The sequence below is a fragment of the Molossus molossus genome, unplaced genomic scaffold (assembly GCF_014108415.1).
Source record: "Molossus molossus isolate mMolMol1 unplaced genomic scaffold, mMolMol1.p scaffold_m16_p_17, whole genome shotgun sequence".
Taxonomy (NCBI): domain Eukaryota; kingdom Metazoa; phylum Chordata; class Mammalia; order Chiroptera; family Molossidae; genus Molossus; species Molossus molossus.
Window position 1 is genome coordinate 71,440,511 of NW_023425352.1, and position 1,137,206 is coordinate 72,577,716.

The 1,137,206-nt window shown below is 53.3% G+C and overlaps 2 protein-coding genes across 7 annotated transcripts; both read left to right on the forward strand.

Moving 5' to 3' along the window:
- Positions 1–105,802: 105,802 nt before the first annotated feature.
- WAPL (WAPL cohesin release factor) lies at positions 105,803–202,637 on the forward strand. Of its 6 annotated transcripts, none has more exons than XM_036266022.1 (19): positions 105,803–105,826; positions 109,717–110,237; positions 141,446–142,489; positions 145,175–145,293; positions 173,405–173,500; positions 174,583–174,735; positions 175,513–175,649; positions 176,345–176,456; positions 178,025–178,252; positions 181,701–181,812; positions 182,147–182,244; positions 183,458–183,534; positions 187,264–187,439; positions 187,743–187,858; positions 188,222–188,386; positions 190,708–190,909; positions 193,905–193,993; positions 201,031–201,126; positions 202,215–202,618. In XM_036266022.1, the coding sequence occupies exons 2-19, from the start codon at positions 109,739–109,741 to the stop codon at positions 202,278–202,280; spliced, it is 3,585 nt and encodes a 1,194-aa protein (XP_036121915.1). In that variant the 5' UTR covers positions 105,803–105,826; positions 109,717–109,738; the 3' UTR covers positions 202,281–202,618. The 6 variants fall into 6 exon arrangements, with proteins under 6 accessions (XP_036121915.1, XP_036121917.1, XP_036121918.1 ...); XM_036266024.1 differs by lacking the exon at positions 105,803–105,826 and adding an exon at positions 108,520–108,543; XM_036266025.1 differs by lacking the exon at positions 105,803–105,826 and adding an exon at positions 108,904–109,020 and having other exon boundaries at positions 145,193–145,293; positions 202,215–202,619.
- Positions 202,638–271,085: 68,448 nt separating this feature from the next.
- GRID1 (glutamate ionotropic receptor delta type subunit 1) lies at positions 271,086–906,111 on the forward strand. The gene is made up of 16 exons (XM_036265264.1): positions 271,086–271,164; positions 273,211–273,366; positions 443,456–443,740; positions 509,412–509,617; positions 671,111–671,164; positions 695,858–696,028; positions 707,664–707,825; positions 710,231–710,350; positions 789,168–789,269; positions 791,713–791,910; positions 793,612–793,936; positions 795,038–795,176; positions 856,886–857,081; positions 881,384–881,550; positions 894,797–895,037; positions 905,716–906,111. The coding sequence occupies exons 1-16, from the start codon at positions 271,086–271,088 to the stop codon at positions 906,109–906,111; spliced, it is 2,997 nt and encodes a 998-aa protein (XP_036121157.1).
- Positions 906,112–1,137,206: the final 231,095 nt, after the last annotated feature.

Below are 1,137,206 nucleotides of genomic sequence, written 5' to 3' on the forward strand. Positions count from 1 at the left end.
ATGCGTGTGTATGTATATGTGTGTGCACGTGTGTATGTGTGTGTACGTGTATGTGTGTGTGCACGTGTGTATGTGCGTATGTGTGTGTGTGTGAGAGAGAGAGTGTGTATTTCAGAGGACAGTGCCAGGCTCAGGCTCCTGGACAATGGGCAGAGTCTTTGTCCTCCCCCCTCACCCAGCTCTTCCTTCCTGAGCTCATCAGGGGGCCTCTGCCCCCTCCCTGAACCCCAGGGCTGTCCAGTGGGCAAGTGAACCTGTGGGGCCAGCCTCGCCCTCGGCACGGGGTGCCCCAGCTCACACCCAGCCCACGCCAGCCCCTCACATCTCACGGCCACACAGAGCCGAGACTGGGCCGAGATGAAGGAGCTCAGAGCTGAGCCAGGACATGCATGCGACCTTCCAGTCAGGGTGAGATTAAACCATGAAGCATTGCTGCTTGTTGTTTTCTTATAATAAAATTTTTAATGCAAGTACAAATGTTAAAAAATCCAACAGAAATGCAGAGTCGGTAGAGACCTGGGAGCTCCCGCTGGCCTGCAGTTCTGGCCCCGAGATAAGTGAGTGTCAGAAGAGGAGAGGGGACCCGGCAGAGGGGTGGTGCCGGAGCTGGGGACACACAGTTTCCAGGGCGTCTGCTGCTTCCGGAAACGTCCCACTTGTGAGCCGTGTCCTGAGGCCCAGAGCCGGGATTCGTGGAGCTGTGTGTGGAGAGATACACCACCTCCTATTCCGAGGTCCCCCCAGTCTTCAGTTTTCCTAGGGCCGCAGATTTGGGCTCGGGGCGGCTGCACCCACAGGGCAACTTTCGGCTCAGCTGTGCTTTCCTTGGTGTCCCAGGTCTTGAACTCACAGAGGTCCCCTTGGGTGGTCGGTGAGGCTGAGGGGCTGGCTTGGCTTTCTCTCCTTTAAGCCCACCGCGGACTTGCCAACTGCTGGCGTTCAAATGCGGGTGTCAGACTACCCATCTCAGCTGGGAGCAATTCTGCACCCACAGAAAGTCCCATTTCGCACCCTCCCCTGTTCCCACCTCGCCAGGCGAGGAGGCAGGTGGAGGAGCTAGCAGAACACGGCAGTGTTCGCGGGTGCACGCTAAGAGGGGCCACACACCGAGAGCCACAGGCCTCCGAGCAACGCCTAAGGCTCCAGGAGCCGACTCCCCCAGCCTGGGGCTTCGGGGTCCACAGCTGTCAGTGTCTTTGCTCGTGGCTGACACCATCTCCTCCTGACCCCCGGGCTCCTCACCTCTGTGCCCCACACCTGCCTGGAGCCTGCCATCTGGGCTGGCCCGGAGGGCTGGCTGTGTGGGCAGCCTCAGCCTCCAAGGACCGAGGGTTGGACTGTTGTCTAGGGGAGCCCCTGGCTTTCCTTTGCTCTCCTCAGACCGGGTGACACCTGCCCTCCAGGCACCCAGCTGTGTCCCTGCCCCCAGCCCCTCTGCTCCCCACTCTGCCGCCTGGCTGTCCCACCAACAGTCCACGAGAGGGAGCCTTTGACATGCCGCCTCCACCGCATTGTCGGTTTGGCTCAAACCCTCATACAAAAGTTTAAAACAACAAACCAAAACACCCGTCCCAGGAGTCTTGTTCCGCCCAAGAATCTCAGTGCAGGGGGCTCCGAACCCTCGTCGCCCTGTCCCCACCCACCCCACCCCCCGCAGAGGCAGGTTGGTCCCTCTACCAGCACAGCCAGGGGGCACGGGGCTCCACTCTGAGCCAGCCCCTGGCCCCTGTGCGCCCGGGCCCCTGAGCGGATCGCAGGGCTGGCTGCTGTCGGGCTCCTCGCTCTCCCTTCCTCCCCACCCTAAGCCCCTGTCACACCGCAGCCCTGACCTGCTGGGACGCACATCCCCACCCGCTTAACCCTTTACAGCCTCCACTGCTCTTCAGTCAGCAAAGCCCGAAAGTGGCGCAGTGGGTGGGGGAGCACAGCGGTGTCACTGGTGTAAGGGGTGAGACGTGGGCTTTGTGGGGGAACCGAAACAGCAGGGTCAGCAAGCAGAGGCCTGCTGCCCCCCTTGGTGTCTGTGCACGGGCCAGGCTGCCGGCACACCCGGGGACCTGCCCTGCTCCTGCCCTTTTTCATGCAAGAGCAGCCAAGCCCGGCGCCAGGCAGTCTGGGCGTGGCTGCCAGCTGAGCGCAGAGGTGTCGGTAGGCACGGCTGCCAGCACCCGCAGGCCTGGCTGGGTCCTGCCACGGGGGAGGGGAGGCCTGCTGGGGGGTCCAGTTCAGGGGCAGCCCCTCTTGCTGGGCGAGCAGGAGCCAGCTTGGTACCTGCAGGCGGAGCTCCCAGCCCAGTCACGGGGAGTCCTCGCTGCTCTGGCCAGACTGGCCTCTCGTCCAGAGAGTACACGCTGTCCCTGTCACCCAGCCCTGCTCGGGGCCTGAGTGCAAACACCACCTCTGCAAGGTGTCAGGGCAGCTGTCCTGGGATCCCGCTGCGCACAGCCTGCTGTCCATCGGAGCATGCACCAGCGGTGTCATTGACAGCGACTGTCATCCGGTTGTGTCTGTCTCCATCTCTGGGCCACAAACAGGTCTATTTGTTTGACCTCTGGGGCTCTGCATGTTGTTTCAGGGAATGACAACCTACCGGGTCCTTGCTCCCCAGGTGTGGCCACAGCAGCGCCTCTGGAGCTTGTTGGAGGAGCCGTAGAATCAGGTGACCCAGTCAGCACTCGGTGGGACAGGTGCTGGTCTAGACTCTCCGAGGCTGTAGGGACTGGTGACAGGTGTGGGAGCCAAGCTGAGGGCACCTGAGGCCACCCAGAGACTAGCAGCAGCAGGGCGCACTGCCACGCCCACGCCCACGGTGGGTGGACAGCAGTGGGGTGCTCGTTGCAGGGGTTGGGCTGCCCAGCAGGGTGCAGAGATGCTTCCTGTGAGTGGGAGCTGGAGCCTCGGTGGGGACGCGCTGCTGGCAGAGTGCCAGGCGAGCAGGACGCTGGGGGTGGGCTCCCACGCCCCTCCTCCTTGGTCTCCTGTGTCCTACTGATGCCTCCCACGGCCAAACCTACTCGGAAGCCAGAGGCAGGGGTCTTGAGAGATGTGATTCCCGGGGCAGGGAGCAGGGCAGGGTGATGGAGCCCCCACCTTATCCCTCCACCGCGCCCCCACCTGCCAGCACCCAGCGTGGGTCCCCCTCCCGGCCAGCAGGGCAGCCTTCCCGTCCACCTGGGTGCTTTCGCTCCTGGTCTCCTCACCCCACCCAGGGGCTGCTCCTGGAGGGATGGCGGAGCCCTGGGTGGGCAGCGGTGCCCGCGCTCTGACTGGCCTCCCTCTGCTCAGCCTGTCCCGGGAATCTGGGAGATCACACTGGTCCCTCCACCGCCGCACACCTGCCACGCCAGGGAGATCCGAAAGGGCGACGTGCTCCGCGTGCCAGGGCCCTTGCCCACGCGTGTGCCCACGCTCTCTGCTCCCCGCGCCTTGCTGCACGGCTGAGTGGGAGCCGCTGCCCAGCCCCCCTGGAGGGAGCGCCAGGGCGCAGGGATGCCCTGCCCCCGGGGGCGCAGAGGGCGCAGTGTGGTCAGCAGCACGTGTGAGCAGCGCAGCAGCGGGCCCTCCGCAGACAGGTAGCGCCCCCTGCAGGACTAGGATCAACCGGCCTCCCGAGCACTGTCCCGGCCCAGCGCTGACTTGACGCCCAGGCTCTCGGAGCCCCAGGATCCCTGTCCTTGGGGGAGAAGTCCTGGGAGCCCTCTTGAGAAAGCTGATGGCAAAGCCGGGCAGGGCCCTGGCCCCGACCGCCCAGGGCCCCGAGGCGGGCCCCGCCCTCCAGCCTGCCCAGCAGGGGACGCTGTAACGCCTGCCGCTCCCTTGCCGTCCTGCCTGCGGCTGGGACGGTCCCTCACCCCGGGGCTGGCAGCCGCCTGGTTACCCAGACACTCCCGGAAAACTAGGAGCTGTTGCCCAGGGACTTTTCAATGTCTCAGCCGCATCCTCCTGCAAGCACCTGACCAGGGCGTACCTGGCCCTCTCCCGGAACCTGCTCCGTTTCCCACAAGCCCTACCAGGACGGAGCTTCCCTCCCGTGCCTGAGGGCGAGGCCGCCTGCAGAAGCTCGGAGACTCCTTTCCACGTGCCCCACAGTGCATCCCTGTCCTCCGGAGCCAGCCAAGTGGCCCGTGGTCCTGTTACTGTCCCCAGAGGCATCTGAGGTCCTTTGGTCCCTGCAGCCCACCTCTCTCTCCGTGGTCTCCCATCCTTACTGCCCACTCCAAGGTCCTCCCACTGACTCCCTGCTGTGCACAGTGGGGCTGGAGGGGGACAGGATGGGGCCTGGTCTGCAGGCCCTGAGGGACTGCTCCCTAGCCCCCTAGCGCCCACACTGGGGCACGGGGACTGGGGGCCGGGACCACACACGTCAGAGCTGTCCCCTACGCGGCTCCTGCCTGGCCCGTGTGTTTCTAGGGAGGACAGCCTGGGCTCTCCAGCGTCACACCGCGGGAGGCCACGCACCCTCCCGCCACAGCTGCCTCGGGCTGTGACCGTCACAGCAGCTGCCCTGGGCGAGCTCGCTTTGCGACCTGAGGGAAAGGACAGGCCCCCAGAGTGTGGCCTCTTCCTCTGCTTAGCCGGGGCTTCTGTTGAGGGGGTGAGGGTCAGGTAACGGGCGTGGGAAAGGGTGAGGGAGCAGAGAGTCGAGGAAAACGTGATCGAGGCCAGAAGAACCAACATTTAACTTGAAAGTGGATTATACACCCTGGGGGACAGGTGGGTGCAGAAACAGCAATCAAATGGACATCCCTGTATTTCACACACCGTGGGCACACCCAGCAGCCCACCGAAAGCAAGCACTTGCTACTGGATTTAAAAAGCAAAATTCAGAATGGCCGCCATCAACAAATCATCAAACAACAAGTGTTGGCGAGGGTGTGGAGAAAAGGGGACTCTAGTGCACTGCTGGTGGGAATGCAGACTGGTGCAGCCACTATGGAAAACAGTATGGTGTTACCTCAAAAAATTAAAAATTGAACTTCCATTTGACCCAGTGATCCCACTGCTGGGAATATACCCTAAGAAGCCTGAAACACCAATCAGGAAGAATATATGTACTCCCATGTTCATAGCAGCACTATTTACAATAGCTAAGATCTGGAAACAGCCCAATTGTCCACCAGTAGACGAATGGATAAAAAAGCTGTGGTACATATACACAATGGAGTACTATGCAGCGGTAAGAAAGAAAGATCTCTTATCCTTTGAGACGACATGGAGGGACCTGGAAAGTATTATCCTAAGTGAAAGAAGCCAAGCAGAAAAAGACAAATACCACATGATCTCACTTATATATGGAATATAATGAATATAACAGTCTGAGGAATACAGTAGACCCAGACACATGGAAGTAGGGCACAGACTGACATCCCTCAGAAGAGGGGATGGGGGGTGGGGGGGTGGGAAGAGAAAAACCACAGAACTTATATGCATGTGTGCATGTCCAATGGACATGGACAACTAAGCCGGGGACAGGGTGGAGGGGGGGTGGGGTGGGGGGTGCCAATGGGGTAAAAAGGTAAAATATCTGTAACAAAAAAATAAATAAAAATTCATAAAAAAATAAATAAATAAATAAAATAATAATAAAAAGCAAAATTCAAGGTGGGCAAAATAGGTAGAAGTGCTCCGAAGGCAAGCAGCTCCCGTTATAAAGTAAGCCAGGCTGGGACAAACGGCGCGGTTGCCTTAGGTAACAGCACTGCTCTGCTTATGTGAAGCTGCTCAGAGATGAGTGTGGCAAGTTCTCATCACAAGAGGAAAGTGTGGTGACTGCGTGGTCATGGGTGCTAGCTAGACTTCTTGTGGCGATCATTTGGCAACATACAAAGACCAAATGCTTATGTTGTGCACCTGGATGAATATAATGTTGTATGTGAATTACATCTCAATTTTACTTTATTATTTTCAAAATTAATTTTAGAGAGAGAGGAAGGGAGAAAGGAACACTGATTTGTTGTTCCACTTATTTAGGCAAACTGGTTGCTTTTTAAAAATTGATTCTAGAGAAAGGAGAGAGAGAAGAAAGGAAAGAGAAACATCAATATGAGAGAGAGAAACATCGATCGGCCTCCCACACATGCCCCAACCAGGGATTGAACCCACAACCTGGGGATGTGCCCTGACCAGGAATGGAACGGGCCACCTCTTGGTGTATGGGACGGTGCTCCAAGCAACTGAGCCACACTGGCCGGGGCCACTGGTTTATTCTCGTATGTGCCCTGACTGGGGACTGAACCCACAACCTTGGGGTATGCGGACAACACTAACCAAATGCACACAATTCGTTCCTTAGACCTTTGACATGTCCCAGGTGGCGCGCAGAGAGGCCCCACCCACCCCAGGACTCACGGACTTCTTTACTTTTTGCTGGCATGAAAAAAAAATTCTTTCTCCAAATGCTCTAGTTCCTGAGCAGTTCCCTGAGCAGTGGGGCTTCTTCCGAGGGGGAAGAGAAGGGAACAGGGAGCCACTCCGAGCTGTGACCGCCCAGAGCTGCTGGGGAAGGCAGGCGGGACCGCAGGGTGGAGGACGTGCCCGTGACGCACGGAGGGGCCCTCGTGCAGGTGTCTGGTCTGCTCCCTGACACCCGCAGGCCCTCTCTATCTGAGCATTGGGGGCCCGCATGGGGGGGTGGGGGTGGGGGAGGAACATCTGGGCAGAAAGTCTGCGTTTGAATTGGCCTCGTCTCGCGATGTGACTGTGGACATGTCAGCTCTGCAGACGGAGTCCCAAAGCTGTGATGATGGTCTGTTCCCCGTGCTCGCCTAGCGGGGGGAAGGGCCTCGGCTGGCGGTCCAATGGCAGAATCTGGGAGTGACCGAAGCCCCGCCTCCGAGACTCAGTTTCCCCCTCTGGCTTCACTTGTGAGAAATGTGTAGCGTGCTCAAGGCTGCAGGGCCGAAGCAGGAGCGGGGACATCCTGCCCGCACGCTCCCCAAGGACCCTGGGGCCAGCCAGGCCGGCACCACCCTGAGAGCTGGGCACCCTGGGCAACTCCATCGCGCCGGGCCTCCCTCCTTCCCTCTGTGAGGTACAGCCAGCCAGTCTCATCGGAGGCAGCTCTGGCTTTGACAAGACACGGGAATGACGCCGCCCGGCGCTTGGAACAGCGGCTTCGGCAGCGCAGCACCAGCCTCTCCTTCGCTTGGGTGCTGAGGCCTGGGGATGGCCGGAGGGGTTCCTCCTCCCCTGGAGCCAAGGCCCTTCTCGCAGGCTCCTGGACCACCCTGGCAGAATGGGGCCCGCCCCGAGCCCCCTGAGGTGGGAGGGCAGCGGGAGTCAAGGCAGGGGCCAGGGTCACAGCCCCTTTCCCGCGAGGGGAGGGCGCTCCCTGTCCAAGGACAGCCAGCGGAGGCAGGGGGTTGGGTGTTTGGGGGGCAAAGGGTAGGGGGAAAGGGCTCGCTCTCCCCTCGGAAGGCTGGCCGACTCCAGGGACGGCTGGGACGGCTGGCGCCCTCCGAAAGGAGCACCCCGCTCGGCAGAGAAGTTCGGGAGCCCAGGCCCCTCTCGTCTGCCCTTCGCTCAGGCCCGCGAGGCCCTGGGCTGAGCTCCGCCAGCGTCCAGATGTACCTGTGAGCCCTCCGGGGCCTCTCTCCTCGTCCTGCCACCGCTCTGTCCCACTTCCGCAGCCTCCGGGGAACACTGCTCACCTGGGAGCTTAACCAGTGGTGGTGCCCAGGGCCCACCCCAGAAACTCTGGATTTCGTTGGCCTGGGGTGTGGGCAACACAAAATCACGGGCATCCAACCTGCTGTCCACACACACTCACAGGTGAGCCTCCTCTGCCCTCCCACTCGCTCTAGGCCCCTGGGCGCCAAGCTCCGTCTGCTCTGCGTGCTCCTGCCCTTGGCCCGGCCTGGGAGCGAACCCCCCCTTCTCTGACCTGCAGCAGCCCGGGGCGGGATTCCGGCCCCAGCCGGCCTTTCTGAGCCCCTGGAACGCGGGAGAGAAGATGGGGATCGGGAGTTTGGATACTTGTTGCTTATGGGCGGAGGGACCCAGGAGAGGAGCCCGGTCGCAAGGACGATTTCAAGCAGAAGCTACGAGGCGAGGGTGAGGCGGACGAGCAGGATTCTTAGCCCGGAGTCGACAGGTCACCTGTACCTCAGGTGAGAAGACATGACCCTGCTTCACACGAACCCCGGCTGACAGCGTCTCCTCTCACTGTAAGTCAGGCAAACTGCTCAGTGGTCTTCCCTGTGAATGTGCCACCAACAGAAAGCACTGCTGCTTCTGTGTGACAGACGGATGTCTTGTTCGTGATCCTCCAGTGCCGGACCTGCGGTTGGTCGGCGCCTGCCGCGCCCTGCCGGTCCCCGTCGCGGACGCAGTGGTCACTGTTCCCGGAGCGCGGCTGCACTGTGGTCTGTTCCCTGTAAGCCTCTGCGTTCCCCGTGCTGCACTGAAAAGACTCCGCGGGCTGCACCAGAGCCCGAGGGGAGCAGGGCAGGGTAGAACGTGGGGTGGAGGGCGAGGCGTGTTCAGGGCCAGGAACCTGGGCCACCTCGAGGGCTGCCATTCTGCTGGAAGTCTCCTGTCTGTGCCACGCCCGGCTGGTCAGCTTTGCCCGGCCCCAGCCAGTCTGACCAGCCCCGTCCGGCCTCGAGGCCCCGCCGTGCACCCCCAGCCCCGGAGCCCCGTGTTCAGACTTTCTCCCACGAACTGACTCCTTGCAGCCAGCAGAACTGACAATGCGGGGAGGGTGGAGCCTTCCGGAGGCCTGGGCCCCCAGAGACCTGGGATCGCAGGGGCAGCCGCCCCCTGGACCGAGCAGGCAGGTGAGCCCTGCTCCAGGAGCGGACACTGCTGCAGGCCGGGCCCGGGACGCTGCTGGGCCTCCGGGGCAGGCTGGACAGGGACCGGGAAGTGGCACCAGGTCCAGGGCTGACTGCCCGGTCCCGGGATCCCTCTTCCCTGCATTGGCCACAAAGGGAATGGAGGCCCAGGCGCGGGCCCCCCAGCACGGACCCTCCAGCCGACCTGCCCCCTGCTCTTTCCACTTTGAGGGGCTGTGGTCTCCACCAGAAGCTGTGGCCTCAGCTTCTCAGAACCCCAATTCCGAGAGCAAACACCACGGCTTCTCCCTGGGGCTGACGGCCAGGATGCCCAGAACCTCCCACCGGTGCGAGGGCAGCTGCTCCCGGCCCTGCCCACGCTGGGCTCCGGGCTGTTTGGCAGAGTGGGCAGGGACAGGGACCCGCGATGGGGGGGGGAAGGGGCTTGCCCTCGCCCCACAGATCCCTGGGGGTGGGCCCCAGCCCGGGGATCCTGGCTTCGTTCTGTAGTTTTTATTTGTGTGATCTGATTGATGTCAGCACATCCTTTAAAAATGAAATTATGCCAAAAAAGTTCATTATGAGAAATAGTGCCCTGTCCCATTCCTGCGACTCCAGTCCACTTTCTGGAATCCACAGTTGTCCACTCTTCAGCATGTTTTCTGCTAGTTATCTTCATACACAATAGTGTAAATAAAAGGCTTACACTATTGAATCTTGTTCACAAAAATGTGGAAAGAGACTTTTCCTGTCGTTGGTTAAAACCCTAAAGCGGGCCCAGCCGGTGTGGCCCAGTGGTTGAGCGTCGACCCTGCACCAAGAGGTCGCCGTTGGATTCCCGGTCAGGGCACATGCCCAGGTTGTGGGCTGATCCCCAGTGGGGGGCGTGCAGGAGGCAGCCAATCGATGTTCTCTCTCATGTTTCTCTCTCTCTCTCCCTCCCTTCCTCTCTCTGTGAAATCAATAAAAGGGAAACAAATCTTAAGTCCCAAAGCAGAGCCAAGGGGCTTACAGGGCCCAGTCTAGGAGGAGCGTCAGAGATGCTCGAGGGCCCTCAAGGCCACCTCGGAGGGGCCGGGCCAGCCCTTCAGACCTCCCCCTCCCCGCCAGTGCTTCCGGAAAGTGCGCTGTGTTTCCTCCCATGGAGGCTGGGTGGGGCCCCACCCCCTTCTTCACAGGGATGTCTGGCTATTTGTGGGGACCCCGACATCAGCTCTCCGGAGAGGGCTGAGTGGAGAAGGGGGCTGGGCAAGGGCATCAGCATCCCCTCGGCCTCTGGTTGCACATGTTCTCCTCCGCCTGCCGCCTGCAGGGAGACCCCTGATCCACCTGTCCCAGAGGGCTCGTGGTCTGCCGACGGGAGACGCTGTGCGGACGGAGCGGGGAGGCACCGAGGACTTGGCCATCCTCTCTGCCGGCCTCTCTCCGCCTCTCCACCCTCCCAAGGCCCCGGGTCTGGGCCCCTGGGCAGATCTTCCAGTGTGCCGGTGCGGTTTAGGGTCTGGCTTTCTCGGGGCTACTGAGTCCACTCACCCACCCGCTTCCAGAGTCCAGATTTTTGGGGTTCCTCCGCTGTTGTCCCCATCTTTGAGGTGTTTGCCTTTGATACCCTGGGCTGTGATGGAGTGGAGGTTTGGAGGGAGCAAGATCAGATGTGTGTGTTCACTCGGAAGTGTCGGCTGGTTTGCCCCGGGGCTGGACGGCTGGACGAGGCTGTGTGAGCACCACCCTCGCCCAGGTCCCCAACCCCAGGTCCAGCTGAAGGACACCACAGCCGTTCACAGTCCTCTCCCCACAGCCCAGCCCCGACTGGCGCTCCCTGGATTCCCGTTTCTAGTACTTGGACTTGTCACACAGAAGTGACATTTCCCCGCGAGACAGAAGCCAGGTCTGGCCTCCCTGACGACTTTGTTTCAGCCTCCTGCACAGGCTGGGGTCCAGGGGGCCTGGGTGCGAGGCCTCAGGCTCCTCATAAGTCGGGGACAGGGTGCCCTCCCGGGCCGGCACTGGCTTAGGACACAAAGACAGACGTCTGCAGGGGCCAGGACCAGGGCGGAGCTCGAAGGAGGACCTGCGTCAGGGACGACAGAGCCTCTCCCCAGAGCCAGGCCAGGCGCTCTGCAGGGGTGCGGGTGCTCACCCCTACGTGTGCCTCACTGAGGACCACAGGGCAAGACCAAGCCCCCGCGGAGACCCCCACTCCCCGCCACTCTGCCTGCCCCTCTGCTGCCCCTCTGCTGTCCTTCTGCCGCCCCTCTGCCGCCCCCGCCTGCTGGCAGCCCTCTCTCTGCCGCCCCTCTGCCTGCCCCTCTGCCGCCCCTCTGCCGCCTCTCTGTTGCCCCTCTGCCTGCCCTCTGCTGCCCCTCTGCCTGCCCCTCTGCCTGCCCCTCTGCCTGCCTCTCTGTTGCCCCTCTGCTGCCCCTCTGCCTGCCCCTCTGCCTGCCCCTCTGCTGCCCCTCTGCTGCCCCTCTGCTGCCCCTCTGCCTGCCTCTCTGTTGCCCCTCTGCCTGCCCCTCTGCCTGCCCCTCTGCCTGCCCTCTGCTGCCCTCTGGCCTGCCCCTCTTCCTGCATCTCTGCCTGCCCCTCTGCTGGCCCCTCTGCTGCCCTCTGCCTGCTCCTCTGGCTCTGCCCTCTGCCTGCCCCTCTGCCTGCCCCTCTGCCTGCCCCGCTGCCTGCCTCTCTGCCTGCCTCTCTGCCTGCCCCTCTGCCTGCCCCTCTGCTGCCCCTCTGCCTGCCCCTCTGCCTGCCTCTCTGCCTGCCCCTCTGCTGCCCCTCTGCCGCCTTCTCTGCCTGCACCCTCTGGCCGCCCACTCTGCCGCCCCTCTGCTGCCCCTCTGCCTCCCCTCTGCCGCCCCTCTGCCGCCCCTCTGCCGCCCCTCTGCACACTGCTGCGCCCTCTTGCCTGCCCCTCTGCTGCCCCTCTGCCCGCCCCTCTGCCTGCCCCCTCTGCCGCCCCTCTGCCGCCCCTCTGCTGCCCCTCTGCTTCCCCTCTGCCCGCCCCTCTGCCTGCCCCTCTGCCGCCCCTCTGCCTGCCCCTCTGCTGCCCCTCTGCCTGCCCCTCTGCTTCCCCTCTGCCTGCCCCTCTGCCTGCCCCTCTGCTGCCCCTCTGCCTGCCCCTCTGCCTGCCCCTCTGCCGCCCCTCTGCCGCCCCTCTGCCGCCCCTCTGCTGCCCCTCTGCTGCCCCTCTGCCTGCCCCTCTGCCTGCCCCTCTGCCGCCCCTCTGCCGCCCCTCTGCCTGCCCCTCTGCCTGCCCCTCTGCCTGCCCCTCTGCTGCCCCTCTGCCTGCCCCTCTGCCGCCCCTCTGCCTGCCCCTCTGCCTCCCCTCTGCCTGCCCCTCTGCCTGCCCCTCTGCTGCCCCTCTGCTGCCCCTCTGCCTGCCCCTCTGCCTGCCCCTCTGCCTGCCCCTCTGCTGCCCCTCTGCCTGCCCCTCTGCTGCCCCTCTGCTGCCCCTCTGCCTGCCCCTCTGCCTGCCCCTCTGCCGCCCCTCTGCTGCCCCTCTGCTGCCCCTCTGCTGCCCCGCACTCAGAGCTCGCACTAGGCTGTTTGGGTGGCACTGACCAGGGTGAGGCCTGACAAAGGCTCCCCTAGGATCCCTGCCTGTGCTCGGCAGCTTTGCAAGGACAGGGATGGTGGCCGGTGCTGTGTGGGCCCTCACCCCCCCGGCCACTCGGTCCTGCCTCCTTCCACCTGCACAGCGCCCCAGGCGCAGGGCACTCCCGGCCAGCTCTTGAGAGCCCACCCAGATGTGGACGGTGACATCACCTCTACTAGTAAAAAGGCTCCTTATTGTCCCTTCATACAGTTGTGAATCCCACGGTCGTTCACATTCCTCACCGCTTTGCCGTGTCTCTGGCTGTCCTGTGTCTCGTGCGAAACGTGTAGGTTCTTAGGAAGGACTTCAGGGCGTTCTAATTCGGGGTCTGCCCTGTGGCTGCCGCTGAACAGAGAGATAACAGTGGTCGAAATTACTGGAAGGATTTTGTTTTGGTTGGTCTGTTAAAATGGCACAGAGGACTGAATTCTCCCTGAGAAAATAAACATTTAAAAAAGTTCCTTCTTCCACTTGACCTTTGATAAGAGAGGTTTTGTTCTTTTGCTCCTCACTGCCCACCCTGGACCCTGCAGACAGAATGAGGTGCACATGTGCTGCGGACACCTCTCCACAGGCGAACTCTGGGCCACCATCCCAGGAAGGCAGGTTCGGGGTGCAGACAAGGTTTAGGGGAGCCAGGAACTCTGCCTGTCATCACCCAGCTTCTTCCTCCTGTCGTGCCTCCCACAAAATGGTGAGTTTTTCTTTTAATGTTCTCGGAGATCTCTGTTTTCCTTCTCGTGTCGGTTGCTCTCTGGGGCACAGGCCCTGACTACTCCGCGCTAAGAATATCAAATATTTCGGATAATTCTTCACGCCCCGGAAAGATTCGACCAGGAGCCCTTTGACTCCTTCCTCAGCGCAGTAATAAACCGCTATGTTCTTTCTCTCCTTAGCGTTTCCCCCGGGGCTTCAGATTTCACAGGAAATCGCGTTTCGTTCTTCTCCGGAACAAATTTAGGGCATCAGAGAGTCGGGGAAACGGCTTCTGTGGACTGAATGTGCTGGTTCACTTCTTACCCCACACAGACTGTGCTCTGCTTGCTGCACACAGTCGGAAAGTCACTGATGTTGGAGCCGAAGTCTGTGGTCTTAAGTCCTAGCTAAATGACCGTGTAAGTGACCTTGTAAAAGCCACTTTGAGTTTAATCAATTTATTTCCCTAAAGTAGAGGTTGGTATGAAAATTGAACAGCATAAAATATATGAAGTGCCTGACACCGGTCTAGGAAGTCGACAGCACATCTAGATCCGTTTTTCTCTTTACTTGTTCGATCATCGCTAGAAGGCCAGTTTTATTTGAAACGTTCCCGTTTTCGCAGACAAGTGTCTATGCTTAGAGACAGATGCTCAGCCAGTGCGACCTCGGGGACACCAGCCATTCCGCACCGGCTGAAGCGGACAACCTGGAGGGAAGGAGGAAATCGTAAGCTCTCTTCTAGCGAACCCCCAGGCTCTGCTATGTGCTGTCCTAAGAAGACTCACTACACACGAAGAAAAGGAAATGAGCAGCTGTCTTACTAAGAGTCTTTATCAACAGAGAATATCGACTCCCATTAGTGGAAAGAGTTATGACATTGAAATTACAGTGAATTTTTTAAAGTATATTTTAATAATACCTAGTCCCAACTCTAATACTAACTGGTCAGTTGGTCTAGTAATCTTTTATTTTGCCTAATAATGCAATTATGTCTAATTTTACTTAAGAGTGTCCCTTGCCCTGGCCGGTTTGGCTCAGCGATTAGAGCGTCAGCCTGCGGTCCAGAGAGACCCGGGTTCGGTTCCCGCTAAGGGCATGTACCTCAGTTGCAGTTTGTCCCCGGCCCTGGTTGGTCGTGCGGGTGGCAGCCACTCAATGTGTCCCTTTCGCGTCAATGTTTCTCTCTCTCTCTCTCTCTCCCTCCCTCCCACTCTATCTGAACAAAAAATGGAAAAATGTCCTCGGGTGAGGATAAAAAAAAGAAAGTGTGTCCCTTGTCGCCCAGCCAGTGTGGCTCAGTGGTTGAACATCGACCCATGCACCAAGAGGTCACCAGTTCAATTCCCAGTCAGGGCACATGCCCAGGTTGTGGGCCCATCCCCCATAGGGGGCATGCAGGAGCGGCCAATCAATGTTCTCTCTCATCGATGTTTTTCTCTCTCTCTCTTCCTCTCCCTTCCTCTCTCTCTAAAATCAATAAAGGGGAAAAAAAGAGTGTCCCATGTCATCTACCTGGAGTCATGCTGTGAAACCTTTCCTGCATGAAGTCAATAACCCACACACCACTGACGGGCCCAGGCTGCGTCCGGTGACAATTTCAGGCAGAGTCCCAGCCTCTGCTGCTGGGAACTCGGAGTGAAAATGACCGGTGGGAGTTGGTCCAGCCTCAAAGAAGGAGCTGGGCTTTCCTTCACTAGCGATGGCCAGTGGCCACAGGCTGTCCTGGAGGGACAGAAACACCACCAGATGCCAGCCCCAGAACGGGCCAGTGCAAAGAGCTGATGAATGGGTGCTACAGGACCTGGGCAGAGCACCAAAGACGCTACTGCATTTAGCAAGCACTGGGGATGGAATTCTCCAAAAGACGGGCAGTCCTCAGCGAGGCACTGAATTCCAGTGGGAAGGACGTCGACCTCTCTGGGGACAGGGAGGCTCCCCTCCCCTGCAAGGGTTAACATCCCTACGTAGTCAGCCTCTCTCTGGCCCACCAGCGTCCTGCCGGACTTGCCAGCTGACCCACAAGCTGCTGGAACAGCCTTTGGCCAGCATCTTCTCAGATGATGGGGTGACCCGGGTACTTACCTCCCAGCCCCCTGCCCTCAGTCTCTAGGAAGGATAATCACACAAAGCATTTCTAGCGAATCTACCACTGGGCCCTCTCTCCATGCTCACAGGTGTGAGGTGGCCAGCGGAGGGGCTTGGGTCACCCCAGATGAGTCTCGGCAGTGCAGAGAGCTCAAAGCCACCGAGACCCAGTGGGCTCAAGATAAATTTCTGACCCTCCCCACGGCTATCGAGAAGAATGTAAACTAAGGGTCTGGCACAGGGTACGAGTTGTCACCAGAAATGACCTGCGTGGCAGGGTGAACTCCTGAGCGTGCTCTCCCTGTGACCTTGGGAGCCCTGGAGGTGCCTTACCGTGTCCCCAGCTCAGTGCCCATACCCTCCACCTCCCTCTCTGTGTCTGACTCTCTCCTGTAGGTTGGGTTCCCATCCATCCACGGATGTAAACTAATTTAGTCATTTTCTCTCGCGGATCTGTCTCATGTCTATTTGAGTATAGACCCGCCAAGAGAACCTGGAAGGCAAGGAAACCCCCCACACACCAGCAAGGACGCGGAGTCCCGAGGCGGCTGGAACTTGCCTGTCCTGCTCTCCGTGTTGTGGGGCACTTGCCCCCAGGCCCCCTCCGTCCCGCGGGCGCTGGGCAGGGGCGCGCTGGCCGTGCGCACTCCTGGGCCCAGCTCTCTCCTCGGCCTGCGAACGGAGCCGCTAAGTGACCGCCGTGAGCAGAGCTGAGTCCCAGGGTGACTCTGTGAAACAAGGTGTGAAGAATGAGCGTTGTCCTAGTTTGGATTCCCCGGGCCATGGTCTGGGGCAAAGCTTAGCCGCTAACACTTTGGGGGGAGTCAGTCCCAGGGAAGCAGGGGTGAGGCGGCGGAGAGGGCGGGCGTGGCTGCCGGCCAGGCGTCCCACAAGCCCAGCGACTACCTGGCCCTGTACGAGGTCTCCGAGCGTCGGCATGAACCCTCCCGGCGCCAGGACGTCTGCCTTGGAGAAGGAAGGAGAGCAAGCGACCCACTGCCGCTCACTGCGGAGCCTTGCCAGGCTCTGCGCCCTGCACGACGTGTGCGTGGTACCCCGAGGCCCGGCAGGCGCGGGAAGAGCTGGATCCCAGCTCGTGGTGCGCATCTTTGACACTGGCCACGCCTGCAGTCAGCTCGCCAGTGGGGGGCCGCCAGTGGCACCCCGCCCGCCAGTGCCCACCAGCGCGCACTGCGCCCCCCAGCCCCCGCCAGCGCCCCCCAGCATGCACTGCGCCCCCCAGCGCCCCCCCAGCGTGCACTGTGCCCCCCCAGCACCTGCCAGTGCCCCCCAGCGCGCACTGCGCCCCCCCCAGCGCCCCCCAGCGCCCCCCAGTGCGCACTGCGCTCCCCAGCGCCCCCCCAGCGTGCACTGCGCCCCCCAGCGCCCCCCAGCGCCCCCCAGCGCGCACTGCGCCCCCCCAGCGTGCCCTGAGCCCCCCAGCGCCCCCCAGCGCGCACTGCGCCCCCCCCCAGCGCCCCCCAGCGCCCCCCAGTGCGCACTGCGCCGCACCGCCCAGCAGGCCAGACATGTGCTGACCACCAGCAGCTTTGCAGCGTCCGCGGCTGGGGCTCTGGGTGCCGCGGGCCTTGGGACCAGCCTTGGGACTGGCCTGGGCTCAGCAGGCTGCACTCCCGTCCCTTTCCCGGGGTGCCAGTGGGCAGGGCTGGGATCCGCGCACCCAGCGCTCAGAGATCCCATCTTGGCAGCAACAGCCCTTCCGCTGCCGGAAGCCCCGCCTTCAGGACCCGCCCGCCGGAGCACCCCCGGGGCGCTCAGTGCACAGAGTGGCGCTGGCGGGCCTGAAGCCAGCCTCAGCATCCCCGAGGGCACCCGGGTCCTGCTCTGGCCCATCCGCCTTCCTCCCTGTGTGCAGTCCAGCAGCAGCTCTGGAGCAGGCCTCAGATGCCGCGGAGGGCCCCTTAGACAGAGCCTGCACCCCTCGGACCCAGCGACCCAGGGCCTGGAGTCTGCGGCTGTAGCGACCCGGTTAGAGAGACGCTGCCTGAACCACTGCGGAAGAGGCACCTGCTACGCCCACCGCGCCTGCGGGCCTCCGCTCCTGCAGAGGGCCAGGGCCTGACTGCAACCCGGCCTGAAATCCCGCCTGCAGCAGCTGACTCTCCTCCGAGCCCTGCACTGAGTGCTGGAGAAGCTGTGCAGACAGGTTTACACCCTGAGAAACTGATGGTCACATGACATCTACAGGAAGAAACACATGCAAACACTGAGACATTTTTGAGAGAAAGAGGAAGGAGAAGGAGAAGAAGAAGAAGAGGAAGAGGAAGAGGAAGAGGAAGAGGAAGAGGAAGAAGAAGAAGAAGAAGAAGAAGACGAAGACGAAGACGAAGACGAAGAAGAAGAAGAAGAAGAAGAAGAAGAAGAAGAAGAAGAAGAAGAAGAAGAGTTCCATGTCTTGCGAAATATATAGAAAATAGCCCTGGCTGGTTTGGCTCAGTGGTTAGCATGTCGGCCTGCAGACCAGAGAGTCCTGGGTTCGGTGCCCGCTAAGGGCACGTACCTCGGCTGCAGTTTATCCCCAGCCCCAGTTGGGGTCATGTGGGTGGCAGCCAGTTGATGTGTCTCTCTCACATGGACGTTTCTCTCTCTCTCTCTTCCTCCCTCTCTCCCTCCCACTCTATCCAAAGATAAAAAAATGCAAAAAATGTCCTCAGGAACAGAAAAAACAAAGATCAGAAACAGACCCGCACCCCTGCTCATTTGTATGTGACAAGCCACACTTTTAAACTCTGGATAAAGGATAGATTATTCAATAAATGATGTTAAACATTAAATAGATGATTTTGGTCCATTTAAAAAAGAGATATCACTTTCACAGCCAAGATTTAATAGCTTTTATTTTATTTCTTTCTTTCTTTTTTTTTTATTCCTCATCCGAGGATATTTTTCCATCTATCATCAGATAGAGTGGGAGGGAGGGAGGGGGAGAGAGAGGGAAACAGAGAGCAACATCAAATAGCTTTCATTTTTTTAACACAATAGGTTTTTATTGAAGACAATATGCAATTATATTGAAAAGCACACTAATCTTAAGTGTACAAATCAAAAATCGATCTTCCCTATATTAATACACAACTCCCAGATCAAATTACAGAACATTCCAGCATCTTATGAGATTTCCTCCTGCAGTTTCCATAATAGTTTTTAGAAATTAGTCATAATACAACAGCAAAAAAAAACAAAAACAAAAAAACGATAAAAAACAAACAGAACCAACTAAACAAAAATTATAGGGCCATATTTTCATAATCTTATAGACCTTTCCCAAACATTTCAGGAAAAACAAAGGGTCATAGAAATATATCGACAAATTTGTCTGCTCAAAAATGTAAATTTTATCTATGGAAAAATGCAACAAACACAGATAAATGAAAAACCCGGAAAACGCATTGATGAATGTATAACAGACACAGTACATAAAGCAGCCCATTCACAAAAGAAATACAGCCGTGGCCAGAGTGGCTCAGTGGCCTGGGTGTTGTCCCACGCACTGAAAGGTTGCTGTTTCGATTCCTGGTCTGGGCACATGCCAGGGTTGCGGGCTCAATGTCTGGTAGTGTTTTGTTCTCACATCGATGCTTCTCTCCGATTCCTCAGCCTAGTATGTTGGCCTCTTTCTGCTTGAGGTCTATTCCATCCCCTCTCCACCTCCACCTGCTCCGCCCCAGCCCTGCCCTGCAGAGACGGCCGAGTGACTCCCGGGAGAGAAGCTGGAAAGTGGGGATCTCGCTCCATGTTCCTCCCTTCTTTCAAGGACCGTGTACCCCCTTCCGTGGCTCGCAAATGCCTTCAACCAGTGACTGCAAGTATTCTGTCCAGGATGTATAACTGTTGTCAGCAGGACAGTTCGTTTAACACGAACCATGATTACTAGAAATGAAAACTACTAGAGTTTTAAGCCTGCTTGTTGTTTTTCAATGTGCATTTCTCTGTTTGTGAATGAGGTTTAGGGCTTTTTGCATCCTTATTGGCCATTTTTATTTTTTTAATATTTTAATTGATTTTTAGAGAGAGAAGAAGGGAGAGAGAGAAACATCAATGTGAGAGAGAAACATCGATCTGTTGCCTCCCATACGCTCTGACCAGGGATCAAACCTAGAACCTAGGTATGTGCCCTGACCAGGAATTGAACCCCAAACCTTTCAGTGTATGAGACAATGCTCCCACTAACTGAGCCACAGTGGCCCTGGTTAAAATTTTTAAACTCTGTCAATCACAATATTCAGAAGGCAAAAATTCTCCAGCCGTGCTCAAAAGCAAGAGAACGTGACTCACAATAATGAGGGAAAAGGTCACTAGCAGCAGCCCAACAGATGACACAGATGTTGGAATTAGTAGCCAAGTATTTTATTTTATTTTTTTGTTAATCCTCACCCAAAGATATTTTTTCCATTGATTTTTAGATAGAGTGGAAGGGAGGGAGAGGAGAGAGAGAAAAACACTGATGTGAGAGAGACTCATTGACTGGTTGCCTCCCGCACGACTCTGACCAGGGCTGGGGATCGAACCTGCAACCCAGGTACATGCCCTTGACCAAGAATTGAACCGGAGACTCTTTGGTCCACGTGCCAATGCTCTAACCACTGGGCCAAACCAGCCAGGGCTAGCAGCCAAGTATTTAAAAATAAGTATTATAAATATGTTAAAGAATGTGCAGGAAGAATAAATATAAAAGGGGAGGAGATGGGAATTTCAGGAGAGATATAAAAATTCTAAAAAAATAAACCAAATGCAAATGCTAAAATGAAACATAAACAAGATCTGAAATTAAAAAATTCATTGAAAGAGCCTAAAAGTAAATTGGACATTGCGGAAGAAAGGATCGATGAATTTGAAGACAGTCAATAAAACTGAAGAACGGGGAAAAAATCGGGAAAAAGAGAACAGAATTTCAGGAACTTGATAAATCAAGGTTGCATATCATATGTAACTTTTAGAGAAACTGCTAAAATTAGAATGTAAAAAGCTCTGGGTAAAATACCAATAAATGAGATGAAATATAATACTTTTAAAAATGCTCAGTTGACCCAACAGAAACCATGAGAGGTGATACGAAGGATCTCCTGAGTACTTCTCTTGCATAAAGTGTCTTGTCATGTAAAGCCAACCTTGACCAACACATGCTATTAATATTCTGTTGTCTAGTCTCTTGCCTAGAGCTACAAGCTCACTGGGTATATGACCTGCCTTCTAAGTCACTACAGGTGATGGTTTTGACAAATGTACCAACGTAAATCAGTTTTCTTGCCCCATGATCCTAAGTCGGTGTCACAATGACACACCCCATCTCTCAGCATCAATTCCGATGTCAATCAAGGAATGCTAGATGATGTCAAAAGCTCAATGACATGAAATAAAGTTTACTTCTTGCTTATGCTCTATGTCTGTTGCCAGTTCCTGGGGAACCTGCACTTCACACCTTCTCGCTCTGGGATTCAGGCTGATGGCGCAGTGATGTCACACGGAAAGCACAGGGGGTTGTGGAGAGGGACCTACTGGCAATGAGATGTTCTGGCCCACAAGGGACACACATCCGCTGCTCAAAACTGATTGGCCGGAACTAGTCGTGTAGTTCCCTACCCAACCACAAGGAGGCCAGGAAAGGAGCAGGTGCCCTGCAGGTGGACAGGGGGATGTTTAGTCCAGAGGTAGGTGGCCGTGTGGCTCAGTGGTTGAGTGTCACCCACGCACCAAGAGGTTTCAGTTGGACTCCCAATCAGGGTGCAGGAGGTGGTCAGTCCATGTTCTCTCTCATTGATGTTTCTATCTCTCTCTCCCTTCCTCTCTCTCTAAAATCAATACAGAAAAAAAAAAGTTCTTAGAAGAGCATAATCCAGCGGCATATGAACTATATAATCAAATATATTCTAGGTCTGCTCTGGTGACTACAGGCCCAACTCGACTACAGCTGCTGCCCGTTGTAGGCCCATTTCCAGACTTAAGAGGCCTGTGGCCAGTTTTAACAGCACAGGCGCATGCTGTCAGCCCTCCACCTGGTCTCCCAGGAGCCTGGTGAGTTCACCAGGTGACTGCCACGTACAGAGGAAACGCCCACGTTTTCCGTTACAATTGAAGTAGATGACACGCCCTGTGAAGGAGCCATCGTCAGGGTCATTTCCCAGACTCCAGATGTGGAGGTGGAACAGGTGCCCAACGGCCATGGGAATGCCCCCTGACTTGGGGGGTGAGTCTACCATGCGAATGGCAATAGGAAAGACCCAGTAGCAGCCCCTGGAGCGCCCCCCCGCCCAAGGCAGGAAATGAAAAGGGAGCGAACTGGACTTCCAAGGCTGGAGGTTGTGGGCGTGGCGTCCGCCTGCCTCCTGCACTTGAGCAATAGCTCCCGCCTGGCCCTACCCGTGTGCACAGGTCCAGGAAGTGAGTCCGTGAGAAGCCACCGTAGATCAGACGGCAGAGCTGGGGACACCTGGGGATGGCCAGTCTCTAGGCACCAAATCCAGGGTACACAGAGCTCATTGTGTGGAGGGAGAGAGAGACCTGGTCAAGGGCAAGCAGGAGTCAAAGTAAAACCAAAGTAAAACCAAAACCTAGAAGGACAAGAGGAGTCCTCTCAGGAAGTGAGTCTGTCCTCCTGAACTAAAAAGCACTTTATGTAATCCAATGGACCTTATCAGAATATCTCGCTTTTTTTCCAACTTTTGTTCACTGTGAACATAAGACTTTTGAGACATAGAAGAAATTATGTCTGTGTTCATCTACTTTATTAATTTCGTTACTCATATTTTAAACTACCTATTTTATAAAGCAATATTTCGATCTGTAAATGTTTCTTTTTTTCCATCCCACATGTTGTGAAACCACCCCGGTGTCTTGATCACCCCCCAAGCTTCCTGTTGAGTCATCTAACAGGGTTTTTTAAAAACTCATTACTTTGAAAACAACAAAACCAAAAAGGCTTAAAAATTTCAATTCCCTGCTTACCATTAAAAAGGTCTCAAGGAAGAGAGTGTTCAGATGGTACACTTACCGTAGGTGGAAATGGGGACCCACTTGACCCCTCTGCGGAGGTGCGAGGCTGGTGTCACACAGAGGGATACGCAAAGCCCTGTAGCAAAGGGTGGGAAGAGCAAATGGCTGTACGACTGACTTGTGACATGGTCACAACAGATTAGGTTACAGACAAAGACTCTAAAAGCGCTACTTAGGTTAGAAAAAAAGATTTGATAGAATAAAAGAACTGTAAGTGTCATGCCCATAGAATGTAATGTGTGGCTCGAACCAACATTTGGAGATAGTCAAGGAGATTTGATCTTACTGAATATTACATGTTTTTAAAAAATGATTGTTTATTTTTAAAATGAGATGATGGTATGGTGTTTATGTTAAAAGAGTCCTTTTCTTATGGATGCATAGTGTTAGAATTTACTTTAAAATAATACAGCAGTGCAGGTTGGGGAGGAGACCGTATGTGCTGAAGGGACAGAATACGGCGGAGACAAGACTGGCCACAGTTACCATTGGTCAAGCTGAGTGCTGTGCACTTGGGGGATGATTATATTATTCTCTCTACTTTTAAGTATGACTTCCTCCATATTAAAAATAAAATATTTTTGGCCAGTGGCTCAGTGGTTGAGCATCAGCCATGCACCAAGAGGTTGCTAGTTTGATTCTTTCTGGTCAGGGCACATGCTCAGGTTGTGGGCTCAATCCCCAGTAGGGGGCGTGCAGGAGGCAGCTGATTGATGTTTCTCCCTCATTGATGTTTCTCTCTCTTCCTCTCCCTTCTTCTCTCTGAAATCAATAAAAGCATAGTTAAAAATAAAATACTTTCAAATGTTTGTTTTCTAAACTCAGATAATTTAGAGAATATCCTATAATATGAGATACTCTTTAAAAACTAATTGAATTTTATGGGGTGACATTAATTAATAAAAGTGATAATTTTAAGGACTGTATTATTATTATTCACTCTTCTCTGAAAGAGTCTTTGAAAACAATAACTCTCTCTCTCTCTTTTTATCCTCATCTGAGGACATTTTTCCATTTTTTGTTCAGATAGAGAGGGAGGGAGAGAGAGAGAGAAACATCAATGTGAAAGGGACACATCAAGTGGCTGCCACCCACACAACCCAACCAAGGCCAGGGACAAACTGCAACCGAGGTACACGCCCTTAGCAGGAACCAAACCCGGGTCTCTCTGGACCACAGGCCGACACTCTAACCGCTGAGCCAAACGGGCCAGGGCAAAAACAGTAACTCTCGATACTGGTTTCTGTGTTCATAGCTGAACTAAGGTCATAAACCTACTACACAGTCGAGTTGGGATTTGGTCTTTGGGAGGTCACTCCAGAGACTTCTCCCTCAATAACCATGGGACTCTGAGGGCAGCCAACACCTCAGAACCTCAAACTCGTTTATATCACAACCCTCTTGTCTGTCTGAGTTAGATCAGGACCTGTAGTTGGTCAGCTAACCAGGCAGCAGTGAGGCATGCTGGGAAGTGGCCTACCCGCCTTGAGGGTTCAGCGCCACGGGCGTTGCGAGTGTTTTAAAGAAGGGAAGGAGAACAGCGTTCATCTGCAAAGGCAGTTAAGTGGAGTGCAGTCCACAGCGCTGCTGTTATATTATTGAGGAAATCGTGTATTAGTCAACTTTTCTGTGGTAACAAACAGCCCGGAGTCTCGGTGATTGACAACAATGTACATTTCTCCTTTGCATGGCCTGTTGGTAGCTGCAAGTCTGCGGTGGCGGCTCCACTCACGGCCTCTCATTCCAGACCAGCCTGAAGGAGCAGCCCTGGCTTAGAACATGCGTTCAGAAGACCACCCTGAAGGCAAAGCTAAGCAGAGCTTTTCAGACAAGGAAAATGATTCCAGAAGGGAGACTGGAGATGCAGGAAGGAGTTAAAAGCAGTAAATGATAAATATTTGGATAATTCGAATTAAATTGACTGCGTAAGACAACAATTGCTGAACTATTATGGGGTTAAAAAATATGTAGAACTAAAATACATGACAATAATAGCACAAAAACATATGTGGGGTAGTAAATGGAGTTAAAATAGTGTGATGTCCTTGCATTCCTGGAGGGAGGGTAAAATTCCAATTAATATTAGACACTGATAAGTCAAAGATGCATACTATAATGTCTAAGATAAATACAAATATCTTAGTAAAAGAACTCAACCTAAAAGAAAGAAAGAAAAGCCCTGGCCTATTTGACTCAGCAGTTAGAGCGTTGGTCTGCGGACCAAAGAATCACAGTTTCAATTCTGGCCAAGGGCATGTGCCTTGGTTGTGGTTCATCCTCAGTCCTGGTCAGGGTTGTGCGGGAGGCAACCAATGTCTCACTCACATTGATGTTTCTCTCTCTTTCTCCCTCCCACTCTATCTGAAGATAAATGGAAAAAATATCCTTAGGTAAGAGTAAAAAAAAAAAAAAAAAAGGACAGAAAAGATAAAAAAGAAAGATCAAGAAGACAGGACAAATAGAAATCATATACTTAGATAGTAGAGTTAAACCTGAATACATTAGTAATTACATTAAATGTAAATGGCCTATATATACCAGTTAAAAGACAAAGATTTCCAGGCTGAATATAAAAACCCAAATATATCCTGTTTTTATGAGACACATCTAAAATATAAGGGAAAAAAATAAGGAAACAGAAAGTTTAAAAGAAAAAGAGTGGAAGGGAGGGAAAAAAATGGCGGCGGAGTGAATGGAGCTACACAGACCATCTCCCAGGACCAAACTGGAATTACAATGAAAATAAAGACAAATCATCAGGAAGGGGCAACCGAAACGCAGCTTGGAGGACCACATAACCAGGGACACTGACTCAATCCTGGTAGGCTTGTGAGGACACGAGAGGGGGCCGGGAGCCCATGGTCCGCAGCGGCCTGGGCTGGGACCTGCTGCAGCCCCGGCTGGGACCAGTGGCCTCGACTGGAAGCTGCGCCCTCGGCTGGGACCTACGGCCTTGGTTGGGACCAGCGGCTGCCTCAGCTAGGACCTGCAGCAGCCTCGGCTGGGTCCTGTGACCTCGGCTGGGTGCTATGCCCTCAGCTGGGAGCTGCCGCAGCCTCAGCCACCCTTAGCTGGGAGCGGCGCCCTCGAGTTAAAGTCCCAGGTGGCTCCACAGCACAGAGCCTGGACAGAGGCTAAATTGGCAGCAGCCACTCACCTTGGGCTCCGGCAGAGGGAGGGCAGACTGGACTGGAACTGTGTGGGGACACTCAAGATTTGGAGGGTGCTCAGAGCTTTTGCCGAGTGCAGCCACCAGAACTGTGGTCATCTTACTCCTTCCCAGGGCCCTGGGGAGAGGTGGCGGCCCCTCCCTCAGAAATTCAACCCCACCTGGTGGCCATCCAAATGCTAATTGAGGCCCATTAACAACCAGCATCTGCCCCACACTTGGGAAATCCTCTTACACTGAGCCCCTGAGGGAGTTTTTCATTCGACTCAGAAACCAAGGTTCTTCAGATGACCACTACTAATAGCCTCCAGGCAAAAAAGCTAGAGGCTAACTACCATTCCCTGGGCTGGCAACTCTAACCAGGAAAGTTAAGACTTGACAGTGGTGTTTAAAGTGGGTCCTCCCTGCCTCATCCAAACCCAGGAGAGGGAGCCACAAACAGCAGAACACCAACACCCACAGGGAAAATTCGGCAGGCCCCAAAGCCCACTGTGATAGCCAAAATGGTGAAAAACAGAAACAAAAGCCAAATGAAAGCACAAGAGACCTCTACTGAAGATGAGATAAATGAGGTGCAGTTAAGCAAGTTAACAGAACTAGAATTCAAAGCCATGATCTTGAGGAAGCTCAACAGCATGTGTAAGGACATGAGCACCATGAGTAAAGACATAGAAATGTTGAAAATCAACCAGGTGGAAATTAAAAACCACCAAGAAGAAATGAAGAATGACATATCAGAAATAAAGAACACATTGGAAAGTCTAAATAGCAGAGTAGAGGAAGCTGAGGACCTGATCAGTGAATTAGAAGATAGGGTAGAAAAAAATCAACCAATCAGAAAACCAAAAGGAAAAAATAATTAAAAAACAGGAAAACAGCTTAAGAGAACTGTGGGACAACTGGAAACATAATAATATTCGCATCATAGGAGTCCCCAAAGAAGAAGAAAATGAGCAAGGGTTAGAGAATATATTTGAAGAAATAGTGACAGAAAACTTCCCTAATTTGGTGAAGGAAGAAGGCATTCAAGTTCAAGAAGCACAGAGAGCCCCAAGTAAGAAGAACCCAAACAGGCCCACGCCAAGACACATAGAAATCAAAGTGCCAAAAATTCAAGACAAAGAGAGAATCCTAAAAGTAGCAAGAGATAAGCAACAGGTTACCTACAAAGGAAACCCCATAAGGCTCTCAGCTGACTTCTCAACAGAAACACTACAGGCCAGAAGGGAATGGCATGAAGTACTCAAGGTCATGAAAAAAAAAGGATCTGAATCCAAGACTACTCTACCCAGCAAGGCTATCATTCAAAATAGGTCAAATAAAGAGCTTCTCAGACAAAAAAAGGCTAAGGGAATACATTAGCACCAAACCAGCACTGCAAGAAATGTTAAAAGAACTGCTGTAATTAGCAAGAGAAATAGGAAGAAAAATATAACCACACTAAATAAAAATGGCAGTAAATAAGTACATATCAATAATTACCTTAAATGTAAATAGATTGAATGCTCCCATAAAAAGACACAGAGTAGCTGATTAGATAAGAAAGCATGACTCATCTATATGTTGTTTACAAGAGACCCACCTCACAACAAAAGAATCACATAGGTTGAAAGTGAAGGGATGGGAAAAAAATCTTCCAAGCAAACAGAAAGGAAAAAAAAGCTGGGGTAGCAATACTCATATCTGATAAAATAGATTTCAAAAAGGAGGCCATAATTAGAGACAAAGAAACCCACTACATAATAATAAAAGGATCTATCCAACAGGAAGATATAACCTTGATAAACATATATGCACCCAATATTAGGAGCACCAAAATATATTAAAAAACTTCTGGAGGACTTCAAAGGAGAAATCGATAGCAATACAATCATAGCAGGGGACTTCAACACCCCGCTGACATCACTGGATAGATCCTCTAGACAAAAAATTAGCAAGAAAACAGAGACTCTAAATGAAGCACTAGACCAAATGGATTTAATAGATATCTACAGAGAACTACACCCCAAAACTACAGAATTCACATTCTTCTCAAGTGCACATGGGACATTCTCAAAGATAGACCACATGTTAGGACACAAACTAAGTCTCTATAAGTTCAAGAAGATTGAAATCATATCAAGCATCTTCTCAGATCACAATGGCATGAAACTAGAAATCAATTGCAAGAAGAACATACAAAGACATTTGAACACATGGAAGCTAAATAGCATGTTATTAAACAATGAATGGGTCACCGAGGAGATCAAGGAAGAAATCAAGAACTTCCTGGAAACCAATGAAAATGAAGACACAACAACACAAAATCTATGGGATGCAGCAAAAGCAGTTCTGAGAGGGAAGTTCATAGCACTATAGGCCTACCTCAAAAAACAAGAAAAATCTCTAACAGACTATCTAACCTCACAACTTAAAGAACTAGAGAGCAAAACAAACAAACAAACAAACAAACCCCAGAGCAAGTAGAAGGAAGGAAATAGTAAATACAGAGCAAAAATAAATGACATAGAGTCCAAAAAAAACAATTCAAAGGATCAATGAAACAAAGAGCTGGTTTTTTGAAAAGATAAACAAGATTGATGGACCCTTAGCTAGACTTACCAAGAAACAAAGAGAGAGAACCCAAATACACAAAATCAGAAATGAAAGAGGAGAAGTAACAACTGACACCACAGAAATACAAAAGATCGTTACCAACTACTATGAACAATTATATGGCAACAAATTCGACAATCTAAGCGAAATGGAAAAATTTCTAGAAACACATAGTCTCCCAAACTGGACCAGGAAGAGATAGAAAACTTGAACAGACCAATAACAACAGAAGAAATTGAAGATGTAATCAGGACTCTCCCAGCAAACAAAAGCCCAGGCCCGGATGGCTTCACGGGGGAGTTTTACCGAACATTCAAAGGAGAACTAACACCCATTCTCCTCAAACTATTTCAAAAAATTCAAGAAGAAGGAAGACTTCCAAACTCGTTTTATGAAGCCAGCATAATTCTAATTCCAAAACCAGAAAAAGACACTACAAAGAAAGAGAACTACAGGCCAATATCCCTGATGAACATAGACGCCAAAATCCTGAACAAAATACTAGCAAATCGGATCCAGCAATACACCAAAAAAATTATCCACCATGACCAAGTGGGATTCATCCCAGGGATGCAAGGCTGGTACAATATTTGCAAATCAATAAATGTGATACACCACATAAATAAAATGAAGAATAAAAACCACATGATCATATCAATAGATGCCGAAAAAGCCTTCGACAAAATCCAGCATCCATTTCTGATAAAAACGCTCAGCAATGTGGAAATAGAGGGATCATATCTAGACATAATAAAGGCCATATATGAAAGACCTACAGCCAACATCATACTCAAAGGGCAAAAACTAAAAGCATTTCCCTTAAGAACAGGAACAAGGCAAGGATGCCCACTTTCGCCACTCTTATTTAACATAGTACTGGAAGTCTCAGCCACAGTAATTAGACATGAAGAAAAAATAAAAGGGATCCAAATTGGAAAGGAGGAAGTGAAACTGTCATTATTTGCAGATGACATGATACTATACATAGCAAACCCCAAAGACTCCATCAAAAATTTACTAGACTTAATAAATGAATTTGGAAAAGTAGCAGGATACAAAATTAATGTCAAGAAATCGATGGCATTCTTGTACACCAATGATGAACTCACAGAAAGAGAAACTAAGAAAACAATCCCATTTACCACTGCAGCAAAAAAATTAAGATACCTAGGAATAAACTTAACCAAAGAAATAAAGGACGTAGCCCTGGCCAGTTTGGTTCAGCGGTTAGAGCGTCGGCCTGCGGTCCTGAGAGACCCGGGTTTGGTTCCCGCTGGGGGCGCGTACCTCGGTTGCAGTTTGTCCCCGGCCCTGGTCGGTTGTGCGGGTGGCAGCCACTCGATGTGCTCCTTTCGCGTCGATGTTTCTCTCCCTCTCTCTGTTCCTCTCTCTCCCTTCCACTCTACCTGAACAAAAAATGGAAAAATGTCCTCGGGTGAGGATAAAAAAATAATAAGAAGAAATAAGAAATAAAGGATCTATTCGCAGAAAACTACAGGTCATTGAAAAAAGAAATAGAGGAAGATATAAAAAAGTGGAAGCACATACCCTTTTCATGGATTGGAAGAATTAACATAATTAAAATGTCCATACTACCCAAAGCAATCTATAGATTCAATGCAATCCCCATCAAAATACCAACGGCATACTTCACAGAACTAGAACAAGTACCTCAAAAGTTCATATGGGACCAAAAAAGACCTCGAATAGCCACAGCAATCTTGAAAAAGAAGAACAAAGTTGGAAGGATCACATTACCAGATTTCAGGTTATACTACAAAGCCACTGTAATCAAAACAGCCTGGTACTGGCACAAGAACAGGCCTATAGACCAGTGGAACAGAACAGAGAACCCAGAAATGAACCCAAGGCAATATGCTCAATTGATATTTGACAAAGGTGGCAAGAGCATACAGTGGAGTAAGGACAGGCTCTTTAATAAATGGTGTTGGGAAAATTGGACAGCTACATGCAGAAAAATGAAACTAGACCATCAACTTACACCCTACACAAGAATAAACTCAAAATGGATAAAAGACTTAAATGTGACTCATGAATCCATAAAAATCCTAGAAGAAACTGTAGGCAATAAAATTTCAGACATCATACGCAGCAGGATTTTCACTTATACATCACCTAAGGCAATAGAAACAAAAGAGAAAATGAACACATGGGACTACATCAAACTCAAAAGCTTCTGCACAGCGAAAGATACAATCATCAAAATGGAAAGGCTACCCACTGTATGGGAGAGCATAATTGCCAATGATGTATCAGAGAAGGGGTTAATTTCCAATATATATAGAGTGCTCATACAACTCCACAAAAGGAAGACAAAGAACCCAATTAAAAAATGGGCAGAGGAACTAAATAGACACCTCTCCAAACAGGACATACAAATGGCTAAGAGACATATGAAGAAATGCTCAACATCAGTAATCATCAGAGATATGAAAATTAAAACAACAATGAGGTATCACCTCACACCTGTCAGAATGGCCGCCATTGACAAATCATCAAACAACAAGTGTTGGCGAGGGTGTGGAGAAAAGGGGACTCTAGTACACTGCTGGTGGGAATGCGGACTGGTGCAGTCACTATGGAAAACAATATGGTGTTACCTCAGAAAATTAAAAATTGAACTGCCATTTGACCCAGTGATCCCACTTCTAGGAATATACCCTAAGAAGCCTGAAACACCACTCAGAAAGAATATATGTACCCCCATGTCTGTAGCAGCACTATTTACAATAGCTAAGATCTAGAAACAGCCCAAGTGTCCATCAGTAGACGAATGGATAAAAAAGCAGTGGTACATATACACAATGGAGTACTATGCAGCTGTAAGAAAGAAAGACCTCTTATCCTTTGAGACAACATGGAGGGACCTGGAAAGTATTATCCTAAGCAAAACAAGCCAAAGAGAGAAAGACAAGTATCATATGATCTCACTTATTTGTGGAATATAATGAACATAACAGTCTGAGGAATGGGGTAGTCCCAGAGATGTGGAAGTGGGGTACAGACTGACAATCCCCAGAAGGGGGGTGGTGGGGGAGAGATAAACCATGGAACTTATATGCATGTATGCATGAACAGTGGACATGGACAACAAAGCTGGGGACAGGGCAGGGAGGGATGGGGAGGGAGGAATCAGTGGGGGGAAAAGGAGAAACATCTGTAACAAAAATTAATTAATTAATTAATAAAAAAATAAAAAGAGAAAGAGTGGAAAAAGATATACTACACTAATATTGATCGAAAGAAAACTGATATAGCTACATGTCGGAGATCTTATTTTTCCATAAATAGCCAAAGAAATATTTCTGATCTCACATGCTCTTCCAGATTTTTTCCACTCCTTTATTAAGAATTAGAGTCTAGCCTTGGCCGGTTCATTCAGCAGTTAGAGCATGGGCCTGTGGACCATAGTGTTGCAGGTTCAATTCCAGTCAAGGACACATACCTGTATTGCAGGTTCAGTCCTGGTCAGGCTTGTAAGGGAAGCATGCAATTGATGCATCTCTCTCACATCAATGTTTCTCTCTCCCTCCCTCCCTTTCTCTCTCTCTAAAAAAAATAATAATGGAAAAATATCCTTGTGTGAAGATTAACCAAAAAAAACAAAAAAGAATTAGAGTCTATTCTCCTTGTCCTTGAACCTAGGCCTTTGTGACTGCCTTGATGGACAGGATGTACTAGAAGTAATACTGCATGACTTTGGAGGCAAGGTCGCAAAACACAATAATACAGCTACTGCTTGGTTCTCTCTCTCTTGGGATGAACATCCTTGGAACTAAGCCAGCATGGTTTGAGGAAGCCTAGGCTACAAAGAAGAACCGCATGTAGGTGTTCTGGCCAGCAGCCTCAACTAACATTCTAGCCCACAACCAGAATCAACAACCAGACAGATGAGTAAATGATCCTTCAGATGATTCCAGCCCTCAGCCTTTGAGTTACTCCAGCTGATACCAAGTGGAATAGAGATCAAGTGTCCCTACTAAATGCTGTTTTCTAAGCAAATTGAAGTTTTCTAAGCAAAATATATGTCATTGTGTTATAAGCCACTAACTTTGGGGTGATTTGTTATCTATATAACAATAGAAAACCAAAATAGAAAAGATATACTTACATGTACCTAATAAAAAGAGACTTAAAATGTATAAAGCAAAATTAAGAGAACTAAAAAAAAAATACACAAATTCACAAACTTGGTGGTAGATTTTAATACATATCTCTCTAATTGAAAGATGATCAGAAAAAATTGGTAAAGATATAGATTTGAATAACACAAATTTATAAATAAGAGATTGAACTCAACAGTTGCACAATTCTTTTCAAAGACACAAGGAACTTTTATAAAAATTGACCACATGCTAGGCCATAAAACAAGTCTTGACAGTGTACTGACCTGCTCTTATCACCTCGTCCTCATTAATAAACAAAAGGCCAACTATGAAGCTTTCAGATGCGAACTGAGGAAGTACAAGTTGGCCTCGTACTTCTCTAAATGAATTTGTTCTCTAAGGAAATTTGTTAGTTTTTAGAACTCAGATAATAGGATGAATAACAGGATAGTTGTGTGATGACCCAGTTCACCCAGTTCCCTTACACCTCAGCTCCCTCCCACCTCTGTTACCTCTCACTTATGGCTAACTGCCTCCGCTTCTATACTTGCTTGCTTGCTCTCCCCCAAGGCAAACAAGAAATGCCAGTTGCAGAAGTTTGTAACAAGCCCCCTATAAAATAAAAAAGTAGCTGAAAGTCGGGGCTGATCTCCGAGAACTCAGGATCAGTTGCCGGCCGGCTTTGCTCTCTATTTGGCTTGAATTTGGCTCTGGTGGTCTCTCGGTTCTCTCGCGCCACAACATTTGGAGGCCCCAGCGAGATTCTTCCCTTATGAGGATGCCCCAGACTGGACCACTAGACCAACTATCCAAACTGCAAGGGGGGCTGGTCTGGGGGAAGGCCTCAGAGGGACATTCCTCTACCTTGGAACTAAGCCTGCCCTCCCAGTTTCCCTAGCCTGGTCTCAAATCCTGCTCTAAATGGAATTCTGAGAGAGCATCTGGACTCATCTGAGTCATCTGGAATCTCATCTGGAGTTTTCTGTTCTGTGGGGCACCTCTCAGTGGCAAGGGGGAAGGCTGGACGCGGCATTACTTCCCCAGCCAGGTTCCTTAGTGAGACATGGCAGGGAACTTCAGTCTGTTGTCAGTTCTGTTTTTTGGTTTCAGTAACTTCGGTTTCAGTCAGTTCTGTAATGTTTTTCTGTTTGTTTACTGGCCCTCCAGATTGTCTGCAGTTGTCTGATTGCACTTCCCTTTGTTGTCATGGGCCAAAGCCAATCTGGTACAAAACTCCATTGCAATGCCTACTGGATAATTTTAAAGATTTCAAAGCTTGAGCAAAAAGCTGTAATGTCCTGGTAAGCTCTGGGACCTTAGGGACCCTATATGAACTCGAATGGCCTACCTACGGGGTTAAGTTGGCCATCCGAAGGTAATTTCAATTTGCAATTGGCTTTCATGGTCCATTAGAAAATATACAGGAGCCCTGGACACCCGGATCAAATGCCATATATTAAAAAATGTCAATGTCCAGAGGTTCCAAAGAAAGGAAAAACAGTTCTGTTAACAATGCCTCAGTCTGCCCTGAAGAACAGTAACTCCTCCCAGCCCCTGAGGAAATTCTATCCCGTCCTTCAGGACCCCCCCACCCCCCGAGGCTATACTAAAATGTTAATTAACCCGAGTTTGCCTACTTTGGGTTCTTATTACAGAAAAGCTAGAGGATAGATTTGGATCTGTTAATGACCTAGTGATTTGAAAAATGTCTATTGAAAATATGAATATAGTTGCCAGTCTGAGGAATGTTAATTACTTGTCACAAAAAAAGAAGAAAATCAACATTTCTAAGAGTTATAAATTCAGATTAAGTTAGAAAGAAATTATATGATTTTGATGAAAGAAGATATAAGATATGGAAATATATATATATTCATTGAAAAAAAATTGTTCTAAAACTGGTTATTTATGGATAGATAAAAAGGTTTATGAAAGTTAAAAGATTTGTTAAGAGAAATCTTAGAAAGAAATAATAAATAAGATTAATAATAAATTGAATAAGATAGATGAATCTAAAATAAATTAATATAGAATTTATTTGGTTCTTTTTCAGCCTGTTAAAAGGGAAAAGGTTTTTTTCCCCAATATTTGCCTGGGAAGCAAATATATATATAATTGAAATGGTTCTATATTATGTTAATCAGGTACTTGATTTCTTAAAGACCCATTTTCTTAATCATAAAAACTGAAGTTTCACTGACCTATGTTTATGTTTAACATCTGTTGTTTTGTCACTTTAAATGAATAAATAATTAAATACTGTTTCAAAATAATACTATATAATCTTTTTTTTTTTTTTTATCCTCACCCGAGGATATTTTTCCATTTTTTGTACAGATAGAGTGGGAGGGAGAGAGAGGAACAGAGAGAGAAACATCGACGTGAAAGGGACACATCGAGTGGCTGCCACCCGCACGACCAACCAGGGCCAGGGACAAACTGCAACCGAGGTACGTGCCCTCAGCGGGAACCGAACCCGGGTCTCTCCGGACCGCAGGCCGACGCTCTAACCGCTGAGCCAAACTGGCCAGGGCAATACTATATAATCTTTAGGTCAAATATATTTGACAACCTTCCCAGGATTTGAATTTTAAGAAACTTTTTCTTGACCTGGAATTAACTTTGAGTCATATTCCAATAGGACCTGGAATTCCCCAAGGATTTGTTTTCTCTCCTTATGAAAGGAAACCAAATCAGTGCGGATGGCTTAACACAATCTGTTTCCCACTGGAGTATGGATAAGGAGACAACAAATTCCAAATGCAAGAACATACACACTACTAAGAGTGATTATTTGTTCCCTTAGCAGATGCATAGATGCCTCTTATATGTGGGTCTGTGCTAATGCTGTGGGCTATTCAAACACCGTCCTCACTCTCAAGGGGCTTGTAATATAAGATATTTGGTAAAGTCATGCTTGGGGTTACTTAAAGAAAGAACATGATTAAGCCCCAGAGGCCTGAAGATCAAGCTCTTTTTGGTTTAACTGAGAAAGTTTTTACTCACATATTAAAAGGGAAAAATGGATTGGAGCCATGGTTACTATAGCATGGATAAAATGATACCTCTGATGTACCTGGGTCTCCACCTGAGAAGGGCTTTATGAGAGGAAATTATAAAAATAATGAGGATCTAAGGTTTATGAATGATAGAAGATAGGAAAATTGACATAAAAGAATTTAAAAAGATGACGATTCTTTGCCGCTTCCTCCTGCCTGGCCGGCGGGGAGGCCTCTCTCGGAGCCTGGGCTGTTGTGTCCTGTGTGCGGGAGGACCCGTGTCTGAACGGATGTGGGTGTTTTCGGGTGTACTGGCTTCTCTGCGGTGAGGGCTCGGCGCCTCTCTGCGAGGCTGATTAACATCCTCACAGGCAGGCTGTTCGACTACTGACGTGCCGGCCCCTGAATCACTCATCACTCTGTCGTCTGCCGGCCTTGTATGGTGTCTGTCCCCTTCTCCACAAAGACCTGTGTAATTGGAAACAACAAGACCCCTCTTTCTCTGACAAACCCCAAGGGTTAATCTCTCTGTTAGAAACCGGCCCACTTGGGATGATTGTCGGCAGCTTCTGCAGGTCCTTCTCACCTCTGGAGAAAGGGACAGAATCCACGGAGAAGCAGCCACGGCTGTTCCCAGGCCAGAGGAGAACCCAGCTCTGATCCCGACCGGCTCACGGGCTACCCACAGCCCCACGGTAAGCAGGTTCTCGAACAATGTCGCCTGACTCTATTACGGGGCATCTGGGGAACAACTGAAAACAACCGACCAACTTGTCTAAGGTGAGCGAAACTGTCCAGGGGTCGGGGGAATCACCTGGATCCTAGAGCGTCTGACAGAAGCTTACCGGCTGTTTACACCATATATGCAGAAGCACCTGATATAGGAGAGCTGCTAATATTGCCCTTGCTACCCGTGGGCCCCAGGCATTAGGGGGAGGTTACAGAAGTCAGAGGGTTTTGAGGGAAAGCTCAGTTATGCACCGAGGATGCCACCTGTCTGGGCTATGAGCCCAGAGGAGGAAAACGGTCCCTCTCCTCAAGCCGCACTGAGGCCCTTCTGAAAATACCCCGACCACAAACACAGAAGCAGGCCCGGGAATTTCTAGGAACAACGGGGTGCTGCCACCTCTGGATACCCCCATTTGCAGACATCGCAAAGCCCCTGTACACCAGTACAAGGGGAGAGACAGACGATTTAACTTGGACTGAAACTGAGGAAGAGGCTTTCCAAGAACTAAAAGAGACTCTCATCAGCGCCCAGGCCCTGACCCTACCGGTTATTTGTCTCCGAGAACCGGGGGACGGCTAGAGGAGTACTCTCACAGGCCCTCGGCCCCTGGAGACGTCCAGCCACCTACCTGTCTGAGAGACTAGACCCAGTAGCCTCTGGGCGGCCACATGCTTAAGAGCCAGAGCAGCTACACCCCTGCTCACTGAGGAAGCCTCTAAGCTGATCCTGAGACAAGATTTACAAATTATAGCACCCATGCTGTCGAAACCCTGCTCAGGAGTCCCCCTGAACGATGGCTGTCCCATGCCAGAATTGTCCAATATCAAGTGCTCTTGTTAGACCCCCCGAGGATTAAATTCCTAGAGACTACTGCTCCAAACCCTGCCACCTTGCGGCCTGATGATGACCCAGCAGAGCCTGTTCATAACTGCCTCGAGGTCCTGGCCTCCTTGACTAGTCTTCGGACGGACCTCAGAGACACACCCTGGCCGGACCCAGATGCTGATCTCTACACAGACGGAGCAGCTTCATGTCAAACGGCACCAGGTATGCAGGAGCTGCTGTGGACACAAGATAAGGCGCTCTGGGCACAGGCATCGGGACATGTGCACAGAGGGCTGAACTCAGCCTTAACACAAGCCCTACACTGGGGAAAGGAAAAGACTATATACATTTACACTGACAGCAGATATGCATTCGCTACTGTTCATGTACATGGGCCCTCTATCAGGAGGGGAACTCCTCACCTCAGAGGGAAAGGAAATGAAAAACAAAGCTGAAATCCTAGCCCTGTTAGAGGCCATCTGGCTGCCTCAAAGGGTTGCCATCATTCACTGTAAAGGACACCAGATAACCGATGACCCGGTGGCCCAGGGAAATGCTTTTGCAGATCGGACTGCAAGAGAGACTGACCCCAAACCAGTGGGGCCTCTCCAGATTTTACCTGTGCTACCTCCACGAAATCTCCTAAATTTCCCTCTTATACAGAAGAGGAAAAAGAACTCAGAATTAAGCTAAAAGGGAACATACACTCTTCCAGTTGGTACATACTCCCTGATTGGAGAATTCTGTTACCTGAGGCACTAAGACGAGATCTTATTTTTAAGACTCATCAGAGTACCCACGTAGGGGGGGAACTAAACTGATTGAACTTCTTCATCAAGATTAGTACATTGCAAGACTTCACCATTATGCCAAGCAAACTGCGGCTCATTGTCCTACTTGTGCTCAAATAAATACAAAAGAAGGAAATGCTCAATCAAAGATTTGACTACGTGGACAGAACCCAGAGGAACATTGGGAAATAGACTTTATTGAAATAATTCCAGGGATGTTTGGTTACAAATACCTCCTCGCTTTTATTGACACTTTTTCAGGTTGGACAGAAGACTTTCCAACTAAATCTGAAACAGCTCAGACAGTAGCTAGAAAACTAATATCAGAAATAGTCCCCTGGCCGGTTTGGCTCAGCGGTTAGAGCGTCGGCCTGCGGTCCAGAGAGATCCGGTACGGTTCCCGCTAAGGGCGCGTACCTCGGTTGCAGTTTGTTCCCAGCCCTGGTTGGTTGTGTGGGTGGCAGCCACTCGATGTGTCCCTTTCATATCAATGTTTCTCTATCTCTCTCTCTCTTCCTCTGTCTCCCTCCCACTGTACCTGAACAAAAAAAATGGAAAAATGTCCTCAGTTGAGGATAAAAAAAAAAAAGAAATAGTCCCCTGATTCGGACCCCCCTTTAGCCTTGGGGTTCGACAACGGCCCGGTGTTCCTCGCCCAGACCACACAAGCCTTAGTTATAATTTTTAAAATTACTTGGAAATTACACTGTGCAGACAGGCCTCAGAGTTCAGGACAGGAAGAAAGGATGAATCAAACACAAAAGGAGACTATTACTCAATTAAAATTAGAGACAGGCGAAGATTGGGTCAGCCTCCTTCCTTTGGCCGTATTGCGGTCCGATGTGCTCCCTGTATTAAGGGTCTCTCTCCCTGTGAAATAATGCACGGCAGACCACCACTCCTCCCCAAACTGGGAGAAGAAGCCCTAACGAACTGATTAACCGTTATCTTCTTAACTCCTTTCAGGCTCTGCAGCTCGTCCCGAGGAACCATCAGATGATAAGAGAGTCTGTCCCTGAGCCCCTCTTCCGCGTGGCTCGGCGCTCCTCGATGCTCAGCCCGGAGATTGGATCTGGACATCCAACCTGCTTCGCTGGAACCCAGATGGACTGGTCCCCTCCTGTCATCCTCACCACTCCGACGGCCCTTACGGTGACAGGTCGCCACTTTGGGATCCATCACTCCCAGGTCAAGAAGGCTCACCCGACCAGATACCAGAAAAATGGACCCTTCGATGGACAGACGACCCTTTGAAGATAAAATTACTCCGGTCCTGCTCCTGCTCCTTGGGACCTCTGCTTCTCTGACCCGGGGAAATCCCCACCAGCCGACTCAGTGTCTGTGGAGCCTCAGTCGGACCCATGATGGACACGTTATTGCCACGAACACACCTATGGAACCCCGAGCTCGCATTTTGATTCCTAGGCCAGAGGACCTCCAGGAAGACCGAGGCCCCAGGTTGCTCGTAGCCCAGAAGGGACTTGGTTCGCCTGCACTACCGGACTGACTCCCTGTATTAACTCACACGATGATGATTCTGGGCTGTGTATTCTAACTTCTGTAGTCCCACAGGTCTACTTTTACCCCGGTGAAGGTGGGCATTTTGGGATTTCAGCTGGAAGGGAAAAACGGGCAATACTCATATTAGTTCGTCTCTAAGCGAGCTTAGGAACAGCAGGCTCTGCAGCCATCGGTACGACTGCACTAGTCACGGAGACCAGGATTTTAAGGCCCTTAGTAAACAGATAGATCGAGACCTCTCAGATCTAGAAAACTCTATGGTCATAGAGTTTTCCTATGACCTATTAGAAAAGTCCCTAAATTTCTTAGCTGAAGTAACATTACAGACTAGAAGGGGACTTGATCTCCTTAATACAAGGAGGTCTGAGCATGGCTCTGGGGGGACCTGCCGTTTCTGCGCTCATCACTCCGGCATCGTACGGGACAGCCTCTCCCTGGTTAGGCGAAGACTCCAAGACAGAGGAGAACTAAGAAGATCGGGGAGCAACTGGTTCGAGGGTCTAAATAATTGGTGTCCATGGTTAACAACCCTCTTACCAGCAATAGCAGGACCTCTTCCATTGTTGCTCTTAGGGCTACTTCTTGGCCCCATAATTATTAACTGGTTGACTGAATGTATCAGAGAAAGAATCCAGACAGTTAAACGTATGGTCCTAAGCACCCATTACCAGAGAACTCAAAATTCAGACGGGGAAACAATGATTCGATTCCCCTGAAGACCAGCGGGGAGCGGACTGGCCTGCTCCTAGCACCTCGTCCTGATGAGATAAACAGAAGGCCAACTGTGAAGCTCTCAGAGGCAGACTGGGGAAGGGCCAGCCGGCCTGTACTCCTCTCAATGAATGCGTCCTCTAAGCGAATTGGTTGGTGTTTAGAACTTGGAAAATAGAATGACTAGCAGGACAGACGTGCGCTGACCCAGTCCACCCAGCTTCCTTTCGCCTCAGCCCCTCCCCCCTCCGCTCCCTCCCCGTATCTCTAACTGCCTCGCATCTGTACTTGCTTGCTCCCCCCAAGGCCAGCACGAATCGCCAGCTGCAGAAGCTTGTCACAGGCCCCCTACAAAATAAAAATCAGCTGAAAGTCGGGGCTGAGCTCCGAGAACTGGGGCTCAGTCGCCGGCCGGCTTTGCTCTCTATTTGGCTTTAATTTGGCTCTGGGGGTCTCTCGGTTCCCTTGCGCCACAACAGACAGATTTTGAAGACCTGAAATAACACAGACTATGTTCTTCCATCAGAAAACAATTGAATGCTCAATGATAAGAATACAAATAGAAAATTCACATGGGTTAGAAATTTTAAAAATACACCTCTAAATAATTAACCAACTGATGGAGTAAACCAAACAGGACGACATTCTTCTCTTTACTTTGGGCTCCTGTAAGACCAGAATCTGAGAAAGTCCTTGAGACATGATAGCAGGAAGCAGAGGAGAAGGAGGGGGGACAATAAACCCAGAAAAAGCCCGTGAGGTCGAGCTGGCGGAGCGAGCCCCCCAGAGAACCCTCCACGGGCTGTGACCTCTGATGTAGAAAAGCGGGGGGATCACAGCGTGTGAATGGGGTTCTGGCAGGAACTGCCCACCATGGTGCGCTGGAGCCGGCGGTGGTAAGGACAGCATACTGCCTGGTAGGCGTCCATGGCCTCTGTGGCCAACAGCCCAGCCTCTAGGTCCACTCCGGGGGCTAGGAAGCCGATGAACCACCACACCCGTTTTCTCTAATAGCTAGAAACAGTTTTAGGCTTTTTGGGCCTATGGTCTCCTTGGCAACTACTCGACTCTGTCACAGTGGTACCAAAGCGGTCACAGACAGCAGGTGAACAAACTAGCGTCCCAATAAAACTTTACGCACGGACACTGAGATGTAAACGTCCTGTCATTTTCCCGTGTCATAAAATGATTCTTCTATTTATTTTTTTCAACCGTTAAAAATGTCCCAACCATTCTCAGCTCACAGGTCCGTACGGAAACAGGGGCAGGATGGATCTGAACCACAGGCCATAGCTTTGTTGACCCCCGGCCTAGAGCAACATGCTCCTTTGCTTCTGGTTACAGGCACAGGCAAGCGAGCAGAGGGCCAGGGCGCCTGGGGCTGGACGCACCCCTAACTGCCTCCACATCAGGTTGCCTTGGTGACTGCATCCTCTCCTGAGGAGGCCTCTCCGCAGACTGCCCAGGCTCCACTCACCCTGTGCCCTTTCAGGCCCTCGCCGTGGCCAGCCCCAGGACACCGAACCGCCCGCGCTGGCTTACTCTAAATACCCATCTCAGAGCGACCCTCTGACTGACCCAGGCCCCCCTCCCTTCCCACCCTTCCTCCCAGGCTTCCTCATTCAGCTTCTACACGACTCCAGCAGCTCAGAAAATTCTTTTGAGCTTTCTGTGTTATATTATAAATCACAGGTTTATTTAATATGACTTTTTTTATGGTCCCCATTTCCCCCAAGATCTTGGCACCTTTCATCAGAGAGGGTTTCTTGCCCTGGCCAGTGTGGCTCAGTTGGTTGAGCATCATCCGGTGCACCTAAAGGTCACTGGTTTGATTCCTGGTCAGGACACATGCCTGGGTTTTGGGCTCAATCCCCAGTAGGGTGAGTATAGGAGGTAGCCAATGGATGTTTCTCTCTCTCTCATTGATGTTCCTCTCCCTCACCCTTCCTCTCTCTCTCAAATCAATAAAAACATATATATATAATATATTATATATATGTATATGTGTGTGTGTGTGTGTGTGTGTATGTATATATATATATATACACACACATATATATATACAGTGATACCTCGGTTCTCGAACATAATTCGTTCCAGGAGGACGGTCGAGAACCAAATTGTTCGAGAACCGAAGCAATGAAACCCAATAGGAAATAATGGAAACTGGATTAATTCGTTCCAAGCCCCAGAAAATGCCTATTTACTGGCCTAATTTGTATATAATATGTAGAAAAACATAAGTCTCAACAAGAAATAAAAGTGTACAGTATGTCTAAGGGTTAAATTCAGTGTAAAGCGTGACTCTCTCCACAAAGCGTGACTCTCTCTCTGCACTCACACTGCTGACGCAAGCAAGGCGCGCTGGGCCGAATGAACGCCATTCGGCTCAACTCGGCTCATCTCGGAAGTTCGAGTTCCAAATATTTGTTCGGATTCCGAGACAAAAGTTTCTCAAATCTCCTGGTCGAATACCGATTTGGTCGAAATTCGAGGCGTTCGAGAACCAAGGTATCACTGTATTAAGATAGAGGTGATTTCCCTTCCTGCCTGCAAAGAATTTGTTCTAGTGTCTTATCAGTTCCTAACAGTCTGGGAAGCCACACCCAGCTCAGAAGCTGAATATGTCAGGGTAGCCCCGCCCCTGCGCAGTAGGCACAGCTGTGGTAGTACCTCATTGTCCCCTCATGTGAAACCAGGTCTGAGATGTCTGTGCTCTCTCATCTAAACAAGCATAATATTGTCTTTCCAAAAATACAGAAGCTGACCCGCCCACTTTTCCCAGGTTCACCCTCTGCTTTATCAAGGTGTGGACAGGAAAAAAGAGGTTCTATGGACAGCAACCTCACAGGGTGATCTGACCATCAGCTACTAACTGGGCAGGTCATGGCGGGTAGTCCGCCCCAGGAATATAACTTTTTAGTAAAAGTCTTATCTTTGCCTTAAGTAAACCCTGTCCATTGTTTCTGTGTATCCAAGTTAACACAACTTTGAAATAAACTGTTACCACCCTCCGGAGAACATATACTCTTATTAATTATCCTGTAATCCAGCCCCCACCCTGCTTTCTCCTGCCTCCATGTAACCTTCATCAATCCTCTCCTTCATTTCAAAAGCACAAAAGCAGCTGCAAAACTGTTATTCTCAGGAGCTCTTGAGATCTGTTCGCTGGCATGTCATCAGCTTGGCTCAAATAAACTCATAAACATTCTCCACAGGTCTGGACATCTCTTACGTGGACAAAGACCAGTTCCACTCAGGACACAGCTCTGCTCACGGGAGCCTGATACAGTGCCCAAGGCTGTCCTGAGGGGCAGAAAGAAGGCAGCTACTGGAGGCGCCTGGGCAGACAGGACAGAGCAGCTGCCAGGTGTCCACGGGCTCATGGTGGGGACAGAGACCCCGATGACTCCGAACAACAAAATAACGGCTTCCATTTGTCACAGTGATTATTCACATTAAGAGAAGAAAGCGGCATTTGAGCTGAGCCCAGTGCCCAAGGTAAGGAGGGAGGGGGCAGCGCACTCTGGCGGGCAAGAGTTTGTTGGATGAATCAGAGTGCCCAGAAATTTGGAGAGGGAGCCCCAGGCCTCAAAGCAGCCGGCCTGAAGGGTCTAGTATCTGCCTGTGGCCCCCACCAAGGCCTGCCCAGAGGGAAGTAGAGGAAGGGCCCTGCCCCCCACCAAGGCCTGTCCAGGGGGGAGTAGAGGAAGGACCCTGCTCCCCACCAAGGCCTGTCCAGGGGGGAGTAGAGGAAGGACCCTGCCCCCCACCAAGGCCTGTCCAGGGGGGAGTAGAGGAAGGACCCTGCTCCCCACCAAGGCCTGTCCAGGGGGGAGTAGAGGAAGGGCCCTGCCCCCCACCAAGACCTGCCCAGGGGGGAGTAGAGGAAGGGCCCTGCCCCCCACCAAGGCCTGCCCAGGGGGGAGTAGAGGAAGGGCCCCGGGCCCGAACCCTTAGGGTCTGGCCCGCTGTGGAAGAGGTGTGGAGGGCCTGACGTGGCCTGGTATGAGGTCAGAACACAGGGAGAGAACAGGGGCCTGGCTACCGGGCAGCCGCAGACGGCGAGGCCTCCCCTCAACGCTTGGTTTGCGGTTCTCATCTGTGAAACGGGTCCTCCACCGGGGTGGCTTTCTTCAAGTCCTTTGCAAGTTTCAGCGTGGGTGGAACCCGATCCTCAAGGCCCACAAGCAAATACGATCGTTTTTCACAGTACACGTGGGAAAGCACCATAGTCAATGCACGCGGTTGTGACTCTTTAGAAGTAACATACCCCAAGTCTGTATAGGAGATTCGCCTATTCCAGCCACCTGCGTCCGCATTGGCTAACTCACTGGCCCTCGGACCCACGCCCCTCTGCGCCCCTCTGCGCCCCCTCTTGCTCGCTGGGGATCGCATCTGTTGGCTCCAGGTGGGCTTGGCCAATGGGATGAACCACAGGACAGGGATGGAAGGGGAAGGGCTTGCGGGCAGAGCATCCGGAGGCGGACTTCACGTGGGCACTCACCACGGGGCACAGGACCTCACACTTAGTGGGGGCTGCGGAGGATGTGGGGCTGCAGGGGGTGCAGGGCTGCCGGGGGGGTGCGGGGCTGCGAGGGGGTGCGGGGGTGCAGGGCTGCGGGGGTGCAGGGCTGCGAGGGGTGCGGAGGGTGCGGGGGTGCAGGGCTGCGGGGGGGTGCGGAGGGTGCGGGGCTGGGGGGGTGGGGCTGCAGGGGATGCGGGGGATGCGGAGCTTCAGGGGGCTGCGGGGGGTGCGGGGCTGCGGGGGTGCGGGGCTGCAAGGGGTTCGGGGCTGCGGGGGGTGGGGGCTGCGGGGGGTGTGGGGCTGCGGGGGGTGCGGGGCTGTGGGGGGTGCGGGGCTGCGAGGTGCGGGGCTGCAAGGGGTGCGGGGGTGCGGGGTTGCGGGGGGTGGGGGCTGCGGGGGATGTGGGGGTGCAGGGCTGCAAGGGGTGCGGGGCTGCAAGGGGTGCGGGGGGTGCGGGGCTGCGAGGGGGTGCGGGGGGTGCGGGGCTGCGGGGGTGCGGGGCTGCGGGGGGTGCTCATCCCTAGGAGAGGTGGTTCCACCTGCACCTTCGTGGCCAGGGTCGTGACAGTCCAGTGGGCCACTGGACGCCGGTGGCGGCAACCCGAGCGCTCTCCGGCTCTGGCTCTTTTCTGAAAAGTAAGATTTTCAAAGGAAGGGCGCTGATGATGAGGGTGGGGGACCAGCGTCCCCAACACAGGCCCCGAGGTCCGCAGAAGAGTAGGAGGCCAGGAAGGAAGGAGAGGCCTCTGAACCCTCTGCGGGTCCCATCTCTGATCCCAACCAAGAACTTTTCAAAGTGGTGGGAAATTGGCACCCGGCACACTGGGGGTCCCCGCTTGGTACCGACGGGACACCTGGGGGTGCCCCCCCAGCCCGAGGAGCAGAGAGTGCCCATTGCCCAGGCGAGGAGCTGAGGAGCAGAGGGCACAGGACACGCACACGGGGGCCCCGCCAGCCAGGCAGTGAGGCGGGGATCCCAGAGTTCTGCTGCCGGCAATGCTGGCCTCTTCCAGCCGCAGAGAGCCACGGGACCTCCACGGAACCCCGGGGTGTGGCCAGAGCCCCACGCTGGCCGCTGGCTGAGCGGATGTTAGCGCCTTGCGCTCTGGTGCAGCAGCTCCAGGAGATGTATGTATGTCCGTATATATATCTGTTCCCCCTGGCCTGGAAACCGAGCCTCTGCCTCCTCAGTGATCTCACACTCGGGTGGATCTCAGAGTCACCTGGGGACTTGGTAAAAATGCTACAACTGGCCGCAGCCTCCCTGATCGGCACCTGCTCCTCAGCGTCACTGCAGCACCACCGCTGAGGGCTATGACCACCTTCGTGGAGAGGCTGCACCCGAACCACAAAGCTCTGGTCACCCGCTACCCATTCCCAAAGCCACCAGTGTCAACCCGGTGAGTATGCGGACTCTCTCCAGTTCCCCCGCAGATGCTCTGCCTTCCAGCAGAAGCCCGTTTGAATGTGGGGGGACTTAAGGAATTAATTCCAAATGAGACCTAAAAAATGAATGTATAAATGATCAAGAGTAGTCACTGGGGGAACGCAAGACCAAACCGCAGTGAGATGCCACTTTACACTCATTAACATGAAAACAACAAGTGCCGGCAAAGGTGTGGGAGCATCGAACCGCACTCTGGTGGAAACACACAATGGCACGGCCGCTGCAGAAACAGCTCGGTGATTCATAAAGTTAAACGTAGGAGTATCCTATTCAGCTTTAAAAAGAAAGGGAATTCTGCCCGGCTGGTGTGGTTCAGTGGTTGAGCATCGACCCTGCACCAAGAGGTCGCTGGTTCAATTCCCGGTCAGGGCACATGCCCAGGTTGTGGGGCCGATCCCCAGTGGGGGGCATGCAGGAGGCGGCCAATGTTCTCTCTCATCCATGTTTTCATCTCTCTCTTCCTCTCTCTCTAAAATCAATAAAGAAAAAAAATTAAAAAGGGAATTCTGATACATGCTACAATATGGATAAGCCTTGAAGACATTATGCTAACTGAAATAAATCAGTCACAAAAAGACTCACACTGTCGCCCTGGCCAGTCTGGGCCAGGCTCAGCAATTAGAATGTCAGCCTCACGGACTGGGGAGTCCCGGGTTTGATTCCTCCTAAGGGCATGTACCTCAGTTGCAGTTTGTCCCCAGCCCCAGTTGGGGCTGTGTGGGTGGCAACCAATCGATGTGTCCTTCTCACATGGATGTTTCTCTCTCTCTTCCTTCCTTTCTCCCTCCCACTCTATATGAAGATAAATGCAAAAATATCCTCAGATAAGGATAAAAATATATAAATATATATATACATTAAAAAAAAGACTCATACTGTCAGATTCTACTTACATGGGATCTAGAGAAGTCAAGTTTGTAGAGATACAACGTGGAGTGGTGGTGGCCAGAGGCTGGGGGGAGGGGAAAAGAGGGAGTTATTGTTTAATGGGTATAAAGTTTTAGTTTTGCGAAAGAAAAAAATGTCTAAAGATTGATTGCACAACGTGACTATATTTAATACTGCCAGTTCAGTTAGAAATGGCCAAAGTGTTCAGTTTTATGGTATGTGATTTTTTTTTTACCACAGTTTTTAAAAATGTTTAACACAGAATTACCATATGCCGTGGCGAACTCACTTCTGGTTATGTGCCCCCAGACACTGAAAGCAGGGTTCCATACCCCCCAAAATGGAAAGCGGGGGCTCCAGAAGAGTGTCCGCATCAGTGGTTACAGCGGCACTATTCACAACCGAAAGGTGTCCAGCAACGGATGAATGGATAAACACAATGGGCTGTATAAACGTACTGCAATAGTATCCAGCCATACAAACACAGAACTTTGATATATGCTACAACTTGGTAGGCTTGAGAACATGATGCTTAGTGCAATAAGCCAAACACAGGACAAACAGTGTGTGATCCCACTTATCTGAAGGACCTGGAATATGTACATCCTTAGAGACGGGAAGCAGGACAGAGCTCATGAGGGGCTGAGGGATGAGGGGAAAGAGACGTTATTGTTTAATGGACGCAGAGTTTATTGGGGATCATGAAAAAGTTTGGGGTATAGATAATGGTGGTGGAAACACAGCACTGTGAATGAGTCAAACCACTGAACTCTAGACTTAGACATGATTAAATGATGAATGTTGCTATGTGCATCTGACTGCAATTTTTAAAAGTTAAATAAAAAATAATAAGTGGCCCTGGCTGGTTTGGTTCAGCGGTTAGAGCGTCGGCCCGCGATCCAGAGAGACCCAGGTTCGCCCGCTAAGGGCACGTACCGCGATTGCAGTTTGACCCCGGCCCTGGTTGGGGTTGTGCAGGAGGCAGCCACTCAGTGTGTCCCTTTCATGTCGACGTTTCTCTCTCTCTCTCTCTCTCTTCCTCTCTCTCCCTCCCACTCTATCTGAGCAAAAATGGAAAAATGTCCTCAGGTGAGGATTAAATAAATAAATAAATAAAGAGTGGCAACTTATTAGATCAGACCCAAAAAAGCTAAAACAATCAAAACAATGTGCCCTGGCCGGTTTGGCTCTGTGGTTAGAGCATCAGCCTGTGGTCCAGAGAGACCTGGGTTCGGTTCCTGCTAAGGGCATGTACCTCGGTTGCAGTTTGTCCCTGGCGCTGGTTGGGTCGTGCGGGTGGCAACCGCTAGATGTGTCCCTTTCACGTCGATGTTTCTCTCACTCTCTCCCTCCCACTCTATCTGAACAAAAAATGGAAAAATGTCCTCGGGTGAGGATAAAAAACAAAACAAAACAAAAAACAATGTGATGCTGGGAAACAGTATCAATGGATCAGAGCAGGTGGTGCAGAAACAGAGCCTTGTACACACATAACTTCAGGGGGCGCCCTCACAGGGAAGCCTGACTCGGACCCTTGTGCAGGGGTGTGCTGAGGGCGAGCTCTCGGACCTGCTGGGGAATGAGGACGGCGGAACAGATTGGGGGAAGAAGCCGGGTGGGCTGCGGGTTCGGGAGAAGCCCAGCCTCAGCCCGAAGTCTCGGGGCTCTGGAGGATGATGGGCATCACAGAAGTTGTTCCCAGCTTCAGGGCACCTGCGTAGCTTATCCACTGTCCTAACAATGTGGCAGCTGACTCCCCCAGAGTGAGTGGCCCCGAAGGGAAAGAGAACCCACGACGGAAGGTTTACAACCTGCTATCAGGAGTGGCATGCCATTAGTTCTGCCGTATTCTTCTCGTCACATGGTGCTAACCCTGGCATTGTGCAGGAGGGGACATTATGAGTGTGTGAATATTAGGAGCGGGAACCCAGGGGCTGTCTTGGAGGCCGACTACCACACAAAGTCCATGAAAATAGGTAGAAAAGTCTTTTCATAGTCTTGGAGGCTATACATGTCACTAAATCCAGAAGGCACAGGGACATATGGACTGTTTGTGCAGATAAAAGACAGGACCGCCCTGGCCGGTTTGGCTCAGAGGTTAGAGTGTTGGCCCACGGACCAAAGAGTCCCGGTTCGATTCCCGCTAAGGGCACATACCTCGGTTGCAGTTTGTCCCCGGTCTCGGTTGGGGTAGTGTGGGTGGCAGCCAGTCAATGTGTCTCTCGCATGTCGATGTTTTTCTCTCTCTTCCTCCCTCTCTCCCGCCTGCTCTCTCTGAAGATGAAATGCAAAAATGTCCCCGAGTGAGGATAAAAAAAGACATGGCCTTCCTGGTGTTCTGACAGTAGCGTCTCCCTCACTGCGCACAGTTTGGGTGGGTATGACAGACTGGGTGTGCTGGCCACTGTAAACACCCTCACAGGCTCAGGCTTAATTCAGAAAGGTCTCCTCCAGTTCAAACAGAAGAGGGAGGGCAGGGTCCCCTGGGAGGCCGGGACCTGGTGTGACGGACCAGCAGGGGTCAGGGCAGACCGGCTCAGAGGCGCCCAGTGACCGGCTGGCTGGCATCTGAACTGTGGAGGACACCAGCCCGGGAGCTGCCTTTCAAAGGGAATACACAGCCCGGCCGGGCGGCTCAGGGGATGGAGCATTGTCCCCTGGACTGAGAGGTCCCGGTTCGATTCCCGGTCAGGGCGTGTGCTGGGTGCTGGCCTGATCCCTGGTGGGGGGCGTGCAGGAAGTGGCCGATTGATGTTTCTCTCTCATCGATGTTTCTATATCTCCCTCCCTCTCCCTTCCTCTCTCTCTCTCAAAAAAAAATCAAGCCCAGCTGGTGTGGCTCAGTGGTTGAGCGTTGACCCTGCACCAAGAGGTCGCCGGTTCAATTCCTGGTCAGGGCACATGCCCAGGTTGTGGGCCCGAACCCCAGTGTGGGGCATACAGGAGGCGGCCAGTCGATGTTCTCTCTCATCAATGCTTCTATCTCTCTCTCCCTCTCCCTTCCTCTCTCTCTCAAATCAATAAAGAAAAATTTTTTTATCAATAAAAACATTTAAATAAAAAGATTTTTAAAAAACAAAGGGAGAGACTTCTGATCAGGATGGCGGGTAGGTAAATCAGTATCGCGTCCTCCCACAACCATATCAACGTTACAACTAAACTACAGAACAACCATCATTCAAAACTGCCTGACATCAAGCTGAATGGAAGTCCTACAACTACGGAATTAAAGCAGCAGCCACAGGGAGACTGGTAGGAGAGGCGGAGGGGACGGGCTGGTCCCACACCCACGTGTGGCGGATAAAAATCAGGAGGAAACCTCAGCTGGGAAGGTCCTCCCTGAGGACTGAGGGGTCCCCGTCCCACACCAGGTGCCCCGCTCAGGGTTCCAGTGCCAGGAAGAGAGTCCCCATAACTTCTGGCTGGAAAACCAGCGGGAACTGAGGCTCAGGGAGGCTGAGGCGGCTGGAGCCCCAGGCAGCTCCTTAAAGGGCCCGCGCACGGACTTATCGGACTCACTCCCTCTAAGCTCGGAGGGGAGGCAGCTCGAGGGGCACCAGAGACATACAGGGAAGAACTGAGCTGTTTGGCACTGGAGCGAGGGCTGGAGAGGAGGCTTTCTCCAGGACAGACGTGCTGTCAGAGGCCTTTATTCCTTTGGTGAGCCCTTCCCTGGGGCGGCAGACAGCAGCCATATCTGGGACTCCAGCAACCTGGCTCACACTGGTAACCCCGCCCTGGTGATTCCCTGAGGCCCCGCCCCTCCCAACTTTCAGGCCCACCCCAGCTGTTGCCACTTGCTTAACCATAGGATTGGCCTGTCTTGGATCCTGCTTCAGGTTTTCCTAAATTCTTTCAAACAAGTAGCATCTGGTCTCAGATAGCCCCATACCCCTCATTAAGTAATACACAGAAACAAACACAGGGAGGCAGCCAAAATGAGGAGACAAAGAAACAGGTCCCAAATGAAAGAACAGAACAAAACCCCAAGAAAAGAACTAAGCGAAATGGAGATAAGCAACCTAACAGAGGCTGAGTTCAAAATACTGCTTATAAGGATGCTCAATGAACTTAGTGAGAACCTCAGTGAACTTAGTGAGGGCCTCAAGAGCATAAAAAAGGACCAGTTAGAAATCATGGATACACAGAATTGAAGGAGGCATTAACCGAAATAAAAAATAATTTACACAGATTCAATAGTAGAGTACGTAAATTCAAGAAGCAAATCATCGATTTGGAATATAAGGAAGCAAAAAATGCCCAATCAGAACAGCAAAAAGCAAAAGAATCCAAAAAAAATGAGGATAGTGTAAGGAGCCTCCAGGACAACTTCAAGCGTGCCAACATTCGCATCTTGGGGGTACCAGAAGGAGAAGAGAGAGAACAAGAAATTGAAAACCTGCCCTGGCCAGTTTGGCTCAGCGGTTGAGCGTCGGCCTGTGGACCAGAGAGTCCCGGGTTCAGTTCCTGCTAGGGGCATGTACCACAAAAAAAAAAGAAAAAAAAAAAAAAAGAAATTGAAAACCTGTTTGAAACAATAATGGCAGAAAACTTTCCTAACTTGGTGAAGGAAACAGACATACAAGTCCAGGAAGCACAGAGAGTCCCAAACAAGATGAACCCCAAGAGGCCCACACTAAGACACATCATCATCAAAATGCAAAAGATTCAAGACAAAGAGAGAATCTTAAAAGCAGCAAGAGAAAGGCAGCTAGTTACCTACAAGGGAGTTTCCATAAGGCTGTCAGCTGATTTCTCAAAAGAAACTTTGCAGGCCAGAAGGGAGTGGCAAGAAATATTCAGAGTGATGAAAACCAAGAACCTACAACCAAGATTACTCCATCCTGCAAAACTGTCATTTAGAATCAATGGCCATAGGAAGAGTTTCCCAGACAAGAAAAAGTTAAAGGAGTTCATCACCACCAAACAGTTATTATATGAAATGATGAAGGGTCTTTTTGAAGAAAAAGATAAAATGTATGAACAAACAAAATGGCAATGAATACATATCTATCAACAGTGGAATCTACAGACAAAATGAACACGCAGAACAGAAACATTCTCATAGATACAGAGAACATTTTGTTGGTTGCCAGATGGGAGGGGGGTTGGGGGAATGGGTGGAAAAGGTGAAGGGATGAAGAAGTACAAATTGGTTGTTAGACTGACAAACCTCAAAGGGAAAGGGTTGGGGGGGGGAGAAATAAACCAAAGAACTTATATGCATAACCAGTGGACACAGACAACAGTGTGGGAAAAGGAGGGAGGGGGGCGGGAGTGGGGAGGAGGGGGTCAATGGGGGAAAATGAGGAACATCTGTAATACATTCTACATCCAACAATAAAGATTAAAAAAACAAACAAGAAAACAAAGGGAATACACCTCTATCATGCTGCAAGGCCCTTTTGCTCTCCTGAAACAGAATGATGCTCCCAAGCTCTGCTTACAAACGTCTCTGCTGCTCCGAGTTTCAGGGCAAAACGTTCAGCACCCTGTTTCACTGGAGCCTGTCACTGAGTCCTCAGCAGGAAAACGGGGACGACAGTCCCACCTCCGAGGGGTCCCGTGAGGGTGGAGGGGATGGTGGGAAGGAAGCTGGCTCAGGGTGGCCACCAGATATTTACATCTGCATCACCAATAGCACTGACGAGTTTTCAGTTCAACTTCATTAGATGCTAGGTCACTTTTTTTCCCAGAAAAATCTTTCTTGTTCCCATTTGGTCCATGGCATGGGAGAGGGCTCCAGGGTAGTTAGAAGTCTGTCCCGCGGTTGCAGGGACAGGCCCAGGCAGGAGACAGACACCGGGGGGGGGGGGGGGGGAACAGCCCTCTCAAAGGCCTCTGGGCTCCACAGGCTCCTTGTCGTGCTGGAGGGTGAGCCTTTCACAGGGACACTCGCCCGCCCCGGGCCGCCAGCCTTCCACGTGTAGTCAGATGTCGCCCATCTTCCGGGTGAGACTCACCTGCTCCTCCGGGAGGTGGCCCCCAGGAAGCCACGAAGAGGGGGCTCTGTGCGGGCAGAACCCAGGGCATGCGGATCCCAAAGGACCTGGTTCAGGCTCTCCTCGGTGACCATGGCATTTCCTGGCACCCTGAGCTCCACCCCGCCTGCCCTGGGAAGGCTCCGGCGCGCCCTGGAAGAGGGCCTGGTGGCTGCCGCCCGGCTGCGGTCTTTAAGAGACGTTGGGTGCCCTCCTGCCGCTCCCTGGGCGGCTCCCCGAAAGGGTCCCCTCCCTCCAGAGCCACATTGTCGCGCTGAAGTAGAAGCCAGAGAGAGGGAGGTCGGCGGCCTGCAGATGCGGCTCCACCAGACAGCTCCGGCCCGGGAGTGACGCTGACGGATCTGGGGTTCCTGGGGCTCGGCAGTGAGGGGCTGAGCTCGGACCCAGTGCTGCTGGCCTCGGAGGACAGGTGTGCGGGGATGGTTCTGGCTGGAGAAGAGGCTGGAGGGTGTAGGGAGCTAGAGGGGTGTCCCTGGGTCTGTTCCACCCAAACACGATTGAAGCAAGAGACAGACCTGGGGGACACCTAGGGCACTGCCATAAGCTACTTCTTCATCTTTTATTCCTCACCCGAGGATGAGGATACTTTTTATTTATCATCAGGTAGAATGGGATGGAGGGAGGGAGAGAGAGAGAGAGAGACATGATAGAGCCACATGGACTGGTTGCCTTCCGAACGACCCCGAACCCCAACCCCAACCGAGGCCCGTGCCCTTGACTGGAATCAAACCCGCGACTCATTGGTCCCAGGGCCGCCGCTCTAACTGCTGAGCCTAACCGGGCAGGGGCCATAAGTTACTTTTAATAATTATTGTCCCGCCCTGGCCGGGTGCTTAGTGGTTAGAGCATCGGCCTGAGGACCAATGAGTCGCGGGTTCAGATCCGGCCAAGGGCACGAACCTCGGCTGTGGTTTGTCCTTGGCCGGAGTTGTACGGGAGGCGACCAGTCAATGTGTCCCTCTCACATCAATGTTTCTCTCCCTCCCTCCCCCTGTCCCACACTCCCTCCCACTCTGGCCGAAGATAAATAGAAAAATATCCTCGGGTGAGGATTTAAAAAATGGTTAAAAGGGGGCCGTTGGTAACCGGGGCTAGGAGAACCCTCAGCGCAGGGGAGGAGTTTGGACCCTGACAGTCGCCCGCGGGGCACACGCAGGGCCCGCCTGCCCGCAACCACGGCAGAGTGGCCACGGCAGCCGCTGGGCCCCCGGGACCCCGGGACCCTGGCCACAGCTCCTCGCCGCAGCCGCTGGGCCCCGGGACCCCGGCCATAGCTCCTCGCCGCAGCCGCTGGGACCCCGGGACCCCGGGACCCCGGCCACAGCTCCTCGCCGCAGCCGCTGGGCCCCGGGACCCAGGCCATAGCTCCTCGCCGCAGCCGCTGGGACCCCGGGACCCCGGGACCCCGGCCACAGCTCCTCGCCGCAGCCGCTGGGGCCCCGGGACCCCGGCCACAGCTCCTCGCCACAGCCCCTGGGGCCCCAGGACCCTGGACACAGCTCCTCACCGCAGCCGCTGGGACCCCGGGACCCCGGCCACAGCTCTCCGCCACAGCCGCCTTCTCCGCACACCCCCGGGGCCTGCCAGCACGTCCTTCCCGCAGCGCCTGGGCATCTCCCGGAGCGCAGAGCGGGCTGTCCATTTGTCATTTATTGGCTTAAAGTCCTAGACGTAGTGAATATGTGTTTAACCTGTGAGGCCCTGCTCCCCCACGTCTGATATTTCGGCATTCTTCCCGGAGAGCAGGACCTGCCAGTCCCCAGGTGAGGAACCACCAGGACCCACTTTGTAGTCAGCCTGTAGCTGTGTAGCTGTGTCTCGTATTTGCTGGCTGGACACAGGACGCGAAAGCCGACACCTGATTCTGCGTTCCTGTCCCTCCCCTCCTCACTCCCTCTGGTGCACAAGGGGAGCCCCCACCACTTTGAACAGTGGTGTTCCCTTTTGCCCTCCGTCTGAACCCAGGCCAGAGGGGTCCCTGCTCCCCGGCTTCACCCTGTAAAAATCCACCCTCTCCTGGTCCCAGGGCTGCTCCTCCCTCTCTGAGGGCCGACGTCTCTCCTTATCCGGAACACAGCTCCTGTCCACTGCCCTGAGTGGGAACGCTTTATCCTATAAAACTCTTGTTGCTCCAAGGAAAAAACTTGAGGGAAGGAAAGGTTTAGGAAGGGAACACAGTATCTTCTTCTGAAATCAGGAGTCCTGGCGCCCCAGGAGGGTCAGCCTTGTAACAGGATGGCCTCCACTTACTGTGAAGAAACTGAGGCCCAGAGAGGGGCATGGCATGTCCCAGGCCACAGAGCGAGACAGGGTCACAGCCAGGACTAGGACAGGGCCTTCCCTTGCCCCCTCTGCTAAGACCCAAGCCAAAAACTGACTGTGCCCATGCATTTGGCAGGCGCGGCCGCTCTGAGTTCCTGCTACACGCCGGCTCTGTGGTTGTCCCAGCAGTGCAACTGGCTGAGGGGTAATAGTACAGACCAAACAGACGCAACACCTGCCTGCACTTTACCTGTATGGGCTCATTTGTTCCTCACAGCCTGGCCAGGCAGGTACTGTCATTATTCTCCATTGTACAGATACACAAGCGGAGGTCAGTGAAGTTAAGCAACTTGCCTGCAGTCTCACAACAGATACAGGCAACGCTGGACTGTGAATCAAAGCTGCGCACACTGGATCCCTGGGGGCGCGCTCGTGAAGGGTGCCCCAGGAAGGCAGTGTCTGAGCTGCATTTTGGAAGTTTTGATCGACTGGGCAGGGAGAAAGGTCAGCAAGACAGGGAGCAGAACCACATGCACTCCAGGTAGATGCAGCAACACAGAGCCAAGCCTCTGCGCCCCAGGATCCCGAAGGCGCTGGGCGTGGTCCTCTGCTCTTCCACCCGGATTTTGACCCCAGCTGCGGAGCGCAGGAGGCCTGAGGTCAAGTCGGTCTCCCTGGACTCCTGCAGGAAGCGGCCACCACCAGCAGGGGGAGGGCAGGACGCTCCGTGAGCATGCTCAGTACAACTATCCTGCCGCTGGGCGGCGCTGCGGCTCCTCAGGAAAGCCAGAGCGCTGAGCCCGGCAGGCCGCAGAAAGGCGTGGGCGCGCCCCGCCCTCGCAGGGCTTTGGGGTTCAAAGAGGTCTGAGAGAGAGTGGCTGCCTTCCAGGAGACCACGGTGGCTCAAGTGGACACACGGGTAACTAATTAATTGCTCCAATGATAGACATAAGTAATTGTTTCAACAGCTGGCTCCAGCCAGGGGCACAGGGAGCAGGAGGCCCTGAGCTGGATGGAAGAGCCCTGGACAGGCGTTCGCACAGCACGGCTGCGAGGCCTGGCCGCCAGGGCACTGCGCGGGCCTGGGGTGGCGAAGGGGCTGCAGCCCTGGGAGGGCAGCGGCAGGGAGCCGGAGCTGGGAGCTGGAGCTGGGAGCAGGAGCTGGGAGCTGGGAGCAGGGAGCTGGGAGCTGGAGCTGGGAGCAGGAGCTGGGAGCAGGAGCTGGGAGCTGGAGCTGGGAGCAGGAGCTGGGAGCAGGAGCTGGGAGCAGGAGCTGGGAGCTGGAGCTGGGAGCAGGAGCTGGAGCTGGGAGCTGGGAGCTGGAGCTGGGAGCAGGAGCTGGGAGCTGGAGCTGGGAGCAGGGAGCTGGAGCTGGGAGCAGGAGCTGGAGCTGGGAGCTGGGAGCTGGAGCTGGGAGCAGGGAGCTGGGAGCTGGAGCTGGGAGGCTGAGCTGGGAGCAGGAGCTGGAGCTGGAGCTGGGAGCAGGAGCTGGAGCTGGGAGCGGAGAGCAGGAGTGAGCTGGAGCTGGGAGCAGAGCTGGGAGCAGGAGCTGGGAGCTGGGGCGGGAGCAGCTGGGAGCTAGGGCTGAGCGGGAGCTGGGAGCTGGAGCAGGGAGCTGGGAGCAGGAGCTGGGAGCAGGGAGCTGGAGCTGGGAGCTGGGAGCTGGGAGCAGGAGCTGGGAGCAGGGAGCAGGGAGCTGGGAACTGGGAGCTGGGAGCAGGAGCTGGGAGCTGGAGCTGGGAGCAGGGAGCTGGGAGCAGGAGCTGGGAGCTGGGAGCAGGAGCTGGGAGCAGGAGCTGGGAGCTGGGAGCAGGGAGCTGGGAGCAGGAGCTGGGAGCAGGGAGCTGGAGCTGGGAGCAGGAGCTGGGAGCTGGGAGCAGGAGCTGGGAGCTGGGAGCAGGAGCTGGGAGCAGGAGCTGGAGCTGGGAGCTGGGAGCAGGAGCTGGAGCTGGGAGCAGGAGCTGGGAGCTGGGAGCAGGAGCTGGGAGCTGGGAGCAGGGAGCTGGGAGCAGGAGCTGGGAGCAGGGAGCAGGAGCTGGGAGCTGGGAGCAGGAGCTGGGAGCTGGGAGCAGGAGCTGGGAGCAGGGAGCTGGGAGCAGGAGCTGGGAGCTGGGAGCTGGAGCTGGGAGCAGGGAGCTGGGAGCAGGAGCTGGGAGCAGGGAGCTGGGAGCTGGAGCTAGGAGCTGGAGGCAGAAAGTGGGCCTCTGTGCATCTCGGCCTCACACGGGCTCGTCTCCACAAAGCGCTCGGCTCAGAGGCAGGGGAGAAGCCGGTGTTAAGACTGGAAGAGGCCGGAAGGCCGGGCATAGATGGAGACGGCTGGCCTCCTGCGCTGTCCTCCCTGGGGCTCAGCCCCAGTCCGGGCTCTGGTCCCACCTTGCTGCAGGCCCTGGGTCCTGATGCAGCTGCTCTTGGGGGCGCACTGACTGCATCTGTGAAAGGGGCATTTCGTGTACACGAATGTGTTGAATAAATGCACACGCATATGGAAAATAAATCCAACAGCAACAAGAACAGGTGCTGTTTCCCGCCTCCCTGGGAGCAGCCCTGGTCTTCCCAGAGGGGCGGCGGGGGAGAACCCTCCGCAGGCTCCAGGCCTGCGCAGGGCCCACGAGGAAGCCAGGGTCTTGGCCCCTGGAGAACAGTTCAGCCCCACGGCGTCTGTCAACTGTGATGTCCGAGCTCTGCAGCAGGGAATGGCTTAATAGCTGTCCGGTAGCTGCCTGTTAATTTTAAAGGCAGAACAAAGACTGTTTCCAGGTATTCTGTTCAGAAGGTAGCCCACCACGGTGTTGACACCCACGCCCTAATGGGTGACTAAAATCGGCTTCCTAAAGCAAAACACGGGGAAGAGGCTGCCGTTTGCAGGTGGCGGTCTTGGGGGCACTCACCCGTCACCTGGAGGGGCACCTGGTCTTGCCCAACCCTCCACAGGAACTGAGGGCACAGGAGGTGGGAGCTGCCAGCAGGCTGGGTGCATCATTTCAAGCAGATGTCCCAGACCTCCTCTGTCATGTGCCAGCTGGCTGGTGAGGGTGGAAAGGGCATTTGGAGGCACCCGGGTTGCCAGGGTGGGGCTCCTCCTCCCCCAGGGTCCAGCGGGAACCAGACTTGCCCACCCAAACTGGGGTGCCCAGGTCACCTTTTAGAGTTTAGAGATTGTTCCCTTCAACCCAGTGACGGCGCCAAACATGTCCCAAGGACTTTGCTCTAAGCTACATGTACAGCAGTACAACCTTTTCCTTAAATAGTGTATCACTTAAATTGCAGCTTTTCCAAATACACTTTTATTTAAACATTGCGCTACTAAGTGACAAATAATTATCTGAGAAATGATGAGGGGAGGAGAGGATGCTGAGAGGAGCTGATGGGGAACATGGGAGATAAAGCTTTTCGGGTCCTGCCCTCCCCTCTGCCTTTGCCCCTGTTTGCTCCTTAACAGTTACTTTTAAAAAGAATAGATTAAAAAAAAAAAACTTATCTTTATTATTGAAGGTACTACAGATGTTCCCCCATTGACCCCCTCCTGTCTTCCCGCACTGTTGTCTGTGTCCATTGGTTATACATATAAGCTCTTTGGTTCCCCCACCCCTTCCCTCTGAGATTGGTCAAACGACCAATTTGTACTTCTTAATTCCTTCATCTTTTTCACCCAACCCCCCAACCCCCTTCCATCTGGCAACCAACAAAAGTTCTCTGTATTATGAGTCAGTTTCTAATTTACTTATTCATTTTGTTTGTAGATTCAATTGTTGATAGATATGTGTTTATTGACATTTTATTGTTCATATTTATTTATTTATTTATTTATTTTATCCTCACCCGAGGATATTTTTCCATTTTTTGTACAGATAGAATGGGAGAGAGAGAGAGGAATGGAGAGAGAGAGAGAGAAACATCGATGTGAAGGGACACATCGAGTGGCTGCCACCCGCACGACCAACCAGGGCCGGGGACAAACTGCAACCGAGGTATGCGCCCTTAGCGGGAACCGAACCCGGGCCTCTCCGGACCGCAGGCCGACGCTCTAACCGCTGAGCCAAACTGGCCAAGGCTATTGTTCATATTTTTTATCTTCTTCTTCAAGAAGACTCTCCAAGCCAAGTCAGTGTGGCTCAGTGGTTGTGCATTGACCCATGTACCCAGAGGTCACCAATTTGACTCCCAGTCAGGGCACATGCCCAGGTGTGGGCCCAAATCCCAGTGGGGGTCGTGCAGGAGGTGGCCAGTCCATGTTCTTTCTCATCGATGTTTCCATCTCTCTCTCTCCTTTCCTCTCTCTGTAAAACTCAATAAAGAAAAAAACAAACAAAACAGAAGACCCTTCAACATTTCATATAATACGGGTTTGGTGGTGATGAATTCCTTTAGCTTTTTCTTGCTTGGGAAACACTTTATATGTCCATGGATTAAAGAGTTTTGCAGCAATAAATCAAGAAATGCACTTGCCAGGCTTTGAGGTACCACACTCTGCAGTCAGGCTGAATGTGATTTCATTCCCAAATCTATAGGGAGCTGTCAGCGCTGACCAGACCAGGTGCAGAAATGCTTCATCTTTGCACACAGAAAACTGGCCTGGGGGGGGGGGGCAACTGAGTTCCCCAAAGGCATGAAGCAACATCAATTCCCCCCAACGCACACACACACACACGCACACACACAGATTTATTATCTGCAACTGCACGTCCCAGGAGAGGCTTCCGTGGAACCTGGAAATTTCTCTACCCCTCACCTGCCCTGCAGAACACTTCTAATCTCTGTGGGCGGCCGGCACTGCGGAGGCCCCTTCGTAAATCTGCGACATGGAAACTGAAGTGAGCGATGCCGTGTCTGCCCTTGCCATCGGAATGTACTGTTGACTGTCAATATCTTGGCTGTGTATCATCTTTAATACACAAAGAGCTCAGGTAAATCAAACAAAAAATGAGTCGCCCCGTTGAAAAACTGGCAGAAGACAGCAAAGACACAATTAGAAAAAGGTTAGGAAATGCCCCGGGTTAGCGAGGAGAAACTGACCCTCACTGTCGATGACTATGCACATGGTTTTAAACAATCTTTTCCATTGGGAATAGTTTCAACATTTTGAATGTGTATACTCTTTGATCAAGCAACACCACTTCTTGAAATTTATCCCGTGAAAACATCTGCCCAACTAAGCAGAGACAGGTGTACAAGGATTTTCCTGTAGCATCATTTACTACATAGACCACCAAGAGAAGATTGATTATACTATGGAATAGCTGTACAATGGAACACCATATAGCTTGTTTTTTTTAGAGAGAGAGAGAAATAGAAACATGGATAAGAGAGAACATCGATTGGCCGCCTCCTGCATGCCCCCCACTGGGCATTGAGCCCACAGCCTGGGCATGTGCCCTGACCAGGAATCGAACTGGTGACCTCTTGGTGCATGGGTTGATGCTCAACCACTGAGCCACACTGGCCTGGCCACCATATTGCTATTTTTTTTTAAAATAAGGAAGATCCATACCTCTTAATGTATGCCAATATGTCCTCAAACAAACAAACAAACAAAACAAAACAAAACAAAAAAACCTGATTAAAAAGTAGTATGTTCTTTACGAGTTCTTCTATGTAAAGATATAAATCTATATATACATTAAAAATCTGGAAAGTTATACAGTACATTAAATTTTTACAAATGGCTAGTTTGGGGATAAATTTGAATTTTCCTATTTTCTTTTTTTTTTTTTTTAAATTTCTCACCTGAGGATATTTTTCTACTTATTATCAGATAGAGGCGGAGGGAGGGAGAGAGAGAGAGAGAGAGAAACGTCAATGTGATAGAGCCACATTGACTGGTTGCTACCCCACCAGGGCTAGGGATGAACCGCAACCAAAGTCCATACCCTTGACCGGAATCGAACCCGTAACTCTTTGGTCTGCAGGCTGATGCTCTAACCACTGAGCCAAGACAGCCAGAGCTAAATTTTTTTTTTTTTATCCTCACCCGAGGACATTTTTCCATTTTTTGTTTAGAGAGAGAGGAAGGGAGAGGGAGAGAGAGAGAAACATCGATGAGAGAGAACATCAACTGGCCGCCTCCTGCACAACCAACCAGAGCCGGGGACAAACTGCAACCGAGGTACGTGCCCCTAGCGGGAACCGAACCCAGGTCTCTCTGTACCGCAGGCCGACGCTCCAACCGCTGAGCCAAACCAGCCAGGGCAGCCAGAGCTAAATTTTCCTATTTTCTACACTTCTGAATTTTTTAAAAAATTTATATTTCTTAGCACTAAGATCAATAAAAATAAATAGTATTCCCATTTGAGGAGAAAAACATTCCAACACTTTAATCCCTATATCTTAGAATATGTATATTTAATTGATTTTTAAAGAAAGAGGAAGGGAGCCCTGGCCGGTTTGGCTCAGTGGTTGGAGCATCGGCCTGTGATACTGAGAGACCCGGGTTCGGTTCCCGCTAAGGGCACGTACTTCGGTTGCAGTTTGTCCCCGGCCCTGGTTGGTCGTGCGGGTGGCAGCCACTCGATGTGTCCCTTCACGTCGATGTTTCTCTCTCTCTCTCTTCCTCTCTCTCCCTCACGCTCTATCTGAACAAAAAATGGAAAAATGTCCTCGGGTGAGGATAAAAAAAAAAAAGAAAGAGGAAGGGAGAAGAGAGAAACATTGATTTGCGAGCTATACACCTATCTGCCTCCTGCACGCCCCCTACTGGGGATCAAGCCTGAAACCTGGGCGTGTGCCCTGACCAGGAATCGAAGGAGCGACCTTTGGGTGCGCGGACTGACACCCAGCTAACTGAGCCACCAGCCCAGGCTATCTTGGGGATTTTATGTGTCATCTGCACTTCTACAGGGCAGGAAGGAAGCTGGTCCTGTCACCTGGGTCTTACAGACAGACACCTTGACCCCCACAGTGTGGGGGCGTGGCCAAGATCTCACATCTGAGGGCACTCTCTCCGCTTCAACCGGACCTTCCACCAGCCACCAGGTCTGCTTTGTTGTGCTTCTTCCGGGAGCTGCCCCCCTGCCCTGGCGTCCTCGGGGTAACAGCCCATGGGCAGCCCGTGCTCTCCGTCCCAGGTGCTGCCGGCACCCTGCCAGTCTGCTCTGCACCATCCGGGTTCCTTGCTGGGCGGGGCCGGATGCTGGCACCGTGATAGCTGCCTGAGAGCCCTCTCTGGCTCTGGGACCCCTCTGCCCAGACCCCTCCGTGCAGCGCCCTCCCGTGTTTGGCACCGGCTTCCCTGGTGCCGAGCTGGACCTCCAGCTGCCCACGTGCAACGTGCTTGATAACACACACTCTGTATTGACTCTTTCTCGCCCTACTTCCCTGGGCCCTTACGAGTTCCCAGGGCTCCCTTCCCACATAAACCACTTTCTCCTAAATGCCTGTCTCAGAATCTGCACCTGGACGCACTCAAACAAAGACACTGTGCTTTGTCAGCAGGTAGGAAATGGGGTCAGTCATGATGGAGCAGCCACCGTCTCAGAGCAGCTCTCACCCCCACACGGCTCCTCCACGCCGGGCAGAGCTCTGGAACACCCCAGAGAGAGGGCAGTGCCAACCCCCTCCAGTGCCGGCGCCCCGGGACAGGGCTCGGCCAGCGCTCTGACCAAGGCCAGGCGGTCTCTGCTGCAACTGCCCAGCTCGGCCGTGTGGCCTCAAGGCACAGATAATACAGCCAAGAAGGAGTGTCTGTGTCCGATCAAACTTTATTTCCAAAACGGCAGCAGGCTGTAGTTCACTGACCAGAGAGGCTGGGCAACTAGTGGGCGGGCATCGTGTGCCAGGCGGGAGGTGAGGCCAGTGCCGCCGTGGACTCTGCATGGAGGCCACCGCTGTGCGGCCAGGACACACGGCTCCGCCGCTGACAGGGACGGGCCGCCGTGTTCCAGGCCCAGGCTCGACCCGCTTCCGTGTCGCCGTTCTGCTAATAGGCCACTTTTTCTAACGGAGAGGAAAAAATGAAGCCCACCAGAAGAAAACAGCAACTACATATTTAAAAAGACATATGACACGGCGAATTCCACTGATATTTCCAATACGACGAAGAATGCGAACCCTGATCACAGATAACGTGTCGAGCAGGCCACGGGGGCTCGCGGGAGAAACCGGAGGCAGGCTGTCCACAGCTGGCCGAGGAAGCCTGTTCGCCACACCGAGCGGCGCAGAACCACTCACGCAGGGGAGTGGTCCAGAAAGACGGGCGAAGCTGTTCGGGAAACAGCGGTTCTAAAGGACACACGGCTCCGGATCTGGTGAAAGGACATTCTGGAAAAGCCACAGCGTACGGTGGATCAGCCTTTCCAGTTTCCGAGCGGAACTCTCCTGCAGACCCTGGGCCGGGTTCCAGACCGGTTTTTGGAGAGGGTGGTTTTCGAATGCACCTAAGGAGACAGTGAGACTGACTTCATTTTCTTTCTCCTTGGTGCTGCTGGGCTGATGGGTCAGAAAGTGCAGAGGGTGTGGCAGCAGCATGTGTTGAATGATTAACTTCTGTGCTTTTCCCTGTTCGCTTCCTAGTACCTCCTGGCCCCGCCCAGCCCATCAGCCAGGACCTCCCCCAGTCCTGCCTGAAGTCCAGATGGGCATAGATATCAAAGACTTCTTAGAGTTTTAAAATAGGCCTTAGGAATTCATGGCAAAGACAGCACTTGGATAGGCAGGTTAGGAATTCCCAAAGCTTGCCCTTGCCTTCAAGGGCAAAAATAAACCACAAAAGAACTCAGGGCATGTAACTTATGCCATAAACAACTGTTTGGGGAAGTACAGACAAAATGCCAAATTAACGCCACTCCACGCACGTGAGATAAGAGCCCCACTGCCCTGGGGAGGGGCAGAACAAAGTCGGAAAGGCTAGAAGGGTTCGAGCCAGGCTTACGGGGACAGGACTGGCGGACAAGGTCAGACCCAGCATGAAGACACGGCCCCGGTGCTGTCCTAATTTTGCAGAGGAAAAGTCATTTCTAACTTCCAAGTTCTCCAAACTTCAGAAGTCATAAAATAAAAAGTCCAGCCCTGGCCGGCTTGGCTCAGCGGTTAGAGCGTCGGCCCGTGGACCAGAGAGCCCCAGGTTCGGTTCTGCTAAGGGCACGCACCTCGGTGGCAGTTTGTCCTCGGCCCCGGTTGAGGTCGTGTGGGTGGCAACCAGTCCATGTATCTCTCTCGCGTCGATGTTTCTCTCTCTCTCTTCCTCCCTCTCTTCCTCCTGCTCTATCTGGAGATAAATGCAAAAAAAATGTTCTCGGGTGAGGATAAAAAAATAATAAAATAAAATAAATGAAGAGCCCATCAGTTGATTATGTACTATTCAGACATTTCTGTGTGGCAAATACAGCCATGAAAAAACAAAACAAAAATTCGAGGAACAATGGCCAGAACACACGACAGACTTCCGTTTCAGGCCACCGTGGAATAAAAAGGACCAGTTGAGCATCCCACCAAAAAGCCAACCAACAAACAAAACCTGGACAGAATAGGTGGAACTGCTTTCAGACATCGACTTACAGACAACACACAAGGTGGCTTTGCAGAGAGGATGCAAAGGAGCCGAGCCCTCTGGCCGTGGCCTTCTGCCGGAAGGCATGTTGCAAGCTGGAGTTGGGGAAGGGAAGCCAGGCAGAGCCCGACCGCCTTGCTTAGGGGAAGAGCCAGAGGCTGAGCTCAGGTCCAAGGTGGCGAGAAATTGCAGGGCAGAGTTCAAAGAGCAGGGAATTATGCAGAAAAGTAATTCCAGAACTCTCCGTAGGTTTCTCCACGAATCCCTGCTGACTACTCAGGTGTGGATAAATGGGATAAAACTCCACAGATCGGGCTGAGCAGAAAGCAACCAGGAACTGTGAGCTGAAAGGCCCCAGAACTCACGAACCATGAAAACACACTGGAGTCCGACCAGCCAGAGCAGAGATCGCAGCTGATCCCTTGGGCCATTCAGCAGGAGCAGTAAATGGGCCTTCGTAAGAGGGCAAAACGAATCCCAGATACAGGTCTCTTCATATCCACTTTAACTACACTTTTTTTTTTTTTCAGGTTCTATTTATCTTTATTTTTCTTTTTAATAATTAAGTTTTGTTACAGATATTCTCCTTTTTCCCCCAGACACCCTCCTCCCTATCCCGCCCCCCACCCTACCTCCCACCAAGCATTGTTGTCCATGTCCTTTGGTTACACATACATGCATGTAAGTTCTGTGGTTTATCTCATCCCTCCTCCCTCCCAGCTCCCCCCTCTGTCAGTCTGAACCGTACTCCTTTCTGTGCCTCTGGGTCTATTTTGTTCATCAGCTTGTTTTTGTTCGTTATGTTCCACAAATAAGTGAGATCATGTGGTATTTGTCTTTCTGTGATTGGCTTATTTCACTTAGCAGCACTATTTACAATTGCTAAGATCTGGAAACAGCCCAAGTACAGTATCCATCAGTAGACGAATGGATAAAAAGCTGTGGTACATGTATACAATGGAGTACTATGCAGCTGTAAGAAAGAAAGCTCTCTTATCCTTTGAGATGACATGGAGGGACCCGGAGAGCATTATGCTAACTACACTTTTTAAAAAGCCTCAACAGGATTGAACTGAACGGCAGGTAACTTCACTGAATGTGAGAACAAAGCCCAACACCGAGCGAAGGGAGACACAAAATGTAAGCACTCAGCAATGCAACTCAGTATCCAGCCCCCATTCAAATGTACTCAACGTTGAATGAACCAGGAAATGTGACCTACAAGTAGGAGAAAAAATAGGCAATAAAGTGGAGCTTTGACTTCCTTTTAAGGCGGCCAACCATAGGAACCTACCTATGACTTGGTGGGCGCCGGAGCCCATCACTTTGCACTGTGGAGACCATAGAGGCCAGACACTCACTTTTCTAGCTCCCTTTGCAGACACGGCTGGTGTGACGAAGGCTCGGCCAGAAGGCTGTGTCCCCTCCAGAGCCTGACGCGGGGCTAGTGGGCTGAAGAACCCTTTCCAGGGCCATCAGCGGCATCAAGGGTCCCCTCCAGGTCCTGGGGAAGTGAGGGTGTCTTGGAACCAATATTAGCAGAAAATCCAGGGCTGACACAGTGATGTCACAGGTTCCATGTTGACAGATCAAATGGAAATAGTGGCCTCATTTCACATCACTAGTTTCCTTCTACAGCATAACTGTGGCTGGGACTCTGGCTGCATAGCTGTCCTCAGACCTGCCTGTTGCCCAGGCCTGGTCTCCAAGCCTCCCCATATCTAGTCTATTACATCATCTTTTTGGTGAAATATATATTCAAGTCTTTTGCCCACCTTTTTAAATTTAGTTTTTTAAATTGATTTGAGAGATAGAGAGGACAGGAGGGGAGGGAAGGAAAAAGGGAGAGAGAGCCATTGATTTGTTGCTCACTTACTTATGTGTTTAGTGGTTGATCCTTGAAGTGTGACAAAGCTCTTAACCAACTGAGCTACTCAGCCCAGGCTGCCCATTTTTATTTTTATTTTTAAATTTTTTATTTTTCTTTATTGAATTTAGAGAGAGAAGAAGTGAGAGGGAGAGAGAGAAACATTGATGAGAGAGAACATTAATCGGCCGCCTCCTGCACGCCCCCCACTGGGGATCGGGCCCACAACCTGGGCATGTGCCCTGATTGGGAATTGAACCGGTGACCTCTTGGTACAGGGTCAATGTTCAGACACTGAGCCACACCAGCCAGACCAGACTGCCCATTTTTAAATTAGATTTTTTTACTGTTAATTAATTAATTACATTTTTTTATTGGTAGAATGGAAGGGAGGGAGAGAGAGAGAAACATCGATGTGAGAGAGACACATCAACTGGTTGCCTCCCAAATGACCCCAACCAGGACCAGGGATTGAACCTGCAACCCAGGTACGTGCCCTTGACCAGGAATCAAACTCGAGACCCCTCAGTATGTAGGCCGACACTAAATGCTGAGCACACCAGCCTCCACTGTTAACTTGTAAGAGTTCTCTATATATTCTGAATATAGTCGGTTCTTTATTAGACGTATAATTTGAAATTAGCTTCCATCATTCTGTGGTGTCTTTTCACATTCCTAATGGTGTCCTTTAAATCCCCAAAGTTCTTAATTTTGATGATTTCCGATGATCTTTATTCCCCCTGTGTTTTCGGGTGTGTCTGGCATGATGCCCAGTGACGGGCGTGAAGGTTCCATTCTGCGCTTTCTCCTGAGGTTTTAGTTTTAGCTCTGGCGGTTAGGTTGGCCGTGTTGAGTTCATTTCCCCCTGTGTGAGGCGGGGAGGGGAGGTCATCTCCGCATGTGGAACTCCGTCATCCCAGCACCATTCGCTGGGTACACTGTTCCGTTCCCATTGAATTGCGTTGGCATCTTGTTGAAATCAATGGACCATACATGTAAGGATTTATTCTCGGATTCTAAACTCTACTGTCAGGGTTACGCGCAACAGAAAGCAACTCTGACAGATTTCAGAAAAAAATGGAATGTCAGGGGAAAGCCCAAAAATATGAACAAAACCCTCGCCCGGAAGATACTGAGTGGTCAGTGCCCACGGGAAAGATGATCACCCTCCGTTGCTGTCAGGGAAATGCACACTCAGCTTCAGTCAGCCACCACGACGCAGCCGCCGACCGACATTGAAAGGACTGGCACTCTTTATGATTGCAGAGCTACACCAGAACCCACATAGTTCTGGTATCAGTGTTGTTGCTAAAAAACAATTAGAAAAACAGTTTGGCAGTTTAAAAAAAAAATAATAAAATTGCCCTGGCCGGTTTGGCTCAGCGGTTAGAGCGTCGGCCCAAGGACAAGAGAGACCCCGGTTCAGTTCCCGCTAAGGGCACGTGCCTCGGTTGCAGTTTGTCCCCAGCCCCAGTTGGGGTCGTGTGGGTGGCGGTCACTCGATGTGTCCCTTTCATGTCGATGTTTCTTTCTTTCTCCCTCTCTCTCTCCCGCTCTGTCTGAAGATGGATGACAAAATAATAATCATCATAAAATAAAAATAAATAAATAAAATTAAAATAATAAAATTAAACACAGTCCTGCCATGAGACTCAGCCATTGTACTCCCAAGAGAAAGAAGATATATCTACACACAGACTCGCATGTGAATATTCATAACGGCTTTGTTTACAATAGCCCAAGTGTGAAGCGATATAAACATCCATCAACAGGCAAGTGGATGAACAGTGGGAGTGCATCCATACAGGGTGTGCACACAGAAGAAACAAACCCAGGCGCCTGGGCTGTGCCACTGGTTCTCCAGCTGGGAATCCGAGCAAACGGGACCCCCACCCGGCGGGGAGCCCCAGGCCTGCACCTCTGGTGGGTGAAAAGGGGAAGAGGGCACAGAAGTCCTATGGATCTGAAAAGAGGGCAGGAGTGGGAGGGGAGGGAGGGGGAGGGAGGGGGGAGGGGAGAGGGAGGGGGAGGGGGAGGGAGACAAGGCAGCAACGGGCATGGAATCAGACGGGAGAGCATCAGAGGCCTTCCTGCCAAGAGCCTGCTGGACCTGGGTCCGGCTCGGGCTGGTGTCCGACACTTCGTGGGAAGCCCAGACAGCGACACGCAGGGGCCGGTTCCAGCCAGTTAGCGACTGGATGTAAAACCTTGAGACTGGACTAGAACACAGAATCTGAGAGCATGAAATCTCACATACTCACAATCTGAAACGAAATGGTTTTCTTTAGTAACAACCATGAATTCATACCCTGGACTCCTTCTGAAATGTAAGAGACAGAAAACGGGGTTCGGGGTGAAGGCTGTGGAACTGCTCCTCTGTACTCGTGCAGAAGAGCTCCGCTGGACCCGATTCCTGCATTCGCTCATGATCAAACTTCCGCTGAGCAAACAAACAAGGGAGTGAAACACGTGCATCTAACCTTAATCCTCCAAAAACCCCAAAAAACTACACTAAGAGGATTTACAATTACTTTTTAAATTTGGATCTATATATTATTTATTGTTGTAAAATATATGTGAGAGCCCCGGCCAATTTGGCTCAGAGGTTAGAGCATCGGCCCACGGACCAGAGTCCCGGGTTCGGTTCCCACTAAGGGTACGTACCTTTGTTGCAGTTTGTCCCTTGGTTGGGGTCGTGTGGGTGGCAACCACTCTATGTGTCTCTTTCACATCAATGTTTCTCTCTGTCTCTTCCTCCCACTCTCCCTCCTGCTCTATCTGAAGATAAATGCAAAAGTGTCCTCGGGTGAGGATAAATGTATATATGATATAAATTTTATTATTTTAACCATCTTAAGTATGTATAGTCCAGTATCAGTAAGTACATTCATAGTGTTGTTCAACCATCACTACTATTTACTTCCAGAACCATTTCATTATCCCAAACAGAAAGTCCACACCCACTGCACAGTCACTCCACGTTCTTCCCTCCCTATGTCCCCGGCAGTCTAATCTCTTTCCTGGCTCTGTGAATTTGCCTTTTCTGTGTACCTCATAGTAGTGGAATCATGCAATACTTGTCCTTTTGTGCCTGGCTTACTTCATTTAGCACAATGTTCAAGGTTCATCTATGTTGTAGTGTGCATGAGAATCTCCTTTTTCAAGGCTGAGTAATAGTCCACTGTATAGATGTACCACATTCTGTTTATCTGTGCATGGACACTTGGGCTGTTTCCGCCTTGCGGCCGTTGTATTACTGCAGCTGTGAGCACTGGTGTACAGCTCTCTGTCCCAGCGTGTGTTCTCAGTTCTTCTGGCTGTGAGGCCAGAGGTGGGGTGGCTGGGTCGCACGGCAAGTCCACATTTAACTTCTTTGAGAATGACCACACTGATTTTCACAGAGACTGCATCTTCTTGTACTTCTACCAGGACTGTATGAGGGTCCCAAGTTCTCTACATTCTTGTCAACACTTCTTTTTCGAAATAAAATTTTCTTTAAGCAGGTTAAAAAACAACAACACTTCTTTTTCTTTTTTCTCTTTTTAATAATAGTGCAGGGGTGTGCCCTGGCTGGTGTGGCACAGTGGTTAGAGCGTCAGCCCACACTCCAAAGGGTCACGGGTTTGATTCCCAGTCAAGGCCACATGCCTGGGTTTCGAGTTCAATCCCCAGCCCCCCTGGCAGGGCATGTGCGGGAGGCAATCAATCAATGTGTCTCTCACATTGATGTTTCTCTCTCTCTCTCTCTCGCTCTCGCTCTCTCTCTTCCTCTCTTCTCTTCTTCCCCCATCCCTTCCTTCTACTCTCTTGAAAAAATCAATGGAAAAAATATCCTTGGATAAGGATTAACAATAATAATAATAATAATAATAATAATAGTGTGGGTGAGAGACAAACTTTCCTCTACCCTCAAGGTTCTTCTGGCTGGTCCAATAATCAAACACACATGAAACAGATTAGTAAGAGGAAATAACCAAATTCAATACATACATATACACAGGGACCCCACATACAAGAGAGGCTCAGAGCTAGAGGGGGATTGAGGCCCATGGACACTCTGAGCCAGGGACGAGGTCATGCACCTTGGGGGCTTCAAACGGTCATTGCAGGGTGATAAGAAGAGCAGAGGTTAAGTGAATAAAAGTTTTCCTGCCATGCAAGTGGGCTGAAGGTTATCACTGATGATCCCTACGGGCCAGGCTCCTAATTCAAGTTCTTCTAGGTAATTAAAGGGAAGGGCCGAGTTTCTCTTGAGCCAGAGCTAAAACTGCCTTTAGCTCAAATTAATCCTCATCCCACCGAGGCACATTTGGGGGTGGCTCATCCTGAACCCCCACTGTTGCTGTCCTATGAGTACGAAGTGGTACGTCACTGTGGTGTAATTCCTTTTATAATGCATAATCTCCCAAAGCAAGGGCTACACCCAAGCCTGTTTGAGCATGAGTTTCCGCTCCATATCCTGGCCCCTTGGGCGGGAAGTTTCCCAGCGTCACCGGTCTTAGCGTAGATGCGTGGTCTCTGGTGTTGACACCATGCATCTCATCTTCAGGCTTGTGTCCCAGAATCCCACCTCAGGGACTTGGGGAAAATAAGCCTGAGGCTTATTTTTATTTTTATTTTTTAATTTATTTTAAAGAGAGAGAGAGAGGAGGAGAAGGAGAGAGAGAGAGACATCAATTTGTTGTTCCACTTCTTTATGAATTCCCTGCTTATTTCTCGTATGTGCCCTGACTGGGGGTTGAACCTGCAACCTTGGCGTATGGGGACAATGCTCTAATCAACTGAGCTACCCGGCCAGGGCAAGGAAGCTTATTCATTTATTTTATTTTTTGTTCATCCTCACCCGAGGATATTTTTCCATTGATTTTTAGATAGAGTGGAAGGGAAGGGGGGTGGGGGGAGACATGAATTGGTTGCCTCCCGAATGATCCTGACTGGGACTGGGGATTGAACCTCCAACCCAAATATGCGCTTGACTGGGAATTGGACCCGCGACCCTTCAGTCCATGAGTCAGCACTCTAATCGCTGAGCTAAACTGGCCAGGCAGGAGGTTTTTTTTTAATACTTTGTTTATTGATTTGAGAGAGAGAGGAAGGGAGAGGGAGAGAGAGAGAAACATCGATGAGAGAGAACATCAACTGGCCACCTCCTGCACGCCCCCCACTGGGGATCGGGTCCACAACCTGGGCATGTGCCCTGACTGGGAATCGAACTGGAACCTCTCAGTCCATGAGACCATGTGCAATCCACTGGGCCACACTGGCTGGGCAATTCTCATTCATTCTTAAATTGAGGTATAATCGACATACAACACTGCATAAGTTTAAGGTATACAACATAGTGATCTGATACATGTACATTGCGATCTGATTGCCATTGTAGCCTTGGCTAACACCTGTTGTGTCACATAATTACCATTGCTTCTGGTGGGGGAACCAATTAATCCAGTCTCCTAGCAAGTTCAATGTTTATAATACAGTTGTCTCTAGTCACTGTACTGAGTTTAGATCCCCAGGACTTACGTATCCACTGGTTGCGGGCATGTGCTCTTAAACAACATGTCTTCGATCCCCTCTCCCCCTGCCATGGTAACCACCGCTCCACCTTCTGTTGAGGACACTAGGTTGTTTCCATAGCTCGGCTATTGTGAATAACACTGCAGTGAGCCGGGTGGAGGGGGTGGCACCGGGGACGGGGTGCAGCCATCTCTTCCACGTCAAGTTCCACGGTTGTTGAGCAGCATATCATACTGTGTTTTGAAATTTATTCTGAATCCTCTGCTGGCACCTCAGGTGAAGTCCAAGAAAGGTGTGATTAAACATGTACTGTCCCACCTGGCCGGTGTGGCTCAGTGGTTGAGCGTGGACCCTACGCCAAGAGGTTGCTGGTTTGATTCCCAGTCAGGGCACATGCCCAGGTTGTGGGCCCGATACCCAGTGGGGGGCATGCAGGAGCTGGCCAATCGATGTTCTCTCTCATCGATGTTTCTATCTCTCTGTCCCTCTCCCTTCATCTCTCTCTAAAATCAATAAAGGAAAAAAATAAATATAAAATTTAAAAAGTGGAAAAAATTATCCTTGGGTGAGGACTAACAACAGCAGCAATGTGGTGTCCAAATTTCAGGGGGCCTCGACAAATCTGTCACATTGGGATGGGAACCATCACGAAGGGTTATAGCGTGGGGGGTGAGACTAACCCAAACCTCCCATTTCCGTGGATTCAGTGACCACTAGGGGCTGCTATAAGCTGTGCTGTGCGCCCCACCCAGGCTCTGTTTGCCACTCCTTCCCACGGGAAAATGACTAACGTTCATTTTAAATGTCTTGTGTTAGGGCACGCTTGCATGCATTCTTTTTTTTTTTTATCCTCACCCGAGGACATTTTCCCCTTTTTTTGTTCAGGTAGAGTGGGAGGGAGAGAGAGGAACAGAGAGAGAGAGAGAAACATCGATGTGAAAGGAACACATCGAGTGGCTGCCACCCGCACGACCGACCAGGGCCGGGGACAAACTGCAACCGAGGTACATGCCCTTAGCGGGAACCGAACCCGGGTCTCTCAGGACCGCAGGCCGACGCTCTAACCACTGAGCCAAACCGGCCAGGGCTTGCATGCATTCTTTTATAATAATTTTTCTTTATTGAGTTTAGAAAGAGAGGAAGGGAGAGAGATAGAAATATAGATGAGAGAGAACATCATCTGGCCGCCTCCTGCGTGCCCCCCACTGGGAATCGGGCCCACAACCTGGGCATGTGCCCTGGTCAGGAATCAAAGTGGTGACCTCTTGGTGCAGGGTCGACGCTCAACCACGGAGCCACCCGGCAGGGCTGTATGGACTTTTTTATACCACGTGCAGCCCGGCGAATTGGATGCACTGCCTTTCTTACATCCTGAGCAGCAGTGGGAACTAAGGAGTCTGGATGCCTTCTCTGGGCCGGCCGTTTTCGTACATGTTTCTGTTTCATCTCCGTGCTGGGTGTCGTCTGCTTCCCGTTCCACATCTGCTCTCCACGCCTCTCCACCCACTGTGCCCCAGAGGCTGAGCGGAGATAGCATCAGCCAGCTCCCTCCTCCTTTGGCTTCCTGTTGGGTGTAGCAAGGAGGAGCACCGGGAGGAGGTGGCACCGGCGCCCCTGAGGTCTGCAGGCTCTGCTGGCTGCCTGGGGCCTGCCCCGTGGCTCCGCCCCTGCAGGGGGCCTTCACACAGCCTCTCTGTCTCCACGCTTTGTCCTTCAGGCCCAGGGGAGGTGTCCTCTGTTTTCTGCCAGGACCCTGACCGATATAATCCCTAAAGAGATAAGGAGTAACTCATCCAAATTTAAGAGTTAGTAGGTGGCATAACTGGGCTGGAAAAACCAGTCCGTCCGCTTCCTTTGCCAAGTCACACTGCACTGCCCAGGAGGGAGCCTGCTTGAGGAATGGGCAAGGTGGGCGCCCCAGAGGAGGCCCAGCACTGGGCACAGGGAATGGACTCTCCTGCGCCCGGCCCTGGCCTTCTGCAAGCCCAGGGCGGTTCACCCTGCCTTCCCAAAGCGGGTGTGCGCCCTCCGCTTCGGGGTGCCATCGTCGGCTGGCACCGCATTTGTCCAGGGAGCTGGTGCCTGCAGAGCCCAGAGCAGCTCCCTATGGCTCCTGTGAGGGTTTGGAAAACGCCCACATGTTCTCAGAGATCCATCCCGTCAGGAGTGGAGTCCAGTTCTCCTTCCCTGGAATACGGGCTGACCCTAGTAATTTGCTCCCAACAATTAGAATATGGAGGAAGTGCTGAGGCATTACTTCCAAGGTGAGGTCATAGCAGCAGATCAGCTCTGCCAGCCTCTCTCCTGGGACACGTGTTCGTGAAACGCAGCTGCCACGCTGTGAGGAGACCTGGGGACGCGTGTGTGGGCGGGAAGAGCCAGCCGAGACCCCAGCTGAGTTCTGGCTGTAAGAAGCCTTCGACTTGGACTGAACTGCATGAGATGTCCCATGGCGAACTGCCCCCCCGAACCCAGTCAACCCCGGGGACAGAGGGAGATGAGAATAATAAAACGATTGCCGTTAGATCAAGTCACGGGTTTTAGGATAACGCGTGACACAGCAAATTCATCAGCTCCCTCTGCGTACAAGCAGTGGAGCCACCGACACTGATTCTCTTTAGAGTGTCCGCTACGTTCTGGGAGGCGGCGCTGTTCTAAGTCTCTCAAAACTCCCCAAATCTCCAGTTTTAGCTCCACCGTGATCTCGACCTACCGGTTGTTGCTTCTGGATACTTTAAAAGTTGTTAACTTCAGCCCTGGCCGGTTTGGCTCAGCGGTGAGAGGGTCGGCCTGTGGTCCAGAGAGACCTGGGTTCAGTTCCCGCTAAGGGCACGTACCTTGGTTGCAGTTTGTCCCCGGCCCTGGTTGGTCGTGCGGGTGGCAGCCAGTCGATGTGTCCCTTTCACATCGATGTTTCTCTCTCTCTCTCTCCCTCCCTCCCACTCTATCTGAGCAAAGAATGGAAAAATGTCCTCGGGTAAGGATAATAAATAAATAAATAAATAAATAAAAGTTGGTAACTTCTTGAAATTAAATGTACCTGAATTCTTTTTGTTAAATGTGTTTTGTAATTGCCCAGCCAGTGTGGCTCAGTGATTGAGTGTCAACCCATGCACCAAGAGGTGGTCGGTTCGATTCCTGGTCAGGGCACATGCCCAGATATTTTATTTTTTAATCTTTATTGTTGAATGTATTACAGATGTTCCTCATTTTTCCCCCACTGACCCCCTTCTCCCCACTCCCGTCCCCCTCCTGCCTTTTCCCACACTGTTGTCCGTGTCCATTGGTTACACATATAAGTTCTTTGGTTTATTTCTTCCCACCCACCCAACCCCCCTTCCCTTTGAAGTTTGTCAGTCTAGCAACCAATTTGTACTTCTTCATCCCTTCACCTTTTTCACCCATTCCCCCAACCCCCCTCCCATCTGGCAACCAACAAAATGTTCTCTGTATCTATGAGAATGTTTCTGTTCTGCTTGTTCATTTTGTTTGTAGATTCGATTGTCGATGGAAATGTATTCATTGCCATTTTGTTTGTTCATATTTTTTATCTTTTTCTTCAAAAAGACCCTTCAACATTTCGTATAATAATGGTTTGGTGGTGATGAACTCCTTTAGCTTTTCCTTGTCTGGGAAACTCTTTCTATGGCCATCGATTCTAAATGACAACTTTGCAGGATAGAGTCATCTGGGTTGTAGGTTCTCTGAAGAAATATTCACTCTGAATATTTCTTGTCACTCCCTTCTGGCCTGCAAAGTCTCTTTTGAGAAATCAGCTGACAGTCTTATGGGAACTCCCTTGTAGGTAACTAACTGCTTTTCTCTTGCTGCTTTTAAGATTCTCTCTTTGTCTTGAACCTTTCGTATTTTGATGATGATGTGTCTTAGTGTGGGCCTCTTAGGGTTCATCTTGTTTGGGACTGTCTGTGCTTCTTGGACTTGTATGCTATTTTCTTCACCAAGTTAGGGAAGATTTCTGCCATTATTGTTTCAAATAGGTTTTTGATTTCTTATTCTCGCTCTTCTCCTTCTGGCACCCCTAAGATGCGAATGTTGGCACGTTTGAAGTTGTCCCAGAGGCTCCTTACACTATCCTCATTTTTTTGGATTCTTTTTTCTTTTTGCTGTTCTGTTGGGTGTTTTTTGCTTCCTTATATTCCAAATCGGTGGTTTGCTTCTTGGCTTTACCTACTTTGCTATTGAATCTATGTAAATTATTCTTTCAGTTAGTGCCTCCTTCATTTCTGACCATGCATCCATCATTTCTGACTGATCCTTTTTTATGCTCTTGAGGCCCTCACTAAGTTCATTGAGCATCCTTATAAGCAGTGTTTTGAACTCAGCATCTGTTAGGTTGCTTATCTCCATTTCGCTTAGTTCTTTTCCTGGTGTTTTGTTCTGTTCTTTCATTTGGGACCTGTTTCTTTGTCTCCTCATTTTGGCTGCCTCCCTGTGTTTGTTTCTATGTATTGCTTAATGAGAGGTATGGGGCTCGCTGAGACCAGATGCTGCTTGTTTGAAAGAATTTAGGAAAACTTGAAGCAGGATCCAAGACAGGCCAATCCTATGGTTAAGCAAGTGGCAACAGCTTGGGTGGGCCTGAAAGTTGGGTGGGGCGAGGCCTCAGGGAGTCACCAGGGTGGGGCAACCAGTGTGAGCAGGTTGCTGGAGTCCCAGATATGGGGGCTGTCTGCCGCCCCAGGGAAGTGCTCACCAAAGGAACAAAGGCCTCTGACAGCACGTCTGTCCTGGAGAAAGCCCCCTCTCCAGCCCTCGCTCCAGTGCCAAACAGCTCAGTTCTTCCCTGTGTGTCTCTGGCGCCCCTGGAGCTGCCTCCCCTCCAAGCTTAGAGGGAGAGAGTTCGGTAAGTCCGTGCGCGGGCCCTTTAAGGAGCTGCCTGGGGCTCCAGCCGCCTCAGCCTCCCTGAGCCTCAGTTCCCGCTGGTTTTCCAGCCAGAAGTTATGGGGACTCTCTTCCTGGCACTGGGACCCTGAGCGGGGCACCTGGTGTGGGACGGGGACCCTTCAGTCCTCAGGGAGCACCCTCCCAGCCGAGGTGTCCTCCTGATTTGTATCCGCCACACGTGGCACTGAGACTCTGCATCTCGTGGCTTCCGTGTCCTGCAGCAAGCGCCGCGCACTGAGCCGAGAAAGTGGGAGGAAGGCAAGGGCTGTGCCAACGCTTGGCTGAGAGAAGGGGCCGCGGAAACCACCGGCAGCAGGTCGCCCAGAGACATCAGCGGCCTCTCTGAGACCTTCTGCCTCCAATCCGAGTCCAGTCGGCAGCAGGAGTCTCTAAGGGTAATGAAAGGACACACACGCAAGGACACGGGCAGAAGGTCGTGGCGGCGCAGCGGCCTTTCCCTGTCCCAGGGCCAGGCTGGAGTGAAACTAACTCGGGAACACTGGCTGGGAACGCCAGCTGAAGCCCAGAGGAGAAGGAGACTCGACGAGGAAGGGCGGGAGCCAGCTGGAGATGGGCGTGGTCACAAGAGGGCTGGCCCAGCGGCCAGGGCCGTCCAGGGCCGTCCAGGGCCGTCCGGGGCCGTCCAGGGCCGCAGGCTGGCAGGAGCGAGCTGTCTCGGCTGCCGGGGGTCTTCCTGGGGACGAGGCCCAGACCCCCGGCTGGAGCACCGCAGCCAAGAACAGCGGCCCCTGTGACCTCCAGTCGTGAAAGACCGCGGACCTCCCGGCCCTGCTGGGAGACCAAACCTGTCCAAGATAAAGCCGCACATTTCTTTATTTTGTTTTTAAACTCAGACCACAGGATTTTCATTTGGAGCTACTCCTTCAAGGCCTTGGAGGAGGGTGGTGTGGACTGACGTTGCCTGAAGGGAGGCTGGGGTGGAAAGCATTGTGGGGAGCCATGGGAAAATGGTGGCCAGGGAACCTGCAATGGGTTGTACCCCCCAAACTGTAGTGGCCATTTTTCCTGAGAGGCACAGGCCCGTCCCAGCAGCCACAGCTCAGGAAAAGGCACATACCCCACCCTTAGGGGATGCAGTGCGCCCCGCCCTCAGGGAGCCCCCTTGCCACACCAAGCACCTTGACCCCTGCAGAGGAGACAGCAGCAGAGGCCGAGCCTATGAGTTTGAACAGTCTCAGGGAGCATCAGCGACTGGTTGGGAGTGGGGACATCCACCCCACTGTCCCGGGATCCTGGCTGGTGTCTCCCCGTCACGGGAGAGCTGACAGAATCTCCGGGTCCCTTGCAGATCCCACTAGACTGCACACAAGGATCTCCACCCAGCTGAGGACAGAAAAATGTTCTGAGACACTCAGAGGAGTAGCCCTAGGACAGCGGATCTCAACCTGTGGGTCACGACCCCTTTCACAGGGGTCGCCTGAGACCATCGGAAAACACATATTTCCGATGGCGATTCATAACAGTAGCGAAATTACAGTTATGAAGTAGCAACAAAATAATTTTATGTTGGGGTCACCACGACACGAGGAGCTGCATTAAAGGGTCGGCATCAGGAAGGTGGAGAACCCCTGCCCTGGGACAAGGAAGCTCCCACTATTTTCTCTGAAATCTGAGTGTCCTTCCCCCTCGTGGGCGATCCAGAGGTCTCCTATTCCTGGTTCCACCAAAAGCCCTTTCAGAAACAGCCTTTTTGGTGATTAAGACGGACAGCTGGCCAGCAGGCAAAGGCGGGCAGAGGTGGAGTCCGGGGAACCTGGGGAAGTTGGCTGACCCTCCCTGGGCCTGGTGCTGCTAACAAGCCAGCCTTAGAGTACAGCCTGGCCGCCCCCGCAGCCAAGTCCTGAGCAGACAGACACAAAGCGCCGAACAGGATGCTGAGAGCCAAACGTGGACAGCTTGACAGTGGCCGGCACCACAGAACCTGCCAGGAGGCCCGGAGACAGCAGACAGCAGCCTCAGTCCACAGAAGAGCAGACCAAACGGAGCTCTCAGCAGGCATTGACTCTGCAGAGACAGACCCCACTTCACTTTTATTTTCTTGCATTATCTTCTTTATTGCTTTGTTATTACTTTTGTCTCTCTTTTTTCTTTCACATCTGTAATTTTCCTTTCTTTTTCTTACTCTACCTTTTCTCCTTTCTCCTGCTCTTTTTTTCCTTTTCTTAATTTTTGTCTTCTCTCTTCTTTTTCCCTTTTCATAATTTTTCTTCCTCTTTTCTTGCCTACCCTTTTCCTTTCCCTGTTCTTCATTCTTCTTTCTCTCCTTCCTCCTCTTTCCTATTCCTTTTCCGTCCCCTTTTTCCCTTCTCCTATTTTTCCTTTCTTTTTCTTTATTATTCGTGCCCTCTTTTCTCTTTTGTATTCTCTTTTCTTTTGTGGTTGCTTTTGTTGTTTTTGCGGGGGTCTTCTGCTCGTTTTTGTTTGGTTTCTTGTTTGCTGTGTTGTTGTGTCACGCAGCCTGGACAACAGGTCTCACGACGAGGTCAGGAGTGAGCCTCAGGGTCAGTCAGCCTGAGAGGAGATCCCGCCACAAATGAGACAGCAACAATCGAGACCAAATGACACCAAGAGAGCCCGAATAGCCAAGACAAGGAATGTTCCTGGAGCACCCAGCCTAGGAGATCAAAGACATTGCACCACCGGGTCCCGCAGGACACTTACTACACAAGGCCACCCCACAAAGACTGGGGGGCATAGCAGTTTGATCTAATATATAGAACAAATACCAAGGGACCACATAAATGGGGAGACAGAGAAACAACTCACAAAACAAATGAAGGAAAATGAAGAGCCCTGGCCGGTTTGGCTCAGCAGTTAGAGTGTCGGCCTGCGGTACAGAGAGACCCGGGTTCGGTTCCCGCTGAGGGCGCGTGCCTCGGTTGCAGTTTGTCCCCGGTCCTGGTTGGTCGTGCAGGTGGCAGCCACTCGATGTGTCCCTTCACATCGATGTTTCTCTCTCTCTCTCTTCCTTTCTCTCCCTCCCGCTCTATCTGAACAAAAAATGGAAAAATATCCTCGGGTGAGGATTAAAAAAAAAAAAAAAAGAAAATGAGGAATCTCAAAAAAAAAAAAAAATAGATAAATGAAATGGAGACAAGCAATTTATCCGGTATAGAGTTCAAAGTAGTGGCTATAAGGATGCTCAAGCGTCGTGCACTGAGCCGAGAAAGTAGGAGGAGGGCGAGGGCTGTGCCAACGCTTGGCTGAGAGAAGGGGCCGCGGAAACCACCGGCAGCAGGTCGCCCAGAGACATCAGCGGCCTCTCTGAGACCTTCTGCCTCCAAGTCTGAGTCTCCAAGTGAGAATGACAAGGGACTTAGTGGAAATTACAACAGAAACAAGAAACACCAACCATAAACAAGAACCAGGTGGAAATGAAGAAAGACAGAGCTGGCATCAAGAACACACTGGATTTCTGGCTGGTCTAGCTCAGTGGTTAAAGTGTTGGCCCAAGGACCACAGAGTCATGGGTTCAATTTCAGTAAAGGGCACACACCTCAGTGCGGTTCAGTCCCTGGCCCTGGTTGGGGTTGTGTGGGAGACAACCAATTGATGTGTCTTTCTAACAATGAATGCATCAGAATGGTACCAGAAGGAGAAGAAGCTGAGCAAGAAGTAGAGAACCTGTTTAAAGAAATAATGACAGAAAACCTCCCTACCCTGGTGAAGGAAAAAGTCACACAAGTTCAGGAAGCACAGAGTGTTCCAATGAAGATAAACCCAAAGAAACCCACATCAAAACACATCAATTTAAAATGACAAACATTAAAGACAAAGAATTTTAAAGGTAGCAAGAGAGACAGAAAGTTGCCTTCAAGGAAGTGCCCATTTGAATGTGAGCGTATTTCTCAATAGAAACACTTCAGGCTACAAGGGATTGGCATAAAGTGTTCAAAGTAATAAAAATCAAGGACTTGAACCCAAGATTACACTATCCAGCAAGGCTACCCCTTAAATTTGAAGGTGAAATAAAGAGCTTCACTGACAAAATAAAAGCTAAAGGAGTATATTATCACCAAACCAGCATTGCAAGAAATGTAAAAGGGAGTGCTTTAAGGAGAAGAAATTGAGAGAGGAATATAGGTATAAAGAAAAAATATGGCCATAAATAAGTACCTATCAATAATAACCTTAAATGTAAATGGACTAAATGTTCCAATCAAAAAACATAGGGTAACTGAATGGATAAGATAACATGACCTATATATATGCTGTCTACAAGAGACCCATCTCAGAACAAAAGATTCACACAGACTGAAAGTGAAGGGATGGAAAAATATTTGATGCAAATGGAAATTTAAAAAATGCTGGGGCAGCAATATCCAACCTGACAAAACAGACTTCAAAACAAAGACCATAGCAAGAGATAGAGAAATACACTATATAGTACTAAAGGGATATATCCAACAAGAAAATATAACTCTTGTAAAGTTATACATATCCAACATAGGAGCATCTAATATATAGAAGAACTCTTGAAAGACTTTAAGAGAAAGAAGGCTAGCAACACAATCATAGGAGGGGACTTTAACATCCCACTGATATCACTGGATAGATCTTTCAGAAAAAAAGAAGTCAACAAGAAAACAGTGGCCTTATATGATACACTAGATCAGATGGATTTAATTGATATTTACAGAACATTTCATCCCAAAGAGGCGAAATACACATTCTTCTCAAGGACACATGAATCATTCTCAAAGACAGATCACGTGTTAGGACACAAAATAAGTCTTTTTTAAAAAACATCTTTAAAATATGTTTTCATTGATTTTTTAGAGAGGAAGGGAAAGAGAGATAGAAAATCAATGTGAGAGAAACATCGATCAGCTGCCTCCTGCATGCCTCCTGCTGGGATCCAGCCCGCAACCCAGGTATGTGCCCTGGCTGGGAATTGAATCAGGACCTCTAAGTCCATGGAATGATGCTCAATCCACTGAGCCACCCTAGCTGGGCATGAAAAAAGTCTTAACAAATTCAGGAAGATTGAAATTATTTCAAGCATCTGCTTGAATCACATGGCATGGAACTAGAAATCAAGTATAAAAAAAAAAAAACACTCAAAAACATTAAAACACATGGAGACTAAATAGCTTGTTACAAAACACTGAATGGATTACCAATGAGATCAAGGCAGAAATAAAAAACTTCCTGGAAACAAACGAAAATGCATACACAACAATCCAAAATCTATGGGACACAGTGAAAGCAGTCCTGAGAAGGAAGTGCATGGTATTACAGGCCTACCTCAAGAAACAAGAAAAAGCTCAAATAAACAGTCTAACCCTACAACTAAAAGAATTAGAAAGAGAACAACAAGAAAAACCCAGAGTAAGTAGAAGGAAGGAAATAAGATTAGAGCAGTAATAAATGACATAGAAACTAAAAATAATAATAATAATACAGAAGATCAATGAAACCAAGAGCTGGTTCTTTGAAAAGATAAACAAGATTGATGAACCTGTAGCCAGACTTATCAAGTAATAGAGAGGATGCAAATAAATAAAATCAGAAATAAAAAGGGCAAAGTAATAACATCACAGAAATACAAAGGATTGTAAGAAAATACTGTGAACAACTATATGCCAACAAACTGGCCAATATGGACAAAACTGGACAAATTTCTAGAAACATACAATCTGTCAAAACCCAATCAGGAAGAGTGAGAAAACCCGAATGGGCTGATAAAAACTAATGAAATTGAAGCAGTTATAAAACACAAAAAAACCTTCCAGCAAACAAAAGCCCTGGACAGGATGGCTTCACCAGTGAGTTTTACCAAACATTCAAAGAAGAATAATACCTATCCTCCTCAAACTGTTCCAAAGAAATTCAAGAGAAGGGAAGACTTTCAAGCTCATTTTACAAGACCAGCATTATCCTAATTCCAAAACCAGATAAAGACACTACAAAGGAAGAAAATTATAGGCAATATCCCTGATGAACATAGATGCTAAAACCCTCAACAAAATACTAGCAAAGCATATCCAGCAATACAATGAAAAGATCATACACCATGACTCAGTGGGATTTATTCTGGGGAGGCACGGATGGTTCCATATTCGCAAATCAATAAACATAATACACCACATAAACAAAATGAGGAATAAAAACCATACGATCATATCAATAGGTGAAGAAAAAGCATTCAACAAAATCCAGCACCCATTTATGATAAAAAGTCAGCAAAGTGAGAATAGAGAGATCATACCTCAACTTAATAAAAGCCATATATGACAAACCTACAGCTAACATCATACTCAATTGGTAAAACCTAAAATAAATTCCTTTAAGATCAGTAACAAGACAGGGTTGTTGCTTTCACGACTCTTATTCAACATAGCACTGAAGTCCTAGCCATAGCAATCACACAAGAAGAAATAAAAGGGGTCCAAATTAGAAAGGAAGAAGTGAAACTGTCATTATTTACTGATGACATGATATTGTACATAGAAAACCCTAAAGAGTCTATCAAAAGAACTGCTAGATTTAGTAAATATATTTGGCAAAACAGCAGGACACAAAATTAACACCTGAAAATTGATGGCATTTTTTTTTTATCCTCACCCGAGGACATTTTTTCATTTTTTGTTCAGGTAGAGTGGGAGGGAGAGAGAGGAAGAGAGAGAGAGAGAGAGAGAGAGAGAGAGAAACATCGATGTCAAAGGGACACATCAAGTGGCTGCCACCCACATGACCAACCAGGGCCGGGGACAAACTGCAACCAAGGTACATGCCCTTAGCAGAAACTGAACCCAGGTCTCTCTGGACCACAGGCCGACATTCTAACCACTGAGCCAAACCAGCCAGGGCTTGATGGCATTTTTATACATCAATAATGAACTCTCAGAAAGAAAAACTTTTAAAAATCCCATTTACCATTACAACAACAACAACAACAACAACAAATAAGGTACCAAGGAATAAATGTAACCAAGGAGGTAAAGGACCTGTACTTTGAAAACTATAAGACATTGAAAAAGGAAATAGAGAGAGATACAAACAAGCAAAAGTATATACCATGTTCATGGATTGGACGAATTAACATCATTAAAATGTCCATACTAAACCAACCGGTGTGGCTCAGTGGCTGAGTATCACCCATGCAGTAGGAGATCACCAGTTCGATTCCTGGTCAGGGCACATACCCAGGTTGCGGGCTCGATCCCTAGTAGAATGTGTATAGGAGGCAGCAGATCAATATTTCTCTCTCACCTTGATGTTTCTCTCTCCCCTTTCCCTTCCTCTCTCTCTAAAATTAATTTTTAAAAAAATTTTTAAATAAGTAAGTAAATAAATAAAATGTCCATGTTACCCAAAGCAATCTACAGATTCAACACAATCCCTGTTAAAATACTAATGGCCTGCCCTGGCCGGTTTGGCTCAGCGGTTAAAGCGTCGGCTTGCGGTCCGGAGAGACCCGGGTTCGGTTCCTGCTAAGGGCATGTACCTCGGTTGCAGTTTGTCCCCGGCCCTGGTTGGTCGTGCGGGTGACAGCCACTCGATGTGTCCCTTTCACATCGATGTTTCTCTCTCTCTCTCTCCCTCCTGCTCTATCTGAACAAAGAATGAAAAAGTGTCCTCAGGTGAGGATAAAAAAAAAAAAAAAAATACTAATGGCCTATTTTACAGATCTAGAACAAATATTCCAAAAATTTATATGGAACCAAAAAAGACCAAAAGAACAGCCACAGCAATCTTGAGAAAGAAGAACAAAGTTGGAGGAATCACAATACTGGATATCAAACTATATTACAAAGCCATTGTAATCAAAACAGCCTGGTACTGCACAAGAACAGACATGTAGACCAATGGAACAGAATAGAGAACCCAGAAATCAACCCCTGCCAATATAGTAAATTAATATTTGACAAAGGAGGTAAGAGCATACAGTGGAGTAAAGATAGTCTCCTCAATAAATGGTCTTGGGTCCGGCCCAGTGTGGCTCAACCCATGCCCCAAGAGGTTGCCAGTTCGATTCCTGGTTGGGACACATGCCCGGGTGGACCCGATCCCCAGTTGGGGGCATGCAGGAGGCAGCTGATTGATGTTCTCTCTCATTGATGTTTCTATCTCTCTCTCCCTCTCCTTTCCTCTCTGTTTAAAATCAATAAAGAAAAATAATTTTTAAAATAAATAAATCAATAAATGGTCTTGGGGAAAATTGGACAGGTACATGCAAAAAAAAAAAAAGAAACTAGACCACCAACTTACACCATGCACAAGGATAAACTCAAAATGGATAAAAGACTTAAGTAATGAAACCATAAAAATTCTGGAAGAAAACATAGGCACTAAAATCTCAAATATCTCATGTAGCAGTATTTTCACTAACACATTGCCTAGGGCAAGGGAAACAAAAGAAAAATAAACAAATGGGACTATGTCAAACTAAAAAGCTTCTGCACAGCAAAAAAAAAAAAAAAAAAAAAATTAACAAAATAAAAAGGGAACCCACTGTATGGGAGATCATATTCACCAGTGATACCTCTGATAAGGGGTTAATTTCCAAAATATACAAAGAACACATACAACTCAACACCAGAAAGACAAACAATCCAATTTAAAAATGGTCAAAGGGCCCAGCTGGTACGACTCAGTGGATTGAACAGCATCCCATGGACTGAGAGGTCCCAGTTCGATTTCTGGTCAGAGCACATGCCTGGGGTTGCAGGCTCGATTTCCAGTAGGGGACATGCAGGAAGCAGTCAATTGATGTTTCTCTTTCTCTCTCTCTCTAAAAAAATCTATAAAAATGGGTAAAGGACCTGAACAGACACTCCTCCATAGAGGACATACAGATGTCCAATAGACAGATGAAAAAAATGCTCAAAGTCACTAATCATCAGAGAGATGCAAATTAAAATGACAATGAGGTACCCTTTCACACCTGCCAGAATGACTACCATCAATAGATCAACAAACAAGTGTTGGCCAGGGTGTGGAGAAAAGGGGACTCTAGTACACTGCTGGTGGGAATGCAGACTGGTGCAGCCACTATGGAAAACAATATAGTGTTTCCTGAAAAAATTAAAAATAGAACTGCTGTTTGACCCAGCAATCTCACTTCTGGGACTATATCCTAAGAATCCCCAAACACCCATCAGAAAGAATATATGCACCCCTATGTTCATAGCAGCACCATTTACAATAATTAAGATCTGGAAACAGCCCAAGTGCCCATTAGCAGGTGAGTGGATAAAAAAGCTGTGGTGCATTTACCCAATGGAACACTGTGCGGCTGTACAAAGGAAGGAGCTGTTACCCTTTGAGACAGCATGGATGGACCTGGAGACTCTTATACTAAGTGAAATAAGCCAGTTAGAGAAAGACAAATATCACATAATCTCACTTATGTGTGAAATCTGATGAACAAAATAGGGCCAGAGGTATAGATGCACAAAACAGAATACCAGATCTCATTGTGTGGGAGGGGTTGGAGGGGCCAGGAGGAGATTAAGTAAAGAACATAGAGGCATATACGCATAACCCATGGGAAAGGCCCAGGGTGGGACGGGAGTTGGGTAGAAGCAGAGAAATAGGGAGAAAATGGGAGACACCTGTAATACTGTCAAGAATTTTTTTTTAAAAATTTCCAAGCTAAATATGCCACCAGATAACATGAACCTACTACTAGAGAATTTGCTAATCCACTTACTTATGCATTAATTTTTTTCATTTACTCATTCAAAACATCATCAAGTGTTCCCTACATGTCTGGTGGTAGTTTTTGAGAATATTAAGTACTTTTTAGAACTCTAAGCCTAATTTTATAGAGACAATTTTTTGCTTAACTTAACCCAAATTGATTTCCAATCTTGTAATGAAGAACTCTGAATAGAATGGCAGTTGATTTGAAGTGTGAGGTGTAAGCAATAGTCTAGGGGGAACGGGGAGAATCTGAGACTAGTCATCTTCCCTAGAGAGAGCTGAAGTTGATTTTGGTTGACAGTCTTTAAGATGGCTCCCAAAGGTTTCCCCTCCTGCTACTTAGGCTATTGTGTAACCCAGACCTAGTGACTTGCCTCTAACCAATAAAATATAACAGAGATGATGGTATATCACTTCCATGATCAGGTTACAAAAGGCTATGACTTCCACCTTGCTCCACTGCCTTCTATGTTTGCACACTTAATTTTTTTTAATTAAAAAAATTTTTTTATCCTCACCCGAGGACACTTTTGCATTTTTTTCCCCTCACCTGAGGACATTTTTTTCCACTTTTTGTTCAGATAGAGTGGGAGGGAGGGAGGGAGACAAACATCGATGTGAAAGGGACACATCGAGTGGCTGCCACCCACACGACCAACCAGGGCCGGGGACAAACCGCAACCGAAGTACGCACCCTTAGCGGGAACCGAACCCGGGTCTCTCTGGACCGCAGGCCGACGCTCTAACTGCTGAGCCAAACCGGCCAGGGCTATGTTTGCACACTTTAATGAAGCAAGCAGACATGTTGGAGAGGTCCAAATGACAAGGAACTGAGGGTGATTCTCTGACCAACAGCTGTTAAGGAGGTGAATCCTGTCGAGCACCACGCGAATGAGCGTGAACATGGGTCTTTCACCAGTGTCACCTTCAGATGAGACCACAGCCCTAACTGGTGCCTTGACTGCTACCCTGACATAAAGTGTGCAGATCAGCTGCACCTAGATCCCTGCCTTACAGACACTGAGATAATAAGTACGTGTTGTTTTAAGCACCTAAACTGTAGAGCAATTTGTTATGCACCAATAGATAACTAACACCGTAATTATTTAGGGATGGGAACTTTCAAGTCATGACATGTGGTGATTTAACCATTGCTTAGGGTTTCCCACAATGAAACATCCACTGAGACAAAACTCGGGGGACAAAGTGGCTGCCACCAAAACCATCATATAGGGAATGAGGAATTCAAGGACTGTGGATGATGCCATTGCTTTGAATTCTGCTGGACAATTTAAGGAAAGAGATTGATAAACATAAGATCATACCTTCTTGTTCCTCTTCTGCTTCCCTTTACTTTTACTCTTCGCTTCTCTTGTTTTCTGTTACCTTCCTGAAAAATGTTGCTCCTGAGTCATCAGGTAGGACAGAGCAAGAAAGGCATTTGTGCCTGGAGAGGAAGGAGCTATGAGGCACGGAGAGGGGTATCCGATGGAATTGGGTAAGGAAGTATCTGTGTAGGCGGGCTGTCCAGCATGCAGGGTCAGACCCCAGCTGGCTGGGGAGGGCATTCACACAGGAGGGCGGCTTTGCATGGGTCCGAGCCCAGAGGGTGAGGACAGTACACAGACGGTCACTCAGAGAGGTGTAATGACAGTTATCTCTTGCAACATAAGAAATTACCCCCAAACTTAGTAGGTTGGAGCTATAATCTTTTACTATCCCACAGTTTCTGCGGGTCAAGAAATCGGACAGGGCACAGCGGGAATGGCTTGTTCCTGTTCTGTGACATCTGGAGCCTCGGCTGACAGATTCGTTGACTGAGGGCTGAAACCATCTGAAGTGTTGGCTGAGGCTGGGGATCAGCTTCTACGGTGGCTCCCTGCATGCCTGGAAAGTCGGTGCTAACAAGTTGGCTTCTTCCATGTGGGCCTGTCCACACGTGGCCCCCTCCACAGGACTGTTGAGCATCCTCACAACGTGGCATCTGACTTCCCTGAGAGCCAGTGATCCCCGAGAGTGAGCCAGGAAGAAGCTATGCTTTGTACTACCTAGCTTAGAAAGTCAGAGGGTATCATTTTCATCATATTCTACTCATTAGAAATGAGGTGCTAAGTCCAGACCCCAGTTAAAGAGAGGGGCTCCACTTTTTGAAGGAAGGAGTACCATATAATCTGTAGACATATTTCAAACCATTACTGGAGACATGGAGGGGCAGCCTGGTGTGGGGTCTCAAAGCCCGAGCAGGGCGAAGAGGGTATACGCACCGAGTCTGGGTTGGGGGAAGCTGGCAAGAGCCTGTCAGCGCCCCAGCAGGGTGAAGAAGGCACCCACGTGGGAGACAGACGGGCGTGGCAAGTTGGAGGGGGGGAGGGGCGGTGTCGGAAGATGGTTTGCATACAGGGAATTTATCACATGAGTAAATGTATGAAGGATAATTGGGGCCAGGGTTTCCACTGTCAGAAGAACGAGTTGCCAATATGGAAAGGGAGAAAAATAACATGAACCCCATGATATAGGATTAGGAACTGGAGGCAGCAGGGAACGCATGGTTTTCAAGACAGACAGGCAGACATGTGTGTGTTTCCCATTGCCGTCTGGAGGACCTGGAAGAACAGAATCCTGATCACAGGTGCTCTGCTCCAGCTTTACCAGAGGGACCTCTTTCAGTTTCCTCCTGTGTCCCTTTGACATAACAAGCCAGGACTGTGGGTTTTCAGTGCTGCCTTACATCCTGTCACCACAAGATGCTCCAGGCTTACCGTGTACATTTTCTTGCCCCAGTCCTAGAACTTGCCATTTCTCCAAGGGGCCCTGGTTCCTTTTACACTAAACCCAAATCTTCCGGCCGGTGTGGCTCAGTGGTTGAGCATCAACCCATGCACCAAGAGGTCGCCAGTTTGATTCCTGGTCACGTCACATGCCCAGGTTGTGGGCCAAATCCCCAGTGTGGGGCATGCAGGAGGCGGCAGATCAATGTTCTCTCTCATCAATATTTCTCTCTCTCTCTCCCTCTCCCCTCTTCTCTCTCTAAAATCAATAGAGGAAAAAAATTTTTAAAATAAATAAATAACCCAAAATCTGACATCTAGGTGTAATTTTTATACCCTGCTTTAAAAATGTTTTAAAGTGACCCAAATAAAAAGAGCTGTTAGAATCCCCAGGTCAATGACCCCGACTGGCACGTGCCCGACCTCAGAATCTCCTTCCTGGCTGTCCTTTGGGAGTCACATTTTGGAGGCTTTCCTGACCATCACCTGTTTGATGGCCGGCCTTCGGGTGGGTACCAACCTGCCACTGGTGGGCACTGGCAAAACTAACAAATGATACTGTCAGTGCTCAACGAGCAGAAGGTGCAGGTGCACAGAGGAAGCAGGGAGGAGCTGAAGAAGTTTCAAGGCTTGACAGTAGCTCAGGAAGTGCTGTGGGCGAGCAGACACTATGGTCATCATCTTTCAGACCCCATGCTCTAGGTACCCTTGTCCCCTGGCTCACAGCAGTCCTACATCCTTACCTGCTGACGGTCCAACTCCACTGACTCAGGGCAGCCCACCGAATATGAGAAGAGCCCTCCACTAGGGAAGCCCCCAAATAGTTCTGCAGCCTGGATGCTCGCTCTCGGCAGAAGAATCCTGGGACATTTCTGACATCCAAAGATTCACCTGGGGATTTCTGAACCATTCTTGGTGATATCTCCTCTCGAAGCAGCATTTGGGTGATTACCTTAGAAGTGGTCATCAAAGGGGTCCTCAAGCCAGGGATACAACCTGATAAATTCTGAGAGGGAGCTGGATTAATGAGTGGGGAGGGGACAGAGAGGAGGCAAGTAAAAGCTCTGTCCCAGGAGCATGTCCGTAATTGGAGCTGAGAAAAATCTAATGAAGACAAGAGGCAGCAGGCTCCACGTCAGAAGGTTCAACCAGTGGCTGCAGGGATGCAGGTGGTCCAGGGGTCTGGACACCAGCGGTCCACAACCCTCTGTGGGTTCCTGGCTTCATGCAGGAAAGAAGGCAAATGCAAGCCAGCACAGAGTTTCAAGCAGATGACTAGATAATATAGGCATGCCATGTATACCGCTGTGCCAAAAAGCCACAGTTGACACTCCAGGTCTGTTGCCCACTAATTGATGGGGGAAGGGACTGGACAAAGGCAGGTAAGGTGCATGCCTAGTAAGGTCTGAGTGACATGGGAAGGTACTTTACCTGTCCTATCTGGGAGCGAGTCAGTGGCCAGAATAGGCACGGCCTCTGCGAGCCCACCACACCTGAATATCTAATCTCCCGAACAAAGGAAGTTCGTTGTCTTACCTTACTCTCTTGGCTCTCTCCCTTGCTGTCTGCACCGGACTTCCAGCTTGGGGACTCCCACACCCCGCGCTCCTGATGTGGCCCCCAGCTATGTGGACTCCATACAATGGACTGATGGACTAAATCTAGCCTGATGTCCCCCCAGACCCAGCTTTACCAGGGATAGGAAACTGGATGTTGGTACTATTTCTATCCCTATTGATTCCACAGCTGCATGTCTTCCAGGACCGGCTTACGGAAACTGGGACTTTACACCCCCAGAATTGTAACTCCACACCAATACAATCATTCATTCTGCAAGTCTTAGAAAATTCCTTTTCTGAAGATACTGCAGGAGACACTCCACCCCCACTAGCAAGTGGGAAATCTGGCTCACTAGTTACTCTGGTGACAGCTTGGCGAGCCAGCCAGGAGCAGTTCAGCTGGGAGACTGTACTGGTGGAGCAGGTGGAGGGCTTCCCTTCGGAGATGAAAGCTGACCAGGAGCCACCCCTGCAGACATCCCTGCTGGCGTCTGACCTGGGCAAAGGGAAGGATGAAAACCTGGCCTGGAGTCGCTGGATTCCAATGCGATAAACCCTGAACTGGGGGTTTTCTCTCTTTACCTTCCTCTCTCTCTAAAATCAATAAAGAAGCCCTGGCTGGTTTGGCTCAGTGGTTGGAGCGTCGACCTGCGGTCCTGAGAGACCCGGGTTCGGTTCCCGCTAAGGGCGCGTACCCTCGGTTGCAGTTTGTCCCCGGCCCTGGTCGGTTGTGCAGGTGGCAACCACTCGATGTGAAAGGAACACATCGATGTTTCTCTCTATCTTCCTCTCTCTCCTTCCCACTCTACCTGAAAAAAAAAAAAAAGAAAAAAAAAAGAAATAAAATCAATAAAGAAAAAAAAATTATAAAGAGGAGCTGCCTGGGATTCAAGCAGCCTCAGCCTCCCTTAGCCTCAAACCCCACTAGTGTTTACAGCCAGAAGTGGTGGGGATTCTCTTCCTGGCACTGGGTCCCTGAGCGGGGAGCCTGGTGTGGGACGGGGACCCCTCAGTCCTCAGGGTGAACCTTCACAGCCGAGGTTTCCCTCCTGACTTTTATCTGCCACACATGGGTGTGGGACCAGCCCGTTGGCCTCCACCCCTCCTACCTGTCTCAATGTGGCTACTCCTTTAATTTTGTAGTTGTAGGACGTCCATTCAACTCAGTGTCAGGTGGTTCTCGGATGGTTGTTCTGTTGTTTGGTTGCCATTTTGATGTGGTTGTGGGAGGAGGTGAGACCACGTTTATCAGCCAGAAGTCCACAGTTGTGCTTTGAATTGATGCGATTGTTGCTGCTTGTCACTAATGCTTCTTCCACAGATGTGATTAATAGAAAAGGCTTTAAATATACAGGTGCTGCCCAGACGGTGTGGCCCAGTGGGTTGAGCATCCTCACATGGACTGAGAGGTCCCAGTTCAATCCCTGTCAGAGCACATGCCTAGGTTGCAGGTTCAATCCCCAGTAGGGGCGTGCAGGAGGCAGCCGATCGATGTTGCTCTCTCACATTGATATTTCTCTCTCTCCCTTCTTCTCTCTAAACAAAGTTTAAAAAATCAATTTGAATATACAGGTCCTCAGATAAATAAAAGGTTTTTGTTACTTAATCTTGGAAACTGACCGTAAATAGAATTTAAGCCCAGGCCTGGGGCATTAAATTCCATCCAGCAAATTGGCCGCAAATGCTCATTTCTTTCAAGGGAAAGTGTCTCACTGCTACGCGAAGCCTCTCAAGAAATTGAGGCTGTTACAAAATTATGAGACAATGACAGGTGACCAGCCCAACTGTTAGGGGCAAATGAAAAGAGCCAGACATTTTCTATGACAGCCTCCAGTGAGGTCAGAGGTCATCGGAATCTTCCGGGTGGAGGTAAAGAGCCCACACCTGGACTGTTTCGGGGAGAGTCTCTCTCAGGCAGGGGAAGAGACTTCAGACTGTGGGCGAATGTCCGTTCCCCGAGTCGGCTCAAGAAGCTCGAGAGCATAGATAGGCATTGTGCCTGCCTCAATTTTTTGTTTTTTCTCCTCAAAATCAACAATACAATTTCCATTCAAGAGTGCGCACTCTGGCATAAAATTTTATTCTGGTTTTGTCTAAACTCGGAGGTGGGGAACCATTTTACTGCCAAGGGCCATTTGGATGTTTGTCACATCATTTGTGGGCCATAAGAAATTATCAACTTGCCCTGGCCGGTTTCTCAGTGGTTAGAGCGTTGGCCCACGACCCAATGAGTTGCAGGTTTGATTCCAGTCAAGGGCATGTACCTCAGCTGTGGTTCGTCCCCAGCCCTGGTCGGGTCATGTGGGAGGCAACCAGTCGATGTGGCTCTATCACATCGATGTTTCTCTCTGTCTCTCTCTCTCCCTCCCTCTCACTCTATCTGATAATAAGCAGAAAAATATCCTCAGGTGAGGAATTTTTTAAAAAATTATCAGTTTAAAAATTAGCCTGCTATATTTGGTCAGGGCTGGTTGTTCCCCACCCCTGGTCTATAGGAATTGTCTGCCTTTGTAAGGCTGGTCTTTGTTTTTTTGTTGTCGTTTTCTTTTTTTAGAGAAAGAACATTGATTGGCCACTGATCAGTTACTAAGGGGTCCTGCATGCCCCCCACTGCGGATCAGGCACACAACTTTGGCATGTGCCCTGACCGGGAACTGAACCGGCAACCTCTTGGTGTGTAATGCTGGTCTTTGTAAACCTGGTCTTCAGTATGCTTATCTAAGTCACCTATTGGAACACAGATTCTGAAAAGTAGATCTAGTCAGCCTAACATATCTAAGCCAATCTATTTAATTCAGTTCATCTGTGACTACTAAATCAATGCGTTAAAATAGATCTTAGCTGAGCTTAGCCAGTTTGATTCAATTCACCTGTGGTTTGCTAAATCAGCGAGTTTTAATGTTTGCCGATAAGAAAGCCTGTTTCTAAAAGTTATGAAAAGTGTTTGCCAATCTAGGGAATGCTAATTGCTCACTTTTAGCTTTTTCTCCCTACCTGATCCCTCCAGGATTTGGCAATTCTTTTTTTTTTTTCCTCACCCGAGGACATTTTTCCATTTTTTGTTCAGGTAGAGTGGGAGGGAGAGAGAAGAACAGAGAGAGAGAAAGAGAGAAATATCAATGTGAAAGGAACACATCGAGTGGCTGCCACCCGCACAACCGACCAGGGCCGGGGACAAACTGCAACCGAGGTACATGCCCTTAGCGGGAACCGAACCCGGGTCTCTCAGGCCCTCAGGCCGACGCTCTAACCGCTGAGCCAAACCGGCCAGGGCTGGCAATTCTTAATGAGTGAGTCATGGCAATACATTTCTTTGCATAAATCCAACAAGACCACTTCCAAACTGTGTGGTCCCCTCGACTGAGACTTTGACTGGAATGCCGTGTCTACGAGAGACATGCCTGGATTCTGGCTGCCACCAGAAGGCCTTGAGGACTTGAGACTGACTCTCAGAGCTGATCGGAGCTGATCAGAAGCCACTTGCAAAACGAAGGCTGATGCCTGGCTTGGCCACGTGGTTCATGCGCTCTTTCCACAGCTGCATGTCTTCTGTGACTGGGTTAAGGGAGCCGGGACTTTCCAGCCCGGGATTGTAATCCATGCCAGTAAAAATCATGGGAGTCTTCGAGAATTCTTTGTCTGAAGATACCACAAGAGACACCCCACTCCCACTAGCAAGTGGGAAATCTGGCCCACTAATTCCTCTGGTCACAACCGCAAACAACACTGAAGCTGGACAGCTCGGGGACCTGCTGGGGAACAAGGCCGGCGAGCTGGGCAGGACAAGGGGGAAGTGGAGGCCGGGAAGGCTCTGGCACCCAGTCCTTGCAGGCCTGGGCACATTTCAGGGCCTGGAGCTAGAGTTTAAGGAGGGTAAGTATCCTTTCCCAAAGGGCGAGACTGCTAAGGGGTCCCTGTAACTGCCAGACAACCGGGGCTTCTGGGCCCAGCCAGATAAACTCGCCTGGGATGGGCCTTAGGCTTATCAAGGTCTCCCAAGTAGCGGGGGCCCTTAACTCACTGGTGCCACCTGAAACCCTTGCGGGGTGGAGGGGTGAGGACCGCTGTAGTTGTCCTCATTTGATCAAAACGGACACCTTCCCTTTGCACAGTCCCAAGAACACCCTTGGAAGCATCTCCGTGGTTCTAGAGAAGAGCGTGCACCGGAGGGGAGCGCGGAGACCCCGGGAGACCCTGTAGGAAAACATTCGTTCTCCAGGCGAGGCCCCCACGGCCCGGGGAGCCAGGGCGCACGTAGCTCGTTACAACCAGGACTGTGACTTCGTAGAGCGCTGGCAGGGTGGCCGAGGGATTCGGGGGCAGAGGACAGGCCGCCGGCCGCAGGCTTTGCGTGTCGTGTGGATCAGCTGCATTAGGACGGAGGAAGCCACGTAGCCCTGAGCGCGGGAGGCAGGAGAGCGCAGCCGAGACCCGCGGGGACTGTGCGCCGGGAGGGGGAGCCGGGAGCGGGGAGCCCGGGAGCCCCGCGCCAGGGCTGGGCGGGCACTGCAGCCCGTGACGCGCCATTAAGCGGCCTCGGGGGACCAGAGCCTGCCCGCTGGGCGGGTTCGCGCCCACACCTACTTCCTCCGGCTGCACAGGCCGCCCCTCGATGGGACGCAGTGGGCGGGCGGCACCCAGACGCGGGGTGTCCACCTTCTCAGGAAAGGCGCAGAGCATGTTGCTAAGCGCTTTTGGACGCAAAAGCCTCAGACACGTAGGTCAAAGCCCGGGTCGGGGTGGACAGGCCAGTTTTGCAGCCGCCAGTTGGTCACCGGCAGCTCTTGAGCACCTGGCCGGCGGGAGCCCCAGGGTTCGCCTTCACTCAAGGCCAGGCGCCCACTTTCCGGCCGCCCAAGCCTTTCAGCCCGCAGCCTTGGCACGTCGATCTGCCCAGAACGTGGCTGCAAGGTCATCAGCACAACAAAGGCAGCCCCAAGTGGCGCCTTCTGTCTTGTAAATAAATGCAGGGTCCGGCCCGGGGCGAAAGAGGGGCCTTGGGCTCCCCCAGCCCGCTCCGCCCCGTCTTCCCGCCCTGGAGCGCATTCGTTTGAAATGAGTGTCATGTTTGAAGCGTCCCTGGTGGCCCCGGTCTCGCTCTCTGAAAGCTGAAGCCTCGAGGACTAGTCCGCAGACCGAACCCGCACTTGGCTGGGGGGAACCGGGTACACATTTGTTGGTCCAAAAGAGAGAGAGGCAGGTGCCACGTAGACAAACGTGGGTAAATTATTGCACAGCCCCGGCCACTCTCTTTCCAAAGACTCCTTTGTGCACCGATTTCAGGAGTTGGAGACGTTTTCCCAATCAACAGACCCTGATTTGCACCCCACCGGCTGAGCGCCCTAGCCGGCCTTTCGCGCCGCCTGGCCCAGAGGCAACCAGGTCACCGGCGAGGGCCAGTCCGGGCCGCGGGGGCGGAGCCGAGCCCAGGCCAAGCGGTACTGCTGGGCGGCACCCGGTCCGCAGCTCCACTGCGAAGTGGCCGCTGGGTAACAACAGTACCCACGAATAGCTGGGGGCGCTGACACCAAGCCAGGCACTGCTCAAACCCTGCACGTGAATTCATCCGTGGTAAGACGTTTGTTAGGGACTTGCTTCTATCTGGAAAGGATCACATCGCCTGCTCTCCAACCATTCTCATGGGGTGAGAACAGATTGGGGTGTGCGCCCTCATTGCTTATGGGGTCCCAGTTGTGCAGGGCTGACTCCCAGGGCCCCGGACTTGTGTGTGCTGGGGAGGGGCTGGCAGCCCCCCACAATTACCCAACGCCAAAGTTCTTTAACTCACTACATCCTCCAAGCCAGGCTGTCTGGTCTTCCAAAGGCTCTCTCAAGCTAGGAAAGCCCAACAGAAGAATGATCATTTTTCAACCATGGGAGCCACCGACACTCATACATAATGAAGCAAGTCACACAAAGGCCGGGATTCTTTCCCCCTCTCCCTGGAGAAGCCCCTCGGCTCAGGGATTCTTCAGAGCTGCCCAAACCACCCAAACTGTGGGCCTGGCTGGGGGCTCACTGCGAGCCCTCCTACCCACCCCAAGGCTGGAGGTGGTCACCCAGCTTATTCATAAGCGCTTCTTAGAAATCCAGTTCCTCCTTTCTCTCCTTGTGGATGCCGGCGAGGGGGGGGGGGGCGACCAGCTTACAGCAGAGGAGCCCCTCCACCCCAGTGATAGAAAATGGGTGCTGTCAGAGGACCCAATGGGCACCGGGAAGAGACCATACGTCGCCTGGTGAAGTAAGACGAGGCAGTGGCCTGGACTTGGTGAATAAGCTAGCTGTGCACACATCGGTCTGCTCCTCTACGTGGTGCGCGAAGATGCATTGTCTCCCGTGTCCGCCTGGCTCCCCACGGGCACCGGATTCCTGACTCCTCTCTCAGAGGCTTGTTTCCTTGAACACTCTGAGGTCTCCACCGGATCCTCATGTCTCCGGACGGCTCTGGCCCCCCTGCCGGAAAGGACGGCAGAAGGATGGGGTTCCTCTACCCGGCATGTTATTTAGGGCCAAGGAGAGCACATGCTTCACACCCAAACCCTTGGGAAGACTGACACCTCCTAAGTACTGGGTGATCGTGAGCAAGTCATTTATCTTTGCCCAGACTCCTTACACGTCCCATCAGTGAGGTGGTAGGACAGCACCACCGCCCTGAGAGAAGGAGGCAGGAAATCAGCACTGAACTCAGCACCTGAAGCCTGCCCACCTGGGTCACTGCTCACCTGTGTCACTGCCCCCTGTGTCACTGCTCATCTCTGTCACTGCCCACCTGGGTCACTGCTCACCTGTGTCACTGCCCCCTGTGTCACTGCTCATCTCTGTCACTGCCCACCTGTGTCACTGCTCACCTGTGTCACTGCCCTCCTGTCACTGCCCACCTGGGTCACTGTCCTCCTTGGTCACTGCCCACGTGGGTCACTGCCCACCTTGGTCACTGCCTACCTGGGTCACTGCCTTCCTTGGTCACTGCCTACCTCGGTCACTGCCCACCTGGGTCACGGCCCTCCTTGGTCACTGCCCACGTGGGTCACTGCCCTCCTCGGTCACTGCCCACGTGGGTCACTGCCCACCTTGGTCACTGCCTACCTGGGTCACTGCCTTCCTTGGTCACTGCCTACCTCGGTCACTGCCCACCTGGGTCACGGCCCTCCTTGGTCACTGCCCACGTGGGTCACTGCCCTCCTCGGTCACTGCCCACGTGGGTCACTGCCTTCCTTGGTCACTGCCTACCTCGGTCACTGCCCACCTGGGTCACAGCCCTCCTTGGTCACTGCCCACGTGGGTCACTGCCCTCCTCGGTCACTGCCCTCCTCGGTCACTGCCTACCTGGGTCACGGCCCTCCTTGGTCACTGCCCACGTGGGTCACTGCCCTCCTCGGTCACTGCCCTCCTCGGTCACTGCCCACCTGGGTCACGGCCCTCCTTGGTCACTGCCCACGTGGGTCACTGCCCTCCTCGGTCACTGCCCACGTGGGTCACTGCCCACCTGGGTCACTGCCCTCCTCGGTCACTGCCCACGTGGGTCACTGCCCACCTTGGTCACTGCCTACCTGGGTCACTGCCTTCCTTGGTCACTGCCTACCTCGGTCACTGCCCACCTGGGTCACGGCCCTCCTTGGTCACTGCCCATGTGGGTCACTGCCCACGTGGGTCACTGCCCTCCTCGGTCACTGCCCACCTGGGTCACTGCCCACGTGGGTCACTGCCCACCTGGGTCACTGCCTACCTGGGTCACTGCCCTCCTCGGTCACTGCCCACGTGGGTCACTGCCCTCCTCAGTCACTGCCCTCCTCGGTCACTGCCCACCTGGGTCACGGCCCTCCTTGGTCACTGCCCACGTGGGTCACTGCCCTCCTCGGTCACTGCCCACGTGGGTCACTGCCCACCTGGGTCACTGCCCTCCTTGGTCACTGCCCACGTGGGTCACTGCCCTCCTTGGTCACTGCCCACGTGGGTCACTGCCCTCCTCGGTCACTGCCTACCTGGGTCACTGCCTTCCTTGGTCACTGCCTACCTGGGTCACTGCCTTCCTTGGTCACTGCCTACCTCGGTCACTGCCCACCTGGGTCACTGCCCACCTGGGTCACTGCCTACCTGGGTCACTGCCTACCTGGGTCACTGCCCACGTGGGTCACTGCCCTCCTCGGTCACTGCCCTCCTCGGTCACTGCCCACCTGGGTCACTGCCCACCTGGGTCACTGCCCTCCTTGGTCACTGCCCACGTGGGTCACTGCCCTCCTTGGTCACTGCCCACGTGGGTCACTGCCCTCCTCGGTCACTGCCCACCTGGGTCACTGCCCACCTCGGTCACTGCCCACCTGGGTCACTGCCCTCCTGTGTCACTGCTCTCCTGAGGTTCCACTGTTAAAATAGAGCGAGTGAAGGTGATGTCACCAACACACTGTCATCAGCCCTGGGGGTGAAACACCTGAAACCGAATCACCCTGGCACCCTGGTTTGGGTGAGCAGCAGAGGCAGATTGACTTTCTGAGCAGGTGACAGCCCAGAGGCCTCTCTCCCATCCGGTGGGGCGGCAGGCAGCCAATACCCCCTGGCTGCTGAGCAGAGCCGGCTCCCAGCAAGGTATCCCCGTGCCCCCTGCAAGGAGGGCCGAGCAGCTCTTCGCTGACATTTAATACCTTGTTCTGGTCCGCTGCTTCCCTCTTAAGGATATTAACCCCTAGCCCGCCATGGTTATCAGAATTCTTTTCTAACATGTTCAAGACTGATATGTAAACTCATATTTTCCATCTCCCAAACCATTAGAAAGTGGCACAAAATGCCACGTGCCTGGTTTTCTGTATCTTAGTTTAGAACCTACGGCAATAAGGAAGGAAGGATGACTGGCATCCAGGAGAGTGTATGATAAGGTCCCGTGGAGACGCGTGACAAGGGGGGGAGAAGGACCATCCAGGCGAGGGGACTGCACGAGTCCAGCGACAGAGGCTTGAGACCCTTGAGTGAGGAGTCTTGCCATAGCTGGGGCGAAGTGGTGGGAACCAGGGGTGAGGTAGGGTGGCAAACAGCTGCAATGCCAACGGATATGCACTTATTTCTGGGAAGCAGTGGGGAGCCACCGACGCTTTTTAAAAGGGAGAAGTGGTTCATTAAATTTTTGTTTGGAAACACCATTCTGGTGGCTGTACAAGAGTGGATTTTTTTAAATAGACTTTTTAAAAACGGTTTTAAGTTCACGGAAAAATTGAGCATGTATAGTAAAGAGAGCTCCCAGGAGCCTCCCTCCCCACGCCCACACTTTATTATGAGTGTCTAGCATTAGTGTGGCATATCTGCGTCAATGGGTATATGGGTATATTGGGATATTGTATGGGTATATTGTTAACTCAAGTCCGTAGTTTACAGGAGGGTTTGCTCTCTGTTGTACAGTTCTTGGGGTTTTGAAAAGTATACAATATCATGAACCTGCCATCACTATATCATACAGAATCATTTCCCCAGCCCCAAATTCTCGGCACCTCTCCCACTCACGACTCCTCCTCCCTCCCCGTGAGCCCCTGGCTTGACGGCTCACTTATTTTAGTAAGTCTATTTTATATTTTCCTTCAATAAATATTTACTGAATTTCTGTATCAGTACTCTTCCATAGAAATGTAATGTAAGTCACAAATTTACTTTTTCTAGCAGCTGCATTAAAAAGGTAAAAAGAGGCCCTGGCCAGTTTGGCTCAGCGGTAGAGTGCTGGCCCGTAGACCAATGAGTCATGGGTTCGATTCTGGCAAAGGGTATGTAACTTGGTTGTGGTTCATCCCTGGCCCTGGTTGGGGTCATGCAGAAAGCAGCCAGTCGATGTGTCCCTCTTACGTCAATGTCTCTCTCTCCCTCCCTTCTACTCTATCCGAAGATAAATGGAAAAATATCCTTGGGTGAGGATAAAAAAAATCACTCAAAAAAGGTAAAAAGAAATGAAATTTTGCCCTGGCCAGTTTGGCTCAGCGGTTGGAGCGTCGGCCTGCGGTCCGGAGAGACCCGGGTTCGGTTCCCGCTAAGGGCACGTACTTCGGTTGCAGTTTGTCCCCGGCCCTGGTTGGTCGTGCGGGTGGCAGCCACTCGATGTGTTCCTTTCGCATCGATGTTTCTCTCTCTCTCTTCCTCTCTCTCCCTCCCACTCTATCTGTACAAAAAATGGAAAAATATCCTCGGGTGAGGATAAAAAATAAATAAATTAAAAAAAAAAGAAAAAGAAATGAAATTTTAATAACATATTCTACTTAATATATTTTAAATGTTTCAACATTTAATCAGTATAAAAACGGAGATACTTTATATATAGTCCTTTTTGTACTAAGCCTTGGCAATCCTACATTCTACATTCTGCATTCTGCATCCTACATTCGCAGCACATCTCGCGTTGGACTAGCCGTCTATTTCCTGGGCTCGGCGGGCACTGCGGCTGGCAACACAGTGCTGTGCTGGGGACAGAGCAGGGACCAGCACGCCACCATCTCTGCCCTCACAGCTGACAGTCCCGGGTGGGAGACAGGTAACAAAGAAGTGAAATCACTTCAGAGAGTGGCAACTGTTACTGAGAAAAGAAAGCGCCTGGATTATACAGAGGCTGGGAAGCTACTTTAGATTGCCCGGGCGGTCGGGACAGCCTTTCCGAGGCTGAAATCCAAATGGGAGGCATTAACCATCAATTATCTATTGCCACAATAACGCTGTAGAACAAACCATTTCAAAATTCAGAGGCTTAACGTAATGACTAGTTATCATCGCTTGAGCCTGTAAGTCAGCGGGCAGGTCTTTGGTCCCAGGTGAACTCACATGCGTCTGTGGGTGGCTGCAGGTCAGGTGGGTGGGGGAGCTGATCCTGGCTGGGCTTGCTCGTTCGGGGGCTCTGGCTGCCGACTGCTGTTGCATGACCTCAGCTGTTTTCCACGTGGCTCCTATCCTCCAGCAGGCTCGCTCCGGCCTGTTTTCATGGTGGAGACAGGGATCCAAGGGAGAATGTGGAAGCAGTCGAGGGTTCTCAAGGCGCAGGCCCAGAGCTGTATAACTTCTGCCACATTCTTTTGGCCAACACAAGTTATAAGGGCAGCCCAGCTTCTCGGAGGAGCTGCCCAGCTTCTCGGAGGAGCTGCCCAGTCGCACTGCAAAGATGTACATACAGGGAGGGATGGAACAGCCAGGCAATGTTTGCAGTTAATCTCCCATGTTACTTAAAAAGCTTTCAATTTCACCAGGAAGTTGTAACAATTTTATACCACTTATATAGGCCCAATGTATTACCCTCAATATATAAAAACAAAAATAGAACTACAGGGAAAAAATTGACAAGATTACTCTTTGAAAAAAAAATTTTTCTTTTATTGATTTTTAGAGAGAGAGGAAGGGAGAGGGAGAGAGAAGGAACATGGATGAGAGAGAACATCGGCTGGCCGCCTCCTGCATGCCCCCCACTGGGGATCGGGCCCACAACCTGGGCATGTGCCCTGACCAGGAACTGAACCGGTGACCTCATGGAGCATGGGTCATGCTCAACCACTGAGCAACACGGACCCAGTGACAAAATTACTCTTATAGTGGGAGGTTTTAATATACCACTTGCAATTACTAATAGGTCAAGTGCACAAAAAACATTTGTAAAGACATAGGAGAGCTGGACGCAATTTATGAGGCTATTGGTCAACAATGTGCACGGCACACTTTCTGTGAGGCACTGTTCCAGACCTGCAGGGCACGTAGCATTGAACAGAAGCCAGCAGTCCCCGTCCTCCCAGGGCTCATGCTTCAGTGGAAGGGAACCAAGAACAGCAAGCATGGCGACTACCTGGAGGAAGCAGCAGGTACGGGACACAGGGAGCACTGGGATGGCCGGCACAGAGCTGAACAAACAGCAGGGACCGGGCAGGCGCCACTGAGCAGAGCGAAGACCTGAGAGGTGAGGCCGTGAGTCAGGTGCGCATCTCCAGGACCAGTGGAGGGAAGGCAGGCACCACGGCCCTGATGGGAGCTGGTTTGGCAGGTCCGAGAGGTAGACAGGGGCAGGCTTGGCACTGTGGGAAGAGATGGGAGCAGTCAGGGGCCAGAGCATGTAGGACCTTGGAGGCCATGCTAAGGGTTTTGGATCTTCCTCTCGGTGATGGGAAACTCCAGGAAGGCTCTTGTTTGGAGGGGGAGGGGTGGAAACCCTGGGCAGAAGAGAGCTGTTGAGAGTCAGGTAGCTGGAGCTAGAGATTGCTGGGTACCGATCCTTGTCAGGCAGCTTGTCCCCAGGGAATTTCCCTAGCTTCGTCTTCCAACTACATAGACAGCCGTTTATTTCCCAAAGGACAGCACTGTCTCCAGAGAACATATTCCAATTATCCTGCAAAACAAGGTAATTGGAATTATAGTGGCATTCGTTTTCTCAATTCTCCGAATGAAAACCCATCCAAAGAAAGAACAAAAGGTGGCTCTGGAAAGCACTACCCTGTCCAGTGGGAAAACTGGTCACAATTTAGGGAGCCACAAGTTACTGCCACTATTGTTAGTTTCAAGTCACTTTCCTTCCGAGATCTAATTTTACAAGATGTAGGAAGTAAATGGGGGCATTTCTTCAACAAACATTTGTCGAGCCCCTACCATGTGCCACACACTCTTCGAGGTGCTAGTGACAGAGCAGAACACAAGACAGGCAGATTCCTGCCCTCTAGACACATATGCAAGAGAAGCAAATGTGTGATATGGTACATGAGAATGTAAATGCTCTGGAGAAAAATAAAGTAGAAATAGTGAGCATTTGGGAATGGGGATGTTATGATTTAAAACAGCCTGGTCAGGGGGAGAGTCATTGAAAAGTCACACCTGCCCAATATGGGCAGAGCAGAGCAGATTTAGGGAGAGAGCGAGCGAGAGATTAAAAAAATTTTTTTTCTTTATTGATTTGAGAGAGATAGAAACATTGATTAGAGAGAACATCGATTGGCAGCCTCCTGCATACCTCCCACTAGGGATCTGGCCCACAGCCTGGACATGTGCCCTGACCAGGAATTGAACGGGAAACCTCCTGGTGCATGGGTCAATGCTCAACCACTGAGCCACACTAGCTGGGCAAGAGGCAGAGAGATTAACATCAATGTGAGAGACACACAGATCAGATGCATGAATCGGTTGCCTCCCTCATGTGCCGTCAGGGGGCTGGGTATGTGTCCTTGAAGGGGAGTTGAACCCCATTCGAGGGCCGAGGCTCTAATCACTGAGCCACACTGGCCAGGGTGCTATGAGCATACTTCAAACTACTGCTTGTCAACCTTTAATGTGTGGGCCAGTCACCTGGGAGAGTCCTGTTAGGGTGCAGATTCTGATTCGGTGGAGTTTGGGTGGGGACAGGAATGCTGTCCTAACAAGCTCCCAGGTCAGGCCCATGCTGCTGCGGGATCGTGCTCTGAGCAACAAGAATTTAACACTACCAAGCCCATTACTCAACACTACTTACACACAAAAAGCCCTCAAAAGGGTTCCACATATTGTCCACTGACCCGGCTAAGTTCTCAGCCGCAGCCAGGCCGGGGCATAGTGACTGCGGGGCACAGTGAATTCAGGGGTGGTGGTGGTGGTGTGGGGGGTGTTCACAGCGCTCTTGTACGGGAAGATCTTGAAACTGCCTCCGCCACTTTTGGCTTTTGATCTAAGCCTTTGCCTCTGATAATTACCCCTTAATTAGCACCCACCACCATGTCATTTAAATAATTATAGTAAGGGCAGCTTGCACCTCAGGGGGCAATCTTCAAATAAACTGATAAAACAAGATCCAATGCTGGCTTTTTAAAAAGACAAAACTGACCCAAATAAGTTATGTGCCCACCAATCGCAGTGAAATACAGTGACTTGCTGTAACGTACATTCAAGTGGGCTAAGAGTTGATTTATTTCTAAGTTAAAGAAAGTCCCAATGTAGCATTTGGGAAACTGTAAATGTCAGAATATTAATTTTGCAAGCAGAGGCATGAAAGTACAACATTTCAACCACGCGAAGATCCACCTCACATTCCTCGTGGGAAGGGCTGCAGGAGCTCTGGACTGTTTTTTCTCTATTCGGAGTTTTCCGAATACATTGGAGGAGCTTGACGTCTTCCGGGTGACTTCAAAGCAAATTAATCTATTTGTGGAATAAAGGGAGGGCTTTTCACGGAAAGCAACGAGCGCTTTTCTAATTTCCCAGGTGGATCTCCATTAACCGCCCCCCAAACACGGGGCCGCCGGAGCCCCATGAATCACGCACGAGGAGGAACCCACTGAGCTCCTCTTCAGAGCGCGGTTTTCCCACTACAGCCTTGAAAAACAATCCCCCAAACTGCCTGCTTTCCTCAAAGCACGTATAGGTAATACCTTGTCACGGGGAAGAAAGAAAACCTTGAGCGGCACGAAAGGTTGCGCACGGAAAATAAAGACTTTCCCCTTTCATTCCCTCCCAGGCAGTCACGGGTTCATTTCCGTGAACTTTTCGTGATGGAAAGTTACAGACGGAGAAGTCGAGACTGGACGCCGAGCTGGGGTGCGCCCGTCCGCAGCCTCCAGTGGAAAGCGTCCCGCGGGCGTGCGCTCCTCCGCCCCGGCCGTGCCGGGGGCACGGCACGGCCTCGGCACCTGCCCTGGGTGCTGTCGTGGTCAGAACTTCAGGACGCCTTTTTAAAAAGCAAAACCAAACCACATCGCCGTTATCACACCCGGCAGGCTCGGGAGAACCCTTATCCGACACTCCCAGGGCGCAGGGCGCGCGGGGCGCACGCAGGAGAGCTGGGAGGTAAGGGAGGGCCGCGCGGGTGCAGGGGGCGCAGGGAAGCCGCGCCCTGGGGGCCCGCGGCCGGGCCCGTCCCCGCGCGGTGACCGCGCCGGGCCAGCTAGACGCGAGCTCCGCAGCGCCCGTCCCCGGGCCGCGGCCCCAGCAGGCCCGGCGCAGCTGCACACCCGCGTCCCCAGACGCCGGCGGGTCCCTGGAGGGGAAACGATTGACACAGCTGCCTGCACTGCGCCCCTGGCCCGGCCGCGCGACACGTGTGCGTCCCCGCGGGGCCGGCAGCCGGAACCGGCTCCCGAGCCGGGCGGGCCGTGCCCGCGGGAGCCGCTCTGCCCGCCGCCCGCGCCCGCGCGGGGCTCTAACCCCCGCGACCTCGCGGCCCGGGACTACAACTCCCGTCGGGCGCCGCGCGCGGGCCAATGGCGGGCACCGGAGCATGCGGGGCGCGGCGCCTGCGCGGCGGTTGAGTAAGCGGCCGCGCGATTGGCTGCGGGGTCGGCGGCCGCGCGGGGCCTGTGGGAAGCGGAGTGACGGAGCGAGCGGCTGTTGGAGGAAGGAGGTGGGGGCCGGGAGCGCAAATGGCGTTGAGATGGTTCAGGGCCCTGTTCAAACTCCAGCGCTGACCATTCCCCGGCGGAAGCGGCGGCGCGGGAGGCGGCGGCGGCCCAGCGGGGGCACGTAGCGGGCTCCGGAGCCGGCGCGGCGCAGGCCCAGGCCCGGCTGGCGGCGCCCGAGGCCCGGGGGAAGTTGCGGTGCCGCCGCTCCTCCCCCCTCCCGGTTTCCTATTTACCGCGAGCGGAGTCGCGGGTGCTGACGGCGGCGGAGCCCCGGGCCACCCTCCGCGCACCCGCGGGCCTGCCCTTCCGCGCGGGACTGCGGCGCCCGCCCGAGGGCCGTTGGGGGCGGGAGAGGCGGAGGCGGCGCGAGGCCAGAGCACCGCCAGGCGCCGAGGGTGAGTGAGGTCCGGGCGCCGCCGGGGCCGGGGCCGGGGCCGGGGCCGGGGCCGGGGCCGGGGCCGGGGCGAGCCCGAGCAGGGGCGGCTGGCTCCGCCGGGCCGGGCGGCGCGGTCTCGCCCGCCGGCCCCGGAGGAAGTTGGGCAGGCGGAGCGGGGGGCTCTCCTCTCCCGTCCGTCCCTCTCCGAGTTCTTCCCGGGCGGCGGCGGGTGCCCCCGCCCCAGGCGCGGCCGAGGGCGCCGGCTCCGGCCCCGAGCCCGCGGCCGCTGCCCCCGCCGCCCCGGCCGCCGCCGAGGCCCTGCGCCGCCCGGGGACTCGGTGGCAGAGGCTTCCGGGGCGACGGAAGCGACGTCCCTTTCCTGGGCGGTGGGGGCGGGGAGCCGAAAAGTTGCGGGAGCTCCCGGCCCGAGCGGGGCGCCTCGCCCGCCGCCCTGGCGCGCCGGCCGCCGGCAGGTGAGGCTTTCTGGGCGGTTCGCGGGGCCCTGTCCGGCTCCCGTGCCTGCAGGGCTGCCCGAAGCCCTTGGGGAGCCGAGAGACGGGGCTCGGACGGGGCAGGGGGAGGACTTTCCGTCTCCGCGCGCTTCCCCGAAAACCGGACCTGGCCTCGGCCAGGAGGGGAAAGGCCCGGCCACCGGAGACGCCGAGTTTTGAGTCCTCCTTTCCTCTGGACGTGGAAGCCGAGCAAGAGAGCTGTGCACTTGAAACATACCCCAGATACTGTGTCCGGGATGCCCGCACCCCGGTTTCTGAACGTAGGCTTCGGCTTCGGTGGTGTCATCACAAGTGACCTGCCTCGCGGCTTGGAAAAAAGGACGTGGTGGGAAGCGGCGAAGGGAGTCAGAAGTAGGGTGTGTTACATAACGAGTCCCAGGTGCACCTTCCTCAGACGCGAGGTTGTCAGCGCCGCTGAAATGTTCTCCTCCTCGAGCCTGGCGTCCCACACCCCTCAAAGTGAGAATATCCTTGACACGATGTCCTCCGTACTTCGTGTGTCTTTGTAAAAGATACATCTTTGTATCAATACTTCGGTATACCTTTGTAATTTTTTTTTTATTTTATTCCTCTCTCGAGGACATTTTTGCATTTATCTTGAGATAGAGCGGGAGGGAGAGAGGGAGGAAGAGAGAGAAACATCGATGTGAGAGAGCCACGCATTGAGTGGTTGCCACCCACTGGACCCCAACCAGGGCCAGGGACAGACGGCAGCCGAGGTACCTGCCCTTAGTGGAACCGAACTGGTCCGTGGGCCGACGCTCTAACCACTGAGCCAAACCGGCCAGGGCAAAAGACAAAATCTTTATGAAAATGGAAGCATGATCTTTCTTGCCTTTAAAATAATTAACCCCTTAATAGCAAATGTTTACCTGCGGACTTCCAACTTGCAACTGATTGTAGGACCATTGTCACAATGAGTTTCTCTGGTGTGGGCCTAAAAGAGTTCAAGTCGAGATTTTTGGTTTGGCCTTAAGTCAACATTTCTAGGTCATTACCGTGTAAGTGTATCCAAAACATTCCAGCTTTGTTGAGCTGTGTGTGTAAATGTAGGTCTGTAGATCAGGGCTTTACATTCTTCGAGAAATGAAAAGAAATCACTTTATTTTGTAATTCTTGTAGCTGCCAAATGTACTTAAGAAAGACAATAAGATTCTTTAGGGTAAATCTATAGTAGAAGGGAAAATAGATCTCCCCTAGCAGAAAGTTTTGTGATATGTTAAAAGGTTTTTAAACAAACTGTTTATGGACTCTTAATGTGTCTTAAGATAATGCAGATGTGTGTGATGACTAAATTATGATTTTGTTAAACTAGAATTGGCTTCTAACCAAACATACGAGGGGGGGGAATTCTCTACTGAATATCAGTAAAACTAAGTCTATAGTGATTAAGTTAATACAGGGAAAATATTTGAAGATATATTTAAAAAATGTAAGTCAGATATCATTCCATTTGTAAGGGTGAAGATCTTTTTTCAAGCCCCTAGGCAATTGTTCATTTTTTTCTAGTTATATTTATATATTGATATTTAAACTTTAGAAGGTCAAAGCGTAAGGAATGGATAAAAGTTGGTAGTGTTTAAAAAGCACTGCAACTTGTTTTTAAAAGTGTCTGACTCTTGATTCACTGTCCTGAAAATTTTTGTCCTAGATTTCTTATTAAAATGTAGATAGGTGAATCAATTTATTTTTTATGAAGCAAAGAAGAAAATAAAGTTGTGTTTCTGTTGCTTCGTTTAATAATCCATGGACCCTGCCCTGGCCGGTTTGGCTCAGCGGTTAGAGCGTCGGCCTGCTGTCCAGAGAGACCCGGGTTCGGTTCCCGCTAAGGGTGCGTACCTCGGTTTGTCTCCGGCCCTGGTTGGGTTGTGCAGATGGCAACCACTCGATGTGTCCCTTTCACGTCGATGTTTCTCTCTCTCTCTCTCTTCCTCTCCTTCCCTCCTGCTCTATCTGAATAGAAAATGAAAAAATGTCCTCGAGGATTAAAAAATAATAATAATAATCCATGGACCACTAACATACTGGAGTTCACCAGCTCCAGAAAATGTAACTCAGCAATGAGCATAGCCCTATAGGGACAAGAAAGAGAATAAGCATGGTTGTTTGTGCTTAGGGAGATGACCAACTAAAGAATATATAGAGTGTGTTTGTTCATACTCACCCGAGGATATTTTTCCCATTGATTTTTAGGGAGAGTGGGGCGGGAGAGGCAGAGAGAAACATTGATGCAAGAGGGAGACATCGATTGATCGCCTCCCCTCCCAAATGCGCCCCAAGTAGGGCAGAGGTTGAACCTGCAACCCAGGTATGTGCCCTTGACCAGAAATGGGACCTACGACCCTTTAGTGCATGGGCTGGCGCTCTAAACACAGCCACACTGACCAGGGCTAAAGGACATGTTTCAGGTCGTACTTTAAATTACATTAGACCAAGAATTAGAATGTAAGGTTGGGTTAAAAGCTGCATGTTTTAATATGTGAGAAAATCGCACAATTTTCCCAATTTCCTTCCTCATATTAATAAGTGTTCTGAAATTTCAAAGAACTAAATTTAGTCAGTTATTTGATATTTCTGAGATCCTGAAAAAAATATGAATATTTTGTGCTTAAGATTTTATATTAGGAACAATTACCCTTAAGATTACTTTTGTAAGGTAAAAGTGATGTTCTTAAGAATAGTAAATAGATTCATTTGAAACAAAAAGAAATGGATGTTTCACTAGAAGTTGGTTTTGTATATGCTGTATTATAAGTTGGTTAGTCTTACTTTGTAAGCAACATATGAACGTGGTTGTAAAAGAAAACCAACATACAGGAGTCTTTGAAAAATGAGCCTCTGTCTTTACACCCCCCTCCCCGTATTTATTTAGTAATTTTTGTAGATTTGTAATCTTGAATGTTGAAAAGCCACATAGGGAGACTCCTTGGGTTCTTCTTTTTATGTTCCATGTTAACACTTAAATATTTGCTGATTATATATTTTCCTTTTTTTCCCCCTGCAGAGAATATGAAACAGGTGTCAAAATGACATCCAGATTTGGGAAAACATACAGTAGGAAAGGTGGAAATGGCAGTTCAAAATTTGATGAAGTCTTTTCCAACAAACGGACCACCCTGAGCACAAAATGGGGAGAGACCACATTTATGGCTAAATTAGGGCAGAAGAGGCCCAATTTCAAACCAGATATCCAAGAAACTCCGAAGAAACCTAAAATGGAAGAAGAAAATACTGGCGATCCTTTTGGATTTGATAGCGATGAAGAATCTCTACCAGTTTTTTCAAAGAATTTAGCCCAGGGTAAGGTTTCCTCTTACTCAGAAACTGGTGAAGCTGCTCAGCTGGAAGACGTCCCTTCTGCACTCGAAACCAACAGCGAGGTCAGGCCTGCGGCGGGTGAAGGCAGCCTTGTGTCGGGGAGATGCTTACCTCTAGAGGGGGCCTTGCTGGAGAAAGGGAAGGGCACAGACCGACTCCTAGAAGACGATGTAAGCCGAAGTAGTTGTGCTAAATTAATGACTTTAGGTAAGTTTTGATTTTCTTTATCGTGAGCTAAAAGAGCCTTGTATAAGCTATTTAGCTAAAGGATTTAAATTCTAAAATATTATACTTTTGGGGTTTTCTTTCTGCATTTATGATTAATGGGGACTACAAATAATTTTGTAGAGGAGATTTAAGAATTAAAGAAACCAACTGGGGGTTGAAATTTAACTTGAACAACTTGGATAATGTTTCCAGACTATTGCTCATGTTGGAAACAGTCTTTCACAACTCCAATTCCAATAAGAAACCTCTCTTTTTGTTGTATTGGGATAACAGTACCTCATTTTTATTTACTGGGGAGGATTTGGATGGTTATTGATAATGGAAATGAGATGAGCATTTATGAGGAGGATTAGGTTAGGAGTGTCAGGCTTCCCCCAAAGCTGCTTCAGAAAGATGAAGGAAACAATGCAGACATTGAAGAACTGAGTTTGTTGTGAATTGAGATTAGTTTGCAGACTGGCGCAGGCTGCAACTTGTATTAATAGATTTTAATCCCCCAGATCAGATGTATTTTTACCGTGTTAATTTGTAAATCTGGCAGCTAGTTTTTATTCCTGAAACAATATGTTTTATTACTACTCCTGTAAAGGATTTGAGACTTATAATGACAAAAGTGCAGTTAACTAAGAGACTGAAAGCTGTCCAGCCAGAGTGGCTCAGTTGGTTGAGTGTAGTCCTGTGCACTGGTGCCCCGTTCAGTTCCTGGTCAGGTTTGATCCCCAGTCAGGGCACATATAGAAGGCAACTGATCAAAGTCTCTGTCTCTCTGCCCCCCCCTTCCCCACTCTTCCCTCCCTCCCTCACTCCCTCCCTCCCTCTAAGCATGTCCTTGGGTGAAGATTAAAAAAGAAAACAGGCTGAAGAGCTAATATTGGAGGTGGCAGGGGAGACAGCCTGTGCCTTATCAGCAGTAAGACAAGGATGGCACTGTAGTTGAAAACAAGCCTTAGTTCTTGACTTTCTGGCAAAGTTTAGTAGTATGAAAGGTTATATAGATCTCATATTGTGGAAAGATGTTAACGACAAAACTTCGTATTCAGTTCTTGAGAGGAATTTGTTCTTTTAGATGCTTTTAATATCGGGGGGCTTCAAACAGTATGATAAAAGTCTTTGCCTTGCATAGTTTTAGTAAGATGCTGACCCTTTTTTACTCTTTCCCTCACTGTTGGATGAGGATGAGCCAGCTGTTACTGTCATTCCCTTGACCCTCCCGTGTAGTTCTGATTTGGCTGTCCTTCTGCTTTGCCCACATTGTTCCTGAAGCACTGTTTATAATTTATGGTAAGGTTCACTTTTCATAAAAAAGAGCATAAAAACGGTTTCCCAGCCCTGGCCAGTTTGGCTCAGCGGTTAGAGCGTCGGCCTGCGGTCCAGAGAGACCCGGGTTTGGTTTCCGCTAAGGGCACGTACCTCGGTTGCAGTTTGTCCCCGGCCCTGGTTGGTCGTGCGGGTGGCAGCCACTCGATGTGTCCCTTTCACGTTGATGTTTCTCTCTCTCTCCTCTCTCTCTCTCTCCCTCCCACTGTCTGAACAAAAAATGGAAAAATGTCCTCGGGTGAAGATTAAAAAAAAAACAAAACGGTTTCCCAGATCAGTTCCTAAAAATGTATTATAATGGAGCCAAAATGAACTTTTAACTCAGCTCCTCTCATTTTATAGATCAGGCTCAAAGAGGTCCAGGGTCAGCTAGTGGCAGACTCGGAAGGAGATGAACTTACTGATTTCAGTGTGCTGAGCAGCTGCTGTGTGCCCTCCACTGTGCTAAGGCTCTGGGAAGGCTCTTCCACTGAGTTGTCCGTGATCTTGCTGTCCTGGCTTGCTGTCCTCTGATGGCGGATCCACAGTGGGGCAGACGGACTGGAGGAAGGAGCGAGAGGCCGGGGAGTGGTGACTGGTCCCCGAAGCAGACACAGCCTCTCCCCGTGCTGTGATGGAGAACAGGGCGACATTGCAGGCCGAGGCTGTCAAGTCCCCGATGTTTATGGAGAGCAGGGCCTTTTCTGTGCCCAGGGCCATTTGGATATCAATGACATCATTCATGGGCCATACAGAATTACCAACTTACAAATTAGCCTGCTCTATTTGGTCCAACATTTCATGAGCCTCACCCCTAAGGTGACAGCTGGAACTGCTGCTCTTCAGTGAGGGGTGTGACGTCAGCTGGCATCGATCTCTCCGCCGGACGGTCCCCACCCCCGATGTAGAGGGAGAACAGGAATTGGAAGTTGAAGAGTCAAAGGCAGCACCTGCACGTGTAGCTTTGCTGGTGTCCCATCTTCTGTATATGTCCAGACTGCCTTTGAAGTTGTTTGGTGGGAACTGGAACAGTTTTCTGTGGAAGTGAGATTAGTTTCCCAGGCTGATAAGCTAAATTGTAGCCTGGTGCTGATGCTGTGGCCTGACTGGCCATCCACACTCCATCATAAGGGTCTGCGAGGAGAAAGTGTGTACTAGAGTACAGATAAGATGAATGTTCGAGAACATCTTGTTCATCTTCTTCCCTCCTTCATGAGGCACCGAGTGGAAGGGTGTAGCACCGTGAACCTCTCTCTCTCTTTCTCCTTCGGTCTCCCAGAGCACAGCAGTCCTGGGAGGCCCATCGGATGAGAGAGGGACTTGGAGGGAGGGCTTTTTTTTTAATCCTTACCTCAGGATATTTTTCCATTTATCTTCAGATAGAGGGGGAGGGAGAGAGACAGAGACGGCTGGGGGGGGGGGGACAGAGAGACAGAGACAGAGACAGAGACATCGATTGATTGCCTCCTGCACATGTCCCCTACCAGGACCAGGGATGACCCTTCTGTCTGCAGGCAACGCTCTGACTGCTGGGCCACATCAGCCAGGGCCAAACCTACGCTTCTGATAGAAGGATCTGCAAATCTCAAGTGGTTTCTAATGTTTTTTGAATTAGAGATCCTTTTGAAAATGATCAAATTTCGGAATCCAGATAAAAGTGCTTGTATACTTACTTAGGTTTCAGGAATATCTGAAATCCTTTGCAGGTCAATGTTTAGGCGTTTTATTCAAGAACCTTTGAGAAATTTTATGATCAAGCTTATTCAGAGTGTACAGGTTAAATTCCATAGTATCCTTCCAGTAAAATGTTCCTGTTCAGGCAGACCATTTTTCACTGTGTAATTAGAGTAGCCCCCTCTTACCTGCAAGGGAAACATTCTCAGACCTATAGTGGATGCCTTAAACCATAGATAATACCGAACCCTTATACTATTTTTTTCCCTATATGTACACACCTATGGTAAAATTTGATTTATAAGTTAGTCACAGTAAGAGATTAACAATAACATAATAAAATAGAACAGTTATACTGTAATAAAAGTTGCATTAATGTAATTTTTGGGGTCATTATTTAGTAAAGTAAGGTTTACTTGAAACAAGCATTGTGATACTGTGACAGTCATCTGATAACTGAAAAGACTATTAAGTCAGTAATGGGTGGGTGGCATATACAGTGTGGATATGCTGGGCAAAGGGATGATTCATGTCCTGGCAGGTTGGAATGGGATGGCAAGAGATTTCTCATGTTACTCAGAATGGCGCATAATATAAAAATTATGAATTGTTTGTTTATGTACTTTTTCATTTAATAATTTCAAATGGAAAATGAAACTGCATATAAGGGTTGGGGGACAGTTGTACATCACATCCGTGTGCAGGGCTTATCCAAGGTTAAAATTACTATATAATTTCCTAAGTCTTAGAGTGATCTTTCTCTGTAGGGGAGTTTGTGGTTAATTTCTAGATACTATTAAAATTCTTTGTTTCAAATATTTTATATTGGATAGTAGTTTTAAAAATTGTTGTTTAGCCCTGGTCGGTTTAGCTCAGCAGTAGAGAATCAGCCCGTGAACCAATGAGTTGCGGGTTCAATTCCAGCCAAGGGCACGTACCTCAGTTGCGGTTTGTCCCCAGCCCTGGTCGGGTCGTGTGGGAGGCAGCCAGTTGATGTGTCCCTCTCACATCCGTGTTTCTCTCTCCCTCGCTCCCTCCTACTCTATCTGAAGATAAAAAGAAAAATATTCTTGGATGAGGATTTAAAAGAAAATTGTTGCGTATTTGAAGAGGAAGCTCAGAAGGAGGTCATGATAAAACATACAATGGTTGCCATTTTTCAAATAGATGCTTGACGGGTAAGGAAACAAGAGGCAAGATTACAAATGGAATTAGAACCACAAAGAATAATCGAGTTGGTAAAATGTCCTAACTCTTGATTTTAAAAAACAAAACTCAGCTGAAAACCTTTGCCAGCGTTAATGGTCCTCAGCACATGGAGAGCTTGTCTCACCCGTTTCCCTGCTGCTCTTCCCAGCTCCTTCTTTCCGCTCGGCGTGGCTTCCAAGCAGATTTAGCATTTCCTATTCATTTGTGAATACTTTAGTTGCAGTTCCTCTCAAAGCCAGTGAGTTCTCAAACAGGTCACTAAAGATGACTTGAAGATGACTGTTAGCAGGACCCGCAGGCTTGCTCTTTTAAGAGGTCTCAGAACATTCTTCACTGGAATCAGGGCTGTGTGCACTGAGGGTGAAAGAAAGCTTTGCTTCGAGGCTCCTTCCACTTTCCATCTGTGCTCTCTGCTCTAGGTTTTTAGTCTGGAGTCTAGAATAAAGTGTGCAAAGACTGACATTTCTACTTGGCACACTTTACTTGCCAGCCAGCTGGGATGCAGTCTACACATCCTGCCAAATATTGAGATAACTACTGCATAGGCTCTTAATTTGCATGACTGGTTTTGTAGCCAGTAAATTTTTTTCCATTTGCTTAAAGCTGTACTGAATATTTGTGTAAGAGGGATGTTACTGTCAGAAAGTTAAGAGCTTTGATTTGGAACTGAGGGTGCTGTTTAGGAAGGGAATTACCGTTCCGTTCCTGAAAGCCCCAAGTAGGCCAGGAACCGGTGACTGGAGATGAGATCGCCATCTGCGCATGGACAGTGAAGCTGATTGATGAGGACTGTTAAAGAATTCTGAAAGTACAGCCCAGCTGCTGTGGCTCAGTGGCTGAGCGTTGACCCCTGCACCAAGAGGTCGCTGTTTCGATTCCGGGTCAGGGTACATGCCCAAGTTGTGGGCCCGATCCCCAGTAGGGGGCACACAGGAGGCAGCCAATCGATGTTCTCTTTCATTGATGTTCTCTCTCTCTCTCTCTCTCTCTCTCTCTCTCTCTCTCTCCCTCTCTCCCTCCCTCCCTATCTCTCCCTTCCTCTCCCTCCCTCTCTTTAAAAAATCAATAAAGGAAAAAAAAGAATTTTGAAAGTATGCTATCAGCAAGTTACTTGCCCTGATTTAGATATTGAATGTATTTGTTTGTATAAAATATACTTAAGTATACCTAAAATCAGCTTGTTTTAAGAGACGTGCATAAGACTTGGCTATAAGAAAAATAAAAAAGAAATGTTATTTACCATAGCATGGATGGACCTAGAGTGTATTATGGTATGTGGAATAAGTCGGAGAAAGACAGATACGTGATTTTACTTATCTGTGGAATCTAAAGAACAAAATAAATGAACAACCAAAATTGCAACAGACTTACAGATACAGAGGACAGACTAATGGGTGTCAGAGGGGGCTGGGTTAAGGGACTGGGTGAAAGTTGAAGGGCTTAAGAAGTACAAATTGGTGGTTACAAAATAGTTACAGGGATGTAAAGTACAGCAGGGAATACGGTCTATATGGTGCCAGGAGGATATTGGAAGTTTTAGGGGTAAGCACTGTTAAGTGTATGATTGACCGCTGTGCTGTACACCTGAAGCTAATACTAAGTAATATTGAATGTAAACAGTAATAAAAGAGTTAAAAAAGAAGAGAAGTGGGTAGGATTTCTGTTACTTGTCAAGGCCCTGCTTTAGTGTTGAGCCTTTCATCAGTCACAACTGTGTAAGGCAGGCTTCACTCCCGTGTTACGGAGGGTGAAGCACAGTCCAGAGGCCAAATAACTTGAACGGCTAGATGCTAGGGCCGAGAGAGACCCAGGGGTTCTCTTCATACAGCACTGTATCTGATGTGCACAATCTTAATTTTATCATATTTAAAGCCTTATGTTTAAAATAACAGACGGTCATTATATAATCAGTTACGTAGAATGATGTCCAAACTACTTGTAATACCTAGTGAATAAAACTGATCTTATTTTTCCAGGTAACAAGTATCTTCTACTTTCCTAATTTACTGTGCTGTATACAAATGAAAATTCAACAATGTGTAAAATTTGAAGGAGGCACTGTAATTTTAATTAAATTTATTTTGTTTTAAAGTAGAACTTTAATTTCTTGTAAAAGTTTTTTTTTTTTTTTTTAAGTGAAAGGATTATTCTTAAGGCTTGAGCAATAACAAAAGTTCAGGTGACAACATATTTTTGTATAGTGCTTGATGCTTTTCAGAGCCTTTTCCATATGTCTTCCATATTAGAATTTAGAGCCAGATGATATATTGTAAATACTTCTGGATTAGCCACTGACTCTTTTTTTTTATTTTTTATCCTCATCCGAGGACATTTTTCCATTTTTTTTTTTTTATCCTCACCCGAGGACATTTTTCCATTTTTTGTTCAGATAGAGCAGGAGGGAGAGAGAGGAAGAGAGAGAGAGAGAAACATCGATGAGAAGGGACACATCGAGTGGCTGCCACCCGCACGACCAACCAGGGCCGGGGACAAACTGCAACCGAGGTACATGCCCTTAGCGGGAACCGAACCCGGGTCTCTCTGTACCACAGGCCGACGCTCTAACCGCTGAGCCAAACTGGCCAGGGCCATTTTTCCATTTTTTGTACAGACAGAGCGGGAGGGAGGAGAGAGAGGAAGAGAGAGAAAGGGAGGGAAACATCGAGTGGCCGCCACCGCACTACCAACCAGGGCCGGGGACAAACTGCAACCGAGGTACGTGCCCTTAGCGGGAACCGAACCCGGGTCTCTTGGGACCGCAGGCTCTAACCACTGAGCCAAACCGGCCAGGGCTAGCCACTGACTCTTTAGGAAGCAGTCCTCAACTTTTCCAGGACCCTGTGGTAGAGGAGCAGAGGTCTTCCTTCTAACCATTCAGCTCTTATTTTAGTGTCCTGTATATGCTGAGTGTTAGGTGTATGTTCATGAACAAGATATTGCTCACTCACATCTAGTGCGCGAGACAGATTGAGTAAAGAGTGAGTGTGCTTAAATGACAAAGCACTGCCTCGGGTGCTACGGGAGTGCAGAGTGGGCTCATTTACCTGGGCAAGGCTGGCATTTAACTTGAGACCTACTGATGCACTGAGGGGATAAACGTGTCTGAGCTTGGTGACATGGACAGTGAGAAAGGATGCATCAACAATGATTCCCGCCCTGGCCGGTTTGGCTCAGCGGTTAGAGTGTCAGCCTGCGGTCCAGAGATACCCGGGTTCAGTTCCTGCTAAGGGCACATACCTCGGTTGCAGTTTGTCCCCAGCGCTGGTTGGGTTGTGTAGGAGGCAGCTACTCTATGTGTCCCTTTCACGTCGATGTTTCTCTCTCTCTCTCTCTCCCTCCCACTTGATCTGAACAAAAAATGAAAAAATGTCCTTGGGTGAGCATTAAAAAAAAAAAAGAATGTCTCCCAAGTATCCAGTGTGAGCAGCTGAGCTCACAAGCGGATGTTGTAAGAGGCTGTTTTGAAGTTAAGTTCAACAGTTCAGTTTTAGGCACATTGGGTTTGAGTTGTTTGTGATGTGTTCAAGAGTCATAGGATCTGCTGGTGTGGAACTCACATAAGAAACCTCAGAGATGATAAATTTGAGCTTAAGCTATAAATATTACTTGAAAGTATAGGATTAGATCTAGTCATTAAGGAGAAGGCGAGAGGAAAAGTACTGAGCAGAGAAGAGAGTGCTGAGGGTGAGGAATCACAGCGCTCGATGGATGGAGAGAAGAGGAAGAAAAATGAGAAGGAAACTGAATAGGAGCAACTAGAGCACCTGAGGAAAATCAACAAGTGATTTTATTTTAATAATGTACTTTTTATTTTAAAACATTTTTTCTTTATTGATTTTAGAGAGGAAAGGAGAGAGAGAGAGAGAGAGAGTGAAACATCGATGAGAGAGAACATCGATTGGCCGCCTCCTGCATGCTCCGCACTGGGGATCAGGCCCACAACCTGGGCATGTGCCCTGACCGGGAATCGAACCGGCGACCTCTTGGTGCAGGGGTCGACACTCAACCAGTGAGCTACACCGGCCAGGCAATTTTTTTAAATTCTCACCCTGGGGCATTTTTTCCATTGATTCTTAGAGAGTGGAAGAGAAGGAGGGAGGGAGAGAGACAGAGACATTGATGTGAGAGAGACACATCGATTGGTTGCCTCTTGCACATGCCCTGACCAGGGCCAAGGATCAAACCTGCAATCCAGGTACGTGCCCTTGACAGGGAATCGAACCTGTGACCTTTTGGTCCAAGGGCTGATGTTCTAATCAATGAGCCACACTGACCAGGGCAAGCAAGTGATATTTTATAGAGGCGAGCGACGGAGGGGTGTTTCGGGAAGAGTCTGCTGGGCTGGAACGCTGCAGCAGAGTCGGCGGGTCTGCAGAGCAGGCGTTGGAGCTCCATCCTGCACTGGGGTTGTCTCTGAGTAGTGAGTGCACAGTGAGGAAATAGGGGTAACACTGGTTAAAGACGTTTGAAGGAGAGAATTGAAAGGGCAGCTAGAGATAATATGGGGTTCTGGAAGGTTTAATTGCATGAGAGGAGCCTTGAAGCACAGGTACCAAAAGCTCATGGGATGGTGGTCTTGGTAAAGGATTACTGGTTTCCTGGACGGGGGACGGGTGGGTGGAGATGGGAGCTTAGTGGGAGGGTGGAAGATACGATGGTTCATGGACAAGCATTTTTGTTCTCCCGTATGATGGCAGAAGAAGTTATCTCTGACAGGGAGGAGTAGAACAGGGGCTGCAGGGGAAAGGCAGAGTCCAGACATTGCGGAAAGTGGAAGAAGGAGCTGTCCAGAGAGAGGATTTCGGGACATGATTTAGATGAAGTTTGTCACTAAAAACTCATGCTCACTAATCTACCCATTGTATGAGTGAAGATGTCCGATTTGTCAGAAGCTGCCCCGAATACAGTCGGCCCTGGTTTATCGCAGTTAATCAGTTCCAGACGCCACCGTGATAGATGAATTTCCGTGAAGGTTCTTTATTCATGTGCAGTCGTCCTCGCCACATCCCGCTTCGACCTTCGCGGCTTCACTCTGGTTTCGCGGCGAGGACGACCGTATATAATATTGGGTAGGATCATTAGAATTACCCTGAATTGGCATTTTATCTGGCAAGAAGTGGAATAAACAGATAGGGAAGAAATGGGAGAAGGAGAATTTAAGTGATTGGAGTGATGGACCGGGTTTTTAAATGTTCAGTAACTGAGCAAGCATGGTGAATAAGAAAGGAGAGAAAGGGGTCAGTGTATTGAGAATCTTGTTAAAGTCAAGAATGGGATGTCTGGAACAGACAAGTTGGATAGTTGGTAGGTTGTGATTTAAAAGTGGGTTTTTTTATTTTAATACATAAGAAGTGAAGCCTTTAGGACACAAGTTTCTGATGAAATTGTGAGGACTGGTGGCTGAGATGAGATGTAGAAGGTTGTTGATGGGAAGTTGAAGAATTGGGCGGTTAGGAGGTTGGGATTTGGTGGGATTCGGGATGCTAGCAAAACTGGCATGGAGAGATAGATTGGAAATCTTGTGTAAGATTCTAAATAAATGAATTAGAGGTTGTTAGATGACAGGTATGTGGAAGATTAGAGGATAACTAGCTGGGTGGCACAAGCCTCAAAAGAATGGGCTTTTATTAGAGGGGGTGGCAGAGTAATAGTTTTATAAAGAGGCTTTGGAGAGCCAGCATATCAGTGACCCCAAAACCATCCGACTCGGATACTCGGGGGGTGCTGCAGGAGAAAAGAGGCGCTCTTAGTTGAGGTTTCAGCTAGGACAAGGAAGTGGGAGAGGGAATGAGCCCCACATACATGTGAGCATGCTGATCACTCAGGGCTGGGTACGCTGTACTTATGGGTGGGTGGTGCTGTGTTGTTGGGTTATGAGACTGAAGAGAAGTAGCATATACATTTTGAACATTAGAGTGCAGGAGAAGGTAGATGGCAGGGTGTGTTTACATGTGGGTCATGACCCAGAGTAACGATGAGAGGCAGTGTCCCCACTTCATACATTCCACCTTCCTCAATAAATTTTTAAAGTTTGCTTTTTGATTTATCACTCAAGGTCCCAACTGGAAACAAGTCCTGCCCCAGTTAGTCTAAAACCAGGAAGGTTTATTGAAGGGCTTATTTACAAAGATGTGGAGGAAGGTTAGGGAAGCAGAAGGACTGGTGCCCTGGCCTGGTTAGCTGCAGTGAAGCTATGATCACCCATTTGCACAGGGAGGAAGCGACCTCTTGAAGGGCGTCATAAAACACTGGAGGAGTAAAATACCAGAATCCGACTCCTTCCTTCCTTTGTCCTGTTGGGGCTCCTCATGGGTTAAACCCAGTGGAAAACCTCAGGGTAAGGAGACTTTTTTTTGTAATCCTCACTTGAGATACAGATATATGTTTTAATTGATTTTAGAGAAAGAGAAACATCCATGTGAGAGAAAGATCAATTGGTTATCCCTTGTACACTCCCCAACTGGGGATCGAACCCACCACCTAGGTATCTGCTCTTACTGGGAATTGAACCTGCAACCTTTTGTGTACAGGACGATGTTCCAACCAACTGAGCCACCCAGCCAGGGCAGAGTAAGAAAACTTTTTTTAAATGTATTTATTGCCCTGGCCGGTTTGTCTCAGTGGTTAGAGCATCGGCCTGCGGTCCGGAGAGACCCGGGTTCGGTTGCCGCTAAGGGCATGTACCTTGGTTGCAGTTTGTCCCCGGCCCTGGTTGGTGGTGCGGGTGGCAGCCACTCGATGTGTCCCTTTCACGTCGATGTTTCTCTCTCTCCCCCCCCCCCCCTCCCTCCCACTCTATCTGTGCAAAAAATGGAAAAATGTCCTCGGGTGAGGATAAAAAAAAAAATGTATTTATTTTTCTGAGAGGAAAGGAGCGGGAAAGGGGGGGAGAGAGAGGGGGCGGGAGAGAGAGAGAGAGAGAGAGAGAACCATTGACTGGTTGCCTCCCATCTTGGCTGGGTACCAAATCCACAATCTAGGCATGTGCCCTGACCAGAAATCAAACCGGTGATGTTTCTTTGCATGGGACCAGCTGAGTCACACCAGCCAGGGCATGAGAAACTTGAGGTCAGCCTCCTAGAGCTGAGATGAGGGTGAAGTGGATCTGGAAGGACAAGTGGAAGATAGCTGGTGTATTAATCTAAAATAACCTAAACACCAAACTGTATAGTTCTGTAGAAATGTTTGCAATTATGTAATCACTATCAAGAGATAGCATAATAGAATATTTTCATCACCTCCAAAGTTCCTCTGTGGGCAGTCACTTCTCTATCTCCAACCCCTGGCATCCACTGATCTGTTTTCTGTCCCTGTAGTTTTGTCTTTTCCAAAATGTCATCATATACATGGGATCATGTGTTATGTAGCTTTAACGGTTTGGCTTTTTTCCCCTTAGCATAATGCTTTGTTCTTTTTCTTTTCTTTTCTTTTTTTTTTTGTATCATCCTCACCCGAGGACATTTTTCCATTTTTTGTTCAGGTAGAGTGGGAGGGAGAGAGAGGAAGAGAGAGAGAGAGAGAAATATCGATGTGAAAGGGACACATTGAGTGGTCGCCACCCGCACAACCAACCAGGGCCGGGGACAAACTGCAACCGAGGTACGTGCCCTTAGCGGGAACCGAACCCGGGTCTCTCCGGACCACAGGCCGACGCTCTAAACGCTGAACCAAACCGGCCAGGGCTGCTTTGTTCTTTTTCAAAATTGCTGTGGCTATTCGGAGTTTTTATGGTTCCATATAAACTTTTGGAGTATTTGTTCTAGATCTGTGAATTATTGCCATGGGCAATTTAATAGGGTTTGCATTGAATCTGTAGATTGCTTTGGGTAGTATGGACATTTTCATGATATTAATTTTTCTGATTCATGAACATGGTATGTGTTTCCATTTTTTTTTTCCCCCCTATCTTCCTTTTTTTTTTTTTTTCAATGTTCTGTAGTTTTTTGAGAACAGGTCTTTTACCTACTTGGTTAACTTTATTCCTACGTATTTTATTTCTTTGTTGTTGTAATGGCAAATGGGATTTTTTTGTTTGTTTCCTTTCTGAGTGTTTATTATTGGTGTATAAGAATGCCATCGATTTCTGGATGTTAGTTTTGTATCCTGCTACTTTGCCAAATTCATTTATTAAATCTAGTAGATTTTTGATGGAATCTTTAGGGTTTTCTCTGTACAATATCATGTCTTTGGTGAATAATGACAGTTTCACTTCCTTCTTTCCAATTTGAATCCCTTTTATTTATTTTTTTTCTTTTCCAATTGCTGTGGTTAAGACTTCCAGTACATTAAATAAGAGTGGTGAAAGTGGGCATTCCTGTCTTTTTCCTGTTTTTAAGCAAAATGCTTTTAGTTCTTGCCCATTGAGTATGATATTGGCTGTAGGTTTTTCATATATGGCCTTTATTACACTGAGATAATGATCCTTCTATTTCCATTTTCCTGACTGTTTTTATCAGAACTGGTGCTGGATTTTGGCAAATGCTTTTTCAGCATCTATTGATATGATTATATGGTTTTTATCTTTCATTTTGTGTATGTAGTGTATCACATTTATTGATTTGTGAATGTTGTACTAGTCTTGTATCCCTGGAATGAATCTCACTTGGTCATGGTGAATAATTTTTTTGATGTATTGCTGGATTTGATTTGCTAATATTTTGTTAAGGATTTTGGAATCTATGTTCATTAGGGGTATTGGCCTGTAGTTTTCTTTCTTTGTAGTGTTTTTATCTGGTTTTGGAATTAGTATGCTGGCCTCATAAAAAGAGTTTAGAAGTCTTCCTTCTTGAAGTTTTTAGAATAGTTTGAGGAGAATGGGTGTTAGTTCTTTGAATGTTTGGTAAAGCTCTCCCATGAAGCCATCTGGTCCAAGGCTTTTGTTTGCTGGGAGTTTATTGATTACATCTTCAGTTTTCTTAGTTGTTATTGGTGTGTTTAAGTTTTCTGTCTCTTCCCAGTTCAGTTTTGGGAGACTGATTTTAGAAGTTTGTCCATTTTGCCTAGATTGTCCAATTTGTAGGTGTATAATTGTTCATAGTATTTTCAAACAATCCTTTGTATATCTGTGATAATCATGTGTTATTTCTCCTTTTTTGTTTCTCATTTTGTTTATTTCGGTCCTCCCTCTTTGTTTCTTGGTGAGTCTGGCTAAGGGTTTATCAGTGTTATCTATCTTTTCAAAGAACCAACTCTTTGTTTCATTGAACTTTTGAATTGTTCTTTTTAGTCTCTATGTTACTTATTTCTGCTCTGACCTTGACTATTTCTTTTCTTCTCCTTGCTCTGGGTTTTTCTTTTTGTTTACTTTCTGGTTCTTTAAGTTGTAGAGTTAGATAGTCAGAAATTTTTATTGTTTCTAGAGGTAGGCCTGTCGTACTATGAACTTCCCTCTCAGGACTGCTTTTTCTGCGTCCCATAGATTCTGTGTTGTGTGTTCATTTTCTTTGATTTCCAGGAAGTTTTAAAATTTCTTCCTGGATCTCCTTGGTAACTCATTCATTATTTAATAACATGCTATTTAGCCTCCATGTGTTTGAATGTTTTTGAGTGTTTTTATTTTAATTAATGTCTAGTTTCATGCCATTGTGACCTGAGAAGATGCTATGATTTCAGTCTTCTTGAACTTGTAGAGACTTAGTTTGTGTCCTAACATGTTGTCTATCTTTGAGAATGCCCCGTGTGCACTTGAGAAGAATGTAAATTCTGCAGTTCTGGGGTGTAATTCTCTGTAAATATCTATTAAATCCATTTGATCTAGTGAATCATTTAGAGTCTCTGTTTCCTTGTTAATTTTTTGGCTAGAGAATCTATCCAGTGATGTCAGCAGGGTGTTGAAGTCCCCTGCTATGATTGTATTGCTGTCAGTTTTTCCTTTGAAGTCCTCCAGAAGTGTTTTTTTGTTTGTTTTTTTTGTTGTTTTTTTTTTTAATCCTCACCAGAGGATATTTTTCCATTTTTTGTACAGATAGAGTGGGAGGGAGAGAGAGGAAGGGAGAGAGAGAGAGAGAAACATCGATGTGAAGAGACACATTGAGTGGCTGCTACCCGCATGACCAACCAGGGCCGGGGACAAACTGCAACCGAAGTACGTGCCCTTAGCGGGAACCGAACCCGGGTCTCTCCGACCGCAGGCCGACGCTCTAACCGCTGAGCCAAACCGGCCAGGGCCTCCAGAAGTTTTTAAGTATATTTTGGTGCTTCTATATTGGGTGCATATATGTTTACCAAGGTTATATCCTTCTGCTGGGTAGATCCTTCAGTATTATGTAGTGGTTTTCTTTGTCTCTAGTTATGACCTTCATTTTGAAGTCATTTTATGAGATATGAGTATTGCTAGCCCAGCTTTTTGCCTTTTCATTTACTTGGAAAATTTGTTTTCATTCCTTTACTTTCAATCTGTATGAGTCTTTTGTTGTGAGGTGGGACTCTTGTAAACAACATATATATCAGTCATCCTTTCTTATCTATTCAGCACTGTGTCTTTTTTTTTTTTTATCCTCACCTAAGGACATTTTTCCATTTTTGTTCAGATAGAGCTGGAGGGAGAGAGAGGAAGAGAAAGAGAGAGAGAAACATCGATGTGAAAGGGACACATCGAGTGATTACCACCCGTACAACCCAACCAGGGCCAGGGACAAACTGCAACCAAGGTACACGCCCTTAGTGGGAACCGAACCTGGGTCTCTCCGGACCGCAGGCTGACTCTCTAACTGCTGAGCCAAACTGGCCAGGGCAGCACTGTGTCTTTTGATCAGAGCATTTAATCCATTTAAATTTAAGGTCATTATCGCTGTGTATTTATTGCCATTTTTATTTATTATGGTTATGTTTCTCTCCCTATTTCTTCTGCTTATTACAGCAGTCCTTTTAACATTCTTGCAGTGCTGGTTTGGTGTTAATATATTCCCTTAGTCTTTTTTTTTTTTTTTAATAAATCTGGGAAGCTCTTTATTTCACTTTGTATTTTGAATGATAGCCTTGCTGGGTAGAGTAGAGTAATCAGCCAATAGCCTTATGGGAGCTCCTTTGTAGGTAACCTGTCTCCTTGTCTTTAATTTTTGGCATTTTAATTATTATGTGTATTGATGTGTGCCTCCTTGAGTTCTTCTTACTTGGGGTTTTCTGTGCTTCCTGAACTTGTATGCCTTTTTCCTTCCTCAACTTAGGAAAGGTTTCTGTCACATTTATTCAAATATATTCTCTAACCCTTATTTTTTTCCTGTTCTGGATGTCCTATGATGCAGGTGTTGTTACATTTCATATTGTTCCACTGTCCTTTTAAACTGTCCTTTTAAGTTTTTTATTAAAAAAATTTTTTTTTTTTATTGATTTTGGAGAGGGAGAGAGAGACAGAGAGATAGAAACATTAATGAGAGAGAACATTGATTGACCACCTCCGGCAGGCCCCCACTGTGGATCAGGCCCACAACCTGGGCTTTTGCCCTAACCAGGAATTGTACTGGCAACCTCTGGTGCATGGATCAATGCTCAACTACTGAGCTACACTAGCTAAGATGTCCTCCTGTTTTTTATTGTTTTAATTTTTTGTTCTGTGATTGGGTGATTCTTTTCTACCCTGTCTTCTAATTCACTAATTCAATCCTCGGCATCCTCCAATCTGCTGGTTATTCCTTCCAACGTGTTCTTTATTTTTGCTGTGTCATTCTTCATTTTCGCTTTGTGGTTTTTCCTTCCCAATTGGTTGGTTTTCATTGTTACTTTTTTTATTTTTTTAAATCCTCACCTGAGGATGTTGGAGAGAAACACCAATATGAGAGAGACACATTGATTGATTATCTCCTGCACAACCCCGACCAGGGCTGGGGATGAACCACAACCCAGTTACATACTCTTGACCAGAATTGAACCCATAACTGTTTGGTCCATAGGCCAGTGCTCTAACTGCTGAGTCATACCGGCTAGGATTCATTGTTTCTATATCTTTACTCATGCTGTTGAGCTTCCTCATAATCATTACTCTGAAGTCTACCTCTGATAACTGCTTAATTCTATTTCATTTATCCCTTCTGTAGAATTCTCTTGTTCTTTCATTTGGGATTTGTTTCTTTGTTTCACTGTTTTGGCTGTCTCTGAGTTTTGCAGCCTGCCAAATTTTCCCTGTGGTGGTTGTTGTTCCACTGATTATGGCTCCCTCTAATGGGTTTGGATGAGTATGGAAGGGACCACGATAAACACCAATGTCTAGTCTTACTTTCCTGAGTAGCAGGCCAAGCAGATTCAGGTATCCTAGAGCTTTTGCCTGCAGGCTATTTGTCTCAGTTACTTAATGAGCTTCAAGTTGTAGCCCTCAGTTGAATGAAAAATCCCTAAGGTGGAGAGGGTAAGAGGATTTTCCCTGGGTGGGACATTGCTTTCCCCTGGGTTGAAGTTGCTTTGATAAGAAAGTGGTTTCTGGCCCTGGCCTGTTTGGCTCAGTGGTTAGAGCGTTGGCCCACGGACCAGAGAGTCCCAGGTTCAGTTCCCGCTAAGGGCACATACCTCAGTTGCAGTTTGTCCCCAGCTCTGGTTGGAGTCGTGTGATTGGCAACCAGTCCATGTGTCTCTCTCACATCGATGTTTCTGTCTCTTCCCCCTTCTCTCCCTCCTGCTCAATCTGAAGATAAATGCAAAAATGTCATCGGGTGAGGATTAGGAAAAAGAAAGTGGTTTCTGCAGGGTGGGTTCTTGGCTCAGCACAGGTTTCCAGGCCTCTGCCTTCACAGCTCAGTCCCCAGAGCCACGAGGTGGTAAATTCCTGAGGCAGGGGAGGTTGCTTCTCATTGGGCTACTTGACAGAGGTGGCTACTGAAGCCATGGGGGAGGGGCTTCTGGGCCTTAGCCTGGACAGCTCAGTCCTCAGAGCCATGCCCCACAGCACTGAGAGCCAGGTCCCAGTCTTTCTGCTCTGGCGATTTTCTCAGCCAGTGTTACGTGGGCGCCTTTCCCTGTTCCCCGACTATGTGCCAGAGTGGAGCAAGCTTTGGGTTTTATCCCCCAACTTCTCAGAGGGAACTGCTCGTAGCTAAAACAGCCCTCTGCTGCTGCCTCTGGGCACCGGCCAGCCCTCTTGCGCTTCTGCAGCTCCTGCCAGTCTTGATTTGGGGTCCTTTTTATGTCCCTGTTTGTAAGGATTCTCTCCAGCTGCTTTTCAGTTAGTTTTTCCTGATGACTTGTCTTTCTTTTAGTTGTAATTCCAGTTTGGTCCTGAAGACAGTCTGTGTAGTTTTCATTCACTCTGCTGCCATTTTTCTCCTTTCTGTAGCTTCAGGAAGGAGAGGCCTGGTGGTGACCATACTGAATTTAGCATCGTGACTCTGAATGCTGCACATTTTAAAAGCAAATTTTTTGGAAATGTACCTCTTAATGACTTCGGTGGGGCTTATTTCAGTTCATGTGTATGTGGATGAATATCATAGCTAGAATGAGAAAAGGCTTTGGCATCAATCTATTATTTTTAGTATATGTAAATACTGAGAAACCATATTGATAAAAATAATGGACAGTTTTGTTTTAGCAGATTCTGTTTGGAAAACAGTAATTGGAAGCACCTGACATGCGTGGGCTTTGTTACCTAGGTACTAGAGTTACTCAGTTATTAAGCACAGAAGCCAATAATCTGTCACATTATTTCTCTGAGATCATGCTTCAGAGTTAGAGCAATGTACCATAGTAATATTTGGGATAGGTGAGTTTGGGGCTGTTACTCATAATGTGGGACAATGATTAATTCACAGTGGGTTGTTTTGAGGCCAGATTACATGCAAAGTTGAGAATTTAGAAGTGAATTTCCTTATGACTTAATTGTATTTGTATGTTTTGGAAGGTGTTAGTATTCCAGGGGTCTGAGGGGCCCATGTGTCTAATTTAAAGAGTTAATTGCCACGTAGGAGGGAGGCCCACTGGTTGAGGAGTTGCTTGGGCGAGTGGTGTGTTTCCTCTTCTACTGGTGGACAGAGATGGGCCACTCGAGCGGACGCCCCCCGGAGTGGGTGCTGTGGAAGCCACTAAATTAGGCTGTCGGCAGGCTGTTTGGAGGTGGGGCAAGGGGGCGAGTTAACTGGGACTGGTCTGGGTAGCAGGCCCCCTGAGTAGCACTTTTGAAGTTTTGTGTTTACTTTTTATTTTTAAAATTACATGTAAAATTCTTGTTTGATAAGTATGCTTTATAAAAATATAAAAATGTTTTAAATTACAAGTTGAAATGTTTAACATTTTTAGAAGTTCTTTTGGCCTTTTCAATCTTTGAACAAAATTGATCCACTGAGGGAGATGTGCCTCAGTTTTTCCTGTGGCTTTTTAGGTGCTTCTGCTAATTAGCTGCATATCCTATTGACAGTGAGAAAAATCAGTTCCTTTTCGCAGAAGCAAACAATTTATCAGGTAGCTTTTCATAGTCTTTAATATGCATCGTATCTTTATATCCTTAAAACTGACACTCCACACAGATGGGAGCATGATTGTGTATGTGTGTAGTATGTCTTTAAAAACACTTACAGAAAGATATCTAAGATGTGCACTTACCTATACTTTTAGATCTTTCTTGTTCTTTTTTAGCAGCTTCATGGTTTTCCGTTGACTGGATATACCTTTAAGCTCGTCTCAGGGTATTTTGGCTGCTTTTAGTCATTTCTTATTACAGATAAATGCTACGTTGATCATCTTTCCACTTACGTTTTTGAGCATCATATCTCCGTATAGGAGATGTTTCTAGAAGTGGGACTGAAAGGGCGTCATTTAAATTTTCAGTTGTTACTGCCAACGTTCCCACTACCATTGTCGCTTGTTTTTTTTGCATTGTTCTTTCAGACTGGACTTTGCCAACTGAAGGTAGAAAAATGTTTATTTTGGGAGTTTAAATTTTTTTTTTTTTTTTTTACTTTAGGATATGTACATCTTTATTTTCTTTAAATTTAAATTTTTATTTATTTACTTATTTATTTATTTATGTTAATCTTCACCCCGGGATATTTTTTCATTGATTTTTAGATACAGTGGGGATGGGGGGGCATCAATGTGAGAGAGACACATTGACACGTTGATTGGGAGCTTCCTGCACACCCTGAGCCCTGAGGGCTGGGGATTGAACCTGAGACCTTTTGGTCTGTGGGCCGATGCGCTAACCACTGAGCAAACTAGCCAGGTTACTAATTTAAAATTTTTATTTAGAAATTTCTCAGCCCTTTTCCCCTGTTAGCCCTAGATTGATACTCTATTGTTATTCATTTCAGCCTTTCCGATACATGCTGCACGCATACAAGGAGTTATGTATGTTTGTGTGTGTGTTTAAATCCACAAAATAATAAGATGCTGTTTTTTACCTTGCTCTTTCACTTAATGTATCTTGGGGATAATTCTTTATCAATACATAAAGGTTTTCTTCTAAAATACTGCCGTATGATATGTCAATTTTTATGTGTGCTGTAAATTCCGTAACTGGGTCCTGTTGATGTCACTTTTGGGTTGCTTCCAATGATTTTGTTTTATTTTTTAAGTTGCTTTATTTTTTGGACAAACACCACTTTTGACTGTCAATCAGTAACTTACCTACTGTCCCTCATCTGGAGAAGGGGTGCAGGTTCACATTTCCTTACCTGAAACCTCTGGGCCAGATTTGTCTTGGAATTTAGGGATATTTTAGAATATAGATAGTGTACATATTTTATGTTAACAATCCATCAGGGTCTCGGGTGGCACTCAAAGACAGTGTTGCTTCATAAAAAGAAAATAATATCTTGTCCTGGCCAGGTGGCTCAGTTGGTTTGAGTGTCATCCCTTACACCAAAAGGTTGTGGGTTCGATTATTGGTCAGGGCACATACCTAGGTTGTGGGTTGGGTCCCCCATTGGGGTGTGAATAGGAGGTAATCGATCGATGTTTCTCTCACATCACTGTTTTTCTCTCTCTTTTCCTTTCTCTCTAAAAGCTTAGGATAAATATCAGCCGCGCTTAGGTGAGGTCAGGGTTTGCTTCACAGTGCATTATGAGAAAACTTAGTTTTCAGAACTTTTTGGATATTGTAATTTTGGATAAAAGCTTATGAACTTGTAATAGTACATTCTTCAAATAGTTGCTACGAGATCAAATGAATTAATAGATAGTATTTAGAACAGTACTAGGCACATTCTGAGGGTTTAGTAAATATAAGTATAATTTAACTTTGTTTTTCCCCAGCTTTATTGAGATATAATCGACATAATGATGTGTACTTTGGTTTTTAATTGTAAATGAAATAAAGTGTCTTTTCATAAGTTGTTTCTATATCTTTTTCTGTTAATTATCTCTTTATGTCTCTAGCTGCTTTTTCTACTGGGATGTTGGATTTATTGATGTGTAAGAATTCTTCAGTGTTTTAAGAAAATTAGCCTCTGCATTTTCCTAATGAGTGCTTATTTGATATCAGTATAGTTTCTTTGGCGATGTCTGTTTATATTTTTTTGCTTATTTTGAATTGTGTTGTTTATTTCCTCATTGAACTTTAGAACTTCTTTATTATCTATTCTGGATACAGGTCTTTCATCAGATATATTTATTGCAGACCTTTTCTCCAAGTCTGTGGCTTCCTCTTAACTAATTTTAATCGGGTCCCATTTTGTCAAATATTTCTTTTAGACAAGGGAGTACACTCTTTCCTAGGCAACCCCTTCTTTATTCGATAGTTCTAATTGGTCTTTAATGTTCTTGCTTATCATTTCTTATAGTTTCTGTGAATTGAATGATTTATACACATTGAATAAGTCTTCCTCCCATCTCATGATAGCTACTCAGATATTTAATTTAAATCTTTATTTTATTATTTTACTTTTTTCAATCCTCACCTGAGGACATTTTCCTTTTTATCTTGAGAGAGAGACAGAGACAGAGACGGAGAGAAAGAAACATCGACGTAAGAGGGACACATTCACTTGTTGCCTTCTGTATGACCCCGACCAGGGCCGAGGATGAACCCGCAACTCATTGGTTCCGGGCTGACGCGCTAACTACTGAACCAAACCGGCCAGGGCCCAAGCTACTTTCTTATGGTTTGTACCGTTTCCTTAGCAGAAGTCAAGGGTTTTGTTTAAATTTAGTTCTCAGCACATCATGTGATACACATTTTCCCAACACTTTAGATTTTCAACTTCTCTTATTAATGTGGATTAAAAGGTCACTGTATTTAAATGTAAAAATGAAGGTCAGCAATAAATAAAGATGGGTTATGTACTTTAGTATTTTCATTTCTTGGCAGCCATCACTGTAGGTAGTGTAATATAATAGAACTCAGTATGGGTCCTTTTTACTTTTACTTTTTATTTTTTGTTAATCCCCACCTGAGAATATTTTTTACATTGATTGTTGGAGGGAGTGGAAGGGAGGGAGGGAAGAGGAGGGAGCAAGAGAGAAAGAAACATCTGTTGGTTGCCTCCCACATGCGCTGACACTCTAACCACGGAGCCATACTGGCCAGGACAGGATGGGTCTTTTCGTGAAGTCTTTGCCATTGCTTTACTTGGTGGCCTTTGCTGGTAGCCTCTCAGGGCCACGTTTTCTCATCTGTGTCCTGAGGGCTTTGGTGAGAAGTGAAAGGAAGTATCTTTACTTTCTTATAAGACGGGCGAAGGAAATACACCTGTTGTTAATGTATGCAGACCAGCATATACATTTATAAAGATGTATACATCTGTGTGAGTGTGTGTGCATCCAGCTTCAATCAATGTTAATTTGTAGCCAATCTTATTTCATTTTTATCCCCGTTTACTCTCTTTTTCACAATGGGCTATTTTGAAGCAAAATCTAACATTGTATTTTATACATATATGTAATTCTTGAACAAATGAGGACTTCAAAAAATAGAACTACAATACTAGCTTAAAGTACTTAATACATATGTACCTTTGCCAGGTTTTATGTATTAAGCTTTTGAACAGGCTAGAGACAGTGTATGATTATAGAGGTGCAGACATCTTTTTCCTCGTCCCCATCCCTAAGGGCAGCCATAACTGTACCTAATATAGACCTGCCTCATTCTTTTTCATAGCTACATAGTATTTAGATACGTGGGTCTATGGTAATTTAGTTTTTTATTGATAGGCATTTGTATTTATGAAAGCAAAAACTAGGAAACAGGACTTCAGTCAAGATGGCGGGGAGGTAAACGAGGCATTGCGTCCTCCCACAACCACATCGGAGTTACAACTAAGCTACAGAACAAGCATCATTCAGAACTGCCTGAAATCGAGCTGAATGGAAGTCCTACAACTATGGAATTGAAGAAGAAGCCGCAACGAGACTGATAGGAGGGATGGAGGTGCGACGGGCTGGCCCCAGACTCCCATGTGGCAGAAAAAAATTAGAAGGACACCTCAGCTGGGAAGGTCCTCTCTGAGGACAGAGAGGTCTCCGTCCTATACCAGGTGCCCACCTGCCAGGAAGAGAGTCCCCATAACCTCTGGCTGGAAAAACCAGCGGGAACTGAGGCTCAGGGAGGCTGAGGTGGCTGGAGCCTCAGGCAGCTCCTCTTAAAGGGCCCGCGCACGGATTTCTTCGACTCTCTCCCTCTAAGCTTGGAGGGGACACAACTCAAGGGGCGCCAGAGACATACAAGGAAGCACTGAGCTGTTTGGCACTGGAGAGGAGGCTTTCTCCTGGACAGACTGCTGTCAGAGGCCCTTGTTCCTTTGGTGAGCCCTTCCCTGGGGCTGCAGACAGAAGCCATATCTGGGACTCCAGCAACCTGGCTCACACTGGTGGCCTCACCCCACCCAACTTTCAGGCCCACCCAAGCTGTTGCCAGTTGCTTAACCATAGGATTGGCCTGTCTTGGATCCTGCAACAGGTTTTCCTAAATTCTTTCCAACAAGCAGCATCTGGTCTCAGCTAGCTCCATACCGCTCGTTAAGTAATACATAGAAACAAACACAGGGAGGCAGCCAAAATGAGGAGACAAAGAAACAGGTCCCAAATGAAAGAGCAGAACAAAACCCCAGGAAAAGAATGAAGTGAAATGGAGATAAGCAACCTAACAGAGGCTGAGTTCAAAATACTGCTTATAAGGATGCTCAGTGAACTTAGTGAGAACCTCAGTGAACTTAGTGAGGGCCTCAAGAACATAAAAAAGGACCAGTCAGAAATGAAGGATGCACAGTCAGAAATGAAGGAGGCACTAACTGAAATAAAGAATAATTTACACAGATTCAATAGTAGAGTAGGTGAAGCCAAGAAGCAAACCATCAATTTGGAGTATAAGGAAGCAAAAACCACCCAATCAGAACAGCAAAAAGAAAAAATAATCCAAAAAAATGAGGATAGTGTAAGGAGCCTCTGGGACAACTTCAAGCATGCCAACATTCACATCTTAGGGGTGCCAGAGGAGAAGAGAGAGAACAAGAAATCGAAAACCTATTTGAAACAATAATGGCAGAAAACTTCCCTAACTTGGTGAAGGAAACAGACATACAAGTCCAGGAAGCACAGAGAGTCCTAAACAAGATGAACCCCAAGAGGCCCATACCAAGACACATCATCATCAAAATGCAAAAGGTTCAAGACAAAGAGAGAATCTTAAAAGCAGCAAGAGAAAAGCAGTTTGTAACCTACAAGGGAGTTTCCATCAGACTGTCAGCTGATTTCTCAAAAGAAACTTTGCAGGCCAGAAGGGAGTGGCAAGAAATATTCGGAGTGATGAAAAGCAAGAATATACAACCAAGATGACTCCATCCTGCAAAACTGTCATTTAGAATCAATGGCCATAGAAAGAGTTTCCCAGACAAGGAAAAGTTAAAGGAGTTCATCACCACCAAACCATTATTATATGAAATGTTGAAGGGTCTTCTTGAAGAAAAAGATAAAAAATATGAACAAACAAAATGGCAATGAATACATATCTATTGACAACTGAATCTACAAACAAAATGAACAAGCAGAACAGAAACATTCTCATAGATATAGAGAACATTTTGTTGGTTGCCAGATGGGAGTGGGGTTGAGGGAATGGGTGAAAAAGGTAAAGGAATTAAGAAGTACAAATTGGCCCTGGCCGGTTTGGCTCAGCGGTTGGAGCGTCGGCTTGCGGTTCGGAGAGACCTGGGTTCGGTTCCCGCTAAGGGCACGTACCTTGGTTGCAGTTTGTCCCCGGCCCTGTAACCGAGGGGGTGGCAGCCACTCGATGTGTCCCTTCACATTGATGTTTCTCTCTCTCTCTTCCTCCCGCTCTATCTGAACAAAAAGTGGAAAAATGTTCTGGGGTGAGGATTAAAAAAAAAAAAAAAAGTAGTACAAATTGGCCCTGGTGGATTTGGCTCAGCGGTTAGAGTGTCGGCCTGCAGTCCAGAGAGACCTGGGTTTGGTTTCCGCTAAGGGGGCACCTACCTTCGTTGCAGTTTGTTCCTGGCCCTGGTTGGGCCCTGCAGGAGGCAGCCACTCAATGTGGCCCTTTCACATCAATGTTTCTCTCTCTCTCTCTCTCTCTCTCTCTCTCTCTTTCTCTCTTTCTCTCTTTCTCTCTCTCCTTCCCACTCTATCTGAACAAAAACTGGAAGAATGTTCTGTAGTGAGTATTTAAAAAAAAGGAAGTTGTTAATCCTCACCAGAGGATATTTTTCCATTGATTTTTAGAGAGAGTGGTAGGGAGGGAGGGAGAAAAAGATAGAGAGAAACATTGATGGGAGAGAGACACATTTGATTGGTTGCTTCCCATACACCCCCAGCCATGCCCTTGACCAAGAATTGAACTCTCAACCCTTCAGTCTGCTCTAATTGCTGAGCCAAAGCCAGGGCTAAGAATGGAAGTTTTATATGGTTCAGATTAATACTTCTTGTGGAGCACATATGTGCTTGTGTTTCTCTTCAGTAAGTACTTTGAAATGGAATTTCTGGGTCTTAGGACGTGTAATGTTTAGATCTTTTGGTGTTTGTGTAGTGATATCTCATTATGATTTTAATTTGCATCTTTTTAATAATGCATATAAGCACCTTTTTTAAATAAAATGTTTTTATTCATTTTTTGGAGAGAGGAAGGGAGAGAGATAGATACATCAGTGTGAGAGAGGAACATGAGTCGGCTGCCTCCTGCATGGCCCCCACTGGGGATTGAGCCCACAACCCAGGTGTGTGCCCTGACCAGGAATCGTACCAGGACCTCTCAGTCCATGGGATGACTCTCAGTGCATTGAGCCACACCACATCCGTTGGACTAAGCACCTTTTAATATATTTATATTTTATATGTTTATTGGATAACCTTTCTTATCAAGTGATTTGTCAAGTCCCGAGGTATCTTTTTACTATTGAATTGTAGGCATTCTTTTCAGAGTCTCAATACCCCCACTCTGGTTTGTCTGGTTATTCTCTTTAGTAGCGTTTTTGTTATTTTTTTCTTTAATGGACGGATTTGCTTTTGATGAAATAAATGTCTTTTCCTTTATAGTTGATGCTTTAGGTGACTTGTTTGAGAAATCCTTCCCTGCCTGAGGCCATGAGATACACTCCTGTATTTTTAAAGCTTCACCTTTTCTCCTTTCTATTCAGATCTCTAATCATCTGGATTAGCAGGAGCTCTGTTTTTTTTTCCCTCACCTGAGGACATTTTTCCATTTTTTGCTCAGATGGAATGGGAGGGAGAGAGAGAGAGAAACATTGACATGAAAGGGAAAGGGACACATCGAGTGGCTGCCACCCGCATGACCTACCAGGGCCGCAACCAAGGTACGTGCCCTTAGCGGGAACTGAACCCATGTCTCTCTGGACCGTAGGCCGATGCTCTAACCGCTGAGCCAAACCGGCCAGGGTACAGGAGCTCTTTTTACATTAAGAAATTGACCTTTTAAAAATGATATGAATTGCAATTACATTTTTCATGTTTTGTTCTTTTGACACATTTTTTGCCATGCTGAAATTTTAGACTTTATTTTCCTTTATTGATTTCAGAGAGAGAATGGAAGGGAGAGGGAGATAGGAACATCGATTAGCCACCTCCTGCTTGCCCCCCCCCCCCACTGGGGATTTGGCCCACAACCTGGGCATGTACCCTGATCAGGAATCGAACCCGCAACCTCTTGGTGCATGAGTCAACACTCAACCACTGAGCCACACCCGCCAGGCGAGAGTTTAGATTTTATATAAATTAATATGGATTATGGATTTTGTGTCTTAGAACTTCCTCATTCCAGGGTAATGAATTTTGTAAAAATTCCCTTTTATTTTATATGTATCTAGTTTCTTTTTTTTAATCCTCACCCGAGGACATTTTTTGATATTTTGCTCAAATATAGTCGGAGGGAGAGAGAGAGAGGGAAACATCAATGCGAAAGGGACACATCGAGTGGTCGCCACCCACACGACCCAGTCAGGGCCGGGGACAAACTGCAACCGAGGTACGTGCCCTTAGCGGGAACCGAACCCGGGTCTCTCCAGACCGCAGGCTGACGCTCCAACCGCTGAACCAAACCGGCCAGGGCTCTAGTTTCATTTTTTATGTTGAAGTTTTTGATTCATCTGAAATATGTTTTCGTTTTTGAGGTAGAAACCAATGGTTCCCCCCCGCATATTTCAGTACCCCCCTTTTTTATCCTCACCCCAAGATATTTTCCCATTGATTATTGTTTCAGGTAGAGTGGGACAGGAGGGGTGGAGAGAGAAACATCAGTAACAGAGACACATCAACTGGTTGTCTCCCACATGACTTTGACTGGGGCTGGGGATGAAACCCAAACCGTGGTACGGTGCCCTTGACCAGGAATCGAACCCGTGACTCTGCAGTCCACAGGCTGATGCTCCAACTGCTGAGCCAAATTGCAGGGCTTCAGTACCCTTCATTGAGTGATCCCATCTTTTTTGTAGAGATGTGAATTTGCATAGTCCACATATACTAGTTTTCTGCATGTATTTTCCTTCTTCTCTTGGCCTTTAAACCAATAAAAAATATGTATTTTAGAGGGTTTGAAAACTTGGTAAAACTATAGATATACTCTCTCCCTGAAAAATGTGTGCACAGTTTTTCAAGTTTCACAGGAATTGTAGAATGGTGAAATGCATGCATAGATCTTTGATCAAACTTTCTTTCCCACCTTTTAAGATGCTTCAGAGAATTCCCTCACCTATGGAAGGCTTAAATCATCTCACCTGTTTAATTTCCTTTATAAAACTATGTATAGCCTGGCCGGTGTGGCTCAGCAGTAGAGGGTCGTTTGCAGTTCATCCCTGGCCCTGGTCAGGGTCGTGTGGGTGGCAGCCAGTCGATGTTTTTCTCTCTCTCTCTCTCTCCCTCCCTCCCACTCTGTCTGAAGATAAATGGAAAGATATCCTCGGGTGAGAATTAAAAAAATAATAATAAAACTATGTATACACTCATATTATTGCAAGTACTGATATGTTTGCATTTTTATTTTAGGGGAATTACTTCTTTCCTTTCAAACTTAAGAGTCCTTAAGGGAATAATGGGCAGTGAATTAACCTTTTAGAGGTTGCTCACTGTTTTTTAGATTAGCGGAATGGGGCCTAGAAAAGTAATATGGCTTGTCAATTATTTATACACCTAGTTATTGGCTTAGTGTGCGGTCCAGAACTCCCAAATGCATGTAATCTTCATTGAGGTCAGTTTTCTCCTTACGTGTTACCTAACAGTCTAACTGTTGAGCGACTGTCTAGTGATGCTAAAATGTAGTGATACTGAAAGGCACCAAGTATCTGATTGCAGATGGTGCTTAGCTGAGTCTTGCACTGAACTTTCTACACATCCAGCCTTTACCCTCTAGCTTGAGAGTGTGGTTTTGGATTTCTTGCGTGAAGCTAATAGACACAGGACATAAGGGAATATTGATGAACTTATAGGTTAGATTCTACTAAAAAAAAAGTCTTATTAATAGATTATTAAAAACATACTCTGTATTATCGCAAAGTGGTAATAGCTATGATAATTTGCATTTGTGTGATGCTCTATTATGTTCCTTTATCTGTTCATCCTGCCCTTGAGACATATTTTATTAGTTCATTTTTTCAGGTAAAGAAACTGAACTTAGACCTCATTTTAGCCAGTAAATGGCAGAGCTGGCATTCATCCAGTTAACTCCTAAAATGTAATTGTAGCTAGAAGTGCATTTCTGTTTATAAACATGTAACATATAAACATATATTACATACACATATATGTTTATGTATAGTTCAGATTTTAAAGGAGGAATGTTCAACCTCTCTTTTTAGAAGTCATCTTTATTTACCTTTTTTTCTCCTTATATACTTGATGTTTTGAGATGCTAAGAGGGTGTGTCCAACAAGCTGGGCTGTTGGAGGGAGGAGCGCAGCGGAAGTAGCTGCTGTCGCATTTCCGGCGACAGAGCCTGGCCCTCTTCCGAGGGCACCGCTGTGGATGCGGGCTGGCCAAGAGGGCTGCAGCAAGCTCACTGTGCATGTTGGGGTGCTCTTGTGGGAACTTGGGCAGCTTTTCCTACGCAGAACTTTTTGTTGATTAAATTGGCTTTTATCTATGTAATGTATTCAGAAGGTTAAAATATGTAATGTGCTTTAATACTTCATCTGTACGGTTTATGCTGTATAATTGAATACATGAATAGATTATACTTACTAATATAACTTAAGTATATCTCTTTTAGATGTAACTTTTGTTTCTATAGGGCTCTTTATTATTACTCTTTGCACTTAAAACAAATTCATGAGATAAGCTGACAATACTTATATGAAAGGCAGCCTAGTTGTGAGAATAATTATTGTTAAAACATAATATGCATTCTTTCTGATTTTTAGGGGAAATGGGAGTAATAAGTAAAGCTTGGAGTAGTAATTTTTAAAAACACAGATAATAAAGTTTATTGTTCACTTAAACTTTTTGAGTCAGAAGGTGTTTATAACATAAATCAGTCAGAAGCAACCTAAATAAATTTTGTGACATTAAGACAATGGGATGCTATTTAGTTATAAATATGATGTGGTGTGATATTCAGTGATATCTCATAGACCTTTGTGTGGCTAAATACATAGCATTTCGCTAGGCATTTGTTTATACATATTCCTTCAGTAACCATGTAGAGTAGCCTGGGTCATGGCTCCCTTTCTGAACGGTGAGGAATTGAAGCCCGAGGAAACTCCCCTGGTCAGGGGTCTTGCCTGCGCTCCCAAGAACCAGTCTAACCAGGGCAGCACTAGTGTCCAGACTCAGCTGCCAGTGCTCTGTCCACTGGTTACAAAAGCAGTGGCGGTATTTCTTCAGGTTTGATTTTTAGACCAGCTTTTAATTTTTGGTTTTCAGTACTGTATGCTTAGTGATTGATACTTCTGAGATTATGAAAACTAGAGTTCCTTACCTTCAGCTGGGAAATATCTAAGAATAAAACAGATACACCTTTAAATTAGATGTCTTCTGCCCTGGCCGGTTTGGCTCAGCGGTTGGAGCGTCCGCCTGCGGTCCGGAGAGACCCGGGTTCGGTTCCCGCTAAGGGCATGTACCTCGGTTGCAGTTTGTCCCCGGCCCTGGTTGGTCATGCGGGTGGCAGCCACTCGATGTGTCCCTTTGACATCGATGTTTCCCTCTCTCTCTCTTCCTCTCTCTCCCTCCCACTTTGGAAAATGTCCTCAGGTGAGGATAAAACAAAAACAAAAAACAAACATAAATTAGATGTCTTCTAAAGGTAAGTAAGTACAAATCGTAACAAGTTAAATGAAATTTAAACCCATTGGGTAGCATTAACAAATGTAAGTGTATTTTCTTGTTTGCTTGTTTTTAATTTTACTTTTTGGCATAGATATTTGCCAGTGTTTTTCTTTTTGTTTATTGATTTTAGAGAGGGAGGAAGGGAGAGGGAGAGAGAGATAGAAACATCGATGAGAGAGAACATTGATTGGCCATCTCGTGCATGCCCCCCACTGGGGATAGGGCCCACAACCGGGGCATGTGCCCTGACCAGGAATCAAACCAGCAGCCTCTTGGTGCCGGATCAGTGCTCAACCAGTAAGCCATAGTGGCCGGACGTTGCCAGTGTTTTTCTACCAATAAGTGCTGGGAGAATTAACCATGGTAACAGTTTGAATCATATTTCCATCTCTCATTTAGAAAGTTTAACTAAAATGTCTCTAGTGGCCCTGGCCGGTTTGGCTCCACAGTAGAGTGTCGGCCCGCGGACCAATGAGTGACGGGTTCGATTCCAGTCAAGGGCACGTACCTCAGTTGTGGTTTGTCCCCGGCCCTGGTTGGGGTTGCACAGGAGGCAACCAGTCAATGTATCTTTCTCACATTGATGTTTCTCTCTCTCTTCCTCCCACTCTATCTGAACAAAAATGGAAAAATGTCCTCGCCTGAGGATTAAAAAGAAAGTCTCTGATAAACATAAAAGACAACAAAAGTGAATTCCTCAAGTACAAACTGAATAGGCAGTTTAAGATTTACTCCTGCTGATATGCATAAATGGCCACTGTAGCCACTTAAACATCAGAGCCACTGTTTAAAAAAACATTTTTTTTATTGAAGTCTTATGACTTTTAAGATTTGAAGAGAGAATGGAAAGCAGAAATAGCTAAAGAAACCTGATCCTCGGGTAGTTTGTAGACAGAGCTGGCATGCCTGGTGGGCAGTCCTGCCCCAGAGAAATACAGGTACACTGGGATGTTTCGTTTTTTGTGCTATACTGTTTTTATTCTACTGAATGCATTTTAATTTAAGCCTCTTTTATACCTCTGAGGTTTGGTTGAATCATTTGTGTGTCGTTTTGAATGAATCCAGTAGCTTAGCACTACTGAAATCTCTTGAATTTAGGATAACAATTTTAAGGGACTTGGATGCCTAGAGAGAAGTCACCAGAAGACTTGAGAGCTATATATATATATATATATATATATATATATATATATATATATTCAATGTGTAAGGAGAGATGTCAAATATGTAAACATTAATGTCACAATTTAAAATTATTGCAATCATTTCAAGATTAATTGAGCCTGTGCTATTAATTAGCCCTATATACTTGTTACTTGTTAACTTTTACTTTGATATCACTTGCTTTTAATCTTTTGATTTAATTTTTCTAGATAAAGTGGAGAATTTTAATGATGAATATGAAAATAGTCAACATATTTACAAAAATGCTGAAGACAGTACTAAGAAACCCAATGCAGATACTGTGGTGGCTTCTGGGTACAAAGGTGATGACCCCAAGGAAACAAACGACGCTGGGAACTCCCAGCTGGGGAAAGGGCCAGAGTCTCCGCCAGAAACACCTCTGATCAGAGGGTCTGTGAGAACTGGTTTGTATGAATGGGATACTGATTTCGAAGATGTCAGATCAGAAGATTGTATCTTAAATTTGGATAGTGATCCTCTTTTGGAGATGAAGGAAGAGGATTTAAAAAATCGGTTGGAAAATCTAAATGAAGCCATTGAGGAAGAAGACATCATGCAAAGCGTTCTTAGGCCAAGCAACTGTAGGACGTACTGTAGGGTCAATAAAACAAAATCCTCCCAAGGAACATCGAATTTTGATAAGCTATTAGACGGCACCAGTCAGGCCTTAGCCAAAGCAAACAGCGAGTCGAGTAAAGATGGCCTGAATCAGGCGAAGAAAGGCAGTGTGAGTTGTGGGACCAGTTTTAGAGGGACAGTTGGACGGACTAGAGATTACACTGTTTTACATCCATCCTGCTTGTCAGTCTGCAACGTTACCATACAGGATACTATGGAACGCAGCATGGACGAGTTCACTGCGTCGGCGCCTGCCGATCTGGGGGAAGCTGGCCGTCTAAGGAAAAAGGCAGACATTGCAACTTCTAAGACCACTACTAGATTTCGACCTAGTAATACTAAATCCAAAAAGGATGTTAAACTTGAATTTTTTGGCTTTGAAGATCATGATGAGACAGGAGGTGATGAAGGAGGTTCTGGGAGTTCCAATTACAAAATTAAGTATTTTGGCTTTGATGATCTCAGTGAAAGTGAAGATGATGAAGATGATGAATGTCAAGTGGAAAGAAAGACAAGCAAACAAAGAACTAAAACAGCTCCATCCCCCTCCTCGCACCCTGCTCCAGAAGGCAACGATGATTCCCAGGACAGTCAGTCTGGCGCTAATGCTGCAGGTGAGACTTAAAAATACTGTGATAGATGTTTGTCAGGCTTAAATCAGCCACTACTTAGTTTTCTCCTAGATACTCAATTTTAACTTGTTCTGTTTAATTGTAATAGAAGTACTGTTTAGAATTACAGATTAACTTGTCCACAGGTACAACATTTTAAATCTTAGTACTTACGTTCCACATTGTAAGGAGCCAGTTTGCAGATCATGGAACCTTTATTATTTTTATGTTTTTATTGATTTTTAGAGAGAGAAGAAGGGAGAGGGAGAGAGAGAGAGAGAGAAACATCTCTGAGAGCAAAACATTGAAACATCAGTCAGCTGCCTCCTGCATGCCCCCTACCAGAGATCGAGGCCGCAACCTGGGCATGTGCCTTGACTGGCAATTGAACCCACAACCTTTCAGTGCATGGGATGACGCCCAACCAGCTGATCCACACTGGCCAGGGCCATATTTGCTTTTTAATTCTACCATTAGCACTTGAGAATTTTTAAAGAGAGAGTGTGTGTATTCAGAATTAGCAAGCACCTTGATGTTTCAGTTTTGAAAATTCAAATCCAGTGGAGATGTAAGGATAGATTTTAGACATTTAAAACCACACTGAGAGTTAATAGTTGCAATGAGGGAAATATTAGAAAATTAAAATTGATAAAGAGCCTTTGCATTCGGCTCAAAACTAATCAACTAATGTTAAAATCATTCTCAAGAAATCTTAAGTTTAAAGTTAAGATTAAATCTTAATCTTAACAATTATCCTCTCAGGCCTGTCTGGTGTGGTTCAGTTGGTTGAGCATCCTCCTGTGTACAGACAGGTCTCTGGTGGGATTCCCAGTCGGGGCGTGCAGGAGGCATCCCGTGGATGTTGCCTTTCACATAGATGTTTCTCTTCCTCTCCCTTTCTCTCCCTTTGAAATCAGTAATGAAAACAATTCATTCAAAACAATTTTTAGCCCTGGCTGGTTTGGCTCAATGATTAGAACGTCAGCCTGTGGACCAGAGAGTCCCGGGTTCGATTCCTGCTAAGGGCACATACATCTGTTGCAGTTTGTCCCCGGCCCTGGTTGGGGTTGTGGGTGACAACCAGTCGATGTGTCTCTCTCATATCAATGTTTCTCTCTCTCTCTCTTCCTCCCCCCTCTTCCTCCTGCTCTATCTGAAGATAAATGCAAAAATGTCCTTGGGTGAGGATTAAAAAAAAAATTTAAAAACTATTTTTAGAGTATCCTCTTGAACTGACTTAATAAAATTGAAAAGTGATAGTTTTTATTCATTCTTAATGGTGAAACTTTGTCTCTTAAGATAGTAGGACCAGTAGACTAGAGGTCCTCAAGTGGACGACAAACAGAAGAAGTAGGTTAGCTTTGCTGTAGTGGAGTCACGACCTCACACAGGCTTTGTGACGCGGGCTGGCTGCTGAGTGTGGACGGGCGGGAAAGCCTCTGGGGAGGGGCTGCGTCTGTTTGTATCTGACCAGATCCAGCTTTTCTGTTAGACAGCGCTTTTGCCCTGCTGGTCGCAGAGGAGGAGAATGAGGATGCCAGTGGCGTTCTTCCACCTAGGGTTTCCCACAGAGCGCACGCAGGCTTGAGACCACCCGCCATTTCACTTTGCTAGGTCAGAATTCACTCTTCAAGACTAGAATTATGCAGGAGTATCCTGTAAGGAGTCACCCCTGACTCCCCCACTGCAAAAAGAATAAATAAAATAACATGTTCAGAATTATTAACGTTGTCGTGACTCTTCTGGAGAACTGCAGTTTGCAGGCACCTTGCTGGTCACCGCAGACCTCACTGGGCGACAGGCTTGCTCTCCGGGGGAGGGGCACTGAGCCCTGAGCCCTGCCCTGCTGCAGGTGCCTTCGCTCCGCTGGCCTTGTTAGCAGATGATCTTAATCTGCATTTGGAAATTTGTGGCTGAAATTTACATCTTGGGTTAATGTAATTTTTAAAAATTTAAAATGTGAAAAATGTAGGGTTCTGTCCAGAAACTTAAATTTGATACCAAATAAAAATGTTAGAGACCATTTGAGTTGGAATTTGAGTGTTCTTATAATTTATAAAATAGCAAACATTTTAAAACTTTGGCCTAGAGAATGTCTTCCTGTTTTTCTATTCTTTTTTAAGTTTGAAAATAAACATTTCCCTTTGGGCATTAATCTGATCTTTGGTTTTGTGTGAAAAGCCCCATAAATCATTGAACTACATTGTATCAGATTATTTTGTGTCTTCTGCCAAAGATAGCTATCCTTTAAAAATTTTTCTTTTATAAATGTGATCTTTGTAGATGTAAATGGGCAGCTTTGAAGGCCGACATGACTGTGTCCTTAAATTCTAGGAAAATGTTAAACATAGATACCACGTAATGTGTGTGTTTAACTAGACCATACAATGTCAGTGTTCGTAGATGTCCAGCAGTTATTTTGTAAAATAATGCATTTTACCATTTATACAAAATAAAACTGGAGCAACTAGGTTTCTGATTTTTTTCTCAGTGGGGTTGGGAGTGGGGCGAGGGGGTGAGAAGGGGAGAGTGACGCAGCATTGCTGGGAGTGTTACCAGCTGTGGGGCTTTTATTCTTCTGCTCTTTCCCCTCTTTCCCCACAGTATGCCCCTCCCACCACATGTTCGTAGGTTGTTTGGTAGATAATTTGAAATATTAAAAAGCTAGCTAGTTTTATTCCATTTCAGAAAACTTGGATTTTACAGAGGACTTGCCTGGTGTGCCTGAAAGTGTGAAGAAACCCACAAATAAACCAGGAGATAAATCGAAGGAAAACACCAGGAAGATCTTCAGTGGCCCCAAGCGAGTAAGTGTAGCATCGCCAGTGCTTACATTCTTTATTTCCATTGGGGCTCAACGCGTTAATTTTTTAATTTGAAAATTACAAACATGGCAAGTAAATTTTCTTGCAGAGAATAAATGTAAGTCATTTTTCAAAAACGTAACCATTTTTTCATAGTGTGCTAAAATATAATATTATATGGAAATATATAATTTAGTGACATTAAATATATTCACAATGCTGTGTAACCATCACAGTTATCTATACCCAAAACATTTTAATCATCTCCAACAAAAACTCTGTATCCATTAAACAGCAACTCATATGACTGCCCCTTGACTCCCTCCCAGTCCTGGTGAGCACTATTCTACTTTCTGTTCTATGAACTTGCCTACTGTAGGTACCTCATGTAAGGGGGTTATTTCACTAAGTATAATCTTGTCAAGGTCCTTCCATGTTGTAGCCTATATCAGAATTTCACTTCTTTTTATGGCTGAATAATATTCCATTGTATCCATTCATCTCTTGGTGGACACTTGGGTTGTTCTCACTTTTGGCTGTCTGAGTCCCTGCTTTACCTAGGAGTAGAATTGTGGCTCTGTCTGGTAGGTAGGTCTTTGTTAGCTGCCCAGCTGTTTTCCACCTTGGCTGTGCCGTTTTATGCTCCTTCCAGCACTGCACGCAGGTCCTACTTTCTTTACATCCTCACCAACTCATATTTTCTGAGTTTTTTTGGTAATAGCCATTCAAATGGCTGTAATATGGTATCTCATTGTGGTATGATTTGCATTTTCCTAACTAGTGATGTTGAACATCTTTTCATGTACTTATTGGCCATTTGTATATCTGTTTTGGAGAAATGTCTGTTCATGTACTTTGCTCATTTTTTAATTGAGTATTTTTGTTGTTGATTTACAGGAGTTCTTTATATATTCTTGATACTAATCCCTTATTAGCTGTATAATTTGCACATAGATTCCCCCATTCTGTGACTTGTCTCTTTACTCACTTGGCAGTGTGCTTTAGTACACACAAGCTTTAATTTCAGTGAACTCCAATTTATTTTTTCTTCTGTTACCTGTGCTTCTGGTGTCATACTGCCCTGGCTAGTGTGGCTCAGCGGTCAGAGCGTCAGCCTGCGGACCAAATTGTCACGGGTTCAGTTCTGGTCAAGGGTGCATATCTCAGCTGCAGTTCATCCCCAGCCATGGTTGGGGTTGTATGGAGGCAACCAGTCCATGTGTCTCTCTCACATCAATGTTTCTCTCTCTCCCTCTCCCCCCCTTCCTCCTACTCTATCTGAAGTTAAATGGAGAAATATCCTTAGGTGAGGATTTAAAAAAAAAAAAAAAGAAATCATTACCAAATTGAATCATGTAGCTTTTCAACCGTTTTTTTCTAAGGGTTTTATAGTTTTAAACCTTACATTTAAGTCTGATTCATTTGGAGTTAATTTTTGTATATGGTGGTAAGTTAAGGGTCCAACTTCGTTCTTAATGTATTATGTAAGTCATTCTAACATTTCAGCATAGGTATTGAGAATAATTTCCTTGACTTTACTTTTTTATTAAAATTTTCCTCACTTAAGTAGCTTAATATATTTGTACAGTGTTAATATATTTGTTATTGAAAATGAGAAGTTGTTAAACCTTTTGTCAATTGAGCCAATTTTAAACAACTGAAGAATGAGTGTATCTTTTTTATGGCTTCATTTTATTTTTCTTCTCTTACCTCTGTAAAGAGCCGATTGGGAATCTTGTCGAAGTAATTGTGCTGTATTCCTGCCCCCTCAGGTGCCGAGCCCCACGAGGTCGAAAGAGTATTTAATGCTCATTTTGGCAGAACTAACTGGCTCGGGGGCCGGGAGCCAGGGCAGTGTGCTGTCAAGATTGGAGTCATTAATGCTTCAGTGAAGTTTTTGGTTTATTGAAAATTGTGTATGACATGTATTGATTTCCAGAGCAATAGTTAAATCATTTTAACCACTTTACAGTCGTTTTCATTAAATCCTCACCCAAGGATATTTTTCCATTTTTCTTCAGAGTGTGAAGGAGGGAGAGGAAGAGGGAGAGGCAGAGAGAGAAACATCAATGTAAGAAAGACACATCAGTGTAAGAGAGACACATCAATTGGTTGCCTCTTGCATGAGCCCCAACCAGGGCTGCAACCAAGGTATGTGCCCTTGATGGAAATCAAACCCGCAACTCTTTGATCCGACGCTCTAACCGCTGAGCCAAACCGGCCAGGGCCACTTTACAATCTTAAAAAAGTTATTGAGAATCCCAAGAGCTTTTGATTATATATTATATCAATATTTATCAAATTAGAGAAATGAACCCAGCCGGTGTGGCTCAGTGGTTGAGCGTTGACCCTGCACCAAGAGGTCGCCAGTTTGATTCCTGGTCAGGACACATGCCCAGGTTGTGGACCCAGTCCCTAGTGGGGGGCATGCAGGAGGCAGCCAGTTCTATGTTCTCTCCCTCTCGCTTCTTTCTCTAAAATCAATAAAGAAGCCCTGGCCGGTTTGACTCAGCGGTTAGAGCGTCGGCCTGAGGTCCAGAGAGACCCGGGTTCGGTTCCCGCTAAGGGCACGTACCTTGGTTGTGGTTTGTCCCCGGTCCCGGTTGGTCGTGCGGGTGGCAGCCACTTGATGTGTCCCATTCACGTTGATATTTCTCTCTCTTCCTCTTTCTCCCTCCCACTCTCTCTGAACAAAAAGTGGAAAATGTCCTTGGGTGAGGATATAAAATCAATAAAGAAAATTATTTTATTAAAAAACAGAGAAGTGAAAACATTTAAAAAATACTTGTTAGTGTTTCACATTAGAATGACAGTGAGGTGCTCTGGCTGGTGCGGCTCAGCTGGTTGAGCACTATCTTGTGCTCTGAAAGGTCATAGGTTTTTGATTCCTGGTCAGGGTGTGTGTTGGTCAGGGCATATGCCCAGGTTGTGCGTTTGATCCCTGGTCGGGGTGTGTGTTGGAGGTAACCGATTGAAATTTCTTTCTCATGTCAGTGTTTCTCTTAGCCCCCCCTTCTTTCTAAAATAAAAAAAAATTAAAAGTAAATAGTTAAAAACCGATATATGTTAACATAATTTTTTTTTCATGGTTAATCTTTATGCGAGGATAATTTTCCAATGACTTTTTTTTTTAAGATAGTGTAGAAGGGAGGGGGTGGGGGAGAGAGAGAGAGAAGAGCACGCGCACAAAACATCAATGTAAGGGAGACATTGATTGGTTGCCTCCCTCATGACTGCTACCAGGGCCAGGAATCGAACCTGCAACCCAGCTACCTGCCTTTGCCTGAGAATCGAAGCCCTGACCCTTCAGTCTTTGGGCCAGTGCTCTAACCACTGAGGCTTACCAGCCAGGACATTATGAAAAAATTTTCTTAAAAATACAGTGAGTAGGCCCTGGCCGGTTTGGCTCAGCGGTTGGAGCGTTAACCTGCGGACCAGAGAGTCCTGGGTTCGGTTCCCGCTAGGGGCATGTACCAAAAAAAAAAAAAATACAGTGAGTAGAATAGCATTGTTTTACATTTTTTGCAACTTTCTTTAAAGTTTGGCTTAATAGGCCTTAGCTGGGTAGCTCAGTAGGTTAGCGCATCGTCTGGATACGTCGAGGCTTTGGGTTTTATCCCAGATCAGGGTACATACAAGAATCAACCAGTGAATGCATAAATAAGTGGAACAACAAATCAGTGTTCTCTCTCTCCCCCTCCCTCCTTCTCCCTCACCCCTTCCCCTTTCTGTCTCCCTCTCCCTTTCTTCCCTCTCTGTCCCCATTCCTTTCTCTCTCTAAAAGCAAAAAAATAAAAAAAGACAAAGAGCCCTGGCCAGTTGCTAAGTGGTTAGAGCACTGGCTCTTGGACCAAAGGGTCTTAGGTTTGATTCCCAGTCAAGGGCACATACCTGGGTTGCATGTTTGAGGCCTGGCCCTGGTCAGGGTTGTGTGGGAGGTCGATAAGGCTCTCTTACATCAGTGTTTCTCCCTCCACTCTCTCTCAAAATCAATGGAGGGTTCATGTAAATGAACTGATTTACTGATTCATGTAAATCTTTCAAATGAGCTCACAGTATCAAAAAATCTAATTAATATCACTTCTAAACTCATCAGAAAAGCCTGTAAGTATTGGAGAGCTATCAAGTTCACAGTGGTAGATAAAAGTTCTCCAGAATTTTTGTTTTTGCTTAAAAGTTGAAAGTTATTCATTGGTATAAATTACCTCAATGAAAATGTCTGACAGCAAGAGGCCCGCGCTGCCTAAGACTCAAGTCTGTGAAGCGTGGTGTGTCAGGGTCCAGTGAGGACTGGGGCCAGAGAACGAGTTGCGGGCTCAGCCCCCCACTCCGGCGGTGATGCTCTTACAGTGCAGCCACCTGCCTGGTACACAGCAGGGGTGCTCCATGCATACTTGTGTTGTCACACAGAGTATTAGTGCGTTCAAGGGTTGTGATATGATACAATTCATACTTTTTAATCCATCAAAGGCTTTTTCTAATGTGAAACTAGAGTTTTATTTTAAATGTTTTTACTGATTTTTTTTTTTTTTTTAGAAAGGGAGGAAGGGGGAGAGAGAGAAACATTGATGTGAGAGACAAACACCGATCATCTGCCTCCTGCACGCCCCCTACTGGGGATTGGGCCCACATCCTAGGCATGAGTCCCGACCGGGAAGCGAACCGGGACCTCTCAGTCCATGGGATGGCGCTCAATCCAGTGAGCCACACCAACCGAGCTGCACTTTACTCTTTAACTGAGGTGTGTGGCAGTGAAGACTGTGGCTCCTGGTGCACTTCAGAGTCCTGGCGATGCGACGCCGGCTTCAGCCACCACTGCCTTCGTGCTGTCTGTGCGGATGTCAGTCAGCACTGTGAGAAGGCAAATGACATCATTATTGTGAAAATGGTTTGGGCTTTGTGGACACCCTGAAAGTTTTGTGGATCCCTAGAAGTACTGATTTACAGCATTGTACTTTATTTTCCTCACTCTCAACCTTTTATTGTGAAAAAGTTGAAATCTATAGAAAATGTAAACGAACAACACAGTGAGTGCCCCTGTTCCTCTGCCCAGACTGGTTTCCAGCTGACATTTTGTCGTGATTGCACACACGCCCCACATATATACACACACACACACACACACACATACACGCACACACACACATATCTTTTTTTCTGTTTAATTTGGAAGTGAGTTGTGGATAATATACTTTTTTTTTTTTTTTTTTTTTAATTTTCACCTGAGGACATTTTTGCATTTATCTTCAGATAGAGCGGGAGAGAGAGAGGAGGAAGAGAGATAGAGAAACATCGATGCGAGACAGACACACCAAGTGCTTGCCACCCACATGGCCCCAACCAGGACCGGGGACAAACTGCAACCGAGATACGTGTCCTTAGCAGGAACCGAACCCAGGACTCTCTGGTCCGTGCACTGACACTCTAACCCCTGAGCCAAACCGGCCAGGGCAATATACTTTTCTTAAGAAAGAGGACAGTCTCATACCTAACTGATGATATTATTATAACACTCTTCTCATTTTAAAAAGATTTCTCATGGAAATGATTTCTTTTTAAGAGCCCAGGATATTTGACTTGTAGAATGTTTCATATTCAGCCTTTATGTGTTTATTTCCTGATGATGTTATAATAGCTTTCACAACACTATATTAATGTATGTCGTGGAATACTGAAAATTAAGTCTGATAAGTTTGATTAGGTTCAGGTTAAACATATTTTGGCAAGAATACTTCAGAGTGCTGTTGTATGCTGCTTCACATCAGAAGCTACATAATACACGGTTATTCTATTTTTTGTTGTTGTTGTGTTGTTAATCCTCACCCCAAGATATTTTTCCATTGATTTTTAGAGAGAGGAAGGGAGGGAGGGAGAAAGAGAGAGAGGAGAGAGAGAGAAACATCGATGGGAGAGAGACACATCAATTGGTTGCCTCCTGCACGAGTCCGACTGGGGCTGGGAATCAAACCTGCAACGTAGATACATGCCCATGACCAGGAATTGACCCCAAGAACCGATGCTCTAACCACTTAGCAAAACTGACCAGGGTGGTTATTCTACTTTTAATATTGCTTGACCACCTAGTGAAAGTTGTGATCACTAGCTTTCTCCAAAATAAAAGTACATTTTTTCTTTTACCATGTAATTAGTAAGGTCCCAGGTACTGATTTTGCACCATGTGAATATCCTGTTCCCCAATATTTTACCTGGTCGTGTTAGTATCCATTGTTGTTTGTTGCCTGCATCCAGTTGCAGAATGGAGTTTTCTAATCGCTGTTTCTTCCACATTGAATAACTGGAATTCCGTAAAGAGGAGTTCTCCTCCTTCCCCCTATGCCCTTGATGACTGTCCTCAATACTTCTCTCTTAGTAGATGTATTTACAATAGACTTGGCCAGTGTGAACCAGTTCAAGCTGTCTTTTGTGCATTTGTGACCTAACCCATCATCGTGGAGCACTTCCCTTGCTTCCTGCACAAAAGATCACCCACTCGTCTTGTACTTGACGTGTTTCAATCGAGGACTCATCCATTTACCCAAGGGTCCTTGCTTCTGTGTGCGTGATCAGTGCTTAGGAACAGGGTCTGCGCACTGGGGCACTCGTTGCTTCGAGGCTCTTATTGGGCAGAGCTATGAAGTGTGTTGAAAAATAAACTACTAGTTCATAATGACAGTTTGATTTCAAATTTAACATTCTAGAATTTTGTATTAAGCTTACTTTTTTTATCCTACAGCACACATTACTTTTAAAGTTGTAGTACACATATTACTATGAACAACAACTAAAGATTTCTTCCCAGTTCTTTTTGTCTTTAGATTATTTCACTAAGGATGAACTAACAGTAATGTGTTCGAAAGATACCAAATAATTTTATCTTGTGGGCTTCTAGTAATTCAATATTCATTTGAGTTAATTGGTACTTACTTATGCTCAGTTTTTAAACTTTGTTTTAAACTTAATATTGGAGTTGTTATTATTATTATATTTGCTACTAAATGGCGTAGAAGGCAGCAGTGTATGTGTGCTTGACCCAATTGTGAAGGATTCTCTCTGGCCTGAAGTAAATCAGGTCATGCAGCCTAGTAAGCAGAAGACCTGTTTACTGTTGATAGGTAATGTCAGAGGAAATAGTGCTTATTTATAAAACCAAAAGAGCCATGGGATTGAACTCTCTGTAGGATGTCGTATGGATGAAGCCCTTCCTCAAAGCAGTAGTGCTGGGCATTTTATTCCTTGAGGAGGGTTGCTTTAGTAAATGCTCTAATTTTCTTTAAAACCTCCAATTGAAATATTTTGCAAGACCCTTTTAATTTTAAGTGGAATTAGTCAGAATTTTAAAATTTAGATGGAACATTAAGCTTCAAAAACTTTGGTCCTTAGTGTTATACTTCTTTAATAAGAGTGAATAAAAATGCTTTCGATCCTGTGGAAGTGATGTATGTTTACAGAAGTGTCTAACTAGAGAATATAGAAGCCTGCTTCAGGAAGAGAGCAACAGGAAGTGACGCGTGTCAAATCTCAGTATTTGTAAGAAGTAGGTTGCCCACCTGCCTTCAAGACATTAAGACTACTTAAAAGGAAGAGAACGCCCTGGCCAGTTTGGCTCAGTGGTTGGAGCATCAGCCTGCGGTCCAGAGGGATCCAGGTTTGGTTCCCGCTGAGGGCATATACCTTGGTTGCAGTTTGTCCCCGGCCCTGGTTGGTCGTGCGGGTGGCAGCCACTCGATGTGTCCCTTTCACATCGATGTTTCTCTCTCTCTCTCTCTTCCTCTCTCTCCCTCCCACTCTCCCTGAACAAAAAAATGGAAAAAATGTCCTCGGGTGAGGATTTAAAAAAAAAAGTTTGATTGTTAATGTAAGTCATAACTACAGCTTTAGTTGTATTAAAAAGTTAAAATTGCATAAAGCTGTAGTTTTAAAGTTAAATGTAGCTTTATAGTTTATAAACTCAATTTTTTGTTCCATAAATGAGTTTATATAGATTGTCAACTTAAGAAGAGAATCTTACAGTTCAAGAGATTTTAAAGGACAAAGAGTTCACCTCTCACCCAGGAACAGATGTTCCTTCACAGGGTTCTTCTCTAGTAGTTCGAGTTCACTCTCATGAAGGATCTGATTGTCTGTCAAATTGTTTTACTTATGGTTCCCTTTATGTGTGTCTGGGGATTTACTGACCATCATCAATGGCATTGTAAGGTTCACTGTATTCTCACAGACTAGAAAGAAACCTGAGACATGGATTTGAAGTCTGAGGGGAAAAGAGACTGGCCATTGGTTTGCTGTTGAGGGACACTGGCCAACGTGTGAAAGTGAAAGCCCACGGCCCCCGTTTATAGGCCCTAATGTGGTGACCCAGAGCTGCAGAAGCTGCGCGTGTGTTGGGGTATGGAAGACCTTGACCCTGCGTATGGAAGAGGGTTCATTTCAGTTGGCTTTTCTCTGTCATTGTTTTTATTTAACATATACTACATGCTTTTCACTGTGCCAGGGCTGGGGATACAAAAAGGAGTAAAATAATTGTCTTAAAACGGCTGTCTGGTGAGGTAGAATGTTTTCCCCTATGGAAACTTTTGAGTAGTCTTAGCATTTACTCAGTGTGTTTGTTCCAAAGCAGAAGCATCCATGTTTCTTTTATATAGATAGTATTTAAATTAGCTATTGAGCCAGGTACTTAAATCATTGGCCTGTATTACATAAAGACTTAGAAAAATGTATATTATTCTTTTTATGTGGTCTAAATCTTGTGGGGTTTTATCCTATAATATTTTATTCTGGAAGGATCTTAATGAGGAATAAAAGTACTATTAATATTTTTATTTCCTTTAGTTCAAGTGCCTTTAAAGTTTGAAAGTTCAAAATATTTCACTGTAACTTATTTTCTGGAAAAGGAAGTTTGAAATATGAAAATATGGCTATACGTTAACCAAGAGCCTGATAACTTTGACATACATTTGACATTTAGCCAAAGAGTATGTTTGTAGTTGTGTGTGTATGAGAGTTTCTATAGTTTGGAATTTGTTTTTCCATTTAGTAGTATATTTTATTTATGGTTCACCAAGAGTCAAACATTCAGAAAACTCTCTCAGCTTTTATTAACTCTGATGACTTCATGCTAATAATGACCCAAATTAACATCAAATGTATAATACTTGGAGTGTTTTGAGGATGGTGACTATATTCTTTTCACTTTTGAATTCCCAGTATCTGAGATACACAATGAGTTCATAAATGTTTATTTCTGGAATTTTGGAACTATCTTCCAGCCAACACTATTATTTTATTTATTTATATATTTGAAAATTGGTAAGCCTATCCAATTTTGAAAGATTTCAGCCAGTATTCTTTAGATATTTTTTGTCTCTGTCTCCCTTTGGAAATTCCAGTTTACACTTGTCCTACCTCTCAGCCTAAAATTAACAGGCACAACCTGTAGTCTGACCAAATTAGGCTACTTATTGTAATAAAGGAACCATGGAGAATCTTACCAAAGAAAAGTTTTTGTAGGATTTGGGGAGAACTGGGGATTTTAAGTGAAATTTAAATGAAACTGTTTGAGGGGCTCAGAGCAAAGCAGTGGTGTCTGTGCAGGTCTCAGTATCAGGTCAGGGCTGCAAAGTGGGCCCAGGGGTCCTGTTGACTTGGCAATTATGATGGTAAACTGTGGAGCCCAGCCGGTGTGGCTCTGGGGTTGAGTGTCAACCCATACACCAGGAGGTCACAGGTTCAATTCCCGGTCAGGGCACATGCCCAGGTTGTGGGCCTGATCCCCAGTGTGGGGCATGCGGGAGGCAGCCAGTCAATGTTCTCTCTCATTGATGTTCCTATTTCTCTCTCCCTCTCCCTTCCTCTCTCTCAAATCAATAAAGAAAAGTATTTTAAAAAACAAATTAATTGTGGAATGTTGTGCCCAGATTCTCCGAGACAGAGAGAGAGAGAGAGAGAGAGAGAGAAAGAGATTGTTTTTAATCGTGTGGATATGATTTGAAACAGTTTCTGAAAGCTCGCGGTTTTACAAAACAGTTTCACTGTGAGTAAGCAAGCGGCAGTAGCAGTCAGAGAGTGTTTCTGTAACACTAGACAGCTGTAGCATGGCCTTGGAACAAGATCTTTTTCTGCTAGCTTGACAGTTGTTTTTTTTCTGCTTGTTATTCTAGCCTCATGAGTGGTAGAGCAGAGTTTTACAATTACAGTTAATTTTTGCCTTACCCTATGCATTTATTGGGCTGGATGAACTTGTCCCAGTGTGCATAGATATTCTTACTTTTTCAGTTTTTCCTCTAGGTTTCACTTTAGATCATTTCTGTTGCTACATTTTCAAGATGTTCTGCAGTATCTAATTGGCTGTTAATCCCAACCATTACTATTTTCATCTCTGAAAGTTTACTTTGGGCTTATTTTATAGTTTTGCTGTCTATTTAACATATTCAGTGTTATCTCTACACTCTTAAATACTTTGTGGAATATAGTTAGTTTTTTTGTTTTTTTAAATTTTCACCCAAGGACATGCTTATTGATTTTAGAGAGAGGAAGGGGTCGGGGGTAGAGAGAGAAAGAGAAACATCTATCAGTTGCCTGTTACACGTGCCCCGTCCTGGGAACAGCCTGCAACGTAGGCACATGCCTTGAATGGGAGTCGAACCCGCGACCTTTTGGTGTACGGGATGATGTTCCAACCAACTGAGCCAATTGGCCAGGGTTATAGTCAGTTATGTTTAATGTCCTTGTCTACTAATTCTATCATCTGTATAGTTTCTGGTTCTGTTTGCATGGATTGATTTTTCTCCTCATTAGAGGTAATATTTTCCTGCTTTTTTGTATACCTGATAATTTTGTATTGGGTACTAGTCATTTAGACTTTTACTCAGTACTGGATATTTTCCTATTGAGTCTTGGCGTATTCTGAGATGCATCTATGTTATGTTTGAGGATTTTAAACGTTAGGCAGGAGAGCAGCCCTTAGAGTTACCACCTCTCCTCCCAAAATATACTACCTGGTTCCCCTGAATTGCGTAATTTCCTGCTGTGGCCAGTAGGAATATGAACTTTTTTCATGCCTGGGGAAAATGATCTAGGGATTTCTTTGCTCTTTTGAGGGAAGTTCTTTTCCGTGCCTCAGCTGCTCTGTTTTCACACATTTCTCATCAGGGTTCAGCTACAGGGTTGAGCAGGGCCCTCTGTAAATCTTCGGGGCTCTGCGTGCAGCTCTCGGAGGGAGCTGTGACCCTGGACTCCAGAGACTGCTCCTGGTCGGACTGAATTCTCCTTCAGGTGACTGTGGTCTTAGGGCTTAGCTCAGTGTTGCCCTTCCCAAGGGTCACCGTCTTATCTGATGTCCAGTGTCTAAAGCATTTCATAGGCTTTGTCTGGTGTGTTAGTTTCAGGTGGAAAGGTCAGTTTGGCCTGTGTGACTCCATCTTGTCTGGAAATGGAGAGCCTAGGTTCATATGCATCAGGATAATCACTGTGTTTCATGCCTTTGTAGTCTGAACGCTGTTTTTCCTTTTCATGAGGACAGGAGAATGTAATGATTACCTACAAATTTAATAATCCATTCTTGTTTCCTTCTCATTTGTCTTTATTTCTCTTCTCGCCTTGCTTTTGACTTGATCTGAAATTTCATATTAAGTTGAAATATAATTGTATCCTTTTGTGTTTAGTTATGATTTATATGCTACCTGTATAAAAAGTATTTGAGAAAGTGTACATATATAAATTTGGTAGAACCAGGTTGAAAATAAATGAGGAAATTATATTAAGAAAAAGTAAGGAATAGAATGAGGTGAAGTTTAAATTCAGGCCTTTTTGTCTTAATAGATTGCCGAGGGACCTACCAGACATGCAACTCTGATTTTATTAAAAGCCAGAGCAGAGGTTGTCAGTGTATCTCTTTGCTTTTTAGGAAGGACCATTAAAAATAATAAACTCTTGCCTTGGCCAGTTTTGATCAGTGGTTAGAGCATCGGCCTGCGAACCAAAGGGTCTTGAGTTTGATTCCAATCAAGGGCATGTACCTGCATTGCAGGTTTGATCCCTGGCCCCTGGCGGGGTTGTGCAGGAGGCAACCAATCAGTGTGCCTCTCTCACTTCGATGTTTCTCTCTCTCCCTGCCTTTCTTCCTTCCGCTTTCTAAAAATGTTAATGGAAAAGAAGATCCTCAGGTGAGGATTAACAGCAACAACAGATAATAGTAATGATAAACTCTTGCCCTGTGCAGTGTTCTCAGCAGTTAGAGCGTTGGTCCGTGCACTGAAGGGTCGCAGGGTTGATTCTTCACTAAAGGCACGTGCCTGGGTTGTAGGTTTGAACCCTGGCCCGGTTGGGCAAGTGTGGGAGGTAACCAATTGATGTCTCTCTGTCTTCACATCAATGTTTCTCTCTTACTCTCCCTCTGTCCCCTCCTCTCTCTCTAAGAAGCAGTGGAAAAAAGATCTTCAAGTGAAGATTAAAAAAAAAAACCTCTTACTACCCTTGGGCCAAGTATGGGGTATGTTTTAATCTTTTTCTAAGCCTCAAACAAGGAAGTATTGCTATTAAACCTTGATTTGTTTTTGATGGGTTAATTAACAATATTCAATTTCAGAATATAAATGAAGGATATCTTTATTCCTTACCCCGTTAGTAAAATTGCCTGTGTAAAGGTTAAATTCATCTTTACTACTCTTTGATTTCTTACTTTTTTTTTTTACTCTTGTCTGTATTTGATTTAGTGGCTTTATGGAAATTAAAACTATATTAACTGATGGAATAATAAGTGATTTATACTCTATTTTATAAGTTATTTTCGAGAACTTAAATTTTTTAAAATATTTTTTATTTGGAAATTATTTAAAATTTAAAAATAGTTACTTTGGCCCTGACCAGTTTGGCTCAGTGGTTGGAGCTTTGGCCTGCAGACTGGAGAGTCCCGGGTTCGGGTCCGGCTAGGGGCATGTACCAAAAAACAAAAAAGTTATTTTGGACATATCAAAATTACAGAAGAATTATAAAATAAAATAATAGAAGGAACACTTCTTATCCTGATTAGTTTTCTTTTCTTTTTTAAATCCTCACCTGAGGACATTTTTCCATATTTTGTTCAGATAGAGTGGGAGGGAGGGAGGAAGGAAGGAGAGGGGGAAAGAGAGAGAGAGAAAGAAAGAGAAAGAGAAAGAAACATTGACGTGAAAGGGACACATTGAGTGGCTGCCTCTCGCACGACCTAACCAGGGCTGGGGACAAACTGCAGCCGAGGTACGTGCCCTTAGTGGGAACTGAACCTGCATCTCTCTGGACCACAGGCTGACGCTCTAACCACTGAGCAAAACTGGCCAGAGCCTTTTTTTTTTTTTTAATGAATCCTCATTTGAGGATATTTTTCTGTTGATTTTTAGATAAGTGGAAGGGAGGGAGGGAGGGAGAGAGAGAAAGAGAGAGAAACATCGATATGAGAGAGACACATTGGTTGCATCCTGCAAGACCCCTACCGGGACTGAGGATTGAACCTGCAGCCCAGGTACGTGCCCTTGACTGGGAATCAAACCCAAGACCCTTCTATCAAAAGGCTGACGCTCAATCACTGAGCCAAACTAGCCAGGGCTATTTATTTTCTTTTTAAATTTAATTTTAATTATAGTTGACATACAATATTATGTTAGTTTCAGGTGTACGACATAGTGATTCAGCATTTACGTACCTTACAAAATGATCACTGCAGTAAGTCTAGTAGGCATCTGTCACCATATATAGTTATTACATCCCTGTGCTCATTTTATAACTGGACGCTTGTTCTTGATGCCCTTGCCCTTTTCTTCCCATCCTCTCCCCTGACCACCAGTTTCTTCTCTGTGTTAGTTTGTTTGTTTGTTCATCTAGTTTGTGTTGTAGATTTCACATATACATAAAGTCATATGGTGTTTTTCTCTGTCTCACTTATTTCACTTAACATAATATTCTCTAGGTTCATCTGTGTTATCAAAAATGACAAGGTTTTTCTTATTGTTGAGTAATATTCTCTACCAGTGGACACCTAGCTTGCTTCCATATCTTGACTATTGTAAACAATACCACAATAAAAATAGGGGTGCATATATCTTTTTGAATTATAGTTTTCATTTTCTTTTGGTAAATACCCAGAAGTGGAATTTCTGGGTTGCATGGTAGTCCTCTCTCTCTTTTTTTTTTAAACAGATATTTGCCAGTGGCTTCACTATTGTGTTCTCTTTATTTTATTATTATTTAAAAATGTTTTTATTCATTTTTAGAGTGAGAAGAAGGGAGAGGGAGAAAGAGAGAAACATCCATGTGATTGGCTGCCTCCTATATGCCCCCTACCAGGGATTGAGCCTGCAACCCAGGCATGTGCCCTGACCAGGAATGAAACCGGTGACCTCTTGGTGCATAGGACAGTGCTCAAACCACTGTGCCACACCACCAAAAGCCATTAGTTCTCTTTTTAATTTTTTAGGAATCTTTATACTGTTTTCCTTAGAGGCTGTACTGGTTTATACTCCCACTAACAGTGCATGAGAGTTCCCTTTTGTCCACATTCCTGTCGGCACTTGTCAGTTGTTGTCTCTTACCCTGATTATCTTAACTTTGCTTTTTCATTTGGTATTTTTCTCTCTGTATGTATGTGTGTTGTATTTGTTTTTTCTGAACATTTACAGGTAAGTTATAAATACCAAAGCCCTTCAGCCTTAAATACACTGTATTTCCTGGTGCAATTATATGTCCCCGTCACATTAATTAACTTCAGTAAATGTAACATTGTTTCAGCCTCGTTACCTGATCTTTGTGTCAGTTCTGTCATTGGACACTGTAATGTTCTTTGTAGCACTTCTCCTCTCTGATACAGAATCCAGTTTAGGGTGAGGTGTTCCATTTAGCTCTTATATCTCTTTATTCTCCTGTTTTACATTTTTTTATCCTGACCGGAGGATATTTTTCCATTTATCTTCAGATGGAGTGTGAGGGAGGGGAGGAGGGAGAGAGGGAGAGAAACATCGATGTGAGAGGGACACACTGACTGGCTGTCTCCTGCACAACCCCAGCCAGGGCCGGGAACGAACCACAGCCGAGGTCCGTGCCCTTGACTGGGATCGAACCTGCGGCTCATTGGTCTGTGGGCCAACATTCTAACTGCTGAACCAAACCGGCCAGGGCTCTTTGTCCTCCTTTAACCTGGAATGTTTCCACAGTCTGTCTTTTATGACACGACATCCCCTTTATTTTTATTTTATTTTATTTTATTTTATTTTATTTTATTTTATTTTATTTTATTTTATTTATTTATTTATTTAATCCTCACCCGAGGACATTTTTTCATTTTTTGTTCACATAGAGTGGGAGGGAGAGAGAGGAAGAGAGAGAGAGAGAAACATCGACATGAAAGGTACACATCGAGTGGCTGCCACCCACACAACCCAACTAGGGCCGGGGACAAACTGCAACCGAGATACGTGCCCTTAGCGGGAACCGAACCCAGGTCTCTCTGGACCGCAGGCTGACGCTCTAACCGCTGAGCCAAACTGGCCAGGGCCATGACATCCCCTTTAAAAAAAAAAAACAAAACTGGCCGGTTTGGCTCAGCGGTTAAGCGTCGGCGTGCGGACCAGAGAGTCCTGGGCTCGGTTTCCGTAGGGGCACGTGCAGTATCTCTAAGAAAAAGAAAAAAGCTGCTCATTTTGGTTTGGTCTGAAGTTTCCTCATAATTGGGTTCCGTTATCTATTCTGGAGCTGGGCCCAGTGTCTGTGGTCATGCGCTTTCTCAGTGCCCCATGTCTGGGGGGCGTTGACTGGGCACCGCACAGGTGTGCTCTGCCCTTACTGTATAATTATCTTTGTCCCCTTGCAACTGGAAAGCAGTCTTTGAAGAGATGGTGTAGGACTCTTCAAATGTGCTGTTGTTCATTTGAATACACTCTTAGATTTAATATGCATTTTCTGATCTAGTGTTTACTCTACTGATTGCAAAATAGTTATTTTCCATCTCTCATATCCCCTCTGCGTTCACCAGTCCTCGCCCTACTGCAATCACGAGCCCACCCTTCACCATTTCTTTCTTTACTTTTCTTTTATTAGTGTGGACTCATGAATCCCTCTTCTATTTATTCCTTTTTTAAGGTTCATAATTCATTATTTACTTTGGAGTTAAATTTGTCTTGATTTGGCTAGTGGAGCCTCTTCAGGCTGGCTCTTTGTCCCTGTGACATGCCATCATTATATGAGCATTTCCTCACTTTCTGTGGCGTAACACAATATTGCAGGTTCATCTGGTACCTGATCTGCTCCAGCCCAGGAATCAGGCCTGTTCTCTGAGGAGTTTTCATTCCGTTTAGTGGGATATGGACCAGAGACCAAACTCTGGGCTCTGGATGTGCTCACTGCTCCTTGGCTCATTGAGCAGAGGGCCATAGGAAACATGCGTGTATATACACACACATTAACATGCATTCACTTATGCATGCAGATTCCCGCATATGTACACCTTTGTTCCGGGAATCATGCGTTCACACAATTTCTAATACTGATCCATCCCCACAGGGTTCTTTCTTTTCTTCCGTCTTAACCCTCACTCCCAGCAACATCAGCACCTTCACTCAAACCTATAATGCATTTAAAGTAGTTACAGAACTTCTTTGTCCGTTCTCCTGCAATAAATACATTTCATGTATTCAGGATTTCTTTGCAATCCTGCACATTCCGCATTTTAACCATGCTCCTGACCGAGGTTAGAAAGTCAGTATTGTGTCCACAGTGACTTAGGTTCGTCATTGTCCTGCCTCCTGGTCTGCCTTCCTGCCTTCCCTTTGGTGCGTGTATCCTCATTTGAAGTGTGGATGTGTGTGTTCTGGTTTGCTTTCAATGTTAGTTTTTTCCCCTCTTCCATTCTTAATTGATCTATTTTTTGAATATGTACAACATTAAAATGCTTCCAAAAAGTCAAAACCATACAAAAAGGTAAGTTCAGGTAAAGGTCACTTCACTGAGATATATTCCAGTTCATCATCTACCCCTGGTAGGGAATCGACTTCATTGTTTCTGCTTTATCCTTTTTGTTTCTTTGTACAAAATTTATTACAGCCCTGGCTGGTTTGGCTCAGCGGTTGGAGCGTCAGCCTGCAGTCCAGAGAGACCCGGGTTTGGTTCCCGCTAAGGGCGCGTACCTCAGTTGCAGTTTGTCCCCGGCCCTGGTTGAGTCGTGCAGGTGGCAGCCACTCGATGTGTCCCTTTCACGTTGATGTTTTTCTCTCTCTCCCTCTTCCTCTCCCTCCCTCCCACTCTTATCTGAACAAAAAATGGAAAAATGTCCTCGGGTGAAGATAAAAAAAAAAAAAATAGTACAAATTTTCTCATTTTCCCTTATGCTCTTTTGCACTATACCTTTTTTTTTTTTTTTTAAGTTACAACTCTTAGAAATTACTGTATTGAGCCCTGGCCGGTTTGGCTCAGCGGTTAGAGCATCGGCCTGCGGTCCAGAGAGACCCGGGTCCGGTTCCCGCTAAGGGCACGTACCTCGGTTGCAGTTTGTCCCCGGCCCTGGTTGGTCGTGCGGGTGGCAACCACTCGATGTGTTCCTTCACATCAATGTTTCTCTCTCTCTCTTCCTCTCTCTCCCTCCCGCTCTGTCTGAACAAAAAATGCAAAAAAAAATGTCCTCGGGTGAGGATAAAAAAAAAAAAAGAAATTACTGTATTGAAGTTTATAGAGGTCTTCCTCAGAATATGTATTTACAATTATTTAAAAATTGGCTTTAGACTATACTTTTCCCTTAATTTCTTTGTTTCTTCGTTCTCTTACATGTTGTTTATATTCTTTAAATTGTTTCTTCTTAAGGTTATGTGTATATAGGTTATGTATATATAGTAAATCTTCACTTGTTCACTTGACATCGTTGATAGGTTCTGCAGCTTAAAGTGAAACGACATATAACAGAACCACTTTTACCAGAGGTTAATTGACATAGAATTGTATTCCTATGGCATCTCATCAGTGTTACAATGAAACGGTGTATTGGAGTACCTGCTGTATACAAATTCAATGTTGGCAAAATTTTATGTATTCAGCACATCCCTATTATTTGGTCCTAATTTCATTGAGAGGTGGTTGTCTTAAGATTTGGCCCAGTTGCTGTAAAATAAACTTCAAATTAGTTTTTAAATAGCTTATTTTTGTCTGGCTCACCAGTTCTTAGGTGTTTATCTCCGGACTATTTTCAAGTTGCTGTGTTGTTGGGGACCAGCTTCCTCTGTGGTGGTGGTCTACAATTTCCAGAACATGTAAGAGTGTAGAAAGAATGAGAAGGGGAATGCACTGAACAGTACTAGAAGACGGGACCCAGAAGGGCACCCCCCTTTTGTGCATGCCATTGACTAGAACTTAGTCCTGTGCCCACACAGCAGGAGGTGTTGGAAAATCGGGACCAGCCAGTGTCTGTCCAGTTAAATATTCTTAAAGAAAAGTGACGGGGACAATGAATGTTCTTTTTTTTCATGTTGAAAGTATTACAGATGTGTCCACCACTGGATGGTGAATCTTCTTTAGCCACAGGTGCCTGAATATGTTTACAGTTTCTCTTCTCATGTTTCTCAGTATGATAACCATCTTTCCAGCACAACTGGCCTGTTACAGATTTGACGCTATTTTTAGTTGTAAAAAGCTGACACTGTTTTCAAGCTGATATTTTCATCATGGCTCATTCTGGTATCTTTTATAATTGTTGAATTAAAGGCTAAGTCGTAATTTCACGGAGTATGGAGTTTCATGTTTTGTTACCTGGATGTTAAGAGTATGTTTTACCCTGACCCACTCAAGGTCGTGTGGGAGGCAACCAGTCGATGTGCCTCTCTCCCATGGGTATTTCTCTCTCTCCCCCACTCCCTTCCACTCTGTCTAGAAGTCAGTGGAAGAATATCCTCCGGTGAGGATTAACCACAACAGAAAAGGAGTTTATGTTTATATTCTGCTGTTTCAGGTGATGTTCTGATGTGAGGACGGCTTGCCGGTATAAAACTGTCCGTACCAGTTGTATGGTGAAGCCATGCTCACAGATGCCTGAGCGGTACCATGCTTTGTTCTTCAGGCAGACAGGAGTCACAGCTTCCACATGGAAATAGCAGCTATATCGGAACTGAATCGGGCAGGAAAGGGGCTGTTCCAGCTCTGCTTCTCCTTTGACCTGCGTGTTCTCCGTGCAGTGCTCTGTGTTAACCTGTCCAGATGTCCGCTTCTCCTTTGACCTGCGTGGTCTCCGTGCAGTGCTCTGTGCTCTGTGTTAACCTGTCCAGATGTCCGCTTCTCCTTTGACCTGCGTGTTCTCCGTGCAGTGCTCTGTGCTCTGTGTTAACCTGTCCAGATGTCTGCTTCTCCTTTGACCTGCATGGTCTCCGTGCAGTGCTCTGTGCTCTGTGTTAACCTGTCCAGATGTCCGCTTCTCCTTTGACCTGCGTGTTCTCCGTGCAGTGCTCTGTGTTAACCTGTCCAGATGTCTGCTTCTCCTTTGACCTGCGTGGTCTCCGTGCAGTGCTCTGTGTTAACCTGTCCAGATGTCTGCTTCTCCTTTGACCTGCGTGTTCTCCGTGCAGTGCTCTGTGCTCTGTGTTAACCTGTCCAGATGTCCGCTTCTCCTTTGACCTGCGTGTTCTCCGTGCAGTGCTCTGTGTTAACCTGTCCAGATGTCTGCTTCTCCTTTGACCTGCGTGTTCTCCGTGCAGTGCTCTGTGCTCTGTGTTAACCTGTCCAGATGTCTGCTTCTCCTTTGACCTGCGTGTTCTCCGTGCAGTGCTCTGTGTTAACCTGTCCAGATGTCTGCTTCTCCTTTGACCTGCGTGTTCTCCGTGCAGTGCTCTGTGCTCTGTGTTAACCTGTCCAGATGTCTGCTTCTCCTTTGACCTGCGTGTTCTCCGTGCAGTGCTCTGTGCTCTGTGTTAACCTGTCCAGATGTCCGCTTCTCCTTTGACCTGCGTGTTCTCCGTGCAGTGCTCTGTGCTCTGTGTTAACCTGTCCAGATGTCTGCTTCTCCTTTGACCTGCGTGGTCTCCGTGCAGTGCTCTGTTAACCTGTCCAGATGTCTGCTTCTCCTTTGACCTGCATGGTCTCCGTGCAGTGCTCTGTGCTCTGTGTTAACCTGTCCAGATGTCTGCTTCTCCTTTGACCTGCGTGTTCTCCGTGCAGTGCTCTGTGCTCTGTGTTAACCTGTCCAGATGTCCGCTTCTCCTTTGACCTGCGTGTTCTCCGTGCAGTGCTCTGTGCTCTGTGTTAACCTGTCCAGATGTCTGCTTCTCCTTTGACCTGCGTGTTCTCCGTGCAGTGCTCTGTGCTCTGTGTTAACCTGTCCAGATGTCTGCTTCTCCTTTGACCTGCGTGGTCTCCGTGCAGTGCTCTGTGTTAACCTGTCCAGATGTCTGCTTCTCCTTTGACCTGCATGGTCTCCGTGCAGTGCTCTGTGCTCTGTGTTAACCTGTCCAGATGTCCGCTTCTCCTTTGACCTGCGTGGTCTCCGTGCAGTGCTCTGTGCTCTGTGTTAACCTGTCCAGATGTCTGCTTCTCCTTTGACCTGCGTGGTCTCCGTGCAGTGCTCTGTGCTCTGTGTTAACCTGTCCAGATGTCTGCTTCTCCTTTGACCTGCGTGTTCTCCGTGCAGTGCTCTGTGTTAACCTGTCCAGATGTCTGCTTCTCCTTTGACCTGCGTGTTCTCCGTGCAGTGCTCTGTGCTCTGTGTTAACCTGTCCAGATGTCTGCTTCTCCTTTGACCTGCGTGTTCTCCGTGCAGTGCTCTGTGCTCTGTGTTAACCTGTCCAGATGTCTGCTTCTCCTTTGACCTGCGTGGTCTCCGTGCAGTGCTCTGTGCTCTGTGTTAACCTGTCCAGATGTCTGCTTCTCCTTTGACCTGCATGGTCTCCGTGCAGTGCTCTGTGCTCTGTGTTAACCTGTCCAGATGTCCGCTTCTCCTTTGACCTGCGTGTTCTCCGTGCAGTGCTCTGTGTTAACCTGTCCAGATGTCTGCTTCTCCTTTGACCTGCGTGTTCTCCGTGCAGTGCTCTGTGTTAACCTGTCCAGATGTCTGCTTCTCCTTTGACCTGTGTGGTCTCCGTGCAGTGCTCTGTGTTAACCTGTCCAGATGTCTGCTTCTCCTTTGACCTGCGTGGTCTCCGTGCAGTGCTCTGTGCTCTGTGTTAACCTGTCCAGATGTCCGCTTCTCCTTTGACCTGTGTGGTCTCCGTGCAGTGCTCTGTGTTAACCTGTCCAGATGTCTGCTTCTCAGCAGTACCGACAGTCTTGGTTTAGAGGTATCTGCAGTTTTCCGTCAGATAATTTAATCCTCTGAGTATTTAACAAATTAGAACAATTTGAGATTATATGATTATGCTTAAAAGTTCTAAACAGCTAAAAGGTATCCTAATCTTTGTAAAACTTTCTCCCTCAAAGTTTCTTAGCTTCTAATACTCATCTTTAAAAAAAATAAATAAAAATACCTTAGCAGTGTTTTATTTTTTAACCGATTTTATTTTATTTTATTTTATTTTATTTATTTTTTATCCTCACCCGAGGACATTTTCCCATTTTTTGTACAGATAGAGCGGGAGGGAGAGAGAGGAAGAGAGAGAGAGAGAAACATCGATGTGAGGGGACACATGGAGTGGCTGCCACCCGCACGACCAACCAGGGCCGGGGACATACTGCAACCGAGGTACATGCCCTTAGCGGGAACCGAACCCGGGTCTCTCTGTACCGCAGGCCGACGCTCCAACCGCTGAGCCAAACCGGCCAGGGCTATTTTTTAACCGATTTTAGAGAGGGAAGAATGAAGAGGGAGAGAGAGAAACGTTGATGAGAGAGAACATAGATCAGCCGCCTCCTGCACGCCCCCCACTGGGGAACAGGCCCACAGCCTAGGCATGTGCCCTGACTGGGAATTGAATCAGCGATGTCTTGGTGCAGGGTCGACACTCAACCATCGACCGGGCAGCAATGTTTTTGTCTGTCTGTCTGTCTATCTATCTATTTATCTATTTTTATTCCTTACCCGAGGATATTTTTCTACTTCTTATCAGGTAGAGTGGGAGGAAGGAGGGCGGGGAGAGAGAGAGAGAAACATCAGTGTGATACAGCCACATTGACTAGTTGCTTCCCTCACAACCCAACCACTGCCGGGGTCAGACCGCAACTGAGATATCTGCCATTGACTGGACTTGAACCCCACAACCTATTGGTCCGCAGGCGGACACTTCCAAGGGCTTTTTGAAAATTTTTTTTACTGTGGTTAAAACTACAACATGAAATCTACCCTCTTAAGAAACTTAAAAAAAATTTATATGTATATATATATACACACATATATATATTTATCCTCCCTCGAGGACGTTTTTCCATATTTTGTTCAGATAGAGTGGGGGGGGGGGAGAAACATCGACGTGAAAGGGGCACGTCGAGTGGCTGCTTCTCACGCGACCCAACCAGGGCCGGGGACAAACTGCAACCGAGTTACATGCCCTTAGCGGGAACCCAACCCGGGTCTCTCTGGACCACAGGCGGATACTCTAACCACTGAGCCAAACCGGCCAGGGCTAAAAAATATTTTTTTTAATTGCTTTTTAGAGAGAAGAAGGGAGAGGGACAGAGAGAAATATATGTTAGCTGCCTCCCACACACCCGCTACCGGGAATCAGTTCACAAGCCAGACATATGCCCTGATGGGGAATCCAACCGATAACCCTGGGACAGCGCCCAACCAACTGAGCCGCACTGGCTGCAGCCCCATTTAAAAAACTTTTTTTTTTTTTTGGTTAATCCTCGCCAGAGGATATATTTTTCCATTGATTTTTAGATATAGTGTAAGGGAAGGGGGAAGGGAGAGAAAGAGAGAAATACCTATATGAGAGGGACACATCTCCTGCATGGGGGACCAGATCTACAACCCTTCAGTCCTTGGGCCAGCCGCTGAGCCAGACCGGCCAGGGCCCACTTAGGAAACTTTAACACGCAGTGCAGTAGTGTTGGCTGTGAGCACAATGCTGTGCAGCAGGTCTCTGGAACATTTTCATCTCGTGTGCCTGAAACTAGACCCATTGAACAGCAGCTCCCCATTCCCCCTCCCTCCAGTCCTTGCTCACCAGCACTCTTTCTGTTGTTAGGCGTTTGACAACTTTAGATAGTTCATATGAGTGGAATCACACAGTATTAGCCCTCTGACACTGGCTTATTTAGGACAACATCCTAAGGGTGTCAACAGATGGTAGTTGACGTCCATGACGGGAATCCCCATGTGGGGTTCGGTGAAGAAGGAAACCTTACTCGGTGCAGACAGTGATGAGCACTCCTGCGAGCAGCACGGCTGTGAGGGGCTCCTCGGCCAGCACCCGTGCCAGCACCTCTTCAGCCAGGCAGCTGCTCTGCTCTGCTCTGCTCTGCTCTGCTCTGCTCTGCTCTGCGATGGTGCCCAGGCGACCTCCTGTCTGGGGGTCTGCAGCCTTCCCGGAAAATGCTCCTGCAGCCAGAAGGGAGCTGGCTTATAGGCCAGAAGTTCTTGCCCCTGCTTCCCCATTGGGCCATCATCATGCAAATAAAGATGCTAAAACTTACAGGGATTGATCCAAAAGGCACTGTTCTGATTAGTCAGAATAGGGCCACTCTGATTGGTCCGAGCTGCACAGTCATTTTGGTTGAAATAGGATCCCAGGAATGGCAGAAAAAGTGCAGGCAGGCAGGCTCAGAGGCTTGGCTGTGAAGTGTGGTTTGCGGGAGAGGTCCTTGAGCAGAAATGGCCGCCAGGCTTCTGATGTTTTATTTGAGCCCATTTAGCCACCAGGAGCCCTTCTTAGTAGGTGGTCTCCCCCCCTTCCCCCGCCCATTCACAGGGTTCATCCATATTGTAGTATGTGATAGGATTTTCTTCTATTTCATGGTTGAATAATACTCTGGTGTGTGGATATACCTAACATTTTCTTTATCTATTCCTCTGTTGATGGCCAGTTAGGTTGTTTCCATTTCTTGGCTGTTGTGATAAAATGCTGCAGTGAACAGGGAGTGCAGATATTTCTTCGAGATCCTGATTTCAGTTATTGTACATAAAGCCCTGAAGTGAGATTGAAGGATCTTGTGGCAGTTCTATTTGTAAATTTTGGGGGACCTCCTACTGTGTTCTATAATGGCGGCACCATTTAAATCCCCTCTGACGGTGTTTAAGGAACTGGTTCCAGGTTGCGGTCTTGCCAACTCTTTTTTCTGTTCTTTTCACAGTGTGATATGATATTGTCATTCTGATTTGCATTTTTCTTAATGATTCTGAGCATCTTTTCATTTAACTTGTTGGCCCTTTGTATGTCTTATTTGGAGAAACTCAAGTTCTTTGCCCATTTCTTATTTATTTGTTTATTCATCTTGCTGTTGAATTATAGGGGTTACTTTTATAGTTGACCCTTGAACAATGTGGGAGTTAGGGGTACTGAGTGCACCCTGCTAACCCCAGTTAGAAATCCACGTATAACTTTTGACTCCAAAAAACTACAGTTAGTATTTTGCATGTGTTTTCAGCCAACTGCGTTTGAAAACAGTGTTTTGATCTGCAGATGGGAATTCGAAAAAACTGTTTCGATCCACTATAGGTTGAATCTGCTGGTAGTTGGATCTGCAGATGCAATACCTGCAGATATGAAGGGCCAACTGCATTTACTGAAAACACTGTGTGTGTGATTGAGTAGGCCTGTGCAGCTCAGAACCGTGTGGTTCAAGGATCAACCATGTTTTCTTTCTTTATTATTTTCTTACGTATGTCTTTATTGTTGAGAATATTACAGATGTCCCCCTGGGTCAACTATATTTTCAGTAGTAACCACTTATCAAATATATCATCTGCAACTATTTTCTCCTGTTCTGTAGGTTGCCTCTTCACTCTTTTCATTGTTTCCTTTGCTGTACAGAAGCCTTTTAGTTTGATGTAGTCTTACTTGTCTGTTTACTTCTGCTGCTCGTGCTTTTGGTGTCATATCCAAGAAGTCGTTGCCAGAACCAGTGTTCTGTATCTTTTCTTGCATTTTCTCTAGTTCAAAAGTTTCAGGTCTTATGTTTAAGTCTTTCATCCATTTTGAGTTGCTTGTTGTATAATGTGGTTTCCCAGCACCATTTGTCGGAGGACTGTCCTGTTGTGTAGTTTTGGCCCCCTTGGTGAATAGCATTTGACCATATAGATGTAGATTCATTTCTGGGCTCTCCACCCTGTTCTGTTGGTCTGTATATCTTTATGCTGGCATCCTGCCGGTTTGATTATTGTAACTTTGTGATATGTTTTGAAATCAGGAAGTGCAAGTCCTCCAAGTTTTTTGTTATTTCTCAAGACTTTTTGGCTATTTATGGTTGTTTGTGGTTCCATATGAGTTTTAAGTTTGTTTTTCTTATTACTATAAAAAATACCATTGATAGGAACACATTGAATCTGTAGATCACTTCAGGTAGTATGAACATTTTAACAGGGTTGTCTTTGAATCCGTGAAGACAGGATGTCTTTCCATTTATTTGTATCCTTAGTTTCTTTTCAACAGTGTTTTGTAGTTGTCAGTATACAAATCTTTGGCCTTGTTGGTTAAGTTTATACCTAAGCATTTTCTTTTTGATGCTATTGTAAATGGGATTTTTTTTCATGTTTTCTTTTAGATTGGTTTTTTTTGTTGTTGTTAGTTGTATAGAAATGCAACTGATTTTTTAAAATTTATTTTTATTGTTGAGAATATTACAGATGTCCCTCATTTTCTCCCCTCTGCCCCCCTCCATCCAGCTCCCGCCCTATCCCAGGACTACACCTCACTATGAAGCTGATACTTTGGTATCTGGCCCATGTCTGAACGAGGAGGGCGTCAGTGGAGCTCAGAACCTTGACCTGCCCTGCTCTCTTGTTATCTTTGGAGCCACAGACACTTTTTTTTTTTTTTTTATCCTCACCCGAGGATATTTTTCTAATTTTTATTTATTTTATTCTATTATTGTTATTTTATTTCTCACCCGAGGATATTCTTCCATTTATCATCAGACAGAATGGGAGGGAAGGAGAGAGAGAGACAGAAAGAGAAACATTGATGTGGTAGAGCCACACTGACTGGTTGCCTCCCGCATGACCCGATCGGGTCTGGGGACAAACTGCAACCGCGGTCCATGCCCTTGAATCAAACCTGTGACTCATTGGTCTGTGGGACGGCTCTCTAACTGCTGAGCCAAACTGGCCAGGGTACCTTTTTTTATCTTAATTATTACTGATTTTTAGAGAGAGGGGAAGGAAAAGAGAAAGAGAAACATCGATGAGAGAGTAGAACATCAGTTGGCTGCTTCCTGCACACCCCTACTGGGGATCAGGTCTGCAACCTGGGCATGTGCTCTGACCAGGAATTGAGCCAGCAACCTTTTTATGGACAGGACAATGCCCAGCCAACTGAGCCACACCAACTAAGGCAGATAACCATTTTATTATCAAAAAAATTACCTGAATTCCACGCTTTATTTTGTTTATGTATTTACTTATTTGTTTTTATTTTCACTCTCACCCAAGGGTATATTTATTGAGTTAGAGAGGGGTGAGGGAGAGGAACATCAATGTGAGAGAGAAACATTGATCTGTTGCTTCCCAAACACACCCTGATTAAGGATCAAACCTGCAACCTCCTAGGTATGTGCCCTGACCAGAAATCAAATCCACAACCATTTTGGTGCTCAGGATGGCACTCCAACCAACTGAGCCACCCAGCCAGAGTTGAGATCACTGCTTTTTAAAAAGGATGCTTGAGCTTTGGGGCGCCTATTGTTTCCCGAAGTCTTTGGGTCTTAGAGGCTACTTAAACGAGCTGTCTGCTCCATCCCTGCAGGAGGGTGCAGGAGGCAGCAGATCGATGTTTCTCTCTCTCACCCTCTCCCTTCCTCTCTCTCTAAAAAATCAATTTAAAAATCAAGTACCACATGATCTCACTTATTTGTGGAATATAATGAACAAAATAAACTGATGAACAAAATAGACCCAGAGACATAGAAAGGAACACGGTTCAGACTGACAAACCTCAGAAAGGGGGGATGGGGATGGGGAATGGGGGGGAGATAAACCACAGAACCTATCTGCATGTGTGTGTAACCAATGGCTACACACAACAGTGCTGGGGGGCGGGATGGGGAGGAGGGTGTCTAGAGGGGGAAAGGAAGAAACATCTGTAACAAAAATAATTAATTAATTTTAAATCTTACAAACAAAACCAGTCTTGTGGAGTTTACACTGTGATCTTGATGTCAAAACATGATTATTTTGAAGATAATAGTTGTATTAAAAGATAACTTTGTATGGTGCTCAATTTCAATTATGTTAGTTCACTGCAGCTAGTAAGGAAAGATAGGTAATTTTTTTATGCAAGTTTTTGGCCAATCTTGAAGTACGTTTCTCCTCGTGTACTCTCATTTTTTTGTTTGTGGTACTGAAAATATGTAGATTATTATTATCAATCTTCTTTGAAAGTAAGGATTTGTTCAGGTTTAATCCTATAGATTTGATTATACAGGCTCACGGTGCTGAGTGTTACACTGAAAGGTTTTTATGGTTCATAGTGAATTGATCGCCAGCAAACTGCCCTACCCGGAATCGGGCAATCCCCACCTAGTATGAACATGCATACACTTTGCTGCAGAAGTCATGGATGTTATTGCATAGCGCTCCTTTTGACTCCACTGTGTTTTGTAACATGTGCATATGTACCATGTTTACCTTCATAAGATTTGAAAGCTTTTGAATAATGGCCCTCATCTGGCCCTAAAAGTTTCACTTAAATGAATATGGGCCTTAAGCACTTGTTCTGAGCTGCCCGAGTCCATGGCTGGACGAATGCGTGGCAGGAATCAGTAGCACGAGGGATAAAGAACATGTTGAATTAATTACATTGATTCATACGTAGTGCAAACCTGGCAAGAGCGTGCATTTCTTCTCTTGGTTGGTAGTAGTTGTCCTCTAGAGCACTGGTTGTCGGCTGAGTGGGCACAGTGACCCCCTTGCGGGGGGCGCCAGGTGCTGTCTCCTGCTCTGCCCTGTCATGTTCATGCACTCAGATCACTCATTGGGGTTTCTGTTTTATGGAATTGGACAAACTTTCAAGGGTGAAATCTCTCGTTTGTGCAGTCTCCCACCAAAGCTGTGTATAACGCCAGGCACTGGAACCACCCAGACTCGGAAGAGCTGCCTGGGCCGCCAGCGGCGAAGCCTCAGAGTGTCCCGGTGAGTACTGTCGTCAGTGCCGCGCGTCAGCGTTGCCCTCTTGTTCAGGATTTGAATGTCTCTGACTTTCCTGTTCAACAGTTTATTTTGGACTTCCTAACTAAAATGTAATGGCTTCCTAATTAAAATTTAGTTCAGTTCATTGGAAAAGTGAGGATTGTGGACAGGGTTACAGAAATTCTGGTCCTACTAGGTTAAAAAAGCCTTAAAAAATATTTTTACTTTTTATTTCTGACCCACATTTTACGGAATTTATAGTATTTGGTTTTAAAGGGCAAATTAGTCCATATTTGAAATTTGTATTAACTATTAAGAGCTGTATTGTAAGTTACATTCTACATGGATCTTAAAGTCACTTTGAGTGGTTAATTTGCTTATTCCTGCATTCCAGTAATAACTTTTAATTCAGAACACATTTGAAAAAGATTATCAAATTATTTTCTTCAGAATTGCTGGTAGGACCGTATATATTAATACATGTAGATAATGATGACACCTTAGTCATCTGGAGCAGTGATGGAGTGTGGTTTTTATAACAACTACAGAAGTTGGGAATAAAGATCTTTCTAAAATACAATGTGTAGTTAGTTCCCTCTCTTCTTAAATTGAATATATTCAACATCTTTTATTATTTTAAAATCATCAGTGTGCCCATTAGTAATTATATGCTGTGCTCTTATTGTGCCTGTTTATTTCTGCCCCAAACGATAGGTACCTGTGCTTTAAACATTCTCTTGTCTCCTGTTGTAGTTTTTGTATTCCATCCCTAGCTTCTTACAAGTGGTATTTATTTATATATGGAATTGTGGTTCTTTATTCTTTCTAATGGTCCTAGAGACAAATAACAGATTGTGTGAAATGTAAGTTTAAGAAGGAATTACTGAGTGGTTCCTCTGTAAGTAAAACATACATTAATCTTACCTAATGGCGACTGGAATTTTAAAGTATCTCTCAGGACCTTTCAGAGGCCTCCTCCTGTCTTTTTTGGAGATGTTTATACGTGTGTGTGTGTATATGTGTGTGTGTGTGTGTGTGTGTGTGTGTGTGTGTTAGAATAACTAACTTAACACCTCTTTTAATAGGTGAGGCTATCTTCAAAGGAACCAAATCAAAAAGATGATGGAGTTTTTAAGGCTCCTGCACCACCACCCAAAGTGATCAAAACTGTGACTATACCTACTCAGCCCTACCAAGATATAGTTACTGCACTAAAATGCAGGAAAGAAGACAAAGAAGTAAGTAGCCATGTAGTTTTACTGTGCATGGATAAATTTTTGTGTGTAACATTTAGCCTTTTAATATCTTGAACACAAATACATCACACACTGATATTCACAGCTTTGAGTTACGAACTTTTCTTGTCCTATTACTACCAGTGTTTTGCACTCATCTTTTTCTCTCTTTTTAAAAAAAATATGTTTTTATTGAATTTTTTTTTAGAGAGGAAGGGAGAGATGGAAACATCAATATGAGAGAGAAGCATCGATTGGCTGCCTCCTGCACACCCCCTACTGGGGATCGAGCCAACAGTCCGGGCATATGCCCTGACCAGGAATCGAACCGGGACTTCTCGGTCCATGAGACAACACTCAATCCACTTAGCTGCACTGGCTGGGCACTACCAGTGTTCTATTTATTTATTTATTTTTATCCTCACCTGAGGACATTTTTCCATTTTTTGTTCAGATTGGGGGGGGGGGGGAGAAGATGATGTGAAAGAGACACATTGAGTGGCTGCCACCTGCACGACCCAACCAGGGCCGGGGACAAACTGCATCCGAGGTATGTGACTTTCGCGGGAACCGAACCCGGGTCTCTCTAGACCACAGGCTGACGTTCTAACCACTGAGCCAAACTGGCCAGGGCACTACCAGTGTTTTAATAACATATTTTTCAGTTGTCATGTAATAAACGATTTTATACAATTTCAAATAAAGTACAGCAAGCCTGTAGATTTAACTAAATATACTAGTTCATAGTGACATACAGGAATACTTATTTTTTCTTGGCAGTTATATACTGTTGTTCAGCACGTGAAGCACTTCAATGATGTGGTGGAATTTGGTGAAAATCAAGAGTTCACTGATGACATCGAGTATCTGTTAAGTGGCTTAAAGAGCACCCAGCCTCTGAACACGCGTTGCCTTAGGTGAGGTCTCGTGTGTGTGACGTGCGTGCTCCGCTCGCCCAGGTGCTGCCGGCGCAGGCCCACGCTGGTGGTCTCACCGCGGACGTAGCTGCAGCCAGCGTGGTGTGTTAGAATGTGATCGATCTCTTGGGAGGGACTTCATCCCACGTGGATAAAGGAAGGCTGTATGTTCGTAGTCTGGTAGTGCAGGCTGCAGTTTCCAGATTTCTGAAAGAAATGTGATGCTGAAGAAGCTTTCAGGTTCCTCTAAGCCCATTACTTTTGACATGCAAGTGATACATTTGATTCATTTAAGCATTTTTAATTTGGATAATCTTTTGCATACTATAATGGATTGAATATCTTGATTTGATTGAATTATCCAGTCAGTGAGAATACATTCAGTTTTTATAAAATTCATGTATCAGAGAGGCATTATGAAAAGTAGCTGAGAGTTTTTGCTTTTAACGGTAGTAGTAATATAAGAAATAAACCAAAGATGGTTATTTGTTATTTATATAGTTAAATATAACATACCTAGTCACACATCATACATGAGTAAATGTTTAATGATTTGGTTGCCTGTGCTTTTCACGTTGTGACCTGTGGAGGCAGTGCTTTGACACGCCGCACACTGGCTTGTTTGGTGTTGTGCAGACAAGACACTGATGCATCAGCTATTTTTAGTCTCCCTAACCTAGTCTGTTTTCTTCTAGTGTTATTAGCTTGGCTACTAAATGTGCCATGCCCAGTTTCCGAATGCACCTGAGAGCACACGGAATGGTAGCGATGGTCTTTAAAACCTTGGACGATTCCCAGCACCATCAGGTATTTTTAAGTTTCTGGGATTGAGAAGCATTATTTTAAAATTCTAGTCTTATTTGGTTATTGACAAATATCTTTATTATATATTTGCATATAAATATTTCCTAAATGTGGGTTGAGTTTTATTTGCTAAATATATAGAACTTCATGCTAGAAGTTTTTGCTTAATAAATCATTAAAGATTATTTTCTCATGGCATTTTTTCTCTTGTCAGTCTGTACTATTGAAACATTATTCAGCTATCATAGCATACTGGATATTTAATTCTATAAGCATTGATTATAGAATCAAAGTATTGGACAATCTTTTACTACTCTTTGATATCAATAACACGACAAAAAAGGTTTTGAATTTTGTCTGGATGTTGAATCAGGACAAAGCTCATTGTGAGAAAGAATTCCTCATTTTCATTTTCATTTTGTTGATGCTTTCTCTTACAAATGTATAGTAAAACTCAGGTTTAACCTTTTTCAAGTTAAAAAAAGTAATCATTACTAATTATTATCATTAGTGGTATTTTGAGATGGCTTTATTATATTGTTGTTCAGGGAAATTGTTTCAAGTGCAGAGTAGGAGACACAGTCTGAGTCTTCGGAAACTGAAGCAGTGTGCTTAGCCCTGAGCGAGGACAGCCCCGTTCCCATGCCGCGGACACAGGGCAGTGGGAGGAGGGGAGAGCCGTTTGTCTGCGCTCAGCAGTTACGAGAAGACGGGCATTAATGTGTGTGCTTTGGGCAGTGGGTCTCCCAAGGCCTGTGCTGTGTCACCTAATGTCCAAAAGCAGCTTTCTGTGGAAGCATGTGTCAGTCACTTAGCCTGAAATCTCTGCTTTGGGGGATTTAAAATTTAAATGTTTGCATATTGGATTGTTTTTATGCATTGAAATAAATGTAAGTATAGTATATCTCATGTGTTGGAATAATGCTTACCTAAACTGTATCACTCATTACCTGTAGATTTTAGTACCTATTACACGCAAAGTGTGCCAACTACCTGATTTGATTGATTTGGAGAGCACATTATTTTATTTTTAAATACTTGGTTCAACCAGATCTGATTGGTTTATTTTAAAGAAATGAATCTAAAGGTATTTATTTGGGCATTTTAGTTTTACATATAGACACAAACTCAGTTGTATTTATTTTACAGAAAAACGTAACTAAGTTTCTGAGAGGGTTTAAAACACATTATTGATTTTATTTATTGAAATTTGTTTTTTGACATTTGATTTCACTTAATCAAAAAGAATAAAAGTAAAGTGTGTCGCAAAATACGATTATATAGAAAGAGCTGGCAAGGACGTGCTCTGTGAACTCTGCGTGAGCAGGAGGGGCCAGAGGCCCGAGCCTCCGCCGCTCTGGGGGGGCTCCCTGCGGCGGGCAGAAAGCACGCCGAGAAGCCGCAGCACTTCGCTTGCTCGAGTCACGCTTCTGTGCAGTACTGTAAGGGTAGGGGTTTCAGTGAATAAAACATTTTCAAGGTTTCCACCGTATGAATAAATGTCAAAATGGTCTGATTTCCTGAAATTGCCACTAATTGATTAAATTGATTTTTTTTGGGGTCTGTTGAAGAATCTGTCCCTTTGCACAGCTGCCCTCATGTACATATTGAGTAGAGACCGTTTGAACATGGATCTTGATAGAGCTAGCCTAGATCTAATGATTCGACTTCTAGAGCTGGAGCAAGATGCTTCTTCAGCTAAACTGCTGAATGAGAAGGACATGAACAAAATCAAGGAGAAAATCCGGAGGCTCTGTGAGACCGTGCACAACAAGCACCTCGACCTGGAGAACATCACGGTGGGTGCTCTATCCATTCGATGACGTGTGCTTGGGGAAAGGCATTTCTGACGGCCGTGTGTGGCTTCGGACAGATCGCGTAACCTCGTGGTTTACAATTCGAATGACCCCAGGGTTTACTTCTGAGCACCATTCTGTTCCCTGCCTGAAATGCCCAAAATAGCCCATCTGTATTTAGTTTTTTGTTAGTAAAATTTTTATTGCATTTTGCCTACTCCTTTTCTCTTGATTTTATTTATTTATTTATTTACATTTTTTTTATCCTCACCCGAGGACATTTTTCCATTTTTTGTTCAGATAGAGTGGGAGGGAGAGAGAGGAAGAGAGAGAGAGAAACATTGACGCGAAAGGGACACATCGAGTGGTTGCCATCCGCACGACCCAACCAGGGCCGGGGACAAACTGCAACCGAGGCACATGCCCTTAGCGGGAACCGAACCCCGGTCTCTGGGCTGCAGGCCGATGCTCTAACCGCTGAGCCAAACCAGCCAGGGCGATTTTTTTTTTTTTTTAAATATAGAAACTACATTTAAGCTATTAAAAATTTGAATTCTTATTGTCTTGTGGGTTTCAGGAATGAGGATTCAGAAAGGTTGCAAGGGCCCTTTCAGTGAGCATTTACTTATTCCGGAGTATCTTGGGGTGTCTATTCAACTGCTTCAAGGGACCAGGACTCAGAAGGAAGATTCCAAGACACATGCCTGCCCCAAGCAATGTCCCTCATAATTGGGGTCATGGCCAGTAGCTACCCTTAGGCTCAACCCACCTCTCCAAGTTTCAGAGGACAGCGTTGCTTTTGGTTGATCCCAGTTCCCTGTTTATGTCTCTTTGACTTGTAGAATCAATAATAACCCCCAAGATTACTGGGCCAGTAGAAGGTAATTCGCCTTGTTTTGAAAAAAAGTATTTGTTTATATGTAGCCTGACTTTCAGGTATTTCCACCATCAAAACCATGTTTTCTGCTACTGCCTATGAGCTGCAGATGGTGGCATTGCCTCGGAAATGACAGGATGCTGCTCTGTGGTGAAGGTAGAGTAGGGACCTGGAATAAAATGCAGGTTGAGGCGGGAAGGAAGGTAACATTAAAAGGCAAGATACAAAATTGACATGTGCTACTGCATAGTACTTTCATGTAGTGAAGTTCGACCAATAGTTGTATGCTCAGATGGTGGATACACAATCCCTCTACCTCACCAAACTATTTTTATACTACTTTTTAAATGTATTCATAATTTTTATTTACTTTTAATATCTTTACAATATATACAAAATTTTAATGATATCAAAGAATACATTTGAGCCTGTAATTTGTATTTGCTGTATAATTGAATAAATGTACCTCTATGTGGGTTTTTTTGGTTTGTTTTTTGTCTCCCATACTCTTCAACATTAGGTTTTTTTCAGGTACGTGGTATTAAATAACATGATAAACTTGTTTATTGAATTTCCTACAGGGGTTGTTGAATTCATTAGGATGGTAAATGTCAGCATTAATGATTTTCTTATATTGTGTTAAACAGTTTATTCACATGATTAAAACCAGAACAGAACTACTCATTTTAGAATGTCTTTTCTCCTTCCTAACTTAATATCTGTTTTAAATCTTAAGTAGACATTGTTTGTACGTTGGCTATCCCCCTATAGAAAAGTTTTATTTTATTTTATTCTATTAATTATTTAAATAATTGCCTAATTTCTTCCTTGAGATAGATGGCTACTCCTGATGTGCCATGGAAAGATAATTTAGAATGTTAATATCATGGTGTTTGCAGATATCACTCAAATCCCAGAGCTGACAGCAGCTGAGGGTGACATTCTGGACGATTGGCCGTGCTTCCCCTCTGCGGGCCGCCGGGGTGTGGAGGAGCGTGCGCTGTGGGCTGTGCTAGGATGCTGCCTTAGAATGTCCCCACAGTAGCCTAAACACCAACATCTTCTTGTGTGCCAATAGAAACAAATGATAACCTCCCTTTTTAGCATAAAAACTTAAACGTTTTTGCTATATTAACATCAGATTACTGTCCCCTTTCTTCCTAAATAAAGAAAACTCACTAGCCTTCACATTCACTCTGACTCATGAGCCTAACATACCTGAACCAGTCTCATTAAATTACTCTTTCAGGCACTGAGAATGAGCATTGGGCAAAATGGATCTATTTTTGTAGTATTGAATTCAGTTCTGTGTCCCCTTGGACATCACCTTGTTAGACTGAAAGGTTCTAGATCCCTTCTAGGTCTGTGATACTAAGATCTGATGTTAAGGTGTTTTTTGCATTTCCAAATACCTAAGTTATGACCCTTTCCAAATAGGCCAGGGGACTGGATATGAACTTAACTCTTTCAGAGGGAGGCAGCCTTGGGAAGAGCCGATCTTCGCAGCTTTGCTAATGAAGCACTTCTGTTAGGCCGGGTCCTGCTGCACCAGGAACCAGACTGCTCTTTGTTGTGGGCTCGCGCTATGCTTTTGCAATGAAACTCAATAGAAAAAATAGTAATTAAAGACAAATAAAGAGGAAAAATCTTTAATCTGGTTGTAAATAAATATTTCTTAATATTACTGTTCTAGTGGTGGCCCTGAGTCGGTGTTTATATAGAATTTTGTCATGGTGGCCACAGGATGCTAACCCTGCAGTAGGAGGTGTAAGCCCAGTAAATCTGGAACAATGAAAGCAACAAAGTGTTTTTATTTGGAATAGACAAAGATAAACATATAACAATAAAAAGATGAGCCAACTACAGGTATATACGGAAAGAAGAATTGACAGGAAACAGTTCATTAACATGTGAAAAGATGCTGAAGTTTACTGTGATTAGAAAAATACAAACCAAAGCAATAAGATACCGTTTTTACCCTCAGGAAAAAATTAAAAGTGATAAGCTTTTGAGGATTCAGAACAACTGACACTCACACTTGCTCCTGGAGTGTTACTTGTTTAGCCTTTGTGGTAAATTAATCCAGTAAATTGACTTAGAGTTAAAGTTCAGCCATCCCATCCTTGAGCCTCTATACCCTAGAAATAGCACCAGTATCTGTTTCACTGAAGCAAGCCAATGGTTAAAATGATTTCTTCAGTTTAGACTATTCAGATAAAAATTAAAATTACTTTAGTTTTACTTATGAAAGCTCTTAACTGCATTATGAAGATGCTATGGCTCTGGCTGGTGTGGCTCAGTGATGGGCACCTTCCCGTGCACTGAAAGGTGCCCGGTTCCATTCTCAGTGAGGGCGCGTGCCTAGGCTGGGGTCTGGGTGCGTGTGGGAGGCAGCTGCTGATGCCTCTCTCTCTCTCCGCCCCTTCCTCTCTAAAATCAGTAAGAAATTAAAAATAATAATAATGCTGTGAGCTGGTAGCATGCAATGAACTTTTCTAAAGAAAACCTCTAGAAGTGTTGCCTCGGAATCGTTGCTAAGAGTGAGGATTCATTAATGGTGCTTCTGATTTTTAGACTGGGCATTTAGCTATGGAGACGTTACTGTCCCTTACTTCTAAGCGAGCAGGAGACTGGTTTAAAGAAGAACTCCGGCTTTTGGGTGGTCTGGATCATATTGTAGATAAAGGTATGATAAATATATATATAACATTTTATATATTATTTAAAAGCCTAAATATTATTTACGTATTTCAAAAATAATTGCATCAATTTGAAAAAATTTGTTCTTTTAGTAGCATCTTGCAAATCTCTAACTTTGACAGGAAATGCCATTAATGTTTTGAATTGGGAAGTGATGGAAAGAAAATAATTACAAATAAAGTCTCATAGTATAGAACTGAGAGTGAGTAGTATTCAGAGGTTCTAGCACATTCAGAGCATGTGCAGTTGGCTTTTACTGTTAGTTCAGGGGCAGGTATTGAGGTGATGAGACAGACTGATGTATGTCCTTTCTCTCCTAGTGAAAGAATGTGTAGATCATCTAAGTAGAGATGAGGATGAAGAGAAACTAGTAGCCTCGTTGTGGGGAGCAGAGAGATGTTTACGAGTTCTAGAAAGTGTAAGTATTGACAACTATTTGGAGAAAAGTATTTACTCTTTTAATTGTGACTATGTGAGAGTGCCAAATAATTTTTATGTCTCTAGAGGTTAAGTTTTAAAGAAATTCAAATTGAAATTACAATGTATTCTTTGAGCAACCACTGTCAGTGAACAAGTAAAATGAGCAGTTTAGTGTTTTAAGGATGTGCTGCTCCACACGAAACCTGTGTGTCAGGTTTGTTTATATTGCCGAATGTTACCCTTCTTGCCTTAAGGTGGGATTTTGCTTAAATGTATTAACTTGTTTGGGCGGGGGGATGATAGTTAAATGCAGTCAGGTTTTTTTGTTTTGTTTTTTACGTAATGGGGATTTTCCATAATATTTGGCGTTGAAGAACGATAACAGTTGAACTGGGTGCCATGCGTGTGTTTGTTCTTTGGCTTTTATGAATAACTTAACCCAGTTCAGTGTAGATTAGTCAAGATGCATAGATTGTGTATTGATTAGATTGGAGTAGCTAGGAACTGTTTGAAACATCTGTGGGAAAATAATCTAGTGTAATTAAAAGTTTCTGGCCCTATTCAGGTAGCTCAGTTGGTTAGAGCGTCATTCCTATAACCCAGGTTGCAGGTTTAATCTCTGGTCAGGGCCCATTCAAGAAGCAACCAATGAATGCATAAGTAAGTGGAACAACAAATTTATCTCTCTAATCAATCAATAAACAATTTTCTGGCTTAGTAGAAACTGTTCCTTCTCTCTGCTAGAGTGCTTCAGGCACACTTGGTAAACATATATACAGAGATGGGCAAAGTATTTTTACCGTGGTCTGTATGGAAATAATAATACAAGAATAAATGTTCGTATACTCACAACTGTAAACCTACTTTTGCCAACCCCTGTATGTTTTTTATTCTAAATGAAGGCACTTAAGAATTTTATTAGTTGTACATGAGTTAGATACCACTCTTCTCTGACATTCAGGGTGCTTGGTGATTCATTGGTAAAGATCACAGAATCATGAGAGCGAGCAATCGTAACAGTGATATTTTAATTTTATAATGAAGAGAGAGCTCTTCTATTTTAAATTTGGAACATGTGGGTCGTTATTCCCTTACATGACAAGGGCTGAATTTCCTCACCTTTTATGTCTTTTGGAGCACCAGTCATAGTGTGTTCCATGTGAATAAATAAAGTTTTGGATTGTACAGTTATGCCAATGTTTCCCTTTTAGGTGACAGTGCATAATCCAGAGAATCAAAGCTACTTGATAGCATATAAAGATTCACAGCTCATTGTTTCATCAGCTAAGTAAGTCTGTCTGAAATAATCACGCTTTTTATTTAAAGCATTGGATTGACCATAAAGAAAATGCTGTTGTATCATCTTCCTCCATAAAATACTTGTGTCTGTCGAATCCCGTGTCCCGGAAGCGGTGCGAGCAGCACAGGCTGGGGCGCAGGCTCGAGTCAGCGGCGGCACCTGCTTGCTCGAGGCGGTGGCGGCAGTGGAGAGAACAGTGTGCGTGTGCATGTCAGATCGTGACACTTTAAAAATGGTTATAGTAAAGAATGTATATATATACATAAAATATAGTCTTAGATTTTGAAAATGATTTTTAAATGTCTCTTGTATGTTATATATATTATAAATAATATGTATTAAAAGAGTTAATATATATGTATGAGGCCTAGAACGATACTTGTTGGCATACAGTATAAACACTGTCAGTTCTTTTTTTTTAAATCTTTATTGTTGGATGTAAAATGTATTACAGATGTTCCACATTTTTCCCCCATTGACCCCCGTCCTCCCCACTCCCGCCCCCCTCCCACCTTTTCCCACACTATTGTCTGTGTCCATTGGTTATGCATATAAGTTCTTTGGTTTATTTCTTCCCACCCCCCAACCCCTTTCCCTTTGAGGTTTGTCAGTCTAGCAACCAATTTGTACTTCTTCATCCCTTCAGCTTTTTCACCCATTCCCCCAACCCCCCTCCCATCTGGCAACCAACAAAATGTTCTCTGTATCTATGACAGTGTTTCTGTTCTACCTGTTCATTTTGTTTGTAGATTCCATTGTTGATAGATATGTATTCATTGCCATTTTGTTTGTTCATACATTTTATCTTTTTCTTCAAAAAGACCATCATTTCATATAATAACAGTTTGGTAGTGATGAACTCCTTTAACTTTTTCTTGTCTGGGAAAGTTTTTATATGTCCATCGATTCTAAATGACAGCTTTGCCGGATAGAGTAATTTTGGTTGTAGGTTCTTACTTTTCATCACTCTGAATATTTCTTGCCACTCCCTTCTGGCCTGCAAAGTTTCTTTTGAGAAATCAGCTGACAGCCTAATGGGAACTCCCTTGTAGGTAACTAGCTGCCTTTCTCTTGCTGCTTTTAAGATTCTCTCTTTGTCTTGAACTTTTTGCATTTTGATGATGATGTGTCTTGGTGTGGGCCTCTTGGGGTTCATCTTGTTTGGGACTCTCTGTGCTTCCTGGACTTGAATGTCTGTTTCCTTCACCAAGTTAGGAAAGTTTTCTGCCATTATTGTTTCAAACAGGTTTTCAATTTCCTGTTCCCTCTCTTCTCCTTCTGGCACCCCCAAGATGCGAATGTTGGCATGTTTGAAGTTGTCCCAGAGGCTCCTTACATTATCCTCATTTTTTTGGATTCTTTTTCTTTTTGCTGTTCTGTTGGGTGTTTTTTGCTTCCTTATATTCCAAGTCAATGGTTTGCTCCTCCTACCACCCTCCTACCAGTCTGGATGTGGCTGCTGCTTTAATTCCGTAGTTGTAGGACTTCTATTCAGCTTGATTTCAGGCGGTTTGGAATGATGGTTGTTCTGTAGTTTAGTTGTAACTTTGATGTGGTTGTGGGAGGACGCGATACCGCGTTTACCTACTTCCGTCTTGACCGGAAGTCCTCCTTGCTGTTTTTGCATGTATATCCAAAGTCCTTAGTATAGTATCAAAGGCCCACTCACTACCTGACTCAAGTTCATCTTTTTTTAAACCTCTTATTTGGGAGAATTTTGTACATGACCAAATAGTATAATAAACCCTGATGGTACACATCATTCAGCTTGAATAATCAAGACCAGTCTTGGTCTTGTTTCCATATGAAACTGTATCCATTCCACCTTCTATATAATCTTGAAGCAAACTACAGATTTATCATTCCTTCATAAATAGTTAAGTAAGTATATGCAAGAGGACTCTTTAAAAATATAACCACAGTACTATTTTCATAACTCTGTAAATTATTAATTGCTTAATATCATATACGCAGTCAGTATTCAGTTTCCAGTAGTCTTACATTTCTAGTAGTATCTGGTTTCTAATAGATTTTCTTAATCTGTAAATTTCTTCTCCATCTCTTTTGTCTTGATTTTGTATCCCACTTAACACCCTAAAGGCATGTGTTCTAGTTTTTTTTAACCCCGTTTTTCCTCCCTTACCAGAGAGTATTCTTGCAAGTTCAATAGATCTCTTACTTGTAAAACACCTCTTGCACGTCTCGTGACTCCTGGCAGTGAAGGTCCCAGCTCTCCTGTGTCATCAGGGGCTGTGTGTCAGGTGTCTCAGAAGTAGCAGTAGAGGTCAGAGTTGGATGTTTGCGCAAGATCACTCATCTGGCTTTTGGAATTTGAATGCAGAACTCTGGTAAATGCAGGACAGCACACTGAAAGGTGAAATAATATGCCCTCCCTTTTCCACCCACCTCTCAGTCCAAGCAGTTGGTTAACAGTAACAACACAGTAGTTGTGGCTAACATCTCCAGACATCTAAATGAGAAATTATTTTAGATTAGACATGAGAAATACCTTCCTAACCAACAGATATAGTACAGTTTTCTTTGAGGGTTTTGTGTGGTGTGTAAACATGAAAAATCAACTGACAGAGTCAACTCATATCATCTCTCATTGACTTTTTTAATGGGCTTGGTGGTGTAAGGAGAGTAGTTGGAAATACTAGACCTGCTTAAGCATTATGTGTCCTTGTTACTTGGGTGGCATCTTGAGAACCCTTGAGTGCAGCTGACACCTTGATGTCTGCTGGGAACCAGTCAGTTCACTGACCTGTCATTCGCTCCAAAGTTTATGAAGTATTTAATACCCATCTATGTGCAGGGTTATTTATTGTGCATTATTAATATAAGGAATATTCTCCACCTGCTGAGAGCATGCATTCAAAAGCATGTAAATTGGCATGCCCTCCTTCCTGGGAGCAGGCCCATGCCCTTCCCTTCCCAGGAAACTTGCAACCGGGGCAGCAGGGGGCAGCAGCAGCTTGTCCCAGGCTGACCCCTTGAACCTGTCTCCAAGGTTCCCTCTTCTCCGACTTGCCAGTGAGCTGACAGTGCCCCCTTGGCCCACTTCTGTCACCACGACTTTTATTTCTCAGTGAGCGGGAGCAGCCCCAGCTCGGCTCTCTTACTGCTGCGTCTGCCCTAACCCCCTCCTCGTTTCACCGTCCCCAGCTTTAATGAACGTGCTCTCAAAATCCCTGAACTTCCCGGCGCGATCTTTCCGGCATGAAGTCAAGAACCCACGTATTTCAGGCCAGCCTGAGGCAGATCCTCCGGGCTGGTCTCTTTAAAAAATGAATGAATGAATGAATGAATGAATGAATGAATGAATGAAATAAAATAAACATCTAAATGAAATTCAGAAGTGCCTAGTGTTAGCTCTTAAAAATTTTAGCTCGTTGGGGGAGGGGTTGTGGTCAGTTGTTGGAGAGAGAGGTAAAATGAGGGACAACTGCAGGTAAGACAGACAGAAATGTCTGTATTGCGTTTATCATTGAACTTGGCCTAGGAAAATCTAAATGATCACATTTTCCCAAAATAAATCAGATACAGCAGCTAGTGTGATACCACACTTGGTATGTGATTGAATAGTAACACAACTTTGGGAATAGAAAATAGATTAACTTGGAAGCATTTATGATGGATTTGAAACATTAAGGTCCAAGCAAGAAGTTTCTGGTGTAACCATCCTTGTGTATCTAACTGCACATCCTGTCCCCCCAGAGCTCTGCGGCACTGCGAGGAGCTGATCCAGCAGTACAACCGCGCCGACAGCAGCGTGTGTGTCCCCGACGGCCAGCCGCTGCCGCAGCAGAGCGTGGCCAGCCACGTGGGCCGCGCCGTGGAGGACTGCATGAGGGCCGTCATCGGCGTGCTGCTCAACCTGACCAACGACAATGGTGGGCGTGTGCCTGCGCTGTCACTGCGCAACCTCTGTCTGCACGTGGGCGTGGCCACGCCCCTGTCCTCTTGCCTTGCAGTGGTTGCTTTGTGTGCTGCCTTCCTGTCACTCAGATTCACTTGACTGCTTTTAGGGGTGGATATTTTTAGAGCCAGCCTGGTATGTTGGCTGGGAAATAATACAGTTAACAGTGTGTTTCAAAGAAGAAATAGCTGTGTATTTCTAACTTAATGTCCTTGATGCGTGTTAGCTGTTGGTGTCGTAAAGAAGAATCGGTAACCCTGCTGACACTGTGTTTCAGAGTGGGGGAGCACCAAGACAGGAGAGCAGGACGGCCTGATCGGCACGGCGATGAGCTGCGTGCTGCAGGTCCCCAAGTACCTACCTCAGGAGCAGAGATTTGACATCCGAGTGCTGGTGCGTTGGCGGGGTTTCAGAAATGAGGACCCGATTAACGATGAAAACATCGTCTTGGTTTTGGGATTGGAACCAATTGTTCGATGTTTGGGGGGTTTTAATAGATGACTGCAGTCCTTATGACTGTAATCTTGTACAGAAGAGAGCTGTGAAGGGCCCTGCGTACAAATAAGTGAAGGGCTGAAAGTGGTGATTTTTAGAAAGTGGTGAGATCATTTTTGGGAAGACTGTCACCTTACATACTAGTTTTAACCTCTGTAGATGGTAGGGCACTGATCAGATCTCCAGTCACCGACGAAAGCTAGGCATGTCGTGTTCAGCCGGCTCTAGTTCTCACTGCAGTGTGCGTCTCCGCTCCCGCAGGGCCTGGGGCTGCTGATAAACCTGGTCGAGTACAGCGCTCGGAACCGCCACTGCCTGGTCAGCATGGAGACGGCCTGCTCCTTCGACTCCTCCCTCTGCAGCGGGGAAGGGGACGGCAGCTGGCGGGGGGCAGGGCAGGTCCACGCCGTGCAGGCTCTGGTGCAGGTGAGCAGCAGCCTGAGCAGCGGCTTCAGCTTGTCGCCTCTGCTCAATTTCCTGACCTTTGCCCCTTCACCACCACCACCCCCCTCCACACCCCCCCCCCCTCGGCAGTGCAGTGAGAGCTGCCTCGGCAGAATGAAGGCCCCTGCCTACCTTCTGCTCTGCTGCTGTCTTCACTCTTGTGATCGCTCCGTAGGCATTAGTGAAAAGCATAAATGAGGCATATTTGTTTATAAGTCAAAAACAGTTTATTAGTAACAAATCGGGAATCAGCCTCCAGCCCCTCATCTGGTGTGAGTGAGTCCTCCAGCATGTGCTTACTGGTCTGATCTGTGCCCGGGACTGTGTGGCCTAAATATGGGGCCATGGTTTTCAAAGTGTGTATGTAGAGTGATTTCCTGGCTTGGGAATTGTAGTAGAATATGTATTTTTTAAATTGATGTCTCCAATTCAGCCCACCCCAAACACATACTCCCTCTTCCTTCTATTTATCCTCCCCCCCCAAAAAAAAAACTGTATGTGAGTTCTTGTTTTTTGGCAACAGTGGACACATTTTTGCCAGTCTCATAAATTCTTAGCTGCCTTTGTCATTTCCTTAAGTGACAGTTTGCATATATTCAGAAGTGATAATGAACCATCCTCTTCATTGTTTCTGAGGCCTTTGCTAACCTGTTAATCCTTTTGGCCTTTTTGAAACTAATTATGCTTGAACTGTGTCTTCAGAAAGTAATCCACAACAAACTTGATCTTTTCCTGAATCGTAACTAGGAGCCCATCATTCTCATCTCAAACATTTTGATCTTAAGACTTCTTTATACTCTTAAGAATGATTGGGGACTCCAAAGATCTTTTGTTTATGTGTGCTGTATCTTTCCATATTTACTCAATTAGAAATCAAAACTGAGAACACAGGCACCCGTTCCACTCGTGAGAGCAGTAGTGGAACGTGGCGTGTGCTCTGGGGAGCGACGTGCAGTCAGGAGACCTCAGTGTCATTAGGGGTGCAGCTTTGACCTCACAGACTCCCGGAAGGACCTTGGGGAATCCCCAGGGATCCTTGAACCAATTTTAAGAAATGCTGCTTTATATAAAACTTAAATTTTATCTTTTTAAGGGTGTTAGATTTTACATACCACTCTTTTGTATACAAATGAAATCTTAGTTCTACTTGGCATTTGATTTTTAGGTAGTTGTCTTTAGTAATGTGGCGTCTTCTCCAGGTCATACCAGTGTGTTAATGCCCTCTGCATGTCCAGTGTGTTAATGCCCTCTGCATGTCCAGTGCGTTAATGCCCTCTGCATGTCCAGTGCGTTAATGCCCTGTACATGTCCAGTGCGTTAATGCCCTGTACATGTCCAGTGCGTTAATGCCCTCTGCATGTCCAGTGTGTTAATGCCCTGTACATGTCCAGTGTGTTAATGCCCTGTACATGTCCAGTGTGTTAATGCCCTCTGCATGTCCAGTGTGTTAATGCCCTCTGCATGTCCAGTGTGTTAATGCCCTGTACATGTCCAGTGTGTTAATGCCCTCTGCATGTCCAGTGTGTTAATGCCCTCTGCATGTCCAGTGTGTTAATGCCCTCTGCATGTCCAGTGTGTTAATGCCCTCTGCATGTCCAGTGTGTTAATGCCCTGTACATGTCCAGTGTGTTAATGCCCTCTGCATGTCCAGTGTGTTAATGCCCTGTACATGTCCAGTGTGTTAATGCCCTCTGCATGCCCACCTCTGTGCCAGTGCAGGGGAGAGCAGTGAGGATGGGAGGAGGCCATGCCCTTGCCCCCTTGCCTCGGAGTGTCCTGCGCCCCCACTGCGGGCACACGGCGCATTCCATTTCCAGTGACACTGGGTCCCGGTACTGTGTCTTTCCCTGAGACCTTCTGCTTTTTACCTTTCACTGTTTTCTTTTAACAAAGCTATGTTGTTTTTACCTAGTGTTATGTAAATTTATTCAGTGTTCTTTTTTTCAGTTAATTCCCCCATTTTGCTTGGGTTTTTTTAAAAAATGTGTTTAATTCAAGTTTGTAGGTTGTTTGCTTGAATTTTTTGTCAGTATTATCCAAATGAAAAAGTATTGAGCCTTCATTCTTGCAACCAGAACGCCTGTGCAGTCAGGACACAGCGCTTCCCCGTCGGTGCAGCGCACTCAGCTGCTGTCACCTTCCTGGGGCGGGAGCAGGCGGCGGCTCCTCGCGCTGATCGGAACCTTCCGTCAGACAGCCTGCTTCCTAGGCTTCGTGATGTTCAACAGCAAACAGCTTCATGCTTGGCCACATACATGTTGTTGGTGACCTTTTTTATTCTCTTCAAAAATAACTTTTGTCAGCTCTTCCTTGAACGAGAGCGAGCCGCCCAGTTGGCAGAAAGTAAGACAGACGAGCTGATCAAAGACGCCCCCACCACTCAGCACGACAAGAGTGGAGAGTGGCAGGAGACGAGCGGAGAGATCCAGTGGGTGTCAGCTGAGAAGGCCGACGGTGCGGAGGAGAGGAAGGAGGAGGAGGAGGAGGGGCTTGACCTCAATAAAGGTATGTTTACTTTGGTGGTATATTCAAACTGAGAATCATGGCTTATTTTTCTCCAGAACATACTTTTAATTCATGTGTTGTCGTGATCTTTCACTTCATCTGCTGTCAGGCCTCTCTGGCTCAGTGCACACAGCTCTGGTGTCTAGTGTGCATGGGCGTTGCCTGGCACCTGGCAGCGCGGAGGGCACAGTGCAGTGTGGGGCGGGCGGCCGTCCCTCCCGCCAGCCTGCCTCACTGCAGAGCAGAGCTGGACACGGCCCTGGAGGCTGCACCGTTCTGAAGCTGAAATTATTCTGTTGGCCTCACTTTATGTACTGGATGTATGGGTATACGTCACAGTTATTGTCATGTGATGTGGTTGGTGCAGAACAGTAGGGAGCAAACTGAGGGTGATGTCTGTACTAGGCAAACATCTGCTGTTGTCAGGAACTGCGTGACACTTGATTCCTGGTAGTTCTCCAAAGTAGCCATTTGTAATTTCATGTCACTCAGGTTATGAGATGCATTGTGTTCATCTACACCCAGCTGGGAAGCAAGCACCAGTCATGTTTGATTCTGAGTCTGGTCTCTCTCTCTCGTGCCCGCTGCTCTCCAAGTCTGACGTCAATAGTGAAAACTGTTTTATTTTCTCATTTACTAAGTTTGTTTTGTTGTGGTGGTGTTTGTTAATCCTCATTTGAGGATATTTTTGCATTGATTTTTTTTTTTTTTTAGAGAGAGTGGAAGGGGGAGAGAGAGAAACTCAGTGTGAGAGACACATTGATGGGTTGCCTCCCGCAGACACCCCAGCCAGGGCCGCCAGGGCCGCCAGGGCCCAGGGCCCAACCAGCAACCTTCGGGTCTCAGGCCAGCACTCAGACCACGGAGCCACCAGCCCGGGCTCAGTCACTCAGTTTTTCTTTCCTTGGGCATGTATTTCTGATTGCTTAGCAGTCTCTGTAAGTAATGGTTTTATCTGGGATGCGCCCTAGCTGGCGAGGGCTGCCGCAGCGAAGTGCACAGGCTCGTGGCTCTCGGGCTTGCCCTGCGGTCTGGATGGAGGCCGCGAGTCCAGGCCCAGGTGTCCTGTGAAGCTTCTCTTTGTGGTCTGTAGGTGACCAGCTTCTCCCTGGGGATCTGCATGGCCTCCCCCTTCCTGCGCCTGCTTCTCATTCCCTCCGTGTGCACAGCAGTCGTGTTAGACTGGGCGCCCTGATGACCTCGTTGAGATGAGCCACCTTTTCAGTCAGTCTCCCTGTGCCTCAGTGCAGTCGTGTCCCGAGGCCAACACACAAGCTGGGAGGGAGATGTGAATCAGCTCCGTACAGTACACACTCATTCTGCTTTTGGTTGATTCTTACTGGAGACTATTTTTTTCCTTCTTTTTTTTTTTTTTTTTTTTTTCAGAATTGGTGTGTTTTTTTTGAGAGGGGGGAAGGGAGATAGAAACATCAATGTGAGAGAAACATCGATAGGCTGCCTCCTGCACGCCCCTTACTGGGGGTGGAGCCCACAACCTGGGCATGTGCTCTGACCGGGAATCGAACTTGGACCTCTCAGTCTATGGGACCACACTCAGTCCACTTAGCCACACCAGCTAGGATCCACTGATTTTTTTAGGGAGGGAGTAGGGGGGAGAGAAAAAGAAACATCAGTGTGAAAGAGACACATTGAGTGGTGCTTGCTGCATGTGCCCCAGCTGGGGCTGGGGTCGAACCTGCAGCCCAAGAACATGCTCTTGGCCGGGACTCGGGCCTGAGACCCTTCAGTTCTTGGATCGACACTAACCACTGAGTACACTAGCCAAGACGAGATGAATTTATTCTTCTAAAGTAAACAATTGAGTAGTTTTTAATATATTCACAGTGTTGTGAACTCATCATCACTGTCTTAACTTCAGAACATTTCATCACCCCATAGAAACCCTGTCCCTGCGAACAGCAGTGACCTCTCGTTCCCTCCACAGCCACCGGACACTTGAATCTTTTGTTTCTAGAGGTTCCGATTCTAGACATTGCATATAAATGGAAGCATACGATACAGCCCTCTGTGACTGCTTCTTTCACTTAGTCTGATGTTTTCAGTGTTCATCCATGTTATAGCATGTGTCGTACTTAATTCATGTTTAGAGCCAAGTAATACTTCGTTGTAGGTCTAGACATACCACATTTTGTTTAGTCATCTGTTGATGGGCGTTTGGGTTTGTGTCTACCTTTGGTTGCAATGAATAATGCTACTATAAACATTCATGTACACGTTTCTGTGTGAACATAATATTATAAATTTTCTTTAGTATGTACCTGAGTATGGAATTGCTGGAATATTTCTGAATTCTGTGTTGAACCTTTTAAGGAACTGCCAAATTATTTTCCAAAGTGGTTGTGCCATTTTAATTTCCCACCAGCAGCATGTAAGGGATCCTGTTGCTCTTTCTGGGTCCTCCAGGTGCCTCTCATGTCAGCCATCCTGGTGGGTGGAAGGTGTGTCCCTGATTTGTCTTCCCTAGTGAATGAGTGATGGTGAACCTCTTTCCGCATGCTTGGTGCTCGTTTACCTGTCTTTGGAGAAATGTCTGTTCACATGCCCATATTTTACATTGGCTTATCTTCTTGCTGTCACTTTCTTTATATGTTCTGGACACCAGGCCCTGAGCACAGGTGTATGATTTGCAGGTGTATTCTGAAGGTTTTTTCACTTTCATGATGGTGTATATGGTATCTTTTGAAACACGAAAGTTTTAAGTTTGATGAGGTCCAACTTACCTATTTTTTACTTTGCCGTTTATGGTGTTAGTGTTCTTTCTAGGACACCGTCCCCCAGCCCGGCAGCACAAACAGTCTGTTTTATGGTTTTAGTTCTATAGCCTCTCCAGTTTGAGTCGTTTTGTTGTTGTTGATTTGTGTGGATAGCCTGTTTTCCTAGTATCGTGTATCAGTGTTTTGGAGACAAGATCATTAGCAGAGTGATTGGTGTCTGGTCTCTGCCCTGACGCCTGTCGCACGCCCTGTCTCCGCAGCGCTCCAGCACGCGGGCAAGCACATGGAGGACTGCATCGTGGCCTCGTACACGGCGCTGCTGCTCGGCTGCCTCTGCCAGGAGAGCCCGGTAAGTGACGGCGGGGGGGGCCGGGGTTCTGCTGCGGGGCCTCGTGCCAGCATCTGATCAGCTTCTTCATTACTTTTCCCCTCGTGCTAAAAACTTTCAAATATTTGGTGAACTTTTTTTAATTTTATTTTTCAATCACAGTTTACATTCCGTATTAAATTGCATTGGTGCAGATGTGCAGCATAGCAGTAGACAGGCCTGCACTTGAGGGAGTGCCCAGTATTTCCAGGGCCCTGGCACCGAGCACAGTTATTGCAGTGTGATTGGCGATGTTTCTTAGGCGGTACTTCACATCCCTGTGACTATTCTGAGTCTTTGGTGAACTTTTAAAGGTACGTTCTAAAGTGAGAGTATAATGGGTTTAAGGAGGACATTATTGACCAACGGACGACAAGTCAACTCGCGTGCCTCTGGTGGACGTAACAGAGAGCGGAACATGAAGCCTGTGCTGGCTGGCTCCAGGCGGAGGCCCAGCGCCGGGAGACCGAGGACGGGCCGTTCTGGGTTTGCACCGCCCTGCCCTTTGCTGCTGCCTCTCCTTTGCCAGCTCCCTCTCGCGGCCTGGGGGCCGCAGCTGTGCCCAGCAGAAAACGGGGCCTCTTCCTCTTTCTTTTCTTTTTGTTTGTTAATCCTCACCTGAAGATATTTTTTCTATTGATTTTTTTCTTTTCTTTTTTTTTCTTTTAAGAGAGTGGAAGGGAGGGGATGGCTGGGGAGAGTGAGGAGAGAGAGAGAAACATCAGTTGCCTCTCGATGCGCCTTGAGCGGGCTAGAGATTGACCTGCAGCCCTTCTGTGTGTGGGCTGGCGCTCTGCCCACGGAGTCACAGCCAGGGCAGCACATTTCTTCTCGAGAGCAGTGCTTCTGTTACCCCAGGCCCCTTCACACCCTGCACCGAGCAGCTTCATCTTGGCCAGATGGGCTCCTGTGCTTTTGCCTGGCTACTCCCTGGCCAGGAAGATGGGCACCATGTGAGCCTTGGATGATTGGGATTCACTACGAGGAGGAGGAGCGTCCAGCTCTGTGCCGCGGGTGCGCCCAGCGGGCGGGTGGCCTTCGGGACAGCCTGCTTTCAAGTGCACGGGGAGGGTGTCGGTGTTGAGTTCTTAAGGGACCAGTAGGAAAGGCAAAGCTTTAAATGAAAGGGATGCATTTTAGGAGCCAGGGCATCCGGCAGGCAGGGAGGAGCTGAGGTCTGTTGTGTAGTGAGCAGGGCTCATTTCTGAGACTGAAAGGGTGGGACCTCAGTGACGATGTGCAGGGCTTATTAGGGGGGCATTGGTGCTGCGGTCTGTCCCCCACAGACACTGTCACTCTCCCCCCCCCCTTTTTTTTCTTTATTATTGAATGTATTACAGATGTTCCTCATTTTTCCCCCACTGACCCCCCTCCTCCCCACTCCCGCCCCCCTCCTGCTTTCCCCACACTGTTGTCTGTGTCATTGGTTACACATATAAGTTCTTTGATTTATTTCTTCCCACCCACCAACCCCCTCTCTTTGAGGTTTGTCAGTCTAGCAACCAATTTGTACTTCTTAATCCCTTCAGCTTTTTCACCCATTCCCCCAACCCTCCTCCAAAATTTTCTCTGTATCTATGAGAATGTTTCTGTTCTACCTGTTCATTTTGTTTGTAGATTCCATTGTTGATAGATATGTATTCATTGCCATTTTGTTTGTTCATACATTTTATCTTTTTCTTCAAAAAGACCCTTCATCATTTCATATAATAACGGTTTGGTGGTGATGAACTCCTTTAACTTTTTCTTGTCTGGGAAAGTTTTTATATGTCCATCGATTCTAAATGACAGCTTTGCAGGAGAGAGTAATCTTGGTTGCAGGTTCTTGCTTTTCATCACTCTGAATATTTCTTGCCACTCCCTTCTGGCCTGCAAAGTTTCTTTTCAGAAATCAGCTGACAGTCTGATGGAAACTCCCTTGTAGGTAACTAACTGCCTTTCTCTTGCTGCTTTTAAGATTCTCTCTTTGTCTTGAACCTTTTGCATTTTGATGATGATGTGTCTTGGTGTGGGCCTCTTGGGGTTCATCTTGTTTGGGACTCTCTGTGCTTCCTGGACTTGTATGTCTGTTTCCTTCACCAAGTTAGGAAAGTTTTCTGCCATTATTGTTGCAAACAGGTTTTCAATTTCTTGTTCTCGCTCTTCTCCTTCTGGTACCCCCAAGATGCGAATGTTGGCACGCTTGAAGTTGTCCCAGAGGCTCCTTACACTATCCTCATTTTGTTGGATTCTATTTTTTCTTTTTGCTGTTCTGATTGGGCATTTTTTGCTTCCTTATATTCCAAATCGATGGTTTGCTCCTTGGATTTACGTACTCTACTATTGAATCTGTGTAAATTATTCTTTATTTCAGTTAATGCCTCCTTCATTTCTGACTGTGCATCCTTCATTTCTGACTGGTCCATTTTTATGCTCTTGAGGCCCTCAGTAAGTTCACTGAGGTTCTCACTAAGTTCATTGAGCATCCTTATAAGCAGTATTTTGAACTCAGCCTCTGTTAGGTTGCTTATCTCCATTTCGCTTAGTTCTTTTCCTGGGGTTTTGTTCTGTTCTTTCATTTGGGACCTGTTTCTTTGTCTCCTCATTTTGGCTGCCTCCCTGTGTTTGTTTCTGTGTATTACTTAACAAGGGGTATGGGGCTATCTGAGACCAGATGTTGCTTGTTTGAAAGAATTTAGGAAAAACCTGAGGCAAGATCCAAGACAGGCCAATCCTGTGGTTAAGCAAGTGGCAACAGCTTGGGTGGGCCTGAAAGTTGGGTGGGGCGGGGCCTCAGGGAGTCAGCAGGGCGGGGCTACCAGTGTGAGCCAGGTTGCTGGAGTCCCAGATATGGCGTCTGTCTGCCGCCCCAGGGAAGGGCTCACCAAAGGGACAAAGGCCTCTGACAGCATGTTTGTCCCAGAGAAAGCTCCCTCTCCAGCCCTCGCTCCAGTGCCAAACAGCTCAGTTCTTCCCTGTATGTCTCTGGTGCCCCTCGAGCTGCCTCCCCTCCGAGCTTAGAGGGAGTGAGTCCGATAAGTCCGTGCGCCGGCCCTTTAAGGAGCTGCCTGGGTCTCCAGCCGCCTCAGCCTCCCTGAGCCTCAGTTCCCGCTGGTTTTTCCAGCCAGAAGTGATGGGGACTCTCTTCCCTGCACTGGGACCCTGAGTGGGGCACCTGGTGTGGGACGGGGACCCTTCAGTTCTCAGGGAGGACCTTCCCAGCCGGGAAAATGAGGTATCGTCCTGATTTTTTTTTTTTTTTTAATCCTCACCCGAGGACATTTTTTCATTTTTTGTTCAGATAGAGTGGGAGGGAAAGAGAGAGAGAGAAACATCGACGTGAAAGGGACACATCGAGTGGTTGCTACACGACCAACCAGGGCCGGGGACAAACCGCATCTGAGGTACGTGCCTTTAGCGGGGACCAAACCCGGGTCTCTCTGGACCGCAGGCCGACATTCTAACCACTCAGCCAAACTGGCCAGGGCTCGTCCTGATTTTTATCCGCCACACATGGGTGTGGGACCAGGCCGTCCCCTCTGCCCTCCTACCAGTCTCCCTGTGCGGTGGCTTTAATTCCGTAGCTGTAGGGCTTCCACTCAGCTTGGTGTCAGGCGGCTCTGCGGGATGGCGGTTCTGTAGCTTGGTTGTAACTTTGATGTGGTCGTGGGAGGACGGACACCGCGTTCACCTCCCCGCCACCCTGACCGGAAGTGGACGCTGTCACTCTTGCTTTCAGGTTTTCTGTGTCGCCTGTTCCCCGTGTCCATTTGTATTCAGTCCTGTGCACGTGTCTGCATCTCCCGTGTCCGCCACGTGTGCATTGCAGTCGCTGGTCTGCGCGCGCGCCGTGCCGCGGCTCCGGGCTCAGCCTAGCCCTTCGGCAGCGGGAGGGGCGGCAGAGGGGCTCACAGAAGCAGGGGACACCCTGTGTACATTGTAGGGTATTCTATTTTAAACACCCTAGTTTCGTCATTGTTCCTTCTTAAACAATGGTACTTGAAATTAACTCGTTTTGTTACTGCACGTGGTTTATCTTGGAACATCTTTCCTGTTGTTTTCATCTCTAAAGAGATGATCAAGTCTCTACGTTGTGGGGAATCTTGTGAATTCCTAGAGCCCAGATGTCTTTGTTGCCGTGGGGGTCATTATGAGTATCCCGAAAAAGCTCGCTGACACCACGAAGCGCGAAGGAAATTGGTTTGCCCAGTGTGTACGTGCAGGGCCTTGAACGCTGCCTGACAGCGGAGGGCCTCGTGCTCAGGGTGCCCACTGCCCACGCGCATCAGGTGCCTGCAGCGGTCAGCGCCCTGCGGTCTGTCTGCCCCTCCTGCTCTCTCACTGCAACCCTGTGAGCCTGCACGTGGGGCCCCCTGCCTCCTCAGTTCTCTCGCCACCGGTCAGGGAGTGATGACGTCACTGCCGAGACCCCACACTGAGAGCTGCTGCTGCGGATTTTCAGTGTGTAGTGCCCTTGCACACTCACTTTTTTAAAACTGTTTTCATTGATTTTTTTTAGAGAGAGAGGAAGGGAGAGAGATAGCAACATCGATGTGAGAGAGAAACATCAGTTGACTGCCTCCTGCACGCCCCCTGACCGGGAATTGAACCGGGACCTCTCAGTCCACGGGATGACGCTCAGTCCACTGAGCCATGCCAGCTAGCTGGGGACTTGCTCGCTGAGTTTCCCGGCGAGGCCACGTTCTGCACTCCACGACCGCACCCCAACGTGACCCTATGTGCCGGCTCGGTGTATTTTTTTAAATGTTATGTAAGTTCTCTTAAGTGTTTTAGCTGCAAGATTGTGCTGGGGACCTGTGTTGGCTTTCGATGGGGAGGCCCGCTAGAAGCGGCGATGATGTCACACACCTTCGCACGCAGTTGCTTAGCAACATCTTCTATTAGATCTTTTCTGAAACTATTGGTACCATTATTTTGCTTCCTTTTTAATTTTAAAAGTACCCAGGAAACATTTTAAGAAGGGAGAAGGGCGCTGCTGGCAGATCGCTAACAGTGATTGTGCTCCTCTTGCCTGCCCCGCCCACCAGTCGGCCAGAGGCCCTGCTGCCCCGCCCCCCTACTCTGGGCAGCTTGTCTGCGTGTGGCGTTTCCTTTTGTTCTTCATCAGCTTCCAGAGCATTCAAAAGACGTGCTGAAGTAGAGCCGTTTTTCCCCTCAAATAAAATGTTTTGTTGGTCACTGTTAAAAGTTCAGATTTTGAACAGGTTCTGACGGGCCGTGTCCACCAGCTCGCTCAGCTCAGCGCCTGTCGCGCCCCTAGTGTCTTTCTCAGACTGCAGCCCTCGCCGCCGGGCCGCCCGAGTCTCCGGCGCAGGGCTGCTTCGGCATCCTGGCTTCTGGAGACCTCGAGGGGCAGGCGGCAGACCGCGGGCCTCTCGTCTTCTCCACGCGTCCGAGCCCGTTCACCGACCACTTCTTCCCAGTCACTGTCCGCACTCGGGTCATGATTTCCACCATCTTTTCTGGATTTGGGTGGCTTGCTGATGCTGAGCGTCAGAGGTCTTCTCGATCTGATGGCTGCACTTTTAGTAAAACCAACACAAACCGACGAAGCAAATAACCGCCAAGAGTGACGGCACACGAGCTGGTGTGGTCTGCTGCTGTCCGAGCGGGGGCGGCTTTTCACGGTGGGAGCCGCGCAGGGAGCTCTGTGCGGCAGGGTCAGCCCTGAGCATCCTCGGTCATCAGCTTGGTTTCCAAACACAGTCTCATCTTCTGCAGGTTGGCTGGCTCCCTGCAAACACGCAGCCCTCGGGGCCCTCAGATGTGGTTTCGGTGCCTGAGGCCTCATGGGACTAGCGTTTCCCCATATTTCTTATGTCGATGTAACTGGTGCTTGTAGCTCGTTCCCATCTGCCTTAGAAAATGGATCAGACACTTCTTGGCTCCTTGCCCTTTGGAAGGCGTTTGTTCTTGCGCACCGCCCTGGTGCTGCTCAGACGGCGGAAAGGCGACACGGAGCAGCTCTTGTCTCCATAGTCCTCGCCCGGAGACGGTTTCCCATTTATCTTCTAGTCCGGTTGTCAGGGGAGGGATGTCGATACGAGAGACACATCGACTGGTTGCCTCCCTCATGACCGGACCTGGGCCGCAGACGCAACCTCAACCGAGGTACGTGCCCTTGACCGGAATTGAACCCGAGGCTCTTGGGTGTGTGGGCTGACACTCTAACCACTGAGCACACCGGCCAGGGCCACAGAACAGTTTTCCAAGCGGGTCGGATGCTCTTCTCACAGGCATTGCTGTGCGTAGGGCTCGGCTGCCCTCCGGCCCCTGCCGCCCTCTCACGCTTTGTACCGGCTCACCTTCGGGAAGCTCCGCTCATTCCTGGCCCTCTCGGTTGGTTGAATTCACCTGTGGAACATGAGGGATCTTCTTTGATCTTTTTTTTTTTATTCCCCAAGCAGCTCTGAGTACACTCTGAAGTGTGATGTTTTCAATCTGCACTCCCTCCTCCCCTGGCCCCTGGCCCCCCCAGCACACACTCTGAGTCAGCAGCAGTGTTGTTGAGGTCGGCATTTTTCTGTACAGTTTCACAGTAAATGTGCACACAGGCTCCCCGTGTGGCCTCCGCCAGTGCTGCCTTTTCCTTCCTCGCCGGGGCTGGGGTGGCAGAGAGCGGGCGCACGCGGGCAGGGCTGAGTGACCTCGGGGATCACCGGGGACGTCGCATTGCACAGCTCAGGCACCCGGCAAGCTTTGGAACGGAGCTGCGCACCAAACCATCAGCACAGGGCCCACTCGTGTGTCTGCCCCTGACCAGCACTACTTCTTCCTCTTTTTTAAAATGTTTTTATTGATTTCAAAGAGTGCGGAAGGAAGAGGGAGAGAAAACCATAAATGTAAGAGAGAAACGTCAGTTGGTTGCCTCCCGAACGCATCCTAACTGGGGATCGAACCCGCCACCTGGGCACGTGCCCCGACCAGGAATCAAGCCAGCAACCGGTGGGCGGGGGACGATGCTCAGCCACTAGGCCACCCGGCCTGGGCTGACCAGCCTGTCCTTGCTGTTTCCTCAGATCAATGTGACCACTGTGCGGGAGTATCTGCCAGAAGGGGACTTTTCGATAATGACAGAGATGCTCAAAAAGTTCCTGAGCTTTATGAATCTTACTGTAAGTAGCTCCTAGTGCAGCTTCTGTGGTTTTAGATATAGCTGATACATTGATGACAGCTGAAATGAAAATGCAATGGCCATAGTGAGGGGAAGGAAAAACGGATTTTCTCTTACTTTCTTCCTCCCTTCCCCTCCCCTCCCCTCCCCTCCCCACCCCTCCCCTCCCTCCTCACCCAAGGATATGTTTTTCATTGATTTTTAGAGAAAGGAAGGGAGAGAGAAACATCGATCAGTGAGTTACCGCTGTCCTCACCCTGACCCAGGGTAGAATCCACATCCTCTGGTGTGTGGGAGGACATGCCAGCCAGCTGAGCCACCCGGCCAGGGCCAAGGGGCCTCTCTTAATAAGTGTGCTATATTTGAGAGAGCTGGTGATTTTTATGGCCAAATACATGGATATACAGGCGTCCCCGCCACTATGCGCTTCGACTTTCACGACTTCACTCTGTCGCGGTTTTTTCAAATATATTCATTAAAAAGTGGATCGAGCCCTGGCCGGTTTGGCTCAGCGGTTGGAGCGTCGGCCTGCGGTACAGAGAGACCCGGGTTCGGTTCCCGCTAAGGGCACGTGCTTGGTTGCAGTTTGTCCCCGGCCCTGGTTGGTCGTGCGGGTGGCAGCCACTCGATGTGTCCCTTCACATCAATGTTTCTCTTCCTCTCTCTCCCTCTCTCTCCCTCCTGCTCTATCTGAACAAAAAATGGAAAAATGTCCTCGGGTGAGGATAAAAAAAAAAAAAAAAGTGGATCGAGACATTGAAAATGATACAGCGTGCACTCAGTTGTCTGAGTTAATTATACACCCTGTATCACAGTTGCAATTAAAGTTACCGTCCACATGGACTGTAGCCTGTGCATTTGAGCACCCAGAAACCCTTCAACGCCAGGTGCCACCGCTGGAGTCCGGACCGATTAACCGTGATAAGCGAGGGACGACTGTAATATCAAAGCCACAATTTAACCGCAGTGTGTTTTGGTTCATAGTGTTCAGTTTAGTAAAGCTAAAGAATGTATGCTTTGTTCTAATACGTTTTAAAATGTGTAAAATGTTAACTGGTGCCTCCTCTCTGCCGCCCCCGCCCCCGGCAGTGTGCTGTGGGAACCACGGGCCAGAAGTCCATCTCCAGGGTGATCGAGTACTTGGAGCACTGCTAGCTGCTCTGCCTTCGCTCCAGGGCTCGGCGGCGCTGGCGCAGTCTCAGACCAGGAAGTCACGAGGGGCGTCCTGGAGGAACACCGGGAGCAGCGTCGGCTCACCACGTCTGGATTGCGGAGGCCTCCCGAGTTCTCCCTCACGCGTCCTGCGTTTGCTCAGTGACAGTTACTACATCAATCTGCAACTATCAAAAATGAGGGAAGGTCCAGGCTGTTCATTCCATGCAGTATTTACACACACGTCCTTGCAGAGTGGACACTCCCCCTTGTTCTCGTGCGTCCCTCTGGGCAAGGTCAGGGGGTCGTGCTGCTGTTAGTGCAACTGCTGTGTGTGCTGAGCCACCGCCGCCGCCCAGCCCGGGGCAGGCGGCCGCTGCACGGCCCGGGGTCCGCAGGCATCCTGGGCAGCAGCTCCGTTCCTTTTTCAGGCTCATTTGCTTTTGCTTTTTTGTTGAATGATTCCAATCGTAAATAAAGCTTTTAATAATTTTGTGAAATTTTTTCTTGTTGTTCCCTGAACTACTGTCTGTATTTAAAATCAGATGGAATCCAAAGACACGAGGGAGGAAGAGCATGTTTTTATTCTGTTTGATGGGCTGGCAGGCTCTTTCCCTCCTCAGACCAGGACGTGTCCGTCGTGATCCCTGATGAGTCACGATACAGACGGAGGAGACCAGGGACAGCTGAGGGACTTGATGTGGCGATGTGCCCTGTGCAAGCTGAAGCAGGAGGACAGGCCCAGGGTCGTTCACGCGTGACGCTAAGGGAGCGCACGAAACGCTAGTTTCGAGGGAGGACTCCCTAGATGTATTTTCTGTGTTCAGTGCAGCGAGTATACGGAAGCTAAGACACCAATGTGGAACTCACGTTTCCAGATGACGTTTATATTCTTCTACAGAGTGACAGGATCAAATGCATAAACGCAAAGCCTTAAATTGCTGGTGTAGAAAAAGATCCTTTTTTTTCCCATTCAGATTCTTAGTTCATAGAGCAGTGTGTGGTTTGGAAAACAGTCATGGAACACACAAAACATTTAATTTCACAACATTGCAAATTGTTCTTGTATTACTGTTCAGGCCACTGGTTATACGTTTCTCCTTTACTTGGGCCTGAGTATAGGCTCTCCAGAGACCTATTTCATTAATGTTTTTAATACCTTTCAGGTAGTTACATCATGTTTCTTCATTGGATTTGTAAAACTTGAAGCCATAAAAATATTAGTTTGGTGTGTACTGGGGAAAATAGCTAAAAGTCTAATTTTTACTCACGTAGACTTTGTTATTTCCTTGTATAAAGCGACAAGTCGGGGCTCTTGTATCCGTGCCGGCTGCAGCGTGTGCTGCGGCGGCTGCCTTCTAATGTCTTCCTATTTTTGATAATGCAGATTGTTGGGAAACCTATTAGGAAGTAACTGGTTCCAGGCAAATGGTTTTCTTACTCCTCCTGCCGACCCCAGCCCCGCCCCCGGCCCCGCCCCTGGCCCTGCCCCCGGCCCTGCCCCCAGCGCCCGAGTGTGGCCGGCTGAGCAAACTGCGAGCTTCAGTGGGTGGAAGCTCTCCGTGCAACTGAATCAGAGATCTGGTGTTTAACTGTTTTAAAATACATTGATATTTATTAATCATTGGTTTAGGGAAAGGAACAGATTTTTGGTGAAGCTGACAATAGAACATTTGGATGAGAACAATCAGGGCCAGCTACATTTTCTGTTACACTGGTAATCGTCTGAGAACTGATTTACCTCAGTGTTTAACAGCTTTTTGTTGTGTTATTTAAATAATAGCTAATTGTCGAGCACTGATACGGATGCAGGTTTTGGTGGGGGTGGGGGGAGCCGCCTCCCCCCGCAGTGCATTTGTGTGTGGGACCCTCAGAGAACTCTGCATTCTAGGGTACTTGAGGCTGACTTACAAATTAAAGTTTTAAAGTAATCTTTTTTCAATTGTAAATATTTCTGTAAATACTACCACTTGGAAATTAGAACAGTAGAGTACTTTTCTGAATCCAATCTTATTTTTATTTTATACAGTATTTCTCAGCTGTGATCTTTGGAGCAAAAGCCAACGGCAGGAAAAAACTAGTTTGTACCAGTTTCATGAAGTATGTCTTTGGGTTTTTGTAAATAATTTTAACTCAAATAAAATTGCTACTTTCAATACACATGTTGTCTTTAACATAAATCTATTACACTGTTTCGGAAGGGGTCTCACGACCTTGATGGAGCTGACTCATGGGGAGCACGGTGTCGCTAATGGGAAACACTGTCACTCAAGTGGATTTCACATTTTCAACACAGAAATTCAACCACTTGCTGTTAAACATGATGTATGTACTCCCCCTGCCTTCAGTAATACCCACCTGCAGGCAGTGTTGGCTCTCAGTAACTCAGGCCGTTTGGTCCGGTGATCTGGTTGGAGATAGGTCCTCGGTGTGCTTATTAAGATGCTTTCGTCTTTTTGTCTCTTAATAGGACCCCAGGTTTCTTTGCTTTTCAGTCTCTCGGTTGTCAGCCTTCAAGTGTCCTGCGTTTACTGCAAGTGGATCCCTGACCTGAGAGTCCTGCCCGCCCCCTTAGGGTGCCCTGTGCAGAGCCATGTGTAAGCAGGCGACAAGGGCAGCCCCGACCCCGCACATGACATCAGTGTCCGTGCCGCTCGTTTTACTGGCTGAGCACAGTCCTGAACTGCGGTCCTGCACTCGGCTGGAACACGGGGACGCATGTCCCCTCAGGGCGTGGATGGAGGACAGTGGTGCGTGTGCGGTGTTGGCATCGACTCCCAAACTCTGACCGGACACGCGGTTTCCACGCTGCTGGGCACGTTGCTCTGAGCCCCAGAGCAGAGCGCTGGGCTGTTCGGACGCGTGGGACACGCCTGCCTCCTGCTGGGCCGGGTGTGGTGCCCTCAGCAGCAGGTCTCTGGTGGTTTCCAGAGTTCGTGGCAACACTGTGTCTGACGGGCGACGCGAAGCCGGGTGGCTCCAACACGGGGGCAGTGGCGCACCCCTCGTTCTGTTTTCTACATTAGAGGGAAACCAGAAGAGGTTTGCAGAGTTCTCCGTCATTCACGGTCTTCAGATTTAAGTTTGAAAAAATACTGTGGAGTGTTTCGGTCAGACCTGCTTCCTTAGCTCTGTGTTTGCCGTGAGGACGCGGAGACCGTGCACTGGCTTCAGCAAGACATGGAAAGCCACGTCCGCGTGCCGCCCAGGCCAGCTCCGCCCGTTTGCCGTCAGGTTGTAACAGACGGTGTGGTTGCAAGTTCATGGATCAGTGTAAAGCAGTAGTAAGTTAGTGATGTGTATTAACCCCAGAGCACCCAGTGAAAACAGTGCAAAGGGCTGTAGCCAGAGCTGCCGAAGAGCTTCGGAAGGGACGCCGAAAGTGGCTCAGGAGCCACGTGAAGGTGGGCACAGAGGAAGAATTACAAACACAGTGGGAAAAAGAGAAACGGATGTAAGTAAAAAGACAAACAGGTTTTTCTCCTGAGACAGGAACAAGCCGAGGATGTCCCCCAACCTAGCGATGACGGTCTCACCTCCCGTGACCTGACACGTTTTGTGCGGAACTGTTCGGCGGTTTCTCAAATGCACACGGAAGGGCTACCCTGGGATGGGTCAGAGGACAAGTCCCAGTGAATTTCAGGTGATTGAGTCCTTGACCACAGGAACTATATTGGAATCAATACAGTACAATAGCTAGAAAATAATATTTGAAAATAAAATCACAAGAGAAATGAGATAACACTTGAAACTAAATGACAATGAAAATCTGTGAGATTCAGCGGAAGGAGTGTGTCAAGGGACATCGGCTTGCGGTGCTCGGGAGACGGCTTCACACCAACTGAACCTCTCCTTGAAGTTAGGAAAGTCAGCAGGAAATAAGAAAACAAAAACTTGACAAAGCTAAAACTTGTTTTTCAAAAGGTTAATAACATTGCCGGACAATTAACAAGCACAGACAAGACAAAGAAATGACAAATTGCCAATGTCAGGAATGAAAGATGGAATATCTGGATTCTACGGGCCTTCGAAAGAATCATATGAACAATTTAACCAATAAGTTTAACAATCTAGGTGAAATTAAATTCCTTAAAAAACCAAACTGAGCAAGACTGAATCAAGAAATAGGCAACTTGCTCTATAAAAAGTAATTTAACTTACTGTAAATATAACTTATTATACATTTTTTCCTAGAAAGCCCTGTCCCAGGTCACTGGTGCATTACAAGACACGTAAGGCAGAATTAATACCAACTATCAATCGTAAAGATCAATTGAGAAAGCAGAGAATACTTCTCTGAGGCTGACCCACATCTTCCCAAGACAGGGCAGACATGTATGTAGATGCAAAATCTTTAACCAAATACTAGGAACGAAAACCCATTAGGGTACAAGAAGGATGATGATACAGCGCAACCAGGGGGAGTCTGAAACGAGTACAGAACTGGTTTAACATTCAGAAATGAAGATAAAGTGTCAACAATATAAGGGACTAAAATAATCATTCCTTTAGATAGAAAGTGTTTGACGAAACACAACACACGTTCATGATCTTAACCCCAAAATCGCCCCGGCTCAGTGGTCAGGGTGTCAGCCTGCGGCCCAGTGAGTCGTGTGTTTGATTCCCGTCAAGGGCACGGACTTCAGTTGCAGTTCGTCCCCTGGTCGGGGTCGAACAGAAGGCAGCCAGTCGATGTGTCCCTTTCACATGGATGTTTCTCCCTCTCTCCCTCCCTCCCTCCCTCCCTCCCACTCTATCTGAAGAAAAATGGAAAAATATCCTTAGGTGAGGATTAAAAAATAATTTTAAAAACCCCAAATCTCAGCAAACGAGAAATGGGCACGACCTTAATCAGATAAGAACATCTGTGGGCAGTGCAATCATACAACATACGTTGTATAACAATCGACTCAGCAAGAACGAGGCGGAGATGTCCAACATCGACACTTCCGCTCCTAAAGTAGAATTGACGGTGGCCTCTAATTCGCAAGGACCTAAAGGAATCAAAATAACCTCAACGAAGAACAAAGCCGGAAGGGATACACTCGGACTGCAAGTTACACTCAAAGCGACAGCAGTCAAAACTAACAGCACAAGGAGATCAGTGCCACGCAGACAGCCTGGAAATAGAGCCATCAAAGCAACGTCGTGCAGGAAGAAACGCCGTTTGCCTTCAGATGGAGCGGGAGGGGGGGGGAGAGAGAAACATCGATGTGAGGGAGACACAGCGAGTGGCTGCCACCCACACGACCCCAACCGGGCCGGGGCGGCTGCAACCGAGGAACGTGCCCTTAGCCGGAATTGAACCCACGACTCTTTGGTCCACGGGCCGACACTGTAACAGGTGAGCCAAACCGGCCAGTGCAGAAATTATTCTTAACAGTAAAATCCCTAAGAGCATTTGCTCTACAGTCGGGCAACGCAGGACGCTCCAATATTAGTACTTCAGTTATGTCAGAGGCCCTGGCACTGTGATAAAACAAGACAACTAGTTACAGACTAAAGGTTGGAAAGGAATAAGCAAAGCCCGAAACTACTGACAGATGATAATGGTCAACAAAGAAAACCCAAGTAAAAGCATAGAAAATTTGTTAGAAATAAATAGATTAACAATATGGCAGATAATAAATTCAATAAACAGCGAACAAGAGTTCCGACTAACCGTCCTCCTGAAAATAAATCAGTGGGAAAATTTTTTTAAATCTGTAAATAAAAGCATTGAAAAATAAAGTTTTGAAACCCATTGCAGCGCGCTCGGGATGAGACGTTACTCGGCCTCTCTGCGAGCAGGTGAGACGGGGAACCTACCCTCAGTCACTTGCCCTGAGGGGTTTGCTACACCAGAAAACAACAATGAAATCGTGAAGATTACACTTTCATTTCCTAGGGATAAAATGTTCAGTTCACCAGGAAGATAAAAAGAATTAAAAAATTGTTGCCCTGGCCAGTGTGGATCAGCGGTTAGGGTGTTGGCCTGCACACCAAAGGGTCTGGGGTTCGAGTCCCAGTCAAGGGCACATACCGAGGTTGTAAGTTAATCCCAGCCCTGGGCGGGGTGCGTTTGGGAGGCAACCCATGCATGTGTCTCTCTCACATCGATGCTTCTCTCTCTCCCCTTCCCTCTCGCCCTTTCACGCTCTAAAAATCAGTGGAAAAAATATCCTCGGGTGAGGAGTAACAAAAATTAAAAAATTATTTTCACCAAATCATATGACCTCAAATATATAAAGCAATAATTTCCAGAATTCTGATGATAAATGAATGGATAAGTGTGGTTTTATCAAAAGTAAGAACTTCTAGGACAAAGATGAATACACAAACCCCAGACCAGGAAGAAATACATGCAAATCTGTCCGGTGGAGCACTTGTATCCAGAATGTACAAAGAACTCTCAAAACTCAATAAGAAAACACAACTCCACAACAAATGGGCAGTAGGCGTCCACAGACACTTCACCGAAGTAAGTACAGTACACACAGTACTTACATGGGTTTGTAGGGACGGGAACCGCGGGAGGGAGGGATTAAAAAGGGTCATGAGAAAACGTGTGTGTGAAGTACACACTCATCCTCTTGTTCTTTGTTCATCCTTACTTGATATTTTTCCATTAATTTTTGGAGAGAGTGAAAGACAGGAAGGAGGGGGGATAGAGAGAGAGAGAAAAACATAGATGTGAGAGAGAATCATCAATCGGTTGCCAGGACTAAGGATCAAACCCACGACCCTTCAGTCTACAGCCTGATGCTCGAACCACTGAGCAAAACCAGCCAGGGCTACACTTACTCTCTTGATTGTGGTGATGGTTTGGTTAGTTATACCTATGTCAAAACTTATAAAATTATACACTTTAAATATATGTGGTTTATTGTATGCCAACTATGCCTCAATAAATCTGTTAAAAATAATAAGCCTTCCTATAAAGAAAAGTCTTGGCCCATTTACCATTAATGGTGACTTTCCCAACATTTAAAAAAAAAAAAAGTCTTACACAAACTCTTCATGGAGATTTAAAAAAGAAAACACTTCCTAACCAACCCATTTTATGGGCCAGCTTTTCCATCAAATCAAAACCTGACAAGGACATTACAAAAAAAATGTATAATCCAATCTTCCATGATTTAGATGTGGAATGGAGACTAAAACATTAATGGGTTGATTCTAGCAATGTGTAAAAATGTTAATACCACCCGGCCGGTGTGGCTCCGTGGTTGAGCGTCGACCCCTGCACCACGAGGTCCCCGGTTCGATTCCGGGTCAGGGCACATGCCCAGGTGGTGGGCCTGATCCCCAGTGGGGGGCGTGCAGGAGGTGGTCAATTGATGTTCTCTCTCATCGATGTTTCCATCTCTCTCTCCCTCTCCCTTCCTCTCTCTCTAAAATCAATAAAGAAGCCCTGGCCGGTTTGGCTCAGCGGTTAGAGCGTCGGCCTGCGGTACAGAGAGACCCGGGTTCGGTTCCCGCTAAGGGCATGTACCTCGGTTGCAGTTTGTCCCCGGCCCTGGTTGGTCGTGCGGGTGGCAGCCACTCGATGTGTCCCTTCACGTCGATGTTTCTCTCTCTCTCTCCCTTCCTCTCTCTCCCTCCCACTCTATCTGTACAAAAAATAGAAGAATAGCCTTGGGTGAGGATAAAAAAAAATAAAATAAAAAAATAAAATCAATAAAGACAAAAATTAAGATAAATTTAAAAAATGTTAATACCTCATCACCAAGTTGAACTTACATTAGGACCAAACCCAATGCAGGTGCATGTCCAGGGCCACCTGGGTGCCCCTGGTCTCGGTCCAAGGCCCTCTTCCCTCCCGCTGTCCGCAGTGGACTTGTCCAAACTCATGGCTTCGGATCACATCTCTGTGTCGACTCCCAATCGGATACCTTCAGTCCAGGCGCCTCTCACCGTTTGCCCTGGGTGTCTGGCAGACCTCTCCGGCGACTATGTCCACAGTGAACTCGGGGTCCCCCCACACCCGTAGGTAACCCTCAGGTTCTCACGTCTCATTTCCTTTCACTGAGCTTCTAGGCTCCGAACTTGGAGTGATTCTGACCCTCCCCACCCTCTGGACATTGACTTCATCCATCATCCTCATTGGATTGCTTCTCCCCACCTCACTGCCAGATCTTACATCTTTACCATCTGTCTGTCTGTTCTCGTCCTCCCTCCCCCGCGTGAAACTTCACGGAGGCAGACCCTCGTCTCCTCACTACTGCATTTCAGCAGGACAAGGACGTCGCCTGACAGTGAGCACCAGTCGGATTGTTCCCATTACTGACCTGCTGTCATTTCTCATACATCACGGAAGTTAAAAGATGGGTAGCGATTGTGTAAGGATGTAGGGCCAGCGGTACACTGTGGGGCGACTGGACTGTTACGGCCTGATTGGACATCACTGGGGCGGCGTCTCTGGAAATTTATTTTTTTATTTTTTTATCCTCACCCGAGGACATTTTTGCATTTATCTTTAGATAGAGCGGGAGGGCCCTGGCCGGTTTGGCTCAGCGGTTAGAGCGTCGGCCTGCGGTCCAGAGAGATCCGGGTTCGGTTCCCGCTAAGGGCATGTACCTCGGTTGCAGTTTGTCCCTGGCCCTGGTAGGGTTGTGAGGGTGGCAACCACTCGATGTGTCCCTTTCACATCGATGTTTCTCTCTCTCTTCCTGTCTCTCCCTCCCACTCTATCTGAACAAAAAATGGAAAAATGTCCTCGGGTGAAGATAAAAAAATAAAAATAAATAAGAATGTATTTATTCCTTTCATATGAAAAAAATTTAAAAGGACAGAAAGTCAAATGAGCAAACAGAAGTTGGTATTGTTGGCATTTCTACTTAGTAGCTGCCTACACAGGGTGCTACATATTGTGCTTAAATGATGGCCTGGTCCATTCAACAGGGTCCCAGAAGACCACACTTTGCTTAGTGATACGTCCTAACAGCTCTGTGACAATGGCCTTTCTGGGCACAGATTGTCACTACTGGTTAACAGTGGCCGCGGTGAACATAGTGAACATCTTACTGTAACTAAGAGCTCTTGCCCTGGCTGGGTGCCTTCCTGGTTGGAGGGTCCTCCCCAAAGGTTTCGGGGTCGATTCCCGGTGAGGACATATACTTAGGTTGTGGGTTCGATCCCTGTTGGGGCACCTGACGAAGGCGACTTTTTGATGTTTCTCACATCGGTGTCTGTGTCTCTCTCAGAATCAATAACCATATCCTCAGGCGAGGGGGAAGTTCTTGAGGGGCCAGTGGGTGTGTGCATGTCACGAAACATCGTAGGAACAGACTCATGCAAAGCCGGAAATGCTCCTTAGAACTTTTGCTGAATGTCCTCTAAAACTACCCTGGGAAGGAATGAATGCTGGTGAAAACAGACTCAATCTCCAAATAGTTTAAGGTTTTTAAAATATTGGGACAGGGTGTGACTCACAATAACTCTGAGCAAAGCTGTGATGAGGACCTGTCCACTATTTGCTGATCAACAGTCAAGACTTTGGGAGGAGCAGCAGGATCCCCACCTGCCAAAGGAGACCCCCCGACGGGGACCCCCTGACAGAGACCCTCCAGTGGGGACCCCCTGGTGGAGACCCGCAGATGGAGACTCTCTGACGGGGACCCCCAGATGGAAACCCCCTGATAGAGACACTCTGATGGAGACCCCTGATGGAAACCCCCTGATGGAGACCCCCTGATGGGGACCCCCTGATGGAGACCCCCTGATGGAGACCCCTGATGGAGACCCCCTGATGGGGACCCCCTGATGGAGACCCCCTGATGGAGACCCCTGATGGAGACCCCCTGATGGAGACCCCCTGATGGGGACCCCCTGATGGAGACCCCCTGATGGGGACCCCCTGGTGGAGACCCGCAGATGGAGACTCTCTGACGGGGACCCCCAGATGGAAACCCCCTGATAGAGACACTCTGATGGAGACCCCCGATGGAAACCCCCTGATGGAGACCCCCTGACGGGGACCCCCTGATGGAGACCCCCTGATGGGGACCCCCTGATGGAGACCCCCTGATGGAGACCCCCTGATGGAGACTCTGTGACGGGGACCCCCAGATGGAAACCCCCTGATAGAGACACTCTGATGGAGACCCCCTAATGGAGACCCCCTGATGGAGACCCCCTGATGGAGACCCCCTGATGGAGACCCCTGATGGAGACCCCCTGATGGGGACCCCCTGATGGAGACCCGCAGATGGAGACTCTCTGACGGGGACCCCCAGATGGAAACCCCCTGATAGAGACACTCTGATGGAGACCCCCTAATGGAGACCCCCTGATGGAGACCCTCTGATGGAGACAGTTTGACAGGGACCCCCTGATGAAGACCTCCTGACGGGGACCCCCTGACGGGGACCCCCTGATGAGTCCCGCGGAGGGAGGAGCCACAGAGCTCTGGAGCTTTGCAAACTGTTCCTTTGGTGACTGATGGTGACTGATGGGAAGTGTATCTTTTCTGAGACTGTGAACCATCAGAATGTTTACTGGGGGACTTTTCTCACAACCACGGCAAGGCCCTTCTGACACGTCCAACTTGATTGAGCTCTGAAGTGCTGAGACGGCCATGAACTGAATGAGCTGATCGCGCCCTCGAGCTCCTCGCTCTCCTGTTACGAAAGTGACAGTGAAACGAACAGTGTCAGGGTTGCGAGGCTGACTGCAGTGGGGAAGTCACGTGGCGCACAGCTAAGGCGTGTGACCTCTGGACTTTACCGGGAAAGGTGTCGGTGTGGCAGCGGCTGAGGGGAGGGCTGCTGGCGCTGACATGTCCCCTCTCTGATGGAAGCTCTGTGACATGGGGGGGCTGCCTTCCCGGAGACAAACCCGGGGTCCGGTGGTCCGGTCGGTTCCCTGAGGCCCCACGGGAACACCAGGCGACACCGGGCGGCCTGTCCACAGGCAGGCAGGGGTCCCGGGGCCCACGCTGCCTCTCTCATCTCTCCTGGGGGCGGGGGGCAGACTGGGACTGTTGAGAGTGGGGGCAGGGCTGCCACATGTCCGAGTACTGGGGCCTGATGGAAGCAGCTTAAAATAACTTGTTATTTTTATCTCGACCAATTTCTAAAATAAAGTCTGATCTCTCACAGCACGGGGAGACCGTTTGAAGTCCTCAGGAAGCGAGGCGTTAGAAACCTGAGGGACATCCTGAAAAATGCCGACAGGACACCTCCCCGGCGCGAATGTCTTGAGCAGCAACGTACAAGTCGCCTGCAGTTCGGGGCGGGTCAGAGAAAGGTGCTCAGCAAACTGCCCAAGAGAAGGGGAGCGGCGGCCTTGTCACTGTGGCTCCAGGGAGCAGCCGCACGGCCGCGACTTCGTCCTGGACACGGAGCATGGATCCCAGTGTGCGCGGGGAGGACCAGCGCAGGGCCGCACAGGGACGGACGTCTTCATTTCCGGGGCAGCCCGTCAATGGAAAAATCCAGAACCCGCCCTGTAAGCGTGTTGTCTGGATGGCGGGACGGCGGGAAGAGGCAGAAGTGGGGGTCTCTGGGGGCAGGACACCCTGCGCGTTCTCCCTGGAGCACTTCTGACTTGAGGTGCTCACAGCCACTCTGCCCGCACTAACATGATAAAAATAAATAATTTCCTTATTCAGAGTCGCAGCTGGGCTGGCTGCAGGCGACCACATCCTGCACTGACCTCAGACCGTGACCGCGTCCGAGGGACTGGAGCGTGACGCCCCGCATGGCCGGCCATGGGAGCCCCGGTCATGCCTGGCGACTGCACAGAAGTGATACAAAGTAAGCTTCCAGGGCTGCGGGCCATCGCTGTCCCGCCCAGCAGGGAAATCAGGGCCCCACAGACCAGATATCACGAAGTGTACCCGGCTTCAGCAGTTGCCATAGAAACGGCCCACCTGTGCTGAAGGGCCACTGGGTGTGTGCCCGGTCCCCGCGCTCTGACCGTAGGGAGCCCCCCGTCTGCCACGTCCGGCCAGAAATAGTCTCAGTGCACTAATTTTAAATGCATTTATTTTTAGGGTTTCGGAGTAAGTGACATAGCAAAATCCCAGAGCAGAGAGACCGAAACGGAGCTAAGCAAATCATGTCCGTGGGCACCTGCTCTGTTCCCAGTGCTGGCCTCACCGTGCCTCTCCGACCCAGGGTGGCATTTCGAGGGGTGTTTCGGTGTAAGACACGAATATCACAGAACACCTGGGGGAGCCCGGCACACCTTGTCTTCGAGCTGGCGTGTCAGCTCTGGGCTCTAGCGCTGTGCTCGGAGAGTTCCTAAGTGTGCGCAGGCGAACTCCTAACGAGCTCTCACCGCAGTGGACAGCGAGAAAAAGAGGTTTAGCCCGGCCGGTGTGGCTCAGTGGTGAGCGTCGACCCTGCACCAAGAGGTCCCCGGTTCGATTCCCGGTCAGGACACAAGCCCAGGTTGTGGGCTGATCCCCAGCGGGGGGCGTGCAGGAGGCGGCCAGTCGATGTTCTCTCTCATCGATGGTTCTGTCTCTGCCTCCCTCTCCCTTCCTCTCTCTCTAAAATCAATAAAGGGAAAAGATTTTTTAAAAAGAGGGTTACCTAGAGCCGTGGCCGGAAGTTAATGAGCCCACACTCGGATGAAGTCGCTTCTGCACATCCTGTTGGGACCCTGGCCTGTCAGTTAGATCTTCCACGGGGGAAAGGACCTCACAGTGATGCTCACTCTGGGCACGAGTGCTGGGTCTGCACAGCCCTGTGGTGGAAGATGGACGAGCCCTTGGCCGAGGACAGTGCTGGGTGGGGACAGCCCCCTGAGGCCGGTCCCATGACCGCTGATAAAGAGAGTGGACACGGCCACGTGTGCAGGGCTGGGCTCTTTCAGTGGTCCCAGGAGAAGCAGTTTCCACCGCCGCCTCCAGGCACTGTGCACACTGCGGGGGTATGTGTGCTGTCCCGTTCACGCCGACACTTGCAGGGACTGCGGCCTGGAGGGGCAGGGTCACCGTTACAGAGAAAGGAGCTCAGAGCTGTGAGTCACGTCTCCAAGTCTGTCCTGTGCCAGCGCCGAAGGGGTGGGGTCTCCTGTCCGAGCCCCACGGGTGTTCCTGGAACTCCGGGGCTCGGAGGCTGCTCGACGTCTTGGGTCTGCACAGCCTGTGACACCGCTTGCAGCTTCGTTCCGCCCACGCGAGCCCACGCTTTGCTTAGACAAAGCCCCGCCGAAGGAGCCGGGAGCAGCTGGGGTGGCGGGGAGCACAGACGACGGACTGAAGCGTCCCATCTGGAGTTGACCCACGACCGTTTCCTTTCCTTTCCTGAAAGAAGAAAATAGTTTCCCAGCAGCCTCGCCTCCGAGCCGAATGGCACTGTCTGTGCGCTTCCTTCAGCAGGGCCCTGCCGGAGGGGACGGGGCCACCGCAGGTCAGAGCCAGGCCAGCGGAGCCGCTACCGTGTCCGGGGCTGCGGAGCCCTTGCTGGACGGTCAGAGGTCGAGGGGGCCCAGTGAGCTGGCACATCGAGAGGGGCAGCCTGGGGAGCTGCCCGATGGCGCGTGTGGGAGACGCCTTGCCCACGGAGCTCTGCCCCGACTCCTGACCCACAGCCTCGCGAGGCACAGAAAGGCCGGTGTTTTAAGCTGAGTTTGGGGCGCTTTGTTACGCAGCCGTAGCTGACCCAGACAGGTGCTTATTGTGAAGAGCTAGGTCGAACCAAGGGAGTAAACTCAGGAGGCACAGGAGGTCCGCACAGGAAAGGGTGAGACTGGGAGAGCAAGGCAGGTGCCGTCGGGAAGGGGATCCTGATGAAGGGGCCATCAAGCCAGTTCTGCTGCAGAGGGTGGCCTGGCCCTTCAGGGAGATGTCCGCATGACGCCTGCACGTGGCAGCAGTTCAAAAGGCATTTGTTGGAGAAATAAAGCCCGGCCGGTGTGGCTCAGGGGTTGAGCATCGACCCTGCACCAAGAGGTCGCCAGTTTGATTCCCGGTCAGGGCACATGCCCTGGCTGTGGGCAGGAGGCAGCCAGTCGATGTTCTCTCTCATCGATGTTTCTGTATCTCTATCTCTCCCTTTCTCTCTCTCTGAAATCAATCAAAGAAAAAGAAAAAATTTTATAAAAAGAAAGGGAGAACGGCATCCGTGAGGCCGTCAGCCTGCCTGCTCCGCTGATCCCCATCCCATCAGCAAAACACGTTCCCAGCGGTGCAGTCGGTCTCTTGTCGATCCTGTGAGCTGTCTGCTGCTCCTGAAAACACTCAGCTCCTTGGCGGTGTCGGCTCACTGTGATTCAAGCGGCTTTCCTCGGGCAGAGGGTCAAGGGTTCCAGAATTCTTCTGTTTTGGCACGTGCCCCTAGCGGGAACTGAACCCAGGATTCTCTGGTCCACAGGCCAACGCTCCAACCGCTGAGCCAAACCAGCCAGGGCCAGAATTCTTATACAGGGTACCCCGAAAGAAGAAAACTGGTTGAAAAAGAATACTGGAAGGCTTAAAAAAAGGTATAACCTATTTATAGAAATACAACTCTTTACTGAACAATGCTATAAACATTTACACATGTATACATCATGTAACTGGCACTTCGATCAAGATCCAGCATCCCAGAAGGTTCCATCCGACACCTTCCAAGGCAAGACCTTCCCACACCAAGAGGTAGCTATGATTCTAAATTCTCTCATCCCAGATTAACTAACCTGCCCTATATATATATCACTTCATATATATATAATTCATTGCTCAACATGGTGGAGATTCAACCTTGTTGTCAGTAATTTGTTCTCTTCTAGTGGATGAATATACATACCACAATTATTTACCTTGTTGATGAACATGTAGCATTTTTCCAGTGGCTGTTGTGAATACAGCTGTCGGTTTTCTCACACACGTCTTCTGTAGACGTGCACTCGTTTCTGTTGGATAAATATCTGGGAGTTAAATTGATGAATCATAGTGGTGAGCATAAATTTAACTTTGGTCGTTGATGACAATTCCTAGGTGTTTCATATTCTTGTCAGCACTTACTATTATCTGTTTTGTATTTTAGCTGCCCTGTGGCATGTAGTGGTATCTCACTAGGGTTTGAATTTGCATTTCCTCCATGAATGATAAAGTTGAGTACTTTCTCACATGCCTTTTGGCTATTTGGATATCATCTTTATGAAATGCCTGTTCATGCCTTTTGTGTATTTTCTAACTGAGTTCTGTGTGTCCTTTTCTTATGGATGTGTGGTGCTCTTATATCAGATACATGTACCGTGAATCAGTCGTGTGCTTGCCTATTAATGATGTCTTTTGCTTAACTTAAGTACTTAATTTTAATGAACCAGGACTTACCTTTAAAAAATAGGTACTGTCAGTGTAAGCTATAAGGATAATAAAATCTTTTGAGATTTATAAAAATAGTGCCTTGCAGTGTGTTGACTTCTGAGGTTTTTCTTTCTTACTCACCGACGTTTCCTAGATTTCTCTTTATCGCTGCTGGTGGTTACAGATCATCCATTTTCGCAGCTGGATAATATCCCAGTGTGCGAACTTTTCAGTTTATTTATGCATTTAGCCCATCTATGAAAATATGTTTTGTTTTTTTCAAAGAATGCTGTTACGATCCGTCTTGCAAATGTCTCCTCAAGCACCTGTGAAGAATGTCTCCAGGATGTGTGGCCAGGAGAGGGACATCCAGCTCAGGACGCAGGCCCAGATTCCGTTGTGCAGAATACTGCCACACCGTTCTCCAAAGTGGTCGTGCCAATGTATGCTGCTCCCTGCAGTAAAGGCGACCGTCAGTCCACGTTCCTGCCAACACTTTGAACTATCGGATTTAAATTACTTTTCCAGTTCAGTGGGGATAAAAGGGCATCCCGCTATCTCCTTGACTTCCATTTCCCTAATTACTAATGAAAGCATATTTATGGACCGCCGATGTTTTGTTCATTTTTCTGTTGGGTTGTTTATCTTTCCTTATTGATTATCATTTGCTTGTTCTGAATACTGCTCCTCTGTTGGCTCTGCTGTGGATTATCTTCTCCTAGACTGTGGCTTGAGTTCTTACTCTCTTTACAGTATCTTTTAATAAACACAAATTCCTAATTTTAATGTAGTGACATTTATGAATCCTTTCTTTTATGATCAGAACTTTAAAACTATTGTTTAATAAATCCTTCTCTACCCAAGTCGATAAAGACATTCTCCCATATTAACTTTCTTGCTTTTTTCACATCTCAGTGTTTTATCTATTTAGAATTGACTTTTATATCACAAGTATGAATTTAATTTTTTCCATAGGAATAATCAGTCGTCCCAGCACCATTTCTGTCTCTTCTCAGTTGCTGTCTGTGGTGGGCTGAACAATGGCTCCCCAAAGACGTCCACGTCCTCACCCTTGGAAACCTGTGCCTCTGCTGCCTTACATGGCCAAAGGGAACCTGCAGGTACGATGATGCTAAAGGCCTTGAGAGAGGAAGAGTATCTTGGGTCATGTGGCCCGGTGTCATCAGAAGGGCCGTCATAAGAGGGAGCTGGAGTCAGAGAATGGTACGGACAGAAGCAGAGGTCAGAGGTTGGAGTGATACACCGTCAAGGAAGGAAGGGGGCGTGAGCCAAGGGACGGAGGCGGCCTCTAGAATCTGGAAAAGGCGCAGCGACCCTTTCTACCCTGTCGCCTGCAAAGGAACACGGCCGATGGGCGCTCCTGGAAGTCTGACCTCCGGAATTGCACAGTAACGTCTGTGTTGCTTTAAGCCGCTGAGTTTGTGCTAATTTGTTGCAGCAGAAATAGGAAAACGAGGAGACTTCCGGTCAGGATGGCGGGTAGGTAACCACAGTATCACGTCCTCCCACAACCACATCAAAGTTACAACTAAACTACAGAACAACCATCATTCAGAACCACCTGACACCAAGCTGGATGCAAGTCCTATGACTATGGAATTAAAGCAGCAGCCACACGAGACTGGTAGGAGGGCGCAGGGGACGGGCTGGTCCCACACCCACGTGTGGTGGATAAAAATTAGGGGGACACCTCGGCTGGGAAGGTCCTCCCTGAGGACTGAGGGGTCCCCGTCCCACACCAGGTGCCCCGCTCAGGGTTCCAGTGCCAGGAAGAGAGTCCCCATAACTTCTGGCTGGAAAACCAGCGGGAACTGAGGCTCAGGGAGGCTGAGGCGGCTGGAGCCCCAGGCAGCTCCCTAAAGGGCCTGCGCACGGACTTATCAGACTCTCTCCCTCTAAGCTCGGAGGGGAGGCAGCTCGAGGGGCGCCAGAGACATACAGGGAAGAACTGAGCTGTTTGGCACTGGAGCGAGGGCTGGAGAGGGGGCTTTCTCCTGGACAGACGTGCTGTCAGAGGCCTTTGTTCCTTTGGTGAGCCCTTCCCTGGGGCGGCAGACAGAAGCCATATCTGGGACTCCAGCAACCTGGCTCAAACTGGTAGCCCCGCCCTGGTGACTCCCTGAGGCCCCGCCCCACCCAACTTTCAGGCCCACCCAAGCTGTTGCCACTTGCTTAACCATAGGATTGGCCTGTCTTGGATCCTGCTTCAGGTTTTTCCTAAATTCTTTCTAACAAGCAGCATCTGGTGTCAGCTAGCCCCATACCTCTCATTAAGTAATACACTGAAACAAACACAGGGAGGCAGCCAAAATGAGGAGACAAAGAAACAGGTCCCAAATGAAAGAACAGAACAAAACCCCAAGAAAAGAACTAAGCGAAATGGAGATAAGCAACCTAACAGATGCTGAGTTCAAAGTACTGCTTATAAGGATGCTCAATGAACTTAGTGAGAACCTCAGTGAACTTAGTGAGGGCCTCAAGAGCATAAAAAAGGACCTGTTACAAATCATGGATACACAGTTAGAATTGAAGGAGGCATTAACTGAAATAAAGAATAATTTACACAGATTCAATAGTAGAGTACGTAAATCCAAGGAGCAAACCATCGATTTGGAATATAAGGAAGCAAAAAATCCCCAATCAGAACAGCAAAAAGAAAAAAGAATCCAACGAAATGAGGATAGTGTAAGGAGCCTCTGGGACAATTTCAAGCGTGCCAACATTCGCATCTTGGGGGTGCCAGAAGGAGAAGAGAGAGAACAAGAAATCGAAAACCTGTGTGAAACAATAATGGCAGAAAAGTTCCCTAACTTGGTGAAGGAAACAGACATACAAGTCCAGGAAGCACAGAGAGTCCCAAACAAGATGAACCCCAAGAGGCCCACACCAAGACACATCATCATCAAAATGCAAAAGGTTCAAGACAAAGAGAGAATCTTAAAAGCAGCAAGAGAAAGGCAGCTAGTTACCTACAAGGGAGTTCCCATTAGGCTGTCAGCTGATTTCTCAAAAGAAACTTTGCAGGCCAGAAGGGAGTGGCAAGAAATATTCAGAGTGATGAAAACCAAGAACCTACAACCAAAATTACTCTATCCTGCAAAGCTGTCATTTAGGATCGATGGACATATAAAAACTTTCCCAGACAAGAAAACGTTAAAGGAGTTCATCACCACCAAACCATTATTATATGAAATGATGAAGGGTCTTTTTGAAGAAAAAGATAAAATGTATGAAGAAACAAAATGGCAATGAATACATATCTATCAACAATGGAATCTACAAACAAAATGAACAGGTAGAACAGAAATATTCTCATAGATACAGAGAACATTTTGTTGGTTGCCAGTTGGGAGGGGGGTTGGGGGAATGGGTGAAAAAGGTGAAGGGATTAAGAAGCAGAAATTCATTGCTAGACTGACAAACCTCAAAGGGAAAGGGGTTGGGGGGGGGGGTAGGAAGAAATAAACCAAAGAACTAATATGCATAACCAATGGACACAGACAATAGTGTGGGAAAAGGTGGGAGGGGGGGCGGGAGTGGGGAGGAGGGGGTCAATGGGGGGAAAATGTGGAACATCTGTAATACATTTTACATCCAACAATAAAGATTTGAAAAATAAATGAATAAATAAATAAATAAATAAATAAGGATAGTGTAAGGAGCCCCTGGGACAACTTCAAGCGTGCCAACATTCGTATCTTGGGGGTGCCAGAAGGAGAAGAGAGAGAACAAGAAATCGAAAACCTGTGTGAAACAATAATGGCAGAAAACTTTCCTAACTTGGTGAAGGAAACAGACATACAAGTCCAGAAAGCACAGAGAGTCCCAAACAAGATCAACCCCAAGAGGCCCACACCAAGACACATCATCATCAAAATGCAAAAGATTGAACACAGAGAAAATCTTAAAAGCAGCAAGAGAAAAGCAATTGGGTACCTGCAAGGGAGTTCCCATAAGGCTGTCAGCTGATTTCTCAAAAGAAACTTTGGAGGCCAGAAGGGAGTGGCAAGAAATATTCAGAATGATGAAAAGCAAGAACCTACAACCAAGATTACTCTACCCTGCAAAGCTGTCATTTAGAATCGATGGCCATACACAGAGTTTCTCAGAGAAGAAAAAGTTAAAGAAGAATTTCATCACCACCAAACCATCATTATATGAAATGTTGAAGGGTCTTTTTGAAGAAAAAGATAAAATATATGAACAAGATGCAATGAATACATATCTATCGATGGAATCTACAAACAAAATGAACAGGCAGAACAGAAACATTCTCATAGATATAGAGAACATTTTGTTGGTTGCCGGATGGGAGGGGGGTTGGGGGAATGGGTGAAAAAGCTGAAGGGATTAAGAAGAACAAATTGGTTGCTAGACTGACAAACCTCAAAGAGAAGGGGGTTGGGGAGTGGGAAGAAATAAACCAAAGAACTTATATGCATAACCAATGGACACAGACAACAGTGTGGGAAAAGGCAGGAGGGGGGCGGGAGTGGGGAGGAGGGGGGTCAGTGGGGGAAAAATGAGGAACATCTGTAATACATTCAACAATAAAGATTAAAAAAAATAGGAAAAAGAAAACAGTCTTGAACATCACCTTTGCCACACATCAAGGTTTTGTATTCCTCCGAGGCTGTTTCTGGGCTCTCTATTCTGTTCCACTAGTCTATCTTCTGCCAACACTATTTTCATTCTAGCAGCTTTATAACAAATACTGATAACTGGTACGGCAGGTCCCTCTCTTCTGCCTCCCTACGTCTTGGCTACGTTTGCTTTTCCAGGTAAATTTCAGAATCTGCTTGTCACATTCTTCAAAAAGACCCTATTGGGATTTTATTTAGAATTACATTGACTCCATAAATAGTCATTTTGGGAAAAATTGACTCCTTTCATAATGAGCTTCCTTTTTCTTTTTTGATTCTAGGGAGAGAGGAAGGGAGAGAGGAAGAGAGAGATAGAAACATTGATGAGAGAACATCGATTGGCTGCCTCCTGCACGCCCCCCACTGGGGATTGGGCCCACAACCTGGGCAGGTGCCCTGACTGGGAATTGAACCAGCGACCTCTTGGTGCAGGGTCGATGCTCAACCACTGAGCCATACCAGCCGGCCTGTAATGAGTTTTCTTAAGAACATGGTATACTCCTATGTTTATTTAGATCTTTTTTTTCAATCCTCGACCAAGGATATTTTTCTATTTATCTTCAGACAGAGTGGGAGGGAGAGCGGGAACCATCGACTGGTTGCCTCCTGCACAACCCGACCAGGGCCGGGGACTGAACCACAACCAAGGTATGTGCCCTTGACCAGAATCGAACCCACAACTCACAGGTCCACAGGCTGATGCTCTACCGCTGAGCCAAATTGGCCAGGGCTATTCAGATCTCTCTCTCTCTCTCTATTTTTTTTTTTTTTATTACAATAGAGACTTTAAATTTTCTCATACTGGTATTACACATCTTTCATAAGAGTTTTCCAAAGATGTTTTGTATTTTTATGTTCCTAATGGAAATGGTATTATTTTTAAGGTCATGTTTTCTACTTGCTGTTGCTATATAAAATGTGATTTATTTTTATATGGGCTGTTATTTTATTTTTTATCATCACCCGAGGACATTTTTTCATTTTTTGTTCAGATAGAGTGAGAGGGAGAGAGAAACATCAATGTGAAAGGGATACATTGTGTGGCCGCCTCCTGCATGACCCAACCAGGGCCGGGGATGAACTGCAACCGAGGTACGTGCCCTTAGCAGGAACTGAACCCGGGTCCCTCTGGACTGCATGCTGATGCTCTAACCACTGAGCAAACCCGGCCAGGGCTATATGGGCTCTTATTAATACAATATGTCTACAGATTTGTTTGGTTTTTTAGATAATACTATTACCTGTATACTGACAATTTTGTTTCTGCCTATCCATTTTTTATATATATATATTTTTTTCTTCTTTTGCTGCAATGGCTAGTGTCACCAATATAATATTGAATAGAGGTGGTGATTATGGTCACTTTTCCTTTCTAGTTTCAGAGGAATTTTAATATTTCCCCATCGACAATAATGTCCGATGCACATTTTTAAAAGCTATGACCAGGGCCCTGGTCAGGGGTTCGGCTGGTTGGAGGATCATCCCTATACCAAAAGGTTGCAGGTTTGATCCCCAGTTGGGACACATGCGGGAGGCAACCAATCGATGTTTTTCTTTCACATCAATGTTTCTCTCTCTCTCTCTCAAAAAAATTAATTAACAAAAACAAAAAGCACACCCTTGGGTAAAGATTAAAAAAGAAAATTATGACCTGGTGTTGAACTTCATCAAATGTTTCCCTCATGTTTTCCCCTCAGTGAGATGCAGCAACATTCCCCAGTAGGAATACATTGTCCCTGCTGTTGTTTTTTATTGTTTCTCTTTGGCATCTCCACAGAGATGTCATTTAACTGCTGAGCTAATCTGCTTTGTCCAAGCTCAGGAAGCAGCAGACCTGGATTACCTCACTCAAGAGTAGATGCATGACCCAATGCACACATGGCCCAGTGCACACATGGCCCAGTGCACACATGGCCCAGTGTACACATGACCCAGTGCATGCATGGCCCAGTGCACACTTGGCCCAGTGCACAAATTACCCAGTGCACACATGGCCCAGTGCACACATGACCCAATGCACACATGGCCCAGTGCACACATGGCCCAATGCACACATGGCCCAGTGCACACATGACCCAGTGCACGCATGGCCCAGTGCACACTTGGCCCAGTGCACACATGACCCAGTGCACACATGGCCCAGTGCACACATGGCCCAGTGCTCACATGGCCCAGTACACATATGACCCAGTGTACACATAGCCCAGTGCACACGTGGCCCAGTGCACACATGACCCAGTGCACACATGGCCCAGTGCACACATGACCCAGTGCACACATGGCCCAGTGCACACATGACCCAGTATACACATAGCCCAGTGCACACGTGGCCCAGTGCACACATGACCCAGTGCACACATGGCCCAGTGCACACATGACCCAGTGCACACATAGCCCAGTACACACGTGGCCCAGTGCACACATGACCCAGTGCACACATGGCCCAGTGCACACATGACCCAGTGCACACATAGCCCAGTGCACACGTGGCCCAGTGCACACATGACCCAGTGCACACTTGGCCCAGTGCACACATGACCCAGTGCACACATGACCCAATGCACACATGACCCAGTGCACACATGGCCCAGTGCACACATGGCCCAGTGCTCACGTGGCCCAGTACACACATGACCCAGTGTACACATTGCCCAGTGCACACGTGGCCCAGTGCACACGTGGCCCAGTGCACACATGGCCCAGTGCACACATGGCCCAGTGCACACATGACCCAGTATACACATAGCCCAGTGCACACGTGGCCCAGTGCACACATGACCCAGTGCACACATGGCCCAGTGCACACATGACCCAGTGCACACATAGCCCAGTGCACACGTGGCCCAGTGCACACATGACCCAGTGCACACTTGGCCCAGTGCACACATGACCCAGTGCACACATGACCCAATGCACACATGACCCAGTGCACACATGACCCAGTCCACACATGGCCCAGTGCACACATGGCCCAGTGCACACATGGCCCAGTCCACACATGGCCCAGTGCTGGCCAAGTAGTGCAATGTCAGGACCCCAAACTGTGTTCGGAAATGTAGAGAGTGGGAACTTCCCAGTCACAGAGATTAGAGGCCTGAATTGCGGCCGTTGCAACCCTAAGTTACCGCAGGACGAAGTCACAGGGAGCAGAAACCTGGAAGCATGAAGCACAGGGTGGAGTCACGGAAAGGGAGCAACCCCACACGCATGCAAAGAGAAGCGCCCTCCAACCTTAATGATTTCCAGATCTCAGCTGTGTTGCCTGAGCCCGGCTCTGGTTCGTTTCTGCCCTTGCAGAAGACCGTCCTTGCCTCTCACGGGAGCCTCCGTGGGCCTCTCCACACGAGCAGACACACTGGACCCATGTCTCCGCCCATCAGCCCCGTCGGCGATGGGTCCGCAGCGGGCCACGCGGACCCGTGCTTTTCCACGCCGACCACCTCATGCAGGGGCTTCTCACGCGCCACCAGGCTTCCGTGTTGCTGCCGAACCAGTCTGCGATCACTCTGAGGCCAACCATGTTCCCCAGCTTCCAGACGCACTAGTCAGGCCTAGCTCTGAGACTGCCCTGTCCTACCTGACCACTGGCATGGCTGCCACCCCTTCTGGACGTCTGAACATGTCACCTTGGCATTCCAGGGTCTCAGGATGTCTTCTCAGTGCCTCTCAAACGTATCCCTCCTCTCAGCTGCGAGCGACCCGCGCTGCAGAAGAACTGCACTGGCTTCAGGCCTTGGTGTGCTCCCCTCTGGCCCCCAGGAGCCCTCCTGCTCTTCCTGCGGTCCACTGAGCCGTGCTTCTTAGGCCCCGCAGGCTCAGTTCCCGCAGGGATGGAGAAACAGGCAGGCAGGACAACCTCGCCGTGGTCACCAGCCCTCAGAAGCACCTGGCCTCGATCCCCTGCCCTGCTCCTGCTCCTCCCACAACGTTGGCCCCTCTGTCCCCTCCCCTCCTGCTGCTTGCGCTGCATCTAGGCCCCTGGTCTTCGTGTCCAGCCTCCAAGGTGCCACTGACCACGCCCCTTCCTCCGGCATGTCTGGGGGTGTGGCCGACGCCCCGTGCTCAGGCTTCCTCTCCGGGACACATGCCCATTGGGGTCGCTTTCACAAACAGTGCGTCAAGGACATTGCCTTTCCCTTCAGTAAAAATTAAAACCACAGTCCCAGTGACCTAACCTGGCTCCCCTCCTCAGAGCAACCGTTTGCGATGTCTTCGGGCCTTGAAATAAAATTTTATAAATAGGTTTTATGCCCTGGCCTGCGTGGCTCAATGGTTAGAGCATAGGCCTACGCACCAAAGGGTCGTGGGTTTGATTCCCAGTCAAGGGCACACACCTGAGTTGCAGGTTTCAATCTCCACCCCGGTTGGGGGCATGTGGAAGGCAACCTGTTGATGTGAGATTTTTTTCTCTCTCTCTCCCTCTCTCCCCCTTCCCCTGTCCCTTCCACTCTCTCTCTAAAACTCAATGGAAAAAGTATTTTCGGGGGAGGATTAAAGAAAGAAATATTGCTACTTTTCTTTTAGACATTTTGTAGCATTTATGGGTTTATCGGCATCCTTTGATTCATGTACACAAAATACCAATTAGGCACATCATCTGATCTTGATCTAGCCTTTAAGAGTTTCTTTAAAAAAAAACAAAACAAAAAAAACACTTATCTTTATTGTTGAATGTATTACAGATGTCCCACCATCTTCCTCCCATTGACTCCCCCCCTCCTCTCCCACCCCTCTCCTGCCTTCCCCACTCTCTTGTCTGTGTCCCCTGGTTATGCATATGTGCATAGAAGTTCTTTGGTTTCTCTCTTCCTGCACCCCTTTCTCTTTGAGGTTTGTCAGTCTCACCCCCAATTTGTACTTCTTAATCCCTTCACCTTCTTCACCCATCCCCTGGACTCTCCTCCCATCCGGCAACTACCAAAAGGTCTCTGTATCTATGAGTCTGTTTCTGATCTGCGTGTTAATTTTGTTTGTAGATTCAATTATTATTGATAGAGATGTATTTATTGCCATGTTATTGTTCATATTTTTGTTCTTCTTCGTCAAGAAGACCCATCAACATTTCATATAATGTTGATTTGGTGGTGATGAACTCCTTTAGCTTTTTCTTGCCTGGAAACTCTTTATATAGCCATTCTAAATGATAGCTTTGCAGGATAGAAGAATCTTGGTTGTAGGTCCTTGTTTTTCATCACTTTGAATATTTCTTGCCACTCCCTTCTGGCCTGCAAAGTTTCTTTTGAGAAATTGGCTGACAGTCTTATGGGAGCTCCTTTGTAGGTAACTAACTGTTTTTCTCTTCCTGCTTTTAAGATTCTCTCTTTGTCTTTAACTTTTGCATTTTGATGGTGATGTGTCTTGGTGTGGGCCTCTTGGGGTTCATCTTGTTTAGGACTCCGTGCTTCCTGGACTTGTATGTCTGTTTCCTTCACCAAGTTAGGAAAGTTTTCTGTCATTATTTTTCAAATAGGTTTTCAATTTCTTGTTCTCTCTCTTCTCCTTCTGGCACTCCTAAGATGTGAATGTTGACACGCTTGAAGTTGTCCCACAGGCTCCTTACACAATCCTCATTTTTATGGATTCTTTTTTTCTTTTTGCTGTTCTGATTGGGCATTTTTTGCTTCCTTAGATTCCAAATCAATGGCTTGCTTCTTGGCTCCACCTACTCTACTATTGAATCCCTGTAAATTATTCTTTATTTTAGTTAGTGTCTCTTTTATTTCTGACTAGTTCTTTTTTATGCTCTTGAGGTCCTCACTAAGTTCCTTGAAGTTCTCACGAAGTTCCTTGAAATTGTCACTAAGTTCCTTGAGCATCCTTATAACCAGTGTTTTGAACTCTGTATCTGATAGATTGCTTATCTCTGTTTTGTTTAGTTCTTTTCCTGGAGTTTTTTTCTGTTCTTTCATTTGGGACATGTTTCTTTGTCTCCTCATTTTCCTTGCTTCCCTGTGATTGTTTCTGTGTATTAGGTTGCTATGTCTCCTGGGCTTCCTAGGGTGGCCTATTGTAATAGGTGTCCTGTAGGGTCCAGTGGCCCAGCCTCCCTGATCACCCCAGTTGGGCCCTCAAGGTGCACCCCTCGTGTGGACTCTACACTCTTCTGTTGTAATTGAGTCTTGATTGCTGTTGGCACATCAATGGGAGGGAATTACTCAGGCTGATCAGCTGCAAGGACTGGCTGTGCCCACTGACCACTGGCCTCTGACCACCTTGGAGGATCAGCTGTGCAGGGCCCACCACACAGAGCAAGACTTACTTCAGCAGGGTTCTGGTACCCACTGAGTCCACTTATTGACTTTGTCACTTGTGGGGGTGGTTGGGTGGTGGTGTTTTGATGTGGTCTGAAGCTGTCCACTGGGTGTGCTGGCTCTGGGCCTCCTGGGAGGTGAAGGCCAAAGTCAGCCTCTACCTGTGTTCCCCCCAGGGCCACCAGGCGTGAGCCACAAAGTGATCTGCAGATGGTGCTTCTTGTGCTGGGCTTGGAGGTGCCCAGAAGAGGCCAGCTGTGAACTAAGGCTGGCTGCTCCTAGTGCCAGGCCTGGGGCCACTTAACAATAGGTATGGGGCTCGCTGAGACCAGACGCTGCTTGTTTGAGAGGATTTAGGAAAATCTGAAGCAGGAGCCAAGACAGGCCAATCCTATGGTAAAGCCTCTGGCAACAGCTTGGGTGGGCCTGAAGGTTTGGTGGGGCCCCAGGGAATCACCAGGGCGGGGCAACCAGTGTGAGCCAGGTTGCTGGGGTCCCAGATATGGCGACTGTCTGCTGCCCCAGGGAAGGGCTCCCCAAAGGAACAAAGGCCTCTGACAACAAGTCTGTCCGGGAGAAAGCTGCCCCTCCAGCCCTCGCCCCAAATGCCAAACAGCTCAGTTCTTCCCTGTATGTCTCTGGTGCCTTTCAAGCTGCCTCCCTCATGCTGGAGCCTGGAGGGAGTGGGTCCAAATAAGTCTGGGCGGGCCCTTTAAGAGGAGCTGCCTGGGGCTCCAGCAGCCTCAGCCTCAGTTCCCGCTGGTTTTACAGCCAGAAGTGATGGGGATTCTCTTCCTGGCACTGGAACCCTGAGCGGGGCACCTGGTGTGGGACGGGGACCCTTCCCAGCTGAGGTGTCCTCCTGATTTTTACCTGCCACACGTGGGTGTGGGACCAGCCCATCTGCCTCTGCCCTCCTACCAGTCTCCATGTGGCTCCTTCTTTAATGTCACAGTTGTAGGACTTCCATTCAGCTCGGGGTCAGGCGGCTCTGAAGGATGGCTGTGCTGGAGTTTAGTGGTAGGTTTGATGTGGTTGTGGGAGGAGGTGAGACTTTGCCCGGATATATCGGTGTTGCTACTTTTATTTTTAAATTTTTTTTATTTTTTTATCCTCACCCCGAGGACATTTTTGCATTCATCTTCAGACAGAGCGGGAGGGAGAGAGAGAGGAAGAGAGAGAGAGAAATGTGATGTCAGGACACATCGACTGGTTGACACCCACATGACCTCAACCCAGCAGACAAACTGCAACTGAAGTGCGTGCCCTTAGCGTGAACCGAACCCGGGACTCTCTGGTCCATGGGCTGAGCTCTAACCGCTGAGCAACACCGGCCAGGGCATCGGTTTTGCTACTTTTTTTAATTTTTTTTTTTTATCCTCACCCGAGGATATATTTCCATTTTTTGTACAGATAGAGTGGGAGGGAGAGAGAGGAAGGGAGAGAGAGAGAGAAACATTGACGTGAAGGGACACATCGAGTGGCTGCCACCCGCACGACCAACCAGGGCCGGGGACAAACTGCAACCGAGGTACATGCCCTTAGTGGGAACCGAACCCGGGTCTCTCCGGACCGCAGGCTGACACTCTAACTGCTGAGCCAAACTGGCCAGGGCGGTTTTGCTACTTTTTAAACATAAATTATATGTTTTATGTATTGACAGCCCCCACTGACTTACTGTGGTTTATTGAAATATTTTCTCTTCAAAATAATATTCAGAATAGAAAGAGATGTATATGGTCCCATGTCCACCAGGTAGAAACATGAGTAATAAAAAATCTGTCTACCATCACACTTCCCTCGTCACCCTTTACCCCGATTAATGTGTCCCCAAGGCACTTGTCACCAGCTGTCGCTGTAAGTAGAAGTGCAGGTCGCTGCCTCCCCAGTGACTGGGGCCGCGGGGAGCGGATCGGCCTGTCCCCGCGCCCAGCCCCCACCTGCTGCCCATTTGGAGCCCGGAGCCTGCGACACAGGCGGCCAGAGGGGTCCTGGGACCGCAGAGATGTCCTTTGAGGCAGGGCAGAGCCTTGTGGACAGAGCAGAGGGGGGAAAGGACGTGGCCTCCAGGGGTTCGTGAGGGTGAGGGGCGAGGCGGGGCAGGTGGGGCAGGCGGGGTGAGGGGCGAGGCGGGGCAGGTGGGGTGAGGGGCGAGGCGGGGCCGGCGGGGCGAGGCGGGGCCGGCGGGGCGAGGCGGGGCCGGTGGGGTGAGGGGCAAGGCGGGGCCGGTGGGGTGAGGGGCAAGGCGGGGCAGGCGGGGCAAGGTGGGGCGAGGGGCGAGGCGGGGCAGGCGGGGCAGGCGGGGCGAGGGGCGAGGCGGGGCAGGCGGGGCAAGGTGGGGTGAGGGGCGAGGCGGGGCCGGTGGGGCCGGTGGGGTGAGGGGCCAGTGGGGCCGGTGGGGCGAGGCGGGGCCGGTGGGGCCGGTGGGGCGAGGCGGGGCCGGTGGGGCCGGTGGGGTGAGGGGCGAGGCGGGGCAGGCGGGGCCGGTGGGGTGAGGGGCGAGGCGGGGCCGGTGGGGCAGGTGGGGCGAGGCGGGGCCGGTGGGGTGAGGCGGGGCCGGTGGGGTGAGGGGCGAGGCGGGGCAGGCGGGGCCGGTGGGGTGAGGCGGGGCCGGTGGGGTGAGGGGCGAGGCGGGGCAGGCGGGGCCGGTGGGGTGAGGCGGGCAGCGGGCCGGTGGGCAGGTGGGGCAGTGCGAGGGGGGCAGGGGGGGCAAGGTGGGGTGAGGGGCGAGGCCGGGCCGGTGGGGCAGGTGGGGCGAGGCGGGGCAGGTGGGGCCGGTGGGGTGAGGGGCGAGGCGGGGCTGGTGGGGCAGGTGGGGCAGGTGGGGCGAGGCGGGGCCGGTGGGGTGAGGGGCGAGGCGGGGCAAGGTGGGGCAGGTGGGGCGAGGCGGGGCAGGTGGGGCCGGTGGGGTGAGGGGCGAGGCGGGGCCGGTGGGGCAGGTGGGGCAGGTGGGGCGAGGCGGGGCCGGTGGGGTGAGGGGCGAGGCCGGGCCGGTGGGGCAGGTGGGGCGAGGCGGGGCTGGTGGGGCCGGTGGGGTGAGGGGCGAGGCGGGGCGGGGGGGGGACGGTGCTGGGGCAGGTGGGGCGAGGCGGGGCCGGTGGGGTGAGGGGCGAGGCCGGGCCGGTGGGGCAGGTGGGGCGAGGCGGGGCTGGTGGGGCCGGTGGGGTGAGGGGCGAGGCGGGGCAGGTGGGGTGAGGGGCGAGGCGGGGCAGGCGGGGCGAGGTGGGGCGAGGGGCGAGGCGGGGCAAGGTGGGGTGAGGGGCAGGCGGGGCGAGGTGGGGTGAGGGGCAGGCGGGGCGAGGGGCGAGGCGGGGCAGGCGGGGCGAGGTGGGGTGAGGGGCGAGGCGGGGCAAGGTGGGGTGAGGGGCAGGCGGGGCGAGGTGGGGTGAGGGGCAGGCGGGGCGAGGTGGGGTGAGGGGCAGGCGGGGCCGGTGGGGCCGGTGGGGCGAGGCGGGGCAGGCGGGGCCGGTGGGGTGAGGGGCGAGGCGGGGCCGGTGGGGCAGGTGGGGCGAGGCGGGGCTGGTGGGGCCGGTGGGGTGAGGGGCAGGCGGGGCAAGGTGGGGTGAGGGGCAGGCGGGGCGAGGTGGGGTGAGGGGCGAGGCGGGGCGAGGTGGGGTGAGGGGCAGGCGGGGCGAGGTGGGGTGAGGGGCAGGCGGGGCGAGGTGGGGTGAGGGGCGAGGCGGGGCAGGCGGGGCAAGGTGGGGTGAGGGGCGAGGCGGGGCCGGTGGGGCAGGCGGGGCGAGGTGGGGTGAGGGGCAGGCGGGGCGAGGTGGGGTGAGGGGCAGGCGGGGCAGGTGGGGCGAGGTGGGGTGAGGGGCAGGCGGGGCGAGGTGGGTTGAGGGGCAGGCGGGGTAGGCGGGGCGAGGTGAGGTGAGGCGGGGCAGGTGGGGCGAGGTGGGGTGAGGGGCGGGGCGAGGCGGGGCAGGTGGGGCAGGCGGGACAGCGCGGCCTGCTGGTCTTCTGGGGCCTTGGCTGCTCAGAGCCCTGGGCTGTGCCCCCTCCCTGGGCCGCGGGGCAGTCACCTATTCTGAAGCCAGGGTGGCTGCGCCTTTGCCCCCGACCAGGCAGACCTGTCGAGGAGCTGGGGCAGGGCGGAGGTTGCCCTGGTTGGGCTGAAATCTGCTCCTGGCCTTGGCTGGTCTCTACCCTGGCTGGATGCAGAGGGTACTGTGTCGCTGACCCCAGCCAGGTGCCCCTCCGCACAGCCAGGTTCCCCAGCGGTGGGGTCAGAGGCCCGCAGAGGGGTTGCTGCCCACCTGCTACCTCGGAGCATCTGGGGACGGGCGGAGGGAGGCCCTCTACTCCGCACCTGCCCCCTGTCCTTTCCTGTCCTCTCCCGGCATCTGACCAGCAGCCTGGGGGGTGGTGCAGGGCAGGATTGACAGGTGTCACCTCCTTGGGTCCGTGGGTGGGTGGAGTGACGCGGACATGCTCTCTGCTCTGAGGGTCATGGGGACAGTTTGCTCTTCGAAGGCTGTTGCCCCCAGGCGCGTCCGCCTCCGCCCCCTAACCCCAGAAGCTGGTGTCTAGAGAAGGAAGGCTGGGCGGAGCTGCCTCTCAGGCCCCTCGGGAAGCCATCAACCCGCCTGGACCTCCTCCGTCCCCAGCCACCAGCCCTGGCCTGCCTGGGGCGGCTGGGGGGACGGGGTGAGGCCTCGGGGTGGCAGGGCCCCCTGACCTGGATGCTGCAGAGCCGCTGCCCCTCCTCTGTGCCTGGAGGGTGTGGGAGCAGGCGTGGCAGCCGGGAGCCCAGAGCAGGCTGTGCCCTCCTGATCCCAGCGCGGGGTCCACAGAGGTTTCCTGGAGACTGCAAGCCGGTGCCTGCAGGGAGGTCCTCTGGGCGCCTGCCAGCCCGCCAGCCTTAGAAGTGGACAAATAAGTGAAAAGAAACCCTATTATCCTGCAAAGATAAATTAGTTTAAAAAATACCATGCTGCCCTGCTGGTGTGGCTCAGTGGTTGAGCGTTGACCCTGCACCAAGAGGTCGCAGGTTCGATTCCTGGTCAGGGCACATGCGAAGGTTGTGGGCCCGATCCCCAGTGGGGGGCGTGCAGGAGGCGGCCAGTCGATGTTCTCTCTCATCGATGTTTCCATCTCTCTCTCCCTCTCCCTTCCTCTCTCTCTAACATCAATAAAGAAAAAAAAGTACCATGATGAAATAAAGGATTTAAACATGTTTGATCGATTTCAATACATTGCAATTATTATCATTATTGATGTTCACATTGTCCCACCTTTGGCCAGTTGGAACCTCTTCAGGTTAACTCTGCAGTCCTCTTGATGTGACCCTCGCAGTCTGAATGCTTCCTTGCTGTCTGGTTCAGCAAGATGAGCTCATCTTGTATGTTTGCGACCCAAGACTAGGGTCAGCCTCATCAGTGTCCTGCATGGCCTTTCCCCATTTGTCTTGAGACTCTCACACCTCTGGGCACTGCAACTCTAATGCCCCGGGAGTGTGGTGGCCAAACCAAGCATGGTTCTCCAGTAGTCCCTCCCACATTCTGTCTATAGCCTCGGACCCCAGTGTCGCTGTTTTCAGGCACACTGTATGGTGGGACTCAGACACAACTAAGCACCCCCATGTTTTTCACTCAATCAACATATAAATAGACAAAAAAAAAAGACTAGAGTTAGCCACTTCTCTAAGAAATCTTGGTTTCTGCTAGTGATGAATAATATTGAAGACCACAGCTGGGATGTTAGAAGTCCTTCTTGCTTCTGGGTTAACCAATGTTTCAAAGTATTTCAGTGGGAAAAGCTGGAGTTCCATGTAGGATGAAGTATTTTGGGAATTTATTTATTTTATTTTTTAATTTTTTTTATCCTCACCTGAGGACATTTTTTGTTCAGATAGAGTGGGAGGGAGAGAGAGGAAGAGAGAGAGAAACATCGACGTGAAAGGGAAACATCGAGTGATTGTCTCCCGCACAACTCAACCAGGGCTGGGCCAAACTGCAACCAAGGTACGTGCCCTTAGCGGGAACCAAACCCGGGTCTCTCTGGACCGCAGGCCGACACTCTAACCGCTGAACCAAACTGGCCAGGGCTACTTTGGGAATTTATACCAATACATCCGATTCAAACTGGGAACTTGAGCTTTACAGGAAATGTTAAAGAGTCTTCTTAGAAAAACAAAGGACATAAACAAAAATAAGAAAATATGAGAAAGGGAAAAATCTCACAAGTAAAGCCAAATATTTAATAAATATAGAGAATCGGATATTTAAAAAGTTACCATGGTGGTCAAAGGAAAAAATCCAACTCACTCAGACTGCAGTAAGTAGTGAGGAGGTAACAACACAAGAAGATCTAAAATATGGCATCCAGGCTGCAGTTTGTCCCCGGCCCTGGTTGGTCGTGCGGGTGGCAGCCACTCGATGTGTCCCTTCACGTCGATGTTTCTCTCTCTCTCCCTTCCTCTCTCTCCCTCCCACTCTATCTGTACAAAAAATGGAAAAATATCCTCGGGTGAGGATAAAAAAAAATAAAAAAATAAAAAAAAAAATAAAATAAAATATGGCATCCATAACATGAAGCATGGAAGACAAAGTAAAAATGCGATCTTTATAGAATACATTCTAACTTAAATGCCTATCAGCTTAAAACAGACTGCTATAGATACAGAATAATATATATAAACCTCGTGGTAACCACAAATCAAAACCTACAAAAGATATATAAAGAATGATGAGAAAGGAACCCAAATAAAACCCTAAAGGAAAAGAACAAACCACAGGGAGGAAATCGAGAGAAGAAAGAAACACAGGAGAACTATAAAAACAACCAAAAAAGCCCGGCAGGTGTGGTTCAGTGGTTGAGTATCGACCCTGCACCAAGAGGTCACCAGTTTGATTCCCAGGCAAGGCACGTGCCCAGGTTGTGGGCCCATCCCCAGTGGGGGCAATAGGAGGCAGCAAATCGATGTTCTCTCTCATCCATGTTTCTATCTCTCTGTCTCTCTTCCTCTCCCTTCCTATCTCTCTAAAAAATCAATAAAAAACAAAAAACCAAAAAATTTTAACAAGATGGCAATAAATACACACTTATTAATAATTACTTTAAATGTAAGTGAATTAAATGCTCCAATAAAAAGACACAGGGTGGCTGAATGAATTTTAAAACATGACCCATCTACAGGCTGCTTACATGAGACTCCCTTCAAACATAAAGACAGATGCAGATGTAAGCGGAAGGATAGAAAAACACATTCTGTGAAAATAGAAATGAAAGTAAAGCTAGGGTAGCAATCAGACAAAATAGACTTTAAAACAAACAAAACATGTAGAAAAAAGACAAAGGATATTATATAATTATAAAGGATCTATCCCAGAAGAGAATATAACAATTGTAAATATCTATGTGCCCAACATAGGAGCACCTAAATATATAAAGCAATTATTAATGGACATAAAGGGAGAATTTACAGTAACACAATATTAGTAGGGGATTTTAATACCCCACTGACATCAATGGAAAAGCAGAAAATTAATAAGGAAATATGGCCTTGCCTGTCACATTAGACCTAATCAACTTAATAGACATTTATAAAACATTTCATCCGAGAGCTGCAGCCTACATATTTTTTCAAGTATTCTTGGAATATTCTCCAGGATTGATCATATATCAAACCACAAAATAAGCCTCAATAAATTGAAGAAGACTGAAAACACATCTAGCATCTTTTCCAACCACAATGGCATGAAATGAAGAAAACTGAAAAATAAAATAAAATAAATGCAACAACCAATGGAGCAAAAAGAAAATAAAAACTTCCTGAGACAAATGAAAATGAAAACACAACTTTTCAAAATTTATGGGATGCAGCCAAAGCAGTTCTAAGAGGAAAGTTCATAGGCCTACCTCAAGAAACAAGTAAAATCCCAAATAAACAATTTAACTCTATACATCAAACGGAACTAGAAAAAGAAGAAAAAACAAAACCCAACGTAATCAGGAGAAAGGAAATAGTTAAGATCAGAGTGGAAATAAATGAAAAAGACATTTTAAAAACTAGAAAAGATAAATAAAACTAAGAGCTGCTTCTTTGAAAAGATAAATAAAATTGACAAACCTTTAGCCAAATTCATCAAGAAAAAAAAAGAGAGCCTAAATAAATAAAATCATAAATGAAAGCAAAGTTACAACTGACACCACAGAAATACAAAAAATCATATGCCAACAAATTCAACAATTCAACAGTACTAGAAGCATATAACCCTCCAAGACTGAACCAGCAAAAAACCCAAAATCCAAATAGGTCGATTACTAGCAATGAAATTGTAACAGTAAAAACAAAGAAACAAAAACACACACCAAAAAAACTGCCAACAAATGGAAGTCCAGGAATGGCTACACAAGTGAGTTCTACCAGACATCCAAAAGAGAGTTAATACCTATTCTTCCTACATTTTTTTTTTTTGAAAATTAAAGTGGAAGGAATATTTCCAAACTTATTTTATGAAGCCAGAACCTGGATACTTAACCCAGACAAAGACATTATAAAAACAAACAAAAAACACAAGCCAATATCCTTGATAAATGTAGATGCAAAAATTCCCAACAAAATATGAGCAATCCAGATTCAACAATACATGAAATGGATTATGCACCAAGACCAAGTGGGAACCATCCCAGGGATGCAAGGATGGCTTAACATCCATAAATCAATCAACATGACACATCTCATGAACAAAATAAAGGATAGAAACCATATATGCTGATTTCAAAAGATGAGAAAGAACCGTTTGACCAAATTCAACATCCTTTTATGATTAAAAAAAAAGGCCCTCAAAACGTGAGTCGAGAAAGAACGTCTAACATAATGAAGGCTCTGTAGGACACGCCCGAGGCTAACACTATGCTTTCTGGTGGAAACTGAAAGCCTTTAAGATCAGGAACAAGACAAGGATGCCCATTATCACCTCTTCTATGCAACATAGTGGTAGAAGTCCCATCCCACCGCAAACAAGAAAAAGAAGTAAAAGACATCCAACTTGGAAAGGAAAAACAAACCTATCATTATTTGCAGATGACATGATACTAATATGGAAAACCCTAAGGACTCTACTAGAACAAATAAATAAGTTCAGCATAGTTGCTGGATACAGAATGAATAAATTAAACCCATTGCATTTCTGTATACCAATAATGAATGATCAGAAAGAGAAATTAAGAAAACAATTCTATTTACAATAGCATCAAAAGGCATAAAATACCTGGGAATAAATGTAACCAAGGAGGTGAAAGAACTGTAGTCTGAAAACTATGACACTGAAGAAAGAAATTAAAGAAGACACAAATAAATTGAAGCTTGCTTATGGGTTGGAAGGATTAATACTGATAAAATGCCCTTACTACCTAAAGCAACATACAAATTCAATGCAATCTCTATTAACATACCAAATGGCATTTTTCTCAGAATTAGAACTAATCCTAAAATTTATATAAAACCACAAAAGACGTCAAATGTCAAAGAAATCTTGAGAACGAACAAAGTGGAGGGTAACACACTTGCTGATATCAAACTATACTACAAAGCTGCAATAATCAAAGTAGTATGGTATTGGAATAAAAACAGACCTCTTGCCCTGGCTGGTTTGGCTCAGCGGTTAGAGCGTCGGCCTGCAGTCTAGAGAGACCCAGCCAGGTTCAGTTCCCGCTAAGGGCATGTACTTCGTTTGCCGTTTGTCCCGGGCCCTGGTTGGTCGTGCAGGTGGCAGCCACTCAACGTGTCCCTTTCACGTCGATGTTTCTCTCTCTTCCTCTCTCTCGCTCCCACTCTATCTGAACAAAAAATGGAAAAATGTCCGTGGGTGAGAATAAAAAAAAAATCTCTCTCTCACACACACACTCGTCAGTGCAATAGAATAGAGAGTCCAGAAATAAATGTGTGTATGTGGTCAATCTACAACAAAGGAGGCAAGGATATATAATGGAGTAAAGACAGTTTCTTCAATACAGTGATACCTCGGTTCTCGAACATAATTCGTTCCAGGAGGACGGTCGAGAACCAAATATGCAAAAAATGATATTGGACTACATTCTATACCATATAGAAAAATAAACTTAAAATGAATTAAAGACTTAAATATAAGACCTGCAACCATAAAAATCCTTGAAGAAAACAGGCAGTAAATGATTTGATATCACTCTTACCGATATCTTTTTGACGATGTCACCTTGGGCAAGGAAAACAAAAAAAATATAAACAGGTGAGACTACATCAAACTACAAAGTTTCCCGACAGCAAAGGAAACCATCAACACAATAAAAAGAAACTTACTGAAGGGAAGAAGAAATTTTCCAATGATACATCTGATAAGGTATTAAGCCAAAATATAGGGAATGCGTACAACTTACCTCAAATCAAATAAAAAATGAGCTGAGTACCGGATTAGACATTTCTTTTTTTAAAAATGTTATTTATTTATTTATTTATTTATTTTTTATTTATTTATTTATAGAGAGAGAAACAAGAAGGAAAAGATAGATAGAAACACCCATGGAAGAGATACATCAATTGGCTGCCACCCACATGCCCCATAATGGGGACTGAGCCGGCACCCTGGGCATGTGCCCTGACCGGGACTTGAACCAGGACCTCTCAGTCCACGGGAGGACACTTAATCCGGGGACCCCGTGCCCTGCCGTGGGGTTGAAGGTGGTGCAGCCACTGAGCTAGACACTTCTTGAAAGAGGACGTACAGGTGACAGAAATATGAAGGATGCTCAACACCACTAACCGTCACAGAGATGCCGATTACAAACACAATGAGATGTCACCTCACACCTGTCAGAATGGCTGTCATCAATACATCAGCAAGTAACAAGCCTTGGCGAGGATGAGGAGAAAAGGGGACCCCGTGCCCTGCCGTGGGGTTGAAGGTGGTGCAGCCACTAAGGAGAACAGTATGAAGATTCCTCAGGAGAATTAAACACAGAGCTGCGGGGCAAGCCGCTGGGATCACCTCTCCTCTATGTCTGTTTATAGGAAGAAAATCACCATCAAGACTGGTGCTTTGATTTGACAAAACGGCGGCGGAGTGAACGGAGCTACAGAGACCGTCTCCCAGGACCAAACTGGAATTACAACTATAACACAGACAAATCGACGGGAAGAAGCAACAGAAAAGCAGCTTGGAGGACCATACAGCGAGGGACACTGACTCCATCCCGGTAGGCTTGCGAAGGCGCGAGAGGGGCTGGGAGCCCACGGTCGGCAGCTCGGCAGCGGCCTCAGCTGGGAGCAGCGCCCTCGGGTCACACTCCCAGGTGGCTCCACAGCGCAGCCGGGACAGAGGCTGAAACAGCCACAGCCACTCACCTTGGGCTCCGGCAGAGGGAGGGCAGACTGGACTGGAACTGTGTGGGGACACTCGGGATTTGGGGGGCGCTCAGAGCTTTGGCTGAGTGCAGCCACGCAGGACAGTGGCCACATTGCTCCTTCCCAGGGCTCTGAGAGAGGCAGCAGCCCCTCCCTCGGAGATCCAACCCCACCCTGTGGGCCATTGAAGTGCTAATTGAGGCTCATTAACAACCAGCATCTGCCCCACCCTTGTGAAAGCCCCTTGTGCTGAGCACCTGAGGGAGCTTTTCAATCAACTGACAACCCAAAACTCATCAAGTAACCTAGACTGCCAGCCTCCAGGCAAAAAGCTAGAGGATAACAGTACCTTTCCTGGGCTGGCAACTTTAACCAGGAAAGTAAGACTTGTCAGTGGTGTTTAACGTGGGTCCTCCCTCGCCCATCTAAACACAGGAGAGGGAGCCACAAACAGCAGAACACCAACACCCACAGGGAAAACTTGACAGGCTCCAAAGCCACTGTGATAGCCAAAATGGTGAAACACAGAAACAGAAGCCAAATGAAAGAGCAAGACACCTCCACCGAAGATGAGATCAATGTGGAGCAATTAGGCATGTTAACAGAGCTAGAATTCAGCCCTGGCCGGTTTGGCTCAGCGGTTAGAGCGTCGGCCTCCGGTCCTGAGAGACCTGGGTTCGGTTCCCGCTAAGGGCGCGTACCTCGGTTGCAGTTTGTCCCCGGCCCTGGTCGGTTGTGCGGGTGGCAGCCACTCGATGTGTTGCTTTCACATCGATGTTTCTCTCTCTCTCTCTGTTCCTCTCTCTCCCTCCCACTCTACCTGAACAAAAAATGGAAAAATGTCCTCGGGTGAGGATAAAAAAAAAAAACAGAGCTAGAATTCAGAGCCATGATCTTGAGGAAGCTGAACAGCATGAGTAAGGACATAGAGACACTGAAAATAAGCCAATTGGAAATTAAAAACCATCAAGAAGAGAAAAAAATGACATATCAGAAATGAAAAACACATTGGAAGGTTTAAAAAGCAGAGTAGAGGAAGCTGAGGACTGGATCAGTGAATTAGAAGACAGAGTAGAAAAAATCAACCAATCAGAAAAACAAAAGGAAAAAACTATTAAAAAACAGGAAGACAGCTTAAGAGAACTGTGGGACAACTGGAAATGTAATAATATTCGCATCATAGGAGTCCCCGAAGAAGAAGAAAATGAGCAAGGGATAGAGAATATATACAAAAAAATAGTGACAGAAAACTTCCCTAATTTGGTGAAGGAAGAAGGCATTCAAGTTCAAGAAGCCCAGAGAGTCCCAAGTAAGAAGAACCCAAACAGGCTCACACCAAGACACATAGTAATTAAAATGCCACAAATTAAAGACAAAGAGAGAATCCTAAAAGCAGCAAGAGACAAGCAAGAGGTTACCTACAAAGGAAACCCCATAAGGCTCTCAGCTGACTTCTCACAAGAAACACTACAGGCCAGAAGGGAATGGCATGAAGTAATCAAAGTCATGAAAAACAAGAATCTGAATACAAGACTACTCTACCCAGCAAGGCTATCATTCAAAGTAGAAGGTCAAATAAAGAGCTTCCCAGACAGAAAAAGGCTAAGGGAATACATTAGCACCAAACCAGCACTGCAAGAAATATTAAAAGGACTGCTGTAATTAGCACTAGAAATGGGAAGAAAAATAGAACCACGCTAAACAAAAATGGCAATAAATAAGTACATATCAATAATCACCTTAAATGTAAATGGATTGAATGCTCCCATAAAAAGACACAGAGTAGCTGATTAGATAAGAAAGCATGACTCATTGATATGTTTTTTACAAGAGACCCACCTCACAACAAAAGACTCACATAGGTTGAAAGTGAAGAGATGGAAAAAAATTTTCCAAGCAAATGGAAAGCAAAAAAAAATCTGGGGTAGCAATTCTCATATCTGATAAAATAGATTTCAAAATGAAGATCATAACTAGAGACAAAGAAGGCCACTACATAATATTGAAAGGATCTATCCAACAGGAAGATATAACCTTGATAAACATATATGCACCCAATATAGGAGCACCAAAATATATTAAAAATCTTCTGGAGGACTTCCAAGGAAAAATCGACAACAATACAATCATAGCAGGGGACTTCAACACCCCGTTGACAGCACTGGATAGATCCTCTAGGCAAAAAATTAGCAAGGAAACAGAGACTCCAAATGAAGCATTAGACCAAATGGATTTAATAGATATCTACAGAGAATTACACCCCAAAACTACAGAATACACATTCTTCTCAAGTGCACATGGGACATTCTCAAAGATAGACCACATGATAGGACACAAACTAAATCTCTACAAGTTCAAGAAGACTGAAATCATATCAAGCATCTTCTCAGATCACAATGGCATGAAACTAGAAATCAATTGCAACAAGAACATGCAAAGACATTTCAACACATGGAGGCTAAATAGCATGTTATTAAACAATGAATGGGTCAGCGAGGAGATCAAGGAAGAAATTAAAAACTTCCTGGAAACCAATGAAAATGAACACACAACAACACAAAATCTATGGGATGCAGCGAAAGCAGTTCTGACAGGGAAGTTCATGGCACCGCAGGCCTACCTCAAAAAACAAGAAAAATTTCTAATTGACTGCCTAACCTCACAACTTAAAGAATTAGAAAGCAAACAAAAAGAAAACCCCAGAGCAAGTAGAAGGAAGGAAATAGTAAAGATCAGAGCAGAAATAAATGACATAGAGACCAAAAAAAAACAATTCAAAGGATCAATGAAACAAAGAGCTGGTTTTTTCGAAAAGATAAACAAGATCGATGGACCCTTAGCTAGACTCACCAAGAAACAAAGAGAGAGAACCCAAATACACAAAATCATAAATGAAAGAGGAGAAGTAACAACCAACACCACGGAAATACAAAAGATCGTTAACAACTACTATCAACAACTATATGGCAACAAATTCGACAATCTAAGCGAAATGGACAAATTTCTAGAAACACACAGTCTCCCAAAACTGGACCCAGAAGAGATAGAAAACTTGAAAAGACCAATAACAACTAAGGAAATTGAAGAGGTAATCAAGACTCTCCCAGTAAACAAAATCCCAGGCCCAGAGGGCTTCACGGGGGAGTTTTACCGAACATTCAAAAAAGAACTAACACCCATTCTCCTCAAACTATTTCAAAAAATTCAAGAAGAGGGAAGTCTTCCAAACTCATTCTATGAGGTCAGCATAATTCTAATTCCAAAACCAGAAAAAGACACTACGAAGAAAGAAAACTACAGGTCAATATCCCTGATGAACATAGACGCCAAAATCCTGAACAAAATATTAGCAAATCGGATCCAGAAATACATCAAAAAAATGATTCACCATGACCAAGTGGGATTCATTCCAGGGATGTAAGGCTGGTACAATATTCGCAAATCAATAAACGTGATACACCACATAAACAAAATGAAGAATAAAAACCACATGATCATATCAATAGATGCTGAAAAAGCATTCGACAAAATCCAGCATCCATTTCTGATAAAAACGCTCAGCAATGTGAGAATAGAGGGATCATATCTTGACATAATAAAGGCCATATATGAAAGACCTACAGCCAACATCATACTCAATGGACAGAAACTAAAAACATTTACATTAAGAACAGGAACAAGACAGGGATGTCCACTTTTGCCACTCTTAATTAACATTGTACTGGAAGTCTTAGCAACAGCAATCAGACATGAAGAAAAAATAAAAGGGATCCAAATTGGAAAGGAGGAAGTGAAACTGTCATTATTTGCATATGACATGATATTATACATAGAAAACCCTAAAGACTCCATCAAAAATCTACTAGACTTAATAAATGAATTTGGCAAAGTAGCAGGATACAAAATTAAGGTCAAGAAATCGACGGCATTCTTGTACCCCAATGATGAACTCACAGAAAGAGAAACTGAAAAAACAATCCCATTTACCATCACACCAAAAAAATTAAGATACCTAGGAATAAACTTAACCAAAGAAGTAAAGGATCTGTTTGCAGAAAACTACAGGTCATTGAAAAAAGAAATAGAGTAAGATACAAAAAAGTGGAAGCACATACCCTGTTCATGGATTGGAAGAATTAACATCATTAAAATGTCCATACTACCCAAAGAAATCTATAGATTCAATGCAATCCCCATCAAAATACCAACGACATATTTCGTAGAACTAGAACAAATACTTCAAAAGTTCATATGGAACCAAAAAAGACCCCGAATTGCCACAGCAATCTTGAAAAAGAAGAACAAAGTAGGTGGGATCACAATACCAGATATCAGGTTATACTACAAAGTGACTTTAACCAAAACAGCCTGGTACTGGCACAAGAACAGGCATATAGACCAGTGGAACAGAACTGAAAACCCAGAAATGGACCCAAGGCAATACGCTCAATTAATATTTGAAAAAGGTGGCAAGAGCATACAGTGGGGTAAAGACAGCCTCTTTAATAAATGGTGTTGGGAAAATTGGACAGGTACATGCAAAAAAAAAATGAAACTAGACCATCAACTTACACCATACACAAAAATAAACTCAAAATGGATAAAAGACTTAAATGTGATCCGTGAATCCATAAAAACTCTAGAAGAAAATGCAGGCAACAAAATTTCGGACATCATACGGAGCAGAATTTTCACTGATACATCACCTAAGGCAACAGAAACAAAGGAAAAAATGAACACATGGGACTACATAAAACTAAAAAGCTTCTGCACAGCAAAAGAAACAATCATCAAAATGGAAAGGCAACCCACTGTATGGGAGAACATCATTGCCAATGATGTATCAGATAAGGGGTTAATTTCCAGTATATATAGAGTGCTCCTACAACTCAACAAAAGGAAGACAAACAATATGATTAAAAAATGGGCAGAGGAGCTGAATAGACACCTCTCCAAACAGGACATACAAATGGCCAAGAGACACATGAAGAAGTGCTCAACATCACTAATCATCAGAGAGATGCAAATTAAAACAACAATGAAGTATCACCTCACACCTGCCAGAATGGCCACCATCAACAAATCATCAAACAACAAGTGTTGGCGAGGGTGTGGAGAAAAGGGGACTGTAGTACACTGCTGGTGGGAATGCAGACTGGTGCAGCCGCTGTGGAAAACAATATGGAGTTTCCTCAAAAAATTAAAAATTGAGCTTCCATTTGACCCAGTGATCCCACTTCTAGGAATATACCCTAAGAAGCCTGAAACACCAATCAGGAAGAATATATGTACCCCCATGTTCATAGCAGCACTATTTACAATAGCTAAGATCTGGAAACAGCCCAAGTGTCCATCAGTAGATGAATGGATAAAAAAGCAGTGGTGCATGTACACAATGGAGTACTATGCAGCGGTAAGAAAGAAAGATCTCTTATCCTTTGAGACGACACGGAGGGACCTGGAAAGTATTATCCTAAGTGAAATAAGCCAAGCAGGAAAAGACAAATACCACATGATCTCGCTTATATACGGAATATAATGAACATAACAGTCTGAGGAATACGGTAGACCCAGAAACATGGAAGTAGGGCACAGACTGACATCCCTCAGAAGAGGGGGTGAGGGGGGTGCGAAGAGAAACCACAGAACTTATATGCATGTATGCATGACCAATGGACATGGACAACTAAGCCGGGGACGGGGCGGGGGTGGGGTGGGGAGGGGGGTGCCAATTGGGTAAAAAAGGTAAAATATCTGTAACAAAAAAATAAAATAAATAAATAAATTAATTAATTAATAAATAAAACAAAACAACACACAGAGCTGCCATGCAGTCCCGCAAGTCCACTTCTGGGTATTCATCCCAAGAAAACTGAGATACTAACTAGAAGATATGTGCACCCCTATATTCATTGCAGCATCCCCAGTAGTAGCCACGATACAGAAGCAACCTATGTGTCCTTCAATAGCTGAGTGGACAGCCCTGGCCGGTTTGGCTCAGTGGTTAGAGTGTCGGCCCATGGACCAGAGAGTCCTGGGTTCGGTTCCCGCTAAGGACACGTACCTGAGTTGCAGTTTGTCCCCAGCCCCGGTTGGGGTTGTGTGGGTGGCAGCTACTCGATGTGTCTCTCTCACATCAATGTTTCTCTCTCTCTCTCTCTCCCTCTCTCCCTCCTGCTCTATCTGAGATGGATGCAAAAATGTCCTCAGGTGAGGATAAAAAAAAATAGATGAGTGGATAAAGAAGGTGCGGTACATATAAAATGAAACATTATTTAGCAATAAAAAGAATGAAATCTTGTCATTTGCTACAACAAGAACTTCAGGAGACAGAGTAGCCGATAAAACTGTAAATCCCTCGGAATTGTTTAAAGACCTGGAAGATTGTGTTAAAACCATAAGATACTATGAACACAATTAGATACTATGAAAAAATAACAGAAAAATTAGAGAAACAAACAAGAAAACCATTTCTACCACTGAACACCAGTGCCATGGAAGTCAGAACGCCTTCGGGTGGTTAGACAGCAGAACAAGGGATGTTGAAGAGAGAGCCAGTGAACCGGGATGCTGCAGACAGACAGAGGACGGAAAATAAGAAGAGGGTGACGACAACAAGAAGCATGAAGTATGGAGAGAGAGTCTAATGTACACGGGCACTTTAGGATGAGAAATGGAAGGGGGGTGAGGGGGCAATGTTTGAAGATATTTAGGATTATTGAAAAACATGGATCTCCAGATTCAGGTCTTGAGCAGGAAAGATAAAAATAAACTGAAACCTTGCCCCGCTGGTGTGGCTCAGTGGTTGAGCGTTGACCCTGCACCAAGAGGTCGGCGGTTCAATTCCTGGTCAGGGCACATGCCCAGGTTCTGGGCCTAATCCCCAGTGAGGGGCATGCAGGAGGCGGCCAATCAAAGTTCTCGCTCATCGATGTTTCTCTCTCTCTCCCCCTCTCCCTTTCTCTCTTTCTAAAATCAATAAAGGAAAAAAAATTTTTTTAAAGAAATAAACTGAAACCTTGCCATACAGTCATGAATTTGTAGAATATTAAAGACAAATGACCTTATTGCAACAGAGGAGGAAAAAACACAGAAACAGTCTGGATGTTTTTCATTCTGAACTATCAGTCAAACTCTCTCTTTATGTCCAGGAAGATTTGCCTTACATATTTTTTTTTCATTTTTTGTTCAGATAGAGTGGGAGGGAGAGAGAGGAAGAGAGAGAGAGGAACATCGATGTGAAAGGGACACATCAAGTGGTTGCCATCCACATGACCCAACCAGGGCTGGGGACAAACTGCAACCGAGGTACATGCCCTTAGCGGGAACCGAACCTGGGTCTCTTTGGATCGCAAGCCAGTGCTCTAACCACTGAACCAAACCAGCCAGGGCTGCCTTACATATTTAGATGCTCCTATGTTGGGTGCATACGTTTATAACAGTTCTATCCTCGTGTTGGATTGCTCCTTTTATCATTATGTAGTCTCCTTCTTTATCTCTTACTATAGCTTTTGCGTTAAAGTCTATTCTGTCAGCCCTGGCCGGTTTGGCTCAGTGGTTAGAGCATTGCTGGTGGACCAGAGAGATCCAGGTTTGGTACCTCGGTTGCAGTTTGTACCCGGCCCCAGTTGGGGTCCTGTGGGTGGCAACCACTCGATGTGTCTCTGTCACGTTGATGTTTTTTTCTCTCTCTTCCTCCCACTCTATCTGAAGGGAAATGCAAAAATGTCCTTGGGGGAGGATAAAAAAATAAAATGAAATGAAATAAATAAAATAAAATAAAGTTTATTCTGTCATATATAAAAATTGCTACCCCAGTTTTTTCCCCCCTTTCCATTTGCATGAAATATCTTTTTCTAACCCTTACTTTCCATCTGTGTGTGTCTTTCATTCTGAGGTGGGTCTCTTGTAGCTGCATATATATGAGTCTTGTTTTCTTACTCACTCGGCTACCCAATCTCTTTTGATCGGAGCATTTAAGCCATTTACATTTAAAGTGATTATTATTTTTTAAAATGTATCTATATTGTTGAAAGCATTACAGATGTCCCCCTATTTCCCCCACTGACCCCCTCCTCACTGCTACTCCCCCACCTTCACCATACTATTGTCTGTGTCCATTGATTATGTATATGTGCATATAAATTATTTTTGTTAATCCTTACCTGAGGATATTTTTCATTGATTATTTTTTTTTAGAGTGGAAAGGCAGGAGTGGGGGGGGGAGAGAGAGAGAGAGAGAGAGAGAGAGAGAGAGAGAGAGAAACATTGACATTAGAGACACATCGATTGGTGGCTTCCTGCACAACTTGGACCACGACTTGAGACCAAACTACAACCGAGGTATGTGCCCTTGCCAAGATTCAAACCCACGACTCTCTGGTCTGCAGGCTGACACTCCAACTGCTGAGCCAAACTGGCCAGGGCAGTACCACAGCTTTTTCATCCACTCATCTACTGATGGACACTTGGGCTGTTTCCAGATCTTAGCTATTGTAAATAGTGCTGCTATGAACATGGGGGTACATATATTCTTCCTGATTGATATTTCAGGCTTCTTAGGATACATTTCTAGCAGTGGAATCACTGGGTCAAATGGCAGTTTAATTTTTAATTTTTTGAGGAAACTTCATACTGTTTTCCATAGTGGCTGCACCAGTCTGCATTCCCAGCAGCAGTGTACTAGAGTCCCCTTTTCTCCACATCCTCGCCAGCACTTTTTGTTTGATGATGTGTTGATGGCAGCCATTCTGGCAGGTGTGAGGTGATACCTCATAGTTGTTTTAATTTGCATCTCTCTGATGATTAGTGATGTTGAGTATTTTTTCATGTCTCTTGGCCATTTGTATGTCCTCTTTGGAGAAGTATCTATTCAGAGGACTATTTGTCCTCTGCCCATTTTTTAATCATATTGTTTGTCTTCCTTTTATTGAGTTGTATGTGTACTTTATATATTTTGGAAATGAACTCCTTATCCAATGTATCTTTGGCAAATATGTTCTCCTATTCAATGGGTTCCCTTTTCATTTTGATGCTGGTTTCTTTTTCTGTGCAGAAGCTTTTTAGTTTGATGTAGTCCCATTTACTTGTTCCTTTGTTTCTCTTGCACAAGGGGGTGTATCAGTGAAAATTCTGCTGCATGAGCTGTCTGAGATTTTACTGCCTATAGTTTCTTCTAGGATTTTGATGGTTTCATGACTTACATTTAAGTCTTATCCATTTTGAGTTTATTATTGTGTATGGTATAAGTTGGTGGTCTAGTTTCTTCCTCCCTCCCTCCTTCTCTCCCTCCCTCCCTCCCTCCTTCCTTCCTTCCTTCCTTCCTTCCTTCCTTCCTTCCTTCCTTCCTTCCTTGCTTCCTCTCTCTCTCTTTCTTTCTTTCTTTCTTTCTTTTTTTCTTTCTTTCACAGCTGTCCAATTTTCCCAACACCATTTATTAAAGAGGCTGTCTTTACTCCACTGTATGCTCTTGCTTCCTTTGTCAAGCATTAAGTGCATAATGTCTTGGGTCGATTTCTGGGTTCTCTGTTCTGCTTCATTGAGCTATCGGCCTGTTCTTGTGCCAGAACCAGGCTGTTTTGATTACAGTAGTTTTGTAGTATGATCTAATATCTGGTATTGTGATTCCCTCCTACTTTGTTGTTCTTTCTCAATATTGCTGTGGCTATTCAGGGTTTTTTTTAGTTCCATATACATTTTTGGACTATTTGTTCTAGATCTGTGAAATATGTTGGTATTTTAATCTATAGATTGCTTTGGGTAGTATGGACATTTTTATGACGTTAATTCTTCCAATCCATGAACATAGTATATGTTCCCACTTGTTTTTATCTTCCTCTATTTCATTTTTTAATATCCTGTAGTTTTCTGAGAACCAGTCTTTTACATCCTTGATTAAGTTTATTCCTAGATATACTATTTTTTTGTTGCATGTTAAATGGGTTTATTTTTTATTTATTTATTTATTTTTGTTTCTCTTTCTGAGAACTCATTATTGGTGTATAAAAATGCCATTAATTTCTGTATGTTGATTTTGTATCCTGTTACTTTGCTGAATTAATTTATTAAATCTAGTAGATTTTTTGGTGGAATCTTTAGGGTTTTCTATGTACAGTATCATGTCACCAGTGAGTAATGACAGTTTTACTTCCTCCTTTCCAATTTAGATGCCTTTTATTTTTTTCTCTTGTCTGATGGCTGTGGCTACAACTTCCAGTACTGTGTTGAATAAGAGTGGCGAAAGCAGACATCCCTGTCTTGTTCCTATTCTTAAGGGAAACACTTTTAGTTTTTTCCCATTGAGTATGATGTTGGCTGTATGTTTGTCATATATGGCCTTTACTATATTTGGGTATGATCCCTCTATTCCCACTTTGCTGAGAGGTTTTATAAAAAAAAGGGTGCTGGATTTTGTTGAATACTCTTTACGCATCTATTGATATGATCATGATTTTTATCTTTCATTTTGTTTATGTGGTGTATCACATTTATTGATTTTTGAATATTGTATCAGCCTTGCATCCCTGGGATGAATCCCACTAGGTCATGGTGAACAATCTTTTTTAATTTTTATCCTTAGTTGAGGACATTTTTTCATTTTTTGTTCAGATAGAGTGGGAGGGAGAGAAAGAGAGAAACATCGACGTGAAAGGGACACATTGAGTGGATGCCACCTGCATGACCCAACCAGGGCCAGGGACAAACTGCAACCAAGGCACATGCCCTTAGTGGAAACTGAACCCAGGTCTCTCCGGGCCACAGGCCGATGCTCTAACTGCTGAGCCAAACCGGCCAGGGCTGAACAATCTTTTTAATGTATTGCTGGATCCAATTTGCTAATATTTTATTGAGGATTCTGGCAACTATGTTCATCAGGGTTATTGGCTTGTAATTTTCTTTCCTTGTAGTTTCTTTATCTGGTTTTCGAATTAGGATAATGTTGACCTCATAAAAAAAGATTGGGAGTCTTCTTTCCTCTTGAATTTTTTGGAATAGTTTGAGGAAGATAGGTGTTAGTTCTTCTTTGAATGTTTGGCAAAACTCCCCTGTGATGCTATCTAGAACAGGGCTTTTGTTTGCTGGGAGTTTGTGGGTTACTGCTTGTTACTGCTTGAATTTCATTAGTTGTTATTGGTCTGTTCAGGTTTTCTGGATCTTCTCTGTTGATTTTTGGAAGATGGCATGAGTCTAGGAATTTGTCCATTTCACCTAGGTTGTCAAATTTGTTGGCATATAGTTGTTCATAGTATTTTCTTACAATTCTTTGTATTTTTGTGGTGTCAATTGTTATTTCACCTCTTTCATTTCTGAATTTATTTATTTGGGTCCTCTCCCTTTGTTTCTTTTTTTTTTTTTTATCCTCACCCGAGGACATTTTCCCATTTTTTTGTTCAGGTAGAGTGGGAGGGAGAGAGAGGAACAGAGAGAGAGAGAGAAACATCGATGTGAAAGGAACACATCGAGTGGCTGCCACCCACACGACCGACCAGGGCCGGGGACAAACTGCAACCGAGGTACATGCCCTTAGCGGGAACTGAAGCCGGGTCTCTCTGGACCGCAGGTCGATGCTCTAACCGCTGAGCCAAACCGGCCAGGGCTCCCTTTGTTTCTTAATGAGTCTGGCTACAGGTTCATCAATCTTGTTTATTTTTTCAAACAACAAGCTCTTGGTTTCATTGATCTTTTGTATTGTTTTTTTTCCTTCATTGATTTTTAGAGAGAGAAGAGGGGAGGAGAAAGAGATAGAAACATCGATGAGAGAGAACATTGATTGGCGTCTCCTGCACGCCCCCCACTGGGAATCTGGCCCACAACCTGGACATGTGTCCTGACTACGAATTGAACCAGCACCCTCCTGGTGCAGGGTCAACGCTCAACCCCTGAGCCACACCAGCTGGGCTGTATTGCTTTTTTAAGTCTCTTCATCATTTGTTTCCATTCTGTCTTATTATTTTCTTCCTTCTATTTTGGGCTTTTCTTGTTCTTTTTCTAATACTTTAAGTTGTAGGGTTAGATAATTTATTAGACATTTTTTTTGCTCCCTGAGGTAGGCCTGTAGTGCTATGAACTTCCCTCTCAGGACTACTTTCACTGTGTCTCACAGGTTTTGGGTTGTGTGTTCATTTTCATTTGTTACCAGGAAGTTTCTGATTTCTTCCTTGATCTCACTGATAACCCATTCATTGTTTAATAACATGCTATTTAGCCTCCATGTGTTTGAAGGCTTTTGAGTGGTATTATTGTAGTTGATTTCCAGTTTCATGCCATTGTGATCTGAGAATGCTTGATATGATTTCAATCTTCTTGAACTTGTAGAGACTTAGTTTGTATCCTAACATGTAGTTTATCTTTGAGAATATCCCATGTATACTTGAAAAGAATGTATATTCTACAACTTTGGGGTGAAATGGTCTGCACGCCTCTCTTGTCTTGGGGAACAGGGGAGCCTCGGTGTTGCCCCTGTCCCGAGGTCCTCACACCCTCTTGCCCAGCACCCGCCTCCTCTCCTCACTCAGCTGAGTCCACAGGGCTTGGCTGGGTTGTCTCGTTCCTCAGGGGCTGCTCCCACTTTGTCCTGGAGACTTTCCTCAGCACCCCAACGTGCCCAGTGGGTCCCCCCCATCTACAAGATTCCTAGAGGAACTGTCCGCACATGCCCGGCTGCCCAGCCTCTCCTTTCCCCGTCGTCCTTGGTGCCTTTACTGTCCATTTCGGTCTCTGCCCGCCCAGCGTCCTGTCTGCTAAAGTCACTGGGGACCTCCCGGGGCCACGCCCAAGCCCTGCAGCCCTTGACCTCGCTGCCCGCTGCCTGCCTCTTCCCTGGCATGCTCCTTGACCTACTTGCTCCCACTTGGTGGCCGTGGCCTAGTGTCCTGGATGTCTCCTTCCCCTCAGCGGGCCTTAGGCGGCACCCCGCCCCTCTCCTCCGCTCTTGCAGACTCTCTGCCGCCCTCCCTACCAGCGGTCTCCGCCCTGCTGTGCACTAGCATCGCCTGGGAAGCTCTGTGAAATGCTGATGCCCAGGCCCACTGAACCTGAGCCCCAAGGGGAGGGGCTGGGTCACTGGTGTTTTCAAAGCTTCCAGGTGATTCTGATGCCCGTTGCCTCCCAGCCTGACCCCTCTGCTGAGCGCCAGCTGCTGGGGCGACAGCGCCCCCTGGAGGCTTCCTCAGGACATTAGGTGGGGTGGAAAGAGACCTTGCAAATTCCGTGAGTTCATTGAAGAAATCTGGCTGCAGCTTGAGCTGGTCCAAGACAGTCACTGCTCGCACAGGATCATGATCTAGTCAAGCAGAGACCTCTTTCTAATGTGCCCGGTGCTCTTTCAGGTGCTCCACCACAATCCCGTGGCATAGATACTGTCGTTCCCATCTTACAGACAAGAAAACTGAGGCACAAAGATTGCCAGGGCAGGTGGCGGAGCCAGAGCTGGGGTTAGAAACCCAGACAGTCTGGCTTGACTGTCCACACGTTAGCCACGGCGCGGGCTGCAGTGCGGCTGGCCTTCTCGGGACAGAGGCTGACAGGGCACAGCTTGGCACAGGCAGGCAGGTGGCGCTGCCATCACCAGATAACCTGCCAATCTCGCTTGCTGCCACCGCCTCTATAGTCCTGTTCTTAAATGCCTGCCCCAAGAACGAGGCTGGCCGCGACCTCCACCCAGGCCCACCTCCACGAGCAGGATTCCTTAGCCGGAGTAAAGACCCCAGCCTCCCGGAAGCCCCCTGGTGAGCAGTTTCTCCCCGTGACGTCATTAGGGAAGTGGATCAGATTGGACCTAATCTCTTAAGTGTCAAAGGCAGGGGGCGGGGACCTTTTCTCTGCCCAGGGCCATCTGGATATTTACGACATCATTCGCAGGACATACAAAATTATCCACTTAATAATTAGCCTGCTGTATTTGGTCAGACATTTAATTAACTCACCCCTAAGGTGATGGATGGCTGGAACTGCTGCTCTTTGCTGAGGTGTGTGATGTCAGCCGGTGCTGATGATGTTGCTACTGGCAACTGCCTTTCCGGGTCTGCGTCCGCCCGTCTGGAGCACAGTGGACTCTGCGGTGGTGAGTCCTGGAAAGAACTGCTCGCAGCAGCAAGCTGTTCCGAACACAGGTGCACGTTTCAGTGCCTGTCTCCTCCAAGTGGGAACTTCATCGCCGCTTATGTCTCGTTTATAGAACTCGGGCAGCGGGAGGTTGCACCTGCTCTCAGCTCCCGATCGCTTTGCAGCTGAATGATGTCGTGCTGTAGGTCACCAGGCACAGCAGCTGGTGCCACACCGAACAGTGTAGCAAAGATGTTCAATTCCATTTGTTTACTTTTCACGTCCTTGAATCTTCATCAAATGCCTCAATTAATTTCGCACGTCCACCAGCATATTCCAGTGTCTAGAAGGTTCTGTCCTTCCAGGGTGGGGAAATGCACCGCGTTATTCCTTTCGGGTTGCACTTGCTACAGCCTTCATTTAGTTTCCAGCGATTTCATGTTTGAAAGCAGGGAGCTGAGAGGCTGGTTGGGGCCCCACAGTTTGACATCCAGCTCAGAGAGGTACTTGGGGATGGCCACCATGAAGGCTAAGTCACACGGCCTCTTGCTGTCATTGAGTTCTTTGACAGGTTCCCCTTCATCTCCATGAACTGCTTGACTTCACCCCAAAGTTCGTAAAACCTCATGTGCATGTTCCCGGGACTCAGCCACCGCACTTCACAGTGATAGACTAGATCACCACACTCAGAGCCAAGATCATAATGCAACTCCTCCAGCTGGCGGCTGCTAAACCCTCTGCTTTTGACAAAATATATGCACGACGCTACTATTGACATCACGTTGTTGAACCACCATGACTGAACACAGAAACTGTCCTGGGGTATGAGGCAGTGGCATCTAATTACATCACTTCAATCAAGACTGAGATGATTCAGTTCTTTCTTGACAAATGCAATGAACCCTTTTTGCGAGCCAGCCATGGCTGGAGCTCCATCTGTAGTAAGGCCACTTAACTTTTCCAATGTTAGCTCAAGTTCTTCCATTGATAAAACAAGTCTCTCAAGCAAGGCCCCCCCCTCCTGTGGTGCCCTGCAAGGCTTCCCGTGACGGCAGTTCCTGCCGCGTGTCACACTCTGCAGTGACCCCACGAACGCGAACGGCCAGCTGGGCCGTGTTTGTAAGGTCTGCTGTCTGGTCACAAGCCAGAGAGAAAAACTGGAAATCTCCTGCAGAATCCCTTTTTAATTTTTTTTATCTTTATTGTTGGAAGTGTTACAGATGTCCCCCCATCTTCCCCCATTGACCTGCTCCTCCCCACTTTTGTGCTGAGTCAGTGATGCAGCCTGAGCCGGTTGGAGACAAGCTAACACTGAAACAATGTTACTGTCTGGGGCTGAGCCAGCAGCAGCCACGCCCACTCCACAGACTCTCCCTCTGCACGAGGCTCAGCTTCTCTGCCATTAGATCACTCACTGCACAACCCTCTGAATAACCTTGTCTCTGTCACAATGGGGCCTAGTGACAGTGGCTTGTTGTGATTCCAAACTCCACTGAAGAGCACTGATTTTATCCAGACACGCCTGGCCTCCCAATTCGTTGAGCTGAGCACGTTCTGAGCTGTAATGAGGCTCCAGATCGGCTTTCTTCACTCCTGCTGATGCATCGCCACAAACTAGGCACACAGGATTGGCTCGGCTTCAACAAAAAGTAATCATTTGTCCATTTCTCTTGGAAAGATCAGCACTCTGTATCAACTTCTTTTCTCCGTAGTCACCGTTTGTAGGATGTCACATCACTGAAATTTTAATAACTGTCCAGTGTGTGTGGTGCCAGCAACGTGATTATTTTGCTTTGATCGCTGTTCTACTCCTGCATCTTGGATTTGGGACATATCCACCGTTCGCATCATCAACACTTGAGGTCTTTTCTGTGTACTGTTATTTCCTTCATCTTCATCTGAGATTCGGATTTTGCCAGCATTGTTGATCGTGGAGGTGTGGATAAAGGTTGGACTGGAGTTATCGTCTGTGTGGACAAAGAAGTGGACAACATCATGGTCAGTCGTCGGAAGCAAGGTCATCAACGCCACAGGAATCATCTCATCGCATCTCTCTCGTTATCACTAGATCGCTGTAGTTTCCCCCAGTGTGTTAACACTGTCCCACCGTGTACACCCCCAGCCTGCCCCGCACTGACAATACAGGCAGACGGGCCAGGGCAGCCAAAGAGAGGCATCTGCGTCTGTCCCGCCAGGTACTCATACGTGTTCTCTCTATCCCGCAATGGGTGTTCCTTGCTTGTCCCTCAAAGTTTACATTATTATTATGATTCACTTAATCTACATTTATGTTGCTATGAAAAACCTCCCAGATTTCCTGAATGTTGAGTCCCTCCTGCAGCTGCCCGTCAGGTCCAGACCAAATGTTACGAGCCTTAAAGGGCCGGACATTCCCCACCCGGTCTCAGGTTTAACTGGCCCCAAGCTGCCTTCTGGAACTCTCTTTCCACCCCTCACCCCCTGATCGCTGCTCTGTCCAGCCAGCTGCTCAAAACAGACCCCAAGGGGCGTCTGCTAGGCGCCTTTCCTGCTCCCTCCACGGAGGATCAGCTCATCCCCATGGCCCCAGGACTCCAAACAAGGTGATCGCTTCCCCGCATGTCCCTCGGCTCCCGTCCAGGCCTGTCCCCGATTCAGATTCACACTCTGCTGCTCATGCGCACGCTTCCCATCGAACCCCAGTCCCGCCTCTCTGCAGACAGACAGTAAAACTATCAGGGGCGCTTTAGGGGAGAGCCCCAAACCTCAGCCAGACCTCAAGCCCCTCCTCCTCCCAGCAGCCCTCCTGGCTTTGCCCTCAGTCCAGCCACACCGGCCTGTTCCTCTACCTGTTCTTCCAGGGACGCCCTCCCCCTACCTCCCCATCCCTCCCCCCGCCCCAGCCTTCAAACGCCCCAGCTCAGATACCACTGTGCCCTTTGCCTGAATAATGAGTCACCTTCAGGTTTTCGCTCAAATACCAGAGGTCCCTCTGTCCTGGGCCAGCGGTTCCTTCGCCAAGCCTCGGCCGGGGTCCGAGCACCCTCAGTCCCTCCTGGGACCTGAGGCGACTGCAGGAGGGCGGGGGGGGGGGGACCCAGAGGGCTCTGTCGCCCCCTGGCGGAGGGAAGGACGGGCCCTGGGGGTCCTGCGATGCGAGAAGAGGCCCCGCGCTGAGCTGGTGCCAGCCTCCAGCGGGCACACTCCCGCCCTGGCCCGCAGTCCCCCTGGACTTCCCTAGAGTAAGCGGGGTCCTCCTGGCAGGGACCTGGGTGCAAACCGAGTGAGGTTCCAGGGCCGGCGCCCCTGCGTCCCAGGGAGTCAAACCCACGAGCCCCGCCCTGGCCGGTTTGGCTCAGCGGGTAGAGCCTCGGCCTGTGGTCCAGAGAGACCCGGTTCGGTTGTCGCTAGGGGCAAGTACCTCGGTTGCAGTTTGTCCCCGGCCCTGGTTTGGTCGTGAAGGTGGCAGCCACTCGATGTGTCCCTTCACGTCGATGTCTCTCTCTCTCTCTTCCTCTCTCTCCCTCCCGCTCTATCTGAACGAAAAATTGAAAAATGTCCTTGGGTGAGGATAAAAAAAAAACACACAAAAAAAACAAAAAAAACCCAGCCCCACTGCTTGGACCTGCAGTCCCGGGTGCGAGGCGGGTGTGGATGCGGTTACAGAGCACAGTGTGTTACCACAGGTCCGTGGGTGGTGTTTGGGCACCGACATGCCCTGTGCGTCTCCAGCCGGAATCCTTCCCTCCGCCCCAGGTACAGTCAGGCCCTGGTTTCACTGCTAATCTTTTAAAAACAGTTTTACTTTTTAAATGCAGTCCTAACCCATGTGGGGCTGTGTTTTAACTTCATTTGTGCTTTTAAAAAATAATTTAATTTTTATTTTTCTAGCTTTATTGAGATAAAACTGACAAATAAAATGGTAAGATATTTAAAGTGTATGCGTGATTTGAGGTACTGCATTGTGAAAGGATCCCCCAAGTTAATTGACACACCCATCTCCTCACGAAATAACCCCCTTTAAAGTTTCTACTCTCACAATAGCACTATGTACAGCTACGATGTTACACATTGGATCCTCAGATCTTACTCATCATCGAACTGTAAGCTTGTATCCTTGTACAAGCCTCTTTCTACCCCCCGCCCTAGCCCCTGGCAACCAGTTTTCCGCCTCTGTTACTATGATTTTAACATTTTTTGTTTTTAATTCCACACACAAGTGATACGGTGTGGTATCTGTCTTTGGCAGGCTCATCTGAATGGAACCTACTGCATATAGTGCTTCTTTGTGATGTTTTTGTCTTCTGTTCAATGTTATGTTTGTGAGCATCATGTCGTCTACAGTTGTAGCATGTTCATCTTCATGACTGCGTAGTATTTCACTGTAAAAGCAGATCTTCTGTCAGCTCTCTGGTCCCCTGGGGTGGAAATCTGGGTTGCTTGGCTATCCCCCAAAGTGCTGCGGTGAACGTGTTTGAGGTCATCCAGCGCGTGTGGGCGGCTTTCCGGGGGACAGGGCATTGCTGGAGAGCGCGCATGCGCATCTTCAGTCTGAATAGACATGCCAACTTGTTTCCCCGGTGGGTACGTGACTTTACACACCTACGCTCTGAGGGGTGTGTGAGGGTTTCTCTTTCCAGTTTTAATTTGCATTTCTCCCATCACTAATGGATTTTCTTTCTTTTTTATTTAATTTTTGTTATGGATGTTTCTCCTTTTTTTCCCCATTGACACCCTCCTCCCCATCCCCTCCAACCCATCCCCGGCTTTGTTGTCGGGTTCATTGGTTATGCGTACATGCATATAAGTTCTGTGGTTTATCTCTTCCCTCCCCCCACCCCCTCTTCTGAGGATTGCCAGTCTGTGCCCTACTTCCACGTCTCTGGGTCTACCCAATTCCTCAGACTGTTATGTTCATTATAGTCCACAAATAAGTGAGATCATGTGGTATTTGTCTTTTTCTGCTTGGCTTTCGCTTAGGATAATACTTTCCAGGTCCCTCCATGTTGTTTCAAAGGATACGAGATCTTGCCCTGGCCAGTTTTGCTCAGTGGTTAGAGCATTGGCCTGCGGTCCAGAGAAACCCGGGTTCGGTTACCGCTAAGGGCACGTACCTTGGTTGCAGTTTGTTCCCGACCCTAGTTGGGTTGTGTGAGTGGCAGCCACTGGATGTGTCCCTTTCACGTTGATGTTTCTCTCTCTCTCTCTCCCCCTCCTGCTCTAGCTGATCAAAAAATGGAAAAATGTCCTCGGGTGAGGATAAAAAAAAAAAGGATAAGAAATCTTTCTTTCTTACAGCTGCATAGTGTTCCATTGTGTATATGGACCACAATTTTTTATCCACTCATCTATTGATGGACACTTGGGCTGTTTCCAGATCTTAGCTATTGTAAATAGTGCTGCTGTGAACATGGGGGTACATATATTCTTTCTGATTGGTTGGATTTTCTTTTTTGAAAAGTGCCTGTTTAAATATTTTGTCCATTGTTTCTATTGGGCTGCTATTCCAATTCTTTATTGCTGCATTAAACAAACAAACAAACAAACAAACAAACAAAATTTAGTGGCTTAAAGCAGCAACACTAACTTACTTGGCTCTTCAAGCATCGATTTGGTAGTTGTTCATCTTCCCCTGTTTGCAGAGGTCTGAGTTTACCCTTATCATTGCCGTCCCACCACATCTTTACCATTTTTTCTTTTTGTTTTTCTTTATTGATTTATAGAGAGAGAGAGGAAGGGAGAGGGATAAAGATGGAAACATCGATGAGAGAGAACATCGATTGACCACCTCCTGCATGCCCCCCGCTGGGGATCGGGCCCACCACCTGGGCATGTGTCTTGACTGGAACTAAACCGGCGACCTCTTGGTGCAAGGTCGACGCTCAACACCAGCTGGGCTACTTTTATTTTTTTATTTTTTATTTTTTTATCCTCACTCGAAGACATTTTCGATATTTGTTCAGATAGAGTGGGAGGGAGAGAGAGAGAGAGAAACATCGACGTGAAAGGGACACACCGAGTGGCTGCCACCCGCACGACCCAACCAGGGCCGGGGACAAACTGCAACCGAGGTACATGCCCTTAGCGGGAACCGAACCTGGGTCTCTGTGGACCACAGGCCGACGCTCTAACCGCTGAGCCAAACCGGCCAGGGCCTTTTATTTTTAATTGTGATAAAATACACATAACATACAAGCTACTATCTTAACCATTTGTAAGTGTATAACTTAGTGGCATTAAGTACAGTCACATTGTTGTGCAACTATCCAAACCATCATCTCCAGGACGCTTTGATCTTTCCTTATTTTTTTTTTTTTTTTTTTCTTTATCCTCACCCGAGGATATTTTTCCATTTTTTGTACAGATAGAGTGGGAGGGAGAGAGAGATAGAAACATCGCGTGAAGGGACACATCGAGTGGCTGCCACCTGCACGACCAACCAGGGCCGGGGACAAACTGCAACCGAAGTACGTGCCCTTAGCGGGAACCGAACCCGGGTCTCTCCGGACCGCAGGCCGACGCTCTAACCGCTGAGCCAAACTGGCCAGGGCTGATCTTTCCTTATTGAAAGCGCACACCCATGCCCCGGCCGCTGCCCCTGCTTCCTGCCCAGCCCTGGCAGCCCACTCTGCTTCCGGCTATGCTTTGACTCCTCTAGGTGCTGGGCAGGGTGGATCAAGCGGCGTCGTCCTCTTGCGACTGGTTTATTCTCTCAGCGCAGCGTCCTCAGGGGTCAGCCGAGCGGTGGCGCGTGGTAGAATCTCCATGCTAAGGCGGAACGATATTCCATTGAAGGGACAGACCGCATCACAAAATGCTGCTTACCTGTCAGTGGACATCGGGTTACTTCCGACTTGGGACAGTTGCTAATGCTACAAAGATGGATGTGTAACCATCTCTTTGAGCTTCTGCTACCAATTCCTTGGGTATATACTCAGGGGGAATCGCTGGACCACGTGGTCATGCTATTTTCAATGTTTTGAGGAACTTCCGTACTATTTCATTAGGGGCTGCACCCTTTTACATGCCCACCACTACAGGGTTCCAGCTCTCCACGCCGACCCTTGTTAGTTTTTATTGTTTTGGTTTTTTAATCCCTGTGGGTGTGAGGTGCCATCTCATTGTGGCTTTGATGGGCATTTCCCCAGTGATCCGTGATGTTGAACATTTTCTCACGTGTGTGTGTGGGCCGTTTGCATATCTTCTTTAGAGATATGTTGATTTCAGCCCTTTGCCCGTTTAGAAATCTGTTGTTGCTGCTGCTGGGTTGTAGTGATGGGTTTTAAATGGAACGGGGTGTCGTAACTTGATGTGTGGCTTGGAGAAATCTGACCTTGAAACTCCTGCAGGAATCGTGGTGAGAGGGGCCAGGGCTGCGGCGTGGGGGGCGGAGGCACACAGAGGCCTTCAGGAAGGCCCCCTGGGCACTCTTCCCGCGTTGGCTCCTGGGTGGACTATGACAAAGGCCACACACGTCACTTCCTTGGATTCTGGGGTCTGCTTGGATCCCGGCCTTTTACAGACAGAGGGAAGGCTCAGGGAACTGCAGGGCCTGTCCTTGCTGGTGGTCCAGACAGAGGATGGTGGATGACTGGGGATCTCGGACCTGTCTGCAGTGGCCTGCCCACCGCGGTCCAGCTCTAGAAGCTGTAGAAGTGACACAGTGTTGGGACAGTACAGGCAAAGGCTCCCTCCCGCTTCTATCCCGTGGTTCAGAGGTGGGGTGGGGGTGGGGCTGCACTGTGGGACTTTCCGGGTTCAACTCCTACTCTGCCGCCTAACAGCTGCACAAGTTCCAGAGCCTCTCGTGCCTCAGTCCCCCCTCTGTTCTGTGGGAATAATGAGCAAGCCTCCTATATTGAGTTGAGTGAGGATTAAATGAGTTAAAAATGTATGTAAAGCATTGGAACGGTGCTTGGCTCTTACTAAATGTTGACTATGATTGCTCTTATTTCCATTGAAAGCAGGCCTGGTCCGGATTTCGACCGACTGTCCAGCTGTCCACAGCTGTCCCCTGCCAGGTCAAGGCAACTGTATCCTGGAGCCCAAGGCTTTCTCCGGGGCCTTGGAGGCGGCCGCAGCGGGCCTGTTCCCCGAGCAGCCAGGAGGGGGCAGCATTGCACCACGGCTGCACCACGGCTGCCCCAGGTTGGCGCGGCCGGTCCAGCCTCTCCTGCAGGGGGCTGTGTGTTCTGCGCGCTCTCTGGCCAGGCGGTGTTGGCACCGCAGCGGAAGACAGGGCTGGCTCTGCCTGGCCCCGGGGCTCCTCTGGGCCTGGGGGCCCCCCTGCTCCCCCTACCTCGGCCAGTGCACCACCTCCTGATCTGTGAAGTGGGGTGACTGGTGCCCTGCGCTTGGGCCAGCCTGGCCGGGTGAGGAGCAGGAGCTGTCAAAACAACCTCCAGCAGGGCCTTCCCCAGGGGGTGCGCTGGGGGCAGGCCTCAGGCCCGGGGAGGGTCTGGGCGTGTGTGACCCACCCGAGGGGCAGCGTGGCCGGGAGGCTGTGCACGGGGCGTCTGCCCCTGGCTGTGTGGGCCTGAAGGGGCGGGCCTGGGCCCCAGGGCACCTGTTCTTGAACCGGCTCAGTGTCTTGGCTCGTGCTGGGTCTGTTCTTGAACAGCCTCCCCTTCCATCTGGGAACTCCGCGCAGGGTCCCAGTCCTCACCTGCCGGCTAGGCTCCTGGGGCCTGGAATCACTTCCTCACCCTGGCCAGCCCCCAGCGGCGGTCCTGTTCCCACGGGGACTCCCGAGACCCCGCCGTCAGACTCTGGGCCTCACCATGACCTGAGCGACAGGGACCAGGGGAGTAGCCTGCTCCCCGCGACGGAAGGTCCCAGCTCCGAGACTGGGTCCTGGACTGACTGCAGGGTCTCGTTCTCTGCTGATGGCTCCTCTACAGTTCCTGGGGGAGCCTGAACGCCGCCAAGAGAACCCCACCGTCACCATCTGGGGTCACACCCCACCAGCACATGATGGCAGATGCAGGTCACCCCCCTCAGGAGCCCCCCACAGGGAAAGACCTGCCAAAGAGCCACAAACTGGCAAAAGAATGCCCAGTGACCACAGTGGTCAGGAAATGCCCATTAAAACAACTTGGAGGGACTTTTTGAAATAAAAAACAAAATAGAAATCGATAATGCCTAGTGTTGGTGGAGGTGCAGGGAAATAAACTCTCTCATGAATTGCTCATGAAAATGCAAATTGGCTTTAAAAATCAGCTTTTGAGAGCAAATTTGGAAATATGCATTAGGAGATTTAAATTATGCATAAATGTTCTAGGCGTTTATCCTAAGAAAATAATTGCATACGAGCTGAAAATGCCTGTATAGGTATTTTTACAGTGGCATTGTTTATAATGGTAGAAATTGGGGGGAAATCCCATAGCAAATGCCTGGTTAAATAAAGTCCTATAGATTCATGGGATAGAACTGTAATTGGCCATTAAATATAATGTTTTCAGGAAACAATTTCATGGCAGGGGGAAGTACTCACATTAAAATGTTCATTCACTCATTAATTAATTCATTGATTTCATTAACATTTATTGAACACACAGACAGGCCAGGCATGGTTCTAGGTAGGCGATACAATTATAAACAAGGTACACAGTATCCTTCTCGTGAGGTGTATCTTTTACAGGGGAAACAGACAACGAGCAAATGAAAAATACATTAATTTCAGGGAGTGATATTTTTGTCTTCTATTTAAAAATTATACCCGAGTCCAAAAAGGACAGGAAGAAGAACATCATAATGTCCAAGTGGTTATTTCTGGTTGGTGGGATCAGTGAGGACGAGTTACAACATCACAGAAAACTTGCAGACAGAAAGGGCTGAACTGTCTCCTGTGTTCAGGGCTGAGGAAGCCCACCCTGTCACCTGGTGGCTTTGCCACCCTGGGGTCGGGCTGTCCCTCCCCGGGCTTGCTCCTCCAGGTCACAGAGGCAGATTCTTCTGGCTCTCCATCCACGTTCGGGGGTGGGGGACAGGACCGGAGCAGGAGAAGAGCAAAGTCTCCCTCCTCTGGGAGTTGCCTTATTCTCCGGGAGCAGAGCACCAGCAGTCTCCTCTCTGGTGGGACAGGGCCAGGCAGCTCCTAGCTGGGGGAAGGTCAGGAAGACGACCGGGGAAGCGGTATTGCCAGGGATCGCAATTTCTTCGTGCGTTCTGGCATTTTCTAAAACAAACCAGACATTAAAACAAGCTTTTGCGTGGAGGAGACAAGGGACGCTTTCTGTTTTAAGACACAGGGTGGGTGTGGATCGCTGCAGGGGAGGCCGGAGCAGAGAGAGGCGGCTGCAGCAGGACCCAGAGGCACAGGAGGCGCCCGGCTGGCCCACTGACCCCCCAACCCCGCTGCAGCCAACGAAGGCTCACAGAGCCCTGGGGCAGGCCCAGGGGGCTCCCTGCCCCTGCCTTAGCTCTCCCGTCGCAGGTCTGCAGGACGTGTAGAGTTGCGCAGCCTGGGCTGATGCAGGGCTGGGTCCCTGGCCCTCGGGTCTTTTTCTGGAAACCAGCTTTGTTCCCACGCAGAGGCCCGGGTGGCCCATGCCAGACCCCCCTGGGCTTACCTCCTGGCTTCCTTACTGTGTTCATTTCCTGTGGCTGTTGTATCATATGACCACAAATTGGGTGCCTTAACACAACAGAGATTTACCCAGTCACCCTGGAGGCCAGAAGTCTGCCATCTGGCAGAGGCTCTAGGGGGAGGCCACCCTCGCCTCTCCTGGTGACCCAGACATTCCTCTGCCTGGGGCTGCATCGCCCAACCCCCATCCCCAGGTCCTGGTGCCTCTGTCTGCTTCTGCCTCTGGCCATAGCATTGAGGGCCCACCCCCACAATCCAGGACAGTCTCCTCATCTCTGACACATCTGCAAAGGCACTGTCCCCAAATAAGGCCGCATTTACCGGTTCCAGGGACAAGGACCTGGCTCTGCTCCTGTACATGTTTCAGTCTTCTGCGCCCATGGACTATCCAGTGACCTCACCGCTCTGAGCCTCAGGGACTCCTCCGGGAGACGGGATGAGAACCGTTCTCACAGGGTCTTGCACCAGCCATAGGAGCAGGAGGCAGCAGGCCTGGGCCTCTTGTGGTTGAACCCCACCCCCGCCGCCCTACCCCGACCTCTGAGGGCTCCTCTCATCCCCCAGGGCAGCTTCTCCCCGCCTCCCCACTTATCAGCGCTGGTCCTGACTCTGGAGACAGTTAGAGAGGGTCCAGCCCTCCTCCTGGGGGCCTCCCCTCGGAGCTTCTGCTCCCCCTACTTCCACTTGTGTCTTCCACCTCAAAACCCTGGGTCTCCCTAGTTTTCAGATAAACGTCCCAGAAGTTAAGGACCTTGCCCAAGGCTGCCCAGCCTGTTGGCGATGGGTCCAGGGCCTGTGCCATCTCCCCGCTTCTTCCGGTAGGCCCGGCTCCGAGCCGAGTGCCCGGGAGCATCAGGGGGCACACCTTCGTCCTGGGGTGCAGGTACTGGATGCATCGTGACACTCAGAGTCACTCACAGCTGCAGGTAGCTGCCGGGTCAGAGAAGAGGCGTACAGGCCAGGAGTCCTGCTCCTGGAAAGGGCGTGTCGGAGAGCAGGTGACAGATCTGTGAGGGCTGCAAACAGGAGGGCGTGGTGTGGGGAGGGGGCTTTTGCCAGATGAGCCAGGGCTCCAAGAAGATGTGGCTCCCCTTCCTCTGCTCCCCGGGAAGGGGGAGGGCTCAACCCTGAGAGGCTGCAGGCCAGGCTGGGGGAGCTGCTGGCTGTACTTGACTGAGGATGGGCAGAGGTGGGATGGGGCCTTTCACATTCATTGGACCAAGTGTCTGGGGTCCCCATTGTGCAGCCCAAGCCTGCTCTGCAGAGACCTGCCTGGCAAGGAGTGAGTCTGGCTTCAGCATCTCCCACAAGGACCATTATGGTGTTCAGGCTGACACTTGGGTACCCCATCACAGACGTGGAGCCGGCCAGAGTGAGCCCCAAGGCCCCACCTCACCTGTGGACGCCTGCAGCCTCACCCCTGCACAGGGCAGAGGGCAGAGGGCACAGGACTGGCACCGATGTCCTGTTCAGAGCCAAGGTGGTCAGTCTCCTATGAGCATCCTGGCGGCCAGGGGAACAAGGGCCCCGCCCTTCTGTCTTGACCCTCAGTTGTGTATCAGGGTCTCAGTCCAGCCTGCATGGCGTCCACTGCAGCAGGTGGCGGGGCAGGAGGAGCCTTGGGCAGCGGCGGGAGGGGCAGGGGCCTCTCTGGTGCTCCCTGTCCTGGGTCTGCAAGGTTGTGACTGTTGAGGGTGTGGGGAGCGTGACTTTATCTGGGACAGACAGACAGGATGTCGTTCCTGCCACCTGGTCCTGCCTGAGGAGCCAGGAGCTCCCGAAGGGAAGTGTTAGCTCACAGGCAGGGGAAAGAGGGAGACGCCTCCCCAGCCCTGGCAGTTTGCTCAGCGGTTAGAGCATCGGCCCGCCGACCAGTGAGTCGTGGGTTTGATTCTGGTCAAGGGCACGGGCCTCGGCTGTGGTTCCTCCCAGGCCCTGGTTGGGTCATGCGGGAGGCAGCCAGTGGATGTTTCTCTCTCCCTCTCTCTGATGATAAATAGAAAAATGTCCTCCGGTGAGAATTAAAACAAGCAAAAAAAGAAGATCAAACAAAATAAATACAAGCTGAGGAGCAGTAAAAGTGAGAAGAGAGAGTTTGACAAGAGGAGTTAGGAAACCTGTCCGATGTGGCTCAGTGGTTGAGCGTCGACCCTGCACCAAGAGGTCGCCGGTTCGATTCCTGGTCAGGGCACATGCCCAGGTTTGGGTCCGATCCCCAGTGGGGGGCATGCAGGAGGCGGCCAATCGATGTTCTCTCTCATCAGCCTTTCTACCTCTCTCTCCCTCTCCCTTCCTTTCTCTCAAAAATCGATAAAGACAAAACAGTTAAAAAACAAAGGGGGGTTAGGAAGACAAAGTGGGGGTGGGCAATTGACATGCAAGGAAGGGCAGCCCCCGAGGAAAGGGGTGAAATAAGCAATAAACAGAGTGTTCTGTTTTTTTAAAAGACAATCCTGTGGGTTAACAGGGATTTCCTGAGCTCAAGCCCAGCCGAGGGTGGGTTCCCTGGAGCCCAGAGGTCAGGCCTGATTCCTTCTTTTTTTTTTTTTAAATCCTCACCTGAGGACATTTTTCCACTTTTTGTTCAGGTAGAGTAGGAGGGGGAGAGAGGAACAGAGAGAGAGAGAAACATCCACGTGAAAGGGACACACCGAGTGGCCGCCACCCGCACGACTGACCAGAGCCGGGGACAAACTGCAACCGAGGTACATGCCCTTAGCGGGAACCGAACCCGGGTCTCTCCGGACCGCAGGCCGACGCTCTAACCGCTGAGCCAAACCAGCCAGGGCAGGCCTGATTCCTTCTAAGACGCTGACTGGCTCCTCCCTGGGCCGTTGACGCCCAGGACAGGGGTTGGCTTCCTCCTGAGTCCCAGGGAGAGCTGGTCTGTGTACCAAACCTGCAGAGAATCCTCTAGGCTGGGCCCGGGCTCTGGGCTGGCAGTGCCCTCGTGCAGAGCCTGGGGTGCACTGTCAGAAACCCTGGGGTTCTGTGCTGGGAGAGAGGGGGTAAGACAGCCTTCCAGGGTGCAGTACCGTGTCCAGTGCGGGGGCTCTCCAGGAGGACACGGCGGGGACGGGGCCCTTCTGCAGGGGCTGGGCATTGGTGGTTCCCCAGGGATTTGCCGGGGCAGGCGTCCCTGGGGGGGTCAGGACTCCAGCTGGCCCTTCGCTGGTCCGTTCCTGGTGGGGTGAGAAGGAAGGTGACGGCAGGAAGAGGCGTGCAGTTCGGAATGACAAAGCTTGAAGTTGCAGGGAGTGTGGCTTCCGAGCGGACCAGCGTGGCCTCGCTCCGCCTTGACATCGCGTCTGCAGCTTTGGCGGACCCCTGGCGTCCAGGCGTCCAGCTGAGGTCCCCGATGGGCCCAGTTTATTTTTTCGCACCCTGCTTCAGCTTCCTTGTGTGCAAAGTGGGAATCCCGTCGAACAGGGAAGCTGACGGGTGCTGAGCCCAGTGCTGCCTGGGGAAAGTGCAGTTCGAATCAGTACAACTGAAGATCTCTCTAGAGGAAGCCATCCTCTGTCTTGGCTGAACTCTGTGCGAGAGGGTTTATTGGCTTAGTTTTCATTTCTGTGAATACACCTTTGAGGAGCAAGACCAAAAGGACCGCGTCCTGGGTCTGCCTTGGGCAAGCCCCTCCTTTCTCTGAGCCTCAGTTTCCCCCTCTGTGAAATGGGTATGCCGATCTGTCTTCTCCAGCCAGGCTGTTACTCTGGGTGAATCTGTTCCCGGGGTCAAGTTGCTTCCAGGAGCTTGGCTTTGGGAAGGCATCTTTTGCAGTCTCAGAGGCTATCAGGGTTTAAGGGCCTGGGCTGCCCAGGATCGATAAGTAATTAGGGATTTGATGAGCCTGATGGAGCCCTGATAATGTCCCTGAACCCAGCAATGCCAACGTCAGGGGGCACAGAAGATTCACAGCGTCCTGCCAAGGCGGGTGTGCAGAGGGCCCGTGAACTCTGGGCCTGCTGCCCAGCTCCAGGAGTAGTGGGGCCTTGCCGGGTGCCCCTTGTTGCCAGGCGGGGGTGCCAGGGCATTCCAGTCTGGCAGAGAAAACCGGCCCAGCTTGGGGGCAGAGAAGGAAGAGCATCTGGGGACGGAAGGACCCCACCCTGTGGGAAATGGAGGGGAAGAGGGTTCCCAGGCCAGGAGGTGAGGTTGCCCCGGGCCAATAGCTCCCGAGGGGGTTCCAACCTGAGTCGTCACCCTCAGGTTCCAAACCAGAGGGACCTCATCATCCCTTTCATCGTCCAAACCAGAAAGTGATCGAAGTCTTCCCCAAACTGTGTGTGCGGCTTAATATTTGGAAGCGGGTCTGAAGCCTGCCGGCGTGGTCTCTCCACCTCGAATCATATGCACCAGGAAAAGCATCTAACGGGTTGGAAGCATCACACACCCACACTGCTGAGACACTGCAGGGGCTCAGACAAGTGAATTTGGGGGTTCCTCGATCCTATGGCTCTTGACCTCAGGGTTGAGCCCCTGACCACACCCACAATCCTTCCAAGGGGGAAATGGTCACCACAGGAACCAAATTGTTACGCAACACAACCCTTTCTTTCCCTTCTCCCTACAACCAGCCAATGGTGGAATTGTGAAGGGATGAGGATGGAGGCTTGGGGGACTGGACCGGCTGGGTGGGGCATGCTTCACGGTTCAGGGCCCCATGGCCGGTTCCTTGTGGACGTGCTTTTGAGAGGGTCAGCCTGGTAACCTAGCCTCCCACAGGCATACCCCTCCCCTCCCCTCCCCCATGGGCCTCCTCATCCTGGATTCACTGCTGCCCTGAGGTTCCTTGCTCCAGCTCAGCTTCCCCTCTGCACCAGGCTGCCCCTGGCCAGCCGAGTCGGCCCATCAGCCCCTGCAGAGACTGCCCACTGCTCTCCCAGCCGGGTGCCACCTGCACAGCTCCTCCCCCACCTTCCCATGGAAAAATCTGCCAATGTTTCCCAGCTTGGGACACACGGAGACGCGCGCGCACCGTTTTCTTCCTGTCCAGGCTGCCAATTAGCATCCAATGCCTGGAAGCCTGCCTGCCTTCCTTCTCTTGGTAACGCCCACTCAGCCTTTAGACCTGCCACCTCCTCCAGGAAGCCCTCCCTGGCTCTTCCTCCCAGGCCGTCTCAGAGCCCAGGACGCGCGTGTGCATACATGGCTCATTCAGGGCCCTTGCCACATCTTTTAATGATCTATTTCTGTGTCCACCTCTTCCTGCTGCGCGGGGAGTTCCTGGCAAGGGGTGTTGCCGAGCCTCTCAGACCCCGCTCTCCCAGCGTGTGGCTCGGGCACAGCAGGGGCCTGGGTCAGACAGACGACGGGGCCTCGGGGCGCTCCCAGGCTCCCGGGCTCGCGGGAGCGGCCCCTCGCACGAGGCTCGGCCGGGCGCGCCCAGACCGAGCTTCGGGGGAATCCGGGTCCGGGAAGGCTCAGCCGCCCTGCCGAAATCCTGGGTGTGCCACGTGGAGCCCCGTCCGCTTGGGACTTGGCGGGGTGTGAAGCTGCGCCTCCGGCTGGCCCCCTCTTCCCAGGCTCGCGCCCAGACAGCCTAGCGCTGAAAGTGGCGGGGCGGCGGGAGGCACGGCCCGGCTGGAGCCCCTTCGGCGCCGGCCCGAGGAGCCGGCTCCCCGCCCGGCCTCTCCCGGGAAGGATCCGTGCGGACTCGGAGTCTGAGAACCCGGCCGCTTGGAAGGCTCCTCACGTCCAGGCGCCGCGGTCACGGCTGCGCCGGTTTCCGGCCATGAATTGGGCTTCAGAGTCCGAGCCTCCTGCCCGACTCCGGCTGGGCGCGGGACCCGCGGGGCGGGGGATGGGCGCCCGCCAGGTCCGGCGGCCAGCGAGGGTCCGAGCCACGGCCCCGCTTTGCTTGGTGACGCTGGGCCGCGGCCGGTCCCTGACTCCCCTGGCCTCCCGGTGGCCCGCTCGGCGCCCGCCCCGCCTCTGCCCCTGCCCCTGTCCGGCTCGCGAGGGGCTCCCTGCCCCCGGCCGGGGGTGGCGGAGACGCGGCGCGGCCGAGGGGGGCGGGCGCCAGGCGCTCCGGAACCTGAGTAGTCCGGGGCCGACCCCTCTCCATCCTGCCGCCCGGCGAACGGGGGCGTGAGGCCCAGGGCCGCCCAGCTCTGCGCGCCGCAGCCCGGCTGGCCTCCCCCGCGGCGCCGGCCTCCCAGGGTCCCCCGGCTGCGAGCGCGGAGCCCCGAGCCCCCTCCGAGCCGAGCGGGCGAGCGCCGCGCGGCGAGGCTGAGGCTCCGCAGTCACGTGGTGGAGAGGAGGGCGGAGGGGCGGGAGGCGGGCAGGGAGGGGAGGGGGAGCGGAGCCGAGGGGGAGGGGGAGGGGAGGGGGCGTCCTCCGCAGTTCGCTCCTGGCCGGGGCTCAGACACACAGCGAGCCCGGAGCCGCCGCGCCGGCCCGGCCGCCGTCGCCACCGCCTCCACCGCCTCCGAAGCCGCCCGAGCCTCGGGAAACGCCGCCACCGCCGCTGCCGCGGGCCACCCCCGCCGCGCCGGCCTGGGCTCGGGCTGCCACCGCCGCCGCAGCCGCCACCGGAGCGGGAGCCCGACCGCGCTGGGCTGGGCTGGGCTGGGGGGGTGCCGGGCGCAGGGGCGGGCGCGCGGGGGAAGACGCACGGGCGGGCTCGGCTCTCCCGGGGAGCGGCCCGGGACTGCACCCGGACGGGCGCCTCCCCGCTCCGCGCTGCCCTCGGCCTCACCCCGGGCCCGGGCGGATGAGCCGCGCGCCTGGGGGACATGGAAGCGCTGACGCTGTGGCTTCTCCCCTGGATATGCCAGTGCGTGTCGGTGCGGGCCGACTCCATCATCCACATCGGTGAGAGCGCCGGGCCGCCGGGCATCAATTGGGCGGGGGCCTCGGCAGCGCAGGGGGTGCGCGGCGTCCAAACTTGGCGGTTCCCGGGGTCCGAGGGGTTCGGCCGGCGGTGCGCCACCGAAGGGCCGCGCCGCGTTCCCGCGGGCCCCTCGCCGCTCCCCGGGGCTCCGGTCCCCGCGCGGGGCCCCGCGGCCTCTGCCAACATTTAGGGCCGCGGCTGCGGGAAACCCGGTGCTGGACACGCGCCCAGACCCTCGCCCCTGGCGGAGCCGTCGGTGGGCTCTGACCAGCCCTTCGGCGCAGCTCCGAGCAGCGGGGAGCAGGGGGAGGACGCGGCCCGGGGTCTCGCCAAGTTGGCAGGGCAGAATCCAAAGAGGCCCAACCGGAACCGTGTGTTGTGGGTGGGTGGGTGGGTGTCGTCAGCGTGTGTCCCCGTGTGTGCTCCTGGCACCGCGTTGGTGTCACTGCCGGAGGACGTCGGGGTGTGTGGGGCCATCCGCGCCCGGGTTGGTGAGGGCACAGCTGCCCGTCAGCCTGTTAGAGTGGACAGTGTTTGCCTGTTTCCGTGTGTCAGTGTTTCTCTCGGTGTATATGTGGGTGTGTGTGTATCTGGCTGTTGGGAGTGCAGCCCAGTCCTGGCCAGCCCCAGAGTTTCCCGTGGTCCAAGTCTTGGGGGCCGGCGACCGTCCGGGTGGTGGGAGCTGAGCGAAGAAGAGCGTAGGCGGCCGCGGAGGTGGCGGCGGTGGGGAGTGTGCGCGCCGAGCGGGAAGAGATGGATGGAGGGAGAGAACCGGTAGAGGAGACGAGAGAGTGGGGAGGAGGAGGGGCAGACGGGGGAGTGTGTGGGAGTTGGTAGCAGCATGAGGAGAATCCCAGGAAGTTGGGCTGGGCGGGGGGCTGACAGCGGTTGATTTGGGTGAGCCCCTCTGCAGTCGCCTTTCCGGAAGTTGGGGAAGATCAGAGAGCACAGAGAAACTGGGGTTCGGAGGTGTTGGACAGGCTGGGTTGGTGGGACAGGTGGGGTGGGGCAGGGGTTTGGGGGCGGGGAGAGGCTAGGCCTGGGTTTGGTGAGCTGCATCACTCCCTTGCCCTCCCCTCCCCCGCCAGGGCCCAGGATCAAACCAGCTTCCCCTGGGGAGTGAGTGTGGGTGGGTGGGGGCTCGGGTCTCGTGGTCAGCATTGGGGCTCTGGGTGAATCGTAGAACTGGGCCTCCCTCCCCCGGCCCATCCGCCAGCTCCGGGAGCATCATTGGGTCCAGACTGGGGCCAGGGGCACCCTGGGACCTGGCGAGGGCGGGAGACCCCAGGGTTGCCAGGCTGCAGGGCCAGAGGGGGATCTGAAGCTCAGGGTGGGCCAAGGCGGTGCTAAGCGGGGAAAAGTGGCGCAGGAGGAGCTCCTGGCACTCCTGGAAGGCGGCTTCAAGATCAGATCCTTCTGCGCTTCTGGGCTCTGCTGGGTCGGAAGGCAGGGAGGGGGTCCAGGGGTCAGTCCCCTCCCCTCAACATTGAAGCACGAAGAAGTGGGGAGGGGTGGAGAGCAGAAGGCGAGCCCAGGGGCCAGGCTGGGACCGAAATGCTGGTTGTCTAGCGCCCCTGAGAAAAGAAGCCCCCTGGTGCAGTGAAGCTCCCTGGACCTGCTCGGGCAGAAGGGACTGTGGGGCAGAAGGAAGTCATCATTCCACTTTGGGATTGGGGCAGGGGACACTGCCCTGCGGGGGAACTTTCTGGCTCCTGGGGACTCATGGGCTGTGCCAGGGCATGTGTGCTGCCCGAGGCCACTCTAGCTTAGCTCAGTCACTTGTGTGGGGCATGGCTGGGTCATGAGGTGGCTGGTTGTGAGACATGTGTGTGCCCTGGGTGGCAGCATGTGCTGTGTGCCTGTGTAACTCATGCCAAATGTGTGCACGTGTGCGCGGTCTGAAGGGGGCATCCTGTGCTGGTTGACTGCTGGCAGCCAGTCCAGAACTCTCAGCACCCGACCCAGACTGGAGTGGGGGAGGGGGAGAGCTCCTCTCGGGCCTGGTCTTGACCTCTGCTCTCCTCCAGGTGCCATCTTTGAGGAGAACGCGGCCAAGGACGACAGGGTGTTCCAGCTGGCCATCTCGGACCTGAGCCTCAACGATGACATCCTGCAGAGCGAGAAGATCACCTACTCCATCAAGGTCATCGAGGCCAACAACCCGTTCCAGGCCGTGCAGGAAGGTGAGTGGCCGCGGTGCCCAGGGCTGAATGGGCCGCGGCCGGCCTGTCTGTGCCGCGAGAGCCGCGGTCCCCAAGGGCTTGGCCGCGCCGAGCCTCCCGTGCGCCTGGCTCAGCTCTGCTCTGCGCGCTGGGCGGCGGGGAGCTGGCGAGCGCGGGGCTCCTTTCCCGCCGGGTGCGCCGCGCTGGCCGCGCAGGGGTGAGCGCATCTCCGGTGTGTGGTGGGCGTGTCTGCGTCCGTGCAGCTCTCCTGACCCCCGCGGGCCGTGGCTTCCCCGCTGGCGCCCGGGCCTTCGTCGGCCCCTCTCGGGAACGCATCCCGTTCGAGCCCCGCGGCCCCCGGGCCTTGGCCCTGCGTTTCGCGGCCGTGCTCCTCCGCCGGGTTTGGAGGAGCCAGTTTCCCAGCTCCGGCGACTGTCGCCGCCTGGGCCGGAGGTGGGCGCTGTTCGACCGGGAAAGGAGTGGAGATGGGCCCGGCCTGGCTGCAGGTGGATCCTGGCCTGCCCTGCGCTGGGCCGGGCCGCCGTGGGCCACGCCTCTGCCTCGAGCGGGCGTGGGGGCGGGGCCAGTGCGCCCGGAAATAGACGGGGGGAGGGGGAGGCGTTTGCTGTTGCCTCCAGTCTAGGCGCTGGCTTCTTTCTGCCACCTGGCTCTGGGCTCTGGAACCTGGGTTCCTCTCCATGGTACCCACTTCCCGGGCTGGGCCCGAGGCTCCTTCCGCCTTGCTGCCTGCTCAGCTCGGGTCCCCTGTCCTTTCCCCGCCTCCCTTCTCGTGTCCGTGGACCAGACTCTGAGGCCCGAGTGCTGAGCGTTGAGGCTCAGCTGGGGCCCAGCGCAGTGGGTCTAAGGAGGAGGTGGGTAGGTGAGGGCAGGTTCCAGCCCCCCCCCATGCCATGGGTTATAGTTCGGCTGCTGGTTTCTGGGGTACCTGCAACGACAGGGTGGCAGTGAGGTGTGGTCTGGGTCCAGAAGGTGGGAGCTCCTGCTAGGGAGAGCTTTATGCTGGGGGGGGGGGGTTGGTCATTCTGGGGTCAGCAGCGAGGGAAAGCCCAGCTCTGGGGCCTGCAGGTCCAAGTATGTCTTCAGTGGTTATGTAAGGCCAGAGTTCTGAGTGTGTGCGGGTGAGGCTGGTGTTACTTATTATGGGAACGGCCGCGTCCAGCCTTGGCAGACGTCCACAGTCAAATGTCCACGGAGGTTGGGGAGGAGGGGGGAGAATCCCTGTCCTTGGCGTCCTGTCCCACCAGCAGTCCCTGCCCCGCAGTCCCTACTCCTGGATTTCTTTTGAGAGCCTTCATGAAAGTGGGCTCCAGCCTGGGGAGGGTGTGCTTTCTTAGGGAAGGGTGGAGATCTGGGTTGTCACAGGCTTTTCCAGTTACAGGGCAGGGTTTTCAAAGAGCCCCTGCTCCCCAGATACTGCGCACACACACCTGTCTCTGTGCACCTTCATTAGGGTTGTTTTGTGCTGGAGAGCTGAGGACAGAGAGGGAGGCACATACCCCTGCACCCCGAGCTCAGGGCCGTGAGACCCCGCCTGTGTTCCATAGCTGCGGCTTGTTTGCCATTTGGGAAAAGCACCCTGCTGTTGCAGATGTGCTGAGTTTTATAAAGAGGGGTCCCACATCTGGACTTCCATAAAGTTTGATTTTTAACTGCTGTCAACTAATCAAACACTCTACCAACATTGTATAAGCCAAACAAATACCTATGGGGCACCCCGTCTTCATCCCCTGAAGCACTTGGTCCTGTAGACACAGGGCTTCCCCCACGGACTCTCCTGATGGAGACCTTGCTGTTTTGGGCCTCAGTTTCTCAACTCGTGTAACTGGAAACACATCTCGGTCTGCAAGCGTGGCCGGCTGACGTGGTCTCCTCTGGTGGGAGAGTGCGTGTGTGTGCACGCCCAGTCTCGCAGGTGGATTCCGATGGCTGACGCTGTCCGGGGAGAGGGGGACTGGCCAGGTTTGGCGGAGCGGCGGCTGCCCAGGGCGCGTGCAGGTTGAAGCTGCCGTGTGCTTTTCAACTGAGCTGTGTGGGCAGAGATGTGCCCTGTTGTCCCTCGTGGGGCTGGACGCTGATGGGGCGGCAGGAGGGGCCGCCCCTCAGCTGGGAGTAGAGAGCAGGGCTCAGAGGCTACTTTTCCGTGGCCTGGGGCTGGGCTGGGCGACTCAGCTTGCTGGTGTCTTTCCTTCTGTGCTCTGTGGGGTGCTGTCCAGCCTGTGGCCTGGACCGACTGGATGGCCATCTTATCCCTCTTTCTTGGGCCTGGATGTTCGCTGCAGCAGGACGTGGGTGGCAGACACAGTTTGGAGGGATAGGGAAGGACTTCTCGGGGTGGTGGAGGAAGAGACCAAGGGTGAAGGGGGCAAAAAGGACTGGGGTTTAGTCTCCATCATGGGCTGAAGAAGCTCCCGGGGATCCCCTGTGGACGGGGGCTGGAGCGAACCTGCCCCTGAGACCACCACACACGGATCAGAGCTTGATTGCTGGAGCCCAAGGGACACTCTCAGGTCCTGCTGGCCTCAGTGCAGTGGGACCCCGGGGAGTGCCAGCCCTGCCCGAGCTTCTGTGGCCGCGTCTGGGGAAAGGAACAGCCCTAGTCCCCGCCTCGCGGGACCCTGTGCGGGCTGAATGAGGGAGACGTGTGTTCGTGGGCTGTGGACGTCTGTGTGGTGGACGTTCGGAGAACACCAGATCCCTCTCCGGTCCTCGATCCAGCTGTGAATTCATCTCAGCTTCTCTGGAGGCTGTTGACATTTTCAGCGGCATCATTTCTTAAGCTAGAGAATATCTTGAGGGAGGACCCTCACTGACCTCTCCATCTTCAGCTCTTTCCTTAGCTTTCCCACCTCCGATGTTGAAAAAAAAAGCATCGCTACAATGAGCGTGAATTAATTTTAAAATGCAAGAAGCAAAAGGGTAGTGCCTGTGCCGTCTGTAACGTGGGTGCACTGGAAGACGTCGGGGGGCAGTTCATATTCGGGGAGATGAGATTCCCAACCTGCGGCTCACGCAGACCTTCCTCGCCCAGGTCCTGCCCGAGTCTCCGCCGGGGGCTCTGTAAGACTCGCAGTTAAAATGATGAAAACTGTAACTTCTGAAAAATGTGTTCATTTTTTTAAAAAATAATAAAATAAAGTACTTTTACATTGAAAGAAAAAGGAGAGACAGGACAGAATCATTCTGAATTCTCCCTCTGTTACTTCTTTCTCGTTTTCCTACTCTATTTAATAGATGCTGAGTTCCCCTTCTATTCAGGTCTAGATCCTGTTTTTTTCCACTTAACGTATCATCGACTTCTTCTGAAATCACTATGAAGTATTGGGAAACATTATTTTTAGTGGCTGCATATATTTTTCAATATTCAAAACAACTTGTATTTAAAAACACAGGAATCATTTATACTGACATGCTTACGTATTACTGAAGAAAATGAGAGACTTGGTCCTTTGATTTATACCTACAGCTTCGTCAGACTGATTTTTGTATAAAGTCCTTACAAACTACCTTTGAAGATAGTTGGTCAGTCTTTTTATGTTTATGTAAAAAAAAAAAAAAATGGATCACACTTAATGAAATGTGCATTTGATAAGGATTTCAAGTTAGCAAAAAACAGAAATGGTATTTAAATCTTTAAAAGGTTACATCGTAGACTTAGTTGGCGAAGTTCACATTAACAGAGTGTGAAAACTTGTCTTCCAAGTACTAGAAGAGATGCCGATTTCTTAAATAAGAAAATCTTACATTGTTTTAAAGTGCCTGTCCAGGAAAAGGTTCTGTAAATGCATAAACGTGACAAAGAGTTGCCTGAATTCCCCGCGCCCGGTATCACCTTTTACCCTGAGTGACAGACTGGAGTATGTGTTGTGCTGCGGAGACATGTCATCAGCGGAAATAGAACAATTTAGGGAAGAGGAAGAAAGAAGGAATGTACGGGAGGCAATACCCTTTAGTTCCAATAAGCGCCAGTGTGTTTTAGGAAGACAAGGTAAAAATCACCAAAGTGTGGCTCGGTGCTCGCAGAATGAAATGAAACTCGGCGAGCTTGTGGGTGGCCATCGGATGGTCTTGGTCACTTGGTGTTGGTGGCTCCCAGGTGGTCACCCTGCCCTCTCACGCCGGGCCGCCCTGTGGACGTCGGCCAGATGCTGTCTGTCCCTGAGCTTGGATGCCTCTAGCATTTTTCTCGGCTTCCCTTCAGAGGTTCCAGTGCGCCCCGTCCTCGCAGCCCCCTGCAGACCCGCCGGGCCTGGGAGCAGCTCTGCTGGGTCCCCGGGAGGTGCAGCTAGGGCTCCCGGTGGCCGCTGGTGCCGTCCGAGATGCCTGTAGGCCCCCTGCCCTCATCCCATTCCCTCGGCTGGACTACTCTTCTCTTAATGTTGAAACAAACTTTGCCACAGCATTTTTACTTGGTTAAAAACATAAATTCGCCCTGGCCAGTGTCGCTTGATTGGAGCATTGTCCCTGGAGGGCAAGGTCGTGGGTTCGATTCCCAGTCAGGGCACACACCTAGGTCGTGGTTTCGATCCCGGGTCAGGGCATGTGCGGGAGGCAACAGGTTGATGTAGCTCTCCCATCGATGTCTCTCTCTCTTTCTCTTTCCTTTGCTCCCTCTCTAAAAAATCAATTTTAAAAAGCCCATTAATTGATTAGTTTCCAGTTCTGCAAGTCAGAAGGACATGGTCTGTCTCACTGGCCTGAAGCCAAGGTGTCAGCAGTGAGGACGCCCCCTGGAGGCTGGGGGAGGGGATCCTGCCTCTTGCCGTCCAGCTCCCAGAGGCTGCCCGCCTCCCTCAGCCCCTCACTCCCTTCCCCATCTCCCAGCCAGTGCTGCTGGGTCCTTCTCATCGCCTGTCACCGTGGGTCTAGAGACCCGCATGTCCTTCTTGCTGCCGTGGGGACCGTGGCCCCTTCCTGTGCAGAGCGGCATGTGGGGGCCACTCCCTAGGTGTGACGTGGCACGCAGAGCCCCGCCTTCTGAAGGCAGACAGGCTGTCTCCACGCCCTCGGGGACACAGGTCGGTCCCGCCTTGTCTCCCCAGCGTGATATTCCCTCTTCTCTTGGCCTCACTGTCCAGAAAAGGCCTCTCCTGAACCCTGGGGCATCCGTCCCACTCCCGGCCCAGCCGGGACCCTGCACGCGCCTCTGGCCTGGGCGGGCGGGGGGCGCCTGTCTGTCCCTGCCCGGTGGCTCCCTTTCGTGGTTCTGTGTCAGGCGGGACAGACTGAGTTATGCTGGAGGAACCAGCAGCCCCCGGATCTCAGGAGCTTTAACGGGACACAGATTCTTCTCTTGCCCGGCCGGTGTGGCTCGGTGGTTGAGCGTCGACCCTGCACCAGAGGTCACTGGTTCGATTCCCGGTCAGGACACATGCCCAGGTGGTGGGCCTGATCCCCAGTGGGGGGTGTGCAGGAGGCGCCAGTCGATGTTCTCTCTCATCGATGTTTCTATCTCTCTCCTCTCCCTTCCTCTCTCTCTAAAACTAATAAAGAGGAAAAAAAAAGTCTTCTCTTGCCTGGCCGTGTGCTCTTTCATTGTGGGCCAGCTTAGCCCTCGGCCCACCACGGTCACTCGGGAGAGCTCTGGGGGACGCAGTCTGGACCTGAGGTCACCGCAGCGCGAAGCTCGTCGGCTGGACTCGTCCTGTGTCCCCGCCAGGCACACGGACCCCAGAGCACAGTCCCACAGGTGCCTGAAAAGGAGGCGGGTGTTTGCTGACTGACGGTGCCTACTGCCCCACCCACGCACAGCAGCCCTCCTGTTTCCCGGGCGACTCCTGGAAACACCAACAGCAGAGAAACAACCCGTTGTACGCAGTCTTAGCTGGTGGAGCCTTGTGGGGTGGAACCCATGGCTCGTGTGGCTCTCCCTCTGCCCCGAAGCCGGGCCGTCTCTCGCTGGGTGGGAGGGGTGGTGGGAGGGCAGGAAGCCTGCTCTCCGCCCAGCTGGGCTCACCTGTACTGGTCCTGCCAGGCCTGTCCTCTGAAATGGGGCCCGCAGGCCCGGCTCCCAGTCGACGTGGGCTGCGTGCCCCTAAGTGATGAGGTGGAGGTTGGCATCCAGGCCTGCCCACTGCCAGGGCAGCCAGTGGGCCCCCACAGCCATCAGCCGGCTCGTGCGGCCCTGCCCTCTGTCCCCCGTCCCTCGCCCCCGTCCCTCCTCGCCCCCTCTTCCTGCACAGTAGCTCCCTCCTCCCTCACAGCGCTGGGCAGGGCAGGCTCGTTTCTCCGCCGCGGGCTCTTGGGGGTCTGGCCTCGTGGACAAGCCTGGAACCTGACACGCACTGGGTCCGTGTCCACTGTCCCATCAGCTGGGTGCTCGTGTCCTTCCCCCCAGCCGGTAAACAGCCAGTGTTCTGGCCCTTGGCCGTGGGTTGGAGAGAAAGAGACCCAGGGTTCTCCAGGCCGGAAGCCCAGGGCGGGAGCTGCCAGGGGCCGGGATGGCCCCTCCCGTGTGTTTCTGGGCCAAGCCCTGAGTGGGGCAGGCACCAGGGGTGAAGCCAGGGCTGCCCGTGGGGCCCAGGCTGTGTCTCCTCTTCCAGCCAGAGGGGTTCATGCAGGCTCCAGGGGCTGGCCCCGTCTACCCAGGGTCCTTCCCTCATCAGCCCTTCCGAAGACCCAGGCAGAAGCAGCCCAACAACAGGCTCCACCTCTGCCCCCTGGCGCCTGCCCCCTGCCGGAGCTCGGCTGCCCTCCCTCCCTCCCTCCCTCCCTCCGCACCAGGGTGGGCGTGGTGCTCAGGACTTGGGGCAGAGACAAGTGCTGCTGTCACTCACAGACTGGGATCCCTCCCGCTCTGCTCTGGACTCTGGGCAGCCACCTCGGCGTCCTCCTGGGAAGGGGGAGTGACCGCGCAGGGGCAGGTGGGGTCAGTTAAGGAAATGCACCGAGCTGAGGGCGAAGCCCAGAGTGGGGCATGGTTGTCCCATGACCAGCCTGAGGGGCCCAAAGGGCGCTTGGTCTCCTGCCCTTCCTGACCTGGGCTGGGCGGCCCCTCGGGCCCCTGCACCGCTAGGGCTGCTGGGAGTTGAGTGGAGACTCTGGAAGTGCCCTGGAAAGTGGGGAGGAGGCTGGTGATTCCCCTGGAGGCTGCCTGGTGCGTCTGCGTGGGCTGGGTCTGGGGAGCCTGCTGATGGCGCTGTGCAGAGTCGCGGTCCTGCTGTTCTGGGTGCGCAGGGGCTGAAGTGCGGGCAGCGTGGGCCAGCCCCTGGAGCCTGCCACAGGGCGAGCCCACGTGGCTGTTTGGTGGGAAGGGGTCAAGCAGGTCTGGGATCCAGTCTCAGCTGTGTGACCGATTGGCTGCGAGGTCACTCACCCTGTCCTCCAGGCCTCGGTCTCCACGCCTGCGCAGTGGGGATGGGCCTACACAGCGCTGTGTGTCCGGCAAGAGGAAGGCTGCTCGCCAGCTGCAGTCCGCTGGGCGCCCAGCAGGGGGTGTGCAGCCCCTGCGGGGATTAAGGATGTGGTGGGCCCATAATGTGCTTGGTCAGCCATTGTCCTCCCTGTGTCCTGGCCACCTTTTGTTTCATCTTCCAGGGTCCCTGCCAAGGGTACATGACACCCTTGTGCTCCCAACTCCCAGGGAAGGGCAGAGACCCCATCCCGCCCCGCCTCACCCCTAGAGGTAGCTCTTGGCTCAGCCCATCTGTGTGCTGGCCCGGGCACAGCCTGGGCCCACACTCAGCCTCCGCCTGGCCTGGCCTGGCCTGGCCGGCTGGCTCTGCGCCCCCCGTTCCCCACGCAGCTCTGTGCGAGGTGGAGCCCAGAGGCCTTGCTTTGGCTCTGCGCCCACACTGGGGCTGGGGGCTTCCTCTCTCCCTTCATCTGAGCCCCCAGAAGCAGGAGAGAGAGGGAGGCAGGAGGGGCTCCCCCGGGGGGCCTGGCTGGCTGCCTGACCGTGTCTCAGTGGTGCTCGGTAGAGGGGCTAGCGCCAGCACTGAGGTGGCCCTGCCTTGGCGTCGAGGGTCCTTGCTCCTTTGCTGTCATGGCTGCAGACATGGGCTACGGCTCCGCAGCTCTAGGTGGCTCCCAGGACTCCACGCAAATCCTGTGGGCTCCCAGTCTGGGCCTGGAGCTCTGAAGGGGAGTCTTTCCCTGTCAGGGAGCCCAGGCTGGAGCCTCAGCTTAGGGGTGGCTCAGGTCTTCTCCTGTGTACTGAGAGAGGCTTTGGGGAACGGAGGCATAACCCAGCACCGAGCCAGGGCTGCACCGGGTACCTCCAGCCAGCGTTTCTCCAGGGCTGGCAGGCAGGGTGGCCATGCCTCTGGGGGAGCATGGTGTGGTGGGCAGTGCTGAGGAGGGGGCTCTCTGGGAGGCTGGGTCAGGTCTTTAGCATTCCATGGGATCTAGGCAAAGATCTCTTGCCCTGTGTATGCATGTGCATGTGCAAATGTATGTGTATGTATGTATGTGGGTGTGTGAGCGTGCACATAGGTGCGCATACATGTGTGTGCGCATGTGAGTGTATGTGTGTGTATATGCATGTGTGTGAGTGTGCATGTATGTGTGCACTGTGCACGCATGAGTATGTGTGCATGTATGTATGTGGGCGTGTGAGTGTGCACATAGGTGTGCGTGCATGTGTGTATGTGTGTATGTGTGCATTGTGCATGCGTGTGTATGCATGTGTGTGTGAGTGCATGTAGGTGTGCATTGTGCATGCATGTGTGTGCATGTGTGCATGTGAGTGCATGCATGTATGCACGAGTGTGTGCGTGTGTGTGTGTGAGGGGGTGTGCATGTGGTGCCGATACCCATGTTGCCAAAGACCTGGTAGTGTGGCTGCTGCTCGGAGCCCCTCGGGTCCTTTCCCTCTTGGTCCTCCTGGACTCCCTTCGGGCCTCAGTTCAGATGTGCTGTCCCCAGGATGCCCCCGGGCCCGGAGGAGGCCGGCCCTGCCTGTGTTCCCATCGCCCTGCTGTTTGGGGATGCGTCCTGGAGACTGGACCGCAGGGAGGGAGGGCCTCGGTCTCTTGTGCTTGTCGTATCCTTAGCACTGAGACAGGGCAGGGCAGGGGGCACTCAGATGTCATTTCACCTCACTCCTGGGGGACATCCCTGGACCCAGATGGGGGTCCTGACTCTCATCCCCATGAAATGGTCATTGTGGTGGAGGCCACTCACCTTGGCCAAGGTCAGGAGGGGCTGTGGGCAGTGGCCTGAGCCCTTCCTCATTGTTGGCATCCCCTTTGGCACCTTGGCATTGTGTTAGTGGGGTGAGGGTGGGAGCCAGTCTGCTTGTGCACCCCAGGGAGTGGCTTTCTTGGGGTCCCAGCCATGTGGGTTAGCAGGATCACAGGGTCCTGGTGTCCAGAGCTGGCGGTGATACGGTTGGGCACCCACCCAAATTCATGTGTTGGAGCCACACCCCCACTGTGATGGTATCTGGAAGGGAAACCTTTGGTTGGTGATTCGGTGTAGATGAGGTCCTGAGGGGGGTCTTCATGGTGGGATTAGTTACAAGGAGAGACCAGAGAGCCTCTCTCTCTCCGCGTGTGAGAGGTGGTGGTCTGCAAGCCGGGAAGAGAGACCTGAGGAACCGAATCAGCCAGCCCTTGAGCTGGGATTTCCCAGCATCCAGACTGGGAAAAAGAAATGCCTGTTGTTGAAAGAACCAATCTATGGTATTTGGTTGTAGCAGCCTGAGCTAAGACGGGGGGGGGGGGGGGTTACCCCCATCCAGATGGAGTGGAGAACTGACTGAGGGGGCGGAGCCAGCCCGCGGGTCAGCAAAGGAAGAAGGTGGTGGGCTGGGCAGCCCTGGTTCTGCTGAGGTCCTGGTGAAGAAGGCCTGTTACAAAGCAGAGCATCTGGTGATTCCCGGGGTCCGGCGATACCTTGTGCCCAGGGCTGGGTGTGCAGCATGGCCGGACCACCCCGGGCGGCTGGGGGTTATGCAGGGAGCCACGCTCAGCGGGGATTGATTAGGAAGCAGAAGGGTTGGTGGCTCAGCCGGTGCTCTCCTAGTTCCTCCCTGGCCTCCTGGTATCCACGCAGCCCTCCCTTTTTCCGTGGTCTTGTTCCCGTCCTCCTACCTCCGCTGCTGTCTCCCCAGCTCCACCCTGGCCCCTGCAGTCACCCGCCTCTGTCCTCCTCTTCAGGCCACTGTCCACACAGCAGCTGGAGTGACCTGCAAAATTGATCCGAACACCTCTGTCTCCTGCTGAGACCCGAACCTTTGATTCCTAAGTGGTCCCTGCTGTGTTAGGAGTGAAACCCAGCGCTCTGGCCAGACCCTGCAGGCCCAAGCACCTCCGCAAGGGCTGACCTCGCCTGCCTCTGGGCCCCTCTGCTTCAGCCGCGTTGGCTTTCGTCCTGTTGTGCCAATAGACAAGCGTGCTGCTGCCCCAGGGCCTTTGCACATGCTGTTCCTGCTGTCTGGAAGGCGCCTAGCATGACAGCTCCTTTTCAGCCTTCAGCTGTGCCCCAGATATCACTTTCTTCGAGAGACTCCCCTTGGCTTCAAGGAGGGCCCCTCTTGTTCTCTATAAAAGCCCCATTTCCTTCTCTGCAGGCTTCCCTATCTGCAACTGTTATTCCTTTATTTCTGAGGAGCACCTGGTCCTCAGGGAATTAGCTCTTGTTTGCTGCCGAATTCCCAGAGCCATGCCCCGTGTGGGCTGGTCACGGCTGCTCAGTGGAAGTCCCTGGATGGACGACAGGGTGGACGGACACATGGAACCTCCGCACTGGAGAGTCCTGCCGGCTCACTGGGGTGCTGCCCTCATGTCCAGGACCACTCGGGCCCCTGACCTGTGGGGCCTGGAGGCTGGCTGCATTCACAGTGGCCTGTCCTGCCACCTGGAGCCCACATGGGCCGGCCCCTCCCGCCCGCCCCCGCTGCATTTGAAAGTCTTCCTGGCACTGCTGTGGGCAGTCGAAGGCTGGCCTGGAGGGGCAGCCACGTGCAGGACTTGCAGGCTCACTGGCCGGGCTCGGGCGGCCCCGGTTCAGAGGGCGTCTCTGCCTGAGCCGCTCTGTCGGGCTCAGGACCAGCAGCCTGGCCGCCCCTGGAGGCTCGAGGCGTGCCTGGGGGTGGGAGTAAGTTTTGGGGGGTGGGGGCACTCAGGGGAAGCAGAGCCTTCCCTGGGCCCAGGTGCTGGCTGTTGGAGACTGAGGGCTCTGGCTGCTCGGGTCCTGGGTGCGAGCTGTGAGCCAGGATCTGACTTCCGGCTTCGTCTGCACCTGGAGCCCCCCGTGGGCTCAGGGCCTGCTTCCCACGTGTGTAGCGGCGGGGGGGCACCTGGAGTCCCCCGTGGGCTCGGGGCCTGCCTCGCACGCGTGTAGCGGGGGCACCTGGAGTCCCCCGTGGGCTCGGGGCCTGTCTCCCACGTGTGTAGCGGGGGCGCTAGGGCCGGAGAAGGGCTCAGGGAGGAGGAGCCGCTGCAGGCCTGGAGCGGGGAGCCTGGCCACTCGGAGAGGCGGGCAGGGCGCTGCCTGGCATTCCCACCAGGGCCCCAGGGCTGCGGCGCCGCGTGCCAGGGGGTGGCTGGCACGGGCCACTGGCAGCTGAGGAAGCAGGAGCTAGAACCCCCGTGAGCAGGGGCTGCCGGGCTCTGAACCTCGTTGGTGTTAATGATCGAACCTCGTCAGGAGAAGCCCTCTGAGCAGGCTCGAGGGTCCGCCTGTGTCGGGACGGCTCCTGCCCGGAGAATGAGCCTCACTACAGGAGACACAGGTCTGACCAGCGCTGGCGAGAGCTCCGTCCTGGCCGCGCCTTAGGGCACCGCGCATCCACACACATGCCCCGTGCATGCCAGTGGGCCCACCAGCGCCTCCTGACGCCCACGTCTGGGCTCCTGGCTGCAGGATGGTCTGTGCTCAGCACTGGGGTCCTCGTGGTCTGGCCACGGCGGGCGTGCAGCTTGTCCCTGCTGTCCTCCCTATGCCAGCAGCTGGGCCTGGCCCCTCCCCCCCCGGTGCCCACCACCGGTGGCTGTGCCGCCGTCTCCCAGTCCCGTCCAGTTGGCTGTGGTCTCCAGGAGGCCTTCCCTGCCGCTTGGCGCCTCAGCTGGGCCTCGGCTCTTCTGCTGCCACTCTGTCCTGCGTGTCTCCCCCGCGTCCAGCCGGGCCTGTGCGGTCTGTGGATCCGCGCCCGTGAGCCCTGCGTCCCGGCGCTGAGGCCCACGCAGGATGAGCGCGATTAAGGGGCTGTCCGACCGCACCACGCACCGGTGAGCGCACACACGTGGGCACGCGTGCTTGTGTCCTGGTGAGCTCACAGACACACCTGCAGAGGGGCTGACACCACAGGGGCGCCAGGGTCCGTGGGGAGCCGGCCAGGCGCCTGCTGGGCCTGACCGAAGCACGGCACCCTGGGGTGTGTGTCCCCACTTTATAGGTGGCCACAAGCCCTTGGCCTCAGCGTCAGCCTCCACAAGGGGTGGGTCGTCCTTGCCCTCACACCCCCATTGTGGGCAGGGGTCTCTGCTCCGTTCTCCCAGATGGCCCACGTGTGGCCGCCCGAGAGCTCCGTCCAGGGTCCAGGGTCCAGGGGAGGGGGAGCCCTGGCTGGAGGCACAGCCCCGCCAGCCCAGGGGCCGGCCCCATCGGCGAGGGCCCCGCAGCCTCGCGGCCGTGTCTGCCCTGCTCTGAAGGGCTAATTGAACAGAAACCCCGCACACCCACCGAGGCACAGCCCTGGCCCTGCCTGATCTCGTGAAGAAGTCCCCTGACGGTCTCATTAGGCATTTGGCTGCTCGGAGAAGGTTAGCCCTGCCGGGGGTGGGGAGGCCCCCAGCTACACCCCCAAACACAGGCCCAGCAGAGGCGAGGCTGCGGTAGGTTCACCAGCTACCAGCTCTGACTTCATCGGTTACGGTTTGCTGCGCTTAATTGTTTTAAAATTATTAACTGCAGCTGGAGAGTGTTGGTGACAGGGGTCGAGGAAGACACGTGAGCCTCCTTACGGGGTGTGGGGTGCGCCGGGCTGAGAGGGTGCTTTCCAGCCCTGTCAAGACCGTTCTCTGGGGGAACCCTGGCGGGCCGTGTCCACAGGGAGGGCCCTCCTGGCTGGCCACCCTGCACGCTGTGGGGACAGAGCTCGGCGTGGCAGGGACAGACGCGGGCTGAGAATGCGCGTCACAGGAGAGTGGAGCCGGACCAGGGCGTGGGAGCACCTAGTCTGGTGGGAGCAACCAGAGGGGGCTTCCTGGAGGAGGGGACTCCTGAGCTGCATCTTTTTTTTTGTACGTGCCCTTAGCAGGAACCGAATCCGGGTCTCTCTGATCCACAGGCCAACACTCCAACCGCTGAGCCAAACCGGCCAGGGCTTTTTTTTTTTTTGAGCTGCGTCTGGATTGGGAAATGAGGGTTGGTCAGGTGAAGCAAAGGGGGAGGCTCTCCAGGTGGTGGAACAGCTTGAGCTAAGACTCCGGTGCGAGCTGGCAGAACCCATGAGCTGTCCAGGGCTGCTGGGCACAGAGGAGGGTGCTAACAGCCTGGCAAGGTCTGCGGGTCCGAGGGCTCCCTCTCTGTGGTCCTGGGGCCCGAGGCCCTAGGGTAGACCACAGAGGGGGCATCAGGGCCAGAGCCTTACACCAGGTCCAGGCTTGAAGCTGGGGAAGCCCAGGGGGCAGCCAGCTCCACCCGCGCCCTGCCCCTGAGGCCCACAGAAGGCGAGCCCGTGGGCAGGCATGGCGGAGATTTCTGTCCTCGGCTCTGCACCAGCTCCTCCTGGTCAGACTGCAATGCATACTTTGGCTGCACAAAGAGGGGCTCCTGTGTTTATGAACAGTCACTTAGTCTGTCCCCCGTCCTAGGCCCCTTGACTTTCCTTCCCCACTCCTGGGTCTGGAGTCCAGGGCAGAGGACAAGGAGGACCAGGCAGCGCTACCTCCGAGACAGGGCTTTCCAGAAAGGACCCTGTCACCTTGCCTGGCTCCGGAGCCTTGGCCACCAGATGCTCCGGACACCGAGCAGGGCTCCGAGCCGGGAGGGGTCTCGTCTTGTCAGTGACATGAAGCAGCGGAGTGGCGGTTCGTGTGTGTTTAACTCATAATTTTACAGTAATTAAAAAAACTCAAGATATTGGTTTTCTTTCCATTAGTGGGATGGTGGCAGGCAGTAAAGCTTACTGTCTTTTTATAATCAGATTTAAATTGTTTTAATTACACAGCCCATATTCTCCCAGAAACACACCATCTCTGTGAGTTAATGGGCTTTGAAATCTCTCTTTGTGGCATACACTGTAGATACGGATTTTTTTGTGTTAAATGATTTATTCTATATATGGAAATGCAGAAAATTAGCTCGGAGATAGCCTCAGATGACTGTTGGGAGGTTGTGTTGTGTTAGGAGAAGGTGAATAAATGTCTGTAGAAAACCGAGCCCCGACTCCTGGATGGGCGTCTGAGCATCTCCCCGTCTCCAGAACGAGGTTTACGGGCCCACGTGAGGCCCAGGCCGCTCTGACTGCGGTGGAGAGGACTTTCCCCTGCTGCGTGGATTTCTCTGTTGCTCTCTCAGCGAGGATATTAGAAAGAACATCGCCATTCATTCATTCATTCATTCATTCCCTGAGTACTGTGTGTTTGGCCTTGAACTTGGGGATATGCTGCAAGGAAAGCCATGATTTTTTTTTTTTTTATTAATTTATTTTTGTTATAGTTGTTTCTCCTTTTCCCCGCATTGACACCCTCTTCCCAGTCCCGCCTGCCCCCTCCCGCCCCCGTCCCCAGCATTGTTGTCTGTATCCATGGTTATACATACATGTGTATAAGTTCTTTGGTTTATCTCTTCCCATCCCCCTGCCCCCCTCTTCTGAGGTTTGTCAGCCTGAACCCTACTTCTATGTCTCTGGGTCTATTTTGTTCATCAGCTCATTTTGTTCATTATTTTCCACAAATAACTGAGATCATGTGATATTTGTCTTTCTCTGACTGGCTTAATTCGCTTTGCATAATACTCTCCAGCTCCCTCCACATCATCTCAAAGGATAAGAGATCCTTCTTTCTTACAGCTGCATAATGTTCCTTTGTGTATATGTACCACAGGTTTTTTATCCACTCATCTACTGATGGACACTTGGGCTGTTTCCAGATCTTAGCTACTGTAAATAGTGCTGCTATGAACATAGGGGTACATATATTCTTTCTGATTGGTGTTTCAGGATTCTTAGGATATATTCCTAGAAGTGGGATCACTGGGTCACATGGCAGATCAATTTTTAATTTTTTGAGGTGACACCATAGTGTTTTCCATAGTGGCTGCACCAGTCTGCATTCCCACCAGCAGTGTACTAGAGTTCCCTTTTCTCCACACCCTCGCCAACACTTGTTATTTGATGATTTGTTGATGGCGGCCATTCTGACAGGTGTGAGGTGATACCTCATTGTTGTTTTAATTTGCATCTCTCTGATGATTAGTGATGCTGAACATTTTTTCATGTCTCTTGGCCATTTGTATGTCCTGTTTGGACAGGTGTCTATTTAGATCCTTTACCCATTTTTTATTTGGGTTCTTTGTCTTCCTTTTGTTGAGTTGTATGAGCACTCTATATATTTTGGAAATTAACCCCTTATCTGATGTATCATTGACAATGATGGTCTCCCATACAGTGGGTTGCCTTTCCATTTTGATGGTTGTTTCTTTTGCTGTGCAGAAGCTTTTGAGTTTGATGTAGTTCCATGTGTTCATTTTTTTTCTTTGTTTCTGTTGCCTTTGGTGATGTATCAGTGAAAATTCTGCTACATATGATGTCTGAAATTTCATTGCCTACATTTTTTTTCTAGGATTTTTATGGATTCATGGGTCACATTTAAGTCTTTTATCCATTTTGAGTTTATTATTGTGTATGGTGTAAGTTGATGGTCTAGTTTCATTTTATTTTTGCATGTAGCTGTCCAATTTTCCCAACACCATATACTTAAGAGGCTGTCTTTACTCCACTGTATGCTCTTGCCACCTTTGTCAAATATTAATTGAGCATAATGTCTTAGGGCAATTTCTGGGTTCTCTGTTCTGTTCCATTGATTTATATGCCTGTTCTTGTGCCAGTACCAAGCTGTTTTGATTACTGTAGCTTTGTAGTATGACCTGATATCCGGTATTGTGATCCCACCTACTTTGTCCTTCTTTTTCAAGATTGCCGTGGCTATTTGGGGACGTTTTTGGTTCCATAGAAACTTCTGGAGTATGTGTTCTAGTTCTGTGAAGTATGTCATTGGTATTTTAATGGGGATTGTGTTGAAGCTATAGATTGGAAAATCATGATCTTTATCTCTGAACTGCTGTCCAGAGAAACAAACATTTATATGTCATATTTCCAAGTGAGACCTTTTCAGCAGATGGTGCTTCTGTAGATTAACTCCTGGGCAGGCACACCCGCCGCTGATGCCAACGCTGAGGAGGGTCCTGGCTGGAAAGTAGTGGGGCTCGCTGGGGCTTCCTGGAGGTGAGGTGGGCCAGGCCCAGTCTTCTGTTCTCCAGACCCACAGCCCCTCAGCCGAGCCCTCCCTGTTCTGTGCTGAGGGCCTGGCCCCATCTCAGCACCCACTTGGGTATCTGTGAGGGCCCAGCCTTGGTCAGTAGACCTCTTAAGTGGGTGGCGCTGCCCCAGGCAGGCCGTTGGAGTCGCCAGAAAAGATTCCTGGGTCCTGATGGCCATTGGCTGATGACTTGAGTGGTGTGTGTGTGTGTTGGGGGCGGGTGGGATTCAGCCTCCTTGGTTCCCTTGGCTGAGGCCTGAGGCACCGCAGGATCAGGACCTGGCTGACCGGAAGTGCTGTGTGACCTTTGTGAGTTGCAGCCTCTCTGTGCCCTTCGGTATAAGAGCAGTGTGACCCGGTCCTTCCCCAGCGCCCTCTTCTTGTCCCTGCTTCTGGAGCGCGTGGCCCTGGATTAGGAGCCCCTTCGGCTAAGGGTGCCTTACCGTGGCGTGGCCGAGGCATCTCCTGAAGGGCTCAGGACTGAGCTGCTGGGCAAGGCTGAGGCTCCGCTGCGCTCCCACCACCCTCCGGTGGGAAGGCCGAGCGACTGCTTTATAAGCTGTCCCAGCATAGAACCCCAAGCTCAGAGCCCTCTCCCCATGAGAGAACTTCCAGGATTAGTATCCTTAAATCTGGACCCCTCACTAGGCTCAGAAACCCTGGCAAAGCACCCGGGGCTCAGATCCCCAGGGCAAACTTCCAGAGTCCCCACCTCCAAATGGCCCCCCCAGTAGGCGGCACCTCAGCTCTCCAGCCTAGAGGCCTGCTTTGGAAGCTTCCGGGGCCAGAAGCTCTTAGCCACGCCCCCAGATGCCCATAGCCACGCCCCCTGCCCCCACACTCCCTTCTCCCGCTGTAGTGAGGTCAGGGGCAGGTACCCTTTGGAGTCCGCCTTTCTTGTTCCACGTTTTGTCCCCTGACGCTCATGACTGACTGGTAGTGGGGTGCTTGTTCCTGCTGTTCCCTGACTCACCCCGTGCGGGTCCTCGAGCTCCCTCTTGACCGGCTTGCTCACCTTGGCTGTGGGCTCCACTCCACCTCGTGACCCACGTCCCGGAGCCTCCTGACTGCAGGGGACAGCTCTCCCCCAAGTGCCTCCCCAGTCTCTGCTCAGAATGTCTCCACTGCCACCCTGTTCCCTGGGCCACTCCTTGGACTTCTCCGCGGGCCGCACCTCCTAGTGAGCCATCGGTCCAGATGACTGATGTTAGTTTGTCCGTTCCATCCCAGGTGGGAGCTCCAGGGGGCAGGGGCTGCTGTCTTTGGGTGCCCCAGCCCTGGCACCGTGTCTGGCACTCGGCGATGCCCTGTCTGGGCAGCTTGCAGAACGACCGAATGCTTCTGAGCCGGTCACCAGACTCTGGTGCAGGATGCTGTCCCGTGATCCCCTGAGAGTCCTCCCTCCTTCCTGAGGCCACCTCTGGTCTGCTGCCCTCCATTCTTCCTGGTTCCTCAGCGAGGTGTGACCGGCCTCATCACTGCCCATGGAGGTGCTCAGAGTGGCCATCCCCAAAGGCCGGCTGTAGGCCTCGCCCCAGAGGGAGCGCTTCCTCCCTCGTGTGCACCCTGGGCACGTTCTGCCCGCCTGGCCCAGCCTGGGTGCAGCGGGAACTACCCGCCCCTGGGGCAGCAGGTTAATGAAAACCCCCTGGAGCCAGCGCTGGCTAATTCCTGAATCTGTCCTCAAGGGCAGGCACTGTGCCCTGCGTGGGGCTCCATGGTGCCAGGGCCAAGCCTCTGCCAGACTCGTGTCTTCTTCTGTCCATACTTCTGCTTTCTCCTTCCCCCGCCTCCCCCCGCAGCTCCCCCAGGGTCTTTTCCGGAGGGCAGGATTTCGGGAAGGCTCCGGACCTCTGTTCACTTCGCAGTGTCTGGGCCAGGCCAGCCCTCCGTTGGGTGCTGGGGTGGGTGGTGGGTGGGCAGGTACCTGCTGCTCCCTATGTGACAGAGAGCGGCCTTGAGAGACTTTGGAGGCAGAGTGACCTTGAGTAACTTACTGGGGATAAACGCAGCACCTGCTACCAGGAATTAGTAGGTATGAAAGTGGAGACAGCAAGCTAGGAGGTGCTCACGGGGGGTGGCCACATTTCCATCTCCAGTGCACATCAGGGCACCTGCTGCGTGCTGAGCGCTCTGAGGAGTGCAGGGTCATTCCAGGACCTAGCTTCCACATCCCAGGGACGCCCCATGGGAGGGGAGAGGGGACGGGACAGGAGGGTACTGTGCTGGACAGAGTGGCGGCGGCAGAGGCAGGGCTGAAAGTGTACGTAGGAATAGTCCTGGGGCCAGCGGGGCCTCGAGGGTCCCTGGCAGGGAGCCCCTTTTGCTGGACTTTAAGGGTGGAGCTGAGCTTGATAGAGAAGGGCAGGTGTCTCCAGAGGGCTGACCCAGCTGTCCCCACTGTGCCGTTTACCTGACACCTCCCAGTGCAGCTGTGTGTTTGGGCCTGCTGCTCGCTGGTCTCTGTGCTGGGGACATAGCGTGAACAGAAGAGACCCCATGAGCCCGTGCCAGCATTTCTAAGACGGGGACAGCCATAGCTACTTTCCAGGGCTGGTGAGAAATGAAGTGACGGCCTGGCTCAACCTGAGTTCTACGCAACTAGTTTACAAAACGTGGGAGAAATAGACTCTGTGGCTGCGTACATGTGAGTCGGCTGGATGCTTCTCGTGGAGACACGCCCTGCACACGGGCGTATTTAAAGCTCTGAGAAGTCCTGCAGTCAAGAAGGCGGGTAACTGTTGTGACCTCAGCATTTGCAGGCTCCGTTGAACAGGAAACTTTCTTTGGCAGGGCACCTGGTGACATTCTCTGTGTAAACCCATGGCTGTTGGCGCCAGTTCGTATGTCAACAGGAACCCCCAGTTTGGGGGTGGTGAAGAGTCTTTACTGTGCCAGCAGTGACACTGAATGGCGTGCCAGCAGCCCTGCTGTCGGACAGGTCAGGAGTGCTCCAGCCCTGCCTCACAGCCACGGAACAGCTCCGGGGCTGGGGCCCTTCCCGGCTGGACAGCTCCGCCCTGCCTGGGCTCTGGCAAGACACCTTCCAGACGCTTCCGTCGTTCAGCTCAGCCAGGGAGACACCATCGTGTGTCTTCAGTGGAGAGGGAACCTGCACTCCAGGGCCTAGGGGAGCTGGCTTACAGGACAGGAGTCCCCACCCCTGGTCCCTGATTGGTCTGTCCTCATGCAAATGAGGGCTCTGGATTCTCACAGTTTGCTTGGCCCAAAAGGCACTGTTCTGATTGGTCATAATACAGCCACTCTGATTGGTCAAAGCTGCGCAGCTCTGATTGGATGGGGAAAGCCTCAATCCTATTGGTTGAAATAGGACTCTAGGAAACCTTCATCAGGCCTGGCTCAGAAGGCAGATACAATGTAGCCAGGCCGTTTGTGGGAGGAGGTCCATGTGCAGCATCGGCTGCTAGGCTCTGTTTTTAAAAACAGGAGCCCTTCTTAGTAGGTGTCTTTTCCCTCAGGACTCACATATGTAATTACTGCTTCCCCAACCCGTTTTGGAACTGCCAAGGCAGCATCTACAAATACCCCCCCCCGGGGGGGTGCACTGCCCCTGGAGGCAGCCAGTAACTGTGTCTCCCTGCCTCAGTGTCTTGAAGTAGGCCTCGGGGCAAAGCAGGCGCCGCTGCCCACGGATCAGCCTCGTGGAGCTCAGATTTTAACAGTCACAGCAACAACAAAGTGAGTTTAGTTTTAAGAAGGCGAGGAGTGATTTCCCCGGTGCTCTGCCAAAACGGGACCTCGTACTGCAGCAGGGTGTGCTGGGTGCTGGGCACAGCTCCTGGCAGGGGGACTGCTGAGCACCATCTGATAGCAGATGCCTGCGCCCGAGCTGCATTCCTGTTCTTGTTAGCGCCCCTGGCGGGCTGGGGGGTGGCAGCAGACTTCACAGGTCTGTGTTCTGGGAGAGGTGTCCCTGTAGCCACGGCAGTGGGGACGGATTGAGGTCATGGGAGGCTCTGTAGGCCTAGCCACGTCCTCAGCCTCCCAGCCATGGTGCAGGGTCAGTGAGACTCAGTTTACTTCTCTGGATCATGAGGACCATCATGCCTGGCACTGTTGTGCCTTGAAGTAGGGACTGCATCTTTCCTCTCCTCGTGTCCTTATAACCCAGAACAAGTGAAAACCAGAATGGGGTTTTGAAGGATGGATAGGAGTTTCCTATGCATACAGTGGATGAAGGGCATTCCAGGCAGTTAGCACCCCATAGGCAAAGGCTTAAAGGCCTGAAGAAAGTCTGACATGAAATGAATCATACATAATGAGGTGCAGGGAGTGTGTAAGGACTGAACACGTGACAGGAGACCCTTCCCACTGACGTTGGTAGAGGCAGCCTTGGAACCTCTTCCTGTACCAGAGCGACACCAGGAAGGGAGGGGGGCCTGATGTGCTGAGAGACAGGAGTGATCCCTGCCCCCACCCACTCCGGAGCGCTGGTGCACTGCACCCCGACAGCCAGCAGCAGTGATAAATGAGGGAGATGGAACATGTTATTTTAATTGTGTGCACTCACCAGCTAATTATAGTTTTAATTGATATGTGAGCAGGTGCTGTGTTCTTCCGAGCAGTTGAAGGTGGTGTGTTCCCTGGAAAAGGAGCCCAGGTTGTTCTGTTCATTAGATGGATGAATAGAAAGCAGATGGATGGGCTGGGAGGCTGGGTGGGGGCCAGGGGGCCGGGCGTCGAGGGGAGGGGGAAGCACCTTTTGCCTTGAGTACTGCAGGAGCTGAGGGTTGTGCCCTGAGGAAGCGGAGTGGAGGGAGGTGGGGGAGGGGCACAGGAGGAGGTGGCTGACATCCAATGCTAGAGTGGATTTGCTCGTTTTATCTCCACAAACATTTATTCAGAGCTCCCTGCGAGGCAGACCGTACCAGTGCAGGGTGTTCAGAACACCTGAGTACACTCCCTGTTCTCAGTGTGCTCCCAGTCTTCGGGGGGCGGGGGGAGATCTGTGTGGGAGTCAACAATTACAGCTCGTGGAATAAACGGGACGTTACCACAGAAGCAGCATAGACTGTGGGGAAAGCTTTGCTCTCCAGTGAAGTCAGGGAAGGCTTCCTGGAGCACACTTGAGTTGGGGTTTTGAAGTATAGTTATGAGTTGACCAGACTGTGTAAGGTTAAGGATAGGAGATGCTGGTGGGGGGTGGCCTTCTAGGCAGAGGTAGGAAGCCCTATGGAGGTGCCTGGTGGTTTGCTGGGTCACTGGTACAAGGGAAGATCTGGTGGGAGATGAGCTGGACATTTGAGCAGTGAGAAGTTCTCCCAAGGATGGAGCTGGACCCTAACCTGAAGGCAGAGAGGAGCTGGGAGGGGTCTGAAGCTGGGATGATGCGATGAGGTTTGTGTTTCTGGGGTCCTCACGGTGATGCACCAGGTGAGAAATCAAGAGGGACTTTGTGACACCCAGGCCGCCGCGTGGAGGTTGGATCCCGGATGTTGCCGTGAGGGACGGGGAGGGCCCGGTGGAGGCCGAGTCTGGGCTTGGGCCTCTAGGGGAGGCCATACATGAGATGGGAAGTGGGGGAGGAGCAGGGGAAAGGAGTGAGGTTAATCTAGATGGTGGAGTTTGGGGTACCCGTGGGACTTCCTGGGATGTCCAGGAGGAGAGGGCTCTGCTGGAGGCAGCTTTGGGGGTCACTGTTGGAAGGCAGTGCTCAGGAAGCCCCAGCGGAGATGCGTTGGGTACCTGAGAAACAACCTGCACGTTTAAAAAATTATTTTTAATCTTTACTTAATATGAGATATCGTCTCCTAACAGATTTGTAAGTGGACAGTACAGCGTTGCTAACTGGAGGCACAGTTAATGCCCCACAACAGGTCTCTGGAACTTACTTGTCTTGCTTAACGGAGACGCGATACCCCTGGAACAGAAACTCCGCGTCCCCCTCCCTCCAGCCCCTGGCAACCCGTCTGCCCGGGTTTCTGTTCGACTGTTTTGGACTCTTGATGTAAGAGGGGTTATGCAGTCTTTGTCCTTCTGTGTCTGGCTGAGTTCACTGGGCCTACTGTCCTCAAGGTCCCATGTAGTCACAGCCTGCAGGACTTCTTTCCTTTGTGAAGTCGAGTTGTAAGGACGCACCCCGTTTTCTGTGCACTCAGCCGCTGACGGGCAGCGCGGCTGCTTCCACGCCTCGGCCGTCTGAGTGCTGCTGCAGTGGACTTGGGAGCGCCGGTGCCTCCTCAAGGTCCCAGGTTCAGTCCTTCTGGGCGTATGTGCTGAAGTGGGACTGCGGGGTCCTGGGGTCGCTCTGTGAGGATCCCCCATACTCCTTCCCACAGCGGCGGCACCACTCCCACTCCTCTAACACGGTTCAAGGATCCCCTTTTCTCCGCGCCCTCACCAAGCCGCTTTCCTTTGTGACCGCCGCCCTGTGGGAGTGAAGTGAGCGCACAGTGGTTCTGATGTGCGTTTCCCTGGTGACTGATGATGTTGAGCATCTTTTATGTCTCTGCTGGCCATTTGCTTGTCTTCTTTGGCTAAAAGTCTGTTCAAGTCCTCAGCCCTTTTTTTTTTTTTAATTGATTTTAGAGAAAGAGAGAGGGAGAGGGAGAGAGAGATAGAAACAACAACGAGAGAGAACATCGACTGGCCGCCTCCTGCACGCCCCCCACTGGGGATCGGGCCCACAACCTGGGCATGTGCCCTGATCGGGAATCGAACCGGCGACCTCTTGGTGCAGGGTCAACTCTCAACCACTGACCGGATGTGAACCCATTTTTAATTGGGTTATTAGTTGTTGTTGTTGCTTTTCTATTGAGACAGGAAGGGGACCCGGCGTGGACACAGGGCTGCTCATCAGCTGGGGGAACCCCTTGGGCTTGGTGGTGAAGGGCAGCACCTCAGGGCTCCTGGGCTCCTGAAGAGGGGTCGGGCACGTGGCATTGCAGGAGACCAGGCGAGGTCCCAGCCCAGCTCCCAGCCCCTCACCAGCCCTGCTGCTTCTCGCTCACCTCGTTTCCCCTCTGGAGTGCCCCTTCCCTGTCCACGGGCTGTTCTCACCTGTCTTTCCTCTGCGTGGCCTCTGTCCCTGGGTAGGAAGGCCACCTTGATTGCAGAGGGAGGGGAGCTGTGAAGGAGCCGGTCCAGCCCTGAGGTGGGCGGGCCAGGGGCAGCCAGCTCCATGCCCCACCCTGCGACTGACTGGCTGTGTGACCTGGGGGAGGTTCTCCCTCCCTGGCTCTGGTCTTTCCAGGTCTGTGGTGAGTGGTCCGGATCCAGCATGTTCTGACATTGCAGGTGCTCTGCGGTTGCAGCCCCGCCCAGTGTAGCTGTCTGTGTCCATGGTTATGCATACATGCATATTAATTCCGTGGTGTATCTCTTCCCTCCCCCACCCCCTCCTCTGAGGTTTGTCAGTCTCTACACCACGTCCATGTCTCTGGGTCCATTCTGTTCACCAGTTTGTTTAGTTTATTATATTCCACAAATAAGTGAGATCATGTGATATTTGTCTTTCTCTGCTTGGCTTGTTTCGCTTCTCCAGGTATGTCGTCTCAAAGGATAAGAGATCTTTCTTTCTTACAGCTGCATAGTACTCCATTGTGTACATGTACCACAGCTTTTTTATCCATTCGTCCACTGGTGGGCACTCGGGCTGCTTCCAGACCAGCCTCTTTTGCACACATGTCCTCCTTACATGGCTGAGATCCTGTTGTTCACTTGGTTTGCTCTTCAACCTGAACACTCAGTTTCTTTAAAGGTCACAAGTGCACCCATTATCAAACACGTAAGACATAATGAAGAGAAATAGAAGTCCGATTTCCCTCCTCGAGGGAAAACTGACATCAGGTTGCTCGATATCCTTCCAGAACTTTCTCTGTGTGTTTGTGTTTATGTACACACAGACTGGAGTGCCGACTTCTGCTCTGTGTGTTTTAACTACGTATATAAATAATGCCGACTGTGCCTGCTCTACTGGACTTGCTGTTCTCGCTCACCCATGCGGCGAGGCAAGTCGCTGCGCTATTTCATGTAAATCCACTGCTTTGTTACTTCATTTTTTTAATCCACATCCGAGGATATTTTTTCAAATATCTTCAGGTAGAGTGAGAGGGGGAGAGAGAGAAACATCGATGTGAGAGGGACACACTGAGCGGCTGCCTCCCACATGACCCCGGGGGACCAACCACAACCGAGGTCCGTGCTCATGACCGAATCGAACCCGTGACTCTTTGTTCTGCGGGCTGACGCTCTAACCGCTGAGCCCAACCGGCCCGGGCTATCCCTGCATTTTGAACAGACTCCAGGACGTATTTCCGTCTTAGTGAATAGTCAGGCCCTCTCTGATTTCTCAGTTACAGAGCAGCTGTGATGTCCATTCCTCTCCGTGCCTCTGGCTGCGGATCCAGGCGGATTCCAGGGGGATTGCTCCGGGCGGCAGCTGCTGCCGGTCGCCGCTGGGCCGGCACGGAGACCGTCGCCTGCTCGTGTCCTTCTGCTGCCGGCCCATCCTCCACTGTCCTTTCAGCTGCATCTGCCTGATTACGCGGAGTCTTCTCATACCAGCCACATGGCCTGTGCCATTCCAGCAGATCTTAATTGTTAATAAGAATATCATCGTCGACATTGATTTATCCAAATCGTCGATTGCAAACCTAATTCACAAAGGCGCTCGGCTCTGATGGAACTCAGTGGGCTCGCGAGAGGGGTTCGGTCTGCCAGGGAAGGGCGGCGGCGCCCACGGATGTGCCTGCTGCTGTTCCCAGGTGGTCCGCTGCCCTGGGTCCGTTCTTCAAGGCGCTGCTGATGGCGGGTGAGGTCTCCGCAGGGAGCGGAGAACTGCTCTGGCTGTGATGACTAGTGTCTCATGAGGGTTACAGTGAACCTTGCATCTCTGAGCGCTGGGATTTCAGGCTGCCCTACCTCTGCGTCTGATTCGAAAGGAAAACAGTGCCCCCTTGTCTGGGTGGCTCAGTTGTTTAGAGGCGTTGTCCTGATACACCAAGGTTGTGGGCGTGATACTGGTCAGGGCACCTGCAGGGAGCAGCCAGTGAATGAATGCACCAATAAGTGGACCATGAAATACGAGAAATTGATGTCTCTTTCCTTTCCTCTCTCTCTCTCTCTTTTTTAAAAAAGCAAAAGCAAAATAAAACCAGTGCCAAACTATAACATAAGTGTATTCCTGTTCTAGGAAGGTGTTGGTTTTCTCAGGATGACTTACTTTGCAATCAGATTCTTTAGAAATTTGCCCTTGTTTGGGGGCCCCTCTCACCTGGCTGGTTGTAGGTCATCTGGCCTCTGCTTCACTCTGGCCTCCGGCCGGGCCTGCGATGGTCCCACCGTCTCGGCCACACCCCCGCCGTGGACTCCGCTGGTTCCTGCAGCCCAGCCCCCCTCGCGTGGCCAGAGGGCTCGGCGTTGCTGCTGTCCTCTCTCCTGTGTGTCCTTGTGTTTTCGTGGCCCTGGATGTTAGGTTTAGCTTCATGGTGGTTGGAACTGCCTTTTCCTGTTCCATTTCCCCCCGATTTCTCGGTGTGTCCATTTGATGGGACCAATTTTCCCTTCTGCAGCTTTCAGACGTTTGATGAAGTAAATGAATGCTCAGAAAATGAGTGGAGTTCTTATAAATAATCATTAGCGACCTGTCACCTGCTTGAGCTGTAAATGACAAGGTGTGTCTGTCGCCAGCTGCTTTGAACACCCAGGTTAATAAACAAGACCCATCGCCTTCCTGAACTGATGGTCAACATCCAGGGAGACAGCGTGTCTCCATTTATTTGGAGTCTTTTGATGCTTTTAGTGAAATGTTACATTTTTCTTCATATAGATCTTGCACATTTCTGATTAGGTTTATCCCCAGTGATTTTATAGATTTTTTTTTTTTCCCCTAGTATGAGTAAGTTTTCTTTTGGATTTAATTTTCTAATTAGGAGTGCCGGCATGTGCGGAAGCTGTTCATTTTGCATATTGATTTTATATCCGAGAGTTTTGCGGAACTCCTTTATGAGTGCTCATTGTTTATTAGTGGATTCTCTTGGGGCTTTATTGGCACACGCTCCTGTTTTCTACAGAACATACCCATTTTGATATCTTCCTTCTTTCTTTGTTTTTTTTTTGCATTTATCTTGAGATAGAGCGGGAAGGAGAGAGAAACATCGATGTGAGAGAGACACATCGAGTGGCTGCCACCCACAAGACTCCAACCGGGGCCGGGGACAAACTGCAACCGAGGTCAGTGCCCTTAGCAGGAACTGAACCTGGGTCTCTCTGGACCGCAGGCCAACGCTCTAACCGCTGAGCCAACCCGGCCAGGGTCTCTTCCTTATCTATTTCTCAGGTGTTACCCCATCATTTAAGACAGTGCTAGACACTGATGGTGGTAGACTGCTTCAGAGTCTCACAGTTAAGTATGATGCTTGCTGCCTTTTCTAGGAGATGTACTCTATCAGGGTAGGGCAGTGATCCCCTTGTTTACCAGGAGTTATGAAGCGTTTCACTAGGAGCACTCTTGGTAAACCCAGCAGGTGCCCCAATTCCAGGTCATTTCTAAATAGTCTGGAATTCCTGTTGTCATGTTCTCTTCAGGCAAGCAGTTCAAAAAAAGTCGACTAAGTTTTCTGAGTATGTGGGTGGCAGGCTGTGCCCTTCATTGTTAGTTCCTAATCTTACGGCGCTGGACTCAGTGAATGTCCAAGACATTTCCGAATAATTTCCCCGTAGGACTTGACTGAGGGTTTTGTTTTGTTTTGTTTTTTGATGTTTTGCAAGAATTTCCTCTTTTTTTTTAAATTTTATTTTTGTTACAGATGTTTCTCCTTTTTCCCACACTGATTCCCCCCCCCCCTGCCCTGTCCCCAGCTTTGTTGTCCATGTCCATTGTTCATGCACACATGCATATAAGTTCTGTGGTTTATCTCTCCACCACCACCCCCTCTTCTGGGGATTGTCAGTCTGTACCCCACTTCCACATCTCTGGGACTACCCCATTCCTCAGACTGTTATGTTCATTATATTCCACAAATAAGTGAGATCATATGATAGTTGTCTTTCTCTGTTTGGCTTGTTTCGCTTCGGATAATACTCTCCAGGTCCCTCCATGTCGTCTCAAAGCATAAGAGATCTTTCTTACAGCTGCGTAGTACTCCATTGACTGCGGGTTTCACCGCGGAGAGCTGGGTGTGCATGGGGAAGACATGCTGTCCTGCGGGCCCTGGAAGGTCAGCAGGGGGTTGCCAGCAGCCTCTGGGCCAGTACCTGGGCTTGGGTTCAGCCCGCTGGCTGCAGAAGGGTGGCAAGAGGCTGAGCTTCCGCTGCACCGGTGGGAAGGGGCACACAAGAGGGCCTACCTTACGGTGTCACGGAAACATAGCATTACCTAACCTGTGCAAACTTTATTTATTAAAAACATTTTTTTCTTTATTGATTTTAGAGAGAGAGGAAGGGGGAGGGAGAGAGAGATAGAAACATGGATGAGAGAGAACATTGATTGGCTACCTCCTGCATGCCCCCCACTGGGGATCAGGCCCATAACCTGGGCATGTGTCCTGACTGGGTATCCAACCGGCAACCGCTTGGTGCAGGGTCGATGCTCAACCACTGAGCCATATAAGCCGGGCATTTGTGCAAAATTGAAAACAGAACCTGGAATACAATTCAAGTATTTATTTATTTATTTTATCCTCACCCAAGGACATTTTTTTGTTCAGATAGAGCAGGAGGGAGAGAGAGAGACATCGACGTGAAAGGGACACATTGAGTGGCTGTCTCCCGCACGACCCAACCAGGGTCGGGGACAAACTGCAACCGAGGTACGTGCCCTTAGCGGGAACCGAACCTGGGTCTCTCTGGACTGCAGGCCAACGCTCTAACCGCTGAGCCAAACTGGCCAGGGCCAATTCAAGTATTTAATAAAATTAATATTATTATGTAAACCTATAGATGAGATAGAGAAAGCTTTCGTATTAGTACTTTTTGCCTTCTGAATCTGAAATACAAACGTGGATGTCACCTTTGTGACTGTGGCTTTTCTCATTTTTCTCCTTAATTAGTGACGGTTTTGCTTGATCTGTTTTGAAGTTGTGCTGTGAGCTCATCACATGTCACACCTGTTATGGTTTGGGGTGAGCCGTACCTGTTATCAATGTGAAATTTCCCTGTCTGTTGCTCTGAGTGCCTTCCATCTGGGATTCTTTGAGTAACAGCTTCTTTTTCTGGCTTATATTTTATTTGATATTGCTGTTCTCATCCTATTATTTTTAACCTTCCTCTGTATCTTTGTATCTTTTTATTAAAAAAAGAAAGAAAATATTGTGGTATTTCTTAGGGGAAGTTAATTCATTTACATTTAACGGGATGACTGGTAGACTTGGGTGTTTCTGTGCCATTTTGTTTTGTGTTTCTTACTTTGCCTTCTCGTACGTGCCTTTGGCGGGGTAGCCTGGGGTTTCTTTGTCCCGATGTGTGTTCCTTAAAGCAGCGTCCGCGGGGGCCCTGCTGGTGTTGGCGGGGCTGCCTGTGGGTGTGGTGCTCACCCGAGTGGTTGGGCACTTGCTTCTTGGCACTGGACACGAGCTCACGGTAGACCCTGCCCATCGCCGAGACGACCCGGACATGTCCCCTCCCCCTGCTCCCAGGGGAGAACCCTGTACTAAGGGTTGAAGTAATATATTTGTGTTTTCCAGTGATTACTTGTATTTCCAAGGCGTATTTAAGCTCACATGGGACTCTCACCACGGGGCAGGGTTTCTCGCGTCTCCCTGAGCAGAGGAAGAGTTTGATTCGCCTTGGCTGCTTTCATGCCCGAACCGCATCGCCCCCTCAGAACACCAACTAGGACTTCAGTTCCCAGTTTTTAATTATTTTTATTAATTTGTTTTGTTGTAGATGTTTCTCCTTTTCCCCCATTGACACCCTCCTCCCCATCCCCCCCTGCCGCATCCCCAGCTTTGTTGTCCATGTCCATTGTTCATGCATACATGCATGTAAGTTCTGTGGTTTATCTCTGCCCCCAACACCCCCTCTTCTGAGGTTTGTCAGTCTGTACCCCACCTCTATGTCTCTGGGTCAGTTTTGTTCATCAGTTTGTTTAGTTCATTATATTCCACAAAAAAGTGAGATCATGTGATATTTGTCATTCTCTGCTTGGCTTGTTTTGCTTAGCATAATACTCTCCAGGTCCCTCCATGTCGTCTCAAAGGGTAAGAGATCTTTCTTTGCTACAGCTGCATACTACTCCATTGTGTATATGTACCACAGCTTTTTTATCCATTCGTCTACTGATGGATGCTTGGGCTGTTTCCAGATCTTCGCTATTGTAAATAGTGCTTCTATGAACATGGGGGTACATATATTCTTTCTGATTGGTGTTTCAGGCTCCTTAGGGTGTATTCCTAGAAGTGGGATCACTGGGTCAAATGGCAGTTCAATTTTTAACTTTTTGAGGTAACACCATAGTGTTTTCCATAGTGGCTGCACCAGTCTGTATTCCCACCAGCAGTGCACTAGAGTCCCCTTGTGTTCACACCCTCGCCAACACTTGTTGTTTGATGATTTGTTGATGGTGGCCATCCAGACAGGTGTGAGGTGATACCTCGTTGTTGTTTTAATTTGCATCTCTCTGATGATTAGTGATGTTGAGCATTTTGTCGTATGTGTCTTGGCCATTTGTATGTCCTGTTTGGAGAGGTGTCTATTTAGGTCCTCTGCCCATTTTTTAATTGGGTTCTTTGTCTTCCTTTTGTTGAGTTGTATGAGTACTCTATATATTTTGGAAATTAACTTCTTATCTGATGTATCATTGACAATAATGGTCTCCCATATAGTGGGTTCCCTTTCCATTTTGATGATTGTTTCTTTTGCTGTGCAGAAGCTTTTTAGTTTGATGTAGTCCCATGTGTTCATTTTCTCCTTTGTTTCTCTTGCCTTAGGTGTCATGTCAGTGGAAATTCTGCTGTGTGTGATGTCTGAAACTTCATTGCCTACATTTTCTTCCAGAATTTTTATGGATTCACGAATTACATTTAAGTCTTTTATTCATTTTGAGTTTATTTTCGTGTATGGTGTAAGTTGATGTTCTAGTTTCATTTTTTTGCATGTAGCTGTCCAATTTTCCCAACACCATTTATTGACTCCACTGTATGCTCTTGCTGCCTTTGTCAAATATTAATTGAGCATATTGCCTTGGGTCCATTTCTGGGTTCCCTGTTCTGTTCCATTGATCTATCTGCCTGTTCTTGTGCCAGTACCAGGCTGTTTTGATTACAGTGGCTTTGTAGTATAAACTGATATCTGGTAATGTGATCTCTCCTACTTTGTTTTTTGTCCCCAAGATTGCTGTGGCTATTCGGAGTCTTTTTTGGTTCCATGTAAACTTTTGGTGTGTTTGTTCTAATTCTGTGAAGTATGTCGTTGGTATTTTGATGGGGATTGCATCGAACCTATAGATTGCTTTGGGTAGTATGGACATTTTAATGATGTTAATTCTTCCAATCCATGAACAAGGTATGTGCTTCCACTTTTTTTTATCCTCACCTGAGGACATTTTTCCATTTTTTGTTGTATAAGACACATATATTAATTTTACATATTATAATAATGAACTCACAGAAAGAGAAACTAAAAAAAAAAAAATCCCATTTGCCATCGCAGCAAAAATATTAAGATACCTAGGAATAAACTTAACCAAAGAAATTAAGGACCTATTCGCAGAAAACTACAGGTCATTGAAAAAAGAAATAGAGGAAGATGTAAAAAAGTGGAAGCATCCCTGGCTGGTTGGGCTCAGCGGTTAGAGCGTCGGCCTGCGGTCCAGAGAGACCCGGGTTCGGTTCCAGCTAAGGGCACGTACCTCGGTTGCAGTTTGTCCCCGGTCCTGGTTGGGTCGTGCGGGTGGCAGACACTCGATGTGTCTCTTTCATGTTGATGTTTCTCTCTCTCTCTCTCTCTGTTTCTCTCTATTCCTCCAACTCTATCTGAACAAAAGGTGGAAAAATGTCCTTGGGTGAGGATAAAAAAACAAAAAAGAGTGGCGAAAGTGGGCATCCCTGTCTTGTTCCTATTCTTAAGGGAAATGCTTTTAGTTTTTGCCCATTGAGTATGATGTTGGATGTAGGTCTTTCATACATGGCCTTTATTGTGTTGAGATATGACCCCTCTATTCCCAGATTGCCGAGCGTTTTTATCAGAAATGGGTGCTGGATTTTGTTGAATGCTTTTTCAGCGTCTATTGATATGATTATATGATTTTTACTTTCATTTTGTTTATGTGGTGTATCACATTTATTGATTTGCAAATATTGTACCATCCTTGCATCCCTGGGATGAATCCTACTTGGTCAAGGTGAATAATTTTTTTGATGTATTGCTGGATTCAATTTGCTACTATTTCTTGTTTCTTGAGGTAGGCCTGTAGTGTTACAAACTTCTGTCTCAGAACTGCTTTCGCTGCATCCCATAGATTTTGTGTTGTGTGTTCATTTTTATTGGTTTCCAGGAGGTTTTTAATTTCTTCCTTGATCTCATTAGTAACCCATTTATTTCTCAATAACATGCTATTTAGCCTCCAGGTGAAAGTTTTTGTGTGTGTTTATTGTAATTGAGTTGTATTTTCATACCACTGTGATCTGAGAAGATGCTTGATATGATTTCAGTCTTCTTGAATTTGTATAGACTTGCTTTGTGTCCTAACATGTGGTCTATCTTTGAGAATGACCCATGTGCACTTGAGAAGAATGCATGTTCTTTAGCTTTGGGGTGAAATGTTCTGCATATATCAATTAAGTCCAACTGATCTAGTTTGTCTTGTAAGGACTCTATGTCCTTGTTAATATTTTGTCTAGAAGATTCGTCCAGTGGTCTCAGTGGTGCATTAAAGTCACCCACTATGATCATGTTGCTATTGATCTCTCTGTTGAAGTCCTCCAGAATTTTTTAAATATATTTTGCTGATCCCATATTTGGTGTGTATATGTTTACCAGGGTTATATACTCTTTTTTTTTTTTTTTTATCCTCACCCAAGGACATTTTTCCAGTTTTTGTACAGATAGAGTGGGAGGGAGAGAGAGGAAGGGAGAGAGAGAGAGAAACAACGATGTGAAGGGACACATCGAGTGGCTGCCACCCGCACAACCAACCAGGGCCGGGGACAAACTGCAACCGAAGTACGCGCCCTTAGCGGGAACCGAACCCGGGTCTCTCCAGACTGCAGGCCGATGCTCTAACCGCTGAGCCAAACTGGCCAGGGCAATATATACTCTTGTTGGATCGATCCTTTTAATATTATATAGTGACCTTCTCTGTCTCTTATTATGGCCCTCGTTTTGAAGTCTGTCTTGTGTATATGAGCATTGCTACACCAGCTTTTTTTTTTTTGTTTTCATTTGCTTGGAAAATTTTTTTCCATCCCTTCACTTTCATCCTGTGTGAGTCTTTTGTTTTGAGGCGGGTCTCTTGGAGACAGCATATATGTATATGGGTCATGTTTTCTTTCCAATCAGCTACCCTATGTCTTTTGATTGGAGCATTTAAGCCATTTACATTTTAGATAGTTATTAGTTGACATTTTAATTTTATGCTTGTGTTACCCACCCCCCTCTGTTTCTTCTTCCAGCAGTCCCTTCAGCATTTCTTGCAGTGCTGGTTTGGTGGTGGGAAATTCCTTCAGCTTTTTTTTTTTCATCCGTAAAGTTCTTTATTTCTCCTTTAATTTTGAATGATAGCCTAGCTGGATGGAGTAGTCTTGGCTTTAGACCCTTGCCTTGCATTACTTTCTACACTTCATGCCACTTCCTTCTGGCCTGCATAGTTTCTATTGAGAAATCAGCTGACAGTCTAATGGGAGCTCCCTTGTAGGTAACTTTCTGTCTCTCTCTTGCTTCCTTTAAGATTATTTCTTTGTCTTTAATGTTTGCCATTTTTGTTATGATGTGTCTAGCTGTGGGTCTTCTGGGGTTCATCTTGCTTGGGACTCTGTTTTTCCTGGACTTGTGTGACTTTTTCCTTCACCAGTTTAGGGAAGTTTTCTGTCTTTATTTCTTCAAACAGGTTCTCTATTTCTTTCTCTGATTCTTTTCTTTCTGGTACCCCTGTTATATGAATGTTGTTATGTTTTGTATTGTCCCACAGCTCCCTTAAACTCTCCTCCTGCTTTTTAAACTTTTTTTCTATTTGCTGCTCTATTTGGGTGTATTTCTCTGCCTTGTCTTCTAAATTGCTGATTTGGTCTTCAGCTTCTAATCTACTATTGAACCCTTCTAAGGTATTTTTCATAACAGCTATGTCATTCTTTATTTCCTCTTGATTTTTATGCATAGCTTCTACCTCTTTATGCGTAGTTTCTACTTCTTTTTTTCGGCTGAAGTAGTTCCCAGTGAGCTCTTCGTAATTCTTATGAAGTTGCTTGTAGTTCTCACCAAATTGTTTGCACACTCTTAAAATCATTGCTTTGAATTCTTTATCTGACAAGTTGCTTTCCTCCATTTCTTGTAGTTTCTTTTCTAGTGATTCCTCTTTTTCTTTCCTTTGGGTGTTGTTACTTTGTCTCCCCATTTTAGCCGTCTGGTAGCTCTAGACCCGGTGAGGGATGTTTGGATGTGTAGGCAGCTCGCTGTGTATCAAATAAGGCTCCTGTGCCTCCCAGACTGTTTTGTTGCGTGTTGCCTCTTGCCTGTGGTGGATCCTGGAGGATTGACTACTGGGGCTGGTATTGGTGTGTCCTGGTAGGTGCTGCTGCTGGATCACGTGGGCCCCTCTGGAGCTGTGTTCCCAGCTGGTCGCTGGTGCCACCTATAGCTGTAGAGCTCAGGCCCTGTTGGAGCCACACTCCCTGCCCGCACCTTGGGTGGCTGGGTCACACAGGCCCCTCTTGAGCTCCAGCTCCCAGCTGGACGCATGGGCAGCTGTGTTGCGCAGGCCCTAATGGAGCCCTGGTTCCCCGCAGATCTTGTGGGCAGCTGGGCTGTACAGGCCCTGTTGGAACTCCTGCTTGCTGCTGATCCCGTGGGGAGCTGGATCGCACGGTCCCCTCTGGAGACTCAGCTCTGCACCGCTCTTGTGGGCTGCTGAGTCACACAGTCCCCTATGGAGCCCCCGGTCCCACCGCTGGTGGCTGGGGAGTGCTGCTGCCCCGTGGGGCTCAGCTCCTGTTCAGCCTTTGCTGTAGTTTTTGGGGATGGGTCTCAGCTGCTGGTCTGTTCTTCTGTTGCCTGGGGATGGATGTCTGCTCCCAGCCTCTGTTGCTGGGGGATATCTTGACTCTGATCGGGCTGCTGCTATGGGGGGTGGTGCTGGGCTCTGGGCTGTTGGCGATTTCTGCAACTGGCACCTTGGCAGCTCCACTACTGTGCACTGGTCTGTGATTACACAGAGTGTCCACTGGTCCGATGGTGCCAGGTGCGCTGGTGGGCTCAGGCTGCTGGGCCCTAGCCGCTCCCACTGCCTCCTCCCAGGGAGGACCCGGGATCTTCCAAAATGGTGGGACCTCCCCGCGGTGCAGGGAGAAGCACCCTGAAGGGCCACTTACTGTGGTAGCCGGCTGCTCCGTCCACAGCACAGGGACCTTCTGCTCCGTGGCTCTGCACTGCTCGGGGTTGGGTGTCCACCTTCTCGTCCACTCATACTCTCTACACACACTCACTCACTCTCTCACACACTCACCCTCCCTTCGGTCCTGCCCACTGCCATCTTCCTTCCCGTATTCTCAGTTCCAAGTTTTGATACTTAGAGCCAATAGATGGCTTTCACAGGGAACTTAAAATTTTCTCACTGTTCCTTTTGTTTTCTACACCTTGTTCTTGGATTCTTTTTTTTTTTTTTTTTTTTTTTTGACATCGAGGTAAATTCGCATAATAGAATTCATGATTCTAACCATTTTTATTTTTATTTATTTTCTTATTGATTTTTAGAGAGGACGAGAAAGATAGAACATCAGTGAGCGAGAACATCGATTGGCCCCTCCCGCATGCCCCCCACTGGGGATAGGCCCACAGCCTGGGCCTGGGCCCTGACCGGGAATGGAACTGGTGACCTCCTGGTGCAGGGTCGACGCTCAGCCACTGAGCCACAGCAGCTGGGCAATTCTGACCATTTTAAAGTGCACAATTCAGTGACTTCAGGTGCAGTCACAGCGTGGTACAACCATCGCCACTGTCTAATCCCATAGCATGGCCATCACCCCAGAAAGAAACTCCGCACCCGTTCACGGCCGTTCCCCGTGACGCTGGCCTGGCCTCTGGCGCCCGCTCCTCCATGGTCCGGACTGATTTTCGTGGAGCTGGAGCGCACCGTCTGGTAATTCTTTCCCAGTGGGTGATGAACTTTGTGTCCTCGTGGGTCTGAAAACGCCCGTCCTGTCCGAAAGACTGGGGCGAACTCACGGTGCAGTTTCCCTCCGCGCTGACGCTGTTCCCGCAGCAGGCGAGCTCAGTGTGACGGCTCTGTGCCGGGGCCTCGCGCAGGTGGACCGCCACTCCCGGCCACGGCTCGCGGGGCAGGTGCGCCCCACTCAGGACGGGCGGCTGGCGGAGTGCGCGTGCTCACAGCTGGGGAGCGGGGGCTGTGGGGCAGCCAGGCCGCTGGCTCTCAAGCCCACACGGTTTCTCTGACTCTGTGTCTCTGTCCAAGGCCTGTGTCTCTTTTCCTGGAAGACTTTGGCATTGTCCCTTTATCCCCTGGGCTCTTACATTTCACCATTCTGTGCCTAAATATTGTCTTTTCACGTCACCCAGTTTTACATGTGGTGGCTGCTTTCAGTCTGAGGACGTTTGTCCTTCTTGGTTTATCTGTTTGCTGGTTTCCCGTCCTCACTCGGACCTCCTTTAGATGACGGTGGAGCGTCTGTCCCCACCTCCCTTGGCTTTCACCCTTTTCTCCTCGGAGTTTCTGTGCCGCCGCCTGGGAGGACTCCTGTCCGTGTCCAGCGCAGTCGACTGTCCTTCCTTTGCTCCAGGCTGCTCTTCAGCCCCTTTGCATACAAGCCCTGCAGTCTGCGCTGCCCAGACCAGTCGCCCCTTGTGCGCCGACTTCGCCCCTCTGTCCGAGTGTCTGGTTCTGACCTGTGCTCCTCCCTCAGGTGTCATTTCCTGTGCCTCTTTCATTGCGTACATCCTCCTGAATGCAGGTGGCTGGTTCTGGGTGGTGTACTCGTCTTTGTCTCTGAAATCTCCGGTTGGCCTGTAAGCTGAGCCCGTTCCCAGCAATGGCTGGGCTGGGTACCTGGGGTGCTGTGTTGGTGGCACTAGAGTCTAATATTTGGGGTGCAGGGTTCCACTTTCCTCTCGCATTTTGGTGCCCCTTTAGGGCTGCCTGACTCCTGGGAATCAAGTTCCCTCCTCCTTGCTCCGGTGGCCGTCACTCTTGCAGGTCACTGCTTGACATTGCAGGAAGGGACACCTGGATGACTCTCCTCAGACTCACCATCAGCCACCTCGCAGGCTTCCTGTGCCCCCATTTCCTCGGCTCCCAGCTTGGATACACGGCCCGCACTGTCGCCCTCCTGGGTGCTTGGGCTGTGGTGCCCTTTCTAGTCTGAACCCATCAACCTTCGCCCTTCACGGGTCCCTGTGATGTTGCCCCATGAAGAACCCCATTGTTAACCCAGGAAAGTAAGACTTGACAGTGGTGTTTAACGTGGGTCCTCCCACGCTCAACCAAGCCCAGTAGAGGGAGCCACAGTCAGTGGAACACCAACACCCACTGGGAAAATTTGGCAGGCTCCAAAATCCACTGAGAGTCAAAATGGTGAAACAAAGAAGCAAATCCCAAATGAAAGAACAAGATAATTTGACAGAAGAAATAAATGAAATGGAATTGAGCAAGATATCGGAGGGAGAGTTCAGAGTAATAATCATGAGGAACCTCAACAGCATGAATAATGATATAGAAGCATTGAAAACCAACCAATCGGAAATGAAGGATGCCATAGCAGAAATGAAGAACCAATTGGAAGGAATCACAAGCAGATTAGAGGAAGCCGAGGACTGGATCAGTGAATTAGAAGACAGGGTAGAAAAAAAAATCACCCAATCAGAAAACCGAAAAGAAAAACAATTAAAAAACAGGAGAACAGTCTAAGAGAACTGTAATATGAAATGTAACAACATCCGCATCATAGGAGTTCCAGAAGAAGAAGAAAATGAGCAAAGGTTAGAGAATATATATGAAGAAATAGTGACAGAAAACTTCCATAGCTTGTGAAGGAAAAAGGCATACAAGAAGCACAGAGAGCCCCAAGTAAGAAGAACCCAAAGACGTCCACACCAAGACACATAATAACTAAAATGCCAAGAGTTAAAGACAAAGAGAGAATCCTAAAGGCAGCAAGAGATAAGCAACAGGTTACCTACAAAGGAACCCCCATAAGGCTCTCAGCTGACTTCTCAACACAAACACGACAGGGCCAGAAGGGAGTGGCATGAAGTAATCAAGGTCATGAAAAACAAGGATCTGAACTCAAGACTACTCTATCCAGCAAGGCTAGCATTCAAAATAGAAGGTCAAATAAAGAGCTTCCCAGATCAAAAAAGGCTAAGGGAATGTATTAGCACTGCAAGAAAATTTAAAAGGACTGCTATGATAAGCAGAAGAAATAGGAAGATAAAAATAACCATAATAAACAAAAATGACAATAAATAAATACATATCAATAATAACCTTAAATGTAAATGGATTAAAAACTCTTATCAAAAGATACAGAATAGCCCTGGCTGGTTTCGCTCAGCGGTTAGAGCGTCGGCCTGCGGTCCAGAGAGACCTGGGTTCAGTTCCCGCTAAGGGCGCGTACCTCGGTTGCAGTTTGTCCCCGGCCCTGGTTGGTCGTGCGGGTGGCAGCCACTCGATGTGTCCCTTTCACGTCGATGTTTCTCTCTCTCTTTCTCTGTTCCTCTCTCTCCCTTCCACTCTACCTGAACAAAAAATGGAAAAATGTCCTCAGGTGAGGATAAAAAAAAAAAAAAAGATACAGAATAGCTGAATGGATCAGAAAGCATGACTCATGTATATATTGTTTACAAGAGACCCAACTCATATCAAGGGACTCACATAGGTTGAAATTGAAGGGATGTTAAAAATGTTCCAAGCAAACAGAAAGGAAAAAAAAGCTGGGGTAGCAATACTCATATCTGATAAAATAGACTTCAAAATGAACGTTATAACTAGAGACAAAGAAGGCCACTATAAAATATTGAAAGGATCTATCCAACAGGAGGATATAACCTTGGTAAACACATATCCATTCAACACAGTAGCACCAAAATATATTAAAAAATCTTCTGGAGGACTTCAAAGGAGAAATCCATAGTAATACAATCATAGCAGGGGACCTCGACACCCTGCTGACATCACTGGATAGATCCTCTAGACAAAAAATTAACAAGGAAACAGAGACTCTAAATGATGCACTAGGTCAAATGGATTTAATAGATATTTACAGAAAATAACACCTCAAACTGCAGAATTCACATTCTTCTCAAGTGCACACGGGACATTCTCAAAGATAAACCACATGTTAGTACACAAACTAAGTCTCTACAAGTTCTAGAAGATTGAAATCATATCAAGCATCTTCTCAGATCACAATGGCATGAATCTAGAAATCAATTACAACAAAACACACAAAATTTAAACTCATGGAGGCTAAATAGCATGTTATTAAACTATGAACGGGTTACCAAGGAGATCAAGGAAGAAATTAAAAACTTCCTGGAAACCAATGAAAATGAACACACAACAACACAAAATCTATGGGATGCAGTGGAAGCAGTTCTGAGAGGGAAGTTCATACCACTACAGGCCTACCTCAAGAAACAAGAAAAATTTCGAATCGATTATTCAACCTCACAACTCAAAGAACTAGAAAGCAAACAAAAAGGAAAACCCAGAGCAAGTAGAAGGAAGGAAATAGTAAAGATCAGAGCAGAAATAAATAATGTAGAGACTAAAAAAACATTCAAAAGATCAATGAAGCAAAGAGCTGGTTCTTTGAAAAGATAAACAAGACTGATAGACCCTTAGCCAGACTCACCGAGAAACAAAGAGAGAGAACCCAAATACACAAAATCAGAAATGGAAGAGGAGAAGTAACAGCTAACACCACGGTAATACAAAGGATTGTTAACAAACACTATGAACATATGAACAATTATACTCCAACAATTTGGACAATCTAGGTGAAATGGACAAATTTTTAGAAATACACAATCCCCCAAAACTGGACCAGGAAGAGATAGAAAACTTGAACAGACCAATAACAACTAAGGAAATTGAAGAGTTAATCAAGACTCTCCCAACAAACAAAAGACCAGACCCGGATGGCTACAAGGGGGAGTTTTACCAAACATTCAAAGAAGAACTAATACCCATTCTCCTCTAATTATTTCAAAAAATTCAAGAAGAAGGAAGATTTCCAAATTTGTTTTATGGGGCCAGCATAAGTCTAATTCTAAAACCAGATAAAGACACTACAAAGAAAGAAAACTACAGACCAACAGCCCTGATGAACATAGATGCCAAAAATCCTTGACAAAATATTAGCAAATCGTATCCAGCAATACATCAAAAAAATTATTCACCATGACCAAGTGGGATTCATTCCAGGATAAAAGGCTGGTACAATATTTGCAAATCAATAAATGTGATATACCACATAAACAAAATGAAAGATAAAAACCATATGATCATATCAGTAGACTCTGAAAAAGCATTTGACAATATCCAGCACCCATTTCCGATAAAAACCCTCAGCAATGTGGGAATAGAGGGACCATATCTCGATATAATAAAGGCCACATATGAAAGACCTACAGCCAACATCATACTCAATGGGCAAAAACTAAAAGCATTTCCCTTAAGAACAGGAACAAGACAGGGATGCCCACTTTCGCCACTCTTATTTAATATAGTACTGGAAGTCTAAGGCACAGCAATCAGACAGGAAGGAAAAAAAAATCGGAAAGGAGGAAATGAAACTGTCATTATTCGCAAATGATATTGTACATAGAAAACCCTAAATACTCCATCAAAAATCTATTAGAGTTAATAAATAAATTTGGCAAAGTAGCAGGATACAAAATTAATATCAAGAAATCGACGGCATTCTTATACACCAATAATGAACTCACAGAAAGAGAAACTAAAAAAAAAAAATTCCATTTACCATAGCAGCAAAAAAACCTAAGATACCTAGGAATAAACTTAACCAAAGAAGTACAAGACCTGTTTTCAAAAAACGACAGGACATTGAAAGAAGATATAGAGGAAGATATAAAAAAGTAGAAGCATATTCTTGTTCATGGATTGGAAGAATTAACATAATTAAAATGCCTATATTACCCAAAGCAATCTATAGATTTAATGCAATCCCCATTAAAATGCCAATGGTGTAAATGGAACTAGACAGAATACTCCAAAAATCTATATGGAACCAATAAAGACCCCGAACAGCCACAGCAATCTTGAAAAAGAACAAAGTTGGAGGGATCACATTACCAGATTTCAGGTTATACTACAAAACCACTGTAATCAGAACAGCCTGGTACTGGCACAAGAACAGGCATATAGGTCAATGGAACAGAACAGAGAACCCAGAAATTGACACAAGACATTCTGCTTAATTAATATTTGACAAAGGAGGTAAGAGCATACAGTGGAGTAAAGACAGTCTCTCCAGAGAGAGACAATTACCACCTGATCTCACTTATTTGTTGACTATAATGAACAATACAAGCTGATGAACAAAACAGACACAGAGACATAGAAGTAGGGTTCAGACTGACAAACCTCAAAGGAGGGGAAGGGGTGAAGGGAAGAGATAAACCACAGAACCTATATGCATGCATGCGTAACCATGGACACAGACGACAATGCTGGTGTCGGGGATCCAGAGGAGGGTGTCATTGGGGGAAAAAAGAGAAACATCTGTAACAAAAATAAATTAATAAAAATTGCAGAAAACCAAAGGACCTCGTTGTTCTACTTTTCAAGAACTATTTGCCTTTCGTGATTTAAAGGGTTTGTGTTGGGCAGCAGAGGCCGAGCGTGTGCTCAAATCGCCGTTTGGCGCAGCATCTGTTTGCATTTGGGGTGCCTTGCAGCCTGGCCCAGCTGTTTGCATTTGGGGTGCCTTGCAGCCTGGCCCAGCTGTTTGCATTTGGGGTGCCTTGCAGCCTGGCCGAGCTGTTTGCATTTGGGGTGCCTTGCAGCCTGGCCCAGCTCTGCCTGTCGTGCCTGCGCCCTGTGACCGCCTCCCGGGCTGCTGGGTTCACTCAAGTGCTGTTTTCATGGCCGCTAGGTATATGTCTAGTGACGGTCCCTTAATGGACTCGGTCATTTCCCTCTTCTGCCCGACATTTTACTGTCGTAAAAAGTGCCGCAGCCAACATCTTGAGCGTAAAACTGCGTCCACCTTTGGGCAGAGTCCTAAGTGGGTAAGGGTGTGTGTTTATTGTGGTAAAATACACGTAGCACGGTGGGTCCCTGGAGCCGTTGTAAGCCTGCCCTTCAGGGGCCTTAGGGAGGTGCCCGCAGCCGGGACCGGTCACCTCCAGGCACCCAGGACTGGGGCCCAGTGAGTGACTCCCCGCCCCGCCCCACCAGGCTGCTCTGCGGGGAGGGGTTTGAGCCCTCCAGGCACCTCGTGTCGGGGCTCCGCAGTGTTTGAGCTTCTGTGGCTTCTGCGTGGTGTTTGCAAGGTTAGTCCGTGTTGTCCAAGTGGGTTTTCATTGCCCATGCGGTGCCCCTCCGTCCTGACAGTGCCCCCTCGCTGGGGGTCAGCAATGCTGTCGGGAGGTGGGCACCTTTCCCTGCTGGGCAGAGGGGCTTCTCCCGGCAGCGGGTCGTCCCAGAGCCCGAACCAGAGGACGTGGACTTTCATTCCCAACAGGGTGGCCCGGAAGTCTGTGCCCGTCACCTTGCCTGTCGCCATCGGTGCACTGAGTGTTTGGGTTCGTCCGCTCTGGGAGCAGGGGCTGGTGCAGGCCAGGGGTGCCGGGCAAGTATGTCATTGCATTCGGGTGACTTTCCTGCTGTCGCCGAGGGAGCGAGGAGCTCCTGGCGCAGCTGCTTCTCAGGGTAGTTGGCGTCAACAGAGTGCGAGGGGCGGGCAGCGCCTGGGGGGCCAGGCCCCGCATGACCCCGAAGCTTCGAAGCTTCGTCAGTGTCCGCCCCTCACCGTCCTCATCAGCAGCTGCAGACACCAAGGCGCCTGGCCTCCCAGACGCCTGCGGGAGCCGGGACCACGGCCTTCACAGATGGAGGCTCCTGGCCTGGGCACAGCCCCGTTTGCTCCTGTGACAGGTCGGGTGCTTTTCCCATGAGAGTGAGGACAGCCGCAGGTCCCGTGAGGAGGCAGAGGGAGGGGTCCCTGCACTGCCGCTCCTCGGCACCCCCCCCCCCCCGGGGCTGGCCAGGGACCCACAGCTGGGCCGCGCAGGCACCCTGGTCCCTCCTGCCCACGCAGGGCCATGTGGGGGGCGGGCCGCGGGGGGCGGTGCACAGGCAGCCTTTGCAGGGCCGGAGGAGCAAGCAGAGTCCCAGGCTGGTTCCGGGCCCTGCATCCTGGCATCACCTGGGGTCACCTACTTCGCCTCTGAGCCTGGGCCCTGCGGCTGCTGCCCCTGGCTGGGTGAGCTTGGGTAAGGTCGGTCTGTCAGTCTAGTCTCGGCTTCTATCGCGAGCACGGCTGTCGGAGTGAGGCTTGTGGCGCGGGTCACAGCATTCTGCTCGGCTCCCCGTGTCGCTGACATCTGAAGCCCGTCAGGCCGTGCTCCGGTCCCGTTGCCTCATCTCCGTGCTCTCTCCCTGCGCTCCCTCTGCTCAGCCCCGTGGCCACCTCTGGGCTCCTCCAGCACCCCGGGCACGGCCCTGCCTCAGGGCCTTCGCACTGTCTGTTCCTGCGGCCGGGAACGTCCTTTCCACGACATCCACGCGGCTCCCTCTCCTGCCGTCTCGGTGTTTGCTCCCATGTCACCTTCTCCGAAGACCTCGGATCCGACTCCCCTTCCCTGCTGGACACTGACCACCTGCAATGACCTGCTATCCACCTGCAGTGACTTGTTATCCACCTGCGGTGACCGGCCATCCACCTGCGGTGACTTGTTATCCACCTGCGGTGACCGGCCATCCGCCTGCAGTGACTTGTTATCCACCTGCGGTGACTTGTTATCCACCTGTGTTGACTGCTATCCACCTGCGGTGACTTGTTATCCACCTGCGGTGACTGTTATCCACCTGTGGTGACTTGTTATCCACCTGTGTTGACTGTTATCCACCTGTGGTGACTTGTTATCCACCTGTGTTGACTGTTATCCACCTGTGGTGACTTGTTATCCACCTGTGTTGACTGTTATCCACCTGTGGTGACTTGTTATCCACCTGCGGTGACCGGCTGTCCACCTGCAGTGACTTGCTATTCCTGTGCCTTCTGTCCCGCTGGAGGGCTCGGTGCCGTCGGTGCTCAGCTGAGTGAAGGAGAGAGTGAGTGGGAGGGTCATGTTGTCCTGCCTGCGATAGGGTCTCAGGAAGGGTGAGGTCTCCTCCCCCACACCCTCTGCCCATCCTCAGGCCCAGCCCCTGCCTCAGGCGTGTCCCAGCGGGGTGGACAGGCAGGACACTGGGCTGACTGGTCGGGCCCACTTGTCTTCCTACCTCCAGTGTGTTCCCGGGACATCAGAAGCGGGTTTTTCCAGCAGGAAGGGCAGTGATGTAGGCTTTGCCCCACCTGGAGCCTGGCTGGCCCTGCAGGTGGGGAGCAAGGGCTTGGAGGAGCTGCTGGAGCGCAGCCCTGAGATTGACTGGGGTCAGCGGGGCACTGTCCAGCCCCGGGGGAGCTTCTGCACCGTCAGGACCGTGTCCGAGCCAATGCAACATGCAGAACCGAAGCCAGGGGCCTTGGCCGATGTGGCTCCGTGGTTGGAGTGTTTGCCTGCACACCAAAGGGTTGCGGGTTTGATTCCCAATCAAGGGCACGTGCCTGGGTTGCAGGTTTGATCCCTGGCCCTGGTCGGGGTGTGTGCAGGAGACAACCGATAATGTATGTCTCACGTCGATGTCTCTCCCTCTCTGTCTCTCTCTCACCTCCTCCCTCCCTTCCACTCTCTGTAAATATCAATGAAACATGTCCTCAGGTGAGGATTGAGGACAACAAAAGGCCAGAGTGGGACCTGATTTCTGGGGTCAGCCTTGTGTCATCATCGAGAGGGATTTTGGTGGCCAGTGGGGGTTGGCTCTTAGCTCCTGTGTGTCCCTTGGACCCACAGCCCCGGCCCCTGTCTCTCACCCTGAGTGGCCATCGCTTCCCGGCTGTGCACTCGGGAGGGAAACCAGCCCTACCCTTGCCAGCCTGCAAGAGGGAGTAGACTCTGTTGAGGATAGTGCCGGGCAGTCGCTGCCGGGGAGGCCGGTCCAGCAGCGGGGTCTGGCAGGGGTCTGCCCGTGGGCCCTCGACCTGGCAGAGTGGGAAGTGGCACCCACAGCAGGGTGGAGGGTGCCCACCCTTGACACCAGCTCTGAGGTGCTGAGTCATTGTCCGTGCTGGCCGCTGGGCCCCGGCCGTTCTCCGGCCGGCAGTGCAGTGAGCTGCCCTGAGCCTCTTTCTGACTGAGCCGATGGCACACCCGGGGCCGCGTCCCTTGGCCTCCTGCTCCCTGAGTCAGCCGGGAGGGACCCCTGCCTCTGCGACCCAGCCAGAGCACCGCTGCGACCTCGGGTGCGGTGCCCGCTGCGTGCGGCCTGCCCACCTTTGCTTGCCATCCCCGCAAAGGCAGGTGGAGGACCCCAGACGGCGCCCCGGAAGACGGCAGTGGGAGGCCACTCTCAGAGCGGGTGTGACTGCGTGACCGAGAACCCTGCCAGGCTGTGTCACGGTGCCCCCCAGGGGTCCCTCCTTGGGCCGTTCGCCACACTCAGACCCACCGCCCAGGGCCGCCTCTCCCCCTGCCGTCGGTCTGGTTCAGGGGGAGGCTTGCGGGTGGACCGGCCAGCAGACGGGCCTTCGGGGGTCTGGGCACGCAGGGCGGGTCTGGGGACAGCGTGAGCTGCCAGCCGCTGTGCGGAGCCGGAGTGAGGACGTCCGAGCACAGGCAGGTGCTTGCCGGGGCTCGGCCCTGAGGCCCAAGCCAGGGCCCGGGTGGGCTGCGGGGGTGTCTGCCTCCTGCGAGGAGGTGAAGGTGGAGACTAAGGCCGTTCTGTCAGGGGCTCTAGACGGAGAGAGGAGAGTGTTCTTCAGGGAGTGGCCCACCTGTCAGAGTCACCGCGGCTGGACGCTCCCAAGCTCCCTGCCCGACAGCCCGCCTGGTCTCTCAGGGAAGGGCCTGGGCTGTGCCTGTGAGCGGGGGTCCTGGGGTGCTGGGCACACGGTGTGGGCAGCACTGGGTGTGAGCGGGCGTCCTGGGTGCTGGGCACGCGGTGTGGGCAGCACTGGGTGTGAGCGGAGGGTCCTGGGTGCTGGGCACGCGGTGTGGGCAGCACTGGGTGTGAGCGGGCGTCCTGGGGTGCTGGGCACGCGGTGTGGGCAGCACTGGGTGTGAGCGGAGGGTCCTGGGTGCTGGGCACGCGGTGTGGGCAGCACTGGGTGTGAGCGGGCGTCCTGGGGTGCTGGGCACGCGGTGTGGGCAGCACTGGGTGTGAGCGGGGGTCCTGGGGTGCTGGGCACACGGTGTGGGCAGCACTGGGTGTGAGCGGGGGTCCTGGGTGCTGGGCACATGGTGTGGGCAGCACTGGGTGTGAGCGGGGGTCCTGGGGTGCTGGGCACATGGTGTGGGCAGCACTGGGTGTGAGCGGGGGTCCTGGGGTGCTGGGCACACGGTGTGGGCAGCACTGGGTGTGAGCGGGGGTCCTGGGTGCTGGGCACACGGTGTGGGCAGCACTGGGTGTGAGCGGGGGTCCTGGGTGCTGGGCACACGGTGTGGGCAGCACTGGGTGTGAGCGGGGGTCCTGGGTGCTGGGCACACGGTGTGGGCAGCACTGGGTGTGAGCGGGGGTCCTGGGGTGCTGGAGCCTGTCTCTGTCTCAGAGGAAAGGACCCGAGACCAGGGGGGCACCGTGTCTGGAGGCCGGCAGGCTGGTTTGGGTCCCTGGGTTGGGGAGCGCGGTCCGTGAAGAGGAGCTCGGAGGGGCCGCAGGGACCGAGGCCGGTGTCGGGAGCCCAGGTTCTCTCTCTGCCAGGCCCCCAGGCCGAGCCTTCCTCAGGTTCACCTCGCAAACCTGAAAGCCTTTGGGGCGTCTGAGAGCCTCGAGTCAAGCACTGGGAAGAGCCTCTCTGGTTTCGGGGCCCAGGCTGGGCCTGCCCCGTGGGGCCCTGCAGCTCTGGGGGCCCAGAGGGCTCATTGGATCTGCCGCCAGCAGCTGGCCAGCCCGCGGGGGGAGGGGAGAGTGAGGGCGGTGACCCTGCTGGAACAGGGGTTCACGGCGTTGCCTGGGGCCGCAGGAGGACTCCGGAGAGTGAGTGCCTGAGGGTTTGGGGGTGTTGGCTGAGGAGAGGTTCCCGGTGTGGACCAGAGGCGCCAGGGTGGCAGGCCGGGCTCAGGGCCAGTGCCAGCCCCAGGAGGCGTTCTGTGGCCCTTGCTCAGTGGACAGGGGCTGGCTGGGCGGGCAGGTGGTGGGTGACGGAGGTGGGTGGAGGGCACTGGGTGGGTGAGGGATGGAATTGATGGATAGGATTCAGAAAGACGGGTGTGTGTGTGTTTGTGTGGATGGTGGATCGGATTCATGGCCGGCTGAGGGGTGGGCAGGTGGGGGGGGGCGTGTGGATGGTGGACTGATGAGGTGGGGGCGGCTGGGTGGACGGATGGAGTGTAGATGGACGGGCGGACGGTGGGAGGGAGACACGGGCAGGTGAAGATGGCTAGGTGGGGTGTGTGTGCGGGCGGGTGGAGGATGGGTGCAGAGAGTAAGGGGGAGGGATAGATGGATCCACCGGTGGGTGGGTGGGGGCTGGGAGGATGGGGGCTGGGAAGGAGGCAGATCGGGAGGGCGAGGGGGCTCAGTGGTGTGAATCCAACAGACTCAGAGGCTGGAAGGTCCTGAGAGGAGCGTCCAGGGCGGCTGCCCTCCCTGGGCCATGCTCCTGCCCCTGGCGAGTGCGGCTGTCTGGAGTCCGGGGTCCTGCTGGGATGCGGCTGTGTCTGGCCTGGGTGAGAAGGGATGGCCCGGAGGTGGCCCGGGGGACAGAGGCCGAGGGGAGAGCGTGGCCTTTGCTTCACGGACCCCACGCGGCCTGTGTACCGCTTTGCACCCACAGCCATGTTGTTCTCCGGATGGCGGGGGAGGTGCTGGCCCCACAGAGGGGGAGACGCGGCCGACGAGGGTGGGTGACCTGGGAGTGGGTGACCGGCCGAGGCCATGCTGTTTGGCGGAGGCTGGACTCTGACCCAGGGGATCGCATGGGGTCAGCTCAGCAGTAGGTCAGGGGCAGGTTAGTCCTGGGAAGGACAGATTGGGTCCTGACTGCAGCCCCCGCGGAGGGGTCCAGGCAGACTCCCTGTGGGAGGAGGTACACAGGCCTCGGTGACTCAGTGCTGGGCCCTGGTCTCCTGTCTGGGCTCCAGGCCCCTGAGGCTCCTGCACTAGGTCTTAGGGGACAGGCCTGGGCCCCAGAAGGGGAGCCCCGTACTGTCCACCGCCCGCTGGCAGGAGGGGCGGGTGCTGGCGTCCCTGTGGGAGGTGCTGGGGCGGGGCTGCTGGCACGGAGCTGCAGCGGCTGGGGGGCGGGGTCTCCCCTGTCCTGCAAGGGCTCTCCTCAGGGCTCTCTCGAGAACGTCCTTGCTGTCTCTGGCCGGGTCAGGGAGTCCTCTGATGTCTTCCCAGGCCACGCCCACTGGGCACAGCTGGCCCCACCCTGAGGGCCACCGGCAGGGCCCCAGGGCTTCAGGCTGGGGAGTCGATTCTCAGTGGTCGGGCCCCTGGAGCAGCAGCGCTAGGTCTGGGGAGGGTCCAGGGGGCCGGGCCGGAGCCCCAGGCCAGGAGCAGGCCGCCTTGTGGTTGGAGGAGGGGCGCGGAGGCTGGAGCTGAGCTGGCCGGAGGCTAAGGTGAAGCAGGAAAAACAGGAAAGTGATTTTCGCGCATCAGGCTGGCCTGGGACAGGGTGGTCAGGAAGGACCACTTCGCTTTTGGATGGTGATGGGTGCGTGGTCAGATGAGCAGAAAGCCGGTCAGCTTGAGAGGAGGGAATTAATCTGTGAGACTGCAACGGGGAAATGGTTTGCGAGAAACGGGGTTCTGCTGTGACAGCATCGGGTCAGGAGATGCAGCCCCCAGGAGGGCGATCTGCGGGCTGGGAGGCGGGCAGCGGGGTCCTGCAGCCGGGACAGCCAGCTCTCGGCCGCTCCTCAGCCCGCAGGGGCCGCTCCTGTCCTGTGTGTCTTCTGAGCTTCAGCCCAGAGCGTCCAGACCCCGCAATCGGACCGGGGCATCCTCAGTGACCAGGTAGTGGGGTCAGACCCAGGCTGCCGCCCGTCCTAGGGCATTGTAGTGTCCCAAGGCAGGTCATGCACCTCCGGAGCCCTCCCTGCCCCGGAGCCCTCGGGAAGGAGGCTCCCGGGTGGCCTCTCGGCTTCCGTACCCACTGCGATACTGGGGTAGGGCCTGAGTAGGGAGTCCCAGGGGCTTGGAGAGTCCTCCATTCATGGCTCACATTCCTGTGCTCAGCTCAGGTGCCCGAGAGGTGGGCAAGGCCACAGGGACTGGGCTGCACCTGGTGGTCGCCAGGCTCGGCAAGGGGCAGGACCTGTGTGCCTGGCACGGTGCCGGGGACGTGGGCACTGATGGGCAGTGGCCGCTGCCAGCGTAATCATTGCATTGTTAACCTCAGGGTGTTAGAGAGCCTGCCAGGCCCCTCACTGTCCACCCTCAGGCTGGTCCTCTGCCCAGGAGGCTGTCTTGCCAGGGCCCCTCCTCCGGGACCCTGGCTGGCGGCTCTGTCCCCTCTCAGCTCCTCGCTCAGCTCTGGGCCCTGGGGGAGCCGGGCCTGCTGCCCGGGTACCACAGAAAGAGCCCCTGGGCCTGGCATCCTCTGTCTCGGTGGAGCTGGGGGAGGCCCCGGGGTCCTCTGAGTGGAGCACCAGGGTGGGTGGACCATTGCTGATCTGACACTGGCACCTGCTTGCCCCCCTTCTGAGGGGTGCGCCCCGCTCACCATTCACTGCAGCCTCGGTGGGTGCTCCTCTTGGGCAGGGGCGGCCCCAGCAGTACTTGACCGTTGGCAAAGCGCTCAGTCTCCCTGGTCACCGGGTGAGAGGTGGCCCGTGGTGACTTCCGGCGAGGAGCCAGAGGGTGGGGCATCTTGCCTGATGGCAGGACTGGGGAATGATGGAGCCAGGCCCTGACGCCCCCCGCAGGGGCTGGCCGCCTCCGTGGCTCGTCGGGGCTGGCAGCCTCCGTGGCTCGTCAGGCCACAGGCTCTGCGTCCGTGGCTGCAGGAGCCCCTGGGAGGGCGGGAGAGACGCCAGTTCCCCGCTGGCTGGAGGGCCGAGCCCGCACGGGGTGACGGAGGGCGCTGCGGTCATTGGCTCCAGCAGAGAGAGGGACAGTGCGGTGGGGGCGGGGGCGGGGCAAAAAGTGTTGCCTTGGTTCACGGCAGAAAAGCGTTTCTCCAGGTTGGGGAACTTCTTCTTTCTGTTTTTATTCCTCACCCGAGGATATTTTTCTGTTTATTCTCAGACAGAGTGGGAGGGAGGGAGAGAGAGAAGCATCGACGTGAGAGGGACACATAGACTGCCTGCCTCCCGCACAACTGACCAGGCCCGGGGGTGAACTGCACCCGAGATGTGTGCCCTTGACCGGAATCGACGCTCTGACCGCTGGGCCACACCATCCAGGGCAGGACGTTCTGTTTTGGAAGTGAAATGACTCCAGTGCCGTCCGGGCTTGCCGGGGCTAAGGCACCTGGATGCATCGGGCGGTGGCTTTGCCTGGTCCTCACCCACGCTCCGGTGCCGTGGCCGAGGCGGCCTGGCCTCACAACGTGCCTGTCAGCAGAACGCCCGGCCGCGCGCCGAGCCAGCAGGCCCTCTGCACAGATCACACGCGCTGGGACACGCAGGACACTGCTCCCCACGCGGCAGGAGCCCTGGCTGGGTCACCGGGACCCTTGAAATGGTGACCAGCTAATTAAAACAGACGTGGTGCTGTCAGTGGGTGTTGGACGGAGCTCTGAACCCCAAACTCAGATTGAAGGGCTGGAGGGACAGGTAGAGCGTGTGCCTGTGCATGTGTGCATGAGTGTGCGTGTGTGCATGCATGTGCATGCACATGTGTGTATGCATGTGTGTGTATACGTGTGTATGTGCGTGTGTGTGCGCGTGCGTGTGCAGGTGAGAACCAGTGGCACCTTCAGGTCTGGATGGAGGGACGTTGTACTGCGTGGGGTCACACCCTTGCATGATATGATGGAACATATGGGAGGCAGCATGTGGGTGACACCCACCCATCATCACTGGGTCTCCCAGCTGCCCCGGGTGTTGATCTCATTCCCTTGGAAACCACGTGACACTGTGCAGAAGGAGGGTCTTTCACATCTGACCCTCTGAGTTCTCACGTGCTGGCTGTGTGCTTTCAAGGATATTTCATAACTTCTCTGAACCTCGGTTTCCCTGCTGGTAAGGAGGGCATATCTAACTGGCTCGGGAGATTGAACAAAATATCAGTACATTCTTAGCTCCTTGGCTGGCACAGAGGAGATGCTCAGAAAATGTTAGTCTGTCCCTCCTAACCCTCTTCCGCACCTTCCCCTCCCAGTCCTCCTCCTCGGTCTGGACCCACGAGGTCCTTCAGGATGGAGTGGCTCACCTTCTGTCCCCTCTGCTGTCCGGGATGGAGAGCTCGGAGCTCAGCGATAGCAGGTTGTCGTTTTGCAGACCACTTCGTGGTGTTAGCCACGGTGGCCCAGTTGTAAATTCCTCCGACCTCGGCTTTTCGGAAGCTCCGGCACAGAGTGCACCTGGAGTCTGTTCCAGGATGACAGAAGGGCAGCAGGTGTCTTTGGCTGGGTCTAGTGGCATCAACATTCTCTTCTGGAATTTTCAGCCTCTTTGCAGAAACCACAGAGCGGGCCGTGGGAAGCCTGGAGTCAGGACCTACGTTTGCCCCTCTCCCGACACTCAGACACCTGGGTCCCTGCGAAGGCTGATGAATCACACTGGATTGGAGTCTTGGAGACTCAAGCTCCCACGTTGTGGGTGGGGCAGGCACAGGCTGAGAGCCGATGCAGCCCCGTTCCTCCCCCCGCCCCCCTCTGGGCTGGGAAACACCCACTGCAGGCCCTGGCGAGAGTTTGGGGAGGAAGAGGCACCAAGTTCAAGTGTGTAAAGACTCAGGCAGCACCTTGGGGTACCGTCCGTTGGTAAGGGAATGGTAGGGGGAGATGTGGGTGCCGGGCTGTGTCTGTTCATAGCAGGGGCTCCGCTAATGGCTGGGAGTGGGGAGGAGGGTGTGCGAGCTGTCCCTGAATGTCCCTGGTCAGGGCAGTCAGCAGGAGAGTGGGACACGGTGGGGGACTGCCCTGAGCACCTGCATCTGGCTCGGGACAGCAGCTGGGTTTCAAGCTCGCAGATGGTGGAGCTGACACTGCCGGCCCCAGAGGTGGCCTCAGGCCGGCCGTCTGGGACCTGAAGGGTGGTGGAGGCTTGAGCAGACCTGTCTGTGAGCTCTGAGAGGGTGGGGGTGGGAGACAGAGTGGCGGCGACTCCGTCCTGGATGTGTGCATGTCATGGGGGTGGGGGGGGCAGGGTTGAGCTCACCTAGTGCTGGCTTCGAAGACGCACCAAGAGGACCGTCCCCCCCAGCAAGGGTGCTTTGTAGGAGCAGCAACTCCAGTGTCACCTTTGTGTGCAGATGGCACAGGGTACACTTCAGAAGGAAGGCTGTTGAAGGATATTGACCCCACTCCACTTACTGGGCTCCCTGGAGTGGCTCTTTGATGGCAGGGACCTTGATAGTCAGAGGCCATGGTGCTAGTAATTTCAGCCATCATAAGAGTCCAGGAGAAGAAATCCGTCCTCTTTGGTCCAGGGTTCCTTTGAGGTTGGGGCAGCCAAGGAGAATAGGCAGGCAGTGTGGGCTCCTCCAATTTTCTGTTTTACTGGAAACCACATGAATACAAGACGCGGAGGCAGGTGTCACGCCCAGAACTCTGTATGGTGCAGGCTCGATTGATGTATTTCTCAGGTCATCGGCCGCACCCTCATACCCCCTTTCTTTGTCCACTACTCAGCCTCACCCCCCAGAACCCCTCCGAGATAGTTCTTACAGACCAGGTATTGCTCGTCACTCTTTCTGTTAATTCTCATCTTTGATATGAGGAGGGGACCCTGTATGGGCACTGAGAGGAGCCTGCACTTTTGTGAGCTGGGCCCTTGTCTCATTGTCACGTCCGACTGTGTCCACAACCCCCGTCTGATTGTCACATCTGGCTGTGTCCACAACCCCTGCCTCATTGTCACGTCCGGCTGTGTCCACAACCCCCGTCTCATTGTCACGTCCGGCTGTGTCCACAACCCCCGCCTCATTGTCACATCCGGCTGTGTCCACAACCCCCGTCTCATTGTCACGTCCGGCTGTGTCCACAACCCCCGTCTCATTGTCACGTCCGGCTGTGTCCACAACCCCCGCCTCATTGTCACATCCGGCTGTGTCCACAACCCCCGTCTCATTGTCACGTCCGGCTGTGTCCACAACCCCCGTCTCATTGTCACGTCCGGCTGTGTCCACAACCCCCGTCTCATTGTCACGTCCGGCTGTGTCCACAACCCCCGTCTCATTGTCACGTCCGGCTGTGTCCACAACCCCCGTCTCATTGTCACGTCCGGCTGTGTCCACAACCCCCGCCTCATTGTCACATCCGGCTGTGTCCACAACCCCCGTCTCATTGTCACGTCCGGCTGTGTCCACAACCCCCGCCTCATTGTCACATCCGGCTGTGTCCACAACCCCCGTCTCATTGTCACGTCCGGCTGTGTCCACAACCCCCGTCTCATTGTCACGTCCGGCTGTGTCCACAACCCCCGCCTCATTGTCACGTCCGGCAGTGTCCACAACCCCCGTCTCATTGTCACGTCAGGCTGTGTCCACAACCCCCGCCTCATTGTCACGTCTGGCTGTGTCCACAACCCTATGGCTGTATCCACGGTCCTCGTCCGACTGACACATCCAACTGTGTCCTCGGCCCTCGTCTCACTGTCATGTCTGGCTGTATCCACGGCCCTCACCTGAGTGACACACTCGGCTGTGTCTGGGCCCTCGTCTGACTGACACGTCTGGCTGTGTTCATAATTCTGACACTTCTGACATCTCAATAAACGAGTGCTCTATAGCCCCCCTTACCTCCACTGTAACTTTACAAATCTTAGATTCTGAGACAGATTCTCTGAATCCACTAACTCACAATATCACCTTCTAACATAAAGCATAGAGAGTTTCCAAACATAAATACCCAGATAACCATGTCTTTAGAAACTCTCTGACAAATATATACCTACAGCTGAATCCAGTACATTCTCTTCTCCAATGCAGATGTCTCTTCTGATCAGTGCCACACAACAGGGAGTTTGTGACTTGTAGACAATGCAAAGTTACTCTGGTGCTGGGCATTTTGTGTTCACAGTCCACAAATACATTTGGGCATATGCTCCCCAGCTTGTCAGAATGTATAGGAGCAACAGCCTGTTTGAACCAAACATCCACAGATTCTGAAATGGCTCTGTGGCTGCCTCCAAGGGTCAGGGCCTCACCTCAACATTTGATTGGCCCTGGTTCAAGTCTGGGGGTGGAGAGGCCCATCTCATCATTCAGAGTTGGGCTCCTTTCACAGGTCCATGAACACTAAGGTTAGCTGCTTCTCTAGCAGGGTCTGACTGGAAAGTTAACTATCTGGGGAAGGGCACGTGGCAGGAGGTGAGGGCAGACTTACTACCTGAACTCTGGATGGTAAAATTTGCTTCAATTTGGCAGTCAGGTTGGGGATAAAGCATGGTGGTTCTGGTGTCAGTTGGTTGGAGTATCATCTTGTACACCAAAAGGTTGGGGGTTTGATCCCTGGTCAGGGCAACTGATTGATGTTTCTCTCTCTCTCTCTCTGCCTTTTCCTCTCTCTCTCTCAAAATGGTTTTCCTGATACACAGAAGTAGCCACATAGAGACTGGTAGGAGGGGTGGAGATGCAGACCAGGCTGGTCCCACATGTGTGGCAGATAAAAATCAGGAGGGATACCTCAGCTATGGAGGTCCCCCCTGAGGAGCCAGGGGTCCCAGCCTCACACCAGGCTCCCCAGCCCAGGGTTCCATTGCTGGGAAGAAAAGTCCCCTAACTTCTAATTGTTGGCCCATCAATGGGATTGAGGCCGAGTGAGGTCAAGGGTTGCTGGAGTTCCAGGCAGCTCCTCCTAAAGGGCCCACACATGGACGTAACTCAGCGGGACTCCCTTCTTCTGAGCTCCAGTGCTGGGCAGCAGCTGGAAAAGCACCAGGAAGATGCGGGGAGGAGCCGAACTGTCCGGCTTGGGAAGGGGGGAGGGCTTGCTCCCAGACAGGAGAGCTGGCAGAGGCCATTGTCCTTTGCTGAGCCTCCCCCTGCGGGCAGCTACCATATCTGAGTCTGTATCAGCCTGGCTCACACTCTTTGCTCTGCTCCAGTGATTCCCTGAGACCTTTCCTTACCCAAGTTTTGGGCCCACCCGAGTCGCTTCCAGTGGCTTTTCCATATAAAGGGCCTGTCTTGGTTCATGCTGAGGACTTTCCTGAATTCTCTCCCAGTTGCACAAATCTTAAACAAGCAACATCTGCCTCTGTGTACCCTGCCCCTCTGGCCAAGTAGCCCCAGGCCTAGCACCAGCGGCAGCCAGACTCCGTTTTCAGCTTGGCTTGTCTCAGGCACCTCCATGTCCAGCACGAGTAGCTGCCATTTGAAGATCGCGTTGTAGTTCGTGTTGGGTAGCCCTGGGCAGGGCATAAGTGGCAGCTGACCTTGGCCTGCACCTCCTGGGAGACCTCTAAGCCAGTGCACCCAGTGGCTATGCCAGAGCACCACCCAATCACTTCCACAAGCAACACAGTCAGGGGGTGAACTTGGTGGGCACCAGAGCCCCACTGAAGCGAGTTCTGCTCTGTGGGTTTGGCCCCTGTACAGCTGCTCCTCTGCTGTCGTTGTGGCTGGTCCTTATAGCTAATCAATCGAAGGGTCAACCCCTCCCATTGATGTGTCAACAACAATCAAGACTCAACTACAACAAAAGAGTGCACACAGCCCACATGAGGGGGATGACTGCACACCTGGAACACCCAGCTCAGGTGACTGGGGAGGTTGTACCCCTGGGCCCTATAGGACACCTGCTACATAAGACCACCCTGCTAAGACTGGGAGACATAGCAGATCTACCTAATGCATAGGAACAAGTACAGGGAAGCAGCCAAAATGAGGAGACAAAGAAACGTGTCCCAAATGAAAGAATGAGAGAAATCTCCAGAAAAAGAACTGAATGAAACAGAGGCAAACAAACTACTAGTGTTCAAAACAATAGTTATAAGGATGCCTAAGGAGCTCAGGGAGACCTAAACAGCATGAAAAAAGGATATAGGAACTATACAAAAACAGTCAGAAGTGAAGAATAGTATAACTAAGATGAATACACTAGAAGGAGTCGTCAGAATAAATGAAGCAGAGGATCAAATCAGAGATGTGGGAGACAAGACGGTAGAAAACAGCCAATCAGCAGGAAAAAAAAATAAAAAAATGAGGGTAGTTTAAGGGACTTCTGGGACAACATAAGTCTTAACAACATCTGTATAATAGGTGTACCAGAAGAAGAAGAGATAGAGCAACACATTGAGAACCTATTTGAAGAAATAATGCTGAAAACTTTTCTAACCTGGTGAAGGAAACAGACACACAAGTTCAGAAGCACAGAGAGTCCCAAATAAGGTAAATCCAAGAGGCCCACACCATGACACATTATAATTAAAATGCCAGAGGTTAAAGACAAAGAGAGAATCTTAAAAGCAGCCAGGAAAAAGCAGTTGGTTGTCTATAAAGGAGCACCCACAAGACTGTCAGCTGATTTCTCAAAAGAAACTTTGCAGGTCAGAAGGGAGTGGCAAGAAATATTTGAAGTGGTGAAGAGCAAGGACCTACAACCAAGATTCCTCCGCACAGCAAAGCTGTCATTTAGAATCGATGGACATATAAGGAGCTTCCCAGACAAGAAAAAGCTAAAGGAGATCATCACCATTAAACCAGTATTACAAGAAATGTTAAAGGGCCTTCTTGAAGAATAAGAATAAAAAGATAAAAATATGAATAATAAAATGGATATAAATAATTATCTGTCAACAGTTACTTTAAATGCAAATGGATTAAATGCTCCAATCAAACGACATAGGGTGACTGGATAGTATCAGAACAGGACCCTTACATATGCCGTCTACAACAGACTCACTTAGCTCAAGAGACACACACAGACTGAAAGTAAGGGGATGGAAAAATATGTTTTATGAAATTTGAAACAAGGAAAAAACCAAGCGGGGGTAGCAACACTTGTACGAGACAAAATAGACTTCAAAACAAAGGCTATAACAAGAGACAAAGAAGGACTCCGCAATTCCACTTCTAGGTATTTATCTGAAGAAACTCAAAACATTAATTCAAAAAGACATTCGCATTCGTATGTTCATTGCAGCAGTATTTACAATAGCCAAGATAGGGAAGTAACTCAAGTGTCCATCCGTAGATGAATGAGCAGAGAAGAACTGGTGTGTATATACAACAGAATATAACTCGGCCATAAAAAATAATGAATTCTTGCCATCTGCGGCAACATGGATGGACCTAGAGGGTGTTTTGCTGAGTGAAATAAGTCAGACAGAGAAAGACAAATGCCAGATGATTTCACTTTTATGTGGAATCTAATAAACAAACAAGCGGAACTGAAACAGACTCAGAGCCAGGGAACATTTTGAAGGTTGCCAGATGGGCGAGGAGTTGGGGGATGGGCGAAAAAGGTGGCGAAAGTAAGAAGTACAAGTTGGTGGTTACAGAATAGTCATGGGGACGTAAAGTAGAACATAGGGAATATAGTCAGTAGTATTCTAATAATTGTGCATGGTGTCAGGTGGGTACTAGATTTATCAGGGTGATAATTTTGTAACTTATATAAATGTCTAATCATTGGCTACACCTGACACTAATATATATATTGTGTCAACTGTATTTGAAGAATTGAAAAAAATGGAAAAGAATGGTGGTCTGGCCCTGGCTGGTTTTGCTCAGCGGTTAGAGCGTCGGCCCACGGACCAGAGAGACCCGGGTTCGGTTCCCACTAAGGGCATGTACCTCAGTTGCAGTTTGTCCCCGGCCCTGGTTAGGGCCATGTGGGTGGCGACCACTCGATGTGTCTCTCTCACATCAATGTTTTTCTCTCTCTCTCCCTCCTGCTCTATCTGAAGATAAATGCAAAAAAAAAAAAAAAAAAGAAAAGAAAAAGAAAAAGAATGGTGGTTCCCCTCCTTGCTCTGGTCAAAGCACACTTCCGGAGCGTGGGTCAGGACCTTGGACAGCACCATGCTCTGCCGCACTTCTCAGTTCAGCCAGCAATGGGCTCCCTGCCCTGTCGCTGGGGCTTCTGGTGGTCAGGGAACCTGGGATCTCTACGTCAGCGTGTCCTCTGGGTCTCTGTTTCAGGGAGAGCCTTGTTTTCTAGCCTGGTGAACAGACCTCCCTTCTTCCTGCCGCCCCCCCCCGCCCCCCTTCATTGCTCTGACGGTTGGCGTTTGAGAAGCAGACTCATGGCAGGGGCAGGAGGGAGAGAGGGGAGGGAATCGAGACCCCGTGTTTCTGAGCTCACGTGACCGCAGGTTCATACTCAGGAGTTTCTGGGTAGCTCTGCTTCTCTTTGGCGACTTGGAAGTCTCCTTGAAGCAGGAAAGGGGTGTCAGTGTGATTAGGTGCTATTTTAATCAGCCAGTGGAAGGGGACTGGGGAGAGTTACTCAGGCAGATGGCAGTCTCCACTGGCCTTGGCTCAAGAGAGCCCCAGACAAGCCTCCAGGGCCCACTGACACTCACAGCTCTGTGGGTGCCAGGGCCAGAGGGGGGCCAGCTGGGGCCTGGGACTGCAGCAGGAGGCGCCCCCAAGCTGGGCCACCTGGCGTAGAGGACTCTTCCTTTCAAGTTTTGGAGAAGAGTCTGGGACCCAAGTTGTTTGTGTAAAGACGTTCACAGGGTCTAGGCGGGGGGACCCCGAAGGCATCTTCTCTTCCCTGCGTGTCAGGTGGCCTGTGTTTCTTGTGGCTGGAGGACCTCCAAGAAAGGAACATCTCCAGTGTAGTCAGGGGACCCCCCAAAGGTTGGTGTGAGGAATTCAGCTGGAGTTTGAAGTCGGAAACACGCGCTTGTAAACGTGGCTGTCTGCCGTCTTGTTGCGGGGTCTTTGGAAGGAGGGCTACGGCAGACCCATGAGCCCCAGGTTCCTCATCTGTAAATGGGACAGTGTTGCCTGCTGTAGAGAACTGTTGTGAAAATAGAGACAACATATAGAAAGTGCTCGGTGGGAGTCTCACCCTCTCTTCTCAGAGGATCTACGACGTTGTGTGACCCTCCTTCTGAAGACCTTGGAGGCGCCACGCGGTCGGCCCTGGGGGAGGACCTCGCTGGAACTCCCAGTTCCCATCGCTGCTGACAGTGGATGTCGGGGCTAATGAAGACCCCCTGCCCCGTATGTCTGCTCGGGTGGCTGGCCTGAGGAGGCTCTGTGTGCACAGCAGTTATCCCAGTGACGTCACCCCCTTGCACCCCAGCACTGGGGGCTTCTGCTCTAGATGTTAGATATTCTTGCTTCTGAGGGTGGGAGGGGGGAGGGGTGGGGAGTGAGGCCTGGAACCACATGGCTGGCAAGTAACAGCCCCTTCCTTGAGGTGTCACGGGATCATAAAGACAGACCCTCCTGAGCCATGTCACCTCTAGTCCCTTTAGGAGAAAGGAGGAAAGGTCGTGGGACTCACCTCAGTGCAGACACAGACCCTGCTTCTCTGCTCGCCTCTCAGCCGCCGCGGGACAGGGTGGAGAAGGTGTCCCGGCCGGTTTCTCCAGAGAAACAGCTCCAGTAGCCATGCGTGGTTCTCCCTCTTTCCCCGTCATCCGGAGAGGGACGCGGGGAGGGAGGGGACAGAGTTTAAGGGGGTGGCTCATGGGATTGTGGGTCCTCGCAAGTCCTGGTCCGTAATCTGCAGAGCAGGCCAGCAGGGGACCTCCTTCCCTGGGGGAACCTCGTCTTTTCTGGGAAGGCCTTCACCTGATTAAAGAAGGTCCACCTACATTACACAGGATCCTCTGCCTCACTGAAAATCTACGGATTTATATGCAGTTCTCACCTAAACGAACATTTACAGCAGCTGTGGGCTAGGAGCTCACCGGGTAGCTGGCCACTGTCGCCTAGCAAATCTGACGCACGGAATTAACCATCACAGCCGGGGCGACCTGGAGGGTGCTGTGCTGAGCGGAGAAGCCAGTCGGAGAAAGGCATGTGCCACGTGGTCTCGGTTATTTGCAGGATGTTGTGAACGAAATAAGCTGTCGATCACAGCAGATCCAGAGACCTGGAGGTGGGAGCAGACCCACGAACCTCAGCGGGAAGGGGGTGGGGCTGGAAAGCGATCAGCCAAAGAACTGACATGTACACAACCAGTGGACACGGACAATAGTTTGGGGAAAGCGGAAGGGGGGTGGGGGCAGGGAGGGGGTCAATGGGGGAACGGAGGGCGCATCTGTAATACTTTCAACAATGAAGATTAAAAAAAAATAAAAAGATAGAAAATTAGAGAAAAAGAAAGAGAATTAGAAAGGGTAATGTCTAAGCAAGTAGTTCTCCTCCAAAGTTTAAAAGCCGTGAACATTACAACACTGGGGAAAAAAGCTCCGTTAACACATGTTTCAGTCTAAGAGGCCCGGAGCCGGGAGCTCCCAGCCTTGGCAGGGGAGAGTGTGGGCTTTGAGCCTGCCGCCCCGAGCCCCGACCTCCCTTCTCGTGTTCTTGGCGGTGACACGTTGCCTTGTCCTCTGGCCGCAGTGTCCTCGTCGGCACGGTGGGGAAGCAGCCAGCATCTTGCAGGAGAGCTGAAGGGCTGAGATCATGGATGTGGCAGGTGAGGCCCGGTCCCAGCTTACTCCCCATTTCCTTCCACCTTCGGGGGCCTCTGCTGCTGCCCTGCTACCTGCCAAGCCGTCTAGGCTGGGGGAGGGGACGGAGCAGGTGCCTGCTGGGTCCGTGTCCGGGGTCCAGGAGGAGGTGGCCCTCGGAGGGACCTCAGCGGCAGAGCTGTGGGCAGGGGAGGGCCAGAGTTCCCGGGGAGCGAAATGTGGCGGCTGAGGACGGGACGCGTGTGGCGTGTTGAGGCGAAGGAAGAGGTGAGGAACCCTGTCTGCCGATGTCCCCTGGTCTGAATCAGGTCCCTACTCTGCTCTCTCTTTGCCTTCGGGCATCTTGGACATGTGGCCTCGGGGTCCCCTGGGGACGATCACGTGCATCTTGAAACAGGTTATTGAGGCGGAGCGTGGAGGTGGGACAGCTGTGCAGTGAGGTGAGCTGGGGACCCCTCGACGCCTCCTCTAGCGAGGACAGAGCAGAGGGTAATGCCAGGGCCGGGGGCTCCAGCAGCCTGCCTGGCAGGAGGGGCCGAGAACATTCAACCTTGTGTCTCCCTGCGGCACCTCCAGCTGGTGCCATGTGTGAGCGTCCTGCTGGAAGGGGGCCTGAGCGGGGAGGGGGCAGGGCACCGAGAAGCAATGGCAGGATACCGAAAGGGACTGTCCGCGGGTCCGTGTGAAGCCAGCAGCCGTGAGGTCATCAGCCTGAGATAACCGGCAGAGGCGGTCACGGAGGGCGTGTTCGGCTGGGACCAGCCTGGGCGGTGACAGAGGGAGTATTCAGCCGGGACTCAGGGTGAGTCTCCCCGGCTCCCCGGAAGCCAGGTGGGCTGCTGGTGGCTGGCGACAATGGGTTGTGGTGGGAACGCTGGCCCGGCTGTGCGGGGGCAGTGTGGTCCGTATCCGGAGGGCAGCTCAGTTTCAGTGCGTTACTGTAACATGGAGCTAGTAAGGCTGCCTCTGAAGGGGGGTGCAGATGAATGAGAAGACGGCATCGCTATGGCACGCCTCGTCGGCAGCAGGTGCTCAGCCGGCGTGCTGTCCTCGGGCGTGCCTGTCCGCGCTCTGTCTACCTGCCGAGCCCAACCCCGCCGTCGAGAACCCCCGGCGTACAATAGTCTTTCTTTTTAGTTCTAATCTGTACTATACAAGTTCTTCACACACGCAGAGAAGTCGCAGAATAGCATAATAAACACCCACACACATCACCTGGCTGAACAGTTGTTAACACTTTGCCATGTATCTGCTTCATCTAGTTTTTTAAAAAAATATTTTAAAGTAAATTACAGACATCATGATATTTCATTCCTAAATACTTCAGTATATATCCCTAAAATCGGTCTGGCTGGTGTGGCCCAGTGGTTGAGCATCGACCCATACACCAAGAGGTTGCTGGTTTGATTCCCGGTCAGGGCACATGCCCAGGTGTGGGCCCATCCCCAGTGGGGGTCGTGCAGGAGGCAGCCAGTTGATGTTCCCTCTCATCAATGTTTCTCTCTCTCTCCCTCACCCTTCCTCTCTCTCTGAAATCAATAAAAAATCCATAAAATTGTAAGAACATTTTCCCGTATAGTCACAAAACCATTATCATGCAGAATAATCATACTTTTCTGTTCCAATCTAACAGTCCATATGGACATTTCCCAAGTGGCCCCCAGAGTATCCCTTCCAGCTGATTAGTTCAAGTCAGGATTCCGGGGAGGACTATGGGTTGCCATTGGTAATTTCCCGTAAGTCTCTTCTTATTTAGACTAGGGCTTGTCAGACTGCCTTGTGGGCACATGATGTATTTACCTGGGGTTCTTGCTAAAGTGCAGACTCTGCTGTGGGGGGCTGCAGAGGGGCCTGAGGTTCTGCACTTCCAGCCCACTCTTAGGGGTACTGCTGCTGGAGGTGCACGGGCCTGGGGCATCCCCCCATTTCTTCCCATGACACCGACTTGCGTGTGGCTCAGCCCTGTGGTGTTCCCTTCACCAGCTTTCTGTCGCTCCTGGAGTCGTCTGACTTGTCTTCTGCCGTCGTAGGTGAACGGGAAGTGAGGTCTGGAGGAGAGAGATCCAGCTGGGTCGCTGTGGAGGAACAGCTCGTCGGGGTGCTGTGTGCCTCCCGCTTCCTGCCAAGTGGCACAGGAGAACTTCGCCCACGGGGATTCGTGGGGGGACATCGAGGGTCCCTGTCCGCCAGGGATTGTAGCAGGTGCTGCTAGGTGGGAGCGTGTACGTTGGGGATTCGTTAGGTGGGTCAGTCTCAAATAGTGGGTAGACGTTTTCACTCTCCAGAGACACCCAGGAGTGCTTCCCAGACCCTCAGGGCTGTCAGAGCTGTCCCTGGTGCGTCCACTGTCCCCATCGCCTCTCCCGCAGGGCGAGGGCTGCTGCTCTTGGCTGCTGCTGAGTCTCCCAAGGAGACGGGTGGCCCGAGTCCCAGGAACTTGGTCAAGGCACCGCTGTCTGTTTCCAGGACCTGCCTGCAGGCGCCCTCGCTGGGCACGGTCCACACCGGATGCCGGGGTGAGGGGAGAAGCTACAGGAACAAGGCATGGAGCTGCGTCCGGTGCGGTGAGGCTGAACAGAGAACAGCCCGGGCCAGGGGCCAGGGTGGGTGGGGACGGCAGTCAGGGCCAGTCGGAGTGAGTGACTTGGGGGAGGTGTCTGCAGCCTATTTTGGGGGGAATGCAGACAGCCTCGGTGTCTCGAGGCTCCTTCAGGGACCGGTCAACCTGGGACCCCAGAAACGTCCACACTGTTGAATCAGAATAGCCGGTACCCACAGGCTGCGAACGGCTGCTGTCTGATGGTGGGAGGCCGGAAGGATGGTTGAGAGCCTGGTGGGGGGGCCTTCCCGTCGGCTGTCAGCCATGCTTGTTACCGTGGCACCGGGAGGTGGCGGTGGGTCGGGCAAGGCCAGGCGGCAAGGGGCTGGTGCCCTGGCTCTCTCCTCCCAGGCTGCCGGGGTCCTTGCCACCTCCTCCACGGCAAAGTGGGCAGCAGGTGGTGGCAGTTTACGTGTTTACGGTCCCTCTGCTGGGCGGCGGGCACCTTCGGAAATGAGCGTAAATCTGGGTGCTAGGTGCACCTGCTCCCCTCTGGAGAGCCGGCCAGGCTGGACAAGTGCACGTGTGCAGGCTCAGGGAGAGACAGCGTGCGCACTCCGAACCCTCCGCTCTGGGTGGCACTCGCCGCTGGCACGACAGGAAGGAGAGTGAATGGACGTGGGGGCTCAGTGGCTGAGACAGACGGGGCCAAGTGATCCCCAGTCTCTTTAATTTTTTTTTTTTTTACGCGCCCCTAGCGGGAACCGAACCTGGGACTCTCTGGTCCTCAGGCCGATGCTCCAGCCGCTGAGCCAAACCGGCCAGGGCTGGGTTTCTTTAATTTTTAATTTTTCTCTTTATTGATTTTAGAGAGAGGAAGGGAGAGGGAGAGAGAGAGAAACATCGATGAGAGAGAACATCGACTGGCCGCCTCCTGCACACCCCGCGCTGGGATCGGGCCCACAACCCGGGCATGCGCCCTGACCGGGGATCGAACCGGGACCTCTCAGTCCACGGATGACGCTCAGTCCACTGAGCCACACCGGCCGGGCTGTTACGGATTCTCACTGCTGGTGTGGGAAGCCAGGCCCTGGTGGGACTGACTGGCAGGGGTGCTGTGGATGAAGACACGAGCTTTCCACAAACAGACGTGTGCTCAGCCGGCTGGGCGTGCGTCCCCTTCCTGAGCTGGCCAGGGCGCCTGCACAGGGGCTGCTGGACGTCCCCCGCGGGGGCGGTGAGCACGGGGTGTGACAGCACGCACCCCGCTTGCCTCAGCAGTGCAAGCTGCCCGTCCTTTCCGGAGCCCACGGCATCTGAAGGCAGAGATGCTGTCCCCTTACTGTGCTGTCCCCTTACTGTGCTGTCCCCTTACTGTGCTGTCCCCTTACTGTGTGCCTTTCCACACGCCTCAGGGCCTGGCCCAGCGATGGAGGCCGATGTACGAAGCCGTGTCCATCCTGTACCTGGCCGGACTGCAGCCCGGGGCCTCCCGGGCGTCACCGCTGTCAGGGCGCAGACACGGGCAGCTCTGTACAGGGCGGTGTAGGTGCCCGGTGAGCCGTATGAGGGCAGCTGAGGGGCTTCTCCCCGGAGCGGGGAAGCCCGTCCTGAAAGACCGGGTGTTTTCCAGAGGTGGGAGGTGGTTCAGGCATCCCAGGAGAGGGGGGCAGGCCTGGCCAAGAACGGCCAGGGGTGCCGTGCGTCCTCAGCCCCAGCGCACTGTTTGGAACGCAGAGGTGACCGTCAGGTGAGGCTGAAGAGGTCCCTTTGTCCAGGTTTCCATGTGACACACAGCAGTGCTGTCCCACTGGGCTGGACAGGACAGAGCCAGCCCCATGGCTCTGCCTCCGTTGCTCTGTTCCCTCAGCGTCCTGTCCACAGACGTAGTTCTGATCCCAGCACAACCCCAGCTTCGGGTACAGCCTCATTTATTACACTGCAAACACTTTTCACTGTTGCTCTGAGTTTTCATAATTATTTTAGTGGCTGCATAAACTGGCCATTAAGTTGATTTTTTTTTTCCCACTTTATGTAATTTTCTTTTTTCCGTTCCAGTTTTATTGAGGCATAACGAACATATATCGTGGTATACGTTTGAGATATACTAAGTTGATGTTCTTTAATTTATTTGAACATCTTTTTTTGTTGTTGTGAAAGGTTTAGATTGTTTTCTGTTGCCAGATGTTTTCAGTCATGTAATGTCGAATACCCTGAAGTGGTCTTTTCCTGCCGATGGATTGGCTTTGCCAGGGAACGGGAGGTCACCGGGCTAATGACCACGGCGTTTTCAGGCAACTTGCAGCGGTCGCACCGGATTGTTCCCAGAAAGGAGCGTTTCTGTAGCAGCTGCGGGAGATCACGTTCGTTGTAACTCAGCAGTCAGCGTGGCATCGGCAAAGCTTTGTCTTTGTTGCTATTTTAATAGATGTGAAATGACTTCCCAGTTTGGACTATTGAAAAAAATTGTGGCTGGGAGAGAGAGACGGAAAGAGGAATCGATGTGTTGCTCACTCTCGTGCATTCGTGTCTGACGGTGGTCTGTGCCCCCACCTCGGCGTGCGGAGTGATGCTCTAACCAGCCGAGCTCGCTGCCTGGCCCGGCCTTGTCTTCCCGTTGGGTCACCAGGGAGACGGAGCCTCTCGTGCGGATGGCCGGGCAGCTCGTTCCCTGGCTGGCCCCTGGAAGCCTCTGGAACGGTTTGTGAGCATCTTTATGTTACAGAGGTACCAGCACTGCCGGGTACATTGCGGCAAGTATTTTCTCAGACCGTTTCGATTTAGCATCTTGTTACTTTTCAGCAGAGCGTTCTTACACTGTTGCACCTGTCTTTTTACTGGTACTTTCCCTTATCCGTGTGGACTTGAGAAGTTATCGTGCTCTCCAAAGAGCCCATTCTCCTTCCATTTGGCTTTTCTCTTTCATTCTGTCATCTCCAGAGTTTTCGTGGTGTGAGGTCAAGTGTGTATCTGAATGAATTACTTTCGCTGAAAACGACCTGTGATCATAGCACAATATATTCATCAAGAATTTCTTTCTAGCCCTGGCCGGTTGGGCTCAGCGGTTAGAGCGTCGGCCTGCGGTCCTGAGAGACCCGGGTTCGGTTTCCGCTAAGGGCACGTACCTCGGTTGCAGTTTGTCCCCGGCCCTGGTCGGATGTGCGGGTGGCAGCCACTCGATGTGTCCCTTTCACATCGATGTTTCTCTCTCTCTCTCTGTTCCTCTCTCTCCCTCCCACTCTACCTGAGCAAAAAATGGAAAAATGTCCTCGGGTGAGGATAAAAAAAAAAAAAAGAATTTCTTTCTAGGCCTGGCCGACGGTGCTCAGTGGTTAGAGCATCAGAGGGTCATGGTTCGGTTCCTGGTCAAGGGCACATACCTGGGCTGCAGGTTTATCCCTGGCCCCCGGGGCACGTGTGGGAGGCAAGCAATCGATGTGTCTCTCTCACATTGATGTTTTTCTCTCTTTCTCTCCCTCCTTCTCCTTTCTTACCAAAAAAAAAAATCAATGGAAAAAATATCAAGTGAGGATCAACAAAATACATTTTTTTCTACATTATTTGGTGAGGCCTATCTTGCAATACATTAAATTTTATGTACAGTAGATCCATTTATGGTTTTGAAGTTTCAGGTCCATATTTCTAGTTTTGTGCCAATTCCAAAGCACTTTAATTATTATTGCTGTATAATCCATTTTTATATCCAGTTTCTTCTCATTATTTATTTATTTTTTTTTTACAGAATTTTACTTAACATTTCCTCTGTTTACTTTCAAAATGACTTCACAATAATTTTACTTAGTTCCTTGAAGCAGTCCTTTTGCTATTTTAATTAGGGTTGAATTACATGTATAAATTAACTTTTAGGAAAATTGTCATTGTGTAATGTGGTCTTTTCATCTGGGACCAGTTATTTTCTCTGTTTATTTGCGTCATTTTTTATGACTCACGGTCAGGGGGCAGTTTTCTGTAGTGGGCCACGCCCATCCCCAGTTACTTTGTCCCTAGGTAGCCCCCTTCGCTGCCTTAGCGCGTGAGGTCTCCTTTCCACTTTACTTCATATTTACGCCCGGCTGGGATGCAAGAGCGAAATAATTTTTAAAAATTACACGTCCACCTACTGTAGAACCGAGACGGCAGTCACAGTGGCAGAATTCACCAAGGAAGCGAGGAAGTGACCCACAACCTCACCGTTGTAACGAGCAAATAGTTTCAGTTCCCCGTGGGTCTTTCTAGGACTCGTCCTCAGGTGGACGCTGTGCCGCGGTGGTGACCCATGTGGCATCCCACGGCTTTTGTCATGTGACGTCATAAGCATTTGCCTCCTCGCTGCAGAGTGTAGGCAGTGAGCTCACTTAAGGGGGAGTCGTGGGGGCTGGGTTGGTTCTCTGACGTCCGGTGAGCGGAGGGCGTCGGGGGCCAGCCGTGATGGACGGGGCTGGCATTCCCACCGGGGCGAGCCAGGGCAAGGCGATCCCAGCTTCGTGGACCTTGGCGCAGGGGTCGGAAGCCCCATCTGCACGAGGAACTGGGGAGGTGACTGTCGAATGGACTTGTGGAGACTGCCCTCTGTGTCCAGATGGACCGTCTCCTTTCCAGGTCTCAGGCTTCGGTGCCTGTTGGTACAGAGCAGGTCTCGGTGGTCTGTCTGTCTCCCTCCCTCACCCTCCCTCCCCTCCGAGGTTTATGGAGTGCCCAGCGGACGTCGATCGCTGTGGGGGGTACAGATGAGCAAGGCCCACTCAGATGTGACCTGCAGTATCACCGTGCAACCCCCTGCCCAGCCCCCAGCGCAGGCAGCGCCTCCCTTGGGCACTGGGTTCTGTCCCTGTCGCTCACTCAGGCCCTGCTCTGGCAGATGTCCCTTCTCCTTCGTCATGTTTCCGTCCTGCGACTAGGGCCCCGATTCCAAGTGGACTGTGCTCTCTCCTGCGAGAAGCCCTTGCCTGGTCCCACTCCCTCCCCTCTGCACGCGGACCCTCTCCGAAGGCTCTCCCTCCACGGCCTGACCCACTGACGTCCCCCACGAACTCTGCAGCACACCGAAGCCCCGGAATAGCTCCTCCCAGCGCCCGCAAGACTTCCATGTCGCCTGCCCCGATCCAGTCCTCAGCCCCTCCACCTGACCCGGCCCCTCCCCTGCCCACTGGGCCGGGCAGGCAGCGGGCCCCTGGCCACCAGCTCTCCTGCTGGTCCCTGTCCTCTCCCTGACCCCGCGCATTGCCGCGGCCATGCTTCTGACCGAGCACCAGGCCGTCTCCAGTGACACCCCTTCCCTGGCATCTGGGCACCGCTCATGCCTGATACCCCCACACCGACGACTTCCAAGTGCTGGGATCCAGCGGCCTCTGCCCTCAGGGCCAGGCTTGTCCACTCGGGTGGCTGACAGGCTCCTCCAACGAGCACTCCCCGTGGAGCCTGGCTTTCCGTCTGGGAGGCTCCCGCCCTCTCCGTCTGCCCACTGTCCGGGTGCTCAGGCCCAGTGCTTGGGGGCCCCCTCCGTCTCCGCTCCCCTGGTGCCTGAAGCCCGCGACCCACTCCCCCACTCCCCCACTCCCACCCCCCCTCCCACGGCTGCTGTCCTGGTCCACTCTGCCGCCCCCTCTCCCCTGCTCATCCTACTGGCCCCCCTACATCTGCTTGCACCCCTTCAGTCTGTTCACACCCGGCAGCCAGTGATGCTCGTGCGGCCGGCTCACCGCGCACGACCCTCCGATCGGAACCCCTGTGGCTGAGCGAACACTGTGACGGGGGTGCCAGCTTGGCCCCTGCCTGGTCCTCGTACTGCTTTGGCCACGTGCTGCCCGCAGTGCCCACGTGTCTCTTCCCAGAGCCCCACGAGGCTGCTCCCGCCTCCAGCAAGGTCCCCCACCAGGGCCCTCGCCTCCTCTCTGTGTCCCTCCACCTCCCGCCCTCAGCTCGGAGGGAGGCGGGCTGCAGCAGTGATCAGCTGATGTCCTCTGGGACCCACTAAGCCCTTTTCTGTGGTCTCATCCGGAGTTAAACTCCGGGATGTCGGGGATGTTCGTCCAGGGCGAACCCGCTGCGCCAGGTGCTTGGAGCGGAGTGAGTGCTGACCGCGTGGGAACCAGCGACTGGGGGGCGAGTGAAAGCTCTCCTCCTCCCCCTCCTGCCCCTCCTGCGCCTCCTGCCCCTCCTGCCCCTCCTGCGCCTCCTGCCCCTCCTGCCCCCCCTGCCCCTCCTGCACCTCCTCCCCCTCCTGCCCCTCCTGCCCCTCCTGCCCCTCCTGCCCCTCCTGCACCTCCTCCCCCTCCTGCCCCTCCTGCCCCTCCTGCACCTCCTCCCCCTCCTGCCCCTCCTGCCCCTCCTCCCCCTCCTCCCCCTCTTGCCCCCTCCTCCCCCTCCTGCCCCCCCCTCCTGACTCCTCCCTCCTGCCCCTCCTTTCTCCTGCCCCCCTTGCCCCCTCTCCCTTTCTCCCCTTCTCTGCCCCTCTCCCCCCTGCCCCCCTCCTGTCATCGCCCTCCTCCCCCTCCTGCCCCTTCCTGCCCCCCTCCTGCCCCGCCCTGCCCCCCCTGTTTTGTCCTCTCCTTCTCTCTTCCCCTGCTCCTCCTTCTCTGTTCTCCTCCTGCCCCCCCTGCCCCCCCTGCCCCTCCTCCCCCCCCTCGTCCCCTCTGCCTCCCCTCCTGCCCCCCCATGCCCCTCCCTTGCCCTCCTCCCCCTCCTGCCCCTCCTGCTCCTCCTGCCCCCCCTCGCCTCCTGCCCCTCCTCCCCTCCTGCCCTCCTTCCCTTCCTGCCCTCCTGCCCTCCCCCTCCTCCCCCTCTTGCCCCCTCCTCCCCCTCCTGCCCCTCCTGCCTGGGCTGCCAGGTGCCCCTCCTGCCCCCCCTGCCCCTCCTGCGCCTCCTGCCCCTCCTGCCCCCCCTGCCCCCCCTGCCCCTCCTCCCCCTCCTGCCCCTCCTGCCCCCCCTGCCCCCCCTGCCCCTCCTCCCCCTCCTGCCCCTCCTGCCCCCCCTGCCCCTCCTGCGCCTCCTGCCCCTCCTGCCCCCCCTGCCCCCCCTGCCCCTCCTCCCCCCCTGCCCCTCCTGCCCCTCCTGCCCCTCCTGCCCGGGCTGCCAGGTGCCCCTGCCCTGAGCTCTGCGCAGATCTGGCTACACCTGATCTCCCACCCTGGGGGCATCCTTGAGCCGGGACCACAGACAGCGCCGGCTCTGTGGAGAACAGGGGTTTGCTCTGACACCGGGTCGGGGGGTGTGTTTGAAACGTACTGTCATGTGTAGAATGTTAACAGCCACAGAGTCATGCCTGTGACGCGTAACGGCTGTTGGACAGAGCCGAGCAGTCACATCCAGTGGCTTCCCTTCTCTGCCAGCCCCAACTGCCAAGGCATCTCGGGTCCAGAAAGTTCCCCTGGGGCTGTGTGAGTGAGCTGTGGGGGGCGAAGGGGGGGCCTCGGGCAGGACATGGGGAGAGGGGAGACTGCTGCATCGGGGTGCAGCCCTGAGGGGTCAGGGACAGGGGCAGAGGGACCACATGTCTGCGGGAGAGGCCGGGGCTCTGGGAGAGCCTGGGCTTCATGGGACCTTCCCACCCCAGCCTGTGGGCAGAGCTCTGGGCTGGGCCGGTGCGGGGCCCGGGGCCCGGGGCACAGAGCACGGGGCACAGAGCACAGGGCACGGGGCACGGGGCACGGGGCAGGCTGGAGGCTGGGGTTCGTCTGCGCAGGGGCCTCTGTGGTGGGCCTCCGGGTGCCTCGGCCCCTGGTTCTCATAGAGCCTGTCTGCTTTCTCGCACTGAGCCCGTCTGTCTGCCCTCATCCACCTCTTACACACTCACACCCACCTACACACACTCACAACCACCTACACACACTCACACCTACCTACACACACTCACACCCACTTACACCCACACACCGCAAACTCACACCCACCTACACACACTCACGTCTACCTACACCCACACACAGCAAACTCACACCCACCTACACACTCACACCCCACACTCACGCCCACCTACACACACTCACACCCACCTACACACTCACACCTACCTACACACACTCACACCCACCTACACCCACACACCGCAAACTCACACCCACCTACACACACTCACAGCAATGCACTCACACCCACCTACACACACTCACGCCTACTTACACCCACACACAGCAAACTCACACCCACCTACACACTCACACCCCACACTCACGCCCACCTACACACACTCACACCCACCTACACCCACACACCACACACACACCCATACGCACATACAGGCACACACATCACACGTGTGTACTCACACTCACACCCACAGAACCACCTTGTGCCCTAAGCGCCGGAGGAGGACTGGGGAGAAGGCGCAGCCCTGGGCAAGGGGCTCCTCCAGCTCCGGCGGCAGCAGGTCTCAGTTTGCTGTGAGGCCCAGGGGTGCCCCGGCTGACCCATCCCTGCGGCCGACATCAGCCTGCCAGCAAGCCCGCAGCTCTGCCTCCCGCTCGGTGGTCTCCTGGGGCCTGCGCTGCAGGGAAATGCAGGCCCATTGTCCTTGTCACTCTGTCACTCTGGGCGTCTTGACCAGGTAGTGAGATGCAGCCTGAGCAGTGGAGGAGCCCCCGTGGCGGAGCCCGGGCCCCCGTGCTGCAGCAGGGCTGGGCCCGAGCAGAACGGGACTGGCTGGCAGTGGGCAGGCCCCTGGGTCTGTGCGGGGCTCGGCCCCCTTCCTTGGGTGGGCCTGCGGGCTCTGCTGCCGCTGGTCCTGCCAGGGAGGGAGGGGCCCCTGTGGAGGGGCTCCCCCACAGCGTGCAGTCTGTAGCCCCCTCTCTGCCCTGTGTCCAGAGGTCACAGCCCTGGGCTCCAGGTGACAATGACTGGGAGGGTCTGGGTGTGAGTCCTCCTCGTTGGGGGCCCTGGCTGGGTCACGGCCTCTAGTTTCCTCTGTCGGGCGGGCGCCACGCCCCCAGCAGGGCTGTGCTGGTCCCTGCCACCCACAGGCTGCTGGTCTGTGCCCTGCACCTGGGGCCTGGTGCCAGCGTGTGTGAACAACGCCTGCCCTGGATCTGGGGGCGCTAGATGTGGTCTCCGCTCCCACAGAACTCGCTGGGAGGGAAACGGTGGTGGTCGCGGGCGTGCTGAACAGCCGTCCCAGATGGTGGTGGCCTTGAGTTTAGGTGAAGACAAGGGGGGTGGGCGATGGGCATATCCAAAGGGCAGGGCTGTGCAGGGGCCAAGGGGCACTGGGTGGAGGACGGCAGCCCTCAGGAGCTGGGGTTTCGTTGTCTTTCAGGCACCCACTGCTGGGAAGGTTTTGTTCTCGGTGAGTGTTGGGGTCTGGGCGGGGTGTGGACATGGGGTGGGTGCTTCCCCTGGCGTCTGGAGGCATTTCTTGTCTGGCCAGTTCTCCTGCAGCGGGGAAGTGTGGTCCTCGTTCTCCTGGGGTGGGGAGGCTGCAAACAGGCTGCTAGGGGTCCTACTGCCCCGGGAGTCCTAACCCTCGCGAACCAGTGGGGGTGGGATGAGGAGACAGAAGGGCCACCCCGTGTTGGCCCTGTGCCAGCTGAGATGGACTGGGAGCAAGTGCAGGGCGCCCCTCACCCACCGGAGCGGGCGTCTTGTTCCCTGTCCCTGGGCCGAGACCCGGCGGGTACTTGAGAGGCTGCTGCAGGGTGAGCCGGTGCTGCTGGGGTTGGGGAGCCGGGAGCACGGTCCCGCCCCAGCCTGCCCCTCCCTGCTTTCCGGGGCCTCTCCAGCTCCCCTTTCTCCAGCTTCTGTTGTGCCTGTGGGCCAAGACGAGCCAGCTGGGGCACTGGAGTCTGTGAGGCCTGGGCCTGGTACCCCTGTACCCCAGTTTACATGTGGGCTGTTGACCTGGAGATTTCTGGGCTCCGCTTCCCACCGGCCCCCCCTCCCTCCTCTGGCCTCACGCGTGGCCACACTCCCGGTGGGCTCGGGACCCTGCGATGTTTGTGGCTGTCCTGGTCCCCTGAGTATTCCCAGGGACTGCGAACTGGACCATCGGGGTCTCATCGCCCCACTTGGGTGCTTTCTTCCTGGGGCTTCTCTCTGGCCTGGGCCTCGGGTGCAGTGGGGCCCCACGGCAAGTCCGCTCCCAGTGGTCTGTGAATGAAGTATGAGTGCACCCCACTCCTGCCCCTTGCCTCACCCCATGATACTCCTTCCGGTTTCCTGACCATTGCAGCCTTTTTTAAATCCTCCCGCTAGAACGGGAGGGAGAAAGAGAAACATCGATGCGAGAGAGACACATGACCCCAACCTGGGCCGAGGACAAACTGCAACCGAGGTGCGTGCCCTTAGCGGGAACTGAACCCGGGTCTCTCTGGTCCATGGCCGACGCTCCAAGCACTGAGCCAAACCGGCCAGGGCCCGTAGTCTTTTATGCTTTGTCATTGCTGTTCCCCGGAACATCTTTGAAGGGACAGCTGGCTGCCTCGTCCCCCGGGAGCACCCCGGCGCTCAGACGAGAGTGTTTGATGTCTCCTCTTCATCACATCAGACACCGAGTTCTCGGAGAAGGGCTTGTCTGTTTTCTCTGAGTCTGCTGCTTCTGGGGGCACGAGAAGCTGAGCAGAAACTCGAGTTCAACTCGTTTAAGTAAAAAGGAATTTTTTTTGAGATTTTAAGGCAGGTGGTCTGAGGACATGGCTGCCTTCAGACACAGCTGGATCTGGTGACAAAGTGTCCTCAAGCCTCCTGCTCTCTCCTGCCTGTTTCTCCCCGCTTGGCTTCGTTCTCGGAGGGAGAATGTGGAAGAGGTGACCGCCAGCCGCTCCAGGTCCTCTGCTCTCTATGCCCACAGTCCGGGGTTTCTGATCTGAACGCTCCGGCACAGGCCCTAGGGACACCGCGCGGGCCAGGCTTGTCCATCCCCGAGCCGGTCGGACACTCGGTTGGGGTCGTGCACTAGGCCAGAGGCGGCGTCTCTGTGCACGGAGACTGGGCCGGGAGGCTGGGCAGGGTGGGCCCCGCGGAGCCGGCCAAGCCGGGAACCCAGGGCGTGGGGCTGGCGTAGGGAAGGTGAAGCCCGGGCACTGGGAAGAGGGGCTGGTCTGGGTGGGCCTGGCCCGGGCAGCATCCTGGGCCGGTGGGAGCGGGGGCGGGAGGCTGAGGAAGAGCTTCATGTCGGCCTGAGCGGCGTCAAAGGGCCACAGAAGGATGAAGGGGACTGTGAGTTACAGCCGGTTCCGCCTGTTGACGTGTGTTTATCAGGGATCCCGTGTGAGTGGAGATGATTCAGGACAGGTCTCCCTCACGCAGGGGACGCTCCGGGGTCCTGCTTCTCATTGCCGGGGCTGATGTTTCTGGGTGCTGAGTTCTCTGCAGGAACTCGAGGACTGAGGGTGCTTTGGGGCTCCCGGACCGTGCCTCTCCCAGGCAGCACGGCGAGTCCACCGGTCCCTCTGTCTGCTGACCCTGAGGGACACGGACAGGTGACTGTGCCTGTCCCGCTGGGGAAGGTGGGCTCTTGGGGCCCGGTGGAGCTGAGGGACAGGCATATATTTGTGAACGTCTGGGAGGGGCAGGGTGTGCAGGGCCCGTGCCAGCTGCTGGCCGAGGAGGCAGGATGGGCGCTGGGCCCCGGGAGGCCAGCCGTCAGCGATGCCCAGGGACAGACCCTGGCAAAGTGCTCTGGCAGTCTGTGAGCTTCTACTTTGGGGCGCGGGGTGCACTGGTCGCACTGAAGTGTGAGAGAGCCTGAGGAAAAGGTGCATTTTGAGGAGGGGTCGATGCGGCCAGGAGGCCTCTCTCAGGGAGTGGTCCGGAAGGGCCCCGTGGGTGGTCCGGAAGGGCCCCGTGGTGGGCAGTGGACTTCTGCGTCCTCATAAGGCTCCGCTTCATTTCCAGTTTCTGAGTCAATCAAGATGTTTCTTGCCCGGCCGGTGTGGCTCTGTGGTTGAGCGTCGACCCTGCACCAAGAGGTCGCTGGTTCGATTCCCCGTCAGGGCACATGCCCAGGGTGTGGGCTGATCCCCAGTGGGGGGCGTGCAGGAGGCAGCTCGTCGATGTTCTCTCTCATCCATGTTTCTATCTTTCTCTCCCTCTCCCTTCCTCTCTCTCTAAAATCAACAAAGGAAAAATAATAATAATAAAAGAATTAAAAACGGTGCGTGGCTCAGGCGTGAGGCTGGTCGTATGCGGCGCCCATCTGAAGCAGAGCCTCTGAGCACGAAGACGGTGCGAGTCCGCCAAACGACGACGAGCCGTGCTGGGCGAGCCGGGACGTGTGGCCGCCTGCCAGGCAGGCTCCGGAGGGCGCGGGAGGAGGACCTGCTGTGCACACCCCGCTCCCACCCGTGCCGGGCCAAGCGTGCGCGGTCCACCCGCCTCTGTTCTGTTGCACCTGGAACAGCAGCGGCCCCTGCCTGTGACGGAGGCGGCAGTTCCTTGGGGCAGGCAGGGTGCTCTGGGCTTGCCCCTCATTGTGCCTGCCCTGGGGGTGGATTGGTGGCAGGCCAGCCCCAGCCCAGCCCCTCAGGAATGCCTGGGAGGACTTGGGGCTCTGCATGATGAGAGCTGCTCGCGTGGCACGTCCACTCCGTCTGGCCCTGCTTCCTCCCCGCTCACCCAGGCCCCTCCCCACCCGGCCTCCTGTGCCCTGGGCGTACCCCCACTTCGTGCCCTCACGGCTGGCTTGTGTCTCCTTCGGGATCTCACCTTATCATCAGGGTCCTGCTCTGTGGAGCCTTCGCTCCCCGGCAGAAGGGTCCCCTGTCCTGCTCGTCGAGCCCCCGCTACCCCACCAGGAGCCCGGGGTCCCCTCCCTCACCAAGCGGGGCCTTCCTGAGAGCGGGCAGGGTGGCCGACAGGGACCTGAGCCGGAGGGACCAGGACTGCCCGCGGGCACGTGCCCAAGGAGGTGAGGACAGGGACTTGGGAGGCCGGCGAGGACGGGCAGCTTCCCGGTGGAGTGCTCACTTCACGCTGAGGAAGGAGGGTCGCTCGAGCAAACGTGTCTGTGTCTGGGCCCCGGGCCTGGGGTCTCGTGGGTGCCCTGGCAGTGGGGGCTCAACCCCAGGGCTCGTTCTGCTGCATGCGGTCCCTGGAGCTCCCCAATCTCAGGGGCCAGTAGGCAACACTGACATGAGCAGTAGACTTGGTGACTCCGCCAGGAGACGAGGTGTTGCCGTCACCCCCACTTCCCAGTCGAGGAGCCGGCGACTGTTGGTCACCCATGGTGGTCGCATCGCGGTCGCCCGGCGGGCTCTGATTCCATCCCAGGACCTCACCTTAGGGCGGGCTGCTGAGAGGCTGCCCCCACCCGCTGAGGGGGCCTTCCCCGCCGCAGACCCCTCCCTGCTGCCCGTGGCCTCCCCGTGGCCTCCCCGTGGGAGGAGCAGCGCCCGCGGAGCCCAGTGGGAGGGAATCTTTCCCCTGATGGCAGACATGGCCGCCACCCCCTTCCCTTGAGCAGCCAGAGCTGGGGTGCAGAGGCAGCTCCCCCAGATGTCTCTCCTAGGCCCTGATGAGGCTGACCACCGTCCTTGTTTCTGCAAAACGGGGAGACTGACTGTATGTCCCCTCGTAGGGTTGTGGTGAGGACTGAGACCGACCCTGTACACCTGCATTTGTAGCTAAATACCTCTCCTTCTTCCTGTGCCTAACTGGCACCTGCATCTACTCTATGCCTGTATCTGCAGCTCTACGTAACCCGTGCGTCTGTCTCCGTTTGTACGTTACAGTGTCTGTATCGAACCTAACCCACCCCTGCACGGACGTCTGTATCTGCCTGTCCCAGAGAGGTCCCGGGCGTCCCTGTGCCTGTGTTAGCTGACTTGATTATCATTACTGAAGGCCAAATCCTGGGGTGCAGTGCTGGCTCTGAGGGCCTGGAAACATGCCCCCCTCCCCCCGCCCTCTGTCGCCTCCGGGCCCTGCCCTGCCCCCTGGCCAGGTTTCCTGACTGACTGACGCACTCTGCGGGGACCCTGGTCATGGAAACAGCGTGTTCATTAGAAGCTGCTCCCTTTGCGTCTGTGTCTGAAGTCTCCCCGGATGCGTCCTCTCTGTGGGTGGTTAAGAATGTCACATTCGGTTTCGGCGAGCTTGTCACCGCGGAGCTGCTCTCTGAGCGTCAGGGACAGGGTGATCCTGAGCACCGTCAGGATCTCCGCTGCTGGCGACCGAGGCTGAATGGGGGTTGGTGTCTGGTCACGTGTCTCGTGATGTCCACAGTGGCCTGGCTTCAGGAACACAGGGCTCCTCCGGGCTGCCGAGGCTGACGTCGCCGGTGCTGGGTGGTGTCTGCAGGACCACCCTGGACCCTCGCCCCTGTCTGGGAGGGGCAGAGGCAAAGGCCCCTGACCCCAGGAGGGTCGGCTCTTCTCGTCCTGAGCTCACCTCGGCAGAGGGACAGCGGTTGCCGTGGAGGGGGGCTGGTTTGGGAGCAGCCCAGCCTCCGTGACGCCACGGCTCTGGGGTAGGGCCCTGAGGCCCCCAGGTGGCTCGGAGCAGAGCCGGACCTGAGTGACCGCAGCTCCACTCTCCGCCCCTTTGCCGCAGCTCCTGTCCATCCCAGTGTGGCCACCTGCTTTTCCTGCAGCAACTCTGCCCCTTCTCCAGACTGGCCAGGATGCTGGCACCCAGGGCAGAGGTGGTTCGGTCCCCCCACAGGATCTGCCCCCTGTGGGAGAGGCTCGAAGGCCCCCCTGCCCTCCCCCTGCCACACTGCAGCCTGTTGGACCATGTGGGGTGTGGCCTAGGGGCCACACCTCTGCCCTGTCAGGCTGCTCCCGATGATGCCAGTGGGCTGGTGCTTGGTGGTCGTCTCCCCTCTCCCTGTCCTCTGGAAGCTGGCAGGAGAGAGCCGGCTCATCCCAGCGGCGGCGAAGGCGGGTGCTGCTCTGTGAGCGGTGCTCTGGGTCTGTGCACAGGGGAGCACCTGCCATTCCTGGGCCTGGAGACGGAGCCTGACTCCCGTGGGCTTCTGTGAAGTGGGTAGTTCGAGGCTGGCCAAGCCACTGGAGGTCTCCATCTGTAATTAAAACATGGTAGCAGGTGTGTGTGTGTGTTTGTGCATGCAAGGGCAGGTGAGTGTGCACGTGTGCATGCAAGGGCAGGTGAGTGTGGGTGTGCATGCAAGGGCAGGTGAGTGTGCGTGTGCATGCAAAGGCAGGTGAGTGTGCGTGTGCATGCAAGGGCAGGTGAGTGTGTGCATGTACATGCAAGGGCAGGTGAGTGTGCGTGTGCATGCAAGAGCAGGTGAGTGTGTGCGTGTACATGCAAGGGCAGGTGAGTGTGAGTGTGCATGCAAGGGCAGGTGAGTGTGCGTGTGCATGCAAAGGCAGGTGAGTGTGCGTGTGCATGCAAGGGCAGGTGAGTGTGCGTGTGCATGCAAGGGCAGGTGAGTGTGCGTGTGCATGCAAAGGCAGGTGAGTGTGCGTGTGCATGCAAGGGCAGGTGAGTGTGGGTGTGCATGCAAGGGCAGGTGAGTGTGCGTGTGGATGCAAAGGCAGGTGAGTGTGCGTGTGCATGCAAGGGCAGGTGAGTGTGTGCGTGTACATGCAAGGGCAGGTGAGTGTGGGTGTGCGTGTGGATGCAAGGGCAGGTGAGTGTGCGTGTGCATGCAAGGGCAGGTGAGTGTGTGCATGTACATGCAAGGGCAGGTGAGTGTGCGTGTGCATGCAAAGGCAGGTGAGTGTGCGTGTGCATGCAAGGGCAGGTGAGTGTGTGCGTGTACATGCAAGGGCAGGTGAGTGTGTGCGTGTACATGCAAGGGCAGGTGAGTGTGCGTGTGCATGCAAGGGCAGGTGAGTGTGTGCGTGTACATGCAAGGGCAGGTGAGTGTGAGTGTGCATGCAAGGGCAGGTGAGTGTGAGTGTGCGTGTGGATGCAAGGGCAGGTGAGTGTGCGTGTGGATGCAAGGGCAGGTGAGTGTGCTTGTGGATGCAAGGGCAGGTGAGTGTGCGTGTGCATGCAAGGGCAGGTGAGTGTGGGTGTGCATGCTAGGGCAGGTGAGTGTGCGTGTGCGTGTGCATGCAAAGGCAGGTGAGTGTGCGTGTGCATGCTAGGGCAGGTGAGTGTGCGTGTGCATGCAAGGGCAGGTGCGTGCACGTGTGCATGCAAGGGCAGGTGAGTGTGCGTGTGCGTGTGCATGCAAGGGCAGGTGAGTGTGCGTGTGCATGCTAGGGCAGGTGAGTGTGCATGCTAGGGCAGGTGAGTGTGCATGTGCATGCAAGGGCAGGTGCGTGCGCGTGTGCATGCAAGGGCAGGTGAGTGTGCGTGTGCGTGTGCATGCAAGGGCAGGTGAGTGTGCGTGTGCATGCTAGGGCAGGTGAGTGTGCGTGTGCATGCAAGGGCAGGTGCGTGCGCGTGTGCATGCAAGGGCAGGTGAGTGTGCGTGTGCGTGTGCATGCAAGGGCAGGTGAGTGTGCGTGTGCATGCAAGGGCAGGTGCGTGCGCGTGTGCATGCAAGGGCAGGTGAGTGTGAGAATGTGTATTGTGTAGGCGAGCTGCATGGCGCAGCTGTTCCAAGTGCTGGAGCTCAGCTCTCTTCTGGACCAGGCGGCTCTGCTAAGGTGTGCTCAGCTCTGCCAAAGCCTTCCCGCGCCAGGCAGGGGGCGCACCCTGGGTGCACCGCCACCCGTGTCAGCCGAATGGAGTGGAAGGCCTGTGCCTGGCCTGGAGCGGGTGTGACTTGTTCCATGAAGTCAGGGCATGGGGCTGGGCCAGCCCGGGGAGGGGTCTTCCTGGGGGACCTGGGACCAAAGCAGAGCCTTGGAGGGTGAGCTGGAGGCATTGGCCGGGCACATAGGAGCTGGGGGAGGGCACTCCAGGCCAAGTGGGCAGCATGGAAAGACACAGAGTTACTTGCTTTGGTGTGGAGGGTGGGGTGCTGGTGTCTTAAGGGCAGGTGGTCAGTGCGGAGTGGGGGGGTAGGGGGGAGGGGGTGGACAGGTGGACGGTAGGCAGGGCCTGACCCTGACCGTGAAGGGCCCTCTTGCCGCTGCAGCTACATGGGTGGCTGCTTAGTGGTTTTAGGCAGAAGGGTGGAATGAGACAGATTTTCAGAAGGTCCCTCTGGCTGAGGGTGGAGATGGGGTCGGTGTGTCTGTCCGGGTGAGACACAGCAGCTGATCTGGGGCCATGGCAGTGGGGGGCTCGGAGGTTTGGGAGGGGGACTCCAAGGAGGTCTCGGAGACTCCTGAGGTGAGGAGGAGAGAGGGGCCATGGTGCCTGGATTGGGATGTGTGTGGGGTACGAGATCAGCACCCACCGTACCTCCCTGGGAAGACCCTCCGTGCTCACCTGTGTCCCCGCCCCTCCTCTGGCTACTGCCTGTTTCCTGCCCCGCTGATGGGGCTCCGGAGCTTGTGGACGGGCCCTGAGGGGGCTGCGACGGCCTGGCCAGCACCTGGACCCAGGGAGGGCTGCGCTCTGAGGGCTCTCTGCCGCTGTTCTCCCGGTGAAGACAAGGCTCGGATAAAATACTAACAATAACAACAAAGAACAAACGCGGTCTCAGCTCCTGCCTGTGGTTGTCTCCACTTTACAGATGAACAGCTGAGGCTCGGGCCCCACGTCACCCAGGGAGAGGAGGGGCACCTCAGAGGCTGAGGCGGGCGCAGGAGGCTGTGCTGGGCGTGTGCTGTGTGCCGGGGTCTCTGCGGGTCCTTGGGGTCCCCTTCCCATTTCCTTCTCCAGCAGCGTGGCCAGGCGAGGACCTTCTCAAATTTCCCAGAAGCAAACCGAGACTCTGAGTGGTGGAGTCGCTTTCCGGGGTTCGCTCTGTAGGGCTGGGATGTAAACCCAGGTGACCGATGCTAGGGTCTGTCGGTGCCCGACCACTGAGCCAGCCTGCCTTCCGCAGAGGGGTGCAGGGCCTCGCCCAGGGCGGCGGGGCCTCCTCCAGCACCCGTGTGCGGGCGTGAGGCATCCTTACGGGCTCCTGTTCTCGGCCTGGCTGCCCCGGAGCAGCACCTGGGGAGCATGTAAGGGTGCTCGTGGCCGGGCCCAAGCTCTGACCACTGCAGTCCGGCTTCTGGAGGTGGGGCGTGGACACCCTGTTTACAGACACCACCTGCCGCGGATTCTGATGCCAGCGAAGGCTCAGGGCCACTGGTCCAGGCCTCGGGCGGGCAGGTGTGCGGGCGCCCAGGGTCCCGCTTCCTCCTCCTAACGGCTGAGCCTGGGCCTCCTGAGTCCGGACATTTCATGAAGAACAAAGTGACTCTTAGTTCTGCGCTCGAGTGTCTGGGTGAACTGTGGACAGGCCGGCGGGCAGGAGCGGACTGGGGGTGGGGAGGCAGGACTTTCCCTCCAGCCGCCAGCCCTGGCCGGAGGTTCTCTCTGAAGAGCTGGTGCCCCGGGCTGCACCTCAGGACCCCTAGCAGCCCCGGTGCACCCCGCTTCTTCACCGTCCCCGCGGGCCAGTGCCAGGCACCCCTTTCCCTGTCTGCTGCCTTCCTTCATCCGAGTGTTCATCTCTTCCTCCTCCCAGAAGAACCTCCCCTCCCCTCGTCCCTCTGGCAGACGGGTGGTTTCTTCTGTCTGCGCCAGGCCCTGTTACAGGTGCCTGGGGGGTTGCAGAGATGAGCCCGGGACCGGCTGTCCCTGCCCGTCAGTACAGGGACCACCAGGAAGGTGCCCAGGAGGACCTGCTCCTGGCCTTAGCCGAGGGGCCGAGTGCCCCGGGAGCTCAGAGCAGCGATGTGCTGACGGGAGAGTCCAGGCTGCCTGAGGCAGCTGCTCTGGGCTGGAGGCCTGGGATGTGGGCGAAGGAGGAGTGGTCCAGGCTGGGTGGGGGTGGGGCAAAAGGAAGAGCGGGGGAGGGGCCAGAGGAAGCGCACGGAGATTTATGCTCCGACAGGGACACCCTGGGGTGTACTGGGACAGTGAGTCAGGTTCCCGGGTGGAGGGTCAACGAGGGAAATCACCTGCGATCCACGGAGAGGCAGGTAGGGGCCAGGGTGTGGCCCGGGAAGCTCGTGCAGAGACTGGGCTGGTTTCACAGTGCGGGGACCCCATGAAAGCTTTAGTGAAGTAAATGAAGAGGAGAGCTGGAAGGTGGGGGGCTGGTCAGCCCCACCCCCACCGCACAGGTGTGCGGGGGCCAGGGGGCCTTGCTCCAGGCTTCACAGTGAGACGCCAGGATAATGATCGTAATAAATGATCGCCCACGCAATTGTTAAACATCTCATTGCAACCACAGTAAAATCTTGATATAATGGAGTGATTCAGCGGGGGGTGTCTGTTAAAGCCGGAAGTCCGTTATATGATAAAGTTTGTTAAAAAACTGACAAATTAGCCTGGACCATGTGGCTCAGTGGTTGAGCATCAACCCTGCACCAAGAGTCGCCAGTTCGATTCCCAGTCAGGGCACATGCCCAGGTTGTGGGTCCGAACCCCAGTGGGGGGACTGTAGGAGGCGGCCGGTCGATGTTCTGTCTCGTCAATGTTTCTCTCTCTCTCTAAAGGCAGTAAAGAGAAAAACAATGACACGTTAGTTAGTTTACCTGTTTTTACTTACGTAGACACATTTGTGCAGTCAGAATGCAGTATGTATGAAAAGTCTGATTTCACAGAAACGTTTTCTGTGTGCGTCACTGTAACTTTAAATTTGTGCCGCGTAGGTCCAGTGAAGGCGCACACCCACCGCCCACCCCAGTGAACACGGGCGCGCGTGGGAGCACGGGCTGCAGCACTGACCCTGCCGCGGAAGGTCCCGCCGCCCGACCGCAGGACCGGTCACCGGCTCGATGCTGTGATCACCGCTCACCACTGCTCACGAGCCGGCTCTGGGGTTTAAATACGTAGACCGCAGTTGTAGATACGCAACATTTATTTAAGTCGGTGAAATTACTACGGTGTTTTTTCCAACATATGGCCTAGTCGCTAAAATTTGTTAAAAATAACAGTGAGTTAACAACAACGACAACAAAAATAGCCTGTTAATGATAAGAAAACCTGGGGTGAAAGCACTGTGAAGTTAGCAGGTGTTAGTCTTCACACGTGACACATGGACGGGAAATGTCGTCGTTAAATACGAAGCCTGTGGAATAGAAGTCCGCAGTGGGAGGTTCCGGCAGACCATTGCTGTCCTGAGTCTCCTGGCCACTGAGGGGGCTTTGAGTTGGGCTTTGACTTTGCTCCTGGAATGGAGGACCCAGGGGTCGCGGAAGGAGCAGCAGAGAGCAGGAGGGATGGTCATGGCAGAACTTCCGTCCAACTCAGTACTTTATTTATTCTTCCAATCCTCACCCGAGGAGCTTCAGATAGAGTGGGAAGGAGGGAGAGGGAGAGAGAGAGAAACAGCAATGTGTGAGGGACACACCGACTGGTTGCCTCCTGCATGACCCCGACCAGGGCCGGGGACAAACTACAACCGAGGTCTGTGCCCTTACTGGAATCGAACCTACGACCCTTTGGTCCATGGGCTGACGCTCTAACCACTGAGCAAACCAGTTAGGGCTACTTCATGTTTTTGATGCTATAATGACTCGTATTGTATTTTTTGAAATTTTAACTTGTGCTTGCTCATTGGTCGTATATAGATATACAATGGACTTTTGTGTATTAATCTTGAAATTAGCAGCATTGCTAAACTCACTAGTTTGAGCAACATTTTGGGGGTGGCTTACCTCCTACTTTCTACATAAATGATCATGCTGTCTGTGAATAAAGACAGTTTTACTTTTCTCTAATTTGGATGAGTTTTCATTTTCTTGCCTTATTTCAAAGACTAGAACTTCCAGTGAAACCTTTAATAAAAGTGATGAAGAGTGAACATCCCTGTCTCCTGACTTGAGGGGCAAATCATTCAGTCTTTTACTAAGCATAATGCTAGATGTAGGTGTTTTGTCGATGTCTTTTATCAAGTCAAAAAGTTTCCATCCTTGTCTGGTTTTCTGAGAACGTTTATTAGGATGGCTGTCTATTGAGATATATACAGTCGGTGAAAGTAGGTTTACAGTTTGGGTATGAAAAATAATACAATTATTGATACATAATAATACAAGAATAACTTCTGTGTTTAGTGTGCTCACAACTGTACATCTATTTGCCCACCCCGGTATGTATATATCTCTTAATATGGATCAGTTTGTTAAGATAGTGATTAATATTTGGTAATTTTTAAATGTTAAATTAACCTTGAATTCTTGGGATTAAATTCTACTGAGTCATGATGAGTTATTATATTTATGTATTGATGGACTTAATTTGCTCAAGTGTTGGCTCAGTGGTTGAGCGTTGACCCTGCACCAAGAGGTTGCCAGTTCGATTCCTGGTCAGGCCACTTGCCCGGGTTGTGGGCCAAATCCCCAATATGGGGTATGCAGGAGGCAGCCAGTCGATGTTCTCTCTTATCAATGTTTCTATCTCTCTCTCCCTCTCCCTTCCTCTCTTTCTAAAATCAATAAAGACAAAAAAAATTAAAGAATAAAATCTATCTTTGTGAGGGATATTGACATAGACTTTTTTCTTTCTTTTCTCTTTTGCTGTCTTTGGGTTTGTCAGGGTAATCTGTTACCAGGGTTATTTTGTCTTAATACAAGGAGTTGGGAAGCATTCATTTCTTTACAATTTTCTAGAAGAATTTCTGTAGAATTGGTATCATTTACTTCTTAAATGTTTGATAGAACTCACCGGGGAAGCCCGGGTTTCGCTGATGCGCTCCCTCGTTGGAAGGTTTTCGACTACAAATCCCCTGTCTGTGGTAGATGTTAGGGCTGTGCAGGAAATCTATCTTTTCCTGAGTGAGCCTTCGTATTACGTGTCTCTCAAGGAACTGGTCCACTTCATCCATGTGCTGAATTTATTGTGGATGTACCACAATTTATCCGTCACCTGCTGAAGGACATCTTGGCTTTTTCCAACTTTTGGCAATTATGAATAAAGCTGCTATAAACATCCTTGTGGAGGTTTCTGTGTGGACAAGAGTTCTCAGCGCCTTTGGGTAAATGCCAGGTCGTGTGCTTGCCGGATTGCACGGTAAGAGTGTGTTTAGTTTCGTAAGAAGCTGCCGTTTGTCTCCCGTGGTGGCTGCACCATGTTGCATTCCCAGCAGCACCGGATGGGGTTCCTGTCGCTCCATATCCTTGTCAGCATTTGGGGGGGGGGTCTGTCCCAGATTCTGGGCATTCTAACAGGAATGTGATAGTATCTTGTTTTAATTTGCATTTACTGATGATGTATGATTTGGAGCATCTTGTCGTTTGCCATCTGTCTGTCTTCTTGGGTGAGGTGTCTGATAAGGTCTTTGGCCTGTTTCTTAATAGGGTTGTTTGTTTTCTTACTGTTCAGTTTTAAGAGTTTTTTGTATATTTTGGATAATAGTCTTTTATCAGATGAATCTTGTGTCTGTAGCTTGTCTTCTAATTCTCTCTCTTTTTTTATTCCTCACCTGAGGATATTTTTTTCATTTCTCATTAGATAGAGTGGGAGGGAGAGAGAGGGAGAGAGAGACAGAGAGAAACATTGATGTGATACAGCTGCATCAACTGGTTGCCTCCTGCATGACCCCAACCAGGGCCGGGGACGGACCGCAGCTGAGGTCCGTGCCCTTGACCGGAATCGAACCTGTGACTCATTGGTCTACGGGTCGATGCTCTAACCACTGAGCCAAACCAGCCAGGGCCTGTCTTGTAATTCTCTTGATATTGTCTTTTGCAGAGCAAAACATTTTAATGTTAATGACGTTTAGCTTATCAATTATTTATTTCATGGATCATGTCTTTAGTGTTACATTTAAAAAGGCAACACCATATCCGAGGTCATACAGGTTTCCTCCTGTTTTATCTTCTAGGACTTTTATAGTTCTGTGTTTTGCATTTATACCTATGGTGCATTTTTAGTTAATGTTCTTGAAACATAGAAGGTCTGTGTCTAGATTCTCTTATTCTCTCTTGCACGGGGCTGTGCAGTTGTTCCCACATCACGTGTCGAGGGGACGCCTGCCCCGCTGACCGCCTGCTGCTGCTTCGGCGGAGACAGTTGGCTGTGCGGGTGTGGGACTGTTTCTGGGCTCTGTTCTGCTCCATTGGCCTGCTTGTCTGCCCGGGGCCAATGCATTGTTGATGACTGCACTTTTATGGTAAGTCCTGAGGCTGGGTAGCATCGGTCCACCAACTTTGTTCTTTTCCTTTGATGTTGTGTTGGCTGCTCCGGGTCTTTCGCTCTCCATAAACTTTGGAATTACTTTGTTGCTATGTATAAAGTAACGTGCTGGAACTCGGCTTGGGATTGCACTGAATCTGCAGAGCAATTTGAAAAGAACTAACATTTTGACACTATTGAGTCTTCTTTCCATCCCCTGGAAGGGATAGGAACATGGATGATCTCCCTGTATGCTTAGCTCTCTTTTTAATTTATTCATTCAGGGTTTTATAGCTTTCCTCATAGAGATCTTATACATATTTTCTTAGATTTTTACCTAAGTATTTCACATTTTGGGTGCTAATGTAAATGGTACTATGTTTTTTTTTCCCTTTATTGATTTTTAGAGAGGGAGGAAGGGAGAAGGAGACAGAGATAGAAACACCGATGAGAGAGAACATCGATTGGCCGCCTCCTGCATGCCCCCCACTGGGGATCAGACCCACAACCTGGGCATGTGCCCTGACCGGGAATTGAACTAGCGACCTCTTGGTGCAGGGTCGACGCTCAACCACTGAGCCACAGTGGCCAGACTATGTTTTTAATTTCAAATTCCACTTGTTTGTTTTCAGTATATAGGACAGGAGTTGACTGTTATATATTAATCTCGTGTTCTGCCATCTTACTATAATTGTTATTAGGTCCATACTTTTATTTTTGTCAGTTTATTTTTATTTTCTAGATAGATGATTATCTTAACTGGGAACAAAGATAGTTTTATGATTGATGGTGCTGTTGAGTTAAGCTCGATCCTTATTGATTTTCTGCCTGCTGATCATTTTTGGGTGAGGGGTGTTGACGTCTCCAACTAGGACCGTGGGTTCATCTGTTTCTCTTTGCAGTTCTAGCAGGTTATGCCTCACAGAGTTTGATGCTCTGCTGTTAGGTGCGTAGCCATGAAACACTGCTGTCTTCTTGGAGAACGATCCCTTGTCATTATGTAACGCCTTCGTCCCCCCGATAATTTTCCTTCAGTTCTTGTCTGCTCCGGGATTAAGGCGGGTATATTCCTGCTCTCCTCTGATTAGTAGTAGCATGGTCTGTTTTCCTCTATTTACTTTAAATTCATGCCTCTTTATATCTAAAGTGGATTTCTTACAGTCAGTATTTCGTGGGGTCATGTATTTTGATCTACTCTGACAATCTCTCCTTTTTACAATGAAAAAACTTGAACGTTGACATTATTTCAGGTATCCCCCCTTTCCCTCCCGTTGCCCACCTCCGCCCACCCCTGCCGCCCTGTCCCTTGGCCCACACCACACTACTGTCCCTGTCGATGGGGTTTTCCGCTAACCCCTCACCTTCTCTATTCAGTCATCCCCACCCCCTCCCCGGGCCCCGGCCATCTGTCCCATGTACCCATGCTCTGCTTCCATTTTGTCCGTCAGGTTATGTCTCTTAATTCATGCGTTTAGACCACTGGCACTCCAAGTGATGATGCTGTAAGTGGATTAATAGATACCCTGTTTGTTACGGGTTTCTGTGTGTTGCCCTGGTGTTTTGTTTCTGTTTTGTCATCCGCTCTTCTGCCTTTTGTGGTTTTATTTTTATTAATCCTCACCCGAGGATATTTTTCCATGGATTTTCTAGATAGAGTGGAAGGGAGGGAGAAACATCAGTGTGAGAAAGACACACCGATTGGTTGCCTCCCACACGACCCCGACCGGGACCCGGGATCATACCTGCAACCCAGGTACATGCCCTTGACCGGGAATCGAACCCTCAACCCTTCGGTCCATAGGCCGATGCTCCAGCTGTGGAGCCACATCTGCCAGGGCCCTTTTGTGGTTTTAATTGAATACTTTATATGAGTCCATTTTCTCTCCTTTTCTGGCACATTGGTTATAATTTTTTTGCAAACTTTTTTTAGTGGTTGCTCTAGTGTTTTCAAATTACATTTACAGCTTATCTAAGTTTATTTTATATTATTTTATTTATTTATTTTTATTAATTTATTTTTGTTACAGGTGTTCTTCTTTTCCCCCCATTGATACCCTCTCCTGGTCCCCCCGCCCCCACCCTGTCCCCAGCATTGTAGTCTATGTCCATTGGTTATGCATACCTGCATATAAGTTCTGTGGCTTTTCTCTTCCCTCCCCCACCCTCTCTTCCAAGGGTTGTCAGTCTGTACCCTACTTCTGTGTCTCTGGGTCTATTTTGTTCATCAGTTTGTTTTTTTCATTATATTCCACAAATTAGTGAGATCATGTGATTTTTGTCTTTTTCTGATTGGTTTGTTTCACTTTGGGAATACTCTCCAGGTCCCTCCATGTCGCCTCAAAGGATAAGAGATCTTTCTTACTCACAGCTGCATAGTACTCCATTGTGTCTATGTACCACAGCTTTTTTTTTTAATCCTCACCTGAGGACATTTTTCCATTTTTTGTTCAGATAGAGTGGGAGGGAGAGAGAGAGAAACATCAATGTGAAAGGGACACATCGAGTGGCTTCCTCCTGCATGACCCAGCCAGGGCTGGGGACAAACTGCAACGGAGGTACAAGCCCTTAGCGGGAACCGAACCCAGGACTCTCTGGACCGCAGGCCGATGCTCTAACCACTGAGCAAAACCGGCCAGGGCTGCCACGGATTTTTTACCCACTCATCTACTGATGGACACTTGGACTGTTTCCAGATCTTAACAATTGTAAACAGTGCTGCTATGGACATAGGGGTGCATATACTCCACTTTTAAATACCATGATACCACTTGATGGATAGTGTATCTCATAGTATCAAGAATACACCCTTCCCTGCCATCCTTGTATCATCATCATCATTGCCATTTGTTTCCTGTGTGGGAGCTTATGTGAGCACGCACATGAGATGTGAAGCTTACATGACTATATTGCTGGTGTTACAATGTTGAACAAACTGTTCTCTGTTGGATAGTAACATTAAGAAAAACAAAGTTTAAGTTTTACTTTTATATTGTCATTCTTTGATACTTACCCTTACTTTATGTACATCTGAGCTTCTTATCTATATTTTCCTAGGCTACAGAATTCTAGGTTGCTTTTTCTCTCCCAACATTTTAAGATTTTAAGTATCTCATTCCACTGTCTTCCTGCTCACATGGGTTCTGTGGAGAAGTCAGATGTTATTCCTGTCTCTGTTTCTCTACAGGTGAGCCCCCCCCCCCCCCCCCAGCCTCTGGCTTCTTTCTGGATTTTCAAAATCACTCATTTTGTGTAGTTTGAAAATTTATATGCATAGCTTTAAATTTTTTTTTGGTATTTATTCTGCTTGGTGTTCTCTGAGCTTCCTGGATTTGTGGTTTGGTTTCTGATATTAATTTGGGGGAAATTCTCTGTTGTTATTGTTTCAAATATTTCTTCAGTTACATTTTTTTCTACTTTTAATACTTCTATTCAATGTATGTTATACCTTTTTGTTTTGGCTCTTCACCCAAGGACATGCTTGGGGTGGGGGGAGGGAGTGAGTGAGAGAGAAACATCAGTGTGAGAGAGAAAAATCAACTGCTTTCCATATGTGCCCTGTCAGGGGGCAAAACCCACAGCCCGGCATGTGCCCTGAGCAGGAATTGAACCGCAACCTTTTGGTGCCCAGGACGACACAACCAGCTGAGCCCCTCTGGCTGGGCTGTTCCCTTTGTGGTTGTGCCGCAGTCTTGGGATATTCTGTTCTGGCGTTTTTTCTTTTCAGCCTTTGTTCTCTTTGCTTTTCAGTTTCCTTTTTCTTTCTTTTTCTTTTTTTCTTTTTTTTTGCATTTATCTTCAGATAGAGTGGGAGGAAGAGAGAGAGAGAGAGAAACATCGATGTGAGAGAGGCACATCGAGTGGCTGCCACCCACACGACCCCAACTGGGGCTGGGGACAAACTGTAACCGAGGTTCGTGTCCATAGCGGGAACCGAACCCAGGACTCTCCGGTCCACAGGCCGACGCTCCAGCCGCTGAGCCCGACCGGCCAGGGCTGCTCTTCGGGTTTCAAGGGCACCGCTGATGCTCCCTCTTGCTCAGCCATGTCCAGTCTGCTCATGAGCCCATCAAACACACCTTTCGTTTCTGTTGCGATGCTTTTTAATTTCAAGCATTTTAGTTTGGTTCTTTCTTAGGGTTTCCACGTCTTGGTCGACACTGTCCGTCTGTTTTGCGTGCTGTTTACTTGGTTCTTCAGTGCCCTTAGCATTGTAATCAATCAAAATAGGTCTTAGTTCAGCGTCGGCTCGTGGACCGGAGAGACCCCGGTTCAGTTCCTGCTAAGGGCACGTACCTCGGTCGCGGTTTGTCCCCAGCCCCAGTTGGGGTTGTGTGGGTGGCAGCCAATCGATATGACTCTCTCACATGGATGTTTCTCTCTCTCTCTCTTCCCTCCTCTCTCCCTCCTGCTCTATCTGAAGATAAATGCAAAAATGTCCTCAGGTGAGGATTTAAAAAAAAAAGTTCTTGGTCCGACAATGGCAATATCCCTGCCATGTCTGCTTCTGATACTTGTTTTGTCTCTTCCAATTGTATTATTATTATTATTATTTTATTATTATTTTGCTTTTGTATGTCTTGTAATTTTTTCTTGATAGCGGGGCATGGTGGACCTGGCCAAAGGAAGGGTGTGAACAGGCTTTTCGTGATGGGAGGTGCGGTGTGTGGGGAGGGAGTGTTCTCTGGTCCCGTGGTGAGGACTGTGTCCCCCACACGCCCACGCCCCTAGACTGTGAGCGTCACAAGTGTTTCTCTCCCCTCCCACCGTGGCTGGGAGGGGCGGGTAGAGTGGCTGTTGGGTGTTCCTGTCACAGGTGAATTGGGCTCTGGTAAGACTGCAGCTGGGGGGGCTCTGCACCCCCCTTTCCTCTGAGGGCTTGTTCAGAGGAACAGAGGGCGCTGGTACGATTAAAATGGATCCTTTCCCCTCCCCGCACGAGAAGTGGGGGTTTTTCTCTGGTATTTACTGTGGGAACGTATTCGAGCTCCTGGAGCTAAACCTCTATTACTGGTTTGCCTAGAGTTTTTTTTCTTTTAAACAGAAATCTATAAAGGTGTTGCTACATAAGGGTTTCACTCAGAGCAGGCACAGCACATACTCAGACTTGGAGGACACCACACTACCTTCCTCTGAGTTGAGGCGGTCCAACCCCAGTGCCGTTTCTGGACGGGAGTCAAGTTCGGCTGCAGGTGTTAAAGGTCGGTCCAGTGTGAGGTCCTCCTCGTCTGCGGCCTTGGCGGCAGCAGCGCCATGCGGGCCACCTGGGGTGTCTTTGTTAAGCCCATCTGACTCCTTTCGCTGACCCTCACCTGTGTCACGTCTCCAGCGGTCTGTGCCCTAGATGGGTTCATTAACAAGTCATTTTCTGGGGACCGACTGTCACTCAGTCTGTCTGCCTTCTTCCCGAGGCCGGCTGCTCATTTCTCTGAATTCTTTGCGGTTGCCCTTTGGTGCGGCTTCCACTTGACTCCGAAGCAAACGTCACGTTCCCAGGTGACTTTGTCAGGACGGCAGGACGGACCTACTTCAGCGGCAGCGACATACGGCCGTCGTTTCCAGCGCTGTTGCTAGTACAGTCTTCATGTAAAAGGCGGGGGAGCAAGTCGAACTCCTTTTAAACAGGTCTGAGCTTCCTATTTCCCAGGCATTCATCTGTCAGTAAAATCGTCCAACGCAGTGGAGGGAACCACCTCTGTGCCCAGGTTCCCCTGTGTCTGCGAGGGTCTTCGAGTCTTCAGCCTCGTGACCTGTACCTCTGAATGTCCAACACATGTCTCATGCGGGGTCCGCTTGGTGCCGGGGCCCGCTTGGTGCTGGGGCCCACTCGGTGCCGGGGTCCGCTCAGTGCCGGGGTCCGCTCGGTGCACCTGCTCAGTGCCGGGGCCCACCCAGTGCCGGGGCCCACCCAGTGCCGGGGTCCACTCAGTGCCGGGGCCCGCTCGGTGCTGGGGTCCGCTCAGTGCCGGGGCCTGCTCGGTGCTGGGGTCCGCTCGGTGCCGGGGTCCGCTTGGTGCACCTGCTCAGTGCCGGGGCCCACCCAGTGCCGGGGCCCACCCAGTGCCGGGGTCCACTCAGTGCCGGGGCCCGCTCGGTGCTGGGGTCCGCTCAGTGCCGGGGCCCGCTCGGTGCTGGGGTCCGCTCGGTGCCGGGGCCCGCTCGGTGCTGGGGTCCGCTCAGTGCCTCAGGGTCCGCTCGGTGCACCTGCTCAGTGCCGGGGCCCACCCAGTGCCGGGGCCCGCTCGGTGTACCTGCTCAGTGCCGGGGCCGCTCAGTGCCAGGTCCCACTCGGTGCCGGGGCCCGCTTGGTGCCGGGGCCCATCCAGTGCCGGGGCCGCTCGGTGCCGGGGCCCACCCAGTGCTGGGTCCCGCTCGGTGCTGGGGTCTGCTCAGTGCCGGGCCCCTCTCTCTGAAAGTAGTTCTGGGAGAGTCTTTGTGACTGTTCCGTTTGGAGGCACAGGGACGGGCTCCTCCTCCTCATCCGTTTCAGCTCCTTCCCCATCTCTCTCGGGAGCAGCTGGCCGTGGGGAAGGAGGAAGAGTTTCATGTTCTGCAAGCCCTGACCTGGCAGGCCAGTCACGCTGTTCTGTGCTTCCAGCATCTTCTCTCACGCAGAGATCACGGCGCAGCACCGGCTTCGCGAGCGAACCTCGCTCTGGCGACACTGAAGCTGGGGCCCCGAAGAGCCTGGCGTTTTCTACCTGGAGTGTTTTTTTCCTTCTTCTTTATTGATGCAAGACAGAGAGGAAGGGAGAGGGAGAGAGAGATGGAAACATGCATGAGAGAGAACATCAACTGGCCGCCTCCTGCACGCCCCCCACTGGGGATCGGGCCACAACCTGGGCAGGTGCCCTGACCGGGAATCGAACCTCTTGGTGCAGGGTCGACGCTCAGCCGCTGAGCCACACCGGCCGGGCTGCCTAGAATTCTTAACTCTCAAAGTTGTCCACACTGAGCCTCCATCAATTTGTCGATTGTAATTCAGTTTCCCACCCACACTGGTTCCCTCAGTGGTTCTCAGTCCCTCCGGGAAGCTGTGACCCCGTGTTTGTCCGTGTCTGCAGTCTTGGGGGCGACGTGTGCCCTGTGTCCTGACCTCTCTGTGGAGGATCCAAGGAGACGTGTTGATTTTTCAGTCTGTTCAGCTCTTCACTTACCTTCCGTACAGAGTGATGACTTCCAAGCTCCTCACATGCAGAACCAGAAACTGGAAGGCTGCTCCTATTTTTAAAACAAACTCTTGAGATGGAAACACGATATAATGTTTTCTTTGTCTACTTTCATACTTTGGACATAGAGCTGCTTTTTCCTGATGGTAGCGGTTACTCCTTTTTCTCTCCTGTGACCGTGCGCAGGGAATAGCTTGCGCTTCCCTTTTATTTTCAGCCCAATTATGCTTTTGTTGTCGTGGTGGAAACAGCACCAGGGGTTAGCCCCACGGGGTCAGCCAGACCCGGGTTCCGCACCTCAGTACTTGAGCTCTGGCTGGGAAAGAATTCAGAGCCAAGACCCAAATTACACGTGAACATTTATTTGGAAAATTGCAGAGGTAGAAGAAGTAATTTGCAGAAGAAATGGGCTTAGGAAACAAGTCATAGAGGCAAAGGCAGGACCCTTGGAGCTTGGGCGTGAGGAGGGTAATGATAACATGCCTGGGGGGAGGGGGGGAGGGGAGGGGGGAGGGCCTGGGTGTGCCCTGGGAGGGGAGAGGGCTGGGAGTCCTCATCCTAAGGGTTCTCAGGGTGGAGAGTTTAGGGCAGGTCCCAGGGGAGGAGCTCAGTGGAGTATTCAGCCGCTTTCCAGGTGTGTCCTTTCAGGGTCGGGGTCTCCACTGATAGACTGGTCAGCACCAGGGCAGGGGTCATTCGTCAGTGCAGCTGGTCCTGAGGTCAGCGGTGGGATCACTGGTCTGGTTTGGCTGCTTTTCTGGGCCTGGAGCTGAAATACAACTGAGGCCCAGACGTTACCTCCAGGGAGGAACGGTCAGGGGATGGAAACCACTTGGCCAGCAAGCGATATGCTGGGAGTGAGGTCCCACCCCACAGCTGTCCGTGCTGTCCGCCTGTTGACCTTCTGTACCTGGCCCGTGTCCTTGCTCTGCTGGTGCCTGACTGCCCCCCACGTCTCTGGACCTAAAGGGAGTCCTTTGGACGCAGCGTCTGGTTGGACTGTGGTTTTCAAATCCATCCTTCCTGTTCAACGCGTGTCTATTTCACGTAATTATCGATGAAAATTGACCTTTGTTTCCTGTATGTCTAATAGCTTTCTGTCCCTGATTTCCTCTTCGACTGCCTTTTCGGTGTCTATTTAATTTTTTTTTTTTTTGTAGTAAACCACTCGATTCCCATTTCATTTCTTTCGTGTCTATTTCTTAGGTATTTTCGTTATGGTTACTGTGAGAGTTACATTTAATGGCCTGCATTTGTGGGAAGGTAGCTGGAATCGATTCTGTCTTGGCTTCTGTAGCACCCAAGGATGCTCCCGGCTACTCCGCCCCTTTTATGTTGTTCCCACAGATCACATCTGCACACATTGGTGGTCGCTTCACGTAGGCTTAGAATTTCAAAAATTCATTTGTCTTTGAAATCATGTAGGAAATAAAAAGTGGAGTTGCAAATCAAAAATGCAACAACAACGGCTTTTTGATTTGCCTGTCCTTACATTTCCTGGACATTATTCCACCGCGTGGCTCTGAGTTACTGTCCAGTGCCCTTTCCTTTCAACCTGAAGGTCTCTCTTTAGTATTTCTTACAGGAAATACCTGACAAATTCCCTCAGCTTTTGTTTATCTGGGAACGTTCTAATTTTGCTTTCATTTTTTTTATTGTGGTAATATACATAACAAAAGCACAATATTCATGTCCTCCCACAATCACATAAAGATTACAACTGAACTGCACAGCCCGTGTGGCTCAGTGGGTGAGCGTCGACCCTGCACCTAGAGGTCACCGGTTCGATTCCCGGTCAGGGCACATGCCCAGATTGTGGGCCCGGTCCCCAGTGGGGGGCGTGCAGGAGGTGACTGATCGATGTTCTCTCTCATCCATGTTTCTATCTCTCTCTCCCTCTCTCTTCCTCTCTCTCTAAAATCAATAAAGAAAAAGAGAAAACGATTAAAACTGAACTACAAAACAACCTTCATTCAGAACCACCTGAAATCTAACTGAATGGTGCTCCTATAACCAGGGAATTAAAGAAGCCACACTGACCCTGGCCAGGTAGCTCAGTTGGTAGTGTTCTCCCAGTACATCAAGGTGGCAGGTTTGATCCCTGCTTGGGGCATATTCAAGAAGCAACCAATGAATGCATAAATAAGTGGGAAAACAAATCAATCTTTCTTTCTCTCAAATGAATAAATTAAAAATAAGAAGGAAGAAGCCACATAGAGACTGGCAGGAGGGGTGGAGATGCGAACAGGCTGGCCCCTCACCCACGGGGCAGATAAACGGGGAGGGACACCTCAGCCGCAGAGGAACCCCTGGGGAGCGAGGGCCCAGCCCTACACCAGGCCTGCCAGCCCAGGGCGCTGGTGCTGGGGAGAGGAGTCCCCATAACTTCTGGCTGTAAAACCAGTGGCGATGGAGGCTGAGCGAGAGGAAGGCTGCTGGGGTCCCAGGCAGAGCCCTGTAAAGAGCCCACACACAGACTCAGTCCCTCTGAGCTCCAGCGCTGGGGTGGCAGCTGGAAAGGCACCAGGGACATCTGGGGAGGAAATGAAGTGTCCGGCATCAGGGGGGGGCTGGAGGGCATCTTGCTCCCAGACGGAAGTGCTGACAGAGGCCATGGTTCCTTTGCTGAGCCTCCCCACAGAGCCAGCAGGCGGGCACCACATCTGAGACTCCATCAACCTGGCTCACACTGTTTACCCCACCCTAGTGATTCTCTGAGACACTGCTCCACCCAGCTTCCAGGCCCAGCCAAGTTGTGTCCAGTGGCTTTTCCATACAAATGGCCTAATTTGGCTCATGCTTCAGATTTTCCTAAAATCTCTCAAACAAGTACCATCTGGTCTCAGCATGCCCTGTACCTTGTGCTAAGTGGCCCCAGATTGGGCACTAGCAGCAGCTGGCCTTGGTTCACAGCTTGGCCTCACCTGGGCACCTCTAAGCCCAGCAAAAGTTGCAGTCATCTGTAGCTCAAGCTGGGTGGCCCCAGGCAGACCACAGGCAGCATCTGACCTTGGTCTGCACCTCCTGGGAGGCCCCAGAGCCAGAGCAGCCAGTGGACAGCTTCAGACCACGTTGAAACACCACCACCCAGCCACCTCCACAAGCGACATACTCAAGGGACAGAATCAGTGGGCACCAGAGCCCTGCTGAAGTAAGTCCTGCTCTGTGGCATGGGCCCTGCACAGCTGATCCTCCATGGTGGGTGGTCACAGCCATTCTTTGCAGCTGATTAGCTTGGGGGTAAATCCCTCCCGTTGCTATGCCAACAGCAATCAACGCTCAACTGCGAGAGGAGGATGTACACAGCCCACACAGGGGGCACACTTGGAGTCTCCAGCTTGGGTGACTGGGGGAGGCTGTGCCACTGGACCCTACAGGACACTCACCACATTAGGCCTCTTTACCAAACCTGGGAAATGCAGCAGCCCTACCTGATACATAGAAACAAACACAGGGAGGCTGCCACAGTGAGGAGACAAAGGAACATGACCCCAATGAAAGGATGAAACAAAACCCCAGGAAAAGAGCTAAACAAAACGGAGACAAGCAATCTACTAGATGCAGAGTTCAAAACATTGGTGATAAGGATGCTCAATGAACTTAGTGTGAACTTCAACAGCATAAAAAAGGACCAGTTCTAAATGAAAGATAGCCCTGGCTGTTTGCTCAGTGGTTAGAGCATTGGCACGTGGACTGAAGGGTTGTGGATTTGATTCCTAGTCAAGGGCATGTCCCTGGGTTGCAGGTTCGATTCCCGGCCCTGGGAGGCAACTGATTGATGTGTCTCTCTTGCATCAGTGTTTCTCTCTCTCTTTCTCTCTCTCTCTCCCCTCCCTCCCTCTCCCTCTCCCTCTCCCTGTCCCTCTCTCTCCCTCCCTCTCTCTCTCCCTTTCTTTCTTCCTTCCTTCCACTCTATTAAAAAAAAAAATCAATGGAAAAATATCCTTAGGTGAGGATTAAAAAAATACCAAATCAGAACAGCAAAAAGAAAAAGTAATCCAAAAATATGAAAATGGTGTAAGAAGCCTCTGGGACATTTCGAGCCGACATGCACATCATCAGGATGCCGGAAGGAGAACAGAGGGAGCAAGAAATTGAAAACCTTTTTTGAAAAAATAATGACAGAAAACTTCCCCTACCTGGTGAAGGAAACAGACATATAAGTCCAGGAAGCACAGAGAGTCCCAAACAAGATGAACCCCAAGAGGCCAACGCTAAGACACATCATCATCAAAATGCAAAAGTTTAAAAACAAAGAGAGAATCTTAAAAGCAGCAAGAGAAAATCAGTTAGTCACCTACAAGCGAGCTCCCATATGAATGTCAGCTGATTTCTCAACAGAAAGTTTGCAGACCAGAAGGATTTGGCAAGAAATATTCAAAGTGATGAAAAGAAAGGACCTACAACCAAAATTACTTTACCCAGCAAAGCTATCATTTAGAATTGGAGGACAGATAACTTCTCAGACTAGAAAAAGCTAGAGTTCATCACCACCAACTCAGTATTATATGAAATGTTGAAGGGTCTTCTCCTCCTCCTCCTCCTCCTCCTCCTCCTCCTCCTCCTTCTTCGAGGAGGAGGAGGAGGAGGAGATAAAATATATAAATATTAAAATTGAATCTAAGAAACAAAATAAATGAAGAGGCAGAACAGAAACTGACTCATAGATATACGGAACAGTTTGATGGTTGCCTGATGAGAAGGAGGTTAGGGGGATGGGTGAAAAGGGTGATGGAATTAAGAAGTACAAGTTGATTGTTGCAGAATGGTCATGGGAATGTAAAGTACAGCATAGGGAATATAGTCAGTAATATTCTAATAACTGTGTATGGTGTCAGATGAGTGTGAGATATATCAGGATGAGCACTCAGTAAGTTATTTAATTTCTAATCACTGGGGTACTTGAACCCAATATAATAATGTATGTCAGTTGTATTGAAAAAAATGATTTAAAGTGAAAAAAGAAGAAATATACTTTACTAGAAAGTGATGAATTTTATTTTATTAAACTCAGTTAAAAAAAACAAAAACAAAAAACAAAAAACTAAGACAGAAGGCAGGCAGGCAGGCAGGTAGGCAGGCACATTTTTTTTTTCTGGAAAATTGGGGCAAGTTAATAGACAACTTTATTATTATTTTTAATCGTCACCAGAGGGTAGTTTTTCATTGATTTTCAGATAGAATGGGAGTGAGGGAGGGAAGGAGGGAGGGGGGGGAGAGAGAGAGAGAGAGAGAGAGTGTGAGTCAGACATTTTTGTGACAGACACATTGATTAGTTGCCTCCGGCATGACCCTTGACCAGGGCCAGGATTGAACCGCAACCGGGGGGTACGTGCCCTTGATCAGAATTGAACCCGAGACTCTTTGGTCCATGGCCGATGCTCTAACCGCTGGGTCAAACCAGCCAGGGCATAGACAAATCCTCATCCAAGGATATGCTTATTGATGTTAGAGAGAGAGGAAGGGAGAGAGAGAAGCTGGGGGGGTGGGGGGGGGAGAGAGAGAGAGAGAGAGAGAGAGAGAGAGAGAGATCACTGTGAGAGAGACACCAGCCAGGGCAATAGACAACTTTTTAAATGTAAATTTGTCTCACCTTGTAACACACTATTTTGTTGTTGTTGTAAAAATAAAAAAAGAGTATGTACCTGTAGTGAGTTGAATAGTGGTCGTCAGAAAGATATGTCCACGTCCTAATACCCAGATCCTGTGCGTGTTATCTATTTACGTTAAAGATCTTGAGATTAGATCATCCTAGATTTCCTGAGCAGACCTAAACCCAGTGTCAGATCTTACAGGAGAAGAAAGGAGAAGGCACCGATGCAGGAAGAGGAGGAGGTAAGGGGACACGAAGGCTGATTCTGAGTGTGACAGCTCTGAGGAGTGCCGTCTGGGAGCTGGAAGAGGGAGGGGAGGGGTCTCCCCTAGAGCTACCAGAGGGAGTGCAGCCCATTTGCCACCTTGAGCTCCGGCTCTGGCCTCCACAACTGTGAGAGAATAAACTTCTGTTGTTTTAAGTGACAAAAAATAAAAATAAAATGTACGTAACATAAAACTTACCATATAACCATGGGTAAATGTGCACTTCAGTGGCCTCAAATACATTCACATGGTTGTGCAATCACCACCCTCTACCTCAGAAGTTTTTTTGTTTTCCCAGACTGGAACTTTGTACTCATTATACAATAACTCCTCAAGCCCCCCCTTTCCCTGCCCCTGGAAACCACCATCCCACTTTCTGCTTCCATGAATTTAACTGCTCTGTGAGTCATACAATATCTGTCCTTTGGTTACTGGTTTGTTTCACTTAGCATATTTTCTCTTTCAAATTTTTTGAAGTAGTTTTGCTGGGTATAGAATTTCTGGTTGACAACTTCCCCCCTCCCCCCAGCACTTTATGTTATCGCCACTGCTTTTTGGCCTCCTTGATTTCTGATGAGAAATTGGCTATTAATCTTACTGGGTATTTTGGGTTGGATTTTCACATGTCTCCCCGCCCCCAATTCATATGTTAAAGTCCTAACCCACAGTATCACAGAATGTAACCTTATTTAGAAATAAGATCATGGCAGAGTGTAATTAGTTAAGATGAGATCATTAAGGGTGAGCTTTAATCCAATATGACTGGTGTCCTTATAAAAAGGAGAAATTTAGACACTGAAGTAGATACACATGGAAGGGTGACGGTGTGAGGGGACACGGGAGAAGATAGGCGTGTACAAGCCGAGAAGAGAGGCCTGAAATAGAGCGTCCCTCTTAGCGCTCAGAAGGAACCAAGCTTGCGAGGAACTCAGTTTTAGACTTCTGTCCCCCAGCACCGAGACAATAAATTTCTGTTGCTTAGGCCACCCAGTTTGGGGTACTCTGTTACAGTACCTCCAGTAAACCAGTGCCTTGGGGACCGCGTGTATAGAATTAGTTGCATATGATTAATTGCTTTTCTCTTGCTGCCTTTGAGATTCTCTCTGTGTCTTTCAACAGTTTATTTATGGTGGGTCTCTGTCTGGGTCTCTTTCAGTTTATCCTACTCAGAGTTCATTGAGCTTCTTGGAATTATAAATATTTAATAAAATGTGGGAAGTTCTTGGCCATTATTTCATCAAATATTTTCCTTCCTTCTGCTCTCTCTTCCTTCTCTTTCTGGGACCCTCATAATGAGAACGATGATGTCCCATAGATCACTGACTTAGTTAGCTGGTGCTGCCATCAGACCATCGCTAAGTGGCTAAAAAACAGGAAGTATTGTCCCTCAGTTTTGGAGGGTGGGGAGGTCTAAGATGAAATTGCCAGTGGACTTGGTTCCTTGTGAGGACGCTACCTGGCTCACGTGGTGGCGAGACAGAGAAGGCTAGTTTCCGACCTCAGGTCTTTTCTGAGCGTGCATCTTCCCCGTGGTAGTGTGGGTGCTTCTGGATATCCTAATTTCCCGAGAGTTCCCTCAGGTTTTTCTCCTGGGCCTCAGGCAGACTGTTCTTTGTCTCAGCTGCATCTTTTGCCCCGGGTGTCTCTCCGTTGTTCACTTTGTGGTGTTTCCACCAATGACTGCTGCATTTCCATGTTTTTATCTTCTTTTTTTCCTATATTTTATTTTGTATACTTTCTGTTGCCATGTCTTCAGGTTTGCGGATCTCTTTTCTGCTGTATCTACTCTGACATTAGTCTGTTCGGTCGGTATTTTATCTCATATGTTGTAGTTTTTATCTCTAGAAATCCAGTTTGCATTTTCTTTTCTACTTTTCATGTCTCTTAAGTTTTGAACATAGCACGTGATAATAATGACTGGGTTACTAACTTCGTTTGCTAATTCTAACATCTGTGCCGGTGTTGGTTTGTTTTGATCGATGGATTTTTCTTGTCATGTGGGCAGTATTTTCCTGCCTCTTTACATACCTCATGAGTTCTGATTGGATTGCAGACATCATGATGGGTATTTCTGCATTTCTAGAAATACTTTTGAGCTTTCTTCTGGGATGCAGTTAAATTACTTGGAAACAGTTTGATCCCTTTGAGACTTGCTTTTATCATTTGTTAGGATGTATGACTGTCAAATCAGGACATTTCTGTATAGTCTACCCTGTGTCTTGTGAATCATGAGTTTTTCCATTCTGGTTGGAAATAGGCACTGTTTGGGGCCCGTGGTGAATGCCAGGCACTATTCCTGGAAATATTTTGGGGTGTCTCTTTTTCTTGCCTTGGAAAAGTTTTATTCTGCTGAGTACTTAAGTGAGACCTTTTTAAAAATCCCCAAATCTCTCTCCCTGTGTATATCTCTTTCTTTTCTGGTGTCTGCTCTGTAAACTCTGGCTACCTTGATTTCCCTGGGATCTCAGCTTCAAATCCTCAAGTCAGGACTCTGCCTGTGTGTCCCCTCGGCCTCCCCTGAATCTGTGCCCCCCGGAGACTCTTAAGATAATAAACTGAGGCAACCTTACGGCTCACCTCGCTTTATTTTAGTCTCTTAGGGATAACTGTCCTTTGTCGCCTTATGTCCAGTGTCTTGAAAACAATTGTTTCATATATTCTAGTCCTTTTTTTTATTTTGTTTTCAGGAGGGAGGGTATATCTGGCCTCTGTTACTCTATCTTGATCAGAAGCAGAGTCCAAATTATTATTGTTTTTAATGGATAATTTGGGTTTACTTAATGATGGAGGGAGTGGAGAAGATGAAGACGTGCGCGGTGGTGGAGCAGAGACAATTGTTGGAATGAGGTGGGCTGGGACAGTGTAATTCTTTAATGTACTGTTGATTAATACTCTTTGCCAAGACCGTGTGTGTATTGGGTGACAAATACATAGCCCTGCCTTCAAGCAGCCCGTGACCTGAAGCGTTGGTGGAAGGTGGTAGAGCTGTTCTAATCGGGAGATACAGTTGCTGAGACAAAGGAGATGTTTTCAGACGATGAAGAACGAGATTTATTTGAAACAGTTTTCATTTAACGCAATTGTAAATGCTGTTCTAGGAAGGCCTGCAGGTCAGGACGGGTTGGTCCAGCCGTTAGGGAAGAGGATGGGACTTCTGGGAGGAGGCTTTAGGAAGGAGCTTGTGAGCCGGAGGGAGCAGACCTGAGTGCGAAGCCCTCACCTGGCCCCGGTGCCGTCCTGCCTGCGTGCGAAGCCAAGTGGACAGTGGCAGGCATCTCGTAAGGTTTTCTCGGGTGCACATGTACAGCACCCACGGGGTACCTAGTGCCTAGGAGGAGATCAGCAAACATGGTCCCTGTCTTTGCAGAATGTGTGCTTGGCTGGTGTCTTTGCGGTGTGACTCTCTGGTGGGCAGATCCTTGTGCGTCCCAGGTCCCCACCCGTGCCCCTGTTGGGCCCTCCCACACAGGAACTGCGGAGCTTTGGTTTGTGTCCTGCGTTCTGAGAGGCGCAGTTGCTGGTTCTCATAGGTCCCCCTGTTCAGTAGCACTCGCCCCTCTGTTAAGGCTTTAGTCAGACAATCTGAGTGCTTAGCGTGACAGCAGGGAGCGGGGAGATGCGCCCCATCTCCAGGCATCCTTGCCAGCCTGCCTCATTGGCAGTGGAGACGGAGGGACGGTGGAAGCACCCCTGGAGGGGGCCTGCGGGAAGGGCCGTGCCATGCAAGGAGGAAGAGAGGAAGGATGGGGGACCGGGGGAGGCAAGAGGGCGGGGACAGGAACAAGGTGTCAGTGCAAGTTAGGTTTGAGGTTCTGCAGAGGGGCCAGACGTAGGAGCTGTCAGAGTGCTCACATTTGTCCTCGTGCGCGTGTGAGGGTGGGGACATACCTGGAGCCCTGGCTGGGTGGCTTCCGTGGGCCCAGCATACCAGGAGTCGGGGCCTCTCTGTGCCCATCTGGGTAACAGGTGGCATCATTTCAGAGACAGCCTGTCGTTAGTTGGCTGGATGCTGCCTCAGCCTGCCCTTGCCAAGGCTGAGGATCAGGCTGGCTCATTCTGCACCCTGCCCCCAGGCATCCTGGAGTCAATCAAAGGGACTAACAGAAGGACTCCCCAAATGCTAGGCCCTGCTGTGAAGTGTGCACCCCCGAGACCTTAGGGAGACCCTGGGGGCGTCGGCACTGTCGCCTCTGTTTTAGGATGAGGAAGTGAGGTTCACAGAGATGAAGGGACATGTCCAAGGTCATGGATGTGTCTGAGCTTGAACTTGAACTCCGGTCTGCCTCCAAACTGCAGTCTTCTCGCCTGAGCCCGTTTCTCTTCTTGTTGAGATCGGGTCACGTGGTCACCGTGGCGCCTAGAAAGCCGGCGGGGGCTGGGGCCTGTGCTGTGGCGCCTGCAGGGCCTGGCACCGTGGGGGCCCGGGCAGGCCAGGGAGCCTCAGCTCGTCGCTCTGCCACGGCGGGCCGGCCCCTGTGGCCTGGCAACCAGCCTCCACGTCCGGAGCCGCCAGCCTGTGGCCATGGGCCTCGCCCAGGGTGCGCAGCCCCCGCCCACCAGCTCAGTGCTGGCAGGGGAGCAAGAACCAGCTCGAGCATTCTGCCCGGATGGGTACGGTCCCGCTGGCCGGGGCAGCCCACCGGCGGCCTCTCGGTGGCACCAGGCGCTGGTGACTGCGTGGATGCTGTCTGTCCCACCAGGGGCGGCGTCCAGAGCCCGTGAGGGTATCTCCTTTGGCCAGAGCTGGGGCTGCCCGGGCAGAAGGGTCCTGCTCCCTGCCCCCAGGAGCTCACAGCCTAGTGCAGGGACAGCTGTAACCCCAGAACGGGGTGTCCCCGGGGAGAGGAGCTGTGTGTCCGGGGCGAGCACAGGGCAGGTCCAGGGCCCCTGTTGCCCTCTGCCTGTGGAGAATGGCGGAGGGCAGCGTCGGGACCTTGGCGAAGAGATGAGAAGTCCCCAGCAAGGGCTCGAAAGGAAGGCTCTGCGGTGCGGGGGCAGGGTGTGCAGAGGCTTGGAGAGCAGGTTCTGGGCGAAGCCTGGGCCTGTGGGAGTTGGTGGAAACAGGAAGAGTGGGGGGCGGGGGGCTGGAGTGAGGCCTCTGCTGCCTCCCTGCTGAGCTGCAGTTGCCTAGGGTGTGGTGGGCACCGGGAAGGCTCCTGGGAACCCGGCTAGGTCCCCCCCACCTGCAGTGCCCGCCTGTCCTGGCTCGCAGTCCCCGCTGTGCACTTGGGGGCATGAATCAGCTCCTTTCTTCCAGAACAAAAGCTCCTGGGTTGCCAGGGAGATGCAGGGGCTGCCGCGGGCACTTCCCGGAGCTGCGATCTGGTGTTGGGCAGAGATGGGCACACAGCTCCAGTCCTGTCTGAGCCAGGGCGGGCTGCGTGGAGCGGCCGCGCCCACGTCACCCGAGTTGAATGGGCTCTCTGTGGGTCGGAGCTGAGCAGGCTCTGGGAAGGCTCGGTGCCCCGGGCGCTGGCCCCTCAGACTGTTGGGGTGGTACCACCCAGCTTGCAGGGTGGCAGAGAGATTTCGTGAGAGAGTCGGTGGAAAGGCCCCCTTCCGTCTGCTGTGTGCCACGCTGGGCCCGGGGCTGGCACCCGTGCGGGAGGCTGAGTCTCCGTGCTGGGGGAGAGCCTGGCGGGCACGGTCCGGGCACACGGGCATCACTGAAGGGTCGTTGCTATTGTTCCTGAGTTCAGCAGCTCTGTGGGGCTAGGGAGGAGCCCACTCTGGTGGCCCTGCTGGAAAAGGTTGCGGAGGTGGGGTCTCATGGGGAGATCCTGTGGATTGAAGCTCCATCCTGTCTGTGGGTCTCAGGGCCCACCATGGAGCCACCACAGTCCAGAGGTGCTTCCCCCCAACACTGACAGGTGGCTGGGGGTGGGGGTGCCCTGAGCCGAGCGGATACCAGTTCAGGGCCCTGGGGTGGGGAACTGGGGCAGGGGCCCTAGCTGGGAAAGGACCTGTCTCATCCGCCCCCCCGCCTTGACCTGCCACCTGTCACGCGTGGAGGAGGGAAGCCTTGGGCCACATTCAGCCACGACTGCCGGGGTGCAGAGCCTGGGCCTCAGCCATGGGGAAGTGCTGGGCTCTGTGACCAGTGTTTGGGGACCAGGTGTGGTGGTTTGGGGCTGGCAGAATTTGGGAGCGTCAGGGACACCCATGTGCATTGCCCATGATGGGATTTGGGGAGGGGGTGCTTGGTGCTGTTGTCACCGGAGTGGGGGAGATCCTCATCTCCCCCAGTTGCTAGAGGGGTGGGTTTCCTGTGATATTCCGAGGAAAGGAATTTCTGAGACCCGAACAGGAGGATGTGGTAGAAGGCTTTATTTCCGTGGACGCGAACCCCGGTTTCCAGGCGTCGCCTCCCTCAGCCCCGCCCGGGAAGACTTCGCCTTGGCTGCAGTCGGAGCCGATGTCCAGAGCTTCTGTTCCACTGAGGGCACGGTCCAGTCCAGCACCAGGCTGGCTTCGCCTGTGTTCCCAGCTGCAGTCCGTCGGTCCACTGCCTGCGGGGGCCCCAGGGCCACGTGGCTGTGGAGGAAACACGGGCGCATACAGGGGTGCAGGACAACCAGTCAGAGCAGAGAGAGAGCTCCTTGGTTTAGGGGATGACGTGTTTCTCGATTTTCTTACGCTGGCAGTGGCCACGCCCACTCTGGCCCATGATCTCTGTTCCCAGGTCTGACTGACAGGCAAGTACCTTCTGTATGTCACCACACTTCACGGGGCACGGGGCTGTCTTCCCTTTGCTGGGCCCCTTCCCCCAGTGATTTGCAGGGGGCAGGCCGGTGGTTCCCTGGGGAGTGCGTGGTTGCAGCTTCCTGGTGAAGCTGCCCGGATGACCATGCCTATAATGTTTGGCTTCCTCCTTTGCTCCTTTCTATTATTAATAAGTAGCCAATTACAGCAGTATCACTGTGTGCTGACAGTGGTGCTGAGGGTCATAGGTGTGATGGAGAATCTATGATAATGGGATATTTGGAGAGGATTGTTAATAGTGTGCTCAGGGGTGGAGACCAGTGAGGATGGGGTGGCCAGGAGGTCATCAGCACCTGTCCCCGTGGCTTTGTGCTTGGCTTTGTCTCAGCACCCAGGGGCGCAGCTTGGGCCCTGCGAGGGGTTCCAGGCCGAGGGTTGTCTGTGGGCTGGGTCTGGGGGGCCAGGGGAGGCAGGGTTCATGGAAGGGGGGGGGCTGAGCAGGGGCCTGGGAGGCTGCTGCTCAGCGACCTTGCAGATCCCCAGGTCATTACTTGCTGTTGTCACTGGAGGAAAGTTGCAAAATGAAAATTAACTGCTGGGGAAGACTGATTCGTTTGATGTCTAACCAGGAGCAGCCTTTTATTGCTGTAAAATGTTGACTTCCTCCCGCCGCCAACAACAGGTGCATCCGAGGCACTGAGGGAAGACAGCGCCCTGTTCAGAGCCGACAGCCTCCTCCGTTCATGCACCGTGGCTGCAGGAGCGACTCGGCGTCCGGTCTGATTTCGCACACGGGGCAGGAACAGCTCTGGTGGCAGAGGGACTTGGGGCTCTAATCAGACACAGCTGGGCTCAAACCCAGGCCGGGCCACTTCGAAGCTTTGTGTCCTGGGCAAGCCTCAGTGACCTCCTCTAACGCCCTCTGAGCACCCAGCACAGTGCCTGGCACAGGTTCCCTGGGGGCTGGGCTGGCTGAGCCCGTCAGAAGCTGATGTGATACAGGACATGTCACTTTCCAGGTAGCGGAGGGGGCAGGAGGGGGCAGGAGGGACAGGAGGGGGCAGGAGGGACAGGAGGGGGCAGGAGGGGGCAGGAGGGACAGGAGGGGGCAGGAGGGACAGGAGGGGCAGGAGGGGGCAGGAGGGACAGGAGGGGCAGGAGGGGGCAGGAGGGACAGGAGGGGGCAGGAGGGGTCAGGAGGGACAGGAAGGGGCAGGAGGGGGGGGGGGGAGGGGCAGGAGGGGCCGGAGGGCAGGAGGGGCCGGGGCGGCAGGAGGGGGCAAGAGGGGCAGGAGGGGGCAGGAGGGGGCAGAAGAGGAGGCTACCAGGGACAGTTCTTTAAGATGAGGCTGCCAAGCCTGAGGTGTGGGGAACTCACGCAGACTACTGGGGGCCAGGCAGGGGGCCATGCAGCCCGAGGCTCCGGGTCAGGCTGGCCTTGGGGAGGCATGAGCAGCCTGTCTGTCCCTAGGGGAGGCAGGAGCTTCTGTAATCGCTTAATTGTGGTTGGGAAGAAAAGGGCGGGGCAAGTGCCGGTCCACCTGGCTGGTCTTGACATGCAGGCTGTGTCCAGGGGACTTCCTGGGGGTGGAGGCAGTGGTGCTCCTCCGGGAGCTTCTGGTTGGCAGAGGGTGCCGCTGGCCGCAGGTTGGAGGGGCCTCTTCATCGTGGGGCTGCGGAGGAAGGGCAGTGGTGGCGCCGCGCCACCGGAGGTCCCTGTCGGGCATCTGTCTGCCCGCAGGCCTGCCTCGCCGCTGCTCTGAAGGAGGCAGGGGCTGGGCCTGCGGCTGCCTGGGCAGGGCTGCTCCTTCGTGGGACACGGCTCCTCTCTGGGGTACAGACTCCCCGCTTCTCCTCACTCACCTCCACCGTCCACGGCCATTGGGCCACCCTCTGAGCGAGAAGATGGTGGACGTCTCACTCTCCAGGTGGGTCGGCCAGCCCTCTGGGAGGCGGTCAGGGAATGGGCCTGGCTGGGGACAGCCATAGATCTGTGTGGGGAGCTCAGGCTGCATGTGACCTGCATTTAAAGGGCCCACATCCGAAGCTTTGGGCGGTGGGGACAGCAAGACCAGATTCACCCAGCCCCGGGCTGGTCTCCAGCCTGTGGGGCGAGGTGCAGACTCCAGTCCCCGGGGCAGGGATTTAGGGTGCGAAGGGGCAGACAAGCGGGCATTTGAACAAGTTTCCAGGTCAAGGAAATGCAGCAGAGACCTGGAGAATGAAAGCAAGTGACAGATGAAGGACAAATGGCCAAGGAGGTGCCAGCCTCCAGGGTGGGACATGTTGAAGTCTGACGGGTTCCATCTGCCGGTGGCTGCGGGCACCAGGCTGGGGTGGCGCTGTAGGGGCTGGGATGGAAGAGGAGGGCGCCAGCTGGTGTGACTCGTGGGCAGCCTGACCTGGCACGACCCTGGCTGATCATGAGGAGGATGGGCATCCCGTGATCTCCTGTTGCAAACACACAAGCAAACAAACAAACGTGACCTGGGCCAGGGGCCTGCATCTGCTCCCAGCTCTGTCGGCATCTTGCTGGGGGCCCTGGAGACGGTCCTCTCTGGCTTTCAATGTGCTTTTCGGTAAAATGCAAGCCCTGGAATGTGAAAAGTTCTTTCAAACGTCTTCAAGCAGTGGGATCCTTTGTTTAAGTGAAATGTTCCATCACTTTTTCTCTTAACTGAGTGAAGTGGGCGGGCCTGGCGCGGTGGGCGGAGGTGGGCGGGGCGGGCGTGGTGGGCGGGGTTGGCGGAGGTGGGCGGGGCGAGAGGGGTGGTGGAGCGGGCGGGGTTGGCGCGGTGGGCGGGGTTGGCGGAGGTGGGCGGGGTGAGAGGGGTGGAGTGGGCGGGGCGGGCGCGGTGGGCGGGGCGAGAGGGGTGGTGGAGCGGGAGGGGCGGGCGCGGTGGGCGGGGTTGGAGGAGGTGGGCGGGGCGAGAGGGGTGGAGTGGGCGGGGCGGGCGCGGTGGGCGGGGCGAGAGGGGTGGTGGAGCGGGAGGGGCGGGCGCGGTGGGCGGGGCGAGAGGGGTGGTGGAGCGGGAGGGGCGGGCGCGGTGGGCGGGGTTGGCGGAGGTGGGCGGGGCGAGAGGGGTGGTGGAGCGGGAGGGGCGGGCGCGGTGGGCTCGGAGAGCCAGCTGGTCAGTGCTCTGCTGCTTCCCCGTAGTACAGGGCACCTTTAGGACCCAGGGGCCTAGCCCATCTCCAGAGCCCTGCTTGCAAACACTTGTCCTAGATTCGAAAAGGATGTGCATTTAAACAGCCTTTACCGAGCCCTTGATATGTGCCAGGCACTGTTCTGAGCACTTCACAGCTATGCACTCACTTAATTTTCACAACACTCTTAAGCAGGAGGGGGGGACTGAGGCTCGGAGCGGTGGAGTGACATCTCAAGGTCACATAGCTTGTGAGTGGCCTAGGCAGATGCCAGCCCAGGGGGTGGGGGGCTAGCTTCAGGTTTTCCCGTTCCCCGTGCCTGTGGATGACAGCGGAAGGAGGTGGCCTGTTCTCCTGGGGGAAGGACGCCCGGCAGGTGGCTTGGGGGCCGTGGCTGCACGCTCCTGTCCCAGCCAGCCACCTCTGGTGACGCGGACCAGCCGGGAGAAACCAGCTCCTGCTCCTGGCTCCTCCCCATTTTCCTGCTGGGACCCCGAGGCCGGAGGACGGAACGGTGGAGTTGATGAAGGAGTACAGGCGCTGGTGTGTGGGGAACGAATGCGGGAGTTTGTCCGCCAGGCTCACGGCCTGACACCCAGTTTCCTCAAGCAGATAAAGTGCAGGGGTGCAACGTCAGATTAATGGAATCAGCACCGTTCTGGCTTTGGCAGGACCGCGGGGCGGCCGTGAGAAGCCTCATTATGTGCGGCTCAGCCTCGCGCAGCGACCCCAGCCCCGGGGCCGCGAACAGAGCCTTCAGTTGTTGGAAAGGGCTCCCCTTCACTCGCAGAACAAAGATGTTTTCTCCAGAATAAATGGATTCACTCTCCGCGCGCCGAGCCCGGGTTTCCCACAGATGCAGCCTCTGCTGGGGCTCAGCGCGGGGAGGGAGGACGCGCGGCCCTGGGAACGCAGCGCGGGCGCATCCTGCAGGCCCCGCACCGCCCGGCCTGGCTCCTGGGCTGTGGCCGGCCTCGGTGGCTTCGGGGAAAAGGAGCCCACTGCAGTAGTGTGGACGGTGCATTGAGAGGCAGTGTGCGTTGGTCAGGCTTTGCGTGTTGCTCACTAGCTGTGATATCTTCAGGCAAGTTCTGTAACCTCTCTGAGTTCAGGTGTTATCAGAGAACCGGGGCTGAGGGCCTCCTGGGCTGTGGGGAGGAGTAATGACAGGACCAGACAGTGAGTCAAAGACTTCGGACCCTGCCAGCCACAGCCAGCTGTTGGGGGCGGAGCCATGGGGGCAGCCCCGCCAGGACTCTGCCTCCTCTCTAAGCAGACCTGAGGCCCTAGGCGTCAGGGTGTGGGGTCCCAGGAGACTGCTGTGCCGCTGCTGACCTCCTGGCATGGACGGGGGCTGCCCTGAGGACCCAAGTTCCTTGAGGAGTCTCGGGGAACAGGGCTCCCTACAAGCTCCCTGCCTGACAGGCCCCTTGCTGGCTGGGCTCAGGGTCTCAGGGGAGACTCAGCTTTGCTCTAGGGTAAATATAAAGACAGCAGTTTTGGCTGCTGCCCTGGCTGCCCAGGTCCAGCTGCGGCAGGGCTCAGAGAGGCTGCCGGGGCAACCACTGCTTTCTGGTCCCTGTCCCCCTTATAGAGGCCTTGTGGGGCAGTGGAAGGAGCGTGGGCTCTGGGCTGCTGTCACCTCCCAGCTGTGGTACTTGGGTAGCCTGCGCCCTCTCTGAGCCTCGGGCTTGCCCCCCACAGACAGTGGAGTAGTACCCCGCTGGCTAGGTGCTGAGGGGGGGAGCTCTGGAGCAGTGCCTGGACCGACCAGGCTCTCTGGGCAGTGATGTTCTGTACACTGTGCAGTGCTGACTCCCTGCCAGGCCTTGCTGGTGCCCAGAGGTGCAGTGGTGAGCAGGGCGCCATGTGTGCCCTCGGGCTGGTGTGTATGCTAGTGGCTGCCTGGACGCATGTTCTTCCTGTGCGCTGCACCCATGCACCTGCCTGGGCCGTCAGGGTGGGGGTCTGGGTCTCTGTGTGTGGCCTGGGGATGCAGCTGGGGCAGGTTCTGGAAGCATCTGGCCTTGGGGCGGCGGGCTTGCCTCCTCCTTTGCGCCTGTCTCCTCCTTCTCTGTCCCACCAGTTTCTGGCTCATTCAGGCCAGAAGCTGGTAAAGGAACGTTCAGGAAACGGCCTGGGCTTGGGCTGGGCCATGTGAAGCCTGCTGCAGACCCCTGCTCGCTGGTGGGACTCCCCACAGGCGCCGTCGACACTCTCCAGGCACGAGGTCCCGGTGGGCAGAGATGCGGTCCCTGTCCTTAGGGGGCTTTCAGTCTTCTGAGAATGACAGTCACTGAGTCCTTTCCTAATGCCGGGCTCATGGCTAGCGCTTCCCTGCGGTCCTCCCCACAAAGTGAGAGTCTGTGGCTGGCTTTGAGCCCCCCCCCCTCCCATGTTAGGCCCTCCCTGTCTCCTGGGGTCCTGCCAGGAGAGGGCTCCGGGCTCAGACAAGGTGCGTTGGAACTTGACTATCCTGTGGTATTGCAAGTCACGTAACCTGTCTGCGTTTGTTTCATCGTCCAAACAGTTGGGATGATGCTCCTAAGGTCTCCCAGGCCTGGGGTATTGTGGGGCTTGTCCCCTGCGGCTGGGCATTCTGTTCCCTGGGAGCAGGCATGGAGGCCCCAGGCTGTGTTCGGGGGGGGGGGGCAGCAACGTCTGCAGCCCCAGCCCTGCCCCTGCCAATGTTTGGGAGGCAGCGTTCCATCTCCTGCCCACCCCGGTCTCCATTTAGCTCTGCGTGAAAACCTAAGCAGGAGACACAAAACAGCTCCTTCGCGGTGAGTGGGGCTTCGAGTCTTGTCAGCTCTGGAGTGAGCCCACAGCTAGTGACTGTGCGGTCTGGCTGTGAGGGTCTCCCCGGGATGCTTGCTTTCTGTCACTGTCCCTGCCTGTTATCGCATTCCCAAGCAGGTGCTGGGGACGTGGGGCTGACTGGTGATTTTCCCTTGTCTGGAGGGGCCGCTCCACCGCTCCTGGCCGGCGCGCGCTGGCCCAGCTCCTGCGGCCTGAGGCCCCACTGAGCCTTGTGCAGTGGCCTGGTATTGGTGTGGTTTATTTCAGTGTGTCTGTGTCCCCAGTGAGACCATGAACTTCTGGAGACCCCACTGGGGGCCAGGCTATGGGACCATTAAAAATGATCTGAGGAGAAGGGTGGAGGGCACTGGGGGAGGGCAGACCTGCATCTCCACCTAGCTGTCACTTGCTGTGTAACCTTGGAGAAGTTGCCTGACCTCTCTGAGCCTTGCTTTCCTATTTCTCAAAGGGGAGTGCTACTGGTACCCCCTAGCTGTCAGGGTTGCTATGAGGATGGTCATGAAGTGGTCCGCACAGTGTGTCGCTAGTGCCTGTCACATAGTCAGGCTTAGAAATGCTGGCCCAGAGTGGCATGGAGCCAGGTGGGCAGTGCCCGGGTTCCCCTGTTGGAGGTAGAGCAGAGAACCAGGCATAGGAATGGACGGGTGGTTATTGCTCAGGCCGCTCCTCACGGGTGTCCCATGGGTGGGGGTGGGTTCCTCAGGCTGGGAGGGGGCTGCAGACTCAGTTTCGGTTGCACACACGGCAGCATGGAGCTCACAGGGAGGAACCAGGGGCTGGGCCCTGTGACTGCTCCTCCAGGGAGGACCCCCAGGAGGGAGCCCAGTCTCAGCCAGCTTGTCTGCGAGCCAGCTGCCCAGGCCGGCTCCCCTGGAGGCACCTCCCTAGCGGGTCTGCGGAGCCTCCTGGATCACCATTTGGATCCTGCTCAGGAAAGACGTCAGGGGCGGTCTGGAACCCACCGCCTTTGCTCTCTCCATCCTTCCCCTCCCTTTGCTTCCTCTCCCTTCTCTGTCCTCACCTCGTATGTGCTCACACACACAGGCACTAGGAATGTGATCCTGGCTGTGCTCTGCTCGTGGTTGCTTTGGAAATCATTAACTTTTTTCTGATTTGAAGCTTTCAGATTTCCCCCCTCCATTGGTGGTACCCAGGTTTCCCCCTTTGAGAAATAATTTCTGTATTAATGTTTCCATAATTATATATTTATAGGATTTAATACTATTTGTAATGATTCTGAGACATTTTGCTTTCTGTACCCAAGCAGTTCCCAGATGCGTAGTCGGAAGGATGGGCACTGGGATGTCCTCCGTGAATGCGGGCAGATGCCGGGCAGAGACAGGGAGAAGAGAACACCTGTGATCTGGGAGCAGCACGTCCTCTTTTCACACGTTTGGGGCAAACGATTGAACTGACAGCTTGCAAAGGGCTGGACCTCCTGGGGCATGGGGTTGGCTCCTCAAAGGAAGCAAATCCACGTTCTTAGGGGTTCTCTGGAGGCTTTGAGGGTAAGACTGGGGAGCACATGTGGCTGACGTCTCCTTGTCACCTGGACTGCGTACCCCATGTGAGGCTTCAGGTGCACCGGCTCCTCATCACATTGTATCACTCTCTTCCTCATCACATTGTATCACTCTCTTCCTCATCACATTGTATCACCTCTTCCTCATCACATTGTATCACCTCTTCCTGATCGCATTGTATCACTCTCTTCCTCATCACATTGTATCACTCTCTTCCTCATCACATTGTATCACTCTCTTCCTCATCACATTGTATCACCTCTTCCTCATCACATTGTATCAACCTCTCCTGATCGCATTGTATACCCTCTTCCTCATCACATTGTATCACCTCTTCCTCATCGCATTGTATCACCTCTTCCTGATCGCATTGTATCACCTCTTCCTCATCGCATTGTATCACCTCTTCCTCATCGCATTGTATCACCTCTTCCTGATCGCATTGTATCACTCTCTTCCTCATCACATTGTATCACCTCTTCCTCATCACATTGTATCACTCTCTTCCTCATCACATTGTATCACTCTTTCCCTCATCACATGTATCACTCTCTTCATCATCACATTGTATCACTCTCTTCCTCATCACACTGTATCACCTCTTCCTCATCGCATTGTATCACCTCTTCCTCATCACATTGTATCACTCTCTTCCTCATCACATTGTATCACTCTCTTCCTCATCACATTGTATCACTCTCTTCCTCATCACATTGTATCACCTCTTCCTCATCACATTGTATCACCTCTTCCTCATCGCATTGTATCACCTCTTCCTCATCGCATTGTATCACCTCTTCCTCATCGCATTGTATCACTCTCTTCCTCATCGCATTGTATCACCTCTTCCTCATCGCATTGTATCACCTCTTCCTCATCACATTGTATCACCTCTTCCTGATCGCATTGCTAATCACCTCTCTCCTGCTATCAATTGCTATCACCTTTCCTCATCAATTGTATACTCTTCTGATTCGCATTGTATCACCTCTTCCTCATCACATTGTATACACTCTCTCCTCATCACTATTGTATCACCTCTTCCTCATCACATTGTATCACCTCTTCCTCATCGCATTTGTATCACTCTCTTCCTCATCGCCTTGTTATCACCTCTTCCTGATCGCACTGCTATTCACATCTTCCTCATAGCATTGTATCACCTCTTCCTGATCGCATTGTATCACTCTCTTTCCTCATCGCATTGCTATCACTCTCTTCCTCATCGCCTTGTATATCACCTCTTCCTCATCGCTATTGTATCACCTCTTCCTGAATCGCCATTGTTATCACCTCTTCCTCATCGCATTGTATCACCTCTTCCTGATCGCATTGTATCACTCTCTTCCTCATCGCATTGTATCACCTCTTCCTCATCACATTGTATCACCTCTTCCTCATCGCATTGTATCACCTCTTCCTGATCGCATTGTATCACTCTCTTCCTCATCGCATTGTATCACCTCTTCCTGATCGCATTGTATCACCTCTTCCTGATCGCATTGTATCACCTCTTCCTGATCGCATTGTATCACTCTCTTCCTCATCGCATTGTATCACTCTCTTCCTCATCGCATTGTATCACTCTCTTCCTCATCGCATTGTATCACTCTCTTCCTCATCGCATTGTATCACCTCTTCCTGATCGCATTGTATCACCTCTTCCTCATCGCATTGTATCACCTCTTCCTGATCGCATTGTATCACTCTCTTCCTCATCGCATTGTATCACCTCTTCCTGATCGCATTGTATCACCTCTTCCTCATCGCATTGTATCACCTCTTCCTCATCACATTGTATCACCTCTTCCTCATCACATTGTATCACCTCTTCCTCATCGCATTGTATCACTCTCTTCCTCATCGCATTGTATCACCGTTCTTCCTTGTCGCATTGTATCCCCTCCTTCCGTCATCGCATGTAGCACCTCTTCCTGCATCCCGCATTGTATCACTCTCTTCCTCATCGCATTGTATCACTCTCTTCCTCATCGCATTGTATCACCTCTTCCTCATCGCATTGTATCACCTCTTCCTGATCGCATTGTATCACCTCTTCCTGATCGCATTGTATCACCTCTTCCTGATCGCATTGTATCACTCTCTTCCTCATCGCATTGTATCACCTCTTCCTGATCGCATTGTATCACCTCTTCCTCATCGCATTGTATCACCTCTTCCTGATCGCATTGTATCACTCTCTTCCTCATCGCATTGTATCACTCTCTTCCTCATCGCATTGTATCACTCTCTTCCTCATCGCATTGTATCACCTCTTCCTGATCGCATTGTATCACCTCTTCCTGATCGCATTGTATCACCTCTTCCTGATCGCATTGTATCACTCTCTTCCTCATCGCATTGTATCACCTCTTCCTGATCGCATTGTATCACCTCTTCCTCATCGCATTGTATCACCTCTCTGCCTGATCCGCATTGTATCCACTCCTCTCCTCATCGCATTGTATCACTCTCTTCCTCATCGCAATTGTATCACCTCTTCCTCATCGCATTTGTATCACCTCTTCCTGATCGCATTGTATCACCTCTTCCTGATCGCATTGTATCACTCTCTTCCTCATCGCATTGTATCACTCTCTTCCTCATCGCATTGTATCACCTCTTCCTCATCGCATTGTATCACCTCTTCCTCATCACATTGTATCACCTCTTCCTGATCGCATTGTATCACCTCTTCCTCATCGCATTGTATCACCTCTTCCTGATCGCATTGTATCACCTCTTCCTCATCGCATTGTATCACTCTTCCTGACTGACCATTGTTCACTCTCTTCCTCATCGCATTGTATCACTCTCTTCCTCATCGCATTGTATCACCTCTTCCTGATCGCATTGTATCACCTCTTCCTCATCGCATTGTATCACCTCTTCCTGATCGCATTGTATCACTCTCTTCCTGATCGCATTGTATCACCTCTTCCTGATCGCATTGTATCACCTCTTCCTCATCACATTGTATCACCTCTTCCTCATCGCATTGTATCACTCTCTTCCTCATCGCATGTATCACTCTCTTCCTCATCGCATGGTATCACTATCTTCCCTCATCGCATTGTATCACCTCTTCCTCATCGCATTGTATCACCTCTTCCTGATCGCATTGTATCACCTCTTCCTGATCGCATTGTATCACCTCTTCCTGATCGCATTGTATCACCTCTTCCTGATCGCATTGTATCGCCTCTTCCTGATCGCATTGTATCACCTCTTCCTGATCGCATTGTATCACTCTCTTCCTCATCGCATTGTATCACCTCTTCCTCATCACATTGTATCACCTCTTCCTCATCGCATTGTATCACTCTCTTCCTCATCGCATTGTATCACCTCTTCCTCATCGCATTGTATCACTCTCTTCCTCATCACATTGTATCACCTCTTCCTCATCACATTGTATCACTCTCTTCCTCATCACATTGTATCACTCTCTTCCTCATCACATTGTATCACCTCTTCCTCATCACATTGTATCACTCTCTTCCTCATCACATTGTATCACCTCTTCCTGATCGCATTGTATCACCTCTTCCTCATCACATTGTATCACCTCTTCCTCATCGCATTGTATCACCTCTTCCTCATCACATTGTATCACCTCTTCCTGATCGCATTGTATCACCTCTTCCTGATCGCATTGTATCACCTCTTCCTCATCGCATTGTATCACCTCTTCCTGATCGCATTGTATCACCTCTTCCTGATCGCATTGTATCACCTCTTCCTGATCGCATTGTATCACTCTCTTCCTCATCACATTGTATCACTCTCTTCCTCATCGCATTGTATCACCTCTTCCTCATCGCATTGTATCACCTCTTCCTGATCGCATTGTATCACCTCTTCCTCATCACATTGTATCGCCTCTTCCTGATCGCATTGTATCGCCTCTTCCTGATCGCATTGTATCGCCTCTTCCTGATCGCATTGTATCACTCTCTTCCTCATCGCATTGTATCACCTCTTCCTCATCACATTGTATCACCTCTTCCTCATCGCATTGTATCACTCTCTTCCTCATCGCATTGTATCACCTCTTCCTCATCACATTGTATCACCTCTTCCTCATCACATTGTATCACTCTCTTCCTCATCACATTGTATCACTCTCTTCCTCATCACATTGTATCACCTCTTCCTCATCACATTGTATCACCTCTTCCTCATCACATTGTATCACCTCTTCCTGATCGCATTGTATCACCTCTTCCTGATCGCATTGTATCACCTCTTCCTGATCGCATTGTATCACCTCTTCCTGATCGCATTGTATCACCTCTTCCTGATCGCATTGTATCACCTCTTCCTGATCGCATTGTATCACCTCTTCCTCATCGCATTGTATCACCTCTTCCTCATCGCATTGTATCACCTCTTCCTCATCACATTGTATCACCTCTTCCTCATCACATTGTATCACTCTCTTCCTCATCACATTGTATCACTCTCTTCCTCATCACACTATATCACCTCTTCCTCATCACATTGTATCACCTCTTCCTCATCACATTGTATCACTCTCTTCCTCATCACATTGTATCACTCTCTTCCTCATCACATTGTATCACCTCTTCCTCATCACATTGTGTCACTCTCTTCCTCATCACATTGTATCACCTCTTCCTGATCGCATTGTATCACCTCTTCCTCATCGCATTGTATCACCTCTTCCTCATCGCATTGTATCACTCTCTTCCTCATCACATTGTATCACCTCTTCCTCATCACATTGTATCACTCTCTTCCTCATCACATTGTATCACCTCTTCCTCATCACATTGTATCACTCTCTTCCTCATCACATTGTATCACCTCTTCCTCATCACATTGTATCACTCTCTTCCTCATCACATTGTATCACCTCTTCCTCATCACATTGTATCACCTCTTCCTCATCACATTGTATCACCTCTTCCTCATCACATTGTATCACCTCTTCCTCATCACATTGTATCACCTCTTCCTCATCACATTGTATCACCTCTTCCTCATCACATTGTATCACTCTCTTCCTCATCCGAATTATATCACCTCTTCCTGATCGCATTGTATCACTCTCTTCCTCATCACATTGTATCACTCTCTTCCTCATCACATTGTATCACCTCTTCCTCATCACATTGTATCACCTCTTCCTCATCACATTGTATCACCTCTTCCTCATCGCATTGTATCACTCTCTTCCTCATCACATTGTATCACCTCTTCCTCATCACATTGTATCACCTCTTCCTCATCACATTGTATCACCTCTTCCTCATCACATTGTATCACTCTCTTCCTCATCACATTGTATCACCTCTTCCTGATCGCATTGTATCACTCTCTTTCTCTTTGACATGTAAATATGATTCAGTCACGAGACAGCGTTCCTTCCTCAGACAGGTCGTGTCCTTCTGACTTCTGAGCTCCTGTTCATTCAGTCCCACAAGCTCTTCTGTTGGGCTTAGGGAGCTGGTGATGATCAGTTTCTCTGTCTCGGGAAATCAGAGCCCCCGCAGTTGGGTTTTTCCTGTACTTTATACTTGTTATCTTTCCCATAAAAAAAATGCCCCCACTCATCCTGTATTCTGGGTATGTGTGGTTGAGGGTCTTATTGTTCGAAATAGCTGCTGTGCCCTGGCTGGTTTGGCTCAGTGGTTAAAGCGTCAGTCCATGAACCAATGAGTCGTGGGTTCGATTCCGGTCAAGGGCAATGGACCTCAGTTGTGGTTCATCCCCAGACCTGGTTGGGGTCATGTGGGAGGCAGCCACTCCATGCGTCCCTTTCACGTCAATGTTTCTCTCTCTCTCCCTCCCTCCCACTCTATCTGAACAAAAAATGGAAAAATGTCCTTGGGTGAGGATTAAAAAAAAACCTCAAAATACTTGCTACTGCTCTCTGGGAAGGTCTCATGCTGCTCCGATGATGTCACTTGCCACGTGACTCATTTGGGCCAAGGCCACAGTAATGACAGCCTCTCTGAACAGAGATTTGGGAGCTGTCACACAACCCTGGCACGTTGCTGTCCTCAGCCACGGAGACAGGGCTACTCCCTCAGCCTGCGTGCAGATGCCATGGGAGAACCCTGAGATGCAGGTGCCATTGATGTAAGCCGCGGATTTGGGGGCAGCTGGTTACGACAGCGTATCTTAGCTTCAACTGACTAATGCAGTACTAATACAGATGTTTCTCAGATGTGTTTTTTGTTGGACCGGTACAGTTCAGTGATTTTTACTGCTTCTGGTAGCAGTTTGATTAGAACCGGAGACGTGAACTTTGTTTTGATCTCTATTATTCAGTGGGTGTAATGTCTTTTTTTCTCTTTGAAAACAACTGGTAGCATTAAAAAAAAAAATCTTCTTATGCTTTATATGTGACTCTATTTCAGGGTTGGCTGTTCTGAAATTGTACCGCTTTTAAAAAGTAAACTATGGGGATTATATTTACTTTTTTTTTTAATCCTCACCTGAGGATGTTTTAAAATTTATATTCAGATAGAGTGAGAGAGAGAGAGAGAAACATCGATGTGAGAGAGACACATTGACTGGCTGCCTCCTGCATGACCCGGACTGGCACGGACCACAATCAAGGAACGTGCCCTTGACTGAAATCGAACCCGTGACTCTTTGGCCCTCAGGCCGACGCTCTAACTGCTGAGCCAAACCGACCAGGGTGATTATATTTATTTTACCTATTTACTCATCTTTGAACTTTCTCTGTTGACACTTTCTGTTTTGCTGAGGGATGTAGTCCTCTCGTGGAGTGAAAGCTAGGTCGGAAGGTTGGAAGGTACCCCTCCTCCCCAGGACTCTGGCTGGTGGTGAGAAGCATGTGGTTTGAAGCTGGGCACACTTTCGGCTCATCACTTTGGTCCTGCTGATGCTCTTTGTTCAGTCATTGCAGGCGGCTTTCATTGGTCCGAGGGAGGAAGTCCTTGGCATGGCTCCCCTGTTCATCTTCCTCTAGAGAATCCCTCAGGCGTCTGGAGTTGCTCTCATGTCACTCTTGTGCGTGGCTTACCTGTTCCCAGGCTTTCTCTGATGGCCTTGGCCACGTCCGTGATGAATGAGCTTTGTGTCCTGTGCACTAGGCCTGGCTACCCCCTTCCAGGCCTTCCCATTGTACTGCTGTCCCTCTTGATGTGGCCCCCAGAATGGAGCACAGCGTTCAGCGGACACCTGGCCTGTTCGGCGGGAGTCCCGTTCTGCTCATCCGGCTGTCACACGGTCAGCCGCCCAGGGCTGTCCACGTCTGTCTGGCTTCAGGTGGCTGAACCCAAGCTTGCCTCCCACGGGCTTCTCACCGAGTCTTCACTCCTTCTGGGCCTTTGGTCTTCCCGCCCGCCCGCCCGCCAAGCCTTCCTCTGCCCCTGTCGAGATCTGTTTGGCTGGACGTGGCCCGTTGTTCCAGACGGCGGGCATCCGTTCGGATCCCGAACACTGTCATTCATCGCGTTAGCTAGCTCTGCAGTGCGGTCAGTGCGGTCGTGTCCTCTGCCAAGTCAAGAAACATCGGCTGGACAGCTCTGAGGACAGAGCCCTCGGCATATCCCTAGAGACACTTGCTGTTTTTGCGAATCAGTCTTCTCTGGATCTAGTTAATCGCTTCTCCGAATCCACTTAATTGTCCTGGCACCCAGCCCGCCGGGGGGTGGGGGGGTGGGGGTGGGGGGCGCTGTGGGACGCTGTGCTGCAGTTCAGCTCGGTCCCGAAGCCCGAGGGCGCGTGTGCTCAGGTGAATTAGCGCCGGACAGCGGATTGCACAGGGTAGCTGAGCGGAGTTGAATGGAGGGGAACGGACCAGGGAACTCTCAGGGCGCCTGGTCTCAGAGCAGTACCACTCCTGGGCCTGGCGGGAGGGTGCAGCGGGCGGGGCTGCCTGCCGGGAGCTGTGCCTCAGATGGGGACGAGTCGGAGCCAGCCCAGCTCAGCCCTCCGGTCCTCACCGATGCCCAGGGGCTGAAGGCAAGTGAAGCCGGGGCCAGAGAGCCGGCCTTGCAGGGCACCCAGCGGACGGGTCAGGAGGTGCTAGAGCAATAAGCAGCCTACCAGGTCAGGCTGTGCCCACGGGCACGTCCACAGAAGGGCTGCCCAGCCCCGCGTGGCGTTGCACACAGTTACTCATTAATTTCCTAAACAATCCTGTGGATTAAATGTTCGTCTGGGGCTGATCCCCTGTGACAGGGAGAAGGCTGGTCCGTTGTCCCTTGCGGATTCTCTTGCCAACGGGGTGGATTTGTTGCCTTCCAAGGGAAGGGATGACATTGGCGTCCTTCTGCAAACTGGATTCCTGCGGGAGCCAGCTGGGTCCGTCCTTTTGGGGGGGGGGCTGCCCTGGCCAGACGTGTGACCTCAGGCCCACCAGACGGAAAGAACAGGCGAGTCCCCAGAGTGGGGGCGGGCTGGGGGTGCCCGTGGAGCAAGGCACACAGACAGATTCACACTGACGTACCTGTGAGGCTGGGGGAACGAGGTCAGCTTGGAAGGAAGAAGGGGTCGCCATGTGCATGCTTCAGGGTTCCCCCGTGGCCGCTCTGGTCAGCGGCTGTCCATGGTTCTGGGGAGGCGGCGTGGGGGCGAGGTTATGCAGGCTGTAAGGGGGTCTCTCTGGCCGTGATATCCAGGGCCTCTGCCCTGCAAGACCAAGTTGGACTCTTATGGGGACAGTGCTGAGGGTACCCCAGGACCTCTAGGGGGCAGTGCGGGACCCTTGGAGACCCAAGGTTGGCCCTGGGCAGAGAGGGGTGATGGCACCAGGAAGGAGGGGGGCCTCCCTAGCTGTGGGTGCTCAGAGCGGAGCAGGGATGCCCATGGGCTGCAGGGGAGCTCAGCCAAGACACAGAAAGGGCGGGTAGGCCAGGGAAGGCGCCCGAGGGCCGGTGTGACACTGAGCCAGCTCATGGGGTACGAGACTGTGATGAGTGATTTTAACAATCAAAGGCAATGCGATGATACGACACCCTTGTGGAGGAGGAAACACAGTACTCTTCACAGCCTGACCCAACCGGGGTTGCATTGGGGCAGTTTCTTTTCCGGCATTTCTCAAATATGTGATTCCACAGGGAGCGGAGGTCTGGAGTCGACGGAGCGGGAGGGAGGTGTGGTGGGAACATCCGGAGGGATGCGCTGCCAAGGGCAGGTCTGGCCACTGGCCACGGACTCCGGGGCCCGGCTCGGCAGGACGTGTCCACAGTGGGTTCCCTTCCAGATCCTGCCCGGGAGGCGGGTCCGTGCCTGCTCTTCTGTGTCCTGAGGCTCCCCCGTTGGTGCAGCGGGCTGTCAGGGTGGCACCCAGGCTGGCATGGCAGCGTGGGCCCCTCTCTGCAGCGCGGCTGGGCGTCCAGACAGATCTACTGCCAAATTCTGGCCCCCTGGGCACGTTGCTGGCCGAGAGGGGAGCTGTGGGCCACCAGGCAGTGATGCTGATCCCGGGCATGAGGGGGTGCTGGCAGCGCGGCAGGGGCTTGCTGGGCCCACCTGCCACTCCGGAGAAGCCACGGGGCAGAGCCTGGCTCTCGGCCCGGGAGACAAGGTGCCAGGGCCCCGGCTTCTCGGGGCCGCCGAGGCACCAGGTTGGGGAGCCCTGCGGATTCTCCGGAGGGGCACGGTGGTTCTCGCATTCCACGGTGCCAGATCACCTGGGCGCCTTCTCACGTCACAGTTTGCGGGACCTCCTGCGACGCTTCTGATTCATAAGGTTTGGGTGGACCCGGAGAATTTACACCCAGTGACTTCGAGCAGGTTCCTAGAAGAGGATGAGGCTGTTGGTCTGGGGACAACGGTTTGAGAACCACTGGCCTGGTGGGAGATGGTCGGGGGTCCTGGTGCTTCCGGGTGGCAAGGGGGTCCCAGCTCTGCCGGGTGGCGAGGGGGTCCCAGCTCTGCCGGGTGGTGGTGGGGCCCCGGCTCTGCCGGGTGGTGGTGGGGTCCCGGCTCTCTCGGGAGGAGGGGGGGTCCCAGCTCTGCCGGGTGGTGGTGGGGCCCCAGCTCTGCCGGGTGGTGGTGGGGCCCCGGCTCTGCCGGGTGGTGGTGGGGCCCCGGCTCTGCCGGGTGGTGGTGGGGTCCCGGCTCTCTCGGGAGGAGGGGGGGTCCCGGCTCTGCCGGGTGGTGGTGGGGCCCCAGCTCTGCCGGGTGGTGGTGGGGTCCCAGCTCTGCCTGGTGGTGAGGGGGTCCCAGCTCTGCCGGGTGGTGAGGGGGTCCCAGCTCTCTTGGGAGGAGGGGGGGTCCCAGCTCTGCCGGGTGGTGGTGGGGTCCCAGACCTCTCAGGAGGGGGGGTCCCGGCCCTCTAGGGAGGAGGGGGTTCCCGGCCCTCTCGGGATGGGGGGGTCCCGGCCCTCTTGGGAGGAGGGGAGGTCCCAGCCCTCTCGGGATGGGGGGGTCCCGGCCCTCTCGGGAGGAGGGGGGGTCCCGGCTCTCAGGTGGTCGGGGCGGCTTGGCTGCCACATGCGACGGTGAGAGATGCTTGTCGCTGACGGGGAGGGAGGTCTGGCTCTCACAGGTGGAGAGGAGGTGCCAGCCCTGCTGTTTGGCTGACAGGGGCATCGGTCACTGTGGTGAAAGCAGCTTCCGGCTCCCAAGTTCAAGTGCCCGCCCTCCCTCCCTTGTCCGACGCCCTCTGGGCCTGGCCGCGGTCCCTGCGCCCTGGGGCTGGGTCAGCGAAGGCCCCGGGCGCAGTTCCTTCCGGAGCTGTGTTCCCGGAGCTGTGTTTCCAGAGCCGTGTTCCTGGAGCTGTGTTCCCGGAGCTGTGTTCCCGGAGGGAGGCTGTGAGGGCAGCGGAGCAGCTTTGGGCCTGGTAGAGGTTTGCCCAGCAGCGTGCTGGTCGTGAAGAGCGTGTCTGCCCGGAAGTGGCCCGGCAGCACCACGGAGGCGTCTGCATCGCGCTTTATCATCAGCTGCCACCGGAGAGTCCCCGCAACACGTGTCCCGGGCTCCAGCCTGGCGCCTGGGCCCGCGGTCCTCCCAGGAGCCGGCCGCCCGCTGCGGGAGGGGAGCCCAGGCTCAGCGCCGGAGCAGAGGAGCTGCTCCTGGGGGGACAGAGCTGTCCGCCCGGCGGAGTCTGAGGTCCCTCGTCTCTGCAGCTCCAGCAAATGTAATTACCAGAGAGCAAACCCTCCGTGGATTTCACGGTAACCTCAGATAGCTCATGACATTGACTGGGATTCTAGCAACCCGGGACAAAATGCTCATTTTGAATCTAACACAAGCAATGCCATTTTCCATCTTAGTTAAGTACTTTGTGTCACAAAAGACTTATCTGCACAGAGCCCCTGGTCCTGTCAGTAAACATGTTACAAATATTATCTCCACTTATTTTCTGGAGGGAAGATGCGGCAAGGCCCAGAGAAGCACCCCTCCCTTGCACTGTGGCTCTGCTTGGAGACTCAGCAAATTCGGCATGAAGTCTCTGCGGAGGTCATTCAGACAGCGACCATCGCTCCCAGGCAGCCCGAGGACCCCGGAGGCGGGAATCTTATCTCAGGGACCTAAGCTGTGCAGTCGCATGCCCCCAGCACCGGCCGCGGAGGCTGGCAGCGTGTCACTGGGCGACCAGCTCAGGTGATGGAGACTGAGTGTCTTTGGCCCAGGAGAATGGGAGTCACTGGCCGCAGCTTGTTAGGAAGAAGACCTGTCTGTCTCCTCTCTGCTCCTGGAGACAGGAAGGATTTGCACAGCAAAGTGCGTTGGCACCGAACCCACATCCGTTCGCTCATCCATTTATTCATGTGCCTTGCGAATCTCATTAATAACCATCGCAGTGCAGGGGGAGGGGGTTCGGATGAGGGGTCCCCAGAGTGCTGGGTGGGGAGGAGGCACGGGGCGAGCATGTGAACTCCTGGGGTCCAGGCAGGCCCATGGGGGCCTGTTCAACCAGGATCTGAGCGGATATGATGGTGATGGAGTGGGCAGCCTGAGGCTGAGGGAAGGCGCCCCAGGTGGGCGCAAGCCCATTGCCTCTGGCTGCAGAGAAGACTGGCATTGCCCTGCCTCCCGTTGGGCCGATCACTGCTTCAGAGGTTCCTGGATGGAGGGAAGAACTCCAGTGGGTTCAGAGGTAGTGGGACTCCTTCAGATAAGGCCAAAGCTTCGTTTCCTCATGGATAACATGGGGACACTTGTACCTACCTCCTAGAGTGGCAGTACAGGTGACAGAACCATACACCCGACTGCAGGTGCTGCTCATGTCTTGCTCCAGGCACCTGAATGAGGCCAGGAGAGTACCATCAGGGTGCTCCAGAGCGTTCCAGGAGAGCCCTTAGCCCAGGTGCGCCGAGAGAAGTCTCAGCAGGTGCCCCCTGGACGGCCTCCTGGCTGCACAGGTGTGCGGGAGGTCTGTGTGCACAGGTGTGCGGGAGGTCTGTGTCTGTGCTGGTGTCCATGCTCTCGATCCTGGCTGCACAGGTGTGCAGGAGGTCTGTGTGCACAGGTGTGTGGGAGGCCTGTGTGCACAGGTGTGCCTGGGAGGTCTGTGTCTGTGCTCCTGATCCTGGATGCACAGGTGTGTGGGACGTCTGTGTGCACAGGTGTGCGGGACGTCTGTGTGCACAGGTGTGCAGGAGGTCTGTGTGCACAGGTGTGTGGGAGGTCTGTATCTGTGCTCCTGATCCTGGCTGCACAGGTGTGCAGGACGTTTGTGTGCACAGGTGTGTGGGAGGCCTGTGTGCACAGGTATGCGGGAGGTCTGTGTCTGTGCTCCTGAGCCTGGCTGCACAGGTGTGTGGGAGGTCTGTGTGCACAGGTGTGTGGGAGGTCTGTGTGCACAGGTGTGTGGGAGGTCTGTGTCTGTGCTCCTGATCTTGGCTGAACAGGTGTGTGGGAGGTCTGTGTGCACAGGTGTGTGGGAGGTCTGTGTTCGTGCTCCTGATCTTGGCTGAACAGGTGTGTGGGAGGTCTTTGTGCACAGGTGTGTGGGAAGTCTGTGTTTGTGCTCTCGATCCTGGCTGCACAGGTGTGCGGGAGGTCTGTGTGCCCAGGTGTGCGGGAAGTCTGTGTGCACAAGTGTGTGGGAAGTCTGTGTTCGTGCTCCTGATCCTGGCTGCACAGGTGTGCAGGAGGTCTGTGTGCCCAGGTGTGCGGGAAGTCTATGTGCACAAGTGTGTGGGAAGTCTGTGTTCGTGCTCCTGATCCTGGCTGCACAGGTGTGCGGGATGTCTGTGTGCACAGGTGTGTGGGAAGTCTGTGTTCGTGCTCCTGATCCTGGCTGCACAGGTGTGCAGGAGGTCTGTGTGCCCAGGTGTGCGGGAAGTCTATGTGCACAAGTGTGTGGGAAGTCTGTGTTCGTGCTCCTGATCCTGGCTGCACAGGTGTGCGGGAGGTCTGTGTGCCCAGGTGTGCGGGAAGTCTGTGTGCACAAGTGTGTGGGAAGTCTGTGTTCGTGCTCCTGATCCTGGCTGCACAGGTGTGCGGGATGTCTGTGTGCACAGGTGTGTGGGAGGTCTGTGTCCATGCTCTTTGGTCCTGGGTGACCCTGTTCAGTGACCTCAAGGCAGCTGGGTGGCTGAGGGACTGCTTACTCTGGCCTTCAGCTCATCCTGACCCTGACTCGAATCGGCAGTGATTGGCAGACAAATTCCAAAGTCGAGACCTTCGGAGGCGGTTCCCCTGTGCCGCCCTAGCAGTGGGTGGAGTGGGTTCAGGTGGCAGTGCCCGCCCCAGCTCCGATCCACAGGCTGCTCGCTCTGTGTGGGGCCTGGTATCCCGGGGCCCACGTGGAAGAGTACCCACCTGGGGTTTCCCAGAAGCTGGCGGAGGTGAGGGGCCCGTGAGCCATGGGTGTGGGCATTGCATGAGGCCCAAGGCTGTGCTTAAGTTAGGGTCACTTTGTCACAGTGCATATAAAATACTCAGTTTTTGACAAGCTTGCTGAGTGACCCCGTTGGGGAACGGACTGAGCGTCCCTCCAGCTGAATCTTCGCAGAAAGTGGGGGATCAGCTCCCCGTTGCTCCTTCTCCCCAAAGGCCTGTGCTCGGGAGGTCACCGTGGAGACGCAGGGGCTGTGCAGAGGCAGCAGGAGGGAGAGCCGAGAAGCCACCTCCTCGTCCTGCCTGGCACAGGGTGTCTGAGCCCGGGCAAGGGGCCACGCCCTGTGGTCGCGTCTGCCGGACACGCCTCTGGAAGGAATCTTGGCCGCTGGAGACTGTCCGCTCTGCTCCTGCCTGTGTGTCTTCTTTGTGTGCCCTTCTCGCTGGCCCTGTTCCGTCCATTTGTGCAACCATCCGTCCCTCCGTTCCTCCATCCCTGCTCCCATCCGTCAGACGTCGATGAGGCCCTCCCTCAGCCCCGTACCAGTACCGGGTCGGAAGGGTCCGCTGGAGGCAAGCAGGCCCATAAGCAGAGGCGGGAAAGGGGACCTGGAGGCCCAGCCAAGGGACGATCAGTGGAGGCTTCTCACGGAGGGGCTGCCTGGGCGAGTGCAGTTACAGAGGCGTTCACTCGGCAGAGCGGTGGTTGAAGGAGAGGACTTCCAGGCAGAGGGGACTGCCCGCCCGGACGGAGGACCAGAGGGGACTGCCCGCCCGGACGGGGGCTCAGAGGGCACTGCCCGCCCGGACGGGGGCTCAGAGGGCACTGCCCGCCCGGACGGGGGCTCAGAGGGGACTGCCCGCCCGGACGGGGGCTCAGAGGGCGCTGCCCGCCCGGACGGGGGCTCAGAGGGCGCTGCCCGCCCGGACGGGGGCTCAGAGGGCGCTGCCCGCCCGGACGGGGGCTCAGAGGGCGCTGCCCGCCCGGACGGAGGACCAGAGGGGGCTGCCCGCCCGGACGGAGGACCAGAGGGGGCTGCCCGCCCGGACGGGGGCTCAGAGGGGGCTGCCCGCCCGGACGGGGGCTCAGAGGCCCGGAGCAGCTCTGCACTAGTGGTGGGAGAGGGGGGACAAAATGGAGGGGAGCCAAGGTCAGCAGAGGCAGTCGAGGGAGAAGGGCTGGTGGTCGGCAGGACCCTCCAGATGGAAGAACTGTGGGCCTGCTGCTCCGAGGGCCGAGGGTGGGCGGCCTTGCACGGTTGTGCCTGTGTTCAGGCAGATGCGACAGGTGTCAGAGACTGGAGATGGGGCGGGGGGGTGCCGGTGGGGGAGGAGCTTAATTCCAGAGGAGGCCTTGAAGGGAGGACCGATGGTGACCCCGGCTGGCTCGGGGTGGCCCTGCGGGGTCCTCTCTTGCCTCCGAGTCCCAACCCAGTGCACAGGTCTGCAGTCATGGTCACCTGGGAACCCCATCTCCTGAGATTCAGACAGGGTGTGCCCTGGTCTGGGACTGTCTCCCCCTCTGATGGCATCTGAAGGGGAAGGTATTTGGGGGCAGGAGGGTTTTCTGGGGTCCTTGTGGGCAACCCGTCACCAAATACGTGCAGGGCTCAGCTGCTGCGTCTTGGCGCCTCCTGCAGAGAGGAGCAGGGATGGGGAGACCAGCCCCTTCTCCGGGAAATGGGGGTGGGTGGCTCCGTGTCCCAGCGCTCCCGCCCGTTCTGACCCTGACCCTGACCCTCTGCAGACAGGCGCTGAGGTCCAGCCAGGCGGGCGGGCTACCTGGGGTTATGTGACCAGTGCAGAAAGGAGGGGTTTCTTCCAAGTCCCCTGACTCCAAAGCTCTGGCTACTTTTTGTTGGTTCATGTAATATTGTTACTGTTTCAGCCGCCAAGGGCAGCACAGCCTCCCCGCCCCCTCTCCCCATTTGGTTGCAGAGACAACTGCAGATGGTCACTGTGTGTGCCGAGGCCTCAGCGCCCAGCCGTCAGCCTGCTGGGGTGAAGGGAGGTGCTGGAGGTGACAGAGGTGCCGGGAGGTGACGGAGGTGATGGAGGTGACGGAGGTGCTGGGAGGTGCCGGGAGGTGACGGGGGTGATGGGAGGTGACGGGGGTGATGGGAGGTGACGGGAGGTGACGGAGGTGCTGGGAGGTGCCGGAGGTGACGGAGGTGCTGGGAGGTGCCGGGAGGTGATGGGGGTGACGGAGGTGCTGGAGGTGACGGGAGGTGACGGAGGTGACGGGAGGTGACGGGAGGTGCTGGCAGGTGACGGAGGTGCTGGAGGTGACGGGAGGTGCTGGCAGGTGACGGAGGTGCTGGCAGGTGACGGAGGTGCCGGAGGTGCTGGGAGGTGGCAGGGACTGGTCACCGGCACGAGCTGCCTCGCTAGACAGCGCCTTGCATCTGGGGCCACACTGTCCACGCCGTCTCCCTGTGCCGTGGGCTTTGGGAAAGGACTTTGATAAGCAAGGACAGGAACCCTGCACACGCTGCAGGAAGTGGGAGGGTGTGGGGATGGGCAGCCCTCTCTGTTGGTGGCCTCTGAGTCCAAGGATTCATTTCTCAGGCACCCGAAATGGGGTCGCGGTTGAGGCCCAAGCTCCCTAGGCTCCCCGCTGCTCGGAGGAGTGAGCTCATTCAGACAGGCCCTCCCCGCCCTGCCAGGCCAGCGGGGCCTCGCGTGGACTGGGCAGTGCGGCTCCACTGCCCAGCCCGCAGAGGCCTCTGGGGAGATTCCTGGGCTAGCCGTCTTTCTACAGAGGTCGTGGTGACATTGGGCTGTCAGAGTGGTTGGAGCCACCCTCTGGGCTGCCTGGGGGCCTGGAGATGGAGGCACGTGGCTACTGGCTCCTGTTGGTACTCAGGAAAACCGTCTGGTTTCTCCAGACTCTGCCAGGCCCCGGGAGGGTGGAGTTCTGCCCAGCTCGTGGCTCCAGCTCGTGGCGTGGTGCTCACTCCCTAGGGTGTCCTGGGGCCCGGCCCACGCTGCTCCCACACTGCCCATCGCCCCCAGTTCCCACACTCCTGTCTCTCCTTTTCCACCTCGGACCCCAGCTCCGGCCTCTCCTACCTTGTGTCCCCCGCTTTGGAGTGGCCAGGCCTGCCGTGACCCCTTACTGGGCTCCAGGCCTCTCTGGCCAGCTTTCCGTGGAGACAAGGCCCAACCCTTCGGATTTGGGGCTGGTTGGGGGTCTCTTTGTGGTGATTTGTTTGAGTCTATCTGTCCATTTGTCTGTCCATCCATCTCTGTTCTTACGTTCTTCTACTTACCCACCCATCCGTCCACCTACCCACCCATCCATTCCCTGTCCGTCCGTCCACCTGTCATTCACTTAATGATTATTTACTGGTATCTAGAGCGCCGCGTCACAGTGCCAAGCACGAGTAGGTGGGGCCTGCCTGCGGCTGGGAGGGTGAGCCCTTTCCTCGTCTGTGCCGAGGGGCCATCAGTCGCCCTCGCAGGGTTATGGGGAGACCTTCATTAGGGACCCAAGACTGTCGTGGGCTTGGCCAGCTGCCCACAGCCTCTGAATAGGCACCAACCACATGGTTCGGGTGAAGGCCGTGTGAGGCGGGCACAGAGGGGCCGGCAGGGGCGAGGACCGGCTGTGCAGGCGGTGGCTGCAGAGGGGCACAGGGGCACCCCCGGCGGTAGGGACGGGCCTGGGGACAGGGGCAGCACCCCCGGCCGTAGGGACGGGCCTGGGGGCAGGGGCAGCACCCCCGGCGGTAGGGACGGGCCTGGGGGCAGGGGCAGCACCCCCGGCCGTAGGGACAGGCTTGGGGGCAGGGGCAGTAACCCCGGCCATAGGGACGGGCTTGGGGGCAGGGGCAGCACCCCCGGTGGTAGGGACGGGCCTGGGGGCAGGGGCAGCACCCCCGGCCGTAGGGACGGGCCTGGAGCCTGGGGCATTGAGTGGACAGTGGGTGACGGCAGCCAGCGAGGGGAGACGGTGCCCCTGGCTCCATGTGGCTGGGAGGACCCTCAGCCTTTTCCCAGGGTCCTTCTCCACCGCCCTGTGCGCTGGCCCAGGGGTGGCCAGGCCTGGCCCCTGCTGATTTCCGGTGGTGGTGGCTGGGCCCAGTCCCAGCTGACTTCTCTCAGGTCCCAGACTCACTGCTCCTGTCACCAGAGAGGCCACAGGGAGTGAGGAGTGGTGTCCAGGCCAGGCCCCCAGGGACCCAGGTGGGCCATGTGGGTTCACAGGGCTTTGCCTGAGTGGCCCCGGCCAGGGGGTGGTGGGAAGTGGCCAGTGGGGACAGGTGAGTGGAGCCCGAGAGGCCCGTGGGGTGCAGTGGCTCTGGCCAGGCCTGGCCCCCAGAGATGGTGCCTTAAGCGTGTGATGCGTGTTAGCTGTGCGTACTAGGAGCTATGACAATAGTATGCTGAGCCTTGGGGATGGGACCATCTGAGGGGTGTGGCAGGTGCTGGGACGTGAGCTCCTGGTGGGGAACATTCTGACCTCCCGAGACCCTGTCATGGGCCCCTTGCCCTGAGGGGTTTCTGCGCTAGCCCCAGGATGGGGGGCGTCTCCTCCCTCTCCCCAGGCGAAGCCAGTCCCCGAGGGCCTGGGAGAGTGGATTCCAGGTGTCAGGGGCTGGACACAGGCCTGTTGGTCTGCGAGGAGCCAGGCCAGGCTCCTGGTGCCGAAGGTGCCTGCCGTCGCCCTCGGGAAGGAACAGGAAACAAATGAAGACACGAATCAATGAGACTGGGGGCTCATGGCCCTGGGTAGCCTCCAGCCTCCACGGTGGGGCCTGGTGCTCCCTCATTTTGGGGTGTTTAAATATTTACCTGAAAGGGAGGGGACGCCTCTTGGGCATAAAGGCTGTTCTGCGTGCTGAGGAATGCTCCGAACCACAGTTAATTAGGGGATGAAAGATACAAGCATAGCTCATTAGTTCAACCCACATAATTTACATCTCGGAGGACATTCAGGACTAGCTCTGCCCAGGCTCCCAGAAACGAAGCCTTAAAACGCAGCGTCATCTGTGGCTGCCTCTCTGGGCTGTGGGTCTGGGGAGGGGCTGGCGGCTGTCCTGTGTCTGTCTGTCCAGGGGAGGGGTCGTTGCTGGGGCCTTGCTGCCCTCCGGGTGGTGGCCAGCTGGCTGGGCTCCTGCTGCGGGGGCGATGAACGCGGCTGCTCAGCCTGGTGGTGCCCTCTCTGGGCAGATCCTCAGCAGCCTGGGATCTGGTTCCTGACCCGGGACGTGACCCCCATTTCCTCTGCAGCCATCAGGAAAATCAGGTCTCGGGCATTAGATCCCCATGTCCCTTCACCGGATGCTAGTTCTGGTTCTGGTGCCAGCCTGGGCCTCTGGGCCTCGCGCCGGGTTGTGGACACCCCTCTGGCCCCCAGAAGAGCCTGCTCCTTGTCAAGACCCTTCGCCAGTGTGGGGCTGTGGCGGGATCGCTGACCTTGCCCGGGTTCCTGTGCTCACGGCCTCTGGTGTGGGCCAGGGGAAGTGGCGTCGGGGGAGGTGGGGTTGATGGGTTTGTAAACACGGCCTGTCCTGGTCCCGCCATCCAGTGCCCACCCTGACTATGCCCCCAGTTTGGAAATAGAGGAGGGGTGTGTGCGTGCACGTGTCTGTGTCGGAGGGATGGCAGCGAGGGCCGGGAGAGGCTGGATCAGACATCCTAAAGGATTGGCATCTGCCAGGGTGATGCTGGGGAATGTGAGCCAAGAGGAGGGCGTGACCGTCACGGGCTTGCCGGTGGGAATCCCACGTAGCTGATAACTGGCTGTGGCACTTCTGCTAAGTACCCTTCATCTCCGAGCCTTGGCTGCCTCATCGGCAAACGGGCAGCCGTCACCCCAGTTCTGAGGTGGGTTCTGAGAATTCGGGGTGATAAGGCAGCAGAAGTTCTTCTGGGGTCCAGCACAGAGCTGCTGCTCACCACGTTCTCCTTTCATTGTTATTCTGGTTACTGTATCTCTCAGCCTCAGGTGTCCGTCTGGGGAATGGGCGGATTCTGGTTACTGTATCTCAGCCTCAGGTTGTCGTCTGGCGGAATGGGAATGGGCGGATTCTGGTTACTGTATCTCAGCCTCAGGTGTCCGTCTGGGGAATGGGCGGATTCTGGTTACTGTATCTCTCAGCCTCAGGTGTCCGTCTGGGGAATGGGCGGATTCTGGTTACTGTATCTCAGCCTCAGGTGTCCGTCTGGGGAATGGGCGGATTCTGGTTACTGTATCTCAGCCTCAGGTGTCCGTCTGGGGAATGGGCGGATTCTGGTTACTGTATCTCAGCCTCAGGTGTCCGTCTGGGGAATGGGCGGATTCTGGTTACTGTATCTCAGCCTCAGGTGTCCGTCTGGGGAATGGGCGGATTCTTGTTACTGTATCTCAGCCTCAGGTGTCCGTCTGGGGAATGGGCGGATTCTGGTTACTGTATCTCAGCCTCAGGTGTCTGTCTGGGGAATGGGCGGATTCTGGTTACTGTCTCTCTCAGCCTCAGGTGTCCGTCTGGGGACTGGGCGGATTCTGGTTACTGTATCTCAGCCTCAGGTGTCTGTCTGGGGAATGGGCGGATTCTGGTTACTGTCTCTCTCAGCCTCAGGTGTCCGTCTGGGGAATGGGCGGATTCTGGTTACTGTATCTCAGCCTCAGGTGTCTGTCTGGGGAATGGGCGGATTCTGGTTACTGTATCTCTCAGCCTCAGGTGTCCGTCTGGGGAATGGGCGGATTCTGGTTACTGTATCTCAGCCTCAGGTGTCTGTCTGGGGAATGGGCGGATTCTGGTTACTGTATCTCAGCCTCAGGTGTCTGTCTGGGGAATGGGCGGATTCTGGTTACTGTATCTCAGCCTCAGGTGTCCGTCTGGGGAATGGGCGGATTCTGGTTACTGTATCTCTCAGCCTCAGGTTTCCGTCTGGGGAATGGGCGGATTCTGGTTACTGTATCTCTCAGCCTCAGGTTTCTGTCTGGGGAATGGGGTGAGTGTTCCCTAGCGCACAGGGTGGCGTGAGGAGAGAGCGCCTGCCAGCCAAGTGGCTTGGGGATCACACGGATGGGGACAAGTGGGCAGAGCCTTGAGTGCTCAGTCCTCAGGCCTGTGGGGGGATCTGGAGACCTGAGCCCTCAGAGCATCACCTGAGGACACCTGACCTCCACGGCAGCCTTCCTCAGCGGGGCCCTGCCCCTTGTGTGGTGGGCCATGGGGGCTGCTTACAGGACATGGGCACCTGCCACCCACTCACCAGGAGGGGTCTCTCCCAGAGCTCGCTGTCTGGACTTGAGCATCAGACTGTCCCTGTGGGTCTGTACAGACGGTGTCCACTCAGGGCCGGCGCCCAGGGGCAGTTTCTCAGGGGCTCTGCCTCTGCCTGGCAGGCAGACCTTGGTGCTGAGTGGAAGGCAGGGCAGCTCTCATGCCTGCCATGTGGTGGGATGCTGCTGCGTGCCTGCCCTCCTGCAGCTCTGCTCTGGGCTCCCTGCGTCTGGCCTGGGGTCCACCCTGAGGACAAGGGCACGCACGGGCACGGGCACCACGCATGCTGGCAGCCTTGGTGCCGTGGATGGAAAGCCGGGCGCGGTGGCTGCTGTCCCCTGTGTGCTGGCAGGTGGGGACTTCTGAGCCGGGGCTTTGGAGAGAGCACCCCCTCTGCTCTCGTCCCGTGTGCAGGCCCCTCCACGGCGCTGGGCGGCTCAGCTCTCCACCAGGGAACATCCCACGCGTGGGTGGTCCGCTGGTCTTTCCTCATCTGGAGCTAAAATGCTCTTCTCGTGGGTCGTGGCTCTGCCCCAGGGGCCCTAGAGTGGCTTCATTTGCTGGGGAGGTAGGGCCCTGGGTCCGTCTTCCCTCCAGACTCAGGGGATCTCTAAGGTCTCCCTTGCTTGGAGGCTGCTCTGCTCTGCTCATGGACCTGCTGCCTTCTCCGCTCCCACCTCTGGGTGCTCCCTGCCCCTCTAGTAGGGGCAGCGCTGGGGAGAGGGTGCCCCCATCTGTCAGAGGGTCCCTGAGCCCCTCTGTGTGCCAGGCATGGTCCCAGGCAAGGCTCTGTGTCCTCTTGAGGGTGTGTGCTGCGTCGGGTGAGGCGGGTAGGATGGTGACCACTGTCCTGAAGCCCGGCCTGGGCGTGCCCTCCCAGCCGTGGGTCTTAGGCACGGTCCCACTTTCTGAGCCTCAGTTTCCTGATCTGCAAATGGGGTGCATTCATTTTCCAGGGCTGCCGAACAAAGTGCCCCAGGCTCGGGGCTCACACAGCAGAATCCCCTGCGCACAGCCCCGGAGGCTGGAAGACGAGGTCAGGTGTTGGCAGGGCCTCTCCTGAGGTCTCTCTCCTTGGCTTATGGAGGACTGTCCTCTCCTGAGGTCTCTCTCCTTGGCTTATGGAGGACTGTCCTCTCCTGAGGTCTCTCTCCTTGGCTTATGGAGGACTGTCCTCTCCTGAGGTCTCTCTCTTTGGCTTATGGAGGAATGTCCTCTCCTGAGGTCTCTCTCCTTGGCTTATGGAGGAATGTCCTCTCCTGAGGTCTCTCTCCTTGGCTTATGGAGGACTGTCCTCTCCTGAGGTCTCTCTCCTTGGCTTATGGAGGACTGTCCTCTCCTGAGGTCTCTCTCCTTGGCTTATGGAGGACTGTCCTCTCCTGAGGTCTCTCTCTTTGGCTTATGGAGGACTGTCCTCTCCTGAGGTTTCTCTCCTTGGCTTATGGAGGACTGTCCTCTCCTGAGGTCTCTCTCCTTGGCTTATGGAGGAATGTCCTCTCCTGAGGTCTCTCTCTTTGGCTTATGGAGGAATGTCCTCTCCTGAGGTCTCTCTCCTTGGCTTATGGAGGACTGTCCTCTCCTGAGGTCTCTCTCTTTGGCTTATGGAGGACTGTCCTCTCCTGAGGTCTCTCTCTTTGGCTTATGGAGGACTGTCCTCTCCTGAGGTCTCTCTCTTTGGCTTATGGAGGAATGTCCTCTCCTGAGGTCTCTCTCCTTGGCTTATGGAGGAATGTCCTCTCCTGAGGTCTCGCTCCTTGGCTTATGGAGGAATGTCCTCTCCTGAGGTCTCGCTCCTTGGCTTATGGAGGAATGTCCTCTCCTGAGGTCTCTCTCCTTGGCTTATGGAGGACTGTCCTCTCCTGAGGTCTCGCTCCTTGGCTTATGGAGGAATGTCCTCTCCTGAGGTCTCTCTCCTTGGCTTATGGAGGAATGTCCTCTCCTGAGGTTTCTCTCCTTGGCTTATGGAGGACTGTCTTCTCCTGAGGTCTCTCTCCTTGGCTTATGGAGGAATGTCTTCTCCTGAGGTCTCGCTCCTTGGCTTATGGAGGAATGTTCCCTCTCCCTGAGTTGTTGTTCTCTCTTATTGGCTTATGGAGGAAATGTCCCTCTCCTGAGGTTCTCTCTCTTTGGCTTATGGAGGACTGTCTCCTTCTCCTGAGGTTCTCTCTCTTTGGCTTATGGAGGACTGTCATTCTCCTGAGGTACTCTCTCCTTGGCTTATGGAGGATGTTCCTCTCCTGAGTGTTCTCTCTCTTTGGCTTATGGAGGAATGTCCCTCTCCTGAGGTCTCTCTCCGTGGCTATGGAGGAATGTCCTCTCCTGATGTCTCCCTGCCTCCTTGGCTTATGGAGGAATGTTCCTCTCCTGAGGTCTCTTCTCCTGGCTATGGAGGGACTGTCCTCCTCCTGAGGTCCTCTCTCCTTGGCTTATGGAGAATGTCCCTCTCCTGATGGTCTCGCTCCTTGGCTTATGGAGGAATGTCCCTCTCTGAGGTCCTCGTCTTGGCTTATGGAGGAATGTCCTCTCCTGAGGTCTCGCTCCTTGGCTTATGGAGGAATGTCCTCTCCTGAGGTCTCGCTCCTTGGCTTATGGAGGAATGTCTTCTCCTGAGGTCTCTCTCCTTGGCTTATGGAGGAATGTCCTCTCCTGAGGTCTCGCTCCTTGGCTTATGGAGGAATGTCCTCTCCTGAGGTCTCGCTCCTTGGCTTATGGAGGAATGTCCTCTCCTGAGGTCTCGCTCCTTGGCTTATGGAGGAATGTCTTCTCCTGAGGTCTCGCTCCTTGGCTTATGGAGGAATGTCTTCTCCTGAGGTCTCGCTCCTTGGCTTATGGAGGAATGTCCTCTCCTGAGGTCTCTCTCCTTGGCTTATGGAGGAATGTCCTCTCCTGAGGTTTCTCTCCTTGGCTTATGGAGGAATGTCCTCTCCTGAGGTTTCTCTCCTTGGCTTATGAAGGAATGTCCTCTCCTGAGGTTTCTCTCCTTGGCTTATGGAGGACTGTCTTCTCCTGAGGTCTCTCTCCTTGGCTTATGGAGGACTGTCTTCTCCTGAGGTCTCTCTCCTTGGCTTATGGAGGAATGTCCTCTCCTGAGGTCTCTCTCCTTGGCTTATGGAGGAATGTCCTCTCCTGAGGTCTCGCCCCTTGGCTTATGGAGGAATGTCCTCTCCTGAGGTTTCTCTCCTTGGCTTATGGAGGGCTGGATTCTCCTTGTGTCTTTCAGCACAGTCCTCCCTCCGTTTTTTTTCGTGTCCTCATCTCCTCCCTGTGAGGACACCAGTCATGTTGGACAAGGGTCCACCCTAATGACCTGGTTTGAACTCGATTACGTCTGTGAAGGCCCCCCTCCAAGTACGGTCAGTCTGAGCTGTTGAGGGATGAGGACTGTAACGTGCGAATTTTGGGGACACAACGTATACCGTACTGCGGGGTAACGTCACTTCCTGTCACAGTTGCAGTGGGGATGGTGCAGTGTCCCCACACAGCGCCTGGGCTGAGGACTCCTTCCGGTCAAGGGGGCGGAAACCAGCAGAGACCTGGGCTGTCGGGCAGCATGCGGCGTTAAGTGTCTGTCCTGAGTGTGTCTGTCTAACCGTTCAGCAGGGGTCCCCAGGGGCTTCAGGATGGCCTGGCCCCCAAGTGTTTCCCCCGCCCTCCTGGTGACCCCCATAGCTGGGCTGGCCACGCTCTGGGTTGGGGTGCCGCTCTGCCCTGGGCTCCCACAATGTGCTGTCCCCTCTGCCAGGGCCCTGTCCCCTTTAAGACTGCTCCTCTTGGCACCCACACAGGGCGCCCCCCACCCTGCACCCTGCTTCGTAAGGCGCAGGGCTGGTGCTGCTGAGGGTGGACAGGGTCCTGAGCAGGACGGCATGGCGGGGTGCTCCTCTCGCCAGCCCCACACTGGAAGCTGCAAGTCGAGGACAAGGGCCAGACCCGGACTTCCAGGGGGCTCAGGCCTAGGACACCCCTGTGTGGCGGCCCCCAGACACCTCACACACCACCTGTTCTCGTCGCAGCGGCCAGGGGCCCGGACAACTCCGTTTTATAGATGAGGAGATGGGGAGCTTGAAGTGGTGCCCATGAGGAGGTGTTTGCACATCACGTGTCTGATAATGGAGTTGTATCTACACTACGTGAAGAACTCTTACACTTCACTAAGAAGACATGCCAGCCCTGGCCGGTTTGGCTCAGCGGTTGGAGCGTCGGCCTGCGGTCCGGAGAGACCTGGGTTCGGTTCCCGCTAAGGGCACGTACCTCGGTTGCAGTTTGTCCCCGGCCCCAGTTGGGGTCGTGTGGGTGGCAGCCACTCGATGTGTCTCTCTCACATCGACGTTTCTCTCTCTCTCTTCCTCCCTCTCTCCCTCCTGCTCTGTCTGAAGATAAATGCAAAAATGTCCTCGGGTGAGGATAAAAAAAGAAAGAAGACAAACCAGCTAATGCAACACGGGCAAAAGATCTGAATAACTACTTCACCGGAGACGACGACGCAGACCGCAGATCGGGGCAGGGAAGGGGCTCGACCGGTCAGTTGTCGGGGAAATGCAACATGACGAAGGGCCGTGACGAAGACACGCCAAGGTCGTGAAGGATGGAGCTGCTGGAGCCCCCCCACTGCTGGGGGGACAGAAAGTGGGGCAGCGGCTCGGAGGACAGTGTGACGGTGACTTAAACCGGCAAATACTTAACCACATGATTCAGCAATTCCATTCCTCGGAATTCACGTAAGAAAAGTGGAAACGTGTCTGTACAAAAACATTCGTGTACACGAATGTTCAAGAGCAGACTTCTTTCTTTTTTAATAAACATGTTTTTTATTGATTTTTTTGGAGAGAGAAGAAGGGAGAGAGAGATGGAAACATCAATGTGAGAGAGAAACATCGATCGGCCGCCTCCTGCGCACCCCTCACTAGGGACCGAGCCCACAACCTGGGCATGTGCCCTGACTTGGAATCGAACCGGGGCCTCTCAGTCGTGGGAGGACGCTCAGTCCGCGGAGCCGCACGGCTGGGCCACACTGGGAACAGCCCAGACGCCCTGAGTGGGGCGCAGATGGAGCGGCTTGGCTGTTCCGGGGACTCCTCCTCAGCAGTCACAGCTCTGAGACAGGCTGAGACTTGGTGACCCTCAGAAACTCCTTCTGCGTGAAGGCAGCCAGACGAAAGAGGCTTCAGGCTGTCCGGTTCCATTTCTGTGACGTTCCCGGGGAAGGGACAGCAGAGACAGCGGCGCCCTGGCTGCCCGGGGGGTGGCGGGAGCGGCTGCCGCTGTCGGGCTCCGGGGATCGCGCGGGTGACAAGCATTCTAACCTGGACAGTGTGAGCGCTGCACGCCTGTATACAGTTCCTAAAACAAAACAAAAAAAATGCACATTTAAAATGGGTGAATTTCATGGTTTGTACACTTCACCTAAATGAAGCTGTTTCGACAGTCCTGCTAAAGACGGGGCAGCTCTCAGACGGCCGAGGCCAACAGGATTTCCACCAGGGCTGGCCTTCGGGGAGCCCGGCCGCTGGCCCCCTGGGATGGGGACAGAGCGGTCAGCCTGCGGCGGGGCCCTGAGTGAGGTTGTAACTGCGTTTGGCAGTGGGCGGAGGACTGGGAAGCTGGGGGGTGCCTGCTGGAGCGCCCAGGTTTTGGGAAGGGGACGTGCATGTGTGTGGGTGTGAGGGTCTGGGCTCGGGGACTCGGGGAGGGAGGCTCAGCAGGCAGGTTCTCTCTGCACAGTCCGCTTGTGGGCACGTCCCTGGCGCTGGTTCTGCTCCGCCCTGGGCCTTCCTTCTAGGCGTCTGTGCTGCTATTGATTGGGCTGGTGCTTCTGCACCCCTGAGCCTCCAGGAAGGCAGCAGAGATTCCCCCAGGCCGAACGGGCTCGTTAAGGAAGCCGAGGCCCCCTGGGCCCCCAGAACCCCTGCCTGCGGTGTTTTGCTGATGGGCAGAGCAGGCAGGACCGGGCAGCAGCTCCCCCACCCCCGTCATTAGCATTCCGGAGCGCCAAGCAAGCCTGGTGTTTGCTGCCTAAATATTTATGGAATGTTGCCGGGGTCAGAGCAAACGCAGTTAAAGATTTACACCCAAACACCGGCCAGGACAGGGTTTGGGGCACGGCTTGTTTTCTCTGTGTTGCTTAGAGAAAAGGTTTTTCTTCTTTCTTCCAAAAAAAAAAACCAAAAACCCAAACTTCGCTCCTATAGATTTTTGAAGCAAAGTGCATGAAATTTTAATCTGCTGCTTTTCATCGCTTCTTCAGAAGTTGTCATTAGCTGGGAGCGGGCAGCTGGGTGCGGGGGCTCCCCTGGGTCTGGACCAGGCTGGGGATTGGGGAAAACAAGTCCCTCTGCTTGGCTTCCGGCTCCTGGCACTGCAGGGCCGCGGGGGGAGGGAGCTGTACAGTGTGGGAGCTGTGCTCTGTGTCGCAGATCAGCAGGGCATGAGTGCCAGGTTGGGGCGTCTCAAAGACCCTGACAGCCACATTCTTTGATTTATGGGACTGCTTCTGATGAGACCGTCCATTTCACACAGAGGAGGCCAAGGGAGTCTCAGGAGCGGGCAGGGAGGGAGGGTGCCCCTGGAGGTCCGAGCGAGGTTAATGAGCTGACTTGATAGTGTGGGCGAGGTTAGGAGGCCAGGTGAGCAAGCGGCACTGGGCGCTGCTCCGTCCCTGTCTCGGGGCAGCAGAGGGGACAGTGGCCAGAGCATGGGTGCAGCCACACCCACCCAGCGGGAGGCAGCAGGGCAGCACCCCCATCGCCTTCCTCGCCCCCTCTCGTGTCCTGCCTCACCCCGAGGAAGGGGGCAGGAGTCCTGCTGGGGCTGGCGGCTGGCCTTCGGGCCCCGAGGTGGTTCCGGGGGCGTCTCTGCTCAGGCTCCCTGGGAGCAGAGCGCTGTGGTCTGCGGAGGGAAGCAGGCTCGAGGAGGAGAGGAGCCACGCGAGGACGCGGTGTCAGGGAGTCTGTCCTGATGTGGGGACCCTGGGACACAGGTTGTCCCTCTGGGGGTGGGGAGGAGGGCAGCTGTGACTCACATTCGGAGCACGCGGGAGTGGGGTCCGGGCCCACTCAGGGAGGCCGCCGCACCAGGTGGCTTTGCGGGAGGGCCCACGTCCGTGACCAAGGCCTGCAGGTGCTCACACCAGCGCCCGCCGCCTCAGCAGGGACTCAGCCCGTCCAGGAGCAGCACCGAGCCCGCCGGGCGGCCAGGGCTGTCCAGCTCTCCCACACACTCCGCCGCCCTTCGGCGGGTCTCGCGTGCTGTCCTGCCACCGACACACCCCGCCGCGCGAAGGGCCAGCTGAGTCCCTCTGGTTGTCCTGAGAGGTGACTGGGAAGGGTTCTTGCCTGAAAACCCTTTCTGACGAGGGTGTTTGTCCGAGCCGGGCGTTAATAGCACACGCCGCCCGATGCTTTTGATTAGAGCAGCCAGGAAATGTGGCTGCTTCGCTTTTCACCCAGGGAGATCTCGGGGCGCAGGCTTTGGGCTGCGGGGAAGCGGCTCCGCGGGTCCCATTCAGATGCAAAGCGCTGGCCTGGCAGAGTCCATCAAAATTCCGTGGTTTCTTAAAAACGCATTGGTAGACGTCGCTTCCTGCAGAGGGCTGGGCGAAGGTGACTGGGACAGCGCAGATTGCTGATTCCGGGAAGAGGAAGGCTTCCTCCGAGCCTGCTGAGCGGCTCCTGGTCGTGGGGAAACTCAGGTGTGGGCGTTTAGCCCTAGTCTCCCCCTTGCCTCCCCTAAGCTCTCTCCCTCCTGTTCTCGCAACTGCTTCTCAGGGTTTCTGTCCTTTGGCGTCTGGCCTGGTTTGTCCTGGGGTGGACGGGGCCCGGAGCAGGGCAGGAGCTGCCTGTATGGACGTGCTTGGACCAGGGGGGTGGCCCTGGCGGCCCCGGTCAGCGCAGGAGCATGGAGCCGCGGCCCTCGCTGTCCCGGTGCAGACACCCGGACAGGCCCAGGTGCCCAGTGGCTGCCAGCTGGAGAGGGCTCAGCCAGAGAGGCCTGGGGTAACACAGAGGCCATCACGGGGCAGCTCCTGTCCGGCGAGCCCTGGAACCCGGCTGCTCCCCCAGCCGACCTCCCAGGGACCAGCCCGGCCCTGCTGTCCAGCTGCTTTTCAGATTTTCAGGCAAATGAGCCGGGACTTCAGCAAGCCAACCGATTCCATTTGAAATGTGAAATTGATTGGGTCTACTTTTTATGACACGCATGTCTCCGGCCATTTGCAAAGTGGACATCACAGGCCCCTTCGGAGCGGGCAGGCGGCATTCCCCTCGCCCTGCCTCACCCCGGGTTTCCAGGCTTGTCGGAGCCAGACTTGTGTCTAGGGACCTGGGATAGAGCCCTGGGTGGAGAGGCTGTGTCCTCAGGGAGCCTGGGATGGCCGCTTGGACCCACGCAGCACAGGTGGTGCGCACCATGCTCGTACCCATCCCTGGACGGGGCCCACCTGCCGGGACGCCTTCCTGCTGCCCCTACAGGGGAGAACAGTTGGCTTGGATATGGCCCTGCCCGGAGGGGCTCACAGATCAGAGGGGAAGGCGGTTCTGGGAATGCAGAGGAGGGACCCCAGAGAAATCAGGGAAGACTTTCTGGAGGAGGTGATAGCTGAGCAAATTGTTGACGTCTGAGTTTATAGTGGTCGGGGAGAGTTTTGCAGATGGAGGTAACAGGGCAAAAGTACAGAATCTTGAAAGGTGCGGTGGTTTAGGGAACAGTGAGATAGATGTTAGGTGGACAGGAGGACCTGTTTCCTTGCTCTGGGCTTGGTGCTGGTGGTGGCCCGCTCAGAATTGACCAGGAGTCACCGTATGAGCTGTTTGCTGCCCTTTCATTGCACATCACGTGACCAGCTGGACTCTGGGCGGGGCAAGGCTTCCTGGAGGCTGGCACAGCAAACCCTGGTTTCCTTGTCCAGATTTGGGGGTTCATTTCCTCGTCTGTGAGATGGAGATTATGCTAACACCCCACAGGTGATCGTGAGCTTCGTCGGAGACACGTGGAGAGGGGGGCGGCCTCTCTTCTGTCCTTGTCACGTGTCCCAGCCCTGGGGGTAGTGAGGTCGGCAGAGGCTCGGTGGCGGCGGGGGTGGGGTGGGGGGCGCAGGCAATGTAGGGCAAGGCCAGGTGGGGTCTGCACCCAGGTTCAGGAAGCGGGATGGGTTGGGTTGTGTTCAGGGGTGCTTCTTTCATGAAATGGGCCCCAGAAACTCAGGATGCCTGACTGTTCTTCAGTCGACAGACTGGCGGCTGCTGTGTGTGTGGGGGGCTCTGAGGGGGGCTCTCTGGGGGGATTCTGGGGGGCTCTGAGGGGGCTCTGTGGGGGACTCTGGGGGGCTCTGAGGGGGCTCTGAGGGGGATTCTGGGGGGCTCTGAGGGGGGGCTCTGAGGGGGGCTCTGAGGGGGGCTCTGTGGGGGGCTCTGAGGGGGCTCTGAGGGGGGCTCTGAGGGGGATTCTGGGGGGCTCTGAGGGGGGCTCTGAGGGGGGCTCTGAGGGGGGCTCTGAGGGGGCTCTGTGGGGGCTCTGAGGGGGCTCTGTGGGGGCTCTGTGGGGGGCTCTGAGGGGGGCTCTGTGGGGGGCTCTGAGGGGGCTCTGTGGGGGGCTCTGTGGGGCTCTGGGGGGGCTCTGGGGGGCTCTGAGGGGGGCTCTGGGGGCTCTGAGGGGGCTCTGAGGGGGGCTCTGTGGGGGGCTCTGTGGGGGTCTCTGTGGGGTCTCTGTGGGGGGCTCTGTGGGGGCTCTGAGGGGGCTGTGTGGGGGGCTCTGACGGCCAGGCAGGCGTGGCCCTAGGCTCACAGAGTGCCTTGGGGGGGGGCAGAGGAGGGTGGTGATATGGAACAGCCCAGACCAGACCAGGGCAGGTCAGGGAAGCCCCCAGAAGTGTGCCGGGGGAGGGGCTGTGGGAGGCTGCAGCGGGTGCCGGGGCCACGCTTCCGGGGGCGCCGAGAGCACTGTGCTGGGCCTCCAGGGCCTGGGGAGGGGTGGGCAGAAACTGCACTCACTCAGGGGACATGACCGACCCCCGGAGCCCACAGCAAGGAGAACCCTGGGGAGGGCCCCGACCTGGGCAGCCACAGGCCCCGTGTTGAAGGGCCGCTGTGGACACGTCTGTTCTGGGCAGCGCCGGGCAGTGACAGGCCCGCGCGGACTTAAGCCTCCAGGGCCCTGGAATGACAGGAGTCCACTCAGCCCCAGAAGTGCTGCGACCTCCAGGTCACAGCTGAAGTGACGGGGACAGCACTGGGCCGGCTCTGCTCTGAGCGCCTCACGGCTGACTCACGCCCTGTGAGCAGGGCTGGGAGGGGCCCCTTGGCTGGTGGGGACGAGGCAGAGGAGCTGCGTCGGCCCGAGGTCACGGCCCGAGGTCACGGCCCGAGGTCACGGCCCGAGGTCACACCTCACTAAGGGGCAGGCTCCGGGCCTGGCCGCCATGTCCTTCCTCTGGGCCTGACACCGTCCTTGCCCGGCGCCTGGTGGTCGGGGGTGGGGGCTCTCTCCTGCCCAGGGAGACGGGCACTGGCCATGCCACTTGGATGCACTGCTGGGGCTGACCGACTGGGGCTCCATGGGAGCCATGCAGGTTCCCTGGCGGGGAGATGGAGGGGCCAGAGAGCAGGGGCAGGGCCACCGTGGAAGGCCCCGAGGACATCACATGGAGACCCTCTCCTGAGCTCCAGTCTCTGTTCTGAGGACACAGAACCCCTCGGGACCCAGGTGGACCCTCCTCACGGGTGTGCCAGTGGCTGTCACCCTGCCCACCCTCGTCTGGGAAGCAGAGGTCTGGAGGGGGGATGCTGCTCCCCGCTCCCTCACGGTGACCAAGGCGCCACTTTTACTTCAGGTGTTGAAGAGACTCCTTATTTCAATGTGTGAAGCCCTTAAGTGCCCCACTTTAAGGCAGCAACTCGCGGAGTGACGGGCTGTGTCAGGCGAGTGTGGAAGGTGTGGCCAGGGCAGAGGGGGGCCCAGGCCTCCATTTCCTGAGGTCGGCCCAGCTCCCTGTGGGTGTGCGGTGCCCCGGGGTCTCTGTTCCGGCTGCTGCTTCTGGGAACGGACGTCCCTGTTGGACACTGGGGACTCAGCGGGGGCTGTGCTCTGGCCTTGCGGAGCAGGCCCAGCCTGGGCTCCATCTATGGGGCCAACACCCGGAAGAGCCCGGTTCCCGGCGCGGTGTCGGATGGAATGAACTGGCTGCAGGGAGGGCGTGTTGATTGAGGCTGGTTGCTGGAGGCAGCCGCTGCGGCTGTGCGGAGGGGTCTCCAGCTGTGTCAAGGAGGCTCAGTCCTTCCGAGGGCCTTTGTGTCTGGCAGCGCTGAGTAAGGGCAGGGGGCCGAGGCGGGAGCAAGGTCGGCCTTCTCCGGTTGCCTGCTTTCCCTTTCCTTCTGCCCACTCATCTGCCCACCTGCCCACCCGCCCATCCATCCATCCACTCACCTATCCAGCCGTCCACTCATTTACCCACCCACCCATCATCCGTCCATCCACCCATCCACCCATCATCCGTCCATCCACCCATCCACCCATCATCCGTCCATCCACCCATCCACCCATCATCCACCCATCCACCCATCCACCCATCGTCCATCCATCCACCCATCCATCCATCTACCCATCATCCATCCACCCATCATCCATCCATCCACCCATCCACCCATCCACCCATCATCCATCCACCCATCATGTCCATCCACCCATCATGTCCATCCTCCCATCCACCCATCATCCATCCATCCACCCATCCACCCATCATCCATCCACCCATCATCTGTCCATCCACCCATCCACCCATCATCCATCCATCCACCCATCCATCCATCTACCCATCATCCATCCACCCATCATCCATCCATCCACCCATCCACCCATCCACCCATCATCCATCCACCCATCATCCATCCATCCATCCATCATCCAGCCACCACCCCGCTGTCCTGTTGTCATCATTCATTCACCCTCTCCCTCAGGGTTCACTGTTTATCTACCACGTGCCAGACACCATGCTGGGACCCCAAGATGCTGGGACCCCAAGATGCGAGACCCTCCCGTGGCTCACAGTCTAGTGGTGGGGACTGTGCACAGGCCCCGTGGCGGAGGGGGGCACGTCACCAGCGGAGCACTGGCTTGAGAGGGGCCTGAGCTCAAGCAAGGACTTCATGGGGTGGCAGGGCTGATATGAGGGGGGCCAGCATGGCTGAGGGCTCAGAGGAGAGGAGAAGGGCTGCCGAGGCAGGGAGTCATCTGCGTGGCGCAGTGTGAGGGGTGGGCAGGTGCCGAGGACACGAGCGGAGAGCTGGACGAGGCCTATTTCACGAGGGTGCTGGGCCAGGCCTGCGAGCAGCTGGCCCCATAGGAGGGGGATCTTTGAGATCTTTGGGGGTCTTAAGCAGGGGAAGAAGTTAGAAAGATCCCGTGGGTGTGGGAAGTGCCAAGGGGCAAGCCGGAGGCAGGAGGTTGAGAGCGAAGTCCCGAGCTCTGCCCAAGAGCCCCGCTCCCTGCTTTGTGCCAGGGCCTCCTCGCTCCCCCCCGAGGCTGTGGGCCCTGCTGCTCCCCAGCTAGCTCTATGGGGTTCTCAGGGTGTCCTATGGGTCCTATTGCTGGGCTTGTGGACTCTGGGAGGTACCCAAGGCCCACCCTTCACCCCAGAGGGAGGGCCTCTTCCTGTGGATGGCCGGCTTCAGCTGCCACTGTCCTGTGACCTCTTCTTCTTGACACATCGCCCCCGCTCCCAGCTTCTCCTTCTTCTGGGATTTGTGTCTCCTCTCCAGCTTCTCCCTCCTGGGCTGGGGCCTGCTGTGCCCACACGTAGGCCCAGGGGCAGCCAGGGCCTGGAGATGCTCCAGGTGTGTGGGGCGCTGACTGTTTCTGTGGGGCACCGGCTGTTTCTGTGGGGCACCGACTGTTTCTGTGGGTCACCAACTGTTTCTGTGGGGCGCTGACTGTTTCTGTGGGGTGCTGTTTCTGTGGGGCGCTGACTGTTCTGTGGGGCACCGACTGTTTCTGTGGGGTGCTGAATGTTTCTGTGGGGTGCTGACTGTTTCTGTGGGTCATCGACTGTTTCTGTGGGACACTGACTGTTTCTGTGGGCCACCGACTGTTTCTGTGGGGCACTGACTGTTTCTCTGGGGCTCTGACTGTTTCTGTGGGGTGCCGACTGTTTCTGTGGGGCACCGACTGTTTCTGTGGGGCACCGACTGTTTCTGTGGGGCGCTGACTGTTTCTGTGGGGTGCTGACTCTTTCTGTGGGGTGCTGTTTCTCTGGGGCTCTGTTTCTCTGGGGCGCTGACTATTTCTTTGGGGTGCTGACTGTTTCTATGAGGCTCTGACTGTTTCTATGGGGCACCGACTGTTTCTGTGGGGCGCTGACTGTTTCTGTGGGGCTCTGACTGTTTCTGTGGACTGCTGACTGTTTCTGTGGGGCGCTGACTGTTTCTGTGGGGCGCCGACTGTTTCTGTGGGGCGCTGTCTGTTTCTGTGAGGCTCTGACTGTTTCTGTGGGGCGCTGACTGTTTCTGTGGGGCACTAACTGTTTCTGTGGGGCGCTGACTGTTTCTCTGAGGCTCTGACTGTTTCTGTGGGGCTCTGACTGTTTCTGTGGGGTGCTGACTGTTTCTGTGAGCTGCAGAAACAGCTCAGGGTCACTCCTGCTCCAGGCGTCTGTTCATGACGGAGGATCTGGGGGCCCTGAAGCCTGTGTTGGTAGGGAGCACAGCACCAAATCAGAGAAATGGCCAGGCCCAGGACAGTCGTTCTCTGTGCTTGTCTCCAGGTGACCTCTGGTAGCTGTTCCCTAATTAGTGCTGCCAGCTGGCTGAGCTCGGAGCTGCGCCTGATTAGGAGGCTGCAGAGAGGAGAGATCCGGCCACTTCTCTGCTCCGACTGCTCCTGTGGGCAGAGAGACGAGGCTGGGCCAGGTCTCAGGGCTTCTGCCCGGGGCAGCTCTGCTGTTGCAGGTGCCCCACGACCTGGGGAGCACTGGGGGCGGGCTCTGGGACTGGCCCTTCAGGCTCTGTGGCAAGGGCTTGCGAGTCTGAGTGCTCTCAGCCTGACCCTGGGTGATCTCACCACAGGCAAGTTCATTTGCTGAGGGCTTAGCTGCTCATTAGGGAAGTTCTCCATCAGTGGGACTAGAAGTACAACTGCCTCAGGGTGGAGCCGTCTGTGGCCTTGATTTTCTATTGAGTTTATGGGTTATATAGGTGTCAAGTGTATAATTCTACAATACATCAACTGTATGTTATATTGTGTGTTCTCTCCAAGTCAAGTCTCCTTCTGTCACCATTATCCCCCTTTACCTTCTCCTACCTGCCCCCCTACTTCCCCTCCGGCCATCATCTACTGTTGTTTGGGTCTGTGAGTTATGTTTTTTTTTTCTGCTTAATTCTTTCCCTTTTTTCACCCAACCTCCCAACCCCTTCCCCTCTGACAGCTGTCAGTTTGTTCTCGGTATTTGTGAGTCTGTTTCTATTTTATTTGTTTGTTTATTTTGTTCATTAGATTCTGGATATAAGTAAAATCATATGGTTTTTGTTTTTCTCTGATTGGCTTATTTCACTGAGCATAATACTCTCCAGGTCCATCCATGCTGTCACAAAGGGTAAGATTTTCTTCTTTTTTATGGTTGAGTAGTATTCCACTGTGTAAATGTATCATTTCTTTTTCATTGACTCATCTACTGATGGACACTTGGGTTGCTTAAAAATCTTGGCTATTATAACTGCCGCTGCAGTGAACATAGGGGTGCATATATTCTTTTGAATTAGTGTTTTGGGTTTCTTTGGCTCTATTACCAGAAGTGGAATCTCTGGGTCATAAGGCAGTTCCATTTTTAATTTTTTTGAGGTAGCTCCATACTGCTTTCTATAGTGGCTGCACCAGTCTGCATTCCCACCAACAGTGCATGAGGGTCCCCTTTCTCCACACCCTCACCAACACTTATTTGTTGATTTATTGATGATAACCATACTGACAGGTGTGAGATGATACCTCACTGTGATTTTAATTTGCTTTTCTCTGATGTTTAGTGACATTGAGCACCTTTTCATATGTCTTTTGGCCATCTGTATGTCCTCTTTGGAGAGCTGTCTGTTCAGATCCTTTGTCCATTTTTATTTATTTATTTTAATCCTCACCTGAAAACTTTTTTTTTTTTGGCACTTACCTTCAGATAGAACGGGAGGGAGAGAGGGAGGAAGAGAGAGAGAGAAACATCGACGTGAGAGAGACACATTGAGTGGTTGCCACCCATATGACCCAAACCGGGGCTGGGAACAAACTGCAACCAAGGTACGTATGTGCCTTTAGCGGGAACCGAACCTGGGAGTCTCTGGTCTGCGGGCCAATGCTCTAACCACTGAGCCAAAGTGGCTAGGGCTTTTGTCTATTTTAATTGGATTTTTGGTGTTGAGTTCTATAAGTTCTTAATGAATTTTGGATATTAATCCCTTATCACATGTATCATTGGCAAATATGTTCTCCCATTCAGTGTTTTCATTTTGTTGATGGTTTCCTTTGCTGTGTAAAAACTTTTTAGTTTGACATAGTCCCATGTGTTTATTTTTTTCTTTTGATTTGCTTGCCTGAAGCTACATGTCAGAAAAAATATTGCTATGAGAAGTGTCCAGGATTTTTCTGCCTAGGATTTTTATGGTTTTGAGTCTGACATTTAAGTCTTTATCCATTTTGAGTTTATTCTTGTGCAAGAAGGTGGTCTAGTTTTATTTATTTTTTATGTGTCTGTCCAATTTCCCAATACTATTTATTGAATAGACTATCTTTACTCCACTGTATGTCCTTACCTCATTTGTCAAATATTAATAGACCATATATGCATGGGTTTATTTCTTGGCTTTCTATTCTATTCCATTAATCTATGTGTGTGTTTTTATGCCAATACCATGCTGTTTTGATTACTGTGGCCTTATAATATAGTTTGATATCAGGTAGCATGATTCCTCCAACTTTGTTCTTCTTTCTCAAGATTGCTGTGGCTATTTGGGGTCTGTTGTGGTTCCATATACATTTTTGAAATACTTTTTCTAGTTCTGTGAAATATGCCATTGGTGTCTTGATAGGAATTGCATGGAATCTATAGATTGCTTTGGGTTGTATGGACATTTTAATGATGTGTTAATTCTTTCTATCCATGAACATAGTATATGCTTTCACTTATTTCTGTCTTCTTCAGTTTCTTTCCTTAGTGTCTTATAATATTACAAGTACAGGTCTTTTGCATTCTTGGTTAAATTTATTTCCAGGGATATTATATTTTTGATGTAATTATAAATGAGATTGTGTTCTTACTTTCCCTTTCAGATAGGTCATTATTGGTGTATAGAAATGCAACCGATTTCTGGATATTTATTTTGTATCCTGCTACTTTAGTGAATTCACTTATCAGTTCTAGTATTTTTTTGGTGGAATGTTTAGGATTCTATATACAGTATCATGTCATTTGCAAATAATGACAGTTTTACTTTTTCCATTCCAATTTGGATGCCTTTTATTTCTTCTTCTTGTCTGATTGTTGTGGCTAGGACTTCCAGGACTATGTTGAATAAGAGTGGTAAAAGTGGCCATCCCTGACTTTTCTTTTTATCCTTACATGAGGACATTTTTCTATCTTTGTTCAGATAGAGTGGAAGAGAGAGAGAGAGAGAGAGAGAGAGAGAGAGAAAGAGAAAGAAACAGAGAAACAGAAACATTGATGTGAGAGGGACACATCGACTGGTTGCCTCCCATATGACCCAACCAGGGCCGGGGATGAACAACAACTGAGGTATGTGCCCTTAACTGGAATCGAACCTGCAACCCATCAGTGTGTGGGCTGACGTTCTAACTGCTGAGCCAAACTGGCCAGGGCCAGACATTCCTGTCTTGTTCCGATCTTAAGGAAAATGCTTTTAGTTTTTGCCTGTTGAGTACGATGTTGACTGTATGTCATGTGTGGCTTTTATTATATTGAAGTATGTTTCCTCTATTCCCACTTTGTTGAGAGTTTTTATCATAAATGAATGCTGGATTTTATCAAATGCTTTTTCTGCATCTATTGATATGATCATGTGTTTTTAATCCTTCATTTTGTTTATGTGGTGTATCACGTTTATTGATTTGCAGATATTGTACCAACCTTGCATCCCCAGAATAAATCCCTCACTTGATTATGGTGTATGATATTTTTAATATATTCTGGATCTGGTTTGCTAATATTTGTTGAGGATTCTAGCATCTATGTTCATCAGAGATGTTGCCCTGTAATGTTCTTTCTTTGTAGTATCTATCTGGTTTTGGAATTAGGATAATGCTGGCCTCGTAAAGTGAGCTTGGGAGTCTTTCCTCCTCTTGAAATTTTTGGAATAGTTTCAGAAGGACAAATGTTAGTTCTTCTTGGAATGTTTGGTAAAATTCACCTATGAAGCCATCAGGCCCAGGACTTTTGGTTGATGGGAGTTTTTTATTTTTATTTTTATTACTGCTTCTGTTTTACCAGTTGTAATCTGTCTATTCAGATTTTCTTTTTCTTCCTGATTCAGTTTTGGAAGGTTGTATGTTTCTAGGGAATTATCTATTTGTCCAATTTGTTGGCATATAGTTAGTTGTTCATAATATTTTCTTTTAATTCCTTATATTTCTATGGAGTCATTTGTTACTTCTCTTTCATTTCTTTTTTATTTTTATTTTTTTCATCAATTTTTAAAATCTTTATTGTTGAATTATTAACAGATGTTCCTCATTTTTCCTCCCTTGACTCCCTCCTCCCCATCCCGCCCCTCTCCTGCCTTTTCCCACACTGTTGTCTGTGTCCATTGGTTATGCATATAAGTTCTTTGGTTTATTTATTCTCATTCCCCAACCCCCTTCCGTTTGAGGTTTGTAAGTCTAGCAACCAATTTGTACTTCTTAATATCTTCACCTTTTTTACCCATCCCCCTAAACCTCCTCCCATTTGGCAACCAACAAAATGTTCTCTGTATCTATGAGAATGTTTCTGTTCTGCCTGTACATCTTGTTTGTAGAATGGATTGTTGATAGATATGTATTCATTGCCATTTTGTTTGTTCATATATTTTATCTTTTTCTTCAAAAAGACACTTCAACATTTCATATAATAATGGTTTGGTGGTGATGAACTCCTTTAACTTTTTCTTGTCTGGGAAAGTCTTTATATGGCTATCGATTCTAAATGACAGTTTTGCAGGATAGCGTAATCTTGGTTGTAGGTTCTTGCTTTTCATCACTCTGAATATTTCTTGCCACTCCCTTCTAGCCTGCAAAGTTTCTTTTGAGAAATCACCTGACAGTCTTATGGGAACTCCCTTGTAGGTAACTAACTGCTTTTCTCTTGCTGCTTTTAAGATTCTCTCTTTGTCTTGAACCTTTTGTATTTTGATGATGATGTGTCTTGGTGTGGCCCTCTTGGGGTTCATCTTGTTTGGGACTCTCTATGCTTCTTGGACTTGTATGTCTGTTTCCTTCACCAAGTTAGGGAAGTTTTCTGCCATTACTGTTTCAAATAGATTTTCAATTTCTTGTTCTCTCTCTTCTCCTTCTGGTACCCCCAAGATGCGAATGTTGGCACACTTGAAGTTGTCCCAGAGGCTCCTTACACTAACCTCATTTTTTTGGATTCTTTTTTCTTTTTGCTGTTCTGATTGGGTGTTTTGTTTGCTTCCTTATATTCCAAATCGATGATTTGCTTCTTGGCTTTACCTACTCTGCTATTGAATCTGTGTAAATTATTCTTTATTTCAGTCAGTGCCTCCTTCATTTCTGACTGGTTCTTTTTTATGCTCTTGAGGCCCTCACTGAGTTTGCTGAGGTTCTTACTAAGTTCATTGAGCATCCTTATAAGCAGTATTTTGAATTCAGCATCTGTTAGGTTGCTTATCTCCATTTCGCTTAACTCTTTTCCTGGGGTTTTGTTGTGTTCTTTCATTTGGGACCTGTTTCTTTGTCTCCTCATTTTGGCTGCCTCCCTGTGTTTGTTTCTGTGTATTACTTAACGAGAGGTATGGGCCTAGCTGAGACCAGATGCTGCTTGTTTGAAAGAATTTAGGAAAAACCTGAAGTAGGATCCCAGACAGACCAATCCTGTGGTTAAGCAAGTGGCAACAGCTTGGGTGGGCCTGAAAGTTGGGCGGGGCGGGGCGGGGCGGGGCGGTGCCTCAGGGAGTCACCAGGGAGGGGCTACCAGTGTGAGCCAGGTTGCTGGAGTCCCAGATATGGCTTCTGTCTGCCACCCCAGGGAAGGGCTCACCAAAGGAACAAAGGCCTCTGACAGCACATTTGTCCCAGAGAAAGCCCCCTCTCCAGCCCTTGCTCCAATGCCAAACAGCTCAGTTCTTCCCTGTATGTCTCTGGCACCCCTTGAGCTGCCTTCCCTCCAAGCTTAGAGGGAGCAAGTCCAATAAATTTCTGTACAGGCCCTTTAAGAGCAGCTGCCTGGGGCTCCAGCGCCTCAGCCTCCCTGAGCCTCAGTTCCTGCTGGTTTTACAGCCAGAAGTTATGGGGACTCTCTTCCTGGCACTGGAACCCTGAGCAGGGCACCTGGTGTGGGACGGGGACCCCTCAGTCCTCAGGGAGGACCTTCCCAGCTGAGGTGTCCTCCTGATTTTTATCCGCCACACGTGGGTGTGGGACCAGCCCGTCTACCTCCACCCTCCTACCAGTCTCCATGTGGCTGCTGCTTTAATTCTGTAGTCGTAGGACTTCCATTCAGCTCAATTTCAGGCAGTTCTGAAGGGTGGTTGTTCTGTAGTTTAGTTGTAACTTTGATGTCATCTTGGGAGGATGCAACACAGCATTACCTACCCGCCATCTTGACCGGAAGTTCTCTTTCATTTCTTATTTATTTGGGTTCTCTATTTTTCTTGGTAAGTCTAGTTAAAGGCTTGTCATTTTGTTTATCTTTTCAAAGAACCAGCTCTTGGTTTCATTGGTCTTGTGTATTGTTTTTCAACTGTATTTCATTTATTTCTGCTGATTTTTATAATGTCTTTCCTTGTCCTCTTTTGTGCTTAATATCTTTTTAAGTTCATCTTGTTTGGGACTCTCTCTGTTTTCTGGACTTGTGTGTCTTTTTTCTTCACCAGGTTAGGGAATTTTTCTGTCTTTATTTCTTCAAACAGGTTCTTGATCCCTTGATCTCTCTCTCCTCTTTCTGGTACCCCTATGACACAGATGTTGTTACACTTCATGTTGTACCAAAGATTCCTTAATCTATCCTCATTAAAAAAATTTTTTTTTTCTTTTTGCTGCTCTGATTGGGTGTTTATTCTACTTTATCTTCCAAATCACTGATTTGATCTTCTGCTTCGTCCAACCTACTGTTTATTTTTTCTAGTGTATTTTTTATTTCAGATATTGCATTCTTTATTTCTGACTGGTTCTTTTTTATGGTTTCTGTGTCCTCTTTTGTGCTTACTATCTTTTTAAGTTCTTATTTATTTCATCCATTCTTCCTGTAAGTTTCTTGAGCATCCGTATAACCATTGCTTTGAATTCTATATCTGGTAAATTGCTTGCCTCTATTTCATTTAACTTTTTTCTGGAGTTTTCTCCTATTCTCTCATTTTGGGCATGTTTCATTGTCTCCCCATTGTGACTGCCTCTTTGATTTTGTTTTTGTGTAGTAAGTAAATTTGCTATGACTCCCTGTCTTGGTAGGGAGGTCTTATGTAGTATCCTTTGCAGGATCCTTTGACATAATCTCCTTGATCACCTTTGCTGGGTCCTCCCCAAATATCCCTTGTGTGGGTTATGTGGACCCTCCTATTGTAATTGAATCTTGATTGCTATTGGCTTATTTGTGCATGGGATGGACCTGCAGGCTGGTTCACTGAGAGGATCAACCTTGACCACATTTTACAAGGTGCTATGAAAGTGGTGACAACACAGAGCAAAATTTGCCTCAGTAGCATGTATTGTCTGCTAGATCTCCCTTTGGATATACTACTTGTGAAGCTAATTGGATCCTGCTCTGATGTTTTCTGACTGTGCATTTGAAGGGTCAAGCTATGCACCAAGGACAGCCTTTATCAGCACCGGGCTTGTGGGGCAGGTTACAAAAGTCTCTTGGGATCCTGAGGTCCTCCTGCACCTGTCCCTTCCTGCCGAGTGCCTGTTAGGCTCGGTCACTGACAGAGTCTTCGGTGGTATTCGAGTTGCATGCTGTAGGTTCTCAGTGAGTCACTAGGTATGGGCCAGGGTGTTCACCAGAGCTATACAGGTTCAAACTTGGTGCCACTGCTGAGTCCGAGGGTATACCAAAGTCCCAGGGTATACCATGTCCAGCTGCCACCTGCTGGGCGCCTGCACACCTTTGTGGTGGGCCGGGGTCTCAGGGAGCCATCAGGATGAGGCCAGTAGAGTGTATCCCACACAGGTGAGATTCGGCCAGGTGAAGGGAGGTCTCTGCACTGGTCATGCCAGGGAAACACTTCCCTCGTCCTACGGCCACACGGTCTAGTCTGCACTGGATTCTCCTAGACCTGGGCTGGGCAGAGCCACCAAGAGTCAAGGGAGTGGGGCCTCCAGGATCCTGGAGAGCGCAGCTGGCCGAGGTCCTGTGAGGAGGCGGCCCCAGGCAGGTTTGTGGGAATGTCAGGGGAATGACCCCTGCCCCCAAGCCACACAACTCAGTCACTGACCTCCCTGAGTCTGCCCAGACCCTGCACCCTGACCCGGGCACCTGACTCCTTAGCAGGGGGGAAACTGCAGAGGGTAGACAGGAGACCGGGGTGGGGCCGTGCAGAGAGGGACACGGCTCAGGGGGTCTGGGGTTGTCCCCTCAGCTCTCTTCCCAGAGCCAAAGCCCCCGTCTCTCCTCGCATGACTCTCGTCTGCTCTGCCCTCCCTCCACCAGAGCCCATGGTGCGGGGCTGTGGATGAGATTTTGTGCATTGGCCCTTTAAGAGGCCACCGGTGTCTCTCCCAGGTGGACAGAATTCCCACTGATTTTCACAGCCAGATGTTAAGTGGGCACCTCTTCCTGGCTCTGGTGCCCTGGGCCGGGGAGCCCAGCTTGGGGTGAGATCTGTCTGGGACCTGGGGGCAGGGCAGTCCTCTGCGTCTGTGCGCGTCCTGCAGACTTGATGTGGCTTCTTCTGTAAGTGCTCGGTTGTGAGACTCCTCCTCAGTTTGTCTTCCGTTGGCTATTCAGGTGGACTGTTCTGTAATTCAGCTCTCATTCCAGTTTGGCCCCGGGAGGAGGTAGCTGTAGCTTCCGTCTACTCCGCCCACCATCTGGATCAACACATCCACTTCTGAACTTTATAAAAGTCGCTCAAAGAAGTGTGGGGACCTCTGAGTTGTGAGGATGGTGTCTTAGCAGGTCTCTCTGCTCCCCTCCCACCACCTGGGGCCCCTTGGCTTTCTCCACCCCACTGCAGGGTCGCTGCCTTGGCGACCCAGGCAGGGTCACCAGGGTGCCGCCCTGCCCCGCCCGAGCACCAGCCCTTTCCTGCCCCCAGCCGAGCTCGGAGGAGCGCAGGCGCCCACGAGCAGCATGCAGCCTCCATCCGAATGCGAGTCTGCCCAGATGTTCTAAGTGTTTGTCCTTCCCGCCTCCAGCGGTGCTTCCCTGGGTGGTGTGTCCTTCACACGTCACCACGGGAGGCAAAGATGTGTCGCGCTGCTGGGGGCCACTGTGCTCGCTGGTGCCAGGCTGCAGAGGTGCAGGGGGATGTCGGCTCTGTGCTCATCCTGGGCCCCGGCAAGTCGCCGGGCTCCTTACTGGCCCCCGCCTGAGAGGGGGGGACATGGCACACCCCCTTTGTCCTCTCTCCTGCCCCCACACCCGGTTCTCAGCTGGAAGTCTGGAGTCACAGCTCTGAGGGCAGAATTGATGGTTTCTCTGTGACACTCGTGCTGAGCACTTCGACTTGACCCAACTCCAGTTTCCTCCCCGTCTTCAGTAAACAGTCAGGTGCCTCGGGCCCCTGACCTCCAGAAGCCTGCAGGCTGGTGGCAGAGACGGAGGGTGACCACTCAGAGTGACAGTTGCCAGGCTGTGCTGGGCTCTTGGTTATGTGAGTGGGAAGGTCTCAGCAGGCTTCCCGGAGGCGGCAGGTGTGAGCGGAGCTTTGCAGGGGAGGGGGAGGGAGAGGGGCAGGGAGCTGGGTGTTGGTGGGACAGTGGCCGGTGGTCTGGATGGCTGTGCTGAGGGACCGCAGCCTGGTGCACTAAGGATGTCAGCGGCTGTTCCCCCAGGTGTGATCGGGGCACAGTGGGGTGCTGGTGGTGATGGTGGGATGCTGCCTGGGGGTGGGGTCCTCGGGAGGATCGGGCTGCGTCTGTCCTGTTGTGTGTCTCCCCACATCCCATCGTGCCCGGCCTCCGTGTGGCTCTGTCAGAACGGAAGCAGTCGTGCAGGAGGACCAGGCAGGCCGCTGGGGCAGTGGACATGGCTGAGGCTATAGACAGGGTGGGCTGCAGCCTCCTAGTGCCCACACCCCGTGTCTCCCCTGCACACGGACTGCAGGAGCGCGGGCCGCTCCGTGAGAGGGCGGGCGGGGGGATGGGGTGCGATGCTCCTCTGCTAAGCCTGCCCAGGTAGGTGCGGGTGCCTCGGCTCAGGGCGGCAGCAGGTGCTCCTGGCACTGCTGTGGCTCAGGTGGAGGCAGGAAGTACATCTGAGCTGTGTGTGGGGAAAGTGGAGGGGTGTTGAGGGAGTGGGGGTTCTGGGGGTTCAGTAGGAGGTGGGAATGGGAGAAATAGAGCCACTTCATGGTAACATGTGGGTGAGACTAGGAATCTTCCTTTTCCCCTTTTCTCATGGACATTGAACATCAGCCTGTTGCCTTCTGGTCCTGGGTCTTCACCTGCTGTGTCCTACCGTCCCCTAGTCCCTTTGCCCATCTTCAGGGAAGGCACCGGGCCAGGAGAGGGGCTCTGCCTTCCGTGTTCAGCGCTGGGCCGGGCTGGAGCACTTCAGCCCCCGGGGCCTCCAGGCCGCGCCGGTCACCTGAGTCTCTCAGCCGGGATCCGAGGAGGGCAGATCCCAGTCCGCGCATAGTGGGCTTTCTTCTAGGGCACAGGGCGGTTGTCACGGTGCTCAGAGCCGCCCTGCCTGGGTTCGATGCACCCGCAGCCCCGAAGCAGGCCTGTGACATGGGAGCGTCCGTCCAGCAGGGGCTCGTGCAGGGCCTGCCCCCAGCTGAGCCCCGTGTGCCCCGTGCAGACCTCCTGGTCTGCGTGCACCGGCGCTGCCTGCTCTGAGGCCCCGCGCGCTGGCCGGGAGGCGCTGGCATCTGCGCCCTGTGCCGGGACTTCTGAGACGCAGGTGTGCTCCACCTGCCCTCCGCCCCCCGGTCTTGCTGTGACGGGTCCCTGAGACAGGGCCCTGCGCTTGGCGTCTCCCTGAGCGCGGACGCCCTGCGCTGCCGGCCACCCCTCCTCGTGCGCGTCCTTTAGAGGTTCTCGCCCTTCAGCAAGCAGGCTGCCAGGCTGACGGCGTGTCCACCCCTGGGCTCCGCTGGTCTGCGGCCCACGCGGCCTACACGGCGCTTCCATGGGGCCGAGCTGGGCGAGGGTCCTGCCTTTCCTTCCCGCCCGCCCCGCCTCTGGCAGCTCCTGCCCTGGCTCTCCAGGCCCCCGGGCACAGGTGCTGGCTGAGCGCTGCCGAGCTGGCCTCATGCCCCCAGGCTGGAGACACCGCTCTGGTCCTGCCCTGCCCCTTAGGCCCTTGGCCTCGGCTTGGGGTGCGCAGCTGCACCCCTGGGAAGGCCTGAGCTCTCGGCCTAACTCATGCTCACTGGCTGGGGGCGGGTCATACCTGGCGGAGACTTCACAGCTCCAGGCCTTGGCTATCACCTCAGTAGAGGCGGGTACGGAGACGCCTCCAGGCGTGTGGAGGGTGCCGGGCAATGGTGCGTGAAGGTCGCGTGTGCCGTTGGAGGACAGGGCCATGCTCGGTCCTGCTGGCTCCCAGGTCCGCCTGCCCGCGTGCCCTCCGGTCTGTGCTTCCAGCTGCCCCTGTCCCTGCCTGTCCCCCTGTCCCTGCCTGTCCCCCTGCCCTGCCTGTCCCCCTGCCCCTGCCTGTCCCCTGCCCCTGCCTGTCCCCCTGCCCCTGCCTGTCCCCCTGTCCCTGACTGTCCCCCTGCCCCTGACTGACCCCCTGCCCCTGCCTGTCCCCTGCCCCTGCCTGTCCCCCTGTCCCTGCCTGTCCCCCTGTCCCTGCCTGTCCCCCTGCCCCTGCCTGTCCCCCTGCCCCTGCCTGTCCCCTGCCCCTGCCTGTCCCCTGTCCCTGCCTGCCCCCCTGCCCTGCCTGTCCCCCTGCCCTGACTGTCCCCCTGCCCCTGACTGTCCCCTGCCCTGACTGTCCCTGCCTGTCTGTCCCTGCCCCTGCCGTCCCCCTGCCCGCTGTCCCCTGCCCCTGCCTGTCCCCCTGCCCTGCCTGTCCCCCTGTCCCTGACTGTCCCCCTGCCCTGACTGTCCCCTGTCCCTGCCTGCCCCCCTCCCTGCCTGTCCCCCTGCCCCTGCCTGTCCCCCTGCCCCTGCCTGTCCCCTGCCCCTGACTGTCCCCTGTCCCTGCCTGTCCCCCTGCCCTGCCTGTCCCCCTGCCCCTGCCTGTCCCCCTGCCCCTGCCTGTCCCCTGCCCCTGCCTGTCCCCTGCCCCTGCCTGTCCCCCTGCCCCTGCCTGTCCCCCTGCCCCTGCCTGTCCCCTGCCCCTGCCTGTCCCCCTGCCCCTGCCTGTCCCCTGCCCCTGCCTGTCCCCCTGCCCCTGCCTGTCCCTGACTGTCCCCCTGCCCCTGACTGACCCCCTGCCCCTGCCTGTCCCCTGCCCCTGCCTGTCCCCCTGGCCCTGCCTGTCCCCCTGCCCCTGCCTGTCCCCCTGTCCCTGACTGTCCCCCTGCCCCTGCCTGTCCCCCTGCCCCTGCCTGTCCCCTGCCCCTGCCTGTCCCCCTGCCCCTGCCTGTCCCCCTGCCCTGCCTGTCCCCCTGTCCCTGCCTGTCCCCCTGTCCCTGACTGTCCCCCTGCCCCTGACTGTCCCCTGTCCCTGCCTGCCCCCCTGCCCTGCCTGTCCCCCTGCCCCTGCCTGTCCCCCTGCCCCTGCCTGTCCCCCTGCCCCTGACTGTCCCCTGTCCCTGCCTGTCCCCCTGCCCTGACTGTCCCCCTTCCCCGGACTGTCCCCCTGCCCTCCGGCTCCAGGGCCTCCCAGGCAGGAGCAGGAGCAGGAGGGGTCAGCTGTGCCTCCTGCGGTGCCCTCGCTGGGCCACCTTTCCAAGGGCTCTGAGCAGACCTCACCTGCGCTCAGGGGCCCTCTAAGCCTCCGTGGCGCTCATGGGGTCCAAGCAGAGCCCCTCAGCTGAGCAGGCAGGGACTGCACAGGGACCCCGTCCTGGGTCGCACTCACCCCAGCCCGAGGGACCCACTCCAGGCTGACCCCCAACCCGAGTGCCTTGGCTCAGCCAGGCTCACTGGTTGCCCTTCTTTCTACGGCCCCTTCGGTCTGAGTTCTGCCTCAGCGTCAGCTGCTCCGTGACGTCCTTGGCACCCGGGCCGCACGGCCCTGCCTGGCGTCTTCCGTGGAGGACGGGCTGCGTCCTCGCCCAGCCCCAGCCCCTCACCGACGGCCTTTCTGGGACCTGGGCCTCATCCCCGTGCCCCGGCATGGGCCTGGAGAGCTGGGCGGTGGCTCGGGGCTGGGGGTACAGTTTGGTCCCCGGTGGGGAGGCCCTGGCTGCCAGTCCGTCTCCTCACGCTGGAAGGTGCAGATGGCAGAATCGAGCCCCGCCGATCCGGTTTCTCTACGTTCCTTTTCGGTTTGTGAGTTTTGTGGTTTTGCTTTTCGATGATCTCCAAGCACCTGCTGCTGGGAAATGTTTCCTTCCTGCAGCCGGGACCCCTCCTCGTCCCTGCGGGGCCGGGGGGCTCTGCTGTCTCCCGCCTGCTCCAGGGCACCGGGAGCTGGGCTGCACGTCCCTGGCCCGTGGGCTCCTCCGCACAGAGCTCCAGGGCCGTGTCTGCGTGCGCTCAGCTGCCCCTGGGGGCAGGGCGGCATGGCTCCGCCCCTTTTCTGTAGGGACACAGCTGGCTGGTGGCCGCCAGGTGCAGGGCCGCTGCTCCCTCTACCAGCAGCACCGTCGCTGCCGTGTGGGAGGCTGCGGTGTCCTGGTGGCTGTCGGGTGACACGTCAGGCGTCAGGGCGAACGGGAAGAGCCCCCGCGGGCTGGCAGGTGGAGTCCAGGCTGGCGCCGGCCCTACTCGCCCCTCAGGGCAGAGCTGCCCTCCCCCAGGACGTGTCCCTGGCAGAGGGTGGCCCTGGACAAGCCCAACACTGTCGGCCGGCCTTCCGCCCCGGCCGGGCTCTGGGTGTTCCCGCATCGTCGAACCTGGCGGGGCTGCATTTTCCTCGCACAGTGGACGGTCCGTTGGCCGCACTTCCTGGTTGGGTCCTCGGAGGCTGGTGCTGTGGTCCCCCCACTCTTTCTTGGTTACGTGTACAGTCGGTCACGGCATTTAGGGGTGCCAGCCCCCATGCAGTTGAAAATCCGCATACAACTTGACGCCCCAAACGTAGTGGTCCCAGGACGGGTCCCAGGACTCCTGTGGGTCCCAAACGCAGGGCTGCAAGTCGCTGTGTGAGGGGTGTCGGCCAGCGTGCACGGGCGGCCCTGCCCACCTGTGAGCACCCCGCTGCGGGCTGCAGGCGGCACAGGTGTCTGCTGGAGAAAGTCCATGGGGAGGTGGACCCAGGCCGTTCACACCTGTGTTGTTCGAGGCTCCACTGTATTTGTCGCACGTGACGGCACCGTGGTGAGACCGTCGTTGACGGGGGTGTGGGGGAGGCGGGACATGCCCGTCACCGAGGCCGCAGGGACCTGGGTCCTGGAGTCAGGGTTCAGCGGTGGCCCTCAGCCCTGGGGGGCTCCCCCTGCCCGCTGTGAGGGCGTCATGTCAGCGCTGCAGGCCTGGTGCTCACCGGTGACGGGCAGGGGACGCCCGGGGTAGGTCTGCTCATGCTCCCCGTGCCCAGGCCGTCGGTGTGTGGGTGTCCCTGTGGGGGCTCATTCCAGACAGGGACCCACAGGCTGGTGTGGTGGCCGACGGCCTCAGGTGGGCCTGGTGGGAGCAGCCATCTCAGGCCGCCCCAGCTGGGGGGGCATGAGGCTCATCTGACTTTACGTGCTGCCCCCCCCGCATCTGGTGCTAGAGAGAGAGAGGCCCGAGGGAGCCCCCGAGGGAGCCCCGTCCAGGGTGACAGGCCCCCGGACAGACTGGCGCTGCTGGCGCTGCAGCCCAGCCCAGCAGGGGACAGCAGGTGTGGCCGGTGTGTCCTGACTGCTGAGGCCTCGGGGAGGACGAGGCACTGGGTCCCGATGATGGTGGCGCAGGAGTGAATCCAGCCGGGGACGCAGGGCAGAGAGGTGAGGGGCGGGCCAGAGCGGGGCCGGAGCGGGGGTTCGGCAGGACGGGTTGTTTCCACACCGCCCGGGTACCCCGGGAGGGGCCCTGGCTGAGGGGGTGCTCCCGCTACCCTGAGTCCCTGCTGGGGGAGGGACGGGTGCCGAGGGCTTCGCAGGCAGGCTGTCCTTCCAGGACGGTGACCGGCCACGGGGCCTCAGGGCTTGGTCGGGGGGGGGGCGCGGGCCCCGGTGAGGCGACAGGAGCAGACAGACAGCGTGGCTACGCGGAGTCGGACATAGGCCCGCGCCGTGTGTGCGTGGGGAGCTGCGCGGGGGCGTGGGAGCTCCAGGGGCCCGCTTGCGCCGCTGCCTCCTCGCGTCCTCTGTGCTCTTGGGGCGCCCTTCCAGAGTGGGGGGCTCACCTCAAAACTCCCCTTCCTGCCCGGCCAGGTTGGCTCCGCGGTTAGAGCGTCTGCCCAGGACCACTGAGTCGCGGGTTCCATTCCGGTCAAGGGCGCCGACCTCTGCAGCGGTTCGTCCCCGGCTCGTGGGCGCGTGGCTCGGAGCCAGACGGCAGCAGCCGCGCAGCCCAGCTCCAGCCGCACGCACCTGGGCGCAGGCGGGGGAAGGGCCGTGAGGGACGACTGGGGTCACGGGAGGTCCCCAGGGAGTGGCCCCCAGACGTACGCGGTGAGAGTTAGCCGGACAGTGTGCGGGAGCATGGCGGGCAGAGGGGTGTGTGCCGAGACCCAGAAGGGGCAGCGCTTGGGGTGTCCGAGCCTCTGCTCGGGGCAGACTCCTGACACGCGCGCCTGTGGGGGGTTCATCCGAAGCTCGTGGACGCGGGTGGCGTTGGGGCGGGGACTGCGCAGTCGGCTGGGCGTTCTGTGGCGGCCGCTGCCCTGGATGCAGAGCGGGTGGGGGTGGGGAGCTTGGTGGTGTGGTCCAGGGGGAGGTGACGGTGGTTCAGACCCGCGTGTGGCAGCGGGGGGAGGACAGTCGACAGACCCGAGAGACACTTTGGAGCTAACACATCCGGGACTGGGTGATGGCCCCGGAGCCGAGGGTCGGGCACCAGTGGGTGGAGGGGGCACCCTTTCACTGGGGTTGGCAGACGGGCAGGGACGGTCACCCAGGAAGTCAGCGTCGATGTGCAGGTCTCCGGCAGGAGGTGGGGTGGGCTCCCGATGACGGCGGCTTCCTTTCTGTCGGTGAAGGACGCGCGAGGTCATCAGCTGGACGTGGGGAGAAGCCCAGGTGGCTGAGAACAGCCAGGAGGTGGTGGGGAGGGGGCAGGCCGGAGCGCCCCGTGGTCCCTGACACAGCCCTGAGGGTCTCCTGCCGCCAGTGGGGTGCCTGTCGGACCCTCCGAGCGCCCAGAGACTTGGGGATGTGCCTGGCCCACCAGCTGGCACGTCGGAGAGCGAGGGCGGGCTTGTCCCTAGTGACCAGGGAGCTAAGCCCAGTGAGGGCCGGGAGCCAGGGCGGGACGGGCTGGTGGGAGAACCCTTCAGCAGAGGTGCGAGCGGAGGGGAGGCCGGGGCCTCCTCAGGGCGCCTTCCAGGGTCCGAGGCCGGGGCGGCGTCAGTGCCCTGCGGGGCCCTCGGGCACTGGCCTGTGTCGGGCTCTGCCGCTCTTCCCCCCCTTAGGGTTCTGTTTACCTTTTCAACGTCTTAATAAAACATGAAAAAACATTTATGCTCTATAGATCAATAATTTACTCTGAGTTATGACAATACTAAGTTTGGTCAATTATTCATCGATGATAAAGTATTTATAAATGCTACCTTAATTTAAAGCCTGATCCATTGGAATTCAAATATTAATAGGGTGGGTGCCGACTTAGGGGAGGCGAGAGGGAGCATGGTTTATGGGGTGTCCGCAGAGGGTCAGGCTGTGGCTGCGGATGATCTGAAGTAATGAGGTGGCACCAGGAGCCCCCCTGTGGGGCAGGCGGAGGGACCGGAGTGCCCGGGGCTGGCCTGCTGGCCCCCCTCAGAGAGAGGCCATCCGTCCTGTTGGGCAGGGTTGGACCGGGGCTGCCCGGAGCCTGGCTCTCCCTTCCATGGCCCACGAGGACCAGCGGAGCCTCGACAGGCGTCTGTGGGTTGAGGGCACCTCTACTGGGCTGCTTCTACTCAGGTGGGGTGCCCTCTCTTGTGCATCTGGAAAAGCCCTGCCCTTCTGACCACCCGAAGGTGGAGGGCTGGTGGCATCTGCGGCAGGGGCCGCGTGGGCGGATCTCGCCTGTGCAGGGACCACACCTTGTCCTCGGGGGGAGCAGGCCTGGGTGCGCTGATGCCCGATGCTCCGGGGCACCTGCGGGAGGGGGGGCGGGGCACCTGCCGGAGGGGGGGCGGGGCACGTGCCGGAGGGGAGGGCGGGGCGCCTGTGGGAGGGGAGGGCGGGGCACCTGCCGGAGGGGGGGCGGGGCACGTGCTGGAGGGGAGGGCGGGGCGCCTGTGGGAGGGGAGGGCGGGGCACGTGCTGGCCCCAGAAACTGCAGCTCTCCTAACGCAAGCCTCCTAGGGGTGTCTTCTCCAGCCTTGGTCCTCGGATTTTCCCGGAGTCCCCATGGGAATGCGAAGCCTGGGCATGGTTGGCAGTGGTGCCAGAGTGACCTCAGGTCTGGGGCAGCGGTCAGCGGTCAGCGCCACACCCTCCGCGGAGGGAGGCTCAGCGTCTGCTCGTGGGCTGTGGGCTCCTCCCTGGGCAGGTGCTCCTGGGGGAGCTGCCCCGGGTGTGTCCCTGCAGGGACGGGTCGTGCAGCTCCCCGGGGCGCCCGTGCTCTGCCCTGCTGGCACCTGGCACTGCGGTGGGACCCGCGCTCTGTCTCAGGCTCTGTGCCATCTGCCCTCTGGCTGTGCATCCTGGCCATGCGGCCGGCCCTCTCTGTGTTTCTCATCGGGGGTCAGAGAGCTCACCTGGGGGAGGGTACGGAGCCCCCGTCTGTCCTGTGACCTGGCCAGTGCTATGCCGACGTGTCCGGCCCCAAAGATGTGATTGCGGGGTGTCTGGGAATGTCGTCTGGGATGCTGGCTGAGCCCGGGGGTCCTCTCGTCTGGCCTCGGCGCCCAGCTCTGAGCTGCTTCTGTCCTCCCGGTTCCCGGGACGCTCTTGAGGGGCCCTCTGGTCCTCGGCCACCACGCCGGGTGGGGGCTCGAGGCTGCTCATTCCATTCGTCCCTGCTCTCGCTTCCCCAGTGATGAGCCCTTCCTGGGGCCTTCGTCAGCCCCTCTGCCGCATTGTCACAATCAGCCATCAGCTTCATGACCGTGTGACGTGGGCGCCAGGACCGGGAGCTGCGGGAAGCTCTGGGCGGGAGGGGAGAGTGTCAGGTCGTGCGGCGGCGGCACGTCACAGGACACGCACAGGGCCCTGAGGTGCCCCGTCATCTTTGCCAGACCCAGAGAGCACCGACGCCCAGCCCCTCCCCGAGGTCCCCTGGAGCGTCCTGACGGCCGGGCTCAGGCCACCGGCCCCACGCTGGGCGCACATCTCTGCACAGCCAGGGCGTGAGTTGTGTGGTGTCCTGTCCTGTCCCGGGAATGAGCACACAGCTGTGACGACGCTAATAGCTGATTTGGCTTCGATCGATGTATTTTGATCCTGTTATTTTTATGTGAGGAGGCCCTAAATAACACTGTTCCACGGTGCCCCAATTAGCAGTTCACAGCGGATGGAAATTGACGTGCATTGGCCATTAGTGCCCCGAGAGGCTCCCAGCCCTGATGGCCGCCCCGTTCTCCGGGGCCGGGGCCCGAGGGGCCTGCGTGGAGCTGCAGGTGGCCGCGGAGGACGGGCCGCGGAGGACGGGCCGCGGAGGATCGGCCGTGGTGCCCGCCTCCGTGGGAAGGGCCGTCTGCTGCGGCGGTGAGGTCCCTCTCTGTTGTAATTACTATTTCCTGGGATCCTGGGGGTGGGGACATTGCGGGGGAAGTGGGGTGCCCCAGGACAGGGGCAGGAAACTGGCATCTGCGCGGTGCCCGGCGCAGGGTGGCACTTGTGTCCTCGTTGTCGCTGCTTTCGTGGCTCCGCTGGGCAGAGATCCCTATTCTCACTGAGTCGAAGCCAGAGCTCAGAAAGGCGAGGAGCCGGAGGCCACGTGGCTGCTGACCGGAGGAACCGCAGCCGGGACAGGAGACTCCAGAGCTGCTCTGCCCTGGGGGCCCAGGTCCTGCCGGGGCCGCGTCTCTGGCGGCAGCGGGGCCGGGGATGGGCCCCGTCAGGTGCTTGTCTGTTCTGAGCACGCTCTATGCCCGGCCCTGTGCCCACACCCGGCACCCGGCACACCGTGGTCCTCGTCTCCGCTGGTCTGAATCTTTCTCTTCTTTGAGACCCTGACGTCAGGTCCACGTGAGGTCACTTCCTCTGGGCCCCAGAGAGCTCCCTCTCCCCTTTGCACAGGCCGAACAGTGGGGTCTGGCTCCTCAGTAGATCAAAGATGGGCCCCTGGTCGTCCTGCCCTCCCCCCCCCCTTGGTGCCTGTACAGAGGTTTGCAAGTCGGAGTGTGCTGAGCTGTGCGTGAGCGGGCAGGAGGGAGGGACAGTCCTTGGGCAGAGTGGGGGGCGAGCCTGGACGGGACTCTGCAACTCGGGGCTTGGCCGCCCCAGAACCAGAGTGTTGGGTGGGGACAGGGCAGCCCTCGGAGCAGCGACGACCTGGGAGGGCGCCGGCAGGGTGGGCAGCCACAGCTGGGACCAGAGACGGCCAGAAGGAGGGCGTTTTCTCTGGTGTCCGGGCTGGGGCCCGGGCTGGAGTCCCTGGATAGCTGGTGCCCCAGTGATGAGCAGTTCACTTTGCAAGTTCACTTTCTGAGTTGTCCGTGCAACGCGTTGTCATTGAGTACGGGCGGGAGGACTCCGTCCCCTGCAGCCCTTGGCTTCTGGTGTTTTCTCCTGCGTCTGGGCAGGCTTTGCTCCGGCGTGATCCCGGTGAGCGGGCAGGTTCGCGGCCGTTGGTCCCATGGCCACCTCTCAGCGGCGTGTGTAGGGTGTACCACGTCGCGGCCGTGTGGCCTCGTGACTCCATCCCTGGGAAATGGATGCAGAGATGCCCACAGGGCACAGACGCCCGAGCACCCTGTGAATCCGCGTCTGTGAGGTACCGAGCGTCTGGCGCGGAGAAATGCTCAGGGGACAGTCCCTCTGGTGACGTGGCCACACACTGACCCACGGGGGGTCGTTTCCTTGGCTGAAGGACGATCCGCTCACGGCACGCACTTTCCACAACGCGCGGAGGAGGAACCCTGCACCCAGGCCTCTGCTGGGGCACAGCCTCGCTTGTGGCCTTGCAGGGCCCCTGGGGCCTTTCTCCTGTGTTCTCACTCGGTGTTGCGGGGACGTTGTGTCGTCCGGCTGTGTCCCGTCAGAGGAGCCCTTCTCATGGCCCACCTGGCAGTGCCCGGGGGGCGGGGCTGAGGCTGCGTCACACGTTTCGGCCCTGAAGCCAGCTCCAGTCTGGATAGGTGCCCACGGCGACGTGGCTGGACCAGGGCGTGGTCACCCAGGCCGACGGCAGTTTGCGCCGGTCCTGACCAGCTGCCGCGTGGTGACCAGGGCAGGTGTCAGGGAGGAAGGTGGGCAGAGCGGGTGTGGCCTCGCCCCCTGGAGCTTGGGGCCCAGTAGGAGAGACTGAGGAGGGGATGGTGGGGTGCAGGGGGCACCAGACAAGGGGGCCTTAGCCAGTCTGGGATGGAGCCTGAGTGAGAGGTTCGAGAGGCAGCAGAGACCACGGCGGGGGTCCGGGGCCAAACGCCGGGCGTTGGGGCGTCGTGAGCAGGCGCCGGAGCAGTGTGAGGGCTGTGACTGCCCACGGCTCAGAGCCGCCCACGGGCCTGTGCACAGGAGGGCGCTGCAGTGTCCAGCCTGGGTGCGAGGGGCCAGAACACTGGGTGGCTCCGTGACCCCCAAGGGGCACTTCGGGGAGACCCTTGCGGAGCCACCCCTGCCTGCCTCGTGCTTGGAGGCCGAGGGGTCAGCAGGGAGGACCAGGCATTGGAGTTGTCGTCCTGAGTGGGCCACAGGAGCGTCCTCGAAGGGGGAGCTGGGGCTCAATAGTGGGGGGTGGTCTTCCCTGCCTGCAGGGCCCAGCCCCACTCCCTTGCTCTGTGGGGGTGCCTCCCTGCTCTTGGGCTCCTGTTCCCAGCCTCGCCCGAGGCGTCCCAGGGACGCAGAGGGTCTCAGCCGTGTTGTCAAGTTGTTCCAGAGCTGGGTGGGCGGCCGGCTGACGTCCACAGGCAGTTTGAGCCGGGGCTGCTCCCGCCTTCCGGCCGTCACCTGGAGCGGCACCCGTAAACGCTGCGCCAGGGTGGCGGGAAATAGTTCCAGCGTTGTCCGGCGTCCGGTGTCCTTTCTGTGTCTGGTCTGATGCCCCAAAGGGGCAGGTGTGTGGCACCAAGGGCTGCCCCTCGTGGTCACGATGCCGCCGAAAGGCCAGTGCGGCACCCGGGAGGGCTGCTGGTGCCCGGGGTCGTGCCCCTCAGCGGGGACACCTTCCTTGGTGACTGTCAGGTGGCTCTTGAATGGTCTTCCGCTGCGGGAGCCACCACCTCCTCCAGGGTTCGACCCCGTGTCCTCAGGGTGTGAAGCAAGTGGGCTCGGCCAGGAGACTTCGGCTTCTGTGGCCTTTGTACTGACAGCCCGGGTTCTTGGGGAGGCGTCCCCCGACTTCCTGATGTGCCTCATTCTCTTCCGTCCCCGTCAGCGCAGTTCAGCCAACAACCAGCACCGATCGGTGTCGCAAGCAGATGTGGGCTGGACACCTTCTGCCCCTTTCTTGAGTAGCCTCGGGCAAAGCATGTGGCCTCTCCTGACCTTTGTTTCTTTAAAAAAAAAATGTTTTTTTCTTTCGCCCTGGCCGGTTCGGCTCAGCAGTTAGAGCATCAGCCCGCAGACCAGAGACACCCAGGTTTGGTTCCTGCTAAGGGCACGTACCTCGGCCGCAGTTTGTCCTGGCCCCGTTTGGTGTCGCGTGGGTGTCAACCAGTCGATGTGTCTCTCTCACATTGATGTTTCTCTCTCTCTCTTCCTCCCTCTCTCCCTCCTGCTCTATCTGAAGATAAATGCAAAAATGTCCTCGAGTGAGGATTAAAAAAAAAATAAAAAAATTGTTTTCTCTATTGATTTTAGAGAGAGAGAAAGGGAGAGGGAGAGAGAGATAGAAACATGGATGAGAGGGAACATCGACTGGCCGCCTCCTGCATGCCCCCCACTGGGGATTTGGCTCACAACCTGGGCATGTGCCCTGACCGGGAATCGAACTGGTGACCTCCTGGTGCAGGGTTGACGCTCAACCACGGAGCCCCAGTGGTTGGACTGACCTCTGTTTCTTTATCTGTTAAATGGGCACAGGGACGTCCAGTGGCAGGGTCACTGAAGGGTCAGGGAGCCCGTGCATGAGAGCCGCTGGCCTGGCCGGGGTGGGCTCTGGGTCCCTGGGGGGAGGCAGCATTTCTTGGGGCCTCGAGCTGCCGGGTGTGGGCCGTGTGGGTTGACGCCAGAGCAGTCACCCCCATGCTGACCCCTTCCCCTCTGTCTTCTCTTCCCAGCCTGCGACCTCATGACGCAGGGGATCTTGGCCCTGGTCACGTCCACGGGCTGCGCACCGGCCAACGCCCTGCAGTCGCTCACCGATGCCATGCACATCCCACACCTGTTCGTGCAGCGCAGCCCGGGGGGGTCCCCGCGCACCGCCTGCCACCTGAACCCCAGCCCCGACGGGGAGGCCTACACGCTGGCCTCCAGGCCGCCCGTGCGCCTCAACGACGTGATGCTCCGGCTGGTGACGGAGCTGCACTGGCAGAAGTTCGTCATGTTCTATGACAGCGAGTACGGTAAGTCGGGGGGCCGGTGGGCGCAGCCGGGGCGCAGGCGTGGGCGGCCGCGGGGTCTGAGCCGAGCGGGTCTCGGGTGGTCGAGCCCCACCTCGAGCCCCGTGAGGGGGGAGCTGTGGAGACAGCCCCATGGACTGGCACTGGCGTTGCCTGGCAACAGCACTTAGCATGACAGCTGAAATTCGAATCATCTTAGGTTTCCAATAAAATATTAATAACCTGCCGGCAGGGCTCTGAAGGGTGGCAGCGGAGGTGGAGGCCAGCCGCGGGGTCCTCCGGGGGCCTCTCCCCCACACTGTGCCCCTCACAGGGCGGCCGCCCCGCCTTCCCAGCGCCCTCCTCCCTCCACCCTCACCTGTGCTTAGCTCCAGGTCCCGGGCAGATGTCAGGGTTGCGCTACTGTCACCGACCAGTCCTGGTTCTAAGGTAGACGGTTCCCATGTGATGTGTTTTTTCTTTAAAAAACCTTTTCATTTTGAGGTGATTGAGATTCACATGCGGTCAGGGGGACTGGTACAGAGAGGTCCCCGCGGTCTCCGTCCGGTTCCCCAGGGCAGCGCCGTGCTCTACGGCGTCGGCAGCAGGTGGGACGTCGACGCCGTCCGCGGACCTTGTGGTGTTCTCCAGTGCACATGCCGCTGGGCGTGTGTGCATGTCTGTGCATGCGGATCCCGGTGCCGCGCACGGATCCTACAGCCACGACCCTACGCTGTGTCTGGGAAGGCAGGGAGGGCTCGTGAGGGTTTGGGGCCAGGGCGGAATGTGTGGACTCAAAGTCCTGCCCTGTCCTTTGGTGAAAGAATCCCTTTGCCAAGAATGTACTAAGAAGAGGAGCCAGCCATGGCCGGTTAGCTCAGCGGTTAGAGTATCAGCCCGTGGACCAGAGGGGCCCGGGTTCGGTTCCCGCTATGGGCACGAACCTCGGTTGCAGTTTGTCCCCAGTCCTGGTTGGGGTCGCGGGTGGAACCACTCGATGTGCCTCTCTCACGTCGATGTTTCTCCCTCTCTTCCTCCCTCCCTGTCTGAAGATAATTGCAAAAATGTCCTCGAGGGGGGATACAAAAATATAAACAAAAAGATATTTGTATTTTTTTAAAAAGAAGAAGAAGAAGAGGGGCCAGCATTTGTCTGCCTTCGCCTAACACCGTGCCGCTCGGAGACGGGCGTGCTGTCCGCGGCGCTGAGCGGATATGCTGCTTGGAGACTCCCAGGAGGCACTGGGAGAGCAGTCACTGTGCGGAAACAAAGACGCACTGGTTACGGGACAGGGCAGCCGGAGACTCCGGGCCTTGAACTGGACTCTGCCCAGGACCTGGCCTCTCTCCCCGCCCCCTGCGCCTCTGGCCCTGGAAGGAGTTGGCGACTGACCCTGTCACGGCCCCGAGGAGCCCGCAGGGCGTCTCTCAGGGAACAGCCCCCCTCCGCGCACCCTTCCTGGTGGTGACTCAGCCCTGACGTAGGTCTGCTCCGAGGCTGGGCTGTGGGTCGGTGTGGGCATGACCAAGGCTGAGGATGCTGTGGTCCACGGTCTACAGCCCTTCCCCCTTCCCACTAGCTCCTCCTGGCCCCTTTGCTCCCCTCTGCCCTGGCCTCTGGAAACTTCCGCCCTCGCTTTCCCTAAGGCTTTGAGACGGCTTTGGTGGGAACCTCAGCCCCAGGAGGTGGGGACCGGCTCTCCGGTCGCCCACCCTGTCCGGCTCCTGTAATTCTTGCAGACTGAAGGACACCTGACGCACCTGCTCAAACTCTGTGTCTTCTTCCTGTTACGCCCTGAACCCCACTCAGCTCTGGCCTCTATCGGACGTTCATAAAGCTGCAGGTGGCCAGCAGCTCTCCTTGGCGGATGGCGGTGGGTGGGGACGTGGACGCGTGTGGGGAAGAACTCAGGCTGTGTGTGAGCAGTGACAACGCAGTGCCCTGTGCGCCTCCGTGGGCCCTGTCTGCGGACGCCCTTCTGGGAGGTGGTGTCTCCCCAGCACTGCAGAGCCCCGTCAGGTGAACGTCGCTGTCCAGGGTGCTGACCCACTTGGCGTTAGGCTTCCTGGCAGCCAGAGATCTTTCTCTGGACTCTGTGCAGGCCCTCCTACCTCTGCCTGCCCTGGTCAGTGTCCCCCCGATTTGCCCACCTTGGAGGTCAAGATTTTGCCTCCAAGGTGATCTCTGTAAAACCTGAAGCACCTGACTCTCCTGCTTGTCCTGCCTATGCCCCCCTGCACGGCCGGCCTCTGAGCTGTTTCCCAACCTGCCCTGGGCGAGGTGAGCCCAGGAGGTGGAGCCCACATGCTCTCTGATGCAGCACATTCCGCCCCAAGAGTGAGGGTCTGGGTGCTCCTTCAGCATCGGCCTGTCTGAGGGCATACGCCCAAGACAAATGGGGCCTCCAGAGCTCCTCAGGGCCCCCCAACACCCCACCACTGCAGCACTAGCCGCAGAGAAGCCCAATTAAAGTCAAATCGACTGTGAAGACTGTTTTGTTCCTTCCAAAGTCAAAACGAAGTGGTTTGGGGATGTAGCAATGTTTTTGGATGCTGATCTGCAGGTCTATTACGTGTATTATTTCGCTGAAGCCATTCGATAGCACTCTGAGGTGGTTATTGCTGCATTTCGCGCGTGTCAAAGGGGTGTTCCGACTCAGCGCTGGTGCACTTAGTCGGGCACCACCCCATCCTGGGATCTGGGCCTGCTGAACCCTAGCTCCTCTCTGCTGGCCCAGCCGGGCAGCATCGATGCTAAGAAGGAAGGTGCTGGTTTGGAATGGACTTGGCATGCCCTAGGGTGGTGAGGTCAGTCACCTTAGTCACAGGTGAGGTTTCAACCCTGCTGGGCGAGGCCTGATCCTTCGTCACTGTCCCCTCAATCATGTCCTGCCTGAGGACCGGGCACTGGAGTCAGGAGTCCAGGGTGAGAGACGCACAGACGGAACTTGGCAGAGGAACGAGAGAGGAGTGTGTGTGTGTGTGTGTGTGCGCGTGTGTGTGGTCTACAGGAGCCATTTGGGAAAATTCCATCACGGATACTCATGTGTTTGTTGTGGCAGCCGCAGGGAAAATGAGAGATGCTGGCATTTGGGTGAGAAAGTCTGCAGCATTAAAGGCCACATGCTCGGAATGTGCAGAACAGAACTTTCTGACTTGCCACTTCACGTTCTGGGGTATCTGCACGCGTGTGTTGGTGGGGGCCGCCTAGGAGCCGCAGCCTCAGTTTCTCCCTCGTGAATGCATTTGGATGGGTGCTGGAGGTATCGTGGGGTTTTGGAAACCAGTGTTCACTGAGTTCCTCCGTGTGTGGTTACTTTGCGACACACTCATTTTAGGGGAAGATGCAGGAGGGTGAAGTAACTTGGCTGCAGCTGCACGGGGCTGGGTGGTGACGTCAGGACCCCAGGGCCCTGTCTTCCGAAGCATCTCCACTCCTGCCTCTGGGCCAGCCGGCCGGCCTGGCGCGGGTTGGCTGCTGCAATTCCACAGAAATCAAAGCCCAGGGTTCTGCACGAGAGGCCCTTGTCTATTGCACAAGTTTTAAAATGATTTTAAAACCTTAAAAGTTGGTCCTGGCCGGTTTGGCTCAGCGGTTAGGGCGTTGGTCTGCGGTCCAGAGAGACCCAGGTTCGGTTCCCGCTAAGGGCATGTACCTCGGTTGCAGTTTGTCCCCGGCCCTGGTTGGGTCGTGCGGGTGGCAGCCACTCGATGTGTCCCTTTCACGTCGATGTTTCTCTCTCTCTCCCTCCTGCTCTATCTGAACAAAAAATGAAAAAATGTCCTCGGGTGAGGATTAAAAAAAAACAAAAACAAAACAACAACAAAAAACTTAAAAGTTGAACATGGTTATAGCATCTGTGTTAAGCTAAAAGAATGATGATAACATAAACTTCCACAAGAGCCCATTTTACAAAGTGCAAAGAGGAGCCCTACCTGGGGGACACCCACTGTCCTGACTGTGTGCTCCCCAAGTGTATCATATAAAGAAAGACCAAAATACTCCTTTTTTAGGTTGGCCTGTTTGTGAACGTTGAATGCATGGAATACCTTGTCTGTGTGCTTCTGTGGTTGCTTTTTTCACTCATTATTAGGATTTTCAGATCCACTCATGTGATGAGGTGGGTGTCATTCAATCGTTTTGATTGCTGCAGAGTATCATGTGATTTGTTATCTGTTTTATTGCTATGGGCATTTGGGTTGCTTCCAGATATCTGCTATTACAAAGACTGTTCATAAGAACATCCTTGCGTTTGTCTTTGGTGTTCCTGTGCCTGTTCTGAGGGCCTCCCCTGAGGAGCAGAATTGCTGGACTTCGTGTCTATATACATGTTCCACTTTCTAGGCCATTCCAGGTGCTTTTCCTGCGTGTCGGCACCGCCATCTGCAGCGTGTGAGTTCTCGAAGCTCCCAGCCTCACCAACACCTGGCGGTGCTTTAATTTTAAGATTTTCATGGGCAAACGGTATATTGCTATGATTTTAACATACATTTTCCTGATAACAGATGGACTGAGCATCTCTTCATGTCTTTATGGCTATTTTAAAAAAATCCTCACCTGAGGAAATTTTCCATTTACCATCAGATACAGTGGGAGGGAGGGAGAGAGAGAAACATCGATCGGCTCCCTCCGGCACGCCCCCGCCAGGGATCTAGCCTGTCCGAGAGTTGAACCAGCGACCTTTTGGTGCTCTGGGTGATGCCCAACCAACGCAGCCACCCCGACCAGGGCTCCGGTAGCTGTCCTAACGCACGAACGCTTTTCATCGATTTGTCGTCAGATTTATCCATCTTTTCACGTTTAGCTTTTCCTGTCTTATTTGAGAAGCTCCTCCCATCCACATGTCATGGAGACATTTCCTGCTGAAACCTCAGGGTGCGCTGAGGGCGGGTGAGGGCGGGTGGGCACACTGTGCCCCGTGCGAGCTCGCCCGGCTGCTGGCCCTGCGCGGCCTGCACCCCCCAGCCCTGCTCTCTCGGGGCGTCTTCCCCTGGTGGTCGCACAGCCTGCGGCACGTCGTTAGGGGAGCTTCCCGGAGACGGTGACAGGTTCGCAGGCCAGAACGCGCGGAGGAGCTGGGCAAGCGCAGGCTCTGGGAGAGGGATGGGAGAGCACCCCGGCAAAGGGAAGGACACCTGGAAGGCTGGGGGAGGGGAGAGAAGAGGGAAGGCAGCGGCTGCATGGTGGGCAGTGGCCAGGGGTGAGGATGGAGCCGTAGGCTGGGCAGGCCTGAGGGGGCTCACGACTGGGCTCCGACCCCCCGGATACATGTGTGAGCATCCCTCGCTACCTGGGGGGTGCCCCGAGGACCTGTTCTTCGTGCCCAGACACCTGAGGCAGCAGGCCTGGAGGTCTTCGTGTCCAGAAGGCTCCATGGTTTCGCTGCCCGTGGCCCGCTCGCTGGCTCCCTGTGAAGGGAGGACACTGGGGTGTGAGCCAGGCCCGAGGCAGGGCCCGATGTCCCAGGCGACCCCAGTGACTCGGGAGACAGGTGTCGTGAGGGGGCTCCTGTCTCTCCAGTCCTCCGTCCACGCTGGGTGCTGTGCACGGGCTCTGGCTGACCACCCACACCCTCCCCACGGAGACCCTTCCAGGTGTGTTTGTGGGACCCTGTTCTGCAGCTGAAACAGGGCTCAGAGAAGTGAAGGGATTGGCTCCAGGTCGGTGGCCGGAGGGTGTGGGCGGCCAGGCCTGTTCCCAGAGCTGAGGGTCGCGCCTCTGCTCACAGTCCCGGTCCCCGTGGCCAAGCTTGGGGGCACCGCCGCCGGCGCCGGTCTCCTAACGCCAGGGTTGACGGTGGCGTCGTTGGCAGCAGCGGACACTGTCGCGTGTCCACCTTGAGCAGATCGGTGAAGGGTGTTATGTTACACACGTTTAATGGGAAACCGCGGTTCTTTTTCATTTTTAAGCCAAATATCGCAGCGGGATGTGTTGTTTCCAGGAAGAAAGCAGAGAGGTAGAAAACGCTTGGCGCACCGACTCCCCCATTTCCACTGCTGGGGGGCAGGCCCGGGGCGGGGAGGGGGGCCCCCTAACTTCGCAGCCCTGCAGTGCTCAGAGAGTGTTTCATACGGCGGCTCAGGTTTGCTTTTCTCTCTTCTGTGTGACTCCGCCACGGACCCCTGTGTCACAGGCTGAGAACGGAGCAAACAGGAAGCGGTCAGGCCACGACGGCGGGAACTGCCCGGGGCACGCACCCCGCTTGGCGGCTCCCATATGGCCCCGGAGCCGTGCGGGGCGGCTCGGGCACGGACGGCACGGGGTTCCCTTGCAGACCAGTGGCGGGATGTGGGGTTTGGACTCGATGGGCAGCCCCTCCAGACTCCCACGCCAGGCCCAGCCCGCTGCTCCTTGGAAGCTGGAGGTGGTGCCCTGCTGCCCTCCCCCGGCCAGGAAGTGCCCCTCTCTGGGGCTGCGGGGCAAGGAGGGCCCAGCTCTGGAGAAGATGCCACACCCAGGGTGGCACTGATGCACTGATACCCAAGAGGAGGGAGCGATCGGGTGGCTGGGGGAGGGGTCCTGGGGCTACTGCTGACAGCGGGGGCCCTAGGTGATGCCCACCGTGCCCATCTGGAGTCAGGGCTGTGCCCAGGACAGGCTGTGCAAAGCCGGCGAGCTGAATGATGAACAGGGAGGGGCCTGCCTGCCTGTGTGCAGAGGGCGGGGCAGGGGAGCGAGACTGCAGCCCGGGCCAGGCTGCGGCCCCAGCGAGCACCTGCAGAGCAGGGGGCCCCTTAGCATATGTCTGTGTGTCAGAGTTCGCAGCTGTGGCCTCCCCGGGCCCCCTGATTGTGCCGGCATCATTGGGGTGGGGGTCCCCTCGCCTTCCCTGACTCGGCTGCCCCCTCCCCGCCCTGGCAGAGGCTGGAGTGGGGACAGGGCAGCCACAGAAGCTGTGAGGGACCCTGGCGTGGAGGGTCGGAGGGGGGCAGGCTTAGCTGGAGGACGGGGCCCGCAGAAGAGGCCTCTGGTCCCGGGACTCCTGTGGCCGGTCCCTCGACTCCTCCTGCTTGTCTTTGTTGGGGCCCAGGGGGTTCAGCAAGGTGGCCAGGTTGGCCCACGACTGCCATGGGGACTCGCCTGGGCCTGGGCCACGCGGTTCTCGACCAGGTAGTGCGTGTGCTCGTCACAGAGCAGCCAGAGGGGGTCCGGGAGCCGAAGCTGAGGCAGGCGCTGCGCAGGGTCCGGCCCTTCATGACCAGGAGCCGGCAGCCGCGAGAGGGGGCCCCAGGCCCAGTTCTGCCCCTCGCCCCCCCCCAGGCCCGCACAGACTTCTGTGGGGGTGCACCAGGGACAGTGGGCCCTCTCCCCCCACCCCCACGCCAACCAAGCCGCAGCTCGGGTGTGGTAAGAGGCCGCCATCCCGGCACCTGGTGCTGTGAGCTGGCAGCCGGAAAAACGGGTGTGGGGGTCGCTCTGTGCCAGCCGGCGCGGCGTGTGGGAGCACGGTCACTGCGAGGGCCCCGGGCTTGGGCGGAGACACAGGGACAGGGACGGCAGGACATTGTATCTCTGCATCTTTACTCCTCTGGAGTTTTGCATTAAGTGCAAAACTAACATAGTCATAGTCCACGTCCCTCCCTCCCAGGCCTGCCACCGACTTCTCTGAGCTGTGGGGACAGGGCGGGCTGTCCGGTGGCAGAGTGAAGGGCCTGCACTTGGCGAGTGGTCTGTGTGATGATGACAGACCGCGTGTGGGAACGGGAGTGGCAGCATCACTTCCTTGCAGGGCCGGGTGTGGGCACAGGACCCGGGAGCCGCCTGGCACAAAGGTTTGGCTGTTGGAGTGTAGTGCTGAGGGGCCTGGACCAGGAGCAGTCTGCCTGGGTGGAGCCCGGCTCGGCCTCTCCCGCTGTGTGGTGTCAGGCAAGCCCCTCAGCCTCTCTGTGCGGCAGGGCAGTGTCCTCCCTGCCCGCTGTGGTCCGTCTGCGGGCTGACGAGCCGATGCACGCAGAGGGCTTTGCCAGCCGCGGCGCATGCTGGTGCTCAGCAAGACTTTGTGCTCGGGACCGTGCCCAGGGCAGCCCGTCGCTGCCCGTGCTCCAGCTGGTGCAGCTCCGTGGTGGCGTGTCTGCAGCCCGCACCACCTCTCGCTGTGTTCTCGGCCCCTGGGTCAGCTCTCTGTCCCCGCCGTCTCTGCTGGGCCACCCTCCGGGCGGGCAGCCTGCCTGTTCTCATGGCCCACAGCCTCACTGCGCGTCTTCTGCAAGCGAAACCCCTGAGAAAAGAATGATCAGGACAAACGCTGTTTTAACCAGGGCTCGGCCGACAGGGTCTGGTTCCGGCCCCTGGCGAAGCAGGCCCGGCCGCTGAACCTCGGCGTGAGCGATCTCACGAATAACTCACAGTGTATAATTACGGCATTAGTTTAAATCGAAGTAATAAATACTTTTTCCAAGAACAGATGAGTAAGTGAGTTTAATTGCTAAGAAACCTACCAAGAAATTTTTCAATAACTTCACGGGGACGAGTGTTTTGGGTTTTGTTCTCCAGTCTAATTACCAAGCGACTGTACTTCGGGGCATGTTAATTGCAGTGTTTGCTAGATTAAAGTTTATTAACTCGAATCTGAGGTTCCCTCACCCCCACCAGATCCCAGAGCTGTCTGGGGATGGAAAGTCCTGTTTGCTGCAGGCGTGGAGAAAGGACAGGAAGGTGAGGCCCCCGGTCTCCCCACACCCCATCCTGCAGCCGTGCCCGAGGGGGTTGGAGCGGCCACAGGGAGAACTTGGCCAGACCAGTGTCTCTTCTCCCCACGCCACGCTGTGCTGTCCCCTCGGAGGACACCCCTCCCGCTGACCCCGATTCCCAGGTCTCGTTGGCCCCTGCACAGAGGATGGAGCAGGTTTTGTTTTTAGAGGCCAGAATGACCGGAAAGGACACCAGAGAGACGTGGCCCCATTGGGGGACCAGTCGCCCCGATGGATCCCTCCCACCTCTCAGTGAAATGAAGTGTCACGTCCTTCTCATGGTCTCGGTGGAACTGTCTCTTGCCCTCCTTTTGGGGAGAGCTTGGCGCTGTCCTGGTGGGGTCCAGTGTGGCCGAGTGCTGTCACCCTTCCTGAGGCACACTGGGGGTGCAGTGCCGTGCCGCAGGCGCCCCGCTGCCTGTGGGGTGCAGACCGCCGCCAGGTTAGACGGCTTCGTTCTGAAGGGAGAGCACTACAGGCCTCTCGCCCTGCCCCTGGGCGCCGGCACCGGCGGGGCCCCGGGCTCTGTGCCTGCCGGGTTCTCAGGGACCCGGGCGTCAGTGTGGCCGGCAGGAGAGACAGAGCAGGACAGGGTTTGCGGCCGGCAGGGAGGAGGGCAGAGCCAGGGTTGGAGCAGAGAGCTGTGGTATCTCCTCAGCCCTGGCCAGGTGGTGCCCGCCCTCCTTGGGGGGTGGCACTGGGCAGCTAGACGCACAGGTTTCAGGGTCAGAGAGAACTGCGCTCCCCGCTGCACGCCGGCGTCCTGGGTGAGCCAGGTGCGCCCCGGGGCCGGCTTCGCTCCCCTGGTGGCACCCCGGCACCATCTTCCTCGGCTGCTGGCAGCAGTGCAGGTTCCTGTGCCTCCTGCCGGGATCTCACCCGACGCCACCCGGCTCTGAGGGAGGTGGAGGCCGGGAAGCAGTCCTGTTGACCTTGAGCGGCTCGGCCTGACAGGAGGGCCTGTGAGGGGAAGGCCAGTGGGTCCTGCTTGGGTTGTGTCCGGGCAGCGTCTCTGAACCAGCTCTGGGGTGCCCTCGCGTGGGCGTCTCGGGGGGCGGGAAGGCTCCGGGGACCCTCCAGTGCTGGACTATGAAGTGTCCGTGGGGAGCTGCAGCGGCCTCTATGCCTTGCCCCTGCCTCGCCTTCCCACCCAGCCCACTTGTCCCCCTCCGGCTCCCTGCTGCTCCGTGAGAACGCAGGTGCACCCAGGCCACAGGGCCTTTGCACTGGCCGTTGCCCTGCCTGGAACATTGTCCAGAGGGGTCTGCAGGCCGCTCCCTCTCCTTCAGGGCTTTGCGTCCATTCCACCTGCCCCAGGGGGCCTCCTCCACAGCTCTTTGAGAAGTGGAACCCTTCCCTGGCCGGTTTGCTCAGCGGTTAGAGCATCGGCCCACGGACAGAGTTGGGGTTTGATTCCAGCCAAGGGCACGTTCCTCGGTTGTGGTTTGTCCCTGGTCGGGGTCATGCTGGAGGCAGCCAGTCGATGTGTCTTTCTCACATCTATGTCTTTCTCTCTCTCCCTCTCCCGCCCACTCTATCTGAAGGTAAATGGAAAAAATATCCTTGGGTGAGGGTTAGAGAAGAGGGAACTCCTTTTGCTCTTGACACCTTCCCCTGTCCCCTGCCGTATTGTTATTCATTGAATTTTTAAAAAACTTACCTTTATTGTTGAATGTATTACAGGTGTCCCCACCTTTTTTCCCCATGGACCCCCTCCTCCCCAATCCCACCCCCCTCTGCCTTCCCCACACTGTAGTCTGTGTCCATTGGTTATGCATCTGTGCACAGAAGTTCTTTGGTTTATCTCATCCCTCCCTCCCTCCCCCCTTCCCTTTGAGGTTCCTCAGTCTAACATCCAATTTGTACTTCTTAATCCCTTCACCTTTTTCACCCATTCCCCCAATCCCCCTCCCATCTGGCAACCAACAAAAAGGTCTCTGTATCTATGAGTCTATTTCTGTTCTTGTTCATTTTGTTTGTAGATTCAGTTGTTGATAGATATGTATTCATTACCATTTTCTTGTTCATATTTTTGTTCTTCTCCTTCAAGAAGACACTTCAACATTTCATATGACACTGGTTTGGTGGTGATAAACTCTTTTAGGTTTTTCTTGTCTGGGAAACTTGATATGTCCATCAATTCTAAACGACAGCTTTGCAGGACAGAGTAGTCTTGGTTGTAGGTTCTTGCTTCTCATCACCTTGAATATCTTTTGCCACTCCTTTCTGGTCTGCACAGTTTTATTATTATTTTTTTAAATCCTTACCTGAGGACATTTTTCCATTTTTTGTTCAGATAGAGTGGGAAGGAGAGAGAGGAAGAGAGAGAGAGAGAGAAACATCGATGTGAAAGGGACACATCGAGTGGCTGCCACCCGCACGACCCAACCAGGGCCGGGGACAAACTGCAACCGAGATACGTGCCCCCAGCGGGAACCGAACCTGGGTCTCTCTGGACCGCAGGCCGATGCTCTAACCACTGAACCAAACCGGCCAGGGCTTGTCTGCACAGTTTCTTTTGAGAAATCGGCTGACAGTCTTATGGGAGCTCCTTTGTAGGTAACTAACTGCTTTTCTCTTGCTGCTTTTAAGATTCTCTATTTGTCTTGAACCTTTTGTATTTTGATGATGATGTGTCTTCGTGTGGGCCTCTTGGGGTTCATCTTGTTTGGGACTCTCTGTGCTTCCTAGACTTGTATGTCTGTTCTCTTCACCAAGTTAGGGAAGTTTTCTGTCATTATTGTTTCAAATAGGTTTTCAGTTTCTTGTTCTCTCTCTTCTCCTTCTGGCACCCCCAAGATGCGAATGTTGGCATGCTTGAAGTTGTCCCAGAGGCTCCTTACACTATCCTCATCTTTTTGGATTCTTTTTTCTTTTGCTGTTCTGATTGGGTGTCTTCTGCTTCCTTATATTCCAAATCGATGTTTTGCTTCTTGGCTTTACCTACTCTACTATTGAATCTATGTAAATTATTCTTTATTTCAGTTAGTGCCTCCTTCATTTCTGACTGGTTCTTTTTTATGTTGCTGATATTCTCACTGAGTTTCTTGAACTCCTTATAAGCAGTGTTTTGAACTCTGCATCTGTTAGATTGCTTATCTCCATTTTATTTAGTTCTTTTCCTGGAGTTTTGTTCTGTTCTTTCATTTGGGACCTGTTTCTCTGTCTTCTCATTTTGGCTGCCTCCCTGTGCTTGTTTCTATGTATTAGGTAGAGTTGCTACATCTCCTAGGTTTCCTAGGGTGGCCTATTGCAGTAGGTGTCCTGTAGGATCCAGTGGCACAGTCTCCCTGATCACCCCAGCTGGGCCCTAAATGTTCCCCCCTAGTGTGGGCTATACACCCTGCTGTTGTAATTGAGTCTTGATTGCTGTTGGCACGTCAATGGGAGGGATTTACTCAGGCTGATCAGCTGCAAGGACTGGCTGTACCCACTGACCACTGGCCTCTGACCACCTTGGAGGATCAGCTGTGCAGGACCCACCACACAGAGTAAGACTTACTTCAGCAGGGCTCTGGTACCCACTGCGTCCACTCACTGAGTGTGCCACTTGTCGAGGTGGTTGGGTGGTGCTTTGGTGTGGTCTGGAGCTGTCCACTGGGTGTGCTGGCTCTGGGGCCAGGTCAGCCACTGCCTGTGTTCTACCCGGGGCCACCAGGCGTAAGCTACGGAGTGATCTGCTGATGGTGCGTCTTGTGCTGGGCTTGGAGGTGCCCAGGCAAAGCCAAGCTGTGAACCAAGGCCGGCTGCTCCCAGTGCCAACCCTGGGGCCACTTAACGACAGTTGTGGGGCTCACTGACAGCAGATGCTGCTTGTGTGAGAGATTTTAGGAAACTCTGAAGCAGGATCCCAGACAGGCCAATCCTATGGTAAAGCCTTTGGAAACAGCTTGGGTGGGCCTGAAAGTTGGGTGGGGCAGAGCCTCAGGGAATCACCAGGGCGGGGCTACCAGTGTGAGCCAGGTTGCTGGGGCCCCAGATATGGCGAAGGTCTGCTTGCCTTGTGGGGGAAGGGCTCCCCAAAGGGACAAGGGCCTCCGCCACCACATCTGTCCAGGAGAAAACTGTCCCTCCAGCTCTCGCCCCAATGGCAAACAACTCAGTGGTACCCCGTATGTCACTGGTGCCTTTAGAACTGCTCCCCGACACTGGAGCCCAGAGGGAGCGGGTCCCAGTAAGTCCGTGCGCCGGCCCTTTAAGGAGCTGCCTGGGGCTCCAGCCGCCTCAGCCTCCCTGAGCCTCAGTTCCCGCTGGTTTTCCAGCCAGAAGTTATGGGGACTCTCTTCCTGGCACTGGGACCCTGAGCGGGGTGCCAGGTGTGGGACGGGGACCCCTCAGTCCTCAGGGAGGACCTTCCCAGCTGAGGTGTCCCCTGATTTTTATCTGCCCACGTGGGTGTGGGACCAGCCCGTCCCCCGCCCTCCTCCCAGTGTCCATGTGGCTGCTTTGATGTCGCAGTTGTAGGACTTCCGTTCAGCTGGACGCCGGGCGGTTCTGAAGGTCGGCTGTGCTATAGTTCAGTTGTCATTCTGACGAGGTTGTGGGAGGAGACGAGACCGCTGCCATCTTGACCAGAAGTCGCCTCCTTGAACGTGTTGCCATTTGTCCCCATGTTTGGCCCCCACGCAGGCGGGATGGTGTCTGTTTTGGTGACCGAGGCTGCACCCAGCTCTCGGAACAGCTCCTGAGACGCAGTAGGCGCTCGAGAGACATTAGACGCGTGAGTGAGCGAGTCTGGGCTTTGGGACGTCCCGTCGTCCATTCCTTCTTCCAGGGGGCACTTCTGTACGCGAGGTGTCTGATGACAATAGGGACAAGTGTGGCTGTGGGGTCCGCAGATATTGGGGCTCCCCCTTGGCCTCAGCAGGGTGTGGGGAGCCTGTGAGTCCGCGGCCTGCGGAGGGCGGACAGGCCCAGCCCTGGAGCAAGGTCTCCTCACAGTCTCACGGGAGAGACGAACTCAGACTACACGTCTGCGCCCTTAGCGGCCGCCAGGACTTGGGGGTGAGCCTGCTGTGGGACTCGGGTCCCCTCCGGCCTTTCCCTGACTTGTCTCGGGCACCGTGGCAGCTCCGTGTCCTCAGGCTTCTGGTCGTGGTGGTGGGAGCAGAGCAGCGCCACCTGGGGTCCTGGTGGTGGGAGTGATGGGGAAGGACGGGCTGGGGAGCGATGGGGCTCCGGGGGGCCTGCTTCCTGGGCCGCAGGACCCGGGGGACTGGCCGTGTGGCCTGGTGGAGCTGAGTGCTGGGCCCCCTGCCCGAGGCCCGGAGCCGGGACTCTCTCTGCCCGAGGTGGGCGTGTGAGTAGCCTCTGGGAGCAGGAGGGCTTTCGTGAAGCGGCGGGGGTGGGGGGGGGAGCTCCCGTCGGGGAGCCCGTGGGAGCCGTCCTGTGGGAACTGTTCGGGAGGGAGGAGCACCCGGCGGGGGGGCGCCGGACCTCCCGTCCCGTAGGGCTGGGCGGTGATGGAAGTTGCCCTGGGACGGGAGCGTGAGGCTTTGGCTGGATGTGGGGGTGCCTGAGTGGCTGATCGTCCATGTCCTTGCTGGGGTTCACCTGTTCCGATGGGGACAGCAGGCTTGTTCCCCTGTGGGAACTCCTGTCACGGGGTGCTCAGGGATGGCTCCTGGCCTCCTTGCCTGCGTCACCCGGGAAAAGGCTGGAACTGCTTGTGTGTGGTGTGGCCAGTTCCCGTTGTCAGACCCCAGTGGTGTGGGGCCGGAGAGCTGCCCACCCGTTTCCCTGGAGGCTCTGGGAATGGGAACAAGGCCACTCGGGCCGACACAGCCATTGTCCCATGGAGAGCATGTGTCCCCTCTCCAGGCCTCTGTCCAGCTCCTTCAGGTATTCACCCTCCAGGCCACTGGATGTGGGTGTGTGAGGGCTCGTCTGCGCCCCCTGCCCCCGCCCAGAGCCTTGTGTGAGCCCAGCACTCGGTCTTTGGACTTGGAGTTTAATTGTTTTGGATTGCTGGTTTGCCAGTTTGCTCATTTGCTTTTTCCCCTTTATTGATCTTAGAGAGACAGGAAGGGAGAGAGACGGAAACATCGATGAGAGAGAACATGGATTGGCCGCTTCCTGCACGCCCCCACTGGGGATCGGGCCGACACCCTGGGCGTGCGCCCTGACCGGGAATCGAACCGGCACCTCTTGGTGCACGGTCGACGCTCAACCACTGAGCCCAGCGGCCGGACAGCTTATTTATTTACTTATTTCCTGCGCACATGCAGGGAGGGTTCGCAGAGGCTTCTGATGAGGCTCAGAGAGATGGTGAGGCTGAGGACGTGGCAGCCGGACACGGAGACGGGCTGCAGCGCACCCTGGCTGGGCGGTGACAGGGGCTGTGCCTCCGCCAGGGCCTCTGGTCCCCGGGAAAGAGCGTGCAGCTCGCTCCTCCGGGCCCTCGGCTCTGGGAGGGACACAGGGCAGCCTGGGGCTGCTGCAGGCCTCACCGTGTGGCGGTTTCTCAGCCCGGAGCCACTCACTGACTGCAGGGGCCCAGCCCATCCCAGGAGTGAGGGACTCACCGTTCGGGGGAAGGCAGGGTCAGGATGGCCAACGAGCATCCCTGGAAGATGTGATGGCGTACTTGCGTCCCGCTCGGTGTCCCTGCGTCCCGCCCGGTGTCCCTGGTTCCGCTCGGTGTCCCTGGTCCCGCTCGGTGTCCCTGGTCCCGCTCCGGTGTCCCTGCGTCCCGCTCGGTGTCCCTGGCCCCGCTTTGGTGTCCCTGTGTCCCGCTTGGTGTCCTTGCGTCGTCCTTGCGTCCCACTCGGTGTCCGTTGTGGCCCTCGGAGCGAAGCCTCAGGGCTGCTGCCTTCCAGGTGCTGTGCTGACCTGCGGGGGAGCCAGGCCCGTCTGCGCCTGTGGCCCCGTCACTGCCGTAAGCCAGGGGCGAGGGCCGTGCTGGGAGGGCCCGGGCTCTGGCCGAGGTTGGGCCGCCCGGCGGAGCCCGGGAAGGTCTTCCAGGGTCCAGCTGCGTCCTGCCGGCGAGGAAGGCCGAGCAGAGGCCAGGGCAGTGGGGGAGGGAGCAGGTGCCCGGCTGCAGCTGGAGTCCGGGGTCCGGGGTCCGTGAGACGGCCCGGCTGGCGGACACGCTGCAAATGCCCGGGAGGCGGGGAGGCGGGAGGGTAGATCCTGTGCCGCTTTTTCTTGTGAGTTTTTTAAATTTATTTTTTATTGTGTAAAATATGAAATGCATATGTTCTTGTTTAAAAACTGTAAACAAGTCCGGCCGGTGTGGCTCAGTGGCTGAGCGTCGACCCTGCACCATGAGGTCACCAGTTCGATTCCCGGTCAGGGCACATGCCCAGGCTGTGGGCCCGATCCTCAGTGGGGGGCACACAGGAGGGGCCATCAATGTTCTCTCTCATCCATGTTTCTATCTCTCTCTCCCTCTCCCTTCCTCGCTCTCTCTAAAAAAATAAAAAATACAGACAACTAGACGTCTGAGGTGAACACTATAAGCACCTTTGAGGCGCCTGCCCCGCCCGTCTCTGGCCTGCCTTCCGGCACGGGGGCCTGTCCCGGCCAAGTCACCTGTCCGTGCAGACCCCTCGCCTGCGCGGTGCGTCCCGAGGGGAGGAGGACCACCCTCGTGCGGTTCTGTGGTGTCCTTTTCACTCGCCCTTTCACCCCACGCTGGACACTCGGTCCACCCTGCTCTCCTTGCCTGGGGCGCAGCGTCGCGCGGGGCGGGCGGGCGTCAGTCACCCGCCCTCTCGCTGAGGCGGTTTCCAGTTATGTTGCCGGGGTGCGCAGCGCTGTGACTCCGGGAACGGATGGCCTGTGCGAGTCTGGGTATCCCTGGGGGCGGGGCTGCCGGACAGAGGACTCACTGAGCCGCAGGGACTCTGTGGTCCTGTTAGGGAGCTGGCAGGAGGGGCCAGGCACCAGCTCAGGGTGGGAGGAGCGGGCTTGGGAGGGAACCGCCCGTTCTGGTCCCTGTTAGTCCATGGCTTGTGGGCAGAGACATTCTTGGATGTCATGTTGCCAAAAAAAGTGTGATTAGGCAGAAAGTCAGGGACAAAATCCAAAACGAGAGAAATGGAGCAGAGGTCCCCTTAGCAGCTCTCGGGAGAGGTGATGTGAGAACTGAGTCAGCTGCAGCTGGTGGGGGAGGGGATGGCCCCTGTGGAGTGACCTGCTCTGAGGGGACAACCTGTCTGGAGGCATTGAGCCAAGCTGACATGAGAGAAGGGACCCCAAGAAGAGATGATCCTGGAATCAGAACCACTCAGTGGGAGCTGGGACCTCCCGGAGGGAGCTGGTACCACCTGGAGGGAGCTGGGACCTCCCGGAGGGAGCTGGTACCACCTGGAGGGAGCTGGGACCTCCCGGAGGGAGCTGGGACCATCTGTAGGGAGCTGGGACCTCCCGGAGGGAGCTGGGAATCTCTTGAGGGAGCTGGGACCACCCAGACGCAGCTGGGACCTCCGGAGGAAGGGAGCTGGGACCACCCAGAGGGAGCTGGGACCACCCAGAGGCAGCTGGGACCTCCCAGAGGGACTCCCTAAGGGAGCTCGGAGCTGGGAGGAGGCACTGAGCCAATGCTCACTGTGTGAAATGGGTCAGATGTAACAAACAGACCAGAGACCTGGAGGTGCACACAAACGCGCGCACACACCCCCCACACCCCCTCAGATGCCTGTGGTAACTGCAGGCAGAGCACAGAGTCCTGTAGTTTGCAGCCAACAGTGACCAAGAATGGTCAGTGAAGTTGCCTCCTCCTAAGTCCGCACGGTTTCAGTGGAGGACCTAGGGCAGCTCCAGGTGAGTCCTCCGAGGAGTCCGGCCGTTCGGGAGGGAGGTCAGAGTGAATGGGGCACTCGTGACTGCAGGAGGGGGATGGTGTGCCGGGGTGCCTTGGCACCTGTGCAGAGGGACTGGGGGAGGCGAATTCCTCCCCCAAGGGGTCCTCTTGGCCCTCCTTGCCTCGGGGACTCCATGTCACAAACCAGGCCATGGACGAGGCACCGCCGGCCTCTCCGACACTGCAGAGGGCACCGGCACCGGCACTGGCACCGGCACCGGCACCGGCACTGGCACCGGCACCGGCACAGTGAGATTTCCTGGCCCCCACACCTGCTGCGCGCGGGGCAGTGAGGGAGGAGACTCGCGTGGAGCCTGCACCCACAGGCCAGCCAGGGCCGCTGGGCCCCTTTCCAAGGCCGTGCTCAGAGACAGCTCTCCGGTGGATGGACAGTTCTGGGGAGCATGTAACATGGAAATCAGCAAGTCCTGTGCCGCAGGGGTTTCTGTGCTGGAATCGGCACCGCGCCCTTGTCCCGCTCTCTGAGTGTGCATCCTCTGCCTGGGGGTGGGGCAAGGTGGTGACAGAGGCTAGTTCGTGTAGAAGGCAGGGGGTGGCACGGGGCTGAGTCCTAGAAAGGCTTCCTGTGGCACCCACACTGGACCCTGGAGGGCGGGGAGACTTAGGGGCGGAGACGGGGGTGCTCCTGGAGGGGACCCGCTCGAGTGTAGAGAAAAACCAAGGCTCTGAGATGGGCAGTCATGGGAAGTCACGTCAGGTGAGTTTGCAGACATGAAGGGCGTGGAATGCCAGGTTAGAGGGCCGTGGTCGTCAGCAGCACGTTGGCTTCTGTCTGCAGACATTTTTGGTGGTCGTAGCAGGACTGGGGAGGATGCTAGTGGCCTGTGGCGGGCAGAGGCCCGGGACCTGCTAAACACCCCGTGCCCACCTCCGGGACAGCCCCATGCATGGCAGCGGTGTGCACAGCAGGAAGTGCTGCTGTCGGAGCTAGCGCAGGCCCGTGCGCAGGTGTGAGGTGGGGTTTAGGTCCGTGTGTGCAGTGACTTAGAGGCGCGTGTGCACACGTGTGACAAGGGTTGGGAGCAGACTGGCCAGGGCGGTGGAAGGGGAGGGGGCAGCACATGCTCCCTGACGGTCCCACAGCCCGGACAGGTGGAGATGCAGGGTCCCAAAGAGCAGAGCAGGGGAGAGTGAGAGGCAAGTGGCAAGTCCGTGTTCGGTCGCAGGTTCCGGGGTGACAGAATGCTGCAGAAATGACCTCTGCACCCACTTTCTTTTCAGAGGAGGGGAGTGGGGTCCCAAAAAGTGGTAGTGGGTGCATGTTGAGCCTGGGACAGCAGGACGTTAGGGGAAAGTGTCTTTGGACAGTGGAAAATGCGCGTTTCAGAAATAAGGCCGCCTGCTGGCACCCTGGGCAAGCGTCGGAGCCCTGGGCCTGGCCGACTGTGGCTTGGCCCGTGGCCTCCGTGCCCGGACACCTGTGCTTCGTGCTGGGATCTCAGAGGGACGATTTCAACTTCTGCCTGCTGCTTCCATAGCTGGGCCACTCTGACCCTCAGTTTTCTTACCTGTCGCGTGGAAATGCACTAGTATCTGTACCCTAGCGTTGTTAGAATATTAAATGAGATCGTTGGTGTGCCAGGCAGGGGTAGCAATGAGTGGGGTGTTGTGATTATTCGTTTTTTAACACAGAAGGTCGGCGGTGATGGGTGGGAACGGTGGGTGGAGTGGCCGCCTTCCCACAGCTCCAGAGCGGCCCTGGGTCTGGCTCCACCGTCTGAGGCCCAAAGGTGTGGGGCGGGGCCCCGGGGTCATCAGCTGCAGGCTCGCCCCTCATCCCGAGCACAAAGCCAAGGGCTGCCAGGGACTCCGAAAAGGAAACAAATCGTAATGAGAATATTATTTTCTGATTGCAAAATCGGGAACAACACTGACGTATCCAAAGTAAAAATCAAGCTTCTCCTTTGCACACCCTCCCATCGCACTCAGTTCCCTTGGGTCTTCAAGGCTACCGCCACTATTTTCTTTTGGGGTCCCCAGCGGGACAGCCACGGTGTTGGGGGAGGGCTGTTCATGTCCACTCCTCCGTTTACGTTGTCATTTTCACTTCGAGTGCATAGGTGTTGTTCTTCTGGATCTGTGAGGGCTCACGGAGTGGATGCATGAAGGTGGGCGTGGGCTTCTCCTCAATTTAATTTCCCACCAAGCTGCTGTAGGGAAATGAACCAACCACGGCCAGTTCCAGGTGTAAATCAGCTCTAGGCCTGGCTCAGCTTGGGCGGGTGTGATGCCTTTGCACTATAAATACCTCCCCCAGAACTGGGACAGCCCCAAGGGTGGCCCCAGTGCCGGGAGCATCACCTGTTCCGCCCGGGGTGCCCCAGCCCTCTGGCTGCTCTGAGGACTCACATGTCCTGGCCTAGTTCAGTGCTGGGCCGTTGGATAGATTTGTTGCTTCTCACACAACACTGGCAGAAGCGTCTAAGTAGCAGCAGTGGATGGTGGTTTAGCACTCAGCCTCTGGGGCATACTATCTGAGTTCAAATCCCCCTCCACCTTTCTTGCAAATGTGAACTTGGGTAAGGCACTCAATCTGTGCTCTCTCTGATTACCCATAGGTTTCTACAATGTAGCGTTCTAGTGAGGGTTTGAAGAACTGGTACTCAGCACCTGGCACACGCAAAGTGCTTATCAGGCATTTCGTATTTGCCAGTGATACAATCGAGGCTCAGGGAGGTTAAGTAACTTGTCAGAGGCCACAGATCCAGCAAGTGGCAGAGCAGGTATGTCTGATCCCAAAGACCATACTTTTCCTATGACAACCATGTGGGTCTGTGTCCTTTGAGGATTTGTTAATTGAATGGTCAGATGCTCAGGTGCAAGTTAAAAGGACCTGGGGAAGCCTTGTCTTGATTATTTCCTGGGGTGTCCACCAAGACCATGTGTCCACCAAGACCAGGGATGACATAGAAACACTGGATCTGGGTTTCTGGTTTTTGTAGCTTGGGCCTCCATAGCAAACCCTGTGATGGTGGGAACTTGTTATCCACCCCGCCATTCTGTTGACATTGTGTCTGAAAGTGCTGACTCTGACTACAGTGTGGCTGGTAGATACACAGCACGTGTGTATAAGGATCCTAGGAGCCAAATTCAGAAGATACAGACTCCAACATTTGTTCATCCCAATTCTGGGAGATTTGCTGACCTTCAGCCTTAGAACCCGGATGGTGTAGAACCAGGATGATGAAGACCAGGATGGCAAACACTGGACCATCACTTGACCAGTTTCGAGATCCTTATTGGAGTGGACTGTACTGGCCTGAATGTAGAGAACTTTTCCACCCCCTGCCCTCTGTCTGCATTGAGTTGTGAAGATGAGCTTTGTGACAAGAGTCCCTAGCGCCTCAGGTAACCGGCACTTGAATAAACCTCTTTCCTTTTCACCAGCCTCTGTCTCATGAGTTTGGTTTTTGTGGTGGCAGCAGAACTTGGGTTCCAGTTACAACCCAGGGGAGCTGGGGATTCTGCTTAGGTCTTTGTTTTTGCACCTGTTTGCTTCTTTGTAAATGAAAAGATTAGACCTGCTGGACTTTGTGGCTGCATCAATTTTTATGTCTTGTGACTGTGGGGTACTTACATGCCCTTCCGTGTCACACAAAGAGGTCTTGGGGTGGCTGCTTATCATATGAAGAGAAGAAGCACGTCACAAGCAATTACTGTGTGTGAGCACTGGGCTTGGCATTTTAAATTTGACCTCATTGAATTGTCCTAACAGCCTAGAAAGGTAGGTATTTTTGGTTCCTTTTTCCAGATAGGAAAACTGAGGCCAAATTATTTGATTAGTCTAAGGTCATGTAGCCAGAAAGTTATAAAAACGGATGGCTATGTGACTTCAGATGCCACGGCCTCTCTTAGAAAGGCCGATGGGTCTCAAATCAATCCCCTCAGTTTCCACTCAAGAAACTAGAAATAGAAGAGCAAATGAAATCCAAAACAAGTCGGAGAAAATAAATAATACAGGTAAGGGTGGAAAACAAAGAAATGGGGAAGAGAAAAACAACAGAGAAAAGACACAAAACCAAAAGCTGGCTCTTTGTGAAGATAAAATGGATAAATCTCGAGAGGGACTGATAGGTAGGAGGGAGGGAGGGAGGGAGACAGGGCGGGGGAGGGGACGAACACAAGCTGCCACCAGGGATGAGAGGCGTCACATCGCCGCAGATCCTGTGGACACGGGAAGAAGAGAAGAGAATTCTGGACGAACTCGGTGCCGACGCAATTGACAAGGATGCGAGATGGACAGATTCCTTGCCAGACATGAACGACGGAGGCACGTCTGCGAACGGGACGCGTCCTGGACGTACTGAAGGCATTGAATTTGTGGTTAAAAAACGCCGGGGCCGGAAACTCTAGACCGAGAGGGCTTCACTTCTCAATTTGGCCGCATATTTCGGGAAGAAATAGGATCAACGTTACACAGGCTCGTCCAGGAAATTGAAGAGAAGGGAGTACCTCCCAACTCACTCTGAGACCAGCATCATCCTGATAGTAAAACTGACAAAAATGTTACAAGAAAAGGAACCCAATATCCTTTATAAACACAGACATAAAAAACCTCAATAAAGTATTAACGGCTATTAAAGGTGCTTCGTTAGGACCAAGTGGGGCTTAGCCCAGGGACATAATTCACCATGACTGTGGATTTAAAAAGCAAAACCATGGGATTATGGTGCCGAAAAAAGCATTTGACGGAATTCAACATTCAATTGTGTTACAACTCTCCGCAAACTAGGGATGCAGAGGAGTCTTTTCGCACTTTAAAGGGCATTTATGAACAGCCTACAAGGAACATCACACTTGATGGTGAAAGACTGCGTTCCCTGGGAGCAGAAATGAGGCAGGGCCGCCCACTGTCACCCTCTGTGTGCAGCCTCGCACCTGAGCGTTAGCTACTGCATGTAGGCAAGGAGAAGAAATAAAAGCCATCTCAATTGAAAAGAAAACACTGCACTTTTTATTTACTGATGACATGATCACCTATGTGCAAAATTCAATAGAATCTAGAAAAAAAGATACTACAGTATGAAACTAACACGCTCATTTAGCAACGTTGTAGCATAAAAAGTCAATATAAAAATCCATGGTATCGCCCTGGCCAGTTTGGGTCAGCGGTTAGAGCATTGGCCTGCGGACCAGAGAGTCCCGAGTTCGGTTCCCACTAAGGTCATGTGCCTCAGTTGCGGTTTGTCCCCGGCCTGGTGGAGGTCGTGTGGGTGGCAACCAGTCAATGTGTCTCTCTCACATCGATGTTTTTCTTTCTCTCTTCCTCCCTCTCTCCCTCCAGCTCTGTCTGAAGATAAATGCAAAAATGTCCTTGGGTGAGGGTAAAAACATATTTATTGTATCTATGTGATTGTATCTATGTGATATAATGGTGATGGATAATTAAAATCAAAATAACATTATTTGCAATAATATAAAAATGTGAAATACTTAGGGCTCAATCTGACAAAAATCAACAAGGTCTGCACACAGAAAACTGTGAAATGCTACAAGAGATTAAAGATCTGAATAAATGGAGAACTATATGGTGTTCATGGACTGCAAAACTCTTTACTATTAAAATACTAGTTTTCAAATTAATCTATAGATTCAATGCACTTTCAACAATGATCTCAGCATACTTTTTGAGAAGGGGTAGAAATTTACACGCTGATTTAAACATTCATATGGAAATGAAAAGTACCTAGAATAGCCAAAACAATTTTGGAAAGGACGAATAAACTCAGAGGACAACTACGTGACTTCCAAACATTAAAAAGCTGCAATTATCAAGGCTGTGTTTTCGGTATCCGCACAGACAAATAGACCACTGCAGCAGAACAGAGGATCCAAAATAGACCCCATATGTATGGATGATTGATTTTCAACAGTGGTGCAAAGGCTGGTGAAAGAGTGGTCTTTTCAACCAATGTGCGGGGCCAAGTATATATGTGGTAAGAAATAAACATCAACCCATGACTTGCACTATATATATATATATATATATATACACACACACACACACACACATATATACACATACATACATATATACACACACACACAAACAAGTAAAAGATGGATCGTAGACTTATGAAAAACCTACAACAATAAAACTATGAGAAAACAATGGGAACTCATTTTGGCTTTCGGTTAGGCAAAGATTTCTTAGGTACAACAGCCGTAGCACAGTCCGTTAAAGAAACAAGTTGATAAAGTGGATTTTATTAGCATTAACAGTTCTTTAAGATAAACTCTTTAAGATCTCTTTAAATTAAATCCTTTGAAAGAGACTGTGATGAGAATAAAAGGACAAGTCACAAACTGGGAGGAATTACAAATCACGTACCTGATATAGAAATCACATACAGAATATGAAGACCCTTAAAACTCAGTAACAAACAACACAATTAAAAATAGGCAAAATATCTGAATAGACCTGTCACCAAAGAAGATATATGGGTGGCAAATAGGCACCTGGAAAGATGTTTGTTCAGGCGTGATAGGGAAATGCAGATTATCACCATGATGACAAGCTTCGATATGTGTCTCAGAACAGCCGAATTAAGAGATGGACAATATCAGACATTCATAAGGGTGCAGAACAGCTGGAGTTCTTACACACTGCTGGTGGGAATGTGAAATGACAACCAATTTGGGGAACAGTTTGACAGTGTCTTTTATTTTTTTAAAATCCTTGCCCGAGGATATTTTTCCATTTATTTACAGACAGAGTGGGAGGGAAGGAGGGAGAGAGAGAGAGAGAGAAACATTAATGTGAGAGGGACACATTGACTGGCTGCCTCCTGCATGACCCGGATCAGGGCTGGGGACGAACCACACCCGAGGTACGTGCCCTTGACCAGAGTCAAACCCGCAACTCTTTGGTCCGCGGGCCGACGCTCTAACCGCTGAGCCAAACTGGCCGGGGCTTGATAGTTTCTTGAACAGTTAAACATACTACGATCTTAGCCCTTCCAATCCTACGTACTTACCCAGGAGAAATAAAAGCATATGTCCACACCCAAGATTTACACAGCAGCTTAATTCGTAATAGCCCCAAATGGAAAACAACAGAAATGTCCATCAGCATGACTGGATAAGCACACTGTGGTGCATCTATGTATATGATGGAATAACTGCTCAGCAATAAAATGGAATCAGCGATTGGTACAAGCAGCGGTGCGGGTGCATGTCAGAATTATTAGGCTGAGTGACAGAGACAGAGCCCACACTGGTCCTGCTCACGGTGCAGTCAGTGCCAGCGGCTCACGGGTGGTGCCTGGGGTGGGCGTGGGTGGAGGGGCCGTGAAGGGGCACAGGAAACGGTGGGGGTCATGAGTATGTGCCCCATTCTGATGGTGTGGTGATAGAAATATAAAAAATATATTAAATTATACCCTGTCATATTTGCAGTTTATTGCATATCAATCACACGTCAATAACGCGGTTAAACCACTTCCATTGCCTTCTCTGGACACCACACTGTCCTGCCGGACTTCCTTCAAACAGCGGCGGGTTCCTCGTGGTCTCCAAAGGGTGTCACATAAGGGAGGCGGGTTGGCTTGCTGGGATCTGTCTCGCACAGGAGAGAAAGGGTGAAACAGCCAGGATTATACAGGGCTCCCCACCCCCACACAAGGGGCGATTTCAGCTAATAGTCCTTGAAACGCACTACACAAAAGCTAAGTGAATGGAGATTTTCTACAGGCCGGCATCGCGGTTCTTAATCTCGATGTTGTTTTCCTTCCTTTACCACGGTCTGCACCGAGGTTGATTTGTCCGCTCCGGTCGCCCAGAAGCCATCAGGTGGGGGCAGATTAGCGTGTGGATCATGGAGCCACCACGGGAGAAGCTGATCGGATGTGGTCCGATAGCAGGGTCATTAGCATGCCCAAGACACCGGCTGCCGCTGGGCGGCCTTGGCCAGTCTCACTGTGGAGCGTTCTGTTCCCTTCCACAAAGACATTCATTATGGGATCAACGGCCAGCAGTGTGCGGGCCGCCCACCCCACCCCCACCCGCTGCAGCCTCATCGCTGCGGCCTGCGGGCAGAGGTCTGCTGGTTTGCTAGCCGCTCTCCAGGGCCCGTGGGCAGCTCCTCGGGGCAGGGCAGAGCCTGGAATCTGTGCCACCCTCGTGCCACCCAAGCTGCCAGGGAAGGGCCGGCACTCCGCTCGGCTCACTGTTTTCGTGTGTGTCGGGGTGGGACTAGTGCCAAGGGCTACTCTGCGGCTGCTGTCGCCGGTGGTGGGGGTGTGAGGTCCGAGGGTGCTGAGTCAGGCTCCGAAGGAGTGAATCCACCTTTCTGTGGTTTGCTCCAGGCTGGTTTGCAGAGCGCGGGGAGCGAGGCCATCGCACCGCTCAGAGCTGACGTGCACACGGCCCTTCTCTGCTCGTCCAGCAGGTCGGCCACGTGCCGGCCACGCGCCAGGCTCTGCTTCAGGTACTGGGAGCAAGGCCATCGCACCGCTCAGAGCTGACGTGCACACGGCTGTTCTCTGCTCGTCCAGCAGGTCGGCCACGTGCCGGCCACGCGCCAGGCTCTGCTCTAGGTACTGGGAGCAAGGCCATCGCACCGCTCAGAGCTGACGTGCACACGGCCGTTCTCTGCTCGTCCAGCAGGTCGGCTGCGTGCCGGCCACGCGCCAGGCTCTGCTCTAGGTACTGGGAGCAAGGCCATCACACCGCTCAGAGCTGACGTGCACACGGCCGTTCTCTGCTCGTCCAGCAGGTCGGCTGCGTGCCGGCCACGCGCCAGGCTCTGCTCTAGGTACTGGGAGCAAGGCCATCGCACCGCTCAGAGCTGACGTGCACACGGCCGTTCTCTGCTCGTCCAGCAGGTCGGCCACGTGCCGGCCACGCGCCAGGCTCTGCTTCAGGTACTGGGAGCAAGGCCATCGTGCACCGCTCAGAGCTGACGTGCACACGGCCCTTCTCTGCTCGTCCAGCAGGTCGGCCACGTGCCGGCCACGCGCCAGGCTCTGCTCCAGGTACTGGGAGCAAGGCCATCGCACCGCTCAGAGCTGACGTGCACACGGCCCTTCTCTGCTCGTCCAGCAGGTCGGCCACGTGCCGGCCACGCGCCAGGCTCTGCTCCAGGTACTGGGAGCAAGGCCATCGCACCGCTCAGAGCTGATGTGCACACGGCCCTTCTCTGCTCGTCCAGCAGGTCGGCTACGTGCCGGCCACGCGCCAGGCTCTGCTGTAGGTACTGGGAGCAAGGCCATCGCACCGCCCAGAGCTGACGTGCACACGGCCGTTCTCTGCTCGTCCAGCAGGTCGGCTACGTGCCGGCCACGCGCCAGGCTCTGCTCCAGGTACTGGGCGCTCACGGCGGACGGCGGACTCAGGTCCGGCCCTCATGGAGCTTGCTGTCAAGCACGAGACAGAACGAATGAGGGAGAAGACAGGTGCAGCACGTAGTCAGTGCTTGTCACTCCTAATGCACGGGGTACGCGTGCCTGCCTCTCCTCCCAGGTCCTTGGGTTCATAGACTCCATGAGCTCCTTGAAGTTGTATGGAAAAGTGTGTGTGTGTGAGTGTGTCTGTGTGAGTGTGTGTTTCAGTGTCTGTGAGTGTGTGTCTGTGTGTGTGTAAGAGTATATGTGTCTTTGAGTGTGTGTGTGAGTGTGTGTCTGTGATTGTGTGAGTGTATGTCTGTGTGTGTTACTGTGTGTCTGTGTGAGTGAGTGTGTGTTTGTGAGTGTGAGTGTGTGTCTGTGTGTGTTACTGTGTGAGTGTCTGTGTGAGTGAGTGTGTGTTTGTGAGTGTGAGTGTGTCTGAGTGAGTGTGTGTGAGTGTGTGTCTGTGTGAGTGTCTGTGTGAGTGTGTGTGTGAGTGAGTGTCTGAGTGAGTGTGTTTCTGTGAGTGTGTGAGTGTGTGTCTGTGTGAGTGAGTGTGTGTTTGTGAATGTGTGTTACTGTGTGAGTGTCTGTGAGTGTGTCTGTGAGTGTGTGTGTGTCTGTGTGTGTGTGTCTGAGTGAGTGTGTCTGTGTGAGTGTGTGTGTGTGTGAGTGTGTGAGTGTGTGTCTGTGTGTGATTGTGTGAGTGTGTGTCTGTGTGTGTTACTGTGTGAGTGTCTGTGTGAGTGTGTGTGTGTCTGTGTGTATGAGTGTGTGTACATGTTCTTACTCTCGTCCTCGGGAAAAGTCCGTATTCCCACCGGACGCTCACAGCGCTCAGGCTCCGGGAGCTGCAGGCCCGTGAGCTCCGCATTCCCACAGGCGCGGGTGGCCGTCCCCACTCTCCCCGGGACCCACCCTGACCCTCTGGTCCTGCTCGGAGTCCAGTCTCTCCAGAGAGGTCTGTGTCCCTTCTTCCAGCTGCGCTCGGAGCTGCTGCCATCCCCTTGGGCTCAGTGTCCGGGCCCCTGCCCAGTCCAGTCTCCCTGCAGTACTGAGAACGGGGTTTCCATTGACCATCGATGCCCAGGTCCGGGGGGGCAGTGGCAGCTGGACGAGGGACCATTCAGCTCGCCGCCCCCTGGCTGTTGCACAGCAGCCTCCCTGTAGCGGCACCGCCAATGCCATCCCCTCCCCCTCCCCGCCCCCTGGGCAGCCTGGGCTGGGACTACCACGTGCAGCGTTAGGACCTCGGTGCCCAGCTTGCTGCCAGCCTCTGGCGCACATTCCCAGGAGCTGGAGGGCAGATTCTGCAGCCGAGAGTTCACGGCCTCTTGGTGGTGGTGGTGGTGGAGATAACCCCGGTGCCCAGGGCACCAAGTCCGAGCTGTTCCGGGTGTCCAGCCTCCAAGAAGGACCCCGCCTACCTGCCCAGGTCCCCAGAGAGTCTTCAGAGCCTCCAGGTGAGTTTACCTGAGCTCACCAGGTCCCTCCCGGGGCCTCTCGGGTCTGGCCCAGGCTCCCTCGGCTTCGGCTCGGGAGGTGCAGCAGAGACCCTGTGTTTGGGTCCCAGGCTCGGGACGGTCGTGGCCTGACTCGAGGGCCTGCTTTCAGGCTCTGGCCGCTGCCTTGCTCCTGCCTGCAGCCCACGCAGAGGTGGGGCCTTCAGTGGGCGGGCCCAGCCGAAAGTGGGGGCCTTGGGAGTGAGGGGTGTGCTGGGCCTCCTCCCTCGAGGCTCCCTGGCTCCCAGGCTCTTGCTCGGCCCAGCTCGGAGCACACGGGGCGGCATCTCTGGTCCCTCAAATGGCCCCTGCTCTCGGCCGCAGAACATTTACTGAGGCCTCCCTGGTCAGGGCCCTGACTTGGGGGGTCTCTGGAAGAGAGGATCCCACTTAGGATTAGCAGGGATATTGGAGAGGGGCCATCTGCTGGGCGAGGAGTGGGTTGGGTTTGGGAAGGAAATAGCCCCTCGAAGTCAGGCCCAGGAAGGGCTGGCCATGGCTCCCGCCCGGCCGCGCGGACCAAGGGGCACTGCACTGAGTCCCTGCGTCCCCGTGGGCAGACCACGGCTCTGAGGACGGAGCCTGTTGGTCACGGGGCCGCCTGTGGGGGCCTGGTTGCTGGGGTCTGTCCTCTGTGGCAGCGGATAAAACTCCTGGGGCCCAGGAGCAGCCGATCGCCGTGGGCAGATTCTGTGGCGAGAGCGTGGCAGCCGGGGTGACCTTTCCACGAGCTCTGTGCCAGCTTGTCCCCATCAGCCGTTTGTCCCCATCAGCCGTTCACACGCCAGCCGTTTGCCTGTAGGGCCGTCGCGGCACAGCCTGTGTTCTGGGTACTTGAAGGTGTTCCCCAGCCCGCTGTCACCCCCGCCCGTGGCTAGTTGCTGGGGTCTGTCCTCTGTGGCAGCGGATAAAACTCCTGGTGCCCAGGAGCAGCCAATCGCCTGGGGTGTCCTGACGCCCGGCCTTCCCGTCCCCTGCGGTTCCGTCCGCAGTGTGGGCAGGGAGGGCAGGTGACCACGTGTGGCCTCAGCAGCCCCCCCGGCCTTTGGGACAAGGGACCTGACATCTGGCTTTTGCTGAGCTGCCCCGAGGAGAACAGGTCGCTCACCTTGTCAGGCGCGGAGCTGACTTTGCAGGTTGGGTTTTGGTCCAGGTGACCTGACTTGTGAAGGGAGCGCCCCTCCCAGCTGGGACCTCAGCCGTGGCGACCCTCAGGGCTGTGACTCGGTCTCCCCTCAGAGTCCAGGGCACGCTCGTCACCACCGTGGACGCAGGTCTCGGTCTGTCACACACACACGAGTCTGTCTGTCTCTCACACCCGTGCGCACCCTTCTGGTGGAGCCTGTGGAGAGGAGGGGTGCAGGGTCCCATGGGCGGTGGGCACGGCCCCACGGGGAGCAGGGCGTCGCGACTGGTCTAGTGACCTTCCCAGTGGAAAAGACAAGTGAGCCCCCGGAGCCACCAGCCTTTCCGTGCTCAGGTTTCCTCAGCGTTTCGGAGGCACTTGTCCTTGGAGGACGGCTGTCCTCCTCCTGATGGGCGGGGACCGTGCTGCCCCTCGCTGCGTGGGCGACAGTCGATGGCGGCGTGGTGGCAGCCCGTTCCGTGGGGCCGGGCCGCCTCGTGGACCGTGTCTGACCCCACCGTTCCCCCCGGGTGCGGTCCCTCCTGTCCGTGCTGGGGGCACACTGGCACGTGTGTGGCAGCCCTGACTCCTCAGCCCCCGATCTGAGTCTGCTTCAGCCTGCTCGTCCACCCCCATCACAGACCCTCACCGTCGCTTACCTGGGTCGGCGCCATCACAACCACCATTCTCTCCAATCCACGGCCGCCAGCGGGGCCTGGGGGACACCAATCCGATCGGGGGAGTCCCCACTGAGCACCTCCTGTGACCGTCGGCTCAGGATCCGGTTCAGGCTGTACGACCTGTAAGCCCCTCCCGGTCGGCCCCCCTTCCCTCCAATCTGCCCCCTTTGCTGTTAGTCTCCGGCAACACTGCATCCCTGGAACGGGTGGACTGCTCCCTGCCAGTGCCCCGCCTTTGCAAGCCCCAGTGCCTTTGCACACGCCGTCTCCCTGCCCGGAACGCCTTCCATTCACTCCGTACTCCGGTGACTGTGCCAGGCCTCAGAGACCCAGCTCAGAGGACGCCTCTGCTCCAGGCGGTATCGCATCCACCCTGCCCTGGGCTGCGTGTGTTCTTCCTCTTCGCTTCATGACTCCTGCTGTGCTTCGAACTCTGTGCTGTGTTGTTAATTTGTTCCCACACCTTACTGCCCTCTTACCCCTGCCCAGGCTGTGACATCTGAGGCAAGAACCATGTTTTGACCCTGGCTGGTTTGGCTCAGCAGTTAGAGCGTCGGCCTGTGGACCAGAGGGTCCCGGGTTTGGTTCCCACTAAGGGCACGTACCTCGGTTGTGGTTTGTCCCCGGCCCTGGTTGGAGTCATGTGGGTGGCAGCCCCTCGATGTGTGTCTCTCACGTCGATGTTTCTCTCTTTTCCTTCCTCTCTTCCTCCCGCTTTATCTGAAGATAAATGCAAACATATCCTCGGGTGAGGATAAAAAGAAAAAGAACCATGTCTGTCCCCCCCTGTGCCCAGCCTCTGGCCCAGGCCCGCAGGCACTGTCCTCAGGCACGCGGCGCTGTCCCCACGAGGCTCGTCCCAGCAGTGGCCTCTCGAGCACCCACCCAGTGCGGCACAGCTCTCGGCACCGAGCGGGGGGCCCCCACCTGGCCTCGCGGAGCCTCCGTTCTGGGGGGAGGATGTGGGCAACAAACAGGCAGTCATGACGTCACGTGCTGCCACCGAGAGCCAGCCAAGGAGGCTGAGAAGGGCGGTGGGCAGACCAGGGGAGAGGCAGGGAGGAGGCGGCGACGCTGGATGAGCCTGATCCAGTGGTGCTGGTGGACGAGGAGGATGAGGGCTGAGAGTGGCCGCTGGGTCACAGCAGAGAGGTCCCCAGGCCCCGACCAGAGCTGTTGGCCGCTGGGTCACAGCAGAGAGGTCCCGAGGCCCCGACCAGGGCTGTTGGCCGCCGGGTCCCAGCAGAGAGGTCCCCAGGCCCCGACCAGGGCTGTTGGCCGCCGGGTCCCAGCAGAGAGGTCCCCAGGCCCCGACCAGGGCTGTTGGCCGCCGGGTCCCAGCAGAGAGGTCCCCAGGCCCCGACCAGGGCTGTTGGCCGCCGGGTCCCAGCAGAGAGGTCCCCAGGCCCCGACCAGGGCTGTTGGCCGCCGGGTCCCAGCAGAGAGGTCCCCAGGCCCCGACCAGGGCTGTTGGCCGCCGGGTCCCAGCAGAGAGGCCGAGGCCCCGACCAGGGCTGTTGGCCGCCGGGTCACAGCAGAGAGGCCGAGGCCCCGACCAGAGCTGTTGGCCGCCGGGTCACAGCAGAGAGGCCGAGGCCCCGACCAGAGCTGTTGGCCGCTGGGTCACAGCAGAGAGGTCCCGAGGCCCCGACCAGAGCTGTTGCCGCAGGGCGGTGGGTCCAAGGCCGATGGGCATGTGCTCCGGAGTAGGTGGGAAGAGACGAGGAACCGCAGGTGTGGACAGCGTGGGCGGGCGTTTCGTTGCGCAGCAGCACGTCGTGGAGAGTGGTGGTGTCCAGGGAGGGTGTCCAATGAAGGCGGAGCTGCGGCAGCGTGTGTCCTGACAGAACGCCCTGCAGAGGGCGCCGCGTGCCGGACAAGGGGCAGCAGGTGGACAGCGTCCGGGAGGCGGAGCGTGGGGCGGGGATCGGTGCTCAGGAGCGTGTGTCGTGAGTGAGGAGCCTCGTCTGGCTTCTCCGGGCACCTCTGGCCCGCTGGCCGCCGGCAGCCCCGCGCTGGGGGTCCTGCCGGCCTGTCCTTCCCTGGTGTCGCGGTCGTGCCCGCCCGGCTGCCTGGCAGGGGCAGGGTGGGTGGAGCAGCTCGCAGAGCGGCAGCATCGTCCTGGTCGCAGGACGGTCACAGCTGACTGGTGGTGGGGGGCAGGGGCAGGCCCCTGGGTTTGCTCTAGAAGAAACGGCGTGCGTGGTGTCTGCGTGGCCGCAGTCGGGGTGGGGCTCACAGACGCCAGGCTGGTGGGGACACTAGCGAAGAGCCGTGTCCCTGATGGTGTCACCACAGCCGAGCCCGGCGCTGGGCAGCGAGCTCTGTGGGGCCAGCATGGGAGCCAGGCCAAGCAGGCCGGGGTGTAGGTCCCGCTGTGGGAAGCGGGGCAGAGTGGGGACCAGCCAGCGCTCGCCTGGCCGCGGGTCGCACATCCTGCCCCAGAGCCCCTGGGGAGGGGACCTGCAGGTGCCGCTTCTGTGTGCCAGGCTCCAGGGTTGATGGTTTCTGCTTCGCCCGTTCTTTCGGGGGCATTTCTCCCCGCTAGTGCGTCCGTCACCCAGGCAGACATCATTGTTTCCATGTTACAGGTGAGGGTGGGGGCTCAGAGGAGCTGGACGAGGTCCCTGAGGTCCCACAGGTAGCAGTGGACACCGGGCTCTGGCCACCGTGTGAAGCTCCATGTCGGGTGGGCTGAGGGCCTTGGAATCCCTAGAGGGGGTTTGGGTCCCACGGAGGGGGTGTGTGTGTGTGTGTGTGTGTGTGTTGGGGGTGTCAGGTGGCTTCAGCCAGGCAGAGGAGGGACGAGAGGCCGTCAGCCAGGAGTGGCCGAGACAAGAGGCCTGTCCTGTGTCTGCTCCTTCGGTCTCTCGGGTCCACGCTCGTGCTGGGGGGGTGAATGCGTCATGTGGGTCATGGAGACCCCAGGAGCCTCCCTGTCCTGCCCAGCTCGAAGGGCCCTCGGGGGCTCACCCCTGCTGTGAGCCACACTGAGTGTGCTGTGGCCCCCGGCAGCCCCGTCTTTGCTGCCCTCTGCTCTGAGGCTGGACGCCGGCGGGCGTTTAGGAAGCGCTCAGGGAGCACCTGCCCCGTGGAGGCGCCGGGCAGGACCCCTGCATCTGCCTGTATTTAGTCTCGGAGCATCACCACCGTACTCTGAGGGGCCACACGGAGGCTCAGGAGCCCGGGCGCCTTGGTTAAGGGCACCGTGAGGGTCGCGCTGCCGTGGGCCCAGGCCTGGAGCATTTCCAGAACCTTCCCTGCGGGAAGCCCTTGGCCCCTGTTGGGATATCCTGGGCCAACACGTCCGCGGTCACTCGCGTGTCCCTCTGTGGACGGAGTGGACACCCTCTTCTCTGGCAGGTCCGGGAGAGGGATGCCGCCTGGTCGAATGGAGGGCAGGTGCGGAAGTGCCCGTGGAGGCCGTGAGGGGGAGGCAGGAGGCAGGGAGAAGGCAGGTGAACACGCATCAAGGCCTGAGTCGGGGTGGGCCGGTGCCCTTGCCTGGAGGGGCTCCGCCTCCAGTTCCGCTGGTTGGTACGTGTGCCCACCTGTGGTCAGTGACCAGGAGACTGTGTCCCTCCATCTCCCCGAATCTATTGGTTGTTGATTTGTCCATCATTGACTTACCTCTGCATCTCCGGTGCTTGGCAGAGAAGGTCCTGAATCAGCATTTGCTAAGATGACGTCTAGCTCTGTCCCCTGTCCACCTCGCTCGTGTGCTATGTGTCTTGGTGGTGGCGTGGCCACAGCTGCTCCTGCTAACAGTTCGTTTCTACCTTGGGCTCCCTCTGCCCCCCACCCTGACACAGGGTACCTCAGACACCCTCAGCCCCCAGCTGGGAGTCTTTCAAGGGTGAGGATAGCTGAGGGGTGGCTGCTTGGGTCAGTGGAGGGGATCACTCCTTCGTGGGCACCTCGGAGTCCCCCCTCTCTCCTGGCCCCTCACAGGTGTGCGCGGATTCTGTCTCCCTCTCTGCAGTTTGCTGTGTTGACTTCACTTGTCTTCGTTCTTGCCTCCCCAGTGGGACCGACTGAGAATCTCAGAAGCAGGAAAATGAAAACCGAGCCCTGAATCTTCTCAAACTCAGGGGACACTTTCTCTGAGCTCCTCCTCCTCCTCCTCCTCCTCCTCCTCCTTCTGTTTTGATGAGGTTAGGGAAGAAGAGGGAATGTCCGTTGGGAAGTAAGAGACACACGTGGAGGGTAGTGAGGCCAACACCAGGGGACATTGTATCGGTGATATCAGTTGTATGTCTTCGCTTCGGAGGAGGTCACATCCCGGTAAACCCACCGTAAGTCGGAATGGGTTCGTGCCCCTGACCTGCGAGTGCTCTGCACCCTCTCGCATCAGCCGACGGGGCGAGCGCCCACTCAGAGCCTGTGTTACAGTGAAGGTCACGCACGTCACTTTCGCAGGTTGAAAAATCTTCAGACCATCCCAAGTCGGGGACAGCCTGTGTTCCTACCTGCCTCTGTACACACACTCACGTGCACCACGCACACACCCGTCCGTAGGTAACTGCCTGTGGTTCTCCACGGCCCCGAGGAACACCGTGAGCTGCTCGGCAGATAGGTGTGTACAGCAGGTGTGCGAGGGACTTCGTTAGGGTCCTGCTTCAGAAACACTGGAAAAGCACTGATAAGACCTTCATAAAATTCGAGTCCTGACTGGATATTGGATGTTATTAAGGGATCGCTCGCCTTTTTAGGTGCAGTCGTGGTACAATGTTTATCTGTATTAGGGTCAACAATAAACTATAAAGTAAAATAGCCAGGCCGGTGTGGCTCAGTGGTCGAGCGTCGACCCTGCACCTAGGGTCTCTGGCTCACGCCCAGGTTGTGGGCCCGACTCCCAGTGGGGGGCATGCAGGAGGCGGCCAATCTGTTCTCTCTCATCGATGTTTTCATCTCTCTCTCCCTCTCCCTTCCTCTCTCTCTAGGATCAATAAAGAAAAAAAATAAAGTAAAATAAAAAACCTTGCCTTTTAGAGATACAATGGAAATGTTGACATATGAAAGAGATGATGTTGGAGATTTCTTAGGCTAATTTCAAAGTAATTTGGGTGGGCACCTGTGATAGATACACGGGGATTCATTACACTTCTTTGAATGTTTGAAAATTTCCATAGTAAAAAGTAAAACAAAACGACATAATAGCAATGTCCTCTAGTTACGCAAGGAGTAGTGTTTGTCCTTTATTTTAGGTTCTGTGCCCTGACTTTTCTGGAGTCTCAGGTGCTGTTGCCCCTTGCAGGAGGGGGAGCAGCTGGATGAATGGATAATGAGAGCAGACATGAGTGCCGACATCAAAAAGAGACTGAGTTTCCTGGACAGGTGGCTCTCATCCCCGGGACCTCTGTAAAATGACACGCATCTCATGTCGTCACATTTATTTTTCACCAGAAAATAGTTCTTCTTCCTGGGGGTTCAGGAGGCCAGTACCTTATGGGGGCAGGTGCTCGGAGGCTGGAGCGTGGGTTCCGCAGGCGGACACCCTGCCTCTGCACAGGGGCATCTTGTGACTGAGGGTCGTGACTCCCCATCTGTGCAATGAGGATAAACAGCCACCTCCTGTCCACCCACACAGTGGAATATTACTCAGTCCTGAAAAGGAATGAAGTACTGAAACATGCTACAGGGTAGATGAGGCTTGGAAACCTTATGTTGAGAGAAGGAAGACAGTGATTCAAGACCCCATGTTGTACAGTTCCATCGATGTGAAGCGTCTGGAACAGCAGAGCCCATAGACACAGCCACGGTTGCCAGGGACTGGGGTGTGGGTCGTGGGGGGTATGGGGCACAGTTCCGTCTGTTCCGTCTGCAGTAACAAAATACCATACACTGGGGGGCTTGTAAACAGTGAGCAGTTACTCCTCACAGTTCTGGGGACTGGAAGCCGGGGCGATGGTGCCAGCAGACGCAGGGGCTGGGGACACAGACCTTCAGACCACGCTGGGGGCTGCTGGGGACAAGAGGGCCCTCTGAGAGCTGGGGGTGTCCTAAATTAGACCACTGTGCCGCCCGCACACCTCTGCATCTGTTAGAAGCCGTCGAACTGTAGCCGTGAAGGCCGAGCGGTGTGGCACGTAAACAGCAGCTCTGAGCTGTGTGGAGGGACCACCCGTCTCGGAGTTCAGTTAAGTGACGTGGAGCCCCGTGGGGGAGGCGTGTGGGCGAGGGCCTAGCCGTCTCGCAGGTTTGCGACCCTCGCCTCCGCTGGACTCGCGGGGAGGACCCCCCAGCCGTCCCGTTCCGGGACGTTCGGGGGTTCTCGCACGTTCTGAGGGCGGTGGTTTCGGTAGGGTCACCGTCTCAGGGTTGTAATGAGCACACGCGGGCCCGGTTCAATCCTTCTAGTCATCCCGAAAGTAGGTCATTTTCATTTCTCTCTGTGCTTCGAATTAACGACGTCTCTGTAAAGAAGCGTGAAGTGCTTGGACGCCCGGGCCGGTTTGGCGCAGCGGTCAGAGCGCCGGCCCGCGGCTCAGTACTCGGACCCTCCGCCCAGCGGCTTTCTCTGGGCCTGGATCTCGCTCCGCACACCGTCCTCTCGAAGACCCACGCTGTCCGTGTGGTGGGACTCAGGGTCCCGGTACAATGTCAGCCTTGGATTCTCACTTCTATTACTGGACTGAAACCTAATTAGAAGCCCTTCTAATTGATTCATCATCTCCTAATGTACCTCGTCCTTCAATAATCCCTTAATTGACTAAATTGTTGTGAGACAGACGAGACCCACAGACGTGACAAGACGGACCTCGGTGTTGGGATTTCCTGAACTTCCGAGCTCCCTGTGTGCAGGCCATGTCCCTGGGCTCCAGCAGGAGCCCCTTCCCGGCCGCTCCCTGGAGTGAGGTGGGGGAGCAGGATCCCAGGGCCCAAGCGGGGTTCCCGTGGCTGCCCCACGTGGGGTCACCCACTGCCGAGCCCTGCCTCTGGGGGAGCGGTAGACGTTCAGGGTCTCGGCGTTGTCCAGGGACCTGCTCAGCAGCAGAGACCGAGAACCACCGCCTCAGCGGCCCCTGGTGGCGAGGAGGATCCCCCTTTCCTGCGGGTTCACCCACAAAGTCTGACTCACACGCTCTGGGCCTGTGGATTTTGAGGGGTGCTGCCTCTCGTGTCCCCTCCCCCCGATGCACGCGGTCCCCAGGCCCCACCTGCTCGAGGGCTAAGTGGGTGGGGTAGGGCGGGCACTCTCCGAGACCATTAGGGTGTCGTATGGGGACTGTCTCTGTGTGCTGGGTGTGCTCACCTGCGCCTCCCCCGGGCGTGGTTGGGGCTGCCTCCAGGTGAGCACACACGAGGAGGGCAGGGCACAGGGCACAGGGCACCGGGCACAGGGCATGGGGCTGGCGCTTGACCAGACCCTCCATGTCCTGCAGGGCTAGATGCTGCCCCAGCAGGTGGGTGTGAACAGCAGGCGTGTTGGGTGCTGTTGACTCTCTTGGCACCAAAGGTGAGGTGTCCCAGCCCCTGAGGGTGCTCTAGGCCTTGGAGGCACTCCAGGGGACCCGCCCCCCAGGCAGGCCCGGCCATCTCGGTGTGATGGACAGGGAAGGGGCGGCCTGCTTCTCTGGCTTGCTGTCTCATTGGCTCCGCACACCAGCCCGGTGAGGCGTATGTCACTGTGCCCATTTCTCGGAGGTGGAAGCTGAGGCCCAGATTGGTTCAGTCCTTGTCCGAGGTCACACAGCTCAGACATGCCAGGGGACAGACCTTTCTCGGACTTGAAAGCTCGTGTCTTTTCTCTCTAGGCACCCCAGAGACCGAGGCAGGGAGTGGAGGTGCCCCTGTGTGCAGGCCGACTGTGCCCTGTGTGCCTCTTGCAGCGTCAGAACCTCTCTGGGCTGCACTCGTGCCTGTGAGGGATTTCACAGCCCTGATGCCTGTGCTTGCCTCCTCCAGGCAGCCCACTCTGACTGCTCCCTTCTGCTCTCACCGTACGAGTCAGCTCTTAAGCCTGAACGGCGTGCTCAGGAGCTGTGGGGTCCACACGGGGTCCTGTCGCTCCTTCCTTCTGTGAGACCCCACTGTGGGCCGGCTCTGCCTTCGGCCCCAGCTGGTCAGCCCTGCGTCTCCCTCCCCTGAAGTAGCTCCTGCCTCAGGTGTTCCTGGAGGCGCTCGGGCGGGTGCCTGGGCTGGAGCTGCCCAGCCAAGCCCAGTGTGTGGCCGGCCCTCTTTTGGGTCCACAAAGCAGAGCCCGAGGGACAGGCCGGGGAGGCTGACCCTACAGGAGCTGGAGGCAGAGAAGTCAGCAGAGCCCGTTGGCTCACCCGTCAAACAGGGACCGGGCTGCGGACCCTGGTGGTCTTGGTGAGGCCCGACTGGGACGGACCCGGCCCAGCACGTTGGCCAGAGTGGGCGGATGCTCTCAGGAAGCCGCCACCTGCTACCCCTGCAGCAGCCGGTCTCTCCCCACAGGACTGCGCGTCCCTTGCCTGGTTCTGGGGTCCTTAGGAAGAGGCGGGCAGCCGTGTGTGTGACCTCTGGGATCTGGTCTCTACTGTCTGGGGACATGTGTGGTTCTCTCCCGGAGGGACGAGCACGGTGTCTGGGGCTGGCTCAGCAGAGCCTTCTGGAAGAAGGTGCTGTTTCTGGGCAGGGCCTGTGTGAAGGCCACAGGCTGCCTCTGTGGCCCCTCCTCCTGACAGTCCCCAGGAAGACAGGAGCAGGAGGGTCTGGCCCGACTGTCCAGTGTCTGGACACCTTTTGGGGCTGGGCCCTTGACCTTCCTTGTTGGAAGCCCAGGTTGGCTCCCCAGCCGACCGGCACTCAGACTATCCAGTGACCTTTGGGCTTCCTGACAAGGTGGCAGCTGGGCTGTGACAGAGCCGTCCACAGGGCGGCCGCATTCTCCTTCTGTCCATCTTGGCTGGGCCTTTTCTGGGCTGTGGGGGGAGCTGCCGTTCAGCCTCTGCCCTCAGGGCCCTGGCGTCCCTGCTGCCGCCGCGGCACAGACGCCCGGGGCTCCCAGGGTCCGAGCTGGAGCTCGCGCCTTGGGGTCGGGTCCTGGCCCAGCTCAGCTGTCTGGAAGGTCGGGCGGTACCAGTGGACAGGACAGCAACCAGCCCCGCCACAACCAATGTGAAAACAGAGACTTCCCAGAGAAAACAGATATGGCCGTGGGGACCGACCGATGGAGCCGCGTCCTGTCACGCACCACCTGGTTCAGGGAAGCAAGGAGGGAGCATCTGTTCCTACACAGACGTTCAATGTCAGCCAGGCCAGCTTCTGCGGGGACCTGCAGCCGGCCCCCCCCGCTGCGGGTTCCGCTCGGACGCTTCCCAGCTGGGGGGCCGTGAGTTCGTCCCCAGCCTCGGTGGGCCCGGCTGCAGACTGGGCCATGGTGCAGGCCCTGAAGGGTTCTCACGAGGACGCCCCGGGGAAGCTGGGCCCGGGCCCAGGGGCTGGTGCTGATGACGGCACGAAAGGACCTCTGGGAAGAGAGCTCACAGCCCCGAGACTGATTCCCGGGAGAAATGCTCCTCGTCAGCTCGGGCGTCACGAGCCACCTGGAGACGCAGTGAAGGCGAGTGGCTGAGGCCTGAGAGCAGCCTCCAGGGGCGCAGAAGTATTTCTTCGTATTGGACACGTGGGGCTGCGGACCCCCGGAGGGCGGCGGATCTGTGGCTGTTGGTCCTGCCCACCTGCCCCGGGAACACACGGGGGGCCGGCTGAGAGCCCCGCCCGCCAGGCTCCGGGGTTTCCACCTGTCACTGCCCTGCTTCCGTCCCTGCTCCTGGTGCCTCTCTGTGGCTGTTGATCCCAGAGACGCTTTACCACGGCCTCCCCAGGCTGCTGGTGCGCAGAGAAGTCTGCACCCCACCTTCATACCCCGATGGGGTCCCGAGGGAGGGGCAGAGGAAGGTCAGGATCCGGTGGATCGGAGGAAGCGGCTTCTCTGGGGTCCTTTGTGCCTGTTCTCTCGTCTGCTCTAATGCTGTTCCTCCTCCTGCCCCAGAAACTCCTCTCCAAGCCTGAGCCTCAGGCCATTCTCCGGCAGCAATCCCGGACCTCCCGACCAGCACACGGGCCCCTGTGCACCGTGATGTGACGCTTAGGTTGTGCGATGGCCAGTTTAATGACACTGTATCTCCACCGTGCTGGGTGTGGGCAGCGACTGTTGTGCGACAACCAGTTTAATGACATGTTGTATCTCCACTGTGCTGAGTATGGGCAGCGACTGTTGTGCGACAACCAGTTTAATGACACGTTGTATCTCCACTGTGCTAGGTGTGGGCAGCGACTATTGTGCAACAACCAGTTTAATGACACTGTATCTCCACTGTGCTGGGTGTGGGCAGCGACTGTTGTGCGACAACCAGTTTAATGACACATTGTATCTCCACTGTGCTGGGTGTGGGCAGCGACTGTTGTGTGACAACCAGTTTAATGACACGTTGTATCTCCACCGTGCTGGGTGTGGGCAGCGACTATTGTGCAACAACCAGTTTAATGACACTGTATCTCCACTGTGCTGGGTGTGGGCAGCGACTATTGTGCAACAACCAGTTTAATGACACATTGTATCTCCACTGTGCTGGGTGTGGGCAGCGACTGTTGTGCGACAACCAGTTTAATGACACACTGTATCTCCACTGTGCTGGGTGTGGGCAGCGACTGTTGTGTGACAACCAGTTTAATGACATGTTGTATCTCCACTGTGCTGGGTGTGGGCAGCGACTGTTGTGCGACAACCAGTTTAACAACACATTGTATCTCCACCATGCTGGGTGTGGGCAGCGACTGTTGTGTGACAACCAGTTTAACGACACGTTGTATCTACACTGTGCTGGGTGTGGGCAGCGACTGTTGTGTGACAACCAGTTTAATGACACGTTGTATCTCCACTGTGCTGGGTGTGGGCAGCGACTGTTGTGTGACAACCAGTTTAATGACACGTTGTATCTCCACTGTGCTAGGTGTGGGCAGCAACTATTGTGCAACAACCAGTTTAATGACACTGTATCTCCACTGTGCTGGGTGTGGGCAGCGACTGTTGTGCGACAACCAGTTTAATGACACATTGTATCTCCACTGTGCTGGGTGTGGGCAGCGACTGTTGTGCGACAACCAGTTTAATGACACACTGTATCTCCACTGTGCTGGGTGTGGGCAGCGACTGTTGTGCGACAACCAGTTTAATGACATGTTGTATCTCCACTGTGCTGGGTGTGGGCAGCGACTGTTGTGTGACAACCAGTTTAACAACACATTGTATCTCCACCATGCTGGGTGTGGGCAGCGACTGTTGTGTGACAACCAGTTTAACGACACGTTGTATCTACACTGTGCTGGGTGTGGGCAGCGACTGTTGTGCGACAACCAGTTTAACAACACATTGTATCTCCACTGTGCTGAGTATGGGCAGCGACTGTTGTGCGACAACCAGTTTAACGACACGTTGTATCTACACTGTGCTGGGTGTGGGCAGCGACTGTTGTGCGACAACCAGTTTAACAACACGTTGTATCTCCACTGTGCTGAGTATGGGCAGCGACTGTTGTGCGACAACCAGTTTAACAACACGTTGTATCTACACTGTGCTGGGTGTGGGCAGTGACTGTTGTGCGACAACCAGTTTAATGACACTGTTTCTCCACTGTGCTGGGTGTGGGCAGCGACTGTTGTGTGACAACCAGTTTAATGACACTGTATCTCCACCGTGCTGGGTGTGGGCAGCGACTGTTGTGTGACAACCAGTTAAATGACACATTGTATCTCCACTGTGCTGGGTGTGGGCAGCGACTGTTGTGCGACAACCAGTTTAATGACACTGTATCTCCACCGTGCTGGGTGTGGGCAGCGACTGTTGTGCGACAACCAGTTTAATGACACATTGTATCTCCACCGTGCTGGGTATGGGCAGTGACTGTTGTGTGACAACCAGATTAATGACACATTGTATCTCCACCGTGCTGGGTATGGGCAGCGACTGTTGTGTGACAACCAGTTTAATGACACGTTGTATCTCCACCGTGCTGGGTATGGGCAGCGACTGTTGTGTGACAACCAGTTTAATGACACGTTGTATCTCCACCGTGCTGGGTATGGGCAGCGACTGTTGTGTGACAACCAGTTTAATGACACGTTGTATCTCCACCGTGCTGGGTATGGGCAGCGACTGTTGTGTGACAACCAGTTTAATGACACGTTGTATCTCCACTGTGCTGGGTGTGGGCAGTGACCGTCCTCTAGGCCTGGAACACAGGGGCAACTCTGTACATGTTTGCACTGAGCTTGGGGGTCCAGGGCTGGGCCTCCACACCCAGCTCCCTGTTCTGTGCTCCGAGGTGGCACTTCTGGGGTCCTGGGAACCTCGCCCGCCCCCAGTTCTGAGCCTGTCCTCCAGGTTCCTGGGCTGCTGCTCCAGGCCGCCTCCCCCAGATTTTGTCCTTTAAAATTCATTGATTTTTGTGCTGACTTTTACAGTACAAATGTCATCCTTAGATAAAGTCATTGAAGCGGGTAATCTATTCGCTGAGCTCATAACCTCTCCCCCTCTGCTTGGCCGGTGTGTCCACGAAGGCGAGACTGGGGTTTGTCTCTACAACACCCCACCTGGGCACCAGGGGCTGGGCCAGCTGGGGTGAGCAGGACGGGCGTCAGGCCGGAGACCCTCCCTGCGCCACCAGGGCCTCCTAGAGGGACGCGTGTGTGATGCACGGGGCTGGGGCTGTGCAGACAGCCGCTCACCAGCCAGGTTCTGGGCCCCTCTCCTTTCTCAGCCCTTCGTTTGGATCATCCTAAGTCCCTAGGAAGCAGATTCAATAACAAACACAGACGAGTGGCTCTCCTGGCTCGGCTGCGGCCCGGGGTGCTGGGCCGCAGCCGATGTGGCTCCCTCCTCCCCTCCCGAGGGAGTCCTGCAGGTGTGGGGGCCGGGGGACCTGCATATCATCTATCACTCGAAGCAAAGGTAGCTGGGTGCCCCCAGGAAAGAGCTGGATCACAAGCACAGAAACTTGCCAGTCTTTTGTTTTCGGGAACTCCCTTGAGGTGAGGTGTGTAGTGGCCGATTTCCCGATTTCCATGACCAGTTCTGCACATCCGGTCTTCAAAGCAGGGTTTCCTGTGCATCAGGGGGTCTTGGGGCACCTTTTCAAAAGCGTCAAGGCAGAGAGTCCTCGGCATGAGCTGTCTGGGTGCGTGCTGAGGGGCAGGGTGCTGGGTGGGCCCCCTGTACCCCGGCACATACAGGCTGGGCCCTGGGGCCGTGGAGAAGGGGGCCCCTGGGTTCTGACAAGGTGAGGATGGGTCCGGGTGGTGGGGGGAAAGGGCTTTTGCTTGGAGCTGTTTCATGGGACTGCTCCGATAACAGCAGAAAGTGGGGTGTCGCTCTGGGCCCACAGCCGCCCCTGGCGGTCTGCCTGGCAGGTGTCCCCCGTCAGGGCCCGGGACCAGCTGCAGCCCGCCCGCTGCCTCAGGGGCGCCGTCTGTGAGCCTGCCTGCCGAGCGGGTTCATGCTCTGCTGCTCCCCACCACTCACCAACGGAGCCCCGACTCCCTCGTCTGTGTACGGGTGCCCGCCGCGGGGTGGGGGTGCAGGTTAGGAAACGGGCAGTAGGGAGGCACAGGGCGCAGGCAGGTCTGACAGGTGCTGGGCTCCCGGCAGGGCCCGGGCACGGCGGCACTGCGCCCGACGGTGAGGAGCAGGGACAGAGCCTCTGCCCCAGAGGCAGACCGAGCCTGGTAGGAGACACGTGAGCCCCGGGCAGGCCTGGGCTGTGGCCAGCAGGACAGGACAGGGAGCCTGGCCCCCCAGGAAGGTCTTGGGGCCACGGGCTGTTCAGGGCCCACACCACACGTGTTTTAGGAGGGCAGCAGGCCCTCCTAGTCCCAGCGACATTGTCAGTTTATTTACCCAGGGCAGTCGGGGAGCCGGAGAGGGCAGGCCTCACCCCGATGGAGCGCAGGGGGAGTCCTGCTCCCCGCCCCACCCCTCGGGAGCTCTGGGGGTTCAGTAGGCCCTGCTGCTACCCCTGCCCCCTGCAGGGCGGCGAGAGCTTCTCCTGGGGTTATCAGCCCTCGGAGGGAGGAATGGGGGTGGCGTTTTGGATCTCAGTGGGGCAGTGCCCCCGTTTTTCCGACCTGGGTCTGTCCGGGGCAGGCTGGGGCCGCCCTGAGCAACCGGGGTGGCAGCTGGGGAGCGGCGGGCACCTACCTCTGAGCTCAGGGCTGCCCGGCCCCGCCTTCGAGACCTGCAGCAGCGGCAGGGCTGGGGGTCAGGGGACGGGTTCCCTTCCAGCCTGTGTCTTAGAGACACTGCGTTGACACATCAGCTGGAAGCCAGTGGTGAGGACCTGAGACAGGAGCTGCATCTTGGGCTGAAAGGCCCATTGGCCAACTGAGCCGGGGAGGGTCACAGGCCGAGGACCCACGCCCGGCCACACTCGTGCGCTGCTGCTGGTCCCAGGCTGCCTCGGCCGGACGGAGCCCAGGCCACGGGCCATGGAGGTAGCTGGGGGGCCCGCTCATATCTGCCGCTTTGACTCCCTGTCCAGCAGAGTTCAGCCCGTGTCCAGGCCCTGGGGAGAGGCCCCCCCCCAGGAATCAGGGCGGGACTTAAACATACTGAGCACGTGGGACAGCCGCCGCCTGCCCAGCCCTGTGCCCTGTGGACGCTGCGTCCTCACGGCCTCCTCGAAGGGACCAGGCTGGGAGCCGGCTGAGGGGCCCTCGATCGCAGGGTACAGGGACCCCAGCATCTCCTCCTGGTCTGGGAAGGGCTAGGACCGTGGCCCAGCAGGGTCAAGCGAACATGGCCTGTGGTTTTGCCCTTCTCCTGGCTCTGCTCCGGAGCAGTTCCTCCCTGTGGTGACCACACGCTCCTCCCCTTGGCCCCCCTGGCCTCACTGTTCAGGACGGGCTCATCCGGATCCGTGGCCAACAGCAGAACACCTTCGCTGGCTAACATTTCATTTGGATCAGAAGGATAATACCCTCCCACAGGCCTGGCGCCAGCCGCACCGCTGGGTACGTGTCCCCGTCCCCTGGAGCTGGCCCCGTATCAAGCAGCCACCGGGAGCTCCTGGGTGGCCGCCAGCGTCCTCCTCCTGTGAACAGAATGTGACAATTGGAAGTTTGCAGAAAGTCACCCAGCTGTGTTTCTGCCTTCCCTATCGATTTGGTTTTTGCAGGAAGAAGCGAGACGTGACTTCTGTTTGCTTGTCCTCTCGGTTTCCGGTTTCCCAGCGAGTAGAGATGTTACCAGTCCCTGCACCCCCGCCCTCTGTGACCTGGACCCTCACGACCTCCTTGACCTCCTTGACCTCCTTACGTGTGGGCCAGACCCTCCTTGGCAGGATGCCTGGCCTCTGGCCTGGGGGGCGGGTGCTCTGGCGGGAGGGGGGGGCCCAGCGCTTTGGAGTCCTGACCAAGGGGAGGAGGAGCCCCCCTGGACGGGCTCCCACAGGCGCCACAGGGGCCCTGCCTGCGGCCCGCCCAGCTGTGGGCTGTGTCCGGGCTCCAGGCGCCCTCTCAGCCCAGTGTTCTCGGGGCCCTGGGCTTGGCGCACGTCTCATGGGGACTGGAAGTGCTTGGGGGTGACCCTGTCAGCCGCGTCCCCAGTGTCTGGCGGGGCGAGAGCGACACAGCGCTGTCTGACCTGCGGCTGCCTCTCCTCGCTCAGCTCCTGAGGCCGAGCGCTTCCCCAGGCGTCTGCCTCCCGTCCAAGGCCACACCCTGCAGGGCCTCCAGAGCGCCAGCCTGCAGACGTGCTTCCAAGGTGCCAGGCAGGCTGAGGGCAGAGCCCGGCCGGGCCTCTGTTCTCCCCTCACATTCCTGGTGTCCTGCCGCCTCTGACGCCCAGGGGTCTCGGCCAGGGGCTTGGGTGGCCCGGGAGAGGGGCTTTGGCGTGGTCAGCCTGTCAGCTGCTGGTGACAGCTGAGGAGCGGAGGCCGGGGACAGAGGCACAGCCTCCCGAGAGCCCGCCGGGAGCACTGCCCAGCGAGGACCTCCACGCGTGTCGGGAGGTCAGAGGGCTTCAGCCTCCAGAGAGGGTGCTTCGGACCACAGCGCACCGGTCCTGAGACGACAGTTCTTCAGGCTCCTGTTCCCCGCATCGGCCCTGTGCCCCTGGCAGCCACCCCTCTCTGGGCCTCAGGCTCCCGCTCTCACAGGGAGGGTGCTTGTTCCGCCTGGGGCCCTGCTGAGGCAGATGGGGTGGAGCACGGTTCCTGGCACGTACCAGGCCCTCAGTGCCTGCAGATGGCTCTTCTCCCTGGAACGCCGGGGCGGCCACTGAGGAGCTGCTCTGTGCTCAGCACGTCTGGAGCAGAGCTGTGGCAGGCACTCGGGCTGGATGGTGGTGGCCACTAGGGTTGCTGGCTCCTGGCCACGTGGCCTCCAGACCCCTGTTGACCTCGTCTCCTTCCCTCTGTCCGAGGCCAGCAGGAGCACGTCCAGCTTCCTCCCTGTTGACATGGTTCCGCGAACTGTCGCCGTTGTTCCCAAAGGGTCCTTGAGAGCGGCAGCGACAAGGTTGCTGCGGGGCAGGGGCTGGAGGGAGAAGCCGAGCCGGTGGTCTGAACCGAGCTGGGAAGGCCACGCGTTTGAGCTGGAATGTGTGCTTGGAGGCGGTGTGCCGAGTGGGGCGGAAGGAAGGCACCGTGGTGGCACTTACAGGCGACATCCTCAGCCAGGACATCAGGGAGACCGGGCCCAGTGTGTACATATGGTCGTCCTGCCTTATGGAAATCAGTCAGCCTGGCCCCATCCACTAGCTCAGGAATTGATGTCATGGGAATAAGGGAGGACGTGTGTTTTGGCCTACGTGACGACGGTGATGATGGTTCTGGTGATGATGGTGGTGGTGGTGATGGAGTTTTTTTTTTTAAAGTAAAATTATCCAGCCCTGGCTGGTTTGGCTCAGCGGTTAGAGCGTCGGTCCGCAGACCAGAGAGATCCAGGTTCGGTTCCCGCTAAGGGCACGTACCTCGGTTGCAGTTTGTCCCCGGCCCTGGTTGGTCGTGTGGGTGGCAGCCACTCGATGTGTCCCTTTCACGTCGATGTTTCTCTCTTTCTCTCTCCTTTCCACTCTATCGGAACAAAAAATGGAAAAAATGTCCTCGGGTGAGGATAAAAAAAAAAATGGATAAAAGTAAAATTATCCAGGTGTAATTAATTTATTTAGCTCAAATGCATTTAGTCCATTATTATCATCTCAGCATGTAATCAAGGTAAAAAATTATGTATGAAACACTTGCCGTTCTTAGTTTCTCAGTGTCTTTAAAATCCAGTGTCTGCTTCTTTACATGTACAGCCGTTCTCAGTTGGACCAGCCAACCCGAGTGCTCACCGGCCCCATGCGGCTGTGTCCAGAGCATGGTGACCCGTCCTCTGTCCTCTCTGGCTCACAGCCTGACTGGGAGCCAGATGGCCCCCTTTGTTGCTTTGCTTTTGCCACAGAAACTCCTCCTCTGTGTCTCCAGCCTTGCCCGCTGCCCCGCCCCCTTGCCCACGGCTGTCCAAATGGTTCCCATCTTCTCACACCTCTGACTTCACCAGGTGCTCTCTGTCCGGAGCTGAGTCCTACCGGACAGAGGAATTTGGAAAGGTCAGGAGTGGGGTGGCCAGTGAGAGCCAGAGCAGGCAGTGAGTGTGTGTGTGTGTATGTGTGTGTGTGTGACATCCACTGCTTTCTTGGGGTCAGGAGGTGGGGGTGTCTGGATGGGGAATTTCCGATGACAGTCATTGTACCTGCCACTTACTGGACACCTGCACACATATACCTGCCATTGTCCACATAAATTCTCACAGCCCTGTACTGCAGATAATTCCCCTTTTATATATTATTTTTTCTTTATTGATTTTAGAGAGGGAGGAAGGGAGAGGGAGAGAGAGATGGAAACATTGATGAGAGAGAACATCGACTGGCCTCCTGCACGCCCCCACTGGGGATGGGCCCACGACCTGGGCACGTGCCCTGACCAGGAATCAAACCAGCGACCTCTTGGTGCAGGGTCGATGCTCGATCACTGAGCCACACCAGCCGGGTCCCCTTTTATTTTAATCAGCGGGTTTACTGGTAGGGTCGGGGAACTGAGCACAGACAGGCTGGCAGTTTCTCAGGCGCTGGGCGGTCACGCCCAGGGTTGTCCGGCTCCCAGGCTGTCCTTGGCCAGGGCGCTCAGGCTCAGCTCAGGCCGAGGGCTGGGAGTATTCTCTGTAGGCACCAGGGGACCTTGAGCTTTGTCAGCAGGGCTGTGTTGGGAGGACCAGTCTGGCGGAGGGAGGATCATGAGGTCACATCTTATTTATCTCTGGACAAATTGGGGGGGCCTGAGATGGTGAGGGAGACAACTCGAGGATGCTCCCTGCTTTGGGTGGGCTCCTTGGCATGACTTGCGATTTTGGTCCGGTCCATGCTGCTGCGGAACCGCATCCTTCCGGGGCGCTCAGGCAGCCTGCGCAGAGCGGGGAGTCCGCTGGGTGGCACCCTAGGGTCTGCCATGATGCGTTGGACGCCGGGGAACCCACGCTCTGTGCAGGGACCTTGCCCCGCAGGTCGCTGTCTCTGTTTCTCTTACCTCAGTCTCCCCTCCTTCAGCCCCTCCCCCCTTTCCCACCCATGCAGGGCCAGCAGGGACCAGCGCCTCCCCTGCCTCTCCTCCCAGCACCTCATCCCCTGGAGACTGTGATGTCTCGAAAGTGTCATCATGGTCTGGTCGGTGTGGCTCAGTGGTTGAGTGTTGACCCTACACCAGGAGGTCACTGGTTCGATTCCCGGTCAGGGCACGTGCCCAGGTTGTGGGCCCATCCCCAGTGGGGGGCGTGCAGGAGGCGGCCAATCGATGTTCTCTCTCATCGATGTTTCTCTCTCTCTCCCTTCCTCTCTCTCAAGTCAATAAAGGAAAAACAATTATTGAAAAAACAGAAAAGATAGTGTCATCGTGTCACTGCCCTTCCTGTGTCCCCTGGGACACTCTTCTTGACTCCTGCCGTGGTCAGTTCTGCTGCCCAGCGCTGGGCAGTCGTACCCGGCTCTTCACCAAACCCTGCTCCGGGGGCTGCTTTGGAGGCGTTCGCATGGAGCTCATAGCTGCAGTCAGCCGACCTTACACACGTGAGACCGTCCTCCGGAATCTGGGGCCATTCGGCCAGAAAACTTTCCCCGAGGAGGAGGGTTCTGTTTCAGTACTGCAGGCGTCCCCGAGGGGTCCCGCCGCAGTCTGCCCTGCGGTTCCCCCTGCCGCCGACCAGCGAGTCGCCAGATCTGGGGCCGAGCGAGCCTCTGGTCCTGTGGGAACAGCTGCTCTGTCACTGGAGGGCTGGCCTCTCTTAGTCCCCGTCCGAGAAGGCAGGGCCGGCTCTGTGGGCCCAGCCTGGATGACGTGGCCTCTGCTGAGCCAGGTGTGGGAGCCGGGGCTCCGATGGCAACCCCTACACCTGCAGGCTTGGCGCAGGGCAAGATGGTCCCCAGAACAAGGGCAGGGAGTTGTTCTGGGGGGGCTTGGCAGCCAGCCAGCCCTGCCCCCCTGCCCCTCCCCTTCCCGAAGGCGAGGCGTCCTCTGGTGCTCGGGGCACTACCGGGCGCCCTCATCTAGGTCTGAATTCTGCCACTTGACCGCCACACCCGAGTCCGCGTGCCCAGCCGTCCAGCCGGCACAGAGCGCTGCCATGTGGGCACGGCACCTGCGGCCCTGCTCCCCGCCGGTCATCCGGGCAACCGCTCGCACCGGGCACCTGCACATGTGCTTGTCTTGCTGTTCACGGCAGTGGTGACTGTTTGCGGGCTCCTTCCCAGCACCCCCCGCCGACCCCCCAGGCATTGACGCTCAGGTGGCATTACTGTGCTGCTGCCGATGAGACCGACGCCCAGGAGGGTCTGCGGTGACTCCCCGAGGGCTCCTGGCTGGGGTGCTGAGCCAGCCGTCCAGCTCCAATCCCACCGGGGCTCTCTTTTTAAAATTTTTGTATCCTCGCCTGAGGACATTTTTGCATTTGTCTTCAGATAGAGCAGGAGGGAGAGAGAAGGGAAAAGAGAGAGAGAAACATCAATGTGAAAGGGACGCATCAAGTGGCTGCCACCCACACGACCCAACCAGGGCCGGGGACAAACTGCAACCGAGGTACGTGCCCTTAGCGGGAACCGAACCCGGGTCTCTCTGGACTGCAGGCCGATGCTCTAACCTCTGAGCAAGCCCGGCCAGGGCTCAACCTGGGCTCTTCCCCGCATCCCCCCTCAGTCTCCCTGGAGCCGTCTGGTGAGGGCCTGGGCACCCAGTGGGAGGCCAGACATGAGGACTGATCTGCGGGGACGGCCAGGAGATGGGGCATGTTGTGGCGAGGACGGGCAGGGTCACAGGTCGGGGTGGACAGGGCCCTCCCAGCAGCTCAAGGAGTTGGGGGGCATTGAGAGGCAGTAGGACTGATCCCTGGGCAGAGCTGCCAGCAGAGGGAAGCTCAGGTGTGAACCCCTGAGGTGGCCAGGAGCTCAGCGCATCCGCAGAGGACAGAGCAAGGCTGCGGCTGGAGGGTGGAGGAGGGGGGCGAGGTAGGAGCTGGGGTGGAGAAGAAGTTGGGCTCTGTCATGCGGAGCCTCTTAGGTCCTGAGTGACGAGTTGGGATTAAATTTTATTTTCTTTATTGATTTTAGAGAGAGGAAGGGAGAGGGAGAGAGAGATAGAAACATCGATGAGAGAGAACATCGACCGGCTGCCTCCTGCACGCCCCCCACTGGGGATCAGGCCCACAACCTGGGCATGTGCCCTGACCGGGAATCGAACTGGCGACCTCTTGGTGCAGGGTCGACGCTCAGCCACTGAGCCCCACCGGCCGGGCGAGTCGGGGTTCCATTCCAAGCATGTAGTGAGGCCGCTGTGGGTTTGAGGCAGGGCAGAGCCCTGTGTGCTGCAGAGAGAAGCAGGGTCTGTGTCATGTGGTGGGCAGGAGGCAGGAGGCAGGAGGCAGGAGGCCAGTCCCGGGGGAGGCAGCTCTGGGAGGTGCAGGCAGCGGCAGTGGCCATGGGGCAGAGCTTGGGTTTGGAGTCCACTGTGGATCGGAGGTGGGGAGCGAGGCGAAGGGACATTTCCAGCGAGACTCGCAGGCTCTTCACCCGAGCAGCCAGACGGTGATGGTGGTGATGCTGTTCACGGGGACAGGGCCTGGGAACCGAGGCTTCTGTTGGCTGGTTTAACGTGGAAGTGGGCAGATATGTCTGGAAACCCTGCTTGGCGTCCAGGCAGTGATTCGACTCAGGGGTGGATGGCATTTGGACCATGGCTGGTTGAGATCTCTGGAGGAGAAAGGGCCTGGTTAGGACCTGGGAGAGACGGGGTGCTGAGTCCTGGCTCCCAGCACTGTGGAGTCCCCCCACCCCCGCAGCTCCGCCCCCCGAGGCTGCAGGTGTCCTGGCAATAACACTGTAACCTCAGAGCCCTCTCTTCCCGTCCTCCTGAGACCCTGTGCTGTTCCTGGCTCTGCACCCTGCCCCTGCCTCTGCCAGCCTGCGCTTGGCATTCTCTGGGTCCCGACTCCTGGCTTCCCGGAGGGCCGTGTGGTCAGAGCGCTGGCTGGACCCCGGGCCTGGGGGCCTGGCCCTCCCCATCAGCAGACCTGGTCGCCTTTGGCCGTCTTGCACATCCTCATTCCGTCGGCTTCCTCTGCTGTTCCTTCCTCCCCTGGGTGCGTTGTGCAGCGGGTCCCCAGACTCCTCGAGAGTCACACAACAGAGACCTCCAGAGTCAGGGCTCCCCTCCCTCCTGCAGGCTTCATCCCCTCCCCCACAGGGGAGCCCGAGGACAGTTACCCTGTCCTCCCTGATTCTGGGGTATCTGGTCAGAGGAGGGCCAGGGAGTGCAGGTGGGAGGGAGGGCCTCTGCCCCCTCCAACTGCCCTGGGAGCCCGCGCGACCTCCAGGCAGCTGGGTCTGTCTTCCTCCGGCACGGGGCTCGTGATGACCCGCAAACACCTCGTTGCTAACGGAGCGTCATTGCTACTCTGGAACGGGAGGACTAACTCAGGGTGCTCCCTGGGCACGCACGCACTCCCTGCTCAGCTGACCATCTCTGACCACAGTGGAGACCCCGACTCAGAACTAACCCGCATCTCCAGGTTCTCAAGCGATGTCCGTGGGAAACGGGCCGGAGAGAGTCTGTGTGGTGCTGAGCGGAGGCTGCGTGGCCGCAGCTACGGGGATGGCAGGCAGCCCCGACCCCGCCGGCTGAGCGTGGTGACGCGGGCACTGCGCCGTCGCCTGCGGCTGGGGCGTCTCAGGCCTCAGTGGGCCGCACGGTCCATGGTGCTGGGCAGAATGTGCATTTAGTTTGGAGCACTGGCTTTCCTGGAGGAAAGGGGGCTGATGATAAGGGGGCATCCGTGTGGCGGGCATGTCCCATAGAGCAGAGCGGCTGCCAGGCAGGGCTTTGTGTCCTGGCTCCAGCATTTACCTTTCTTGAGTCTCAGTTTCGCCATCTGTAAAATGGGAGGCACCACAGCACTTCCCCTTGGCATCGTTGGCATGAGCGGCTGAGGGGAGAGCCCCTGGCTGGCACTGGCTGGCACACTGCTCCTGGGGAGGCCCAGCCCCCGCGCAGGCTCGGCCTCGGTTCGGGAGGGTCCGGGACCTGGGCTTCCAGCCCTCCGCAGAGAATGGCTTTCCCTGGCGGATCACACATCCACCCATATCTTCACTGAGCGCCCCCAGCTGCCAGGCTTCGTGCTTGGAGCTCAGGGTGTGCAGCAGCGAATGACACTCAGCATCCTGGGCCTCAGGCAAGACACACATTGCTTCTGGGATGGGCCCCTCGGCTACTGAGGCCAGTCAGAGTCGGGGCCTCTGCAGGTCAGGCGTGGACCGTGGCCGTGGGCTCGGTGTTCCGTGGTGCTCGCTCTTCTGTAGATCAGGCGTGGACCGTGGCCGTGGGCTCGGTGTTCCGTGGTGCTCGCTCTTCTGCAGATCAGGCGTGGACCGTGGCCGTGGGCTCGGTGTTCCATGGTGCTCGCTCCTCTGCAGGTCAGGCGCGGACCGTGGCCGTGGGCTCGGTGTTCCGTGGTGCTCGCTCCTCTGCAGATCAGGCGTGGACCGTGGCCGTGGGCTCGGTGTTCCGTGGTGCTCGCTCCTCTGCAGATCAGGCGTGGACCGTGGCCGTGGGCTCGGTGTTCCGTGGTGCTCACTCCTCTGCAGGTCAGGCGTGGACCGTGGCCGTGGCTCGGTGTTCCGTGGTGCTCACTCTTCTGGAAGCAGTGGAGTGAGTGGAGTGGGCTCTGCCTGGACCACCTCTGTTACTTTAGTGAATGATGTGCTCGGGACTCTAGTTTTGTCACCTGTAGTCAGGAACGCTGCCGCTGCCTTGCAGGCTTGCTGTGGGGAGGACACGCACACAGACACACGGGCCAGCACACAGAAGGCACAGCTCGACTGGCCCTTTGCACCCTCCCCCTCTGCTCTCTAGCTCCGGCAGGGAGGACATCTGCCCTCGGGAGGACAGGCAGGTGTGGGTAGGCTCTGGCGGCCAGGGTCCCGTTGCCCCACTGCACTGATTGTATTAGGGTCCAGTTGTCCCCGTCCTTGAAGGCCTCGAGCAGCTCTGGCATCTCCAGAGCCTTCTGGTGGCAGGTGATGGGTGACCCCATGGGGCAGCCCTCGCTTGGGGCGGGCCTGGGCAGGGGCGGGCATGTGATGGTGGGTCAGCTCGAGGATGCATTTAGAAGGAAAGTTCACACTGTGTGTCACCCTCACCCTGAGCCTCATTTGTGTTTTGGCCCACAAGGTTGGGGCGGGTGCTCCCCAGCTGGTGATGGACGGGCAGGTGGTCCTGTCAGCTGCGGCTCCTGGCTCCTGGTTGATGTGGGTGTGGGTTTAATTTTGGGATTTATCAGGCACGTTGTGAAAGCGGGGCCACAGAGGCCCCCGGTGCTTGCTCTCCGAGTGGCCTGGCGGCCTGCACTGGGGCCTCCATCCTGCAGAGCTGCCTGCAGCCGACCTCTGCCAGGGTCTTGTTGTCAATGACCAGAATGAGGCAGTGAACTCTGCCTCCAAGGCAGCGTGCACACCTGCGGGGCATCTCCTGGCCGGTGAGGGCAGGGAGGCCCCGGTGAGGGGACAGACTGTTTCATCCACCCCTGAGCAGCCTCCCTCTCCCTGCAGGGGTGGGTGTGGTTCCTGGCTGGGCTCCTTCAAGGCAGTGCTCCTGCTGGTGAGGGTGTGTGCGCCTGTGAGTGCACGGGCGTGGGGTGCCGTGGGGGGTGTGCCCTGGGGGTGTGTGTGCACCGGTGCACACGAATATGGTGTGAATGTGTGAGCAGTGTGAGGGTGTGAGCTGGAAGGGCTTAACAGCTGGCTGTCCACGAAACGAAGGCCCCGCTTTGCAGAAGTGCTGGTTTCTGGGGTGGAAGTGCCCCGAGGTGGCTGGTTGGACGGCGCCGCGATTTTTCTGAGCACAGGCTGGGCGGGGGGCACCGTTGTGTGATGATTCAGATGCATCAGGCATGAATGGCCTCATGAGCATAGATGACGGTAAAACGAAGCGAAATAATTAGGAAGTGATGTGCTTTGGGTATTTATCAACGTTTGTAACATGATTTGTTTAACTCGAAGTGTATGTAATGTAATTTACAGTGGCTGTGTTTAATGACTGGCCCACAGATTTCCTGAGGATTTAATAATAGGCACTGATGAGGTGGGTCAAGCCAGTCCTGGAACACCACTGTGTGTCACGTGTGCGAATATGTGTGAGTGTGAGTGTGCAAATGCATGCGTGTGAGCAGGTGTGCGCATGAAGGTGTGAGTGAATGTGGGCATGGGTGTAAGTGTGAAGGTGAGTGTACCTGTGTGTGTGGGTACGTGTGCGAGTAAGTGTGCCCATGTGTGTGGGCATGTGTGTGAGAGAGTGTACCCGTGTGAGAGTGGGCACACGTGTGTGAGGGTGCCCGTGCTGGGAGGCCTGGAGTGGTCCGTCCTGCGCTCCCAGCATAGGCCTGGGGCTGAGTGGCTGTCTCCCAGTGTGAGTCCCTGCCCCCGCCCCTGTGTTTCTGTCCTCATCGTTGGTTCCGTCCACCGGCCCTGCAGAGCCTGGTGCCCGTCATCCCATCTCCTCCCCCCCCCCTTCTGCAGCCAAAGGCCCCCTCTCTGCCCCGGTCTCCTGCCTGCATTCAGGCTCCACTGGGTCCTGCCGTGGCCGTGGCCTGGCTTCTGACAGCCTCCAGCTCACATCCCCTCTTACAGAGCTGCCAAGTGGGCATTTAAAAATTAAACTTGTCTTCCACCCCAGGGTGTGTGCGCCCCGTCCTCTGGGGTCTGCCCTGCCTCAGACTCCAGCCTCGTCTGCACCGTGACCCTGGGGCCCTGCTCCCTGCTGCCCGAGAGCAACGCCGCTGGCCCGCCCCCCACTGCCCCCACTCCAGCTCCGCCTCACGCGCAGCTCGGCGTCTCCCCTGGTGCTCCTCCAGCAGAGGGCCCCTGCCCTCCTGGCCGGGCACTGCCTGCTCGCTCCTTGGGCCGCGCAGACCTGGTTCCAGGCCAGTGTTGACGCGTCTCTCTCTCCCCTCCGTGAGGTCTTCGTGGGCCCAAGCACCCTGCGCAGTGCCGTCTGGCTCTGGGAGGTGTGAGGCTCTGTGCGCGGTGCCCAGGCTCGGTCAGGCTCCTCTGCAGAGGTGGCATCTGGAGGCCCCCAAGGAGGGGCGGTGGCATCCTGGACCCTTGCCATGCTCTGCTCCTGGGTATGGCTGGCGTTGCCTTTTCAAAGGCAAGTTCCAGAGGAAACAAATTAAAGCCAAGTAAATATCAGACAGTAATTATGTAAATTTAATACATAAGTGAAAAACCATCTGTTCTGAGGTCAGCGGGGAGCTGTGGAGACAGAGGCTCCCTGTGAACAGGGCTAGTAAGGAGTGGGGGGTGGGACGTGGAGGGGCAGTGGACGTGGTTGGGTCACTGCAGAGGTGGCCGCTGTCCCAGCCCTCCCTACAGGTGCCGTGTCCAGCGTACTATTCCCCTACTGTGGTCCTACCATAGGGGGCTCCGCTCTGCCTATTTACAGGAACTGAGGCTCAGAGAGCTGAGCGTGTGCAGGCCACAGGTGGCCCCCTGGGTGAGCCATCTTCCGGTGCCAGGCCACCTGCTGTGGCCACAGGGCGCTCAGGCACAGCCTGGGGCTCCTGGCTCCTCGGTGCACCGACCCTTGTCCCTCAGTCCTTCCTGTGTCTCGGATGCTTGACCTGGAGAGGGCAGTGGGGTGGTTGTCGTGCTGGGGCCACAGGCTACCTGGTGTCCCTCATTTTGTCCTGCTGCTGTCTGGCCAGTCTCAGGAATGCCCCCATGCCATTGTCCTCAGGCCGCCCAGGCTTCATGCCCCTCATGGCCAAACCGGGCCATCCGCCGATCCCCAACATTGGCCGCCAGGTTCCAGGGGGCCTTTGACCCTGACATCTCTGTGGCCTGGAGAACTCCTCCTTCTTGTCTGCCCCCAAATGGCCAACTTGTCCTGCCGATGCCGGCTCCTTGCTGAGCTCTGAAGGCTCCCTGGAGACTCCTCTCCCTGGACTCGCCTGGGCAGACAGCCTCCCTCCCACGCAGTCCTCCGGCTCCTGGCCCTGCCGGCTCGTCTGTCTCCACGGAGCTCCTCCGTGGCCCGCAGATTCTGACCCCTCTCTCGCCTCCACCGTGGGTGTGGCCCGTGTGGGCACCAGCCTGTGCTCGGAGAAAGCCCGAGTGAGGTGTTCGTGGGCCAAGCAGTACCCTTGTCCCTGAACATGAGTGGGGTCAGCAGGGGTTGCCCCAGGTGTTCCCCGGGCAGGTCTGCAGATGTGGAACCCAGCCCCCCCTAGGCTGCTGTTCCCAGAAGTGTGGGCTCGTCCTCGGGGTAATTATGGACTTCACGCGGATGCCGCACTTCGTCCGTGAGCAGCTGTGATGGCGTGTGGCACCTTTTCGTCGCCGGACCCTGGCACCGGAGCAGTGCAGGCCCCTGAGGTCTGTGCGTGGCCTGGCGGCTCCGGACTGGGCTGGGGAGGAGGCCCTGGCACCTTGCGACGGCAGATGGATGGGGGCGCGAGCCCAGCTCAGCTCTGCGCCCGGGGCCCCCTGCAGTGGGCACAGCCACCCAGCTCCCTGCAGGCTCCCACGGCTCAGGGGCCTCGGCCTCTGCGCATGACGGGGAGCCTCCTGCCTCCTGCCTCCTGCCTCCTGCCATCTCTTCCCCGGTGTCTCTGGCTGACGGGCCCATGCTGGTGAGGAGCTCCGGCTCTGGCAGAGGCCCGGGTTTGAACCCAGTCCTGCCTTTGACTGGCTGGATGACTTTGGGCCATATATCGGGGTGTCATGGGATCGAATGAGGCAATACATGCAAAATGCTCAGCACAGTGCCCACAGAGTCCGACCTGAGCACACCAGCGCCCTCCTGACAGTTCCGCCAGCCTCCCGTGTGTGCCATCGGCTCTGCCCTGCCTCGGGGGTGGGGGCCCTTGGCGGCGGCTTTAGCCAAAGGCCGAGTCGTGGACTCCAGAGCCCTTGGAAATTCTCACACGGCTGTTTGGGGCAGACGATGGAAAATCAGTTTTCTAAATTTGCTTTGCTTTGGGATCTTACCTAAATTAGAGAGAAGTCCAGGAAAATATCCCAAGCTTTCTTTTTAAATTTTTAAAGAATTGGCTTTAGAGAGGGAAGGAGGGGAGGGAGAGAGAGAAAGGAACCTCAACGTGAGAGAGATACATTGATCAGTTGCTTCCTGCATGTTCCCTGACTGGGAATGAACCCTAAACTGGGGCATGTGCCCTGACTGGGAATCGAACCTGTGACCTTTTGGTGCACTGGACGACACTCCAACCAATTGAGCCACAGTGGCCAGGGCTGTCCCAAACCTTCTTAAAGCAGGACTGTGGTCCTACCCCTCCTGCTCTGTGGTGTTAACGGAGCGACAACCTCCCTGGCTTCGGTTTTCCCATCTGTGAAATGGGAGGGTTATTCCTTCCTCCCGGGAGAAGCAGAAAAGCAACGAGGCATCTGAGCACCCAGCAGCTCCGGGAGGGAGCTGGCTCTGGGCTGGAGACCAGCCCCCCGAGGGCAAGTCCAGCGGGGTCTCGCTCCCTGTCCCAGGAAGGTCATCCGGAGTCCGCACCCCAGAAAGACGGTACCGCCGTCGCAGGCCTTTGCAAAGCAGCTCCCGTTCCTGGAGGAAGCTTCGCCACCATCAGTACTGAAGCCCTCAGGAGGGAAGGGTGACGGACCTCAGACTGGGCTCGTGAAAGTCCTAAGACTCATCAGCACCTCACAGATTTGTTACGGAAATGATCTCACCCCGCGGACGGAGGGAACTGCGGATCCGAGGGGCCCTTTGTTGCGGCGGGAATGAGGGGCCAGCCCGCTGAGACGGCGGGAAGGAGCCCAGATCCGGAACCTCAGAGCTCGCCCAGGTCGGCCCTGCAGCCTCGCCCAATCACCGGAGCCCGGCCGAACAGAAGTCGGTGGAGAATTCCTTTATGAGCCTATTTTCCTCGTAACGAGTAACATGCAAATTTTGATAATTATGTAAATTAGTTACTTGGTGTAATTTACCTAATTCAAAGCACTTAATGCGGCGTGGTGTGTTTTTCCAGAGTGCCCGAGAAGACGTTTGCTGTAAATTGTTTTTAATCTCAATCTTGCAGTCCGATTATTTAAAGTGTTTTCCTCTCGTGTTTGTTTCTTAAATGGGAAGGAACCGAACCCGGGAGACAGGATGGGTGATGAGCAGTTGTGCCCTCGGCCGGCCGGGCTCCTGGCGGGAGCGTGGGGGTGCGCACACCTGGAGCCCACGTCCGAGGTGACGTGTGCACACCTGTGCACACCTGTGCAGTGGGACCCCAGACTCTCTCTTCCGGAACTGCTCTCGGGTTTCATGCTGGTTCCGAAACCTGCTGGAGCAAAGGCTCCGGACCCCCTGGCTCCGACGGGGCAGAAGTCTGTGCTCAGAGTGTTCTCGCCGCCGCCCCTTTCGCCGTGCAGTTCTGGAAGGTCCGTGACCACAGTGGGCGCGTCGGCCTTTGTGGTCTGCTGCTGTGTCATCTGTCGGGGTGCCGCCTCTGCCCGAGGAGCCCGCAGGACAAGGGCCTGCCGTGTGCACGTGGGACCCTTGTGGGATGTTCCCAGAGCTGAGAGAGTTGGAGGGGAGCGGACGGCCGCTGGCCATCTGTTCTGTGCGGCGCCGGCAGTGCCGTGTGCCCTTCGGAAGGGTCGCAGGCGTCCCTCAGGAGGGCGGGCTAGCTCTGCAGATGGAGCGCCAGGCTCAGGGATGCAGCCACTCAATGTCACCGGCTAGCAGGGGTATTCAGACCCAGGCCTCGTGCCGTGACCTGGGCCAGTGTCCCTCCCAGGTCGCCAAGGGAGAGGGGGGTTCCTGTTCCTCAGGTGTGGGGAGGCCAGCAGGTGGTGTGTTGCTCACCGTTCCCGGGAGGAGGGGCGCACCACACTGTAAGGACCACGCCGCACCGAGGGGCCCACACCACACCGTGGGACCACCGGGGTCGGTCAGAGGCAGAGGGACAAGGGAACTGCGGCCCACGGAGTCTTTGCTGTGGGTTCTGTAGGGAAGAACAAGTGAGGCAGGGCACACAGGATGGTTTGAATGACTTCAGTGGGCTCTGGGCGCAGGGTGTCCCAGCTTGTCCTGTAGCTGGCCCCGGGGAGACTAGAGCAGGTGGATAGGGCCCGATGTGGGCGCCGATGGAGATGGGTGGGGGGTGGGCCCCGGAGCGGGGGCTTTGCATACCAGACAGGGGCTCTGGGGAAACTGTCCACACCTAGGAACTGGCTGACCCCGACGGCCGACCCTCCACAGTGGGCACAAGCACGGGAGCTGACAATAAAGACGTGGTCAGTACAGAGGGCAGGGCTTGTGGGGGGTGGTCAGGGATGGGGTGTCCCTCTGGAGGACTCCCAGGGCCAGGTCGACCATGACTGGTGTCTGTGCAGCTGAAATGGTGACGTGAGCAGGGGGGGCCTCCCCCCAGATGAGACCCTCGGCAGGAGCACTGAGCAGCGGAAGGGAGAGGGAGAGAGATAGAAACATTGATGAGCGAGAACATCGATCGGCCGCCTCCTGCACGCCCCACTGGGGATCTGGCCCACAACCTGGGCACGTGCCCTGACTGGGAATCGAACCGACAACCTCCTGGTGCAGGGTCGACGCTCAACCCCTGAGCCACACTGGCCGGGCGGAAATGTGTTCTTTTGCTTCAGTTTTCAGAAAGAAAGTTTACGATACCCCGTGCCCATCTGACGTTTTTCAGAGAGAGTGGTAGGAAGTCACAGGCATGACCTTCGGTCCTGAGAAGCTTCTGCCCCGTTTCAGTTCCTTGCGGCGGGGCGACTCCATCTGCAGTGTGGCTGTGGGGTCGCTTCGCGCTGCAGGCTGTTCTGCTTTGGTTCGATTCTGCCGCTGCTCACGGAGCCTCGGGTGGACGGGGACAGAAGGACCAAGTTCCTGCTTCCCAGGAGCTCAGTCAGGAAACTGGGAGGTGTGTCTTGATGAAGGAGAAGTAGAAATAGGGCTCTGTAGACGCCCAGCTGGGAGCTTCCCGGGGGAGACAGTGTGTGTGTGAATGGTACTGTGTGTCTGTGTATGTACATGCAGTAGGGCGGTGTGTGCGGGGTGTGTGTGTGGGTGTGTGGGGTGTGGGGTGTGTGTGTGGGGTGTGTGTGTGTGTGTGTGGTGTGTGTGTGTGTGGGGGGGTGCCCAGGGACGAGCAGAGTTCTTGTCTGGAGGGGCGCAGGGCTCCGGGCAGAGCAGCAGGTGTGCAGACACAGGACAATAGGCACAGCCGTCCGGTCGGTCTCGCTGTACCGGGCCAGGAGGTGTGTTCTCTGCACAATAATAAAGTCTCTCCAGGGCTCTTATCTGTTTGTAATTGATGCCACTGAGGATATTAATTTCTTGGCAACTTCACACTGACCTGTGTTCCCACGGAGGGCTTTGTGGGAGGCTGTACGTGAGCGTGAGGCCGAGGAAACCCTGGGTGGCCGGCGCGAGCGGCCGTGGAGGCTGCGCAGGGCCCCTGGGAGGCCTCGTGCTGATGGAACCTGAGGGCGGCATGGAGGTGGCCTCCAGGGACACTGGAGAAGTTGAGAGCCGTGGCCAGCCCAGGGGTCTGCCAGGCTCTTCTCTGTGCCCGCTGGAGGGAGCCTGGGCACCGCTGGGGCGTCCCCCACAGTGCATGAGGGCGGGGCTGGGAAATGGGGGACGGAAGGACCACATGGTGTGGTGGCCCAGGGAGCAGAGGGCTTCCAGGGTGGTGGTCGCAGGCCGGGTGCTCGGGGGCCCACGGAAGACAGAGAGGAGGACACTGGTTGTTGACAGCCAGGAAGTGCCAGAGGGTGCCCAGGCCCAGCATCGGGGGGCTGGTCCGCGGAGGGAGCTGGGACAGCGCAGAGGAGCCAGGGCTCGGCACCTGTGTCCTCCCCTCCTGGCCAGAGGGCGCCCCCAGCTGCTGCCTCCCCAGCTCCCTCCCAGGGCAGCTCTGAGGTGCAGGCCCCTCCTCGGCTGTCAGGCCAGGTCTCCAGAGTGGCTCCTTTCCCGAACTTCTCCCAGGACTGCCCCCCCCCGCCCCCGCGGGTTCCTCCAGCCCAGCCCCCCCTGTTCCTGGAGCTCTCAGTGCAGGGAGGTGACCGGTTTAGCACACGTCTGTCGTCCAGTCAGCCACCCCCCCCCCCCGAGATGCAGGAACACCCTGGGCTCGCTCACTCCGCCCGGCCCCCAGGAGGGGGCCAGCCCCGGGGACGCTCCCGGTGGAGACTGCGGAGGCTTGAATCACCTTCCGGGCATCCCGGTCGGGGCTGGGTGTCCAGACGCCTCGGACAGGTTCCCTCGAGAGCCAAGGGCGGGCCCAGGAGGCTGAGGCCTGGGTGGGGTGTTGTCCGACTGCTGGAGGGTGGACTTGTCCGTGCTCCCCGAGGCCTCCTTTCCTGGGGAGCAGGGTGCGCTCCCGGGCCCCGAGGGTGGCCGGTGCCCTTTCCATGTTCTCTCCTCCCCTCCTGCCTCAGGAAGCCGGGCCTTTGCCTTCCCCGCCCTGAGGGAAACGGGGCTGCGCGAGGTCTCACGGGCCCCACCGTTCTTCCCCAGTGTGGGGGTCTGTCTGGGGTGCTCACCAGCAGGGGGGACTGGGCCGGCCTGCGTCTCCTTAACGAGCCCCACGCCCTCCAGCAGGCTCGCCCGGGGTGCTCTTGTGGCGGGGTCGGTGTGGGACAGAAATGTGCAAACACATATTCAAACCTCTGCCTACGCCGGTGATGACTGTCTCGTGGGACAAAGCAGGTCCCTGGCGAAACCCAGTGGCAGTTGGAGGGGTGTTCACAGGGACAGGGCCGGAGACACGGACATTCCCAGGGGCTCAAGGCAGCTGCCCTCCCACATGCAGAAACATCCTGGCACCGGGCCGGCAGCAGGAGGGCTCCTCAGCCTGGCGCAGTGACTGCGCCGGCCACTGGGCACTGCCCTCAGGACCCCATGTGCTCAGCACGTGGGATGCGGCTGGCGTGGCCGAGGGGCGGAGTGTGGTTCATGTAGTTCCAGGAACTGAAGTGTACGTCTCAGTAGCCCTGTGTGGCCAGTGCGCTGAGTGACAGCCAGTCGAGGGGACAGCAGCATGGGCATGGCGGACGCCCGGACGGGAGACGGTCTGGGCGGACGGGAGCCATTCTGGGGCGGACGGGAGCCGGTCAGGGCGGACGGGAGCTGGTCTGGGGCGGACAGGAGCGGGTCGGGGCGGACGGGAGCCGGTCTGAGTGGACGGGAGCCAGTCTGGGTGGACGGGAGCCGGTCTGGGCGGATGGGAATTGGTCTGGGTGGACGGGAGCCGGTCTGGGCGGATGGCAATTGGCCTGGGCGGATGGGAATTGGTCTGGGTGGACGGGAGCCGGTCTGGGTGGACGGGAGCCGGTCTGGGTGGACGGGAGACGGTCTGGGGTGGACGGGAGCCGGTCTGGGTGGACGGGAGCTGGCGGCTGAGGTTGAGCTGACAGTGAGCAGCTGTGGGTGGCACTGTGCTCAGGAGGGGGGCAGGGTTGACACCAGCCCTGAGTCCCTCTAGTTGGGGTGCCATCAATTTCTTTTCCTTTTTGGATACAGTGGGAAGGAGGGAGAGGGAGAGGGAGAGATACATTGATGTGTACGACTCTGACCAGAGCTGGGGATGAACTGCAATTGAGGTTCGTGCCTTGGCCGGAATTGAACCCACAGCTCATTGGTCCACGGGCCGATGCTCTAACCGCTGAGCCACACCGGCCAGGGCTGCTCCTGAGCCGTCTCTGTGTGCTGGCCCGGCCGTTCCCCTGCCGATGAGAGGCCTCGGGCTGCAGACCGGGGCAGGCTGGTGTGCCCACACGGCCTCTCTGCGATGCCAGGGCAGTGGCAGCCTTGGGCTGGGGTCATGGGCGCCGATCCTGGGACAGGGCAGCGCCCTCTGTGGGCGTCCAGCGGTCACTTTCTCACTTGGCAGTTTTGGGTGAACAGGCCCATTCCGCCACCTGGCACCTTCTTTCTGTCTGAGTCGGTGGGCAGAGCAGCACTGAGGTCCCGGGCTTTGCCAGGCAGGCAGTGTGCCCGTCTGTGCTCCCGGGGCCGGGCTGCCCATGACAAGCTGGCCGGGTCAGGGCCACACCGGGGCACGGGTGCCGCTGGCTGACTATCAGTCATGCGGTCACTGTCTCTAGCTGGGCGCCTGTGGATCAAGAGCGGTTGGCTCTGGGCCTCTGGGTGCAGGCCCCGGGGACACAGCAGGTGGTAGCTTCCAGAATGTGGTTCCTCGTAGTCCTACGAGACTGGCAGTGTGGGTGACTTTTGTCTTGTTTACAGTGGACGGGTGATGTTCCTGAGGGTTCACGGAAGGGTGTAGGTTCTTCTTCTTCTTTTATTCTTTATTGATTCTAGAGAGAGAGAAAGGAGAGGGATAGAGATAGAAACATTGATGAGAGAGAACATCAATGGGCTGCCTCCTGCACGTCTCCCACTGGGGATCAGGACCACAGCCTGGGCAGGTGCCCTGACCGGGAATCGAACCAGCGACCTCTTGGTGCAGGGTCGACGCTCAGCCACTGAGCCACACCGGCCGGGTGGATGCTAGGTTCTCAGCATGGAGCCCACGGCAGGTGCTCAGACCCTGTGGCCAGGCCTCCCCGAGGTGAGGGTTGAGGCTGACCCAACACCCCAGTTGGGACGGCTGGGCTCTGCTCTCCCCTGGCCCTGCTCCTGCTTCTCCGTGTCCCTCCTGCACGTCTGGCTGGGAGCAGACTCGCTGGGGAGCCTGTCCCCTGGGGAGACCGGCACCCCGGGGCCCCGTGCTCGGCAGTGCCCGGCACCTGTGTTGCTCTGGGCATGTGTGGAATGGGTGTGGAGGGGAACTTTGGGGGGACACTGGTCGGGGGAACTACCTGGTTGAATGAACACCGTTTACTTTGAGTTTTTTTCTTGGGCCGGCGTGGGCCTGTGGCAGCCGTGGGCCTGTGGCAGCCGTGGGCCGGTGGCAGCCATGGGCCGGTGGCAGCCGTGGGCGCCCTGCACAGCCGAGTGCAGTGGCGACCTGGGCAGGCCCAGTGTCCCCCAGAGGGGATGGCCCGGGTGCTGGCAGATCTGGGCCCGGTGGAGGGAGCTTCCCGGCTTTGGAAAGCAGCACCTGGGTTGAGACTGGGCGGGACTGACAGGGGTCCAGCAGAACCGGAGGCGTGGAGCCGGACACCCGGGGGCGTGGATGACGGACACCCGGGGGCGTGGATGACGGACACCCGGGGGCGTGGAGCCGGGCACCCGGGGGCGTGGAGCCGGATACCCGGGGGCGTGGTGACGTCAGCAGGACCGGGGCCCACGCGGGGCTCCCTGCCTCTGTCGGCTCCGTCCCTGGGCGAGTCCCACCTCGGGGGAGCCAGAGGCCTGGTGCTGCGGGGAGACCTGGGCTCTGCTTCTGGCCCCACAGAGGAAGCTTCTGCTTCCCTCTGGGCGCCTGCCCCCTCGGCGACCGTGCAGGAGCCTCTGCCCGCTGCAGGGCCCGGCTGGCACGCGGTGCTCATGCTGGACCGTCTGCTCATCCTGTTGGACTTGGGACAAGAGTCGCCCAGCTCAAAGGAGAGTGGAGGCCTGTTTCATCCAGGAAAGCCAGGTCCTGGGGACCAGACAGGGTCCCCGGCCTCAGGGCTGGGGCAGGACCGAGGCTGGGCAGCTAGTGGCCCTCGATCACCCCCGAGGGTCAAGGAGCCCCAGCTGCGGGGGGTGGAGGGCGTGGAGGCCCAGGGGCCAGGGCCGGGCTCACAGCACCTGCAGCCATGAGGGCCGAGCTGCCTGGACCTTCGCGCCCACTGGGTGCAAACCCCAGCAGAGAGGGGGCTCTTTGTGAGGATACGTTCTGGCCACAGGCCCCCTGGGATGGCAGAAGTCTTCCCCGTAGCACCGGCCACACCTGGAGCTGCGGGGTGGGGGTGCCGGGACCGAACCCAGGCTGTCCAACCTCAGTCAGTGGTCACTGGGGTGGGCCTGAGCCCTCGCGTCCGGTGGTGGCCTGTCCCGGGTGGGGAGTGTGCTTAGACCTTCCACGGCCCTGTCCGCTCAGACGCTTCTCTCCGCCTCTCTCGCTGCCCAGATATCCGTGGTCTCCAGAGCTTCCTGGACCAGGCCTCGCGGCTGGGCCTCGACGTCTCGTTGCAGAAGGTGGACAAGAACATCAGCCACGTGTTTACCAGCCTCTTCACCACGATGAAGACGGAGGAGCTGAACCGCTACCGGGACACGCTGCGCCGGGCCGTGCTGCTGCTCAGCCCGCAGGGGGCGCACTCCTTCATCAACGAGGTAGGTGGTGGGCCGGCCAGTCCGCGTGTTGTGTGGGCGCCCCGGGTGCTGGGGTCGCAGCCCCAGGCAGGACGGGGGAGAGCAGCCCAACCTGGCTCCTGACGGGCCCCCGGCAGGTGGCTCGTGGGACGCCGCTGTGCGCGTCCCTGCCAGGCGTTCTGAGCGTCTCAGGCTGGTATCTTTTTCCTTTTAATTTTCTTCTCTTTGTCGACAGTTGTAAGCCTCTAGGGGTAAAATCAGTCTCCAGCTCTCTGCAGAGGTGGCTGCCCTGCCTCGGGGGCTGTTAGCACCCGGACGGGTGCGGGTCGCACATCACAGACGCGCGTGGTGTATACGTGCTCAGCTGTTCTGCGCCGGGGCTGATCAGCGATGTTTTACAAAACACCTGTGTTTGGGGGTAGCCCTTGTCGTGAAGACGGGGCTCACATGTTTGACAAAACACATTAATTTTAGCACGGACAATGAGAAATACTCTGTGAGCTGGCGGGGGCCAGTCCTGGTGGCTGAGCGACGGCGACCGTAGTCGGGGGGCTTCCCTCCGGCGGGCTTTAGGGTGCAGGGAGCATGTGGGGGTGCGGCGTGCCTGGGATCAGGGCAGACGGGGTGCTGCGTGCTGAGCGCTCCCTGCTGTGTGTCCTCCAGCCCGACGCCTGGCTGAGCCTCTAAATGGAAGCAAAATGAAGTGAGGCAGAATTATACTAATTCCACTTTATGTGTTTTGCTTCTTCTGCTTCCCCTCTGATTAATTATTACTCGAAATGCTACCTCATGCATCAGGAGCCGGTAGGGGACCCGCCGCGGAGACGTTTCCATCTGGGACACTTAATTCGGTGTCACTGGCTGGCGGCCTCCTCTCCTCTGTGCCCCTGTCCCCCGTGTCCCTGTCCTGCGCCAGGCCTGGAAATGGGAAGGACACTCGCGCGAGGTCCATACAGTTGGGGCGAGCCCCTGCCTCCCTCCCCCTGGGCCTTCGGGAATCGGCCTCACCCTCGTGACCTGTGTCTTCCCGTCGGGGGAGGTGGAGGAGGTGCAGACACGGTAAAGCACGTGGTGTGTGGCTTCTCTAGAGGTGTCTGCTCTCCTTCCACCGTGCCCTCCGCCGAGATGGCAGCCCCTCCTCTGTCCCCAGGCCCTGCGAGGATCCAGCACGTCACCAGCATGGCCCAGAGATACAACTTAGAGAGGCTAACCGCAGACTCTAGAGGGCGCTCACATGTCCTGGCTCTGTGGCTGCAGGCTGGGGAGGCCCCGGGAGTGGCCACCTGGGCGGGAACGGTGGCTGGAGACCGTGGGAGAGACAGCACCCGGGCTTCACTCCGCTGGGTCTCTGGTCCCGGCGCCTGCCACTGGGCCTGGGGACGCCATCATTTCTGGGGTGCCCACCACAGGCACCCTCTAATCCGCCCGCTTCATAAATCAAGACTCAAAGCTGAAGAAGTTAAAGGACTCGCATCATGGGAGTCGCTACCAGGGCACTGGACAGGGTTCAAGTTCCGACCTGGCCCACTCCACCGGCCTCGCTGCATGTTGTGGGACGGCCCCCGAGAATAAAGGCACCGCAGTGACCGAGATGGTCAGAGGTGGCTCTGTGGCTTCAGGGGAAGAGGGTGGTCCCAGGGTGTGGCAGAGGTTTTTAGGGCGTTTTTGCTGAAGGAGTTTCAGTGCGTCTACCATGTGCATTTGGGCACAGAGTCTGGACTTGGGGGTGGGCGTGGCCCTGGGGTGAGCGTGGCCCTGGGGTGGGCGTGGCCCTGGGGTGGGTGTGGCCCAGTGATCTGTGCTGCTGGCCTAGTGGGTCCTCTGCTGAGATCCGGAGATGCCGCCCCAGCAGGAGAGCCTCGTTCACCACCTGAGCGCTTGCTCCCAGACTGACCCCGACCCCTTTGTATGACGAGGACAGTCAGTGGTCACGAGGACAGGCAGAGGTCACGAGGACAGGCAGAGGTCACGAGGACAGGCAGTAGTCACGAGGACAGGCAGAGGTCACGAGGACAGGCAGTGGTCACGAGGGCAGCCCACTGCCAGGACATGCCCTGAATTTATGAAACTCAAAGCGCCGCTACAGGCCGTAAACGCCTCGCCACCCGCTGCTCATGGTGACCTGGATCTGCTGTGCCCGGGTAGGCTGGCGTGGCTGGCCACCAGAAAGAGGGGTTATGTGGCCTCCCAGCTCCAGCTGCCCCGGCCCCCGGAAGCCTGGCTGACGGCAGTGAGGGAGGGAGGGAGCTTTGCTTGACCCTTTATGTTCGCTACCTGGGCGTGGTTGGGACGACTGGCACTCACACTGTCATCAGAGACAAATTCTGCGGGACACGGCTTGGCCGCCGGGGACCGGCCAGGCTGTCCATCGCTGCGTTGGGGCTGCTGCTTCTCCTTGTGTCCAGGGCACAGCCATTCACCGTGGGGCCTTGGCCAGGGGTCGTTCACCACGGTGTTCTGTGTGACCCCACTTTAAGGGGAGCTACCCTGGCTGTGGGCCACAGGTTTGGGAAGCCCAGGCTTGGTGGTGGGTGGCAGAGTGGGGGAGTGCACCCGGCTGAGGTGTGGGGCCTGCCTGGGGGTCCTGGGGGCCCCGATAATGGACCCCACGTGCAGATCCCCTCGCCTTCCGTTGCTCCATCTGGATCCACATCCCTGAGGTCTTCTCACCCGGCCCCACAACCACACAGCAGCCCAGGATCTCCCCTTGCAGAGACGGGGCTCAGGGGTCACAGCCGTCTGGTCTCCTGACCCCCCTGGGGCTGCGCTGGGGTGGGCGAGGGCACACATCCATCCACCTATTCATCCACACGTCCATCCACCTATCCATCCACGCATCCATTCATGCATCCATCTACCTATCCATCCACCTATCCATCCACCCATCCATCCACCTATCCATCCACGCATCCATTCATGTATCCATCCACGTATCCATCCACACATCCATCCACCCATCCATCCACCTATTCATCCACGCATCCATTCATGCATCCATCCACCTATCCATCCACCTATCCATCCACCCATCCATCCACCTATCCATCCACGCATCCATTCATGTATCCATCCACGTATCCATCCACACATCCATCCACCCATCCATCCACCCATCCATCCACACGTCCATCCACCTATCCATCCACGCATCCATTCATGTATCCATCCACGTATCCATCCACACATCCATCCACCCATCCATCCACCCATCCATCCACACGTCCATCCACCTATCCATCCACGCATCCATTCATGTATCCATCCACGTATCCATCCACACATCCATCCACCCATCCATCCACCCATCCATCCACATGTCCATCCACCTATCCATCCACGCATCCATTCATGTATCCATCCACGTATCCATCCACACATCCATCCACCCATCCATCCACCCATCCATCCACACGTCCATCCACGTATCCATCCACACATCCATCCATGCATCCATTCACCTATTCATCCACACGTCCATCCATCTATCCATCCACCCATCCATCCACCCATCCATCCACACGTCCGTCCACCTATCCATCCACGCATCCATTCATGTATCCATCCACGTATCCATCCACACATCCATCCGCACATCCATCCACCTATCCATCCACACGCTCATCCACCTATCCATCCACACATCCATGCACACATCCTTCCACACACCGATGCATCCACTCACACATCCACACATCCGTCCACACGTGTCCACACATTCATCCATCCACACGTGCATCTGTCCATCTGTCCATCTGTTCATCTGTTCATCCCCCAGACACCCAGTCATCCATCCATCTGGGAGGAAGTGGGAGCCTACACAGACCAGGGTGCCCACACAGCTACCAAGGACTAGCTGGGGACACAGGTTCCCCACACTGCATGGCCACAGTCCTTCTGGCCATTCCTTGCAGTGGCCTGCAATGGAGGTCATGCCCCAGGCTCTTGTCCACTGAGCCAACTCTGGGCACATGTGGGGGCACTTTGGGGAGCACATGGGAGGGTGTGTGTCTGGGGGCAAGTGCAGGGGTCACCTCCGTGGGGCTTGTGCAGTGCACGTGTTGGGGGCACATCCTGGGGGATTTAGGACTTGTCCTGGCAACTCGCATTCCCGCTCTGTGCCCCTGCCTCCCTCTTTCGTTCTGTCCTGTATTTTCTCCTCTCTCCTCCCTCCTTCTGTGTTTCACCGGAAAGAGTCCAAAGAGTCAACTGTTGTCAGTGAGAGATGCAGCAGCAGCAGGGCCTTGACCGCTGCGGTCAGACAGGTGTCCGTGGCCTCTCCCTGTGGCCAGGGGTGGACAGAGGCACGGAGGGCCATTGCCCTCGAGTGGGGCCACCTGTCACAGGCTGAGCAGAGCAGGTGTCTGTGAGGGGACAGAGGGGGGAGGGCTACTCCCAGCACATGCTCCCCAGCAAGGAGCGTGGCTGGAGGCAGTCAAACCCTTTCTAGGAGCACAGCCTGGGCGAACCCCTGGTTCTAACCACTGCTTCCCAGAATTCACTGCAGGGAGGGAGCTGGCTCCCACAATTTGAACATGAGAACTGTGCTCTCTAATACGCTTGAAGCCAAGGCAGATTAAGTAATCACAGTGTTCTGTTGTCCCACGTGGTATATGCAAATGTTTCTCCCTTTGCCACGGTGAGTCTTTAGCAGACGACTTGATCACTCAGAGCCAGGATAATTCGGTGCTATTTAAGTATCATTTACCAGAATATTTAAAATTACTAATTAATTACAGAAGATTAATTTTTAAATGTGGCCCCGCATTTGCATTTAATTATATCCTCCTGTTTATGAATTTTGAAGCCTTAGTACTTTAGCAAAAGTGCTACAAGTGTGAGAAATTCATTTTTCCCCTTAGACATCCTTAGAAAAGATCATGAGGGAGAGGTGCTCTCTAGGGTCTTTGGGGCTCAGGGATGCTCGGGGCAGACAGCATTCGGGGCCTGCTGAATCGGCCACGGGGAGCTGTTCCGCCAGGGCCTGTGTCCAAGACTCCTTGTGGCCACTGTCCCCGTCCTTCTCTGTCCCCACGCCCTCAACCTCCTGAACCCTCTGCATGCTGGGTCAGCTGCTGGGACTCTGTCCCTGGGCACCGGCCAGCTCTGGTCTTGTTGGTCTCTGTGCATCCAGCCAATAGCCCCTTCATAGCCTGGGTGCCCGCTGCCCCCTGGGCACACTGACAGCCCCCCCCAGTCCAGGCCCGCACAGCTCTGGGCGCTTCTGTGCTGACCATCTGTTGGTACCCCCGACCCCACGGAGCTAGGAGTGCATGAGGGCAGGAGCCAGGACGTGTTCATCTTCACTCATCACCTTTTCCTTTCTGTGGTTATGGCTGGCGAGCAGGTGGAATCCAGGGCGCCAACCTCTGCCCCAAGCCAACGTCCTCTAGAAGCTGGATGCCCAGTGGGCAGACTAAGCACGTTCTTAACTCATCAGCCAAGCAGGGACACTCCATCGTTCTGAAAGTACTTGATGTACGATTTTTTTCTTTATTGACTTTAGAGAGAGAGGAAGGGAGAGGGAGAGGGAGAGAGAAACATCGATGAGAGAGAACATCGACGGGCTGCCTCCTTCATGCCCCCCACTGGGCATCAGGCCCATGACCTGGGCATGTGCCCTGACCGGGAATCAAACTGGTGACCTCTTGGTGCAGGGTCGACGCTCAACCAACTGAGCCACCCGGCCAGGGCTAATGCCGCTGTTTTGATGTCTCAAAGGACCGTGCGAGCCCTCATCAAGGGGAAACGCTGAATGTTCCTGGACCTCCTGGTGTTTGTTTCAGTCGATTGGTTCAGTTTCCAGGGATGTCTCGACTCGTGCCCCCGTGCCTGCGCTCAGGGACGAGGAAGGCCTTCCCGGGCTGCCTGGGGGCCTGTGGCTCCTTCCCGGGGTCAGAGAGGACTGTGAACCGGAGGCTGGGCCTGGAGACCCGGTTTTCTTTCCTTCCTCTATGGGTCACTGCGTAGCCACCCGCGCGTCAGTGTCCCCAGCTGGGGTCTCTGCCCTGTGAGCAGGAGCCGCCTGTTTGGGGAGGAGCCGGCACGAGGAATGGATGTTTCCACAGGGAGACAGCTCGCAGCAGCCACGTGACGCGATGTCCCTTCTGCCCGTGTCCCGAAGCCGTTCAGCTGGGGGCCTCCCTGTGGTGACCAGTCAGCCCTGCGCTGCTTGAAGGGCTGGGTGGGGAGCCCGGCGGGGAAGCGGCAGAGCTGCCCCCACCAGGAAGCCAGAGCAGTCTGGGCAGAGGAGAGGCAGGTCGTCCGCACTGTACACGTTCGCCTCAGGGACGCTGACTGCCGCGCAGCCCACGTCTGTGCGCCCCCTGCAGGCCCCAGGTGGAGCCTCGGCCTGTGCCAGTGTCCAAGCGGCCACTCAGCATGGGCAAGGGGGGCCTCTGCGTCAGCCAGAGCCATGTTCAGGCCACCCCGTGGCCGGTGCCGTGTACAGGTCACCCTGTGGCTGGTGCCGTGGAACAGGCCACCCCGTGGCAGGTGCCGTGGAACAGGCCACCCCGTGGCTGGTGCCGTGGAACAGGCCACCCCACGGCCGGTGCCGTGGAACAGGCCACCCCACGGCCGGTGCCGTGGACAGGCCACCCCGCGGCCGGTGCCGTGGACAGGCCACCCCGCGGCCGGTGCCGTGGAACAGGCCACCCCGTGGCCGGTGCCGTGGAACAGGCCACCCCGTGGCCGGTGCCGTGGACAGGCCACCCCATGGCTGGTGCTGTGGAACAGGCATTTATTGTTGCTCGTGAGCCCCCTCCCCCATCGCAGACCTGAGTCGGACTTGGCTGATCTTGCCGACTTGCTTGTGCCTCTGTGGTCAGCAGGGCTGGTGGTTAGGATGGTGGTTGGCTGGCTGTAAGTCAGGAGATGGGTGACCAGGCCACGGTAGCCCACTCTCCAGAGCTCCAGGAGAGCAGATGCAGGTGCCCAGGCCCTTCGAGGGCAGGCTCAGACCCAGGGCCTCCCCACTGCTGCCCGTCTCGCGTCACAGCCCAGGCGAAGGGGCAGGGGAGGGAGACGGCTGGGAGCCTCCCCTGAGGAACCGTGAAGTCAGGGTGCAGGGGTGTGGGTGTGGGAGAAGTGGCGAGCTGGGGCTGTTATGAAGTCCGTCTGCCACCCCAGAGTGCAGATGGGCGTCCTGGGGGGAAGCAGATGCCACGGGCAGGTCTGTGGGCGACAGGACCTGTGCCTCGTTCCTCTTACTTTGTTTCAACTCTGCTCAGCGTTGGGGTGACCGTGGTGAGGAGGGGCGTGTGGAGCAGGGAGGTGGCCATCGGTCTGTGTTTACCCAGCGCCCTTATCTAGACCCACTGACTCACCTCGTCCCCCCAACAGTGCTGGGAGGCCAGGCATTCCGGGGCCCCAGGGCCTGGACGACGCAGGGGTCTGGTCCTGCTCCCTCAGATGCAGGGACAGAGCGGGGACAGAACTCAGCACCTTGCTCAGAGCCCGGTGCTCCCCACCGATGCCCTCAGCAGGAGGGAGCCGGTCCCTGTGGTCGGGCAGCCCTTTCCTCCTCGAGCGGGGCGCAGGGCAGGGCATCGGCTCTGGGGAGCGGGTGGGGGGTCGGACACCTGAGGGCGACACTCTCCACCCCGGTCCCGTGTCCACCAACACACCTGCAGAGAGCGGGGGATGGGCAGATGGCGGGACCCCTCTCTTTGGTGACTGGAGGAGCAGCTTCTGTGGGACCCTCTGGTCCCAGTAGTCTGAGGGCCTTTTCTGTGACCCTTTTGTGGTGTGGTCAGTAGGGCAGGAAAGGGCGAGTTCCGAACACCCCTGGCCCCGCTCCCTGCACCTCCTCACGGTGTGACTCTCAGCTTTGCAGGGACGGGAAGGGCAGAAGCCCCAGGTGTCCCATCTCTCTGTCCTCCCCTCACCCCGCCCGGTCCCTTCATTACAGAGGGAGTCTGAGGCTGGGACCGACGGCACCTCTTGGGGGGCAGGCAGCTCCGAGGAAGGGGAGCTGCCCTTGGAGCAAAGAGACAGATGCCGCTCACTGTGGTGCCACCCTGAGCCTGTTTACTGGGTGAGCTGGGACAAGGCCTTCCCCGCGTCCCTGAGTGGTGTTGGGCCGGGACTGGAAGCAGCTCGGCAGGGGTCAGGGTGGACGTGCCAGGCCCTCAGGAGCATGGCGGGCAGATGGTGCACATGCAGGTCGGGAGCAGCGAGGTGGGGCCGGGCCAGCTCGACGCCTCCGCCAGCCCAGGTCTGCCAGTGTCGGTCTGGAGCCCACGTCGAGTCTGCGGGAGATGGGGAGAGGGCATCCCAGTGCCCCTGGGCTGGGGTGCTGCCCGGAGCGGGGTGAGAGTGCACAGGGCACCCCAGCGGGGCTCTCGCTGGCCGGTCGGCACAGCCCAGCTGCGCTGGCTCCTCAGGGCTGCTGGTGGCCGGGCGGCGGAAGGCAGGAGCCGCCGGGGCTTCCGGTGCAGAATATTCGCCAGGAGGAAGGACTCCCTCAGGTGGCCCCGTCCCCAGACCCCGTGCACTGGGCGCTTTGGGGAGACGAGGTGGACCCTGCCTGAAGAGCTGCCAACCCCGCCAGAGAGAAAACCCAGGAAGAGCCACGAGAGGAGTCGAGTGGCCGGCGGTGAGCGCCCAGTGGGGACAGCTCCATGCCCAGCACGTGGAGCGGGCAAGGGGGCACGCAGGAGTCAGACGGGTCCGTGCAGCCCAGGCAGCCCCACGGACCAGCTGCCCCAGGATCCTCTGTGACTCGGGCCTTTGAAGGCAGCCGGAGGATTAGGTGAGAATGGCCAGAGCCACCCTGCGGACGTCCAGCCGGTGGGCACAGCGCGGGTCACCAGTCTGAATGCGTGACACCCGGGCGGGGCGTTGGAGCGGGCGCCGGCCAGCTGTGAGAACTGAGCGGGGAGCAGCTGCGGGGCCCTGGCGGGCACGTCCTCCCCTGAAGGGACTGGTCAGACCCCAGTGGGGTTCCCCCGAAGGCCGGTGTGGCCTCTGCTTCCTGGGTCTCGAGGAGCCAGAAATCGGGACTTGACTGTGAAATCTTAATTTTTGAATGTTGGCGACGAGCCGCAAAGTTGACCAGCTCTGCCCGTGGAAGGCCGATCAGGTCCAGGCAGTGTCCGCGTCTGCGGCGTGACCGGGTCTGCCTGAGGCTCTGCGCCGTGCCCGTGAGCCTGTCGCGTGTGGGAGCGGAGAGAAGTGAGCCTGGCCGCCTTCCCATCCCCCTTGCCCAGTCCGATCGCATTCGGGGCGCTGCTGCAGAGTTCCTGTGTCTCCCCAGGATCCTCCACGGCGACCCCGTTTCTGTGCCTGTGATACTCTCCTCGGCTTTGCAGGCCTGCGCCAGGCTCCTTCTTTGTATTTGCAGGCAGGTCTTGGTCTTATTATCTGCCGCTGTTCCAAGTCCATGTGAAATGCTAACTGAGCCCGTGGAGGTCACCTCTCTGGACAGAAGGTCATTGGTGTGGGCCGCGGCCAGTTCTCCAGGGCCGGCCGTCTTCTGTTCCTGGGGCTCTCGCTTTCCAGGGCCCTGCAGAGCTACTGAGGATGGCATGGGGAGCTGGGGGAGCCCCCAAAGCAGGCTGTGTGTTTGCTGGGCGAGGCCCTGTCTGAGCCCCGGACGCAGCTGGGCGGTGAGGCCGGTTCCCCCCTGCAAGTGAGAGATGGTTTAGAGAAAGGTGCAGGCGAACCCCAGGCCCTGGTGCCCGCATCCAGCCGGGCCCCCCGGGATGCTGCCGCCCTGTGACTGACTGGAGGCCGCTCTCTGGCCTGTCCAGGTCTCAGTGTGCTTGTCAGATGGTAATCTGAGCAGTTACCGCGGACCAGGCCCTGTTCTGGGCGCTGAGGACGCAGAGGGACTGAGACCGACTTCCCGAGCTGACATTCCGGTGGGGGTGAGGGGCGGACATTAACCAGGGAGATGAATAGCCCAAGTGATTCAGGCAGTGATGACCTCCATGAGCAGAAATAAAGCAAGGTAAGAAGAGAGAGCTTTGGTGGGGGTGCCATTTTATTTCATTAAGTTAGTTAATTAAATTTATTTAGGTGTTTTTTCCATTCATTTTTAGAGAGTGGAAGGGGGGTGGGGAGAGAGAGAAACATCAGTGTGAGACACAGCAGCCGGTTGCCTCCTTCATGCGCCCCGATCGGTGCTGGGGATCGAACCTGCAACCCAGGTATGTGCCCTTGACCAGGAATCGAACCTGCAGCCCTTTGGTGCATGGCTGATGCTCTAACCACTGAACACACTGGCCAGGGCTGGTTGGGGGTGGAGAGCCCAGAAGGATGTGGTGGAGCCTGTTGAGCAAGATCTGACTGCAGAGCAGTTTCAGCAGGCGAAGAGCACGTGCAAAGGCCCTGAGGTTGGAAAGGGCTCAGCACGCTGGAGGGTGAGTGAGGAGGGGGGTGTGCCTGGCACTGGGTGAGACAGGAGAAAAGCGGTGGCGGTGACTGTGGGAGGGGTCCCGGGTGGGAGACAGCAGATGGAGGTCCGTTGCGGGAGCTTGGACTTGCTTTCAGTCTAACGGGAAGTCACGGGAGGTTTGTGAGCAGGTCAGCGGCGTGATCTGGGAAGGGGCCAGGTTGGACGTGTGGCTCTGCTGCTCCTTGACTCTGTGGGAAGTAGAGTGGACGGTCTAAGGGGTGCTGATTCTCAGCTGTCGGGCTGCAGGGGGTCAGCGTGTGGAGCTGAGGAAGGTACCCTGGGGGAGCTGCTCCCTCTGTACCTCTGCTTTCAGGGCCACAGGCCCCCCCCAGGGGAGCAGCCTCATTCTGGGGTCCCCTCATGGGTTCTTGGTGTGGGAAATCAGCCCTGCTCCCTGTCTAGACCCCAGGGGCTTGAAGTATTGGGGAGGGACCTGCAGATTGGGCCTTGTGCATGGCGGGTCATTGCCTTGCCTGATTCACACCCAGCGGGTGCCTGGTGTCTCCTCCAGGGCTGGGAGTCTCTTCGAGACTTTCCTATAGAGCTGGGTCCCTTGGTGGCCCCGCCCAGGCCCACGGGGAGGACATGAGCTGCAGTGGGCTGGGCCGTGCCTGCTCCCGCCCACCTGCTGCCCCATCCCACGTCCAGGAGGGGTCGCACGTGCTCAGGCTCCTGGTGGCCCGCTGGTCGGCCCGTCAGAGCCCCAGCCAGGGCGTCACGGGAAGCCAACACAAGATGTGTGCATGGGGGGTGCTTTTCCTGTCTGCTGGAGATAACTCTGTCTGTCATTTAGTTCAGGGGCCGGTTAAAGAAAACATGGCTTTTATTTCTGTGAGGGGCAATGTCCTTTCCAGTCTGGCTAGTTTTAGCTTCTGAAAGAAGGGACATTTCATAAAGCTGGCTGGACACCCGAGCCGGAGCGGCTGAGCGGGCACTTCCAGCCCAGGGCGGTGCCTGCCGTCGTCTGGGGTCTGCGTGGGCGGAGGGGCTGCCCCAAGGCCCACAGCAAACACATCCTGCTCGTCAGTGCTCAGTGTGCAGGGAGACCTCCCTCTGTTCCATCACGGCCAGCCCGAGAGGCCTTGGCATGCGGCTCGTGGGGCCTGTCCTCGGGGGGGACAGCGGGGTAAAAGAGGAAGTGAGGGCTTGGGAGTTGCACAGCTGGTCTGTCTGACCGCGTCCCTGGTGAGACAGGGAAGCTGACTGCCCACCGCAGGGTTGTGCTGGTGTTGAATGAGACAGAGTGGGAAGTGCCTAGCGGTGCCTGGGCTGGAGCTAGCAATTAGTGAGTGACTGTGCCCTGCCCCCTCCCACCGCCCAGGGTTCCTCAGGTCCACCATCCAGAGCCAGCTGTTGTTGCCACGCCCATTGTCCAGACACCAAGCCCAGGGTACTGCAGGGTTGCATTTGGGGGGCCCAGGCTCCAGGGAAATGTTTCTAAAGCAGCTCAGAGTGAGGAGCCATGGGTGGGCTGGAGGACAGAGGAGCCAGAGCAGGCAAGTGTGCTTGGCCTTGGAGTCTGTGCCCTTGGGTTAGAATCTTAGCACTGCCCTTACATCTAGTGGCTGTGGCAGTTATAAAGGTTCTCCGGATGTTTGTATTCTTATCTCTAAGGTGGGGATGATGATGATGATGGTGATGGTGTTGGTGGTGATGATGGTGATTGTGATGGTGATGGTGGTGATGGTGATGATGGTGATGATGTTGGTGGTGATTATGGTGATTGTGTTGGTGATGGTGGTGATGGTGATGATGTTGGTGGTGATGATGGTGATTGTGATGACACCTATGGTGATGATGATGATGGTGATGGAGTTGATGATGATGATGATGGTGGTGGTGGTGGTGATGTTGGTGGTGATGATGATGGTGGTGGTGTTGGTGGTAGTGACGATGATGGTGATGATGGTGGTGGTGATGATTATGATGATGGTGTTGGTAGTGATGATGGTGATTGTGATGGTGATGGTGGTGATGGTGATGATGTTGGTGGTGATGATAATTGTGATGATATGCATGGTGGTGATGATGGTGATGGTGTTGGTGGTGATGGTGATGATGATGGTGGTGATATTGGTGGTGGTGATGATGATGATGGTGATGTGATGGTGGTAATGATGTTGGTGGTAATGATGATGGTGGTGATGGTGATGATGGTGATTGTGATGATACCCATGGTGGTGATGATGATGGTGATGGTGTTGGTGGTGATGGTGATGATGATGATGATGATGGTGATGGTGTTGGTGGTGTTGGTGGTGATGATGATGATGATGGTGGTGATGATGATGGTGGTGGTGATATTGGTGGTGGTGATAATGATGGTGATTGTGATGTGATGGTGCTGATGATGGTGGTAATGATGATGGTGGTGATGATGATGGTGGTGGTGATATTGGTGGTGGTGATAATGATGGTGATTGTGATGTGATGGTGCTGATGATGGTGGTAATGATGATGGTGGTGATGGTGATGATACCCATGGTGGTAATGATGGTGATGGTGTTGGTGGTGATGATGGTGATGATGATGGTGGTGATGATATTAGTAGTGGTGATAATGATGGTGATGGTGTTGGTGGTGATGATGGTGATTGTGATGGTGATGGTAATGATGGTGATGATGGTGGTGATGATAATTGTGATGATATGCATGGTGGTGATGATGGTGATGGTGTTGGTGGTGATGGTGATGATGATGGTGGTGATATTAGTGGTGGTGATAATGATGGTGATGGTGTTGGTGGTGATGATGGTGATGATGATGGTGGTGATATTAGTGGTGGTGATAATGATGGTGATGGTGTTGGTGGTGATGATGGTGATTGTGATGGTGGTGATATTAGTGGTGGTGATAATGATGGTGATGGTGTTGGTGGTGATGATGGTGATGATGATGGTGGTGATATTAGTGGTGGTGATAATGATGGTGATGGTGTTGGTGGTGATGATGGTGATTGTGATGGTGGTGATATTAGTGGTGGTGATAATGATGGTGATAGTGTTGGTGGTGATGATGGTGATTGTGATAATATCCATGGTGGTAATGATGGTGATGGTGTTGGTGGTGATGATGGTGATTGTGATGGTGATGGTAATGATGGTGATGATGGTGGTGATGATAATTGTGATGATATGCATGGTGGTGATGATGGTGATGGTGTTGGTGATGATGGTGATGATGATGGTGGTGATATTAGTGGTGGTGATAATGATGGTGATGGTGTTGGTGGTGATGATGGTGATTGTGATGATACCCATGGTGGTGAAGATGATGGTGGCTGTGGGGTCTGGATGAATGTTTCAGGGGCATACTGGGGACCAGACAGAGCATCCTTCTTGGTCCCACAGCAGGACCAAGGCTGTCTGGGAAGCTGAAGTCCAGTTTGACCCCTGGAAGAAGGATCCAGAGTGGTTTGTTTACTGAGGCGGCTCTGAGGCTGGGCCTTCATCCTGGTGACCTATTGCTGTGTGATAAGCCACCCCAAAACTTAGTGTTTTAAAACAAAGTCATTTTATTATCTCTCATGTTTCCTTGGGTCAGCGGGTGGTCTGGCTTTGAGTCCGTTGCACAATTCTGGTCACACAGTGGCCGGATCTGAAGAGCGAGGGCAGGACACACTGGGGTCTCTCCTGTCCACGGTCACCCTGAGTGCGCTGGTTCGAGCATCCTCCCGGCTCGGCGGCCTTGTGGGGGGAGGTCTGGTTACGTGCTGCCAGGGCTCTGGCGTGAGGGCTGCAGCTCGACCCCAGGAAGCGGGGCCCGTTTCAGAGTCTGGGCTGGATCCAGGGTGAGAGAGCTACGGTGGGCGCCATGCGGGTTTGTCTGAGCGTGGCCTGCACGGGACCGACAGGAGGCAATGTTTCTGCCACATCAGGACATGAAATCACAGTCGCCCTGAGGACGGAGCCAGAGCAGGCTTGCTGGGCGCTGGAGGAGAGGGCGTGGCTGATGGTGGAGGCCCGGGGCCGCCTCCCGAGCTGAGCGTCCCTCCCTGATGTAGCTGGGTCCCCGTGTCTGGCCGCAGCTTCCCAGGGCCCCCGTTCTCCAGTTGCTCTTACTTCTTTTTTCTTTTCCTTTTTTCATCCTCACCCGAGGCTGTGTGTAGAGAGACGAAGGGGGAGAGAGACATCCAGCGACTGCCTCCCATTCGCACCCCGACCAGGGATCAAACCCGTAACCTCGGGGTGTATGGGATGGTGCTCCAGCCAACTGAGCCACCAGCCAGGGCTCTTCTTGCACTGGAGGGAGTGGGGGTCATGAGGGAATGTGAGACCAGGGGCTTAGCAAGGGGCCGGGACAGGTCCCCTGAGAAGGTCACCTGCCTGCGGCCCTTGGCTCAGCTGGACCAGGGCTCAGCCCTACGAAGTGAGGGCCGTGTCCATCTGGGGGGGGTGCTTGGGGCCGCTGCAGCCAGGGAGGGGCACGCTGCCCCGAGGACAGAGGCAGCCGAAAGCCCAGATGTCCTCCTTGGCAGAATTTCTCCATGACAAAGGCACCTCTCACCCCAAACGCGTTTCTCAGCCCTGTCATCAGAGACAGAGAGTAGTTACATCGAGGGTGATGTTTAACATGTATGTCAAACTGGCGATACCTAGACATTAATTATCCTAGTTGCAATTAAACCTCGTAATCCGCGACATCGCCCTGTAATGAGAAGTGGTGACAGGGGGCCCTACGAGGAGAATGGGGTTCTGAAGCGTAGAACTTGTCATCTAAGACCCAAGAGCGAAAGCCCTGGACCGCCGGCTGTGCTTGTCCAGCCTGCCTGGCCCCAGGGACCTGCTCCCCATTAAAGAGACATTGGTGACGCTTGGCACTGGGACTGTGGGAGCGGCAGCCCTGTCCGTCCTCGGGAGGTGGGAGGCCATCGCCGGTGCGGGACAGAGGACAGAGTAGGGAGTGGGGCGCCCACCAGAGCCCGCACATCCGAGGGGAAGGAAGGCCGTCCTTAGGGAGCGAGGTCCTTAGGGACCCGAGTCCTGGAGGACAGGCAGGGGTCAGCCAGCGGGGAGGGCATCCGAGCTGAGGAACCAGAAATGCAGGAGCGTGGAAGGAGGCACAGGGCACTGGAGGACGTTTTTAGGGAAAAGCAGTAGATATATTAATACGGCAGCCTCAGGAGAGGCATTAACAGAAGGCCAGGAGGCAGGGCCCTGAGGGACCCGTGCCGTGCAAGGTGCTGGACTCCACCCTGAGGAGAGGGGCCCAGGAGGGACAGTGGCCTCAGGCAACAGGACAGGTCAGATGGCGGCCTGGGGCCCAGGAGGGACAGTGGCCTCAGGCAACAGGACAGGTCAGATGGCGGCCTGGGGCCCAGGAGGGACAGTGGCCTGAGGCAACAGGACAGGTCGGATGGCGGCCTGGGGCCCAGGAGGGACAGTGGCCTCAGGCAACAGGACAGGTCAGATGGCGGCCTGGGGCCCAGGAGGGACAGTGACCTCAGGCAACAGGACAGGTCGGATGGTGGTCTGGGGCCCAGGAGGGATGGTGACCTCAGGCAACAGGACAGGTCGGATGGCGGCCTGGGGCCCAGGAGGGACAGTGGCCTGAGGCAACAGGACAGGTCGGATGGTGGCCTGGGGCCCGGGGGGGAGGTGGCGTCCCTCTTTGCACAGACGTAGCCCTGAGAAAGATGGGGATGACGGGGAGGACACACTTTGCAGGACTGTTTTGGAAACATATTGTACAGAATTTAGGAGACCCCACATCTGGTAACGAAACCTTTCGCTTTAGGCGCTGTTCAGTTCACAGAAACATTGTGACAGGGCACAAGGAGTTCTCACGTGTCCGCATCCATCTTCCCACCACGCGCGTCCGGCACGCGTGTGGCACACTCGTCACGGCTAACGGACCGTTACTGGTACGTTCTCATTAACGGAAGTCCGTGCTTCATTCGGATTTCCTTCCTTTGTACCTACTGTCCCTTTTCTGCCCCAGGTCCCATCTGGGACGCCACGTCGCATTGGTCACCCTGGCTCCGTAGGCTTCTTGTGGTCCTGATGGGCCGTCGGGCTTTCCTTGCTTTGATGACCTCCACACTCTGGAGGGGTCTGGTCGGGCGGTTTGTAGATGTCTGATGCCTTTCCCATGGTTAGACGGGGGGCGGGGGTGTGGCTGTGAGGGGGAGGCACATCGAGGGTGCCTGCCATCATCCCTGTGACGGTGACCTTGACCACCATCAGGTTCTCTTCATCCCCTTCCCACACTGTCCCCTTTGGAAAGACGTCACTGTGCAGGGCACACGCAAGGAGGGGGTTACACTGCGCCCCCTTGAGGGTGGTGTCCACGTTCACCATTTGCAGTGTCTTTGGCCTGGGAGAGTCCAGTTCTCTTCACGAAGGGAAGTGAGCTGGTTGTGGCCTGTGCGGTTGACGGTGGGCGGGTTGGGAGGAAGGGCTCAGAGATTCCCTGAGAAGCGTACTTTGGGGCCCTGTGCCCTCGGGCCGAGCTCTGAGGGCCAGTCCCGTTGGTGGTGGAGGGAGGACCTGGACACAGACCGGGCCTCCCGGGCGAGCAGTTTCCTGCCGCCCCCATAGAGTGGAGAAGGCTGCTTGCTCGAACTTAATTCATTTCAAGTCAGACCTGCAGGCATTTTTGCACGTTGGCTTGTAGGTGTGCGTCAGACCTGGGCTGCTGCCCGGGGAGGGAGATGAGAGAGACGCACCCTCAGCCGAGTGCCCACCGCCGGGGTGACCCTCCTCCTCCCGTGAGCAGCCTCCAGCCCCTGACGTCTCTCTGAGCTCCCAGCCCTGCCCCTTCTGCTGCTTGGGAGGGGCATCTCCTCACCCCTGGGGCGCCCCACTCAGTGCTCCTTTGGGAAGAGTGTGCATGGTAGACTTGGGGTGTTGACGGGACCTTCTGGGGGTGGAGCTGTGGCCAGCACGCCTCCGTTTCCACATTCGGTGTCAATCCTTCCCAAACCCCCTCTTTATGCTGTTTTATTGTGTTTCTGCAAAATGCCACTTTGTAAGCGCTCACTCAATGCCGCCAAGAAGGGACAAGTGCATTGGGCTGTCTTTTCTGCTGTTTGTTCTTAAGCTGTTGGGAGGTAGGCACAGGTGTGGGCCTCCCGGGGGAACAGCCAGAGGCTGCTTGAGGCTGGAGCAGCCAGGTGGGGGCGACCCCCGTAGTGAGGGCCTTTTCCAGGGCAAGCTGGAGCTGCGCTCGGGCCCGAGCAAGTGCCTGGGTTGCGATTCTGGTTCCTCCTGTTACTCACGGCGGGACCTCGGGGAGGGTCGCACCTGACGTGTGTCTACCTGCAGGTGGTTGCCAAGATTAAGTAACTGCACACGTGCAGAGGTGCCCACTAAGCCTTCAGGGAGCGTGTGAGCTGGTACCATTTCTCTGTACCGCAGGGCGACGCTCCAATTGCTGAGCCAAACCGGCCAGGGCGCTGGTACAATTTCTGACAGAGGCAAGACAGACGTGACTGCGAGCCAAACGGCGGGTTTCGGGGTTCCCATTCACTCATCCATCTACGATAAAACATGGGCCATCACATGGATTAAGCCGAGGGACGTACATTCCGGGGATTTCCCAGCTCAGGTAGACAGCTGCTGTGTCAGGGTTGGTGGGGGCAGCAGCCCGCCGGAGAGATGGGAAAGGTTCCTTGTTTGCCTGATTCCCAGCACGTGGGCACTCTCTTGGGGGCTGGAGCTTGGCCCGGCTGTGGTCATGCCCAGTGTGGGCCACCGCCCTCCTCTCGGTCAGTCGCCGTGGGAGGGAGCTCGGGACAAGGGTGCCATTTCCTGGGTCCTTGCTGGTCCCCGAAGATGTCAGAGGATCCGCCTCGGACCCTGCAGCGATGCTTCCTGCAGTCCTCGCTCTGTCTCTGTGCCCCTTTCCCTCCCAGCCACTGTCCCCAGACCCCCGATATGCCCTTGCTTTTCTGCCTCTCTCCTTTCTGTCCTTATATTCCCCAGGAGTCTGAGGAGGTGGGAGGGCACCCTCAGTGGGCCGGGAGGGAGGACAATTCCCATGTGGCCGTGTCCTGCCCCGTGGTGACTGTCTGTCCCACGGAGCAGCTGTGCCGGGGCCAGGGGGCAGCAGCGCCCCCATCCTGCCAGCGCCCCTCCCAACAGGCCGGGGCTGCTGTGAACGGGAAACGCGGGCGGTCCGGACTCGGGCTCCACCGGGGCTTCGAGGGTGCCCTTCCTCCGAGGACAGGGCGGAGGGAAGGCAGAAAGAGTGGAGATGCTTGAAGTGAACAGGTCTGCAGTTGGAAGGGAGTTGCTCGGCCTGTTGGGGTCGAGGTGGCAGGGGCCTGGGCAGTGGCGTCCCATCAGCTCTGAGCCCAGCTCCCAGCGTCCTCGAGACCCTCTGCGGGGTGTGGACAGACGGCGTGGCCTCCCTGAACCGTGGCTTCTCGCCCGGGGAACGGAGGTCCCGGCACCCCTCATCGGGCCGTGGGGGGACGGACTGGCGTGAGCAATTGGAGTGCAGGCGGGGCGTTCCCGGACCGTCCCCGCTCCCTCCCTCCCTGCTCACCCCACGCTGGGTCCTGGGAGGACGGACTGGCGTGAGGTCAGTGCTGCCGGGCGGGCGGGTGTCCACGTCCTCGGGGGCCCCAAGGAGGGCGCCCGGCCTGGGCCCTGCTTTGTCTCATGGAGAAGGCACCTTCTGCTCCCCGTCCGCTGGACTGTGCCTCATCGGTCACATGGCCCTGCCCCGAGCCAGGCACCCCCGTCTCCGCCAGGGGTTCCGCTCGGGCTGGGCGAACAAGGGCCAGAGGAAAGCAAAGCGGTGTCGACCGTGACTTGTAGACTCGGGGACTTAGAAGGATGCTCATTTCCCCAGTGTAGGCTCAGCGGTGGTCGTGGTGGGGCTCACCCTCCCCTGAGGACACCCCCCCATGCTGCCCACATGGGAAAGCGTCTGCCTGAGGCTGTGCGACGTCTGCCTGTTGCGCCCGGGCAGCGCTCCGGGACCCATTGCGTCTGGGCAGTGCTCGGGCAGCGCTCCGGGACCCTTGCGCCCGGGCAGCGCTCCGGGACCCATTGCGTCTGGGCAGTGCTCAGGCAGCGCTCCGGGACCCTTGCGCCCGGGCAGCGCTCCGGGACCCTTGCGCCCGGGAAGCGCTCCGGGACCCTTGCGCCCGGGCAGCGCTCCGGGACCCATTGCGTCTGGGCAGTGCTCGGGCAGCGCTCCGGGACCCTTGCGCCCGGGAAGCGCTCCGGGACCGTTGCGTCTGGTCAGCGCTCCGGGACCGTTGCGCCCGGGCAGCGCTGCGGGACCCTTGCGCCCGGGCAGTGCTCCGGGACCGGGGAGCAGCTTTACCCTTTGCCCCTCGGGCCTCGGTTACCGGGAGGCGTTCACCGTGCGGTCCTCTCGGGCACCAGCCCCCCGGCTCCCCCACCGGCCTTCGCCCACTGGTGCTCAGGGAGCACTTCCCGTGGGAGACGCTCGGCAGGGCGCAAGGCGCTGCTGTGGTCTCCGCCCGAGGGACTCACAGCGCAGGTGCACGAGGAAGAGACAAGAAGCAAAGAAGCACCCGAGGGAGAAGCGTCCACCCGGCGCCCAGAGCAGGACGATGTGACGGGGGCGGCTGACGCCACTTCGGACCCTGAGGCCAGAATCTCCCATTTGTGCCCTGAGCCCTGATGGGGGAGCTGGGCGCGTGAAGGCCTTTGCTTCCGTGAGGGGGAGGGACCTCTGTCACCGCCAGGTCCCGGGGGGGAAGCGACCTGCTGGTCAGAACAGAAGGAGGCTGGGGCTGGAGCTTGGTGAGGGGGCGAGGCGGTGGGGGGACGGGGGGCCGTAAAGGAGATGGAGAGGTGGCGGCCCTGCACCTCCTGTTCTGCAGCCCGGGGAGGAGGTGGGTTGCACTGTGACTGTTGGCACAGGGCAGTGACAGGACCTGTTTCCTGCCGAGTGATCTCTGGCTCCTGGAGGGGGGGGGTGCCCATAAGGAGGCCCGGGGAGCAGCGTGTGTGAAGCCGCAGCACAGGTCACAGCAGTGGGACCCTCAGTGACTCACTCTGACCGGCACCGCGCGAATCAGAGGCCTGGTCTGTCACAAGGGGCCTCGGCATGTCGGCCCCTGAACACTTAACTCTAGGGCGCTTTCTACTAGTGTAGAATGTGTGTGTGTCTCCCCCGTCTGGGTAACCTGGAGGGCGGAGCCTGTGCACGTCCTCGGACCCAGGATCCCTGCCTGGCCCGGCGGGGGGAGCGCTCGGGGGACCTTTACTCCAGCGCCCAGCGACGCCCGCTCTCCTGCTGCATCGCTGGGTGACACCGCGGAGACTGGCCCTCATCCTCGGGGACATCACCTGTATGTCCTGGGAAAGGCTCATCCTCCTCAGCAGAGGGGCGGAGACGTGAGCAGGAGCTTGGTGGTGACGCTGGCTGCTGTGGCGTCCCTCCCCCCCCCCACCCCCGCCCGCTCAGCCTTGTCACCGCCTGTCTGTGCCTCACCTCCGCTCTCATCCTTCACGTGCTGTTTCTCGTTCGTGGAGAAGGCTCCTCTCTGTCGGTGCATTTGGGAACCTGTTTCATGGCACAGGAGGAGGGGACAGTGCAGGTTTTATCTCAGGCTAATTATGCCTCCGACACGCCGCTGCTAAATAAAACCAAGGAGACGGTAATTGGAAGTTCTTGATGTGACATTCGCAGCTTTGAGAGAAACAGATGTGCCCTTGAGGGGCTGGGAAGAGGATGCGCATCCCGGTGACAGGCGGTCAGGTTGGCTCCAGGAGGCTGTGGGTGAGAGCCGGGCCCCCTGCAGGTGTGGCCTGAGGACTCTGAGCAAGCCACCTGTCCCCCGTGGAACACTGGCCTGCGCTCCATCCTCAGCGGGGCCATGCACGACTCCGGCCGGTGTCTAAGGCACCCAGGGCAGCTCAGGTTTTGCAACGGAAAGTGACCGCCTGCAGCCGGTTCAAGCCCCAGGTTTCTGGGCAAGGACTCCAGTCTCTGACCACCCCTTTCCTCACCATCCAACAGAGCGAGCCCCCACAGGGTTCTTGGGAGAACTGGACGAGACAGTGCTGCACCACGGAAGGTCCCCCGGAAGTGTTCCGTTTTCTTTGGAGAAGGCGGTGCCTTCCCGAGGATTAAGGTGCCTGAGCGCTCCCTCACACCATCGCCCTCCTCGGATGGCCAGACGGATCGGACCAGCGCAGGTGTGGTTCCTCGGGCTGGGACGCTGTGCACACCAGCCACTTTCTTTTGCACGTGATGTCGTGGAGGACGGAGCAGTTGAGTGTGTCCTGGGCACGTCCTCTAATCTCTCCAAGTTCCCTCCTCCACTTGTCAGACGGGGTGAGAACTGCACGGTCTGATTCGTAGGACACGGATACAGGGGGAATGAGACAGGGTGTCCTTCAGGCCAGAAAGGACCCAGGGCCCCAAATGACTGCAGTGACTGGGCAAAGCCACAGCGATTCCTGATGCTCATTCTCCCTCTGCGGCCCGGGAGGAGACCCCGAGGGGCAGAGGCCGGGTGGGGCCGCCCAGGGCGTGGGGTGCTCTCGGTTCCTCAGCGCAGCCTGCTGTGGCTTCACGGTGCTGGAGTGGACTTCTCGCGCTTCGTCTTTGAGTTTGGCCACGTGGCTGGCTTTGGCCAGCGGCCAGTAGGCAGAGACGGCAGTTCTGAGCCCGGACAGAGGTGTGGATGCGTCCAACCCCCTCCTGAGTGTCCACCACCTTCACCGTCAAGAAGAGAAAAAGGTCCGGATGAGCCTCTGGTCCCAGGAAGATGAAACAGGGCCGACGAGCCACGGAGTTGCCTGCTGACCTGCAGAGGAACACCCCCGCCCGGCCACCGTGGGACACCCCCGCCCGGCCACCGTGGGACACCCCCGCCCGGCCACCGTGGGACACCCCCGCCCGGCCGCCGTGGGACACCCCCTCCCGGCCCCCGTGGGACACCCCGCCCGGCCGCCGTGGGACACCCCCTCCCGGCCGCCGTGGCGCACCCCCGCCCGGCCGCCGTGGGACACCCCCGCCCGGCCGCCGTGGGACACCCCCTCCCGGCCGCCGTGGGACACCCCCGCCCGGCCGCCGTGGGACACCCCCGCCCGGCCGCCGTGGGACACCCCCTCCCGGCCGCCGTGGGACACCCCCCTCCCGGCCGCCGTGGGACACCCCTGCCCGGCCGCCGTGGGACACCCCCGCCCGGCCGCGTGGCACACCCCTGCCCGGCCGCCGTGCAGCTGAGCGTCCCCAGCCCTGGCCCTGGGTGCTCGGCTGCACAGATCGTCTGGGCCGTCTCTCCTTCCCTTTGCACGTTGGGTTTGCCCCCTTCTCCCTTTGCTTCCACGCCCATCAGCCCTGTGCAGAGCCCTTCCTGGAGTGAAGGGAATGGTTGCTTTGACTTAGGAGGAACCACCTTGAAGCGAGATGAACAGGAAAACAAGTTCGTGCTGTGACAGACGTTCCGTCTCCAACCAGGGCCAGGGGAACGTTTCCAGGGACAGGGTCAGGAGGAAGCAGAAGCCGAGGACGGGATGGGAGTGAGCGCTTGGGTTTCTGCAGAGCCTGTTGTCCCGAGGGCCTGGGCACTCGAGGCGGGGCAGCGAGAACTCAGATAATGGCTGGAGGGAGGCAGGGGCCCCGGGAGGGAAGAGAGCTGGGCTGGGCTCCTGGAAGGGGCCAGGCGTCCCCGAAACAACCCGGGGAAACCAAGTGATCAAATGGAGCGACTGCCAGACCCCCAGGCACCGGCGGGCCCCCTGCTGAGGGGCCTCTTCCAAAGGTGATGTCAGAACGCGGGGAGTGACAGAGACCTCCCCTGCTAAACACAGGACAGAGCAGGCAAAGAATGTGGGGGATCAGAAGGGTGGAAGTCAGGCAAGGGAGATGTAAACAGCCCCGTGGAGAGAAGATGGGGTCTGGAGCAGGTGGGGGCGTGAGGGCTGGTGCTGCTCCACCCCAGAGGCTTCCTTGTTGAAGAAGCTGGGTCCTAGAATAGCGCCTGTGCATGTGTGTGCGTGCATGCATGCACATGTAAGTGTACACATGTATGTATGCACGCACACACCGTAACACACGTGTCTGTGCACACATGCATACGCACGTGCATGTGTGTGCATTGCACCATTTGTGCACATGTAACATGTATGTGCACGCTTGCACACATGTGCGCACACGGGTGTTTGCATGTGTGTATGTGTGCACCCATGTGTTTATGAATAACATGTATGCACACGTGCATGCATGTGTGTGTGTGCATGTGTATCTGTGTGTGTGTGTGTGTACTTCTCTAGTGGAAATGTCCAGAGCCAGAGCACAGGGCACTTTGGTGAGGGGAGCTCCATTCCAAGCAGTCAGTAGTAACCGTGCACACAGCTAATACTTGTTGACGCTCCCCGGGGCCAGGCACGTCCAGAGCACTTTGTGATGTGTCATTGAATGCCCTCAGTCCAGAATGGGTGTTTCTGCAAAGAGGTTAGGTGGCCTTTCCGGGGGGGGGGGGGCAGGCAGCTGGCTCAGGGCCCTTGCAGGGCTCACCGCTAACACTGCCGCGTGGACACCGCACAGTTCCAAGGGCCACCGTCCGGTTGTGGGCATTGTAGCTGCGGATAGTTATCACGATACACCGGCTGTGAGGTTTCCAGCAGAGTAACAGCTCGGGCAGGGGCAGGGTTGCAGGGCCCAGCCTACCCCTGGGTCCCCCCCAAAGCAGCAGGGGAGCAGTGGGAATGCAGGGTGCTGGACAGGATGCAGGAAGGGGAGGATCTCCGGGGGCCCTGGAAGCTCATGGAGGTGCCCCGAGTGTGGTGGGTGGACTGCCTGTAGAGGGAGAAGACATCTGCGGGCCTGTTGGCCCTGGCACAGGAGCGCCAGCGTCCAGAGCTGCCCACGCAGCCTGCTCACCCTCAGCAGCCATCACGGGAGACTGTTGGCATCCAGGCTCGGTGCTCCTGCTCTGCCGGCACTGGGAACCCCTTTTCCTGGGCCTGTCCTGCACTTCCACTTGTGTCCACTTGGGGTTCCATAGGTAGTTCTGGCGCAGTCTGCCTCAGGGGTCTGGGTCTTCTCCCCTTGGGGTTCTCCTCACCAGAAGCCTCTCTCCTAGGATTCCATCCCCATCGCAACTGTCTTCTTGCCTTGATCACTTCTTTCTTTATTCTCTTTCCCTCCGATCTCTGATCTCCAACCATCTACACCTCCACCTTCATCTTCTACCTCCTTCCCCACCACCTTCACCTCCTTCCCACCACCTCCACCTCCACCTTCACCTCCTTCCCACCACCTCCACCTCCACCTCCTTCCCACCACCTCCACCTTCACCTCCTTCCCTCCACCTCCACCTCCACCTCCTTCCCACCACCTCCACCTCCACCTCCACCTCCTTCCCTCCACCTCCACCTCCACCTCCTTCCCACCACCTCCACCTCCACCTCCTTCCCACCACCTCCACCTCCACCTCCACCTCCTTCCTCCACCTCCACCTCCACCTCCTTCCCACCACCTCCACCTTCCACCTCCTTCCCACCACCTCCACCTTCACCTCCTTCCCACCACCTCCACCTCCACCTCCTTCCCACCACCTCCACCTCCACCTCCTTCCCACCACCTCCACCTCCACCTCCTTCCCACCACCTCCACCTCCACCTCCTTCCCACCACCTCCACCTCCACCTCCTTCCACCACCTCCACCTCCACCTCCTTCCCACCACCTCCACCTTCCACCCTCTTCCCACCACCTCCACCTCCACCTCCACCTCCTTCCCACCACCTCCACCTCCACCTCCTTCCTCCACCTCCACCTCCACCTCCACCTCCACCTCCACCTCCACACTCCACCACCACCTCCACCTCCACCTCCACCTCCTTCCCACCACCTCCACCTCCACCTCCACCTCCACATCCACCTCCACCTCCACCTCCACCTCCACCTCCACCTCCACCTCCTTCCCACCACCTCCACCTCCACCTCCACCTCCACCTCCACCTCCACCTCCTTCCCACCACCTCCACCTCCACCTCCTTCCACCACCTCCACCTCCACCTCCACCTCCACCTCCACCTCCACCTCCACCTCCACCTCCACCTCCACCTCCACCTCCACCTTCACCTCCACCTCCACCTCCTTCCCACCACCTCCACCTCCACCTCCTTCCCACCACCTCCACCTCCACCTCCACCTCCACCTCCACCTCCTTCCCACCACCTCCACCTCCACCTCCTTCCCACCACCTCCACCTCCACCTCCTTCCCACCACCTCCACCTTCCACCTCCTTCCCACCACCTCCACCTCCACCTCCACCTCCACCTTCCCTCCACCTCCACCTTCCACCTCCTTCCCACCACCTCCACCTTCCACCTCCTTCCCACCACCTCCACCTCCACCTCCACCTCCTTCCCACCACCTCCACCTCCACCTCCTTCCCACCACCTCCACCTCCACCTCCTTCCTCCACCTCCACCTCCACCTCCTTCCCACCACCTCCACCTCCACCTCCTTCCCACCACCTCCACCTCCACCTCCTTCCCTCCACCTCCACCTCCACCTCCACCTCCACCTCCACCTCCTTCCTCCACCTCCACCTCCACCTCCTTCCACCACCTCCACCTCCACCTCCACCTCCTTCCTCCACCTCCACCTCCACCTCCTTCCTCCACCTCCACCTCCACCTCCTTCCCACCACCTCCACCTCCACCTCCTTCCCACCACCTCCACCTCCACCTCCTTCCCACCACCTCCACCTCCACCTCCACCTCCTTCCTCCACCTCCACCTCCACCTCCTTCCCTCCACCTCCACCTCCTTCCTCCACCTCCACCTCCACCTCCTTCCTCCACCTCCACCTCCACCTCCTTCCCACCACCTCCACCTCCACCTCCTTCCACCACCTCCACCTCCACCTCCTTCCACCTCCACCTTCACCTCCTTCCCACCACCTCCACCTCCACCTCCTTCCCACCACCACCACCTTTACCTCCTTCCACCTCCACCTTCACCTCCTTCCCACCACCTCCACCTTCCACCTCCTTCCACCACCTCCACTTCCACCACCACCTCCACCTCCACCTCCTTCCCACCACCTCCACCTCCACCTCCTTCCCACCACCTCCACCTCCACCTCCTTCCCACCACCTCCACCTTCCACCCTGTTCCCCAACTATTTCTACCTTTCACCTTTATTCTCCAACCATCTTAGTTACCAATTCCTATGACCTCATCCAGGAGCTTAGTCAGACCAATAATGGCTTCATCTCTGAGCTGTGCCATTCAAACCTTCTGTCCTGTCTCATTGGTTCCCTAGATACGCCTTTTGACCTCACTGCGACACTCCTATCCTCATCGCAACAATGAGCAGAAATCAGAGGTGAATGCCTTGGCCCCAGGAACAGAGCTTTAACTTTAACGTGTCTCCCTCTTCCCATCCCCACAGCTAAACACAGGTCATTGTTCCCATCCCCACACCTGGTGGCATGTTCTGCCTCTTTCTATCCTGGCGCCTGAAGGTAGATTCCTCCTCCCATCCCCTCCCCTGGAGGTAGATTCCTCCTCCCATCCCCTCCCCTGGAGGTAGATTCCTCCTCCCATCCCCTCCCCTGGAGGCAGGTCCCTCCTCCCATCCCCTCCCCTGGAGGTAGATTCCTCCTCCCATCCCCTCCCCTGGAGGTAGATTCCTCCTTCCATCCCCTCCTCTGGAGGTAGATTCCTCCTCCCATCCCCTCCCCTGGAGGTAGATTCCTCCTCCCATCCCCTCCCCTGGAGGTAGATTCCTCCTCCCATCCCCACACCTGAAGGCAGGTCCCTCCTCCTATCCGCTCCCCTGGAGGGAAGTCCCTGCTCTCTCTCCCACACCCAGTGCAGGCCCCTCCTCACACCCGAACCCTCCCTGCGGCGGGGAAGCCATCCTGCAGGGCCAGGAGCCTTCTGTGTCTCTCCCGCCTGGCCGGCCTCTCCACGTCCACATTCCGCTTTGCTGTGTGTCTGTCTCACACAGAGACACTCGTGACCTCGACACCGTGCGCTCTGCTCTTTGACCTAACATCCTGGCGCTCACATTCCCGTGTTGTTGCAGAGCTTTGCTAGAGATTATTCTAATGATTGCATTGAGATGAGGGCTTGATGTTCCGTAGCCTATCTAATGTTTCCTGTGTTGGACATCGAGCCATTTCGCTCAATGCGTTTTGGGTGATACTTCAGTGATAATCATCATGTCGGGTTTTATTTTTCTCCTTGGTTCTTGCTGATGGGAAACGTCCAGGATTGGGTCAGAGGTCAGCATGTGGGCTCCTTCCTGGCATCATCGTGGTCTTGACCCTCGTGCCCAGGGGTGGGCGTTGCCACCTCCTTTTACAAGTGGGAAAACCGTCCTTTCCAGAATCTTCTCAGTCTGTTTTCCTCTTCCGAGAGCTGCCCCTGCTCCTGGAACCCCTTGCACACCACCGTTCTCTGCATGTCAGCCCAGTCTCTGTGCTGGGGCAGCCTTTCCTGGGCTGGTGGGCGTGCCCAGGACTCCTGTGGGCCGTGGGGCTGTGGGCTGTGGGCCGTGGGCCTGTGGGGCTGTGGGGTTGTGGGCTGAGTGGCCATGGGCCGTGGGGCTGTGGGCTGTGTGGCCGTGGGCCGTGGGGCTGTGGGCCGTGTGGCCGTGGGCTGTGTGGCCGTGGGCCTGTGGGGCTGTGGGCTGTGTGGCCATGGGCCGTGGGGCTGTGGGCCATGGGGCTGTGGGCCGTGGGGCTGTGGGGTTGTGGGCTGTGTGGCCGTGGGCCTGTGGGGCTGTGGGCTGAGTGGCCATGGGCCGTGGGGCTGTGGGCTGTGTGGCCGTGGGCCGTGGGGCTGTGGGCTGTGTGGCCGTGGGCCTGTGGGGCTGTGGGCTGTGGGCTGTGTGGCCATGGGCCGTGGGGCTGTGGGCCGTGGGGCTGTGGGGTTGTGGGCTGTGTGGCCGTGGGGCCGTGGGCCTGTGGGGCTGTGGGCTGTGTGGCCGTGGGCCTATGGGGTTGTGGGCTGTGTGGCCGTGGGGCCGTGGGCCTGTGGGCTGTGTGGCCGTGGGCCGTGTGGCCGTGGGCCTGTGGGGCTGTGGGCCGTGGGGCTGCGGGCTGTGTGGCCGTGGGCCGTAGGGTCGTGGGGTGTGGGCCTGTGGGGCTGTGGGCTGTGGGGCTGTGGGCCATGGGGCTGTGGGTTTGTGGGCTGTGTTGTCGTGGGCCTGTGGGGCTGTGGGCTGTGTGGCCGTGGGCCGTGGGGCTGTGGGCTGTGTGGCCGTGGGTCCGTGGGCCTGTGGGGCTGTGGGCTGTGGGGCCGTGGGCCGTGGGGCTGTGGGCTGTGGGCCGTGCGGCTGTGGGCCATGGGCTGTGGGCCGTGGGGCTGTGGGCCGTGGGTAGTGTGGCCATGGGGCTGTGGGCCGTGGGCCGTGGGCTGTGGGCCGTGGGGCTGTGGGCCGTGGGGCTGTGGGCCGTGGGGCTGTGAACCGTGGGCTGTGTGGTCGTGGGGCTGTGGGCTTGGGGCCGTGTGCCGTGGGCTGTGTGGCCGTGGGGCTGTGGGCCGTGGGGCTGTGAACCGTGGGCTGTGTGGTCGTGGGGCTGTGGGCTTGGGGCCGTGTGCCGTGGGCTGTGTGGCCGTGGGGCTGTGGGCCGTGGGGCTGTCGGCCGTGGGCTGTGTGGCCATGGGGCTGTGGGCCGTGGGCTGTGTGGCCGTGGGGCTGTGGGCTTGGGGCTGTGTGCTGTGGGCCTGAGCCTGGGTGCAGGTGTGCATTGGAAACTGTTGTCCCAGGGGCCTGGGCAGAGAGCACACCGGTCCCACCAAGGAGACGTGGATGGCTCTGGGCACAGCTTGCTGAGACCTCCTGTGATGTGCGCCGTGGACTGTGCGCCGTGGACTGTGCCCTGGACTCCGAGGAGCTGGCTCTCCCTGTCTGCTTGTCGGCTGCCAGCGAGGGTGGGCCTTGGGGTCTGGGACACACAGCGTGGGAGGTGTGCCCCTGTCTGGGCCATCTCTGTAGAAGAGCCCCATACTCTTGGAGGGGACCCCAGGCCCCCCAAACAAACGAGGGTGAGCTCTGCCCCCTTAGGTTGAAGGGTCCAGGAGGGGGAGCCTGCGCTGGGCCTCCTCTGGAGGGTCTGGGCGCCCCTACACTTGCTGGGGCCTTGCCCACGGAGCCCAGCAGTCTGCCGGTCTGGGGCGGACGTGGGCCCAGGTGCGCTCGCTGCTCCTCCTGCCTGCCAGGTGCACTCACACAGGAGCACGTGGGTTCCTGGTAACCCAGCGTCGTCTCAGAGGGGAGGGGCTGAGGCTTGGGGGGAAGTAACCTGCCCCAAGGCGCACAGCTGAGGGGCAGGTTGGGATGTGACCGCGGTCCATGTGTCCCCATGCCAGCTCTTGTCAGCCCCGGTATTGACGAGCCCAAGCAAGGGCAGGGGGCTTCCACTTACCTCTGGGCAGACTGGGGTGTGTGTGTGGCCAGCATAGCCTCTGGGGGCCACCCCGAGAGAAGCGTGGCAGAGGGAACCGTCTCTTTGAGGTGAACACTGATAAATGTCTGGAGGGCGGGGTGGGCGTGTGCCCAGAATCCGCCGCTGGACGACTAATTCACTTCCCTGTGTTCAGGGCTCGGCCCAGCCGCTTGGCAATGATTCCCTGTCTCCCAGTGACATGGCTGAGCTCGGCAGGGGCAGGGCACGGGGAGGCTGTCACCTGCCACCCCTCTTCTGCTCCAGAGCGTGGATTTGTGACCAGCAGTGGAGACCCCCCCCGGTGCTATGGTGTCATTGCTCATCCAGGGGGCTCCCCCTCCATGGTGCACATTTGCCCTTGGAGCCTGGGCACAGGAGCCATAGTGATGGACTGAAGATGGGGACGAGGTGGTCTCCTCAGGTGGCAAGTTGTGGCTGCAGCTCCCCGAGAATGGTGGAGGGGCCCAGAATCCCCCACCCGGGCCCCTAGGGACTTCAGGGTCAGCTTCAGCCGCTGGCCTCAGAAGGAGCCAGGCCGCCGTGGGTGGCAGTGGCAGCCGTCTCCAGCCCTGCCTTTGCCCTCCGCGCCCCCCAGTGTGCCCAGGCCGGGGCTGATGCGGGTGGAGTGTGGCAGGGCTGCTCGTCCCTCCTGCTTGCCTTCCCCCTCACCCCAGCTCCCCTGCCCGTCCCTAGGCCCCTGTTCTTGTTCTGAACAGTCCGGAGGTCCCAGCTCCTGATCCTCGTCCCTCTTCCGTAGCTCAGGCCAAAGCCCCGGTGCTGTCTGAGAAGCTTCATCCTCTCCCGTTGTGTAATTAGTCCTCGGGTCAGTCACCTGTACCCTCAGCACCTCCGGAACCTGGTTCCTTTTCCCCTCTGCGGTGGCCACCAGCATCCTGAAGACAGCCCTGCTCCGTCGCCGGAGCGATCCTGCAAAACGTCAGCGGATCGTGTGGTTCCTCTGCTCGGAACCTTCCCTCGCTCCCCATCCCATCAGGGGAACGGCTGGACTCCCACCCTGAGCCGAGCCAGTGAACACAGTTTCTCGTCTGCACAGGACGGCTCCCATTTACACCCCTTGTCCCAGGGGAATGGTCACTTTGGGGTTGCCCTGGTTTCGTGCATGTAGCGGCTTTATTCACGAGAACCCCACGTCCTGCGGCAGGTGCGTGGATAACACCGAATGACACCGCGGAGTATTATTCAGCATCGAAAAGGAATCACCTGCTGGGTAATCCATGTGGGATGAATCTCAAAAGCACGTGTTGAGGGAAAGAAGCCAGATTCTATATACTCCATGTGTCCAATTAGTGGTGTTACACACAGGCACAGCTGTAGGGCGGACACTGATCGGTGAGGTCCAGGCCCAGGGACAGGGGCACGGACGCAAGGGCACAGGGATGGTGGTGTGTGAGGGGACTGCTCTGTGCCTTCCTTATGGTGTTGGTTGCATGACTAAGTTCATCACGCTCAAAATTGTACACTAAAAAGAATGGATTTTGCACCCTGGCTGGTTTGGCTCAGCGGTTGGAGCGCCAGCCAATGGACGGAGCAGTTGCAGGTTTGATTTCGGGCAAGGGCACGTACCTTGGTTACAGTTCATTCCCCAGCCCTGGTTGGGGTTGTACGGGAGGCGACCCATCGATGTGTCTCTCTCACATCAGTGTTTCTCTCTTTCTCTCTCGCTCCCCCCTGCCTCCCACTCTGTCTGATGATAAATGGAAAAGTATCCTTGGGTGGGGATTATTAAAAAAAAAAAAAAAAAGAATGTATTTTGCTATATGTAAATTATATTTCAACTTTAAAAGCCTGTTCTGTTTTAGATGATAAATTATGTGGTCACTCAACCTCTGAAGTGTTACTCGATCCAGCTTTAGTAAACTCTTTAAAAAATTTTTTTTTCTTTATTGATTTTAGAGAGAGAGGCAGAGAGAGGGGCGGGGATAGAAACATCGATGAGAGAACATTGACTGGCCGCCTCCTGCACGCCCCCCACTGGGGATGGGCCCACCACCTGGGTATGTGACCGGGAATCGAACCGGTGACCTCTTGGTGCAGGGTCGATGCTCAGCCACTGAGCCACACCGGCCGGGCCATTTGTCACCTCTTTGTCCTCATCTCCTGTTATGCTCCTCCTCGTCCTCTCCGCTCCGGCCACACGGGTCCCTGTGCCGCCCCTGGGGTGCCAGGGGCCCTGCTGTGCTCTCCACACTGAGGGTCCTCTCTGCCTGGCACAGATCCCCGGAGAGTCACCTAGCTCCAGGTCTGGCTTTCTTAAGGTCTATTTAAATCCTCACCTGAGAAAATGTTCCATTGGTTCTTTAGAGAGGAAGGAAGGAAGGGGGCGGGGGAGAAACATTGATCGGTTGCCTCCTGTATGCGTCCCAACCTGGGATTGAACCCACAACCTAGGCATGTGGACAGACTGGGACTCAAACCCCAACCTTTTTGGTGTATGGGATGATGCTCCAACTGAGTCACCTGGCCAGGGCTCCTTATGTCTTTACCCAGAAGTCCCTGGCGGTCACTGCTGACCACATGTCGCTGTGTGACAAGCACCCGGATTTCCCTGGCACCAGGACCTTGTGCAGCCGGCAGCCGCTGGGGCCGAGGTCGGAGGAGCAGCAGCTGCCCAAGGGACACCCGCTCTGGTCACGGCAGAGGCAGGAAGGTCGTGCCGGCACGACGTGTTTCAGTCTGTCTCTGTGACGTCTGTTGACATCCGTTGGCCACAGCAAGTGGATGTGTGCAGTGTCCACCCCGTGGGGTTGAGAGTGGCCATCTCCTCCCAGGGTGGCCGTCCCCGGCTGACCTACTGAAACGTCAGGCCCCAGCCTGCCCTTGCTGTCCGTCCTCTCTGTTTTACTGTCTTTCTGAACACCATGCCGGCATCGCTCACTGTGCACTTTCTTTATGTGTCTTGTCTGTTTACGTCTTCCTCCTGGAACGTAGGTCCCACCAGAGCGGGCCGTTTGTCTGTCTGCTCACGACTGTCTCTCCAGCTGCCGGTCGGTATGTGGCTACGTGATCGGATGGTTGTCCAGACGCTGATGTGTGGGACGCGCTCAGGGCTCAGGGCACGTCCCCCACGCAGGAAGCGGCCGTACTGGCGGGTCTCACGAGTCTGTCGCCTGAGGTTGGGAGAGGCAGGCCCCCATGATGTTCATGATGGCGAGACTGCGCCTTTGAGGCAAGAGCTGTCTGAGGTTCGGTTTCAGAGCAGAGGCACGGAGGTGCGGGCGGGCGGTCCGTTGTCCGGAGTTGTATGGGGCGCGTGTGCTCCCTCTGTGCTGTCCTCCATGCTGGTGACCAGGCTCTGGGCTCCCTGCACCAGTCACCCTAGAGTCAGGATAAGTGACCAGATCAGAGCCCAGGCCCTCGAGGGTGCAGAGGTCGGCCCCAAACACCCCTGACAGTCCCCCGGGAGCCCGTGTGCGTACGGCTGCCCTGGGAATCCTGGTGCCTGCCCTGTGCCCCCTTAAGACACTGGTGGCTTCTGTGCCCTGAGATGCCAGAGGGGCAGCTCTTTGCAGCCTGTGAAGTGGTCAGACCCTGAGCATGAGCGGCTGGGCCTCAGGGCAGAGGAGGTCACACAGGTTCAGGAAAAGTGGGGGCTCCTGTGGAGGGCAGGCACGGAGGGCAGGCTGACGGGGGGGATGTGGGAGGATGTGTGCGTCGTTCTGCTTGGTCTGACGGCCCCTCACGGGTGACATTGGGCTGGACGAGCCAGACTGCTCAGGTGTGGAGCTACAAGAAGACGGATTTGGCCTCGAGGGATGGGTGCTGCCCTGGTGGAGGGGCGGGCCTGGGTCGTGGCCGCTGACGGCCTGTGTGTGAGGGCCCGGCCGGGACTGGTGGTTAGTGCTGTGTGTGTGTCAGTTCTCAGGGAGAGAACTTTGCTGGGGAGACCTGTGAGCGCACCCCGCCTTTGCTATGCGCTGGTGGGGACTTCCTGGAAGACGATTTAGGAATGAGTACCTGGAGCCAGAAACGACGTTTATACCCACTGACTCCGTGATTTCGTTTTTAGGGGTCTCTCCTCAGAGGTTACCGAATTCCTCTCCGCAGGAAGTAGTTCGGGACAGCAGGTGCTAATCTAACGAGCCGAGGTTACGGACGGTGAAGGAGCTGGTACAGCCAAGTGACTGAGGGCCACACCTGCCCCCGTTCCGCAGACTTTGCCAGATCGCCTGAGACGGACGAGCAGACTGTGAGGGAAGGCCAGGCCACAAGGCCGTGCATCCCCTGGGCTTCCAGAGGACGTTAAACAAAGATGTCAGTGATGGTTGCGCCAGGGCGGAAGGCATGTGGGTGGCTGGAACTCATATTCAGCGGCAAACACGCACTGCCTCCATCAGAGCGGCAGTAATAACGACGCTGACGGGGCTGAGCGGAGACCTGGGTGGTGCAGGGGGACCCGCGGCCGCAACGCTGGGTCGAGAAACTGCTTGTTCCCGTAGAGTTCTCATCCAAATTCATTTTGTGGGGTGTGTGTGGAGCTGCTCGGTGCTGCTGGAAAATAACCACTCGACCGTGTTTTCTTCGTAGCTGGAATTCCCCCCACATTTAGTTTCTTATCTGTTTCTTTCTAAAGGTAATTTGAATCTTTTTGTTCTGCTTACACGCGGAAGAGACGTTATATGCGCTCAATCATGACAATCCCCATGCGGTTGGAAGGGAACAAAGCCTGTCCCCAGCCCTTTGGAGATAACTGCTCTCCCAGTGGTCGTCGGTGCCGTGGAAAGGCCCACCGGAAGGCCCAGTTTGGAGTGGGGTGAAGAAGGAGTGGGGTGAACAAGGAGTGGGGTGAAGGAGGAGTGGGGTGAAGGAGGAGGCTGTTCGCCGAGACAGCAAACTCAGTCCTGCTACTGCGGGGCCCCGAGACTGCGCTGGGCCAGGCACCTCTCCAGCAGGCCGTCTGTGGGGCACAGTCCGCAGTCTTCCATGGACAGGGGCTGGGCTCCTGAACCCCAGGGGAGCTGGCATCTCTGGACGGAACCCGGCCCCTGCTCCCTGATTGGTCCAACCTCGGGCACACGAGGACTGTGACATCTCAGTTTGATGGATCCAGAGACACTCTTCTGATTGGTCAGAGTAGAGCTGCTTCAATTGGTCTGAGATTCACAGCTCTGATTGGACGGGGGAAGCCTCCATTCTATTGGTTGAACTAGCATTCCAGGAACCTGGCTCAGCCGCGGGAACAGTGCGGACAGGGGCAGAGGCTCCTCCCTGGCTGCTCGGCTTCACCACCCCCAGTGCACACAGCACACCCCACACACACCCCACGCACCCCACACCACACCACACACACACCCAAACACACACACACCCCACACCACACACACACCCCACACACACACAGCACACCCCACACCACACAGCACACCACACACCACACCACCCAAACACCACACACACACCACACCACACACCACACACACACACACACCACACACAACACCACCCCCCCACACCACACCACACCCCCACACACCCACAACACACCCACCACCACACCACAACCCCACACCACACACACCCCCACACACCACACACACACCCACACCACACACCCACACCCCACACACCCACACCCACCCCACACCACACACCCACCCACAACACACCCCCACGACACCCCACGCACACCCCACACACACACCACACACCCCACACCACACACACCCCCCACACACCCCACGCACACCACACACACACCACACACCCCACACCACACACACCACACCCCCACACACCACACACACCCCCCACACACCCCACGCACACCCCACACACACACCACACACCCCACACCCCACACACCCCCCACACACCCCACGCACACCCCACACACACACCACACACCCACACCCCACACCACACCCCCACACACCACACACCACACACCACACCCCACACCACACCCCCACCACACACACACCCCACACCACACACACCCCCACACCACACCCCACGCACACCCCACACACAACCACACCCCCCACACACACCACACCCCCCCAAACCCCACACCACACACCCCACACACCACCACACACTCACACACCACACACCCCCGCACACCACACACACACACCACACCACCACACCACACACCACACCCCACACCACACCCCCACACCACACACAACACACCCCCACACCCACACACACACACCACACACCCCACACACCACAACACCCCACACCACACCCCCACACCAACACACACCACACCCCCCCCCACACCAACACACACACACCACACCCCCACGACCACCACACACCCCACACCCCACACCACACCCCCACACCACCACACACGCCACACCACACCACCCCACACACCACACCACACACCACACCACACACCCCACAACACACAACACACCCCCACACACCCACACACCACACACCACACCACACCCCACACACCCCACACACACACACCCCACACAACACACACCCCCCACACACCCCACACCACACACCCCACACACCACACACAACACCACACCAACCACACACACCCCCACACACACCCCACACCACACCCCCCCACCACCACACCACACACCCCACACCACCACACACCACCACCACCCCCACACACCACACACCCACACACCCACACCCACCACACCACACCACCACCACACACACCCCACACCCCACCACACCCCACACCCCCACACCCACACACAACACCCCCCACACCCCACACACCACACCACACACCACACACCACACACCACACCACCACACACACCACACACACCACACCACACAACCCACACCACAACACACCACACACCACACACCACCCCACACCACACACCCACACACACACACACACCACCACCCCACCACACCACACCCCCACACACCCACACCACACACCACACACCCACACACACACCACACCCCACACACACCACACACCCACCACACACACCACACACACCCCACACCCAACACACACCCACACCCCACACACCACACACCCCACACCACCCCCCACACCACCACACCACACACACACCACACACCCCACCAAACCCCCACACCCACACCCCACACACACCCCACCCACACCCACACACACCACCCACCACCACACCACACACCACAACAAACCACCACACCCCCACACCACCACACCACACACACCCCACACCCCACACCCCACACCACACACCCCACACACACACCCACACCACCACACACCACACACCCACACACCCACACCACACCCCCACACCACCACACCACACACACCCCACAACAAACCCCACACCACACCCCCAAACACCACCACACCACACACACACACAACACCCCACACCACACCCACACACACAGCCACACCCACACCACACACACACCCACACCACAACCCCACACACACCCCACACCCCCCCACACCCCACACCACACACACACCCCACACCCCCACACACACCACACACACACCACACCACACCCACACACACCCCCCACACACCACACCACACCACACAACACCCCACACACACCACACCCCACACCACACCCCCACAACCACACAACAACACCACACACACCACACACACACACCACCCCCCACACACACCACACACCCCACACCACACCACACAACCACACACCCCCACACACCACACACCCCCACACCCCCACACCACACACCCCCCACACACCTCCCCATACCAACACACCATCACACCCACACACACGCACCCCCACACACCACACCCCCACCACACACACACCCCACCCCCACCTCCACCCCCACCACCCCCCCACACCCCACACACCCCACACCACACACCCACCACACACCCCCCACACCACACCCCCACACCACACCACCACCACACCACACACACCCCCACCCACACCACACCCACACACACACACCCCACACCACACATCCACACACACACACCACACCCCCACACCACACCCCCCACACCCCCAACCACACACCACACCACACACACCACACCACCCACACACCACACCACTACCCTCCACCACCCACCCCCACACCACACAACCCCACCCCCCACAACCCCCCCATCACACCCACCCACACCACACCCCCCAACACCCACCCCACCCCACAAACACACCCACACCCACACACACACCCACACACCACCCCCCCCACACACCCACCAACACACCACCCCCCCCACACACACAACCCCACACCACCACACCCACACCACACACACCACCCACACCCCACACCCCACACCACACACCGCCCCCCCCAAAACCCAACACACCCACCCCCCACACAACCTCCCCACACCACACACCCCCACCACCACCACACACCCCCCACCACCACACACCCCCCACCCCACCCACACACACCACACACACCACCCACACACACACCACACACCACCAACCCCACACCACCACCCCCCACACCACATACCACACCACCCCCACACACCTCCACATACCACACCCCCCCACCACAACACACCCCACACCACCTACACACCCAACACCCCCACACCCCCCACACAACCCCCCACACCCCCCACACAACCAACACCTCCCTCCCCCACACCCACACCCCACCCCCCCACCCACCACACCCTCACACCACACCCAAACCACCCCCACCCCCAACCCCACACACACCCCCCACCACACACACACACCCCACACCCCACAACCCCCACACCCCACCACACACCCCACACCACACACACACCCCACACCACACACAACACACACACCACACACCCACACACACACACCCACACACACACCACACACACACCCCACACACCACACACACCACCCCCACCACACACACCTCCCACCCCCCACACATGCACCCACACCACACACACACCACCCCCACCACACACCACACCACACCCCCACACACCCCACACCACACACCACACAACACACCCAACCACACACCCCACCCCCACACACCCCACCCACACACCACATACACCACCCCCACCACACATACACCACACACACCACATCCCCCACACTACACACACACACCACACTACACACACACACCACACACACACCACACCCCCCCCCACACACACCACACACACCCCCACACCACCCCACACACCCCCACACATCACACACACCACACCACACACACCACCCAGACACACATTACACACACACACATACACACACCACACCTTTAAAAATAACCAGAGCACAGTTAGCCACCAGGACCCCTTCTTAGTAGGTGCTTCCCCGCCCCCTGGTTCACATCACCCTCAAGAGTTTAGTAAATATCCACCTACCTTTCCCAACATATGCAATGTCATGTGATTATACTTTATTCTTTTTTAAAAGGTTGGGCCAAAGTCTGCATATTTTGTCCCAGTTAGCAGCACGCCTTGGACGTTGTTCTGCGTCAGGTGTGTGGAAGTTGTAGGCAGGTTCCCGTCTCGCACTGTCGGCAGGAGTGCAAGTTGATAGGCGTATGTTGATGGCAGGTTAGCAATATGTGTTATAACTTTAAATTTGTGTATCTGTGGCCTCTACTGCTGAGAACGTGTCCTTCAGAAATGTGTCCACCCTGGTGTGGACTGAATGTCTGTCCCCTCCACCCAGTGACCACGCTCCTCATGGCTGCACGGCTGCAAGCAGAGGCCAGTGACCACGCTTCCGGGTCTCACATCCAGTGGAAGGAGTCAACAGCACTTTTCAAAATATGTGTTTCACAACCAGGAAGAAAGTTGCACGGCAGGAGAGGTCTCTGGCCAACCAGATTGCTAAATGTTGCTTAAACAATGTTAGTTGGTCTCGATGGTAGGACTTTGCAGTGCCTTTAGCACATGAATGAGCACTGTGGCTTGTGCAGACGGGTGTGCACAGCACAGGTTCCCAAACAAATGTGACCACTGAATCCTTTTCCCAGGGTATGCTGTAAACCTAGGGCTCCCACAGTGTGCCCTGGACAAGAGGCTTGCTTGGTTCAGCTTGGCATATGCAGGGTGTATGGCTGGTGGGAAGGCCCTCCGAGGGTGACCCCGCCTCGCAGTCATTATCCTGCCAGGGTTTTCATGAGCCAGAGCTTTGCCCTCACAGCCGGGTGATTCTGCCATCACCTACCTCTCGTGGCCTCATGACTCCCTCCTCTTAAAGCAGGGTGCTCTGATGGGCAGCAGAGGACGTAAGGGGACACCGTGGAGCAGCTCCATTGCTCCCCGGGCGCCTCAGAGAACCGGTCTTCTGGGAGGACAGTCCAGCTCCCATCTGTTCTTTCTCCCCCCTGCACCATGAGCAGTTCAGGCTCAGCCACTGGGCTGCTTGTTTCTACAGATTCGGAGGCTCATGCAGGTGACCTTCAGGGATGTTGGCAGAGAGATTCAGTGTAGCTTCATCCAGGTTCCCTCCATGGTCGCATCTTGCAGAATAGAGGACAGCGTCACAACCAGGATATTGACACTGATACAGTGGCGATGCAGACTGTTCCGTCCCCAGGAGCGTCTTCCTGTTGGCCTTTCCAGCCACACCCGCTTCCCTCCTGCCCCAGGGCCTTGACCCCTGGCAGCCACTGACCTGTTCTCCATTTCTGTTGCCATTGCAAGAATGCTCTGTAAGTGGAATTATGGGGTGGGAAGCCTATGCAACTAACTTTCTTCACTGCGCACAATTCTGTGAGGTCCTTCCAGGTTGCTGGCTGTGTCCATAGTCCTTCCTTTTGACTGCTGAGTAGTACTTCATGGTGTGGCGTGCCACAGTGTAACCAGTTCCTCATAGAGACATGTTTGTTTCCCCCCTGTTTTTGGCTGTTACAATAGTGCTGCTGTAGACATTCACGTGTAGGTTTCTGTGTGATCATGTTTCATGTCTCTGGGTAAATGCCCGGAGAGCAACGGCTGCGTCAGGCGGCAGGTAGTTACATTGTTACTTTTGAAAGAAACTTCCAGAGTGGCTGTCCCTCTGAATATTACCGCCAACAATGCACGAGTGATCTGTTTCTCCTCCCCTCACAAGCACCTGACGTGGTCCCTGATTGATGCTCTGCCACCCTACCCGGTGTTGGTGACAGGTCATCGCGTTCAGTCTGGTGTCCCCAGTGGCTACTGTGCTTGATGTCATCTGTGTGGTCTCTTCAGTGAAGTTTCTCCTCATGTCTTTGGCCTGTTTTCTCATTGAATTGTTTTTTTACTGTTGAGTGTTTCTAGTTCTTCCTAGTCTAGGCAGTAGGACTTTGGCAGATACAGTTTTTGAAAAAATATTTTCTCCAAGTTCATAGTTTGTCTTTTCCCCCCTTTGGAGTTTGAAAAATCCCTGGATGTTTTTTAGAGAGAATGTTTTCATTGTGATGAGCCTGGTTTATCAATTTTTAACTCCACGGCTCATGCCTCTGGTGTGAAGTGTAGGACTGGTTGCCTAGGTGCACGTCCTGAAGGTTCTCTCATTGTTTCCTAAGAGCTTTCTGGCTTCAAGCTTTGCACTGAAGTCTGCGATCCACTTGATGTTGCTGTTTATATGAAGTGTGAGACCTGGTTTGAGGTTATTTATATATTTACTTTTGCCTACGGCTTCCCAGAGGCTCCAGCGCCGTGTGTGAAGGGGTCTGCTTCCTCCACGGAGTGACTGCGCCTTCGCCAGGGACCCGTGTGGCACGTGTGTGCGGATCTGCCCCGGGCTCTCTGTTCTCCACTGATTCTGAAGCTACATCATGTCTTAAAACTGAGTAGACTGATTTTCTCCACTCTGATTTTTCCTTCAAAGTTGCTTTAGCTATTCTAGTTTTTTTGCCTTTCCCAATAAATTTTACATTAAATGTGTCTATATATAAAGATCTTGCTGGGATTTTGCTAGAAATCATTTAAACTTACGTATCAGTTTGGGTAGAATTGATATCTGTACTGTGTTGATTCTTCAGTCTATAAACACGAAGCATCTCTCCGTTTATTTAGATCTCCTTTAATTTCATTCATCAGTATTTTGTAGTTTTTAGCATCCAAGTCCTGTCCATGCATGTTATTTTCAGATGTATACTTAGATATTTATGTTTTGCGATAGTAAGTGGTATTGTCTTTTTAATTTTAGTGTCCATATGTTCATTGCTAGTATATAAAAATAACTGCTTTCTCTGTGTATTTCTTTTATTATGTGGGCTGGCTGAACTGACATGATTTCTAACAGTTTTCTGTAGATTCCTTGTGGTTTTCTTTGCATCACGTCATCTGCAAATAGGGCCGATTTTCTTTCTTTCCTTCCCGTGTGTGTGCCTTTTGTTTCTGGTGTTTGCTTGGTTGTACTGCGGAAGCTGTTGCTTCTGTAGCAGGAGAGTGGAGACAACCCATGTTCCTCCATTGTTCCTACCGGACACGGAGCGAACGGAGGAGGAAAGAATTCGGTCTCCTTCCCCACGACACGTGATGTCAGCAGCAGGTGTTTCGCTACATGCTCTCTGTCGAGCTGAGGAGGTCCCTCCCATCTCTTCCTTTTTCTGAGCGTTTTTATCATGGATGGATATTGGAATTTGTAAAAAGCCTCTTCTGCCCTGATGGGTAGAATGATGTGCACCTTTTTCTTTGATCCGTTCGTAGGATGGATTATTGCACTGATTGATTTTCAAATATTAAAACGTGCTTGCGTCCCGGAGTGACCCCCCTAGTCCTGTTGTGTAGCCCTTTTATATATGACCGGAGTCCACTTCCTCAGGGTTGGTCGAGGATTTATGATCTATATGCACTGATGATGATATGAGTCTAACATGTCCTCCTTTTGTGTTCTTTGTCTGGTTTGGTGTCAGGATAATAGCGGCATCATAGTGTGAAGTGGGAAGTGCTTCCTCCTCTTCTGCTTTTTGAGAGAGATTGTACAGAATTGGTGTTGTTTCATTTTTAAGCATTTCATGGAATTTGTCCGTGAATCTGGGTGTGCAGAATCCTTCTGGGGGAGTTTAAACTTATGAGTTCAGTTCTCTTCACAGTTACAGGGTTATTTAGATGGTCGGTTCCTGTCCGGTGCGCTGCGGTGGGTGCTCCTCGAGGAAGGTGTCTGCTTCATGTCCGGTGTCGAATGTAGCCGTCCGGAGTGGCTCACAGTACCCCCGTCCTCCGTGGTGTCTCCAGGTCGGCAGGGATGTCCCGTTTCAGTACCGATGCCGGCAATTGTGTCTTCTCTTCTCTTCGTTGGCCTTGCTATAGGTTTGTCAACGTTGTCGATCTTTTCAAGGAGCTGATTCTTCTTTTAGTTATCGTTTCTGCTTTCTCTGTTGGTTTTGTTTTCACTGAGTGTGACTTTTATGTTTATGATTTTCTTCCTTCCGCTTGTCTCGGGTTTGCTTTTCTTTTCTTTTTCTAGATACTTTAGGTGCGAGCTAAGCTTAATGATTTGAGATGTTTCCTGTTTCCTAAGCATGATACATGCTCCTCTCATCGCGGTTCCAGCCGCGTCCCGCAGATTTGGATACGCTGTGTTCTCATGTTCCGTTACTGACGCGTGTTTTTGGGTTTTCCTTTAGACTCTAACCCGCGAACTGCTTTGCGGTGTGTTGTTTGGTGTCCACGTGTTTAGAGGTTTTACTGTTGTTTTTCTGTGATTCATATCTAGTTTGATTCAGTTGGAGTCAGAGAATGCAGTCTGTGATATTTCAGTTCTTTTAACTTTGTTGATATTTGTTTTATGGCTCGAGACATGGTCCATCTCGGTGTATGTCCTCTGGCCACCTGGAGGACGTGTGTCTGTGAGCACACGGCGGGGTCTGTTGGTTTTCGGTCCCTGTGGGTAGTAGCATCTTCTCGCAGATTTTCTGTCTAATTGTTCTATCCGTTGCTTAGAGACGTAGGCTGACATCTCCAGCTATAATCGTGACTCGAATATTTACCCTCCAGTTCTGTCAGCTCTTCTTCGCAGGTGCAGGAGCTCTGCTGTTCGGTGCAGACACGCCAGCTGCCGTGTCCTGCTTGAGGCTCGGCCCCTCATCATTTAACGTCTCTGCCGACCACCTTCGCTCTGATGCGGTCACTCGGCTTCCCTTTGACTTGATTGTTTGCGTGACAGCTTCCCCGGCCGCCTACTAGCCTGTCACCCAGGCACAGTGTCCCCACAGCAACCACGTTTGTCACGAAGCAGTTGTGAATGTTTTTCTCTCGACTTCGCGAATCTTTCTTTTAGTGATGTATCAGACCCTTTATATTAATGTCGTTATTGATGTATTAGCGCTTAGCCTGACTTTTTATTTATTGTTTTCTGTGTCTTTGTGTCTCTGTTTCCTGCCTCCCTCCGCACAGCTTGAACATTGTTTATAATTCGATTTTGAACGCTCTATAGAGGTTTTAAAAACATTTTTTTGTCTTTATTGCTTTTAGAGAGAAAGGAAGGGGGAGGGAGAGAGAGAGAGAAACATGATGAGAGAGAACATCGATTGGCCGCTCCCTGCAGGCCCCCCACTGGGGATCCGGCCCACAACCTGGGCATGTGTCCTGACCAGGAATCGAACCTGCGACCTCTTGGTGCAGGGTCGACGCTCAACCACTGAGCCACACCGGCCGGGCTGACTTCTCTGTAGAGGTTTTCTGTGCTCTCTTTGCCTCACTTTCGAAGTGGTGCTGTGAGCGTGACTCTGCACACGTATGACATCTGGTCCTAGCCCCCAGCTGGCACTTTACCGGTCCCAGGGAAAGGCAGAAACCTACTTCCCTTTATTTTTTTACCCTTCCCGTTAATCATGTATAACTTTATCTTACGTATTTACTCTACATACATTTAAACCACACCAGACAGTGTTATAATTTTCCTTCGAGCCTCAAACATAATTTAGAAAGCGAAAGAGCAGAAGGGACTATATTGTATTTACTTATATTTTTAGTTCCTACATTCTCTCCTCTGTTGTGATGTTCCCTATGGCCTCTGTGGTTCTGATGAGAGAAGCCTACTGTTATTCAAACTGTTTTCCCCTGTAGGGTGGTGCTGTTGATCTCTTGATGTCTTAAATCCTTTTTTCTTTGTCTTTATTTTTCTTAGGCTCGACCAGGTGGTGTCTTGATTTTGGTTTTGGGGAGCTTTTCCTCTTTGGGATTCACTGAGTTTCTTAAATCTATGGATTTATCGCCACCATCAACAAGTCATCAAACAACAAGTGTTGGCGAGGGTGAGGAGAAAAGGGGACTCTAGTACACTGCTGGTGGGAATGCAGACTGGTGCAGCCACTATGGAAAACAGTATGGTGTTACCTCAAAAAATTAAAAATGGAACTTACATTTGACCCATTGATCCCACTTCTAGGAATACACCCTAAGAATCCTGAAACACCAATCAGAAAGAATATATGTACCCCCATGTGCATAGCAACACTATTTACAATAGCTAAGATCTGGAAACAGCTCAAGTGTCCATCAGTAGACGAATGGATAAAAAGCTGTGGTACATGTACACAATGGAGTACTATGCAGCTGTAAGAAAGAAAGATCTCTTATCCTTTGAGACGACATGGAGGGACCTGGAAAGTATTATCCTCAGCGAAACAAGCCAGTCAGAGAAAGACAAGTATCATACGATCTCACTTATTTGTGGAATATAATGAACAAAACAAACCGATGAACAAAATAGACCCAGAGACGTGGAAGTAGGGTACAGACTGACAAGCCTCAGAAGAGGGGTGGGGAGGGAGGGAAAAGATAAACCACAGAACTTATAGTCATGTATGCGTAACCATGGACACAGACGACAATGCTGGGGACTGGGCAGGGGATGGGGGATTGGTAGGAGGGTGTCAATGGGGGAAAAAGGAGAAACTTCTGTAACAAAAATAAATGAAAAAATAAATAGCATCTATAGATGTACATCTTTGGCCCAATTAGAGACCTTTTCAGGCATTATTTCTTCAGGTGCTCCTTAGCTCCACCCCATGCCCCCTCTCCTTCCAGCCCTCTGGTGGCAGGGATGCCCAATCTGTCTTCCCCTCGGTGGCCCTGCAGATCCTGAGACTTCACTTTGCCAGCCCGCGCTGCCTCCGCTGCTGACTGGGTGACCGGCACTGTGCTGCCTCTCGGGTCACTGTCTCCCTCCCCCTCCTTCTGCAGTTGAGAACTCCGCTGAGCCTTGTTTATTTTCATGTGTTTAGTACTGTGTTTTTCAGTTCGAAAATTTCCACTTGGTTTTTCCTTAGAGCGTCTATTTCTTTGTGAGACTGTTTTTCCTGGTTCAAGTGCATGCACAGGTGCATCGAGGCCTTTCTGTGATGACTGTCTTGCGCTCACAGGTCTTGGCCGGCTCCTCTAAGCACTGGGGTCCCCTCGGTGTTGGAGTCCGAGGCTTGTGCTTCTCATGCAGTTTGAGTTCTTCCCGGTTCCTGGTATGAATATCCCCCTCGGGTCCGGATGTTTTAGGTATTTGGTTATGAGGCTCTGGGTCTGACTTTACACCTTCTCTTGTTGCTGGTTTCCTCTGACCCCACTCTGGGGAGGGGCTGCTGTGTGAACACGACCAGGGGGGAAGTGCTGGTTCTCCTCCGGCCTTTGCTGATGCCCAGGCGGGGTCAGGATGGGGTCAGGACGGGGTCAGGACGGGGTCAGGATGGGTGTCAGGATGGGGTCAGGACAGGTGTGAGGACGGGGTCAGGACGGGTGTGAGGACAGGTGTGAGGACGGGATCAGGATGGTGTGAGGATGGGGTCAGGACAATGTCAGGACAGTGTGAGGACGGGGTCAGGACGGTGTGAGGACGGGGTCAGGACAATGTCAGGACGGTGTGAGGACGGGATCAGGACGGGGTGAGGACGGGGGCAGGACAGTCAGGACGGGGTGAGGACGGGGTCAGGACGGTGTGGAGGACGGGGTCAGGACGGTGTGAGGACGGGGTCAGGACGGTGTGAGGACGTGGTAGGACAGTTGTGAGGACGGGGGTCAGGAAGGTGGAGGATGGGATCAGGACGGTGTGAGGATGGGTCAGGACGATGTGAGGACGGGGTCAGGACGGTGTGTGAGGACGGGTCAGGACGGTGCGAGGACGGTGTGAGACTGGTCAGGAGTGTGTGAGGATGGGGTCAGGATGGTGTGAGATGGGGTCAGGACAATGTCAGGACAGTGTGAGGATGGGGTCAGGACAGTGTGAGGACGGGGTCAGGATAATGTCAGGACGGTGTGAGGACGGGATCAGGACGGTGTGAGGACGGGGTCAGGATGGTGTGAGGACGGGGTCAGGATGGTGTGAGGACGGGGTCAGGACGGTGTGAGGACGGGGTCAGGATGGTGTGAGGACGGGGTCAGGACGGTGTGAGGATGGGGTCAGGACAATGTCAGGACAGTGTGAGGACGGGGTCAGGACGGTGTGAGGACAGGGTCAGGACAATGTCAGGACGGTGTGAGGATGGGATCAGGACGGTGTGAGGATGGAGTCAGGACAATGTCAGGACGGTGTGAGGACGGGGTCAGGACAGGTGTGAGGATGGGATCAGGACGGTGTGAGGATGGGATCAGGACGATGTGAGGACGGGGTCAGGACGGTGTGAGGACGGGGTCAGGACGGTGTGAGGATGGGATCAGGACGGTGTGAGAACGGGATCAGGACGGGTGTCGGGACAGTGTCAGGACGGTGTGAGGACGGGGTCAGGACGGTGTGAGGACGGGGTCAGGACGGTGTGAGGACGGGGTCAGGACAGGTGTGAGGATGGGATCAGGACGGTGTGAGGACGGGATCAGGACGGTGTGAGGACGGGGTCAGGACGGTGTGAGGACGGGGTCAGGATGGTGTGAGGACGGGGTCAGGATGGTGTGAGGATGGGGTCAGGACAATGTCAGGACAGTGTGAGGATGGGGTCAGGACAGTGTGAGGACGGGGTCAGGACAATGTCAGGACGGTGTGAGGATGGGATCAGGACGGTGTGAGGACGGGGTCAGGATGGTGTGAGGACAGGGTCAGGATGGTGTGAGGATGGGGTCAGGACGGTGTGAGGACAGGGTCAGGATGGTGTGAGGACGGGGTCAGGATGGTGTGAGGATGGGGTCAGGACAATGTCAGGACAGTGTGAGGACGGGGTCAGGACGGTGTGAGGATGGAGTCAGGACAATGTCAGGACAGTGTGAGGACGGGATCAGGACGGGTGTTGGGACAGTGTCAGGACGGGTCTGGATGTGCTGCGGCTCAGCCCAGAGACCCCGGCTCGCTGCTCAGGCTTTGCAGGTCCCTCCCGCCTGGAAGAGGAGGGGGTGCCCGTGGCCGCTTCCCGCGTGCACCGACACCCTGAGGGCGCTGACCCCATTATCCCTGGAGAGTCCTGGTCTCCACAAGCCTCCTGGGATGCGGTGCGGGTGGGGAAAGGGAACTCGCTGGCCGGCGAGGGTGGTCTGGTGTCCCCGCCGCGCTCACTGTGACGGGCGTGTGGGGGCAGCACCCTGAGCAGCTGGTCTGTGCGCAGCTGGAGCCCGTGGTCGCTGCTCGGACGACTTCTGTCTGCGGGGCCCCTTCCCTGCACCCTGGTCTGTGCGCAGCTGGAGCCCGTGGTCGCTGCTCGGACGACTTCTGTCTGCGGGGCCGCCCCTTCCCTGCACCTGGTCTGTGCAGCTGGAGCCCGTGGTCACTGCTCGGACGACTTCTGTCTGCGGGGCCGCCTCTTCCCTGCACCCGGTCTGTGTGCAGCTGGAGCCCGTGGTCACTGCTCAGACGACTTCTGTCTGCGGGGCCGCCCCTTCCCTGCACCCTGGTCTGTGTGCAGCTGGAGCCCGTGGTCGCTGCTCGGAGGACTTCTGTCTGCGGGGCCGCCCCTTCCCTGCACCCCGGTCTGTGTGCAGCTGGAGCCCGTGGTCGCTGCTCGGACGACTTCTGTCTGTGGGGCCCCTTCCCTGCACCCTCGGCTAGAGAGAGCGGACTTGGTGCTTCTGTGCTTTCCTGCTGGTGTTTTGGGTTGTCGACTCTTTGGCTCCAAGTCTGGACCCATGAAGCAGAGAGGAGGCCCAGGGCGCAGCACCGTGCTCCTCAGGCCCCAGGCTCCCTGGCCGGCCTGGCTTCTCCCCACTCAGATTTGCCTGGTCTGTTGCCGGCACGAGGCTTGGGCGTTCGCATGGCTTCGTGGGAAGGGCAGGGACACGGTGTCTGTTGCGGTTCCCCGGAAGCAGGATGCCCTCCGCCTGCCCTCGACCAGTGAAGCCTGCGTGTCGGGGCAGCACCCCTGCGACCCCACGTTTGTGGAGGGCCGGTCCCCACGTCAGGCCCCAGACAGGGGACCTGGGTGCCAAGAATCGGCCAGTGAAGCACAGTCATTTAGTTCTGAAGGAACGGCGTGGTCTCCCTTTCTCCTTCTTATTTGCCTTTTATCTCATTGTTGTCCTTTTTCTAAATATGTTTTTTATTGATTTTTCTAGGAAGGGAGGAAGGGAGAGAGACATAGAAACATCGATCGGCTGCCTCCCGCACGCCCCCCCCGGGGACTGGCCCACAACCCGGGCATGTGCTCTGACCGGGAATCGAACCCGGACCTCCCGTCCATGGGACTTTGCTCGGTCCACTGAGCCGCGCCGGCCGGGCCCATTGTTGTCCTTTAATGAAATAATTCCTTCGCAAGTGTCTGTGGTCATTGTGAGTCACCAAAGACGTAGGCTCTTCTTCACGAAGCTGTGAGCTGTGTCACTGCACACTTCGCGTGTGGCTCTGGGGGACGTGAGAACAGCCGGAGAGAAGACACTTCATTCCTGGCGAGCAGGGCCGTGCCTTTAACGGACGCAAAGCCACAGAGGCCCTGTTGGAGGGGACAGAGGCGGCCAGCGCTGGGGCTACTGTGGTCCCTTCTGCAGCGGCTGCAGGACAAGCCCTGTGAGCAGAGGGGGGCCGGGCTGGGGCGGGCTGTCTCTGCTGGGCCCTGAGTGGGGGCCGGGGCAGCCGTCTCTGCTGGGCCCTGAGCGGGGGCCGGGGCGGCCGTCTCTGCTGGGCCCTGAGCGGGGGCCGGGGCGGCCGTCTCTGCTGGGCCCTGAGCGGGGGCCGGGCGGCCGTCTCTGCTGGGCCCTGAGCGGGGGCCGGGGCGGCCGTCTCTGCTGGGCCCTGAGCGGGGGCCGGGGCGGCCGTCTCTGCTGGGCCCTGAGTGGGGGCTGGTGGCGTCAGGCCATCCTGAGCAGACCTGAGAACTGGCTCCTGTCCGGGTGGGGAGTCAGGGGGCTGGAGGACAGGTGTGAGTGGAGAAGTAAGGCTGCGTCCTTGTGCTGCCGGGCTGGGCTCTCGTCACGGGGACACTGGGGGCCGTCTGAACAGGGAGGCAGGAGGGTGAGCCTTGAGCTCACCTGCTGTGAATGAACAGATCAGTCAGTTGCGTTTACGGGACACCTAGTAAGTGGCCAGTGAACAGAGAAAGAGCCAGTCTGGTCAGGGCTGACAGCCTGGAGGAGGGGCCGGAACCTCACACGCACACGCACACACACACACACACGCATGCGAGCACACGCACACGCACACGCACGCGTAGATTCACAGCCACAGTAGTCTCAGCAACACACCGCGTGCCTGCACCCCCAGCCGTGCACGCAGGCTCCACGCACTCAGAAGCTCACCACCTCCTCACGCAGAGGGGCGCAGGCAGGATGGGAGGTGCAGCAGGTGCTGTCAGCCACTGGCGAGACGTCGGAAGCCGTACTGGTCCCCGGCCCGTGCCCTCCGTGTGGGCACACTCCAGCTGACCCAGTCGCCGGCGTCTCTGCCTCGAGTCTCCTGAAATACACGAGAAAGCAGGAGGACTTGGAACATGGAGGCTCACACTGTACACAGCTCGAGTTTGCAGTTCAGCTGACGCTTCCTGGAGCTCAGGTGAAGGCTCCTTGGGGTGCCCTGGGCACACAGGTATGAAAGAGGGGGTCCCTCTCTTCCTGGAGCTCCCCAAGCTGCGGGTGGAGCCCTCCAGCCTAGGGGCACTGGCCTGCGCGTGCACGCACACACACACACACACACATGCAGGCTACATCCATGCACACTCATGCACACACACACGCATGTGCACACACGCAGGCTACGCTCACGCACCCCCATGCACACGCACACGGGGTTTCATTTGCTCTTACGACCCCTGTGGGCTCTGCAGGCCCCTTGGACGGACGTTGAATCCAGCCTTGTCACTGCCTAGCTGAGTGACTGGCAGTCGGTCTCGGGGGGCTCACTTTTCCATCTATAAAATGGGGACAGTAATTCCCATCTCAGCAATATCCTGGTAGATCCATTGGGACCACAGGTGCACATGTGCTTGGCAGGTGACATTCATTCGTTTAGTTATTCTACAGGTATTTTTGACTCCTGTGCGCCCAGGGCTGAATTGGGTGCTTGGAACGGCATGGAGTGGGAGGGGACAGGTAGAAGTAAGTAGGCAGGTCAGCGGAGACAGTGTGCGTGGGGTGCATGGCCGTGGAGACGATGTGAGTGGGGTGCATGGCCGTGGAGACGATGTGCGTGGGGTGCATGGCCGTGGAGACAGTGTGCGTGGGGTGGCCGTGCATGGCCGTGGAGACAGTGTGCGTGGGGTGCACGGCCGTGGAGACGATGTGAGTGGGGTGCACGGCCGTGGAGACGATGTGAGTGGGGTGCATGGCCGTGGAGACAGTGTGCGTGGGGTGCATGGCCGTGGAGACGATGTGCGTGGGGTGCATGGCCGTGGAGACGATGTGCGTGGGGTGCATGGCCGTGGAGACAGTGTGCGTGGGGTGCATGGCCGTGGAGACAGTGTGCGTGGGGTGCATGGCCGTGGAGACGATGTGAGTGGGGTGCATGGCCGTGGAGACGATGTGAGTGGGGTGCATGGCCGTGGAGACAGTGTGCGTGGGGTGCATGGCCGTGGAGACGATGTGCGTGGGGTGCATGGCCGTGGAGACGATGTGAGTGGGGTGCATGGCCGTGGAGACAGTGTGCGTGGGGTGCATGGCCGTGGAGACAGTGTGCGTGGGGTGCATGGCCGTGGAGACAGTGTGCGTGGGGTGCATGGCCGTGGAGAGGGCTGAGCTCTGCAGGGAGGTGCAGGGGTGTCTGAGGGAATGGCTGGGTGGTCGGGGCCTGTGAGCTGGGCCATTGGGATGAGCCGGGCCAGCCCCGGGGTGGGGGCAGCGCTCTTGCGGGAGGGCCAGCCAGTGCGGGGGCTGCGAGGCCCCGAGGGCCTGGAGAGTCTGAGGAGCAGAAAGAGGCCCGTGGGCTGGAGCCTGGAGAGCTGGACAGTCAGGGGGTTGATGTGAGGCCGGGGTGCAGTGCCCACCGGAGAGGGGTTCCCTGGCAGGACACGGCACAGTGCTGTGAGGTCAGGGCCCTTCTGGTCTCCCAGCCTGCGCCCGCCTGGTGCCACAGGGGGAGTGACCAGCGGGCTGGGTGCGGCTGGCCCTCTGTCCCTGCAGGCTCGGTGCACTCGAGGTGCACAGGGGCCTGGAGACTGCCGGGTGGAGTGGCGGTGTCCGGCTGCCTTCCCGCCTTCCTGGTGGCCAGGCGATGAAGGAGACGTGAGAGGCTCCCTGTGGTTCCCCGTTTGTTCAGTGGGGAGGTTCACCTCGATTGGATGTGTGTCCGAGGCTGGGCAGGGGTCACCGTCGACTCCTGGAGCGTGTCACTCTCGTGGGCTGCAGCGGATGAGGCTTGTCCTCCCTGACCTCGACCTTGGCCATTTCTCTTTTACTCTTGGTTCCAGCATTTTCTCACACTTGTCTGCTCGTCCCATCGTAGCTACTTGTCTTCTTGTCCTTGCATGTCCCACTGTCCTTCTTGCAGCGGGTGTGGCGGGCCTGAGGAGCTGGCGGAGGCAGGCAGAACCCCTGGAGCCGGGCGGAGGTGGGTGCGGCAGGGCAGGAGGCCCCGAAAGCCCAGGGGGTCAGACTGAGGACTCAAGTCCCGCTGACAGGCCAGGCCACCTCCCCGCTGTTCCTGGAAGGTGTTCCCGGAGGGTGTTCGCGACGGGTGTTCCTGGAGGGTGTCTCTGATGGGTGTTCCGGAGGGTGTCCCTGGGGGGTGTCCCTGGGGGGTGTCCCTGCTCACCCCGCTCCGATTCCCTCAGAAGCAGTGACGGTGATGGAGGCTCGTCACCATGCTTTCTGCAGAAGCGCTGTGCCCTAGATGGAGACTCCTCTTCACATTCACTTATTTGTTTTTAAAATTGGGTGCAACGTACACAACCTAAAACTTACCGTCTTAACCATTTTAAGGGCATTTTGTGCCCAGTGCACTCTGCAGCTGCCGTTGCGTCACCTCCAGCGCTCTCGTCTCGTCTTACAATGTCCCCAGGACACAGCTTGTCACCCCACCGCCTGGCTCCCGGTCGCGCTCGCTGCCCTGGGCCCCGCAGCCGGGCTCTCAGGGCGTCGTGCTCGCGTTGTGACTGTCCCCTGGTCCTCAGCGGCGCGTCCTCCAGCCCGTTTGCGCTGCAGAGTGTGCGCATGAATTTCCTCGCTGTTAAAGCTGAACGATACTGCTTTGTGCACACAGACCACATTTCGTGTACCTGCTCGTTTATTGGAGGACATGTGGGTTTTCACCTGTCCTGAGCAATGCTGCTATGGACATTTTTCTGAGACCTTTCGAATTTTAAAAATAATACCCAGCTGTGGAATTGCTGGATCATGTGATCATTTCATTTTTAAGTGTTTGAGGGACGACTGTACTGTTTTTAACAGTGACCACTCCAGTAATGTGCAGGGTTTCAGTTTATACGCGTCCTTGCAAACACGTATTTTCTGTTTTGTTTTGTTTTTTCCTTTTAAAATTAGTAGTAGCCAACCTAGAGGGTGTTGGGACGAAGGTCAGCCCTCACCTCCTCTGGGAAGCCTTCCCTGACGCTCCCAGCCTGGCCAGGCACCTGTCCCCTCTGCTCTCTGGAGCCCGGTGCTCCCCTGGGCTGTCGCTTGTCGCTCGGTCTCCCTGGCCTGTGAGCGTTCAGGGCTCGTGCCCGTTCACGCCAGGGCCTGGCCCACGGGGCGCTCGGGGCATCTCTGGGGAATGAGCACAGAACACTAGACCCAGGCTGGTCTCCGGGGCCTGATGGACGGCGCATCAGGGGGGCTTCTTGTGGGTGCTGACGGCCCTTGAAGCAGCTGGACGCTGCCCGCCGCAGGGACCCAGAGAGAACACAGCTTAGGGAACGCGAGTTTGGCCACTCGGGAGCGCGTACGCAGGTGCATAGCTGCGTGGGACGGGGAGTGTTGCTGAGTGGGGGTCGGTGCTCGGGAGGGGGTACGCAGGCGCACGGCTGCGTGGGACGGGGAGTGTTGCTGAGTGGGGTCGGTGCTCGGGAGGGGGTACGCAGGGGCGCAGCTGCGTGGGACGGGGAGTGTTGCTGAGTGGGGTCGGTGCTCGGGAGCGGGTGCGCAGGGGCGCAGCTGCGTGGGACGGAGTGTTGCTGAGTGGGGAGTGGGGGTCGGTGCTGGGGAGCGGGTGCGCAGGGGCGCAGCTGCGTGGGACGGAGTGTTGCTGAGTGGGGAGTGGGGGTCGGTGCTGGGGAGCGGGTGCGCAGGGGCGCAGCTGCGTGGGACGGGGAGTGTTGCTGAGTGGGGTCGGTGCTCGGGAGGGGGTGCGCAGGGGCGCAGCTGCGTGGGACGGAGTGTTGCTGGGTGGGGTCGGTGCTGGGGAGCGGGTGCGCAGGGGCGCAGCTCCGTGGGACGGGGAGTGTTGCTGGGCGGGGTCGGTGCTGGGGAGCGGGTGCGCAGGGGCGCAGCTCCGTGGGACGGAGAGTGTTGCTGGGCGGGGTCGTTGGCGGTGCTGGCCCAGGCGCCCGGTTCCTGAAGCCAATGGCGGCACATTTTCCAGTCTCCCTGTGACGAAGACGACATAGGTCGCCCTCTCTGAGTTGGTGGCAGCTCCTGTGTTCTCAGCGCGGCCGAGAGCGCGGACCTGAAGGCAGAAGGCCTTCTCCTGGGGTTGCAGCCCTCCTTACCCTGGGGAGCGGTGCCTGGGGAAGGACTTGACTGGCAGTACCAGTGCCTCCTGCGCATCAGCTCTGGTGGCCGCGGTGGCTCCTCTCCTGGCCTCCAACAGCACCAGGGCAGAGCGCGCGGGCCGGGGGAGCCCACGCACAGCCCCCTGCGTCCACGCTCAGGCCTGGGCCCTCAGTAGTGGTTCCGGCAGACGATGCTTTGGAAAGGCCCCTGCAGAGATCGTGCTGTTCGAGGGGAGAGGGAAATGCTGCTGTAAATCCCAAGCTCAGCTGGGGGCCGGGCCGGGTGTATGCCGTCCACTCACGTTCACCCATTTTGCTGGTCATTCTTAGACTTTCTGGGGCCCACAGGGCGTGTCCCGCTTTCTTTCGGCTGCGGTGGTAAGACAATAACGACCTGTCCCACCCTCCAGAAGCTGCCGGTCTAGATGCAGAAAGCAGACCAGCCCGCCCGTTCACAGCCGTAACGCGGGAACAGAACCCAGAACCGCGAGGAGCGCAGGGTGTGTCTGTGGACTGCACTGGGCCTGCGGAGGAGGGAACAGGCGATGTGGGCGGGCGGAGGCCAAGGAGGAGCACAGATGGGTGTGTGCAGAGGCAGAGCCCTGTGCTTGCGGACCCTGCACGGCAGGCGCGGGGAGGGGGCGTGGGGAGCCCGGAGAGCCGGGTCGGGCCTGGGGGCTCTCGGTTTCCTTGTGTGTCTTGTGAAGGCACCTGGTTGTCCTGTAGGCACCTGGGCACAGGTTGCAAAGTGGGTGAGTGACCCCCGCAGATGAGTTTCCTGTGGGGCGCTCTGCACTAGTGTTGCAGGTGGATGAAGTCTGGGGGCCGCTGGGAGGCTGTTCCCCGTGGTCCAGATGGGAGGGTGGGCATGGAGAGCATCTGAAGAAGCTTGCTGGCCGAGAACCCTACCCCGGTTAAATCCGCTCCCTCCCCACTCTGCACCTGGGCAGTCGGCTGTAGGTGGAGAGCGACCCACAGCCAGGCCGCTGGTCCCCCGGGACCTCCCTGCCCACCTCCCATAGGCTGTTCGTGCAGCCCGGGGATCCTGTGACCTCCTGCAGGCCTCCCTCACCCCCAGACGAACGTTCCTGTTCCCTCGCCTCATTTCTCCACACTTCTTCTGTACTTCTCTGTTGCTGACTTCTTTCTTTTAAAAAAATTAATAGACTTGCCCTGGCCGGTTTGGCTCAACGGTTAGAGCATCGGACTGCGGACCCGAGAGACCCCGGGAGAGACCCCGGTTCGGCTCCCTCTAAGGGCACATGCCTCGGTTGCAGTTTGTTCCCGGCCCCAGTTGGGGTCATGTGGGTGGAACCACTCAATACGTCTCTCTCACATCGATGTTTCTCTCTTTCTCTTCCTCCCTCTCTCCCTCCCGTGATATCTGAAGATAAATGCAAAAATGTCCTTCGGTGAGGATAAAAAATAAATAAATAGACTTTACTTTTTTGAGCAGTTTTAGGTTTACAGAAAAATTAAGCAGAAAGCACAGTGTTCCATATACCCCTCACTCTCCTTCCTAACTTACCCTGTTCGTGCCTTACATTAGTGGGGTTGTGTTAGTGGGTGCGTGTGTGACAGCTGGTCAACCAGCATTGCTGCGTTATCACTCACTCGGTCCATAGCTGAAACTGGGGTTCACTCCTGGTGCTGTACACCCTGCGGGCTTGGACACATGTATACTGACATGTATTAACCATAATTGTGTCTGATGGAACCTGCTGTGTCATCCGCTGAGTCATTCCTTCCTCCCTTTGCCTCTGACAGCCACTGGCCGTTTTAGTCTTGTGGTTTTGCTTTTTTCCAGGATGACATAGAGTTGAGATCCTACCTTGTGTAGCCCTCTCAGGCTGGCTTCTTTCACGTAGAATATGCATTAAAGTTCCTCCATGAGTTTCCGTGGCTGGACAGCGCACTTCTTTGTAGCACCGAGGACTGTTCCCCCGTCTGGACGTGCTCTCTCTTGGCCGGGCACGCCGTGAACTGCAGGCGCCTGCTGCTTGGAGGGAGGGGGAGCATCGCGAGGGAGCAAGTGCTCCAGCTCCCTGGATGCAGCCCAGTTTATTTGCAAAGTGGTTCCCCAGGTTGCTTGTTGTTTTAGGTCATTATTTCCCTGAGATGGCGTCTCTGCTGACCATACAGCCAAGCCCTGCCTCTCACTTTTTTCAGCGAAGAAATATCACAGGAGAAATAAGATAACAAACCCATTCATGCCTGGGCTTCTCGCCCATTATCCTCGCGGGGTGGTTTTCCTGCCCTTGGACATGCAAACCTAATCCGTACACACGTAAACAATCCAATCAGTCCAAACAGGGTGGTCTTCATGCCCATCATGCGAACCTCTGTCCACACACACACTTTGATCCTTGGCTGGCCAGGTTGCGAGAATGAACATCACGAGGTTACATTTTGTTCATCCACGAAACTCCCATCCCTACATGGGTGTACAGAGCTTATTTATCCATCATCCACGAAAGGACATCTTGGTTGCTGCCAAGTTTTGGCAACTGTGGATAAAGCTGTGATGAAGACAGTGACCTTGCTTTTAAAATCACAGCCCACTGCCACACCCACCGGCTCCCGTCATCGGTGCCCACGAGCTTTGGCCTCTGTCCTGACGCTGTGTGCGAATGCCCCAGGCCCTTCTAGAGGAAGCTGTCTCCTTGGATATGGGAATACACGTGCCATCACCTGCTCAAGGGTGGAGCCCTTGCGTCATTAACGTCTCCTTTTCAAATGGATCGTACCCTCTAGCTCTCAAAGGTGCTGTAATTCTTCCCGTCTTTGCAGAACCCCTTGTCTACCCACAGTCACCTCCAGACCTATTTCTCTGCTCCCGTTCAAGCACAAACTCTTCCGAAGAGTTACCTGTTCTAGCCATTGCTCTTCCCCTTGTCCCATTCTCTCATGGAGCCCCTCTGTGGCAGGTGCTGGTGTGACTGGCCACGCCCCTCGGCCCTCCCATGTCAGTGGCTCTGCCTGCACTGGCCTTTCTGTGCCTGGGGCTCGGGTCTGGATTCTAGAAGCTCAGAGGCATACTCACAGCAGGCTGGACGTGCCAGAGGATTAGCACACCTGGGGAGCCCTCGGCTGACGGTGGAGGGGAGCTGGCACGCAGAGACCCCGTCCCCTGTCCTCTGGTGGCACAGTCCCGAGCCTACAGCATTCCTCAGGGCTCCCTGCTAGAAGATGCCGCGGTCTCTGTGGGCGATTATTAACAACCCACTGAGGGAGGCCGTCCCTGCCCGGGGTCGCTTCCCTGCCAACTCTGTCTCCTGTGAACCTTTGCACTTGAATCCCAGACTTTGCTTCTGGGGATGCAGACTCGGACACCTTCTGATGAGGTGATGCCGATGCCTGCCAGGTGGTCACCAGTGACCTCTGTGGGCCCAGGCCCTCGTCAGTCCCGTTCCTGGACATCATGTGACTCCATCTCGGACAGTCTGGCTCTGCTGACCAGCCTCACCGGGCCGAGGGCACTGCCCCCTGGGGCTCACTCTGCTGGCTGGTCCTTGCACACGTTTGCTCGTTGCTTCTCATCTCCCGCCTCACACCCACGGCCGGGAGGTCAGCCCGGCACACAGGAAGGACCAGCATGTGCTTCAGACAGATCGGGTGTGAATCTTCTCTGGCTTCTGGGTGGAAGGGAAGGTGGACTGAGGGCCCAGGGTGTGCCCAGCCCTTTGCGCTGCCGACTCGTGTGGTCCCGACGCCCAGCCTGTGAGGAAAGGTGCAGTTGATCACTGTCTACGAGTTGGAGACAGGCGCAGACGGGTGGCATGGCTCGGCCAAGGGGTTTGAACCCGAGCTGTCCCCTCCTTCCCCTTTGCAGAGGGAGCTGCGCCCAGACAGCTGTGTGAGGGTCCCTGCCTGCTGCCTCCTGTCCTCCCATTTCCTGGTGCAACGGAGCCTTCCTCCTGCCGCCCAGCGCCCAGCGCCCAGCCTTGATGTGGCCGAGCCGTGGGCGAAGCCCCGGAGACGCACGGATCATTAAACCATCAGTAGCTCGGAACCCAGCCCTGCCTGGAGCATTCAGCCTCCGTTGGGGAGAATGAGTCTGATTCCAGAAATTCCTTTTCAGAACAGTGCTCAAAGGGAAACCAGCCCCATCCGGCCATTTGCTGGCTCAGAGCCGGGTGATTTAGCAGGGTGCTCGGGAGGTGCCTGGGACCCGCCCAGGCTGAGCCCTTGAGCTGAGCACGGGCTTCCTGGAGGTGCCACGCTGCCCCTCGCCTCTCCGACACCTGTGTGCGGCTGTGAGGGAGCACCAGGCACGGGTCCCTCTGTGCCCCATGGAGGGACTGCAGCTGCCAGCCTGCACCCACTTTCCCAGAGCTGTGGGGCCATCGCGGTGGCTCTGCCCTCGGGGGGTCTCTGCTCATGCCAGCTGAGCCCCTCCGGGGGTGGCCTGAGTCTGTAGGGCTCCAGACGCAGGGCCTGGGGGCTGGGGTGCCGAGAGAAGGGGAGCACTGTGCCAGGAGTTAGCCACCGTGCCCTGGGCACCAGGAGCCTGGCTCCGTGGCTCAGGCCTAAGGTGGGACATGCGCCCACTCGCCCAGCCCTGTGGGTGGCGCCTGAGCCCAGCCCGCTGCCCCGGGCGCAGTGAACGGGATGGCGGTGAAGGCAGAGCCATGCTCTGTGCCCTTCGCGTGTCTTGTGTCCTGTTCACAGGAAACAGGGCAGGGCTTTCGACAGCACAAAGGCTTTTGCAGAAGAAGGCGGAGCCCCTGATTTACAGGATAGAAAAGAGGGGGTGAGGGAGACAGCGGGAGGCTGGTTTGCGGAGAAGCGGCCACAGTGCAGGGAGCACCCGCCCACCAGCCGCCTGTACTGACCACCCACAAGGGGACACTTCGGATTGACGCGTCTTGCACTTCGGGGTTTGTGCAGGGAAGAAACAGCCGTGCACTTAGCAGGGAAGGAGGAGGCGCAAAGCCCAGGCCGGACAGAATCATGTCGCCCGTTACGTTCGTCCTGGGCTTTGCTCAGCGCACCCTTGGAGTTGTCCTGTCTGCGGTCCTTTGGGAAAGATAAGCTGTGGTTGCAGCCCTGGCCTGGTCTGAGCTGGACACCAGCCCATGCTTTTCCCTGGAGACGGCGCGTGTGCCCCGGGTCAGGGCTGCCGGGGGGTCCCTTCCACCCTGCGCTGGAGCCTCGGGAGGGCCGCCAGGCTGCCCTGGGCGCGGAGGGGGCTCCTGCTGCAAGCCCCTCGGACAGCCTCCGCGGACCGACGCTCTCCGAGCTTGCCTGTGGGCGGACCAAGGGACTGATGTCTTCGAGGTCCCTGCAGAGGTGTGTGGGGTCTGAAGCCGAGGTTTCTTCCCATCCAGGACGTGTCTGCCTTCCGTCTCCTGGCTCACCAGCCCCCCATCCTGACATCCACCCGTCTATCCTCAGAGGGCCCCGAGGAGCCACGTCCACAGGTGGAGGCAGCTCAGCTGTGCTCACAGCGTGGTGGGCACAGGCCCCTCTGTCCTCCCGTGACACACGGGTCACCGTGGTCACACAGTCATGTTCAGTGGAGGCTTGTGCAGATGGAGACGTGGGAAGAAGGACACGATGCCATCTGCAGGGAGCAGGAGGCTTCAGTGTGGGGAGGCAGAGCCCCAGAGCACAGTCCAGCCGGGACAGTGAGAGAGCAGCGGGGTGCTGGGGCGGAGACAGGTGCGCGGGGGGGGCAGCGGTGGAGACAGGTGCGCGGGGGACAGTGGTGCAGGGACAGCGGCAGAGACTGCGGGGGGCAGCGGCAGAGACTGCGGGGGGCAGTGGCAGAGACTGCGGGGGGCAGCGGCTGTGGTTGGAATCGCTGGATCCGGAGGCTCCCATGGAAGAGCTGGTGGTGACCCGACCAGCAGGGGCTTCGGAGATGGCGGTGAGGGGTGGAGGCTTAGCTGCAGGTGCCTTGGAGGAAGGAGGAGGGGTCCAGGAGCCGGGCATTGTGTGGGGGCGCGATCAGTTTTGGAGGAGGGATGGAGGGGGCCAGGTTGGAGGTCAGGAGAGCAGAGAGGGGTTTGGCGCGGGGTCCATGGGGTGGATGCCAATGGGACCCTCCTCCAGTGTTGGCCCCTATTCTGATGAGCCTGAGTCTGGGGGACCCATTCTGTCTTGGCCTTCAGGTCTCCCCCAGGTGTGATGATTCATTCTGTGTCAGCACGGCCAGGCATGGTGCCCAGGTGTGTGGGCAGACGCTGTTCTGAATGTGTCCATGGGGGTGTGTTTGAAGGAGGTCGACACTGAATAGTTAGGGGCACAGTTCAGCACACAGCAGGCTGGACGTCAGAGGCAGAGGGGGTGCAAGGAGCCTCCGAGGCCCACGGAGGGAGCCGAGCCAGGGCGCCCCTCCTCTGCGCCTGTCATCGGGGGGTCACGTTTCATACGCTCGTCCAACATGCGTGATGCCGCTCAGTTACTTCTCCGTTCAGTGCATCATCCCCGCTCGTCATCCACTCAGTCGTTCAGCAACCACAGTGACGTTTGGTCATTCACTCCTCCCCTCTGTCGACACGTGTCGATTCTTGTTCTGTCCTTCGTTCATCCATTTACCCGTTTCCCCCATCAAAGGCCATCGAGCGTCATCCTGCTCCGTCCTGTAGCAGGAGCTGAGGTCGGACTTGATGCTGTTTATTTATTTACTATTATTATCATATTTTTATCCTCGCCCATTTTTGCATTTACCTTCAAATAGAGCGGGAGGGAGAGAGGGAGAAGGAGAGAGAGAGAAACATCGATGTGAGAGGCACATCGAGTGGCTGCCTTCCACACGACCCCAACCGGGCCGGGGACAAACCGCAACCGAGGCACGTGCCCTTAGCGGGAACCGAACCCAGGACTGTCCGGTCCGCCGGCCGACGCCCTAACCGCTGAGCCAAACCGGCCTGGGCTGAGGTCAGATTTTAAAAACACCCATGCTGCCTTGCTCGGGGCGCCCCCAGGACTCTGGAGGTGGGGAGAGGTTTTCCTCCACTGTCTTTGACGGGTGAGGTGTCCCCACGTCTTCAACGTGGGTGGGTTTTCAGACGGAAGGAAGACAGTGGTTTGGTGACCAGTGGGTCGCAGATGTCCACGTGGTCTCTCGGCGCCCTCCCCTTGGGGGAGTGGGGATGCCCCACAGCTGGCGTGGAAAGGGCGGGGTTCGCATCCTGTCCCGGGTCCCTGGGCTGTGGAACCAGACAGACCCTGTCTGCCCAGCTGCACAGACCGCTTTGAGCAAGAGGACAGTCTGGTGCCGGTCGGCCGGGCAGGGCGCCTCCCCCACCGTCTGCGTTTGGGCCGCTCTGAGTCTTGCTCGAGGATCAGCCCGGTGAGTCTGGTACTGTTTCCTGGTGCTTGGCTCAGCCGCAGGCTGGCATTTGAAAGGGCCCCATGGTGACCCGGACTTTGCTGGAGGCCTGGGCGTGTCCTTAGGGCCCCTGGAGGGAAGGTGTCCATTTACACTTCCTCCTTCTCCAGGAGGCAAGAACACAGCATCACGAGTGACCTCTGCTCTGAGCTGCACCCTCCCGCCCCCGCGGAGCCCACCAAAGCTCTGTTGTTGGGGTCCAGTGGGGACCGAAGGCCTCCCGCGAGGAAGCTGGGGCTCCCTCCTGAGCAGCAGCCAGCCACCTCCTGGCTCGGGGGACTGTCCCCATCCTGCTCCGGTGCGTACAGGCTGTGAGCCCTGGGTTCCCGCTGCACAGAGCGGAAGGGGTCGGTCACCCCGGGACACTCGGGGAGAAGGCTGCTACGAACACGCGTGTGCGCCTGCCTGGGTGTGCACGGGGTCTGTTCTGCTGATCACTTCACTCAGAGTGTATTTCACTTACTGTCTGTCTGGGGCGGTTCGTGGACCCTCCTGAATCCCTTCACAGGCCTGGACTGTCCATCACGGATAAGTCGTCAACGGGAAACGGTCAGAGCTACTGCTGTCTGTCCAGTTCTCGTTCTCGAGACTCACGTCTGGGGGAGAAGGGACCATTCTGCGGGGCCGCTCGAGGTTTCCAGATGCTGTGCTTTGGGCCTCGGGTGGGTGGTAAGACAGTTTGGAAGACGCAGTCTCACCGGCGTGCTGTGTGGCCAGGGGTGTGCTGTGCAGCTGAGGGGTGCAGTGGGGGGCGAGCCGCAAAGAGGTCACCGTCGGTCCTCGTGAGGACGGAGGGCCGAGGCCGTGCAGAGTGTGGCCAGGCCGATGGGAAGGCGTGAACAGAACATGTCCATGGCAGGGTCTGCGGGCCGGTCGGACCGGGCGGCTGTGGTCCTGGTGAGACTCCTGCGGACTTGTGGTCGGGCCCTGCCTCTCGACCTAGCTCGGGAACGTGCTTGTGTCGTCCTGAGAGCTGTCGGCCTTGTTTCTGAGATTGCTCTATTCCAGTTTTCTTGCTGTTCCTTCTGGCTTCGCTTTTTGGTGTGTGGCTTTGGAACGGGGACCCCGCCTTTGACTTCGGCAGTGTTGGTTTTAGTGGCTCGTGCTGTTTGGAGAACTTACCTGCACTTCCCCAGACGTGCCTGTATTTTTCACTCCGTGGTGTAAACAAAAGGAGGAGAGGGAGGAGCAGCTGATGCTTCCGGGAAAGATGAGAAACACCTGTTCATGTCTGAGGACAAAAACGACTGTGGCTGAAACGTGGCCAGCATCCCGCCTGCGTGTCTCACTTCAGCCACGGGGGTGCCACGGGGGTGCCACGGGGTGCCACGGGGGTGCCACGGGGGTGCCACGGGTGGCAGAAGGCTCTCCTGGCACCTGACATTCAGTCAGTGACAAATGTCCTTTCCCATTTCATCTTGGTTTGGGCATGATGTCTGAGACTTGATCGATTTTTTCTGGAGGGAAGTTGGCTGAGGTATGGATCGTTGCCGGATGCGATCTTAAACTGGAAAAAATTAATATATAAAACTTACCTTGTTACTCCCCTGCATAAAGTCCTTCAGTTCCCTACTGCCCAGAATTATGTCCCCTTCACATAGCCCCCATGGGACCCCCAAGAGCTGCCAGTCTTTCCTTCATCCCCTCCCCTCCTCCCTGTCCCTTCCCCCTCCCCTACTTCCCCTCCTCCTTCCCCTGTCCCCTCCCCCTCTCCCGTGTCCCCTCCCCCTCCCCCATGGCCCCTCACCTCCATTCTCCGCCAGCCACACCCAGCGGCCCCGTCCTGACCCCGCTCTCCTTCCTTGGCCGTGGCCGGTCCCTCTGCCTCTCCCCCTCTTCGCCCCAGTGTCCTTCGCACCCTCAGTCATTCGAGGGCTGTCTCCCCCAGGGAGCCACCTGTCCTGTTGGCTGGGAGGGCGCCCCTCATGGCCAACTGGATGCCCTCTTTACCGGCTGCCATCTTACATGAACATTACTGCCCATTTCGGGGTGCCTTAGTCTCCCTGAGGCGACCACGAGCTCCTCAAGGGCAGGGTCCTTGCGCCCGGCTGCCTCTGCACACAGAGCCCAGCTCCCGGTCGGCGCTCAGCACTCGTCCTCGTGACCTGTAGAGAAAGATCCGTCACCGGTCAGTCAGGAGGAGGCGAGGTGTCGAATGGAATGAGGGTAAGATTAGAGCAAGAAATGTCGAGCCCGGCCGGTGTGGCCCAGCAGTTGGAGCATCAGCCTGTGGACACGTCCTTCCCTCTGAGCGTCGACCCTGCACCAGGAGGTCGCTGGTTGGATTCCCGGTCAGGGCACATGCCCAGGTTGTGGGCCCGATCCCCAGTGCGGGGCGTGCAGGAGGCGGCCAGTCGATGTTCTCTCTCATCGACGTTTCCATCTCTCTCTCCCTCTCCCTTCCTCTCTAAAATCAATAAAAAAAAAAAATTAAAAAACAAAAACGTTCACACCCGTTAACTCAGTCTGTGAAAGTAAGCCGAGGGCCCCACGCCCAGCAGTCGCCGTGAGTGTTCAGATGCCCCTGCAGTGTGCAGACGTTGCCCCCGGGCATGGAGGCCCCAGCTGCCTCCTCGGGGCTGTGGGTGGACAGGGAGAGCGTGTGGCGGCCGCCAGCCCTTCCCAAGCACATCCCTCGTTGCTGGGCCCTCTGTCAGCCCCAGAGCTCATCCCGGGACAGGGTGCTCTGACCGGCGCTTGGATTCGGCACCGCAGCGTCTGTGCAGCGGTTCTGGTCCAGATATCCGTGTGGGGGAGGGGCTCTGGGGGGGCTGGGAGCAGGAGGGGGAGTCGGAGCAAGGGCTCCGAGCCTGTGCCCAGCCTGGACTGGCGCCAGAGTTTGAAATAATCACGGTAAGTTGAGCATAAGACCTCAAGGGCTACGGTGTAAAGGATTTGGTTCTGGAAGGAGACTGTCCGGAGAGGTGGGGTTGGACACAGGGTGCGGGTCACAAGGCCCAACTCTGCCCCCATTGGGCTTCCCCCTTCAGGTGCCAAGGCTCCTGGGAGGCTGCATGACGCCCCCGGCCCGGGTCTGCTCTAAGCCTAGGACTGCTCTGGTTGGAGCCAAGAGGGGTCCAAGGTCTCCCGCTCTCCCGAGCTCCCAGGGGACGCGAGGGGGAGGAGGCGAGCACAGGGTGCTTGTGGCAAGCTGGTGGCCCTGGGCTTCCATCCCGGCCTCGCAGAGGTGCCTCCTGCCCCAGAGCTGAGGGCTGAGGACCACACCGCCTCTCTCCCCAGCCCCACTCCCCTCCGCGTGCTCCTCACCCTTGGCAGGCACCACTCAGCCCCCACGGAGACCTGAGTTTCTTCTGGGGCATCCCTGTCCCCAGGGCCGCAAGCTCCCTTCACCCCCAGCACCCCCAGGGCGTCCTGGTTTGTTTTCTGCACCAGGAAGGAGCCAGTGGTCCCTTCCCCAGACCTCAGCGGAGGCACGGAGGAGGCCCTGGGCACCGGGCCCTGAGGACGCTCCTGCCCCGCTGGCCTGTGGCTTCCGGGCCTTCCCCACCGTAGGTGGGATGGAGCCTGATCTTGCTGAAGAAGCATCTTGGCTGTCTGGGTGTCTGTCAGGGGGGGGGCGTGCTCTCAGGGGCCTGGCTGTGGTCTGGGGCCCCCACCTGGTAGTGGGGCCTGATTAGGATTCCACTCTCTTCTGGCAGCTGGCGGCAGGTGGCCGTCACCGTGTCTGAGCGGCAGGTCTGGCTGCACAGCTGGCCTGGGAGTGGAGCCCACTCCCGTCTGCAGCTCTCGTTGGGGACCCCAGTGCATGCCCCTGCTCCAGCCCTGAGCCCCTCCCGGTCCTCCACCCCCACTCGGCCACCCTGCGGCTCCCCAGCAGGTGGTCAGGTCAAGCGTCGGAGGCAAAGGGCTGCAGAGCGGACTGCAGTTTGGACAGGGGCCACCGGAGCAGGGACTTGCCGCACCTGTGGGGGGGTGGGGTCGGGTGAGCCTGTGAGAAGGGGGCTTTCCCACCCCTCACCCCGTGCTCGGGCCTGCTGCCGCCGCCGAGGTCACTGGGACAGGGAGTAACGCCCCGGGAGCAGCGCGGTTCACCTAGGCCTGCTTGCATCGCGGTCGGGCGCCGGCCTCGCAGGGGTGCTGGGGCCCTTGGGTGACACCGTCGTGCAGGTGGCCTGTCCTGAGATGGCCGTCACGGAGCATGTTCTGAAGAAGCGGGAGCGTGTGGCTGGATCACCAGGCACTGCCGGGGCCTCCTCCACCTTCGTGGGGATTCGCAGGAGCCCAGGCGCAGGGTGGCTGCAGTCTGTGGGCCGGTGAGCTGTGTCTCCGAAATGATGTAGCGGGGAGTCGGGGGGACAGTGCTTCCCCCCAGCAGTGTGCGCTCCCGGGGTGAGGGTGGTGAGGTTCCTGTTCCTCCCGAGGGTCCGCCAGCCTTCGGTCTTAGGAGTCTTTTCAGATCCGTGTCTTCTTTAAACTTACTCTGGTCTTCGGACCTCACCCGGCGCACGGTGAGCACAGGGGAGCCCCGTGGCGTCCTGCAGACAGACTCGCTGACAGGGAGTTCGCCAGGGGCGGGTCCCACCTCTGATCTTCCCCATGTCGCTCCCCCACTCTGAGCCTTGGCTTTCTCATCTGAGCACAGTGACCTTGCTCCAACCTCCCACTTTACGGAGGAGAGCGGCAGGGTGTGGTCGGCGGTGCCTTCGCAGTGTCCGGTGCCCAGAGCTGGCTCTCTGCTTCTCCCTCCCCGCTGAGGTGGGTCCCAGGGCAGAGCCTCCTGGCACAGGGAGTGTCCGGGCAGCCCTCAGGCGAGGCCTCCAGGTGTGCGGGAGGCGGACACCTTGCTGCGGCTCCTGGAGCAGGGGTCTGGGGCCCGGCTTCCGTGTCCCTCCCAGCTCAGTGGCAGCAGGCACCCCAGAGGGAGGAGCGCGCCTCCCAGGTGGTTCTGGGTGAGGTAGAGTCTGCAGCACCGCAGCTGGAGGGTCTGGGCGGGGAACCTGCAACAGTGACGGATTCCCCTGCCTGTTGGATACTTCTGACCCCGGGAGGCTGTGTATCAGCTACCGTTCCAGGAAGTTCTAGCTACATTTCCGAGTACCTGATACTTAAATGTCATCCGGGCATGAGGGATGCCTATCGATTTCCCTGGCCTCTTGGGGTGCAATGTGCTTACCTTGCTTCTCGGCACCAGCTGAGCCGCGGGGTGGGGGGGGGCATCCTGCTGGGCAGCCCCAGGCCTGGAGAGGTTTCTGCTCCCCCTGGAATCCGCTGCAGATTAGGAAGCTCCCAGCGTAATTGGCCAACCCTCCAGCGTGTGCCCGGAGCCCAGCTCGGTGCTGCTGGAACAGTGGCCTCTAATCAGCATCTGCTAAGGTTTGTTAGCACCTTATCAGCTCGGAAGACTCCGGGTTCGCTTCCTGCTCAGCGGCATCATCTCGCTCCAGGAAGTCTGGAAACATCGGGAAGCCATCCGCACGCCTCATTAGCTGTGCAGAGCCTGCCTGGTTTGCGGGCCACCAGGGGGGAGCCCATCAGCTGCAGGAGGTGTTCAAGGAGGGGGATTGGCAGGCGAGGCCTGGCCGCACATGGGAAGTCCCAGGCTCGGCCCCTGGGGTGCTGGTGCCCAGCGGCAGCCCTGCCGGGATCTGGGCTGTGGCTCGCCCCCGGAGCCCACTGCCTCCCTGCCGGCGCACCAAACTTCTCACAGGGAGGAGGTGGCCTGAGGCAGGAAGGAGGCCACAGGGGCTCCTCAGGTCAGGAAACAGGTTGGACCTCGGCTCTGCCACTTAGAAGCTGTGTGTTCCCTGTCTCCTCCTTTGGGAAATGAGGATAGCCCCCACTCTTCCAGGGGTAACAAGTGTAACCCACCCTGCACACAGCCTGTTGGAATGTCTCAGACACGTATTAGCTGCTCAGTTATGGTGACACATTTATTGGATTTTAATTCCCAGCTTGAATGTGAAGGCACGGGACATGTGGTCCCTCTGGGTGCTGTGGTCTTGGGGAGGGGGCTCTGTTCCCCCTGAACCCTGAGGTACTCTTCACTTGCCGAAACAGGAAGGCGGGTCACTGAGGCCGGGACCCTACGTGGTGGAGAGTCTGACACCCGCAGACAGTTAGGAGACAAGACCTCGGAGGAGGACGGGTCAGCGGCAGGCCTGGTTGGCCTCGGTGCCTGTGGCTGGTCACCTCCCAGCCTTGTGACCCTGGGCATGTCCACTGCAAATCCTGGGTGCTCTGGCTGGCGGGGCCTCTTCCCTCCGCCCCATAACTAGTTCCCGTCCACGTCGGACTTCGGAACAGCTCCGGACAGAAAGTGCTTTTTGGTTTTCCTAGCGGGAAGGCCTCTCCTCAGGCAGAGGGCCATCTTGACGGTGGACACGGAAGCGCTTAGGGATGTAGATAAAAGTATCAGCTGTCTATTTGTAGCCCTGGACTTACTAACTTAGTGACACATCCACACTGAAACTCACACGTTATGTAAAACGATATGCAGATATAGAAGCCGCCGCCTCCAGCCGCACTTGGGGTGTGTGCGTCCCAAGCCTCCCTGGCCGGCTGCAGCCGCTGTGCTCGGCCACTGACCTAGTTTTCCTGGGCGTCCGCTCTGTCGCCGTGTCCCTCTGAGGGCCAGCACTTGGTGGGTCTGGGGAGCCTGCTGTCACTGGAGACTCCTCGCGAGCCATCTGCCCTCATCTGCGTGACATTAGGAGCGTGGGTTCTCCGCTTGCTGTGTTTCTGGTAGATACTCCAGATTTATGATGCTGTGCACAGCGCTGCTCATACTGTTGCTTTTACAGCGATTTGTAAAAGGGTTGTTTGGGACATCATCCGGCTTGTGATTCTGGGGTCACCCTCAGGAAGAAGGATTAAATCGGGGTGAAGCATTTTTGCCTACTTTTTTAATGATTTCATCAGGCAGCCTCTGGTAAGCGGCCCAAACTGGCATTCACTGAGGTCGTTTCAGGCTAATGTCTCTTCTCCCCAAGTGGTGCTTTGTCGGTTAGAATCAAGTGAAGCAAAGAGCCGCTCTGTAACAGGGGACACTGGGTCAGGAATCGGAACATAAGTTCCTTCTCTCTTCTTTTGAAAGATGATTTCACAGAAAATTATTCTGCCCTTTTTTTTCTTTTTTTCTTTTTCCTTTATTGATGTTAGAGAGACGGAGAGGGAGAGAGAGACAGAAACATCAATGAGAGAGAACATCGACTGGATGCCTCCTGCACGCCCCCCACTGGGGATCGGGCCCACAACCTGGGCATGTGCCCTGACCGGGAATCGAACCGGCGACCTCCTTGTGCAGGGTCAACGCTTAACCCCAGAGCCACACCGGCTGAGCCTGAGTGAAAATTCTTTTAACTCTGTTCAACTCCATCCCTTCCCAGTCCCGTAGATAAAGACATTATTAATTTTGGTGTGTGTATGTTGGGGGCTGGTCTTTCTAGATTTTCATAATAAATTATAAACAGATATGAATGTAAATTCCACCTTCCCTCCCTTGTTATGCAAACGGGACATGCTGCGTCTAGCTCTCTGTCCTCCTGTTTTATTGCGGGGTAACACATCGAAGAGGTGTCTCCATACCAGTCCATAAAGGGCTTTTCAGTTCCGTTCCAGCTACACAGTATATTGTTGTATGGCTCCGCCACAGCCCGTCGAACCAGGGCCCTAAACGATAACATTTCGGTTCTGTTCACCCTTTTGCTGTGGAAATGGGGCTGCAGAGCATACTCTTGGAAGGAGGTCAGTTGGCTTTTTGCAGCCGTCAGACACAGTCTTGGAGATGGCTCTGCAGAGGGAAAGGCGTTTTGCATGGGTAATTGTGATGGATACGACACAGTTCTCTTCCAGAAGGTTGTGCCAATGCAGACTCCCACCGCCCTGCATCGGCCTGCTTGTTTGCCAATAGTTCTGTCAACAGAACATGTCACCAAACCTTTGGAACGTTGCCCGTCTGATGCAAAAAAATAGTACGAGAGTGTAGTTTTTGTCTGCTTCTCTCTTTTGGGGGAGACTGAGCGCCTACCCACATGCTCAGGAGAGACATGTACTTCGTTTTCTGGGAGTCATGAACTTTGTCTATTTCTATTGGGTTTAGGGAGTCCTTTACATGAAGGATTTTATCCTTTGATCTTTTGAATGAGCGGAAATTATTGAACGCGGTTTGTTGTTGCTTGTGTTTTTCATGAGAAAGAGTTTGATTTATGTAGTAAAATGACCGATCCTTTTTTTTATTATATTTAAATTTTTATTTTTCAGTTACAGTTTGCATTCACTATGACTTTGTATTAGTTTTAGGAGCACAGCATGGTGGTTAGACAACCGCGTACTTTACAAAGCGTTAACCCCCGTATTTTAAGCACCCACCTGGCGTCTGACAGCTTTGTAATATTATTGACTGTATTTCCTAAGCTGCACTTTACTTCCCATGACTGTCTCGTAACTACCAGTCTGTGCATCTTAACACTTTCCCCTTTTTTACCCAACCCCCCAAGCCCCTCCCACATGGCAGCCACCAGTCTGTCCTCTGCACCTGTGAGTCTGTTTGTTTTGTCTGTTCGTTTATTTATTTATTTGTATTCCATATAAATAAAATCAATAGTACTTGTCCTTCTCTGTCTGACTTGTTTCACTTAGCATAATTCCTTCTAGGTTCATCCATGCTGTTGCAAATGGTAAGATTGTATCCCTTTTTATTTCAGTAATATACAGTAATATTTCACTGCGCATACGTACCACAGCTTTTTTATCCCTGTGTTGATTGATGGGTGCTTGGGCTGTTTCCAGATCGTGGCTACTGTACAGCACATTGCAGTGACCATAGGGGTGCATAGATTCTTTCGGTGTAGTGTTTTGGGTTTCTTCGGATATAGTCTCAGAAGTGGAATTGGGGGGTCATAAGGCAGTTTTGGTTTTAGTTATTTGAGGAGCCTCCACACGGGTTTTCATTGTGGCCGTACCCATCTGCATTCCCACCAACAGTGCATGAGGGCTTCCGTTTTTCTCACATTCTTGCCAACATTTGTTTGTTGATTCACTGATGACAGCCATTCTGACAGGTGTGGGGTGATACCATTTTGTCCTTAGTTTGCATTTCTCTGCTGATTGGTGACGGTGAGCATCCTTTCATCTGTCCACTGGCCATTTGTATGTCCTCTTTGGAGAAGTGTCTCCTCAGGTCCTCTGCCGGCTTTTAATTGGGTTGTTTGAGTTTTACTGGCGTTGTGTTGTGTTGGTTCTTTATAAATTTTGGATATTAACCCCTTAATGGATTATCATTGTTGAATATGTTCTCTTATTCATAGGTTGTTTTTGGTTTTGTTTACGGTTATTTTTTTTTTACTATGCAAGAACTTTTTAGTTCGAGGTAGTCTCATTTGTTTGTTTATTTTTTGTTTCCCTTGCCTAGGATATAGATCAGAGAAAATATTACTGAAAGAAATGTCAGAGTTTTTTTTTTTTTTAATCCTCATCCGAGGACATTTTTCCATTTTTTGTACAGACAGAGTGGAAGGGAGAGAGAGGGAAACATCGATGTGAAAGGGACACATCGAGTGGCTGCCACCCGCACGACCAACCAGGGTCAGGGACAAGCTGCAACCAAGGTACATGCCCTTAGCGGGAACCGAACCCGGGTCTCTCCGGACCGCAGGCGGATGCTCTAACCACTGAGCCAAACCGGCCAGGGCAAAATGTCAGAGATTTTACTGCCTATGTTTTCTTGCCGGATTTTTTTGGTTTTGAGTCTAACATTCAAGTCTTGAATTTGTTTTGAATTTATTCTTGGATCTGGCGTAAGAAGGTGGTCTGATTTCTTTCTTTTTTGCACATGTCTGTCTAATTTTCCCAACAGCATTTATTGAATAGACTGTCTTTAGCTCATTGTATGTTTTTGCCCCCGTCAAATATTAATTGACTATAAAAGTGTGGCTTTATTTATGGGCTCTCTATTCTGTTCCATTGATCTATATGTCTACTTTTATGCTGGTACCATGCTGTTTTGATTACTATGGCCTTGTAGTACAGTTTGATATCAAGTAGCAAGATTTCCCCAACTCTGTTCTTCTTTCTCAAGATTGTTGGGGTTATTCGGGGTCTTTTGTGGTTCTAGATGAATTATTGGATTATTTGTTCTAGTTCTCTGAAAAATGCCATTGGTATTTTAATAGGAATTGCATTAAATCTATAAATTGTTTGGGTAGTATGGACATTTTAATGATGTTAACTCTTCCTATCCATCTGCATAGTATATGCTTTCATTTATTTGTGTCTTCTTTAATTTCTTTCTTCGGTGACTTATACTTTTCTGAATACTGGTCTTTTGCCTCCTCAGTGAAATTTATTCCTAGGTATTTGATTTTTTGGTGAAATTATAAATAGGATTATTTTCTTAGTTTTCCTTTCTTATCTTTCTGATAGTTCATTATTGGTGTGTAAACATGCAACCGATTCTGAATATTTATTTTGTCTCCTGCTATTTAACTGAAGTTACTTATCAGTTGGAATATTTTTCTTGTGGAATCTTTAGGGCTCTCTCTCTATAGTATCATGTCATCTGCAGACAGTGATAGTTTTACTTCTTCTTTTCCAATCTGCATGCCGTTTGTTTCTTTTTCTTGTCTCATTGCTGTGGCCAGAACTCTCCAGCACCATGTTAAATAAGAGTGGTGAAAATGGACATCCCCGTCTCGCTCCTGGTCTTAAGGAAGACACTTTTTGTTTCCCCCCCTTGACTATGATGTTGGCTGTTTGTCATATGTGACCTTTAGTATGTTGAAGTATATTCCCCCTACTGCCAGTTCGCGGAGAGTTTTTACCATAAATGGGTACTGGATTTTGTCAAATGCTTTTCCTGCATTTATTGATGTGATCATATGACTTTTATCCCTCGTTTTGTTTATGTGGTGTAGCACGTTAGTTGATTAGCAGTATCGAACCAAACTTGCATCCCAGGAATAAATCCTGCTTGATTATGATGCATAATCAATATTTTTCTTTAGTGGCTTTTGAATTCTAGTTCATAGGAAAACATACCCTACTACAAAGTTATAAAGGATTTTCTCTATTTTTTTACAAGTATATTTTTGGTTATATTTTACACATTTAAATCTAAGACCCATATAGAATTTTTCTTGGTGTGTAGTCTCAATACGATTTATTGAAAATGTTATCTCTTTCTCATTGATCTGCAGCACTGCCTTTATGAAAATCCTGTGTGTATTTGAACTTAGTCTGAGAATTTCTATTTTGTTTCATTGGTTTTCCTATGATCTTTCACATGGTTGTACCACACTGTTTTAATTATTGACTTTTTCTCACATGTATACATATATATTTTGAAAATTTTTTTCCCTTTATTGATTTTAGAGAGAGAGGAAGGAAGAGGGAGAGATAGAAACGTGGATGAGAGAGAACATCAATCGGCCGCTTCCTGCACGCCCCCCACTGGGGTTCAGGCCCACAACCTGGGCATGTGCCCTGTCTGGGAATCAAACCGGCGACCTCTTGGTGCAGGGTCAACGCTCAACCCCTGAGCCACGCTAGAATCTCTTACATACAGTTTAATGCCTGGTAAAATTAGGTCTTCCTGAATCCCCACTACCATTCTTTTAAGTTTTTTTTCCAGCTCTTCTTGTTTGTTTTTCTTTGGAACTATCAAAGAAAAATGTCTAGTGCAGAAAAATAGCCTATTGACATTTCGTTAGGATTGCTTTAAATTTATAAATTAATATAGCAAGAAGCCAAATATTGGTGATGTTGAGTTGTATGAAAAAATGGTATTTCTCTCCATGTTTTCAAAGCCTGCTTTTGCGTCCTTGGAACTTTTTGAAAGTTTTTCTTTTTCCTATAGATATGTGCGTGTCTAGCTCATTCTATTCTTAGGTGTTTTATTTTCTACCTTTGTGATTTTTCTTTCTTTCTACATGTTCTAACTAGTCATTGGGTGTACACGAGAATTACGGCCTCTCTCGGTTGGTTCTGCATCTTGCCGTGTCACTGATTTTCTCTTCCATTGCTGATAAGGCTGCCCCAGCGTTTCCTTCTTTGCTGCTCAGAGTTCGAGAGCAGGTCGGCCGTGTGGGGCGTCTACTAACTGCCCCAGCCATGAGTAAGTACAGGTGCAGAATGCACACGATGATGTAATCAAACACGACAAAAGTTTTGAGCATTATCCATCCCGTATCGAGTTTGCCAGTTGACTGGTCCTCTGCTCTCTTGTTAAAAGCTGAAGTGAATAATCAGAAGCACAGACAGTTCTAGAGGGTGTGACTGCCCACCTGTGCCCGTGCCCCGGATGTGTGCCGCCTGGGGAAGTCCCGTGGGCACCCCCGGCTGTCCGCACGCGACCCCGTCACCTTCCATGTCCTACCCGCTGCCGGCAGAGCTGGGGGAGCAGGCAGTTGGAGGCTGAGCGCGGACGCGCGCTCCCCACGCGTGTGTGTCCCTCGGGGGGTGGAGGGGCGTCTCCCTGTTGGAAACCAGCCTGGAAGGAGCCGCGTGGAATTCTGCTGACGAAGGAGAGGGCTGAGCTGCAGCAGCGTCCAGGTGTGTTTGAGAAGAGTTCCCTGGTTTTAGGGCGGGACAAGCAGGGCTGTGTGTGGGATCTGATCCCAGTGGTGGTCAACATCAGGGGTGCAGCCCTTCGCCCCGCCGGTGTCCTGGGAAATGCATGGCCTCTGGGGTCACCCTCATGCTGCTGTGGTCCCCGCTCCTCTGCAAGGGCCACATGTTCTCAACGCCAGGGAGAAGCAGCCTCGCCGTATCCAGGGACCGAGCGTGTCTGTCCTTGGGCTGTGACGCCAGGCGCTTCTGTTCTGCGGCTTCGTCCCCACCCTCAGTATGAGGTCAGGCCCTGTCCCCCAGGCCCCTGCATTCATGCAGGTGTCTTGAAGAAGGACACTGTGGCCCTGGCCAGTTTGGCTCAGCGGTTGAGCGTCGGCCTGCGGACCAGCGAGTCCCGGGTTTGGTTCCCACTAAGGGCACGTACTTCAGTTGCAGTTCATCCCTGACCCGGTTGGGGTCGTGCGGGTGGCAGCCAGTTGATGGGTCTCTCTCATGTCAATGTTTCTCGCTCTCTCTCCCTCCCTCCCTCCCGCTCTATCTGAAGATGAATGCAACAGTGTCCTCAGGTGAGGATAGAAAAAAAAAAGGACATTGTGTCCGAGTATCTGCGTTGCTAGAATGTTGGGATGAAATCGGAGGTAAATCAGTGACTGTGTGAGAGCCATCAGCCTCCCAGTGACCGATGCCAAGTCCGTGGCTCCGTGAGCGAGGCCGCGAGGTCCACCCGAGAGCTGTGCCGGGCTGGTGTCGCTCCCACACCACTGTGGTGACACCTCGCGGTCAGACAGAGGCCTCTGGATTCTCATCGCCTGGCCGGGCGGCTGCCCACACCCCGGTTCACCCCCAGCCCTGCCGCTGACTGGCGCGTGGCTTTGCACCGAGTGGGTGACTTTCCGGGTCGTCAGCGTCCCGTCTGAGCGCAGGTGGCAGCGACGCCAGGCTCAGGCAGTGACCCGACCGAGTCCACGTGTGCGAGGAGCCTGGCCCCGGGTCGCACACAGGGGCTCTGTCCCTTCGCTGTCATTTCCTACGCCGATGCGGTGAGCGGGTGAGTTACTGGTCCCATTTCACGGCGAAAGAAACGGGGGCTCGGAAAAGAGGGTGCCAGTGTGTGCCCAGGTCTGCGGGGTGCTGAGCCGTGCGCCTCCCTCGTGTGCCGCGGGGTCCCCCAGATCACTGCGGTTCCTTTCTGACACCGAGCAAGGCGTATGCAGTGCGCAGGGTCCTGAGTGAGAAGCCCACGTGGCGTTAGGCCCCTGGGCTCACAACCACAGGCTCCCCGCCGGCTCCAGATGGCATTTCTACCGCCTCCTGGCTGAGGGGGGGCAGGCCTCTGGCATCAGCCGGAAACTCTGCCCTGGACCCTGTGCCCTGGCTGCTGAGCCCCGACCGCTGGTCTGGCCCCATTCCCGCCTCCCCTGACCGCCTCCCAATCCCGGCAGTGGCTGCCTCTGCCCAGTTCTGCCTGCCGGGCACTCAGGTGACCCTTCAGAGGTCGCCGGGGTCGGTGACTCTATTTTTAAAAAGTGTGGCGCTTGCTGGATGTGCCCGTGAACCTGGGGCGAGGTCAGTGCCTCTCAGAGCCCTGACCTGGGACCCTGGGCCCTGGAGCAGCAGAACCGTTCGCCCTCTTACCAGGCGTCTGGAGTTGGCTTCCGAAGGGGAGGGAGGCCCACCCATGTGCTCCTGTGTCTGCCGGGACCACGAGCTTGGGGCTCAGGACGGGGAGAGCCGGAAGCCGCGGACGGCAGGCCACCCCTCACTGCCACGTGGGCTGTGCCCAAGAAGCCACCATGGACGTCCTCCCGCTCCACGCCGGCCGCTTTGTGGCTGTTTTACCTAATTACACACGCAATGCCCTTTCCCAGTCTCAATTAGCAGTCATTTTTCTCCCTGGGAACCACACCTGCGGTGTTTCTGCGGTGCCCAGGGGGCACTGAGGTGGCCCGGGTGAGTGAGGCCGGCAGGACCCTGCGGACACCGGCCACCTGAACATGCGCTCCGGGGTCTCTGCTGGGTCCATTAGCCCAGGGCTCCTTGGAGGACCTCTGCTTAGGCTGGGCAGGGCCGTGGGGCTCCCCCGAGGTCCTAGTTAACCGTGAGACTGTGCACGGCACCTGGGGGTGATGAGTCCCTGAACATCTCCGCTCACTGGGGCGATTGCATTGTTCCTCCGGCCGCCGCAGGTCCCGGGAAGGGCTGGCACCATTAATCACCGAATGCAGAATCAGTGGTTTCGAGTTTATGTTTTAATAATGGGCGGCTGGCGCGGGGTCACGGACTCGGGCTTGGCTCTGTCCATGCTCCAGGATCGCGTCTCCCCTCCCCCATCGGGCCCGGGCCCCTGAGGCTGTTGCTTAGAAGAGCAGGTTCCCGCTGGGGAGTGTCTTTGATGATGAATTCAGGCTGGGTGTTTGCAGTCACTGGTGGTGAGGCTTCAGGGAGCTTAACGAAGAGTAATTGGTTTTGAACATGAACAGCTAATTAGCTCCGAGGCAGTGCTCTGTGCTGATGCTCGGAGAACAGGGTCCTGAGCGGGGCTGCCGCCCTGCTCCCGCGCCCGTCCTGAGTGGGGGCTTTGCTGCGGGACAGGCAGCCCTGGGCGGGCCCCCGACCGCTCGCTGGCCCTGCAGCCTCAGCACAGGTCGACCTTCTGGGCCCCGTCTTCTACGGGACGAGGAATGAGCAGCATCTCTCGGGGAAGGAAGATGCCGAATGGTGATCACTGCTCCGGAGTTTTAGGGCTGGGATTGTCCAGAGGTGAGCAAATGGCATTTCCTTCCTCGACTGTCACTTGTCAGGATGAGGGGCCCCCTTCCTCCGGCATGGTTTGGGCAAACCACCCCAGATGGCCAAGGTGAGTGCAGGGCTTACTGATGTGTGTGACCCTTGTCAGACCAGCTCCCTGAGGAGATAAACTTTAAGAAGAGAATGAAGAGAGAAATTCTTAGCTTCCTGCCCGTGATGGGGTCACGCAGGCTGCGGCCAGAAACCCAGCCAGATGAGGTCACCTTAACCCCTGCGCAAGTCCACGGCCAGCGGAAGGCCCGGCTCACCCAGCGATAAGCACCTCTGTCCAAGGCTTTGCAGCCCGCGGGGCCCTTTCTCTGCGCCCCGTGTTCTCAGCATGTGCGGCTGTGCCCTCTGGTTCCGACAGGACCAGAGCAAGCTGGTCCACAGTGGTCACCCAGCCAGGATGGGCAGACTTCCCTGGGGACCCGCTGGGGGCCCTGGGACAGTCTCCTGGCCCAGCGCCCCTCTGCCATGTTGCCCCCTCTTCTCCTCTCTCGTCTGCTTTGCTCCTTGCCCTTCCCTCCCAGACCACCCCGGGAGCCCCCACTCCTTCCCTCCGTTAAACGGGCTGCATCCCCTCACTAGATGACTCCCCCAGCCTTACCTGTCAGGGTGAGTGTTCCCACGCCGTTAGCTGTTGACCAGCATCGGCCCCTCGTTTCCTGCCCACCCCGTCCCGCAGACCTCTGCCCCGTCCGGCTGCTGCCGCCAGGATGGCAGAGCAGCCGGTGCGAACCCAGCCCCGCCGCCGTCCGTGGGGTCTTCCGCGTGGGAAACGGAGATGACGACGGCCTGCCCCTGGGTTGTCGAGGGGTGCACGCATCGGTGCAGAGGAAGCTCCAGAGCAGCGCCCGGCACGTGAGAAGCTCTCAGTAAATGTCTGTGTGGAAATAGTTCCCCTAGACCGGGGTCCACGAGAGGGGTGTGCGGGTCTCCAGGTCCCGGCCCCTGGCAGTTGCCCGGTAACCCCCGAGGAAGGAACGTGTGGTCGGTCCCCCCGGTTCAGCCTGAGGCCAGGGCTGTCTCATGGGGCCGGGGCTCTGGGCCAGTGTGACGCCGCGTGTCCAATCGAGCTGCTGCGCGCCCAGAACGGAGGGTTCGACTCCCCGGAGTGGAGCGGTGGGCACTTCCCGCCAGGCTCCCGGAGAGCCTGGAACCCACTCACCGTGCTCCGCCCTGGGAATCCCGGGGGCTTGGGGTGACTGCAGTGGCACCTCTGTGATGCGGTGTGTGGGCCTGCCTCCCTTGAGGAAGGCGGTCTGTGGGCGTGAGGAACACCGGGGCTGTAACGCCCTCTCCGTCGGTCAGCAGTGGTTCAGGCCTTTGGGCTCGGCGTTCGGACTGGCACTGAAGTATGCCCAAGGTCAAGGCCACCCCTGGCGGGTCAGCGTGGTCCTGCTGTCGGCAGGTAGACGGACATGCGCAGAGCCAGGACGATGGCCGGGTACTGGGGCACCAGGGCAGGAAGCCTCGGGTACCGAGCCAGGGGACCGTGCTCAGGGTAAGCTTGGCTCCCCTAGCAGGTTGCTGGTCATACGGTTTGGACCCTTGCCTGGGGTGTTGCTAGCCATGCGGGTCACACCCCCTTAGAGGGGAAGGAACAAGGGGGCCGGAGAAGAGCCCTTAAGCACGAAGCCCTCGGGACAGCGAGGTTCTGACTGTGTCAGACAATCCAGGCCCGAGTGTTTCAGCTCCAGGTCCCGAGAAGCAGCGAGGCCAGGTAGCACGCCTTGGGTGACGGCAGGAGCAGCTCGCTGACTAACACCCCTTTGCCTGGGCGCAGGCCAATCGGGGAGACTGTGACCCTAAAAGGACAGCCCATGAGTGTTCTACTGAGACCTCCCCTGGGCCCTCCCCGAAAACCTCCACCCTGAAAACCCTTAAGACAGAGGGCCCATCGCCCTCTCCCTCTCAGGAGCACACCTGTGCCTTCCCTGCCCCCCTGCCCCTCGGAGCATCGCCTTTACCTTCCTCTCCCTGCCCTGGGCTCCAAGGGTCCTCCTCATGCTGTGACCTGTTTCCTCAGCCCATATATCTGCCCCCCACCTCTTCTGTCTCCGTGACTTCCTCCACACACTTCCTCTTGCAGTTTGAGTCTTGCCTCTGAATTCTTTCTTAGCCAGAGCGCAAGGACCAAGGTTGCCGGACCCAGGTCCAGTCGCTGTTGACATGCTGGTGCTGTTTTCGCCGCCGCCAACAGTTAGGCCGATGCAGGTTGTACATTTCCGCACTCTGATGACCGGGAAGGAAGGGAGAAGGTCTGAGCCTGTGCCTGCCCGGGGTTTGCAGAGTAGACACTGGACAGCTGGACGGCTGTCGATTCCCTCATTCCTTCTTCGCCCTGGTGCTGGCTGGGCGCCGGGGTAGGGGACGGAGCACGGCGCCGTTCTGGTCTGGACTGTGGCGCCCCCTCTGGAGCTGTTTGTGGATTTTGGTGAAGCAGCTGGTACTTCTTTCTCCTTTTGTCATTTTTTTAGTCGATGATCGAAAGGAGATGTGAAAGTGATGTTCCATAGTAATACATGACTTGCTTTCTTAGTAGTGCATACACGTGGAGGTGCAGCTTACTGTCTTTCAGTACTCACAGTGAAGTATTTTGTTCTTATTTTCTGCCGTCCTGCATCAGCACGGAAAGGTAGAACCCACGGGCTGAGATCACATGGTGCAACGCACCTTGTCAGTAAAGATCTAGTTACTTGAAGTTCCAGGAAGTATGCGTTTTTGTGGATTCGTGAAATTCAACGGAGGGGCGGATGCTGAGGGGACAGAGGTGGACGATGTGAGAAGACAGTGTGTGTGTCAGAGTGGGCGGGGTCCGGCAGGCGGGCTGTGCGGGAAGCTTATAGTTCTGAGGGTGCTGATTGAGTTCAGTTGAGTGAATTTGCAGAGATCCAATGGAAGCTCAGCGGGGACACAGCTGAGGTGGGTCACCTGCAGCCCCCCCCTTCCTGAGCCTCCAGCCCGTCCAGCTGGCGTGTGCGCTGGGTCTGGGGGGCTGCGGGGGGGCCTCCAGGAAGCGCTCTGGGAGGCCTGCCTTGGGCTCCCTGGATCCTCAGTGTGCGGCCCGAACCCCTGGCTGTCAGGAAGGTCTTCCTTGTGCTGATCTAATCCCGTCTTGATGGAAAAGGGGCACTTTTCTTGCTTTTGGTCGTGAGATTCCTCGTCTTCTGGGAGAGGCACAGGGACGGAGGGCTGGGGTGTGTGGAGAGGAGAGACTCTGGCAGCTGGCTGCCTCAGGTGGCCCCCCACTTGGTCCCCCAGCTGGCCCGGGGAAGCGAACCCTCGGGCCTCCCTCCCGCCCCAGGTCACCCACCCACAGCCGGCCAGGGAGCGTTCTGTACACGGCCAGCCTGTGCCCGGGGCTCACGGGTGGGCTGTGCTTCTCCCTGAGCCCCGTGGTGGTGATGCCGCTGGCAGAGGGTTGCTGTGGCGTCTGCCCCTGTGGCGAGAAGCCCCGGGGCTCAAGTTGGGCCCCAAATGCCAGCTCCCCGCCGATGTCACAGCCCCCCAGGGAACCGACCTTGCTGCCCCTCGTCCAGAAGCCCGGCCTTGGGCCTCTCAGCCTCCGCTCCCCTTCAGGGAGAGGAGGGAACGTTTTGCAGTCGGGTTTGGACGGTGCGTTGGGCGGTTTCTGTGTCTTCAGCCCCGTGTCCTGTCCCAGGAAGGGGCGGCTGGAGGGTTCCCTCTCGATGACTAAGCCGTTTAATAACACGCCTCTAATCTGTGACACGTGTTCTCTGAGCAAACCCTGGGAAGCCACCCTTCGGGGAACACGCTGCGGCACTAATTCATTTGTCAAGTCGGGGCTCATTATGAAACGCAGTGCTGCTCATTTTGATGCGCGATGCAGCCGCCTGGTTTGAACCGCCGAAGGGGCCAGGCAGTGGGGGAGGCGGGGCCAGCCTGTGGGTTCCCTGCGTCCCAGTGTGTGTCCCAGCTGACCGCCCTGCTCCCTGCAAGGCCAGACGTCCTCCTGGACTCCCCGCGCCCCCCGGGGTGCCTCCCCCAGCGAGTCTGCTGCTGGGTGCTCCCGCCTGGGCTGAGCAGTCTCGGGTCCTGCCACTGGACCCCCAGAAGGCACCTAGGCACCCGCATGCAGGAGACGGGGGTGGTACACCTGCTTGTTTGTGGTGCCAGAGGCAATAGCAGAGGAGTGGCCTGGGTTCCCAGAGTCATGTCCATCCGTCCTGCTGTGCAGAGTCCAGTCCTGCCTCCCTCAGGCCCAGAAGCGGGGTCAGTGTCCAGAGGGACTGCGCCATGTTAAAGCCTAGTCCTCTGGAGCCCACGCAGTCTGCCCAGGGCCCCCGGCGGATGCTAGACCCGCATGGCTGCTGGGAAGTACAGGGGCCGGGGGCCGGGGTGTCACTGGGGGGGGGGCAGAGAGGGAGGGAGGGAGGAACAGAGAGGGAGGGAGGGAGAGATGGCTCTCTGTTAGCTGAGGTTATATTATCTTGGGCTTGGGAAGGATCAGGAGCTTTTCAAAACAACCAATCAACTTCCCAAGCTTTCTCAGGCTTCTGATTGGTCCGCCTCCTAACAGATGTATTTCCCCATCTTCCAGGGTTGTGTCTTATCCAGTCCGATCCATCCTTTCCCCAGGCTAGACTGAGGGGCCTGGATGGCCGCCACTTGGCCCCTACTGCAGGGGCTCCCCTCCCCTTACTGTTCCGTCCTCCCCCAGTGATCTGAGGAGGGAGCACTGTGCTCCCTGGGGAGGGTGTGAAGCTGCGACCTCCTGGTGAGGCAGAGTTACGCTCCTGGTTCATTGTGCTCAGTACCGTCTGCCTCCCTTTGCTCCCTCCCTTGATGAACATCTACTACCTCACAGGGCGAACGTCACTGGGAACGTCACTGGTCTGAGCCTTCACCCTAGAGCCCCATCACCCCAGGGCCCCATTGTCCCAGAGCTCAACACCCCAGGATCCCATCACCTCAGGACCCCATCACCCCAGGACTTCATTGTCCTAGGACCCTGTCACCCCAGGGCCCCATCGTCCCAGGACCCCATCACCCCATCACCCCAGGATCTCATCATCCCAGGACCCCGGCACCCCAGGACCCCGGCACCCCTGGACCCCATCATTGTCCCAAAGCCCCGTCACCCCAGGACCCCATCACCCTAGGACCCCATGGTCCCAGGGCCCCGTCACCCCAGGGCCCTGGCAGGCTCCAGTCTGAGCTCCTGGGCACCTCCCCTGGTAGCACTTGCAAGGGTCCTGCCAACGTCACCCCCTTTGGGCCTCCCTCCCTGTGTTCAGGCTGATCACTCCCCCTTTCTTTTCCCCAAATGGATTATGGTGCATGTGGTGAGGTACCCCCAAAGCCCTGTACTTCGAGGTCACACCCGAGGTGTCTGATGACATCAGTTTTCCACCCCCGTGTTGTTATTTATATACGTGTCATATACGTGTCATCATATGTTGTATCGTAAACACATCCATCTATTCACTGGTGCTTCCTGTGTCCCTCCTGGATTCCTGCTGGTCCCCAGGGCACACCTCTGGCCGTCCCGGGCCTGGCACTGGTGGGCACTTGGGAAATAGCTGCTGGACACACCCTTTCGGGCCTGAGGTGAGAGGCAGCGGCCTCACAGACCCGCTGGGTGCTGCCAGCCCGATCCGGACCCGCCCGTGACCCGCGCCTGGGCCCGTGGGCATCGCGGCTGCTGGGCCTCACCGCACCCTCCTTCGCGCTTCCAGAGTCCAGGGGTGCTGATGAAATGACAAGGCTGGAACTCAGACCAGGCACGTGGGAACCCTCGTTTTGGCAACATGCAGTTAATCAGCCTTTGCAAGTCGGTGCCGCAGGACCTCCTTGCGACAGTAGCTCCGCGTGACTGCGGAGGGTTGGAAACCTCTGCGAACAGGAAGGACGTCCGACATCAGGGAGCTTCTCTCTCCAGAGAGACCCCGCCAGGCGGCCAGGTGGGAGCCCCCCACTGGCTGATGGGAGGCCCGGGCGGGTAGGACAGAGGAGCCCACAGGAAGGGAGCTGGGACAGGGCGGCTGGGAGAGCCTCTTACACAGGCAGCCAGTCCCGAAAGGCTTCAAGACCAATAGCCATGACCCTGAAGGCCAGGACCCAGACTCTGTGAGCCCCCTGATTCTGGGCGTGCTCCATGCACCCCTCCATTTGCCTACCTGTCTGTCCCTTCATCCACCCATCCACTCACTCACCCACCTGTCCACCCACTGTCCATCCATCCACCCGCCCGTCCACCCACCCTCCTTCACCCAGGAACAGTGTGGGGTATAACACAGATGAAGCTCATGTTTTTGGAAGCTCCCAGTCTAGTAAGGGACCAAGCTGAAAGCTGAGGGCTGCAGTGGTACCCCATGTGCTGACTGTCGGCCGTGCGGGGGGCCGTGTGGGGCCGTGCGGGGGGCTGTGCGGGAAGCGGGGGCGTGCGGGGGGTCGTGCGGAACTGTACGGGGCCGTGCGTGGGACCGTGTGGGGGTGGGGGCTGTGGGGGCTGTGGGGAGGCCCTTACCGGGACGGTTCCGGGAAGGGATGTCTGTGACCTTGACCGGAAGTGGGTTTGAGCACCGGCTCCAGGTGTGTCCCTCTCAGAGCCTTGGGCGTCCCCAGCTTTGAGGGGGACACAGGCTGGCCAGCAGGTCCTGCGAGGGTCCGCGAGGTGGCGTCTGTGAGGGCCGGGCAGAAGGCCTGCCCTCCGCAGCTGGGGTGGATGGTGTGTCCCCCCTACCTGTCCTCTCTAGGCCTCCTGTGAGGTATTTTACTTGTAAAATGCAGATACCCTTTAAAGATATTTATAAATCGCATCTTCAACACTTCTGTGTTCTTGCGCGTCCGTCCACGCTGCAATTCTCGATTCTGCATCAAAGCTCCCCCTCCCGGCGCGTCGCTTCGAGAGCCCACGTACAGGGACCTGGTTAAAGACGTCAGACGTGAACACGCATGAGGAGCATGGGCGTTCTGCGTGCTGCTCTGAAGGTCGGTGCAGGTCACTTGCCGATTTGTAATTAGCAGGTTGTCAGTTGCAGGGCGCCGTCCTCGGAAAACTTTGTTCTGATGTGTCCACGCGTAGACATGGATTCCGCATTTCTGGGGGCACCCAGGCACCTGGGAGGGTGACATCCGCCTCCGAGGGCAGGGGCTCAGTGCTTTGACACCGCAGCCAGCCTGGTGGGACCTGGGTAGTGCGGCCATGGTGATGGGTAAGCCCCGTTTCTGTCTGCAGGACCCGGAGGCCCGCTGCTCTGTGGGCACAGTGGGGAGCACGCACATTCCTGCCTCCAGCCCAGGATAGGGGGGCCGCCTCATCACCAGCAGTGCCTGCCTGCCTGGTGCTCCTTGGGGCTGACTTCTGCTGTCCCACAGGGCTCCAGCGCACCCCTGCCGGCCTGGGTGGGGCTTCTAGAAAGAAGTCTGATGCCCTGGACGGTTTGGCGCAGCGGTTGGAGCGTTGGCCTGCGGTACTTAGAGACCCGGGTTCGGTTCCCGCTAAGGGCATGTACCTCGGTTGCAGTTTGTCCCCGGTCCTGGTTGGTCGTGAGGGTGGCAGCCACTCGATGTGTCCCTTCACATCGATGTTTCTCTCTCTCTCTCTTCCTCTCTCTCCCTCCCGCTCTATCTGAACAAAAAATGGAAAAATGTCCTCGAGTGAGGATAAAAAAAAAAAAAAAAAGAAAGAAGTCTGAGTCCCTTCTCTTTCGTCTGTGCTGCGCTCCCACCCGCTCGGACGCCGCTCCCCACCCCGCCGCAGGGCAGAGGGGAAGCATCCTCCCTGCTAATGCCCCTTGTCCCCCAGCTCCCGGCGTCCCTCCAGGAGCCTGCCGAGCCGGGCGCCGTGTGCTCACGTGCTCTTAATAAATGTTCGATGATGATAATTAGGTCATGGGCAATTTGTTACCATAACATTTATTTTTCACATTTTTCTCGGAAATGGTGTCTGTCTCCCGCCCTGCCCGACGCAGGGCCGCGGTTTCCTCTCAGGCCACGTGGCCCCCCCAGGCTGTGAGCGGAGGCTTCCTGGGGGGCCACCGGGCTCACGGTGGGGTTCTGCCCTCCCCCCAGAGAGCGTGGACGTTCCGTGAGGGGACAGGACTCCGACATCTAAAGACAGTTCTCACCATGGCGAGAACATTCCAGGGCGTCTGCAGACATTCGTTCTGTAGGGGGTGGTCAGGGCCGCGGAGTGCATGGCTCCCCGAGGTCAGACAGTGTAGCAGGAATCTCAGAGACCTGTGCCTCCAGTTCCTTGGCCCAGCACCCCAATTCTGTGACCTTGCTGGGTGTATAAAATTCCATTGTCTTCCCCAAACGAAGTGGGTGGAACTGTCCCCAGACTCAGCACACGGGGTGGAGATGTCTGTCACGGGTGCAGGAACTCTGGGCTGGATGGGTCGGGCAGCGAGGAGACTCCGTTGGAGACGCGCAGGAGTCAGCCCGCGGTCACCCGGTGCCACCCAGGAAGCAATGCGTTGCGACACGGGACAGCTCGGCAGCCGAACACACGCGGGGCTGCATGCTCACTCAGCCTCTCGCTCACTGTACGGTATCAGACAAGTCCCGCTGGCTCTCTGAGCCCGAGTTTTCTCGCCCCCGTGACGGGGGATGTTAACACCTACCTCGAAGGGGGGTGGTGACGGTCCAGTCCGATGAGGAGGCAGCCCAGGGCCTGGCACCAAACCAGTGCCCACCCAGCGTTGATTCTCTTCCCTCATCTGTGCAGCCAAGGAGAAATACACGATGCTCAGAGCTATAAGTTAGGGATGAACAGCCCCTGCAATTTCTAGTATAATAATATGAGGGTGGATTTTTTAAAATTTATTTTTTAATCCTCACCCGAGGACATTTTTGCATTTATCTTTAGGTAGAGCGGGAGGGGGTGGGGAAGAGAGAAACATCGATGTGAAAGGGACACATCGAGTGGCTGCCACCTGCACGACCTCAACCAGGGCCGGGGACAAACTGCAACCGAGGTACGTGCCCTTAGCAGGAATAGAACCCGGGTCTCTGGTCTGCAGGCAGAGGCTCTAACTGCTGAGCCCATCTGGCCAGGACCCCGAGGGTGGATTTTATGTCGATGCCCTGATGAGGAAGCCAGTGCTGAGCAATCTCTCGGCGTACGGGGGTTGAGGCAAAGCCGTCGCTGCTGCTTCACCTGAGAAGTCTTGGTTTCACGGGACGTCGGGAGGAGCTTCTTCAGACCCCCCGGGAAGGACATGAGGGTCTGAGTTACTGATCACAACCCTGAAATTGAAGCAGTATCGGTCCTACCCACTGAGATGAGACGAGCATTTCGTAGCAGCCCTGTTCACCATGTCCAGAGTGGAAACAACCCATGTGTCCATCAAGTGTTGCATGGAAAATAGTAAAGGGGGCCGGTTTGGCTCAGTGGTTAGAGCGTCGGCCCGTGGACCCAAGAGTCCCGGGCTCGGTTCCCGCTAAGGGCACGTACTTTGGTTGCAGTTTGTCCCCGGCCCTGGTTGGGGTCGTGTGGGTGGCAGCCACAGGATGTGTCTCTCTCACATCGATGTTTCTCTCTCCCTCGCCCTCTCTCTCTCCCTCCCGCCCTATCTGAAGATAAATGCAAAAATATCCTCGGGTGAGGATAAAAAGAAAGAAAACGGAAGGTGCTCCATACACTGAAGAGTATTCGCCGTAAAAAGGCATAAAGTACTGTCACATGCAACACCTCGGACGGAGCTCGAAAACGTGCTCATTGAAAGAAAGCAGACACGAGAGGTGTGGTGTGATGCCGTCCACAGGAAGTGTCCAGGGCAGGGGCGTCCATGGCGACAGACAGCATGCCGTGGTCACCAGGCCTGGGGCGAGTGGGGCGGGGAAATGGGAGCGATGGCTGATGGGCTTTCCTTTTTGGGTGGTAAAAATATTTTGGACCCAGTTTGAAGTGATGGTTGCACAACATTGCAAGTGTACGAAGTGCCATTGAATTTTACATCCGGAAGAGGCTCAAACGGTGACTTTTATGCTGCATGTATTTTCGCACAGTGATGATCAGAGGAGGGGCTCGGGATTTTCTTAGGGGGCTCTCACGGCTGGCCGCCACCTGTGCGTGGAGCTGTCCCCCGCCCCGCTGCGCCTCCGTGGGTCAGACACGGGACAGGCGCTGGAGACACGTTTGCCCTTAACCTTCCCAGCAGCCCTCGAGTTTGCTTCGTAGACCAGGAGCCGAGCTGAGAGAGCATCATCCGCGTCTCCCCTCACGGAGCCCGTGTGGGCGGAGCCGCTGCCCGAGCCCAGCTGTGTCCGTCTCCACGTGGCGGCCGCACTTGCCACTGTGCAGGCTGGTCTCTTGTCAACCGTCATCGTCATTGCCATTAACTGGGCACCTTCTCTGTGCCGGGTCTGGGCTGCCCCCTAGGACCCTGTGCCCAGCCCCGTGAGTGGCCTCCGGAAGAGGTCGACTCTGATGTTTGATAAGTCAGTGACGGGTGTTTGTCCCTGAGGTTATTGGCTGCTGACTGAACGGAGGGGCACGGTTCTCTCTGACCACCACTGATGACTCGGAGTGACTTCAGCCAAGCTAGCCTGCCCCCGGCGTCTCGGACAGACACCCTCGCTCCCTGGTTCTGGGCAGCCGCAGCTCATCACGCAGCCGCAGAGCATTTCCCTGCTCAGAAACGGGCCGTTCGGCGTTGTACCTGTTAGGAATGAACAGCTCGTGGCGTGGGAACAGCACACTCCCAGTCACGGCGGAAGACGAGAGTCTTGGCCCCCGTGCAGGCGAAGCGTGAAGGCGTGGATTTCAGCGATCGCCCACTGGATACAAGCGTCCGGGACCCGCCGACGACATGCAGACACGACGACATGCAGACAGTTCAGGCCCTGGTGCACGCACCCCCCGCAGACAGTGCAAAATGCATACAAATGATGCAACAATGTTGCACATATGTTAGTTTGAGCGCATTATCATCATCATCAGAACTTGGGGCTTGGATGGGTTTGTGATGGGTGTGCTAGCAGCACATTTGGGGGGCCCTGGGGACGGCGTGCTGCAGGGGGGCTGGAGAGCAACGCGGCTGCCGCGGGCTAAGAGCAAAGGCTGGGCCCTAAGGCTCCCCCGGCTGCAGCCTGGCTGACAGGTCTCGGGCCTGGAACTCAGTTCCACAGGGGCCCCGGGGGGGATGCAGAGGCCCTGTGTCGGAGGAACTGGGTGAGGAACTGGGCTCCTCACACATGGGCCCCCTTTGCTGCCACGGTGCAGAGCGCAGATGGCAGGTTCTGCTCTGGGTTCCGATCCAGCCCCCCCCCCCCCACTGGCCGTGTGTGCGACGCTGAGGAAAACACCTCTCGAAGGGTCTGTTTCCCTGTGAAGTGAGGGGAGAATGGTCCCCTCTCAGGGTTGTGGTGGGGAGCAAATTGATGCCATTTGGAAAGAACGTGGCGCGTGTGGTGACACCCAGTGGGTGAGCCCTTGCCCGTGACTGTCATGTCAGGGATGCTACAGAGGGAGCCGGAGATGCTGGCGCAGCAGCTGGGAGCAGCGCCCCAGGGTGCCGCCGTGTCCCGTCAGGCCCGGCCCTGGCACCGCATCTGGACACCGGGGGCTGCTATAATCACTGTGTTTGAGGCCCTACTATGTCCCAGGCAAGTGCTTGGTATGCATTTTTGGTTTTTTTTTGCCTCCTGTCTCCAAATGAAGGGGTGACATCATTCCTCGTTCTGGTCCACTGTTCCAGGAACTTACAGCTGAGGGAGAGGCAGCCATACGCCCAGGTCACCGCTGCTCACGGAGAGCTGGGATCTGAGTCCAGTCCGTCGGAGCCCAGACCCTGCTCCCCGTGGCTGTCCTGTCCGTCAGTGCAGCCTGGCCCCAAACGGCCCTGCACTGGGGGTCCTCCCGGCCACATGCTGGGCGCTAAGGCCAGGGTGCTGAGTCAGCGTCCTGCACGTTGGGACTGACCTTGCGACCTCCCCAGGCTGAGTTCCGGGAAGAGTGTGGTGGAAGGACGTCGGGGCTGCAGCCAGCTGGAGAGGTGGACTCACCCTGGGGACACTTGCTGGGCGGAGCCCTGTGCCCGCTCAGCCCGGCCCCACTCGCCACGCTGAGGGTCCTCGGAGCATCTTCTCGGAGAACGCCGTGCACCACCGCGGACACTGCACGCGCCAGCAGCCAGGCGTGTGTCGGGCCAGCTGAAGCTGTGGGCGTGCTGCCCGGGGAGAAGATGGATCTCCTCTCACTTGGTGTGTGACAGATGAGAGCGACCGGGGCCCGTGCACCGTCCTCTGCTCGCAGGGATCGCTGCCCGGGGCCTGGGGCTGGCCACTCATCACCCCGCTTCTCATCGTCCCGTTGGGAGGTTGAACGGGTCGTTCCTCCCACAGGGCTGGGGGCAGGGAGGAGCCAGTGCAGAGGGAGCAGCAGAGTTGCCCCCAGGACGCCAACCAGCTCTAGCTGTTCCCATGCACCCCAGACTGACCGCTGCACCGGTCGCTCTGCTTGTGCGTGGCTTGTGGGCTGTCAGAGACGACACCCACCTTTCCCTCACCCCCTTGGAAAGGGAGGGCCCTTGACGGGAAATCTGCTCATGCGGATGCATTTGAGCCTCCTGGAGGCAGCAGCGGCCAGCCCCGGGGCAGAGGGGTGTGGAGGGTGGAAGGAGAGGGTATTAGCACGACCAGCAAGTGCTCAGTGTGGGCTGGGCGCTGTGATCATGACTCTCCTGTGGGCCCTGGCTCAGCCTCCGTGAGAGCTGTGGGCCCCGGGTGGGAGCGGACATGAGTCGTGTGCAGGGCAGATGCCCTTGAGCTCGGAGAGGGGGCAACGGATGAGACGCGGGACAGAGGTGGGGACGGGACGGGGAACAGGCAGGGACGGGACGCGGGACAGGCGGGGACGGGACGCAGGACAGGCGTGGCAGGGACGGGAAAGAGTGGAAGGGAGGGAGGGAGAGAGGCACATTGATCCGTTGCCTCCCACATGACCCCAACCGGGGCCGGGGGTCAAACCTACAACCCAGGTAGGTGCCCTTGACGGGGTGTGCGGGGCAACACCCTAACCACGGAGCCACACCGTGAATTCAGGGCCGTGAATCTACTTTTCTAAAGGTAAATGACATGAACTCTAAAATCAGATCAGCCCGGCCTGTGTGGCTCAGTGGACCCTGCACCAGGAGGTCGCTGGTTCGATTCCCGGTCAGGGCACACGCCCAGGTTGTGGGCCTGATCCCCAGTGGGGGGCCTGCAGGAGGCGGCCAGTCGATGTTCTCTCTCATCGATGTGTCTATCTCTCTCTCTCCCTTCCCCTCTCTCTAAAATCAATAAAAGGAAAAAAAAATTTTTTAAATAAATAAAAAAAAGAGCAGCATTTGGGGTACCGGAGGGGAGCCTGGGCCGTCCTGGAAGCGCCCCGGTGAGCACCCTGCCACGGGTTTGAGAGAGAGCAGACTCACATGACTCTTCTTATAATATATTGTTATACTTAGTTCTTAGCGCTGTTAATCTGCTACTGCGCCTGATTCAGGAATTAAATTCGTGACAGGTGGGTACGAATAGGACACCTGTAGTCCGTGTCGGGGTGGCATTGTCCCCAGTTCCAGGCACCTGCCGGAGGCCCTGGCACACACCCTCCGAGGATGCGCGGGGCTGCCTGTCTTCTGGATACACTGGGCTCGATAAAATGTTTATTGAAATTAATTTCTCGCCCTGGCCGGTTTGGCTCAGCGGTTAGAGCGTCGGCCTGCGGTCCGGAGAGACCCTGGTTCGGTTCCCGCTAAGGGCATGTACCTCGGTTGCAGTTTGTCCCCGGCCCTGATTGGTCGTGTGGGTGGCAGCCACTCGATGTGTCCCTTTCATGTCAATGTTTCTCTCTCTCTCTCCCTTCCTCTCTCTCCCTCCCACTCTACCTGAACAAAAAATGGAAAAATATCCTCGGGTGAGGATTAAAAAAAAAAAGAAAGAAATTAATTTCTCCTGTTTCCTTTACCTTTTTGAGATGGCTGGTGGGATGCTGGGGGGGTCTCTGTCCGAGGAGCCCACCAGGGAACACGGGCGGACGGACAGTTACACAGGGTCAGACAGACGGCTGTCGTGACGTGACCTGTGGGCGGTGATGCAGCGGCAGGTTCATCAGCGGTAATGGGGGCCACGGGACGGGGGCTGCGTGGGGGGCAGTGGTGGGGGGCGCTCTGGCATTTCCTACTCAGTTTTCCCATGAACCTACCACTGCTCTCAGAAACAGCGTTTGAAAAAAATCCAGTAGCCTCCAACTCCAAGCAGAAGAGAATGAAAACCAACCGACCACCCAACAAAAATCCGAACCAGCCGAGTCAGCCTGCCGTCGCCGTTAACTGGGCAGGACATTTGTCCAGTTAATTCCGACTAATCAGGGCGGCACCTGCAGGAAGCCATCGTCCCTGAGCGTCCTCGCGGCTCCTTCACACCGCTCCAGGCGGAGGGGCCGGGGCTGCCTGCCCGTCTGGGAGGAGTCTGTCCTGAATCTCACGGGACAGCCCGGGAGGCCCGGGACGGACGACCGCGCTGTTTCCCCACGTGTCCCCTCAGCGCGGGCCCGGGGACTGCAGGCGGAGGCCTCTCCAGCGGACTCGGCCTCGCTTTGCAGAGCCCTGGGCTGGGTGAGCACGTGCGAGAGTCAGAAGGGACAGGAACACCATGCAGAGGGCCCAGGAGGTCGAGGGGTGCTCACGTTCGAGCATCTCTGCGGGCTTATTTGCGGGGAGGCGCCGTCGTCAGCCGTGTGCTGTTCGGTTTGCACATCATACTTCAGAACCTGCTGTGCTGACGGGAAGGCCGGGAGGCTGCCGCTGTCGCCCACCCCGGGGAGCCAGGAGGATGCTGTTCCCAGGGGACCCTCCCTCCTCCCCAGGACGACTGGCTGACCTCCTGGTTCGCACGCTGGGGCCTGTGGTCCTGCCCGAGATGCTGCAGACGGAGGCCGTGGAGTTAACGAGGAAGATTCCAAAGTACTTGCTACCCTTTCTTTTTCTTTATTGATGTTAGAGAGAGAGGAAGGGGGAGGGAGAGAGAGATGGAAACATGATGAGAGAGAACATCGACCGGCCGCCTCCTGCACGCCCCCCACTGGGGATGGGCGCACAACCTGGGCATGTGCCCTGACCGGAATCGAACCAGCGACCTCCTGGTGCAGGGTCGACGCTCAGCCACCGAGCCACACGGGCCGGGCAGTGCTGTTCTTTCTCCACCTGTTACTTCCTCTGACCTACAGGCACCTCACATTCTCACAGGCTGGAAACTGAGGCCTGGTGAAGCCAAGAGACTTAACAAGGGCACTGGGCACACATCTGAGCTCAGTTTAGCCCGAGTCCCCTGGCTGTGCCCGGGCCGTGCCCAGGACCCCGGGGCCCCCAGGCCCAGCTACGTGGTGGCTGCCCCGCGCCAGGCGAGTCTGTCCACCTGTCAGTGTCCGGGAGCCGCTCTGCCAATCCCACGGGTTGGGGCAGCCAACCCAGCATCTGTGGTCCTGTGCCAGGCTCTGCCCTCGCTCCTGTGGCACTTCACAAACGTGTGCGGGTCTCCCCGGCCACGCAGAGTGGACCGCTCTTCTCTGCGGAGGAGCAGGTGTGCCCCCGCGAGGATCCGCACCTGCCAGCCCATGGGGGTGTGTGCGGAAAGCTGTGAGGGCGCCCTGAGCCGTGCCTGTTACACGTGGGCACAGATCGAGCGGCGGTAGGTGATGCGTGATGCCTGCCACGCTCTCCCGTGGCAGGTGGTTCGAGGAGAGCTCGCTGGTTTCGGGGTGGGCATGTCAGGCCTTCGGTGCGTTTGGCCTGAGTCTCCCGTCTGTCCTCACTGGGATGGTGCACAGGGCTCTGGGCTGCGGGGAGCTGGCCCGGCCCAGGGTGCTCGGCTCCGGCCCCTGACCCTCGGCAGGTCCCTCGTGCCCTGACCACAGGTGTCTTTGCCTTCTTTTGACTCCTGAAGACTGGGCTTGGAGGCAGCCCTCTCTCCGAGTCCTGATCTGCTACTGATTGGCTCCCACCTGGGGTGTGGCGTGAAGCTGTCCCCTGCTCTGTGCCCGAACGCAGGGCCGATCCAGCGGAGGGTCTGACAGGGCCTAGCGGGGTGTTTCCTATGTGTGAGCTGTTTCTCCTCACCTGGAACTGAGCGGGGGTCCACCTACTTTTCCAGGCAGGCTGGAGCGTGCAGGGTGGGGGGGTGTCACGGCCGGACAAGGGAGCATCCTGTGTCCTGAAGCCCCCAGTCCCCAGGCTGGGGCCGTGGGCAGCCCGGTGCCCAGTCCTGCAGCTTCTCAGCAAAGGGGAGTCAGTGTTGGGGGGCTGGGTCAGCGCTCACCCAGGTCCACGGTGGGCCCCTCAGCCCAGCCTCCTCTGGCCGCTTACATTCTGAGCCATTGCTGACCAGACACGTGGGGCCACATAGAGAGGCGGACGAAGGAGCCGGAGAGCTAGGCAAGGTGGGCGGCTCCTGATGCTGACCCCCGGCCAGGACGTGGTGTTCAGGTGATGGGCGGCTCCTGATGCTGACCCCCGGCCAGGACGTGGTGTTCAGGTGATGGGCGGCTCCTGATGCTGACCCCCGGCCAGGACGTGGTGTTCAGGTGATGGGCGGCTCCTGATGCTGACCCCCTGGCCAGGACGTGGTGATCAGGTGATGGGCGGCTCCTGATGCTGACCCCCTGGCCAGGACGTGGTGTTCAGGTGATGGGCGGCTCCTGATGCTGACCCCCTGGCCAGGACGTGGTGTTCAGGTGATGGGCGGCTCCTGATGCTGACCCCCTGGCCATGGTACTGTGGTGTTCAGTGATGGGGGGCTCTCCTGATGCTGACCCCCGGCCCCGGACGTGGTGTATCAGGTGTTGATGGACGGCTCCTGATGGTACTGACCCCGGGCCAGGACGTTGGTTGTTCAGGTTGACTGGACGGGCTCCTGATGCTGACCCCCGCCAGGACGTTGGTGTTCAGGTGCATGGGCCGGCTCCTGATGCTGACCCCGGCCCAGGACGTGGTGTTGTTAAGGTGATGGACGGCTCCTGATGCTGAACCCCCCGGCCAGGACGATGCGTGTTTCAGTGATGGGACTGGCTCTCTGATGCTGACACCCGGCCAGGACGTGGTGTTCAGGTGATGGACGACGGGCTCCTGATGGCTGACCCCCGGCCAGGATCGTGGTGTTCAGGTGATGGACGGGCATCCTGATGCTGACCCCCTGGCCAGGACGTGGCTGTTCAGGTGATGGATGGCTCCTGATGCTGACCCCCTGGCCAGGGCGTGGTGTTCAGGTGATGGGCGGCTCCTGATGCTGACCCCCCGGCCAGGACGTGGTGTTCAGGTGATGGGCGGCTCCTGATGCTGACCCCCGGCCAGGACGTGGTGTTCAGGTGATGGGCGGCTCCTGATGCTGACCCCCTGGCCAGGACGTGGTGTTCAGGTGATGGATGGCTCCTGATGCTGACCCCCTGGCCAGGACGTGGTGTTCAGGTGATGGGCGGCTCCTGATGCTGACCCCCGGCCAGGACGTGGTGTTCAGGTGATGGGCGGCTCCTGATGCTGACCCCCGGCCAGGACGTGGTGTTCAGGTGATGGGCGGCTCCTGATGCTGACCCCCGGCCAGGACGTGGTGTTCAGGTGATGGGCGGCTCCTGATGCTGACCCCCCGGCCAGGACGTGGTGTTCAGGTGATGGGCGGCTCCTGATGCTGACCCCCGGCCAGGACGTGGTGTTCAGGTGATGGGCGGCTCCTGATGCTGACCCCCGGCCAGGACGTGGTGATCAGGTGATGGGCGGCTCCTGATGCTGACCCCCTGGCCAGGACGTGGTGTTCAGTTGTTCCCACAGCTGTCGAGGGACCTGAGCCTCGGAGCGGTGAGTGCCGTTGACTCAGGTCTCTCCACAGCACATAGATGTTGGGGCAGAATTTGAACCCAGGGACAGCTGTCAGCAAGTCCAGTCTTTGTCTGCACCCTGTACCCCTCACGGTTAATGTGTGTGACCTCCGCCTGGGCTGTAGGCTCTGCAGGCTGACCTTGTCCCTCCCCGGAGCGCTCTGGCCCGTGCCTGCCAGTGTGAGGGGCGACGTCTCTCCGCACAGTCTGCGGTCTCTCCGCCGCGGGGTCCCGTCCATCTGCTCGCTGTTGTCAGGGGGGCAGAATCGCACACGACAGCAGAGAGTGAGTGTGGAAGCGGAAGCCAAGGCCGAGAGAGAGAGAGAGAGGGAGAGAGAGAGAAGAGGGAGAGAGAGAGAGAGAGGGAGAGAGAGGGAGAGAGAGAGAGAGAGGGACCAAGGTCTGTGGCCAAAGACTCTTCAGAACCATCCAGAAAAGAAAACAATCACCGAAGTGTGAACTGGAGGAAAGAGGGGCCTAAGCTCATTCAATCGTTTCATTTTCTCTCTTTTGCGTTTGCAGTTGCAGTCGATATTCAGTACTAGTTTTCATTAGCGCCAGGTATATAGCATGTTGGTCAGACATTTATATAACTTACGAAGTGATCCCCGGGAAGTCCGGTACCCACCTGGCACCGTGCACGGTTATCCCAGTATTATTGTCGATATTCCCCGGGTGGGAGTTCCCATCCCCGTGACTCTTCTGCAACTACTGATGTGTACTTTTAGTCCCTTCTCTTCTTTCACCCACCCAAACCCCTCCCCATCTGGTGACCGTCCAGATGTTCTCTGTAGCTAAGAGCCTGGTTCTGTTTTGTGTGTTCCTGTACATGGATCTTTAGATTGCACATAAGTGAAATAATACGGGATTTGTCTTTGTCTGGCTTATTTCACTTAGCATAATACCTTCTAGGTCCATCCATGTTGTAGCAAATGGTAAGAGGTCATCCTTTTTTATGGCTGAGTAATATTCCATCGTGTACACGCACCAGAGCTTTATCCAGTCGTCTGTTGGTGGGCACTTGGGCTGCTTCCGTAGCTTGGCTAATGTAAATAACGTTTCGGTGAACACAGGGGTGGATATATCTTTTCAAACGGTGCTTTGGATTTTTTTTGCATAAATACCCAGAAGTGGACTTGCTGGGTCCTAAGACAGTTCTGCTTTTAGTTTTTGAGGAACTTCATGCTGTGTTCCACTGTGGCTGCACCAGTCTGCATGCCCACTAACACTGCATGAGGGTCACTTTTCTCCACATCCTCACCAACACTTGTTTGTTGATTTAGTGACGATAGTCATTCTGACAGGTGTGAGGTGTGATCTCATTGTGGTTTTAATTTGCATCTCTTTGATGATGAGCATCTTTTCATCTATCTGTTAGTCATCTATATATTCTCTTTGGAGAATGTCCATTCAGGTCCTCTGCCTATATTTTTGTTTGTTTGCTAATTTGCATCCAGAGATATTTTTTTCCATTGATTTTTAGAGAGAGTAGAAGGATGGGGAGGGAGAGAGAGAAACATCAATGTGAGAAACACACATTGATTGGCTGCCTCCTGCAGGCACCTCGACCAGGGCCAGGGATCGAACCTGCAGCCCAGGTACATGACCTTGACTGGAAATTGAACCTTTGGTACATGGGCTGACACTCTAACCACTGAACCACACCAACCAGGGTCTCTGCCTATTTTTAATTGGATTTTCCTTACATGAGGATATATTTATTGACTTTCCCCTCCTTTTTTTTAGAGAGCAAGGAAGGGAGAGAGAGAAGGGAAAAAAACACTGTTGTGAGAGAGAAACATCGATTGCTTGCCTCCCGTACAGGCCCTGACCAGGATCGAACCCATAGCCTAGGTTTGTGTCCTGACCCGGAATTGAACCCATAACCTTTTGGTGTACAGGACAATGGTCCAGTCAACTAAGTCGCCCCACCAGGGTGGCTCTTTCTTTCTTTTTGGTGTTGAGATGTATGAATTCTATTTTTTTTTTAAATCTTCACCCCAAGACAATTTTCTATTTATCTTCAGATAGAGTGGGAGAGGGAGAGAGAGAAACATTGATGTGAGAGGGACACATTGATTGGTTGCCTCCCGCACGACCCTGACCAGGGCTGGAGACGAGCTGCAACCGAGGTACCGCCCTTGACTGGAATCGAACCTGCAACTCTGGTCTGCGGGCCGATGCTCTAACCGCTGAGCAACACCGGCCAGGGCGAGATGTATGAGTTCTTCATTAGTCTTGGATATTAACCCTTTAACAGGTGTATCATTGGTGAATATGTTCTCCCATTCTGAAGATTGTCTTTTTGTTTTGTTGATGGCTTTCTTTGTTGAGCAAAAACTTTTTAGTTTGATGTTATCCCATTTGTTTATTTTCTTGTTTCTCTTATCTGAGGAGACATCAGAAAAAAAATATTACTAAGAGAAATGTCAGAGTTTACCACCTATGTTTTCTTTTAGGAGTTTCATGCTTTTAGGTTTTATATTTAAGTCTTTAATCTATTTTGAGTTTATCTCTACTGTGGTGTAAGAAGGTGGTCTAGTTTCATTTTGTTTTGCACATACCTGGCCAGTTTTCCCAACGCCATTTATTGAATACAGTGTCTTTACCCCATTGTATGTTCTTGCCTCCTTTGTCAAATATTAATTGACCATAAAGGCATGGGTTTATTTCTGGATTCTGTTCTGTTCCATTGAGCTAATGTCTCTGTTTATGCCAATACCATGCTGTTTTGATTATTATGGCCTTGTAGTATAGTTTGATACCAGGTAGCATGATATCTCCAACTTTATTCTTCTTTCTCAAGATTACTGTGGCTAGTTGAGGTCTTCTGTGGTTCCATGTCAATTTTAGGATTATTTGTTCTAGTTCTGTGGAAAATGCATTCATTTGGTATCCCATGAATATTTACCAAGGACCTCTGTGCCAGGCCCTGTTCTGGGGCCCCGGGTATGAGTGTACAAGACAGGACATGTCTATGTGCTCACGTACGCACACTCTGGAGAGGAATCATAGAAATACGCCTTATTTACAACTTTTTCCTGTTGTTGGACAGGAAGAAGGCTCTGACCCCTCGGCAGGTGCCTTCCTGCCCTAAGACTCCGAAGTGGAGTCCTCTGACACCCCGGTAAGCTATGCCACTCTTTGGGGCCAGTCTGACTATTCAGCTCAGCCTCTTGTTTACTTGTAATCATTCATCTAAGAGTTTGGTCCCTGGATAACTTTCTCACCAGCCCAAGTTCCGACATCATGCTGCCTTCACTGACCGTGTGCTTACCCTTCAACGCGGTGACCTTATTCCCAGTGACTCTCAGCTCCCTGCCTGTGTAGCTGCCCCTTGTGCTTAGCAACCCCTGAAAATACTCTGCCTCCCAGCTTCTGCTTTCTGACCACATCCGTAACATCTCCTCTCCAGCCTCTGTTCCTTCGGGGCCTCATGGCAAACGGTAGAAGTCAGCTCCAGCTCCTCTAACCAGCAGAGTAATGAACTGGCAGGGTGTTGGGGGGCTCAGAGAATCAGGAGCAGTCTGGAGAATCAGGTGAAGGCAGGGGCCATCCGTCAAGAGAGCCGGACCACAGAGGGCGCTGTGGAGTCGGCAGGGGGCCCTGCTGAGCTCCGCCCGCCTCCGCTCCCGGGATATCCTCCTGAGTGTATTTTGTCACTTTCCTGAGATCGGGAGAGGGGAAAGATGACCTAGTTTCTGCGCGGCCAGGGTGTTGGGAGAGGACATGCCGAGCAGATGTAGCGCCTTTGTTAAGAGGAGTGACCATTTCTTCTACAAGGAATGGAGTCGTGGCTGGGCGCCCCCAGACTGGAAGGGAGTTTATATGCCCGGAAGCCAAGGGGACGCGGTGGCCGCTTCAGTTCACACTTCTCGGCCGCCTGGTACCCAGGTGCTTTTATGTTTCCGAACACCTGCTACGTGACTGGCTCTGTTCTGGGAGGGGCAGCGGGCAGGACCCAAGAATCCCTGTTCAACCGAGACTTCGGGGAGGTGGATGGTCGACGCAGTGGGTAGGATGTGGCATACTTTGTGGTGATCACTTTTACGGGAAAGTGCAGGAAAACGAGACATGACAAGGGTAGAGATGCCATTTCAGGTGTGATGGTGAGGGACGTCTTACCAGGACGCCGATATTGACGCAAAGGCCCAAAGGAGGAAGGAGCTGTCTGAACCCTGGCAGAGGGTATTCTGTGTGGGACGGGCAGAAGGTACCAGGACGTGACACGAGGAAGGAGCAGGGTCAGGTCTGAACACCTGCTCCTTTTAAGCCTGTGACCGTCTGGATGGAGAGGTGGCCGCTCACTGACCGCGGGTGAGCTCCTGCTACCTCAGTTCCCTGCTGGATGGCGTCCGTCTAGTTTGCCGGGCGGTCTTCAGGGTGTGCCCGCCTGTCCCTCCGTTCTCAGCGAAGGCGGCCCTGGGGCTGAGGCCCTGCAGGGGCTGGAGGAGCGGCTGTGGGGGGCCCTTCTGGCGTTTCTTTGCCCAGGACTGAGCAGATACGACCGGCTCTGCTGGCTCCCACTTGATGGGAGGGTACAGTACTCACTCCTGGGGTTCTGCCGGGGGAGTCTGGACACAGGCGGGCTGTGCTGGGAGCTCAGCCGTGCAGTGGTATGGGTGTCATTGTTGGCATCCCGTCGCTGCCAGACCTCTTGGCAAGAGTTGGAAAGATGGTCTAGTTCCTGCTTTTCTCAGCAGCCCGCTGTTGGGAGGGGCTTTGCTACTTTGTAAAATGGGAATAGCTACTTTCTAACGGGGCACAACGTTGCTTCCAAACCCCAGGGACCTCCAGAAAGGCTGTCCTTTCCCGGGCTCCCCACCGCGTCCTGACCGTCGCCACGCTGGGTCTGCATCGTGGGAGCGCGAGTCAGGCTGTTGCGGGGCCCACTCGGTGCTGCGAGTTCCGGGTACCCCGTGCGTGGATAGCAGCACAGCTGAGATGCCACTGCCTCCCCATCCGAGGGCCCCAGTGTCGTGCCCGGGCCTCTTCCTGAAGGACGTGGATGCAAGGAGCAAGGTCCCTCTGTCATTTTTACAGAGCCTGTAACTAAAGAGCTCAGAACCCCGGGACCTCGTTGGGCAGGAGCCTGTACTTGCACAGAAGTTAATATAGATGGTGTGCCTGTGTCTTACCAAGGACTCGGTACCTGTGATTTATACCCCACGTCTTACCAGCATGATGGCACCAAGCACGGGACGAGCATGCTGTCCAGTTGGCTGGGCAGACTGTCGGGTTCTTGTGGGCGGTGCGACTCGGAGCCGGAAAGCGGTCTCGCCCTCGGCAGGACGGGGAGTCTGTCACTGTGCCGACCGGGAGGAAGCTGACTGTCATGTGGTTTTCGTGTGTGGGGACACGAGAGAGCAGACTGGCAGATCGATAACTGGGTGCCGGTGCTGGGTCTGTATTGATCTGACCCATGCAGAAGCCCGATCAGGAATGGCAGCTGTAATTGCGGTGACCACTTGATTGAGTTGGTGATGACCCACGGTCACTCCATGGGACCCATTCTGTTGTGCACCTGCCGAACTAGACAGGTGCGTAGGGTTGGGGTTGGGACCCTCTGCTTTGCCTTTTTTAAATATTTAATGATCTCTGATGTCCCTGGGGGTGTCGTTGGACTTTTGTTTTCCTTCCTTTGTCGGGGAGAGAGAAACGGTTTCCACTTTGTCCTGTCTGCCTTTCTGACCCTGCGTGGGTTCCCAGGGAGTGTTAGGAAGGTCAGCACGTTGCTGAGGATGTCCCTTCCAAACACGCGGGCAGAAATGGAGAAGTGACCAGTGAGTCTGGGGTCCCTTGGACTGATAAGAGGCTGACTTGGGTCAGAACTGGATTTTCCCGTGACGCCCATTGGCCCCTCTCTGACGGACGGGCCCGGAGGTGGTCTTGGTTTTAAGGAAGTAGGATTAGCCGAGTCAGCATCCAGGGAACCTGATCCTGGTGCAGAGTGTCAGGTCCCTTTGAAAAGGCGAGAAGAATGGTCAGGAGCCTAATCGAGCTGCACGAGGGGCCAGGTGGCCGCTCTCTGCGCTCAGGGTCGAAGGGCGCAGGCCTTGGGCGTGAGTTGAGAATGGTCAGCCTTCCACAGTGGGCTCCCTAGGCCCCTGCCCGTCCCGCCTCCGCCTCAGTGACGTGAATTATGTCAGGTCTCGGCGGGGCACCTCCCTCGGGGTCAGGTCATGGCCACCAGCTCTTCCTGGAGGTGAGAACAGTCTGACTGCCCTCTGGTCCTGCCGCTCTTCCCGTCGCCGGGCTCACGGCCTTGGGGTGCGGGTGCCGCCCAGGCTCCTGCCGCCCCTGGACATCGGGGTCCGGTTTCAGCTGCAGTTGAATTCTGTGGCCGACCGAGGCTGGGGTCCAACCTGTTTCCCCAGTTGCTGGTGCCCCCCCACCTTGTGCTCTGCCTTCGGAAACCGCGTCACGTCAGAGGCTCTGCCATGTCTCCTTCCGTGAGCGTGAAGCGCCGTTGGCTTTGGGTTTCTGTCCGACAGAGGAGCAGACAGTTAGAGCCGCGCGAGCTCGGACGTTGAATCGGGAAGTTCAGTCTGATCCGAGATGGCGGTCCTCTGTCCTGGTCTGGTCCATCAGGGTCCGTCCCTGGCCCTGTCCGTGTATTCCTGGCGGGGATGAGCGAAGCCTGGACACTGCTCCTGAGTAGCCTTCCCCTCCCTGCTCAGCTTGTCATCGGGCCTCCGGGGCCGCGGGGCCGCTGCTCCGGTTCCGGGTCTAGAGACAACGAAGTGTGTGCGCGTGTGCATGTGTGTGTGCGTGTGCATGTGTGCGCACGTGTGCATGTGTGTGTGTGCATGTGCGTACGTGCACGTGTTCATGTGTGCATGCTTGTACGTGTGTGTTTGTACACGTGTGTGCATGTTTGTACGTGTGTGTGTTTGTACACATGTGTGTGCATGTTTGTACGTGTGTGCGCACGTGCGCGCTCCAGTTTGGACTGGGTTAGGCACCGTGACTTTGGAAGGGAGGGGAAGACGTTTGAGCTGGTGGGGGTGCTGAGCAGGGTTGAGGGTAGCGAGGCCTCTGAAACCCCCCACTCACACCTGTGCTTGGCATCAGCCCCTACTTGTTCCCAGTCAACGCCCCGGCTCCACCAGAAGAAACTGGGTGTGGGTGCGGTTGTGAGCGCGACTCCTGTTATATTTCAGCACCTGAAGGGCCTCACACTCAGAGCTGATTTTTTTCTCGTTTCTTTCCTTTTTGCAGCACAGTTAGACATGGCTGCTCTGACGTACTCAGTGGTCATGACCCTCTCAGGTCTTCATCCCGCTTTCTGGGAGTGGATCCGCAGAGCCCCAAAGCTTTGCCTTTAAATAATCAAGTAATCAATCAATTAATCCATCCATCTACCAACAAACATTTGTTTATTTCATTGTTGAGAGAGAGGAAGGGAGAGGGAGAGAGAGAGAGACGCATCCACTGGTGCATATTCAACCAGTGTCTGTTACAGGTGTTATTCCAGGTGTCAGGTACAGCGGAGGAAAAACCAGAACACGCAGAAAAGGCCCTGACCTCATGCACCTCTCCGTTCAGCGTGACCACGGCGAGTAACTCAGTGAGCGGTGACTTGGTCAGAGCCGAGGACTGTGGCCTCAGCTCCTCACCCTGACTCCCCACGAGTTTCCCCACTTCACCCCGAGCGGGGCCAGATGATCAGTCTGAGATGTTCCTCCTCATTTCTTATCACAGCAGACTGTTCACTTGTCCTTGCGTATTCACTGTGACCCCTCTGACCTTCATTCAGGGTGACTTTTTTCCAAAAGGCAAATTATAAAAGTCGCTTCCTAGTCCTGCTTTCTCTTACCCCAAATTCCCTTTAAGACTCGAATTGCATTTGGGTGAAGACCAGACTCTTCGATGAGGCCTTCATGGTCTGCCTGTCACTAGACTTTGCACACACTTCCTCTGCTTTATTGCTTCTGATCACACACACACACACATACATGTACAAACACGCACACACGCACACACACACACACATACATGTACAAACACACACAAACACATACATGTACAAACACACACACAAACACACACACATACATGTACAAACACACACAAACACATACATGTACAAACACGCACACACACATACATGTACAAACACACACACACAAACACATACATGTACAAACACACACACACAAACACACACACATACATGTACAAACACACACACACACATACATGTACAAACACGCACACACACACATGCCAGGTTACTCGTTCTCTTTCATAAATCAATGTAAGGTTCACTTTTAAAAAAAAAAATTTTCTTTTTCCTTTATTGATCTCACAGAGAGAAGAAGAAACAGGGAGAGAGAGAGATAAACATCGATGAGAGAGAACATCGATTGGCCACCTCCCACATGCCCCTCACTGGAATGTGCCCTGACCAGGAATCGAACCAGCGACCTTTCGGTGCAGGGTCAACGCTCAACCACTGAGCCACGCTGGCTGGACAGTAAAGTTCCCTCTCCGACCCCATTTGCCCCGCTGGCAACAAGACCTGGCCCCTCAGCACCCTCCCTCTCTGCAGCCTGTAGTTGTGTGCAGTCAAGCGTACGGTGTCATGACCCCCCGATGAGGGGTGTTCCCCTCGCTGACATGGGGGCCCCAGACAGGGGTGTCGTGTCGGCATCTGTTCCCTTGTCCTCCCAGCATGCAGCGCTGTGTCTGACCCGTAGCGGTCGTCAGGGAAAGTGACCTAATGCATCCATGACACCGCGATGGGCATTTGAATGGCTGTCGGCCTCTGACCGGACGGGGATGGCACAGGTGCTGTCGTCTGGGTCAGAGGCTCCGCAGGGCTCCAGGGGCGAGCAGGGATGGCCTCCTGGAAGAGAGTTTTATCCGAGAAGCGAACTGAGTTGGTCTCTGAAGGAGTGTTTGACAGCAGCCTGGGTCTTTTCCTTCTAGATGCTGTGCCTGGTGTCCAGACCCGGCCGAGGCCCTGGGTCTCGAACTCACTCTGAGTCAGGGGGGTGGGAAGAGGCAGCGTTTTCGTATCAGCCTTTGGAGACCTGCAAACAAGTTTTTGCAGCCGGTAACCCCCCTGCTCATTTATCTGCTCACGTTTGTGATCTAGCCTCTTGGGTTTATCTCCTTTTCGTCCGTCAGGCAGTTTGCAGAGCTCGGTGTAGGCCGGGCGAGGGGCCGTCCAGGTGCAGCGACTCCCAGGACCTGCGGAGCAGTGACCCCCAGGACCTGCGGAGCAGGACTCTGCGGGGGAGGGGCGCCGACGGCGTTGGGGAGCTGGGATGTCAACAGCTTCTCCCGTCATCCTAGCTGTGCGTCTCTTCCGGGGCAGCGAGGTCACCTCTGTGGTCAGTGCTGTTCCCTTTGTCCTAAACGCCTGATGGTCCACCTTCCCCGGCACAGCCTGGCATGGGCTGAGGCCCGTGGGTTCCAGCAGTAGCCGATCACGGGCGTTTCCTGCCCGATTCTGGAGCTCGATGCTCCTGCTGACTCCTATCAGGGCCGTGGGCTTCTCCCCGCTCCGCCCGAGCACACGCGTCACAGACACGGCGCAGCTGAGCCCCCGTCCCCTGCCGCGTGCACCCCAACTTATCCCACTCTGGGTGCTGGCGTGAAGTGTCCCTGGCGGTGGTGGTTCGAGGCGTGACAGGACGGACTTGGACGGAATTCTCCGGCAATAAACACGCGTGTCCTGTGAGGATGAGAGCAGCCGTTGGTCCGACCAGAGGAAGCCAGGCGTCCTTTCGAAGGAAGTTTCCTGCTCTCCTTCGTTTATAGTTTGGAATCCACGGTCGGATTAGTTCTGAACCCCAGTTTACGGCACCTCGTTGCTCTCACTGCGTGTAGCTGGAGCTCATTCCGTGGCGTGTTGGGTAACGTCACAGCGGTGCTGCTGTGGGTGGCGTCTCCTCTGTGTCCGCTCTCCCGTGGACGGCGCCCGGCGTGATGCCCGGTGGTCACTGCCCCGAGCGCCGCTGGGCACAAGCTTGTGTCTCCTGCGCTGTCCGGGCAGGTTTCATCGGAGTGCATCGTGGCATTGTCGGGGACCGGGCATTCAATTAGTCAAGAAAATTGCAAATTATTTTCTAAAGGGGCCGTATCGACGTATCCTCTGAGCGGCTGTCAAGGAGATGCCCTTGTCCACATTCACAGGCTCCTTGATCTGGCGACAGAATGTGGGAAACAGCATTTCATGATGGTTTCGTTTCCACGCCTGTGATCCTCGCGGAGGGGAAAGGTCACGCGGAGGGGAAAGGTCACATGGAGGGGAAAGGTCACGCGGAGGGGAAAGGTCACGCGGAGGGGAAAGGTCACGCGGAGGGGAAAGGTTGCGCGGAGGGGAAAGGTCGCGCGGAGGGGAAAGGTCGGAGGCGTCATTGCTCACAGGTGTTTCCCGTCCACGAACTGCCTGTCTCTCTCCTCTGCTCATTTTTCTATGTGAAGATCCTTTTCTTTAGATGTCATATCATTGATATGATGAATCCACTGTCCATTGTCACTGTTGTAAACATTCTGTTTTCTTTTGATAAGCAGGCGTTCTTAATTTGGATACAGTCAAATTTTATCAACCATTTATTTTTGTTGTTTTACTTAACAAATTATTTTCTATCCCTCGATCTGAAGGATAGTTGCCTACACAGAGGCGTTAAAGGTGTTCATCAACCCCAGTTCACTTTTGTGTTTGGAGAGAGTTAGGGGCTGGGATTCACTTTCGTCCGCAAATGGGCGGCCACACTCTCGGCGGCTCCTGTTGACCAGCTGTCGCCTCGTCTCAGTCCCGAGATCCGGTGAAAGGGGCCGTTCGTGACCGCGTTTCTTCTCGGTAGCCTAGTGGCCACTGTTTGTTCATGATACTTCCCCGTAAATGTTTTCAGGGTCCTTGAAAAGTCTGTTGGGGTCTTGAGTAGAATTGCATTAAATATACAGATAAATAAGGGAAGGATTCCCGTCTACATAGTGATACACATCTTCACTTATTTAAGGTTTTCACAGCTTAGACGGGACCTTGTATTCGGGTATTTCTCTCACCCGCTGCCAAGAGAGGCCTTTGTGTCTCCCTCCGCAGTCATAGTAGGAACCGCACCCCATAATCATACAGTTTCATTTCTGCATCTTGTCTCCATGCAGTGTCTGGTCAGTTAGGAGAGATGACCGGGCAGCAGTGACCTGACCCTGGGCGTCGGGGCTTGTGTGCTGCAGCCGTCACTGTGGTCCTCCTCAGGCTTCGACCGCCGACTGGCTCCTCCTCTGAGATCGGCAGGTGGTTCGAGGCCTCTAGGTGTTCGCTTTCCCTTCCCGTGATGCTGTTTCCCGGTAGTCCAGGTGTCCCGAGCTTTGCTATTGGACATTTGGCCACAGCACATCCTTCGTCACCTGCTGACTCACCAGTGGACCGATTTCCATGACTGCCCGGGACACTCCCAGCAGCACTTACCCCGGCCCTGGGCCGCCCACTGTTAAGGGACGCCCTTCTGTGGCGGGAGGGCTCTGCGCTGTGCCTTGCTCCCCCGTCCGTTTGGCCAGTACTCGTGGGTGGAGCTGGCCCCCGGGACGCACATGGACGCCCTGGGGTGCAGGGTCCAGGGAGCTCCGGTGGGGGCTGTGGGCCGAGCCGAGGTTTCTGCAGAGAAAAGCTTGTTCAGATCAGCTGTCCGAGCTTTGAACGGGACCAGCTCGGAGGATTTCTGGCGTTTACCCCGTCTGTGTTCACTGACGGGGCCACGGGAGGCCGCCGTCCTGGCCTGTGCGCTCTCTGGGGACGGGTGTGGGTCTGGACGTGCTCTGTCCCGGGGCCGCCGGAGGGGAGACCTGGGAAGTTTTCCCAGCCTCAGTTCCTCCTCGTGGGATGGGGTCAGCAGTAGGCTCTCAGAGTGTGGTGCTCTGACCACTCACGGCTCCTTGGTGGCCCTTCCTCTCCAGGGTCTAGGCCGGAGGGCACAGGAGCAGCCTGGCCAGGCCTTTTCTGTCTGTCTGCTGGCAGCTGTGTTTGGGCTGCCTCTGCAGGCCAAGCAAGGGCTGGAGGGGTGTGTACTAGGCAGGGTCTTCCAGAGAAACAGCACTGATAGGGTGTGCGTGTGTGTGTGTGCGTGCGTGCATGTGTACAGATTTATTTATTCATTTATTTATTCAAGGATTTGGCTTATACAGTTACAGAGGCTGGCAAGTCCAAAATCTGTAAGTGGGCCAGCCGCCCGATGAATGAGGAAGAGCCAGTGTTACGGATGAAATCTGAATGTCTTCTGCTGGAGAATTTCCTCTTGTCGGGGGAGGCCAGCCTTCGGTCCTCTCCAAGTCGTCGACTGATTGGACGAGGCCCACCCACCCTATGGAGGGCAGTCTGCTCTACTGAACGTCTGCGGATACGAATGTAAATCTCGTCCAGAAATGTCCTCTCAGACACGTCCGGAGTAATGGTCACGAAGGTCTTGCCCCCGTGGCCCAGCCAAGTTGGCATAAAATTAACCGTCCCAGAGGGAAGCTCATTTGTCCAGCACTGTTGCCCCTTCTTTCCCAACTAAGACGTTTGCAAATGTATGTAAACGTCGGGGAGAATTGCACCGCACCGCCGTGCCCATTCTCAGAGGCAGGGTTCCAGAGCAGGGAAGGGCACAGATCTGGGCCGGCTGGCTGGGGTTTGAGCCCTGGGTGTGTGCCTCGGGGGTGGATTTAGCCCTCTCCAGTGCGGTGGATGGGGTTCGGTGATGAGTGTACATACAGCGTAGGGTGTTGCCTCACATGGGGCCGTCTCTGTCACATCCTGGGGATGACACGCTTTTTAAATCCTCACCCAAGGATGTGTTCATGTATTTATCTATTAAGAGAGAGAGGAAGGGAGGGGGGAGAGAGAAAGAGAGAAACGTTGATGTGAGAGAGACACATGGAGTGGGTTGGGGCCGGGGACAAACTGCAACCGAGGTCCGTGCCCTTAGCGGGAACCGAACCCGGGTCTCTCCGGTCCGTGGAGCCGATGCTCTAACCGCTGAGCCAAACTGACCATCTTCTTATTTCTGCATGTTAACTACCCACCATTAACAAGACACAGCCACAGATGACAAAGTGTGGCACCATACTGTCCGTGCTGTTGTGTAACGTGGTTTGCTTTTTACTCAGCACTGTTTTGGGGATTTAACAGCTGGAAATTCTTCTCATTTGAACTGCTGATTGGACCCTTCCTACGGGCAGGCTGCCTCCCTGGGCCTGGCTGCTGGGCACCGGGGCTCCTGCCGGTTCGTGGTGACCAGCAGGGTCGAAAGCACCCACGGCCTCCCTCGCGTCCCGTGTGAGGGTCTGCAGTTGGGGTGGCGTGCGGGAGGTCCCCTGGGAATTGGCGGTGACCTCCCTGAGTTAGCTGTGCCTGACTTTTCACATCCTGGCTAACACGTGGTTGATTTCGTTAGACTTGAAAGTCTGCCCGTCAGGTGGGTTAACGGTACCTCGTTATCACACACAGTCCCAGTGTGCAGATGTTTGAATGTATTTTCAGACACTCACAGGCCGTAGAGTTTCAAAGCTTCTAGAAAGAGCCACCTCACATCCGGTTCTGCCGCCGGAGCCTCCTGCCCGTCCTGGGCGTGGTGGAGGCCGCAGAGGGGTCAGGCCCGCCCGGGGCTCCCCCTGCCCGCCGCCCTGTGTCCTGCTGGCCGCTGTGGCCACGGTGGCCTTGAGGGGCTCCCTGAGTTCTTCGGGGTCCAGGGCGGTTGGACTCCCCTGATTAGTGACGGAGGTCATGTTCCAAGTGGGGCACCAGTGACGGAGAATTAAAAGCGCTTCTTGTTTTGGAGAAGAAGCCGGTGTGGTCTTAGGACAGTGGGCCGTATCCGTGAACACCTGCCGGCTGCCTGGTGGGCTCTCTGGGCACTGATGTCCCAGGCTTGAGTCCCCCACAAACTCCCCCGCCCCGGCCACTGATGTCCCTGCTCGAGTCCCCGCTCCCCGGCGGCCTCAGGGGCCTGTCTTCAGTAGATGAAGGCTCAGGGCAGCTGCTGCCCACGGCCCCACCACCCCTGCAGCTCCGTGGCCTGGCAGCACGTGGCCTATTGCGGTGCCATGTTCCATGAATGTGCTAAGTGTCTCTGGTTGACCCGGGTTCCAGGCCAGCCTGGTTCTGGGATGCCCTGGGAGGGGTGGTAGAAGGAGGGGAAGGCGTCTTTGTTCTCCTGGGTTTGCCCCGACTTGGGACATGAATCAAACGAGTGGGAGGGCCGTCCCCTCACTCTCCAGGGACCCCACAGTGCCTCGTGCCAACCCTGAGGACACGCGTCATGGCCTGTCTCTTCTGTGTGTCCCGGCAGCAGAGTGTGCAGGGTTTGGGACAGAGAACACGCCCAGTGAATACTGGCCAAGTGACCAAATAAACAGGAGGAGGAAGACACAGTGACCCTCACCAACCATGGTTCAAATCCTCCTCTGTGTTTGTGTACCAAAAAGCAAAAATTCGCCCAGGTGTGGCTCAGTGGTTGAGCATCGACCCTGCACCAAGAGGTCTCTGGTTTGATTCCCGGTCAGGGCACATGCCCAGCTTGTGGGCCTGATCCCTAGTGGGGGCGTGCAGGAGGCGGCCAGTCGATGTTCTCTCTCTTCGATGTTTCTCTCTCTCCCTTCCTCTCTCTAAAATCAATTAAAAAGAATAAAACAAAATGAAAATTCCATGATCTTTTAATGTGTGTATAATTCAGCACAGTCACTCCCATCAAAGGAGCAGCTGAGACTGACCCTCCCTCCCGGAGCCTGGGGTGGGTGGGGGTGAGCGTTTTGTTAGTGCCCCTCCCATGCCCACTGACTACCGCGATTCTTTGGTGAAAAGGCCAGATGGTCAAGCAAGGCTCTTGCTGAGACTGAGGAGTTGAAACACAGGCGAATAGGAGTGCATAAAACCATACATTGTACATCTGTGAAGCTGGTTGAAGTCCTGAAGAGAGTCCTGGCCGGTTTGGCTCAGTGGTTAGAGCGTCAGCCTGCGGTCCAGAGAGTTCTGGGTTCGGTTCCTGCTAAGGGCGTGTACCTTGGTTGAGGTTTGTCCCCGGCCCTGGTTGGTCGTGCGGAGGCGGCCACTCGATGTGTCCCTTTCACGTTGATGTTTCTCTCTCTCTCTCTCCCCCTCCTGCTCTACCTGAACAAAAAATGGAGAAATGTCCTCAGGTGAGGATTAAAAAAAAAAAGAGAAATTCTGAAAAGAGGTGAGGTGAGGCCTGGTGGGAACAGTGGCAAGTACGCAAAACAGTTTATTCTTTTTTTTATTTTTTTTTATTTATTTTTATCCTTACCCGAGGACATTTTTTCATTCTTTTGTTCAGATGGAGTGGGAGGGAGAGAGAGGGAGAGGGAGAGGGAGAGAGAGAGAGAAACATCGATGTGAAAGGGACACATCGAGTGGCTGCCACCCGCACGACCAACCAGGGCCGGGGACAAACTGCAACCGAGGTCCGTGCCCTTAGCGGGAACCGAACCCGGGTCCCTCTGGACCGCAGGCCGACTCTCTAACCGCTGAGCCAAACTGGCCAGGGCAACAGTTTATTCTTTCATGTTACTTATTAACTCTTGTATTATTTTCCATGAGGACAACTGTAAGCCCACTTTGCCCCACCCTGTAGAAAACATACAACCTCCGGAGGCTGTTTTTTTCTGAGTGATTCAAAAGGGTGATTCGGGATAAGGGGAGCAGAGACCTGGTGCCGCCGACCTCGTCAGAGTCAGCTGCTATTAGTACATTGAACAAATTCATGTCTGGCCAGTGACGCTCAGCGTTGACCCTACACCAAGAGGTCACCGGTTCGATTCCTGGTCAGGGCACATGCCCGGGTTGTGGGCCCCGATCCCCAGTGGGGAGCATGCAGGAGGCGGCCAAATGATGTCCTCTCTCGTCGATGTTTCCATCTCTCTCTCTCAAATCAATAAAGGAAAAAAAAATTCCTGCAGGGCTATTATTTTACGTTTTGTTTCCTATTTTCTGACATCTTGATTTATGGGTTGAATTGCATCCTCGGGAAAGGTCTGTTGACATCCTAATCCCCTTACCTGTGAGTGTGGCCTTCTGTGCCCATAGAGTCCCGATCTGATCGTGACAGTGAGGTGTAGCTCGGGGTCCGGATGGCCGTGCTTGTGGGCGGAGGGAGTGTGGCAGGCGCTCGGAGAGGAGACTGTCGTGTGCTGACGCAGCGGGGAGCTGAGGGAGGCAGAGGTTGGAGTGATGAGGCCCCAGGCCCCGCAGTGCCGGGGGTGACAGGGACTCGGAGAGGCAGGAACCTGACCGCGTGATGGAGCCGCAGTCCCAGCCTTCGGTGTCCACACAGCCCGCAGCTACAGACCTTGCTGAAGCCGTGCACACTACCCGCGTGGCAGAATCACAGACACTGACGCTGAAACTCGGCCCTTGGAACAGACGCCGTCTGTGGCCAGGTCCTTAGGAACCTTCCCAGACTGTGAGCGAGTCCGGCGTGGGCTCTTCAGGGGCCGCGTCCAGGGCAGCGTGGCCGGGCCCTCGGCTCCGAGCGCCCAGTCCCCTCTGTGCCCCTTGGCTTCCACGTGTTTTTGTTTTGTTCGTAAATTTTTAACCCAAGAAGCTCTCATGCGAGGCCTTAGAGACTGATGATTGACGGATGCCACAGCGCCCCCCTCTGGTTTGTGTCATTTTGCTGTTATGACTTGTTGTTTTTGTTTATGGTTCTCTGAATCTTTTTTATTTTTTTCTTAATTTTCCTTTATTGATTTTAGAGAGAGAGGAAGGGAGAGGGAGTGAGAGACGGAAACATGGATGAGAGAGAATATCAATTGGCCGCCTCCTGCACGCCCCCCCCGGGGATCAGGCCCACACCCTGGGCATGTGTCCTGACCGGGAATGGAACCGGCGACCTCTTGGTGCAGGGTCGACGCTCAACCACTGAGCCACACCGGCCGGGCATAGTTCTCTGGCTCACAACACAGAGAGTCCTGGTGTCGCCCCTTCAGTTGGGGTGCACGACAGCCATAACAATGCTCTCCTGCTGCTCCTTTCTGGTCCCACCACACCCTCCCTTCACCTTGACTGCCTCTTCGTCATGACCGTTTTATCATTTCAAGACTGTCCCATAAGTGAAGCCAGACAGTGGTGGCCTTTCGAAACGGTCTCTTTCTCTCAGAACAATGCGTTGGAGACTCATTCATGCGCGTGTCAACAGCTCACTCGTTGTATTGCAGAGGGTGTTTATTGAATGTTCCGAGTGTGTGTGTCCGTTCCCCGCCCAAGGATCTCTGGGTTGTTGGCAGGTTTTGGTGACTATGAACAGTGCTGCTGAAATCAGTTGCGTCTCTGTTTTTGTATGTGGTTTTTTTTCCCTCTTGAGTAGACAGGGTCATGTGGTAAGTGTATGTTTAACTTTAATGAAACAACCAGACTTTTTCAGTATGACTGATTTATTTTGAATTAGCTTTTACATAACTTGTGAGGCCTAATCGAAGGGGTTCGGGTTTTTTTGTTTTGTTTTGTTTTTTGGTATGTGGATATCTAGTTATTCCTACACCATGTATTGAAGAGTATATCTTTCTCTATTGAGTTGCTTTTTCACTGTTAAAATCAATTGATCACATTTGTGTAAGTCTATTTCTGGGCTCTTTGCTCTGTTCCCCTGATCTGTTTGTCTGTCATTTCACCGATATCATGTTGTCTTGATTACTACAGCTCTAGAGTAAGTCATAAAATTGGATAAAGTGAGTCTTTCAAATTGCTTTAGCTAGCTATTCTAGTTCCTTTGCCTTCCAGTTGCCTTTCCAAATACATTTTAGAAATAACATGTCGATATTTAAAAAGTACTCCTGGGATTTTTATGAGAATTGCCTTAAATCTATCGGCCAGTCTGGGGAGAACTGCCGTCATTGCTGTGTGGAGTCTTCCAATCTGTAATCACAGTTTTTCCTTCCATTTATTTAGGTCTTTGATTTTCTGTCCTCACAAGGTATGTTAGCTTATCATTTATTTCTCTTTTTGGAGCTATTGCAAATAGTAGTGTTTTTAAAATTTTGTTTTCCAATTCTACATGGCTGGTATAAAGAAATACAGTTGATTTTTGTGTGTTGATCTTATATTCTGCAAAAACTTAATTTTTGGGTCTAGGAGTTGTTTTGTAGGGTGATTGAAGCTTTCTACATAGACAATCTTTGTAACTAGGACAAGGTCAGACTTTTTTCTTCCTTTCTATTTCATGTACTTTAATTTCTTTTTCTTGCCTTATGGCACTGGCTACAATTACTAATGAGATGGAATAAGAATGGTGAGAGTGGACATCTTTGCCTTTTCTTGACCTTAGGAAAGAGCTTTTAGTCTTTCAGTATTAAGTATAATGTTTGCCATAGTTTTTTCTTATCTTTTCTCTTTATAATGGATATACTTTAGCAATTTGAGGAAGTTTTTTTTTTTTTTTCAGTCTTAGTTTTCTGAGAATTTTTATCATGAATGCATTCTGAATTTTGTCAAATGTTTTTTATGCATCTATGGATGTAGGTTTTCTTCCTTAAACTGTTAATATAGTATATCATGTTGCCTTATTTTAAATTATTGAATTAGTCTTGTACTTCTGAGAGATCTCACATGGTATTATTAGCTTATTATTCTTTTTATATATTGCTAGATTCAGTTTTCTACTCTCCAAATTATTTTTAAGGTTTCTGTGTCTGTGTGCATGATGAATATTGATCTCTGGTTATCTCTTTTTGTACTGTCTTTGGTTTCTGTAGCAGGGTAATGCTGGCTCATAAAATGAGGGGGAGTGTACCCTTCTCTCATATTTTCTCAGTGATTTTTGTAGAATTGGTTTTATGTCTCCTTTAAGTGTTTGGTAGAAGTTTCCAGTTAGATCTTCCAGTACTTGTGGTTTATTGGAAAGCTTTTAACTGTGCATTAAGTTTACTTGGTACTTAGAGTCCTATTCAAGTTCTTGATTGCGTTTCTGGTGAATTTTTGGTCCTTGTGTTTTTCAGTGATTCGTCTGTGTCATGTAGGCCGCTGAGTCTGTGTGGGTTGTTCCTTGTCCTCCCTTATTTTCCCTCTGTTATCTGTGGGGTCTGTCGAGACTCCCCTCACGTTCCTGCACTGGTAATCTGGGTCCCCCCCCCCCCTTTCTCTTTGTTAGTCTTCTGGGAGGTTTATCCATTTCTCAAATCTTCAAAGAACTCATTTCGGTTCCATTTACCTTATCCGTGGTACCATGTTTTCAATTTGTTTGATTTCTGCTTATCTTTATTATGTCCTGCCTTCTGATCCTTCGAGTTTGGAGAGCTGTTCTTTTTGCGGTCTCTTAAAGTGGAATCTTAGATTTGTGCTTTGAGGTCTGTCTGCTTCTCTCATGTAAGTGTTTCGATGCCATGGTTGCCGTGTGAGCCCTGCCTTACCTGCACCTCACAAATGATAAAACGTCGTATTTTTAGTTTCTAATTTTCCTTTAGATATTCCCTTTGACCCATGGATTATTTATAAGTGTATTTTTGAGTCTTTGAATGTGTTTATGTTATTTTTGCCACTGAATTTTAGTGTAATCCCGCTATGATTAGAAAAGCTTTTTATGATCCAGTTAATTACAACTTGTGAAGATTTGCTTTAGGATCAGGATGTGGTCTTTCTCGGGGAGTGTTTCATATGCACTTGATCAGAACGTCTACTCTGCTGTTGTGTGACGTGTTATAAATGTCAGGAAGATTGAGTAGGCGACGGGACTGTCCAGTTTCCCTGTGTCCTGCTGGCTTCCCGTCTACGAACTCTGTTACTGGGAGAGCTGACGTGTAGTCTCTATAATTATGCATTTGTTTATTTCTTTTCATTTCCTCCAGGTTTTGTTTTGCACACTTGAATTTCTGTTTTCGATGCAGACACATTTAAGATGACTATGTTTTCGTGGGAAATTGAGCCTTTTACTACTGTGCAGTGTCCCTCTTCATCCGCTGTAATTTCCTTTGTCTGATCCTGCCGTCGCTGCTGCCGCTCATTGCTCATTGGTTTGCACGATGTGCGTTTCCACCCTTTTGTCTTTGCTTTAATTTTATTCTGTTTGAAGTTAGTTTTTTTGCAGGGAGCATATAATTAGTTTCTGGGGTTTTGTAAAAAAAAATCTTACCATCTGTCTTTTGATGGGTGCGTTTGGGGTTTTACATTTAATGCATTTGTTGAAATGTTTAGGTCTTTCATTTTCTTATTTGTTTTTTTTCCTCTTCTCTTTTTTACTCCTCTGTTTTCTCTTTCCTGCAGTCTTTTGGGTTATTTAAACATGTTTTTACTATTCCTTTTGGATTTGTTTACCACAGTTTTGACAATATTACTTTGAATTTTTTTTTTTTAATAACAGTTGCCTTGGAGATAACAATCTGCACACTTACTTTTTTACAATGTCCTGAGACTGAGTGTTTTACCACTTTAAGTGATTGTGTAAGTGTTACCACCATTTAGTTTCCTTACTCTCCCTCAGTTTATGGCTTCAGTTGTCTTACGTGTTATATCTGCACATGTAAGAAACTTCACCAGGCTATATTATGTTTTGTTCGTTTGTTTTCCTTTTAGCCATCAAGCACGTTTAAAAAAAATTTATTTTTATACTGGTTTTAAGAGAGAGGGGAAGGGAAAGGGAGAGAGATACAGAAACATCGATGAGAGAGAACATTGATTGGCTGCCTCCTGCACGCCCCCCACTGGTGATCGGGCCACAGCTGGGCATGTGCCCTGACCGGGAATGGAACTGAGACCTCTCAGTCCATGGGACGATGCTCAAGCACTGAGCCACCCTGGCTGGGCCTGAATTTTTTTGATCTATAGTTTTTTCTTTAACCAGATTTGGGATGTTTTTGGCCATTATTTCTTCAAATATTTTTTCTTTCTTCTTTCATTCTGGGACGCCAGTGTACACAAGTACCAGACCTTTTGTTTTTGTTTTCCTCTCCAGATCCTTGTGGCTCTGCTCATGTTGAAATCCTATTTCTTTCTCTGATTCTTGGTGGATTCTTTCCATCGGTGTTCTCGTGTTCACGCAGCGTGATGGTGAGTGAACTGTCACCTCCCTTCTGCTGCTGAGCTGAGAGCTACTGCATATTTGAGCCAAAATTTCTGTTTGTTTTTTCTCCATTTCTTCGACTTCTTTGTTAAGACTTAACTTTCCAATTGATTTTAAGAGTCTTTACAATTGCTTGTTAGAACATTTAAAAAACAGTTGTTTTAAAGCCTTTGCCCAGAAATCCCCACCTCTGCTATCTTGGGGTTCATGTCTGTTGATTACCTTTTCCTGTGTGTGCTGGGACTTTGCTGGTTCTTTTCATTCTGAGCATGTTTAGATTTCATCTTGGACAGTTCGAGTGTGGTGCCATGAGATTCTTGGTCTAACGTGCAGCCTGTGTCCATTGTGATTTTTGTTTTCGTGGTCAGGGGAAGGGTTACACTTTGGAGCATGTTGCTGATGGGCTCTTTCTAACGTTAGTTCAGTTTTGAAAACATACGCCGTGTTCTTCTGATCTGCCCTCTGTGTGCGCCATGACCAGGCTGGACCTCGAATGTGGTCTGTTTTTAAATTTTATGCTCATGGTGTTTTATGTATTCTGATCCTACCCATGCGGGAGGAGCTCAGGATGAGCCCAGGAATTCCAAACACCTTGACGGGGCTCTTTTCCCGAGCTGCCTGCTCTCTGACGTTCCCAGTACTTTTCTGTTTCGGGATGCTCCCCGCTGATGGTCCTCCCGCCCGATAGCTGTGACTTTGGTGACCTGTAACCGGCTTTACACTGTTGTGCCTGCACCTGCCAGGGCTACGTGGTAAGAGGACCAGAGGGTACGGCCTTGATGAACGCAAAGCTCGTTCGGTGGAACCTTAGGCTCCTGTCCCCTGTCCATATCCACCTGCTGCCGTGGGCTCTTCAGGCTCCTCCGATATCTACTCCCCACGTTCCGTCTGGGTTTTGTGGCTACATTCAGGGGGTCAGGGGGGTGTCTACTCCCCATATTCTGTCAGTTCTTTGGAACCAGACATGCTCCAAAGCTGCTGCGGAGTGTTTGTTCCCTTGCATCGTTTTTACAGGACCTCTAAGTGGGGTTCCCAAACTCTCCTCACCCCGAAGGCTGCAGACCCTCGAGCAGTGTAACCCTAGCGGGGAAGGTCCCTGGAAACCGAGACAGAACCAGCGGTCAGGTGCAGGGACCAGCTGCCCACGAGTTGGGGGTTGCTCTGCCTACCAGATGCTCTGGGGACATCTGGTCTACCCAGAACCGAGCTGGGACAGCCAGTAGATGGGACCTCAGAGAGTTGGCTCACGACATGCCATTGAGAACCCTTTTGTCCTGGGCGACGCCTCTGTGCCAAGGTGTTACATGGGGGCTTCACTTTCCTCGGGTGCAGAATGATTTTTTGTGGGTGCAAAATTCACTTCTGGAAAATTACTTTATAGCATAAGGACCTTTGAGTCTAACATGAAAATAAATGAAAAGACGATAAAATGCAAATATGTGCCTTTGAAATGTTGATAGTATGTTTGTGAAGCCAAACAGGGTCTATGAAGGTTAATTTTTTTTAACTCATCTTTATTGTTGAATGTATTACAGATGTCCCCCCTTTTCCCCATGGACCTCCTCCTCCCCACACCCACCCCCTCTGCCTTCCCCACACTATTGTCGGTGTCCATGGGTTGTGCATCTGTGCACAGAAGTTCTTTGGTTTATCTCATCCCACCCTCTCTCCCCTTCCCTTTGAGGTCCATCAGTCTACCAACAATTTGTACTTGTTAATTCTATGGAGGTTAATTTCACATGGGCCCCGGTTCCTGCTAGGTGCGGCAGGCACAGGTGTTCAGAGCTGTGAGCTTGCAGGGCCGGGCTGAGGGCACCGCCGGGCAGACGGCACCGCTCCCGCTGCCTAACAAACCTCACAGCCGGCGCTGTCTTACGGCCCCGAGAAACTGTCCACTGCCTTAGAAGAGCAGGCAGCTCTTGCTGGCCCGTTGCTCCGTTGGTTGGAGCACCGTCCCGCACGCAGAAGGCGGCGGGTTCCGTTCCCGGTCAGGGCACATTCCCAGGCGGCGGGTTCTGGGTTCCGTTCCCGGTCAGGGCACATTCCCGGGCTGTGGGTTCCGGGTTCCGTTCCCGGTCAGGGCACATTCCCAGGCGGCGGGTTCTGGGTTCCGTTCCCGGTCAGGGCACATTCCCAGGCGGCGGGTTCTGGGTTCCGTTCCCGGTCAGGGCACATTCCCAGGCTGCGGGTTCCGCTCCCGGTCAGGGCACATTCCCAGGCGGCGGGTTCCGCTCCCGGTCAGGGCACATTCCCAGGCTGCGGGTTCCGCTCCCGGTCAGGGCACATTCCCAGGCTGCGGGTTCCGCTCCCGGTCAGGGCACATTCCCAGGCGGCGGGTTCCGCTCCCGGTCAGGGCACATTCCCAGGCGGCGGGTTCCGGGTTCCGTTCCCGGTCAGGGCACATTCCCAGGCTGCGGGTTCCGTTCCCGGTCAGGGCACATTCCCGGGTGGCGGGTTCCGGGCTCCGGGTTCCGTTCCCGGTCAGGGCACATTCCCAGGCTGTGGGTTCCGTTCCCAGTCAGGGCACATTCCCAGGCGGCGGGTTCAGCCCCCAGCTGGGGTGCGTATGGGAAGCAGGCGATCAATGGGGGTTCTTGCCCATGTAAGTCTCTCTCTGCAAACCACAGGTCACTTCTCCTAGTCCTGCCTGGGCAGCTGGAGACGGGTTCCAGCCGTGGTTGCCAGACCATCAGCTGACTGTTGGGGTGACCCCAGTGTTTCATCCACTGTCACAATTGCTCAGTCATGTGCCCACCAATAAATGATGTGGGTGCCGGGCGCTGTGGCCAGGACGTACTCTATTTCTGTTCATTTATTGTCTTCCATCCTCACCTGAGGACAGTTCCGCATTTATCTTCAGGTAGAGCAGGAGGGAGAGAGGGAGGAAGAGAGAGAAACATCGATGTGAGAGAGACACATCGAGTGGTTGCCACCCACACGACCCCAACTGGGGCTGGGGACAAACCACAACCGACGTACGTGCCCTTAGCGGGAACCAAACCCAGGACTCTCTGGTCCGCGGGCTGACGCTCTAACCACTGAGCCAAACCGGCCAGGGCCAGACTCTGTTCTGTGTCCCAGGGCCTCCCAGGGTTCCGTCGGGTTGATGGTCACACAGAAGCGGCAGCAGGGCCGTGTGATCCTCGGACCTTGATTCCAGGTCCGCGACCCTGCGGAGACGGCAGTGATGCGCGGTTCCGGGCTGGATATCCGGCCACTTCGTGTGAGTCAGCTGTCCCCGGGCGCCCTGCCCTTGCTGTGCCGGCTCAGACGGGGACAGCCTCCCACTCCTCGTGGCCTGGCCGTGGACAAACCACGGCACCGTGGAGCCCAGATGGAGCGCCGGTGTTTGACCGGAGGAGCTATTTGTAGGCGTCGCTCGAACCCCTGTCTGGGTCCATTTGCTCATTTTCCTTCCCTGTTGTTTGTTATGTTCGGAAAATGGAAACAGCTTGCGGCCCTGGGCCCGGCCGTGTCTGATGAGCGGCTTCTCCACGGGGCGCTCGGCGGGGCGAGTCCACCGGGGTGAGAAGCGGTGGTGTGGCCTCCGCGGGCAGCCGCCGGGAGTCTGGGAGCCCGAGCCCTGCGGGCGGGCACCCTCCAGGAAGACGTCGTGGCCGGTGTCAGAAAGGGCCCCGGGCCAGTCTCATTCCTCGGCCACAGTGCTCTCGTCTCTAAAATGGGTCCGCAGTGTAATGGGCTTTGTAGTTGGTCAGGAGGGTCCGCGGGGACAGCCATGTCCGGGCAGTTGGCCGCCCTGGAAGGAGGGCTTAGTCGGTTTCCACGACTCGTCTCCGTCGCTGACTGGTGTGGGCCCCGGGGGACGGTCCAGTTCTCTGACCGTCTTCATCTGTGCAAAACGGGGACGGTGACAGCCTGTACCTGGGTTGCCGGTTCGATCCCCGGCCCTGGTTGGGGTCCTGCAGGAGGCAACCAGTTGACGACACATCGATGTATGTCTTTCTCTCTCTCCCTCCCTCCCTTCCACTCGGTCTGAAAATCAATGGGAAGATATCCTCAGGTGAGGATTACCAAATATATATATATATATATATATATATATATATATATATATATATATAAAAGCCCAGCCGGTGTGGCTCAGTGGCTGAGCATTGACCCTGCACCAAGAGGTTGCTGGTTAAATTCCCGGTCAGGGCACATGCCCAGGCTGTGGGCCTGATCCCCAATGGGGGGCATGCAGGAGGCGGCCAGTCGATGTTCTCTCTCATTGGTGTTTCCATCTCTTTCTCCCTCTCTCTCTAAAATCAATAAAGAAAAAATAAAATAAAATAAAATAAAATAAAATAAAATAAAATAAAATAAAATAAAATAAAATAACACGGGGACGGTGAAAGCTTCTCTGCAGACCTGTGAGGGAGTAAATGGGCCACCCCAGGAATGTGCGGGGACCCGGTTTTCCAGGGTTAATTACTTGCCTTCCCTGCCCCCTTCGTCAACGCCCACGCCCACGTGTCGGAAACACTGCTGATACGTCAAGAAGGTGACCCTTGAACAGACAAGAGCCCGAGCGTGGTGGTGTCCTGGGGTGAACACACCATGAACCGAGGATTAGACTCCAGCTTCAAAACCACCCCTCCCCGTGCACCTGTGTCCCTTCCCCCGCCCTGACACCGGCCACGGCCCTAACAGACCCCGGGACAACTTCATCACCTTCGGGTGTCCTTCACGCATTCGGCCTGCCTGAACACGGCCCCTGACACCCCACGGACTTCTCGGCACACATGTCCCCGCCCACCCCCTCTATCTGTAGGTTCAGGGACACCTGGGAGGCAGGTGACACTTTCCTGCCGGTCGGCTGAGCATTTCCTAACTGTGTGAACTGAATGACTTATGAGCCCTGAATGCAGCAGACACTGTGGGGCGTATAGCCCCACACCCCGCTTTCCCTCCACCGCGCCCCCGTGAGGTGAGCGCCGGTACTTTTCTCTTGAGCGATGAAGTCCCTTGTTCGACTTTGTCAGGATTGGTGCCAAGAGCCCGGCCTCGCTCTTTTCCCCGCGAGAACCTGGCGATGGAGCCAGGCTGGTGACGGGACTGGTGGCGTTTGCCCCTGCCTGCGGCCCGGCAGCCAGGTCAGAGAGAGCGAGCGGGGTGCTGCTGGACACGGGCCTCCTCGGGCCCTGCTGCAGGTCCTGCAGGTGGACAGGGCTGGAAGGGAGGAGCCGGCCGCCGGGTGCACAGGGAGACAGACGGCCACCCAGCCAGGCGGGGACGGGGGGCGTTCCGGGGCCTCCGCGGACGCCGGGCAGCTCGCCTGGGACCCCGGGATGGGGCTTTGTGCTGAGAACTGTGCAGAGTTGGGGACTGCTGGGGACTGAGTCACCCCGGGAGAGAGCCCCCTGCATGGACGCCTGGGCTCTGGCCCTGGGCGAGTCGTGCAGCCCCCGGTCACTGTCGTTGGGAGGGGCATCCGTGATGTCATGAGGAGCAGAGCGTGTTCGCCAGTGTCCCCCATTCAAGGTGCGTTTGTCCCCAGCGGCGTTTGCAATACCTGGAGACCATCCTGGTTGTGACGGCTGGTGGAGGGGGCCGGGCATCAGGTGGGCAGAGCCCAGCGGCTGGGCCGCGCTCTTCAGTGCAGAGAGCAGCCGGTCACCACAGCCCGTGACTCAGCCCGGACGTCCGCAGTGCTCAGGGCGGGGAACCCCGGTGCCAGTGACGGGCGTCACCCAGAGCCCCAGGGGCGCAGTCAGGATGCTGGTCCATGCTGGGCCTCGGGGACCCAGGCCGGAGGGGCTGCCCAAGGGGTGTGCACTGTCACGGAGCCTGAGGGGTCCTGTGTTTTGCTGTTGGGGGACACTGCCCTTGCCGTTTGGGGGCCCTGCTCCCACTGGAACGCAATGTGTCCAGGAGCTCTGAGGGGCTGCTTTCCAGGGACCTGGGGGTGGAGGGCTTTGCACAGGGTTTCGCCCCCCAGCTCCCAGCCCTGGACCAGCCCGTTCCCCTGCACCTGCCCGCAGCTGTGGGAGGGGGTGCACCTTCCAGGGACCCCTCGCTCCGTGGGAGGGGGCGCACCTTCCCGGGACCCCTCGCCCCGTGGGGGGGGGGGGCGCACCTTCCCGGGACCCCGCGCCCCGTGGGAGGGGGTGCACCTTCCCGGGACCCCTCGCCCCGTGGGAGGGGGCGCACCTTCCCGGGACCCCTCGCTCCGGCTTCCTTCTTGGCATAAGCAGCCTGTGCCGTGGCCCCAGGTGGCTGGGGGCAGGTGAACACCAGGCCCCCCAGGTTGGGTGAAGGAGCCCCCCCCGCTTAGGCCGGGGTGGCTGGCAAGGAAAGGGGGAGCTCTGGGGTCTCTTCCTCGTTCCACGTGGCTGGTCCCCGGTTTCTCTGAGGCCACCAGGCGGGGGGCGGGGGCAAAGGGCGTCTGTTAGGAGCCGGCGATAGTGGCTGGCCCACCCGCAGAGGGGATTCGTGTTGGGGAGAAGGCTGGGGCGGGGTGTGTGCGGGGGCCGCCCTCGTGGTCAGGGACCCGTGCTAAGGCCGCTGAGGGCCATGGAGGGGTGGCGAGGAGGCGGGTTCGGGCAGCTCCGCTGGAGTCCGGTGGCCGGGCTGTGGGGCAGGAGAGGGGCTGATGGGTGTGGCGAGGAGGTGGGGCGGGCAGGCAGGGGAGGAGCTCAGCTGGGACGTGGAGGGGGTCCAGGGCACTGGAGGGAGCAGAGCTGTGTGTCGAAGGACGGAGAGAAGGCGCCCTGTCCTGCTGACCCCAAGCCCAGGGCCCAGCGGCGTCGTGTCCACTGTCCCTGACGGACTTGGCACAGGAAGGTGGACAGACGGGGCCTCGAGGAGCAGCTGGGACCTGGAGGCTTCGTGGCGCCACCCTTGCCTGGCCACTTCCTGCTGACCGTCCACGGGGTCGTTGGGTCTGATGCCCTGAATGTGACACTCTGCCCGGGCGGGGCTGGGCCACCAGGACCTGGGTGGCCTCAGCGGCGGTCCACTCTGTTCAGGTCCCACGCCCCTCTCTGAGCCTCTGTTGTCTCTTCCGTAGTGTGGACGCTCCTCCTGTCCGTCCGTCTCACGGGGAGCTGGGGTTTCTGGGCTCCCGGGGAGTTCCGCGGTCACCCCAGAGCTGAGTGGCCTCTCCAGGGCACTGCCCTGGGCACACAGCTGGTCCCCTCCGTGAACTTGATGTGCCCGGCTCCCGCTTCCCCTCCCCCGTCCGCCTGGCTCCCCAGCGTCCTGCTTGCTCGGCTCCTGCCCGGGCCAGGCTCACTTCAGACCACCGGTGGGCACAGGAGAGGGCAGCCTGCGCCCGGCCAGGGCCAGCATCCATGCCCACCGGGCAGCCCACAGCCGAGGCCCTCGGGGAAACGCCGTGTGCGTGTCTGACGTGGGCTCAGGGAGCCACTGTGCCGGGCTGTCTGCTCCGGGGTGGTGTCCAAGGTCCCGATGGACGAGCCTTGAGACCCCCGTGTTTGCCCGTGGGTGGCCGTGGCTGAGAACCTTGTCTCCGCTGAGGGAGTCGCTGTCCCAGCCGTAATAGCTGTTACAGGGAGACGCCCTCCCCACAAGGCAGAGAGGGTGGCGGAGGGGGACATCAGGGAGCAGCCAGGTGCTGTGCCAAACAGGTGACCTGTGATCACCTCGCCCTCCTAGAGAGACCCATGTGCCCAGAGATGGGGCGCCCAGAGGCGGGCACTGTGGTTGCCAGGAGCCCGACTTGTCTCCAGTCACAAAGCCTCCCAGGGTTGGGCTCACCGGAAGCCCGCCCCCCCAGCAACGTCACCCATGTCACCCGAGCTCTCACCTGACTGACCTGGCCGCAGAGTCCTTGGGGTGGCGGCACCTTTGACCCCTGGAGACAGTTTCCCTAGAGCACCCAGACTGCCCCTCTTAACTACCCTCAGATCATTTTGTTCAAAATGCGTCCAGTGGTTTCCGTTCCTACTTAGGGGAAGACCTAAGTCTTTCTCGTCACCTGTGAGGCCCTCACGGAATGGCTGCTGCTCCCTCCGGCCGCATCCCCGACGGTCATCCCCCAAGCTCAGCGGTGCCGCCCGCGTGGACCTCAGAGCCTTTGCCCGGGCTATTCTCGCTGACAGTGTCGCCCTCCCCAGGTGGCCAGGGCGCGTGTCTGTGCCTGTGGGGACTGCTCCGCACGGCCGTGCCCGACCGCCCCTCCTCACAGAGGGCCTCGCTGTCGCTGGCCCCCGCTTCCTGCACTTGTCACGAGCTGACGCTGTACCCCGTGTTAGTGTGTCTGTCCCACCAGGCTGTGATCAAAGGGGCGGGTCTCCCTGGGCCGGTCGGCGCAGTTGGCTGGGCGTTGTCCATGCACCGAGGGGCTGCCAGTTCGATGCCAGGTCAGGGCACCTGCCTGGGTTGTGGGCTTGATCCCAGCAGGGGACGTGCAGGAGGCAGCCAGTGCTGTCTCTCTCCCTCTCCCTCCCTCTCTCAACGCAAGGAGAAGTCTTTTTCTCCAGGGGCCGTGTCTGTCCGGGCCGGCTGCCTCCGGGCCAGTGTCCGCACCTTGGTGAACAAGGACTCACGGAAAGAAAACCCGGATGGAAGGGCGGTGGGGGAGGGGAAAGGAGCGTGACAGAGAAGGAAGGGGACGGCCGTGTCTTGTTGGCAAAGCTGCCACAGGTGCCACCTGGGCAGAGGGGCGCCAGCCTGCCTCTGACGACGTCCTGTGTCCCACACTCAGCTGCTTTCTCCTCGTGCTGTCCGGGCGGGCACGGTGTTCTCCGTGGAGCGCAGAGCGTGGCCTGCTGGCCGGCGACATGGGATGACCTGCTGGAGGAGGGCGGCTTCCGCGCCGTCTGGGCCCCGTCTGGAGCCAGAGGTCTGTGCTCAGGAGTCAGCATCAGGGGACACACATGTGTGTGTGTGCACGTGCGCCGTGACCGCCGCTCCTGCTCCGTGGTCTGACGGACATTCACGGACCGAGGACAGTGGTCCAGGGCAGTGCCCGTAGGTGCACCGCTGTCCCCCTTTGCCAGCGTCGGTCACAGATGACGCACCTGCCATGTGTTGGGCGCTGTTCCAGGTGCAAGGGGCCCAGAGCGAGCTGGCAGACGGACGCTGTCATCCTGGGCGGGTGGGGGTGCTGCGGGGAGCCTGGGGGAGGCCCCGAGCTGGGATCTCACGGCGAGAGGAACTTACTTACTCCAGGTGGATGTGGTCCCAGGTGGTCGAAGCAGGAGGAGGAGGATGTTCCAGGCCCCGCACGGCCTCTCAACGCAATGAGAACAGAGTGGATTTGGCTTCTCCCCTGAGACTCCGCCTTCAGGCAGGGGCTCCCGTGACGAGATTTGTGTTCGATTGAAAAGCTCATTCCGGCTGCGTGGGCCTGGGTGGGGCTGAGGGGTGCAGACAGCAGAGACCAGCCGGGAGCAACCGGAGTTGTTTGGGCAGCACGCAGATTGGTGTAGGCCGTGGACAGACGGGGCCACTGCTGCCCGTTCTCTGCCTGACCCCCGGCCCCTCCCTCAGCAGGGGTCGAGTGTCTGTCACAGAGGACACCTGTCCGGTGCCCCCCAAGGTTGTGTGGAGGCCTAACCCAGTACCTCAGCACGTAGCCTATTTGGAAACGGTCTTTGCAGATGATCAAGGTAAGATGGGCTCATTAGGTGGGCCCGAGCCCTAGGCGACTAGCGTCCCTATAACAAGGAGACATTTGAACACAGAGACAGACACCCAGGGGGATGGCGATGTGAACACAGAGAGATGACGAGCCCAGGGAGGGGCCTGCAGCGCCTCTTCCTTCATCGCTCGCAGAAGAAACCAGCCCAGCTGCACTGACCCTGGAACCGAGACGGTTCTGACCCCTGGAACTGAGAGAGAAGAACCCATTTGGACGGCTCCGTCTGTGGGCAGCAGCTTTAGCCAAAGGATTCCTGCTGGTCTCTCCTGACGGGGGACGAGGGCCCTTCGAGCACCAGCACGCCTGGCCCGCTCTGGGAGCTGTAGGCCAGGGGTGCAGGAGCTGGACCAGGGTTGCAGGAGCTGAGCCAGGGGTGCAGGAGCTGGACCAGGGGTGCAGGAGCTGAGCCAAGGATGCAGGAGCTGAGCCAGGGGTGCAGGAGCTGGACCAGGGGTGCAGGAGCTGAGCCAGGGGTACAGGAGCTGGGCCAGGGGTGCAGGAGCTGGGCCAGGGGTGCAGGAGCTGAGCCAAGGATGCAGGAGGTGAGCCAGGGATGCAGGAGGTGAGCCAGGGGTGCAGGAACTGAGTCAGGGATGCAAAAGCTGAGCCAGGGGTGCAGGAGCTGAGCCAGGGATGCAGAAGCTGAGCCAGGGTGCAGGAGCTGAGTCAGGGGTGCAGGAGCTGGGCCACGGGTGCAGGAGCTGAGTCAGGGGTGCAGGAGCTGAGTCAGGGGTGCAGGAGCTGGGACACGGGATAAGGACTGAGCCACGGGTGTGGGAGGTGAGCCCAGCCTCCCTGGCCGTCTCTGTTACTGATACGGGGGTACTGGAAAGAAGTGGACTGTGCCGGTGGAGAATGCAGCGCTGCCTCTTGTTGGCTTTGCAAACTCTGGCAAGATGCTTACCCTCTCTGAGCCTCGATTTCTCTCCCTTGAGGAGGAAAAGCTATGGTTTCCTTGCAGGGTCACTTGCTGCAGTGAGGGAGGTGACTGAGGGACCACGACAGCGGGTGCTCTGCAGAGGGTGCCTGGTGGGGGCCAGGCTGGACTGGGGCAGCGTGCTGTCGCCCTCCTCTCTGCTGGGTCCTGTACGCCAGGGTCGCGGTGCTCCTGGCCGTCGTCCACAGTCAGTTCGTGTTCCTTGTCCCTGGAAGAGGTGGTCCACTGTGCCGTTGACAGCGTCCTGAGCTTTCAGAACGTCCTGAGCATCCGCTTCCTCCTCCCTGACAGTGTGATCCAGGAAACGGGACATTTCCCTTTGTCGCCCTCGCTGCCAGCAGGTTTGCAGTGTGTCCCCTGCCCCGGGCTCTGCTGGAGGCTGCTTTGCTTTGTGTGCGGTGATTAAGTGTGTTCCCGAGGTGAGCCTCCCGGTCCTGCTGAGAGCATGTTTGTGAGCAAATGCGTATGTTTTAGGCACAGGCTGTTCTGAGTCCCTTCGCCCGGCAGCCGTCTGGTGCTGGCTCAAACCCCAAGGATGTGACTGGGGATGTTCCTTGGATCACGGGGGGTGGGGAGTGGGCGTTGGCTGTGTGCAGATGGACCTGGTCTTTCTGCGTGGGAACCGGGCTGTGGTCTAACTCGGGGAGACAGGCGAACGCAGGGAGCTGCCTGGGCTGGGCTGGGCTCTGGTCCGCGCACTGTGCGCTGCTGAGATGCCCACAGCTGTCCTGCCCTCCAGATGTTCCTCTGTCCATGCGAACCTCGCTCAGGGGTGTTCGTGTGGTGGTGCCGTGTGTACAATTGCGCTGGAGTGCCCTTGGGGGGCTGCACCCCGGAGCCGGGCACCCCTCACGCCCTCTGGGGCTCACCCCGGCCTGTCTCCTCGCTCCTCGTGTGTGACCTGTGCGGCCCAAGCTGCCCAGCTCCTGCATTTTGACCACCGGAGGCTGCAGGACGGGAGGAGAACACTGAGCCAGTCACTTTCTTAGGCATCTTTTCCAGTCCAGTCTTAGCCATTTCGGTCCCACAGTGGAGACAGTGCCTGGCCGAGGGGCGGAGGCCAAGCCAGGGTGTCCCCCGAGCGCCTTCCAGGTGTGGGCTTCCCCAGGCTCCGTGGGCTCCCAGGGGAGCTGGCCGCATCCCGGAGGAGCCCGCTCTGGGGCCCGGCGCCTGGCACCTGCTGCGGACACACTCTCTCTGCTCCGGGGGAGCTGCGGGCGGAGCCCCGAGACTCGGGCTCTGCTCCCACTGCGCGGGCATCAGTCCCAGCGGCGGCAGACACCTGGGCCAGGTGCTGTTTCCCGGGTTCTCTGAGACCCCGCATTTCCGTTTCTGCCTGTCGCCTGGGTTTGTGCAGTCAGGCCTGAAGGCGGATGTTTGCAGAGCGAGACAGATGAGGAGGGACGGCGGGCTGCTGCTGGCCCTGGGGCCGAGGGCGGGGTCTCCTGGGTGTGAGCTGCGTCCGTGGGCCTCACCCGTGGGCGGGCCTGGCCGGCATGGGCCAGGAGGCTGGGGGGCGGCCCTTGTCCAAGGGGAGGAAGCAGAAGCCAGCCCTCCTCGTGAGCGCTGGGTGGCCGATCACACCTTCCTTCGAGGTCTGGGAGGTCTGGGACGGGCCCTGGGGAGGGACAGTTCAGGCTGCTCACACCGGTCTGGAGGCGCCCTCTGCCCTGCAAGGTGAGCGCAGACCACCTGGCGTGGCGCCCGTCCTGGGGGTCGGTGTGGGGCAGCGTGCTCGCAGAACTCGGCCTCACAGAGAGTCATTGCTTCAGGAAATGGTCACCGTTCATCTTACTTAATCTGTTCTCGCTGCAAAACAGAACGGACACGATAATCGCATCAGAGACAATAGATGCTTTTAGATTAATAGGGAAAAGGGAGAGAATAGCACAGACGTGCTCAGATTCTAAGAAAGACAGGTCACATAGCCCAGAAGCTTCCTGTCTGTGACACTCGATGGCACGGGGACCGGCTGGTGCAGGGACAGCGCAGAGGGCGGAACCCTGGGGGGCTCTGGGGGCTTCCGGGTGCTCTCATGCACAGTACACTGTTTCTGAAGGATCGATGTTGGAGGAATGACAAAGAAAAGACATATCAATACGTTGACATTTTTCATGTGGGTGAAATATATTTTACTTATTTTTTAAAATATTTTTTCTTTATTGATTTCAGAGAGAGAGGAAGGGAGAGGGAGAGAGAGATGGAAACATGGATGAGAGAGGACATCGATGGGCCGCCTCCTGCATGCCCCCCACTGGGGTCGGGCCACAACCTGGGCATGTGCCCCGAGTGGGAGTCAAACTGGTGCCCTCTTGGTGCAGGGTCGATGCTCAACCCCTGAGCCACACCGGCCGGGCGTGAAGCATATTTAAGAAGATAAATCACGGCCGTCCTTCTGTGAAGGTGGAGAGATGGCCTGCGTGGAGCCGGGCCTTGAGCACGTGCCTCCTTAGTCACCCGTCTCCTGCTCAAGAGAGCTGGGTTGAGGGAGGCGACCAGGAGACCCACGGACCTCAGGCTGGATGAAGAAAAGTCAGTCCTGGGCATTTTGGGTTCTAGTCTAGCCTACTGCAAACTGGCCACACCTCCTAGTCCACGGGGGTCAGATCCGCCTCCTCCATCTGAAATTCTAGGCGGATCCCCACGCTGACTCCAGTCATAAACTGACCCTCTACTCGGTCTAACTGAGCAGCTGATAGATCTGACCATTTCATTTCCCATGTGACAGGACTTGATGAGGACAGTGGCTGCCTTGGCCCTAAGGTGGATGAGAGAAAGCAGCAGAGTAGAAGTGAGGAAATCCTTGTGACAGGTGCCCGGGCCACCTGTGGTTTCTGAAGTCAGGAACGGAAGGCTGGGCACGCACACTTTCCTGGGCCTCGGTAAGAGGGGTTTCTAAAGGCCAAAGAAGTCTCGGTGTTTTCGTCAAAATAAGGGGAGACGGGTCTCAGGACGGGCACACAAGGGACGCCTAAGGTCGCACATCCTTACTGACTGTTTGGAAATCCTCTTCGGTAAAGGACCTGTTCAGATCTTGTGCCCACTGTACTTTTTCAATTGGGTTATTGGTCCTTTTCCTTTTGACTTTAGGAGAATTATTTAAAATATGTATAGTGAATACAAGTCGCATTTGGGCGTATGGTGAATGTCTTCTTTCATTTGTTTTTTCCCCTCTGGTATCTTTTGATGAGCAGCAGTTATTAACTTTGATGAAGTGTAACTGATCTCTATTTTAATGGTTAATGTGGTTTGTGTCCTGTGTAAGACATCTCTGCCTACCTCGGGATCATGAGGCTATCTTCCTGTATTTTATTTTAGAAACTTGACATTTAGGTCTGAAACTGTCTGGGGAAGGTCGTTCCTGGGGCATCATGGTCTCCTTTCACTTGGGTTCGTTAATTATAGTCCTAAATATTTTCTCTTTCCCTGCTGTTGTCCATGGAATGGTTCTGCTAATTCCCGTTCCGCTTGTGCACTGCTCATAGTGTGTAGAGATACAGCTGGTTTTTGTCTAGTAACATTGTATCCTGCAACCTTTTCTTCGTGGTTACCTTAGGATCAGCTGTATCCAATCCATGTCATCTGCAGAGATAGTTTTACTTCCTAAGTCTACATGGCTTTAATCTTTTCTCGCCTGGCTGTCATGATCAGTCTCTCCAGAGCAGCGCTGAGTGGAATCGGCAGGGTGGGCACCGTCCTGTGCCCACCTCAGAGGGAAAGTGCTGTCTGTGACCACTGAGCATGTGACCTGGGGTTTCCATAGTCGCCCTCGACGATCAGAAAGCCTCCTTCTATTCCTGATTTGCTGAGTGTTTTTATCATGAAAAAGCGCTGGATTTTGCAAACTCTTTTTCTGCATCTGTAGAGATCGTCATGTGGTATTTGTCCCTTATTCATTAATACGGTATATTACATTGATTGACTTTTCAGATGTGAAACAAATCTTGCTTTCCTGGAATAAATGTCACTTGACCATCATTGTAATTCTTTTTATATTTCCGAATTTGGTTTGCTACTATTTCGTAGAAATGTTCTGTGTCTATATTAATACGGGGGTATTAGTCTGTGGTTTTCTTTTGTTGTGATGTCTTTGTGTGATTTTATTGTTTTTATTTATTTTTAACTTTATTGTTGAGTGTATTATGGATGTCCACACCTTTTTCCCCCTTGACCCCCTGCTCTGCACTTCTGCCCCCCCTTCTACTTTCCCCTCACAATTGTCGGTGTCCATTGGTTATGCATATGCACACCAGTTCTTTGGTTTATCTCTTCCCGCCTCCTTCCCCCTTCCCTTTGAGGTTCATCAATCTAACAACCAGTTTGTATTTCTTAATTCTTTCATCTTTTTCACCCATCCCCCCAATCCTGCTCCCCTCTGGCAAGCAACAAGTAGTTCTCAGTATCTATGAGTTTGTTTCTGTTCTGCTTGCTCCTTTTGTTTGTAGATTCAACTGTTGATAGAAATGTATTTACTGGCATTTTATTGTTCATATTTTTGTTCTTCTCCTTCAAGAAGACCCTTCAACATTTTATATAACACTGGTTTGGTAGTAATAAACTCTTTCAGCTTTTTCTTGTCTGGGAAACTCTTGATATGTCTATCCATTCTAAATAACAGCTTTGCAGGATAGAGGACTCTTGGTTTTAGGTCATTGCTTTTCATCACCTTGAATATCTCTTGCCACTCCCTTCTGGCCTGCAAAGTTTCTTTTGAGAAATCAGCTGACAGCCTTATGGGAACTCCCTTGTAGGTAACTATCTGCTTTTCTCTTGCTGCTTTTAAGATTCTCTCTTTGTCTTGAACCTTTTGCATTTTGATGATGATGTGTCTTGGTGTGGGCCTCTTGGGGTCCATCTTGTTTGGGACTCTCTGTGCTTCCTGGACTTGTATGTCCATTTCCTTCACCAGGTTAGGAAAGTTTTCTGCCATTATTGTTTCAAACAGGTTTTCAATTTCTTGTTCTCTTTCTTCTCCTTCTGGCACTCCCAAGATGCGAATGTTGGCATGCTTGAAGTTGTCCCAGAGGCTCCTTACACTATCCTCATTTTTTGGAATTCTTTTTTTTTTTTTTTTTTTGCTGTTGTGATTGGGTGGTTTTTGCTTCCTTATATTCCAAATTGATGGTTTGCCTCTTGACTTTATGTACTCTACTATTGATTCCCTGTAAATTATTCTTTATTTCAGTTAGTGTCTCCTTCATTTCGGACTGGTCCTTTTTAATGCTCTTGAGACCCTCACTAAGTTTCTTGATGTTCTCCCTAAGTTCATTGAGCATCCTTATAACCTGTGTTTTGAACTCTGCATCTGATTGATTGCTTATCTCTATTTTGTTTAATTCTTTTTCTGGAGTTTTGTTCTATTCTTTCATATGGGACCTTTTTCTTTGTCTCCTCATTTTGGCTGCCTCCCTGTGTTTGTTTCTAGGTATTAGGTAGAGTTTCTGTGTCTCCTGGGCTTTGTATGGTGGCCTTTTGGTGTAAATATCTTGTAGGGTCCAGTGGCACAGTCTCCCTTGTAACCCAGCTGGGCCCTCGAGGTACACCCCTATTATGGACTGTACACCCTTTTGTTGTAATTGAGTCTTGATTGCTGTTGGCACATCAATGGGAAGGTTTTACTCCGACTGATCAGCTGCAAGGACTGGCTGTGCACACTGGCCTCTGACTCCCTTGGAAGATCATCTATACAGGGCCCACCACACAGAGCAAGACTTACTTCCTCAGGGCTCTGGTACCCACTGCGTCTACTCACTGAGTGTGTAACTTGTGGGGGTGGTTAGGTGGTGGTATTTTGGTGTGATCTGAAGCTGTCCACCGGGTGCGCTGGCCCTGGGACAAGGTCAGCCACTGCCTGTGTTCTACCCGGGGCCACCCGGCATAAGCTACAGAGTGATTTGCAGATGGTGCTTCTTGTGCTGGGCAAAGCCAAGCCGTGAACCAAGGCTAGCAGCTTCTAGTGCCAGGCCTGGGGCCACTTAATGAGAGGTATGGGGCTCGCTGAGACCAGATGCTGCTTGTTTGAGAGAATTTAGGAAAATCTGAAGCAGGAGCCAAGACAGGCTAATCCTATGGTAAAGCCACTGGAAACAGCTTGGGTGGGCCTGAAGTTTGGGTGGGGCCTCAGGGAATCACTGGGCTGCATGGGCTCAGGAAACAAGTTACAGAAGCAAAGGGCCCCTTTGGAGCTTAGGAAAAAGAAAGACAGAAAGAACAAGCTTGGAGGAGGGGAGAAGGGGAAGTCATATGCCCTGGGAAAGAAGGGGGTGGAGAAGGCGTGGGCACCCTCGAGAGAGAGAAAGAGTGCGCCCCGTTACAGATTTCTAATTTACCTCTGTTGAGGTCATATAACACACTTTGTGCAATTTTAACCCTTTAAATTTCACTGAGGCGTGTTTAATGGCATCGCATGTGGTCTGTCCCGGGGGAAGGGTCCGTGTGTGCCTGAGAAGAATGTGGGTTCTCCTGTTGAATGGAGTGTTCTGTGGAAGTCCGTTACGTCTGGTTGGCTTATAGTGTCGTTCATGGCTGTTTCACTGTCGACCTTCTGTCTAGTTCTTCTATCAGTTATTAAAAGTGAGGTATTGTCTCCACCTGTCATTGTTGAATGATCCATCTTTGCCTTCAGTTCTGTTAGTTTTTGATTCTTGTGTTTTGGGGGCTCTGTGGTCGGATGCCATTTATGCATATGCAGTTAGATACAATTGTTATATATTCCTGATGGATTGACCATTTCATCATTATAAAATGTCCCTCCTTGTCTCTAATAACACAATATCTTGAAATCTGTTTTGTCTAGTGTTAATCTTTTTGGGTTATTGTTCTCATGCACATACTTTACTTTCAGACGTTTGTATCTCTGAATGTAAAGTGTGTTTCTTGGAGAGCGTATCTGGTTGGATCTTTATAAAAATTCGTAAGTGCCAATCTCTGCTTTTTTACTAGAGTGTTTAATATATTTACATTTAATGTATTACCGATACAGTATAATTTGCCTCTTCCATTTGCTCTTTGCTTTTTATATGCTTTGTGTCTTTATTCTGCTATTACTCCATGACTACTGCCTCATTTTGCATTCAATAGATATTTCCTAGTGCAAACTTTTAATTCCCTCTTTATTGCTTTTATCGTATATTTTTTGTGTTTTCTTAGTGATTTCCCTGAGGATTGCAATGAACATATTAAAAGAATCTAGTGCACATTAATAGTAGCTTGACTTTAATATCGTACAAGAACTTTGCTCAATGTCGCTTTCCTTCCTCCCCTTTGTACTGTCCTTGCGGGAAAGGTTGTTCGGAGAAGCAGTGGCCAGTGCCTGGGAGGAAGGCAGGGACGGTGGGTAAGGAAAAGGAGGGTGGGAGCCAGGGAGTGGAGAGAGAATCCAGTAGTGACACCTGGAGGCCTGGGACCTCGCTGGATGTGAAGGAAGACGTCAGAAGAATTAATTTGTGTCTGGAAGATGTAACTGTTCCCATGAAGAACGCCATGAGCTACAGGTTGCAGCTGCCGGCAGGAACGTGTCCCAGAGCCCAGTGCAGCTGGAGGAGGGAGTGTAGGGGGAGCTCAGCACCCCTGAGGCCTACACGGACCCCACAGTTTATCCCCAGCGCAGCCCTCAGCCCAGTGTTTTGGAATTGCCTGCGTATGTGCCTAGCTTTCCCGGGAACCTGAGTGCCCGAGCACACGAGCCACATCTTCCTCATTTCGGGTGGGTGCCTGTCCCAGAACAGCAGCCTCCCCGCTGAGCCCGAGGGTTGGGAGGGAAAGGGAATCCCACAGGCTGGAGCTGAGCGACTCCGTCAGCCCCCGACCCCTCTCTGAGTTCAGGACCTCCCGCGCCTGGGCGGTGTCTTCAGTGTCCTGATCTCAGGTAGCGGAGAGTCCGCAGCGGTGACCCTGGGGCCCAGTGGTCAGTGTGCAGGAGTGGACGCGTCCCGGATGCGTCAGGAGCGAGGACCCTCAGCGTCTGTGTTCAGGGCGCTGGTGTGAGTTGGCCACACACGAGCTGCATGGCCGATGCCACGCTTCGCTGCTGGGGTCACTGACACGTGGACCCTTCCCCAGCTGTTTGTGGGGTCCCGGGCTGGCGTGGGGAGGGGTCCACTGAACGAGGGCTCTCACACTGGTCACCCTGTGCTAGCAGGACGTTGACCCCTCTGGGACTGGGTCCCTGCATACCGGCGGGCGGGAGGTTGTCACAGCCCTCCAGGGGGTGGGACCCTCGGGGGCGAGGGCGGTCCCCCTCCAGAGCTGCCCTCTGCCTTCCGGGCCCCGAGGGAGGCCAGGGTGCCCGCAGGCCCCCGGCTGGAAACAGCGTGAGTGCTGCCGTCTGTGTTCCCCCTCCGAGAGCCAATGCGGCTCCCGGCAGTGTGACTGCGGCGTGACTTCCGAGGGCCGAGGGCAGGGATGCCAGGCACTCAGTGCCGCTCTGCCGGCCGGGCTCCTGGGCGGAGACAGGTGGCTTCCGGTCGCCTCCGCCGGGGGAGAAGCTGGGCTGGGAGAGAGGCTGCGGGAGGCTCCTCTGCAGCAGCAGCTCCTTCCACTCGGTCCCGCCTCCAGATGCAGTGAGGAAGCGGATCTGTGGGCGCAGGGCAAGAAACGGGGTGGGTGGGGGTGAGGCGGGGGAGGGGGAGGGGGAAGGAGGGGCGAGGCAGGTGAACTGTCAGGTCCTGTGGCTGAGGCCTTGGGACACAGGCTTCCTTTGGCTCAGAGCCCCAGTGGGGGACACCCCCGTCCCAGTGGGGCCCCATTGTGCTTCGCTTAGCAGGGGGTGCTGACTGGTTCTGTTCTCAGCTGCTCAGCTGCCACACTGGCAGGTACCAGGACCCCTTGGGACAGCTCAGGAGCCTGGGGTGCGAGCGGTGGGTGGGAGCAGGCGTCATGACCATCAGCCTCACCTTCGGGGAGCAGCTCAGTGCTTCTCAAAGACGCTTCCCTATCCGCGAGCCCATTCTGCCCTCAGCAGCACCCTGAATGTGTCATCGCCACTGTTCTGTTCAGGGGGGACAACCTGACCTCAGAGGTCCTGCCACTCAGCTGCGGCCGGGACTCCTGAGATTTCAGACCCGGGCCTGGAGCCTCCCTCCCAGGACCAGATGGACACAGGGCACTGGTGTTTGCCAGCTGCGTGCAGGCAGAGACCTCCGTGAGGGGCCTCCTGCCAGCCTCCAGGGGGACAGCAAGGCTGACCCCCACTTCTCTCCCCAAGCCCCCTACGTCCGGCTCAGCGTTCTGGAAGAGACGTTTTCCCTGCCCGGCCTGTGTGGCTCAGGGGTTGAGCGTCGACCCTGCACCAAGGGGTCGCCAGTTCGATTCCTGGTCAGGACACATGCCCAGGTTGTGGGCCTGATCCCCAGTCTCTCTGGCCAAAGTCTGGGCTACATTTGTGATTTCCCGGGGCTTTCCCTCCCTGGCTGACACATGCCGGTGGACTGGGCTGCCACCCAGCGGTGCGGCTCAGTGGTGAGCGTCGACCCTGCACCAGGAGGTCGCTGGTTCGGTTCCCGGGCAGGGCACAGGCCCAGGTTGTGGGCCTGATCCCCAGTGGGGGGCGTGCAGGAGGCGGCCGATCGATATTCTCTCTCATTGATGTTTCTATTTCTCTCTTCCTCTCTCTAATATCAATAAAAAAATCAATTTTTTAATTACAAAATGAATAAATAAATAAAATGTGCGCCACTTCTCCTCAGACCCAGGGGAGTGTCCTGTGCACCTGCTGGGGCGTGGCCCTCAGGTGTGCTCACTGGCGCCTCAGGCAGACGCCCCGGAGGGTCGCAGTGTCCCCTTGCCTCTGTGTTCGTCCGCTCCCCAGTTCTGTAAGGAGAAAGGAAGCAGTTTGAATGTGCTGGTCATTACTTATGAAATTTCTCCCTGCTCTGTTAGTGAGGGATAATCTTGCTGGGCTTCCTTACCTAACAAGTATGTCTCTCTTGTCTGTTGGTCCATCCATCCATCCACCCACCCAGTGGTCCATCCGTCAGGTTGTCCCTCTGTCCACCTTTGTCTCGTATTCCTCCATCTCTGTCTGTCTGCCTCTCTGTTGCTCTCTCCCCATCTCTGTCTGTACACACACACTCACACACACACATATGCGCACGCACACCTATTGGGGAAGCTACCAGACATTTTTGTTCACTTAATTTCATTCATCCTCATAAACTCATGTAATCCATACAGCCTCTCTGTAAAGTAACTATTATCTCCAATTAAAATGAGGGCACTGCATTTTAGGAAGGTTAAATAATCTGTCCAAAGTCACAGAGTTAGTTTTTGGAGGTGCCCAGAGGGTAGGTCAGAGGGCTTGATGTAAGGACCGCTCGCCGGACCAGTGTGGCTGCACCATCTTAACAGTGAGGAGTTGGAAGCCCTGTGAATGCAAATCAACAGGAGACTGGATGGATAATTTGAGCGTTATCCATAAAATCAAATACAGTGCAGATTTGCAAAAGAATCAATTAGACCTACATGCACAGAGAGTCAAAAGATGTTCATGATCTCCTTTTTTTAAAAATAATTTTTTTCTTTATTGATATTTGAGAGAAGAATGGAGAAGGAGACAGAGATAGAAACATCGATGAGAGAGAACATCGATTGGCTGCCTCCTGCACGCCCCCCACTGGGGATCGGGCCCACAACCTGGGCATGTGCCCTGACCGGGAATCGAACCAGCGACCCCTTGGTGCAGGGTCAACGCTCAACCACTGAGCCACACTGGCTGGGCCAGGGTTATCTTATTACTAGGTTTACTACTAAAAAGGATCTTACATATCCTTGTAATTCACCCATCTTTAAAACACGTACGCATGCACACACACACACACACGTGCATGCACGCACACACACGCACATGCACGCACACACGCACTCACACATGCACAGAATAGGGAGGATGAGTAGAGCCATGAAGTCCTTTGGAGAAAAGGAAAATCGGCCCTAGAACCAGCTGATTCATCACCTCATCTCCTTCCTCTTCCTCAGGCCTTTCTCTTCTTACCCTTGACAACATCTCTTAAAAACAAATCCGCTATTTTGGACGACTTTTTGATTATGAAACACAGTATTGAGAGCTGTCAGTCCCTCTGCCCAGTTTCCCGGATGTTAGTGGTCAATCTGGTGACATCTCACCTACCACACGTGGTACACGTGTTGGGACTGAGAAACACAACCGGGCAGACTACTGTGAATTCAACCCCGACTGTACTGGAACTTCGCCAGCCTTTCTGATGTCCGTTTTCTGCGCCGGGGTCCCATCGGGCGCACCTGCATCCGGACAGCTTCCTTGCCCTGTGCCAGGCTCCTTCCCGGGGGCGTCATCTCATTCTCCAAGGGCCTCAGCCTAGCAGGGCCCTGAGGCTGCCGTCGCCCTGGGCACTGTCTCCGCCCAGCACCCGCGTCTGTCGCAGATGTTCCGGGACCTCGTTTCTTTCCCATCGAAGCTCCGGCAGCCAGGCTTCTGTCCGAGTGTCATCTCCAAGTCCCCTCTCCTCTGAAGACGCGGCGTCCGTTCCGCTGCCCGCTTGGCCGAGAAAATTCTGGGAGGCGGACTGGAGCCCGGGCGCCCCTTCTGCGCCCCTTCTGCGCCCCCTCTGCGCCCTCCTGTGAAGTCCTGTGGAAACGTCCCATCGCCGTCCATGCTCAGCTCCCCGCGGCCGCCGGCTGGACCGCGGCTCCGGGCCTCATCCGGGTCCTCTGAGCACCTGAGCCGGCCGCTGGGCGCACAAGCCGGCGAGCCTGCTGCTAACTGCTGCGCATCGCTCTGCCGTCGTATTTGATCCGAATGACTACGGTCCTAAACGGCCATCAGATCACATGCGGAGGTAAAGGAGTGTAAATCGGTGATTCGTCCCCTCCCCCACACCGGGCCACTTTCTGACCCCAGCTTGCCCAGGGACCCTGTCCCCAGCCCGAAGTGTAGCCTCCAACACCTGGTGTAGGTGCAGAGACGTAACGCACGGTGTGGAGAGTAATGCAGGTGCAGAGACGTAACGCACGCGGTGCAGAGACGTAATGCAGGTGCAGAGACGTGAGGCGCATGGGGCAGAGACGTAACACGCGCGGTGCGGAGACGTCGTAACATGCACGGTGCAGAGACGTAACATGCACGGTGCTCCAGGGTCACTGTGAGCGGGGGCGGGGTCCCGCGCGTGCCTCCCCTGGGCTTCCTGATGCCTCCGGTACTCAGAGTTGGGGTTTGGCCTCAACGCCCCTCCCCAGGCTGCTCGTGGGGGCCCAGGGCCCAGGGAGCAGGGCCAGCACCCCTGTCAGAGACCCCTGGGTCCGTCGCTCGGTCCCTTGTGTTGTCCTTTCTCATTTAGAAGGTGTCGCCTTGCAGCATAGACGGTCGTTTTCCAAATGGGTTAAGGGCCGTGGTCTCCAAAGGGGGTGGCGCCATCACCGCCTGGCCTATGAGAAGGAAATCGTAAAACTTAATTTTTTTAATCAACAAGGAAAGGATCAAGGGAGGACAAAAGAGGGGGCATCTGTAATACTTTGAACAATGAAGATAAAAGTCAGAGAGGAGCTGAGCGTTCCTAACATGTAGCACGAGTTGGCGTCGGGGCGGACGGTGAGTTGGAGTCTGTGTCCAGGGCGACACAGCCCACTGAACCCGCCACGGGGTCCCTTGGCTGATCGCTTTGATGAAGGCAAGACCTTCCCATTTTCTGCAGAACTTTGTAAGGACACGGGAGACATTTTGGGGTCTTCTGTGCTGCCTGGAGCTTTACCAGGGACCAGGGCAGTGTGCAAAGACTTGTTGAAAGTGACGTGAAGGTGTATTTTCTTTCTCCGGAAAGCAGACGGTCGCGTTTACTGACTCTTGAGAGGAGCATGTTAATCAACTGCTACCTGGCAGGTATTTCTGAAGAGTTAAACACATTTAATCTGTTCCTGCCGTGAGAGATGGTGTTTCAACAAGGCATGAGGAAGTAATTGCTTTTTGAAACAAAACCTTGCTCTCCAGAAGCATTTTTAAAATTAATGTTTTCAGACATGTCACCCATAACGAGTACTTTCTCTTTTTTAAAAAAAAATCCCTTCATCGGCAAATTAGAAAGACAAACAGGAAATAGTATTTTCTGACGGGTGACATAAAGGTCTTCCAGAGTGAAGAGTTTTAGTATACTTCGAAACTACTTAATAGAAATATGAAAATTTCAGTCCCTGAAACCCAGGAAACAAAACATTTTTAGCTCATGCATAAACATCTAGGTTGAAGAGTTTCAATGAGCTTTGAAATGGCTTCCTGAGACGTGGACTTTCTGTTTGCTCTGAAGCCTTTGTAAGAAGAACTGTTGAACTCGGGGAAGATAACGTTCTCCCTAACCCTCGACATGTCTTTGGCGGCTGACGCCTCAGAAGCAATGGCACCAAGGACGACTGCCGTCAGTGTGGACATTGAAAAGGAGAGTAACCCTCTTTTAGCTGCAATAACTTAAAATTGGTATTGACACCCGGCCGGTGTGGCTCAGTGGCTGAGCATCGACCCTGCACCAAGAGGTCGTCGGTTCCATTCCGGGTCAGGGTACATGCCCAGGTTGTGGGCCTGATCCCCAGTGCAGGGCATGCAGGAGGCGGCCAGTTGATGTTGTCTCTCATCGATGTTTCTCTCTCTCTCCCTCTCCCCTTTCACTCTCTCTGAAATCAATAAAGGTAAAAAAAAATTAAGAAAAGTTACATTGCTGTAACTAAACATTGTTTATGACTGAGAATGTTTTTAGTAATAGCAAAAAGATCTATGTAGCAAAAAGTAACCGTATAATACTGTAACATTGAAACGACCTTCTTTCCTATTTTGACTGCTTTTCAATAGTTGCACCTTGGTATATGCTTTGGAATCTGTAACGAGGTCTGTGAGGTTTCTGTTCAACACACACTGGGGCGTCCGCTGCGCAGGGTTCGCAGGCGGGTCCCGTGGTTAGATGTTTGGGCGTCGTGCTTTCGATGAGGGCTCGGAATTGGGAACACAGACACCACGAGTGTAGTCTCCCTGAGTGTAGTCTCCCGAGTGTACTCTCCCGACTGTAGTCTCCCCGACTGTAGTCTCCCAGGGTGTACTCTTCCGGGTGTACTGTCCCGAGTGTAGTCTCTCCGAATGTAGTCTCCCCGGGTGCAGTCTCCCTGGGTGTAGTCTCCCCGGGTGTACTCTTCCGGGTGTAGTCTCCCCAAGTGTACTCTCCCCAGGTGTAGTCTCCCAACTGTAGTCTCCCCGGGTGTAGTCTCCTCGAGTGTATGCTCCCCGAGTGTAGTCTCCTGGCTGTAGTCTCCCTGGGTGTAGTCTCCCCGAGTGTACTCTCCCCGGGTGTAGTCTCCCTGGGTGTAGTCTCCCTGGGTGTAGTCTCCCAACTGTAGTCTCCCTGGGTGTAGTCTCCCCGAGTGTACTCTCCCCGGGTGTAGTCTCCCCGGGTGTAGACTCCTCAGGTGTAGTCCCCCTTGCCGCCATTCCATCCATCCCTTGCCTTTATTTGTGGTACCGTTTGCTGTGTTAACAGTGATCTGGTTAGGAAGCTCTTTCTCTTTCCAAAGTGAAGTCATGCTCCTGTTTCTGGTATTGTCCCTCCTGGTCGAGCCATTGTATGCCGTCCATCTCGAGGTTTCGTCTGTGTGGCTTTCCCATCTGGCATACCTTACACATCTTGGTTTATTCCAGTGTTCTTTACTAAACTTGTATGTTAAACCGAACATCTTGTCTCCATGGAACTGAAATGCGATTCTTCTCATCGGGAATATTCCCGTACACATTTGGTGCTGGGGCTGTTTACCAACGTCCTTTGACGTGACGGTTCCACCGCTGGTGTCTATCCGGCAGCAGTGGTGGATCGAGCGGACAGGGGAGACGGACCAAAGTGCTCATCGCGGCGTCTGACAGCGCAGCGCTGGGCACTGCTCTGCTTTGGACCGTAGGACTAGATGTCAGGTGCGTCTCTCGGGTTGTGCTCCAAGGCACCGAGAGCACTGAACTCCGTGCCGACTTCTCTTTGGTGCGTAGGAACTGGCGGCACCACTACGCGCGTGGGGCCCTCAGTGGGTTACAGTGACCTGAACACAAGTTCTGCGGTACCCACCGTCGGTCTGATAACCGAGAAGGCTACCAAGCTACCAGATGACTAACACAGGCTGTGTCAGGGGTCCTGCCATCACCGAGCATGTGGTCTGACCACAGAGAGGAGAGAAGGTCCCAGGTCGCATGGCCCTGCAGAGGACTCCGAGCAGAGTGACCTCGGAGGGCCCGGGTGCTTCCGGAAAGGACGTGGTATCTCTGAGGGTCTCCAGGGTGACGAAGAGAAGTCTGGGTCACAGGTCTCCTTGGAGGGTATCAGAGGGTCAACGAGACCCTGCCCGACCTCAGCGGGGGTGCTAGCCCTCACAGAAGTCCCCTGAGCCCGGGGGCTGCAGTGTCAGCATAGACCTTTCTCTTGGTGCAGAGAGAGCCCGAGAAAGCCCCTCCCAGGGGCCGGTGGGGGCCCCCAGAGGCTTTGAGAAATGGAGGCCCCAGCGGCGGGACCAGAAGGGGCTCCTGGCTGAGAACGGGGTGCAGTGTTTGGCGTGATCGATAAGTAGATGAGGGAAACTCGGTGTCGGACTTTGTCATCTGGGTCGTTCCTGCAGGCCAGGGCTAGCCGAAAGTGTGTCTCGGTGCCAGCAGGGTCAGAGGGCACGAGAGCACCAGGCGCCCACACCTATCAGCGCCTGGGACGGAGATGCAAGTCCAGGGAGGAGAAGGGAGGGTGAGAAACCCACAGAGAAAACTCTGCTCCTTGTTTGCCCGGGCGGGGTCTCATTGCCTGCGGTGGTGTCTGACATGGGGGGAGGGGGTTGGAGATAGAATAAAACTCGGTTACCAAGAGCTAAAGCTGCCCTGTGTGTGCACCTGAGTGTGTGGCCTGCGAAACTCATGCCTTCCACATACGTGCTCGACGGGCACGGGAACACGTCCAGAGGGCTCATGACGAGCCGTTCCCAGTGGTAACAGTTTAATTTCCTGCACTGAACATGGATCACTTTTGTAATAAAAATGCAAATCTAGAAACATAATTCAAAGCGTGTCATGTTCGTTGTAGGCAATTTGGAAACTATGAAAAGTACATTTAAAAATTAAATCATCTGAATTCCCACCGTGAAAATAACTGTTGTTAATATATTTTATTTATTTTAGTTTTATATGTATATATGCATATATATGCAAAGTACATATAGTCTTTCTGCAAAATCAGAATGCTATTGGTATTTGCTATCTTCGTTTTCCTTTTAATGTTAATGAGCATTTCCCCATGCTATTAAATACTCTTTGCAATGTCCGTGCTCTGTGAGGTATAGACTGTAATCACATGTATATGGATATATACATGATTTCTATACATAGATGCGAAGAGGAAGATCAGAAAGGTTAATTAACTCTCCCAAGGACACCCGACTAGCGTAATGCACAGCTGGGATCTGCACCTGTGTCTTCCTGGGCCCTCAGACCACTCCTGCAAGGCCGGGTGAATAAATGAACACACACCACAGGTTGGTGTCGAGTGCCTGACAGTGTGGGTCCTTCACACACGAAATTCTTTTCCCAGCACCTGCCCTGCCTCAGGCAGGCGGGCCGGCGCCCCCTGCCGTTCCCACCCCGTCCCTGTGCACAGAGGTCTTGCTGCTGCTGCAGCGCCCCCCTTTGGTGCCCAGGCCCTGTCTTCCTGGTTCCCCAGGTTCTGGCTGAGCTCTTCCCCAGCCTGGCTCCGGGTCCGGTTACTGCACGGCCTGCAGAGCTTCGAGCCCAGGTCCCCAGAGAACAACAGAACCTTGCGCAGAGGACCAGGTTTATGTATTTATTTATTTTTAATCCTCGCCCGAGGATGTTTTTCCATTGATCTTCAGTCAGAGTGGGAGGGAGGGAGGGAGGGAGGGAGGGAGGGAGGGAGAGAGAGAGAGAGAGAGAGAGAGAGAGAGAGAGAGAAACATCGATGAGAGAGAGAGAGAGAGAGAGAGAGAGAGAGAGAGAGAGAGAAACATCGATGTGAGAGAGACACATCAATCAGCAGCCTCCTGCATGACCCTGACCAGGACTGAACTACAACCGAAGTACGTGCCCTGGACTGGAATCGAAATCATGACTCTCTGGTCCCCAGGCTGATGCTCCAACCACTGAGCCAGGGCCAGAGGATCCGATTTAAATGGTTCAGGCAGCCTGAGTTCTCCAGGGCCCCTTTAGACTTCAGGTGATCAAGCCCGTGAGTGACTGTGGGAGCTGTCATTGGGTTTCAGCTGGGAGAAGTCTAGGTCTATACAGTTCAGATACATCATTCTGGAGATCTCTATCTCTATCTCTATCTCTATCTCTATCTCTATCTCTATATCTGTGTCCGTGTCTATATCTGTATTTGTATCTGTATCTGTATCTATATATCTGTTTCTGTATCTGTATCTGTATCTCTATATCTATAGCTATCTCTATCTCTATCTCTACCTCTGTCTCTGTCTCTGTATCTGTATCTCTATATTTATATCTATCTCTATATCATCTATATCTATCTGTCTCTATCTCTGTCTATATCTCTATCCCTATCCCTGTCCCTGTCCCTAACCCTGTCCCTGTTCCTATCCCTATCCCTGTCCCTATCCCTGTCCCTGTCCCTGTCCCTGTCCCTAACCCTGTCCCTGTCCCTGTCCCTAACCCTATCCCTAACCCTGTCCCTGTCCCTAACCCTGTCCCTGTCCCTGTCCCTAACCCTATCCCTAACCCTGTCCCTGTCCCTAACCCTGTCCCTGTCCCTGTCCCTAACCCTGTCCCTGTCCCTGTCCCTAACCCTATCCCTAACCCTGTCCCTGTCCCTAACCCTGTCCCTAACCCTGTCCCTATCCCTATCCCTATCCCTATCTATCTAGAACTCTGAGCCCCCAGACAGCCGCAGGAGCAGACCTCCCCGGGGTCTTGTTTGAAGTCCCAGTGGGCTGTGCTGCCCACATCTGCACTCGCTCCGCCCGGCAGATGCCATCGGGCTGGGAGTTCCTGGATCCATTCACAAGGTTGCTGCCCCCAGCTTGGCCTCCTGAGAGACGCGCCCAAGCTGAGCACGGCCGGCCCTCTCTTGAAGGTCAATGAAGACATTACGGTGGGCAGATTTGAACAGATATGCTCAATTTATTGGATTAGTTTTTGTGGTTTCTCTTTTGCGAAAATTAATTTTAAAAAGGGATGACACGGAGTGCATTTCTGTGACTTGTTTGGGTTCGATATGAGAGGCTTTTTATTGCTGGCATTAGCACGTTTTAATTTTCCAAAGCTTTTCGAGTCAAGGGTTAAGTGGCTACTTTGATTGGCCAGCTGGGGGCTAAAGAGCAGGTTCCTGGCCCGTGTCCAAGCCGTTGCGGTGTGGGTGCAGGTGACCCCGCCGGGCACCGAGCTGTGGGCACCGTCTGGACTTCTGAGGACGGCTGGTCAGCGTGCCGACGCCGTCTCCGGAGGGGGAACCCGGCCTGCGCTTCTCGTGCGTCTGGGCCTCACTGTTCTCATCTGTGAAATGGGCACAGTGATGAACGGCAGGAGCCGAGCCCCATAAAACGCGAGCACGTTGCTGAGGGCACAGACTCCAGCGCTCCAATAAGAAGGCTTCTCGTCACTGTTATTGTACGGAAAGCCGGGGGTGCTGCGTGGAGGGCAAAGTCTGGGTGCCTGAGACCCAGCAGCGGATGTGGGTGTGGCTGACTGCCCCCCTCAGGATGAGGCTCCTGTGGAAACATCCGTCCAGAGAGATTCTTCCTCGATTCAGGGGGGTTTTCCCGGAGAACGGGCCCTGGGGAGCCGGTGTTCCAGCCCCACTGTGTGTGGGGGAGCTTTGGAACCATCATGGGACGGGAGGCCTCAGGCCTGCAAACAAACTCTGCAGTTGGTACGTTCGGTTCACAGGCCTGTCCCATGGAGACCACGCAGCTGACAACCTGACCCGAGGAGGCCAGGTGTTCACGGACCACGTGAGCTTGTGTGACGAACACGTGTGCAGAAGAACGTCATCGATGGCCCATCTTTCCGATATGTGGTGTCTGCTCTGTGTCCGGCGTAATACTTAACAGGATTTCCCAAGCTGGGCGCTGCTGTCACCTTGGACCAGGTGACTCTGTGGTGGGGATGCCCTGGGCGTCTGGCAGCCTGATTTCTGCCCACTGGACGCCTGTAGCATCCCCCGCTCCCCAAGTTTTGACAACCAAATGTCTCCTAACATTCCCAAATGTCTCGGGGTGGGGACAGAATTGCCCCTGGTTGAGGGCCACTGGACCAGGCAGCGGGTCACAAAAATTAGTCAGACTCAGCCTTTGAAAATCGCACAGTTCCGACGGGGTGCCCACAAGCCGCTGGCTGAACCCCGTGGCGGCAGACAGGAAGGCCAGAGGAGCGGGGTAGACCCTTCTCCGCGTGGCTTTGCCGGTGCAGACAGACCCCACGCTTCCTGATGCCCACAGGGCCGAGCACACTCCTGTGGGCCCCCAGAGCGGACGAGCCCGAGCCTCCCTAGGGGTCGACTTTCAGAGTCTGTTCTATTCGTCAGGTCGGGCGACGTCCCTTCCTGGGGCTCCAGGCCTCTCTCTCACATTCTCGCTCGTGCCCCACCTGGACCAGTGAGTCAGGGTGCGGGGCGGTGGGGGGGGGGGTCTGAGCACAGGTTTTACAGTTTCTCAGGCAAACCCCACGGACAGGGTTGAGAATCGCTGGTGCCCACCAGGAGAGGAGCTGGGTGGGGGGCTGAGGACCCCAGGCCAGAGGTGGGGCCCCTGCCCGATAATAGAACCAGCTCTCCAGGGCCGGGCGGGTTCATGTCCGCAAAGTCGGGGAACACCCCTTCAAAAAAAGCCAAAGCACTGTTTCTTTGTGTTGTTATTGTGGTCGATCCTCACCCGAGGATACTTTCCTATTGATTTTTAGACGACGTGGAGGGAGGGAGGGAAAGAGAGAGGAACATCCACATGAGAGAGACACATCGATTGGCTGCCTCTCGCGTAGCCCCGCCCAGGCTCGAGATCAAACCCACAACCCAGTACCTGCCTTGTCCAGCACGTGGACCTGCAGCCCTTCAGTCTACAGGCCGATCGTCTAACCGCCGAGCCAGGCTGGCCAGGCAAGGCCTTGTTTTAATTTATAAAACTAAACTCCGTTGATTTGCCAAACAAATGTGAATTAAAATGAACTCATTAAGCGGAGTTTAAACTCAGTGCCAGAAGAGATTTCGTTCATGTCATTTTAAAACACAGTCTTTGAAGGAAACATTTTTCAGATGAGCATCAACCTAGCTCAGTAAAAATATTGACATCAGCTCTTTCTCTCAAACTGGATTCCAGTCTTTTCTTGAACAGAGTCTATGAGCTGGTGTTCAAAAGAATCTGTTCTCTAGTCCGGCCGGTGTGGCTCAGTGGCTGAGCATCGACCCTGCACCAAGAGGTGGCGGGTTCTGTTCCCGGTCAGGGCACATGCCCAGGTTGTGGGCTTGATCCCCAGTGGGGGGCGTGCAGGAGGCGGCCAGTCAATGTTCTCTCTCATCCATGTTTCTATCTCTCTCTCCCTCTCCCTTCCTCTCTCTAAAATCAATAAAGGAAAAATAAATAAATAAAGTTACACTGTAAGAGCCGAATGACCACAGCAAAGGGATCTTTATGCCAGAAAACACAGGCCGAGAGAGCTGCTCACGTTGACCTTGGTTCTGGGCGTCCTGTGGGGAAGGGAGCAAGGGGGATCACAGAACCTTGGTCCCCTGGGAGAGAGGCTTCTAGTTGCTACTTTATTGTTTTGGCTTAGTGCTCTGGGAGACATTTATCACACGAGTCTCTAGATAAGGGACATAGAACAACATGACGGACGGTGTCTCTGCAGCTCCCCCGGCAGCGCCGATGCGGCTGACACGGCGCGTCTTGCACCAGCCCTGGCCGAGCGCCAGGAGCAGGACGAGGGGGGGGCTCCGCTTCGGTGCGAGCTTTCCCATGGGAGGCTGGGGTGACGGCCCCCGCGCTCAGAGCTCCGAGGGTTTGACCTGGCCCAAGGCAGACCTCGGAGACGGGGAGAACTACAGCGCCGTGTCTCTGTGGCTTCCTGCTGGCTAGCTCTCCGTGATGTTTAAGATGCACCTCCAGTGTTGTCTGCTCCCAGACACCTTCCCTGACTCCTCGAGGTCGAGCGAGGTGCCCTAGTATGTGCCCCCCAATGCCGGTGCGCCCCTCCACGGCGCCTCCTTACCCCGTATGTGTCTGCGCCCCAGAGGGGGAGATCCCGAAGGGGGCATGGCCTGAGCTCACACGGTGGCCGGGGACACACAGGCCTCCGTGGACGTTCAGTGGGCGCATCGGGACTTGGCGGAGTTCTCAGCGTGGGCCCGGGCAGAGTGGTTTGGCTCTGGGCTTTGGCACCAATGGTTGGGTTCAGATCGGGCCTCTGACACCGTCTGGCTCTGCTGCCCTGAACCCTGGGGCTGATCGTAGTAGCTGCCCCCCAGGTTTGTGGGGTTTGGTTCCGGGAGCATGGACACCACTGCGGGTGCAGCCGGCCGGCGGCTGCTGTCTTCGACGTCCGGCATCTGTTACGCCCGGGCCAGTGGGCAGGTGGCTGAGCTGTGGTCCGTGCTGGGCTTGGCACTCGGCCATGTCGGTCCAGGCTCCGGGCCTGCGGGGTCCGGGCTGCCTCTGTAAAGATAACTTCGTGCGCCTCTCTCCCCGCCCCTGTCCGGCCGCGCGGGTGCGTCTGTGGGAGGGCGTTGGTGACGTCCAGGTCGAAACTCGGTCCCTGAGGCTTTCCAGTCTTCTCGGAGCGGCCGCGACCCGCCTTGGTTTCCCCGCGGAGGCGGTTGGGACGTGTTCGGGGTGCTCTCCGGGCTCGGTTTCCGGGTCCTGTCTGAGCCTGGGTGGGGAAGATGACATCTCCAGCCTCGACGGCCTCCTGTCGATAGCGGGTGATGGTGCGCCTGGCAGGCTGCATGAGGGTGCAGTGAGGGCCCCCCGAGGGCTGGGCCGAGGTTGGCACACGCTCAGAGTTAGAGGCTGTTGCTCTAGAGTCTAGACTTTGTGAAACTCACTTCTCTGAGCCCATGTCTGGCCGCTTCTCCGTGAAATGAGCTCCCCTTAGAATTCCTTTTTGGGGAAATTCTGAAGGCCTCAGGGTTCCCAGGCAGCTTCATCCCGACCAAGGTCCCCAGGAACCGGTGCTCCCCAACCTGATCCTGGAATTACAGGAGCCCCCAGAGCGACCCTGGTCCACAGCCCCCCTCGGCAGAGAGGCAGCCTGGGGACATCGGCCCTGATGAGCTTCTCGCCGCCCTGTTCATGCGGAGGGCATTTCCGACTGTGCAGGACACGTGGGTGTTTATTCTCATCCTCACCTGAGGACATTTTTGCATTTATCTTCAGATAGAGTGGGAGGGGGAGAGAGAGAGAGAAACATCGATGTGAAAGGGACACATCGAGTGGCTGCCACCCACACGACCCAACCAGGGCCGGGGACAAACTGCAACTGAAGTACATGCCCTTAGCGGGAACCGAACCTGGGTCTCTCTGGTTCCCAGGCCGATGCTCTAACCGCTGAGCCAAACCGGCCAGGGCAGGACACTTAGGTATTTTACAAGAAGGGTCAGGGTCAGGGTCAGGGGAACAGTGAAATAACGTTTCATCATTTTGGGCAGGAAGTGTCCCTCTCGGCTACTTCCTGCGGCTACTTTGGGGCGTATTGTAAGCAAGTCGACTCAGTAGTTTGTCTCGTACTTGCTGTCACTTCCGAGGGGGGGTGCTCTCTGCCCTCATGGCTGGGCCTCCCCCTCCCTCCTAGGGTTTCAGGACCTGCCCTTTCCTTTATGTTTATCCAGACCCCTCCCCGCTCCAGCCCAGCCCCTCCCTGGGGCCCTCCCCACTCTCCCAGCCTGGAGGCCCCTGGGACACTCGCCCATCGCGGCTCCAGGTCCCTCCTCCCGCTGCCCCAGAGAGCCCCGTCTGACCGCCACGGCTGTGCTCGGGCTCACCCCCCACCTGCACTGATGCTGAAGCAGCCGGACCCTGCATTCTGTAGGCTCCTACGCCAGGTGTCCGGAGGGCTGGGCGGATCAAAGTGCGCCCGTGTGTTTGAACTGCCCTTTGAACAGGCAGTGATAGGTCCCCAGCCTCACGCACGTGCAGTCGAGGTGCTGTCAGCCCTGAGGGGTCGGGGGGGTCAGGGGCCCTCCCCTTCCCTTGGTGGCCCGAAGTATGTTCGCTGAAATGGGCCGGGGCTGAAGCTGCAGGGTAGGAATCTGATTTCCTCCCTCTCGGGTGATAAACAGCCCGGTCCCGAAGGTGCTGGTGGACTCGATCAAGGATTCTCTGTGAAACGGCCTGTTCCGTCGCTTGATCTTCCCCAGAACACGCCCCCGAGGCCGGCAGGGCCGCAGCTCGGCAGAGGGAGCCGCCCCCGCTCATCCCGCCGTGGGCCCCCCCCGCCGGTGGAAGGAGTTGTGTTGAACAAGTTTTGGGGTCTCGGTGCTCTGCCGCTTTCCAGGCTGTGCAGAAGAGTCGTACCCCTTCTGTGTCTGGTTTTGCCTGGCTCGCCCTTTCTTGTCAGCCTGGCCACAGGCCACGGCCACGGGCCACGCCACCCCTGCGTGCCCCCCTCCAGCGCCCTGGCATCCGTCCGTGTTCTCAGCTGCAACGACAAAACCTACCCTAGTGAGCTGGAGCCCTAAGGGAATTTGTTGACTTCTGATTGATTGGACAGTTCTGGTGGGCGCCCCGTCCATCCGTCTGCTCTGATCTAGTCTACAGCAGCAGCGCAGGCAAATGCGCCCCCCCGCAGGGCCCCGGAGGACGGGGAGGAGACAGCAGGGGACAGCTCGGGCCAGCGGGGGGGAGGAAGAGCGCCACGCTCCGCAGAGTTGGGCGCTTGGCTTCGGCGCCCATACCCGAGGAGCTGCTGGGAAGGGGGCTGGTTCTGCCTGCTCGGGCGCCTCGGCCCCGGGACCCTGGGACTGGGGTGAAGCAGGTGGCAGAGAGCACAGAGGGTGAAGCAGGTTGGCATGGTGGGCGGTGGGCCTGTTACCGCAGTGCCAGCAGCCGGAGGACACCCTTCAGGCCGGACCCTGAAGGGATCGTTCTGGACAATTGGACAACTCTGGGGAAGGACCTCGGGGGCGGGTGGTGGGGAGGAGAGAGGTGCCCACGGAGCAAGGTCGCCCAGCCCGCCGTCCACAGGGCACACCCTGCGTAGCTCCCGCCCTCACTAAGTGTGGAAGGGCCCCTGGCCCGCAGCTCGGCTGCCGGCAGCAGCATCCCGTGGACCAGAAGGTTCGGGTTCGATCCCCGGTCGCGGTCAGGGTGTGTACGCGAGGTGACAGGTCGATGTGTCTCTCTCTCTCTCCCTCTCTAAAATCAACGAAAACACGTCCTCGGGTGAGGATTAACGACAAGTGAAGAAACAGACAAGTAAACAGGAAAGGGGCTGAGAGTAATCCTGCGTTTGAGGAAACTGAGGCACAAAGGAGCCCAGGGCTAACTTCGCGGAGGGGACAGGAGAACCGTCACCCCGGCTCTGCTCATCTGCACAGAGGCTAGAAATTGCATTTGTGAGGCACGACCGGACAGCAGGAGGACGGACACTCAGCACGAAGCGACAACCGACGTCAAGAGCCATCACCGAAATGAAAACCGTCCGACCGCCACGACAGGGAGTAAAGCCGAGAAAAGTAAGACCGACAGGAACGAGGTGGGGAACGGGGGAGAAGGTTGACGACAGCGAATGGCTCGGTCTTGGGTGCTCAGTGTTCTGGCACAACTTGTAGAGAAAACAGACAAAAATGGAGAAAAGTCGAACACCAAAGAAATAAACAAAATGTCTCGGAGTCGAAGGACGTGCATCTGCAGACCCGCAGGTCCCAGCAGGCACTCGGCTCTTAGCCGAGGGAATGAACCCCCATGAGGGAGCTCACTGCCAGGCTCCGGGGCCGGGGTCGGGCGGAGGGAGGAAAAGGAGGAAACGGGGGTGCAGGGGAAATTCGAGGACAGGAATAGCAGGGGCACTTGGGTGCTGGCCAGTAGCGCCGGAGGCTGGACGGCACTGGAGAAACGCGATTTCTGTGGGAGAATCAGTCTGTGCGTCACCCTGTTCGCACGAAGTAAAATGGTCACTATGAGAGCAGAATTCAAAGAATTTCATATGTGCAGAGACTCAGACGGTTACACGCCCTGCACCTCTTCTCAGGGTGGGCTTCAGAGAAATGCAGGAAGAGTCAAAACTGATTCACGTTGACAGCGCCGGCACAGGGACTCCAAGCCCTAGAGCAGAAGGGAGTCTCCGGGCAGAACGGGAAGTCACCCTGTCCACCTGCAGACCAGGGCGACGGCCCTGAGCGGCCAGCCCGCCGCCGTGCCGGGAGCCGGCCGCGTCATGGGGCTGAGCCTTTGGACAAACACGTCGTAGATCTGGTACAAAGAAGGACAAATCAAGGCGAATCTTTTTAACACAAGGAAAGCAAAAGTTCTACGAGCAAGAAAATAGTGCAGTCATCGTCCACTAGTTGGCTTAGGAGAGCACAATATGTTCGTAATCAAGCCGACGCACGGTGTAATTATAAACGGCGATACCGGCAGGTGGGGAATACTGCGAGGGGACGGAGGGCTAGGCAGCCGTGTAAGAGACTTAGACCTCGTTACCGCATCAGAAAGATGGTTGACAGTGCTGATGCCTCAGACCGATCCATCGGGGACAGCGAAGCGACCGTACGACCCAGAAAAGGAAATAAATATCAAAGACACAGCTGGAGGGGTTCTGCTTGTCTCCAGAGGGTGAGGGCTGGGCGCCGCCGTTCTCCACGGAGGGCCTCTAATGCCGCGTGATTGTCCGCTACGGTTTAGGATAAAATCATAGGTTTGCAAATTATGGTTTATGATCGTCAGTTGTACTTTGAAATTACTCTGCGTATTCTCCCTTAAAAACAAATTGTTTCTAGTCATCACATTAGTCCTGCCAGTGTTTGATATTTAGATTAAAATAACAGCGATGTTATTTTTTCCGATTGCTGTAAGAAGTTTGAAAACAGAGTTAATAAGAAAGGAAAGGAACGTATGTAAGTGATACTGGGCAACCCCCCGAGGGGCTGGAGACCGCTGGGAGGCTGGAGGGGGACATGGTCCAGGTCACTCCCGGGCACAGTCTGGACGAGACGCACCGTTAGACTCACAGCGCTGCGCTTGTCGCCGGGGGTGACTTCAGTGAGACCTCTGGCTCGCGGGCCAGCGTCGGGCACCCCCGGTCCCGTGCTGACCCTTCCACCAGAGGGGGCGCCTCCCCCTTTTCTAGCCAAGACACAAGTGGGTGTCTCCCCCCCGTCAAGGTTTCCGACGTGGGGTGGCCAGGGTCCCACGTGGAACACGCTTTCCCTCCGTCCCCAGCCTCCGGGAACCCGCCCTCAGAGTCTTGGCTGTACCGAGACCAAGCGCCAGCCGCGTGCCCCGCGGGAGACAGCGATGCCTGGAGGCCCTGGTGGGGTAGACGGAGAGCAGGGACCAGACCCCGGTCTCGCCCTCCCCCAGCCTCCCCCTGGCTGGTCGGTGAGGGGTTGGCCGGGTGAGACTCCCCGTTCAGGAAATCCAGTGAAGAGGATGCTGTTGCCCGGAGGGAGGGAGGCGCCCCAAAGTGGTCGGAACGGACGGGCGGGCGGTGCGGTGGGCAGATGCCAACACGTGGACTTTAGGAGGGTGATGTGAAGTCTCCAGTTAGGGTTAGAAACCTCTGCATCAGTACAGGGGATAGAGGGACCGTAAGGGTGCGTGTATGCGCATTGTGTTTGCGTGTGCACGTGTGTGTTTGTACGCGTGTGTTTTAAGTTTGCATGTGTTTGTGTGTGCATGTGTGTTTGCGTGTGTGTGTGTGTGTGTGTGTGTGCGCGCGTGCGCACGTGCTTGTAACTGATCCTTTAAAAAACGACGTCCTTGCTCGGGGTGGAGAGGAGACACCTGGGTGTGTGTGCCGGGTCTGGTGGTCCGGCCGCACCAGCAGGAGCAGAGTGGTCCACACGGGAGGGTGAAGAAGGCCCTGTCCTGCCCTCCGCCCGGCTCCCAGCCTCCCAGGCTCTGTCCCACCAGGCCTGTTGACCCGGCCATTGCACTTCTCACCCTGGAGGGTGGGCCCCGGGCCTGGAGGGTGGGCCCCGGGCCTGGAGGGTGGGCCCCGGCCTGGAGGGTGGGCCCCGGGCCTGGAGGGTGGGCCCCGGGCCTGGAGGGTGGGCCCCGGGCCTGGAGGGTGGGCCCCGGCCTGGAGGGTGGGCCCCGGGCCTGGAGGGTGGGCCCCGGCCTGGAGGGTGGGCCCCGGGCCTGGAGGGTGGGCCCCCGGCCTGGAGGGTGGGCCCCGGCTCACCAGGTGCGTGTGTATCTTCTCCTTTGGCCTCAGGTAAGTCCCTGCCTTATCCCTAGGACTTCCCGTGACCTCTCCTCTCTCCTGCACCTTTAAGACTTTTTCCCCCAACGTCCTACTGCAAGGAGGTGACACCTGAACGCCCCTCCTCTCCATCCTGACCACCTGTCCCTGCCGGATCCCTCTCTCCTCCCGGCTCGCTCCGCCTGCTCTCCGGTGCCCATCAGCCTCAGCGCATTCAGGACATCCCCCCCACATCCTGCTCCCTCCACAGACTCATCACCACGTTCTGAGCCTCCGCAACTGCTCTCTGGCTGATTCCCTAGACTCAGGCTTGTGGACTCTCCTCCACGTGGCCGTCTGACCTGGGAGCACGCCCCATCTGACCACCACGCCCCCCCGCCCGCACCCCGGGCCCGAGGCCTGCCTGCCTTCACCCGCCCCGTTCTGCGGGAACTCAGTGTCTGGGAAGCGTCAGTCTTCCTTGATCAAAAAAACAGTATTCGGGGGAGATGTGTTCAGTAAACACTGGGTTTAGCCAAATTCAAAGACTTCCTGTGATAGGTTCATGTGCTTTGTGATTCTCCAAGGTGGGGATGTACATGTGGTATATCTCAGACTCATGACCACAGATGCTTTTTTTTTCTTTATTGATTTTAGAGAGGAAGGAAGGGGGAGGGAGAGAGAGAGAGAGAGAAACATCGATGAGAGAGAACATCGATGGGCTGCCTCCTGCACGCCCCCCACTGGGGATGGGCCCACACCCTGGGCATGTGCCCTCACTGGGAATTGAACGGGCGACCTCTTGGTGCAGGGTCAATGCTCAACCCCTGAGCCACACTGGCTGGGCCACACTTCCACCTTAACACGCATGGCAGGAAGAGGTCCCAAGATGTTCGTGCAACCAGACAGAACCGGACATGACAGGATGGGACGGGGACCAAGGCATTCGAGGGCCAGGCGGTGGGTGATGACTTTCTCATCATGCAGAGAGAGAGGCAACCGACCATAGAGAAACACTGATTGATAAAGATCCTAAGAACGGGCGCGGGGGCCCTTTACACAAATGATATTTTCTGGGCCGTACTTCATCCATTTTTTATAACGATAAGACATCGTCATGGTTAATTTGAACTATAATTGATTTCTGCCTTAGCTAGTGACTTTAGGACCGAATCCTTATTCACACGATGTCGCTCATCCACCGCTCCCCACCCCACCGCCCTGTGTCACCGCCAGGCTCCCACACGCTGTCTCCTTAGACCGGAAGACGCTGCTGCCCATGCCAGCGTCCCCAGTGGGGGGCCCTCTCCGGGAACGAGGGGTGCCCAGCACCTGCTCTGCTGAGCACGTCGCCATCCTGCGTGTTCTCCTGTGTGCGGAGGGTTCCGTGTGGGGCTGTCTCTCCCAGGAGGCTGGGCTCGCTTACCTAAGCATGGGGCCTGAGGCTGCCGTACCTTTAGGCCTGGCTTGGACTGAGGGGGTGGGTGCTGCTATAGTCTGCACCCCACCTGCCCGTGGATTTCCCAGCATGCCACCCGCTTCTGTGCCTTACCAGTCCACTGGTTCTCCAGTAGGAGGTCAGAGAGCTGTCTGTGCCCTTGGGCCTCCCTCTGCTGTGCTGTCTCTAGGAGTACAGAGCCCTCAGGTGCCGACGGGGCTGGGGTCCCCTTGAGCACAAAGACAGGTGCCCTTTCCCTGGGCCCTGGCGGCCAGCCTGGCACGCATCGGAACTTGCCCTGCCCCTGGGCGGCAGCCAACCCACTACGAGAGCACAGAAGCATCGAGCCCCTGCTCCGTGGAAGCCAGGGGTGCGGCTGAGACCCCCTTGTGCCTGCTCGTTTTGGGGTCCATGGGACAGACAGCAAGGCGGTTGTAGGGCGTGGTAGTGGTGAGCTGTCGTCATTGCTCTTCCGCTCGGGGTGCTGAGCCCGGACGCGCGGTGTTCACGGGTTTCTCGCCCCCACTGTTCCGTGGGTGGGCCTTTCTGGACTCGCCTCGGGGGGGCAGGCCAGTGTGATGGAGGTGGGCAGGCGGGCTGCACCCGGAGGGCCAGGCCTCTGCGTCTCCCTCCCAGAAGCTGAGTGTGGGGTGACATGGCTTTGCCTTTGGGCGTGCTCAGGGGTGGCCCCCAAGTGCGCAGGGGGTTGACCTTGGGGAGACGCCCTCTGAGAGGCTGGAAGGCGTCTGTCCTGTGGGTTCTACAGAAAACAGCGCTTCTTCCCGCGTCTCTTTACAACGAGTTTGCGTCATTTATTCCTCCTCGTTCTCCAAGACCTCAGAGCCCAGCCGTGGCCCCTCATGGTTGTTTTCGTGGGTCAGAGTCCCGAGCTGAGCGCCCCGGTTGCGTATCAGCCCGAGCCCCCCAGAGCAGGGCACTCCCTGCTTCCCGGGTCACGACCAGGGACTCCTTTCCCGACAGCTCCAGCCGGGAGCTCCGCCGACTCTTGTTTCTGGAACTGGAAGGGAGCTATTTTTCTTCTGTTCCGTGCTCTACAGAGTCAGGCTCATAAACAGAACCCGATTATCCCCAGCAGCTCTTATCAGCGAACTGAAGAATTGCTACTTTCCCCTTTATTGCCTGGAAAAGACTCCAAACGCTTCCATCTTTTAAAAACAATTTGGGTCGGCGGCAGGAGTCAGATCCCGTGCAGAGGCGGCTTGCCTGGTCCTGGTGACCCGAACGCGGGTGTTTTCCCTGAACAGCCGGGCAGTGTGGTGGTTCGCTGGGCACGCACCGTGGGTCCGGGTCTCTGGGGCGACGGCCACGGGTGGACGGCCAGTGGAGCCTCGTGTGACCCCGAGCGGCAGCCCCTCCTTCCGCGGTGCTGATGCTGTGGGTCCCAGACCAGTCTGGGCACAGGCCAGGCCTTCCCAGGCTGCGCATACACATGTGGGTACCAGCGGGGAGGGTAAGGAAACATTTCTAATCAGTTCTGGACTTGGCCCTGCTCACGTCTGAAAATCAAATGACGCTGCGGCTGCGCAGCAGAGGGTTTGAGAAAGGGCCCAGCGAGCCGCCTGCCGTCCAGAGCCGTGTCCGGCCCCTGGAGGACCGTGTCGCGGGAAGGCTCGGCCTGCTCTCGCCGCGGAGAGGGGCGTAGATGAGCTCCGAAGAGACTTGTTGTTCTGTACGTCTCAGGCCCCGAAGGGATCGGGTGGCAGCGGCCGCAGGGCCAGGGGCGGGAACACTGAGGGGTAGAGAAGCCGTCCCGGGCCTTCGGTCGGGACGCCGCGGTGTCTGTGCCAGGGAGCCCCTGGAGGCCCCCCCCGGGCCCCTGCGCAGGGGGCAGGACGGCTGGTTAAAATCCTGGTGTCCGGCAGGCGATACCACTGCCAGAGTCACTTCACTTCCGGGGTTGATCTCATTCAGCGGATCGTGCCTGAGAGCCGACTCGGCTCATCTTCCTGCTGGTATTCACGCATCTTCACAAACCGTCCGCGCCGCGCAGATTCTCGCTTTTATTACAGTGGACGCGCCTCCTGCGCGGTGCCGGGACCTGCGGCGCCCCTCCGAGGGTCCACAGTGATCCTTAATGAGTCTGCGTCCCCAGAGGCCGGTGCCGGCGCCCCTGCCCTCGCGCGAAGTGGGGAGGCCGCCCGGGAGAGCCGTCTGCCTCCGCGTCGGTAAACAGTGGGGTCGAAGGCCAGGGAGCTCTAATTAGTGACTAGAAATTGTTCAGACCCATCAGATGCTTCCTCGGTCCTGCTCTCCTTCTTCAATGGCAACATCACAGTTTTTTTTTTCCGAGATCAAAGCCAGTGTCAAAGAAAAAACATCAAGTGAAGAACACTCCATTTTCCCCAGGACAGAGGTGGAGCTAAGTTTACGACCTGCTGTGTCTTTGCAACAACATGCTATTTAGGGACAATTGCTCCCGAGCGTGGTCACCCCTCTGAAGCGTGAGGGGCGTTCAAGTCAGCCGTGGCCTTACAGCCCGCTGGTCCCGTCCTTGCAGATTGGGGGGTGTTGCACTCCCTCATCCAGGGACAGAAGTGGAGCCAAGTTCAAGACCCTCGGCTGCCTTTGCAACACGGTGCAGCTGTTTGAGACCCGACTGGAACCCTGCGGCCCAGGGGGGCTCTGCAGGGAGAGTTCCGCCGTGTTCGAGCTGGTTCTAGAGATGCGAATTGTTGACAAGCTTTGATTATCGCGGACTCCTCGATCAGGCCGAGATGAGTGGCCAGTGATGGACACGTGCGTGATCGGTGGCATTTGCCTTTGTGAATGAATCCTCGGCACGGTGGCTGGAAGGCTTCCCGCCCACTTACGATTCCTGAGGCCCACGTGGAGCCGCACACAGGACACACGAGCGGAATAAAGGTCTCGGCTTACGATGACACGTAGCTGAAGGTCGTTCATGGCTTGGGGCACCGGGCGTGACTGAAGGAGAAGACGCAGCGTTGTCCGGCCTCCGCCCAGGGCTGGCTGCGGGCCTGAGCCCAACACCGGCCTCTGGGTCTCAGCTCCCGGTCTGCGGGGTCGCGTGCTCCTGGGCCAGGCTCCTGGGTGGCGGGAGTGGTGGCGTAGGTGGCTGGCGGGGGGAGCAGAACTGTGCCGGCTTCTGGCCTGGTGTCGACAAGCGCGGGCTCCCTCCCGGCGCCTCTGGGAGGCTGGTTCTGGTGAAGGCTGAGAACGGGAGGGGCACGTGCTCCCCAGCCCCTCCGAGCTGTGTCCTCTTCGCCTCTGCTCAGGTGTCCGGACGTCAGAACTGGCCCTCGGCCATCCGTGCGCTCAGGGGCCGGTGCCGGCCCTCCCTGGTGCCGTCCAGGACAGCTGGCCCATACACACCCATCGGCGCGGCTCTGCTCTCGTCCGGCGGTGTGGGAGCCAGGAGCCGGGGCTTGGTCTGCATTTATTTTCCTGTAGAAACCATGAGCTCAGGGTCCTGGGGGCCAGGACAGGATGCAAATGCCCTCCGGCCACCAGTGTGCCTGCCGGATGGCGTGCTGGAGTCCTGTGTCACCTGAACTCGACGCTCTCGATGCCACCGGCCTCGGGAAGACGCCCGCTGAGGTTCACATAGGGTGCTGTTCACAGACAAGGGACACATGCCCTCCCCAGGCGTGGGGAGGGCAGCCCCTCTGCTTCCCTGACGTGTTCCCACGAGACGGCAGGTCTTCCTTGCAAGAGGGCGGCTCGTGGGTGGCGGGAATGTGGAGACATCCGCTCTGCCCCGCAGGTGAGGGCCCCGCGGGCTCCTGTGTCCATGCCCCTCGGGCTGCCTCACCGAAGCATGTGGGGTCCCCGTGTTCAGACGGGGCTGCGGCAGGAGTCGGCATGATCACCGGGACGTTCCCAGGCCCCAGCTCTGCCTTTAGCGTCCGTGTTTGTCACAGGAGCCCGGCTGATGGGCTCCGGAGGCTGGGCAAGGGCTTGAGGGACTCACAGCGACAACTGACCGGGGCCGCCCTGCTGCGCCCCTGCGGAGGTCACGCGGGGTCCGAGAGACTTTGCTCCTGGACTCCACGCCTCTGTGTGGAGCCTGCGCGGTCACTCGGCCTCCGCGGCTGCCGCCGAGTTATCGTGAGGGTCGTGCCACCGCCAGGGTGCCCAGCGCCCGGAGACAGCTGCGTGTAGGGAGCCGGCCCTCCCGCTGCGGGGGCCCAGCAGACCACCGGCGGCTCACACCCCGCTCCCAGCCCAGGCAGCAAGGGGCTGCTGTTTGGCGGGCTCCGCACTTCCCCTTGGGCCGATGCTGGGGTTCTGCCGTCGAACCCCACGAGCTGAGATAGGCCCAGGTGGTGCCGCCTTGAAGGGCCTCTGGACTCCCCGAGGAGACCGTGCTCACCGCACTTGCCGTGGGTGCCCACGCAGTCACCGTGCCCACCGGCTCCGTGAGGGCAGGCCCCGCTCAGACGGCGCTGCTGGCGTGCGGGGAGGAGCATGGGAGAGATTGCGCACCTCTGCCCATTCCGAGGGCCGTCCCAGTCCACCCGGCGGGAGGGGAGGGAGGGGACAGCCCTTTGCTCTCACCGGTCACCCCCTGAGCTTCCTGGCTGGACGCCTCCCCCCTCACCTCTCATGTTCTCCTGCGGCCCCGTGGCAGGTGTTTGTCTCAGGTGTTTGTCTGTCTCAGGTGCGGTGGCAGAAGCCGGTTCTGAGGCAAGGATTTGAACAGTGGTTTACTAAGAAGTGTCAGCAGGGAGGGAAGGAAGCCAGGGAGGGAGGGGTCCAGTGGACCAGTTCGGCCCGTGTGACAGAAGGTTCTGGAAACAGCTAAGCTCTCGTGCAGAGCAGGCCCCGTGGGCAACAGGGCCGCTGGGATGTGTGTGTGGCCCGCTCGGGGCGCGGTTAGGACGGTACCTTTCCAGGGCCCACGGGTGTCGAGCGGTTCGGCTGCCTGGACCGTGGCGTCTGCCTCCGGGGTGCCGCTGGGGCCCAGGGGGACTGGGCGGGCGGGGCACAGCTCTGAGCATGGCTGGCATTTCTCAGGCGGGAATTACCACCGCGAGAGGCGGAATGGCTCACTCAGGAGCACTCGGCTAAGCAATAGGCAGCCTGGGATTTGGGGAGCCTCCCCCTCCGTCGCTCCGTCGCTCCGTCTGAGAGGAAGGGGGAGCCATGGCCCTGCCTCGAGCTGGGGAGGGAAGGGGCTCAGGAGAGGGGGTTGGTGCTGGGGGGACACGCCCACGGGAGGGGGCGTCTCTGGGGGACCTGCCCCGGCTGCTTCTCTGCCCATCGCGGCTCCAGCTCGAGCTGCCCCTGGAGAAGACTGCGGCCAAGGGCTGTGCATCTCCCTGGGAGGTGGGGGGTGCAGATCAGCTGCTGCTTAATTGGTGAGGGGAAGTAGGCCAGGAAAGTTGGCCCGTTGTCCTGGGGGGTTTTCTAATCATGTCTCCCCATCGATGTTCCCCGTGTGGGGCCTGAGATCAAGTGGGGAGACTCCTGAGTGTCCGGGGCCGCCCCTGCTCTCCCGGGTGTCAGGTCTGGGTGCTGCTGCCCCTGCAGGACGTGCGGAGCACCTCCCACCTGCCCAGGTGAGCCCGCACCTGCCGATTCCTGCACGTTCTGCAGCCCTGAAAGCCGCTGTTTCCCAGAACAAACAGCCCGGCCCTGACCTCCTGGGGACCCCTCGTGCGGAGGAGACAGACAATAGGAAAGAAATGAACGGAGGGAAAGTGCTGGAAAGACGCAGAACGGAGCGCGAAGAGAGAGCATGGCGGCGGGGCTGCTGCCCGGGTGGCCGGAGCCGCTCTGGGGAGAAGGAAGCAGCTCAGGGCCTCAGCTGCAGCTCCGTCTTCCCGGGCCCCTCAGCCCGGCTGCTGTGACCCTCCTCCGATCCTGTCCTGTCGCCGGGGCCGGGGTGACCCTCCTGCCCTACGCGCCCCCGGGAAGGGGTTCGCGGGAGCCCTGCGGGAACTTGAACGTCTAGCCTTGCTTGGGGCTGGCGCAGGGGCTGGCGACCAGCTGGGAATCAGACGTCTGTGTGCAGGTGACTTGTCTGGTCGCCAGGGCGGCCCTGGGCGGCGTGTTGTGCGAGGAAAACGTTCTCCGGAACAGTGTTCGTCCAGCCCGTCCTGGCCGTTGTCCTGTGTGTGCCTCTGTTCACGGTCATCTCCTTCTCTCTGCAGGCCGTGGAGACCAACCTGGCTTCCAAGGACAGCCACTGGGTCTTTGTCAACGAGGTAAGAGCTCGGGGGCGGGCGTGGCCTTCACGGAGCCTCCTGCCCCGACCCTCCGCCGGACCTTTTCAGGTCCAGTTCTGACTCGGGGTGCTGGACTGAATTCCAGGGCTGTGCCGAGGCAGAGGTCAGAGGGTTGGAGTCGCCTGCCCAATGCTCTCCTGGAGGGGTGGGGACCAGGGAGAGAGTCTACACTCCAGTCCACAGGGAAGTCTAATGTCAAAGAGAAGTTGTATCAGGTGTTCGGCATGTGGGGTGAGGTGAGGCTGGAGAGAGTGGAGTAGGCTAGAAAATGGGGTACAGACGAGGTGGGGACAGAGGCTGCATTTCATGCAGGAGGTCGAAGGTGTGTGTGTTCTGTGTGAGTGTGTGTACATAGGAGTATGCATGTGTGTGAGCATGTACGTATGTAGGACCGTGTGGGTGCTTGTATATGCATACATGTAAGTATGTATGCTATCTGTGAGCATGTATGTAAGAGGATGCATGTGTGTGAGCATGTATGTATGTAGGACTGTGTGCACGTTGCATGCATATGCATACGTATGCATTGCGTGTGTGAGTGTACAGGTGTGTGAGTGTGTATATGTGTGCAATCCCCATGCAGCTGGGGAGGCAGTGTCATTTTGACCATTTAAAGGGGTGAGTGGGGAAGCTGCCCCTGCTTTGGCCCTGGGAGGCAGCACCCAGCATTCTCGGTGGCTGGTCAGCCCTTCACTGATCACCCCGGCCAGGCTGCGGCCGCGCCCGGGGGCGCCGGTGACCACACCCCTCGCCTTCCTGCAGCAGCCCCTCTGCTCACGGCCCTGGGGCCAGCCCGGGGCTCGCAGGCTGCCGACAGGGCAGACCGGAGAGGGGTCTCCCGGAGCCCGATTCACCCGCGGCTCCGCTGCTCCTCCGTGAACGGATCCCTTTCCAGTGACCTCCTTCTGGGAGAGGCGGTGTTCATGATGTGGGTAACGTGTCTGCGTGTCTCCCCTGAGCTCGGTGCTAATACAGCTGGCCTAGTTCGGGGTGACGTTCTCATAATTTTGCAGGTGCCCACTTTTGGTGGTTTTCCTCCACAAAGTCACATGTTACGAGCTCCCCGTCCCCTCGGGCCAGGGGAGACATGCGTGGCGACTGTCCGTCTACCCAGGTGGCTGCTGGCCGTGCTGGCCATTAGCAGAGGGACCTGGCAGCCTCCTCCGCCCCTCAGGGCCCGCGTGAGCCTCCTTGTCCTCGGGCGTGTCGGTCCTCTGGGTTTTGCCAGTCCCGACGGGGTCTTCCAAGTCCAGTGGGCCTTGTTCCAGGGGAGGCTGCGTTCCCGGTGCCCCCTCCGCACAGCCAGTGCCCGTGCCAGTCTCCAGAAGTGCTCTGATTTTACGTTTCTACCCGTTCTCTCCCCTCATGTCAACCCCCCAGCGGCCTCTGTCTGTCCCTCCTGATCCCCTCCTCAGGGGTCACTGCAGACTGGCCAGTGTGAGGCGCCCCCAGGGCATGGCGGGGGCTCAGGGTTCCCTCGCGTCACCAGGAGGAGTCGGGTCCGGGCCACAGAACGGCCTCACCCGAGGGGCCGGCTGGGCCCCGGCCCCGTCAGCAGTGCACCTGGGCAGCACCCCTAGGCTGAGTGACCATCTCCAGAAGGGGCCTCCCTCTGCTGAGCTCCCTTTCCCAGGGGGAGGCTGCTCCTCCTGAGGGGCGGGATAGCAGCTGCCATTGCTCGGTCACCCTTATGTGCCAGTGCTGTCCATCTGCCACTGTGCTTCGTCCTTACAGCGGCCTGGTGGCCGTCACCATCATGCCCGTTGTACGGATGGGAAGGCTCCGGAGGTCACCTCTTGTGTTCAAGGGCAACGGCTGTTGAGTGAGCATTCGGCATATTCTCTACGAAGACCGCCTGGCGCTGGGCCCTTCACCGAGCGGCCCCACGGCGCACACGGCCCCGGCAAGGTCCTTGAGTGGCAGCCAGGGGCCGAGTCCGTGAGGCCGGTCAGTAGGCCTCGGTGTGTGCACTGGTGGACGCCCGTGGACATTCTTGATGCCCGGAAGGGGCCCCTGTACAGCTTGCAGCCGGAGGTGCAGCCGCGCCGGTGGCTGTGGTCCGTGATGGGGGGCTCTCCGGATCGCGTGCGGATTCACCCCGAGGGGCAGCGGCATTCGGAACGGCTGTCTCCTGTGAGAGCAGGACCCCACTGGCAGCGAAGGCCCTGTTCCTTCTGTGGCAGAGGCGGGGGTAGAACACGGACGAGAAGAGGACCCGGGTGCAGGCATTCAGGGCTCCCGTCTTCAGTGGCCCCCCAGGCCCCTCCCTGTTCCCTGAGGACGCTCGTCCCTCAGAGGGGCTCAGGTCTGGGCCTCGCCCCCCGGTCTTCACCCAGCGACACCTGCAGCAGGTCCCAGCTCGCCCGGGCCTCATCCCCCAGCTCTGTCCCCCAGGCCCCTCTGCTCCTTGGGGTGGCCCCTCATGGGGGATGTGGGTACTGCTTGTGACAAGCCTGGCTTGGAGAGGGGTCCCTGGACTCAGCCAGAGGCTGGCGAGAGCCTCGCTGAGAGTGCAGGTCTCTGGGCTCCGGGGACACTGGCAAGTGGATGCGCTTTGAGGCATGAACAGTGTTCTCATTGGTGATGTCCCGTGTTACCTTGGAGGAGGGTGAGCAGATTCAAAAGGACTTGTGGGGAGCGAAATGAACCGTTAGTCAACAGGGCAGAATCCAGCTCACCTTTGAACCACAGCATCCATGCACACTGTGGATTCTCACAAAGGTGGGTAGGGGTCAGGTTGGTGTCCACGGGGCAGAGCAGGTTGCCTTGATGAGTGCGTCCCAGTCGGTCTGGAGAGTCTCAGGGTGCTGGGGCCACTCTGGTCAGAAGCTGGGTTTCACTGGACGAGCTGGGTGGTTTCTGGAACCTCGTTTCCGCTGGGTGGGCTCTGTCTCTCCACAGGGATGGGCTTCAGCAGATCCCAGGGGAGCCCGCCGCCCTCTGGCCCTTCGATTCACAGGTGGACCGGCCACAGGCGGGGTGGCCTCCCGTGAGTCTCAGCATCCAGGCAGGAGACACGCATCTCACAGTCTGCCTCTTGGGAGCTTTCTGGAGGGGATTCTTTGTGGAATATGAGTGTAGCTTCCAGCTTCTTCTTGACCAACCAGGATGCAGACTGGAGCGTTCTTCATCGTCAGCTCGCACGTTGGTCTGGTTCTTCCAAGCAGAACCGAGTTATGTGAGACGGACATGGTTTCAGATGCTTCACAAGTGGGGCAGAAGAACACGCAGCCTGTGTTTCCTCAGCGGGGGAGCTCTGCTCTGTGGCCCAATGGGCCCAGGGCAAGGCGGGTACTGAGGAGGGAGGAAGCAGAGCTGGCAAGGCTGTTGGTGCCCCTTGCTCCATGGCACCCTCTTTTCCCGCATCTGCATTATGAGTGCGTGGGGTACAAGCTCGTCCTCTGAGGCACACACGTAGCCCTTCCGACTAGACCAGACCATTGGCAGGCAGCAGAGTAGCCAGGGAGGAGGGTGGGGCCAGCACCGGCCAGGCTTCCTGTGTCAGCCTCCAGGTTGTGCTGGGGGAACGTGGGTTCTGCTCATCTGTAGGTGTTTTGTGGGGAAACAATTCTGTGCTCAAAGAGGTGGATCAGGTAAGCGGCAAGAAGCAGGTGTCCCCTGTGGCATCTCTAGCTTGTGACGGGGCCTCTCCAAGGATCAGCGCGGCGCACTGTCCACCACACAGCCGCGTCCCCAGCACACTGCTGTGCCCATTCTCTTGTCGCGAACCCCCTTCCTGCTGGACCAGGGTGCTGGCAGGTGGAGTGTCAGGGCCCCTAGGATCGGGTTCAGATTCCTTCCCGGGACACCAGAGGGTGTTCACGACGGACTTCAGGGCATCTCTGGACAGAAACCCCAGAGGTGGACGCTGAGTCCGTACCTGCATATACCATCACCCACGGCACAGTCACAGGGTGCAGGAAGATGGGGCAGGGCAGAGCTGGGTGGAGGGGGCAGTGGGGGGAAAACGGGGGGACTCGCAATAATAAAGAAGAAAGACAACTTCCGAGGAAACACGTAGTTGTATTTTCAATGTTAGGGTCCATGAGATGAATCCACTTTGTGAAAAGGTTGCTTCTGTTATAAAATCCAGGTACACGTGACATGAACACCGGCTGACGGAGCTCACTGAGCACAAGTCCACCTGTCCACGTGCTTTTGTCAGGCGAGGCTTTGCGTGTCCAGTTGACCTTGCATGTCCGGTTGATTTGCGTGTCCGGTTGACTTTGCGTGTCCGGTTGACCTTGCGTGCCTTGTGGTTTTTATCGTCCCTAAACTGCTTAAAACAACATTAACAAATTATCTTAGACACAATTGTAATAGCATTAGTTTCGTGTATTCCAGAGAAAAAAATTCTGTAAAACACAGCAAATACCTCTTCTTTTGTATTTCTTTTTTTTAATTTAATTAATTTATTGTTGTTACACATGTTTCTCCTTTTTCCCCCCATGACACCCTCCTCCCGATCCTGCCCCACCTGCAGCATTGTTGTCTGTGTCCATTGGTTATGCTTATGTGCATAAGTTCTTCGGTTTATCCCCCCAGGTTTGTCAGTCTGAACCCTACTTCTATGTCTCTGGGTCTGCTTTGCTCATCACCTGATTTTGTTCACGATGTTCCACAGATAGGTGGGATCGTGTGGTTCTTGTCTTTCTCTGATTGGCTTCTTTCGCTCAGCGTCAAGCTCCCCGGGTCCCGCACTGTGCGAATGCTGTCGGTGGTGCGTGCGTATCGTGTGACCCCGCGTCACACCTGGCGTTGAGGGGCTCCCGGTGTCGGACAGCACAGAGCACTGAGTGTGCTGCACCCCAGCGCCCTGCCCCCTGGAGTACAGAGTGACTCGAGGGGTGCTCAGTACAGAAAGGACCGCAGAGAGAGCAGCTGATTGTTTTACGTGGCCTAGAATCAGGTTGCTCGCGCCTGAGTTCGGCTCCGGGACCTGGTGCTTTGCGCCTCCTTCTGGCTGTGAGGCGGGAACGTTGGCAGCACTGGCCTTACGGGAAGTCTGTAAAAATTCATGACAACGGTGCGGTGTTGGTCAAGAAGGTGCTCAGGAATGGTGGTTATCATTTCTATCGTGCCTAGAACATAGACCATGGTATTTAGATTTTTTTTATCCTCACCTGAGGACATTTTTCCATTTTTGTTCAGATAGAGTGGGAGGGAGGGAGCGAGGAAGAGAGAGAGAGAGAGAGAGAGAGAGAGAGAGAGAGAGTGAAACATCGATGTGAAAGGGACACGTCGAGTGGCCGCCTCCTGCGGGACCCCAACCAGGGCCGGGGATGAGCCGCAACCGAGGTCTGTGCCCTTAACCAGAATCGAACCTACGCCTCATTGGTCCTCAAGCCGATGCTCTATCCGCTGAGCCAAATGAGCCAGGGCTACATTTTGTTTTAAAAAAAGGTGATACCGTTGTAACTAACTATTTAACAGAAGTTTTTTTTTTTCTTTATTGATGTTAGAGAAGGAGGAAGGAAGAGAGAGAAACATGATGAGAGAGAACACCGACTGGCCGCCTCCTGCACGCCCCCCACCGGGGATGGGCCCACAACCTGGGCCTGTGCCCTGACCGGGAATCACACCCTTTATGTTGTTTTACCTCCTTCCTCCCTGGCGGTGCCCCCTGGGCAGGTCGCGCTGCTGCCCAGAAGGTGGTTTGGGGCAGGAGCTGGGAGGGCAGCGGTGGGCCAGGCCCCGGGGCTGCGGCAGATGCGAGTCGGTGGCCCTGCTGGCCAGCTGTCTCCCTTCCTCCTCCGAACCTGTTTCCCTCTGCTCGTGGGGCTCCCGCAAGCACCTCGCAGGGAAGTCTGAAGAGGTCGGGAGCTGCCCCGGACGGCCCGGCACAGGTCTGGTTTGTAGCCGGCACCCTTGTCTCACGAACAGGCGGCGAGCGTCTCGTGGGGAGTTTGTGGCTGTCCCTCAGGGCGCCCAGGCTAGTGACAGGAGGTCCGAGCACGGCTGTGTGAGGGGTGCAGGTGACGGGGCCCTGGCTCGAGTGTCGCCTGGACGCATGGAATCACAGCCCCCCTCACCGCTGCGGGCGTGCGGGTGCCTCGCGCGCCCTTTCTCTGCCTCTTAGACTCAGGCTCTGTTAAAACTCGGCTCAAGTTGCTACTCCCCCACTTTGCAACACCTGTTGGTTTTTCCATGACCTTTCTTTCTCCCAACACCCCGGAAAGCCAGCGCTGGGACTCTTCTGTGGTCCTTCACTTTCCCTCCGTGTCCGTGTCCGTGTCCGTGTCCGTGCCAGGACCCGTAGCTCACCACACATGCACTGAACACCCGCCAGGCACAGTGGATGCGGGGGGCAGCCCGAGGGGTGCGCTTCTCACCCCCGGAGAGCCCGGAGAGGGTGGCCGAGGGCCGTGCGCCGTCACTCACCTTCCCCGGGGCCTCTCCAGACCTCTGCAGATTGTGCTCAAGGCCCAGGTCCCTGCAGACAGCAGCCTGCTGTGGAATCACACCGTCTGCGTCAGGAGGGGCCCTGGTCCCAGCATCTCTGTGCCGTCCCTCAGGGTTTGGCAGAGCAGGCGGGAAAGGGCGTGCAGACAGTCAGGGGTTTTTAAAAATAGCTCTAATGACAGCAAGTGGGGCTGAGAGCAGAAGGTGAGTGTCTCTGCCTTCCTGCGTCCCCGTCCATCGCTCTTCCCACAAATGGACTCTGATGGATTCGGGCAACTCGCTTGTGCCAGAAAGACTCCATTATCTGTGCTTCTGCCCTGTTGCTGCCCCTCCTCTGCCAGGCTGGGCAGTCATCACGCACCACACGGAGAGACGAGAAGCAAGCGCACACACGTATGCACACAGTGCATGCATACACGCGTGCAAACACATGCAAACACAGGCACACCCATGCACATGCAAACAGTACACGGACGCACCCACATGCATGCAAACAATACACACACATGCCCACACATGCATGCATACATGTGCAAACACCCGTACGCACACACACACACACACACTCCTGCTGCCTTTACACACTGCAGGGGGACGGCAGCCCCAGGGGCAGCTCCCAGAGAGGGTCCTTTCAACCTGGGTTGTGCAGATAGAGCAGGAGACAGTGGGACCATCAGAGCTTCTGGAACAGCGTCTTTAGAGACGTCCAAGGGCTCGTAGAGAGAGCGGCTCCGCTTGGTTCCCTTTTCCACAGTCTCCTACCGGAGGATGCCGTGTGCACCGGGCAGCCCGTCTCATTGCTGGTTGAATACCCCAGGATGAACTGGGCAGCTTCAGGGAGGAGGGCGAGGGAACCTTTAACTGCCAGTGATCAAAACTGGGGTGCAGTCTCGGCAGCCCTGGGGTGTGACTGGCGTCACCTTCATGCCCAGCATCCCTCCTGGCCAGGGGCAGAGAGGGGCTCCAGGTTCAACAGGAACTGCTGGAGAGCCCGCCTGAGAGGCCAGCGTGGGCAGGACAGCGTCCTCCTCCCCTCAGCGATGGGCACTGCAAGGGCGCGAGCCCCGTGCCCTGGGGGGCTCACGCTGCGGAGTGCCCGCCCTGCCAGGCCCGCTGCCACGCCCTCGGAGAGTGTTTCAGGGCACACGGATGTGCCTGTGGGGCCGAGTCCCTCCTTGTCCTCGCGGCGGCTGTGACGGTTCTGGGCTCCCCTGCGGTCCAGGTCGGACACGGCATCTCTGTGGACACTCAGGAAGCTTAGACTTCCTGGGTCTCAAGCTGGGTGTGGTGATTTTTTTTGAGAGGCCACAGGCTTGGGGCCCAGCCTCCCTAAATGGCCACCAGCCAGTCCTCTCTGGTGTCACACCCTGGGACAACAGTGGGGGGGGACCCCGCCCCTCTTCTGCTTCCCCTCTGCCCCTGTCCAGAAGCTTCTCAGCCAGTCACCTTCATCGGTTCACCCGTTTATTGAAAGCAAATATCCTGGGAGGAAGAAGAGAAAACGAGGTGCGCTCAGCTCTGGTGGGTGTCGGGGAGGGCATGGGGGTGCGAGGGGCGGGCAGCGGAGCAAACGTGCTGCGAGTCTTCCCGATTCTCTCCTAACACGAGAGCAACATGCAAATTAACGTAAAGAGCTGTCCTCTCGCACGGGCTCACCTGTGTCACTTGTTTTGCCAAATTGGGGTTTTCCAATTTGGCAAAACGTTCAGTTTGTGTTCAGCTGTTTCCAGTGAATAATACAACGTGTTCCCATGTCAGTAAGGAGTGACTGAGATCATATTTGATGGCTTTGTAATAATTTATCAATGGGAAGAGTTATCGTTATGCAAATCCTTGATTTCTGGAAAAGTAGTTCACGTAATACTATTGGGACTAATGCCGCGACCCTCTACCTAGGCCAGCTGGAGTGTCCGTGATGCCTGTTGATGGTGACCTTGGTCCCCAAGCAGGGGAGCTGTCACGGAGAGCCTGGTACCGGCTCTCCTGCGTCACCCCACGCTCGGGTCTCGTGGACATCAATGTAATACACGTTGTCCTCGGGTACCGATTTTATAGGTGAAGGAAGCTCCCTGCCTTGTTTTAATGGGTGGTCCTTTGCTTCTCGGCCAAGTCAGACACTTTGAACGTTTATTTATTCATCGTCTGTTTCTAACTTTGTGGCTAATTTGCTCATATTCTGTGAACTTAGTTCAGTCCTTTGTTATACGGCCTAATGTTTACAACAACCCCTGAGGGAGGTTGTTATTAACACCGGGGTAGAAACATCGAGGCTCGGGAAAGGTCTGTGGTCTTACTGCCGTATAAAGACACGTCGGGCCCTGGCCGGTGTGGCTCAGCGGTTGGACCGTCAGCCTGCACACCGGAGAGTCCCAGGTTCGGTTCCTGCTAGGGGCACGTACCAAAAAAAAAGACGCATTGGGACCTGAAGCTGCCTTGATCTGTGCCCAGGCCTGCGTGTCTGGTGGTCCCGCCTCTGAACGGGCCCAGCCCCGCCTCCGTGGGGGGCTCCTGCTGATTTATGTATTTCAAGGGTCAGTATTTCTGCAGGAAGCCAAGTGGGTCCTCCGATCACTATATTGCATCAGATCACTTTACACTTTTAATCAAGCCTGGTTGGGCAACCTAAGGTGACGTCACCTTTTCTATTTGCCTTAGTTAATGAACAGAACGGTCCTGGAACTTTCCCGGGACAAGGGATGGGCAGGGCCAGGGCCAGGGCAGACGGCGGAAGCTGATCTCAGGTTGAACCCAGGGGTTCCTCTTGTCCAGGGCCTGCCTCTCTCCCTGGGGGTGCTCGGTGGCTCTGAGGGAGCCCCGAGGAGACTGCGAGGAGCAGAGGCCCCTCTCAGGAGTGGACGCACAGGCTCCCTGCCCCTCACGGGCTCCTTCCTGCTAAATCTTCCCCTCGAGTGTGACTCTTCGGACTTTTGTGTCCTCCTTGGGGTGAGAATTTTTAGAGTCAAGAAGCCGATCCTCAGTCTTCCCCGTGGCCAGTCCGCTCGTGTCCCTTATGGAATCACGTATCGGGAAGCTCGGTCCTCGGGGGACAGTGCACTTCAGTAACGGTGCAGGTGACGCTGCTTCCTCCCCCCGGCGGGGTCCCAGGAAACAGCGCTGTTCTCTCGGGGTTCCAACCTCTGCGCATGGAGGCGGCCCGGGTGGGAGCAGAGCGGTCACGGGCCGAGACCCTGGCTGGGAGGTGCCCCGGCGGTGCGGGCTGAGCCTGGGAGCGGACCACTGGGGTCTGCGGGTGCCGGGTGGTCCCCGAGGGCGCGAGGAGCTCTGCCGCCCCAGGGGACCGGGCTTCTCTTCTGAGTCGGGGGGTGTGATTCGAGTTATATTTCCATGCTGATTCCTGAGCTGCGAGTAACACTGTGGGTTGGGATGGGAAAGAACAGAGCAAAGGAAGAAGGTTGGCTGTTGGGACCTTTCGTTGGCGATGGTGGTGGCTCGGAGCAGGGTGGCGCGTGCGGGGATGACGTGGGTCCCAGACCGACGGACAGAGCGGGAGGAGCAGCCCCAGGGAAGCACCCAGCGCATGTGTGAAGGGGGAAGGGACGGGTCTCTGCGTTGTGGCTTCGCGGGGGACTCTGGATGGGCCCCTGGGGGTCTGGCTGCAGTGCCCAGGGTCTAATCATTTTATAGTCTTTGAAGTACAGCCGACATGAAAAAGCTGCAAACTCTGATGAGTGTTCTAGAATTTCCCATCAGTGGCATCACGCGGTGCGTTTGCCTAATGGCTCTGAGATGCATCCATGCCGCTGTGTGTGTGGACGGCTCGCTCTTGTGTCTGCTGTGCAGTGAGGGTTGAGAGCGACTTTCGTTATATTTCTGCACGTGGATATTTAATTTTCTCAACGTGACTTGTTGAAAATTGCGTCCTGTCCCCTTTGGGTTTTCCTGCTGAGGGTCCGCCGGCCTCCGATGTGTGGATCATCCCCGACTCTTCCGTGTGGTTGACCCGTGTCTGCCTCACACCAGTCCACACGGGCGATTCCCAACCCGTCTGGAAAGCGTGGAGGAGATTCTCTTTCTCTTTTAAAAATGTGCTTTACCCCTCGAGGTCCCTCACTGTCACCGGGCTGGGGCGAGGGTGGGGCGGAGCACCAAAGGCCCCTCAGGAAGGAGGGTCCACTCACGGGGCTGGCGGGGGCGGGGGGCGGCTCCCAGCCCTGGCGCTGCCTCCGGACATGTTCTAGAATTAACTTGTCCGCTTCTAGGAGCTTAATTTCCAGTGTGTGGAATCGAGAGAGACTCTGAGGCAGAATTGAGATGTTCACCACATTGTCTGATGATTATGAACAGGGTGTCTCCTGCGTTTCTGTTCTCCTTCGTTATTTTTGGCAACGCTCTGCGTGTGCTGGCCTTGTTCATCCATTCATAGCGAAGAGTTTTCACACGGTGGTAAATGGGGTTGCTTCTCTGTTCTCAACTTGCAGTCGATTGCTGTTCGCAGCTCTGAGTGTTGACCTTGCATCCCGGTCTCGCTGAACCGACTGACTAGTTCTAGCGGCTCGCTTTTGTCGATGTCTGTGTAGACGGTCGTGCTGGCTGGGAACAGCGACAGTTATACTCTCTTTCCAGGCGGGGTCTGCCTTTTCCTTCTCCAGAGCCTCCAGGACGACCTTGAGTAGGGGTAGTAAGAATGGACACCTCTGCCTGTTTCCGAATCTCAGGGAAACTAGTCAGCTTTTCACCATTAACGATGATCTGAGATGCCGTGGAAGACGTTTTCTGTAGTTTGCGGAGGGTTCTTAACATAACGGGAAGTTGGGTATTGTCAAATGCTTTTTATGCAGCGATCGAGATCATCGCAAAACCAATTTCACAGTCTTGGATACACCCCACTCGGTCAGGACATTTTTGTTCCGTCTTGAGTTGTTGGATTTAAACGTAGCTGGAGTATTCTAGATAAAGTGTCAGGTGCTTTGAAGAAGCCCTGTATTCATGTCGACCAGGGATGTTCGTTTGTGGTTTTAAGTATCGTAAATCCTTGTCTGGTGGTGTAGTCTGGGTAGTGCTGGCCTCCTGGGCTTCGATGGGGTGGTTCCTTCCCTTCAACTTTCCGGAAGAATTTGTGTAAAATTCACACCACGTGTTTCTTGAGCAAGTGTAGAATTCACCAGTGATGCTGCCCGGGCCTCGAAAGGTCCCTGCCACGGGAGGAGTTTAAACAAGAAATCAGACATTTCAGCAGATACAGGGGTATTTAGGTGACCTTTCTCTCTCAGGTACTTTTTGTAAGGTGTGCCTTCGAAGGAAGTTGTCCATTTTATCTACGTTGCTTGTCATTGTCGTCGACTGGTGACGCATGCGCTTTGTGGTTTTCATTCTTTGAAGTGTCGTCTTGGGACTTTGGCTGCCTGGGCTCTGTGGCTGCCTCACCCTTGACTTTGTGGTTCTCGTGCAGTGACTTTTCCTCCGGCTGCCTTAAGACTTCTCCCCCTCTGATTATCTGCTTGGATGTCATAGAATTAGAAAGTGCTTGACCATTGTTTCTTCCAATATTTTTTGTGTTTCTTTTTCCTTTTCTCTTCTCCCTCCTGGACTTAAACGACAAGCATATGATTAGGTTTCTCGCGTTGGTCCTCTGCTTTCTGTTGCTCCGTTGCTATTTCAGCCTCGTTCTTCTGATTCATTTTGGAGATTTTTGTGTCCCCCACTTGAAAGTTCATTTTTCTTCTCTAATCACACATCGGCGGTCCGCTCCGTCCAGCGTACTGTTCATCTCAGACATTGCGACTTGTGTTTGTAGAAATTCAGTGTATGTCTCTGTGTCTTTCCCGGACATGTGCACACTTTCCCTTCACTTCCTGAACACAGGGCGTGTGTGCCGCCTACAGTGTCTGCTTGATGTCCTGCCGTTCCGATTCTGCGTCTGCGTTCTTCTCTGGCTCGTCGGCCGATCTCCCTCTTCCCCATCGGCTGTATTTCCCTGCGTCTTTGCACGTCTGGTATCTTTTAATTAGAAGACAGACATTGGGAATTTTACGTGGGTGGGTGCTGAGCTCTAGATTCCATTCCATTCCTCGGGTCCCCCCCCCATCGAGGGCGCCGCTGTGGTACTTCGGGGCATTTCCATTCCTCACGACTTGCTTGGAAGGTCTGTGAGGCAGGTCCAAAGGGTCTGCGGTCTGCTGCTGCCTTGTCCACCTGACCCGTCCCTGAGGATGGCTAAGCAGGGTCCTTTCAGATGATTCTCTCCGTGGACGTGTCAGCTTCCTCACACCTGTGCTCACTAACAATCAGCCACGGAAACAAAGCGGGCGTCCTGCAGATCGCCAGAGGGCGCCCCTGTGTCCGTCCGGAGCTCTGCCTCCGAGGTCTCATTCCTCGGCCCCGCCCCAGACTCTCCCTTCCACTCGCCAAGACGGCCGGCTCTGCGGGGAACGGAAGGTCTCTCGGGCTCTGTGGGGTCCCCGGCTCTGCTGGGAACGGACGGTCTCTCGGGGTTTGCGGGGTCCCCCGTCTCTGCTGGGACCGGACGGTCTCTCGTGCTCTGCGGGGTCCCCCAGCTCTGCTGGGAACGGACGGTCTCTCGGGGTTTGCGGGGTCCCCCGTCTCTGCTGGGACTGGATGGTCTCTCGGGGTTTGCGGGGTCCTCTGGCTCTGCTGGGACCGGACGGTCTCTCGTGCTCTGCGGGGTCCTCTGGCTCTGCTGGGACCGGACAGTCTCTCGTGCTCTGTGGGGTCTTCTGGCTCTGCTGGGACCGGACAGTCTCTCGTGCTCTGGGGGGTCCCCCGCCTCTGCTGGGACCGGATGGTCTCTCGTGCTCTGTGGGGTCCCCCGCCTCTGCTGGGACCGGATGGTCTCTTGTGCTCTGGGGGGTCCCCCGCCTCTGCTGGGACCGGATAGTCTCTCGTGCTCTGTGGGGTCCCCCGGCTCTTTTGGGGACCGGACGGTCTCTCGTGCTCTGCAGGGGACTGGATGATCTCTGGTGCTCTGCGGGGTCCCCTGGCTCTGGGATGGTCTCTTGTGCTCTGCGGGGTCCCCTGGCTCTTCTGGGGACCGGATGGTCTCTGGGGGTCTGCGGGGTCCCCCGGCTTTGCTGGGGACTGGATGGTCTCTGGTGCTCTGGGGGGTCCCCCGGCTCTGCTGGGGACCGGACGGTCTCTCGTGCTCTGCGGGGTCCCCTGGCTCTGCTGGGACCGGACGGTCTCTCGTGCTCTGCGGGGTCCCCCGGCTCTGCTGGGGACCGGACGGTCTCTCGGGCTCGGGCTCGCCTCCTTTGCTCGCTGTTGGGTCCCAGGGTTCAGCGCTGCCTCTGTCCGGTGTCTGAAAACAGTTGATTCGTAGGTTTGCTTTTCAGTTCTTCCCAGTGAGAGGGGCGTCCAGCTCCTATTAACTCCTTCTGTGGGCACCGACACTCCAAACTTCCGTGCTGCACCTCGAGTCTCTGCAGTTCCGTCCTTGGGACTCGCGCCTGGTTTCACACAGTCCGACCTGGTTTAGACACCGAGGCTCCGCTGTGCTAACCGCGGGGTTGGGAGCTTCAGAATGTCCCCTCCGGGGCTCGGGGCCGCGCACTTTTATTTTCAAATAATCGCTGGAAAATTTTTTGTATTACTTCAGGATTTTACACTATAAGTGCAATTAAAAAGTATAATTTTCTGTCAGCTCCTTGGGGATAAAAAGGCATGTGGTGTTAACATGGGACGTTCGGTCTCATCTTCCTAGTATTAGGGGTAGCCGTGCACAGATAAAAGCAGATTTAAATATTCTCTTGGGACCGACAAATAGGCGTTGCACAAACACAATTACAGATTTTTGCACCAGGCCGGCCAGCCCGGTTGCTGGTCTGTTTACTTTTCTTTATGAATATGTGGGGGGCGGGGGGAGCTGCAGATGGAAGCCCCCCGGCTCCTCAACGTTTAACAACCGAATACAAAGCCACAGTTCTGTGTCACAGAGATAGTTACATAGGTCAGCGTTGCAAATACTGGAGTCTTGAGGTTCAGGTTATTTGTGTATGCAATTCTGAGTCAGACGCTCTTCTTCCCTCTCGTCTGTCTGTCTGTCTGTCTGTCTCCCTTCTTCCCCGATGCGCCAGGCCGGGCCTGTGCTCAGCACCGCAGGGCAGTGGGACGTGTGCCCGAGGAGCTGGCTCTGTTCTGCCCCTGGGGCGGGTGCCGGCCAGCTCTCCTGGGCACGGCAGGGGCACTGAGAGCCGGGGTACCTCCTTCTGCTGTGCAGCACAGGACCAGGGGCTTGGAGGGCTGGGGGCGCCCCAGGCTGCGGTGGGAGGCGGGGCCGCCTGAGGCCACCTCGCTGCGGGGCGGCGGGCACCCCAACCTGGGACTCCACTCACACCGTGCCCTGAGCTGTGAGCGGGAAGACCGAGCTTGCCTTGCCCTCCAGTGGCAGGTGCGGCTCTTCCCAGCCCTTCCCTGCAGCCCTGTGGGGCCTTTCCGTCCAGGCTCAGACCCGCGGGTGTCAGGGCCGGGCTGCAGTCTCTCTGGAGTCTCTTGTCTGAAAACGCCAGTGCGCGGTCGTGACCACAGCGCCTCTCCGGAACCGATCGGACCCACCGGTGTTGTGTGTCCGCTGGGATGAAGGGAACCCCAGGGGCAGAGGGTGACGTCAGCCTGAGAAGGCAGAGCCTGCAAGGTTGGCGGAAGCAGGGAGGGGAGAAGGGGGAGGGGAGAGCGGGGGAGGGCAAAGGGGCGGAGGAAGTGAGCATGAGAGACAGGGAAGAAAACAGTCAAAGCAGTCGTGAGAACGGGGGACACAGGTGGGGCATGAGCGCACCGACTCCCAATCCTATTGCAAAACTGCGCCCAGTAAAACAGAACGCCTCGGCCTCAACAGGAGTCAGACAGACCCACGTGTACGCTGTCCGTCACGTCACAGCGGAGGACCCAGGACTGTGAAGTGGGGAAGGACAGTCCTCTTGATAAGTGGTGTTGGGGACCTTGGACAGCTCCATGCGGGAGCCTGGACCTGGACCACTATCCTACACACAAAAGTGAACTCCAAACGGCGAAAGACTTGCCTGTAAGGCTTGACACCGTAAAACTACTAGGAGGAAATACAGACAGTGAACCCCATCGGTCTCGGTGATTTTTAAAAATCTGACGTGGAAAACGACAGCAAAACCCAAACAAGTGAGACGACGTCCAAGTAAAAGTCGTTGCTCAGTGTCGAAAACCATCCGAGAAGGCAGCCTGTAGATGGGAGAAAATGTTTGCAAGTTAGTAGCTGGGAAGGGGCTAATATCCAAAGTATGAAGAACTCAGGTGACTTGACAGCAAATAAAACCCGACGGGAGAAGGGCCAGAGCATGCGAGCGGACATTCCTCCAGGGAAGACCCCCAGGTGGCCGACAGGTTCGTGAAACGTTGTTCAACATCACGGACCCTCAGGGACGTGCAGATCGAAACCACAGTAAGAGATCGCCCGTGATCCCTCGTACCCTGCTGGTGGGGATGCAAACCGGTGCAACCACTATGGAAAACAGCATGAAAGTTCCTCAGAAGATGAAAAAACAGAACCACCATCCATCCCAAGGAAAGGAAAACACCAATTTAAAAACGTGTGCTCCGTGTTCATGAAAGCATTGCTTGTAATAGCCAAGACATGGCAGCAGCCCAGGTGCCCATGTGTGGAGCCGCAGAGAGACGTGCGAGCTACGTGGATAGCGGAATATTACTCAGCCATGAAGAATGAGATACCGCCGGTCGCGAGAACCTGGGCGGAGCTCCAGGGCCTCATGCAAATGAAAGGAGACAGAGAAGGCAGCCACTCTGTGACCTCTCACATGGGGAACCTAAACCAGAATCAAGGGAACGGAGGTCACAGATACAGAGAGCAGGCTGCACTCTGCGGTTCTAAGAGCACAGAGGCGGGCGGGGTGGGGGAGGAGGGGCTGGGTAAGCGGGTGAGCTTTTTTCTTTAGTTTAAACAAATTGAGTGAAAATTAGAAACCAAAAAGAATTCCCAAGTTTGAAGAAGAAGAGAGGGCCAAGGAGGCAGGTGGGTGTCTCCTCAAGGTCCCTGCAGCTATCCGTCATCCCTAGATAACCGGCGAGCACCGGACCTTCACCGACTGTCCCCAGCAAATGTCACCCGGACACTGGGCAGCGGGGAGAAGGAAGGACAGGCAGCCTGCTGAGCAGACACCGTGTGGGTCAATGATAAAGTAAGACAATCCTACACGTTTTCAGTCAGTGGGCCACTTACTTTATGATGAGGTGGTTGAACGCCGGTGTGACATCTTGGCTGGGACCCAGCGTGTCCTTGGGGTCCTGGACATGAGCAGCAGGAAAGGTGGAACTGCACCCTGGGAGGTCGGTGTGCTCCCTTCATGGGGGAGGCGGCAGGAGCGGTGGGGGGAGGGGAGGGGCAGAGAGAGCTCGCCCCGCTAGCCCGGAGGCCATGCACGGCGTCTTCCGACGGCTGACGAGGTCGGAGAAAGTTGTCGGTTTGGAGTCGGAAGGGTACGAGAACCGCCTGCAAGGCTTTGTGCAGACGCGGCAAATCCCGCTGAATTCAAGCCGCCGAATCAAGTCAGAGCCCCGGGAAGTCCTGGTACTGCGTTCACAGGTGCCACGCACGGGAACTGGCGCCTCGTCCAGCCCCGCAGCCAGGAGGGGTGAAGCCAGGACGGACCCCCCCTCCGACTGCAGACCCTCCTCACTTCCCTTCCCTGGGAAGAGACTGTTCTCACATGTTGACAGGTGGTTACCAACTGACCGTAGCAGCCACCTGGAAGGGACCTAAATGTTGAATCCCTCTGTTACATACTTGGAACTGATATCACACTTATGTCAACTATAGTTAATAATAAATTGAAAAGAAATGTTAACATGCCTGTGAATCACCCAGAGATCTTGTCAAAAGGTAACTTTTGATTAGATAGATTTGGGTGGGGGCTGAGGGTCTCGTTTCTTTTTTTAGAGAGAGAGAGAGAGAGAAAAACATCAATGAGAGAGAAACATCGATTGGCTGCCTCCTGCACGCCCCCTACTGGGGATCGAGCCCACTACAGGGGCATGTGCCCTGACTGGGAATCGAACTGGGACCTCTCGGTCCCTGGACGATGCTCCATCCACTGAGCCCACCAGAGTCTGCTGATGCTGTTGGATCGTGGACCACACTTTTAGGAGCAGAGGGATCCCCTGGGCTACTTTCTACATCCTATGAAAAATGGGGAGACGCATGCATGCCCCCTGAGTCTTCTGGGAATGACTAATGAGACAGAGCGAGTTCCTGGTCAGGCCCACTGGGAAGGAGCCTTCCTGCTGTCATCCTTCGTCCGGGAAATGTCACCGGCATTGAGCTGCTCCCTGACACTTCCTTCATCACCCCAAGTCGGTTCTGGGGAGCCTCCGCCTGCCTGGCCTTCAGCGCCTCGGGGATCTGGACACGGCAGACACTCTAGTAGCCTGTTAACTCCCCGAGAGCAATTCTTCCATCACAGCTTCATGGAACCCTCCCCAGCCAGCCTGTCTGGGAACTTTCCTGACTGTTGTTAAATTCCGATGACGGCACCGTGGTCCGCAGGAGGGAAACCAACCTTTTCATTTCTCCAGAGTTGGAGTATGCTGGTACCGCCCAGCTGTCTGGCAGATGTGGGTCTCTCTGAGGAGTAAAGGAAATAACTCAGTGTGACTGCACGGCCCATGGAAGGTTAAAGGTCTGTGTACGTATCCACACGTGTGTCCCCGACATCAGAAGGTTCCGATGTTCTACTGCAGTCAGAGATCAGACAGGAAGGGGAAGGGAGGGAGGAAAGAGAGAGGAAGGGAGGGAGGGAAGGAAGGAAGGAAGGAAGGAAGGGAGGGAGGGAGGGAGGGAGGGAGGGAGAAAGGAAAGAGGGAGGGAGGGAGGGAAGGAAGGAAGGAAGGAAGGAAGGAAGGAAGGAAGGAAGGAAGGAAGGAAGGAGGGAGGGAAGAAAGAGGGAGGGAGGGAGGGAGGGAGGGAAGAAAGAGGGAGGGAGGGAAGAAGCCACCATGAGTGAGAGCCAGGAAGAAAGGGGGTTTAAACTGATTTGAAGGGACTTTAGCTGCTAGAATTAGCTGACAGATTATTAAATAAGTAGGCTTTAATATGAAAATGCAAATACAAACCACCATAAGGGATCCCCTCACATCTGTCAGAATGGCTACTGTCAACAAGACAAGTAATAGCCAGTGTTGGAGAGGTTTTGGAGGAAAAGAACCCCCATTCCCTGCTGCTGGGAATGTAAACCAGTACAGCCACTTGGAAAACAGTGTGGAGAGTCCTCAGAAATTAAGAAGAAAGTTATCAGATGGTCCAGCAATACTTGTTCTGAGCGTTGGCCTGTAAAACTAGGAAACTCGTATTGACAAAGCTACATGCACCCCTACATCCATTGCAGCATTACTCATGGTGGCCCAAGCGGGGAGACGACCAAAGTGTCTCCGACAGCGGACTGGATACAGAAGTGGCAAATGCACACACTTACATACTGTGGAGTACTGCTCAGCCATACAGATGTGGCACGTGCACACACTTACATACTGTGGAGTCCTGCTCAGCCATACAGATGTGGCACGTGCCACCACTTACATACTGTGGAGTCCTGCTCAGCCATAACAGATGTGGCATGTGCACACACTTACATAACCTGTGGAGTCCTGCTCAGCATACAGATGTGGCACGTGCACACACTTACATACTGTGGAGTCCTGCTCAGCCGTTCATACAGATGTGGTAACGTGCACACACTTACATACTGTGGAGTCCTGCTCAGCCATACAGATGTGGCACGTGCACACACTTACATACTGTGGAGTCCTGCTCAGCCATACAGATGTGGCACGTGCACACACTTACATACTGTGGAGTCCTGCTCAGCCATACAGATGTGGCACGTGCACACACTTACATACTGTGGAGTACTGCTCAGCCATACAGATGTGGCACGTGCACACACTTACATACTGTGGAGTCCTGCTCAGCCATACAGATGTGGCACGTGCACACACTTACATACTGTGGAGTCCTGCTCAGCCATACCATCTGTGGCACGTGCACACACTTACCTACTGTGGAGTCCCTGCTCAGGCCATACAGTATGTGGCACGTGCACACACTTACGTACTGTGGAGTCCTGCCTCAGCCATACATATGTTGGCACGTGTCACACACTTACTACTGTGGAGTCCTGCTCAGCCATACAGATGGGCACGTGCACACCACTTACATACTGTGGAGTACTGCTCAGCATACAGATGTGGCCCGTGCACACACTTACATACTGTGGAGTCCTGCTCAGCCATACAGATTGGCACGTGCACACACTTACATACTGTGGAGTCCTGCTCAGCCATACAGATGTGGCACGTGCACACACTTACATACTGTGGAGTCCCTGCTCAGCCATACAGATGTGGCCACGTGCACACACTTACATACTGTGGAGTCCTGCTCAGCCATACAGATGTGGCCACGTTGCACACGTACGTGCACCACTTACATACTGTGGAGTCCTGCTCAGCCATACAGATGTGGCATGTGCACACACTTACATACTGTGGAGTCCTGCTCAGCCATACAGATGTGGCACGTGCACACACTTACATACTGTGGAGTCCTGCTCAGCCATAAGAGTGGCACGTGCACACACTTACATACTGTGGAGTCTTGCTCAGCCATACAGATGTGGCACGTGCACACACTTACTACTGTGGGAGTCCTGCTCAGCCATACAGATGTGGCACGTGCACACACTTACATACTGTGGAGTACTGCTCGCCATACAGATGTGGCATGTGCACACACTACATACTGTGGAGTCCTGCTCAGCCATACAGATGTGGCACGTGCACACACTTACATACTGGTGGAGTCCTGCTCAGCCATACAGATGTGGCACGGCACACACTTACATACTGTGGAGTCTGCTCAGCCATCCCGGTGTAAGGTGCACGTGCACACACTTACATACTGTGGAGTTCCTTTGCTCAGCCATACAGATGTGGCAAGTGCACACACTTACATACTGTGGAGTCTGCCTCAGCCATACAGTGTGGCGGTGCACACACTTACATACTGTGGAGTCCTGCTCAGCCATACAGATGTGGCACGTGCACACACTTACATACTGTGGAGTCTGCTCAGCATACAGATGTGGCAGTGCACACACTACATACTGTGGAGTCCTGCTAGCCATACAGATGTGGCACGTGCACACACTTACATACTGTGGAGTCCTGCTCAGCCATACAGATGTGGCACGTGCACACACTTACATACTGTGGAGTCCTGCTCAGCCATACAGATGTGGCACGTGCACACACTTACATACTGTGGAGTCCTGCTCAGCCATACAGATGTGGCACGTGCACACACTTACCATACTGTGGAGTACTGCTCAGCCATACAGATGTGGCACGTGCACAACTTACATACTGTTGGAGTCCTGCTCAGCCATACAGATGTGGCACGTTGCACACCACTCTACATACTGGTGAGTCCTGCTCAGCCATACAGATGTGGCACGTGCACACACTACATACTGTTGGAGTCCTGCTCAGCCATACAGAGTGGCACGTGCAATTACCTCGTGGAGTCATGCTCAGCCATACAGATGTTGGACTCGTGCACACACTTACATTACTGTGGAGTCCTGCTCAGCCATACAGATGTGGCACGTGCACACACTTCATACTGTGGAGTCCTGCTCAGCCATTACAGATGTGGCCACGTGCCACACAATTACATTATGTGGAGTCCTGCTCAGCCATCAGATGTGGCACGTGCACACACATACTGTGGAGTCCTGCTCAGCCATACAGATGTGGGCACGTGCACACACTACATTAACTGGTGGAGTCTCCTGCCCAGCCATACAGATGTGGTACGTGCACACACTTACATACTGTGGAGTCCTGCTCAGCCATACAGATGTGGCACGTGCACACACTTACATACTGTGGAGTCCTGCCCAGCCATACAGATGTGGCACGTGCACACACTTATATACTGTGGAGTCCTGCTCAGCCATACAGATGTGGCACGTGCACACACTTACATACTGTGGAGTCCTGCTCAGCCATAAGAACGGGTGAAACCCTGCCGTTTGCCACAACGTGGATGGACCCGGAGAAGGTGATGCTACACGAAAGGAGTCAGGCGGAGGAAGCTGAGAACCGTGATTTCATGCCCATGTGGGACATGAAACTGAAACTCAGAGTCACAGACAGACGCACTGTGGCGGTTACCAAGGGAAGGGGGGCAGCACAGGGTAAACAGCCCACTGCAGGGTGACGGAAGATGCCTTGACCTTGGGTGGCGGGCACACAGTGCAAGGATACCAGATCGTGTATCATCGGCTGTACGCCGAGAACCTGTGTGATCTCATTAACCATCATCACCCTGAGCATTTCATACGTTGATAAGAGGGAAGCAGGGGGTGTATCTGCTTCCTCTCCAAGGGGTTCGGCCCGGTTAACCACGCATGCGTAATTCAGATGATGTGCTTCACGACCTCATGTGTTTTCTAGATTAAAAACAAAATTCCCTCCCCAAACCCTCTATATTCCTGTCCCAGTAAAGTGGCTTCTCTCCTGCGGCTGTTCCACAGCCCCGACTCTGCTCATTCAGACGGGCTGTCCGCACCCGCTGTCCCCGCTGCTCCGGCCTGTGGTCCGCGCTGGGCCTGGGCCCCGCTGGGCTCTGGGCCCGCGCACCTCGTGGTCCCGACGTGAGCCCGTCGAACACGCAGGTCAGGGCTTCCCACCGGGTCCGATGTGTGACCGCACTCAGCGGGGGCTGGATCGCCCTCCAGGGTGCGGCTCGTGTTCCTACTCTCCCAGACCCAGCCTGAGGTTTCACCTGAGCTGTCTTTACACTCAGGCCGGATCCCGAGGGGACAGTTCCTGCAAACGCCGCTTTCCATTCTGCCCTCGGACATCGTGTTCTTGAAGGACGGGAAGAGGCGTCACTAATTTCCAAGGTCGCCGGCTCCCGGTCTGAAAGCTGGAACGTACCGTCTGCCGGGGGGAGACTGAACAGCTGTTTTAAAACATGGTTATGTGCCCGGCCGGTGTGGCTCAGTGGCTGAGCGTCGACCCTGCACCAAGAGGTCGCCGGTTCGATTCCCGGTCAGGGCACATGCCCAGGTTGTGGACCCGATCCCCAGTGGGGGGCGTGCAGGAGGCGGCCAATCAATGTTCTCTCTCATCGATGTTTCCATCTCTCTCTCCTTCTCCCTTCCTCTCTCTCTGAAATCAATAAAGGAAAAAATTAAAAAGCAAACAAACAAAAACCCTGGTTGTACATGGTTGGTCGTGGAGATGCTGAGCCAGAGCTCTTCCGACCTGACGTTCTCCCCAGCGGAACCCTCGGTCACGTGCGTGTCCGTGGTCATGGGCCCACGCTGCCCTCACGTGTGTGTCTGTGGTCGTGGACCCGTGCTGCCCTCGCCTGCGTGTCCGTGGTCGTGGGCCGGCGCTGCCCTCATCTGCGTGTCCGTGTCCGTGGGCCCGCGCTGCCCTCACGTGCGTGGCCGTGGGCCCGCGCTGCCCTCGCCTGCGTGTCCGTGTCCGTGGGCCCGCGCTGCCCTCACGTGCGTGTCCGTGGCCGTGGGCCCGCGCTGCCCTCACCTGCGTGGCCGTGGCCGTGGGCCCGCGCTGCCCTCACTTGCGTGTCCGTGTCCGTGGCCCCGCGCTGCCCTCACGTGCGTGTCTGTGGGCCCGCGCTGCCCTCACCTGCGCGTCCGTGGCCGTGGGCCCGCGCTGCCCTCACGTGTGTGTCCGTGGCCGTGGCCCCGCGCTGCCCTCACCTGCGTGTCCGTGGCCGTGGGCCCGCGCTGCCCTCACGTGCGTGTCCGTGGCCGTGGGCCCTCACGTGCGTGTCCGTGGTCGTGGGCCCACGCTGCCCTCCCCGTGGAGCATTTTCTTGCCTCTGGGAGTTTCTCTCTGTTCAGCTGCCAGAAGTTTATAAAAATATAGACGCAGTTGTGGCTTATTTCTGCCTAAAATCTTCAAGGCCCCTCACTGTCCTCGGTGTGGCCATATTCGTGGGCTTTAGCCCCCCCTCACCGTGCCCGGCCCAGGCACGCTGTGGGCTGCCTCTGACCACCCTGCCCTTTTTTCTGCTGCCCCCGGTCCTGGACGCCTGTGGGGTTCCGCACCCCTGCTCCAGGGCACATGCAGCAGGGCGCAGACTGTTCCCCATCATCAGCAGCCCCACCCCCAACTCAGCTGGGCCCAGACCCCCCGCCTCCACGCGCATGCACTTTGCTGAACAAGCTCATCCTGCAGCTCGGCCTCCGTGCTGATTCTTCAAAGGAGCCTCGTCCCGGGAAGGGCTCCCCGGCTATTTCCGCGCTTGGGTGTGCTCGTCTTAAACGGGGCAATAACAGGGTCTGCCTCGTAGAATTCCTGGGGCTGTTGTGGGCACCAAATGTGATGATGCCCATCGAGAGCGTCCTGTGCACCCCAACATGGACGCACGATGGGCTCCTTCGTCTGTTTCCTCATCACATTGTCACATGTCTCATCCCTTGACACCTCGAGTTCTGGGGTGAACGGGGTTGGGCCTGACTCGCTCTCAGCTGCATCCCCAGTGCTCAGCACAGAGCACCCCACAGAGGGTATGCTGGGTGGGCTGTGTACTGTGAATGAATGAATGGGCATCTTCTCAAAAATTGTATGCAAATCTTTTATTATTTTAATTTTTTCTTAATTGATTTTTAGAGCGAGAGGAAGGGAGAGGGAGAGAGATAGAAACATGGATGAGAGACTGGCCGCCTCCTGCACGCCCCCCACTGGGGATCGGACCCACAACCTGGGCATGTGCCCTGCCCAGGAATCGAACCAGCAACCTCCTGGTGCAGGGTCGACGCTCAACCACTGAGCCACACTGGCTGGGCTGTATGCAAATGCTTTAAATAAACAATCTAATTACTAAGGAATCCGCAGAGATTCATTGCGTTTTGGTCCGGCACGGCAGAGGGAGACCGTTTTCCTTGCCTCGGTCAGATGGATGGCGCCCAGCAGACTCACGTCCAGAGGACGCCCGACATGACTTCTGACATCACCAGGCGCTTGACCCCTGGGGGCCCGTGCACGGGTGGCTGAGCTACACGTCCTTTTCCGGCCTCGGGGTAGATGTTGAATGGTCCCCTTGACATCTGAGGGTCAGCAAGTCCTGTTTGTAAACAAGCAGCGAACAAGCTGGTGACCTGGGTCCGGCCCTTCCACCCCTTGGCATCAGCTGTCCGGGCCCTCGGCCTCCTGGTCGGCCTTTGGCGGGAAGGGTCCTGACCGTGGTCAGCGTGGGTCTGGTTCTCTCCCCAGGAAATCAGCGACCCGGAGATTCTGGACCTGGTCCACAGCGCCCTCGGCAGGATGACCGTGGTCCGGCAGATCTTCCCAGCGGCCAAGGACAACCAGAAGTGCATGAGGAACAACCACCGAATCTCCTCCTTGCTCTGTGACCCCCAGGAGGGCTACCTCCAGATGCTGCAGGTCAGTGCCCCCGCCAGCTCCCCCGGGGCTGGCTCCCCCACGCCCGGCTGCCCACCAGCTCTAAGCCGTTCAGACTCTGTTGGAAGCAGAGCTCGGGAGCGTCTCTGAGCAGCGTCAGGGACGTGGTGGCCTCATCAGCAGACAGGTCCTGTGAACCCACTGCCGCCTCTTGTATTAAAGCTGCCCTGGCCGGTTTGGCTCACGGTTGGAGCGTCGGCCCGCGGACCAGAGAGTCCCGGGTTCGGTTCCCGCTAGGGGCACGTACCTCGGTTGCAGTTCATCCCTGGCCCGGTTGGGGTCCTGTGGGTGGCAGCCAGTTGATGTGTCCCTTTCACATCGATGTGTCTCTCTCTCTCTCTTCCCCCCTCTCTCCCTCCCACTCTATCTGAAGGTAAATGCAGAAAGGTCCTCGGGTGAGGTTAAAAAAGAAAAAAATAAATAAATAAGTAACAGTGACATGCTCAGGGAGTCAGGAGCTTCCTGTCTGTTAGGCGTCTGTGATGATTTGTTTGTGGGGGATGGGTCAGGACTGGGGAAGGAGCCCCCCCCCCCGTGGGATTCATCATTTCAAGCCTGGTTACGGTTCTTCCCTGTCGGAAGTCACAATATGAACATGTTCTTGCGACATTTCAGGGGCTGGCCCGGCTGGTGTGCTGAGCACGGAGGCTTAGGTCAGTCGGGACGGTGCTCAGCTGCCCACCTGCTCCGGCCCCTCCCGCCCCCAGCAGGTGCCGCCGGGATGGGGTGTGGAGCTGTGCTCCTGCCGAGGGCTGGTTTTCTCCTGGGCATTTGGGGGGCAGTGAAGTGTGGGGGACACTGCCATTGGCAGCCTCAACTGCTTCTCTAGTGAGCGCGTCCGGCCCGAGCAGACGCCCACTGACACCTGGTGGGAGCCAGGTGATGGGACATTCTTCCAGCTGGGTTTGTGGAAATGGCCCAGGAGTGTGTACATGCGACATGCTCGCCACTCAGCTAAAACCAGTTTCATCTGCCCGGCCGGTGTGGCTCCCTGGTGAGCGTCGACCCTGCACCGAGAGGTCACTGGTTCGGTTCCTGGTCAGGGCACACGCCCGGGTTGTGGGCCTGATTCCCAGTGGGGGGCACGCAGGAGGCGGCCAGTCGATGTTCTCTCTCATCGATGTCTCTCTCTCTCTCCCTCTCCCTTCCTCTCACTCTAAAAACAATAAAGAAAAAAATTAAAAAAAACAAAAAGAATGAATAACCTTAAATAAAATAAACCTAGTTACATCTTTTCAGCCAGCCGGGCATGAGGACGGATGTCGGGTCTCAGGACAGTGTGTTCCAGCCGAGCGCCCGTCTTCCCGGGGTGCTGGGTGGCACCTGTCAGGGATGCGTGTCCGGGGGGTCAGCAGACGCCGGCGTGGGCGGGTGCGTGTGTGGTTTGACAAAGCACTGACTCCCTCCTGCACTCTGGTATCTGGCATGGGTGGGGGCCCCCGGAACCCGTCCTCACAGAAGCTCAGCAGACTGGCTTCTAGCGGGAGTAGGTCCCACGCTCCACGGTCACCCCCGGGAGCCATCAGAATGTCTGGGTCTTCGACGATGGCGAAAGGTTTGGCCGAGACAGTGGACCAAAGGCCTCTGCAGGACCCGGGGACTCGAGAGCCCCGGCGCGTGGGCCAGGAGGAGAGGCGGGTGCTAGGGTAGGTCTTCTGTTTTGGCTCTGCTGGCCGGCTCTGCTCCCCAATGTCCTGCTTCGGAAGAAGAGACGAGGGCCAGGTCCCTATGACCCTGTGCCCTGTGGTCACCACCCTGCTCTCTGTGGGGGGCCAGCGGGGTGGGCGGTGTGGCTCAGGCAGTGTGGGCGCAGCCCGCATCCCCGCATTCCCACATCCTGCGTCCCCACCAGGGCAGGAGGAAGAGGCCCCACTGTCTGGAGCCAGACGCTGGAGGGTCCCCCAGGGTCTCGCTCATGCAGGGCTCCCCTTCCCGAGCACACGCCAGCCGCACCGTCCATCTGTCCGGCCTGGCCTGGCAGTCACACTGCTCTTCTGCTGGAGGAGCCCAGGAGGGGCTGGAGCCCAGGAGGGGCCGCTTCCCGGAGCCCAGGAGGGGCTGGAGCCCAGGAGGGGCCGCTTCCCGGAGCCCAGGAGGGGCCGCTTCCCACGGCCGCGCAGTGGGGTCGTGCTCTCTGAGGCCTGTGCTTCCTCGTTCTGCGTGCCCTGGAGGTGCCCGTGGACTCGCTGGTGCACACGGACCTCTGGACGGACAGATCTGACCTGGAGCATAGACAGAAGGGAGCTGATGAGACTGAGGAGGAATCGGGTGAGCCGGGCTACAGTGACCACCCCCAACAAGAGCAAGACACAGCTCCGAGGGGTGTGCTAGTCATCACCAAGTTTGATCAGTACAGTATCAGGCCTGGACCCTGGCCGCACCACCTCTCTGTTCCTGCTGAGACCCAGGGGCTCCATGGAGAGCAGATGAAAGACCTCATAGCAGCAGGAGGACAAGCAGGAGCAGGAGGAGCAGCAGGAGCAGCAGCAGCAGGAGTAGCAGCAGCAGCAGGAGTAGCAGGAGCAGCAGCAGCAGTGGAATGGGAGCCAGATTGCTTGGGTTCAAGTTCCAGTAACTCAAGTACTAATGAGTCATCATTATCATGTATTTGTCATTCCGTGTTTCAGGTTCTCCTTCTGTAAACTGGGGATTGGAATCGTTCTACCCCGTAGAGTCATAGTGGAAATCCCCTGAGCGAACACATAGGACGTGTTGGAATAAGTCTGAGTTATTAGCGGTGTCACAAGGTGGAGGTGGCCAGGTGTCAGCGTTTCCATGGGAAGGATGGACACGACCTCGTGTTCTGTGGGCTGTCCTGCACCCCCCTTCCTGAGCATCCCCTTCGAAGGCACCCCTGCAGGTGGCCGAGCCTTGATCATCCGTCCAGCCCCATGTCCCGGGGTCACCCCTGCCTGTCCACCTCCCTGCCGTCCAGCCCATGTCCCAGGGTCACCCCTGCCTGTCCACCTCGCTGCCGTCCAGCCCATGTCCCAGGGTCACCCCTGCCTGTCCCCTCGCTGCCGTCCAGCCCATGTCCCAGGGTCACCCCTGCCTGTCCACCTCGCTGCCGTCCAGTCCATGTCCCAGGGTCACCCCTGCCTGTCCACCTCGCTGCCACTGCTGTTAGAGTTCCTCTCTGGGAAGGGGCGGCCGCGTCTGGGACGCGCTGAGCTCCCCCCAGGCCCTGCTCCCAGCCCTTTCATGGGGGTGGAGGGGGTGGCTCTGTTAGGGATGCAGGTCTTAGCACAGTGCAGCGGTCTCTGGGAGCCTCCATGAATCCGTAGATGAAACACTATTAAAGGGTCTCCGTCACCGTGTCTGCTCCCATGTGGGGGCTGTGACAAAGGCAGCTCCCTCCCGCGTCCCAGCCGCCCCTTGGGCTCCCGGCCACCAGCGCGTCCTTCCTCCCCAGCGGTCCTGCTAGCCTCCGGCTGTGGCTTCACCGAGGGACCAACATGCTCAGAACAGCCCGCTCCAGGAAAACAGGCACGTCACGGGCGATTAGCTGGGTGTTCCCGCGCGTGTTTCCTCCACAGGCTAGTTTGGGGCTCGTCTGAGCCAGCCAGTGAGGGGAGGGATAAGCAGACACGGCGGCCGTGCTCGGAGGAGGATCAGGAGGCGCCCGCTCTCGGAGCCGCGCACCTCCCAGGCTCAGGGGAAGCAGCCGACACGCTGTCACTCCGCCACCGTTCTGTCCAAAGCGTTTCCGAGCGAGGACAGGCCAGCAGCACAAGCTGCGTTGCCTGGTGGCTATGGCGCGGGTCCTGGGGTCAGTCGTGGGCCCGATTAGCATATGAGCTGCTCCCCCGGGTTGAGAGCTCTCTCTCCTGTGCACTGAGGATCGTCCTGTGGCAGGTGGACCTTGCGTCTCCTCCGCTCCGTCTGTTGAAGCCTCTCTCCAAGGCTTTCTGTGTCCCCCCGACTCACGCATGGTCGGCCAGGGAGCAGACTCTTCTCCGGAGCTCCCCGGGCTGCCCTGGGCTTCAGTCCCCGTCGCGGGGCTGCTGCACCCGGGAGACCCCATGGAGCAGCGTGCGCCGGGGTGGGGACGCGGCCAGTGATGCACAGGTGCCTTGGGTGCAGCTGGCGGCCACTCTGGCTGCAGGTGGCCACGCACCTTTGGAACTAGAAACCCTCTGGTGAGGGCAGATGCCTCCCCCACAGCCTCCCCTTGGATAAAGCCCTGGCCGAGCTGCCGTCCCCTCTGCCTCTGCCGCCATCTGCTCCCTGCTCCGTCTGCTCCTGCTGCCCTGTCCCTGGACAGGTGGGCTGGCGGCTGTGGGGACAGGCCGGCTAGAGGACGGACTTCTCAAGCTGTGACATCTGGGCGCTAGCTTGTCCTCCCCGCTGGACCCTCTGCTGGCTGCCTGTCCGACTTCGCTGGACGACCGGAGCCTGTCTGAGGGTCTAGTGCGAGGGCGGCCCTGCCGCCTGTCTCTGGGGGCTCTCCCTGTAGGGCTGCCCGGCTCGGCCGATGACAGGAAGGGGCTCTCTAGACGCCCGGAGGGGGTGCAGCAGCCCGTGCCCCTGGGTTTCAGCGTTGGGGCGCGGCCGACGCAGCCAGCCTGCAGCTCTCTCCGGGCCTGCGTCCGTCTTCCTCGGCCTCCGAGGATGATTCTCACCCTGAAAACGCGTGTGCACAGCAGTTCCCGGGGCCCCGAGTGCAGTGGGAGGGTCCGGGCGGCCCCCCCATGTGACTTGCCTCATTGTCGGAGCATGGAGCGCCAGCCGGCTGCAAGCAGGGCCCTGGCTCCCGACCTCCCCCCGTCCGACGGGGTGGCACGCGCCAGCCGGCTGAAGTCCAGATGGGATGGCAGTGTACAGGCTCAGGGCCGCTCAGCGTGTCTCACAGGGGCTCAGTTTTCATTACTCCTGCTCTGACCCTGCCTCTGAGGACGCAGCGAGTGAACCGAGTATCTGACGGGGCTGCCTTCACCCCGACACTGACCCAGGCGTGGGATCGGTGCCTTTCCTGGTTCCCACAGGACAGCACACCCACGTCTCGGAGAGGGTGTCACGCCTGGGGGTGGGGGTCCGTGGCACCTGCACTGTGGCTGCGTGGACAGCCTTCGACGTGCTCGGTCCATCCTGCCGGCGTCCCTGTGCCCCTCTGCCTCCTCCCTCTGGGTTCTGACACCAAAGTAAATTCTCTTATTTTCCCATGAAGATCAGCTTAACCACCTTACTGGCCGCCTTTGCGTCTGCTGACACGAGGTATATTTCCAAATAAACGTGCTTACTGACGAAACGGGGGTACTGATGCCGACTCGTGAGACCAGCAAACCTGCTCCCCTGCTCCTCCGCTGGCTTGCGGTGGACGTTTGGTCCCCGGGAGGGTCCACCTGGGTTTCTCAGGAGCTGCCCGCCCGGCCGGGGCTCTTCGCCGAATTCTCCTTCTGCCTCCCAGATGAGACTCCCCTTCCCTACTTCCCTTCGGGGGGCCCGCCTCTTGCGCAGGTGATTGATGGGGCGCCCGAGCCCTAGCCAGGGTCAGACCGGCGCGGAAGTGCGCACCCCAACTCTGACGAGGCGGCCTCCGCGTGGAGCAGGTGCCGGCACCCTCCCTGGCTCGCTCCTCCGCCAGGCATCCAGGAGGCTCCCTCCTGCAGATGCCGGCGCCTCTGTTACCCTCGGCGTTCTGTGTCCTAAGAACAGGTTAAAACTAGTCGTCCGACTTCTACTAGTTCCACAAATGTCCATCAAGCCCCCGTTCTGTGCCCCTCATATGTTGGACAGTATGGAGGCCCCCGCTTGGCCTTCCTGTGTGGGCGCCTTTTATGCAACACCCCGGGGACGGAGAAGTGGCTTCCCCTCCCCTCCGGGCACGTGGCCCCAGAAGGCCCTGCTCAGGCCCAGGGGCTGGGGTCGCTGTGGCTGCTGCTGGGGTGGGAGGAGGCCAGGGACACGTGTCCAGGGGAGCGTATTTTAGGCAGGGTTGGGGACACAGTGCTCGGGGCTGAGCCACAGCCTGTAAACGTCAGACACGACCCCTGCTCGCCCTTGAACAGCTTTCGGACCAAGGCAGACGGGCACGTGGGCACGTGGCATTGGCAGATGCCAGTCCACCTTCCCAGGGGAAGGGTCACGCTCTGCGTGCAAGGTGTGCGCTGGCCCGGCGGCTGCAGACACCCCGGAGGGGCTCGGCTCATCCACGCTGAACCAGGAGAAGCCCTCGGGTCCCTGTTTCCTCTCCATTGACTTGTCCCTGCTCCTCCAGAAGTGGAAACACATGAAATTGCTCAGGTCAGTCCTTGGCACAGGCTACCGTCTGCATGTCACCGGGCGCCAGGCAGGGCTGCGCACGGAACCTCTCCAAGGCCACGGCTCACGCCGCGTTCCGTCGTCATCAGCGTGCGTCTGAGCAGATCTTGTCTTGTGCACAGTGCACAGCAGGTGAGGCAGGGGGAGCTTCGGTTCGCGGTGTCCACCGAGCCCCGCTGCGTCCGGGCTGTGCAGACCGGGCGGCCGTCGTGGCCCAGAGCTGGCCCAGGGTGTGATGGGGCCGCAACGTGTGCTCATCTTCCCAGGCCGCCAGGCTCAGGGGGACGCACAGCAGAGCCCTGCAGCCTGACGGGACGAGCAGCTTCGCATAGCTCGCCAGTGGTCAGCGGAACCAGCTGGGCTCCTTCCGGTCTGTCCCCACCTAGGGCAAGGCCGCAGGCCCTGGGAAGCCGTGGGCCCCTCTCCTGGTTCTGGCCCCTGTGCACCTCTGGCATCTCGGACCTGGCTCCAGGTCCTCTGCTCTGCATCCGGCTCCTCCCCCGCTGCACCCTCGGCCTCAGTGCTTTGGCCTCTCCTTTGCTTCTCAAGTCCGTTCTCACCTGACCTGCTGTCTTCGGCTCCTGTCGCTCTCGTGCGGCAGTGTCCCCGGCCAGAGCCCCCGGCTCCCAGTTGCTGGGGCTGAGGGTTAAATAGCGACAGTGTCTGCTCTTTGAGGGTTCTTCACGAGTGAGCGCCCCACCTGAGATGAGGGGAAGGCAAGGGCCCCTGCGGGGAAGCCACCCGCCCTGCCCTGGCCCATCGCCTCGGCTCCAGCATGGACGGTTAGCCCCTCGGTGCCAGCGGGGAGCAGTGTCCCTGCCGCGGGGAGCCTCTCTCTCTCTGGACTGCTCCTCTTGGTTCGGGGGCACGGCGTGGCCAAGCCCCGGCGCTAGTCACCCCTACCTGAGCAAAGACTTTTCCTCCCTTTGTCAGGACCGGAGGGAGCCCCAGCCAGAGGCTGCCTGTCTGCTCTCTGTTCTTGATCTTTCCCCAAAGGTCTCATCCTTGGACAACCAGACTGTGAGGTTAACACTCCTTCCATGCACCCCCATCTGTGAGCCCCGCCGGTCACCTGTGAGGACACTGAGGTTGGGGAGCGGAGGGGGAGCCACAGACCAATACAAGGTGTTGGCTTCTGTCTGAGGTGGGACGTTTGAGACAGTGCCTCACCAGAAGGGGCGGCAGTGAGTGCGGATCAACAGTCCAGTAAAGACTGAGACATCGTCTCGAGTGGGCTGTGAGCGAGAGCCACGCTCGTCTGAACGAAGGCGCTTCCCTCCCGCCACAGTTGGAGGCAGCAAATCTTGTTTTCCTACCGTCTGTTTTCTATCTTCTCTCTTTTTGTGAACCAAGATCAGTGTGTGTGTTCTTAGCAGGAGATCCATCCATTCATCCATCACCCATCATCCATCATTCATTATCCACCCATCCATCATCCATCATCTATCCATCGTCCATCCATCCATCCATCCATCATTCATTATCCATCCATCCATCATCCATTCATCATTCATCATCCATCCATCATCTATCCATCATTCATCCATCCATCATCCATCATCCATCCATTCATTCATCCAACATCCATCCATCCATCATCCATCCATCCATCATCCATCATCCATCCATTCATTCATCCATCATCCATCCATCATCCATCCATCATCCATCCATCCATCATCCATCATCCATCCATCATCCATCCATCATCCATCATCCATCCATCCATCATCTATCCATCCATCATCCATCATCCATCCATCCATTATCCATCATCTATCTCCCCAACTTCCTCTCTCCTCCCCCCACACACCCACTCACCAGACCACACACTCATCCATCTGTCTATTCATCCTTCCATCCATCAACCATGCATCTATCCATCCAACATACATTAGAGGCACCAACCATGTGTCTTGGTTGGTGCTGGGTGCTGGGTTCTAGAGATGGTGAATATATGTAGAAATATCTAGAAGAGTAAAAAAAAAATCCCCTGTACTTAAGAAGCTTACAGTTTGGTGACAATGCACTTGTGGACGGACAGTGTGTATGTGCCATGGCGGAAGGCTTGGTGATGCCGGTGGGGATGGTGCAGAGGCCTAGTCGTGCCTGGGAAGAGCATTACCCCAGCCCGTTCCCTTGGACTGAAACGTGTTCACCCTCCCCGCAGACACACGGGGAGGGGGAGGAGGGTGGGAGCTGCCTTCCCCGCAGACACACGGGGAGGGGGAGGGGAGGGTCCTGGGAACTGCCTTCCCCGAAGACACACGGGGAGGGGAGGGGAGGGGGCTGGGAGCTGCCTTGGCCTTTCTGAGTCACATCCTGTTTCCGTCTTCACATCTCCACGCAGGCCTCTCTGCACAAGTGCATGTGTTAAGGACCTGAATTCACTGCGAACTGAAGTGCTGGGGGGGAGGGGAGCTCCTCCAGGGGCTGGATGGGCCACAGCTGGGTGGTGCTTCCCTGGGAGACAGTGGGCACAGGTGTAGGCGAGAGTCAGCATGCCCCGCTGGTTGAGTAGCGTCGGCTGGGAGATCCGTGGACGAGGGGAGAAACCTTCATATCACCAAGGATTCTCAGCTCTGAGATATTTTTTCAGAAAAGAAAAAAGAACACCCAGCCAACTCTAGGTGGCTCATGTTTTCTTACAGAACACCCGTGTGGCTTTGCATTCCAGAGGGGGCAGAGGGGTCAAAACTAATTCGGCAGTAGTAGGGCTCCCGGGAGCTGGGCAGCGGGCTGAGGGGCGGATCATGGTCTGTCCTGGTGCCCTGCAGCATAGGGGGGTCCAGGTGGCTGTCCAGTGAGCACCTGTGTGCTGCAGGCCCCCAGAGGGTCCCCAGGTGCACACATGCCTGCTTCCCTGAGGGCTGAGGCCTTGTTGAAGTCCCAGGCACCCCCCTGCCACCTCTGAGACATCCCCCGTCCGTCCTCCACCGCCTCCTGACACCCCAGCGTGGAGAGGTGCCAGGGATGCCCCTCCGTGCCCATGGCTGTGCCCACTTCCAGCGAGCAGGGTGAAGCAGGCAGGAAGGGCTCTGCAGGGTGCGGGGCACAGGGCACCCCAGAGGTGGCCAGCTCTGCTCCAGGGCCTGTCTGGCTGGGCAGACGTGACGTCGCAGGTGCCTCTGGTGTCCCGCCTCAGCCCCTCGGCCCACCTCTGGCCCTTGCCTGGGGCCCTGTGTTGGGGTGCTCCGTCTGTGTGAGGATAGAAACTGCAGGCTGAGAATAAGGCCCGAGGAGTTGAGGTGCAAGGGGAGTTCTGGGGAGTGGTGGGGGCTGGAGGCAGCGGGTTCTTCTGAAGCCCAGGGGTCGCACTGCTCTCCCAGGAGCCCCCGAGGCCTCACATTCTCCCACTTGTATCTGTGACTTCGATCCCTGGCCCTTCTAGCAGGACCTGCTGCTTCGATGGGGGGGACTCGTCCCTCTGACCCACCTCGGCTGATGCTTGTTGGTGCGGCGGCCACTGGGACGGCCCCTCACCCGAGCGGGTGCTGCCTCCTTCCACCCGCTTCTTCCCGTCTTCCCTTCCGGCTCCCGACACCCCGTGGGGGGAGGGGCGGCTGAGGGGGACACCGGAGAGCACCCCTGCCCTCTCCGCGCAGGGCCCGAGCTGGCCCTGAGAGGCTGGGCTGGTGGTCGGGCTCACGGGGGTCCGGGTTCCCATCCGTGGGCAGGGGAGCGAGCCGGCGGCCTGGCCCTGCCCAGAGCCCACGGATGGCGGCTATCCTCGCGGTGACCCGAGCCCCCCTCACGGCCGCTCTCCGGAGCTCTGAGCACACCGTGTCCCCTTTGGGACCACCATGCTGTGGGCAGCTAGGCAGAGGGATGTTCTCAGCTGCCATGGTTGGCAGTCCTCAGGGCATCCCTGAGGGCACGATGCCGCCGCAGAGCGGGCTCCTGACGTCTGGGATCTCCATCAGCGTAGCTGCCGCCTGCCGCCTGCCACCGTCCGCTGTCTGCCGTCCGCCGTCCGCCCTGGGCCCAGCCAGGGCCCCAGCGGCCTTTCTCAGGCACGCGTGTGGTTTCTGGGCGTAGGCCCTCCAGGGGTGCCCCTCTCCCCAAAGTCACCCTTGTTTTCACTCCCGAGCCTGGCAGATGGGGCTCAGCATGGCCCTGTCCCCGCCCCACCCCCCATCCTATGCCCTCCCTATGCTGCCCACTGTTTCTTTCCTTTACTGATTTTAGAGAGAGAGGAAGGGAGAGGGAGAGGGAGAGAAACATGGATGAGAGAGAACATGGATTGGCCTCCTGCACGCCCTCCACTGGGGATGGGCCCACAGCCTGGGCGTGTGCCCTGACCGGGAATCAAACTGGCGACCTCTTGGTGCAGGGTCGACGCCCAACCACTGAGCCACACCAGCCGGGCCGTACACTGCCCCTTGTCGCAGACCCTCGAACTGTTCTCAGTCCTTCGTCCCAGGCGGCCAGCTGTGGCCCTCAGGCTGGGCCTCTGTCTGTGAACGAAGTTCGGCAGGTGCGCCCTCTGTCGGGGTAGCTGCGGTGGCTCCTCTGCACTGACAGCTGCAGATCCCGGCAGCTACGCTTGGTCCCTCACAGGAAGTCCCGGCCCTACCTGGACCTGCTCCATTGCACAGGGCCCACCTCCCTATAAACCCCACCTTTTATACTCCGATCCATCTAGACTGGCTTCCTGCCCACCTCGCCCTTCAGCCCTCCTTACCTGAGCAGGTGTCCCACCCCTACCCGAGCAGGTGTCCCACCCCTACCCAAGCAGGTGTCCCCCTCCTTCCTGAGCAGATGTCCCCCTCCTACCCGAGCAGATGTCTCACCCCTATCCGAGCAGGTGTCCCACCCCTACCGTGGCAGGTGTCCCACCCCTACCCGAGCGGGTGTCCCCCACCCCTACCCGAGCAGGTGTCCCACCCCTACCCGAGCGGGTGTCCCCCCCCTACCCGAGCGGGTGTCCCACCCCTACCTGAGCAGGTGTCCCACCCCTGCCTGAGCGGATGTCCCACTTCTACCTGAGCGGGTGTCCCACCCCTACCCGAGCAGGTGTCTCACCCCTACCCGAGCAGGTGTCCCACCCCTACCCGAGCAGGTGTCCCACCCCTACCCGAGCAGGTGTCCCACTCCCGGGCACAGCGCTGCGCACCAGACCCCTCCCTGCACTGACCCCTCTGCCTCTCAGGGTTGGTGTTGGGATTTCCCCACCCTGGCTCCTGGAGCGGGCAGGTCGGGGTCTGTGCGGCCCCTGCCCGGGTTTGGACTGCACACGTGGAAGCCAGAGCGCCGCTGCCAGGGGTCGGGTGCACTTGGCTGAGGGCCGGCCCCCCGCCCCCCGGGCTCCCTGCAAGTGCAGCCCTGGAAAGGCCTCGCGCCCGTGTCTCTGCAGATCTCCAACCTGTACCTGTACGACAGCGTCCTGATGCTGGCCAACGCCTTCCACCGGAAGCTGGAGGACCGGAAGTGGCACAGCATGGCCAGCCTCAACTGCGTCCGCAAGTCCACCAAGCCCTGGAACGGAGGGAGGTCCATGCTGGACACGATCAAGAAGGTGCGTGTGGGCACCCTCCCGAGCCAGGGCCCGGGACAGCCCCTCCTCACGCCCTGCTCTCAGCAGGTGGCCTGACAGAGGCCTTAGTGTGGCTGCCCGCAGGCCCCCAGAGCCCACCTTCCCGTCCCAGCCTTGGGGGGAGACTGAGCTGGGTTCTCGGCTCTCTTGTCATTACTGTCTCTGCTTCCATATGCGAGGTCGGACTTCAGAGAGGTCAGGTGACCTGCCCAAGGTCACACGTCCCCCAGCCCCCCGTCCACGGTTTCAGTCTCAGCAGCTTCAGTTCCCATGGTCACCGGTGGCTGGAAGGTATTCATGGAAAATTCCAGAAATACATAGTTCACGTTGTACATTGCACATCATTCTGAGTGCCTGCTCCTCTCATCACGCAGGCCTCGTAGTCTCACGTCATCACAAGAAGAGGGGCGCATGCCGCACAGGAGATGTTGGGGGAGCGAGACCCCGTTTGCATAGCTTCTGTTGCAGTCATTGCTGCTATTGCTGTTTTATTGTAGTTACTGGTGTTGGTCTCCTGCTGTGAGTCGTTTATAGTGAAACTTCATCGTAGCTGTGAGGATGTATAGGAAGAACACACAGCATATTAGAGCCTGGGCTCTCCATGGCTTTGGGCACCTACTGGGGGTCTTGGACCGTCTCCCCTGTGGGTAAGGGGCATTGCTCTCAGGGGGAAAACGGAAGAAACTGACTAGCTCATGTCTGCCAATGTCTGTGAGAGAGGCTGTCTCAGGGGGCAGTAGATGTGCTAGTCAGCCAAGGCCACAGCTGTGTATACGTGTGTGTGTTCCCCTGGGTGTGTGCATGGGTGTGCATGTGTGTGTTATCCTGAGTGTGTGCATGTGTGTGTACGGTTGTGTTGCCCCGGGTGTGTGCACAGGTGTGCACGTGTGTGTGTTGCCCTGGGTGTGTGATTGGGTATGCATGTGTGTGTTGTCCTGGGTCTGTACACGGGTGTGCATGGGTGTGTGTTCCCCAGGTTGTGTGCACAGGTGCGCACGTGTGTGTTGCCCTGGGTGTGTGCACGGGTATGCATGGGTGTGTGTTACCCTGGGTGTGTGCATGGGTGTGCATGTGTGTGTTGCCCTGAGTGTGTGCACGGGTGTGTGTTCCCCAGGTTGTGTTCACAGGTGCGCACATGTGTGTTGCCCTGGGTGTGTGCATGGGTGTGCACGGGTGTGTGTTGCCCTGGGTGTGTGCACGGGTGTGTTGCCCTGGTTGTGTGCACGGGTGTGTGTTCCCCAGGTTGTGTTCACAGGTGCGCACATGTGTGTTGCCCTGGGTGTGTGCACGGGCGTGCACGGGTGTGTGTTGCCCTGGGTGTGTGCACGGGTGTGCACGGGTGTGTTGCCCTGGGTGTGTGCACGGGTGTGTTCCCCAGGTTGTTTGCACGGGTGTGCATGGGTGTGTGTTGCCCTGGGTGTGTGCACGGGTGAACATGTGTGGGCTGTCTGCTCTGGCGATAGCATGCTGAGCGGGACTCCCTGTTAGAAGGCTGCATTCGAAGGGAGTTGGGTAATCCACAGAAGATCTGTTCGAGTGAATTGGCCTTTAGAGGTTTCAAAAGAGCATTTAAGGAAATCCACAGCGCTGGGAGCTCCCGTCACAGTCAGCTGTGCGTGGCTCAGCAGCCGTGAGCACATTCTGGTGTGGTTTACGTCTACCGCAGCCCAAGCCGAGCTGGGGGCCCTCTTGGGCCAGCTCAGCCTTGGGACTCGTCCAGCTCAGTCTGTGGGAGATTAGGCTGATGATTGCACTTCCCCAGGCTTGAAGAAAGCAGGGACTGACCACAGGGTAGCTCAGCCTCTGCGCCTGCTCCCACAGAGCCCGATCCACGGGGGAGGCACTGGGCATACACACCCGCCACCCTCGCCTGTGCCGGACACTGCGCTTTGTTTCTTCTTGGTCCGCGGGTCTGTGACATGGACCTGAGCACTTCTAGGCTGAGCTGGGAGATGGGACAGGACTTGCCTGAGGTGGCAGGTGGCAAAGCCAGGGCTGGAGCTGGGCGTGGCCTCCAGCGCTCACGCTCACTGCCCGGCAACTCCCACCGTGTGTCCGACGTGGCCCTTGCTGACCTTGGACTTCCCACTTGGCTCACGCTAAGATGAGCCCCTGGGGCAGCTCACCAGGGCTGAGAGCTCCAGGGGAGGGAGCGTCTGTGGCAGACAGGTCCTCTGTCCCCCTGCATCAGTGACAAGCACTGCGGGGGGCCTTCCCTGTGGCAGGGCCTGGGGAGCCCTGATGGCCTGGGACTTCCCAGCAGGCGGGCCCACTGCTTCCCCCGACCTCACTTGTTCGGGGCAGTGACCACCTCTTTCTTCCCACCTGGGAACCCCGTCCTTCCGCCCGCACCTGCCCGACCTCCCATGTCTGTCCTTCCTCTGCAGGGCCACATCACCGGCCTCACGGGGGTCATGGAGTTTCGGGAGGACAGCTCCAATCCCTACGTCCAGTTTGAGATCCTGGGCACCACCTACAGTGAGACCTTCGGCAAAGACATGCGCAAGGTAAGCCTGAGGAGGCCCCGCCCTCCCGCTGCCCCGCTGCTGCGGAGGTGCAGCCTGTGCTCGGGGGTGTCGGCAGGCCCTGGAGCCCCCCAGCTCTGTGGAGGTGCGGCCTGTGCTCGGGGGTGTCGGCCGGCCCTGGAGCCCCCAGGCTCTGTGGAGGTGCGGCCTGTGCTCGGGGGTGTCGGCGGGCCCTGGAGCCCCCCAGCTCTGCGGAGGTGCGGCCTGTGCTCGGGGTGTCCACGGGCCCTGGAGCCCCCAGGCTTTGTGGAGGTGTGGCCTGTGCTCGGGGTGTCCGCGGGCCCTGGAGCCCCCAGGCTCTGTGGAGGTGCGGCCTGTGCTCGGGGTGTCCGCGGGCCCTGGAGCCCCCAGGCTCTGTGGAGGTGCGGCCTGTGCTCGGGGTGTCCGCGGGCCCTGGAGTCCCCAGGCTTTGTGGAGGTGCGGCCTGTGCTCCGGGGGGTCGGAGGGCCCTGGAGCCCCCAGGCTCTGTGGAGGTGCGGCCTGTGCTCCGGGGTGTCTGCGGGCCCTGGAGCCCCCAGGCTTTGTGGAGGTGCGGCCTGTGCTCGGGGGTGTCGGCCGGCCCTGGAGCCCCCAGGCTCTGTGGAGGTGCGGCCTGTGCTTGGGGGTGTCAGCGGGCCCTGGAGCCCCCAGGCTCTGTGGAGGTGCGGCCTGTGCTCGGGGGTGTCGGCGGGCCCGGGAGCCCCCAGGCTCTGTGGAGGTGCGGCCTGTGCTCGGGGGTGTCGGCGGGCCCTGGAGCCCCCAAGGTCTGTGTGTGTGGCCCTGGATGCTGGTGTCTATGGGGCACCTTTCGGGCAGAAAACACCTGAGTGCCGCTAATGTGGCCTCTGATGACAGCTGGGCCTTGAGGGGCGGGGTCCTCGGCGAGGCTGGCAGGGGTGCCATGTGTTCCCCGAGTGGCTGACACCAGCCCAGCGGCAGGGACAGGTGAGCCAGAGACAGAGTGACAGCCGGAGAGCTTTCTCCAGGTCCAGGAGCGGACCAGCGAGGCGGGGGGGGGGGGTGAAGAGCAGGGGTGCTGGGCCCCCAGAGGGGTGAGGGACACCCCGACTTTATAGCTCGTGTTCGGCTCTTTGATGGGACCCCTGCCAGTGGAGGCTCAGGGTCTTCCCTTCTCTTGGGGGTTCAGGACTGAGGACTGGGCCGGACAGGGCTGGGACCCCCGTAAATCAGACGGAAGCGCTCGTGGTGCGAAGGAGCCGCAGGCTCCGTCTGGTCAGGACGGCAGAGCAGAGGCGCCGGCAGCCTCGGGCGCAGACAGAGTCTCTCGTTCTGCACACTCGGGAGGCGGGTCTCTGCCCGAGGCAGTACCAGGGCACAGGGAGCAAGGGGGCGCCTGGGCGCACGGGCTGGGGACAGTGGGGGGCAGAGAAGGGTTACGAGATGCTGGGGTGCTGCCCGGCTGCTGTGGCTCAGTGGTTGAGCGTCGACCCTGCACCACGAGGTCGCCCGTTCGATTCCCGGTCAGGGCCCAGGCCCAGGTTGTGGGCTGATCCCCAGTGGGGGGCGTGCAGGAGGCGGCCAGTCGATGTTCTGTCTCATCCATGTTTCCATCTCTCTCTCCCTCTCCCTTCCTCTCTCTCTAAAATCAATAAAGAGAGAAAATAAATACATAAAAGATGCTGGGGTGCTGAGAATCGAGGTGGGGGGTTTGCGGGCTGTGCTCCGTGAGGGCCAGGCAGGGGGACGCGCCTGTGGCGTCGTGCAGGGTGGGGGAGCCATGTGCGGACATCGGTGACCCCGTGGGAGGAGGACCGCTCCCCGGGCCCCCTGCGGTCCCGGTGTGATGGGAGGTCAGCGTCAGGGTTGGTTGTGGAAACAACAGCAGGCCCCATACCTGGCTGAGATGCCCCGTGACCCCTGGTTCAATGACGTTGGAGCCGAGGTTTGTTTCTGGCCTCACAGAGCAGCCGACGCCAGGGTGTGGCCTGTGGTCAGGGGCGTGGGGGAGGGAGACCCAGCGGGAGGCTTGGTGGAGGGTGGGGGTGGGGAAGCACTGGTCTGGCGCATTCGAAACCACGTGAGAAACCGGCTCGGCTGGACTCGCACCAGGAAAGGGGCAACCTGGACAGGGGCCCCCCCGTCCCCGCCACGGGAACGGAGGGGGCGGTGTAGCTGCCTGTCGTCCTGTCGGCCAGGGCACCTGCCCCCGTCCGCGGGGGCCCCGAGGTGACAGTCAGCCTGTCGCTGGGTCCTCTGCCGCCCACCCCTCAGCTCAGCTCTGACGCCAGGTCCCGGTCGCGGTGGGAGTATGGCAACTGGGGTCTCTGCCTCAACCTAGGCAGCTGATGGGGGCCCCGCGGCCGCTGCAGGGGTGAGGGAGCAGGAGGGGGTGTCCCCCACTTTCTTCTCAGGTGTCTGGGCCTTCTCTGTTGCCACGGCAACACTCCTCCGATCCCCGAAGCCAACGGGAGCTGGGAGCTGTCTAAGGAGCATGGGAGCAGGAAGCCTGCATGTAATGGAGTTGGAAGAGGAGCTAATTTTCAAGTGGGCTTTATTTTAAAATGTATCCTTTTGTCATTTAAAATCTGCCGTAATAACTGCAGATCCCGGTTGTCATCTGTCTGCCTGGCAGCTTCTGGCTGCCGAAGAGAAGTTGTCTGGAAAGAGGAGCAGTCACCTGGCAAACGGTTACTCAGAGGGGTGCGAGAAGGCAGGTCTGGGGGGCGTCGAGGGGACGGCAGGGACGGGCAGACCGCGCCACCCCGCGGGTCCTCTGCAGGGGCCGCGCTGGGCTGGGCTTCCCGGTGGGAGATGGGGCTGCAGGCTCGGGCTGGGAATCGGGGGGCAGCAGAGCTGAGGGCAGGGGTGCGGTCCGGGGCGCACAGAGGAGTGCAAAGGTCAGCCCATCTAAGGAGGCGGGGCCCCGAGGAGCCCCTCAGCTGCCTGGGGTCTGGCTCTGGCCAGGGCTCCCTGGAAAGATGGCAAACACCTGATATGTCTGCATATCCTGACGGCGTTTATCTGTCATCTGTCTGTACCTGCTTGTCTGTCTGGCATCTGTTGGTCGATGGATCCTCTAAATGCACATGTTAATTTAAAACCACTGCAGCAAACACTCACTCACACACACCGGCACAGAAACCCAGCTGAGTAGTTTCCTTCATATTTGAACCAAGAGTGCGCATTCAAACTGGGGAGAAAGTAATGTTTTCCCCAAGGAAACGCCCCGCAGGGAAGGCAGGGAGGCGCCCCCAGACATGGGGACCACTCAGCCCTTTTGGAGGGTGGCAGGATGGGGTGACAACCCTTCCTGGCTGCTTACGTGACCTCATGCAGAAGCGTGTTCTAGAGGGAGTGCCGGGTGGCCAATCGGGAGGCGTGTCACCCGCCTGCTGGGTGCCCCTGGGCAAAACGGGAGCCGTCTCTGCTCCACTCAGAGCCGGGCAGTGTGGGGGTCACCGCACAGCCCCCAGGGGCAGACTCTGCCATCTGCCCTGGGGTGCATGCTCGTTCCCGTGGGGGCCACACACATTGCCTGGTTCAGACAGAATCTCCAAAGGGGTTCGCAGGGACTTGTCCATGCAGATGTCCTTAGCTTACGACGCTGGGACGGATTGTCGGAGGGCCCCGTGGGGTGGGAGCAGGGACAGCTGCTGACCACGGGACAGGCGGGGGCTGAGCAGGGGCTGCGGGCTTCTACCGTGGACGAGGCGCGTCGTGGGTCTTCTCACTGTCTTGGGAGGTGTGCACCCCACTGGCCCTGCCTCCCTGACACTTTGCAGCCGTGTCCCTGCTGAGTCTTCATGTTCTCAGATGGAAGGTGAAGCTAAGAGGAACCTCCTGGTTGAACAGAGGGTCAGCGTAACGGCCCGGCTGCAGGATCGGTGGTGAGGACGCCCGAGTGCAGCCTGCCCGGCGGCTTGGGCAGGTGGAACATCCTTCCCGAGCCTCCTACCCCAGACCCTCATGGGCAGAGGCTCAGGCCGCCCCAGAACACTGCCTCCGCCTCCAAGTGGCCGGACTCAGCCCCTCGCCACGCCGGGGCCCACGCCAGACCAGAGACCACAGGAGGGCTCCTGTGCCGGGCGGTGCTCAGCCCGCTTCCATGCTGGGCCGTGTCCACTCCTTGGAGGGATGGAGGCCCCCGAGGGACCTGGAGGCCCCTCTCAGGAGACCAGTCAGGACGGCTTGGAGGTGATTGAGGGAAGGACGCGGCTCGGATGTGTCTTCTACAACATGACTGCCTGGCGTGCGGCCCCAGCTCCGGCCCCGCGGAGACGTCCTCAGGACTGACGCTGAGGTCACTGCCTTCTCGCCCTGCTGCTGCTGCTGGGAGCTCATCCCGTCTGTGCTGTAACACGGGCCCTGGTGCAGGAGATCCCGGCCACACTGCCGACGTCGCAGGCCCTTTGAAGCTGGTCCCTCGGGCGCCATCCACCTGCTCCGCCGTGCGGTGGAAGGCGGCCTGTCCCGGGCAGGAGCGGGGGCAGCGGGCGAGCCCTGCGCAGGCCGGGGGGTTGGCATTTCAGGCAGGGGCTCCCCGACCAGCACGGGCAGGACTGTTTCTGCTCCTTCGACAGAGTGGACCTGCGTTAGGGCCCAGAGACCGAGGAAATGAATCGCCGGGTGGTTTTCAGACCTTTCTCCAGTCCGGGAAAGCCGTCGCAGCCGCACATCACGGGAGCTGACATGCGCCGTGTGGCGGCAGAAGCAGACACGCCTGGTTGTAGCGGGGGTCCTGGGCTCCCCTGCCCCCACTTCTCCGTGGTTTGCTGAGCAGCCCCACCTGGGAAACGAGGCCCTGAGACCGCAAAGACCTGACATGCAGCACCAGCAAGTGTGTGGCCGGAAGGAAGCTACAGTGGGGGGTTGGGGAGCCCAGGACTCAGCATCCTTCCTGAACCCCTCACTCCCCGCAGCCCGCTGTCCCCTCCACCCTCCCTCCCCGGCTCCCCGCCAGCACCAGGGCCTCACAGTCCCTTCCCACTGGTCTGGAGCCCGTGACTCAGTTTCCCCCGTGCCCTCTGGACAGCCTCCCGTTCCGGAATCACCCAGGGAAATGGGGGGGCTGCATTCTCCTTTATCCGTTGAGACACATCTGTGTTCTCTGTCGCCTCTGATCCTTCCTAAAAGCTGGATTTGCCCGGAATCAGAGGCTCAAGTGTCATGTCCTCAGGAGGGTCTGTGGCCGCGAAGACTCAGTGATGATGGCTCAGCAGGGACCCAGCCCCCCAGGCGAGGAGGAGCTGCAGCTTACCCTTCTGGCCCAGGCTGCTGGCTGTGTTACACACTGTCCCCCCTTCCCCAGTTCAGAGGTTGGGAGGCCAGGCGGGCAAAGCACGGTCCGCAGCAGGGTCCTCTCGGTGACGAAGCAGGAGCTGCCCCAGGCACAGGTGCAGCCCCCACCTGGGCTCCAGCAGCTGGTGCCAGGAGCTGCCGGTGGACGCTGGCGGGTCTGGGGTCCCGCCTGAGACCTCGGGGTCCCTGTGAAGCTGCTGTCAGGGACTCCGACTGCGCACAGGGAGTCACAGGAGAGAAATGCGCTTCAGCCTCCTCGGGGATTAGCATTCTTGCAGCATGTGTTCCGAGAAAAATGTCACGCTTCCCAGACTCTCCTGCGGAACAGCTTTTAACAGAGCTGAGGACCCAAGCAAACGCCGCGCATCCGAGAAACGGGGGGAAAGACGCAATTAAGCACGAGGGCATTTAAATGACACAGTTTTGGAGACGGCCCCGATACGTCCTCATCCAGGGCAGACTGGGAAGTACGGAGACATGAGGAGAAGCCAGCTCTCGTTTCTGAACAAGGGATAAAGACTGTCCGCATTTCTAGTACAATTTGTTTCTTCATTTTCCCCTTCTCTATACAAGGAGGTAGACATAGTGACAGGTATATTTTTCAAATTGCTGTTTATTGTACATTTTATATCCTGCCCTTCCTACTTAGTGCAATAATGGGAGCATCTTCTCATTCCTTTTCTCTTTTGTACTGTGATTTCTAATGGGACCACGTCACTGGACTCACCAGGTACCATTGTTTATCTTCCCAGCTGATGACTGTGGGAATTTCCACCATATGACTATGGAATAGTATTGTGATGAATACCCAGAATTAGACAATTTTATTACATCTATATTTATCTCCTTGTATTTAAACATTTTTTTTTTCTTCATCGATGTTTAGAGAGAAAAGAAGGGAGAGGGAGAGAGAAAAACATCGATGAGAGAGAACATCGACTGGCCGCCTCCTGCAGGCCCCCCACTGGTTATCGGGTCCACACCCCGGGCATGTGCCATGACCGGGAATCGAACTGGTGACCTCTTGGTGCAGGGTCGACAGCCACTGAGCCACACTGGCTGGGCTGTTTCCTTGTATTTTTAAAGAAGTGAAATTGCCAAACCAAGGATAATCATTTTTAAGGCTCTTTCAAATATGTACTTGATGCATATTTTCAACTTGATTATAGAAAGATTTAATAATTTTCACAACTACCAGTAGTATATGAAAGTATCTGTTATATCCTATGCTCAAAAAAAAAATGAGTGATATATAATTAAACATTTCTGCTAATTTGGTAGCTGTATAAAAAAAATAATGTTAACTTTGCATTTCTTATGGGATTATATATTTTAAAATATCGCCATTGGTCCTTTGAATTTTCTAGTTTATAAATTATACCTCAGGTCCTTTGCTCTTTTATATCGGAATGAAATGTTTCTTGCTAGCTCATGAGACCTCTCAGAAGGGCATTAGTAGTTATTTGTGTCAAATGTTTTGTATTCATGAATTGTTTGCCTTTGAATTAAGAAAAGATTTTCACATGTAGACATTTTAAAATGTATTTCTTAGAAAGCCATTTGCAGAGTTGGTACTGCTGGTCCATACTTTCTCCAAGTGTTTTTATTTTGATTTAATTTCAGTGAAATCTGCCATCCGCGTGGGTTGGTTTGGGATAAATTGTGATGCTGTGACCCAGCTGTTACATTTTCCAGTAACTGTTCCCGTGGCCCTTTATCCAGAACCTTCCTGCCCCACTGATCTGAAGGTCACACTTTTCAAAAGCTCCACTAACCCTCACGTCTCCTCACCGATGGGTGGGAGCAGCGCGGAGGGGTCAGTGGGGGAAAGAGGGGACATCTGTAACACTCTCAACAATAAAGAGAATTTAAAAATTCTCATTCTTTTCTCTCCTCTTTTTTCTTGCAGCTTACATTTAATTCATCTTTGTACATTGTTATAATGTACCTGTCTGCAAGTAACACGTGTTCATCTAGAGTGGATTAAAGAATACGGAAATTTAATATCTCACATAAAATGTAACAGAGAGACAGATTTTTTAATCAATAAAAAATGCTTCTGTGAAGTCTAATGAAGGAATAAAGGGAGACAACACAGATATACAACAGTAGGAATGAAAAAGATATATACACACACACACACACACACACACACACACACATATTTTAACTCATGTTTTTTTTTTTTTTTATCCTCACCCGAGGACACTTTTTCATTCTTTGTTATTGTTGAATGTATTACAGATATACCCCCTTTTTTCCCCATTGACCCCCTCCTTCCCCATCCCACCCCCCTCCTGCCTTCCCCATACCATTATCTGTGTCCATAGGTTATGGAAACATGCATAGAAGTGACCCTGCCCTCACTCCCCCCTCCCTTTAAGGTTCCCCAGTCTAACAATCAATTTGTACTTCCTCATTCCTTCATCTTTTTCACCCAGCCCCCCAGCCCCCACCCATCTGGCAAGCAACCAAAAGTTCTCTGTATCTAGGAGTCTGTTTCTGTTCTGCCTGCTCCTTTTGTCTGTAGATTCAGTTGTTGATAGATATGTGTTAATTGGCATTTTATTGTTCATATTTTTGTTCTTTTTCTCCTTCAAGAAGACCCTTCAACCTTTCATGTAATACTGGTTTGGTGGTGATGAACTCCTTTAGCTTGTTTTTGTCTGGGAAACTCTAAATGGCCATTGATTCTAAATGACAGCTTTGCAGGGTAGAGTCATCTTGGTTGTAGGTCATGGCTTTTCATCACTCTGAATATCTCTTGCCACTACTTTCTGGCCTGCAAAGTTTCTTTTGAGAAATCAGCTGACAGTCTTATGGGAAGTCCTTTGTAGGTAACTAATTGCTTTTCTCTTGCTGCTTTTAAGATTCTCTGTTTGTATTTAACCTTTGGCATTTTAATGATGATGTGTCTTGGTGTGGACCTCTTTGGGTTCATCTGGTTTGGGACTCTCTGTGCTTCCTGGACTTGTATGTCTGTTTCCTTCACCAACTTAGGGATGTTTTCTGTCATTATTGTTTCAAATAGATTTTCAATTTCTTGTTCTGTCTCTTCTCCTTCTGGCACCCCTATGATGCAAATATTGGCACACTTGAAGTTGTCCCAGAGGCTCCTTACACTATCCTCATTTTATTTGGATTCTTTTTTGTGTGTGGCTGTTCTGATTGAGTGTTTTTTACTTCCTTATATTCCAAATTGATGGTTTACTTCTTGGCTTTATGTACTCTACTATTGATTCCCTGTAAATTATTCTTTATTCCAGTTAGTGCATCCTTCATTTCTGACTGGTCCTTTTTGATGTTGATGTTCTCGCTAAGTCCACTGAATGTGTCACCAAGTTCCTTGAGCAACCTTATAACCTGTGTTCTGAACTCTGCATCTGTTAGATTGCTTATCTCCATTTTGTTCAGTCCTTTTCTTGGAGTTTGGTTCTGTTCTTTCATTTGGGACATGTTTCTTTGTCTCCCCATTTGGCTGCTTTGCTGTTGTTTTTTCTACACATTAAGTAGAGTTGCTATGTCTCCTAGGCTTCCTAGGGTGGCCTCTTGTTGCAGGTGTCCTGTAGGGTCCCATGGCACAGCCTCCCTGATCACTCCAGCTGGGCCCTCAAGGTGCACCCCTAGTGTGGACTGTACACCCTTCTGGTGTAATTGAGTCTTGATTGCTGTTGGCACGTCAATGGGAGGGAATTACTCAGGCTGATCAGCTGCAAGGACTGGCTGTGCCCACTGACCTCTGACCACCTTGGACGATCAGCTGTGCAGGGCCCACCACACAGAGCAAGACTTACTTCAGCAGGGCTCTGGTACCCACTGCGTCCACTCACTGAGTGTGTCACTTGTGGAGGTGGTTGGGTGGTGCTGTTTTGATGTGGTCTGAAGCTGTCCACTGGGTGCGCTGGCTCTGGGGCAAGGTCAGCCACTGCCTGTGTTCTACCCGGGGCCACTGGCATAAGCTACAGAGTGATCTGCAGAGGGTGCTTCTTGTGCTGGGCTTGGAGGTGCCCAGCCAAAGCCAAGGCTAGCAGCTTCTAGTGCCGGGCCTGGGGCCACTTAACAAGAGGTATGGATGGGACTCTCCGAGGCCAGATGCTGCTTATTTGAGAGATTTTAGGAAAATCTGAAGCAGGATCCAAGACAGGCCTATCCTATGGTAAAGCATTTGGAAACAGCTTGGGTGGGCCCCAAAGTTGGATGGGGCGGGGCCTCAGGGAGTCATCAGGGCGGGGCCAACAGTGTGAATCATGTTGCTGGAGTCCCAGATATGGCAAAGTGTCTGCCTGCCCTGTCGGGGAAGGGCTCACCAAAGGGACAGTGGCCTCCTCCAGCACATCTGTCTGGGAGAAAGCCACCTCTCCAGCCCTTTTTCCGAGGCCAAACGGCTCAGTTCTTCCCTGTATGTCTCTGGTGCCCCTCAAGCTGCCTCCCCTCCGAGCTCAGAGGGAGCTGGTCCGAGTAATTCCCTGTGTGGGCCCTTTAAGAGGAGCTGCCTGGGGTTCCAGCTGCTTCAGCCTCCCTGAGCCTCAGTTCCCGCTGGTTTTACAGCCAGAAGTGATGGGGATTCTCTTCCTGGCACTGGAACCCTGAGCGAGGCGCCTGGTGTGGGACAGGGACCCCTCAGTCCTCAGGGAGGACCTTCCCAGCTGAGGTGTCCCCTGATTTTTATCATAGTTGTAGGACTTCCATTCAGCTTGATTTCAGGTGGTTCTGAAGGATGGTTGTGCTGTAGTTTAGCTGTAATTTTGATGTGGTTGTGGGAGGAGGCGAGACCACGGTTACCTCCCCGCCATTCTGACCAGAAGTAAAGAGGGATTTTTTTTACGTTTTTTGCTAACACTGTGGGGAGCTTAATAATGAATTCGAAAGCGCCAATGATATGCTAGATTCTGTAGATGACTCAGTACGACTCAGCAAGTGTGGAAACCAGAACAGAAAGTTTCCCAGGCATCAAGGCAGTAGCTCTAAGACCAACACCCAGCCCAGGTAATTGTACAAGTTAAATTCTGTCCAGTTTTCAAAGGCTCTGTCAACACAAGTGCAAAAGAATGAGTGAGCCCCTGTCCACGTCATGAAGGGAGTACGGGCCCAGTAGCGCCTGGCACCGTGCAGGGTCATTCCAGTGCTGAGGGCTGTATCCGCTGGGCTGCACTCACATCCCCGTGACCGCTTTGCAGCTACCAGCTGAACGTCTTAATCCCTTCGCTGTCTCCACACCCCAACACCCTCCCCTCAAGCAGCCCACAGGTTGTGGATTTTTTAAATTTACTCTGACAATTCCAGACTCCTGGTTGGCGTATTTTGTCTGTTTACATTCAAAGTACTGGTGCATTTATTTCGGCTTATGGTCATCATGTTCCTATTTGTTTTCTATTTGATCTACATGTGTCACAGGATTTTTTTCTTCTTTCTTGCCTTTTTATAAATTATTTACAAACATTTAATTTTCTCTCTCTCTTTTTTCTTTTTTCCTCACCCGAGGACATTTTTTTCCATTTTTTGCTCAGATAGAGTGGGAGGGAGAGAGAGGAACAGAGAGAGAGAGAGAAACATCGATGTGAAAGGGACACATCGAGTGGCTGCCACCCGCACGACCGACCAGGGCCAGGGACAAACTGCAACCGAGGTACATGCCCTTAGCGGGAACCGAACCCGGGTCTCTCCGGACCGCAGGCCGACGCTCCAACTGCTGAGCCAAACTGGCCAGGGCTATTTTCTCTCTTATAACTGCCGCATCCACATATATTTTAAACCCTGCAAGTTAATACTACTTGGTTTATACGGGCAACATTCTTCGTGGTCCTCACCTACACGCGTTCCCGCCTCTTCTGCTTTCTGGAGGAGACTGTACGAAGTAAGTATTACTTCTTTCTGAAATGCTGGCAGGGTTGCGTCTATGAAACCATGTGCGCCTGCAGTGTTTTCTTTTTAAGTTGTCTTAGCTACAAATTGAATATCTGTGATCGATATCTGGGATGCCCGAGTTCTCTGTTTCTTCATGAGGGGTTAGGGTCGTTCCTATCTTTCAAGGAACTGGTTGTTTTCATCTAAGTTGTACAGTTCACGAGCCTGTAATTCTTTACAGTGTTTCCTTATTATTTTAAAGTCTGTGCTGATGTCCCATTTTCATTGCAGATTTTGGGAATTTCTGTCCTTTCTTGGTCAGTCTGGCGAGAGAGAGTCTCACCGATTTCTTCAAAAGCCGGCCTCGGGTTTCATTGTTTCCTGTATTGCTTTTCTGTTTCCAAATTTGAAGACAGCTTCTCTGATCTTTATTTCTCCTTTGGTTCGTTTTATGTTTGATTTGCTCTTTTTTTCTCTAATCACTTGAGGTGGGAGTTTTGGTTACTTGCTGTCTATCTTGATTCTCTCTTTAACATAGCGTTTGATCGTGCAAAACGGGGTGCACGGCTGCGGCTGAGCTCCCGGAGCGTGGGAAGTGGGGTCCTTGTCCATCCGCTCGTTTGCATTGTGTCTGACACGGACGTTTGAATTGTGACTTTCATAGGCAGCCTGTAGTGGGGCACAGATTTTTGTCCCCTGTCAACATCAGCCATTACTTCGAAGTGTCCAGACCCGTCCTGTCTTAGGGAATTAGATAGTATGTCTGTCGTTTTGTTTTTATTATATTTGCCCCCTTTCATCTGGTGCTCCATGCCTGCCTTTTGGCCTTCTTTTGGATTATTTGAGTATTTTTAATGTTCCATTTTATTTTATGGTTTAACTTTTTACATCCCTATTTAAGAGGCTTATTTAGGATATATTGCTCTGTCTCTGTCTCTAACTATATACATCTATACTTTCATAGTTTACTTAGATTTAATATTATACTACCTTACGTAAAGTGCAGACATCTCGTAACATATAGTTTCCTATAAGTCTCCCTCTTCATCTTCAAGTTCTTTTGTGATATAGGTGTCAGATATCTCTGTGTACACGAGAAACCCTGAAACAAGATATGCTGATTTTTTTATTTCAACAGTCCTACGCATTTAAAAGACCACTGACATCGTATCCCGTGACCTTGTTAAATTCTTGTGTTGGTCGTTTTCCCCTAGATTTCTCTGGATTTGCTACATACCGCACAGAAAAATCAAGCCAGCTTCTCCCTTCACTCCTCCCTCCTTCCTCCTCTTCCTGTTTCTGTTTCTTTCTCCTTTTGCACCTGACAGTGTTGAAAAGACATGGGTGGGAGTCTGTGTCTCTGCTTTTTCGCAACCTTCAGGCGAGAGCATTCAGACTTGTACCAAGAAATACGATGTGAAACAAAGGTAGGTGGTTTTGTTGTTGTTGATCCTCACCCAAGAATATTTTTCCATCGATGTTCGGATACGGTGGAAGGGAGAAAGGGAGGATGGAGGGAGGGAGGGAGAAACATCGATGTGAGAGACACACACTAATTGGTTGTCTTCCACATGCCCTGACCGGAGCCAGCGATTAAGCCTGTAACCCAGGTTCGTGCCTTTGACTTGGAATTGAACCCTCAACCCTTTGGTCCATGGGCCAGTAGCCTATCTGCTGAGCCAAACTGACCTGGGCTGAAGGTGCTTTTCTAAAATCAATTTTTATTTTTCAATTTCTATTGACATACAATGTTATATTCGTTTCAGTTGTACATCTCAGTGAGTAGACATTGTATAACTTACTAAGTGATCATCCTGAAAAAGATCGCACACCCATCTGACACCATACATACTATTAGAACATTAACTATATTCCCTAGGCTGTACTTTACACCCCACGACTACACCGTAACTACTCATTTGTGCTTCTAAATCCCTTCACTTTTTCACCGATCCTCCCAACCCCCTCCCATCTGGCAACTGTCATCATGTTCTCTATGAGTCTGTTTCTGTTCTGCTTGCTTGTTTATTTTGATTTTTAGATTTAATTGTTGATAGATATGTATTTATTGCCCTTTTATTGTTCATATTCTGTTTTCTTTTTCTCTTCTTCTTTTTCTTAAAGAAGACCCTTTATCGTTTCTTGGAATACTGGTTTGGTGGTGATGAACTACTTTAACTTTTTCCTGTCTGGGAAAGTCTTTATATGGCCATCGATTCTAAATGACAGCTTTGCAGGATAGACTAATTTTGGTTGTAGGTCCTTGCTTTTCATCACTTTGAATATTTCTTGCCACTCCCTTCTGGCCTGCAAAGTTTCTGTTGAGAAATCAGCTGACAGTCTTATGGGAACTCCCTTGCAGGTAACTAACTGCTTTTCTCTTGCTGCTTTTAAGATTCTCTCTTTATCTTTAACCTTTTGCATTTTGATGATGATGTGTCTTGGTGTGGGCCTCTTGGGGTTCATCTTGTTTGGGACTCTGTGCTTCCTGGACTTGTGTGTCTGTTTCCTTCACCAGATAGGGAAAGTTTTTTGTCATCATTTTTTATATAGCTTTTCATTTTCTTGCTCTCTCTCTTCTCCCCCTGGATCCCGCATGATGTGAATGTTGGTACACTTGAGTTGTCCCAGAGGCTCCTTACACTGTCTTTATATTTTTGGATTATTTTTCTATGTGCGGCTCTCATTGGGTATTTTTTGATTCCTTATATTTCAAATTGCTGATTTGATTCTCAGTGTCCTCTACCCTACTGTTGACTTCCTGTAAATTATTTTTTATTTCAGTTAGTGTAGCCTTCATTTCTGACTGGTTCTTTTTTATGGTCCCTGAGTCTTTTTTTTTAAATTTTTATGCTGTTGAAGTTTTCATTTAGTTCCTTGAAGTCTAAGTTCCTTGAGCATCCTTATGACCAGTGTTCTGAACTCCGTGTCTGGTGGTTTGTTTGCTTCCATTTCATTCAGTTCTTTTCTCTGGAGATTTCTCCGGCTCTTTCATTTGCAACATGTTTCTTTGTCTCTGGATTTGGCTGCCTCTCCGTATTTGTTTCTGTGTATTAAGTAGAGCTGCTGCGTCTCCTGAACTTGGTAGGGTGGCCTGGTGTGGGGCTGGGACCTCTCACAACTCAGGGGGAACCTCCACGGCCAAGATATCCCTCCCGATTGAAAAATGACAGCTGTGGGGTAGGACCAGCCCCCGCCCCTTCCACCATCTCGGTGTGGCTTCTTCAGTGTCGTCGTTGCCGGACTGCCATTTGGCTCCGTTGCAGGGGGTCCTGAAGGACAGTGGCTCTGAAGGTCAGTTGCGTTTTGATGTGGTTGTGGAAGGATGTAGCGCTGCATCACCTACGCCCTGATCTCGACCAGAGCCCCTGAAACGAAGGTTTCGAACACGCTCTTTATCCAGTGCCTACCTTGTTGAGATTTTTAATCATAAATGAGCTTTTGGTGTAATCAGCTGCTTTTTTTCCCTGCATTTTTTGTAGCTCTTATATTAATTTGTTGTTTTACTCTGTCAATGTGGTGACTTAAATTGCTTGTTTTTTTGAGTGGTAAAACAACCTTGCACTCTGAGGATAAATCTCCTCAGGTCATGAAACTATTCTCTTTATATATTGGCACATTTAATTTGCTATTGTGAAGGATGTTGATCTATCATTTTTCTTTCCTCGAATGCCTTCAGTTTTGCAATGAGGATAACCCTGGCGGCATATGATGATTTGGGAAGTAGCCTTCTTTTGCCTGAAATTGCTATTGTTTCGTCCGCAGACGGTTGTTTGAGTAAAGCCATTAAGATTCACAGTTTTCCTTGTGGGATGTTTTCAAAGTATAAATTCAGCCCTGGCTGGTTTGACTCCACGGCTAGAGCATCAGCCTGTGGACCAAAGAGTTGTGGGTTTGATTCTGGCCAAGGGCATGTACTCAGTTGCAGTTCGTCCCCAACCTGGTTGAGGTCGTGCGGGAGGCAGCCAGTTGCTGGGTCACATCGATCTTTCTCTCTCCCTCCCTCCCACTTTATCTGAAGATAAATGCAAAAATGTCCTGGGTGAGGATAAAATAATAATAATAATAATAATAATAATAATAATGAAATAAATAAATAAATAAATACCAATTACTGAGAGAAGAGTATTGTCATTTTCTGTCATGTTTTAGATTCATGTATTTCAATATTTTTTTTTTATCAGATGTGATACACAGATTATTATGATGTCTTGGTAGAATTATTACTTTTATTAAAATAAAAATCCTGTTCTTTCCTCTGCAAGTACTTGAGCAGATATTAACGTAGCCACTGTCTCTCTGAGGCTGGCTTTGCATGCTTTTCTTTATTCTTCCCTTCACTTTTAACCTGTTTATTTAAATGTAAAGTGCATTCTTATAGAGAACATACATGGCTAAAAAAACTTCATCTGACAATCTTCTTTTATTTGTGTGTTAATTTTATTTGCATGTAGTATAATTATTTATATGGTTAGGTATAAATCTATAACTTTTCTATGTGCCTAACTTTTCTATGTGCCATGTGGATTTTTGTTTTTTTACTTTAAATCATTTTTTATTTTCAATTACAGTTGACATACAATATTATATTAGTTTCGGGTATAGATGCCAGTGATTAGACGTTGTATCTCACACCCATCTGACACCTTACACAGTTATCACACTATTACTGACTGTATTCCCTGTGCTGCCCTGTACATCCCATGACTACTCTGTAACCACTGATGTGTGCTTCTTAATCCCTTCACCTACCTCACACCCCTCCCATCTGGTAAACACCACTCTGTTCTCTGAATCTAGGAGTCAGTTTATATATATATATTTTGTTTGTTTGTTTGTTTTTGTTTTGTTTTTTGTTATCCTCACCCGAGGATATTTTTCATTTATCTTCAGATAGAGCAGGAGGGAGTGGGAGGAAGAGAGAGAGAGAAACATCGATGTGAGAGAGACACAACGACTGGCTGCCACCCACACGACCCCAACCGGGCTGGGGACAAACTGCAACTGAGGTACATGTCCTTGGCGGGAACCAAACCCGGGTCTCTCTGGACCGCAGGCTGATGTTCTAACTGCTGAGCCACACTGGCCAGGGCTATGTTTTGTTCATTCACTTATTTTGTTCTTTAGATTCCACGTGTAACTGAAATCATGCGATACTTGTCTCTCTCTGACTGACTTCTTCCACTTAGCATAATGCCCTCTAGGTCCATTCATGTTGTCACAGATTATAAGACTTCATTTCTTTTTATGGCCGATAATAGTCCATTATATGTACGTACCACATGCTCTTCATCCACTTGCGTTGCTTCTGTATCTTGGCTCTTGTTCCTTATGCTACAGGGAACGTAGGGTTCATACATGTTTTTGAATTAGTGTTTTGGATTTCTTCAGCTAAACAGCCAGAAGTGGAATTATTGGGTCATATTATAGTTCTGTTTTTTAAAACTTTTTGAGGACTCTCCACACTGTTTTCCATCGTGGGCAGCACCAATTTGCAATCCCACCAACGGTGCAGGAAGGTTCTCTCTTCTCCACATCCTTGACAGCACCTGTTCTTTGTTGGTTTATTGATGGCAGCCATTCTGACAGGTGTGAGGTGATCTCTCACTGTGGTTTAATTTGCATTTCCCTAATGAGTAGCGACATTGAATATCTTTTTATATGTCTATGGCCATTGAACGTCCTCTTTGGAGACGTGTTTATTCAGGTCCTTTGCCCATGTTTTAATTGGATTGTTTGTTTGTTTAGGTGTAGGGTTGTATGAGTTGTTTATACATTTTGGATAGTAACTCCTTGTTGGAACTACCATTGACAAATACGTTTTTCATTCAGTAGGTTGTCTTTTCATTTTGTTGATGGTTTCCCTTCCCGTGCGAAAATGTTTTAGTTGGATGTAGTTCCCTTTGTGTATTTCTTTCTTTTGTTTTCTTTGTCCAAGGAGATGTATCAGAAAAAGAATGTTATTAAGAGCAATGTCAGAGAGTTTACTGCTTGTTTTCTTCTAGGAGTTTTATGGTTTTGGATCTTACATTTAAGTCCTTAATCCATTTTGAGTTTATTTTTGCATATGGTGTAAGAAGGTAGTCAAGTTTCTTTTTTTATTTTTTCATGTACCTGTCCAGTTTTTCCAACAACATTTAGTGAATAAAGTGTGTTTACCTCATTGTATATTCTAGCCTCTTTTGTCATACATTAATTGACCATATTGGTGAGGTGTTTTTTTTTCTGGGCTTTCTATTGACTTATTTGTTTCATTGACCTATGTGTTTGTTTTTTATACTGGTATCATGCTGTTTTGATTATTGTGGCTTTATAATATAGTTTGATATCAGATAGGATAATACCTCCAATTTTATTCTTCTCTCTCAAGATTACTATAGCTATTTGGGGTCTTTTGTGGTTCAATATAAATTTTAGGATTATTTGTTCTAGTTCTGTTGAAAATGCCATATGGTATTTTGATAGGGATTGCATTGAATCTATTGATTGCTTTGAGTAGTATGGACATTTTAATGATATTAACTGTTTCTACCTATGAGCACAGTATATGTTTACATTTATTTGTATCTTTCTTTATTGCCTTACAATTTTTTGAGTATAGTCTTTTACATCCTTGGTTAAGTTTATTCCTAGGTATTTTACTTTTTTTTAATGTAATTGTAAATGGCATTGTTTTTTTTTAAAAACAATTTTTGGTGATAGTTTGTTATTGGTGATAAGAATGCAACTGAGCCCACAACCTAGGCATGTGCCCTGACCAGGAATCGAACCGGGACCTCTTAGTCCCTGGGACAATGCTCAATCCACTGAGCTACACTGGCCAGGCAGGTTCTTATTTTTAAAGTTTAAAATTTTCTTTTAAATTTAGGTCTGAGTCTGTCTGGAAGGGATTTTTTGCATAACATGAGTTGGATATAATTTCATATTTGAAAAGTTATGTTAACCATTTATCCCAGTCCATCCACTGAATAGGCCTTTTCCTAAAGATTGATACACATAGACACACACACTTCTGGATTCTCTGTTCTTCCGAGTTCCTGGGAAAATGTTGCTTTCTTGAGGAGCATTTTTTGCCTGTACTTTTCTACTAGAGAGAATTGATTGCAGTCATATCATATTATTGTCGTATGTCTTCCCCTGATCATCTGTTAGCTGTTTATTTTTTTAAGTTCTTTAGTGGCTTTTAGTAATATTTATACATTTCCCCATATGATCTTGCACATATTTTGTTAGATTTATTTGATATTGTAAATGCTGTCTTTTGAAAATATTCTTTTTTCTGAAGCTTGGAGCATACACCTACGTTTGACTGTAGATGAAATAGATTTTATAATCATTCATCTAGCTAACTCAATATCTGACAGCTAATAATTTTTTCAAGGTGATTTTTGTGTGTTCACTATGTACATAAACATGTTATCTAAAAGTAATACCTGGTTTTCTTCTTTCTATTCCTTACGTCATTTATTTCTCTTTATATATTTTCTAGAACTTCTAGGGTCATGTTGAATAAATTTGAGAATAGCGTCTTTGATCTTTTTTGTTTTAAAGTAATTGTTTTACTAGTCCCCCATTTTGGGTCATGCTTATTGAATGTGCTTGGCAGCACCTTTTCTCAGAGTGGAGGACACTTTCTGTTCTCCACGTGTCGTGCTCTCGGCTCGAGGAGATGCTGAGGCGTCTGGTGACTCGCTCTGCGGAGGGCCGGCTTGAGCTGTCCACGTCCATTTGCTAAATCCGACTTACGTGCTACTGTATCTAGTTGTTTCCGACTTTGTTTTAGATGTTTACTGTGTAGCTATTGTGCTTCTTTGTTTATGAAGGAAGTGTTCTGTAAATTCTCCTCTTGTACCAGTTTTGTTTCTTTTGGGATCGACGTTCTAGCAGATTCATAAGATGAGTGAGAGTCTGCTTCTTCTTCGTATAATTTCTGAAAGGACATAGTCTTTTTTCTTTCTTTATTTTTTAAAAATTATTTCCCCATCACCATGTATCACCCCTGTACCCCGCCCCCCTGCGGTCACCAGGCTGTCCTGTGTGCGGAGGGACATGGTCTTTATGTTTACTAGCAATTGCCTGTGAAGCTGTCAATAACTTCTCGGTGGCAAAGTTTAACTACTGCTTTAAAATTTCTTCAAAAGCTATAGGAATATTTTTATGTTTTATTTCTTAAAAATGTTTTTTCTTTATTGATTTTGGAGAGAGAGGAAGTAGGGGGAGAGAGAGACAGAAACATCAATGAGAGAGAACATGGATTGGCCGCCTCCTGCACGCCCCCCACTGGGGATGGGCCCACAACCTGGGCCTGTGCCCTGACCGGGAATCGAACCAGCGACCCTCTTGGTGCAGGGTCGACGCTCAACCACGGAGCCACACTGCCTGGGATTTATGCTTTATTTCTTCTTGAGTCATTTATATACTAGTTTCAGCAAATATATTTTCTAACTTTTAAAATTTATTAGCATAAAGGAATTCATATTTTCTAGTGTTTGATCTCTGCTATATTGGTAATTATGTGGCTTTTTCATTGATATCATTTATTTGTCCCTTTTCTCTCTCCCTCTTTTTCTTAAAAAGTTAATAATCACAAAAACTTGTCTATTTTGTTATTCTTTTTAAAAAAATTAGCTTTAGTCCTGACCAGTGTGGCTCAGTGGTGGAGGTTGAGCCATGTACCAAGAGGTCACTTGTTCGATTCCCGGTCAGGGCACATGCCCAGGTGGTGGGCCCATCCCCAGTGGGGGGCGTGCAGGAGGCAGCCAGTCGACGTTCTCTCATTGATGTTTCATTCTCCCTCTTCCTGTCCCTTCCTCTCTCTAAAGTCAATAAAGAAAAAAAAAAAAGAAAAAATTAGTTGTATCTTTGATTCTTTCTGCTGTACTGAAGCAAACAGCCCCATTTTGCAGCCGGCTTCGGGCTTGTTCCTGGCTGTGAAAACGTGTGAAGTTGCACAAGGTGTTTGTGCTCCTGCTCCTGCCTCGGTGGGGGCACTGCTTGCACCCACCTCACATGGCTGCTGCAAGTGTCACACGCATGGCACAGTGACAGAGACGTGACTCTCAGGAAAGAAGTGCTTCACTTCTGTTCTTGTCTCTATTATCTCCTTCAACATCTTGGGAATTCCTGTTACCTTCTTTCGGAATTTGTAGGTCTTGCGTCTCTTCTCATATAAGGATTGGAAACCGTGTCCTTAAATTACTATTTTGGCCACACAGTGGTTGTGTCTTCATTATTATTCGGTGCTAGGTGTTTTTGAACTACCCACTTTGAACTTTTCTGTGATCTCTGAGTTATTTAGAAGTACTTAATTTTTTTTTTATATACAGAGAGATCTTATGTTATTCTATTAACTTGTACCTTTTGGTTAAGAACACATTCAGGTGTAGTATGTAATCAGTGTTTGGCAGTGTGCCACGTGAAGAATGTATGTTTTTACACTGTCCGGCGCATAATTATAAGTTTATTAAATTGCTTTATTCATGTCTTCTATATCTTTGGTGATGATTTGGTCTGCCTGACCAATGATTGAGAAAACTGCCTAGACATCAACTACTATGGAGCTAGACTTAAGTTTCTTTAGCAATTCTATATGTTTGCATTATGCACTTTGAGGCTAATTTATTAGGTATAAGTGTGTTTAGACGTATATATATATATATATTTGTAATCTGCACCCGAGGACATTTTTGCATTTATCATCAGATAGAGTGGGAGGGGAAAAGGAAGAGAGAGAGAAACATCAATGTGAGAGAGACACATCGACTGGTTGCCACCCACACAACTCCATCTGGGGCCGGGGACAAACTGCAACCAAGGTACGTGCCCTTAGCGGGAACCGAACCCGGGTCTCTGGTCCACAGGCCGATGCTCTAACTGCTGAGCCAAACCGGCCAGGGCTAGCCGTATATTTTTTGACCAGTTAAACTCTTCATCATTCTGTAGTTGCTTTCTAACTATTCTTTTACTTTTGCCTTCATTTCTGTGTTGTCTGATATTTTTTCACTTTTATCACGGTTGCTCGACCTACCTTTTCTCGTTCGTTGATTTTAACCTCTGTGTCCTAAAGCACGATTTATAAACAACACAGGCAGATTTTACCCCAGTTGTTGCTTTTAAATTAGAGATAGTTATTCTGATCAAGACATTTGACTCTTCTATCACTTGAAGAGTTGATTTAAATGATCCGATTTTCTGGTGTTTTGCACCTTTTAGAACTATTGCTTACTTTCCCCAAATGGTAAGAATGATGCCGCCTCACACCATGAATTCCCTACCACCCACGATCTTGCTGTTTTCTAGAATTTCCATTTTGGCTTGTCCTGGGGCGACCGTCTTCTCGTGGGGGTGTCCTTAGCCTGGAAAGACACGGCCGACCGCAGCTGCTTCCCCCGCTGCGGGGCCGCCCTCTCCCACCGTGGCCTCCTGGCCTCTGAGCTGGGCCCTCGTGCCACCCGCTGGGCTCTGTGTGTGGGAGGGTCCTTCAGGACAGCACGAAGGCCATTTGCATGGATGTGAAAGCCCAGGTGTGATGCTCCTTTGTCTCAAGTGCCCGAGGCTGAGACTCCATCCTGCCCGAGGCCGGTGCTCACGACAGAGGTCCTGGTCGACCTGCTCTTCCCGGACAGCTCGGAGGTCCCTTCCTTCGGGATAGTCTTAAATGTCATGCGAGCTCGTGCGTTCCTATTTCCTATGCCACCCACGCCAAGTCTCCTCGTCCCTCGTTACCCTGTGGCTCGTGCAGCCAAGGCCGTTCCTCCCTCCTGCTCCCTCCGGGTTTTCTCCTCACGGTGCCTCAGGCCCTCACCACCCGGGCCTCTGCCCACTCGTGCTGGGCGCTCTCCCTGGCCGCCCTCTCTCCCTAAAGTCATAAAGGAAAAAACAAAACCGGTTTCATAACCAAATGTCCAAAGAACGACTTTGCGACGTGGTCCCTGCGTGCCAGCCGCTCCGTCTGTGCCCCTGTCCCTGGTACTCGGGGCCACCGCGACCCCGCGGCAAGGTGGGCACTCTGTCCACGGTCTCCCCGGTGCGGGCCCCTCAGGGCGCAGGGGCCTGGCCCGTCCCCTGTCCCCTTCCTTCCTCACCTCTTCCCGACGGGTGTGTGGACACTTTTCCCTGAGTGGATTTGGAGCGTTTTCTGAAAATACATTTCAGGGGGCAGAGCAGTGGTTCTTCTGGATGAGTGTGATGTGGGGGGACAGTGACAGCCCCAGGTGCTCAGATGTGTGTGATGTGGGGGGACAGTGACAGCCCCGGGTGCTCAGATGTGTGTGATGTGAGGGGACAGTAGCAGCTCCATGTGCTCAGATGTGTGTGATGTGGGGGGACAGTGACAGCCCGTGTGCTCAGATGTGTGTGATGTGGGGGGACATGTGCTCAGATGTGTGATGTGGGGGGACAGTGACAGCCCGTGTGCTCAGATGTGTGTGATGTGGGGGGACATGTGCTCAGATGTGTGATGTGGGGGGACAGTGGCAGCCCCGTGTACTCAGATGTCTGTGATGTGGGGGGACAGTAGCAGCTCCGTGTGCTCAGATGTGTGTGATGTGGGGGGACAGTGACAGCCCCGTGTACTCAGATGTCTGTGATGTGGGGGGACAGTGACAGCCCCGTGTACTCAGATGTCTGTGATGTGGGGGGACAGTAGCAGCTCCGTGTGCTCAGATGTGTGTGATGTGGGGGGACAGTGACAGCCCCGTGTACTCAGATGTCTGTGATGTGGGGGGACAGTGGCAGCCCCGTGTGCTCAGATACACCTTGCTGAGCCAAGCACTGCTGTGGGCTCCTGAGATGAAAGGTCCTCAAAGTGCCCTGGGAAGATGCGGATATTTGGGTGCCCAGGGGCAGGAGTTGCGGGGCACCGTCCCCATTGGCAAGGACCCTGGGCTCCGGAGCCCGCAGAGGGCGGGGTGACGCCGGAAGGTCTTCCCGAAAGGCAAGGCCGCCCCCTCCTGCTGGACCGCGCCGGTGGTCCTGACCGTATTCCTCAGCCCATCCCCACGCACCTCGAGCTCAGAGGACATACCCCGATGTCCACGCGGAGGGGACTCCAGCCTCGTCCTCCTCGTTTCTTCCTGATCTTCTCTTCTGTAAGATCCGTCTTCACACCCTTTTCAGCTGCCCGTTGGGGAGAAGGTGCCGTCTTCCATTTCCAAGTAGGGGTTTACGGAAATAGGGCAGGGGTCGCGTTTGTCCGTGCGGAGTCGCTGTCTGTCTCGGGGCAGAAGAGCCATCACTTGACATCCGCTGGCTTTAGACTCAGCGCGGGTGACCGCAAGGACAGGGAGGGCCCTGCGGCCTCAGGACACAGCAGCAGGGCCTCTGGCTGGCCGCCTGCCTGGCACAGGGCTCTGGGCGCCTCGGGGTCACCCAAGCTGTTGCCTCCGCCAGCCATTCGCACACAAACGTTTATCGTCTGGGGACTCGGGTATCGAGCGACGTCCCCTGTGGAGAATTGCTTTCCTTCACGGAGACCGTTTCATCCGCCGTTGTTGGTGTGATGTCATCGCTGCCCCTGAGGGACGTGGTTAGGAAGGCTCGCGGTGGACTTGCTGCTGAGCGTGCTGTGGACGCCGGGACGGAGCAGCCCTGTCTGCGGTGTCCTCCGATGCTGTCATCTTGTCATGATTAGGACACTGGCCGTGTTCAGTAGCCGATGACGGCTGACGGAGCTGCTGCGTGATGATTATGGAGGCTCGGAGAGGCTGGCCCAGGGCCCCGGCCGGGAGACCCCGCAGCCTGCGCCTGAATGAAAGCGATCCGTGGAACCCCTGCCTGGCCACGCGTGAACTCGGCGTTTCCCACACGTGTTCTGAGCCACAGTTCAAGGGGTTGCTTCCTGAAGGAAGGGGCAGGGGAGAGCTGAGTATGGGAAATGCTGTATGTTAAGTTTTTTTCTTTTAATTTTTTTCTTTATTGATTTTAGAGAGAGAGGAAGGGAGAGGGAGAGAGAGATAGAAACATTGATGAGAGAGAACACTGATTAACTACTTTCTGAGAGCCCCCCACTGGGGATCAGACCCACAACCTGGGCATGTGCTATGACCAGGAATTGAACTAGCGACCTCTTGGTGCAGGGTCGATGCTCAACCACTGAGCCACACCAACCAGACACTGTATGTTAAATTTGTCTTATGATGGTTCATGACACATATTCACATGTGAGAGGTTTGTGGTGAAGGAACCTGTGTAGTATCTGTCGCATCCCTTCCCACCGAAGGTCTTGCCCGTGGGTTGAAGTCCTCCAGTTCCGGACCGTGGGTTTGCCCTCCCACCATGAACCTCCCCCGCTCGGATGATGCTCCGTTTCTCATGTCCTTTTCCATGATCTGCCTGGAACTTTCCTTTACAGTAGTAGCAACAGTTACTATTCTCGGAGTGTCCAGGGCACAGGATACTTTGTGTAAAGTTAGTATCAATAAGGGTAACAAGATGCTGAGAGATGGGCCTCGGAGAGACCCCCCCCAGCAGGTGGAGTGTGCTGGACGTGGGCGGCTGGGGGTCCATCTGACCCCCTTCCCAGCCAGTCCTACTGTCTTGTATTTAATTTCTTTTCAGTTGCAGTTTACATCCAATATTATTTTGTATTAGGTTCAGGTATACGGTATAGCGGTTAGGCCATCAATTATATTCTTTACCAAATGGTCCTCACTGTTTCCAGTGCCCAGCTGCTACCGTAGTTACTGTTATTTCAATACTATTGATTATATTCCCTGTGCGGTGCTTTATACCCCCGGGACTATTTTGTAACTACCCATCTCAGTATTTTCACCCAGCCCCCCGTCAACACCACCCTTTTCTGGCTCCCATCAGTCTGGTCTCTGTATCTATGCGTCTGTTTCTGTTCTGTTCGTTTATGTTGTTCTTTTGAGTCCACGTATAAGGGAAATCATACAGCATTTGTCTTTCTCTGACTTATTTCACTTGGCACACTGCCTTGAGGTCCATCCATCTGTTTCACATGGTAAGGTTTTATTCTTTTGTTTTAGAGAGAGGAAGAGGGAGAGAGAGAAAGAAGAGACATCGATCGGATGCCTCCCGTACGTGCCCTGACTGGGGATTGAAACCACAGCCTAGGTATGTGTCCTGACTGGGAATCAAACCTGGCCTTTTTGGCGTACGGGACTATGCTCCAACTCCCTGAGCACCCAGCCAGGGCAAGATGCTGTTCTTTTTTACGGCTGCATAGTATTCCGTTGCATACACGTGCCCCATTTCTTTATCCGCTCATCCTCTGGTGGACTCTCCTGCTCCCACACTTGGCTAGTGAAATAGCGCTGTAATGCACATAGAGGTGCCTGTATTCTTTTGAATTAGAGCGTTGGGTTTCTTCAGATGTGTTCCCAGAAGTGGAATTTCTGGGCCTTAAGGCAGTTCCATTTGTAATTTTTGGAGGGACCTCCACATCGTGTAGTCCTGTCCTAGGTTTTGTGAATACATTTACGAGTAAGATACAGACGTTGTCTCCAAGGGCTTAACATCTGGAGTGTGACAAGTGAGCCGGGAGGGCCCAGCACATGATGGCAGCTGGGGCGAAGGGCCCCGTGATTAGCAGGGGACCCTAGTGATGGCTCATGATGTGAAGGCTCGGGCAAACCTGACTGAGGACAGCCCGCCTGAGCTGCCGGAGGGACAGGCCGCCCGCCGGGTGGGGGGTGAGGAGTCCCAGCAGGTGATGCAGGAGCCGTGTCTCCATAGGGCGCACTCCGGAGGTGGACACATGGGACTGCCGGCCACCGAGTCCCCGGGGAGAGGGAGCGGGAAGCGGGAGGCTGGCCCGGAGCGGCGGCCAAGGCCCACCCTGACAGACCTGTCAGAAACCGCACAGCCCGTCTGCGAGAGAGTGCGTTCCCCGTCACTGGGAGTATTCAAGCAGAGCCCCCGAGCTGTGGAGAGGGTTTCTGCGGTCAGGGGAAAGTCTTTCTGGTTTTGCATTTCTGGAATCGAGAGCCTCGTCCAGGTTCCGAGGTAGGAACCTGTGGTTCCCACAACCCTGGTCACGAACACGACAGCTGTCAGGTCACAGCACATACATGGCAGGGAGCACGCCTTCTCCTGCTACTGGAGGGCCTGCGTGTTTGGGCCCCGGCCGGGCCGTGCTGCCTCCTGCACGTGGGAAGCGTAGGGACACGTACCCCAGGCCATGCAGGTGGCGGCCCCGGGCGAGGTGCACATGCGCCGTCTGCGGGGCTCCGTCTCCACGCGTGTCCAGGGCCACAGCCGGCGTGCGGGCTGCGTGTCTGCGTGTCCCCGCAGATGCTGAGCCGGTTCCCCCGTGGCAGAGCCCGCCCACCAGGCGATCCGGGACGTTATTTTGTTTGATGACAGTCAAAAGAAAGCACCGCGCGCACAGTCCTGCAGGCTGCTGGACATCTGGACACTGGCACACCGCAGCCCACAGCTAGTGCCTGCTGGGGCAGTGGGCGGGGACGGGGTGCGGCGCCCAGAGCAGCCCCTGCCTGAACCCGCACCTTCTGCACCATTGCTCCCCACCGCTTTTCTGCGGGGCCCTGGCCGCCCAGGGCTCTGCGGGGCCCAGGAGCCTGCACGGGAGGGTTGGTCGGAGGGGAGTCGGACGGCACTGTGGCTCCCACAGAACTGTGGGTGCTCCTCTGTCTTCCCACTGTGTCAGGAGGGAGAGGCTGCCACCTCGAGGGGAAGGGGCCAGCCTCCTTCGGGAAGGCCTGGACCCGCCGGCCACTTTGCTTGGCCGGCCCTGTGAGGAGGGCAGGGGCGCGGGTCCGAGGCCTTCAGTGCCTCTCAGCTGGGATCCTGAGCTGGATTCCGCAGAAGGAACCCTGCCCCCTGCAGAGAGCAAACCAGTTCAGCAAGAAAAGGCTCTGGCATCCGGTGACTTATGACGCTGTAGAGTCAAGAGGAAAATAATTTTAAAATATTGGAAGGCACCTCGCCACGGGTGGAAATATTAATACGAAATTTATTGGAGGCCCCAAGTCCCGCGACATCATCCAGACTGAACAGTTCTGAGTCTTAGAACAGACAGTTACAGCTTGTTTCTCCCCACGCCACCCTGGGGAGCTGCGCCTGTGGGGACAGGGTGGTCCAGGGCCCCCACCTTGGGGACAGGGTGGTCCAGGGCCCCCACCTTGGGGACAGGGTGGTCCAGGGCCCTCACCTTGGGGACAGGGTGGTCCAGGGCCCCCACCTTGGGGACAGGGTGGTCCAGGGCCCCCACCTTGGGGACAGGGTGGTCCAGGGCCCCCACCTTGGGGACAGGGTGGTCCAGGGCCCCCACCTTGGGGACAGGGTGGTCCAGGACCCTCACCTTGGGGACAGGGTGGTCCAGGGCCCTCACCTTGGGGACAGGGTGGTCCAGGGCCCTCACCTTGGGGACAGGGTGGTCCAGGGCCCTCACCTTGGGGACAGGGTGGTCCAGGGTCCCCACCTTGGGGCCAGGGTGGTCCAGGGCCCCCACCTTGGGGCCAGGGTGGTCCAGGGCCCTCACCTTGGGGACAGGGTGGTCCAGGGCCCTCACCTTGGGGACAGGGTGGTCTAGGGCCCCCACCTTGGGGACAGGGTGGTCCAGGGCCCTCACCTTGGGGACAGGGTGGTCCAGGACCCCCACCTTGGGGACAGGGTGGTCCAGGGCCCTCACCTTGGGGACAGGGTGGTCCAGGGCCCTCACCTTGGGGACAGGGTGGTCCAGGGCCCTCACCTTGGGGACAGGATGGCCCAGGGCCCCCACCTTGGGGACAGGATGGCCCAGGGCCCCCATCTTGGGGACAGGGTGGCCCAGGGCCCTCACCTTGGGGACAGGATGGCCCAGGGCCCTCACCTTGGGGACAGGGTGGCCCAGGGCCCCCACCTTGGGGACAGGGTGGTCCAGGGCCCTCACCTTGGGGACAGGATGGTCCTGCGCCCCCACCTTGGGGACAGGGTGGTCCAGGGCCCTCACCTTGGGGACAGGATGGTCCTGCGCCCCCACCTTGGGGACAGGGTGGTCCAGGGCCCTCGGGAAAGGCACGCCCCGGGTTGGCCGTGCACAGGGAACCCGGCTGCGCCCCGGCCAGGACGTGTGCTTGCTCTGGGCCCCGGCTCTTCCTCGACCTTCCCCGTTGGCTGTTCATCTGCCTGTTGTCTTGTAATCTCTTCTGTGAACTGTGTCTCTTCTTAGGTTTTCCCTCTGAGAGGCCTGCTGTCTGGAGCTCCTGTGAGAATGGGGAGGGTATTCGTCTGAACTCTTCATCTTTGTATTTCTCTCCCTGAGAGATAGTCCCTGTGGTGGGTTTCACATCTTCTGTATCTGCTCTTTCTAATGTTTCTTTCTTCTCAAGCCTGCTCCCCCACACTTTGGGGGGACATTCTGTTCTATACTCATTGTTGGTTCTTTTCTGGTCGTCACCCATCTTTCAGGGGCGCTGGCTTCCTGATGAAGGAAGGGGGGATAGGAACCGGGGTTCAAGGGGTGCCTGTCGGCGACCCTCTCACCGAGTCTGCAGTTCGCTTTCTCCTGGGCATGTGTCTCTATAGTTTTCAGGGTTCAGAACCTGAAGGGCTTTTCAGAAACCTCTTGAGGTCCACATGCTCCTCAGAGAGGCTGCCCTCCGCCCTCTCCCCGCTTGTCTTGGGGCATCTCTGGGGCTCGGGGCCTGTTTTGGGGGCTGACCTGGCCTCTTCAGCAGCATTGCTCCCTTCTTCTGGGGACACCTGTGCTCCGCATGGGAGCACCTCTCTTCACTCTGGGGGGCGAAGGCCGGAGGGGAGCAGGTGGGTGGCAGTGTGGGGTGCACCCCGCCTGCGGGAGGTGTCTCCCCTGTGCTTCAGACGGCCGCCGGCTGTGGCTGTCATCAGGGAGCGCCTCCCACCAGGGGGCAGGACGGCGGCAGAGGGCTCGGTGCGCCGGGAGGAGCAGAGGCGGGTTTCGAGGGGCCGCGGGGGGAGGAGGAGGGGTGACAACTGAGACCCTGTCGTGACAGGCTGACCGAGAGCGCAGGAGGTCAGCACCACGTCCCCTCCGGGGTACCGCTCGCCAAGGGGCGCCCACCACGTGCCCTGACCAGCCGGGATGGCCGGGCCCAGAGCCCTGACGCCGTGAGTCCTGGTCCCCACCCTGCCCTGCTGCCCCCGCCACTAGCCCTCCTGGGCCAGAGCTTCCCGTGGTCGGCTCCGCCCCTGCCGGGCGGCCCGTCCTGCTCCCAGGGCCCTCACAGGTGGGGTGCTCGCCAGGGTCCCCTCTGCAGGCCGACAGGGACCCTGGGCACAGAGCCGGTCCCCTGGGGACGGTTGTCTAGTAACACACCAGTGCTCCCTAACAGCGCCACCTCTGTCACCTCCTCCGTCTGTGGTCCTGAGCTCCTGGTGTCCGCGGCCGTGGGGCTGGGTGCCAGGGAGGGGGCGGGGCAGAGACGCACCCCCGCCCATGTCAGAGTCCAGTGGCTGCCCACCCCCCCCCCGCCCAGGAGAGCTGTGGGTTCGGGAGGGCAGGGCTGCAGGGGAGCAGGGGCCCCGCCTGGCCGGGGCTCAGGAGCAGCTTCCTGACAAGGTCACAGCAAGGTGAAGGCCAAGCAGAGGGCGGCAGAGGAGCGGACAGGCAGAGGGCTCCTGTGGTGGGGGCAGGTGTGCGTGCCCAGAGCCCAGAGGCAGGGGGGTCTTCACGCCGAACCGGGGCTTTCGGGTGGGGGCCCTTCCGGGTGGGGGACAGGGCGTGTGGGGCCGGTCACGGCACCAGGAGCCTGGGAAGCCCACTCCTCACTCTTGGAGGTGGTCTTTGTCCCAAACCCCGTTTCCCATACGTTCAAGCCGAGGCCCAAGGAGAGACGTGACCACTGGCCGTCCCCCTTGACCATCGGTGCGGACAGCCCCTCCGTGGAGGCCCCGCAGCTCCGGGTGGTCTCAGCGACACGAGCTCTGTGGGGTCGGCCGCGCTCCCCAGCTGCAGTCAGAGCCCTGACGTTGGGGAGTAGGTCATAGACCGGGGGTGACCTGAAGCAGTGCGCGGGCGCCCGGGGCGACGGGGCACACTTGTCTACTCTGTGCATGTGGGGGGACCCTGCCTCGTCCCGGAAGAGGCCCAGCGGCAGCTACGGAGACACTTCACGTACAACTGGAGCTTCCGTCGGCTCTGTGTCACCTGAGCGACAAGTGGGGGGAATCGGGGCGAACAGCGTGAGGTCAGGGACCCAGCCTGACGCCGTGGGGAGATTCTGTGTAAACCGCGTGCACCCCCGGCCCGTCGCCTCCCGCTGGGTTTTCTCAGTGGCCCCCGACGTGGGCTGGAGCCCAGGCCCTGCCAGCCGGTGGGGTGGCGCCCGGGGCTCACCGGCCAGGAACTTGATCAGTTGCTGGAGGTGGGCTCCTCGGGCTCCGTGGCCGCCTCCTGGCCGCGGAGAAGGCGACGGTTCCGTCTGCCTCAGGCTGTCCCAGGGCGGAGCTCAGGCAGGCCCCCCAGGGCGGAGCCTTCCCAGGTCCTTGGGGCAGGAAGGATGAAACCCGGGCGGATGATCTCCCTTTCACCAGGGACTGAATTCCCGTGGCCGTCAACCGGCCCCTGTGCAACCCCGCAAGGTGCTGCGGAGGGACCACAGGGAGACTGCCCAGGGCTAGGACAGCTGTCCACGTAACCCGGGGGCCAGGAGCATGCCGAGAGGGGCGGGGCTCTGACAGGGGAGGGGCGGGGCTGGGGCAGGGCTGTGCGCTGCTGACCCCTTCCTGGGGAAGGAGGAGCCCTGGGCCCTGAGCCCCGAGAGCAGAGTCTCACAAAGAGCCGGGACGGGCAGAGGCCCCGTGGGAGCAGCCTTGGGTGCCCGGGATGGGCTCAGTCAGGCCTCGGCCTTCACAGTTGCCGTCTCCGCCCGGGGGCTGAGGGCCCCGCCGGGGTCCTGGCCCGGAGACTGGTCAGGTGTGAGGTGGGCTCTCGTGGGGGCCCGGCAGCTCTGTGTCAGAGGAGACCGCGTGTTCCCCGGCGGGCGGGCTCCCCTGTTGCGAAGGACGAGAGCTGGGTCAGGGGCCGCGTGCCCCAGGCCGTGGGGCTAGGACTGGAGGAGAGAAGCCAAGGGCAGGGACCGGGCTCCTCTAACAGGTGACTCACGCTCCAGGGCCAGGTGCTTCCCTCCAGAGCATCCATGGCTCTTGTTTTGTTTAAATTTTGTTTTCCTTTATTGATTTTAGAGAGAGAGGAAGGGAGAGAGAGATGGAAACATCGATGAGAGAGAACATCGACTGGCCCCTCCTGCACGCCCCCCACTGGGGATCAGGCCCACAACCTGGGCATGTGTCCTGCCCGGGAATCGAACCAGCGACCTCCAGGTGCAGGGTCAACGCCCGACCGCTGAGCCGCACCAGCCGGACAGGGCTCTTCTTTCTAACTCGCGAGCCCCTGAGGTCTTCAAGGAGAGGGGCTCCATGCTGGGTCGTTGCTTCAGTTCCCCCCTCACTGAAAACCGCTGGTCCCCAAAACAGAGGACAGGGGCCAAACTTAGCACCCTGTTTGGGACATGGAGGTGTATGACCTTGCGCCCCCCCCCCCCCCGTGAGGGCTGACCGCGGGTGTCCCGCGGCACCCACGGCCCCACCTGAGATTGGCCCTGCGTCCATGTCATCAGCTGTCGGCTTAGAGAGAGCACAGCGGTGTCGCGGGGGCGCCAGCAGAGAGGCTGCTTGGCTGGGACCTGTGCCATGGGGCAGGGTCCCAGAATTTCCTCTGAGTGGTTCTCTCCTGAGGCTCCGCGTCCCGGGAGGCTCTGAGTCAAGGCTGGAGGGATTGACAGCCTTCAGATGTGTGACGGGGGACGGGACAGGACGGGACGGCACAGGACAGGGTGGGACGCAACGGGACGGGACGGGACAGGGCGGGACGGGGCGGGACGGGGCGGGACGGGGCGGGACGGGGCGGGACGGGGCGGGACGGGGCGGGACGGGGCGGGACGGGGCGGGACGGGACGGGCCACACGTCCACCACTCTCGGCTCACGATGCACCTGCTCTTGGGGTTCTGTCCGGAAGGCAGCAGCCACCAGGAACACGTTGAGCCTAGAAACGTGACCTGCCTGGTGGCTCCTGCAGGTTCTCAGAGCAGCATGTGAGTGGACTCGGGTTTTCTTGGTGGATGGAGGGAACGGGGTAGTCGCCCAGCAGCACCGGCTGAGCTGTGCGTACAGCCCGTGTGAGGTCCATGGGGTCCCCTCTGTTGGCATAGCGACCAGGGGAGAGGAGCCCGGAGGGGCCGCGCTGGTCCCTCACCCTGATTGTCATGTCTCCGTAACCAAGGCTTTCCGGCGCTTTGGGTTTCATTCGAGTGTTATTTCCGAGTGTGTGGGCAGCGACCGGGCCGTGTGCCGCCTGCTGCCACCTCCTTGCTGGGCCCCGGCAGTGCAGTGGGCGCCTGCCCTCTGGCCGGACTCACCGACCCTGCCCTGGACCCTACCCACGAGGACACTCCCCCCACGAGGAAGGGGCACGTGAAGGAGGGAGGGCTGGCCGGCTTCTGGGCATTAACACTTTTCTTTTTCATTCATTCATCAGCTCTTAATTGGTGTCGACTGTGTCAGACGCGCTGCCAAGGGGTAATTAAAAGCTAAACGATTTCTCTTTTTATGAAGTTTTATAGCCTCCTGAGGGTGACCGATGAGTAAGCAGATACTTAGGGTGTGATAAGTATTTTGCAGAGGAATGGGGGTGCGAGCAGAGAGCGAGTCCTGGGGGGCTCAGGAGTGTGTGCTGAGATGTGGGGACCCTCCTCAGACCCGGGAAGCTGTAGCGGGGTGGCACGGGCCCCGGGTGCTGCTGTCAGCGGGACGGGGCACACCGGAGGTGGGCGGGCTTTGGCAGGAGACCACCCACTCGGGGACGGTCTGGCCTGCGAGACGGTAGAGGTCCGGGTGGCGAGGTGTCCTCGGCGGTCATACACCTGGCTCCATCCGCGGTCCAGACAGCTGGGAGGTTCTGGGTGTCACTGAGTTGGGGCCCCGGGGAGGGAACTAGGGTGGGTGGGCAGGAGAATCCATGGCATCGGCACCTGGGTATCCCCCCAGGATCCAGAAGAGCGCCCTGCTTCCGTTCCTGCGGGAGCGGTTCGTGAGAGGGAGCCAGGCCTGGACACCGGAGGCCACACTGCCGGGCCAGCCTGCAGACAGCCAGCAGCTGCCGGGCAGCCTCACTCAGGACCTTTTGTTAGTGGGTCCGAGTGAACTGCAGAGGGTGATTCAGTCGTGGGGTCTGCGGCGGCCACGGTCAGCGTCAGTCAGCCAGTCTGGGCCTCAGGCTGTCCCCACGGGTGGGGTGGCCCACAGTGCGGGGAGGGGCACCCAGGCCTTCCCCCTCCCCGGCACGGTCTGTCCTGGATGCCGTAGTCTGTGATCTCACTGCAGTGTTATGTGAATGGGAAGGGTCCCCCGTCCGGGGGGGACAGTGAATGGGAAGGGTCCCCCATCCGGGGGGGATAGTGGATGGGAAGGTTCCCCCGTCCTCCAGGGGGGACAGTGGATGGGAAGGGTCCCCCGTCCTCCAGGGGGGACAGTGGATGGGAAGGGTCCCCCGTCCTCCGGGGGGACAGTGGATGGGAAGATTCCCCCGTCCTCCAGGGGGGACAGTGGATGGGAAGGGTCCCCATCCTCCGGGGGGGGGCAGTGAATGGGAAGGGTCCCCCGTCCTCTGGGGGGGGCAGTGAATGGGAAGGGTCCCCCGTCCTCCAGGGGGGACAGTGGATGGGAAGGGTCCCCCGTCCTCCAGGGGGGACAGTGGATGGGAAGGGTCCCCCGTCCTCCAGGGGGGGACAGTGGATGGGAAGGGTCCCCACCCTCCAGGGGGGACAGTGAGGCAGAGGTCAGTCACTTGCTGGTGTGCCAGTCGTCCTTGGTAGATGCTGGGCTCCCCGTTTGGCCCACCGGCGCCGGCAGAGAGGAGTCTGTCCACAGCAGGAGGACTCGGTCCCTGACGGCGCTGGAATAGCTGGTTGGCTGGGGTGACCCCTGGGCAGGCTGGCGGAGGCCCGTTCCCTGATGGTTTATTTCTGGTTGAAAGCGTCTGCCTCCCTCTGCCCCTCCTCAGCCGCCTGGGGGGCCTGGGGGGCCTGGGGGGCTTCCAGAGCTCTCAGCAGGCTCATCTCTGCACAGGGCTCCCCAGCAGCAGGGTCCGGGGAGGGGCGAGCGTGCTCACCTCATGGCCCTCCGCTGCTGCAGTCACTGTGATCTGTGACGATAATTACAGCTCGTCTCACTGCAGTGCACTTATCCAAGTGTGGGTGGGCGCCACGGAGACCGCCAGTGGGAGGGAGCCCGGGGGGGGGCTCACAGCTGCTGCGCCTTGGCCTTTGCTGGGCCCTGCACCCCGCTGCCCCGGCGCAGAGGAGGTTGTCCTGTCAGCTCTCGCAGGGAGACTCCCGGGGGTCGCCTGGCCCAAGAGCCGCCACTGGGCACGGCGCCCGGAGGTGCCGCTGTGGTCTGGGTGCAGAGCCTCCCCTCGGGGACGGACGCGTGGCCTCTGCGCCTGCTCTCGGCTGCCTGGTGCGCCGTCTGTCACGGGGCAGGAGTCGAGCGAGCGTTTGGAGAATGACGTGCGAGTGGCCTTAGAAGAATATTGTGTCATTCGGAGCGGCCGTCGATCAAGGCACGAGTCTGGCCACGCGTCCGCGCACTCACTGCCCTGGGAAAGATGAGGACTTGGGAAACCACTTATTTTAAAAAACCGTTTTATTTTACACAACATGATATGATAGGAAAAGAGATTCTGTATGTGTGTGCGCACATGTGCACGTGTGTTGTATGTCCATGTGTGTGCCCATGTGTGTTGCATGTATTCTGTGGGCACATGTGTGTTGTGTGTCCATGTGCATGAGTGTGTGATGTGTGTCACTGTGCATGTGTATGTGTGTGTGCGTGATGTGTTGTGTGTCCATGTGTGTGTGATATGTCAGTGTGCATGTGTGTGTGTTTGCATGTGTGATTGTGTCTGTGTGCATGTGTGATGTGTCTCAGTGTGCTTGTGTGTGCATGTGCGTATGTGCGATGTGTGTTGTGTCTGATGTGTCAGTGTGCTTGTGTGTGTGTTTGTGTGTGTGCATTGTGTGATGTGTGTCCATGTGCATGTGTGTGATGTGTGTCAGTGTGCATATGTGTATTCATGTGCATTGTGTGATGTGTGTCCGTGTGCATGTGTGTGCATTGTGTGATGTGTGTCCGTGTGCATGTGTGTGCATGCATGTGCGTGTGCGTGTGTTGTGTGCCTGTGCACTTACCCGATTGCTTTGTGGCCACTTCTCCTCTCCTGCGCCAGGGGAGCTGCTCCTCCGTCCGGTCTCACCTGGATCCAGACACATTTCCCAGTTCCCCTTGGGGTTTGAGGTTGGGTGGAGGGGTCATGGGGGGAGAGGTGGGCTTTGCTGTGGAGCCCAGTGGGCTTTCTTTATCGAAAACCTGACACCAGGAAGAGAGACAAAGGAAGTCACCGTATCTGTCCTTGGAGACGGGCAGAGACAGATGACTTCACTCCAGCCCACAAGCCTCAGACTGGAGCTCCTGCCTGTGTCTACGTGGGAAATGGCTGAGTCTTCACCCACACTTTGGTGGTAACCCTAAGCCCCCTGACTCCACGCCAGGAGCGCTGGGTGTCTCAGGGAGCCTGCGTTGTCCTAACCATCCATCTCCCTCACCTCTCCGGCCTCCGTGGAAGTCATCTCGTGCGTGTTTCCCCCCTGCTGGGTCTCCCCTCGGCATTGCTCGGAGCAGTGTGTGATCACCCTTCCTTCTGTTTCCAAAGTGACCCCCCCACAGAGTTCTCGTGAAAGTCTGGGGTGTTCAGACATCAGCACGAGGCCTGCCTTACCTGAACTTTTAGCCTCCAAGACTCAAATCTTCTCCCCCTCAATGAAGTTTATTTCTCATCCATATAAAAGCCACATGAGTGTTCCAGCTGCTAGCAGTGTGTGTGTGTGCATATGTATGCACGTGTGCATGTGTGTGCACGAGTGTGCGTGCATGTGGATGCACGTGTGCGTGTGTGCATGCGTGTGTGTGTGCATGTGTGCATGTGTGTGCATGAAAGACAGGTCAGCTGCTCCTGCTCATGCTGGGTAGCCAGCTCCTTGGCCTCGGCAGGGGTCCAGTTACCTGGCCCAGCTGGTCCTGTTCCCTGTGGGCGCTTCCTGGAGCCCCGTCCTCTGCCCGTCAGCTGCCGTGGCCATGTCTGGGGTGGGCGCTGTGCACATGGGCGAGGACTGCTTTCCGTGTTCGGGGCTTGTCTGGCACGTACATGAAGAGAGGAGTGTGTGATGGCAACAGAGATGCTCTGAGAACCTTGAGCTGGGAGATTCCTGGTCAGACAGACTTTCCAGAACCCCTCCCCTGGGGAAGGGCCCTGCCCCTGCGCTGAGCTGCCGTGCCCGCGCCCCTGCCCATGACCCAGCTCTGCTCACTTCGCAGCAGACAGTGAAGGTCTGACAAGGAGGGGTCCCTCCGCCCCATGCAGGAAACTGCCCAGAAACAGAACATCGCGTGTCTCGTCCATGAAGGCCCTCGGCTCCCCGTGTGGCCAGGGGCACCCCGCGAGCTCAGTGAGCCCGTCTCCAGGTGCCTGTGCTTTCGGGCATGGCTGTGGGCCGTCCCGAGGCCGCGGCGCTCTGAGTGTTCCCGGGCACGTGACTGCGGCTCGCGCGGTGCTGGTTTCCGGGGCGAGGCAGCCCTTCCTTGCTGGGGGGAAGGAGCTCTGGGCCGGCTCTGGGCGTCGTCTGTGCTCTGCCGGGCAGTCTCGTGGCGCAGGAGGGACGGGTCCCTGTCGGGACCTGGGGCGTCTGCAGAAAGCTGTCCTCTCCACCTGGCTCCATTTCACCCCAAGTCTCAGCGGTGGCCGCTCAACGGGCAGCCCAGAAGCTCTCCGCCGTGGGTTTGCTCGGCAGTGCCAGCCAGTTCCAAGGGTGCCGTCGCCCTTTCCCTCTGGAAACCAGCCTCCAGGCCGTCCATTCAGGGGGGGTCCCGGAAGGGCAGCCGGCCTCCCCTCGCTTCTCGATATGAGAAACTACACCACAGACCGTCTGCGTGTGTGCGGCCGACCCCGTACACGCCAGCCCTCCTGTGTCCTCAGCACTGGTTCGCGCGCCTGGGACGTTGGTACCTGAGACGGGACCTGGGGAGCATCGTTGCGGAGGTGCTGTGAGCCACCTTGTTTCACAGGCTCTGGGTTCACGATCTCCCAGGAGACGGTCTTCTGAACACGGTGCCAAAAACAGTCTGATCCCAAGTGACGTGTTCTTGCTCCTCCTGGATGTGGGAAGTGGTGATGAGCAGCCTTCTCTCTCCGCGCCGCGGAGCTCATCTGTGGATGCTCGTGGGGTGCTGCCTCCAGCTGATCTCTGTTCCTGTCTATTTTCTTTGGACCCCATGGAATGTGCACTATTTCACTGGAATTCACTTTGTTAGCGGCCTCACATCCCTCCGGAAAGGTTCAGACATACACATACAGACACCGACTTGTATGTGAATCTTTTCTAGAAGGGACCCAAGGCCACTGCGACCTGTCCCCCTTGACCTCCCCGCTCCCCCGGCAGGTGCCCTGGTCTCCTTGCGGCTCCTGTTGTCTGTTAGACATGCACCCCAGGGCCTTTGCACCTGCTAGCCCCTCAGCCTGAAATGCTCTTCTCCTCAGTATTCATTTGGCTTACTTTCTCAAAATGTTTAGGTTTTTACTCAAATATCATTTTTTCAAAGATATTTTAATTGATTTTTTTAGAGAGAAAGGAAGGGAAAGAGGGAGAGAAACAGCAATATGAGAGAGATACATCGATCAGCCGCCTCCTGCATGCCCCCCACTGGGCATCGAGCCCACAACCGGGGCATGTGCCCTGACCAGAATCTACCTGGGACCTCTCAGTCCATGGGCCGACACTCAGTCCACTGAGCCACACCGGCTGGGCTCAAATATCATTTTTTCAAGGAGACGTTTTTGTCCACTTTACTTGATATTTTAATACCCAAACATTTCTCCTTGTTCTTCTCATATAATCATTTGTATTAGTCTGCTAGGGATCTCCAGAGAAATCGCAGAGGAACAAAAGACGACAGATAGATGATGGAGATGGATGGATGGATGGATGAATGGATGGATGGATAGATAGATAGATAGATAGATAGATATGGATAGAGATAGATGATATAGATAGATAGATGATAGATACATAGATAGATATAGATGATATAGATAGATAGATAGATAGATAGATAGATAGATAGATAGATAGATAGACAGATGATAGAGATAGATAGATAGATAGATAGATAGATATGGATAGAGATAGATAGATAGATAGATGATAGATATGGATATAGATAGATAGATAGATAGATAGATAGATAGATAGATAGATGATAGAGATAGATGGATGATAGATAGATAGATAGATAGATAGATAGATAGATAGATAGATAGATAAATAGATAGATAGACAGATGAGATAGATAGATAGATAGATAGATAGATAGATAGATAGATAGATATGGATAGAGATAGATAGATGATATAGATAGATAGATGATAGATAGATGATAGATAGATGATAGATTGATAGATGATAGATACATAGATAGATAGATATAGATGATAGATATAGATAGGTGATAGATAGATAGGTGATAGATAGACATAGATAGATAGATAGATAGATAGATAGATAGATAGATGATAGATTGGTAGATAGATGATAGATACATAGATAGATAGACAGATATGATAGATAGATAGATAGACAGACAGACAGACAGACAGCAGGCCAGCAAATGTGACTATAGCGGCTGACAGGTCCCGAGGTCTGCAGGCTTGGCCAAGCCGATGAAGCCCAGGGGAGCTGATGGTGGTTTCAGTCCTAAGGCAGCAGGCTCAGGACCCAGAAGAAACAATGTTTCAGTTCACACTCAGCCAGGAGAAAGTCCCTGTGTGAAGGCCGCCAGGCGGGAGAAATTCCCTCTTAGTCAGAAAGGTGAGCCCTTTGTTTTCCGAGGCCCTCAACTGATTGCACGAGGCCCACCCTCACTGGGGAGGGCAATCTGCTTTGCTCATTCAAACACCGAGAATAATCTTTGACTAAATATCTGCCCACCCTGTGGCCCCTCAGATGGACACATAACATTAACCCTCCTACTATTTGACACACTCTTTATTTTATCTTGTTTTCCTTTCTGTCTGTCTCCCTCCTGTAGACCGTAGCATAGAGGGGTGCCGTAGTTTTTGCTTGTTTGTTTATTTTTGTGCTCCTAAGGTTTAAAACAGGGCCTGGGATGCTAAACCAGCATTTGGGGAAGGAAGAAATTTTGTTTTCAAGCTGTTGCTAGATAAGAATACCGTCCATTCCAGAGATCTACAAAATGCATTGATTGTCAATAATTCAGTCATTTCCTTAGCACGATGTCATACTGTAGGTTCAGACAATTCTGCGCACGTGCGTGTGTGTGTGTGTGTGTGTGCACACCTGCGTGTCTGGGTGGGCTTCATTGTTATGTGTGATTAGTGTTAGTGATTATCATTTTGTTCTAACCGTAGTGGCTCCCAGACCTGGCTGGCTTTCCAACTTAGAACGTCATGAAATTCTTAGAAGAATGCTAATTTGGATTTATTATAATTAAACATTTAATTTATGCCTCGAGGAAGATTAATTTGAGACAAAAGACTACCACATATAGGTCAAACCGGTGCTAACCCATTGAGAATTCCCGGCCTCCTGATGAACCGGCAAGATCTGTAAGAGCCTGCCACGGCCTCGTGCGGGAGCTCATGGCTTCTGAGACCAGACAATCGGGTTCAAGTTCAGGTGCCACCAGTTACGGGCTGCGTGGAAACTAGTGTGAACCGGTAGTTTTATGCACACACACAAATCTGTTTCTTTGCTGGAAAATGGAGACAATGGCATTTACTTCTCAGGCTTACTGAATGCGGCCCTTTGGGTAAAATGCTGCCCACGAGCCTGGGCGCCCCGGAGGTGTCCATCAAGCGCAGGTTTACTCACGGGGCTGGAAGGACCGCGTAGCAGCTCTCCGGTCAGAGCCACCTGGCTGGCCAGCGTGGACTCACTGACCTGCCTGTCAGCATCATACAGCGTTTCTGCATCTCAAGTCCATGCCCACACTGGTCGGCCATCAGTACCGCTGCATCTTACCCAAGGAAAGATCCCTCCCGTGCCAGCACATTGTAGAAACAGCAGCATGTCCGGCTGGAGTGCTCAGGGGTTGAGTGTCGACCCTGCACCAAGAGGTCGCCGGCCAATCCATGTTCTCTCTCATCCATGTTTCTACCTCTCTCTCCCTCTCCCTTCCTCTCTCTCTCAAGTCAATAAAGGGAAAACAATTATTATTATTTTTTTTAAATAGCAGCATGGATGGCAGACGACAGGCGGTTTGTTTCTGGCGCCGCCCGAGTGCTTCCCTGGCGCAGCGGGAGTCCAGGGTTGCCCCGTCCGTCCGTCCGTATCTGAAGGGCAGCACTTCCCCCAGTGATGTCGTGCCTCAGAGTACAGGGGATTCGCTCCCGCTCCTCTCTGGCAGAGGAAACATCATCCTTGATTTCATATTGATTTTTTAAAAGCATGTCCAGCTTCCTTCACACCCGGTGTGAGAGCAGAGCCGGGTGCTGGCGTTCAGCCTCCGGCACCTGCGCCCCTCTGGGGGGAGCCAGGAAGAGGCCCCTGCGTCTGCTGGTCAGAGGGAGCACTCCTGGGCTCGGCGAGGTTTCCCAGCCGGGGGGGGGGGGGCATCCAGTGTCTCCTGACAGGACCTTGCCCTCTGGGGACCCTGATGGCAACAAGTCTTTGTGAAGCCCTGGGGCTTGGCGGGAGTGGGGGGGCCCGCAGCCCCTGCTCCTTCCCTTGGGTCCCTGTGATCCGGCACCACCCGAGCTGGGGGGCAGGCCGTCTGGGCCAGCGCCGGTGGGAAGCAGGTCTGGTGGGGCTGCCCGAACCCCCTGCCCTCGCCGGCACTGCTTCCCATCCCCCGCAGGCACCTCGCCGCCCCCCCTCACACCAGTGTGCAGGTCCCTGTGCGAAGGGCCGCCTGCCTGGACGTGGCATCAGCAAAGCCGCCCGCCCTCCTGCGTCCATGCCCGGTGCCCTTGCCGTCTGTCTCTGCAGTGGCTTTGCCCGGTCTGCCGTGTGAGTCCAGCTGGCGTGACCGACGTCTGGCTCGGGGCACAGGCACAGCAGCAGAACATGCCGGGAAGGGCGGCCAGGACTCTGACGGCGTGGTGACCTCGTCACGCTGGTGCTTGTGAGAGGGTGACGCCCCCAGGGCCGTCCAGCCATCCTGGTGTCCCCAGGCCGCCTTAGCGAGCCTGTCTCCTGGCTCCCGATCTCCTGCCGGCCTCTGCTTTCCCTGCAGCATCTGGGCGGGGGTGAGCCGGCCCACCGCCCAGCGCGGTGCCCACACCAGGCAGAAGCCCAGGCGCTGCCCCGGGGGCTCACTCCCCAAGGCAGGCGGTGGACTTTCTGCAGAGGGAGGCACAGGACAGGGACTGGGCCTTGTTTTCCTCTGACTGTTCCCTGAGCTCGCCCGGAGCCCCGAGCAGTGAGACAGGGCCGTCCTGGGGGCGCCCAGGGCAGGGTCCCCTTGGGAAGGGGTGCTGCTTACACCCAGGTTTCCTCCAACAGCACCTTGGTCACATGAACAGGGAGATAGACAGGTATCTCCCCCACCCCCAGTGCCCTGGCCTCACCCACACCCCCCAGTGCCCTGGCCTCACCCCCCCCCCAGTGCCCTGGCCTCACCCCCCAACCCCCAGTGCCCTGGCCTCACCCACACCCCCCAGTGCCCTGGCCTCACCCCCCCCCCAGTGCCCTGGCCTCACCCCCCACCCCCCAGTGCCCTGGCCTCACCCCCACCCCCCAGTGCCCTGGCCTCACCCACACCCCCCAGTGGCCTGGCCTCGCCCACACCCCAGTGCCCTGGCCTCACCCCACCCCCAGTGCCCTGGCCTCACCCCCCCCCCCCAGTGCCCTGGCCTCGCCCACACCCCCCAGTGCCCTGGCCTCACCCACACCCCCCAGTGCCCTGGCCTCACCCACACCCCCCAGTGCCCTGGCCTCACCCACACACCCCAGTGCCCTGGCCTCGCCCGCACCCCCCAGTGCCCTGGCCTCGCCCACACCCCCCAGTGCCCTGGCCTCACCCGCACCCCCCAGTGCCCTGGCCTCGCCCACACCCCCCAGTGCCCTGGCCTCGCCCACACACCCCAGTGCCCTGGCCTCACCCCCCCCCAGTGCCCTGGCCTCACCCACACCCCCCAGTGCCCTGGCCTCACCCACACACCCCAGTGCCCTGGCCTCGCCCACACCCCCCAGTGCCCTGGCCTCGCCCACACACCCCAGTGCCCTGGCCTCACCCCCCCCCAGTGCCCTGGCCTCACCCCCCCCCAGTGCCCTGGCCTCACCCACACCCCCCAGTGCCCTGGCCTCACCCACACACCCCAGTGCCCTGGCCTCGCCCACACACCCCAGTGCCCTGGCCTCGCCCACACACCCCAGGGCCTGGGCATCACCTGCCTTCTGTCCAGCACAGCTGAGCACCGCGGACCCTGAGCTCTGAGGACCACCTTCCCGACTTGCCCGGCACCAGAGGTTTCTTGGAAGTCGGACTTTCAGTGCCCACCCCGGGTCGGGTTGTCCTCTCTGGAGCTGCGGACCATTGGGGGGCCTCTGCAGTGACTGGAGGGGGACCGCTGGTATTCGCTGCTGTAGGAACCCTTGCTGCCTCTCCGTTGGATGACAGTCCCGGGAAGGAGAAGAGCGAGCACGTCAGTGAAAACAGTCAGAGCTCAGACATGAGTTCCTGGGCCCCGTCCACCCCCAGTGCCCAGTCCCTCCACACCTGCAGTGTGTCTGGTGGGGGTGGCGTCCGGTTACTTTCAAACTCTCGAACATTTCTGACCAGCAGAGTTGGACCCCCTGTGACAAGCAGTTGTGGGGACACGTCCCAGGCGTGAGTGGCTGTGCGGGTGGACAGCAGGTCAGGGAGGCAGAGCCCAGCGGGCAGACCTCAGGCCGGCTGGGCGCAGGGACCGCGGGCCTCTCCAGCGCCCTGGCTCCAGCGTGCTCATGGGGGTCAGAGTGACAACGGGAGAGAATGGGACTTCGCGTTGTGCCAGAGGACCGGGACGAGGTGGGTGACGCCGGCAGGGCCCCTCCCCAGGCACCGTGGGCAGCGATGAATTTTACTGGTGTCAAGGTTGCTTGATTTGACCCGGCTGATTCGCCTACCGACACCACCTCCTCCTGTAGTTAAAGGAAACAGCTGTTTCTCTGCTGGGATCTCGCCGCGGTCAGCTTTCCTCTTCCCTCTGTTCCTGAACCCGGGGTCCTGAGCAGGCCGGGCCAGGCCGAGAGGACATGGGGTCAGTGCGCGTGGAGACTTGAGGGCTGTGCCCAAACGTGGTGTTAGCTTTGTCCGTCTCCTCGTCTTCCCGGTTTGGCTCCAGTTCACAGGGCTTGGACCCGGCAGGCCGACCCCTCTGCTGTGGGAGGGCGCGGGTACCCGGATGCGCTGAGGACTGTGCACGAGGGGACCGGGCTGTGCCACCGCTTGGGAGAAGCCCTCGGGGTCGGCTTCGGGCAGCAGTCACCTCCTGCGGCTCCCCCGCAACCACCTGGCGGGTAAGGCCCAGCCCGCCCCAGCTCAGGCCGCGCTCTGCACGGGAGACCCCGCACCGCCTGGCACACGTGGGTCTCCGTCTGTCTCACAAGTGGGGGGAGGTGGGGAGCACCCGACTCACTCACCGACTCTGTGCAGCTTATGTTGTTTCCGTGGTCTGGTCCTGCCTTTCGTTGGGGAAATCATGCCCCGGATCTAGACGTCACGTATGTTCCGTGTAAGACAGGATTGCTCTGAGGGTTCAGGTCGCCTCCAAACCCGCTGAGGGCTCATTCTTGGGCCTACGCACAGAGAGCGGCTTGCCACAGTGTGTCCCCTCCCGCTGAGGGGCAGAGGCCTCCAGCATGCAGGCCCGGGGTAGTGGGGTGCGATGGTTTAGACCCCAATGTCAGATGCCGTACCGAGGTCTCCAGCCCACAGCTCTGAGCAGGCACCTTGCTGACCCTGCCGCCACCAGAAAGCGTGGTCTGCTCTTCCAGTGGGAGAGAACCTGGGCAAATACTGTTTTTAAAATTCCTTAGGAGATATCTATCTATCTATCTATCTATCTATCTATCTATCTCTATCTATATCCATTTTATTTATTTTTAATTTTTTTAAATTAATTTATTTATGTTACAGATGTTTCTCCTTCCCCCCCCGAACCCCCCCCCCCCCCCCCCCCCAGCATTGTCGTCCATGTCCATTGGTTACACACACATGCATATAAGTTCTTTGGTTTATCACTTTCCTCCCCTGGCCCCTCCGCTGAGGTTTGTCAGTCTGAACCCTATGCCTTTCTGTGTTTCTGGGTCTATTTTGTTCATTATATTCCATAAATAAGTGAGATCATGTGGTATTTGTCTTTCTCTGATTGGCTTATTATCAATGATGTTGATTCTTCTTATCCATGAACAAGGTCCACCTTTTTATATCTTCCTTTATTTCTTTTTATTTTATTTTTTTATCCTCACCCGAGGACATTTTTCAATTTTTTGTACAGATAGCGTGGGAGGGAGAGAGAGGAAGAGAGAGAGAGAAACATCAACATGAAAGGGACACATAGAGTGGCTGTCACCCGCATGACCAACCAGGGCCGGGGACAAACTGCAACTGAGGTACGTGCCCTTAGCGGGAACCGAACCCGGGTCTCTCTAGACTGCAGGCCGACGCTCTAACTGCTGAGCCAAACTGGCCAGGGCTCTTTATTTCTTTTTTTAATGCCCTGTAGTTTTCTGCAAATAGGTCCTTTACTTCTTTGGTTAAGATTATTTCTAGTTATCTTAATTTTTTTTTCCACAATGGTAAATGGGATTTTTTTTTTTAGTATCTCTTTTTGTGAGTTCATTATTGGTGTGTAAGAATGCCATCGATTTCTTGATGTTAATTTTGTATCCTGCTACTTTGCCAAATCTAGTAGATTTTTGATGGAGTCTTTAGGGTTTTCTATACAATTTCATGTAATCTGCAAATAATAACAGTTTCACTTTCTCCTTTCCAATTTGGATTTCTTTTATTTATTTTTTTCCTTCAAGTCTAATTGCTGTGGCTAAGACTTCCAGTACTATGTTAAATAAGAGTGGTGAAAGTGGGCATCCCTGTCTCGTTCCTGTTCTTAAGGCAAATGTTTGTAATTTTTGCCCACTGAGTATGATATTGGCTGTAGGTTTTTAATATATGGCCTTTATTATGTTGAGATATGATCCCTCTATTCCCATATCGCCAAGTGTTTTTATCAGAAATGGGTGCTGGATTTTGTCGAGTGCTTTTTTAGCGTCTATTGATATAATCATATGGTTTTAATATTTCATTCTGTTTTGTGGTGTATCACATTTATTGATTTGCAAATATTGTACCAGCCTTGCATCCCTGGGATGAATCCCACTTGGTCATGGTAAATAACTTTTTTTGATGTATTGCTGGATCTGATATGCTAATATTTTGTTAAGGATTTTGGCATTTATGTTTATCATGGGTATTGGCCTGTAGTTTTCTTTCTTTGTAGTGTCTTTATCTGGTTTTGGAATTAGAATTATGCTGGCCCCATTAAACAAGTTTGGAAGTCTTCCTTCTTGAATTTTTTGGAGTAGTTTGAGGGGAATGGGTGTTAGTTCTTCTTTGAATGTTCAGTAAAACTCCCCCATGAAGCCCCCCAGGCCTGGGCTTTTGTTTGCTGGGAGAGTCTTGATTACATCTTCAGTTTCCTTAGTTGTTATTGGTCTGATCAAGTTTTCTATTTCTTCCTGGTTCAGTTTTGGGAGACTATGTGTTTTTAGAAATTTGTCCATTTCACCTAGATTGTCCAGTTTGTTGGCATATAATTGTTCACAGTATTTGTTAACAATCCTTTGTATTTCTGTATTGTCAGCCGTGACTTCTGCTCTTTCATTTCTGATTTTGTTTATTTCAGTCCTCTCTCTTTGTTTCTCTGTGAGTCTAGCTAAGGGTCCATCAATCTTGTTGTTTTATCAAAGAACCAGCTCTGTTTCATTGATGTTTTGAATTGATTTTTTTTTTAGTCTCTATGTTGTTTGTTTCTGCTCTGATCTTTTATTACTTCTTTCGTCTGCTTGCTCTGGTTTTTTGTTTGTTTGTTTATTTGTTTGTTTGCTTTCTAGTTCTTTAAGTTGAGAGTTTGAATACTCCATTAGAAATTTTTCTTGTTTCTTGAGGTAGGCCTGTAATACTATGAACTTCCCTCCAAGAACTACTTTCGCTGCGTTCCATAGATTTTGTGTTGTTGTGTGTTCATTTTCATTGGTTTCTAGTAAGTTTTTAATTTCTTCCTTGATCTTCCTGGTAACCCATTCATCCTTTAATAACGTACTATTTGGCCTCCATGTGTTTAAATTTTTTTGCTGTAATTGATTTCTAGTTTCATGCCATAATGATCTGAGAAGATGCTTGATATGATTTCAGTCTTCTTGAACTTGTAGAGGCTTAGTTTGTGCCCTAACATGGTCTGTCTTTGAGATTGTTCCATGTGCATTTGAGAAGAATGTGAATTCTGCAGTTTTGGAGTATAATTCTCTGTAGATATCTATGAAATCCATTTGACCTAGTGCATTATTAAGAGTCTCTGTTTCCTTGTTAATTTTTTGTCTAGAGGATGTATCCAGTGGTGTCAACGGGGTATTGAAGTCCCCTGCTATAATTGTATTGCTGTCAATTTCACTTTTGAAGTTCTTCAGAATTTTTTTAATATATTTTGGTGCTCCTCTATTGGGTGCATATATGTTTACCAAGGTTATATCTTCCTCTTTGATAGATCCTTTCAATATTATGTAGTGGCCTTCTTTGTCTCTAGTTATGGCCTTCATTTTGAAGTCTATTTTATTGGATATGAGTATTGCTACCCCAGCTTTTTTTTGCTTTCCATTTGCTTGGAATATTTTTTTCCATCCCTTCACTTTCAACCTATGTGAGTCTTTTGTTGTGAGGTGGGTCTCTTGTAAACAACATATAGATGAGTCATCCTTTCTTATCCAGTCAGCTACTCTGTCTTTTTATCGAAGCATTCAGTCCATTCACATTTAAGGTGATTATTGATATGTACTCATTTATTGCCATTTTTGTTTATTGTGGTTCTATTTTTTTTTCCTATTTCTACTGCTAACTACAGCAGTCCTTTTAGCATGTCTTGCAGTGCTGGTTTGGTGCTAATGCATTCCCTTAGCCTTATTTTTTTATCCTCACCCAAGGATATTTTTCAATTTTTTGTTCAGATAGAGTGGGAGAGAGAGAGAGAGAGAGAGGAACATCGACGTGAAAGGGACACATCGAGTGGCTGCCACCTGCACGACCAACCAGGGCCGGGGACAATCTGCAACCGAGGTACATGCCCTTAGCGGGAACCGAACCTGCGTCTCTCTGGACTGCAGGCCGACGCTCCAACCGCTGAACCAAACCAGCCAGGGAAACCTTTTTTTTTTTTTTTTTTTTTTTGTCTGGGAAGCTCTGTATTTCACCTTCTATTTTGAATGATAGCCTTGCTGGATAGAATATCTTGGATTCAGATCCTTGTTTTTCACTATCTTAATTACTTCATGCCACTCCCTTCTGGCCTGTAGTGTTTCTGTTGAGAAGTCAGATGAGAGCCTTATGGAGATTCCTTTGTAGGTAACTTGTTGCTTATCTCTTGCTGCCCTTAGGATTCTCTCTTTGTCTTTCATTTTTTGGCACTTTAATTATTATAAGTCTTGGTGTGGGCCTCTTTGGGTTCTTCTTACTTGGGGCTCTCTGTGCTTCTTGAACTTGATGCCTTTTTTCTCCACCAAGTTAAGGAAGTTTTCTGTCACTATTTTTTTAATTGTATTCTCTAACCCTTGCTCATTTTCTTCTTCTCCTGGAACTCCTATGATGCAGATGTTGTTATGTTTCATATTGTTCCACAGTTCTCTTAGGCTGTCCTCCTGTTTTTTTTTATTGTTTAATCTTTTTGGTTCTCTGATTGGGCATATTTTTCTCTCCTGTCTTCTAATTCACTGATCCAGTCCGATCCTCAGCCTCCTCTTCTCTGCTGGTTATTCCTTCCTATGTGTTCTTTATTTCTGCCATGTCATTCTTCATTTCCAATTGGTTGGTTTTCAATGGTTCTATAACTTTACTTATGCTGTTGAGCTTCCTTGAGATTATTACTCTGAACTCTCCCTCTGATATCTTGCTCAGTTCCTTTTCATTTATTTCATCTTCTGTCAAATTTTCTTGTCCTTTTATTTGGGATTTGTTTCTTTGTTTCACCATTCTGGCTGACTCAGTGGGTTTTGGAGCCTGCCAAATTTTCCCTGTGGGTGTTGGTGTTCCGCGGGTTGTGGCTCCCTCTGCTGGGCTTGGATGAGTGTGGGGGGACCCACGTTAAACGCCCCTGTTAAGTCTTCCTTTCCTGAGTAGATTTGCAAGCCCAGGAAAGGTTCAGTTATCCTCTAGCTTTTTGCCTGGAGGCTATTAGTCTCAGCTACTTGATGAGCCTTCATCATTAGGTTATATTTTAATGTCTAAGTTATTTGATTACATAATGTATTCACAGTCTGTAAGATTTTAAGCATGAATAAAGTATGTGGTGAAAATTCTCCTCTCTCACCCTCCCATTAAAAGGGTACCTCCTGTGTATTTAATTCTTGCTTCCTGCCGCCTGGGTAGATACCTGGTGTTGTTAGCTTCTTACACATCATGCTTTAAACCATGTACGAGCAAATAAGAATGTATAGATCTTAACCCCATTTCCCTACGATCCGTTATTCTTGCCATCACTCTCCTGCTGGCTCGGATGGGACTTCTGGTTTCTGCGTTCCGGGTGCGTCTCTGCCGCGGCGTCTGTTCGCAGCCGCGGAGCTGCCTGTCCATGGGAGGGTCTGTCTCCCGGTGCCGAAGATGAGGGGCGTTGAGGCTGCTTCCACTCTCTCGCTATGGAAAACATTGTTGAATGAGTAAGGCCGGCACATGTTAATCCACAGGTGTGTGAGAGTAAGTTTAAGATAAACACCTAGAAATAGAATTGCTGGGCTAAAAGCATGTGTGTGTGATTTTCTCAAGTCTGCAGCTGCCCTGCATGGGGTCAGGTTGTTTTCTACATCCGCTGTGGTGCGTGGAGGCGTTACCCACCTGGTCGGCTGGAAATGGAAACTCGGAATAATTGAAATGTATTTGTCCGCTCTCCTGAATGAGGCTGGGTACCTTTGCAGATGTTTCAGGGACATTCCTGTCCCCAGTCCAAAGTCTGTGTGCCCAGTGTAGAATATGGGGCCCTTAGAGGTTCCTCAAATCCACCTTCAGAGAGCCCCACATTTGGGCTTACTTTCGGTCAAGGGAAGGGAGAATGGGGGGCAAGAGGTGAGGGGCGACCCCACACAGGGATCCGAGGAAGAGCATGAAACCTGAGAATCTCTCTGCCCCGTCTGTTCAGCCCTGCGGATCGGGTCTGGTCTTGAGGCTCCTGAGAATCTTTGGTAAACAGTCATTCGTTTGTACATATTCCCCAGCCCGCTGAGAGAGGTTCCTTCCGGCAAGGGGCTGTTCTTCCGGACACTCAGACCTGGAGCAGAAACCCTCGAGTGAGCTCTGGTGGGAGCCAAGAGAAACCACAGGCTGCGGTCGGACAACAAGTGTTCGCCGTGTCACGTGGTTGTGCCTTTTCTGTAGAACAATCACTGTTCACAGCCTTGTTCACGGGTGGTTGATGTGTCTCTTTCTCGTGGCTCTGTAGACGTTTTTAAGCATCGGGGAGATTAAGTTTTGTGTTGTAATCTCAACATGGCCAAAATATCTACCCAGAATATTGCCAGATTTGTTCTACTCTCCTTACTATCATTGTTAGTGTCACTGTTAAATTCTTAACCACATGGACAGTTTTTATGTAATCCAATGACTGTGCTTTTCTTTCTATGGGTTCGAGATGTTCAATAAGTTTTCCAGCCCTGGCTAGTTTGGCTCAGCAGTTGGAGCATTGTCCCACGGACCGGAGAGACCCGGGTTTGGTTCCCACTAGGGGCACGTACCTCGGTTGCAGTTTGTCCTTGGCCCCGGTTGGGTCGTGTGGGTGGCAGCCAGTCGATGTGTCTCTCTCACATCGATGTTTCTCTCTTTCTCTTCCCCCCTCTCTCCCTCCTGCTCTATCTGAAGATAAATGCAAAAATGTCCTCGGGTGAGGATAAAAAAAAATAATAATAATAAAATGAATAAATAAATAATTGTTTTATGTTTTCTTCCAGTTTGATATATTTAAGGCTTTGCTTTTTTGGGAATTCATCCCGGTGTGTCGTATGATGTCGCCCATTTGTCCCAACACCACTTACTGCATAATTTGTATTTTCTGAATAATTTGTGTTTTCTGTATCCCCTCAGAGTCTGGTTCAGGGCAGAACACTGCCCACGCTCATCCTGCCTTCATGGGTTTGAGCCCGGGGTTCCCCCGAAGGCGGCAGCTCTCTGCCCAGGGCCCTGGCGTCCGCCGTCGGTTCTGTTCGGCGTCACTGAGCCCTTCTGAACTCTGCCACCAGCATCCCGGGTCTTCGAGGCCACTTCTCTTGGCCACAGGACTCCTTTCCTACGAACAGCAGCTCGAGGCTCGCTCTGTGGGATGCGCCTTTGTGGGGGCTCCAGTCACGGCACCTGGAGCTCCTGGGTGCTTTTCTGCCCAGTGGCGCTGCCCGGACAGGGTGGGTGCTGCCCAGCAGAGGGACGGGGCAGGTGGACCGGGGCCACATGGGGAAAGGCAGAGGGAAATGTCAGCGGTGACGCAGGACATACCCGCAGCTCTCCCTCCCCTGAACCCCGCTGCACCCCTTTTCCAGCCCCCCCTCCCCCGCCGCCAACAACTTCTGCAGATGGAATGGTTCAGAGCACGCGGGAAACTCCAGCACCGTGTGAACAGCTCGGGACTTCCGTGCTGTCTGTCTGTCTGCGTTTTACAGATCGCTTATTCCCTCCTTACAAGAATGAGCGGGCTTGTTGTAGATTCATGTGCTTTTCAGTGTTTGCATTTTTGATGACTCTGATTCCATAAAGAATTTGAGGCAGCTAAAGGCACCAACTTGATTTAAAAAGCACCTGGTGGAATTAGAGTCTAGATAAGGGAGGAGAAGAAGTCAGTGTGGGCGGAGGATGTGAAGTGTAAGCTCCACGGCTTCGTACAGTTGCACACACCGGGCCCCACGTTTCCCAGCAGGCAAAGGGAAAGGGGGTGTTAGTGACGCTTAAAAAATTTTTTTTTTTCTTTATTTACTTTAGTGAGAGAGGGAGAGAGAGGGAGAGAAACATGGATGAGAGAGAACATCGATTGGCCACCTCCTGCACGTCCCCCACGGGGATCAGTCCACAACCTGGGCAGGTGCCCTGATCGGGAATCGAACCAGCGACCTCCTGGTGCAGGGTCGACGCTCCACCACTGAGCCACAGTGCCGGGCTCGAAGGCTGGCCGTTCAGGGGATCAGGGAGCCCCTTCACCTGGGCGTCCCGGCAGAAAGCGCCGGCGGGCTTGGGAGAGGTCTCCCATCTGTTCCTGAGCCCCGTCGTGGGGTGACGTACCCGATGCAGCCGTACTGACTGTTGGGGGCTCTGTGCTGCCCCGTCAGGAGCCAGCGCTTTGCAGGCTGGGGCCCAGCAGTGTGGAAGACGGGTCTCCCTGACAACGATGCTTGGCTGCTTTCGGGGGGCACCACCAGTGTTGTGGCCCCTCGACCTCCCCTGGAAACTGACCGTGTCGGAGTCCCTCGGCCTCTCTCTGGACGAGCCGGCGTCTGCAGGCAGAGAACACACGGATTTTTATGAAGAACCAACGTGGAACCATCCAGCCGTCTCCAGGGCCCTGTGATCTGCAGGATTTAGTCGTCCAGGGCAGCCTCACGGAGACGGGGGTCCCCTCACCGGCCTCCCCACGCCGAGAGGAAATGGTCCCGGAGCGTCTGAGATCAGGAGACGGCAGCTTTTGGAAATGAAAAGAGAATACGGCTCCTGTGTCAGCCGGAGAGCGTCCCTCGTCTGCAGTAAGCTGAGCTGTCAGGGCCGATGCTACAGTTAACGCTTGGTGCAGTGATGGACGTAGACAGATCCAGATCGGTCTCGATGCTCCGACTCCAGAGGATGCTGCTTAGAATCGCAGGGCCGTCCAGACCCCGCCGACGCCTTCTGCTATCCACCTGCAGCGAGGAAAGCAAACCCCTTACGAGGAGGACCCGCGTGGTGACGCCTGCAGGGGACCCTTGGCGTTTCCTTGAGCAGGTCACGGCGGGGCTACGAGATGCCCTCCGGCGTGTGGGCGCTGCTTCCTGAGACCAGCGTGAATCCTAAGGGGCGTCGTCAGTGTGTGATGGGAAATGGAGCATCGACCTCCGTGTGAGGGGCCTTCCGTGGGGAGGGGCAGACGGTGGGCGTCCGGGTGCCGCCCTCCTCACGACTTCCAGGGAGATGATCTTGTCTTCTCTTCTTCATAAGAAAGTGTGAGGCTGAGAACGGGCATGTCCCTGGGCAGGGGGCCACAGCATCCTTTCTTCCACTGAGCAGAACACAGGACGAGCAAGGCAGGGACCCGGAGGGACGGGGTTAGTTGGGGCCGTGGGTCGGGGTCACTGACGAGGGGGCCGGGACTCCATGCCCCTGCCTGTCCTCTGGGAAGTCCAGTCTCGACTCTGACGGGTGGCTGCAGAGGTCTCCGCTGGCTTCCTGCCCACCACCCCCTCTCCCGGACGGCGCGTCCTGCGGTTCTCCAGTTCCCAGACACAGCGCGAACTTCCTGGCCCCCTCGACGTCGGTGCAGATTCTGCCCCCACCTGGTGTTAGGTGGGTGCCTTTATGTCAGGATTCAGTGCTGAGGTCGCTCGGTGGCCTCGTGTTAAAGGGGTGGACCTGGCTGTCTCCTGGGGTGGTTCTGCGTAACCAGTGACGCCTGTGCGTCAGGTGGCTGGGAAGTCACCGGGTCCGCAGCCGGTGCTCCTCCTCCCACGCTCCATCCTGACCGTCCTGCATTTTCACATCGTCAGGACTGGGGGTCTCTTCCCCTCCCCCACCTTCACTGTGTCCTGGCAAAGCCTGGTCACCACTTCGCTTGGTCAGCAGGAAGGGAGCCAGCCGTCTGTCCGGGGCCCACGCGCAGGCCAGGGCTCAGCTGGCAGGGAGGAAGGGACGGAGGCAGAGTCCCCGCGTCCAGGCCGATGTGACCGGCTGCCCCAGCGCTGCCTGGACCCTCTGTGCGGACAGGGAGCTGGGCCCCGGGAGAAGGCTCATCCGGCCGGGTTTGACCAGCGCGGACCGTGACACAGGGACTGTGGTGATTACAAAGTACCTTTGAAACCTCACTGAGACCGGGAAACAGACTGTGTTCAGAAGGCTCCGAGGATTAATCTGCTCAGAACGCTGAGTGTCTGTGATCGGGGAGAAGTAATTACGCCAAATTTAATGACCACACACGTGCGTCTGGCCAGCGTCGCCCGCCTGCCCGGAGGCCCGCGGGGAGAGGTGCCCAGCACGGGCCGATGGGGGAGCGAGGCGGTAACTGGCGGCCGTGCAGATCCAACACAGCGGTGATCCTTCCGGTCGGGGCTCCTGGGGTGGGCTGGGCTGGGGGTTGGAGGAGCTGGTGGTGCTTTGGGGCGAGACAACACCCCTGAGCTGCCAGCTTCGGAGACCCTTTCTTTCTTGTGACAATTCTTTTCCTGGCACGCAGGGCACCCTCACAGGTGTGTGACGATTAAAATGTCCTCACTCATGCGCTGGGATCGCAGGCTGGGTGACGCCACATCCGCCCGGGACTTCGCGTCACAGATATAGAATCGCGGGGTAAACACGTTCCCCAAACTCTCTGGAAAAATGGTTTCCCTTGGAAATTAAAACCACTGGATGTCCGTCATTATGCAAATCGCCATCCGTGCTTCCAAGACGCACGGCGCTGAGTTTGTTTCTCCCAGACCTAGTTACGGACTGGGTGAGATAGTGCTACTTTTCTATCAGGGTGCACCTCATCTTTTACCACCAGGAGGGCAGTTTCTCTGGGTGTCAAGTGCTGTTTCCATGTAGCGATTCATCAAGGAAGGGTCAGGGAGGCGTCCAAGGGAGCTGCTTGTTCCTGAGGACCCAGAAACACAGTTGGACAGAGTGGGGGGCTGGCGGGGTGAGGCTGCCGGGCTCCCCAGGAACAGGAGATGCAGCTGCTGGACCAGCCCCGGGTGGTCCGGAGGCTGCAGGCCAAGCCGGTCTGTGGGCGCAGGAATGTCAGTGACCTGACGCTCGGTCAGGTACCAGGAAGGACAATGTCTCTGCGGAAGTCGCTGTGCATCGTGGGACGAGCTCGTGCCCGGGACCTGATCCGTGGATTTCAGTTGAGTTGGCTCCGATCACCATGGAAATAACAAATATTGGTCCAGTTTTCTGCGTCAGGCACTTTGGTGTCCAGAGGTGTAAGATGTGAACACGCGTGTTTAGCGTCCGTGTAGAGTGTTTTACACACTTTGCAAACACCAACTAACCTAGTTCCTGCAACAGTTCTAGAGACAAGTGCTATTATCATCTACATTGTTTTAATTTTTTTTCCCTTTATTGATTTTAGAGAGAGAGGAAGGGAGAGGGAGAGAGAGACAGAAACATGGATGAGAGAGAACGTTGATGGGCCGCCTCCTGCACGCCCCCCACTGGGGATCAGGCCCACGACCTGGGCATGTGTCCTGACCGGGAATCGAACCAGTGACCTCTTGGTGCAGGGTCGACGCTCAGCCCCTGAGCCACGCCGGCCGGCAGAATCGCCTGGTGGAGGCCTCTAGGTTGTGTGGCAGTTTGTTCTGGTGCAACAGAGAACCAACCCTACCCGGGTCCCGCCAGGCTTGGCATCCTGGCCCTTTTTCCCTGCCCCTCTTCCACCTGTAAGGTGGCACTGGACTGTGTTTGCAAAAGGGCGACTCAGAATCATGCCCCATCGGGACCCCCGGGGACCCTCAGAAGGAGCTGGCGAGAAGACCATAGGCCCCGGGCGCCGCCAGCCTGCTCAGCACCAGGAGGGCGCACCGTGCTGGCAGCGCTGGGCCGGCTCCAGGCGCCCCAGGGGCTTCGAGAAGACCCGTCGGGCCCTCCGACATCAGCCCGCAGCTGAAGACGCGGGACCAGAGGCGAGTCACCTGCCCAGGTCCTGCCGTGTGCCCGGGAGGTGCTGGGATGTACCCAGTGTGAGTCGCGAGCCCGACGACGTCTTTCTCTAGGACTTGCTTCTCTTTCTTCGCCCATGCGGCAGACGCAAGGACAGGGGACTCTTCCCTTTGGGGAGGGGATCTCGGGGTGCGCACCTCCCTTCCCCCCAGTCCTTTGCCACCCTCTTCCTCGGGAGCAGCGGCCTTGCTGTGGGCGTCTGTGGGGGACCCTCTTCTCTCCCCTGTCCTGTCGCCCTCCAGGGCCCGGCTCTCACTCTGGAGGCTCAGGGATTGTTCTCCCTCTGTCTCCCCACCGTGCACTCTACACCCTTCGTGTGGGTGGCCGGTGGCTTCGCTACTTTCCCTTCTGGGCCGCACGCTCCTCTGGGGGGGACCCGGGCTCCAGGCATCTCTGCGGCCTGGACCTGTCGGGTCTGGCCGGGCTGGCTCCATGGCGGCTGTCAGTCAGTCGTGCGCTGACGACCTGGCGGAAGTGACAGCCCCGGGAACCTGTGCAGGGTCCGGAAAAGGACAGCGGCGCTGGGAGGAGTCCCCCCCTGCGTTGTGGAGTAGGGCGTCGCTAGGCTGTGGGAAGTGACTGGACATCAGAGGGGATTTCACGAGACCCACGAGGCCAGGAGGGATGGAGCCAGGGGCTGGATGTGTCAGGGCCGGTCGTTTAGCTCTGGAAGCTTGAGAAGGAAACACTGCTTTGCAGTGTTCACAACACAGTTTCACGGTGTAGGTTCACGGCACAGGCTCATGGTGTAGGTTTGGTGTAGGATCGCGGTGTAGGTTTGCAGTGTAGGCTCATGGTGTAGGTTTGGTGTAGGCTCGCGGTGTAGGTTTGCGGTGTAGGCTCATGGTGTAGGTTTGCGGTGTAGGCTCGCGGTGTAGGTTTGCGGTGTAGGCTCATGGTGTAAGTTGACGGCATCAGCTCGCAGTATAGGCTCACGGTGTAGGTTTGCGGTGTAGGCTCACGGTGTAAGTTTGTGGTGTAGGCTCACGGTATAGGTTTGCGGTGTAGGCTCATGGTGTAGGTTTGCGGTGTAGGCTCATGGTGTAGGTTGACGTCATCAGCTCATGGTGTAGGCTCACAGTGTAGGTTTGTGGTGTAGGCTCATGGTGTAGGTTGACGTCATCAGCTCGTGGTATAGACTCACGGTGTAGGTTTGTGGTGTAGGCTCATGGTGTAGGTTTGCGGTGTAGACTCGCAGTGTAGGCTCATGGTGTAGGTTTGGTGTAGGATCGCGGTGTAGGTTTGCAGTGTAGGCTCATGGTGTAGGTTTGTGGTGTAGGCTCATGGTGTAGGTTTGCGGTGTAGGCTCATGGTGTAGGTTTGTGGTGTAGGCTCATGGTGTAGGTTTGCGGTGTAGGCTCATGGTGTAGGTTGACGTCATCAGCTCGTGGTGTAGACTCACGATGTAGGTTTGTGGTGTAGGCTCATGGTGTAGGTTTGGTGTAGGCTCGCGGTGTAGGTTTGCGGTGTAGGCTCATGGTGTAGGTTTGTGGTGTAGGCTCATGGTGTAGGTTTGTGGTGTAGGCTCATGGTGTAGGTTGATGTCATCAGCTCGCAGTGTAGGCTCACGGTGTAGGTTTGTGGTGTAGGCTCGCGGTGTAGGTTTGCGGTGTAGGCTCATGGTGTAGGTTGACGTCATCAGCTCGTGGTGTAGGCTCATGGTGTAGGCTCATGGTGTAGGTTTGCGGTGTAGGCTCATGGTGTAGGTTTGTGGTGTAGTCTCATGGTGTAGGTTGATGGCATCGGCTCACGGTGTAGGTTGACAGCACCAGCTCACCATGTAGGCTTGCAGTGTAGGCTGACTGCTTTAGGCGGAGGGTGCTGCGGTGATGCCCTGAGACAGGCCGCGTGGGCCAAAGCTTGAGCTGTGGCCAGGGTCGTCTTGGCGGGGTGCCTGTGCCCCTGGGACCATGGGGGGCCTGTGCAGAGTTGCCGGGAGGCCCTCTCCCACCGCCCTCCCTGTTCCTCTCGGGAGGCTGCCTGAGACGGCTCTTTATGCTGCCAGAGTCTGGTGTTATGACCCGGACACACAGCTTGGCTGCAGGCTATCAACCGCCTCTCTGGAGCCTGGACTGGCCCCTCAGCAACGGGCCCCCGTCTGTGTTCCTCCAGACCCCTGGTTCAGGCCGTCGTGCGTGGCGTGCGGCAGGCACACCCAGGCCGCTGGCACATCTGGTTCCCCTGTTCCTCTGCCCCAGGAAGGGATGTCTGTGCTTCTGCAGACGCCCGTCGGCACCAGCCTGGTCGCCTGGGCCTCGGCCCCCTCTCCGGGCGCCTGGCAGTGCCGTCCGCTCGCGGCCCCTCAACGCTCCGTAACAGGACGGCGTCCTTTCTCCAGTCTGCTGCCAATCACTGTTTTCAGAAGTATAATAACATGATTTTCTAGCAAGACAAAACGAAATAAAGGACGTCGCAAACAGAAGTTCCTCCCTCTTTCGGTGACGGTAGATCACACAGTGACGCCTCTTCTTTCCCCGCGTCTCACTGAGGACTAGAAGCCGGGAGGACGGGCGTGGCCCCTGGCACCGCAGCCCAGCCCTGCAGTGAGGGAGGCACCCGGGGAGGGTTCGGAGCCAGATGGCTGCCAGAGTGCCCAGGTTCTCTTTGATTTCAGCAAATTATGTGTTGTGGTTCAGATAAAAACAGCCTAAGAGTCACCAGTTACTAACGCCCAGATTGGAGACGATACAATGTAACAAGGCCAAGCAGCTGAGCAGAGGGGGTGGAGGAAGGGACTTTCTCCAGATCCCACCGTCTCAGCTCCACCAGCCACATCGTAAGGTAAAGACCATGACAACGCATTCTAACCTGACAGGAAGTTGGTTTAAAAACTCCAAGTTTTTAAGAGAGCTGTTTAAGAGATCAAATTCAGTCTATAACGGTTAAGTGCATACTTGGTTTTGAAGTGTCCCCTAGTAAAAATATGATCTATCCAGTCAGGCAAGACATTAGGATAATGTTCTGTATCTGTGTCTGCACTTGTAAAATACGACTTTACACGGCATGTTAGTACACGCGTGTTATTCAGAAATAAGTGGTCATACGTTGTTCGAGGTGTAACGCTCCTTTGCTGAAGGACGAGTGTGGAGGAAGTGTGGAGACAGGACTCAGGCCGCCCGCAGGGCTGGGCCAGCCTGGGAGAAGGGGTCAGACAGCTCCCAACCTTCGCCCCGTAGGCACCGGTCAGGACTGGACGTGACCCAGCGGGAGTGCGGCTCCCAGAGCGTGGACGCTGTGCGCAGGATGTGTTCCCAGCGATTCTAATCGGAAGGGCCCGGGGGCTGGGCGCGTGTGCTCGGTCCTGTGCCAACCACACGGGTCATAAAGGTGCACTCAGGGCACACTGACTCCTTTCCAGTTTGCCTCTCCCAAGTGCCTACGGGGGCTGAGAAAGGCCGCTGCGGGAAGGCCGGGTGCCTCTGCCTGGCCGGGGGCTGCGGGCAGGAGCCGGCAGACCATCGCTTTCGGCTGCGCCCCACGCGGCCACAGCCCGGCTTCTCGCGGGGAACTGCCTCCCCTCACAAAGGCCCGGCTTGCTTTCAAATTGCGGTTTATTTTTCTCTTTGGAAAAGCCAGTCAGGCTCCTTAGACAGAGTTTTCAAGTGCATCAGATTCTGTTTTATAGCAGGAAGTTTGTCCTGCGTATTCCCTGCCCTTCCCCCCGTCCCCACTGCACTCTCAGGAAACTCTCGGCTTCTCTGTTTTGGGGAGTGTTTTTGTTTGGGTGGGTTTGGGTTTTCTTCAGAGGACGTGTAGACGTGAAATCATGTGGTCTTTGTCTTTCTTGTCGTCCTGATACCCTCCAGGTCCCTCTGTGTCGTCACAAATGGCCAGATTTCATTCTTTTTTACTGTTGCATAATATTCCACTGTATCACCTATTTTTAAAAATCCACGTATCTATCAGTGGATACCGAGGTCGCTTCCATATCTTGACTATTGTAAATAATGCTACAATGAACATCGGGTCAACTAGACCTTAATAAGAACATTTTAAAAACTGTGTTGAATTCTAAAGGAAAAAAAATCCATCACTTCATTCCTTAAAGGAATCATTATTAATCTTTCTTTCTTTCTTTCTTTCTTTCTTTCTTTCTTTCTTTCTTTCTTTCTTTCTTTCTCTTTCTTTCTTTCTCTCTCTCTCTCTCTTCCTTCCTCCCTCCCTCCCTTCCTTTCTACCTATCTATGTATCTCTCTATCTATGTATCTATCTATCTATCATCTATTATCTATCTTCTTACCTATTATATACCCATACTACATAACATATGTATAGTATTAAATATATATGGTTGTTATAAGAATATGTATTTATCATTGGTCTTTTCTGTTTCTTTCTAAAAGCCATGTCATCTCGATTCCTCACTTTTACCTGCGCTGACCGCACACACCACTGAGGAGTTTGTGCTAGTTTGTTTGGAGCTGAGGTTCCTTCTACCCGGTGACAGGGCTGCGGACGGAACCAGTGGGGGCTGCGGACGCCCTGCACGGATGGCTGTTCTCAGGACGTTCTTATCTTGAATGTGACCATGTCCCCTGAGGTCCCCTTTGTCCCCTGCTAAACCCTTTCCAACGTCTTCCCCGCCCCTGCGCCCGGACACCGTTTGTCAGAGCCAACTCTGTTCACCCCAATACCTGCTGCCTTCGCCAGCCTGTGCCCGTTCACAGCACCTTTGCAAGAGGACGAGGCCGTAACCAGGGCAACCAGAAAGGCTGCTTCTGCAGTTCAGACTTAGCCAGACTCTCTGCTCTGCTCTCGGGGCCCTTCTCTGCCGTTGTAACTCCGTGAACACCCAGAATCTCCTTTGTCTCGTGTCCTTTTCCCCCAGGGCCTCCCCTCGGCCCCCTGACTCAACACATTGTCTCTGCTGACTAAGCGTTTCTTCAGCAGTTACAAAATTTCCCTCCTAATAATCCCTGCCGAACATTTAGGGTCACGATATTCTCCAATGTTATTATAATTTCTAATAATAACGTTAATGCTGCATAATATTCTATCTCATAACTATTTAACAATTCTCTGTAATTGGATATTAGAGTATCATTATTTTTTTTGTTTGTTTTTATCATTATATTCCATTTCCTGATGATCATCTTTGTGATCATCTTTTTGGTCATTAACATGTAAAATTTCTTCCCCCTGAGAATCTCTCAGGGCTGAAATGACTAGTCCAGAGGGTAGTTGTGGCCTCTCCGGGTCGATCAGTTGGCCAGAGCATCGTCCCTGAATGTCAAGGTTGCAGGTTCGATCCCAGTCAGGGAACAGACAAGGGTCAACCAATGAAGGTATAAATAAGTGGGACAACCAACAGATCTCTCTCTCTCCCTCCCTCTACCCTCTATGAAATCAGTCAATAAAAAATCAGTAAGAGAGGTGTTGTTGTTGGGCTTGGGATGTAGATTACTGAGACTTCATGGAGGGTCAGTGTGCCCCAGACTCTGACTGATCTCGTGTAACTGGGCCATCCCAGGCATATTACCTCAAACGCTGCTCTTATAAGCAAGAAATAGCACATCGCTGCAGTGTATGCTTGTTAGAGAATTGCACATTCTCTCTCATGGAAATACTCGTGGTTTTATCCATCACTCTGGCTTCCCTTCTTTGTCATTTTTACAGATATTTTATGTTGCAAGCTGTTTGTCTGTGAGGCCAGGACAGGAGCTCTGATTTTGACACAAAAGGACTTAAATGAACAAACAGAACTAACAAGCAAAATGAGGCAGACTCATCGATAGGCAGCTCTGGGGGTGCAGGGCGTTGGAGAGTGAAGGGATTGAGAACAGAATTATTGCCCTAACCTGTTTGCTCAGTGGTTAGAGCGTCGGCCCTCAGACCAAAGAGTCCTGGGTTCTGTTCTGGCCAAGGGCCCGCACCTCGGTTTCTGTTCATCCCCGGCCTGGTCAAAGTTGTGTGGGAGGCAACGAATCAGTGTGTGTCTCTCACATCGATGTTTCTCTCTCTCTCTCCCTCGCGCTCTGTCTGAAGATAAATGTAAAAATATCCTCGGGTGAGGATTAAAAAAAGGAACTCATGGACAGGAACTGCAGTGTGGTGATGTCAGGGGAGGGAAGGGTCAGGGGAAGAGAGTAAAGGGATAAATGATGATGGAAAAAAGTAAAATAAAGGAAAAATATAAAATTTTTAAAAGTATCACACCTTTCAGCCACTCGTGATGGGTAATCAGGTGCCCAAATTCTTAAGTGAAAACAGGTCAGGAGAGTCTCGTACTTCTCGGCTGAATCTTCCCTGGATTTGGGGTGAAAGCTCCATGTAGCTGCTATGAGGGTTCTGCCAGCTCCACACCCCAGTCACCCGTCTGCACGGGGACAGATGTTCCTGCTGGAATCTAGCTACAGAAATAGTCACGCTCTGCACTGTTTGTTACAATGATCGTAATAATCACCAGCTTCTGTGGAGAGCCTGCTCTGTGTGAAGCATTTTAATAAGTGCCGAGGGTACTGTTGAAAATGGGTCAAGCCTATTCTGTCCTTATGGGGCATCTATTCTAGTGAGGGGGGATAAACTAACATTTATAAAAATTTCAGCAATTGCATACAATAATTTGGATGATTTTATGGAGTCATGCAGCTGTTCAGAAACAGAAGAGGAGAACAGGGCCGAGGGGCCCTGAGGGAGGCACTCAGAGGCTTGACGCGGTTTCCCGCGGGAGCAACTGAGGGCAGATCCATGCAAAGAAGCCGACGCAGAGCACTTCTAGGGTAAAGCCTTTCTAGAGGGAAACCACGCACAGAGGCTCTAAACCAGGACTCGTTTGAGAATGTTTGAAAAACAGAAAGAAGGCCGGGGTGGCTGTTGTCGGTGGCTGGGAGGAAGTGATAGGATGTTACCAGAGAAGGGTCAGATCACGGAGAAGGGTGCAGGTCATGCGAGGAGTGTGGATTTTATTTTAATGGGGAGCTCAGGGAGCTTTTCCAATAGGGAGTGATAGGAAATACTCTGTGGTCCTGAAATGTCACTCTGCCTGCTGTGTGAAGAATGGACAGTGGTCTGGATGAGCCGGTCTGTGCTCTTAGCAGAGACTTAATTCCATCCGAGTTGATGTCCTGTTCACGCAAAGTTAGGTGCAGAAGCAGAGACCGCGGAGTCGCCCGTGACTTCACCTGCCACGTGGAAGCCATGGGCTAGCAACGAGGCCACGCACCTGCGTCCTAACAAATGGGGCGCGTGCGAAAGAGCTCTCTGGGTCAGAGCGCCTCAGAGTGTGTACACGTGGCTCTCCAGCCCTCCTGCGGTGCCGCGGGCGTCACACGTTTACAGGGGATAATTGCAGGGTCGATGTGCCTGGATCCCCGCGTCACTGCGTGGAGAAGGCACTCCCTCGAGGTGACTGCAACCGTACTAAACTGAGGCTTGGAAATCTAAGGGACACACTGCTAGTCGATGAGCAGTACCTGCCTGTAAGCACATGAGGCTGGCATGGAAATTGTAATAATCGGAATACTTAAGTAAAATGCAGTTTCAGTGATTGTAGGGTCATGGTGGCTGGGATGTGGGAGACAGCGACAGAGGTGTGCAGCTCTAGCACATACATCAGAAGCACACAGAACCAAAAGCAGGTGCTTTTACGGGGAAGGTGGAATCCAGGGCGACTTTGACATCTTTGACTTCAGCAACTCAGTGAATGATGATGCTTGTAACTGAAGTGAGTGCGAAAAGAAAAGATGCCGCGTGATGTGTGTTTAGAGAGTTTAGGGACCAAAGGTGATATCTTAGACTTTTAACTGACTTATCTGTTTGGTGTTCAGATGGAGATGTCAAGTTGAAACCTGGGCGTTGGGATGTGAAGCCCAGGCAAGAAATCTGATTTAGGGGTATACATTCGGAAGTAATGGGAACACTGGTGGATATTAAAACTCACAAGAACCTGCCGTCAATGCTCTTATATTCCCTATTTTAAAGAAGCAAGACTATGAACGGCTGGTGTGGCTCAGTGGTTGAGCATCAACCCTGCACCAAGAGGTCACTGGTTCGATTCCCGGTCAGGGCACATGCCCAGGCTGTGGGCCCAATCCCCAGTGGGGGGCTTGCAGGAGGCGGCCAATCAATGTTCTCTCTCCCTCTCCCTTCCTCTCTCTAAAGTCAATAAAGAGAAAAGAAAAAAGAAGTAAGACTGGAGACTACCAAGGGTTAAGCTGCTCGCTCAAGGTCAGAGTGATTGAGTCAAGGTTCAAATTCATGTCCGTCCAGACTCCTTCTGTAAAGATCATGATTGCTGTAGTACTATTAATACAACATCACCTTTTTGTTTCATCTTATAGCTCTCAACCCTCCTTTTGAACACATGATTTCACCAGTGGAGAAAGTATATAAAAAAATTCCTACCATCAGTTTTCAGGTGATGACCAGGACACACAGGCTATCCAAGTTAATTGACTGCCGTCGTATGATATTTTTCAGGCGAACTTCTCCTTTTTTCTTTTCCTCAATCCCTCCATCCCCCAAACCATCCCCCACCCTGACCCTGAGCTGTCTTCCTGCTCCCTGTCTATGAGTCTTTCTCTCTTTTGCTTGTTAATTCAGTTTGTTCATTGAATTCCACATATAAGTGAGCTCATGTGGTACTTGTCTGTCTCTGCCTGGCTTATTTCACTCAGTATAATGCTCTCCAGGTCCCTCCATGCTGTTGCAAAAGGTAAAAGTTTCTTCTTTTAATAGCAGAGTAGTAGTTCATTGTGTACACGTACCACAGCTTTTCCATCCACTCATCTACTGATGGACACTTGGGCTGTTTCCAGATCTTGGCTACCGTAAACAGTGCTGTTATGAACATGAGGGTACATATATCATTTCAAATTAGTGTTCCTGATTTCTTTGGATAAATTCCCAGAAGGGGAATCACTCACTGGGTTATAAGGCAGTTCTATTTTTAATTTTTTGAGGTAACTCTATACTGTTTTCCACAGTGGCTGCACCGGTCTGCATTCCCACCAGCAGTGCACTAGAGTCCCCTTTTCTCCACACCCTCACCAGCATTTATTGTTTGATGATTTGTTGATGGCGGCCATTCTGACAGGTGTGAGGTGACATCTCATAGTTGTTTTAATTTGCACCTCTCTGATGATTAGTGATGTTGAATTTCACATGTCTACTGGCCATCTGGATGTCCTTTTTGGAGAAGTGTTTATTTAGGTCTTTTGCCCAATTTAATTGGATTATTTGTTTTATAGGTGTTGAGTTTTACAAGTTCTTTATAAATTTTGGATATTAATCTCTTATCAAATGTATCATTGGCAATTATGTTCTCCTATTCAGTGGTCTGTCTTTTTATTTTGTTGATGGTTTTCTTTGCTGTGCAAAAACTCTCTTTTAATGTAGTCTTGTTTGTTTATTTTTTCTTTTGTTTCTCTTGCCTGAGGAGACATATCAGAGAAAATACTGCTAAGAGAAATGTCTGAGATAGTAATGCCTATGTTTTCTTCTGTGATTTTTATGGTTTCTAGTCTAACATTAAGTCTTTAGTCCAGTTTAAGTTTATTCTTGTGTGCTGTGTAAGAAGGTGGTCTAGTTTCATTTTTCTGCATATATCTATCCAATTTTTCCAACACCAGTTATTGAATAGATTATCTTTAGACCATTGTATGTTTTTGCCTCCTATTTCAAATATTAATTAACTATAGTGGTGTGAATTTCTTTCTTTTTTTTTTTTTTTTTAATCCTCACCCGAGGACATTTTTCCATTTTTTGTTCAGGTACAGTGGGAGGGAGAGAGAGGAACAGAGAGAGAGAGAGAAACATCGATGCGAAAGGAACACATCGAGTGGCTGCCACCCGCACGACCGACAAGGGCCGGGGACAAACTGCAACTGAGGTACACGCCCTTAGCGGGAACCGAACCCGGGTCTCTCAGGACCGCAGGCCGACGCTTTAACCGCTGAGCCAAACCGGCCAGGGCGGTGTGAATTTATTTCTGAGCCTTCTGTTCTATATGTTTGTTTTTATGCCAGTACCATGCTGTTTTGATTATGATGGCCTTGTAGTATAGTTTGATATCAGGTAGAAGATTCCTCTAATTTTGTTTTTCTTTCTCAAGATCGCTGTTGCTATTTGGGATCTTTTGTGGTTCCATACAAATTTTTGAAACATTTGTTCTAGTTCTGTGAAATAGTCCATTGGTATCTTGATAGGAATTTCATTGAATCTATAGATTGCTTTGGATACTATGGATATCTTAATGAATTATTTGTATCTATGAACACGGTGTATGCTTCCATTTATTTGTATCTTTCTCAGTTTCTTCAGTGTCCTATACATTTTTGAGTACAGGTCTTTTACACCCTTGGTTAAATTTATTCCTAGGTATTTTATTCTTTTTGAAACAGTTTTGAATGGGATTGTTTTCTTAGTTTTCCTTTCTGATAATTCATTATTGATGTATAAAAATGCAACTGATTACTGGATATTTAGTTTGTATTCTGCTCATTTACTGAATTCATTTATCAGTTCTAGTAGTTTTTGTTTTTGTTTTTGGTGGGATTTTAGAGTTTTCTTTATATAGTATCATGTCATCTGCAAATAATGACAGTTTTACTTATTTCTTTCCAATTTGGATGCCTTTTATTTCATTTTCTTGTATGATTGCTATGGCTAGTACTTCCAGTACTATGTTGAATAAGAGTGGTGCAAGTTGGCATTCTTGTCTTGTTTCTGATCTTAAGGAGAGTGCTTGTAGTTTTTGCCCATTGAGCATGATGTTGGCTGTGGGTTTGTCATATGTGGCCTTTATTACATTGATGTATGTTCTGTCTATTCCCTTTTTGCTGAGAGTTTTCATCATCAATGGGTGCTGGATTTTATCAAATGCTTTCTCTGCATCTATTGAAATGATCATGTGGTTTTATCCTTCAAATTGTTTATGTGGTGTATCACATTTATTGTTTTGTGGATGTTGTACTAACTTTGCATCCCAGGAATAAATCCATCTGATCACAGCGTATGGTCTTTTTAATGTATTGCTGGATCTGATTTGCTAATATATATATATATATATATATATATATATATATATATATATATATATATATATTTTATCCTCACCTGAAAACATTTTTTCAATTTTTTGTTCAGACAGAGTGGGGAGGGGGAGAGAGAGAGAGAGAGAGAGAGAGAGAGAGAGAGAGAGAGAGAGAGAGAGATAGAGAAACATCTACGTGAAAGGGACACATCGAGTGGTTGCCACCCACATGACCCAACCAGGGCCGGGGACAAACTGCAACCGAGGTACGTGCCCTTAGTAGGAACCGAACCCGGATCTCTCTGGACCGCAGGCCAATGCTCTAACCACTGAGCCAAACTGGCCAGGGCTGATTTGCTAATGTTTTTTGAGGATTTCAGCATTTATGTTCATGAGGAATATTGGCCTGTAATTTTCTTTTCTTTATTGTGTCTTTATCTCGTTTTGGAATTAGGATAATACTGAGAGAGAGAGAGAGAGAGAGAGAGAGAGAGAGAGAGAGAGAGAGAGAGAGATATGAGAGAGAACATCAATTGGCTGCCTCCTGTATGCTCCCCACTGGGGATCAGGCCCATAACCTGGGCATGTGTCCTGCCTGGGAATCAAACCAGCAGTCTCTAGGTGCATGGTCCACGCTCAACCACTGAGCCACACGGGCCAGACTCTTTCCTTCTCTTGAATTTTTTGGAATAGTTTGAGATGGATATGTATTAGTTCTTTGAATGTTTGGTAACATTCACTTATAATGCTATCATGTTCAGAACTTTTGTTTGTTGGGAGTTTTTTAGTTTTGTTTTTACTAATGCTTCAATTTCAGTTGTTGTAATGTGTCTATGCAGATTGTCTGATTCTTCTTAAGTTGTATGTTTCTAGGAATGTATCCACTTCTTCCAGATTGTCCAGTTTGTTGGCATATAGTTGTTTGTAATGTTTTCTTAAAATTCTTTGTATTTGTTTGGTGTCTGCTGTTACCTTTCTTCTTTCATTTATGGTTTTTCTTACTTGTGTCCTCTTTCTTGTTGAAGAAAGGTTTGTCAATCTGGTTTATCTTTTCATAGCAGCAGCTCTTGGTTGCATTCATCTTTTTATTGTTTTTTAGACTATATTTCATTTATTTCTGCTCTGATATTTATCATTTTCTTCCTTCTACTCACTCTGAACTTTGTTGTTCTTTCCTAGTTCTTGAAGTGTAAAGTATGATTGTTTATTTAAGCTTTTTCTTCTTGAGATAGGACTACAATGCTATGAATTTCCCTCTTAGGACTGCTTTCCCTATGACCTACAGGTTTGGGACTTTTGTGTTCTTAGTTTCACTCATTTCAAGGTATCTTTTGATTTCTTTCTTGATCTCATTGTTAACTCATTCATTGTTTAGTAACCCATTATTTAGCTTCTATGTGTGTGTGTTTTTCAGTTTTCTTCTTGTAGTTGATTTCAAGTTTCATAGCCTTATAACCAGAGAAGCTGCATGATATGATTGAAATCTTATAAAATTTATTGAGACTCTTTTGTGTCCTAACATGTGGTCTATCCTAGAGAATGTTCCATGTGCACTTGAAAATAGTGTATATTCTGTTGCCTTGGTGTGGAATGCTCTGAAGATATCAATTAAATCCATTTGATCTAGTGTGTCCTTTAAAGTTGTCCGGCAACTTTATTCTTGATTTGCGAGTTTTTCAACGATACCACATTACACTGCACTGTACTGCCCCTTAATCGAAAAGGACTCATGTGAACTTTTTATTCCATTTCATTCCTTTTGTTCTGTTACAAATGTTGTTCCTGAGTATTTGCTCTGAGCCCAGGGTTTCAGAGGCCAGGAAGAGGCAGATACTCTCAGCTGCCCACCGTCAGATGGCCCGTCAGATGGCCCGATGCCCCTGAGTCTTCAGGCTCTTTTCCCTGCACATCGCCTTAGCTCATCAGAGGCAGAGTCCTCTGCATGTCTCACAAAGCAGTCTACTGACAGTTTTTGTGTTTTGCTTTTACTCTTGTGGAATTAAGATGCTTTATTTGGGTTACCCTAAGACCTCAGTTACATGTGTAATCTAAAGTAGAGTTGCTGGTACTAGAAGCAAATATCATTTACCTTCTAATTGTGGACTCTGAATGGGAAAACTAGACGTGAGAACAACCGTTTTTCTCCTCCTACGTGGTCTCCATAGCCAGCCCAAGGCACCTGCTATCCCCTGTCATGTTTTCAAAACTCTTCCTCTTAGAGTCTATTTCCTGATATCACGCCTCCTGTTTATGTACTAATCGTTTTTATGGGTAGACTTTTAGCTCTGTTATTGTCCTCTTTATAATACATTTCCAGGGTGATATTAGTTGTTCGACTCTGGTGCTGAGGGGAATGAGGCTCCATTTGCTTTCTGTGCAGTTGGGGACCTCTCTGCAGTGTCGGCTACGAGGAGGGACAGGAGGGAGAAGGTACGAGGCCTGCGGGGGTTGGAGGCTGCACCAGGGTGGTGACCTCACTCCCCTAGGCTGATAAAATGTCGGGAGAAGGGAGAAGGCTGAGCTCAGGAGTGTGTGTGGGCTCTGTGCCTCATGAGCAGCCTCAGAGCCTAGATGAGATTCCATTACCATGGAAATGAACAGCCTTGGGGACATTTGTCCTCTCTCTCTTCCTCTATGAAATAAGGAAATGCTTCTGCAGGCTCTGCTCTGTGCAGAGGGAACATTTTGCAAGGAAAGCCCCGTGGTCTCGGACTCAGAAGTCTTGGGTCTGCAGCCTCCCTGAAATCTGTAGCAGCCACACAGCAAGTATCTCCACCAGCACCATCGAGGAGAATGACTCCTGTTCTGCCTAGCTCACTGGGGCTGGTGGCAATCAAACACGACACAGTGTGCACAGTGCTTCGTGGGGAGACAAGCCCACCTGCTGTGTGGGAGGCATCGCTTTGGATGCTGCGAGAATACTGAACGGAAGGGAGCAGCCCATTCCTTCAAAGTGAGCACGAGGACAAGTGTGTGGGAAACGTACTGATGCATAAAAATCTACCTCGGAATGTAGTGGCCTGAAACAGAAACCGTTGCGTTTTACAGATTCCGTAGCTCAGGACGTGGGCAGGCCTTGGCCGGGTGATGCTTTGCTGCTTGTGGCTGGTGTCACTCAGCCGCACTCGGCTTGGACATCTGGCCCCGTGGCAGGGTGATAGAAGCGTGAGCCCAAGGGGTGCGGTCTGCAGGGCACCGACCTGTGGCCTCGTCAGCGTGCTGCCTCGGGGCTGCTGGATTATCACATAGCAGTTGTCACAAGAGAGCTAAAGGGATGCAGCCTGAGAAACCGCAGAGTCGTTTTTGCCAATATGCATAGGTTCCAAGGGAAAGCCATCAACATTCAAGGGGAGGTGGAGGGGTTCGGCTGCACCTATTACTGGGGGAGGGATAGGGCCTCATTCTGGAACAGCTGAGATGGACGATGTTGTTCCTCCTCTTGGACGAGGAACGCTGTGCCTCCTCTGGGCACTGTGACCCACACCCCTTCCCAATGGAACCTTCTCCCATGCCTCCCGCTAGAACCCAGACTCTCACTCCATCACAACCCCGATCAAATCTCAGCATCCACATCAGGCCCAGTGAGAATGAGACTCTTTGGATCCAGATTCTCGGATTCGGCTCCCCCATTATAGGTCCGCAGGCCTTGGTGTAGAAACACAAGTTCTCTGACCTCCTGCACTTACCTGTAAAGGTGAAACAGTGACATGGTGACCATAGGAAACACCAGGCATGAGGCAGAGGTGGTTGCGGGTCCGTAGCAACTCTGACTCCATCTGCGCTGAAGTTATCAGCATCTTGATTACAGCCTGTTACTGCTTCCTGGGCACGATTCTCCATCTGAGCCCCCCTCTGAGCTCTTGATTCTGCCCTGTAAGTCATCCTCGCTTTTCCGTAAAAATGCGCACTGTTTACAGTGAGGCTGCGGTCTCAGCTGCTCCCTGCAATCAGAGGTTCAGGGATCTGAGATCATTCTGCCTTCTTTCTGGCCCCTGGAGTCCCAGCTGGCTGTGTTTCTGTCATGACAGTTCTCTTAAAAACTGTGAGGTTTTATTAAGGCTGCTGGTTATTCACTGCCGTGGCGGAGGCCAGCGTCTTCTCCACCCCGAGCGCCCGAGCAGGCTCCAGGAGTTTAACAGACGGGCCCGTAGCACGCGCTGCAGGCTGTAGAAAGCCGCCTTTTCTCCGAATGGTCTGCGAGACACCTGGGGTGTTCCTGAGGCCTGAAGAACAGGGTTCACAGCTGCACCGTGGCCTTCAGGGGCGCACGTTTCGGAGTCGCCTGTGCGATTCGGTCTCTGCGGCAGGAACCTCTGTTGTTTCGGACTTTTCTGCTAGAAGAGACCGGGGTGAAGAAATCGTTTGACGGTTGAATCCAACAAACCATGGCTTCTGTATATTTTCTCTACGTCTGTGAAACAGAAGTTCTCTGTCAGTCTGTCTCTGAACTCGTTATGCACCTGCGCTCATGTCTGGTCCGCAGCGAAGAGGAACCAGCTGTTTAATATTCTGCTTGACACCTTCGTTTTTGGTTTTTGTTTTTCTTATCCTCACTCGAGGACACTGTTTGCATTTTTCTTCAGATGAAGCGGGAGGGAGAGAGGGAGAAAAAGAGAGAGAGAAACATCCACATGAGAGAGACACATCGAGTGACTGCCACCTGCACAACCCAACCAGGGCCGGGGACGAACTGCAACCGAGGTCCGTGCCCTTAGTGGGAACCGAACCCGGGACTCTCGGGTCCGCAGGCCGACGCTCTAACCGCTGAGCCAAGCCGGCCAGGGCTCTGCTTGATACTTTCTTAGCAAGACCCCACCGTTTATTAAAGTAGGTTTTCTACTTTCCATATCACCGCCGGTGACAGTTGTGCTGGACTTTGTGCCATGACGTGACCAGGGCACCCTTCCTCCGTCTTCCGATGACCTTTCCTTTACACTCAGTCTGCCAAGGGGAAGGGCCGGCCCGGGCCAGAGCTTGGAGAGTCCCACAGGCTGTCACAAATGTATGCTTTTTCATCCCGGCCAGTTTTCTCAGTGGTTAGAGCGTCGGCCTGCGGTCCAGAGAGGCCCGGGTTCGGTTCCGGCTAAGGGCACGTACCTCGGTTGCAGTTTGTCCCTGGCCCTGGTTGGTCGTGCAGGCGGCAGCCACTTGATGTGTCCCTTTCACGTCGATGTTTCCCTCTCTCTCTCCCTCCCACTCTATCTGAACAAAAAATGGAAAAATGTCCTCGGGTGAGGATAAAAAAAAAAAGTATGCTTTTTCGTCTGCGTTTCACAAGAGGCCACTGAGCATCTTAAGGAGGAGCGTGAACTAAAAGGAGCTGCTGGGGGAGGAGGTGGGCGGCCGGGAGGAGGGACTGAGGGACCCCGTGTGAAGTGAGGTCCAGAGACGGAGCGAGTCGGGCTTCCCCGTGCGCAGCCCGGGACCTGGGGCGTGCAGGCCCCACCCATGGGCCTGCGGTGGGGACGAGATGCTTTGGTGCAAACCGGGCCCCAGGTGGCCGAGTCCACGACCTCGCTCTGCGTAAAAAAAGTCCGGAGGTGAAGACATAAGTGGATTTTAAGAAACGTCTTCGGAACCTTCATTTTACTCACGTTTTCTCATGACTCAGTATCTTAGGCACGTTTGCAGGGGGAACATCACGTGGGAGAGAAAATCTAGCCCGGGCACTTGCGATGGTTATAAATAAGTGGGTGCTGACCGGGGACGCCTTTCACAGAAGCTCTGTGCTCGTGTCAGTTTTTCTAGCAAAACTGTGTGGAGTAAATCAAAGTGAAGAAGAGGTAGTCCCTGCCTTAAAAGCAGTATAGAATACCAAAGAACGTATATGCGTGTACGCATCACCAGTGGACATAGACCACAGTGCTTGCGGGGCGGGGTAGGGAGGGAGTACCCCGGGGGGGGGGGAGGAGAAACCTCTGTAACAAAAATAAATTACTTAAAAGAGAGAGATATAGTATTTTTGAGAATAGATAGACAGGAATTTTAATCCTCACCCGAGGATATTTTTTCCATTTTTTTGTACAGATAGAGTGGGAGGGAGGGAGAGGAAGAGAGAGAGAGAGAAACATCGATGTGAAAGGGACACATCGAATGGCTGCCACCCGCACGACCAACCAGGGCCGGGGACAAACTGCAACCGAAGTACGTGCCCTTAGCGGGAACCGAACCCGGGTCTCTCCGGACCGCAGGCTGACGCTCTAACCGCTGAGCAAAACTGGCCAGGGCGATAGACAGGAATTTTAATATATGGGGAGAAACTTGACAGTTGTCGGGGTCCCCGCTTCAAGCTGGTGGGGGGGGGGTATTGTGAGAGGGAGACAGTCTTGTTGAAAGTCACAAGGAACGCCCGGCCAGTGTGGCTCAGTGGTGAGCGTCGACCCTGCACCAAGAGGTCGCCGGTTCGATTCCCGGTCAGGGCACATGCCCAGGTTGTGGGCCCGATCCCCAGTGGGGGGCGTGCAGGAGGCGGCCAGTCGATGTTAGTGCTTCTCTCATCGATGTTTCTCTCTCTCTCCCTCCCCCTTCCTCTCTCTAAAATCAGTAAAGAAAAAAAATTTTAATAATAAAAAAATGCTACAGGTCCTGAACGCAGAGCTGTGGTTGCCGGGGGCCGGGGATGGGGGGGGCTTTCCATGCAGAGGGAGGGGGACACTGAGGGTGAGGGAGTGGTCTCGGTGTTCAGTGTTGTGGTGATGATGCTGCGTGCGTATAAGACAGAGCTGATCAGACCCTGGATGCTCAATGCAGGTAATTTTTCTCCAGATAACTGCACATAACTAAACCGGGTTTGTTTCACACACACACACACACACACACACACACACATTGACAGTGATTCAGAAAGAGGACGAGCCATGTGCTGGAGAGGTCAGGCATGGCACGCACCTGTACCTGTCCTGTGACCAACTATGTCCCTTTGGCGAAGCTGACGACCTTCTGGGAACTGATCATCATGACACTGTGCCCGGAGTTAGTGCAACTGCGTCTCGGTGCTTGAACCAGCTCGTTACACGGGTATCGAGGGACCACGGAATTATCTGTCAATTTAGAAAAACTGAATGGATCTTATACAGGCTGAGGAAGAAGGTAAATGCAATTTTACTTTCAAATAGCTCCTCAGTGTCCGTGGGGGAAATAGTTTTCACAGCGGTGTATGCAGTGCGATCCGTCTTTCCCTAATGCTGCCTTCCCTCTGGGGGGGCGCGTGCGGGCCTCGGACGAGCGGGGTGTCCTGCGGTCTTGTCTGCCTGTCCCTGATAACCGGTGTCACGTGCTCACTGGCCTCCGCACGCCTTCTTTAGAAAAATGTCCTGTCTGTTTTTTTTAAAACTCATCTTTATTGTTGAATGTATTACAGATGTCTCCCCTTTTATCCCCATTGACCCCCTCCTCCCCAATCCTGCCTCCCTCCTGCCTTCCTCACCCTATTGTTGGTGTCCTTTGCTTATGCACATACGCACAGAAGTTCTTTGGTTTATCTCATCCCACCTCTCTCCCCCCTTCCCTTTGAGGTTCCTCAGTCTAACAGCCAATCTGTACTTCTTAATCTCTTCACCTTTTTCACCCATTCCCCCAACCCCCTCCCATCTGGCAAGCACTGTGCATCTATGAATCTGTTTCTGTTCTGCTTGCTCATTTTGTTTGTAGATTCAGTTATTGATAGATATGTATTAATTGACATTTTATTGTTCATATTTTTTATCTCCTTCAGGAAGACTCTTCAACATTTCACGTAATACTGGTTTGGTGGTGATGAACTCCTTTAGCTTGTTTTTGTCTGGGAAACTCTTGATATGTCCATCGATTCTAAGTGACAGCTTTGCAGGGTAGAGTCATCTTGGTTGTAGGTCCTTGCTTTTCATCACTCTGAATATTTCTTGCCACTCCCTTCTGGCCTGCAAAGTTTCTTTTGAGAAATCAGCTGACAGTCTTATGGGACTCCCTTGTAGGTAACTAACTGCTTTTGTCTTGCTGCTTTTAAGATTCTCTCTTTGTCTTTAACCTTTGGCATTTTGATGATGATGTGTCTTGGTGTGGGCGTCTTTGGGTTCATCTCGTTTGGAACCCTCTGTGCTACCTGGACTTGTATGTCTGTTTCCTTCACCAAGTTAGGGAAGTTTCTATCATTAATGTTTCAAATAGGTTTTCAATTTCTTGTTCTCCCTCTTCTCCTTCTGCCACCCCTATGATGCAAATGTTTGCACACTTAAAGTTGTCCCAGAGGCTCCTTACACTATCCTCCTTTTTTTCGGATTCTTTTTTCTTTTTGCTGTTCTGATGGGTGTTTTCTGCTTCCTTATATTCCAAATCGATGGTTTGCTTCTTGGCTTTACCTACTCGACTGTTGATTTCCTGTAAATTATTCTTTATTTCAGTTAGTGCATTCTTAATTTCTAACTGGCCCTTTTTTATGTTGTTGATGTTCTCACTAAGTTCCTTGAACTCCTTATAACCAGTGTTTTGAACTCTGCATCTGATTGATTGCTCATTTCCATTTTATTTAAATCTTTTCCTGGAGTTTTGTTCTGTTCTTTCATTTGGGACATGTTTCTTTTTCTCCTCATTTTGGCTGCTTCCCTGTGATTGTTTCTACGTATTAGGTAGAGTTGCTGTGTCTCCTAGGCTTCGTAGGGTGGCCTATTGTTGTACATGTCCTGTAGGGTCCAGTGGCACAGCCTCCCTGGTCACCCAGTTGGACCCTCGAGGTGCACCCCTAATGTGGACTGTACACCCTTCTGTTGTAATTGAGTCTTGATTGCTGTTGGCACATCGATGGGAGGGATTTGCTCGGGCTGATCAGCTGCAAGGACTGGCTGTGCCCACTGCCCACTGACCTCTGACCACCTTGGAGGATCAGCTGTGCAGGGCCCACCACACAGAGCAAGACTTACTTCAGCAGGGCTCTGGTACCCACTGAGTCCAGTCCTTGAGTTTGTCACTTGTGGGGGTGGTTGGGTGGTGGTGCTTTGCAGTGTTCTGAAGCTGTCCACTGGGTGTGCTGGCTCTGGGCAAGGTCAGCCACTGCCTGTGTTCTATCCAGGGCCACCAGCATAAGCTACAAGGGGATCCGCAGATGGTGCTCCTTGTGCTGGACTTGGAGGTGCCCAGGAAAAGCCCAGTTATGAACCAAGACTGGCTGCTCCTAGTGCCAGGCCTGGGATCACTTAATGAGAGGTATGGTGCTCTCTGAGACCAGATGCTGCTTGTTTGAGAGATTTTAGGAAAATCTGAAGCAGGAGCCAAGACAGGCCTATCCTATGGTAAAGCCTTTGGAAACAGCTTGGGTGGGCCTGAAATTTGGGTGGGGCAGGGCCTCAGGGAATCACCAGGGCGGGGCTACCAGTGTGAGCCAGGTTGCTGGAGTCCCAGATATGGCGGCTGTCTGCCGCCCCAGGGAAGGGCTCACCAAAGGAACAAAGGCCTCTGAGAACAAGTCTGTCTCGGAGAAAGCCCCCTCTCCAGCCCTCGCTCCAGTGCCAAACAGCTCAGTTCTTCCCTGTACGTCTCTGGCGCCCCTCGAGCTGCCTCCCCTCCAAGCTTAGAGGGAGAGAGTCTGGTAAGTCCGTGCGCGGGCCCTTTAGGGAGCTGCCTGGGGCTCCAGCCGCCTCAGCCTCCCTGAGCCTCAGTTCCCGCTGGTTTTCCAGCCAGAAGTTACGGGGATTCTCTTCCTGGCACTGGGACCCTGAGCGAGGCACCTGGTGTGGGACGGGGACCCCTCAGTCCTCAGGAAGGACCTTCCCAGCTGAGGTGTCCTCCTGATTTTTACCTGCCACACGTGGGTGTGGGACCAGCCCATCTGCCTCCGCCCTCCTACCAGTCTCCATGTGGCTCCTTCTTTAATGTCGCAGTTGTAGGACTTCCATTCAGCTCGGGGTCAGGCGGCTCTGAAGGATGGCTGTGCTGGAGTTTAGTGGTAGGTTTGATGTGGTTGTGGGAGGAGGTGAGACTGCAGTTACTTACCCATTATCTTAAAAAAATGTCTTATCTCTATTTTTAAAAATTGGGCTGTCTTTTTTTTTTTTTCTCTTTATTGATTTGAGAGAGAGAGGGAGGGAGAGGGAGGGAGAGATAGAAACATCGATGAGCGAGAACATCGACTGGCTGTCTCCTGCATGCCCCCCACTGGGGATGGGTCCACAACCTGGGCATGTGCCCTGACCGGGCATCGAACCGGCGACCTCTTGGTGCAGGGTCAACACTCAACCACTGAGCCACACCGGCCGGGCTAGATTGTCTTGTTATAATTGGGTTATAAGAGTCTTCACATATACTGAACGCAAGCCTTCTGTTGGGTACGTGTGTCTCTGTCAGGGCCCCCGACTTCTGGGTGCTCCCCCCTCCGCCTGGGGGTGGCATCATGGAAAGAGCCAATGAGTGGGCGGCTCCCTGTGTCCAGGTGCCCGGGACCCTCGCTCTCTTGCTGGTCCACACTTGGCCTTTACAGAATTTGGTAAAATCTAATTTTCTCTCCTTACCCACTCTTGTCAGGACTCCTCCTTTGTCCCGTGCTCTGGCAGAAACGAACGTTTCTTGTGTCCTGTCTGTCCTTGCGGGGGCTTCCCATAGCCTTTAGCCTAGCTGACCTTTGGTGTGTCGCAGGGAGAGAAACAGCCCCTCCTGACTTCCATGATTAAGCAGAATTAGAAGGGCCCCCTCGTGTCGCCCACGTGAGAGAACAGGGCAGCAGTGTGGGGGAGCTGGGGGTGAAGGAGGATGGATGGTGACGGACGGGGACCCGACGGGGTGGTGAACCCACAGTACAGCGCACGGACGCCGTGTTGTGGAATCGAGCACCTGAAACCCGCGTAATTTTGTTAACCAGCATCACCCCAATACATTGAATAAAAAGGAAAACTCAAGACTGTCCCTGGCACCTTGCAGTCCCTCCCTCCCCCCGTGTGCCGGTCGGTGGCCCCATGTGCCCTGGGCGTTAGATCGCAGAGACTCAGGGGAATGCGGTGGGTGTGAGAACTGTTGGGTCCTGGGGTGCACGGTGGCCCTGGGGAGGTCGCGGCTCAGTCTGAGCAGGGAGGCCTTGCTTTGCGGCCAAGGCGGACGCGGCAGGATCTGTCCTGTAGAAAATGGGAAGTCGCTGGGAAAGGCTCGATGGGCACAGTTTGTGCTGGGGTGTGTCCCTTGCCAGGCGCCCGTCGGCACTCTGGACAAGAGCGGGAGTGGGTGCTGAGGTCGATGGGGCCGGGGCTTCTGCCCCGAGCCGGCCGGTGGGCTGGGCGCAGAGCGTGGACAGGCTGGGACCGGCTTTCGTCCCAGCTGCTCTCCCAGCCTCCGTTCTCCGTGTTCATGACCAGTCCCAGTCCCAGAGGAGGGACAGGTGGCGTCTGGCTGGTCAAGGGCACACAGCGCCCACGGCAGGCACTGGTCCAAGCCAGGCCGTCACCGAGGAGACATCCCTTCGCCCGTGCCAGACAGGTCCAGCAGCAGCTGTGGGAAGTCCAGTCCCGGTGCAGGGCAGACCGCCCCGTCCCTGAAACAGGTGCACCATCCAGAGTGCCTCCACTGTGACCCTGGGAGTCACTGAGGTGGTCAAGGGGCCCGTGTAACACCGCCCAACCCGGGAGGTGCAGCTGACCACATGGTCTCACTTATCTGTGGAATATAAGGAACAAGAGAAGCTGACGACCAAAACAGACCCAGAGACACAGAAAGGATTATGGTTCAGACTGACGAACCTCAAGGGAAGGGGGTGGGGCGGGCGGGAGGAGGTAACCAAGGAGCTTACATGCGTGTGTGCATGACCACTGCACACAGACAGCCGTGTAGCGAGGGCTGGGGGGTGTCAGTGGGGAAAAAGAGGGGCATCTGTCATACTGTCTGCGATAAAGACGAGTTTAAAAACACACACAACTGAGAATCATGGATGAGACTAGGGTTCAGCATTGCCGCCCAGGCCCTCCAGGGGTGCGCGGGGGGGCACTCCCAAGAATACCTGTTTCTGTTGCTTCTGAGCCGGGTGGGGTCTCCGCAAGCGCCTGAGTGCACCTGTCAGGGACACGCCGGGCTCTCGGGTACGCCCCGCGGGCTCAGGGGGACGGCAGACCCAGGGCACAGGTTCCTGGCCCCGGTGGCACGTCAGGGAAATGCTGTGTGCCCTTCAGTAGGACGGGCGGTGAGCTCTGACCGCTGGCAGCCGGCGCCTGGGGCTCCCTGTGCCCCTGGGGCTCCGGTACCTGTCACCTGCTTTGCCGCCAAGTGTCCTTCTGCGCTGGCCGGGGTGGCCGCGGCTGGGCTCGGGCCCTCTGGCCTGGGAGCGTCAAGGGCGCACTTACGGAAAGAGGACACCCTGGGAGACACCGGGACCCGTGTCAGTGAGTGGACAGACGCCCACTCCAGGAACAAGTGTCGACCCCTTGGTTTCTCCAAGAGCGCGCAAGCCCTCGAGGTCCAGAGGGGCGCGGGGCCCGGGGCTGTCTGTCTGTCTGTCTGTCTGCCGCTGGTTCCCTGGGCTTTGTCTGGGCCTCCGGGAGGCTTGGTCAGGGTCCTGGCCACACAGCGGTGCCCAGGTGGGCACAGGCCTCACCCTGCCCTCACCCTCGCTCTGTCCTTTGCAGCTGGCGACCTGGGACTCGGAGAAGGGCCTGAACGGCAGCCTGCAGGAGCGGCCCATGGGCAGCCGCCTTCACGGACTCACGCTCAAGGTGGTGACAGTCTTGGTAGGATCACGGGCCTCGTGGGGAGGCCCTTCCTCAGGCTCTCGAGGCGCAGGCTTCTGTCTGATCTCGTGCCGGGTTTGCAGAGAGGGGTCTGCGGGGGCGGCCCGGGCTCTCATGAGGCCTTTCACCCGAGTGGTTTGGTGAACAACGAAAGAGCAGCTGGAGCTTCTGCCTCGGGGGCCTTCCCTGGGGGGCCTGGGCGGGTCCGGGGCTGGGCCGCGAGGCTGACCCTCTAGGTGACCCGCTAGGCTGACCCACTAGGCTGACCCTCTAGGTGACCCACTAGGCTGACCCGCGAGGCTGACCCTCTAGGTAACCCGCTAGGTTGACCCTCTAGGCTGACCCTCTAGGTGACCCGCTAAGTGACCCGCTAGGTGACCCGCTAGGTGACCCTCTAGGCTGACCCTCTAGGCTGACCCGCTAGGTGACCCGCTAGGCTGACCCTCTAGGCTGACCCGCTAGGCTGACCCGCTAGGTGACCCGCTAGGTGACCCGCTAGGCTGACCCTCTAGGCTGACCCGCTAGGCTGTCCCTCTAGGCTGACCCTCTAGGTGACCCGCTAAGTGACCCTCTAGGTGACCTGCTAGGTTGACCCTCTAGGCTGACCCTCTAGGTAACCCGCTAGGTTGACCCTCTAGGTTGACCCTCTAGGTGACCCTCTAGGTGACCCGCTAAGTGACCCTCTAGGCTGACCCTCTAGGCTGACCCTCTAGGTGACCCGCTAGGCTGACCCTCTAGGCTGACCCGCTAGGTGACCCGCTAGGTGACCCGCTAGGCTGACCCTCTAGGCTGACCCTCTAGGCTGACCCGCTAGGCTGACCCGCGAGGCTGACCCTCTAGGTGACCCGCTAGGCTGACCCGCGAGGCTGACCCTCTAGGTGACCCGCTAGGCTGTCCCTCTAGGCTGACCCTCTAGGTGACCCGCTAAGTGACCCTCTAGGTGACCTGCTAGGTTGACCCTCTAGGCTGACCCTCTAGGTGACCCGCTAAGTGACCCTCTAGGTGACCCGCTAGGTTGACCCTCTAGGCTGACCCTCTAGGTGACCCGCTAAGTGACCCTCTAGGTGACCCTCTAGGTGACCCGCTAGGCTGACCCGCTAGGCTGACCCACTAGGTAACCCACTAGGTTGACCAGCTAGGTGACCCGCTAGGTGACCCACTAGGCTGACCTGCTAGGTTGACCTGCAGCAGAGCTTGGAGCAGGCTCAGCTGCTCTGCCTGTTACTTTGTTTTATTTTATTTTTCTTTATTGATTTTAGAGAGAGAGGAAGGGGGAGGGAGAGAGAGAGAAACATCGATGAGAGAGAACATCGACTGGCCGCCTCCTGCACGCTCCCCACTGGGGACGGGCCCACAACCTGGGCATGTGTCCTGACCGGGAATCGAACCTGTGACCTCTTGGTGCAGGGTCGACACTCAACCCCTGAGCCACACCAGCTGGGCTCTGCCTGTTCTTGGATGTCACAGGTCCTTGACCTAGTGCTGTCCTCAGGAAGGCTTTGCCAGCAGCCAGAGGCCCCAGAAAGATGCTGGGAGGGGGACATTTTCTCAGCAGCCAACACAAAGCTCCTAATGAAGACACTGTCGCCATTTTTCTTCATGACTTTCCCCAGAATCATGGACATTTGCATCTTTCAGAGACCATAACGCATCTCCCTTCCCTTCCTTCCTCTTAACCTTTGAGCGCTGCTGGGGCCGCCTTAGCCTGACCTCCGTCCACAGGGGCGACGTGGCCCAGCTGCTGCCCTGTCCCAGCGCTGGCCCGGCTCTGCCCGCCCTGGCCAGCCGTTCGGGCGCCCGGTGTGCCCGGCTCGGAGAGGCACCGCACTCTGTTCCCTCAGGGCATTCACTCAGGGACAGTCCTGTTCCCCCCAAGGCTCAGCTTCGCAGGCGGGTGGGGGAAGACGGGTGTTTGCTGACACCCACGTGTGCCTGTGACCCTGGGCTGCAGCCGTGTCCTGTCCTCCGCCTGTGATGCGGTCGTGGCCCATTGGCCAGCACCCGTTTCCCAGCTCAGCCCGACGTGTGCCATCCTGTCCTCCCTCAGTCTCCTACCCCGGACCTTACTGCCGTGTATTCTCCTGAATGAGCAGGACCCATGCTCCTCATACGGGTCCTGAAGGATCGTGGCGGCTCCTAAGGAGAGAGTTCTGCATGTCGCACGTGAAGGGATGAGGACAAGCCGTGTTGCCTGGCCTGGGGCTCTGGGTGGAGCCTGGGGGGACGTAACTGAGGAGGGCACCCCGGGCACTGGGCCCTGGGCGTCCGAGCACACTCTGGAAATAGGCAGAGGTCGGACCCCCGGCCTCACGCGGGTAAATGCAGGCAGGCGTCTGAGCACCCTCTAGCTGCACTCTGCCCCGGAGGTGTCCCCCACGCCCGGGCAAGATGTGTCTCAGCGCACCTGGTATTTAATGAAAGACATTCCTTCTCTTGTCGCCAGGAAGAGCCTTTCGTGATGGTGGCTGAGAACATCCTCGGGCAGCCCAAGCGCTACAAAGGCTTCTCCATCGACGTCCTGGACGCCCTGGCCAAGGCGCTGGGCTTCAAGTATGAGATCTACCAGGCCCCCGACGGCAGGTACGGCCACCAGCTCCGCAACACCTCCTGGAACGGGATGATCGGGGAGCTCATCAGCAAGGTAGGCCCCAAGGCGGGCCCGTGGGGCGGGCGCCCTGTCTGCCTCTGGGGTGTCCAGATGAGGTCCACTGAGCGGCCGGAAGGTGGGACCAGCTCAGCTGACCACAGCGACCACTGCTCACGGAAGCCCTCATTCTCTCAGCATCTTTCTCCCACTGCACCCGTTTCTGTTTTCCCTGCAGCGTGTGGGTCCCTCCTGTGCACACCCCTCCTTCCTGTGGGGCCGGTGTCCTGTGCCTGCTCCATGGCACTCCCTGGGAAACCCACCCCCACATCTGGGCTGAAAGGGGAACCTCGCCCCCGGGCACGGTGCCTGCCCGTTCTGCCCTGGCCATCAGGTGTGTGTGGCATTGCTCCCTGCAGGTGGCAGGCGTCCCTGGGCTCCACACCCTGAATTAGTCGTTGCCCCTCCTGCTGCTGCAGCCCCTGAGCGAGGCTCGGGCAGCAGCCGTCACCATGTCCCATGCCGCCCCATCACGCCCCAGCTCTGGGCCGTTCCGCACCACCCGTTATGACGCTGATGTCTGACGCAGCCCCTCCACGCTGTCACCGCCGACCCGTGTTGTCTCCGCCGGGCCTGTGGGCGGCTCTGGGTCTCTGTGCTGGGCCGCCTCCCCTGCAGTGCCCGTGCTCGGCCCTCACCGCGGCGCCCGCGTTCCTGTGCCCTGCCGCCGGCTTCCGTGCGCGTCGCTGCCCCGTCTCCTGACTGCGACCTGCCGTCCTCCGTCTGCCGGGCTTTTGCTCCTAAAGCAGCTCCTTTGCTTTATAACCCACAGAGGCCGAGCCGAGGCCCATGGCTCTCATGTCCCCCAGGCTTCTGTCGTCCTAGTTTATGTTTTTATTAATTTAATGTTGTTATAGATGTTTCCCCTTTTTCCCCCATTGACACCCTCCTCCCCACCCCACCCCAGCCGGAGGAGGTGGAGGGACGAGAGATGGGTGTTCTTGGGTGTTACTGTCTGTGCATAAGATAGGCAGAGACGGCTCTGGCCGGTGTGCTCAGCGGTTAGAGCATCAGCCTGCGGACCAGAGAGACCCGGGTTCGGTTCCGCTCAGGGCACCTACCTCAGTTGCAGTTTGTCCCTGGTCCCAGTTGGGGTCATGTGAGTGGCAACCACTTGATGTGTCTCTCACATCGATGTTTCTCTCCCTCTCTCCCTCCCCCTCTATCTGAAGATAAATGCAAAAGTGTCCTCGGGTGAGGATGAAAAAAAAAAAGACAGGCAGGCACTGAGACAGCAATGCGATTCAAGGTCGTTGCGGAACCCACCATGCAGCTTCTAAAGTGTTTTGGGAAAGAAAGACACCAGTGTGAGCTCGCGGGGCTCAGAGAGGCTGGTGGGGCCTGTGGCTTTGCGTGTAGGGAGGGTGCAGCCAGGCCTGGAAGGAGACAGGGGGCGTCTTGGTGTGCGTGGCGGTGGTCAGAGGGAGCACCAGCACAAGGAAGGACACAGCTGATGTTTGTGGGGGGACAGTAAGGAAGAGATGCTTCGTTAACTCTTCTCCAGAAGCACGTCCCGGGAGTTGTTAGGTTTGGGGCGAGAAGTGTGCAAGGTAAAGGAGGTAATAACAGTCAGCTCAGTGCTGGGTTTGCCTTAAAATAGTCGAGGTCGCGGGGCGTCAGCCCCACAGCCCCGTGTGGGACTCAGAGTGGAGGGCGACCTTGCTGCGGGCGGGACCTGACGCGACCTTTGCCCCGCAGCGCGCGGACCTGGCCGTCTCGGCCATCACCATCACGCCCGAGCGGGAGAGCGTGGTGGACTTCAGCAAGCGCTACATGGACTACTCGGTGGGGATCCTGGTCAGGAAGCCCGAGGAGAAAATCAGCGTCTTCTCTCTCTTTGCTCCGTTCGACTTCGCCGTCTGGGCCTGCATCGCGGCCGCCATCCCCGTGGTTGGGGTGCTGATATTCGTGCTGAACCGGATACAGGCTGTGAGGGCTCAGACCGGGGCCCAGCCCCGGCCGTCGGCGTCTGCCACCCTGCACAGTGCTATCTGGATCGTCTACGGAGCCTTCATGCAGCAAGGTACCCGCCCGGCTCCCCGGGCTGCAAGGCCCCGGAAGCCCGGGGAATTGATCCGTTGGCGCCGTTCTCGGAAGCGTGTTGCCAAAGTCACTTTAAATGCAGTTTTATTTAATCTCCGGGTCAGGACTGATACTATGTTGCACCCGATTTCTCCATGTCACATCAAATAGAAATGAAATGAAATGATCATGAGGGACTCGATTTCCAACCCCGACTCTCCACTTTAGATGACATTGACGTGGGAGTCCGCTGGGCCCGGCCCCCCTCCCGCGTCAGAAAGACGGTCGTGCTCGTGGGCTTGCGGAACGGAGCGGGCTCCTGCTTAAATCCGAAGTTTTCGGGAGAAGCGTGACAACTGTGTTTACGGGCATTTAAGCAGGACTCCGGCCGTCCTGGACATAGTCTCCCAGCCCGGAGGGGTCTGCGTGGCGCCTGCAGGGCCGCCGGACGGTGCGGTTTCGAGCAGAAACAGCCGATGGGGCTCCTGCTGCGCTGCTGGCCGGTTGGCACGTGGCACTCGGGCATCGCCTGTCCGTGAGGTTATATAAGAACAGTCAGGGAGAAGGTTTTTCCTGCTGCCACGTAGGGACCGAGGAGAAGAAAGTGGGCCTTGGAGGCAGCTTCTGACGGAAAGTGCCCCACAATAGTTCCTGGAAGTCCCAGGGCAGAGAAACCACCTAGTACGGGCTGAATATTAAGAACAGTGACACGGTACAGCCCATCCCCGAGGTTTAAAGAGCGCTGGGGACCCTCCAGCTGGAGACAGTTCCCTGTGTGCAGAACTCCCGAGGCTGCTCCTGCGACACAGTAGGAAGGGACCAGGCAGACTCTTCTCGCTGGACTTGACCCCTGGGGTGGACAAAGACCACCTCCGTAGAAGGCCAGTCCTGGCTGTTCCGTATTTTGTGGTCCTTTAACCCTTTCCGAGATTGGCGGTCTTGGGGTTCTTTACCGGAATTGTCCTGGCCCCCCGATAAGCTGGCGTCACCCCGCTGCTCCCAGCCCGTCAGCTGTGGCTGCTCCCTATGCCCAGGGGCTCCGTGGGGGGGCGGGAGGGGAGCGGGGGCCAGCCTGCCAACCTGCTCTGCCTGCCCCCCACAGGTGGGGAGTCCTCCGTGAACTCTGTGGCCATGCGGATCGTGATGGGGAGCTGGTGGCTGTTCACCCTCATCGTGTGCTCCTCCTACACGGCCAACCTGGCTGCCTTCCTCACTGTGTCCAGGATGGACAACCCCATAAGGTAAGACGGCTCCTCCTTCCGGGGCGGGGCCGCTCCGCCCGGAGAGACGCAGACACGCCTGGGGTCCCGGCGGCCCAGAGGCAGAGACCTGCTCCCGGAACCAAGTCCGTGATGGTGCTCGCTACCGCATGACGAGCTTCCCTCCTGCCGTGTTTTATTTCACGCACAATTAAATAAATGTATAAATTCATTAAATACTATTTTTCCGAACATGTAAATGCTTCTTAGACTAATAAATCAAAACATTAAAAATTAACAAATTAAGATTTTCTCAGACATTGAAACATTGATTACAAACCCATTTAATCAGAATTTTCCAAACATTCAATTAAAAATAATGAAAACCGCACATCTAATATAGTTTTCAAAACTTCAAATACCTTAAAATTATTTTAAGGACATGCTAATTATCTCAGTGATTAGAGAACTTATTTAACTTATATTTATAGAATTATAAAAATATTGAAACCAGGGACTAGAAATGTTTCTTCATTTTATCAAGATGCTAAAGCTATGGCGTAAAAGAATGACTTGAACATGATGAAATAAACCGGAAATGCCTTTGTGAGGAGCAGATTCCCAGGTTGTCAGTTACCAGAGAACTTGGACAAGGTGAATGCATGTTGGACATGTGGTCGCTGAAGGGACCAGGGACACAGGTGTAGCCCACACCTGCGTGGGCACAGTATCTGTTTCAGTAGCACCTCGTACTTGATCCCCGATTAGAGTTTTCTCTGTTTCTGCTTGAATCTGTCTTACTCACTATCATCATTTGGATTCTTTGGGTCCACAGCATGATCAAGTGACTCATCCTGCACCAGCTTCTGTGGCTCCCAGCTGCCAATTTTAAAACAGTTGTATTGAATTTGTTGGGTTGACATTAGTTAATAAGGTTCTGTATCCCAGGTGTACAATTCTGTAATACATCATCTGTATGTGTGTTGTGTGCTCACCACCAAAAGACAAGTCTCCTCTGTCACTGTTTATCCAACTGCCTAGTTCTAAGAGTTCAGACTCCTTGAGTAGGATTCAAAGTTCAGTATGATATGACCTAGGTTTTTGCAAACTGACATTCTCCTTGAGATGATTGCAGATTCATATGTGGGTGTAGGGATGATGCAGAGAAATCTCGTAATACCCTTGAACCAGTTTTCTTCCAAGGTAACATTTTATTGACATGATTCAATTGACTGATTCTGTTTGTATGTCTCCTCTTGTACTCATTTCTATGTGCATGTGTGTGCCCGCGTGTGTGTGCTCACATTTGGTTCTGTACAATCTTGTCACGTGTAGATTTGTGTAGCCACCATCACAGTAAAGATCTAAACAGCTGTATCTCTATGAGGATACTTTGTATCATCATTTTACAGCCACGCCCTCCTTCCTGCTTCTCCAGTCCTGTTCTGAGTCCCTGGAAACTGAAATGTACTCTTCATTTCTAAGTCTGTCATGTCAAATACGCTACATAAATGAAACCATACCTTTCGGGGTGGGCTTTTTCATCGGCATTATTGTCTGTGTATAATAATAGTTGAGTGCGTTTTGCTTCTCAGTAGCGTCCGATGTACCGTTTTCTTTCATGGTTCACCCATGGAAGGACATCTGGGTTGTTGTCCATTTCCAGCAATTGTGAATAAAGCCACTGTGGACATTTGTCCTTGGGTGTGCCCAAGAGGGCAGCTGCTGGTCTGCGTGGTAATTGCGTGCTGAGTGTGATGAGAAGCCGCCTGCTTCCCGGAGTGGTTGGGTCACTTTGCTTCACCGAGCAGTTTCTGTGCGTCTCTGCCCGCACTCAGATTCGTCATTATGTTCCTTTTGCTATTCTGGTGGGCATGGAGTGATACCACGTGGTTTTAAAGGCATTTCCCTGATGACTGATGATGTTGAGCACCTTTCCAGGTGCTCCGTGCTCTCTGTTAGTCACCTTTGGTGAAGTATCTCCTTAGGCATATTGCCCGTTTTTGACTGGACGGCTTGATTATTACTGTTGAGTTTCGAAAATTCTTTATGTATTTCAAACACGAGTTCTTTGCCAGGTAGATGGTTTGCAGATATATCCCACCACTCTGTGGTTTGTCTTTCAACCCCTTAACACGGCCTTCCACAGAGAAAAGGTTTTCATTTCTTTGAGGTCCAATTTACAAATGTATTCTTTGCGGGTCCTGCTGTGGTGTCGGGCAGAACCCTTGCCTAGCCCTGGACCCTGGAGGCCAGCTCCTGTGTGAGTCCTTTTCCCTACAAGTCGAAGTTCTCCATTTCCATCTACAATGGATTTTCAGTTAATTTATGTGTAAGGTCTAGGCTGAGTTCTGTGTAATCCTTTATTTTTTCTCTGGGTCTGGCACCATTTATAAAAAAGGCTGAGCCACAGCGGCTGGACCGCCCTGCCTTTATTTAATAATTTGTTAGACGTCCGTTGAGCATGTTTGTGTGTGTCTACTTCTGAATTCTCCGTTTACTTCCATTGATCTCTGTGCCCATCCCTTTGCCCGGACCACTGTCCTAATCACTGCTGCCCAGGGTCGGCCTCGGTATCAGGCAGAGTGGCTCCTCCCTTCTTGTTCTTTGTCAGCTTGTTTTGACTGTTCTAGGGCCTGCACCTGTCCATACGCATTTCACAATAAGCTTGTCTATGTCTACAGAACACTTCCCTGTGGTTTTCATGGGAATTGCATTAATTACAGCTGGTTTAATTGCATCAAACCAATAGGTTATAATTTGATGAGACTATTCATTAGAAATGAATATTGAATTTTGTCAAATGATTTTTTGACATTGCTTGACATGATCGTGTGCTTTTTCTTCTTTAGTTTCTAAAGACACTAGATCACATTGATTGCTTTTCAAATATTGTATACCTTGAATGAATCTCACTTGGTCATGACTTAGAATTCTTTCATATAGTGTTGGATTTTGCTGATATTCTGGGTGAGGATTTTTGCATTTAAATTCGTCAGAAATATTGGTTCATATATATATATATTTATTTATTTTTTGCTGTTTTTGGTTGGTTTTGATGTGTAGGTAACACTGTACACTATTTTCCTTTCAAATCAAGAGTGAGACCTATGGTTTTATTTCTTCCTGTGTAAGATGATACTAAGATACCTTTATTTCCTTTTCTCTTTACACTTCATCATTTTTTTTTTAAAAAAAAGTTTTTATGGATTTTTTAAAAAGAGAAGAAGGGGAAAGAGAGAGAAACATTAATGTGAGAGGGAACCATGGATCGGCCGCCTCCTGCACGCCCCCTACTGGGGGTTGAGCCTGCAACCCCGGCGTGTGCCCTGACCTGGAATCGAACGGAGACCTCCCTCTGAGTCCACGGGACGACGCTCAGTCCACTGAGCCACACGGGCTGGGCCACTTAATCATTTTTTGTTGATAGATTCTAAGATCTTAGACCCAGTTTACTATGGTCCTTTCTTCTTATTTTCCAAAACCTTTTTATGGTTTCTCTAAGATCTTTATTTGGCATTTTTATTCTTCTGTTTTATCCCATCCTTATCTGTTGTCGTTGTTTGGACTGAATTCTGTCTTCTAGTGGTTTCAGTGCTTGTGGGCTGTCTCTTTATTCCATGATTTAGCCATTATTTATGTCTTTATTTTGCTGAATTTTGTTTCAGCTAGAGTAGCCCTTTGAGCAAGCGTGATTCACTTTCCGAGACGACGAATCTGAGGATGATTTTATGCTGCATGAATGAGGTTTATCTGGGTGTAATATCTCTGTGTCAGAATTTCCCCCTTAGCAGTCTGTGGGACTTGTCCCATTCCCCTTCTTGTATGGCGCTCTGCAGAGAAGCTTGGGGGTGCCCACCGCCCTCCTCATCCCTCCTCCTCACTCCTCCTCCCTCCTCCTCCATGTCTCCCTCCCCTCATTTTCCAGTTGGCTCTTGTCTCCCATCTCATCTTTCTCCTCCTCCTCCCCCTCCCCCTTCTCCCTTTGTACGATCCCTTTTCTCCTGGTGCCTTATGCTCTCCGGCCTGGCCCCCCTCCTCCACTTCTGCCCCGTTCCGTGCTTTCTTCTTTGTAGTTAACCTTAACAATATCCTTCCGTTGTAAAACACCCACCGATATTTAATAACCAACCTCCGTGCGGCTCACTGTGCTTGGGATTGCGTGATTTCTCTCCACGTGCAAAAAAGAAACTTGGACTTTGGCTCGATTTTGTCCTCTGTTACCTCTGCCTTATCTGTTCCTCTTCCCCATGTATCCTTGTCTTGTCTCTAGGAACGTGGACCTCTGGTGTGTTGGAGCTACGAGTTCTCACACCTCTGGTGCATTGTTGGATCGTTTTTAATTCGCTCTCCCTTCTCCTTTTATCCCTGGGGTTCTCGGGTATGTCTTCCACATTTCCGACTGGATTTTCTCCGGTGTCCATCTGTGTTTCAACAATGTGAATGAGCATGTGAATTCTGCTACGGTGTTCATGTCCGTCTCCTCTTCCTTCCTCCCTGTCTGTTAGCATCTTTCATTCCTCAGCCACGAGCAAGAGTCCCCGCTGTAATGCGTTGCACCTGTAGAGAAACAAATATTTAAAAATGTTACTTCATTTTCTTCGCATACATCTTTCTAACAATATGTGTTGAGTATCTTTAATGCCATGCAATATAAATATATGTGTACATTATTTTTTAATGCTGAATACTTTCTGCCTTCGTGTTGTTGATTTTGATGTTTAGTTTGCTTTTTTTTTTTTATTATTCTGGAGGCTTTTCGTGAACAGGTAGATCGGGGCTCCTCGGGTCACCCGACCACACGCCTGGCTGCAGGTAGACTCGTGCTCTCGGAACTTCGCCGTGGCTTGCACGCGTAGGTCGACGCTGCGCTCGAAACTGCCGTAACCAGCCCTGTGCCTTAGTGGAAAACGCTCCCTAATGAGTTTTCTGCTAGTGACGGAGTATCCGTTTCTAGAATTCTGGTTGATCCGGTCCTTCAACGGGAAGAAAAGCCATAGTGTAGCTCGGTTTTAACCTCCTTTCTGCGTTTCTAGTCTCTGTGTCGAGGGCAAATGCCGGTGGCCTGGGCTTCTGTGTGCCGTGTCCTGCAGAGCCCCAGGAGGCCGGGGGCTGCCATTGCTGCTGCTTTGAGCAGCTCGGTCTGTGTAGATAAGAAAGAAAACCCACGGAGACGAGGCACTTTCAGAAAGCAAATACCCCTGCCTAGTGTGGCTCAGCGGGTTGGAGCGTCGTCCCATACACTGAAGGGCCATGGGTTCGATTCCCAGTCAGGGCACATGCCTACCTAGGCTGTGGGTTCAATAGGTTTCTGGAAGGATGATTGATACATATTTGTCTTCTACCCATGTATCTTTCTTATTAATCTAATTGATCTTCAACCTATACATTTCCAAACTAATGGAAAACTATTCAATGATCATTGTAATCCCATTTATAAATACTAGTAGTTACTTTACATACACATTTATCCTTTATTTTGTTAATGGGATGCCTCTCGTTGATTTGTTTACAGATGTTAGACCATCCTGCATCTAGAATGAATCTCAGTGGGTCACGGTGTATAATCCTTTCAATGTGTTTTTGAATCTGGCTGCTAACATTGTGTTGAGAATGTTTGCATCTATGTTCATCAATGATATTGGCCTGTAATCTTCCTTTTGCTTTTTCTGTCGGGGAAACGCAAGCTTTGTGGAATGAATTTGGAATCACTTTTTCCTCTGTGATTTTTTTTTTATCCTCACCTGAGGACATTTTTTTTGCATTTATCTTCAGACAGAGCAGGAGGTGAGAGAGACACATCAACAGGCTGCCATCCACACAACCCCAACTGGGGCGGGGACAAACTGTAACCGAAGTACATGCCCTTAGCGGGAACCGAACCCAGGTCTCTCTGGTCCGCGGGCCGACGCTCTAACCGCTGAGCCAAACAGGCCAGGGCTCCTCTCTGATTTTTTCAAGGGAACTCTTTCTTGTGCCCATCCATCTCCACATTTTCAGAGGGGAAAATAAAAAAAGAAAACCTGAACTCACAGTAGTCTAACTGATCCCAAGTTACTTCTCCTTTCAATCACCTTGATGTAAAGAAATAATCATTATTCCATAAAAACATGCTGTAAACTGTTTATTGTAAGTGGTATATCAATTTGTGCAGTTTTATGAAAAACAAAGTCTAGATGACCTTGGGTTTGGTGATGGCTTCTTAGATTCAACACCGAAAGAACAATCAATGATACATTGATAATTTAGACTTCATCAACAGTAAAAAAGATTCTATGACTAAGACACTTAAGAAAATGAGAAGACAGGTCACAGACTGAGAGAAAATCTTTGCAGATGACGTACCAGGAAAAGGATTAATATCCAAAACATACAAAAAACTATTTAAATAGTAATGAAGAAAACACCCATTTTTTAAAAATGAGCAAAAGATGTGAACAGACACCTCACCAAAGAAGACATACTCATGGCAAGAAAAAAAAGCACATGAAAGATGCTCAGTGTCATATACCATCAGGGAACAGAAAAGTAAAACAGAAACAAGATACCACGACGCACCTGTTAGAACGGCCACACCGCCGACAGCGACCCCCCACCCCGCGCCGGTGAGAAGGGGAAGCTCCCGGAATCCTGTCTCCTTGCCGGTGAGGATTCAAAGTGGTGCCGTCGCTTTGGGAGCAAGTTGGACAGTTTCTTACAAAACTAAATGAGTGTGCACCAAGCGACCAGTCATGCCCCTTGGAATTTACCCAGATGCATGGAAAACGCATATGAACACAAAGACATGCACATACATCTGTATACCAGCTTTCTTGACCAAAATGTGGAGGCAGCCAAGGTGCCCTTTAGTGGGTGAATAATGACCAGTCTGTGTCCACCCAGACAGTAGAATACTGATCACTGCTAAGAAGAAAGGAACCATCCAGCCACCAAAAGACATGGAGGGACGTTACATAGTGGTAAGTGAAAGTCTTATAATAGATAAATGTGACACACACACACACACACACGCATGGTCATATATGACAGAGACATAGACGTGGGTTTTGACGAGACCTGTGCCAGTTTTAAGACCTTTGTGGGTAGAATGGGAGACAGTGTGAACTGGGCAGGGCTGGTGACCAAGCAGAACGAAGAAAGCCAGTGTAACGGTGTCTTCCCGGTCATGCTGTTAACATTGTGTCTAGATCGCCCTGGACAAACCCACAGCCTCTCTCTGCAGGCTGAACGCAAAGGCTGTTCAACGTGGACCTTTGCCAGTTTGGATGGGAGGACACTCTTTTAAATTCTGGCATGTGGATAACGACATGGAACAGACGAATAGGACCTGAAATTACCTGACACGTTTTGGGGGTCAGCATCGTCCTGAACATACTTAAAGTTAACGGCCCCGGGATGGCACTCTGCGGCTGTCCTGCCAGCTCACAGTCTCATGTGCCCACCTTCCTCCATCAAGCCATCCAACCTGTGCCCTCGGGCCTGGGAGACCCCAGGGACGGGAATGAGGAGGCCCGTGGGTCCCCGCCGTTCAGAGCGGGGCGCACAGAGCAGCGCAGCGGGCGTGCACGGGGCCCCACCTTCGCTCTCGAATCAGGCGGCATCCCCCTGGGTCTCTGAATGATGTTCATTCACGTGGAGGCTGGAGAAGCATGGTCTCTGATTAGGACAAACACCTCTAACATTTCAGTAACCTGAAGCGACGGGCTGCCTCGAACAAATGCCTTTTAACTGAGCTGCAGATCAGTTCTTCTTGCCTTCGGGGCACAGCAACTTGGAAGAGGAAGGCAGAGCCTATTACCACTATTATTACCATTACTATTATTATTTTAATCTTCACCCTGGGATATTTTCTCCATTGATTTTTAGAGGCAGTGGAAGGAAGTGGAGGGCGAGAGACAGAGAGAAACATTGATGTGAGAGAGACACATCAACCGGTTGCCTCCCGTATGCACCCCGACCGGGGCCAGGAATCAAACCTGGAACCCAGGACGTGCCCTTGACCAGAAATCGAACCTGCGACCCTCTGGTGCAGGCCGACGCTCTAACCACCAACCGCACCGGCCAGGGCAAGGCAGTGCCTGTTAATAGCAACGGAACGTGGGACTCTCCCCATGCCGTGAAGAAGGACGGGTCTAATCGGACCCGAACTCCCGACACCAGCACCGAGCTGAACACAAGTACTGGTCTACCAGCACTTTAACCAATGGTGCCCGGGGAGGAGGGGGCGGGAGAGGTGCCGGGGGAGCCGGAGCGAGGCAGCTGCTGAGGGGGGTCTCCCGGCGGCAGCAGCCGAGCACACCCAACAGCACGCCCCGAAAATCTATTGTTTGCCGGTGAAAACAGTACAGTTGTGCTTTGGAATCGCTCACCGTGAATAGCTCTTGCTGTGTTGGCTGCTGTCATGTTTCCGTCGACAGTCGGAGGGAAAGCCGTCCGAGCCCCTGACCAAGCCGTCAGGTCCGGCTTGTTTCCCGTGAGCTAAGCCAGTCGGAGCAGGACAAGTACCGTGTCGTCTCACTCATTTGTGGAACGTAATGAACGGAATTAGCTGTCGACCAAAGAGACCCGGAGACATGGGAGCAGGGACAGACCGAGCCACCTCAGAGGGGTGGGGTGGGAGAGATAAACCAGAGAACTTCTGTGCACGTATGCACCACCCATGTACGGGGCACTAGGCTGGGCGAGGCGGGGGGTCCGTGGGAAAGGGGGGCACGCCTGCCACACTCCCACAATAAAAGCCAAATGACGAAGGAAAAGTTCTCGCAGCGCACGAAATTGCCGCCGCCGAGTGTTACGAGGGACAAGCGAACAGGCCCGTGACATCGCGGTCAAAGGCTGTTTCCCCGGGAAGACAGTGCTGAACGTGTACGCACGGGATGGCCAGGTGTCATCGTCCAGGGGTGAACTCTAACAGGAGACAGTAAACTCCACAATAGTCAAAACGCTGGCCTGGTGCTCTCAGAAGCGGACACGAAGGGCCGCAGGGCGGTAGAAGGGCTGCGTGAGGCTGTCGACTGACGGCGTCACCAGCATGTCCAGGACATGACACCCACAGTGGCAGCGTCCGCCTCCTGGCCGAGTATTCTGGGGACCACCCAGGTCGGATCACTCGTGTCCTTAGAGTTGAATCTCAGCGACGTGCAGAAGGACGACATGCGGAAGAGTATGTCATCTGCTCTACGTTAAATCAGCAATCACTAGAAATCATCTAGAAAATCCCCAGTGAAATTTAAATCACATAATTCCAAACCTATGCGTTAAAGAAGAAAAAAAATCACAAAAGAAATATAAAGAATATTTCTAACTAAATTATGATGACATCACAGCATATCAAAATGTGTGGAATGCAGCGAAAATGGTGTTTAAAGGAAAGGCCAGCCCTGGCCGGTTTGGCTCAGCGGTTAGAGCATCGGCCCACAGACCAGAGAGACCCGGGTTCGGTTCCCGCTAAGGGCACGTACCTCGGTTGCAGTTTGTCCCCGGCCCAGGTTGGTCGTGTGGGTGGCGACCAGTTGATGTATCTCTCTCACATCGATGTTTCTCTCTCTCTCCCTCCCGCTCTGTCTGAAGATAAATAGAAAAAAAAATATCCTCAGGTGAGGATTAAAAAAAAAAAGATAGAAAAATAAGAGCAAAGTAAACTCAAAGTAATTTAAAAAATGGAATAGGTGTAATAACAGAAAACTAGCAACTCAAAAGTTGGTTGTTTGCTAAGTTTAATAAAGTTGACATACCATTGATTAAGTAAGACTAATTAATGAACATAAATGAAAGAAAACAGAAACAATATCAGGAGTGAAAGTGGGGATTTTACTATATCTTTTAGACATTAAAAGGATAATACAAAAGTATTATGAACAGCCCAGCTGGTGTGGCTCAGTGGTTGAGCATTGACTCTGCACCAAGAGGTCGCTGGTTTGATTCTGGGTCAGGGCACGTGCCCAGGTCGTGGGCCCGATCCCCAGTGGGGGGCATGCAGAAGGCGGCCGATGATGTTCTCTCTCATTGATGTTTCTATCTCTCTCTCCCTCTCCCTTCTTCTCTCTCTAAAATTAATAATAAAAAAAAAACATTTAGAAAAAGTTTTATAAACAAATTTAGGCCATTATATTCCATAACTTAGATGAAATGGATAGGTACAACTTATGAAATCTAATTTAGAAGGAAAAAATTGGAGTATTTATTTATTTTCTAACAACCGTGGATTTGTGGGCCTTCACCACAAAGGAAGGTCCGGGCTCAGCTGTTTTCATTGGCATGCACTGAAGTAACACTAACCACAAACTCTTTAGAAAACAGAGACTGCTTTGAAAATAATTTAATGGAATTGGTATAGCCCTGATAACGAAAGCTCAAAAATATATTACAAGAAAACAAAGTCACCGACCAATATTTCCTGTAAACTTAGATGATAAAATCCTCAACAAAATAGTAGCAGCTTGAATCTAGCAATAACCAAAAAGAACCGTACGTCGTATTCACGTGGGTTTTTAGCCCCAGAACATTAGCTCGTTTCAGTAATCGAGAACCAATCAGTGTGAGTCACCACATTAGCAACATAAAAGACAAAAATTATATCATCATTTTGATTAATGCAGAAAAGCATTTGACAAAATTCAATACCCAGTCATAATTAAAAATAAGCAAATAAAAGGAAACCTCACAACCTCATAATGGGTACAGGGAACTGACCCCTAATAATGTGCTTAATGGTGACTTCGAGACTGCTTCCCCCCAACCAGGAACTACCTGGTTCAGCAGTAACAGGCATAGACGGCGACAGCTCGAAAGAGACACACAGCCCTGCCCTGGCCGGTTTGGCTCAGTGGTTAGAGCGTCGGCCTGCGGTCCAGAGAGATTGGGGTTCGGTTCCCACTAAGGGGCACGTACCTCGGTTGCAGTTTGTCCCCGGCCCTGGTTGGGTCATGTGGGTGGCAACCACTTGATGTGTCCCTTTCACATCGATGTTTCTCTCCCTCTATTCCTCTCTCTCCTCCCACTCTATCTGGAGGAAAAAAAAAAAGAGAGAGAGAGACACACACACACAGCCCTGGCTGGTTTGGCTCTGGTTAGATCGTTGGCCCGTGGACCAATGAGTCATGGGTTCAATTCCAGCCAAAGGCACATACCCCTGGTCGGGGTCGTGTGGGAGGCAACCATTTGATGTGTCTCTCTCACATCGATGTTTCTCTCCATCTCTCCCCCGCTCTATCTGAAAATAAATAGAAATATATCCTCGGGTGAGGATTAAAAACAAAAAAAGAGAAAGAGACCCATACAGCTGTCTTTATCTCCTGATGACATGAGGATCTTTGTAGAAAACCCTAAGGATGTTGTGATGCATTTAAGTGTAATTAATACATCGTCCCAGGTTTCAGGAAACCAAGTGACTCTGCAAAAACCAATTGTTATCTTTATATACTAACAACCGACAACTGAACAAAATTAAAACTACCATTCCAATAGCATCAAAAGTATAACATTCTTAATAATACGTTTTTAAGAGGCGTATAAGAACTATACTCTCAGCGGAGAACTTGCTGGAAAATATTGCCAAGAGAAACTACAGAAGTTCTAAGTAAACGTAGAGATATCCAACATTCATGGACTGAAGTACCCCGTCTTCGCAATTGAGATAGAGATTCAAAGCAATCCTCATCAGAATCCCAGCAGACTTTTTAAAAGGGTAAACTTAACAGGATTATGCTAAAATAAATGGATATCAAATAGGGAAATTCGTTTTGAAGAAGATGAACCAAGTCGGAAGACGAGCGGTACCTGATTTCAGGACATCCGACAGGGCGGTATTGGCTCTGTCTTCTCTTATCTAATCTCCCTTCTCAACACTCTGGTGCTGCCCTGGCTTCTGTGTGCTTTTCTGTGTCCACATTTTGGGAACATCCCTGCATGTCATCTAGGCCACACGGACTCATCCTCCAAGTCCCGGCACACGGTCCCCCCCCGGCCACGGTCAACTTTCTGGATGCTCCTCAATGTAAATCACCCTTTTCTCTCTGTCTCTCTCATAGACGCCTGCACTTTTCTTTCTTAGCAACGACCACATTGTGTGGCTGTGCACTTGTATGCTTATTTTTTGCTTAATGTGCATCCATACTTCCAGATGATGAACTCCATGGATCTGGGGACCGAGCGTGTCCCCCGAGGTCTAACCAGTGCTCATCACCATGCCTGACACAGCTCAGGTACCATAGCAAACCCCATAGACTGGGTGCGTCCATGGACAGGAGCTATTTCTCAGTCCCGGAGGCTGGGAAGTCTGAGGTCTATGGGCTTGGAGATTTCACTCCTGGGGAGCACTCTTCCTGGGTGCAGCTGGCCCCCTGCTCCCTGCTGTGCCCTCACAGGGGAGGGAGAGAGGGGGCTCTGGTCTCTCTTATCTCTTCATGGGGTCGCCCCTTTTATGACCTCATCGAGACCGAATTACCTCCCGGAAGCCCCACCCCAGAAAACCATCACATGTGGGTAAGGACGTGGACATGTAAATTTTGGGGGAGACACACCCCTTAGGTCCACAGCACATAGTATATACCCAACACATCCGTTACCTGGCTGAATAAAGTGCTCAAGGGGGACTTGTTGTTTGTGATCTTTATAAAGAGAACCAGGACCTTGGGATAGGAGAATTCAAGATATCCGGGCTTAGCTCCGGGGAGGAAATAAAGGCTTTCTTGGCCTCGGATCTGAAGTTGAGTAAACACCCTTGGGCAGTGATGACTTGCTTCTTCCTGGAGGTGTGTCTGCAGTAGCTGGGGATCTCGGCGTCTCCCCTGAACTCTGAGTTGGTGCATGTGGGTGCTCAGTCCTAGGTCACGCACCATGTCCACCTCTGCACAGGAAGGAGCCAGCTTTTGCTTCCTGTGTCTCTCGGATTATTTGTTTTGCTCCTGAGGGCAGCTGTTTCGGTGGGTCTGCCTATTGATCGGCTGGGCGGCGTGAGCAGACCAGCGTGTTCTGAAGGTCAAAGTGGGGCTCTTCACATCTTTCATTGTCCTTTTTTGGTTCTTCTATTGCTGCTGTCTTCACGAGCCCTCAGTATGACATGCAATTTGCAGTCTTTGCACCACATTTGAACCACGAGATTCATGAGCTGAAAAACGCCAGGTTTTACAACGGTGACAAGTCATCCGCAGGGACGAACTAGCTGTGGACGTTGCACTGATGTGTGGGTTCATGAAGGCACAATACGGTAGCAAGAATGATACCTTCAGCAGACTGGGTTTGTAGGCGGCGGGCGTGTCCTGCAGCTCCTGCCCCACCCAGAAGGGCAGCGTCCTGTCCTGTTAGGAAAGGGACCTGGCGGGCAGGAGCCCCTTGTCCAGCAGGGCTTCGCCGGTTCCCAGTGCGGGCTGCAGGGAGACCCCCTTCCCCTGCGCCACACCCAAGGTGCCGGAGACCTCAAACTGTCCCCTCCCCCGCCTGTTCCATTCTTTCTGTAAGGGGAGTTTTTTTCTTGAACGGTTTTAGGGTTACAGGAAAATTAAGGGGAAGGTAGAGACTTCCCACAGGTCTCAGGTTCTCCCGTGATTAACGTTTTGCGCCCGTGTGGTACATTTGGTGCGTCTCCTAATGGCACAGTGGTGGTTAACAGAGGGCTGGGGTACCCAGGGCTCGCCGTTGTGCTGTGTGCGCCATCGACCTGAGAAGTGTGCCCGGCAGGCAGCGTGCACGGCCGTCTCACGGTGCCAGACCCCCGGTGCTGCACCTGCCCACCCTTCTCGCCGGCTCCGGGATCATTCCTTTAACTAAGCAGAAACTGGGGCCCTTCCGAATCCTTACCCGCTCCACCGTGCCCAGTGCTGTCCTAGCCCTGCCTCTCCGGAACGGGCGTCCTCTGTCTGCCAGTGCGGGTCCTCCCGGCCGGATTCCCGGAGGGCCTGCTGGGCGACCACGTCCTCTGCGGTGACGTTCGGCCGTCTGGACGGGTGGCCAGTGCCCCCCGCTCTGTGACCGCCTCCCGCCCAGCCCAGCTCCGCTCTTGGAAAACAGCATGGGTGTTTATGGCAAACTGGGGACTCTGTGCGGCTGTAACCATTTTAATTAGCGTGGAAGGAAAATAATTAATTGATAATGCAGGTACAGTAGCCCCGTCCCTTATTTGTGGGCGATATATTTTAAGACCCCCAGTAGATGACTAGAAAGACAGATAGTACCCAATCCTATACATAGTGGGTTTTATTTCTATACATACATAACTGTGATAAAGTTTTATTTATAAATTAGGCTCAGTAAGAGATTGACAACAATAATAATAGAAGGATGATGATCATGCCCGGCCGGTGGGGCTCAGTGGTTGAGCGTCAACCCTGCACCAAGAGGTCGCCAGTTCAATTCCTGGTCAGGCACATGCCCAGTTGTGGGCCTGATCCCCAGTGGGGGGCCTGCAGGAGGCGGCCAATCCATGTTCTCTCTCATCGATGTTTCTATCTCTCTCTCCCTCTCTAAAAATCAAGGAAGAAAAAAAAAAAAAAGTAAAATAAAATAAAATTTTAGGGGGAAAGGTCTTTAAATGATGAAATGGTGATGGTCTGACTCAGACGGTCCCAGAGAGGAGGGGACAGCAGGTGGCCACCCAGGGTCTCTACCACAGTGTCGGACAAGTGCGGGAGGCAGCCACAGGGTAATGACAGAAACGGAGGGTGTCACTTGAAAACACACCGAATAGGACCACGTTACAGAATTAGCTTCAAGGGAGGGAAAATGTGCATTTTTGGCAGAATTGATGTTTGTGCTCTAGTTTTGATTTTGAAACAGCCACCAGGAGAGAGCATGCTGCGTGTCGCTAACAGGTGGTGACATTGAGCAGAGTCCCTGCCGGAGCCTGTGCTGGCCCTGGCCGGCTCCCGTGCGGTCTGCCATGGCCACGCACGCCGGCCACGCACGCCGGCCACGGATCCACGCCTGGCCCCTCGTCTCCAGCTCCCAGGACTCAGCGGCCCAGTGCTGCGTTCTGTTCTTTGACTAGATTAAACTTCAAAAGGTCCAGCCTGGTGGTGGAACCCAGTTGTTCCTCAGTTTTAAATAAATCCATCTTTCCCTTCGTGCCTATTATTTATTTATTTATTTTTAATCCTTGCCTGAGGATATTTTTCCATTTATTTTCAGACAGAGTGGGAGGGAGGGAGAGAAACATCGATGTGAGAGCAACACATCGATCGGTTGCCTCCCGCACAACCCCGATCAGGGCCAGGACGAACCGCAACTGAGGTACATGCCCTTGACCGGAATTGAACCCTCTACTCCTTGGTCCACAGGCTGACACTCTAACTGCTGAGCCAAACTGGCCAGGGCTCCCTTGATGCCTGTTAAAATCCTGCTCCCAGATTCAATTGGGTAACTGTCCCAAGACACCCGAGATTTGCAAGGACACTGATCACAGCACTTGGAGATGGGAGCAGAGCCAGAGAGCTGGGGATGGTTAAATAACTAATGTTTTGCAAAACAGTTGAAATATTGCAGTTTTGATTTGATATGGTAGTGCATTTGATGTTCAGCCATGGCGCCGCTTATCAATGATTGATGAGAAAGGAGGTGAGTGCATACTTTGGAAGGAGAAGTGCTCTCTAGGAGGCAGTACCGGCTCCCCGGGAGCAGGTCACACGGCTGAGGCTAACGTCTTTAGATGCGTTTTTGATGGGGTTATTCGACTGGCCAAGGAGAGCAACTTGGCAGAAATAGCGTGTCTTGATTTTGGCAATACATTTAATGGTCTTCCACAGTAATCTTGTGGATAAGATGGAAAATGTGGTTTATAGTGAAATATATTTGCAATTGGTAAAACCTGTCCCAGAGGGTTCATAACATAATATCTGGTTTAATTTGACAGACGGTTGCCTAGCCGAGTGGCATGAAGTCTGATCTTGGGACCAATGTGTTCAACAATCAGCAAAGACGTTGAGATAGCAAAGGCATCTAATCAATTTCAGAGATGATGCAACATTTAAAGGACATATGATATGTTTTATGTAAAAGTTTCTATGAAAGTGCCTGATCATTAAATAATTTCTGGAAAAAATGCATGTTGACATTAAACTAAGATTTCATTTTATTCTCTTGAATAATGTTAGGAAGCCTTGCCTAAACATAAAAAAAGGATTAAGAACTATGTACCAAAAAAAAAAAAAAAAAAAAAGACAAATATAAAAGTCAAAGTACAAAAAGACAAGACTGTGTATTTCGATATATAATTATTTTATTGCGGATTTAATTCCTGGGACATTCAAGTAGCATACCTTATTAAAATCTTTTTCCTTAAGATAACTTTGGTGAGTTGTATGTGCTGATCATTTATTTTTTGAAAAATCTGAAAATTGTTTGATACAGTTTTCTGTATTTAGGCTCTTACCATCCATATAGGTCCTGATTAGTTGCAGGATGCTTTCAAAAGATGTTTCCCCTACAGAATTTAGATTATGCTTCCTTCTCTAAAGTCCTTCCTTCCTGCAGATGTGCTCTGTTTCTGGTTTCATGTGTGGAGGTGACCGGCTGGACCCAGGTTATGACCTCCAGCAGATTCCACAGGAGACGATGACCAACACTCGCTTCCTTCCTACACCTGAACCCCTGTGTCGGAGCTTGAATTCCTGTAGGATATTTCTGACAGATGATTGTTACAATGTGTACACATAGTACATGTTTCATTTCATTCGATGTCCTTTCTCTCAGTGTCCATGCTCCTATATTCCATTGTTTTATGGTGTTTGAGGATGTTCTTCTTCCATTAGAACATTCGTGATGACTTCCAAAGTTGTTTACAGGTATCTCAGTGACTCCTGTATTCCAAGGGAGGTGCTCAGCTCTCGGTTGCCGTCACCCTTTTCATACCCTTTCCTTCCATTTCTCTGCTCACTTGCTCTGGATTCAGAGGCCCCTTTGGAAATGTGTCCTTTATATATTTGGGCTGTTTTCCCCACCGTCCACGTGGATGTCATCGGAGTGCTCACAGTTTCCCCTGCAATTGATTTTTTAATTTTTAATCCCCACCCAAGGATATTTTCACATTTATCTTCAGACAGAGTGGGAGGGAGGGAGAGAGAGAGGGAGAGAAACATTGATGTGAGAGAGAGACATTGACTGGTTGACTCCTGCACGGCCTCAGCTGGGGCCGGGGACGAACTGCCACCGAGGTACGTGCCCTTGGCTGGAATCAAACCCAGGACTCTTTGGTCTGCGGGCTGACGCTCTAACCACTGAGCAACACCGGCCAGGGTCCCTGCAATTGATTTTATAAACCATCTTTGCATCTTATCCTGTTGGCCTTCTACTTTGGGCTGCTTTCTTCTTAGAATCTCTGTACCAGCCTCAGAAATGTGCATGAAGAAATGGTTATGTTAGTTGTTATTATAAAGTTGTAAGTTTTGAGCGATGGTGTGACATTTTATCCTTTGATGGTTATTTTAGTAAAATGTTGGGAGAGTAGTGTGTGCTAGACAGAAACCACTTTATTTTTATCCTTGCCAGAGAATATTTTTTCATTGATTTTTTTTTTTTAAAGATAGAATGGAAGAGAGAGAGAGAAAAACATTGATGTGAGAGAGAGACATCAATTGGTTGCCTCCTGAAGGCCCCCAACTGGGGCCATGGACTGAACCTGCACCCCAAGTACATGCCCTCAATGGGGAATCAAACCCAGGACCCTTCGAGCCATGGGCCGACACTCTAACCACTGAGCAACACTGGCCAGGGCAACAGAAACCACTTTAAACTGGAAAGTCTGGGGTGGCTGATCTGCTGACTGATAGAAAGAAGCCGAAATGACATCAACACGATGTAACGAAGGGCTGAAACCATCAGGATGGATAAACTACTCTGACAGGCAGCCTAAAGATAATCAGCCACTGGAGTACAGGAGGGAGGGGTGCCCAGTGGCCCACTTCCCGGCTCAAACGTTCACCCCGATGCTCAGCGCGCCCCCTACCGTTCCCAGTGAACTCATCCACGGGCGGCTGCAGTTACACCCCCAGTGCTGAAGACCTGGCGTCGGTGGCCCTGGGCCAGGCAGGCCCCTGAGCACTGAGCTCACTAGCTGGACCCCACCCCGTCCCCCAGCGTTATCCACGCACTCCTCCTGCTCCCCTTTCCCGCAGGAAACCACTGGGCACCCGCAGATTCGACCTGCCTCCCAGGCACCCTCGGGATGTTTCCCTTTGCTGGCGCCGGAGCAGGTGTTCACACCAAGGACGCCCTCCCCGCCTGCGGATGTGTTGACATATTTTCTTTCCTTTCATTCAGTTCTCCCAGTACCCGTTTAAAAGACACATCTGATCACGCGGTTCTCAGCTCCGCCCGCTCCCAGGGAGTGTGTGTGCATGATTCTCTGCCGGAAGGGGAGCTGGTTTAGGAATCAGGGGAGGTGGTGAGGTTACCACCGTGCCTGTCAGCCTCACCTTCCTGCCGCCCTTCTCATGCCTGATGCGTATTTACTGGGGACACAAATTCTGATGTCCCCCCCCCACTCCGCCTCCCCACGTGTGGTCAGTGTCCGTGGCTGTGCACATGGCTTGTTGGCTGATCTCCCCAGCCCCGCCCACCTCTTCCAGACCCTGATACAATCACAGGTTGCCTGTTCGTGTGTTTTCACCCTTTTTTCTTTTCTTTTTTCTTTTCTATTTTTTGTACATGCCCCCAGCGGATCCGAACCTGGGACTCTGGTCCACGGGCCGATGCTCCAACCGCTGAGCCACACTGTCAGGGCGCACCCTCTCTTCCCTCCTGGAACCTTTGCCCCCTAACCTTCCTGGAAACCTCATCGCTTTCCATCCGAGGGTCTGCGCACAGCTCCATCCTCGGGGGTCCCGTGGTCTCCCAGGCGCCGGGACAGTCCCATCTGTCTGTGCTCCCAGAACTCTTCACACACTGGCATTGACGGCCAATTCCCTCTGTTGAAAATGTGCGTTAGCCCTGGCCAGTTTGGCTCAGCGGTTAGAGCGTCAGCCTGCGGTCTGGAGAGACCCGGGTTCAGTTCCCGCTAAGGGCACGTACCTCGGTTGCAGTTTGTCCCCGGCCCTGGTTGGTCGTGCGGGTGGCAGCCACTCGATGTGTCCCTTCACGTCGATGTTTCTGTCTGTCTCTCCCTTCCTCTCTCTCCCTCCCACTCTATCTGTAAAAAAAATGGAAAAATATCCTCGGGTGAGGATAAAAAAAAAAAGAAAATGTGCGTTAATAAGTACTACATTCCCCGCGATTTTCAAGACCGTCCTTTCACCGTCTGGGGCCGGCCCCCGCCGGGGGAGCTGCCCGTCCCCAGCACATGCAGCCCCAGTTCTTCGCACGCTTTGCTGTCCGGTGCTGCTCACGGTCGTCTCCCCTTCGGTGGTTCTTTTGGAGAACACTGGATTGTTCAGAGTATTACAGATGTCCCCTTTCCCAAGTTAGTTGGTGTTCCCGTCTTTTTAAAATTTCTTATCCCAACCTGTGTGGCTCAGTGGATTGAGCGTCGTCATGGACTGAGAGGTCCGGGTTGGATTCCCGGTCAGGGCACAGGCCCAGGTTGTGGGCTCGGTCCCCAGGAGGGGGCGTGCAGGAGGCAGCGGATGGATGGTCTCTCATGGATGTTTCTATTCTCTAAAAAAAAAAAATCAATAAAATTAAAAATTTTTCTTATCATATATTGTTTCTAGCATGTTGTATTTTACTCTCATTGCTTTATGAGTCTTAAAATAATAATTGTATTAAAAATATTTATTTTTACCATAGAAATTTAAATGTAAAAAATAGTAATCATCAAAATTCCTTTCCTCCTCCCAAAAGAATAAACGTTTCTAGAGGAGAAGAATATCATTTTAGGTATCTGAATGGATATAGAAAGTTAATCTAGGAAAAAATGGGATCATACAAACCTAATTTTAGTAAAATCACTGTATTTATTTTTATTTGACTTAGAGGAAAAAATAATATAAGTAAACTAGATGGAATTTGATAGATATTTCTTCATCACAGGAATTATTACTTACTGAATTAATTATCTGTCTATGGTCATAAATCTAAAAAACCAAATAAATTCTAGTACTTTTTAAACTACCTGCTTCAGTGATTTGGTCTCTAGATGGAGGGATAGGAAATTACCATAAACAGATGTCCTCTCGTCTCCCTAAACACCCCTTCCCCCCCCTTTTTTGCTAGTTATTATATTTACATTGTAAGAAATTATGATTTGCATTTATTTTTTGTAACCACAATAACCCAGAATTGCCAAATATTAGTTCTGTAAGTAAATGAGTATTGGGCTTGTTCATTACTTGTATTTTTATCGTCATCTCATTAGTTATTTTCGTTTTTGTACAAAACGTATAAACGTGAAAAAAAAAATCCAGAAATAATGTAACAAACACTTATGCCCTACACCCACATGTAACAAATGCTACTTAATCACTTCGCTTCAAATTATGATTTTGAAATAAAATCACAGATACACAGTTGAGCCTATCCCATTTTTTGTTTTATATTCTACCCACAGGCATTTCCTGACACCAATTCAGAGTCTCAAATATACTTAGTGTTATTTTTAACATTTGATATCTATTTAAAACTATCAATATATTTAATATATTTGTATCTTTAATATATTTGGTATAATATTTTTGCTACTTTCAAATAAATTATATTGCACTGTCTGTCATCTACGAAGAGTAGAAAATCTATGTAGTGGCCTTTACAGTCAACATTTTATACATATAGGTCAAGTCCGTTTATTTAGCTACCACAGCAGGGTACAGCGTAACTCTGGCACCGTATGTATTCACCTGTCTCGCTACAGATGTTTGGACTGTTCCCAATATTTGGCCAGCGTTGCCGGTACTGTGACACGCGTTTCCAGGTGTCTTCTGAGCACATGGGTGTACTTCTGGAAATAGGAGCCTTGGACTGGAGCTGCTGCCTCACGGGTGCCGGCCCGACTGAGTTGGGTGTTGACAAGCTGCAGTCCGACGTGGTTTTGTAGATGCACGCTCTCAGGAGCTGTGTGAGAACACGCATTGCTTACCAGCACTGGGCATGCTGGGTACCTTCACGTTTCGCCTTTGAACATCCGATGGGTGGGACGTGATACTTTATGACTATATTAATGTGCAGTGTCCTAGGCGTTTTTCCTAAGTTTAATTCCACTTGGGCTGATTCTCCTGTACATTTCCTATTCACATTCTCTGCTTCTGTGCCGTCGGCTTATTTTAATTGTATCAAGCTTACGTTTATGTTACATGTGTGAAAGGATTTTATTTCCGTCTCTGGCTTATATTTTCTTTTCAGTGTCTTTTATTGTGAGCGAGATTTTAATATTCATAGAGTTGACTTTATCAATGTTTCCCTTTAGGGTTGTTACGTGTGTGTGTTATTTAAAAATATCATCCTTAACTCCAAGTGGTGTAATTTGTTTTTAAAATGGTGCCGTATTGATTTTCCAAGTACCAGTCTTTCGTCCATCTCAAACGTATTTGAATTGAACCTATATGAAGAAATAATTCTTACAGTTATTGACAAGTCCGTGCTTTGCCTTCTGATTCTTTTAAATGAACATTTTAATTTAGAACAGCTTATATTTGCAGAGAAGTTGCACATGTCATACGGAGAATTCCTGTATATCCCTCACCCAGTTTCCATTATTGCTAATATGTTCCATTAGAGTGTTCTAATGTGTCACTACTAAAATTGTCACTCTCTCACAACCCCAACCAAAGCCGGGGACGAACCACAACCAAGGTACATGCCCTTGACCAGAATCAAACCCTCGACTCTGGTCCTCAGGCCGACGCTCTGACCGCTGAGCCATACCAGTCAGGGCCTGACTTTCCTTGTTACAGCCGTCCCTCATGTATCGCGGTTAATCCGGTCCAGACTCTAGCGGTGGCACCTGGCGTTGAAGGGTTCCTGGGTGCTCGAATACATAGGATACAGTCCATACGGACAGTAATTTTAATTGTAATTGTGATACGGGGTGTATAATTGACTCAGACAAGCGAGCGCGCGTGTATCATCGTCACTGTCTCGCTCCACTGTTTAGTGAATCTATTTGAAAAAACCGCGACAGGGTGAAGCCGCGGACCTCGAAGCGCGAGGTGGCGGGGACGCCTGTGTTTTATGACGTCGGTAGTTTGGAGGAGTACTTTGTAGAATGCCTCTCAGTTGGGTTGGTCTGAATTTTTATGGGCTTGGGGGAGGAAGATCGTAGGAAGAAATGCCCTTTCAACACATCACATCAGCCTTTCGCTCGATGACATCCCTTCTGACCAGCAATGAGAGCCTCCTTACCGGGCAAAGGTCCTGTTAGCAGGCTTTCCAGCGTGAGGTCACTTCTTCTTCTTGTTATCTGTCCTTCCGGAGCAAGTCGCTCATCCGCCCGCGCTCAGGGTTCAGGGGATACGAAGTTTCCTTCCTGGGGGAGAAAGTAGCTACATAGTATCTAGAATTCTTCTCCCAGGGAGACGCATCTCCTCTCTCCCCATTGGCTTATGCACTCAGCCATTATATCAGTGTGGACTAACATTTCATGCTTCGAATTATAATCCAACACGACTGCATTTACTTCGTTACCTGCGTGAGTTCAGCCTGGGCCTCTGGGAGCTCTTTTGGGTGGATTCCTCCGTCCCTTGGTCACGACCCTTCCTATTGCTCTTTCAGTACCTCCTTGATTTCCGACACTGAAAGGTGCTACCGGACCGGCTTGTGCTCCCGGCCCAGCCCAGAGTCAGCCACTTCCCCAAGGGGTCCGGTCCCCGGTGGTTAAGTCATGAGACTGCAAGACTGGGCTGTAGGTGTGCTCGTCTCTACAGAGCATCACTGCTTCTAGACTCTTCTAGATGCTCCCAGCGGTCAGACCCAGAGGATCTCTGTCCCCTAACCGTGTAACTCGTCGTTTCTTTGTCTGCTCATCAGTGTCTCTACTGAGCTACACACGCACCCACGCTGCTGTCCCCGGCTCGAGCGCAGTGGCACGTTTATCCTGGTTTCCCCCTGGCTCGTCTGAGTTTCCTCTGCCACCGTCAGCACCCTGGGCTCAGTCCACACACAGCGACCCGATCAGACGCAGTGTCCGTGCACGAGCTCCGAATTACTGACCCACTGTTCCGTGGGAGATGGACTTGCCGGCGAGAACGGAGTCCGGGGCACAGCAGGCTGACCCTTTCGGGCCCATCACCATTCCCTGCGGTCACGTAGGGCAGCCTGCCCCTCCCCACGCCTTTCGAGGTCACGCCACGTTTGTATCGCGGTTAGATTCCTGTCGCGACGGGAACCCTGCCCCGGGCTCCCTCGGAAGCCCGGTCCCTTTAAAAAGGGAACTTGTGAGGCGTTCTAGTTCGCTTCCTGCTCCCAAGTCCTGTGGGCTCGATATGCCCGCTGGCCCAGGCCTCGCCCACTGCGCGAGCAGCCGCGTGGCCCCGAGGCGCGTCTGGGCTGTGGCTTCCCTCCCAGGGACTTCCGTCTGTCCACGCGCTGCAGTACGCTTGCAGCACCACGCTTGTCTGTCTGTGGCTCTCTGTTTTCAGAACGGCCTCTGTAGCATGACTGTTTTAAAAACATTTTTAAATAAGCTCCTTAGATTTTACAGAGGAAAAAAATCATGATATATTTGTAGACACATTTGGGGATAATTGGCCTCTTTATGACATGAATCTTTCTATTCATGAACATAGTATATCCTCCCTCCCTCCCTCCCTCCCTCCCTCCCTCCTGTCTTTTCTTCTTCTTTCTTTCATAGTGAATTTTCCCATCTGTGTACATGGCAGGCTCTGCTTATTCAAGCATTCTTTCCCTCGATTTGATTCATCTCAATAATGTTTTTGCCATAAATACACAGACACTTTTTGTTCGATTTATTATTGGGTACTTGAAATTGTCATGGTGTTTTCAATGGTATCTGTAATTTTTAACTCTATTTTAAATGCTCTTTTTTTTTTTACAAGTACATAGGAAAGTTATTTTGTATATTGATTTTAGATCGAGTTACTTTTCAGAAAAGTCTTATTAATTTTAATAAATCATAGATTCTCTTGGGATTTATATATTTAAATAAATATATTTATATTCACATAAGTCTATAAAATGCTGCATGAAGGCAGTGTTAGTGGCTGCTGTGGACTGAGTTGTATCTCCCCAAAATCCCCATGCTGAGGCCCTGACTTTCAGTAGGACTGCAGCGTCTCTCAGAGGCAGTCAATGAGGTCATAAGGCTGGGCTCTGACCTAACACAATGAGGACTGTGTCCTCACAAGGAGAGGAAGAGATCTCTGCCTCCTTCTGTCTCTGACATGTGAGACGCAGCGAGAAGGAGCGTCCACCCAGGAGAGCTCCAGGCAGAACATGACCGGCCTCGGACCTGTGAGGAAATAGATGTCCGTCGTTCAGGCCACCAGCCTCTGGTCCTTTTGAGCTGACGGACAGACGCTGGCTGAGACAGACACCTGGACATGTGCACGCAGCTCTGGAGCTGGGGACGGGCCCGGGCTGGGGGCTCTGAGGATGCTGGAGATACGGATGCTCAGGGAACTTCTGTGTGGTCTCAGATGATAACAGCAGCAGGCACTGGACACTGAGGAAGGACGCTCTCACTCGGCCGTGTTCTCGTGTTTCGTGGGAGGTGGAACGTGTGATCGGTGACATGAGACACGTAGCTGAGGGGACGTCGAAGCAGAGGGTGTGGGAGCAGCGCGGCCCCCCCTGCGTGGTTCACGTCACAGGTGAGAGGAGAGGGGAACTGGAGAGGGAATTGTTGAGGGGAAACCAGAACCTGAAGACTTGGGAAACCCTCAGCTTGTCCATATCGCAAACACTGAGAAAGCCGGTTCTGAATAGAACACCGGGGCGAGGCTCAACGACACGTCACGAAGAGCTCACGGGTGGGGCTCGTGGACTTAATCGGCGATTTCAGCGAAAGCAGGGACGGATGGAATGAAGACAGACGCACAGCTCAGAGTCTATGGACTGGCCCGTGCGGGCTGGGCGCACAGGCTTCTTCAAGGAAAGGGGTCCCCTGAAGGGTTCAGAGGTGATGGGAGCCTGGGGGCCCGGGTGTTCCGTCCCGGCTTCCAGAGGCTGGGCCCACTCGGCTCGCTGAGCTGGTACCATCCCGCCCGGTGCCGCAGGGGGAAGCCACCCTCTCCCAGAGCCTCCTGGCCCAGCCCTCACAGGGCGCTGGAGGTGCGGGTGGCCCTGCAGAGCCTCTGGGGGGTGGGGGGTGGCAACCCCAGTGCAGTCAGTATGGAACTGAAGAGGTGGCCCTTCAGCCCTCGGACGAGCGGACGTACCTTAGCGAGGTTTTGAACTTGCTTGGGACCCATTATTTCTTGTTTTTCCTTCCAGTTTCTTTCTTGAGAACGGGGTTGTCTGACCCTCTCCAGACAGATGGTGTGTGGTACTCGGGAGGGGGGTGGACACTTCCCTGTCCTCGGCCACTCGCGCCTCCCTCCGGGTCTGGGGACGGTCACCTTCCCCGTTGCCCAGTGGGGTGCTGTTTTGCTGTTTTTCTGCTTTCCTTCTGCACGTCTACGGAAGCCCCAGAACTTCCTGTACACGGAGGCGCTCGTGTGGGGAGGTGTCAGGCGGGGCAGAAGGAACGTCCGCTGGAGGGCGGGGTGTTGGAGAGGCGTGAGCCGGGTGTGAGGGCCACTGGTCCCACGCGTTCCTGCGGGGACCGAGGACCACGTCAGTGCTGATTGTGAAGAGCTTGCTTGACCAGACTGGCGAGGCGAAGGGAGGAACAAGAAACGCAGGGTGAGGGAGGATGTAGCATGTTCTTCACATCCTTGGAAACCGAGAGACGGCCGCAGCGGAGAGGCTGTGGAGCCCTGAGCCCTTTCCCGGAGAGGGACACTGGAGGGGGCTCTCCTTGTGCCCCTGGAGCAAATCTCTGAACAGGCTGGCTTGTGCTTCCTCCCAAGTGCGTCTGTCCCAGGAGCTTGGCTGCGTCCCAGACCCCAGTCCTGGGCGTCCTGGTCTCTGCAGATGCCAGGTGGGGGGGCCCGGGTCTCTGGGGAGGTGCCTGAGGTCCCCACCACCTCCGCACACCCGGATTGAAAGTCACAGTTTTTGTTCCCTTTCCAGCCAGCGAAGAAGTCTGTGTGCTCCAGGGAGGTGCAGGGATCGCAGGTGTGTGCACCCCCATGCGTGTGGGCCCGATGGTGCTCCAGCTCAGGGAGCTCGCTGGAAGTCGGCATGGCGGGAGCATCAGGCCCCCGGAATCTGCACACTGGACAGTTCAGGCTAGTTATTTACTTAGTTAGTTTGGAGAGTGTGTTGTTGACACTCATCCATGGACCACGCACCGTGACCGCCATGCACAAGGCTGGGAAAGGTCTTCAAACAGATGTTAGTGTGTCTGCTCGTTTCCGGCGCGGCCTGCGGTGGCCCCCACACCTTCCGTCTCACCGAGGAGGGAAGGGCCGTCTAGGGATGAGAGACTCGTGCTCGGTGACCTGACAGCTGGTGCAAGCTCTTCTCACACTGGCTCCTTGTCTCCTCTCCATCCTCAAGGCCTTGGGTGGGCCCTTGTCTCTGGTTCTGAGAGGGCAAGTCCTTCCTGCTGTCCTCACCGTCTGGGCGTTGGCCCTCAGCTGCTTCTCCCAGTAAAGAAAACCCCAGCCCTGGCCGGTGTGGCTCAGCGGTAGAGCGTCGGCCCGCGGACCAGTGAGTCATGGGTTTGATTCCACCAAGGGCTCGTACCTCAGTTGCGGTTCGTCCCTGGCCCTGGTCGGGTTGTGCAGGAGGCAGCCAGCTGATGTGTCCCTCTCACGTCGATGTTTCTCTCTCTCCCTTCCTCCCTCTCTCTCCTTCCCGCTTTATCTGAAGAGAAACAGAAAAATATCCTCAGGTGAGGATTAAGAGAAAAAGACTGCTCCAGGCCCCGATGAGGGCGGGAGGGCGGGGCGCACTCTGTCCCCAGGGGCCTCAGGAGGACCGGTTTCAGGTGATTGCGGGGGGCGCCCCGCGCCTGTTGAAGCTCCGCCGAGCGTCAGCGCTGTGGAAACCCGCGTCTGGCACTCAGGACGGGCGTGTGCCGCGTGCTTAGCAGAGCCGCCACGCGGAGATTGCTCTCTGACGTGGAGAACGGGGAAAGCGGACCTTCCTGCAGACGAGGCGTCAGACGCACGGCTGGAGGCGGCTGGGAGGAGGATTCTCCGCCAGGTGTCGGCGGGGCTGAGACCGGTGGGGTGGAGGCCGTGAGGGTGCGCTCGGGGCATCGGGGTGAAGGGACAACGCTGCTGGGTGCGAGCAGAGGGGGGACCCCGTGTGCTCTGGGGACGCTTCCGGCTGGAGCAAAAGGAGCAGAACTATGGAGACAGTTAGACCAGGTCTGAGCCCACAGTGCGGAAATCAGTGAATCTTGTGCAACTGAACGTTCCTGATCCAGTTTTTATTTTTTTAAGGAACAAATGAAAATACCGTCGTGCGTGTACAAGGGTTGGATACGGGGGCGGACCCCAAGGGGGCCCCAGAGGACTCGCCCAGGGCTCCCTCTCCCGGGCCTGGATCAGGTGGAGAACCGGATCCGAGGAGCCGGGAGGATAAACTCAGACCCGCCGTGGGCCAGGTGCTCCGGTGGAGGCCTCGCCTATGAGGTCGAGTGCGTCTGCCGTTACTGACGAGGTGGACAAGGATTTCAGGGCCCGGCTGTGATTGTGGTGATGCACCTGAGACGTGTTTGGGTGGATACACTGGAGCGAGAAGCCGTGGACTCCTGGGCTAGGACAGGGTGAGGTGTGCCTTTCAGGGGGTGGTGCTGGAAGACGATGGGGTGGGGGTGACCGATGCTGGTGGGACGTGGCCAGGGAAGGGGAGCTGGCAAGGGGCATTCAGCGTGGTCTTTGCGGATCTGCCTGCTGCGGTGTCCCTCAGCACACACTGCCCCCCGTGTGCCCTTCGGCGTTACGGGGAGCTCCCGCACCCCGTGGGATGGCTAGAGGAGCCGTCTCGGGCGCAGGGAGCAGGAACGAGTCAGCGGCACAGGCCACGCCCAGCCTGACGTGGTCGTATGTGCGCAGACGCTGCGGAGCCCAAGCCGCCCTCCCAGAGTGACAGGGCACCTCTGTAAAGCCAGCCACGCTGCCCCCCGCCCTCCCCAGGCCACCGTGACCGCTGCCCGCTCGGCCCTGTCACGGTACGGGCCGCCGAGGTGACGGCCGGGAGGGCGTCCCTGTCTCCGCGGACGTTCACAGGTGGATGCATTGTGTCCTGACATTAGCTGCGGACACCTTCTGCCTCTGTTTATCCCTAGAGCTCGCTGAGTTTCTCTTCAGCTGGGTGGGCGGCATTTTCGTCGGCGGTATTTCTGCCTCTTCCTCTCTGCCCCACCCCCGCAGCACATCGTGTCTACCAGACGGGGCTCCCCGGCTCCGGCTCCTGTGGTCTGCACCCCTCTCTGCCCGGAGGCCCCGCTCCCCTGCTCCTCCAGGGCTCTGCTGTTTGATCTCATCCTTACGTTTAGGCTCGTGGTCCTTGAGAGGTGGTGTTTCCTGGGTCGCTGCTGGACGTGGACACGAGTGGGCGTGCAAATGGCAGGCACAGTCCCGAGACGGCTCTGGTCCACTCTGTCGCCGGCGAGTCTGCACACCAGCACTCCAGGAGGGGCTCCCAGTGACCGTTTTCCTGAGACGGACGCGCAGCCGGACCACGCCCAGCGCCTCCTCTCGGGCCCTCTCTGGGTCTTGACCCTGTTACGACGGACGTGGGAGTCTCCAGGGAGGAGCCCCGTCTTTGGCATTGCCCACGCGTACCTCATGCACGGAGTCTCCTAAAACACACACGTCTGTCTCCTTGCAAACACGAGCAAGGCGGTTCGATAACACCAGCTCGACAGAACACATCTTCATGGCGCTTGTGAAGGAAACGCCACCTTTCTGGAACCCACGCTTCGCCCGCACCCCTCACGGCAGGCGGCCACGTCCTGGAGGTGGGGGCTGTCCTTCTGGACACGGCTCCATCTAAGGCTGGGGAGCCGGGACGCCCGCGCAGGCCGGAGGCCACGAGGTCAGACTGGAGACGCAGGAGGAAGCGGTGGGTGAGGGTGGGTCAGGGGCCGGTGGGGTGGAGATGTCCCGGACGAGCTGGGGCCTTCGGGAGCGTGAGCGGGGGCCTATGTGGTTGCGTCCGTGCTTGATTTTCCCCGGCTGACATTCACCCTGGAAACCATTTGACTCTGGTGTCCCTTGGAGCCCCCGGCCCCCACGCTGTCCTTGGGAGACAACTCAGATTTCCCAATGGCACCGCGATGGCTCAGAGATGCTGTTTCTACGGCGCCCTGCACGATGCCTGGCACACGGGGCGTTTGGACAAGAGACTTCCCCGCACTCTGCGCCTCTGCTGCCCACCTCCCACCTGGTGGACCTGGTGAAGGGCAGGGCCTGGGTTTGGATGATGCCGTGAAATAGCCGTTGGCAGTGGCCAGATGGGATAGGGCCTCGCGCTTGTCCAGGCCTGCAGGGGGCAGCCTGGGATTGGCCCTGTGCCAGCCTGTGGTGGAATCGGGGGTCTGAACTTTGGTGGTGAGGCCGACACCGGGCTCTGCCATGCCAACCCACAGTGGTGCCAGCACGTCCTCTGGGCCCCTTTCCTTCTCCATTTGGCCTCCTGAGAGCTGGACCTCGAGACCACACCCCACTGTCATCGCTGGGCTTCTGGACTCACCGCGAGAGTCACGCGTGGAGAACACGGACCAGCGTGAGTCCACGGGCCCCGTCGTGAGCGGGTGTTGCGCTGCCTTGGGGCCCGTCTCCTTCCGCGCTGGAAGTTGGACAAGGTCCACCGAGTTCTGTGGCAGCCTCAGGCCTGGGGCCAAGTCTACCGAAGAGGGGCTGAGGGTCCTGGCGTCCCGCCCAGCTGCGCGCCCTTGGGAACGGGACTGTCCTTTCTGGGCCTCGTTTTCTTGGTCTGTGAATTGAGGAAATTTTGCAAGGTTTCTAAATTCCCCTCTCACTCCAACAGTTTGTAAGTGTATCAGCAGTGCAGCTCTGAGTCTGGTCGCGCACAGTAATCCCACCGAACATCTCGGGAGTGGAGTGAGCTGGCACGCATGCTCCGGGCGTGGCGCACGGAGAAAAGCAGGCTCTGGTGTGAGGTCAAGAATAGACACAGCTTCTCCCTCCGCTGCAGAGCTCCATCAGGAGAGGACACGTCAACCCACGCAGACCCACCAGAGGTGGACACGCACACACATGTACATGCGTGCACACATACACACATGCACACGCACACTCAGACGTGTGCACATGTACACATGCGCGCACATGCACACATGCATGTACAGCCACACGCGCAAAAATGCACATGTGTGTGCATGCTCACACGTGTACGCACATGCACACATGTACACACATGCGCACAGTGTCACAGCGTCCGTGCTGCTCTGTGCACAGCCTTCCTCTGCTCCCCTCTGCTTCGGGCCGAGAAGGGCGGGGCTGGAGCTGCCCTCTCCTCTCCTGGATCCTCCCGGAGCCTCTGCGTTGGAGCAGTTCTGACGCCTGCGTCCGTGGGGCGTGGAGGTGTGTGCACCCCTGACGCCCTCACCTGGCGAAGGCACCTGGTGTCTGAGTAACGATGCTCAGAACACACAGGGGAGCGCAGGCTTTTCTGAGTGTGGGGAGCAGGAGCTGCAGGATGGGAGTGAGTCTGCCAGGCGGGCTTTCGCGGGGGGCTTGGGGAATGGTGGGAGTGGGGGTGCCCCTGTGAGAACCAGTGCAGACAGGGAGAAGGAGGCGGTGCCGTTCCTTGGAGGGAGGCACAGGGTCAGGAGCAGGGGGTCCTGAACGGCTATCGGGGCTCACGGCACTGGCGCACCCTGCAACAGGACAGCTGGACGCATCCGAGCGCCGGCTCCTTGTGGGTGATTCCCGGCTCCAGCTCTGTGCGCAGTTCTGGGGACACACCGAGGACGAGGTCAGGCCCGACGCACACTCTCACGGAGCGTAAGGCCTGCGGTGCTGCTGGGCCGCAGGCGGGGAGCCAGCCGCCGGAGCTTACGTCCCGGACCCGACCAGTGGGGCGTGACTGTGGGCGACTCGCTCAGCCTTCTGGGCCCCGGGTCCTCCTCTGTGGATGGAGATTAATAAGAGGCCTCCGCGAGAGCGTTCTGCCATCCCCGGGATGGTGCTGCACTTCCCACTCACAGCTAACCTCGTCTTTGTCTTCTTTTTAAAAATAGCAGCTGATCAGGGAGCCGGGGAGCAGGTGAGAGACATGATAGATGTGAGACGTGGTGGAAGGAGGAGAGGACAGTCCCGGCAGGAGGCTGGGGCGGGGTCCTCTCTGCTCTGCTGTCACCATGCGACTCGGCTCTCCTCCTGGTCTGCTCCTCTCTGCTTCTACTGGTCCCCGTCCCCTCCCAGCCCAGAGAGCACACACGTTCCTGCACCAGGGCGTCCGCACTGCGGAGGAGAGAGACCTGAGGGACAGCGAGGTCAGCTGGACACCTGTGGGTCCGGAGGGGACCTGAGGGACAGCGAGGTCAGCTGGACACCTGTGGGTCTGGAGGGGACCTGAGGGACAGCGAGGTCAGCTGGACACCTGTGGGTCCGGAGGGGACCTGAGGGACAGCGAGGTCAGCTGGACACCTGTGGGTCCGGAGGGGACCTGAGGGACAGCGAGGTCAGCTGGACACCTGTGGGTCCGGAGGGGACCTGAGGGACAGCGAGGTCAGCTGGACACCTGTGGGTCCGGAGGGGACCTGAGGGATAGTGAGGTCAGCTGGACACCTGTGGGTCCGGAGGGGACCTGAGGGACAGCGAGGTCAGCTGGACACACCTGTGGGTCCGGAGGGGACCTGAGGGACAGTGAGGTCGGCTGCATACCTGGGGGTCTGGAGGAAGACCTGAGGGACAGTGAGGTCGGCTGCACACCTGGGGGTCCGGAGGGAGACCTGAGGGACAGCGAGGTCGGCTGCACACCTGGGGGTCCGGAGGGAGACCTGAGGGACAGCGAGGTCGGCTGCACACCTGGGGGTCCGGAGGGAGACCTGAGGGACAGTGAGGTCGGCTGCACACCTGGGGGTCTGGAGGGGACCTGAGGGACAGCGAGATCAGCTGGACACACCTGTGGGTCCGGAGGGGACCTGAGGGACAGTGAGGTCGGCTGCATACCTGGGGGTCTGGAGGAAGACCTGAGGGACAGCGAGGTCGGCTGCACACCTGTGGGTCCGGAGGGGACCTGAGGGACAGCGAGGTCAGCTGGACACCTGTGGGTCCGGAGGGGACCTGAGGGACAGCGAGGTCAGCTGGACACCTGTGGGTCCGGAGGGGACCTGAGGGACAGCGAGGTCAGCTGGACACCTCTGGGTCCGGAGGGGACCTGAGGGACAGTGAGGTCAGCTGGACACCTGTGGGTCCGGAGGGGACCTGAGGGACAGCGAGGTCAGCTGGACACACCTGTGGGTCCGGAGGGGACCTGAGGGACAGTGAGGTCGGCTGCATACCTGGGGGTCTGGAGGAAGACCTGAGGGACAGTGAGGTCGGCTGCACACCTGTGGGTCCGGAGGGAGACCTAAGGGACAGCGAGGTCAGCTGGACACACCTGTGGGTCCGGAGGGGACCTGAGGGACAGCGAGGTCGGCTGCACACCTGGGGGTCCGGAGGGAGACCTGAGGGACAGCGAGGTCGGCTGCACACCTGGGGGTCCGGAGGGAGACCTGAGGGACAGTGAGGTCGGCTGCACACCTGGGGGTCCGGAGGGGACCTGAGGGACAGCGAGGTCAGCTGGACACACCTGTGGGTCCGGAGGGGACCTGAGGGACAGTGAGGTCGGCTGCATACCTGGGGGTCTGGAGGAAGACCTGAGGGACAGCGAGGTCGGCTGCACACCTGTGGGTCCGGAGGGGACCTGAGGGACAGCGAGGTCAGCTGGACACCTGTGGGTCCGGAGGGGACCTGAGGGACAGCGAGGTCAGCTGGACACCTGTGGGTCCGGAGGGGACCTGAGGGACAGCGAGGTCAGCTGGACACCTGTGGGTCCGGAGGGGACCTGAGGGACAGTGAGGTCAGCTGGACACCTGTGGGTCCGGAGGGGACCTGAGGGACAGCGAGGTCAGCTGGACACACCTGTGGGTCCAGAGGGGACCTGAGGGACAGTGAGGTCGGCTGCATACCTGGGGGTCTGGAGGAAGACCTGAGGGACAGTGAGGTCGGCTGCACACCTGGGGGTCCGGAGGGGACCTGAGGGACAGCGAGGTCAGCTGGACACCTGTGGGTCCGGAGGGGACCTGAGGGACAGCGAGGTCAGCTGGACACCTGTGGGTCCGGAGGGGACCTGAGGGACAGCGAGGTCAGCTGGACACCTGTGGGTCCGGAGGGGACCTGAGGGACAGCGAGGTCAGCTGGACACACCTGTGGGTCCGGAGGGGACCTGAGGGACAGTGAGGTCAGCTGGACACACCTGTGGGTCCGGAGGGGACCTGAGGGACAGTGAGGTCGGCTGCATACCTGGGGGTCTGGAGGAAGACCTGAGGGACAGCGAGGTCGGCTGCACACCTGGGGGTCCGGAGGGAGACCTGAGGGACAGCGAGGTCGGCTGCACACCTGTGGGTCCGGAGGGAGACCTGAGGGACAGTGAGGTCGGCTGCACACCTGGGGGTCCGGAGGGAGACCTGAGGGACAGTGAGGTCGGCTGCACACCTGGGGGTCTGGAGGGGACCTGAGGGACAGCGAGGTCAGCTGGACACACCTGTGGGTCCAGAGGGGACCTGAGGGACAGTGAGGTCGGCTGCATACCTGGGGGTCTGGAGGAAGACCTGAGGGACAGTGAGGTCGGCTGCACACCTGGGGGTCCGGAGGGGACCTGAGGGACAGTGAGGTCGGCTGCATACCTGGGGGTCTGGAGGAAGACCTGAGGGACAGTGAGGTCGGCTGCACACCTGGGGGTCCGGAGGGGACCTGAGGGACAGCGAGGTCGGCTGGACACCTGTGGGTCCGGAGGGGACCTGAGGGACAGCGAGGTAGCTAGACACCTGTGGGTCCGGAGGGGACCTGAGGGACAGCGAGGTCAGCTGGACACCTGTGGGTCCGGAGGGGACCTGAGGGACAGTGAGGTCAGCTGGACACCTGTGGGTCCGGAGGGGACCTGAGGGACAGCGAGGTCAGCTGGACACACCTGTGGGTCCAGAGGGGACCTGAGGGACAGTGAGGTCGGCTGCATACCTGGGGGTCTGGAGGAAGACCTGAGGGACAGTGAGGTCGGCTGCACACCTGGGGTTCCGGAGGGAGACCTGAGGGACAGCGAGGTCGGCTGCACACCTGTGGGTCCGGAGGGAGACCTGAGGGACAGTGAGGTCGGCTGCACACCTGGGGGTCCGGAGGGAGACCTGAGGGACAGTGAGGTCGGCTGCACACCTGGGGGTCTGGAGGGAGACCTGAGGGACAGTGGGGTCAGCTGTACCCCTGTGGGTCCTGAGGGAGACCTGAGGGACAGCGAGGTCGGCCGCACACCTGTGGGTCCGGAGGGAGACCTGAGGGGCAGCGAGGTCGGCTGCACACCTGGGGGTCCGGAGGGAGACCTGAGGGGCAGCGAGGTCGGCTGCACACCTGGGGGTCCGGAGGGAGACCTGAGGGGCAGCGAGGTCGGCTGCACACCTGGGGGTCCGGAGGGAGACCTGAGGGGCAGCGAGGTCGGCTGCACACCTGTGGGTCCGGAGGGAGACCTGAGGGGCAGCGAGGTCGGCTGCACACCTGGGGGTCCGGAGGGAGACCTGAGGGGCAGCGAGGTCGGCTGCACACCTGGGGGTCCGGAGGGAGACCTGAGGGGCAGCGAGGTCGGCTGCACACCTGGGGGTCCGGAGGGAGACCTGAGGGGCAGCGAGGTCGGCTGCACACCTGGGGGTCCGGAGGGAGACCTGAGGGACAGTGGGGTCGGCCGCACCCCTGTGGGTCCGGAGGGGACCTGAGGGACAGTGAGGTCGGCCGCACACCTGTGGGTCCGTGGCAGCTGGGAGAAGGGCTGACGTGAGGGGCAGGGCAGCCCCGTCCTGTCAGAGCCCCAGGTAGCTGGCGATCCCTGACCCGACATGAGGTATGTAGGGGAGGACACTTGGCTGGGCACCAGGAGTAGGGACCAGATACGTCTTAGATACTTATGTGTCCAGGTGGAGGTGCCCAACAGGTAACAACGGTCAGGAAAGTCAGGGTGAGGGGAGGTCACCCCTGTAGCATGTGTAGTCAGGGCACACAGCACAGTGGCTGTTAAGTCTCATTTTCTGACTGCAGTGAAATTGACCTAAATAAAAAAACACAAACAAGAGAGTCTCTAAAATCACCCCACCCCCCTCATGCCTTCCAGATGAACCCATTCAGTCTTGTGCGTCTCCATCCACGGTGCCGGCGCCTGTCCTCCCTGGCGAGGGGTCTCCTGTTGGGGGCAGAGTCCGTGTGGCCTGTGCCGCCGGAGGGGCAGCAGGAGGTGGGGCCTTGCAGAGGGAAGCTGGGACCCTGGGAGGGACGGCCCCCTTGGGGGACTGTCCCAGGACCAGCACCCTGGGCAGAGCCTGTGCATCCTGCCTGGCTTCCGTGCTGCTTTCTCAGACCAGTGTGGGCGCGTGGTTGCAGTTAAAGATGGTTTTGAATTCTGGCTGAATTCAAAATGCAGCTGCTCCCCGGGACATGTCAGGACACGTGTATAAAAGCGACGGTCTAGTTCTTTACCAAGGGAGGGGTAGCAGGTAGACCTCCTGGTCTAGTTTCTCTGTCTGGTTTTAGGAGGCCAGCACCAGAGACACTGTCCACCCGCCCTGGGGTGGGATGAGGCCGATGTTACCTGGCAATGCCCTCCCCTCCCGAGACAGCCCGGGGTGCATATTCATGGATTTCCACTCATCACCCCAGGAGCTCAGATTCTGCTCTCCTTGGTGTCACTTTAATTAATACACTCCTGTGTGCTGGGCGACAAAATCAGGTTGCAGGGTGGCAGGCATTTTTATCACGGAGGGACAGAAAAAGGTGTTTGTACCATTTTTTCTTCCTGAGCTCCCTTATTAATCTCTGCAATCAACACGACTTTATTTTTGGCTCCGGGAGGGGTGGAGTGGAACCGGACTGTCAAGCTCTTGAGGGCTACACCTGCACCAGGACTGGAGAGGCCTTTCCCTCTGGGTGGGACGGCGTGCCCGGCCAGACGGGCGGTGCCCACTCCGCGTCCCTGTGCCAGCTCGATGTTCCGTTCGGGGAAGCGCCTGGTGTCTGCTGGGACCACGGTGTTGTCAACACCATCTGCGGTTTGCGCTTTTATGAATGTCGTAAGAATTCGGGTCGCATGCCTTAATTACCGTGGTACCCCTTGCAGTCCTGGGCAGGAGGGGAGGAAGTGTGGGCGGAGAGCCTGCCGAGGACTTCGGAGGTGCCTGCCGACGCCCTGCGTTTCGAGCCCCAGCTCCCCGCTCCGGGCTGGTCCCTGCCCACGAGGGACGCTGGGCTCCCGTCTGTGTAGGGAGGAATGCACGGGCCTGAGAGAGGAGGCGCCCACAGAAATGTAAGGCGCCCCCAGTTCCTGAACTCAGGCAGGGAACTCACCTCCACCACAGCACGAGTAGTGATTATATAACACTGATGATGATGATGATGATGATGACATCAGTGAATGTCATTTATCAAACTGCTCCTATTTTACCGTATTCCCAGTATCCTATGTAGAGTCTGTATTTGTGTGTGCGCACACACACTGCGTCATGCAGTTGTGTGCTGCGAGTTGCCTGAGCACCGTGCAGGCATTTTATCATTAATTGTTACCAAGTTGAGCTGTTATTGCTGATGAGGAGACTGAGGAGAACCCGTCCCCGCAACTGGTGTGCAGCAGAACCGGGGTTCAGAGTAACCTTATGTGAGGCAAAACCAATGCTTTTCACTGACATGCGTCACTTAAGGGAATATCCCGGTTCAAAGTTGAAAGTCTCCAAGTTGAGGGGGGACCTATTGTTCCCCCCGAGTTTCATTTCCTTCAGAGGAAATAAAACCTTAGTTTCTAATATCGCCAAGGCTTCCTGCCCGGTGCTCATGGGCCATGGCCTCGAGCTGGGCGTGGCCTCAATCCGGGCGTGGCCTCGAACTGGGCGTGGCCTCCCTCCCCCCCCCCCCGAACAGCCAAGCTCATTCACTCAAGTGTGATGAGAAACATGAGCACCTTCCGACGTTTAAGAGATCAAATCTGAAAATGTGCACCGTGAGGTGTGAGACACGAGTCTGGTCTCAACGGAACCCCGATGCCGAGGGCGCAGCTCTCGGAGGCGGACACCCGGGGACCCCTGCTCACAGCGGTACTGGCGGCGACCACGGACGAGTCACCGGCCCTGTGCGGGGTCTGGCTGGCACTGAGCATGTGCGGGAGGAGCACTGGGCTCTGGGAAAACAGGTGGGGGGGCTCCCTGGGGAGGCCCCGCCCTTCTGGCTGCTCCCTGGGTCCCCTGAGAAGGCAGCCCCCCTCTACCCGCTGCCTTCCCACGCCCGCCCTCAGCCGCTTGGCCTCTGCGTTTTCTAGCCTGCTGGTCAGAGCCACGGAGGACAGACAGCCTCAGAAATGCCCGCAGAGAGCTGTGAGCCCCCCGACTGGAGCCCCCGGAGAAAGGTGTGGCCGCAGAGGTGCGGTTTATGCATCGTTCATCTTCCCAAACAGAGAGCAAGGCGCTGGGAACATTCATCTGCTCAGGCAGAGAAGACGCGCTGTGATCTGGGCACAGAGGCCCAGGTGGGCCTGGTCTGTGCCCGGGCTGGGAATCCCGGGGAGCAGGCGAGGTGGCCTCCGTGGGCCTCGCTGGGCGCCGGGCGAATGTAGCCTGAGGGGTGCGTTAAGGGCGAGGCTTGTCCGTGGCTGACACCGTGACTGGGAGAGACAGCGGGCACCGCATCTTGGAATAACACAGTCATTTGAGGGGTCCCATGGAACCCCCCTTTCTCTAGGAGAGGCAGGGAGCTCCCTCCTAAAACCCATCATCGACGGACGCCCTCTGCCGAAAGGCCCCCCACCCCGCGGGGGAAGGAATCGGCTTTGCTCTGGGTGTGCGGCTGGTTCTGCATCGCGTGGCATCCCATGCACCCGTGGGCACACCGTGGCGTCGCTGAGTCAAGGCAGCCCACAGGGCCACGTGGATGGCTTTGAGGACGGTGCTTCTGCCTGTCGGGGCGGTGTGGCAGGGCCTTGTGTGACTCGGGGACAGGTCCTGCCGCCGACCTTCAGGGGAGCGTGGCCCGGGCGCCGCCCTAAAGCCCGGGCGTCCGGACAAACTGGACTTCGATCGCCGGCGGCCTGTTCTGTGAGGTCCTCCCCACCGCAGCTCTGAGATCCTGTGAAATGAGACTCCCTGGTCGGAGAGAACAGTCCACGGAGCTGCTTTAGCGGAAGAGAGTCTCCAAAGGAGGATTTGCGTTCCGGCCCCTGCTGTTGAATCGTGACATGTCGCCGCGGGGAGACCACCTTGTTCGGGGGTTTGTACCGCAGATGTTTATGGTCCAGGCCGAGACGTCTGTGTGGGTCTGAGACCCGGGGGACCGCGGGTGCTGGCCATGACCCCGAAATTCTGTGCTCAGGTTGAAAGCATTCAAATTCCACAAAAACTCTGTGGTAGCTGACAAGCCGGTTCCGGACCTGTCATGAAGGCCGGCATCCTGTAACCACCGCCCGGGGCAACTGTCTCACCGATGGTCGGGTAACTGTGGAGACCATTCACGCAGTCTCTCCTTGGCCGGCACTGGCCTCGGCGCGTGGCCCGGACTGGCTCAGTCCACGACATCCCTGCGGGGCAGAGGAGGAAACGGGTGCACAGAGAGGTTGGGTAACAGCCCAAGGTCACAGAGCGAGCAAGTGGCAGAGCGATATGTACGGTTCCAGTCTGACTCCATCACAGACGTCTTGGACCCTGACCCGCCCTGCCGCCCAGTCCAGGGGTCCCTCAGAGCAGGGAGGTGCCCCGTTTCCTAGACAAGACCTGGAACCCAGCCCTGGACTCCCCGTATGGTAGCACCAAGCGGAGCTGTGTTGCTCCCTGATTTGCTCCTGCTTCTCGAGAGGTGAAAGGTCAAGGCGTAGGGCCAGGTCTCTGCAGCACCACAGATGGGCTTGGGTGCCCAGGAGGGTCTGGGGACGTCTGTGTGCATCTAGTTCTCGGGGAATTAGCTCCCCTCCCAAGGCGAGGACTGTGATACCTCCTCGCAGGGTCGTGAGGAGGACCCATAGGGAGCACGGGCTGGTTCCGTTCGGATGCCTCTGAAGGCCAGTGGCCCTTCTCTCTGTCCTCTGGGCTGCAGAAGCCATGGCGTCCTTTTGCAACAGCTTGGCTGGTCCGTCCGGTGTCCCACAGCTGGGTGTCTGCTCCCGTCAGACAGTCCACTGTGGGACACGGGCAGAGTTGTCCCGAGGGTCTCGCCCAGACCCTAGGAAGTGAATGTGATGATAATGACCTTGGGACGATGCCCAGTTCTGCCAGCATCTGACTGGGGTGATGGTGCCCGCCGGAGGAGCACAGCAGACAGGATCTGTCACCAGCCAGGGAGAGAGCCGGCGGAGACTCCTTGCGCGAGGGCTCCCGCCGAGCCACGGCTGGCACTTGTCATCGCCGGGGTGCTGGATGAGCCTCTTGTGCAAGGGGACGCAGCCGCAGCTGAATGGTCTGGCTTCTTCCTTCGGCGCGGCAGGTCTGGGGGGACTTCTCTGGCACCTCAGAGATGCAGGCCTGCAGGAGCTCTGCACAGCCGTCCCTGCCCACCTGGCTGTGGCACGCACCCGCTCCGGAACCTCACCGCTTCCTCCTCTGCAAGGTGGGGAGAAGAACATTTCCAGAGACGGAAGAAGCCAACCCTCATTCAGCACTTGACACAAAGTGAGGTCCCCGCCTCCCCCGAACCAACAAGACTCATCATTAAAAGAGAACGCCTCTCTCTTCCCGACTCCCTTCGTAAGCTGTCTGTCCGTCAGAGCCTGTCTCCTGCTGACGTGCCTCCCTGCGCACGGATGGAAACCAGCCGGCGTCTGGGGTCGTGTTGTTCAGTGACAGGCTCGTGTGCGTTTCTCCTGAGCTTCCCCACGAAGGAGGCTGGAGCCTGTCTCCTGCACTACGAGCGCTGCCGGCCAGGACCGGAAACGAGCTGGCAGGGGTGGACGTCTGCTGTGTGGACGTCTGCTGAGCCCTGACCCCGGCGCCGGCTGCTCTGGCTGGTTTTTCTGCCGCACAGATCTGTCTCCTGCGCCTTGCCGCGATTCGACCACTGGGAAACCCCGAGCTGCTCCTTTGTTTTAACGTTTGCCAGGCCCGGCTGGTGTGGCTCCGTGGCTGAGCGTCGACCCTGCACCAAGAGGTCGCTGGTTCGATTCCCGGTCAGGACACATGCCCCGGTTGTGGGCCTGATCCCCAGTGGGGGGCATGCAGGAGGCGGCTAGTCCATGTTCTCTCTCATCGATGTATCTCTCTCTCCCTCTCCCTTCCTCTCTCTCTCTAAAAATCAATAAAGAAAAAAAGAATAATAAAGTTTGCCACGACAGACAGTAGTCTGAGTGTCCCAGCCCTCCAGCCATACCCTCCGCTCTCTGTCCCCTGTTCTTCCTGCCCGGAGGCCTTCCATGCACACTCATAAATGAACACAGCCAGGCCCTGAACACATGTGCACACACATGCATGCACACACATGTGCAAGCAGACGGGTTCCTGCTGCCCCTTAGCTCTGCCTTAAAATGCAACAGCCTTCTCAGCTCCTTCACTTCCCGCGTGTGGTGTGGGCCCACCTGCTCACACGCACAGGCCCTGCCATTGTCTAGGGAACACCAGTGGTTCATTTCCTCGTCATTTCAAAAAATTTAGTTACAGTTGATGTACAATATTATATTCGTTTCAGGTGTACAGCCCTGTGATTAGACATTTACATAATTTATGAAGTGATCACCCTGGTAAATCTCATACCCATTTGACACCACATATAGTTACGAGAATCCTATTGACTGTATTCCCCATGCTGTACTTATGTGTCCATGACTGTTCCCTAATTACCAATTTGTACTTCTTAATCCCTTCACCTTTCCTCCCATCCCCCAACTCCCCTCCCATCTGGCAACCTTCAAATTGTTCTCTGCATCTATAAATCTGTTTCTGTTCTGCTTGTTCCTTTATTTTGTTTTTTTTTTTAGACTCCACATATACGTGAAATCATCTGGCATTTGTCCTTCTCTGTTTGATTTATTTCACTCAGCACAATACCCTTTAGGTCCATTCATGTTGTTGCAGATGGTGATATTTCATTCTTTTTTATGGCTGAGTCATATTCCATGGTACATATGCACCCTTCTTCCTCCATTCATCTCTTGGTGGACACTTAGGTTGTTTCCATACCTTGGCTGTTGTCAATAATTCTGCAGCCAACATATGGATGTGTATGTCTTTTTGATTTCGTGCTTTGGGTTTCTTCAGATACATACCTAGAGTTGAAATTGCTGGGTCCTTCTTTATTTCTTGTTATATAGCCTTTGTTTTGAATAGGTTTTTGTATTTTTTATTTAATTTGTTTATCCTCCCCCAAGGACATTTTTTGCATTTACTCTCAGATAGCGCAGGAGGGAGAGAGGGTGAAAAGAGAGAGAGAAACATCGATGTGAGAGAGACACATCGACTGATTGCTACTCACACGACTCCAACCAGGGCCAGGGACAAACTACAGCCGAGGTACGTGCCCTTAGCAGGAACCAATCCCGGGACTCTCTGGTCTGCAAGCTGACACTCTAACCGCTGAGCCAAACTGGCCAGGGCTTAAATAGGTTTTTATTGATTTTTTTTTAAGAGAGAGAAGAAGGGAGAGAGAGATAGAAACATCAGTGTGAGAGAGAAACACCAACTGGCTGCCTTCTGCATGCCTCCTCCTGGGGATCGAGTTTGCAACCAGGGCCTGTGCCCTGAATGGGAATTGAACCAGAACCTCTCAGTCAATAGGACGACACTCAATCCATTGAACCACACCGGCCAAGTGATAGCCTTTATCTTAAGGACTATTTTGTCTGGTATAAGTATTGCTACCCCAGCTTTTTTTGTTTGTTTGTTTCCATTTTCATGAAATAGCTTTTCCCAACTCTTTCCTTTCTGTCTGTATGTGTATTTCTCTCTGAAGTGGGTCTCTTGTAAATAGCATAGGTAAGCGTTTTGTTTTCTTATCTCTTCAGGCACTGTAGGTCTTTTGATTGGAGCAGTTAATCCATGAACATTTAAGTAATTGTTGATAGGTAATATATTTCCTGCCATTTTTGATATTTTTTGTTGTTGTTCTTCCTAAATAAGAGCCTTTAACGTTTCTTGTAATACTGATTTGGTGGTGGTGAACTCCCTTAGCTTTTACTCAGAAGCTCGTTACCTGTCCTTTGATTTTAAATGATAGCTTTGTTAGGAAGCGTAATCTTGGCTGTGGGTCCTTGCTTTTCATCACTTTGAATATTTCATGCTTTCCTGGACTGAAAAGTTTTTGTTAAGAAATCGGCTGGAAGTCTTATGGGAGCTCCCTTGTAGGTGACTAACTGTTTTTCTCTTGCTGCTTTCAAGATTCTCTTTGTCTTTAACCTTTGGCATTTTGATGATGATGTGTCTTGGTGTGGACCTCTTTGGGTTCATCTTGTTTGGGACTTTTTGTGCTTCCTGGACTTATGTGTCTGTTTCTTTCACCAAGTTAGGAAAGTTTTCTGTTGTTATTTTTTTGAATACGTTTTAAATGTATTGTTGTCTCTCTTCTTGTTTCAGCACCCCCATGATGCGAATGCAAATGTTGGCATGCTTTAAGTTGTCCCAGAGGCTCCTTACACTATCCTCATTTTTTTGGATTCTTTTTTTTTTTCTGTTCTGATTAGGTATTTTTTGCTTCCTTATCTTCCAAATCTCTGATTTGATTTTTCTACTTCATCTGCTCCACTGTCTATTCCCTGTAATTTACTCTTCATTTCAGTTATTGTATCTTTCACTTCTTACTGTTTTTTTTCTATGTTTTCTAGTTCCATTTTATGTTTTCCATTTCTTTATTGAAGTTCTCACTAAGTTTATCTACTCTTCCCCTGAGTTCATTGAGCATCCTTCTAACACCCTTCTAACCTTTGTTTTGAACTCTGCATCTGGTAGATTGCCTGTCCCTGTTTTGTTTAGTTCTTTTCGAGGAGTTTTGTTCTGTTCTTTCGTTTGCGACGTGTTTCTTTGTTTTTCATTTTGGCTGCCTCCCTGTGACCATTTCTATGTATCGGGTAGAGGTGCTATGTCTCCAGTCTTGGCCGAGTGGCCTCATGTGGCAGTGTCCTGTAGCACAGCCTACCCTTAGGCTCAGTGGCACAGCCCAGCAGACACCTGAGCTGGGTGTTCCGGTGCCCCCTGCCCCCTGGAGGCTGTGTGTTCATCCTGTGAGCCTTGCTTGCTGTTGGCACTCCTGACTGGAGCCTGTTTCCATGCCGTCATGCTTGTACACTTGTTCCGTGTACTATCCTGTAAGTCTTTTATGAATAATCCTTAGTGCTTCTTAGTTATTTATTATTTCTGCTCCCTCACGGAAAACGGTTAGACATATCCGGAAGGTTTTGCTTTCTCGATGCATCCATGGTTTGAAATGCTATCAGTGGGAGGGGTTTACCCCCAGGCAGATCTACTGGGGGGATCAACCGTGCAGGGGCCCACTCCACTGAGAAGAACTCACTTCAGCAAGGCTCAGGTCTCTGCCAAGTCCTCCCCTGAGTGTCCCTTTGGAGGTGGTCGGGTGGTGCTTCGACGCGGACTGAAGCTGTCCGCTGAGTGCGCTGGCTCTGGGGCCTCCCAGGAGGCGCAGGCCAAGGTCAGCTACTGCCTGTGTCCTGCCTGTCCCCCTCCCCCACCCCAGCACGAGCTACAAACTGATCTGCAGATGGCTCCTACTTGTGCTGGCTTGGAGGTGCCCAGAAAGGGCCAGGCTTCAAACCACGGTCAGATGCTTCTGGTGCCGGGTCCAGGGCTCCTTAGCAAGGGGTACAGGGCACAAAGAGACCAGATGCTGCTTGTTTGGGAGATTTTAGGAAAGTCTGAGTCCTGAGCCAAGACAGGCCATTTTCTGGAATGAGCACTGGAAACAACTTAGTTGGGCCTGGAAGTTGGGTGGGGTGAGGTCTCAGGGAATCAGTAGGGTGGGGAAAACAGTGTGAGCCAGGTTGATGGAGTCTCAGCTACGGTGCCGGCCTGCTGGCTCTGTGGGGAGGCTCAGCAAAGGAACAGCGGCCTCTGCCAGCATCCTGTCTGGGAGCAAGCTGCCCTCCAGCCCTCCCCTGATGCCGGACAGTCCGTCACTTTCCAGCTGCTGCCCAGGGCTGGAGCTCAGAGGGAATGAGACTCACAAGCGAGCAAGTCCATGGACGGCCCTTAAGAGGAACGCCCGGGACTCAAGCCACCTCCCTGTCACTCAGCCTCCATCCCTGCTGGTGTCTGCAGCTAGAAGTCATGGGGACTCCTCTTCCTGGCACTGGGGCCTGGGCTGGGGGCCTGGGGTACCCGCCGCTGAGATATTCCCCGATTTGTAACCTCTGCATGTGGGTGTGGGACCAGCCCGCCCGGTGTCCTTTCCCCTCTCACCCGTCTCTGTGTGGGTTATTCTTACATCCCTGGTCGCAGGACGTCCATTCGTCTGGAACTTCAGGTGGTTCTGAGTGATGGTTGCTCTGTCGTTTAGTTTTGATGTTGTTGTGGTTGTGGGAGGATATGATACCGCATCTGTCCACATGCCATGTTAACGAAGCCCCTTTCCCATCACCACGGCGCCGCTGCCCCGTGATACCACACTCAGTGTTTGTGCGTAATTGTCCCCTCGATCCGACCCTCGGGGCTTCTTAGTTCTCCCCATTTCCACGTCCTCACAGCGAACGTGGATGTTCCCCGAAGATTTCACTCTCAGGAATCTGTGGGCAGGAAGCTCTGTCACCTCCGCCTGGGCATCTCATCCCTCATCTCTCCGAGTCCATCCTTACTCCCTTTTCCTGCTACCCTTCGGTCTTCGTCCCCACCCAGCCTCTTGTCTCCGAGCTGGAGGAGAGTCGGCCCCACATTCCGGGACTCTGAGCGCGGGTCCGGCTGCGGTTTGCACGCGGACGGCGGTTTTATGTCAGTGCGCTGGGCTCGCTGTCCAGGGCCGCTGCCGACACTGCCGCCCAGGAGCGCGGGTGTCAGGATCGAGGGCCCTGCGCGGGAAGACAGCTCTTCTGTAACCTTCTCCACGTTGCTCCAGCTCCTCTGGCCGCCATTTCTTCATCTGGAAACTGGGGGACAATCTAACTCGATGGGGAAGTGTGGCCAAATGACGCGATCAGGCGCGGTATCGGCAAGGGGTCTGGGAGTGGTCCGGGGAGCTTCCTTCTAGCCTTCGAGGGACCGCCTGCGGAGGAAGCTGGCGTGATAGAGGGCTCAGCAGACGTTTGGAGACGCGGGGAAGAGGCAGGGAAGGGTGGTGCAGACCCAAGCACCCTGCTTTTGTGTTGATTTGTGGCAGCAAATATTTGTGAGTGTTGGCAGCTGGGAGCGGCCATGGTCCTGGGACGGAGGCGGTGCCGGCTGTGCATGTGGGGCTCCCGCCACGCGGGGACAGGGAGCGGGAAAAGCCTGGGGGTCAAGCCAGTAGGATTCTTTCGGCGAATGCTGACTTCCACTCGATCCACAAGGAAGCTGGGTTTGGAAGCTTCAGGACCCTGAGGAGGGAGCCTGGGGGGAAGCCAGCGGCCCCGGGCTCCAACGTGGTTGGTCCGGCCGCTCTGGCCACGGGGCTCCGTGCTCTGCCCTCTGCCTCAGGGCTGCCGCTGTCCACTCGAGCCCTCGAGCCGCCACGGTGCCTGCGCGTGGCCGACCCACCCTTGTACTTGGAGGGAGGCCGGTCAGCTCTCGATGGAGACTCCCCAGACAGTGTGCAGCCCAGATGTTGGGGAAGTGGGCAAAGGCTGGTTCGTTAATATATTCTCCACGCGTGTGACCCGTGTTTATCAGGCCGTCTGCAGTGCTCCAGGCACTCGGACAAGGAGGGGACGAAGGGCCCAGCGTGGCTGGAACTCGCCTGGCTTGGGCCCTGAAGGTACTGGGCCCCAGGAAACCGCTGTGCCCGGGCGCACCTGGAGGTTGGTCGTGCGGCAACGGGCACTGGCGGTGTCACAGTGAACCCGCCGCCCAGCCGTCTGGGGCGAGAAGGCGTCAGACAGCCAGGGACGAACTGTGTTCTCACCGTGCACTTTGGGGAAGGCGGTAGCGGTACAGGGTGGTCAGGAGGAGCCTCCACAGAAGGTGGCGTTTGATCGGAGTCTCAGGACACGGAGACAGGAGCCGGTTACAGGTGTGAGGGACGCTTGTGCCCGGCTGAGGGGAACAGTTGCAGAAACCCCCACTCAGGACGGCGGGGGGTGAATGGAGCCCCAGGGTCCAGACCGTGGGGACCTTCTCTGGGCCGTGTGAGGACTTTGGATGTTCCTCTGTGTGATTAGATGCAAGTAGAAGGTTTTGAGCCCTGAACAGTGTGGCTCAGGGGTTAGAGCGTCAGCCCGCGGACTGGAGAGTCCTGGGTTCGGTTCCTGCCAAGGGCATGTACCTCGGTTGCAGTTTGTCCCCGGCCCCGGTTGGGGTCGTGTGGGTGGCAGCCAGACCATGTGTCTCTCTCACGTCGATGCTTCTCTCTCTCTCTCCCCCTCTCTCCCTCCTGCTCTGTCTGAAGATAGATGCAAAAATGTCCTCGGGTGAGGATACAGAAGAGAAGGCTCTGAGCAGTGAGTCGACATGATCTGACGGGTCGCTCTGTCCCCTGAGCCGTCTACCATAGAGTTGGAGGTGGAGCAGGACACCATTAGGGAGGCGATTCCAATATCCAGGTGACACAGAGGGGTGCGTGGTGAAAGCGATGAGGTGATAGGTTTGGCTCCGTCTGGGTGACAGCAGACACCCCTCTACTGAGACCCTGTGAGGTCAGCGAGAAAGGGAGGTGTCGGCAGAGCCGCTAAGGTCTTGGCCACAGACTCTCAAAGAGCAGAGCAGCGCTCGCTGCAGAGGGTGAACTGGGCCAGAGGAAGGTCGAGTTCGGTGGTTTGGTGGCAGGTTTGGAGGGTTACAGTTCAAGAGCCGGGTTATGAACATGTTTGGTCTGGGGACCTACTGGCCACCGAGCAAAGGTAGTATGTGGGCAGTTGCCTGGAGATAATGGGGTCAGTCAGGGCTGGGGTAGTCCCCTGGAGTCATCAGTATACAGAATATATATATGTGTGTGTATATGTACACATGTATGTCTGTGTGTGTATGTGTATATCGATATCTATGTGTGTGTGTATGCGTGTGCATGCATGTGTGTATGCATACATGTGTATGCACGTGTGTATGTGTGTATATGTATGTGTGTATAGGTATGTATATAGATATGTATATATGTATATTTATATATGTATATAGATGTGTATATATGTGTATGCACATATGTGTATGTGCATGTATATGTGTGTATATATGTATATGTGTGCACATATGTATTATATATGTATGTATATAGATGTGTGTGTATATGTATGTGTGTATAGGTATGTATATAGATGTGTATATAGATGTGTGTATATGTGTATGCACATATGTGTGTATGTGTATGTATATGTGTGTATATATGTATATGTGTGTGCGTATATATTATATATGTATGTATATAGATGTGTGTGTATAGGTATGTATATAGATGTGTATATAGATGTGTATATATGTGTATACACATGTGTATGTATATGTGTTATCTACGTATATGTGTGTACGTATGTATTATATATGTATGTATATAGATGTGTGTGTGTAGCCAATTCAGTTGACCAGACGCGGTGACATGGTGTCACCAGAGAAGAGAAGGGGTCTCTGAACTGAGCCTGGGCACCTGGAGATTCAGGGTGGGGAGAAAAGAGCCCGAAAGCAGGCTGGTGAGGAGGCATCTGCGAGGGGGAGAACCACGGAGAGGTACCCAGAAGCCAGGTGAGGGACGGAGGACGGAGCCATCGAGTCGAAGCGAGGAGAGGGGATAGGCCTCGCATTGGGGGTCAGAAGGCAGCCGCAGCTCCGTGGCGCTGGGGACTCCGTCGAGGCAGGTTCACGGGGAGCGTGTGACGGAGGAGATGATTGACACAGGCTCCCCGGACAGACGAGAGGGCGGTGGGGAGCCTGGGACCTCCAAGGGGGCTCGTCGTGAAGACAGAAGACCCGCGTGCAAACATGCGCGGGAAGTGATCCGCAGGGAGAAGCGGTTTCGTGATGGAGGAAGCTGAGCGGGGAGGAAGCCTGGATCCGGGGGACAGAGGGAGACCCGCTCAGGAGCAGGGGGGCAGGCAGGCATCCTGTGCTTTAGAAAAGCTAGTTCTTTACAGAGCAGCAAAGGTCCTCACTGGCTGCGTCTACTCTCGGAGGGAGCAGGCAGGGGCAGTTTTCTGAGAGCCGCCTGAGAGACTGGAGGCACGAACTCAACAGAGGCGTTTAGAAGACTTCCCGGCAGCACCAGGGTCCACTTGAGGTTAATGGTCGTTATTCTAAAGTCGGACCATCATCATGCTGGTCGCCAACCCTGCCATAGCCAACTGTAAGCACAGCGTTGTGCCCGGCCGGTGCGGCTCAGTGGATGGAGCGTCTTCCCATGGACTGAGAGGTCCGGGTTCGATTCCCAGTCAGGGCACGTGCCTGGGTTGTGGGCTCGATCCTCAGTAGGGGGCATGCAGGAGGCGGCCGATCGATGTTCTCTCTCGTCAGTGTTTCTCTCTTCCTTCCTCTCTCGCTCTAAAATATCAATAAGCTATATTAAAAACAAACAAAAACACAGAGTTGTTTTAAACCAGATTGGATTCTTCCAGAAAACAGGAACTGAGCACCTGTTGTCTGCTCAGACCACCTGGGGTTGAGAGGGATCCAGAGATGGACTGGACATAGGGTCCAGCCCTGAGACAGCTCGCCGTCAGCGTGGGGAGACAGGCTTGTCGACAGCCACAAGGGGTCAACATTGAGATGGGCTGAGACGAGAACATGGAGATGGGGCCGGGGCCGGGGGTCTGGAGGACAGGGGGCTTCAGTCTTGTAAAGAAGTCAGGTGGGCCCTTAACTTTTCTTGTAATACTGCTTTGGTGAGCTCCTCTAGCATTTTTGTCCGGGAAGCTCTTTATTTCACCTTCAATTTTAAATAACTTTGCCGGACAGAGGACTCTTGGCCGTAGGTCCTCGCTTTTCATTACCGTGAATATTTCATGCCGATCCCTCTGGCCTGAAGGGTTTCTGTTGAGAAACCAGCGAACAGTCTTATGGGAGCTCCCTTGCAGGTAACCATCTCTCTCTCGCTGCTTTTAAGATGCTCTTTTTGTCTTCAACCTTTGCTGCTTTGATTACGACAGGTCTTGGTGGGCCTCTGTGGGTTCATCTTGATGGTCTCACTTGTATGTGGAATCTAATGAACACAATAAACGGATGAACAAATAGAAACAGAGGCTGGAGACAGGGGACAGACTGACAGCCCTCAGAGGGGAGGAGGTTAGGGGGCCGGATGAAAGAAGGTGAAGGGATTGACCAACAAGAAATAGATATACTAACCAAATATATACATTTGTCACATCGGCAGAGACGACAGACCGGACCGCAGTGTGGTGATAGCCAGAGGGGGAGGGGGCGGGGAGGCGGAGGTGGGCAAAGGGCACAGAGACTGTGCTCTGGGCACTGGGAACACAATGCCGTGTGCAGATGATGTTTTGAGTTGCACACTTGAACGCTGTCTGGTTTTGTGAATTTATTGTCACCCCAATCAATTCAATTAGAAAGAAAGAAAGAGAGGCAAGTACTCACATGGCAGGCAGACCCGGGCCTGAGCGACACTCGGAGGCCTGGGACCCAGGAGCCGCGTAGCTGAGCAGAGGCGGGGTGGAGGCGGAACGGGGTACAGGGAGTCTGCAGGCCGAGCGCCCTCTGCCAGTGGCCTCAGAGGTCCCCGAATTTCACTTAGGGAAGGAAGGATGTGGCCAGACAGCCTCTGCGCATGCCTGGTACCCTCCACGGTCATTCGGCCTGACGCGCGGTGCCCACAGCCCCGTCCCTCAGCACCCAGTGCCGAGCCCTGCTCACCCCCAGGGCCCAGGCTGAGTCCGGCAGAAACACACGGCGCGTGCGCCGTCCTTTGTGATGCTCGCGGGAGGCACCTGCTCTGCGCTGGCCGCCGGGAGACATGCCCAGGAGATGCAGGTGACGGGCCAGGGACACTCCGGCTGCAGGGCAGAGCAAGCCCGTGTCCTGATGGGTCCCAGCATCCGGGTTGGTCAGGCATGTCTGTCCTGCTCTGGGGACTGGGGCCCACAGCCCACAACCTGCAGGGTGGCGTTTGATGGGGGTGGGAGAGGCGACTCTCCTCTGAGCGGACCCTGGGCACACTGGGCCGAGGGCGTGGACGTGGACGAGACAGGACAGCTCAGAGCTGCGTTCCGAGGCCCTGCCCTGACCTTGTCCCGGCTGCAGGAGGACGTCGATCGTTCAGACTGCACTGTTTACAGTGAGGTGCGAATGCCCATTTGTCACTCAGTCCTGCACTGAGGGGAGGCTGCTCACCGCGGGAGAAGATGAAATGCTGCTGCTTCCACAGTGTGGAAGGGTCTGCAGGACGTCGTGTACAGGAAAGAAGTCGGCCAGGAAAAGCTAAGACTGTATGATGTCACTCACGTGTGGGACCTAAAACTGAAAGCCGGAGACACAGACAGACAGTGTGGTGGGTACCGAGGGGAGGGGGTGGGGGGGTACCAGGTAAGGGCCCACTACACGGTGGCGGAAGATGACTGGACTCTGGGTGGTGGACGCCCGAGGCAGTGTACGGATCTCCTATGGTCGTCATGTGCACTTGAAACCGATATGACCTATTACCCAATGTCACCCCATGAACTTAAGTTCAAAATGCAATTTTATAGAATTACATTTGTGTAAAGTAGAAGACTCACAGCTGTTCGATGCTCATCCCCCCGACTTTTGTCCATCTATTTATTGACATTTATTCATGGTTCCTTTCACAAGCACAGAAGTGTTCTGTGTACACATGCAGTGGGTTTTTGTTTGTTTGTTTTTGTTTTTTGGTATGTGCCCCTCGTGGGAACCGAACCCGGACTCTCTGGTCCGCAGGCCGACGTTCCAACCGCTGAGCCACACCAGCCAGGGTGAGGTTTTGTTTTTTTTTTATAGCAGTTAATTTGGGCATTTAATTTTTTTAATTTTTAGAGAGAGGGGAAGTGAGGAGGTGACAGAGATGGAAACATCGAGAGAGAGAACATCGACTGGCCGCCTCCTGCACGCCCCCCACTGGGGATGGCCCACAACCTGAGCATGTGCCCTGACCGGGAATCGAACCAGCGACCTCTTGGTGCAGGGTCGACGCTCAGCCACTGAGCCGCACCAGCCAGGCGGGCATCTTTAAATGCTAATAGTCATCAAGGAAATGGGATTCAGAGAGAAAAGAATGTGGAGGGAAGGTTGGGGGAGGGGCGAGCCCATCTCAGCTGTGGCCCGTGTGAGACTCGTGTCTGAGGAAGGTCTCTGTGGCCTCCAGTGTCCTGTGAGGATGTGTTTCCCGCCATGGGCCACACGGCTGTCACCCTAGGCATTCTTTTTTTTTAATCCTCATCCGAGGACATTTTTCCATTTTTTGTACAGACTGGGAGGGAGAGAGGGGAAGAGAGAGAGAGAGGGAAACATCGATGTGAAAGGGACACATCGAGTGGCTGCCACCCGCACGACCAACCAGGGCCGGGGACAAACTGCAACCGAGGTACGTGCCCTTAGCGGGAACCGAACCTGGGTCTCTCCGGACCGCAGGCTGATGCTCTAACCGCTGAACCAAACCGGACCCTAGGCATTCTTATACCGTGTTGACCTGACAGGGTCCCGAGCTGGGACGCTGCGCCGTGGTGACTGACGGCAGCTTTTGGGTACAAAGGAGCCACGGTGTGACGCCCAGCACCCCTTTCCCTGTGTCCTTAGAGCACCCCCTGTGCATGTGGAGGAGGTGCCCACCTTGTGGAGGAGGCCAAGCCAATAAGCACCAGCCTCAGCCGCCCACACAGTCTCTCCTCTCGTCTCCTCTTGGTCCGGCCAGGAAGATAGGAGAGAAACATGCTCTCCGTGTGCACCCAGTGGCTAACACACCGCCCGAGTCCTTCCCACAGTCCCTCTTCCATTTTGTCCATCTCCCTTCCTCTGCCTTCTTAATCTCCATCACCCTTTTCATCACTGACTAGTGACGTCAGGCCACGGGCCACATCTGACCTGAGCTCTTTCCCTCCGTCCCGAAAGCGGAACCTGGTTCTTTTTCTTTGGTACGTGCCCCTAGCGGGAACCGAACCCGGACTCTCTGGCCCACAGGCTGACGCTCCAGCCACTGAGCTAAACTGGCCGGGGCTGAACCTCGTCCTTTACTGAAAGATTTTCAAAGTATTTCAAATGAAAACAAAACACAGGAAACCAGGAAGTGCGCAACAGCTTGGTGTCTGGCTCTCATTGCCCACTTAGGTGTCGTCCATGCCTTCCCAGAACTTGTGCTGACCCCGGGATTTCATAATATTTGTGTTTTTATTGTTGCTGTTGTTCCTGTGTCTGTTTCTCTGGCCCCACCGGGTAAACTCCACAAAAGCAGAGACTCTGTGCCATGCATGCCACATCCTTCCATCTGGAACACTAGCAGGTGCTCAGGAAATATGTTTGCTGGAATGGATGGATGGATGGATGGATGATGGATGGATAGATGGATGAATAGAGGGATGGATGGATGGATGGATGGATGGATGGATGGATGGATGATGGATGGATGAATGAATTGGATAGATGGATGGATGAATAGATGGATCAATGAATGAATGGATGGATGGATGAATAGAAGAATGGATGGATGGACGGATGGATGGATGGATGGATGGATGGATCATTGAATGGATGGATGGATGAATAGAGGAATGAATGGATGGATGGATGGATGGATGAATAGATGGATCAATGAATGGGTGGATGGATGGATGGATGGATGGATGGATAATGAATGGATGGATGAATAGAGGAATGGATGGATGGATGGATGGATGGATGGATGGATCAATGAATGGATGGATGGATGGATGGATGGATGAGTGAATGAATGAATGCGTGAATACCACTGGGAAGCCTTGCAGAGTCCAAGGTTGACCTTGCTTCCTGCAGGATCTCAGCCTTCACTTAAGGCCCTGTCCATGCTGAGGAGCACGGGTCTGGGGGAGAAGAGAATGGGAAATGGGGTGGATCCCAGTGCGTAGGGTAATATCAGAAACACAAGGCACGGGGTAAGGGAGATGGCTGCATGGGTCCCTGGGTCCTGTAAGCAGGCTGTGCACATGCAGCCCGGTGTCCCCACTGATGTGTGCAGCATCCTGTGCTGCAGAGCCAGCTGTGAGACATAGAAAAGTGAGCCACTCCATGGCAGGAACGACAGAACATAGCGAAGATGAGCACCCCCCCATGCCTGTGGGGCTGCTCCACTCCTTTCTTTGCTCTTTGAGGGCGTCAGGACTGAAATGTATTGGGGCCGTGACTATGGCAACCCCACAGGTGTTTTGTATGTACTGTACATCGATTCTCTCTTGTGGCAAGTGTATTTATCTCCACTGACAATGTAAATATTTCTGCAACATGCAAAGATTATTTGTAAATTCCGTATTATTGATTTTTCTTACATTGCTAACATTTATCTCTTTGTTAATGAAAATGTATCTGGGAAATAGTTAGACTGATTTATGGAGAAATGTCTGAGGAGGGAGGGAGGGAGGGAGGGCGCTGAGCTGGATAGACTGTCCTTGGCCGCGGCTGAAGGAGACCTTGTGGGTCTCCCCAAGGTGCGTGTTTAATGGGAGGAAACCACTCTCAGAGGCAAGGTGCACTTACAAGTCCTTTTGCAACGCAGTCTCATGCACTCATAGGAGTCATCTGTGAGAGAGACCCCCAAACCAGCCATCCAGGACCCAAACCCAGTTTCAGTTGGTGTACAAGTGAGTGAAGAATATTGGCTAAAAAGTAAACTTGGAGGAGGGGCTAAGGTTCGCCCTGGGAGGATGCCAACACTAAGCGCTACTGAAAGGTGGCATACAGGATAGACAGCAGACAAGGAGTTAGCTACCAGTGCCCATGCTGGCACCTTGGCACCTAATTAGTGAATCCAGACCCAGGTGGGCAGTGGGAGGGTGCTTTTATTTATATTTTCTATTACGGTTATCCCCCTCCCCTCCCCACCCATGCAGTCACTACACTGCTGTCCATGTCCGTGAGCTCTTCTCTATTGTTTCTTCTTTCCTCAATTCCGCCACACCCCCAACAGGATCCCCCTACCAGAGCTGTCTGTCTGCTCTCTGTTTATGAGTCTGTCTCTGTTTTGCCTGGTAGTTCAGTATGTTCATTAGATACCATGTAGGAGTGAGATCATGGGGTACTTGTCTGTCTCTGCCTGGCTTATCTCACTCAGCGTAATGCGCTCCGGGTCCATCCGTGCTGTCGCAAAGGGTAAAATCTCCTTTTTTACAGCTAAGTAATATTCCATTGTGTAAATGTATCACAGCTGTTTCATCCACTCATCTACTGATGGACACACTTGGGCTGCTTCCAGATCTTGGCAATTGTAAATAGTGCTGCTATGAACATAGGGGTACATATATTCTTTTGAATTAGTATTTCAGGCTTCTTCAGATAAATTCCCAGAAGTGGAATTGCTGAGTCGTAAGGCAGTTCCATTTGTTATTTTTTGAGGTAACTCCATACTGCTCTCCACAGTGGCTGCACCGGTCTGCATTCCCACCAGCAGTGCACTAGGGTCCCCTTTTCTCACATCCTTGACAACACTTGTTTGTTGATTTATTGATGATAGCCATTGTGACAGGTATGAGGTGATATTTCATTGTGGTTTTAATGTGCATCTCTCTGATAATTAGTGATGCTGAGCATCTTTTCATATGTCTATTGGCCATCTGTATGTGCTCTTGGGGGAAGTGTCTATTCAGGTCCTTTGCCCATTTTTAAATTGGATTGTTTGTTTCTTTTGGTGTTGTTTTATAAGTTCTTTATACATTTGGATATTAACCTCTTATCAAATGTCTCATTGGTGAATATGTTCTCCCATTCAGTGGGTTGTCTTTTCATTTTGTTGATGGATCTCTTTGAGGTGCAAAAACTTTTCAGTTTGATGTAGTATGTTTGTTTGTTTATTTATTTTTGTTTCTCTTGCCTGATGAGATATATCAGATGAGAAATGTCCAAGATTTTACTTCCTATGTTTTCTTCTAGAATTTTTATAATTTTGAGTCTAACATTTAAGTCTTTAATCCATTTTGAGTTTATTCTTGTGTGTGGTGTAAGAAGTAGGTCTAGTTTAATTTTTTTTTTCTTTGCACATATCTGACCAATTTTCTCAGTGCCATTTATTGAATAGACCGTCTTTAGCACACTGTATGTTTTTGCCTCTTTTGTCAAATATTAATTGACCATAAAGACATGGGTTTATTTTGGGGCTTCGTTCTGTTCCATTGATCTATGTGTTGTTCTTATGCCAGTACCGTGATCTTTTGTTTACTATGGCCTAGTAGTAGTATAGTTTGATATCAGCTAATGTGATACCATCAACTTTGTTTTTCTTTCTCAAGATCGCTGTTGCTATTTGGGGGTCTTCTGTGGTTCCACATAAATTTTTGGAATAGTTCTGATAAATACACCACTGGTATCTTGATAGGAATTGCATTGAATCTATAGATTGCTTTGAGTACTGTAGATACTTTAATGATGTTAATTTCTCCTATCCATGAACATGGTATATGCTTCCACTTATTTGTATCTTCCTCAGTTTCTTTTTTTCAATGTCTTATAATTTTCCAAGTACAGGTCTTTTATATTCTTGGTTAAATTTATTCCCAGGTACTTGATTCTTTTTGAAGCTATTGTGAATGGGATTTTTTTTTTTAGTTTCCCTTTCTGATAGTTCATTATTGCTGTATAAAAATGCAACTGACTTCTGGATATTTATTTTGTGTCCTGCTAATTTACTGAATTAATTGATCAGTTCTAGTAGTTTTTTTGGTGGAATTTTTAGGGTTCTCTACATACAGTATCATGTCATCTGCAAATAATGATAGTTTTACTTCCTCCTTTCCAATTTGGATGTCTTTTATTTCTTCTTCTTTCTGATCGCTGTGGCTAGGACTTCCTGTACTATGTTGAATTAGATGGTGAAAGAGCACATCCATGTCTTACTCTTGATTTTAAGAGAAACACTTGTAGTTTTTGCCCATTGAGTATGATGTTGGCTGTGGGTTGGTCATATGTGGCCTTTATTACATTGAGGTATGTTCCCTTTATTTCCACTTTGCTGAGAGTTTTTATCATAAATTGGTGTTGGGTTTTATGAAATGCTTTTCCTTCATCTTCTGAAATGATCATGTGGTTTTTATCCTTCAGTGTGTTTACGTGGTGCATCATGTTCATTGTTTTGTAGATGTTGTACCAACCTTGCATCCCTGGGAGAAATCCCACTTGATCACAGTGTATGATCTTTTTAATGTGTAGCTGGATTTGATTTGCTAATATTTTTTAAGAATTTTAGCATCTATGTTCATCAGGGATATTGGCCTGTAGTTTTGTTTCTTTGTCTGGTTTTGAAATGCTGGGCTCATAAAATGAGCTTGGGAGTCCTCTCTCATCTTGAATTTTTTGGAGTAGTTTTAGAAGGATAAGTGTTAGTTTTTCTTTAAATGTTTGGTAAAATTCACCTGTGAAGCCATCTGATCCATGTGTTTGGTTTATTTGGGAGTTTTAAAAAAATTTTTATTACTGCTTCAATTTCACTAGTAGTAATCTGTCTATTTAGATGCTCTGATTCTTTCTGATTTAGTTTTGGAAGATTGTATGTTTCTAGGAATTTGTCCATTTTACCCAGGTTCCCCAATTTGTTGGCACATAGGTGTTAATAAAATCTTCTTACAATTCTTTGTATTTTTTTATGTCCATTGTTACTTCTCCTCTTTTATTTCTAATTTTAGTTATTTAGGTCCTCTCTCTCTCTCTCTCTCTTTTTCTTTTTGATGAGTTTGGTTAAAGGTTTGTCAATCTTGTTTATCTTTTCAAAGAACCAGCTGTTCGTGTCATTGGTCTTTAGTATTTTTTTTAGATTATATTTTTATTATTTCTGCTCTGATGTGTATCCTTTCCTTTTTTCTACCCACCGGGGACGATGCTTGTAAAGACATATTCCTTAGCAGCTGTCCCCAGCCAGACGCTCACTGCTTCCCAGGGGGGCCTCTGCTGGGCAGCTGCCCTTAGGTCCACGAAAACCAGGGTCCAGGTTACTGACCAGGGATGCTTGTTGCCCCATGCACGTCCTGGTTCAGACTCTCTGAGACCTTCACTTTGGACATCCTAAGGTGACTGTAGGCGGCAGATTGGGTGCTCATCGTAAATCGTTTGCTTGAACTTCGGCAACAAGATGGAGCCAAGATCCACCACTGGCATCTGACTGGGGAGACGATGGGAGAGGCGAGAGCCTGGAAGGAAGCCCCGGAAACATGGTCCTTGCCCACAGCTGCCCCCCCTGGTGCTTCAGCCCGTCAGCCCTGCACATGGCCTCTCTGCTTCAGCCGTCGGAAGGACTTGTCGATAGCCCAGCAGAATAGCTAGCAATCGTTACACACCGATCGCATGCTGGGTATGCGTCTGCGATCTGTAACCTGCACCAGTCCTGCAGAAAGGTATGCGTGAGGAAAAGTGAGCCCTCAGGCGTTAAATGGCCCCAGCAGTGGTCATGGAACTTGTGCTCGGTCAGAATCACCTCGAGGGTTGTGGGAACACAGGTTGCTGAGGGCCATGTCAATGCTTCTGATGCAGTTGACCTGAGGCGGGGCCCCTGACGTGCATTTGTTAAAAGGTTCCAGGTGGTGCGGGTGCCATGGCCTCGAAGAACACACGCTGAGAACCACTGGTGCACCCCCAACAGCTACAGGGTCCACCCCACATCGGTCTGACTCCAGACCTGTGTCGTTTATCTGCTATGAACTGTCCCACAGTGTGTCCACATGGACCATGTTATTAAATACCGGCGCCCTCCAGGCAGCCCCTGGTCCCCCTGCCGCACCCTCCCCTGGGTTCTCCCTGCAGCCATCCTCGTGACCAGCCTCATGGCTGCTCTCTAGGAAGTCTTTCTTCTGCTCAGAAGGGGCTGACAGTCTTCCTCTGTGTTTCCGGGGTCCCCCGAGGACTCCACTCTCGTCTCTGCCTTGTCGTCTGCTCATGTCTCTGCCCGTTTGCCCATCCCTCGCTGTGAACCCCCCGTTTGCCCACCTTTTGGCCCCTGCTTTATGTCCACTGAGCTACCCGGTGGATACTCTGTAACCGTGGGGAACACAGCCGGTTGGATGACTTCACCCTGTGCCTGAGGCTTATGGAAACTTCCCTTGGGGGGGAGAGGGGTGCTTTCGAGCAGTTGTTACTGAAGAGACTGAGTTAAAGGTGCTGCCCAGGCAGCTTTCTCCAGGCTGGGCATCCCTCGCCTCTGTGGGCGCGTCCTGGCCGGTGAGAACATCTGCTGTCTGTCCGTGCTGGCTTAGAGCCTGGGCGGTTGGCTGCCCTGTTCTTACTCCCCCAGCGGTGTCTCTTCCAAAACGCACTCAGACAAGAGGAATGCCCCAGGGAGAACCCGTCCCGTCCTGCAGAGAGCTTCTGTGGGTACGTTCACTCTGGAATCCGTGGAGTGCCCACTGTGTGCTGGGCACATGCGTGAGTGTGGAAGTGTCCCCTGAACGGGAGATCCCTCTACACAGACTGAAGGGGTTAGAGGGAGGGCGGCGTCCGCGGGCTGAGCCTCGGGCTGGCGGACAGACGGCGGAGGTGGTGTCTCTGGGGGGACACCGAGTGCGGACAGAAGTGGACGTGGGGCTACCTCTCTGTCATCTCGAGACGCCCCCTGGGCATGTGGGCAGGGGTGCACCGGGGGACGGAATGTCCAGAGGAAAGAGGAACCCTTCTTTCAGCCGTGGGGTAAAGCCCGATGCTGAGCTCCTTGGGAGTCCGCGTCTAATCCACGCCCGTGGAATCCGCGGGCGTTCAGAGCGGCTCGGAGTTTAGGCCCCACGGTGCCATTCGTCATGGTTTCCCGTTCATCAGCCTCGTGCTGTGTGTATGACCAGACAAAACCTTAAAACTGTGAGGAAAGGGTCCCGCTCCTCCACAGGCTCGTCCTCGGAGCTAGAGCCTTCGGGGCCTTCAAGTGAAGGCACATCTCGCTTCAACTAGGTGTAAATATGAGAGTGATTAGGACGGCTTCTTCATCGAAGTTGTCACTTGGTGTTTCCTTTCATCCGTGACGCATCGAAACGGATGCTGAGCTCGGTTCCCTGGCAAGTGGCGGCCTGGAGAACCACTGTGGAGCGTGTCCGCAGCAGAGGAAGGCTCTGGGCACATGGGCACAGCTGGCACTGAGCGAGCAGACACGGCTGGCACTGGGCACTGTGGGCACGGCTGGCACTGGGCATGTGGGCACAGCTGGCACTGGGCACTGCGGGCATGGCTGGCTCCGGGCACTGTGGGCACGGCTGGCTCTGGGCACTGTGGGTATGGCTGGCACTGGGTGCTGTGGGCATGGCTGCTGGGCTACTCCAGCTTTGCCCCCAGACCCGTAGAGCCCGCTGAAACTCACAGGCAGAATCACGGTGCAGAGTAAGTGCTGCGTGTTGGCACGGGTTTGCAGTGGGCACCATCACTCTGAGGGCTGAGTACACGCAACCTCCCATAACGTCCGCGGTAGCCTCTGCCACAGGCTCTTCTGACCTTATTTTTAAAAGATCTGGCCCAGCCGGTGTGGCTCCGTGGTTGAACATTGACCCTGCACCAAGAGGTCATCAGTTCGATTCCCAGTCAGGGCACATGCCCAGGTTGTGGGCTCATCCCCAGTGGGGGGCACACAGGAGGCGGCCAATCAACGTTCTCTCTCATTGATGTTTCTCTCTCTCTCCCTCTCACTTCTTCTCTCTCTAAAATCAATAAAGAAGGAAAAATTTTTTAAAGATCTGAACACTGGCAGAGACTGCGGCAGAGTCCAGGAACCTGCCCGGCCCTCCGTGTTGGTGATGGTGGAGCGGCAGCAGGACAGCTGCTTGACCTCACGCTGGGGTGCTGCCCTCTGCGAGGGTGAGGCCACACTGTCCCAGAAGCAGGCCAAGTGCAGACACCCCGGGCGGCGAGAGAGCCACGGCCTCCCCTGGAGGGGCAGCGGGACCTTCGGGTCTGCAGAGGCCTGTGGGTGCGGGGTGAGGTGAAGGATCCCAGGCAGAGGGCACTGTGGCCTGTCCCCCGGACACTGGCTCTGGCTCTGTGTGGAGAGCGGGCAGCCACCAGCGATGAGCCCCGGAGTGGGGGCTCGGAGGTCAGGCCGAGGAGGCTGTGTCCTTGGAACTACTGCCAGGTGAGGTGAGGGGATGACATTCTGGCTGACAAAGAGGAGACGCATTCCGAAGAGAGTAAGTGCAGTGACCGGAGTGACAGCTGGACCAGGAGCCTGGTCACCTCCGAGGTGGTGTCCGTGCAGTTCTGTGCTGCGCGTGACGTCATCTCCACGCACCCAGCAGGTGCGCTCCCCTCGGGGCAGCCGAAGACGTCGTGCCGTTGGGCCTTCCTGGGCCTTCCTGGGCCTTCCTGGCCTTTTACCCCCAGGGCTTCCCCTCTGCCCCAGCTCTCAGGCTGTTTCTGGGCCTTCCCGGGACCCCTCCTTCGCTGTGTGCCTGGCCTGTGCTACCGGCTTCGCTTCCGTGTGCCACACACCCGAGGCCCTCGGGAGGGTCTGGTTTCAGCCTCCCCATCCTTGCAATAATTAACACTGAGAAATCAAGCGCTCTCGTATGAAAACCCAGATGTAGTTCTAATGGACAGACGGATTGGGTGGGCAGAACAGCTGCAGGCAGAGTGCACGCCTCTGAATCGGCGGGATTCCTGCCCGAGCGTGTGTCGGCCCCATGCCAGCCCTCGGGCTAGAGGCCGGCGCTGTCATCAAGGCGTCGACACGCTCCCTTCCCTGTGCTGTGGGCGTTTGGGTCGAGGTGCTCAGCCGCTCGTTTGCTCTGTGATTATCTGTGTTCCTGTGGGCAGGGATCATGTCTCACTCATCTTTTTGTCCCTGCAGCTCAGCACAGGGCCTGGTTTTAGGTGGTTGGAACTTACTGAATTCATGTGCACTGAAGTCATGTACACTGAAGTCAGGTGTGCTGAATTCATGTACACTGAATTCATGTGCACTGGATTCACGTACACTGAAGTCATGTACACTGAAGTCAGGTGTGCTGATTCATGTACACTGAATTCATGTGCACTGGATTCATGTACACTGAATCATGTATGCTGAAGTCATGTACACTGAAGTCATGTGCACTGAATTCACTTACACTGAAGTCATGTGTACTGAATTCATGTGCACTGAATTTATGTGTGCTGAGGTCATGTGCGCTGAAGTCATTTACAGTGAATTCATGTACACCAAAGTCGTGCACTGAAGTCACGTGCACTGAGGTCACGTACACTGAAGTCACGTGCACTGAAGTCATGTGCACTGAAGTCATGTGCGCTGAAGTCATATACACTGAAGTCATGTGCACCAAGGACACACAGCTTTGACAGGCGGCCTTGGCAGTCACGGTCTGACCGAGTGGTTGTGCTGCTGGGTCTTGGGAGTAAGGAACTGGGTCCTGGGCCAGGATGGGCTCGGACCTCAGGAGGGCCATGCAGCTCATGCAGCGGGCAGCCTGGACTCATGGTTCATAACCCTTTTGCATTGCAGGACATTCCAGGACCTGTCCCAGCAAGTGGAGCTGTCGTACGGCACCGTCCGGGACTCGGCCGTGTACGAGTACTTCCGGGCCAAGGGCACCAACCCCCTGGAGCAGGACAGCACGTTCGCCGAGCTCTGGCGGACCATCAGCAAGAACGGCGGGGCTGACAACTGCGTGGCCAGTGCCTCAGAAGGCATCAGGAAGGTAGGCAGGCGCCGGTCGCCTGGGAGTGGGCGGCTGTGCCCGGTGCCCTGGCACAGTCCTCCCTGAGGTGGGCACCGGCCGCAGGCTGTCGGGCGTCTCTCCCAGGCATGTGCTGCCAGGTGGGGTGCACGTGTTTTCTGGGAGACACGCATTCTCGGCAATCAAAGCAGAGGGGCCGCTCGTGTGGTGCCAGATGGACCGTGTCCAGGGGCTCGGTGACAAGCAGGCAGACGAACCCTGAGACAGGGCCCTCCCTCCTCTGGCACACAGCTGGTCGCCCAGGGCCTGCCTGCCCTACACGAGAACAGTCAACAGGAGAAAAAGCAGAGAGCCAGGTCAGAGGCGGAGGGCGGGAGGGAGCGGAGGTCAGGAGGGTGGTCGGCTGGCAGGCCGTGGGTCTGTGCAGAGGGGAAGAGGGTCCTGGGGACAGTGGTAAGGGCAGAGCCCCGGAAGGAGGCTGCGTCTGGGGACACTGAGGGAGGATGTGGTGGAAGAAGCCCGAGAGAAGGCGGGTGGAGGAGTCTGCATTCCTCAGCAGTGGGTCAGAAGGTGCTCATTCATCTCAGTAACTTTCCACTGTGAGCTGAACGCATCATCATTACCCCTTTGTACAGAAGAGCGTCAGACCCGGCCGCGCTCCCGGGGAGTCTAACGCCAGGGCATTCGGGCCGAGAGGTGGCATTCGGGCCGAGAGGTGGCATTCACCTCCACGCGCGTGGAGCTCGGCGGGGAAGATGATGGCCGGGCAGGCAGGTCTCACGAGCTGGCAGTGGGCGCTTTCTCTGTGCAGTGCCCTCAGCCCAGAGGCTCCCGTCCCTGTGGTCACCGGACAACGGTGGGGAAGGCTGTGTGCCTGCATCCAGCCCTACTGCCCTCTGGGCCGACCGCTGTCCAGGGTCCTCAGCGTCTCCTCCCTCCACCGCCCACCACTCTGCGGCACCTTCCACACACGCATGTGCGTTCTCTCTCGCACGGACTCCCTCACACACTCACACACCCTCACGCACAGCCCTGTCCAGCGTCTCCTCCTTCCTCCTGCTGCAGTTCTGTCTCTGTGCACCCAGCTCACAGGTTCTCACAGCCCCGCACACCTGTGTCCACATCCCCAGTGACTCGGTGATCGGTTGGCCTTCCTGCAGAGCACAGTGGATAAGGGGACGGTCGGTAAAGTGTCAGGGCCACCAGGACCCACCCCCTGCTCTTCATGATGACAAGGGTCCTCCAAACTCTTCCGCCTCCCCCTCCCCCCCCAGGAGAGCCCACAGGGGCCCAGGGAGAGGCAGAGGCCTGGGTCCTGCTTCGGAGCAGAGGTGCGTCCGGGCTGAGTGTGGCCCCTGCTGGGGTCACTGGCTGCTGTGACCTTGCGGAGCGAGAGCTTCAAGGACGTGCGTTCTCACGCTGCGGTCGGCCCGGGGGGCCACAGACCAGCAGGGTGCCGGGTTCGAGAGCCTGACACGCATGTGAGCATCCCGCGCCGCCGCTGGCCAGCTCGGTGCCCCTCCCGTCGGGGCCAGGAGTCCAGCGCGGCCTTGCAGGGGTCTCTCCAGACGCAGAGAACATGAAATGTCCACGTCACGGCAGATTTGGAACGTTTTCGCTGAAACAAGTGACACTCTAACAAAAGCAGTGAGATGCACTCTGACTTCGCTGTCCCGTGCTCACGGGATTTATTAGAACCTCTTCTTATCGGTCCCCACACGGGCTGGTGCTCCGACCTGGGCGGCTGGTCTTCGTCCAACCCCGACAGGGAGTCTTGGTGGCTGTAGGCGACCTCGTTTGGAGGTCACGGATGCAAAGTTGATTTCAGGCTTTTCGTTGACGTGAGGCCCGGGCCCAGCGGCCCTGGGGCGTCCTTCTCGTGCCTCTGTCTCCCGTGGGGAACCACACTCCGTCCACAGAGGGAACTCACGAAGCTCCACCGCCACCGCGCTCAGAAAGCACTCGTCAGAGAAGAAAAGAGCTGCTTTCGGCTTTATTAAACGTCTGTTCATGAGAAGACACTTTAAAAAATAAGAAAGCAGGATTCGCCGCAGCAGGGGATGTTTCCAAAGCGTTTAACCGATACAGGATTCATATCACCATTAGGTGCACTTTTACCGATCAATAAGAACAGTTCACACAGTCTGATGGGGAAATGGGAAAAAGACCGGCAGAGGCAACACATATGGCCGGTCATTACGTGCAGAGATGTTGGAAATCATCAGTGATCCAGGAAACGCAAATGGAGACCGTAACGATACATCATGTCGCCGCAATTAGACGGCAGCGACGTAAGAGGTGTGCAGAGGACCGGTAGCAGGTGGTTAATTGCTGCGGGGGTGTGGGGGTGCACTCCGTACCTCCACTTCCAAAGCCGCTTCGTCATTCTTTCCCAGAGCGGGAGCTTTGCACACCCCATGACCCACCAGTCCCACTCCCGTTCACCCCCAGAATAAACTTCCACGTGATTCTCGAGACACGGCCACGGGGCTGCCAGGGGCCGAGCCTGGAGACAACCCCAGGGAGCATCGACAAGCTGCACAGTATAACCTGCAGGCATGACCGCACTAGCCTCATGGAATAGTGTGCAGGAATCTGAGCACAGCGACACCCAGTAAATGCGGTTCCATGTGTCTGCTTCTAGAAAACAACTTGCAACATAATATCCTTCCCAGTAGCGACATGTGACTCCCGGTCCCTCCCCTGAGGGAGAGCCCTGCTCAGGATGGGGGTGGCGGCGGCTGAGAGCCCAGGAGGAGAGAAGCCTGTTGGTGGGTGTACATCAGCTTCAGTGTTAGCTTTAGAGTCAAGGTGGTTTTCATTTTCTTAAATTTATATTTTCTTTATTGATTTTAGAGAGAGAGGAAGGGAGAGGGAGAGAGAGACGAAAACATCAATGAGAGAGAACATCGACTGGCCGCCCCCTGCACACCCCCCACTGGGGATGGGCCCACAACCTGGGCATGTGCCCCGACCGGGAATCGAACCCGTGACCTCTTGGTGCAGGGTCGACACTCAGCCGCTGAGCCACACCGGCCGGGCTGGAGATGGTTTCTAAGTTTTTATTTCTCATCATAATACATAAGGAATGAGGTAGACAAGATGGCCATTCCTTGGCAAAGGGACAGGCTGGAACCTAGGGTGTGATCGGTGGGAGGTGATCACTGTTCCTTCGAATGGGAACCTGCGAAAGGGACCGTGTCGTGGGTGCCCACCCCTGCGACCCGCTCCTTCCAGCCAGCGTCCACTCAGACAGGAGGGGCCGCCCTTTCTGGGCACAGCTGAAGAGAGCAGGACGGGATTTGGAAAGAGAGGGAGGTTTTATTTATTACTTATGAGCCTGCAACATTCAGGTTTTGTAATAAACCTCCCTGTACCCAGTAAATCTCAATAAATGCTGGATTGTCCCCAAGTGAGTTATCTGTTTGCTGTCTGACTGAGCAGAGACATATAAATTGGGGAGGTAGTCGGTGCCATCAATTAGCGGGTTACCCTCCATCGCGTCCGGTCTGGAAGGGACGAGGGAAAAAACTCTCAGGTCCCCTGTCTCTGGACACCCTTCTCTTAGGGAAGAGACCCCTCTGGTCCTTGGAGAGAAGGGACAGGCTGCTGCATTCCCTGCAGCGCCTGCATCGGTCAGACCGAGGGCTGGCAGACCACCATCCTGGGGCCAGGTCCAGCCCCCACCTGTCTTTGTCAATAAAGTTTTATTGGAACACAACCAAACCCATTCATTCACAGACTGCCTATGAACGTTTTCCTGCTGCCTCAGCAGACTTGAACAGGTGTGACAGAGGTCATACAGCCACCGAGCCCAAGATGTTTATGTTCTGGTCCTTCACAGGGAACGTGAGCAGGGGGGAGCCCAGGACACTGGCCCCCGGTCAGTGTCATCTAACAGCACACGGCACAGGCAGCCTGACGTCTATCTCGTGCCGTCTGGTAGCACACGGGCTCTGCTTGCAGACGGGCCCTTCTGGGCCTGTTCAGGTCCAACTCTGGTGGCCCAGACGCTGCTCCTCCCTGCGCGGACACCTGCTTCCCTCCTGGCCTGGCCTGGCCTCCCCCCAGATCGGAGCAGTCTCTGTCCACCAGATGCTGTGCCAGACCACGAGTAGACATCATTTCTTTCCTCCTGAAGAGAACTTGCTTAGGGCCATCTCCACCGTGGAGAACAGGGCCTGAGCCTCGGACCGAGTGTCGTGCTGCAGGTCATGGATGTGGGTGAGCCCGGGCACGGCCGGCGGAGCCTCGCCCACCTGCCCCTTCCCAGGGCACAGGCCCACACCTCTGCCCCGGGGAGCCCGCACCCCACGCACACGCCTTCCTGAGGCCTTCATTCCCTCCCCTCTTCGACCTCAAACAGCAAGACGGATGCCTGGCCCCCGTCTTTAGACGCCCCAGCTCCCCTTCCACGTGTCACCGCGAAGGTTATTTAAGTCTGTGATTTCCCTTCCTGATTTCCAAATATTAAACATATCAATTAGAGAACATTTGAGATGCAGGATTAAGCTGACAAGAGGTTCTGATGCATATGGTAATAAGCTTGTTACGCGACATCAGACTTGGATGTTGTTGACGAAATTTTTTTAGCTGATCAGCGCTATCAGTTAACATCAGTGTACCCCGATCTCTGGGCGGCGCCCGGCCGGCCTGGCCTGCCTGTCGAGGTGCTGAGCCTCTCTGCGAATCCGATCTAATGTTTAATAACACTGTCAAACAGGATACAGTGTGCATAGTCTAAATGTCAATCTCCACAGCTCAGGGAGCCCTTTGGATAAATAGACAGGTGGTTTCAGACCCTGAAGCTGGAGCTACTACTTTTCCGAGGGAGGTGGTTTTTGAGTCCAGCAGTCGTAACAGACGTGTTTTTCCCACTCAGTAAATATCGCTGAGGTCACGCCTTGCAAATGTGAACCCAGGAAGGGAGTGGGCCCCCACGTCTCATTCACTCCCACACGCTCGCTGCTCCGGGTCGAGGGCCGGTCCGCTGCCCGCACCCCTGCCGCGTGGCCGTCCCCATCGCTGCAGAAGGGGGTCCGGAAAGACTGGCCTTCCGCGGAGGGTCCGGACGCCGGGGCCCCGCGGAGCTGTCCACCCGGGCTCCGGGCTCCGGGTGCACTGGGAGTTCTGCGGAGCAGGGGGAGGGAGAGACTTTCGTGGGATGGCACCCTGTTGTGTTTTGGGGATGATCAGGAAGGTTTGGCCAGACTGAGGAGGGATCCTTGGTACAGGTCTGAGAATAGGGACTGAGGCCAACTGGAGAGCCCTGTGCCGTGTGGCCTGGTCTCTGGGACAGGCGCCCTGTCCTTTCTCTGCAGATGGCAGGTGACATGTGCCTCCCTCCTCCTCCCATGGGCCGCCACTCAGCTCTGTCTCTTGTGCTCTGAAGCCACTTACATGCATTTTGTAGGTTGGATTGTCTCTTGTCTTTATCCATTTGGTTACTCAGTCATTCACCTGCTCAAGAAATTCGTTCGAATAGCTTCTGCTCAGGAGTTTGGTATTGAAATTCCAATTTCTGCCCACTTCAATTTGTGGCTCTGGTCAGGGAACCCCTCCGTGAGCTCCTGGGACACCGGAGAGCCTGCCCAGGTGTGTTGTGAGCTCACCTGGGCAGAGGGCGAGTCCACTGCACGCTGCAGCCTAGGAAGGGAGACCACAAAGTGCAGAGACACACGTTGCTTAGTCGTTTTATGTGCACTCGACATACAGTGCAACACACACACACTGTTCATTTCATGGGCTTAGACCGTGGTGTCCAATGTGTGACCGCCAGCCGAAATGACTCAGGTCACTCTCTAGGTACTTCTCCCGACTCCCAGAAGCAACCACTTACACATGTCCAGGGCTGCAGGGTAAGCTGGCCTGTTCCTGTCATTCATGTAGGTGGACAACATAAAACACGCAGACTTCTGCCTAGTTTCTGTCACCCAACAACATCTCTGTGGGGCTTATCTGTGAGATGTGGGCATCAGTACTTCATCGTCGTTTTTCCTTTGGCTGGTACGCTATTCCACTGAGTGACCAAACCTCAGCTTGTGTTTACTCTCCAGTTGACATACATTGAAGTTGCCCATTGATGGCGATTATGAAGAGGACAGTGTGATCATGTTATACGTCTTCTGTAGTGATATATTTCTGTTTCTCTTGGCTACTCAGGAAAGAGGAGAATGCCTGGTCACAGGGTCGTTGTGTGTTGACCTCTGTAAGAAAATGCCTCACACCTACAATGCGGTCACTCCGGTTCAAACACCCACTGGTGACATCCTACTCATACACTTTCAGTGGCTGGGCATCCTGGCCAGCGTTCAGTGCCAGTCCCCTGGGCTAGACAGTTTGAGGATGTCTGATGTGAAGACCACCCCTGGTTTTCATGCATGTTTTTGTCTCACAGAGGTCACCCAGCACTCTTTCCTGGGGGTGCTCATCGGCCATCTGAACAGCTGCTTTCGAGAATCGGGTGCTCAGGTGCTTTGTCCGGTTCACTGGGCACTGTCTTTTCACTATTGATTTAGATGAGCTTTTAAAAACATGGCTCTAGGTCTTGGATGAAATATACGTCCTGCAAATACAATGACCAGTCTGTAATTGGCCCATTCATTTTCTTAAAGGTATCTTTGGAGGAAGAGAAAAATGTAATGTGGATAAAACTCCATCTATTAATTTCTCTTTTCCTTTTACGGTGAATGCTTTTGGTGACCTGTCTGAAAAAGGTTTGCCTACCCCAAAGTTGCAAGTTTTCTTCTAGAAGTTTTTACATGATGGGTGTGTTGCATCGAAGATCAGTTTTGTTTGTGAAATAAAGTAGTTCAGGTTCCCTTTTTCCCACACGTACATCCAATCAGCCATGAACCATTTATTAAACAGACTTACACTGACTTAACAAATAGACCAGATGCCTTGATTAAAAATCAACTGGCAGCGTATGTGCGGGTTTATTTCTGGACTCTGTGACGTCCCATTGATTTATATATCTGTTTGTTTGTTTTTTCATGCTCACCGGAGGACACTTTTCCATATTTTATTCAGATAGAGTGGGAGGGGGAGAGAGAGAGAGAGAAACAATGACATGAAAGGGACACATTGAGTGGTTGCCCCCCTCACGACCCAACCAGGGCCGGGGACAAACTGCAACCGAGGTACGTGCCCTTAGCGGGAACCGAACCCGGGTCTCTCTGGACCGCAGGCCGACGCTCTAACTGCTGAGCCAAACTGGCCAGGGCTGTATATCTGTTCTTAAGGCAAAACAAAAATGCCTTCATCACTGTAGCTTTACGATCAGTTCTTACCTATACTTCTTAAATCAGGTAGTGCCAGTCGGTCCTCCAACTTTTTTTTATTTTTTGAAAGATTTGGGAAATTTTGGATCCTCACATTTCCATTTAAATTTTAGAGGCATCTTGTCAATTTCTTGAACAAAGCTTGAGATTTTGATAGCTATTACATTAAATCTGTAGATCACTGGGGGAAATTTGATTTCTTTATAATATTGAGTCTTCTAATCCATGAACATAGTTTTTCCTTTCAGAACAACTTTGACGTTATTGATTTTATCTATTCTATCTTATTGACTTCAGCTCTTCCGTTGAATTTTTTTCTTACGTTCATTTACTTTGGTTTTAGTTTGCTCTTACCTCTTGTACTTCTTAATGTCAGAATTTTAGATCATGGATTTTATTCTTGATTTCTCCCCCAGCAGAAGCATTTGCAGCTGTGCATTTCCATCTCTGCACTGTGTTAGTTGACACCCGTGGGTGTTTCACATGTTGCGTTTTCACTATTGTTCAGCTAAAAACATAACGCGTCAGACTTCGTCACTTGTGTCGAAGTGTCCCGGTGAGTTCGGGAGGCCAGCAGATGGCTGGGGTTTGACGTGGGACAGAGAGCTGGGGTTTATCCGTGTAGGGAGGTTGAGGACAGTTTGGTCAGGCAGTCTCGCTACGTACACACCGAACCCTGGCAAACAGGAAGTGAAACACCCAGAAAAGTGTTGGAAACAGAGAGGAACAGACAGCGGCATGCTGGGGAAGCGGAACCCACTTTCCATTCCGCTGAGTGTATAGTCTCCGTGGCGGGAGCAGCGGCCTTTTCCCTGCTGCCTCTGTCGGCAGAGTGGCTTCTCGGGGTCTCAGGCTTAGTTCTTGGGGTCTCAGCCATATAATGTGCCTGAGCTTTCTTCTTCCGTGTAGGCTCTGGTCCAAGCCAACCCAAATGCACTGGGTTAAATACCCCCTAAGCTGCATCAACATTTGAAATAACAAGAGATTTTAGAGGAAATTTTAGGTTATATGTTTATAATTTAAATGCAATATATTACCATTATGAAAAGACTAGACTATTCTTAAAAAGAAGTAGAAAAGAACAAAGCAAACATGTTTTTCCCCCACCATCTAAATAAGGTACCAGGAATTCTTGTTTTTGTTTAGTCTTTTGCAAATTTTTTCAAAAATTGTATATAAATATGATGTTATAAAAATATAACTAAACCTTTATTTTTCTAACACTTGTAAAAATTTATTAAAATCATTTTAGTGGCTAATTAATATTTCATCAAAAACATGTAAAATAATTTATTTAACATTTTCTTCTCAACTGTCATTTGGGTCATTTCTAATTTTTCACAACTATAAACATTGTAATGAACATCATCATGAAAATGGATTTTCAGTTACATTTATTTCTTCAGGTCAAATTCTTAAAAGGAGAATAATTACATTTTTCTCTTCCTCCAAAGATACCTTTAAGAAAATGAATGGGCCAAAAATGACAGGATATAGTACATAGAAAATCCTAAAGAGTCCACCAAAAAACTACCATAAGTAATGAATGAATTCGACAAAGTAGCAGGATGCAAAATTAACATCCAGAAATTGACAGCATTCTTATACACCAATAATGAACACTCAGAAAGGGAAACTAATAAAAACATTCCATTTACCATTGCAATAAAAAAGTTGAGACACCTAGGAGTAAAGTTAACCAAAGAAGTAAAGGACCTATTTGCAGAAAACTACAGGACATTGAAATAATAAATAGAAGGAAGATATAAAAAAGTGGAAGCATATACCATGTTCATGGATTGGAAGAATTAATGTCAGTAAAATGTCCATACTACCCAAAGCAATCTATAGATTCAGTGTAATCCCCATTAAGATACCAATGATATACTTCACAGAACTAGAACAAATACTCCAAAAGTTCATATGGAACCAAAATAGACCCCAAATAGCCACAGCAATCCTGAAAAAGAAGAACAAAGTTGCGGAGATCACAGCACCAGATCTCAGGTGATCCTACAAAGCCACTGGAATCTTGTGGCAGCCTGGTACTGGCACAAGATCAGGCACATAGATCAGTGGAACAGAACAGAGAACCCAGAAATGGACCAAAGATATTATGTGCAATTAATATTTGACAAAGAAGGCAAAAGCATACAATGAAGTATTATGTTTCTCTTCATTTATCTCTTCAATAAATGATGTTGGGAAAATTGGATAGGTACATGCAAAATAATGAAACTAGACCACCAACTTATACCATACACAGGAATAAACTCAAAATGAATAAAAGACTCGCCCTGGCCAGTTTGGCTCAGCGGTTAGAGCGCCGGCCTGTAGTCCAAAGAGACCCGGGTTCGGTTCCCGCTAAGGGTGTGTACCTCAGTTGCAGTTTGGTCCCTCCCAGCCCTGGTTGGGTCATGCGGGTGGCAACCACTCGATGTGTCCCTTTCACATCGATGGTTCTCTCTCTCTCTCTCCCCCTCCCACTCCATCTGAGTAAAAAATTGAAAAATGTCCTCGGGTGAGGATAAAAAAAAAAAATGAATAAAAGACTTAAATGTAAGTCATGAAACCATAAAAATCCTAGAAAAAAATGTAGGTAGCCAAATCTCAGACATGACATGTAGCCGAATTTTCACCAATATATCACTTAGGCAAGAGAAAGGCAGGGAACAATAATACATGAGACTTTATCAAACTACAAGGTTTCTGCACAGCAAGAGAAACCAGCATCAAAGTGAAAAGGGAACCCACTGAATGGAGCACATATGTGCCAATGATACGTCAGATAAGGGGTTCATATCCAAAATATATAAAGTACTTATACAACTCAACCAGAGGAAGACTAACAACACAATAAAAATTGGGCAGAGGATCTGAATAGGAACTTCTCCAGAGAGAACATACAGATGACCAAGAGACATATGAAAAAATGCTCAATGTCACGAATCATCAGAGAGATGCAAATTAATATGACTATGAGGTATCACCTCACACCTGTCAGAATGGCCGCCATCAACAAATCATCAAACAACAAGTGTTGGCGAGGGTGTGGAGAAAAGGGGACTCTAGTGCACTGCTGGTGGGAATGCAGACTGGTGCAGCCACTATGGAAAACACTAGGGTGTTACCTCAAAAAGTTAAAAATTGAACTTCCATTTGACCCAGTGATCCCACTTCTAGGAATATATCCTAAGAAGCCTGAAACACCAACCAGGAAGAATATATGTACCTCTATGTTCATAGAAGCACTATTTACAATAGCTAAGATCTGGAAACAGCCCAAGTGCTCACCAGTGGATGAGTGGGTAGAAAAGCTGTGGTACATGTACACAGTGGAGTACTATGCAGCTGTGAGAAAGCAAGATCTCTTATTCTTTGAGACGACATGGAGGGACCTGGAGAGTATTATGCTAAGTGAAATAAGCCAGTCAGAGAGAGACAAGCATCGCATGATCGTACTTATATGTGGAATATAGTGAACACAATAAGCTGTTGAATAAAACAGATCCAGAGGCATGGAAGTAGGGAACAGACTGACTAACCTCAGAGGGAAGGCGTCTGGGGGGCGGGAAGAGAAACACCAAAGAACTTATATGTGTATATGCACAACCAGTGGACACAGACAACAGTGTGGTGAAGGTGGGGGGAGGTGGTGGTGGAAGTAGGGAGGAGGAGGGACAACAGTGTATCTTTCAACAATAAAGATATATCAAAGAAAAGGGTATAAACATGTAAAGTCTCAACAAAATATCACTGAGTATTGCCATAAGCTGGGCTGTGACTTTATTCTTACCTTTGGGATGGAAAAAACATACAGGCTTCAGTGGGGTTGCTTTCATCAAATCCTGTGGATTTGGTCTTTGTAAGACAATCGTTTTCAAAAATTGGTATTTTTCCTACTTTTCTCATATCCTTTATTCTGATGTTTCCTTCTTTCTCCTTATATAGACACATGTGTAATTTTGCTGTCTTTTGCTTTATTATTCTGGCGACTTGATAGCAGAAGGAATCCCTGCTTTTGCAGCTCATTTTTCCTGGGCCCATAGCAGGCATTGCCTTCAGCGATCCATGACTTTCGGTGGGTTCAGGAAATACAGTGAGGTCGTGCTTAGATATCTATATTTGATAATCAAGGTGATGCATGTACAGACCCTTCCTCCAATGTGCATCTCTACAGTGACTGACTATTTGAAGTATTGTGTCTTTTACCCATTTATTTCGTCCACTCATTGACTAGTGCTGAGCCCGGTTAGTACGTGAAAGTGTGCTTGATCCTGTCCTCCCGAAATTGAGTTCGAAATGGTAAGGCCAACGTGGAGACAGAGGCTGACCCTGGACAGTATGTTATATCAAAAATAAAAGATTTGTTTTCCTACTGTATGTGGGAGCCGTCCTTCCGTGGGGCCTGGGGTCAGTGCTTGGACAATTAGGAGATTCATTGAATCGTCAGACTGCTGTTGGAGAGGCCTGGGTGGGCCGTTGTGGTTTCTCAGACCTGTTAGCTCAGTGGTGCCTCCACGCAGCTCGTTAGGGAATCAGGAGGGTACAGTCCGAGGAGGACGAGGGACTCACTTAAAGTCAAGCTGTAGTCAGTGTGCGACCCAGGGTCTGAACTCAGTCTTTTCTGCGCCTGTGGCATCACCCAGGCACTGCGGGGCTGAAGGTGGTCCCTGCTGCCACTCGGGGTGTTCCCATCCCAGGAGGGCGGGCTGAGGGGTGCAGCAGGATGCACGAGGCGTGGGACACCCGCCCCTTCCTTCGTCAGGCTGGTTTCTGGGTCTCCCTCCAGCCTTGGCCAGAGCTTTCACTTTTCCTGAGGTCACCGGGGCCCCTCACCCTCCAGCGGGGCCTTTCGGAAAACAGGCGCCTCTGGAGCACAGCCTGACCAGAGGTGCCCCTCTGTCCCGTTCCTCCCGACACTCAAGCCTCTTTGGGGCCAGCGTGTCTCTTACCCCCGGCCCAGAGCAGAGGTAGACTCGGCGGCAAAGCACCTGGGCATCCAAAGCTTCCTGTCCTTTTAAAAATGGAACAAAATCAATGTTTGATGAACAAGAGATGAGTGTACAGAGATGCAGCCGTGGGCACCCTTCTTAGTGACCCAGTGGGATTGCTGGGCACCAGCTGCAGGGAGAGCCAGGGGTGCGGAGGGCGGGGCGGGGCTGGGAGGGCAGGGGGTGGGGCTAGGAGGGTGGGGCAGGGGCTGGAGGGCAGGGGGCGGGGCTAGGAGGGTGGGGCAGGGCCCGGAGGGCAGGGGGCGGGGCCTGGCCCTTGTCCAGGAGCAGCAGGGCCCCAGTAACCCCCTGCCTGGGCCTTTATAAAGCTTTGCTCCTTCCTTCTTTAGGACTCTGATTGGTTCTGTCTGATACAGTCCCCAGACCCAGGGACGCCCCTCCTCCCCCAGGAAACCACGTAGCTTTGGGTGGTGAGCGCTGCCAAGTACATCTCGTTATGGATTCAATTACTTTTTTTTTTTTTTTGCGATTTTTATAATTTAGTAGGGTGAGCTTTGGAATCAGACCAGTACCGGTGCCATCATAACTTGGACTGTTTCCAGACTCTTCATTAAGGGATGGGAGGGTGTCCACTCCCCTTCAATTCGATTTCATTCTTCAGATTTCCGAGGCCCAAGGTGAGCCCCCGCCTGGTCTGCTGCCCCCCGGCCCTGGCTGTGAACGGGCTGTGTCCCCCTGTCTGCTCCACCGTGACCACTGCCTTTGGGCTCTGTGACTGCAGGTTTTATATTCTTAACTGAATTGTTGGTTATTTGATTCCATTAAAATGGAGGACCGATGGCTCATGAAAATAATTTTATCAGCCATTTTCTTGGCAGTTTTTAAAGCTTATTTTTATTTACATGTTAATATAATGTTTGTCCAGGAACAGAAGGGGAGAGACAGGGACGGGAAATAACATTTATAAAAAAATTATTGTATGTGGTCATGTGCTTATGTTATCTTCACCCTTGAGGACATTTTGTGAGATTTCCTTTCCGAAAACAAGGAATGCACAGCTCAAGAAGGTTCAGTGACTCGCCCACAGATTGTCAGACTCTCCCTACCGTGCCTGTGTTTGATTATTACTGATATTCTCACCATCGTCCACTGTCCTCGACGAGAATAGGGGACCTGTGGTAGGAGCGGTGGGTGCTGCGAAGTCTCTTCAGCGTCCGACGACAGCCGTGAAGATGGGCTCTGAGCCCTGAGTGTGTGTGTGTGTGTGTGTGTGTGGGGACAGGACGGAGACGCGCTAGCGGACGGGAGAGAGGGTGAACTGGAGTCGGGAAGAGCAGAGAACACCGAGAAGCAGGCCATCCGAGACCGGACAAAGGACACAGAAACGGTGCGGGCACCCGTGAAATTCCGTGTCTGCCATCTCAGCAATCACCCGTGGAAGGGGCCTGTTCTGTACCACCCGGATCTCAGCCCCCAGCTCCTCACGGGAAGTGCTGAGGGCCGGTCACCCCTGGCTCCCGGCCGGCTGCCACTCGGGCAGGGCCCTGCTGGGGCCCCAGGGCCCGATCTTTCTGGTTCCTGGACTTGCCGAAGCTGCGTGTCCCGACCAGCAGAGCTCCGTGCTCGTCCTGAGAGCCAGGGGCCAGCTGGGGTCTTTTCGTCAGCCTGTGGCCTCTGTCGCAGCCCCTCAGAGCGCTGGGAGGTCACTGCCTGAGCGCCCACCCTCGAGTGGACATTTGGCAAAGCCACGGAGGACACTTCGCCACAGGGGGGCTACAGGATGAGACTCCAATATAAAGCCATGGGGACAGTCCCTCAACACATCCAGGGGGCACATTTAATGTTGACTGTGGCCACCTCCAGTCTTCCTGCCTCTGTCTCCTTCCGGCATTTACAATCCCGTTGCGGTGAGTTCCCAGCAGCCTCGTGGCTAAAGAAACCCCCAGAGGACCCGCTGCAGGTGGCAAAGCCACCCTGGCCGCGGCGGCGTCTCGTGGGCCTCACCCGAACATTTCTCAGGGAAGTGAAATTCTCCCGATGCTCAGTGTGGTGCGTAGGGTGTGCGGTGTGAGTCACGGGAACTGGGTTCGGTCTCCACTCACTGTGGCAGAGGTGAGGTGTTGCCGCTCCAGGACAGTTCTGCGACAGGAGCAGCGACACTGCGTCCTCGCGGAGTCGTCATAAAGCTCCCAGGTGGTGTGAGGGATTCACGCACTGCCTCAGAGGGGGCTTCAACGCGGCCTTTCTCAAAGTGCGGTCCTTGGAACAGCAGCCTCATCGGAGAACGTGTCAGAAGTGAACTTCTCGGGCCCACTTTAGACCCAATGGATGAGCAGCTGGGTGGGGGAGGGGGGGAGGGGGGGTGGGGGGGCAGGGATGGGGGAGCTGGGGGGGGAGTGGGGGAGGGGGAGCGAGCAATCTCTCCAGGTGATGCCCGCACCCTCTCGAGTCTGAGGACACGTGCTTGGACGGACGGTGCTTGTTGTCACGATTGTTGTATTAGTATTGGGTTAGTTCTGGAATCTTAGAAAGCGTCTCTTAGCCAGAAGCCAGTGATGCTGCCCGTGTAGCTCAGCCTGTGGAGGGGACCTACCCTGCCCGGCTCGCGCTCTTCAAGGCCCAGGCTTCCCAGGGTTAGCGTCCCCTCAGTTCTCCACGAATCATGTCACTTGCATTTACGCAGCACCAGCTGGATGCCAGGCGTCATGCGAAAGCGCGTGAGTGGCCTGGGGACTTCCGTCCTGCCGTGTGCGTACATGTGCCCAGGGAGCCTCCGCGTGGCCCTGCCCCTGCCTTGCTCATGGTGTGTCTGTCCACACACACGCCTGTCCTGTGTTCACGCATTCTCAGGTCGTTTTCTCCGGGGGACGACATTCTCCACTCTGCAGTCTTTACTCTTCGTAATCTGCTTTGTGTCTAGGCCAGCTCGTGTCCACTTCCCTTTAGGTCACTCTTAATACTTCCCATGGAATAGCTCAGATTAGGATGCTGTTTATCATGGTCTTCGGCTATTTAAAACCTTGACAGATCACAGAAAACCAACGCGCCGCTTTGCCCCCGAGCAGATTGTGTGGGGCCCAGCTTCGCGGAAGGAGCCACTGACTCTTCCCAGGCGGGATTTTCTTTGTCCTTTGTCCCAAACCAGCTCCTTCCCGGCGAGAGAGCAACACCTTCCTCGGAGGCAGGACGTGGTTTCCTGGACCCGCTGTTCTGTCCAGCGGCCTGAGGCCCTGAAGGGGACGCAGCGGAGGCTCCGTCGGGGCAGGCGCTGGGCCAGCAGACGTCATTAGCCAGAGCTCGGCCGGAATCAGCAGCAGGACAGGTGCACCGGCCCAGGGGACTCCGCCCGGCCTTCAGGGACTCTGCTCTCGGGCTCTGGATGTGGGGGAGCGGACGGCTGTTCGCTCTCAGGGGCGTCTGGGAAGACATTCGCGCTCTGCCAGGGCTGGTGCTGTGGTCTGGGGCCCAGTCCCCTGGAGCCTGGTTCCCTTGGAAACGGTGCTGTGTGAACTGTGGGCTGTTGTCCCGAGGTCCCCCGAGGAGGACGGAGGGAGAAGCGGCAAGTCAGTGCCCGGCAGGACGGCCAAGCGCGGCTTTTCCTCGACGTTGGTTCTCCGTAGCCTCCGTCTGCTACTCGGATGCCTTCTCTCTCCGGCTCTAACCCCAGGCCCCAGAGACAGCACTAGGCCTGCCGTCCAAGGAAGTCAGCAGACGCCACGTCCCCGGCACCGGATCTCAGCCTGCGCGCACGTCAGAGCACCCCGAGAAGGCTTTAAGGCACAGGTTGTCGGGCCACACGCCCCAAGTCCCAGTCCGTGGGTCTGGTATGGGGCCTGAGGATTTACATTCTGTGTAAGTCCTCCTGATGGGCCGGAGAAAACACTTTGATAACCACCGGTCTGTGTGATAGACTTCGAGAAGGTTCAAGCTGAAGTCCTTAAGGAGGACCTGGACGGTCGCTCATTTCTGTGAGCTGGGAGGGAGGGAGTCGGGACGGGGCCAGGACGGTGACCCAGTCCCGTGTTTCTGATTCACCAGGCTCGTGGGCAAGGACCGTTTTAAGTGTGATTTCCCCCGAGGCAACCGCATCGCAGTGCGGCCCCAACCTTGCAGCCATAAGCATGACGCCAGCGACGATTCCGGGGATTGTCTCGACCCTGAGGCCAGCGTCTGGCTGCTCCTCCAGGGCGCCCAGTCTGCCCTGGGTCTGCTGGGCGCAGGGACTGGCCGGACACGGGGTGAGGCCTGCCTGCCCGTCTCCAGACCCTCGCTCTCGCCAGCATGCCCTGCGGTGCTGTCTGTACCACGCAGGCGAAGGTTTTCAAAGGAAAGCTGAGGATTCAAAGAGAAGCCGCATTGGTGGCCCGAGAAGTCTCCCGCCAGCTCTCTCCCTCGCTCTGCTCCCAGCTGGGACAGGACAGGTCGATGAGCAGAGATCACCCTGGGGCCTCGCGCCTGACCAGGGGAGCAGTGGTCGCTGCCGCAGCCTCAGGACATCATCATCTCGGTCTCCGTGCCCAGGAACGGGCGGCCACACCGGAACCACCCCGACAAACCCGAAGGGTTGCTCACGGCCCCCCCACACACACACAGAGCACCCCGCCAGATGGCCTGTGGCTGTTATCTCGTCCTCCAGCTCGGCCGTTCTCTCTGACGTGGAGCCAGGAGCCAAACTGGCGTCGCACCCTGTGGCCACTTCAGAGGAGCAGCCGTTGGAGTAGCCCTGGGACAGTTCGGCGACCATCTGCCCTCCCCCGGTGCCAGCCCGGGCCTCTGTCTGCTCCAGGGGCTGATCCAAGGCTGGTCCAGGGTGGCAGGTTTCCTGTCGGCCTCCAGGGGAGGGCTGGGGACACCTCTGACGGTCCTGCTGACGGTCTGCCCAACGTTTGTATGTCATTTCGGACAAGTTCTTTCCACTCTTCCGAAGGACAAGGGGACATGGCTCTGTGACTCCAGCTGAAGGTCTGTTTGTCCTGAGCCTTCGTGGGTCTGTCTCCTGTGCTCTGTGCCTGCGGCCTGGGGCTGGGATGCTCCCACACCCACACCCACTCCCACGTGCACGCACGCAGCGCCGTCGCAGACTGGGCAGGTGGGGGAGTGACTGGCAGGAGGGGGGGCAGAGGTGTTTCCGGAACTGCTGGCAGGTTGCTCTGCATGGAGCAGGGAGGAGAGGAGACAGCTGTGCGCAGCCCTGGCCGTGTGCTGGGTGTGGTGGTTCATCCTCAGGGTCGTCCTCCGGGAAGCGATGCAGGGAGGAGGCTGGACCACGTCCACGACCCCAGGACAGCCGCGACCACAGGAGGGGGCTTGCTGACCCGCAGAAGACACGGGCAGCCCAGGAGAGGGACGCAAACCCACGGGAGTCCTGTAGGGGCATCACCCACAGATGACTGAGGCTTGGTTTTGATTTTTTTTCCTTTGTTGACTTTAGAGACAGAGGAAGGAGAGGGAGAGATAGAAACATGGATGAGAGAGAACATTGACTGGTCGCCTCCTGCACGCCCCCCACTGGGGATCAGGCCCACAACCTGGGCATGTGCCCTGACCGGGAATCGAACCTGTGACCTCTTGGTGCAGGGTCGACGCTCAACCACTGAGCCACACTGGCTGGACGTGGTTTTGATTTTTTGTAAACAAAAAGTGTTTTGTGTTTTTTTCCACCGATCTTCAGACAGAGAGGGAGGACGAGAGAGAGAAACATCGACGTGCGAGGGACACATCAACTTGTTGCCTCCCCCACGACCCCGACCAGAGTCAGGGAGCTAATTGCAACTGAGACACATGCCCTGGGCCGGAATCGAACCCCTGACTCCTTGGTCTGTGGGCTGATGCTCTAACGGCTGAGCCCGACCAGCCAGGGCCCCGAAAGTTCTCACTCAGTAATTGAAGAGGGTGTTACGGCGTAGATGATCCGTGTGACGGGTTCTAACCTGCACAGTGTCGTCCTGGGTGCCACTTCGTGCCATGTGGTCCCAGGCTCCGAGGCGGTCACAGATCTTGGGGAGTCAGTCCTCATCCAGGCTCTGTGACAGGTGCGCCTTTCACAGCCCCGAAACCCAGGCCCGGGGGCTAAGCGACCCGCCTGCCACACCGCCCGCAGGCCGCGGGGCTGGGCTTGGGGTTCCCCTCGGGGGCCCAGAACCCAGGCCGACTCCTGTTCCGTGAAGAGTGGTTTCCTTTAAACATCAGTGACAGTCACCTGACAGTCATCCTAACGCTGCCGCTTACCTGGGGGTCTGTCACTGAGCATCCAGATGGGTTCTGATTCTGGCTCCTTCGAACAGTGTTGCGGGAAAACCGTACCAACTCGTCTTTGGAAACCAGTGACTCCTCAGGGTGAGTCCCTGGGGAGAATTGCAACACGCGCCCCTTATAAAAGCATTTGCTGCTCCCACCAAGTTTTCACTCCAGAAATGTCAGGCCAGCCCACCCGCCTCCAGTGGGCCGCGGATTCCTCCAGAGGCCGGGGTCCAGCACAGGACAGGCAGGGCGTGCCCACAGCCGGGGCGTCACTGCAGATGGGGTGTCACTGCAGATGGGGTGTCACTGCAGATGGGGCGTCACTGCAGATGGGTTGTCACTGCAGCCAGGGTGTCACTGCACACGGGGCGTCACTGCAGATGGGGTGTCACTGGGGTGTCACTGCAGGCAGGGCACAGGCTGTGCTGCTGTTTCGTGAAGATGACCGGAGGAGCAAAGTGTGGGTGCCAGAGAGGGTCAAGCTCTGCTTGCTGGGGTGAGGGGGGGCTGAGGAGGGGCCGTGGCTGCCACTGGGGGGTGAAAGCACAGGAGGACCCCAGGCTTCCCGGAGGCCCCGGTGCCCTACGGCCCTGCCCAGGGAGGCCCAGGCCCGTCCTCCCTCCCCGTGTGCTCCAGCTGTGCCAGGGACCAGCTGTGTCTGCAAAGGCGGAGAAGGGTCGTCATTGCCAGTCCAGTGGTCATCTCCATCTGCGATCCCCAGGGGGACGGGCACTTGCCCAGCTGCCCCTGTAGGAGCCCAAGCAGGGCAGAGGGCAGGGCACAGGCTGACCTCAGGCTGACCGGGCTCTGCCCCCCATCAGGGTTCATTTGGGACAATGACTGTCTGAGCCTCAGTGACTTCATCTGTGAAACGGGACTGTGTTCCGCCCTTGGGATGTCGCCGTGGCTGGCAAGGAGGCAGGTGTCTGTGCCCCTGGTCCTGGCACCGCAGACGCCTGCCGTCCTTCTGCGCTGCCCTTCCGACTGTGTGACGTTTGCTGTGCCCGCGTTCCTGTTTGGGGGCACTGTGGTCGCTCGCCCCTCTGGAAGCAGTTGGGACGCAGGGCGACAGCCTAATGAAGTTCTTGCTTTGAAGGCCGTTCATCTCCGAAGGGCTGGGCGCCCAGCGCGTCCCGAGCCGGGCGGGGTTTGTGCTGTGATAACAGGTGTGCGATCTCGTGTGGACGACCCAGTGAGTCCCAACCACCCAGCTTTCCCCAATAATGTAGGGCGGCTGTGCTCCCCCAGATGCTGGGGGAGCCCGACACCCTCGTGGCCTCAGTCCCTGACCTTTGTGGCACCAGTGTGGGTGGACGGGGGACGGAGCTGACGTCAGCGAGGGTTCGGGTCCTGTTTGCGAAGGTTCTGGGAGACAAGCGGGGGTTGGGGGGCTGTCCACCTGCCGCTGTCCCGAACCCCGGGTGGGTGGCCAGATGCCCCTGACTCTCTCTAAGGTCAGACTGTCTCTCCTCTCTCTGAAGTCCTCCTCTCTGTTCCGTTCACGTGGGAACCGAGTGCCTCTGTTTCCTTCTTTTCCTTCCTTTCTTTTTGGTGGGGGAGGGGAGGGAAATGAAGAACTTTCTAGATGCAGGTCAGGCGTGTGAAGGAGACTTGCCCAGGTGTTGGGCAGCATCAGGGAGCCAGTGGCCTGCCAGGCTTTGTGCCCTGCAGGTGGGCACGGGCACCTCCGGGTGCCAAGGGCACAGGGGATGAGGTCAGAGTCGGCACCTGTGTGATGGTGGAGACCGTGTGACAAGGTGACGGAAGACGTTGTAATTACTTGGTCCTAAGAGTCGTCGCTGACACCGCTCAGCAGGTAGCAGCCCCGTGGGCACGTCACTGTCCCAGGGGCGCCACACAATGGTGACAGCGGACCGTCCACTACTTCCCTTCACACAGACACCAGTGTTTCTGCACAGTCTTTATGGGGCTGCATGAAACCCCATCACATCTGTGAACCATATCGATGAGATTATTTCTCTGAATTAAATATTTAAACTGTTGCCCAGCCGGGTGGCTCAGGGGTTGAGCATCGACCTGTATACCAAGAGGCTGCCGGTTCGATTCCCGGTCAGGGCACACACCCAGGCTGTGGGCTGATCCCCAGTGGGGGGCGTGCAGGAGGGGCCAGTCCATGGTCATCGATGTTTCCATCTCTTTCTCCCTCTCCAGTCCTCTCTGTCTAAGATCAATAAAGGAAATAAATATATAAATATTTAAACTGTTTTCATGCGTACTTTGTAGGCAACCTTGGATTTAAAAGAGCTGAGATGTCTGTAAGATACGTAGATGCACTTGGCTTACGTTTTCGGCTAAACTCCCAACTTGCTGGGCGAAGGACCCGGGTGGTTTTGAACACCGTGCTGTGATGCTGGTTCCTCTCCGGGAAGGGTCGCGGCCCCTTTATCAGAACCTCACTGACAGTAGATAGCATCGTTTTTTAAAGATGTGGCGGCAGCACATCACATCTCCAGGCTGTGGGGACGGACTTCCGTGACCTGCCAATGCTCTGGGCTGTAAGGGCTCCAGGGCCGCAGAGCGAGCCCCCAAGGGTGCGCTGGGCTTCTCCGCCCGCCTGGGTGTTTGGAGAGCGAGGGCGCACAGTGGGCTGGGCTGAGCCAGCCGCCCTCCCCCAGCCTCCCACCCCGCCCCAGCCACAGGCCCAGGCACGGGGCATGGACGTCAGGGACCAGAACCCAGCACGCCAGGCTCAGGTGATCTAACCCATCGAAGAGGTGAGGTGCAGTGTGGCTGTTTTTGTCTTGTGCAGAACACAGGGCCTTGTGCTCTGGGGCCTGACGAAACCTGTCGACCGCCTGTTTGGAACAGCTCACTGTCCGCCACGCGTCTCCTCAGGAAGCAGCCTGCCACGGTTCACTGCTGCGGCCCCTGGGCAGCGCGGCAGAGGGACCGGGAGACACAGGGACGAGTGGCTGGGCAGCACAGGGGGCGGCCCACTGCCCACCCCCGGCGATCGGTGCCACGTGCGAAGGGGCCCCGGCTCCTGCAGGAAGGTGTGAGGGTTCACCCTTCTATCTCTGTGAGCAGCAAGCGAACACCGTTCAGAAGAGACTCCGTCTTCCCAAGAGACGGGGGATCCCCAACAAAGGAGAAGTTCCTATAAGCAGGAAATGAAAATGCCTCAGAGTGCGGCAGTCTCGGACGGGGGTCGAGGGGTGAGGAGTGGGCGGAGGGGGTAGAAATGCCTTCCCAGTGGACGCCGGTGAGCATCAGAGGCCGAGCCCACAAAGGAGGGAGCTGGACCTCAGCAAAACGGGGGCCAATGCTGACTCAAGAAGGAGGATAAGCCTGTGACGGAGAAGACCAGGAGGGAGTCCTGGCTCCTGGGGGCAGGTGTTGGGTGTAGTTGCTGTCCCCCAGCTGTGACGGAGCTAGAGCTGTGGGTGAGCGGCACAGAGAAGGTGGATACATGGTCACCAGGGGCCGCGTGGGAAACTGGTCTCATCTATGGGGAAGGGGAGCGTCTTAGAATTTGGGGTGGGGTATGGAGCTCATTCTGCGTGGGACAAGCGGAGTCACGGCCGAGGGGGGTGTTTGGACTTAATGTTCCTGGGAATGTGGTCAGAACTAAGAAGCTGGTCTCCTGCAGGGCGAGTGGCACCCCAGGAAGATTAGGGAGACCTCCGTGAAGTCCGGAAAGTTGCACTTGGAAGGGATGGACTTGAGAAACCCAGAGAAGGTCTCGAGGCCGCATGGTCTCAGGCAGGGAGCTGAGAGAGGACCGGGACTCTTGGGGTGCTGAGGAAGGGGGGCTGGGGATGAGAGGGTCATGAGTGGAGTCCACTGGAGTTTGAGCTGACTCAGCCCCCACTCACGACATGGCCCAGCAGCCCCTCGGGGCCCCGTCCTGGCCCTGCAGGTAGGTTTGGCATCAGCCGTCTTGAAGCAGACACGGAAACATGACGGGGATTTAGTCCTGTGCGCCAGTGAGGAGGTGGGGGGTCCGGGTCGCTCAGCTGCTCAGTGACAGCTCCCGCTTCACTCTTCCCAGTGGGCTCCCGGCCGGCAGGGCTGTGCCGCTGGCCGGCGTCCAGTCCGGGTGCCGCGCAGCCCTGGCCCCAGGCCGGGTGTCGGGCTCGGTCCCCAGTGGGGGGCGTGCAGGAGGCGGCCGATTGTTGTCTCTCTCACATCGATGATCCTCTCTCTCTCTCTCTGTAAAAAATCAACAAAAGCATATTTAAAAAAAAAGAAAAGAAAGGTAGACGCGAACATAACTTCGATTTTTCAGCACAACGTGCCCTTTAGAAATCGGACAAGTACAACGTCTGCTCCTCGTGCTGAAGTACCCGCATGGGGGTGACATGTTCCAAGGTCAGACCGAAGCCAAATACCAGGTTGTAAGTCAACATCTGGCTGAGAAGCCTGGTTACTCAGCAGTTGAAAATGTATATCTTTTCCTGAGAAAACTTGTTTCTCAGCAGGAAAAATAATTCACAGACTGTCCCTTCCCACGTGGAGGGGAGAGAGGGGTACGACTTTGCAGCCCGGGGCAGAGCAGTTCCGGGCCCTCTGAAATGGGCTTGGCCGAGGAGTGAGGTGTGATGGCGTCCCCGAATTGCTCCCCGAGGTGAGGGTCAGTGGGTGGCGCAGGTGTGCGGTTTCGGGCAGCCTTGCGGGGATGGCTGGGAGCAACCATTCCGGGGGTGCCACGGTCTGCCCACAGAGCCTTCTGGGGGAAAACTTCCGATGGGAAACAGCCACGGTGGCTCACAGGCACGTTGGGTCCCCAAAGAAGTGACATCGTGCAGCTGCATGCGGGCAGCTGTGGTGCTCGGGGAAGTGTCCGGGGACAGAAAGGCTGGAGGAGGGAGGCAGGGACGCGCCTGACGGATCCACGAGGCTGTCGCTGGTCAGCCTGGCCTTCCGTGGCAGCTGCCGTTTTCTTCCTGGTGCCCAGACCCCGGGCAAAGCCAGAGCCATGGCGCCGGACAGGACTGTGTCCGCTGTGGGCGGTCGTGATGGAGGGGCTTCCCGAGCCCGCAGGCAACCTCCCGAGTAATAAACCGAATCATCTACCAGCTATTGCACTGATGTAGAAACCGACGCCGGAAACTTCATCCCGTGTGCACGCATGCATGTGTGCGTGTGCATACAGAAATGTGTGCGTGCCGGTGTGTGCACGAATGTTCGTGCACATGGGTGTATGTGTGCGTTGTGTTGTGTGGGCGGTGGAAACCCAGTCTGGCACCGCAGTGTCGGGGCCCTGTCTGGAGGGTTCTTCCCTGCAGTCACTCCATGATGGAGACACGAAGTCACAGCCACCTGGGGGCGCTGGACTGGGGCCGTGTCCCCTGCTCACTGGGAGCAGGTGTCAGTCAGGTCCTGTGTGATACATGGAGGCTGCTGAGCTCCCCTAAGTCTCTGGAGGGAAATAAAACTCAGTTCCTGGGGACAGACTTTTTGTGGTCTCAGAGGGGAGCCTGCTTCTCTGAGAAATGGACCCGTGCCCTGTGCCCCTGTGCCAGGCCAGCGCCCCAACCTGTCCCGCCATGGCCAGAGGGGGACCACGGACCAGAGGGCCGGCACTGAGGGGGCACTGAGGGGGGCTCTGAGCGGGGCCAGAGGGGGGCACTGAGGGGGGGCACTGAGGGAGGAACTGAGGGGGGCTCTGAGGGGGGCACTGAAGGGGGCCAGAGGGGCGCACTGAGGGGGGCACTGAGGGGGACAGAGGGGCGCACTGAGGGGGGCACTGAGGGGGGGCACTGAGGGGGGCTCTGAGGGCAGGGCGGGCTTGCTGTGCGGGCTGGTGTGTGGGGCACTTAGGAGGGTCCCCCCAGTCCCCCCAGTCCCGCCCTTGAGACCAGGCCTGCACCCCATCTTCCAGGCCAAGAAGGGGAACTACGCCTTCCTGTGGGACGTGGCGGTGGTGGAGTACGCGGCCCTGACGGACGACGACTGCTCCGTGACCGTTGTGAGCAACAGCGTGAGCAGCAAGGGCTACGGCATCGCGCTGCAGCACGGCAGCCCCTACCGGGACCTCTTCTCCCAGAGGTAGGTGTGCGGGCGACCCCGCGTCTGCAGGGGCGAGCCCCAGACTTGTTCCTTCGCCACCTTCTCCTCCTCCTCACCCGCTGTGCACACTGCGTGCTCCTCACCCCCCGCCCCGCCTCCCTGCTCCTGCCCCCTCCTGCCTCCCCACACTGTTGTCTGTGTCCGCTGGTCATGAATATATGTACGCAAGTTCTTTGGTTTATCTCTTCCTGCCCCTCCACCTCCCATCCCTATGAGGTTTGTCAGTCTGCACCCCACTTCCATGTCTCTGGATCTGTTTTGTTCAATGGCTTATTTGCTCATTATATTCCACAAATAAGTGAGATCATATGATATTTGTCTTTTTCTGTTTGGCTTATTTCGCTTAGCATAATATTCTCCAGGTCCCTCCATGTCGTCTCAAAGGGTAAGAGATCCTTCTTTCTTACCGCTGCGTAGTACTCCATTGTGTATATGTGCCACAGCTTTTTTATCCATTTGTCTACTGATGAACACTTGGGCTGTTTCCAGATCTTAGCTATTGTAAATAGTGCTGCTATGAACATAGGGGTACATATATTCTTTCTGATTGATGTTTCAGGCTTCTTAGGATACATTCCTAGAAGTGGGATCACTGGGTCAAATGGAAGTTCAATTTTTTGAGGTAACACCATATTGTTTTCCATAGTGTCTGCACCAGTCTGCATTCCCACCAGCAGTATACTAGAGTCCCCTTTTCTCCACACCCTCGCCAGCACTTGCTGTTTGATGATTTGTTGATGGCGGCCATTCTGACAGGTGTGAGGTGACACCTCATACTTGCTTTAATTTGCATCTCTCTGATGATTGGTGATGTTGAGCATTTTTTCACATGTCGTTTGGGCATTTGTATGTCTGTTTTGGAGAGGTGTCTATTTAGGTCCTCTGCCCATTTTTAAATTAGATTTTGTCTTCCTTTTGTTGAGTTGTATGAATACTCTCTATATTTTAAATATTATTATTGGCATCACTTCCCCCTTCCCAATTTGGATGCCTTTTATTGTTTCTTCTTGTCTGATCACTGTGGCTAAGATTTTCAGTATTATATTGAATAAAAGTGGACATCCCTGCCTTGTTCCCGTTTAGTTTTTGTGCCTTGAGTATGATGTTGGCTGTATGTTTGTCATATATGGCCTTTAATAAGTTGAGGTATGATTCTTCTATTCCCATTTTGCTGAGTGTTTTTATCAGAAATGGATGCTGGATTCTGTCAAATGTTTTTTAGTGTCTAATTATATGATCATATGATTTAATCTTTCATTTTGTTTATGGGGTGTATCACATTTATTTATTTGCAAATATTGTACCATCCTTGCATCCCTAGGATAAATCCCACTTGGTTATGGTAAATAATTTTTTTTTTGTCATATTGCTGGTACAATTTGCTAATATTTTTTGAGGATTTTGGTATCTGTGTTCATCAGGGATATTGGTCAATAATTTTCTTTCTCTGTAGTGTCTTTATTTGGTTTTGGAGTTAGGATTATGCTGACCTCATAAAAAGAGCTTGGAGGTCTTCCTTCCTCTTGAATTGTGTGGAATGGCTTGAGGAGAGTGGGTACTAATTCTTCTTAGAATGTTCAGTAAAATTCCTCTGTGAAGTGGTCTGGACCAGGGCTTTTGTTTGCTGGGAGTGTTTGTTATTACATTTTCAATGTCCTTGGTTGTTATTGGTCTGTTCAGGTTTTCTGACTCTTGATGGTTGAGACTTGGAAGATTGTATGAGTCTAGGAATTTGTCCATTTTGCCAAGGTTATCCAATTTGTTGACATATAATCATTCATAGCATTTTCTTACAATCCTTCGTATTTCTGTGATGGCATCTGTTACTTCACCTCTTTTGTTTCTGAGTTTATTAATTTGTGTCCTCTCTGGTTCTTGGTGGGTCTGGCTGAAGGTTCATCAATCTTGTTTATCTTTTCAAAGAACCAGCTGTTGGTCTCATTGATCTTTTTTATTTTTATTTATTTTTAGTCTTTATGTCATTTATTTCTGCTCTGAGCTTTATTATATCCTCCCTTTTACTTACTCTGGGTTTTTGTTGTTCTTTTTCTAATTCTCTAAGTTGTAGGGTTAGATAGGTTATTCTAATTTTTTGTTTCTTGCTCCCTGAGGTAGGCCTGTAGTGCTATGAACGCCCCTCTCAGGACTACTTTCTCTGTGTCTCATAGGTTTTGGGTGGTTGTGTGTTCATTTTCATTCGTTTCCAGGAAGTTTGATTTCTTTCTTGTCCTCATTGCTAACCCATTCATTGTTTAATAATATGTTATGTAGCTTCCATGCATTTGAATGTTTTTGAGTGTTTTTATTATACTTTATTTCTAGTTTCATGTCATTGTGATCAGAGAAGATGCTTGATATGATTTCAATCTTCTTGAACCTGTAGAGACTCAGTTTGTGTCCTAACATGTGTCTATCTTTGAGAATGTCCCATGTGCACTTGAGAAGAATATATATTCTGTAGTTTGGGGGTAAAATTCTTTGTAAATATCGATTACATCCATCTGATCTAGTGTGTTGTTTAGGGTCTCTGTATCCTTGTTGATTTTTTTTCTCTAGAAGATTAATCCAGTGATGTCAGTGGGTTATTAAAGTCCCCTACTATGTTACATTCAGTCTCTCCCTTAAAGTTCTCCAGAGGTTTTTCGCCCTGGCCGGTTTTACTCAATGGTTAGAGCGATGAGTCATGGGTTTGATTCCAGTCAAGGGCACGTACCTTGGTTACGGTTCATCCCTGGCCCTAGTTGGGGTCATGTAGGAGGCAACCACTCAGTGTGTCCCTCTCACATTGATGTTTCTCTCTCCTTCTCTCTCCCTCCCTCCCACTCTATCTGAAGATAAATAGAAAAGTATCCTCAGGTGAGGATTAAAAAAATAAAAGAAGAAAAGAGAAAGTGCTCCAGAGGTTTGTAAACATATTTTGATGCTCCTATATTGGGTGCATATATGTTTACCAGGGTTATACCCTGTTGTTGGATAGATTCTTTTAATATTATGTAGTGGCCTTTTTTGTCTCTTGTTATGGCTGTCATTTTAAAGTCTATTTTATTGGATATGAGTATTGCTACCCCAGCATTTTTTTGGTTTCCATTTGCATGGAAAAACATTTTTTTCATCTTTTCACTTTCATCTTGTGTGAGTCTGTTGTTCTGAGTGGGTCTCTTGTAGAGAGCATATATATGGGTCATGTTTTCTAATCTTTTCAACTGCCCTGTGTCTTTTTTTTTTCTTTATTGATTTCAGAGGGAGAGGAAAAGAGAGGGAGAGAGAGATGGAACCGTCAATGAGAGAGAACATTGATTGGCCACCTCCTGCATACCCCCCAATTGGGATCGGGCCACAAGCTGGCCATGTGCCCTGACTGGGAATCAAACTGGTGACCTTTTGGTGCGTGGGTTGATGCTCAACCAGTGAGCCACACTGGCCAGGCTACCCTGCGTCTTTTGATTGGAGCATTTAGTCCATTTACATTTAAGGTTATTATTGATAGGTACTTATTAATTGCCATTATGCCTGTATTTCTCTATATATATTTCTTCTTGTTATTACAGCCATCCCTTAAATATTTTTTGCATTGTTGATTTGGTGGTAATAAACTTAAATTCCTTTAGCCTTCTTTTGTCTGGGAAGCTCTTTGTTTCACCTTCTTTTTGAATGATAGCCTTGCTGGACAGAGTAGTCTAGGCTTCAGGTTCTTGTTTTTCATGACCCTGAATATTTCATGTCATTCCCTCCTGTGTTTCTGTTGAGAAATCAGCTGATAGCCTATGGGGGCTTCTTTGTAGGTAACCCGTTGCCTTTCTCTTGCTACCTTTAAAATTCTCTCTGTATCTTTAATTTTTGGCACTTTAATTATGATGTGTCTTAGTGTGGGCCTCTTTGGATTCTTCTCACTTGGGAGTCTCTGTGCTTTCTGAACTTGTGTGCCTTTTTCCTTCACCAAGTTAGGAAAATTTTCTGCCACTATTTCTTCAAGCAGGTTTTCTAATCCTTGTTCACTGTCTTCTTCTGGATGTAGATGTTGTTACATTTCATGTTGTTACATTTCATGTTGTCTTGCAGCTCTGTTAAATGTCCTCCTGTTTTTTAATTGTTATTTTCTTTTTGGTTCTCTGATTGAATGATTGTTTTCTACACTGTCTTGTAATTCGCTGATCTGATCCTTGGCTTTCTCTAATCTGCTGGTTATTTCTTCCAATGTGTTCTTTATTTCTGCTGTGTCATTCTTGTTTTGATTGGTTGATATTCATTGTTTCTATATCCTTTCTCATGCTATTGAGCATCCTTATAATCATCACTCTGAACTCTATACCTGTTAGCCTGCTTATCTCCATTTCATTTAGCCCTTCTTCTGGAGAATTTTCTTGTTCTTTCATTTGGGGCTTGCTTCTTTGTTTCACTCTTTTGGCTGTCTGTCTGGGTTTGTTTCTATGTATTAGGTAGATCTGCTATGATTCCCAGTATGGTAGGGTGATCTTTGTCATAGGTGAGCTGTGGGACCTAGTGGTGCAGGCTCCTGATCATCAGACCTGGATGCACTAATTATGTCCCTTGTGTGCTTTGTGTGGGCCCTCCTGTTGTGATGGAGTCTTGATTGCTATTGGCCCATTAATGTGTGGGCTCTACACTCTGGTGACTGAGACTAATGCTAAACCCCCAACACAGCAAGTGGCCTGCTGTGCAGCTGCTTATCATGTGAAGTGAAATTCACCTCATCAGGGTTTGGAGCCTGTTAAAATCTCCCTGTGATATCAATGATCCAGAGTTTGTGGCTCCCTCTGCTGAGGCTGGATGTGTGTGGACTAGACCAAGCTGAACACTGAGGTCCGGTTTCACTCTCCCAGGGCAGAGTCCAGTCATAGGCCAGGCAAAGACTCAAAGCACCCAGAGATCCATCTCTGCCAGCAGGCCGGTCGTTAATCTCAGTCACTCATGAGCCCCAGGTGGTAGTCCTCCGCTAGATGAAAACTCCACCCAGGGGGAGGGCTGAGAGAAATTCCAACTGCTCCCACCCAGGGCAAGGCTGCTTTGATGGGACACTCTGCCTGGGAAGGATGGCTTCTGCAGCTTGGGCAAATGACTCCGCACGGGGACCCTGGCGTCTGTCTTCCAAGCTCACTCCCCAGAGCCCCAAATCCGACTTTCCTCATGCAGCTCTAGTCCACTCAGCTCTCCCTCTGCCAGAGCCCAAGATGAGTGGTTGCAGTGGCCCTTCCGGAGTGTGTCTGTGTTCCCAGCTGTCTCTCCCCGTTGGACAGAAACCTCTGTGTTATGTGGACACCTTTCCGGGTTCCACCTGCCGCTGAAATAGCCCTTCAGAACTTCAGCTGCTGTCCGTGGGGGTCCAGCCAGTCCTCTTGCGCCTGCGCAGTTCCTACCAGACTCATGGGGGCTCCTCTTCGTGTCCTTTGTTATAAGGGTTCTCTTCGGCTGGTCTTCATTTGGTTATTCTGGCCGATTTTTCTATATTTTAGTTGTAATTCCTGTTTGGTCCTGGGAGGAGGTCAGTGAAGCTTCCATTTAATCCACCACCATTTTTCATAATAGTCAACAATTACTTCTTAAAATAAATGCAAAGTAGGAAGAGTCACTGTGGAGACTTGATAAAGAGCAGGGTCAGAGAAGCAGGCTCCACGGTCCTCTGTACGTAGACTAGGGGCAGAGGCTACCTGCTGGGGTGGAGAGAGGCCCGGCCCTCGTCATGTGCCTCTTCCCCATCCTCCCCAGATCAGCTTCCTGGAAATCATTACTAGGAAATGGTAGGTGTGTGGGGAAGTGGGCGGGAGGGCTGTGCGAATGCAGGGTGTCTAGTCTGCATTGGCCTGTACTTACTTCCCACGGATTTACTGGTTCGAGTCCGTACCTTGACCTTGATCTTCTCTGTTCCCTGAGGTGTGATGACGTTTCTAAAGGCTCTGTGGGGACACCTGGTCCGCCTCCTTGAGTAAAACAGTCTGTCATCATCCCCCCGTTTTCTGCCCAAGGAGCTCACTTTAGTCCTTGACCAGGTGACCTGGCCTTACCAGAGAGGGTGCAAGTGGGGAGCTGGGGGAGCTCAGGGCCTTTTCCCCGCAACCAGCCTGCTAGCAGGAGCTCTTGTCCGCAGGGACATCTAAACCTTAAGCCCACAACTCACACCTGTGTGTGAGGTGACATCCTGGCGGGGGCGGGGGCAGGACTACAGAGCCCAGAGGGCATCATAGGGACTGGTTGTGCCCTGGCTCACTCCGCGCCAGAGGGAAAGGCCCCCGTGGGGGACAGGTGTGGGGTGAGCCCAGCTGCCTGACTGATGAGCTCTTCCAGCCCTGAGGGTCCTCCGGGTGAGGCAGCATCATCAGTGTCCCTCAGCGCAGCATCCGAAGCTCACGGAGGAGACCGGACACCTGGGCTCACCCAGCCAGCACCGGCAGAGCTGGGAGGAGATGCGGGCCCCGAGCCCCCCAAGCTGAGCCCACGTTACTGTTGGAGCTCCGAGCGCTTCCACCTTCCCTCCCCTGCCTCCTAGATGTTGGCTGGGAGCCTCTCATCATGAGCAGCTGAGCCCTGAGAGTCCCATCTGGGGAAGGCTGACGGGGGTCCCGTGACTCATCTATTCAGAGGCTGTTTGCAGAACTGGAGAAAGGGGTAGAAGCTATTAAGTTAAATGAGGCTTTGGGTTTTCTCTAGGTTTTAATTAAGTATACATTCTGCGCCTCCCTGTGTTCCCTGGAGCAGACGAGATGGCAAGAGAGAGGAGGAGTCACGATGTATCGGTTGCTCAGATAAAGGCAAGAAGAGTGGCTTCTCTCGATGTGCGACGCACTGGTGTTCTTGAGGGTTACGCAGGCGGCTTTGTGATCCGGGAGGTCCAGGGTGTTCCACGGACCATCGGCCTGTGAGCACCCCTCTGGAGCAGGGGCAGGGAGCTTGTGGCCAAAGCAGCAGTGCCCGGTAGCTGACGTGCCCCAAGGCAGAGCTCACTGAGGCACAGGGTCCCCAGCGAGGAAGCTAAGGGTCCCTGCACTCACCCGCTCAGAGGTCTCCTGAAAGCCCCCTGAAGTAGACCCCCATGCACTGGGCGGGGAGAGCTTGGTTCTCAGCGGAACTGTTCAGCAGAGTGGGGGTCTCACAGGCGGTCAGAGGGGTATTTTCAACCCAGAGGCGGTGAAGGGGGAGAGGGTGGTTGCTCACCCACAGTAACAGCCTTGCTGATTGCAGAAGGAATTTAAGGTCCTTGGTGTGGCCCCAGAGGGCAATGGACCGGGACAGGGTGGGGTGGGGGTCCCAGAGAAGCAGGCCTGCCTGGAACAGGCTGCACGCTACCTCTCCCCTTGCTCGCGAGGCTGTTCCAAGTTTCTCCCAATGGAGACCCTGTGGCTGATCACAAACAAAACTGGCCAGTCCGGCTTCCCTGTTATTCTGGCGAGAAGTGACCTATTGCTCTTTGCTTTCACCCGAAGGCCATGTGCTCTGCCTGGAGGTGCATGTCCCCAGAGAGCTGTGCCATCTGTCTCCACATCGCAGCCCCATCTGGGCGGGAAGCATCGCCCTGCCTGGCCCGGGAGATGGTGTCTACTCGGGGGACACTCTGACCTCAGGTTGCCACTGGCTGCTGTCAGTGGCTCCTTAAGAGGCCCTGTTGCGGGGTGCATACCGAGCTGCGCGCTGTCCCCGGCTGGGGCAGGAGGACCAAGGGTGCAGGTGCAGAAAGCGGCACCACACGGCACTCACAGAACACGGGTCTCGTGTAAATGCAGGTGTCTTTCCTGGGACCACTTCTTTCCCTTCGTCCTGGGAACGGAGCCGTTCCCCTGGACCCGGCCATGCCCCGTGCTCTGGCCAAGGAAGGTCCATAGGCTTCAGCCTGTGTGTGCGGCGGGGCTGGAGAGCGTGAGCCGTGTAGGGACCGTGGCCTGCAGAGCGGGCATCAGCGAGGGCTCAGCAGCTTCATGCCCGTTTGTAGAGGGCCCATCGCCGCGGTTCTCACCTGCCCGATGCCGACCCTTTCACACAGGTCCAGCCCTAAAATTGTCCTCATTGCTACTTCATGACTGTGATTTTGCTACTGTTATGTTTTAGGCGACCCCTGTGAAAGGGTCGTCTCACCCCCAAAGGGGTGGTGACCCCCAGGTTGAGAACCGCTGATACCGCGTAGCAGAGTCCACTGCTACTGACGGAAGAGAGGCACCTGCAGTCATACCTGTCGGGGCGATAGGGAGACAGGACCGGCCACTCCGGCTCCCCCACCCGCAGCATGGATGATGGGGGGGTGCCTGCGCTCAGCCTCGTTCTGGGAGTCATTTTGTGCCTGTGACTTGTTTTATCTTTCCTCGCTTGCTTACATACTTACATTTTCTTCCTGATTTGTTTGCTTTGTAGTTTAGCCTATGTTTTCCTATAAATTGCCTTACATTCGTCCTGGAATAGTGTTGGGTGTAAAAAACACTTACGATTATAAGGAGCCGAAAGAAGACACATCAGCATAAGTGGGCGGCCCGCCCGGCGCTGCGACCCGTCAGGGCAGAGGGGGCCTGCCCGTCTCACCACCCCCCAGCCAGAGCCCCCCTCAGGGGCAGGCTGACTTCCCGGAGCCGCCTGCTGTTCTGGAAGGTTCGCGGCCTCTCGGGTCAGCTGGACTCAGCCTGAGGAGGAGCTTGGCCACTTTCCAACTGCAACTGTGGGCGGGTCATCTAGGGTCTGGGCCTCCGCCTTCAACAGTAAACCAACAGGGCAAGAAGCACTTCGAAGGTGCTGTGAGGGCGACACTGTGAACTGCTCAGCGCCCCTGCGTTCTCAGCAGAAGGCGGCCCCGTCAATGCTGGGCCGAGTGTGGCTGCCAGACCGCAGCTGTCCCTGGGGCTCTTACTGCTGACCAGGTCTCTGGCCTAGGGGATGGCATGTGCTCCCTCTTTTCCCTCCGTGACCGTAATTCTGGGAGGCAGGTGCATGTATCACGGTCTCAGACTTGCACGATGACAGAGCTGGCGTTAAGGGGAGCATGTCTGTGGCTGGGACGAAGTCAGAGTCTGGGTGGGAACCGATGTCCATCACACAGAACCGTGCAGTGAAGAGGATGCTCAGTGGTCGCCGTAGTGAGCCAGTAACCTCGGGCCCTCCCAAAGGCCCTGAGGTCCGCATCTCCAGCCCTGGGTTTCCGGAACTGCCCGGGGCCCAGCCTACTTGGGCCAGACTGCATTAATGGCTGGCTGGTGTGACCAGTGGACGCCAGCCTCCCTAACATGTCCTGAGCCCCGCGGGGTAGTGGGACACTGTGGCTGCCCCAGGAATCCTGCCATGTGCATGCCGGAGGTCTCTGGACTCAGCAGCACACTGAGCCCGACCCCACGCCAAACACACACATGTAAACCATGGGGTCATCTCAAGGACCAGGCCCCCCCACGCACGGCCACTTTCTAAGTCTCCAGTGCTGATCTGCACCCTGCACGTAATGGACACGATCTCACGGTCTCCCGATGGCCGTCTGAGTTCAGGTTTATTTTCAGCTCATGCGCGCATGCGTTTAGTGATGCCCCAGACACCCACTTGACGGCCAGGTTGTGCTGGCTGCCGTGCTTGGTTAGGGGAAAATGTGAACAGTGACGCACAGTCCCTGTCCCAAAGGATCTACTCACTTCGCGGGGATCCTGGGCTGGTTCTGCAAAGATAGGGGAGCTGAGGTTGACAGGGCACGACACTTGTCTGAGCACAGCCAGCGGAGGTCCGGTGCTCCCAAAGCCTACTTTCCACACTGAGGCAGGCTGTGCCCAGCCAGTGAGGGGCCACGCTACGCTGGGCCCATGGTGCTGACGGTAGGAAACCCACCTGGGCTGTGACCCCACCTGTCCACCAGTGACAGCCTGTGCACGGCCACTCAGCCTGTGCACGGCCGCTCAGCCTCAGCCTGTGGTCAGCTGTCCACATGCAATGCAGCTCCAGGGCGGAGACTGTTCGCCGGGGCAGCTGACAGTGGGTTTCTCTTGGCTGTGAAGCATCGCTGTGCTCACTCTGTGCACCCCAGAGGGGCCAGAGTGTTGTCAACTGAATCTATCATCACAGACTGGGCTTAGAGAGCCCCTCTAGATGGAAACACTTGAGTGAGGAGCCTGGTGCTCCCTGCTGCCACCAGCTCACTGTTCAGGCCCTGGCGACGGAGGGCGTTCACAAATACACCACAGAGGAAAACCACCACCCACCAGCTGTGTGGGGAACACAGGGCCTGGGGGTTGCCACACATGTGCACATGGGTGAAATCCAAGCTCCCGCCCCCCAACCAGAGCCCATGTTCTTGGTTCTGCCCACTTTTCTATCTTCATCTCACAACGTCCTCCTCCTCACACAGTGCCCCGCTCTTCAGTCTCACTGGCTACATTGTAGCTTCTCGGGCACAGCCCAGCTCTTCAGTCTCACCGGCTACATTGTAGGAACTGCCCAGCTCTTCAGTCTCACCAGCTACATTATAGCTTCTCAGACACAGCCCAGCTCTTCAGTCTCACCGGCTACATTGTAGCTTCTCGGGCACAGCCCAGCTCTTCAGTCTCACTGGCTACATTGTAGCTCCTCAGACACAGCCCAGCTCTTCAGTCTCACCGGCTACATTGTAGCTCCTCAGACACAGCCCAGCTCTTCAGTCTCACTGGCTATATTGTAGCTCCTCAGACACAGCCCAGCTCTTCAGTCTCACCGGCTACATTGTAGCTCCTCAGACACAGCCCAGCTCTTCAGTCTCACTGGCTACATTGTAGCTTCTCAGACACAGCCCAGCTCTTCAGTCTCACTGGCTACATTGTAGCTTCTCAGACACAGCCCAGCTCTTCAGTCTCACCGGCTACATTGTAGCTTCTCAGACACAGCCCAGCTCTTCAGTCTCACTGGCTACATTGTAGCTTCTCAGACACAGCCCAGCTCTTCAGTCTCACCGGCTACATTGTAGCTCCTCAGACACAGCCCAGCTCTTCAGTCTCACTGGCTACATTGTAGCTTCTCAGACACAGCCCAGCTCTTCAGTCTCACTGGCTACATTATAGCTTCTCAGACACAGCCCAGCTCTTCAGTCTCACTGGCTACATTATAGCTTCTCAGACACAGCCCAGCTCTTCAGTCTCACCGGCTACATTGTAGCTCCTCAGACACAGCCCAGCTCTTCAGTCTCACTGGCTACATTGTAGCTTCTCAGACACAGCCCAGCTCTTCAGTCTCACCGGCTACATTGTAGCTCCTCAGACACAGCCCAGCTCTTCAGTCTCACTGGCTACATTGTAGCTTCTCAGGCACAGCCCAGCTCTTCAGTCTCACTGGCTACATTGTAGCTTCTCGGGCACAGCCCAGCTCTTCAGTCTCACTGGCTACATTGTAGCTTCTCAGGCACAGCCCAGCTCTTCAGTCTCACTGGCTACATTGTAGCTTCTCAGACACAGCCCAGCTCTTCAGTCTCACTGGCTACATTGTAGCTCCTCAGACACAGCCCAGCTCTTCAGTCTCACCGGCTACATTGTAGCTCCTCAGACACAGCCCAGCTCTTCAGTCTCACTGGCTACATTGTAGCTTCTCAGACACAGCCCAGCTCTTCAGTCTCACTGGCTACATTATAGCTTCTCAGACACAGCCCAGCTCTTCAGTCTCACTGGCTACAGTGTAGCTTCTCTGGCACAGCCAAGCTCTTCAGTCTCACTGGCTACAGTGTAGCTTCTCTGGCACAGCCAAGCTCTTCAGTCTCACCGGCTACGTTGTAGGAACTGCCCAGTTCTTCAGTCTCACCGGCTACATTGTAGCTTCTCAGACACAGCCCCGTTTTTCAGTTTCACTGGCTACATTGTAGCTTCTCGGGCACAGCCCAGCTCTTCAGTCTCAACAGCTACATTGTAGCTTCTCAGGCACTGCCCAGCTCTTTAGTCTCACCGGCTACATTGTAGGAACTGCCCAGCTCTTCAGTCTCACTGGCTACATTGTAGGCACAGTCCCGCTCTTCAGTCTCACTGGCTACACTGTAGCTTCTCAGACATGGTGAGCATTTACTCAGACCAGGCTCTCAGACGTGGCTCTAGTCCCCAGAAGGTTCTTTTTTCTTTTCACTGACTACAGCCATAAAGGGACTTTGACAAAATAGTTCACCTCTCTGTGCCTCAATTTTGTTCTTTGTGAAAGTGGGAACATGGAAGTAACCATCGCAAAGCATTGACATGAGAATTAACACCATTTGTGAGGCACTCAAAGTACTTTTTGTAAAGATATATTTTTAACCCGGCTGGTGTGGTTCAGGAGACTCAGTGCTGTTTCACAGACTGAGAGGTCCCGGTTCACGGTTCGATTCCTGGTCAGGGCACATGCCTGGGTTGCAGGCTTGATCCTCAGTAGAGGGCATGCAGGAGGCAGCCGATTGATGTTTCTCTCTCATTTATGTTTCTCTCTCTCTCTCTCTCCCCCTCTAATTAAAACGAAATGTTTTTATTGATTTTTAGAGAGAGAGGAAGGGAGAAGGAGAGAGAGAGAAACATCCACTGGCTGCCTCCTGCATGCCCCTTACTGGGGATCAGACTTGCAACCCAGGCATGTGCCCTGACTGATGGGGAATTGAACCAACAACCTTTTGGTGCACAGGATGTTGCCCAACCCACTGAGCCACACAGCCAGGGCAGAATACTTCTTAACACGTCGGATGTGCTGGTTGGTTGGAGCTGTCTTACGAGGAATCACCCTTCAGGGCCCCACGCCCCTGTCACCTCCTGGTGTTTCTAGCATCTGCCTTCATCTCGTGTTGGTTTCAGCTTCTGCTCTGAGGGTGTCTGTGTGTGTGTGTGTGTGTGTGTGTGTGTGTCTGGACCGTCGCTCAGCCATGTTGACATCATACTTGGCACAATGAGTGAATGAATGAATGATGATTTGGCACATCCTGGTGGGAGAGACTTAGGACACAGTCATTGAGGTTTGAGAGAAATCATTTTGTTAGCGCTCACATCCTAAGTCCACGGTCTGAGTGCGTCTCACTGTTTCTGTATTTCCTGACTCCATCCTCAGAGCTGGCCCCAGGATCCCACGGGAAGGGTCCTTCTGTGCTTGGCTACTGGACTTCGTCCTTGGCAGTGGTGGGGGAGGCCTTCGAGGCTGTTGAGGAGGAGAGTGACAAACCCGAGGGGGATTTCGAAAGAGCACTCTGCTTGCAGAGGGGAGAGAGACCGGGAGGGAGACAGGGCAGGGCTGCGGAGGGTGCCGTGGTGGGCCGGACCCCGTGGCTCACGTGGATCGTGTCTTGCAGGATCCTGGAGCTGCAGGACGCCGGGGACCTGGACGTGCTGAAGCAGAAGTGGTGGCCGCACACGGGCCGCTGTGAACGCGCCACCCACGCCGGCGCCCAGGCCGACGGCAGGGCCCTCAAGCTGCACAGCTTCGCCGGAGTCTTCTGCGTCCTGGCCATCGGCCTCCTCCTGGCCTGCCTGGTGGCTGTCCTGGAGTGGTGGTGGAGCAGCAACCGGTGCCACCAGGAGACCCCCAAAGAGGTCCGTGCCAGGGTCCTGCGTCCCCTTCCGCCGCCTGGGGCTGGAGGGTCTCCTGGGCTACGTGGCGGGTGGCTTCCTTCCAGTCGGCATTTACCCGAGTCGCCTGTCTGGACACCGCAGTGTTTCGTGTTGGGGGATGGTGTCATCGTTTCATTTTCACTTTTAAGCCAGAGAACAAATGCCGAGGATGTTTTCTTGCTGGAACAAAGGGCCAAGGTACCAGCCGCAGCCACTGAGGCCCAACTCCACCTGTAGAGGGTGCAGCCCAGCAGCGCCGGAGGCCCCTCCCCCACCCCGCCCTGTGCCGGGCTGGCGGGACCCACTGCAGGGGACAGGAGACCACATTCCCGCCTGGTTCCCTCCGGGGTCTCACCAAGGGCCCGGGGCCGCTCTCCCAGCGCCCGAGGGGACCGGCCCTGCCCAGGGTTCCTTCCTCCTCTGGTCCCTCCTCATAGGACCCCACTCCGCCCACTTTCCGCCCGGCGCACCCTCCACAGGGGACCCTGCGGCTCTGTCCAGACCCGGGCTCTGGGCGCTGCCCGTCCTGGGCGTGCCAGCCTCCAGCTGATTCCACCCTTCACGCTGCCTTCTTCAGGCTCGTTTGTTAAAACATACGAAGCCTTCATTAAGGTCCCCCGGAGACGACACCCCGCCATCAGAGCCCGCACACAGGCGGCGCGGCAGGGCCCTCGGTCCCTCACAGGCGTCACTGCGGGTCACACACGCCCGGCTGCTCCCAGACGCAGCTCCACTTGCAGGTGTGGAGGCAGACAGGTGTGAATGCCAGCAAGCAGCAGTAAGTAACCGGCTCCAAACCCAAAGAGGCAGCCTGGCCGTGGCCGCCACCCCTGCCGCCGGGAGGCGCTGCCGCCCCGTGCACGGCCTGAGAGGGAGCCGGAGCCCTGGGGTGGGGGCACGGCGGAGTCTCCACCTGCTTCTCACACCTGGTCTGTGAGCACCAGTGTCAGTGGGAGCTGCCGCAGGACCAGCGAGGACCCGCCCACACTGTACCCACTCTCCGTTGCTTGTTTTTTAAACCGATGCCCATGGCCCGTTTTCTTTGTGCACATGCCCCTGGGTCGGGGAACAGGAGCGATACCCAGGCGGGCAAGCATCGCACCGTCACGGAGGTGCTGTCCTGGGACGGTGTGGGTGTCGTGGGGACCCAAGGGGCACAGACTCAGGCTCAGCCCTCCAGAAGGTTCCTGGTGAGCCGGGTTCAGGGAGAGGCTGTTCTTCCTCGGGTAGAAGTCCCTGTCTGCGTCCGTCGTGTGTCTTCACCTCCCCTAGTCGAGTGTTTAGGACTGGCTCAGCCCGGACAGCCCAGAATGAAGCGTCAGGGTGTGTGTGTGAGAGAGAGAGGGAGGGAGGGAGAGAGCCCGGGGGTACACGGAAGGCAGAGGGGAGCCGAGGAGACAGGAACACCTCCCTTCCCGCCGATGCCCAGGGTCCCAGGCACGGGAGGTGAGGAGCCAGACATGGGCCCTGCCCGCAGGTGTGGGGCCTCCTGCCCAGGCGCCGGCTGCTTCCAGACGGCGGGGGGTGGGACTGGGGGACGATGCCGCGGCGGGTTGGGGAGCAGCTGCCTTTCCTCCAGCCCCTTTGGGTGTTCCACAGCAGAAAACATTCTGTCTTTTCCCTGTTTTTATGGGTTTCTGCTCTTCAAATGACGTCACTCCCTCCTCTTCTTCCTCCTTTGATGCGTATGTAGGAGCACGAGTGCTGTTCTCAGGGGACCCCACACCCCCACAGCGGCAGGTGACCCAGAAAGGCCAGCCCGGTGCACCTGTCCTGCAGGGCGGGGCCGTCCTGAAGGGAGCAGAGTTAGTCAGTGCTGAGGGGCACCCGGCGGCCTGGGCACGGGGGGGCCATGGGGTGTGGGCACTGTGAGCGGAGCGTTCTGAGGCGCGGGGTTGTTGGAGCTGAGTGTTGAAGGGGTCGTACAGACCCTGGGGCTGGGACGAGGCTGGAAGTTGCCTGTCCGGCCGGTGGACAGCGTGGGGCTGACCAGAGCCTCAGGCCTGGTTCGAACCTTATCCCAGTGGGAGTGGGAACCAGGAACATGGCTCCAGGACAGGAGTCCAGATGCCTCTCTTTAAACCGTGCACGAGTCCCGAGGCTGCTCCATCCGGGCCTGTGTGGCGTTGCCGGTTGCGCGTGCTTTCTGCAGAGAACCCGCCCTCGGGGAGGGGCCGGCGCAGCCCCGGGGGCTTGGTGCGGGGCACTGGCCGCATCCGTCCGAGCCGAGAGCCGTCTCTGGGCGGAGTCCCGGGCATGTTTAACGGCTCGTGAGTGCAGACGCCCACTCGAGGAAGAGTCGTAAGGTGCGTTCACCCGTTAATATTCATGTGGGTCGCGCTCATATTTTCTCAGGAAGCAGGCGATTATGTCGTTACTGGCGCAGGTGAGCGGACCCCGCTCCGCACACGCGGTGAGAGCCGCTGCCAGATTTATGGGGGACGTGGAATCGTTGCTCTGAGAATAAAATATTCATGGAATGAGGATGAGAACAGCACCGCTGGGGGATGGCGTGAGGGCGGGGTGAGTCACCCTGGGCTGGAGCGGGAATCTCTGCTCCCGCTGCTGCTCCGCTGCAGACACGAGGGGCCCGTGGGCCCAGTGGTGCCAGCGGCTGCCCTGTCTGCGTGCCGCCCAGCCCTCCGGGGAAGACTCGATGCGGGGATGCTTCTCTGCCTCCTCTCCCGCTGCTTCTAACCCACCAGGAGAGTTTTCTCTCCGGCACTTTTGCGTCTTCCTTTACGCGCCTCCTGGTGCTGCCCTGGGCCTGGGATGGAAGGTTGCGGGGCCAGACGGCACCTGTCCATGGGTGTGCCTGGTGCACGGTGGCCGACGGGCTGCCCCCTCGCAGGACCTGCGGCGGGCGGGACGCATTGGAGGGACAGCCAGTCACGTGTTAGCACAGCTCCCGGGCCAGGAAAGTACGTGTCACCTTCTGGACACGCGAGTCTTCAGCGTCCGAGGGAGCCACCTGACCCCGGGAAGCGGGACTCGGAAGCGATACAGGCAGAGCTGGGTCACCCGTGAAGCACCTGCCACCGGGCCTCCCCTGGGGGTGTCCTGGAGCGGGGGTCCCGCTTGGCATTGGTCAGAGGCTTGGAGAATGAAGACTGACTGAGAATGGGACTCTGGCTCCTAGGGAGACATTTCCTCCTCCGGATCCCGTTTCTCTCTCGCGAACACGGGGTCCGGTCCGGTGACCAGTGGTTGGTGTCAGACCACTGAGCGTGAGGGGGAGGAGGGGCGTGTTTCTGAGCCCTTTGCCAGCCGTCCGGCACGCAGGCCGGAGTGCGCCACGGAGTGTGCGTCCCTGCAGCTCAGGCGTGGCTCCCTGTGACTCCTCCCGCCGTCCCCTCCGGCTCCCATCCCGCTCACCGCGAGCCTGCCTGTCCGGCCTCCTCCCGGCGGCATTCCCATCCCTCTGCCCGGCTCGGATCAGTGGGGTCTCTCCTTAAGGGATGACGGACGTGACTGAACTACTGAGCGCCTTCTCGGGGCCGGGGCCAGATGGACGCTGTCCCAGGCACTGAGCTCCTCTGGTCGCAGGAGCTCCGAGGTGTTTGTGGGACGAGGGGCCAGCCTGGGCTCCTGTGCGCGTCACCCTGCCCCGTCGGTCTCATCCTTGCAGCCAGAGCGCAGCGTCCCGTCCACCGAAGCCGGAGGGGAGGCACCCGGAGCTTCTCAGAGATACAAGCCTGGGACCGTCCCCCGGGTGCCAGGCGGTAGACCGGACAGCTGCAGTTTCTCGAGGCTCGACATGTGCGTGGACGTCCTGGCCAGGGCGCACACACCGTCCACACCAGCTTCCCCGGGGACACTGGGGACCGGCTGCCAGGTTGGGGAGCTGGGCAGGTGTGAACTGTGATCCTGACACCTCACCTGCTGCGGAGTGTGCACTGAGCCGTGTTCACCCCCAGCCTGGGTTCACCCCACATGCACCGGCTGTGGTCATCTGCTCCCTCTTCGCATTGCCCTCCCCTGCCCCCCTGCAGCTGGGCCTGCAGACCGCTCCCCTCCTCCTCCGAGAAACCGCCACTGCCCTCCGCAACCACCTCACTGACTTCGCATCCAGGTTCTCAGCTCTCCCCGCCATCCCCCCCAAGTCCCAGCCCAGCGGGGCGAGCCGGCCTTCAGAGGGACACCAGGAAGAGCACGCGGATGGTGCCTCTCCCAGCTGTTGGGCCCATCTACCCCGTGGGTGGTCCCGAGGTGCCTCCCGGAGCATCGCAGCGGGAAGGCCCCGGATACGTTGCGTCCCGGCCCGACCGCGGTAGGAGCCGCGCGGTGCCAGGCAGATTCGGTTCTACGGCTCCGCGTGTGGCTGCTGTTACACAGATGATAGTTTGCTTAATTACTGTTTTCCAATACACTGTGTTATTTCCACATTGGTGAACAGCGGCTTAATTACAGAACTGTATCTCTCTGCATGCGACGTCTGGGAGGGGCCCCGTAACCTCTGTTGGTACATCTGCCGCCGTGTTTGATGTGAGGTGAGAAACCCGGAGCTGGGGTTCAGCCAGACTGAGGGATACACACAGCCGGTAGATTCTACTCCTGCCGAGGGGCACGCGACTAGGTCGGTTACCTGCGGTCAGTTCCCGAGTCTGTCCAAGCAGCCGTTACCTCGCTGAACTCCGCGGCCTTGCCATAAGGAGGGTATAAACTGATGGCGTTTGCATAAGAAAGCTCGTTAGCCCTGGCCGGTTTGGCTCAGCGGTTAGAGCGTCCGCCTGCGGTCCGGAGAGACCCGGGTTCGGTTCCGCTAAGGGTACGTACACCTCGGTTGCAGTTTGTCCCCGGCCCTGGTTGGTCGTGCGGGTGGCAGCCACTCGATGTGTCCCTTTCACATCGATGTTTCTCTCTCTCTCTCTTCCTCTCTCTCCCTCCCACTTTGTCTGTACAAAAAATGGAAAAATGTCCTCGGATGAGGATTAAAAAAAAAAAAGAAAGCTCGTTATTTGAATTTGCGTAATAGAATAGAATGCCTCATTTTTTCCCAAAATGTAGATTATTCTGATCGCTCCTGCCTCTTTCCTGCAGCAGGTGGATTATTTCGGCCTCTTTCCTTGGCCCGGGGGCGCCGACAATGACTCAGGGTGTGCTGGTCTGTGCCCCCCGCTGATCCAAGAAGACAGGCTCCCGGAGCTGGGAAGCCAAGTGGTTTTGTCCGGCTCTCGGCACTGCGGCTCTGGCCCCGGACAGTGGCCGGAGCGGGCAGCGTAGCGGACCTGCTCGGAGACGCAGGGACAGTGCTGGGTGGCTGGTTCCACTCGCGTTCTTGTCCAGTTACACGACCGGGAGCTCCTGGCGACACCGTGTCCCTCCCGGCTGCTGTGTGTCGGAGCCCCTGCCGGGAATAGAACGTGGATGGAGTGAGGTCCCGTTGGTGCCATATGGGCTGGGACGGTGCCCCTGGAAAGTTTTCGCGAGTGGCGTGGATGCGTTCTCCTTGTCCTGACGTGGACAGGTCACAGGCTCACGCGCAGCCTCAGGTCGGGGCGGACGCCCCCCGCACAGCTGCGCCGTCCTCCTCGGAACCGCTTCGTTTGTCCTGAATCCGAGGCAGGAAAACATGCGCATCGAGGAAACTGTTTGAGCTCCAGAAGTCCCAGCGCTGGGGTAACAGTCCGCCTCCACCGCCACACTCTGGGGCGCCTTTGTTCCAGAGGCAGCTCGTTGCCCATCAGCTCCCCAGCACTGCGAGACTCCTGCCCGCCCACGGAGCCCTCCCCTCCCTGCTGAGGGCTGGGACCCCGCTGGCTCTCGTTTTCTTCAGAGGATTTTGGTGGGTGGGCCCCCCAGCGCTCCCCTGCGGCTTGGTTCCCTGCCCTGAGGTGCCAGCTCCTTCCCCTTTGCCTCCACCTCAGCTCCCTGCCTCCCTGCAGTCTTCCTGGACCCTGGACGGGGGCTCTGCTTTCTCTGTCTCTGGACCCCGAGAAGAGGGTGTGTCTCCGGACGCCCGTCCGGGCCCAGAGCCCATGTGACTGAGAAGAGGGGCCGGACCGCTCCTCAAAGCCAGAACCCAGAGAGAACGCATCTCGGGCTCACACTTGTCTCCCACGTTACTTATTTATTTAAAATCTTTTCCCTTTATTTTAGAGAGAGAAGAAGGGAGAGGGAGATAGAAACATCGATGAGACAACATTGACTGGTCCCCCACTGGGGGCCTGCACGCCCCCCACTGGGGATGGGCCCACACCCTGGGCAGGTGCCCTGACCGGGATTCGAACTGGCGACCTCCTGGTGCAGGGTCGACGCTCAGCCCCTGAGCCACGCCGGCCGGGCTTGCCTCCCACTTTAATTGATTCTGCTCTTAAACTTGACTTCTTTCCGTGTTCAGTGAGATCCTTAAAATCCCGAGAGGGAAACAGGAAGGAGGAGACAGGCAGGATGATGCAAGGAACTGGTTTCCCGCTGATGCCAGGACCACTGACTGGCCAGCAGGTGTCCGCTGTGGGAGCCGAGGCCTCTGCCGCAGGCCCGCTGCCCAGCCTCCTCCACACCTGCTGGAGGCAGAGGAGGGTGGTTACGTCCTTCAAGCCCCGCGTGTCTGAGCGCCTCCCGCTTCCCGGATCTGGGACCCGCTGGTGCCCTTCGTGTACTTTGCAGTGAGAACAGGCTGGCCAGGAGCCCCGAGGAGCCCCGAGGAGCCCCAGGGGGCTGAGAAGCAGGCCTTGTCCAGGGGCTTGGAGGCGAGAGCCGGGGTCGGCCGTGGAGCCGGGTTCGCGGAGCTGGTGCCGCTGGGATGGGGTTTCTGTCTCTGCGTCTTCGTTCAGGGTTCAGCCTCAGTGCCGTTGTCCTCACCGGTCACGGTCCTGCCCGTCGGTGACAGGTGTCAGGGCACTGGCGAGACCCCCCCGAAAGGAAGCGTGATTCCCCTGAGCAGTGACACCCGAAGGGCTGTGTGGACCCTCGGACGCGCGGGGCCAGGCAGCCGTTGGAGCACCGCTGGCACGCTCCCCTGCGCGAGGAGAACCACACGCACGCGCACGGAGGGCAGAGGTCAGCCGTGCTGAGAGGGCGTTCGGGGCGTCATGTGTTGTGCAGACGGCGGAGGGTCATGGAGAGACCGTGTCACCTTCAGCTCAGCGATGTTTGGGGTCGTCTCCGCCACTTCCCCAACATGACCTGTGATGCTCGCCCAAAGGGGATCCCGAGCGACACCCCGAGTCTCCTCCTCCCTCTGGCCCGTTGGCCTCCTTGTTCTCAGGTTTACTCCTGGCCTGGAATGAATTCTCCACTGGCTTTTTGTTTTGTTTTTTCAATGTTTTTATATTTCGAGACAGAGGAAGGGAGAGAGAGATAGAAACATCGATGTGAGAGAAACGGATCAGCTGCCTCCCGCAGGCCCCTCCCTGGGGATCGAGCCCGCGACCCGGGCAGGTGCCCCGACTGGAAGTGAACCCGGACCTCCCAGCCTTGGGACCCAGTCCACTGAGCCCCGCCGGCCGGCTCCACTGTCTTACGGGTCGGTTTGTTCTGGGAGAGGTTCTGGGGGCAGGCAGCAGGCGTGGACTGGACGCCGAGCTCCGGGTTCGTCCTGAACCCCGGGAAAGTGTGGGGAGCAGGGTCTCAGTTCCTGCCCCCCGCCCAGCTGGGAGCTGGAGTGACCGGCAGGGGCGGCCCGAGGAAGGCTGGGGCGAGTCCTCACGGGTCAGCCGTGCGCAGGCGTTCACCCCAGTCACTGGGGCCCACGCCCTGGGGACATCCTAGCCCTACGGGAACTCCCACGCCCCTGGAATGGCCCTCGGGTTGGGGTGGCTTCTCCGCTTTTTTCTTTTCAAAGCACATTAAGGACGTTCACAGCCTGTGAACGGGGTGGGCAGCGGGAGGGTTGTTCTGCTGCGTGGACGTCCGCCAAGGACACCTGTGGTGGAGGGGCCCGGCGTGGGCTCTGCCGGCAGGGAAGGTGGGCAGCGGACATCGGCGCCCGTCTGCCAGAGACAGACCGAGCTTCCAACACCTCGCTGGGGCCCCCCACCCCGGAAACCGAGGAATGGATCATGTTGTCTTTGTTTCTGGGGTTGTTGTGTGTGTGTGTGGTACGTGCCCCTAGTGGGAACCGAACCCGGGACTCTCTGGCCCGCAGGCTGACGCTCAGCCTCTGAGCACACTGGCCGGGGCTTGTCTGACGTTTATTCTGACGTCGTCACCGAAGCACTGAGCTGGTTGAGAGGAATGGCCTGTTGTTTTCCTTCTTCCTTAAGCAAGTAGACAAAACAGTGTCTTTGATGCCTTCACCCCATGGAGGGCGCAGGGCGCAGCCGGCTCCACAGCCTCACAGCCCCAGGAGTCACTGACCCTGGGGAGTCCCTTCCTTCACCATCCCCTCTCCCCACGCTCATCCCCATCCAGGAACCCCGCCTCTGCTGTGTCCCTGGGCTGTTTCTCTGGGGTGTGTCCCTGGGGGTGTGTCCCTGGGGGTGTGTCCCTGGGCTGTGTCCCTGTGGGTGTGTCCCTGGGGGTGTATCTCTGGGGTGTGTCCCTGGGGGTGTGTCCCTGGGGCTGTGTCCCTGAGGGTGTATCCCTGAGGGTGTGTCCCTGGGGGTGTATCCCTAGGGGTGTCCCTGGGGGTGTGTCTCTAGGGGTGTCCCTGGGGATGTGTCCCTGGGGGTGTGTCCCTGGGGGTGTGTCTCTGGGGGTGTGTCCCTGGGGGTGTATCTCTGGGGGTGTGTCCCTGGGGATGTATCTCTGGGGGTGTGTCCCTGGGGGTATATCTCTGGGGGTGTGTCCCTGGGGGTGTGTCTCTGGGGCTGTGTCCCTGGGCTGTGTCCCTGGGGGTGTGTCCCTGGGGGTGTGTCCCTGGGGGTGTGTCTCTGGGGGTGTGTCCCTGGGGTGTGTCTCTGGGCTGTGTCCCTAGGGGTGTCCCTGGGGGTGTATCCCTGGGGGTGTATCTCTGGGGTGTGTCCCGGGGGTGTGTCCCTGGGGGTGTGTCCCTGGGGGTGTGTCTCTGGGCTGTGTCCCTGGGGGTGTATCTCTGGGGGTGTATCCCTGGGGGTGTATCTCTGGGGGTGTGTCCCTGGGGGTGTGTCCCTGGGGGTGTGTCTCTGGGGCTGTGTCCCTGGGGGTGTGTCTCTGGGCTGTGTCCCTGTGGGTGTATCTCTGGGGGTGTGTCCCTGGGGGTGTGTCCCTGGGGGTGTATCTCTGGGGGTGTGTCTCTGGGCTGTGTCCCTGGGGGTGTGTCCCTAGGGGTGTCCTTGGGCTGTGTCCCTGGGGGTGTGTCCCTAGGGGTGTCCCTGGGGGTGTGTCCCTGGGGGTGTGTTCCTAGGGGTGTGTCCCTAGGGGTGTCCTTGGGCTGTGTCCCTGGGGGTGTGTCCCTGGGGGTGTGTCCCTAGGGGTGTCCCTGGGCTGTGTCCCTGGGGGTGTGTCCCTAGGGGTGTCCCTGGGCTGTGTCTCTGGGCTGTGTCCCTGGGCTGTGTCCCTGGGGGGGTGTCCCTGGGGTGTTGTCCCTGTGTGTGTGTCCCTGGGGTGTGTCTCTGGGCTGTGTCCCTGGGGGTGTGTCCCTGGGCTGTGTCCCTGGGCTGTGTCCCTGGGCTGTGTCTCTGGGCTGTGTCACTGGGCTGTGTCCCTGGGCTGTGTCTCTGGGCTGTGTCCTCGTGGGTGTGTCCCTGGGCTGTGTCCCTGGGGGTGTGTCCCTAGGGGTGTCCCTGGGGGTGTGTCTCTGGGCTGTGTCCCTGGGGCTGTGTCCCTGGGGGGGTGTTCCTGGGGTGTGTCCCTGTGTGTGTGTCCCTGGGGTGTGTCTCTGGGCTGTGTCCCTGGGGGTGTGTCCCTGGGCTGTGTCCCTGGGCTGTGTCCCTGGGCTGTGTCTCTGGGCTGTGTCCCCGTGGGTGTGTCCCTGGGCTGTGTCCCTGGGGGTGTGTCCCTGGGGTGTGTCCCTGGGCTGTGTCCCTGGGCTGTGTCTCTGGGCTGTGTCCCTGGGGTGTGTCCCTGGGCTGTGTCCCTGGGCTGTGTCCCTGGGCTGTGTCTCTGGGCTGTGTCCCTGAGGGTGTGTCCCTGGGCTGTGTCCCTGTGGGTGTGTCCCTGGGGGTGTGTCCCTGGGGGTGTATCTCTGGGGTGTGTCCCTGGGGCTGTGTCTCTGGGCTGTGTCCCCGTGGGTGTGTCTCTGGGGTGTGTCTCTGGGCTATGTCCCTGTGGGTGTGTCCCTGGGGCTGTGTCCCTTGGGGTGTGTCCCTGGGGGTGTGTTCCTGTGGGTGTGTCCCTGGGGGTGTGTCCCTGGGGCTGTGTCCCTTGGGGTGTGTCCCTGTGGGTGTGTCCCTGGGGCTGTGTCCCTGGGGCTATGTCCCTGTGGGTGTGTCCCTGGGGGTGTGTCCCTGAGCTGTGTCTCTGGGGTGTGTCCCTGGGGCTGTGTCTCTGGGCTGTGTCCCCGTGGGTGTGTCTCTGGGTAGCTCCTTTCCTTTCTGAGTCCAGCTCCCTTGCTGTAGGGCGGGGTACTCACACGACCCTGAGCATCACGCACTGGGGGGCTCCCTGGCACAGCGGGCTCCCGGCACCTCCCCACGGCCAGGGTATGGGCCAGGCTGCTGGCACCTTCGCCTGCTGGGCAGTGGCCTCGGCCACAGTCCGGGAGAGCCGAGGGCTGGCCGTGCAGCGGAGGGGTGGGGCCGGTGCGCCCCGCTGTCCCCGCTGCGGGTGGGCTGAGCCGCTCCTCCTCTGCCCCCAGGACAAAGAAGTGGACCTGGAGCAGGTGCACCGGCGCATGAACAGCCTCATGGACGAGGACATTGCCCACAAGCAGATCTCCCCGGCGTCCATTGAGCTGGCGGCCTTGGAGCCCACGCGGGAGTACGCCAACCCCCAGCTGTCCGTCAGCACCTTCCTGCCCGAGCAGGGCGGCCCCGGCGCCGGCCGGACTCTGTCGGCGGGGCCCAGCAGCAGCCTGCCGCTGCCGCTCAGCAGCTCGGCCACCATGCCCGCCATGCCCTGCAAGCATCGCTCGCCCAACGGGGGGCTGTTCCGCCAGAGCCCGGTGAAGACCCCCATCCCCATGTCCTTCCAGCCCGTGCCTGGGGGCGTCCTCCCGGAGGCCTTGGACACCTCCCACGGCACGTCCATCTGACCACACCGCCGCCCGCCCGCCGCCCGCCCGACCAGCAGAGCTTTTTAATACAAGGAAACAATACAAACCACCCTCTCTCTCTCTCTCTCATTTCTCTGTACATACCTGTAAATAACGACAGAATGGAGTGGGGTAAAAGTGTATTTTGAATATTCCCAATTTTCGAAGTCAGTAAAAAAAAAAAAAAAAAAAAAAAAAAAATCCCACAGAAACTGTATGAATGACTTTGTAAATTTTGTTCTATATGAATAAAAAGGCAAATTACTTGTGATCATTCTGAAGTGCCAAAGAACCCCTATTCCTGAGCCTTTCCGAAGGCAGGAGGGGTAGTCAGGTCAGGAGCCCCTTCCTGCTGGGGGGGGAGCCCCCCGCGGACCCCGATGCCGCCTCCTGCACCGTCTGCTCCCAGGGACAGAGGCCCGCTGGGCCACAGTGCCCAGCCCCCGGCCACTCTGCGTAGGGTGACCCCGTTCTGTCAGCCCGGCACTGAGGCGGCCCAGGACACGACATGGTCCCCCTGGTCACCCGCTGAGACTCGGGGCACTGTGGGCCTGAGGGAAGCACCTGTCCCGAGGTCACGGTCTCTGAGGGCCTGATGCCAACATGCTCAGCTCCTGGGCCTGTTGCTTCGTTCTCGTAATCAGAACGGACAGTAACGGAATCAGAGCGAAAGGGGGCGGCCCCATCGCGGGAGAGGGCAGGGCAGGGGGCCGGCCTGGAAAGGGCCCCAGTCCAGGGACACGCAGGGGTGTCTGTGGGCCAGGTGTGGTGGGAGGAGAGGCCAGGGAAGGGGAGCGTGTGCTCTCGGGTTTGGGACCCACGGTCCCAGGTGAGAGAGGACAGTGTGGTCACAGGTGTGAGGAGTGGAAGCTTCGTGGTCTCAGGTAACAGGACGCTGCTGGCTGGAGGGAGGGCCCAGGTGAGCAGATGAGTGCAGGTGGCCTCAGGGAGCATGAGGCCCAGTGGACCAGTGCACCCCGGGGGGAAGGAGCCTCGGCTCTCAGAAGGACCAGCATGACCGTGATGTGCAGACAAGAGACTCGTGCCCAGGGAAGTCTACTTTCATGCAGGGGTGTCTCTGGGTTTTCCCCTGCAGACCGCGGGCCAAGCTGGCCGGAACCCAGCCTGCACCGCAGCCGCGCTGTCCCGTCCTCCCGACCTCCAGAACCAGCCTGGCCCAGCCGCGCTGTCCGGTCCTGCCGACCTCCGGAACCCAGCCTGGTCCAGCCGCGCTGTCCGGTCCTCCCGACCTCCGGAACCAGCCTGGCCCAGCCGCGCTGTCCGGTCCTGCCAACCTCCGGAACCAGCCTGGCCCAGCCGTGCTGTCCGGTCCTCCTGATCTCCGGAACCAGCCTGGCCCAGCCGCGCTGTCCCGTCCTCCCGACCTCCGGAACCAGCCTGGCCCAGCCGCACTGTCCGGTCCTCCCGACCTCCAGAACCCAGCCTGGCCCAGCCGCGCTGTCTGGTCCTCCCGATCTCCAGAACCCAGCCTGGCCCAGCCGCGCTGTCCGGTCCTCCCGACCTCCAGAACCCAGCCTGGCCCAGCCGCGCTGTCCGGTCCTCCCGACCTCCAGAACCCAGCCTGGCCCAGCCGCGCTGTCTGGTCCTCCCGATCTCCAGAACCCAGCCTGGCCCAGCCGCGCTGTCCGGTCCTCCCGATCTCCAGAACCCAGCCTGGCCCAGCCGCGCTGTCCCGTCCTCCCGACCTCTGGAACCAGCCTGGCCCAGCCGCGCTGTCCGGTCCTCCCGACCTCCGGAACCAGCCTGGCCCAGCCGCGCTGTCCGGTCCTGCCGACCTCCGGAACCAGCCTGGCCCAGCCGCACTGTCCGGTCCTCCCGACCTCCGGAAGCTGTGAAGCAGCAACGCGTCTCGTAGCGGGGGCCCCGCCGGCCGAGAGCACCTCGTGTGTCTGAGCGCCCAGGCTGGCCCGGAGGTGGGGAACCGGCAGGGAAACTGCTCCTTGAGGTCGGGACAGCCTGGGCGTCGGCTCCTGCCGCTGCCGTCCTGGGACCGCGAAGCTGGACCGGAGGAGGGAGCACCAGGAGCAGGGGTCTCAGCCGCACCCCCTGGGCTCTCCTCACCAGACGAGGGCGATGCGCTCTCCGAGCCGGCCGTGACGGTGGACACAGCACGGCTGGCACCCTGGCACCGAGAGGGTGGGGTCCCCCGCAGCCTCAGGGAGAGGAGACCTGGGTCACGGAGACACCTGGGGACTGCCTGTCCCGCGCCAGCAGTTCCTCCAGAGATGTGTTTACCAGGGCGAGGCCTGGTCCGGGGCTCATTCCCTCCCCGGAGCCCCAGCACCGATGAGCCCTAAGGAACGGCTGCTCCCCAGGGCCCTGAGCGCAGCTGGGAGGGGCTGTTTGTGGTCATGCTGTTGTCTGGACGCTGAGAACGGCTGGTGTCCGCGCACCTCTGACCTTTCTCCAGCCTGATGCACAGCCAGGAGCCGGCCGGGCTCAGGGCGAGGCCCCAGCGGGCGCAGGGTGTCACCCCGAGGGCGCAGGGTGTCACCCCGAGGGAGGCTGGGCTCTGTTTTCTTCCCATGCGCACTTTGGGGCTCTGCCCTGGATGGTCAATTTTTCATATCTGTTTCTCTTTCTCTTTTTTTAAAAATCAAATTGTGGTCTAACTGCCTTATCTCACACCCACACCCGAGAGGACCAGTCTTCTGGGGAATTCCACGGGTGTTTCCTCGGGTGTCGGAGAGAAGAGAGGATGCATGTGGGGTGCGTGTGTGAGAGAGAGCGAGCGAGCGAGAGAGAGAGAGAGAGAGCGCATATCTCATGGTGTGATTTTCACTGTGTTTATTTTATTTTTAAACATTTCCTATCCTTGGCATGAGGGACAATGATTGATTTTCAAGCAAGTTCTCTAGGAAAAAAAAAAAAACATCCCAGATTTCTGTCTCAGCTCAGAATGTATCATTTCTCATGCTTTGCTCTTTGGATTTATGACTCTGTTTAGACTCTTCCATATACTTTAGGTATATTTTGTGCCTTCCGACATTGCCAATAATAATCAGCGTTTGGATTAAAGTTGTTTAATAATAAAACTCGGCTTTGCTCCCTACCCTCTTCTTCTCTGGGGTGAGAAAGGGCCTCCTGCCGGGCGCCCGCCGCGGTCAGGAGCTGGCGTCCGGCCCACGGGGGCGACTCTGCCAGGGCTGGGACTCGGCCGACCAGGGGCCATGTGAGGGGAGGCTGAGGAGCAGCTCTGACGTCCGGTTGCCCCACAGTTGCCTTGAAAACGTGGGTTCTCGGAAAGCCCCCGGGAGACCACCGGGCAGCAGAGATGTGCTCCGTGGCCGGCGGGAACGCCTTCCGAGCGTCGGCCGATTAGGTTCTTCTCAGGTCTACACCCATCAGGCCTCCGATCAGTTGCCTCCCTGTGCTCAGGCCTCGGTCTTGGGGAGCGGCTGTCCCTGGGCGGTCACAGCTGGGCCCCAGTGCTTTGTTCCCAGGGGTCCCAGTTATTCCATGACACACCTCCTTATCCCCAGCCATCTCTGCAGCCCAGATCACCGGCCTGCGCCTGGGACCCCCACGTTCCCCTGCTCCCAGCTCCCCGGTTGCACCCAGTGCCCTCGGTGGAGTCTCAGCCCTCGTGGGCGAAGCAACCTGGCTGCCAGCCTTCGGTCAGACAGGACCGACCTGGCAGTGTGGTTCCCATGACCCACATGTCAGCTTTCAGGAGGTGAGAGTAGACTGTTCAGCTTTATGCCCAGTCCCCGCGCCAACGAGGGACGTCTTCGACGTGGGGGGCGTGCTCCCAAGTCTGGGGTGCGGACACCTCAGACAGGCCCAGATGATCTGAACAGGCAGATGAACCTGCACGGACTCCCAAGGGGCTATGTTTTCTGAAGAGAAACCAGCCCTGTTGCCAAATCCCAAATCCTTCTAAAGTGTGCCAAGGTGAAACCACGGCGGACCTGACTGTCTTTTCAAGCCGTGAGTGGGGGCCGAGGGCGCGCGAGGGAACCCCGGGCTAGAGGCGCGATGCCTCGGGGCACTGGGCTCTCTGGTCCGTGGAGAGCTCGGACCTCCGTGGGACCTTACGCTTAAATCTGAGGGCTCCTTGCCCACGAGCCTCTGCCTTGGTTCTGAGGAACGTCCTTGAGAATCTCACGTTCTCTCCCAAAGATGCAGGCCCCTGGGTTAGCGTCTGCGCCTTCACAAAAGCCTCATTTTCGCTCCTGGCTTTGACAACACAACTTTGATAAAAGCTCCCAGAAAAGCGAATGGGCCTTTCCTAGCTTTGGACACAGTGAGGGGCCGTGCTTCTGTGTCCACGGTGCCCTCTGCTATCTCGGGATCATTACTTTGGTTCACGCGAGCAGGTGCTTGTAATACACGAAATTGCACTTGATTCTTACTCTCTTCGCCCTTCAGATAGGACACCCCAGAGCGGTGACAATTTCCTACGCCAATGACTTTAATTGTGTCTCGGGTCTGACCTCCCGATATGTAGAGAGGCTACTTAGGGAGGAAGGGCACCTGGTTCAGGCATAGTCACCGCCGGCAAAGGACGGAGGGCGTTGCCTGAGGTCGGGTCCTCCTTCCAGGTCCCACCGCTCACCTCTGAGCTGGGTGTTGGGTGCTGAGCCCCAGAGAGAGGCGAGGTCCCTTCCACAGGGAGAAAAATCCCTGCTGAAAATTCCCAACGGGCGACGGCCGGCACCTGGAACAGGGCTGTGTGACCAGATCTCTCAGCAGGTGTTCTTCAGGGGCAACCAGGCATCCAAGATCAGAGGAAAACAAACTATTTTCCAACACACAACATAAGAATACACACACACATGTACACGTATACGCACCTGTGCACAGACACTGGAGTCCCAGCCTGCACACTCACCGTTTCAGACTCACGTACGGTCGCAAGTGCCCAGCGATGCCCTGGAGGGATGCCCGCAGATGAAGCCCGCTGGTCAGTCTGGGAAACTGAGTCCAGGGAGGGCACGAGGCCCCCGCCCAGTGCGCAGGCAGGGGCGTGTGATCAGCCGCCACCCAGGGGCGCATCTCCTGCTACCGGGCCTTTTCCCGGCCAAGCGGCGGGGGGTGCACAGCAAACCGTCCAACAACCCTTGCTCTGAAGTCCTGACCTCCAACCAGAACCCCTGGGACATGCCGAGAAGTCTCAGGCCCCCAGTTGTCTCCGAACAAGAACACACATCATCATACCCGTCCCGGCGGCGGTTTGTTGAGCAGGTGGGGTGTGCCAGGGGCGGTACCACCAGCGCCCTCTGTTCTGAGATCGGCCCTGCAAGGTACAGGTTATTATCCGAAATGTATAGATGGGCAACTTGAGACAAAGGGCATGGTCCCCACGCCGGTGAGTGACTTCGCAGCAGGTGCCCCTGTCTGCACAGCTGGCCTGCTCTGTCCCCAGGTGCAGGGAGCAGCCCACCAGGTCCCCGGGCCTCCTGTCTGGGAGCCCGGACAGTGCGGGTGAGGCCCAGCGACGCCTGAAACGCCGGCAGCCTAGGCTGGCAGGGTCCTGACCTCGGAGTCCGGGGCCGGCCTCCCTGAAGCCTCCCTTCGCCAGGCCGGGCATCAGGGGGAGAAACAGGCCGCTCCTCTGAGTGGTCTCTTCCGACAGGCCCTCCTTCTGCAGGGGCCCACGTGTGCCCAAGGGTCCCTTCCCTGAAGTCTGCAGAGACCCCAGAGGTGCGGGCACACTCCCGACACCGTCTTCCCCGGAGTCACTGCCGGCGCGTGCATTTTTGCGGAAAAGAGCCCTCTTTTCCAACCTACAGCATTTTTTTTTTTTAATCCTCACCCGAAGACATTTTTCTATTTTTTGTTCAGATAGAGCGGGAGGGAGAGAGAGGAAGAGAGAGAGAGAGACACATCGAGTGGCTGCCACCCGCACGACCGACCAGGGCCGGGGACAAACCGCAACCGAGGTACGTGCCCTTAGCGGGAACCGAACCCGGATCTCTCTGGACCACAGGGCAACGCTCCAACCGCTGAGCCGAACCGGCCAGGGCCAACCTACAGCATTTTCAATTCTCTTCGGAAGGCTCTAAGGCGCTGGGCAGCCAGGTGAGCCCCGTCCGCGGTCCCAGGGTGGCGCTGAGGGCAGGTCGCTGCAGAACGGGGGAGGGGGATGTGGGGACACATTGCAGCTACGCCTGGGGCTTCGCCCAGCAGCAGGGAGTCCGCGGGCAGGGCGCAGGGGAGCCCACTCACGGGCATTGGCGGTGCCGCCCTAAAGCCGCTGCACCGGGAGGGGGAGGGGCCACTCGAGGCCAAGGAACCGGCACAACGGGCTGCGCCGGGCTGGAGCCCACTCCTGGCCCTGACACCTTTGATGTTGTTTGTCCCTCTGGGTCCCACTGGTCCCTTCTCATGCCGATGACAAGAGTCCCTGCCCCGCGGCCTAACGCCGCAGAAGGGACCGGGCGTCTCGTACGTGAGGGTGGGAGCTTTCCCTGTAGCATCGCATTTGTTCCCACGTCACCAGCGAGGCCTGGAGACGCGGAGGGTCCCGCTTATGCCGTGGAGAAGGGATTGGTGTCCCCTAGACCTCCAACCGGACAGGTGCTGAGTGTGGAGACAGTCAGTGAGACCCGCGTGTCCTGTGTCTGGGTTTTCCGGCTGTGTGGCCTGAGTGTGAGGCCGGCAGACGGAGTCCACAGAGCTGAGACGTCTGCCCAGGTCTCAGCTCCTCTCCGGGGACATCGAGCCTCTTGTGGACCCTGCACGGATCCCAGAGGCCAGGGCTGGTCTCACAAAGCAAGGACATGCTTGCCTTGGGCTCTGGAGGTCAGGTTCCTCTTTCTGCACGGAGGTGACGCCAAACGCAAGTCCTAGTGCCACAGAATGGGCGCCCCGGGCCAGACACCCCGGCTTAAGGTCTGGTCGGTGTCGCTGTGACTCGGAGCCTCCTTCCGCCCCCACCTGTGCAAGGGTCTGAGCCCTGAGCTGCCTGAGGGTGGATGACGACGCAGGTGTGGCACCTGTCCCCGCGGCGTCCTGCTCCTGTGGCGGAGGCTGAGCCCCTGAGCGCAGGCGGCCGTCTGGTCTCGTGTTCGTGGGTCCCTTCCGTCAGTGCGGACAGCGAGCCGAGCGCCCCGGGGCGAGGAAATCCGATGGCCCGTCCCCCAGCGCCGCTGCGTGCGGTGTCCGTCCGCGCCCTCGGGACCCGGCAGCACAGGCAGCCCTCTCTTCTGTCCCGAGACACACCCGGGGAATGATCCCGACTGCTCCCCAAAAGCCCCTGGAAAGCAGCGGCTCACCGAGAGGCCGTGGCTGTCCAATCAGGACTCGCAGGGCCGGACCCCCAGGCGTGTGTGGGATGGAACGCAGACAGGAGAACACGGGGTGGGGGCAGCGAGGGGGGCTCAGGGGTTGACAGAGGCACCGATGAGCCCAGGAACGCGGCTGGAGGGGCGAAGTTCATGGTCGCATGTGCCATGAACCTCTGTGGCTTCCTGGGGTGATGACGGCCCTTTGCTGCTGCTTCTGTTTTGTTTTTTAATCTTTATTGATTTTAGAGAGAGAGGAAGGGAGAGGGAGAGAGAGATAGAAACATCGCTGAGAGAGAACATAGACTGGCCGCCTCCTGCAGCCCCCACTGGGGATCAGGGCCACAACCTGGGCATGTGCCCTGACCGGGAATCGAACCTGCGACCTCTTGGTGCAGGGTCAACGCTCAACCACGGAGCCACACGGCCAGGCTATTTTTTAAAATTATAAAATACACTCAGCGATGCACAGATCACAAGTGTACACAGCTTGATTCATTTTTCCAAGTTGACTGCTCTGGAATAGCCATCAAGTAGAACAGAAAGGGAACATCGCCACCTTCCTAACTGACACCCCAGAACCCCAACGCTAACCACGGCTATCAGTTCTGTAACCACTGATGAATTTCAAATACCTTTGAAATACGTCTGGACAGACTCGGTCATCCTTCGCCTGGTCCAGCTCTTTGCATTCGGCATCGGCTTTGGAGGTCCCGCTGTTTCTGCGTGAAGCTCGTCTTCGTGGCCGTCGAGGGTTTAATTGTGGGAATGTCCCGATGTCGCAGGCCCGCGGCAGGCTCTGGCTTGCTCCCGTCTGCATTGTTCCGGAGCGTCCCAGGGGAGGTGTTCTGTGCCTGCTCTGGGCGGATCCATGTGTTGGGTGCTGGGGGGCTGGGTCACGGGGGCACTTTCCCCAGACGCTCCTGAAACGTGTCCAGAAATGTACCGACTAATCCGCTTCACCTGCAACATGGAGAGTTACGATGGTTCCACATCTTCACCAACTCTAGTCCTGTCAGATACTTTACTCTTTTATCCTCCCCCGAGGACACCTTTGCATTTATCTTCAGAGAGAGCAGGAGGGAGAGAGGAGGGACGAGAGAGAGAAACATCGATGTGAGAGAGACACATCGAGTGGCTGCCACCCACACGACCCCAACTGGGGCCGGGGACAAACCGCAACCAAGGCACCTGCCCTCAGCGGGAACCGAACCCGGGACTCTCTGATCCGCGGGCCGACGCTCTAACCGCTGAACCAAACCGGCCAGGGCGCTGTCAGATAGTTAAATCCGGCCAGTCTAGTTGGGAATGCAGTATTGCTAATTTTCCTGATGACTTATGACACTGAGCCTTTGGCACGGGCTTGTCCGGATGTCGGCTTCCATGGTTGCCTGCTGACGCCCTCTCTGCCGTCTGTGGAGCACAGACGCGCGTGCTTTAGACACAGGTTCAGGGACCCACTTGTCTCTCCCCCGCAATGCTCCCCCTGCCCTGTCGGTTCTCAGAGCTTCACCTAACCCCAGGGAACAGCCTCCAGTGTCCTGCTAGATACTTTGTTTCAGTTTTGCCTGAAACATTTACATTAACATCTATAATCTTCCGGAAGGCTGTGTGAGCAGGAAGTGAGTTCGAGGAAGATACCAATGCAGAGACGAGGCTGTTCGAGCACCATCCATAGACCACATGCCCACCGTGATCCCTCTGGCTTGGAATTCGTCCTCGACCCTGCGACCTTGCTGGCTGTGCTGCTGTCCACGTGTCCATTCTGCACGGATGCCACACTGTGGCCGGCACTCCGCGGTCAGTCTGAGATCAGCGACAGGACGTCCGTCCTTGGCATCCACACAGACATTTCACAGTCACCCCCCTGTTTTCCACAAATACCGTCGTGAGCTTTCGATTAAAAGTGCATTTAATACATACATAATTTTGAGGAAAATCGACCTCTTTCCATTTCATATTTTCAACTTTTCCGTGTTCTTACAAAGTGTGGGCCTCGTAAGCAGATCAAAGTTCTGTACGAGTGTGTGTGTGCCAGATGAATGTGGTCTTCTTCATCTTCAATGGAAGTAATTAGTTCACTCACATTGAATGTAATTGCTAATGTATTGAGATTACAGCTATAATAATTTCTTTTCTATGTGTACTTCTTTCAAGTTAATTACCTCCTTTTTGCCTTCTTTGTGGTTAAAATTATGCTTTGTTGCTCAATATTCTATCTGTTAGCTTCTTGGTTACACATTCTTATATGATCTAAATTCTTCTTCTTTTTTTTAATCCTCACCCGAGGGTATTTAATATCTGAGGATATTTAAATATCTTCAGATAGAATGGGAGGCAGAGAGAGAGAGAGAGAGACAGAGAGAGAGAGGGAGAGAGAAATATCAATGTGAGAGAAACACATCGACTGGCTGCCTCGTGCACGACCCCAACCAGGGCAAACTGCAACTGCGGTACGTGCCCTTGGCCAGAATCGAACCTGTGACTCTCTGGTCTGCAGGCTGATGCTCTAACTGCTGGGCCAAACCAGCCAGGGCATAATCTAAATCAGTGGTTCTCCACCTTCCTGATGCTGCAACCCTTTAATCCAGTTCCTCGTGTTGTGGTGACCTCAACCATAAAATTATTTTTGTTGCTACTGCATAACTGTAACTTTGCTACTGTTATGTCTTAGGCGACCCCTGTGAAAGGGTCATTTGACCCCCAAAGGGACCGCGACCCACAGGTTGAGAACTACATCCTTAAAGAAATTACCTGGAAGATACAAATATGTATTTTCACCAGATCCAAGGCAGGGTCGGGATCTTAGAACATGTTAAATCCATTTATTATTATTTTATTTCCTTTTATTATTTTAATTCTACATATATTTTCAGCAAGATATATCACTGTTCTATAGAGTCAGAAATCATTTGGGTTTACCAATATATTTATCTTTTCTGTGTCTCTTCATTTCTCCCTCTGTTTCTCTGTTTCTTTCTAAGATTATTTTTCTTCTGCCTCAATCACTATCTTAAGAATTTCTTTAACTGCTATTTTCCTGGTTACCAATATCACCCCCTTTTGTGGGGTAGAAATCTAGAAATATATCTTTATTTTTCCTTGCAAAGGATTAATTTCTCTGGGCACAGAATTCTAGGTCAGCATTTATTTCCCTTCGACACCTTAAACACATCCCTCCTTTGGTTACTGGGCAGTGAGCGGCTGGGACATTCCAGGACCAGAGGAATTGGGGAAACCGAGACAGGAACACTGACCAAGGCCAAGCAGTTTGGACAGCCTGCCACTGGCGTGTACATATGAGCCATCATCTTCCCCAAACCAGTGACACTTGAGAGCCAATGGTTAAGTCTCTCTAAGGAGAGACTTAAAAAAAGGAGGGCAGATGGGGGAGTAAAGGGGCGTTTTCTCAAACACTGAACAGAGAAATCAGCCATTTGGGGGAAGGGGGAAGGAAAAAAAGAAGGGGGATGTTTCATTTATTTTTTTACTCCCTAAAAGCAGAAAAGCCAGAAGTCCCAAGGCTAGGCAAGATACAATCACCAGGTGCTTCTCGTGAATTCTGGGAAGGCCACAGTGAAGTAAAAAGAGACCTTGAGCATTAATCTACATCAAGATATTCAGCAGAGGAATTTTGACACCCAGAGACTGGAGGGCGTATAACACTTCAAACACCCACCCGATCCGCTCTTCAGATTAGCTGAGAGCCCGTCTGCGCGTCACAAGCCAGGTGCATAGACTTGCTGGCCTCTTTAATCAATGTGCTTGCTCTCAGTAGACTGGCCTCATCACCACACAGTCAGCTGGAGTTTTCTTGTTTAAATCCATTTACAGGAGAGGCCATGCATCGAGGTGACGAGGGGGCTGTCCCGTAGCACCTCGCGGTGTCTGTGACTGACGCCTGTCACACTGTTTTCCGGCTTCCAGAGTGTGTGCCTAAGTCACTTCTCAGAACTGTTGTTGTTGAATTTTAAATATAATGTTTTCTGACTGCTTTTAGAATTCCTGTGTCTTTGTCTTTTTGGCAGTTTTATTATGATGTGCTAAGGGCTGGTTTGCTTTGAATTTCTCAAGCTTGTTTTGTTAGATTGTCTTGAATGTATGAGTTATTGTCACTTGTCAGTTTTGGTAAAATGTCAACCACTTTCTCTTTTCTTTTCTTTCTGTGCCTCTATGTGTATTTAAATAGTTTTTAAAGCATAACACATAGGTCCTTACGCTCTTTGCTGTATTTTATGTTACTTTTCTGTTTTAACTTTTCAGTCTAGCTATTTTTTGTTTCTTTACAGACTGATCACATCTTTCTTTGTTTTCTTTCTCCAAATTGTAGATCACTTATGGGTTTGATTTTATAATTTGTGTGTTGTTGTTTTTGTTTTGTTTTTCAGTTGGTTATGTTTTTAATTTGCTTTTCTATTCTTTAAGATATTCTTCTGCATTCCATATGTATTCATCCTTAGTATAATACCACTACTATTATTATTATTTTATCCTCACCCGAGGACATTTTTCCATTTTTTGTTCAGATAGAGTGGAAGGGAGAGAGAGGTAGAGAGAGAGAGAAACATCAACATGAAAGGGACACATCGAGTGGCTGCCACCCGCACGACCAACCAGGGCCGGGGACAAACTGCAACCGAGGTACACGCCCTTAGCGGGAACCGAACCGGGGTCTCTCCGGACCATAGTCTGACGCTCTAACCGCTGAGCCAAACCAGCCAGGGCTCTACTACTATTATTTTAATAGACTTTATGTTTATTGTACTTTTAGGTTCTTAGCAGGGTTGAGGGGAAAGTACAGAGGTCCCAGGCACCCCGGCCCCACACATGTGAACCTTTTACACTGTCAACCTCTGTTACAGTGCATCTCATCTCTGTTTTTCCTTTTTGATTCTTTTTAAAAACATCCCAACTCTCTCATCACATGGCCCATATTTTCTTGCATGTTGCCTGCTTGTCCGTCACAGCCTTAGGTCGTTGATCACAGTTGCGTTACATGCTTGGCGTGATCATTCCAACATCCCTGCCACACCCGAGTCTGTACCGATGCGCGCTCGCTCTCTTTAATCCTTATTTTTATTTATTTTGCCTTTTAACATCCTTTGGGATGTTTTTGATAAAATGTAGACATGACTCGCTCGGTAAAAGAAAGTAGTAAGCCGGCTCTTGGTGCTGTGGTGGTGAGGGGGGGGGGAGGGGAGCATTCTGCGGTCCTACGATCAGATGTGTTTGTGAGGGAGCCTGCGCCCTTGGCCTGTGGGTTTCGGGTGTTTTTACCCCCCCCCCCCCCTTAGGTTGGAGAAGCAGAAGCGATGAGCAGGATTCTGGGAGCCCCAGAGAAGCAGTTCTCACCATCAGAACCACATGACGGCCTAACCCGGACCGCTGCAGGGCTGCGGTGGCGTCTTCCCTTCTCCACGTCCGCTGGGTTCGGAGGAAGCCCCGTGGGTCAGGCTTGGTGAACAGCTTCTCTGACTTCAAGCCTTGTTAAAAGGAAACCAAACAAGCAGATGCTCTGGTATATTTCAAACGGTTGGCTTTTCTTGTTCCCTGCGTGAAGCACGAGAAGGTTTTTCTCTGCCCCTCGGGGTGAGAACCTGGCAGGACTCCCGGAGACGAATGTGATGAAGCGGTGTGGCCCCCCTCGCGCCCCGGTTCCCAGCTCTCGGCTTGTCCAGCGGAGCCTCCAGCAATTTGTCAGTTACGGTCGGTTTCTTACCGCGGTGCTGTTCCCTGGGGGTAGGATTTCCTCCCCGGTAATGTGATTCTGGCGTCGGCGGCCCGGCCTCTGCGATTTCTGTGCGGCCGTTTGCTCTGTGGCCTCCCTTCGTTGATGGCTCTAAGCGCTGATTTTTCAGTTTGTTCAGAATTTTCCTTGTTAGCAGGAGTGATAACGTCCAAGCTCCTGTACGAGACTGGAAAGCAGAAGTAGTATTATTTCCGTGTGCCTGGCAGTCTTTTGTTGAGAGGTGGGCATTGTATGTGACACACTGTGAAGGCTCAGAATGATGCTCACTTTTTGCAGAGGTGATTCACTCTGTTTTGGCGCAGACAACCAGGTGGAGGCAGGTAACCTCCCCCGATCAGCAACGGAACTGGCGGGAGCTGCCTTTCATTTCTCAGCCGTTCCGTGGGCCCTGGTCCATTCCACTCCTAGGCCGTAGGTCCCGGGGACCACAGCTGAAGCCCTGGGGTGCTTGTAGATCCCTTCCTCACGGTGTTTTCTTGTCTCTATTCTTTTATTTTTCTTTTTTCTTTTTCTTTATTGATTTTTAGAGAGAGAGGAAGGGAGAGAGATAGAAACATTGATGAGAGAGAACATCGACTGGCCGCCTCCTGCATGCCCCCCACTGGGGATCGGGCCCACAACCTGGGCTTGTGCCCTGACCGGGAATCGAACCAGGACCTCTTGGTGCAGGGTCAGCGCTCAACCCCTGAGCCACACGGGCCGGGCTTGTCTCTACTTTTTGTTTCCCCACCACACAGATACAGCCGAAGATTCCACTCACCTCTCCAGTCCCTTCCTTCCTCAGTCTCTCAGTCTATTTCCGACTTAGCTTGAACACAAACCAATGCTTCGGAAGGAAAGCTGGCACAGGAGTCGGCTCGCAGTCCACTGCGTCCTTGGCTCCTGAGGACCTGGCTGCCTCGGTCGGCCCGTCCCCGACCTCCGTCTCCCCGGTTCTGTAAGACGGGCGGGCTCCGTGAACTCGCAGTCCTCCCTTGGGTTCTGCTCGGTTTGCAGGCTGACTTCCCACCCGCGTGGACACGGCAGGGGACGTCCCGGGCCGTCTGCACGGGCTGCGGCTCCGGGCTTTCGGCCGTCCCGTCGGGTGGCCCCCGGCACTTTGGACAGATGGTCTTCTATTTGTTCGGCCTTTCTGATGGTTATCCTTGGACGTACTGCCCTGAACATGCTCGAATGGACATCCTGGGACCCCTTGCTTCGAAAAAACAGGAGTCGCCGCCAAGTGCTCACAGCCACTGAGAGCGGTAACCATGGAGACGATTCGGAACCTCCCAGCGGGCAGGTTCACCATCAGAACCACGGAGCGGCCTGGAGCCAGGGCAGCGGAAGACGTCACGCGCTCTCTCGGAAGCAGCGTCCGTCGTGTGTGTTTGGTTTAGCGGGGCAGCCCCAGCAGCGGGAAGGAGGCGGCTCCCTGAGGCAGCAGAGACAGCGCCTTGGCCACGGGTACGGAGGAGGGCCTCACCGAAGGGCCGGTCGCCCAGAGTCTCCGGAGGGTTAGACCCCTTCCAGCTCCCGAGCGCCTGTCCGGTGTGTCTTCCTTCCACTCTGTGCTCAGTCACCTCACGTCCGTCATTGAACCTGGCACGACGGGAGCAGCCGCAGCACGGGGATCGGCAGACACTGAACCATAGCTCTGAGCTGGTGGTCACAGGTGCCCCAGCACAGTCCCTCGCCGTTCAAGCCTCACAGGTCATCGGCACGGAGGGCCACTCAGTTCCAGGCCCTGTGTGGGGCGCTCGGCACACCTCGCTGTGTGACCCTCACGAGGACACCGTGGGACACAAGCACGGGGCCAGGAGATTTCGTGCCAGTTCGCATGCGTGCGGCTGTGTCTGACGCCAAATGGTGCTGCTTCACCCCTGCTGGAGACACCCCCTGAGGCAACGACAGACGGGAGAAATTCCAGATGGGGGTGCGGGCAAGTGTCCCGTCACGGGGAGCAGAGGGCAGTGTGCGGAGTCCACAGACTTGTGCTGAGACGGGTACAGGGGAGCCACGTGAAACGCAGGCAGCCCCGAGGCAGGTGTGGAGGGTCCGGTCGGCAGCACAGCCGCGCGGGGCAGCTGGGGGGCAGCCGCGAACCTGGGGCACCTCTGTGGCTGGCGGACGGGGCACTGGGCTGGGACTAGCGGTAGGAGAGGGAGCTCCCCGCGCTCACTGAGTGACTGTCAAGTCGGCCCCGGCCTCAGAGCTGTGAAGTCCTACCTGGGCTTTTCAGTCCGGTCCGGGAGCGGGATCGCGGGCCCGTGCCCTCCGGGGAGGTGGTTTGGGCCAACAGGACTATCACTCACGATACCGATCGTGTCCAGTTGCTTCGGGGTTCGAGAAGATCTCTGCAGGGTCGGGGATCGGAGACTCACCCAGGGAGAGGCCCTTGCAGAGGTCTGAACGCTGAGGGGAGAGAACCTAGAACATTCTAAGGACTGAGCAGGCCTGGCAACAAGGACAGGGCAGGATGCCGGGACCCCACTCGGAGGATTTGAAGGACTCGGCACAATGTTCAGACCAGGCCGAGCAAGGGCTGAGGGCCGTGGCTGTCCTTGAACCCAGGGCCACGACCTCTGTGTGCGTAGGTTGGGGCAGTGATGTCTTCCCTCCTTGTCATTGGAGGCATGTCAAATACGTGTCAGAGCTTAGCCAGAGTCATCTTTGTTGGATGAGTCCGGAGGTCTCAGGTGGGTAAGGAGAACCCCAGCGACTGTGTGGAGGGCAGACCGTGGAGATGCACGGATCCCAGGACGGGCTGAGAGAGGTGGTTGACATTCGTCGAACACAACAGCTCTCCAGGCACCATGGAGACGTCACGGTGTCATGAGGGTGACCTTACGTCCTGGTCTGCCCTGGACGGTCCCAGCTCATGCTGTCCCAGCAGGCTTTGTTAGAAGGACGACGTATGTGGTCACTCTAGCTGTCATGGACATGATGTCGATGGACTATCTTACGTGTCCACTTGCCCAGGGCCGTGGCAACCAGGTATCTGGTTAAACACCAGACTAGCTATCTCATGAAGGTGTGTTTTAGAAGAAATGCACATTTACTTCAATAGACTGAATACAGCAGATGACCCCTCATACTGTGAGCAGACTGCATGCAACTAGTTTCGGTCTTAAGAGAAAAAGACCGAGGCCCCGCCCGGCCGGTGTGGCTCAGTGGTTGAGCGTTGACCCTGCACCAGAGGTCGCGGGTTCAACTCCCGGTCAGGACATATAACCAGGTTGTGGGCCAAATCCCCAGTGCGGGGCATACAGGAGGCGACCAGTTGATGTTCTCTCTCATCCATGTTTTCATCTCTCATTCTAAAATCAATACAAAGAAAATAAAATTTTTAAAAAAAGGTCAAGGCCCCAAGGGAAGAGAGGATGCTGCCTCCGTTGTGTCTTCAAACTCAAACTTCCCTGAATTTCCAGCCTGCTGGTTTGTCCTGAAGATGTCAGACTTTCTTGCTCTCTCTCTCTCTCTCTCTCTCTCACACACACACATTCTGTTGCCTCTGTTTCCAGGGCGGGCCTGACTCATACAATGCACTTATGGACAAAGGACCGGGGGGCATTGTTGCAGGGGCTGTGTTTCTTCCGGGCCCAGGAATTTGAGGAGCGAGCTAATAACCAGGCAGGTGAAGGAGCAGCTGTGTGGCCGACAGCTGGTGGGCAGGGCCGGAGGAGGAAGTGTTGGGTCAACTCTAAGGGCCTAAAGCAGGTTGAGCTTCTGATAAGATGCTCCCCAGGCAATGGGGAGCCTCTAGATGTTTCTTTTTTTTTTTAATCCTCACCCGAGGACATTTTTTTATTTTCTGTTCAGATAGAGTGGAACGGAGAGAGAAGAAGAAGAAGAGAGAGAGAGGGAGAGAAAGAGAAACATCGACGTGAAAGGGACACATCAAGTGGCTGCCACCCGCATGACCAACCAGGGCCGGGGACAAACTGCAACCGAGGTACGTGCCCTTAGCGGGAATCGAACCCGGGTCACTCTGGACCGCAGGCCGGTTGCTAAGCCAAACCGGCCAGGGCTCTAGATGGTTTTAATAGGGGCAAATCGGAGTCAGTTTGCTTTTTGCTACGGCTGTCCACAGCTCAGCAAGTCAGAACACCTCTGCATCCCGGCAGCTTCAGGAGGGTGAGAAGGGCAGTGATGGATTTGAGCAACAGTGTCTTCATTTCTCGTCACACAATTACTAAAAAACATTTTTTTTTCCTTATTGATTTAGAGAAAGAGGAAGGGAGAGGGAGAGAGAGATAGAAACATTGATGAGAGAGAACATCGATTGGCCTCCTGCACGCCCCCCACTGGGGATCGGGCCCACAACCTGGGCATGTGCCCTGACCGGGAATTGAACCGGTGACTCATTGGTGCAGGGTCAACGCTGAACCACTGAGCCACACCAGCTGGACTTAAATATTTTTTTTACATATGTGTGGGTAGAAGTTTCCCCACCATCCTCCACGGACGCCATGGGTGTGGTGCCTGATTACTGTTGGGCCGTCACGACAGGCCTGACTCCCTCCCAGGCCCCTTGGGCACTACCCCACTTATTAGGGAGAATGGGGAGCTTCCTGCTGGCCTGATCCGTTAGCACCTCAGTGAGAGGAGGGGGGCTTTGGTGCAACCTGATGCAGGTAGACGTCTAGACTCCCCCCTTGGCTCTTGTTGGCTTGGCCAGAGGTGGGACCACACATTTTTTGTTTTTGTTTTCGTTGGTTACTGTGTGTAGTGTTCTGTCTTGCTGACTATCCAACTGGTTGACGTTTTTTGTTTTGCTTCAATCTGCGTGGATTCGTGTTCCCGGGCTACCTGCCCCGTCAGCTCTGTCTGTCTCACGAGACAGCGGAGGAGACCCAGGAACGAGCCATCATTTGCTCCTCCTCACCCCCAAGCCCCGCTGGCAGGACGCCTTCCTGTCACCTTTCGGAGTCTTGTTCTACTTGTTTGACATGTGTGGACCCAGACAGCGAAGACACCTGCCGAGGAGGGCTGCTGGCAAGACGGCACCTCCCGGCCATGTCTACACACAGGGCAGAAGCACACGTGGCAGAAACACGCGTGCGACAGAAGCACGCGTGTGGTGGAAGCATGTGTGGCGGAAACACGCGTGGCAGAAGCACACGCGTGGTAGAAGCACAGCTTCTCCGCAAACCACAGGTCAGGGCCCAGCCTGCACGGACCACCCGCGTCCTCCCCAACCGCCCGCTGTCTGCGCGCTGAGTAGCCTGTGTGCAGGGTTCCTGGGACCCGTTCAGCCAACAGGACGACGCTTCCCCATCCAATCAGAGTTGCCACAGCTTTATCCGCCCTCCTCCCACGGCTTCACCAACCAATCAGAGCAGCTCCAACTGTGACCAGGTAGGACACCGCCTTTGGCCCCATCAAACTGAGCGGATGTGGAGATCTCGTCCGGGGTGAGCACAGGTCTGTAAGAGCCAGTTCTCTCTGGCTCTTGGGAATGAGCTTTCTCTCTCCACTGAAGACTGAAGACTGTGTTTCCCTGGCTGAGCTGGACACCCAGGCTGTGTCCCAGGAGCAGAGGGAGCAGACCGGCGCGGCCCAGCGAGACCAGTGCGGCCCAAATGAGTCTGGCGCAGCCCAAGCGAGGCAGGTGCAGCCCAGAGGAGACCCGCGCAGAGCAGAGTTGTCCAGCCAGAGAGCACCTGGCCCAGGACGCCTCAGCCGGGCTGCTCCCACGGCTATACCACACTTGAGCTGTTTTGCACTGAATAGTTCCCTTCTTCACCACACCCCGAATCGGGGAACCCCGTTGCCTTGACTTGGCTCCAGAGACCGCGAGTTTACACATGCAGCGTCAGAATTTATCACACGTGTATATAATTAACGGAGGATAGGGACACACAGGTCTTCTCCAGCGTGCTTCTCCTCCAAGAATCCTTGCTCAGCTAATTTTATGCCATATTTCCTTTACAGGAAAAAAAATTATAAAACAAGAATCCCCTTGTTTTCCCAATTACAGACCTAGGAAACGCCCTGGTTCTGCCCCCCCAGTGACTCCCCGGTTTTTTCTTGCTGAAACAAAGAAGACTTCCCACCCAGGAACTAAGACCAGCCCCCTCGCGAACACTAGATCCCATTTACACCTGCTCCCCTTGGAGAATTAAAACATAAATTCATTATCTGTCCTTTCGCTTACAGAGAGCTTCCTCCTGTTAACTGGATTTTTCTATTAGCTGGTGCTCAACCCCGTTCCATTAAGTACAGGTCAGACCTGGGCCTCACGTGCCCGGCAGCTGTTTCTGGCTCCTCTTCTCATTGGCTTTCCCAAGGGAAGGTCCTTCCTCACCTCCCACCTCCTCCTCCACTGCCCCCCGCGGCCTTGGTTCTCACGATCCCGCCTCCAGGGAGCTGCACGCTTCCTTCTCGGACCCTTGGCAGCTTCGGCTCCGCTGGCGATGTCCCAGGCCCTGAAGTGCTCTCTGCCCTGAGCTCCCTCTCGCCACTGCCCTGCGCGCGTGCCGAGTCCGTCTCCTCTACCCTCCGGACCCTGCGGAACCTCAGGGCGTGGACGCAGGCTCTCACCTCGGGCCCCTCAGGTTTTCCTCCCCGCCCATGTCCATCGATACCACGACTGCAGTAACCAGCTACGAACAGATATTCACACGTGTGGATCTACTCTCATCTCTCCTGCAAGTTTCATACTCGGAACCCGTATTTCTTCTTGGACGGCTGGAGGTCCCTGCGAGCCACGTGCCCTGAACGAAATCGAGGTGTCCCCACAGCTCCTTAGCCCCATCGCCGCCACGGGGCGTCCTTCCCTGGTCTGGGAGCCCGCGTCTGCACCGGTGTCCGCTCGGCTCCACAACCGGAACCTGCGTCGTCGTCGGAGGGGCTGCCCTCGTCTGTCTCCTTTGTCTCCATCGGCAAGACGTCCTAACCTCCCGAATAATTCCCCACTCGTCCGCTTTCCTCTGGCGCCCGCCTCACATTCAGCCCAGAGTCAAGGGAGCCCCACGGAAGCAGGAGGAAGAGTGTGCCGTCCGTGCGTCCCACCCGTGAACGTCTGACTTCTCAAGGACGCCGGGAACCACGCCCTGGACTTGACGTCCCCGCACCCCTGGATCCGGAGCCCTGCGTCCTTGTTGGATGGGAGCCGGTCCACGGCACAGACCAGCGCCCTGTGTGCACAGTGGACCTCGGCACCTACCTACCAACACTCTCCCTTGGCAAGGACAACGGGGATGGTGAGGCTGCTCCCCGAACCTCCCACCTCCCAACCTTCCCTCCCCCCTTTCGTGCTCAGATAAACGCTCTTGATCTTCTGTCTCTCCTTCTCACTCTCTTTCTGTCTCTTACTCACATAGGTCCACTTGCTTAAAACCTCTAGCGGTCTCGATGCCCTGACCCGTCCCTCGAACAGACACAGCTCATTGATGGCGTGCACAGCTCTGCGTGGTGAGCTGCTCCGCTCCCTAATCTTCAGTCTCGTTCTGCACCATGTTCCCCAACGTTTCTGCTGGCCTTTCAGTGACAGGTTGCTTTCCTGCGTGAGTCCGCTTCCCCTCCTCCAGTAAACTCCCCCCTCGTCCTGCTCCATCATCACCGCCGGACGTACCTTGGCAGTGTGTCCTCTGTGTGACGCTTGTCTGATTATGCCCAGCCCTGCCACATGATTTTAAGGGTCACAAGGCCGGGAACGTTGTTTATTGCTGGTCCTCATCCCCATACGTGAGCCGCGCAGGTGCACGGGTCTGTGGAGAGGGCAGCTGGCAAGGCCACCTTCGCAGACAAAGGATTTCAAGTGAATATTTCAGAATACATTAGATTAAGTCAATGGGACTTGATATTCATTGCTCATATGTATGGGAATAGTTGATGTGAAAAAGTAAAATGTCATTCTTAAGTTTTGACTTTGGGCAGTTTTAGCGAAGAGAGTGTCATGAACTGAAACAGATTACAAGCCCGGCCGGTGTGGCTCAGTGGCTGAGCGTCGACCCTGCACCAAGAGGTCACAGATTCGATTCCTGGTCAGGGCACATGCCCAGGTTGTGGGCCCGATCCCCAGAGGGGGGGCATGCAGGAGGCGGCCAGTTGATGTTCTCTCTCACTGATGTTTCTATCTCCCTCCCCCTTCCTCTCTCTCAAATCAGTAAGGAAAACAAATTGAAGCAGATCACACACACACACACACACACACACTCACACGCGCCCTGTTTTCGTGGGAGGAGGTCGGTTTGCTGTGCTGACGCACACGTTTTGCAGCACAGTGCGGATCTCCACTCGTCAGCTGGGCCCAGGGCTGGTGAATCGGTTCGCAGTCATCAGCTTATGGGGGTTCGCGCAGCCTCGAATGTCGTCGTGTGCAGCGCAGGAGGGCGGATGGAGGGCGAGAAGAAAAGGGGGTCACAGATAAACCCTGAGACCAACAACGTGCCCTCTCAGCAGGCCCTGGAGGAGGGACTTTCGGGGGTGCGACAGGCGCAGGAAGCACACACTTCCGTTGTCATGAGGGGCGCATGGGGATTGGGTTCCGTCTTCCCGCCGGGGCCACGTGGCGATGGCGGGAGACTGGGCCCCGAGTGACGTGACCGAGGATACACGCAGATGCGGTGGACACTCGATGGCCCTGCATGGACGAAGCGCGGGCCTCCTCAGACCAGGGTGTGTGAAGCGCAGGTGGCGGTGACACAGACGCGGGGAGGTGAAGGGATTTCAGAGGCAGGTCGGAGGGCTTCGCGCTCCACGACCTCGGCGCTCTCAGGGACGGAGCTCCTTCATCAGCGGAGAAGCCAGGGCAGCCCCTGGGCGCTGGACACCCCGGCGGGGCTGAGTCGTCACGGGGCACAGGCCAGGGAGCTGCAGGAGCAGGACAAAGGGTCCTGAGTGACACTGAGGACTCGATGACAGCCGGCCTCGGACTTGTGTGGGATGACCCGCAGCTTCTGCCTCTCCGGGCAGCGAGGGAAGGCAGGTGGCCTGGCAGCTTCGCCCGCACCGTCAGCCTGTGCGGGAAGACGCAGGGATGGGGCGGAGGGAGCGTAACCCTGTGGCTGTGGTGACGGCCAGCAGCATCGAACTGACGGGAGGAAGCCGGGCCGGGCTGAGCCTGATGCTCTGGGAAGACAAAGCAGGGCTGCGACGCGGGGGTGCCCCACGGGGCTGGCATGGGGGTAGTTTCACCAGACAGTGAAGAGGGGCACCTTACTCAGACATTGGGATGCAAACTGGGGCCCGGCCGGTGTGGCTCAGCGGTTGAGGTCGACCCTGCACCAAGAGGTCGCCGGTTCGATTCCCGGTCAGGGCACATGCCCAGGTCGTGGGCCTGATCCCAGTGGGGGGCGTGCAGGAGGCGGCCAGTCGATGTTCCCTCTCATCCATGTTTCTGTCTCTCTCTCCCTCTCCCTTCCTCTCTTCCCCAAATCAATAAAGAAAATAAAAATTTTAAAATAAAGGTAAATTAGAGATGATTGTGAAGAGCCAGTGGTGTGAAACCAATAAAAAGGCTCAGCATGCTGTTGGGCCCGCCTGGGTGTGAATCGTGTTTCTGTTCATTAACAGGTGTGTGAACTTAGACCTCAACTGTTTAATCTTTAAAGCAGAGATAATTAGAGACCCGTTGTCAGAAGCTTGTGGTGAAAACTAAATGCGATCGTGCTGTGGGGCGCAGGGCACGGGGTGGACCGGCCTCTCCGAAGGGGCGGGGACTGTGGCTCCTACCTGCCCGGAGGTCACCGCACCCGCGGCTGCAGATGCGCGGAGGAGCGGGTTTGCGAGCGAGGCGATTTGAGACCAGGGTCCAGGAAGAGAACTCACGGCGGCTGGGTGGGTGGGTGACCACACCCTCGCTGGGTGGGGGCCACGCCAGACCCCGGAGGTGCTCCCTCGGCTGCCCTGTCCTACAACCGGCCCTGCGCTCAGGCAGCCGGGCCCCGCCGCGGGGACCCCCGTGCAAGGCGCAGCCGGGTCAGCGCCGTTTGCCTGCGGTCATTTCCTGGTGATCAGTCTGCGTTGCGCGGAGGGAGGCCCGGGTGTTCGTAATGACACCTCTGTAATGACTCGGTTTCTGCAGGGACGTTGGTTCCGAGTCTGCCCCACATGCTGCTCATGAGGAGGCAGCCAGCAGAGGCCAGTCTGCAGCGTTGCCTCCTGCTTATCTGAAGAGTCGGCTTCTCTGCACCAGCTCTGTCCAGTGCGCGAGGACTCAGGTGGGGTGGGAGCACCCCTGGGTGCTTCCCAGGAGCGCCCGTGTTCTGCGTGGGAGATGGAGAGCCCCTGGCCTCTGCGGACACCCCGCCATCAGCACCTACAGTCAGCGGGCAGTCCATCAAACGCTCAGGTCGGGGCCCCAGTGCAGGTGGACGACCAGGGGAAGACACACGGCGGTGCCCAGCCCCGGATAAGAAAGGGAGCGAGCAGTTAGGTCCCCCTGTGCCCCGGGCAGTGTTCTGCGTGTGTTACTGATAGAAGGTCGGTTACTCTCTCTTACAGCGAAGGGACTAGACTCAGGAAGTAAACGTCTGGTCTAGGGTCACACACAGTGGTGAGGCTGTGACCCAGGTGCTGCTGGATCTAAGCTCATGTGCTTCGTGGGCGGACAGAGCTTTTTCCTTTCATCTATCCTCCCCCGAGGACATTTTTGCATTTATCTTCAGAGAGAGCAGGAGGGAGAGAGGGGGATAGAGAGAGAAACGTCGATGTGAGAGGGACACATTAAGTGGATGCCACCTGCATGACCCCAGCCAGGGCCGGGGACAAACTGCAACCAAAGTGCCCTTAGCGGGAACTGAACCTGGGACCTCTGTCCACGGGCTGAGCTCTAACCGTTGAACCAAACTGGCTGAACCAAAAAAAAGTGTTTTTTTCTTTGGTGTGTATGTGTGTGTGTGTGTGTGTGTGTGTGTGTTTTAGGGATTACCCGGAAGTGTGAACAAACTATGTAACAGATGATGTATGTGTACCCTGAGAGACTGCCGGGGGGGGGACACCCAGGACCAAGGGGAGACTCTGGTGTGCACAGCAGGGTATTGGGGTCCAGAAGCCCCAGGCGTGTTGGAAGGGGGATGATGAGAGTGACCGGGGCTGACCGTTGCTGTAGGGACCTTCTGGCAACGTTTCAGGAAGATCAGAGACCCGGTCTGCCGTCCTGAATGTCACAGGAGACGGCCCCCTGCGGGAGGGACGGCCCCCTGCGGGAGGGACGGCCCCTGCGGGAGGGACGGCCCCTGCGGGAGGGACAGCCCCTGTCTCTTCGGCTTCAGCAGCCTGAAGGTAGAAGAAAGGCGACCAGGGGGACGCGGGGTGATCTTCAGACGTAGCAGAGGAGGGTTACCCAGATCCTGGCAGGAGAAGGACTTTCCTGGGGAACAGGGAGAGTCGACAGATGTCCCCTCAGAGGGAAAAGTAAATAAATAAAGCAGAAATGGCAGTTACGTCCAGGAGTGGGGACTGGGGCCACTCACCGTCCTGTTCGACGAAGACTGTCTGCGTTGTCAAAGGCCAGCTTGTGGGACACCCTCGGTCTGGAGGGAGTCAGAAGGAGTCCTCGATGCAGACTCCTTGGCCAGCTCGGGAAAGGGCGGGAGAGGTGGTCGGGTCGCTCAGCCTTGTAACTCTGATCAATGATCTCTCTCGGCCTCTGTGTCCTTGGCTGGGATGTGGAGAGAGGGCTCCTCTGCTGGGGGGCTCCCGGGAGGCCAAGGGCGTGATGAGCGTCCGAGGAAAAGGGCCAAGGAACCAGAAGCATGGAGCAGTCTGGGAGCCAGCACTAAACTGCCTCCTTAATACTCACTTGTATAGATGAGAAAAAGACGGATGGATGAGGCACGAAGTCGGTTACGCTGTCTGTTCTCCGAGTGGAAGAGGGGAGTGACATGTGAGAACCGGATATTAGGGACAAGGATTTACACAGAGCGAAAACAATTCCTTGCCTGGGGGTCCCCTTGCTGCAGGCACTGCAGGGGTCAGCAGCCTCTTGGGTCAGGACCCACTGTGGGTCCTCGGCTTCGCGCAGGACAGAATTCAAACGCAAGCCAGCAAGGAGTTGGAAGTAAGAGAGTTTATAAGTGAAGCCATGGGCCAGAGAGTGGGCTACTCCGCGGACAGAGCCGCCCCTCCCCGTGGCCCTTCTTCTTTTATTGAGTTTATTTAGTCAAAGGGGAGGGTGTTCCCTAAGAGGAAGAACAGGCAGGATTTTTCCAGGAAAGGTGTGGAGACTGCCCGGAAGAGAAGCTGGCCAGTTTGCTTCCTTCCAGGGGCTCTCTGTCCGGATCACGGTGGCTGGGGGTGTGCGGGTTGGTCGGCTAATGGATCCCAACGAGCTTATCATGAGGCTAGAGGTTCCTGCAGGGTGAAATCGGTCATCATGTCGGGTCAAGATGGTCTTCTGCCATTGCAATCCATACATCCACTGGGGTTTGGCCTTACTCTCGCTATGACAGACCCGGTCACTCTTGTAGGTTACTACTGTTACGTCACAAACGTATCTCACCTCCTACTGAGAAGGATGGCCGGGGACGATGTTGCTCTGCTTTGAAGTGTCCGAGCTACAGGGTGCCTGATAGGTCTCTAAAGAGCTGACCCTTTCAACCCGAAATTCTGTATTTTGTAAAGAAGAAAAATAATGACTCCTCTGTATTTGTGTTAAGTGGAGACTTGGTCATTCCAAGAAAATAATTCAGAGACAAAGTGGAATAGGATCCGCTGCAGTAAGCCCAAGAGTGCTTGTCAGGGATTATTTCTTCTTGGCTTGAAAGAGGATAATCGGCTCAGAAAAGAGCAGAGGCCTCTGGGTATGAAATCTGCTTTTACAGAAGCTGGTCAGCAAGCATTGACTCAGGTGGAGATATTCACACTTTACTCCACTGAAACCCAGAGGTTCACAGTCTCCACTGGGAAATTAATCGTTTCTAATGGAATTAACTTTTCCAAAACCAACTCTGTGGGACGCTCAGAGCCCTCGGGAGATGCCCTGGTCATGGCCCTTGGATCTCAGGGAAGCCCGGAGCTGCCATTCTGCTCTGATAGAGGACACCCCAGCCAGACTGGCTTTCACACAGAGCACCCCAACAGGATACATCTCCAAAGGAACACATGACCTACGCATTTTGATCTTTCAAATGATAATTTTAAAATTCTTATCATGGCCCTGGCCAATTTGGCTCAGCCGTAGAGCATCAGCTGGTGGACCAAAGAGTCACAGGTTTGATTCCAGCCAAGGGCACATAATCTTAGTTGCAGTTCGTCCCTGGCCCTGGTCAGGGTCAGGCGGGAAGCAACCAGCCGATGTGTCCCTCTCACATCAATCTTTCTCTCTCTCTCCCTCCCTCTATCTGAAGGTATTTAAAAAAATGTCCTTGGGTGAGGATTAAAAATAATAATAAATTTCTTAGTAATCACATTAAAAATAATTAAGTTTGTATCATGAACTTTTAATTTCTGCAGAGAAGGTCATTCTAAGGGGGTCAAAAGTGACAGCTAATCAACATGGAATTAGAAAACCACCAGTTCTCAACTCATGATATAAAAATTCATTCACGAAAGCATTAGTGATGGATACAAAAACCTTAGGGAAAATGGTTTTGGAGAAAATTTTATGCAGTAACATATCACTGACCCGTTCTAACCAAAAACACAGGTTTGTCTGCCCGATGCAGCCAAAGCCTAACTCGTGAGACAGGTTCTGGTGCAAAAAAACAAAGCTTTGATTCAGGTGTCTGGACCTGGGAGAATGGTGGACTCCCATCACAAAGACCATCTCGTCTTCCTGCTCGAACCCCTGGTTCTTATAGGAAAAGGGAGGAAAAGGCTATTTTTTCTTTAATCTGATTATCTTGCTCATTTTTGGCACGCTCGGCCACTGTCCATTCGTCTTTCTGGCTTTTGGTGCACTCAGTGTAAGAACCTCCCCCTGCACCATCTTGGCCAATGGGGGTGACTCCCCAATGCTCTCGACTGTCTACAGTATCAGGGTCAGTGGGGAGCAGGGTGCTTCAACCCCCACTGTCAGGGTCAGTGGGGAGCAGGGTGCTGCAGAACCCACTGTCAGGGTCAGTGGGGAGCAGGGTGCTGCAGAAGCCACTGTCAGGGTCAGTGGGGAGCAGGGTGCTGCAGAACCCACTGTCAGGGAGCCTGGAGATGCCACAGCCCTCAGCTCGCCTCCCAACGCTGGACAAATTGCTTGCACATCAGGGGGAGCCAGCTGGAGCCTGTGGGGCACCCCTGGATCCCTGTGTACCTGCGCCTTCTGCACAGCCCCCACATGGCCTGCCCCTCCAAAGTGGCCATCTGGACCAGCACTTCAACTGGCTGTCTACAGTAACAGTTCTCCCCTCCTGGACCCTTTCAGTCTTACTCGGGTAAATGGATGAAGGTCTCATCTTCTGTAGTTTCCTCCTGCGGTCAAAGGTCGTAGTCTTACCTGTCCCTGGGTCCAAAGAGTCTTGCCATCTACTGAAAGAAGAGCAGGTCAAGAATGGAGGGAAGCCTTCCCAGGAGGAGGAGGACTGCTCTTTGGACGGCGGCGTACGCGGTGTCTCGAGGGGGGCACCGCTGAACGAGCGGAGCTGGTGGACGGCGCGTGTTTCAGGAGGTGGTGGTGCAGGTGGGCTTCCCGGTGAGACCTGTTGTGCACACAAACAATCAAGTAGCCAGTGAGGGGTATGCCTCGTCGTGCAGGGCATTGTAGTGAAATCAGAAACATGGTCTCATCTTCAGGAAGGCTTCAGGTGGCACACCCAACAGCAGAATAAGTTTGCTGAGGAAGCCAATGTCTGGGAAATGCGGGCAAAGGTATTATCAGTCTAAGCATGGGCACAAAGTATAGCAACTGTCAAAAAATAATCAAATAAAAGTAACATCGTCACTTAGCTTTGGGGGGTGCTGTCCCTTTCCCAAAGAGGACTTTTATTTATTTATTCATTTATTTATTTTTTTGTTAATCCTCATCCAAGAATATTTTCCCAATTGATTATTTTCTCCAGTTTTTATTAATTTATTTTTGTTGCAGATGTTTCTCCCCTTTCCCCCTAGACACCCTCCTCCCCTTCCTCCCTCACCCCCCGAGCGTTGTTGTCTATGTCCACTGGTTATGCATATGTGCATATACGTTCTTTGTCTCATCTCATCCATCCCCTCTGCCCCCTGCTCTGAGGTTTGTCACTCTTGTACTTATTTATTGCCATTTGGGTTTTTTGTGGTTATATTGTTCTTCTTATTTCTACTAATTACAGCAGTCCTTTTAACATTTCTGGTTTGGTGCTAATATATTCCCTTAGCCTTTTTTTTTTTTTTGTCTGGGAAGCTCTTTATTTCACCTCTATTTTGAATGATAGCCTTGCTGGGTAGAGTAGTCTTGGATTCAGACCCTGGGTGTTCATGACCTTGATTATTTCATGCACCTCCCTTCTGGCCTGTAGTGTTTCTGTTGAGAAGTCAGCTGAGAGCCTAATGGGGGTTCCTTTGTAGGTAACCTGTTGCTTTTCCCTTGCTGCCTTTAGGATTCTCTCTTTGTCTTTAATTTTTGGCATTTTAATTATTATGTGTCTTGGTGTGGGCCTGCTATGATGTGAATGTTGTTACATTTCCAGTTGTCCCACAGTTCTAGTTCTCTTAAGCTGTCTTCCTATTTTTTAATGGTTTTTTTCCTTTTGGTTCTGATTGGTTGATTTTTTCTACCCTGTCTTCTAATTCACTGAACCGACCCTCGGCTTCCTCTACTCTGCTGGTTGGTTCTTCCAATGTGTTCTTTATTTCTGCTGTGTCATTCTTCATTTCCACTTGGTTGGTTTTCAATGTTTCTATGTCTTTACTCATGGTGCTGATGCCCTTACTCATGCTGTTGAGCTTCCTCCAGATCATGGCTCTGAACTCTACCTCGGATAGCTTGCTTAACTGCATTTCATTGATCTCATCTTCAGTAGAGTTCTCTTGTTCTTTCAGTTGAGATTTGTTTCTTTGTTTCACCATTTTGGCTATCTCAGTGGGTTTTGGAGCCTGCCAAATTTTCCCTGTGGGTTTGGTGTTGTGCTGTTTGTGGATCCCTCTACTGGGTTTGGATGAGTGTGGGGGGACTCACATTCAACACCACTGTAAATCCTTACTTCTCTGGGTAGATTTGCAAGCCCAGGGAAGGTTCAATTATTATCTAGCTTTTTGCCTGGAGGTTATTAGTCTCAGTTACTTGATGAGCCTTGGGTTGTAGCCCTCAGCTGAATGAAAAACTCCTTCAGGTGTTCAGGATAAGAGGATTTCCAGAGGGTGGGGCAGATGCTCCTTGTTAATGAGCCTCAATTTGCATTTCTGGCCCAGCTGGTTGGGGTTAAATCTCTGAGGGAGGGGCTGCTGCTCCCCAGAGCTCCTGGAAGGAGCAACATGACCACCATCATGTGTGGCTGCGACTCAGCAAAACCTCTGAGTGCCTCCAAATTCCAAGTGTCACCACAGAGTTCCCGTCCAGTCCACACTCCCTCTGCCAGAGCCCAAGGTGAGTGGCTGTAGCTAATTTAGTGCTCTGTCCCAGCCCTCTGTGCTGTGGAGCCGGCCTGGGATTTTAACCCCGAGAGAGCTGCTCACAGCCAAAACAGCTGACCTCTCCTGCAGATCTACCAGGCTCAATTCAGCGACTTTTTTTCTCTGTCCCTGGTTATATGGTCCTCACCAGCTGCTTTTCTGTTGCTTTTTCCTGACGATTTGTCTTTATTTTAGTTGTAATTCCAGTTTGGTCCTGGGAGATGGTCTGTGTAGCTTCCATTCACTCCACTGCCTTTTTGGAAAACTTTCTCATTGATATTTAGAGAGTGGAAGGGAAGGGGAGGGAGAGAGAGAATAGAGAAACATCAATATAAGAGAGACACATCGATTGGTTGCCTCCCATGCCTACCCCAACTGAGGCTGAGGATCTATCCTGCAACCCAACGACATGCCCTTGACTGGAAATCAAACCCATGACCCTTTTGTACATGGGTTGTCACTTTAACCACTGACCCACACCAGCCGGGGCTGAAAGAGGAGTTTTGAATCTCCTCAGGAGGGCTGGTCGACCTTCCTTTGCAGTGTCAACAGCAGCAGCACGATCTGAGTCTTCCTCAGGGGTGCCCGCTTATCCATGTGAGGGGGATCCAAGGCTTGATCCCCATGAGCTTTAGGGAAGAATGTGTTGTCGGCAGGACACCACAGGGACCGGTCCATTGCTCAGCCAACCGCTGTTTAGGACCTTGAATCTTCCAGGTCTTTAGTAAGACTTGGTCTCTGGCTGGAACAGGTGTAAGGGCTCATCAGACGGGTAGATAGACCTGCAATGAGCAAACTTGTGCTCAGTCGTTGGTGTTTTCCCTAATGTACACGTCGCTTGATTTTTCATTAATGTTATAAATCTAAAGGGCTGTCCCTATAGCAGAAACTTGAAGTTCTCCTGTAAATTGTTTCAAAAGGGCTTCATTTCAATCCAGTTCGGGACGATACCCTAATCCGGAGCAAGGCACTAGGGAGGGCCTGGCCCCGTGTCAAATGTGTTTCCTGGCCTGTTTCCGTCAGGGTCTTCTTCACTGTGTGTCATTTCTCAGTCTTCCCCGTAGACTGGGGTCTCCAAGATGCACACAGTGTCCATTGACTGCCCTGCCTGTCCTGCCTCCTGGGAGGGCTCTGAGGTGAACCACGGCCAGGTCCGTCGCCACCTGAAATGCTGTAAGAGTCCAAGCGGGGTTTATGTCTTGCAGTAGAAGTTTTGTGACCTCAGTTCTAGCAGGGTGTGCCTCTACCCATCCAGAAAAGGTGTCTACAAAAACGATAAGAATTTTAAGTTCCCGGTGGGTTTAGGCATCTGTGTGAAGTCAACTCGCCAGTTCTCAAATGGGCAGGTCCCTTTATGTCGTTCTCTCCTGTGGGGGCACGTTCTGTCTTAGGGTTGTTTTTGCCACATATCTGACAGGCGAAGGTAATCTTCTGAATGACCCTCTGTAAATGAGGGCCCTTCGGAGGTGGTCGAATGAGGTGCATTGAAGCATCCCTTCCGTAAAGGTTCCCTTCCTGCAGGTGTTTGAGGATGGGATGTACCAGCGCCCCAGGGAGGAAGAGCCAGCAGTGTCCCTCTTCCATGTGGAGTTGGGGTCAGTGTCCGAGAATCCCCGTGCAGGGCCCTCGTCTAATTCTGTGCAGTGGGGTTTACATTCTGACAAGTCCAGGTGGGGATTAAAGCCCCAAGAAGTGGTGACCGAGGTGGCTTGTCTGGCTGCTCTGTCGGCAGTGTGGTTCCCGGGTTTGTTTGGGAACCGTCCTTCTGGGTCCTGGGCAGTGCATTCCGGTGATTGGTTCAGTAGACTCACTGCCTCTAACGATGTCGGTCTCTTTGCACATTTGATGCCCTCATTCCGAGGTTAAGAGCCTCTTTTTTTCCACATGGCTTCAGGGGCATGGGCTACGCTGAAGGCATTTCAGAGTCCGTGTAGAAGCTGACATCCTTCCCCGGGATAGTCCTAAGGCCCTGGTGAGGGCTCTCAGTTCAGCCTGTTGTGCCCAGGGTCCTGCGGCAAGGGCCAGGGCGTCTATCACCTTGTGTATGGCGACCACCACGTACCCAGCTTGCCGTTGACCATTGTCCACGAAGCTGCTGTCATCGGTATATGATTCCCAGGCAGGTTCTGCCAGCAGCTGGTCCGATAGGTCTGGTCTGCTGGCATAGACTTTGTCTAAGCAATCACGTCAGAGTCTGAACGTCCCTCGGTCCAGGAGTAGGGGGACCGGGTTTACATAGTGGTGGCTTGTAAGGTGACACTGGGTTGTCTAATAACGTGGTTTGAAGTTTTCCCATACTCCCTGCCATCAGCTTGTACCCCCCCTTTCTGTTCCAAATTCAGCAAATCCCTGTAATCCCTACGAATCCGCGAAGCTGCCTCGTTCTCTGGGATTCTTATTGTAGCGATGGGTTGTTTTCAGTCAGCCATCAAGCTCCTAGTGCCTGTTGCAGTCGGAACCCCAGGTGTGCCACCTCCTGTGTGCAAAGCTGCCCTTGTGGGCGATACTTTGTATCCTCTTCCTGCCAAAGGTTCGGGCTGTGATGTGCTGAGCAAGCATCTTCGCCAGCACTGCTAGCCACCAGCAGGTGGTCTGCTCACTGCGGAATTCCTGATCTCAATTAAATATCCCTTAAATCTTTTGCTCATATTTCCACAAATATGATTGGGGAATCCTTAAATCCTTGTGGCAACACAGTCCGACAGTACTGGAGCCTGGCTTCCGTTTCTGGGTCCTGCCATTCAAAGGCAAACAGTAGTCGAGCCTGTTCGTCTATTGGGATGCAGAAAAACTCATCCTTCAAGTCCAGGACGGAAAACCACTCGCTGCCCCTGGGCACCATGGTCAACAAAGTATAAGGGTTGGGCACCACGGGATGAATGACAACGTCCTTCATGGCGTAAGGTCCTGTACAAATCGACATTCAGCCGAGAGAGGCTGTTTGACCGGCAACATGGGGGGGTGACCGGGAGACTGGCCAACTTAATCCTGGTTTTACCAATTTCTGCAACACTGGTCGGATTCCCTCTAAAGCTTCCGTTTTAAGGGGTGTTATTTCTTCTGTGGGATCTGTGCCCCTTTTAGGTTGATTTTTATGGATTGACTATTACTTGCCCCACCTGGGGTTCTGTCGGCCTGAAGGCCCCATCAGCCTTCTCACAGGTGTCAGGTGGGACAGTCGCCTCCGGATCCCCCCGGGCACGTCAGGAGCACTGGAGGGGAGCGTGTTGGGCGGGACCCCTGAGCAGAACTGCTGCTTCTCGGGGGAAAGGCTCCTGGAGCCGGCAGTGCCCAGCCTCAGCCCGGCAGTGCGAGGGCAGCCTGGCCCGTGGAGAAGCTGCGTGAGCCCGGACCCCAGGCCCGCTCGGCAGGCTGAAGGAGCTCAGGTGGTGTCCTTGCCCGGTCACCCCAGTGACCGTCACCGCAGCCGGACTGCTGTTGGTCAGTGTGGTGTGTAGCGCTGAGTGTGGGGTCTCGTCTGCGAGGAGGTCCATTGGCTTGTTCCCCACCGTCAGTTGCACCCGGGGCTCCTGTGGGGAAGGAGTAATAGGTCGGGAGGGGTCTGGGGAGCCCCGGGGCCTCCTCATTCGCCATCAGATGCATTGTTCCTTTCTAACGTTTCTCGGTAAGGGTTTCTGTCCTTTTTCCTTTTGAGTTCCAGGCGGTCCTTCCTCCAGGGGCCCCTCCTTGCGGTAGGCGCCCTGATGGGCTCCCCGTGGGTCTTTCCCTTTCCCCTGGTCCCGCCTCTCCTCCTGCTCCCGCACTGTTTCTCAGGGAATGGCGGCTGCTTGAACCCCTTGTTTCCTGCCTCTGGCAACCTTTATTTTATTTCATTTTATTTTTGATTTTTAATTACAGTTGACGTACACCATTCTATTAGTTTCGGTTGTACACCCCAGTGACCAGACGTTACATAATGTAATAAGTGATCGCCTGAATAAATCCCGCGCCCAACCAGCTCCACACGTAGTTATTAGACTATTATGGACTCTATTCCCCCTGGCTATTCTGTATCAACCACTTTGTACTTCTTAATCCCTTCACCTTATTCACCCATCCCCCCAACTCCCCTCCCATCTGGTACCAAGAAAAAGTTCTCTATATCTATAAGTCTGTCTCTGTTCTGCCTGCTCATTTTGTTTGTAGATTCAGTTGTTGATAGATATGTATTTATTGCCATTCTACTGTTCATGTTTTTGATCTTCTTCTTCAAGAAGATCCTTTAACATTTCATATAATATTGGTTCGGTAGTATTGAACTCCTTTAGCTTTTTCTTGTCTGGGAAGCTCTGTATATGTCCATTGATTCTAAATGACAGCTTTGCAGGAGAGAGTAATCTTGGTTGTAGGTCCTTGCTTTTCATCACTTTGAATATTTCTTGCCACTCCCTTCTGGCCTGCAAAGTTTCTTTTGAGAAATCAGCTGACAGTCTTATGGGAACTCCTTTGTAGGTAACTAACTGCTTTTCTCTTGCTGCTCTTAAGATTCTCTCTTTGTCTTGAACCTTTTGCATTTTGATGATGATGTGTCTTGGTGTGGGCCTCTTGGGGTTCATCTAGTTTAGGACTCTCTGTGCTTCCTGGACTTGTATGTCTGTTTCCTTCACTGAGTTAGGGAAGTTTTCTGTCATTATTTTTTTATTTAACTTTTCAATTTCTTGCTCTCTCTCTTCTCCTTCTGGCACCCCCATGCTGCGAATGTTGATATGCCTGAAGTGGTCACAGAGACTCTTTACACTATCCTCATTTTTTTATTCATTTTCTTCTTTTTCTTGTCCTGCTCGGGTGTTTTTGCTTCCTTATTTTCCAAATCAATTGTTTGATTCTTGGCTTCACCTATTCTACCATTGATTCCCTATAAATTATTCTGATCAGCCTGAGTTATGTTATTGTTGTGCCAACAGCAATCTAGACCAATTACAACAGAATAGTGTACAGTCCACACTTGGGGTGCAGCTCCAGGGCCCGGCTGGGGTGATCAGGGAGGCTCTGTCACTGGACCCTACAGGACACTTACTACACTGGGCCACTCTATTAATCCTAAAAGATGTAGCAGCTCTATGTAATACATAGAAAACAAACACAGGGAGGCTGCCAAAGTGAGGAGACAAAGAAACATGTCCCCAATGAACGAACAGAACAAAACTACAGAAAAATAATTAAACAAAATGGAGACAATACATCTACTGGATACAGAGTTCAAAATACTGGTTATAAGGATGCTCAAAGAACTCAGTGAGGACCTCAACAACATAAAAGGGAACCCGTCAGAAAGGAAGGGTGCACCAACTGAAATAAAGTGTAATTCCCCTGACAGAGCCCAACTAGGACCCGCAGGGTGGAGACTAGCCTCCCTAGACGTTACTGAAGGTGCACACTGGAAGGGCTTAAGAAAGGGCTGCGAGACAACAGAGCCTGAACATGATCCAGGCCATTCAACAGACCCAAGCGCAGGTCCTTCTGAATGTTTAGAAAGGGTCTGTCAGGCCTACGGAAAGCACACTGATGCTGACCCACAGGCACCAGAAAATGCCTGCATGGTAAACATGACTTTTATTGAGCAAAGTGTCCCAGATATCAGAAGGAAGCTCCAACGTTTACTGGGTCACTGGGAGTGAATCCCTCCCAGCTGGTGGACATCGACATTAAAGTTTACCGTAATGACTTCTGGTCAAGATGGCAGCCTCGGTAAACACGCTATCGCCTCCTCCCACAACTAAACTACAGAACAACCATCATTCAGAACCATCTGATACTGAGCCAAGTGGAAGTCCTACAACTATGTAATTAAAGAAGCAGCCACATCGAGACTAGTAGGAGGAGCAGAGACACAGAAGGACTGGTCCCACGCCCATGTGTGGCAGATAAAAAGCAGGAGACATATCTTGACTATGGAGGTCCCCCATGAAAAATGAGGGGCCCTAGTCCCACACCAGGATCTCCAGCCCAGGGTTCCAGTGCTGAGAAGAGAAGTATCCATAAGCTCTGGTTTGGAGGTGCCCAGAGGAGTCCAAGCTGTGAACCAAGGCCAGCTGCTGCTAGCGCCGGGCCTGGGACCACTTAGCAAGGGGTATGGGGCTCGCTGAGGCCAGATGCTGCTGGTTTGAGAGATTTTTAGGAAAGTCTGTAGCATAAGCCAAGACAGGCCAATCCTATGGTAAAGCCACTGGAAATAGCTTGGCTGGGCCTGAAAGTTGGGTGGAGCAGGATCTCAGGGAATCCCCAGGGTGGGGCAAACAGTGTGAGCCAAGATGATGGAGACTCAGATACGGCACCCACCTGCTGGCTCTGTGGGGGGGGCGGCTCAGCGAAGGAAGAGTGGCCTCTGCCAGCACTTCTGTCTTGGAGAAAGTTGCCCCCCATCTTTTCTCTGATGCTGGACAATTCAGTTCCTAATCGTAGGTTTCTGGTGTTTTTACGCACTTCCCCAGTGCTGGAGGAGGTGGTCTGAGCGAGTCCCTGTGTGGGCCCTTGAAGAAGAGCTCAGTCTTCTTCGGCCTCAATCCATGCTGGTTTTCCAGGCAGAAGTGATGGGGACTTCTCTTCCCCACCAAGTTTGATGCCCTTCCAGGTCTTCAAGGGGAGACCATTTCTTTATCACACAGGGGTGGTGGGCTGTTGCCGCTCTGGGCCCTGTCTCAGGGGCATCGGCAGTGGGGGTGATGGCAGGGAGATCTTCCTGCTGCTAATCCTGGGCCCCTGGGTCAGGACGTTAAAGAGATTCCTCTGCTCATGTTCCTTTTCCTCCTGTGTCTCGCTGTCGGGAGGGGATCGGAGGCCAGTCCCCTTCTCTGCGTCATTGCGGGGTTCCCTTTCTTTGCAGAATCCTTGTTACAGAAAGACATAAACACCTGGACATAAGGAACTTTGTCCTATTCCCCTGACCTTGGCAAAGCCATTCACTATATGATAGTGTAATGATTTAGGGAACCATTTAAGGGCTATTTTTTCTATAAGCTAAAGTATACATAGGCCAAGCAGTGTTACAATAGAAAACCAATTTCTTCTTAGTCATTGGCTCATAGTTGTACATGGACCAATCTCTAAAATTCAGCCCAGTAGGCTCCCTTCAGCACAAAAGTACAAATCCCACACCATAACCATAGCAGGACCCCAGGCAAAGTAGGAACATATTAATAAAACCTGGACCCATAATTCCATTAGTCCTAACGAATGCTCATAAGCAAGTCCTAGCATCACATCCCGTGCCAACTGGTTTGGCGAGTGGTCCTGACTGGACCAAAATGGCACAAAGTCCAACTGGCACATAACCCAAGTGGCAGCAATAGAGGACCCCCAATGTGCATGCTGGTTTGACTTACCCAGTCTTGGGGTTCATCTACTCCCCAGAAACCCATTTTCTGTCCCGCCAGTGTTTCTGGTGGCTAATTCTTGAGGAGCACAGGGCAGTTCCCCGAGAAGAGTTCTCAGCAGCTGCTGGGAAGTCCCCAAGTCCCATTTCCAGAGCAGGCTAGCCACAGGGAGCTGGGACCTGAGCCCAGGCCCTCCAGGACTTACTGAGGTTCACACTTTTCTAGTTGGCTTGCCCAAAACTGTAACCCAGGTTTGGCAGTCTGTACAACAAAAGCCAAACTTGTGAGACAGGTTCTGGTGCAAAAGGAAAGCTTTATTCAGGGGTCTGGACCTGGGAGAATGGTGGACTCTCATCGCAAAGACCGTCTCGTCTTCCTGCTCAGCCTCTAGTTCTTACAGGAATAGGGAGGAGAGGGCTCCCTTCGTTTTAATCCAATTATAATGTGAGCTTGTGGTGTGCTCGGGCCTTATGGATTCATTGTTTCAGCATTTGGGGTCGCAGTGTAAGCACCTCCCCCTGTGCCATCTTGGAGAATAGGGGAGACTCCCCAGAGCCCCCTGACTGTCTTCAGTATCGGGGCCAGTGGGGAAGGGTGGTTGCAGGACCTGCAATGAGGAGATGCTGTAGCCTTCAGCCACCTCTCAGCGCTGAACAGAGCACCCACACATCCAGGGGAGCTGGTGGGAGTCTGTGGGGTGCCCCTGGATCCCAGTGTGCCTGCATCCTGTGCACAGCCCCCGTGCAGCCCACCCCTCCAGAGTGGCCAGCGGGGCCCGTGTTCTGACTGTCTCCTGTAACACAGTCACTTACCAATTATAAAGGCTGTAGGTGTGTGATTCAATATATTACGCAAATGACAATAAATGTTCAAAGAACAAGGTACATGAAACTACTTTAAAAGCTTCTTACATTCATGGTAGTAATGTTGTGATTTGTAATGAAAATATATATATTTGGTTTTCATCCTCATTTTGGCACAGAACTACAAAAATGCTTGGATTTCTTATGAAAGCATAAGAGTGTCTCTTGTTATGTTAATGAGGTGACTTTTGTTAAATACTTAATTTATTAATTTTTTTTGTTACAGATGTCCCTCCTTTTTCCCCCTTTGACACCCTCCTCCCTGCTTACCCCACCCCCCCCAACCCAATCTTCACGGTACTGTTGTCTGTGTCCATTGGTTTTACGTATAAGTTCTTTGGTTTGTCTCTTCCTGCCCCCCATCCCCTTCCTCTGAGGCTTGTCGGTCTGTTCCCTACATGTCTCTGGGTCTATTCTGTTCATCAACTTATTTTGTTCATTAGATTCCACAAATAAGTGAGAACATGTGATATTTGTCTGTCTCTAACTTGCTCATTTCACTTAGCATAATACTATCCAGGTCCTTCCACATCACCTCAAAGGGTAGGGGAATCTCTCTTTCTTACAGCTGCATAGTATTCCATTGTGTAAATGTACCACAGCTTTTTTATCCACTCATCTATTGTTGGATGCTTGGGCTGTTCCCAGATCTTAGCGATTATAAGTAGTGCTGCTATGAACACAGGGGTACATATATTTTTTCTGATTGGTGTTTCAGGCTTTTAAGGATATATTCCTAGAAGTGGGATCACTGGGTCAAATGGCAGTTCCATTTTTAATTTTTTGAGGAAACACTATATTGTTTCCCATAGTGGCTGCACCAGTCTGCATTCCCACCAGCAGTGCACTAGAGTCCCCTTTTCTCCACACCCTCGCCAGCACTTGTTTGATGATTTGTTGATGGCGGCCATTCTGACAGGTGTGAGGTGATACCTCATAATCCTTTTCGCTTGCATCTCAATGAGGTGACTATGTGAATGCATCTGAGAATGGGGGTCTGTTGCCAGGAGAACCAATCATGTGATTAGAGGGTTGGACCTTTCGGTCCCACCCCTCTGACCTCCAGAGGGTGTAGAGGATGAAGGTCGAATCAACCACCCAAGGTCAATGATTTAATCATCACACCTAAGTAAGGAAGCTTCCATACAAAGGGCAGACTTCAGAGAGCGTCCGGTTGGTGGACATGTGGAGATTCTGAGAAAGGGACTCCGTCCTGGAGGGCGTGGACGTTCCTCGCCCTCCCCACAGACCTGAAGGGCGTGGACATTCCTCGTCCTCCCCACAGACCTGACCCTGTGCAGTGCTGATTTGGTGAGTGAAATGTTTCTCTGTGTTCTGTGAACCAATCTAGCATATTGATCCAACCCGTTGGAACCTCTGATCTGTAGCTGGCTGGTCAGAGCACAGGGACAACCTGGACTTGCTACCAGTGTCAGAAGACAGAGGCAGTCTGGTAGGACTTCGCCCATGTAGAACTAACCCTTAATCTTTGGGATATGTTACTATATTTGGGTAGGCAGTGTCAGAATTGCGTTGAATTATAGGGTATTGGTGTAGGGAAACCCTCATTTATGTTGGAATTAGTGTGCAGAACATTTTAATGGTAAAGCAATATCATATTAACATAAAAATTTGTTTTTATTGATTTTAGAGAGAGAGGAAGGAGAGGGAGAGAGAGATTGAAACATCTCTAAAGTCAATAAAGAAAAAAATTGTTTTAAAAAGTAAAGAATGAAATCCTCCAATTAAAAGACACAGACTATCAGAGTATGTTATTTAAAAATGACAACAGGTCTTGACTATATGCTGTTTATAAGAGATAAACTTTAAATGTACTTACATTGGTTGAGTAAAAATTGATAAAAATAATCCCATGAGACCAACAGTCCAAAGGACACTGTTGGCAATATCAATAGTAGACCAAATAGACTTCAACTTACGGAGACTTCCCAGTGAAAAAGGGAAATCTTTTATAATAACAAAAATGTCAGTTTATTAGGAAGACATAAGAATAATAAAAATGTATGCAAATAAGTTACAAAGTAAATGGATCAAAAATTAACAGAATAATGATCAGACTAGACAAATCCCCAATTGTAGTTTGTCACTTATTTCCCGGTGACTGACAGGACAGCTAAACTCAAAGGCAGTAAGGGTGTAGAAAACCTAGATGATGCTAAGAAGCTATAGCATCTTGCTAAACAAGCCCAGACTAAACACTCCTTTCAAGTATGCATAGAAGGTTCACCAACAGAGACTATAGACTGAGTGAAATTACAAGTCTCAGTGCACTGGAAAATACTGAAATCCAAAAGATAAAAAGTCTCGGGCCAAAGCAAAGTTAAATTATGAAAAATAAAACAAGCAAAAAATATTTAACAGCCATGGTTCAAAAAAGAAATGGAAAGATTAGAAATTATTTTAAAGAATCCATTTTAAAAAATGCAATGGCCATATTGGAGAAAAAAAGAAGGTGAGGAGTAACCTACTGTTTTACCTTAAAGATATAGACAAATTTAAGCAAATTGAACAAAATGCAAGTAAAAAAGAATATATTAAAGAGCAGAACCCAATAACAGAAAACAGACCAATTATACAGAAAGTAAACAAATTAAAAAATTGTGTCTTTGAAAAGAATAAATACAATATGTAATCCCCTAGCAAGATTGACTAAGACAAGAGGAAAAAAGTGATCTGTATCAGAACTGTAAAAGGGAATGTTGCTACAGATTTTATAGTTATTAAAAGGAGAATAAGAAACTATTATTAATAATTGTATGCCAATACATTTCAAAATTTAAATGGACTAGTTTCTTGAAAACACATCTTAACAAAACTGCCACAAGAGGAAGTAGAAATTCTGAATAGTTGTCTGTGCAGTAAAATAAGTCAGGTTATATTTAATTGTGATTTACATTCACTTGGAGAAAACGTAAAACCAATCTTACCAAAACCTTTTCAGAAAACAGAGTGGAACAAATTACTCCAACTTAGTTTTCAATGTCAATATGATACTGATATCAAAGTCTGACAAAATAGTTACAAAAAGAGAATTATAGACTCATAACCTCATGAATATAAATACACATCCTTAAGATAATTAATGCCAATTGAATCTGGAGTGTATGAAAATAATAATAGATCATAATGAAATAGCATTTATTCTAGGAATATTTTAAACTTAAAAATCAATGTAATTTTAGTAGATTTTTAGAACAACCATGAAAAAAATCATATGATTATCTTTATAGGAAAGCCTAAATATAAATTTTTAAAATTCAAATTTTATTCATGTTGAGAATTCTTAGAACACTAGAAAGAGAAGGATAATTTCTCAATCTGAAAAAGATTTTGTGAAAAATTATACCTAACGGTATATTGAGCATCTCAATGACAAAATAGTAAACATCACATTGAAGGCTCCAGCCTCTGCAAAGAGGAAAAAAGTGAAAAATAAACCATATACATAGTTGGTCAAATAAAGCATTAAATTTTTCTATGTTCACTTAAAACATCATTTTTACATACACAATTTTGAGAAATATGTTCTGAAAAACCCAACTTGAATAGTAAGTACATTCAGTAAGATTGCAGGACACCCCGGCAATATGCACAGCAAGCCATTCTACGTAATAGCAGCAAATAACTGGGAATATGGACTCAAGATAAAATATACTTCATTTAAAAATAGGATGGAAACGAGGTAGAAGGTGTGTAACACATAGATGAAAGAAATCAAATAAGACCGAAATAAATGGAAAGATCTATCACGCTTATGAATTAGAATGGTCCGTGTTTTATGATGTCGATGTTTTCATATTTATCTGTTGATTTAAGGCAGTTGTTGTGAACCAGTGTGCTGTAAGACTTTTTAAAACATGAACCCCTGGCTATTCAGTCAGGGCCACCCACCTCTTTTCCCTTAGACTGTCAAATTAAAAATGACAACAACCAGCACAACCATAGCCGTCTGCTGTGAGTGAATCAAAATCATACCTATTTTTTTTTTATTAGATCAGCAAAAAATATAATTTTGGATGTGCTGTAGAATTTTAGCAATTGTTTATTTGTGCCACGAGATGGAAAAGGTTGAAAATCGCTGGTTTAAGGTAATTCTAATCATCATCTCAGTTGTTTTTTTGTAGAAATTTACAAGCCAAGTCTACAACCACAACAGTCATGGAAAATAAGAACAAATTCAGAGAAATTACACTTTATGATTTTAAGACTTAATGTAAAGCCACGTTAACCAAGATTGTGATGTTGCTATAATGATAAACAAATAGATCAATGGAAAAGAATAGCTAGTCCAGAAATAGACCTATACCATTAATTTTCAGAGGTTATGTTTTAACTTATAAATTATTTTTATTGGAATATAATTGACAAAATTGTGAGAAATTTAAAGTGCACAGCATGATATTCTGATACATCGTGAAAGGATTTTTCAAGTTAATTACCACACCCATCACCTGCTGTGAAAACATTGAAGGTCAACTTTCTTAGTCAATTTCAGCTGTACAATACAATGATATCAGTCCACCACCATGCTCTACATACGCTAGATCCTCCGATCTCATTCGTTTTATAGTTTATTTACCCCAGCTCCCAGCCCCTGGAAACCACTTTTCTGCTTTCTGGTTCAGAGTTGACATCTCTTTTGATTCTGTGTAGGTGATACCATCAGTGTTGGCATTGAATCAGTTCAATAGGAAAAATAATAATTTCTAACAAACGGTTTTAGAGCAATTGGATATCCACAATAAAAGCAAATGAATACCAATTCCTACTTCATAAAACTTAATTCAGAAAGGATCAAAGATCAACATGTACCAGTTAAATAGAAAAAGCATTTAAGAGACAAGATAGGACAATATCTCTGTGACCTGGATGTAGACAAACATTTCTTAGAGAAAACACAGACAGCAAAGTCCTTAAAAGAAAACAACATGGATAAATCGCACTTCATCCAAATTCTGAAGATCAAAAGACATTCTTAATAAAACAGGCAATCCAAAAATAGGAAAAAAAAATTATATCTAAAGCACATTTAGCAGAAAAAGACTTGCATGTAAGTAAAGAGAGCTAGCAACCCAGTGAAACAAAGGTTGAACATTGAAGAGAATCGTCACAGAAATGATACCAGAATGATTAGTTGCCCTTGCAAGTCTTTCTCCCCCTCCCCACATGTACTGAAGTCCTAGCTGATAAAGAACTGAGGTCCTCAGTCCAGCAACCTGCTGGGAACGGACCTTGTCCAGACCACCATGAGTGAGCTGCAAGCACATTTGTTTCCCAGAAGCACTTGCAGATTGCAGACCCCCAACCACACCTTGACGCAGTCCAGTGAGAGACCCTAAGCCGTAGGTCCCACTAACCTGGGCCCAGATTCCTAACCCACAAGAACTGTGAGATAATAAATAATATAATGACCTTGTCAACAATCAATAGACTAAGTGGCGTTATTTCTGGAATTTCTAATCGGTTGACCTATTTATCTGTCTTCACCCCACGAACTCACTCCTATGATTTCTGAAATTTTCAAATCGGGTATTTTAATTGCTCCAGTTCTGTTATTCTTTCTCAAGGTTGTTTTAGTTATTCTAGGCCCTTTGTTTTCCACATTAATTTTAGTATAATATTACCAATTTCTAACATAAATAAATACATAAATGAATGATAAAAATCTGATGTGATTTTGATTGGGATTACGTTGAATCTAGATCATTTGCAAAGAACTGACATCTTAACCAAGATGTCTAATGCAAGAATATGATCTATCATCTATCTATCTATCTATCTATCTATCTATCTATCTATCTATCTATCTATATCTATCATCTATCTATCTATCAATTATCTATCTATCTATCTAATCTATCATCTATCTATCTATCATCTATCTATCTATCATCTATCTATCTATCTATCTATCTATCTATCTATCTATCTATCTATCTATTGTTTTTATCTATCTACCTACCATCTGTCTCTTTTTTTAGCCTCTAATTTCTTACTTTAATATTTTGTAGTATTTAATATAAAAGATTTGCATATTATTTAATTTTTTGCTGAACATGTTTATGATGTTGGTGGTATTATTATTTTATAAATGTTATTTGTCAATTATTTCTTGCTAGAATTACAATTATATTTGGTTTTTATATATTGACATTGTCGTCTGTGACTATGTTAAATTTAATTTTTACTACTAGTAATTTTTAGTGGATTCCAGTAGTGTTTTCTACATACACAATCATTATCTGAAAATAATAACAGGCAATAAATTTACCTCTTGTCCAATCTTTCCTTCCGTTTCCTCCCTCCCTGACTCCCTTCCCCTCTCTCATGTCACTCGCTTGGACTGCTGAGACTTCCTGTCCAATGTTGACGACAAATTGGGAGAACATATATTTTTGCCTTCAACCTGATCTTAATGGAAAAGCATCCAATATCTCACAATTAAGTATGGTGTTAGTTACTGTGGGGTTTTCGTTTTTTATTCTGTTCTGTAAATGTACCTTATCAAAAGGAGGGGTTTCTCTTTTGTTCTTAGTTTTCTGAGAGTTGCTGTCATGAAGAGGTAGTACATTCAATCGAGTGCTTTTCTGCATTGGCTAAGGTGATGATTTCTTCTTTTCTCCATTCTGTTAATATAGTAAATTGCATTGCTTGATTTTCAAATGTTAAAACAACCCGCACCTCTGAAACAAATTGCAGTTGATGATTTATTATCCTTTTAATCAACTGCTGGGAAAGATTTGGTAATGCTGTATTAAGTGTTTTGTGTCCATGTTCCTGAGGGATATTGATTTGTAATTTTTAAATGTCTTTGTCAGGTACTGGTATTAGTACTATGTCAGTTTCATAAAATGTGTAAGGAATTTCCCCCTTTCCCTTTTGTATTCAAAAAAGTTTGTATAGAATTTGCGTTATCTTAATGTTTCATGAATTGTTATGAAGTCATCTGGGCCTGAAAGTTTCTTTATTGAAAATTTTCTTATGAGTTCAATTTTTAAATAGATACGGGGACTCTTAGATTTCGTATTTCTGCTGTGTTAACCTCGGTAAGTTTTACTCTTCAAAGGTTTGTTCATTTAAGCTCTGTTAAATAATTTATTGTCATAAAGTCCTTCATGCTCTTCCCTTATTATCTTTTTTATGGCTCTAGACATGTTACCAGAGAGACAAGACCTCGGCTCTGGTCCTCTCGAAGGAGAGGCCTCAGTCGGGGACAGAGCGCCGCGAAGCCACAAGGACGTATCAGGACCGTGACAGGAGGAAGGCTCAGGGCAGAAGCAGCAACAGGAGCCCTGGGGGCAGCTCTGGCCCCCTGGGAAGTCAGGGGAGGGGCCTTGGAGACAGGTCAGGGGGTGAGCCCGGGACGAGCTGCCCTGGTTGCAGTCTCGGGGGTCCCTGAGAGGGAGGGGGGAAGGGAATGGCACAGGCGTGCTCCCTGGGGAGAAAGGGCGCTGGGTCCTCCATCCTGAGCGGACTGTCTCTCGCAGGTGGGAGTCTTAGGGGTCCTCTCGGGAGGGGCTCAGGAGACTGCTCACCCGCTCTCCAGTGTGCTCTCTGCGGTCCGGTCCCAGCCAGGGCGGGGGCCAGTAGTCAGTGCAGCGGGTCCAGGCAGCCAGCAGTCACCGGTGTGGTTTTGCTGCTTTTCTGGGCCTGGAGCTGAAATACAGCTGAGGCCTGATGTTATCTTTAGGGAGGAAAGGTCAGGGGTCCGAACGCAGGACCAGAGATGCTGGGGGAGGAAGGTTCCCTGGGGCAAGGTCCCTGTTTTCTGTTTGCCCCTTGCTAGGCCCCGGGCTTCCTGCCTTCTGTGCCTGCGTCGTCCTGTCCGCTCCCGCCTGTCCACCCGCCTGTCCACCCGCCTGTCCACCTGCCTGTCCACCTGCCCGTCCACCCGCCTGTCCACCTGCCCATCCACATGCCTGTCCACCGGCCTGTCCACCCGCCTGTCCACCTGCCTGTCCACCCACCTGTCCACCCGCCTGTCCACCCACCTGTCCACCTGCCTGTCCACCCGCCTGTCCCAGACCCATCACGATGTCTCCTCTTATTCCCGATACTGGCAATTTGTTTTCTCTTTTTATCTTAACGAATCTTGCTAGATTTTGACCACTTTTATTGCGATTTTTAAAGCGCTGAGCTCTTTTTGAATGTGTCACTTTCATATTTTATTGGCTATTAATATTTATTGTTTTTTTCCTTCTACTTATTTTGGGGGTCACGTTTTTCCAGCTTCTTAAGGTGAAAGTTCAAATAACTGGTGTCAGCCCTTCCTTCTTTCCTGACAAAACCATTTAAAGTCACCGAAGTCTCTCCAGACACCCCTTCTCCTGTGACCCTCTCACTGAGACATGTGGTTTTGCTCTCGCTTGTCTTGAAATACTTTCCAATTTTCCTTCTGATTCCCATCTGACTCGTGGGAGATTTAAAGTGATATTACTAGGTTGGCAAATATTTGGGGATGTTTCCGGCTATCTGAGTGTTGTTCTCGTCCAGTTTGAAGTCCCTCCAGCCAGAGAATCTATTCTGAATGGTTCTGCTCTTTTATATCGAATTTCACCACCTAGAATCATTGTCGGTCCGGGGGTTCCACATACAGGGGAAGTGCTGGGTTTCCTGTGGTTCCAGGTGAGTTGGTCCACAAACCCCACGAGCTGAAGCTGCCTGGGAGCATTTTCCAAATCTGGTCTTTGCCTGAGTGTGGCGCAGCGAGGGGAACAGACGACCCCACTGTCGTTTCTCTCGCGTGATCCTTTTCTCTCGCTCTGTCCTCGGTGGTTCGGTTACTTAGCCATCGATTTCCGTCGGTCCCCTACCTGCCCCGCTTTTGGAGGGCATCTGGTGTGGGCTCGGAGGTGGATCCGCGCCCCTCCTGGGCCCTCTCCCAGCGTCTGCCCTGCACCAGCTGTTCCCACGCTCACCCTGGGCACCCGGGGAGGGGCCGGGGCAAGGCCGGCGGGTGGGGAAGACTGTGGCTGACCCGCCCACCCACGGCCAAGGCCGTGGTAGGACCTTCCCCGACCTCCTCCTCGGTCGGTTCTCCTCTGTCGTCCCACAACATGCTCACCCTTTTCTGGAGTTTTAGTGCATTTGCCATTTCAAGTTTCCGAGACGTTTCTTAAAATGGATAATTTTGCGGCATCAGGGTCGTTTGGGTTGACAGTGTAGGACCTATGATTCCTTGCTACTTTCTAAACAGGAGCAGGAAGAGAAGGTCTCTGTTGATTTTTCATTTTAAGGTTTACTTTATAAAGTCTGGTTTGGAATATGTAAAACATTTATTTGGTTCACAACCAAATGTATATAAAAAGTGCAATGTGAGCATTTTTATTTTAATTTCTGTTTTCTCCTAAAAATAATGGGCTGTGCTTGACTTACTTTTTAAAATTTATCTTTATTGTTGAAAGTATTACAGATGCCCCCCTTTCCCCCTATGACCCCCTCCCCCCCACTCCTGCCCCCTCCTTCACTGCACTGCTGTCGGTGTCCATGGGTCATGCATATAACGTCCTTGACTCATCTGTTCCCTCTGACATTCTTCAGTCTGTTCAATGTTTCCACATCTGTGAATCTATTCTGTTCATAAGTTTATTTTATTTATTAGATTCCACATATAAGGGAGATCATGTGATACTTGTCTTTCTCTGACTGGCTTATTTTGCTTTGCACAATGCTCTCCAGGTTCCTCCATGTCGTCTCAAAGGATAAGAGATCCTTCTTTTTCACAGCTGCATAGTACTCCATTGTGTATATGTACCACTGCTTTTTTATCCATTCGTCTACTGATGGATACTTGGGCTGTTTCCAGATCTTAGCTATTGTAAATAGTGCTGCTACGAACACTATTCATATATTCTTTCTGATTGGTGTTTCAGGCTTCTTAGGGTATATTCTTAGAAGTGAGATCACTGGGTGAAATGGCAGTTCCATTTTTAATTTTTTGAGGAAACACCATATTGTTTTCCATAGTGGCTGCACCAGTCTGCATTCCCACCAGCAGTGCACCAGAGTCCCCTTTTCTCCACACCCTCACCAACACTTGTTATTTGATGATTTGTTGATGGCGGCCATTCTGACAGGTGTGAGGTGATACCTCATTGTTGTTTTAATTTGCATCTCTCTGATGATTAGTGATATTGAGCATTTCTTCATATTTCTCCTGGCCATTTGTACCTCGTTTGGAGAGGTGTCTATTTAGGTCCTTTCCCCATTTTTTTAATGGGATTGTTTGTTTACTTTTTGATAAGTTATATAGGTATTTTAAATGGTTTGGAAATTAAGTCATCCCATATATCATTGACAAGTGTTCTGTCATACAGTGGGTTCCCTTAGTGTTTTGATACTGGTTTCTTTTGCTGTGCAGAAGCTTTTTAGTTTGAAGTAATTCTATTTATTACTTTTTACCTTTGTTTCTCTTGCACTAAGTGAAGTGTCAGTAAAAATTCTGCTACGAGTGATGTCTGAGGTTCTGCTGCCTACAATTACTTCTATTTTTATTGTTTCATGACTTACATTTAATTATTTTATCCATTTTGAATTTATTCTTGTATATGGTGTAAGTTGGTGGTCTAGTTTTATATTTTCACATGTACCTGTCCAGTTCTTCCAACACTATTTATTGAAGAGACATTCTTTACTCCATTGTATGCTCTCGCCACCTTTGTCGAACAGTAATCGAGTATAATGTCTTAGGTCGAGTTCTGGATTCGCTGTTTTGTTCCATTGATCCATATGCCCATTCTTGTGCCAGTAACAGGCTGTTTTGATTACCATGGCTTTATAGTATAACCTGATATATGGTGTTGTGATCCCTCCTATTTTGTTTTTTCCCAAGATTGCTGTGGCTATTTGGGGTCTTTTGTTATTTATTTATTTTTATTTGGGGTCCTTTTTGATTCCATATAAACTTTTGGAGTATTTGTTCTAGTTCTGTGAAATATGTCATTGGTATTTTAATAGAGATTGCATTGAGTCTATAGATTATTTGGGTAGTACGGATGATGATGATTCTTCTAATCCATGAACATGGTATATGCATCACTTTGTTTGTGTGTGTGTGTGTGTGTGTGTGTGTATGTGTATATGTGTATATATATATATATATATATATATATATATATATATATATTTCAATATCCTGTAGTTTCCTGAGAATAGATCTTTTGCCTCCTTGGGTAATTTTATTCCTAGGTATCTTACTATTTTTGTTGCAGTGGTAAATGGGATTGTTTGTTTAGTTTCTTTTCCTGAGTGTTCTTTATTGGTGTATAAGAAGGCCATTGATTTCTTGATGTTAATTTTGTATCATGCTACTTTATCAAATTCATTTATTAATTCAAGTAGTTTTTTGGTGGAGTCTTTAGAGTTTTCTATGTACAATATCATGTCATCTGCGAATAACGACAGTTTTACTTCCTCCTTTCCAATTTGTAGGCCTTTTCATTTTTCTTCTTGTCTGATCATTGTGGCTAAGACTTCCAGTACTATGTTAAATAAGAGTGGCGAAAGTGGACATCCCTGTCTTGTTCTTGTTTGTAAGGGAAATATTTTTAATTTTTACCCACTAAGTATCATGTTGGCTGTAGGTTTTTCATATATGGATTTTATTGTGTTGAGATATGATCCCTCTATTCCCACTTTGCTGAGCATTTTTATCAGAAATGGGTGCTGGATTTTGTCAAATGCTTTTTCAGCATCTATTGATATGATCATATGGTTTTTATCTTTCATTTTATTTATGTGGTGTATCATGTTTATAGATTTGTGAATATTGTACCAGCCTTGCATCTCTAGGATGAATCCCACTTGGTCATGGTGAATAACATTTTAAATATATTGCTGGGTCCCATTTGCTAATATTTCGTTGAGAATTTTGGCATCTGTGTTCATCGGGGATATTGGAAAGTAATTTTCTTTCTTTGTGGTGTCCTTATCTGGTTTTCAAGTTAGGATTATGGTGGCCTCATAAAAAGAGCTTGGAAGTCTTCCTTTCTCTTCAATTTTTTGGAATAGTATGAGAAGAATGGGTGTTAGTTTTTTTTTTTGTATGTCCGGTAAAACTCCCTTGTGAATCTGTCCCAACTAAGGGTCTTGTTTGCTGGGAGTTTATTGGTTATTGCTTAAATTTCCTTAGTTGTTAATGGTCTGTTCAGGTTTTCCGACTGTTCTTGGTTGAGTTTTGGAAGATTGTGTGATTCTAGGAATTTGTCCATTTCACCTAGGTTATCCAATCTGTTGGCCTATTATTGTCCATGGTGCTTTCTTACAACCCTTTGTGTTTCTGTGGTGTCAGTTGTTACTTCCCCTCTTTTGTTTCTGAGTTTACTTGTTTGGGTCCTCTCTCTTTGTGTCTCGGTGGCTCTGGCTGAAGTTTCCTCAGTCTCATGGCTTCTGCGACATGGGTCAATGACTCAGCATTGGGCCCCTGGTGGTTTCTTCCCTTCCTCTCCCCGCACTCAGACCACAGCCCCTCCTCATGCAACTCCAGGCACTCAGCCCTTCCCTCGGCTGGGGCCTAAGTGGAGGGGGCTATACATGAAATTCGGTGCACTGGCCCTTTAAGAGCATGCCTGTGTTTGGAGCTGTTTCTCCTTGCTGGTCAGAACCTCTGGTGCTTTTCACCGCCAGGTGTTATGTGTGTACCTTTCCTGTTTTGCCTCTCTTGGGTGGGCACCCAGTTTGGGGTTCAGACCCCAGATTTCCCAGGGGGGCCTCCCACAGCTAGATGTCCCTCTGGAACTGTGGCTGTTCCCTGCGGGAGCCCAGCCAGCCCCTCGTGCCTCCACCTCTTCCCAGACTCAATGCAGGCTTCTCTCTATGTCCTTGGTGACAAGGGTTCTCTCCAGCTTGTCTTCAGTTGGTTATTCTGAGCAATTTTTCCGTGTTTTAGTTGTGACTCCAGTTTGGTCCTGGGCGAAGGTCAGTGTAGCTTCCGTTCAATCCAAGACCTTTCAGGTTCTATGTTACCTTGACTCCATTTTTTTCAGAACAGTCACGTAATGTGCAAAATCTACATGATTGAGGGTACACGTTCCTTCTTAAAAATAAGCAGCTTGCAGAGGTAGTGCTGATAGCCTGCTGCACCCCTGACCACCAAGGGTGCTGATCGATGACACCCCAGGTGCCTCTGGGCTGGAGACGTGCTCTCAGCAGCGTGGGAGAACCCCCTTCTTGAACACCTGCCCCCTCACTGTCTTCTCAACAGAGGCTTTCACAACATCCCTCTCATAGAAACTAGCATGTGATTCATATACATGCATATATCATTTATACATTTTTTACATTAAAATTACATATAATGTGAACATTTAGTATATCATAATGTTATCTCTCTCTCTTTATATGTAATAAATGGCCAAGAATAGTCAGAATTATTTGAAAAAGAGTAACGAGGAGGGGAACGTCTTTGGTAGATATCATGACTAGGTGGGTACTGTTATCAAGAAAAGGGTGAGCTTAAAACACAGAGATATCAACTCAAATAAGGGAGCAGAATGAAAACCCAGAATGAGACTCAGGCATAGTTATTTTATCACTAACAAATAACTAGTGTTTAGAACATATGTATTCATTTTACAAGCTTTTATTATCTGAATAATAAATACATAGTAGATAATACTATGAAAAATGAATACATAGTAGATAATAAAAGCCTGTAAAATGAATGTGAAATTGATATGTAACAGTTGGCGTCACAAATCAGTTGGGAAAGCAGAGACTATTCAGTAAGTGTTTTAGAGAAATAGCTTATCCATATGAGAAAACATATGGGGTCCCCTCCTCACACTATAAAAACAAATCAATTCCAGTCAATTAAATATCTCAGTGTGAAAAATGAACTCAAGAATGTTTATCAGAAAATATAACGAAATATCTTTATGAAAATGAGGAGAGAAGAATTTGTTTTTTTACATACACCAAATAAAATATAAACAGTAAAAGAAAATAGGGATGTTTAACCATTAAACATTTTTGTATCAACAGCATAAACAAACTGAAAAGATAAGCCACAGATCAGGAGAGAGATTTGTAATATGTAACTCTTACAGAGGTATATATAAAAATTACCATAAATCAAGAAGAAAACTGATGAAAATGGGAAAATAGACAAAAGATATGAACAAGCAAATTCAAAGGAGCAAATAAAAACATAAGATTTTCAACCTCAGAAGACTTTTCACTTTCATCAATCAATAAAATAGAAACCACCAACTAACAACAATCCCTAAATGTACCACTGTGGCCAGGATGTGGAGGAGCAGGTGCAGTCGTGCAGTACTGATGAGAATGCGTTGACACTACCAGTTTGGAGAAGCACGGTCATTATCTAGAGAACTGCAGACACGGATGCGCAGGGATTCCAGTTCTGTTTTCACACCATGGTGACAACGTTCGCATGGGAACGGGGACATGTATAAAAACGCTCTTGTCAGCATTATTTGTAATGTCAAAAATGTTGAAATAATCTGTCCGTCAACACGACAAGGAAAAATAAGGTAGAGTGTATTCATACATAGCTGCAGTCAAAATGGGTATACCAGATGTCCAAGTAATGACAAAACTTTTAAATCATGTTGAATCTATTGAGCTAGTTTCTAAAGGGTATATACAGTTTAATGTCTTTTTTTTTTGTAAATCTTTAAACATGTAAAATAATACTATATATGCTTTCTGCACAAATACACACAGAGTAAATGCATAAAAACATGAATAGGAAATTATCTGCAAGGTCTGACTCACTAGTCAGAGGAGAGAAAAATGTTCTCGGAAATTTACTTTGCAATTACATGGGAGGTTGAATTTTATTGGTAGTGTTTTATTTCTGAATCTGAGTGGCAGGTAAGGGATTTTTTTTGTTATGTTTTCTATACATTTGAATGCCCAAAAACGTTCCTGGTAAAAACAAAAAATGCAACGTATGTGGTTTCCTATGTATTTAAATTTGCATGCTATCTATGTAAACAAAAACATTTGCATATATGTGTGTGTATATCTATATATCTATATCTATATCTATCTTATGCACACATACACACATCTATTGCTTTGTTTTCTACTTCATACACTCAGGATTTATTTTGTTTTGATTTTAGTATTACCTGTATCGCTCTGTGTGGATCTTCAATGCTTCCGGGTGCTGCGATCCTTCCAGTATTCAGCCCTTGCATTCCACTCCTTCTTCAAGCAATGGACAGACAGATTCCTTCTGTCCTTTTACCTGTCATGTTGTAGACCTATGCAGGAGTTTTCTTTGTGTACCACAAAATGGACACATACGTGATTTCACTAGGCACCCCCCCAGGTGACTCTACACCAGCTAACTCCAAAGGACACCTCACGTCACACTCTACCAGAGTGGAGGAGGGACTCTCTTTCCCACAGTCTTCCAGTCCTTCGTCAGTTAACAAAATCAACAGCACACTCGTTGAACAGGAATCCTTCAAGGTGCTGTAGCAACATGAATTCATTTTTACTTTGTCCTGTGTGGTTTTTTTGGCGTCTGATTGAGAAAGTCCATTGCTACCTCAAGATTACAAGAACATTTTGGGCTGAGGGTTCATTGCTCTAAAGGTGGTATCAGGGAAGAACAGACCCTCAAATGCTCTTGGTCGGAGAACAGCTCCCTCCATCTAAGGCGGTGAAGCGCCTTAACCACAGGGCAGATGCAGGAGGAAAACCCTGGGGCTTGAGGGAGTTGACCGAGTGTGACTTTCTCAGCTAGAGCTCAGGCACGTGTGAGGCTGGAGACTTGGAGCAAGACCTCACTCAGCGACACTGGCTTCAGGATTTCCGTTTCTGTGCCTCAGGAGTCCCATGTGCAATCTGCAGGGATGGTCAGTAAGATCTCTCTTACACAGCCCAGGATAGAATATTTTTATACCAATGTACAACTGCCATCATTACCGAGCTGTAGGAATCAAGTTTGGTGGCCTTTTGTCACGTGCTCTAGAACAAGCCGGATTCTAGGCGCGGCCGTGTGAAACGGTTCACCCGTGCAGGTATTACTGTTGCTTAATTGCCGTATAGATACATTATCAGACCTCAGCGATTTGCCCAAGAGGAACCTGTTTCTTACCCATGTGAAGTCCAGTTGAGGGTTTCCGGTTGGGTGGCTTCCCAGGCCATCATTCAAGGACCCGAGATGCTTCTGTCCTGTGGTGCTCCCCTTGGTGAGGCTCCGGAAGGTCTCTCTGGTCACTTTCCAGACTGGAGCAGAGAACAGAGTTGACCATGGAGGGCTCTTTGGGACTCAGCCTCGAAGTGGCGACCATCACCACTGTTCACCTTCTCTCTGCGGGACGTGGTTCCATGGCCACACTAACTGAGACGGGTTGAGGAATCAGTCCAGGTGTGTGCCATGAACAGGTAACACTTCTTGGCTAACACAGAGCAGTCTCTGCCGTACCAGGAGAACGACCTTTCTGGGAGCCCTGCAGAACACAAACTCCGTTCAGTTTTAAATAGCAGCCATGGAACAGCATTAAATACATTGTTTCAAAACTAGGGAGGATCACCCATAGTCCCAGCCAGGAATAAAGTATCTGTTAGTGTTTATGCAACTTTACAGGCGGTAAACTTGGAGGGCATGCATTTGAGCGGGCCTGCCTCCCTCCCTCCCTTCCTGCCTTCCTTTCAGAGTTTCTGTTCCCTTCTTCAAACATTTCTTCTTGTCTACTGGGCTAGACACCAAGGACACCAAGATCAGTAAGACACGACGTCTTCAATTTGCCCTCAGGAAGTTCCACTAGTGGGCGAGCAGGCAAGTCACCAGCAATGACAGCACAGCGTGACGCAGACGGGGTGGAAGTCAGTGTGGAGTGTCGTGGGGCATTGATCCCAGAGAAAGAAGTCTAGAGGAGGCGCTGTCTGAACCGAGCGACGGGACAGATAGAAGCTACTGCAGTAAAAGGGGTTGAGGAGAGTCCAGGGAGTGGGCTACCATTCCTAAAGGTCTGGAGGCGTGAGCTAGAGGAGAGAGTGGGAACTACGCATAGTTCACATCGACTGGACAATAGCACGTGAGTGAGAAGTGGCGAGGCCTCAGCCCGGAGGGCTCCGATGGGGTCAACTTATGGAAGATCGTCAGCTCCATCAAGGAGATACAATTTCAGTTTAAATGTAAGAAGAACCATGTGAGATATTTAAAGCAGAGAAGTAATGTCAGAAACTTGCTTAAGAAAGATATCCTGGTTCTTGTGTAAAAAACAAAACAAAACAAAACACCAGCCCGGCAGGTGTGGCTCAGTGGTTGAGCGTTGACCCTGCACCAAGAGGTCGCCGGTTAGATTCCCGGTCAGAACACATGCCCAGGTTGTGGGCCCGATCCCCAGTGAGGGGCATGCAGGAGGCGGCCCATCGATGTTCTCTCTCATCCATGTTTCTCTCTCCCTCTCCCTTCCTCTCTCTCTAAAATCAATTTAAAATTTATTTTAAAAAATGCACAAGAGATGACCAAAGTTAAAGGCAAGAGATCAGCAAAGGAACGAGATTAATAATTCTTATGAAATATAACGATGGGTTGACTTAAGTTGTGTTTACTTTGGAGATAATGATATATTCAAGAGCTATTTAGGTGGTAGAATCGACAGGGCTTAGGAATTGATTGGACACGAGGGATCAGAGAGAGAGAGATGTGTTAGAAATGCCTTCCAGGGTTCTAGTTTAGATAATTGGGTAAACAATTAGGTTAAGATTGGACCTACTAGAGAAGAGAGGCTAATGAATTCAGATTTTCCTGTTAACTTCGTGATTAATTTTGGAAATATAAATAGAGGAGACTGGTTGGAGGTTGGTTATACATCGGATTTCAGAAGGAAGACCTACCCTGGAGTTAAGGTGTCCTGGGGGACGTGTAGGATTCAAAGAGGCAGACCAGGAACCACGTTAGAGCGTGAAGGCCAGCAGCTGGGTGAAGGGTGGAAGAATGCAACGTGACAGTGGAGATTATTCAGGAGCAAAGAAATAAAAGTGAGCACGAAGACGAGTACCAAGTCACAGAATGCAAAGGAAGAACACTTTAAGTGCTGAGAAGACATCAAGGAAAATAAAGTTGGATAAGTACCCATTAGATTTGCCATCAAACAACTCATTAGTACCCCTTTGAGCATAATTTTAAAAAATTTTCCTTTATTAATTTTTAGAAAAGAAGGGAGAGGAAGAGAGAGACAAAAACATCGATGAGAGAGAACATCCATGGGCCGTCTCCTGCACGCCCCCCACTGGGATCAGGCCCACAACCTGGGCATGTGGCCTGACCAGGAATCGAACCGGTGACTTCTTGGTGCAGGGTCGACGCTCAACCCCTGAGCCACACCGGCTCTTTGAGCATGATGTTTATGGGAAAGATTCAGATGACGTGAGCTGAGCCGGGAGCGCAAGGTGAGGGGTCAGAGGTAACAGGAACAGATGACCATCCGTAAAGCTGGGAAAGATGTGATGAAGTTTAAATGCTTTGGGGAAAATCTTTGAAAGTAATAGAACAGTAACAGAGAGAGAAACAGTCGGCAGGATGAGGTCACAGGAGCCCAGAGCAGACCTGGAGGAACAGGCGGTTCGTTGTAAGGACAGAAACGGGGACCAGAGATTCTGCACGAGGCTCCTTTGCTGGCTTCACGTGATCCTCTCTGGTAGATGTCACGTGATGCAACGCATCTGCCGCGGAGACAGCACAGTAGGGTCAGGTGTTAAGAAGATGGAGCGGCCTGGCAGGTGCGGCTCAGTGGCGGAGCATCACCCCTGCACTGAAAGGTCGCTGCTTTGCTTACCAGTCAGGGCGCGTGCCCAGGTCGCGGCTGGATCCCAGTGGGGGCGTGTGGGAGGCAGCTGACCGATGTTTCTCTCTCTCTCTCCTTCACTCCACGATGGAGAGAGGGAAACACCGCTGTAGAAGAACAGACCTTAGAAAAATGCCACAGAAATGCCGAGTAACGCTGACCACTGCACTGAAGCCGAGACGCTCCAACACCGCCGTCCCGAGGGTATGCCTTGGGGGCCCCTTCAGCAGTGCTCGGGGTCCTTTGCGTGAGGGAAGAAGAAAGACCAGTGAGTGGTCGCACATTTTCCAGGTGAGTTTCGTGAAGGGACAGAAGAGGCCGAGCGAGGGCCAACAAGGACCAGCTGGAGAGGCTGCCCCTGGAGGAGGACTCGTCCTGCAGGGCGGAGCCTTAAGGAAGGAGACTCAGGGACACTCATAACTGACTGAAGGAAGAGGAGGAATAGATGATAGTACTCTAAGGGGACATCTCACTTTATATGTCATAAGTGGTCCAGCGGCTGTAAATATATATTTGCTGATGATTGAATTTCTCTGTGAACTTCTCGTTATTGTACATCGTGGTTGCTTTTATTTTCAACGTGTTTTTATTAATGATCAACACAGTAAATGTGCGTTCTTTTATTGTGCAGGTCTATTGCCTTTTTAATTAATAGAATTTATATTTTAGAGCAGTTTTAGTTTTAAGAAAAAACTTGAGAAGAAAGCCCAGAATCCCCACTTACCAATCCTCCCCCTCATGCGCCGTACCCAACTATTGACACCTTGTATGTTGTGGCTGCTGAACCAATATTCATACGTTATTATTAACTAAATTCTGTAGTTTTCATTATGATACAGTCTTTCTGTTGAATGGTTCTAGGAGTTTTGACTAACGGGAATGTTCGTATCCACCATTGCACTACTGTGCAGAACAGCTTCACTGTACTAAAATCCCACTTCCCCTACTCGGCTCTCTGTCCCCCGCAAACATTGATGTTTTCACTGTCTCTACACTTTTACCTAATTCAGGATTTTATATAATTGGAATGCTACAGTCCATGACCTTTACAGAATACATTGTTTCATTATGCATTTACGGTTCCTCTGTGTCTCTTTGTGTCTTGAGAGCTCATTTCTTCTTAGTGTTGAATAATAGTTAATATCCAAAATATATAAAGGGGCAGAAGGAACACAGACATGGGCAGAGGACCTGAATAGACACTTTTTCCAAAGATGACATACAAATGGCCAAGAGGCATAAAAAATGCTCAACATCACTAATCATCAGAGAGATTAAAATGACTATGAGGTATCTCCTCACACCTGTCAGAATGGCCGCCATCAACAAATCATCAAACAAGTGTTGGCGAGGGTGTGGAGAAAAGGGGACTCTAGTACACTGCTGGTGGGAATGCAGACTGGTGCAGCCACTATGGAAAACACTATGGTGCTACCTCAAAAATTTAAAAATGGAACTGCCATTTGATCCATTGATCACACTTCTAGGAATATACCCTAAGAAGCCTGAAACACCAACCAGAAAGAATATATGTACCCCCATGTTCATAGCAGCACTATTTACAATAGCTAAGATCTGGAAACAGCCCAAGTGTCCATCAGTAGATGAGTGGATGAAAAACCTGTGGTACATATACACAAAGGAACATTATGCAGCTGTAAGAAAGAAAGATCTCTTATCCTTTGAGACGACATGGAGGGACCTGGAGAGTATTATCCTAAGTGAAACAAGCCAAGCAAAGAAAGACAAATATCACATGATCTCACTTATTTGCGGAATCTAATGAACAAAATAAGCTGTTGACCAAAATAGATCCAGAAACATGGAAGTAGGGAACAGTCTGATCTCAGAGGGAAGGGGGGTGGGGTGGAAGAAATAAACCAATGAACTTACATGCATGTACGCACAACCAGTGGACAGAGACACAGGGAGGGGAAGTCAGGGGCAGGGGGAGGGGCAGGGAGGAGGGTGTCGATGAAAAAAAAAGAGGGGACATCTGTAACACTTCCAACAATAAAGATACATTTAAAATAAACAAATAAATAGAAAAGAAAAAGTAGCCCGTTTTCTGGATATACCAATTTATCCATTCACCTATTGCAGGACATTTTGGTTGCTTCCACGATTTGGCCGTCAGGAAGTTCGTACGCAGGCGTCCGTGTGGACATTCATGTTCGCTGCATCTGGTGAGTATCAGGGAGAGCTGCTTCCGGTTGTGAGGCAACACTGTGTCTGTGGTGAGACGTTGCCAGCCTGTCTGTCCCCGAGGCTGGTTGCTAGACCCCTGTCACACCTGGGCTGAGCGAGAGCCCTGGCCCTCCGGGTCCTTTCCCGTCCACTGCCCCAGTGTTGTGGATGTCCACTGTTGCGGTAGGTGTGTGAGGCTTCCTGTTGTTCTGTCACTTTGCCGTTGCCTAGTGACAGACGATATGGCACCTTTTTATATTCTCTTTGCCGACTGTTTATCTCTGATGAGCTGTCTGGACCTTGGCCCATTTTAATTTTTGCTTCGTTATTTTTGAGTTCTAAGAGTTCACATATTTTGGAGACTAGGTTTTATTGGATATGTTTTTGACAACTATGTTCTCTCAGTCTGTAGTTTTTTTTCTTGATAGAGTCTTTCTTAGAGCAGTTTTTAATTTTAATGAAGTCCATTTTATTCACTTTTCTTCTGTAGATTTTGCTTTTGAATTGTATCTAAGAAAATCATTGCCAAATCCAGCCACCTAGATTTTCTGGTATCGCCTAGAAATTTTATGATTTTGCATTCACATTCAAATCTGTGATCCATTTCGAATTGATTTTTGCGAGAGGCTCAAGGTCTCTGTCTCCTGTGGCCGTCTGGCTGTCCGGCAGCCCTCGCTGAAAGGCTCATTGACCAGCTTTTACTTTTTGTCACAGTTCAATAGACTACGTTTGTGGGGGCCAATTTTTGTGCTCACTACTCTGTGCCACTGGTCGGTTTGTCATTCTGTTGTTAATACCTCACTCTCGTGATGACTGTCGTTTCTGTGCATTTTAATACATAACTGGATTTGTGTAGATTTGTGTAACCACCATCAGCAGCAGCATACAAAACAATTTCATAATTTTTTTTCTTTATTGATTTGAGAGAGAGAGGAAGGGAGAGGGAGAGAGAGATAGAAACATCGATGAGAGAGAACATCGACTGGCCGCCTCCTGCACACCCCCCACTGGGGATCGGGCCCACAACCTGGGCATGTCTCCTGACCGGGAATCAAACCAGCGACCTCTTGGTGCAGGGTCGACGCTCAACCACTGAGCCACACTGACTGGGCAACAATTTTATTATTTCAAAATAACTCTGTTATGCTCTCTCTATATTTATATTTATAGTTTCCACCCACCCATAATGTCTGACAACCACGGATCTGTTTTCCATCACAATAGTTTTGCCTTTTGGAGAATGTCCTGTGAATACAACCAGGTGATATTATCACCTCTCGAGACGACTGGCCTCTGTCACTCAGCATCATGCCTGTGAGGTTCACCCTTGTCCTTTGTGTCAATAGATGCTCCTGAGTGTGGCTGAGTGACGTTCCCAGGCATGGACGCCGCATGTCCGTCTCGTCCCTCGGTGAGGGAGGTCTGGGTGATGCACGGCGTCGGGCGATTGAGAGTCAAAGTGCTGAGGGTGTCCGTGTACAGGTCTTTAGCGTGAACATAAGTCTCCATTTCTCCAGGGTCGGTAACTGGAAGTGAGGTTCTGGGCCGCAGGGTAAGTGTATGAGTAATTCTAGCAGAAACTACCGAACACTTTTCTGTTGTTCGCATCATTGTAGATCCTACTGGCCTTGGACGTGCGGCACCCTTGGTCCCCGTCTCTGTCGGCACTTGGGACTGTCAGCAGGTTGCGCTCTGCCCGGTCAGTAGACGGCAGTTAGATCTCACCGCGATTTTAATTTGTCCTCAGTGGCTCATCTTGCGGAACATTTTCCCTGTGATAATTTCCCGTCCGTATAACTTCCCCGGCCAAGTGCCTGCCAACCTCTTTTGCCCATTAAAAAAAATTGTGTTGTTTGTTTTTCCACTGTGAGTTTTCTTTATTAGCAGGGGCAGGAGTCTTTTGTCAGGAATATGATTTATACATACATTCTCCCAATCTCTAGCTTGTCTTTCCATTCTTCTGATAGAGCACAGAGCAACATCTGTTCAATTTGATGGTCCACTTAATTAAAAACAAATGTTTCTTTTATGTCTCGGGCTTCTGGCGTTCTGTTTAAGAACGCTAATGATTTGCGCAGCCCTTGGCCATGAATATCTCCCCCTGAAATATGTATAGTCTTGCATTGTGCATTTAGATGTATGACCGATTCTAAAGAAATTTTTGTGTGAGGTATAAGATGGGTTTTCTCCTCTGTGTGTGTCCCTTGTTCTGACCGCGTTTGTTGGAAGTGACTGTTGTCTCCACCCAATTGCTTCTGTAGCTTTGGGACTCAGCAGGTGGCCCGTTTGTGTGGGTCTCTTGCTGAAGAGTCCCTTCGCCTGTGTGTTTATTCTGTCACCAGTGCCACGGGGCCTCGATGACTATAGAGGTGAAGCATCAAAATTGGACAGCATGATGACTCCAAATTTATTCTTTTTTCATCAAAAGTGTTGGAGGTATTCAAATTTTTCTACCTTTCCATATAAATTGTAGAATCGGTCTGTCCAAATCTACAATATGTTTTGCTGAAACTTTGGTCATTATTACATTCATTTGTAGATCAAGTCGGCCATAAATAATGTCTTTGCTAGACCGAAGCTTCTAACCCATGAGCGTATGTCTTAGTAGAGCTGCTATAACAAAAATAGCATAAAAACAAATTAAAAAAACAAAAAGCCCGGCTGGTGTGGCTCAGAGACTGAGCGTGAACCCTGCACCAGGAGGTCGCCAGTTCGATTCCCAGTCAGGGCACATGCCCAGGTTGTGAGCCCATCCCCAGTGGGGAGCGTGCAGGAGGCCACCAGTCGATGTTCCCTCTCATCAATGTTCCTATCTCTCTCTCCCTCTCCTTTCCTCTCTCTCTTAAATCAATAAAGAAAAAATAAAGAAAAAGCATAGATTGGATGGTTTACACAAAAATCATTTATTTTCTGCAGTTCTGGAAGCTGGGAAATCCATGCAGCTGCTGGTCATTCAGTGTCTGGTGAGAGCTGGTAGGCGGCCACCTCTCCCTGAACCCCCCCCCCCGGGCCTCTCTCAGGCTCCTCCCCAATGGGCGCTAATCCCACCCATGGGGCCTCCACCCCGTGACCTCACCCCTCACACAGGCCCCAACCTGATACCATCACACTGGGAACCAGGCTTCCCCCTCTCATCTGGGGGGGACACAAACATCCAGTCCCGAGTAGCAGGAGAGACTTCTCCATGTCCTTGTCTTTAATTCATTGGTGCTTCACAGTCTTCAGTGTGAAAATACACTTGGTTTTTTAGATGTAAACCAGACTCTTTTAGGTTTTGTTAGAGCCCTTTCGTTTTTGTTTATTTATTTAAAAACACCTTTTTTTTTAAACAGACTTTTTCCTTTATTGATTTTGGAGAGAGAGGAAGGGAGAGGGTCAGAGAGAAACATCAATGAAAGTATCTATTGGCCGCCTCCAGCACGCCCCCCACTGGGGATGGGCCCACAACCAGGGCCTGTGCCCTGACCGGGAATCGAACTGGTGACCTCTTGGTGCAGGGTCGATGCTCAGCCACCGAGCACACAGACCGGGCACTGTTTTAATTTCATTTTAATTTCCATTGTTGGCACATACTCCATTCTCATCTGCAGTTTTGTTTTCCATGGTTTCAGTTACTGTCAGTCAACCATGATCTGAAAACATCAAATGGAAAACTCCAGAAATAAAGAAAATTCGTAAGTTCTAAAGAATGTGCAGTCTGAGTGGCGTGATGAGATCTCACCTGGTTCCTTGTGCCCTCCTGCCTGTCAATCATCCCTTTGTCCGCGGTGTCCCCGCCCTGCACTTCCTGCCCCTCGTCACTGCGTGGCCGGCCGGGCTGTCCGGTACCTGCTGTGCCCCGCATGCTGTCTGCAAGCAACCCCTGTTTTCCTTAATAATGCCACATCCACAAACTTGTGTGACAGGATACGGTTGTGCATGTTCTATTTAACGAGTAGTTACTGTTGTTAATCTCTCACTGCCTGACTTACAACTTAAACTCTGTAACAGGTGTTTGCAGAGGGAAAGTCATACACAGGAGGCTCCGCTCTGTTTGCAGATTCGGGGTCCCCTGGGGAAGATCCCCAGGGGTCAGGGGGGACCACTGTACACAGACACAAAGATCGATGTTTCTGTATCGACGTGCCTCCTGCAGCTGTGCTGGACGTATTTATTGTTATTTCTAGAGGTTTTTATGTTTGTCTGCTTTTGATTCTGCACTCTCTGTCTGAGACTTTGGAGCCGCGGTTTAGGCTCCCGGAGCGATCATCGAAGGGCTTTTCCCCGACGTCTCTCAGAGTGGACGGCGGCTCTGGGTTTCGGTGAGACCTGTGCTCAGGCCGAGGGACACTGCAGGGAGACAAAGGCACACTGGCCACTGGCCACTGGCATTTGGATTCTGGTTTTCTTCCTCCCTGCACGATTTCTGCTCCCGACCCACCACAGCTCCCGCGGGTGTCAGCGTCTGCAGGGGCCGCCGTCGCAGCCGACGGAGACGCGGGGATGTGGTCACTCCACACCACCGACCTGGAGCCGCCGCCACCCAGCTTTGTAATATTTCTGCAGTTTTGTTTTGTTTTTTTAGTTTGAGCTGACTTTAGAGAAGTTGCAGAAAGAATACGGGGAGCTTTGGTGTCAGCTTCTCTGGGCAACGACTTTCCCTAGCCTGGTGCATTTTCGAAGCCAGACAATTGGCGGAGGCAGAGTGTCACCGATTGAACTAGGCTCTGGCTTGTTCTGGTTTCTGCTGCTGTTGTCCTCAGATGCCGGACTCCGCGGTCACTTCCAGGGACTCCTTCCTGCTGCCCCGGCAGGCACAGCCCCCGCCGTCACCGGCCACCACGGACTTGTCCTCCGGCGCGGCTCTTGGCCTTTCAAGGTCTCTCTGCAGGGGCCTCCCACCGGGAACCTGTCAGCTTCCCCAGGACCCAGGCTTGGACCCCACGTATGTCGTAGCTGTTAGGCCTCCTGACCTGCAGCAGTGTTCTGCTGGGACAAGAGCTGTACAACACGCCCCCCGCCCTCCGCCTCCTCTGACAAGTACAAGAGTTTTGAACTGAATTACAGCCCAGGGTGTGTATATAACTAGTCTGTGGAAAGACCGACACCCCGTCTCTGTCCATTTCCAAGCCCCACCTGCTGGCCTCTGGGAGGCGGAGTGAAAGCCCGTCTCCAGGACTAATTCATCTGAGTCATCACCTCGGGCCACAGACGCCGCCGAGGGGTCCGGGCGGCCTTCTCCCTGGCCCCAAAGTGGTCCCCTCGTGTGCGGTGAGGGGTGGGCGGGGGCAGCACGGTGAGGTGGTGAGGAAAGACATTGGAACGCACCCCCCACCCCTGCGGCTTGGCCAGCACGCGATTTCAGCCCCGGTGAACCTGTCTGTGTTCCTAGATTTACGTCTAGGCGCGGCCCACAGACTCTGTCTGCCTGTGTGTTTTGTTTGCTTTTCTGTTTGCTCCTGGCTGTTCCTTCCTCCCACACGGCTCATCACAGCAGCAGCCACACAGCCGTCATCTGGCGGGGAAGTTTATTTATTAGGAATCGGATGCCGTAAAGCTCACCGGGTGCCCGGGGTGATGCCAGCGGCTGCAGAGCTCACCCGCTGGGCGCTCACGGGGGCGCCTGGCCTGGAGGCCCGAGGCTGGGCGGGCGGTCGGGAGCACCTCGCATCCCGCTTCCATGGAAAGAAATGTTCGTGGAATATAATGGACAACACGAGAGAATAGATCCAGAGACTGTAAGTGGGGAACAGACTGACAAAGCTCAGGGAAGGGCCGGAAGGGTAATCTATGCCCCACCAACGGACGCAGGCAACCGTGTGGTGAAGGGGGGCGGAGGCGGGACTGGGAAGGGGGGTGTCACTGGGGGAAAAAGGGGGGACGTCTGTAATACTTTCAACAATAAAGACAGATTTTAAAAAATAGAGTACAAAAAGAAAGTGCATTTCTGTAGTGTCTGGCAAGGTAAGGTGCCTCTTGTAGTAAAATCCTCCAGCTGGCAGAGTGAGTCTCAAACCTAAAAAGTTGCGAACCCCGAGCAGGTCCTTCTAGCTGTGTCCCCTTCTCCAGCCTGTTTGCTTCCACCCTCCAGCTGCCGTCCCCCACCCGTCCCCCACCCACACGCAGACGCTCACCTCAGCACCCAGGGTTCCTCTCCTTCCCTCCGCCTGCGCTCTGAGCTGCTGCCGGTCAAGAACGGCGGTTTGTCCAGCGCTGGGCCCATCGGCCTCCGCTTTCGCACTCTTTCTCGCGTAGCTGCTGCAGCTCCAGACAACGGGGGGTGTGCGGAAGGTCCGGGCTGAGGGACTGAGGGGCTGCAAGGCGCTCAAGGACAGTCCCACTGGCGCCCAGAGCCTGCGCCTCGTTCCGGGAGCCGCACCGAGCCCCCGGCCCCTGGCAGCTCCCAGACCAGGAAACAGTGCCCAGAAGACGGAGGACAAGGAGAGGGAGGTTTGGCGACTTCTGGTGTTGTATTCCTCTTGTTGCTCTCCCTGGTCCTGACTCATACACTGACTCACTCACATGCACACACGGCCACATGCCCACACGCACGCACGCACACACATGCACGCATACACACATGCTTGCACACACATGCACTCACACACACACTCACATGCACACACACACATATGCACACAGACACATGAACGCACACACATGCACACACACGGACACACATGTGTATGCACGCGCGCACACGTGCACACACACACACACAGAAGCACATGCACACACACACAGAAGCACATGCACACACAGAAGCACATACGCACACAGACACACGCACACACATGCACACACACGGACACACATGTGCATGCACGCACACACGTGCACACACACACATACACACACGTGCACATACACACACAGAAGCACAGAAGCACATGCACATACACACACACACAGAAGCACATGCACACACACACAGAAGCACATACACACACATACACACACAGAAGCACATGCACACACACACACACAGAAGCACATGCACACACACACAGAAGCACATACACACACATACACACACAGAAGCACATGCACACACATACACACACAGAAGCACATGCACACACACACACAGAAGCACATGCACACACACACACAGAAGCACATACACACACATACACACACAGAAGCACATGCACACACATACACACAGAAGCACATGCACACACACGCACACTCAAATGTACCCCTTTGTGAAGCAGAGCCCGGGCTGGGGCCCCTGCACCACAGCCAAGCATCGTGCCTGGTCTCTTCTAAGCAGCCCCGTGGGAGTCTCCCCTGCCCGTGTATTTTGCTCCTTCACGAAACAGTTCAGGCCAGCTGGTGCCCACGGGCTCATCGCGAGCTCTGGCCTCGGAGGAAACGCCTTCCTCAGCACACGAGGGGCGCCGGGCGCAGAGCAGGGACGCACTGGTCCCTGAGACATGGCTGTCCCGGCTGGAGGGGTGAGCGAGCACGGGCCGCGTGCTGTCGGGACCCTCTGCGGGCTGGCTGCCCACGCGGGCCGGCCCGGCGCTGACACGGAAAACCCAGCCCCACGCGGGTCCTGCCCGCTGGGCCACCTCTCCGCGGCTCCGCGGCTGCGGGGACCAGCAAAGGCTCGGGGCGAACCCCGTTACCTCTACCTCGGTGCGATGTTTCTTTCTCAGCGTCACGGATCATAGGTTTGGGTTATTTTCGCTGCTCCCGAGGAAGACAAGACAAGGAATTCAATATAATAACACTAGTAACACGACTGAATGGGTCTGTAACAAACCGGCTTTGCCGTCTTCCTCCCACGTCCCCCTTCCTTCTCAAACAAAATGTGCAAGGCGCCAGGTCCCAGCGGGGTCCTGACGCCAAGGGCAAGGCCCCCCCCCGGCTCGCAGGCAGGTTGGAGCAGGGGGCAGGGTGGGAGGGACCCGGTCAGAGTAGCCAAGAGCACCCTTCTTGCTGTGCCCCCGTGGCCTCAGATCTGGTGGCACCAAAGGGGGGCACTTGATGGAAGGAGGAGGAGGCTGCAGCAGAGGAGGTGGTAGCCCGTTCTGATTTTTAAGATTCTTCGACCTTCACTCCGTTTTTGGTGACCTTCGTTTTTAAGCGACTTCTTTCTTCCACACAGAATAAAAGCTCACCTTGGAAACATTATTTAAAACGATCACAGGTCCCGTTTAGCAAGTTCCCACTTGGTGGCGATGCCCCCAGCAGAGTGGGGGTGTGGGTCACCCGCCCCCCTGCTGCTGAGACGGGAGACAGCTGCCAAGGTGGGAGCCCGGCGAACCACGTGGGTAGCCTCCGAGCGAAGTATGCTGATTGCTCAGCTAGTGTGCGGAGAATAGAGGGGCCGTTCTCCCACCGTACAGTCATGTTGTGTTGTCTGCTGTCTTCTTTCTAATGTGAACAGCTCCCATTTCTACCCCGACTCATTGGACCCCACTTCCGGATGGACACTGGCAACGCAAAGCCACACACGCCTGTCACAATGGCCATCCTCGAAGAATAAAGTCAAGACCAACACACACACAACAAAGACACCAAGAGGTAGCGAATGTTGGCAAAGACGGGGAAGGAAAAGCGCCTCATCCGCTGTTGGTGGGAGTGTGAGTTGGAGCAGACACTGGAAAACCCTGTGGTTCTCAGACGTTTCAAAAGAGAGTCGCCGTGCGATTCAGCGATCCCACCGCTGGGAATACCTACGACGGAGGAAGGCACATCCTGTGTCATCTCATGTGCACGTTCAATCAGAAAACAAAGGTGCAGAAAACACTCCTGGAAGAAGAGATGGTGTCTGTGATCACCTCAGGCAGGAGTGGGAGGGGATGGGAGGATTGGATAGAAGTGGTCCAAACATACAAACATCCAGTTATAAGCTAAATGAGTACGAGGGATGTACTGTATAACATGGTGACTGTAGTTAATATAGGTGTATGTATATTTGAAAGTTGTGAAAAGAGTAAACCCAAAAATTCTCATCACAAGGGAGAAAAACTTATTTTTGTATCTATAAGAGATGATGGATAGAAGCTAAACCTACTGTGGTCGTCATGTCATAATAGATGTAAATCAAAACATTACGCTATACACCTTAAACCTCGACCGGGCTGTCTCTCAATAATACTGGGAAAATATCGGCGACAGTACATCACCTTAGCTCATTTCAGATTTCAGAGTTTTAACAAGCACAGATGTTTCATTGTATTAAAAGCCTCAGGATGTGCCCTGGCCGGTTTGGCTCAGCGGTTAGAGCGTCGGCCTGCGGTCCAGAGAGACCCGGGTTCGGTTCCCGCTAAGGGCACGTACCTCGGTTGCAGTTTGTCCCCGGCCCTGGTTGGTTGTGTGGGTGGCAGCCACTCGATGTGTCCCTTTCACGTTGATGTTTCTCTCTCTTTCTCTTCCTCTCTCTCCTTCCCACTCTATCTGAACAAAAAATGGAAAAAAATGTCCTCGGGTGAGGATAAAGGAAAAAAGCCTCAGGAAGTACTGAGAATCGTTTGACCTACAAATGTGGTCGATCTCATCACACCCGTGACTGCCGAGTCTTCTGCGCACGTCCGTGCGAGGTCCTACGAGATCCGGTGAGGTCACCAGGTCACCCCTCACGCATCGCAGATCACAGTGAGGTCGGCAGGTCCCCACCTTCCTTGTAGCAGGGTAAATAGATAGTCCATCCGAAAAGAAATACTAGATTCAGACTGCAACTAACACCACAAAGAATGGACAGAATTCTGTGGTCAAAGTAATGGGCTTGGGAAGGAGTTGTTGCAGCTCTTACAGGTGATCGGGGAGGACTTCTGATGGTATTTAAGCTGAAACGTTGTTCTTGTAAAAAGCTGAGACAGTTAAAATTCAGGAATCTGGAAGGTGCAAATATTGTGATGTGAAACAGTTTCCATGTTCTAGGAAGCGTCATAAGACCCCCCGGCTAGAGAGGCTTGACCACGCCCTGGGGGCCAATGTCAAGTTCTTCACGCTACACGCTGAGGGTCGCCTCTGCATGATTTTAAGCAGTGGAAGGGCAGGATATGATTGCTATCTTTAAAATGTTTGTTTGGGCCCTGGCCGGTTTGGCTCAGCCCTTGGAGTGTTGGCCCGTGGACTAATGAGTCACGGGTTCGATTCCAGCCAAGGGCACAGACCTCGGTTGCAGTTCGTTCCTGGCCCTGGTCGGGTCATGTGGGAGGCAAGCAGTCAATGTGTCTCTATCACATCGAAGTTTCTCTCTGTCTCTTTCTCTCCCCTCCCTCCCACTCTCTCTAATGATAAATAGAAAAATATCCTCAGGTGAGAAATACAAAAATAAAAAATAAAATGTTTATTTGGTTGCTGGGTAAAATTGGGACCTCTTCTGATAAGGAATTCATATCCAGAATATATAAAGAACTCCTACAACTCAGCCACTATAAACAAACAACCTAATTAAAAAACGGGCAAAAAGGCTTGAGTAGACGGTTATCCAAAGAAGATGTACACGTGACCGACACTAGCCATACATGAAAATAGGCTCAACATTCCTAATAAGTGAGGACATGCAAATCACAACCAAAATGAGATATCACTTCACACACATTAGGGTGGTTATTATCATATCAACAGAAAATAAGTGTTGGAGAGGAAGTGGAGAAATTGGGATCGTTGTTTACTGCTAGAAGAGATATAAAATAGTATAACTAATAGAAAACAGTGTGGCTGTTACTATGAAATAAAATTAAAATAGAATTACTAGATGATCTGGCAATTCAACATCTGAGTATACATCCAAAAGATTTGCAAGAAAAAATTCAGAGAGACACGGTATATCCATCATCGCAGCAACGTTATTCAAATAGCTCAAAGACAGGGCAGTGCAAGTGTCCATTTCTGATAGATAAATAGAAGGTGGTGTTTATCTGCAAATGGAATAGTATGCAGTCTTGAAAAGGAAGGCGATTCCGACACACACTATAATGTGGATGAACCTTGGAAACATCACGCTATGTGCAATAAGGCAGTCACAGAAGACAATACTAGAGGAGTCCGCTTGCACGAGCTGCTTAGAGCGGTCAAGTCCACCGAGACATGAAGCAGGGTAGAGGCTGAAAGGGAGGAAGGCGTTCAGGGGCTAACGTTCATGAGTAAGTGGCAAATGCCAGTGTTCTGAAGATGGATAATAGTCTGGGTTGCACAATAATGTGAATCTATTTAATGCCACCAGACTGGACGCTTGCACTGGTTAAAATGGTAAGTTTTATAGATGTATATTTCACCACAATAAAAAATGGGACTTCTGCTTTGACTGGGACAGAGGGACGGGCTTCAGATTATTCCTTTTGCCCAAAACATGACACTGGACAGATATATGAGGTAATCTTTCAGCCAGAGACACTGCCCCTGGGAAGGAAGGCTAATGCATTCGGCAGCCCACGGCACGGCTCAGCTCTCCCCCAGGGTAACTGTGACGCCACCACCGTGAGCTGCAGTCCAAGAAGAAGACGGCAGGATCCCTTCAGAGAAGGCAGATGTTGGGTTTCAGGCACTTAAAGTATTGAAATGTGAGAGCAGGCACTAAGGGTGGGAAGATGAGTAGATGCTTCCTCGTGAGTCCCCATTAAGAGCGAAGGTTGTTGACGTGTAAGTTGGACGTGGAAGAGGTCGCTGCTGCAGGTGGGGAGCGAGACAGGTGCTCGAGGTCAAGCAGTGCCTGGGGCCATGGGAGCATCTAGAGAGAGACTCCAGAAAATCCTTCCAGATTGCATTCTCGGTAAGACCTATGTTAGACAGTGCTCACAAAGTCTGAAAGCAAACTCCAACAGGATTCTGAAAAGAGAAAGAGTTTGGAGGTGGAGTCTTGCCAAGCTAGAGAGCCCAGGAGAGCAGATTTGGCTTTCGACAGATCTCCCGTGCTAATAGGCAAAACAAACCTCCTCAGGGTGTGCAGCCAGGAATCAAACTCCCAACCAGAACAAAAACCAACACTCTTCAGAAGCAGATAACAGAACCCAGAGTCCATACAATTCAACATGATTATGTCCTGTGTTAAAACAAACAAACAAGCAAAGGAAAAAAAACCTGCTGAATGTGGGCAGGACTAGGAAATTTCAATGCAGCGAAGGGGGATGTCGGTGGAGACCACCACAGGATAGCTCTCGTCATGGATTTAGCAGAAAACTACCAAGACCTCAAATCAGCCACGATGAAAGTGTTCAAAGAACTACAGAAAATATGTTTGAATCGATTTTTAAAGTTATCCGAATGAGTGAAGAGATCAGGCATCTCCACAGAGAATTGGAAACCATAGAAAACAACCACATACACATTTTGGAATTGACGAAATAAAAATTCACTGAATAGTCATATTAGCGGATTGGAGATGAGGGATCAAAATGATGGAGGGTAAAAGAGAGTCAGAAACTTGACTACAGGTACAAATAAATCATCTAATCTAAAGAAGAGATAAAATAAAAATTTAAAAATTTAATAGAACCTTAAAGATATGTTGATCAATATCGTACAGTTTAATACATTTATAAATAGGATTTTCAGAAGAAGAAGAAACTAATAATAATACAAAAAAAAGACTTGAAATATAATAACTGAGAAAGTACAGTGTGATGGAAAATTGACTTATAGATACAAGACACTCAATGGACTACAAGGCGGATAAAACACGGAAAACCAATTCTACGTATATCATTGTCAAATGACAGGAACCAAACGTAAAGAAACCCTTGTAGGCACCCAGTGAAAAAAGTCTTGCTCTGTACATGGGAACAAAGGTGTGACTGACAGTTAACTTCTCACGCCGAGAGAAGGCCTGCGTACTGTAGAATGACATCCTTCACGTGGGAAAGAGTCAGAATTCTTTTTTTTCTTTATTGATTTTTAGAGAGAGAGAAAGTGGGGGGGAGAGAGAGAGAGAGAGATGAAGGGAGAGGAAGAGAAACATCGATGAGAGAGAACATCGAGCGGCTGCCTCCCACACGCCCCCCCACTGGGGATCAGACCCACATCCTGGGCATGTGTCCTGACTGGGAATCAAAACAGCGACCTCTTGGTTCATGAGTTGACGCTCAACCACTGAACCACGGCCGGGCAAGAGGAGTCAGAATGCTTTGCAAACTAAAATACATCTCTCAAACATAAACTACAGCCGAGAGAACGTGTTGCCAGCAGACTTGCAGTAGAAGATATTCTAATTCATATCCTTCAAGCCGAAAGAAAATGACCTCAGAGAAAAACTCAGACACCTAGGAAGTAAAACAAGGCACCAGAAATGGAAAATGCACAGTGAAACATACAAGACCGTGCAGGTTTTCCTTCTGATAATTCTTATACATATTAACCGGCTTCAAAATAAAAACAGTAACATCATAAGGAAGGATCTCTCGTGTATAAGGAGGCCAAAGGACAGGGGTGCTGAAGAAGGAGGTTGTGTATGTGAAATTACGCCCTTCGTTGATTCCACATGAAGGGCGATCGGTGGGAGGTGGGCCAGTGAAGTGGAAAGTTGTGGCAGCCCCAGTGGAAAGAGTCAGGTGTGAGGTGCTATAAATATTAATCTCACTAGTTATTGAAATTGGAAAACACATGCTGTTAAGTCTGGAACAACTGCTAACGAGATAGTACAAGAGGTCTCGTACGATGCTAAGACAGGACATACAAGATATTATTGTATGGTATTCGGTCAATTCTCCCTTGCACACCCCCAGGAAAGTAAAAAGGTAAGAAAAGAACAAAAGCAGAAGGCACAAATGGAAAACAAACAGCATAATTGTGGACTTCAGCCCACCACGGAAGTGGTCACATAGAACGCAGATGAACTAAGCAGGAATTAAAAGTCAGAGTTGCTCGGCCCGGCCAGTGTGGCTCAGTGGTTGAGCATCAACCCTGCACCACGAGGGCGCTGGTTTGATTCCCGGTCAGAGCGCATGCCCAGGTTGTGGGCCGATCCCCAGTGCGGGGCATGTAAAAGGTGGCCCATTGATGTTCTCTCTCATTGATGTTTCTCTCTCTCTCTCCCTCTCCCTTCTTCTCTCTCTAAACTCAATAAAGAAAAAATAAAAATAAAAGTCAGAGCTCAGACTGAAGAAGGAGGATGATCCAACCCTATACTCTTTCCAAGAGACACAAACCAATTCCAGGCTGATGTGGTCTCACCCATAATTTAATCAAACATTCGGGGAAAACTCATTCTAGTCTACACAGCTCCTACAGAGGCCAGATGGGTGCTGCCTGCCCCAGACGAATCTAGCCCTACCCTGGTTCTAAAACCAGGCATGTGCATGATTGGAAAAGAAAACTATGGACAAATAGATTTCCTCATAAACCTACATACAAAGTCCCTTCAATTGTATCTGCAGTTGGGCCTGCTTCCTCATTCTGAGTGTTCATGTATTTATCTTTTTTTTTTTTTTAACCTCACCTGAGGACACTTTTGCATCCATCTTCAGATAGAGCGGGAGGGAGGGATGGAGAGAGAGAGAGAGACATCGATGTGAGAGAGCCACATCGTCTGGTTGCCACCCACACAACCCCAACCGGGGCTGGGTTTGCACTGCAACCAAGGTACGCGCCCTTAGCAGGAACCAAACCCAGGACTCTCTGGTCCACAGGCTGATGCTTTAACTACTGAGCCAAACTGGCCAAGGCTGTAGTATTTTCTTATAATTCTTTTTATTTTTGTGGTGTCAGTTGTTACTTCTCCAGTTTTGAATCTGATTTATTTATTTGAGGCCTCTCTTTGTTTCCTCATGAGTCTGACTATAGGTTCATTAGTCTTGTTTATCTTTTCAAAGAACCAGCTCTTTGCTTCATTGATATTATTATTATTATTGTTATTATTATTATTTTATTTATTTATTTAGGTCCTCTGTCATTTATTTGTGCTCTGATCTTTATTATTTATTTTCCTCTACTTATTCTGAGTTTTTTTTTGTAATTTATTAAGTTGTAGGGTTAGATAGTTTATTAGAAAAAAAATTTTATTTCTTAGGTAGGCCTGCAATGTTAGGAACTTTTCTCTCAGGACTGTCTTTGCTGTGTCCCATAGACTTTGTGTTGTTGTGTGTTCATTTTCATTAATTTCCAGGACGTTTTTTATTTCTTTCTTGATCTCATTGGTAATTCGTTCATTGTTTGATAACATACTTTTTAGCCTCCATGTCTTTGAATGTTTTTGAATGTTTTTATTGTTATTTATTTCTAGTTTCATTCATTGTGATCTGAGAAAATGCTTGATATGATTTCAATCTTCTTGAACTTGTAAAGATTTAGTCTGCGTCATAACACGGGGTCTATCTTTGAGAATGTCTCATGTGCACTTGAGAAGAATGTAGTTTTGGGGTGAAATATTCTGTAAATATCAATTAAATCTAGTGCATCATTTATGGTCTCTGTTTCCTTGTTAATTTTTTGTCTAGAGGATCTATCCAGTGTTGTCAGTGGGATGTTGAAGTCCCCTGCTATAATTGTGTTGCTGTCTCTCTTTTAAAATGCTCCAGAAGTTTTAAAATATATTTGGTGCTCCTATATTGGGTTCAAATATGTTTACAAGGATTATATTTTCCTGTTGGATTGATTTCTTTAATATTATGTAGTGACCCCCTTTTTTTTCTTGTATGTCCTTTATTTTGAAGTCTGTTTTATCAGATATGAGTATTGCTACCCCAGCCTTTTGTTCTGTTTCCGTTTGTTTAAAACGTTTTTTTCCATCCCTTCACTCTCATCCTCTGTGAGTCTTTTGTTCTGAGGTGGGTCTCTTGTAGAACATATGTATGGATCATGCTTTCTTATCCATTCAGCTACGTTGTGTGTTTTGATTGGAGGATTTATCCATTTATATTTACAGTTTGTTATGTAATTATTTGTTGCCACTTTCATTCATTATGCCTATGTTTCTCATTCTGTATGTCTTCTCATTATTACAGCAATCCCTTTAACATTTCTTGCGATGTTGGTTTGGTTGTAATATTTATTTATTTGTTTATTTTTTGGTCTAAAAAGCTCTTTATTACACCTTTTAGTTTGAATGATAGCCATCTTGATAAAGTAGTTTGGCTTCAAATTCTTGTTTTTCATTAACTTGAATATTTCATGCCATTCCCTTCTGGCCTGTAGTATTTCTGTTGAAAAATCAGCTGGCAGCCTTATGGGAACTCCTTTGTACATAATCCATTGTTTTTCTCTTTCTGCCTTTAAGATTCTCTTGTCCTTAATTTTTGGCATTTTAATTACAATGTGACTTGGCATGGGCCTCTTTGGGTTCCTCTTGCTTGAGACTTTGTGTTTCCTGAACTTGTGTGACTTTTTCCTTGAGCAAGTTAGGGAAGTTTTCTGCCACTATTTCTTCAAGCAGGTTCTCTAAGCCTTGTTCATTTTCTTCTTCTGGTATTCCTATGATGTGGATGTGGTTTCATTTGATATTGTCCCATAGCTCCCTTAAACTGTTTTTTAATTGTATTTTCTTTTGGTGCTCTGATTGAGTGATTTTTAACTACACTGTCTTCTAATTTGCTGATCTGATCCTCCGCTTCCTCTAATCTTCTATTTATTCCTTCCACTGTATTCTTTATTTCTGCTGTCATTTTTCATTTCTGCTTGGTTGTTTTTCATTTCCAGTTGGTTGATTTTCATTGTTTCTATATTCTTTCTCATGCTGTTGAATATCTTTTAAATCATCACTCTGAACTCTACATCTAATAACTTGCTTATCTCCACTTCGTTTAGCCCTTCTTCTAGATAATTCTCATTCTTTCATTTGCAAGTTGTTTCTTTGTTTTACCCTCCTGGCTTTCAGCAGAGTTTGGAGCCTGCAAAAATCTCCCTGTGGAGATCAATGGTATTCAGTTTGTGGCTGCCTCTACTGGGTTTGGATGTGTATGGAGGACAAAGCTGAACACCACTGTCTCATCTTACTCTCTCAGGCAGAGTCACTCAAATCTCCCAGAGATCCGCCTCGGCCTGCAGGCTGACTGTTAGTCTCAGTCACTTAATGAGCCTCAGGTTGTAGTCCTCAGCTAGATGTAAACTCCACCTAGCAGGTGGGGTGAGATAATTTCCAGCACATGGGGTAACTACTTCTCCCTTGGTTAAAGCTGCTTTGATAGCAAAACTCTGCCCGAGAAAGATGGTTTCTGCAGCATGTGTTAATGACTCAGAACAGGCACTCTGGCACCTGCTTTCACAGCTTGGACCCCAGAGCCACAAACCCCAACAACTGCCAGCCATCAAAAGACTCAAAGCACTCAGAGATCTGTCTCTGCCTTCAGGCTGGCTAGTAGCCTCAGACACTTATTCTATTCTAGTCATTTTTTATGAAGTCAAGTCTATAACGAATGGCATTGCTGACCTCCCGAGAGTATCATGGAGATGAAATGAGATGACATGCACCACTGGTCAGAATGGCACTGGGCGTCCCTGCCTTGAACCTGCCTTTGTGTTAAACGCAGCAGTGATGAATGAGGTGTACTCATCAATAATAGGAACCTCTCAGGGCCCGGAGCATTGCTGACACCTCTGGTGAGCATGTAATGGGGAATGAATGTGTTATACTACTTATATTAGTCTGACTAGCCACAGAATAGAATTGAAAAGAGAATGTACCAACAAAGTAAGCTTATACATGAGTTCATACAAAGCTACCCATGTTAATCTTAGTAAATGTTAAACCCAGCTTGTTACTCTAACCTGATTTTTCTCTCAAAACTAGAGCTTGAAGGTTAAAACTTTAATTTTTTTTAGTAGTTTACAGTTCAGTAGTTTCCATTATTACGTGAACCTAAGACGCAGCCTAGCCTCAAGACCCTGGCTGATGCTAACCACCCAATCTAAGAAACAGAGCTGTCAAAAAACAAAAACAAAAAACACATGGCCAGCTCAAGAATGCTGGCCATAAAAGAACCATCTCAAGGCCTGCAGGATAATGCCTTATTCATCCTACACATGCCACATGTGATGCATATCAATAGTTTTATCCCTCCTCTTCACCCTTATAAAATTTGTTAGCTTTGGGACAAGAATACCCCATCTTCCCAGGTGGCTGGCACTTGAATACACCTCTTTTCTTCTAACGAGCACCTGTCTCACAAGTTTGGTTTTCTTTGCGGCAAGTAGCCAGGCCTGCATTCAGTTTTAAGCCAAACTCAAGTTGCTCACCTGTCGGAGTCCAAGTCTGGAAGCCGGCAAAAGCAGGCTGATATGAATGTGGTATCTGTGGGGTGTTGGGAGGCAAAGCACCTGCTTGGGGGTGGTGTCCTGAGGCAGCCCATTTATGAAACAAGGGAAATATTCTTGCACCTTGTCTTCGCACCTGAAAAAAGATGGTGTGAATCTTGTCCTGAAACTTTGCCTTCTATAAAGCTGTGCCTTAGCTGAAGAGCTCAGGGATTTTTTGCTTTCGGCAGAAATCGGGGCGTGCCTAATGCTGCGAAGTCATTTACAGAGGAATCGTTGTAAAGGGCACAGGAGCTGTGATCAATGTTTGTGTGGAAGGGAGCTTGACATACTTTCTATCCACTGTACCATTTCTGAAGACTGGGCAGTTGCTCTGGGGAGCTTTTCCTGGTTTTCAGCACTAGTGGCCTTCTCTACAACAGAGCCTCAGTGAGCAGGTGCCTGTCTGGCCCAGATGCAGCCTCCACCACAGAGCAGGTCCCAGGCCAACCACGCTTCACGGTCAAGGCTCATCAAGCGTATTTCATGCTCCTGGCTGGCCACCACTATTTAGCATTATCCTCTCTCTGCCTTTATGATCTTTCTTTTCTTCACCTCATCTACTTCACTTGCTTGGACTGGCAGCTGCATGCTCGGTGTGTAATATGGGGAAGCCAGCTGCCTTCAAAACAGTCTAGTTTGCTTTGTTTGTTTTTTCCTCCCAAGTGCTTGATTGGACATTTTCTGCGACTTGAATATCACTGGTTAGCACTCTATTAGGGCACACCTCGGGGCTACAGTTTATCTTTAAATGAAACTAACTTTGCTTAAGTTCTCTCCTTTAGACATTGCTGTTCAGAGCCTGGCCTGCAGCACCTTGTTCTTCAGCTTCTCCCCTTCCACCTCCAGCTCCCCTCACTTTTTCCAGGTGTCCTTAAGTGCCCAGATTTCAAGGGAAAGAGTCCTGTTTCTTTCTAAGGCAGACCCCTCACTGCAACACGAATCAAGCCAACTTTCCCTGGTACTGAAATTTCATGAGCCAGTAGTCGCACAGTTCACATCCTCACCCGAACTCACGACATTCTCAACTGAGTACGAAAAAGTCAAAATCCAGGCAAGTAAGGCAAGAACTAACAGAATGATTACTTTTAGATTTTAGACCTACCTGATTCCAAACTCTGTGCTTTCTCCACCCCACCGAGATGACCCCCCACTGACCACTACATGCTGTGCCCAGCCTTCTCTGTCTCACCGTGTCATGCTCATATTTTTTGGTCTGGACGATCTGTCCTGATCAGAATGTCCATCACTATTTTTGGAAGAGCTAGCTAAGCCTCCTGTCTGGGCTGAGGCACTCACTCATGTGCAGCAGTTAGCAAGCAGTGTGCTATCGCACTGACAAATTTACCGGAATTATAATCCTGTTTTGGTTTTTAACCTCAGTGCACCTCCTACTATTGAAGACTCTCCTCCTGTCTGTCCACAGCTCTGCTTCTTCCTAATCCATGCCCTCAAATTGTGCCTTTCTGGACTCTGGCCAGGGAATAGGTCTGAAAACAAATAGACGTTAGACATGCGCAGCCAATCTTTCTGTTACTCAGCATCTATTCTCCATCTTTGACTTTGTTTTACGTGCATCAGCAGCAAGTTTATGAGACAAAAGGGAAAACAAGACATTCTGTATCCACTGTACCCATCTCAAATGTAGCATTTCCAGGTGATACATCATCTTCTCTGTTATTTCTAGATGGGGCCCTGTAGAGTCTATTGACCTCTGAAATGAACCATAAATTCAAGCATCACATTGCTTCATGGTGCCGCTAAGTTAAATTATTACTTCATGGAAAATAATAAGGGAAGGGTGTTTCAAACTGTGAAAATGCTAACATGTTTGCAAATAAGTGGACATTTAGATAAAGTGGCTCTAGGTTCATTATAATCACCTGTGTTTGTGATGTCTGTGTTTGGTGTGCAAGGTAGCCAAGTGGTGTAAATCACCCCTTTGATGCTCTGAACAGTCAAGAGACTTTTATAACTAGGCTCATTTGTCTCTTCAAAACCCACGCACAGGTCTGTGGATTTTGAGTTGGCAAAACATTTATTTCAGAAAGAATGTTCAGTGTTTGGTTGGTGGCTGGTTGGAATTGCCGGCAGGAAGATGCAAGGAGAACAGAAGGGACTCAAAAGCAGCCTCAGGACATCAGCATGTCTGAGGAATAGACACGGGCAAGGACCTGAGAGTGGAGACCAGTGTAGAACAGAAAAACAGTGGCAATAACATGGCATTTTATTGATCGTACTACTCAAGGGAAAGAAAGATGGTCAGGACATCAAGGACGTGCGGGAGTCTGATGCCTAAGTACCTTCGCAACGGGAAAGACAGTGCCAGGGACTGGTGTGCAAGGAGATGGGATAGATTGCATTGGTTGAGCAATAATTATAAGATGACGATGTCTGATCTTCAAGGAAAGGTGGCGCTTCTTGCTGACATTTGCATTCCCAATAATCCCCTGTGAATAATCGGCCACAGGACGGATATTTGATGATGTCCTCATTTGCCCCCCGAGAGTCTGGATTCTCCACCCGCTAGGGAACTGCTCAACAGGCACCGTTGTGAGCTCTCCCTGTGCAGCCATTCGTCCCGGCTCTGCGGTGCTGACCTCAGCCTGCTCGCCGGCGAGGGCTTGACGCTCATTACGCCAGAGCGGCGAGAGAGGGCAAAGCAGCACACACAGGGTTTTGCTCAGACACTTTCCCAGAGTGGTGACAATTCATGCATTATAACTGCAAATGTTAGAAGAAAGGAAACACACTGCCTAACAGCTGTAGGTTTAAGAGAGGGGGTGTCAGTCATGGTCTCTCATGGGGCAAAGGCATTTTTAATTAGTTCGTTTGGAAAAATCATCAACTTGAAGACATTAATCTTCGATTTACAAATGAGGGTTAGATGCTGTACAAATTATACTTTTTCCTCTGTGATGCTGAGCGTCCGATCAGCACAACCTGCTATTCCTGCCACCATCCTCTCTCCATGCTCTGTCTTTTCTGGGTGGAGATGTTTCCTCGGCCGGTACTGGCTGCTACACAGTCGCACTATTTAATCTCTCTTCTCAGCTGCAAGTAGATTCCCCTGGGTCTTCTTCTCTACTCCCCTCCCCTATGCCTCTTAGAAGCGTGCCTTGAAATACGTAATGGGCCCAGACTAAGCATGATGTGGTTTTTCATTCATAGGAAAAGGATACGGAATACATTTCCTTTCCAATATATGCTAAGCATTTTTTTTTTTATTTAAACAAATTTTTCTCTTTATTGATTTTAGAGAGGAAGGGAGAAGGAGAGAGGATAGAAACATCGATGAGAGACAACATCAATTGGCCGCCTCCTGCATGCCCCCCACTGGAGATCGGGCCCACAACCTGGGCATGTGCCCTGACCGGGAATCGAACCAGCGACCTCTTGGTGCAGGGTCAACACTCAACCACTGAGCCATACTGGCCGGGCTATGCTAAGCATTTTCAAGTTTTATCTAATTTAATATTTTTTGTTTGTTTTTTAATACTCACCGGATACTTTTTTCCATTGATCCCTAGAGAGAGTGGAAGGGAGGGAGGAAGGGGGAGAGAAAGAGAAAGAAACATTAATGTGAGAGAGATACATTCGTTGATTGGTTACCTCCTGCAGGGCCCTGGCCGGGCAGGGATCAAATCCGAAACGGTTATGTGCCCTTGACCAGGAATCAACCCCATGACCCTTCGGCGTGTGTGTCAACACTCTGACTGCTGAGCAACCCCGGAAAGAGCTCTAATTTAATCTTTACTGCAATTCAATGGAATGTGTTTTAATATCCCATTTTAGAGGTTAAAAATTGAGCCTCAGATAAGTCACCTGCTTATAAGGAAATCTCTGTTTTAAAATAAAACCATGATTTATAATCATGTCTGTCTTACCCAGTGCACCCCGTATTTCAAATTCAACCCATTGGGTCACACAGCATCCTGTAGCGTTTGCTACGCCCTCCTCCTGAGAAGCTCTTTCGCTGTGGCTGGAGTCTTCTTTACTTCCAGCACACGCTCAGATACTACCTCCTCATGGCCCCTCTTCCGACCACTCCAAGCCACCAATACTTGCTGTCACAGTATGGCCGTTATCATGACTTGGCAGTTTATTACCAGTTTGGGGTCTTCGCCACCTGCCTTCCCCTTCTAGGATGAAAATTCTGAGAAGAGACCTCTTGTCTCCCTCAGTCATGTTCAGTCTCTCTAGTCAATCTCAATAACAATGTCTATCACACCTAGCTGCTCAATCATTTCTTGGTAAATGAATTAATAAATAGATTATGGATCAAACGAATGGCGGAATAAATAAATGACTCAAATTTCTTTCTCCCATGGATTATACATCTTTACAATTAAATTTTACATATAATATAAATTACAAATCAATAGTCCTAGAAAGGAATGAAGCATTCTTTTCAAATTGATTTGGGCTTAGCTGATTTAGAATAATATACACAGGTTCAGTAATAAAAGCCAGTAGGAAAAAAGAGTATTGGTCGGGACCAAAAAGGACCTGAATTCTACTTCTAATTTAGCAATGCATGGTTAAGTGATGCAAATGAGTAATTTTTGTGGAATCAAATTTTCCATTTCTTTTTGGCATAAATTTCAAGTTATGTGTAAATATTTGTTAACTTCAATTAGCATCCAGGGACTTGAGCACTTGGAAAGCATCCTCTAATAATAGTTATTTCTTGTGATTGCAGGATATAAAAAAGAAAATATTGATTTACATCCCTGGGAGTGTGGTATGTTCATTTTCTGTTGCTATTATAATTAATTCCCACTAACTTTGTGACTTAAAAGAGTACACATTTAATTGTCCACAATGTCTTGGGTTGATTTCTGCATTCTCTTTCTGTTCCATGAATCTGTTTGCCTATTCTTGCTCCAGTACCAAGCTGTTTTGATTACAATGGCTTTGTGGTATACCCTGATACCTGGAATTGTGATTTCCTCCAACTTTGTTGTTCCTTTTCAAGAGTGCTATGGTTATTCAAGGTCTTTTTTGGTTCCATATAAACTTATGAAATATTTGTTGCAGATCTGTGAAATATGTCATTGGTATTTGAATGGGAATTGTACTGAATCTATAGATTGCTTTGGATAGAATGTACATTTTAATATTGTTGGTTCAATTATTGTTGGTACATTTAATATTGTTGGTTCTTCCAATCCATGAACATGGTATATGCTTCCACTTTTGTACATCTTCCTCTATTTCTTTGTTTCAATGTCCTGTAGTTTTCTGAGAACAGGTCATTCCCCTCCTTGGTTGAGTTTATTCCTAGGTATCTTAATTTTTTTGTTGCAATGGTAAAAGGGATTTTTATTTTTTAGTTTCCCTTTCTGAGTGTTTATTGTTGGTGTAAAAGAACACAATCATTTAGTGTATGTTAATTTTGTATCCTTCTTTGCCGAGTTCATTTATTGAATACAATAGTTTTTGATGGAGTCTTGAGGTTTTTCTATGTACAATATCACGTCATCTGCAAATAATGACAGTTTTTCTTCCTCCCTTTTAATTTGGATGCCTTTAATTTGTTCTTCTTGTCTGATGACTGGGGCTAAGACTTCCAATTCTATGTTGAATAAAACTGAAGAAAGTAGACATCCCTGCCTTCTTCCTGTTCTTAAGGGACATGCATTCAATTTTTGCTCATTTAGTATGATGTTGGCTGTAGGTTTGTCTATATGGCCTTTATTATGTTAAGGTATGATCCTTTCATTCACACTTTGTTGAGTATTTTTATCAGAAATGGGTGCTGGATTTTGTCAAATACTTTTTTAGCATCTATTAATATAATCTTTTTTATCGTTCATTTTGTTTATGTGGGGTGTCACATTTATTGGTTAATAAATACTGTACCAGTTTGCATCCTTGGGAAAAATCCAACTTGGTTGTGGTGAACAATTTTTAAGAAATACATATTTCTGGATCCCATTTGCTAATATTTTGTTGAGGATTTGGGTGTTTATGTTCTTCAGGGATATTGGCTTGTAATTTTTTTCTTTGTAGTGTCTTTGTCTGACTTTGGAATTAGGATTATGCAGGCCTCATAAATAGAGCTTGGAAATATTCCTCTCTTTTGAGTTTTTTGGAATAGTTTGAGGAGAATAAGTGTTAGTTCTTTTGGATGTTCAGTAAAACTCCCCCATGAAGCCATCTGGGCCCAGGCTTTTGTTTGCTGGGAGTTTATTGATTACATCTTCAAGTTGCTTGGTTGTTATTGATCCATTAAAATTTTCTTACTCTTCCTGGCTGAGTTTGGAAGACTGTATTATTCTAGGAATTTGTCCATTTCACCTAGGTTGTCCAATTTGTTGGCATATAATTCTTTATAGTATTTTCTTACAACCCTCTGTATTTATGTGGTGTCAGTTCAAGAAAGGAGCAAGTACATACAATGGACTAAAGTCAGTCTCTTCATTAAATGGTGCTGGGAAAATTGGACAAGTACATGCAAAGCAATGAAACTAGCCCACCAACTTACACCATACACAAGAATAAACTCAAAATGGATAGAAGACTTAAATATATGTCATGAAACCATACAAATTCTAGAAGAGCCTGGACATTGTGGCTCAGTGGATTGAGCATCAGCTCATGGACTGAGAGGTCCTGGTTCTATTCCTAGTCAGGCACATGCCTGGGTTGCAGGCTCAGTCCCCACTAGGGGGCGTGCAAGAGGCAGCCAGTCAATGTTTCTCTTTCATATGGATGTTTCTATCTCTTTCCCTAAAAAAATCAATAAAAACATATTTTAAAATCCTAGAAGAAAATATAGGCAACACAGTCTCAGGCATCACACATCACAGAATTTTCACCAATACATCGTCGAGGGCAAGAGAAACAATCAAAAAAATTAATAAATGGGACTACATCAAACTAAAAAGCTTCTGCAGAGATAAAGAAAGCAGCATCATGGTGTAAAGGGAAGCCACTCTATGGGAGAACATATTTGCCAATGATATATCAGAGAAGGGGTTAATTTCCAATATATAGAGAGTGCTCATACAGCTCAACCAAAGGAAGACGAATAATCCAATTAAAAAATGGGCAGAGGATCTGAATAGGCACTTCTCCAAACAGGACATACGAATGGCCAAGAAATATATGAAAAAATGCTCAATGTCACTAATCATCACAGAGATGCAAATTAAAGCCAACTATGAGGTATCACCTCACACCTGCCAGAATGGCTGTCATCAACAATTCATCACACAACAAGTGTTGGCGAGGGTGTGGAGAAAAGGGGACTCTAGTACACTGCTGGTGGGAATGCAGACTGGTGCAGCCACTATGGAAAACCGCATGGAGTTTCCTCAAAAAATTAAGAATTTAACTGCCATTTGACCCAGTGATCTCACTTCTAGGAATATATCCTAAGAAGCCTGAAACACCAGTCAGAAAGAATATATGTTCATAGCAGCACTATTCACAATAGATACGATTTGGAAACAGCCCAAGTGTTTATCAGTAAATGAGTCGATAAAAAAGCTGTGGTACATGTACACAATGGAGTACTATGCAGCTGTAAGAAAGAAAGATCTCTTACCCTTTGAGATGACATGGAGGGACCAGGAGAGTATTATGCTAAGTGAAATAAGCCAGTCAGAGAAAAACAAGTATCACATGATCTCACTTATTTGTAGACTCTAATGAACACCATAAACTCAGACAAAACAGATCCAGAGATATGGGAGTAGGGAACAGACAGACTAACCTCAGAGGGAAGGGGGTGGTGGGTGGGATGAAAAATAACAAAGGTGCATATAAGCATAACCAATGGACACTGACAACAATGCAGTGAAAGCGAAGAGGGGGAGGGGGGCCAATGGAGGGAAAAAAAAAGAGGAGGTACATCATAATACCTTCAACAATAAAGATATATAAAATAACTTAGAAATAAAAGAGCTATTCTTTTATATTTCTAGAGTTCAGAATTCTTGACTGGATCATTTTTCATTCAAGGCAACATCTTCTCAGGTTGGGAAATTCGTGTGAGGACATCCTCACTCGTCTAGCATCCTGTCCACCCCAACCACACGTCCAAGTCTTTCCCATGACCTGCAAAGCTGTATGGGACCCGGCCTTCCTGGCCCCGCCTTGACTGGCACGGCTCTCCCGCTGGAGCTGGGCTGGACCACGGGGTCCTGTCTCCCCGCGGTCCTCTCTCACCCGAGAACCTGCGCGCACCCTTCTTTGTACATGGACTTCATTCTCCATCCTTCCCATCTGCCTCTTCCTCAAGGGTCTCGTTCTTGTGTCCGTCCCCATCATTGTCATTACGTGTATTTTCTATTTTTATGTCTGTCAGTCTTTCCCAGCGGAAAATAGTGTCGCAGAAGAAGGAACCGTGTTTTCTCTGCCTTCGCAACACCTCCAGGGCCTGGGCTCCTGCTCATGAACGGATCCCTGTTAAATGAATTAACTGACAAAGGGCTTGGAGGCTTTTAAATACTGTGGTACTGTATTTTAACAGTGAGGGAGATTTTATTTTTTAAAGTCTTAAACATTTTTTTTTGTTTATTGTTTTTAGAGAGAGAGGAAAGGAGAGGGAGAGAGAGATGGAAACATGGATGAGAGAGAACATAGATTGGCCGCCTCCTGCACGCCCCCCACTGGGGATGGGCCCACAACCTGGGCATGTGCCCTGACCGGGAATCGAACCAGAGACCTCTTGATGCAGGGTCAATCCTCGGCCACTGAGCCACACTGCCTAGGCAGTGAGGAAGATTTTAAAGGTCGTTAGATCAAGATAAGTTTGACATAATGTTTTTATATTTTGAGACTATTATTTTGGCTGATATGTGGAGAACAGTTCAGAGAAAAGCAATAGTGAATTGATGAGGGTCAGTCCACATGAAGAACCGATGCTCACTGGAGCTGGTTACGTAGTGGTGACGATGGAGAGAACATTGATGTCAGGGAGAAACAGGTGAAGAACAACAGGTTTCTTTTTTTTGTTTGTTTTGTTTTTGTTTTGTTTTTTCCTCACCCGAGGATATTTTTCCATTTTTTGTACAGATAGAGTGGGAGGGAGAGAGAGGAAGGGAGAGAGAGAGAGAAACATCGACGTGAAGGGACACATCGAGTGGCTGCCACCCGCACGACCAACCAGGGCCGGGGACAAACTGCAACCGAAGTACGTGCCCTTAGCAGGAACCGAACCCAGGTCTCTCTGGACCGCAGGCCGACGCTCTAACCACTGAGCCAAACTGGCCAGGGCGACAGGTTTCTTTTTTACGGAACTGACTATCCATGCTGTTCCCTGGGCGGGTTGTTTACTTGTGGGAAAAGCTGTGAGTTTCGGCTTGATGACACTGAGCCGGAGGCATCTTAGGGACGTCGAGGATGAGAAAGCAGGCAGGAGGCTGTACACGGTGGGTGAGCACCTGCTCTGCTTTGACCGTTCAGAGTACGCCAGTCGGTCCATGTCTCAATCCACATCCCTTCCTTTGCTCTCCAAACCGGTCCTTTCGGTCCACGGCGTCAGAGCGTGGTCAGAGTTAGAGCAGATGGTCACCTTCTGTATCCAGATTTATGTGGAAGACGGGAACAGATGTTGTCACTTGAGAAATCGTACAGTGGAAAAGGAACAAGGACCAAGGCTCGAAACATTCCCGTGACACCGCTGAGAATGTTGAGCCTGCAGAGGAGACGGAGAAGCTACGTTTACTTCTACAGAAGACAAGATAAAAGGCAGTGTTTCCTATGTTGCTCTGTAAAAGAAGATATCAAATACCTCCAACTTGATAATCTTGATAAGATTTAAGTTCACTTGACTGGTGTGGCTCAGGGGTTGAGCGTCGACCCTGCACCAAGAGGTCGCCGGTTCGACTCCCAGTCAGGGCACATGCCCAGGTTGTGGGCCCATCCCCAGTGGGGGGCAGGCGGGAGGCAGCTGATCGATGTTCCCTCTCATAGATGCTTCTATCTCTCTCTCCCTCTCCCTTCCTCTCTCTCTAAAATCAATAAAGAAAAAAACAAAGGGAAATAAAGATTTGAGTTCAATAAGCAATATCAACACGTTTGCTTCTAAGGCATCTATTATCTTTCTGAAAGGAACACTGTTGAGACGGCCCTACCACGGGGTTAGAAGAGGGGAATCAGATCATGGAGAGAAGCGGGGGGGGGGGGGGCCTCTGATCCGCCCCGAGCCAGGGAGGAGATCTTGTCATTCTCCTCTGTGCAGCAGTCTGCGGAGAGATGAGGGAGCTGTGCATCCCAGTCTGTAAGATTTCGACCATTTCCCAGGGTCGCGGGACGCCCACAGCGCACAGGAGTGTCCTGACCACGTGGAGCCTCTGAACCCCGGTTCCTGGGGAAACCGGTTTGCTGGGCTCTGATGCGAAGTCTCAGTTCCTGCACCCACTGCAGAGGCAGGATAGTGGGTGCTCAGAGGTGCCCAGGTACTAACCCCCAAGCCTGTGGGTCTGTTACCTTAGGCAGGAGATGGAACTCTGCATGTGACTGAGTTCATGCTCTTGAGTGAGACTCTGGGGGGCCACCGTATTCACCCGTCTTTCCAGGACAGAGGCCGGATGTCAGCGTAGAAGAGAGACTGGGAGATGGTCATCCGCTCACGGCCTTGGTGACGGAGAAGGGGCCACACGCCACGGGGAGCAAGCAGCCTCCAGACACCGCAAAAGGCAAAACAACAACAGGAAGCAGACTCCCTCTGTGACCTCCTGAGGGGCTGTAGTTTGGTTGCCTAGGTTTTAGCTTAGTAAGTTTGGGGAAAAGGGATAATTCATGAAATATTTCTAATCTGAGGATTCAAGAAACTGGAACAATGGTAGTGCTGTTTATCGAGAGGGAGAAAATCTAGAAGAAGAGTGAGTTTCGGACAGAAAATCGGAACTTCGGTTCAGATATGTGATATTCAAGACGCCCGTTGGGTCAAGGAGAGCTGTCGGATGGACAGTTGGTGGGATAAGGCCGACGTCCAAGAAGCGCCCGGGCCTGGAGGTGCGCAGTTGGAGAGGGCATTTCATAGTGCTAACAGCTGACTTATCAATCCTAATATGCTGATCCTGATAACAGATTTCAATTTATTCAAAGACTGAGAGAAGCACAAAGAGAAACAGACGAATCTCAGCAACTGCTAAAAGAAGCAGAAAACATGATCAGTAAGGATATCAAAGATTTGAACAAAATAATTAACACGTTTGACAGAATAGGCTAGATATAGAACACTGCTCACAACAAATGCAGACAAAACATTAATTTTAAGTCGACTTGGAACATTTACCAGCTCTGACTACGTACTGGATGGTAAAGGGAGTCTCATCAAATCTCAAAGGATTGGAACGTTACAGTTGGGCTCATTGACCACAATGCTATTAAACTAGGACCCAATAATAACAAGAAGATAAGTAGGAAATCCCCATATGTCTAAAAATTAAAGCGCACAGTTCTAAATGACTCCCGTGTCAAAATACATGTTAAGTGAAATTAGAAAATGTTTGAAATGAATGATACAGTTTTCTATCAAAAATGTTGGGATGTAAATAAACATAATCTTAGAGAAAAACAATCTATAACCTAAAATGTAAATGTTATAAAAGAATAAAAGCTGAAACATTTGTGAGCTAAGCAACTCTCTCAGAAAGTTAAAAGGAAAAAATACTAAAATTACAGAAAGCTTAGAGAAAGAAACCAAAAAAGTTAGAATGAAAAGTAAGGGAAATTGAAAACATGCAAGGGGGGGGGGGGGGGGATGGCAGAGGGTAAACGGAGCCAAATATATGGTGAGGGCAGGTGATTTGTCCGTGGGTGGCGGCCCCACCATGCAGTATGCAGCTCATTTATTACAGCAATGTGCACTCAATACCTAAATGCCTCTATTAACCAATGTCACCCCAATAAGTTAAAGAAAAAGAAAATAAGTAAAATTAAAAACATGCATGTCGGGGATTAAGGCCATGACAGGATTAAAGGAAAGAAGACTCCATTTTTCATTTTTAGGAAGGAAAAGACACATCAATATACCTGCGAACTACTCAAGATAGATGGTGAGAATATATAATGAGTGGCGTTACGACAATAAATTTGAAAATGTAGACTAATGAAAAAACCGAGGAAAAACACTAATGTTGATGAAAGGAGAAAAGTGGAAAAGTATTCTAAATGTTAAAGAAGGTGACTCTGGAATAAGACCTCCCGCAGATAATAGTTCATAACTAGAGGCTCTACCAACACTCAGGGAAAATTACGAGGTGAGCAAAAGCTGTCTTCCTGAGTCTTGTAACACAACAATTATTCCCCTCAGAACAGGAACATAACGATCACTATTCTATTTGTTTTATGTGTCCAGAGTAATCTTAACATCACAACCTGGCAAGTACATTATATCAATAAAAAATAGAGGATATCTCATTCCTGAAGAGAGATTCAGAGAACCTAGCACAGTTTTGTAACAAAGTCCATTATAGGTCTATATATCTGTATCTGTATCTGTATCTCTGTCTCTCTATATCTATCTATCTATCTATCTATCTATCTATCTATCTATCTATCTATCTATCTATCGCTTCATAACTATGTTGGGTTGATTTCAGGTGGCATGATTGGTTTAAACATTAGAAAATCAAATAATGTGATTTACCACATCAACAAAATTAGAAAGAAAAATTATATGATCATTTTAAAAGATGCAAAAATGTTGATAAAATTTAATATCCATTCATCTTTGATGTCTCAGCAACCTAGAAGTAGAAGGAAATTGCTTTGATCTAATCAAGGGTAAAGAATTCGGTTCCAAATATTATACATAATGCATTAGTATATTTCATAGTTATGCAAGTATACCAAAAACTAATAATCAGCTCTGATTCATGAACAATCACTTGATTTAAACAAAGGAAGAATTACAAAACAGTAGGAACATAAATATAATAAATGATCAGTGGTGTTGTGTCAACTGGATATCCGAGTGGACAGAAATTAGATTGGAGCCTTATCCAGTACCAGACACACATACATTTCAAGAGGGCTGTAAACCTCTATATAAATTTAAAGACAATTAGCTTCTCGAAGATGATGTTTAAACCTATGCTCATAGTCTTGGTATAGGAAAAGCTTTTATTTACTTATTTTTTTAGTTTTTATTTTTCTATCCTCACCCGAGGACATTTTTCCATTTCTTTTTTTTTTTTCAGATAGTGTGGGAGAGAGAGAGAGGAAGAGAGAGAGAGAAACATCGACGTGAAAGGGACACATTGAGTGGCTGCCACCCGCACGCCCAACCAGGGCCGGGGACAAACTGCAACCGAGGTACGTGCCCTTAGCGGGAACCAAACCCAGGTCTCTAGGGACCGCAGTATGATGCTCTAACCGCTGAGCCAAACTGGCCAGGGCAGGAAAAGCTTTTAAAAGTAAAACCTAAGTATCTTCAAATATAAAGGAAAATATTAAAAAATGAGACTGTATTAAATTTAGGCATTTTGTTTAACAAAAGACACTGTTAACAAAGTAAAAAAAGCACACACACAAGCTACGGAATAAAAGAAAATATCTGCAGCCCATATAACCAACAAGGCACTCATATGTAGAATGTATAACTATTCCACTAAGAAAATGTAATAGACTACCCAATAGAAAAATGGGCAAAAATCCCGAACAGACATTTTACCAAAGTGTTTGTCCAATTGGTCAATAAATATAGATTGAAAAGTGCTCAACCGTATGATGAGCAGAGAAATGTAAATTTCAATCACAAGATAAGGCAATATTCTACTCACCAGAATGGCTACAAGAAAAAGAAGGAAATTGCTAAAAATTATGGTGTCAAACCAAAGAAACTCTTATGAACTCCTAGTAGAAATGTAAGTCAGTGTACGTATTTGGAAAACATTTAGCAATATCCATTAAAGCTGAAGATGTATAAGGCCCACGATCCCCCCTTTCACATCTATCTGTGCACACAAATAAATGTGTATACGTGTGTACCGAGAGACATGTATGTGCAAGGATGTCCATAGCTGCATTGTTTATGACAGCCCCAAACTGTGAACGATTCAACTCTATCAAAACAGAATGGGTCCAGCTGGTGTGGCTCAGTGGTTGAGCATCGACCCTGCACCAAGAGGTTGCGGGTTCGATTCCTGGTCAGGGCACATGCTCAAGTTGTGGGCCAAGTCCCCAGTGGGGGGCGTGCGGGAGGTAGTCAATTGATGTTCTCTCTCATCCATGTTTCCATCTCTCTATCCCTCTCCCTTCCTTTCTCTCTAGGATCAATAAAGAAAAAAATTGAAAAACAAACAAACAAACAGAACGGATCCAAAGGCATGTTTATATCATGGAAAACTTTCACAATGAAAATGTATAAATCACAGCTTTGTGCAATAACATGGTTTATCCCACAAACATGAGGTTGATTGAAAGAAACTAGATCCAAAAGTTGCTAATAGGGATTTAAAACATAAGGTTAAGTTAATATAAATTTAAAATATCTGGCAGGGTGAACTAGAGCATTTAAGGATGGAAGTACGGTGAGAAAACTGCAGAGCAGAGTGAGAGGCGCTGAGAATCACGGGTGGTTGGGTCTGGAGGGTAGAGGGAAGGGAGAAGGCGGGGACCGGGCGCTGTCCTGTGGCGTCTGTGATGGGCAGAGATTTGCTGGTGTGCTTTTGGACAGTGTGTCAGGCAGGGCCGAGCGTGCGTTTACCGTCAGTCCACAAAACACAGCGTTTATTCTTGTATCATTATTCATCAGTTATTGCATCATCTCCATACCAATAACTATAGACATGCGTTTGCCCACCTTGTATTGTCCAATTAAAAAAAAAGTGTGCCTCTGTGTGTGTGTGTGTGTGTGCGGGAGAGAGAGAGAGAGAGAGAGAGAGAGAGAGAGAGAGAGAGAGGAGAGTTGAGAAATTGCTTGTAAAGACAACGCTATAAAGAATTTTATCTATAGGAAGAAAAGGAGAAAATGATGGCAGATGTTAAGGGACTGTGACCATCAATGCAGTTCGTTTTACATATTTATTTGTTTTTCCATCCTCACCTGAAGATATGCTTCCATTTATCCCCAGCTTGGGGGGCGGGCGGAGAGAGAGACACGGACTGACCGCCTCCCCAGACCCGACCAGGGCCGGAGACCCATCTGCATCCGACTGGAATCGGACCCATGACTGGTCCTCGGGTGACGCTGAGCCGAACCGGCCAGGGCAATGCAGGCATTTCCGAGACAGGACCATTAGGATGGGTTCCTACACTGAGGACACTTGTGCACAAGAACCAGGGACATGGTGAGGGTGAGCCCAGAGGAGATTCCCAGGCGAGGTCCTGGAAGGCGGTGAACCCCGAAGAAGGAGCCCCCCCCCCAGGCAGGGCTCGCACGTCCTGACCCCTGCGAGGGCAGAGAGGCGTGGGGTACGGGCCCAGGGCGGGACCTCAGCCCCCAGACTCACCTGCCACCGAGGAAAGCCGGTCTGGAATCTGGGGCTTCCATGCTGTCCCGGGAAAGGAGTTTCGGGGACGCACGCGGAGGACTTGAGCGCGGGAGGCAGAGGTTTGCGCGCGCCCCGAAAGGCTGCCCCCCGGGCAAGGCCCCTCCCGCCCCAGGCCCGCGCAGGACGCCTGGGCCCCCGGCAGGGTCTGGCTCCACCTCGCTGTGCGGGAGCCCCGCCTGCAGGGCAGCAGCCTGCACTGGGGCCCCAGGACCAGGGGCCAGTGGGGCTCAGAGCTGCAGCACCTCTGCACCCAGTGACCTCGGTCCCTGCGCTCACTCCGCGGGCAGGCCGCCAGGCTCCTTGCGTACCCGGCTGCCTGCGCCCCTGCTCGGCCCTCAGCCCACGGGCCTTTGGAAGCGCCCTGGTTTCCGGGGTTTGGGAAGGGGTACGTCTTCTCAGAAACCACCCAACCTCTTTCCTGGCTTTGTCCCCCTTGTCTCCTTACCCTGTCAGATCCTTCTCCAGGTCCCCAGGTGTGCCTCCTCCCCTGCGTGGTCACCAGGTAGGTTCCCCTTGCCTGTCTCAGCAGAGGGATGTCCCCCTCCCTGTCCTCCCCCCGCTGTCCCTGGGGTGACTGGAAAGCTTTTCTTTCCTGCAGGCTGTTCCCCGGAGTGTAAGTGACACTGTCATTTCCTGACCTCAGCAGGCTTAGCCTTTCCCTCCCTTGTCTACCTGGCTGCCTGTGCTAAGGGCCCGCCTCTGCAGCCCTTTCTGCCCCTGCGGGGAGGCACCTGTGCACATGACCTCTGCACACGTCCCCTGCACATGTCCTCTGCACATGACCTCTGCACACGTCCCCTGCACATGTCCTCTGCTGAATGTCCCCTGCACATGACCTCTGCACACATCCCCTGCACGTGTCCCCTGCACATGTCCTCTGCTGAATGTCCCCTGCATGTGTCCTCTGCTGAATGTCCCCTGCACGTGTCCTCTGCACATGACCTCTGCACGTGTCCTCTGCTGAATGTCCCCTGCACGTGTCCTCTGCTGAATGTCCCCTGCACATGACCTCTGCACATGTCCCCTGCACATGACCTCTGCTGAATGTCCCCTGCACATGTCCTCTGCTGATGCGGTCTCGGCCCCTCACCTGGTAAACACCTGCACAACCTGTCATCTCAGCTGGACCCCCAGGTAATCAGGAACGGACCTGGTTTTCCAGGACACGCCCTCAGGACAATGTTTCCTCACCACGTTGACTTGTGACCTCTTCACAGTCACTGAATGTGGGCTGTCCTCCCACAGGACAGCATGTGCTACGGATTCAAGGCGTATTTCTTCTTCGGACCAACGCCTGGCACAGTGCCGAGCATCATGTAGGTGCTTTTTTTTTTTTTTTAAATGCATGAATGTATGAATAAATGAAGGTCATGCGGAATATTCTTAGAAATATTATTTGAAGAAGTCAGAATGTGTTGGCATGAAATGTTATTAGCAATAATGTTTCTGCTTCACTGATCAAATTCCTAAGATATATAGCCCAATAAATCACACATTCATTGAGACAGCCTTTCATTAATAAACATGTATTTAGTCATAATGACATTATGGAAATGGTCACAGAAGCAATTAAGTGTTTGTGTAGGTAAGCCTGAAAAATAGCCCCTGGCTTTGGAGCTTAGAGTTTACATTTTAACTCCGGCTATTTTTCTTATGAATTTATTGGCAATGGGGACGTCCCCGAGATGACTTGAGCTGTTACCTCCTTATTAGTAAAATGGGGCTCCTCATCCATCCCTTCTGCTGTTTCTGGGAAGGGTGTACACAGGAACCTGTGTGGACAGTCCTGGGGTACCTGGCGTGTGCTGTGTCCCCCCTGGGTTAGTATTTAAGTGGATAAAAGAGGTGGACAGCTTGTGCCCACAGATTACGCACGTCAGTGAGGGGGTGCTGAAGGAAGGGCTTCCTCTGTGGCCCACGGGAAGGCCCTCGGCAGGTAGGGCCGCCTTGGGAGCGGAGAGCAGGCTGTGCCTTGGAGACCCCACACGTCTTCCTGCCTTGCCTGTGGGGCTCTCGCTGGGGCACTCACAGGCCAGCCACTGTGAGCCCCAGGCGGGTACAGAGTCTCACAGCAGCGCCTGGCCTCGGGCTTGCCAGTGTGCTGCCCTCCTTGATGCGTCCCAGCTTGCAGGCACTTGCTGTCAGCAGGAGTACGGAGCTGCCACATTTAGTTAACCCTACAGCCCACACACCGCCTTCCGGGGCTGGCCCAGCCGGGGTTTGAACAGCCAGGATTCTTGACCCCCACCCCCTCTTCTAACCCCTCGTGCTTAGGTGTTCCCCTACTCTCTCTCCATTCTGCACGCCCTGGAGGACCGCCTGATGGTGGCGGTGTGGTTTCGACACCAAGATGCTGTCGAATACCGAGTCTGCGTTTGGAGTCTCTGAACGTGTGAGTCAGGGGTGGCAAAATGTTTACTGCTGGGAGTATGTGAGACACGTTTATTCTTGTGCTGTTCGGTATTAATCACTGCAGTGCCCAGGCGGTGTGGCTCAGTGGTGAGCGTCGACTCTGCACCACAAGGTGCCGGTTCGGTTCCCAGTCAGGGCACACGCCCAGGTTGTGGGTCCGATCCCCAGTGGGGGGCCTGCAGGAGGCGGCTAATCAATGTTCTCGTTCACCGATGCTTCTATCTCTCTCTCCTTCTCCCTTCTTCCTCTCAAATCAATCAAGTAAAAATATTTTAAAATATTTTTTAAAAATCACTGCAGTATTTTTCATGCGAGCAACTGTCAGCCTTCTTTCGCCCACCCCGTGTATGACTGACGTGTGTTTGGGAGGCACCGGGAGCCCCTTGAACACGGGGGTTCACATTGACTCGAGCCAGAACAGGCCCCTGGCTTTCTCGCTTACGAAGGAGGGTGAGGAACGCAGGCTGGGGACCGTGCAGTGCCCTGGTCACAGCTCAGGGGGGGACGGAAGGGCCGTGGGGACCTGCCCCCAGTGTGGAGGCAGATGAAGGGCTCACTCTGAGCCAGGGGTGCCCTGGGCTGTCGTTAGGACAGAGAGAAGCCCCCTTCCGATGGACCGAGTGACCACAGGGTGATGCTAACTTCCTCGGACATTCTCCAACATATTTCATTTCAATATATTGGATCTGGGAGTCGACTGCCAATCAGGACTGCAGGCTGGCTGTCCACGGTCTGTCTCTCCTTTCCTGAGATCGGCCTTTATTCGAGGTGAAGCTTAGACAGGCCCCCCTCCCGGGAGCCAGGGATGGGTGATGATGGGCCATTGACTAAATTCGATGTTAAGCTCAAGTGCTGCTCCTGTGGATGGTTTAGCATGATCTTGTTCTCCACACACATGACGTCCAGTCGTGTTGCCTGACGCAGGACCTCAAGGAGGACGGGAGGCGAACAGTCTGTGACCTGCACCTCTGGAGCGGAGCTGTCCACTCGAACCCTCTCCCGGCCCCGCAGTTGTGAAGAGCTCACAGTTACACACGGCGTCTGCCTTGCACACCAACACGTAGGAAGCATGAAGGAGTTTCTAGGGGTTCTGGAAATTTCTTCTCTGGGCCGCAGGACAGAGTAATCCGGATGCACACCTTGTTTTTAACCGAAGAGCATAGTGGGGCCGTCATGTTATTTAGAGGCTTGTGGAGAGGAGAGAAAATGGGGGAGACACGTCGTCCTGGTGTGAGCATCCCCAGACATCAGTCCTTCTGTGAGTCTATCCCGCTCGTGTGATGACGATACATGGACATCCCTGTGACCCGTGTCGGACGACATCTCCCAACAAGCGTTAAATTGTGACATTACGAACTGAAGTTTCCTTAACATGAGAAAGATCACCCTGTTCATACTTTTCTTTGCAAAGTGGCATTGACGATATTGCTCGTCTTGAATGTTTAGGAACTGGCTGTGGCCCCCTGTGTCAGCGGGTCGAGTTCAAAACTCATCTCGACCCCTCACAGTCTACTCCCCACATGTAAAACTACTTGGTTTTGCTCTGGTCGGTTTTGCTCAGTGGTTAGAGCATCGACCCACAGACCAAAGGGCTGTGGGTTCGATTCTGGTCCAGGGCACACATGTCGGCTGTGGTTCGGTCCTCGGGCCTGATCGGGGTCGTGCAGGAGGCAGCCGGTTGATGTGTCCCTCTCACATCGATGTTTCTCTCTCTCCCGCTCTCTCCCTCACACACTATCTGAAGATGAATGAAAAGATACCCTGGGGTGAGGATTTTAAATAAATAAATAAATAAATAAATAAATAAATAAATAGAACAAAATAACTCTCTTTCCACTTCCTTTTTGTCCCTAGCATCTGAACGGGGACACTGTGTGGTGACCCCATGCCTCCTGGTAACAAGGTCATCCGCTTTTTTTTTGGTAGAAACTCATTGATAAGTTTCATTTTCTTCCATTCCTCAGAGTCCCGAGTGTTTGCTCTTATGTCTATAGCTCTTGATTGCAAACAAGATCCTAGAGGCTTTGTCCCGAGTCTTTGAGTCACACGGCTTCCTGAGCTGAGTTGTCCTGGTAGCTGGATTCGAGCAGCACCGGTCACGAGGTGACGAACCACGGTTCTCGCCGTTGCATCGAACGCAGCGCAGCGACGAAAGAAATCACTGCTCACGAGCCGTCCAGTGTCCAGAGGTGCCAGGCACTGTCCCCGGTGCTGGACACGCACATGAGAAGGCAGCGGGCGTCCTGCCTTCGAGGGCGCTCGGTTTCCGTGAGGACAGGCAGACAATGCTCAAAACTGCGATTAAACAGGTGCAGCGTCTTAAAGTGGAGTAAGTACGATGAGGAAAACATGGAGAAAAATAAGAGGCCAGAGGTGCTAGGTGGTAGTGGACTGTCACTTTATTTTTTATCCTCCCCCTAGGACATTTTGGCATTTATTTTCAGATGGAGCGGGAGGGAGAGAGAGAGAGAAACATGGATGAGAGAGAACATCGACTGGCTGCCTCCCGCATGCCCCCCACTGGGGATCAGGCCCACAACCTGGGCATGTGCCCTGACCTGGAATCGAACTGGCGACCTCTTGGTGCAGGGTCGACGCTCAACCACTGAGCCACACCAACTGGGCAGGGAAAGGCAGTTCTAATGTTATCAACTGGCGTAGCCCGAGGGCCTATGCTAAATTACCATTTTCTCTTTCATAATAAGTAATTTGTGGGGAGATACTTTGAGACCACATACATATGCTTCCCCCATTAAACATCCGGGTAAATCTGGACGCAAGGGCATCAGAGTTGCACCTCTTGTGGCCACAGGTAGAAACAAAACCAGAAGCAAAGGTGTCACCACTGGACACAGGAGAGCTGACGACGCTCACACTGTCATCAGGTGATAAACAGAGTAAATTGGTAGGATGAGCCCAACAAGAACAAACCATGGAGTACAATCAGAGGGCTATTGAGGACAAGGAAACAGTCAATGAGCGTATACTAAATACTTGTACCAGCCCAGCCAGTGTGGCTCAGCAGGTGAGCGTCAACCCTGTACCAGGAGGTCGCCGGTTCATTCCTGGTCAGGGCACATGCCCAGGTTGTGAGTCTGATCCCCAGTGGGGGGCGTGCAGGAGGTGGCGATTCAATGTTCTCTCTCATCAATGTTTCCATCTCTCTCACCTCCTCTTTCTCTAAACTCAATAAAAAATATATATTTTTAAAAAATATACAAATAAATAAATATTTGTTGTGCCTACACGGATGCTGCGTATTTTGCCATGAGATCTCAATTCACATGCTGATAATATTAGAGGTGCATAGGTTCACCTCCATTTGGCAGTTCAGGAAAATGAGACAAAATGATGGAGTGACCTGTATGCTTGTCCCATGATGTAACTTACCTGGCTACTCCCTCTAACCAGTATCCACTCTAAGACTTTGCATTGCATTTCATGGTCATGAGTCTTCATTCTACTTTATTATGAAAGAATGGGTTCCTTATTTTGATGTTTCTGAAGAGGTCAGGCATTATAGAATGCCCATCCATGTGTTTGTCTAATGTTTCTTCATAGTTATTTTTATGTTATTGTTGTTGTTTGGCAACAATAGAACAGGAATGGTATACTCTCTTCAGTATATTGAATCAATAACCACATCATTCCAGATAACCCCGGTATCAGTGATAGTAACTTTGAACACAAACAGGGTATTCACCAGATTTCTCAACCGTGAAATTACTATGTTCTCTTTCACGATGAGTAATTTGTGGGGAGATGCTTTGAGACCACATACATATGCTTTCCCCATGAAACATGAAATGACTAGTGTTAGTATCAATGAAGATTTTCTAATTGTGTAATCCCCTCTTCATTTAGCTGACATGCTCCCATAAGAAAGACTTTCTGCCCTGGCTGGTTTGGCTCAGCGGTTAGAGTGTCAGCCCACAGACCAGAGAGGCCCTGGTTTGGTTCCCCATGGGCATGAACCTCAGTTGCAGTTCGTCCCCGGCCCCGGTTGGGGTTGTGTGGGTGGCAGCCACTCGATGTGTCTCTCTCACATCGATGTTTCTCTCTCTCCCTGCCTCTCTCCCTCCTTCCCTATCTGGAGATAAGTGCAAAAATGTCCTCGGGTGAGGATAAAAAAAAAGACTTTCTGTTCTCTTGTATTTACTAATTTAATCATTTATTTACTTATATTATTTATATTAACATGAACTCATTATTTTTCACTCTTTTTTAAAACTGATTTTTAGAGATAGAAGGAGGAGGAGGAGAAGGAGGAGAAGGAGACAAGAAAGAGACGGAGAAATATCAATGTGTGAAATAAACATATTGGTTGCCTCCCATATGCCCTGACCAAGGATTGAACCCAAAACCTATGTATGTAGCCTGATTGGGAATCAAACTCACAACCTTTTGGTGTATAGTACGCTGCTCCAGCCAACTGAGCCACCGGCCAGCCTTAGGATTCTTTCTAATGCATGAAACCCATGATGTCCTTATATATTTGATGCTCAATTTGACCCATAATAGGCTAGTAGGAGCCCTTCAATGTGCCTCTTATGGCACATTAATATAGTATCCCATGGCCCAGCCAGTGTGGCTCAGTGGTTGAGCATTAACCCATGCACCATGAGGTCACCAGTTCAATTCCAGGTCAGGGCACATGCCCAGGTGGTGGGCCTGATGCCCAGTCGGGGGCGTGCAGGAGGTGGCCAATCGATGTTCTCGCTCATCAATGTTTCTATCTCTCTCTCCATCTCTCTTCCACTCTCTCTCAAATCAATAAAGAAAATGTATATACATATATAGTATCCCATGAAGAGGGTGACATTCCTATGAAAAGGGGAACATTACTAACAACCTTAAAGGAATAAAAAGAATTATAAAGGAATAATTTTTGGCAAACAAATTAGATAAACTAGGTGAAATTGAAAAATTCCTAGAAAGACACAGATTACTAAAACTGACTCAAGATAAAATAGAAAATCTGAATAGACTAATAAAAAGTAAAAAGATTGAGTCAATAATAAAAATATATATTTACCACATAGAAAAGCTCAGGACCCTATGTATTCACTGGTAAACGTTACCAGACATTTAAAGATGAATTACCACCAGTCTTACAAACTCTTCCAAAAAATAAAAGAGGATGGGAATTTTCAAACTAATTATCTGAGGGCATTATCATCTTGATAGCAAAATCAGAAAAGGTATTAAAAAAAAGTAAAGAATGATGTTTCTTACAAATACAGACATAAAAATTATCTTAAAAACACTTCTAAGCTGACTCAAGCAGCATGTGGAGAGAATTATACACCAGGACCCAGTGACATTTAACCCAGGAATGCAAGGTTGGTTCAACATATAAACATCAATGAATGCAATGCACCATGTTAATAGGACAAAGGGAAAAACACATACTCATCTCAATAGATGCAGAGAAAGCATTTGAAAAAATTTAAGACCTTTCCATCATGAAAATACATAACACACTGGGAACAGAAGGGAATTTGCTCCACATAATAAGGACACTTATGTAAGACCCATGATAAACATTATTCTTCATAGTGAAAGGCTGTCAGGAACAAGACAAGAATGTCCTGTATTCTGCTTCTGTTCATTATTGTACTAGATTTTCTAGCCAAGATAATTGGGTGAGAAATCAATTAAAAGGCATCTGTATTGGAAAGGAAGAAATGAAGCCACTTTATTTGCAGATGGCATGATTTTAAATATAGAAAACCCTAAGTAATTCACAAAATGCTTGTTAGAGCTAATACATGAGTTCAGGAAGGTTTCAGGATTTAAAATCAACATATAAAGATCATTTATATTTCCATAAAGCAAGTAATAATCTAAAAATGAAATTAATAAAAAAACCTATTTATAACAGATTAAAATGTTAAACAGTAGGTTTCAATTTAACCAAAGAGATGTAAAAATAGTACGTTGAAAACTACAGAATAATTGAACTGCTATGTGACCCAGGGATCCCACTTCTAGTAATATATCCTAAGAAGCCTGGAACACCAATCAGAAAGAATGTATGTACTCCTATGTTCATAGCAGCACTATTTACAATCACTAAGATCTGGAAACAGCCCAAGTGCCCATCAGTAGATGAGTGGATAAAAAAGCTGTGGTACATGTACACAATGGAATACTATGCGGCTGTAAGAAAAAAAATGTCTTTCTTTAATAATTTTTTTTTCTTTATTGATTTTAGAGAGAAAGAGGAAAAGAGAGGGAGAGAAAAATAGAAAGATCTATGAGAGAGAACATTACCTTAATTGATTTTAGACAGAGAGGACTGGAGAGGGAGAGAGAGATGGAAACATCGATGAGAGAGAACATCGACTGGCTGCCTCCTGCATGCCCCCCACTGGGGATCGGGCCCACAACCTGGGCATGTGTCCTGACCGGGAATCGGACTGGTGACTCTTGGTGCAGGGGTTGAAGCTCAACCACTGAGCCACACCAGCCAGGTGAAAGAGAGATCTCTTATCCTTTGAGAAGACATGGAGGAACCTGGAGAGTATTATGTTAAGCAAAATAAGCCAATCAGAGAAAGACAAATACCTCATGATCTCACTTATCTGTGGAATATAATGAACAAGATAAGCTGGAGAACAAAGTAGACCCAGAGACATAGAAAGAAGTTTGGTTCAGACTGACAAACCTCAGAGTAGGGGGATGGGAGATGGGGAGAGATTAGATAAACCAAGGAAACATGCATATATGCGTAACCAACGGATACAGACAACAATGCTAGGGGGTGGGGTGGGCAGGATCCGGAAGAGGTTGTTTAGGGGTGAAAAAGGAGAAACATCTGTAACAAAAATAAATTCATCATAATTGCAGAAATAAATTAATTAATTAATGGTGAATTGTACGGCATGTGAATTATCTCAATAAAAAATGTCCCTGTTGCCACTCTCCGGCTTTGTAGGGCAGACTAATGATCCAGATTAACTTTGTGTTTTCTGTATTTGAACCCTGGACTCAGATCGTTCTCCAAAAACTCTGTTTCCTTTTAGGTGAGATTGTATGTAGATACAAAATGTGGATTTAGGTTATGTTTATTATTACGGTTGTGTTATTACTTTTAGGTAATCTCTCTATTTATCTATCATTTTATCTACTTATCCCTTTTAATATTAAAAAAGTATGAATTTGTACTGATATCTCCAATTAAAAATCATACCTCAGTATGCTTTCTTCTTTCGTCTAGTTTCTTATTTCTAATTTGTATCCTAAAGAAGAAAAACATAAAACTCCAGTTGTCTTCAATATGTTTACTTATTTGATTAAACTAAAATAAATATTCTGGAAGCATATACTATTTAATTTTTTTTTTTTTTTTTTTTTACTTTGAGAGTGTATCATTGGGTTAATAAACTCATTTTTCTGTATTTCTGCACATATAGAATCCTACAGATTTGGGGTCGTTGGTGTTTTCATTTTCATTTGTCTGAAGATACTTTTTTCTCTTGCTTGATTTCATTGTTAACCTGATCATTGTTTAGTAACATCTTATTTAGCCTCCATGTGTTTGTCAGTTTTTCAGTATTTTTCTTGTAATTGTTTTTCAGTTTCATAACATGGTGTTGAGAAAAGATACTTGATGTGATTTCAGTCTTCTTAAATTTACTGAGACTTGTTTTGTGTCCTAACATGTGGTCTTTGCTGGAATATGTTCCATGTGCCCTTGAAAGCGACCTGCGTTCTGCTGCTTTGGGGTGAAATGCTCTGAAAATGTCAGTTAAAGCCATCTGCTTAAACATGTCATTTAAAGCTGCTGTGTCCTTGTGGCTTCTCGGTCTGGAACATCTCTTCATTGATGTCGATGGGTGTTCAAGTCCCCTATTGTAACTACTACTGTCGGTCTCTCCCTTTGTCAATTGAGATTTGCTTTATATGTTCAGGTGATCCTGTGTTGGGCATATACATGTTCACAAGGGTTTTATCCTCTTGTGGGATTTATTCTTTTGTCATTACTTAGTCTTTCATTACAGGCCTGTTTTAAGGTACACTTTGTCTGATATAACTATTGCTACCCTAGGTTTCTTTTTATTACCATTTGGGTGAAACATACTTTCCTTCCATTTACTTTCCATAGGTGTGTCTTTCCATCTGAAGTGACTGTGCTGTAGACAGCATATGTATGTGTCTGTCTTTATCCATTCTGGTACCCTATGTCTTTTGATTGAAGCATATAATTCATTTCCATTTAGAGTAATTTATATTGTCCAGCCGGTGTGGCTCAGTGGTTGAGCGTTGACCCTGCACCAAGAGGTCACCAGTTCGATTCCGGATCAGAGCACATGCCCAGGTGGTGGGCCCGATCCCCAGTGGGGGGCCTGCAGGAGGTGGTCAACTGATGTTCTCTCTCGTCGATGTTTCTCTCTCTCTCCCTCTCACTTCCTCTCTCTCTAAAATCAGTAAAAAAATTTTTTTAATTAAAATTTTTATTGATATGTAATTATTGTTATTGTATTATTTATATTTATGTATTTTTCCTTAAAGAAGTCATTCTAACATTTCTTGTACTAGACATTGGTAGTGATGAACTCCTTTATCTTCTTCTCTGAGACATTCTTGATTTCTCCTTCAGTTTTAATAACCTTACTTGGCAGAGTAGTCTTACTTGTAGATCCTTGTTTTTATCTCTTTGATTATTTCATACCACTTCCTTCTGGCCTGAAAAGTTTCTGTTGAAAAATCAGCTGACAGTCTCATGGGAGCTCCTTTGCATGTAACTAACTGTCTTTCTTTCGTTGATTATAAGATTCTCTCTTGGGCCCTGGCAAGTTTGGCTCAGCAGTTAGAGCATCGGCCCACAGGCCAGAGAGGCCCGGGTTCAGTTCCTGCTAAGGCATGTACCTCAGTTGCATTTTATCCCTGGGATGTGTCTCTCACATCGATGTTTCTCTCTCTCTCTCCCTCCCTCTCTCCCTCCTGCTCTGTCTGAAGACAAGATGCAAGATTGTCCTCAGGTTAGAATAAAAAAGAGGATTCTCTCTTTGTCTTTAGCCTTTGCCATTTTAGTTACGATGTGTTTTGGTGTGGGCCTTCTTGGGTTCATTTTGTTTGGGACTCTCTGTGCATTCTGGACTTGTGTGTGTGTGTGTGTGTGTGTGTGTGTTCGTTTTCTTCCTTTACCAGGGAGCAACATTTCCAGTCATTATTTTTTTAGATTGATTCTCAATCCATTGTTCTCTCTCTTCTCCTTTTGGTACCCCTATGATGTGAATATTGTTATACTTGATGTCGTTCCACAGGTCCCTGAAACTATCCTAATTTTTTTTTCCTTTTTGCTGCTTCAATTGGGAATTTTCTGCTACTCTGTCTTCCAAATTGTTGATTTGACCCACTGTGTCAGTTGATTTGACCCACTGTGTCATCTATTCTGCTTTTAATTTCTTCTACTGTAGCTTTGTTTCAGATATTGTATTTTTTTGCTTTCAACTGGTGCTTTCTTATGCTTTTTATGTCTTTTTTGCTTACTATTATTATTTTTTTTAATCCTCATGTGACGACATTTTTGCATTTATCTTCAGATAGAGCAGGAGGGAGAGAGAGAGAGAAACATCAGTGCAAGAGAGACACATCGACTGGCAGCCACCCACACAATCCCAACCAGGGCCAGGGACAAACTGCAACCGAGATACTCACCCTTAGCGGGAACCAAACCCAGGTCTCTCAGGTCCATGGGCCGATGCCGTAACCACTGAGCCAAACCAGCCAGGGCTGCTTATTATTATTTTTGCTTAAGTTCTCACTGAGTTCATCCATTCTTCCTCTAAGTTTTTGAGTATCCTTAAATTCATTTTGTTGCACTCTGTATCTGGTAGATTACTAGCCTCGATTTCATTTAGTTCTTTTTCTAGGATTTCTCCTGTTCTTTCATTTGGGGCATTTGTTTTGTCTCTCGCTTTTGGCTGCCTTTAGTATTTGTTTCTGTGTATTAGGTCTGCTGCGTCTCCCAGCCTTGGCGGTTGGCTCTATGTAATATGTGTCCTGGGGGACTCCGTGGTGCCGTCTGCCTGACCACCTGAGTTGTGTGCTCCAGGTGTGTCTCTTGTCTGGCTTATTGTAGCCCTCTTGTTATTGAGACTTGATTGGTTTCGGTTCATCCATGGGTAAGGGTGACCCTCAGACTGGCTGATTGTGAGGATTGACCCTGACCACAGAGTATGAACTACTCTGCAGGGGCTGACCCCACAAAGCAAATTTGCACAAAAAGATTTTGGTGCCTGCTGAGACCTCTCTTTGGGTATGCTGCTTGTGGAGCTAATTGAGTTTTTGTATGATGTGGTCTGAAGCCAGTCACCGGCTCTATTGATTCTGAGGCCTCTTGGGAGGAACTTGGCTATGTCTGTGTCAGATACTGCTTGTGATCAGTCCTGGGCTATGTGTTAGGAGCTACGAAGTGATCTACAGTTGGTAGGTGCCGGTTCTGGGCCGAGGTGAACTCGGGAGGGGCCAGGCTGCGCACAGAGGCTGGCTGCTACCAGTATTGGGCCTGGGGCAGGTCAGTGACAGGCTCAAGGCATCTGAGTACCACTTCTCCCTGTGGGAACCTGGTATACTCAACCACCGAAAGAGCCTCAGGTGGTATGTGAGTTACATGAGGCAGGTTTTCTGTGAATCACCAGGTAGGGCAATTGGTGTTCACCAGGTTAATACAAAAAAGATGGGCTGCCTCCAACTCTCAGCCAAGCTGCGTGTGTTGAGTTTAGAGACCAGCCAGTGGTGCAGACTTGGGGTCTTTTCATCTCTCTTCTGAGCACACTTCCGATCCGGGCATGCATTCCGTGACCTTGAGTGTCGTAAGCTCTTCCTCCACGCTTCCGGTAACTTACTGTGTCTCAGCTACACTCTCTGGCCCCGGGACTGCAGGGTCTTCCCACCTCTAATGTTAACTATTTTGGGCTAATCCAGCCAACACAAAATGTTTCCGTTGAGAAATCAGCTGACAGTTTCATGCAAGCTCTCTTTTGGTAACTGCCTTTCTGTTGAGGCTTATAAGATTCTTCTTCTGTTTTTGATCCTCACCTGAGGATATATTTTTTTATTTATCTTCAGATAGAGTGGGAGGGAGGGAAGGAGGAAGAGAGAGAGAGAGAAACATCAATGTGAGAGAAACACATCGATTGGTTGCCTTCTGCACGACCCCCCAACCAGGACCAGGGAAGAACTGCAACCGAGGTGCATGCCCCCGACCAGAATCGAACCTGCAGGTCTTTGGTCCTCAGGCTGATGCTCTAACTGCTGAGCCTAACTGGCCAGGGCGAGGCTTATAAGATTCTCTTTTGCCCTGGCCTGGTTGCTCAGTTGGTTGGAGCGTCGTCCCATATGCTCAACTGTTGTGGATTTGTTCCAGGTCAGGGCACCTACCTAGACTGCGGGCTTGACCCCTGGCTGGGCTGTGTATGGGAGGCAACTGATCAGTGTTTCCCTCTTACATAGATTGATATCTCTCTCTCTCTCAAATCAATAAGAAAGTATATCTTTGAGTGAGAATTTTAAAAATATATTTTCAGAAGGTTCTTTTTTGTCTTTAGCCTTTGCCATTTTAGTCATAAGATGTCTTGGCATAGGACTCTTTGGGTTCATCTTACTTGGAACTTGCTGAATTTCCTGGGCTTGTGTGTCTTTCTTTTGTCAGGTTAGAAAGTTTTCAGCTATTATTTCTTCAAGTAGGTTTTCAATTCTTTGCTCTTTTGAGTCTCCTTTTGGTACCCATATGATGTGAATGTTGGGACGCTTGATGCTATCCCAGAGGCCCTTGAAACTGTCCTCATATTTTTGGATTTTTTTTTTTCTATTCTAATTCGGTATTTTCTCCTCCCTTATCTTTCAAATTGCTAATGTGATCCTGTCCATTTAATCTGTGGTTGTTTTCTTCTGGCGTATCCTTCATCTCTGACTGGTTCTTCTTTATGTTTTCATCTCCTTTTTCATGTTTCCTGTCTCTTTGTTGATGTTCTCACTGAATTCATTGAGCATCCTTATAACCAGTGTTTTGAACTCTGCATTGTTTTGATTTTGTCCAGGCATTTTTTTTCTCCAATTTTTTTCCTTTTCTGTCATTTAGGACATGTTTCTTTGTCTCCTCATTTGGACTACCTCCCTGTGTTTGTCTCTATGTATTACATGAGCTGCTATGTCTCCCAGTTGTTGAAGTAGCTTATGTCATAAGTTTTCTGTGGGGCCCAGTGGTGCAGACACCCTGGTCACCTGAGCCTGGTGCTCCAGGTGTGTTGTTGGTGTGGGTTGTGTGTGTCCTCCTGCTTTAGTGGAGCCTTGATTGCTGTTAGCATGTCAGTGGAAGGGATTGGCCCTCAGGCTGATTGGCTCTGAGGACTAAATGTAACTTCCACAGAGGAGCTTGTGCAGGGACTGACCCCACGGAGCAGACTTTCTTCAACAGAGCCCTTGGAGTGTGTGGTTGTGGAGGTGGTTGGGTGGTCCTCTGGTGTGGTCTGAAATGGGTCACCAGGCATGTTTATTCTGAGACCTTCTGGAGGGTATCTGGTGATGCCCAGGTCAGCTGTTGACTGTGCCCTGCCAGGGACCACTTGGCATGAGTTACAAAGACACCTGCAGATGGCTGCCACTAGTGCAGGGCCTGGGCTGTTTAGCAAAATGTATGGGCACACTGAAGCCAGATGCTGCTTATTTGGGAATTTATGAGGCTTTGAGAGATTTTAGGAAAGTCTGAAGTGTGAGCCAAGACAGACTGTTTGTATAGAAAAGGCCGTGGAAGCAGCTTGGGTGGGCCTACAAGTCGGGTGGAGCAGGGTCTCAGGGAATCACCAGGGTGAGACCAACAGTGCTGGCCAGGTTGATGGAGACTCAGATACGGTGCCTGTGTGGACATGCTGGCCTGTGGGGGGGGCTCAACAAAGGGACGACGGCCTCTGCCAGCACGTCCCTCTGGGACAAGGCCCCTCCAGCTCTCACCCTGATGCAGACACTTCAGTTCCTCCCCACATGTCCCCGGTGCCTTGTGAGATGTCCATCACTGGAGCCCTGAATGAGTCTGTCAGTGAATAGATCCACGTGTGGGCACTCGAAGGGGAACACCTGGGACTCCAGAGCCTCCATCACTGGGCCACGATCTCTGCTAGTTTCCAAAGCCAGAAGTTATGGGCCCTTCTCTTCTTAGCACTGGAACTCTGGGCTGGGGGGCCTGGTGCAGAGCTGGGACCCCTGGATCATCAGGGGGGACGCCCACAATTGAGCTATCCCTCCTGACTTTTTACCACCACACAGGGGTGTGGGGCCAGCTTGCTCAGGGTCTCCGCCCCTCCTGCCAGTCTCGCTGTGGCTTCTCCTGCATGTCCTGAGTTACGGGCCTTTTATTCACTAGACTTCAGGCAGATCTAGGTGATGGCAGTTCTGCAGTTTAGCTGTGATTTCGATGTGGTTGTGGGAAGAGGTGATCACAGCACTGACCTACTCTGATCTTCGGGTGTTTAGAATCGTCCACCTTCCCTCCTGTGACTGGTTAACAGTATTGGGGAAACACGGGGGTCATCACAAGGGTGACACTGAGTCATGACTTACTATCCCCCAAACTAGAACTGACCTGAATGCTAAATGTTCACTGTGGCTTTGAACCAGGCTGTCAGCATCATCTGCTTCTTGAGGTCTTCCCGCTGGGAGCTGTGATTAGGTGGCTTCGCGGTAGGTTGAGTCTCATTGTTCAGTGAGCGTATTTTCCTCTGTGGGTGTTTCCCGCCCATGCCAGGCACCCCCTCCGAGTCCTAGTGCGTTTCCAAGGAGCTACGATGACTAGACCAGTGGTTGCAAACTTAATCCTCCTGGAAGTCTTATTAAGACACAGATGACGTGGCTTCTTCATCACAACCTTGTACCGAGTAGGTTAGACTTGGGCCCAAGAATTTGTACTTCGGCTACATTCTCTGGTTATTCTGATGCTTCTGGTCTGGGAATCCCACTGTCCAAAGGCACCTCTGATTTTCTGAGGTGCTCAGAAAGGTTTGGGAAAACAGGACCCTCAGCTGTGTTACAGGTCTGGATTCCCCAGCGACACCAGGGGCCCAGACAGGCATTTCCAGGTCCTGTGGTCAGGGGCCGGACGTGCCTCTACAGCTCAGAAGTCAGACCAGCTTCTGACTCGGCCTCGTTCAGGTGCCTCGCACAGCAGCAGGTGATTCACGACGCGAGGTACAGGGATGGGAGCTGGGTTTCTCAGAATGAGACGATTGTTATTCCCTGTGTTTGTCAGAAGCCATTGTTGTCGCTGATTGTGTGAGCAGCCTCTTAGGAGGGAGGGAAGAGTTCTCTCCCGGGGGGACCCTCCAGCTCTGATTTCTCATTGTCAGGAAGCCTGATGGGGTGAGGACGGATGGGGAGCAGTCTTGATTCAGGCCGGCCCCGCAGCTCCTGATTCCCCGTGCGCTTGGCTGGCTCCCGGGAACCGCACGCTGTCCTTGCGCAAGGTCTGGCCGCCCCGAGTCCGTCCTTCAGGGCGGCTCTGTGGAGGGACGCGATTCCGTTCACACACAGCTCTCCCCTGGGCCGGCTGGGGAGGCAGCAGTAATCTTTATACCCAACCCTGACGTTTAAAGGAATTACTGGGAATAAAAACACATCAGCACCCTTTGCAAACACCAAACCAAACCAACATAAAATGAACGGACAGAGCCCAGACCCGTTCGGGAAGGTGGATGAAGGGGGCAGCTGGGATCTCGGGAGCACGTCTAAGTACGGGGTGATTTAAACACCTTCTCTAACTGCCCCTTTAGGGGACTCCTGCAAACTAGAATCTATCATCTTACTTCTGTGGGGACGTGAACCAGGATCGGAGACGGTAATTGTTTTGCTGAAGTTTGGTGAGCGGCGGAGCGTGGCCCCGAATCCAAAGGGGCCTTGCTCCAGAGCCCAGTCTGCGGCCACGGGACCCTGCTTCACACAGTGTCAGATGCCTACGCACACTGAGCGTGTGTCTCTAATTTCCTGTAGATGATGCATTTGCCACACCCTACTCTTTGGTCCAGTGCAAATGGAATAATTCTACTGCATGACACCTCATCTTTTATTTTCTTTATTGATTTTAGCGAGAGAGGAAGGGAGAGGGAGGGACAGAAACGTCGATGAGAGAGAACGTCGACTGGCCACCCCCTGCACGCCCCCCACTGGGGATGGGCCCACATCCTGGGCATGTGCCCTGACCGGGAATCAATCTGCGACCTCTTGGTGCAGGGTCGACGCTCCGCCACGGAGCCGCACCGGCCGGACGGCAGTTCTTTCATCTGAGTCCTGACCTGCTGACGTGTGGAACAGGGATCATAAGGCCTGTTCTGCTGATTGTTCGGAGGGTGAACCGGAAACTCTGTAAAAGGCCTGGCTCAGAGAGACTCAACCGTTCCCACCTGTCTTCCTGTTTTTCTCTCATTTTCTATTTTCTTTTCTGTTTTCCCTTCCTCGTCTGCCTACCAGAAGTCCATCCATCCGGAAAACCGGAGCCCGGGCTGGGCCTTGGGCGTATGGACACGACCTCATCAGTGTCTCCTCCTGCTCCCGGAGGGAGGGTCAGGACAGTGGAACTGGCCTGGCGACCTCCTGAGCACTGGATCCAACCCCGCGGGAGTCGGAGGAGGAGGGGTAACTCCGCTCGGGGGTCAGTGAACGGGTCTCAGAGGAGGCGCCGTGTGAACTGTCTGAGAGAAGTCCGGAGGCGTCACAGCATTCCTAGCAGGGCCGAGTGGGCTCCGCAGGGTAGGAGGAAAATGTTCCTCCAATGTCCACGTACCGATCCTCAGGGCCTGTGAATGTGGCGTCTTCACGGCCAACAGGACTCTGCAGATGACGTCGAGATGGGGACCGTTCTGGGGCGTCTCGGTCGCCTGATGTCACCACAAGCACCCCGTGGCCCTGACATGCCCACCGCCGTCTGAAGGTGGAGGGGAAGGGCCGTGACTCAAGGGACGTGGGCATGTCCTGAGAACTGGGGGAGGCGAGGCGGTGGCTCTGTTTCCGAGCCTCCGGAGGGAATGTGTCCCTGCCACGCCCGGGACTTGACCCCGTAAGACTCACCGCACCCTTCGAAGCTCCAGAACGGGGCATCGCCAGTGTGTCCTGTCCTAAGCCCATCAGTGAGGAAGTTCATTGCAGCAGCCACAGGCAGCGAGCGCAGGCTGGTTCCCGGGACGGGGGCAGCGAGCGGGGCCCATGACACTCCCCACTCAGGTCCGTCAGGAAACTGCGTCTTGTGACCCAGGGACACTCACCGCCCCCCTCTGCTTTTCCCGCAGAGAAGCTCAGCACCTGGCACACGACACTTCCAAACCGCGGGTGCTGAGGTCTACACCCTCTGCAGGACCCTCCGTCGTCACCTCCCCGGTGTTCACTGTCCTTGTCGGGGAGCGGCAGCGCCGTCCCCGCATCCGAGCAGCTCTGTGGGCACCGCACACCCCTCGCTGCCAGACGGCAGGTCCCTGTCTCCCGTCTCACTCCCTTCAAAAGCTCATCTGGGTGTGAGTGCTGCTCACATCACCCCCATCCTGTCAGCCGCCAAATGGAGCGTCTTTGTGTAGATGCCCTGCAGCAAATTTGTTCTGTGACTGGGCCACACCCCTCTGCACATGACCCCGCTGTGCCCCGTGAGCGGCATACACATCTTCACAGGAGGACGGTCAATGTCCTGGCCAGGGTGGCTCAGCTGGGCGTCGTCCAGTGCAGCTGTGCTCCAAGAGGCTGTTGGTTCGACTCCGGGTCAGGGCACAGGCCTGGGCTGCGGCTCCCTCCCCAGGGGGCCATGCAGGAGGCGGTGGGTCGACGTCATGCTCTCACACTGACGTTTCTCCCTTCCTCCCTCTCTCTTTAAAAATCAACGAGCCATTCGTAAAAACCAAGAACCAAAACACACAATAGTCAAGACTTCTCCGAAGCAGGTTTGGCTCCTCCCTGTCCCCCACCCTGTGTCTGGTGCCCACGTGCTTTGGTGTCAACCTGGGCTCGGGTTCTGCAGTTGCCTCTTCCCCTCCTTCCTCTGTCCATCACCGTTTTTCCTTTTCCCTGTTTACCCTCGACTGACCTGCATCTCCCTGCCCCTCCGTGTCCTCCCGTCTGTCCTACACCGAGTGACCTCGCGAGGTTGGTGGATCAGCTCATCTCAGTTCACGCAGGACACTCCCCACTCAGACACTGCCGCCCACGTGTGACAAAGTGTCCTGGCTGTCTTCCCCCTTCCCAGCTGGCTCCAGTCGGCTTCATTTTCAATCCTCACCTGAGGATACTTTTCTATTTATCTTCAGAGAGAGGGGGAGGGAGAGGGAGAGAGAGAAACATCGATGTGAGAGGGACACGTCGACTGGTTGCCTCCCACACAGCCTCGACCAGGGCCGGGGATGCACCGCAACCGAGGTCCGTGCCCTTGACCAGAATCGCGCCCACGACTCACTGGTCTGCGGGCGATGCTCGACCGCGGAGCCAGCCCGGCCAGGGCTCTCGTCCACTCTGTGCGGATCCTGCTCCCTGTCCTGTGCATTGCGCTGTCCCCGGTGACTCCCCGACCTGGGACTGCACCTCATTCTGCCGACGTCTGCGCTCATTCCGTCCTCCCTGCTGTGCCCTCTCCCCAGTGAGGCGTCCCCCTTCCTTCCAGAGCCACAGGGGACAGTGACGTTTTCCTAAACCCTCAGGAGATGAATTCATTTCCCAATGCGGACTATGGAAGTGGATCTCCCCTTGTAACGAGAGTGAGTCATTCGGTACATTCTTGCCACACCCTGGACTTGAACGAGCGCTGGGCACACTGATGTGGTGGGTACGTTTAAGGGTGTCTCCCCACCTCTCCCTCCTTCAGATCTGGGGTTCCCTGCCTGTCTCCCAGCTCCGTTCTCCAGGGCGGTTGCAGGCTTTGGGGAATGTGCTCGGCATACTTCCCCACCCCCCCGCACCCTTCTCCACCCTGCCCCGTGTCCCCACACGGAACCGCAGGGATTCGGTGATTAGTTGCTTGGCCCATTGGCTGCGGGTGGAGGTTGTCCCAAGGGGCGCGGCCGGCATCGTCGCAAGTGCTGCGCCCACACCCAGGCTCCTCTGAGGCCCCGCCCGCCGCCCTCCTGGCCCTCGGCCGCTGAGGCTCATCCCGAGGCTGCACCCACACAGGGCACCGCTCCGTCCTCTATCGGCTCTTCCCGCACGTTTGCAAACAGCCCTGCTACCCAGCTCTCCTGAAGCCGCCCCCGGAACGCGCACCTCTTCTCTCCGGGACCACCGCAGACGGTGCGTGTCCTGCTGTCCTCGGGCTCTTGCTCTGCGCTCTCCGGACCCCCAGGCCGACGGCAGGACCCACACAGACTCCACAGGTGTTTGTGACGGGAAGGGCGTGGGAACTGCGGCCACGCACCCTCGGGTGCTGCAGAGCCCGGGTCAGGGCCGTGCCGGGCGTCGTTATGGTCGTTCTTATGAACTTCCGGGGTGACAGCCACCTAGACTCTGAGGTCCCACATATGGCGACTGCCCGGGGAGGAGCAGGAGTGCAGTTGATCAGATCCGTGCTGTTGGAACTCGCAATGCCTCCTCCGGTGCCTGGACAATGCTCCTCAGTCGCGTCACATCATCCGCGCCCGACCTCATTGCTTTCCCGTACGTGACGGGACCCCCAAGGCCGTTCTAGTTCCTTCTCGGTGTTGAAAGAGCTTGGAGACATTTGATGGGCAGTCAGCCCAGAGCCAGCGGACAGAGGAAAGGGGCAACGGAATCCAGCTCCCCCAGAAGCAGGACTCGGGGCTGCTGAGTGAGTGACACAGCGTCTCTGGGGACATGGGACTCGGCTCTTGGCTGAGACAGAGCTGTGGGGAGCAGCTCCCCGGGAGGAGACCCTGCTCAGCCCGGTGGACACAGGTGCTGGTTCCACCCCAGCTCCCTGACACCGCCCTGGTACGTAGAGAGGCGTGGTTGGGAGACACTCAGGATATGGTGCTCGGCGAGACAGAAGCATGTCTGCAGGAGCTGCTGCACTGGGGGGCCAACCGTCGGGAAAAAAGCAAAATTAAACAAGTCTGCAGGGGTGCCCCAGGGATTAGCCGTGGCATGTCTTCCGACGTGCCCTGCGGTTCTGTCTCGACGTGAGTCCCCACGTGGTTCTGAGTGTGGTCCAGGCAGCAGCAGCATCACCTGGCGGCCGGTGAGGGGCGACCTTCTCAGGCTGTGCCCGGGCCTATAAAACCAAGAGCTCTCCAGGGAGGGCCCGGCCACCTGCGTCTCACCTGCCCAGTGACTCTGAGGCTCGGTCAAGTGTGAGAACAACTGAGCTGGGACAATGGGACAATGTGTTGTCACCGTGCCTCCCGGTAGCCAGGATTTACATGCACCCTCTTCACTGCCCCTTCAGTGAACGGGTGTCAGAGTCAAGGGCGCAGAACAAAGGCACTTGGAGGCCAGATGCGGAGAGGAAAAGGCATTTGTGGTAGAATTGCCTTGAATTTTATCCAAAGGTCCGCTCTTTGATAGCTCTGGGTGGCTGAGGCATTTCTGACAGATCATAGCCCCACAGACACCTGAGCCCCACGTGTTAAGACGGGCTCCCAGTGCCAACTCACTGGCTCAGGGTCACCCGAGAGCACTAGGTCCAACCACTTTTCTGCAGCCCAGGAACTCAAGGGACGTGGTGCAACTTTGGTCTCCGGTGGCTGCTGAACAAACAGACCCAGGGAGCGTCTCCGGCAGGGCCGTCCCGGGCATGAACTGAGATGCTGGCGTCGAGAAGGAGAAGACACCCCACCAGGGCTGAGGAAACGCACATTGTACGCCGGAGACCAGGGACACATCAGCAGCTGCGTGCGTCCGGCCCGTGGGCCTCCTCTGGGGTTGCCGGTCTGCTCCCTTCAGCTGCTGTAGGACACGGGACAGACAGCTTCGATGCACAGACCGGTCCCAGCTCAGCTCTGCACCCCGAGATCCCTCGGCCTGGGTGAAGATTCTCTCATCGGGGATTTCGAACAGACGCAAAATGTTAATGGTGCCTTAGCTGCCGCTCGGCTGGATGTCAGGGCTGTTTGACGATCTTCAGCCGCTATGTGTGATATTTGGGAAGAGAATCCAGGAACAATCAAATCAGCTGTGGGCGCCCCTGACAAGTCGCCTCTCCCTCTCTGCGAGGCCCTCAGAGAAACGCGCGTGTGGAGAACAAAGCCAGGGGGGTCGGCGTGTATCCCTAACAGTTTGCCCAACCCCTGTGACCACGCAGGTCTCCCTGCACCTGGGGGCACCTTTCCCCTGGGAGGGTCGCCTGCTCTGCCGCCTCCCCGACAGCCTAAAGGAGTCTCAGAAGGTCCTTCTGCAGCTCGGGGAGCTCACGCCTGCGGGAACAGTGGAGCCAAGTCAGAGACGGGAAGCTCTGGTCCCGGGAGGCCAGTGCCGGGAACAACAGGCGAGGAATTATCACGGGGCCACGGCGAAGGTGAGAGAGACCCGGCACTTCTGCTTTCGAGACTCCTGACTGACTGAGCACAGGAAGGAATTAAGATGAGCGTCACAGAAACGAGAGATATTAACCGTCTCCTGGAAACAAATGAACATTTTAACAAAATGAAAAGTAAAATGGTGCAGCATCCCAGAGTTTTAAAAACCACGGGCTTGGCACGGACGGCGCAGGGGCTCCAGAGGGGAACGCACGTTCCAAGCTGTGGTTTGGGGGTGTCCTTCCTGCCACTGCTCAGGTTGGCCTGTGCCGGCGTGAGTGGTGGTGACTGTAATGCCCAGAGGGTGCCCTGGAGCCTCTGTGTCGCTTGAGCCATCACCTGGGTGACCTTTCTGACCATCTGACCTCGATGGGTTGGGAGCTGCTCTAACCGTGTCCGTGTCCCTCACTGCGGCGAGGCAGACGGGCGTGACAAACCACCGCGGACGGGCTCACGGACAACACAGACGTGTCTCCTCAGGGTCCCGAAGGCTGACGTCCGAGACCGCGCTGGCACTGGTGTCTTCCTCGCGTGTCCTCGTGTCTCGTGGCTGCTCCGCGTCGTCCCGCGGTTTTCTCTCCGTGTGCGTCTTTGTCGCATTTCCTTGCACGAGGACACGGGTCACATGCGTGAGACCCCCTGAACGCTCTCATTGTGACCGAATCACCTCTTCAAGCCTCCAAACTCCGTCCCAAGCTGAGACGCTGGGGTGCAGGCGGAATTTGTCAGGGACACGACCCAGCCCATACCCGCCCCACAGCGCACATCCCCTAACCCTGACCCGGCCCTTGACCACACCCACCAGCGGGCGGGGCTGTGTGATTTCCCGCCCCCGCGGGCCCAGGGGGAGGCGTGGGAGGCGGGACGAGGACTCCAGCAGAAGCCCGATGTCCTCACCACACCCCACCTGCCGAGCAGGGCTGCCTGGCTCTCTGGCGCCTGACGCCACAGGCACCCTGCCCATTGTTTTAGGCCAGATTCCGGTGCTCCTGGGCCTCTGACCTCGTCGACTGCTTTCCTGGGCGGCCTTCCGGGAGGTCTCCCGAGAGATGGGGTCGGGGGGTGGCCGTCCCTCCGGCCCTGTGCTCGGCCGTTCAGCTGCTGCAGGGGAGCTGCTGACGCCGAGGGCGGGCGCTGGGCACAGAGGCCGGGAGCAGCCCGGAGAGTGACTGCTCGTCGCTGTAAAACAGACACGACTCGGAGTGTCGGTCTCTCTGGGAGCGTGAACCTGGCTCCTCGCACAGAGCCTGTGACCAGCCCAAGGGCAGAGGCCTCCCCCGGCGGCCAGCGGTCCAGGCTGGCCGTACTGGTGCGGCCACCGCCGTGGGGGCTGGTGGGGGCGTTGGGGGGGTCTGCTGGCCCCGGCGGGGTGCTCTCGGCGCCCGGTTTCAGGGAGTCCTGCAGTGACGCGCGAGGTACGTGTCAGTTTCCCCATTTCCTGTAGGAGGAGCTGAGGGTCCGGCACGTGAAGACCTTTGCCCACGGCCCTGTGGTCAGCAGGGCAGAGATGGCTTCAGTGCAGGCGAGTCCACTCGAGCGCCACGCTGTCGCCGCGCCGCAGGGCCAGGGACAGAGCCTGAACCGAGAAAGGGCGTGAGAAGGTCAGACGCAGGAAGGGAGGAACCTCCCACCCACAGGCAGGTGAGGCCAGACGTCCTGTGCAGCCCGGCCCAGCGGAGGCCCAGGCCGTGGACGTGGGGCGGCCGTTCGGGGTCTGTCCCGGTTCCCTGGTCTGTAAACGGACTGGAATGGGAGGGACGCGCTGTCCTCTGGGAGTCCTGTGCCAACGTCTGGTCCTGTCTGGGCGCTGGTGGGCTCTGAGCACCCAACTGGGGGGAGCCCAGGCAGCTGCCCAGGCCGAGAAGAGGGCCCGTCTGTGCGGGGGACACGGATGTGGTCACACAGGTCCAAGCCCCTGCTCCGGTCGAACAGGAGGATCCGGACGATGAGGTCTGTTCATAATCAACGACCCTGGGGTCCCGCCCGCGTGGGGGTCCGACCTGGGCAGCTACGTGGGCCTTCGTCCCCTCGTCCGAATGGGGGCCTTGCCGCCCGCGGCTCATGGTTCAGGGGCTGGGACACCATGAGCAGCACTGAGCCGGGGTCTGGCCCGGAGCCGGAGTCCTTGCCCCGGACAGAGGTTTCTCCCTGAGGGGCGAGGGGCTGAGACCCTGACGGCTGTGCTTCCCGAAGCTGCCGGGCCCTGGCTGGTGCGGCTCAGCGGTCAGAGCGTCGGCCTGAGGACCAATGCGTCGCGGGCTCGATTCAGGCCGAGGGCACGGACCTCGGTGGTGGTTCATCCCGGGCCCTGGTCGGGGTCGTGCGGGAGGCAGCCAGTCGGCGTTCTGCTCTCTCTTCCTCCCTCTCTGTCTGAAGATAAATAGAAAAACATCCTCCGGTGAGGATTGAAAAATAAATAAATGAAAAATAATAAAAATAACAACGTTATCGGGGCACAGGCCCTCTTGAGACATGATGACAGTTTTGCCGTCTTGCTCAGAGCAGGGCCACGCGGGCCGAGGGACACGGCTCACACGCCCAGGAATCAGCCCTCTGGCCTCGGCCATGCGCCCAGGGGCACCTCGTCCCCGGGAAGGAGGGTGTGGAGGCCCCTCCTGTCCTCCATTGCGGCTTCCGGGAGGCCTGGGCTGCCTGTGCCCGGTCCCAGGGATCTGGGAGCCTTCCCTGGGGGGGCGCTGAAGGTGGGGGCAGCCCGCTGGCCGGTCCCCGCTGGGTTTCTGTGTTTGCCCTTGAACATGCCTGGTTGACCCCTGCCCCCAGCCCGGGGCCCTGGCCCTCGTGTCTGACCCGTGACGCCCACAGGAGCACGATCAGGGAGAACCGAGGCTCTGCCTCTGCGGACGTCCACCTGGTGCCGTCAGGTCGCTTCCCGGGCAGGGCAGGCCGCTGGCCACTCCCCCCGGCGCTCGTCCTGGCTGCGGGTGGCCCCGCTCTGCCCTCGGCTATCCTACCCGGTTACACTCGCTGTCCTCGGGCCCCTGCTCACCCCAAAGCCAAGGACGCCAACTTCCGAGGTCAACAGCCCTTCGTGGATGACCTAGCAGCAGAATGGGCCCCGTCCGTGCTTGAATGTGAGGAGGGCCCTTGGCGCCCAGCCAGCCCTGCCCTCGAAGCCTGGCAGCAGTCCCCGGGCAGCGGTGCCGCGTCTGGTGTCACCCTCTGGCTCTTCCGCCCCCTCTCCTGGCCGGAAGCTCCATTCCTGGGGGCCGTGTGCACCCTTTGTGACCCCCACGTTCTGTGTCCATGGCCAAGACTTTGGTAGTGGGCATCGTCCTCTCTCCAGTGGGCGCAGCTGCCCCTTCCCCCTCCGCTGCCCCTCCCCCAGCCCTCCCCAGCTCCTTGTCCTGTTACACTTCATCTGCAGACTCCCCACTCCCCGCGGGTCTGCCGCTTACGAGTTCACCCCTGATTCTGTGCTTTTCCTGCTGGAGGGTAAGTCCAGGGTCAGCCCTGATCGGTCTCCTGCCGGCTCTGTCCTCAGGGCAAGGAGGGAGCTCACAGAAGAGCGTCTGTGGAATCCGGTGTCCGTGGCAAATGCAGTGATCGAGGGATGTTAGACTCTCCCGTGTCCGTCGGAGAGGAGCGCTCAGAAGCCTCGCAGACTGAGGGCGAGGTGAGTTGTGCGCCTGAGACTCGTGATTGTCTGCCTTGCAGTCGCTGTGCGTCGGAGCCCCGGGTCCTGCTTCTGCTCCGTTTTCACTCAGCCTCGCGCACACGCTCGGGGTTTCCAAGTGCCGGGCGCGGCCTTCCCGCCGCCCTGTGGGACCTGATCCCCATTCGCTGGTGCCAAGCAGGCCTGAGGGCTGGCGCGGCGGCGTGGACCCGCTGGGCAGGCCTCTCCCTCCGAAATGTGGGGTACGCGAAGCCACGCACAGGGGTCCCCGAGGAGGATGGTGGTGGTGGTTCAATGTATGAGACACTCTCACTTTGATCAGAACTCTGACGAGGGCTCTACACGCGAGCACACGTGACGGTCACAGCAACTGCCTGAGGCGGGTCTGGGTACCACCCGTGTATTTCCAGACGAGGACACTGAGGCCCCAAGCAGCTAAATAACTAGGACCCGAGAGTGTCTGGAGCCCACACCTTTGACCCGGGGACAGGCGGGAGGCGGCGGCGGCGGGAGGGACCTGCCTGGCTCCGCGGGGGCTGCCGAGAGCCGGGGCGCGGGGCCTGGCGTCCGTGGGGTGCCACTCTGACCTGAGAGAAAGGGGCAGGGGGACAGGTGCGGCGGTGAAACGAAAGGACTACGCAGGGGGAGTAATGAGGAGACAAGCTGAGAGGTGAGGCACAGGGTCTGAAAATGGCTCCACAGGAGAGAGTGTGGTCACCCCACAGTAACGATGTCGCGGGTGCTGACCCTGGACCTGAGGAGCCAGGCAGGTCCGGAGACACCAGGAGACCAGGCTGAGGGGCGTAGGCTGGGAGGGGCAGGGCTGTGGGGCGGAGGGGGGCCCTGGGCGCTGGGCAGTGGCCTGGGAGCCCCGTCTCTGGGCCCTGCCGACACCAGGCTGGCTGCAGACTTCAGGGACCGTCCGACGCCTTCAAGACGGGCGGCTGGAGTCACCCCGCTGGGACATCCTTCGAAAGACGCTCAGAACAAGATGACCTTCATCTGCCTGGGCTCCCTTCCCCACACGCGTCTTTCCGTACAGTGGACCTTGCATTACTCGGCCTCCGCTGAGCCGGCAACAGCGAAGAAAACGGTTGGTGTTTGCTGTTTCTCATGCAAACTTGTGCCACCGTTTTCTAGTAAGTTCTCAGGGCCACAGGCTTCGTGAAACTGGAGACCGAAGGGACCCCGAAGCGTTTGTTCGGAGACCACTGTCCCGGGTGCCCCAGCCGGCGGCTATGACCCCATGACCCAGACATTCACCTCCTTCTCGCAAACAGGCTACAGTGTCCCCCCAAGTCTGGTTCCTCTCTCTCCCGAGTAGTTGGAGGAAAACACCTCCAGGTCCCCTTGCACTCGGTCGGGTCCAAAGGCTACTCGTGGTCAGTTAACTAGGAAGGGGAAAGTGTTCGTTCCGGACAGATTGATTTGACCTGCAGTGTTCCCCCTGGTGCCCGCGGCGGGCACCTGTTCCGCCCGGGGCCTCAGTGGCCAGGCTCCCGACACCCCGACCCCAGATCCCGCCGGACTTACAACATAAACTAATGTGAATCCTTGTTGGGTTAATGCCCCGATGCTGCAGGGATTATCATTATAATTCGGAAGCTTTTCGCTTTCACGTTCTGCCTCTGTGCCTGAGATATTCCCCTTTTTCTTTTCCGTGTGACACACAGCTGCGTTTGCCCCCGGAACCGGCCGCCAGGTCACCCCTTTGGGGGGCACTCTGATCGCCTGTGAGCCTGAGGGCGATCACATGACAGCGTGTTCCTCCAAGCACCCTCCGGACGCCGTGCGACCGCTGTGCTCGTACCTGGCCCTCGGGGGTTGTGGGCTCTCTGGGGGCGGCACCAAGCGTTGCTCTGCTCTGAGTTCGGTGCAGCAGACGCCTGGCTCTGGGGAGGCAGCCACAGAACTCGGCCGGAGCTGGGCCGGGCTGGGGATCCGGACGGTGCGCTGGCCCTGCTCCCAGGCTGCTCTCGGATTTATTCAGAGTCCTGCTCCGGGGGCTGTCCCGTCACACTCGGCCTTCATCCCGGCTCCGGGACGTGCCCCTGGATATTCACGGGAGCCCCCTGGGCATGGATCGCTCCTCTCCTTCCCCTGGTCAGCACCTCCCTTTTCCTGTCAGACTGAAGTGCCGGGCTACCTGTCGCCGGCTGGCGTCGGGAGCGCGGGGGCACTGAGCCCAGGGCGGGAGCACCGATCGGGTCCCTGATCCGTCCATGTCGCCTTGGTCAAGTCGCGGTCGCTCTGAGACTCTCTGTCCTGGACGGAGACGAAGAGCAACCTCCTTCTCAGGGCTGTCGTGGGGTTTAAACCAGACGGTCACTTTGCATTTTCTCTGACGGACTGAAACGCGTCCAAGGAAGCGAGAGCGAGGGCAGGCGACAATCTCTGGACGCCGGTCTGTGCCCCCCACCCGGGCAGCATCCTCTGTCCAGGCCTCGCCGGTGGGGGATGGGTGGGCATCTCCGCCAGGCCCCCCGTGCCCTCGGGCCCAGGGTGGGGTTCTGAGGGGCTGTGCTGGACCCCACCACTTTCCAGACCCAGGACCAAAGAGCCGCGGGTTCGATTCCGGTCAAGGGCACGGACCTCGGTTGCAGTTCAATCCCCGGCCCTGGTCGGGGTCGCACAGGAGGCGGCCAGTCGGTGTGTCCCTCTCACATCGATCTCTCTCTCTCTCTCTTCCCCTCCCACTCTATCTGAAGATAACTGGAGAAATATCCCTGGGTGAGGATTAAAAAATACATAAAATTAAAAAGGTGTAGGGGGACGGCTGAGGCCCCAAGACGTGAAGAGACTGCGGTGTGGCCTGGTGGTTGCAGCCCTGAGGTGGCTGAACGGACGCAGGGCGGCTGAGCAGACGGGAGAGGGGCTGCCTGTCTGGGGTGTCGGGGTCGGGGGTGCGGAAGGTGACCTCTGTGCTTCACAGCCACTTCAGCGAGGAAGAAAGGGGGACATTGGCGACAAGCTGCTTGTGATGTGACTGAGAAGCTCCTAATTCTCACGGTCACTGGTCAAATGTGTAGGATTTGACCTTCCTCATGCTCCTCAGCAGGACTTCTGTGCGTCTACTGCACCGTCCTTATCAAACACTCATTTATCTCCCTCGGTGTCCGCAAGTCCAGCTTCAGCATCTGCAGCCAGTCGGGTCGTGATGGACGTTGTTTAAAAATCGTGGGACAGTCCGGCCGGTGTGGCTCAGTGGCTGAGCATCAACCCTGCACCAAGAGGTCGCTGGTTCGATTTCCGATCAGGACACCTGCCCAGGTTGTGGGCCTGATCCCCAGTGGGGGGCCTGCAGGAGGCGGCCAGTCGATGTTCTCTCTCATCCATGTTTCTCTCTCTCTCTCTCCCTCTCCTTCCTCTCTGTAAAATCAATAAAGAAAAAGAACTCCATTCATTCAAAAAGTAAATAAATAAAAATCAGGAGACACCCCCGACGTGAGAAGGTGGGGATTCCTCAAAGTGCACATCCGATGCAGGGCCTGGGTCCGGGGTGGCTGTGTCGGCGCCAAAGGACACGTTGTTTCTCCGATGCCGCTGGCAGCCCCGCAAAAGCCCTTCACAGGCCTCGGTTCGTGTGAGCACTTCCCTCCCAAACCCCACCTGTCTCATCAGCGGCTGGGTCACTGACCCGCCTGCCAGCCTGTCCCTGTGGGTGGGACCCGAGTGTGTTCTGTCTTTGCGCTCAGGCCGGCCAGTGTCTGCAGGACACAGGTCTGAGAGGGACCCACGGGTCTGTCCCTTCTCGCCTGCCTGTGTCCCCTGGGACGAGAACAGGAGGCCCAGGGGGTGGGATGACCAGGGCACAGACCGGGTGGGGACCCGGGTCGCGGGCGGGAAGAGGTGTCAGCATCCGTAAGACCCTGCGGGGTGAGCGAGGGGGGCAGAGCCTCTGATCCGCCTCTCCCTGCACAGTCTGTGGGACACCCCAGGCTCAGAGCCCGCACCCCGGGAAAGCAGGCTGTGTCCCGGGTCGTTTTCTTGGGTTTGACTGAAGTTCATGGCCAGTTAGTGGCTGCGTCAACCTGCAATTAACTTCCTCACAGCTCTGGAGGCTGAAGTCCAGGCCCTGGGTGTCGGGAGGGTGGTTTCTCAGGGGGCTGTCCCCATGGTCTGTGGTCAGCTGCCTTGTCTCTGTGTCTACATATGTTCTTCCACGTCTGTGTGTCTGTCTGTGTGCTAACTTCTCCTGAGGTCGCTGGTCGTAGTGGATTAGGGCCCCCCGGTATGACCTCGTTGTAACCCGGAGGCCTCTTTAATGTGCTGTCTCCAGATTTAGTCACATTCTGAGGTCCAGGTGGGCAGGGATGGATTTGGGGGGACACCATTCAGCCATGACATCAACTCCTCTCATCTCCCACCTCAAGTAACACCATCTGTGCTCAGAAGCGTGTGTCTGTAGGATCCGAAAGGGCTACTTTTCTCCCTGATGATACTTTGTTTCCCTGGTTTTGCCACAGTTGCTCCTGAGCAGCCCTGAGCCCTGCGGCTCCGAGGACACGAGTCACACCTGTGAGGGAACAGGCTGCTCCCCGGCGTCCACATGAACGGCCTGGAGGCCACGGCCTGGGAGCTGGGCACCGGCTGCCGCAGGAGCCTGAGGCCGGGGTCTGGCCTGGCACGGCCTTGTCTCAGCCCCTCTGTCTGCGCGGTCCCTCGGGTGCGCCGTCCGCTTACCATGGCCCAGGGCGTCAGCACACGGACACTGTCCCCTCCAGCTCGATGCACACGGACACACGTGCGTGTTGGCCTGTCAATCATTCCACACGCTCGCTCGCTCGGCGCAAGGCCCCCTGGGTGCTGGGTGGGTGTGACTCGCTCGTCTGCACAGCGACCCCCGGAGACTGGTCCGCACGGTGCCCACCGCACAGCTGGAGAAACCAAGGCACGAGGGAGCGGAACACTTGCCTGGGGCGGACACCCGCCCAGCGGTGCAGCCACCCCTGGACTCGGGGGGACTAGAGCTCACGGACGCTCCACACCGCCCCGCGAGGGCTGCTCAGCACCCCCGCCCTGCACAGGGAGCGAGCGTGTCCCGTGGTTCAGACCAGGCGTCTCATCGTGACACCACATTTCTCTGCGGGGCGCCGGCTTGTGCCTGTCCCGGGGCCCGGCCTGCCGCTCTCACCGACGCCCGGAGCCAAGCACAGGTGTGTCCTCACGGCAGTGTTCCGGGGGACAGTGTCCTCATGTCCATGTTCCGGGGGACAGTGTCCTCATGCCCGCATTCCGGGGGACAGTGTCCTCACGGCTGTGTTCCGGGGGACAGTGTCCTCACGGCAGTGTTCCGGGGGACAGTGTCCTCACGGCCGTGTTCCGGGGGACAGTGTCCTCACGGCAGTGTTCCGGGGGACAGTGTCCTCATGTCCATGTTTCAGGGGACAGTGTCCTCATGCCCGCATTCCGGGGGACAGTGTCCTCACGGCTGTGTTCCGGGGGACAGTGTCTTCATGCCCGTGTTTCGGGGGACAGTGTCCTCACGCCCGTGTTTCGGGGGACAGTGTCCTTACGCCTGTGTTCCGGGGGACAGTGTCCTCACGTCCATGTTCCGGGGGACAGTGTCCTCATGCCCGCATTCCGGGGGACAGTGTCCTCACATCCGTGTTCCGGGGGACAGTGTCCTCACGGCAGTGTTCCGGGGGACAGTGTCCTCACGCCCGTGTTCCAGGGGTCAGTGTCCTCACGCCCGTGTTCCGAGGGACAGTGTCCTCACACCCATGTTCCGGGGGACAGTGTCCTCACGCCCGTGTTCCGGGGGATAGTGTCCTCATGCCCGTGTTCCAGGGGACAGTGTCCTCACGCCCGCATTCCGGGGGACAGTGTCCTCACGCCCTTGTTCCGGGGGACAGTGTCCTCATGCCCGTGTTCCGGGGGACAGTGTCCTCACGCCCTTGTTCCGGGGGACAGTGTCCTCACGCCCGTGTTCCGGGGGACAGTGTCCTCACGCCCTTGTTCCGGGGGATAGTGTCCTCATGCCCGTGTTCCAGGGGACAGTGTCCTCACGCCCGCATTCCGGGGGACAGTGTCCTGACGCCTGTGTTCTGGGGGTCAGTGTCCTCACGCCCTTGTTCCGGGGGACAGTGTCCTCACGCCCGTGTTCCGGGGGACAGTGTCCTCACGCCCGTGTTCCGGGGGACAGTGTCCTCACGCCCTTGTTCCGGGGGATAGTGTCCTCACGCCCGCATTCCGGGGGACAGTGTCCTCACGCCCTTGTTCCGGGGGACAGTGTCCTCACAGCTGTGTTCCGGGGGTCAGTGTCCTCACGCCCATGTTCCGGGGGACAGTGTCCTCACGCCCGTGTTCCGGGGGACAGTGACCTCATGGCCGTCCGGTGACACGGAACACGCACAGGCTTCGGAGCTGAGTGGTCTCACTTCGGACCCTGGCCCCTCATTTCCAGCTCCGTGGTCTCGGCCGAGTCACTGAGCTGCTCGGAGCCCCAGTCGCCTCGTCATAGACGCAGGGAGAGTGGTGACTACGCGGTCACCAGATGGCGGTGAACCGGTCACCCTGGCGCCGCTGAGCAGGACTGACTGTGCGGTGTCCCCAACCTTCTCCCCCTCGGGAGCGAGCACGCACGTCGCCTCCTGGAACCTGGGCCCCCGGAGCTTACTGTGGCCGCAGGAGGCCTTGGGCTCGTCCACTTTCCTGTCCGGCTCCTGCGGCCACCAGAACAAGCAGGAGAGGAGGCACCTGGAGGAGAGCCAGTCGGCCCCGCTGGGGTGACTCAGGCCAGCAAGCCCAGGCCCCGGCCTGACCTCAGGGGCGCGAGCAGGCCGAGCGCACAGCCGCCGTGGCCTCGGGGAAGGGGCCGGCTGTCCCTCAGGCCGCCGGGGGCTGTGCGATGCGCGTTCGCTGAGTGACGGAGCAGGAACGGACGTTGTCGGGCCGGCCTCGGGAGGGCGCTCAGCACTGCGCCCGCGTCCTGTCAGGGTGCTCCCATCCTCCCGTGTTCACTGGACGCCGCCACCCGGGCGGTGGTCCCAGCAGCACACGAGAGCGTGAACACGAGCGTCCATGGGCTCAAGCAAACCCTTTGCACCCCCTGGCGGTCCTGTGTCAGCGGCTCACGAACTGGACTCTTCTGCGAGGGTTTGATTTCAGCAAAGAGGCCGACACTCATTTTGGCAAAGAGGACACCATACAAATGATTTAAAATATTAGAGAAGCCTGGCCAGTGTGGCTCAGTGGTTGAGGGTCGACCCTGCACCAAGAGGTCGCTGGTTCGATTCCCGGTCAGGGCACATGCCCAGGTTGTGGGCCCATCCCCAGTGGGGGGCGTGCAGGAGGCGGCCAATCGATGTTCTCTCTCATTGATGTTTCCCTCTCTCTCTCTTTCTCCCTTCCTCTCTCTCTAAAAGCAATAAAAAATAAATAAAATAAAATATTAGGGAAAGAGTCCTCTTCCTCCCAACCTGGCCAGTCCAACAGGACTAGAGTCCCACAGTCATGGCCTGAGAAGGTCCTCACTGGACCTTCTGTTCCTTGGCTCTCGGGGGTACGTCTCCGAATGGCAGAGGCATAGAGGCGTACCCCAAGTCCCTCTCGACAGCTGGTGGCTTGTAACATGTACCAGGCCTGATGTGATTATTGTGCGTGTGTGTGTACGTATGAACATGTGCGTGTGTGTACGTGTGTGTGTGCGTCTCCTCATCATACTACACAGCAGGACCACGAAGAAGCATCTACGACAGGCTCTGCCTCCTCCAGCTGAAAGGTGAATGCTGCGTGGCGTCCCTGGACTCTAGCACAGTATCAACCTCGTCCCCTCGTGTCTGCTGCGGCGTTCAGTGACCCTGAAACCATGGTCTTGAGGACCCCTCCGGCTCCCTGCTCCGAAGCCCTCACAGCAGGCGTCCACTCCTCCGAGGTCCGCACGAGCCCGAGGCGGGGTCCGGTGTCGGCTCCTGCACTTCCTCCTGCGAGATCTTGCGCACGGTCTTCAGCACGGACGGACCTCAGGAAACTCCCTGCACGACACCCCGTGACCCCTGTGGGGCCCAATGAGGCCGTCAAATCCAGCACACAGGACGCCCAGAATAGCGCCTGGGCCACCATGAGCCCGACCCGAAGCCTCCCCCACTCACCCTCACACACGGGTTAGGCAGGATTCTCTTCCAACTGCAGTGTCCCAGAAACGCAGCTCGAAGAGCCTGCTCTTCCCCCGGGAGTCCTGAGCTCTGCTTCGGGGAAAGTGGAGACATTGTGCAGCCAGACACAGGGGTCAGGACGGCCGTGCCGGGGGGCGGGGTGCAGAGAGCCGCCGAGGCTGGGGACAGACGGGCCCCTGGCCCTGGGAGAAAGCCTCCTGCAGTGTGTGCGCCAGGGGAGCAGAGTCCTCCGGGGGCAATCGTGCCGGTTTATAAAGGAGCCTCATGGGTCTTTCTGAGTGCGGGTGGGGCCCGCGGGGACTGTCCCCGAGGGTCGGGGTACGTCGGGCAGCGGTAACTGTGCAGGAGCCGAATTACCGGCCGTGGGGGCCTGAGATGAGCAGGAAGGAGCGACAAGACGCGGTGGGGCGGCTGGACAGGGGGCGAGGGGACCGAGCCCAGCACTGTGGGAGCACCCGGCAGGTGGGGGGTTGAGGGAGGGGCCTTGGAGGGGCCGAGAAGGGACCAGCCGTCTGTCCGGTGGCTTTAGGGGCTGGCCGGGCAGTGCTGCCGTGTCTCCTGCGTGGACGGTGTGCCCGGGATCGGGGCCGGGCGGCTCCCAGTCGGCTCAGCCCAGGGCACGGTGAGCCAGTCAGCGGGGCGGGGAGGTGTCCAGGCTCAGGCAGAATGAGGTGCCGTCCACACAACAGCATCTCGAAAATCACACAAACCCAGGGGACGTACTCGACTTCACACACGCCAGGACATCACATTTGAACCGACTATTTCACGTCGAAGGGCAGAGAGACGCCCGCCGTTCTGGGCTCCGTGGCGCCTCCTGCGTCACCCGCGGTGACGGCAGCCACTGTGCTCTCGGAACAGAGAAATGAGGACGGCTGGCGTGGACCCCGAATTGGGGACCCCGAACTGCGCGTTGCATTTGTGGGGCCACTTCTCTTGCTTGGAGATGTTGCGACACCCTGACATCTCAGTCACCACGCCCAGGGACTAGATGAACCGGAACAGAGGGGGGCTTGGCGTGTGTCCACCCACCGCGGAAGAGAACCCTAGGAATGTTCTAGAACCCATAGCGCCTCGGAAATGGCTGTTTTTTATTTTTATTTTTTTATTTCTTTTGAGGACCATTTAAAAAACTTTTTTTTTTTTTTATTTTGAAAGAATTATACATTCACAGACAGTTGCAAAAATAGTACAGCTAGGTCTTTTTATTTTTATCCTCACCCAAGGACATTTTCGTATTTATCTTCAGATAGAGCAGGAGGGAGAAAGAGAGGAAGAGAGAGACTCACTGATGTAAGAGAGATGCATCGACTGGCTGCCACCCACACGACCCCTTGGGGTCTGGGACAAACTGCAACCGAGGCACGTGCCCTTAGCGGGAACTGCACCCGGGTCTCTCTGGTCCGCGGGCCGACGCTCTAACCACTGAGTACACCGGCCAGGGCCAGCGAGCGCTTGCGTATCCTGCCCGACTCCCTCAACCGCAGCACAATCTCACACGCAGGCGTGTCGGTGTACGTGGAGATCTGTCGCTTTTTCCTAGGACGGCCAGATTCAGCGAATAAAACGGCAGGACACTCAGTTCAGGTCGGTGGGGTTGTTTTAGCGTGAGTACGTCACATGCACTACGTTAAAGATTTTCACTTATTCAGTATTTGTTGCCTGTCCACTCTGCAGGCAGACTTGAGGAGGCGGGGCTGGCTGCTCTCGGGGTCGGGGATCTCGCCGGGAAGGAAGCAAGTCCGCGCGGGCAGGGACTGGTGTGTGCAGGGCAGTGACAGGAGCATATGACATACCCGGCAGGAGGGGTGCAGGGCAGAGGACGAGGAGCCGGCACAGGCCGGACTGGTCTGCGGTTCTCCTTCTCCTGCACATGAAGCATCAATGCTGTCTTCTTCTGCGGGCTCCCTACCTCAGCCCCAGTCATTCTGTTTAAAATGTCACCTCAAAAGGACATTCCAGTCCCACTCTCTTCCACTCGCAAACACACTTTCCACACCGGAAGGCGATGCGGCCGTCCGCGGGCCTTTTCAAACGGAGGAGCGTAGAGTTAGATGCTCACCAACAAATGCTTACGGACTTAACCAGGGTGCGGAAGAACACAAACACTGTGGTCATAGGACGTACTTAAAACGCATCTTTCCACCTTTTTAAAATTCACTTCTTTAGTTTTCAGAAGTGGGTGACATGTGTATGTATCGTGACATATTTTAAGCGTATAAGGCTACATGCCTGGGTCTGTGTTCACACGCATACGGAAATATATCAGAACTGCTGTTTTGCACCTTTTTTTTTTTTTCAATTAATAGTATATCTTGGAAAGTTTTCCTTATTAGTATCAGTAGAGGTGCTTCATTCTTTGTAACTACATAAAGTACTTTTCTTGTTATTGTTAATCCTCACCGAGGATATTTTCCTCCATCGATTTTTAGGGAGAGTGGAAGAAAGGGGGAGAAGGTGGAGGGGGGAGAGAGAGAGAGAGAGAGAGAGAGGGAGAGAGAGACATCGACTGACTGCCTCCCTCATGGGCCCTGACGGGAGCCAAGGATGGAGCCTGCAACCCAGGTATGTGACCTTGACCAGGAATTGAATCTGCAACACTTTGGTGCTCAGGTTGATGCTCTGATAGATATGCATTTATTGCCACTTTATTATTCATATTTTTTAAATATGTTTTCCTCTTCTTCTTCTTAAAGAAGACCCTTTAACATTTCATGTAATACTGGTTTGGTGGTGACACACCCTTTTCGCTTTTTCTTGCCTGGTAAGCTCTTTCTCTGACCTTCAATTCTAAATGGTAGCTTTGCTGAGTAGCGTAATCTTGGTTGTAGGACTTTGCTTTTTATTCCTTTGAATATTTCTTGCTACTTTCTTCTGGCCTGCAAAGTTTCTGTTGAGAAATCAGCTGACAGTCTTATGGGAACTCCCTTGTGAGTAACTAACTGCTTTACTCTTACTGCTTTTAAGATTCTCTCTTTGTGTTCAACCTTTGTCATTTTAATTATGTCTTGGTGTGGGTCTCTTTGGATTCATCTTGTTTGAGTCTCTCTGGGTTTCCTGGACTTGTATGTCTGTTTCCTTCACCAAGTTAGGGAAGTTTTCTATCATTATTTTTTGAAATAGGTTTTCAATTTCTTGTTCGCTCTCTTCTCCTTCTGGCACCCCCATGATGCGAATGTCTGTATGCTTGAAGTTTTCCCAGAGGCTCCTTACACTATGTTTATATTTTTGGATTCTTTTTTCTTGTTGCTGTTCTGATTGGGTGTTCTATGTTTCCTCATATTCCAAATATTTAGTTTGGTTCTTGGTGACCTTTACTGTTGATTCCCTGTGAATTAGTCTTCATTTCAGTTAGTGTATCTTTTATTTCTGACTGGTCCCTTCTTATGCTGCTGATGTTCTCACTAAGTTCCTTGAAGGTCTAAGTTCTTTGATGTTCTCACTAAGGTCCTTGAGCATCCTTATAACCATTATTCTGAATTCTGTATCTGAGAGTTTGTTGCTTCCATTTCATTTAGATCTTTTTCTGGAGAGTTCTCCTGTTCTTTCATATGTAAAATGTTTCTTTGTGTCTGCATCTTGGCTGCTTCCCTGTGTTTGTGTCCATGTACTAGGTAAGTCTGCTGTGTCTCCCAGACCTGGTAACGTGGCCTGTGTAGTAGGTTCCCACAGGGCCCGGTGCTCCACCTCCCTGGTCACCTGAGCAGGGCACTTCAGGTGCACTCTTGTGTGGACTGTGGGCACTGCCCTGTTGTAGTTGAGCCGTGACTGCAGTTGGCGTCACTGGGCGAGACTGACCTCCAGGCCAACAGGCTGTGAGGACCAGCTGCAACTACAGCTGAAGAGCTGCTGTGTAGGAGCCGACCCTGTGCAGCAGGACTTGCTTCGCTGGGGCTTTGGTGCTCACCTTGTCCGCCCTTGAATGTGTGGCTCATGGAGGTGGTAGGGTTGTAATCGGGCGTGTGCTGAAGCTGACCACGGGGTGCACATGTTATGGGCCTTCCGGGAGGTGCACAGTCAGCCACTGCCTGTGCCCTGCCTGGGGCCAGCCGGCATGAGCTATTTTATTAATTTATTGATTTTGAGAGAGAGAGAATGGTCACTTCATTGTTCCACTTGTTTATGTATTCATTGGTTGATTCTTGTATGTGCCCTGACCAGAGGTCAACGCCATGATGTTGGGGTATCAGGATGACACTCTAACCAACTGAGCTACCCGGTCAGGCCAAGGAAGGGATTTTAGAGAAATAAATGAACCAATTAGTCAGTTAGTGGAGGTCCCCAGGATCATGAGGGGAATCCCGTTGACATGCCACTGTCAAGGCCTCTCTGCACAGAGATCCCTGTCACACACATGCACACACCACACAGCGTTCATGGAGAAGGAGTGTGGTCGACGCGCGAGGAGAAGGAGTGTAGTCGACGTGCGTGGAGAAGGTGTATAGTCACTCACACTAGGTGCACCAGGTCTGCACTGTGTCCCGCTGGGGATTTAAGACGGAATCCCGATGTTGCCCTTTGATACCTGTGTGACCCTGGACAAATCTCTCTCTGAAGCTCGCTTTTTGCATAGATAAAATGAAGGTAATTACAGACTTTCATAGACGATGAGATAATAGCTGTGAAATACTTCGTGGCTGCCACATATTAGCTATGTGTAAATCTAAACTAAATATAAACTATTATTAACCTACATGTACTTAGACCCACACAGACACATTCATTCATGTGCACGCATACACACTTCTGCACACATACATCTTTGAATATACACAAACACAAACACAACCATAAATACCAATCCACATGAGGATGTTATACACATCCATGGATAGTATGAACATGCACAACCATTTACATACGTGTGTGTGTAAATATATATACATATATATTTATATAACATACACATATGTAAGGGTACATCAACTCACTCAGACACAGCAACATTACACATATAACATATTTTACATAGTGAGAATTTTATTTATCTCTAGTGCTAAGATAGGTCAATATAATTCATGGTTCTGAAAATAACTCTGATCTGCTGATCTTATTATCTCACGTATGAAAAATGACATCTGTTACTCCTTTTGGGGAAAAACACCTAAAACACCTAGATTGGCACCTGCACAATGATCTTCATTGGCCTGGTGCTGGTGGAGAAGGTCATTGCTTGCTGTCAGGTGTGGAGAAGAGACACCCCCTTCCCAGCCTGGGGAGGGGAACCACAAACACCACCCCCCCCACGAAGAGGACGTCTTTTTGGAGCACAACCAGCCGACTGTGGGACAGAGGGCGGGCTGTGCAGGAACCTCTGTGTTCAGCTCTGGGCTTGGTTACACGGGTATCTTCTTCTCTCTTCGCTCGGTGGTCCGCTCTCAGGTGCACTGCTGAGGACTGCAGGCTGCGTCCCGGAGCGGAGCTGTGTGTGCGGTGGGTGTGCAGGGTGCGAGGCACAGTCCTCTCTATTCACCTGCAGAGTCCCAGGGAAGCTCAATCCGCGTTGGTGGCCCTCACAGCCTTCAGCCCTCGGCCACGGGGCCTCTGTGGGGTGTGCACGTTTGCACAGCTCACTCTGGGGAGACACCCAAACACAGGGGCGGACCTGCAGGCAGAGGTGGCAGGAGACAGCCTTCCGGAGGGACAGCTCCGCTCCCTGCAGGGCAGCAGCCGTTCCGTCACTGGGATAGAGACGGAAGCCTTTGATCCACCGAACTGATGGCGCCGATAACTGTTCCCATTTCACAGCGGGGATCCCCGGGGATTATTTTTCCGTGTGCGCTTCGGTAGCACAGAGGGACAGACACAAGCTAAATACCCCGCCGTATTTATGAAGTGTCAAATGTGCTTTCTGGAGCAATTGCGTGAATATGGAAGCACCTGGCTGGAATTTACATCTTTGCAGCCGAGTGTTTGGGGCGCTTCTTGCCGGCCGCGTCCCTGGAGGCAGGACCACAGCTCTGGGAAAGGACCCGAGTGGGCTGGAGTCCAGCCTGAGCCCCGGCACCTGGAGGGCTTGGCCCGACTTCAGAAGTGCTGACGTCCCAGGAGTCTGCGCCGGGTCCCGGGGATGCCTACAGCAGAGGGGGACTGGGTTGAAATCAAACATCCCATGGCCGATCTTGAGAAAGGGGTGGTCCCCGCTTTTGTTATGTTTCAGTTAAATCAAGTTAATAGTCTCGGGAACATTCTCGAGTCCTCTTCGTTTTAACCAGGGACAACGTCCTATCACAGATGTGGCCGCTCCAATCTCAGAAGCGTTTCTTAGAGCCCTGGGTTGCTTTGCCACTATTTTTTTCAGGCTCCCCGAGGTTATGTCAGCAGCACCCTATCTGTCTCCCTACCTCGCGTCCATCCTTTGCTTTGCCCCCACAGGGACATTCTCTTTAGGGCGTGATAACTATGCTTTATAGACTTATCACCCTCTCTGCTCTAGGCCCTGTGCTCAGCTCCTCAGAGCCTGTCTGCTCCCTCAGCCGCCACCCACACATCTGCTCCCCCACCTCTGTGATTTGGTCCATGTTGCCCTTCTCCTCCTTCTCCACCCAGGACATTTCTACTTATCTGTTGAAGTTTTGTTCAAACATGAACGGTGCCTGATCTGAAAAATTGGGCCACCCAATACGAAACCTCCTTATTCCAGGCCCAGCTCTTAAGAGTTGCATGAGAAGCTCAGGTATTATGCAAAGGTACCAGGAGTTTGGGGCCCAGGGAAGAAAGAAGAGGGACAGTGCAAAGTGGGGTGACAAAGTGATGTGTGGAAGAGGAACAGATGACCCAGAGGGGGAGAGGACAAGGCTAGTTTGACTCGCGTTGCAATAGGTGCGTCAGGGGCCTGGAAGGGAAGGGTGGTGGAAGTGGACCTGGGGCGGAATGAGAGAATGTTGGAGAAAAGACAACCACAGTGAAGCTCATGGGCTACCTTAGAGGTGAATTGGGAGTAAAAGTTTCGTTGTGCCCGCTCAACTGTCTATTGTTATAATTTTCATGGCCATTTGAGGTCTGCCTTTGCACGTATTGGGTCGTCTGTTCAGCAATCCGTTACATGGATCTTGGCCTAGACCTGGAATTGTCACCTCTTTGGAGATAATTGTGGACTCCTCAGACTCTACCTTCTTCTGTCTGCTTCCATGGTGCTTTATCCACACCGTGAGGGCTCAGACAGGAGACAGGCAGAGAAGCTCCGCTAACCTCTGTGCTACAGGTCTGGGCGGCCGACTGCATATGTCAGAGGTTTTTTATTTCCGTTCAGCTACCACATGTCTTTTGATTGGAACATTCAATCGATTTGCACTTAAAGTCATTGTTGATAGATATGCATTTGTTGCCATTTCCTCCCTCTTAAGTACATTTCTTGTAATACTGGTTAGGTGCTAATGAACTCCTATAGCTTTTCCTGGTCTATAAAGCTCTTCATCTGTCCTTCGAGTCTAAATGTTCGTCTTCCTGAGTAGAGTAACCTTGGTTGCAGGTCTTTGCTTTCATCACTTTGAATATTTCACGGGCTGCAAAGTTTCTGTTGAGAAATTGGCTGACAGTCTTATGGGAGCTCCTTTGTAGGTAACTAACTGCTTTTCTCTTGCTGCTTTTAAGATTCTCTCTTTGTCTTGAACCTTTTCCATTTTGATGATGATGTGTCTTGATGTGGGCCTCTTGGGGTTCATCTTGTTTGGGACCCTCTGTGCTTCCCGGACTTGTATGTCTGTTTCCTTTACCAGGTTAGGGGAGTTTTTCATTGTTATTTATTCTAATATGTTTTCAATGTCTTGCTCTCTCTCTTCTCCTTCTGGCACCCCCATGAGGTAAATGTTGGTGCACTTGAAATTGTCCCAGAGGCTCCTTATGCTATTCTCATTTTTTCCCCTTTTGTTGCTGTTCTCATTGCGTGGTCTCTGCTTCCTTATCTCTCAAATTGCTGACTTTCTCTTCCACTCCATGGGCTCTGCTGCTGTTTCCCTGTAGTGTGCCCTTCCTGTCTGCTGGGTTCTTTTTAATGCTTTCTATCTTTACCTTTATGTTTCCGGTCTCTTTGTTGAAGTTCTCACTGAGCGTCCTTATAAGCAATGTTTTGAACTCTGCTTTTGGTAGATTTCTTGTCTCCGTTTTGTTTAGTTCTTTTTCTAGAGTTTTGTTCTGCTCTCTCATTTGGGACCTGTTTCTTTGTCTCCTCATTTTGGCTGCCTCCCTGTATTTTTTTCCATATTTAGGTAGAGCCGCTATGTCCCTGGTCTTGAGAGAGTGGCCTTATGTAGTAGTGTCTTATAAGGCTAAGAAGTGCAGTCTCCTTGTCAGCTGGGCTGGGTGTTCAGGTGTGGAACCCCCACCACCGCGCCAAATGGGCTGTGTACACCCTTCTGTGGTAGCTGAGCCTTGATTGCTGTCAGCGTGTCACTGAGAGGGGCCGTCTCCCAGGCTGACTGGCTGCGAGGAGTGTTCACCAGCACTGTGGGGGTCAGCTGTGCAGGGGACAAACACGCTGAGCAGGGCTTGCTTAGTGGGCTCTATGCTCACTGAGCCCATCCCTGGAGCGCATCGCTCACAGGAGTCGTATGGCGCCCCAGTGGGGTCTGGAGCTGTCCCCCAGTTGTGCTGGCTCGGGGCCTCCTGGGAGGTTCAGGCCAAGGTCAGCACTGCCTGTGCCCTGCCCAGGGCCACCTGGCACGAGCTACAAAGTGCCCTGCAGATGGCTGCTACTTGTGCTGGTCTCTGACATGCCCAGGAGAGGCCCAGCTGCGACCAAGGCTGGCTATTGCTAGTGCCAGGCCTGGGCCACTTAGCAAGAGATACCGGGCACACCCAGGCCAGATGCTGCTTGTTTGAGAGATTTTAAGGAACTTTGTAGCATGAGGAAAGACAGGCTATTTGGAGGGAAAAGCCACTAAAAATGGCTTGGGTGGCCCCACAAGTTGAGTGGGAGGGCCCTCAGGGGGTCAGCAGGGTGGAGCAAACAGTGCAGCCAGGTTGATGGAGTCTCAGGTGTGGCGCCCTCTGCTGGCTCTGTGGGGAGGCTCAGCAAAGGAACAGCGGCCTCTGCCCCCACTTCGGCTGGGAGCAAGCTGCCCTCCAGCCCTCATCCTGGTGCCTCGCAGTTCAGTTCCTCCCCACACGTCCCGGTGCCTTCCGATCTCTGTCCCAGGCTGAGCCCGAGAGAGTGAGCCTGAGGAGGTCTGCGTGCGGGCCTCAGAGGGACGCCTGGACTTGCAGCCTCCACCTCATCCAGCCGCTGTCCCCACTGGGTTCCACAGCCAGGAGTTCTGGGGCCTCTCCTCCCTGTACGGAGCCCAGGCTGCTGTCCCCCCGAAATGCCTCCCCTCCCGCCCCGTCTGCCTGCTGTCTCCCCTCTTCCCCCATCCCTGCTCCTTCCAGCCTCCCCGCCTGCCGTCCGCCTCCCGGTGCCTGAAACGCCCTCTGTCTCCGGCGGTAATTCTCTCCGGCCCGGTTCTCTGATGTCTTGTGTGTCTCCGAGCCTCCCGGTCCCTCCTCTCTCCATTTCTGTTATTGGCAGGAGGAGAATAATCTGTTTCAGTTCCGTTGACTCCAAACGAACGCTGGGCAGGGGAATTGGGGCTGGTTGGGGGGCTTCCAACCTCGGGTGCCTAAAAATACTAATTTTTATGGAAATAAATGTCATTCAGAAGACCATCTAGCCTAGTCTTTGTCCTTAAGGCCTAATCCATGATCGCATGGGCCTCGTGATGTGAGGGCCAGCTCCGCTCTCCTTGCGGGAGGTTTCATTCCAAACTGTGTATCATTAGTAGATGGTGAGTTGACACTGTTTCTGCCAAGGTGGGTGGAGACACCACTCTGACTTCCAGACGTGACCCTCTCCAGTTCTCTTTCCTGGAGCAGCGGGTGGTGGGCTACGCCTTTCTCGCTGTGAATCAGACAGTCACACACGTGAAGGCTACCGCCTGGCTCACACTGTGCATTTCAAGCCGATGGACAGACAGAGAGGAAGTCACCACCCCTGTCAGGATCCCTGCGCCGCTGCCCTGTGCCGACGTCGTGAATCCAGGTGCTTGCTCGAGGACGTGAATGGCGGGCGAGGCCACAGCGAAGCAGAGAAATGTCAGCACCAGTGGCTACGACGCACGCTGGGGCCTGTGCAGACAGGCTGGCTCCCGGGGCACACCCAGGCTGCGCACACCCCGCACCAGTGTCCTGCACAGCGAGGTTCCTGCACAAGAACAAACACATTAACGTATAAATTGATTAAAGCCGAGTCCCCTGCTACTGCCCAGCAGGGTGAGTGCTTTTAGGAAAATAACGTGGTCGCAAAGGTAGTTAAACCGTTTATGATCTTTCGTCACAAATCTTTAATCTCTGATTGAAACGATGCAATTCAAACTACGGGCTTTCTGATTGGAGTTGCGCTTCCGGGGACTGAATCTGTTCTGGAGCATCTGGGGTGAGCACCTGACCGCACAATACCTCGCAATGGCCCTTGTCCAATGTCCACTCAGATCGCCTCCGAGATCCTGCCGGAACACACAGGAGGACTGAGAAGAAGCATGAGATTCTGTGCTTTTAATTTTTCTTTTCTTTGTTGATTTCAGAGAGAGAGGAAGGGGAGGGAGAGAGACATAGAAACATTGATGGGAGAGAACATCGACTGGCCGCCTCCTGCACGCCCCCCACTGGGGATCAGGCCCACATCCTGGACATGTGCCCTGACTGGGAATCGAACCAGCGACCTCTTGGTGCAGGGTCAATGCTCAACCACTGAACCACACTGGCCGGGCCAGATTCTGTGTTTTTAATAATAAGCTCTCGGGTGATGCTGATGTGGAATCTGACGGTGCCTGGACCACACTTTGAGTGGCAAAGTCTTAGGGCCACTGTCTCTGTAGCTCTAAGCAGAAGGTGGCTGGGCAGAGGGGGTCTCTCTCCCTTCCCTGAGCTTTGTCTTGTGAGGTGTGGGAGGTTTCGGTTGCTGGAGCCACAGAGATGCTGGCCGGGACCAAGGGCACTGCTGACACCCCACAGGGCGCCGGACGGTCTTCCCGCAAGGCATCATCTGATCCCAATGCCAATCGCAGTTGCCACGTTCTAGAAATTCTGCCGCAGGAGCAATAGCACGCACCTGCAGCCTGGGTGATTCATGGGCGTCCGAGACCACTGCACTCACAACTGTAGCCTCACAGTTCTCTCCGAATCTCAGCGTTTTTGGAGAACTACCTACCAAGGGTGGACAGAGTGCCTGGACCTGCAGAAAATGCTCAATAATACTCAACATATCAATTGAAATGAGGCAAAAAAATAAATAAATAAACCCAAGAAACAGAACAATCGTCCTTGGAGACCTATAGAAAAGGACTTCTCATTATTGAGTGCTTCCCATGTGTATATAGGCACCTGTTCTGGACGCTCCAGAGATGCTGTCAGTTACACAGGCCACCTCTACAGGTCCCGTGAATCTGCAACGTTAGGTTTCTAAGAAAAAACGCTGCTCCCACCTGCACCGTTAGATGAATGTCGACAGCAGCCGTCCCTGCAAAGCACAGCGGTGGCCGACGGAGGGCGTGAGGCTGCGCCCGGACCGCCTCCGTGGGGCAGGGTTCTCTGCTCTTGCAGGCACCCGGCTTTGACTTCAGAGATGGGTGCAGCCGCCCCCGCTCCTGGGGCGGCAGAGGTTCACCTGCTTTGCTCTTGGAACAGGAGGGAAGCCCCCGCCGCAGGGGGTCCCAGCAAGGGCGGTAAGGCAGGAGGCGGCGGAGAGTGACACCTCTTTGCACTGGTACATGTGCCCCTCGGGGGACACCTGCAGCTCCCTCGTTCCCATGTGTCAGGGGCCTTTCTTCCCCGGCCACACACCCCCACACACACCCCCGTTCCCATCACTGAACAGACAAACGTAACTACAGGTAGGACCCCGCCCCGCACACACTGCCCCTTCTCTGTCTCAGCAGGTGAGTCCTCCTGCTGACTGTCTGTAAAAAGGGAAATGACCAGATGCCACAGCTGGAAGAGTCTCTGTTCTAGGGGGTCCACATGCCGTTCATCACCCCAGCAGGGGTGGCAGGAGCTGGCACCACCCAGGTGCCCAAGGAGAACGCGGAGCTTCTGCCCGGTGTGTCCGTGGGACTTCAAGCCACTTGGAGGCCTCTCTCGCCAACGTTGTCTGCGTGACGCTCAGGGGCCCCAGGTGGCCTGGTCCTGGTCCCGCGTCGGGCTGTAAAATTCCACGGAGTCTCTCTAACGGTTCCTCTCGCTGCCTGGGTGCAGACAGTGGATCGGCTCCCACGGCACAGGGTGGACGGACGGGCCGGGATCTGGGCCGACTGTGCGGGGGGCATGGACAGGCCCAGGCACAGCTGCCCTCGTGCTGCGACTTACGACGAGTGACAGGATGCTCATCGCACTGGAAAGAGAAGAGCCCGTGGGGGAGACTGGGTACCAGCCTCGGGCGTCCGGAGTCCTGTCCCCCGACAGGACACAAGGACTGCGGCCAGCAGGTGGCGGGTGGCCGCCAGGACAGCTCTCTGGAGACCCAGTGGCCTTCTGTGATGGGGCCAAGCCCCTAGGCAGCCTGGCTCTGGAATGTGTCGAATGTCCACACGGAAAGCAGGTGTTCAGCACGAACGGCGTGGCAGAGACCCCCTGAAATCTACATTCCTGGGTGTGAGCCAAGGGCCCCCCCACCCCCGGCGAGCTGGTCTTTCCAAAGGTGACGGCCGAGCCCGGGGGTTGTACCTGTTTCCGCACAGTGTCGGATGCTGTGCAGGCCCCTCTAGCTGCCCCCTGGATGGCGGCTGTCAGCGGGAGGCCGGAGCCTCGGAGGGATGGCAAGGTGCCAGGGGGTCCCCAGTCCTCTCCCAGAGGAGGGGCCTCGGTTCTCAGCCACGCTGCTGGCGCCTTGGGGAGGCAGGTGGGAGGACAGAGCGCCGTGACCCCAGGGTCACGCGTCATCCCCAAAGGCCATCTCTTCTCAAAGCCTCCTCTGTCCGTAAGGTCAGAGGCTCCACTTTCTCCTTTGGGTTTTTGTTTTTTTTTAATTAGGGTTCGGGTTCGGGTTTGAAATAGGGTACGGAATAGGGTTAGGGTACGGGTTAGGGTTAGGGTTAGGGTTCCACTTTCTCCTTTGAATGACGGACAATCAGCGTTCTATTTCTGGACGTCCCAGGAGTGTTTTGAAGGATGCCCCCCCCCCTTTAGGCTAAAGGGCATGTAGGAGTCTTCATCTTCGAAACTGGAAGGTTTTGCCTCCCCTAGAATATGTCTTGGCGCATGTTCTTGCTATTAACTCTGTCCGGCTCTGAAAACCCTTCTCGATGTCTATCTAAGATCTTTTTAGTACTTTGTTTTCAGTTCTGCAACGTGTCCTCTCTTAGATCTATAACTATTGATGGCCATTATTGGGAATATTGACCATTTGGGGGTTGAATATCCACGTTTTGTCTCATCATTCATTGCTACCCCCTCATTTATTTAGTCGGGAATTTGTTCATTCATCCAATAAACAGCCCCACACATTCATACCCACGAGAGGAACTGCTGGACACAGGAGACCGAAAACTAACCACCTGAGTCCGTCGGGATGCCTCAGACGGGCAAGAACAGATGTCACTTCTAACAGTCCTGGACGGTAACTCATCCAGGAACAAGGAACCGGTAGACCTGGTGTCCGGTGGGGTCTCACTCCCTGTTGGCAGCATCTGGTCTTCTCCTCCTGACCCGCCTGGTGGGGGCGGGGAAGCCGAGTGGTGTCTGGGCTTCTGGTTCGGACGCTGATGTCACTCGTGAGCGCTCCGCCTTCGTGACCTCCTTCCTTCCCCAACGCCCCACCTCCAAACGCCACCGCGTTCGAGTCGGTTTTCCCGCACACATCTCGGAGGGACACAAACGTTCGGTTCATGACGGCGCCTGAGGTCATTGCTGGCAGGCAGGACCCCAACCACGGCCACGTGAGCCACCCCAGAGCAGGGTGGCTTTAGGGAGGTCTGCCCCACGGGCCCGGGACACAGAGGGTGGGCGCCTCGAAGGAACGAGGGGCTGTCTGTGGACGGCTTTCCTGTTGCCCTCTTATGTCCGCACGTGGGCCTCTGCGGAGCCAGTTCCTGCTCATTCAATGTTGTTTGTTTGGTTCCCATTCTGTTCCCACGTGTGCGGGTTCGGTACTTTGTGGGATGCGCTGACCCTTCTTCCCTAGCTGTCCCGGGAGCCCCTCCCCAGCCCCTCCCCAGCCTGCCGGGTGGGTCCTGGGAGCCGTCAGGGGGAGGGGACACTTTCCTCTCCTCCTCCCACCGGTCCGGCGACGCTCTGGACCCAGAGGTGAAAGCAGATGCTTTGAGGCCTGAGTCCTTTCACTTGTCCAGTGTGACAGAAGCTCAGTACGGCCTGGGCAGCGGCCGGACAGGGGGCCTGGAAGCCGAGAGGAGCAAGCCACAGACCCTCGGTCACTGTCCGGCTGCACGGGGAGGGGGGCCCGGGCCACAGCGGGGTGAGAGGTGGGAGCTGCTGCGGACTCCAGCCAGGGTCCCCGCGCCTTTGGCCGGCCTCCTAGACCCTCGGCAGAGGCGCCGGCCAGGGGTGGGTCCTGCTCTCCATGTGGAGGGCCCTCGGAGCGACGGGGGTGGCACGGCCGAGAGGAAGATGCGACATCCCTGCGAGCCCTTCTCTCCTCTGTGATCGCTGCCGCGACCGCCGGCTGCCGAAAACCCCGAATCAGGTGGGTTCGAGTAGTCACCGTCGCCTTCTGGGGAACAGCCTCCCGGAGACGCACGCTATGCGACCGTCTCTCCAGAATTCTTCTCACCGGTTTATCTTCGAATGCAGGCAGATGAAAATTAATTTTCGTCATTAAAATAAAAACCCTCTTAATGTACTTGGAGCCACCAGAGAGGCTCTGCTCCGTCGACGAAGGAGTCCGTCTCCCTCACTGCTTCCCAGGGGTGTTCGGGGTTATGGCAAAGACCCAGGTGGACAAAGAGAGGCCTTGCTCTCTGTTGGCTACGTTCTGCCCGTGCGGTGCTGGGACCAAGTCTCTACCGGTGACGCTTCGTTTGGTCCACAAAGCAAAGTCACACATGAAATGACAGTATCCCCATCGGGCCGATGGTGAGGCTGAGACAGAGGTGGCTTCGAGATCTGTGTGTGAGCGAGGTTTCGGAGTTTCATGGTTTCTGATCTGTTCCACCTGGGAACGTAGCCCTCGCTCCCCTGCTCTCCATTTGCTTCTCCTGGTGTCGGGTAAAGGTGCTTCTTCATGGGGGCTCGATCCGTCATTTCAGGGCAGGCACCTACGGGCACTCACCCACCCGCCTCGCCCTAGCCGGAGCTCCTGCACTGACGACTCTGTCATCGTCTGGCTGGGTTTCTGAGGGACCTCCTTGTCACACCAAGTAGCCATTTATCATCAATGTCATGCTAATTGCTTATCTGCACCTGTTTCTAACGAGATCACTTTCAGATACGTCGCCAGTGCGTTGCTTTTCCTAGAAAACGTGATTTAACCAGGAAGCCCGAGCTGGTGTAGGTCACAGGCCAGACTGTGTCCCCAGGCCTGAGGGCGATTTGTCGGGGCTCATGCCTCTTGGATTAGACAGGTGTCCTGTCAATGGCTTTTATTTGGTTCACGGTTGACTGAAGAATTTTGGTCATATTAGGGAAAAAGGTTAAAAAAAAAAAGTTTGAAAAAAATAAATCCAGCCTGGTCGGTGTGGCTCAGTGGCTGAGCGTCGACCCTGCACCAAGAGGTCGCTGGTTCGATTCCCGGTCGGGACACATGCCCAGGCTGTGGGCCCATCCCCAGTGGGGGGCATGCAGGAGGCGGCCAGTCGTTGTTCTCTCTCATCGATGTTTCTGTCTCTCTCTCCCTCTCCCTTCCTCTTTCTCTAAAATCAATAAAGAAAAGAGAAGTAAGCCAAAGCAAGGCTGTAGGGGGCTTGGAGATGGTGAATATGCTTCCCTGTTGTTGGGGGCAGGCTGGGGCTCCATCGGGGGGCGCTCGGAATCCCATAGGGTGAGACCCCTTGTCTCTGTCAGAAACTGCTTCTGTCTCTGATAAAAGCAGGGCCCTGGTCTAACTGCACCCATGGTTCTGAGCTCTGTCAATCCAAGACCTTGCTCAGAGGTAGAACAAAATGGGGAAAAAAAAAAAAGACCTTGCTCAGCAGTTTGGGGAAAGGAAACAGCTTCGCTGCGGCCGACTCTGAGTGTGGCACTGGGTGGTCTTTTATCCACGCGTGTGCTCTCCCTGCCACAGCAGGTCCCAGGACAGCAGTGTCCCTCTCACACCCTCGGACCACAGAAGAGCATCAGGGACACCCCAACACCCCAACACCGAAACCATGTCTTCAGTGTGCCTGCGAATCTGTCGTCTTGTTCTCCTGGCCTCTTTCCAGCTAATGGCGTATTTACCGTGTGTCTGCCCGGCGGGTGACAAGCGAGGAGGCGGAACTGGGCGGAAGTGTCTTGCGTGGGCTGGGAACCCTCAGCAGACTTCGCAGTCATCCATCCACTTACCCAAGACTCCATCCCCGCCGCCTGCGCTCTAGATGTTACACTGTAGCATCGGCTCCTCCCGCTTCTATTCTTACTTTGTCCTGTCACAGATCTGATTAGTTCCCGCCAGCAGCTGCCTTTCAGTCTGTTGTTATCCTGACACCACCGCGGGCCCTAGATGAACACACCGGAGGCCCGATAAACCGCAATATCGCTTCCGCGCACCAGTTCCTATGACTCCTTTTTAATTAAAACCTTTTTTTTTCCTTTATTGATTTTAGAGAGAGAGGAAGGGAGAGGGAGGGAGAGATGGAAACATCGATGAGAGAGAACATCGACTGGCTGCCTCCTGCACGCCCCCCACCGGGGTCTGAGCCCACAACCTGGGCTGTGCCTGACCAGGAATCAAACCGGTGACCTCTTGGTACAGGGATCAATGCTCAATCACTGAGCCACACCGGCTGGACTCTTTTGTAACTTTTTAAAAATTCATTTTATCATTGAGAGTATGACAGATGTTCCCCCTTTCTCCCCACTTTGCCCCCCTCCACTGATCTCCCACCCCAGGTCTTCACCTGTCTATCGTCTGTGTCCCTGGGCTACGCAGATAAGTTTTGATTAATATCTTCCCGCCCTCCTTCCACCTTCCCTTGAGGTTCATCACTCTGTTCCCCGCTTCCATATGTGTGGTCCTATTTTTTCATTAATTTTGTTCATTACATTCCACAAATAAGTGAGATCATATGGTACTGTATTTCTCTTTCTCTGACTGCCTTATTTCACTTAGCATAATACTCTCCAGGTCCCTCCATGCTTTCTCAAAAGGTAAGAGTTTCTTTCTTTCCCCTTCCTTCCCCCCTCCCTCCCTCCCTCTCTCCCTTCCTTCCTTCCTTCCTTCCTTCCTTCCTTCCTCCCTCCCTCCCTCCCTCCCTCTCTCTCTCTCTTTCTTTCCTTCTTTCTTTCTTTTTTCTTCAGCTTTTTAATTTTAACTATGCAGATATACATAATGAGATTTCTAAGTAAGAAGTTGAAAAGCAAAGTATTGTGGCCCTGGCCAAGCAGCTCTCTTAGAGCATCGTCCCGATACCCCAAGGTTCTGGGATCCACCCCTGGTTAGAACACGCACAAGAATCCACTAATGAAGCATCCATAAGTGGATCAATAAAAACAACCAGTGGGTCTCACTCTCCCTTTCTCTCTTTCTCTAAAATCAATTTCAAAAAATGAAAACAAAACTAAACACTTCTCTCCACCCCTACTCTCATGTTCGACTCAAAGTGGTCAGCTTCCACACAGGATATTTACAATGTGGATCTGATAATGTAGGGCAGAGACTGGTCAAGGTGTTCATCGGGAAGAGTCGAGGGAAAGCAGGTGTCACACCTGCGCGAGGGAGTCCAAGGTGGCGGCCGACCAGGTGGAAGCTACGCTGACCTTCTCCCGGGACCAGCTGGAATTACAACTAAAACATTAAACAAAGGTCCTTCATAACCAGCTGAAGACCATCTGGAAAGAAGCCTTATAACTTAAGAATTGAAGAGAACGCCAGCCCTGGCCAGTGTGACTCAGTGGTTAGAGTGTTGACCTGTGCACTGAAGGGTCATGGGTTCGACCCTTTCTTGTCAAGGGCACTTACCTGGGCGCAAGTTTAATCCCGGGTCCTGGTCAGGGCATGTGCAAGAGGCAACCAATCGCTGTGCCTCTTTCACATTGATATGTGTGTGTGTGCCTGACTGTCTGTCTCTCTCGCCCTCCCTATTACTTTCTCCAGACAATCAATAGGAAAAATATCCTCGGGTGAGGGGAAAAAAAAAAGGCCCAATTGAGATTGGTAGGAAGAGGCACGAGAGGGCTGGCCAGGCTCCCGCAGACAGCGACAGTGATCCTGAGAAAGAAGAACAGAGTTGGAGAAATCACGCCACTTGATATCAAACTATACTACAAGGCCATAGTAATAGAAACAGCATGGTACTGGCATAAAAGCAGACATATAGATCAATGGAACAGAATCAAGAGCCCAGAAATAAATTTGTGTCTTTATAGTCAATCAATATTTGACAAAGGAAGCAAAAACATGCATTGGACCACAGGTAGTCTATTCAATAAATGGTGTTGGGAAAATTGGACAGATATGTGCAAAAAAAACAAAACCAAAACAAAACCAAAAACAAACAAACAAACAAAACAGAGAAAGAAACTAGATGATCTTCTTATACCACACACAAGAATAAACTCAGAATGCATTCAAGACTTAAATGTTAGACTCCACACCATAAAAATCCTAGAAGCAATAAAATCTCAGACGTATCTCCTAGCAATTTATTTTCTGATGCATCTCCTCGGGCAAGGAAAACAAGAAAAAATAAACAAATGGGACGGCATTAAACTAAAATGTTTTTGCTCAGCAAAGGAAATCATCAACAAAATGAAAAGATAACCCACTGAATGGGAGAACATATTCGCCATACATCTGATAAGGGGTTAAAATCCAAAATATATTAAGAACTTCTAAAACTCAACATCAAAAAAATCCAATTTTTAAAAATGTGCAAAAGACTTGAACAGGCACTTCTCCAAAGAGGACATACAGATGGCCGACAGACATGTAGAAGGATTTTATCATTGGTAATCATCCCAGAAATGCAAATTAAAACCACAATGAAATATCACCTCACTCCTGTCAGAATTTCTACTATCAATGAATCACAAACAAGTACTGGTGAGGATGTAGAGAAAAGGGAACCCTTGTGCACTGCTGGTGGGAATGCAGACTGGTGCAGCCACTGTGGAAAACAGTGTGGAGAGTCCTGAAAAAATTAAAAATATAACTGCCTTAGGACTCAGTAATTCTACTTCTAGGAATGCATCTGAAGAAACCTGAAACATTAATTTGACAGAATATATGTGCCCCTATGTTCATTGCAGCATCATAGCCAAGATTTGAAAGCAGCCCAAGTGTCCATCAGTAGACGAGTAGATAAAAAGGCTGTACCACCTTGGCACAATGGAATACTACTCTGCCATGAAAAGGAGGAACATTTTACCCTTTGCGACAGTGTTGGTGGACCTGGAGGACATCACGCTAAGTGCAATAGCCAGTCAGAGAAAGACAAGTCCTATATGATTTTACTCATATGTGGAATGTAATGAATTAACTGAATTAAAAGCAAAATAGAGGCAGACTTGTGGATAGAGAGCAGGCAGACAGCTCTGGGGTGGGGTGGGGTAGAGGGATTGTACGAGAAAGAAAGAAGAGAGCGCACGCATGGACATGGACAAGTGTGTTGATTGTGGGGTGCAGGGGGGGTGGAGGTGCAAGAGGGCACAGGGGGATGGATGGTGACGGGAAAAACAAACCCTAATGGGAGAAGTTCCACTTTACGCACCTGTGTAAAGTCGTGTGGGGCGGGGGCCCCTCTGCTGAAGGCGGCTCTCCAGCACCCACGCCCCCCCCAGAGCCACGTGCCCTCCTGAGGGGTGTGGACATCGGAAAGCGAAGAGCCCTGGCCATTGGCTTAGCGGTTACTTGCAGTGGTTCTCAACCTTCCTGATGCCGCCACCCTTCAATGCAGTTCCTCGTGTTGTGGTGACCCCCAACCATAACATTATTTTCGTTGCTACTTTATAACTATAATTTTGCTACTGTTATGAATTGCCACTGGAAGTATGTGTTTTCCAATGATCTTTGGCGACCCCTGTGAAAGGGTTGTTTGACCCCCAAAGGGGTCGCGACCCACAGGTTGAGAACCGCTGAGAGCATCAGCCCGCAGACCAGAGAGTCCCGGGTTCAGTTCCTGCTAAGGGCACATACATTGGTTGCAGTTTGCCCCTGGCCTTGGTTGGGGTTGTGTGGGTGGCAACCACTCGATGTGTCTCTCTCACATCGATGTTTCTCTCTCTCTCTTCCTCCCTCTCTCCGTCCTTCTCTGTCTAAAGATAAATGCAAAAAAATGTCCTCAGGTGAGAATTAGGTAATGAAACTCTTATGAAGCAGCTGCTGCCTTCTTTCAAGTGCAGACACACAGACCTAACTCAGACTGTTCATCTGAAGGGCATCAGGGCACACTTTTCTTTTCTTTATTGATTTTAGAGAGAGGGGGAGAGAGAGAGGGAGAAACATCGATGAGAGAGAACATCGACGGGCCACCTCCTGCACACCCCCACTGGGATCTGGCCCACACCCTGGGCATGTTCCCCAACCGGGAATCCAACCAGCGACCTCTTGGTGCAGGGTCGATGCTCAACCCCTGAGCCACACCGGCCGGGCAAGTCCTACAACCTAATCCCCAGCCCACACAACCCTCCCCCTCTCCCCCGAGTTCACTGCGATGGAGTTCCGGGGGCGGCGGGGCTCACTGCGCTGGGGGCAGGTGGCCGAGCCTGCGCACTCCAAGGGCAGGTCCGAGGGGATGCAGCAGGAGAGCATCTCCCTGCACGTCCGGGGATTCTCCCACAACAGCAGGAGCTCAGAGCCGGTTGAACTGCAGCTCAGGAGGCTCTGGGGAGGAAGGACACACCTGTTGATGAGAAGAGTGTTCAGACCTGCAGGCCTGAATGTTTGTTTTACATATAGACATATACATACATATACATACACATATATACATACATATACATATATACACATATACACAGAGAAAGCCCCTGGGGCGACGACTCCCACGCCCGCAGGGGAGACAGAACAGAAACGGCAGGTTTTCCCGAAGGTGGTGTCTCGTGCTGAGACAGCCTGTCAGGTCCCCGTGATGCCCACCTCCAGGCAGCATTTATCACCTCCCCAGGGACGGCCGTACACCTCCTGTAACGACGTCCTGACGGTGTGCCTCTTAATCACCCGCAGAATTTGCATTTAAACCGAGCTAAGCGTGCCATCCACTCTTCCTTCCGCCGCACAGCTGTTTCCATGGTAACTGGAGGGGTCTCGGTGCCTGGCGGGGCTGGAGCATCTGCCCTGCTCGCTGGTCCGCTGCCTTTGTTCTCCCAGGAAGGGGCCTGGAAGCAGCCGAGGATCCGCTGACCCCTGTCGGATTTCTCCAGAAACTGCCGTCAGCAGTGACATTTCCTCCCTGATGAGCCCTTTCCCACCGGGGTGATTGATTCCTCCCCAGAGAGTCCGTTCAGGCTGCTCCCCCGCAGCTTCGGACGAGCGAGCGGACCAGCCCTGATGGCCAGTCCCGGCTCCCGACCCACAGACCTGAGCGCAGGTCCCAGGCGCAGCCTCCTGCTCTCCCGGGCGGCACGGGGGTCCGGACTTCGAAAGGGAGCGGCAGGGCCCCACACGAGCGTCATGAAGACACCGTCCTGGGAAGTGACGGCCGCCCAGGGCCGTCCGCAGTGACGCATGGCCCGGAGACCCCCGGCCTGGCCGGCCCTGCCGCCCCGGACACGGCCGCCGCACCTCTGAGGCTGAGGGCAAGCGAACAGAACCGGTTTGTGCTGAGACTTTCTTCGACCCCTTTGAACATGAAGAATGTTTCTGAGGTCGCTTTTTCCTCCAAGATAAACGGATCGAAGTGACGAGGCGGGGGTGCGGCGTGACGGTTTCGGGTGCAGGTGAAACTGCGCGTTCCCTGCTGCTGACGGACGAGTCCCGTCCGGCTCGGGGTCCCACCCGGGCCCAGTCACTCCGCAATGTTGTGCTGAGAGTCAACGCGTTCAGTAGCTCCCCCCTGACTTCTGTTTCTCTTTCTGTCGCAATGAAGACAAAGCCAACCTAAAATATCTTGAAAAACGTAAAGGATGAGAAGTAATTTATTGGTTCATGTAGCTGAAAACACCAGTGAGGAGCCGACTTAAAACGCTGGACCCTGGGCTGGCGCAGTCGGTCGTCAGGAAGAGGCCCCCGGACCGTCCACTGTTTCCCGGGCCTTCTCCATCTGAGGGGACACGATGTCAGCCACTTCGTCCCGGAAACAACCGGAACCCCAATGGGCAGGTGTCCTTCTCAACGAACGTTTGGACTTGAATCAGATCCGGTTATACGGCCACAGGAGCCCCAGCCCTGGGGCCCAAACAGTGTGCTCTGGGCTTGGTCTGATGAGCTCTGGTGGGCAGGGCAGGAGGAGCCCACACACGACGTGGAACAGAGAAGTCAGGGAACTGTGACGGAGGCACAGCTACCCCAGGTTTGTTTCTTTACTTCACCATTGCGGACAAAAGAATTATTTCCCTTGTGCGAGTCAGGCAAACAGGGCCAAGTGTAGCAACCGTGCCACTCTGCCAAATGCCTGAGCCATCGTGTGGTTTTGGGTCCAGACCCGGTGATCGAGCACAGGGCGCAATAAAGTGAGCCATCATCTCCTTGCTGATGGAAGCTCCTGCCTTCGATTTGTGCAGAACGTAACTGGGAAAGGCAAGAAAGCAAAGCACAATCGCACGAGGAATATCGCCCATCGGTCATGGTCGGAACCTCTGTCCTTCTGATACCGAGGTCCATTTTCCTGGAACAAAGTGCTCCTTCTCGGTTTTCTCACTGTGGAGACTCGACTCAGGAAACGTGGAGGTTGGGTTCCCCGAAATATGCTACCTGTGATATTCAGAATCTCGCGTGAGGATTGGGAGGATTTCTTTAGCCGCTGTCACAGAACACAGTTTTAAGTATGTCCTGCCAATGATTGTCTTGTTTGGTGGTGACTGAATCGAGTGCTTGGGGGCTCCGTTTCTTTGAAGCTGAGAGATGGGGCGACGTCCGCGGACACCATTGGTGAGGGCAGAGCCCGGATGAGAAACTGGATCCTTTTTTTATATCAGAACCTTTCAATAGCCTCCAACCCTTCGTTTCATGACTCTTTCCTCTCGCGAAGCCCAGACCCCGGGAGGAGAAGGTGCAACCCTCCGCATCCACAGAGCAGAAATGCCCCCTGGTCCTGAGGAAAAAGCCAAGTGAAAGGGTGTGAAAGTAGAACCCCTGGGAAGGCCTGCAAACCACGTGTTACCTGAGAAACCAGGTTTGCTGCCACAGCAGGAACTCGGGGTCCCAGCAGACACCTCTGCCGGCCCTCATCCGCTTTGCTTTTCGGAAGTGTTTCTGTAATACTACGAGGAAGGGGGCCCTTAGCGTCCCCGCGTGCAAGAGGCAGCTCGCTTTCTGCCTCTGACTTGTCCACACCGTAGCGCGGCCGGTCCGAGGGTCCGATCCTGAGACAGAGATCGGTTACGTGTAGCAGCCACAAGCCCCCGAATGCCCGGCGGACAGCACGGGGACTGTGCGCTGCTGTGCACGGTCAGGAGCTGCGGTGTCTGCAGGGAAGTGAAAAGCAAGAAATACTGAAATGGAAGGTGATCTGCTTTGTACGAACACGATGCTCCTGAAATTCTAAACTCGACGTCAGTGGCAAAACCCTTCTGTCTGTAGAGGTGTCTGCTCCCAACGCCATCCCCTCCTGTCTATACACTGCGGGTCTGTCAAAGTCGGGGAGAGGCTGTGCAGAGGGAGAGGCTCCCAATGGTTAGCGTCTACGGAGGTCAGCCCCTCTCCCCCACCTGCCGGCCCCGCCCATGTGGCCCACAGGTGTTCGGGATCGAAACCTTCTGCTCTCCCTTTGGGGCGTTTCCCTCTGCCAAGCAACCCCCAGTCGGAAGGAGCTCAGCGTGGGAGCCCAGCAACCTCGGGGCCCAGACTGTACATGAGGTTCTCGCCCGGCGGCCCTGCGCAGGGAGGAAGGAAAGGGCTCGGGCCGGTGGGGCCGGGGAGAGTGGACAACAAGGAGGCGAGAGTGGCTGTGCTATCGGGGGCTGGAGCGAGGACGGAGAGAAGGTCAGAAGGTCGCTGAGTGCGTGAGCCCACCTGCTGTGCAGCTGTGGCCTCCTGCGGGGATATCTCACCTGTGACCCTCGGCCTCGCTCAGCACTCGGGCCTCCCCTTCCTCTTGACGATGCCCGATCCAGCTCAGTTTTAGAGAAGTGCTACCTGCTTAAAAAATAAAAATGGAACTGCCATTTGACCCAGTGATCCCACTTCTAGGAATATACCCTAAGAAGCCTGAAACACCAATCAGAAAGAATGTATGTGCCCCCATGTTCATAGCAGCACTATTTACAATAGCTAAGATCTGGAAACAGCCCAAGTGTCCATCAGTAGACGAATGGATAAAAACGTTGTGGTGCATATACACAATGGAGTACTATGCAGCTGTGAAAAAGAGAGATCTCTTATCCTTTGAAATGACATGGAGGGGCCTGGAGAGTATTATTCGAAGCAGAATAAGCCAGTCAGAGAAAGATAAGTATCACATGATCTCACTTATCTGTGGAACATAATGAACCAAATAAGCTGATGAACGAAACAGACCCAGAGACATAGAAAGGAGTATGGTTCAGGCTGGCAGACCTCAGAGGAGGGGATGGGGGAGGGCAGGGGAGAAGGGAAGAGATAAACCAAAGATCTTATATGCATGTAGGCGTAACCACGGGACACAGACAACAATGCTGGGGGGGGTTGTCTGGGGGGGGAAAGGAGAGACATCTGTAACAAAAATAGACTAATAAAAATTGGGGGGAAAAAACGGAAAGAGAGCGAGGGGCGAGTTGAGGGCGGCAGAGACAGCCTCACAGCCTGCTCAACCTCGTGTGCTTTCCCGGGCCCGTCTGTCCTCTGCGAAACGGCCTCAGCACCACCACCTGTGACCGTGGCCTCCCTCTGCCAGCGAGTTCTCAGGGCACCAGGACGCATCCTGAAACAGGCGCAGGTGGCGGCTGCGCCCTGAGCCCTCCTGGCAGGTCGGGAGCTGGTACCAGACCCAGAGGGGCTGGACCCACAGGCGTCTACTCTGGGGGTCTGTGAGGCTGTTGGTGGCCTCCGCCCCTCTCTCTGCCTGGAGATGTCTCCGTCCTGAGCTGTGGGGCCGTCTCTGGGGAATCTCTAATGAAACGTGCTGGTCCCTTTGATCGCCAGGCCTGTCGTCTGAAACACCAGCTGTGTCTACACATCACTTCTGTCTAAGTCTGAGAGATCGCTCGCGCTCTGTGACCGCTTGGAGCGCATTTTCTCGGCAAGGTCTGCGCGCCTCCAGCGCGTGCATGGCCGCATCTCTGCAGAGTCTGCCTGGACCCCTGGTGGGAGCGTATCTGGGAAGCGTCTGCCTAGGACTGAGGTCCCCCCTGTGGGCGTCCCCCGAGGGACAACCTCGCAGGCCGCTGTGATGCTCGCGCAGGCGTCTCCTGGACGTGCCCTTCCGTCCCCTGTGGCTGGGGCGGATTTCCTCCTGGGAACACCATCCTGTCAGGTTATCAGAGACTCCTCATCCCCTGTAGCCGGGAGACGGGCACTGCTTGGAGCTCGAGCCCTGGGGTGGACCCCGCAGGGCAGCGGGGAAACTTCAGCAAACTCCAAGGAGAAAAGCAGGGGTGATGGCCAGCGGCGGCAGCAATCGGGGTGCGCCGTCTGGGGGACGGGGAGACGGCACTGAAACTCTGTCGATCCGCGTTGCACTCACTTCGATTCGCTGGGCTGTCAGGACAGAGCCCGGAACGGCGGCTAAAGCGACAGGAATGTACTTTCCCACCGTCCGGAGGCTGGACGTCCGAGGTCGAAGAGTCAGCAGGGCTGTTTCTTCTGAGGCCGCCCCGGGCTCGTGGATGTTCTTCTGTGTCCTCACCGGGTCCTTCCTGGCGCATGACCCCGGGTCTCCTTTGTGTGCTCACACTTACTCTCCTCACACGGACACGGCAGGCGGGGTCAGGGCCGCTCTAAAGGTTCGTTCCCACTTTGCCCTTCAAAGGCCCTGTCTCCACAATGCACGGGAGGTACTGGGGTCGGGACTTATGAAAACGACTGTGAGGTGTTGCCTCGCACCTGCCAGAATGGCCGCCATCAACAAATCCTCAAACAGCAAGTGCTGGCGAGGGTGTGGAGAGAAGGGGACTCTAGACACTGCTGGTGGGAATGCAGACAGGTGCAGCCACTGTGGAGAACAATATGGTGTTACCTCAAAATATTAAAAACGGAACTGCCATTTGACCCAGTGATCCCACTTCTAGGAATATACCCTAAGAAGCCTGAAACACCAATCAGAAAGAATATATGTACCCCCATGTTCATAGCAGCACTATTTACAATGGCCAAGGTCAGTAGACGAATGGATAAAAAAGCTGTGGTACATATACACAATGGAGTACTATGCAGCTGTAAGAAAGAAAGATCTCTTATCCTTTGAGATGACATGGAGGGACCTGGAAAGTATCATCCTAAGTGAAACAAGCCAGTCAGAGAAAGACAAATACCACATGATCTCACTTATATATGGAATATAATGAACAAAAAAAGCTGATAAACAAAATAGACCCAGAGACATAGAAAGGAATATGGTTCAGACTGAAAAACCTCAAAGGAGAGGGCAGGGGGTAGCGGGAGGGGGGGGGGGAAGATAAACCAAAGAACATATATGCAAGTATGCGTAACCATGAACATAGACAACAATGCTGGGGGTGGGTGGGATGGGGAGGAGGGTGTCCTAAGGGGTGGGGGGGAGGAGAAACATCTGTAACAAAAATAAATTAATAAAAATTGAGAAAAAAGACGTCAACATATGAATCTTGAGACACAATTAACCCGCGACAATATTATTCTCATGCTTGAGCAATTTCAAACAATTTCAGTAATGACATTTTCTTCCCCCGAAAAATCGTTTTGTGATGGGAGTGGTAAGCAGTTGCTGTCGTTTTTACCGAGCTGTTTCCTTAGGCCTTGATAAATGTTATATTTAACAACGAAATTAACTTAGAGAAGCACTGCTTACTCTTCGGCCCTGGTACACAGTGTCTGGCTACAAGAGTGAGCTCGTGAAACCCCAAGATCCTTCCGAGATCCTTCCAGCTCACAGCTGCTGCAGTTGCACTGCGTGGCTCCAGCCCGGTGTTACTCCAGACTCCTGGGTTTAAGTGTTCGATTGGAAATTCAGGGTGATTTTAAACAGAACTCAAGTGACTTTGGTTGAAGTTGGTGTCTACGTCTTAAACCGGGAAGCAAGCGATGATTTTCTTATCTCCAGAAATTCATCCTTCATTGAAAGTCCACGCAAACTTTCCAGTGTCTGTAACTGATGGTCATCGTTATGGTCACGATTGCTGCTGAAACACTGTGCCCTCCAGAGGATGGGGTGTTCTAAACACGGCCGGTCCATGAGGGTCTTTAGCTCCAGGGAAGCAGCTGAGATGGACAATTCAGAGGGGACGTGAGGGGAGCCCAAGGTGGGCACAGGGTGAATGCAGGCAGGCATCAGGGTCTGGGCAGGAAACCTGGGGTTCAGTCCTCAGGTGCACCCTTCACCTGCACACACACCTGCACATGCTCACTCACGTCTCCACATGCTCATACACGCCTACACGTGCTCACACATGCTCTCACACACCTGCACATGCACACACCTGCACATGCGCACACACCTGCACATGCTCACACATACCTACACATGCTCACACATGCCTACACATGCTCATACACACCTACACATGCTCACACGTGCTCTCACACACCTGCACATGCTCTCACACACCCACACATGATCACACACCTGCACATTCTCACACACACACCTGCACATACTCACACATGCTCACACATGCTCTCACACACTGCACATGCACACACCTGCACATGCTCACACCTGCACAGGATCACACATTTGCACATGCTCACACACCTGCACATGCTCACACACCTGCACATGCTTACACACACCTACACATGCTCACACGTGCTCTCAAACACCTGCACATGCACACATATGCTCTCACACACCTGCACACACACACACCTACACATGCTCACATGCCTACACATGCTCTCACACACCTGCACATGCTCACACACATGCACATGCATGTACAGTGATGGAAGGAATCTTAGCACCAAAGCTGCAGTAGAAGTCCACCTCCCAGTGGCCAGGTGCTGGGACAGGTAGGGCTCTGCCCCGGGACCCCGTTCCCCACACACAGTCACAGCAATGATGCAGGTGATCTCATACCCTGGGAAGGTGGAGCCCAGGGACCCACTGAGATGCAGGGTTTCCTGGGTCCCAGCAAGGACCACTAGGGACTGTCAACTCCCCTCTGCTCCTGAATGTACCCCTGGCCTTCTGCAGCCCCAGCGAAGAGCCCTGCCAGGCATGGTCCGCACACAGCTGGGACAGGCCTTTGCCCTCGGGAACTCGGTGCGCCAGAGGAGTCAACCATGTAAACGGACAGTTCACTTGGTGCCAAATGTCTCTCCTCTGGCCTAGAGACAGGGGAAGGGATGAGCGGAGAATGTGCATGGTGCGTGGTTTCCGCAGAGACTCTGTCACCTCATGTGACAGTGTCCTTCCACCTTCTGGAAAGCCAGTGTTGCTGGGTGGACGTCTGGCTGGGGTCATGTCCGCGGGGTCCAGACAAGGCCCCGCCTTCGAAGAGCCAAGGTTGCCCTGGGAACGGGATGCCGTAGAGAGGGGAGCGCAGCCCCGGAGACCAGGGGCTGCCGGGCGGAGCTTCGTGCTTTGCTGGTGGCCCATTTCCGTGTGTCTGTGAGAGGGGCCAGCTGTCTCCGGGACAAAGTGACCTACTTCAGCCGGGCGCACAAAAGGGACAGGGAGGACACCAGGCAGGACGCTGCCGCGGGCTGGTTCCTGAGATGAGCCCTTAGGACGGAAGGAATTTTAATTGGGTCAAGAGCAGGCAGACATTTGCAAAGACAGAAAGAAGCATTCAAGAAGTCACGTGGTCACAGGAGGCGACCAGCAAGCCTGCAGAGACGGTCAAACATTCCTGGTGTGATTAAGGGGGTGTGGTTACCCACAGATAAAACCCACCCTGTGACGTGGGGCCACCTGGCCTCCGGGGTCCCCGGCTCCCCAAGGGGAGTCAGGCCACCAGCACAGACTCTGTGTTCCAGGTCAGTCCTCAGAGGGGGCCTCCTGCCTGCCACCTGACCGCCCGCCCGGAACTGGGGCAGGACGCCCCCTGCAGGGGCCCGGTGGTACCGCTGTCCTCTGCAACCACCGCGGCGGGGCCTCCAGCCGGTAAAATAGGTGGAATTCGGCTCAAGGCCCTATCGCCCTCTGTCCTCTGATCTTGGCTAACTTTCTGCAGTTACTGCCAGACATTTTCAAAAAGCCCAGATGAGAGAGAGGCAGGAGGGGCCAGAACCTTGCCTGGCACCGAGGGGGAGGAGGGGGGTAATTGGGCCGGGCTCTGGGTTCAGTCCCCAGCACAGTGAGATCCGTGCGTTGGCCCGACTCGAGGAAGCGCCGGGGCCTCTGCTGGAGACGGGACCCCAGGAGCCGGTGGTTCCGAGACCAGCCAGCTGCCTCCACCTGCCAAAGACCTTCACTGAAAGTGGGTGTCTTTAAAAATGGCATTTTCCTTAGTATTCAGGAAATAGATGCATCGTAAAATCTTCGGGAAAAAAGGTATGCTTCCCTCGGCAGTAAGCCAGGCTCAGGTTTGGGAGTTCATCTTTTCAGTTTCTTCACACACCCCGCCTGCCCCCAAACACACAGTCACGGCGGGGACACACACCCCGCCTGCCCCCCGAACACACAGTCACGGCGGGGACACACACCCCGCCTGCCCCCCAAACACCAGTCACGGCGGGGACACACACCCCGCCTGCCCCCCAAACACCAGTCACGGTGGGGAGACACACCCCGCCTGCCCCCCAAACACCAGTCACGGCGGGGAGACACACCCCGCCTGCCCCCCAAACACGCAGTCACGGCGGGGACACACACCCCGCCTGCCCCAAACACACAGTCACGGCGGGGACACACACCCCGCCTGCTCCCAAACACGCAGTCACGGCGGGGACACACACCCCGCCTGCCCCCAAACACGCAGTCACGGCGGGGACACACACCCCGCCTGCCCCCAAACACGCAGTCACGGCGGGGACACACACCCCGCCTGCCCCCCAAACACGCAGTCCCGGCGGGGACACACACCCCGCCTGCCCCAAACACACAGTCACGGCGGGGACACACACCCCGCCTGCTCCCAAACACGCAGTCACGGCGGGGACACACACCCCGCCTGCCCCCAAACACGCAGTCACGGCGCGGACACACATGTGCAGACAGACACGCCCCATACTTACTTTGTCCTGTTCCGCCAGGGGGAAGGGGTGACGCTGTCAGAAACCAGGTTGTTGGCAGTAACTGGCACCTCCTTCTTTAAGCGGATGTGAGGCCCTGGCGGAGGCGCCCTCCTGGGTTTGTGCCTCCGCGGTCCGCCCCCAGGCTGATCCCCTGAAGCGCAGATCAGGGGCTGTAAGGGGAGCAGAGCCGGCTGAGAGCTGGGAGCTCACCCTGAGCCTGTGGGAGGGGCGCCCGCCATGGGAAGGGGGCCCAGTGGAGGGGACAGCAGCCCCACCCCAGAGACCTCGGTGTGCGGGGCAGGAGCTCTGCGGGCAGCGTGGCCCAAGCCCGGACATCAGGGGTCAGAGACACCCCTGGAGGGGCGGCCAGACCCTTCTAGTCAGGGAGCATTTTCACGTGTATGAAGCTGAGCCCCCCCCCTCCTGATCTTTAGCGTCTGTTAGGTTGTCTGATGCACAGCTTTATATGAGCGCTCTGCTGCGCGTGGACAGCCTGGGCGCCTGTGTCTCCCTGTGGGGCTGCGCCCTGGGCTCTGCGCTGCGACTTGCTGAGGGCGCAGGCCTGTGCCCACCACGGTGCAGCTCGGGGCCCTGGGGCTGCTCAGAGGGCAGCGCTGTCTGCTGTGGGGAGGTGGCACGCGCGCGTGTGTGAGTGTGCGTGTGAATGTGTGCGTGTGTATGCATGTCAGTGTGTATGTGTGGGTGTGTGCACGCGTGAGTGCGCGCGCATGTGTATGCATGTCAGTGTGGGTGTGTGCGTGTGTGCATGCGTGTGTGTGAATGTGTGCGTGTGTATGCATGTCAGTGTGCACGTGTGAGTGTGCGTGTGAATGTGTGTGTGCATGCATGTCAGTGTGTGCGTGTGGGTGTGTGCATGCGTGAGTGTGCGTGTGAATGTGTGCGTGTGTATGCATGTCAGTGTGTGCGTGTGGGTGTGTGCATGCGTGAGTGTGCGTGTGAGTGTGTGCACGTGAGCATGTGTGTGTGCACGCGCACAGGAGAGTGACCTCCGCCACAGGAGAGAAGATGCGATTTGACTTTCCGAGGATCTAAAATGAGCCGATGCCGGGAGAATGACAGTGCTTCCCAGTCCTTCCTCTTTCCATTTCCGTCTATTTCACATTCATTCCACCCGGCCCGTCCTAAGGCTCTTTATTTGCCAAGGCAACAGGCGTTTCTGGACGGTGATTCGCCTTCCTCGCTGTCTGCCGGGTAATTGGATTATTTTCCAGGTGTTTCTCCTGGCCGCCGGTTTCAGCTGTGTTTCTCGGAGAACCTAAACTGTTATTTATTGCGTTTGGGAGCATTTCTTTGGGTTATAATCACAGAAGTGGAATTTCTGGGTCAGAGCTGTGAACAATTTTAAAGGTTTTATTACAAAGCAACAGATTTCTCCTCCTTAGAGAGACTGAACCAATTGGCTCTCCCAGAAGCAGGGTGCCACCCACCTGTCCCCAAGTCTTGCAGCATCGACTGGGGACATTTCGTCATGTACCCCTTGCTCCGAGGGCCAGGTTTGCTGGGGGCACCTGTGGCCAGTTCACACAGCCGTCGGCGCCCCCGCATCGGGCTCCAATCCCACAACCTAGAAGCCTGCTTTCTCGGAGCCTGCATTGCTGGAATATCGAAAGCCACAGAAAACAGGAAAGGCCACCAAACTGCCTAAGATCACGAAGCAGATTCACTGAGTTCCATCTCTGCTTCGGTTATCAGGACCCGGGCTCCATCTCAGCTGTTCTCGGGGCGTCGCTTCCTTCGGGGCGTCTACTCGCTGCTGAGCGCAAGCCTGCCGAAGCCACTCCAAGCTTCTGTCTGCCCAGAGCGACACCCAGCCTTGGGGTCAACCGGCATGTCTAGATGCTCTTTTGAGGGGATGTAAAAAAGTAATTTCTCGCCTGGGTGCTGTGGCTCAGTGGTTGAGCGTCGACCCTGCACCAAGAGGTCGCCGGTTCAGTTCCCGGTCAGGGCACATGCCCAGGTTGTGGGCCCGATCCCCGGGGGGGGGGGGGCATGCAGGAGGCGACCGATCGATGTTCTCGCTCATCGATGTTTCCATCTCTCTCCGTCTCTCTAAACTCAATAAAGATAAAAAAAACAAAAACAAAAAACACTTCTCTCTCCTCCTGGTTATATCCGTGTAAGTCTCCTTGAAAAGAAAGGGGTCTCTTGCTAACCTCTGAACTCATGTGTACAAACCAGCAGTAGATGTGGGTACTGTTGAGGCCCGCACCCCCCCCCCGTGCCCCATACAACCCCTCAGGGCTGACGGGGGGCCCTCCCAGTGAGGCCCTGGCCCCCGAGCAGGGTTGAGATGAGCTGTCAGGAGAGAGAACCATTAGGAACGGCAGTAGACAGGGGTAAACACACAGCCATTTGCAACAATCACCAGACCAGGCTCCTGCTCCCTCAGCCAAGCGCACAGCCTGAGGACGGTGAGTCACCAGGAGAAACAGCCTGTCAACGGAAACCAGACTGAGCAACCAAAGGCCCTGCTTGTTAGCTAGAGCCAAGCACGGTGGCCAGACTGCTTCGGGGACAAAGCAATCGTACAAGCCTGGCTATTCCTTTGTCGTTGCTGTTTCTCCTCCGGGGAGGATGTGTTCCATTGATTATTACTTTTTCTGGAGAAAGTGGAAGGGAGGGAAGGGGAGAGAGAGGAGAGAGACACGTTGATTGGTTGCCTCCCACACTTGCCCAGACTGGGCAGGGGATTGAACCTGCAACCTAGGTACGTGCTGTGGACATGGAATCGAACCCGTGACCCTTTGGTGTGCTGGCCAGCACCCTAACCACTGAGCCACACTGACCAGAGGACGTCTGGATATTCTTAATAGCTTGTCTCCTCAAGGGTGGGCTCATCTCCCCGTCTGCCCAAGGGGACAGGAAATGATGCCTGGCGGGAGGTTCCTAGGGGCCCGGAAACAGGTCTGAGATGGCCCCCGATTTAAGGGTCCCGCACACAACAATACGCTTTTGAAAAAAACAGACAGACAGACAACGGCACACCTTAAGGTTTCAGATTTGACAGCCATTCGATCTTGATCACCTGGATCAACGATCGTTTCTGGAGCACTTTTCACGTCCTCTGACCTGCCCCTCGGAGCTGGGTCTGACGGCCGTGTGGCTGCGAATCCCATTCTCCGTGGGACCTCCCACCGCCTCCTGGCTCAGCGCCCGAGCCAGGGCCTCTTCCTGCCCTGAGCCCAGCAGACTCAGCCCGGGCTTGCGCACCTGCGTGGAAGAGTCGTCTCTAAAGCACATGTCTGGGGGGCCTCTTCTCGTTCCCTTCGACGCTAGGCTCAGACCTCTGTGTCAGGGGTGTGTCCAGGCCACCCGATTTGATAATGTCCCCTGTGACCCCTGTCGTCGGTTTGCTCTTTCGCTCTTATCATGGTCTGACGTCACTGTCATTTGTCTGCTTAGTGACCGTGGCCCTGCTCCAAGGTCCGGTCTGTTAGGTTCACCGCTGTAACTCTGGCCCTGGAAGAGTAACCAGTCCGTAGTAGCTTTCTTTTTCAAAAAAAGTTGTATTGATTTTAGATGCAGAGGAAGGGAGAGGGAGAGAGAGAGAAACATTGATGAGAGAGGACATCGACTGGCCGCCTCCTGCACGCCCCCCACTGGGGATCAGCCCACAACCTGGGCATGTGCCCTGACCGGGAATCGAACTGGTGACCTCTGGGTGCAGGGTCGACGCTCAACCACTGAGCCACACCGGCCAGCACGAGCATGATTTTAAAGGAATATATATATATATATTTTTTTTTATCCTCACCCGAGGATATTTTTCCATTTTTTGTACAGATAGAGTGGGAGGGAGAGAGAGAGAGAAACATCGATGTGAAAGGGACACATCGAGTGGCTGCCACCCGCACGACCAACCAGGGCCGGGGACAAATTCCAACCGAAGTATGTGCCCTTAGTGGAAACCGAACCCGGGTCTCTCTGGACCGCAGGCCGACGCTCTAACCGCTGAGCATGACTGGCCAGGGCAGGACTACATATATTAACTCAGTCTTCACTCAGTGACCACCGGGGTGCACTTCAGTTAGCACAGGGCACCCTGTTGAAGCAGCCGTCTGTCTCCTGGAGGTACATCAGGTCAGTTAAGATAAGCACAATAACAGAGCTCAGCGACTGTCTTAGGGTAGATTAGAATATAATGTCCCTTTTCCTTTGCATTTACCATCGTGTTGACAATCAAATCCGTAGTTGCTTCATAAAAACAGGTGAGCAAATGAGCTCTAATCTTTTTAATCTACTTTGAAGTGGTTTGTGTAGTAAAGAAATTATTTGGCCTTTGGTATAAAAGCATCTAGAATAAATTGAGGCCAGTTGGGGTGAGTGTGTGTGTGTACGCACAACTGATTATGGCATGCTCTGAGCCACATCGATTTGATCTCAAATGACGGTACATAAAATGCAAGTGCTCTGAACGTACGAGAGCCGTGCTATGGAGGATTTTCGAGCACCTTTGAGTGTATTGTGTGACGGATCATTTTGATTTCTACTAGCTTTAAATAATTACTTCTTCCCTAGCAGTGACTTCTTGGAAGCATAGATCCACTGGGTCGATGTCTACGACCTCCGGTTTCGGAAATAAAGCCGCCTCATGTGTGTGTTTGCGAAGAGTGTCTACCTGGCACTCACCTGTGTGCCCAGCACCGGGCTCAGCTGGGCAGCTAGCAGGGCGGGCACAGCCGTCTGCGGCGGGGAGAGAGACGACATTGACCGGCAATCCCAAGACACAGGTGTCGGTGATGCGACATCCAGAGATGTAGGAAAGTTATGGATTCAAGAAGGACCCCATAGAGGGGACCCTGTTTCAGGGGCATCCTCAAGATGAAAACGTCTTCCTTCCCCGTGGATGAGGCATCGGCACGCAGGTGTGAAGAGGCTGGGAGGGAACCGGGCAGCCACAGACACCGTCCGCTCCGCGTGGCGGCAACTAGTCTTGGATGAAGATGGGCAGCAAGCTGGGCTTCATTCATGCATTGTTGCGAGTTTATCCTACAGAAAACTGGAGACCAATCAATCTAACGTCCACATCAGATGTGCTCTGGTCAACAGCAGACACGTGGAAGCCGCCTGCATGTGGGTGCCGAGCAGGACTAGGACGCGGCAGTGAAGACAGAGAAAGGACCCTCTGCTCTCGGAGGACGGAGCCCAGGGGCTGTGCCCTGACCGCAGGCGCTGTGGCTGTAGACTCGGCATATTCAGCAGACAGTTAAATGTGTGCACGTGATCGTAACGTTGCTGAGACCTGCACATGAAGAGTCGGAGAGAAAGAGGAACATGTCCGTGTGTTCACGGGTCCGCAACCTTTTGCTATGTCTGAACAGACAGCAGAGTTCATTAAAATGATGGTTCTTACCAAGACATTGTGAGATGAAATGTCACCTCCTCCAAGAGGGCTTCTCTGACCGTCTTAGAAAAAAAAAAAAAATCCCTATTTAGACACGTTCTATCCTGTTACTGTGTATTTTCTTAGCGCTTTTCCCCATCAGGAATTATTCGTCTATTTGTTCATTTCTGTTTTCTCCGCGTGGAATGTGAGCTGCGTGAGCAGAGAGAATTGGTCTCGTCTGCTGCTGTGTGTCCTCGAGGTGGGGGCATTGTAGGCTTGAACGCGGTTTTGTTTTGTTTTTAAAAAATTGTTACTTTGTTGACTTGAGAGAGGAAGGGAGAGAGAGAGAAACATGGATGAGAGAGAACATTGATTGGCCGCCTCCCACATGCCCCCCACCGGGGATCAGGCCCACAGCCTGGGCACGAGCCCTGACCGGGAATGACCCGGTGACCTCCTGGTGCAGGGTCGACGCTCAACCACTGAGCCACACCGACCAGGCATGGAAACAATTTTAACCGTTGCATGTAACATTCAATGTAGTGGATCAAAGTAAATGACTCAACCATGACGCTGTCACTGAGGCAGGGGGCTGCTTCCAGTCTCTCCCTGCGGACGTGGGGACACAGCTGGTGGGAATGCAGACCGGTGCAGCCACCGTGGAAAACAATATGGTGTTTCCTCAAAAAATTAAAAATGGAACTTCCATTTGACCCAATGATCCCACTTCTAGGAATATACCCCAAGAAGCCTGAAACACCAATCAGAAAGAATATATGCACCCCCATGTTCATAGCAGCACTATTTACAATAGCTAAGATCTGGAAACAGCCCAGGTGTCCATCAGTAGACAAATGGATAACAAAGCCGTGGTACATGTACATAATGGAGTACTATGCAGCTGTGAGAAAGAAAGATCTCTTATCTTTGAGACGACATGGAGGGATCTGGAGAGTATTATGCTCAGCAAAATAAGCCAGTAGGAGAAAGACAAATAGCACATGATCTCACTTATTTGTGGAATATAATGAACAAAACAACTGATGAACAAAATAGACCCAGAGACATAGAGGTAGGGTACAGACTCAGAAGGGGGGGGGGAATAAACCACAGAATTTACATGCATGTGTACATAAACACAGACATAGAAAACAAAGCTGGGGATGGGGTAGTGGGGTGGAGAGGAGAGAGTCAATGGTGGGGGGGAGAAATATCTGTAACACAAATAAATTAATAATAATAATAAAAAAGTGGAATTCCAGGCCAAAAAAAAAATAGATTGTTTCCCCAGCCGGTGTGGCTTAGTGGTTGAGCATCAACCCTGCACCAAGAGGTCACCAGGTCAATTCCCAATCAGGGCACATGCCCAGGCCGTGGGCCCGATCCCCAGTGGGGGTATGTGGGAGGCGGCCAATTGATGTTCTCTCTCATCTATGTTTCCATCTCTCTCTCCTTCTCCCTTCCCCTCTCTCAAATCAATTATATACACACACACACACACACACACACACACACACACGTGGTTTTCCAAATCGTGTACAATTTATTTAATCCTGACAAGAATGAAAAACGGTGTATGCTTCCTAACACATATTGTCATTTTTACTCCTTGACATTTTCTGTTTTTATTTTCATTGTCGCCTTCATTGTACAAGAGAAAACACTTTTCCTTCTCCTTCCCAGGACCAGGTCTTGATCGGATTTATACTTGGCCGGGTGCATACATGAATCATGTACTGTCACCTTCGTGCACGTTTCTTTGGTGGTTGGTGGAGAACTTCTTTTTCGTGTTCTTGCTTATCATGTTCACTAGCTCCGCTTCTCTTGAGAACAACCGGCTGTTTCTGCTCACTCACCTTCTTCCAAAGCCAGAGCTGGTTTCCTGCGGAGCCAGGATGACCTTGGCAAAGGTCATCTCTTTCCTCATCAGTAAACCTTGGAGAGATTGGCATTTTGATGACATAATAGACATATGAGCTAAAACTGGAAAGTAGTGGCTATTCAATAAACGACTCTTGATAATAACCTTATTTTTGCTGCTGTTATGACAAGTAACTCGATTATCCAAACGAGTATTAAAAAGCGATGACGACAGTAACTATCCTTATGGATTTTTTATGTTTATGAACACACAGTTAACCTTTTGAATGTTGATTCTTAGTACATTCCACTTATTAAAAAATTTACAATGTAACAAGGCTGTTGGTTTCTATCGAGATACATTTTATTTTGCTTTTGTTTTTTTTTATTTGACCAATTGATTTGATGTTTTGTTACAATAAAGTTCCTAATATTTAACCATTTTAGTGTTTATTTATTTATAAAATTTTATTGTTTTTTTGAATCCTCATTTGAGGTCATTTTTCGATATTTTGTTCAGATAGAGTGGGAGGGAGAGAGAGAGAAACATTGATGTGAAAGGGACACATCGAGTGGTTGCCACCCACACGACCCAACCAGGGCCGGGGACAAACTGCAACTGAGGTACGTGCCCTTAGCGGGAACCGAACCTGGGTCTCTCCGGACTGCAGGCCGATGCTCTAACTGCTGAGCCAAACTGGCCAGGGTCATTTTAGTGTTTAAAAGATGAAACTTTAGCCCTGGCCAGTTTGGCTCAGCGGTTAGAGCATCCACCTGTGGTCCAGAGAGACCCGGGTTCGGTTCCCGCTAAGGGCATGTGCCTCTGTTGCAGTTTGTCCCCGGCCCTGGTTGGTCGTGCAGGTGGCAACCACTCGATGTGTCCCTTTCACGTCGATGTTTCTCTCTCTCTCTCTCTTCCTCTCTCCCCCGCCACTCTATCTGAACAAAAAAATGGAAGGATGTCCTCAGGTGAGGATAAAACAAAAAACAAACAAACAAAAAAAACAAACAAACAAAAAGATTAAACTTTATTTGGTCATGGTGGAATTATTTTTGTGAGCCAATCACTTTTATTAAGAAATAATTGAGGGTTTCCAAATCTATGTTTATTGATCTATAGTTTCCTGTTTCTATTATCCTGGTATTTAATATATATCAGGGTTATAGTTCCCTTAGAAATCAAATCGGTTTGCTCTGTTTGTTCTGGGTTTAGATTACAGGGCGGAGATGTTCTGTTGCTGAGTGTTTGCAGGAGCTTGTTCTTATAGTCGCCGAGACCTGAGACTGCACGGGGTCGTTATTAACTGATTTATCAGCGACATGTCCTGTCCTGTACCTGTTCGGTCTTTCTGTTTCATTTTGTAATAACTTTGATGTTTTGAATCTTTAATATGCTATCGGAATTATCTGTTACATAAAAATGTAATTAACCAATGGATGCTATCTGTTGTATTTTATTATGCATTAAAGATTTCTTCTGAAATTGCTGCTCTTTCTTCCTTCTCAGTTTATTTGCAGATTTCCTCCTATTTTTAACTTATTTTGTTGGATACTTACTTTTCAAAGTACAGGATATCACCTTTGAGGTCGTTTTAAACCATTCGTAGGCTGTTTTTAGCATAGGTCTTTGGAAATGCCCAGTGCATAACATAGGTCATTATTATTTCACTGTTATCACTGTTACTGAAATTTCAACCTGCAAACTCGTCTTTTTATGCCCATTTGCTAGGAGAGATCACTCTAGGACATCTGCTTTTATAAATGTTATTTAAGCCAGTTTTATTTACTAGCAAGTCTTTGCCAAGCCATCACTAAACACCCATGATATGATTATGACTCTGATATTATTCTTACCATTTGGAGCTTGCATGGGTAAGAGAGAGATATTGGCAAAAGAGGATTTATAAAACATATTGCAGTATGAAAATAATAATCACATGGTCCCATGGAAACACAACATTGGAAGCACATATGAGAAGTACCATAAAATATTATGTAAATATTAAATATTGCTTTTGCTTTGCCTTTTTTCTAATATCATCTCTAAGACATTAACCCACATACTTGACTCTTCACCCTACCCCTCTCCGCTCCCCTCCATAGGGTATTGGTGGGATACGTCCAAACAGTAGCTCAGCTCACTCTATCATCTATCTATCATCTATCTATCTATCTATCTATCTATCTATCTATCTATCTATCTATTATCTATCTATTATCTATCTATCTATCTATCTATCTATCTATCTATCTATCTATCTATTATCTATCTATCTACCTATCATCTATCTATTATCTATCTATCTATCTATCTATCTATCTATCTATCTATCATCTATCTATCATCTATCTATCTATCTATCTATCTATCTATCTATCTATCTATCATCTATCGGTCTGTCTATCTATCATCCATCAATCTATCATCCATCTATCATCTATCTATCTATCTATCTATCTATCTATCTATCTATCATCTATCATCCATCTATCATCTATCTATCATCTATCTATCTATCTATTAATCATCTATCTATCTATCATCTATCTATCTATCATCTATCTATTTATCTCATCATTTATCTATCTAATCTGTCTGTCTATACAGCTACAGGCTCAGAAGTGGACTTTCATGCATGGACTGGAAACTAATCCAGTTTGGCCCTATGGTGCCCTCTGCTTATGGCATTACAATGTTTTCCACAGCGGATAGATAATACATGAAAAAAGTAAGTTTGGACTCTCTAAGTCACATTATTATTGGACTTTGAGGGACTTTTATGTGCTTTGAAATTTTCAAAGAAGAATATATAGAGAATTTTAATATTAACTTTATCATGAGTTCCTTTGATCTAGATCCTTCTTGAGTAAAAGTATTCCTTGCAATGGGCTTTGGGAAGACTTCCGTATTTCCATGGATGTTATTGGGTTTGGGCTCTTCCAGCATCAGAAAGGGAGCCAGAGTACGGCCACTGGGTTTATCTGCGTGTACTGGGAAATGTTAATTGCAGGATAAATCACAAGTCAGCAAAAGATGTACACAAACAAAAAATGTGCAATACAGTATGTATTGACAAAAATCGCTTTCATGAGACACATGATGTGTGTGAAGTTTTACATGATGTGTATGTATGATGTGTATAAAATAGTGGATGACCATTTGACAGTTTAGGAGAAAAATAAATGTCTCTTTTCTAGGAGACAGCACAGCAGCATGAGAGAGATACAAAATACCCGGCCGGTGTGCGCAGTGGTTGAGCGTCGACCCTGCACCAGGAGGTCGCCGGTTCGATTCCTGGTCAGGACACATGCCCAGGCTGTGGGCCTGATCCCCAGTGGGGGGCGTGCAGGAGGTGGCCAATCGATGTTCTCTCTGATCAGTGTTTCTCTCCTTCTTCCTCCCTCTCTCTCTAAAATCAATAAAGAAAAAAAGTTTTTGCCCTGGCTGGTTTGGCTCAGTGGTTGGAGCATTGGCCTGTGGACCAGAGGGTCCTGGGTTCAGTTCCCGCTAGGGGCACGTACCAAAAAATAAATAAATAAAATAAAAAATAGAAAGATATACAAAATAATGGCAAGACTGACTCTTTATTTTTAAATTGGTGAGACTTGTGATTCATGCTTACGGAAACCTAACTATATCCCCTGGGTAAAAAGGTATAACGAATTGATTCTACTTCGACTTGGGCGACACCAAAGAGTAACTCAGCGAGGACAGAGTGTCCATACCATTAAGACATGGAAACCACTAACATTGACGGGAGGTTAGCGATACCTCAAAACAGGCCACCAACCCAGGGTTTCATCATTTCCAAGATGGAATATTAGTAGATTCTGTATCATCTAGTTTCTTTAATTTTTTTTTTTAATCCTCACCCGAGGACATTTTTCCATTTTTTGTTCAGATAGAGTGTAGAGTGGGAGGGAGGGAGAGGAAGAGAGAGAGAGAGAAACATCGACGTGAAAGAGACACATCGAATGGTTGCCACCCACATGACCAACCAGGGCCGGGGACAAACTGCAACCGAGGTACGTGCCCTTAGCGGGAACCGAACCCGGGTCTCTCTGGACTGCAGGCCGACGCTCTAACCGCTGAGCCAAACTGGCCAGGGCTCTTTAATTTTTTTGAAATAATTTCAAACTTAGAGAAGAATTGCAAAGACACTTTCTGTGTTCTCCGTACACAGCTTCTCCTAATTTTATCATCTTACATAACCACGGCTCAATTGTCAAAACTACGGCATGAACGTGAGAGTCATACTAGTAACTAAAGAGTTTATTCGGATTTTCTCAATGTTTCTACTAATGTATTTTTTTAATCCTCACCTGAGGGTCTGTTTTTACTGATATTTTTAGAGAGAGAAAAGGGGAGAGAGAGAAACATTGATGTGAGAGAATTGATTGGCTGCCTCCTGTACACACCCTGACTGGGAATCAAACTTACGATCTCTTTGGGGTGTAGGACGATGCTCCAACCAACTGAGCCACCGACCAGGGCTCCACGGATGTGTTTTTAATTCTAGGATCCAGTCCCTTGTGGTATATTGCATTTCTTGTCTTGGTAAATCCTCAATTATTTCTTGTCTCAGTGATTGACACTTCTGAAATGTACTGGTCAGATAGTTCAAAAAATGCTCCATGATTTATGTCGGTGTGATGTTTTGTCATTATTAGACAGGGACCGTGCATTTTGGAGAAGAACATGTGAGAGGTGATAACCCTTGTATATTACATCATTATCAGGAGCAGGTGAGATCGATTTGACAGGTGATGCCAACCTTGACCACTTAACTCAAGCCCTTTCTGCCAGGTTTCTCTCCTGTAACATTGTACTTTTCCTCACTCTTGTTCGATGTGACTCACGAAAGCCAACCCACACCTGAGGGGTAAAGAATTAAACTTCACCACCTGGAAGATCGTGAAGAACTTGTGGACATAGGTCAAAATGACCCTAGTAGGTAATAAATATTTTAGGAGATAGTTTGAAGATATGCAAATGTCCTATCGCTACTATTTCTTCCACTAAATTCGTCACTTACTGGTGGATTTTGTTTGCGGCAATTACTATTGTAGCCCTCCAGCGGCGACTTTCCATGTCTCTTGTTCTATTTTCATTAATTTGGAATTCTTCTGTAAAGACAAGTGAGCCTTTATACCTTATTTATTTATTCTGTAAGGAGCCCAGAACCACTGTTAGAGATCAAGTTATTTAATTTCTCCCTCTTCAGAAATATATATGTATATAATTTATTAAATATATTTATTATACATGTATATAACTTATTGTATATATTGTCAAAGATGTAACAAATAAGCAATGAGTTAGTGCTGAAATGAACACATGATATTGGATTGGATTTGACTATATCATATAATGTTATATTTTAAGTGTGTGTATATATATATATATATATATATATATATACAATGAAAAACGTGGCTTTACTATCTAAATACATATTCTTTGTCCAAATTTTGTATATATGTAAAGTAGTTTCACAATGACTAACCTGTACCCTCTTGGAAACAAAGTTACCAGTTAAAATACAGTATTTATGTGCAGTTCCTTTTGTCTTTAGTTTCATGATATGTCTGGTCCAAATCACTGTTTTCCGAAGATAATTAAGCTGTACTCTTTCTTTTGAACCGTCTTTACCTTGAACTATGAGCTGAGAGACTACTGACGTCTCTAATGCTAATCATGGATTTGTCTCTCTCTCTCTCATTTCAGTTCTCCTGATTATTCTTCATGAATTTTGAAGCTCTGTTGTAAGATCATATACTTTTGGAATGAACATGTCTTCTCAAAGAATTCGTCTGTTTTATAATTCATGAATGTCCATCTCTGTCCCTGAAAATGTTCCTTCTTTTGAAGCCTACTTTCTGTGAAATTAATGCAGCGTTTCCAGCTTTCTTTTGGTTGGTTTTTGCATGATACAATTTTTCATTTTTTTACTTTTAACTTATTTATTTTAAAATTTAATGTGACATCTTGTAGATAGCTATAGTCAGGCCCTGTTTGTGTCCAATTTGACAATCTCAGACTTTTAAATGCTTTGTTTATACCATTCACTGTCAATGCGATTATAGCTAGGGTAGCATTAGTACCTACCCCCTTATTGGCTGTCTTTTCTATTTGTTCTTTTTCCTTTCTTATGACTTAGGTTGGTTAATTTGAGAATTTTATTTCCTAATTGACTTATTGTTTGTACCATTTAAAACATTTTAGAGGTGGCCCATGTGTTTATAATATACATTTTTAATTAATATGAGTCTACCTTTAAGAATTGTATACTGCTTCACATCAAGTATAAGGATTATATCTACAAGAGTTCTTCCCAGTCCCCATCCCTTGTGAGATCACTGTCGTATATTCTCCTTTAACATTTGTTATAAATATGCTACATTTATATGAAGTTTACTTTAGGATGTCCATTAATTTCTACAGCAATTAAAAATAAGTGAATAATGTGAATTTTAATTGACCACTATACATTCCATTTCCAATGATCTACATTTCTCTTTCTGTGTCTAAATTTTCAAGCAACTTCATGTTCCCTTTACCTCAAGAACTTTTGTTAATATTTATTTTGAGTAAGTCTGCTAGGAATGTATTATCTTAGGTATTGCTTGTGAGAGAATGTTTTTATTTCTTGGCTGTTATTTTTTAAATCTTTTTAGTTACTATTCAGCAAAACTGACCCTTTTTATAGTATATTTTAATGTATAGATCCACATAACCACCAACACTATAAGGAAATAGAATAGTTTAGCCTCAAAAGAGTCCCTCATCTCTTTGTGATGATTCCTTGGGTTTAGATTATGGGCTATTTCTCCAGAGGTTATTTCTCAATGTCTGATTCCTTCATAGCTTTGTATCTTCCCTTTTCTCTGTTCTCCAGAAGTAAATACATTCTCAGTCTCCTGCAGTCGCTCTTCTCCTTCTGACACCCCTATGATGTGGATAGTGTGACACTTGATGTTGTCTCAGAGATCCTTTAAACTATCTTTGTTTTTATTATTTTTTTCTTTCTGCGGCTTCAATTGGGTATTTTCTGCTACCTTGTCTTTCAAATTGTGATTTGATCTGCTGCTTCATGTAATCTGCTGTTGATTCCTTCTGGAGTATTTTTCATTTCAGATGTTGTACTTATTATCTCTTCATTTTTTTTTTTTTTTATTGATTTTAGAGACAGAAAGGGAGAGAGGAAGGGAGAGGGAGAGAGAGATAGAAACATCGATGAGAGAGAACATCGATAGGCTGCACGCCCCCCACTGGGGATCAGGCCCACAACCTGGGCATGTACCCACACCAGGAATCAAACCAGCGACCTCTTGGTGCATGAGTCAATGTTCAACCACTGAGCCACACCTGCTGGGTGTGTACTTATTATTTCTGACTGGTTCTTTTATATGTTTTTTTTTTTGTTGTTATGTGCCCCTAGCGGGAACCAGACCCGGGACTCTCTGGTCTGCAGGCTGATGCTCCCACTGCTGAGCCAAACCAGCCAGGGCTCTTTTATATAGTTTTTGTGTCCTTTTTTATGCTTACTTTTTATTTTCCCCTGAAGTTTGTACCGGGTTTATCCACTCTTCTCCTAAGTTCCTTGAGCATCCTTTTAACCATTGTTTTGACCTCTGTGTCTGGTTGATTGATTGCCTCCATTTCATCTAGTTCTTTTTCTGAAGATTTCTCCTGTTCTTTCATTTGGGGCCTGTTTCTTTGCTTTCCATTTTAGATGCTTCTCTGTGTTTGTTTCTTTGTAGTAGGTAGGCTTTCTGGGTCTCCTCATTTCGACAGAGTGACCTTGTGTAGTAGACAATGTTTGGGGCTCTGTGGCCCAGTCTTCCTGATCAGCTGTTGTGAAAGCTCTAGGTGTCTCTTGAGTGGGGTTTGCGACCCTTCCTCTGGTAGTTAGCTGAGTCTTGATTGCTGTGGGACCACCCATGGGTGGGGCTGACCTCAGGCTGGTGTACTGTGAGGATTGACCCTGACCACAGTGCTACGCATGGGCTAAGTGTGTGAAGAAAAATGTTCCCAGCAGCATCTGGTGCTTGCCAGGACCTCTCTTTGGTGGGATGCTAGCGGAGCTAGTGCCCTGATGTGGTCTGAAGCCAACCACAGGTGTGTGGGTTCTGGGGCTTCTTAGGAGGGACTTCAGTGGAGGTCAATGTCAGATGCAACCAGTCATGGACTACCTATTAGAAGCTACAGAATTACCCACAACTGGTAGCTGCTTATGCTTGTCCAGGGTGCACATGGGAGGGGCCAAGCTATGTACCCGAGTCCAGATGGCACCTGTACTGAGCCTGGGCTGTTCAAGTGAGGTCCCAACGAACCCTGAGATCCTTTCCTGCCTACTGGCCACTCAATAAGCATGGCCACTCAAAGACCCCAGGCAGTACCTGAGGTGCATAAGGCAGGTTCTCAGCGAGTCTCGGGTAGGAGTGAGCGGTGCCCACCAGGTGGGAGTGAGCGGTGCCCACCAGGTGGGAGTGAGCAGTGCCCACCAGGTGGGAGTGAGCGGTGCCCACCAGGTAGGAGTGAGCGGTGCCCACCAGGTGGGAGTGAGCGGTGCCCACCAGGTAGGAGTGAGCGGTGCCCACCAGGTGGGAGTGAGCGGTGCCCAGCAGGTGGGAGTGAGCGGTGCCCACCAGGTGGGAGTGAGCGGTGCCCAGCAGGTGGGAGTGAGCGGTGCCCAGCAGGTGGGAGTGAGCAGTGCCCACCAGGTAGGAGTGAGCGGTGCCCACCAGGTAGGAGTGAGCGGTGCCCACCAGGTGGGAGTGAGCGGTGCCCACCAGGTGGGAGTGAGCGGTGCCCACCAGGTGGGAGTGAGCGGTGCCCAGCAGGTGGGAGTGAGCGGTGCCCAGCAGGTGGGAGTGAGCGGTGCCCACCAGGTAGGAGTGAGCGGTGCCCACCTGGTGGGAGTGAGCGGTGCCCACCTGGTGGGAGTGAGCGGTGCCCACCTGGTGGGAGTGAGCGGTGCCCACCTGGTGGGAGTGAGCGGTGCCCACCAGGTGGGAGTGAGCGGTGCCCACCAGGTAGGAGTGAGCAGTGCCCACCTGGTGGGAGTGAGCGGTGCCCACCAGGTAGGAGTGAGCGGTGCCCACCAGGTAGGAGTGAGCGGTGCCCACCAGGTGGGAGTGAGCGGTGCCCACCAGGTGGGAGTGAGCGGTGCCCACCAGGTAGGAGTGAGCGGTGCCCACCTGGGTGATACTGGATTGAAACTCGGTGCCTGTGCTGGGTCTCGGGCCACTCAGCCCAAGTCTCAGGGTTCACCAAGGCCAACCGCCACCTGCTTGGGGCCTGCAAAACATTCGGGGTGAGGCAGTGTCTCGGGGATCCCTCAGGGTGGAGACAGTAGAATTCATGAGGCTGAAACAGCTGCGATTTGGCCACGTCAGGGGAGGGCTCTGCACAGCCACCGTGGTTCCTGCTGGGCTCGCAGAAGGACGTCCGTCACCTTGGCCCCTCCCTGTGTGTCCGGCTGCCTCTGCTCCTGCTGCAGTTCCTGGAGAGCTTTCTAAGAAAGACTGCGACCCGGGCCCAGCTGGGCTCTGTGAGCAGAGCCCACAGCCATTCCAGAGCCTGGCGGGCGGGGCCTCAGGGATTCGCAAGGGTGGAGCAGCGCAGCCCAGGCTAAGGCATTGGAGCAGATTGCTCCGCCCAGGAAAGGAGCACCTGTGGGCTGTGTGTGAGAAGGACTCAGCGTGGGGACATGCGTGGCTATTCCTCCAGTCCTCTCCCTGGGGACACACAACTCAAACTCCCCCTGTTGGACTCCAGTCCCCTCCAAGCCACCATCTCTCCACCAGAGCCCACTGTAGGTGCCCAGGATGAAATTCTGTGGGGGGCACGCCAAGAGTTTGCCGACGTTTCCAGCAGTTTCACTCCTCACCCGGGTGGACTGAATACCTGCTGATTTTCACAGACAGATGTTCCGTGGGCTCCTCTTCCCAGCACCGGGGCTCTGGGCTGGGGAGCTCAGTGTGGGGTTCAGACCCCTCTCTCCTCATGGGGGAACCTCTGTGGCTGAGCTATCCCCCCAGGTTTTCAACGGTCACTCATGTGTCTCTGCAGCCCCCCTTTTTAATCTCTGCTCATCCTACCCCTCTCAGTGTGGCTTCTTCTGTGAAGCCGTGCTTACAAGACTTCTCTGTTCAGCTAGTTTTCAGACGGTTACCCAGGTTGACTGGTTTATCATTTCATTGTAACTCTGATGTAGTACTGGGAGGAGGTGAGCATAACTTCCAGCCACTCCAGCATCCTGGATCTGCCCCAGATTTAAGGGTAAAAAAAAAAAAAAATTCACTTAGTAAATTATAAAAGCTGTACACTTATCAGTGTGTGCCCACACACCCCACACTCATTAATTCTTCGTTTATGTGTGTGTTTTCTACATCTTGGCAGAAAGGAAATTCAGATCCCTTCATCTGTTAGGTGTCTTGAGAAATGATCATTTCAAAGATGTAGCAGCAAAAGAGAAGCCACTTGCCGGAGCGGTGGAGACGTGTGCGGGGGGCGGGACGTTGTATTTAGTTCCTCTTCTGGGTAAACGGCTCCTTTGACAGCGCAGAAGAGGCCATTTCAAGCTGAGCCCTTGGATGGAGTCCCGGGGGGCGAAGCCGGAACAGAGTCTGCAGGAGTGTCTGCGGACAGCCTGGGAGCAGCTCAGAGCTCAGTGGAGCCCCCAGTGAAGGAGAGAACCCTCTGATCCAGGGGGGCAGGGTTTCCTGGTCACAGGTGACATTCCTTCTGCGCCGGAAAAGGCACCGCAGTAGCTGAGGAAGGTGCCCAAGGGCTGGAAACTGGAGTCCGATCGTCTCTGTGGACTGGAAACGAAACCAACGTGAGCCGTTGAGTCTGAGCAAGTCCAGTACAGCAGACAGGGGCCTGGGCAGGCTGGCTCCCATCTGCACCCAAAATCTTGAAAACCTGGACAGGGCTCTGAGCGAGGAGCTGGGTAGCCCCGAGCCGACTCTGAAGTCTTCATCTACGCTACCGAGATACCTTGTCTCACTAGAGAAAAAATAAATGAAGGAAAGCTACACATTTCAGAGACATAGGTTTTTAAATGGCTAAAGGAGCATTCTGGAACCAAAGGGCTGGGTATGATTTGGGGCAATGGGACTTTCTGGACGACTTCAGTCTAGCATCGTACTTAGCAACGCCGAGGGACGGCCGAGGCTAGGAACAGGGGCGTAGCTCAGTGTGTGGCCTGAAACCAGGGTCCTGGGGCTAAGGCCATGGACTTTGAGAAGTAGCCCCCTTTTCTTCACGGGGATGATGTGGAGGATTGTTTCATCTGAATTTTCAAGTACATCTCCAATTAGCCTGACACAGACGAAAGACCCAGAGGTCCAGGGAGCTGAGTCCGACCCATGAAGACCACTGCTCCTTGTCCTTAGGTGGAGTCTTGTGTCCGCCACTAGCCTTTGGCGATGTCTCCTTCCTTCCAGCACTTGCGAGGGGCCTCCTACCAAACCTGGATCTCAACAGGTTTCATTCTGGGGGCGCACTAAGTTGTTCAAAGTCAACCCTAGAAAATTAGATTCATCGGGAGACATGAGAACACTTTATACGTTATATACATGTCGAGTCACTATGTTGTACATGTGCAACTAATAGAATATTGTGTGTCAAATGTAACTAAAAAAAATGAAACATTGTATGAAAAAGAACACCCGCCCAGATTCTCATCTGTACTGTTTTTAAAAATTAATTAATTTTTAAAATTACAGACATCCCTCCTCTTTCTGCATTGACCCCCCTCACCCCACCCCCTTCCTTCCCCAGACTGCTGTCTGTGTCCACTGGTTGTGCACACAGGTGTGTACGCTCTGCGGTGTATCTCTTTCCGTCTCCCCTCCCCCTCCCTCTGAGGTGTGTCAGTCTGTCCTCCGTTTCCATGGCTCTGGATCTGTTTTCTACATCAGCTTATTTTGTCCATTATAGTCCACAAATAACTGAGATCATGTGACACGTGTCTTTCTTCTCTGTACTGTGTTTTTATTTTTAAAATATTTTGTTTATTGATTTTGAAAGAGAAGAAGGGAGAGAGAGAGAGAGAGAGATAGAAACATCGATGAGAGAGAACAACAACTGGCCGCCTCCTGCACGCCCCTCACTGGGGATCAGGTCCACAGCCTGGGCTTGTGTCCTGACCGGGAATCGAACTGGCGACCTCTTGGTGCAGGGTTGACGCTCAACCACTGAGCCACACTGGCCGGGCTAGACTCTGTTTTTAAATAGCTGAGTGACCTTGCACAATGCCAGTTGACTTATTCAAATATATTCTGCAAAATGGGCAACTTCTCATCATGGGACAGCCCACTGGGACCTTCAGAGGTAGCTGAGCCCCTTTTTCTATCATTAATGATCAAACTATGGAGTTCAGTACTTATCCTAAAAAGGGATGAACCATATGTTGGGGTTTAAACATAGAATGAGCCCTGGCCGGTTTGGCTCAGCGGTTAGAGCGTTGGCCTGGGAACCAGAGAGACCCGGGTGTTCTCCGACTCACTTGGCTGCGGACGTCTCGGGCAGCCGGCAGAGCCCGGGCCAGCCGAGGCAGACAGATGGTCCCTGGGCGCCCAGGTCCTGAGGCCGGGGAACCAGGACCTGCCAGGCAGCTTCTGCTTGAGAGATAAGGGTGACCTCACCCCCATCTCCTGCTCCCCCCAACTTCACAGGACTTCCTTTGCTCAGATAAGACGCTCACACAAGTGTGCTGAGGATTAATTATTTCGTGTCAGGCGAGGGTGGTGTTTCTGATGATGAAGAGTTTCATGTAACTGCTCAGTATTATTATAATTAGGGAGCCAACTAGACACACTTATCCTGCATCTACTAATTAGGCAGGGAAATCAATTAACTATCCCCATCCATGCTCATTTTGCGTGTTGGTTATTTTTGTTCTAAGGGCAAGGAGAGTCTTATCTCCTTCAGTACGTACTCTGTATGCCGTGCCCTCCATCCAACCAATTTAGATAAAACGGGGTCCACCCTGGAGAAACTTTATTTGGGGGGTGGGAGTGGGAGGAGTGATAAGACTTGTGGGAGCGAGTTATTTATAGCGAACAAGTGAATAGAAAGTCCCAGCTGCTGTGGGAGGAAGGATGTGTGTGATTTTTTCTTCTGCTGCCGTGTGATGAGCCTGAGTCGCTCCTCTCGGGGGGCGGGGGATGCTGGTCCTCGCTGAGTGGCCTGAGACAGGCCCCCGACGGACGCGCACGGACAGCCTTCTGGTCTGGCGGGCGAGTCAGGAGGGACACCTGCTGCCCGGCGGGATGTGCCGACGAGACCCTGGGTGTGCGCCAGGTGTGACGTCTGTGCCTCTCATTTCCTCTGGGTCTCAGTGTCAGGTGTCAGGGCCGCCAGCCTGGGACCCGTCCATCGCTTCCCCTGCCGGCGCCGGCACTTTGCGGGGCGTGTCCGGGCTGGAGTCCAAGCTCTGAGACCATCTCTGATGCCTTCTCATGGCTCCGCCTGGGTGGGACTGCTCCGTGCTGGGCGCTGCAGACGGGTGTGCTCCTCTGGTCATGGGACAGCATGCCTCTCTCTGTCTTTCTCCCTGTTTGTTACACACACACACGTGCACACACACATGTACGAACATGCATGCACGTACACATGCATACACAAAGACACACATGCACGCACACGCATGCACGTACACATGCACACATGTACACACAGACACACACATGTGCACACGTGCACATTCACACAGGCACACAGGTACACACACATGCGCATACACGAACAAATGCACACACAGGCACACACATGCATCCACACACGCGCACACATGCACGCACGCACAGAGGCACACATGTGGACACACGCACACACACACAGAGGCACGCACACATACATGTGCACACACCCATGCACACGTGCACAGAGGCGCACATGCACGCACATGTTCACACACATGCACACACACATGCACAGGCACACACACACACTAAGGCAAAAATGTTCACCTCCTGGGCGTTCAGGTCCAGGTCAGCCCTGACACAGAGCACAGGGCACCCCGTGGCAGGACCAGGGTGAGGGTGAGGGGTGAGGTGCGAACAACCCGAGGGCACACCCATTCTTAGGGTGACCCTCCCTCGAGGTGACCCGAAGTGAGGGCCTCCTGAAGTCCAGTGCCCTCAGCTCTCACGGGCCTCCCTGCCCTGGCTGGCTGAGGGGTCGTCCAGGTCCCACCCCTGGAAAGGGGGAATGTTACCTTGAGCTGCTCGACAGGCTTCGTAGACGGGGGCTGGTGGAAGGATCTAGAGAGGGGGGTGATTCTCCAGACATGTTTGCTCGGACCACACAGGTGGGCACATTGTCCTCACAGGAGGGGCGGGGACATTCGCAACGACGACGCGGAGCAGGGCCCGTGCCACGACGCAGCAGCGAGGGCGAGGAGGAGGAGGAGGAGGAGGAGGAGGAGAAGGAGGAGGGGGACCTCAGCCCCGCGGGCAGGCAGCCTGCAGGGAGACAGCGCAGCTGAACGCCGTCAGGGGGGCCCTGACCCCCGCTGCTCTTCCCCTCTGGGAGTCACGGGAGAGTACACGCCTGTTCGTCTAAGCCACCGGCTTTGCGGTGATGTTACGGCGGCTACGGGAAGGGATCAGAAGCCCAGCTCCTCCACCCTGGACTCCCCAAGACGACCGGGAGGATTGACGTCACACCCCAAAGCGTGGGGCGGACGGAAGGACAGAGACTCTCAGACACACAGCTACAGTCTGCCCTAGCCCTCCTCTCTGACCGGGACTCCCCAGTCTTTAGTCTGTTGTAAAGAGGGGGTCTTGTGACTCTACAGCCCGGGACTGACCCAGGGCAGGCAGCGGGACCCCGGGGTGGGGACACCGATGAGGGGACCCAGGTAAACACAACCGTGAGCCTTCTCTTCACGAAGGCAGTGAGCCAGGCATTTTAGAAAAAAATTCTTTATTGATTTTAGAGAGAGAGGAAGGAAGGGGAAGAGAGAGATAGAAACATGATGAGAGAGAACATCGATCGGCCGCCTCCCGCACGCCCCGCACTGGGGATCGGGTCCACAACCTGGGCGTGTGCCCTGACCGGGAATCGAATGGCGATGTCTTGGTGCAGGGTCGACGCTCAGCCCGTGAGCCAGACCAGCCGGGTGAGCAAAGCATTTATACACGAAGGTTCAACCCGCCAAGGCACCCAGTTCGCACAGCATGCAGAGGATGGCGGAGGTCGTTTGTTCGTGTCCTGGCCAATAACCAGCAAATCACGGACTCACGATCCCAACGTGTTCTCTCCTTCAAACCAAGAACGTAGAGCCGCCCCCGGAGCTGCAGGGCTCGGAGTTTACCATCTGCCACAGAACCAGGGGGAACACGGCCCTGGCCGCCACGTGGGGGTGGCTGTGTGCGCGCGAGCCCCTGTTAGCCCCTGGGGGTGAGCGAGAGCCCGTGGGGTGGCCCTGCCTCACCGCTGCTCCCGCGCCCGCCCCCGGCCCGAACGGACCGTGGACCCCGTCGTCCGGCTCTAGTACGGACCCTCCGCCGTTTTCCGTGATGCTCGGTCCCCTTGGGCAGAGGGAGGTGCCCGTCTGCACGACCGGGGTTTTCACCTCAAACCCTGCTTCCCAGACAGAATCCGTACCTGACGAGTTCTGCGTCTTTTCTCTTCGGCGACCGGCCCAGTGTCCAGTACGCACAGGACACTCGATAACGAGCAAACGAACGAGTGTGTGACCGTAGCAGAGCGGATGTTATCCTGGGGAGGAAATTAATGGGTGTCTCCAAACGGCAGCATCGGGGACGGGCCCGGGGACACACGCAGCCTGAGAGGACTGTGGAGGGTGAACCCCAGCCTGACCCCGGCGGTGGGGTGATGTCCCCTGGTGTCTGCATTCCACCTCAGGAGCGATGTCCCACCTCCCCGCGGAGCTGTCTGTCCTGCCGGTGCTCACCGGCCCGGACGCGTGTGCCGGGAGATCAGGCAGAGCAGAAGAGGAACATCCATTTCCTTGGGCCTGAAAATTAAAGTTTCCTGCTAAGGAAAATCAATGGTATGAATCTCCCCTTAAACTCGGGGGAGGTGCACTCATGAGGCTGAGTCGTGGCACGTGAAGGAAGCCTCGGGCGGCTGGAGGAGCCCATCCCACCAGCCCCGCGGAGGTGCCAGGAGGGGCCGCAGCCGGAACGGGGGGACAGCTGGAAGGGCTTTCTCCGTGTCCCGTCCCCTGCATTTCTCCGCTTGTCCCGGGAGGTTGTCCTAAGGGAGGTTGTCCTAAGGGTACACGGTTCAGGCGACCAATTTCTAAGGTTCTTGTCCCTTCGGCCTTGTATCTTAGCGATTACGGCTGACCCTTGGACAACACAAGTCTGAACAGGTCCATGTATACATGGATTGTTTTCCAATAAATACCTGAACTGCCCTTTTTAAAAGTATTTTTCTTTATTGATTTGAGAGAGAGAAGAAGGGAGAGGGAGAGAGAGAGAGAAACATCGATGAGAGAGAACATCGATCGGCTGCCTCCTGCACGCCCCCCACTGGGGATGGGCCCACAGCCTGGGCATGTGCCCTGACCGGGAATCGAACCGGCGACCTCTTGGTGCAGGGTCGACGCTCAGCCACTGAGCCCCACCGGCCGGGCCCCTGCACTGCTTTAGAGCCCTGGTGGGGAGTCCACAGGCGAGGGTGACTGACCACGTGTATGCACCCAGGCCGTTCTCTGAGGGGAAGTTGAGCATCTGTGGGTTTGGTACCCATGGGGGTCCTGGAACCAACAGCCCACGGACACTGAGGGACGACTTATGTTGGGGGGGGTATCGAAATTCATGCATGGATTTTTGACTGTGAGGAGCGATGGGTCCCCAAACCCTTGCATGGTTCAAGAATCAAGTGCATGTATCTCAATCCAGAAATTCCGCACTTCAAACCCCAGAAGTCTTGGAGCAGGAATCCAGGGCATAAGGACAGGTTCATGCGCAATCGCTTCCCACCTCTGGCCAGAGGAACACAAGCCCTAAAACACGTTTGGCCTCAGAGTGAGTCAGAAAAGACCCTCGGTACAGAAGCACGTGGCTTCGTGGCGACAGAAACAGGTGGAAGTCAGAGGAGGGGAGTGAGCGTGTCCACGTCAGAGTGGCCCAAGGTCAGGCCCAGCTCCGGCCCTCGCTCACCGGCAGCCAGGACACCCCTCAAACCCCTCGCCGTGGAAGTCCACTGTCCCCTCGACGAAGCAGCTCTGGCTGTCGTGTGTGAGGGGCACACGCAAGGAGCCCAGGAGCCAGAGCCGGGGAGTCCCCTTCCCCGGCGACCACTTCTCTGCCACTGCAAATCCCGCTGTGTCGCTGTCCACGGTCGATGACACGCTTGATCATCTCAACGTCACGACTCACCCTCCTTGACCCTTTCCTGGGGGCCAAATGTAACTTTCTCTGCGTTAAATGACAGGTTTGCTACCAGAACAGCGTTACGTTCCTTCCGCTGTTTCCTGCGGTGGAGCCCAGGTCTGCGCCCCGTGTTCTCTCTCTGGGTTTCAGGACCTTCGGGGCCCTGAGTCACGCCTGGCTTTACGTCTTTGTCGAGCCTTCCCTCAGGGAACGTGCCGTCCGTGTGTCTGCACGTGTGCGGGTATTCCTTTCCTCAACAAACATCCGTGGAAAAGCTCGGAAGAGCCATACAAACACCCAAACGCCCTGGGAAGAACTTTGAAGAGCGAAGGACCTGGCACGCTGGAGAGGCGGTACGCTCGGCGCTGGGCGCGGCGGTCAAGACGAGGTCCCTGCCCTCAGGCAGCTGGTGCTTCACAGAGAGGATACAGCGAAGGAGCACAGACATGTGGTACGCGGCGTGTGCAGGAGGTGTACACGTATGACGTGTATTATCATAATGTGTACACATGCGTGTACAACAGACATAACACATGTAACTATGAGGGCCATGCACTGTGGATACTGTGTTGCTAGGGAGGGTTTGAGGGCCTCACAGACTTCAGGTTATTTATTTATTTACTGTATCCTCACCCGAGGACATTTTTGCATTTATCTTCAGATAGAGCAGGAGGGGGAGAGGGGGGAAGAGAGAGAGAGAAACATCGACGTGAAAGGGACACATCGAGTGGCCGCCACCCACACGACCAACCAGGGCCGGGGACACAGTGCAACCGAGGTACGTGCCCTCAGCGGGAACCGAACCCGAGACTCCCTGGTCCGCGGGCCGACGCTCTAACCAGTGAACCAAACCGGCCAGGGCTGGACTTGAGTTTCAATCCTGGTTCATGAACTTCAGCAACTGACTTCAGCTCTCAGAACAATTCAATTTAAAAACGGGCAAAAGTCTTGAACAGACATTTCACCGGAGAACACCTGCGGAGGGTAGACGGACGTTTGAAACGACCTTCAGCATCAGTGTCGTTAGGAGACGGCGGATTCAAAGAACGAGAGCTAACACAATACCCCTGTTAGAATGGCTGGAAACAAAAGCCACCGAACACTGACAAGACCGAGGGAGAGAGAGGCTGAGGAGCAACGGAAATTCTCCCCCTGCCTGTGGGCAGGCCCCTTGGACAGCTAGGCCGGAGGACAGTTTGGTGGTTTCTTTAAAAAAGGCGAAACTGGACACACTCTTCCCGTAATAAGCAGGGTTCCTGCTCCTTGGTACCCATCCGAGGAGTGAACTTTTATATCCACTCAAAAATCTGCCCGTGCATGTTTATAAAGCGATAATCCTAATTTCCAACGCTTAGAGCAAGGTGTTCTCCGCAGGGAATGGATCAATGAGCCCCGGTCCGTCCACACGATGGGACGTTACTCAGCCCTAAACACAGCGGCCCGCTCCCCAGCTACGAAAGCGCGGACGAGCCTTAGACGCACGTGGGTAAGTGCGAGAAGCCAGTCGGAAAGGGGACCTGCTGGGGAAGGGGACCTGCTGCCTGGTTCTGGCGACACCACGTCCTGGAAGAGAGAACGCGATGAAGACGGCACAGATCAGCAGTTACACGGAGACTTTAGGACATCGAAACCCTTTGGGATGACACTACGACGGGGGGTGGATGCCACTATGTGTAGTGAAAACCCCACAGCAGATGCCACTCCTGTGTGGACCGTGGCCTCTGGGTGTGACGATGGGCCAGGGTCACTGACTGCCAGAGAGGGGCCACTGTGGGGCAGGAGGCCGAGGGGAGGGGGGAGGGGCAGGGGGCGCGGAGACTCGGGTGCCTTCCTCTCAGCGTCCCTGACAATGACGTCTGGACAAGGAATAAAGAACAGTTACTCCGTCCCCATGCTGACGGCGTAACGACAGCCGCATCTGTTTGGTGTTTACTGTGGACCAGGTCAGCGACTGCTCTCCACGTGGGGAAGGTTACATTCAAAGTGGTGAATCGCTTGATGCCAGGAGCGCGTGGTGACCGGATCGAGGGTTTAAACGCTGTTCTCAGAGCAGCCGGCCTCCAAGGGCTTCCCGGGGAGTGTGGCGCAGGACAGGGTCACCTCGGGCAGGTTCTCAGCCCCTGAAGCCAGGCCAGGTCCGGCCGCCGGACGTCTCACAAGGCGGAAACACCACCTTCCCCGGGACCGTGTGCTCAGCTGTGCACTGGCCGGGTGTTATTACTTTTATTTAATGATAGCAATAATCTCTGGTGAAGGTGTCAGGTATTATTTCATGACTTTATTCAATGATAACGATAATCTAGCCCTGGCCAGTTTGGCTCAGTGGTTAGAGCATCAGCCCGCAGACTGGAGAGTCCCGGGTTCGGTTCCAGCCAAGGGCACGTACCTCGTTGTGATTTGTCCCTGGCCCTGGTCAGGTCATGCAGGAGGCAACCAGTCTATGTTTCTCTCTCTCTCTCTCTCTCTCTCCCACTCTGCCTGAAGATAAATGTAAAAATATCCTTGGGTGAGGATTAAAAATAACGGTAATCTATGATGAGGGTGTTGCGTGTTTAAGTGATGAAAGAACGGAGCCCAGAATGTCGAGCGCCTGCCCTTGCCCACCCGAATCCCATGTTCTGTGTGTCCAGGTTGCACTTGTCCAAGGTACAGAGGAGCCGAGGCATCGTCCAAGGTCACCGGGGGGTCAGCCCCCAAATGCAAGAAGCCAAATGAGCAGGATTCTCAAGTCGCACGACATTTCCGATGCTTGAGTGCCTCGGCTGTGCTTGTTTCTGGTCCCCCTTTGCTGACGTAGGCACCCCCGGGCACCTCATGGAGCAAAGCACCCCAGTTTTCACGGGAACCCCAGACTGCGCCCTTCCTCGCTCCCTCTCCTCATCATCTGTGTCACGAATGCTCTCAAACGGAGACATTCGCTGTAACTGTTATTGGTGTAAAGATGAGCATCTCAGCAGCTCTTTCTCCTCATGGGAACCAGAGAGCGTCTCGGAAGGACCAGCACAGCAGAGAGAGGGGAACGGAAGAGGTTCCGCTTCCGAGCTATTCTCGGACAACGTTGCAAGACGTCGGCCGAGGAGGCTTTAGTCAGAGACAGCGGTCGGCGCTGCAGAGAGGAGACAGAGGATGGGGAAGGGGAAGGGGTCTGTCTGGGGCCTGATGCTCCCCAGGTCGTCTCCCGTCACCGAGGGGCAGCCTGTGACCTGTGCATGAGTCCCGCAGGCGGGAGGGGTTTCCAAGGACACCCCCAGCGTGTACACTCTGCGTCCCACCTTCCCGTGTTTACGGTACTGAGATTTCCGATACTTGCTATTTTTTTCCAATTTTTATTAATTTATTTTTGTTACAGATGTTTCTCCTCCCCCCCAGTCACCCTCCCCTGATCCCGCCCCCCAACCCCAGCATTGTTGTCTGTGTCCATTGGTTACGCCAACATGCATGTAAGTTGCTGCTTTTATAGTCAGTGCTCCTGGAATTCTGATTTTCATTTGGTGGGGTACCTCTGTTCAATACTTTTACTAACCAACGTTTCTGCTAGTTGGGATTTCTCGTTCTAGAACTCAAAATGTTTTAGTATGTTGTTGTTTTTTGTAAGATTTCTGCATCTCAGGGTAACACTTACCTTGGGGTCCTTCAAGTCGCTCGCTGAGATGTATCACCTTGGCGGGAACCTTCTCTTTCTCAGGAAACTTAGAAACGTATACAAACTAGGACACATACAAGTCTCACTAGTTAGCGTTTGGTGTTGGAAGAAGTGTCCATTGGCCAAATATCACCCCAAACGCGTCACCCACGTTCACATGTCAAAGGAAACACTCTCATTGAGTGTCCAGTCTCCTTGTCTGGCCACTGCAAGAGCCGAGGCCAAACCCCTGGACGCTAGCACCTCAGCTTCACAGTGGCACCTCCATCCGTCCCCAGGACCCCCAGGTGCATTCCCCCCGAGTCCCTTTTCAAATATGGGTCCCCGAACGTGAAGAATCTAACAATAGGGCACACGCTGAACTGCACAGCACAGTATATTGAATTTATTATTTTGTCATTTTTTAAAAAAATATTGTATTGTGCTGCCCGGCCAGAGTGGCTCAGTGGATTGAGCACCGTCCCAGGGACTGAGAGGTCCTGGTTCGATTCCCGGTCAGGGCACATGCCCAGGTTGTGGGCTCCATCCCCAGTGGGGGGCATGCAGGAGGCAGCCGATCGATGTTTCTGTCTCACATCGATGTTTCTATTTTTCTCATTTCCTCTCTTTCTAAAAAATTAATAATAAAAAAAATATTAACAGCCCTGGCCAGTTTGGCTCAGCAGTTGGAGCATCAGCCCACGGACCAGAGAGACCCAGGTTCGGTTCCTGCTAAGGGCACGTACCTTGGTTGCAGTTTGTCTTGCTTGGGTACAGACTGTCTTGCTTGGTGCGGGTGTTGTTGCTACGGGACGAGGTCTGACTCTCATGCCTGGACCTATTCCCACTTGTTCACGACACGTGAGCTCAGATTCCTCTTCGTCAGTGAGGCGGACTCATGCGTCACAACTGAAACAGGTGCCACCTGGAAGAGGGGCATCGCTGTCCCTAACAAATGTTTGTCTCCGAAGCACTGACCCTTCTGTCGGCCAGGAATGAGGCCATACGCACTGCGCAGCGTGTGGGCTGCGCGGCCGGAGGACCCCCTTCCCCTGCCCTCGCACATACAACGCCTCCGAGAAATGGACTAAGTACACGGACGTGCAGTTCACGGAAGGGAACGTTCACAAGGCTCGCAACCGTCTGAAAGCTGAGACCTACTCCCGTTGCTACCAGACTCCGCTCCGCACCGTGCGTACTGGACGCAGGACGAGAGTCGGGCCACGTGCTGAGCAGTGCAAGGGGTGGGATCGGGGTCCCCACGTACGCCTGCTGGCTGCAGAAGAAAGGACACCCCGGAGACAGAGATGGTGATTCCTACGGCGACTACACACTCACGTACCCTCTGACCAAGCAATTCGCTTCTGCCAGCGGATGCGAAATGCACAGCAGACATTTCCGACGGCCTGTGCCAGGCTTTATCGGCGGGAATAATTTAAACATTAATAGAAGTGAAACAGCCCCGGCGGCCAGTGGCCCTCGGAGGGGACATGGGTGAACCAGCTGCAGGGCTCCACAGAGGCGCAGGCGCTGTGATGACAAGTTATGAGAGATCTCTCTCTATTTGCACTGGGAGGTCTCCACACTATCCTGTGGTCTGAGAATCAAGGGAAGAAGGGGGCAGTTTGCTACCACCTGTCTAAGAAGCACGAGGGTGTCAAACGTGTAAAAGTGAGAACACTGCACCTTAGGATGAGACAGGGACCGCTAGGGGGCAGGGCTACAGACCAGACACCTTTGTGAATATTTCGGGTTTTCTCGTTTTAATTTTTTTTAATTGTTGAAAGGAGGATAGGTGTTCCCCTTTTTTACCCCATGAACACCCTCCTCCCAGCACCCATTCCCCTCCTGTTTTCCCCAAACTAATGTCTCTGCTCACTGGTTGTGCACACATGCGTGTACCCCCATGTTCATAGCAGCACTATTTACAATAGCTAAGTTCTTTGGTTTATCTTGTTCCACCCCCACTCTACCCATCCCTCTGAGGTTGGTCAGTCTGTTCCCTACTTCCATGACTCTGGGTCTACTTTGGTCAACAGATTATTTTGTTCATGATGTTCCATAAATAAGTGAGATCATATGATACTTGTCTTTCTCTGACTGGCTTATTTCACTTCGCATAATACTCCCCAGGTCCCTCCATGTCGTCTCAAAGGATAAGAGATCTTTCTTACAGCTGCATAGTTCTCCATTGTGTACATGTACCACTGCTTTTAATCCATTTGTCTACTGATGGGCACTTGGGCTGTTTCCAGATCTTAGCTATTGTAAATAGTGCTGCTATGAACATGGGGGTACATATATTCTTCCTGATTGGTGTTTCAGGTTTCTTAGGGTATATTCCTAGAAGTGGGATTACTGGGTCAAATGGCAGATCAATTTTAAATTTTTTGAGGTAACACCATACTGTTTTTCATAGTGGCTGCACCAGTCTGCATTCCCACCAGCAGTGCACTAGAGTCCCCTTTTCTCCACACCCTCGTCAACACTTGTTGTTTGATGATTTGTTGATGGCGGCCATTCTGACAGGTGTGAGGTGATACCTCATTGTTGTTTTAATTTGCATCTCTCTGATGATTAGTGATGTTGAGCATTTCTTCATATGTCTCTTGGCTGTTTGTATGTCCTGTTTGGAGAGGTGTCTATTTAGGTCCTCTGCCCAATTTTTAATTGGGTTCTTTGTCTTTTTTTTGTTGAGTTGTATGAGCACTTTATATATATTGGAAATTAACCCCTTATCTGATGTATCATTGGCAATGATGCTCTCCCATACAGTGGGTTGCCTTTCCATTTTGATGGTTGTTTCTTTTGCTGTGCAGAAGCTTTTCAGTTTGATGTAGTCCCATGTGTTCATTTTCTCCTTTGTTTCTCTTGCCTTAGGTGTTGTATCAGTGAAAATTCTGCTGCTTGTGATGTCTGAAATTTTGTTGCCTGCATTTTCTTCTAGGATTTTTATAGATTCGTGAGTCACATTTAAGTCTTTTATCCATTTTGAGTTGATTCTTGTATATGGTATAAGTTGGTGGTCTAACTTTATTTTATTTTTTTACATGTAGCTGTCCAGTTTTCCCAACACCACTTATTGAAGAGGCTGTCTTTACTCCATTGTCTGCTCTTGCCTCATTTGTCAAATATTAATTGAGCATAATGACTTGGGTCAATTTCTGGGTTCTCTATTCTGTTCCATTGATCTATCTGCCTGTTCTTGTGCCAGTACCAGGCTGTTTTGATTACAGTGGCTTTGCAGTATAACCTGATATCTGGTAATGTGATTCCTCCTACTTTGTTCTTCTTTCTCAAGATTGCTGTGGCTATTCAGGTTCTTTTTTGGTTCCATATCAACTTTTGGAGCATTTGATCTAGTTCTGCGAAATATGTTGTTGGTATTTTAATGGGGATTGCATTGAATCTATAGATTGCTTTGGGTAGTATGGACATTTTAATGATGTTGATTCTTCCAATTTATGAACAAGGTATATGCTTCCACTTTTTTATATTTTCCTCTATTTCTTTTTTCAATGTCCTATAGTTTTCTGAGACCAGGTATTTTAATTCTTTGGTTAAGTTTATTCCTAGGTATCTTAGTTTTTTTGCTGCAATGATAAATGGGATTGTTTTTTTAGTTTCTCTTTCTGTGAGTTCATCATTGGTGTATAAGAATGCCATCAATTTCTTGATGTTAATTTTGTATCGTGCTACTTTGACAAAGTCATTTATTAGCTCTAGTCGGTTTTTGATGGAGTCTTTAGGTTTTTCTATGTACAATATCATGTCACCTGCAAATAATGACAGTTTTACTTCCTCCTTTACAATTTGGATCCCTTTTATTTTCTTCTTCATGTCTAATTGTTGCGCCTAAGACTTCCAGTACTATGTTAAATAAGAGTGGTGAGAGTGGGCATCCCTGTATTGTTTCTATTCTTAAAGGAAATGCTTGTAATTTTTTCCCATTGATTATAATGTTGGCTGTAGGTTTTTCATATATGGCCTTTATTATGTTGATATATGGTCCCTCTATTCCCGCATTGTTGAGATCTTTACTCATGCTGTTGAGCTTCTTCCTAATCAGTACTCTAAACTCTACATCTGTTAACGTGCTTAACTCCATTTCATTTAGCCTCTCTTCTGTAGAATATTCTTGTTCTTTCATATGGGATTTGTTTCTTTGTTTCACCTTTAGCTGTCTCACCAGGGTGTTGAGTCTGCCACATTTTCCCTGTGAGTGTCAGTGTTCTGCTGATTGTAGACTGTAGCTCTCTCTGCTGGGTTGGGATGAGTATGGAAGGAACCACACTGAACACCAATGTCTAGTCTTACTTTCCTGGGTAGAGTCCCAGACCGAGCAAAGATTCAATTATCCCAGAGCTTTTCCCTGCAGGCTGACTATTAATCTCAGTTACTTAATGAGCCTCGGTTTGTAGCCCTCAGCTGAATAACAATTCCCACAGGTAGGCAGGGTAAGAGGCTTCCCAGCAGGTGGGGCAATTTCTTTCCCCTGGGCTACAGCTGCATTGAGCAGAAAATGGTTTCTGCAGTGTGGGTTAATTACCCAGCACGGGGCCCAGGCAGCCACCTTTTCAGCGCTGGCCCAGAGCCTCGAAACACAATGACCTATCACCATGAGCCAGGCCTAAGGGTCGATGTGCCCAGAGACTGGTCTTCACCTGCAGGCTGGCTGGTAATCTCTGGAAGCTAATGAGACTCAGGCTGCACTTCTGGCTGGACGGGCTTAAATTCCCAGCGGAGGGGCCCATTGCTTTCCCCTGGACTATGGCTGCTTTGATGGGAGTGTTCTGCCGGAGGACAACGGTTCCTGGTTCATGGGTCAACGGCTCAGGGCAGGGTCCCGGGCCCCAGCCTTCACCGCTCAGTCCCCAGAGCCATGACACCCCACACTGAGAGCCAGGCCTAAGGCTCACAGCCTTCAGAAACCCCTCTGCATACTGGCTGGCAGGTGGTCTGCCTGTCACTGGGCCACAGGTCGCCCTTCCCAGGCCGTGTGGTGCTTAGTTCCCGAGGGAGGGGACGTTTCTCCCCGGGCTGAAGCGGCTCTGATGGGAAGGGCTTCCTGAGGAAGATGACTCAGCATCTTCCTGTGGGGGGTGACTCAGCATCGAGCTGCTGGCTCCTTCCCAGCTCTCTCCCCAGAGTCTCCCCAATGCACCCCGACTCTCTCACACAGTTCTAGTCCAGTCCGCCCTCCCCTGCCGGAGCCCAGGGTGAGTGGCTGTAGCTGATGCAGTGCCCTGGCCCTTCAGGGAGGTGCTGGTGGTCTCTGCACCTCTTCCTGCCCGAGAAAACCTCTGCTCTGGCGATTTTCTCAGCCAGTGTTACGTGGGCGCCTTTCCCTGTTCCCCCACTCTGTGCGGGGGAGCTGGCTTGGGGTTTAAACCCCCGACTTCTGAGAGGGAGCTTCTCACAGCGTAGAGAGTTCTCAGCATCTGCCCGTGGGCACCGGCCAGCCTCTCGTGCCTCCGCAGCTCCGACCAGCCTCGATGTGGGGGCCTCTTCACATCCCTCGTCATAAGGGTTCTCTCCAGCTGCTCTTCAGGTGGTTTCCCAGACGACTCATCTTTCTTTATGTGTATTTCCAGTTTGCTCCTGGAGGTGGTCTATGTCGCTTCCGTTCACTCCGCCGCCCTTTGCCCTGACCTGGTGAATATTTTGTTTTATAAAATTGATGTAGAATTGGGTCCCTGAAGGCCTGGAAAGGGGTGTGGAGTAAGCAGACCTAAGTGTCTGTTTACGTGGTGGCTAATTATTGAGACGGACCGACTCGCGCTCCCCGTCGTCTGTCTGTACGACCCGGTGGAACGTGTCCTCAGGAAAACAACAGGAAAACCGCAGACTTTCTGCAGTAACGTGTTGTCAGTGACGGTGCTGTTATTTATCTGTTATCTGTTTGTTTTTGAGACTGTTGGGTATGTCTATTTAGGAATTATTGGATGAATAAGTATATAATATTTTATTTTGCTGTATTTCTTTAACTTACCTTTATTGTTGAATGTATTGCAGATATCCCCATTTTTTCCCCATTGACCCCCCCCCCATTCCCACCCTCTCCTACCTTCCCCACACTGGTGTCGGTGTCCATTGGTGGTGCATCTGTGCACAGAGGTTCTGTGGTTTACATCATCCTGCCCTCCCTCCCCCTTCCCTTTGAGGTTCATCAGTCTGACAACCAATTTACACTTCTTAATTCCTTCATCTTTTTCACCCATCCCTTCAGTCCCCACCCATCTGGCAAGCAACAAAAAGTTTTCTGTTTCTATTTGGCTTGCTCATTTTGTTTATAGATTCAACTGTTGATAGATATGTATTAATTGCCATTTCAATGTTCAGATTTTTGTTCTTCTCCTTCAAGAAGACCCTTCAATATTCTACTTCTAGCATCCTGTGATTCAGAGCACTAAGATTCGAGCTATGATTTCATAGAGACCTATCTAGATAAACAACTAGAAAGGTAGACAGACTGACAGACAGAAACACATCCAATGTGTATACCCACATTCATATGTAAATAGGTACATACATATCTGTGCACGCACGTCCCAGTCCTGTTTCCTGAACATGCCTTGAAAACATAAAGTCGTAAGCCAGTGGGAAGAATCACCCATAGCTCCCAGAGTGTAGACGGGAAATGACACTTTTCACTAGAAGGAAATACAGCTCCTTCCAGAATGACTGGTTCCAAATCTGGGGCAGGAAATGTACAAGGGGATCTAGCACAAGGTGACTTTGGAGAACCTTATTGTACCAGAAAACAGGAACTCTATCAAAGACTGGTAGGGTTGTCCGGCCGGTGTGGCTCAGTGGCTGAGCGTCGACCCTGCACCAAGAGGTTGTTGGTTCGATTCCCTGTCAGGGCACATGCCCAGGTTGTGGGCCTGATCCCCAGTGGGGGGTGTGCAGGAGGCGGCCAGTCAATGTTCTCTCTCATCGATGTTTCTATCTCTCTCTCCCTCTCCCTTCCTCTCTCTCTCAAATCGATAAAGAAAAAAACATATTAGCCCTGGCCGGTTTGGTTCAGCAGTTAGAGCGTCGGCCTGCGGTCCAGAGAGACCCGGGTTCGGTTCCCGCTAAGGGCATGCACGTTGGTTGCAGTTTGTCCCCGGCCCTGGTTGGTCGTACGGGTGGCAGCCACTCGATGTGTCCCTTTCACGTCGATGTTTCTCTCTCTCTCTTCCTCTTTCTCCCTTCCACTCTATCTTAACAAAGTGGAAAAATGTCCTCAGGTGAGGATAAAAAAAAAAAAAAAAAAAAAAAGATTAGTAGGTTACCCCTAATCAAATAGAAAGTCAACCCAAGGAAGTATTTATTGGCCAAAAGTGGTACAATTTGGGCTATCATTAACACAAATTTAAACACATCAAATATGTATAAAACTAGAAATTGCAGTACGATCCTGAAAGACAAAAACCTGAAACTTGAGAATAAAGGGGAAGTATCCGGCGTTCTGCTGTGTCTTCCCGTACTGCTAGGTCGCCGCGAAGTGGGTGAGGCAGAACTTCTCTTCTTGGACGTGTTCTCGCTAACGAATGAAGACGAAAGAAAGGAACTAGAACATCACCGTTACGCAACACCATGAACATGTGTAAACTAGTTTTCCTTCACCCAAATCAATCCTGAATCCCATCAAGCTTCCAGATTCAATTTAACAAAATTATGGAAGTCAGAACAATGTATTGAACAATGAATTAGATGTTAAACAACAGATTCTAAACAACCACCATAGGGCTGTATTCAGCAAATTCAGCTTAGAGAAATCTTTAAGAAATCATGTTTCTTCAACAAACATGTTGCAAGGTGGATAAAGAGAGATGGAAAGAAACAAAGTTTAATAGAGTCTTAAGATACAGAATAGTAAAGTGTAATGTATGGAACCTATCTGACTGTTGATTAAAAGAAAGTTAAAAATGACACTTATGACGCAATTGAAAATCTGAGCACTGCTTATTACTTTTTGACTCGTGGTGGTCGTTACTCACATGTATACATCAGTCAATACTGGTAGAACTGTATGCAAGTGAAGAGAATTTCCTATATGTAAATTTTATTATTTAAAAAATTTTTTTTCCGCTTTATTGATTTTTAGAGAGAGAGGAAGGGAGAGGAAGAGAGAGAGAGAAACATGGATGAGAGAGAACATCAATTGGCCGCCTCCTGCATGCCCCCCACTGGGGATCGAGCCCACAACCTGGGCACATGCCCTGACCGGGAATCGCACCGGCGACCTCTCGGTGCAGGGTTGACGCTCAGCCACTGAGCCACGCCGGCCGCTCCCTGTTCAGCGGGGACCACGGGTGTGTGAGGACAGCAGGGAGGACGGCCCGAGCTCCGCGCAGCAGAGCAGTGTCAGGAATGTCTTCATTCAGGCCTGAGCAGCGTAGGGGTGGAGGGAGCCTCTGTGTGGGGAGTGTCCCAGCCCCTCCTGTCACTCATGCCTGCCAAGCCCAGCAGCAAGCAGGCAGCACTGCCCTTCCCACGCGGACCCCTGTCACCCAGACACAGTGCTTTGGGGACGAGAAACGAGCCGCTGGAGTGCTCTGGCCGACAGACCGCGCTGGGCTGTGCGGTTACCCCGTCCGGGGCCGCGGGGCAGCCGGCCTCTGTTCCTTCCTCCTCGGTGCTTTGTCGTGTGGGCTTCGCGAGGCTGTGAATATCCTGCCGAGGACAATCCTCAGAGAGCGGAGTGCAGCTCTGACTCCCCCCACGAACGCCCCAGAGCGATGCACGAACGGATCGGGGAAGGAAGCCTGCAGGGCCTGCAGAAACCCCTCTTTCTCCAGTGACCCTGAAAACATTTTCTGAGGACAGGTGAGCTGGAACTGTGTGTGCGGACACTGAGAGTGAGACGGACACCCCGCCCTGCAGGAGCCTGACGCTGGGCTTTACGCAGATGGCCCGGCGCCTGGCAGGGTACCAGCCGGGTCAGTGGGCTGGGACTGGACCCCAAGCGCTGTGGCTGTCACCCGCACCAAGCAGACGCCGCTGGCCCGGGCACCTGGCAGGGTCCAGCCGGGTCAGTGGGCTGGGACTGGACCCCAAGCGCTGTGGATGGCACCCGCACCAAGCAGACGCCGCTGGCCCGGGCACAGCTCCGGAGGACTGGAAGCCGGAAATACGTAGAAGTGCGGGGTCCCCCTCCTCTAGAGGAGCCGAGGCTGGAGCCAGGTCTTGACAAAGCAGCCACCATGTCCGTGCTGACTCGGGGTACAGGCATGGACGCAGAGGCACGACATGCCCGCGGTCCACGGAGCTTGTAATTGCCGCGTGGTGTGTGGCTGGACCAGACCGTGGAGAACCAAAGGCAGACGAGACGGGGACAGCAGAGACCAGGGCATGAAGGGCAGAGTAGGGGGCATGAACTGTACCCTGTACACATTGAGGAACCGTGGAAAGTTAAGATACGTGAAAATATCCATACCTTTTAAAAATGAATTTATATATATACATTTTTTAAATTAATTAATTTTTGTTACAGATGTGTCTCCTTTTTTCCCTCTAGACACCCTCCTCCCTATTCCGCCCCCCTCCAACAAGCATGTTGTCTGTGTCCATGGTTACGCATACATGCATATAGTTCTTTGGTTTATCGAATTTCTTCCCCCGCCCCCGTCCTTTGAGGTTTGTCAGTCTGAACCATACTCCTTTCTGTGTCTCTGGGTCTATTTTATTCATCAGCTTTTTTTGTTCATTATATTCCACAAATAAGTGAGATCATATGATACTTGTCTTTCTCTGACTGGCTTATATTGCTTAGCATAATACTCTCCAGGTCCCTCCATGTCGTCTCAAAGGATAAGAGATCTTTCTTTCTCACAGCTGCATAGTACTCCATTGTGTACATGTACCACAGCTTTTTGATCCATTCGTCTACTGATGGGCACTTGGGCTGTTACCAGATCTTAGCTATTGTAAATAGTGCTGCTATGAACATGGGGGTACATATATTCTTTCTGGTTGGTGTTTCAGGCTTCTTAGGGTATATTCCTAGAAGTGGGATCACTGGGTCAAATGGCAGTTCCATTTTTAATTTTTTGAGGTAACACCATATTGTTTCCCATAGTGGCTGTACCAGTCTGCATTCCCACCAGCAGTGCACTAGAGTCCCCTTTTCTCCACACCCTCGCCAACACTTGTTGTTTGATGATTTGTTGATGGTCATTATTCCTTTTTACACTGAGGAAAATAGTGCTCAATGTCTCCTCCTGCTCCTGTAAAAACATTTTTGAGTAGATGGAGAAAATGATATCAACCCACTGGAGATCCATATAACGTATAAATGTAAATACATTTAAATGTTTAACTGTAGTCGTATATATGTGATTCTATAGTGTGTGTAGAGTAGTTTTATCCTAAACAGAAGCAGAAATAAATGAGTTTGGGACTAAAAGTTACAGCCTTCTGGAGTTCTCGATACTGTTGTTACATGTTTTAAGTGGAGCAAAATGCACGTAACATTGATGTCACCATTTTAACGCGCACAATTCAGTGGCGATTATACATTCAGGGTGTTTGGGCGGCCACGACTTCTGTCTGGCTCCGGAACATTTCATCCTCCTGGAGGGAAGCCACACCCTGGCCCCTCCCCTCCCAGCTCCTCCAGCCACCAGTCTCTCCTCCTTCATGAACTTGCCTGTTTCAGATGCTCCATATACAGAATCACACGACGTGTCACCGGCTGTGACTGGCTTCCTTCACTTACGTAATTCCCAGTTCACTCATGTTTGACACGAATCAGTGCAGCTGTCCTGTCCGTGGCTCCGAGGGATGTACGGACCACGTTGAAAGATGCCATTCGTTAGCCGATGGACAGGGGGCTGTTTCCACCCTTCGGCTACTGTTAATGGTGATGTTATGTAGATCTGCACCCAGTTCTTGTTTGAATGACTCTTTTCAATTCTGTTCATTATTATTATTATTATTGTTATTGTTATTATTATTATTATTGATTTTAGAGTGAGAGGAAGGGAGAGAGAGAGAGAGAAACATCAATGAGAGAGAACATCGACTGGCCACCTCCTGCACGCCCCCCACTGGGGATGGGCCCACAACCTGGGCATGTGCCCTGACCGGGAATCGAACTGGCGACCTCTGGGTGCAGGGTCGACGCTCAACCCCTGAGCCACACCGGCCGGGCTCCTTCTATTTTTTTGGATGTACACCTAGGTTTAGAATTATTGGATCATATGGCATCTCTATGTTTAACTGGTGGATCACCCACCTGGTTTTCAAGTAGTGACAACATTTTATACTCACGAGTCATGTACCAGGGTTCCCACTTCTTGTTTCTGCCAACGCTTATTTTTTTCCTCTTTTAGAAAACGGTAGCCATCCCCGTGGGTGTGAAAAGGTATCTCGTTAAGGTTCTAACTTACATCTCACTGCGACCGGGGATGCTGAGCGTCTTTCGTGCGCCGGCAGGTCACCTGCTCCTCTCTGGGGAGAGGTGTCCGTACACCCCCTGTCCCGGTTTCTACCCGAGTTGTTCGCTTGTGGTTCTTCAGTTGTAAGAGGTCTTCTATCTTTCATTTTCCACATAGTCTGGACCCTATGCCTTTACTAGTTACATAATTTCCAGACATTTTCTGACATTCCTTGGGCTGTCGTTTTACTTTCTCAATAATGTCTTCTGAGGAATAACAGTTATCAATGTTGATGAAGTCTAATTTCTCTACTTTTTCTTTGGTTGCCTGTGCTTTATAAAAAAAAAACAAACTTCACCCAAGCATGTGTTTTATTTATTTTAGGGAGAGAGAGAAACATTAATCGGTGCCTACGAACCCACCCTGTCCAGGCACTGAACCCACAACCTAGGCATGTGGCCTGAGTAAAATATGGACCCACAGGTATTTTGCTGGTGTTAACCCTGACTTGAGGATATTTTTTCCATTGATTTTTAGAGAGAGTGGAAGGGAGGGAGAGAGGGAGAAGAGAGAGAGAAATATTGATGTGAGAGGGACACATCGATTGGTTGCCTCCTGCCGGTACACAGACCGAGGTGGGGACTGAACCTGCAACCCAGGTGTGAGCCCTTGACTGGGAATGGAGTGTGCACCCCTCTGGTGCCGGGGCCCCCTGGGTTGGGCCCTGGGCTTATGATGTCATATACATAAAGCCACTGCCAAATTCAAGGCCAGGAGAACTTACCTATGTTTTATTCTAATATTTTTGAGTTTTTGCTCTTATATTTAAGACTTTTATACATTGAGATTAACTTTGTATATCGTGCAAGATAAGAGTCCAACTTCATTTCTATGGCCAGTGGTTATCTAGCTGCCCCAGCATAATTTGTTGAAGAACCTGTCCTTCCCTCTCTTGGATAATCTTGTCTCTCTTGTCAAAGATCAGTTGTCCACAGATACACAGGTAGATTTCCAAACTCTCAGTCTTTTCCACTTATCTGTGTCCGTCCTAATTGTAGTACGTTTTGAAACTACAAAGTGTGAACATTGCATACATTTTTGAAGGGAAGGACCTACTTTTCCACTTTGGAACAAAAACAAAACGACAGAACAAAACCACTGTGCTCTGGGGTTCTGATAGGACCGGCACCGACATTGTAGATTGCGTTGGAGACGCCTGTTGTTTCAACCACAGGATACATTCCAGCTCTCAGTTTGTACGAAGATGCGTCGCATGATTTCAGTGTCTTTAAATTCATTAAAACTCTTCTTGTGGCCTTGTATTCAGCCTATCCGGAAGCATGTTTCGTGTGCATGGAAAGCATGTATGTTACTCTATTTTGATTTAAACATTCTGCATAGGTCATGTCTTATGGATTCATGTTTGCTCATGTTTCTGACAACTGTGTTGATTTTCAGTCTACGTGTTCTATCCATTACTGAAAGCAGAGTATAGAGATAAAAAACTACCATAGTAGAACTGTCTAACTCTCTCATTAATTCTGCCGCCTTGTTTTATATATTTTGGGGTTTTGTTATTAGGGGCATATGTATTTATGGTTGTTCCATCTTCTTTTTTTTTTTATTTTTTTATCCTCACCAGAGGACATTTTTCCATCTTTTTGTACAGATAGAGTGGGAGGGAGAGAGAGGAAGAGAGAGAGAGAGAGAAACATCGACGTGAAAGGGACACATCGAGTGGCTGCCACCCGCACGACCAACCAAGGCCGGGGACAAACTGCAACCGAGGTCTGTGCCCTTAGCGGGATCTGAACCCGGGTCTCTCCGGACTGCAGGCCGACGTTCTAACCGCTGAGCCAAACTAGCCAGGGCCAAATGTCATCTTTTCCATCCTTTCACTTTTCCTAAAAAGTGTGTCTCTTGTAAAGAGCAGATGGTAAGATGATTTAAAAAAAATTCATTCTGCTCTTCTACGACGTTTAATGGGAGAGTGTAAGCTTTTTACGTATATAGTCATTACTAAGAGAGAAGGACGTAGGCTACCATTGTGGTATTTTCCCATTGCTCATGTCTTTATCACGCCTGTATTTCTCCATCACCGCCTTTCCCATGTCTTACTTATTGTTTTCTAGTATATCATTTTATTTTATTGTTTTCCCTTTATTGATTTTAGAGAGAGAGAGAGAGAGAAACATCGATGAGAGAGAACATCGATTGGCCACCTCCTGCCTGCCCTGCACTGAGGATTTGAGCCCACAACCTGGGCATGTGCCCTGACCGGTAATCGAACTGGTGACCTCTTGGTGCAGGGTTGATGCTCAACCACTGAGCCACACTGGTCGGACTACTATATCATTTTAATTTGTTTGTCTTTTTCTGAGTATTCTTTTAGTTTTATTCCCAGTGGTTACCATTAATATCTCAATGTATAACAATCGCCCTGGCCAGTTTGGCTCAGTGGTTAGAGCGTCGGCCTGCGGTCCGGAGAGACCCGGGTTCGGTTCCCGCTAAGGGCACGTACTTCGGTTGCAGTTTGTCCCAGGCCCTGGTTGGTTGTGCGGGTGGCAGCCACTCGATGTGTCCCTTTCACGTCGATGTTTCTCTCTCTCTCTCCCTTCCTGTCTCTCATCCCACTCTATCTGTACAAAAAATGGAAAAATATCCTCGGGTGAGGATAAAAAATAAATAAAAAAAATAAAAAAAATAAAAAATGTATAACAATCAAGTTTGAATGTACCCCAGCTGAGTGTCAGTAGCCATTGTTTACAGCTCCCCCTCCTCCCCTGTGTTGTTATTATTCTAACTCACTCTCTACACATCGTGGGTCCTACATGGATTAGTAATCATTTTGACTTTATCTTTGAAGTTCCTTGAACTCATTGGATATGTGCATTCATTTCTTTCATTACATTTTTAAACAATGTTTTTTCAGATTCTTTCTGTTCCTCTCTCTCCACGCCTGCTGGGGATCTCGTTAAGCACAGGGTCACATGCTTGACGTTGTCCTGCAATCTTCATACTAACTCACATTCCTCGTTCTTGTATGTGTCTGTTCCTCAGGCTGGATAAAAGACGCTGACCTACCTCTAGTTGTCTAATTCCACGTTCTTCACAATCAAATTTGATATGAACCATTTTGGTGACTTTCCAGCTCCAGAATTTCATTTACTGTCTACCCATCGGTCAGTTTGCTCTACTTAGTGAGACCTAGTCTTGTGGTTTCCTTCAGTGCTTTATCCAAGGTTTTCTGTGGTTCTTTGGCCATGTGTAATGCATTCGCTGTCTAGTAAGTCTAATTTGTTTTGTCAGAGATAGTTTGTTTCTTTCAGTATATATTTTTCCCCTGTGACTAGGACATACTTTTTGTTTCTTTGCATGGCTTACCGTTTTTGTTGAAAACCAGATTTCCCGAATATTTTTCTGTAGCAACAGTAGAAATCACCTTCTTCTGCCTCGCTGAGTTTGTGTTGCTGTTGGATGGAGTTACTGTTTGTTTGCTGGGGAGTCTTCTAAACCATTCCTCGAAAGTGGGGGTGGGGAACCTCTTCTCTGCCAAGGGCCATTTGGATATTTACAACATCGCTGGTGGGCCGTACAAAATTATCAGCTTAAAAATTAGGCTGCTCTCTGGGGTGTGGATGATGGGGTGAGGCTGCGATGTTGGCTGGTGCTGAGTTCATGGGCCCCCCAGGCCCGAGGGCTGGGGGTCCCCCCTTGCTCTGAGGGCTGGTGTCCTCTGCCACGAGTGCCCACTGGCGTCTCTGCTCAGTAGTCAAGCAGTGTTGAAAGAGTTTCCTTGAGTACCTGAAGCAAAAAACAGAAAAAGAAAACACCTTCCGGTCTTTGTAGACCTACTCTGCGCTGGGTCCGTTCTGCAGCTGAGCCGGGCCACTGACGCTGCCTTCACGTCCCGTTTGGAGCCCGAAGATCCGCCGGCGGGCAGAGCTCGAAGTCGTTTTCAGGACGTTATTGGGAATGCCTCCACCCGTGGAAACAGCTTGGCCTCCTTGGTTCTCCAGTGCTCACAGGCTGGAAAGTTCGCTTTCCCCACATGCTTTGTTTTCCACCCTCTTCTTTAACGGGACGTCCCATGTGCCTGTGCGCGTCCGGACGGTTTTCCTTTGCCCCAGGCTGCTCTGTCGGTACCTTCGCCTGCAGGTACTAGAACCTGCCTGGGAAGGCATCCAAACCCGGCCGTTCCCCGCGTCAGGCAGAACCGACCTGCGCCAGGCCAGGAGAAAGCTGTCAGACACGTTGAGTCTGAAAACACAGCACTTTGAGAATACGATTTTTACTGCTCCCCGTGGTACTTGCGACCTGCACCAGGTGCTATCCAGGTTGCGAGTTCCACGGCCTCAGACAGGCTGCAGGTCAGCCTCTTTCTGCTTCTTTAAATGTCCTCCTGGTTAGTGCATGTTTTTACTAGACTCCAGAGCTCTGCAAAAGTACATTCTGTTCATTCTGACCGTTTTTTCCAGCTTATTATATATTTAAAAAAATTTTTTTCTTTATTGATTTTAGAGAGAGAGGAAGACAGAGGGAGAGAGAGAGAGAAACATGGATGAGAGAGAACACGCTTGGCCGCCTCCTGCACGCCCCACTGGTAATCAGCCCACAACCTGGGCATGTGCCCTGACCGGGAATTGAACCGGCGACTTCTTGGTGCAGGGTCGACGCTCAGCCACTGAGCCACACCGGCCGGACTTATTATGTATATTTTTCTAGACGGAAAGAGCCTTCGAGGTCCCCCTTCCTCTGGGTTTGAGAATTCACCAGGACACTGCTCACAGCCCAGGCCGAGACCTCGTTCTCCGCAGTGTCACAGAAAAGGAGGTGGCGTGGACGGCAGGGTGAGGGGGGTGGGTTTTCGGAGCCGCCCAGAAGAAATTGCTGAGCTTCTGCCCCTTGGACTGCGTCTCCCTGTGCTGGCCTCGGCCCCCACGGCTCCGGTCGCAGGGGAAGGAGCTCACCCACGACAGACAGAGACACTGGTGTCGGCTTCCCGAGCTCGGTCCTGCGTCCTTTCCTCTCCCTCCTCGTCTCATTCAGACTCTGCCGAAATGTGACCGTGAACACTGCAGGGACCTCTGGGGGCCTGGGCCTGTGCGGGCGTTCCTCCCAGGCATCTCCGCAGTGAATGGCCTCCCACGTACCCCCGGCCCGGACAAAGCTGGGGAGCGGAGAAACGGGGACGGTGCGTGCGACCCACCTGCACACAGCCAGAGGGGCAGGCTGGGGGTTCCAGACCAAACGTTCTCTCGCCACGTGATCGAGGGAAAGGGACGCACGCTAAGAAGCAGCCACGGACTGTAAACCCATAACTACGACTTCTGTTAGCCAGGTAATTGGAGACATTTCAGCGGCATGCACTTCTCTCTTCCTCCCATAAATTCACGGAACATCTTTTAAATGTGGGCCCTTATTTCCTAAGTAAAACCAGGCAACTCTGAAACCAGATGGACACGTACAGATCAGATCAGGGTAGTGACTGTGCTTCATCAGACCTTGGGTCCCAGCGGGCACAGGAAAACCAGTCACAGCCCAGTGCGCTCCTTCCTGCGTGGAGGGGGATGAACTGTAGCGACTCAGCGTCTTGTGCCTTTAGGAAACCTCACTTGTAAATAGGAAATGGGAGAAAATAATTAACAACTGGTTCTCTTAGCAAAATTGTCCATAATATACATTTGGGAGTCGGGGCTAAAAGGCAAAAATTGTGTATTTAACCAAGATTGAGTAACGACCAGTTTACTCTGCTTCGGTCCGTGAGGAGGAAATTCGGCGAAATAGATGGAAGGACCATTGTCTGGGCGGGACTGGGGTCTCCAGCGACGAGGAACAAGTGAGGTGAGCCCTGCCGGCACCCTAGATCTCTGAGAGACTTTCCAAAGAATGAATTTTGAGCAGTGGTCTGACAGGCTTGAAGAGAGACCAGAATTCAGGAGTGCTTTCGCTACGCGGGGTCTTCTGTGGTTTCATACAACTCTGATGATTCCTTCTGGTTGTTCTATTTCTTTAAAAAACGTCATTGGGATTTTCATGGGGATTGCATTAAGTCCATATATTACTTTGGCTGAAATGATCATTTTAACTATGTCAGTTCTTCCCATCCATACACATGGGATATCTTTCCGTGTAATTGTGTTTTTCTACATTTCTTTTAATAATGCGTTGTCATTTTCAGTGTATTGGTCCTTGGCATCCTTTGTTAACTTTATTCCTAGGTCTTTTATTTTTTTGTTGCAATTTGAAAAGAAATGTTTATAATTTCTTTTTCTAAAATTGTATTGTGAGTGTATAAAAATACAGAGGATTCTCGTGCATTGGTTTTGTATCCTGCAACTTGACTGTAATTGTTTATTGTTTCTAACAGTTGTTGGTGGAGTCTTTAGGGTTTTCTATGTAGAGAATCATGTCATCTGCAAAAAGTGACACTTTGACCTTTTCATTTCCAATTCGGATGCCTTTTATTTCTTTCTCTTGCCTGATTGATCTGTCTAGGACATCCGGTACTATGTTGAGTAAGAGTGTTGAGAGTGGACATCCCTGTCTTTTTCCCGATTTCAGAGAAAAACCTTCTGTTTTGCATCATTGAGTTTGATATTAGCTGAGGGTTTGTCATATATGGATTTTATTATGTTGAAATACTTTCCTCCTACAGCCATTTTTATTGAGTGTTCTAATCATAAAAGGATGTTGTATCTTATCAAATGCTTTTTCTGCATCTATGGATAAGAGCATATGATTTTTATCCTTTCTTTTGTTAATGTGGTGTATTACATTGATCAATTTGCATATGTTGAACTACCCTTGTGCCCTAGATCTGCAAACCCTACTTGATCATGATGTATTGTTTTGAATGTATTGTTGTATTTGATATGCGAGTATTTTGTTTAATATTTTTGCATCAGCATTCATCAGAGATATTGGTCTATAGTTTTTATTATTTTTTGTATCAGGGTTTTGGTATCAGGATTATGTTGGCCTCATAAAATATGTTAGAAAGTATTGTTTCTTCTTCAGTGGTTTTAGAGAGTTTGAGAAGGACAGGTATCAAATCTTATTTAAATTCTGGTAGAATTCATTTCTGGTAGGATAATTCCTAGTGAAGCCATCTGGTCCTAGACTTTTATTTGGGGGGAGATTTTTGATGGTTGTTTCAATTTCTTCACTGTGGATCAGTCTATTTAGATTTTTCAGTTCTTCATGATTTAGTCTAAGAAGGTTATCTGTGTCTAGGAGCTGATGCATTTCTCCTAGGCTGCTGAACTTGGTGCCATGTAGTCCTGCACAGTATTCTGTCGGATCCTTTGTGTTTCCGTGACGTCTGTGGGAACTTCTCTTTAACTTCTGATTTTGTTTATTTGAGTCTTTCCTCTTTTTGTCTTAGTGAGTTTAGCCGTGGGTTTGTCAAAGTTATAAATATTTTCAAAAAATTAGCTCTTTGTGGTATTAGTTTCTCGTATCATCTTTTTGTTCTCTATTTTATTCATTTCTGCTCTAATTTGTATCGTTTCCTTTCTTCTTTTTCTGGTTAAGATGTGATGTTAGGTTGTTTACTTGAATTTCTCTTGTTCCTCGAGACAGGCCGGCAATGCCGTAGACGTCCCTCTCATTACTGCTTTTGCTGCATCCCAGAAGTTTTGACACATCATATTGTCACTCTCATTTGTCTCTATGTATCTTTTGATCTCACTTTTTTGTTGTTGTTTTGTTTTGTTTTTTTAATCCTCACCCGAGGACATTTTTCGATATTTTGTTCAGATAGAGTGAGAGGGAGAGAGAGAGAGAGAAACATCGACGTGAAAGCGACACATCGAGTGGCCGCCACCCACACGACCCAACCAGGGCCGGGAACAAACTGCAACCGAGGCAGGTGCCCTTAGCGGGAACCGAACCCGGGTCTCTCCGGACCGCAGGCCGATGCTCCAACCGCTGAGCCAAACTGGCCAGGGCTGATCTCACTTTTTATTTCTTCTTTGACGCAGTCATTTTTAGGAGTACGTTGTTTCGTCTCCACACATTTGTGGGTTTTTTTACTTGCTTTTTGCAGCTGATTTCTAGTTTCAAAGTATTACGGCCGGAGAAGGTGCTTGGTGTGATTTCAATCTGCCTAAGGGGCCGTGAGAATATTATGCTGAGCAAATCAGTAAGTAGGAAAAAGCTAAGAACCATAGATTCCGCTCATATATGAGATATAAAACTGAACTTCATGAACACAAACAACTGTGTGGTGGTGACCCGAGGGAACAGGCGTGGGAGAGGTCGTAAAGGGCGTGGGGTCAAATACACGGTGATCGGAGATGATGGTGATGGGCACACAGTGCAATACACAGACCATGTACCAGAAATGTACAGTTAAAACCTATATGATCTTATGTTTCACAGCATATTTGTATTGATTTTTAGAGAGAGAAGAAGGGAGAGGGGGAGAGAGAGGGACTTTGGTGTGAGAGTGACTATAGATCAGCTGCCTCATAGCAGGTACTGAGCCCACAACCCAGGCGTGTGGCCTGACCAGGAATCGAACCAGCAACCTTCCGGGGCACAGGGTGACGCCCATCCAATTGAGCCACACTGACCAGCGTCAACCTATATAATTTTATTGAACAATGTCACCTCAATAAATTTAATTATAAGAAAAGAACTATAGATTTGGCATGAATTTAACACAGGTTATTTTTAAAAATAGAATTTGGGGAGGAGGCTGAGAGAGCTAGAATTCACCAGGCAGAACCAGAGGGGAAGAGCCTCAGAAACAAGGCAACAGGGCCCTGGCCGGTTTGGCTCAGCGGTTAGAGCGTCGGCCTGAGGTACAGAGAGACCCAGGTTCGGTTCCCGCTAAGGGCACGTGCCTCGGTTGCGGTTCGTCCCCGGCCTTGGTTGGTCGTGCGGGTGGCAGCCACTCGATGTATCCCTTTTACGGCGATGTTTCTCTCTCTCTCTCCCTCCCACTCTATGAAAAAAAAAATGTCCTTGGGTGAGGATTGAAAAAAAAAGGCAACAAGAACTTTTATAGGTTTTCTCTTTAATCTTGTCTGTGTGTACATATACAGGATGACTCCCTGGGAAGCCAAGCAAAGAACGACCAAGGCCCTGTGAGCTGAGCCATCGTGAGAACTCACACGAGGATAAGAACCTTTCCAGTTCCCATCAGCCAGAGAGAACATAACCCAGGGGGCATCTTACTAGCATGGCTAACCCATTTATAAGCAAACCTACAAGGAAAATAATTCAACATTATTGAATAGCTTGGTAGAGGTATAATTCACACACCACATATTTCACCCATTTTCATTGTGCAGTTTGGGTGTTCATCAAAATGCTAAACATTGGCTGACCATACTCCCAACAACCCTACTCCTTTTCCCAAAGGAAAAGAAAACACAGGTCCACACAACACTTGGACAGTGTTCAGAGAACATTATTCATAAATACGTGAGAAGTGGAAACAATTCAGATGACCACTAGCCAATGAATAAACAAACTGTGCTCCATCCATGCAATACAATTGTTGGACAATGGGAAGAAATACTGACACCTGCTCCGTTACGGGTCACCCTTGGAAACACGCCAAGGGAAACACGCCAGTCATGTGAGACCACACGTTGTGAAATTATGTTTCTATCTGAAATGTCCAGAACAGGCACATGGATAAAGAGAGACATTTAGCCAGTGTCTGCGGAGGAGCAGGTGGGAATAGGAACTGACGGCCAGTTGCAAGAGTTACAAAATATTCCGAAATTAGATCGCGGTGTTGCCTGCACAATTCTATCAACACAATAAAAAGCACTGAAGTGTTCGCCCTAAATGGGTGAATTATATGTTATGTGAATTAAATCTCTATAAAACTGTTTTCTGTTTTGTTTTTTTGTTCTATGCATTTTATAGGGCATAAAAATTAGATCCAACGCTTGGTCCTTGGATGGACACGCACAAATACATGAATTATGATTAGGGAAATTTGAATATGAGATGGACACTATTGAGACAAAGTGGATCGAATATTGACATGGAAACATGAAAGGGTAGAGGTGGCTCCTCCCAAATTGTAAAATAAGCAGTAACAACAACAGAAAAAATGCAGATAAAATAATTGATACTTTTATCTAATGTTGGTTAAGTAAAAGACAAAATATATAAATTCAGTGTTTGCGTGTATGTTCCTGTTTTTCTACACATGTAGAAAGACTTGGAAAGACATGCAAGAATATACACTTCACTGTGGTAAGCTCAGGGCAGTAGGAATATATTTTTAAAAATTTTCTCTTTTGTTTTCAGTTCTTTACACTGTATTCCTTTTTATTTTACAATGTTTTGTTTTGATTGTTGCATGTGGCATGTATGTCGGATGTTTGCAAAGTGCAGAGACTGGATCGAGAAATCCCCTTGCACCCTTCCTGCTACAATGGTCAGCAACTCTGTGCTGTTTCATCTGAACCCCACCTACCGTCCCCATTGCTCTTCACATTATTCTGAAGCAAATTACAGTGTTATTTCTAATTCAAAGATGATCATCCACTTGGTACTTAATTAACCTTATATACACGTACAGAAGATGGTCTATTAGACTATGTAACAAACTGTGATTGAGAACGGAATACGAGTGAGTGGAGTGGGTGGACCTCTTATGATAAAAAATGTATATATTTATAAAGAACTTTTACAATCATTAAACATAGAAAGATGCTTTAAAAAAGGAAACACCTCTCCATAGATACTAGAGGCATATGGGTTTCCTCAAATTAGAACAGGCCCGTAAAGAGTCGTTGAAGACGCTCTGAATTAAGAATCGAGAGATAAGAGTTTTTATTCCCATTTCTGTCACGGTAGCCGTACTACTTCGGAGTCATTGCTTCTAACTGCTCGTCAAAATCAAGCAAACTGTTTACTCGTTTCAATACTATCTTTGAGCATCTACTACATGCCCTGCCTTGCCCTCATGCTGGAGATAGAAAATGAGTGTACGTCTGCATTAGTCAGACTCTTTAGGTTGTAAGTAATCATAACTTAGCTGAGCTAAACCAAAGAGAAGATTCAGTGGCTCACACAGCGACGGAGGGCGGGGCTGGACCAACCCCACATGCACCCGGATTTAGAGGTTAGTAGAACCTCACCGGGACCTGGTCTTTCTATGGCTCCCCTCAGCCCCTTACCGCAAGCTTTCCCCTGTGGTGGCTTCCCTTTCATGCAGGCTCCTCAATATAGGAGCCCGACAGCACCCCGATTTATCCTCGCTGCGTCAAGTCCACACGCTCTGGAAACGCCTTTCCTTCCCGAGGTCTAGTGTAACCCATGTCAGTAGCCCGCTGCATACGTCCAGTCAGGGTCACCAAACACGCGTCTGCACGTGAGCTTCTGTGGAAATGTTACCTTCTCTGTCTCATCTTCTAACTACCAGGTTCTGTAGGTTGGGGGTTTGGTGGATGAACAAAATGTAGCCTTGAGGGGTGCATTCTCGCAGCCAGGGATCAAAGTATGCGTGTGAATAGATAAGCTGTGTGTGATAAAGGATGGGAACACCACCCTGAGTGTAAACTGTGTGTGAATAGATCAGGTGTGTGTGATAAAGGATGGGAACACCACCCTGAGTGTAAACTGTGTGTGAATAGATAAGGTATGTGTGATAAAGGATGGGAACACCACCCTGAATGTAAACTGTGTGTGAATAGATAAGGTATGTGTGATAAAGGATGGGAACACCACCCTGAATGTAAACTGTGTGTGAATAGATAAGGTATGTGTGATAAAGGATGGGAACACCACCCTGAGTGTAAACTGTGTGTGAATAGATAAGGTATGTGTGATAAAGGATGGGAACACCACCCTGAGTGTAAACTGTGTGTGAATAGATAAGGTGTGTGTGATAAAGGATGGGAACACCACCCTGAGTGTAAACTGTGTGCGAATGGACAGGGTGTGTGTGATAAAGGATGGGAACACCACCCTGAGTGTAAACTGTGTGTGAATGGATAAGGTGTGTGCGATAAAGGATGGGAACACCACCCTGAGTGTAAACTGTGTGCGAATAGATAAGGTGTGTGTGATAAAGGATGGGAACACCACCCTGAGTGTAAACTGCGTGTGAATGGACAAGGTGTGTGCGATAAAGGATGGGAACACCACCCTGAGTGTAAACTGTGTGCGAATAGATAAGGTGTGTGTGATAAAGGATGGGAACACCACCCTGAGTGTAAACTGTGTGCGAATAGATAAGGTGTGTGTGATAAAGGATGGGAATACCACCCTGAGTGTAAACTGTGTGAATAGATAAGGTGTGTGTGATAAAGGATGGGAACACCACCCTGAGTGTAAACTGTGTGTGAATAGATAAGGTGTGTGTGATAAAGGATGGGAACACCACCCTGAGTGTAAACTGTGTGTGAATAGATAAGGTGTGTGTGATAAAGGATGGGAACACCACCCTGAGTGTAAACTGTGTGCGAATGGACAGGGTGTGTGTGATAAAGGATGGGAACACCACCCTGAGTGTAAACTGTGTGTGAATGGATAAGGTGTGTGCGATAAAGGATGGGAACACCACCCTGAGTGTAAACTGTGTGCGAATAGATCAGGTGTGTGTGATAAAGGATGGGAACACCACCCTGAGTGTAAACTGCGTGTGAATGGACAAGGTGTGTGCGATAAAGGATGGGAACACCACCCTGAGTGTAAACTGTGTGCGAATAGATAAGGTGTGTGTGATAAAGGATGGGAACACCACCCTGAGTGTAAACTGTGTGCGAATAGATAAGGTGTGTGTGATAAAGGATGGGAACACCACCCTGAGTGTAAACTGTGTGCGAATAGATAAGGTGTGTGTGATAAAGGATGGGAACACCACCCTGAGTGTAAACTGTGTGCGAATAGATAAGGTGTGTGTGATAAAGGATGGGAACACCACCCTGAGTGTAAACTGCGTGTGAATGGACAAGGTGTGTGTGATAAAGGATGGGAACACCACGCTGAGTGTAAACTGTGTGTGAATAGATAAGGTGTGTGTGATAAAGGATGGGAACACCACCCTGAGTGTAAACTGTGTGCGAATAGATCAGGTGTGTGGGATAAAGGATGGGAACACCACCCTGAGTGTAAACTGTGTGCGAATAGATAAGGTGTGTGTGATAAAGGATGGGAACACCACCCTGAGTGTAAACTGTGCGAATAGATAAGGTATGCTTGGATATGGGTTTGAAAAGACACCCTCAGAGCACCAATGGGGGATACACCCAAGCGTGAATGTATTTATTATGTATCTCCACTTCTCCACTGAAAACAGAGAGAGACAGGAAGTGTGCTAGGCTTGGCTGTAAGGTCAGCAGAGATGTGATCTCAAGGACTTATTGACCTAAAACACCATGTAACCTAGCGAACTCCTTTGCAAATAAATCAGGCTGCATCCAGAGGTCTGGAGCATTTGCTCCCTTGCGATGCTCCCGCTCGCTCCAAGCCGTGTCTGCCTGTCGTTCGTTGCATTGCAATGACCCCCGGCGGGCCGAGAGAGATGGTCAGGTTCCATTTCTTATGTTTGCTCAATAAATAGTGTGTCCCTTTGTTTTCCTTTTTATCTAAAAATATGTATTTTGTCATTTTATTTTTATCTATGATCTATTTTCTCAGGCCACAGTTTGGAAAAGATCCATGGCCCACTTACTCATGAAATATTCCGAGCCAGTTAATCATCATGGGGTGCCCCTTGCTGAACCATCGGAGACCCTGCCTGAGGTTACTTAGCAATGCAACCCACATCGCTCACACTCAGCACAGATGAGGGGGTTGTGCTTGGATTTTCACAGTTGTCATTTGAGGGGAAAAAATACACATGATTCACGTCTCTCTTTTCCAGAATTATGTGAAATTTCTCTAGTCTCCAATAGAAAGCTGCAGCCATAGTCTATTTCTCTGTTTTCTAGGGTCGATGTGAACGTCGTTGCTATTTTCTCTCTCCTGAGAGCCGATGAGGTTTTCCAGAAAGAGACAAGCTCACAAGTCAGACAGTGTGAAATGCCTCTTGTCATCTACTGGTTGGGGATTCTTGGCAAATAGTCTGGTCCTTCTGATCCTCAGTGCTCACAGCTGTTCATGGGGGTAGCTCTGCACCTACCCTGCTATGTGGTTGGGAGGATTCTGGGAAATGAGGTTTGTAAAATGCTGGCACGGTGCCTGAAGCAGAGTAGCCACTTGGTAAACACAGCTCACCTCCCCTTCTTCAGAGACACGGATGTTTTATGTTTCTTTCTCTGGGTCTCACCTGACTCTTGTACAACGCCTTATCTTTCCCACACATGCATAAATCCCTTGAGCTCGTGAATTATACTTTGTTTCCTTTAACTGCTCATGAAGCTGACACAGTGTCTGTTCATGGAGAGAGTTCCTAACAAATGTTTCATAGATGTATAACATATAGCGACTTTCATTGATACTCCTGTCCCCAAACTACAGGTAAAAATATGTTGATGATACAAGTATCTAATACTCCTAGTGAGGGTCAGACCGCATTGTAAGATTTCCATTTGTGTTCCCATTTAATGTAACTTTGTAGTCTAGGTATCGCTCCTTTCTCATTTTACAAACAAGGAATGTGAGGTTTGTGGATGCTAAAAGCTTGACGTAAATTCATTCCGCTGGCGTGTGGTGCAGTTTGTCCTTGAGCCCAGGCCTGGCCACTGGGACCCAAGTGGACAGCGCGACATCACCCCTCTTCCAGGTAGACCAGTTGCCTGCAAGCTGGCAGGAGGGCAGGACCAGCGAAGTCGACAGGAGACGTTAAGAGCCTCATACTTCAAGATGAGGTGGACATTCGCGTGGAAGTGGGGATCACCAAGGCCCTCTGAGAAACCCAGTCTGCAAGATCCCTCTCCGCCTCAGAGCCCCGTCGGCTGCGCGGGAACAGCCTCTTGTCCCGAGACCAGGCCGGGCCCGTTCCAGTCTGCTTCCTTCGTTAGGACCCCGTTTTTACGTGAAGCCCCCAGACACGGAATCTCTGTGGATGCTTTGTTTGGGGTCTCCAGGCCGTGCTCCAGGAGGACACTCCTCTCTGCCCTCCACTTACCACATGATGTCTGCGCCCCCTTCCCAGCTCCCCCCTGGCCAGGTGGACCCGTCAGACTCTAAGCTGTGGGAACGTGGTTTCCCGTCTCCCTTGAAGAGTAGCACCAGCCCTCATTCTTGAGATCTACAGTGTAACAACGTGCTTATTCCTGTCAGCTCCTTCCCACTGTTTCAAACATTTAAGCTGTCTCTTCTCTGTGTCAAGTTGGGCCCTTGTAAGCCCAGCCTGGATGCAGGAGGATAGAGTTTGTCGATGCTGCAAACTGAGAGCAGCCCTGAGTGCTGGTGGGACGTGGTAGGACTACCGGACATTTGTTCATTTGGCCTGGACACACAGGGAGGCAGGAAAAGGGCACCTGGGTCAGCCGCCAGGAAGTGGGCATGAGAGGAAACAAAGCAGGTCCCTAGGTCCAGATCGTGCGACTGGGGACTGAGGTAACAGCATCATGACTCTGGGATGCCGTGATAAGGAAACCCTGCAGATGTGCCGTTTAACACTCATGAAAACAGTTACTCTCACCCTACAGATGTCATGCCTTTTCCTCTTCCAAACGCGTCTTTGGTGGACATTCTTTTACCCTTTTAAAAATGGGGAATTTGAAATTCAAGCAGGTTAGATGGTTTCTCCAATGTCCTAGAATCAAGGCGTAGTCAAGATGTGAATGCAGACCTGTCTGGTCCAGAACTCATGCTGATATTTAGGGGACATTTAGGGGCTGCCATTCAGCGTGACCCCTGGAAATCAAGACGGTCTTCAAACCTGCTGAACTCACGGGTCAGGAGTTCACTGACAGATGACTCAGCCAGAGGTTTTGCAGGGTTATTACCCCGGTGACAGAGGCCCCATGTGGCCAGAGCTGGGACCCCCAGGAACTCACACGCATGGACTACACGGTCACTCTAATAGTCGACCTGGGGTATGTTCCACGCGGGACTTCTTGTACCTGGCTCATGGCCTCACCCCCTCATTCCCTGCTCTTTGACATTTCAATCCCCTTGCAGGATTTCTCGCGCGCGCCCCCATCCTATATCTGCAGTGATTTGAAAAAGTCCTCCCATGTCCCTAGGCGCTTGCAATTCCACGAGACATGTTCTAAAAATAAAGCGAAGCTGTTCCTAAGTGGGAGCGTTCGTGGCTCGGAGCTCAGCTCGCGGGGAGCCCCAGGCAGTGGCTGACACGCTTGCGCAGACCTGTGCCGTCTGCCTCCCGTCGGCGCTAAGCTCTGCTGCCCCCGCCCGGGAAGGTGGCAGCGGTTTGTTCCACGGTTGGGCTCAGCTCCCAGCCTCCGTTCATTTCAGATAAAATGTAGTTAGCGAGGATCGAATCCGAAAAGGCTCCCAGCGCACCCAGAGCGCCTCCCAAGTCGCCCAGCGAATGCTTTGGGGGCTGGGGGGCTGGCTGAATGGGCCTCCTGGCCAGGAGCTGAGGGAGAGCATTGTGATCACAGGAGGATGCGTTGAGAGCCGGCGTCGCCGGAAGAGGAGATGGACCACCTCGGAGGTAGTGGGTTTTCACCAGGGAGGGTGGGGCTGGAGCAACACTTAGGATTGTTGGGGAACAACTCACTCCTGAGCATCTGTCCCCCAGACAGACTACAACTTCTATGCAAGGTGCCTGAGTCGGGCTCAGTGCAGACAGGACCCTGGGAAGTAAGCGGTTCCGGTACCTGCCTCTGAAGAAAACGAACCATTAGCCGCACCCCTTCACCTCCAGGGGGCCACCCATCGTGATCTGGACCAGTACTGGAGGAGGGTGGGGGTTTCCAGTATCGGGGACCTGGGTAGTGACCGGAATCTGGGTTCGCAAGGAGCCGATGAACCAATAAAGCAAAGCAGGACACGTACCAGCATCTGAAGGTGTGGGGCCAGCTGGGCCTTCCGAGAGGGGTGCCAGGTCAGAGACCCCGCGGGGAGGCGCTGAGGGCCAGGAGGAATTGGAACTGGGGGGCCAGGATGGCTCTGTGGCCTGCCCGTGGGCACGAGGTTCCAGCCTGACACGCACAGGGAGGGGCGAGGGGCTGCCTCTTCGAGCAGGTGTGGGGGTTTGCACCTCGCCCCGTCTTCAGCTCTCAGACCGCATGGCCCGAGGGACCTGGCCAGAGCTGAGGTGACTGTTTCGTGGTGATTCTCAAAGTCCGGCTTGTGTCGGAATTACCTGGAGGACTTTTTACACCCTGATAGCCTGCCCCCCTTTCTGGTGTCTGATTCAGTGGGTCTGGATGAAGTCTGTGAATCTGCTTCTCTAACAGGTTCCCAGGATGGTGCGGGGACCACCCTTCTGAGTAGCTCTGGGCAAAAGTAACCCCAGGTCCAGGAGCACCCATAAATGTGACGTCACTGTGCTCCACTCCCTCCCCAGCAAATGCAGCACTGTCTTCATTTCCGTCCCTGGGCCAGGAGCCAGAGGGACAGTGAACGAGACAGAATCCCTGATGTCCAGTGACGACAGCCTAGGCACCTGGCTGGGCCCTGGCCCCGTGGCTTGGTTGCTTCTGCACAACGAAGGATTGCGAGTTCGATCCCCAGCACGGACATGTATGGAAGGCAGCCAACCTATCAGTGTTTCTCTCTCTCCCCCTCACTCTATCGCTAAAATCAATGGAAACATATCCTCAGGTGAGGACCAAGATTTTTTAAAAAGATACATAAATAGGCAGTTGCAAGATGGGGTGAGAGCCAAGAGAGGAGTAATTCCTGGGGACGGTGAGCGTACGAGGATGCGTGGTCTTAGGGACGCTGGAGGAAGTTCCTGGACCGCGCGACCTTTACAACGCGAAGGTGATTTTAGGTTCAGGAAACCCCGAATCAGCCCTCGGTTCTCCCCGCCTTGTAGCTGGCTGGCCTCAGGCAAGTGAGTTAAGTTCTTTAGGCCTCATATGCCTGGTCAGTCACATGGTTCTGAGTCGCTGAGCACCGTGCCCGCGGGCTTGATCCCGGCACAGCGCCTCGGAGAACAGCCGGCAGCCTGGCCCTGTCCCCGTCCCCGAGGAGCTCACACCCGGCAGGTGTCCGTGGGGTGGGACATAGGACGTGACTGTGCAGATGCAGATATAAGACGAGCTGAGACGGAGCAGGAATCGGACGACGCGGGCAGCCAGGGTGGGGGAGGGAGAGGAGGGCAGAGAGCCGGCAGGGAGGCACCGGGACGTGCCCTGTGGCCGATCTGATGGGAGGAGGCCATGTTTCCGCACAGGCTGTGGCGTGGGGTGGCTGTCTGCGTGGACATTTGAGCTGAAGACTGCGACGGTCAGCCGTCCAGAACGTGCTCCTCATCACACCCCGTCTCTTCTTGTCCTCACCACTGTTGCTGTTGCAATGACTCCCGGTGCTGGAACACCAGGCAGCCAAGGGCAGGGCACACGGGGCCGGTCCTGGGGCAGGAACACACAAGCACAGAGCATTCGGGAGTGTGTGACTGACAGCCCCTGACAGCCCAGTAACAAGGCCGCACCCTGGACGTGTCCTGGGAACCACCAGAGAAATCGGGTGGAAACGTGACGTGTTTGTGTTTCGGGAAACACCTGCCATCTCAGTCTCTTCTGTGGGCAGCGTGGGGTGTGGGGGGAGCAAGGCAGAGGGTGGGGGCACACCGGCAGTCTGCACCGGGGGAGGACGTGGGTGCACGGTGAGACCCAGGAGGAGCTGGGAGCAGGACGCAGCTGTCGGGCAGGTTGCAGGGTGGACACTGGGCTATGGAGGGAGCCCGCCCCCTGGGGGGCAGGACGTGCCTGAGCCCCACCTCCTGGGAAGACACTTTGGGGAACCGGCTCCAGGGTGCCGGGCAGGTGACGTTGCCAGACAGAGCTTCTCTCTGTCGAACCAGCTGTTTTCGGCTCCGTGGAGCAGGTGTTCTGAAGATGAGCCAGATGACAGGGATGAAGGGACCTTTGGCAATTGCACAGTACTTTTCCAGTGTGAGGTACTATTTCATTACCCTCTGCTTCCTCGTGTAGAGGTGACCCAGTAACTGGATGGCGGCGTCCGGCTCGGCTGGGGGGAGCAGCAAAGGCGAGGGCAGGCGGAACCTCACCTGCCTGGGCCTGGGGGCGGGCCTGAGCTGGCCCCCAGGGCCCCCCTTTCCACAAGGCCCTCATGGTGTCCCTCATGGTGTCCCTCACGTAAACCCTTCGCTGCGCTGCGGACGTCACCGGAGAAAGGCGGCAGCCTCGGGGGGGCAGCGGCTGCCAGGAAGGGAGCGCGGGGCCTGGGGACTCAGCCTGCTCCCCGTCACGGAGGCTGCAGGCGCTGCCTCTGCGCAGTGGCTCCCCCGGCAGGGGTCCCCAGGAATGAGCGAGGGAGAACGGACGGAACTCCTCTTCGCTGGGCTTTGGAGATGGAAGCCTGTTTGGGCCGCGGCGGGTACCGCTGTGCCCTGGAAGTCCTGTGATTGTGGCCGATGCCCCTGCTGCTTCCGTGCCCCCCCCACTCCCCATTGCTCAGGTCCACCATCGGCTGTGCCATCAGAGAGGAACACCTGAGGCATCAGCCCGGACGCTTTTGGAGCCCAGCCCTGTAGCCATTCACCCCGGGGAGTGTCCATGGGGGTGTGCACTCCACGGTTCTCTGTGTGGGTGCCATGCGTGGTAATCGAGGGGCACCTGTGGTTGGGTTGACACATGACTCCTCCTGTCCTGGTGTGTGTACACGTGTGTGCACCGCAGTCCAGCATGGCCTCCTGAAATGTGTGTGTGTACACGTGTGTGCACTGTGGCCCAGCATGGCCTCCTGACCTGTGTGTGTGTACATGTGTGTGCACCACAGTCCAGCATGGCCTCCTAAAATGTGTGTGTGTACACGTGTGTGCACCGTGGTCCAGCATGGCCTCCTGTCCTCCCACCGGCCAGGCGACCAGAGTGCTTGCTCAGAGCAGTGGCTCCCTGGGTTCCGGAGGAATCTGCAAACATGTTTGCTGTGAAGAATTTTCCATCAAGGCTCCCAGAAGGGCCACAGCTACAGAGCTGGTTCCCACACTGCAGGCGTGGTCATGGCCCACTCGGTGCGTCCTCTCTTCAGAAGGGCCCGTCTCCTCCGTCCCAGCCCAGCTCCTCAGAGCTCTGCTCCAGCCCCGCAGGACGTCCTGGGTCTCCGGGAGCGACACCTGCATGGACGCCCCTCCTTGGAGCTGCTCCGCCTTCTCCCCGGGCGCTGGGGGGGACAGGTGAGGGCCTCTCCCGGCACCGCCCTCTTCCCTGGCTGACAGCATTCTCCCGAGGCTCCGTTTCCTGCAAGGGGGCCACTGTCCTTGTCCGAGCTCAGGGCACTGGCCTCCCCATAGCTCCACAGTGTCCCTGGGAGTGGTTGGTGGGGGCACCAGCGAAGGAAACGCAGCTCCTGCCGGGCGACGCCAGCAGCCGAGAGGGAGAGACACACACAAGTTCCGTCGCGGACTTGAAGTGTCCTGTCCAGTGTGGAGACATTTCAGTTACGGGGTCTGTTCATCTCGGGAGAAGCCAGGGCGGGACAGAGCCTGAGTCTCAGACCTCGGGGGCTCCCGTGCTGCTGCCGAGGGCCTGCGCGCGCCCCGAGTCTGGGAGCACCTGCTCCGTGGGTGCCGCCGAGGGGGCCGAGCCCGGGTGGGCAGAGCCGTGGACGGACGCCTGCCTGGTGACTCCGGAGGCCTCGCCCTTGACCTGCCCAGCCTGCCTCCCTTCCACACCCTCCTTTTCATTTAAATTTTTTTCCTTTATTGATTTTAGAGAGAGAGGAAGGGAGAGGGGGAGAGAGATGGACACATCAATGAGAGAACATCGACTGGCCGCCTCCTGCACGCCCCCCACCGGGGATCGGGCCCATAACCTGGGCATGTGCCCTGACCGGGAATCAAACCGGTGACCACAGGGTCGATGCTAATCACTGTGCAATACCGGCCGGGCAACTTTTTAAAAATAAAGGTAACATAAGAAGGGTGCTGGGACTGGATGTTCATGCGCACACACAGCAGTAGTAGTAAGCGCTCTCCACGCGCCGTCTCGGTGACCCTCACGCCCACCTCGGTGGCGGACACGCTATTCCCGTTTCACAGAGGCAGGCGCTGAGCGTCCACCGGCTGTGGGGAAGGACCAGGCATTGGCACCGGGCGTGTCTGACCAGAGTCCGTGCCCTGGGCCCCTCTGCTGTGCACTGCTCATCACTCTTCGTTTACTTCTTTTCATCCTCACCCGAGGACATTTTTGCATTTATCTTCAGACAGAGCGGGAGGGAGAGAAGGAGAGAAACGTCGACGTGAAGGGACACATCGAGTGGCTGCCACCCGCACGACCCAACCGGGGCCGGGGACAAGCTGCAACCGAGCTACGTGCCCTTAGCGGGAACCGAACCCCGGACTCTCGGGTCCGCGACCGATGCTGTAACCTCTGAGCCAAACCGGCCAGGGCCCTGCTCATAACTCTCAGTCAGGTTCCCAGTGCCCGTTGCAGGCTGGATGCTCTGAGATGGACTCAGCAGGGCCCCTACTTAGTGTCGCTGGAGATTAAACACGAAGAACTTTGCCAGCTCTGAGGTTCCGTGACCACTCCCAGCAGGCGTGTCCCGTCCTGACCTGACAGGTGTGAAGTCCCAGAGTAGTATCGGGGTGGGGGGGACGGTGAGGATCACGACCCCCTTCCTGAGAGACTTGACGTGCTAGCAGCTTCCTGTTAGCTCGTCGAATCCTTAGTTTCACCGTCGTGGGAGCCGAGAACCCGGGAGGGCTGAGCGCCAAGCGCCGCACCTGAGGAAACGGCAGAACAGGTATTTGAACCCAGACCTGCTGGAAGTCTCAGCCCCCTGGGCCCCCCTGCGTTTCTCCTGAGCCTTCCCAAGCTGCTTCTCCTCCTGGGGGGCCGGGTCCCCACCTAGCGGATCCCCACCCACCCCAGTAGCTTCAGCTCTAAAAAGTCCTCATGATTTTCCTTCAAAGCTCACCGCGAAGGTCCCCTGTCCATCTGCCCCTCGGGCATCGAGGTGGCAGAACATCGGAGCCCGTGGTGGCCGCTCCTGGGGGAGCCTGGCGGGGGGGGGCTGTCCCACGAGCAGCCTGGGCATCGCGCTGCACGGACCCCTGCAGACCAGCAGCCGACGGAGGATCCGAGATGCACGGACTTAACACCGAAGCAATAAAGCCCCTTTCTCTCTCCTTCTCAGCTTGCAATCGCCCCTTAATTGGACCATGAATAGCAATTACACTGTAAAGCCCAACGGGAATTCACAGGTAATTAGAGTATGTCTTGGGCATTGAGTTTTAAGAGAAGAGCCCGGCTAATTAGGGGGTGACTTTCACCGTCTCCCAGGTGATGTGATCGTCACCAAGTGCCCAGCGGTCACTCAGGGAGACAGTGGGTGTGAGCGAGCTCCGGGGAGCCGCACGGAGAAGGCGGGGACTGTGCGGCCGGAAGGCTCTGTCTGCGCGTCCGTCGAAGCCTGGGAGTCATCTTGAACACAGAGTCCTGAGCACAGCTTTGTGGGGTCTGTTTTCTGCCCGTTGCACAGGGAGAGGCACTGAGACGCGGAGGAACCGACCCGGGCCCGCTGCAAGAGCGGATCGAGGGTTTGCCTCCAGGTGGCTGGTGGGGGTCAGCGGGCGTGAAGCTCGGCTCTGGAATCGCTGGGCCCTCGCTGAGCACCTTCCGTGGCCACAGCTTCTCACTGTCCCTGTCAACAATACTTTCAACAGCTCGGTGAGGTAGGGTTGGTTTGTTTGTTCGTTTTTAATCCTTGCCCAGATATTTTTCTATTTCTCTTTCGATAGGGTGGGAGGGAGGGAGAAAGAGAGACGCATGAAGTGAGAGGGACACGTCGACTGGTTGCCTCTCGCATGATCCTGACCAGGGCCGGGGACGAACCGCAACCAAGGTCCGTGCCCTTGACCGGAATCAAACCCGAGACGCGTTGGTCCGCAGGCCGACACTCTACCGCTGAGCCAACCCGGCCAGGGCTGTAAGGCAGGCGTTTCGATCACATTCACAGTGAAGACGTGACCATGGGCAGGAGGGCAGGTCTGGCCTTAGACTGTCGCCCTCTCCCACCCTCCTCATCCGTCGCCCTTCTTCAGCCCCTCCTCTCCGAAGCCACGTGTTGGGAGCCCCCCGGTGTGGCCAGGAAGCTGTAACAGAAGAGAGAACCTAAGAACCACCAGGGAGACGCAGAGACGGCACGAGAAAGCCAAACAGCCACAAAGGACACGTTAGCAAAGCAGCTGCCGATGTCCCAGAGGGGCCTGGCCTCAGGAGGGAGCTGGCCCGCAGCCCACACCGCACCCGTGTGCATGGCCCCCCGGAGGGCAGCCCGGCGGGAATTCACCCACCGGCTTCCTCGGTCACGGCTGCAGAATCCCGGGCTGGAGGGCTAACCCGCCCACATGTCCGACTTCGGGCGAGGAGAGTAGCACGAGGTCCAGAGCGGGACAGGCCTCCGCGGACGACTTCCGGCAGGTGTGCATGGGGAGGACAGGAGCAGCGGGGTTTTCTGAGCCGAGAAGCGGAGGAGCCGCATCCAAAAGCAGAGCGTTGGGACCGGAAGGTGCGCGTCCTGCTCCGCTCCCTGGCTGGCCGGCCGGGCTGAGGGGCTGCTCTGCTCATGCGGCCCAGGCACTGGCGCGTGAGCCGGGCGTCATGTCCACTTCCCAGGGTGGATTGAAGGCTCCAGGGCACCGTCCTGCCAGGTCCCGGCCCTCACTCGCCCGGCACCCAGTTGCTGCTCAAGATACTAACTCGCCCGCACCTGCAAAGCCGCCTCAAATCCAACCATCAGGGGCAGTTTCTCGTCCAGCCAGGATACCAGCTCATCCTCCACATCGGCCCTCGGAAGCCGCCAACTTCAATTTGCAACTTTTCTGTCCAGGGAGTCACGGATCCCCGTGAACGTCTGTTGAAACAGCCGCCTCGCGTCTCAGAGACACACACAGAAGATCCAAGTCAACACGGTTCAGAAGCAGAGGAAGTAACTTCCTCGGTTCCCCGGGGGGTCCGGACGTAAGCACAGGTGCGTCTAGTGAGTTCGCTGGGCGTTGCCCGCTGTGAGTGCCCCCAAGTCCTGGTGCTGTGCCGATGCGGGCGGGGATGGGCTCGGCGGGTGTGAGGCCCCGCGGGACCGATTCTGTATCCCGGATACAGCAGCATCAGCACCACAGCCTCCCGCAGAGACAGCGGGCTGTGACTCGTCTGCTCTGTTGGCCTCGGTCCGTGGGATTCCCTTCATGTCCGTGTCTTTCCAGAGAATGATTCGGGTCAAGCGCGAGGATGCATGCTGACTGGAGCCTCCAGAGCCCTCGGGTGCGAGACAAGAAGTGACCGTGACTAGGAACCGCGGTCGGAGCGCCTTAGCCTGGCCGAGGGGCAGCGGTCTCTCGTCAAAGACACCGCTCGGCTGACATCTGGGGTCCGAGCCTGGGCCTGTTCCCTTTGGGGATGGAAACCTCCCCATGGGGTGATATAGTCCACGACCTTTCGTGATCACGTTTCTGAATTTTGCTCGCCAGGCCCCCTGTTCCGTAGGAAGCGCGGAGGTCGGACAACACCACGAGGTCCCTGGTGTCATTAACACGGCGCCGGGTCACCCCCTCCGTCCTGCAGTCCCCCAGGCAGAGAGACCGCTTCTGAAGCTCCCGAGAGGAACCCCACTCCCGTGTGAAAGCAGACTTTCCTCCGCCGGGGCTCCGACTGCCTACCGAGGGTCCGCTTAACCCACGTTGAGGGCCCAACCACCCCTCCCTGCGTGGGAAGGGGACCCGCCACCCTCTGGATGGGACACGACCGATGGCCAGGGTCTGTCTGAGTCCCTGGATGAGGATTCATTCCTCCTTCTAGTTTAAAGAAGAGGGACGCTTTGTGTCTTCTCCACACCCTCTTCCTCCCTCACCTTCGTGTGTCCTTGATGAAGCACATGGTTACCACCGAGCCGCTCGGATGGGCAATGGGCTTGGGGCCCACGCGGTCTGCGCAGAGCTGACCAGGCTCCCAGCTGTGGGACTGGCCAAGCCTTTTCCGAATGTCTGTGCTGTCACAGCCCAGGGAGGAGGCTGGGGGGCGGAGAGGGTTGCATGACAACCGTGTGAAGTACTCATCTTTGTTTCTGTTATTTTTTTAATTTATTTTTTTACATTTATTCTTTATTGATCTTTGAGAGAGGGAGAGAAAGAGATGGAAACATCAATTGAGAGAGAACATGGACTAGCTGCCTCCTGCATGCCCCCCACTGGGGATGGGCCCACAACCTGGGCATGTGTCCTGAGCGGGACTTGAACCGGCGACCTCTTGGTGCAGGGTCGACGCTCCACCACTGAGCCACACCAGCCGGGCAAAATGCTCCTCTTTGTAGGTGTTGTGAGTGTCCACTGGACGTGCGACATCCCATTGCCCTGGGTCCCAGATGCCTGCTTGGCCTGTTCCAGGCGACAGGTCAGAGCTCAGCCACGCGACTGATGATCCCGCCAAAGCAGAAAGAGACACGACTTTCATAAGGACGTCGACCACAGCCCTGGATGGGGCGCCGTTGGTGGGAGCTTCGTCTGCACAACAAAAGGTGATGGGTTCGAATCCCGGGCACTTACCTAAGTTGCAGGTTTGATTCCAGGCCGGGGTGCATAGAAGAGGCAATCAAACAATGTTTCTCTCTCTGTCTCTAAAAATCAATAATCACATCTTTGGGTGAGAATTAAATTCACTCAATCAATCAATCAATCAATCAATCAATGCTGTATACCACTGGAAAGACACCTGGCCTACCCACACCTCACTGAGAGCAATGGTAGGGTTGTCAGGTAACATACAGAGAATCTAATTAAATGTGCTTTTAGTTTAAGTATATCCACATGTTACACAGGGTATGGTGGTACTAAAAATATTGTTTATCTGAACCTCAAGTTTAACTGGACCTCGTGTGTCCTCTCAGTCCTGGAGCCGACTCAGGTGTGTCCCTGGATGTCGTGTGTCCTTACTGTCTGTCCTGGAGCCGACTCGGGTGTGTCCCTGGATGTCGTGTGTCCTTACTGTCTGTTCTGGAGCCGACTCGGGCGTGTACCTCACAGCTCAGCGCCGCTCTGTCTGGCCGAGGGAGTAGGAGCTCAAGGCCACCCGTCCAGCTGGGTCTGGATCCCAAGTCCTGTCGATTCTCCTGCACAGTCTTAGTCCTGTGTGAGGCAGCTCTGCAACGCCTCAGGCCAGCAGACACAAATTCCTTTTCCCGATATGCAGATTCGCCAAAAGCGATACAGTAGCAGATGGAGGCGGAACCAGATGACCCAGGCAGCCCTTCCTCCGGAGGCATCAGCGTATAAGACGTTTGAAACTTTGTATCGGCGTGTGGAGATGCACTTTTACATTGTGTAGATTTGCCGGCAGCAACATAAAAGTGAATGAAAACAGAGAGGCTAGGGCTCATAGCATGCTCGTCCCTTCTCTGTCCAGGATCAACAACCTCCAAAATATATTTCCATATGTTTTCATTTTATGAGTATTTCTTTGTGCTCACGTAAAGAATCAGAGAGGGAAGCTTCCGAAAAGACAGAACACGTCTGTTTACGGAAAAGGCTCCACTGTTCATCCAGGAGCCTGATTTGTGGCTGTCGCTTCGGAGAAGGGATGTGTTTGGAGAGCAGAAGAAGCGGATCTTAGAAGGATGTGTCCTGGGGAGACCTGAGATCATAGGCTGGAATCCACAGTGGGAGTTTCTGAGGCATTTCTAGGTTTGCTGTCCTCCAGTTTCAGCAATTTATTGCGATGAAACGTTCTCCCACCACGACGGCTCAGGAGCAGTGACCACCACCCATGACCTCTCTCAGCTCCATGGCTCAGCCCGGGCTCAGCTGGGATGCTTCTGTGCTTCCTTCCCCTGGCGGGCGGCCATCGCCTGCAGGCTTGACTCGTCCGGACAAACAAGAGGACTGGCCACTGCCCCGTGTGGGGTCCTCGGTCCAGCCTCTCCATGCGGCTTGATCCGCTCCCCGAGCCGCAGTGGGGCACCCAGGGGACGTGCTCCCAGGTCACTTCCACCACCTTCTGGTGGCCGGAGCAGGTCCCGAGGGAGCCTGAATTCAAGGGGAAGGCAGGAGGTCCCACCTCTATACGAGAGGAGTGGCAGAAAAAATACCACCATGTTTAATTATTCACAGTTCATTCTGTGGCCATAAATTATTTACATTCCCCCCATACAAAACATGTTTTCCCGCACTGCAAGAACTCCAAAGGTCTTACTCTTTTTTTAAAAAATATATTTTTTATTGATTTTCTTTTGTTTCAGAGGGAGAGGAATAGAAATATAGAAACATCAATGAGAGAGATCATCAACTGGCCGCCTCCTGCACGCCCCCCACTGGGGATCAGGCCCACAACCTGGGCATGTGCCCTGACCAGAATTGAACCGGCGACCTCTTGGTACATAGGTTGATGCTCAACCATGGAGCCACACTGGCTGGACCAAAAGTCTTATTCAATTGTATCATCGAAGTCTTGGGGTCCAGTTTCTGGCCATTTAATTATGTCCAAGAGCGCCTGAGAAATTTACCCTGATGTGTCATTTCTTGAGAATGGTTCTATAGTACGGTTCTTCTTGACCTGGTGGTCTATCCATTAAGGAGCTACAACCCGGCCTGCAACGATGCAGAACAGGCGTCGTCCAACCATGACAGACACTCGTGTTCACAAAGGGAAGAGATCTGAGTGATATAAAGGTCACTGCTCCATAGCAATTTTGAAACCCGCTGGGCACAGGTCACCACATCCTTGCTCTGAGGGCAAGGGATAGATATTGATTAGGACCAGTTTTGCTTCCTCGGGTCTTAGTTATTTTTGATCTTGGCTTTGTTGCCTGGGTCCTTACAGAGTCGACGCTCCTGTATTGACTATATGTTCTCACTTTCTGTATTCGTCACGATCTAGCGTGTTGGGCCTTCTTCTTGGAGAAAATGCCTAGAGGTGATAAACTGCCTCTCTTTTAGTACAACTTTGGTGTTAATCCAGAGCACACCACCAACCATCTCCTTTATCGAACTCTTACGCACAATAAGCAAATATTTTCTCTGCCCCAAATCAACCCAGGACCAGATACTTGACAAGCTGGGACCAGTCATATAGCCTAGAGCCCACCAGAAAGTATTCACACTGTCTAGTCCCAGTCTTCCTCACCATGATGACCCTGCCTTGCACACACCTTCCTCCAAAACCCCAATGAGGCCTGGGCTCGTTCCTTTCTTCCCTCTGCCTCCTGACCATCCCTCGTCCTCCCCCATACGGTGCCACATGCATGGCGCATCTCCTGCTTTTATTTTATTTTATTTTTTTACCTTCACCTGAGGACTTTTTTGCATTTATCTCCAGATAGAGCGGGAAGGAGAGAGGAGGAAGAGAGAGAGAGAATCGATATGAGACACACTGAGTGACTGCCACCCCCATGACCCCAACCGGGACCAGGAACAAACTGCAACTGAGGCACAGTGAGGGGGCGGCTTTATTTATCTGTGCCCGCAAACCTCGCTTTCCATCTAGCGGTGGCCACTTGTGTTCGTGTTCGCGGGACGTTGCCCACGAGGACCTGCGAGGAGGCATTGAGCTCATTCTCTCCCCGGAGGGAGAAGACTCAGACCCTTACTGCCAGGACAGGTGGACACTGCAGAGGCCAGAGGGGAGCTCAGACGACGCGCCGGAGGGCACGGTGATCGAAAAGACATTGAAGTCAGGGTATGGGAGCCCGCTAACACTGGTCTCGGGACGCGGGCTTTTCTCTGTGCTTAACAGACAGTCCTGATGTCTTTGAGGAGGCGGCCGTGTGGGAGGGTGAGGAGCGGGGATCACTGGAGCTCGGCTTCATCAGCGGGGGGCTGAGCGAGGGGCCAACAGTGAGTCGCTGATTAGTTTCCCTGGAGCCGGGGCCCCTCCGCGGTGCGCGGCGTCCTGGGACCACGGCTGCTGTCCTGCCTTCTGCTGGCACCAGGGGGTGTCAGGACTGCAGAGCCAGGATTTCAGGTCTGCTGGTCGGCAGGGTGTTTGCAGGCGTCCGAAGACCCTGTCTCTGCAAACAGGTCCACTTGGTCACGCAGGACAGTGGACTGTCTCCGGGCCACCGCCCCACGGGACTCCGCTCGCCACCAGGGCGATGAACACTGAGCCGGAGAGTAGTCGGAGCTCACGTTTAAGTCCGAGCAGCTTATTCCCTGGAATTATGTTTATTTCCACACCCAGGTGTTCGCAAACGCCGGTACGCGTGTGCTGAGGCCCGTGAGGGGGGCACACGGACGGTGCTGGGCGCCGAGGGGAAGCATTTCCACATCGCTGATGAAAGGGTGAGGGCAGAGGACGCGTTTTCTTTCCTCCTTGTATAAAATTTTTTCCTTTATTGATTTTAGAGGGAGAGGAAGGGAGAAGGAGAGAGAGAGAACATGGACGGGCCGCCTCCTGCACGCCCCCCACTGGGGATCAGCCCACAACCTGGGCCTGGGCCCTGACTGGGAATCGAACCGGCGACCCCTTGGTGCAGGGTCGATGCTCAGCCACTGAGCCACACCGGCCGGGCTCTTCCCTTTTGTTAAGTAAAAAAATGTCCTTACGTGTCAAAATAAAATATTGTCAACCGTGTGTTAATACTGGTCCGTGACTCTCAGGGCAGAGACTGCTTCACGGAAGAGGCTGCAGCAGTTTTCATTGTTTGTCATGGACTTTAAAAGACACTGATGATGTTTCTGTCCAGTTCCGCCGTGAGAGGAATGGACTGTGTTCTCGTGTGTAGATGTCGAATGTGCGGGGTCACGGTCCCAAACCTTCAGGGAAACGGCCACAAGCAGATGGCTCGTGGAGGTGGCCAGCTGGTGACTCGGAGTCAGGTGATGTGGGCGCGGGGCCCTGCTCAGACCACCGCTGCCTCCAGCTCTGGAGATCCCCCACAGAGCGGCCACCAGCTGGGGTCAGGGACAAGGGTCAGGGACAAGGGTCCAGGGTGGAGAAGCCATCAGGTTATAACAGAAAACACTGGAGAGTCTCGTTTCATAGAGAGGACACGGGAGAGAAGCATGTGGGGGAGAGAGAGTAGCTTAAAAATGCTAATTAAAAAACATCACACCTGGCTGGTGTGGCTCAGTGGTTGAGCATCAATCCATGCACCAAGAGGTCACCAGTTCGATTCCCGGTCAGGGCACCTGCCCAGGCTGTGGGCCGATCCCCAGTGGGGGGCGTGCAGGAGGCAGCCAGTCCATGTTCTCTCTCATCGATGTTTCCATCTCTCTCTCTCTCCCTTCCTCTCTCTCTAAAATCAATAAAGAAAAGAAAAGTTACATTGTTATAGTCTTTGAACTTTTGAGTGTCTCACCAGGGGGCAGAACTGGGGATTGAGAATGGAAATTCTGTTGGTCTCAGGACCAGAGGAAAAATTCTCCAAATATTAACCTTTTCCCCAAATGGGATACATTGCTGCCTTGCTACTTCCTCATTCAATGTGTAGCACTTGGGTGACCAGACCTCATCCTGGAGCTCGGGTGGCCCCCCAGCATCAGTGGCCAGCGTAGTGCCTGGCTCCTTGGGGGGAGGGGCAGTACATGTGCATTGAATTCAATTAAATGGATCTACTACTTTGATGTTGACTTCTGTCCAGTACGGTGTTTTCTGATAAAGATTTTTTGTGTGCTCACTCAGTACACTGAATCTACAAGTGAGGATTGCCCCGCACACTAACATCTTAGTTTGCGTGTCCTGTGGTGACTTCTGGGTGCTCGGACAGCCTCAGCCTCAGGTTCTCCGGAGGCGTGGACGAAGTCCCCGGGGGTCCTGCGCCTTCACGACGTGTCCTCGGAGATGCAGACGGACCAGAGGCACCGTTCTTTCTGCCGCCGTTGGACAAGGCGGGAGGCTCCGCAGAGCGGCAGCCACGGGGAAGAGGAACCCAGGGCTCGGGAAGGCTTCACGGACAAGGTCACATCTGCTCACTTTGCGAGGTAGGCAAAGGTTGAGGCAGGAGGGGAGAGTGGGGTGCACGGGGCTTCTCCTTAGGGTGGTCTATTCCGTGGACCCTGGGTCCTTCTAACGATGCCCCTCTCCCATGTTTAACTCACACCTACTTAGACACTCTTCAGAGTATGACGTCTCTAAGGAGGCTCCCATTAGCGACTTCAATGTCTAATGTGCTGTCTGGTAATCACGTTTATACAGACCTTTCTTTTCCCCTTGGAAATGAGTACTTTTCCCTCTTGTCTTCTCTGCCTGTTTCTCTCCTTTGGTTGGCGATGAGAATCATGATTCTGACAGAGAGCAGGTGCGCTGCCTTCAGCCGGACAACAAAGGCAGCTTTCAATGTCTGTGACGTCGTGTTTCAGAACACGCGTGGCTCCTGCACGTCCCTGCGCTGCAAATCTGTGCCGTGTCCAGGGGCGTCACTGTGAGGAGATCCTCCAAGTCCCCCTCCTCCTGGCGGGCCTCCTGAGGCCGAGACTCTGTACATGACAATCGTGTTCTGATGACTGCATTTTTTAAAGCCAAGTTTTCTTCCCCTCACGTTCCTCCCCGGGTATTGAAACTTCACTTACCACGGACCTCAGGCGGCAGGAGTGTTCCCGAGGCCACCAACACAAAAGGCTTCCGGAACGCGAATGGTTTCAGAGAGATAAATGGGAGCCAGAGTGGAGGATTATGTTTCTCTCTTTTGTGTTTTTCGGGAGGAAGCACCATGGAAATGATCATCCTTGAAGCTCTCAGAGCAGAAGAGGATTTCCCGGGGGTGGGTGTGCGAGGCTCGGGGAGAAGGGTCATTAGCACGGCAGACACGTCTGGGCAGCCTGTCCCCCTGCTCATGCTGGACACTGGGCTGGCCCGTCAGACAGGGGCCCTTGGCATCTTGATGAAGCAGAATGAAGGTCACGCCCACCACACCTAAGCCCCGCCGGGCAGCAGGTCATAAGACTTCCTAAGAAAATGACCTTGAGCCTAGGACACGGCTCCATCTCCTGTGGGCAGTGACCAGCGCCCCCGTCTGGCCGCTCCCCCCACCCTGCGGGCCCCACGGGTCTCGGGAGGTGGTCCTGGAAGCGCCTTGGGCTCCCGGGCTCACGTCTCAAGCTCCGGTCAGCTGCTGTCCTGTCCCACCTGCTGCCCCTGGTCTGTCTCCTCTCTTCCTTCCAGCGCTGACTCTAGACAATCCCAAGGAAGTGTGACCCGGGAGCAAATGCCTGGACCGCGGGGTGGCTGTGGTTACAAGTACCGGTCATTCCACAGCCAGCGCTACAGCGGGCGCAGCCAGCTCAGGAAGCGGGGCCCTGGACGCCCCCGAGCAGGGAAAGCTGGGAGGAAGCCAATCCTGACACCTGGTGTAGCGATAGCTCAGGAAACCGGAAGGCTGTGTGTGGTCTCGCCGGTAGGGGCGTGGTCTCAGGGCCGGGGGCGTGGTCTCGTGGCAGGGGGCGTGGTCTCGTAGCTAGGGGCGTGATCTCAAGGAGAGGGGCGTGGTCTCATGGCTGGGGGTCTGGTGTCATAGATAAGGGCGTGGCCTCATGGCTGGGGGTCTGGTGTCATAAATAAGGGCGTGGTCTCATGGCTGGGGGTCTGGTGTCATAGATAAGGACGTGGCCTCATGGCTGGGGGTCTGGTGTCATAAATAAGGGCGTGGCCTCACGGCTGGGGGTCCTGGTGTCATAGATAAGGGCGTGGCCTCACGGCTGGGGGTCTGGTGTCATAGATAAGGGCGTGGCCTCATGGCTGGGGGGCCTGGTGTCATAGATAAGGGCATGGTCTCATGGCTGGGGGCCTGGTGTCATAGATAAGGGCGTGGCCTCATGGCTGGGGGGCCTGGTGTCATAGATAAGGGCATGGTCTCATGGCTGGGGGGCCTGGTGTCATAGATAAGGGCGTGGCCTCACGGCTGGGGGTCTGGTGTCATAGATAAGGGCGTGGCCTCATGGCTGGGGGGCCTGGTGTCATAGATAAGGGCATGGTCTCATGGCTGGGGGTCTGGTGTCATAGATAAGGGCGTGGTCTCATGGCTGGGGGCCTGGTGTCATAGATAAGGGCATGGTCTCATGGCTGGGGGCCTGGTGTCATAGATAAGGGTGTGGTCTCATGGCTGGGGGCCTGGTGTCATAGATAAGGGCATGGTCTCATGGCTGGGGGTCTGGTGTCATAGATAAGGGCGTGGCCTCATGGCTGGGGGGCCTGGTGTCATAGATAAGGGCGTGGCCTCATGGCTGGGGGGCCTGGTGTCATAGATAAGGGCGTGGCCTCACGGCTGGGGGGCCTGGTGTCATAGATAAGGGCGTGGCCTCACGGCTGGGGGCCTGGTGTCATAGATAAGGGCGTGGCCTCATGGCTGGGGGCCTGGTGTCATAGATAAGGGCGTGGCCTCGTGGCTGGGGGCGTGGCGTCATAAACAGGGGTGTGTCTCTTAGCTAGGAAGTGGCAGAGCCGGTTTGGGAGCCCACACACCTTGTCCCTCTTGAACACGGAGAGTGAGCAGGTTACAGTCCACCCTGGATCACAAGTCAGCAAGTGTCAAACCCAGGACGCTCTCTGGTGCCCTGGCCCTCGGCATTCTGGAGACTTGCCGTCCACCTTCCCTGAGCCAGCAAGGCTCCCGGAGACTCAGCACAGTGACCTGACCCCCGGACACCCTGGCCCTGCTCTGGGGGTGCTGCTTGCTCTGAGCTTTCTCGTGGAGATAAGACCTTCCTCCCGGAGCCATGGTGAAGCGGCATCGTGCGCAGAAAAGACGGAGTGTGACCCTCTCCCGAAGGATGGGCTCGGGAGATATCAGCCCGGCCCTCAGGCCCTGTCCTCGGTGACCTGCAGGCGCTGGCCAGGCGGGCACAGACGGCAGCCCCGGCTCTGCTTCCTGGGGAAGGTTTTCCAGCGGCACCACCAGAGCCAGGCGGGCGGAGCATTTCCTTCCTGTCCCTGTGATGAAGGTGGTGATGGTGAATCTGGGCCATCAGGACGCGGGTGTGCAACTGGCTGGGGCCACCCGGGTCAAGCCACCCTCAAGACCCTGCCTCTGGGGGTGCTTTGAGGGTTAGCACCACCATGCATGCGGAGTATTGGGAGGGAGTTCTCTCTTCTCTCCGTCATTTCTTCTCAAGGTCGGATTCAGTCCTGTGCAAGGGATTGAGCTCCGGCCTGCAGGACTTGGAAGGTTAACAGAAGAAGCTCTGGCGGTGGCAGGATCAGGACTGTGCAGGTGCAGGATGCATCGTCCCGTGTGGTGGGATCGGGACTGTC

Excerpts from the sequence above, each read along its gene's own strand:
- WAPL (XM_036266022.1), top strand. The coding sequence starts at position 109,739 with ATGACATCCAGATTTGGGAAAACATACAGTAGGAAAGGTGGAAATGGC. Across the intron at positions 110,238-141,445 it reads TGCTAAATTAATGACTTTAG|ATAAAGTGGAGAATTTTAAT; the intron begins GTAAGTTTTGAT and ends TAATTTTTCTAG. Across the intron at positions 201,127-202,214 it reads TGAGCTTTATGAATCTTACT|TGTGCTGTGGGAACCACGGG; the intron begins GTAAGTAGCTCC and ends CGCCCCCGGCAG.
- GRID1 (XM_036265264.1), top strand. The coding sequence starts at position 271,086 with ATGGAAGCGCTGACGCTGTGGCTTCTCCCCTGGATATGCCAGTGCGTG. Across the intron at positions 671,165-695,857 it reads ACTGGGTCTTTGTCAACGAG|GAAATCAGCGACCCGGAGAT; the intron begins GTAAGAGCTCGG and ends TTCTCTCCCCAG. Across the intron at positions 696,029-707,663 it reads GCTACCTCCAGATGCTGCAG|ATCTCCAACCTGTACCTGTA; the intron begins GTCAGTGCCCCC and ends GTGTCTCTGCAG.